The sequence below is a fragment of the Opisthocomus hoazin genome, chromosome 6, assembly GCF_030867145.1.
Source record: "Opisthocomus hoazin isolate bOpiHoa1 chromosome 6, bOpiHoa1.hap1, whole genome shotgun sequence".
Lineage (NCBI taxonomy): Eukaryota > Metazoa > Chordata > Aves > Opisthocomiformes > Opisthocomidae > Opisthocomus > Opisthocomus hoazin.
The window spans coordinates 39,539,375-40,501,338 of NC_134419.1; the positions used below are offsets into that span (position 1 = coordinate 39,539,375).

Here is a 961,964-nt window from a genome sequence, read left to right on the forward strand (position 1 = left end):
CTGCTGGAACAGCCAGGAGATGGGGGACGTACTCTCTGGAGAAGGCTTCGAGCTTGCTGAAATACGCTCAGGGAAGGCAGACCGAAGAGCGCGGGGAAAGGCTTTTACTGGAGGTGCGGCAAACGGCGCGGTTCCTAGGATGGTGTCGAGCAGCACCGGCCCGCACCGGCCTGCAGCCCGCGTCCTCCACGGGGTTGCATTTCTCGGTGGCTCGCGGTAAGGTGCTGCAGCTCCTGGGGCTTTATTTTATTTATTTTTTTTAAATACGATGCCCGCTGTCCTCTCGGTCGGCCTACGAGCTGTCTGGCCGAGAGCGGGCTGCCCTGCGCTGGGCTTCTGCGCCTCGGGCAGTGCCGCTTCGCCGCCGCTGCCTGCGCCGGGGGGGTCCCGCCGCTCCTCCGCCCGTGCCAGCGCTGCGGGTCCCGCGTCACGGCGCCGTATGGCCTCAGCCATGCACAGATAACGCGGCCCCGGCCCCGCCGTGCCCCGCCCCGGCTCCGCGGGCCCGGCGCTCGGCGTGGCTCCCGGCGGCCGCCGTAGGCGCGGGGCTTCCGGCGTGCGGCCGGATGACGTGGCCGGGCGGAGCGGAAGTGGCGTTGGCGGCGGGGCGCGGGCCGGCTCCGCGGCGGGGCCTGCTGCGTGCGCGGGGGGGACGCCGAGGCCCGAGATGGCGGCGGCCGGGCTGCAGCTCCGCGCGGCCGCCCCGCTGCTCCTCCTCCTCCTCTCGGGCCTGCCGCTGCGCGCCCGCGCCGACGAGCACGAGCACACGGTGAGGCGGGGCGGGGGGGCAGCGGGGCCTGCGGGGAGCGAGCGCGGCGAGGGGCCGGGGGCTGCCTACCTGCCCGCCCGCCCCCCCCCCCCCGCCCCGCCGAGCTGGGCCGCGGCCAGCAGCACCGCGGGGCCGGGCCGGGCCGAGCGCCTGCCGTGCCGCCCGGGGGGGGTCTCCGGGGGGTGAGGCCCGGGGCCCCGGCAGCCCCCGGCTCCGCGTCGCTGCTGCGCGGGAGGGGAAGGCCCGAGCTGGGCCCTAGGAGAGAGGCTCTGCTGCAGGCCGCTCCCGCGCGGCTGGGTTCCACACGGCGTCTGTCTGTCTGTCTGGCCCGCGTCCCTCTGTCCGTTCGTCCGGACCTTTGGGCTGGAGAGCCGCCGGCCCGGGGAGCGCTCCCTCGCACCCTTGGCGCAGCTTCGCTGCCCGTGCCGTGCGAAGGTGAGCGAGGGGCTTTGGCTAAACGGACAAACAGCGCTGCCGGCTTTGGTACAGGCGGCGGTTAGCTGGCTGCCGCATTCCGTGTGCTTACGAGGCTTCAGAACTGCCGAGGGTCCCCGCTTATTCTGTAGGAGCTGATGGGATTTGTCAGCGCCGCAGTCAGCGGCAGAAGAGTTACGCTGGTATCGAGTGCTCTCAAGGAGCAGATGCTCTTCCAACTCGCCTGGCTCCCAGTTTTGTTGCTGAGCCTGTTTTAGGGTGAGGGTTCTGCGGAGGTGAGGCAGTTTTTGGCATAGCGCTGCGTTTGTCTTAGAGGCTGTTTGACTTGAGGGATTCCTGATGGTTCATTTGATGCTGGTAGTCTTCTGGGGGAAAGAAGACTCAATAAAGCTGTCACAGAATTCGTTTATTTTTGAGCTCTTCCTTCAAAAAGTGAATCCCAGTGGTTTTTAGGTCGTCCTCTGAATGATTACTAAATAATTGCCGACAGAAATCACACGTTCCTTTTGAAGGCTTGTCATTTTTCTTCCAACTAAGTTGCTCCAGCCTTTGAGATGATAACTCTGCCTCTCGGTGCGGTGTTCCCGTTCGCAAGGCGCCCGGTTTAGTCACATCACGTGGTAGGTTGGGAAGAGTTGGGGCAGGGAGACGGCTGCCTTTTTCTGGAAGGCTGTCTCCTCGCTTAGGTATTTTGGGGCTTCAATATCGTACGGGAGGCTGGCGGGGAAGCGTTAATAGCATGGATGAAACACGAGCAGGGTTTTGTCGTGGCGCAGTGATTCTGAGAGCAGGAACCTGAAGGAAATGTTCCTCAGATACTACATTGCAATGAATTTTGGTTTTGAGTGCGATTGCAGTTGGAAGATTAATTTTTCCGTAACCAGAGTGCTGTATGACATTTTGGAGGCTCTGCTCGCTGCTGGGTAGTGGTGTACTGATTCAGGGCTCGCTGATGTCAAAGCGTAACTTGCCGCTGGCTGGGAGACTAGAGTCCTGTCGGCAGGAGTACGCACCACGGCGCTGCCGTTTCCTTATTGCCACTTCGGTGTGCGGCTGCTTGTGCCGAGCGCTTGGCCGTCTCTCGGGTGAAGGTGTGTCGTCTGCCACGCTCTGCTTTAACTGCCAGCCTGCAGGGCCTTATCTGCGCTGAGATGCTGAACTTCCGGAAGTACTGACTGAAGCGTTTAATGCTCTGTGTTAGTAGGGTATTTTTTTGATTCCTTTATTGCTGCTATAATACCTAAGAGTATGCCATATTTATAAAATAATATGGATGTGTGCTATAATATGTATATTTGTATGAATATAAATTGGCTGTTAATGTTTTGCACGTGTCCTGTATAACTGCGGGACTGCATAAGCAAACATTATAGAAGGTAATTGTGAGAGGACTCTGCGTGAGCCTCTAGGACTGAGTGGTATTCTTTCTGGAGGTACTGGGTATGGATAGCTTCGCTGGATCAACAGCTAAATCCTTTATCTTAAATTTGAGTTAGTCTTTAAAAATGGTGTGTGCATTTCTTGAGGGGGAGCAGCAGTATAAAGATGATTATAGATAGACTCGAATATTTAAAATTAACCGTAAATGAATGGAAACAGGGATTTGACACAGCATTTACAATCGCCGTTATCAAAAGACAGTGCAGCAGTGTAACTTCAGACCACAAGAGAACAATGTAGCAGAAACTAACTGAAAACTTGCCTGCTGATTCTTGAACTTATTATCATGGTTCGGAGTGTGCTGTGTACCTGCTTTGTGCCTGTGTTCTGATAACCAGGCTGTTTTTTGACAGTTGGCCATTTACTTGGGGAAGTGGTGGTTTAGGCGAGATGCTGGGGCCCTGATCGCAGCACATGCTGACCCTACTGAGGCAAGGCTGGTGGGCTCCCTTTCGCAGCTTCTGTTGCCAGACTTGCTGGAGTTGGTGAGGAAATATTTTACAGACAAACTGTAAAAGTGTTCTGAAATATCCTGGAGTTTGTGTTGCGGGGGGAATGGCCTAGGGAGTAGGTAGCGATTTAATTTTAACGTTGCCTTGATTTAACTGTCGGTGCTTCGTAAGTGTGGAAATATGTGCCAAATATTGAAAAAGAAACAAAACCCAGCCTATATTCCATGGCAAAATTCCTAATTTATGATGATTGAGAAAAGCGTTTTTGTTTGACTTTTAGCCTGATGAAGTATGTTAAAGCCCTGAGCCTGTAAAGCTTCTTAAAAATGAATACACAAAATCATGAAATTTCTGCAGTAGCTGTAAATTGTCAGAGAAACACCGTAGAAGCCATTTCAGTGCCTGTAAAATACCTCTTTGCACCTGAAGCCGTGTGCAGACGAGCAGCCTGCTGCCTTTTGAAGTTCTCGCGGTTCCGTTTTGAAGAGGTGAAACAAATGTCACGGAAGCAGGACGCGCTGTGCCCGAGCAGCCGAGTGCATCTAGGAAGCGTGACAGCAAAGGACGGCGCGTGCCGTAGCTCAGCCGCTGCCGCTGGCACAGCCCCAGCCACGCTCTGGCGAGGCCTGTGAGTCTGAGGGGAACGGAGGGACGGGATGGGATACCTGCTTTATCCGAAGGAGAGCGTGAGGCTGAAATCCACGCTTTAATAAACGGTGGATGTGCGCTGCAAGCGCTGAGTGTTATCGCGGTGCTTGATCGATAGAAGGTCTGTGAGGTGCTGGGGACCAGGAGCCTGGGGTGTTACTTGCCGTTGAGTCCTGCTTGCTGCCTCTCTTACTGCCTGTCCTGCTTCTGCAGCTTCGCTCAGCCGGGAACAGGTAACGTTCGTCCTTTTTCCTCTGGAAGATGTTCAGGGAACTGCGTTGTGGGAAGCCCCGCTCCAAACTTGAGAAAAGGAGTGGAATTGCATACTTTCTGAAAGAAACTATCTCGGTTGGAGTTTATTTTGCTGAATCATCACATGAGGTTGGCTAGTTGTGATCCTCTCTGCGTCTCCGTCGTTTTTTTGCAAAGTGTTTTCGTGGTTTAAAAAAGAATATCATCAACCTGCCAGTCTCATATCCTTTTCTGCAGCCTTTCGTATACTGACTTCATCTAGCCTGAATTGTTTCGTAGAATAAATAGTTTGTTTCTAGGGCCACCACGCTGATTTCTGCAGTTGTGTGAAGAGAACGTTAAATTGCTTTGCGTGTTGCGAGTGCCCTGTTGGGTAACAGGAAAGGAAGATGCGTGTGCCGTGCTGGGGAGAGGCTCGGTATTGCTGTCATTATATACTCCATACAGTTACTGAAATTACCGAGCTTCATAAAGAAGAAGATGCAAAGCCAAACTGCTGTGCTTACAGAACAAGTACTACATTTGTCATAAGTTACAGTAAGTGAAAGATATTTAAAATTGTGTTTTGTCATCTGCTCTCATATTTGGAAGCAGCGGACTCTGTGAATTCTGGCACCGTTACCAAGTTGTTCAGTGCTTATGTCTGTGAATTTAATTGGGATCTCTGAGCACTATGCCGTATGTCAGCCCTTCCGAGGAACCAAAGCCAGAAGAGCTTGCGGAGATATACCAGGGTAGAGACTGCAGCATCTTAACTGCTGACCTTTTTTGCCGTGTCAGTGACTGTTCTTGATAGGACTCTGGTGTCCGTCTTCTGGTTTGCGAAAAGCTGCCTTCCCACCACCTAATTCTGTGCAAACAACTCAGGGAAGAGAACGAAGAACAAAAAAGAATTTCTGAAATAGCAGTCCTTCAGTACAGCAAAACGAGTCCTTTGTGTTAGGAAGATGTTTGGTACTTGTTTGCATGAGGGATAAAGATAAAATTGCATTGACACGTAAGCGTAACTCGAGATGCTAGATTTATGTCACTCAGATTATCTGGAGTCTGCTCTGCAGGTCATTAATTTTACCTCAAATGAGTTTACTGTTTGACATGTTATTTCGTTACTACTTGCCCCTGTTGCAAGCGTCAGTAGTTTAGATACAGCTGTAATAGGAATGTGTTTGTTTCTTTTCTAAAAGTCCTAGAGCAGTGATGGGTCAAGTAGTGACTCGGGACCCTTGTCACATCTGGAATGAGAGCAAGAAATTTTTTGTTGGATCTCTTACGATAACAGCTATTCGTGGAGAATTTAGCTCGCTGGATGCATGACGTGGATATTCTTGCACGCTGTAGCCGGCTTCCTCATGTGCTTGTTCTGTACCTGTAGTGTTAGGGAGTTCTTGACACTTTTTTCATGTTTTCTGGGATCTGGCGGGATCTTAATGAGTCAAAGCATTTTACTTGCTGGTTATGTAGCAGAAGATAAGGCAGCTATCATGCGCTGCAGTTGGTTATGCAGGTTTTATATTGCTGTATAACCATTTCTGAAGGAGACCATTGGCCTCTTCACACCCCGTCTTGCTCCGTGTTGGTTTTTGACTATGAGTTATTGCTGGCTTGCCAGCTAGGGTTAACAGGAGGCAACAGGATTTTGATTTGCTCTGTTGCGGTCAGCGCTCAGAGAGTGCAGTCACTCAGCAGCCAGTATCAGAACAGTAAAATTAAGAGTTGAGGGTTCTGCTGTTGTGTCATTTTGTCCAGCGTGTCTGAGCCCGATAGTTCCTGGTGAAAGGAGAATAGTTTCTTCGATATATTCTTTCTGCCAAGAGTGAGAGCTCGTGCTACGGAGCTGAAATTTGCTTTGGGTTTTATAGGGCTCCACGTTCTCCATGGTTGCAGGAGGCTCCACATGTGCTGAAGAAGAAGGGCAGGACAGGACCTGGAACTAGTGCAAGACTGCTGACCAAAATCTGGTACTGCTACAGTGTACCGGAGGGCTGTGACTCCCTTGGAACCGGGGCTTTCTTCAGCAGCTTGTTTTATGTTCCCTCTCATAGTGTGACGTTTGTGCTGGAAAGTATGTTGTGTGTTGGCCTTCTCCAGACCAAGAAGTCCCCGTGCAGAGGTGACAGAACAGTCCTGCAAGATAGTCTAGTTGTTTGTCTTGCTTAAATAAAAATTGTTTTCGTGTAAATGTGTTGACACTGTTATTTGTTGTAGATGCTTTGGTATTGTGAAGACGGTAATGAAAAAGAAAGAAAAAAAAACAACCCCGAAACGCAGAAACCCCAAACCACCACAAACTTGAACTCCTTGATAGCACTGAGTTCTTGCCACCAAATTACCCTTGCTCTAGGGTAAGATTATAAGGATGAGATATGTCATGACAGGCAAACGTATTTAAATGTGAAAGCTCCTCATTATAATTGAGCAACACCCAACAAATGTAGGGAGAAGAAAATCTGTTTGAGTTTCTATTAGGCACCACTCCCCCTCCCACCCAAATTCAGGCAGCAGTTGCTGAAGCTGCGTTCCTTACTACAGCCCTCTTAATTGTGGGCGGGCGCTGGGAGCACCCGATGGCCTGCACGCTGCTGTGCCCAGGGCCTTGCTGATGGCGAGGAGGTGTAGCCTGGGGTGCCGGGCTCGTTTGGGTGGCGGTCCTGAACGGGCTTGTCTTGTGCTATTCTGGGGTGTTTGTGAGGAAGGAGGAAGTAGTAAGTGTGGACCGAGTTCTTTGTTTGTGTGTGGTTTGTCCCTTTTGTCTCCAGAGCAGATTGACGGCAGCTTGGAGTCATCGTGGGGAACACTGGTAGGCCCTGATGGAGGGCTGAGCATCACGCGGATAAGAGACAAGCAAAGACCAAATTTGTATTTTAGACGTTGTAATTACAACGTAGTTACATTGTTAGATCAGAAAATGTAACAAGATTTTGAATAATGTTCTTAGGAAGTTGGTTTCTGTCACTTGAAGGTAGTCTGGTACAGTTCCAAAATCACTCGGTCTGCAGCGGGTCGGGAGCGAGCAGCCAGGTAAAGCGGTGGCCGGTGCTTGCTTTGTTCAGGCGCTGCCAGGGACGCGGTCGCAGACCTGAGGGTGTTGTCGCGTTCTGTTACTGAAGGCTGAGCAGGGAATAGCTGGGTTCACGTGTGAGCTGTTGCGTTACAAGGGGTGATGCTAAAGCGGGCTCTCGACAAGCGAAGACCGTTTCGAGCAAGGGCTGAAAATATGTTCTGCAGCTGCTGGTGGCAGAAGCAGGAGACGTGCTAGGCATAACAGGCTAGAAAGAGATAGGGACCAACCTGTCCCTCGCTGCATTGGCAAGAGTTAGAGGCGGTGCCGTCGTGCAGACTGCACTCTGCTGCTGGTGCTGAGGGGGCTGGAACTGGGAGCTTCCTGTCTCTTTTGCTTTGTTTCTTTCTTTTTTCCTTCTTTCCCAGCTTTCTTTGAAGTTGCTGCACTGCTGTAACCCTTCTGGTTGCTGGCAGAGAGGAGGAATGTCTGCTTTCTCTTGCTGTGGCGTTTACTCTTTCTTTGCTCCTGCATTGACATTCTTTACCTGTCAGAAGTGGTCTGAAGTGCGTGCTCTGCAGGCGGGAGGGTTTGTGCGACTGGCAAGTGGTTGGTCTCTGCCACAGCTCGGAATAGACGTCTTACTGATGTCGACGTTTCTGGTTGGAGACCACTCGGATAAGAGGCTGGAATGACCCCTGTGCATCTTTGTAGACGAAAAAGATGAGGCTTGTAATTGAGATGAGATGTTAGTATAAAGGGATTAAATTATTTCCTAAAGCATGTTTGTTTAAATCCTTGAGTTTATCTTTTAAACACCTCGTCGAAAGAATTTACTGTGTTCCAGGTCTAGATCATTATTTCTGAGTTAACCTGTCGATATGACTGTTGTTATTCAGAATAAATGGAGCTGGAGAACCTTTGTTCATCTGTTAAAAAGGGAGATGCAGAACTGTGTTCAGTCAGCTGTGTGCTATGAAATAGTTATGGCTAATTAACATTTGACTTTCTTTTCCTCTCCAATGTGTTCTGTGTTTGTGTATTGGTCTTAAAATAGTGCTTTAGTCTTCTGTACTTTAAAAAAAACACCAGGATCTGTAAGGTGACTGTGCTTACAGGTGTGTACAGTTGTAAGTCAGGTTTTTTTCTGCCTTGAAAGTTAGATTGATGTCCCTCCTAAGCTGTTGAAATTGCAGTAGGTGAAGGAGTTGTGTTGGGCGAGAGGCCTCGTGGTGACCAGCAAACCTGGTGCCTCATCCTGATGCATTCAGATGTAGGGCAAGTAATGATTTCAAATCACTGAGTTCTCCTGGATTCAGTACTCGAATACTGACAGATGAACGGCTTGAAGGACTGTTTTGCTGCTGAAAAGTTTTAAGGGCTGGAAAAAAATTGCTGGCTCCTAGCCAAGGAGTGAGTTTTCCTGGCTAATAGTAGCTGTGGAAAGCGGAGGGTGGGTGTTCCCAGAAAGAACTTCATGGCAGGCACCAGGCTCCTTCCTGTTCTGGTTTGTTCACTGTGGGCATGTTGGAAATGCATCGAAATACAGCCCTTCTGTCTGGCGTTTTTGTCTCTTGCCTACTGTAGGTATGCCACAGTTTAATTTTAGTGCTTCCTGCGAGGCGTTGTGCTCTGCTGAGAATTATGAATGTAATCTATACCCTTACAAAAATGAGAAGGAGTTGCATTGTAGGAAAACACAGTATACCCGCCACCCTGGGTAGATTGCTGGATTTTTTAGCTTAGATCTTGTTTAACAAGATGTTACTCTGATGTTTACTTTCTCTCAGTGGAAATAGTAGAGTTTTGCTTTTAACTGACGCGTGTTTCTACAAAATTTGTAAAAACTTGTTTATTTTTGAGACTTCTGCTTTTCTCCACTTCTGCTCTCTGCATCTTCTGCTTCTCTGATAAAGTTGTATGAATCCCGCTCTTCGGATACTTCAGTGATAGGCTCTGAGAAACTGTATGATCAACTAAGCTGCTGCTTGTAGGAAAGCAGGCTGAAAATCTTGTCCTAGAATCCCTGCCACCCAAAAGACAAAAATACTCGACTGTATTTAAATGTGGCTGTTGCCTGTGATGGAGCAGTCCTGCCTTGCTGGTTAATAAGGACGAGAGAGTTACTTGAATATTTTTATTCTGCTGGACTTCGCATCTAACTCAAGGACTTTATCTTTCAGTACCAAGATAAAGAGGAAGTTGTTTTATGGATGAATACAGTCGGACCCTACCACAACCGCCAAGAAACGTACAAATACTTCTCTCTCCCTTTCTGCGTGGGATCAAAAAAAAGCATCAGTCATTACCATGAAACCCTGGGAGAAGCACTTCAAGGAGTCGAATTGGAATTCAGTGGTCTTGACATCAAATTTAAAGGTAAGCAAGAGAAAGTGCATTTAGTCACTTAAAAATACCACATGAACCCTTAAAACTTGATTTTTGAACTAGAAGAGCTGAAAGTTTGCATCTGTTAGCAACTGAGTGTGTTTAATTTTGTAGCTTGAAACACCCTGAAAGGTTGTCTGCTACCGCTGGCTTTTTGTTTTACAGTGAAGTTTTCATCTAGGTGCCCTTTAAGGAAGATGCTTGCAGTAGACACCTGCTTCTCAAGTAACTGATTGCATTTTACAAAGTAAAACTAAGCTTTCTGCCTGTGAATGATTAAAACTATATTTACTGGAATTAATATTCTGGAATTATCAGTTCTGAAGACGTGATTTTTTCCTACGATGCTGAATATTTCACAGAATCACAGAATGTTCGGGGTTGGAAGGGACCTCTGTGGGTCACCCAGCCCAACCCCCTGCTGAAGCAGGGTCACCCAGAGCAGGCTGCAGTACTTGCAGACTCTTTGCAGTTGGAAAGGAGTAGCAAGGGCTCAACATCTCAAAGTTCTACCTTAACACAGGGTTAGTTATTGTGTCCTTCTGGTTACTGCCTAGTTTAAAATACCTGGGACGCATACCTCTGTGCCATTGGCTCTAACTCCTCATGCGCCAGTCGGGGTGGAGTTTTTGTTCTGTTGTTTCCTGCCCTCTCCCTCTTTCCATACTGTTCCAGAGATGACACTGAACTTCTTTTGTGAATGCAGTTCTTGGTGTGAGGCGTACTTTCTGAACATGAGGAAGAACTTCTTCCCTCTGAGGGTGATGGAGCCCTGGCCCAGGCTGCCCAGGGAGGCTGTGGAGTCTCCTTCTCTGGAGATATTCCAGCCCCACCTGGATGCGGTGCTGTGCAGCCTGCTCTGGGTGACCCTGCTTCGGCAGGGGGTTGGGCTGAGTGACCCATAGAGGTCCCTTCCAACCCTGACCATTCTGTGATTCTGAGTCTTCGTGTGTGTTCTTTGGTACCCAGAGTCCTTTCAGATATCTGCAACTGGTAGTTGCAGAGCTTGAGATAAGAACAGATTCTTTTTGTCCGTATTGAATTTTAACATTTATATATGTAATCCTATATATAGTCTGTAGTCAGATGTAGTTTAGCTTTCCAGAGTATTTTCTGCTGTTTCTGAGGGAAATACGCAGAAGCAGAGCATTGGGCGGCTCCGTTCTTCTGCAAATACACTCTCAATACTTTTGTAAAATACTCTAATTAAATGGAGAAATTAATGAGTTTCTTTTTCTGTAATTCTTTAATCTAACACTTAGAAAAAAGAGACTTCATATGTGTTTTCTTACCCAATTTGTACTTATCTTTGCTTAATACTGAACCTCCAGCTCATCAGTGCATAGCAATCGATGCCATTCCTATTGGGTTGAGAGAAGTCTTTTGCAGTTCAGAACTGCAGGGAGCCAAAGTCTTCCTGGACTAACATGAATTCGGAACAGTGGAAAAGGGCTGTGATTTTTGTACCTTGTGATGGTTTTGCTTTTGATTATGGCCCTGCTGTATTAGTTTATCTGTTGTCTTCCGTAGATCTTTACACCGGGTAAACCTGTTTTCCTGAAGTCTGATTTTGTTTTAAGGTTAGGAGCTTCCGACTCCGATTCACACTTGCTTGTGCTGATGTTTTGTCACAGAAAGCTTTAGATGCTCTCTGTTATGAGCATTATTTATTGTCAAACATTGAGTGTGATTTCCTCAGGGTTTAAGGTCTGGTGTTCCACTCATGCTAGTTTTTTCAGGTGCCTTTTTGCACCTCTGTTTGCTTTACAAGTGCATACCAGGTATGTAGTTACAATATTGGGGTATATTCTGCCAGACAGACTGGGCATGATGCTGTTCAAAACAGGCTTTGAATTGGTTACAGAAGAGTAGAGATTTCAAGAAGAATCAGGTGTTTAAGGCTGGTAATTGTAAGTGATTGATGTGCTGGTGCATTTCCCAGCAGGTGGGGAATTCCTCTCCATCCATGTCCTCCGTTGCTTTTTAAAGATTTCTTCATTCTCACGAACACCTTGGTGCTCGGTGCAGGTTGCTAATGAGGCCCGCAGTGGGTGTAGCTCCTGAGCCAAGCGGCTGGAGGTCGGAGGTTTTCTGGAAGGCAGATGGTGCGTGGTTGGTGGCTGGGTGTGTGCGCGCGAGCTGGGAAATGTCCCTCTGCCCTTCTCATTTGTTCCCTTAAAAACTGCATCCTCTGGATAAAAGGTGAAGCCCATAATCTCTTTGCTGTTAGCTGGCATCCAGCAGCTTGTGTGCCAGGAGGTGCTGCGGTGTTTCCAGCAGTGGATCCGTGAAGTGACATCCGAATCGGAGTCAGCTCTATTTGACTATCTTTTGGCTGCTATTAAAAGTATGAAAATACCCTTTTTTTTCCAGATTTCAGAGTAACAATTATAAATTATTGTAGCAATAGTTATTAGTTTAATCTAATACAGAATTGTGTAAAATTTATTGAAATCCAAATCCCCTCGATATACAGGTTTTTAAAGTAAAAAGCAGAGCAAAGGATTGCTGTTGGAGAATCATTTTTTACATACTTAGAAGCTGTCATAAACCCAGTACAATCTATATCCAATGCATGTAGGAGAGTTTAAATTTCATAGACTAGCCCTTACAATTTAGCATATGTATAAAGAATTCTTTTCCAGTTCTGGATGTTGAAATGTGATGGTAGCTCAGCTTTTTGGTGACTCTTTTATGGTAGATCTTGTTCCTGGCTGAAGTGGTGTTCCCTTCTTTTAAAAAAATAATTGTAACTGGATTGTATCAGTGAAATTGATTTTTTTTTTTTTTTCTGTAATGGATAAATATTATCTCGTCGTGATTGATCCATGCTCCTGCCTCTGCACCAGTGGTCCAGAAGTTGCTGCAATGAAATAGAAACAGAGTTGTTGCTGATTGGTGGTTTGTGTTTTGTTTTTTTTTTTTCCTTTAAGAAATAGAAGCTTGTGTTTTGGCACCAATAGATCCATATATTCTTAAGAAAAAGATACTGCTTTGAGGAGTGTGGAGTATCTAACATCTAAAAATACCAATCATAAACAATTATGGGTATTTTTCCTCTTTAAATGAGTATCGTAAGAGGTGACTAAATTAGATGTGGATTTTATACTTCTAGATTTTTGTCCTCTGGAGTGAGTAGAGGGGAATTCAAATTGTTCTACTAAATTAGCTTCTGAATAAAAAGCAGTTCCCCTTTTCTCAGCATAGTTTGGCTGGACAGCAGTAGCAGGTAGGTGAGACGCTGCCTGTTCATCAGGTTCAGAGAACTGTGTAGGCTGCAGCTGCCTGTGACTGAAGTACCACAGGCTGCGCAAGTAGAACTGGCCTTGGAGTCAGCGGGCCTGGCCTGTGTTTGTGAAACAGAACAAGACAATTATGGCTTTGCAGAAACGTATTCTGTTGAGAGTGAAGATTTGCACTTGAATACTCATTGTGGTGACTGGTGGGGCACATCTACGGTGTGTTCAGGAATCCATGAAGTAGTGTTTCTTTTTGTATTTGAAAAGGTGTTGTATGACAGGATACCGTGACCGTGCAGGACAGCTGGGTTTCCCTTCCGTTGCACATATGAACAGGGTTGTTCCTGTATCACAGGTCTCAAATTTGTGTAAATATCTTTGTGAATTAAGTAATGAATTATTAACATACACTTATATTGTAATGTGACTTTGGATTTTTAGTTGGCTTAATTCTCTTGTCAAGCTAAATCTAGAGGAATTTAATTTATGGATCTTAATTTAGGGTGGGTGGAGTAGCAAAAGGATCCTCTGAAACTGTGGGAAGCTTCTGTGTGTGGAAGGATAGAATTACAAAAACAATCATGTAATTGCTTTAATGGTTCCTTTTTAAATGTGCCTTTTTGGTTCCTGCTTGAGGATAGCCAAGAGAGGTTGAAGACACCAGTGGTGTCTTTTGCTTGGCTTGCCTTTCCTTTGAGCCAACTCATTAACTGTCCTTTCATTTTTTGCAGACGATGTGATGCAGACGACTTACTGTGAAATCGACTTGGACAAAGGAAGAAGAGATGCCTTTGTGTATGCTATCAAAAACCACTATTGGTACCAGATGTACATTGATGACTTGCCGATATGGGGTGAGTGATGCTCTGCGTAACAGCGTGGTGACAGCAGCAGGGTCCTGTGCTGGTGGCTTTCCTGGAGTCACTTGCTGACTGAGCTTCGTTACAACAAGCTTACAAGTGTGGAGAACGTACGTAACCAAGTAATACCCGTAAGCTGAAGGATTATTGCATTGAAAGAATAGTAGGATGGCTTGTACTAGTGAATTACAAAAACAGCGAAAAGCTGATTTGTTTCTCAAACATGGATGTAAAAATACCAAGTTCTTAGGGTTAAATGCTTTTAAATGTTTAAGTGAATGGTAATAAGATAGGTCCCATATAAGATCCATGTTAATCTGTTCATGAATAACAATTTGGGTAAAAATCTTCCAGTTTTTTGACTTTATTTTGCTAGTTCTTGTGTTTATTACTAACACAAGAGCTGTTTGATTTACTTATGTGGTAATTTTTAGTGGCTTTTAACGGTTTTACATATGCAGTCTGTGGTTGTATGAAGGAGTTTTATTTTACTTGTTCTTACGCAGTTCTTAAAATTGCTCTTGCTGAGTATTATTAATCTGGGCTTAGAAGTGCTTGTGTCTTGAATCAAGATTTCTGTGTCCTTATGGCCACTGTGTCCTAAGCTCGCTGGTTTTGTTACTCCCTTGTGACCGCGCTCACAGACCTAGTAAAGAGTGCTCTGCAGATTGTGGTGTGCACTGGCAGCAATCAGCCAGACCCCCAAGCCCAGATCTCCCTCTTGTAGATACAAACTGCAGGGAAATGCAGAGCACCACAGAGCGCTTTCTTAAGGAAAAGTCTTTGTTGCCTGTGTTCGGTTAAAGAGGTAAACCCGCCCAAAATAAAAAAAATCCCACAACACCTACAAAAATACAGTTCAAGCCACATGACAAAACTCCTTTGGTAGGCAGCAGGCTGAGTAATGCTACCCGTCATTCGTTCGTTCTGACAGAGGGTGGGTTTTTTAGCTCTTTCTGATAATGATAAGCCCCAGCCAGAATTGCTAGTGCTGTAGATGTATATTTATTGTTTATCTGTTAGTCAGGAAGGTTCTTGCTTTTTTCCAAAGGTATGTGTTTTTAAGAGACAACATTATAATGCCTGACAGGAGGAGTACTTGTATTTGTTCTTTGCAGCTGATTTGCTTGGTGCGTGTAACAGCTCTGTGGCCTTCTCCTGAGGAAGCCCTCAAAATACCCAGTAAGGAGTACTCTATTTTCAGTAAAGACTAGGCATAAAATATTTTTTCTTATCTGCTGATAACTAAAGGTCATGACTTCAGACTGCTGTTGGAGGGCTGTAGAAGGTTTACACTTGATGACCTGAAAAAGGCAACCGGATCTGCTGAAGTGTGTTCAGATAAAACGGTTCGATTTCCCATTTTTTCCCAAATTGCTATCCCACGGTGGCGTGACTAGGCTTGGCTGTCTTGGTTCCAGGGTGTCTCCCTAAGCGTGTGGAGCACTGTGTTAGTTCATCTTTCAGGCAGGGGTCGAGTGGAACGTCCTTCAAGTAGGTGAGAGGTCTGTATGTCACGGTCTGGATGCTGCCGGGGGAGCAGATGGTGTGCCAGCTGCTGGCCTGCGTGGCACAGGCACAGGCTGGCACGAGTCTGTGCACGGTGGCGTGTACGAGCCAGTCCTGACAGATGAGCGCGAGGAAAATGTTGGAGAGAATGAAAACCTTCAAGTAAATTGTAACTTTCTGAGTTTTTCAGGGAAATTAACAGAGACAGTAGTCAAAAACTATCATTCTTGGTAAGCAATGGAAGCTTGTGTGCAAATGAGAGCAAAGAGTATGTGTTGGGGAGTCAACTAGTGAGGAATACAGAATGACAGTAAAATCTTTAAGAGGGAGAAAAATGGGTGAAGGGATAGACAGGAGATCTGAAAATACAGAGGCTGAGTTCTGTTCATGGAAAGTGAATCTGTGTTCAGCTAGTTGTTTACGTGGTAAGAATTCCAAATAGAACCAGAGGAACTGTTGTTGTGTCTCTGTGTTTGTAGCTGAGTGCTTTTTTCTTTCAATGCCATTACAAAACGCTCCTTGCAGACAGCCTGTGGGCTGAAGGTGTAATCCAGGTATTAGAGCTGAAAAGCAGATCAGAAGGTCTGCTGGGTTCTCTGTACTGTATTATGTTGCTTTTACGCCTGGCGAGACTTTTGTCATGCGTGTTTCAAAAACATGGTTACAGAATATTTGAAAAGTGTACCTGTAATAGATGCTTATGCTTGTTTCCTGCACAGGTATAGTTGGAGAAGCAGATGAAAATGGAGAGGATTATTACCTTTGGACTTACAAAAAACTTGAAATTGGTTACAACGGAAACAGAATTGTAGATGTCAATCTGACCAGTGAAGGAAAGGTGAAATTGGTACCAAACACAAAAATCCAGATGTCATATTCAGTAAGTAATTTGGTGATGCATCTGCAATTAGAAATTCTACATGGTGAAATAGCTCAAAAATAGGTACTTGTCTACCTACAGCTGTGTATTGATACGTCAGGCTGCATTAGAGGAACACACATCTTCACTCCTTCAAATATTTCTTTTTCATTACTGAAAAACCTTAATAGGTTTATTCAGGATGAATGTAAAATGGTTTTTTGAAACGCTTCAAAGAAACTGAAGCTTCTATAATCTGCAGAGAAGTGTTTTGGTGGGAAAGGAAGATGTCCCCAGAGGTATGGAGACTAGAAGTAGAGAGGACCCCCGGTAGGTATGCACTTACTTAATGCTTGGAGCTCTGACCTTTGCACCACAGATTTGAGCTGGATTCTGAGCTAGGACCAGAACCCACTGTAAGCCTTCATGCTTTGCAAGCAGTTAGTATCAAAGCTCGTTTTGGTTTTGCACTTCCAGCAGAAATTAGTCTCATTTATATAACCTTATTAGAAAGGTTTTCTCTGAAGCCCTCTGCTATTAGGTTGAATTGCTATGATAAAAGCTAATGAGTAAACAAAGTTTGCTGATCAGAGATAACAAATTTTTCTATTTTCCTGCTTATTTATATGTTACTTAAATCTGTAAAGGTTCACTTTTCATTCACCACATTTGCATACTGAAACTAGTTCCTAATGCATTGCTTTTCTACAGTGTGCGAGCAGTAGGTGTCAGCAGAAGATTTTATTTCAGAGGATGCTCTTGCCGCTATTACATTTGTCTTGTGCTGAATAAATTATATAGTTTGAAGCACAGATAATTGGTTTTTATGTGTGCTTTTGAGAGTTACATTTACACTAATCTTCCTATTTCTACTGCAAAATTGATAGTAGAAATTTTGAAATTTTCTATTTCAAACTCCACCAGCATTGAAAGTCCATCGACTCTGTGTGTTTTGAGGTGGACAGCACTGAGTAGCTACCAGTAATGAAAATAGCGTTAGATGTTCCCTTAAAGTACTTCTCACGTACAGCGCTCGAGACTCACCTATCCAGTGTTGCTGGCACCCTGGGCAATTGCTGGGCTGGTGCATGGGTGGTGTTTGGGTCCTACATTGTCTCTGGTTGATTTGTTCTCAGCAGTGCTTCTTAGTGGTGGATGCTCTAATGAGAAACGTATCTGCCTAAAACAGTGTTGAAAGCTATTCATGTTTTGAGCTGCTGGACTTGAACAAGGTTGTAATTTGAACCGAAGAGTGTTAATGTCATTCCTCGAAGTGGGTAATACTGGAGTCTTGGGGTTTTTCATACGTCTCAGGACTGTGGTGACCAATGGGGTATTCAATCTACTTTTATACGCTTTCTTCTATACTGAAGAAGAGAACATCTGTTGGGAAGGATAGTTCCTTGTCATGTAGTTTAAAAAAATATGCACAAGGGGGCTGCATTCGTTTTAAGATCACCAAGTCCTGATATTTCCTAATCTTCGAATGATTTTGAAAAAAATTTAGTGTAGATTTGTGTTTAATTTATGAAATTGCAAATGCAAGGTGGCTGAAGTTCCTTCTGTGTCTGACCTGCAGATGTCGGGCTTTAAGAATATCAGTCCATTGTTTTTGCCAAATCCTAGATTCAGATTGAAGAAAACATCTGAAGTGGATGAATTTTAAAATATGTTCTGGGTTTCTGCATGTGGGTGTAGCTGGACATATTATAATGAGCTTTTCAAGTGTAAATTTTTCTCCCTTTAGGTGAAATGGAAGAAATCAGATGTGAAGTTTGAAGACCGCTTCGACAAGTATCTTGACCCATCTTTCTTTCAGCACAGAGTATGTATTGGTTTAAGACAACCGTACAAAATATCCCTTCAAAATGGTTGCTGTAGCTCAGAAGATGTCATGGAATTTTTGGATGACATCTTTGAATTTTTGGATGTCCCCTGTGTCCTGAAACAGGCACGTCTGGAACTGTAGGTTTGAAGTGTAGCTCAAGTAGGATGGCTCCAGTTTGTTCGCGTGCTCCAGTAAATGTGCAGGCAAGCTGCAAGCCTGCAGCAAATACGGGGCAGCTCAAGAAAATATATTCGCATGATTGGAAGCAGGGAAGTTTCAGTGACACAACTGTACTACTTGTAAGCTGAGGAATTGCAGTTGGCCATATGCACACTGTTTACTCATGTAAATACAAAGCAAAAAGCATTAGCGTAAACCAGTTAGCGAGAACCGTTGTGGTGGTTTAAACCTGTGGCTGTAATCTCCTTAAGGGTGGTGTACTGAGCTATGCCACTGTCTGAAATCAGAGGGTTTGGGCTCTGTGGAACTCGGTGAAGACCAGAAGACGTGCTTGTCAAAGGGAAAGTCGAGCCGCTGCACACTTTGGTCCTGTGCAAAGCAATGGTTCCTTTGGCTTTTTGGCTGCGAGCGTCCCTCTTGCTGCTTAGACCTGTTCTCTAGGGAGGCAGCAGCATGTCGTGTTGCCTTTCCTGTGCCGAGGGAGCACGTGCAGCCAGTCGTTCGAGCTTTGCTGTGCTTAGCTGAGCTGTGATAACTTCACTGTGAGCAAGCCTGGCTGCTGAGAAGCTTTCTGCATGGTGTTTCACGGGCCAGTCTTAGTAGGACTTTCTACAAGTGCGGTGTTACCTACAGGATGGGGCCAAGCTCTTTTCAGTGGTGCCCAGTGACAGGACAAGGGCCAATGGGCACAAACTGAGGCACAGGAAGTTCCGTCTGAACATGAGGAAGAACTTCTTCCCTCTGAGGGTGACGGAGCCCTGGCCCAGGCTGCCCAGGGAGGTTGTGGAGTCTCCTTCTCTGGAGATATTCAAGACCCGCCTGGACAAGGTCCTGTGCAGCCTGCTGTAGGTGACCCTGCTTCAGCAGGAGGTTTGGACTAGATGACCCACAGAGGTCCCTTCCAACCCCTATTATTCTGTGATTCTGTGATTCTATGGGTTTATTGTTACTTAGCTAGTGCTGACAAGCTGTCCTGCTAGGCAATGATTCATCCTTGTTGGAACAAAGTTGGAACACATTTACAGCTCTAAACATTAGGGATGTGTTTTCTTTTTGTAGATTCACTGGTTTTCAATTTTCAATTCTTTTATGATGGTGATCTTTCTGGTTGGCCTAGTGTCTATGATATTAATGAGAACTTTGCGAAAAGATTATGCAAGATACAGCAAGGAGGAAGAAATGGATGATATGGTAAGATCCGCATTCGTGCTTTTTTAAATACCTTTTTTTTTAAGGCTTATTGTTTTCATACATTCATTGTGTTAGCAGCTCTGAATGGCTTTCTCCAGTTGGACAGAAAACTGCCACACTGTCCTGAAAGTTTTCTTTACAGCATGCTCCTAGGTTGCAACCCAGACTTCTGTCTGCAGTCACGGTGTTAATAATGTTCATATCCACACTTGGGTTAAACACCTTCCATTCAGAGTGTGTGACAGAAGCCTGCGTATACTCCTGAGTGCTTCGGAGGATTTTAGGGACAGGGAGGGAACCTGATAGATGTTACTGCATCGCACGTTCAGGTTGTCATTTTTGTTGTCTTCATACCCATCTGAAAAGTAAACTTTTCTCTTGGATTTGATGCAGTCAGGAGAGAAGACATACTTGCACTTGAAGTTGCTTTAATAAATCAGACCTTTAATTTGTGTGTTACATGGCAAGCGTTAAGCTTGTGTGTTTGTCATTAATTGTCATGACCAGACTTAACCTTCTTTTGTTGTTGTTCCTAGGACAGAGATCTAGGCGATGAGTACGGGTGGAAGCAGGTCCACGGAGATGTGTTTAGACCATCCAGTCATCCTCTAATATTTTCATCGCTTATTGGTTCTGGTTGTCAAATTTTTGCTGTGTCTCTGATAGTCATTGTTGTTGCAATGATAGAAGATTTATACACAGAGTAAGTATACTTGTGCCCTGCCTTCTGCATATAAATGCTTAAATGAACAAAATAATTACAAAAATGAATGTTCTAGCTGGCCTGGAAAAAAGCATTTGAGAGTTTTTAGTCTTTGTCTTTAGATCAGATGTGGTATTCAGAAGGGCTCTTGTAAGTTGTCTCGAAACTTTGTCCTACACTTACCAGGTGAGTTTCTCTCCTTCAGTTTTACTCTTTCATTGCTTGCTTTTTACGTGATATATTACGAAATTAGTTTGTTGGTCTGCACTGTCACGGGAAGGTTATATACGAAATAAATGTTGAAAGGTACACATTTCACTCCTGGTTTCATCTGGAGTGACAAGACATGACTGTGTCTCTCGCCCTGTTATCCCCACCGTGTCCCGTAGAGACCGAAGCAGGAGTGTGCGGGGCTGTGGACAGCCCTGTTTGCTGCTGACAGTGCATTCTGCCAGTCTGACCCACAAGGCTGCTCGGGAACGGAGGTTTAATTTCTGGAGTTCTTGTGAATGGATGCTGCTCGGCCTGTGCTGCGTGTAGACCTTCTAGCAGCAGCGGGGCTCTGGGCTTGACTGGGGAGAGTGCGTTTTAACACGAACAAATAGTACTCGAGTGTAAATTTAACACACCACTCGTGGTTCACCTGGCTCTCTACCTGGTATCTGTTTGAGATTTTTGCTGTTGTGGAAGGACTTCACCTGTTTCAGTAATGATCGTATTTTGGATACTGGGGGGATTTTTTTTGTTTAATACAAGTGCTTTGTTTTCAGCAATGACTGAAATTTCAAATCTCTCTTCTCCTTCACTTGCCTATTGCCTGTAACTATTGATTTTAACAAGCTGTCATACTGCTAATGTGCCGCTGGAGAGAGCTCTTGGGTTTGAATTTAGCTGCCCTTTAACGGTGTGTTTACAAAGCCACCCCGTAGCACCAGCAGCTTGGCATACCTTCATTTTTCATACGGTGTGATTCCCCCTTGTGCCCTGTAGTTACATTTCTGGGTACACTTACATACACATTTTTAATTGTATGGCAGGTGAGCCCTTTAAGGGAGGGAACGCAACCATTTCAGAACGTTTATGCGCTGTAGGGAAGCTGTAAGTTAGTAATGACAACTGTAAAATGTGTCAAAACAGTAATTTGTAAAAATATATGTGCAGTTAGTCTTTTATTGCAATAGGCCTTTCTGTCACTTTCAAAGGGATTTGAATTCCGGGTATGGAACGGAACAATTGACCAAAGATGGTGCAGATAATCCTTATGTTTAGGAAAATAGTGATGTGAGTGAAAAAGGCTGTAAAGCAGAGTCAGAAGAGTGACCGCCTGTCCTTCAGGGCTGTTCAGGCCCCTGGGCATCATGCAGCTGATGCCAGCTAAAAGGCTCTCGGTGAAACCTGGTCACATCAGCTATTCATTTATTAATACTGGTTTGTGTTTTGAGAAGCTTTTCCATTAGAATATTTGAAACAGAAGTAAGCTGAAGAACAGGAGACTCTGAGATCATGGTAGATGACCATCTGCTGGTTGTTTTACAGGTAGCCTGGGTTTAAATGTGCCACTTCAGACTGTGCGTGGTCATCTGGGGCTTTGTGTGTGTTTCGGAATGGTCTTAAGTTAGGAGGAATGTTACAATTGGTTCCAGTCTAACCAGTAGCTTTCTAAAATGGAACTAGAGCTTTTGTTTTTTTGAGAAGGGAATGTTAGCATAACACTCCTTTGGTGTGTGTGACCAGCAGGCATATTTGCTCAGTTCAAGCCATGCAGGCATAGAAGCCGGTTGTACTGAGGGTTCCTTCTCTGAGTAAGGCAGGCATCCAGCAATGGCTCACAAAAACCCAAAATGCCACTAGTCTGGATTCTCTCAGAACAGCTAATCTGAAGAAAGTGCCACAGGCTGGCTGAAAAGCTTCTGCTGCTCTTCCTATCGGGGAGTAGCAGAGGGACGTGGGAGACGGCTCTACTCATGGATAACATCTGTGTCTTGCTGTTCTTAGACATGATTTTTAAAAATGTGTTTGGAGATGGCTTTTGTGATTTAAAATTATTAGCTTTGCATGTAAAATTTCAGAAAAAATATGCCAAAATGAGTACCCCAACATTTAATGAAGTGATAATTTAAAAATGGCTAAACTCTTCTGATTGGACTATTCCATGCTGATTTGTGGCGATAGTTTCTAAATCAGGTTTTCAAATTTTCTGGAAGATGAACACTTTCAATCTTAAAAGTTAATTTCTGGCGGATGGCAGAAACATCATTCACAGTCCTGGTCTATCTTTGTGAACACTGGCCTTAATATTAAATAAAGAGGACCTTCCATCTGTAGTAGTGGAATCTGACACTTAATGTATGTCATGTAAACAGTTCTTTATACACAAGGCACACGCATCCAAATGTCAGAGTGTTTTGATCAGAGGTGAGATTCTGTACTCTAGTGAAAATAAATGTATGTTAGAAAAGAATGTAATATGTCAGAACTCTGTTTCCCAGGCTGCATTAGACTTGGCCAGAAGCTTTGGGTACAAACAGTTGTCATGTAGATTTTACAATTTAAGCACTTCAGAATTTTTACATTATCTAAAAACGTTCAATAACTGCTTCTGCTGAATGTGCATATTTTACTGTAATCAGTTGCTGTAATACTGTTTGTTTTTCTATTTCATTTACCAAAAAAATCACTTCTTGTAGGAGAGGATCAATGCTTAGTACAGCTATATTTGTTTATGCTGCAACGTCGCCAGTGAATGGATATTTTGGAGGAAGTCTTTATGCTAGACAAGGAGGTAAATTGTTTTTGTGTTTCAGCATTTTCATTACCTTGTTAAACGGAGCAGTTGTTATTCTCTGATTTGCACCAATGTAGAAGTGTCTTCGTGGCATTAAGGCATTCAGGTGGAATCTGTTAAGTTCTCGATAAACACAAATTATTTTGAGTATGTTTAACTTTCGTATTATTTCCTGTTCAGTACTGGCTGCATTTTCTAACTAAAGATGAATTCTTTGGTTAATTTAAAGTAGTAAGAGCTGAAAAACTGTTAACAGTTGTGTCTTATGAATTGCTTGTTACACTCATGTGTGTAATCGTTTGGCTCATGACATCCAGAGAGTGTCATCGTCTCTCCCTCTCGTGTAACGCGCTGTTGCACAGCTGACGTCACCTTCTCCAGATGACCCCTCTGTAGGTACCGGGGGGTTATGTTTACTAACACGGATGGGGTGGCTATACAGTACTTGCTAGACCATTAATTGCGGATGGGGAAAACTGTTTACAGCATCTTTTAAAGAAGGTTATTCTGCTTTCCGGTATGTGCTCTGCTTTGTACTTAGCAAATTCAAAATGAGTGTCAGTGGAGAGCAGAAGCCCAATAAAATTGATGTAGGAGGTTTGGACAGGCTGTCTTCGAGTGCTCCCTGCTATGCCTCTGAGTTATGGCCAATTACATCCTTGCAGTCCACTAGCTTCGTCCGTTCCCTCTGCTGCAATAAAAGAGTAATCAATAGCTATTATCTTCTGCAGTGCTTTAGGAAAAATAATTCTGGTAAGTTCGCGAAAGAAAATTCGTATCTTTTTAGCACCATATACTTGTTAGCATTCAGTCTCAGCTGCCCTCTAAGCTACTCTGAGTCTGAGGGCTAGATGTTTCTCTGCGAGTGGCTTGTGTATGAGCCTAGCCATTTGTAGAAAAGCAGCTCTGGGTAAATGAAGGTTTCTGTTCTAAGATGTACTGTGCTGTATAGTTGAGCCAGATTCACTTTTTCTTCCTACAGATCAAACATGTACCAACCGTGACATGCTGATTATGTTGGCTCACGGTGAAAATATGTACGATGGTCTTGAAAACCAGATGCTGGTTTTCTGACTGGTTTGTGTTTAGTGCCTATTACGGATGCATCTGTGGAGTATTAAATTTAAATATAGACTGTATTTAAGAGCACAGAAAGTAAAGGGAATACAGACAGTGAAAATTCTTAAGGAATTACCCAAGAGGATTTTTTTTGGCTTCTCAAGGAGTTCTAAACTTCGTAGTAACTGCTAACAAGTGTTGCTCTTCCCCTCGTGCCTGGGGTTTGGAAGTCGCTTGTCTCCTACCTTTTCTGCTGTCGAAGCTGTCAGAGTTCAGTTTTGCTGTATACGAAATGCTGTGGCATTTTGCTTTAGACCAGGGATAGCCAGTTCCTGAGTGCATCCCAGGTGTCCGGAGGTGGCTTAGCAGGGTCAGGACAGCCCGGAGCCAGTACTGCTGGCGAGCCGCTGTCGGAGTTGTCCTGGGAGCAGTGCCGAGCTCTGGTGTGCTCGCAGCGCAGGGCCACCTCTGCGCTCTCTGTCTCGGCTCATCCGCAGCTTGCACGCACCCGCTGGCGGTTCATACCCTGCGTTCTTCGGCCAGCTCAGTCAGCGTGTGCTGCTCTTCAGCTGGAGTGTTCTCATGCTGTATCCCTGTTCTCCTGGCCTAATAAATTGGTTCGTGTGCCGCGTCTTGTGAGTTGCCAGGAGTCGAGTGAAACTGTTAGTTGACTCTTGGCTCTTGTATCGATGTCGTTACTTATTTCTTTCACCTTTTTGGGGGAGAAGTTGTCAAACACCTAAATTCTGGAGAGCTTGCTGAGAACTTTTTAAACAAAATGCCCTGCATCTCACCATTCCCGTTGGAATGTCCCTTCTTGCAGGAAGGCGATGGATAAAGCAGATGTTCATTGGAGCCTTCCTTATTCCAGCGATGGTGTGTGGAACTGCCTTCTTCATTAACTTCATTGCCATCTATTACCACGCTTCAAGAGCTATACCTTTTGGAACCATGGTGAGTGATTTTACTGGAGAATTTAAACACCGCTGTAGGCACGGGAAAGCTACGTTTCAGTTTGAATACAATTGTGAGTCGTAGCTTTAGCTTCCTAGTTAGAAATTTATTCTGGGAGGGGTTTAAGGTGCTTCAAGTATGATTCATTTTAATCCTATGGCAGCAGCTGCTGGATGCCCACAACAGTCTTCTCTCTACTTAAAATGACCCTGCTGCTTTGCACTTAGTGTTGTAACAACATGGGAAGTTAGCAGCTTGAATTTTCTTCTGGATGGCCAGTGCAAACTAATTATAAACTAAATTGCAATGCAAAAGGATTCCAAGTTAAAGCTATTTCCAAATCATTGCAGTCAAGCAGAAAAAATAAAAGATCAGGCAACAATATGAGATGTCCTGAAGACATCTGGCTTTATGAAAATGAATCACTGTTTTCACTTTGTGAGGTGGTATTTAGTACCCAGTTATGGTCTTATGTCTGTATATTAGCCATGTCAGTTGAAAAAACAATGCTGTTTGGGTTACTTTCCCATTTAATCATGATGACTTCTCTTGTTTCTGTGGTTTTTGTCAGGATTTTGTTCGTTATGGCCCTTTCAAGCAACCTCAAGTAACGCTGTGAATACAATGTAGGAAATAATCACTCGGCACTTTGGCAGAGTTTCTGTTTGAGCTTGCAAGGGATGTTATTAGAGAGCAGAATTTTCTGAAGTATGCACAATAAAATTGCTTTTTCTAATTTTGTGTAGTAGCGCTGTTAAATATCTGAATACAGAAAGGCTTGTTTTCTTTTCAATATCTGTAGTAAATCTGGGATTTAACATTTTTTTAATAGCTTCCTTCTTTGCATATCGTCTTAAATTATTCAGTCTGTTCAGAGATGTTTGAGTAGCCTTGGATTTCTTCTTAGCTTAAATCTACCATAAAATGAAGCTTGGTATCACACGCTCTGTCTTAGAAATTGTATTATTTGGGATGTAATCAAATTCAGTATGTGACTGACCGTACTTCTTAAGAACACATTGTTAATGAGTGAATGTGCTGGAAATCATACGTGGTAATGAGAGACAATTCTCAGTTTCAGGCAAAGGCTTTCAACAGTTTTTGCTGAGAGAGAAGTCATTGCTTTACATGTACATTGATGGTTCTAGTCATCTCCTTATTAGCAGTACTTTCAGTGCATGCCTAAATACCAACTTTTTACATTGACTTTATTGTTATAAAACCCCTAAATATAATATCAAACTAAATGTGTTTATAAACTGTTCACTTAATTTTTCTGGTTTTCTTCTTCCAGAAATTAGACTCAAATTCTATCTTTGGATATGTTTGTATTAGTTGGTCAGTGCCCCGAAGGAATATTGTATTGTTTTTTCTTTCCTGAGCTAGCAGACATATACGGTACTGTCACCAAAGTTTACGACATTAATCTTTCATGTGCAAAGAGGCTCTGTTTTACTGCTGAACAAGCATTTATGATACCACATCTCTCACTTGTATTCCCATTTGGAGGTCAGGAATGCTGGGGGAAGAGAGTTCCACCTGTGCTGAAGTTTGCCTTGTAAATCTGTTCAACTGATTTGTATTTTAAGATCATGGAAACATGTGCATGCAAAAGCAAATGGGAATATAAATCTTCAGGGGTCACTTAACCAGGATGTTAGGACTCTTTATACACAGTGATTTTAATGATCTCAAGGTTTTATGAAAGTATTTGAATCATTATGACTGGCAATAAAACTTCAGTGGAGTTAGCAGACTTCTTGTAGGAGCAGGTTATGAATCGGAAACTTAATCAGAGTAAGTAACGCTCTAATGACTTCAAATCAACTAATAAAGCTGGTTTGTAGAAGGAAATGAAAATTGTTTGAAATTCCCATGTTGTGCTTCAGGTTGAAGTCCCCAGCGAGCCCTCTGGCTTTGTGCATAGAGATACCTTTGTGCCTTTCCACCTTTGTTCTCAGTGGAGAGAAGCTTCCAGCTGCTGCTTTCGTGGGGAAATAAAACCTCTGCCATCTAAATCTACTAGAACACAGAGATTACTTCCTTTCCCCTGGCATGTCTTGAAACCACCCTCCTCTATTTAAATCGCTGGCAAGATTTAGCACCTCTTCTTGACTACTGTAAATCTGGAAAATGCAGAAACCGAGTTGCTGAAGAAAGCCTCTGAGCTCAGAGGTTGCCAGGAGACTATGCTTGAATATGAGGTCCTGTGCTTTGCCCGTTGTGCATTGCTGCTTCCCTGTGAGCTGCTGGGCAGTCTTCTCTCTGCAACTTCATTCTTCCCTCCAGACAGCTTTCTCTGTGGAGTGTAGGCAGGGGCAGCTGATAGTGTCAAAGCCGAGACATTCGAGCTACCGCACAGTCACTTCATCTTCGATCTGCCTAGCACCGGCGCTTCTACACTTCGTCTTGCATTGCTCGAATTGATTGGGCTCTTTGGCACCTTCATGCACCTCGCTGTCACTGCAGGCTGCTTTGAACTTAAAAGCTTTGTTCGCCTGGTGTCCCTCATTCCTGATGCCTGGGATCTCCTCGGAGGTGTGGTGGGGACGGGAAAGATGCGAGGCTGGTTTCTACAATTGTTCCTTGGTCTCGGGACTCTGCCTTTAGCCCTGTGGGTATACCTGCTAGCCGTCTGACCTAGGCTGCGACGAACCTGCTGCGGTGGAGTACACCGTGAGCCTGACCAAGGCTGCATCCCTTCCCTGGGCCATCTTTCTGCTGCGCTTCCCTTCCAGATGCAGTAAGGAATGAATGGGATAGGTTTTATTCAAATATGAGAGCTTTTTAAGGTTTAAAGCTTTCAACTCTCTAAGCATATGAAGGAGATACAAAAGTCTTTAGGGCTTTTTCTCTCATCTCTTCACCTGTATAGAAATGCAGTGGGTACTGTTCAAGTCTTTGTTCTTTTGGAGCCCAAATTTCGTTTTTTTGTGGTATTTTATTTATTATATCCTGTTGCTAGCGAACATAGAGGAGTTCTGAAGGTGTTGTACGCCTTGACTTACCTTCCGCTGATGTTTGTAAGTCTTCTCAGTGTGTTTATCGATTGTCTTTCTATTTTGTTGTGTTTGAATTATATGGAAAAAACGGAGCGTGGAACAATTAGAAAGGATTTTAAATAATGGCAAGTGAAGTGACCTTTCCACATACGTTTGAGGAGTGTGGTGGCAGTTCTGTGCAAAAATACTAAGCAGTGCAGTATTTCTACAGAGTGCAGCGTGATTGAATTTGAAGGGACCATCTGAATTCTGGAGTTTCATAAGTTGTGACTGCTTATGTTGTTCTCTGCGTGATACAGAATTTAAAGATTTCTGTTAAGGCCTCTATGACTAAAGCAGTACTCTGACTGCAGAATCCGTGCGGCTTCTGTGAAACTGCTCCATTTTTGTTTTGTTTGAGTAGCAGGTTCCTGTGTGGTTAACGTTTCCAGTGTGCGTTTTTAATGATTTAATTAAATAAGGTTATGCACACTGAATTTCTCTTGGGATTGAGACCCTAGCGTTCGCATCTTTTATACCTTGTTTAAACTAGAAAAAAGTGTTTCCTCCAACAGATCACTTAATCCAGGCTGCAGCCATCCCTGACAGCTTTAAGCTGAAGTGAGTATTGGCTGCCGCTGATAAATGAGGACCTGGTAACACCAAAGATTTTCATGCCTTGAGCCAGATAAGAAAATACACCTGGCTAAAAACAGAAAAAAAATCTAATGACGTACCTTCAGCAGGGTTCTTCCTCAGATTGCTTCAAAGTGACTGTGGAACCCTTGGTCAAAAACCTTGTTTTTGCTGAAAATAAGACTCAGCTTAATGCTTCTGCCTAAATTTTCAACAGTTCAATTTATTACCCAGAGCAGCACCCTAGATTAGCAGCTTAGTTGTAATAAAATTAATGACACTTTATTGTGAAGCCTTCCGTTCTTTCCTTGTTGTGTACAATGTCTGGCCAGATGATGTGCAGAGAACTGTTTCACCGTACAGATTCGGTAACCTCTGCGGGGGAGCGTCTCGTGACGGAGAGTGCCGTTCTGGTAGCTGACGGGAAGGATCAAGCTGCGGCTTTGACAGTTAATTTTTATTGCTTTGCTCCCTTGTGCATTAAGCAGTCAAGGCACCACAGCCTGCCAGTAGCTGTTTAATATTAGTTATGCTCATAAAAATTTTAATTATCACCTTTGAATGAAGTTTAATCTACAGTTGTCAGAAAATATGAAACACATGGCACTAGAACGTAAATTATATCCCTCTTGACAATGTTTCCTTTCAAATAAGGAAAACTGAATTCTGCACGTTCGGTCAAGGGCAGCAGAATATTCTTCCCCCATCAAAACAAAACGGGGTTAGAAAGAATGCGAGCTTGGTGAGGTTGGCAGTCTCTTCTATGGCAACTGAAAACTGCAGACTAAGTCAGATGCTGATGTATAAACAAGAAACTTTGCACAGCAAAAATGCAACAGTCAAAACGAAAGAAGTATGTCTTAATGTGCTGGCTTGGTAGAAAAACTCGTGTCATTTGTCTTCAGTAATATGGATTGTGGAGAACACGTGCTTGTTTGCTTGATGGAAAACTGGGTTTGTAGGCGTAGTAGGTTTGCCTGTTTGCATGATGTGTGTTTTCTGAAGTGGTAGTCCAGGCTGTTCCCTGAATGTCTCTTGGCTGATGTTACACTAATACTTCTCTTAGAAGGCTCATGAAGACCTAACTTTCTTCTCTCTGCCTGCCATGCAACAGCCATTATTGGGGTTTTGGTTGGTTTTGGTGCGTTGCCAGTGGCCGCTGCAGGGAGGTGTGTCTGCGGGAGGGCAGAGCACGTACGCACATTGGTGCTGCCTTCACTTTCCCTCTACCCTTCGTGATGCTGACGTGGGGGCCAGTAAGTGCTGGAGCCGCTTTCGCCGTTGTAATCACATTCTCAGAAACCCGTGAGGCAGAAATCTCATAACTTCATCTCTTTTTCAGTTAAGGCGGTTGTGTACCCCAGTGCCCTGTGTTGCCTTCAGTTTGGATTTACACTCTCCAGGTTAGACCCTGCCCAGCCTGCAGCATCGCTGCCCTTGCCATCTGTGGCAGTAGGCACTGCCTGTTGAGCTTGGGAGCGAGCCAGTGTCGTCACCTCAGATCTGAAGTGAAGGGGGACACGCAGAAGCTCAACGAGTCAGCTGTCTCCAGTCATCTCTCGCATGAAGAGAAGACTATGACTGCCAAGGATGACCAGAGTCATTTTCAGCAAACATCAGTGAGCGGGTAGACTACCTTGGAGTCAGACAGTGGCTTGAGAGCAAGAACGAAGATGCTACTGAAGTCACTACCGTTGTGTGCTGGTTCTAACCCGTGCGGGTTGTTGTGTAGGTCAGCCTACTACAACCAGCGGGTTGCTGTCACCAGGGCGGGGTTATCTCACAAGACAGAGCGTGCACATCTTCGTCAGCTCAGACAGCTTATCAGAGGCAGGTGGAAGCGGGAGGCAGTCCTGACCCTGCTCTGTGGTCCATCCTCACTTGCTTAGTCGGGCCTCCTTTGCACTGCAAAATTATCTCAGAGAATTTTCCGACTCCTGAGTGGCTCCAGGAGAAACAGAGAAAACGTACTTCAATTCCGTCTGTCCTCAGAGTGTAGCGTAGCGTTAGGACAGGCAGTTCATTGTCCAACAAAACGTTGACTGTACCTGATGCTGCTTACTGGATTTCACTGAAGATGCTAGCTGTTCTCTCTGAAATCAGTTCATTTTTCAGCCAAATGGTTAAAAGGTTGGAAGATGTCACAGCATTTTTCAGCCATGGTTTGACTGATCTGATAATGAAACCACAAGCACTCAGATTTTCTGACAGAAGTCAATTAGGAGTGTACTGGGGACAGGTTGGCAGTACTTGCTGAAGCCATTATTCCAGGAACCTCGGTCTGTCTCAGCTTGTTTTATGCAGATAAACATTTTATATTTCAAAGCTGCTGCTGAATCAGTCTCCTGGACAACACAGCAGCCAAGTTGGGCCCTCTCCTTGCCCACCTGCTTTGAAGCCGTTCTGCTCTGCAGTTGCTGTCACTAGAATGAGATGCTGCTGACGGCCTTTTTCATCTAGGGGTTTGCCAGCGAATCAGTAATTGAGCCTGGCTGTTCCTTGCTTGGTTCCTCGTCCAAGGTGAGATTCTTTCCATGTGGATTCCCTGTGGTAGATGTGTTGTGCAAGATGGACAATTGCAAGCCACTAAGTTTTGTTCCAGGTGAGCTTGGAACCCAAGGCTGCTGCTGGACAATTTCTTTCTACAGTATTGAGAGCTATGGTTATTGCATTACAGGCAACTGTTCTGTCTTTAATTATCAAAAAGTTAACAAACTGTCTAACGCTAATTCATTTTGTGCTAAAGAGTTAGGAGTAGAGAACGTCTTGCTAAACACTTTAAATTTTCCCATTTTGGAAGATAATAATATGTTGCCTTCAGGGAATAGTGGAAGTAGAGCTACATACTGGAAAAGAGATGATTCGCCGTAAAATTTTAGGGAGGCTGTTTCGATGGAAAGGGCTGGAACATTGGCTTGACTTCGCTGCGTTGTGCAGAAACTTCTTCTCTGTGTGTAAGTATGGCCACTGTGCTGCTAGACAGTGGAGAAAAGTGAACCCAGAATTGTCGTCGGCAGCCTGCTGGTGTGGCTTTGCAATTCTCTTTTGGGTTTCGGATTGGGTTAAAAACTTTGCACCCAGCAGCTGTAGTTTTGTATGCAACTGCCTAACTGCTAGATGGTAACTCCCAGGGACAGCATGCTCTGCGAAAGTTTCAGAGAAGCTGATGGAATTTTCTGTGACAAAGTACCACAAAGATTTGCATTTCGTTCCTTGGCAGTGTACTGAGTATACTGATTAGACTAGAACAGTAAAAAAATCTGTGATGGTTCTATTCTGTCAAGTGATGCAAGGAAATATACTGAATAATGTTTATTAGGAAGTTTCTCAGGGAAGAAATACTGCTGTTTGATAAAATAGGTGTATATTGACTAATGCTTCATAATTACAGTGGTAACTACTAAGAACTCGTGTATACAGAGTGGGCTGGTTATCTTCTTCTGGCATCTTGTGCCTGTTTTTTAAATGAATGCTTTATTTTTTCCTTACAGGTGGCAGTGTGCTGTATTTGTTTCTTTGTCATTCTTCCATTGAACCTCGTTGGTACCATTCTTGGCCGAAATCTGTCAGGACAGCCGAATTTTCCATGTCGTGTCAATGCAGTGCCTCGTCCCATACCAGAGAAAAAATGGTAAAGACAGGCATGCATGTGAACGGGGATGTATTCGCTTCAGTACCTCTAAAATGACTTTTTGTGATCGCTGAAAGTTTTTTGAAGAATAACTTTTAGGGGTTAAATTGAGTCGTGTCCAGGAGAGCACCTCTACTGGCATTTCTTTAATATGATTTTTCTGTTGAATAAAAGCACCAAGTGCAGTTAATCGTTAATAGCTGTAGCAGATCTTACAGTCCTGGGTCACTGATTCGCATTTGGCCTGAAGTGCTCTTCAGTCTCTTCCGTAGAAAGGATGGTCCCAACCCTGTTTTTGTGTGGGTATCCTGAAACGAAACCTTTCCCCTTTATTTAATGCCTCTCACAGACTTAGGATTGAAGGTGCCACGGAGGCAGAACGCTGTTCTGTTTCGTGGTCTCCACGTACAAGCTGAGACATGTTTGCAGGGTGGCGGTGGGGAGAAGCTTGCAGTGCTGTTCCCAACTCTGCACTTTTGTTGGTGGCATGGAGCCTAAAATACTCCAGCTGTACAGTTGGAATTGTGAATAAACCTTTATTATTTTTGAAGTGAGTACAAAGGGGTGGGTGCCCAGTCTCGAAAAGTAGACTGGAGTTTTTGGAAAATCATAAATGCAGTCGCTTTCTTATTAATTTAGTTCTGAGATGGAAGCAGCAAGCTATGGAAATGAAAATATCCTCAGAGGATTTTTTTAATAGATTTTTCTTGCTTTCCCTGCTCAGAGGAATGGAACAGACAAGCGAAGGGGGCACTGAAACGTGGATGCCCACGATATCTGGGAAGTGCAGCACACTTAGTCTCTTGTTAGTGGCGGTTGTGCAGCTCAGGTGCTAGGATTTGATTTATATTGTGACCTGTGTCTTGGGAATCTGGTGGATTTTTCTGGATCAGCATGACAGACAAAAAGAAATGAGATACTTCTCTTGAAGGTGATGAAATTGCACACTGGCAGCTTAGACAAGTCTCCCTATGAATAATAGAAGAAGCTGCAGATTAAATCGCTGGTTACTAGCTAGATTCAGCATCATTGCAAGTACTACACAGGTCACCTTTAGTAAGTGGCAGTATCATCTCCAGGTAGCCAAGTATTCATTTTTGGCCATAAGCTCATGACTCAGTATTGCATTAAAAATGGACTCTGGTTCTGAATTATAGAACCGTCGCCTTGCAGAAGTTTCTCTGCGCTTTTTGCTGTGTTTGTAGCCGTCAGCAGTGCTGAGTGTTCGCTGCCTTCATTCAGGGCTAGTGGACGTTGTGGGGCTTGATTGCTTCAGCCCTGTTTGGGCAAGAGAGATGCTCTGCAGCCTTTAAGGCTGGCTAGATGCCGAACCGCATGCCGGTAGGTGACAGGCAGGAGACTTGTATTTTGTTTCAGCTTTCCCCAAGAATAACTCCTCCTGCTATCCATGCACGTGACGTCTTTGGGGGAGTCTTCTTTCTAACGTGCTGGAATGAGACAGAGATGTTCTCGTTAGCATGCCTTTTAAATAATTCTCTGTGCTATACTAGTTACCTGATTGTATGCCTCAATGTGCTTGTAAATGAAGGATTAAAATTGTCCCTGAAATAATCTCAATATCTTTCAGGTTCATGGAGCCAGCTGTTATTGTTTGCCTAGGTGGAATCCTCCCTTTTGGATCAATTTTTATTGAAATGTGAGTGTGTCAGCTGTTTGCCGATTTGCTTAAAAAGTACAATAATTCAAGTTCAGTTACAATATCATCTGCATATTTTGTTTACTCTCTTCAGGTATTTCATTTTTACTTCATTCTGGGCTTACAAGATCTACTATGTTTATGGCTTTATGATGTTGGTTCTGGTTATCCTCTGCATTGTGACAGTTTGTGTGACTATCGTTTGTACGTATTTCCTGCTAAACGCAGAGGATTACAGGTGGTAAGCATTGCGTTCTTCGCATAGTTAACCAGATTCAGAGAGTTCTAGAGCAAGGAAATGTTCTCCAGTCTAGATGGGTCTTTTCAAAGTGTCCCACGTCCAGCTTCTAGCTGTGGGGAAGAAGAGCAGCTCGTGGATCCTTTCTGTGCAGGAGCTTTCTGTATCTGTGTGCATCTGTGTGTGCATGTACCTATGTGTAAAAAAAAAATCATGTCCAGGCACACAGGGATGTGAAGAAGGACGATCACATGTTGTCAGTGTTAGCTGTTGCCGTAGAAACTTTTGTCACTTCTAGCAGACAACATGTAGATTTTGTTAAATAAGCCCGTAGAACCAGTACGCTTTATTTTCAGGGTAAGCTTTTAGTGCATTGTGCATCTTCTTGGGCAGCCTTTTGGTTAGACGTGTGATGGACATGCGTGTTTACTTGCAGGCAATGGACAAGCTTTCTTTCTGCGGCGTCAACTGCGATTTATGTTTACATGTACTCCTTTTACTACTACTTTTTCAAGACAAAGTAAGTGGTAGTTTTCTTGCTTGAATATCAGATGACCATATTGCCAGATAAGTTTATTGAGAAAATAAACTGGGAAAGATACCTAGCATAAATTCCTGTCTTTCTTTTTCAGGATGTATGGCTTGTTTCAAACATCATTTTACTTTGGTTATATGGCAGTATTTAGCACAGCTTTGGGAATAATGTGTGGTAAGTTTCAAATATATTGACAGTTTTCTCTTGGGTTATGTCTGACTCTCATGTTTCTGATTTTAACTCTGTGGTTTTGGTGGTGGAGTGTGTATGGTTGCAAGATGTGCTCAAAAAAGCTTACAATCTAAAAAGAATCTTGGAGGTCTCAGATTATCTTCCTAGCAGAAGACACTATCCACAGAAATCTCCTACATTAGGTAGGAACCAAGTATAAGCAATGTGCTGTGCAGAATTTCACCCTCAGTGCAAGCTTGAAAGACTCAATATTTGGCAAGAAACTATGCAAAATAAATTCCAAATGAAGTGGAATTTAACTAATAAACAAATGAATTCCATGCTAGCACTTTGTTTTGGAGTTTTTGCTGTTGCTCCAAGACAAGGAGCTAGGCACACCCACTGAGGCATCAGCGGTGTGGCAGTACTGGTGACGCTACCTCCTGTGTCTTGTGGCATCTATATATGAGGGTGACCAGAACAGGCAGGACTGGCAGTTCAGGGTAGCGTTTGAGAAGTCAGTATCGGAACATTCACAGGTGAGGAGGGTGCACAGTCCCCCTGTGTGCAGATGGATTTCGTTGCTTTTTGAAGATACTGTTTTGACAGATGTTTAGAAAAAGACACAGTTCTCGGCGTGGAGGTCATCTGGTAAAGTCAAATATACTTGCTCACCTGTTAACTTTATTTTTAACCTTCGCTGTATGAGTTTCAGAAAGTGCTACTTGGTTCTTTTGTGCTTTCCTGTGATGTTGTTTGCTTTTTATGTCTGATCCCTGTTTAATACTTTCCTTCTTAGTAGTGAATTAATAGTCCCGTAGACTCTGGTGGAAGGATTTCTTTAAGTTAGGTATTGGAGACGCGTGATGTCTTACAGGAACTCACTTTCTGTAAAGTATACATTTCTGGATATCCCAAGAGAGTGGGTGATTCCATAGTGCTTTATAAGGCAGGGGGGGACATCATCTCTTAACTGCTGAGTACCTGTTCCCCTTTTCTCTCATACAATCTAATCTTGCTTCATCAGGTTCTTGGCACATTACAAGGCTTCCCTGCTGTTCTGGTAGTCTTCCAGCCATTTTTTTTTCTTTAATAGGCTTATACTTTTCAGCTCTAATCTTTTCTCTTTAAAGTGCTCGGGCTGGTATTGATTAAAATGTCTATGATGCAGAAGCCAAGCTTGCCCACCAGCTTCTGTAATTAAAATGTTTTTTAAAACATGGAAGAGGAAGATTGCCAAGTGCTTGTGTGTCATGGTAGGACACTACTTGATGGAATATAAGAGTAAAATCCAAATTTATTCCAAACCAGAAAACACTTTAACACATGAAACTTTATTTCTGTGGCTCTATTGAGATTTCTTTTTGTCTTTTTAAGTGCGTTGGAAAAGAAGCTGTGAGATTCCTTTTTACTGAGAGCTCCCATTTTCAGCGTGTGGAGGGAACTAAAAAAAAATCCCCCATCAAAAAGTATTTGTCTACGGAACTTGCTGCCGTTGAGGTCTAACAAAGACATTTGTGTTAAAAAATTGTGCCAGGTGCGTGCTACCAACTACGTCTGCTGTGAAGAGTACGTGGGGCTGTGCCTTGGAGGCTCGCACGCATGGGCGTGCTCAGCATCACACGACTGGGTGTGAGACCAACTAGTTAGGGTCCAAAGCAGCTGCAGGGAAGCTCTCTTGTATCCTCCAGCTCTGGTTTTAGTGCCCCGACAATGCCCAGCGAGCTCAAATCCCACATGTCGTGGGGTGCTTTCATCCGCAGAGCCTGCTGCCCGCTGCAGAGCATCGCGCTTCTGGGACTGGACAGTAGGGAGCCCGTGAGAGCTTCCAGACCTTTTGAGCGCCTTGTGATTCCCCCTCAGTGACTGAAAAGAATAAATCTTCTTCCCCAGCTCAGCGGATGGCTTGGGAGCTGGGTAGCATAGAAAGGCCTCTTGCAATGCGACACTGCAGCATCCAGAGAAGTACTGGAAGTATGGCTGAAAGGCTTTTAAAAAAGAATTCTGTCCTTACAAAGTCACAACCGTAGTAAGTGTTAATTGGTTTGAAGGAATAGATAGGACTGAATCTTCTTCTGTTTTGTGGTTGCTCTTCCCCACTATTTGGATTTTTCTCTTTTTTTTTTTTTTTTTCTTTTGTTTAAAGCTTGTTGTTCTGCTGAAGTATGCTTGCGGTCTGTTTCTGCTAAACCTGTATTGGCCATAGCCAAGTTACAAGTGTCATCTGATCAGGTGTTTAATAAATAAATGAAGTCATGCCCGTTCCTATGGATGCTTTATTCAAAGGAGACCAGTGTCCTGCATGTGTTCCAGGAGGACGTTCTTCAGCTTCCCCCTCCTCACCCCAGGTTCTGTTCAATGCCTGTGGAGCAGCCGTGAGGCTCAACCCCTGCCATGGGCCCGGGCTGTCAGAGCCCTGCCTGGGCACGGCTCCCATGGTCCAGAAGAGGTTGTGGTCTGTTCATGGAGGTGGGAGCTTCTGCTCGCTTGCGACTGCTGCTCTGCTCCTCCCGCTCGCTTCCATCCCATGCACATGCTCTCTAGATCGCAAAGGAAACACAGTTAATGCTTCGTTCTCCCAGATCCCTGTGACACCTGGCATCCCATCACTAGAGGAACCCTGCAAGAACAGGTTCTGGAGTGTGTCTGAGTTCAGCAACTGAAACGGGCATTGGATCTGTCGGCAGTGTCTGCTTTCACAGGCATAGCAAGAGGAGTCTTAGGAGTCCAGCGCCATTATTTTGTCCACTTATTGCGTAAGACAGAAGTTTCCGGACAGGCTACGGAAGAGTCTGCGTGTGCTCCCGTTGCCTCCTGCGCCCGGGTCTGTCCGCACGCTGTGCTGGGCTCGCCTGGACGGCCGGGCCCTCCCTCTGCCGTGTCCTCAGCGCGCTGCGCGCCTGCAGGCAGCACCCTGGGCCGCTGTGTGCTCTGCCTCTTTCAGTCGTGCTCTACTGTGTCCAGGGTGGCAATGCAGACCCCTCGCTCGCTGGCCAGTGGAAGGGTTGTCGGGGTGTTTATACAGCTCGAAGTGCGGTGCAGCGCAGAGGCTGGCTCCACAGGCCCTGTGCCACTCCGGTGATGGCGTGGGAATGATGCAGCAGGGTTGCCTTGTGCGGATTTCCTGGTTAGAGACAAGTGTTGGGCTTTCGGGGCTCTCAAACCCAAAATCTGGTGAGAGTTTAGTGGCTGATCTCATCAACTGTCCGGTCAGTCCCCAGGATTTAAAGAGCTCTCTGGGTTCTGAATAACTCCGTGGCCACCAAGGCTAGCTGCAGGTCTGTAAGGCCTTAATTTCCATAGGCAAAAAACCCTTTAGGAAAATGAAGTTTTGGCAGAATACTTTCAGCATGGATTAGGCTTTTGTATTGAGCGCATCTTGTGCAAGTCTGGTGCATCCCAGATCACCGAAAATACTGTTTCGTGCTTTTTTCTGGGCTTTTCTGTATTGCTTTAGGGAAGCAAAAATACCGTTTCTGTTTAGAGTCCGTTCCTTACTGAGCATCCAGACATTTGAGGTTAGGAGTTCTCTGTAGTGAGGTACAAGCCCTGACTTCTCTGTCCTGTTCTTCCCATGTTTTGTGGTGTGTCCTGCTGGCAGTCTGACAGCAGTTGTCTCTAATTCTTGCTTGATCTTCAGCTTCACTTCTAATCCGAGAATTAGCCACGCTCCCTTCCACGAGGCTGCTTTGCTCTCGTTTTGCGTGGAAGAGATGAGGATACTCCCTGTGGACGTTGTAAGAGAACAGTGTTTACCGAGCCTGGCAGACCCGCGGTTCTGGGTTTGAGCAGCTGAATCTCCTTCTGAGAAGAGGTCTTGGTCCGGTGCATTTCTTTCATTTTTTACGTGTCCCGAGTCCTGCAGTATTTTGGGTTTAGCATAAACTGTTGCCCCTATCAGAAACCCAGTGACCTGTTCTGTTACTGCTGCTGCAACAATGCATACTCCGCTCATGACTCTTACTAATTTGAAAACCACAGGTTGCAGTTTCCTTTAGCTACGAACTGCTACTAGTTTAATCTCTTCGTACAGACCTCCGTGGAGTTTCAGGCTCCTGGGATGGGGATTTATTGTTATTTGTGCCTTGTGGGAAGGAAAAAGCCATCTGCCAATAAAACACTCATCCAGAAGGCATGTAACGTCTAATAAGCCCCTGCTCTCCCATCCACCTTCCCTGCAGAGTGGGCGATTGTGTGGTTCTTACCCTCTGTTCAGAAAGAGGGACCCGGTTATTGGCAGCGGTAGGGGGGCTGCTATATTTATCGAGGCCAAGTGAGCGTGGCCTCTTGGTAAGATGGCTTAATGGATTTAGATTGCTAGACCAGGGGAGCTCTTGCCAGACGTTTGCTGGGAGCAGCGATAATTAGAGCTTGCGAACGAGTGCTGCAGGTAAATAATTTTCTGTGTGCGGAGTGCCTGCTTTGTGTGACTGTCTCTGCTGAAGTGTTTCTCTGTTGAAGTTTTACGTTGCTGCCCGGTTTTGGCGATCAGCTCGCTAACGCGTTCAACGCTTCTTGGTTTATTTTGCAGGAGCTATTGGTTACATGGGAACAAGTGCCTTTGTTCGTAAAATCTACACGAATGTGAAAATTGACTAAGGAAATAAGAAAACTGAACTCTGGATCACCTCCTGTTTTCATGGGGATGAACTTGCACAACAAAAAGCGCGAGAAGAGATTTGGGTTTTAACACTGGGCACTGTATGGGTCTCCATTTTGTGGATGGCTTAAAGTAACATCTATTTCATTGATCCTAGGTTCTTACTGACTGCTTTCTCCAACTGTTCACAGCAAATGCTTGGATTATATGCAGTAGGCATTACTAGAGTACGTGGCTAATCTTCCCCCCCTCCAAAAAAAAAAACCAACAAAAACAAAAAGCCTAGCTCATTAAAGATGAATAGACTAGCTCTCTTCAGTGAAGAGGACAAACGGTTTATTTAAAGCATTTGTTCCATTCAGTAAAAAGAGGGAAACTTGGCTGCTAAAACTGCTTGATTAGTAGTCTTCCTGGTACTCAACATTTCAGAATTATGTAAAAATGCCGTTCCAGAAAGATTACTCTTCTGATTTTTACTGCCATTGCCAGGAGAGGAGGTGTGTTTTATATTTTGACTCCAGGTGCTTTTTGGTTTATTTGCGATATCAACTATACCCTACACTCATTTGTTTAAAAAATAATTTTAAAATAGATAAAAACCCCGTATGCATGTAATATATCAGCTGTTGTTCTAGTTGGACCAACTTCCCTTTATTTATCTTTAAAGTAATATCCAGCTACATCTTAAATCCATCCAAAGAAAATACAGGCTGAAGACGGGATGTGTTCTCTGCAATGCAATTTACTGTACAGTTAGAAAGCGAAATGTTAAATGAGGAGGATTGTTTGTTTTTTAATAAACAATTTGAGGTCTAGATTAAAACAAAACCAACGTTTTAACTGAATGTCTAAAGTGATTCTCCTTTTTCCCAAGGTAGTCTTGCTTTTTTTTTTTTTTTTTTTGGTTTGGGTTTGAATGAAGATTTTCCTTTAGATAATATACGAGGGGTAATAAGTGTATATAACATTAAATAATGTAACTTAGGTGTAGATCCCAAATGTATTTGGATGTACAGATTTACTACAGAGTACTTTTCTGATGATCCGGTGTAAAAATGTGTGAACTTGGGTGGCTTTTTACATCTTGCCTGCCATTGCATGAAAAGGTGGGGTTTCTTCACAGTGTGTGTATGTCATGCTTTTCTCTTCTCTTTCCTTTCTCAAGCTCTCACAGGAATTAAATTTGTAATTTAGAACATTTAAATTTTTGTTAATCCTATCTGGACACTTGTGTAACATCCAAAGCACAGTTGCTTTAGAGTGTTCAGAAAATGAAAATAAACTTTTCAGACAAAAAATGTTCCGATTGTGAAAATAGATGGGTTTGCAGTCGCAGATGTTGGAGGAGGCAATACTGCTGGACGCCGGTTTCCGTCTGCAGTATTGGAGTGGTTTCCGAATACCGAAACCCCGTGCTTTGAATTCAGAATTTGCTGACGACTCTGTTGTCCAGTACAGCTCCAGAGTGGGTGAGCAGCCCGAGAAGATGCTGCTTGGCTGGACCGTTTGTGGAGGAGCTTGCTGTGTGATCCAGGCAGTGGGCCGAGAAAGGGAGGCGTCAGCGCGGGCCGAAATAAACGGGCCACTAAAGGTGAAGTCTTTCTAAGACGACTGGTAATTACGCACTGTGTTTAGCTGGAAATACCTGGAATGTGTTTGTGGCAGATCTGAGAGCCGATCGGCTTGGGGCTTTTTGTATTTTTTGGCATCCTCCAGATGGGGATGTTTTCATCAGCGTCGCTGTCGGACACAGAGCACCTGCCGCGGCGAAGGCAGCTTTCTGAACTGGAAAAAACGAGCAGAGTCTTTGCGTCGATGAGCTCCGTATTGCCTCCGTCTGAAAAGCGCGGGCCGCGCAGTAGCCACAGCAGGGAAGGACCGGGCTTTGGCAGGCCGGGGTCCGCTGCGGCAGGCGGTGGCGGAGAGCAGCAGCGCATCCTGCTGTGTGCACCTTCGGGGGAGGATCTGAGCTGTCGGCTCTGCTTTCCCTGGCCCTTTTTAACCGATCTGCCAGAAAATAATGAAGTTCTGCTTCAGGTGGATGGCTGGTGTCTGTAGCTGAATGCTCTGCTCTTGAAGAGAAGATAGTTCTCTTTTTTTGAAGTACAGGCTGATTTTTAAGGTGAGCTTACAAACTGGGTCAACAGTCAGTTTTCCTTTGTCCCAGAACGCGGAGACTTAAGGCCAAGAATGGGTTTTGTGCCAGTTCTTGCTAGCGTGTACAGCTGTGGGAAGCCCTCTTTTCACCCAGGTTCTTCTAAATCTGAAGGGAGAAGCCATTACCTGCACACAATAAATACACCAAGTACTCCGCGGAGATACAAGTTTTTTGAAGGGAATATTTTGATAATGGGTCTGTTTGTTTAGAGCACTGCTGCGTGATTAGTCCATCAGAAATGTCACTAAACCGTGTTTGAATTTCATTTAATCACTTGTTAATGCCACGGGGCGGTGGGCTGCCTACTTGCTTTGTTTACGGCACACGTTCTGTGATACGGCATTGGGGGGGGGGGAGATGGGAGAGCCCAGGAACCTGGAAGGTTTGGGGCAGTTCCATTTGAAGCAGTTCTTGGAGAGAATTACTTTAAAGGGCAGAAACTCGGCTGGGAAAAGGGTGAGAAAAAGTTGCTTCATCTGGTGGGGTAATCTGTTTCGGGGGTGGGCCTATGGAGACAGACTTGCTGCTGGGGCATCGTTTGCCCCCACCCCGTACCAGCTCCGGGCTGGTGGTTCCCATCAGTGGGTCCGTCATGGCGCGAAGGAGGGGACGGCGGCTGCTCCCTGTGGTAATTCTCTCGCCAGCTCCTGGTGATACAACACAGAGCAGTAGCGATGAGCAACTTTGGAGGTTCTGCTGTGCTGAGGCTTCGTTTCTGACGAGAAACACACCCCCAGGAACTTCCCAGACGTTCTGGACAGAAGATCTCCTTGAAGACCTCGTGCTTGGAGCGTTCCAGAACACGATGCCGGCCCGTACTGATCCTTCAGCTGGCGCGGCAGCGCGCCGGAAAACACACGCGTCTTTCTGAAGGCTGCACACCGCAAGCTTCTACTCAGTTTCTGAGGAGTCTGGAGAGCTGTAGTGACTGTTTCTGAGAAGCTTCCAAACGTGGCTGAGAACGTCGCACGACGCTGAACTCAGGGAAGCCTTTGTGGCCGCTCGTTCTCGTTTCCCAAAGGTTTGTATCCAGAATTTCGGCGTCGTGTGGTGTAGTGAAGCGCGAGACAAGGCATCATGCTGGCTTGCTGGGCTGCTAGCGACGCAGTTGCTCCTTTGGAGTTCATTTTCTGCCACTTTGTCACTCCGAATCACTGGTCCTGGCTTAGCCATGTCACTTTATTGGGCTGAGAAAGGTGGATCATGACACTAGCTTAGTGTGAAGCTTTTCTTTGCCACAGAGGAGTAGCTACAAGGATGGGCTGGAAATTTTCTCCCTGTTTCCCTGCCAACGCCTGGCCAGAAGCTGGCGGGTGAACTGGTGGACGTCGCCTGCTGTTGGCTTTAAAGAGAGACCTGCAGCTTTACGGAGACAGATGCCCGTTTACCTGCTAGAACTGGAGCCTTTGGTACCACAACGCTGAAGAGAGGTGATTATGTTACTGAAGTTCTGCACTTGGACTCTACGGAGTCATTCTGAGCAATCTGAATTGCTTAGCCGAAAGCTGATTTCTGTTGAGAATTGTTTTTTTTCCCCTGTTTCTCTCGCTGGCAGAAAGTGATCCAACGCCGGCCTTGGGCTGAATCGGAAATGTGCCACATGTTTTTTATCATAGGAAATAAAAGATGAAACAGGAATCGCTGCTCCTGGGTGTAGCGATCCAGAGGGTGACGCGTGAGGCGAAGCTCTTTCAAAGCGCTGTGCGCCTGAGGAGAGGAGATACCTGCCGCAGCCGGGAGTGGGCTTTGGGCATGGGTGTTACTACGGATAAATCCAGCTACAGAAATCCTGTGCAGAAACTGGCACCGGGGAGCTTCTCTAAGGCACCTCTCCGTGAAGCAGCATCTCTGCTTTTTGGAAAGGTTCGTTAAATCCTGCCCGCTATGGCGAAGCAGCCAAAATTTGGGTAGTGTGCGCTGCCAGCCTGGAAAAGATACCCGCGGGTGGACAGGTCAGTGCAGCGATCCCTCGTAGCGTCCCTCGATTCACCTAGCATAGGCTCGGAGAAACGTTTTTGCTTTCCCAGATCCATCCCTTTGGGGAAAGAGGAAAAAAATTATTTACGGCAGATTTTTTTTCCTATGGCAAAACCCAGTTTGAGTGGATTCTCCTTCTCTGGAGATACTCAAGAGCCGCCTGGACGCAGTGCTGTGCAGCCTGCTCTGGGTGACCCTGCTTGGGCAGGGGGTTGGGCTGGGTGACCCACAGAGGTCCCTTCCAACCCCGACCATTCTGTGACTCTGTGAAAGGCCAGTGGATTCGCCTTCCCGGATTTTGAACTGACAGAAGCTTTTCCGAAGGTGTTGCCGTGCCCTCCTGCGTAACAGGGATCGCTGAGGCCACCAGCTTTGCTCAGTGCTTTCCAAGCACAACTGGCTCCAGTCAGACCCTGAAAATGGATATGAAGCGAAGCAGTGAAACATCGGTTTGACGCACCACAGTTTGGGAGCCAGTGGTCCAGCCAAAGTTCCTCCTTCCCGAGAAGAGAGACTTCTCCTCTCCCTGCCTCCCACAGCCTGTCTCCCACTGCGGCTTGGAGGTGCCCCAGGGGCAGCTCCATGTTCCTCACGTGGTCCCAGGGTTGCAGTAAAGATGGGGACAATGTCTGGCGCTTCTTTAGGCGGGATGACTTAAAATCCTGTCTGCTGCTGCTGCTGCTTTGGTGAACAAAAAGGACTTTTCGACCCGTGAGTTGGTTACTCCCGGCTTCCCGACGTGTCGCTGCTTGGGTGCTAACGTTGTTTGATGTACGCTGAGCTGTTAATGCACGTGGTGGGCGCACTGTACGGCTCCTGTCGGAACCCTCCGAGCACGCTGAAGCCCCTCTGCGTCAGCACCTGTGAAGATTCCTGTCGGGTGGCGAATCGTTTAGCCGTACCAGAGGTGCTGCAGGAGGAGCCGAGATGGGGGGCGGAGGGGAGAGAGAGCGGGGGTCCATACGAGCTTTATCCCCTGGAGTCATCCGTGGCAGCGGTGAAGCCGGTGGAGGAGCACGGCACGTCCTTCCTACCAAAAAGGGAGCAAAGAAGGAAGCCTGAGCAGCAGTGAGGGGTGCTGGAAACACCGAGGGAAGAGGAAGGAGAACGCTCTGGGCTCCGAGGGATGTGCTCCTGCTCTCCGGGGCTCCGTCTGCCCTTGTAGCGATGTACACGGAGGAAGGAGCATCTCGGCACGTTTGGGGAAGGAAATCTCTGCTCGTAAACTCGGGACAGCTGGGGAGTCGGCGGTGGGACAGGCTCCGAGGGAGCGGGACCTCAGCCGCTTCGTGGGAGGCTTTGATGGACCCAGGCGTTGGCGAGAGGGAGGACACGGGTCTGGTGGAGGAACTAAGAAACTGGTGTGCGTGTGTTCGGGCCGTGGGACGTAGTGTGTGCAGGGATGTTCCGTCAGCTTTGCTCGTGGGTGCTGCTCGGCAGGAGCTGTGTGCGGCGGTGAAGAGACGGTGGGTTTTGTTTGCGTGTGCTGGGCGGCAGGGGGGGTGGATCCCGGAAAGGGAAAGCCTGGACAGAAGCTGTTTTGCTTTCAGAGAGCAAACTGTTGGGTGTCACGGGTTGCACTGCCGGTGTGAAGCCTCGCACCAACACCGCAGAACCCGTCCCGCTGGGTTTGGAACGGGGAGGTGTGACGGAGCAAGCTGGTCCTTGATTCCTGTGGCCCAAACGCCCGCAGCAGCCGGTCCATGCTGCCGCCCCGACCCTGCCTTCAGCCTGGCACGTCAGCAGTTCTGGCAGGCGCTGAGCAGAAGACACGCCGCGTCTCCTCCGCTTTGTGCTTCCGGGCAGGTCCTGGAGGATCAGAGGAGCAACCTGAAGGGCAAGGATCAGCGGGTGGCGGGGTCCAGGTCACTCCGAGGGAGAGTCCCAGGCTGCTCCGGGGGCTGTCACTCGCAGGGCAGGAGGAGGAAACACGCGTGGGAAGGGTCTCAGGTTTTCACTAGGAGAAACGCCCTTTTGCTGTACCCATCTTGGCAAGATGAGGAGAGAACAGGAATCACAAGAACACGTTTCGGTAGACGAGGCAAGGCCGTGACCAGGACTTGCTGCTCATGCTGGGCAGCAACCCAGCCTGGCCTGAGGATGCTCTTCTTGGCGGGAGGCTGCCAGGGACTTCACACCTCTGGAGGACCTGAGCTGAGACCTGCATGGAGGGCAGGGGAAAAGGCAGAGGCCCTCTCCAGACACGTAAAGGAAGAATAAGCATCAGCTGGAGCAAGGAAGGCTGATGTTTCAGGGAAGCTTTGTAGCAGTAAAACAGGGAAGCCCTAGAGCAGATAGCCATGAAGAACCGAGGGAGTTTCCATCACCGTAGGTTTTTGAAGAGGAACGTAGACAAACACCCATCAGAATAAACTCGGGAAGGTAACTAGATCAGTCTCCTGAGTTTTATACTGCTGCTATACACGCTAACCCTGACAGCTTTTACTTTTTCTGCATCAGGTTGCTACTTTCTGAGATTCTGCCAGCCGAGGAGCGGAACCCAATGGCTGCTTTAAAAGGAAAGGCTGATCGCCCCTCTGTGCCGCAGAGGAGCTCCCGCTTCTCACGAGATGGTGCCACTAGGGGCTTTCCCGCTGCGCTGTAGAGGGTCCTGGTGTCATCACGTTCTCAGGGTCATTGCCACCGCCTGGGTTACAGCCCCCAGAAAAACGCAGATTAGATAGCAAAACGCGGCTGTTAGAAGCTTTCCCGGGGGTGTTTCACGTGGCGTCTGAGTTTCAGCGTTCTTGACCTGGTGGTAATGGGCTGACGGTTGGACTTGATGGTCTTCGAGGTCTTTTCCGACCTGAACGGTTCCATGATTCTACCACCTCTGTCCCTGGGTAGCCGTGCGGACCGTGTCCTCGCTGCTGGGTGTTGCAGAAGGTGGCTGGAGGGCTGGGGCTGGGGTGGGACGCGGGTCGCTGGTGCCAGCAGAGTCTCCTCCTCGCCCTCAGCCAGCTTTATGGCTTTGCCCCACGGGCTTCTCACCAGCTGGAGAAAACTCCACTGCATTCCATCAGCAGAGCTTTTGACCGTGGCCTTCATGCCAGGGTTTGACGCAGGCTTTCTGGCCCCCGTGAAGGTTTGGAGAGGTTATTAATTTCCTGGCTTTATCTTTCCTGGGAAGCCGATGTGAAGCCCAAGTTTCTGGTAAAACAGTGCACGAGGATCATCCCAAAGCCTGAATTTCTGTTAAAACAATGTACAGGGATCATCCTAAAGCCCCATTTTCTGTTAAAACACTGTGCATGGATCATCCCAAAGCCCAGATTTCTGGTAAGACACTGTATAGGGATCATCCCAACCCCCAAATTTCTGGGAAGACACTGTATGGGTCATCCCAAACTCCAAATTTCCAGTAAAATGGTCTACATGGATCATCCCAAAGCCCAAGTTTCTGGCAAAACACTGTACAGGGATCATCCCAAACCCCAAATTTCTGGTAAAACACTGTATAGGGATCATCCCAACCCCCAAAGTTCCAGTAAAACAGTGTGAATGGATCATCCCAAAGGCCAGCTTTCCGGTAAAACACTGTATAGGGATCATCCCAAAGGCCAAATTTCCAGTAAAACGCTGTATAGGGGTCATCCCAACCCCCAAATTTCTGGTAAAACAGTCTACATGCATCACCCCAACCCCCAATTTTCTGTTAAAACACTGTATAGGGGTTATCCCAAACCCCAACTTTCTGGTAAAACACTGTATAGGGATCATCCCAAAGGCCAAATTTCCAGCAAAACACTGTATAGGGGTCACCCCAACCTCCAAATTTCCAGTAAAACAGTGTACATGGATCACCCCAACCTCTAAATTTCTGGAAAAACACTGTATGGATCACCCCAAACCCCCCAAAATTTCCGGTAAAACACCGCACTCGGCTCGCCCCAAATCCCGAACCGGCGCACGCCCTGACGCTTTGCCCCCTCTTTCTTAATTTTATCTGGGGAGGGGTCTCCGCGTCTTTCCCCCGCGGTCCTGCATGGATCTCCAGGCCGGAATGCCGCTTCTCCCGGGGAAAAAAATATAATTTAACATTATTTATGGAGCTTTTTGCATGCGTGAGGGGGGATGGAGAGGGGTCCTGCCCCCCACGGACCCCCGCAGCCCGGGCCGGGCGGGGCTGCGGGGGTCCGTGTAGGGCGGGGCATCGCCGCGCTCCCCGCCCTGATTGGCCGCCCGCTCCTTGAGTGACAACCGCGGCACCGCCCCCCGCGGTCCCGCCGCCGCGCAGCTCCCGCAGCCCCCTCAGCCGCAACCGGTCCCTCGGCCGTCATGGCCCCCCGGGCCGGGCCGCTCCGCCGCTTGCTGCTCTCGCTGCTTCTCCTGCCGGCGGGGGGACGGGGAGCAGCCGGCTTCGCGGCGGGGGAACGGGAGGCGGCGGGGGAGCCGACGGAGTACCGCGACCCTTGCAAAGCCGGTAACGGGAGCGGGCGGGGGTCGCAACTCCGGGAGAAGTTTTTCAGCCAGCCCGGGCGGGGAGGCGGTTCGGCAATCCCGCATCCCTCCTGCATCCCCAGCCAGCCCCCCCGCCGCTGCACCCTGTCCCACCATCCCCTCTCCCTCCGCTGCAGCCCCCGGGTGGGGACGCTACGCCGTGTGTATGTGCCTTTAGCTAATCACCCCCTAATTACCCCCTGCTCCCCCACCTCCTCACGCACCCCCTTCTCACCCGCTGCTCCCGCTCCGCACCCCGGGAAATGCTCAGCGGTGTGTTCTGCGCTTGGGGGGGGTCTCCCCCATCCATCCCCCCCTCCCCATATATAACCTTTTTCTACCCATTTTTGCAGCTCTCCCGACTTGTCGCGGAGTTGTGGCGAGTGGGAGCGCGTCAGGGGCTGTCCCTGGGGGTCCCGGCGGGCAGGGGGGCACCCGCCGAGCCTCCCAGTGCATCCAAGTGTTTCCCGGTTGCCTGCGTCCTCTCCACGGAGCCTCCAGCTGCTCCCGCCATCCCCTTTTTTTTTTTGGAGTTTCGCATTCCCGTTGGGCTGCCCTCGGTTGTTTCTGATCTTGTTGTAACCCTCTTGAACCGTCCGGTTCCTCCGAGGGCTGCGGGCGTCCCCGACGCCTTAGCCCGAGGGGAACGTGAAGGTCTTCTCGCTGGAAAACCAGGCCGTGCCCGTGGTGGGAGCGTCACTGGTCCCAGCTGTCGGCGAGCGCTGGGGTCGTGTGGACGGCTGCTCCGCTGCGAGCTGGGCCGTCGGCGCCGTGTCAGTCTCCTGCTGTGGGCCAGGAACTTTGGGCAAAGTCCCATCTTCTCAGCGCCGCAGGAATCGGGAGAAAACGACGGAGCTTCTTTGCGTGCGGTGTTCTCGGTCTTTGGAGTTGGGGCTTCGCCCCCCGAATGCTCCCCTTGTCGCCGCTCCCCTTGTCGCTGTTTGTTCCCCTCCCGTGTCCCGTGGTGATGGCTTCCCCTGTCATCGGCTCCCTCCGGGCTGCTTTCGGGGTCTGCTCGCGGGGGCGAGCTCTGCCCAGGCCGGCTCTGTTGGACCGCCCCGGCTCGTGTGGCGCGTCGTCCAGCTGGCCTCGTGTGCGGGCTGCGCTGGGAGCGGCGGGTTTCGTTCCAAAACTCAGCGCGGTGCCCTGCTCTCTGCAGAGCGTTTTCTGCACGGCGCATTCCCGTGACCAGTGACTCGTTTGTGATTTGGTGGGGGGGGGGGGGTTAATTATTTTAACCAGTGTGGACCCCAGCCCACCCAAACACGCTTTACTGTGTTTGTGTCTGCTTCTACACAGGGATGGGTTTGTCTCTTTCCAGTGGGACCAGTTGGTGATGGAGCTGTGGCCCGGGCCCGGAGAGCGGCGGGCATGGTGCTTTTGCCTTCCTGTCTGAAAATGCGTTGTCCTTCGCTTTCTCCTCAAAAGCAGCACGGCGTCGTCTGCGGTGCGCGCGCCGTCTCGGGTGGTACTCTCATGGCGTGTACACGGAGGATGGGGAGTGCTCCTCTAAGGACCTTGTAGAAAACATTGACTTACCTGCATCAGACCGGGAACCCGTGGCAGAAAAGGAAAAATAAAAAACCCCGATGGTTTCCCCAGCCCGCCATGTACCTGCCTCTGCGGTAAGAGCCGCTCTTCCTCGCGCAGCCCTCCCGTCTGGGCTGGCTCTGCTTCCTGGCTCGCTCGTCCGGCTCCTCTCCTGTCCTGCGAGGAGCGGCTGAGGAGCTGGGGCTGTTGGTCTGGAGAAGAGGAGGCTGAGGGGAGACCTCATTGCTCTCTACAGCTCCGTGACAGGAGGGTGGAGTGAGGGGGGTTGGTCTCTTCTCCCCAGTAACCAGCGATAGGATGAGAGGAAACGGCCTCAAGTTGCATCAGGGGAGGTTTGGATTGGATATTTGGACAAATCTCTTTACTGGAAGAGTTGTGAAGCGTTGGACCAGGCTGCCCAGGGCAGTGGTGGAGTCCCCATCCCTGGAGGGGTTCAGAAACTGTGTAGATGTGGCACCTGGGGACATGGTTTAGCAGGCGTGGTGGTGGTAGTGGTGATGGGTTGATGGTTGGACTTGATGGTCTTCTCTAACCTTCATGATTCTGCGATTCTATTCTCTGGTTCTCTCCGTGTCGGCTGAACCAACCTGAAGTGCAGAGCACATAGGGAACGAGACGCTCCTCGCGTGCCATGTACCTCTCTCTGCGTGCCGGATGGCTCTGGGTTTGAAAGTCAGCCCCAAGACAGGGCAAGCAGGACCTGTGCCAGAGGGACCCGCGTTGGACCCTGGCCCTCCTGCTCTCCCTGCCTCGCACTCGCAGCCTTCCCCCTCTGCCAGCGCTGGACCATGAACCAAGCTGCTGCAAACGCCGTGCCGAAGGGTTCTTTCACCCAAGATTAATCACAGAATGTTGGGGGTTGGATGGGACCTCTGTGGGTCACCCAGTCCAACCTCCTGCCGAAGCAATGAGCAAAGAGGTCCATTTCTGTGAGATGAGGTGAAGGCACCTCTGATGGAGTTGACCCTCCGAGACGGGCTGTGTTGGGGCTGCTGGCTGCTGTAGGAAGTCTCTCACGCTCTGTTCCTGATGTCCTAGAGTGGTGGCAAGTCATCTCGGCTTCCCCAGGCCTGGCTTTCTCCACTGGTGGGACCATCGGTGTTCGTGCAGAAGCGTGGCTGGTGAGAGGGCAGTGACTGCAGACCTGCTGTGAAACCTCAGGCGTCCAACGCGTTTTGGGAGGGGAAGCTTTTGGTGGTCTGCGGAAATAGAGCTGGCACTGTGAGACCTGGGGTGATGCTCCCACGGCTGGGGCTGCTGGGCACGGTGTTGTGGCTGCAGTGTTTGTGCCGGCTCTGAGCCCGTCGCGAAGACAAGCTGCTGCTCCACTCACATGCTTTCCAAAGCTGTCAGAACTGTAGTGCTTTGCTTCTTTTTTGCTACAGGGCAATGGCTGCGACCCGGAGGCCGTGGTGGGTGTAGGTCTGCACGTCAATGCAGAGCAGCTCTGTGGAGAGGGACCTGGGTGTCCTGGTGGACGATAGGTTGACCATGAGCCAGCAGCGTGCCCTGGCTGCCAAGAAGGCCAATGGGATCCTAGGATGCATCAAGAGGAGTGTGGCCAGCAGGTCGAGGGAGGTTCTCCTTCCCCTCTGCTCTGCCCTAGTGAGGCCCCATCTGCAGTGCTGTGTCCAGTGCTGGGCTCCCCAGTTCAAGAAAGATGAGGAGCTACTGGAGAAAGTCCAGTGCAGGGCTACAAGGATGGTGAGGGGACTGGAGCATCTGTTCTATGAGGTAGAGGCTGAGGGAGCTGGGCTTGTTCAGCCTGGAGAAGAGAAGGCTGAGAGGGGACCTTAGAAATGCCTCTAAATATCTGCAGGGTGGGTGTCAGGAGGACGGGGCCAGACTCTGTTCAGTGGTGCCCAGCGACAGGACAAGGGGCAACGGGCACAAACTGAAGCAGAGGAAGCTCCAGCTGAACATGAGGAAGAACTTCTTCCCTCTGAGGGTGACGGAGCCCTGGCCCAGGCTGCCCAGGGAGGCTGTGGAGTCTCCTTCTCTGGAGATATTCAAGACCTGCCTGGACGCGGTGCTGTGCAGCCTGCTCTGGGTGACCCTGCTTGGGCAGGGGTTTGGGTTGGGTGACCCACAGAGGGCCCTGCCAACCTCTGCCATTCTGTGATTCTGTGATTCTGTATGTCACCAAGGGAAAGCTTGCCAGTTCCTCACCCCTGCAGCTCCTGCGCTGAGGCCAAGTGCACACTGTCGGTGATTAATCGTAGAATTGTGAAGGTTGGACAAGACCTTTAAGATCATCAAGTCCAACTGCCAACCCATCACCACCATGCCTGCTAAACTGTGCCCAGATCTACACGGTTTTTGAGCCCCTCCAGGGATGACGACTGGTCTTGATCTGCTAGGCTGGGGGCTGCAAGCCTGGCACGTGCTCCTCTCCGTTGCGTTAGCTCGAGGACATAATGACCTCCACCAGCAAGGCCGGACGGACCACCCAGTGCGGTGACTGGTGCTGCGGCTGCTGAGCTGCTGGTGTGAACATCTGCCCGGGTACCAGCGCTCAGCTGATGGCCCGTGACCCTGCTGCTGCTCAACCGCCCAGCTCCAGTCGTCCAGGGTTCCCTTCTCCTACCCGGTGGCTTTTTGTCGGGGCAGGGGGAGAGGGCAAGAAGAAAGGAGCGGCTGAGGCAGGGCTGTGCCGTCGGTTTGAGCCGCCGGGGGAGGTGACAGCACCAGTTCTGCTGAGTCCTGGGGTTTGCCGAGCATTGCGGCGGGTCACTGGAGCTCGGTCAAGCGAACGGGGTGAAGGTTGCTGCCCAGATCTGCTCTGTTAGAGACGGGAAGGTGCTGTGAGCCGGACACGTGCTGCTCGGAGGGCCCGGCTGAGGGTGCCCAGGCCGGGGTGTGGGTCTGGGGGAGGCTGCCTTGCGAGGGGCAGCAGGAGGAACTGTGGCTGCCGGGTGAGCAGAGCGAGCGTGTCCTTCTGGGGCTCCTCGGGCCAGCTGGAACCGCAGGCATGAAACAGGCCGTGACTTGGTCTGGCAGTTACTTTGGTGCGAGCTTGTGTGAGCTTTAATTTGAGGCGAAGAGCAGAATCTCTGAGGTTCAAAGCCACCCCGGGAGCTGCTGGGTTCGGCAGCGGCGGGAGCCCCGGCAGAGCATGTGCCGACCCACCCTTTGCTTGGGCAGCCCAGGAGTCCCACAGAGGGGTCCCATCTGCATCTCATGGGTTTCCCGTAAAGCCTTGACACCTCCGAGCCGCCATGGGAGGCCAAAGCGAGCTGCGGCGAGGGTACTGGTGCCTCTGGCGTGGGGCTCCGGGTTGCGGGGGATGGCGGCAGGGGATGCTGGCCCAAGGGCGGTCGGTGTGCCGGTGGCAGTGCCGGCAGCTGGGTGCTGCTCTCCTGGCTTCAGGAGCCACGTGGGCTCCCGGAAAAGAAACTTTCCTCCCCCCTTTCTCTGCCACCAGTGCTTCTGTGTGTGCTTTGAGAGAGGAGCCTGGGATGTGACCCGGGCTGTGCATCACGCGATGCTGGTGCAGACGTTTACAGAGCGGGGAGAACGCTCTCGCCCACAATCGTTCCCCTTCTGCTTCTCCCCGCTCGGTTGCAGGAGGGGTTAAATGCCCGGGGAGAAGAGGACTGAGTCTTTGGGTGGTCTGGGGAGGAACAAGAGCAAAGACTACTCAGTCTTTAATTTACCTGCTTTGGGGAGGTGACAGCAGTTAGGGAGCGGAAAACAGGTGGGTGAGCACTACCCGAGACACTGGTTTTATCGGCATTCGGCGGTGCAGCCGCTGGGAAGGCTGTGCTTTGCAGGGAGGTAGAGCTGCAGCAGCAGCTTCCTCCTCAAAGGGAAGGTTTAAGGTAGCTTTTGTTATAATCCCAGCCAAGCATGAGATCACGCCTGTGGCTTAAAGAAAAAATAACCACCACGCGTTTTCTTCCCAGGCGGAGAAGCCAGTGGCCTGGTGGATTTGGGAGCAAAACCTCGCGGTCCCTGGGCAAAGCAGCGCTGAAGATCCAGGTCTGAAGTCCTTCTGGTGTTTAGCTGCCTGCTCGGGATCTGACAAAAGCATGCCTGATCTTTGACACCTCTTGGGGTGTGCTGGATCTGCTTGTCCTGCGTGAGATATGACACTCGGTGGTCTACCCGCATCTTGGGGTTAAGCGATGGACAGGGCAAGGGGTGGGCAAGCTTAGGACTTGGGGGCTCTTATCCCCTTGAAGAAGCCTGGCAGGGTGGGGAAGAGGTGCTTGGGGTGGTCACAGGTTCTTCTCCGCAAAGACCTTGTAGAGCTTTTGCTGAGCTGTGTGGTCTGGGTGTGGTTCACAGGTGTGTGCCCTTGAGCGTAGCCTGCACAGGTTTGGTCAATGAGGACCTCGTTCTTCAGGTGTTAGGCGTAACATAAGAGCAGTAGGTCACAGACCCCTGGCCAAAGGCAGGTAGAAACTGTGCTGCAAGTCTTCCAGGCTTCAGAATTCTGCAGAGCCCAGGGTGCTGGTTTGAGGTGCTTTCCACTTGTGTAATTACAGTCTGCCTTTGTGGTCGCGCGTGGAGTTTTTGTTCTCCTCCTGCGGAGCGTGCCTGCGCCTTGCTGGACGGCCAACCCAAGAACCGGCTACTGGTAAGCCACCTCTTCCTCCCCGCTGAAGTGGTACCCGTGGCGGCGGCTGCCCCGGTCTGAGCGGGGAAGAGTGGTGTGACCACCAGGACCTGCTGCAGCCTGCTCAGGCTGACGTGTTCGCGCTTGGGAGATGGCGGGTGCCGTGGGCCTGAGACGCCGGATTTCCGAGCCTCCTTGCTCTAATACATCCCGTTTCCATTTTTTTTCCTTGATTGCTGCGGAGGCCCTTGTGCTCTCTGCCTGCTTCCCTCTCTGTTTCCTCCAGGTCCGTTTTGGACGTTCCCCCATCCCCATGCTCCAGAAGCTCTCTCCAGTCCCTGCCTGGAGCGTTGCTTGAATCCCCCTCTCCTTTCTGGGGTGCATCCTCGATGGGCTCCGGTGGTGGAGTGCCCTCTTCCCCCCTCCCACCCCGGCAGCAGCTCGTGCCCTTCTCCGGTGGTTGGTGGGTCCTTCCATCCTCGCTGGATGGAAGCAGCCCTGTGCTGTGCGTCTGCCCGCTGCGTTGGGTTCGCCGAGCTGGTTCTGTGCCCTGGGATGTTCGCTCTGGTGGGTGGGCTTCTGTGCCTGGCCCACCTTGCCCTCGAGGGACCGCAGGAGAGTGGTGGGGCTGGCTCCTGTGGATCGGAGTCTGGAGCTATCTGTGCCAAGGGGGTGGTGCTGGGACAGAGGAGAGCACTGACCTGCTGGGGAGGGGTCTGGGTGCTCTTTCTGGAGATGCGCTACCTTGGGAGGTAGCCATCATCTCTGACGCTGCACGGCCAGGTTGTCCCAGGTCAGAGCATCGCAGGTACAAACCTGCTGCAAAACTGCTTGCAGCTAGAGCTGAAACATGTTTTCGCTGCTCAGAAGGGACGGATGGTCGAGCAGAAGCTGGTTGTTGCTTTGATCCAGCTTCTAGGTCTTCTGCATTGCCCTCCCCCCGTCATTTGTCGCAGCTGAGCTCCCAAAAATGCTGATCTCCAAGGGCACCTGGGCTTTGGTGTTCAGATCCACTCCAGCACTCCCCGAGCAGGAAGGTTCCTTGTCAGTAGAAACCGCTTAAATGCGCGAGGAAGCCCTTGATTAAGGAACTCTTAATGATTTATTGTGCTTCTTTGCCCGGTTTGTGTCAGCCCAGCTTGGAATGGAGAGAAATGTTGATCTGCGTGTTGAGAAGGAAGCCCAGGCAGAACCTCGGCCACTGGTAAATCACCTTCTGGTTTGGCTGGTACGAATGGTCAGGGACCCGCAGCTCCTGCCAGCCCGTGAAGCGACTGGGCTTCAGAGCCGAGCGGGAATTCACATCCTCTGAAGTCCTTCTGTATGCGTGCGGGTGTCACCACCCCAGCCAAAGGCATCTGCTTAACGTCCCCAGCCACCAGCCCCGAAGCTGTTGGCAGAGCAAACCGAGCCGCGGTGCTGTGAGACCGAAGTTCAGGTCTGCTGAGCGTTTTATCCCCTCCTGATGGGAGCTGGTGCTGGGGTGCGGTGGAGTCCCTTCGCCTCCTGACTAGAAGCTGGTCGAGAAGGTCGTGGAGGGTGCTAGAATTACCCTTCTCCCCTTCTCCTGTCGTAGCTGCGGGTGCTGCCAGTCTCCCGCTCCTTGTCAGCGCGACTTGGAGCTTAGGGAGCGTTGCCCGCGATTCGCATCGCCTAAGCAGCAGTGTTCCCATTTGCTCAGAACTTCGGCAAAAATGGCTGTTTTTAGTGGGTGTTCTGCACTCGGAATTTCAGGTGAGACCTGCCGGGGGTTGTTCCTTCGTTTTGGAGGAGAGAGGTTTATTGACAGGCTGCGCCTGGCCCGTCTGTGCTGGCAGCGGGGGACTGTCCCCGCGGACGTGTGTGTTGGCGGGACGCTGCGTGAGGAAGGTCCTGGTTCGGTAAGGCCTGGGTTTCGCTTTAAAATCCCTCAGGTACAAAGATGCCTGAGTGCACTGGACTTGCAAGATGAGAGCTCCCTCTTGCAGAAAAGCCAACATCGGGTCTGCTTTGGAGCTTGCAATGTCGCTCCCCGGGCATGAAGGTTGACCCAAACGATGTGACGTGGAGCTGTGCCTTGAGCAGCTGTCCCACGCAACGGGTCTGCTCCGAGACCACGTCTGATACAGGTGGCAAAGGGCACTTTTGGCTGCATCATCCCCGTCCGTGTTGCCGAAGCTGGGGAGCGGGCAGCAAGTGAGGCAGCCGCTGCAGAGGAGGCTTGGGCAGCTGCGTGGCAGAGGTGATGGAGCCGTGCCCGAGCCACGATGCCCCGGGCTGAGGAACAGCAGCTGCTGAACGGTCCTGGCAGGCAGCGGGGGAACCGAATGGAGCGACCGACAGGTTAGGTGGCCTTGAAAAGGATGGAAGTCATGCACAGGCGTTTCCCTCGCGGAGCATCTCGTGCCTAAGCAGAGCTGTTCCTTGGGTGCCCGTTGTCTGTCGCGCAAGCTGGGTGTGGGCAGGGAGTGGTAAAGCGGCAAGGGTTGCTTCTTTCTTTTCTGGAGCCTGTCCGTGGGGCTGCGGTTGGAAGAAACTGCGGTTCCACGATGCGTGCGCCTGGCTTCGGACGTGGCTGGTGCTCCAGAGGTCTGGGTCGGGCTTCTGCGGCCACCAGACCTTGTACCCTGCCGTGGTTCGGATGCTCCTCTGTTGGCTCGGCTGCTGCCCGACAAGAGTAAGGCACAGCTCCTTGCCTAAAAGGGAGCTGGGGGAAGTTTTTGCTGCTGGGCCAAGCACTTTCCGAGTTGCCTGCACGGTCCTGGGGCGGTCAGGGATTTGTGGTTCCATTGCTGTCGCTCAGATCGGAGACCCATGGACTGTTCTGTTGTGTCCGTGCTGGCACGGCTGACCCGGGCGGGCAGAGATGCCCCGGTTCCTGGAGCTGACCCTTCGGGGAGGTGGCTCTGCGCTGGACGGGGAGCCTGCCATGTGCTAGACCCTGCTTCGGCAGGGGGTTGGGCTGGGTGACCCACAGAGGTCCCTGCCAACCCCGACCATTCTGTGGTTCTGTGATGCTGGAGGTGCTTTTTGCTGGGTGACATACCGAGCTGGCGATGCCTTGTGCAGTTGACCGCTGCCTGGGTTTAATCTCTAACCTCTGATTGTTCTTGGAAGCGTGTTCCAGGAATTGCATTCCCACCCACACCGCTCTGGTGACCCCTTCCATTTCCTGGGTGTCTGAGTACGGAACAGAAAAGATTCATTAACCTGGCAAGTAACCTCTTTTTATGGGGGAAGTGATTTTCCGTCACGCTCCGTTAGATCCCATTGATTTCTGGTTTTCCCCTCTTTGGCCTCTTCTGCCATGTATCCTCTCCTTTGTCATGCTTCAGTAGGAAGGTGATATGTGATATGCTCGCCTTTTTTTTTTCGTGTGTTTTGCTGTTTCCTGGGCAGAGAGCTGAGACCTGCTAAGGCCGTCGCTCAAGTGTCCGAGTCTCTGCTGTTTCTTGGAAAGCTTTGTTGTCAAGGTGAGCTGCTGGTTAGCGATGGGATGTTGACACGAGGAGTAAAACCTCCCGGCTGCCTTTTTTCTTGCTGTTAAGCAGGGCATTTTCTGTCCCCTTGCCCTCTTTGCCCATTGCCCGGTCCCTCGTCTCCCGGCAGAGGCGTGGCGTGTTTGCCATGGGGGTGTTTGCGAGCCCCCATGGAGTGGAGACCCCCCAGCCATCGAACGTGCCGGCGCTTGCTGTGCTTCTTCCCAGCGAGTTCCCCTCCTCCTGTGCCCGTTTGTGCCTCCCTCCCTCTGGACAGGTGTCCGTAGGCTAACGCAGCTACGGCAAAGGCAGAGCATCACTAAGGGAGATGCCGAGTTCGTGCGGTCTGAGCGGGGTACCGCAGCTTTGAGAAGGCCATTGCTGCTTGATGCTGTGTTTGACTTTTGGACAGAGCCTTTCTGTGATTCCGGGCAGAGGTGGAACTAGTTGGAGAAGTCGTTCTCCTTCCGAAAGGACACTTTCACCTTTTGTATTAATTTCTCAGCTCTCACAGCTCTTGCTAAATTCCTCTTCTGCATGTATGAACATTTTATGGTAGTCTTGTGTAGGCATATCACAGAATGTTCAGGGTTGGAAGGGACCTCTGTGGGTCACCCAGTCCAACCCCCCGCCGAAGCAGGGTGACCTACAGCAGGCTGCACAGCACCGCGTCCAGGCGGGTCTGGAATATCTCCAGAGAAGGAGACTCCACAACCTTCCTGGGCAGCCTGTTCCAGGGCTCCGTCACCCTCAGAGGGAAGAAGTTCTTCCTCATGTTCAGCTGGAGCTTCCTCTGCTTCGGTTTGTGCCCGTAGCCCCTTGTCCTGTTGCTGGGCACCACTGGAAAGAGTCTGGCCCCATCCTCCTGACACCCACCCTTGAGATATTTATGGGCATTTCTAAGGTCCCCTCTCAACCTTCTCTTCTCCAGGCTGAACAAGCCCAGCTCCCTCAGCCTCTCCTCGCAGGAGAGATGCTCCAGTCCCCTCACCATCCTCGTAGCCCTCTGCTGGACTCTCTCCAGTAGCTCCTCATCTTTCTTGAACTGGGGAGCCCAGCACTGGACACAGCACTGCAGATGGGGCCTCACCAGGGCAGAGCAGAGGGGAAGGAGAACCTGGAGCGTGGCAGGCTTAGAATCCAAGGGAGCACCGTTCTTTCTTGTAGGCTGTTGGGTTGCTGCGGGGAGCCATGTCCTGAGGCGACAGTTGGCCGTGGCACTGCCGGCCCGGCCGCTGCCCAGGTCCGGCTGGTCAGCGTGAGGACTCTGCCCAGGAGGAGAAACAAAGCTCGCTGTGGCAAGGCTTGTTGCCTGCGTTGTCCCGAAGGGAGCTGCGTGAAGGACGGATCCTGTTAGCTTACGAATCCTAGGCTGTACTTTCCCTCCGACAGGCAGCTTGCCCCCGAGGGTTCGGGGACGGGGTATGAGCTCCGTTCGGGGACCGGGCAGGCTGACCCGCAGCGATGTGGAGTGGAGAGCTGTGCTCCTGGCGCTCGGTGTGACAGGACCCGGCTGCTTGGTGCCGGGCTGTCGCGGGGCAGTACGTGGCGTGGGAGAAGGGGAGAAGCTAATGGGAAGTTTCTGCAGGGAAAGAGGGTGGATATTCTGGTGGGTGGACTACACCAGGGAACTCCTGAAAACCTTCCTGGGTCATAGGCTTTGCTTTGAGCTGCGAGGGGACGTGGGGAAACCAACCAACAAGCTCAAGAGTCTTAAGATGTGTTCCATTCAGCATTTCGAGTTGTTTTCCTGATATTGCTTTGAAGGCTTTGAGCTTTCAGTTTCTGTGTTGTTGTTTTCTTTAAAAAATAAGTTTCTTCTTGTCCTGTATTAACCCCAAAGACCTTGAAAAGGGGGAACAATCATCTGTACCTGTTAATACAGTTTGGAGTAGAGACTTTGGAAGGTCTCGCAGCAAAACTGGGAGAGCTGGCAACGCTGCAATCAGCAGAAGGCGGCACTGTCAAAGCAGGAGCTGGGTGTGGGGCTGGCTGGGGAGGTGGGGGACGCTTTAAAACACGCTCTGGAAGGACATTTGCTGTCCAGTGTGAGAGCTGGTGTTGCAGGTGGTGCCTCTTCTCTCGTCCTTCTGCTGGTGGTGGGGCAGGGAGGGTGATGGATGTACCAGAAGTCCTGAGCATTGATATCAGAAACCTGGTGCTGGCTATCAGAAACCTGCCAGCAGTTGACCTCCGTTATGCTGTCACAAGCCGAGGTCCTGGCGTTGTCCCCGTCCCCCTGCCTTGCCCTGAATTTTGCTAACGTGTGTGAATGCAGAGTCCTGAAATTCAGGTTCATGGTTCCAAAGTTCATGGTCTTGAGAATAAACAAAAAACTATTGTGGCGGCGGAGAGCTGGGTACCCCATTAACCCGGCATCATGAATATTTATCATGCTGAATTACAAAAGAACATAGAGACTATATTGTATTTCCTATAACTTTATTTCCACGGCATCTTTTCTAGGCGGGTCGCTTTAATCTAAACTTTGCTTATTTAGTTGCACACTTTAAGCCGATTAACTTTTTACTAATAAAATGTGTGTTGACTCCCTTTGTCCCAGCTCCTGTTTGTTTGTACCTACGCTCCTGTGACAAAGAGTCGCAGGGGACTGCCTTAAGCTCCGGCAAAATCACGCTGCTGGAAGCTTTGAACGAGCTGAGCGTGCCGGGGGGTGATTCCAGCCGCGCGTTTTCTCTCTTGCCTGCTCGCTGCCTGGAAGCTGGGCCCCGCAAAGCAAGCTCCGCCGAACACCCCCTCCATCCCTGGAACCGTCTGTGGTGCTTTGGCAGGAGCCATCCAACCTGTGACGGTCGCGCTCTGAGCTGGGTCAGGATAAAATGCCAAGCGGGAGGAACGGGAGCAGCTTCCCAGCCAGGACGGCTGCCCTGTGGCTCTGCATGGTCAGTGGGTTCCAGCTGGTGACCACGCTGGTTCTGCTCTGCTGACATACCTTGCCCTGTCCTTCAGTGCCCAACATACTGCCGGTTTTCCTGTGGCTTCTCTCTAGGAGCATCCCAGAGAGGTGTTGGCATCCTGCCGTTTTATGAAAGGCCCTCTGTAAAAAAATTCTGCTTTTCCACCCAAGGCAGTTCAGACTGGAATTTTGAAGTTAGCTGGGAGCCTAAAGGTATGGAGAAGCACTTGGAAAATGCTTTCTGGAGGCCTTTTATAAATCTGTTCCTTTCTATTTGGGGCTTTGCTGAAGCTGCAATGGTGCCTTAGAAATGTACTGTTAACACTTAGGGATGGCTGATCTGCCTCAAAACGAACGCAGGAGCTTGCTTCCATCGGGCCAGCACCACATGCCGAGGGAGGTGTGGAAAAGCAGGGTAAAAGAGAGTGATAGGTCCAAAAAGTCTCCCTGACTGTAGCAGACTCCACAATCCCTGAGCCAGAGATGGTTCTTTTGTCTTTAATGATCTTGGGTAGCTTTGTCTTCCATCTGCTTTCTTTCTGAACCTGCACAAGCCTTTAGCGTCCATGGTCTCCTGGAATGAGAAGCACCAGAGCTTAACCACAGCATCCCTCGACTCTTTTTCTTGTCCACTTGTGGGTCCGTGCATCAGGTGTTGCAGAGGTTTGGGTAGGGTTGCCTACCAATTTCCGTTCTTGTCTTCTTTCAGACCGAAGCTTCCATGTGTTGTCTCAGTCTTGGGGAGATTCAGAGGGACGTGGCTGTTCCTAATAGACAAAAATACTCATCCTTTGCTATTGCAAGAAAATTGTTTCTTTAAGAACTCTGAGGTCACGCTGGCTGGGGAGAGGAGGAGAAATTGTTGAGGGCAGTAGCAGCCATGCTCTGCACCTCGTGGAGGTTGCTTAGCGCTTCTCTGTGGCACGTTTGAGGGGTAATTTTGAATGTGTCCATTAATTTACTTGCAGTGGAGAGGGGGTGATTGGAGAAAGCGCATGCCATTGCTCCCCCATCGCCTGTCTTCTCCAGGGAAGTGTCTAATGAAGTGCGGTGGGAGGTGATGGAAGGAAGGACAGTGTAGGAAGGGGGTCTGCTCACCGCTGTGGTACCTGAGCATCTCCTGGTACTGGAAGTTTGAAACTCCTGTTACTTTGTTAGCGTTTTTGGTGAGTTTTTGTGGCTGAAGGCATGGTTTTGGAAAGCACCTTGTGTTTGTGGTGGGCCTGATTTCAGGGAAGGACATTGTGCCTTTGCTACAGGACCCCTGAGAAAGACGATAGGCAAGTTGTTCTTTACCCCATCTCAGCTAAGCGTTTGGCTGCTGTGATGTGGCTGTATGGCGGACAGAGACCGGTGGCTGCTGGTGGTGTTCATCACGTGGAGAGTCAGTGGGTGAACCAGTGAGGTTGAGAAGAATGAAGAAGATAATCTTTGTGAAGTCGGTGGTAGATCTCTAGTGGTTCTCAGTGCGCTGTGTTGGACGGGGTGGAGAAATCGAGCTGTGTGGGAGTAAATATGCATTCTCTATCAGTGTCAACAGAAGGAAATGTGAAGGCAGTGCTGCGGGTGAGTGGCTTCTGTGGCTTGCCCTGAACCCAGAGCATGCCGGTCCAGAGCAAAGCTGATTATATGAGCTTATAACTGGCTTTCAGCTAGTTTGGGATCCTGCTTGGGAGCTGGGGGTGACTAGGGGAGAGCAGCTTTAAAGAGCAATTGGTAGGAGCGCTTCCTAGCTTGTGAAGGTTCACAACCTGTCCTCATTCTGATGGCACCTGCAAAGCAGGCGGTGACAGCGCACCTCCTTCGGGTAGCTTGTACACAGTGTTCTCTGCGGTGGCAGGAGCGTGTGCATTTAGTGCTGTGTGTTGGTTTTTCTCTTAGGGGAATATTTTGGGGTTTTATTTATCGCTTCTGGACCTGTGAAGTTCCTCGGGTTGTCTTCCCCAAGCTTCTCAACAGCTGTTTGCCCTGTCTCCAGGACTGAAGGAGCAGATGAGGTTTCACAAGACTCACGATTGATTTTTCAACGTCTAGTGTGTGGGTGTAAAAGGGCCTACCAGCAGTGTCTCCTTTCCCTTGCTCTCTGACCCACTGTGCCCCTTCTCTCGCTGAGCTCGTAACCTTTCCTGTGCAGCCAGACCTGGTGAGGAGACAAAACCAGCCTTGGCATGTGAAGCCATCACCAGCCGTGGAGATACTGGCTCCCCATCGAGTGATACCCAGTTCCTGCATGACAACTGTGCCGTGCCCTGCCCTGCGGTAGGGAGATCTTTGATGGGAAAGGACGCGGTGAACTGTGCTCATCCTGCCTAACCAGCATTAAATACACACAAAGCACAAATCTCTGTGCTGGGTGCGAGCTTTTTCTTTGCGGTGCTGGCAGTATCTTTTGTTTGCAGCAGTTCCTGCTAGGGACATGAAAAATTTAAGGGTCTTGGTGCTCTCAATTTCCTCCCGGCTGAGTTAAATAGAGGTTAGGCATCGTCCCTCTGTCAGTGTGATCATTCAGCAGTCTCCATCGTATCGACCTAGGTCAGGAGTGGTGTGTATGCTGCATGGCTGTTGAACATGGAGTGGCGGAACGTGTCTGATGAGGAGTGGTGCAGGGCAGTAACGTCCTGACAAATGGACAAAGCGTGGACGCGAGGCTACTTGTGTAGCTGAGCGCAGAGAAGCAATCGTCAACATGTTGGCTGCTTTGTTTGAGGAACGGTGTGTTGGGAACCGAGTTACACTTCATGGACTACCTTAAATATTACATTCCTAAACTTCCTCAGATTCCCAGACCCCAGTAATACCCCTTTTTACCAGTGGGTTTGCCTGCTCTCTGCTCTGCGGTGTCTGGTGGTGAGGGAGCTCTGTCCTCTCTTGCAAGTGCGTGAAGAGTGGGTGAAGGTTTGCTCCCCGCTGTACTGCAGGTCTGTGCAAAGTCTGAAGGGGAGTCAGAAGAGGACGGCTTGGAGACCTCCGCGCTAGGCAGTGCTGCTGTATGGTGGTTTTGATCTTTTGCAAGGCTAATATTGAAGTGCGGGTGCGTACCCTGCAGGGAAGCCCTGGCGTTTAGAATCGTAGCATCGTTAAGGCTGGAAAAGACCTCTAAGGTCGTTAAGTCCAACCCACTGATGAGTTAAAAGCTGTGTTGTTGATGCGGCTGCAGAGGGATGGCTGACAGGAGGGGGAGCAGATCCGCTGCTGGGATGTTGCAATAGCTGGGGAGCTGGAAGCCCATTCTGATGGGGGCAGCCCTTCTGGAAAGCGCTTGCCTTTTGCTTTCCGCTGATGCAGAGCTGGCACGGAACCCTGCTCGCTGCGAGGGCGAGCTGGGGCCAGACCTCCCTGCTCATCCTTTCCACTCGTGGCAGGAGGGAAAGGGGTTTGCTGCAGCTCCCTACGGCTCTCCTGTGGCTGGCATCTTCTGGAGGAGCAGGAGGTGCTAGAAACCAGCAGCTGCTGGAGCAAATGTCTGGGCTCCAGGTCCTCTTTCTGACCCAGCACAGGGGTATTTCTGCAATAAACGAGCGGCTTCCCATTTCTGGCACCTTCCTTTCGGTGCTGGGGCTGGTGACCCTCCCTCCTGCCAATGCCCAGGGGTGCTCCTGGCAAGGCCTGGTTTAAGGCTGAGGGAAGCAGGAGCCAGCTTCCAGTTTGCAGTTCTTTGGGCTGCAGTTTTCCCTGACATCGGTCTGCCCGGGACTGGGAAGCGTTTTCAGAGCCAGAGCCAAAAAAGCGCTTTGCTGCCTCAGCAAGGCTCGCGCAGGGAGACCTTGCTGGCACGGGGAGATCCTGGCAGCTGCCCCAGAGCAGCTCTGTCCCCTCGGCCCTTTGCTCCCTGCCTTTGTCCAGCTCCCACCTCGCGCTTCAAAGGCAGGCACGCTCCCGACGCAGGACTGTGTGCTGTCCAGAGGGCACGCACAGCTTGTCAGGGGAAGAAGTCGTCTTCATTCCCTGTGTAAAGACGTTTTAATAAGGCTGGGGCATGTCAAACTTGACGGGTGTGCTGGAGTAGAAGACCATGCACTGGCTAAGGATGGCCATAAGCCAGCCACGGCCACTGAGGCTGCGGTCGTGGCCACCTAATTCTGGCTTAGGTCTGGGCTGCTGCTGAGGAAGACGTCCTTCCTCCCATTTTCCTTCTCCCAGTATCAGTGAGCTGTGGGAGCTGAGCACGAAGAGGGACCGATCTGGTTGAGAACAAACTATTTCTTACTGAGTTGGTAAAACCAGGCTGGTTTTTACTGTGTTACTGCCCAGTCCGGTGAATGCCTGTGGTAGCACGGGAGAGGCCATGGGAACAAGTGACTGGGAAGAAAAGGGATAAATCCAGCTGCCTCGGGGAGCGGGAACCAGCAATTCTGCAAGCTGCATGCCCAGCGAGGTGGTGTTTCTGTTGTGTGTGTGCTTGGCTCATCATGCTTGCTTGTCTGGACAGTCATGGCTGTAGTTAATCTTCACTGAGAGACCCTCCAATTTCCATGAAGTGGTGGGAGATTTTGTGTATTAGTTACCAAATGTGAGTGCAAAGCACTGAGAATGAGTTAGCACTTTATGGAGGTGTGGAAGGTAGCCCATATTTGCGGATGCATGGAACGTAAGCCTTGTTGGATGTCATCTTCTGCTGGATACTTTAATCCATGAGGGGCATGGAGACAGAGGTCCTGGTCCAGCATGAGGGGACAGAGATCAGTTAGGCTGGCCTCTCCTTCTAGCCTTCCCTAGGAGGTGAAGGGTGGATGAGGCTCCTTCAGATTGCTTAACGCTCCAGTTTTATGCTGGCTCTTCACATCTGCTGTGGTGTGACACAATGCTGTGACACATATGGCCCTAAGTTGCGTCAGGGGAGGTTCAGATTGAATATTAGGAAAAATTTCTTTACTGAAAGAGTGGTCAGGCACTGGACCAGGCTGCCCAGGGTGGAGTCACCGTCCCTGGAGGGGTTCAAAAACCGTGTGGATGTGGCTCTTCAGGACATGGTTTATCAGGGGTGGTGGTGTTGGGTTGATGGTTGGACTTGATGGTCTTAGAGGTCTTTCCAACCTCAATGATTCTATGATTCTGTTCTATTCTATGAATGCCATGAAAGGCCTTTAAATGGCAAACAGCTTCCACCTGAGATCCTCCTGACTTCAGAGACTGTCATTTCAGTCTGGAGCTGGGTCTGCTAGCAGTTACGTTTTGTATGAATTCCACCACCTTGCCTTTGGAGGTGGCCGTGTGTTGATTTTCCTTCTATACCAATCTTGCGCGTACTGATTTCTGTTCGTGAGCAGGCTTGTGTGCTCTGCAGTGATCTCCCCAAAAGCTGCATCTCGCTGTGAGGAGACAGACTGCGACGGGATGCCTGGGTACGTTCCTAGCACACTAAGGGCAGCGTTCCCTTACTGTAGTCTCATACTTGCGTATGCTCCAGGCTTCCTGCAGAGTCCAGGGTGTGAAATAACTCCCGTAACGTGGACCCACGGGAAGAGGCTGAACTGGAGAGGACCCTGCACTAGCAGGGGAGGAGGCAGAGGTGGCTGCCGCTGGCACGCTGCGTCGCACAACGTTCTGCATCCATTTCAGCTGTTTAACGGGATTACGTGAGGAGTGGCTTCTGCCTGCAGGCACTGAGAGCCGATGAAGATCTGCAGCTGTCTGGATCGGTTACATGCAATTCCAATGCCTCCCCTTTATGCATAGGAATTTACAAGTGATGGAAACCATGCGTATCAATTGCATGCGTTATTTTTCATGTGCTTCACCCTACGTCAGGTTCGAGGGGGGACTTTTGGTTAACTGTGGTCCCCAACAACTTCCCCAGAGAGGGTGGCTTTGGGATCGCCACTTGATGTAGGGGTGGGGTAGCTTCAGTGATGTGAATCCCTGGGCTTTGGGTGATGGGAGACAGCCCGGGCACAGGTGAGCCCTGGTCCTGTGCAGCCTGCTCTGGGTGACCCTGCTTCGGCAGGGGGTTGGGCTGGGTGACCCACAGAGGGCCCTGCCAACCCCGAACATTCTGTGCTTCTGTGAAGGTCCTCATCTTCTGCTTGGTCCAACCACCCTTTCTTTTTGGTCCGACCGCCCATGGCTGCCTTGTGAAGCAACAAAGACTTGAAACCCATCAGCTTCAAGAGAGGGGAAGGTAATGCCTGCACCCAGGTGCTGGCTGGCAGCAGATGGTCTGTCCACGGGATAGAGCACCGGGCTGGGACATCCAGCTCTGCCTTGGGTTCTGTGGCTGAAAAAACTGCTGTGCTGCTTCAGGACAGCCTGAGAAAGACACCTTTGGGTGACACTTTGGGATGTCTGTTTGGTGCCTGCAAGCTTTGTCCGATGGATTGAGGCGGGTTTTACTGTGCAAGGCCTGTTCCAGCGGGCACAAATTCCGTGTTGTGCTTTCTTGGGGTGCCAGGGAAAATAGAGGCATCCACCTACTTTTCCCCTTTGAATTTTTAAATCCTTCTAATAGCCTTTCCTGGATTTCCAAATAGAGACGTTTATAGGCTGCTTCTTGGCCAGATCTGCTTTTTGGGGAGCAGTACCCCTGAGTGAAGGCCTTGCCTGTCCATCTGCTCAGCCCTCCCAGCTGCAGACCGCTGGTCTGGATGTGGTCTAGCTGTGACACCGCAGATGACCTCTTGTCAGGCTGGAGCTGAGCAGGAAGCCACTATGGGTACCTTTAAAAGCAAGATGCTAATTTCAGATGTACAGCAAGATGTTGAAACATGAAATCAGAGCTCTGTGGAGCCCTGGAACCTCATTTATGCTTTGGGGAGTTCCAACAGCTACATCCTAGTGCCTGATGGCTGAAGTCTGGATGAGGGCTGAGCAAAAAGTACGCCTGTCCCACGAGTGCGTAACTCCTCTGGAAGCAGGAGCAGGGGGTGGTTGCACTGCGTGACCTGGTAGATCATCTTCATATATGTTGAGGTGGTCATTCCAGTTCTTTTCTGACATCTGCTCACCGCGGTGGCTCGATCCCGGGAGTGTTTGGGCCGGTCGGCAGCATCCGGCTGTGGCAAGCGCTGGGGAAGCCCGGGCAGACCTGGGAACAAAGGAGCCGTTGCTCCGAGCTGCGCGATGAAATCTTGCTCTGTGGAAGTCGGACAATTTCCCCATTTATTTGCGAGTGGCATTCGGTCACAGTTTTTTGGCAGCATGTGGAAAATGTTTAAATTAGCCGTAGGAGCCATACGTGAAACAGATGCAATATTCCTGAGCAGGCTTTCGTCAGTGGTGTTTGTGTGAGTGCAGGGTGCAGCTGGCTCGCTTGGGAACCGGGGAGCATGTCCTCACCCAGATGTAGTTAAGTGTTTGAAGCGAAACGGAGAACCAGAACGTTACAGGACGTGTGTTGGTGAACGCAAACTTCTCATGGGCACCTACTGCACAGAGAGGATGAATGAGTGTCAAGGCACTTAACCCTTCACTGCTTTCCTGCTTGCTCGTTGGGGGTGCCAGCAGCAGGCTGTAGGCCCATGACGCTCTTGCTGGTATCTTTCACTTGTGTGCTGGTATATCGGCGCACTAGTGGAAAGCTCGAGGTCCGATCGGAGCACAATTCTGCACCTGCCTGAGCACTCCTAGTAAATAGAGAGCAGTGAGATCTTGCTGAAGAAAGCAGAACATCATGGCTGCTGTGTCTTTTGGGTGTGAATCTTGAGAGCAGTTGGAGCTACGGGGGAGAGTCTAGCGGAGGGCTACGAGGGTGATGAGGGGACTGGAGCATCTCTCCTGTGAGGAAAGGCTGAGGGAGCTGGGCTTGTTCAGCCTGGAGAAGAGAAGGCTGAGAGGGGACCTTAGAAATGCCTCTAAATATCTGCAGGGTGGGTGTCAGGAGGACGGGGCCAGACTCTGTTCAGTGGTGCCCAGCGACAGGACAAGGGGCAATGGGCACAAACTGAAGCAGAGGCAGTTCCAGCTGAACATGAGGAAGAACTTCTTCCCTCTGAGGGTGATGGAGCCCTGGCCCAGGCTGCCCAGGGAGGTGGTGGAGTCTCCTTCTCTGGAGATATTCCAGCCCTGCCTGGACGTGGTCCTGTGCAGCCTGCTCTGGGTGACCCTGCTTGGGCAGGGGGTTGGGCTGGGTGACCCACAGAGGTCCCTGCCAACCCCTGCCATGCTGGGATTCTATGGGGAGTAGTTGCGTTCGAAACTGATGCCTCCATAACCAGAGCTGTGACAGCCTCAGGGCTGTAAATCCCTGTGGAGCTCTGCGCTGGGAGGATTGTGTTGCTACTCAGTCCTAGATGCTCACTGTGGTGCTTATGGCTGGGACAGTACAAAAGTGGCCTCAAATAGTGAGAGCATTGGCTTTAAATGTGCCAGCTGCGATGGGGTAGACCAAGGTGGAGGTTGCTGAGGCCACAGCGATGGTTGCTGTGGATGTTTGGGTGACTGAGTTTAGCTGGTGTGGCACGGTAACACTGAAAGACGAGGATGGAGAGTTTACGGCAGCGGGGTTCAGAAAAGGGCCAGGAAGCGGTGAAAGCCAGGCGATGGGAGCGCTGGCGATAGGGCTGGCTGGAAAGGAGGAGGTTTTGGGGCATGGGAAGGAACCACACGAAGGAAGGCCATGGCGGGGTGCGAACCTCCCCTACGAGAGCAGCGCCGTGATTCTGCGTGCCGTGTGTGTTGTGCAGTGCAGCATTCATGGTTGGGCATGCAGATGACCATCTCTTGATGCTTGCCATCGCAAAGCAGGCTCGAGGAGTGTCTGCTGGGACGGGCTGCCCGGGGCCTCTGCCATGGCTGAAGGTGCAAATCCAGAGAGAGACGTGGCCAGGCTGCTGACCAGGCTTCTGAGCCGCGGGACGGGGAGCGGGAGATCCTGTCTGCTCTACACAAAGGATAAGAAAAGGCAACCACTGTTTTTTCAGGTTTTCTTGTCAGAGTTTAAAACAGGCAGGGAATGCCCAGAGGGGCGTGGGGTGGTTGCGGGGGCTCTCGTCTCCCCGAGCCGTGTCCTGGCATCAGCCTGTGCTCTGGGCTAGCGGCACAGTTCCCATCTGCGGCATCGCTCCGTCCTGAAGGATTGTCCCCCGCTGGGAAAGCAGCCTCTCTGGGTTACGTGGCACTGGAGGTCGGGTGTCTGCCAGCAAGGTGAATTCCAAATGCCTGTTTCCACACAAGCTGGCAGTACGGGGAATTTCGCTTGGGTGCGTGGTGCCGGCGTGGGTGCCCAGTCTCAGATGCTGATGGGCTGAGCCCTTCCCAGGCTGCTGGGCACAAGTGGCAGCCCCTCTGACATTTTCACCTGAGTGAAATGTCTCTTGGGATGTGTTTTGACTTCTCCTGGTTTTTTTTTAATTTTGTTCATGTGTTTCTTTGAACGGTTTTTGCCTGTGGCAAGACTTACCCGAGAGCATCCTTGCCACGGGCGTTACTCTGGTCAGGCTTGGCGTAGCGCAGGGGGTGGAGTGCTTCGTTTCATGATGTTGTTTTTAACTCCTAAACTCTTGTGGCGAGGCCAGTCCGGGATGGTGGCCGGATTCCTTGCAAGGAAGGGCTGTGCTCCGCTGCCAGGTTGAGCCGTCTCCGCTCCCCCTGCTCGGGGTGCCGCTGTCATTTTCCCTGCAGGGTATTTCCATCGGGAGAGTGTTTGTAAAGATTGATTTTTAGAGGGAAGAGGGAGGAAAGGAGATAAAATTGCTGGTCTCCTGTTGTTGGGAGGGGGGAAATGCTGTTTGCGCTTTGCCCCCGCTCAACGCAGCGTGGACGCCGTGTTTCCGACCGCGCCTCAGCGCGGCGTGTGCCCGGGACGGTGCCTGCTGCCTGGGTTTCTCTCCTAAGCTTGCGTTGCTTGATGCTCTGCCGCATCGTGCTGCAAGACGCGCTTGCCTGTTCCCTCTGCTATCGCCTCTGACTTCCCCTGCCGTGGTGGTTTCACACCCCGCGAGGGTCCCAGTCCCGTGGGGTGCCCAGCCTTTTATTCTGTGGGTGCCAGCCTGTGGCATTTCCCTGGTTTCCAAGATCTTGTGCGAGGATGACATTTTTTTTGCCCATTCCGCTGGGCATCTATGCCCGGCTTAGGGCACGAACCCCGCTGTAGCCTGGGGGTGCTTCTGGTCCCATCCCGTGCCCCCACCGTGCTGTTCCGTGCCACGGCCGCTCCGGCTGCTGAGCTCACTCTGATCTCTTCGTTGTTGTGGTTTTGGCAACCCAAATTCCCCACCCGGGCCTGAGAGTTTAACATCAGCACATTTGCATGACTGATCGGATTTGTCTCGCTTCTATGACGACATTGTTTCTATGGAAAATTAATGGACTCTCACGTTGTATTTTTTAATGGCTGAGAACACCCTCCCATCCCCGAGCTCTCGGAGGGGAAGTCTGTAAACAGCTCAAATTAGCTATCCTCCGTAAATAGCTCCCGCTTCTCTCCTGCCTGCTGCCCGCTGCTTTTCTCTCCTCCGGCAGTGCTGCACCACTCCGCTTCTGGTGTTGGTGGGTAAAGAACAGTGAGTGAAACGAGCCTGGTTTGCTTTCCTTGGCTGGCCCTGGAATAGACGTGATCTGTCATGAACCCCCCCCCTTTCACCCAGGACCCTGGGGTGTTAAACTGTCAGCCTGCCTTCAAGTTTGCTCCAAGCACGCCTGGGTCGTTACCTTCCTTTTTTTGAGGATGCAGCTCGGCTGACGGCTCTGCTCTGCTCGTTTCGGGGTGGTCAGCCCGCTCATTCTGCGGGTGGGCAGCTGGCGGTGGGATTTGTGCCTGTCTCTCCGGGGTGACCCGTTCCCCTGCTGCATTGCTTGGGGTGAGACCAGGGAGGTTTCGATGCCGAGCGCATCGAGGAAAAGGAGCAGGTTTTGCAAAGGCACCTGAAGGAAGAGCATCCCTCCCCGAAGGATGCCGTTAAATAAGCTGTAAAGGTTCACGGCTGGTGAGATGCCCTCGGTGGGGGACAGCGCTCAGCCACTGAACCACGGCCAACGAAGTTTAGGGTCACAGCACTTTTAGTCGTAGATTTTCTTTTCCATCTCTAAGGTTGTTATTCCTCAATGTAATTTCAAGGAATAAATCCAGGGCAAGTTGCGTGGCATGGGAATTACCTAGGGAGGAGGTCTGCCCTGGGTTGTCTCCTCCTGGAAGACTGAGGCTGGTGGCCAGAAGGCTCAGCGAGGCTCTCGTGGGACAGGCGCTGAGGGGGATGTGAGGGTCGAGGTCTCCTAACCCATGGTGCCAAGAAAGTGGTGTTGAGCAAGGACCTGAATGCCTGAGACAGAAGCTGCTGGCAGCCAGTCCCCGTGCTTGTCGCTGGGGTGACACTGGGGTGAGCAGGCATCCCTAACCACCTCCAGCCTTAGATGGTTGACTGCTGAGAACCAGGGCTGGTGTCTCCCCCCTGAACCTGAGGTGAAGGTCCTGTTGGAAAGAGCTGCTCCCAGTGCCACGCAGCTGAGCTGCACTCGGTTGTCCTCATTTCCCTGCCTGCCCGAGAGTTGGCCAGTGCACTGGGGTGTGCTTGCCCCTGAAGATCTTGCTTTCCGGGTGAGGTGGTGTGGACTTGTTGGGGAGCTCAGCTGGGCTTGGTGTTCCTACCTTCTGGCTGTAGGTCCAGGTGTCTGGAGCACAAGACCAGCCTGGTACCTCAGCCAGGAGGTCGTGTTTGTAAGCAGAAGGGGCTTCGCCTTAGAGCTCCGGTGATTAAGATGCACCTCTACGAATGGCAGGCAGGAAACCGTGGGGACCCGATTGCTTGGTTACTTAGGACAGAAACCTCGCCAGTTTTTTAGGCACAAATGCTGAAGGTACGGAGATAAGGTGAGGTGGCTGATTTGAATTCTCGTGGTGGAGGGAGAAAAGGGGGCTGGAGAGAATCTGCTCGCCTGTGCTGGCAGGGGCTGGGCTGGAGCAGTCGGCTGTGCAGAGTGTTACTTTTCTGGATGCATATTGTTGCTTGGGGCTTTGGATTATATTAGCGTGGAAAAAACGCCTCCGAGTGAAGGGCCGCAAATCATAGCTGGGCCAATAGGGAGGGAAAGAGGACTATAAAACAGGAAATCAATTTAATACTCGGTGGGTGTTTGCAGCGTGCTCATCCTTCCTTCAAATTGCCAAAGGAAAGATTAATTAAAGTTATATTGAGCAGCAAAAATGATGGAGGGTGTGAGATGGGGCTTGCGTGGTACCGCTTTCTCCATAGTTAATTGACAAAGGCATTGCTGGATTTCATTACCCAGAACCTTGCCATCTCCCGCTCTTAAAGGGCGGCTGGAGCAACGATGGGTTTCCAAGCTGGCGTTGCTGCCTTGCAGGTTGAGCTAATGAAGAAGCCTTTGGTGGGCACCTGGGGAAGGTGCTGCCTCTGTCAAGCGGTGCCACCCTGCGCTTGATGGGTCCATTCATCTCGGATCGGAGCATGGAGTGCTTGGATCTGCTTGTGGCTCTGGTTCCCCCTCCTGCCAAGACTGGGAGCTGTATGCAGGGTGGAGGTGTTGGCCGGGGATGGAGGTAGCTGGTGGCTACACCTCCTGTCTCTCTCTGCTGCCTTTATTTGGTCAGGAGAAGTTCTGAGCAGGGTGTGAGAAAGCTGCAAGAGGCCAGGGCTGTCCAGACTGCTTGCTGACTGACGAACAGGGACAGAGGAGCATGTGGCTTCCTCTTCCCTGCATCGTGATCTGGCTGCCGTCTGTGTCCCTCGCGTGCTTCTCAGGAAGGGTTGCACCTCATCAGTGCATCTTTGTGAAAGGCTTTTCCTGCCTGCACCAGCTGCTTTCTGGGGCTGCTGAGTGTTGGTTTGTGCCTCTTGGGAGATACCAGGGCTTTGCCGTTGCGACGGAGTTTCAGAAGCCAACTCCCGTCAGCTGAGCTGCAGCCCACACTGCCAGGTCCCACCTGTCTGTGACGAGAGCATTTCCTCCCAGATTGTCCCTTGGAGACCTTCGGCTGGTCGGATGCCAGAGCTTCCTGTGCATCTGGCTGGGTGTGAAGCTTGCTGCTCTCGTCCTTCTGAGAAGGAGCTGCGGCAGTCCTCTCTAAGGACGTTTAAGCACTTTGTGGTGCGAGGAGGAGTTTCTACATGCCAGCAGTCCAAGGGCTGGTAATCCTGGAAGTTTTTCTCTGTTGATTTGCATAATATATTACTGAATGTGCTCACTAGTGCAGGGCTGAAGACGCAGAGCAGGCTGGAGCTTTGGATTAATTCAGTGCAGCAGCTCCAGTCTTTATGGGCAATATGAGCACCATGGCCTTGCCCGGGTTCTGTTTGTTATGCGTTATTGCTGTGATGGATGGCAGTGCCTGGCTGTGAAGGACTTTTTTTTTGTTTAAAATTATGTGTATGAATAACAGTCTCTTGATGCAAGGCCAGCGCTAAATGTTCCTAAAATCAATTGTAATTGATTAAGCCAAGAAGAGGAAAGAGTGATTGCAGTGTAGTGCCAATGCTGGGTTTGGCACTTCCAATACCAGCTAGGACAGAAGGAGCTGTGGCTGAGTTGTGCATGAAGTTGGCAAATCAAGGGTTTGTTTTTTGGCTTGTGCTTTTTTGAGGGTTTTGGTTTTGGTTGTCTTGGTTTTTTGGTTTTGTTTTTTTTTGGCAAGGGCATCTTGCCAGGCTGTTGGCTTAATGAGAAGACACCAGGTCTGTTCTGAGAAGAAGACACCAGGTCTGTTCAGGGTCACCGCTGGCTTTTCTGCTGTCTACCTCTGGGCTTTGTGTAGCTTGGAGAACAACCAGACCCATGAACACTGCCCTTGTTTAAGAGCGATTTCCCTGCACCCCCTTCTCCAGGCTCAGAAGGTGTCAGCTGCTCAGCCTGTGGATGCAGGTAGCTGAAGACATACAATGTGTGCCTTCTCGCCAGCTGTGGATGCTCGAAAGAGGGATTGTTGCTTCATAGTCTGCTAGCTCAGTGCAGTAAAAGATGGGGTTTTTTCTAGCCTACCTTGTACACAGACTGCTTCCTCAAACACGAAGCAAGAGCAACTGGAGAGATGTCTGAGCAAGGACGGGGGTGGTATCCAGCTGAGGGCTAGACACAAGGGTGGAGGGAAGAAATGCTGGGCTGGAAGAAACTGCAGAGGAAGAATCTCACTTCAGAGTGGTGGCACAGGGTCGGGGCATGCTGCTTGTGCTTGGGAACAAGCAGGATCTGAAAGCCCTTCCCAGCTTGTGAGAAAAGAAGGTGCTAAAGCTGAGCCCCGTCCTCAGTGGAACAGAGCATCCTTGGCCATGGTGGGCTTGGACAGGATCTGGGAAGGGTACCCGTGTCCCTCAGGAGGAGGGGGCCAGGGCAGAAGGACAGCCAAGGAGGGGTAGGGATCAAAATACGTTCATCTGCGTGTCTGTGACAGTGTCTTCCTGAAGTCTGCTGCCTGCCTGCGTGTGAACTGTGGCCAAGAGGCGCTCTGCACAGGCGAACCGTGCAGAGATGCGCAGCCAAAGCCCTGTCCCGTATCAGCATTGCTGTGGGACACGTGGAGTCACCGAGAGCCGAAAGCAGAGAGGGAGCAAGAACGTTACGAAGCTCACACAGCTCCTTTTGATTTGCACAGAGGGTTTGAGCCAGTCTCTTGGGTTCCACACGCCAGATCGCAGGGAGCAGCACCCTTGACCCGGCACGGTGCCGGATCGCTGGGCAGCAGACAGCATCTCCCTGCAGCGCTGCAAAGAGGCAGATGTTTAACCATTTCGGGGCCCGCAGAGGGAGCTGCTTGGCTGCCTGGGGCGTGGATTCCTGCTCTGCGCGTTCACGTGTGCCCTCCTGCATGGCTCGTGGTGCCAGCAATGGGCTCGTAGATCACCAGGCTGGAGGAACTGCCGTGTCCATGTGGAAAAGATGAGGATCTTGAGCAAGGAAGCAAGCAGCAGCAGGAGAGTTAGGAGTATTAAAAGGAAAAGATCTTTCTCCTAGCCTAATTATGGCAGGCAGTATAATCCATGCCACCGAATTCGTCAGTTCTCAGTTAAAATAATGTGGCATTCAGCCAAGGGAGAACATGTATCGTTCCTTAAAGCTGGTCGTTGTGTAGGCTCACGTGTATGTTCGTGGCGTTGAGCCCAAGGTATTTCTTCATTCCTGCATCGTCACTTCCAGGGAAGGAAACCCATTGAACATGAGTCAGAATTTCTCAGAATCACAGAAAGGTCGGAATTGGAAGGGTCCTCTGTGGGTCATCTAGTCCAACCCCCTGCCAAAGCAGGGTCACCCAGAGCAGGCTGCACAGGACCTTGTCCAGGCAGGTCTTGAATATCTCCAGAGAAGGAGACTCCACAACCTCCCTGGGCAGCCTGGGCCAGGGCTCCGTCACCCTCAGAGGGAAGAAGTTCTTCCTCATGTTCAGCTGGAACTTCCCAGGCTTCAGTTTGTGCCTGTTCCCCCTTGTCCTGTCACTGGGCATCACTGAAAAGAGTTTGGCCCCATAACTCGCCTAATTAATTCTCCTGTAGATAATTTCCCATGAGAGGGTGCTGTGCGAGCACTGCGCACAATAATTTGGGCAGTTCGGGTTTCTGCGGAAGTCTGAACAGGGATTCAGACTTGGATTCCCGGAGGGTTTTGATATTCTTCAAATGTTTGTTGCCATTCAGCAGTGGACCGTCATCCTAGACTTCCCTCCACAAACTGGGACTTGTTTCTGTGGTGAAATGTCTTCCCTGGGCAGGGCAGCTCGTGCCCGCCGGACACGGAGCTGCTGAGTCCCTACTGCCAGGACACCCCCCTTCTGCTGGGCTCTGGCTCCGGGCAGCCTTGCTGTGCGGAGGATTTACGGCCAGAGCCTTCAGGCCAGCTTATCCTGAAAGCTGGCCGGTGGGAAACTGCTGAGCGTTCCTACCAAGGAGAAGCAAACTGACCCAGGTGAAACTGTAAGGTCTGAGTATGCCGGTCTTGGTGCTTTCCCTTTACCCATTCTTGCCGCGTGTTTCCATCCTTCGGCTGGAGATTTGGCGTTCAGGATCTGGCCCTGGTACCAGATTGGTGGGCTGGGATTTTTTCTCTCTCGTCTTTCTCTTGGTTTGTGCCTTATTTTGAGGCTTTGCTCTTCCCTCGGACACAGTTGTTATTTTGCCCAAGAGAATGCGTTGAGTTTTTTCTTCAAGCTGTAAATCTTTCTTGGCGTACTTCAGAATACTGCTGTGCTGGTTCCTGTGCCAGCAGGCTGTTCAGCAGCAGGCGTGTCTTCATGCTGAGAAAGAAACACGAAGGTGCCGGGAGCACACTTTGATCTCTTTGATTTGGGACCTTAAAAATGCCAATAAATATCTTCAGGGTGGGTGTCAGGGGGATGGGGCCAGACTCTGTTCAGTGGTGCCCAGCGACAGGACAAGGGGTAATGGGCACAAACTGAAGCAGAGGAAGCTCCAGCTGAATATGAGGAAGAACTTCTTCCCTCTGAGGGTGATGGAGCCCTGGCCCAGGCTGCCCAGGGAGGCTGTGGAGTCTCCTTCTCTGGAGATATTCCAGCCCCGCCTGGACGCGGTGCTGTGCAGCCTGCTCTGGGTGACCCTGCTTGGGCAGGGGGTTGGGCTGGGTGACCCACAGAGGGCCCTTCCAACCCCAAGCATTCTCTGATTTATTTATTTATTGTTAGGGTACAGAGTGTTAGCCCCAGTGAAAAGGTGACTGTGACCAGCCCTGAAAATTATATCTTCCAGTGCTCAGACCCGTCAGGTTGGAAAGCGTAAGCAAATGCTCAAAATATAACTTGCGTGTTTTTGCCCGTGCGTGGATAATCCAATCGCTGTTTGTCAGGAGGTGGCACTCGTTATTGCCCACCTGGGCCTGCCTATGCCCAGCACTCCCTGCCCGTAGCTGGGGTCGCTGAACTGGGATGTTGGTTTTCCCTCGTACTGTCTGGATGGGGCACGACCAGCACCAGAAGAAGAGGAGCCGGTGCCCGAGGGTCCATCAGTAATGCCGGTGACGGAAAGGAGGGGTCTGGGTGGGGAGAGACATCGTCCCTCCCAAATCCATGTGTGGTGGATCTCCTGGGTTCGGAGCACGTCCTTCGGTAGCACTGTGAGCCATGAGCAGCCGGTGAAAAACAGGTTGGAGATGATGTGCAGGGAAGAGTGGTGAAGGTTTTAGAAGGACGACACTTTGGGCTGTCACGTTGCTTTGGAGTGGGAGCCTGACAGAGCCCCCCGCCCCCCCAAAAAAATATACGGTGGGAGTTGAGGGCTGTGAAGGCGTTGGTGGATTTGGACTCTGCGGCTGTGCGTGAAGCACCTGGAGAAGCTGTTCAGCCCTGCTCTGCCTAGCAGGAGGTGGTCTCCTTCCCAGGGCCATCTGCCCTGCCTTCCCGGTGTCGTGACACCAGCGTGCGGGCTGTTTGCCTGGGGCAGAAACGTGCCGAGGATGAAGACTTGGCTGCCTTTTCCATTTGGGTGCTGGGCTTGTTTGTGAGACACCATCGTCTTCCCCCTTCGCCCTGCAGACAAACGCTTGTCTGGTTGCACGTGCTGGGAGGTGGAGGGGAGGTTAAACATTCGGGGTGGCTGGTGCAGGTTACTAGTCCAGCACAGGAGCAAACTCTCTCACGTTGGCTCCATCAGCCTCAATGAGGGAGCTGCTCTGCTCTCACTATCGAGAGCGATGAATGCGTCTCCTTAGAAGAAAAAAAAAGCTGGCACGCTGTTGCACCGAGTGCGAAGAGTTTGCACCTGGCTGTACGCTGCAGAGCATTCTGCCAAGGGAAGCGCCGCTTTCCAAGTTTGTTAGCCTGCTACTCGGAGATCTGTGAATTTTTTTTTCGTTTTGTTTTTATTTTCTTTTGCTGGAAATTCTCCCACATTAAATTAAATAGGAGACCTTGGTAAAGGAAATCAGAAGGGATACTTTGAGATGCTTCGTTTGCCAGCAGCCTCTGAACTTGTGACCCTTCCAAATAAAGTCCTCGGGCTTTCCTGTGGGACAGCTCCCGCGGGGTGGAAGCAAGCACCTTTCAGTCTTGCGTGCCTCTGGGAAGGAGCCTTTGACAGCACCGGAGAAGCTGCAGCGCAGCATTCTCCGCAGGGACTTCCAGCGAGGAAACTCGTTCGGCTGATTCGGGGCTGTGATAAATCATGGTTCCCCTGGAGCACGCTGGGACTGCGGAGAGCTGGAAAGAAATGCTAGGGAAACCCAGCTTTTGTAGCGGGCCATCTTTCAGGATGATGTATGGCCCTGTAAAAGAAAGAGATTCCTTTGCTGGGGCTGGCAGAAAACTGCTGCCTTCCATGGGGAAGGAGAATGTAACAATTCTGTTGATGTAAATCCGTGCTGCAGCCTTGCTCTGGAAGCTGTGCTTTGGCGTGGGCCACCTTTGCCCGAGAAACAAACTCTGTGGTGCTAACAGCAACCGGCCCCCGAGAGCCCAAGGGGGTGGAAATTGGTGTGGGGCTGAGATGGGGTGAGAAGTTTGGCAGGAGGGTAGGGAGCGGGTCTCTGGCTGGCTGGTGTGGTAGTGACTTCCCAGATGTGGCTGGGGAAGGCGTCGGGTGGCACGGGATGCTGTTGGCCTCGCTGCTGCGTTGTCCTGAGCAAATAATTTCTCTGGGTGGATAAAATGCCTTTTCTTCAAGTTGCACTCACAGGAGCATGTGTCTCATTTCCACTGGCTGTTCCCAGTCAGCTTGGGATGTTTGGCCATGCTGGTAGACTTGTTAGCTGGTGGGGATCTGACAGCATTTTAGGTTCTTCTCGGTTCATCACGAGGGCTTGGATTGCCGAGAAGTTGGGGAGAGCCCAAGTCCCGTGTCTGCGTAGCAAACAGAGGCTCTGTCCGAGTTGTGGTTGATGCCCAGTCTGTGTCTAGGTTTGTCTGGACTAACTACGGTCTCTTCTGGAGCTGTTGCCGTGCTTCTGTACTCTGGGGTTTGGTAGCGCTTTGAGGAGACCCGACCAAAAGCCAGAGCCAGCCTCCTTTGAGGCCATCTCCCATTCCTCTGCCGGGTAACCGGGGGCAAACAGCTTTGTTCCCGGGAGAGGGGGAAGCAGCCGAGACCACCCCACTCATGCCAGAGCTTTGCTGCCCGTGGCATCTCCTGGCTGGGGCAGTTGGTGATGGCTGGGCTGTGCCCAGGAGCAGGCGAAGGCTTCTTGCTGTTCCCAGATCCCAGCGCAGCGAGGCTGGCAAACGCTGTTGTGCCGACGGAGGAGCTGAGATGTGGAACAGAGGATGCGGGCACCACATCAGAACCAGCACCAGGTTGTATCAGAGAAAACTCTCCGAGTAGCCTTTCCTAATCGGGCTGCCGCAGACCTGAGTGCAGGTTCCTGATACTCAGGCAAAGGGCCGTGATTCGTTTGGTCTTGGCAGTAAAAGCGAGATGGTCAGTAAAACCCGTCAGTTTTTCAGGCCTCTGATCAGGGATGTTGCTTGTGTAGCAATGGGATGGTTTCCCATGACTTAACAAGAGAAGAAAAAATGGTTCCATCAAATCTGGCCGCTGTTGTGGGCAGTGACTCACCGTTGCTCCTTGTCTGACTCGCTGAGTTCTCTTGAGCTGTACCACCGAGTAACTTGCTCGCTTTTATTTTATTTTTCATCAGCCTACGCAGGCTTCTCGTGTAAGTTTTGTAAGGTCTGTAACCTGTTTGTTATCTCTGAAAGATCTGTTCTGCTTGGTCCTCTGCTTCATCATCTGTGTGTGTTTTGCTCCAGTTCCCGAAGCGGTAACCACGCACTGCAGCATCAGCTCCGTCGGAACACTCCCGGGGTGTAATTTTCTCAACCGCTCCAATGATTTCCAGTCTGTTTCTCTGAGCTGTGAATGTGGAGGTGTCAGTTTGTTTACCTTATTTTCATGGCTTCTGGCCGAGACTCAAGGATTTGTACAGAACTAAAAACTCTGCGAACTTACATCTGGGTGAATGGACCCACGAGGGGACGAACAACTGGCGTCTGTCTGCCGGAGTGGAAACGGCTGGCTGGCTCTCGGCTGGGCTTGAGAGCAGCGCAGCACGTCCCAGAGCTGACCGTGTGCGTAGGTCCTCCTAGCCCTTGGGTAGACGCTGCCGAGCTCGAGCGCTTCGCCGCTGCCCTCCCGTTTTATGCGTGTTGTTGGCCTGGGGAGGGTGCGGATGCAGCATCTCAGCCAGGAGCCGAGCCGCGGCTTAGCTCCTGCACACCGGCTAGGGAAACACCGGTGGCTGGCCCTCTGGTCGGCTCCAGCGAAGAGGGAGCACCACCACCTTGGTGCCTGACCCATAGCAACGAGTCCCACCGGGAATCCCAGTTAATCACCTCCTTTTGGTGGATCTGCACAGTGGCTTAGTGGGAATGCCGGCCCCTGGGCTCCGCGGCTGTCCGCTCCGTCGGTGCGTTTGGACTGCTGCTGTGTGTTCCCTGGTTCTGGTCCGTGGAGGTACCACCTTTCAGGTGCGATTCGTGCCACACAGGAACTTGTGCCTCCCTTCCAAAACATAAACCAAACTAATTGCAGTTTGTTTCTCTCCAGCTGCCTTTTGGGGAGATATCGCTTTAGATGAAGATGATCTGAAGCTGTTTCAGATAGACAGAACTGTTGACTTAACAAAGCGCTCAGATGGCAACGCACGACACACCTCAGGTAAGGGCAGCCCCGGGGTGGTGGTGCCTGCTTCCCCCTGCTCCTGGCCGTAGGGGGGAAGGAGCTCGCTCTTGCTCTGGCACCGGTCCCGCGGCCGGGCAGGGGCGTGCAGGGCTCAGCTGTGCGGCTGAGGGGGGGATCCAGCTCTGAGCTTGGTTAAAGAAAAAGTGAGCCGCAGTTTGATGCAGCCAAATCCCACCTTGTCTGAGGGAGAAGGCTTTCGAATTTACAGGACCGGTCTCTTTCTGCGAGGAACTACCTTTCTGCCAGTTGGGAAGGAAGTGTGCTTGAAGTTGTGCCGCTCGGTTTGGCGCTAGCTTCGACTCTTGTTGTCCTCCCCCCTTTTCTTGCAATGTATGACCTTAATGGAATAATGCATTTTTTAGCTGTCTACCTAGGTAAAAACCCCTGTAGTCTTGCACACAGCCTACCCTTGGGGTGATGATGCCATTGAAATAGGTTAATAATTGCATTGATTTTCTGTGTAGCCAGTAGATGGGGTAACATATGCTTGTAGAATCATTAAGCGTACGTAGGAACTGTGTACGTGGGCAACATAATGGCCTCAAGTGGTATCAGGGGAGGTTTAGATTGGATATTAGGAAAAATTTCTTTACTGAAAGAGTGGTCAGGCATTGGGACAGGCTGCCCTAGGACAGTGGGGGAGTCCCCGTCCCTGGAGGGGTTCAAAAACCTTGTGGATGTGGCACTTCGGGACATGGTTTAGCAGGCGTGGTGGGGTTGGGGTGACGGTTGGGCTTGATGATCTTAGAGGTCTTCTCCAACCTTCATGATTCCATGACTATACTAGTTTGCTCTGGTGGCTTTTTTAGTTGTCGTATCTAGCACGTTGCTTTCACTTGGCACTGGTGCCAGCCCCGTGCCACCTGGCAAACGAGCTGAATTTTACAACCCACATCTGTATCATGTAATGCCAGCGCTGGTCTCTTGGAACCATGGCTCACGTCGTGTGGTTGGACCAGTCTCTTCCTGGCATCTTTTACCGACTGAGACAAAGCCGGTGCATCACGCGATGCGCGGCATTGGGTGAAGGGTGATGTCATGTCGCTTGCTTGGCCCTGTCCTCACCTCCAGCAGGCTTCCCTCATCCCACTGGCCCTGTCCTCACCTCCAGCAGGCTTCCCCCGTCCCGCTGGCTTTCAGCCCTTGGAAGCTGGTCAACGGGCAGCCCCCCATGACCGTCACGCTTTCTGCAGAGCGTGCACAGCGGGACCTCCATGTTCACCTGCCCTGCGAGGAGGCTCTCGCTGGGGGCAGGAGGGGTTGAGTCTTCTCTCGCGGGGTTTGTGTGAGACTCCTGTGAATTGCAAGAGGGTGGTCTGCTTCAGCATGGTGGGGATTGGGACCCATTCTTCCCTGGGAGAAAGTCCTGCTCTCCACTTCTTTATTTCCAGTGGGAAGAATGCAACCTCTGTACAGAGGCAGCCTGAGACCTTTTATGAATGGGACCCCTTGAATTACAACATTTCAGAGTTTCCTAAAGCTGTTAATCGGATTAGCTGTATAGTGGAGGAAGTCCTTAGTACGTACACACAGACACAGAGGCTCTTCGCATCTGGGAGCTGCAGTTCTGGGCACGCTGTTAGGCCAGGCATTCTTCTTCCCTTGTGTTGTTTCCTTGTCCCCAGAAAACGCCGTTCGGCTGGGAGGAGGGGTGAAAATGGTGCCGTTGGCCGCTGTTGGGCTGTTTGTGGGCATACACTCTGCTAGCTTGTGTGGAGCATCTGCAGCTGTCGGGCTCCGGAGGAAGAATGAGGTTCCCGTGTTCTGACGGGTGACAAGGGACAGGGCTTTTCGCTCGATCCAGCTGGAGGTGGTCTGTCTCAGTTAAGACTCTGCCTTGGTTCACGAGGGATGAGACTGTTAGATATTTAAAGCTTTCCTGTTTCAAGTCCTCCTCTTCACCTTCTTCCAGTCTCCTGTCTAGGAAAATAGCCGTGCCCTTCTCTCTACCCTTGCAGGAGGGCAGGGAGTCTGATCTGACCACAGCCTGGATTCTGCCACGGATCTCTGTGCTGAGCTTAACTGCACAGCATGGCTGTGCTCCAGGCTTGTTTTCTGCCTGCATTTCCTACTTACAGAAATGCCGTAATTGCTGTTCAGACTCTTAAAATTTGTGAGCCTGCTTGAGAGTGGGATGCCTTTTATATTGCTGAATCAGCAGTGCTCCTGTTCTGGCTCCTGGGAGAATGGGATGCCCTGAAGTTCAGAGTTTCCAAGCATTTTCTCAGCAAATACTGGAGCTAGTGTTTCATTCCCAAATAGCGTTGTCCTCCTGGTGCAGTCGCAGAGCAGGGTCGTGGTTCCTTCCCTCTGAGGGACACGGGCTCAGACCTCTCTGGCTCATGTGGGATTCACAGGTAGGAGCAGCCTTCTCCTTGGTACCCAGCCTGGTCCCTTGCTTCAGAGCTCCAGCAATGCTGTCCCTCCTCGGCTTTGCCTGGATGCCTCTCTCTGGTGTGCCCGGATTAGTCTGTGTGAGTGGCCACGTACAGGGCACTGGCATTACCCAGGGAATCGGGCGTGATGCTGGTCTACAGCTCAGTGCAACCCAATTAATCCAGGCGGGTTTTGGGTGTCTGCATGTTCGTTTGGAACAATGTGGAAAGGAGCACAGATGTCATATTACTGGAACAACTTAAAACCATGACTTGGTTGAAATTCTGAGCTGTGGGTTAGTAGAGCGTTTGCAAACAGCACACAGTAACTCTGAGTGAACGCACGAGACGTGCTCTTCTAAGAGGGCTCGGGACTACCAGCTCCTGAATTTCTGATCTGAACCCTTCCAGGATTTCCCTGAAGATTCATTCCAGAGTGCTTTCCTCTGACTCAATTTTAAATCATTCCAGTAATATGACATCTGTGCTCCTTTCCACAGGTCTCTCAACCTCAGCTCTGCCTCACCTGAAGCTTAACTTTACTCTCGTCAGTGATCCGGTAAAAGAACAGTTTAAAGTTGCACAATTCGACGTTTCTTTGGGTTGAGATAAAATTTTTTTCATTTTCTAATCCAGAAAAAAAAAATTCCCTCCCCCTTAAAAATGTTTTGCAGATAGACAGGAGGAAAACCAGCGAGGGACATTGTTAAAACGGCAGTGTTCCTTTGCATGTGAATTGTTGAAGGTAGCTACCTCCCTGCCTCTGCTTCCGTGGAGTGAAGTTGAGATGCTGTGCTTGCTGTGGAAATCAGTTGTGCTCGTGTGGTGGTGTTGAAGTGGTTCCCTTTAGGACCTGACCCCATGGAGGTGCAGTTTTGGTTCAAAACGTAATGAAACGAATCTGGTACCTGAAGATCTGCCAGTGAGCACTGTCCTCCGCAAGCCCGTGCTTCACCAGCTCCTAATCACTTTGATGGAAGATTTTTTTAAAGAGCTTGCAGTTTTGAGAAGTTTGCCCAGTGTGGTTTTTTTTTTTTTTTTTTTTTTTTACCTTTCCTGAAATTATTTGCTTTTACAATATTTGTAGTTTAGAAGAAACTTGAGACCAAGCTTTGAAGAATCCTATGTTGCTGAGAACCCCTGGATGGCTTTGAAATGGCCAGCAGATCAAGGGAGGTTCTCCTCCCCCTCTGCTCTGCCCTGGTGAGGCCCCATCTGCAGTGCTGTGTCCAGTGCTGGGCTCCCCAGTTCAAGAAAGATGAGGAGCTACTGGAGAGAGTCCAGCGGAGGGCTACGAGGATGGTGAGGGGACTGGAGCATCTCTCCTACGAGGAGAGGCTGAGGGAGCTGGGCTTGTTCAGCCTGGAGAAGAGAAGGCTGAGAGGGGACCTTGGAAATGCCTCTAAATATCTGCAGGGTGGGTGTCAGGAGGACGGGGCCAGACTCTGTTCAGGGGTGCCCAGTGACAGGACAAGGGGCAACGGGCACAAACTGAAGCAGAGGAAGCTCCAGCTGAACACGAGGAAGAACTTCTTCCCTCTGAGGGTGACAGAGCCCTGGCCCAGGCTGCCCAGGAAGGTGGTGGAGTCTCCTTCTCTGGAGATATTCCAGCCCCGCCTGGACGCGGTGCTGTGCAGCCTGCTCTGGGTGACCCTGCTTGGGCAGGGGGTTGGACTGGGTGACCCACAGAGGTCCCTTCCAACCCCGACCATACTGTGAAATGTGGGGAAACAAGAAGACCCCCAGGCAGGCTGTGAATCCACGCAGCATCACCTTTCGCCTGGACCCATGAGCCCGCTGGCGCGAGGCGATTGCCTTGGCTTTATCCGCTTTGTCTGCTGAAGCGTTCGCCGCCGGGGAAGAAGGGCTTTGCTGTCCTTGCCATGCCCACGGGAAAGATGTGCCTATTGAAGCCTAACGGGTTTAATAGAAGTCTTTTCAGGTAGCTTAGGCATGAAGAGGGCTTTTCTGATAGATTACCTCTTTTCCCGCTTTTTGTGTCAGGGAGGCAGTTCCTCGTCCCGCAAGGCACCCCTGCGAGCGAGAGAAGGGTGAGTTTGTCCCTCCTGGGCTGGGCACCAGGGGATCAGCAGACGCGGGCGCCTGGCTGCTCTCGCCGATGCCGTGCTGAACTGGCTGCTGAGGCGCTGGCTCTGCCTCCCGCTGCCGCCGAAGATGCTTTCCAAGAACAGTCAAAACAGGGATTTTTCTGGTTTTGTTTTTTTTTTTTTTTTTTTTTTTTTTTTTTTTTTTTTTTTTGCCTCCGGTCCCAAGAGGTTTGTCGGCTTGTCGGCTCATGGCTTGAAGGCCTTGATGAGGCTTTCGCCCTGCCGCAAATGAGTGGCAGGAAGGATTTACAGAGCAGCTCTGCGAGCTAGAGAGAGTAAGGCTTCAAATAACAGGGCAGCTGGGGCAGGGAGGTGTGTGATCCCGGGATTTCGGCAGAAATCAGAGGGGAGGCGGGGGCTGCTGTGAGTGGCTGGGGGCTCTGACAGCCAATTCGTGTAAGTTATTCTCTGGCAGACAGGGATTCTGCGCTAAACCTGCTCTTAATAAGAGCGGGGGGTTGGTTTGTTGGCACACGCCGGCTCCGCCGCTCTTGAGCGCGCTGTGGAAACGCGGGCAGCTACTCCGCGGCTTCTCCAGGTCTGCAGCAGGCTGCTTGGCTTGCCCTAGCTTTGGGGTGCCCATGGTCACCTTGTCTCACGGGATTCTTCTGCTTCAGGGCTGCCTCATAGCTTTTTTTTTTCTTGTAGCACGACAGCCCGGGGGTCACAGGTTTAAACACGATGTGCATAAACTGCTTTGGGGCATGGAGGCAAACCCTGAAGAGATCTGGAAGGGAGCAGAAGAATGTGCAGTCGTGTGGACGCCTGGACGTCTGCATGGTGCAGAGGGGATGACTCCAGTGCTTTCTGAGTTAAATAGCGGCTTTTCATTCACTTACAGCACGCTGTCTGCACATGAAACGTGCTCCCCTGCTCGCTGGCTGCATTCCTGAGGCAAGGTGCCCATTCCCACGTGAGCTGGGTTTGCTTGCAGGACAGGTAGCTCCGGCGCAGCTCTCCTGCCAGGAGTTCTGCTGCGTAGCCTCAGGGTGGAGGAGATGTATTCTCCTCCGCCGGGATGCTGGAGGTGCTGGGACGCAAGCGGGGCTTCTGCTGCTTCCCCTTGGGAGAGGATGCTCAGCCGAAGGGCTGTGGGCAGCCGCGGTGCTGGACGCTGCTTCCAGGTCTGCTGTGATGCTGCTGATGTGTTTCTAGTGAAATCTAAGCTCATGCAAAATGCACTTTCAGAGGAATGCAAAATCCAGGGATTTCAGACCCCGACTGACTGAGATTCGCAGGAAGATCTGATTTATGGATTTGAAGGAGAGGTGGTGAAATTCAGCCGATTTGGCACACGCGTGCCAAGCGCAGAGCTGTTTTTCCCTTTTAACTCACGTTTGGTGCTCTGCTGTAGTGGCACTCGCTTCAGGGTAGAAGGGGTGGACTTCAGCGCTGCTGGATTCAGGGCTGCCTGGGGCCCCATTTTTAACTCATTTCAGCTTGGAGCATGTGTGTGGGGTGTGCTAACTTCATCTGAGCTGTGCTGGTCATAACTGACCAGGAGCGATGCAAAGAGCTGCGTACGTGCTGCAGCGTAACCCACACCTGTGAGCTCTCTGCAGTGGTCTGCTCTTCCACTGGGAAAGCCCTGGTGAAGGCTGCTTCCTCTTAACGTGGGCAGAGGAACATCTCTGTTCCAAGAGACCTGTCGGAGGGCTCTGCCTGCCTGTTTGCAGACCTCCATTCGGTGTTCCGCTGCGCGCGATGGGCACGCTGGGGATGTCACTCTGCAGTCCCCGCAGCCTCTTCGCATGAGGAGGAACCTCAGCCCGCTCTGCGGAAAGGTGGGTGCCCAGCACCCGACGCTTGGCCTGGTGCTGAGGGTTGTTTCGCTGTGCCAGATGAATTTGCTATGATTAGCCCCAACGCTTACCTTTTTTGAGTCTGTTCAGTCAAGGGTTTTACCAGAGCAGACAACCATGAAATTAATTTCCCCGTAGTTCTGCAGTTTGCCAAGGCAAGGCAGGAGCTCCCCTTTGGAAGAACTGGGTAAGTCCTCCAGGGCCGAGCGTGCCCCTGTTCACACTGCTTTTCTGAGTTACCCCCTCTCCCAGTGCCATGTTTCTGTGCAATAAGCCAACGATCTTCTTTTTGCGGAAAAGCAGATGCTGTGTTTTTTTTCCTTTTAGCCCAGAGTCTTGCAATCCTATTGCAACCTTCTCAGACCTGCCTGGTTTTCTCCAGCCTGAAGATAGATAATTGCCTAGAAAGCCCAGGATCCTTGGCTGTTGCTGATGAACCTTCTCATTCCCCCTGTAGTTAAGGCTGTCCTGGGAGCGAATGTGGAAAAAAAAGTATCTTTCAGGTTGGTGTTGATGTTGGGAAGGTCTGTGGGATGATTGCACAGGCATCGGGTCTAGAGCCCTGGGGATCTGCTGCACAGCTCGGTTCGCAGGCACGGATTCAGCTCCGGAGGGCTTTGCGCCTTACACCTTGTGCCTTTGGCTGGGCTGCTTTGCCCCTTCCGCACTGCTTGCTTCCCTGGGCTGCTTCATGCGGGGGCACGAGACAGATGCAGAGCGGCAACTCATTTCTCTGCTCCTGCCCTTGTCCGTGCGAAGGGTTCTTCCGATTTCCTCGCTCCACAAGCTGCCGTGTGCTGCACGTTCCGCTCTCCTGCTTGGGAGATCCCTGTGCATCCTTGGGCTGCACCCTCCTCCCATGAGGCAGCTTCACCTTGCCTCCCTCCCAGAGAGGGTTCAGTGTGTTTGGTAGCTTCTCTCGTCCTCTGCTCACCAAGGCAAGCCTGTTCTCCTCCTCCCTTGCCTCCTCAGACCCCTCTCTTAGGTGATACCCAGGGAGAGCCGTCTCACGTGCTGACAGATACTGCCTCCCACCTATCCCTGCTCGCCGGTGTGGTTTGTGTTTCTGTTTTGCTGTATTTGATACAGTCCCTGTGTGACCTTGAAGCGTGATGCGGGAGAGAGGGTGGTCCTTGAGGATAATGCTGGAGTCGGCATCAGCTGTGAATGGAGGGCTGTGCGCTGGCTGCCCGGGCAGCGAGGCGCTGCTTGGTGGGTGCAAGAGCTGCCCTGTCCCACCGAGAGGTAGGCGGGCTACGGTTTTCTATGGATTAAGGTCTTTCCAGTATGACACCTTGCTCCAAACCCAGCTGGGACCAGTGGGGCTTGCAGCGTCCTTTCACACGGTGGGCTGTGGTGTTCCAAACTTGGCCCGTGACAAGCAGAGAAGCGCTTCGCTCGCCGCAGGAGAAATAAACATCTCCTCTCTGCCCTTTGCTAGTGCCAGAGCAGGGCAGGATAAGGAGTCCCAGGTGATGGGTGGAGATGCCGCCTGGCCCTCGCCAGCGCGCAACCGGAATGGCACAGCCCGGCTGCTCACGCTGCGTTCCCCGTGGAGCCCGGTGGGATTTTTCCCCTGGTCTGGGCTCCCCGTGGCAGCTGGTCGAGTTTGTTTTGCAGACGCACTGTTCCCTGAAATCAGGTTTTCTGGATGGTGGCCTCCCGCCTGTCGGAAGACGTGGTTTTATTTCTGCTGTGCAGCTGACGTTCAGCCTTGCACAGTTTTCTTTTCGGTGATTTTATGAGCTCTGCAATATTGCTCGAATTAATCTGCACAAGCAGTAAAGCTTTCTCCATTGTAACGAAAATCCCCAGCCGCTTCAGACTCTGCCACTTCTTCATTCTTAGAGGAGACTTTGGCTGTGTTTATCCTCCGAGTCCCAATTCATACGCTTCTCAGAACGTCAGAAATCAGCCGGGAAGCCAATAACTCAGCGTCGCTCATGCCAAATGCTGCACGTTAGAAATTATTCAGCTTGGACTTTGTTAATGAGAAATTAACCTATTTAAACACCCAAAGACATCTGCAGGAACGATGTATGTTGGTGCCGTGGTCCAAGCTGCTTCCAAGCAACCTGTGTCTGTAGCTCCTTCCTATTCCACCAAAGGATGCTGGCGTCAGCCCAGAGCAGAGCATCGTCAGCCCAGGGCACAGCATCATCAGTCTGGGGGACATCATCAGCCCTGGGCACAGCATCGTCAGCCCCGGGGCAGAGCATCAACGGTGTTACCGCCTGGACGGTGCCGAACCCCTCCTGCTCCCTGCTTGACTCTGCCTGCCTGTGGCTCCAGCCCCGCGCCGTCCCGGTCCCCCCAGCTCCCTTTCGGGTGCATCCAGGCGCCTGGAGTCTGGGGCTGGATGGCATCGTTAACCCTTCGATGCCGGGGACAGTCGCTGTGTCGAGCGTTTACAACAACTGATTTCGGTTTGCGACTGGCTTGCTCTCGATCGCTCTTAATTAGATTTTCTTTCGCTCTTGTCTACAGCTGGTGTAACGCACTGGGAGGCTGTTCCTTTTACTGGTGCCAGAAGAGCCTGAATAGTCTTTTGTGTTTAAGTGGAGGTTATTAAATAGCTTTATATTAATTAACTGTGATGCAGGGAACACATGGACAAATGTGCTTGAGGAGATCACTTTATCCATATGGAAATTGCATTGGGAGCTAAATCCATTACCCTAATTGTGAGATTCGGCAGTGCTGAGCCGATAACTGTGGAGCTGCCCAAATCACGCAGTTGTTTCAGAGCTGGGCAAACGCCTCATTTCCTTGAATGAAAAATGGAATTTGCCTCAGCTGCAGAGGCTGCCCGGTCATTTCCGAGAGCGTTTTAGCCCACGGGTTTGGAGGCAGAGATGGCCAGCAGAAGAGCGGGGTCTGGGCGGCTCGGTGGGCTCTCCGCTTTCCGGCAGGGACGTCGCTGTGCCCGCGGAATAAAGCTTGCTTACCCCGCTCGGCGAAATAGCTGGCAGGCCCAAGGAAAAATTGGTAGCCGAGATGGCTTGGTGGAGAACAGCAAACAACAAATAAATTAGAAGAAGTTGTAAACTGCTCGTGGGTGATTGTGAGCAGAAAGGGGTTACATTTGTGGAATAAATGCATTCGCTTTGAGCTGCTTGTTCAGGCCTAATTTAGAAAGAAGGCTGGCGTTTGTAGCTACAGGGGACAAAAAAACCTGCGCTGCAGCTCCCCTTTTCAAAGGGCGAGGACAAAGTATTTATTCAGCTGTCAAGTGGGGAAAGAAAGCAAATTAGCTTTAGGCTGGGATGCTGGACCGCATTTGCTGCTGTAGCCCTGGGGCCAGATGGTGCCTTGGACAGCCCGGGGGAACGGGCAGCAAGCTTCTCCAGGGCAAAGAGCAGAGGCAAAAGGAAATATTCGGATTATCGTGCTGTTGCACTTCCTAGAGCGGAGAAGGTGGGGTGAGCGGAGCAGCTGGTAGCGTGGCCGAATCCTGGAGCTGGTTTGTGGCAGAGCGTGTGTTCGAGCCCTGCCCGACCCGTGGAGCTGCCGCCGTCCCTGGGGCGCGCGGGGCAGCGTCTCCACGGGCAGCTCCCTGCCCTGCTTCGATAATGATTTTAGGTGATTTGGGCATCTGTTTGACCGCGGGGCTGGAGGTGGCCGAAGGGTACCCAGTGGTGGCCACCCCTGGCTGCTGCTCCCAGAGCTTTCCAAGCCCCACTTGCCCCAGTGCCTTGGCGCGGGCTCATGCCTCAGTTTCCCTGATGCTGGCAGTCAGTTTGGGGTGTCCTTTGAACGAGGATGGTGGTGGGGCTGGGGGTTACCCAAGCAGAGGGGGTGTCCCTGCTATATCTGCTTGGGGTGCTCAGCTGCCCGTTAGTCATTCTGCAGGCTCCTGGGGTGTAAGGAGGCACCAAAAATCTCCAAGAGGCTCCAGGCATGGGGATGCCTGAATATCCAGGCAGAAAGCAAGCTGGAAGGAAGGTCTCTGTGCTGGCACCACACGCTCTTCGTGGAAGGAGTTTTAATTGCGTTCAAACAGAAGTTAGCCTCCAGCGTAGCGTTTTCATTTGGAGTTAATTTTTATCCAGTGTAAACAAGGTAGGAGGAAAACAAAAGGATTAGGAAGGCTGGGAGGGAGGAGCGGTCTGGGCAGGCTGCGGAGAGCTCCGGGCTCCGACTGGGAGCCCGTGGCTGCACTGGGCAGGGGATGCTGCGAGGCAGTGAGCCGTGCGTCGTGGAGGCTGGAGCAGCTGGGCTGCGCTGGGCAGAGGGATCCAGGAGGGTCTGTGCTGCCTGCTGGAACAGTAACGGGCGAACCCAAACCGGCTCTTACAGTTCCCTTGTCGCCTGCACGTTCGCTTCTGTTTTTCTTTCCTGTCAGAAGGACAGGGAAGGAGGAGGATTGTTGTGAGTCGAGAAGGGCGTGATGGAGAGGCGGACGCCCGTCGAGAATAGATCTCGATCCGTCGGGTTGATGGGAAACCTGGCGCGATGCCGAGGTGGTTGGTGCTGCTTTGAGGGGAGAAGCCGCCCGCTGTGTGCGGGGACCTGGCCACGCAGCGGAGACGCGCACGTGGCCAAAGGACTGGTGTGCTCAGCCTTAGCTTTTCGTTGTCCCTTGCCTCAGTAGAAGCGCTGTAGGCCAGGGGCTTGCAGGACTCTTTCTTGCTGGAAGAAATCGGTGACATGACACAGGTTGTAGGTAACTTTCTTTCTTTTCTCTCTCACCTGTCTGTCTTTTTATCCCAGGAAACGGAGATGGTTGTTGCAGCCTGCAGGGAAAGACCCCTTCCATCTTCTCCATCCTTCCTCGTCTGCGGAGAGCATTGCTCCCTTAAGCACTGATTCAGGGTTGAAAGATTGGCGGGGAGGTTGGGTCGGGCTGTCCTGTCTCTTGCAGCACCTTCTTTAAAAAGCAGATGCATCGCGGTAGGAAAGTGATGCTGCCACTTCCAGCGCGGCAGGGAGAGCCCAGGGAAGGCACAGGGCGCTGGGGACGGTGCTGCCGGCGCTGCTGCCGTGCCGCTCCCAGCACGGCTGCCCGGCTGAAGGGCTCGGCGCCTGGAGTGCTTCGCAGCTTGCGTGCGTGGCAACGCTGCCTTTGCTTGGCTGCCTTCACCTGTGGCTTCTGGCGAGGTTCCCTGGGGGGCCGGCGTCCTTGCCCTGCGGATGGGGAGGGGACACATCTGCTGGGCAAGCCTCTGGACCCTGGGACGCTCCTGAGTTACTGCAGCTAGTCTGCTTACCCGGAATGCGAAAAACAGATTCCTGCAGGGAATTCGGGGTTCAGAGTTCTCCTTTCTAATTTATTTTTCTTCAAGTATATTGAGGGAACTGCAGCTATTCCACTGACAGGAAATGCTGAAGCATCTGTCTCAAATCATTTGCTCCCATCTCCAGGGCCCTGGGGTTTAGGAAAGGTTTTTGCTAGAGGCTCTGCACCAGCTCTGAGAAACATCTGTTCTGCATTCTGGATGTGCTTTCCCAGCAGAGTCTGTTTTAATAAAATCATCACTTTCTCTGCGGTCAGAAAATCCAGTGCAATAAAGTGCTTTTTCTACGCTAAAAAGTTGTTGACCACAGGTTAACGAGGAAGTTAAAAAGCAGCGTGTAACGTCAAGTTTGACTTACCCTGTTCTTCCAGAAGCTTCTCTGATGGTCGTAATATGACGGAATTTACCGGAACTGAAGTTCTGAGCAGTGACAAGTGTTTGATGCTGCCTGCGCTACGTGGTTTTATTGATGCTTCTTTGTAGCCCCTGTTTGAAATCCAGTCTCTCAGCTGTGGCACGTGAGTAGCACCTATATTGAGTGAGAGTATGACACTGAGATGTTTAAGGCATGGGCAGAGGAGGTAAGATTGTTAATATTTTTTTTTTTAATGTATTTTATGATGCGATTTTCCCTGGTTGCGTCCCAGCCCTGAAATGGCCTCGCTCCCACAGTAAGACATACTGGAAAGTCTTGCAGAGGTTCGATGCACAGGAGACCAGATAATTACATGTACGGTCAAGTTATTCTCTGCTGAATCGGAAAACCAGGAGAACCTGGCAAAGTCCTCAGTGCTCACCAGGGGCCCCCTTGTCCTCGGCGGAGGTGATGGAAGTCGTGGTTGTAGCTACTTTCCAAGTTCAGCTGTGGAGCCTTTTCCCCTGTGTGGGCAGCCACCAGGGAAGGAGGAGGAGATCCAGTGGACAAGGAGAGGGTCTCGTAGGTCTGGAGAGGAAAAAAACTATCCTGCCTTGGAGCTGCTCTGAAGGTGGGAGGGTTTGATTTTAATGGGAACTTTTCCACTTTGGGGAAAAAAGGGAGATGTTGCAAGCTTCATCCCATCCAACTTTGCACGTAGGAACCTTTTGTGTTCTCAGACTGCCATTTTTCAGACACGTGCAATTCCTGTTGGCAGTGGGTTGAGTTTGAGTAAAATTCTAGGTAGGTGCAGTCTGAAAATGAAGCTTGATGTGTCTCGGGATAGACTGATGTTTCTCCTTTGCTTTCAGGTGGGCAACTCATCTGGCCCCAGAGTCATTTTTTTCAGATACAAGCTAGAAGACAGGCAACGTTAAAACGTTTGAGAAGTCAGCTGCCTCTCAAGCAGCTTTGAGGCCTTGGAGGGACTCAGTAGGAGGGTGGTGGGTATTTCTGGGCCCGCTGTGTGCGTCCCAATTCCCCAGCGGGCTGCTTACTGCTCTGCCTAGCCTTCCTCTCCTTGTTTAGACAAGAAACCCTGTGTGGTTTGAAATCAAGTGGAAGCACGCAGAGAAGCTTTATTTAGTAAGGGGTCAGATTTGCCCCTCGGTGGTGGTTCAGACTACCTGGGCTTTAAAAAACAAACAAACAAAAATCCCCAAAAAGCAGAACAAGCACAGCAATAAATACCTGCAACCCAAAGTTGCATCTTGCAGAAGGCAAATTTTCAGGTCCAGTGTATCGCTACTTCTCCTGGTCCTACCTTCTTCTCTTGTGGGTGCTGAATGGAGTCTGCCTCCGGCTGCATCCTCAGGCTGCGCATGTCTGCTCCTGTGCTAGTGGCACCGGGGAACTGCAGGCAGTGTCGCTATGATGGCATGATGTGGGTGCGCTCTCTTAGTGTCTTGTCTTTTATTTTGGTTCCAGCTGAACAACTCGGACTTCTTTTAACAAAATTGGATTTTCATTTTCCCCTTCTGGAAGGGTGGGAGAAACTGCTTTCTTCCCAGCGACGCTGCAGTCTGCTGCATTCTGCTTCGCCGGACCCTCGCCTGCCGCCTCAGGCCGCTCTCTCATTTCTGCAAGCAATTTAGGCGCCTGTCCTTCAGCCAGGGTTGTGAGCACGGTGGATTTATCTCATATTTATGGTGCCTTTAAGCTGCTGGACATTTCTTTCAGTCAGCCAAGCTCCCTTGTCAGTGCTGGACTGTGGGAAACAGAAAAAGGAGTTGTTGAAGTGCGCTGTAGGTAGAAGATGAAATGTTCCCAGACTGGGTGGAGAATCTCTTCGGTGTTCTCTGCCAGGTTGTGCACAGAAACTAAGCTATCTAGCTATGGAGCCCGGTGATGACCTGCTGGGCTTGTAGCTGCTAAGCAGGACAAATTGTTAGGAAGGACTGAATCATAAAAATGTGGGGGTTAAATAGCTTAGGAGACCTTGTATGGCTCCCTCCACGGAGGCATGATCTGACAAATTCCGTGTCGTGGCTGTGGGAGCAGCAGACAAAGCTTACGCAGTCAGCGTAGAAAAGGGTGATGGCTGGTCTGGCACAGAAGCACTGAGGGCGAGAGGATCTTGGAGGGCTTGTTAACTCCTTGGGTATACATTAAAAACCGGGAGAGCCAATCCTCATCTTGTTATGGGTTGCTGTAAGCAGTAGACCAAGCCTGCCCTTTTATTACTCTATGGGCTTTCCACGGTGCATCGTGTCAAACTGAAAATCTCTGTTCTTCACTTCGGTGTTTCTAATGATAATAGGCTGCAGTACCATGCGTGTCGCGCTCTGGAGCGGTAAGGCTGGAGTCCACTCCGCTCTGGGAGGCAAAAGGATAGTCCGACACAGAGGTACAGCTTCAGGAACGGGTCGAGAGGGCAGCGGGACCTGCTCGCTGCCCGCAGCCGAGTTGCAGCTGCTTCCAGATGCAAGGTGCATCGCTTGGCTTCCGTGTTCATTGATCGTGGCACGTCGGTTACATAGCTTTGTTTGGCTAGGGTCGCGCATTCGCCTTCTCTTGGGAAGCATCAGAAGAGAGGGCCAAATGTCTGGCAAGTCACTTTAATCTTTGCCATGTGTTTAGGTATCATAAGGATAGAAAACGCCTAAAAGTTCAAGTGAATTGGAAGGGGATCTTCCAATATTCTTGTGTATGATTCAAAAACACCATTGTGGGAGAGAAGAGTATGGGTGCTCCCCGTCCATACTAGTGAGACTGGTAGTGCCGGAAAATACCCAGCATACCTGCACACCCATATCTGGCCTTTGTGGGGTGCTCCCCCTTCTCACCAGCTCCAGTGAGACAAAACATGCAGAGATGTTGTGGATTTCATTAGTCACACTGGTTTATTCAGGCGTCTCCTTTGCATGAGAAACCAAGGCTTGCGCGGATCTCTGGGAAAGAATGCGCTCGCCGCTCGGGAGAGGGGTCTGCGCGAGCGGCCCTGCGGCGCGGCAGAGGTCAGGGGCACGGGCGCAGGAGTGGGGGCCCGGCTCCCGGGCTTGGTGCCGTCATTTGCAATTCAATCCCATGCGGTTCCCTCTTAGGGGAACAATTCACGAAACGCGGAGTTGTTCTTTTTCCCTAATTCACCATATAATTCACCTCCCAAGTTCAATTAAGAAGCAATCTGTTTGTGACTGGAAGCAAGCTGCATTGATTTGGAAATACAAAATTATCCTTTGCTTCAGCAAAGACCCGCATGCCTTAATAATTCTGGTCGTGAATGGCTGGTTGGGGTTTCCTTTAAATGGAATGGGATGCTGTGTGAAGAATAGCATACTTTGGGGCGGGTGAGGAGTCCTGGGGATGTAAAATTTAACTGAGAAGAGGAACTTTTGTTGAGCTTGGGCTTAAGGAAGTGACGAGGACTATGAATGAAAGAAAACAAAGGGAAATCTTGGGATGGGACATTGAGGCTGGAAAAGAGCGATAGAGTTCAGAGCAATCCATCTTGTTGAATCCGGCTTGTTCCTGTTCACACATCTAGTGGCTTTTGTCCAGTCAAGCTCTGTTAAATGATGGCACTTCCTTTGGGAGACAATGCCCTGATTTAGTGCGTCTCTTGGACCAGGAAGCTTTGACCTGTAGTAAGCTGAGAGTCTGAGTATTTTACTTTCCTCTGGTTCATTTTATTGCTGTCTTTCATCGTCCCTTTCCTGATATGCTATTTAGTTGTAGTAATGTAGTGTCAGAGAGGTAGAATTTGATACCATCCTCTCGGCCCTCCTCCAAGGTGTCAGAGATGTGCCTTTTCCACTGTCCTCGCCCCCTCAGAGGGGCTGGAGAACGATTTGCAAGAAGCCACTCCAGAGCAACAAAAAGAGTTTTCCAGCTGACGAAGCAAGACTGGTTCAGGGGCTGGAAGATGTCCAGCTCTCTTGAAAGCGGGACGTCTCTCTTGAAGTGTACACATGGCATCCAGCAGCGCCGTATGACTGATGGTATCTCCCTTTCTGCGTGTGGTGGTTGATCATGCTGTTCCTGCTTTCCCTTGCCACCAAGACTGTAGAAACTTGCTCTTGAGATCAGCTCATTCAGGCTCCCTTCTGCTCCCAGGGGAACTATGATAACGAGATGGGGAAGGACAGAGCAGGACAACGGTGGTGGTATCAGCGCTGCCTTCGTACGGCTGTGAATGTAGTCTCGCATGTTGTGCTTTCTCACCCTGGGTACTATTTTTGAGTTCTCTCTCCTACTGCAGTCACCGTGGAGAGCTTTCCTGCCAAAGAGGTGCTGGCCTGGTGTTCCAGGTTGGGTCTGTGGCCGTTTGGTGGCTTGCTGCTCGGGTTTCTACACTTTGTGTAGCTGCTCTCTGGCTTCTGCAGTGTTCCCAAGTCAGGCCTTGCAAAACGGAAAGCCCAGGAAACCTGGAAGACAGACAGCTATAGAAAGACCCTTGTTCTTCCCTCTTCCCTCTACCCCATGTTCCAACCATTTTTCTGTCCCTTTCACTGCATTTTTCTTCTATTGTCTCTGTCCTGATGGTCGTCTTGCTGCTGGAGGATCTGCTAATGCTCCCTCTGTCCCCACACTCGGCAGCTCCTGGTAGTACGTAGAATTCCGATCTCAAGACTGGATGATTGTTGGTCAGCCTGTGTGTAAGAGATGGCCAAAATTTGGGAGCTGTCCCGGGAATGTTAAATACTTCCTGGGAGATCGCGTTGGACGTAGCTCAGGTTGTCAATGTAGCGAGAGGCTGGAGCAGGGATGCTGAAACACTGTGAAATGTCCCAAGCCCCTTCCTTGTTGAGTTCTGGTTTAAGCTGTGAAGATTTGCACCTATTGAAGTGTCTACATGCTGACTTTTAGGAATTCGCACATATTTTTTGCATGTGGGCAAGAGACATCCTAACAAGCCTCAAGAGGCTTTGAGGTGCGGAGTCTGGTGCACCTCACGTTGGAGATGCCATCTTGGCAGGTCCCTGGGTAGGTTTTATGGTAGGGTGCAAAATCAGTAAACACTCTGAACTTTCTGTTCATTTAGGCATTTTTAAGGAACTGAAAAATACCACAGAAAACCAGTATGAAAAAATGTGTGAAATGTGTGCTTCTTTACTCATTTTGAAATACTTAGTGTCTCTGAGTTTTGGAGGGGTTTGAGGCTTTTTGTTGAGCGGTTTTCTTTTTTCTTTGCTGGCTAGTATTGGGGGGCTTCATTTAGAAACAGGCATTTTAGGGGAAGGGAAGATGGTGGTGGTGGTGGGGAGAAAGATTGGAAAATATTTTGTGAAGGGAAAAATGCAGTTACAAAATGGAGACAGAAGGTGTGTAATCCGGGGTCTTCCCAGTGCTCTCCATGAGCTGGCTGTGAGCGTTCAGCACTTCACCGCCCGGTGCCTTGCTAGCCCAGTGAATATGAAGTGGAGCTCGTGTTACGTGGATGTGATTCTCGTACGTGCTGCTCGTGGGAGGGTTGGCTGTAGACCTTACGATTGTACGTACCGGGGGATGTAATGGTGCTTCTAGAAACCAGACTTTGGTGGTAATGTTATGTAAGGGAGGGAGAGCTCCGTTTGCTTCCTGTAACACAGGTGAGTTTGCACCGTTGGTGTTTTGCTTCATAGTGAGCAGAACTATTCTGAATTCCTCCAGAAGTGTGAACGAGTTAGTGTTTGTTTTAAATCAGTTCCTGGCACTGCGTGACATTTTAAATCTTTTTCTGCAGTAGAATGGGTCCAGTACTGAGGGAAGATCCCATTTCTGTGTCATGCATCAGAAAAGCTAAACCCAAGTATCCAGGAGCTAACATCACACGGTCCTTCCTGCTTTGGTAGCCAGGGGATGTTCGCATTGCAGAGAAGGACTTTTATTTCCAGGTAAAGCTGAATTCAGGCCAGATGAATGAGAGCTGATAGAGCTATTGGTCTGAAGGTAGATCATTCTTTGCCTTGACAGCGTACCTTTATTAATTTGAGATTTAACAGTGGTCCTTACAAGGAGGGTGGTAGCAATAGCATAGCTCCTGTTCTCAGTAAGTATCCATGGAACTACCCTTCCGTAGAAGAGACCTCCTGCCAATTCAGGGCACGGAGAAGCTAAGGCACGGGATGGTAGCGAGCTGCAAGGTGTCACCGTGAGCTAGGGACAAATCCAGGAAGAGAGCCCAGCCTCATCGGGCTCTTAGCCCTTGTTCCCTGTGCAGGGAAAGCAGCCGGTTTCGGTGGCTGCAGACCCACAAATGGCTGCCGTCCGTCCCACGGCAGAGCTCTGCCAGCCTGCTCACCCGGAGATGTGTCTCTGCTCTTTCTCCTTTGCAGGTGGCCTGGGAGAACAGTCCCTCGTGTCGAGCGAGAACGCCACTGCAACGGATCGTAGTGACAAAGCAGTTAAAAAGGGTAATGTGGTACCCCACCCAGACCTTTGGGTATCTTTTATTCACTTTTTTTATCCCCTGTAAAACCATGTTTTGTGCTATGTACATGTGTGTGCCTCGGTGCCCGGGAGGCCCGACAAGCATCTGCGTTTGTTGCTGTTGGTGGGCTCTCTGCAAGGGTGGGTTTGCCTTGGCTAGCGTTGGCTGTGGCCGGCAGCCGAGCACCCACACAGCCGCTCGGCCACTATCCCCCTCCTGCAGCAGGACAGCGGAGAGAGCAGGAAGAGCAGATGTGAGAAAACTCATCGGTTGAGATAAAGACAGTTAATAAGTGAGGGAGAGAGAGGGGGGAAAAAACCCAAATCAAGCTGTCCAAGGGGAATTGCTCACCCCCATCCACAAGCAGACTGATGGCCAGGCAGTTTCTGAGCAGTGGCTACCTTGGAAGACAAAACCCCACAGTTTTCACTTGCTGAGCACAATTATGGGATATCCGTCTGGCCAATTTGGGTCAGCTGTCCCAGCTGTGTCTTCCTCCAGTCTCTTGCCTACCCCATGTCTACTCGCCTGGGGAGTGGAGAGGCCTTGGCAGAGCAAGAAAAAGAAAGCCTTGACGCTGTGCAAGCACTGTTCAGAAACAGCCTGAACGTTGGTGTGTTATCAACACGGGTTTAGCCACAGATGCAAAGGGTAGTACCTTATGGGCTGCAGTGAGGAAAGTTCGCTCCATCCCAGCCAGACCCAGTAGGTACAGGTAGCCATGGCTGTCCGCGGGCCAGCAAAACCATTTTCCTCCAAGGCAGAGAGCGTAATGCTAGCTGGCTGCTCCTTGCTGCAGGGATGTTTCAGCTAGACCAGTTTGGGCTTCTGTTCCCCTGAAGCAGGCTATCACCCAGGCCGGGTTTGCAGCTGGCTTCTGCCACTTGTGTAGGTAAGGTGTTGCTTAGAGGATCAGCCCAGACCTCCGATCTTCGGGCCAGTTTCCACTCGGAGACGGGCTGGTGCTACTGTTGGCGTAAAGCTGGGCTGTCTCTGCTGGCCAGCACGGGCTGGGAGCCCCTGAGCAGGTTTCGGAGAGCGGCAGGGGCTGTTTGGTGGCACCTTGCAGGCACAGAGTGCTGCGGGGGCTGTGGGCAGTGTAAGGAGCCTCCCACCCACGGCTGGTGTACGGACACCGCCGAGTGCTGTTTGTCGTGGAAGGGAGGGGGGTTTTAGAAAGCATCTTGGTTATTCCAGGCTTAGCAATAGTAGTAGTCAGTAAGAGAGGTTGTGTCCAGGCAGACTACGCGTTAGAAAGGCTGCATGGCTTTGTCTTTCAGTGAAGAAACCCTCTCCATACACGCGAGTTGGCAGTGGCTGCAAGCAGTGCTGCTTCAAGCTTGCTGTCCAGATTTCTTCTGTCCCCTGCTGATACGGCATCTGCTGCCTGCTTTCTCCCCGTCCCCGCTGGGATGGTGTGCCAGGCCTCCCCAAGGACCCGCTGCAAGTTTAAGATAGAACATTTTTGCAAGAATCAGGAGCAGTCGAGAGCTGTTGCAGGACTGGTGCAGAGAATTTGCCCAAGAAGGTGTGTCGCTGGTGAGGAATGGAAGAGCTGGTGGCACGGAAGTGTGGACCCAGGGTCCTCTGTGCAGAGCTCCTACCGCACCATGCGTGGGAGGATGTGGGGCAGATGACTCCTCGTTCGGCTTTGCTGGCAGGAGCTGTCTATGGGAACATTCACAGAGGTTTTGGGCAGCCCCGGGAGCAGCTTGTGACTGGGAGACTCAATTTCTGCACTGCCTTGGTTTTCTTCCCCTTGACAGCAGTGGTGCTGCTGGAGGGGTGGATGGGAGAAGAGGCAGCCCCTCTAGTTGCTGGAGGAAGGTCTCGGTGGGGCTGGTGCCTGTTCATAACTGAGCAGCCCATGTCCCTGACCTGAGAAGCAACGCTGTAGCCAGTCTTGCTGATTTCTGTAGGAATCACAAGACCAGGGCTGGAGCTGAGATCCCTCCTCCTGGGGCTTCAGAGAAGCCCACCGGCAGCGAGGAGGTGAGGAGAGGGTTCCCTCGAGGCCAGCATGCTCTGCGGGTGCAGCAACGCCCGCGCTCCATTATTCCTCTGCCAAAGCCCGGCTGATGGGTTGGCTGTGAGATACAGGCAGCTTACCTAAGAAATGATGTCTACACAGTCCTTACACATGCTAGTAAAGGCCAGCTGGACTAAGGCTGCTTTGAGGTTTGGGGTCACCCATGGCGCAGCAAATGGGATGAACAGCGAGGAAGCTCTGAATGGAGGGTGTTTTCTGCTGGATCAGGCCCATGCCACATTAGCAGCGCAGCTCCTGGAGATGTAGCTGGTACCCGAGCGGAGCTGCAGGGTACGGGTCCTGCCGAGAAGCCTGCGTGAATCCTCAGGGTGGTTTTATGGCCGGCACTGAGCACCATGCAGCCAGGGCTCCTCTGCCCTTTTAGCAAGAAATGAGACAAGTCTTCTGTTTTCGCTCTTGTCTCTTTGCTCCTTTTCATTAAATCGAAGAGATTCAACATGGATGGAGATTTGTGCGAAGTATAGCATGCCTCAGCTTTTCCACCCCGAGCATCCCTCCTCCAGCAGACTGTCCCAACTGTGCATGTCTCCAAACAACCCAAGACCTAGCATGTGAAAACAAACACATTTATGTGATACTTTCCAGCCTTGAGTATAGGTTTCAGTCCAAGGGGCCCATCCTCTTCTTCCAAGGCCAGCTGGAATACGTCGCTGTTGCCGTTGTGAAGCTGGCCCTTGCCAGAGCAAACCTTTCTCTGCAGATCTGGACGAGCAGGGCAAGCTGAGAATGTACAGTGACAGCTGGGTGGGTTTGGCCTCCCTCCTCCCATTCCCCTTCTTTAGGTGCCATGTCCCCATCTACGGAGCTGCCGTTGGAGAGGGTGGGTAGGTAGAGATTGGGGGGTGTCCCTTTATGCTCTGCTGGGAGAATAGCTTTGGCATAGCGTGTAGGGAGGCTCCAAAGGCAAGAAGGGCCAGGTTGCTGCAGATTAACTGTCCCTAGGTCCCAAACAAACCACTGGCAAATCTAGCTGTGGCTTCTGGTTTAGATTAACATTTTGCTTTTTCTGTTTTTTCTTTTTCTGAAGCTCCAGGGTATTACCTGAGGGCTGCACGTGGGACTAAAGAGGATTTAAACAGTGTTGCCCCTCTGTCTTGCAGACGGCAGGCAGAACACAACGCTTGCGAGGAGACCGAAGAGGAAGGAATATAACAATGAGTCTGGGATGGAGACGCACTCCTCTCCCAGAGTGCGCAGGGCAACCACATCCAGGGCTGAGAGGATCTGGCCGGGGGGGGTCATTCCCTATGTGATCGGAGGAAATTTCACTGGTCAGTAGTGAAAACGTTGCTCCCTGTTTGCTCAGGGGTCTCAAAATGCGTGGGAGATCTCGGGAGCGGAGTTTTCCCGCAAATGACTTTGTCCTTGGGCACTGTGGAAGGCTGAGGCTGAAGTGTGCAGTGAGGTGGATCTTCTCTTGGAGCCCAAGAAATGATTGGGTGACTTGGTCACTTTTCTATGATTGCTTCGAGGGCCTGGCATTGCGAGCTGCACTCATACCCTGCGTTTCCAGGAAGGGATCCTCTCTGCTGCTGGAAGAGCAGGAGCAGAAGTGCAGTGGGTTGCTTTCTGAATCCTCACTCAGAGGACTTTCCCTGTGCACTCTGCTTGCTGACCTGCTGTTTGCTGGGCACCAATCTTCAGGGTCTCCTCTAGCTGTAAGAGGGAGAGGAGCAGTGAACTGGGTCCCATGGCAGGTGAGGAGCTCTTCAGACTATCCTTTTTAGGATCTTTATAGCATCTTTGGGGCCCTGTCCAAAGGAAGATGTCTCTTGGGGTGCAGCAGGTCTCTTGCAAGTCTCTGATGTGGAGCAGACAGACAGCTGGGTCTGATGCCACCTCTCTGTAGCTCCGTGGTTCCCTGTGGGACTGGTTTCCTTGACTCAAGGATGATAAATAGTCTGTACCTTGCTGGAGCCAGCTCCTCCCTATCTCCCCCAGGCTGCCTCCACCATCTCCCGCTTAGATCCAGCAGAACGTATTCGCTTGAGCTCCTCTGATGTGCTTTGTCCCAGAAGAAAAGGGCAGTTTGGGAACCACTTCAGTACAGAGTGGGTTTGCCTCCCCAGTCCTGCCCCTCCTGCCAGTTTGGGGTGATCCTCAAGACCTCTTTAACATGTTTGCCCAGACCCTGTCCCGTACCAGCACCCACACTGCTGCCAGGAGCCCATGAAGCCCCAGGGGAAGGGTCTGTTTGCCTCCTGCAGAAGGAGGGGCTCGTGAAACCTGGTGGGATATTGAGTAGCCATCTAGCCGCAACCATCCTCCTGTGTTTGTCAGAGAGCAGCCATCCCCATCCCTCGGGGTCTGACAAGAAAGCCTCCTCCATGTTATCTGTGTCCCACTACCCCAGCCAGTCCAGAGCAGGTAACGCCATCCTTCCTTCTGGGTGACCGCACGAGAAGCACCTCTCACTGTAGCACAGTTCTCTCTTGCATTCAGCTTACTCCCGCCCTGGAGCTCCTGTCCATAGTCCTTGTGCCTTTCTGATGTACTTCTGGCCATTCCCCGCTCTCTAGTCCGCTTGAGAGCGGCAGCTTGCTCTGCGTGCAGAGGCTCTGCTGGGATGGCAGCGCGGGGAGGTCTCCTGGCCGTGTCCTGCTCTGGGGCATCGCTTCCCGGCTGTGCGTGGGACTGCTCTGGATGCTGCTGAGCGAGCAGGTTGAGGGAAGGTCCGGTGGCCTGTCCTCTCCCTGGTCTGCAGTAGGCATAATAACCTGCTTCTGAGCTGTCTCTGGGCGAGTCCCGAGCTGCACGTCCCTCTCTCCAAGCACAGAGCAGCAGTGGACCTCTGTACCTTCCTACACTGCCCTCAGACTGCCTCGAGCTCCTATGTAGTTGTTGCTTCTAATTTTAAATACCTGCTGATGGTTTTGCCTTAGTTTTAAGGAGCGTTTGTAGCCCTTGTGAGATTCCTGGGTCTTGAAAGCTCTGTGTGGCCATGTTATGTTGCATCACGAGAGCAGATTTGGCACACCAGCGAGTAGCTGGTGCACAGGTTGGAACACCCAGCAGCTCTGCCAGAATGACCTCTACCCAGTGAGGGGGCATTTCTCATATGCAGAAGTGTTGATGTGCTTGGCCAAGTTTGCCACCTGTCTAATTAGAGCAATTAGTTCATCAGTCAGAAGGAGAGAAAAGTATGATGCAGTAAGTTAGTGTTATAGTAGGAAGTGGGTGCCAGATGGCTAGAGGTGCCTACAGGTGTGAGACTGACTGTTGCCCCATCCAGATGAAGTCCATTAGAGAGCTTCCTGAAAGCCAAGCCTTCACTGTTTGCCCTTCTTGGGTTTGCTTTTCAGGAACCCAAAGAGCTATCTTTAAGCAAGCAATGAGGCACTGGGAGAAGCACACTTGTGTGACGTTTGTGGAGAGAACTGATGAAGAGAGTTTCATTGTGTTCACGTACAGAACGTGCGGGTAAGCGATATGTACCTTCCCTGCCGCTATCCGTGCTGCAGACGTCCCTTTTGTTGGTAGATGGCTTTGTAAGTCTAGCTCTGGTCAAAATAAACCATTGGCTACACTGGGGAGTCCCTCGCAGGGATCCATCCTTACTCCCTGTAAGGTCTGCCAAGATAAGTTGGTGTTTGCTCAGAAGAAGGTGCTAAGCCTTTCTGGATTCTTTTTCCTGGGATAACACTGAAGTGTGTCTATACATTTTTATAGATAGGCATTGAAGTATTTTCTTTGTACATATGCACGCACATACATGTGAGTACATGTAGTGTGTGCAGCTGCTGGCCTGCCCTGGACCCTGCCGCATCCATCTCCTGTTGCGATGTCTCAGACTTCCCCAGTTCATTCATGTGCTGCATGAGTCTGTGGGTTTTCTTTTCCAGGTGCTGCTCGTACGTAGGTCGCCGAGGAGGAGGCCCTCAGGCTATATCCATTGGGAAGAACTGCGACAAGTTTGGTATTGTGGCTCATGAGCTGGGTCATGTGGTGGGTTTCTGGCACGAGCACACGCGGCCTGACAGGGACCAGCATGTCACCATCATCAGAGAGAACATACAGCAAGGTAGGACAGCACTTCAGGTGCCACCCACTTTTGGGTGGGTGGAAACGTTGCTTGCTGGACTTGTGGGAGACCCTAGTGGTCTGTGAGTTGGGATGGAGAAGAAATACTGCTAGTCCTTGCCTAGAATAAGGGCCAGAATAATTGGGTGAATAGAGATTTTTGGATGTCCAGCTGGAATTGTTGGAACGTAGGAGTATATCCCTTTCATTCTAGGGACCCCCAGAGGTGGAAGGCTTTATTTATTTGTTTATATTTTTAAAGTTATTTGGTTTTTTTTCCCTTTGTGTTTGCCCTCACAGGTCAGGAGTACAACTTTTTAAAGATGGAAGCCGGGGAAGTGAACTCACTGGGCGAGACCTATGATTTCGACAGCATCATGCACTATGCTAGGAACACGTTCTCCAGGTGACAATCCAAGGTTACACGTCCTTAGGACTATTTTCAGTAGTTGTGATTAGCTCTGTGGGATACATGGAGCCCAGAAGGAGACCTGTGAGCTATTGCAGAGATACGTGGCAGTTGTAATGAGCTTGGAAAATATTTGAAAAAGCAACGTGGGTGAAGAGAAGTATGGTGGACTCCTCTTTTCCCCTCCCCGCCGTATTCATCTAGTGCTGATAATCTCAGAGACCTTCCAAAACCACGCCAGCATGTTTTGCAGCCTTCCCACAGAGCACACATGTATGCATGTATGTGTAAGTATACACACGTGTCTGTATGTACCTGCCTATCTTCGAGGGGGAATGCTAAAAACACCTCTGAATCTCTTGGTTTTCCAGCTCATGCTTTGGAGCCACCATATTGCCTTCCAAATCCACTGCAACTTTACTAAGGGAGAATTTAAACTCTAGATTGTGATCTTTAATTGCTTGGCTATTTTTATTTTTTTTTTAAATCATTTATGCGTGTGCTTTAGATCATGGTCTCTGCAGCTCTGTGGTTCTGTGTGACCGGGCTTTTCATGGAGAAGTTTTCAGTCCTGTCCCTGTCCCCACTAACTGGCCGATTTCTGCGTGGGCTGTTTGCCCGTGACTCTCGTCTCACCCCTCCAGATGGGAGCCCATTTGGTGATCAGACAGCTCGGCCAGATGGAGAGGTGAAATGAGCATAGCTATTCATGTCCTAGATGTGGAGTGAGAGCTGTTGGGTGACCAGCTCCGTTTTGCTGCGTGATTTGAAGTTTTTTTCCCTAAATCCCACTACTGCTCCTTCCCAAGAGCTTTCCTTCACTACATACCGGGGGTAAAGGGAGTGGGAGGCAGAGGGCTAATATTCGCGCTCTTGAGAACTCTTTGTTGCAAAAATTAAAAGTGTCTTCGGGGCTTTTCAAATTTCCTTGCTCTCCAGTTGTGTGGAATTGCCAAGCCTATTGTTTTGTGCTTTTCGTTTCTGAAACTTCACGTCAACCAGGGGAAAATGTAAAACTTGCTGAAACGTTGCTTGTTCTGGCAGGGGGAGATGGTGGCTGGGCAAGGGTGCTTTGCAGCCGGCAGAGATTTCTTTGGGTCAGGTGCCCAAAGCAAACAATTTTGCTTCCCGTGAGGCATCTGCTGGACCCTTCCAGCATTTGCTAGACTCTCAATGGTTGGAATTGTCTTGCACAAAAGCAGGATTAAGTTATTACCGCCGTTTACATTGTGGATGCCTTGGAGTCTGCGTCTCTTGAAAACCAGGGTCCTTCAGAACACTGCTGGGCCAAAAAGGGATAAAAATGGCAAGAGTCCTTCTAAATTTAAATTGGTGCTTCACAGGGTTTTTAAGTCTGTTTTCTTCAAGCCCTTTGTCTCCGTGACCCACCCTTACCCCAGCAGCCGTCTTTGTGCAGCGGTTGAACTGGGCACCGAGTGCTGCCGTGGGCTGGTTGGGCTCTCGCCATCAACAGGCAGTGCTGGGAATGGGAGTTTGCTCCACCAAGCCCTGGCCTGACGTCTGCTCCCCTGAGGAGAATGCTGCTCGCTTTGACCCATCGGTAGAGATTAGTGAGCGTGCGCATGTCTCCTGCCCCCCTTACCGAGGTGTGCGGTGCTGGCCGATGGCAGCCCGAACTGACCAAAGCACAGAGCCCACAGAAGAGTGAAGTTCCAGTGAGTCCCATTAAGACCAGTGGCTGGGAATGGGAGATACCCCTGTGTGACCCTGCAAGGGAAGGGCTGCGTTGGGTGTGTTGATGCACCAGCAGACACTGGGAAGTCTGCACTGGACGGAGATGGTCTGAGCACCTCGCTGGCGGAGATGGGCTGCGTGAGCGAGGAGGAGGTGAAGGACTCGTAGCCCTGTCTGTGACTTGTAGCGATGTCATATGTATGACATCAAGGCACAAGACATGTCTTGAAGCAGCTCTTACATGGCACCGACCGCAACCTCGTTGTTTGACTCCTGTGAATGCTGATGGTAGCGAATCGCATGGTGTTTGCCGTGGTCAAAAGTTGCTGCAGATCCTAGGCCCTTTTTCTTCTGAGGTTTGTACCTAGGACAGAAAGAGTCTGTTTTTATGAGATGCAAGGAGTCCTACCGGTGGGAATTGTTTCCAGTGAGGACAGGCTGAGGGAGCTGGGCTTGTTCAGCCTGGAGAAGAGAAGGCTGAGAGGGGACCTTAGAAATGCCTCTAAATATCTGCAGGGTGGGTGTCAGGAGAACGGGGCCAGACTCTGTTCAGTGGTGCCCAGCGACAGGACAAGGGGCAACGGGCACAAACTGAAGCAGAGGAAGCTCCAGCTGAACATGAGGAAGAACTTCTTCCCTCTGAGGGTGACGGAGCCCTGGCCCAGGCTGCTCACGGAGGTTGTGGAGTCTCCTTCTCTGAAGATGAATTCAAGCCCTGCCTGGACGCGTTGCTGTGCAGCCTGCTCTAGGTGACCCTGGTTTGGCAGGGGGTTGGACTAGATGACCCACAGAGGGCCCTGACAACCCCTACCATGCTGTGGTTCTGTGGTGCTTTTGAAAACTGCTGCAGGAGTCACTGCTCATGTTCAGTTCAAAGTGAAACCTGTTTCTTGTTTGTGGCTATGGCTAATAGGAGCAGGAGTATGGCAGAAGAGGCTGTCGTGACAGCAGTAACCAGTTTTTACCATGGGAACTTCTATTCTTGTCCATGTTGGAAAGTTGCCAGTTTTGCAGAGTATGGCTGCAGGCTTTTATTTCCCAGTGCATCCCTTACAGACACGGCAGCAAATTAAATTGAATATTGCTGTCTCATGAAACAATTTTTTACTACTGTCAAGGTTCATAAATGGCAGCGTAGCAAGAAGAAAGTTTAAGCCTCCATGAAGCCCTGAGCAAAGAGTGGGTTACCCGAATTCTCCAAGCCTCTTGCCAGTAGACATGGCAGCGCAGCCCGGAGTTACAGAACGTGGCCTCTGCCAAGCTCGCGTTTGCGTCGGGGTGCAGGCGGCACTGCCTGTGGGTCGGGGGGCATCTCCCTCGCGTGTTTGCAGCACGCCGTCCCCATCCTGCGCAAGACGTGTACACATCCTCCACTGGTTTTACTGGGAGAGGTCGAGTTAGGTCGTCTCTCTTCTGCGCGCGGGGATGTGAATGCAGAGCTGGGACAAAATGTCGCTACCCGCAGCCGAGTGCTTAATCCGCCTCCAGTATCTGCTTCCTTGGGTGGAGTCTAAGCACCCGTATCTGTTGCCCTCTGATGGGACAGTGAACGTTCAGCGTTTCTCGAGATCAGTTGATAATTTTGTAATGTTTGCATGACGCTGTAGGCATTCAGGGTGCTATGCAGCGGCTGCTAATGGGAGTATCTCTTCCCAAACTCTGTTCTTCTGAGCTGGTTGCAACGGTGGGTGGTTGTGCTTGACTTACCGCTGCGCTGGGCAGCTGGTGCATGTCCTGCCATGCCTGGACAGCAGGAGAGTGGGGCATCCAGGACTCCTGGGCTCTTCACCTACTTCTGGGAGGAGACTTCTGGGTTTTGTATTCGAGAATGGTTCTGGAGTTAGAGTTCCCGAGCTGCTTTGTTTGATGATGTCTGCTTGGTGTTTACTAATTTGTGAACCGAAGTAGTGGTGCTCTTAGAGACACTCCCCAAACGTGCAACTGGAGATCACAGGTGTGGTTAAGCAGATGGCGTTTGGGTGGACAGCGTGGGACTACTGGGGACCGGTGTAGGTTAGGCCAGAGAGACACTCCTCTGCTCTCGGTTCCTTTGAGTGTGAGAGGAGCCAACCTTAATGCCACTTCATCTGGAGTCACGCTCAGCCACGCGTGTGAAGAGACTACAGAATGCGGTTGGGTGGAAAGAGTAAAACCAGAGGCCTGACTGCCCCAGCCGAGGGTACGGTCTTCTGGAAGAAAATGCGTCTGGCGGGTAATAGGGGCAGCCTGAAGCTGTGGGCTGTTCACGCTGGGTGAGCAGCACCCTCGGTGTGTGCTATGTGTGGAGGGCTGGGGGCTGTGAGCACGCAGTCTTCAGGGCTGCAATGGGAAAAAGAATCAGAAGTTCGCATGTGCCAGTGGTGGTTTCTCTATTAAACGTTGTCGTTCGTCTCTGGCTGAGCCTGGAGAGCTGCAGAGAATGTTTCGCTGGCCACAGAACTATGTCTCTGCTAGACGCCGAGCTCTTCTGTGTGTGAACTTCTCAGGAGGCTTGAAACCTTACTGTGAGAAAACTGACCTGTTTCTCTGTTTGTGCTGTTTCTGGACTTAGAGGATTAATTTTCAATACATAAACTTAAATAAATTCAGCCTGAGGCACGCAGCCAGTGTGTAGAATGCCAGCCTGAATTTGTCAATCAGAATTTGATGGGCTCACCTCAGACCTTGTAAGCACTGATTTTGGTCCTGGTGAGGAATTTTCCTACCACTGGAAAAACCCAGCATCCCCCATGCAAGAGCTGACTCTGGTTTTTAAAACAGATTAAATGCCTTCCCCTCTATTTCTATCTTCAGTTTGGATATTTACAAAAGAATTTTCCCTCATAAAAGATGTTTAATAGAGTGATATTTTCTGTTCAAGAATACTGACTGCAGCTCTGGACAGCTGTAATCCAAATAGTCGGCTTGCAGTGTTTATTTAAAATAGAACCAGTGCAAAAAAATCCTCTCAGACTCTTTCCCAAGGCTCTTACGCAGCCCTGGCACCTCCGAGCCTGATAGTCAGTCACGGGTGCTGTGAAATTGTTGCTGTGGACTGGGCAGCCTGGCCGTGAGAGCTTGGAGTTTACCAGCCTGGAGTTCAAGATTTTGATTCTGAGGGGCTATGGGCACAAACTGAAGCAGAGGAAGCTCCAGCTGAACATGAGGAAGAACTTCTTCCCTCTGAGGGTGACGGAGCCCTGGAACAGGCTGCCCAGGGAGTCTGTGCAGTCTCCTTCTCTGGAGATACTCAAGCCCCGCCTGGCCGCGGTGCTGTGCAGCCTGCTCTGGGTGACCCTGCTTGGGCAGGGGGTTGGACTGGGTGACCCACAGAGGTCCCTGCCAACCCTGACCACGCTCCGATTTTGTGATTCCTCCCTCCCACTTTAGCCCAGCAGTCCTAATGCTGCCTTGGGGTCTCTCTTGTGTGCAAGCTCTTGCTTGGATGCAGGGACTTTGCATTTTCATGGAAGCACGAATCTGTTTGATTTCATCATATTTCCATTTGACTTCATTTGCATTTGAATTCATCAGCTCCTTTTCTGGCCTGAGATCAGAAGTACAGTAGAGAGCTCCTGAGTATGAAGTACCGCATGGAAGAAATAGTAGCTAGGAAGAAGAGACAGAGAGAGATGGAATTATTAGCTTGGAAATTCATGCAGAACAAAGGTAGAGCACCTGATATTTTTCTTTTGTCTGTGGCAACTGCAGTCACTGCCAGCCCAACCCCATCTGCTGCTGCACGAACTCCCCTCCCCTCTGCTCCTTTGGCTGAAGTGTCCTGCTGAGCCAGATGTGCCATGGGCCTTCTGCAAGAACATTTCATTGCCTTTTCTGATTTATGGCAAGGAATGTGCCTATACTCAAACAGAGGCAGCAGCAATCTTCATGTATCAAAAGAGGAACTGACTGGCTTGGCAGACTTTTGGTACATTTGGAGGCTACCTGCTATAGTGAGAAGACCACCTCAAGTCATGGGGTTATCACAGTCTGCATTACTCTTGCTTGTTAGCGTGGGATGTACGGTCAAGGGGATGGTGCGGGAGGCCTGCCAGGATGACTGTCTGTGCATCGTGTCACTTCCCTGCTTCACTGCTCTTTGTCTCTCTGTTCTTCCCTCTAGAGGGGTTTTCCTCGACACCATCCTTCCCCGTCGTGATGATAACGGGGTCCGGCCAACTATTGGTCAGCGTATTCGCCTGAGTCAGGGAGACATCGCTCAGGCAAGGAAGTTGTACAAATGCCCAGGTAAATATGGCTTGTGGAGATGGCTCCAGCTTTATTGTAGACGCACAGTTTATCTGGAAGGCATTGGAGTTCAAGAGCACCTTAACGATTCCTTTGATGAAAGAGGCTCAGGAGATGCAGACCATTAAATGCTTCAGGCTGGAGCTGTGGGAGAATTGAACTTGCCTAATATGTGTCTCGTGCTAGTACTTTGCCAGTACTCCTGCTTGGTTTAGGGCTTCAGGTTTGTCCAGTGTTCTCTGCTGAAACTCGTACGAGGAGCTGCAGAGTAGGCTGGGGAGAGGGGCTAGGACCAGGCTTGTATTCTGCTGCTGTTTTCATATACATATGCTGTCTGGAATGAAGGGCATAGGCTCTGTTCATAGAAAATGAAATCGATGTCCAAGACTGTGGGCAGAGTGGGGACTAGGAGTTAGCGAAGTGGCAGAGGGATATCTGGTGGACCGAGGTCTCTCCACACCAACCATCAGACTTCTGTTGAGTTACTTCTATAGGCGTTGTCCCAGGGATGAGCCTTAGGGAAACCCAAGCGTGTGTCTGTGATTATGGTGTGTTGCAGCCAGGTTTGAGAGACAACCTGGAAGAAAGCCCGAAGACGCCCATTTGTGAAACAGCCAGGTGCCAGAAGCTGGTGCTTTGGGCTGTTCAGTGGAGGGCCGTATCCCTCCTCCTGCTGTCAAAGGGTTGATAGACCAGGAGGATCTTTGATAGAGAACCCACCTATGTCTGTGGGACATGCTAAAGACCGGTAGTCTGGGTCCTGCTTTATCTGTGGTCTGAAAAGATTGGCAAAAAGAGCCTTGGGGTCACAAATATGATTGGGAGACTAAATTTACCCATCAGAAGAAAAGGATCCTTCGGAAGTGGAGATGTCAGACAGTGCAAGTTCATGCGATGGTTTTACCTGAATAGGTTAATAGAGAAAGCCAGATTTCAGAGGAGAAATCCGCCAGACTTAAGGACGGGTTGAATGTGAGGATGCAAAGAGAGGCTTGAAGCAAAGGTGGCACCCGGTCTGGTGCCCGTAGCGTGGACTGCAGCGGCTGGCAAGGGGGGTGGCACGGGAGGTGGTGCTCGGAAGGAGGAAACTTAACAAACCCTGTTGGATTTTTGCTGGTAGTGAAACATCCATGAGAAGACACTGGAGAATGAGAGAGTTGCCCTAGTTTTGCAGAACGACTCTGATGTTTGTAATCGTTCAGGGAGGTAAAAAAGGACTTTTGCGAGCATGGCCCAGGAATTTATCTGTCTGGGTTGGTCTGGCCAGCGTATTGATCCCACTGAGAGTGGCTGTGACTGAACATAAACCTAACACAACCATAAATGACTAATCCTCTTGGGATGAGCATATCGCAGAGAGAGGAGAAGGTGAGGAGGAGAGGTAGGTTTTACCAGTATGCAGTGTCACGCCTTCAGTGGGTGGCTGGCTAGTACAGCTCCGTGAACCATTCGTGAGGCCATGGAAGATGGTCGACAGCTGGTGTGTGGATCCGTTTCTTCTCTGTATCCAGCTGTGAGTCGGAGAGTGTGGGTTCAAAGGGGGCTGGAATAAACTCTGAGGATCAGCAGCACTTCAGGGGCCAGGATGCCTGGGGATTGCTGCTTGGCTTACAGTGAGGGATAGAACTGAGGTGTGCTAGTTTTAACTAACTGCTTTTTTTTCTTTTTACCACTCATAATTTTCTCTATTTTGCTTTTGATTGAAGATGTAGTTCTTGGAAAATTATCTCACAGGTTAGGAATTGGTTTGTTTGAATACTCAAAAAAAAAACAAAACACCAAAACCAAAAACAAACAAACAAACAAAAGCAAAAAACAACAGAGAATTAGGGACGTCTTACACTGTGTTTTTTGATTGAGTCAGACTTAATCCAAGCAGGCTTTTCATTCTCGTTGCTGGAAGCGTTGACTACAGATTCAGATTTCTCAAGCCAAGCTGACAAGTCACTTTGGCCTGAGGTTAAAGTCAAACTGAAAGCTACAACGCTACTTTCTTTAAAGTGAGGACCCTTTGGAGTCTCAAGTTTCCACTTGCAAAGCAGAACTTTTCTACTTTTTAGGTTTTTTTTCTACAAAGATTTAGCAGAGGGTATTGCAGTTCAGAAAATATTTGGCAGCAGAATGATCAGAGCTTTAAACCGACTAACCAAATTTTCTTCAGATATCTATTGTTTGCTTTTTTGGTTTTTGGGGTTTTTTTTGCTTTGCATCAGAATTTATACACAGGTTGCATGTGAAGAGAAGGGATGCGATGTATTTAATGACATGAACATCTCCAGCTGCCATTTGAATCTGCAGCTTGAAAGCTTCTCTTCTGCAAAATGCAAACCACAGGAGTTCAAAACCAAGGGACTTTGGTTGTGTGTTCGAGCAGGGTCTGAACGAGACTTTTGGTTGAGGCCAGCTTTGTCTGGTGAACAAGCTGAGGATTTTTAGGAGAAACACAGCAACATAACCCAGAAATGGAACAGCAGGTGGTTTTGCTTGTAGAACAAGAGCATCCATCTGAGAATGCCTGAGAAAATCCCCCCAAAAAAGAGCTAGCATGGTGGAGGAGGAGTTGCACGTGTGGACTGATATGGGCCAGGATGGCTGCTGTGTCCATGGTGAGAAATGCGGCTCTCCAGCTCGTTAGACTGGAGCTCCTGTGACCACTACAGTTAGGGCTGGCTGAGCTTTTCCATTCTAAAACCCTGCTGTTTTAAATTGCTCTTCATTCCCCACGGCTTATACCTGCTGGGTTCAAGCTAGTGCCGAACCAGGTGAAGCCAGCTGATTTTTGCTGAAGGAATTTCTGGAAGGCGAGATGCATTCTGCTGAGTAGTGGTAAACGCTGGGTTAGGTATGGCTGCATGGTTGAGGATTTGATGAGCACAGTCCCTACAGAAGACTTCCAAGCAGCACCTCCTGCTGTCTCGTGCTGTGCTGAAGGGAACAGGCCTGCGTGGCTCTGCTCGCTGTGCAGGAATGGTTAAACTGTAAACGGAGAAAGGTCCCACTGTACGGCATCCCATCCAGCTCCCTGTGTGCCTGCAGAAAGCTGCAGTCTACCAGTAACCAGCAGACAGGTTAAGTACCTGTCACTCAACTACTTCATTTACAAATGACTTCTGAAGCATTTGTCTTTTCTGCCTTGCTTTTCCCCCCCCTGTTGCTTTGGAGCAACTCGTGTGTGCTGGAAGGCCAGCCTCTCCCAGCGTGCCTGGAGTTCCCTCTGCGAGGCTGGGGTAGTTGGCTGAGTCTCCTTTCACGAGGTTAGCAGAGTAGTGTTTTGTGGCAGATACGGTAGTACCTGTTCCATAGTTACACAGTCCTGCCAGCTACTGGGTAATTTACACTTAGGAGAATTAAGTCTGCACTGTCAGAAACCTGCACCGTGATTCAGCTGAGAGTGGTAATCCTCTTTGTCCCATGTCATTGTGGTCAAGTAGTATGTGGTCCCACTGATTTAGAGCTCTCTTTAGTGTTTCATATTTGTTTAAATAGGTTTTTGAGCAGAGAAACAGAACATTTATATATCTTGGTGAGTTACGGATGGGAATCTCCAGACCACGCGTTGACCAGTGGTGAGTGATGCCAGAGGATCAGCTGAGGAATGGCTTGCTGTCCTCAGAATTAACATGGCTGGGACTCGGCTGCTTTGAGAAGTTTCTCTGCTGGGGCAGCGTGCATTTCCTAGCTGAGGGTCCTAGGAGCATCCTGGGAGCTGGAATTATCCTGACAGGTTCTGACACAGACAACAAGACAAGGCATCTGCATCTTTGCAAGAGGTAGGAAGGAAGAAAGTGTATTTATTCCGCAGGCAGAAGTCCAGATTTCTTCTCTAGTTCATGCAGGTCATCACCTTTTACAAGCATCTCTCTTTGCCCACCTGAAGAATACAGACGGTGTCACCTGCCAAACGTGTCGGGAGAGGTTGGAGGATATTCGCTGTTTCTGTAGAGTTGAAAGGAAAATTTCCTGTGCGATGCTCCGTGGTAGCTGCGTAATGGTCGGGGGAGTTCTCAGGGCACAGAATTGCTGGAGAAGGAAGGAGCAATGTAGAGGGTTTGGACACCCATTCATTGTCTTCATTCCTCTGGGGCAGGTGTGTGCGTTTACCTGCCTGCTTTGCTCAGTGGTGCTTTTTTCTAGTAGTTTAAAATGTCTCTGCCTTCCCTGGCAGGCATCGCTTTGCCAGATCCCATGCCGACCAGTGCCTTGCACTGTGTGCGGCTTGTTCCTCGGAGTGCCTCCACCTTCCAGAGCACCCCTAGGAGCCGTCTGCTTGAGCAACCCCCCTTTTTGTGTCCCTGCCTATTGTGCATCTAGCGTGACCTGTCAAGCTGTGGGTCAAACTGCTTCAGGGAAATTAAGAATTTCTGGCCTAGGTGACTCCCTCTCCCCTTTTTTGAAGATATTAAACTTTTTGAATGGGACCGGTCTCTTTTTCACCTCCGACTTCCGACCCGCCCATCTAAATGTAGTTGTGGCTGGAAAATCAGCGAGTGTGCGACAGCATCAGGCAGAGGAACGTCCCCTGGCATTTCCATGAGAAAAGGAGCCAGATGTTCAGCCTTGTCGGATCTTTCAAAGCACTGCTGCTTAACGAGGGATTTTTGGGAGCTGCCTTACTGTCACTGAGGAAACCAAGTTGCAGATCAAGGGCAACTTTATAACATCAGCAGGTTATGAAATTGGAGAAACCACTGGAAAGCAGGCAAGCCAAGGTCCCTGCTCCTCACAGTAGGTATTTGTGTGTCTAGTGAGTACTCTGAAGGAAATGGGAGCTTTGATATTCGTGATCCTCCTACCTAGCTCTGCAGACGTAGATGGTCGCTCCTTGTCCCAGCTCAGTCCTCCTGGCTCGGACAGCAGGAGCTGCGGTAGTCACGGCTATCCCAGATGCTGGGAGCTGCGGTTCCCTGAAGGACCATATGCATGTACTTGATTCCCAAAGGTCGCTCCGGGGTCTGCATGTCGTCAGCTGCAGCAGGCCACGAGAACGGGAAGGTGGAGGGCAGAATGAGCTGCAGTGCTCGTGTTTTCCCCTGCGCGGTGCGGCAGCAGGGTAGGTGCAGGGCAGCCCAGCTGGGCAGTGGGGCTTGCCCTGCTTTTGTTAGGATGGTTTAACCCCCAAAAACCACGCTTGACAACGGTAACTAAGGAGAACTTCACTGAGCAGCTGGTAATGAAGGGAAAACAGATTTGCTGGCAGCAGTCTTGGGGTTGTGAGGTGGAGTGGGGTTAATATTTTGCATTTGATGAGTGGATGAGATTTGCCTCAGTAGGGTTGAAACCTGGAAGTGCTGGCATGTGGAAGGAAGATGAAGGAAGGAGGGTGTCTCTTTAAAAGCCATTTCCCCTGTGTCCCTGCACCGATCACCTTCTATCCTGGGAATTCTGACGAATTTCACGTCACCCCTTTGGCAAGGTCTCAAGCGGTCGGTGGCCTCTGGCCATTACCGTGAGCGAACATCCTTAGACTACAAGCCATCAACCTGCATGCAGCAGCCACGCACAAACGTTTTTGTGGACCCTGATGTCTTTCAGTCACTCCTTGTTGCTGGTTTCTTCCCCCCCCTCTCCTGCAGCTTGTGGAGAGACCTTGCAGGACTCTACGGGGAATTTCTCAGCCCCTGGCTTTCCAAACGGCTACCCCTCCTATTCGCACTGTGTCTGGAGGATCTCGGTGACCCCAGGGGAGAAGGTAGGTGCCACACCAGCACGAGGTGCATTCCGTGCTTCCCTCGCTTATGGCTTCGCCTGTGTCAGTAGCTGCCAAAAGATCTCTGCATGCCTGGAAGCCTGGAAAGGCTCCTGAGTGAGCACCGTCGCTGCTGAAGATCATCGCGTTGATCTTCCTGTGGAAACAAAGTCTTTCCTTAATCCAGTAGTACCAGCCCTTAAGGCCTTTCATGCTGTACCAGGCTCTGCAAGAACGAGCTGCTCGGCGGAGTGGCTTTGCTGAGGGCCACCCTCGAGACGCTCTTAAGACTTGGACTCGAACAAAAAAGAGCAGCGCTCACTCATTTGGCAGCAGCCGTCTTGCTCTGGGAGCCGGTTCTGTCCCCTGCAAGCCCAGCGCCCCGCAGTCCTGAGTGCCCGCCGTGAGCTGCACGGAGAGCTTGGCCAAGAGGTGCCAGGAACCATCCAGGCTTTGAAACCATTGCACAGCGTAAATCTTTCTGTAAATTCTCACTTTGTCTCTCAGCCTCTTCAGAAGAGTTGAAGCTATAACTGTTTTAATCTAACAATGTTTCCGTGGCAGACGATAGATGTAAATTAATACAGGGATCAAACCTTGCAAGGACAAAATGGCCACAAGTACACTCCCGTCGGCGACTTCCGTGGTCCCGGAGCAAGGCCCTGTGATCCTCGTTATAGAGGAAGGAGACCAAAGGGATGCTGAGCTCTGCTCAGTGAAGCCACTGAACGCGATGGCATCGTGGTGATGGCACGAGAGTAATCGTCAGAGTGTGGAACCTCGTCAGCAAAATCCGCTCTTTCTTACAATAGTCGTTTCTGTGAGGGTATAGACCCCAGACAGGTGTGTTTTGGGGCAGTGTGTTTCTGTATGATATTCCCATTAATCAAAACCAAGGATTCGATTCTGAATTAAAAAGCAAACCAAACTGGGCTGTTTTTAGTAGCATTTCGGTAACCAAGGAGCAGTGAGTATGAATTACGTAAGGGATAGCACAGTGCCGTCTGCTGTCACGTACTCCCATGGTTTCATTAAAATACCTCGAGAAGCATTCCTTTTTCGAGGAAAGCTGGTTAAAAATGCCAACCAACTGTCCAGCCGTCTTTCCCTGTGCACGCAGGCGTCGCTGCAGCAGAGGTGAAGCGCGTAACCTTCTTTGTGAGGTAGCTCCCTTCCCAGAGAAGCGTGTGCTCTCTCCTTCCAGGTGATGTTAAACTTCACGTCGATGGACCTGTTCAAAAGCCGCCTGTGCTGGTATGATTATGTGGAGGTACGCGACGGCTACTGGAGGAAGGCTCCGTTACTGGGTGAGTAGGTGTTTCACTGTGATCGCATTTCGTATGTTTGTCTTGAAGCTTACTGGGGGAAAACACCCAAGCAGAGACCAACCTGCCTTTAGCTGGAAGGAGCTCATGTCCAGCCCGTGCACTGGCTGTCCATCAGTGTCTCCATCCAGAGGTGTCGGTGGGCTGTGTTCGCACCGGAAGATCCGTGCTCCAGGTCCTTTGGTAGCAGAGACTTTATTCCTTCCTTTTCCAGCTGGAGGACTGAGACAGAGAGGGAAGTGACTTGGGGGCATGGCTGGGATTAAAAAGATGGGCTCTGGAGTTTTAGTGCTGCTTTTTTATAAGAGCTGAGTAGAACTGTCGGGCAGTGAGAAGGAAGCAGCCATACAGCTCCTGGCCCAAGCTCCGGCTGTCAATTACTCAAATATTTGTATCTACAAATACAGTCGTTTGTGCTTTGGGCCTCTGTATTTCTTTCTAGCAGGGAACTTACTAGACCATGCGTAGGATGTCAAAGTGTGCAAGGGCTCTTGTCGGCTCCTGCTCCCCAAGGTCATAGAATCATTAAGGTTGGAGAAGACCACTAAGATCCTCAAGCCCAACCATCACCCCAACACCCCCATGCCTGCTAAACCATGTCCTGAAGTGCCGCATCTATGCGGTTTTTGAACCCCTCCAAGGACAGTGACTCCCCCACTGCCCTGGGCAGCCTGGGCCAGTGCCTGACCACTCTTTCAGTGAAGGGATTTTTCCGAATGTCCAATATAAACCTCCCCTGGTGCAACCTGAGGCTATCTCCTCTTGTCCTATCGCTGGTTACTGGGGAGAAAAGACCTACACCCCCGCCTCACTACACCCTCCTGTCAGGCAGCTGTAGAGAGCCATGAGGTCCCCCCTCAGCCTCCTCTTCTCCAGACTGGACAGCCCCAGCTCCTCAGCCGCTCCTCATCAGACTTGTTCTCCAGACCCCTCCCCAGCCTCGCTGCCCTGCTCTGGACACGCTCCAACCCTCAATGGGCTTCTTGTAGTGAGGGGCCCAAAAATGAACACAGCACTCAAGGTGCAGCCTCACTGGTGCAGAGTACAGGGGCAAGATGTGAAGGAAGCACAGCTCCTCGGCGTTCTCCCCGTCCCTCTGCCTCCTGCCATTGCAGCTGCAGCTCCTTTGCTGCCCTGGCTCTCGTCCTCACCCCGGCATCCCAGTGCGTTGAAGGCTGCGCTGCCGACAGCCCCAGAAAGGGAGTGACCGGGCTGTGCAGCATCACCGGCTGCGTGCGGTGCTGTGCCCGTGCCGCAGCACCGGGCTGGGTGCCCGACATGGGGTCGGTGGGCTTGGGGAGGTCTGGGCACTCACCGCGGTCCCGCTGGACCCCCGGCACTGGCTGCAGTGCCAGGCTGGAGCCGTGTTCCTCTCTGGAGGTTTCTGCGGGGCTGCCTTTCGGCGCAGGGCTGGCGGCCGGTTTTGTTGCTTCTTGCCCGTTTTGGGGCTGGCAGCATTTATTGCTGTTTTCTGCTGCACACGTGCCAGGTAACGCCGCTCCGGCAGCCGCCACTTAGCTCCACGTTATTTATTTTTCCTGCTAATTTAAAGGTATTTCAGTAGCCGAGCACCTCCCTGTCCCCCTCATGCAGGTGGATCGTGAGTGTTCCCATCTGGAAGGAGATGCTGCATGGGGACCCGTGAAATCGGCTGGGAAGAGGCAGACAGCCGGCAGTGCAGCGGGGGGCGGGGAGGGGGATTAGTGCGGGCTGTGAAAGCACGGGCTGCTTGCGGAGAGGAGAAAAAAATCCACGTGCGCTGCATATTTTCCCAGGGAAGTGTGTGAAACCCCAGCCTTTAAATGGTGTACGACTTTTTATGAACGAGCCCTTTATCACACCCTGAGGAGTTTGCTCCTTCTCGTTCCTCACCTGCCTTCCCTTTCCTTGACGCCCTCGTTAACCTCCGAGCCTAAATCCGGGAGGGAGTTGCTCGGTGACCCGACGGAAGGAGCTCTGCGGCGCTGACGCTCTTCATTAGCATCCCCTTCGGGAGCGGTGGGCGATGCCGCAGGGCTGTCCCGGCAGCGGGGGCACCCCGGGGGCACGGGGGCTCCAGACAGGCGAGTAAAGCCAGGATCCGTGCCAGTGTTTGGATGGGGGACTCAGCGAGGGGAAAACGTCGGTGGGGAAACTGCAGTTGGAGGGAAACCAAGTTTGCAACTCGCCTGCCGTACAGCCTGCAGCCATTCCGTTTCAGGATTATAGAATCATAGAATCGTTTGGGTTGGAAGGGACCTTAAAATCATCTGGTTCCAACCCCCCTGCCATGGGCAGGGACCCCTTCTACCAGCCCAGGGTGCTCAGAGCTCCATCCAACCTGGCCTTGAACACTGCCAGGGAGGGGGCAGCCACAGCTTCTCTGGGCAACCTGGGCCAGTGCCTCGCCACCCTCATGGGGAAGAATTTCTTCCTCATATCTGATCTAAATCTGCCCTCTTTTAGTTTACAGCCATTCCCCCTTGTCCTGTCACTACACACCCTTGTGAAAAGTCCCTCTCCCGATTCTCCCTTGCTGGAAGGATTCAGGTATTTACCAGTGCTGGTGCGTGCCAGCGAACCCAGAGCTGGGTGAACCATGGACCAAAAAGGCTCTTGGTGACTAAGCTCTCAGAAGAGATTGGATGACTGCGGGGTTTTCACTGGGAAGAGGTAGATTTCCCAGGGGAGTGAGAGCAGAGGGTGAGGTGAGGGATGGTTTCTCATTGGCGTGGCTGCATCCTGCCCTTGGCTTGGCTTGGACACTTCACTCTTGGGTACAAAGAAATTAAGGGGTTTCCAAAGCCAAGCAGGCGGAGCGGACATCCCCCAACGTCATGTCTCTGGAAGGACAGGGGAGGGTTCCTCACCCTTGCAGCTCATTTCTGCAACCAGGTAACAAAAACAAGAGTCCTTTTGAACTTACCAGGGCAACAGAGGCTGTGTCTGTGAGTACTGGATTCTGCTCCCAGCTGAATAAAACCTTTTTAATTTAATAATTTAATAGAATGCAAATTAATACGAGGGAAAAACCCATAAGCTCATTGCAAAGCACAAGTGGTGAGAGTGAAAGGGAGCTCTATGCAAGCACAGCCCCTTTAACCGCTGGCTCTTTGCTGCCTGGAGCTTCAGGTCCCTGTGATGCTATGCTGCCCGTCCGCCGGCAGATCTTGATCGTCTCTTTCCTGCCTTCTAGGTAGATTTTGTGGCGACAAGATCCCTGAACCAGTAATCTCCACGGACAGCAGGCTGTGGATCGAGTTCCGGAGCAGCAGTAACATCCTGGGCAAAGGCTTCTTTGTGGTCTACGAAGGTACAGCCCGTAGCTCGCAGTCTGCCGCATCGCAGGGAGCAGCCGGGAGAGGATACAGTGGTGATGGGATGGGCAGCAGCTCTGCTTCTCCCTGTGGCTGGATACAGCCCCCGCTCCTGTTTTTATGGGAATTGGCAGATTTTGAGGGCTGTTTCAGCAGCCGAGGCATGCTTCCAAGCAGATCATTGCCTTTTGGGGGGGGATGACAGGATGGGAGCACAGTGCAAAGTTCTGTTTCGGATCCTACGTTTCATACCACTTAATGCAGCTTATTTTGGGTTTCTTTTCTCAAATGCAAAGAGTGTTCTTTGGTTTCTCCCTTGTCTGTTTACTTAGGGAAGATTGGAAATTAGGATGTCAGATCTTCAGATCAGGTACTTTGGAAACTTGCGTGGCACCGGACTGCTGAGACCACTTCAGAGGAGGACCAGTACTACCAAAGTCACTAACAAATCAGTAACATCCCTTCTCCATACATGCTTATTTTTAGAATCATAGAATCATAGAAAGCTTTGGGTCGGAAGGGACCCCTAGAGGTCATCTAGTCCAACCCCCCCGCAGCGAGCAGGGACACCGCTAACTAGATCAGGTTGCTCAGAGCCCTGTCCAACCTGGTCTTGAATGTTTCCAGGGATGGGGCCTCCACTGCCTCTCTGTGCAACCCGTTCCAGTGTTTCACCACCCTCATTGTAAAGAATTTCTTCCTTATATCCAGCCTAAACCTACCCTGTTTTAGTTTAAAACCATTACCCCTCGTCCTGTCACTGCTGTCTCTACTAAAAAGATTGTCCCCATCTTTCCTATCGGCTCCCTTTAAGTACTGAAAGGCTGCAATCAGGTCTCCCCGCAGCCTTCTCTTCTCCAGGCTGAACAAGCCCAACTCTCTCAGCCTGTCCTCCTAGGAGAGGTGCTCCAGCCCTCGGATCATTTTTGTAGCCCTCCTTTGGACCCGCTCCAACAGTTCCATGTCCTTCTTGTGCTGAGGGCTCCAGAGCTGAACGCAGGACTCCAGGTGAGGTCTCACCAGAGCAGAGTAGAGGGGCAGAATCACCCCTCTCGACCTGCTGGCCACGCTTCTCTTGATGCAGCCCAGGACACGGTTGGCCCTCTGGGCTGCCAGCGCACATTGCCGGCTCATGTCCAGCCTTTCGTCTATCAGTACCCCCAAGTCCCTCTCAGCAGGGCTGCTCTCGATCCTTTCATCCCCCAGCCTGTATTGATAGCAGGGATTACCCTGACCCAGGTGTAGGACCTTGCACTTGGCCTTGTTGAACCTCATGAGGTTCACACAGGCCCACCTCTCCAGCTTGTCCAGGTCCCTCTGGATGGCATCCCGTCCTTCTGGTGTCTCAACCGTACCACTCAGCTTGGTGTCATCTGCAAACTTGCTGAGGGTACACTCGATGTTGCTGTCCATGTCATTGATAAATATATTGAACAGCACCGGTCCCAGTACGGACCCCTGAGGGACTCCACTCATCACTGGTCTCCATCTGGACATTGAGCCGTTGACCACTACCCTTTGGCTGCGACCATCCAATCAATTCCTTATCCCCCGAACAGTCCACCCATCAAATCCATGGCTCTTTCCAATTTAGAGAGAAGGATGTTGTGAGGGACCGTGTCAAAGGCTTTACAAAAATCCAGATAGATGACGTCCATTGGTTTTCCCTTGTCCACTCTTGTTGTTACACCATCATGTTTTGCCCTGAAGCACTGCTGGCAGCCCCAAATTTGTCATCGTTCTTGCTTTCTCAGGCTCTGTCAGCAGATGTTCTTTCTGTTTTGCTGTAAAGCTCTTCCAGTATACTTGGTGCTCAGCTGAATTTCAGCGTGAACTACTGCAGTGGGTAGAGAAAATATAGTTTGCTGGCTGACAGTTTGATGGCTGTTTAAAAAAAATAAATTGTCAGTTCTCTGCTTTTTTAGTCCTCTTTCTGTTTGGTGGGGCAGACAGTCCTCCGAAGGGTCCCTCTCTCTAGCACCACTTGTAGCTCTGAATATACGAACTCAAGCTACAGCCTGAATTGTGCTCTGCAGCTGGATTTTGGGTGCAGCTATTTGGTGGTGCCTTAGCACTGGTTCATAGAATCATAGAATTGTAAAGGTTGGAAAAGAACTCTAAGATCATCAAGTCCAACCATCACCCCAACATGACCATGCCTGCTAAACTATGTTCTGAAGTGCCACATCTACACGTTTATTAGATACCTCCAGGGATGGTGACCCCACCGCTGCCCCGGCCAGCCTGCCCCAATGCCCGACCACTCCCTCAGCAAAGAAATTTCTCCCAATATCCAGTCTGAACCTGCCCCGATGCAACCAGAGGCCACCGCCTCCTGTCCTAATGCTAGTTACCTGCGAGAAGAGACCAACACCTGCCCCACCACAATCTCCCCCCAGGCAGCTGCAGAGAGTGACAAGGTCCCCCCCCAGACTCCTCTTCTCCAGAGTGAACAGCCCCAGCTCCTCAGCTGCTCCTCATCAGACTTGTTCTCTAGACCCCTCCCCAGCCTCGCTGCCCTTCTCTGGACACGCTCCAGCACCTCAATGTCCTTCTTGGAGTGAGAAGTTAGCACTGCCCTAGCAAAACAGTGCTTCGTACTAGGTCGCAGTTCAACATCAGCAGCCCGCGAGGCAACCCTGAGACGATGCTACCCAGTGCAAGCAACTTCCAGGCCATGCCGGGGAGAGCCGCGCCGGAGCTGCTAATGCAGCGCGTTGTCAAGTTACACTGAGCTCCTCTGGTTTGCAAGGTCCCTACTAGTCTTGTATTAAACTGGGTTTTCATTAAATTTTCTGTTCCTGGTCTTTAAGCTTGCTGGTTCTTACGTTTAGCACAGCAGTTAGGTCTTTGTGCGCAGCGGGCAGCCAGTTGGTCTGCTGGGGACCAGCTCAGGCTCGTTGATATTGCCATCGTGTGGCTGGAATAGATCTGCAGCTGGGTGGTTTTACTTGGGATTTTTTTTTTTTTTTTTTTTTGCCAGCTTTTCTTGGTCCTTAGTGCTGGTAGCAGGTTTTAAAAAGTTACGAAGGTGGTCAGGAGAGCGAAACGCACAAATCCATAGGAATTCTCTGTCCCAGTGAGTTCACCTTCTGCGGAGGTCGGCGCAGCGGACCAGGAGACACGGTCACTAAGGCAGAATGTTAAATTTGTAAAAACTTCCAAGACTTGTGTCTTGCCTTTGCGCAAAAAGCAGTATTGGCACAGATTTGACTGAGGAGGAAGGCTGTGTGTGGAACAGGCTTTACCTAAGGAAAAAGCTGCAATCTCATGTTTTTTTTCTTTTTGTTTGGTTTTGGGTTTTTTTTTTTTTTAATGGAGCTATTTGTGGTGGAGAAATTCACAGGGACGCTGGCCAGATCCAATCTCCCAATTACCCAGATGACTACAGACCTTCCAAAGAGTGCGTCTGGAAGATCACCGTTTCGGAGGGCTTTCACATCGGAATCACATTCCAAGCCTTTGAGGTGAGAAATGTCATTGTGTATTATATTACGGATATCGTTTCACTTCTGTAGATCCTTTAAAATTAAGAAGGAAATGATGTAAATAATAATAATAAAATAAATCTTTTGAGTAGTTCAGAACAACATTTCTACTCACCAGAAGTTTGTTCAGAGATTTTGAAACCAATTTTTAAATATTATGAGTTTTCAGAAACTGTTACTCTAGACAGAAAGGATTAGAAGGGGCACGAAGTTGCCGATGATGTGAAGTAGGGACTCAGGAGTCCTGAACTTTTCACTCTGGTCAAAGGAAATGGAATGGTCACAGTCAAGGCAAGAAAACCCTGTTGGTGTCACCGGGGCTTGGCAGATTTCAGGGCATTTGTGACTCTCTAAAGAAACGCCATGTTCCCCGCTGGCAGACGGGCTTTGAAGGGTCAGAGAAGGTTTTATGGGATGGATTATAGGAGGTTGCATGCTCTCTGTGAGGAGCCCGGTGATGTGCTGCTGATGGCTGACGTCTAAGCCACAGGCAGGAGTGGACAGGGCCTGGGCTGGTGCATAAAACCCGTCGAGCCCGTAGGCTCCCGTGGCTGGTGCAGGCTTGCTGTTCTTGTCCTGGAAGGGGCTGACAGTGTCACCTCCGGGCTGCGACCCCACGGCTGCTCCCTGAGCCCTCCCGTGCTGTTTCTTACAGCTGCTCGTGGAGAAGCAGCTCATGGATAGTCGTGGGCTGGGTTTCGCTGGAGGGCAGCCGTGAAGCGGCAGCAGGACTGAGGTGTGCCCGGGCTTGAACATGGTTTCAGCTGCAGGAGAGTTTGGTGGCGAGGCAAGGACCGAGCTGTGACCCGTTGTTTGGGACGTGCCTTTGGAAGCCGGTCTCTGGCCAAAGTCTAACCGGGTGGCTGGCCTGGCCCGGGGCACTCGTACTGGTGAGCTACAGGCACACCTTCTCCCATTACAGGTTGAATGGCATGATGCATGTTCTTATGACTACCTGGAGATCCGAGATGGCCTCACTGAATACAGCCCACTGATCGGTCACTTCTGTGGCTACGAGAAGCCAGAAGATATCAAATCCAGCTCAAATAAAGTATGGATGAAGTTTGCATCTGATGCAACCATAAACAAAGCAGGCTTTGCAGCAAATTTCTTTAAAGGTATGTGATCTAATAGCTCTCAAGGTCAAAGCTGGGGATCACTTGTTCCTTAACCTACTGCCGTCCCAAAGTGATCAGTTACCTTAGTGCTTGTAGTTAAGAGCTGTTGGACTTGTCCGTACCACTGCCAATGTCAAGTTGATGTGCCAGTTGATTTGGGAGCGTAGTGGGGTTTGATGCTGAGGCATGATAACCACCTCGCTGATGAAGACAGAAAGCCAACTCAAAAAACATTAGCCTTTCGTTTATGGGTCAGTCCCAGCAGAGACACTAGCAGCAGGGCAGAATGTCACCCCCATTTGTCCAGGCCAGGGGACACTGCCGTTTTCAAAGAAGGCACTAGTACTCTACAGAGTGTTAAAAACAACTCTCTGCGTAAGTTCCATTCCAAAAGAAACTTCTGGAGAGAGGGCAAACCTGGTTGCAAGCAGCATCACAGGGAAAGTTTCAAAGTGCTTTGGGAGACAAACGTGTTCCTAAGCGGAGATCCTCTTCCAGAAGATGCGAATGAAGACAAAGATTCTTCTTAAGAGCTGGACCCAAGCCTTGGTGCTTTACCAGCATCCTGGTGACTTGATAGAGGCAAGAACCAAATACCTGTTCACTTGAGAAAATACCTGCGGAGCTGCTGCGAGGTGGATGGTCTTGTTTCCCTTAGGTTCAGTGGCAGTTGTACAGAAATAATAGCTGCAATGCCAATATTTGGATTGCATAAGTCCTTTATTGATTTCTACCTTAACTTTTGTCTTGTGTTAAGGGTGTCACGGTCCATTTGGATCTCTGAAATTTACAGGGCAGTGTACTCTGTGAATTAAACTTTATTTCATGAGCTCATTAAGAAATACAACAAACACACACAGCAGGGGTCAATCCCTTTTGCTCAGACTGGCCTATCAATCACCTGAATTCACTTATTCACTATTCAGGTCGGAAGGTTTCATAACTTATAACTTAATCCATGCTCTTCTGTGCAAAAGAAAGAAATCAGTTAAAGTTTAATTCGCAGAGTATGTTGTCCTGTGAATTTGAGAGGTCGAAACAGACCGTGACAAAGGGTGACTGCAAGATCGCTGGCAAATACCATGATGCTTAATTCCAGTCGCTGAACAGCGCTCTCAGTGCCGAGACTTCCTTGTTGAGATTTCTCAGGTTCCGTAAAGACACAGAGAGTAGTTTTTTTCCCAAAGACGTTTTGGCTTCTTTTAGGAGCCGATAGTGCAGGCTTCCTGCAGCAGGGATGCCTTCCAGGCATTAGCACTACGTTGGAGACTCCTTGGCCTGCAGCAAGCCGGGTTGTAGAATCTGAGGTTCTCCTGCAAGTTTGTAGAGGAAGAAAGTTACACACGTGAACCTGAGATCTTCCTTGTGGTACAGACAGTCAGAAATAAATAAATTTCTTTTTCATGTAAAAAAATGCATCAACATGCAGTGCCAGTACAGTTGCAGACAGAGGTACTGTCTCTGGAGTTCTTGCTGGCAGATTGGATCTTGCAGCGTCTGCTCAGCCTTCACGTGTCTGAACCAGAAACCGTGGAGCCTGTGGGTTGTGAGGGTGTTGCTGCCTCCATGCCGGTACGTTCAGCTGAGGAGCGCAGCGTGTTTGCTCGGACCAAGCGCCAGAGTAGCCATGGCTACACAGCTTCTAGCCAGCTTCCTGGCGGGCAGAGCTGAGGGCGGTTTGCAAAAGCTGGGTGGACGTACCTGCAGGCCACGTCGGGAGTTTCAGGCTGGGATCTGAGCTCTGCAGCCTTTACCTCCGTATCCAGAGGGACTGTGACTACCAGCCACTCCACAAACAAAGTCAACGGACAAAGTCGATGGCTCTGCGGGCACTCCTCAGACTGCCACCCGTAGCTGATTGAGCAATGGGTCAGCTTTGCTTTAAGGAATTGTGAAAGGAATAGAGCTTCCATCATCTGTCTGACAACACTGAAGTTGGCTTAAAAAAACAAACAGAGATAAGGTTGGAGTTGAATGTTACGCTTTGTGAGAACTTGCAGTGGTAGCTTGTAACTTTTCAGAGAAGATCAACCTGCAAACAGCTCAGGGAGAGTAAGGCAGCTCAGGGAGGGCAAGTCATTGGTCACATCCAAGAGGCAACGTCCGGATGACCTGACGATTGCCTTGTGTCTATCCCACCATGAATAACCCGAGGGAAAGCTCTAGGATTATTCTTCACTAGTTATCTTCGTTTTGGTAACAAATTGTTTGTATCACTGAAGCCTCTTTTGTGTACGGTGGAAGTGTTGGTAGTGATGTGCTTGTCTCACACGCACGTTTTTGTGCCTTTCTTCTGCATGGCAAACATTAGAGGAAACACAATGCTTTGCAAAATATACCTGCCCATAGCCAGGACACATCTGTCTCACGGTAAAGATGGATCGCAGGAGTTTTTGGTGACTGTAGGAGTTGCAGCCTCCCTTTTCTCTCAAGCGAGTGATTTATCAGCCAGATGAGAAGCTATTGAACCTGTACACAAGCAGGGAGCAGCAAAGAAATGCTCTGCTTTCTTCATAGTCAATACACAAACAGAAACCAGAAAAAAAACAGAAACCAGGGACTTGCAATGACCATCCAGTCAAGACCGTTCCTGTCTGACCTGCTCAGCAGGAGCTGATGAAGCTGGAGCGTGACGTTGGGTGTGGGTGTCCAGGCGCTGGGACTGTGGGGGCTGCCCCGTGCTCAGGCTGGCTCTGCAGTGGACCCGTGGCAGGACGCGGCTGAGCTGGTGGTCCCTTTGTCAAAGCACATTTAAGGAAGGTCGAAAAAGATGGGGAGAGGGAGGAGGAGGGAACAGAAAGTGTGAAACAGCAGAGGTAATGCCCAGGTCAGAGGAGGAGAAGGTGGAGGGGCTTCATGGCAGAGCAGATGTTCCCTGCGGCCCGTGGAGGGCCTATGCTGGCACAGGGGGAAGGAGAAGAAGGAAGGAGCAGCAAAGATATGTACTGGCTGTAGCTCCTATCCCCTCCTGCCTTTGCACGCTCGTGGCTCTGCTGAAGGGACTGGCTGTAAGCTGCAGTGGTACAAGACAGGAGGAGAGGAGCCTGGAGTGAAGTTGAGCCTGGCAAAGGGCAGCCGAAACGTGTTTTCCCTAAGCCTTTTAACATTTGTTTCCTTTTTTTTTTTTTTCCCCCCAGTGTTTGTTTCCCAATACCTGAATCGGTGCTGAAATGTTTATATTAATTGGCAATGAATTAAATTAAATTCCCCAAAGTTGAGTCTGTTTTGCCCACGACAGTAATTGGTGGGTAATTTCCCTGTCTTTCCTATGAGGAAAGGCTGAGGGAGCTGGGCTTGTTCAGCCTGAAGAAGAGAAGGCTGAGAGGGGACCTTGGAAATGCCTCTAAATATCTGAAGGGTGGGCATCAGGAAGACGGGGCCAGACTCTGTTCAGTGGTGCCCAGCGACAGGACAAGGGGGAACAGGCACAAACAGAAGCAGAGGAAGCTCCAGCTGAACATGAGGAAGAACTTCTTCCCTCTGAGGGTGACGGAGCCCTGGCCCAGGCTGCCCAGGGAGGTTGTGGACTCTCCTTCTCTGGAGTTATTCAAGACCCACCTGGACGTGGTCCTGTGCAGCCTGCTCTAGGTGACCCTGCTTGGGCAGGGGGTTGGGCTAGATGACCCACAGAGGTCCCTTCCAACCCGGAACATTCTGTGATTCTGTCTCAACCCAGGAGCTTTCTTGCTCCAGTTCTTCCTATTCTCTCCCCCATTCCACTGGAGCAGGGGGCCAGGGAGTGAGCAAGCGGCTGGGTGGTTTGTCTGCTAGCTAAGGCCAGCCCACCACAACCATGCTAATAAACCCATCTGTTAAGGGGTGTGCATGGAACCAGAGGTTGGGGCGAGAAGCCAGTACCTCTGGCTATCTGTGTATAAAAATGTCAGTTTGTGTTGTTGAGATGGGGTTGGAAGAACGTGACTTCAAAGTCTAAGGGAGCAAGACTTCATGTGTCTATGAAAAGGAAGAACCTGACTTCAGAGTCTAGGGGAGCAAGACTTCATGTGTCTATGAAAAGGAAGAACTACTTGTGTGTTCTCCCAGCTCCTTTGCTGTACCTGGTTCAGCAGTGTACGGCCTCCCACAGCTCCTTGCTGTGGGCACCATAATGGGCTGGATCCTTAGAGCTCAAGTCACTCAAGAGCATGAAGAATTTAAAAAACAAAACAAAACAGGGGAAAATGAGAACAAAATGCAGTGAAGTCTTTACAGGACACCACATTTTCCTGCTCCTGTCTAGAAAAAGCACTCCTGACTAGTAACAGTTTTGGTGGTTTGAGTGCTTTAGGCACTTGTGAGGTTTCTGCCATGCCTGCTCCGTGGGCTCGGCTCCTCAGCCAGTGCTCTGGTGGTTCTGCCCAGAAGTGTTGCATGAAGATTATGATGGGTTTGGGTGGTCAGGAAAGTGTGACTTGTTCTGGTCTTCTCCTGACAGAGGTGGATGAATGTTCTCTGCCGGACAATGGTGGGTGTGAGCAGCACTGTGAGAACACGCTGGGCAGTTACAAATGCACCTGTGAGCCTGGCTATGAGTTGACAGCTGATAAAAAGAGCTGTGAAGGTGAGTAACCTACAGATTGAGGCATCTGTCTATAGGATGAGTACTACAGCTAATGATGAAATTGAACAGTCTTGGAGATGATTTTCCTTGCTCCTGCATCCTCCTTGCTTCTGTTATCTTCCTCAACCTGAAAAATTTCTTTTTATCGACATCTTCCACTGAAAAACAAGTTTTGGTTGAAAAACTGAAAATACTCTGATTCTCTACAGGTAAACGTCTCTAAAACCAGTTGTCCCTTATGGCCTGAGATCCCTGTTCTAAATTTATTAGGTTTTTTAAAGAAATTTGTTCTGTAGAGTAAAATATTGATGTTTTGCCTGCATGCAAAGCAGAGATTCTCCATACCGAGGAGTCAATTCCCTTCTTCTGTTATGGGGGAAAAAGCTCCATGTCTTCGATAGAAACTCTTTCTGTCAGCTTCCTATTTATACATAAATATGTATATTTAGTTAATCTCTTGCAACAAGTGTTTGCTCCTGCCAGCAATACAGCTGTTGGAGTGGTGAGAATCCACCCGTTGTTCTTGCCTTCTGGCTCTGCCTTTCAGCTGAGACCTGCAGGGAGCTCCATGTGCTGTGAGGGCTGTGCTCGGAGTCACCCGACTTGCCCTGCCTTCTGCTATTACCCAGCTCTCTGGGGAAGGCTGCTGTTGGCTTGGTGAGGGCAGAGCTAGGGGCGTGCAGAAGGCTTTTGGAAGCTTTACTTTATTTTTAAAAACAATTTCTTGCAATTTTGAGCAAGCCAGCTGGTATAACTTGGCAAGTGGTTTTTGAACTTCACTCTTAACTATTTTAAAGTTCATTTGTGGGCAATGTAGGAAGGGTAGTCTTTGAAATTGTAGCCAGGCACATCAGAGTAAATTGCTTTGGTTTCTCCAGACACACTTGCTCGCTACACTTTTTGTATTGAAGCTGCTCCCTTGGGTTAGTTCTCTTAACGTAAAATGATGCTGGGAACATGGTGCAGGAACCTTTTATCCCTGTGGGTTTTGAAGATCTGGCTGTGTCTCAGTACCCCCAGGAAACAGCAAGAAAAAATTGCTTTGTTGCAAATAGGATTTTGCAGCAAAAGAGCAAACTGAGGTTGATTCCTTTGAGGTAAAAGCCGTCCACAAGACGATGAAGTTGAGATGTCCCAAATTTTTAAAGGAAATGGGATAATAAAGCTAAGTCTTTGGCTTTGTCTTCAGTTTTCCCTAGAGAAGATGCAATCCACATACAATAAGCCACTGAAGAGTTGACAGGGATGTCTTCCCTAGGATTCCGCTATTTTCTAATTATTCCATTACTGATAAACTTGAAGGAGTAAGGGTTGTAGGGCTGAGTGTGGGTGAATTTGCCAAGCTAGCCTGTACAACTGTATTGTGCATGTCAAGTCAACAGATCCACGGTAAGCCCAAGGCTAGAGAAGAAGAAGGAGGTTGACCTTACACCGTGTGAGTGGCTCAGGGTCATAGCCCGGTGTGTGTGTTTCACTGGTGATTTGTAGCAGCTGAGGTTTCGGTCATCTTTGCAGGCTCCCAGCATTTTAAACCTGTTCTGGAGGCCAGGATTTGCAATGTGCCACCAACCAGGGGCCAGTTCATCTCCTAGCTACCAGTGTGGCCCAATCTGTGTGTCTGAACAGAACCAAGTAAAACTTGTGTTCATTTATTGCCTCTCCAGCTGCCTGTGGGGGCTTCATCACCAAGCTCAATGGGACCATTACTAGCCCTGGATGGCCCAAGGAATATCCTACTAACAAAAACTGCGTCTGGCAGGTGGTAGCTCCAGCCCAGTACCGGATCTCTCTGCAGTTCGAAGTGTTTGAGCTGGAAGGCAATGATGTACGTAACCGGTCCCTGCATCTCAGAGGTGTGACTGTTGGCTAACTCGGAACTGGATAAATCCTTGGGGTACCAGGAAAAGGAGACTTTCTCTTGCTTCTGGGTGTTTACCCACCCTTCATATAATAAGCCAATAACAGCAATTATTCTCCTTGAAGTCTGGATCTGCTTTCTCTATGCAGTGGAAGGATTAAAGTGGTTCTGTTATAAATGGGCTTCTTTTCTCTACCAGTTTTGCATAATTGTAGGTGTTTTCCATCCCTAATAGGTGTCCCATCGCACCACCCCCCTTCTCCAGAGCTGCCTTTGTAGGAAAATAATTGGAAATGAGCAATGAAGTAGAGTTCTTCAAGGATAAACAAAACAACCGGTAAAAGAGTCTGTTCTCTGCCCTGCCAAGGGCAGGGTGGCATTTGGACAAAGCGTTCAGGTCTCCCTTTCTCCACCATAAATTGGGGCAGTGTCTCTTCCTTAGTTCAGCAGGCTGCTGAAGTTCGTTCAACGTTGTCAGGCGCTCGGATGAGGTGGGAGTAATCATTTTAGCTAAATTAAATGGAACCTTTGCTATTCTGATAAACACACCCATGCTATAAGACCAGGGCAGCAAGGGGGGGTGAGAAGACTGACAGAGGAGAGTTTGGGGAAGTCAGGAATGAGTTTGAGTAAAAGGCTGTTTCTGTTCCCCCTTAGTCAAGCCTCTGTCCCCTTCCTCTGCGATGCTCTGCTCCAAGTCCACGGAGCTGAGAAGTGTCCTCCTCTCTCGGCAGGTCTGTAAATATGACTATGTTGAGGTTCGCAGTGGGCTGGCTTCTGACTCCAAGCTGCATGGCAGATTTTGTGGCTCCGAGAAGCCCGAAGTGATCACCTCGAATGGCAACAACATGAGACTGGAGTTCAAATCAGACAACACGGTCTCCAAGAAAGGCTTTAAAGTTCACTACTTCTCTGGTACGTGGCTGTATTCTTTCACTTGCTTAGCTCTGACTGAACCTCTTGGTTTTGGTGAACTTTCTTCAACCTCCTGTGAAGTCAGGCAGAGCCTGATGTGGTTAGTTACATGTAAAAAGCAGGGTCGCTCTGTGCTGTGTCACCTCTCGTCTTGGTTTCTCAGTGCGGTGTATGGCCCGGTTTCGCGGTGTCGAGTCAGCAAGGTGCATGGATTCCCTCAATGCCTCCAGTCCTTTCACAGCAGGAAGCAACGGGGAATGTGATCCTAAAGGTTATTTCTGTCCCCAGAGTCATTAAAGAAAAGCTTTTTCCTCTGAAACCAGAAGAGTTAGAAAACTTCCAGGAGTCTCCTGTATAGCAATCCCCCCCCATCAAAGCCGTGCCTGCTAGTGGAAGTTTCTAACCCTCTGTTCTGAATCCTTCATAGCTCTTGGTGTCAGCGAGGTACCTTGTTGGCAGGCAGTTTGCGAGGTGAAGTATGCGTTGTACGGACGTGGAAGCTCAATTCCATCCTGTGTTTTCAGCAGAGACCAAGGAGCGTTAATGTTTTTGTGGAGGATGATCAGGCAAAACGGCCTTGAATTGACAGCTGCAGAGTAGAATCAAGGCTGGGGGTTTGACTTGTGAAATCTAACACCAGGAAGGATGAGGTGGGATATGTTTCATCTAGAAACAGAGGAGGCAGATGAGGTTAATGAGGTTCAGGAAGGGCATTGGCCCAGAAAAATTGAAGAAAAACTGCCCGTAAATTAGAGTGGGCTGGAAACCGTGAGCAGATCCTATGCTCAGAACAGTGAGATGCAGGAACACGTAGACCTGAACACACAGGAGTGAGCATCCACTGGGACATATTTCAGCTGCACAGAGCAGCTCGCACCTTAGATCCTCTTCTCCATCTGGCTGCTTGTGCTACGGACGGAGCTGTTTAAAGGTGGAGGCTCATCGGAGTATGTAGGAACTTGAAAGTATAAAGACTGGCCAGTGGGCTTTTGCCTAGGCTAGTGAACTTGTGTGATGCTTTTCCTGGACCCTGTTCTAAAAGAAAGAGTTACTGGTTTCTTTTAGATAGGGGTCTTTAACCATTCAAAACTTACATTATGTAATACAGCACATTTATGATGCATTTTATGGAATGAAAAACAACTCAAGAGAATGGTATCTGGGCTAAAAAGCTGCCTGGACTAGTCCAGCAGCAGAGGCTGGAGGTCTGCACTGGTATCTGCCCCTGTGGGTGGGGGTCTCCCGGCTGGTGACTGCGGTGGCCGGTTTCTCACTGTCAGCTCAGTGTCTGATGCTTTGATCCTGCCCAGACAAGGACGAATGCTCCAAAGACAATGGTGGTTGCCAGCACGAATGTGTCAACACCTTTGGGAGCTATGTATGCCAGTGCAGAAATGGCTTCATGCTGCATGAGAATGGCCACGACTGTAAAGAAGGTAAGGTCCTCGCTCCTTGTGCTCGGGAAAGACAAGCTGCCTCAAACCCTGCTTGAGCCAGGATGCTTCCTGCCTGGTGTTGGAACCGTGCTTGTACAGCGTCCCAGGCTAGGGCACCAAAAAAGTCCCAGGTGGCTGAAGAACTACCTAGTAAAAGGAAGAAAGGGGCTTGTTTTCAGCTGGATCCATTCCCATTCTGGCCCTCCATGTGGCCACAGGGATGGACGGGGTGGGTGCAAGGAGCTGGGCTAGCAAGAGGAGCGTTTGTGAGACATCCTTACTAGACTAGTCACTGCTGCTTCGTTTAATTACTGGGCTGAGTCAGAAGAGAAAGGATGAGCTGATCTAACTGCTTGCTGTTGCCACAAATACCTTTCCTCCTGCGCCCGCACCCCTGCTGCACACTGCCATGGCCCTCCTGTACGGTCTCTGGTCCTCGTCTGATCTCTCTGTGAGCCGATTCAGCTTTCTGAGTCGGCAAAACAGCTCAAGGCTGAGATAGCACCAGAGCCAACGTGGTGGAGGGGTTGGACACTGTGTCACTGGGAATGGAGCAGATGGGATGGAGGAGCAGGAGAATACGATTGAGAGCAGGGAGGTGGATGAGGTTACTGAGGCCCACGGAATGAGGTGGTCCATCTCACCAGCTGCCAAGTTAGCCCAAATAAGTGTAGGACAAACCCACCAGAACTACCCAGTAATGCTAAAAGGTCTTGTTCAGTGACTGAAACCTCCCCTGTTTCTGCCCTGTTGAGGGTCTTGTTGGGCAGAGAGGAGCGTGTAGGACGTTATGTGGTTCCCATGAGACCTGCCTCAAAGCCTGCATCTTGTGATCTCTCTCCCTCAAGCTGGTTGTGAGCACAAGCTGAGTGGAGCGGAAGGAACGATGAGCAGTCCAAACTGGCCTGACAAGTACCCCAGCCGAAAAGAGTGCACGTGGGACATCTCTGCAACGCCCGGCCACCGAGTGAAAGTCGTGAGTACCCAGCGAGCGGGAGTGTGAGGGGAGGAGTGGGCTGGTTGTGCGGAGCTGATGCCACTTTCCCCTGCTGCCGTGTGAGTGGGAGGTTGGTCCTCATTGGTCCTGTTCGGGATGCTCAGAGGATGGCATCCTGGGAGGCTGCCCCTGGACCACGGAAGGGCAGAAGGTCTCAGAGGGACACAAGGCAGGGGTGAGGCAGCTTGGAGGAGACTCCAGCAGACGACAACTGCGCTCTCTGTTAACAGAAGATATAGCATGCCCTCCTTGCGAGCCACTCAGTTGGGACCATCTCTGCAGAAGGTGGTGGCAGGGCCAGTCCCCAGCCCCTTGTAGGGAGAAGCGTCAGGCCCAGGTCAGTGGAAGTAATAGTGAAGAACTGCCCATGCAGTGTGATAGGCAGGGTTCCCAGCCAGGAAAATAAGAGCATTTAAGGCTTGCAGTCGAACACTGTTGTGGGGCAGCAAAGTGAAGGCTGCACGGCACGTTCGTATGAACTTCTGAGCTTTGCCACCCTGAGATCACACTGCTCTGAAAGCACGCTGTTCTGTTTTAGTTGGTGGTAGGCGTGGGACAGGCATACCATTGGCCCTGTTTCTCACTTAGCATTTCATCCTCTGCTACGCTGCATACTCAGATTTACAAGTGTCTTTCTTACTTCTCCTTATTCTTGCTGTAGACGTTCAACGAGTTTGAGATCGAACAGCACCAAGAATGTGCCTATGACCACTTAGAAATGTACGACGGGCCCAATAGCAAGTCACCTATCCTTGGCCGCTTCTGTGGCAGCAAGAAACCAGACCCTGTAGTGGCTTCTACCAACAAGATGTTCCTCAGGTTTTACTCTGATGCTTCTGTGCAAAGAAAAGGTTTCCAGGCGAAGCACAGCACAGGTAAGCAGGTTGCCTGCCAATACCCCAGTGAGGTAAGATGTCATCAAGTCTCACTGCTTTTTTTACCAGGCAAAACCAGGCGCGCTTTCCTCCCAGATAAGCTTAGCCTGAGTTTTACGTGTTTGTCTGTTGTGCTAACCAGTTCCCAGACCATTGTTGGTACCGTGCCGTAAATGCCAGCTTCCGTATCAGCTCAGACGTCGCTTGATGTCGGACATTCCTGCTCACGTCCTTTTGTTTAAGTTGGAGGTATTTGGTTGAGCAGCAAGCCCTTGTGTTCCTCATCAACCCTCGGAGCGGGAGGTGATGCAGCTTAGCCCATGTGTTGGCCCCACACAGAACAAGCCCATTTTAGACTGGTTATGATGGAAGCAGAGACGTGCTGTGGACAGGCACAGCTTGATCCTCTGATCTGTGGCAGCCCGGAGGCGAGCATCTTGCACCAAGGTTCATTTTTTTGGACCCCCTGCGGCTGCAGATGGATGAGACGTGCTCTGAGCGGCAGCGTGTGGGAGGCTGGGCAGGAGGTGCCTTCCCCACTGGCTGCAGCGTGCCGAAGCACACGCATTTTGCACAAGCACAGGGCTACTTTTGTGTGCTGCGGGCAGAAAAGGATGGGTTCGGTCCCCATTTTTTTTTAACGTGCTTCAGCTTCCTGCTGGCAAAATACGTGGGGTCAGAATTTCAGCTGCAGGACGAGTACAAAGAGCATGTCAAGTCTTCCTTTAAGCAACTGCTCTCTAAAATGATACATTTTTCCGGAGTATAATGAGGCAGGAGCCCCATCCTGCCAGTTTCAACCAGTCGTCTCTTGCCCTGTATGTTCTGTACCAAGAGGACCGAGCTTCTCTGCACTATGTGGGTCATTGAGTTCAGGGGTGACTGGCAAATTCACTCATTTGTGGTAAGTTTGGTGCAGTGGTTAATCACATTCCCTGTTGTTCATGCTCTTCATGCTGGAGGACTTCTCCCCCCACAGCTGGCCAGAAGCAGGATGGCGAGGTTTTGTTGGGAGGTAAAGCCATTGACAGGACTGTGGTTTGTGCCCTTTTCTTCCTCCAGAGTGTGGTGGGCTCTTGAAGGCTGAGGTTCAAACTAAGGACCTGTATTCCCATGCTCAGTTTGGGGACAACAACTACCCAGGTCAAGCCAACTGTGAATGGGTGATTGTAGCTGAAGACGGTTACGGGGTGGAGTTGATATTCCAGACCTTTGAGATTGAGGAGGAGGCCGACTGTGGGTATGACTACATGGAGATTTATGATGGTTACGACAGCGGTGCACCACGCCTGGGACGCTTCTGCGGCTCGGGGGTAAGCCATGGCGGTGGGGATTTCAGAGGCATAACAGGAGGGGGTGAGGAAGGGTACTCACCCTGTTTGGACAGGGGCAGCTCTCAAACTGGTGATGAGAATGCCTTGGTATTTAGAACTAGAGGTTCTATGTTGAATTTCTCTAGGACTTCAGCAGTGAAATGGAGAAGGCTCTTATTGCATTTAAAGGGAGACAACCTGGGAGCAGATGTGTCGGAGCAGTCCTTGCAAACTGGGGAAATGGGGTGGAAAATAAACAAAGGCAGAGCAGCTTGGTGTGAAGTTCAGGGCAGCAGGGCAGTAACCCACCTGCCTGCACGCTGACAAATGGAGAATGGCTGGGAAAGCGTTGGTCCGGCCGAGAAGCACGTGGAGGTTGTAGTGGGTCACAGCGGTGGGGGAGATAACCAGAGGTATCATGTAAGATACATGGCTAAGCTGTTTAGCTGCCATTGAACCCTGGGAGAGGCTCAGCTGCCCCACAGGGTCCGGTCTGAATTGTGCCATTTCCTGAAAAGATGAGGACAAATTGGAGAAAACTCAAGACGACTTGAACAAGAACATCCAGGGAGTCCCGTGAATGCTCACCTACAGAACACAACTGGAAGAACTGGGATTGTAGAGTGGGCTGGCACCAGCCTTTGAACATGAAGGGCGAGCGTGCAAAGAGCAAGGGAATGTGCTCAGGAAGCCAGAGCAGGGCAGGAGGTACTGAACGCTCAGTGTTTGGGTGTCCTGACCAGTCCCTCCTCACTCGGAGCTTAAATTCTAGCATCATCGCGCAGACAGTTATTTAGCCTACAGCCTTGACCACTCTGTGCTGTCTTTTTTACTTTTCCGCAGCCTCTGGAAGAAATCTACTCTGCAGGGGACTCCATCATGATTCGATTCCACACGGACGACACCATCAACAAGAAAGGCTTTCACGCCCGATACATAAGTACCAAATTTCAGGATGCCTTGCACATGAGAAAGTAGTTTGACTGGCCCTCGCAAACATACCCATCTGAAGATTGAGACATTTAACTGTGATCTTTGTCTTTTCTTTTTTTTTTTTTTAAGGCTTCTGTGCACCTGGCCAAAAGCAATGTACAGTTTTTTCTGTAACTAAAACTAAATCCAGTCTCAAAGGTTTGCCTCTGAAATTATTAGCATGACCCTTTCTTGTTAATGTGCCCAGGGCCAAAAATTGTCTTCTAATTGTATGTACCAGGGCATAAACAATTGTATTTTGCACAGCTTGCCACGGGGCTGAGCGAAGACTGAGCTTGAATTGAGAAAAGCCTTCGTCTCGTGCATGTCGTGTTTCTAGGTGACATCTCCTAAGCATCCTGTACACACGAGCTGTCCGAACGTGTTTTCTGGAGCGGATGATGTGGACAGTCACTCGGTACGATTTTCTCAAAGGACCTTGGGAGCCACCCACTCTCCCCTACCAGCCCAAAATACTCCGTGCAATAAGGGAACAACCAGATGGCTGGAACTCCATCGTTCCTTCTGTCTCATCTATTTATTGTCTTGGTGATTGTGGGTTGAGAGCTAGGCAGGGGCGCGGGGACAGTCTCTTTAGGGCTGCTGGCTACCTGGATCGTGGTGAAAGAGAAGGGCCCGGTGCCTGGTTTGCAGTAATTGTCGTGGTATGTGTTGAATGGGAGTACTTTGATGCGGCGGCCAAGGGAGGGGTGGTGGCTGGCAGGGAGGTGCTGTGGTGGGATGCGAGGCATGACCGGGCGATGATGGCAAAGCTCAGCAGCTCCAGTGCTGACGGTGCGCTCCAGTTACAGCACCCGGCGAGGCAGCAGGCCAGGATGTATCTTAAATAAGGAATCTCTTCCTCACGCCGCCCATGTTTGCTTTCTCAGCCTTCTTTACGCTGCTCACTTTCCTTAGTCCCGCTTCCCTGCGAGCTCCCTGCTGCAGCCTCGGAGTGCTCTGCAATGTCGGCTGCCTGGAGCGTCTCGCCGAGGGGAACGCTGACCCAGGGATAGTCGAGGTGTCCCTGAGACAGAGGGACGCAGACCGTGCTGCTGGTCAGTGCTGGTGAGTTCCGGGAAGCCATCACACATGTGCAAGCTCCAGGTACCGGACCGGGAGCAGGAGAGCTCTGCTGGTGTCTGCTCCTTCCCCGTTCCTCGCCGGCCCGTGGCCCAGTCTCTTGACTTCGTGGCAGGGGTGCAAGCGAGACTGTCACTTAAGCACTTTGAGCGACGAGGCTCAGACATGCTCTGTGTCGCAGTTATTTATGTACGTGAAAGCTACCGAGCCACGGGCTTGCAGAACTAACGGGTAGCTTGGCACTTCTTTGGGAAGAAGTGGGGAAAACGGTGCTTTTAGGGGCATCACAGTAATTGAGCTGTTGATACAGTAAGGAAAAAAAAGAGAATTAAAAAAAAGACTTTATTCTGAATGATATTTCATTAAGGCACTCATGGGCAATTATGATCTAAAAGCCGAGGTGTGTTAGCTTTAATAAAGTATTTATAATCCAAGGATTACTATGTTTACATAAGCAATGTGCTGTCGGGCTGGGGGGTGACACCTCCTCTCTGGTGTACGGCTGCGGAGATGCATGGGGCCCGCGCCGCTGTCAGGCACAAACAATATTCCTGGAGGAGAGAGCATTCCCGGACAGAGAATAAATAGACCCAGCCCTCTCCAGAAGTCCTTGAACAGAATACGGTCCAAGTATTGCGAATACTAGGAGAAGCAAGTGCTTAGAACAAGAAAAATAAATTAATTTATACATACAAACACATGCAAGGTCATATGTATATAAAACGTGCATGTAGAAGACCAGTAGTCAAAGCCTTAACAAGTGTCATGTGAACAACAGTCTACCACTGACTATAGCTTTATTGCAGGCTCCATAAACCCATGTTGTTTCTGGTTTGGTTTTCTAGCTCTGTTTTGTTCCTCTTATCAAATTTTGTGGCCTTTTTACAGGCACGACCTCTGATCTCAAGCTGTTTGACCACGCAGGTCTGGGGAAGTGAGCTCTGCTGGGTGGGATCTGTATTTGTCCTTCTCTTCCTTGCCCCTCTTCAGGCAAATCTCAGTGACTCGGGTCTGGAAATAAAGGCGTGACCCTGGTCCCTGAGAAAAGGAAGGAGAGTTTCAGGTGGCAAGCAGCGGTGCGGGGTTCCTGGCTTTCTAATGGGAGCGGTGACTCTGGAGAGAAGTGGCTGCAGGAGCGTTCCATGTACTTTAACGTCTCTGTTCCGTGTTCTGGTAATTTCCCATCTTCCCCAGAGCTGCTTGCAACGTGGTTTGATGGATCTGCTGCGCTTGGTAGCGTTCATGCAGGTGTCTCTGGTGACAACTGTTCTGCTGCTCGTTTGACCAATGATCTGTGTGGAATGTTTCTGCTGTACTGACTGGGCTGAGCAGTCAATAATTCCAAATGTGTGAGAGTTTCTTCAGAAAAAAAGTCAGACCCTCTAAGGTGTGCATACGTGTTCTGGTCTTTGTGTGGTTTTACATCTCACTAGCTAAAATCACGAATGTACCTGTGCGCAGAACGAGTCTCTGCGTTCGTTAAAGACTCTGGCTTCGGTTGTGTGCATGCATTTAGCACTTCGTCGCAGGGAGGAAATTTCTTAATACACTCCTTGTTCTGCCAACTGTTGTTTGTGTCTGCTGCGTACACTGGGTGGGATTTGCTCTCTGCAGGGAGAGAATTTCCCTGGAGCCTTTACCTTTGTCTTGGCTGTTGCAGTCAAGAGGGCGTTTGGGAAGTGGGACAGAGGAACAAATTGATCGGCCAAGGGGCCACATCGTTGTTTTGTGTTCTGCGCTCACGGTTTAGTGGGCTGAGTTGCAGATCTGCAGCGATAAACATGAGGGATCTGGGAACTCGTCCATAAGTAGACTTCAGAAGCAGAGGCTCGTTCACTACGCTGCAGGGTCTGGCCTTCAGCAGCAGGTCCCAGAGATCCTGGGACTTGGAACTCCTGTGCAAGGACAGCAGGATGAGCATGGGGCAGATGTTCCTCACTGCAAAGCTGTGGTCCGCACTCATTGTGGCAGAAAAATGTTCAGTAGCTAGGCAGCACCTGAAATGCTTTTCTTCCTCTTTCTGTCCCTGCTTGATGTCTACCCTGGTGGCTAAAGGTCATGGCTGTCTTCTTTCAGCAACATATACCCATTTCACGCGTGTCCCACCACCCAGAACATGTCCCATGGTGTGTGCCACAGCCACTCAGACCTTTGCGGTGACTGGATTTCCTCCCAGCTGCTTCCAAAGGCGAAGCAGCAACGGAGATGAAGTAAGGAGTAAGCATCCCCAGGCAGCTGCTTCCTGCACCAGAGTGTCGTGGCACAGTGTAGCCCTGGAATGGGCCTGGAGGCTGACAGTCAGGTCGCTGGGTGGACATCATTTCCAAAACCGGGGCCAGAAGCCTTCAGTCACACAGAGTTACTGTCCAAAGCAATGCTGAAATATTAAAAATGATGCAGCCCGCGTGAAGCTGGTGGGAAGCAGGAGGTAAAATAGAAGGTGGGATGTGAACTGGAGTCACCGCTGTTAGAGAAACACGGAGACCTTTTCAGCTGCAGAGAGACAGGTTTTTAACGTGTGTATGATCCATCTGTTGTATGCGTCAAGGTCTGTCGCAGGCTTACACCTTCCCTGCTGTTCAACTACTGTGCTCCCTGCATGTCTCGTTCCACGTTGCCTGTCTTCCACCAGTACTGTGGGATGTGGCCAGTACTCATTTTCTCTGCTTATTCCTAGAAACAGGACTTCATTTTCCAGAAAGCACCCGAGGACCATCCAGTCACCATGTGTGGGAAGCTGAAGGGAATATCCGTTGTCTGCCAGGAGATTCTTTGTCTTTTAAAAACGCGAGTGCCCGGTGGTGCGGTGCATTTCAGACGGAGAGCGATGCCTCGGACCGGGTGGGCTCGCTGGTCTCGGCGTCAAGCCAGCAGAAATACTCCACTTTCTCCTGGGGCTTCCGGGAAACGTGCTCTGGCCAGTGAGGCACGAGCCTCGGAAAGCAAAAGCAGGATTCCCCTCATGCTAAACATGCTCTGGGAGCCGGGAGCGGTTCTGTTTGCTGTGGGGCTGGCAGGGAAGAGGCCAAGTCCCTGGTGCCCTGCAGCCCAGCTCCCCGGGCACGTGCCAGACCCTGCCCTGGCTCTATCAGGAGCGCTGGGACCCAGCCAGGCTGGCTGAGTCAGCCCGAGAGAAATGCCATCGTCCCTTCCTCTTTGCAGGTCCACAGTTCGGTTTTTAGCAGGAAGAGAAACTCGTCCCAAAAAGGAGCGGTGACCCCGGCGTCAGGCAGTCTGCTGGGGACACGGGCAGGGGTTTCTCGGGGAGAAGAGCGAAATGGTGAGTGGGAGCTGTCGTGTCTGGTCGGTTGGGGCTTGTTTGGATGGCAGTAGCAGGGGGAGGTCAGCGGACCGCTTAGCTGTTGGATGGAAAGCTCTCTGGGAGCCTTTAACCCTCCTGTTCTCTGCCCCGACCAGATCGATCAAGCTGGCCCCTTCGTTAGCTCTGCATTCCCCTACAGTTCAACCCGTGGTTTCAGACACCTGCTTGGATTTCAACATCTGCCCAAGCTTTTCTGTCCCAGAGGTATCGCCTGGTTGTAGGGCAGTTGGAGTGAGGAGGGGTCTTGTGCCCTGGATCGTGCAGTGGACCCTTCTCGAGGAGATACCTGTCCGGGGAGATGGGACCCATGGAAACGCACACGTTGTCTGTTTGGAAACGGCCCTGTGACAGAGCCTGGGAGCAAATCCTCCTTCCTCCCTGTAGCTAGCTGGCTCTGAGGCTAAAGCAACGTTCTCCTCTGAAAGATAATAATGAAATAATTCCATGAGCGTTCACTGAATGCGTGCTCTCGGAGGAGCTTGGATCGACAGCAGAACTAGGAGAGCGCAGCACAAAGTTGCTTGTTAACGGCATGCAAACAGAAGCAATAGATCACAGAATCCCAGAATGGTCGGGATTGGAAGGGCCCTCTGTGGGTCACTCAGCCCAACCCCCTGCCGAAGCAGGGTCACCCAGAGCAGGCTGCACAGCACCGCGTCCAGGCGGGGCTGGAATATCTCCAGAGAAGGAGACTCCACAACCATCCCTGGGCAGCCTGGGCCAGGGCTCCATCACCCTCAGAGGGAAGAAGTTCTTCCTCATGTTCAGCTGGAACTTACTAAGCTTCAGTTTGTATTAATGGCTTTGGTCTGTCTAACCTCCGTTGCTCTCCTTCTGCTTCCCCTTGGGATCTCCCTGTGTCTCTCTGCCACAGCCCTGCGCGGTGAATGGCAGGTAGCCCGTGGCGGCTCCATCTGAGGTGCTGCCCCTGGGGCTGGGCAGCGCAGAAGAGATGGGCCCTGCCTTGAGCAAGGGCGAGAACAGCCGGGGGAAAAGCGGTCTTATCCATACGTTGGGAATTGATGCTGAGAGGTGGAAGCATCCGAGAAGTAAATCCAGAGCATCTGGACGCATGCGTTAACTGTGTCCACCCATCTCGCCTCTGCTGCCTTCAGCGAGAAGCTCTCTGTACTGAGCTGATTTTTCGCCTCAGCTGCAGCACAGGGCTTGCTGTCACCCGAGACGTGCTTTTGGCAGGCAGCAGATGCTGTGGTTAGCGCTGCTGGGAAAGCTACCTGACTCACATCGGGGTCACTGATACTTAGAGCCCTGGGAACATGACTCTGGAGCAGGCAGGGCAATCTGTGAGCAGAAGCAGGGGCACAGAAAGATATGACGATATTGAATTACATTCAGTTTACATTTAGAAATTTCAGAGCAATGATCAGGAGTTTTAATCAGGAGGATTAGAAGCGTCCTTTCTTTTTTGAAGTGAATTAATTAGAAGTCAATAGTAATTTTCTTGTAAAGATCATCCTTCCCTCTCAAATCCTGCATTTTGTAGTCAAAAGCAGCCAGAGGAGAGCACAAATGTTCAGTGCCCTGCAAGTTACCCATTGTAGATTGAAGTGCAGAACCAGGTTTTTCCTTTAAAATAAGGGCTTACTTACATGGTCTGTCCGCTAGTGTCCCACCTTAAGAAACTTAAGTATTTAACCTTGGTCTGGAACTGTGACTGAATAAGCTAGGAAAAACATTTCTGCTACCAATCGGGTTATTGTGAGTAAACCAGACCTGTTCCTAGCTGGCAACTTAAATTTGTAAATAGTTGCACACACAAATGCAGTTTCACAAATGATTTGAAAGGTGACCATAAGTAAATTCGTTATTTATGTGGCTCTTTCTGTTCAAACTTTCATTCAACCTGCATCTAGACATGACAATAAAGTCCATTATGTGCACTGTCTTTAACCAAGAAGTAGGAAATAAAATACATTTACAGCCTCAGAGAGGAGGCAGATGTGAAAATCCACACTTGAACGTTAACAGGCCAGCTGTTCACAAAGGTGTGTTCCAGTGAGGAAGTTCGAGGAAGGCACAGCGGAAAATGTGGGTGAGAAACGTCCCCGCTGCCTTTCGTTCCCAGCTGGCAGGCTGGGTGCAGCAACGCCTGCAGCTCTGAGGAACGTGGACGAGAACCTTCTCGCTCGGTGACCAACTGCTAGCTGTGTTTGCCTGCCCAGAGGCATTTCCCAACACCTGCGGTCCCGTAAATGAAGCTGTTTGAAGGTTACCCTTCCAGGACAAGGTCCACAGCTTGCGTGTTAAGGTCGTGCTTCTAAACAAGCCTGCCGCTGGTGTCTGTGATGGGAGGATGAGCTCTGGGTCTTTCAATAACCTCATCTGCTCTTTGACTTTGCTGGGGATTATGGTCCTCAGCATGCAGTGATGCACCTCAGTTCTAGACTGTGGGACGTAGATTGAGCCCAATCTCTCATAGGTTGCTTGCATTGTGAGCCTTCCTTCTCCATAACCTGCAGTATCCAGGCTTTCATGGGCGAGCTGTCACTGCATTGACCCCCTTGTTCAGCAGCAGCCAGGCCTTCCAGAGGCAACCGGGTCACCTTCCAGAGCACCGGAGTTTCCGTTCCACAGGAGACCTCAGCAGCTTTGCTCTTTCACCCCAGTTTGTTTAATTATTGCATGTTTCTGGGACTGGCTGAGGTTCAGGAGTAACACTGAATTTGTCTTAAGAGAGGTGCCTCATACAGATGTGCATACTGCTTGCAGCTGGGTTGTAGGAGAGGCGAGGGTCCCGCACGGCTTGTCCCAATAAACCACCTCCTCTGCAGCCCCTCTCTGGCACCGGTCCCTGCCGGCAGACCCTGCTGCAAAAGGGGTTCAGAGCAGCTTTCGATTGGCTCCTCTGCGTTCCTCCTGGATGGCAGAGCCCCCATATCCTGGCTGACGGAGAGCACACCTAGCAGAGACTGCTCTGAACACCTCCCTTTCTATGTGTGGAAACAATCTGTTGATTGGAGTTGATGCGTTTCTGTTGTTTTCAGCTGTCCTTGAACCAGCAGGAGCAGGCACATCTGGTTTCTCTGGGGCTCAAAAGCTGCAGGCGCAAGTCCTTGGTGTTTTGCGAGCCACCACTGCACTGCATCTCCCAAGCTACAGTGGGGTTGAAGAGCCTTCCCCCGTCTCACTGGGGAGCTGTCAGGGCAAATGCATCACATGAGGAGGCCCTGCGTGGTATAAACGATTCAGGCAAACCAGCTCGTGTTTCCATATCGCTTTCTTCAATAGCATGGCAGGGTTTTTGTTTCCTCTGGAGTAACTAGCGTGCCTTCCCTGGTCAGCTCAGGTGGGCATGTTCTCGTGCCATCATTTCCAGTTGCTTCAGAAGAACCCATACCCACTCCCAGACCCGGCCAGCGGCATCTCCCAATTGCTAACACTCAATTCTGCTCTGCTTTAATTTTTTTTTTTAATTTCTTTGCAGGAGACAACAATGTCTTTCTCGCTGTTCTACAACACAACTGTAAATTCAGTAAGTACACGGCGTAGGATGGAGACCAACTGACTACTCACCGTCGCATTACTTGTAGAAGCTGGGGGATAGAATCATAGAATCACAGAATGCTTTGGGTTGGAAGGGACTTTTAGAGGTCATCTAACCCAACCACCCTGCAGTAAGCAGGGACATCTTCAACTGGATCGGGTTGCTCAGAGCCCTGTCCAACCTGGCCTTGAAAGTTTCCAGTGGTGGGGACTCCACTGCCTCTCTGGGCAACCTGCTCCAGGGTTTCAGCACTCTCATGGCAAAAAAATTCTTCCTTATATCCAGTCTAAACCTACCCTCCCTTAGTCTAAAGCCATTACTCCTTGTCCTATCAATGATGTGACTCTGGAAAAGCAATGGCTGCCTTTATGGTGGGGTGCTGACGGGGATTTTCTCTGACAGCCTGTCCTAATGCCGCTGATGATATATTTTAGCAGTAAGAACAGGTGAGGTGCCTAAAGTACCCAGATTTCAGCATTTGTGCCTGTTTCCCTGTTTATTTGGCCATGAGTGAATCTGGCGAGAGGTGACTTTGGTAAGCCTGCGACGCAGCTGAGCTTTCTCCCTGCTCCGTTCACCAAAGGGAACGAGAACGTTGTTTCCGATTTCTTTTGCGTTCTCTCCTAGCAAGAGCGCCGAGGGGGATGGGTCATTAGCCATTGCGGCACTCCCCAGAGCAACCTTCACATGTCCTGGCACTCAGTTAAGCTGTGTCTCGCTGCTAAGCCTTTGCTAAGAGCCATGGGCTTCTCTCCCTTCCCACGAAAAGCTGTGTGCGTGCCAAGATTTGGGCTTTCTCACCCCACCTTGCTGCTGGTTGCACTGTGCAGTGCAGTCTCTGCTCTGAGGCACAGACCCGTGCTGGCTTGGCGTCTTCCCAGCCAGGGTGGCACAGCGTTTTGCTGCCGAGTTGCTGGCGATGGGGTCAATCTGGCCAGGTACAGCCAGTCAGAGGACAGCAAAGGGCGATTTCTGTGGCTGCTGGGTTACTGAAAGGTGGATGCCGATGTGGGTATTGCTCACAGTCGTTCTTGGCCAAACAAGAACGGTGCTGCTTCTTCGGCTGAATCCAACTATCTCTGGCGTCTAGGGGTGCTTATCTCTTGTGTATGTTTTTTTTCCAGCCTCAGCCCCCCCTTAGAGAAAACACATCTCTTTCTTCCTTCCAATCGGAGCCATTGCTGGAAAGATGGGAGTTTGGGTTCTTGCTTATGGCTGGCAAGTACGGGCCATGAGCTCAGGGTGCAGCTGGGTGCTCCATGTGCTACCGACCACACGCTGTGGCTGAAGTGTTGCAACTGCTCACTCAGCCCCTCTCCTTGCTCGCTTTGTATGAGATGCTTTTTTGTAAATGTTCTACAACTGTCTTCTAGAATTCTGCGCATATGTCTGGAAGCACAGCTGTCCAGGCAGATTGTTCTTCTGAGGTAAGAGTTCATTTCATTACTTAGTCTGTTTGACTCTGTGGAAAGTTTTCCCTCTGCAATCAAAGTGCTGCTTCCCTGTCCATCTCAGTCTGCAGGCAGCTGGGCTGGACACCCCGGTTTTGATCCCCGACTGCAGTTTTCTTCCTTGCATGGGCTTTGCTTGCTGTTGTGTGGTAGCCACTCACTCAGCTACTAAGCACCGAGCTGAGGGATCAACCTGTGCGTGTTTGACCTGACTGTCTCTCTCTGTGAGCCAGTACGAGCCCTGGGTGGTCGGAGTAGCCGCAGGAATACCCAGCTTCCTGGCCTTGGTCCTTGCAGTCATCTTGGCGGTGTTCTGTGTCCTCCAGTGGAAGAACTACAGCTGGACCCAGGTGATTACCTTCCATCTCCTGGGTGCCTTGCTACGTCCAAGCCTAGGCCTCCACCTCAGAAACCTGATTCCACACCCTGTGAAGCTCTTGGGATGTTCAGGACCGCATCCCTGGGCACTCAGACGGTCTCTGCTCCGTCTCTCACAGGCTGGAACTCAGCTTAGGAGTTGCAGTTTCTTTGTCCTTGTTCTGGCTGTAGATGTGAAAGTGAGGGGTTTCCCCCGTGTGAGAAGAGCAGACAGATTCTGGCTGTTCTAGTAAAGGCAACACTCGGGCATTGAGGTTTCCCACCTGCGAGGTTGTTCTCGTGGGCGGGCATCAAATGGAGCCTGTGACTGTTGCAGATGAAAGAGCGCTTTGGCATCCAGCTTGGAAGATGTTGGATATTATCGCCAGTATTATCCCCTGTGTGGTTATTTATCCCCTGAGTGTGTCCTGAGTTCTGGAGCTGTTCAGCAGAGACCATTTCCTCCCTGCCCTGTGCTTTCTGTGCAGTGGTTGGTGAGTTGTAGCTAGATGTTGTTGGTCACTGTGTTGTTCATTGTTTCAGACGAATCAATGTCCCGATGGGCAGGAGGAACATGAATACGAATCGTCCCCTCGCAGACCTCCAGACGTAAGCCATCTGTTCACTGATTCTTGACACAGCGCGCGTGCTGCCGAGTGACTTTCTAAATGCAGGCCTGGCTTTAAGGGTAGCCCTGGGCTAGTGGGGAGCTGAGGCTGAGCTCTCTCCCCACGCTCGCCTGGGGCTGCTACGTGACTGCTCTTTCTGGTTGCATGGCCGACCATTTGACGCAATCCCAGACGAGAGGCCAGCAACGGTGTGCTGTTATTTTAGAGTACACGGGCGTTGGGGCTGAACCTTGCACGGGTGAGAATGGAGGGAGAAGGAGGGCTGAACCTAAGGTGTGAGCAAACACGACATTTTCTTCAAAGCACTGCCAAACATTTCCAGAGAGGGAGGCGGGCGTTCGTGCATGCTGTATTCTCGGCAGTACTTACAAGGTCTCCGAGTACCCTGCGACAACCATCAGAGAAATGATGTTTTTCCTCTAGGACTTTTATATGACCATGATGCAGGGGACAACAAATATCTATGCAAATGAAGATCGGGACAAACACCGCAAACCAGACATCTCCACACAAGCGAAGCCCATGAGGACACAGCAGCCCAGAAGAGAGCCGCCTGAGGTGGAATCCGTTTATGAGAACCATCCACCCCATCACTGAAAGAAAAGCACCAGATAGTGGCTGGGACGAGAAGTAACAGGCACGATCCTTTTCCAGGACACCAAGGGTCACATGGTTGCAGCCCATGACCAAATGAGTTTTCTCTGTGTGTACCTTAAATTCTGTGGAGGACAGGACACAGAGACTTTGGATGGGGCAAGAACTTGTTTGCAGTGATGCCTCTGAGGTGCGGATGCAAAAGGAGATTCCCCTGGAGTACCCAAGCTCTCAGGGAGAGATGGTTGTGCTGTCCTCCTAAAATTTAAGTGAATTCATTTTAATAAATAGCATCTAAATCCATGCAGTGACACTGAAGGTAGACAAGAGCAGCCAGAGAGTCGGTTGGAGTCCCCCTCGCTCAGGTGCCTGAGCTTCTGGCAACAGCCTGCAAAGACAGGCGTGCGCTCTTCTCTGAATTTGGCAGGAGGAGTCCAGACCGTAAGCGAGGCGAAAGGATAGGCCCAAGAAAAGCAGAAGGAGAAGACAAGCCCAGCTGCAGAACTTAGGCCCTGTGATGGCAACATGCCTTCGTTCCCAACTGTTCCTTGCCCGTAACGGCCTCTCGCTCGCGCTGTACCTTGGTGTTTTGTCTGGGAGGTGGGGTGGGACTGTGGTTCGGGCAGGAGACACCATCCAGCGGAAGGATCTCCTCATCAGGCTTGGGGGAGATGGTGGGAGGAGGACAGAGAGGAGGGATGCTGCAGCTACCCTATGTCCAGCTGTGGGCAGCGGGACTGGCAGCCCCAAGAGGAGCAGAGAGAGCTGCTGATAGCCCCCAGGCTCCAGGACCCCTTTCCCTCCCATGCCATGAGCCTTGTGACTGGGTCCAGTGGCCGACGCAGGCAGGACCCTTGCCCTGGGAGGGACAGGCCGTCCCACAGGAAGAAAATAACGGCTCAGATCCTCATGAATAGGATTTTCTTTATTGGGACATTAGCGTGGGCACATGCAGCACTATCCATCTGCAAAGCATGCTGCTCTTGGTGGGACACAGGCTGCGGGAGAAGCAGGTCGTGAGGAGCCATGGGAGCTGTGTTTGGGAGGAAACCAGCTGTTTGATGCAGCCGCTGAGCTCAAGGAGCCCGTGGGCAGAGCATGAGTGCAACAGGCTGCACCGTCAGCCGGGGCCACCCTGTGACGCGGAGGAGTAGCAGTTCCAGGAGGCTATGAAAGTGTCTGCTCCATGCATGTACCTGTGTTTGGGCTGCCTTGCTGGAGGCCTTGGAAAGGTGAGCCAAGGCTCCTGCTGTTGGTTTTGGTAAGGGCGATGTAAAGGAGAAGCCAGGCTCAGGACAGCGTGGAGGGAGGTTTTGTGCTTTTCAGCGGCGGAGAGCACAGAGCTGGTAGACAGGAGGTACGTTGCCTGTTCCACTCAGTGTCGGGGTTATGTTGAGTTCCTGGGGGTCGACCACAGGCTTCAAGGTAAAGTTCTGCAAGATGGTGGCCATGAATAAGAATATCTCCATGCGTGCCAGGCCCTCTCCAAGGCATATTCGCTTCCCTGCAAGGGAAAACAGCAAAGGCAGTGGGCATTGCCGAGTAGACCAGAGTCTGTGCTAAGCAGATGTGTGGTGCAGCTTTATTTACCAGATACAGCCGCAGCAGTGAGACGGCTGTCGGGATGACTAAGGACATTCGCAAGAGAAGAGTTTGTTGGAGAAAGGCCGTTGGAGTTTGGTTGGGTGTGTGAAGGAAGAACAGGAGGAGGAGTCTTCCACATGGAGGGGGCACCACAGGAGACGAGAGAGAGCAAGGTGACGTAAAGCACGGGTGAGCAAGCGGAGGGTTGGGGCTGTTGGTAGGTGAGTGGTTGCAAGTAGCCCGAGAGGTCCTAAGGAGGTGCTGGGGAAAAGTGGAGCTACCACAGAAAGACAGGTTGGTTAAGGATGACTTTGGTCTTTTTATAGGAAGGGGACAGGTAGTTTTGAAAGTGTCAATGGGTCCCTTTCACGTCATTACACCGGCAGCTCCTAGTAGGAGGTTTTAGAAGCCCCCAGGCCCAACCAAGGTGGGAGATGCAGCTGGGGAAGGAAGTAGCAGGGAGGAGTTATCCAGAGAGCAGAAAGCCGCAAGGAAGCACCAGTGCGACAATGCTGGGAATAGGGAGTGTGTGTTATAGGGAAAGGCAGGGTAGTTCCCAGAGGAGGAGGTTGACGGAGAGAGGAAGAGAGAGAAAGGCTGTGCTTTACCTGCTGAGAAGGGCATGAAGAACTCGCTCTTCCTAAAGGTGCCATTCTCGTTCAAGAAATGCCCAGGGTTGAACTCGTTTGGGTTTGGAAACTCTTTGCTGTCATGGAGGACAGAACTGAGGATGGGAAAGATGGTGGTGCCCTGAGGTAACACAAGGAGAAGAGCAGAACATGAAGGGGAGGCGAGTTAGATCACTGCATCCGACTGCCTGCCCAGTTCAGACTGAGCTTCCCAGCACAGCCCGACCAGTGCCTGTGCTTTGAACTAGTAGATCACAGGATGGCAGGGCTTGGAAGGGACCTCTGGAGATCATCTAGTCCAACTCGACTTGCCAAAGCAGGGTCACCCAGAGCAGGCTGCAGAGGTCCGTGTCCAGGCAGGTTTTCAAAATCTCCAGAGAAAGAGACTTCCCAACCCCTCTGGGCAGCCTGTTCCAGGGCTCCGTCACCCTCAGAGGGAAGAAGTTCTTCCTCATGTTGAGCTGGAGCTTCCTCTGCTTCAGTTTGTGACCGTTGCCCCTTGTCCTGTCACTGGGCACCCCTGGAAATAGTCTGACCCCAACCTCCTGACACCCACCCTTCAGATATTTGTAAGCACTTATAAGATAAAAACTTTCATGAAGGGCTGGATGACGAGAAGGTCAGGCCACAACATTCCTAGCTTTGGCTCGTAACCGACCGCCTAAGAGCAAACGCTCTGCCACCTTGTTGTTGAACTTGAGGGAGCTTGCGCACTAACCTTGGGAATGACGTAGTCTCTGAAGTGGGTGTCTTTGGTCACAGTGTGAGGGACTGCCAGAGGGATGAGGGAGATGAAGCGCTGGATTTCATGGACCACCGCATCTGTGTAGGGCATCTGGGTGCGGTCAGCCACACAAGGTCTTCGTGATCGTCCGACTACCCGGTCAATCTCTTCTTGAACTTTCTCTGTCATGAGAGGCAAAACCATAACATGGGTAAATCAGACCAAACCTGCCTGAACAGGTTTCCCTAAGCTGTCCGCACATCACAGATCACAGTTGGTGGGACCATTGATGTTTGGTTTTGGTGTCGACTAGAGTACAGCTGCACTGCGGCCAATGCAAAGAATGTTCTCCCGGTGACTCGGCTAAAGAGGAGTACTGGGAGAGAACAATGGGGACACAGTCAGGTCCCTGGCTGTGATGGGAGGGCAGCTGATGGTGATGGGTAAACCATGAAAGAGGGAGAGGAGACAAGTTGGGAGAAGGATGCGGTGTTACACACGCTCCAAGCCCAGTGGAATAGCTAGAGAAGAAGCGGTCACAGACTGGTACCTTGGATCTTTGGGTATTTGAGAAGAAGCAGGAGCCCGTATCTTATGGTGGTGCTCGTTGTCTCAGTCCCGGCAAGGAACAAGTCAAAGGCGCTGGTTATCAGGTTCTCTGTGTGGAAACTGGAGTTGGGACGGTCTTTCTCCTAGGGAAAAGGCTGGTCTGTTTCTCTGGGTGGGCTGAGAGAAGTGGCCCTTTCTTGAGTCAGCCCAGGCCTTCCTTTTCACCTAGAGCTGTAGCATTTCTCTGCTAAGGTGCAGCAGCCATCTGGGACATTGCAATGCCAGCTTTGTGCAGAGCAACCTGCTTTCACGCTGTGCACCGAACAGTACCTGGCTGCCTGTTTGTCCTTGCTATGCCAACTGCTTCCCAGTGAAAGAAGCGCAAGACCTGATTGCAGCTGTCCCTGTGTTTTGGTGAGAGCAGACGAAGGTCTTGCTGTCCAAACAGCTGCAGGTAGAGGCTGGTGAGTGTGCAGACCCAGAGCTGTAAGCTCTAACTCGGGCAATGTCTGGGGTATTGCTGGTGTCCTCCCACCGCACAGCCCAGCTGCCCAGGAAGGGGTCATCCTAATGTCTGCGTTACTTTGGAAGGGAAGGAGACCTGAGCGTAGGGGTGTTTGGGGGTGAGCTGGGGCTGTGTGTCATCTCCTCACCTCCTGCATTTTGCTGAGGAAGCAGTCGATGAAATCCCGAGGCGAGCTGGGATCTACGGAGGCTTGGTGCACCTTCAACTCCTCTGACACAAAGGCTTTTAGAGCATCAAATTCCAAGAATATTTTGTTGTGTGGGCCAGGCAGGTAATCGAGGATGTTTGAGAACATCTGGTAGAGCTGGAAGGAGAGAAACAGGAAGGTCCCTAACCTGACCATTGCCCCATGCTTTGATATTGGCAAAAAGCCTAGGAAGGCCCCAACCCTCTCAACTGAGCCGAGCAGCAGGGCTGTGAGGTTGGGCAGTCTGCCAGGGCAGTAGGGGCTTGCTCAGTAGTAGAAGGAACCTTAGAGGTGGAGAACGGTGTTCGGGACTAGGGGGAAGGTGCACTTAGATGTCCAAACCAGCTCCACTGGTGAGGGTACTTCTTGCTCTTGAATGAATTCCCTCCTGTGCAGCAGAGCACTGATGGGGCCCTAGTTAGAAAACTGAAACGGGGCTTCCCTGGGAGGGAGGTCTCCTGCTCCTGTGGGAGAATATTGCCTCTGTGAAATGGCTGCTGAATGTACCTGTCCCCAGTGGGAGTTCATCATCGCAAAGATATTGTTCATGTTGTTCATCAGGGACAGGAACTTCTTGTCTTTATAGTCATATCGTTTCCCAAAGACGATGGAGCATATGACATTGGAGACAGCACAGCTCAGCATGAAGGTTGGGTCAAAAGATGTTCCTGTGATTTGAGAAAAGTTACAAAGCATTAAAAAAACCCCAGAAAACTATGGCTCCTTATGGCTACTGTGGGTAACCCGAGCTCTGGTTGTTAGTGGAAGTACCAGATCACAGTCTCTGAGTGACACAGAAGGGTCCTCCAAAAAGAACAGTACGTGATCACGGAATTATTTACTGCTTTGTTAGCAGGGGTAGCTGGTGCATGGACCAAACACATGGGAACTTCAGTTCCATGCTAAAGACAAGGGCTCCCTTAAAACAGTCATTCTTTTGCAAATGTAAGCTGTGTTTATAAAAGGACCTTACCCTTTGTTTTGTCGATGTCTTCCAGCAAGAACTCGGTTTCCTCCAGGATCCTCTCTTCAATGCTCCTCTTCCCCATTCCAAAGTTGCGCAGAGTGCTGAGAGCAAACCGTCGGACTTCTAACCACTCCTTGTTGTTGCTAAAAATAATCCCTGCAGAGAAAGAAGGAAGACGTAAGACCTGGCTTGGGCGTGCTGGGTGCAAGATGAACGGAGGCTCACGGTGACAGTGAATCCTGTCCCTGGGAGAGCGCTGGCATGGTAGTGTCACAGGGTACTGTGGTTTGGAGGCAATCTCTGGAGGTCCTGTAGTCCAGCTGCCTGCTTTTGGCCTTCTCCGCCACATACCCAACCTCCTGCTGATCAACCCATCACTCTTATCCGCGCATAATTCCCCTTGCTGCAGCTGCTGGCGGTTGCCACTTGCCTTTTCACTGCCCATCGCTGAGGTCAGTCTGGCTCTGTTTCTCTGCTACCCTCTTTGGGTGGAGGAAGCCAGTAGTTGCAGCCCACTCAGCCATCCCTTCTCCAGGTGGGACCCACCCACTCCCCACAGTCTTCCCTCGTGCATGGTGCATTCCCGCTCTGATCTGACAAACGCACCCACAGCCCTTCCCTTCTTCTCAGAAGGAGCTTGCTCAGCAAACATACCTAATCCTTTGTTAGCCCTGTCTCCTATTGGCATGTGTCCTCTGGCAGCAAACTCGTCTGCGCGATCAACCAAGGCTTCTTTCACCACATCATGTCCGTGCAGCACCACCACTGGATCAGAGCCCATGTGCACTGTGAACACTGGTCCATACTCTTTGCTGAGCTGTCAAAACGCAAGCGAGAACATGGTTGTGGAGCAGCTGAGAAGGAGCGGTTGAGAAGTGGCCTTGCTGCTGCATCCCTTTGCAGGCAGTGCAGCCTCTTAGACCAGCAAGGTCAAGAACTGGTCCTCTCGTGATAAATGTGGGTGTGGAGAGGGTGCCCAGCTATCAGGCCCTGAACAACAATGGCAACAGCAGTGACGGGCAGCAGCTGAGATCCCCATGACTTTTCTGCTCCTCTGGGATTGCCCCTCCTCAAGCTACGGCCACAGGTTGTCCCCAGGCTCTCATCCCACACATTTCTCTCCCAGAGAAGAAAGTAAGAGAGAAGAAGAGAATGGTCTTACCTTCTGGAGGGTTTTGGCCAAGTCCTTTGGTTTCACCTGCAGCACGTTACCTAGGATGGGAAGGGGAGCTGGTCCTGGAGGCATCTTCCCCTTTCCAGACCGCCCTTTCCATGCCGCAAGGGAGAGCAGGCAAGCGATGCAAACCAGGAGGACAACAGTGGCTGCTCCCAGGAGCTCCATTGGCTTCTGCGGCTCAGGACGGAGTGACTCTGGCTGCCGGAGCCCGAGTTTATATACTGAAGGGCTGTGTTAGCTGTGACGTGTAGCAGCTATGCTGTTAGCTCAACAGGAGGTTTTGAATCACGTGGCTGAGTTGGTCAATGTTACCAGTCAATCATTTGTTGGACTGCCCTCTGTTATGAAACTAGGACTTGCTCAGTGTTAATTGGTCGTGGAAGACACACCTTATCTCAAGCTACTGCAGAAGCCAACAAAAGGTTAAGAAATTCATAATGTGCTCATAAAACCTGTTTGGTTTCCCCAAAAGTTCGTTTTTAAAGACATCACAGTGAGGGCACACTCTTCTACTGAGGCGCTTCCAGAAATTCACTGTCACGAGAGCATCTTCCAAGTACTTCAGGGCCATTTGGATTTTCTGTTCTTCAGTAGTCATCGTACAAGCTCTCAGTGGGATCATCCTTGCTTGTTCCAGAAGTCTTCCTGACATGATCAGTGGAGTTCATGCTGCATGGGATGTGCCAAAGAGAGTACCGACATGTTCTGCTCCGCGCACAGCTATTGCCTCAGTCTCTCTCCCTAGTGGTGTCTGGGCTCGCAGGAGAAGAAAGTATAAAATATCCATCTAGCAAGGGCAGAAATGTCTGCAGACATCCCAATAGACAAGACAGGACTTGCTGGGAGAGATCAGATAAAGACATAAGAAAAGGGGGCTAGACCTTGGGACTCTGACCTCTTCAAGGTCTCTTAGAAGAGAGGATGAGTGAGAGAGGCGGGTAGAGAAGAGAGAAACCAAGAAGCTGGGAGGGTCTCTAGGGAACGGCTTCCCAAGCTGAGCCAGAGCTGAACTCATGAGAGGCTGGGTATGGGTTACTGCAACCTGGCAAATAGTCCTTGCACTTGCAATGGCCAAAGCAGCCCACCCAACATCCTATGGAAAGCTGGCACGCACAAGTTCCTGTTTTGTTGATGTCTGACTCTGATCCGAGGAACTGCTCCATTGGAAGGGCCAGAGGTGCTCTAGGAGACTGCAGAGCATGGCTGACGCGTTGTGAGCCCTTCAAAACAGGCTGGAGGCTTCCTGGCCAAGATTACTCCAGGGGCTGGTAGCTGTGACATCCCAACAGCAGTGGCGATGGCGATGGCAGGGAGAAAGGCCCCTCAGGGCCGTGGCATTGCCTGTGCTGAGCTGGCTCAGTCTGGCCATATCCCTCTGTGTCCCCTGAGCTGTGACCCTCCAGCTGAGCAGGAGGTGTTGCGAGGACAGGGGATGTGGGACTTGGTGGGAATTAGCGAGGGACCTGGGGGAACCGGGTGCCTGGTTGGAGGGTGCTGGGTTTGCCGTGCAGCAGTGTGTCAGTGTGAGTTTCCCCTTCGCTTGGAGGTGCCAGGGAAGGTCTTGCTCCTTTGCAAAAGTTTCTGTAGATTCCCTAAGAGTTCTTAAGTCACCTTTGCTCTCTTGCATCAATGCAATAATTTGATAGTTGTTCTTTTCAAATCTCACTTCATTTCTTACAGACCCAGACTTGACGCTTTGGTGGAAAAACTGAATTGCCAACAAGTTTCAGCTAGTTGCTGATCTGCCGGCCTAAACTCCTGCCAGAGCTCAGATGTTGCCAGGACAGTTCATGGAAGTTCATGTAGTTCTAGGGACCTCTATCCACGTGGGGATAGTGGAGTTCATGGGAGTTTGCACTGCTACATGAACTCTCTCTGCTGCCAGCGTTCATGACCTTACCGCCTTCCCTGTAAAGTTCCCTCATTCCTGGGGACAGGGGCTCACTTCTCAGCTCTGCCTCACAGTTTGAGACATACGTTGGGCAAAACCCCTAGAACAGAAATACTGTCCAGATTTCTTGTTGTTAGCAGGATGGTAGCTTTTTCTCTTTTTTTTTTTTTTCTGAAATAAAGCACAGGCTTGAAGAACATCTGCCATCATTGTGTAGAATCTCCTGTAGGCTTGCTGCCTGCACCTTCTCTCTTTGGACCTCGGCTCAGACGGTAGCGCTGCCCACCGTGCAGCCTGCAGCCCCCATCCCCGTGACCCTTGCTGTGGGTAGCCCTGCTGTCTGCCAATGCTGCTCAGCTTCTGCGGAGGAGCGTTTTGACCGAGTCCTTCCTCCATGCCTGGCTGTTTTGCGCCACGTACGGTGCATGGCACAGGCCAGACTCACAGTGATCTTCTCGGAGGCAGTCCCACAATTTTGTACTCCTCTTCCTAGCACTTCTTGGGGTTGGTGTTTAATGCCTCCTTTTACAGGTCTCTAGAGAGCTTTCTATGGCCAGGGCAACTCCTACGCTGCCACTACGTCTGCCCCAGTCTCCCAGGCTCAGAATTGTTAGGAGGAGAGGATTTTCCTGATGGACATGCCAGAAAGATTTGAGCTTGCTGGGGTCATCACTAGCTTCAGGCTGGTGGCCTACGGAGACGTCTGCCTCACCTGCCTTCCTCCTCTGCATGTCCTGTTTGTGGTGGTCTTGGGTGCTAGCTAAATCGGTGCTTACAGCTGGGTCGTCGTGGGGTGTGAGAACTGCTGAATGGATGAGGAAGAGATGTGCGAGGAAGAGAGGCCGACCTGTTTCCTCTCAGCCAGGCCGCTTTCCAGTGCCTGTAACAACTTCTTGCGAACAAAGCATTTCATTTCCACGAGTTTCAGACTCACTTCACTGGCCTCCCGTCTCCACATCGTCCAACACGGCTGTCAAGTGTGTGCGTAGAAATCAGGATAGGGCGCTTCCCTGAAACCGTTCTCCGCACAGGTGCTGCTTGGGGGATCTACAGCACTGCCAATGGTAATCCACGTAGAGTTCTTCTCCAAGCGCATGTAGACGTTTTCCCTGTCAGCATGAACAAGTATTGGTGGGTTAAAGTGTAATGAAAATTATCTCTCTACAGGTCCAAAGTGCTTTGTTGATTTATTATTGTTTACCCAATTTTCAGACAATAACATAGTCAAAGGCAGCATTCAGTAGTCACACAGTGGCTGTGAGATTTGGGCAAGCGGTCTTGGCCCAACGTTCACCTTCTGCAGAGGTGAATCCTCCCTTCCTACCAAAGCCCAAATGTTTTCCCCAGGTGCCTTTCAGTGCCCAGGCGGGTGCTGGGGCGAGCACATTCGGTTCAGGGGCACTGCTCAAAGCAGCAGCCCCGCAGGCTGTTGAGATCCTTGCGTTCTGTTGAGATCCATTTCCTTCAGGCCCTGCTCTGCAGAGCAGCTGGAAAGGTCTTGTACTTTGTGTGACAGCCCTCCTGGTTGGAGCATGAAGGAAGAGGGTGCAGGGTGGGCACAGGGATGGTCTTTGCCCAGCTGGCGGCTGGGATGACAGCATCCCGTACTGCTGTAGAGGAAAGACGGGCTGTGGGCTAAGGTGGAAGAGCAGGGGAAACACCTCCATTGGGCTCAGCTACTGCCCATGCCTGTTGACATGGGGCTCAGCTAGTGCCCATGCTTGTTGAGGAGGTCTGGCTGGAGGGGCAAGCATGCTGCCTGCTGTGTGGGCATGCGGGAGCTTGTGAGTCTGCTGAGAACAGAAGTGTGGGTGCCTACCAATGGAAGTGCATTATTAAGGGTGAAGATTAGAAATCCTACTCATCTAACCCACACGCTATGCTGGAATGTGTGTGATCGTGGAACCACAGAATCACAGAATGGTTTGGGTTGGAAGGGACTTTATAGATCATCTCTTTCCAACCCCCCTGCCATGGGCAGGGACATCTTCCAGCAGCCCAGGTTGCTCAGAGCTCCATCCAACCTGGCCTTGAACCCTGTTAGGGAGGGGGGCATCCACAGCTTCTCTGGGCCACCTGGGCCAGGGCCTCACCGCCCTCAGAGTAAAGAATTTCTTTTTTATAGCAAATCTAAATCTCCCCTCTTTCAGCTTAAAACCATTCCACCTTGTCCTATCACTCCATGCCCTTGTAAAAAGGCCCTCTCCAGCCTTCTTGCAGGCCCCTTCCCGGCAGGCGGCAGGCAGAGCTCTCCCTGGGGTCACAGAAGCTCCCCTTTACTGTGCTTCAGGCCCATCTTAGGGGCCCACCTGCCAGCTTTTGGGGGTCTCACAGAGCATATGGTCCTGTCTCCTGGCAGCCAGGCTTGGGACAGCCCTGCAGGTATGCCCACATAACCGCGCTGCAGACAGGGCTGTGGCACGCAGCCGGGAGGCTGTAAGGCAATCAGCTTCCTGGCCTTGGTCCTTGCAGTCATCTTGGTGGTGGTCTGTGTCCTCCAGTGGAAGAACTACAGCTGGACCCAGGTGACTGCCTTCCATCTCCTGGGTGCCTTGCTACGTCCAAGCCTAGGCCTCCACCTCAGAAACCTGATTCCACACCCTGTGAAGCTCTTGGGATGTTCAGGACCGCATCCCTGGGCACTCAGACGGTCTCTGCTCTGTCTCTCACAGGCTGGAACTCACCTTAGGAGTTGCAGTTTCTTTGTCCTTGTTCTGGCTGTAGATGTGAAAGTGAGGGGTTTCCCCTGTGTGAGAAGAGCAGACAGATTCTGGCTGTTCTAGTAAAGGCAACACTCGGGCATTGAGGTTTCCCACCTGCGAGGTTGTTCTCGTGGGCGGGCATCAAATGGAGCCTGTGACTGTTGCAGATGAAAGAGCGCTTTGGCATCCAGCTTGGAAGATGTTGGATATTATCGCCAGTATTATCCCCTGTGTGGTTATTTATCCCCTGAGTGTGTCCTGAGTTCTGGAGCTGTTCAGCAGAGACCATTTCCTCCCTGCCCTGTGCTTTCTGTGCAGTGGTTGGTGAGTTGTAGCTAGATGTTGTTGGTCACTGTGTTGTTCATTGTTTCAGACGAATCAATGTCCCGATGGGCAGGAGGAACATGAATACGAATCGTCCCCTCGCAGACCTCCAGACGTAAGCCATCTGTTCACTGATTCTTGACACAGCGCGCGTGCTGCCGAGTGACTTTCTAAATGCAGGCCTGGCTTTAAGGGTAGCCCTGGGCTAGTGGGGAGCTGAGGCTGAGCTCTCTCCCCACGCTCGCCTGGGGCTGCTACGTGACTGCTCTTTCTGGTTGCATGGCCGACCATTTGACGCAATCCCAGACGAGAGGCCAGCAACGGTGTGCTGTTATTTTAGAGTACACGGGCGTTGGGGCTGAACCTTGCACGGGTGAGAATGGAGGGAGAAGGAGGGCTGAACCTAAGGTGTGAGCAAACACGACATTTTCTTCAAAGCACTGCCAAACATTTCCAGAGAGGGAGGCGGGCGTTCGTGCATGCTGTATTCTCGGCAGTACTTACAAGGTCTCCGAGTACCCTGCGACAACCGTCAGAGAAATGATGTTTTTCCTCTAGGACTTTTATATGACCATGATGCAGGGGACAACAAATATCTATGCAAATGAAGATCGGGACAAACACCGCAAACCAGACATCTCCACACAAGCGAAGCCCATGAGGACACAGCAGCCCAGAAGAGAGCCGCCTGAGGTGGAATCCGTTTATGAGAACCATCCACCCCATCACTGAAAGAAAAGCACCAGATAGTGGCTGGGACGAGAAGTAACAGGCACGATCCTTTTCCAGGACACCAAGGGTCACATGGTTGCAGCCCATGACCAAACAAGTTTTCTCTGTGTGTACCTTAAATTCTGTGGAGGACAGGACACAGAGACTTTGGATGGGGCAAGAACTTGTTTGCAGTGATGCCTCTGAGGTGCGGATGCAAAAGGAGATTCCCCTGGAGTACCCAAGCTCTCAGGGAGAGATGGTTGTGCTGTCCTCCTAAAATTTAAGTGAATTCATTTTAATAAATAGCATCTAAATCCATGCAGTGACACTGAAGGTAGACAAGAGCAGCCAGAGAGTCGGTTGGAGTCCCCCTCACTCAGGTGCCTGAGCTTCTGGCAACAGCCTGCAAAGACAGGCGTGCGCTCTTCTCTGAATTTGGCAGGAGGAGTCCAGACCGTAAGCGAGGCGAAAGGATAGGCCCAAGAAAAGCAGAAGGAGAAGACAAGCCCAGCTGCAGAACTTAGGCCCTGTGATGGCAACATGCCTTCGTTCCCAACTGTTCCTTGCCCGTAACGGCCTCTCGCTCGCGCTGTACCTTGGTGTTTTGTCTGGGAGGTGGGGTGGGACTGTGGTTCGGGCAGGAGACACCATCCAGCGGAAGGATCTCCTCATCAGGCTTGGGGGAGATGGTGGGAGGAGGACAGAGAGGAGGGATGCTGCAGCTACCCTATGTCCAGCTGTGGGCAGCGGGACTGGCAGCCCCAAGAGGAGCAGAGAGAGCTGCTGATAGCCCCCAGGCTCCAGGACCCCTTTCCCTCCCATGCCATGAGCCTTGTGACTGGGTCCAGTGGCCGACGCAGGCAGGACCCTTGCCCTGGGAGGGACAGGCCGTCCCACAGGAAGAAAATAACGGCTCAGATCCTCATGAATAGGATTTTCTTTATTGGGACATTAGCGTAGGCACATGCAGCACTATCCATCTGCAAAGCATGCTGCTCTTGGTGGGACACAGGCTGCGGGAGAAGCAGGTCGTGAGGAGCCATGGGAGCTGTGTTTGGGAGGAAACCAGCTGTTTGATGCAGCCGCTGAGCTCAAGGAGCCCGTGGGCAGAGCATGAGTGCAACAGGCTGCACCGTCAGCCGGGGCCACCCTGTGACGCGGAGGAGTAGCAGTTCCAGGAGGCTATGAAAGTGTCTGCTCCATGCATGTACCTGTGTTTGGGCTGCCTTGCTGGAGGCCTTGGAAAGGTGAGCCAAGGCTCCTGCTGTTGGTTTTGGTAAGGGCGATGTAAAGGAGAAGCCAGGCTCAGGACAGCATGGAGGGAGGTTTTGTGCTTTTCAGCGGCGGAGAGCACAGAGCTGGTAGACAGGAGGTACGTTGCCTGTTCCACTCAGTGTCGGGGTTATGTTGAGTTCCTGGGGGTCGACCACAGGCTTCAAGGTAAAGTTCTGCAAGATGGTGGCCATGAATAAGAATATCTCCATGCGTGCCAGGCCCTCTCCAAGGCATATTCGCTTCCCTGCAAGGGAAAACAGCAAAGGCAGTGGGCATTGCCGAGTAGACCAGAGTCTGTGCTAAGCAGATGTGTGGTGCAGCTTTATTTACCAGATACAGCCGCAGCAGTGAGACGGCTGTCGGGATGACTAAGGACATTCGCAAGAGAAGAGTTTGTTGGAGAAAGGCCGTTGGAGTTTGGTTGGGTGTGTGAAGGAAGAACAGGAGGAGGAGTCTTCCACGTGGAGGGGGCACCACAGGAGACGAGAGAGAGCAAGGTGACGTAAAGCACGGGTGAGCAAGCGGAGGGTTGGGGCTGTTGGTAGGTGAGTGGTTGCAAGTAGCCCGAGAGGTCCTAAGGAGGTGCTGGGGAAAAGTGGAGCTACCACAGAAAGACAGGTTGGTTAAGGATGACTTTGGTCTTTTTATAGGAAGGGGACAGGTAGTTTTGAAAGTGTCAATGGGTCCCTTTCACGTCATTACACCGGCAGCTCCTAGTAGGAGGTTTTAGAAGCCCCCAGGCCCAACCAAGGTGGGAGATGCAGCTGGGGAAGGAAGTAGCAGGGAGGAGTTATCCAGAGAGCAGAAAGCCGCAAGGAAGCACCAGTGCGACAATGCTGGGAATAGGGAGTGTGTGTTATAGGGAAAGGCAGGATAGTTCCCAGAGGAGGAGGTTGACGGAGAGAGGAAGAGAGAGAAAGGCTGTGCTTTACCTGCTGAGAAGGGCATGAAGAACTCGCTCTTCCTAAAGGTGCCATTCTCGTTCAAGAAATGCCCAGGGTTGAACTCGTTTGGGTTTGGAAACTCTTTGCTGTCATGGAGGACAGAACTGAGGATGGGAAAGATGGTGGTGCCCTGAGGTAACACAAGGAGAAGAGCAGAACATGAAGGGGAGGCGAGTTAGATCACTGCATCCGACTGCCTGCCCAGTTCAGACTGAGCTTCCCAGCACAGCCCAACCAGCGCCTGTGCTTTGAACTAGTAGATCACAGGATGGCAGGGCTTGGAAGGGACCTCTGGAGATCATCTAGTCCAACTCGACTTGCCAAAGCAGGATCACCCAGAGCAGGCTGCAGAGGTCCGTGCCCAGGCAGGTTTTCAAAATCTCCAGAGAAAGAGACTTCCCAACCCCTCTGGGCAGCCTGTTCCAGGGCTCCGTCACCCTCAGAGGGAAGAAGTTCTTCCTCATGTTGAGCTGGAGCTTCCTCTGCTTCAGTTTGTGCCCGTTGCCCCTTGTCCTGTCACTGGGCACCCCTGGAAATACTCTGACCCCAACCTCCTGACACCCACTCTTCAGATATTTGTAAGCACTTATAAGATAAAAACTTTCATGAAGGGCTGGATGACGAGAAGGTCAGGCCACAACATTCCTAGCTTTGGCTCGTAACCGACCGCCTAAGAGCAAACGCGCTGCCACCTTGTTGTTGAACTTGAGCGAGCTTGCGCACTAACCTTGGGAATGACGTAGTCTCTGAAGTGGGTGTCTTTGGTCACAGTGTGAGGGACTGCCAGAGGGATGAGGGAGATGAAGCGCTGGATTTCATGGACCACCGCATCTGTGTAGGGCATCTGGGTGCGGTCAGCCACACAAGGTCTTCGTGATCGTCCGACTACCCGGTCAATCTCTTCTTGAACTTTCTCTGTCATGAGAGGCAAAACCATAACATGGGTAAATCAGACCAAACCTGCCTGAACAGGTTTCCCTAAGCTGTCCGCACATCACAGATCACAGTTGGTGGGACCATTGATGTTTGGTTTTGGTGTCGACTAGAGTACAGCTGCACTGCTGCCAATGCAAAGGATGTTGTCCCAGTGACTCAGCTAAAGAGGAGTACTGGGAGAGAACAATGGGGACACAGTCAGGTCCCTGGCTGTGATGGGAGGGCAGCTGATGGTGATGGGTAAACCATGAAAGAGGGAGAGGAGACAAGTTGGGAGAAGGATGCGGTGTTACACACGCTCCAAGCCCAGTGGAATAGCTAGAGAAGAAGCGGTCACAGACTGGTACCTTGGATCTTTGGGTATTTGAGAAGAAGCAGGAGCCCGTATCTTATGGTGGTGCTCGTTGTCTCAGTCCCGGCAAGGAACAAGTCAAAGGCGCTGGTTATCAGGTTCTCTGTGTGGAAACTGGAGTTGGGACGGTCTTTCTCCTAGGGAAAAGGCTGGTCTGTTTCTCTGGGTGGGCTGAGAGAAGTGGCCCTTTCTTGAGTCAGCCCAGGCCTTCCTTTTCACCTAGAGCTGTAGCATTTCTCTGCTAAGGTGCAGCAGCCATCTGGGACATTGCAATGCCAGCTTTGTGCAGAGCAACCTGCTTTCACGCTGTGCACCGAACAGTACCTGGCTGCCTGTTTGTCCTTGCTATGCCAACTGCTTCCCAGTGAAAGAAGCGCAAGACCTGATTGCAGCTGTCCCTGTGTTTTGGTGAGAGCAGACGAAGGTCTTGCTGTCCAAACAGCTGCAGGTAGAGGCTGGTGAGTGTGCAGACCCAGAGCTGTAAGCTCTAACTCGGGCAATGTCTGGGGTATTGCTGGTGTCCTCCCACCGCACAGCCCGGCTGCCCAGGAAGGGGTCATCCTAATGTCTGCGTTACTTTGGAAGGGAAGGAGACCTGAGCGTAGGGGTGTTTGGGGGTGAGCTGGGGCTGTGTGTCATCTCCTCACCTCCTGCATTTTGCTGAGGAAGCAGTCGATGAAATCCCGAGGCGAGCTGGGATCTACGGAGGCTTGGTGCACCTTCAACTCCTCTGACACAAAGGCTTTTAGAGCATCGGTTTCCGAGAATATTTTGTTGTGAGGGCCAGGCAGGTAATCGAGGATGTTTGAGAACATCTGGTAGAGCTGGAAGGAGAGAAACAGGAAGGTCCCTAACCTGACCATTGCCCCATGCTTTGATATTGGCAAAAAGCCTAGGAAGGCCCCAACCCTCTCAACTGAGCCGAGCAGCAGGGCTGTGAGGTTGGGCAGTCTGACAGGACAGTAGGGGCTTGCTCAGTAGTAGAAGGAACCTTAGAGGTGGAGAACAGTGTTCGGGACTAGGGGGAAGGTGCACTTAGATGTCCAAACCAGCTCCACTGGTGAGGGTGCTTCTTGCTCTTGAATGAATTCCCTCCTGTGCAGCAGAGCACTGATGGGGCCCTAGTTAGAAAACTGAAACGGGGCTTCCCTGGGAGGGAGGTCTCCTGCTCCTGTGGGAGAATATTGCCTCTGTGAAATGGCTACTGAATGTACCTGTCCCCAGTGGGAGTTCGTCATCGCAAAGATATTGTTCATGTTGTTCATCAGGGACAGGAACTTCTTGTCTTTATAGTCATATCGTTTCCCAAAGACGATGGAGCATATGACATTGGAGACAGCACAGCTCAGCATGAAGGTTGGGTCAAAAGATGTTCCTGTGATTTGAGAAAAGTTACAAAGCATTAAAAAAACCCCAGAAAACTATGGCTCCTTATGGCTACTGTGGGTAACCCGAGCTCTGGTTGTTAGTGGAAGTACCAGATCACAGTCTCCGAGTGACACAGAAGGGTCCTCCAAAAAGAACAGTACGTGATCACGGAATTATTTACTGCTTTGTAAGCAGGGGTAGCTGGTGCATAGACCAAACACATGGGAACTTCAGTTCCATGCTAAAGACAAGGGCTCCCTTAAAACAGTCGTTCTTTTGCAAATGTAAGCTGTGTTTATAAAAGGACCTTACCCTTTGTTTTGTCGATGTCTTCCAGCAAGAACTCGGTTTCCTCCAGGATCCTCTCTTCAATGCTCCTCTTCCCCATTCCAAAGTTGCGCAGAGTGCTGAGAGCAAACCGTCGGACTTCTAACCACTCCTTGTTGTTGCTAAAAATAATCCCTGCAGAGAAAGAAGGAAGACGTAAGACCTGGCTTGGGCGTGCTGGGTGCAAGATGAACGGAGGCTCACGGTGACAGTGAATCCTGTCCCTGGGAGAGCGCTGGCATGGTAGTGTCACAGGGTACTGTGGTTTGGAGGCAATCTCTGGAGGTCCTGTAGTCCAGCTGCCTGCTTTTGGCCTTCTCCGCCACATACCCAACCTCCTGCTGATCAACCCATCACTCTTATCCGCGCATAATTCCCCTTGCTGCAGCTGCTGGCGGTTGCCACTTGCCTTTTCACTGCCCATCGCTGAGGTCAGTCTGGCTCTGTTTCTCTGCTACCCTCTTTGGGTGGAGGAAGCCAGCAGTTACAGCCCACTCAGCCGTCCCTTCTCCAGGTGGGACCCACCCACTCCCCACAGTCTTCCCTCGTGCATGGTGCATTCCTGCTCTGATCTGCCAAACGCACACACAGCCCTTCCCTTCTTCTCAGAAGGAGCTTGCTCAGCAAACATACCTAATCCTTTGTTAGCCCTGTCTCCTATTGGCATGTGTCCTCTGGCAGCAAACTCATCTGCGCGATCAACCAAGGCTTCTTTCACCACATCATGTCCGTGCAGCACCACCACTGGATCAGAGCCCATGTGCACTGTGAACACTGGTCCATACTCTTTGCTGAGCTGTCAAAATGCAAGCGAGAACATGGTTGTGGAGCAGCTGAGAAGGAGCGGTTGAGAAGTGGCCTTGCTGCTGCATCCCTTTGCAGGCAGTGCAGCCTCTTAGACCAGCAAGGTCAAGAACTGGTCCTCTCGTGATAAATGTGGGTGTGGAGAGGGTGCCCAGCTATCAGGCCCTGAACAACAATGGCAACAGCAGTGACGGGCAGCAGCTGAGATCCCCATGACTTTTCTGCTCCTCTGGGATTGCCCCTCCTCAAGCTACGGCCACAGGTTGTCCCCAGGCTCTCATCCCACACATTTCTCTCCCAGAGAAGAAAGTAAGAGAGAAGAAGAGAATGGTCTTACCTTCTGGAGGGTTTTGGCCAAGTCCTTTGGTTTCACCTGCAGCACGTTACCTAGGATGGGAAGGGGAGCTGGTCCTGGAGGCATCTTCCCCTTTCCAGACCGCCCTTTCCATGCCGCAAAGGAGAGCAGGCAAGCGATGCAAACCAGGAGGACAACAGTGGCTGCTCCCAGGAGCTCCATTGGCTTCTGCGGCTCAGGACGGAGTGACTCTGGCTGCCGGAGCCCGAGTTTATATACTGAAGGGCTGTGTTAGCTGTGACATGTAGCAGCTATGCTGTTAGCTCAACAGGAGGTTTTGAATCACGTGGCTGAGTTGGTCAATGTTACCAGTCAATCATTTGTTGGACTGCCCTCTGTTATGAAACTAGGACTTGCTCAGTGTTAATTGGTCGTGGAAGACACACCTTATCTCAAGCTACTGCAGAAGCCAACAAAAGGTTAAGAAATTCATAATGTGCTCATAAAACCTGTTTTGTTTCCCCAAAAGTCCATTTTTAAAGACATCACAGTGAGGGCACACTCTGCTACTGAGGCGCTTCCAGAAATTCACTGTCACGAGAGCATCTTCCAAGTATTTCAGGGCCATTTGGATTTTCTGTTCTTCAGTAGTCATCGTACAAGCTCTCAGTGGGATCATCCTTGCTTGTTCCAGAAGTCTTCCTGACATGATCAGTGGAGTTCATGCTGCATGGGATGTGCCAAAGAGAGTACCGACATGTTCTGCTCTGCGCACAGCTATTGCCTCAGTCTCTCTCCCTAGTGGTGTCTGGGCTCGCAGGAGAAGAAAGTATAAAATATCCATCTAGCAAGGGCAGAAATGTCTGCAGACATCCCAATAGACAAGACAGGACTTGCTGGGAGAGATCAGATAAAGACATAAGAAAAGGGGGCTAGACCTTGGGACTCTGACCTCTTCAAGGTCTCTTAGAAGAGAGGATGAGTGAGAGAGGCGGGTAGAGAAGAGAGAAACCAAGAAGCTGGGAGGGTCTCTAGGGAACGGCTTCCCAAGCTGAGCCAGAGCTGAACTCATGAGAGGCTGGGTATGGGTTACTGCAACCTGGCAAATAGTCCTTGCACTTGCAATGGCCAAAGCAGCCCACCCAACATCCTATGGAAAGCTGGCACGCACAAGTTCCTGTTTTGTTGATGTCTGACTCTGATCCGAGGAACTGCTCCATTGGAAGGGCCAGAGGTGCTCTAGGAGACTGCAGAGCATGGCTGACGCGTTGTGAGCCCTTCAAAACAGGCTGGAGGCTTCCTGGCCAAGATTACTCCAGGGGCTGGTAGCTGTGACATCCCAACAGCAGTGGCGATGGCGATGGCAGGGAGAAAGGCCCCTCAGGGCCGTGGCATTGCCTGTGCTGAGCTGGCTCAGTCTGGCCATATCCCTCTGTGTCCCCTGAGCTGTGACCCTCCAGCTGAGCAGGAGGTGTTGCGAGGACAGGGGATGTGGGACTTGGTGGGAATTAGCGAGGGACCTGGGGGAACCGGGTGCCTGGTTGGAGGGTGCTGGGTTTGCCGTGCAGCAGTGTGTCAGTGTGAGTTTCCCCTTCGCTTGGAGGTGCCAGGGAAGGTCTTGCTCCTTTGCAAAAGTTTCTGTAGATTCCCTAAGAGTTCTTAAGTCACCTTTGCTCTCTTGCATCAATGCAATAATTTGATAGTTGTTCTTTTCAAATCTCACTTCATTTCTTACAGACCCAGACTTGACGCTTTGGTGGAAAAACTGAATTGCCAACAAGTTTCAGCTAGTTGCTGATCTGCCGGCCTAAACTCCTGCCAGAGCTCAGATGTTGCCAGGACAGTTCATGGAAGTTCATGTAGTTCTAGGGACCTCTATCCACGTGGGGATAGTGGAGTTCATGGGAGTTTGCACTGCTACATGAACTCTCTCTGCTGCCAGCGTTCATGACCTTACCGCCTTCCCTGTAAAGTTCCCTCATTCCTGGGGACAGGGGCTCACTTCTCAGCTCTGCCTCACAGTTTGAGACATACGTTGGGCAAAACCCCTAGAACAGAAATACTGTCCAGATTTCTTGTTGTTAGCAGGATGGTAGCTTTTTCTCTTTTTTTTTTTTTTTCTGAAATAAAGCACAGGCTTGAAGAACATCTGCCATCATTGTGTAGAATCTCCTGTAGGCTTGCTGCCTGCACCTTCTCTCTTTGGACCTCGGCTCAGACGGTAGCGCTGCCCACCGTGCAGCCTGCAGCCCCCATCCCCGTGACCCTTGCTGTGGGTAGCCCTGCTGTCTGCCAATGCTGCTCAGCTTCTGCGGAGGAGCGTTTTGACCGAGTCCTTCCTCCATGCCTGGCTGTTTTGCGCCACGTACGGTGCATGGCACAGGCCAGACTCACAGTGATCTTCTCGGAGGCAGTCCCACAATTTTGTACTCCTCTTCCTAGCACTTCTTGGGGTTGGTGTTTAATGCCTCCTTTTACAGGTCTCTAGAGAGCTTTCTATGGCCAGGGCAACTCCTACGCTGCCACTACGTCTGCCCCAGTCTCCCAGGCTCAGAATTGTTAGGAGGAGAGGATTTTCCTGATGGACATGCCAGAAAGATTTGAGCTTGCTGGGGTCATCACTAGCTTCAGGCTGGTGGCCTACGGAGACGTCTGCCTCACCTGCCTTCCTCCTCTGCATGTCCTGTTTGTGGTGGTCTTGGGTGCTAGCTAAATCGGTGCTTACAGCTGGGTCGTCGTGGGGTGTGAGAACTGCTGAATGGATGAGGAAGAGATGTGCGAGGAAGAGAGGCCGACCTGTTTCCTCTCAGCCAGGCCGCTTTCCAGTGCCTGTAACAACTTCTTGCGAACAAAGCATTTCATTTCCACGAGTTTCAGACTCACTTCACTGGCCTCCCGTCTCCACATCGTCCAACACGGCTGTCAAGTGTGTGCGTAGAAATCAGGATAGGGCGCTTCCCTGAAACCGTTCTCCGCACAGGTGCTGCTTGGGGGATCTACAGCACTGCCAATGGTAATCCACGTAGAGTTCTTCTCCAAGCGCATGTAGACGTTTTCCCTGTCAGCATGAACAAGTATTGGTGGGTTAAAGTGTAATGAAAATTATCTCTCTACAGGTCCAAAGTGCTTTGTTGATTTATTATTGTTTACCCAATTTTCAGACAATAACATAGTCAAAGGCAGCATTCAGTAGTCACACAGTGGCTGTGAGATTTGGGCAAGCGGTCTTGGCCCAACGTTCACCTTCTGCAGAGGTGAATCCTCCCTTCCTACCAAAGCCCAAATGTTTTCCCCAGGTGCCTTTCAGTGCCCAGGCGGGTGCTGGGGCGAGCACATTCGGTTCAGGGGCACTGCTCAAAGCAGCAGCCCCGCAGGCTGTTGAGATCCTTGCGTTCTGTTGAGATCCATTTCCTTCAGGCCCTGCTCTGCAGAGCAGCTGGAAAGGTCTTGTACTTTGTGTGACAGCCCTCCTGGTTGGAGCATGAAGGAAGAGGGTGCAGGGTGGGCACAGGGATGGTCTTTGCCCAGCTGGCGGCTGGGATGACAGCATCCCGTACTGCTGTAGAGGAAAGACGGGCTGTGGGCTAAGGTGGAAGAGCAGGGGAAACACCTCCATTGGGCTCAGCTACTGCCCATGCCTGTTGACATGGGGCTCAGCTAGTGCCCATGCTTGTTGAGGAGGTCTGGCTGGAGGGGCAAGCATGCTGCCTGCTGTGTGGGCATGCGGGAGCTTGTGAGTCTGCTGAGAACAGAAGTGTGGGTGCCTACCAATGGAAGTGCATTATTAAGGGTGAAGATTAGAAATCCTACTCATCTAACCCACACGCTATGCTGGAATGTGTGTGATCGTGGAACCACAGAATCACAGAATGGTTTGGGTTGGAAGGGACTTTATAGATCATCTCTTTCCAACCCCCCTGCCATGGGCAGGGACATCTTCCAGCAGCCCAGGTTGCTCAGAGCTCCATCCAACCTGGCCTTGAACCCTGTTAGGGAGGGGGGCATCCACAGCTTCTCTGGGCCACCTGGGCCAGGGCCTCACCGCCCTCAGAGTAAAGAATTTCTTTTTTATAGCAAATCTAAATCTCCCCTCTTTCAGCTTAAAACCATTCCACCTTGTCCTATCACTCCATGCCCTTGTAAAAAGGCCCTCTCCAGCCTTCTTGCAGGCCCCTTCCCGGCAGGCGGCAGGCAGAGCTCTCCCTGGGGTCACAGAAGCTCCCCTTTACTGTGCTTCAGGCCCATCTTAGGGGCCCACCTGCCAGCTTTTGGGGGTCTCACAGAGCATATGGTCCTGTCTCCTGGCAGCCAGGCTTGGGACAGCCCTGCAGGTATGCCCACATAACCGCGCCGCAGACAGGGCTGTGGCACGCAGCCGGGAGGCTGTAAGGCAATCAGCTTCCTGGCCTTGGTCCTTGCAGTCATCTTGGTGGTGGTCTGTGTCCTCCAGTGGAAGAACTACAGCTGGACCCAGGTGACTGCCTTCCATCTCCTGGGTGCCTTGCTACGTCCAAGCCTAGGCCTCCACCTCAGAAACCTGATTCCACACCCTGTGAAGCTCTTGGGATGTTCAGGACCGCATCCCTGGGCACTCAGACGGTCTCTGCTCTGTCTCTCACAGGCTGGAACTCACCTTAGGAGTTGCAGTTTCTTTGTCCTTGTTCTGGCTGTAGATGTGAAAGTGAGGGGTTTCCCCTGTGTGAGAAGAGCAGACAGATTCTGGCTGTTCTAGTAAAGGCAACACTCGGGCATTGAGGTTTCCCATCTGCGAGGTTGTTCTCGTGGGCGGGCATCAAATGGAGCCTGTGACTGTTGCAGATGAAAGAGCGCTTTGGCATCCAGCTTGGAAGATGTTGGATATTATCGCCAGTATTATCCCCTGTGTGGTTATTTATCCCCTGAGTGTGTCCTGAGTTCTGGAGCTGTTCAGCAGAGACCATTTCCTCCCTGCCCTGTGCTTTCTGTGCAGTGGTTGGTGAGTTGTAGCTAGATGTTGTTGGTCACTGTGTTGTTCATTGTTTCAGACGAATCAATGTCCCGATGGGCAGGAGGAACATGAATACGAATCGTCCCCTCGCAGACCTCCAGACGTAAGCCATCTGTTCACTGATTCTTGACACAGCGCGCGTGCTGCCGAGTGACTTTCTAAATGCAGGCCTGGCTTTAAGGGTAGCCCTGGGCTAGTGGGGAGCTGAGGCTGAGCTCTCTCCCCACGCTCGCCTGGGGCTGCTACGTGACTGCTCTTTCTGGTTGCATGGCCGACCATTTGACGCAATCCCAGACGAGAGGCCAGCAACGGTGTGCTGTTATTTTAGAGTACACGGGCGTTGGGGCTGAACCTTGCACGGGTGAGAATGGAGGGAGAAGGAGGGCTGAACCTAAGGTGTGAGCAAACACGACATTTTCTTCAAAGCACTGCCAAACATTTCCAGAGAGGGAGGCGGGCGTTCGTGCATGCTGTATTCTCGGCAGTACTTACAAGGTCTCCGAGTACCCTGCGACAACCGTCAGAGAAATGATGTTTTTCCTCTAGGACTTTTATATGACCATGATGCAGGGGACAACAAATATCTATGCAAATGAAGATCGGGACAAACACCGCAAACCAGACATCTCCACACAAGCGAAGCCCATGAGGACACAGCAGCCCAGAAGAGAGCCGCCTGAGGTGGAATCCGTTTATGAGAACCATCCACCCCATCACTGAAAGAAAAGCACCAGATAGTGGCTGGGACGAGAAGTAACAGGCACGATCCTTTTCCAGGACACCAAGGGTCACACGGTTGCAGCCCATGACCAAACAAGTTTTCTCTGTGTGTACCTTAAATTCTGTGGAGGACAGGACACAGAGACTTTGGATGGGGCAAGAACTTGTTTGCAGTGATGCCTCTGAGGTGCGGATGCAAAAGGAGATTCCCCTGGAGTACCCAAGCTCTCAGGGAGAGATGGTTGTGCTGTCCTCCTAAAATTTAAGTGAATTCATTTTAATAAATAGCATCTAAATCCATGCAGTGACACTGAAGGTAGACAAGAGCAGCCAGAGAGTTGGTTGGAGTCCCCCTCACTCAGGTGCCTGAGCTTCTGGCAACAGCCTGCAAAGACAGGCGTGCGCTCTTCTCTGAATTTGGCAGGAGGAGTCCAGACCGTAAGCGAGGCGAAAGGATAGGCCCAAGAAAAGCAGAAGGAGAAGACAAGCCCAGCTGCAGAACTTAGGCCCTGTGATGGCAACATGCCTTCGTTCCCAACTGTTCCTTGCCCGTAACGGCCTCTCGCTCGCGCTGTACCTTGGTGTTTTGTCTGGGAGGTGGGGTGGGACTGTGGTTCGGGCAGGAGACACCATCCAGCGGAAGGATCTCCTCATCAGGCTTGGGGGAGATGGTGGGAGGAGGACAGAGAGGAGGGATGCTGCAGCTACCCTATGTCCAGCTGTGGGCAGCGGGACTGGCAGCCCCAAGAGGAGCAGAGAGAGCTGCTGATAGCCCCCAGGCTCCAGGACCCCTTTCCCTCCCATGCCATGAGCCTTGTGACTGGGTCCAGTGGCCGACGCAGGCAGGACCCTTGCCCTGGGAGGGACAGGCCGTCCCACAGGAAGAAAATAACGGCTCAGATCCTCATGAATAGGATTTTCTTTATTGGGACATTAGCGTAGGCACATGCAGCACTATCCATCTGCAAAGCATGCTGCTCTTGGTGGGACACAGGCTGCGGGAGAAGCAGGTCGTGAGGAGCCATGGGAGCTGTGTTTGGGAGGAAACCAGCTGTTTGATGCAGCCGCTGAGCTCAAGGAGCCCGTGGGCAGAGCATGAGTGCAACAGGCTGCACCGTCAGCCGGGGCCACCCTGTGACGCGGAGGAGTAGCAGTTCCAGGAGGCTATGAAAGTGTCTGCTCCATGCATGTACCTGTGTTTGGGCTGCCTTGCTGGAGGCCTTGGAAAGGTGAGCCAAGGCTCCTGCTGTTGGTTTTGGTAAGGGCGATGTAAAGGAGAAGCCAGGCTCAGGACAGCATGGAGGGAGGTTTTGTGCTTTTCAGCGGCGGAGAGCACAGAGCTGGTAGACAGGAGGTACGTTGCCTGTTCCACTCAGTGTCGGGGTTATGTTGAGTTCCTGGGGGTCGACCACAGGCTTCAAGGTAAAGTTCTGCAAGATGGTGGCCATGAATAAGAATATCTCCATGCGTGCCAGGCCCTCTCCAAGGCATATTCGCTTCCCTGCAAGGGAAAACAGCAAAGGCAGTGGGCATTGCCGAGTAGACCAGAGTCTGTGCTAAGCAGATGTGTGGTGCAGCTTTATTTACCAGATACAGCCGCAGCAGTGAGACGGCTGTCGGGATGACTAAGGACATTCGCAAGAGAAGAGTTTGTTGGAGAAAGGCCGTTGGAGTTTGGTTGGGTGTGTGAAGGAAGAACAGGAGGAGGAGTCTTCCACGTGGAGGGGGCACCACAGGAGACGAGAGAGAGCAAGGTGACGTAAAGCACGGGTGAGCAAGCGGAGGGTTGGGGCTGTTGGTAGGTGAGTGGTTGCAAGTAGCCCGAGAGGTCCTAAGGAGGTGCTGGGGAAAAGTGGAGCTACCACAGAAAGACAGGTTGGTTAAGGATGACTTTGGTCTTTTTATAGGAAGGGGACAGGTAGTTTTGAAAGTGTCAATGGGTCCCTTTCACGTCATTACACCGGCAGCTCCTAGTAGGAGTTTTTAGAAGCCCCCAGGCCCAACCAAGGTGGGAGATGCAGCTGGGGAAGGAAGTAGCAGGGAGGAGTTATCCAGAGAGCAGAAAGCCGCAAGGAAGCACCAGTGCGACAATGCTGGGAATAGGGAGTGTGTGTTATAGGGAAAGGCAGGGTAGTTCCCAGAGGAGGAGGTTGACGGAGAGAGGAAGAGAGAGAAAGGCTGTGCTTTACCTGCTGAGAAGGGCATGAAGAACTCGCTCTTCCTAAAGGTGCCATTCTCGTTCAAGAAATGCCCAGGGTTGAACTCGTTTGGGTTTGGAAACTCTTTGCTGTCATGGAGGACAGAACTGAGGATGGGAAAGATGGTGGTGCCCTGAGGTAAAACAAGGAGAAGAGCAGAACACGAAGGGGAGGCGAGTTAGATCACTGCATCCGACTGCCTGCCCAGTTCAGACTGAGCTTCCCAGCACAGCCCAACCAGCGCCTGTGCTTTGAACTAGTAGATCACAGGATGGCAGGGCTTGGAAGGGACCTCTGGAGATCATCTAGTCCAACTCGACTTGCCAAAGCAGGGTCACCCAGAGCAGGCTGCAGAGGTCCGTGTCCAGGCAGGTTTTCAAAATCTCCAGAGAAAGAGACTTCCCAACCCCTCTGGGCAGCCTGTTCCAGGGCTCCGTCACCCTCAGAGGGAAGAAGTTCTTCCTCATGTTGAGCTGGAGCTTCCTCTGCTTCAGTTTGTGCCTGTTGCCCCTTGTCCTGTCACTGGGCACCCGTGGAAATACTCTGACCCCAACCTCCTGACACCCACTCTTCAGATATTTGTAAGCACTTATAAGATAAAAACTTTCATGAAGGGCTGGATGACGAGAAGGTCAGGCCACAACATTCCTAGCTTTGGCTCGTAACCGACCGCCTAAGAGCAAACGCGCTGCCACCTTGTTGTTGAACTTGAGGGAGCTTGCGCACTAACCTTGGGAATGACGTAGTCTCTGAAGTGGGTGTCTTTGGTCACAGTGTGAGGGAGTGCCAGAGGGATGAGGGAGATGAAGCGCTGGATTTCATGGACCACCGCATCTGTGTAGGGCATCTGGGTGCGGTCAGCCACACAAGGTCTTCGTGATCGTCCGACTACCCGGTCAATCTCTTCTTGAACTTTCTCTGTCATGAGAGGCAAAACCATAACATGGGTAAATCAGACCAAACCTGCCTGAACAGGTTTCCCTAAGCTGTCCGCACATCACAGATCACAGTTGGTGGGACCATTGATGTTTGGTTTTGGTGTCGACTAGAGTACAGCTGCACTGCTGCCAATGCAAAGGATGTTGTCCCAGTGACTCAGCTAAAGAGGAGTACTGGGAGAGAACAATGGGGACACAGTCAGGTCCCTGGCTGTGATGGGAGGGCAGCTGATGGTGATGGGTAAACCATGAAAGAGGGAGAGGAGACAAGTTGGGAGAAGGATGCGGTGTTACACACGCTCCAAGCCCAGTGGAATAGCTAGAGAAGAAGCGGTCACAGACTGGTACCTTGGATCTTTGGGTATTTGAGAAGAAGCAGGAGCCCGTATCTTATGGTGGTGCTCGTTGTCTCAGTCCCGGCAAGGAACAAGTCAAAGGCGCTGGTTATCAGGTTCTCTGTGTGGAAACTGGAGTTGGGACGGTCTTTCTCCTAGGGAAAAGGCTGGTCTGTTTCTCTGGGTGGGCTGAGAGAAGTGGCCCTTTCTTGAGTCAGCCCAGGCCTTCCTTTTCACCTAGAGCTGTAGCATTTCTCTGCTAAGGTGCAGCAGCCATCTGGGACATTGCAATGCCAGCTTTGTGCAGAGCAACCTGCTTTCACGCTGTGCACCGAACAGTACCTGGCTGCCTGTTTGTCCTTGCTATGCCAACTGCTTCCCAGTGAAAGAAGCGCAAGACCTGATTGCAGCTGTCCCTGTGTTTTGGTGAGAGCAGACGAAGGTCTTGCTGTCCAAACAGCTGCAGGTAGAGGCTGGTGAGTGTGCAGACCCAGAGCTGTAAGCTCTAACTCGGGCAATGTCTGGGGTATTGCTGGTGTCCTCCCACCGCACAGCCCAGCTGCCCAGGAAGGGGTCATCCTAATGTCTGTGTTTCTCCAGACAGGGAAGGAGACCTGAGCGTAGGGGTGTTTGGGGGTGAGCTGGGGCTGTGTGTCATCTCCTCACCTCCTGCATTTTGTTGAGGAAGCAGTCGATGAAATCCCGAGGCGAGCTGGGATCTACGGAGGCTTGGTGCACCTTCAACTCCTCTGACACAAAGGCTTTTAGAGCATCGGTTTCCGAGAATATTTTGTTGTGAGGGCCAGGCAGGTAATCGAGGATGTTTGAGAACATCTGGTAGAGCTGGAAGGAGAGAAACAGGAAGGTCCCTAACCTGACCATTGCCCCATGCTTTGATATTGGCAAAAAGCCTAGGAAGGCCCCAACCCTCTCAACTGAGCCGAGCAGCAGGGCTGTGAGGTTGGGCAGTCTGACAGGACAGTAGGGGCTTGCTCAGTAGTAGAAGGAACCTTAGAGGTGGAGAACAGTGTTCGGGACTAGGGGGAAGGTGCACTTAGATGTCCAAACCAGCTCCACTGGTGAGGGTGCTTCTTGCTCTTGAATGAATTCCCTCCTGTGCAGCAGAGCACTGATGGGGCCCTAGTTAGAAAACTGAAACGGGGCTTCCCTGGGAGGGAGGTCTCCTGCTCCTGTGGGAGAATATTGCCTCTGTGAAATGGCTACTGAATGTACCTGTCCCCAGTGGGAGTTCAGCATCGCAAAGATATTGTTCATGTTGTTCATCAGGGACAGGAACTTCTTGTCTTTATAGTCATATCGTTTCCCAAAGACGATGGAGCATATGACATTGGAGACAGCACAGCTCAGCATGAAGGTTGGGTCAAAAGATGTTCCTGTGATTTGAGAAAAGTTACAAAGCATTAAAAAAACCCCAGAAAACTATGGCTCCTTATGGCTACTGTGGGTAACCCGAGCTCTGGTTGTTAGTGGAAGTACCAGATCACAGTCTCCGAGTGACACAGAAGGGTCCTCCAAAAAGAACAGTATATGATCACGGAATTATTTACTGCTTTGTAAGCAGGGGTAGCTGGTGCATGGACCAAACACATGGGAACTTCAGTTCCATGCTAAAGACAAGGGCTCCCTTAAAACAGTCGTTCTTTTGCAAATGTAAGCTGTGTTATAAAAGGACCTTACCCTTTGTTTTGTCGATGTCTTCCAGCAAGAACTCGGTTTCCTCCAGGATCCTCTCTTCAATGCTCCTCTTCCCCATTCCAAAGTTGCGCAGAGTGCTGAGAGCAAACCGTCGGACTTCTAACCACTCCTTGTTGTTGCTAAAAATAATCCCTGCAGAGGAAGAAGGAAGAGGTAAGACCTGGCTTGGGCGTGCTGGGTGCAAGATGAACGGAGGCTCACGGTGACAGTGAATCCTGTCCCTGGGAGAGCGCTGGCATGGTAGTGTCACAGGGTACTGTGGTTTGGAGGCAATCTCTGGAGGTCCTGTAGTCCAGCTGCCTGCTTTTGGCCTTCTCCACCACATACCCAACCTCCTGTTGACCAACCCTTCACTCGTATCCGCGCATAATTCCCCTTGCTGCAGCTGCTGGCGGTTGCCACTTGCCTTTTCACTGCCCATCGCTGAGGTCAGTCTGGCTCTGTTTCTCTGCTACCCTCTTTGGGTGGTGGGAGCCAGCAGTTACAGCCCACTCAGCCGTCCCTTCTCCAGGTGGGACCCACCCACTCCCCACAGTCTTCCCTCGTGCATGGTGCATTCCTGCTCTGATCTGACAAAGGCACACACAGCCCTTCCCTTCTCCTCAGAAGGAGCTTGCTCAGCAAACATACCTAATCCTTTGTTAGCCCTCTCTGCTGCTGGCGTGTGTCCTCTGGCAGCAAACTCATCTGCGCGATCAACCAAGGCTTCTTTCACCACATCATATCCGTGCAGCACCACCACTGGATCAGAGCCCATGTGCACTGTGAACACTGGTCCATACTCTTTGCTGAGCTGCCAAAATGCAAGCAAGAACATGGCACTGTGAACTTTGAACTCTGTGAACTGTGAACACTGGTCCATACTCTTCACTGAGCTGTCAAAACGCAAGCGAGAACATGGTTGTGGAGCAGCTGAGAAGGAGCGGTTGAGAAGTGTTCTTGCTGCTGCATCCCTTTGCAGGCAGTGCAGCCTCTTAGACCAGCAAGGTCAAGAACTGGTCCTCTCGTGATAAATGTGGGTGTGGAGAGGGTGCCCAGCTATCAGGCCCTGAACAACAATGGCAACAGCAGTGACGGGCAGCAGCTGAGATCCCCATGACTTTTCTGCTCCTCTGGGATTGCCCCTCCTCAAGCTACGGCCACAGGTTGTCCCCAGGCTCTCATCCCACGCATTTCTCTCCCAGAGAAGAAAGTAAGAGAGAAGAAGAGAATGGTCTTACCTTCTGGAGGGTTTTGGCCAAGTCCTTTGGTTTCACCTGCAGCACGTTACCTAGGATGGGAAGGGGAGCTGGTCCTGGAGGCATCTTCCCCTTTCCAGACCGCCCTTTCCATGCCGCAAGGGAGAGCAGGCAAGCGATGCAAACCAGGAGGACAACAGTGGCTGCTCCCAGGAGCTCCATTGGCTTCTGCGGCTCAGGACGGAGTGACTCTGGCTGCCGGAGCCCGAGTTTATATACTGAAGGGCTGTGTTAGCTGTGACGTGTAGCAGCCATGCTGTTAGCTCAACAGGAGGTTTTGAATCACGTGGCTGAGTTGGTCATTGTTACCAGTCAATCATTTGTTGGACTGCCCTCTGTTATGAAACTAGGACTTGCTCGGTGTTAATTGGTTGTGGAAGACACACCTTATCTCAAGCTACTGCAGAAGCCAACAAAAGGTTAAGAAATTCATAATGTGCTCATAAAACCTGTTTTGTTTCCCCAAAAGTCCATTTTTAAAGACATCACAGTGAGGGCACACTCTGCTACTGAGGCGCTTCCAGAAATTCACTGTCACGAGAGCATCTTCCAAGTATTTCAGGGCCATTTGGATTTTCTGTTCTTCAGTAGTCATCGTACAAGCTCTCAGTGGGATCATCCTTGCTTGTTCCAGAAGTCTTCCTGACATGATCAGTGGAGTTCATGCTGCATGGGATGTGCCAAAGAGAGTACCGACATGTTCTGCTCCGCGCACAGCTATTGCCTCAGTCTCTCTCCCTAGTGGTGTCTGGGCTCGCAGGAGAAGAAAGTATAAAATATCCATCTAGCAAGGGCAGAAATGTCTGCAGACATCCCAATAGACAAGACAGGACTTGCTGGGAGAGATCAGATAAAGACATAAGAAAAGGGGGCTAGACCTTGGGACTCTGACCTCTTCAAGGTCTCTTAGAAGAGAGGATGAGTGAGAGAGGCGGGTAGAGAAGAGAGAAACCAAGAAGCTGGGAGGGTCTCTAGGGAACGGCTTCCCAAGCTGAGCCAGAGCTGAACTCATGAGAGGCTGGGTATGGGTTACTGCAACCTGGCAAATAGTCCTTGCACTTGCAATGGCCAAAGCAGCCCACCCAACATCCTACGGAAAGCTGGCACGCACAAGTTCCTGTTTTGTTGATGTCTGACTCTGATCCGAGGAACTGCTCCATTGGAAGGGCCAGAGGTGCTCTAGGAGACTGCAGAGCATGGCTGACGCGTTGTGAGCCCTTCAAAACAGGCTGGAGGCTTCCTGGCCAAGATTACTCCAGGGGCTGGTAGCTGTGACATCCCAACAGCAGTGGCGATGGCGATGGCAGGGAGAAAGGCCCCTCAGGGCTGTGGCATTGCCTGTGTTGAGCTGGCTCAGTCTGGCCATATCCCTCTGTGTCCCCTGAGCTGTGACCCTTCTGCAGGCAGACAGATCTCATCCAGCTGAGCAGGAGGTGTTGCGAGGACAGGGGATGTGGGACTTGGTGGGAATTAGCGAGGGACCTGGGGGAACCGGGTGCCTGGTTGGAGGGTGCTTGGTTTGCCGTGCAGCAGTGTGTCAGTGTGAGTTTCCCCTTCGCTTGGAGGTGCCAGGGAAGGTCTTGCTCCTTTGCAAAAGTTTCTGTAGATTCCCTAAGAGTTCTTAAGTCACCTTTGCTCTCTTGCATCGACTCAATTGCCAGCAAGTCTGGGCTAGTTGCTGATATGCTGGTCTACACTCCTGCGTGAGCTCAGATCTTGCCAGGGCAGTTCATGGAAGTTCATGTAGTAGGAAGTTCTAGGGACCTCTATCCACGTGGGGATAGTGGAGTTCATGGGAGTTTGCACTGCTACATGAACTCTCTCTGCTGCCAGCGTTCATGACCTTACCGCCTTCCCTGTAAAGTTCCCTCATTCCTGGGGACAGGGGCTCACTTCTCAGCTCTGCCTCACAGTTTGAGACATACATTGGGCAAAACCCCTAGAATAGAAATACTGTCCAGATTTCTTGTTGTTAACAGGATGGTAGCTTTTTCTCTTTTTTTTTTTTTTCTGAAATAAAGCACAGGCTTGAAGAACATCTGCCATCATTGTGTAGAATCTCCTGTAGGCTTGCTGCCTGCACCTTCTCTCTTTGGACCTCGACTCAGACGGTAGCGCTGCCCACCGTGCAGCCCGCAGCCCCCATCCCCGTGACCCTTGCTGTGGGTAGCCCTGCTGTCTGCCAGTGCTGCTCAGCTTCTGCGGAGGAGCGTTTTGACCGAGTCCTTCCTCCATGCCTGGCTGTTTTGCGCCACGTACGGTGCATGGCACAGGCCAGACTCACAGTGATCTTCTCGGAGGCAGTCCCACAATTTTGTACTCCTCTTCCTAGCACTTCTTGGGGTTGGTGTTTAATGCCTCCTTTTACAGGTCTCTAGAGAGCTTTCTATGGCCAGGGCAACTCCTACGCTGCCACTACATCTGCCCCAGTCTCCCAGGCTCAGAATTGTTAGGAGGAGAGGATTTTCCTGATGGACATGCCAGAAAGATTTGAGCTTGCTGGGGTCATCACCAGCTTCAGGCTGGTGGCCTACGGAGACGTCTGCCTCACCTGCCTTCCTCCTCTGCATGTCCTGTTTGTGGTGGTCTTGGGTGCTAGCTAAATCGGTGCTTACAGCTGGGTCGTCGTGAGGTGTGAGAACTGCTGAATGGATGAGGAAGAGATGTGCGAGGAAGAGAGGCTGACCTGTTTCCTCTCAGCCAGGCCGCTTTCCAGTGCCTGTAACAACTTCTTGCGAACAAAGCATTTCATTTCCACGAGTTTCAGACTCACTTCACTGGCCTCCCGTCTCCACATCGTCCAACACGGCTGTCAAGTGTGTGCGTAGAAATCAGGATAGGGCGCTTCCCTGAAACCATTCTCCGCACAGGTGCTGCTTGGGGGATCTACAGCACTGCCAATGGTACTCCACGTAGAGTTCTTCTCCAAGCGCATGTAGACGTTTTCCCTGTCAGCATGAACAAGTATTGGTGGGTTAAAGTGTAATGAAAATTATCTCTCTACAGGTCCAAAGTGCTTTGTTGATTTATTATTGTTATTTCTTATTGATTTATTATTGTTTACCCAATTACCGGTTTCTGCAGAGGTGAAGCCTCCCTTCCTGCCAAAGCCCAAATGTTTTCCCCGGGTGACTTTCAGTGCCCAGGCGGGTGCTGGGACAAGCACATTCGGTTCAGGGGCACTGCTCAAAGCAGCAGCCCCGCAGGCTGTTGAGATCCTTGCATTCTGTTGAGAACCATTTCCTTCAGGCCCTGCTCTGCAGAGCAGCTGGAAAGGTCTTGTACTTTGTGTGACAGCCCTCCTGGTTGGAGCATGAAGGAAGAGGGTGCAGGGTGGGCACAGAGATGGTCTTTGCCCAGCTGGCGGCTGGGATGACAGCATCCCGTACTGCTGTAGAGGAAAGACGGGCTGTGGGCTAAGGTGGAAGAGCAGGGGAAACACCTCCATTGGGCTCAGCTACTGCCCATGCCTGTTGACATGGGGCTCAGCTAGTGCCCATGCTTGTTGAGGAGGTCTGGCTGGAGGGGCGAGCATGCTGCCTGCTGTGTGGACATGCGGGAGCTTGTGAGTCTGCTGAGAACAGAAGTGTGGGTGCCTACCAATGGAAGTGCATTATTAAGGGTGAAGATTAGAAATCCTACTCATCTAACCCACACGCTATGCTGGAATGTGTGTGATCGTGGAACCACAGAATCACAGAATGGTTTGGGTTGGAAGGGACTTTATAGATCATCTGGTTCCAACCCCCCTGCCATGGGCAGGGACATCTTCCACCAGCCCAGGGTGCTCCAAGCCCTGTCCAACCTGGCCTTGAGCACTGCCAGGGAGGGGCATCCACAGCTTCTCTGGGCCACCTGGGCCAGGGCCTCACCGCCCTCAGAGTAAAGAATTTCTTTTTTATAGCAAATCCAAATCCTGCAGGTATGCCCTCACAACCATGCCGCAAACAGGGCTGTGGCACGCAGCCAGGAGGGTTTAAGGCAATCACCTCCTTTCAGGCATGCCAAGCCTCCTGAGCTCCATAGCTTTCCGCAGATTTCATCCGGAGGGGTGTTTCTGTGGTTAGGTGTCAGCACCCTGTGCCTGGCATTTGAAGCAGGGCACCTTGAGGAAAGCAGAAGAGCACTGTCAGTCAGCTTCTCACCCTCGTGCCATGTCATGAGCAATCAGAGCAGCAGTGGGGTGCGTGGAGAAAAGCAGGCGGATCTCCTGGTGGGAAGAACTCCATCCAGAACAAAGGGTTTGAAGACCCTCCTGGGTCTCTACAGTAAATTGCAGAGTTGAGCTCCTCTCAGCTTAGGGATGTGGATGCAGACCCATCTCTTGACATAAGCTCAGCTCCTGCCCTGTGGTTTTCTTCAAAGGGTGCAAGCAGACTGTGGTGGGTTCAGAGCCAGGTGAGGGCAATGGAAGGTGTTAAACTGCTGGGCTGGCTCCACCTGGATGCTTCAGGAATTTCTGGTCCCAGCTGGCTCCACCACTTAAAAGGGCTAGGCTGTGAGCACCCACTTCATGGTCCTCAGCAAGGGAGCAGGATGGGTGCTATGGGGCAGTCTAGGACTACATTTGGAGCCATGCTCTTTTGGGGGTTTCTTGGTCCTCTTGCTTTGGTTGTGGGGGCTCAGGGTAGTGTTTTTTCTGATCCCACCCTGCTGGCTTGTGGCCGAGAGAGCCTGCAGCTCACCTTACCTCCGGGCCGTGAAGGGAATGCTTCCTTTGTGCTGACTGCTTGGGGTAAGCCAGAGCTGTGTCAAGAGGGTCTCTTGCTGCTGTGTCTTTGTGTAGTGCAGGGATATGCCTGGAATGAGGAGGAAGGGGCTGGTTTTGATGTGAAGTGTTGTCTCACCACTTCAGTGCTTATTGTGTAACCCAGGAGCTGTTTATGTAACCCAGCAGTCAGGAATTTTGGTGGAGTGCTGTGCCACACCCCGGTACTGGCTAGGGCCTTGTTTCCTACAGAAAGGTAGGGTTGTAGTGGACCCTGTCTTCAGTGTGGGATACTGAAGTCCCTGCTGCTGTCTCCTCTTTTCCAAGATACTGAGGGGAAGGCACATGCTCTGCAGAATGACTCTGACTGTGGGCTCTTGGTGTCTGGGACTCCAGATGGCTCCAGGAAAGTATGGGTCTCCTATACCGGCTGTTACGTCTTTGAATGGGTGAGTGACCTTGGGGCTTCTGCTGGGACTGTGGCTGCTGCTCCTGCTCTGGCTGCCCTGACTGGTGTGGCTCTCCCCCAGGATGGCAACTACCTCATGCTGGTTGGGCTTGAAGGAACAGACGCTGCTGGACAAAGGGTTCTTCATGAAGAGAAGCTGCTCAGGTGCCCTGTGGACCTTCCTGGTAAGGCTCTGGCAGCTCCTTGGGAGGCCCTGCTTGTATCTTGTGGCGATGAGTGCCATTCCTCTCAGGTGGCTGTTCCTTGTCAGTTTGGGGGCTGGGAAAGGGGGCCTATTGCTGTGCAGAAGACTCCCTGGAGAAGGGTTTGGACACAGGGACTGCTGGTTTTCTGGGGACTTGTGCCTCCTTTGCAGGGTCAGCAGGTGAAGGTTGCTTGTGTCTCCTAGCCACGTTCTGACTGCAGGAGTCCTGCAAGTTCAGGGGTTGAGCCAGAGACTGGGTACAATAACTTTCCAAACTACCAGAGCTGATCTAGAACACTTCAGCTTGACAGACCCCGTGCAGTCCCGTCTCCTGTACACGGCTTCAGGGGGACCGTCTGTTCCAGTGTCCCCTCTGAGCAGTCTTCTGTGCCAGCTCCAGATGTGTGTTTGGATCTGACGTCCCTTGATTTGCACACAGAGCCACCAAGACACCTTCCACCAGTGTCCTCTGTCTTTGTCCCCCTGCTCTTGTGCTTTAGCTGCAAACTCCTGCTGTTTCTTCCAGCCCTGGATGCTCCGAGCAACAGCATCTGCTCCGCTGTCCTCAGCCACAACCGGCTGCCGTGTGGCTCCTTGCCTATCAGCCGGGGAGACTGCGAAGCGCGAGGCTGCTGCTACGACCCCAGAGACAGGGTGAAGCCTTGTTACTTCGGTAACACGGGTAAGCGTGAGCAACCGTCCTCCCCTGCTCCTGCAGAGCTGTAGACGGGGGTACCTCGGTTCCCGAGCAGGGCTGGCGTGTACCGGCCCTGTGCTTGCCTTGCGGCTTCGGTTTTGCCTGCTAGGAATGCTCTGTCCCTTTGAAGTGTCCACTCCTCTCACGTGTATTTCACTTCATAGTGTGAAGACCTGGGCTTATGGCCAGAATCAGTGCTGCTGTTAGAGCTGGCTGCACTTGTCTCGCTGTGCTGAGCGCTTGCTTTGGGGGTTACAGGCAGGAGAACTTGCTGGCCTTGTCTTTCCTGTGATGCTTGAGCTTCCTTTCCATCTCTTTTCTCCCTGAGCTCAAGACTGATTATAATTTTTTTTTTTTCCCTTCAGTGACAGTTCATTGCACCCCAGACGGCCAGTTCTCCATTGCCATCTCTCGGGACGTGACCCTGCCACCCCTTCTCCTGGACTCTGTGCAGCTGGCCGGTGGACGCAGTCCTGGCTGTGTTCCTGTTGTGAAAAACGGTGCCTTTGCCGTGTACCAGTTCCCACTCTCTGCCTGTGGCACTGCTTTACGGGTAAGAGCTGCAGCTATTGCTAGGCTGGAACAGCAGGAGCTTGCAGACCTGGAACAACCCGACGCGGCTTTGGCTGCGTAATGGGCACATGACAGACTTCCAGGGGCCAAGTGCTGTTCTTCAGCCTGGCACTAACCCAGCTTGACTTCACTGTGGTGACAGCACCTGGTCTGTCATTCCAGGTGACTGGAGACCAGGCCATATACGAGAATGAGTTGGTGGCATCCAGGGATGTGAAGACTGGCAGCCTTGGCTCTGTCACTAGGGATAGCACTTTCAGGTAATACCTGGGGCTGGTATTGCTGGGTGCCACTGTGTTCAGCATCACTAGAGAACTCCCTGCTTGTCACAAGCTCTAATTTGCAACAGGGCACTGGAGTAAGCTAAGGACTGATAGGTCTGTAGTGGGAATAAAGCTGGTGACGGTCAGCGATGCTCCACAGACCTCTGAAGAGAATTTCAAGTATTTCTTAAAAGGAAATGTTGGAGGAAAGACTGGGGACATGGCTGATTAAAGCAGGCATTACTTTGCTGTCTTGGAGAAAGGAGATATTAGTGACCTTTCTTATCTGACTGATTTGAGGTTTTGCTGTACCACCAGGTTACACGTCCGCTGTAGTTACTCCATCACTGGGAGCTTCGTTGCCTTGAGTGTTCAGGTCTTCACATTGCCACCGCTCCCTGCTGTGTCCCAGCCAGGTCCTCTGTCCTTGGAGCTGCGTGTTGCCTCGGGTACGAGAGGTTTGTGGGGCTTGTTCAGGCCCCTTGGTGCAGGGCTCTAGTCTCTGCTGAGTGATAAGGGAGTGTTGGTGGGTGAACCCAGCACTGCTGCTTTGCTGCCATGGTGGGAACTTACTGATGTGGCTGTAAAGGATGCTCTTGGGTTGAATCTTTCTGCTCTAAAGTGGCTCTTGGGTTTCTTCTGTCCCAGATGGAAGCTATACTTCCTACTATAGCGACAGTGACTATCCTGTTGTGAAGACTCTGAGAGACCCTGTTTATGCAGAAGTCAAGATACTTCAGAGAACAGACCCAGACCTGGTTCTGGTCCTGCACCACTGCTGGGCCACACCAAGCATCCATCCCCAGCAACAGCTGCAGTGGCCTGTGCTGGTGGATGGGTAAGTGACTTGGGAACAGCTTTGGGTCAGGGGAATGACTTACGCTTTTCTCACTGCTGGCCTCTCCTCCTCAGGTGCCCTTACGCAGGGGACAACTATCAGACGCAGCTGGTGCCTCTGAGCCTTGCCTCAGGACTACTGTTCCCCTCTCATTACCAGCGTTTCACCCTCTACACATTCACCTTTGTGGACTCCACTTCCCAAGAGATGCTCTCTGGGCTGGTAAGGTCCTGTCCTGGTCGCCTGTTGATGACAAGTAACGCGTGGGAGCAATACGAACCGCTTCATAACTACGGGACTCTTGGCCTTCTTGTGGGGAATGGGGGCCAAAGGATAGGAAAATCCCCTCCTGAGACAGCAAGGGAGACATCGTTGTGAGAAACTCTTTATTCCCTGAGACGGGGGGGCATGACAAAATGAGACTGCTGAAAGGGTAGGTCTGCTGAAGCAATGCTAGCTTGCTGCCTAAGCTGTTCTGTTGAACTAGCTTTTAGCAGGGGTGTGCTCTAGCTATGCTAATCCATATTCTCTGAACTCAATTTCTTGGCCAAAATGACTTGGAAATAGCTTTTGGTACCTGGGCAGCACCTGGTCTCTGGATCTCACGAGCTGCTGAGCAGTTAAGTCACGTGAAGTTCACTATGCCTTGTACTGTTGGCTCAGTGCTGCTAGGATCAATTAGTGCTCAGAACTGGTCCCAGTACCTAGCAGTGGTCACAGCGTAGTGGTGCTTGGGCAGCTGTGTCAGACGGTCAGTGCTGTAATAGCAGACCTGACCGGGTTTGAAGGCGTGTGGTGAAGGCATGGAAGCTGCCTGGCAGCAGAGGGCTCCAAGGCTGCAGCCTGTGTGTGAAGCAAGCTGGAGCAATCCTTCTGCCTTCTCCTTTCTGTGACCAGGTGCCCAGCGTCTGGCTGGGATGGAGTTAACTTTCCTCACAGCAGCCCATATGCTGCGCTGGTTTTGGATTTGTGGCTAAAACAGTGTTGGTAACACACCAGTGTTCTAGCTATTTGCTGAATAGCGCTTGCACAGCATCAAGGCTTTTCCTCCTTGGTTTGCCGCTTCTCAACCCCAAGCGAGTAGGCATGGGGTAGGCTGGAAGCTGGGAGGCATCACAGCTGGGACAGTTGACCCGAGCTGGCCAAAGGGATACGCCATGCTGCAGGGTGTCATGCTCAGCAATAAATACTGGAGGATTTTGTCTTCCAGTGTAGATGATGTTCAGAGTCTGGCTGGGCATCAGACTGCTTGTGGGAGCACGGTGGGTGATTTGCTTTTGCATGGCTTGTGCCTTGGTTTTGTTCTTCCCTCTCCCCTACTTACCAAGCTGTCTTAATCTCTCCAGCCATGGGTTTTCTTGCTTTTGCTCCTTCTGTTCTCTCCCAACCCCATTGGGGCAGTGGCTGTGTGGGTGCTTAGCGGCTGGCCAGGGCCAACGCACCGCACCAGGGTATTGCCTGGCTATGGATACTGCCCGAGTGATGCCAGGCTGTGTCCCTTTCTTTCTAGGTGTACCTGCACTGCAGTGCTTCCGTGTGCCACCGCTCCGTGCAAGAGTCCTGCACCATCACTTGTCCTGCTGGAGCCCGTAAGTGTCACAGCCTTTGGCTTCCCCATCCAAAGGGGCAACAACGGTCTAGCCTCGAAGCTGGGGGCAGGGGGCCATGTAGGCTGTGGACTAGATCCCTCAAGCCATGGACAGCTTGACGAGGCATTTCCTGCTCCTTTCCACTGAGGAACGCCAAAATGGCAGAGGTCTTCGTAGGCTCTTAATTCTGTGTTGACTCACGTGGAAGACTTGGCCTTCAGAGCCTCTCATGTGTTGAGAGGCTGACCTGGACAAAGATTGCTGACCTTCAGGGCTATACATCTTCTCACCTAAAACCTCGGTGTTGCTCTGCAGGGGGTAAAAGGAGTGCTGAGCATCCTCTTCAGGACGGTGCCTCCTATGTCTCCAGCAAAGGCCCCGTGATGTTCCTCCAGGATGAGCTACGACGGGACACAGCCAAGGATGGCCTTGGTAAGCGTGCCAGGCTGGGGAAGGGGCCGGTCAAAGACCGAGCTCCTGGGGCATCCCCGTGCCTCGCTGCAGGGATGGTGCTGACCAGGGCTCTCTCCCCGCAGGAGCTGCAGCCCCGTGGGCTCTGGGCTTCGCTGCTGGGGCAGCTCTGTGCGTGGTGCTCGTGGCTGCTGGCCTGTGGCGAAGGAAAGTGCCTGTAACACGTGAAATCAGTGTATTGCAATAAAGGGGTTGTCCAACCCACTCGGTCTGTGGGGCTCCTTCCTGGCCCAGAGCACACGGGGTTGAGCAGGAGCATCCCTCGGGGACCCTGGCTGCCAACCTGTCTCTGCAAGGCAAAAATTATCCTGATGGCTGTGCAAGAGCTTCCCAAATGCTGTTTCTCTGACTCTTGCTTTCTGGCTATTCTTCTGCTCTGGCATTAATGTTAACCGTCTGCTGCTGTCAGGAGGGGGCCCTTCCCACGGCCTGGGGAGCTGCAGGCTGAGACAGGAGTGGTGCTGGGTGGTGTCTGCAGTGCTGTCAGTGGCTAACGTGGCCTGCAAAAGCACTTGCCTTGGCCCCTCAAACGCTGAGGAGTGCAGCAAAACAAACCAAAAGCAGATGCTGCAGCTGCTTCTCCTTTTGAGGATGCAGAGCTGGTATTTGGCTGCGGTGAGGAGCTGGGGTTTGCCCACTTGCCCCTCGGCTCACGTGGCAGGACTCAGAGGCAGGGATGGCAAAGCACTACAGAAATGGGCCTTCTTCATGATGCTGTACGTGAACCTGCCTCTCTTGCTCTGCAAACAAAAAAAGGCCGGGTGGGAATTTTTTTCTGGAGGATGAGAACAGGGAAACTTCATTCCAGCTGAAAAAAATCAAAGGACCTGGGTGGTTTGAACTTCAGGAAAAAATTCAAACTTGATTTAAAGATTAATCTTAAGCCTTTGGGTGAGACCAGACAGTTAGGAGTCTTCAAAGCTCTTGGATTAAAGCTAATTTGACGCCACTTTTGGCATAATGGTGCCATGGATGTGCCTTTTGGAGATGAGAAAAATTCCTGTTCTGAGCATCAGGAGCAGTTCGGTATGGTCAGTCACAGGAGGTGAGCAGGATCGTTCTCAGCATCCTGAGCAAAAACGGTCCAGCAAACCTCTCCTGATGGTGGCAAGGGAAAGGGGCTCCACCATGTCCTTCCTGCCCAGGCTGGGTGGGCTCTGGTGCTCGCACGGAGATCCCCTTGTAGCTGATGGGGTAGTCCTTGAGCAAGCATGCTTGAGGGGAAGGAAAACTTTCTCCTATTTTTATTTTCCCCACAGGCTTGATTAGAAATTCCCCCTGCTAAAGGGTGGGGGAGTCATCTTAATCAAACTGCTCAGGGGCCTTTACAAGGGGAAGAGCAGCTGATACGTAAGTGGAAGCAAAGAACTGAGCAGTATCTTGCTCGAGCTAGCAGTTATGGCTCTATTTTCTGCCAATATGGTGTGATTGGAAGGTGTTAACAGGGTGGGAGCTGCTTTTGAATTCCTTTCTCACCCCAACAAGAAGTTTTGGGAATCATCTTGCAGTGTTTTTATTTCTCTAGCAGATCTGCTCTTCCCTGCTACTTCCAGGACAACCACTGCTCTTGGGTTTTTGAAAGCAGGCAGGACTAATCGGGGGTGGGAAAAAAAGAAGACAGGGCTCCTCCCAGGGGTATGGTGGGAGGGTGGAGGATCAGAGGCTGGAGACAGCCTCAGCTGGAGGTGGGTCAGCCAGCCTCCTCCTTCAGGGGGTGCCCCTGGTCACTGAATGCCCTCTGACAGGTCTTCAGCAGCTGGCTGCAATGTTAATTAACTGGGCAATTAGAGGAGTGAGATGGCCCCCCCTCTTCAGTGTTCCAGGCAGGGTGCTCGGGCGCTGCTCCCACCCAGCTGCCTGTGCCAGCCAGGATCCGAGCCCCTTCCCACTGTTGCTGGAGTCCTCTCGTGCCTCTGTACGGCAGATGGGCAGATGAACGTATCTCCTCGGAGGGTTCAGGGGCTGGTGTGGAGGCTTCTGGGGCTACGGAAGGAGAGGGCCCTGCCCAGCTGCCCTCCATGGGCTTGCTGAACCCTCCCGAAGTGACAGGGAGCTGCGGGCACGGGTCCCCAGGGATCGGGTCCCTGCAGGGACCATCCATCTCCTGTGATGGACCCCGCTGCTCAGCGTGGGTGCGTGCAGCGGCACGCGGAGGTGGATGAGCAGAGAAGTGAGCCGAATCCCTTACCCGCTCTATGGAAAGTTGTCTTTGCCCAAGGCTGGCTATCTGGTCCCTGGCAGGACGGGAAGGGCACGAGCAGCGGTGGGATGCGAGCCGGCCGTGAAGCGCTTGCACAGGGCGAGGGCCCTTGCCCCGCTGTGCATCACCTCCTCTTCCCAGCCTGTTCTCCTCCATTAGCGGCTCTCATTGCTGCTTTCTTCTGCCATTTTCCCCCCTGCAGAAGTGTACCCTTTTCCTTCTACTTCACAGGTGGATTTCTGGCCACTTTCCCCCCCCCCCCTTAGCTCTCTACTTTCTTTAGCTGGGTCTCATTGGTGTTTCTCCTTTACTTTCTTGAGTAACTGCATGTGACTTCTTGTGTCACACCCTCTTTAGCTTCACTCCGCACTGCCTGGTTATACAGCTGAACTGAAGGTGTTGTGGGCTGCTGGAGGCACCGGCTCAGGCTCCTGTGGGAGAAGGAAAGTGGCTCTGTCCGCGAGGGTGCTGTGGGCGAAAGAGAAGCTGAGTCAAAGCAGCCCTGAGGCCAGCCAGCACCCATCAGCTGAGGCTGTTGTGCAGTGCTGCTAAGGAACCCAGGTTCTCAGAAGGAGAAACCCCAGTGCTGAGCACCAGCGTGCTTTCTCCCCGGCGCCTTCGCCCTCTCCTCCGGCAGTGGTGGGTGCTGCCCTGCCATGCCTGCCCGCTTTGGGAGCCAAGCCCAGCTGCAGCGCCCGGCGCAGGGCTGCCCAAAACCAGCATCCCACAGGCTCTCCTCACCTTCTGCATCGTTGGGAACAGCCTCCAAAGGACAAACTTGCTGCTTGGCCAGAGCTAAAGATGTTCTTCGAATCTTGGAGGTAACAATTCCTTTCTTGAGCAGCTATGCTCACCTGAAACCTTAAATGGATGGCGGTTGCTATACAGCAACCTAGGTGTTCATCAATAAAATAGCTGAAAGCAGTTATCATAATAGTGGTGCTTTTATTAAAGTTCTTATGCTTGTATTACAATGCTTCCCCGAGAGGAGAACTATACAGTATGTTACACATTATAAATATATTTATTTCTGGAAATACATGAATATATTTCATATAATGCTGTAATGACAGAGTGCTAGTTCATTTTAGTTTAAAATAAAAAAAATCCCAGTAAACCTATAATGTGAGGGCGGGGGGGGGGGAATACCAATTCATGATGCTATGTCTTAAAACACTTCAAATGCAGTTTGCACTGATTCACATTCTCTCCAGCTTGACAGACTGTAAGGATAATGGAGGGTGTAAGTTAATGCAGGATTTTAGTCCCCTGTATTTATGGAGATATACAGACTATTCACAGAATAATCGAGTTAAAAATCTTTCTAGCTTTGGACGAAGCTAGCAAGATGCACAGTGAATAACCAAGTCCCGCAGCAGCTACAGCTGAAACATTGAACGCAGCACCTACCCCAGGCTGCTCACTTAGAGTCAGCCCAGAGCATTTGGCTTTCATTGGGTGGGCTTTTGTAGGGGTTTGGTTTTTTTGTTTTTAGATGCTGAGTTAACAGTAACAATCCTTCTGAGTACTTGGAGAACCAGGCCTGGGCTGCTGCCTTCACTCACCCCTGCAAACCCCCGCTGCCCTGGGGTGCTTTGACTCTTGGAGGAGATCCTGCTCTGGCCCTGAGGACTCCAAGGGCTCCAGGTGAGCAAGGGGGAAGCGTCTGTCACCAAAAGGCGAAGCCTGCTGAGGCTGATCCGTTCCTGCCAGCTTCTCAAATCTTGGCTCCCAGGAAAGTTGGGGTTGGGGAGGGATTTTAAACAGCAATGGCTTGACTTATATTGTGATTTGGGGGGTGGAGCAGTCTTTTAACAAGAGGCAAGGTTGGTTTATTTAACTCTCCACATGCATTAATTACTGTGCTAGTGCCAGGAAGAGCTGGTGTGCAGAGACCACTGCGACCACAGGACCTTCAGCAGCGTGCGCTGCCTGTCCCTCAGGTCTGGAATCTGCTGGCATGTGGCAAGAAGGCAGCCACCAAGCATGGCTGTGGTGTGACAGTGGTGAGCGTGGCCCGAAGGAGAGCGGCTTATGACGGATGAATGTATTTGAACAGCTCTCCTACATCTTCAAATCAAAGAGCAGCACGTGGTATGTTCTCCCAACCTTTCCTTTGGGCAGACTACTCCATGCTTTAATATATTTCATAATCTCATTCCCTTGTGTCTAGTTATGATCCTTCTCACCCTGCTAAATTAATTAGTTTCTATCTTTCAGGTATGTGCCTCTCAAATATTTTGAATAGTTTTTCCCTCCCGCCTCTTCCCAGCAGAGCGAGCACAGGCTGAGCCGTACGGCAGCACGACTGCCCCATCCACGCAGCTGGAGGGCTTACCTTGGGACTTCAAAGTAGGAACTGAAGCCTGGTACCCCCCAAAAAGACCATCAGCACAGGAGCTGGCCTGCCTGGTGCAGCTGAGGTGCAGGGGGGTTGGACTGGGTGATCTCCAGAGGACCCTCCTGCCATGCTGGGATGCCCATGGTGCCCCTTGCTCGGGTCTCTGCAGCGAGCCTGCATGATGCCAGCTCCTGCACAGAAGGAGCCAGCCCCCATGGGCTCTGAAGCTAGTGGTGGATTCAGGAACAGCCTCGTAGGAAGCCTTGGATGGACTTGAATTTTCCTGCTGGATTCCGGTGAAGCAGCACAGCTGGCCAGATGCTGCTCCGGAAGGAGGAGCTGTGCTGGGAACAAGCAGAGCCCACAGCTCAACACCCCTGGCACCTTCCAACAGCCCCTTCGGTGCCCGGTAAGGAGCCCCGGGCACGCTTCTAGATGCTGCTGTGTCCCATAAAGCTTAAGTTTATCGCAGCTGGAGAACGTCCCCCAGAAAGCAAGGATAATTTAAAAGCTTCAGTGTTTCAGGTAATTCTGTTCCTAACCCAGAGAGGAGCAGGAATTTCCAAATCTTCCTTAAAAATCTCTGTTGGTGATGTTGCCAAGATGCTAACAGCTGTTTTTTTTTTTTTTTTTCTTCTATGGCTTGACTTTTGTAAGTACAGTCCAGATTCAGGAGTGCAGCCGTGCGTAGCCGAGCACGCATCTGTCCACAGACTATTCTCAACCTCCCCCTTCCCTCTTCCCCTTCCTGTGCTCCCATTGGAGTTGCTCTGTGGACAACCGTAGGACGCAGGTCTCACAAAGTAACCCGGGGCTCATCGGTGTCGTGTCCATCAGTGTTCCCCCTCTGCCTTCCTGAAACGGAAATGGGCAGCGAACAGGAGATCAGCAGAGGTTCCTCTGCGGTTAACCGGTGGGAGCGGAGGCTGGGGCGGTGGGAGCGGAGCCTGGGCCCGCTTCTCTTTTAGTCTCGATGATGGGTAGAGGGTCTCTTTCCCACGACATCTGGCTGCTTGTTGGTGGGGAGGCTTTTGGCTGACCGCAGGTGAGTGAATTTGCTGCTGTGCTTCTTGTAAACAGGCTGCATGAAGCAGCCTCTCTGGCACCAGATGCCTTTCAACTGCGGGCTGGTGGGGTGGCTTGTTTTTTTTTGAGAAAGTGAGGGACTATTAAAACAAAGGTATACGGATCAGTCCTCAACTGGCATAAATCCGTATAATCTGAACTTCAAAAATCTGACCTGTTCCTGTCTCTGCGTGCTGGAGCACATCTGGGTGAAGGAAGAGGACTGTCCCATTTGTGGGCTGAGACAAGGCAAAAAAACCCCAAAGAAACACATGCTGCTTTACTTCTTTTACCTTGTTCCATTTGACTTGGGTCATCAGAAAGGCCAGATGTTTTCATTCTTCGTGTTTTGCCCCAGAACGATCATGGAGTTCCTCTCAGTTTTCCTCAGCTCCGAAGACACAATCTCTGGCCTTAACAAAATGGAAACAGAGAATTAGTTGACAGCAGTCAGAACGCCTGGCTGGGTTTTCAGCACGAGCAGGCTCTGCGGGTGTGCCCAACGTCCACGCCGCACCCGGAGCCACGTCCCTCTTTCCAGTCTGGAGCTCTGAAAGGGATGCTGGCCAAATACTCGGGGCAGCGTCCCCCTCTCTGGTTTGGAGCTCTGAAACGGATGCTGGGCAAACACTTGGGGCAGCATCAAAATCGAAAAGAGCCGCAACACGCAGCGCTTGGCACGGAGTCACAGCGTAATGGATGGACACCAACATCGGTTGAGAGCAACGGGTGTTTTTCTGCCTGGCTGGAAGTGAGGGGGAGCGACTGGTGGGTGAACGTCACAGGGAAGTTAAAAATTCTGGCCTGAAGTTGGAAATGAAATATTAGGAAGAACAACCCTAAGCTAGGTGCTGTCTCCAGATAAATGTTTTGTTTGTTATTTATTATAAAATATATATAATATATATGTAAAACAGCTGCTGTGTAAGAAAGGAAAGCTGTAGTTTTGGTTTTTTTCTAATGTGATATTTCAAAGCTGCCTACAGACAATACAGGGCTAATAGCCATTTTGAATAATAGCAGCTATTTACTTCCGACCCCTGATTTGAACAATTTTTCAACTCAGGGTCCTGATATCCTTACCATGAAGGGTGCCAGGATGCCATTGCCCAGAGCTCCCCAGATTTGAGCCTGCCCTGGAGAGGGCTGGGGACAGGGTCAGACAAGCTCCAGAGCACAACTGCCCGCACTGTGATCCTGCCTCCCTCTCTGCCCAGGCTGGAAGCAGGGCTGGGCCGCTCGGCTTCCCGGCAGCCCCCGCAGTGAGCGGCAGGGGCTGTACTTCCTGTCTGTCTGTCCTCAAAGGGAGCTAGGGAAAGCAAGGAAAAAAGACCTGACCCCAGATTTCTGGGGACCATTCACACATTTTATCATGTCAGGTGGAGCGGCAGCGTGCAGGCGCTAACCTGATCGCGGCAGGCTCCAGTTGAGCTGGCAGCCCAGGCTGGCGTCTTGCCTCACTGCTCGAAGCAGCATCACAATAATTTTTTTAACAAGGGCGAGTATCTGAGCGTATGATGCTCCACTATCATCTGAGAACATTCTTCTGTAGCCAAAACCAGTCACCGTGGAAAGGCAAAAAGCTCTTGCCTTGGGAGGTGTCTGAGCTGGAATGAAGTCCCTAGCTCTTTGCGGAGGGAGCGTTCTGCAACGATTTGGGGAAGAAATCTGCTTTTCCTGCCACAGGTCAGACCCAAGTCCAGGTGCTGCTTAAGCTCGCAGCACCAGGATGAAGTCATTCATCAGCCTGGTCTGGCCCTTTGCACAAAACAGATGTTGCTTTGCGGGAGTAAACGTACTAGCAGGAAAAAGAAAATGAAATGAAAACCGGAGCCTGTTTAGAACAATCTACGGCGAACCACAGACTCTTGTGCCAGTATGTTTACCTTGGCAGGCCCCGCTTTCTCCCACTGGAAGAAATGCGTTCTCGCTCTACTACGAGAATTCTTTTGTAGATGTTTAATAAAAAAAAAAGAGAAAAGAAAAACAAAACAACGGCCCCGGAGCAGATCATTCATCATATGCGGAGTGGGAGCATGAAAGGGGATTTGCTTTGACCTAGTTACAAAAACAAAAACACAGAGACTTGCTCTGATTGCCCAAATGGCTCAAGTGGGACTGGGTGTCAAAAGCAACACGTCCTTGCTTCCCTGGGAACCATATGTTAATACCTGTACCAGTTCAAGACCTTGGGAGATGTCTCGGAGCCCAAGGAAGCCCGGGTAAGCAAAAGCCAGCCAACTCCATACGCCTGCATGTACAAACAGGACCAGGAGCCAGGACAAACACATTTCACAAAGTCTAACAAAGACGGTGGCTTTAAATGCTGAGAGCATCGGGGCTTCAACAGTTGCTCTGCCAAGAGCCGCAGGCAAGCGGGACTTTCCTGCTCTACTGTACCAGGACGGCTGTGGGAAGGGCCTGGCTTTCTGTCCAGCACCGTCTGCAGGGCTGGCGTTGATCCACTAAGCCTAAATTTTTTATTTCAGAGGGGTTTGAGGGCAGCAACGTATCCAAAACACCACGGGAACCAGGTGCCCAGCTATCCCCAGCAGCAGTGCGAAGCCCAGCGCATTGCTGTTGCAGGATGTAGGGTAAAAAGAGCAAGAGCAGATACGGACAGGGCTGGGGAATCGGAGCTAGGAAGCAGGACGAGGGGAAACGGAGGGAGATAAGGGGCATGAGTGGAGGCAAGGGTTTGATGTCGATACGTGGGAGAAGAACGTTAGCGGAAGAAAAGCGAAGGCTGTTCATCAGCTCCAGAAAGCAGCCTGAAAAAAAAAATCAGCGTACGAGATCTCTGCGGCTGCCTGCTCCCAGCCAGGTAAAACATCACCCATTCAGCGCCTCGCTGCCCAGCGTTCCCCTGGCAGTAGCAGCTGCCCAGCGTACGCGTGAACGTAGCACGAGCTCTTTCTGCCGGGCTGGCCCTTCGCTGGCAGCACGGTGAGGCGGCCGGCCGAGGACCCAGCCTGCAGCTCGCCCGCAGGGAGCACGGGCAGCGTCCGCCGCGCCGCAGGGCAAGGGCTTGGCTGAAGCCCAGATCAAGCCCCGCTCCTGCTCGGGTTTAGAGCGAAGGTTCAGGAGAGTTTGTATTTTTTTCCCCAGCTGGTTCACCATCTATTTTAAGTGGAACTGTTTGATCTCCTTCTGCTTTGTGTTTCTTTCGGTTTCCCAAACAATAGGAGGAAGCTCGCCTGTTACGTGCGCTTGGGCCCCAACCAAGCTTTTCCCAGCTGGAAAAATCACTCCATGAACTACAGAGGGGTGGGTTTTTTTTTTCCCAGGTGTAATTACAAGATTCCCAGTTCCCTGATGCATTCTGTAAGGTAGGTACAGGCTGTCTAAGGGGAACAATGGGACATTCCTGAGTGCTTAAGCAACTGCTGTTTCCCCACCATCACCCCCTCTAAAGCCTGAGGAGCTCTGAGCACATCTGAGCTGTTCTGCACAAGGCTACCGAGACCTCAGCTGGAAAAACACAGGGCGGTGTGCGGCTCCGTGCAGTGCCCCTGCTCTGGGGAGTGAGGTACCCAGGCTCTCGCTGTTACCCGATCGCGTGCAGAAACTCCCCAAATCCACCGGGCCAGCTGGGATGACGTGGCAAGGGCACGGGGAATGTCTGCGTGAGGGGTAGCTGGCAGCGCTGCCATCCCCTTGGACAGAGACACCGTGCAGCTCAGCGGCCAGACCGTGACTAGCCTGGGAGACAAACGTGCCCAAGGGACCAGCACGGATCTTTCAGTAGAGATGAGACCTCGTGCTTGACCCAAATGTTCATGGACGGCATCGAGCAGGTCCCAGCCACGAGCACACGCTCAGCAAACTTCATCTCCCCTTCCTCTGACGGCAAACCTTCCAGCTGACCCCAACTGTCCCACCCCCCTCACGTCAGATGCAATACGGGTTGCTGTTCTACCGGCTGAATGGTGTGAAGGTGGGTAGAGGGGAGCACTAACCCAGACTGTCATGTTTAGGAGGGCACAGAAAGACAAATAAGTCGGCTGTAGAATGGCTCTGGCTAATTGTCAACATCCCCTTGCCCTGCTGGGGATAAGCACCTTCTTTTAAGTTCCCGTTAGTTATTCTCATGCAGGTAATGTTATCCAGTTGGGATCCTGGAGCACTGGGCACGAAGGAAGCAAATGGCTGTGCTGGCCAGGACCACCACATACCACAGAGAGAAGGTGAGGAGAGGTCTTGTCTGGCCAGCAACAACCAGAGGTAAATCTCCCAACACCAAGTGAAAGTCTCCCGCAGCTCCGTCTCACCTGTACAGCTGCGGGCAGGACCTCTTCAGAGCAGCGGAGGACAGCCCCAGCTTGTTCTGGTTTCTCAGCCGTGTCTTCCTCATCAGGTCCCTCATCCTCCCCCAAGCGTGGCTCTCGCCCTAGGGAGCAAAAAGAAACCACCACTTCAAGGACCAGGGGCTCGCTGCTTGCAGACCTCACCTGGCCAGCACGCGATGCTTTGGGCTACTCCGGGGCGGCAGGAAGAGAGGAGCTGCTTTATTTCGGACAGGTAAGAGCCAGGTCCCACAAAAGTATTTTTCCACCCCGCAATGATGCCCGGTGGCCAACCTGTATGGGACGCAATGAGGCAGGATGGATCAACAGAATCACACAGAATCCCAGCATGGTCAGGGTTGGCAGGGACCTCTGTGGGTCACACAGCCCAACCCCCTGCCCAAGCAGGGTCACCCAGAGCAGGCTGCACAGGACCACGTCCAGGCGGGGCTGGAATTCATCTCCAGAGAAGGAGACTCCACAGCCTCCCTGGGCAGCCTGGGCCAGTGCTCCATCACCCTCAGAGGGAAGAAGTTCTTCCTCATGTTCAGAGGGAACTTCCTCTGCTTCAGTTTGTGCCCGCTGCCCCTTGTCCTGTCGCTGGGCACCACTGGAAAGAGTCTGGCCCCATCCTCCTGACCCCCACCCTGCAGATATTTATTGGCATTTATTAGGTCCCCTCTCAGCCTTCTCTTCTCCAGGCTGAACAAGCCCAGCTCCCTCAGCCTCTCCTCGCAGGAGAGATGCTCCAGCCCCCTCATCATCCTTGTAGCCCTCCGCTGGACTCTCTCCAGTAGCTCTTCATCTTTCTTGAACTGGGGAGCCCAGAACTGGACAGAGTACTCCATATGGGGCCTCACTAGGGCAGTGTAGAGGGGAAGGAGAACCTCCCTTGACCTGCTGGCCGCATCCCTTCTGTATTTTGTTTGGTCCCGTTTCGGTGTCTGGGACCCTGCTCCTTCTGACTTCAGGTTCTCCAAGCGAGGACTCGCCACTGAGTAGCTGCCCGCAGTCACGTTTTACCTGTTTTACCCCATTGTTATACCATGCTAAAGACCGGTTGGGTTTCCTACCTACTCGCAAGCACCCAGGGGGACCTTCGCAACAAAAACAACCCGAAAAAGCAGTTGGACTCCCTGCTCCTTTCTGTCAGGCCCGGTGCTTTGGTGTCAGCCCTTGTCAAGGTGGCGACAACTTTTGTGGACCGTCAATTAGCAGAGATCAAGCCTTTGTTTCCCTGTCACGTCCGCAAGCCCCAGCTGCTGGGGACTGCCATTTGAAATGCTAATGGAGATTATCAGGAGGTCAGGGAGCCTAAGGGGGCCCTCCCTAATTCTGTCCTCTCCGGGCTGAGCTCATCGGGGCTCGGGAACCGAAAAGGAGCCACGCATCAAAAAATTGCGTGTTTTTTTGCTACATTGTTTTAAGCTTCCTAAAGGAATGGCTGGAAAACCTTGGGAACAGAATGGAGAAGATCGTTCCCCAGGACTAGTGTCACGGGGAGAGGCGATTCCCGTTTCAGCGAGGTTCTCAAACCACTGCCAGGTCCAGGCAGAGCCTGTTGCCATCATTCCGCTTTCAGTTCCAAACTCTGCGTGCGGTCATGGGCACAGCTCAAAACCGCGACGCCAGCAGCTGCGCTACTGAGTTAATTGCCTGTAAGTGAGGCCACCTACTCGTGGAAACACCAAACCCTTGTGTTCACTACTGGGATGGATGTGCGCTGCGGTGGGGTTTTGGAAGCTTCCGCAGCCGGTCCCTCCCTGTGCCGGTGTCGTCCCAGAAAAGTGAGCGCTGCTGACGCCACGGACAGCCCCAGCAGCTGCCTGTTCCCGAAGGCTGGGTAGCTGGTGTCTGCGCCGGGAGGGGAGGAGAACAACGGACAACGTGCAGTAATTCGCAATACTTGTGGGTCCGTTGCTCTGATAGTAAGCTTTGGGGGGGTCGGCGAACCTCTCTTGTTCGTGTATAATCCTGTGCACGGCAGGGGCCTGCTCCGCGATAACGCAGGTACAAATTCAATGTGTTCTGTGAAGGCAGTACATACCGAGGTGTTCTTGCCGACGTCCAGACCCTAAAAACCAAAGACAGACTGGTAAACAACAAGACAAGTGAGACCATCAGTGCTGGGAACAGGCTGGGCTCTGTTCTCAGCTCTGCCCAGGAGTCCACCCGTAGCCTTGGTCAAGCCCCTCATCTCTTTACAATTCAGTCCCTCACGTGTGTGATAACCCCTTCCTTCCTCCTCCACCTCTCGCCTCTCCTTTGCGTTTAGACTGCCCGTTCCCAGGTACAGCACTAGCAGCCTGGGGACCAACGCAGCCGGACTCCCATGCAGAACCTGCGCTGCACAAGTAAACGGGGTATTGCATGCTCGGGGTACAAAAGTGACACTACTGAGGTGTGGTGTAACAAGAGAGCATGAGGATTCAGTTCAGAGAGTGCAGATCTTGATTCTGCAGGCCTGTGAAGTCATTGGCGCTTCCCACGTGCTTAAAATAACGCTCGTGCTCCAGAAGCCAGCCAGACAGGAGCCGGAGCGCGGAGCACCTTTCGGGCTTCAGCCTTGATTTGGTTTCTGAAGTTCATCAAAGCCTTTGCGACCTATTTGCAACTTTGGGGTGCAAATTTCACGAGAAGGTCTTTCCCGTGAGAGACCTACCCCTTCCTCTTTCCTGTCGGGCTGGGAATACTCTGATTAGAGCCTCTGCCCTGGCATTTCAGCGCTGCCGATCCCCACCGGAACCTGAAAGTGCTGAGGCCATAAACAATGGGAAAGTGAGGGAGAGGAAAAGCCATTCGTCCTGGCTCCCTTGGACTTCAGCGCCGCGGCTTCCCTGAAGCACACTCTGGGGACTGGAGCCGACTGCGCTGGCAGGCTGCCAGCCTGGCGATGGGTGCTGCCAGCGGAGGACTGACCCGCTGGAATTTTTATATGCGGTAATCAGCGTGTGCTCGGTTTAATCTCGCTAGCGGCGGGAGGGAGGATGCTTATGACAGAGTTCACACGCTGAGTTATCTGGAGACGGCGAGGGCTGCTGTGCAGTGCTCCTCTCCCCTGCACCAGTGCTCTGTTTGTGCCTTTCCTGGCATCAACACAGAGCCATCGTCTTCCTTACAGGCACGGAGCAGACAGGGTTGGCTTGTCCTCCCAGCACCCCGCTCCGCTCTGCCCACGCAGAACTTCTCCCTGCTTCTCCCACGGGTCCCACCCGGGGTCTGGCTCCGAGCTTACCACTCACCTTTCTTACCGCAGCGTCCCTGAACGGAAAACCCTGTCCCTCAGCCGTGCTGCCACGTTCTCGGAACTCATTCTCCTTGTTGTTCCTGTTGTTTGAGGACCTCCTGAGCCCTGCTGTCGGCTGGCTGTGTCCCAATTCCGGGTACCTCTCACTTCCTGCAACGAAACGCAAGGACTCACTCACATTTCCCAGCAGTGTCCAGCTCAGACGGCCTCTGGGCAGCACTGCCAGCAAGCTGTGACTCCAGATGGGATGAGACACAGAAGGACTTAATGGTGGGATGAGACCACATGTGTTTTCATGCCACACTTCAGTGGAAAGAAGGTAAATGCTCCAATAAATTGCCCGACCACTGCAGACTGTCTAATGCCTTCCTCATGGTCTTATTCTCCTTCCAGGTCTGCTCTGAAGCTGCCAGGAAAGAGCATTTCTGAGCCTCAGCACTCGAGATCCCAAAGGCCGTTACGCCCTGACTCCATCCTGCCGGGCAGCGCGCTGGTGCTCTGCGTCTCACCAGGTCTTAGAGGCAGGCTGAAGGCCAAGGTTTGAAACCAACCCATCAGCCTTGCTTAGTGGGCTGCTTCGCATCTAACATGGGATCCAGACTTTTCGGCTGGCTTTGTCCATCAGCAGGCTGAGCCCAGTCTTTCTCAGCCTTCTGGAAAAGTCGGTCTCTGGATCCAAGCTTTGCAGCTGGCGCTTGTTTCCACTCGGTCTACAGAATAAGTCATTCTCCAGGAATGCGTTCTGTGCCTGCTCGAGAGGGTATGAGGCTAGTAACAGGCATGAGGCTTCCCACCTTGGATCAAGTCCTACCTCGGCTGGGGGGATTTTAAAGCCACGTGGAGGGGCTCCATGAACGGACCCATTCAGGCACACTAATTTTCCAAAAGAGTTATAATTAGAGTTGTTATTAATAGCTATAGTTATAATAGTAGTAATCTATTAGTAATAGTAATAATCTATAATTAGAATTATTAAAAAGAGTTATAGAAAGCATTTTATAATGCATTTGTCCAAATCTTTGTAGCCACAGCTGCAGAGCAAAAAGTCCTGCCTCACAGGCGTGAAGAAGCAAGCGTTAAAATCCCAGCTGTGGACCGAGCGTTTTAAACGCATCTCTTAGCTTTCCAGCTACGGTGTCACCCCCCTAACACCTTGCTCTGTTCCCATCTGTCTGTCCTAGGGGAAAGGAGGTTGCTGGTCCGATTATTTCACCCAGCTGGCGGCAAGCAGGAGGGCAGGTTGGAGGTATTTGAACTCACCATGGCGGTTGCTCAGCTTTTCGGCGTTCACTCCTATTTCTGGGATGATGGAGAGGTCAGAAGGGTTTCCAGTCTGAACCAAGAGGCTGTGAGGTCTGCTCCGCCCAGCGAAAAGCGTCTTCGCGTCTCGGTACGAGCTGAGGAAGGCACCGGCGGCTCCACAGGAGCAATGCTGCAGAAGGTACTCCTACGTCAGACAAGAAGAAATTATGCAGACTCGCAGGCTGCGATGGCCCCAGCTAACCAGGCGGTGCGGTGGTACGGACACATTGCGATCATTCCAGCCTTGTCCGGAGACCCAGCAGAACCCAGACAAATGATTTCATTCTCTAAAAGGCTGAGGAGCCTGGCCTTGGTAATGTAGATTTTTTTTCATGGGTTCGCTGGTGTTTAACTGCTATGAGACATTTACTTTTCCTAGTTATCCTATTTACCTCAAGAAGCTCCAAATTAAAAGAAAATGCAGTGCCTCTAAAACTGAGGAGACCACCTAAGGCACTGATGTGTTGCTCATGGTTTTTATTTCTATTAAGTAGTTGCTCCTTGAGGAGGAGAAGTGGTTTCTGTGTTCTAGGGATTACTCGGAGACCTGTGCTCTTGCACAAGCGTTCAGGCTCTCCATTTAATTGGCTTGGTGTCCTGCGTATGTTGGGCGCACAAGTAGGACGTACGCTCCCTGCTTTTTTAAGATTTTTCATTCCATGTAAGACCCAGGTACATGGTTTACTGGTGGCCGTGGCCGTGTTAGGTTTACAGTTGGGCTCGATGATCTGAAAGGTCTTTCCCAACCTAAATGATTCTGCGACTCTGTGATACTCAGCATCTTTTGGGTTTGTTTCCCTGAAGGAACTGAATACGTGTCTAAACCCAGAGCTGCTCAGCTAAAGCATTCCTGTAAATAAACAGACCGGTTGTAACAGCGACTCGCATTTTACGATAATGTTATTTGTTTCGGAAAGCGCGCAGACAATAGTATCTCATATTTTCATTGATGCGACGATTTTCTACGTCGCCCAAGAGTTTAGCAGGGCAGGAAGCAAGGAGAGCTTTATCCAGCTGCAGGGGAAAGGGAACCAAACTGTTTGTTGGTGTTGGAACCACAGGCCAACGCCAGCTCGGCGCCTCCGGAGACCCCCGAGCGATGGACAGCTTTCATGCACCATCTCCTCTGGGCGCGCTGCCGCAGCAACGCGGCGCTTTGCAGCACCTGCACCTTGGGGGCTGCTTTGAAAATCTGATGGAAGGTGCTGCTTTTGGCCCAGGGTGTTAAAGATTGCCCTGTAAAGCAAAGGAGGTGGAGTAACCGTGTTCCCTTTGCGTCCCAGGACCGAAAGGTCAGCAGTCTCTGTGGTGATGTCTGTACAGCTTTCAAGAACAGCGCTGGGAACACTGGCCATGCCCCATCCTCATGACCAGCTCTTAACAGCACGCTAACCCATCTCTGCTCTGAGGGTTGTGTCCTCCCTAACCATGTCTGGGGCACGGAAACCTTTCCACGCTCAGAGGCCACACGGAGAGTGGGCACAGCTGGAAAGCAGCCTCAGGACACCCTCCAAAACGCGATGAGGACAGCAACCTCCACGTCTCGTGGCACAGGGGTAGCAGTGCTCCTCTTCCATACAGAGAGGCTGCGACTCCGAAGAGGAGGAGCACGACGGGGAGCTGCTCGGGTACGGGAGGTGCAGGCACCCCAGAGCGAGCACCCAGTTTCATAGAGCACACTGCAAGCGCTGCACGTTACATCTGGGGGTCCAGCTCCCCACTGAACAGTACGGGACGAACGTGGCTGACGAGGCACTGCTGAGAGAGCTTGGAAACTACCAAAAAGATCAAAGTTTCAAATATTTCAATGAAAGCACGGTGCCTTTCATTCCCGCGGGAGCTGGGGAGGAGGGGGCACATGCACCAGATGAGGATCTGACCCTGAATTTGCGGCTTGGAAGAGTTACTTTGAGCAATGACTCAGAGTTGTAAAGCTTCAGGAAATGTGTTAACAATCCCCAGGCTCTACGTAGGAGGCTGCATTCCTCTCAGCGTGAGAGATGGGTCCATGAAAACAACGGGCCATGCTGCTTTGCAACCTGACTCACCACTTGGCTTTGGCTCTGAGGAGGAGTCGGTCACCTACGGCAGATCCAGTCCCAGCAGGTGGGAGACCAGCTCCGGGGGGGGGTCGGAATGACTGCTGTCGGGAGAATAAAAGACTCACCGCAGCACGGCTGGGGAGAAACAGCTGAATGTGGCAAACCCCTTCTGTGCCTTCGTGGGGTGGTAAAATAAACAGTAAAGGGAGGGGAGGAAAGGAGCTGGGAACCTGGTGCGATGGCCAAAGAAAAAGGACTGGGAAGCAGAGATGGGGTAGAGCCAGACAAAATACGCAGGGGCTAAAAAATGCTGCTTGGGAGGACGCTGAAATGATTTGCAAATTTCAGTCAAACTCCCCAGCTAGCGCTGGCTGATAAAAACAAGACAACGGGGAACGCGGACATGTTTCATGCCAGCGATCCTTCATTTGGCAGCTCCGAAGCCCCGGAGGGGAAAGAGCACGGGGCTGGGTGGTGGTGCCACTGCTTCTCTTGTGGGGAAATTCTGCGATTTTTGCCAGTTTGACGCCAGAAGGAAAAGAAAGTGCTTTTAATTCGAAACACAACTGCGAAGGAGGTCCATGGAAATGTTGTGCTTTGATTGCATTGACAGGGGAAGATTGTGTTCTTGGGAAGTTTTCAGCTGTAGAGAAGCAAAAGTGACCAACTCCAAGCTGGCCATTGCACGAGCGGGATCATTTTTAACACAACAGATGCAAGCGCGTGGTAGCTATGGCATCTAGGAAACAAAACTGAACAAGAACAGAAACTCAAGCCCTCCTCTAAGGGAAGCTGAGTTTGCCATGGTGTGTGAGGGCTCCCTGAAGACCACAGCACCCAGCCCAAGTGGGTTAATTAGCATCTTCCCTCAGACAGACTCGGAACTTTCCATCTGGGCCCAGAGTACACCATTTAATGGAAGACACCATGGTGTCTGCTCACCTCTCTTAGCTGGCTCATCTTCTGCTCTTTCTGCAAGCTGCACACTTGCCTTTGGAGACGCAGGTTGTGCTCCTGCAGCTGCCCGATCTTCTCAATCAGTTGACAGATGTGTTCCAGGTACCCCAGACCAGATCCCAGGGCTTTGCTGTTGCCTTGGTTCACCTGCAATGACAACACAGTTTGGACCACAGAGTAACAGCAGAGCAATCCTTACCAGCAGTCACGAGCCCGGCGCGCTCCTTACAGCCGGGTGGGCTCTGGTGAAGATCCTCGGGCTTCCTCTGGCCAGGGGCTGTGGTTAGAGCCAGATCCGAGCTACAGCGTTGCTTGCTCACAGCTCTTTTCTGGGCTACCCAGAAGGGTGCTCCGTCAGAGGGACTCTTCTGACTGATCACAGGCTGACATGCAGGAAAACCTCGTGATGGCCCATTTCTAGATCCACCTCCCAAGCTTATGTCCTTTTTTCTTTTTTTTTTTTAATTTTTTTTATTTATTTTTGTCTTTTACTGGCTGTAGCACCCTTACAGACAGCAGGACTATGTTTGCATAGATGGCTGGGTTAGTACGGCTCATTTAGCCCACAGCCCTCAGTGTAAGTCACACTTCTGGGGCTGAGCTTGGCTCCTACCCGAGGGCACGTATCTGCAGGTTGCAGCGATTGGTGGCTTTGTGACCAACCTGGGGGTACGTTTTGTCCGCCTTTGGCGATCTGCAACCGTTACAGCACAGCTCGCTCGGACCCTCCTCACCGTGGGCCAGTGAAAGGGCCACGGGTCTGAACCAAGCTGGAAGAAGGTCTTCCCACCGGTCTTTAGCTGATCCCAGCTCACATCCCTGCCACTGCCTTCTCAGTCTCATCTCACCTTGGAGATGCCTGCGGGATCAAGGGTGAAGCTTGCTGCCCGGCTGCGGCAGGGTGCTCCGCACCACTGGTCCCTCCCCACCCAGGACCGCTGCTCAGCCCAGGGTAACGTCGGGGACGGGCAGCAATCCCGCGGCGGAGGGATGGCAGCGGTGCTTCCCGGCCTCCGGCCCCACACCTCACCGTTTCTGGCCCCGGGACGGCCCCACGCCCAGCACCGATCCCCTCCGGCGCCGGGAGCGGGCTCTGCCGAGGGTGCTGCGAACAAACACACGCAGAGGCTCGCTCCCGCCTCGGCGCTCCCCGCTGATGCGCGTGTGATATCAGTAGGTAAAATAAGCCTCGGTCTTTACAAAAGCAGCCCTCCAAGTTTATCTTACTTCAAAAAATAAGTTCCCCCTACAAAAGCAGGAAGCGTACTCTGTCTCCTTTCCCACAACAATCGACGTTTCTGGGGAAATGCCAGGCTTGGGACTCTTCCTGTCCTTTCATTATGTCAGAAAGCTCATGGTGTGTTCAAAAAATAATCAACATTCGGATTTACTTCTTCTTAAACAAATGATGGTACAATGTTATTTATAAACAGGTACTATTATGTCCAGATGTTTTTGTGTCGGAGGCTGGGACAGAGGTCACATGAAATCATATGAAAAACTGTGATGGCTGTAAGCCAGCCAGTCATTCACACTCATGATTTTTATTTTCCTCCTGGGCAGAGCCTGCAGAGGTGGTGGCAAGGCGAAGGCTGCTCAGCCCTAAGGCTGAGTCCTTACGGAGTCTGTGCAGTGAGGAGGGACACAGCCTCAGGACCCCCAGGGAGAGCAAAGCCCATGTGGAGTCTGCCGGTAAAAGCCGGAACCAAAAGCACTACAACTGACATATCCGAAAGCAGCCAGGGATTTTGGGGTGCCTAGCTTCAGAAGCATGATTTTCAGAAAGGGGGGGAGCAGCAGCTTCTGAAAATCTGACTGTTTTGGGCTGCCGCGAAATGAGTAGTCATTTTTTTACGCTGTCCCAAAATGGGCAATCAGAAGTTCCTCATTCTCCGTGAAAATGTAGGCTTTCGGCCACTGCGTACCCTCTTTTTGCACATTTAACAGCTCCCCTTTCTTCCAGTTTGCTGTTGCAGTGATTGATAGCACGTCTGTATCGCCCTAAGGAGCCAGCGAGCCACATCCAGCCCCTCAGAGCTGTAGAAACACAAGGGAAGACGACAAGGGACAGAGGAGCTCCTGGGAAAGAGGATAAAGTAAAACACTGGACTGTAACCCCAAGGACTGGAGAGAAAGCACGAAGCGTTTGACTGCGACCTCTTTCAGTTAGGGACCCTGTTTTTGTCCCATGCTTAATACTGTAAGGTCCTGCTTTGCGTTCGTGGCTGTGAGGTTCCTGGGGCAGGAGAAGAGAAGGTGACCCTGACTTCCAATGCTCTGTGTCTCGGGCTGAAGGCGCTTGAAAGCAAAGGTGTGTTTGGGGCAGGCATGGAGAAAATCTGGCGAAAGTCAGAGACAACTTCAAACTCTTGAGAATAAACACAGATCCCCAGAAAACGGGAGGGAAAAGGTGCAGAGCAGTTGCTCCAGGTCTTGGGGCAAGGTGGATGTACCCCTGTAGAGGACCTAAACCAGACTGAAGGTCAGACCCCATAAGCTGGAGGCCCCCGCCTCACCGCCATCCTTCAGAGGCAGTTTGGGCTGTTTAATAGGAAATTAATTTGCCTTTTATTGATGTGATCCCAGCAAACGCAAATGAGCAAAAGGCAAAGCAGGTAGAGCCCCCAGCACCTGCGCATCGCTGCAGAGCCACCTACCTCTGTGGCCAGCAGGCAAGGGGAAAAGCTCTTCAGGGCGATGCTTCACCTCGCTTGCCCTGCCACGAGGCCCCATCAGCATCAGGATTGCTCACGTTTGGCAGGTGTTCAATACAGAAAATTTAGCTGCTTGCCCCCAGAATGGTTGCTCAGCAAGGGCCTCTCTAGGGACCCTTCCAGGACTTTCTTTTCCGTAGACTGGAAATGCCTCAGCAGCCCTCGCTATCTTCTGGTCATGCCAAGCGCAGCGTAGAACCTGCTCCGTCACATTCTGGTCTAAATATTTTCCTCTCGGCACCTGTGAGGGAGTTTTATGCTAGCAGCGGAGGGTGAGCAACCACAAGAAAACTGCAAACATCGTCCAGGATGCCTCTCATCCCATCTCTATTCTCCGAGCTGAAGCTTCCCAAAACATTCACCTAACGGGACTGAAATTTGTCCCATTCCCCACAAGGAGATTGTCAAATAGTATTGGAACAAAAGCCCATTTTTGAGCTGATGAAGCCTATGAAGAAGGAAAACCACCTCACCTACTTTTTTCGAGCTTCCAGGTACATCAGCCCGAAGCAGATCCTCCGCTGGAGGAAAAGGATGCCAAGGCCCTCGGCTGTTCCACACTGAGTTATCCCCACTAAGGTTTTGGCCCTGTTAGTGAGATGGTAGAGCTGAGACGCGCTACACTGACTTGACACCCGCGTAACTAAAAAGAGATCTCTGCCCTTGAGAGCACTTGCTTGTCTCAGTTTTGGGGCAGGTTTTCAGTGTGTGTAGCCCTGCTCAGCGGGCAACAAACCATCAGAGTTGTGCTGGCCCACAGATTTCTTAAGAAGCCTAAAAATACAAGATCAGCACCTGCACTGGGAACTTTGGCTCTTACCTAGAGCCCTCCAGTCAGTATTTTGACTGGTGTAAAATCACATTTTGCCCCTGAAGCCAGCAGAGCTGGGAGCCTGCTCCTCTGTCTCTGCGTATGTGCAGCATGGTGCTCACTGCAGCTGAGCTCTACAAAGGTTTGAAGTTCAGCAGGAGCTGCAAGAAAGACGGTTATATTCAAGCCTCTTGTCCAACTGAGGTATAACCAAAATCTGCATTTCTGATCATCTAGTCAGCACTCTGCCCTGCCTCATGTCAGCCATGAACTGTTACTCAATGCGTGCGATGCGCTTTTCTTCAACCAGGCTCAATGGAAAACCATACTGGGCTGGACCTGGTGGCAGGAGCCGAGGCTGTTGGGCAGGACTAGCTTGCAGGTGAAGCTCTTCCTCACTCAGATGAGAGCTCGCTGAAGTTTCTTGAAGTGACTTAGGTTTCTCTGCTTCATGCAATGCTCTTCGCTTTCTCTTGTAGATAGTTTTGACTTATGAACATGAGCCAGCAGTGTGCCCAGGTGGCCAAGAAGGCCAACAGCGTCCTGGCTGGTATCAGGGATGGTGTGGCCAGCAGGAGTAGGGAGGTGATCGTGCCCCTGTACTCGACACTGGGGAGGCCAAACCTCAAGTACTGTGTTCAGTTTTAGGCCCCTCACTGCAAGAAGGACATGGATGGGCTGGAGCGTGTCCAGAGCAGGGCAGCGAGGCTGGGGAGGGGTCTGGAGAACAAGTCTGATGAGGAGCGGCTGAGGGAGCTGGGGCTGTTCAGTCTGGAGAAGAGGAGGCTGAGGGGAGACCTCATCGCTCTCTACAACGACCTGACAGGAGGGTGCAGTGAGGTGGGTGTTGGTCTTTTCTCCCAGGTAACCAGCGATAGGATGAGAGGAAATGGCCTCAAGTTGCACCATTGAATACTGGATTGGATATTAGGAAAAATCTCTTCACTGAAAGAGTGGTCAGGCACTGGCGCAGGCTGCCCAGGGCAGTGGGGTGTCACCGTCCCTGGAGGGGTTCAAAAACCGTGTGGATGTGACACTTCAGGACATGGTGGTGTTGGGTTGACAGTTGGACTTGATGGTCTTAAAGGTCTTTTCCAGCCTTAATGATTCTGTGATTCTATGATTCTATAATACCCCACCCTCCCATACATCCCTCCCCACCCGCTCCCTCCGCGTTCGCCGGTACAGAGGCAGTACGGCCTCTGCGCTGACAGCCAAGGAACGCAACGACACACCCCGCATCACGGGCTTGGAGCGACCGCTTCGTGACGCCACAGCCCGAGTGGGAAGCACTTGTCACCGGGAGCTGACGGCACCGATGGGCTTGGGAATAACAGGAAAGAGAGGGGTCGTGCTGCGTGTTTTGGCCGGCTCCACGCTGCTGTCCAGGAGGGGCTGCGCTCACTGATAGCTGCTGGTTTCCTCCGAGCAGCACGCACAGGCTCCGGGGCTGAGCATCACAGCTTGCTCTGTCCTCCCCCTGCACCGTACCGCGTTCTGCAGAGACGTCCTTTGACTGCTTTGGCCCAGGATAGGTAGCACTGTGTCAATGATGTTGGGTTTTTTTTTCATTTAGTGACGACAACGCTCCGACCCTCTCCCTTCTTCTAGGGGTATGGGCTGGCTTGAAATGCAAACTTTGTGGAGCATGAGGAAGCGTTTGCACAGCAAAAGCATCAGAGGCTATGTGTCTTCAGACCAACCCCAAACGTTTCATTTGGCTTGGAAGGAAATGCTTCTATTTAGGCTTCAAAGTTGTTTCGCTTGTTGTTTGACAGCATCCACTTTCTTTCATCTTTCTAAATGTAGGCAAATTTCAAAACAGCGACAGTTCAGAACAAAAGATCAGAAAGCTTTGTTTAAGAATCGGCCAGACCGAAACGATGCGATGTGTCTTTTCAGCCAACGCCATTCATCAAATCAATCCAAACAGCCAAAACATGTGGTCCTTTCTGGTCTCTCTTCTCCAGCGTTTCCCTTCCTGCTCTCTTGGCAGCGGCCTCAGCAGCGAGGGCGGCCAGCGCAGGACATCCCGAGGCTGAACCCTCGCTCGGCCGTGCCGCTGAGCACGATGCCGTGGGCGCTGCCCCAGCCCTGCTCTCCTCTCACTCCAAAGCCGTTTTCCTAAAACCAGCAGCAGAACAGAGGAAGTCGCTGTTACCTATAACTAAATAACGCTCTCAAGCTGGACAAGCTGGACTGGACAAGGTCCTGTGCAGCCTGCTGCAGGTGACCCTGCTTCGGCAGGAGGGTTGGACTAGATGACCCACAGAGGTCCCTTCCAACCCCGACCATTCTGTGATTCTGTGATTCTGTAACGCTCTCACCGGGCGCGATATGGAGACGCAGGAATGCTCACGCTGGCTCACACCAACACGAACTGCAGGCAGCAGGAACCGAGCCACAGGCAGGGCTGTGCAGCAGCCGGGGGCAGCTCTCGCCCCGGCCGGCTTGGCTGCTGCCCGGCATCCCGGCCGCTGGCAGACCGAGATCCAGCAGCCCGGGGATGCTCGGTGCAGAGGGCCAAGCTTCCCCGTCACAGCTGTATTTACACAGCTCGGAAAACAAACAAGGAGAAGTGCTCCAGGGCGCAGAGCTTTAGCACTCAGCCAGTGAGGATATTAAAAAGGAGGGGAGATAAGCCACCGAGAGCTTCATTTCCTCTTCAGCTTCTTTCTAATTTATTCTCTTGTTTATTTAAACGCTCTGCTCTGGGAAACTGAGGCTCCGTTTCACAAAGGACTTAAGAGGAATTTCACAGGCAGCCGGAGCTGTCAGACAAGACCAAGCCGGCTGCAAACCCTCCGGAGCACAACAGAGAATTTAGGTAACTTTTTTTATAAAGTCTCCTTGTAGCCGAACTCTCCTGCTCTGGCCCTTTTCTGAACTCCCTGCCAAAAGGCCAGGTCACTGTCCGTTTGGGAACCCTGCAAAACAGACGTCTGTGTCCTGCCACACACAAGGAAGCTCTGGGGAGGAAGAGGTTGCTCCGTCGGATTGCGTGCTGCCTCATACGCAGTGCGAGCAGAGACCGGCCACCTCCGAGCGTCCTCGCCGCGCGGGAGGGTTTGGCGTGCTGGAGGGGTAGGCTGTTGCCTGACAGAGAGGTCATGGCGAGACTACAGGCACGGCACACAGCACTTGTCACTTGGCTTCCTCCCACCCATCTCCCGTTCCAATTCATCACCGTTATCGCAACGAACGCCCCAAAGAGAAATCCCCGGTATGCACTGTTGGATATTTTTGGTGTGTCTGCGTGACTCCCATCACCTAGCCTGTCCCCTCCTTTCCTTTGGCTCATGGGGCTTCTTGGTCCGTCCCTCCAGCAAGAACCAGCGCCGCAGTTAGACCTTTCCGTCGCCAGCCCGTGAAGCCACTGCACACCTCTCGGAGAGCAAAGATCTGAGCTTGTGCGCTAGCTCTCTGCTGGCTCGTTACTCAGGAGAGCTGGCTCAAGAGGACAGGACAGGCCTGGACATGAATGAGCTACCCCCGAGACAAGTTCTTCCTGAACTTTGGTGCTACGACAGCAGCCCAGCTGCTCCCAGGAACAGGAATAACCTGACCTTGAAACAGAAACTATGTTCTGATCTCTGTCTCACGTATCAGAGGGCAATGACTAACTTCATAAGCTTCATTTTAAGACCAGAATCAAGTCCATCCTCTAATCTAGGGCTTTTGAAACACCAGATCTCCATGAACCATGAGTCATCCTTACCCAGACCCAATACACGTGAATTACTTCAGAATTTCACTGCTAAGAAAAGAGCTCTTAAAAATCAATTGCCAAGATTCGCTGCTCACGACAGTTTTGGGGGAGATTTTTCTAACTCGCTCAGATATGTCCTAGCTCGTGACAGACGACAGGACGTGAACCCTGCCTGAGGTATCTGGATAGCTGTCAGATGCAGGTTAGGTGTTTCTTACCTCACTCAGTCGACAGCATTCATCCATGTATTCATCCAGACTGTCGCTTGTGGGGTACTTCTTCAGCTGATGTCCATGGACTGGAAGGTCTTGCATGCTGCCCAAGTTCTCTGGGAAGTTATCAGCAATCGTTTTCGGCTCTTCTACAGGAGCTGGGTTGGGAAGAGGGCTTTCCCCAGGAAGGTCCATCTCTGGGGTAGGTTCCTTGTCCAGAGACTCCCTTTCTCTTTGGTCAAAATGTTCAGCGGGACTTTCTTCCTGAGGGACACTGAAGTCTTCCAGGGAAACTGCAGGATGCTGCACAGCATCTTCCTCCTGGCTGTGGCATTCGGCTCGCTTTTCGCTCTCTGGATCTTGGTGGCTGGCTTTTCTGGCACGCTCTTTGCATGTTCTCATTATCAGATGGTCGATTTCAGGAGAAGAAGAGGTGCTCAGCACGCCCGAGTCGCAAAATGAGTCTCTGCTGTGAAGCACAAAGCTCTTCTCTGAACCCGTCGGCGTCGACGGGGAATTAGCCCCGCTCGGCAGTTCAACCCCCGAGTCCTCGGATTCAAATTTGGAGAATCTGTGAAGCCGGCACTTGGACTCGAAGGCGCTGAGGTCAGGCAGCGTGGCTACGTAGTCTGTGCTTGCCGGTGCGTCTGCGTGGTCGGGATCCACCGGCACGGCTGCCGTGTTCGGGCTTCCCGGGCAGTCCGGCGGGAGGCTGGCGCCGGGGAGATGGGGCTCTCCTGAGCAGGCTGGGTCGGCTGGAGCCTCCAGGATTAGCCCTGGGTTTTGAATGCCTTCGTTGCTCAGTATCTTCATATGCGTTAGCACGACTTTGTCCTCAGCAGGTGGGCTCTTCTTACCTGCTGGAAAGAACACAAGCAGGGGGTCACAAGAGGCTGCAAAGCTCCGTGCCCGGTGCATCCCCGGAGGGATGCGGAAGGGAAAGCCGTCTGTCATAAGGTGGTAGAGGGGGACAGCCACAATTTGCTTTTTCTGAGCTACACGAAGCTTTCTTGTGGGCTTTGCTACAACAGGGGTGTTGTGTTTCATAGCCCTGGAGTCCTTCAGGGGAGCCAGAAATGCACACAGAATTATGATTAGGTACAAAACACCACATCTAGCCAGAAAACATCTTAGTGACTACCTGCGTACAGACGCAGAGAAGTACAGGCTCTTTCAGCACGGCAAACACTAAGGCCAAAATATTTCCTCGGACTGAATGTATTCTGAACCAGCAGAAAAAAGGGTAAAATGAAATCTGTCTTTCCGCAAGCTTCACTGAATTTTGGGTTGCAACAAGCCATTTGCGGACTGTTTCGTGCTCTCGGCACACGTGCAGGTGATGAAAAGCAAGCACGGACAGGAAAAGCAAACGAGGCACTGTAGATCTTTTGGACTCCCTGGATGGTTTTAGCTACAAAGTAATTTCTTTAAGTGAACTCTTACCTCCTGTAAAGAGAAAGAAGGTGGGGACAGCTTTTCTCACGAGTTTTTTGCGCGTGGGCAAAGAACACTTGTTTTCACATCGCAGTTGTTTCGCGCGGTAATGTGGCAGAACCATCTCTGGATGGAAGGCTGGTCTACAGCAGCTCAGATTTACTTATCGTTTTTCTGAATCTCCTATTTCGCAGCACAGGCTTCTGGTTCACACTGGTAGGAGAGCCAGTGTGAAAGCTCTGCATCCATCCCTTAGCAAACGGCAAACCTCAGCTCCAAATCCACCCGTCCGTGGATCTGGGAGCGGGAACTGCCGCAGTACAGAACCTGAGTTTCTCTGGCACCTTGTCGCTTCTCAGCACCTGGCCCAGAGCACCCCAGAGGGCTGCACCGCATACGCTGCTCAGGATATCTTACTTCCTACTTTATTTCCTCCCACTCCCCTCTCTTCCTTCTTCCCCTTTTGCCTGACATCAAACCAGCAGCTGCTTCACCAGCTCCCTCCCGGCACGCTGCGGAGGCAGAGCAGCCCGGGACCCTCCGCTGGCGACGGAGCAGGGAGCGCTCTGCCGTTCAGCCCTCCTTCACCATAGCCCAGAAAAGCCCCCGGGGTGGAAATCACTCATTTTCCACCCTTCCCTCCTCCAGCTTGCTTTCCGCTACGTCCACAGACAAGGGAGACTTTTACTCATCAGGGCCAAGCTAGCTACTCCATGGATCATTTTCTACTTTATTTAAGTTCTTCCTATTTGATCTCGACAGTTTCTTGGGATACCACCGAAACGTGCCCTTTACAGTTCGCAGGCAGCAACAGATTAAATATTTTACACTGGATTTTCATAAAAGGCTGTGGGTGGTGGATGATCCCAGCTGATGGGCTTTTTGTGGCACCTGGGCACACAGTGCTTACAACACCGTATAGAAGATCTTGTTTATTGCCCACAGACTTGCACCCGCCTCCCGTGGCAGGGTTCACGGGCACCTCTCCGCTGCAAAGAGCCACATCTGGGACGGTCAGTGCCAGACAATCAGCAGCGCAACACCAGCACAATTGCCACGGTGGGGGACGAGGGAAGGACGTTGCCCATGGAGATGCTGCAGAAGAGCTCCCCAGGGGCTGCCCGGGCCGGGGGACACCCCTGCCACTCTGGGGACGAGCGTGACGGACGCCGAACTGAGCACAAGGAAGAGGGAGCCTGGTTTGCAGCTTCGTGCGCAGCAAAACGCTGCTGGTGAGAGGGAGCTTGGCGCCGGGTCTTGGAAGGAGGAGGTGGAGCTGGGTCATTGCTGATGCAAAGTGAAGAGAACCATGCAATAATTTAGGATGGAAAAGACCTCTAAGATGAAGTCCAACCATCAACCCATCACCATCACCATCACGCCTGCTAAACCATGTCCCGAAGTGCCACATCTACATGTTTCTTGAACCCCTCCCAGAATGGTGACTCCCCCACTGCCCTGGGCAGCCTGTCCCAGTGCCTGACCGCTCTTTCAGTAAAGAAATTTTTCCTAATATCCAATCTAAACCTCCCCTGACGCAACTTGAGGCCGTTGCCTCTCGTCCTATCGCTGGTTACTGGGGAGAAGAGACCAACCCTCCCCTCACTGCACTCTCCTGTCAGGGAGCTGTAGAGAGCGATGAGGTCCCCCGTCAGCCTCCTCTTCTCCAGAGTGAACAGCCCCAGTTCCTCAGCCGCTCCTCATCAGACTTGTCCTCCAGACCCCTCCCCAGCCTCGCTGCCCTGCTCTTGCTGCGCTTTCCTTCTAAGAACAAATCATGCCGCTGTCACCCGTACCAGGAACTCCTATACGCCATGGTGGGCCCTTCCCACAGGCTCTGACTGCACTTATTAATCCTGCCATGCTTCCCTCTGGTTCGAGATTCTCTCGCTGTCTTTCAGTCTGCCCCTTTTTTTCTTGCTTAACCGGTTCCACCTTGGCCTACACAAATATTTCTTTGTCTGAAATCAGGAAGCAGTGTATTAAAATGAGGTCTTGCTGCTTACAGAAGGAGACGTCAGACGCTTTAACTCGTATCTTGTATGACTACAAAAGCCACCATGTGTACCAGAAAGTTTGGCTGGGGTAGAAAAAATTAAAAACCAAGATGAAATCTCTGACCACCCGCATGTGAGGGTCCCCTCGATGCCAACAGCTCCATTGTCGAGAAAGGTCTGAGCTGTGGACAACGCAGTCCTCCACTCTCCCCACCCCGCGGTCACCAGCACACAGTCTCACAGTTCCTTCCCCGTCCATTCTAGGCTGCAAACCATTGACCTCAGCACTGGCAGGTCCTGGTGACCACAGCACCTCAGCCTTTCTGATTTATCCTCCCAACCCCTCGCGATGACACAAACTGTCATCGTCTCCCCCCAACACAGGTTCAGAACAGATGCAAAGGTCGGCAGGATTTTGCAACGCCCTCGGGCACCTCGTCGACATTCATTCAGTGCTGCCTTCCCATGGTCAACCAGGTCACCTGTGCTACAGCGGAGACATCTCCCATGATTTAGGCAGTGACCTGCAACTCAGGTTTTTCTTGCTGCACCCCACTGACGGAACAGCCTCTTCTTCCTCTCTGCTACCCAGGTGATGGAATCTAAACCACGGGGCTTCCAGCAAGCAGATTGTTTCTGCTACAGATCTTGAAAGAAGCGTACAAAAACGCTCGTCTCTTCCAAGCGTATCGCCAACAAACACCAGAATGGTGCAATTAAAGCTCATCTGTGCAATTACCAAAGGAAAAAAAAAAAAGGGTGAGCCAGACCCTCAGCTGCTATAAATTAGTCCATTACCCAGGGCTCCCAGGGCTGTGTGAGCTGCTCCTGGCTGTGGGCTTGGTCTGTGTGTGATTTGTGCAGTGATACCCAGGGAAGGTGGGCTGCTGGGGGGAGCGTGCGGTGGGGGCACGCTTACAACGCCGTGGAAAGGAGGTGTGAGGAGCTTCGGAGACCTGAACGGCAGCACCAAGGTTGGTGAGATGCGTTTGCTCATGCTGGAGGCCAGCTACGTTTGACACCGTCGCTCCCGGGAAGTCAGCCAAGGTGGGTTTTTTTGTTGTTGTTGGTTTTTGTTTCCTGTCCCCTGGGCTCTTCCCCCCTCCTCCATTTTAGGGTGGGGGTAAGGTACCGAAGGATGCTGCTTTCGGGCAGCCAGCTGGGATGCGGTGTGGCAGCAGGGGAGGGAGTGGAGTTGTGTGTCCATGCTCAGGAATTGGTGTAGCTTCCCACAGCGTCTTTGGCAACGCGTGCCCAGGCCAAACGTGCTGTCGGGTGAACTCATGCCGCTTGCCTAGCAGGCGTCTCGAAGGGTTCTGCGGCTCTCTGATGGCACTGGAGATAAGCAGGGTTCCCTGGCTTGCGACGCAAGCCTGTGACTGATTATGTGTAACCCTGGGCAAGTTACTGGGCTGCTGTGCCTGCGCTGTTGGAGGGCAAGACCCTCCCCTCTCGTGGGGAGGTGGTAGCAGTGAACAAGCTGATATCTGAAGGGAATCAGTAAGCAGTGACAGGAATTGATGTGTCCCAGCTAAGCCTCTAGCAGGTTGCTTTGTTTCCAGATTGCTTTCTAGGATACTCGTCCCTTGGCAGTTAGCAAAGCCTAGCAGAGAAACCTAAATCCCTCAGAGGTGAACACCCTCCCAGCAGCTGCTGGCCCAGGGCTTCCCTCTCCTTGGAGTTTTCAGTCCAGGTGTGTTTTTCCTGTTGCACAATAACTAGTAACTGCCAGGGCACAGCCTAGTCCACTGATACTGAGACTCCTGACCCGAGGAAGCAGGGCAGATAGCTAAAGGTGACACTGCTTTCCAGCAGTTTCTTTGTCCCAAGGAAGCTGCATGCAAGACATGCACTCGGAGAACTGCCCAGGCAAAACTCCTAGGCGTTCCCAGTCCTGCTCAGGTCTGATTCCTGCAAAAGCTCCCACCTTTCCAGTCAACCAAGCCAAAGTCTATACTCAAATCCCCATGCCCCAAAGTGAAATCCAGGTCCATTTTTTTTTATTTTTTGCATCGACACCTGTGGCTGAAAGCCGTGCTTCACGGGCAGTTCCTTCAGCGCAAGCCTGGTTCAGCTCTGCTGCGTCCCTGGCCTCTGATGCACCGACTCCAGCACCGTAGCATGTGGTCTTCTGACGCATCGTGTCTACCACAAGACGTGCAACGCTTTCTAGGTTTAAGCCCATAAGGCCAGTACTTTCCACCTGTGCGTGCCACAGGAATAGAGCAGAAAGGGCATCACCGATGACCTGGGTTGCTGGAGTAGCTGGGATTTAGCACAGCCGCCCCGCAAAGGAAGATCAAAGCCAAACCCCGTCATTCCCACCAGTCTGCCCAGCCCACGGGAGCAGGATGCACCAGCAAAGCCCCAGAGAAGGTTTTTCAGCATCCCACAGAGGACCTGCACAGCCATCTTGGTAACTCCTCTCCAGCTGCGCCAAGGATTAAATCCTGTGCTGTGCAGGATGGGTTCTGCAGCGGGGCTGTGCCTTTTGAAGAACCGTCAGGCAGCAGTGGCTAGCGAGCTAGAGCCAAACGCATGGCCTAGAAACCAAAGGCTACCTCTCCCATCCAGTCCCCGCATCCCCTCGTTGTCCTTCCTGCCTTCACCAAAGGTCTCCCTCTCGTCCTTCGGCTGCGTTCTCCTGTGCCGCTCACAGCACAGCTCAGGTGGCATTTCCCTTTCACCGCCAAGGGGGGATTTTTTTTTTCCTTGCTAACGATGAGGTCTCCGTTTCCCAGCATTTATGAGAAAAGGGGTCACTTCCTTTCTGAAACAATAGGCATTTTTTGGTGCTGACTCTTCCCCACGTGTGCCGTGGGCTGTGCTGGCACCTCCCTCCCAGCTCTAGCCCACCGGCCGGCCCCACGCAGAGCACGTCGGAGCCCCGCTGCTTTCCCAGCCGGGCACAGGGACCTGCTGCATGGACAGGACCCCAGTACTAAAAACTGGATTACTCTTACGCTGTCAAAAAAACCCCCAAACAACCGAACAAATAAACAACCCCCACCCAAAAAAAACCCCAGCAACCACTAGCCGTTGACCCTCTGGGAGGGAAATCTGTCTGCACAGGGCTTTGCCATGGGGTGAGGTTCTCCCTGGTGCTTCACAGCCATGCTGGAGCCCTCACCCCGGCCCTGGCACCGAGCTCCTGCAGACAATCTGCCTTCCCAACGCCTCTCGAGCCGAGCTCGTCTGTGAGTGTGCTGCTGTACCGTGGGCTGCCGAAGCCGAGCAAGGGCTTCTCCTGAGCTATCAGGACAAGCACGAGCCTAAGAATTTCTAAGGGCAGCTTACAGAAAGGTCTTCTGCCTTCAGTGCACCAGTTACAACCTCTACCTACAACGGCAGAAACTTGTGAAGGCTTGAAAATCACTGTCGTAGAAATGTGGAGGTTTTGTACTGGAACTGTGGCTGAAAGATTCGTGTTTGCAGAGGAGCACAATCCCATGTAATAACTGAGTATTTGCATGATGGACCCAATTCTCAGAGCTTCAGTTTATCCAGCTGGGGAAATGCATGTGGACTTCACGGGAGCACATACACAACTTGATTTGCTTGAAATGTTGAATGCAAAGGAATAATCATGACAAAGCCGAGATCTCAGGCCGTCGCTGAATGGAAAGTACAAAGTTTTCAGACTGTTTGGCTCCAAGGTGCTCCTCAGTCTCACTGTTAGTGACGTGTGTGAAGTTCCTCCGGATGACAGTCTGGTAATATAACGCGACCAGAAATGTTCTAGATCCCCCGTAGCTGCAGCTGGGGATGGTAAATCCTCACAAAATAGATGCTGGGAGAGAGATAACAGGGTTCAAGGACTCTGAGTGCAGGGGCATCCATTGCTTGAATGCACAAGTTTTAGAAGAGGAGGAGATAATTATAGCTTATTTCAGGCATTTGAGGGGGAATGAGGGAGATGGATTGTTTACTGATGGATATAGGGGGGTGAACCAAAGAGGAAATGGATTTCCAAGTCGAGAGGCCGCTTGACACTTTTACAGCCTGCTTCTATTCATTCCCAGCGACCTGTGAAGCTTTGGAAAGGGAGGGACAGGTCTGACGGATTAGTGACCTGGGGCACGGCAGGTCCCCAGGGACCACCTGGTTTATCAGAGCTGCCTGGGTAGGCTGGCAGCCACCGGTTTGCAGACCAACGCCTGACCTTGCACGTAGCACTAGCTTCAGCAGCCTCTCCCACTCGCTACCGCGATTATCCCGCAGCTTGTTTCTTGGGATAGATAGCCCAGCGGGAAAGCAAGGCCAGGTCCTGACTGTGGTGCGCAAGGATCTGCGCCCAGGTCCTCCCTGCTCCGCAGCGTAACCGCTCCCGGGGGGAAGCTGTGGTGCTTGTTGGTGGGACTCTGTCGGAGAGCAGGCAGCTCTCGCTAAAGACCCGCAAATCCTTCTCCTGGGAGAGAAAGGTTCAAAACCCCAGATAAAAGAAGTGGTGCTTGGGCGAGCAGCCCCGTATAACAGCGAAAGCTTATTTGGCACATGGCTCGCTAATGTGTCTGAGCAGAAAATAAAAGCGATGGAAACAAACACACCACACCTCGGCAAAAACTGTCGGATTTAGCTAACTTAGGAGACTGATTTGCAGGCGTGATGCAAAGGAGTGCTCAGCCAGACAGGCACTGGGAGGCAGGAGGCCCTCTGCAAGGATGGAACTTGCCCCTCAGGGATGACAGGTATGTAGCAATTCAGGTTTTATTGCCTATAATAACCTTGGATAAACAACTGTTCAATAGCCCCGCAGACCAAAGCCCTTAAGACCCCAGTGCTTCAACCCAAGCTAAGGGACCTCGTGAATCCTATCAGGAAGGTCACTGTTAACCCGTTCTTCACCTGGAGTCACCGGGCAAAACCCCTGAGCGCTGCTGCTGCCCAGAGGAGGTGGCAGCGGGCAGGTGTAACCACAGTCTGGTTGGTCTGGAATCTTTCATGGTTGCAATGAGAGTGGTGACAGTTTTGGGGGTCTATTGCTCTTGCCAGGGCCACCCAAGGACCCTGGTGAGATGACAAGGAGGTGGTGACGCAGGGCTCTGTAGCTGCAGCAAACCGAACTCGCTGATACAAGAGGTCCATGCCACCCTGATACTTCTGCTCTAACAGCCCCCCCCAAGGAGGGGGGGGGGAGATCCAGCCTACGCCCCTGTTATTGGGTTGCCACTCAAAAAAAACAACAAACAAAAAAAAACCAAAAAACATGCACACACTCCACCAAAAAAAAAACCAAACACAAAAACCCACCCCAAAACAAACAAACAAACAACCCCCACCAAAGCTTTTGCTCAGTTTCTATTCCCCATCTTAAGCTGTATTTGCAGATGCAGCTTTGAAGTCCCCTGCCCCAAAGCTTGCAAGAAACAGCACGTTCTTGGCTGCTCCTGAGTAGAGGTGGGGTCCAAACCGGGACATGAAGGATACTGGGTGCCTCTTCCAGCCCCAGAGATCAGGGAGCGCTCTCCCTGCTGCTTCTTTGGAGGAATCCGAGCTGAATCTCTTCCCGATCGCTCTGTGTGATGAGTCTGTTCCCCCACCCCAGCTTCCACCCACCGCTGTGACAACGCGGCTGCGTTGGGGTGTCGAGGGACCCTTCCCCATGGAAGGGCAAGCTTCCTTCCCCCTCCTGGCCCTGCCACCAGGCTCCTGCTGTACAGCCTGGGGGAAACCAGTTCACGGCCAAATTACACGCAGGGAACAAAGAGAGCGGTTCCCAGTGTGCTGGAAGCCAGCATCCCTCCGCGTCTCGCGGTGACACGGGGTGCCCTCGCAGCAGCGCTGCTCCAGACCCCTTTGTGCCACCGGGTTCAAACCCCACTCGCCAGAGCCACGAGCGTCGGCAGCCCTTCTCACGGGCTCCAGCCCACGCCGGGCTTCCCAGAGCAGAACCGGGACGCGCCATTCCAGCAGCGAGCGCTGGAGCGGAGAGATGCCCACGGACGCGGCGGCTCTGCAGAAGCTGCCTGCGCCGCAGCGGTCCAGGGAGGCAGGAGCTCAGCGTGCGGAGGGGAAATGGGGGGACCCCGGGGAGGCACAACCGCTCCAAGGCGGTGTTCCGCGATGCCTTTACCGTCGCGCGCTGCCCTTCGGCTCTGGCAAACCCCGTCTGCGGGCACCTCCGCGCCAAGCGAACCAGCGCAGGGATGATAACGGTGATGGAAGCTGCAGATCTCGCTTATGGCTGGGGTGAGCCAAGCCGAGGGGCGAGCAGGGGTGCCGAGGGGAGAGATACGTGTGGATCTGGCACGTCGGGACGTGGCTTAGCAGGCGCGGTGGCGTTGGTGTGACGGTTGGACTCGGTGATCTTAGGGGTCTTGTCCGACCTTAATGGTTCTGTGATTCTGCTGCCTGGGGCGTGCGATGGCAGAGGAGGAATAAAAGGGGTACCAGACCCGTGGCACCCCTGGAAAAAGGCAGTTTGCGACCGCAGCGTTTGCTTTGACAGCAGGCTTATGAAGTTCGGAGCGATCTGCTGCGGGAGCGCGGCTGCCTTCCCTGCCTGGGTCACCTCCTCTGCGCCGAGCAGGGGGGAGCACGCAAAACCTCTCCAATTCAGGGTAACTGCCGTTGGGGGGGGACGGGGACGGGGACACTGTGCCGGCGCAGAAAGCGACCCGACGAGCCCTGCCCGGGCGGGGCCGGGCTGCGGCGATCCCACCCGGGACGGCTCGCCCCCTCCCAAGCCCTTCCCCGGCACGGACCCGTTGGAACAAGCGGGGGGGGGGGTGGTCTCGGTGCAGCCTTACCTGCGCGGAGGCAGCCGCTGAGCAGGGCGCGGAGCATCGGGCGGCGGGGCGGTGCGGGGTGGGGGGCAGCGGGCAGCCCCGGGCCGGCGGACTCGCCTCCCCTCCGGCGCGCCGGCAGGGCCAAGCTCCGGTGCCGGCCGAACATCCCGGCGGCAGCGGCCGGGCTCAGGGGCGGGCGGGGGTCGGGGGCCGGGCCGCCATCGCCGCCGGCCCTCCCCGGGCTGCCGCGCGTCCCCCGGCGGGCGGGGGTCCGGCCATGGCGGGGCCGCAGGCGGGGAGCAGCCCGCAGGAATGCGTCTCCTTCGGCTGATAAGGCGGGATGGGGGGGGGGGGGCTGAACCGCCTTCGCAGCCCCCGGGGGGAGGAGGGGAGAAGAAGAAAACTGCTCCGGCGCTGGCGGAACGTCGGTGAAGAGCCCTGCGCTGCTCGGCGGGGAGGGGAGGGCTGGAATGTTTTGGGTGGGGAGGAGAGAGAGTAGAGTAGGTTTCGTGGGGTTTGCCTTTTCGGTTTTTTTTTTCCTTTTTTTTTTTTTTCATTTCGCTTTTTATATTTATTTTTTCTTTCTGTGTTTTTCTTTTTTGTCTTTTTCTTTTCCGTTTTTTTTTGTTTTTCTTTTGTTTTTTTTCTTTTTTCCTTTTTCTTTATTTTCGTTTTTTCTGTTTTCTTTTTTCCTGTTTGTTTTTTTCTCCTTTTTCCCCTTCCTTCCCTTTTCCCCCTTCCTTCCCTTTTCCCCCTTCCTTCCCTTTTCCCCCTTCCCTTTTCCCTTTTCCCTTTTCCCTTTTCCCTTTTCCCTTTCCTTTTTCCTTTTTCCTTTTTTTCCTTTCAGGTTTTTTCCTTTTGTTTTTTTCTCTTTTTTTTTTAATTTTCTTTTCTTTTCTTTTTTTTCCTTTAATTAAATCGCACGTTATGTGTTCATAATGCAAAACTGCCTCGGTTGTAGCTGGGGCTGCAGGCTATGGGTAGGAGGGATGAGGGGGAAGTGGCAGGACTGTCCCGAAGGCAGGCTCCCACGGGCAGGTTTGCGATGCCACCCCGCAGAGTGAGCTGCCAACACGCAGGCAAGGCATGAAGGGCTCTGGCATGCCCTGGGCATGGCTGCGCTCACCAGAGAGCTGCCTTGGGAAACATGTGGGAAATTGCTCCTGGGCTAGATTTGAGCAACACGAGCTCCCTACAGCCAACAGCCCCATGACCTACATGGGGTCTCCGCTTGCTAAGGGAGCACCAGTCCCCACATTACTCTCCCACCCAGAGTTCTGCTGACCTGAGCGCTGTCACGAGAAAATGTGCCGCTCCACCGGTTAAACCAGCCTAATTCTGTGGACTTCAACTGTCCACAGTATCAGCGGGTGGGATCACAGGATCAGGGTCTCTCCTGCCAGGGGAGATCTGCCCCCTCGCCCTGCTCCCCCAAGGGCTGGTCCTCCTGTGCCCCTGCAACAAACACCTCGGCCAGATAGCAGCCGACGCAAACTGACTTTTTGCTGTAGCACTTACTGGAGTTTACTGGTTGGCACCAGCCACAGTTTAAAGACAGGGTGTTTAACTGGCCCCTTTTCCCCCAAATATTGCTCTGGTATTTAGTTACTATCCTATTGCTTCCAAACTCATGCCATCCGCCAGAAGGCATACTTCCTCCCCGGGCTGGGAGGTTCGTTGTGCAGCTCTCCCCTTGCCTCCCACTGCAGTGGGGTCAAGCGTTTGTGGTCTGCACCCAGTTTCCCTGCAGCACTCCGGGCGCTCATCGTGCACCCAGCGCCTGCTCTTGCTTTCCCGGGAAAGCTGAAGAAGGTTGTGTCCAGGGCTCGCGAGAAGGAAAGCCATAAATTCCCTCGGGGAAGGAACTCCCTGTTCCTTGCCCTGAGACGGTCCCAGGCCGGGGAGATGCTCACCGCTGTGGTCACTGCTGTGGGCTCGGCATGCAGCGTGCTGCCAGCCCGGGCCCACTGCCTCAGCTCCCAGCTTCAGTGGGCACACTTAAATTATCAGAGCAGCGGAAGGGTCATTTCCAGGTGCTTTAGCATGAATTCAGTAGCACTGTTAGCAGCCAGAGGAATTTTAGAGGCCAAGCGTTCCCCTCTCCCATCCAGCTCTGGAGACCATTGCACGCCCCGTTCCTCCTGCCATAGAGCTCCACTGGTTTGTACACTGCTACACTCCTACACTATCCAGGGGCATATTTTTTAAACAACTAGTCTGGAGCAGGGAAAAAAGCTACTGTGCTGATGTCTGATCTGGAGTATTGTGTCCAGTTCTGGGCTCCCCAGTTCAAAAGAGATGAGGAGCTACTGGAGCGGAGGGCTACAAGGATGATGAGAGGACTGGAGCATCTCTGCTACGAGGAGAGGCTGAGGGAGCTGGGCTTGTTCAGCCTGGAGAAGAGAAGGCTGAGAGGGGACCTAATACATACTTACAAATATCTGCAGGGTGGGTGTCAGGAGGATGGGGCCAGACTCTTTCGAGTGGTGCCCAGCAACAGGACAAGGGGCAACGGGCACAAACTGAAGCCGAGGAAGTTCCAGCTGAACATGAGGAAGAATTTCTTCCCTCTGAGGGTGATGGAGCCCTGGCCTAGGCTGCCCAGGGAGGTTGTGGAGTCTCCTTCTCTGGAGATATTCAAGCCCCGCCTGGACGCGGTCCTGTGCAGCCTGGTCTGGGTGACCCTGCTTCGGCAGGAGGGTTGGACTAGACGACCCACAGCGGTCCCTTCCAACCCCGAACATTCTGTGATTCTGTGATTCTGTGATTCTGTATATAGCTGCGACTCAAAGTGCTCTGAAAGGTATCGAACTTGTAGTGAGCACAACGTTGGATGCTGTCAGAAATTTGGGCTCCTGAGGAGAGTTTCTAGCTGGCTGTTTCTCAGCTGAGTTTACCCCCTTGTGTTCAACGAATGCTTGGGGGCAGCAGAAATGACTGTGTTACCAAAACATGATAAATAAAAGAACCCAGCGACAGTGAGCTTCTTGAACAAGAATGAAACATCCCCTGGGATGCGCGCAAGCCAAGCGCTCCAGCCCTGGGCTAGGGCAACCATGGGATGAAAACGGCTGGCAAGAAGCGCGAGGTTTTTGTGCTCTAGGTACTCTCATGGGAGGGTGGATTCGTGTGTGCGAAACTGATAATTAATATTGGAAGAGCCCTGTGTTGAAACAACGTGTGACAGGGTTCAGAGTCTAGAGGGCCCAGCAAAGCTGTTGTTAGCTGTTGTACATGGTTATTTTTGTCTACGCTTGAGGAGTTTTAGTGGTATAGTGGTGTTTTATGTATTTTTTCAACTCGGGTTTGTTGGCTGTATCAGCGTCAAAGTGTTTTATACCTGAATAAGAAAAGAAGAAAAGAAAAAATAAGAAAAATAAGAAAAAGCTGTAGCATGCTTAGGGCTTTCATTCCAGTGTAAATGCATCTACCTGAAGGGAGATTTTACCATTTTGTGGCTGTGTTGTTAAGAGCAGTGAAACCTTCCGAAGGGTGGGCACCACCAATGCCAGCCCTCATCAAAACCAGCCCACAAGCAAGAAACGAAAGTGGTGCCTGGTTTTGGTGTCCAAACTTGAAGGAAGTGCAGTAAAGGGTAATTGATTATTGATGTGCTTTTGCCTAAACCTTGTGAACAGCCTTGCCATGGGAAAGGTCGTACCCCCTCTGTGCAGAAATACACTGAGCCCAGCTGCTGGGGCAGTCCAGCGAGAAGGGAAGGACGCTTCTATCCCGCGGCTTTGCCTCTTGTCTGGCAGCAAGAGCATTTCCAGGTCTCACCATTTAATCAGGAGATTTTTCCCAAAGTCTTGCTAGCGAGGGAGCGTGGGGTGCTGGGGCTGAGCTATATGTTGCTGTGCTGGGGGCACACGCTACATCTGCCCTTCCCCGCGGCTGCCAGTCCTCATGCCGGGGCTCCTTCCCATTCACTGGCGTGCTGAGAGTGTGGGATGGGTTTTCCGAATGGCAACTGGGCAGGAAATTCCCTCCTGAGCTGCAGAGGATGTAAGGGGAAGAGGAAAAACCTCTTACTCAGCATCAGCTTCATTTCTGATGGATGCCTCAATTTCCTCTGCCGTAAGAACGCTCCCCACCCAAAGAAGTCCCTGAGCGTGGAAAGCGGTGGTGTCTCCGGGTCCCCGGGGTGTGCAGCTGCATCCTATCTTTCCTGTCACCTTCGTGAGACTCGGGGCTGGTGGGAAGCGGCTTCGGAGCAGAGGGCACTTCCCCGCCGTGGAGAAGCCAGGCACAAGCTCAGCCTTTGCCCCAAGGAGCACAGGCGAGGGTGCGTGGCAAGGTCTGTTTATAGTGCAGTTTCCAAGTTAGGCACCTGAAAGGCAAGAAACACGTTTATGGGTGAGTCCTGAAGCTACGCGGGCCATCGTGCTGTTCCTCCATGCCCCACTTACTACCGTGCACTACGGGGGTGGAAATCGCCCCCTGATCTCCCGCAGAAGGGATTCCTGCAGCGTCCATTGGGATGCTCTGCAGTTGCGAAGGAGGATGCTTGCCAGCAGTGATCTTTGCTGCAAAAAGCTCACCAAGAGCCCATCTTTGCAGCAGCAGGGCAGAGCCGTGAGCGTGCGCAGCCCCGCGCGGGCGAGCTCTCCCGGCCAGGACAGATGCTCCTCCGCCGTTTGGCCCCAGGCGAGTCCCCCGTGCGATGAACTCCATCTCCTTCTGCTGCAGCTCGTCCGGCAGAACAGGATTTCTCCCAGGGAGGTTGTGGAGTCTCCTTCTCTGGAGATATTCAAGACCCGCCTGGACAAGGTCCTCTGCAGCCTACTGTAGGTGACCCTGCTTCGGCAGGAGGGTTGGACTAGATGACCTACTGAGGTCCCTTCCAACCCCGAACATTCTGTGATTCTGTGATTTTTTGTGAGCAGTTTCAGGACTCGTCTTCTCCAAATTGTGCAGCCCCCATGTCGCGGGGTTTCTCGCATGTGTAGAAGGCCCCTCCACCTGGCGCGAAGCACTGGTGGTGTCGAAAACCGCATTCCAGTGTCCTCGTCGCTGTGGTTTTCACACTGATGCGTACGATGAAAGAACTTGTCAGCCTTTCATCACGTGTGTATTTTAGACCTCGTTTTCCATCTCGTTCCCTGTTAAGTGCCAGGTCTGGACGGGTTGCTCAACTGCTCCTGGTCTGGTTTGCACACCGGCAGCGTGGCTGCCTCGACCCAAATGTGTTTTCTTTTATGCCGGTACAAGCAAAGCTTTGGGATGGAGCTGGCAGAGGGACATCGGATCCATGTGATAGCCTGGGAAAAGGGGGGGATATAATGTTGTGCTGCGGGGGGGCTCCCCAGAATCCCAGAATCCCAGCATGGTCGGGGTTAGAAGGGACCTCTGTGGGTCACCCAGCCCAATCCCCTGCCGAAGTAGGGTCACCCAGAGCAGGCTGCACAGCACCGTGTCCAGGTGGGTCTTGAATATCTCCAGAGAAGGAGACTCCACAGCCTCCCTGGGCAGCCTGGGCCAGGGCTCCATCACCCTCAGAGGGAAGAAGTTCTTCCTTGTGTTCAGAATCAGCAGAGAATGGACAGTGAGGGGATGGCCTGTGCGGCGGCCGTCAGGGTTGGGCTGGACCTGTCCCTGGCGGGTGACTGTCAGGGGCTGCTCTTTGCCTCGGCTTTTAGCTTGCCCCAGCAGCCACGGCAGCAGGGCCGGGTCAACGGCAAGAAAAGAAAAGGGAGGGGGTAGGCGTTCAAAGAGGAAATGCATGATACTTGCATTCCTGGAGACGACGGAAGTCTCCAGAAGGCTCCAGTTTCCTGTGAAACGGTTCCCCTGCTAACTTGGTAGTGACTCGCACGTGTACGGCTTGGCCAGGTGAAGGTTTGGGGTCGCAGAAGAGGAAGGTGTTTTGCAGAGGTGCAAAAAATCACTCACTGGGGTAGCGAGCAGCTCTGGAGTCTGCTAGCAGTAACGTGTTGTCCCTCGCCAGCCTTGCACCTTGCTCCAGACGCTCGTCTTAGTCCAGATACGCTGCAGTTTTTGCTCTTGCCTCGGGGAACCTGATCGATGCGGTAACACTCAAAATGAGCAAAGCCTGGCTGTACAAGCAAAGCCCCTCTGCATCTTCTCTGCCTCTCGCGTGGACGCTGATGCCCCAAGTAATTCCCCAGCTGTGGAGAAAGCTGCTCAGCACCTACCGCCCCGATTCTGCTCGCTGCGGTGTCCACCAGCCCTCCCAGAGCAGAGAAGGCTCGAATGGCAGCCGTGTTTTGGATCCCTGCTCGTCCCAGCTGTGAAAGCAGCCCTGGTGAGCCAGGGGGAAGCAGCTGCCCCGCACCATGCCCCGGGCCAGCAGCTTGCTGGGCTCCTCGCCTCTGCGCTCACTGCATTGAGCTGAAGGCACCTTTGACTCCAAAAGCTGTTGCAACACGCGCTGAAACTCGGGTCGCTGCTCTGTGACTCTCTGGAGCCAGCACAGCCCCCCGGCTCTCCTGTGGATGACCTGCCCTGAGGGTCCGCACCTTCCCCAGCCGAGGGTCGAGCTGGCGTGCCTCGTCAACACCTTCTGAAGGCCGGCCGAGCTGCGCTGCGCTTATGGCACCACCCAAACCCTCCCTTTTCCTCCCGTGGTACCGGCGGCACGCGGTCACAGAGGGGTCCCCATCATAGAATCACAGAATTGTTACGGTTGGAAAAGACCTCTAAGATCATCAAGTCCAACCGTCAACCCATCACCACCACGCCTGCTAAACCATGTCCTGAAGTGCCACATCTACACGGTTTTTGAACCCCTCCAGGGACGGTGACTCCACCACTGCCCTGGGCAGCAGAGGGAAGGAGGGAAGGAAGGAGGGAAGGGGGGAAGAAAGGAAGGAAGGAGGGAAGGAAGCAAGGAGGGAGGGAAGGAGGGAAGAAAGGAAGGAAGGAGGGAAGGAGTGAAGGAAGGAAGGAGTGAAGGAAGGAAGGAGGGAAGGAAGGAAGGAGGGAAGGAGGGAGGGAAGGAGGGAAGGAATGAAGGAAGGAAGGAAGGAAGGAAGGAAGGAGGGAGGGAAGGAAGGAGGGAAGGAGGGAAGGAGGGAAGGAAGGAAGGAAGGTAGGTAGGTCTGAGCAGGGTCGGGGAGAGAGGTGCTTTGTTCTTCTGCTGGGACCTCGGTGTCCTGGGCAAGCCAGGGGCTCCTTCAGCAGCCATGACTAAGGGCGAGTCACAGCCAGGGGCACTCCTCTTACCCCTCCAGGCTTGCAGACCCGGCTTTTTGTCCGCCGCCCTTTTTCCTATGATCCTTTAAAGCCTCTGCCTGGTGGAGGGCAGTGTCTCCCCCAGCTCTGGCAGTCTCCCCGTTGGATGGTCCTGATGGGTGCTGCGGGGTTACTGTGAGGAGCACTGGGGCACTCTACCGTCCCGGTTCGCCTGACGGCATCCCCTCAGCATCCCTCACCAGAGCCCTGCTGTCGCGGGAGCCACCTCGGTGCCAGCCTTGTCCTCCTCCCGTCGCCTGGCTGGTGACACCAGAACAGATGGATGAGGGGTTTTAGTGTGTCACAGCCCCAGGAGCAGAAGGCGCGTGAAGGTGTCTGCCACAGGAGCCGTGCCTGCTGCCTGGGGGCTGCACGCCTGTGCCCGGCAGCGAGCCTGGGCTCTGCCATCCGCCCGGCTCGCAGCATCCCCCAGAGCAGGGCCAAGCTCCCGTCAGCCCTTCCACAAAGAACATCCCATGTCCAACCTCGCCGCTGTGCGTGCCCGTGCCGGCCTGGAAGCACGGCGACAGGGCAGGGCAGGGCAACACACTGTCCTGGGCTGGAGCTGGGGAGCGAGGGCACCCAAAAGCACCCCTCAGCCTGGTTTTTGCCTTTGCTTTTTATCCCTGGAGAATCCCGGAGGCTGTGGAAGTGCTGCTTAAACCTTGCAGTTAACAGGGCTGAGGGTCTGGCAGTCTCTGCCTCGTTTACCTGTTCGTCGCAAGTGCGGCATCATTGCCAGTGCTGCAGTTGCTTTAGTTTGGAAATGCTCGCTCTCAGTACGGAGCAGAGCGCAAGAGAAGAGTTAGATGTGACTCGCACAATACAGAGTTCAAAATTCATGAGGTCCTGGGCAATCTGCGTTGCTTTCCCCTGAGTACATGTGCACACACCAGTAGAACTAAATATTTTTCTTGCGTGGCAATGTAATGAGACCTGATTAAAGTAAACATGCCCTGAAGGTTTGGACATGATAGCGGCGTTGCATTATAAACGTCATTTTGATTAAATAATGGCTGCTTTGCTTGAACGGGATAACTACCCACCCGAAGCACAGAGGTGAAACTTCAGTTAATAATAAAGCTCCCACCAAGTTCAATAGAGCTGTATTTCACCTTAATTGTACCCGTAATTATGCTCTCACGGTTTGATTACAGAATTGACTGTTTCCCGCTTGGAGGGGGTACGCTTTGTTGTCTGCCTCGCACAGACGAGCCGGGAGCCGAGGGCTGCCGGCAGGCAGGACGTGAGCCCGGGCTCAGGAACGAGGTGGTCGGCCCCGACCAGCAAAAGCACGGAGCTCCCTCACTGCTGGACGTGAGAGGGGCCCTGGGAGCTGCCCCGGGGGCTCTCGCCACAGAAGGTACCCCAAGATCAGCTGGGAGTGGTGAAAGGATGGAGCTCCCTCGCCGCGGGACGTGAGAGGGGCCCTGGGAGCTGCCCCGGGGGCTCTCGCTACAGAAGGTACCCCAAGATCAGCCGGGAGCGGTGGTTGCCGATTCCTGTGGATCTGGCTACACCGGTACTCAGGAGAAGCAATTGAGGCCAGCTGCGAGCGGGTCTAAATGCGCTGCATGAGACCTAACCTCCGCTCGAAAAGTTCACGGAGGGTTCCCAGGCTGAAAACTTGAAAACAACAGTCCGTGCCGAGGGGATAGTGTTCAGCAGCCAAGGACCCGCCTAGATAACCCCAGGACATACTTCAAATTTAGCATCTGTTTCTGCAAACCTGCTATTTAAAAAACATCCCTTGCTGCTGCCAGATCAGTGCTCTTTCGTTTGCGTACAGCCCCGCTCCCCACTCCCTGGGTGTGTATTTCCTCTGGACATCCCGTCTGCGAGCCGAAGCGGGCAGCGTGACGGCGGGCCTCGCGCCGCGGTCTGCGTGCGCGCCGGCGTGCGGCCCCAGATGTGTGCTGCTGCTCGGCCCCTCCTTCCCACGGTGGGAAGGGCGCGGGAGCTCTGCGCTCCTCAGCACGCCGGTTCGCTGCTCCGCGCTTTTCATCTCCGTACCTGCAGAAAGGAGGTAAAGCCACCTTTGGAAAGCTGCCTGGGCGCTGAAGCTGTGGGTCGGTATTAAACCGGGTGTTTCCATGGGCAACAAGCGACCGTGGCCACTCAGAGTAACAAAAGTAAGTTCATCACAGAATCACAGAATGGTGGGGGTTGGAAGGGACCTCTGTGGGTCACCCAGCCCAACCCCCTGCCCAAGCAGGGTCACCCAGACCAGGCTGCACAGCACCACGTCCAGGCGGGGCTTGAATGTCTCCAGAGAAGGAGACTCCACAACCTCCCTGGGCAGCCTGGGCCAGGGCTCCATCACCCTCAGAGGGAAGAAGTTCTTCCTCGTGTTCAGCTGGAGCTTCCTCTGCTTCAGTTTGTGCCCATTGCCCCTTGTCCTGTCACTGGGCACCACTGGAAAGAGTCTGGCCCCGTCCTCCTGACACCCACCCTGCAGATATTTAGAGGCATTTCTAAGGTCCCCTCGCAGCCTTCTCTTCTCCAGGCTGAACAAGCCCAGCTCCCTCAGCCTCTCCTCGTAGGAGAGATGCTCCAGTCCCCTCATCATCCTCGTCACCCTGCGCTGGACTCTCTCCAGTAGCTCCTCATCTTTCTTGAACTGGGGAGCCCAGGACTGGACAGAGTACTCGATGAGGCCTCACTAGCGTGGTGTAGAGGGGAAGGAGAGATCATAAAGAGACATTTTTCCCCCTCCAAAGTAACCCCAAAGCCAGGGCTCTTCTAGGTCCACGTGGGAAATGCCGGGGATACGTTCACATCCCCTCTGCTCAGGTCTGACCTGAGCCCGCTGAAGAAAACGAAAAGCTACCGAGGACTTTCAGGGGTTGGGACCAGGACCTTTGTGACTTTTATCTTAGCCACGCTCCTCGTGCTTTCATCTATAAAACTCTGCTTCTCTCGGTACGCTTGTTTAGCGTGGGCTGGAAGGAGACAGCGTGCCGTTGCGCTGCAGGCTGCCCTGCGCTTACTAATTTAAGACTGCCGCTCAGGCTGAAGTTTCCAGGTTGGCTGATGATGAATCCGTAGTCTTGAGAGAGATTTCCGTATCCTGAAATATCCGGAGGCTCGCGACACGTCGCCTGGTGACCCGGCGCTGCTCCGCGGCTGGCGGGGCGGAGGACGGGTGCCGCCGAACCGTCGTACGCCGCGACAGCTGCCGCATGACGGTCCTGTGCTGAAGGGCAGTGCCACTGAATGGATGGGCTGCCGCAGGCGGGTTTCCGTGCCGGGTGAAAATCACGGGCGGACGCATTTTTAGTGGATTTGTGCAAGGAGAGCTTTGGTGCCTTCCACCAAGTTTCTGGCAGTGCTCTCCACAACGCGAGAGCGAATACAGCCCTCCCGCCGACCCAGATGTGAACTGGGGTGGTCTGCAGGCCGGCAGCACAATTTGCTTGCTCTTGAGCTAATTTTAAGGTGAAGTAACAAGCAAAGACACGATAAAATATCATCCCAAGTTTGCGAACTGGATCAGTCAGGTCCCAGTCTGTTACCGCCAGCAGCAGGGGGACCAGCCCTGCCCTCGCCCCGACGACCCGCGTGCGGGCAGGCGGAGAAGGCGGCAGGCGATGAGGGGAGGGCTCCAGAGAGGATTTCGGGTGAGCTTGGCTGCGGGGAGGCACCGAGCCTGACTTTTCAGCGCAGGCTCCCCATCGGACCGCTTTCAGGAATATTTAACACCATGTTTGCGAAGCGCGTCATCGCGGAGAGCCCTCTGGGAAGAGCCGGCTGCTCCTTTTGGTGCCCAGTGATGCGGGCTAAGCTGTTCTGAAGATCCAGCTCTGTTTGTGGCCGCTGAACTGTTTTAAAAGCCAACCCCTTTTTTCATATAAACACCAAACGGCCTGATGTCAGGTCGGGTTTGCGAGATAAGATAAGAGTGCTCCAGTGAGGAATAAATGGAGGAGGGTTTATGGAAACTGAGCTATGGTAAACAGCATCCAGAAGAAGGGGATTCTACATGGTGCCGTGCGTAGCAGAGGCGGTGAGAGAGCATATAGATATTTTTCAGAGCTATGGGAGCAGATGAAGAGTGGGAGGCTGGGGGATGCCCAGCCCTGTCGTCGCGGTGGCCGGGCAGCCCGTGCCACGGGTACGAGCGAGGGGGTTTGGAAGGTGGTGGGGTGCAGCAGAAGGCGACGAGAGGAACGAAGGGAATGTGATAAGGCCGGGGGAGGATTCGGCGAGGGAAGGGGAAGGAGCGAGCAGGGAAAAGGAGGGGGTGTGGGGAGGCCAGGAGTGCTACTTTCCACTCTCTCCCAGTTTCCCCATACAAGTTTGGGTCCCTCAGCTGAAAATCCAGGGCCTGCCATGCTGAGGGGTGTCCCCGCTCCTCGCAGGCATGAGGCAGACGCCCTGAGGAGTGTCCCTTTGGCCATCCCGACGGTGGGCACGGGCGACAGCGTGCTGCCAGCAGCCACTCATCCCAGCCACCATCAACCTCAAACACAGCAAGCCTCCATGGGCTCCGTCCTCACGTTCGTAGGTGGCTTGGCCCAAGCCAAGATGGAAATCCGTAAGCTGCTGGGGATGGTCCTGCGAAGACGGTACAGGTCGGCAGGATCATACCTTAGAGGTTGTTTTTGTTTTAACGGTAAGCTCTTGTTTTTTTGACAAGGTGGGCCAGCGGTAACTCCACAACACAGAAAGAAGCTTGGGGGATGGCAAGCGGTCCTGCCGCCGGCCCCGGGAAGCTGCCGAGCTGCGCGGCGTGGCTGCGGCGCTGCTGGATGCTGATCCCCAACAGATCTGGTGTAGCGTTCCTGGCTCCAGCGGCAACCTGAGCGTCTGCATGTTCTTATCAGCAAGCCTTGCAGGTAGCGTTACGTGTTTGTCCACTTGAAATAGAAATATTCCTTAACTCTGAATCTCCCTGGCCCCTCTATTCATATGCTAGTCTCTCCTGGTGGCCAGCAGATTGATATATTTATATTTAACCTTTCTGCCTATATGAATGCATGCCTGCAATGCCTCACAGCAGTTAGAATTCAGAAGAAAGACAATTAGAGAAAATCCATCATGATGCAAATGTAGCAGGGAGTCCGCAACTCCCTTGCTGTCCCCCCACACGCGAGCTAATGCTCTGGCAGTTTTGAGGCATGAACATAATCGAAGCCCTGGACCTGAACACCTGGACCTTTACAGAGATTAAACATAAATTTGGCCTGGGCAGCTCACAAACACTTTGAGAAAGCCTGAGGAGAAACAGAGGCCATCTTTAAAGCCATGGGTGGAGGAAGCCAGCAGGATGTAAGACAGCCAAAGCTAGATAGGCTCCACAGCTCTAGTTAGTCGCTGATTGTGATTATTTTCAGGGGATTCTTTGGCATAGATCCTAAACTTTCTGGATCGTTGACGAGTTTTAACTCTCAGTTTCTTGCAAGCCATCACACGTTGAGCTGAAAGCACTCGAAGGATGGTGCTCTGCAGATTTCCCGGCCTCTCAGAGCAGACCGGACTTCACTGCTGGCACAGAAAATACTATGTGGAAAGAACTGTGGGGAAGAAAAGATTTTGCAAGGAAAAGATTTTGCAAGGTCAGCAGCAGCCAAAGGGAGGATGAGGTGGAGCTCTCGATGAGTCATGTGAGGTTTGGTACCAGCAGGTCTCAGCATCTCAGATAACAGTTGCGATTTCATCCCGGTATTTTGGTGAAGGTCTGGCCTACCAAGTATGACGTGGCTGCCCTGCTTTCCCCTCATGAGAAAGGAGTGGTCTTCCCCCCCTTGCTCTCGGGGTGCTGGCCTCCTGCGACGAAGGGCATTACGTCCCACCAGCCTGCAGACCGGCTTCCCCATCTTTCCCGCGTTGCTTCCCAGCTGGCTCTCCCTCCATCGCGTGGGCACACCTCGGGCAACCTCTGCCCCTTCGACACCCTCCTCCTCCTCCCCAAACCAGACGCTGAGTGAATGCAAGGTGGGTCCCGAAATGTCCCACTGGTCCGAGCGGCTGGCAGCCGATCTCTGCTGGTGCTGCCGCAAAGGGCCGTGCGGCTGGGTCTCGGTGGGGTATTTTGATCTCGTGGTCAGAAAAGACGTGCGATTGGTGCGCTGCCATTTCGAGTTGGAGGAAAAAATGGCGAGGAGCCTGCATTAATTAGTATTAAACCACACTTGGCAGACACTGATTCCTCCGCGGAGTATCTGTTGCTAGAGGGCACGAAAATAGCCCCGCCAGGTTGGATGGGCGAGGCGCAGAGATAGCACCGGGAAGCAGGATTTACACCGGGGCGGGGCGGAAACCAGCCTGATGTTCCTGGGTGAAAAATCACTTCAAAGCAAGTAGCGATGTCCGTGAATTACACATCCCTTTTCACGTGGGCGCCGAAGTCAGCCAGGGAAGGGAAGGGCTGGCCTGTTCTAGGCAGGAAAATGCAGCTGTGATTGCTGACCACTGTCTGAGGGCTCTGGGAAGAAACATCCCGGTGCGTGGAAGCGGCGACGTGTTTCTGCTGGTGCTTCACCAGTAGATCTCCGTCTGGTTTGCGGCGGAGGTCTCCACGGTCATTCTCACTTCTCTGCGGGGAACGCAGAGCTCAGGCAGCCGAGGGACAGGGAAGGGAGGGCAGTCGGGTGTTGTAGGAGACCTGCACACACCGTTACCCTCTCTAGGGACACAGGGCGATCAAAGCAAACACACACAGAGCCTTTGAGGTCTCAATAAACTGAAACCAAGCTGCCTGCAATTCATCGCCTCGATTTGTGACAATCATTTGAGTATAAAAGCAACTCCTGTACAGGGATGGGTACTTTTTTCCTGTTTACCTCTTTGCGGCAGGTGAAAACTAGAGTTTCCTATAAAAAAAGCAGGGTACTAGTACAGCTGGCAACAGCGATCACTCCTGTGGGCTCTCAGGTTGGCATTCAGCTGCTAGGAACCTCGGCCTCAGTTGGTCTCGAGGGCATATTCAACGTTCATGTTCATGTTCTCACGCGCTGCAGGGGCAATGAAGTGTCACTTCAGCTGCTTTCCCCACAAATCTTTGGTTTTCCCACCACTGCCCTAACAAAACCCTCCAGCGCTGAGCACAATGGATCATTACACTTAAATTGACGCCTTCAGTATTACTGGAACACAAGTAAAGAAGATTTCAACACAGCATTAAAAATTGTGTCACCTTCGCTGTGGCATTGTATGGGAACTGCCATGACTTCTTGTTTTGTTTGCCCACGGAAGGGAACTGTCATTTTCATTGCTAAAATATTTGTCCACTGGATGGAAATAATTACAAATGGAACAAAACAAAATGTTTTGATTAAATACAGGGCTGGTCCTGTTTTTTTCCAGTAAATATTTAATGTTTTCAATTCTCTCCCCCCTCTCCCGGGGATAATATAACGGACAGTAATAGGTCACCTTCCATCTCCAAAGATCCCGGGTTGCGCAGGGACTGCTTCCTCTGCCACTGAAATGTTGTTACCCACAGGGCAAGCACCACTGAAAAATGGATCCCCATGGGGTACCGTCACGAAGGTGAGCCATCTTCTGCAGAGATCTCAGGAGACAGACTCCGGTTCATCGCCCGTGCCAAGCCCAGGGGTTCACACCGAAGCGTCAGACCTGGCTGCCCCATGGCTGAGGAATGAAAACCAGCAGCTGTCTGAATTCCAGGGACAGTGCTGGGAATAGCTGCAATGAAACAAAGTCCCACCAACTTTGATCTTGGATCTGGTGCAGAGGATTAAAGGGGTAACCGAGTTTGGGCCTGAGGCACAGGCATCTGGGGAAGCAGCAGGGGGAACCTGCAAAGTTTTCATGGGAGTTTACCGAGCCTATGATGATAAAGCGAAGATAACGCTCTTTTATCACGATTTAGATGGGATATTAGGAAAAATGTCTTTACTGAAAGAGTGGCAGGCACTGGGACAGGCTGCCCAGGGCAGCGGGGGAGTCACTGTCCCTGGAGGGGTTCCAAAACCATGTGGATGCGGCACTTGGGGACATGGTTTAGCAGGCATGGGGGTGTTGGGCTTGATGATCTTAGAGGTCTTCTCCAACCTTAATGATTGATTTTATGATTCCATGCTCTCTTTCTTTTAACTGTGCGTGCTTCAAAGCCCCTGCGGGATCGCGGCGAGGATGTCGGCAGACTTGCAGTGCTCTTTGTTCGGGTTTTGTTCTGTGCTCATGGTTCGGGTTGAAGAGGTGATGCTTTGCCCTGGACCAACCTTGTAAACAAGAGCAAGAAAAGATTTGTTTGCGCAGACCCAGACGCTTTCCTGCTTCCTCCCGCTTTCTCCCAGGGTTAATGGGGTGGGTGCGTATACCTGTTGCGTCCCTGGGACGCGAGCAACTGCAGAACCCCCTCCGGCTGCTGTCAGCCTGCCTCAAGACACCTTTCAGGAGTGGCTCCAGGAGAAGCCAGCACTGTGCCTACGCAGACAGCATTCGATCTCCGCCGCTGTCAGAGCCAGGAGTCGTATTTCCCCCACCCCTGCCCTCCGGCTGAGAAAAGGCAAACATCATAAAGGTACCACAAGAAGTCTGCTAGAGATGTCTTTCTCCTCCCCAAACTGGAATGTGCCTAAGCTCCTTCTGCTCTGCTTATTTCTTTTTTTCTGGCAGCCCTTGGGGAAGGCACCTCATACCTTTTTGCAAACGTTATTTATGGACTCAGAACACCGGGAACGCGTCTTTACAAACAGTCTGTACAATGTGTCCTGAGCCCTCCCGTCTGGCACCTAATTCTGTCAGCCTACAACGCTCGGATTTCTTTGCCTTTTTGCTGTAGGCCAGGTTTACTGATCCGGGGTTGTTTCCGCGTGAGCAGAGTGCTGTCACGATACTTCGCAGCTCCTGGTGATTCCTGCCTGGGTCCCAGGGCCAATGTTCAGTGCTGCGGGAGAAGAGCAAGGTCAGTGCCAGCCCCGCAGCACCCGTGTGACATGGCACAGCACCCTAGGATGCCGCAGGCTCGCCCTCCCTTGTTCTGCAGCGGACCACCCCTCACCCAGCACCACTCCCTCCTGCCAGGTCTGTGTTAAGCAGATGCATGGACAGGTCCCAGCGGAGCTCTGCTTGGGTACCCAGCGCTAAGGTTACGGAGTGGGTTCGTACCAGGGAGGCAGGTGTAGATATGCTTTTTAGCAAAACCCCCCAAAACCTTCCTTTGGGTGAAAACCACTGGCTTTGTTAGTATTTCTGCCTTTTCAGGATCAAGACCACAACATAAAAATCTTCTGAGAGAAGCTTGGTGTGTTTTGCCTCTTCTCTTACCTAAAAGAAGGAGGGAGAGGCTGCACTTTGACGCCTTTGTAGCGCTGCCCAGTCGCTGTGAACCTGGAATACTCTACAAGTGAGGTAGGTCTTGGTCTTAATGTACAGCATTAAAGGAAATTCCTCAGTCCCAGTCCAGGGTCTGAGAAAAAACAGAGAGCAGTGAAACCACAGGGCAGGAACTGATCTGAGAGAGAATTTCACCTGGGTGCAAACATTAACATCTCTATTATTCAGTGAATACTATGGGACCATGCAGTTGCATGAAAACTCCAGGTTTATATTTAAATCCAAGCGCAGTACCTCCACCAGCACGGGACCTGTATCTTCTCCTGTGTTGTTTCCACGTGTAGTCTGTACCCTAATGCTTTCTGTGACTTGGGGGTGGAAAAAAGAAGAGCATCACTAGGCTACTACTTCTCATGGCTTGTCTTCTGCTCATCCCTTCTGGTGAGTCACTCCTTCTCAGGCTGCGGAGTCTGACTGGATCCCAGCAGAAGCTTTCATGAACAGCAGACTCCAGAGGTGCAGAATATCACTGGGGTGAAATCCTGGGAATTTTGACAGCAGCTTGGCGAGGAGAGGATATGCGCCGAGATGGCAAAAGGGTTCGCTGAGGCTGGGGTTCCCTCCAGCTGCCCCTGGATGTTTTGCTGGCCATCTCAGCCCCTCTCCAAGGCCTCACCTACAGCTGCTCCTGAAACGCTGCACCCCTTGGCTTGTCTTCGAGGCAGGCTCTGTCTTCTAGACCAGTGTTTTCTGAATGCTGGCAGAAAGGATGGTGCTTGCTGACTTCATACAAGCTGCCAAAGCACACAGAGGGGACTCTACTGTAAACAATCTCTTAAAATTCATTTTAAAAGGAGAAAGGGATGAGGGGAGGAAAAACAAAATACTCAGAGATGCTGACTTGCCATCTACAGTCATCCTCCCTCCCTGGTGATTAATCATCTCCCCCGTTGAGCCCAGCAGACCAGCTACACGCATTCCTCATCCTCTTTATTGCCAGCAAGAAATTTGATTTTTGGCATGCCTTTTGCAGGACTCAGAATACCTTTGTGCTGTGGTGAGTGCAAGAGCAGGGAGCTTCAATTCTCAGCAGACGTGCTCACAGCACGCACTGCGGGCTGGGCTCTCCGCCCCACCCAGGCTGCCGGAGCCGTTTGCGGCCGCCCCATCCCACAGCCCTGGCACTCGACGGGCTGGAGACTCTGCGTCTGAGCGTATTGCTGCCCGTTGCTGGAGGTCAATACGCTCTTGCAGGGTGGAAGTCCTTTCGGAGTCATCAAAAAAGTGAGTAGGGAGTAATCAGAAGGAATGGGGTTTCAAATCCGATACTGTCTGCGTGCTGTGAACGAAGTGAATTTTGGGTCCTGTATTACAAAACATAAATCAATCACATTAGTAAGTACAATTGCAGGCAAGCCATGTACAAAGCAGATTCCCTAAAGACAATCTAAGCCTGGCAAAAAAGGTGTTAACTAAGCCCCGGGAAAAGGTTCTTAACGGCGCTGACAGGTCCCTTTTCCACCATGGCTGTAGGTCAGGAAGGCGATGTGAATCTGTCCCTCTTTATTGCCGGGGTTAAACCACGGCCTTGCGAATGACACAGCATTCCCAGATATTTGTAACGAGAATTAAATGGGGAAAGAACATTTACCTGGTGATAAAGGGTGTAGCTAGCCCAGTTCTGAAGGGCTTTCAAAAAGACAAGACTGATCACCTCATGCAAACCAGCTGTCCCGCGACATGGCTGCATCGCGGTGATCAAAAGCCACAAATGAAGGAGCCGATCTACCACCCATGGACAGAGTGTCGTGACCATTGTGGTGCTTGGACCACTCTCCCACGTCGTCAGCGCTGGGATTTGCCTGTACATACGTGTCTCCCCGCTCTGTGCACTCTACCGGTAGTAAGATGCTTGGTACCTGTACTAAGATGCTTGGTACTTGGAGCTCACAGATGTCTGTGTTCCCCCTTTGCCTGCCAGCAAAAATTTCACAAGGGTTTTCCTTTAGAGTGACTTAGAGGTCGTTGTCTCCTGTGACACTCAAAAATGTGATCCCTCCTGGTTGGAGCTGACTCTGCCCATGCGGAGAAGCAGGGAGTTGGGATGTTCAACCACAGGCCAGGACTCTCGCCGAGCCTGCACCTCTGCGGGTTGCTGCACCCCATGATCAGCTTTTCCAGACCCCTCGGAAACAGCCTGTGACCTGCCCGTGTCCAGGGGATCGCAGGCCGCAGCCGGTCGCGCTGTGACCCCCAGGCTTCACCGGCACATTGGCAAGAGGGCTGGGCAGGAGGCACGCTGCGGCATGGCAGGATTTCTGCGCTCTCCCTCTCCGCCTCGCTCCTAACGCAAGCTGCAAGGTGGCTTAGGGACCAGCAGCTTTGTCTGGTGGGGCTGGATGCCTTCAGGGCTTGGAGCCACCTGGGGTGCCTGGAAACGAAGCCCTGAGCTCTGACCCTAGCACGTCTTCTTGTCAAGTGAGAGCAGCCCGTGGCTTTGGAGCAGGAGGTTATCAGGACGAGCCTGTTTCTCATCACGCAGGCAGGCGGTGCCTGGGTGAATGCACAGCCACAAATCATTGCAAAGAGCCAAACGCTCACGGGCAGAGAAGCGAGGAGAGGGTTTTGTTACCGTTGGCCAAATGTAAGCCAGGAAACACACTGGTGACAGACCTCATGCTTGAAGGATTTGGACCAGGTGGCGGGCTGGATGAAACTCCCATTTCTTAGCAGATGTCGTGTTCTCAGTTGCAAGCAGAAGTGCTGTAACATCCAGACCTAATCACTCTGAAAGCACACAAGCAATCTTTTGAGCAGTGCATGAATAAAAGCTGCGTATTCAAACGCCAGGCTAAGAGCCCGCTGTAGCTGGCAGACTAACGTGGTGATTTTTTGGTCACTTTTGCAGCAGCTTTGTACGGAAGGATCCTGGTCCCCAAGTGAACCGCTTACCGGTAACATCACGCTATCAACCCTGCTCCCTGACAACCCTAACCCTGCTCTGTCCTGTCTGGGCTGCACGCTGCCGCAGGAGCTACAGGCTGAGAGCTGTGTGCTGAAAAACCTCGGGATGTTGATGTACAGAGGGGTGGGTGGTGTGATTTAGATGTCTTTGTCAACAAGCAAACATGGCTGATTAAAGCTGGATGACCACAGAGGTTTCTTGCTCCCTCTGCGCACCCCACTCTTCTCTTGGCAGTTACGGGGATTTCGGGTTACTCCGAAGGTCACGCTGGAAACGTGTGCCTCGGGAGCTGCTTCACGTGTGCTTTAGCTCCTGCTGACGGAGACACAGTAAGGCTGCATCACTGTAGCGTGATATTCTCATCATTTGGTGGGACGTTTCAGGCTGGCCGGCAGCAAACGCCACTCTCAGCACCCTCCAGCTCCAACTGCCGGCTCAGAGAACTCGACTGCTCACCCACACAGAGGGGCTGGCACCCAAACACGCTCCTGCTTCACCGAGAACCTCATCTTACCTTCTATATTTCAGGCCCGCAAGCTACGTGATTCAACTCGCAGGCAGCAGCGGTCTCCTGGAGGCTGTGCAGCCATCTAGCGTTACTGTCTGCGCAGCATGCCGGTCACCGCCTGCGACCCACTGCGCTTCCATGCTTTCTTCCTACGCATCTCCAGGCTGGATGTTCAACTCCCGAGTTACAGGAGATTCAGTTCACCTTGCCAACCCGCGGATCTTGGGGACCCGTGAGATCTCTGGCTCCCCGAAGGCTGTGCTTGTGAATGGGGGAGAGGATCCTGCTGCTGCGTTGCTTTTAGCCACAGCTCGTACACGTTGTGACCGTCAGGAAGAGCAGCCAGGGCGTCATCGCAGGCTGCTGCGTTTTAGCAGTCATTGATGCCTAACCAAAAAATAAATGGAAAAAACTAAATTTAAACATGAAGATCAGTGAGCAAACTTCAGGGATGCCACTGCTGTCTGCCGCAGCGCTTCGGAGGCTTTCTCATTTCCGTAAGGATGGGAAAGCCTCGTACATATATTGTGAACGAGTAAGGCAAGGGCAAGATAGCCTGAATCTGTACGTCTCACTTTTCTCTCCTAGAGAAAACCATCTTATTCCAGCGTCCTGGCCTCCTCTTTGGTCACTTGGCAGACAGGGCAATTAGCACAAGGAATTGCTTTTGCAGTTTGCAGGAGATCAGTGAGGCAAGCCGTGCAGGCGAGGAGCTTGGTGAGACGACACGCATTCTTGTACTGCATATCAGAGTGACAAGCAAATCGCGAAGGTGACAGCCCAGGGTTACCGCGGCTCAGCAGCAGCCGCTTGGCCAACCTGAGAACAGAACCGTCTTTGTTTACAAGCTGCATTTTTCTAACTCTTATCTGCTTTCTTGCACTGTAATTTCCCCCAGCTCCCTCTGCGCCCCTGGGTTCATCTTTCTCCGCACCTCGCATTGTGCTGCCCAAGTGCCCAGGTGTGTTATGAGGGACTTTCATCTTCTCCCACAAAAGGTGACAGACCGGTGACTTTCTGCACTGCAGTAACAAGTCGCGGACTACTGAGGTAAAAGAAATTGCTTCTGGATAGAAGCTACACATGACAAGCCCTTTGCTTGGGCGAAACAGTGAGTGGAGATTCATGCTGTGGAGACACATCATTCCCTGGATCCTGGACAAGCTGGAGAGTTGGGCAGAGAGGAACCTGATGAGGTTCAACAAGGGCAAGTGCAGGGTCCTGCACCTGGGGAGGAACAACCCCATGCACCAGTACAGGCTTGGGGAGGACCTGCTGGAGAGCAGCTCTGTGGAGAGGAACTGGGAGTGCTGGGGGACGACAGGTTAACCATGAGCCAGCAATGTGCCCTGGCTGCCAAGAAAGCTAATGGGATCCTGGGGTGCATTGAGAGGAGCGTGGCCAGCAGGTCGAGGGAGGTTCTCCTCCCCCTCTACACTGCTCTAGTGAGGCCTCATCTGGAGTACTCTGTCCAGTTCTGGGCTCCCCAGTTCAAGAAAGATGAAGAGCTACTGGAGAGAGTCCAGCAGAGGGCTACGAGGATGGTGAGGGGACTGGAGCATCTCTCCCACGAGGAGAGGCTGAGGGAGCTGGGCTTGTTCAGCCTGGAGAAGAGAAGGCTGAGAGGGGACCTAATATATGCCTACAAATATCTGCAGGGTGGGTGTCAGGAGGATGGGGCCAGACTCTTTTCAGTGATGCCCAGCGACAGGACAAGGGGCAACGGGCACAAACGGAAGCAGAGGAAGTTCCATCTGAACACGAGGAAGAACTTCTTCCTTCTGAGGGTGACGGAGCCCTGGCCCAGGCTGCCCAGGGAGGTTGTGGAGTCTCCTTCTCTGGAGATATTCCAGCCCCGCCTGGACGTGGTCCTGTGCAGCCTGGTCTGGGTGACCCTGCTTCGGCAGGAGGGTTGGACTAGACAACCCACAGCGGTCCCTTCCAACCCCGACCATTCTGTGATTCTGTGTGATTCTGTGTTACCAGCTCTGCCCGTTTCACGTCCTTTGCTGGTGGAAATAGCCCTGTTCCCAAGCCCAAGCAGCTACCCCGTGAACAATTTACACAAACTCTGCCTTCTCCCCCTCGTTAGATCAGAGCACTGGTATCAAATACTGAAGTCTCAGTCTCGAGAGCGGCTGCAGAGGAGCAGTGACAAGCAGCACGGACTCCTTCCATGGTAATAGCTGGATCTGGAGGAGGATGGTGGTCAGCATCGCCTTCCTCACGTGTGCTAAGCCGGGGTAAGCGCCCTTGTCTGCAAGACTGGACGTGAATCTCTTGCACGCTCCCCTTCTAAGTGTCTGTCTGTCTGTGGGATGTTCAAACCAGACCACGGCATGTGTCCAGCAGGCTCTGGCCATAGCTCGCTGATCTGGTACCATTTACCTGGAACAGTTTTTTAAAAGACATGTTTTACAAAGTCTTTCACTGCATCCAGTTTTGTGAGTATTGGATATCTGAATGTCACCAAAGAGATGGCTGACTGATTACCTTTTTGTCATTTATTTCCATTCATTTACCAATGAACAGGAAAAATTTTTTTCCATCCCTAAATTTTAACTAGTTGAGCACAGAAACACCCTGCACACAGATGCAAATACTCGCCCAGAAGCTAACAGAGCTGCTCTCCTGCCACAGGGCACAGCGAGGAGCCATGGGCTGCGGTGGGTGCAGCCACCGTGGTGGTGGTGGGAGGGAAGGCGAGGATTGCTACCCAACAGCACAGCCTCTCCCTGCAAAAACGAGCGGCAGTCGTGACGCTGAGCGGTCCGCAACCCTGCCACCCACCAGCAAACCCCTTCCCACCCCAAACTGCTTGCAGACGAGGTGCTGGGCAGAGCAGGGAACGGCTGGAACAAAACTGTCTGATTTAAGTGATAAGCTGAGGTAAGGTGGTGTATGTCTCACTGTCTCACAGTTCTAAAAATGATTTTAATGATATTACAAACCAACGTGTACGGATGCAGGAGCGAGATGGAACATTTGTATTCTATTATGTATTTTAGCGAGAGGCTTATTTTCTTGGGATAAGAGAAATAAAAATAAAGTGTGCTCCTTGCAATTTCTGGGTAGGACAGATCTTAGGGTCTTTTTTAAAAGCAGCAGAGGTGTTAACATTTATATCCCAGCCAAAATCTTTGCAGTTTCATTCTCCTGAGTGCTCCTGAAGTTCTTGACCCCCGCTTCCTGCCTGCAACTGGTGCTGGGAGCCGCTTACGCCACCATCATATTCCAGCTTGAACACATTTCAGTTAGAATCATAGAATCACAGAATGGTTTGGGCTGGAAGGGACCTCGAAGATCATCTGGTTCCAGCCCCCGTGCCATGAACAGGGACATCTTCCACCAGCCCAGGGTGCTCAGAGCTCCATCCAACCTGGCCTTGAACACTGTCAGGGAGGGGACAGCCACAGCTACTCTGGGCAGCCTGTGCCAGTGTTTCACCACCCTCATGGGGAAGAATTTCTTCCTAATATCTAGTCTAAATCTGCCCTCTAGTTGCCATCTAGGTGGTTATCCTACTCTAAGGATACTGTTTGGAAAGCACTTTAGGTCCCGGGGAATGAAAGGTGCCTTAGAAAAGAAAGGTTTTCTTTGTTTATTCACCGTGATGTCTTGAAAATCAAGTGAAACACAAGCTTGAAAAAGGCGACATCCAATGGCCACAGCGCCAATAAAGTAACTTTACTAGGGGGCCAAGAGCATTCCTCCCTGCTAACGTTCCCTCACATTGATGCCGAACCACCTCAAGTTCGCCTCCAAACTATGCCTCGCAAAACAGAATCACTTTTCCATAAACCACATCACAGCATCCAGCATCAGCCTCTGCGGCTCTGGGGACGAGCAGAATGCCATCCACCTCCGTCATGACCAGGCTGGTGCGTTCTGCTGCCACCTCTCCCCTTCCCCTCCGCCCGTTTCCAGGTCCCTTCTCAGAACCGGGGCTCAGGTCGCTGCGCGTGCGGAGCCAGCGTCAAACGGCGATGCGTCTGAGAGCCAGCTCCAAGAAGTCGCTAGCGCGGCGGGTGTTCTGCATGTCTGAGGAGGTGAGGCAAGCCCCAAGCTGGGCAGCTCGCATCACGCAGGCGAAGCCGGAGTGTTTCGTGCTCTGAACATGGGCAGTATTTCCTTCACCGCAGACCACGTCTGGGGCAGAGGGTTACCCCGGGCGGGGAAGCTCAGCTCCCACTCGGGCGTTCGGCCTTCCTCCGGTCTCTGTCCCCATTCGGGCCTCGCAGTGATGGAGGTAACAGCCCCCCCAGGTCCCGCTCGGGCATTCGGCCTTCCTCCGGCCTCTGTCCCCGTTTGGGCCTCGCAGCAACGGAGCTAACGGCCCCCCAGGCCGCAGCCCCACCTCCCCCAGCACAGGGACCCGGGACGATCGGGCCCCGGCAGTTTCACGGCGGCCAGGGGTCACCCGAAACGCCACGGGTTACCCCGGAGCCCCCACGCCTCACGGCGAGGCCTGAGAGACCGCGTCGGCGCCGGGCAGCGGGGCCAGGCCAGAGGCGCTGCCCGTGGTGACGGCGGCGCGGCGGGCGGGGCCGTGCCAGGAGTCAAGATGGCGCCCGGCGGGACCCGGCCAGGAGTCAAGATGGCGCCCGGCGGGGCCCGGTCGGGGGCGGGGCCATCGGCCTCGCGAGAGCGCTGCCGGCTCCTCCTCCTCTCGCGCGCCTCGGGCGCAGCGCGCGGTTTTTGGGTCTCGCGAGGCGGCGGGGCGCGCGAGCGCGGGAGTTCGGCGGGGCGCCGGTGGGCTGCGCGTGCCCAACCGCCTCGCGTCGTGTTCACCCCCGTCCGCCCCCCCCCCCCCGCAACGGCTCCGCGGCGCGCGGCCATGCCGGCCCAGAACACGGCGAGCAGCGGCGGTGAGGAGGGGCCCGGGGCCGTGATGTGGACCCGGGGGCCGTGAGGGGGGCCCGGCGGGCGGTGAGGGGGGCCTGGGGGCGGTGGGGAGGGCCCGTGAGGGGGGCTTGGGGGCCGTGAGGAGGGCCAGGGGTCCTTGGGCGGTGGGCTCGGGGCGGCGGGGAGGGCCCGAGGTCCGTGAGGGGAGCCGGGGGGCCGGGGGGCCTGAGGGTAGCGGGGAGAGCCCGGCAGCCGGTGAGGGAGGCGTGGGGGTCGTGAGGGGGGCCCAGGGCCGTGAGGGCGGCCTAAGGGTAGCGGGGAGGGCCCGGCAGCCGGTGAGGGGGGCCAGTGAGGGGGGCCCAGGGATCGTGAGGGCGGCCTGAGGGTAGCGGGGACGGCCCGGGGTCCGTGAGAGGTGCCCGGGGGCCTGAGGGCGGCCCGGGGTCCGTGAGGGGGGCCGGAGGGTAGCAGGGAGGGCCCGGGGTCGGTGAGGGGGGCCCCTGTGTAACGGTGCGCTCGTTGCAGAGCCGCTGGGCGCGGAGATGGGGGAGCAGGCGGAGGTGATCACGCCGGCCATGCTGAAGGAGGAGGAGCAGCTGGAGGCGGCCGGGCTGGAGAAGGAGCGGCAGATGCTGGAGAAGGTGAGGGGCGGCTGGGGGGGGAGAGCCCCGCGAGCGGGGGGCCGAGCGCCGTTAGCCGACTCAGCGGCGGGCGGGCCGGGGCCGGCCGTCGTGCGGCTCCTTGGGTTTCAAAACAAACAAACGGGCGAGGCTGGGGGAGTTCCGGGCCCGCGAGGGATTCGCGGGCACCTTTCGTCACACGCGGGAGGCTTTTTTTTAATTACTGGTGTCTGGCAGTGCACTCTCGCAGTCAGCAAGAAGCTTACTGAATTTTGTGCGCGGTTAAGTTTGCAGCGAGAAGATTATAGCTCTTTACTTCTGTCATTCCAAGCCTAGAAATGTAGTATATCATACCTTTAAAGTGAGCTGGTTTCAGAAGGGGTAGTAAGTTCACATTGTTCTGAATTTCTGTCTGAAATGTTAAAGGCGAGACTTTCTTGTTTGTGTTTTCTGTATGCGTATAGAACACTTCTTTTCCTCTTTTTGCTCCTTATTTACAAAACCCACCAGGCAAACGCCCCTGATTAGATCTCCTCAGGAGTCTTCTATAAATACTATTTAACCTTTCCAGAAGTAAGCCCGTTTAACGCGTTTCTCCTGGTAGCAGATACAGTTTGGCAGCTGCTGGCCCTGGCCGCTTGCTCTCTTTGCAGCAGTGTTTGAAATCTGCAACAGAACTGCGTCGAGGAGGTAGCCTAGCTTGAAAAACCTGGCCAGAAAGGACTGGGTTTAGGCTGGTCGCTCTCCTGGGCTCCTCCCCTGCTCTGCCCTGCATGCAGCTGTGCAGGCACCCCGAGTTGAGGGGAGCAGGAGCTGCTGGAGGTGGCCTTGCTGCCCGGTGAAGCATGCGTTTGGTCATCCTGGGTGCTGAGGCTCGGCTTGCCTGCTGCTGTTTGCTTCTGTTGCAGGAAGTGTAGGCTGGTTCAGGGAAATGGTACATCCCTGATGCAAACGATGTAATCACTACTACGTTTCGTTTCTCTCTCGCTGTGAATGTTTTCAAATGTTGAAATTAAGCAATCTGTTTTGGAGAGAGAATGTGAAAACGTGATGCTTCTAGACCTGTGGTGGTACACATCATCAAGGTATCTGAATGCTGTGTAAGGTATTTCAGGCATGAGAGAATATAAGCTTGAAAGAACTTTTCTCTTAAATGCTTTTTTGGGAATTGTGTTCTAAATAACTAAAGCTATTACTCAAGACTCTCAAGAAATAGCTCTGTGTTTCGGAGTGCTCTCATTTTCCCCTTTTTTGTTAAGTATGTAGCTTTGTATTCGGCCCGCAGGAGACTGGCATCTTAAAAATTGAAGCATGATTCTAAGAGCATGAAAAATACAATTTGTAAGGCCTGGAACTAATTTTAGTTACTCTGTCTTTTCACTAAGAAAAGTTATGGTTTATAAAGGTATGCTTTTAGGCTGCAGCGTTTTGTGATACTGTAGTTAGAAAATAATACTTTATTCTCCCAGAAGTCTTAAAATTTTCTTTCTTGTAACCAGTAAGTCATGATAGAGCCTGTCTGAACTTCTTGTTAGGTATTCCTTGGTCAGACTTGGAACTAAAAATTTGGAGGCAGTGCTTTTGGAGGGTAAGGAGGAAACCCCTGTAGAGCGAGTTATCTCATTGCACAGGAAGTATTGAGAAAAGGGCTTGGAATTGAATTTCTTTCACAACCAACCACTTCTGTAACAATGCTATAATGTGATAGAGCAGGGTTTTTTTGTGTTCTCTCCATTGTTTGAGAATCCACAGAGCTTTCCTCTAGCGAGGATATCGCTGCATAGCCATGTGTGCCACTGTGATGCTTTCTCCATCCCATCTGGGGCCGGTCAGACCAAGGGAAGTTGCTCTGTCGTTAAACCCAGGCTTACTGGCATCTTTTGGGCAGTTGATGTTCTTGAAGCTTCTGGGGTTTTTATGCTTGTTGCTGCAGCGAACCCTGTAGCAGGTGATTGGTAGAGCAGCTTGATAAAAGAGTCACTTTTCTGTGGGCCGATGGCAAAATACCACTATGCAAATATAGGAGAACGTAGAGTGATGAAAAAGTGACAAATTTTTGACCTTTTCAGTCAAAAAGGGGTAAAAAAACCCACTTAGGAGCTTAAAGATGGAGTCTTAAGGACAAAGTGGAGAAATCATGAGAGTTCAGTGCTGTCCATCTTTGAGTGTTCTTTTTTTTTTCCCTTTGAATTTTTTGCAGTTGGTCGGGGGATCAGTCCTTCAGACTGACCAATAAATGGAGGGATGCTATGTTCGCTCCAATAAAAAGTGAGCAATAGCAGTTTGCGGAATGAAGTCATTTAGTTTTAATTATATTCTCTCTTGGCGTTGTCGTCAAGGGTTGATCTTTCTGAGCTTGGGTACTTTGCAGCTGAAGGAAAAAACCTGGATTGGGGAGAGCAGAAGCAAATCAAAATTGTGTGAAGAATCACGAGAAGGCAATCTCTTCTCCCAAAGAACTTGTCGAGATAGATCTTCCTCTCGTAAAGATACGGTGATAGCTACCCGAGGAGAATGAGTACTGTTTGTCGAAAATAAAGGTGTGATTTCTGGGGGAGAGAAGCATGCTCCACTTTTCGTGTGGCCCACAGTTTGCCCCGTGGTTCACCTGATGTCCTTTCCCCTGCCTGTTTAGTTTCAGAAGATTCCCTCGCCTTTCTGTCTGAGCGTGCCCTTCCCCCGGTGTTCCTTCTGAAGGCAGTGGCCTAGATAAGCATCTTGTAAAGCTCTGTACCTTATCTTTCTGGGGTTTCTCTTGGAGATGCTAATTTATTCCTTTTCACTGCCTGATGTCTCAATCTGACAGGCAATGTTGGATGAATGCAGAGGGTTGAATGCGTTTTTACTTTTGGGGGGAGTCTTGATCTGAGTTTTAAGGAGTAATTTATGAACTTCTAGATGCACAGCCTTGACTGATTCAGTGGAAGTTACTTTGAAAAGCACGTGTGGATTTTGTAAGCAGAGCAAGCATAAGTTACTGTTTTCTCATTCAGAAGTGACCTTTGTGAATTAGGTGTGACGGTTTTGTAGCTGCCCGACTAGCTTGTTCGTAGTCAAAAAACCCTACCTTTGTGCAAATGGCTCATGGACTAATACTTGGGAAAGTGTGCCAGGTAAGGTGGTTTTTTTTTCCCCTCCCAATTTTGCAGGCAACAAATAAAAAATTTTATTTTGCTCTAAATCTGTAAATTGGAGTTGAGGTGCCTTTGAGCCCCTGAAAGGCTTGTGCTACTGCAGTGGAAGCATGTGTGTTGCAGAGCTCTGTTTGCATACGCAAGTGGATGCAGCCCTCAGTTGCTTTCATCTTACAGCACTTTGTAGGTATGTGTGAGCCCCTTCAGTCGTGAATCATAGGTGTATAATGGGTTGTGGAAGTTGTGTGTGTGTGTGTGTGGCGATTGTAGTTATGTTGTAGAAAAATCCTTTGTTACGTTGAAAGCATTAACTCTGAAGCATCTGTAAATATTTGGCATCTCTTTGTGTTGGCCAGGCTCGCACTTCTTGGGACAGGGAGTCAAGTGAAATGCGCTATAAAAGGCTTCAACATTTGCTTGAAAAAAGCAACATCTATTCCAAATTCTTGCTGACCAAAATGGAACAGCAGCAACTGGAGGTAAGTGTATTCTTATCTGCAGTCGGGATTCTTAAGATGGGCTGCCATTTTTTTTTTTTTTTTTTTTTTTTTTTACCATCCAGCAGTTTGAACTGAAGTAAAAATGCTGTTACGATTGCAATAACATGAAAATCTACTGGAACTAGTGACCAGGAGTGAAGTGGTGCTTTACATAATATTCAGAATTTTTTTCTACAAATTAATACATAAATCAGACTGGAAGGAGAAGGACTTATAATTTAAAATTGCACTGTAAAGGTGACACTGATATCTTTACAATTCTTCTGCTGGCCTGAGTGCTAGGAAGCGAAAATAAACTTTATTTCTTATTTTGAGCTGGAAAGCTTGGAGAGAGGATAGAAGATGCAAAGAATTGAGAAGTAGGAAGTTGTGCAGCCTATTTGTGTTAATTACTGAAGGCTGAGGGCGAGGCATGCTTTCAGGATGATAATGTAGGCCTCCCTCAAAGAAATTGGTAAATTACAGTCATCTTGAGGCCATGCTGTTCCCAAACAAGAGCTTCCATAAAACGATGTGGTGTGTTTTTTGTTGTTTTTTTTGGGTTTTTTGTGTGGTGTTTGTTTTTTTTTTTTTTTTTTTTAATCCATGGGCTGCTGAGTTCATATCTAGCTTGATCTTGACTTTCGTAACTGTGCCCTTATGGAGAAGCTTGTAAGAGTTCATGCTTGAGAGAGAGGGAGAATCTTTGGAAAAGATTCAGGGCAACGATGTCCTCAGAAAAGTGGCACCGACAGATTGCAGGAACCACCTTTCTGAAATACTTTCCTAGTTGAACTTTCAGCTCGAATTCATGGCTAACTGCATTGATAGAATGAATGCGTGGTTCAGTACTGAGTCTTGCTCCATCTGATGAATACCAGGGTCTCTTATGTCTTTTTACATGGTTCTTTTGCTTTCAGCAAGTAGAAATAGTAGATGGAACGAAAAGCTTAAATTCTGCAAGACATGAACGCACTTCTTGCTTATGGGCATTGTAGGCTACTTACATTGCTTTCTGTTCCGCTGTGAGCACAGGCCGTAATGTGTAGGGGTTAAAGGGTAGCTGCAGGCGGAAAACTTACTGCAATAGATGTCATCTTAAGGAGTTTGCAAATGGGAACTTTTTTTTGTTTGAGTCTTTCTCAATTACTGTATTTAAGTGTTTAAGGGATTCCCTGACAAGCAGTTCAGAGCAGCTGCACTTTCGTTTTGCTTTATCGTTTTAAGCTGTGTCAGAATAGAGGCGTTTAGTGAGATACAAAACCAAAGTCTGTCGAGTACACAGAACTCTCCATTAGCAATGTAATCTGTGCCTGTTATCACCTCTGTAATGGATAGTTCTCTTGTGGGTGCTATTGAAAGATGAGAAATGTGTGTTGTGGTTCTGTTTTGGTTGGTTTTTTTTTAGGAGCAGAGAAGGAAAGAGAAGTTGGAAAGAAAGAGAGAGATGATGTTAAAATCTGCCAAGGTAAGATTAACTAGCAATTTTAACTTTGTGAATAGAAGTCTGACAAATTATGATGTCGCTTTTGATCAGGGTAGGTAAACTAAAGAAGTTAGATTAGCCAGTATTTGTCTTGCAGAAACTATCTAGTATACTGTATTTATTTTACCCCTAATAAGACTGTTTAAAAGTGCTTAAAAATTGTATACCGTGACCGTCATCTTAAGGAGATGTTTCTGACTAATTTATACTAAAGAAAATAGTTTGAATTTGTCTTGAGGAGTTTTTTTATTGTAGCAGTAGTTGTTTATTCAGCCAAGATGCTAAGTAATAAAAAAAATAAGTAGAAACTTTTTTTTGCTGTATTTTTAAAAACTGCTTAGGAGTAAAAGTGTTTCAAGAAGCCTTCAAAGGCAATGGTTTGAGGCCGATTACATCTTGTTATATGTGTGATGATAGTTAGCGATGCATAAGATGAGGAACTTCTTCCTATGTCTGTTTTCTAGGGTCAAAATCCAGTTGAAGGCAAAGAGGAGAAATCAGGTAATGTATTAGACTTTGACTTTTGTCAGTACTGGGGTTTTAATTTCTTTAATGTTTGGTGTGTCATATAAACTCAGATATTATCTTACAGGGACAAAAAAGAAGAGAGGGAGAGAAGATGGGACGTACAACATCTCAGAAATTATGTCCAAAGAGGTAGGCCATAACTGCAGATAGGCTTATCTGGAATTTTGTGGGACGGATTTTAGCTGGTGAGGCATTTGCTGTGGGACATCTGTATTTTAGAGCAATACACTCTCATATGTTGCCATCAGAGATTACATCAACCAGCAGCAGTCTGTCTGTAACATATGTAACAAGCAGGTTTTTTTTTTTATTTTTAAAGTCTTCGGGCGGGCAGGCTGTGAAGAGACTACATCACCAGTTGGATTTTCAGTTACCCTTGGTAGTTGGAATGCGTTCTGTGGTGTGTGGCCTTGTTTAGAGTCACTTGTATGATTAATCATGTTGTATGGAAAGCTTTTTAAAGTATGTCCAGATTCTTCAATGAAAAGAACTTGTGAAATACAAGTTGTAGTAGCCTTCAAGGTTGAACAGCGTGTAAGCATAGTTTTTCTTTTTTTCCAGGAAATACTGTCGGTGGCAAAAAAAAGTAAAGTGGAAAATCAGGTATGTTGGCACATGTTATTGCAGTTTAATTGTGTTGAGCCTGAAGGGAGGGAGGATTTTTCCGGTAAATAAACATCTGTCTGCTAGATATTGAAGTCCTGAATTAGAAGTTTAAAAAAGTGGTGCAAATGAATCTACTTAAATACTTATTTTCAGAAGTCCAAGGTGAACATTTCTAATTTTTTTTTAACACTGAAGTTGAACATCTTTATACTTTATAGAATACCTGTAATTTAAAAAATAAAGGGAATAGGAATTTACCAGGAAATATTTGTGTTGATGTATGGCTTTAAGACAGTCATTTTTAAGCATTCAAACGTGGAGATAACAGGTGTGGTCTCTTCCGCTGTAGTTCAAAAGCTGCATGCACAGTATGAATTTCTGTCCAGCGTTCTCTAGAATCTGCTTACAGATGGAAATAACTGCACTAAATGCCAGCCACTGTGAGGAGGGTTCTAAGTCTGCTTTTATGGATAGAAAATTATAAGCCAAATTGTGTCAGTAACTGTCACTGCACTTCAGTTTTAAAGGAGTAAAGAATGCATGTAAGGCATTGAAATTTTGCATATTGACATCTACCGATGTAGTAATATTAATCCTAGAGACAAATTCTACTCTTGAGTTGACAGTTACTCAAAGTAAGTCTTTGTGTCGGGGGCTGGCGCACTTCACTGCCCATTAAGACTGGTGTAAACTGGGGAAAAGTATGTATTAGCTGGACTTTGATGTGCATTCTGCTTGTCTCATCTTCCTTGAACTTCCCTGTACAGGATGAAAACTCTTCTGACAACCTGCGTCCAGAAGACCTGCAGAAAAATGGAGACTCAAATAGTGTCATTAAGGATAGGTTGTGTCAAGCTGTGCGGCACAGTGCCAAGCAGTTCCTTGATCCAGTACGGAAATTTAACGGACAACCAGTGCCTTTTCAGCAGCCAAAGATTTTTACTGGAGGTGTAATGAGGTGGTACCAAGTGGAAGGCATGGAGTGGCTAAGGGTACGGAGCGATCGTTGGTGAAATTGAATCTGTTGCTGGTTGGAAATGGAGAAATGGAAGGAAAGAGACAGTAGAAGTCTGTGATCATAGTTAGTACAGGGGAGGTGAAGAAGAGAGAGTGAATTCTTTGATTTCTCATGGTACAAGAATCTGGTGTTATGAAAAAGTTGTCAAGCAGCAGGTGAAAGGTTTCCGTGTGGGGAGGATATTTGTGTTTGAGTGTTTCTTTAGGCTTTCTGGTTGGTCTTCTCCATCTTCCCTTCATCTGTCTATTTTCTTGTTCGGCTCAACTGTCTTTTCAGCCTCTCCTTACAAATACTTTGTGAAAGCAGAAGGACTGTGTAGGCTACTAAGGGTCAGTTACTATTTTTCTCTCAAGGGCTGGAATACCTAGCCCATAGGTGTTTAAAGACCCACTACCACACAGGCCTGACACAGATGAGTTTTCCATTCTCTGCATCTTAGAGCCTAACTAGTAATATTAACACAGTGTTTTAAAAACGTTTTGTCTTTAGTCTTTGAAATCAAAAACTAAAGAAACTTGCCATAAAAATTGTAACTTCTACCTGGTTTTGCTTGAAAGCCAAATTACTTTGCTTTTTGAGTATTGGAGCCAAACAGAACTAATTTTCATTCTGCTACCGTTCTCATATTTCCCTTAGTTTTATTTCTTTCTTTTTTTCCTTCCCCACAAGCATATATATCTTGTTTTAGCAGGCTTAGACTGATGTCCCAAGTGACTTCCACTAAACTCCCTCACTCTGTGCTGTCAGTGGGAAGTGCATAGGGAAGACAGGCCTGTTGTGGGAGGGGAGAAAACGGCTGCCTTGGGCCCTCACTTACAATAACCTTCTTCATGAATCCTTATAAATAGTGGGTAGAGCAGCCAAAGAACACTTCTGTGCCTGTCTTCCTGGTGCTTTGTGAGAGGTTGCTCTGTCACTGGTCAGAATAGGCAGTGTCTGCACAAAGACCTTTTGCTGGAGCAGCTGGCTGTGTTGTTCGGGAATTGCACCTTTTGCCTATGGTGAAGAAGCTGTGCCTACAGAAGCTACTCGAACAGATAAAAGTAAAACCTCAGCACAATAACTTCATCTTTTATAGTGGGGAGCTAAGAGAATTCTTTGGAGCTGGGATGAGTAAATATTTGGGTAGCGTAAGCTGTACTTGCAGTTAAAGTGCTTTTTGGTATAACACAAGTTTACATCCTTTCATTTGATGCTGTTCTGGTTTTTGCCTCCTAGTCAGGCACTTAATTGATTCGAAGCACATCTACGTATGAATGTCTGGGGTTTACAGGATGCTTGTATGTATTTTCATCATGGAGAAATCTTCCTTGTCTAATAAAATGTGCCTAGTGGAGAGTTCCTACAGATGTTACTTTCCTAAAGATGTCTATTCTTAAGGTGTGTTGGTTATTTTGTATTTACGTTTCTTTTTCTGTGTATGCAGATGCTTTGGGAAAATGGTATAAATGGCATTTTAGCCGATGAAATGGGGCTGGGGAAGACGATCCAGTGTATTGCAACAATAGCACTGATGGTGGAGCGAGGAGTCCCTGGTCCCTTCTTAGTGTGTGGTCCTTTGTCTACTCTTCCAAATTGGATGTCTGAATTCAAGAGATTTACTCCAGAGGTAAAAGAAACGATTTTTCTTCCTTAGGTTTAAAAGAACAGATTAATTAGTTCTAATTCTTTGCTGTGAAACTGTCTGTATGTAGAACATCAGTTTATTTGTAGTTGTTTACATGGTTACTACACACTGTGCCATGACTTGCTATGTATTTACAGCCTTCTTGTAATTATCTAATTATCTCTACTATTGTCTGTTTAGGTTTAAATGAGCTCAGTTCACCTGGCTTCTAAACATGTCTTTTTCAGGTTCCACTAATGCTCTATCACGGAGCTCAGCAGGAACGTCGTAAACTGGTTCGTAAAATTCACGGGCGACACGGATCACTGCAAATCCATCCTGTGGTCATTACTTCCTTTGAAATAGCGATGCGAGACAGAAATGCCCTGCAGGTATCCAAGTTCTCTTGAAAGCTCTAGGACGGGGGGAATGCCTCATCACTAACAGCAATATAGTAAAAAAAAAAAAAAAAAAGACCCCGTGTGCTGCCTGTACAACAATTGTCATACTGCAGCATTTACATCACCCAAACTTTCTAAATGCAGTCACCGTGAAGCAGATGTATGGCGTTAAAGTTTGGACTCAGCCCTTCTAGTCTGGCACAGTGAGAAACAGCAGTGTATAGCATCTTTGTAACGGGCAAGATCAGGCAGTGATGTTAGTGCTGCTGATCTCGCCTGGCACATGGAGTAAAGCTAAGGTGTACTGAAATACCCTGTCTTTTTGTAGCACTGCTTCTGGAAATACCTGATAGTCGATGAAGGTCACAGGATTAAAAATATGAACTGCCGCCTTATCAGAGAACTGAAACGATTTAATGCGGACAATAAACTGCTGTTGACGGGTACTCCCCTGCAAAACAACTTGGCAGAGCTTTGGTCATTGCTTAACTTCCTGTTGCCAGATGTGTTTGATGATTTGAAAAGGTAGGTTACCATCTGATGGTGAAAACTGTTCCCCTTTGTTCTGTTTGAGTATTATTGTGACTCTTCAATAATTAAACTTGCATCAGCATGCGAAGAGCTGTTCTATGGTATGGTTGTAATTTGATGTGATTACGTGGAGGCCTTAAAATGTGTCTTGCCTTAACACTTGTTTCACAAAGTAAGGAAGTAGTCAGCTCTGTGCGTAGCGGAAGCTCAACTCTGAGCTAAGACATGAGCGTTTGGGGGAAGAGGTGTTTGTCTGTGGTGCTGTCTGAGATTCTCTGAGGTCCGTGGGAGAAGGATCTTAGCGGGTCAGGTGGAAGAATGTTGCCAAAACAGTCTGGAGACTTAATTTTGGAAAAAGATATCGACTATAGATCATAGTGAATATTGCAACTAATACAAGTGTTTTTACCGATCACTTAAAACCTCAAGCAGCTGAATTGACAGGTATATTTCAGAAATACCTCCTGTTTACCCTCTCTTCGTGATGGATGTTAGTGCTTTGTTTTTTTTTAATCGCAGGATAAGAGAAGAATAGTATACTTAAATAATGAAGAATAATGGCTATGAAGTAAGCTATTCATTTTTTTGCTTTGTTTTTATAGCTTTGAATCCTGGTTTGATATTACCAGCATTACAGAAACTGCTGAAGATATTATCGCTAAAGAAAGGGAGCAAAACGTCTTGCATATGCTGCATCAGGTTTTCACTTATTCTTTGTGTTGTTTTTTTCATGGTGTATTTCTGACATTGACCATTATTATGAAGCGTGTCAAAATACTGCTTGTTAAGCTGAAGTCTGAGCCTGAGGCTTTTATTGTGGCACTTCTGAACTTCCTGAGACTTGTCGGGGTTGGGTGTTGTGGGTTTTTTTTTTCAGTCATTACAGCACTTATAAATGCTGAAAGGAACAATATACCTCTTTGATAGTGACTCATTTTTATTCTTGGAACTGAATTGGGTTTAGTCAAACTTAATATCAGTTGCTTGCTTCTGTTTGCCAAAAGATTTAACTGGTATTTTTAGTTTGTTAAAAGATAGCTTTGAGGGAATTTGTGTACCTTTTAGGTGTTGAACAGAATACCTTTTGACAAACTAGTTGTATAATGTGCCTGTTTTCAAAACCAAACTAACACTCTAAACTTTTTCTAAGGGGGGTGGTGGAAGTAAATGCTTACAAAACTTACCTTCTAGATAGAATTGGTGATGACAGTTTATTGTTTATTTCAGTTGGAAGTTTGGGGCTTTCCCAGAATAACTTTATTTAAGAAATATAACAATCAAAATTAACTGCTTCATAATAAAATTGCTTCGGGTTAATGAAAATTATTTGAAAGGTCTGTAAAGTAGTTACTGCTGCACCATTATGAAACACTTCAGAATTTTTCTGACGTCCATGGATGTCTTGTTTGAACACATGCATTACCAACATGTGTGTGTTGGAGTAGGCATCCATATTAAAATATGAAATACAGAACTCTGCAAATTAACTCCCTTGCTTTAAATTGTCAAAATAGCATTATATCAGTAGAGCCATTTGTGTGGTGTTGGTTTTGGTTTGGTGCTTTTTCTTTTGTTGTAAACTAGCCATGTTGAGAGCTTTGAGTAAGTGTAACGCATCTGTTCAACGTTTCAGATTCTGACACCTTTCTTACTGAGAAGACTGAAATCTGATGTTGCGCTTGAAGTTCCTCCTAAACGAGAAGTTGTGGTGTATGCACCGCTGGCAAAGAAGCAAGAAACTTTCTATACTGCCATTGTAAATCGCACCATTAGGAAACTGCTTGGAAATAATGAGGTATCTACTGATACGGATGTTAGAAATGTCCTTGCTATTAATGGTTTGTAGGCAAAACCACATCGGTATTGCTTCATTACCGTTGTAACTAAACCCACTTTTTGCTAGAATTTGTAGTCTGATCCTTTTGTTATCTATTTCGATGGCAGTTACTGTTTTTGGCCTCTGGGCACAGAACTGATACAATATGAGTGTAAATATGTTCCTGATTACTTGTAGCTTGGGGGAAATGGGAGACAGTTTTCACAGAGATGGCAGTTTCTGCTGTAAAATCAGTAAGGTGCTAATGCAGCTTTTAGAAATCAAGTAGAAGCTTTCAAAATCTACGGTTATGGAATTTTAAAATTTGGGCTGTGTTTTCTACTTAGCAGCTGTAAGTTTTACTAAGTATCGCATGATGCGTATCACTGCAGCCTCTTTGGTACTGAGATTTCTTCGGTCAGCATAGCTTCAGAGACCTATCTGCTGTTGATGGCAACGTTATTTCCCACAGGAAGAAGTAGTTGAGTTGAGTCCTACAGGCCGACCAAAACGCCGTAGTCGAAAAGTGGTCGATTATTGTGAAGAACATAATGGTTCACCTGACGACTTGGAAAAATTGATCAGCAAAATGCAAGAGGAAGTAGAAAAAGAGAGGTGCCTGCCCTAAAAGATTAATTTTTTTTTGTTTTAATACCGAGTATCTCCCTCTTAATTTGCTTCCAGAGTTTTGCTTATTCAAACTAAGCAAGAAGAATGACATTTTGTAATTCACTATCTTTGTAGCTTTATGTCTTTCCTTGTACCTAATGTTCCCTGGGCCATGATAGCAAGGATTAGGTTGTACCACCACTCACTGACTCACTAGAGTTAATTAACTACGAGACTTTACACCTAGACCTGTGGCCTTTGCAGGATCTAGCAATAAAATTGCTTCCTGAGTCCCTGTTTTTATTAGTCACATATTAGGTAGGTCCTGTGATGGTAGTGCTATTGATAATCCATAAAGAGCTAAAATGTCCTGGTGTAAAACGTAATTCCTTTGGGCCGTTAAAACATTTTTCTCATGAAGAACTGTGGTTTCACCAAAACCTCAGGTTCTAAGATGGTGTTGGGTGCCAGCCAGGGAAGAACTGTGTAAGTTTAGTTATTTGATAGTTGAAATTTCATTGTAATAGCTTAGGTCCTGGCTACAGCTGGCAATGAGAAGGAAGGGCTGAAGAGCTTGGCTTATTGCTAGGCTTTGCAAGGTTCAGGTAAACCTTTTGTCTCCGGTGTCTGATTACGTTCACAGGTATATCTTTCGCTGGCTCAAAGACAGGACAAGGAACAGTGCTGGTGTGCTAACTACGGTTAACTCCTAGGTTTTTGTGGAATTACTCAGGAGTACTTGAAGCAAAGTTTGGGCTAAGACTGGAGGAAAGGGAGGAGTAGTTTCCATGCTAAATTCTGTAAAGTACGTAGGCTTAGGCTGAGGCCTGGAACCTGAATGGCCAGCACAGTTGTTGCTGTTTCGGTGACAGGTCCTGGTCGCTTTCTGGTGATTAAGATCAGAGCTGAGGCTCAAGACTGAGGGAGCTGAGCAATCAGTTTCATTCCTGGGTTTGGCAAGGTCTGCTTGTGGCTCTAAATTGGTTGGAAGTCCCTCGGGTGTAAGGAAAACCAGGTTAATCTTCAGGGTTGAAATAATCATTGCTTGATTTTTGTTCTGTTTTGTTTTTTTTGCCTTCTCTTCAGTATTTGTAGCATAATAAGGTGACACTTTCTGTACTAATAAGATGATACATCTTTTCCAGGCCAGTGGTAGAAGTGAGCATGCCCATGGATTCAGAGGTGAACCTTAAACTGCAGAATATTATAATGTTACTGAGGAAATGTTGTAATCACCCCTACCTTATTGAATATCCATTGGACCCTGCTACACAACAATTCAAGGTATGTATAAAAGCGTTGTGAGAAAAATTATTCCAGGCATTAAAAAGCCATAGACTGTGCGATGACGGCAGTACAGAATGACCATGTTGATGTATTGGGCATGCACCTCCCCACTGAATTCCAGGAGTGTGCTCAATCCTTCCGTGAAGCTTCCTGCAGTTCAGCCTCAGTGCCTGTTCAGCCTTTGCGTAGTGATGCTGTAGTGTTCTTCGTTATGGCAGCGCATGTCTGCTGGGCGCAAAGTTACTGAATTCGAACAGTGGCTGGGTTCCATTGACTCAGGGTGTTTTAGGATCTGCCTCAAGTTCTCCTCGCAAAGGTTAATTTTCAAACTAAAAAATGCTGACCTTGGTGAACTGTTCATGACATAAGTTGTACATGCTGCTGGAGGCGCAGTGGTAACTTATGAGTGTGAAGTGTTGAAGGGCTGAACCAAGTACAGCAGTCATCTGCTCAGAGAATACAGCATCCTTTCTCTTCCTTGGAAGGGAAAAAATCCGAATTACATCACAAAGGCCAGCTGGTAGTTTAATCTGCATAAAGCAGTGGCTGTATAGGAAAGTGTGAAGTAATTTGAACTGAAAGAATCTTGAACAACTGGAAGTTGCTTGCACATTCTAAGCGTAAGCTTGTGGGCATGTGTAGGCGTGCTTCTTGTTCAACGAGTGATAACAGATTCAGCTGCGCCTCGGGAGTACACTGTTTATCAGTTTAAAGTGCATAAAAAGCAGATAGCCCAGTCTGGGTTGTGACGGGGAATTAGTTGATGTGTAGAAAATGCAGACTGAGAGTTGACATCGCTTACAGGAGCTAGTACCTGCTCAGGAAAATGGATTGGAAATTACTGAGGCAGCTGCTGTATGGCTCAGACCTGAGAATCTTCTGTGTCTCTGCTCTTAGCCCTTAGCAGGAATTGGATCTAACAAACTCTCGTGAGCACAAGAGGGATCTCAAGTAGCAGGGTGAAAACCTGTTCTGTGAACCTTTGTCCCTTGGCTGATGAGTAGTAACTTGTTGAGCACCACTTCCTTGTATTCCAGTAGGTGGAAGCCTTGTGCAATTATTACAAGCTGGGGAAGCAAGAACAACACTTTCCAGGTGGAAAAAATTAAAATCGGGATTTTTCCTTCCAGAAATGGGATGAAAACTAATTGTTTTATTAAAAATTATTTCGACATCTGAAGTGGTGGGGTTTGATTTAGTTTCATCGTGATTTAACTGATTCAATCTAGTTCACTGAAATTAGCGTTCCTTCCAATCATACGGCTTTTAGTTAAAAAGATCATACAAGCTTGTTTCTGTTAGCAGCTTTCAGGCAGCTTTTGTTGGTGTTTCTGAGTCAGGGAAGCCTTTGGTATCTTTCCCTCCTAATATATGATCCCCTCTGCCCCGTTCCAAGGTTGATGAAGATCTAGTAAAGAATTCAGGCAAGTTTCTACTCTTGGACCGAATGCTTCCAGAACTGAAAAAGCGAGGACATAAGGTAGAGCTAATGATTTGGGGAGGGGGGCCATAGTTGTCTCCTTATGACCAAAAAACAGTAGTAAGGAATCTTGCTGGTTTTGTAGGTCTTGTTGTTCTCGCAAATGACTATGATGCTTGACATTTTGATGGATTACTGCTATCTGAGAGAGTTCAGATTTAGTCGATTGGATGGCTCTATGTCCTACTCGGAGAGAGAAGAAAATGTAAGTATGAGTACCTGTCACTTGAGCCTGTTGGCAAATCCTGCTTGTTCCTGTGCCACACGAATGTGATTTCACACAGCATTTAGCCTTTAGCAGGAAAAAGACATCTATGTTGAACACTTGCTACTGCTCTAATATCAAATCTGCAGCTCAGAAGTACTGAAGCGATGAAGTGTTACTAACCAATATCTCGGTGTATGCCTAGAATAATGGGTGCTCACGGACTCTGTTGCCCAAATGTGAAGTGTGTAATCTGTCTAGATTAGGGCAGATGCTAATCCCCTGCACTTACTGTTTCCTGGCATCTGGGATGTGATGCCAGCATCTCTGGGAGCAAGTCTAACCCCAAGTAAAGTAGATTTCCAGGAAATGAGTGTTTGTACCTAGTGGGACACCTGTAACTTCACTCCGAAATTGCATGAGGATTTGTTACAGTGCAGTCCTTTGCTCTTGCATGCTTGTAGTGGTTTCGGATAACCACAGCATGCCTTACTACTGAGGCATGTATTTAGCATGAAGAGCAGGCATGCAGGGTGGTTCTGGAAAACCACCTTGCTGATGGTTTGCAGGGATGTGAAAACGCAATGCATGTATGGAGGAAGAAGTACACAGGATGTACCTGGGGGATACTCTGCAATTGCCATCTGGTCTGCAAAGTATGCATGAGTGTTTATGAAGATACAGAAAAAGTGGCAGATGACAGCCGATCTAGCTCAAATTGTGCTTCCCTTTGCCCCACTTTTTTCTGTGCTACAGTGTTGCTGAGGAAAACCAGGTCCCTAAATGCTTTATGTTGCTACTGTTAGAGCTGGTTCTTAAAGAGGAAAGGCTAACTAGCAACACGTCATCAAGTTACAGTGACTTTTATTAAGCTGGTAAAACTTTGTCCTGCTGGCTTGTGGGGATTTTTAGGAGTTGATTGTGTGCCTACCACAGTGTGGTGTGGGTACGGGAGGAGAGAAATCTTTCAGATCACCAGTCTTGGTGCAGCAAGGCCCTTTCCAGCTCCACGATCTGCTGCAGATGCTGATGTTCAGGAGAGCCCAGAGGATATGGGGCCTTTGGAGAGCTTAGGTAGCTGCTTCCACCTGGCAGTAGGGTGATGGTTTCTGTTTCTCTGCTGTTGCTGAAGTCCTGAAAGTTACTACACACTTTGAGCTGCCTGCCAGCGTGTGGGTGGTCAGACTACATAGACTAGGTTTTGACTGGTGTTGCAGACCTGGTAGGAGCTGTGCTGACACTGGGAAACATATTGCTGTGAAAGTAGGCTAGATGCTGAGCGGGAGGCCAGGAAGTTACTCTTAGTTTTGAAGTAAGAGGAGGAAAGATACAGGGTGGCTGGAAGGTACAGTCAAGTTGGCATCATTTTAGATTGTTGCTTCTGTCAAGAACTAGATATGTGTTCAGGCTCTGCTACCTTGCAATGTGCTTACCTTGCTCGTCACTGTGTGGTAGGTTATGTGGAGGTCAGTGTGATTTGGACCGTACCTCATGACAGTCATCTCCACTCTGTGTCTTAGACAACGCATTGACTGTAATCATCAGATAAGAAAATACAGTTGCTTCACGTCTTGGTCTTGTCCTGTCCCAGATGCATGCAATGTTTCGTAAAGCCTCAGTTTTGCCTCTGACAGTGTTTGCTGTATTTTATCCGTGTTCATCTTCTTAAACACAGGTGTCTCAAATCGCTAGCTACGTTGTTTGATCCATCTGTTTTTTAATGGATGAATTCTCTTCCAGATGCATCGATTTAATACTGACCCTGAAGTCTTCCTGTTCTTAGTGAGCACAAGAGCTGGAGGCTTGGGCATTAACTTAACCGCAGCAGACACAGTTATCATATACGATAGTGACTGGGTATGTTGACAGACTGTTAACTAGTGATACGTGTCATAAAATGCTTTCTCTGTTGCTGCTTTTGATAATCACTTGCTAACCCATTATGGTATAGACCATTTCTGTACCTTTAATGAGGGGTTATGTGAAAGTAATAGTAAGTAGTGTGTGCAAGCATGTTATATATGAAATATGCAGCCTCATTTGAAAAGTCCTAGCTGATTGAATACAAGGTTAGAAATGGTTTCCACAACTAGCCTGTTAGCCCCTGAGTGGCACCAAAAGCAGGAGGGTTTTTTCTGTTACTGTTGAATATATGTTTCCTGCTTTCGACTTATTATTTAAGTTCAAATGTAGCCGAACCTTCTCCAGGTTCCCTGTTTCCAACAGCTGCCATATTAGTACCAGCCCCTTAGATGTTCCTCCTGTGACTTGCCATGTGTGTTTTAGCTAGCTAGGATTCTGCTGCTCCTGTGAGGCTGGAGGCTGGGAAGAAGAGAGGTATGGAGGAGATGACTGAGGACCTCTGCATCTTCACTTTATTTTAATAGACAGCTCTGCTGGTTGCATGACTATTCAGCTTCAGGAGGGCTAAAGCACCTTCAGAAATGGCTGAAAACTTTTTTTAATATCTTTTCTTATACTCAGCAAAAACCCCCACAAACCTACAACTAACGCCCTCAGCTGAATTTGTGATACAAAACATGTCCATCTGTTGAAAACTGCAGCACGTAGTGCAGAAGCAGTCTGAGCGGGCTGGTTGCTCTGGCTCTGCAGCTACAGCAGTAGAGCTTGTCGTGGACGAGTTGAAGAGTAAAGAGATGTAGAGTTCTGTTATACCACGGCTGCCCTGCTTATTGCTTCTGTTCTGACTCTCGGAGCTTGCTGTTGAAGATGCTGTCTGTGGTACACCTCTTACAAAAGGTTAATGGTGTAGCTAACTTGTTTCTTTCTCTGCTCAGAACCCCCAGTCGGACTTGCAGGCCCAAGACAGGTGTCACAGAATTGGCCAGACAAAGCCCGTGGTGGTTTATCGTCTTGTGACGGCAAATACTATTGACCAGAAGATAGTGGAGAGAGCTGCCGCCAAGAGGAAGCTGGAGAAGCTGATAATCCACAAAAGTTAGTATCTTTCTCTTAGGACTTCCTGTAAGCATGTATTGCTTCTTTAAATCATAAGAGAAAACTCTTACTGCTTTGTGTTATGACTGCTTAGTATTTTTTCTTAAACACAAAAAGCTTCATCCTCCCAACAAGTGGGCTATATATTACTTTTCAAAACGCATTCTTAGACATAAGAATATTCACCCCTAGGCATTTGAACTTTGCAAGCTTTCAGCAAGAGTTAGATCAGGATTTTGTAGACTTTATGAACTGTGGCTTTAGCTGCTTTTTGGTCCCAGTAAGAGAAACTTGTTCTCCAACAATTGCTGGATTTTGCAGCCTACAGTTGGGAAAAGGGTTAGCCAGGTCCAAACTCCTGTCTGACACAAACTCGAAATAGCTAACATTTAGATTTACTCCGTGGATACGTGGATTCCATTAGAAGTTTTGGCTTTGTTCAGCTGATGCATGAACCTTGCACAGCATCTGTGAAGCGCTCAGCGCCAATTTGGAGACACCAAGTGGAACAGGGATCTCCACGTTCCCCTGCCTTCCTGCTCTGTGCCCGGGGCGTGTGGCACCCTCCCGGGGAGCTCCCGCTTCCTCCCGCTCCCAGCAGACCGGTGCAGCGATCCGTAACTCATCTCCTGCGTTAAAAGCGCTGGAGTTAGGGCTGGTCATTGAGTAACAACACCAGGTCCCTGCTAGTGGAAGGGTCCTGCTTACCAAGTCGCTAATGGTTAGGCGCTCTTTCTGTTTAGAGTTTGTTGTTTGTGTTGGAGTTTTTTAGGTGTTGGGGTACAGTGTATATATTTCAAGCACAGTGAGCTCGTTTGAAGTTTCTCTTTGAACAGTACCGCTCCGCTCGGGCTCCAGACAGTCGCTCTCTGAAGTCAGAGACATGCCCAGAAGCGGACTCTTTGTCTTGCAAAGAAAGAGCTGGCTCTGTAGGTCAGTGTCATAGGGAGACAAGTCAATGAGCCAGTGAGTGGCTCCTAAAACTGTAATGTTTTACGCTTGGATGCTTGCCCTCAATACATGGTACTAAGGAAGGTGTGAAATTTCTCCTTGCCTTCCTAGAAATCTAAGGAAATCAATGACTAAGGTTCACAAAAATAATCCGAGTGCTGGAGCACCTCTCCTATGAGGACAGGCTGAGAGAGTTGGGGTGGTTCAGCCTGGAGAAGACGGCTGCGAGGAGACCTTATTGTGGCCTTTCAGTACTTAAAGGGGAGCCTACAGGAAAGAGGGGGACAGGCTTTTTAGCAAGGCCTGTTGTGACAGGACAAGGAGTAATGATTTTAAACTAAGAGAGAGTAGGTTTAAACTGGATATAAGGAAGAAATTTTTTACCATGAGGGTGGTGAAACCCTGGAGCAGGTTGCTCAGAGAGGTAGCGGAGGCCTCGCCACTGGAAGCGTTCAAGGCCAGGTTGGACGGGGCTCTGAGCAAACTGATCCGGTTAAAGATGTCCCTGCTCACTGCAGATTGGGGGTAGATGGCTTCTAAAGGTCCCTTCCAACCCGAAGCATTGTATGATTTTATGTGAAGAACAAAGGTGATTCTTACTGTGTTCTTGATTATATAGCTGGTCATACTGATAGGTCTTTAGAAGGTGATTGGGTTGAAGTGTCTCTTTTGGGGGTAAATTTTTCTTGTTTGGGTCCTGTAGGAATCCTGCTTTTCTTTCCTAGTGTATTCTGTTTGTGGCATTTGGACAGTAGCTCCCTCTAGCATTTCCCAAACACTAAGCTCACTTGAAAAATACAGTTCCTGTAACTTGGTATGGACTTCTGACAATAATTATTAGCCTTATGTTAAAGGAGGTGAAGAACTTGCAATAGTATATTGAGGGGGAAAAAAAGCACTTTCATGAGGGCATAAAGGGGCAGAAAGGCCACAGCTGTAACTGTCTATACAGCACAGGGCACTGCTTTGTCAGGCCTGAGCTGTGGTTTGCCTCTGGTTTTGGATGATGTTCGCTATTCTTTGTTAGACGCTTCCTCTAACTTCAGCCTTTTTCTTTGTAATCTGTTTGCTACTGCTGTCTTGGTGTGACTGCCAGGATTGCTGTTTGACTCTTTGTAGACATGTTAATGACCAAGTTAAGTAAGAAGAATTTGGGGTTTAGTGATCTGATTATGGTTCAGCCTGAAGTTCAGACCAAAGTGGCAAGATGAGCGCATAAAACAGGATGGGCTGTAATGGTAGATGACTGCCATATACTGTAGTAGCAGTGGGAACCGGGGACTGGTTTTGCTGGAAGGAAGCGAAGTGTCAAATTGGGTCATGCCTTCAGTTCTGCAAAAAGTTGAATGGAAGCTTTGGATCCACTGTGTAAATGTAAAGCTGATGTAATGGATCCTGTAATTTTGAATATCTAAAGAAGTGTTGGAACGTTGCAGGAGTGAATGAGGAAGGGAGGGATACTACAAAGCTAACTTAAGTCGGGCCTTTCAGTGGTGTCTAACCACGTCGAGTGTGTACAGTACAAGTACTGGAGCTTAAGAACTGGAATTTGTTGCAAAACAGAATGCTTTTTTGGGCTCGGCACCAGGTTACTCGTTCTGTCTTGTGCTTCCATTTTATTGAGCACAGTTTCCTTGGAAACTGTGTGAGAACCAGCATGATTTTACCTAAACTAGTAGATGTCAGACTAAGAGGAAGTGATGGACATAAACTGTTCAAAGCGTGAAGTGCTTTATGGTCTTCTGTACTTTTGTCTTTGTCACACAACCCAAGACCTGCACAGCACTAATTCAATGCCATATAGTTTGTGAAACCCTGAAAGCTGAAATGGTGAGACTGTCACTAAGCATGCGTCACAGGACCCGGATCCTGTGTGTCACAGCGAGAGATGTTAATAGGGGAGATTCTCTAATCCTATAGCTCAAACACCTCTGGAACTTGAGTCTCATTTGCACTTTGCAGAGAAGCAGTCCATCCTTGGAGGGAGATGGGAAAAGGTGTGGGGAGGATTTCTGAAACCAAGATATAGGTGAGGACAGCAGTGAGCATGGTGAAAGGGATCAATGAAGGCTCAGTAATAAAATGCGTATACATGCTGATAGAAACTGAGAAAACTTGGCTCAGAACAGTAAGCCTTAGGCATTTCCTTCAAGTGTGCAAGGCCGAGTTTGACTTCATCTGTGCTCAGCTTTGGTTAAGTAAAAATCTTATATAATTTTTTTAATGTATTTGGGCTGACATCCAGATTTCTGTGTAGATAGACTTTAGTGTGGTCTCTTCAAGAAACCAGCCTGTGTCAGGTGTGTTATTTTGTCGTGTCTGTCTAGCCCGTTAAACTGAGGGCTGTGCTCTGCAAACCACACATCTTTCATGTATTTCCTACCTTGTGGTTAATACTGCTTACTTTGTTTCAACCAGCTCACAATACAAAGGGAACAAACTTCAGCATCCACCATCTAACTTTATTTACAATCTTTTTACTGTAAGTAGAACTAATGGCTTTTCTGCTCTGTGTGTGCGTGTGTGCATGTTGAATTGGTGTTTCAATCAGTTCTCCTGCATACGGCAGCTAGACGGTGGAAGGCCTGCATGTAAACTCTTCATGTGCCTCTGACTCTTTCCGTCAGTTAGGCTGTTAGCATACGGTGTGTTTGCCTGAGGGCTAAAACAATAAAACATAGCATTAGTTTTGATGTGCAAGAGTAATTTGTTCGATACGTGCGTCCAGCATTGATTTAACAATTTACAGAATTTGTTTCTGTGCACTTTCTTAAAATTTCTTCTTTCTACAGATCAGTTCAAAGGTGGCAAATCTGGTCTAGCACAGGCAAAGAGCTGCCTGGACCCCCAGGAATTAATAGAATTACTGAAATCCAGAGACTATGAGAGGTATGCAGATTTTATGTTTTTCTTGGACCACGAGTTTGTAACTTGCAGCTTGCAAGCAGCTGTCAGTAGTTCTCTTGTCTTACGAAGTGGTATGTGAGCCTTCATAGGGGAAAGAATGTCCTGGGGATTCTGCTGTGTGGGAAAACTGGCCTCTGTGCAACTGTAACATGCTTCTGTCTCTATTTGAAGTGAGATTATTTCTTCCTCAACAGGGAGGTTAAAGGATCTAAAGAAAAAGTAATCAGCAACAAAGATCTAGAGTTACTCTTGGATAGGAGTGATCTGATTGGTAAGCCGGAGTTTTCAGCTTTTTTTTTTCTGTTCAACAATAAATTTGTATTTTGTAAGTCTTTATATGTAGAAAGCTGCCATAGCTTCACTTCCCTACAGCTGTGTTGTGCATCCAAAGAAGGGCTGTTTGCTGATGTTTCCAATAGGATTTTCTGAAGAAGAAATAACAGAACTTAAACAGAAGTATTCCAGAAACCCACATTCATGCACAGTGTGCCCTGAACATACTGTGAATGTACAGCATAGACTGGGAGGTGTTCTGCAAAGCACCTTTCCCTGTACATTGCTGTAATTGATCAAAAGAGAAATTATTCTCAAAAGATGTATTTTGGCAAACTTGTTTAAAAACCTGTTTTGATAGTATCATAATTCAACATACAACCTAACATTTTTGGGGGAGAAAAACTGAGCTTTCAGAGTTACCATGGCTTGTCAGTGGATCAAATATTTAAAAAAAAAAAAATAAAAAAAAATGTTGAGGTTGTCTGAAAATTCTAGTGCTTGATCAGGCCAAAATATAAAAACCCCTTAACTCTTCTGAGAAAGGAAAAAATTCTGGTCAAATTCATCTAAACAGTAGATTTAAGTATGCTTCAGCATCTTTAGCAGAGATAAGCCTCAAAGCGTAGATACAGAAAAATATCAGTCGTTGCAGAATTTGGAGGTAAAAATGATAGGTAGCCGTAAATAAGTGTGATATGTATAGTTTGAGTAAAGTAACTTTGCCTTAGGACAATTGTTGCTATACTTATTTTTTTTCCTAGATTATCTAAAGAAATTGTGTTATGAAACTGCTTATTTTGGTGAACTGACTGCTAATACTGAAAATTATTCTTGCTGCACTGATGATATGGTCTGTGTCTATCTTTACAAGTTCAGGCTGTGAAACAATCTGATTTCTCCTTTTGAGCTGGAGAAGGTGCCCTTTATTTTGTGTTGTTAGTGGGCATCGTATTTTATAAGGTTTGCTTAGGTTTTTTTCCTTGGCTATACTAAGCAAAATTAGTATATTAAAATGGTCTAAAAATGTTTATACTCAGATATTAGTCTGGCATTATGTACTGAATATTTGCTATAGCTGTCTGCAGTTAATGCTTTAGCAACTGAAATGCCCTGTCCGTCCCACCCCTGTAAGCCATAAGTATGAAATTTGATATACAGACATTACTTTTTCATTAGCTTTATATTCACTGGCAGGGCAACACTGATTGCAAGGGCTAGGAAAACAAGATGTAGGTCTTCTAACTTTTGAAAAGAATGTTGCTTAGCAGAGCTGTAACTTTTCGTGTTTCTGCTAGAAACTTCACTAAATAGGTTCACTGCATTCTGTTTTCTTCTCAGGAAAACGAGACCAGTTCAGGCAGATTGTAAACCTGCTCATCCACATTCAGGTTTTAGCCAGAGGTGTTGGATTTTTTTTTTTAAAGTAGACAAAAATATTTTCAAGCACAAACTCTTACTAAGAAACTTGATGAAGGAACAAAATGATTTTGTCAACTTGCTTTCCAAATCCAGACAAAAATACATACAACTTTTACGTCCATAGTCGTAAGGTTGCAGACACTTTGCCTGTTGTTGTTGATCTTTGTTTTGTTTTAACCCTAGATCAAATGAAGACCTCTGAAAAAATGAAAAAAGAAAAAATGGGTGTCTTCAAGGTCCTAGAAGAATCGTCAGATTCCAGTGCAGAATGTGTGTTTTAATGCACAAATGTGGCCTGTAGTCCTACGGGACAACCCTCCGGCTGACATCGGGCCTTCTGGAGGTGCCCCTTACACACGCTGACCCTATAGCCTGACTTTCCTTAAGGCCTTGTTCAAATCCCTCGTGTTCTTCCAGGGAATCTCCACACGTTCTGCAGCATAGTGCCGGTGGTAGTTCATGTTGTAGCTTTGGTAGGCTCTTACAGAGAATAAAGAAAATGGGCGTTTCACACTTGCAGCTGGTTCTTGTGATCAGTGGTAAAACCTGGCAAATTTGTGTAAAAATATCTTCCTGTGGAAGTCTTACAATGCTTTTTTTTTATATGGTGTCAAGGATGGTTTTATTTGGAAGGGAGAGAACATGTGCCTGTTACAGCCAATTGTGTAGCTTCTGTTTTTAACTTCTGCACGTTACTTTGATTAAATAAATGTCTGGTTTGTCCTACAAGTGTAGAGCTTTTAGCATAGCTATTTAAGTAAGCAAAGCTTAGGTTGCGTCTGCGAAATCACTCCTTCCCTACTCGTGTAGCACATTAGCCAATCTCAGGCATTTAAAAAAACAAACAAAACAACTGAAACAACAGCAGTGAAACCCCCCACAACAAAACAACAGCCACCTTGAATGAGCCTAAAGCCCCCTCCATTTTTCTGGTTGCTGACTGGCTCGTCAGCTTCCACGGGTCTGCAGTGCGCCGGGGGTGCTGGAAGGGGAAGGAGCGGAATGTCTGGGGGTGCTGAGGACACTCATTGGGAACGGAGCCCTTGAGCCCCAGCGGGGCAGAAAAGGCAGGCGGAGGATATCGCTTGCATACGCAGCCTCCGAGAGGCCGCTGTAAGCGGTGGTTTTCAACCAGGGTGTCAGGTAGCGTTTAAACTTTGAATGACGCTCTCTGAAAATGTCACCTAGAAGTTGCAGTCCTGGAATTGCAGCTGGAGCTGTCGCAGCTGCGGTTGTGCAAGTTACACCAAGGCACAGGGAACGTGGAATAAAATAAAATCCTACCTCATCTATTGGACTTTGGAACCTAGGTTCCAGTCACTTTATGATCATATTGTTACTTTCCATAGTAATCTGTTGGCCTGATTTAGAGAAAGTTATATTGGTGAGATGTGTTTATCCTCACCTCTGCAAGGGAACAAATAAACCTGTTAACGAGCAGCCTGGCTTTGACCTTTGCCTGGTGAAAGCCCTGTCTTGTTTCTAATCGCTGAAGACAAAAAGTTTCTGTTTTCTGCTCAGTTACTGATTAGCCTGAACAATGCAAAGTCCAGCACCAGCCGTCTCTGCGTGGTAGTTACAGAATCACAGAATGTTCGGGGTTGGCATGGACCTCTGTGGGTCACCTAGCCCAACCCCCTGCCGAAGCAGGGTCACCCAGAGCAGGCTGCACAGCACTGCGTCCAGCCGGTGTCTTGAATATCTCCAGAGACGGAGACTCCACAACCTCCCTGGGCAGCCTGTGCCTCCGTCACCCTCAGAGGGAAGAAGTTCTTCCTCGTGTTCAGCTGGAGTTTCCTCTGCTTCAGTTTGTGCCCATTGCCCCTTGTCCTGTCGCTGGGCACCACTGAACAGAGTCTGTCCCCGTCCTCCTGACACCCACCCTGCAGATATTTAGAGGCATTTCTAAGGTCCCCTCTCAGCCTTCTCCAGGCTGAACAAGCCCAGGTCCCTCAGCCTCTCCTCATAGGAGAGATGCTCCAGTCCCCTCATCATCCTCGTAGCCCTTTGCTGGACTCTCTCCAGTAGCTCCTCATCTTTCTTGAACTGGGGAGCCCAGAACTGGACACAGCACTGCAGATGGGGCCTCACCGGGGCAGAGTAGAGGGGAAGGAGAACCTCCCTCGACCTGCTGGCCACACTCCTCCTCAGATGCCAACTGTTAGACTCCAGAGGAATTTGGAAAGTCCAGCTACAGTGAACACTGCAGTTGCCAAATACTTTGTCCTGCATCATAAAAAAATGAATGCATTTCTTTTTTTCAGCCAGCTCCAGCAGAGTGAGCTACAGCAGAGCGAGCGATCGAAGTCCTCCCCGAGTAACGAATGTGAATTGCCAGGCTAGCCTGTTCCCATGGGAATAAACTGGATCCACACTGGTATCTGCGCTAGAACCCTGCACCTCCAGAGCCATCCCACAAACCTTTTGTAGCTCCCGACTCCTGCGTCGTGCCCTGCACAGTCAGTGTTTGCCCAGCCGCGCTGCCAGCCTGCGCAGCAGGAGCTGGGCTGGGCGATAAAGCTCTTTTCCTCCTGACCATGCACGAGCAAACCCATGAGGCCATCTGGAACGAGCCGCGTTCTGCTGGTGGGTGTTTGCAGGGTAGGAAAGGGAAAGCACTTGGTGACAAGGGACAATGGGAACAAACTGAAGCAGAGGAAGCTCCAGCTGAACACGAGGAAGAACTTCTTCCCTCTGAGGGTGATGGAGCCCTGGCCCAGGCTGCCCAGGGAGGTTGTGGAGTCTCCTTCTCTGGAGATATTCAAGCCCCGCCTGGACGTGGTGCTGTGCAGCCTGCTCTGGGTGACCCTGCTTGGGCAGGGGGTTGGGCTGGGTGACCCACAGAGGGCCCTGCCAACCCTGACCATTCTGTGATTTCTCATGCTGGGGAGGGCTCAGCCCAGGTGCTGGCGTTGGGGTGCAGCACACCGCTGGGCAGCGTCTTCCTCCTGCAAGGTGAGCAGCCGGCCCGGCAGGCCAAATAAACCCCGCTCTTGCCTTGAGAAGTCAAGTTGATGTGTCAGTATGCAGAGTTTGTGCAGGTGGGTGTGCGGGCATGCGCCGGCGGCACGGAGAAGCCGGGCATGAGCCGCTGAGGGGTTTGCTGGTTGAGCTATGCCAGCCTTGCTTGCCACTGCCCATAGAAGGAGCCTGAGGGGGTGAGCTAAGCGTAGCTGGGCTGATGCATTCATTCCCTCCTCAGCATGCCCAAAAGCAGCCCCTTCCGCAGCGGGGCTGTGAGCAGCTGCAAAGCCCTCTGCTTCCAACCTCTGGCGATCTGCTTGGAAGCAAAGATGCTCCTAAGCCTTAGAAACCATTTATTTGTGTGTGTCCTGGGCGAGGGGGGGTTGCGGTGGCAAGGACCCCCCCCAGGCGCCTGCAGCCAGCCCCCAGCCTGCAGGGTGGGGAGCCTTCACAGAATGGACAGGGACCAGGGCCACTCAAACCTTCCCTGCTTTGCTCCAGCACTCCCAGGAAGCATCCAGTTCCCTCCTCCCTACGTGCTGGTCCCCTCTTCTGCTGCCCGGGGACAGCGGGAGGAAGCAGACACACTCGCCGTGTGGATTCACCCCATTTATTGAATGCAAAGAGAAGGCAAAGAACGACACGGACGGGCTGTAATCTGACTTTGGCCTCTGGTTTTCCTGTGCGACTGACAGCACAAAGGAGGAAAATAATTCTGTGTAGGAAGAAAGAAACCAAACAGCGAAAGAGGAGACGAAAAGACCGGTGAACAATTAGTGACATCTCGTGTGAACAGGTGGAGTATTACTAATGGCAAGGAGATTCAAAGCCATGCCTAGCGTTCCTTGCTGCAAACAAGATTTGGCGGGGGCCGGGAGGGACGATGGTTTCTGAGGAAAAGCAGCAGAGGAGAAACCATCCACACCGGCCTTGCGAGCAGCGTGGTTTACTTTGGGAAGACGGTGACCACCTCGTAGCCCTCCGGGGGAACCACCCGCTCCCGTGCGTGCTTCTCGCAGTAGATTTGGTCTTCCACAAAGAAGTGTCCTTTCTGCTTGAGGTTGGTGCCGCAGTCGCTGCACACGTAGCACTCGGGGTGACGCTGCTTGTCCCGGATCTTCACAAACACCCCTCTGGGGAAGGAACCAGCACCCTCAGCATCCCGGGAACCATCATCTCCCCAGCCACCTCCTGCCCAGCCCAGCCCCACACCACGGAGAAGGTGGACAACGTTCTCCTGCTCCTGACAGGTCAAAGTATGGGCCCTACCTCTGGTCAGGCAGACGTTAATGGCACTTTAAAACCCAACATGTGCTGGCATGGGAGCCCTCCTCTGGGAAGTGCTGCCTAGCCCTGGCCTGCCCAAGTACCACAGGGACAGTCCTAGCTCCTGTGGTGGCAAGACTCACCGTGACAGCATCTTCAGCTGATGGCAGGAGACAGTGCAACAGCTTTCAGATGCCCAGGATCAAACGGCAGGCATCAGCTTGGCCATCTCAGGGAGCAAAACCCAGGTCCAAACAAACCGGATTGCAGAACAGATCCAGAAATGCCTGCCCAGCCATGGGGGATGAAGGCTTCAAGTGTGGGAGAAGCTCTCCATATCTCATCTCATCTCATCTCAATCTCAGACGCTGCTGCTCGGGAGCTGCAGCAAACGGCTCCAGCCAAATGTGGGCCAGCTCTTACTGGAAAACTTCACAGCTTAACCCAGCAGACGGCGAGGAAAATGACATAGCAACTGGCTAACTACCACCAGCAGCAACGCAACGATTTGCTGGGAGCATCATTCTGTTCCAGCAGCCGTCTACGTTTTCCGTAATTCATTAGGTGTTTTTTTAGTGCTATTCATAGCCTTGTGCTTTCTCTCCAGATCTACCCAGCTGGTAGAATAATTGTCGGGTTTGTCTCTGATCTGTGTTTTACAGGCTGTGGAGTGCCTCTGTAATGCCTCTGCCAGTCCCTGGTGCTCCAGGCACACCAGGACCATCATGGGTCTCAGCAACAGTCTAACTGCTGGGCGGCATGGGAGAGATCTGAGTCCTTCCACCACGGCGCAGTGGGCTACCGGCACGCGTCTGCTGGAGTCAGCTGTGAAGCTAAGGGGGCTGCGGGGAGGAATTTGTGGTTGAGGACAGTGAATCCAAGACACGGGCTGGGTCCCTCGTGCTGTCATGCTCGTGGTACAGCAGCTCTGCTGAACCCCTGCTGTGCTGGAAGTTGGAGATGCCCGCAGAAAGACAGCAACAATCACGGCTGCATGGAACTCAGCGGAGGTGCGCGGGCTCGCAGCGGAGCGGGGAGCGGAATGCAGCTCTCCCAGCCCTCATCGCCTCTGAGCACCAGGGCACGTCCCCACTCCGTGGCTGGGAGTGCCACGGTGTGAAAACCATCTAACAGCCGGGAAGGGCATCTGGGTTGTGGGGGCTGCAAACCGGTTTTGGGTAGGAAGCCAAACACTGCGTCAGCAGCCATCTCCAGGTTTGGCTCACAGGCACTTGCTTTGGTTTCTACCATATGGAGCTGCAGACGGAAACCCAGCTCCTGCCTCACTGCAGGGAACAAGTTAGCGTTATCAAAGCTGGTGGGAGTAAAGGTGCCTCTGGCCGGCTGCTGGGTGCACTGGCTGCGGGTGGGTGAAGCGCCTGCAGCCCCGCACGCAGGCACGGGATGCTCAGCCACGGCCTCCAACCCCAGGGACGGGCTTACTTACACAATGCCAGCTCCGCACTTCTCGCACATGGGCAGCTTCTGGGCTTTCCCAATCGAGGAGGCCACCTTGGTGGTGGGGGCTTTGACGCTCCTAAATCCAGATGGCTTGGCGGGGTCTCCTGGGGGGGGGTGGAAGGAGAGTGCTTCAGGGCATGCGGGACGTGTGGCTTCAGGCTCTTCCTCCTCTGCTAGGGAGGGGTGATGCTCTTCAACCCCGGCTCCGAGGCAGGGATTCATGCACGGAAATGGGGTTCAGGGGGGTGCGAGGGGAGGAAGGAGAGGAGGCACACAGCCGAACCTGGCCCTGGAAAGCCGAGGGTCTGAGCTGGTGGGCAGTCAGAAGGGATGATGCCATCTATTCTCATCTTACAAGCCTGCTGGACTCAGCTGCTGTGTCTCGCGTGCACAGAAGCGCAAAGCGAAGCCAAGCCACAGCTCCAGAGCCTGCCCACACGCAGGGTCAAGCCGATGGCAGCTCTGGGCTCAGGAGGTGGAGGTGGGCATCCTGCCCGGTGTGGGCTCTCCCCAGACTCCTGGCAGAGCTGGCTGACAAACTCCTCGCTGTGGCAGGGCCCTGGGACACCGGGGATAACCTTGTGCTCTCCCGCTGCTGCGCAGCGTGCTGCAGGGACGGTATCTCCCTGGCGCAACCTCCCTGGGGCAGGGATGTCCCACAGGTCCTTCCCAGGAGACATCTGCCGACCCGGATGCCTACAGCAGCGGATCCTAGATGCAGGACACGAGGCAAGCCTTTAAACATCTGCAGTGAGAAAGGAGCCTCTTACAAAATGACGCTGTTGATGTGACTAGCCTTATCTATATGATTTTTGCAAGAGGTTTGACGGGCAGATCCCTGGGACCTCCGACTGGGAAGGATGCCGATAAAGCCCTCCTGACTGGTGAGAAGCCAAGAGCACGCTCTTCCCTGTCACCTCAGACGGCACTCTGCTCACGTCACCACCAACAGCATGTTTCTAAACCTCACCTGAACCAAACACCCGCAAGGAACGCGACCTGTTCCGCCCCGCAAGGCACCCTCCACCAACGAGCGCAGGGTCAGGTCTAAGCAGAGAGCAGCCACGCTGCCTGCCCATGCCGGTGTCCGCACAGACCCCGTGCTGGTGGCCAGGCTCTCGGCTGGTGGCAGCCAGCACAGTCGGCGATGCTGCAGGGGACCGATCCCAGCTGGGGACATAGCTCCTCACGGGCCCTTGCCTGAGGCTGATGGACTGGCAGCAGCAGTCCAAGAAGCGTGCTGCGTATCGCCCTGGACCCGACGCAGCGGTGGCCAGGGCATGGTCTCCTTGGGGACAGACATCCCTCCCGGCCCCACTCCTGCTCCGCGCGGGTGCTTATCGGCTCACACTGGAGCAACGCCAAAGCCGGCCCTGGGCTGTGAGAGGGCAGGCGAACCTTGCGCCAGAGAATCCCAATCATGCTGCGAATCTTCAAAGAAAGAGAAAAGAGAGATGTTTTCGCTGCTGATCTTCTTCAGCACTGCTAAGCACGGGGGAGGCCCTCGGCTGCGCGGGTAGTCTGGCTGCTCCCGTCCCTTCCATGTGGGAGCTGAACCCTGAGGGGCAAGCTGCAGACACTCAACATTGAAAAGCTGCTTTCAGGCCGGCAGGGTGACAGCATAGGCTCCAAGATCCTGGTTTCTTTCTTCCTCCCTATTGTTTCCTTGTTCCCTTCGTTCTGCTGCTCCATCCCGCTCCCTCAGCCCTGCCAGCACTCGGCTGATCTATTCCCTTTTGTGGCGAACATCTCAGCACCAGCCTGTTGTTGGACGGAGCGGAGTGTTCCGCTGCCAAGCTAATAACACAACTGGCCTAAGGGAAAAAAAGTAATTCTTGGAATTCTTTTGCTATTTATTTGTTTATTTTATTTTATTTAAGGGGAGGAGAGAATATGATTTGGCTCCCACCTAAGCTGATCGGGTTTTTTATCATAAACCCTATAGCCCTGAACTGCCCAAGTCCAGATGTCAGACCAGGAATCCAAGCAGAGCAAAACTGCAGAGGTTAAAAGCTACGAACTGCTCGCTGTAACCCAGCCTCTGTATTTTTACTCCTTTTCTTGCGTGGAGGGATGGAGATCGGAAGCTTTAGGACTCACTGCAGAGCCCTACCTTGTGGCACCATTCACAGTCTTGACTCTAAGTGGTCTTTAATCAGTCAGTATTATCTTAAAGGGGCAAAACTTTAGAAAGTATAGAATAGTTTTTTGCAACTTGTTAAACGCCTTCTTGACTCCTAAATATTGTAGGGTTTATTTCTTGAGCGCTCACTCAGTGAATAAGCAACAACACGGGCCCCCCCCCCCACACTGAAACTAGTCAAGGAGAGGAAATTTAAGAGCAAAGTTAAGAGAAAGGGTCTGTCTCTGTGGAGACCACCTACACAAGCAACCTTGAACAACCACCAGCTGAGAAAGGAAAACGAAGTTCTCGATGTTACTCTTCAGCACTGTACAGAGCCCAGGGGACGGCGGAAGGGCCGAGCGCGCCTGGCTCTGGTGTGCCGCAGGTGCCTACCTTTCTCTTCCGACTCCAAAATCTCCTGCAACACGAGGAAGGAAGCAGATTGTCTGGGCGGCTCATTCAACTCCTGGTTCTCCTGGAGCATCTTGTAGACCTCCGATTCCCTGTCTACGACGATGCCGCCCGGGGGCTGGTTATGCTGATCTAAACTGAGGAAGAAACAGAGCGCGCGATGGTTAAAGGGCTGAAAAGTAGAGCCAGTCCCTCTAGCGAAATGACCGCAATGCATCACATACGGCTGGAAAATGGACGTGCAACAGGGGGATGCGGGATGTGCTCGCACGAGACGGCTGCAGCCCGGGTGGGATGGGCGCACTGGGCTCCCTGTGCGTGCCTCTGTCGACGGGTGCTCACCGACCGCCCCAAGTGTTCTCCCTGCTTCGCAACGAGTTTATACTCCACAAACTAACACCTTCTGCCCAGGAAGGTGCTGGGATGGGAAGCCCACGTGGTAGCTGTGCCATCTATGCGGGTTCCTTGCATGCGTAAACTACCTTAGACTGCGACCTTACACCACTATGAGTATCAAATTAAGTGCACTTTATTGCATTAAAAAAATATCTTTGCAAGTACACCATGAATTGGTCCTCGAGGCCACCTTCACACGGTAACAGTTGTAGGATCTAGCTAGAAGATCCTCTGGCTGGCAAGAGCTTCATCTGGCTTTTAAGTGAGCATTATTATTTTCATTTTATAGGTGGAGACCCTGAGCCGCAGCCCATTTACAGCATTTGCCGAAGGCCAATGACTAGGTCAAGGGCAGAGATGGAGCTCTGCCTGCTAGGATGAAGCCCTCCTTCCAGCTGCCTCCTGAGGCAGGGTTTAAATCGAGGGTTTAAACTGACCAAGTGCTGGGCTCGGAGATGGACTAAAGGACACGGGAGGTTCCTGCCCGCCTTGTAACACAGCTTCGGAAACAGGAGACAACCGACAAGTCTCCTCTGACGGCTCAGTTACATAATGCAACCTTATAAATGTAAATGTTCTATTAGGTTTCACCATCCCTGCACCCCGTGATTGCCTGAAAAGAACATAAACATCCTCAATTTCAGACTAAACTGCAGAGAGAAACCTCCTTGAGGAGGCAGCTGCACACTTCCCACGCCAATGTGCAACTGAGTCATCTGGGGGTTACTCTACACCATAAACTCTTCAAGCATCAGAGGTAAAATCATTGTGCAGGTTATAAAATGCTATTTCCATGAAAAGAATTCCATAAAAAGTTTCCATCTTCGGTAATTTTCAGCAGAGTGGGAAGCACATCAGGCTTGCAAGCAGCTGATCCCCTGAAGCCCAAAATCTCACTTACTGAAGCTTCTCCCTCAAAATAAAACAATGTGCCTTCTACGACACAGCACATGTCCTAGGTTGTCCCGAAGGAATCCATGCTCCACGTTACATCCATCTTACGTCAACTCACGCACTCCCACCACTCCACCCACCCATAAAACCGTTAGGCAAGAAGCCTGTCCTTGCAATTTGCGTACCAAGGATGTTTTGCTAACATGCATTCCAAAAGCAAAGGCTAAACTATCTCAAAGAGCACCAGAGTCAACGAAAGCCATCGCATTTCAACCACGCAGAGACTTTGCAGGGGACAACTCCAACAGCCGTTACTGGAGTTCAGACCCACATAACCCTTGCTGGATTTCGCTGCTGCTACCACGGGCAACTTGCAACGCTGACTGACTAACCCCAGCTCTCCGAGTGTTGAAAATCGCCAAGGAGCTGGTAATGAAAGCCAGCCTTGCACAGCATCTTCGGAAAAGCACAGCTTATTCTTCATTAATGTCATTTTACTATTGTGTGCCAGCACATGTAGTGAAGTTTATGGGGATCTCCACGCTGGGCTACAGGAAGGCCCTGTACTTGGAGCTCTTGCTTGTGCAATGAAACGACTGCTGGTGCCTGGGGCTCCTCGGTGAGCGCTGCCAGCTGCCTGGACCAGCACGGAGCGTGACCGCTCCCGGCATGCACCGTACCGACCACGAGCCAGAGCTGTGGCTAACAGCAAGGAGCTGGGCTGAGTACCAAGCCAGGAGTAAATCCACAGCCTCCCACCACCTCTGGGCCACCGGCACACGGCAAAGGTTGGCTGTGCAGGTCCACGAGCGAGGACACCAACTTTCCTGCTTTGAAGCACGTGGTGCTCAGCCCGGAGGGGACCATGAGCTGCCAAGGAGCCGCGAGATCTGGCTGTGGCTCTTGCCATGGGACCACCACCTCCGCGGACCACAGCTCGCACAGCTGCTGCCTGCTCACATCTCCTGAGGTGGCTCAGGCTCTCCTGTGAGATGGCTAAAGGTGCTTTGTCCCAGCGCCGAGGTCCTCGCTGTAAACCCCCACAAACTCTCACTAAGAGGCACGGGCTGGCTGGCTCCCAACAAACACCGAAGGGCACCCAGGCCTTGCGATGCTGCGGCTCTCTGCAGTCCTGCAGACCTCAGGGCACGGCTGGCATCCTCGGCCCCTCTGGGCAGAGCGGCAGCCCCGGGAGTAGCACCCTGTGCAGAGGAGCGGGCAGGGGTGGGTGCGTAGACCGAGCCCTCCATCCGCCTGCCCGGGCTGTTCCAAACTCACGAGTGTTATCAGCCAGTGATGGAGACCCATGGGGACCTGCTTCAGCCCCAGATGAAACATGTCTTGATGGACTCCATGATCTCCGAGGTCTTTTCCAACCTTAATGATTCGATGCCCAGCCTGCAGCCAACGACACAAAAGCGCAAGGACACATGCGGCAGCACCTTCCACCCGCAAACACCAACAGTGGTTCCAGTGTAGGAGAAACACTGGCCTTTGGGATAAAGCACCTCCTGCCCCCAGCAAGCCCACCCGCGGCAGGGTCTCCTTCGGGGAAGCCACCGGCCGCTGCACGTGCACAGGGGTGATGGACACCGGGCGGAAACCGTGGCTCGGTGCTGGACACAGACACAGCGCGGAGAAAGCTCCCGTGAAGGGTCATGCAGGAATGTCGGCGAGGTGAAATGTCAACGGTGCTCTCCGACGCCGTGAGCCATGGACAGGGACGAGGCGCTTGTGGACACCGAGATGCGGGTGGACAGGCGTGCCGAATCGGCCGCGGAGCAGAGCGGGCAGGTTACCTGGGGAAATCGGGGCTAACGGAGGAGATCTGCCCCTGCAGGGAATCCATGATGTTGCTCTGTGAATACAGCTGCAGGGGGGAATTGAACTGCACGTGCAGCACCTTCAGTCCCGGCACCTCCACCTCCACGGGGCTGTTGGGGCAGACCCGCGCCGCCTGCTTCAGCTGCTCGGGCCCCACTCGGACCTGGCCGGGGACGGAGGAGGTGCTGTGCCTCCGCCGTGGCGGCTCGGAGCTCGGCGCCGGCACGGGGTTATAGACGGAGGCGAAGGGAGCCTGCATCGCGCCCATCGGCGATGAGCGGCTGCGGGCCCCGGCGTTGGCGCGGGCAGTTCGAGTTGCGGTTGTTTGGGGGGGGGAGTTCGTTTTTTACGTTGTGGAAGAGACAGAAAAATGCAGAGGAGGGAGAAAGGAAAGAAGGAAGAAATTACTGGAGGGCTAAACCAAATACCCCAAGCGATACACGCAGTTGGAGAACACTGCCTGTTCCCGGTGCTGGCGGGACACACCACCGAATACCTGACTTTACAGTAACGGCGTCGGCTCTCACGCTCCAGGTGTGTCCCCACAGAACCCAAAATGCATCAGCTCTGCCGATGAGCAGACGCGGGGTTGTAAAAGCAATGGACCCGGCCGCAGGGGTTTCGCTGTGAACCCGAGCGCACACTCGCGGTCCCACTGTCCAGCCAAGGATGCCACCTTCACCGCAGCCCAGATGTGCTCAGCCGTGGGGCTTCCCCCTGCCCTCCCCGCCTGCTCTGCCACACCAAACCCAGTGGAGATGTTTGCTGGTGCTCCCGGCTGTACCACGGCCCTGCGTTTACATCGCACCCCCTCTACGGACGGGCCACGGGCCAGGTCCTCCTGTCCGCTGGGTGCAGGATGGGAATGCAGATGAACGCCAGGGAAATCCCGAGCTAGCTCGGCCGTGTGTAAATAACTCGGCACAACAGACGGGCAGGAATTCACAGGCGGCTGGAAGGCTGGGCGAAGGGAGAACCTACGCATCCCGGGCTTGTGCGCTGGGGAGGCCACAGCGGGTTTTTAACGGCAGGGTGAGGCCCCTGGCTCTCACCGAAAACCAGCAGCAATTCATTTGCTTGTGATGACTCTGCAAACAAGAGTTTGCGTCGAAGGTCTCCCCTCACAGCCCCCTCCCCATCATTCCTTTGCAACTCGCTGTGTTTCAGCAAAGATGAGAGAGATGCCGGGTACCCTGCAAGCAGCGGGGCTGGCAACGGGCTCTCCTGCGAGGAGGAGCACAGGGAGCCACAGCCCTAGAAGAAACCCCCCCATCTTTGCTGATCCCTGCAAGAAAAAGGGACAACCCACACGTTTCCAGACAAATATACCTGGCTTCCAGAGAGTGCTCTCACCCGGAGGGGACCGGAGATGGCATCTGGCTGCCAAGTGGTCCCACCAGGTTCACACAAAGCAAGATTTCCCTCGCCCTTGCTCTGCTCAGCCTCTGAACACGGCTGCTGAGGTCTACCAGAAGCAAATGAGGAACGACCGGCTGCCAGCACCGCAGCTCTGCCCAGACGGGGCTGCCAGCACCGGGGCCAGGTCGCCCGGCTGGAGCTAAACCACAGCCTCGGGTCTCTGCGCCCTGCGACCACGCAGGCTGGAGCTGCTGTGGTCTCCCCATGCACAAGGCAGGGATGTAGCCGAGTGGCACCTACAGCATGCTGATACGGCAATAAACGGTTTATGGTAATAAACGGCCTTGCAGCTTTTGCTGTAGAAGTGGCCAAAGTCTCCCAGGCAGGTCGGTACTGCTGTACGGAGACTGGGGCAGCAACGCAACCTGACTGACACAGCCAGAAAGGTTTCAGCCAGCACCCGGTTTATTGCTTCCTATAAAAAGAAAAAAAAAAAAGGAACTTTGGACTTGTGGGATGAAAAAAATGTCTTTGGTGAAGCTCGGGTGCAGCCACAGAAACCAACAGGCCCTTTTGAGGTCGGGACCCTCCCCAGTCCCTTCTATAAAATCACTCACGCAGGTATGAATGTTTCTGCCACGTTTTAGAACTCCTGCGGAAAAAACTAGGTTCAATAATAAAAAAAACGGAAGGCAGAGCCTGTCTCTGAACCCCGGGCCAGCCAGAAACAGGGACGCATGCGCTTCCTAAGCTGGCTGCTCCCCTTCTGCCCGCGAAGCCAGCAGAAAACGCTAACTGTACGGAACGCAAACTTCACAAAGTGCTCGTAACAAGCGGTCAGGCACCTGCTCACGCCAGCGGGCCAGTACGTCACGCTGAACGCACGCGGAAACTGCGTTGGTCTCTGCTAAACAAAGAAACACAACAGCGTTAATTCCATTTCTGCCTCTGGGGAAGCGTTCCCCGCTCCTCCGAGCCCTGCCCCGGGGAACCGCAGCCACGCGCGCGCCTCTGCTCCTTCCCTTCTCCTGAAAGAGAGCTTCTCTGGGTTAAAAAACTGGTCCCCTCGCAGCCAGCTCCCATCTCGCAGAGCCTTGCCCTGGGAACAAGAGGGGAGGCGAGGAGGATACTTACGGCTTGGCAGGCTCCGGGGCCCCAGGTGATGCCTTAGACTCCACCGCGCTGTTGAAGGTCTGGATGTTCTCGGAGGAGTAGAGCCCTGCAGGGCTGTTGTACTGAGCAGTGATCACTCTGGGGCCCGAAGCCGTGGCAGCAGTGAAGGGCACCGCGCTCCGGTTGTGCGCGCTTCCTACGTGCCTGATTTCCTGCATGCAAAGGAGCAGAGGCAAAAATCAGAGGTGCTGGGGCGTGCGGGTGGGACATGGCGGGGCAGCCAGCAGCCAGCAGCCGCGGCAGTGGTGGCCTTGGCATGGGGGGGGGGGGGGAGTGAGGCAGCCGAGGAGCACGCAACTGCGACCGCGACCACCAAAGCAGGCGAGCATCTTCCATGCATCACGAGGACCAGGGCTACAAAGATGATGAGGGGACTGGAGCATCTCTCCTATGAGGAGAGGCTGAGGGACCTGGGCTTGTTCAGCCTGGAGAAGAGAAGGCTGAGAAGCGACCTTAGAAATGCCTCTAAATATCTGCAGGGTGGGTGTCAGGAGGACGGGGACAGGCTCTGTTCAGTGGTGCCCAGCGACAGGACAAGGGGCAACGGGCACAAACTGAAGCAGAGGAAGCTCCAGCTGAACATGAGGAAGAACTTCTTCCCTCTGAGGGTGACGGAGCCCTGGCCCAGGCTGCCCAGGGAGGTTGTGGAGTCTCCTTCTCTGGAGATATTCAAGCCCCGCCTGGACGCGGTGCTGTGCAGCCTGCTCTGGGTGACCCTGCTTGGGCAGGGGGTTGGGCTGGGTGACCCACAGAGGGCCCTGCCAACCCCTGCCATGCTGGGATTCTGTGATTCTTTGACCCCCCAGCCCCATCTGGAATGGCTTCAGGCTGACCTTCAGGATGTTCCAGAGCTGACATACCGGAACGTAAGAGCTCAGAAACACTGCCAGAGCTACCAGCTCAAGGTGCCACGCACCTGGGAGCTCTTGCAAGCCTATGGTGAGCCACGGGACCCACCTTCTCATGCAAGGCTACAGATTTCAAACATTCCTTTGCAATTCCTGAAAGCAGAGCTGATTTCCACGGAAAAGCGAAGATGAAGGGCAGGAAGAGGAGCACTCTTCAATGGCACCTGAAAGTTTGGCTCTCCCTAGATAAGGGCAACCCAAAAAGAAGGGACGTGTCGGTACGACTGACGGTGTTGAAAGGATAATATGGAGTATGCTGTAAAAGTCTACTAACTAGAAAATAAAAAAGTAAGAATTTTGAGAGAGTTACCGTGATATATTCTCAACAGTTCCAAATATTCTTTGTAACATTACAGCAGAACAGGAAAAACACAAACAGAATTTTTCATTAAAGGAGAAAATGTCGTTGTTAAAGTTGTGGGGTTTTTCTTTAAAACAAAATTTAAAAAACCCCAAACCCCAGGAAACTCATGGGAAGAAGGAAGAGTTTCTCCCTAAAGTTATCACCATGTTCAAGTGTTTAAAGGGTGGCTACAAAGAAGATGGAGACTCCCTTCTTGCAAGGAGCCACATGGAGAAGATGAGGGGTGATGGGGACAGGTTACTGCTGGGGAGATTCCGACTGGACACAAGAGGGAAATTTTTCACACAGAGAACAACCACCAGCCATGGGAATTGTCTCCCCAGGGAAGTGGTGGATCCCCCAACATCGGACGCTTTTACAGGGTGCTGGGCCGTCTTGTCTAGACTTTGCTTTTGCTGAGAAAGGTTGGCCCGGATGATCCTTGAGGTCCCTTCCAACCTGGTGTTCTGTGGTTCTGTTACTACAAGAGCTCTGGAGCACGTCTGCTCCTTCAGCTAAGACTGGGCTTCACAGCTGTCTTTGATGAATCACTTTGGGCTTTCTGGACGAGAAATTCCCACAATATAGGTGGGAAGACAACCCTTCTTGATACAAAAGCTTGCCTACTGGCACCAGAGACCTCCTCAGTGTCAGAAGTATGAGATACCACCCAAACGGTCTGGGTCTGCTGCAAACTGGAGGCTTCCAGCGGTATCAGTGGTACTTGGAAACCCTGGTTACAGTTTAATAAGAAAGGGGCCAATTCCATGTTAAAGAAGACACGAGGTACGACTCTTCTGAATCACAGGCAGCGCCAACAGACATGGGGAGATTTCTCAGCCCTATCACCAGTTCAGCAGGCTGGGAATCAGCAGCCTTGGGGCAGAGATGACAGCACCCAGGGCTTATCTCTCCCCAGAGGAGATGCTTGGGGCCTCGCTAGCATAAGAAGGGACTAAGGTTCACAGAGGCGGCTGAAATACCCAGGGCTAAAAATGGCACCAAAAATGGGCGTTTCGAAGTGTTTCAGCCAGCTGTAGGGACCGGGGACGGCTTCAATCCGGGCCCAACGGCACAGGGTGAAGCGGAGCCCTTCTTGATGGTTCCCAGCTCAAATTGCCCCAGCCGGTTCCCACACCGGCACTGACTTCCGCAGTGACGACGCGAGCCTTCACCGCCCTTCGGACGCCCCGTGGGACTTGCTGGATCGAGCTGTCGTTACAGGATAAACACCCACTGAAACAAGCACAACTAAATTCCCCTCCAGGTTTTTCTTTTGGTGGCTTTCATGCCCCCAGCTGGCTGGCATGCCCGGGCTGGCAGGCGGGAGCCATCTCATGTCATGGAGCGCCGATGCTATTTACGGCACCAAGCACAGCGCGGGACCCCTCAAAGAAGAGCGGCATGGGTCCAAACGCGCTCAGGAGTTCCGAGTCATTTGAAATCGGTGGGGTGGCTCAGGATGCTCAGGTGTGGGGTGGTGGGACCGCTCTCCCATGGCGTTCTGGCCGGCGCGTACGGACGTCAGCCGTGAAGCTTTCCCATGCACCAACGGAAGAAAGACCCCGGAGTAATTAGCTAATCTCCCTTTGCTGCAATCAGCTCATTCAAAGCACATAATAGCGCCCACAAAAATAGTCTTTCCCATGGCAGAAACTGTGGGTTTCAGCAAAATAAAAATGACTTCAGCCTGTGTATCACACCGTGGGGAAAAGCATCAGCGATCTTGTATCAGCATCAAACAGACACGCTCGCCCACCACGTGGAGGCCACAAACGGGAGAGGGTTTTGGACACACACTGAAGTGGCTTAATGCAAGACGGGCAGAAATCCTGGGCTAAAGGGGCCCTTAGGTCAAACAGGCTCAAAGCTGAAATCGTCTCACAACCTGTACTGCGGGAATGTTGATGTATTCACCAAGAACTAGAGAAAGGGAAGTCATTTAAAGCATTTTTTTAAAATTAGGGTTTCCTAAGGAAGGAAGGTGGCTCAGTCACATACTCCACACACACAGAGGCACGTTCCCACCCCCACCAAGGACCCCTGAATCTGTCGGCCAAGCCCGAATCAGTCTGACAGCAACGGAGACCTCAGGGATGTTCAAGCTCCTACAAGCGTGGAGAAACTAGACAGCCAGATGGAGAAGAGAGATCGACACCACACCGGTGCCCTAACTCCAAGCAGAGCTGCGACACGCGCTCAGGCACAGAATGCACACAGCAGATTGCCTCTGGCCACCAGGTAGGTTCTTCTGCTGTGTCAGAACACCCGAGACCACAAATGAAGCTTTCAGACGTTCAGGACATCTGTTGTAGCTCTCGCGTGGACTCTAAGGGAGTTTACAACAGGTTGTACAGAGACAGCGGTGCAGAAGGTGGTGTCTGAAGACCAGATCGGAAGAATCCCACCCGGAGAACAGAATGTTTGGGGTTGGAAAGGACCTCAGTGGGTCACCCAGTCCAACCCCCTGCCGAAGCAGGGTCACCCAGAGCAGGCTGCACAGCACCGCGTCCAGGCCGGAGCTCCCGGACCTCCAGGCAGGATATTCAAGAGCAATACTTCATTGCTATAAACTGATACAGCTATAGCTAAATGGCCTCGTCTGCAGAGGTACCAGCCTCACCCCCTCCTTCCCTCACGGAGGGACATTTCTGGAGGGGCTGGCCGAGCAGCCAGCCCAAGCTACAGCGGATTAGCAGCCACACAGACTTCTCTACCTGGGTGCTGATTCCAAACTGGGAGAGATCTCACCACCATTCCTCCAGCAGCCCCATCCCTACCTGAAACCACCTCCTCTAGACGAAACCAGCTCCAAGGGGCTTTGGAGCGCAGCCCCACGTGCTCCCATGTCCTTCAGCCACCAGCGCGACCCCCCCCCCCCCCAGTCCCATCCCAGAGAAAAAGCTGCTCCCAAGGACAAGCAAGGTTTGCACGACGCCCAGTGATAGGTCCGACGCGTGGGTCTCCTGCCAGATGGGGTTTCAGGGTGCCGGCTGTCATCGGCAGCATCCTTGCCGGGCGCTGACGGGGACGCTGCCATGGTGCCAGGCCTTGGGGATGAGGGAAACGTCCCCGCACCGGGGCAGGAAGCAGATCGGCATTTCCTACCGCACCAGATACGGGCTGCGTCACGGGGAATTATCTGGGAAAAACAATGGCCCCTTCCTCCCTCCCTCCCTCCCAGCCTGCGCCGGGCCGCGTGCGGAGACGCTGAAGCCCAGCCTGTGCAATCCCCGCAGCTACATCAGCCATCACTTCCGTGCCCGGGCCGATGGCTTCCTCGTCACGAACCATCGATGGTGATGGCTGCCACCGCGGGAACCGGTGCACGGGATGCCAGGGACAGCCCAGGATGAGCTGGCTCTGTCGGGTGGGCGCTTGGGTCCCATCCGCCGCGCGGTGACGTGGCCAAGGGCACCCCGGCTGCGCTGACCTTGCCGCCGCCGGGGACAGGAAAAACCTGGAGGTATTTTTCTACTCACTAAATAAATTACCCCAAGACGGTGCTGGGTCGGGCAGCCTCTCCCCTAAGCAGGCTGCTCCTCTCCCCGCAGCGTGGCCGGGGCCTCGGCGTTGCCGGCTATGGCCCCGCACCACCCTTGCCCCCCTATCCCTGCCCCTGTCCCCCCCAGCGCCCGGAGGAAAGGCAGGCTGCTGATAGAGTGGAGGGCTGCTTGGAGCCACCCAGAACCCAGCTTCAGGTGCGGAGGCATGACTCAGAGACCGGCCAGCACAATTATTTCCCACAGCGCCAGGTCTCGGAGTCAGGGGATTCGCTCCAACTTCGTGTTACGAATTAAAAAACAAAACAAATTAGCAGCCGGGCTCTGCAGCTGCAGGAAGAAGTGAAAGCCCCCCCAACCCCCCCGAAGCAGCCGAGCGGGCCGGTAAAACCCTCTGCCCCACCGGCCCCGTAGACGCGGGATGTCTCTGCGTCCCGAGCCAGAGCCCGGCGGCTCGGGGCGGGTGATCCTGGATTGCGCACCTCGAGAGCCATGCCAAGAGGAAACAAGATTAAACATTTCTCAGTGTAAATGTTTACTCAGCTCTAAGAAAAATGGGCCCCTGACCAAAAATCAGCGAACGAGAGCGCTCAGGTCCTGCGGGCAGGGGAGGAGAGCAGAGACGAGCAGCCAACCCCCCCCCAGCCCCGTCCTCGCCACTGCGGAGCTGCCCGGCGAGCTGTGGCCGCGCTCACGCCAACCGTGCGGCGACAGCTTGGAAGAGGACGACTTTGCGGTGAGCTCTGCCCCGTGCTGTGCTTCACCAGCTGCGTTAAGCAGTGCCTCTGCTTTCCCCTCTCCCTCTGTTACTGTTTGGGGTTTCTCAGCTATGGAAAGCTCTTCTGCAATGCTTTGAAATCCGATTAGGAATTGGGAAGGGTTCAGGGTTTTGTTGTTGCAGGGGGGTAAACCAACAGGGCTGGCTTCCCACATCCTCTCCCTCCGCGCCCCGGACACATTCCAGATCCATGCGGTAACGCCTTGTAACCGAAGCCAGTAGGTCGCAATACGCCGCCACCGTTCCCCCGCCTGGAACCCGGTGCTGCTTCTTTCTACACCTACAGACGCACCACCTTATCACAGGGCACGGCAGCCACACGCCCCGTTCCAACGGCCCCAGCCTTCCCCGTATCCAAGGAGATAAAACACACGGGGTGGAAACACTGACGTCACCCCGCGAGGACAGGACAGGCACTCTCTGGAAGCCTGGGGAAGACAGAAGTGGCTGGGTGGCTGTCCCTGCTGCCCCACAAACATCCTGGTTCACCTCAGAGCTCCTTCAGCTGCACGGCTGGAGGTTATTTATCATTTATAAAAACCCCCAGAACATCCTCATGTCTGAAAGCCCGTATCCTCTGTGGTTCAGAAGAGCTGCTCTGTCCACCCCAAACCCAGTGTTCTCACTGACATTCTTGAGGGGTGACGTTACTGCTCGTGCCTCGCTGCAAATAGGGTATGTGGCCTTCAAGGAGCTGGAGAAGCTTTTCTGGAGACGGTCCTGGCGTCGACTGCCCCTGACGCTGGTCTCTCTCAGCTCCTTCCCCACAGGAGCTCACCCAGCTCAGAGACCCAGACCCCACTGACCTCAGTGCCCTGCAAACACAGGGAGAAATTAAAAGGCAACCCTTCTCCCACAGAGCCCAGGTCTGACAGGACGGGGCAGTCTGAGGGATGAAGAGTTTTACTGCTCGTTTCACCAAGGGGCAACACGGCCACGCACACCGGCGCTGAAAGCCACGGTCTCGGGTCCGTGCCGCGGGCGTTAAAGTCTCCTTTGTCAGCACGCAGCTCGCTCTCTCTTGCCCTGATCACTTTTCTCAAGCAACGTTAAGCAGGAGGGAGAGTCAGAGGTGTGATTTTAATCTTTCCCACCGCAGTGAGGAAAAGCTCTTGCTGGGAAAACAGCACGGAGCGATCACCCTCAGGATTGGGGTGAGAAGCGCCAGTGAAATAATTGAGGAAATGTAGAAAATAATTGAGTAAATGCTCCGTCATTTCCTTCCCCTCGCGTTGCCATGGTCACGCCCAAAGCAAAGCTGGCTGAGCTATCACCGCCGACAAGCTGCCGCGCCTCTTGACAAGACGCGACTCCGCTCTTGCCTCCGTTTAAATTAACTTAGAAGGGTAAAGATAATGGCAATGAAATAACGAGGCTGCAGCTCTTCCACGGGCAAAGGCCAGCTCAGACAGTGAAGTCAGTCCTGGGACTCAGGACTTCGGGGAATGCATGGGAGGCTGGGGAACGCCTCTTGATTTCCCAAAGGCATATAAAAGTATCTGGAACTTGCATTCCAAGCAAGGGAAAACACATCCGTGGGATGATGCAGCATCTCACCCAGTACCGGCTGCCAAAAGGACTACCGAAGCAGACAAAAAGTCTGTTTCAAATGGGGAGAAAAAAATGTGTGAGCAGTGACCTTAAAACATACAGTATTTGAGACAAACTGACAATTAATTTCTCTCTTGCAAAGATCTAGTTATGGGAAACAAGATGGGAAGAGGAAAAGCGGGTGGGCAAGCGTTGTGAGAAACTTCAGTGACGATACTGAGGGTAGGAAAGGCAACCTCAAATGCCTGAATTTTAAGAAAGGTGGAAACTTATTTGAATAATTGCAGTCCAATTTCTACAGCAAAGGGTTTAAAGCTCTCTTCTTTTTTTCCTGAGCCTGACGTAAGGCTATTCACACGTCTGACCACATTTCTGCAAAGAGCTGTGCGCAAAACCAGTGAGAAACATCTTCGGAGGACCCTGGATCACGACTTGAAGGAACCCCTCGGACTCGCTGCGTCCTGTTTTCTCTGGTAAGTGAATTAATAAGCGTTCCGCAGGAGGCTGCTGCCAAGGAAAGCAAACACGCTGTTTTCACTGGCGAGCGAGTTAAAAAAACCCTGAAGAGCTCCGACAGTGCTGCCTTCGAAGACTGGGCTCTGCTGGCGCCGCGGGCCAGGCTGCTCGGGCACCGCTCGGGAGGAAGGGCAGAGGGGAGCGCGTGGTTTGGAGGGGCGAGACCTCCGCCTTCCCCCCTGCTGCCCAGCTTCTCTGCTCGCAGGTGCGGCCGGCGCAGCCCCGCGCTCTGCCCAACAGCAAGCCCCACTCCCGCAGGCCACTGCGAAGGACGTCACCGGCTCCGTTTCGAGGAAGAGAAGAAGAAAGGCAAGACTTCCGCGAGAGCCTGAATGCTCCTTCCACACCAGGAAATAAAATCCTCCTAGCGTGAGCCATCACCAGGGGTCAAAGCCTTATTTTCAGGCAACACTTGATTCCTGGTGCAAGACAGGACGAGGGTGACGGCTCAGAGTAACGGGAACCTTCCTGCAGTCAGTTCCTCACCAGATTCTCCTCCTGAAGTCGGCTGCTGGTTGGCATCAGCAAACCCAGCCGTGCCACACTTAGAAACCGGCAGCATCAGGGTGTCGATATAAGAGCCAGCGTTAGAGCTGGGACAAGGACCAAGGTGAGGGTTGAGGAGGGGACGTGCTCCATCACCGAGGATTACGGCCGAATCCCGCACAGCCCCACCTTCGTGATGCCCTGTACTCGGATTTTAGAAAGCAGGGCATGACTTGTAAATTAAAGACTAGAAATCAGGATTACGCAGCTGACTAAAGGAGAGCCACGGACTAGGGTTACAGCTGCCGCAGCAAATGAGTTTAACGAAGAGGTGGCACCAGCTAACTGAACTCGCCCGTGTGTAGTACTTGACCAGCAGCGGATGTCCATGCAGTGACCCAGGCTGGGCTGGGGGAGCAAGTGTGGTGGGGGTACAGCTGGTGACGGGGGGTTGCAGGTTCCTCGCTGCAGTTAGCTAAGCTTAGTGAAGCTGCGTTAAACTCCTGCCTGTTTAATTCTGGGGCGTTGAACTAAGTTCTGGTTAACGGCTGGGTTAGGGGCTTGGTCTCCAGCATCAGGTCTCCTGCTGAACTGAACAACAGCCCTCCGCAGCCTTGCAGGAAAGCCTCAGGGCAGGCTCTGTCCCGCTCCTTTGGCAAGAGATAGCCCCCAAGTCTCCAGGGTCGCAGCAGAACATCTCGAGAGCTTGGGCAGCAGAAGTCGCAGACCAGATCTCAGCTCAACGGTGTCACTGCACGGCCCCAGCCCAAGCCCCAAAGGGCTCAGCCTCAAGCTGTGCCTTGGCTGAGCTACGAAACGCCAGGAGAACGCTGCGCCACGCTCTTGAGCCAAGCAACACACAGCAGCTTGGCATGAGAGGGAGCATGGACACAACCCAGGCCACGGTCTGGGCATGGCGTGGCTGCAGATGTGCCGCTTTAGGTCCAGGTCCTTTCCAACCCAAACATATTGGCACTTGATTAATGGCAGAACCAAACTTGTTTTATCTCTACTTCTCTTCCTAGAAAGACTCACACGGAATGTGTGCTAGGGCCAGAATCCACGTCACTGCCCTGGTGAAAATCTGGAGAACGGACTGGATGGAGATGTAGAGATTGGATGGATGGAGAATGCCATCAATTTCAGCGCAGCTGCTGGAGATTTGTGCAGTGCAATCCTCTAAGCCTAGCCCAGGCGATGCCCTTGCACAGGTCACTTATTACTACGCTTACTTGACAGAGGCAGCAGCCCGACGAAGCAAAGCTGCCAACAGGTTACAACACTGACCTCCTAGACGAAGCCTGCAAGATCTACCCCACAGATCAAAACACAAAAGGCTGGTGTGTTTCTCTTCCACCTCCATCACAGCTAGACTGCAGGGAAGAACCTGCTAGTGAGAGGAAAATACAAAACAAGACCCACAACAGAAAACACTAAGAGTGCACCTCTAATACTGTGTCTCACCTCGAGTGCTGTGCTCAGTTCTGGCCCCCTCACTCCAAGAAGGACATTGAGGGGCTGGAGCGTGTCCAGAGAAGGGCAGCGAGGCTGGGGAGGGGTCTGGAGAACAAGTCTGATGAGGAGCGGCTGAGGAACTGGGGTTGCTCAGTCTGGAGAAGAGGAGGCTGAGGGGGGACCTCATCGCTCTCTACAGCACCCTGACAGGAGGGTTGTAGCGAGGGGGGGTTGGTCTCTGCTCCCAGGTAACCAGCGATAAGACGAGAGGAGACAGCCTCAAATTGCATCAGGGGAGGTTTAGATTGGATATTAGGAAAAATTTATTTCCTGAAAGAGTGGTCAGACATTGGGACAGGCTGCCCAGGGCAGTGGGGGAGTCCCCATCCCTGGAGATGTTCAAAAACCGTGCAGATGTGGCACTTCGGGACATGGTTTAGCAGGCGTGGTGGTGATGAGGTGACAGTTGGATTTGATGATCTTAGAGGTCTTCTCCAACCTTAATGATTCTATAATTCTATGAATCATTTTCCTCCCCTCTCAAGACCTTTCTTACCTATGAGAAGTCAACCAGCGCAGCAACAGCAGCAATGCTCTACGGAGCCACACGCGCACGGTGCCTCCTGTGCCCCACGGTAGGTGCCAGCGTGCGGACGGCCCTGACCCGAGCAGCTTACCCGTGGCGAGGCATCCGGCTCGCTCCACCGCAGCAGGCTTCCGAGCAGAGGGAGGGAGTCTGGCTCCGGAGGTTTCCGAGGGCCGGGTGATCTCTAGGAGGTGCCTCTACCCCCGACGCCAGGATCAGGCCAGAAACCGCTCCAACGTCAGACGGGAGCAAGTGGGAGGAAGAGCATGCGGATACTCCATCACTTACCTGCGGCTGAGAGGCCAGATTCATCTTGTAAGGATGAGTCTTTCCCTCCTCGTTCACAAGCGGTGACCAGACTTTTGACTCCGTTCTGCAACACACAGATTTGGAACATTTAATCTGTTTTCGTCACCGAGCATCATTATTGATGAACTTCAAGTCTTTCAGTAACGATTTCCCAAACATTTCCCCAGTCCTTTGTATAAGCACTGTCCACACCAGGAGGAACCTAGGCACCCTCATTTCATAACTTGGATGTCTCAGCTATGCTGCATGAGGTCCTTGGAAAAAGATGGCATCTCCACAGCGACTTCTCCTTCGGGACTCCACCGGTGACACGTCAAGCATGGGCTCCAACGCCGGCAGCAGAGCTGGGAGTCACCCAGCAGCAGACGCTGGAGATATCACTTAGGTGCAAATTCCTTAATTAAGTGGGACAATTCAGATGACTGTGTGTTTCAGCTTTTATGGGCAATGATTCTCGTCTGTATTGACTGTAGACAGAACAGTTTGTTCTCAGAGTTGGGCTGCCTTGGATAAGCTAAAAATACTTTTTGTTTTGGGTCTCCAGAATTTTCTTGCTATTTATACAGCAGTATCCATGCTGAACAAACAGAGGCTTTTGGGAATTATGAAAAAATAAAGAAGATTGGTCCCAGTCTGCAATGAGACTGAGAACTGAGATGACATCATGCGCCAGCGAAAGTCTCCATAACCTTTACTGGTCTGTGGTCTGACCCAGTTCCTCGCAGCAGCCTGAAACACGAGTCGGGATGCGTGACCAAAACCAACCGCCTTTACCACCACCGCTCTGGAGCTCTGCTACGTCCCAAAGCATGACAGGTAAACCAGCGGCGACGAATCACAGAATGGTCAGGGTTGGCAGGGACCTCTGTGGGTCACCCAGCCCAACTCCCTGCCGAAGCAGGGTCACGCAGAGCAGGCTGCACAGCACCGCATCCAGGGGGTCTTGAATATCTCCAGAGAAGGAGACTCCACAACCTCCCTGGGCAGCCTGGGCCAGGGCTCCGTCACCCTCAGAGGGAAGAAGTTCTTCCTTACGTTCAGACGGAACTTCCTGTGCTTCAGTAGAAGAAGCAGAGCACTTAGATTTGCTGGAGATACTCTGTGGGAAACACACGCTAGCCACATTTCTCACCCGCACAGACAGAAGCGAGCACCTCAGACGGACCAACGAGCACCTCTCCTCCAGACTTCTACATGGGAGGGAACGAGCGGCTGCAGAACTGCTGAACGAGAGCCGTTGTTCAGCGCTGAACACCGCATCAGGCGGCACCCAGATGGCCGATGCGCTCTCAGGATGAGCTTTGGAAACCATGCCCTGCTTTGGCAGGAGCCCGCTGCAGAATCTGCCGCTTCCCAGATACCCGTGAGTCCGGGCCAGCTGCAATTTAAGTACTTAGTTAGCAAAACAGGAATGTTTCCACTGAGAATTAACTGGATAACTGGAAAGAGACTTTAAGCAGAGCAGGCTTATAAAGCTGACAAGGATGGAGAAAAGGGCGTAGAGCTACCCGGGATAAATTCCGTCTGGTCTGCACCATTCCTCTCAAAGCCCTCCAGCGTCAGGACATTTTTTAAACAGCCCAAACTGAACTGGGATGCACATCTATACCCCAGACATCTGCTCCGTGAACAGTATTTCAACACTTCGATCCAGAAGGCAGCTCAGCGGGAGGAGACGGGAGGCAGCACTCTCACTCAGAGAAGAGGAGAAATTTTATTGACCTGCTATTGCCTCTGCCGCACTCTGGACTTTACGCGGAAGAAACCTGAATAAAGCCGGCTGTGCTGCACCTCCTTTCGCAGGAAAGTACAAAGCCCCAGATCCCACCAGGTCCCATCCTTTACAAGCACCCAGGTCCCACCAGGTCTCCTTACAAGCACCCCGGTCGCACCAGGTCCCACCCTTTACAAGCACCCAGGTCCCATCCTTTACAAGCACCCAGGTCCCACCAGGTCCCATCCTTTACAAGCACCCAGGTCCCACCCTTTACAAGCACCCAGGTCCCATCCTTTACAAGCACCCAGGTCCCACCAGGTCCCATCCTTTACAAGCACCCAGGTCCCACCCTTCACAAGCATCCAGGTCCCACCAGGTCCCACCCTTCACAAGCATCCAGGTCCCACCAGGTCCCATCCTTCACAAGCCTCAGGTCCAGCACGCCTCTGCCTCCAGGCTATTGCACCCTGCGGGCTGAGCTGCAGGGCTGGCACTTGACAGCCTTCCTCACCCAAACCCTGGCACTGGGCGAGTTGGGGCACACGCAGACGAACAGAGAGGGACGTAACAGCCGCTTAGGATCAGATCTACACCAAGCTGATCCTTATCTTGCCTCTACAGCTGCCATGACTGGATGCACAACATACATCAGGCGAGTGTAAACCAGCCATTCCCTCCGTGCTTCTGGGAACCCGTGCCTGAAGGTGCCTGAGGAACCAGTGATTTCGCCCAGATTACAGCTATCGAGCCTGAGAAAGTCGCAGCCGCCTCTAGGACGGCTGCATTTTGCACTTGCAGACAGCGCTTGCAGAGGGGAGCAGCCCGCTGACCAACGCAAAGCCTTGTTCCTTGAAAGCGTCTGGAGATCACGTGCATCACCTCCTCCCGAACAACAGGGGACACGGCGAAGCCTGTGGAAACCAAACACCCTGCCAGACAGCCTGGAAGCAAGCGGCCGTTGGCTGGAGATGAAAGAGCAGCTCAGCGAGCACTGAATGCCTCGGCTGATCGCTAGCAGGAGCCATCCCTGTGCCAGCTCTCACTAGCGGCCAGCTAAGCACTTCTGAGGCAGCATTTTCTTTTGTGGCACCTTAATATTGTCAGATTTCAGAAGCCCCAAAAGGTCTTTTTCAGACTGAAAATTTCAGCTTCAAGCAGGCCAATACACAAACACAGAAGAGAAACCTCCCCCCAGGACCCCGGACATCTGTTTTTTGTCCCACTGCCCCTCACTCCGTGCATAGAACCACAGAATCATTAAGGTTGGAGAAGACCTCTAAGATCACCAAGCCCAACCGTCACCCCAACACCACCACGCCTGCTAAACCATGACCCCAAGTGCCACATCTGCATAGTTTTTGAACCCCTCCAGGGATGGGGACTCCCCCATGGCCCTGGGCAGCCTGTCCCAGTGCCTGGCATCCAAGGTGACACCGTGCCTTGGGAGGCAGCCACGGCCAACTACTGCAGCCAGCAGTGGGTTTTGGGCAGATGTTTCTCCCTTATTTCTTAGCAAGGCAAAATGCATAAGTTTGTTTCCCAGCCTGCTGCCATTCTGATCTGTCACTGGATATAAATGGAAGCAGCGAGGTCACTCCAGGCTTTACTTTCAATCCAGTTTAAAAGTTATCCAGACAGAAAGGTTAAATAGCCGGCGCGGTTGTCCGTCTAAGGCTGGCAGGGTAAAGCTTCCCTTTGTCCCCACAACAGCTGCAGCAGAGCCCTTCGGCCACCCTCAGCAGCCCATTTACGGCCCCGGAGAGCAGCCAGCGTCACTCCCCTCCAGCTCTGCCTGGCAGGGCTGCCAAGCTGCGTGCCCCGTACCCCCACGGTCTGCAGGACACTGGTCCCGGCTCGCAGCAGGGCTGTCCTGGCTCTGCTCCTGCCATCAGCGCCCGCACTTTTACTGAAGCATGCCAAGAAAAACAGCATCTAAAAGTTCTCCTTCTATCCCACTGCTGGCACAGGACTTGTTTTCTGAAAGGCTGGGAAGTGCGGGCACAGGCGGCAGGGCAGATGGGTGAGGCTCACCGTGCTTGTGTCTCATCTATACGCTTTCATATCATTTATACAAAGCAGGGTGTCCGAACAGACAGCTCAAACCACGGTGCCCTCGGTTCACAGCCAGCTGCTACAGGCAGGACCGCAGCGGCTTTCTTGGAGGATTTTTTCCCAGTCTGGGGGAGAGGACCCCCAGCCACCCAACCGCTCCCCGCTGCCCTTGGCGAGGCCGGACCCCGGCCAAGGAGCACGGCCACGCTCGCAGGGTGCCCGACCTCCCGCCCCACAGCAGCGGGGCTGGGCGGCCAGAGGGCTGCAGGCTTCAGCATCCCCACGGCATCTCACAGGCTCCGCTTCAACCGACAAACGGCGATTTTGGAACATGGTTTCTAACGCGTGTTCCTCCAAACGGGACTCCAGCAGAGAGCTACACTCAAATAGCGCAGAGAGAGGAGACAAAACCGTGACACTCCACCAAGCCTGGGAACAAGTGCCAGGCAAACTAACTGCAGGCACGTGGATACTCAAACTTCGTCATGTTTGCGGTTTGCATTTCCATGCTGTTTCACAGAATCAGAGTCACAGAATGGTCAGGGTTGGCAGGGCCCTCTGTGGGTCACCCAGCCCAACCTCCTGCCAAAGCAGGGTCACCCAGAGCAGGCTGCACAGCACCGCGTCCAGGCGGGGCTGGAATATCTCCAGAGAAGGAGACTCCACAGCCTCCCTGGGCAGCCTGGGCCAGGGCTCCGTCACCCTCAGAGGGAAGAAGTTCTTCCTCATGTTCAGCTGGAACTTCCTCTGCTTCAGTTTGTGCCCGTTGCCCCTTGTCCTGTCGCTGGGCACCACTGGAAAGAGTCTGACCCCATCCTCCTGACACCCACCCTGCAGATATTTAAAGGCATTTCTAAGGTCCCCTCTCAGCCTTCAGGCTAAAGAGCAGCCAAGACAGAGGCAGGGAGTGAGCCATGCACTGGCTGCTTCATCCAGGCAGAAACCAAGACCCAGGATTAGAAGGAAATTTCTCTGCTGCTAGTTTGGATGAGGAGGTACTGGTAGGAAGGGGAGGAAGGAAACTGCAGGCAAGTCAAGGCAGGAATCTGGAGAGGTATTTACAAAATACAACATTTTTCAAGAAGCTTGGCTTGAACACAGTGTAACACAAACATTACAAGAGCCCAGACTTTGCTACTGGCACTTTGCGTGCAGAGCTGGGCCACAGCTTCCAGGGAAAATCCAGAGCTGGAGTGCGAGGGTCTCATTCTGCGCACCGGGAACTGCGTAAACACGCTCCATAAAGAGGGGCGGCACATTTCCATTCCCACTTCAAACACTGGGGCGGACACGACCAAGATACCAAAGCAGCAACTCAACCCATCAAGATAGAGATGTTCCTTGCACAACATCGTCTGCTAGCTGAAAAACGAGGAAAGATCTGAAGAATTCCTCTTTCAGCGCTTCCCAGAATTTGAGAGAGGCATTTTGATAATGTTTCAAAACTAACGGCAGGAGCTTGCAGGCTGTCAGAAGGTGCCTTTTCATCAGCCTTTTAGCTACAGCAGCTGCCAAGTGCGTGCCCGTGGATGTGAACGTGCGCAGCCGCTATTCACGGCGATGCTCACGCTGGCAAGCAAAGCCGTACCCGGGCTGCGCACAGCCTTCTGCCAGCTCAGACAGCAGCCTCCTGGAGACCAGAGGCCCCACAGCCATCTCCCCATGCAGGGCCCTCTGCTCCTTGCATTGTGGGCATTGCTCCACGCAACCACTGGAAACCAAAGGGCGACTCCGGCTACGCTGAAGCAGCAACAGAAGTTCATCACCAGGAGTTTCAGGGCAGAGCTACGAGGGATAAAACACACCCGGCTGCTCTGACCCACACTGCTCTTCCACCAGCCAGCTACGGAGCTCGCTGCTTTTGCTTGGCCAAAGAGGACGTAAAACCACGGCAAATGCCAGGCTTGACTTGCCCAAATGCCTTTGGAGGTGCCGATCACAGAATCATTAAGGTTGGAGAAGACCTCTAAGCTCACCAATCCCAACGACCAACCCAACCCCACCACGTCTGCTAAACCATGTCCCCAAGTGCCACATCCACACGGTTTTTGAACCCCTCCAGGGACGGTGACTCCCCCACTGCCCTGGGCAGTCTGTCCCAGTGCCTGACCACTCTTTCAGTGAAGACATTTTTCCCAATATCCAATCTAAACCTCCCCTGGCACAACTTGAGGCCGTTTCCTCTCATCCTGTTGCTGGTTGCTGGGGATCGTTGGTCACGGTCAGCATGCACCCAGCACGGCGAGCTGGCCAGGCGAGCGGCGTGCCCTTATATAGACGCGCAGAGAGCCTCGGGCTTTTCCCAGGGCCAAAACAATTATTAGCAAGATGACCGCGCTGGAAAACTCTTGTTGGCAGGGAAGCAAAAAGCAAACCCAAACGAGTCAACGGATTCCACCAACTTCCTAGAACACAAACCCGAGCCTACCGTGGCTTTGGGCAATGCAGCCCCATGGCTGAGAACCGGGGACACCCGGAGCAGGCACGAGTGCAGCTGAGCCCGCGTCAAACGCAGATGGCATCACACACGCGCGCTCTCCTTCGCGATCATCCACACAGGGTCCCTTCTGACCACGCGCTCAACATCTGCCGGCAGCAGACCCGACTCCCCGCATCCTAGCTCTTTTCAAAGAAGGTGTACGTAGCCTCAATCCTTGGCAGCGCTTTTAGCAAAGCTAACAGACTGCTGTGCAAACAAAACCGGTGCACTAAGACATGACACGGCAGCAGCCGCGCCGCGGAAAGGCAGCTTGAGGTTTGAAGAAAAAGGACAATAGGAGCAGAACAAGAGTTTACATGTTTGCAAGCCCTTTTCATGAATATTCTGCTCTGATTACCACCCACAGCCTGCCTCCAGACAGAGAGGGAAGGGCAGACTCACTGTCAGCAACCCTTCTTTTTTTGTTGAAAAACCCACACAAATACACTACCTCTGAGCTGCTGAGGGCTGCACATGGACACCGCTCCACCACCCATCTGGTGACTACAGCCACGGGCAGAGAGCCCTTTCTTTTAGAAGTAAACTTCTCCTGTGCTGACGTTTGTCATCTGGGGACCTTAGAAATGCTCATAAATATCTGCAGGGTGGGTGTCAGGAGGATGGGGCCAGACTCTGTTCCGTGGTGCCCAGCGACAGGACAAAGGGCAATGGGCACAAACTGAAGCAGAGGAAGCTCCAGCTGAACACGAGGAAGAACTTCTTCCCTCTGAGGGTGATGGAGCCCTGGCCCAGGCTGCCCAGGGAGGCTGTGGAGTCTCCTTCTCTGGAGATATTCAAGACCCGCCTGGACGCGGTGCTGTGCAGCCTGCTCTGGGTGACCCTGCTTGGGCAGGGGGTTGGGCTGGGTGACCCACAGAGGTCCCTTCCAACCTCCAACATTCTGTGTTTCTGTCTGCTTTTGTTCATACAACGGAATGAGCATTTGTCTGCTTTTGTACCTCTGCAGCTGCGTCTCAAAGTCGTCACGGGCATTACCACAAACATCAGCGCTGGCTCGATCTTCTGGCCATCAGGCGAGTTCTGTGGCAGGAGAACCTGTCCCTTCCGAGCCTTCCCTTCTCTGGGTGCTCTTGCTCAGAGCAAGCTTCCCGAAACACACTGAGTTTCCCAAGGAAGCCAATGGTTTTCTCCAGTCTGTGGGCCACACCTCACTGCTCACCCCCGTTACAGGGAAACCAGAGGCGTGCTCGGAAGGGGTGCAGCCTGGGGGGAGGTTCTGCTCGACCCTAAAGTGTCAGTGCTACCATGTGCACACTCTAATCAAAGGAATTAAAAAAGGGAAAAACAACAAAATAAAAAAAAAAAAAAAGAGCAGCTCTTCTCAAAGATGATCCAAAGGTTCCTTTTTCCTGTGGACAGCCAAGGCTGAAAGATCTGCCTGCGAAACTTGGCAGCTTAGCAGCATGGTGGGTTTGAGATGACCGGAGCACACTGGCCGCTGTAGGTCAACCCTTCCGTGTGTCCCAGACAAAACCCTGGTGCCGAGCTCGATTTTACACCGCTGAAGACAGCAATGGAACCTTCACTTTGGCTTCCCGGGAACCACATTTCTAAAAGCACCCTCCAGCCCGAAACAAAACGCAAAGCGGAGGGACAAGCACAGGCCCAGAGGAGAGCGGGACCTGCTAAGCTCGCCATGCTGCGGGCCAGCATCGCGCAGCACCCACTTTGAAGGCAGAACCCAGAGCTTTCCAGCTGCGCCCACGTGCCGAACAGCAACGCGCCTGGCAGCGCCGCTTAGCAAAGCATGTTCAGGGAAAGCAACTTGTGGCTGGGCTTTCAATCCTAGGAAATTCACAGATTTGCACCTTTGGGGGGAAAAAGTAGACCAGGCACGTTTTCTTCAGCTAGCAATTCGATCCACTGTTAGCGGTGACATGTGTCAGACTAGATTTCCTGCCTACAATCCAACCCGAAATATTTCTGGACCGCTACCATCATTCAGGAAAATACGGAAACAGGAAACACTGGGATGCAGTTGATACCCACAATCAGGGGCGCAGCGCAAACAGCGTTTCCTTTACCAGAAGTGCTGAAGTCCCTCCAGTTCCCTGCATTTACACTTCTCTTAAATACCCATGACCGCAGCCAAACCTGAAGGCGTCTTCACCGCTCAGCGACCATTCGAAGAGAAGGGCTGCACATTTGCAGAACACACACAGTTTGGTTTGGTCCACAGAAGGGCACGTGAAGACGACAAGCAAAGCACAACACTTCCCTAAAACTCTCTCCCAGCCTCCAACTACCTGCGGCTTGAGGGCTTTCTGCACCAGAGACACTGCCATGGTTTACAACATCCCTTACAGATGTGTCTTCCAGTATCTCACCCAGTCTCCTCTTGAACATGCACGCAGTTCTAGCATTCACAGCACAGGCACAAACGAAGTCTCCACCGTCACGACGGTGTTGACCCTTTGGTGGAACTGGAACACCTGATGTGAGCTCAGACCCAGGTCTGAAATCCCTCCTGGCACAACCCTGCTGCTACGTTGAATGCAGGTCAGAGAGCATCTTGCACAGGGAATTATTTAAAAGTCATCAGATACAAAATTAAAAATCACTAAGGATTTATGCTTTCCCAAGGCATCTCCGTGATGGTGGGTGGAAAAGGACTGGAAGCCTTTTCACTCCGGAAAACCTGGTGCTGCTGGGCACGTCCTCAGCACCAGCTCTGTGTGATGCTCCAGCCCACGGAGCTGCTGCCCCGTCAGACCAGTGGTCCTTGCCAGCACGGCTACTTGGTACAACCGACTCCGCTAGCGAGCTACAACTGCAGAGCACGGAGATCAGACCTAAGAGCTCGTGGTGCTGATGTTCAAATGATGTACTTTCCTTTTTATACTCAGCCAACTACTTGCAGAGCTGCTTTGATAGAGGTAAAACTTCCAGCTCTGACCTGACTTCCACCCTCTCCATCAGCGATGCTCTTCCTTTCTCCGAGGAGGAGCACTGACCACCAACCCACAGTCTGCTTTCCTCACCCATTTCCTCTATCCCGAGTAGAACAGGAAGATGAAGCACGGGCCCCAGTTGTTTTAAAACGCCTTCTCTGTCACCCCTCAGGATCTTCCATTTTAAGGTCTTGGCCTTAGACTGCAAAGTAAAGAAGGGCTCCAGCCTCGGCAACACAGACTACACAGCATTTCTGACCACGGAGTCCAGCTGCATTTGGGACAACACAGTGACAGGGGCCCAGGAGGAGACAGCTGGGCACCAGGGATAAAATACTCTCCACAGAGTACAACCAGGAAGGACCACATGATGCTCACTACTGTCTTTTGGCCTTAAAGAGGAGCTTTCTCCGCTGAGAACGTCTCCCGCGGTATCATATTCCCCAGTACAAACACATCTCCAGCAGCTAGCGAATCTCCAAACCAGTAAGCAGCAGTTACAGATGAGGGGGAGTACTAAAGACTTAAAGTCCCCTAGAAACATCTACGATGGATTTTACACAGAGCAATGGGTGGCAATATCAACCCTTAAGGTGGACAAGTAGTCAGATCACTGCTTTCACGGCCTGGAGGTCCTGACACTCTCCTTGGCCATGTTGTCAGCAGCACTCATGGATCAGCACAGCAGCACACACTCGTGCCACGTCCTTGAAAGGGGGTCTTGAAAAAGAGTTGGGCTCTGCTAGCTCCCAGCCCCTGCTCTGTTTTACACAGCTCCACATCCAGCTGGAAGCCTCTCCCTGGGCAGCTTCCACACCCAAGGCCGCTGGGACATGCATGGGGGGAGCCATAAAGTTAACGACTTTGTAATTGGCATTAGCAAACACATTTTACAGACTCAATGACCTGTAAGAGCCAGTTTTCCCCCAGGCTGAAGGAGCCCTTGCCTCCACTCCTCTCTCCCAGCAGGAGCCACGCGGCACTGGCTTGCCAAGCCGAGCAGGCGGGTGTCTGGAGAGGAGCAGGAGCACGCCTTTGCAGGAGGACTACAGGCTGCCAAGTCCAAGGCCGGTGTGAGAAGCTCCAGGGCTGTCTTGCTGCTGCCGTGCTCGCCGCCCATTCGCACCGCCTGCACTGTGCTCCGTTCCTTCCTCAGTGAAGTGTCCGGCTTCGTTTTGGCCAAGACCCACCACTTCTTCCTGAACTGGGAGATGCTTGCTGAACTACTGGCATTCTCCAAGCTACGCTAAGAGACCTCCTTTTATCACAGAAAAGCCCTGAACAACTCAACTACTGTGTCCTTACAGCTTTTGCGCTCCTTCGGAAAGCACTTCCCCTGCGTCCGCCTGGACACGGGACCATCTGATGGACCATCGCTCTGGAAAAACCCGCTCCAGAGCAGCCAGAAACGCCAGCCTGCGCCTACCATCTGCCTTCGAGAAGTGCTGGCACCCACGACTGCAATTCAGGCCAAGAGGAAGGATAAGTCACCAGCACCCTGGAACAAACAGGCTCCGGTTCTTTCCGAGCAGCAATGGGTCAACGCAAAGCACACTCCTGCCTCCCCAGTCCCCACTTCTCTGTACAAAGCCAGCCCAAGAACAAAGCGCCGCTGGGGAAGGGAACCATAGAATCATAAAGGGTGGAAAAGACCTCCAAGATCATCAAGTCCAACTGTCAACCCAACACCACCATGCCTGCTAAACCATGCCCTGAAATGAAGCTCTCCATTGCTCTGCAGCTCAAGATGGTGGGCAAGCTGAAGCCAGCCCATGCCCTATGCTGGTGACAGACACTATGGCTCAGCTGGATGGTGCTATCTTGAGGCTAAATGTCCTGTTCTCGTGCTGGAGCTGGGGCTGAGCAGCTTTGTCGGTGTCGGGTTCTGAGCTCTGTGCGGGACAGTACTCAGCCGCTGCTGGGGAGCTGCTCGGTCCAAGTCTTTGGGCTTATGATACCGCAAGTCGGAAAAACTTATGGGGGCTGGAGCACCAATCCTATGAGGACAGGCTAAGGGAGCTGGGGCTGTTCAGCCTGGAGAAGGGAAAGCTCCAGGGTGACCTTAGAGCAGCTGCCAGTACCTGAAGGGGCCTACAGGAAGGATGGAGAGGAGCTTTTCACAAGGGGGTGTAGCGATAGGACAAGGGGGAACGGCTCCAAACTAAAAGAGGGCAGATCTAGATTAGATATTAGGAAGTCATTCTTCACCATGAGGGTGGTGAAACACTGGCCCAGGCTGCCCAGAGAAGCTGTGGCTGCCCCCTCCCTGGCAGTGTTCAAGGCCAGGTTGGATGGAGCTCTGAGCAACCTGGGCTGCTGGAAGATGTCCCTGCTCATGGCAGGGGTGTTGGAACCAGATGAGATTTAAGGTCCCTTCCAACCCAAACCATTCTATGGTTCTATGGCTCTATAGCTGTCCCCTTCCTTTAGTTTTTCAGGACTAAGAGAGACCGATGCCTGACAGACACCCTGATGCACCCCGGGTCATCACTGATCAGCACTGTCAGTGCTGTTTGACCACGAAGCACCAAGATGTGCAACCTTCCTGAGCTTGCGCACGGCAAAAACCAGGCGATTGACAGCTTGGAGAACACGCACCCGTGTATTTTAACTGCTGAATTAGCGCAATAGGAAGAAAGGTCATCTCTGGTCGTACCTCCTTGGCTACGAGTGAGGTTTGCACGAGACCCGTCTTTGATTCCTCGCTGTCAGGAGCCACAGAACGGGCTGACAGACTCTGCTGCAAATTATCAGCCAGTTTCTCACTGGGAAAATTGTTTTCACAAGGTCCAAGTGCAGCAAACGCAAGCAGCGTCAGGATTAACGGCTGAAACGCAGTCACCTGTTGCAAGCCAGCGCCTGGCCAGGCAAAGCACTACGAGGTCAAACCAAACCCACCAGCTGGAGCGGTCTGCTGTCAACCCAAACCGCAGCTACTGCCCACCCCGCATCCCGTCCTCTCCCCGACGTACCTGCTGACCGTCAGAGTTAGCTCATCTGTGCACCCCTTGATTTTGTTCTGCGCCTCGAGGTGCGTCATGTTCTCCGTGTTCTCTCCATCAATGGCTATGATCTGGTCTCCTATACACAGGTTGGCTACGGCGGCTTTGCTACCTGGAGTCACCTAAGAGAAAACAAGAAGAGTGAATGGACGTTCCAGGGAGGAGCTTTCCATAGCAACATGTGAAAAACGGTTGGAGCGCTCCGGGCTTCTCTCACTGGTACCTGGAAGCAAAGAGGTGAAAACTAACAGAAGTAAATTCTCAGCAGACATCTGTCCGGCTCTCTCAGATACTCCCCAGTATTAGTTAGGGGCAGGATTCCATTTTGGCACCCACAGATAGAAATCTGGGGAGGGGACAACAGCTGAGTAACAAAAGTTGTAATTTCACTCAAGGCAATTGGCTTTGTGCTAGAGAGCGAGAACACACAGAAAGCAACTCCGTCCTTCGCTGGGCACAGAAGTGCTCTCCGAAACAGAAGGTGATGAGGACCATGGGCAGGCCGAGCCTCTAAGAACAGAGGTGGCAGAAAAGAGTATTGGAGTCACTGCAACACAGTCAGCGCCCATCAAACACCTGCCTCTGCATCACGATCTCGTTTGCTTCCTTCCTTGGAAGAAAGCTCTGGGCTCAAGGTTTTGGGCTGCTTCTTTAGCTGCAATAAACTGGTTTTGCCCAGGAACAGCTGCAATGGATGCTCGCTGACACGGGCGAGATCAATCCCAAAGCAGTGGTTGACCCAACAAGCAGACTGAAGGGAGGAAGGCATCAGGAACTTCATCTTCGAGCCACAATCTGGTGATGCTTTCTGAAAAAGCAGAGCATCATCTCCAGCCTGACCACAGCTCACCTTGATTCACTCCGCCCTACGCATCTCCCTTGCCATATGCATCTCCCTTTCCTCTCCACGCACAGTGTTTTGCTTCCTAGACCCACCACTGTGCTGCTGAAGCTCAGGTGCTGTGCTCTGCCTGAGAAATGACCGATGGGAAGGAGCTCGTGGCGATCTCACCGCGATGCCAGCCAGAAGACACCGTGCATCACCACCACTGGTATGATACTCCTTATGAAAAAGAAGATCCGAGCTAAAACTTGGCATTTTCAAGCAAATCAACTCAACAGCTCATTCCTTTTTCCTTACTTCTGCTCGAGAGGTGTCCTCTTAACAACAAAGACCTCTTCGGGACAAAATTATTGCCTGGGCAAAGGGAGAAGAATGTCGCGTTTGCTTGCAGCTTTGCAAACACTACGTGCAATTTTAATCCTTATGCTCCTTCCACAAAGTCGCCACCGTGGGCTTTCATCAATTCTTCAACAGGCAGAGGAACTGAGAAGGGTGGACTTCTCCCAGACAGGAGTGCAGATCGAAACATGCCCTGCAGCTGAGACATACCTAATTTATGAGTCTGCTGCGACTGGTATTCACTCTAGGCATTCATGCTCGGTTTCAGCATGCTGGAAAGCAGCTGAGCAAACCCAGCAGAGCTGTCAGACAAACAAACGTCGTTCACAAGATTTAGAGAGTCCTCCTGATGTGGGGCTGGGTGGGAAACCGTTCCCCCCGGGGAAACGCTCACCTCCCAGAGGAGTCACACATCAGCTGCATCGCTGCTCTCCCCGGGCCAAAACCAAGGCTGCTCAGCACACCTCCTGGCAGCCGTGGTGGGAGATTTTCCCCAACCAGAAGGAAGATCACGAGATGCTTTTCTTTTTTTCACCTCTCTATTAGGACCATATTTCATGGAAAAGGGAAGGACACGCATGCGTATCGCAGATGTCCAGGTTGGCCAAGGTGCTCAACGTTAACCCGAAGACCTTCAGATGGGTCAACTGAAGAGTGCCCGTCTACCTGCTCACCACTTCTAATGCTGCAAGCAAACGACAAACTGGCAGAGGCAATGAAGAGACCAGACAAGCCACCGGACGGACACAGAAAATCTGCTTTAAAAGTGAAGATCCTTGCCTCCCAAGCTGCCACCCACGGCCTCCTAAGGCCGCCGAGTGCAGCCTGCTGCCACCCCACTGCACCCACTGCCTGGAGAGCACCTCCACGCAAACCCTGCGACAGGGACGGCCAGCGCCAGAAAGCAATCTCGAGCACTGAAAAGTCACCCGCGGTTCGACCAGATTTGGGAGCTGCCACTTTAGAAACCACGAGCCAGGTCCCTGAAGACATCATCACACTGGAGGGAGCCTGGAGGAGACACGTTGTGGGTCCTGCCCTGGTCGTGGGACCTTAGCTGAGTCACTCGGCTTCTTGGAGCCTTTACTTCCTCCGCTACCGAAGGAGGGAGAGGGGTGTGTTACCCTGCGAGGAGCACCAAGCTCGGCATGCTATGGCCGTGATTTGATCAGGTGAGACCACCAAGGGGTCAAGAATAGCAGTGGATTCCCACGGCCGCTGGAATGCTACTGGAGGCTCGGTGGCACAGCCTGTCTCGACAGACCGACATCTATGCGATGCGTGGCAGGCTGCTGGGAACGATCCTGCGGCACGAGGAGCTGCCGAGCTGGAGCGGGCAGTGATGCTGAAACACTGAAGCCTCCTGAAGAAACCCCGAGAGCTGCCGGGATGAGTGAGTGGCAGTGACAGCGACATCCCAGAGCTCTGCCAGTGCTCGTGGTGCCACGTTCCCCTTCCGTGCCCAAAATGCGAGAGCTCTTCTCCATCAGACAAGAGCCACTGGCACCACAACAGTGACTACACCCACCCAGGCACCACATGAACCTCCTCCCTACGGGGAAGCTATGTGGATGCACAGTCACGGAAAAGATAAGAGAACGTGCCAGAAGGAAACGCGTCTTCAGACCCAGCTTCTTTGGTCCTGGAAACCACCTGCCCTGAAATGCAGCCTTCCAACAACCGCTCCCCTGCAACACCCAGCTCCCTGCCAGCAAACATGTCCGCGCAAGGGCATGGTGCTGCGGGGAACCCATCTCCCCGCCTTCTAGGATGATTAACAGCCACTAATTAATGCTCCCTTCCCCCCTCGCAGCAAGGCCTGGGCTTATCTCAGAATCACAGCATGGAGGGGTTGGAAGGGACCTCTGGGGTCACCCAGCCCAACCCCTGCCCAAGCAGGGTCACCCAGAGCAGGCTGCACAGCACCGCGTCCAGGCGGGGTTTGGATATCTCCAGAGAAGGAGACTCCACAACCTCCCTGGGCAGCCTGGGCCAGGGCTCCGTCACCCTCAGAGGGAAGAAGTTCTTCCTCATGTTCAGCTGGAACTTCCTCTGCTTCAGTTTGTGCCCATTGCCCCTTGTCCTGTCGCTGGGCACCACTGGAAAGAGTCTGGCCCCGTCCTCCTGACACCCACCCTGCAGATATTTATGGGCATTTCTAAGGTCCCCTCTCAGCCTTCTCTTCTTCAGGCTGAACAAGCCCAGCTCCCTCAGCCTTTCCTCGTAGGAGAGGATGCACAACCAGCGGCCAAGCAGTCACTCAGCCCCACAGCTGGCTTTGCAATAGGCCCCCCATAAAGACCAAAAAAACGAGAAAAAGAGTAGAAAGATTTCCTACAAGACCTCAAAAACACTGTGGAGAGCTGCACATCAGCTGAGCCCTTCCGGATGGTTCATGTCATCCTCTAAATAAAACAACATGTCCAGTAATCAGCAACCATCTAAGATACTGTGTGACCGGCCAGAACAACATCAATTGTTTATGCAGTTAAGCCCTACTTTAATTTCCCTGTTTACAATGAAAAATAAACCCCAACAAATCCATTTGCTGCAGTTATTTTGATATTGCACCCTTCAGTCTCAAAACATCTTACAAGCCAAATGCATCTCTCGATGGGCAAAGGAGGGTGAAAGGGACCAGGCAGTTTGCAAACACACATAGCTTGACACCTGGGAACAAAAAGGACTCTCCTTCTCCCAAGAAGTCCAACATTTACCTTTGCCAATTCAAGGTCTGGGGTTTCAAGCTCTCACGCAGGATTTGGGCTGGTACATCACCCCCTGACGCGGAGACCTCTCCTTAGGTTCTTTGGAGAGCTCAGCAAGAACAAGGTGGGCCAGATGCAGACCACCAAATGATGCCGGGCTCCAAGAAGAGGGGCAGAGCAAAGGCTGCTCCAAAGCCTGGTGACACCAAGCAACAGCCCCGGCTCCTGAGTGAGGAAAGGGTGCTGCTCCGGTACGTCATTCTGGCCGAAGGTGGTCAGTTAGTATCCTAATTCTTTTAAATGTTTTCCTTAAGATAAAGCTGCCCCGAGAAGACGTTGGTGCAGGGAACGTAAAGCCACGCTCACCTCTGACCAACCCCAGCAGCCTTCAATCATGGAATCATAGGTTGGAGAAGGTGTCTAAGATCACCAAGTCCAACCATCACCCCAACCCCACCACGCCTGCTAAACCATGTCCCGAAGAGCCACATCTACACGGGTTTTGAACCCCTCCAGGGACGGGGACTCCACCACCTCCCCGGGCAGCCTGACCGCTTCCCCGGCTGGCTCCCTGCCCCAAGCCAGCCTCCGAACGAGAGCCCAGCATAACCCCGGTGCATCTGCAGGGGCAAAGCCAGCCCAACCCTAAGGCCTACCGCATCCGCCATGCCCTGCGTTTCCTTCAGCAGAGGGAAGGCGTTCCACCCCTCCAGCCGCGGAGACCTCCCCGTCCAGCCCCAGCTCTCCCTGTGACTGCAGGTAATTTTTCATTCTTTCCACCCAGGGATGACGCCCTGCCCGGCTCCCAGTGCAGGCACCCGTGCCACACGGCTCAGCCCTGCAGAGATGCCCATCTGTAAGGTGTCCCCTGCCCCAGGGGACTCCTCCACCGCTGGCTCCGGACACCTTCGCTCGGCTGAGAGCCGGGGTGAGGACATCAGCCAGTGCCAAAGTCAAACCCGACGTCTTCTCACACCGTGGCACTCAGTCCCGTGCCCAATTTTGGACCATTAAGTCCAGTTTGATCACTAAATCAAGTTTTAAGTTAGCGGAACTGGCTCGGGAGGCCACGCTTAGAAACAAACCGAACCCTCCAGACCCAGGGAACACCTGATCATCTCCCAGCTCTGTACTCACTACAAATCCTGAGCTTTTGAAACACCATGAATAGAGCAAACAGACTAAACGGGGAAGAATCCACATTACCGTGGCTGAAATCAGCAGCAGGCACAATGCTGAGACTTCACCTTTTTAATATATTCGCAGCACCGGACTGTCTTGAGACCCCATTTTCACTGGGGAAATGCTGAGTTCCACAACCAAATGTCGCTACAGGAGGGCACGGCTGCCCGCCCGACACCCCTCCTCAACGGGGGACGTGACAAGGCGCAAAGCGAAGCTCCCCTCTGCCCGCGCTTTGGGTCAGATGCTCGAGAGCAGCACACCCCTCGCATCAAACCACAAAACCCACCTCGGGAGCAAGCTCTACCACACAGTTCCGTGTCGATCTTCAACTGGAAACAGAAACCCCCAATGCTTATCAAAAGGAAACGCAGCCAAGCTCGCATTACCTGCGGGGGCAGCTCCGCGGACGCTATCACCCTGCGGCGTGTCCGTCCACGGCTCCATAAGGACCAGGGAGAAGCCCTACACTGTTGGCTCACCGCATGGCATCACCAAAGGGTGACAGAGACTTCCCTCCCCGCTCCTTTCAGGCACTCCAGCCGGCTTTGGCCTCGGGTCCAGGACACCCATCAACAAAAGGCTTTTTCTGAACAAAGACTGCAATAACGTGTCCACCACAACCCTACAGTTCTCACAAGAAACGCAAACCAGAAGCATCGGCGAAGCGTCCCTCCAGAAGAGACGGCGACTCCCCAAGCAAGCCTCACACGGAGCACGTGGGCAATCCCCGTGTTCGGCTCTCGCCGGGAAGGCTGGTCCAGCACAGCCGAGAACCCAGCAGCCTCCCCACGAGAAGATGCTCGTGGCGTGCTGGAGCCCGAAGCAGCTCTGAAGACGTCGTCCAAGCGGAAAGGGGGGTAGGGCAGTGATCAGAGAGGAGACAAGTGCAGCTGTGGAAATACCACAACCCTCCATCTGCTGCTCTCCTGAGGCACAACCGGCCACCGGTGCCGTGCCAGCGATGCTGGTCAGCAGCTCCCAGTGATGCTGCCCAGCAGCTCCCGGCCCGGCTGCTCCGCTGGGTCCCACGCTCACGGCACTGCGCTCCCCATCCCTCCCAGACCCGGGACCGCAGCACCAGGCTCCGAGGACTCCCCCGGGGAACGAGCTGCCTTGGCAACCCCAACGCCGCTGCCTCCCCCCAGCACAACCAGGACAAATTAGGGGGCTGGAGCATCTCTGCTACAAGGAGAGGCTGAGAGAGCTGGGCTTGTTCAGCCTGGAGAAGAGAAGGCTGAGAGGGGACCTAATAAATGCTTATAAATATCTGCAGGGTGGGTGTCAGGAGGACGGGGTCAGATTCTGTTCAGTGGTGCCCAGCAACAGGACAAGGGGCAATGGGCACAAACTGAAGCACAGGAAGCTCCAGCTGAAGACGAGGAAGAACTTCTTCACTCTGAGGGTGATGGAGCCCTGGCCTAGGCTGCCCAGGGAGGCTGTGGACTCTCCTTCTCTGGAGATATTCAAGCCCCGCCTGGACGCGGTGCTGTGCAGCCTGCTCTGGGTGACCCTGCTTGGGCAGGGGGTTGGGCTGGGTGACCCACAGAGGGCCCTGCCAACCCCAACCATTCTGTGATTCTGTGAAACCCTCCCTACCTCAGCGGGGAGCTGGAGAAGCCCAAAGCCACCGGGAAGGAGCTGAGCTACAGCGCTGACGAGGGCCATAAATACCAAGGCGAGCTCAAGAGCTCACCACGAGGCCGACGCTGCCGGAAGGCACCGCAGGCTGAATTCTGGCACCTTGGTTCAAAGAGAGCTGCAAGGCACCCGGCACGGGTCCATGGCTGGAAGGAGGTCTCTCTCCTGGCATCCCACCACGCCCAGAGCAGCAGGGTGACCCCACCAGAGCATCAACGGGATGGGAAGACCCAAGCTCCCTGGCCACACGGGAGGGGACCTGTCCCCCCGTGGCACACCCCAACTCCCGTGCGCCAGCAGGATGCTGCTGCATCCCGGTGGGATCCAGGATGCCCACCTGGGCCAGGGCACCGCAGCTGACAGCACACAACAGCGCTGGGGAGGGACGGCCACATCCCCCCCTGCTCCCAGGGCGATGCTCTCATCACCAGCTCCAGCCTCCCCACCAGGTAGCCCCTCCATCCCGCACCCCGGTGGGACCGAGGCCCTCACAACCCTTGGCAGATGCCGGTCCCGCAGCCAGAGGTCACCCCATCGCCTCAGCGGAGGAGGGCTCCGCGCCCAGCAAGGTCAGAGCACAGGCGCCGGACGCGATCGGCGGGAAGAAAAATGAAGTTACAGCCCCATGAAGTCATCACGCGGGGAGGGTCAGACTCTGCAAACCAGGGCAAAACGGGACCAGAGCTTTTTTTTTTTTTACACGGCAAGCCAAGGGGACAAGCCCAGGGGCGAACCACAGGAGCGATTAACAGCTGGAAGTCTGGGAGGGAGGGGGAATTAGAGCTGTCGGAGGGGCCGCAAGAGAGAGCGGCGATAAGAGCCGTGAATTGTCGGCGTTTGCATCGCCGCCACCAGAGAGGCGATCCCGTGACGTTTCAGTTTCCAGGGTCGCAGTTTCTCACGCGGTGGCTATTTTCGCTGCTTTGCTGACCCACGTCCCTTGGTATGAGCCCGTAAGCACCGGGCCAGGCGGCCAGGGAGCAGCGGGGCAGGACTTTGGACACATCGCTGGAAGGAAACGGCGACAGTTTCCATCACGATGAAGCAAATCTCACTTCCCCGATGCTGAACCCGCTTCCACATCCGAGGAAAAAAAAAAAAAAACGCTTTGGAAGGATGAGGCATCGTTACCGTAATTGAAAGAGATTGCACAGAAAATTAATAGAGTTCCCCCCCTCTGTGGGTTTGCCAGCGGCTCGTCCTATCCCGGCAGCCTCCCTGGGGTCCTCCAGGCCACCGGACCCCATGGCAGGAGACCACCAGGTGGGAGGGATGCGGGGGAAAAAAAAAATATAAATCACAAGTTTTGCCACCCTCTCCTTCTGTAAGGGCAGTTCACAGAAGTTCGAGTCCTTCCTCACCTGGGGGGACTTCAGAGCCACCCCAGGGCTGGCCGCAGCTCGTCGGACGCCTCCGGCTCACCGGAGAGGGATTCCCGGGAATCAGAGCGCTTCCGTCCGCCCCGGGGCGAGGCCAGCAGCCACCCCGCGCCAAGCCCCGAAGCGCTGGGGATTCGGGGATTGATTGCCCCCGGCGTACGCGTGGCCCCGCTCTGCAGCCCCGGGGATGCCCGGCACAGGGGTCCCTCAGTACCCCCAACCCAGCCCTGACGCCCTCCAGGCACACGCCGGAGGGGAAATCCAGTTACACCACGGAAACTCCTCGGATGCGAAACTTTCCCAACTAATTTTCCTCCAAGCGGGGACGCGCAGCAGCGGGCAGCGGCACCGAGCGCCGCCGGGCACGGCTCCTGTAAACAAAGGCTCTTCTCTTCGCTATACATGGCCAGGAGAAGCAGGGGAGCGCTCCCCACCTCCGCCACGGGCTGGCAAACCCAAACTGGGGGGCTGGCGGGGGTCCCTCAGCCCGCGCCGCTGCCAGTCAAGCCGGGAGGGATGGCGGGAGGGTCGCCGAGAGGCAGGGACCCCGTGCAAACCTCGGCGAAGGGGATGCGCGGGGCTCTCCGCGAGCGTTATAATAATAATAATCATAATAATAATAACAATAATAATAGTAATAAATAACAAGGGGGAGGAAGAAGGAAAGACGGCGGGCACAGACGCTGCCTTTGTGCCGCCAGCCACCTGCCAGCACCAGCTGCCCCCCTGGAGCTGGACCCCCTACCCCAGGTAGCCCCCAGCCCCGGGTACCCCCTACCCGGGGTACCCCCTCCCAGCCCCGGGTAAACCCCCCCCATCCCGGGTACCCCCAGCCCCGGGTACCCCCCCAGCGCCGGGTAACGCCCCATCCCAGGTACCCCCAGCCCGGGTAATCCCCCCAGCCCCGGGTACCAGTCCCAGGATAACCCCCCCATCCCCGGGTAATCCCCCATCCCGGGTACCCCTAGCCCCGGGGTACCCCCGGAGCCCCGGGTAACCCCCCATCCCGGGTACCAGTCCCGGGTAGCCCCCACGCAGCCCCGGGTAACCCCCCATCCGGGGTACCCCCAGCCGCGGGGTACCCCCAGCCGCGGGGTACTCCCCCCGCCCCGGCTAACCCCCCCCAGCCCCGGGCACCCCCCCAGCCCTACCCGGGAGATGGCGAGGGGCTGCTCGAAGTCCCGGCCGCCCACCAGCCGGAAGCCCCAGGGCCCGGGGCCCGGCAGCACGATGCGGAGCGTCCCCATCTGCGCGGCTGCCCCGCTCCGGCAGCCCCCGCCGCCTGCCCCGGCCCCGCCCCGCCCCGCCGGCCCCGCCCCGCCCTCCGCGGGGGCGGAGCCCAGCCGGGAACCTGCTGTTAACTCTGAAACCTAATGGCGGCGGCGAGGAGCGGCGCAGCTGGGAGCTGATGGGCGGGGGTGGAGCCCGGGAAGGGGATCACCTTTCCCCTAATTTAGCCCAGGTTCATCGCTGCTTTAGGTGGGGTTTTGTTTATCTATGGCCGAGAAGGGGTGGCACTGCCGGCAAAAGGAGGAATACTTCTGTGAGGGTTTATCTTATCGCTCTCTACAGCTCCCTGAGAGGAGCCTGGAGTGAGGCAGGGGTTGGTCTCTTCTCCCAGGTAACCAGCGATAGGATGAGAGGAGATGGCCTCAGGTTGCGTCAGGGGAGGTTTAGATTGGATAGTAGGAAAAATGTCTTCACTGAAAGAGTGGTCAGGCACTGGGACAGGCTGCCCAGGGCAGTGGGGGAGTCCCTGTCCCTGGAGGGGTTCAAAAACCGTGTGGATGTGGCCCTTGGGGACATGGTGGTGATGGGTTGGCGGTTGGACTTGATCTTAGAGGTCTTCTCCAACCTTGCTGACTCTGTGGCTCTAGGATTTTACCTTCCAACCTCCTTCGCAGCAGGTCAGGAGGTGCAGTCGCTCAGCCCCCGCCGGTCTGAGGGTGGGAGAGGTTGGTGACCGCAGCCCCGCTGCTCGTTTATGAAATAAAGCGATGAGCTGTCCAGCGGTGCAGGCGGGCTTGGGGTGTGGATGCACACAGCCGTGTTGGGGAAAGTTCTCTGACAAAACTCGCCGTTGTTTTCTTCTCCAGCGAGCGTTCACGCCTGGACGATCCTGTCACGAGGCGCAGCCCGGCCTCTGCAACCCCCTGCCCTGGCTTCCTCCCTTTTCCCGCATCGACCTCTCGTTTCGCGGCCGGTTTCCTTCTGCGGGGCGCGCAGCTCTGCCGAGGAGCAGCAGCTCTGGTGGTGGCATTACGATGTCGTAATGGTTGGACTCGGTGATCGTGATGGTCTCCTCCAACCTAGGCGATCCTACCTGCTGGCGGTGAAGAAGGAGATACCCAGAGCTCCTTTCCTCCTGCCATGGGGGATTCGCAGAGGGTCCCCTGCCCTCCTCTACATGCCCAGCTTCTGCCACCGCGAAAGTATCTCCGGCTCGGTCCTTACCATGCGTATCAGGATGGAGAGGAACCATCTCCATGGTTTTCTGAAGCTCCTGGTGGAATAGCAGTCTTCGGGGTGGGCTTTCGCCGCGCTTCGGTGCCTCCGAGCCCCAGCGAGCCCGGCCGGGTAGCTCAGCTCCAGTGGGGACCGTTCCTTTGCGGGGGGCACGACGACAGAGCCCTGGCGAGCTCTCCTACGGCGAGGCTGCGAGATGGGAGGTGTTTGCTAGAGACCTTCCACAAACCCACCCGAGCATGAGCTGCAGCCGTGCCCACCTGGGCAGCGCGCAGCCACCGCCGAAGTTGGTGTCTTATGGCTTCTGACCCAAGTTAGGGCTGAAAACGCGCACGTAAGCCCAGCCGCCATCCCTCCCACAGAGGCTGGCGTTTGGGGTTTCTTGTCCTGCTCGGCCTGGGTGGTTTTCTCACGTGAGAGAGCATCCCAAAGACCCTTTGTAGAATAGCTGGACTCGGGTACGCTCCCGAGCTCCACGTGTGCATGCGTGCCGCAGCAGCTGCGCCCTGACCCCGTGTTGCAGCGAGATCTGGGTGCAAACCAGCTTCTTCCCTGCTTTCACACCTTGGTCCCTCCGAGAAGAAGCCACGGGCTGCCTACGGCTCAGGGGGAAGGACCGGCGAGCGCAGGCTGAGCCGCCAGCGGGATCCCGGTGCAGGATGCTCGGGAAGCCCACGGCAGACTTCTGCTGCCCCGTACGGACACGGCCGCAGCAGCCACGGAGCAGCACCAGGACAGGAGTGCACTGCTACAGCAACAGCAGGAATAGACTTTATTTAATAATTTGCACACGGAACACAGCAGTAATTCAATAGCTCCATTTATTAATTGTCAAATAGCAATCCACTGCAATAAGGAACAAAAAACCAGCACAAAAGTAAGTTGCGGTTTGTGTGTGTGTGTGTGTGCGCGCCTGTGCGTAACTTCAAACGGCAAGAGCAAGAACAAAAAATGAACCTTTAAATGAGTATGTTATATACAGCCAGCATCATCGCGTTACTGTGCTCGACAGGTTAATTTGGTGTTAGCCAGTCATAGCAACAGGCCTAAATATTGCTGCAAGTAACTGGAGGACAAACCCAAGGCAGAAAACCAAACCCATAAATAAGATGCAGGATCAAAGGTATCTCCTCCCGCCAAAAAGAAACAGTGGTGCTTTGTGTCATATCCGAAACCCTTTCGTCATGGATGTTTTGTGCTAAAACTCCCAATGTGAACACACACAGAATTCCGTCCTTTAAACAGAAGTGGAAAAAAATCCCAACCTTTTGCAACTGCCTTTTTTTTTTTCCCCCCCCCTCCCTTCACTCAATGTGTTTAAATTATTTCTCTATACAAGGTAAGTACATTGTCTGTACAAAGTTAAATATACATATTTACAGTCCGACTTCTGAGACGCCGAGCCTTCTCTTCCGCTGACGCAGGCGGGAGACAAGCCCACTTGATTTCACACCCAGGAGCATGGCTAGTTTATCAAAACATTGCAAGTCGTGCTAACAGTTAGCTGTAGTTAATAAATCTGTAGAAAAGCATCAGCAGAAAAATAGGCATCTTATCTTATTAAATACGGCGTATGACAAAATAGCAGTCTGACCCTTTGCTGTCTGTGTGGTGGCTGTAGGAAGCGGGGTCTGGTGGAACCGGCTTTGTTTGCGCTTCTTCTCCGTAACAAAATGTCTATCAAAAGATATTCCAAGGGGATTCGCAGGCAAGCAGACAGGCAAGCCGTGCGGTGTTTTGGTTTTCAAGGAAATATGAATCTATGTAACTGGTAATAACCGCCAGGAACAGCTTTCCGAGCTGATCGGGCTTTTTTGCGTGCCTACGAGGCAGCCCAAACGCAGGCACTTCTTGGAGGCCTCCCATCAGCACGGTACCGCCGACCCAAAGGCACCCTCAGTGGCAGAGCTGCTCCAGTTCCCCGGAGCCTCTGCGACCGAGCGCTGGGCAGGACGCAAAGCCTTCGCCCCGAGGAGCTGGCTTCGAAAAGCCGGCGATCCTTCGGGGCCAGCGAGTGGCCGCGGGACTCGTCAACGGGATTGGCACTCACGGGTGTTCTGTTCATCGCTTCTGTTCTTTGCGCAGATAAATGCCAAAGCCAGGCCCATTTCTCGTTAAAAAACCTGGGCTCGGTTGGCACCCGCACCCCCCCAAGCCCAGCCCCGCAGGGACAGGCAGCCTGGCATCAACGGGGCTGGGGGTTTTTGCGCGTTTGCATTGGGTTTTGGCCAACCTCTCCGGGTGAAACCCCCAGCGCCGAACTCCTTTTCCAGGCAGAGCTCTGCCGTTTAACCACACCCGGGTCCGGAGGGGCACGGCGCGGCGGAAGGGTTTTCTCCGGCAGCGGGGGTCTGCGGTGCGGCGGAGACCGGGTGGAAAGCCTGGCCTCCAGGCCAGCGACACGGAGCAGCACCGCCACACCTCCGCACGCTGGCGAAACCCACGCCTCAGAATCACAGAATGGTCGGGGTTGGAAGGGACCTCTGTGGGTCACCCAGCCCAACCCCCTGCCGAAGCAGGGTCCCCGAAGCCTTCGCTGCGGGAAGAGCTCCGGGCGAGTGAAGGTGATCGCCACAACTCTTTGCCGGGGAGGGGAGGGGAATACACAAAGGCAGCACTGTAAGCTAGAAACCGTCTCTTCTTCTGCAAACATGTCGCACCCGGAATCGCTGGCAGCGGGGTGACACACCCAGCTCGGTCCTGTCCCACACAACCACGTCCCCCCAACACGTCTCATCTCTTGGCTGTCACATTCATCAATTCTCTGCTTCTTCAAACACACCGTCGAGAGAGCCGCCCCATCACCGCCGCGGCGGGACCACTGTTCTGCTACAGGTACAGGAGCTTCACGTAGTTGCCGGGGAAGGTGCCAAACTGCCTTGTTCTCCTGGACGTACCTGTCGCGGAATAAAACACACGGAAGCCGGAGTAAGACGGAGCCGCGGAAGGAAGGCTCAGGGGGTTCAACAGGGGTGGTGGGTTGAGGGTTGGACTTGATGACCTTAGAGGTCTTGTCCAACCTTAACACGTCTATGATTCCAAACAGGACTCCTGGTCAAAGAACCTTTTGGTGCAAATGGGGACAAACCGAAGCAGAGGAAGTTCCAGCTGAACATGAGGAAGAACTTCTTCACTCTGAGGGTGATGGAGCCCTGGCCCAGGCTGCCCAGGGAGGTTGTAGAGTCTCCTTCTCTGGAGATATTCAAGACCCCGGCTGGATGCGGTGCTGTGCAGCCTGCTCTGGGTGACCCTGCTTCGGCAGGGGGTTGGGCTGGGTGACCCACAGATGTCCCTGCCAACCCCAACCATTCTGTGTGTGATTCTGTGTGAGATGAGAACTAGTTCTGCTCCCACCCATCTTTGGTCTTGCCTCTTCACAATGACGGAGGTGCTGGTGCCAGCTCCTGGGCCTGCAGGCCAGGAGCCAAGCTCCTATCAGTGCAAATGAGCTAACCTCCCTCCAGCAGGGATAACGAGCCTGGATCTGCAGTGTTGAGGTGGAGAACGCTGTCCAGACTCGCATCCTTGGCAGGTAAAGGGCTCGATTCTGCCAAACGTACAGCTGCCGATGCGGCTGGATTTTCAGGGACCGCAACGCTCATTCACATGTTCCCACCATCCCCCACTTGCCACTTTCTGTAACTTTCCAAGGCGCCACCAGCTTTGGAAAAGCCACAGAAATCCAGTTTTCCTCATTTCCCTCTGTTGCTACACCATCTGTGTCAGCCAGAGGGGTCAGGAGGAAGAGGGGAATAGGGAAATTAAGAGCAGAAAGAAAGAAAAACCAGAGACCTAGCAAGGAAAACAAAGCTCCGCCGCCCTGCTCCCCAATTTTATGTTCCTGGTGGGAAAAGATGAGAAATTGTGGAAAAAAGTTGAGTTGCTCTTCACCCTGCAAACGAAAGCAACTTCCAGACGCTCCCCAAAACAGCTATCCGCCCCTCAAAAAGCTTTGCTGACAGGCAGGCGCCACACTCACCCACAAACCAGCCGTCGTCACACTTCTCCATGACATCGACGATGTCACCGTCCCTCAGCTCCAGTTCGTCGTCGTTCTGGGGCGTGTAGCTGTAGAGGGCTTGGTAGCTGACTCTAAAACCAGGAAGATACCACATGTTAGGCACTGAAATTCCCCCCTTCACCTTTCTGACTCCTGCTGTGTTTTATCCAACGCGTCCTGGCCCCGTGTTTTCCACTGGAGAGGTGGAAGCCAACGGGACTAAACTGGCGGCTGTCCCGCGGCCGCGGCAGTGAGACGCGTCACGCCTGCGCTGCGTGGGACATGTGGAGAGCTGCTGTTTCCCTTTGCCACGTGCTCGTCTCCAGGGACGGTGACAGCTTGCCAAATGCCAGCCAAAAACTCACTCCTGGGCTGAGACATCTGCTGCCTCGCCCAGGCTCACGGGCAGGGGATGACCAAACGGCAGCGTGAAGGACTTTAGAAAAGATGCCACCTGCTCTGCTATTTACAGCACTCCAGTTGCTGAATAAATCACGGGTGAGGAGGGACGGTGCAAGCAAAATCCAAGGTTGAATCCTGCCCGGAGACACCACTTGCACCAGAGGCACTGCGTATTTATCAGAAAGGAGCTTTATGGAGCTGAAACAATCTCTGGGTAAATCTGGGGAAGCTGCGAGGCGTGGAAATCGAGCTGATGTGAGACTTTCCACTCCGCTTAAAGCAGCAGGGGAAAGCAAAGGCTCCTTTCAGGAGCCAACTGCCAAGGAACTTCAGTCCCCCAGCACATAGTGTGGGCTACTATTCTCAAAACCATCAGCAAAAGGCCCCACCAAGCTTAAGGGCAGCTCCATGTTCAAACCCACCAGACAGCTCCGAAAACCTCAGCCTTGGCCTCTCGGATCCTTCAGCCACCAGTCCATCTGCGGAACTGGCCAACGAGGCACCACGTGGCACCGGTGCTGGGACTGCTCGCTGTGCCGTGAGAAGCTCCGGCCAGGGGCGAGCACGTTGACCCACGCCGTATGAGCCAGTGGATATCAATTTGTCTCCAGCTTCAAGATACGGAGACGCTGAGATAGCCTCCATAACCAGCATGAACCAAGCACCCAAGGGAGACCCAGTCTTGGGTCATGAGGGCGTTCTCAGGTGCTATACAGACACAAAGGTACCAGTTATAAAATATTCATTATCATGGCTGGTTTTGTTCTTTAAAGAAAAGCTGACACTCTAACGTAACTCCTGAGATGCTGAAGCTCTCATACCCCCCCCAGCTTCACCACCGGTCAGAAACAAGGCCCCTGGAAGAGGTGGGAGCCAGCAGGACTTACATGTCTCGTGGTGTCTGACTTCTGTCAGGGCTGGCTTCTTGCTGCTGTGCTTGAGGTTGCTGAGAAATGATGAGAGATGGTTTATGGTCATTAGGGGTCACCTTGTGGCGAGGGTCAAGAGGCTGAGAAACAGCACTGCAGTAATGCACAGACTTTTCTGCAATGTTTATGATCTCATTGCAAACAGCTTCCTGCGTGGTGGGCAGCATTGACATCCACGAACACCCAAAGAACAGTCAACAGGGGGGAGGGAGGGGAAAATATAGACAAGAAGAGATGGGACATTCCGGGTGCAGTGCGTAAGTCCAGTAAAAAAAACAAAAACAAAAAAACCAGAAGAGTTGTAGATCCAGGTAAATATCCAGTGGAGTGCAGAAGGGATCCAGGTGTAAGCATGGAAAAACAGGCGAGATACAGAAGAATTTGGCATTTAGTTTGAAGATTTGTAACAAACACACACACACACATATTTTTAAAAGCGGCAGCGTAAGAGGTTGCAGTTAGTCACGCAGCGGCACCGTTACAAACGCCACAGAGCCAGCTGGAGAACGCCCGGCGAGCCGCTCCGCGCATGCAGTTTGCTGCGTTTAACTCCTGCCCAGGGACCGGCAGCACAACCGGCCCAGCTTCCCACTGGCTGCGGCAGCCTGACTAATTGCTGAACCCCCTTTTTCCGTTGCAAGCAAAACAGTAGATGCAGAGATATAAACATGTGCCTACTTTGCAGCTAAAAAGGGCGCTGGGATTTTATCTCTACTGAGGTGTTACTGTCCGGGCGACGAGAGCCTAGGACTACGCGTCTGATTTAAACAGTGGCCTTACCACATAGCTCTTTTCAGACTCTGTGAGATCTGGTCCAGCTCTCAATGAGTGGTGGGAAGGCTGCGTGGTCACCAAGCAAATGACAAGGAAGACATTTTAGCAGATGTTACATTGGTCAGAATTCAAAAAATAAAAAAAAGAAAAAAAAGAAACAAATGGAGTGCAGACAACAAATGAACAACTCTTCCCCTGCCCACCCCAACACCACGCTTCTCGGACAACGAGGTCTTGCATTTCCACGAGAGACACCGAGGCTGCGGCGACGGCACCACGCCACAGCAGACAGCACGCTGCGAGGAGCGAGGCGACAGCGAGCAGCAGCTCAGCACGGGGAGCCAGAGGGGAAGGCGACGGGCGCCGCTGCGAGCGGGAGCAGTGTGCGGCGTCGGACTGCATTCCTGCAGCGGGGGAAACACAGGGATGGAGGCACGTACTTGCGAGCATCAAACTTGACGGGCCAGAAGCATGCCGAGAGGAACCTGCTGCTGTCTGCAGAAGAGCCCTCCATGACTTTGACACAGGAGGGAACACTGACTCGCCCGTTCCTTAAAAAAGACCAGCTCGGGTCCTCAGCAGGCACAACGCCCCATCAGAATCCCTCCAGCCTGCACCAAGCGAAGATCTGAGTGGCTCCGTTAATGCCCACCATAAGGCAGAGCTTCGGGTCAGGAGGTCTTGCATGGAAAACTCAGCTCCAAGCATCCTCGCCGCGAGGCTCCCGGGCTCTGCCCTGCCTCTCTCCCCCTCCATGCAGGGACTCGGCTTGTCCCCGGGCACTGCCGGAGGTTAAATCACGGTGTCTGGGCTTGGAGGGTTCATGAGGCAGGGGAAGGTCACTGGGGAAGTCACTCAGGTATCCAGCGCCCGGTTTTGAATGCTTTTTGCACATCCAAACTGCGTCCCGAGGCAGAGCAGAAGCTGAGGATGAAGAAGTTTGTGTGACCCCTTCAGCCCCAGCGTGCTCAAAGACTTTGGAGAAGGGTAGGGTGATGAGCTCATCCCTCCTCCAAGCTCCTCTGAACCGCATCTCGGACCTCTGGACCTGTGTCCATCGTTGTATTCAAGCAAACCGTCTCTTTTCTCGAGGACTGCGACCCACTCCAGCCCAACCCAAGCCCACAGCAGCTCCTCTGCAGTCAGCTCTGCTGTCTGGGGCTGGGGTCTGGGACCATCGCCCTAAGAAACAACGCTCTGTTACCATCTGTGTCTCTGTACGGAGAAAATTAAAGGTAGGCTGGATGGGTCAAGTGCAGTGGAATTCACACTCAAAGCATTTACTGTGGAGCCTGAAATCGTCACCGGATTTCTGGAAGCCATTCCTGCCTGTTGACCATCAGCCCTGAAAGGCAAACGGGATAACTGGAAATTTAAAATTCAAATTGTGCAGGCCAGCTGGATATAGTGCATCAAATCCGATGAGACCAGAGCTAACGCGGGTGGTCAAATAGCTGGGAAAACCAATTTCCAGGCTGAGGTGAGCAGCAGCTGTAAGAATGATGGGGTTTTTTTTTTAATTCAAGAAAGTGCTTCTCTGCTCCACACTAATAAATCGACTGCTGGAATGGCTCCACCAGCTCCTGAGACTGCGCGGTTCATTTCTCTTTGATTACCTGTGACCTCCCTGACCAGCTTTTCCTCCAAAAAGTGTTAATAACTGTGCATTAAATTAGTTATTTGAAAGCTAACAAATTGACCCTAGCTCTGCATGCTGCCTGGCGCAGGCTGTGCGTGCAACACCGGGGCTGCAGCCCAGCGGCATCGGAAACTCGGCCACGCTCCCCGTCCCGGCAGGATCCTCCCGGGGACTTCCACGGGGCAGGGGCAGAGCCTAGGAGCCCCTGGTCCCCGCGCTGTAAATGTGCCACCCCACTGCTTCAAGCAGGCCACCTGGATAGCATGGCCTAGATGGCTTTTTTTGAAAAAAAAACACAAAAAACCCTACATTATTCTTGCAGGGAGAGATAAGAATAAAGAAAAAACCCAAAAAACGTGTTATAGGTCTGAACGCTCTTCAAACAGCAGTTCAGAAAGCCAAGGTACTACCGGCAGTGGTGGCTCCCTGCGCCAGAGGTGCCCAAGGAACCGACGAGCATGGGGCACAGCTCCAGAGTATAAACCATGGGGGTTCCCTCAGAACATGGAGCCAGCTCTGCTGCTGCTGGAGCTAAACCAAGGGCCCTACCAGTGACCGAGTACTCACAGCCCATGAGGACAACTCAGCTCCGACCCCCTCAGCCACGCTACACGCTTTGCTAAGACTACGTGAATAAACTTCAGCAGGCGCTTAAGTGTCTCCGTGTCCACAGACTGCACAAATACACGGTAGAGCCAGCGCCGAAGCACAGCTGGACACTATTTCCACCTCGTATGGAGTCTGAGGATGGACCTAAAGAGCACCGCAGGTTTGTAAGAATACCAGAAAAAGGTTCTATGTTAAAAGCCTAGAGAAGCCCCGAGGCAGGTTTTAACTGTTAGGAAGAAAAGTGCTGGGGCTACTCCGCAGTGCTCTCCCTGCTCCTAGCTAAGTCAAGCGGCACCGCCTTGTCTGTCCATTGCAACTCCTGTCCACCTGTCTCCTTCCAGGCCTTCCTGGTGCGAGCTGAAGGACTACGAAAGCGAAGCAGAACAGACGAACGGGCAGACGAGACAGCCAGACAGACAAACTGGTACCCCCTCAGCGAGAGGCACACACTGGCAGCGATGCTCCCACACCTCCATGGAGAACCACGAGCAGGGAGGACTCCCCAGCCCAGCCAAAAGAAAAAAGGCAAAGCTCCGCACGTGCCAAGCCCTGGCTCTGGTGGGAGCGAGGGGAAAGCTGGCCCAAGAGCTCTCACACAGGGCGCTGAAAAGGCCACGGCGTGGAGCAGCCTGAGCTAAAGGCCATCAAAGACTCCTCGGACCCTGGGTCAGAAGCTTCAGGCTGGGGAGACGCATCTCCTCCTGGGAGGAGGTACCAATGCCTGCGGCGGGCTCAGACAATAAACGCGCCGGGCAGAAACCGTGGAGCAGCAGAAAGTCTCGGGGGGGAATCAAAGCTCCCCGTGAGATGGGTGCCAAGGATGGACCACACTAAGCAAGGGCAGCTGGTCTGTGCTGGGGAACGCCGGGCCTGAGCACCCTCGTACGCTCTCCTCTCTGCCTGCACAAAGTGGGTGAAATTACTCACTGGTTCCGTCCACGTGGAACGGAGCAGGCAGGGCCCCCCGGCACCCCCCCCCGCATGGCTGGGCGACACAGGGACCCTCGCCCGGCTGCCCCTGCCCACCCCACCGCCCCGCAGATTACATTACTGTAATAACAGCAATGATTTTACTGGAATATTGAAACAAATTAGCTGCCAGTTACACCTGAAGTATCTTTCACACGCTGTGGGGCTGTTCTTTTTCCTTCTTAATTGGGACTGTGCAACTAAACAAAAGGGAGGAACTTCAGACCAGCTAAAAAAGCCATTGCACTTTATATTATTATTTTGCCGCAGGTCTTAAACCTGCAAAAAACCCTGGGTCAGAATTTCCTAACTGGAGAGGTTCTCTCTAATGAGAAAGAAAACTAAAATTCAAAACGGTAAAACACCTCAAACACCAGGGATGGGCAGTGATGGAAATAAAACCCAAACGCAATGCCTCATTTCCATCTCTGCCAAGGGCTTTTCTCGTTTGATTAAAATCAGTGAAAAAATGGCATATTTTTTTAAAAGGCCCTCAGGGCATTACCTGAAGTTGTGCTGAAGCCACCCGCCTCTGCACGGGTCACACAGGCAACGCTCGGTCGTTTGCACGCACAAGTCCCGCTCCCGCACCCTCCACGGCTGCAGACCCAGAGCTGGGAAGGGGGCCAAGGCTACCGGCAACGTCAAGCGCCGTTTTAACTCGACGCTGGCAACGCTCCGATTGTCAAGGGATGCAAAATACAAATGTTGGCTTGACTGCGGCTCCAAAGAAAGGCCACTGGGTCCTGTTACGACCAGGTGCAACACCCAAAATAGAACTGCGCGCTGGTCGGCACTGGGGAGAAACACCTTCCCATGAACGCGGCTCTCCGCTCTCCTGAGTCGCTCATCAACCGACCCAGAAGATGATTTAACCTTGGCAACTGCTTCCCCCCTGCTCCTCGCCCCGCGCCAGCAGCCTGCCCGGTTGACGGATCACAGATTGCTTCCCCAACACCCATGGCCACAAACTCCCTCCAGCTTTCGCCAGTCGTGAGCTCTCCGTTTCAAAGATTGCCATCTCGTGGAAGCTGCCCAGAAGGACCCAGGAGGCACCGGGAGCACTGCTCAGCGCCGTCCCAGCCGCACAACGCCGAGGCCGAGCCGGTTACGCTGCGCAGACCCGACTCCGTCCCTCTCTAAAGACGTCTGCAGCTCTCGGCAATAGAGCTGAGCACCTCTGAAGCCCTCTGAGAAGGCTGGCACGGGCCCCTGCCGCTGTGGGCACCAAGTCGTGCGTGCCTTGCCCCGGCTCCGAGACACTCCAGACTCTGACGCCCCATCTCAGGCGGTTAAACACAACCTGGACCAAAGTACCTCACGCTACGCCGCTCCTGCTAACGAGGCCCCCGATACTGCCTTCTAATGCAATCGAGCTGTAGGAACTCAAGGTCAGAGCTAAGTAAGCCCTGGGTTAATCCTCTGGAGGAACACAAAATCAGATCCTCGGCTGGTACGAACTGGCAGAAACCCAGACCTGAGCTACGTGGATTCTCACCAGCTGAAGATTTTGCCCATACCCGCCCTTCTGCACAGCCTGGAAGTCATTTAAAAGGATTTTTTTAAAAAATAAAAATTCTGAATGAAGTGACAGGAGAAGCCATCTCCCCTGGGGAATCAATGAATGGCTAAACAAGCGTATGACAAAACAACGGCATGGAAACAACTCTATGTAACGGAAGAGTAATCAGCAAAGATGGTTACCTGTGGCTCACTGACTCTGCGTGTAAGTCTGGGAGGTGGCTGTGTTGTGACAGTAGAGGAAGAGAGGGCAGAGGAAGAGAGAGGAGCAGATGAAGAGCATGCTTTTGAGTCTGCAGTCTTTTGAAGAAAAGAAAAGTTGGTCAGCTTGGCACACACTCTCTCGTCGCAATCACTGCTAGTGATGAGAGCATCTACTGCCCAGTCAGTCTGACGCACACACAGCAAACGTAACTCCATGCAAGCGCCAGGGCAGCTCCCAGCTGGTCTGTCTGGGCTGACCACCTCCACCCGTTTCAAACATGCAGGTTACGTCTGTAAGAAAACGCCACTAAAAACATCTCCAGGTGGCAAACAGCACAGTCTTTACACAGCTTTCCATACGTTTCTGGTTATGATTCAAGCAGGAACCAAACAATTTGTCAGAAGATTTCCCAGTGTGAAACGTGCCATCTTAGAAACCCCATTTCCTCGTTATTTAATGTGGGCTAGATGGGGGATGCTACGGAGGCTCTCGCAGTGCATCCGAGAGGATTTACAATGCTCTGATGTCGAGCTCGCCGAGCTCCCCCTCTTACACAAGGTAGCACGGGGTGCTGTAACGTTACTTTGGCTGGCTGTAGCCCACAACGGACCCCAAGTCAACCCAGAGCTGCAAAGCAAGGCAGATCTCCTATACCGAGACCGGGAGCAGAAGATAAGTTGTAGAAGCTACTGGAGGGTTCCCCTATGCTCCTCATCGTAACATACGGCTACATACAACGAAAAACTCTTGGGGAAAAACGTCACTAGGTCTAGTTCTCATTTGTGGCCAGAGCCTTTCACACCATTTTGGAAATGCCAAGGGAACAAATTCCGCTCAAGGCACAGGTAACAACCCCGCCTCCCTGCCGCAGTCGTGCGCAGCCCGGACGGAGGTTCACCAAACCACAGGCTCCAGGATCAACGGGGAACAAGCGGTGTGATTCCAGGAGCCAGGCTGACCTTTACCAGGCTTCTCAGTCCTTGGCTTTAGGAGGAACAGATGAATCCCATAACCAAAGACGACCCGTTGCACACTGGAAAATCCCTGAACAGCAAGGAGCTGCCTGTGTTCTACAGGGTGAGGTGTACGGGCATGAGGCCCATGTGATGCTTTCACGTGACACACCTGGTAATAGCCACTACCCAGGACAATCACCTCGTTAGACGTGACCAACGGAGTCAGTCCTGTGCTGTTATCTATTCTAAAAGAATCGTCACTGCACTGCTCCTGAGCCCTCTTCTAAAACTTTTTGATCTGCCCTCCAGTGAATCCCCCTGGTGACCCCTGGAAGAAGGACTGCCAAGATGACATGTGGCAGCCCCTGGCTCCACCTTGCCAGCAGAGCAGCACAAGCCCCACCACACCAGTTAAAACCAGCGACTCAGAGCAGCACACACACATGCAGAAGTACCTTCTTTTCCCCGCTTTGAAACCTTCCCAGATCACCTCTCCTCACGCCTCTTTCCTCCACTTTACCTCCCTGCACAATAGCCATTAGCTCCTGACACAACTGGTTGTCCTCAGAGGAACCCACAGGTCTCTTCTCTGGGCTCACACGCATGTCTAGCTGGGACGGTTTCAGGCAGCGCTCCACAGAGATCTTGGGAACCTCGTCAGCACCCAGCTTGGGGTTGGGAACATCGCGAGCACCCAGCTTGGGGTTGCTGCCGCCCTCTCCAGTCTTCTGGAGCCAGGCTTGGCTGCCAGCGGTGCCTCGCTGCTCCGCGAGGATGCTGTCGGGGCTCTCCACCGCCCAGCGAGGGGAGTTGGAGCAGCTCACGCTGGGAGAAGGGGAAGCCACCAACTTCTCTTCGCTTTGCGGAGCAGCCTGATAGAAACTGCAAGCGGAGGACTGAGGTCTGGATGGGCAAGAGGGCAACGGGGATTTGATGGACCTGGGAGCCGAGGAGCCAGAGAGATGAGAATGGTGGATGCTGACCGAGGGGGAAGGGCTGGCTGCAGCAGAAGGCGAGAGAGAGTCAGGGTGAGAGAGGGAGGCTCCGGGCGGAGGAGGCAATGGAGGAGTTATGGCAGGAGTGGTGCTAGGAGAGACGCCCACGGTCAGAGCAATCCACTCGGACGTGACCGCCTGCACCTCCGGAGATAAGGCGCGGCGCGCAAAAGGCAAAGGCGGAGGAGTTGGCGTATGGAGCAGCTCAGAGCTGGGAGACTTGAAGGAGACAAAAGCAGGAGAGAAAAAGAAAGAAATGAACACAAAAATAATAAAGGAAAATACACAGCGACCGAGCAAAAGTAAAAGGAGAGCGAGCGAGCGTAGAGAGGAGCAGATCTGTGGCCAAGCCTGGTACATCAGTTTTCCACGGACAGGCGCGCCGCGTTGGAGAACGTGCTGCCCACAGCTTCTCCAGCCACGGAGTCCAGTCTGTAGCTGCGCTGCTAACGCCCTGCTCCAGCCTTTGCCAGGATCCCGGCCACCAAATGTCTGGTGGGAGACCTTAGACTTCATACCGCGTGCCCTAAGTCCCTCAGGGAGCAGCTGAAGCCACCACTCATGGAGCACTTTTCTGGCCTGGCAGCAACCCACACTGGACCCAGTCAGAATTCGCTGCTGCAATGAATTTTGACTTTATCCAACCCTAGTAGCACGAGCAATGCCTGCTCCTCAATAAACTTACACTGCTGAAGCTGTGGAGGAGAAAGGGATCAGCAAAGCCAGCTGTGGCTATTTGGTCTTTAGGTGATTGAAGTAGGTCCTACGTTTATAAAGGCAGAACAACACTACTGAGTTCTGCCCTTCGCCATTGCCACCAGCGACGCCAGCGAGAGCAGCTACGTTAGCACTGATCGGAGCGTTTCTCAGCCCTCTGTCAACTAAGGCAAAAAAGTATGGGAGAGAACTGATTTACTAGGGGAGGGATCAAAAGAATAGCAGAGGAAACCAAAAAAGGGTGGCTACAGTCCCCTCCACCACAGGGAGCAGCTTGCAGGGAGCTGGCAGCAGACAGGCCACAGCTATGGAGAGACTGCCAAGCTCAAGCAGAAAAGCTCAGCTGAGGCCCACTTTGACAGGGAACCCCCAAAAAGCAACAAGTCTTTCCCCTTTACACAGTGGCTAAGGATAAAACCGCTCCTTGTCGGGAAGGTCCGGACAGACGCCAGGCACGAGCCGTGGCAGCCCTTCCCATCCACCCTGTCCCGCAAACCCCTTCCTCCCGAGCTCAGCTCTCCACTCCTGTTCCTTGGAGTCTGGACCGCAGCACGACCTTGCTTCGGTCCCATGGATCAGAGGGGGATGCACCAGAACCTCGTGGCTGCGTCCCACACACGTATGCCAACCTCCAAGCGCGAGTATTTGCAGGATGAGAGCAGAACAAAGGGCTTCAGAGACTCGCTGCCTCCCTGACACGTCTCCCATGGCAAACATTCTGGGATCCCCGTACAATTACCTGCTGCCGTTCTGATTTCTGGTTTGAACTGCAGTACACTTTACAGCGAATCTAACGCTCACAGAAGACCCCAGACTGCCCTGCTCTCAAAACCTGAGTTGACTTCGCACCGATTTCAAATCAGCCAGGCCACTCTTCTGAATCTGTCTCCCCAGACCTGGGTCGTGAGCTGGGACATTGAGGTGGAAGTGTACAGTTTGATTCAGGCTGGCTGGGATCAACATAATGACTCCCACAGTCTGTGACGCCCTTTTAACAGTCCTAACAAAAAATTCCCTCATCACAGCGGAGCTCTGCGAAGTGCGAACCCGTGCTGGGGAGCAGCTGGATCACCAGTTCATTCCGTCTCTGGCAGGGAAATTTATTCCGATGGCTGTGAATTGCAGCCCTCTCAGCCTGGCCCGAACCCAAGCTACAGATCAGAGATGCAAAGCTGAGTCTCCCAATCCCCAAACGACCCGTTCATTAACCTTTCTGGGAAACGAAACATCACCTTCCCCTGCAGTCGCAGCACGCTGCAGGGAGCGCAGGGGTTTTACCGCGCGAAGCGCTCGCCCTTAGCTAGAGCTTTTTTCAGCTACCGCTTCTCGCACGGCAACGGCAACATCCCTCCGCTCTGCAAGGTGCCGTCGCCGGCTGCGTCTGCTCCAAATACCTGCGGTGAAGCTGTCACGCTGCGGTTCGGGGAGAGGGACATTGGTGGGTCAGGATAGTCGATGGCGTTCTTGACCACCGGCCGCTTGAGCACTTCCACGTAAGTGACGGGGAAGATGCCCTGGCGATTGGTGCCGGAGATTTTCCCTTCATACCAGTTCTCGTCCACTCGGCGAATCAACGTGATCCTTTCTCCCTGTGGGAAGGAACAGCAATGTAATCCCCTCCCTTTAACATCTTTCATCATTCCAAAGCAGATTACATGTTTAATCTTGCTGCCGCTGACTTCAAACAATCTGTGGCGCCCAGCCTGCCCCGTTACGCGGTCCTAACCCCAGCCTCCGGGAGGGAAGAAACATTTCAGTTCAGAGGAGGAGGAAATCCTGCGGTGCTGACTCGGGCTGTCCGCAGACTCTGTTACGCTCACTCCACATCTTCAAGACTCTACTTGCTAAATCCAGCTGAAAAAACGGCAACCAGCAGTTCCAGGCTGACCACGAGACCCTGCGGGGTACGAGGTGGACAGGGAGGGGCACAGGTCTGCGGTTTAAACTACGTCTCTCTATGCTCTCCCGTTTCACTGACAAACAAAGTGACTTCCAGATCCTTAATATAAACTGCAAGCCCCACCTTCATGTATAATTAAAAGAGAAGACAGACAAGATCTAATCTGAGCGTCAAAACAGAAAGCTGGCTGAGATGGAGAAATGCTGCTCCTTCATCTAAATGTGGCTGGCTTTGGTCCGAGCAGGCATCACCCAAGCCGTCCCCGTCCCTTCACTCTGCAGGCGGGTCCAGCCAGTCACTGCCACGCCACCGACCCTCGCCTACCTCTGCTCAGTGATTTGGCTTGCAGTACGAAGCAAGGGGAACCCGGTTTCCTTCTGTATCGCCATTCTCACGTGACTGTGTGCACGCCCGCTGGAGAGGATCAGACTGCAGACGTGGCACCCCAAACATCTAACCTGCCTTGCAGAGCCAGGCTGCCAGGACTCGTGCTCAAGCTTACCATCTCAGCCCGCCCTCGGGCAGCAAGCGGCACGTCTTGATTCAGCCTACCTGCAACGCACTATGCCATGACTACGGGGTAAACACATGGGTGATGAGAAGGAACCCTTCCTGAGTAAGGAGCTCAACTTCTTGGAGCTTTCATTTGGAAATTGCAAGTCACTAGTGTTAAAAAACTTCAGCATTTGTCAGGATTCAGTTCATCAGCACAGCAGAAGTCCTACCTTCCTGAAGGACATCTCCACTTGGGTATCGCCATTGAAGCTGAACTTCGCAACAGCATCTCCGTATTCCAATACCTGCAGTGGTGACGGCTTTTTGGGCTGAGCCTTCTCAGCTGGCGGGAGGAGCTAGAATGAACAAACAGAATCCAACCGGTCGCACACACAAACCCGACCAACTGGTCACTGGCAGACAGGGAGCGGGCAAAGGGAACACCCGCAAGGCAAGCAGCTACCTCGATGTACGACCGCGGGAAGATGCCAACTCTGCCATGGTGCTCGCCTTCATACCAGTTCTGGTCGATCTGCTTGTAAATGTAAACAATATCTCCTTTCTGCAGAGGAAGCTCCCTGTCAACAACACAAGCACTCCATCAGAACTCCACTGGAGCACAGACGCGCTGCCCTGCAGCTGCCCAGCGATCCCCAGGGCTGCATCGGCCCCGTTGATACAAACCACACTCCATCCAATGTGGAAGCTACCTCTCGAGAATTATCCCCTTCACACTGTGCTGTGCAGGGACCCTCTGGGCATTCTGTCAAAACAGCTGCTCCGGGAGGGCCCTGCTAACCGCACGCCCTCCAGCAGCAGCGGGGTCAAGCTCAAGCAGAAGGTGCCGCTGGCTGCTCTCCACGTGAGATACGGTGAGCAGCACCCGGTTCCTGTTTTGAACCAGGTCACGTCACAAGCACCTTCCAAAGAGACACGATTTTCACGGAAGCTGGTTTGCTGATCAGATGAAGCCCCTCACACGCCAGTGTTGACCCTGCAGCGATTACACTTCAGCCTGAAGAAGAGAAGGCTGCGAGGGGACCTTAGAAATGTTTATAAATATCTGCAGGGTGGGTGTCAGGAGGATGGGGCCAGACTCTTTCCAGTGGTGCTCAGCGACAGGACAAGGGGCAACGGGCACAAACTGAAGCAGAGGAAGCTCCAGCTGAACACGAGGAAGAACTTCTTCCCTCTGAGAGTGACGGAGCCCTGGCCCAGGCTGCCCAGGGAGGTTGTGGAGTCTCCTTCTCTGGAGATATTCAAGCCCCGCCTGGCTGCGGTGCTGTGCAGCCTGCTCTGGGTGACCCTGCTTCGGCACGGGGTTGGACTGGGTGGCCCACAGAGGTCCCTTCCAACGCCCACCATTCTGTGATTCTGTGATACACTTCTGGTCAGCCTGTGGCCGTGCAACCACCGACCTGACCTGGGCTGACAGCTGGGATCTCAACCCACAGTCTGCAGCTTGAGGAACTCCGGCTGTGGGCAGCCTGCAGCGGGCTCATCAACCTACTCCTCAGCTCCCCGCAGGAGAACAACCAACCCAGCCTTCCCTACCACGGTTTTCACGAGCTCTCCTCTACTGTCGTCTGGCACCCTGGTATGTTCTGCTCAAGGGACACAACAGTCCCGACATCTGCCTTGGTTCTATCACAGGTGCTGGGGAGATGCTGCGTAAAGCATTACAAACCATCACCTACGGAACATGTCACAAAATATTCTCAGGACGTCAGCACCTGAGAATAAAAACAGCAGGTCCTTCGCTGAATTCTGTTCTTTCTTCCCTCCCCAGCAATGTTAAAATGAGAGCTTCTCCAGGCTCACGCCGAGGGAAAAGCCTTCCAGGGCTTCTCTCCACCGCGGCTTTCCCCAAAAAGAACGAGCGGTGCTGTGTGATTGACCCGAGGGACCGCCACAATGCCACCGGCAGCTGCTGCCCAGAGGTCTCACCCAGCCGTCCTGCTGAGCAGGTGACATTCACCCTCAGAGCGGAGCACTCGCTTGATCCAGTGAAGAACGTGGGTTTGCCCCCCAAAATCACATGGGATACAGATGAACTGAGAAAAAAGCCATTTTCCCAAAGGTCCTTCAGAGGCTACGACCTGCAAAATTCGTATTACTTTTCCCTGCCTTACTACGGACAACTTTGCCTTCAGCTCCTGGGAAGACACTCCCAAAACACGAATCCTACTGCGTGACACTTCACAACCAACGCCGCATCCCAGGGGAAAAAGCAGAGGCAGAACACTTGAGGCAGGAGGAACCAGCAGTACTCACTTCAGCGTCTGTGCTTTGAAGTCAAACTTGGCTCTAGCAGGTCTCATCTAGGGATCAAAAAAAAAAAGCAGTACATTAAAAGGATGCTTAGGTTTTTCAACCCGCTTCTGAGGAAAAGCACCCAAACTCTTCTCTAGCTAACGTTAGTCTGGGGAAGAAGCTGAATGCAGGCACCCTGCTCGGCGCTTGCGTGCGCCTGGTATGATGCTGCTGGGTGGGTCTTTCCCACCGGGGCAGAAGGGCCAGCTCCTGCTACAGCGGTAACTGGGAGCTCTGCAGCAAACCGCTTTCACAGCAGCAAGCGTAAACGCCACAAACCCTGCCAAATGAAAGCTGCTCCAGCAACTGCAGCTACCCGGGCTCCGGGACCAAATTTCCCTCGACGTGGCAATGGAAAAGCAAAATTTACTGGCTGGGTAAAAATCAGTGGGATTTGATTTGATCTGGCTCATTTGATTTGACCTGGCCCTGCTGAATCCTGCAATGTGACCCACGTATTCTGTATAAATTGGTAGGAAAGAGACAAAGGTGAGGAGGAAATATGAATAAATTAAGCACATTGAAGAAAAAAACCAAGCCTTCAGTGGTTATAAAGCCAAAGACAGCAGGCCTAGGCTTTACAGCTTGATTTACTTGGCTGATTTTCTAATAGCCACCAAATATCCAGACAATTTTAAAGTCATTTTGGTAATAGAGCATAAAATGCGAACTCGTCACCTTCATGTGGCACCAGAGCATCTAAGCACGCCAAGGGCAGCCAAGCGTGCTCCATCCGCAAGGGGAACCGAGCCGGTGGCCGGACCCTCGGCAGCAAGCCCCACGGCAGGAGAAGGCATTTGGCCAGGACGCCCGGACTCGCATCCAGCCCTCAGGACAAGCGCCGTGGGCTGACGGAAAACCGTCCACCTCCTCCTTTGTCTCTTTCAGACAGACCAACCAGGTCATACGCAGCGAAACACGCTTCTCCCTAATTTTTCTAAAGGATGTTAAGCATCTTTCAAGAGGAGCAGAAACAATCTACTTCTAGAAAAAAACCCCCTACGAGACAGTCACATGGCCAGGACCAAGAAGGCATGGAGTTTCTAAGCGTAAGGCAGAGACGAGAAGACAAGGTAGCGGTATGATGCAGAAGATGCAGAATGCCTTTGATTGACGGAGAGGAGCTGCTATTTCAAGGCATGCATCACAGGCGTGCGCCAGCGATCCGCAGCGGGCATGCTTTAACATATGCAGCTGGCTATAGAGACGCCAATTAATTTACCAGGCACGAGAGTCAGAGCGGATCTAAATGAAGCCAGAATGGGAAATGGGAAGGTGGGAAAAAAAAACGACAACATTCTCTGAAGAGCTAATGTCGGCCTAAAGCACAACATCGTGAGAGGCAAATATGGCTTTGGGTCAAGCAGCAGACCGAGGTAACCAAAACAGACCTCTGACCCAGATTTCCTCTTTGCTGCATCGTCTACATTTAGGAGGTCCCCAAATCGCTCATTAGTGATAAACTGATGGTGCGTTGGAATAACCCCCGTGTGCCTTCTAGCTGCAATATCAGCTTCTTCTTGCTCACGTTTAAGCCGTCTCTGGTCCTCTAAAAGTTTCTGCCATAAAATCGCATAAAACGGGCAGTAAATCATCTAGTTAAGGGCATTCAACAGCTGCCACAAATGTGACTCAAATAAAATTTCTCAGGTCCCAGCAAACAGCTGGGCTTTTGCAGTTCGACACAAAAAGCCACGATTCTAAGCACGACACAATACCTTTTCGTTTCGCAAGCACAGCAGGTACATCACCATCACAGCGTAACTGAAACCCAGCTCAGCCCGAGGATCGGACCCAAGGCTGGTGGAAGTCAACGAGGAGTGTTTCCAAGTTTTGGCCAGGTCCTGGGAGCTCCCAAGCAGACTGCCGAGGGCTGATCCACGCCCCCTCCAACCAACCCGGAGTTTCTCTCATCGACTTCCACGAGACCTGGCTCAGCTCCCCGCGGAAGCTCCGAGGCACCGCACTGCCCTGAGCTCTGCAAGGAGCTTAGCGGAGTACCTGTCCACCTTCAGGTACCGCCTTCTCTCATACCTCCTTTGGGCTCATGTGATACGCTTTGTAAAATAAAGTAAACACACCCCAGAGAATGATTTTGGACTCCCACAGCCCCCGGCACACGAAGGGAAGCGTGCCTTCTGGAGTCCCGGGGCAGAAGGATCCTTCCGTCTTTCGAGGCCAGCAGTAGGTTGAGGAGTTCAGCTCTCTGCCAGCTTACCTGAAGCCAGCAGGTCTGAGTGAATTCAGAGTTTTGCTCTTATGAGAGCTTTTGGGCTGGATTTTGGAGGTGAGGGGATTACTAACTGTTTCACGTGAGAAGACAGCAAAAATGTATTTTTCACATAGGAACTAAGGGCAGGTTTTACCTTATTTCAAAGCACACACAGACATCATTTGAACTCCAAAAGCTAACATGAAAAACGGACCTTTTCTTTTCCACCCCAGGCAGTGAAAATTAACAGTTTTCTGGAAAGCAATCACTTCATAATTTCTTTAACTCAGCCTGAACGCAGTCAGTGCTGAGAAGTCTACGTGGCTCTCCTATTCTTTTGGCTTGTCCCCATTTCCAAACAGACTGCTACATTCTGCCGTCAGCAGCCTGAGACACCACAAAGACTTCCAGTTTGCACTGGGGGGAAACTTCATGCTTTCTGATAGCTTAAACGTATTTTACATTTGCTGCTCAAAACCTGGGGATCCCCACAAGAAAAATCCTGTTCTCACCAGTTTGATTAACACCGTCTCACATGGAGAAGAAGAAAACTTAACTCCCTCACAGAATAACCATTTCATCTTTATCTGTGAGTACTGGGGCGTTGTACCGCATCTCACGTACATCTTTGGGCTTTTTACACTCTTCAAAGCCCCCGCCAGCATTTTGTGCGATCGATAAGAACTCCCAGGTTCATTTTAAACAAAAGCTAAACCAGGCTACACATTGTACGTTAAATCAGTGGCAGAGGCAGTATGAAAATTAAAACATACCGGTTCCAACTTGCTGCTCTAACCTCCAACATGCACAGCCACGGACATCTAAGCTGTCCGCACACAAGGCTGCATGCTGTATTTCTTGTACGTGGAGCCGCCACAACCTTTACGCGGGGCCGTGAAGGAGGGCATTACCTCTTTGTCATCATGCCGTCGGCGGATAATTTCTTCTGGAGTTTCCATGTAATCAACTGGTGCAAAATGCCTTGGTGATTCTGAATCTACTTCAAAACAACATAAGGAAGTTAAAATACAGATGGATTTAGCAAGCATAACCAGAAAGGAAAAAAAATAGATGTTTTGAAACAATTTGCTTCCATTATGACAGAACGGATGCTCAATTGCCACTGACCAAATTGCCAATCAGATGTCGGTAATTTATCAGTTTTCATTTTTTCTTTCCCTTTTGGGCTGCACTTGTGAACAAAGATCCAAAAACAGGTAGAAAATAACAGTATGGGAAAGAGTAAAGACATAGAAGGACTTTGTGAAGAAAAGATCTGCCGCCATCAAAGTATGATTTGGCGTTCTACTGCTGAGAGAAGTTTAACGCACACACGCACGCACACACCCCACACAACTAGACCTTGAGAAACTGCTCCTTAAAGGAAACCATCTGGGTTTCTTTTATATTCCCACGTTTGCAAATGAGAGAGGGCTAGAAATATCTCATGCCAAGATTCCTGCATCCCCGGAGTCGCCTGAGAGCCCAGCTGAACCCGGTGCGACCGGCACGGCAGTGGGCATCGTTTCTCAGAAGTGCAGCTGTTAACGGGTCCTGGACAACGATGCTCAGCAAGACAGGCAAAGGACGGGAGACACACCAGGGGAGAAACCAGAGTCAGGGGATGCGAAGGCGTCAAAGGAGTAAAAATGCAAGGGTTGGGGAAGAAAAGGGGAGGAGAAAGGAAAGCGAGAAGACAGGTGAGGGGACACCGGTAAAGAACACAAAAAGCCACCTCCTAGGTACGTCCCAAGTTCACTTTGCGGATTGTTGTTTGTGTCCAGGCCGTGACAGAGGGCAAACGGAACAGGGTTGCCATTGTGTAAGGAGCCAGGGGCGCCCGCCCGGCCCGGGAAGCCATCTCGGCCGGCTCCCGCCGTGGGGACGCAGCTAAGCCTCTCCACAACGTCAAAGGAGGACAGGCGCCGGGGGGCCAGCGGCCCGCTTCGGGAGCACGGTCGGTGCTGGGAGCGGCGATGCTTGCCTCCTGCGCTCTCCTGCGGCTGCCCGGGGTGGGCTGGGCGCTCGGGGCTGGGCGCTGCCGGCCTCCCCGGGCAGTCTGGGGATGGAGTCCTGCACGACTGGTGCTGGAAGGGCTTTTTCAATCGGAACGGGAGCGGGCTCATGAGGTAGACATTTCTGGGGAGCGTGTGCCTGTCCCCATAGACATCTCCTCTGGACTCGGGGTTCCTGGAGGCCTGCTGCTGCTCGTGCCTTCGGATGGTGGTGAACCTGGTGTAGGAAGCTGGGCACGCGCCTTTGCATCTGTTGACTTTATGCTTTAGAGGGCCATTGAGGTTGCTGCTGCCGCTGCCGCCGCTGTCGTTGGACGCATTTGAGAGGAGATCCATCTCATCCGTGCAAGCCGAAAGCGTGTCCATAGGGATGGCATCGCTGACATCCGAAGCCGTGTCCTCCACGTTGCTGCAGGAGCGGGAGGATTTCTCTGCCAAGCTGGCAGCATCCTTCTCTTCTTGGTCTGCTTTTGGCAAATCCAGCAGAAACTCTGCAGAGTAGGCAGAACTCAGGCAAGCGTCAGACTGGAGAGAAGTGGTGAATTTGTTTTGTCCGGCGGAAAAGTCGAGCGAGGGCATTGATCGGGATCTCTGGATCAGCTGCTCAAAGGCACTGATACGGGAGGAAACGGTGTGTTTGGGGATCTGCTCTGAATCCTCTCGGCTAAGGCTGTGCTCCATCCTGTCCCTGGCTTCGTTCTCAAACTGAGACGCAATATCCCTGACGCTGCAGGAGGAGACCGTGCCCAGATGGATCCTGGAGCGGTTGATCTGGTGCATGTCTTTATACAGCATCGTAAACTCCACCCCACTCTTCCTGGCGCCAGGGAACAGGTAGCCTTTCCTCGGGTCGGTGCCATACTCCTGCAGGCTCATGGTGCTGCCGGATTTGATGGCGTACTCCTCCTTCGACTTCATCAACATGTTTTCTATGCCTTCCCCTACGTCTACCACGAAAGCTTTTTTATTATCGAACAAGGCACTGGAGCTACGAAGGTTTTCGCAGCTTTGAGCCTTCTCGTGAGACAGCAAGATACCCTTCTTGTCCTGCACAAGAGCAGCTGGAGCTGCTAGTTTGGGTTTGAATTTGGAAGGGAGGATTTCAGTAATGCAGGCTTTTGCGGCTGATAAGGGCTTCTTATGTTTACATGCGTGACCTAACATACCGGTATGACTAGCGTTAAAGGTTCGGCTATTAGCTGAAGAGGGTGCAGTCATATGAGCATTCCCACCTTTACGATCCACTGGTAAGCATGCAGGATAAAATAAATACAACCTGTTAGCTTAAGTGCTAGAAAGCTGTCGAGAAAGGAGAAAGAACATGCTCGGGTTTCATAAAACGCACGTTAAAGAAACAAAGTTCCAAAACATAAAGAGAAGCGGGAAGAAACTGCACAGCAAGCCGCGCTTGCGGGAGCGGATGAAGTGCCGCTAACGGTTCTAAACTGAGCGGCTGGGCCAGAAGCAGCCCTCAAGCGCTTTGAAGGTACCCTCCCAAAAAGTGCTGAGCGTGACCAGCTTCCAGAGAAAAGGGCGCTGGACTCGGGGCAGTGTCAGGGTGTCAGGCAGAATGCACAGGCACTAACGGTGCAAAAACAGCTTAATGCCAAGCCCGGCATCACACCTACTCCGGTCTCCCCACAGCGCTCGCCGAACAGCTTATTCCTGGGAGGGAGCAGACCATCGGCGGCCGCCGGTGCTGGCACAAGCGGGCCACATCAGCCGGCCTCGCCCAAGAGCTGCCCGCTCGGAGATTCCCCATGCCAGGAATAAGCCGAGCGCGCTGCGGGCAACGCAGCTGGCCACGTTTGCTCTAAAAAGCAAGGAGTCAGACCAGGATGTTACTTTTTTTTTTTTAAACGCAGATCCAGTCTGGGTTCAGCTTAAGACTGCAGTTTTTTTAGGTCCGTTTCCTAGTTTAGTTCAAACTCAAATGTCAACATAACCATTCAGGTTCAACTGCAGCTTGGGGAACAATCACTGTTTGAACAGCTTTCTGCGTTCGGACCCAGTCTGACTCCCTGCCCTCCGGGCCTGACATCCTGCCGAAAAACGGCTGGCAGACGGAGAGAGACCTTTTTGGTGCGATGGACTATTTTTAGGGAGAGCAGTTCAGAAGCCCAGCGCATTCCTTCCCCAGTCCTCTCCCCATCTCAAGCCATTTTTACGCTGAAGTTGGCTCAGAGATCCGTTCCCCAACATAGCTCCCCGACGGGAGCCAGGCTCGTCCTTGTCTTCTGCTTCTAGAGCATCCGTGATGGGGGAGGAAAGGGGAGGGGATGCAGTGGTCTCCGCTGCCTCGGAGCCCGCGGGGCTTTGCTGGCTCGTATCGTCCCGTGCATTCTCCGCGCAGCCCTGGAGATGGAGGCTGTGGAGCACACGGTGCCGACCACCCCAGCAGAGATGGTGGGGTCTGCGGAGGTACCGCAGCAGGCAGAGTGGAAAAGGCAGGGCAGGGCTCTAGCGTGGCAAGGCGGTGGGAGCAGATGGATAGCCAGGCCAGCCCGAGCAGCCTCGAGGAAGAATGGGAGGGTGTGCGGTGCGGCCGGGGTGCTGGGTGGAGGGAGCTGGTCCCTGCCAGGAAGAGGAACCTGGATCAGATAAAGGGGTCATGAAAAATACTGGCCAGTGGGGTCTGAGAGAAAAAACGGAGGGGAAAACTGGGGATGGCAAAGGGGAAGGACAGCAGAAACCTCAACAGGACTCTAAACCCTGCAGCAGTTTGCCCCACATCACCTGGCCTTCCACACTCTGTGTAGAATGGAGGAGAGGTCAGTGCCCTGACCACCTACCTTTTGTGGAAGCGGAGCTAGAAGGTCGCTTGAGACCGCTCAGCCCCTGGAACGGGATATCTCCGCCTTCCAGCACGCTCTTGTAAATCTGCCTTTCATTCTCCAAGCCAGTAGCGTCGCCCAGCGCTGGCTCCAACTCCCTCTTCGCAGCGTGGTAGCTGGGTGAATGCGTGGAGCTGGAAAACACAAAGAAGGGCGAGGGACACCAGCAGGTCACTTCTGTTTGCCGAGAGCTTCAGGCAGAGTAAGCGGAAGCCGCACTTGTGACCCCAGAGCAGGCGGTGTGTGCAGAGCGGGCGCTGAACGGAGAGGTTACGAACACACGGCGCTGACGAGCCCGGTTTGGCACTGCCACGGCGTTCCCCACCTGAGGGAACTCCCCCGGCAAACCAGCAGCAGGAGAGCTCGGCTCCTTCGGTTTGCAGATCAGACGGCGGATGTGCGGTTTCTTTGCAGACCCAAAGAAATTCCCTGGCTAGCTGGAAGTCGCACGGAGATCTCCCACCTCCCAGCCCTCCCTCCTTAAACACCAGCCCTGGCTGTCCCCTGCTTAAAGCACAGCTGCCCAGGAGCTCACCCCAACCAGTTCAGCCTCCCAGCTAACGCCGCAGTTCAAGACTCCCAGAGCGATTTCTCAAGCTCATGAGCGAGGGACCATGCAGAGCAGCAACACTACGGGGCCACAGACGCCAGTGTTTCAAATGCCAAAGAAATTCCCAGAGGCGCACAGTTCTGCTCAGCTTTGCCTCAGGCTTCCACGACAGGGCGTGAAAAATCCTGGCCTCCCGGTCTAGCACGCAGGTTTATAAACAAAATGCTGCGGACATGAGTACAGTTTTAATTTCTTAGGCCTTTAAAGACTGGACATTTATTACAAATCTCTTTTCTTAGCCACGCATCTAAGCACAACTATGCGCCCACGTCTGATTTCTAGCTTTCACTGTTTTCTCTCTAAAAAAAAATAACAAACAATGCCGTGGTATAAACGGCCTTTTTCCAGGTACAAAAGACTTACGGAGCAATCAGGCAGACAATGTTCTCCTAAGAGCTAAGCTCATCTGATACCCGTTCTTGTGCTCAACCAGGCTCTTCAGAGTAAAATGCAGTCTCATGCAAAACTATTCTGGAGCCAAAGCATGACTGCTGGGAAGTTCGAAAAAAATCAAAAAATAGGGCATTTGCCAATTCGTGGAAACATTCTGAAAGCTGGTTTACATCCTGATGTTCAGGAGTGATCCAGATTTATGAGGGTGGAAACGCTTGTGGTTACGCCTGCTTGTTGCGGATGATCTGCTTGTTTTGGAGAGACGCTGTACGTCTGGGGCACAGAGAAAGCGTCCAAACGCACCAGAGGGTTGGCTACGGAGGTGCCATTACACCATGTCTGGATCACAAAGAGGATCCTAGTTTCCAGAGAAGGAAAGCCAGGTCAGATGCGGTCCCATAAATTACTTTCTGGAGTAAAACCACGAAAGGGAACGGGAATGCTGTCCCTTTTTCAGCCGAGTCAATGCTCAAACAGCCCCACGGCGACAGAGCTGCTGTGTCTTACGGGGGCTACCCCAGAGCCTCTCCTCGTCAGGTTCCCCGGGAAGCCCTCCCAGTTGCTGCAGCGAATGAGGACTGCCCTGATGCTCCTCACCTGGGAGGTAAAAGCCTTTTAGCCCCGTTGTTAAAAACCAAAGGGTTAACACGATCCTGCTTTGGGAATACCCCGGGGAGGGGGAGTGGGGGCATTTGGCAGAGTCCCTTTACCAGGGCCAGCGAGCAGGACTGTCCCAGGGCCAAGGCAGTCTGCGAGATCAGAAGCAGGTGACCAGAGGGAAGAGGAACACTGCAAAAAAGCCCACAAACTCTGGGTATCTTTTCTCCCTGCTCTCCAAACGCAGGGCAGGGAAGAACGCGCAGCTCCCCAGGGCCTCACTGCCGGATCCCAGCCTTCCCAGGCTGCTTCCCCTCTCCACTGGCTCGGACGCCGGCACTCCCGCGTGCTTCGAGTGCAGTCAGCGCTGCCGTGGGCGGAAAACCTTACCCGTCATTGGCAAATACAAGCCGTTCTTCGACGCTAATCTCTAAGATTGCCGTTTATTTTCTTGCTCTCTCCCTACCAAAACTACGCAGCCACGGGAGCCAACCAACAACACGCAGCAGTGCGCAAGCTTCCCAGAACGAACCCAGACAGGAGGGGACTGAGCTGAGAAAAGCACCGAAGACCTCGCAGGCAGCCCCAGAGGGGCAGTGAGCACTTGTGCTATTAACGGGCACCTGGAGAAGAACGTGTCTTTCCTACAAACCATCCGCGCCCGAGGGGATCACGGTGCCCACGGCCAGCGTTAAGCACTCAGTCCAGTTCCACCGAGCGGGAGGTTCGCAGCAGGAGCTGGCTCCGTGGCTCCACTAACGCGGCACAGCTCAGCATCTTGCTCTGGATTTTCCTTTTTTTGGTGTTCCTCTTTTAGAACAAACCAGCTCCAGGTACAACTCATTTAGGCAGAGTATACTGCTTATTACATATTCCTCTGGAAAAGCAGCGCCATATTAGATCTTCAAGAAATATCGTTACTGCTACCACTCCTGGAGGCCGGAAAATTACTGCCTGCCTTTCGGTCTGGTGCGTGTGACTGGGAGTATCTAACAGGAGCTGTTCTATCACGTGGGCGTAACAGACACGAGCTTTGTTTGCTCCACGCAGTGAAGTTACTGGCATGAAGTTACAGTCGATTTGCAAACCTCATCAAGAAGGAGCTCAAGGTCCGTTTGGTTTTCTTCTTACAGTCACCACCCAGCACAACCGGCAATTCTCATCCAGACAATGCACTCGCTTCAGAATTCATCCAAGAGCCAAGAGCAGATACTGTACCTGGACTCACCTAAAGCACGTGTCTAATTCTCACGGTGCATGCATTTGTCTATATCCATCACCAAAAAATGAATCCAACTCACCTGAACGCCCGAAACCCCACCCCAAAAAGAGACATCCAAAAGCAATTGGAAGACTTACTAGGAAGCGTGGTCGGCAGAAGTCTCCAGAGGAGGAACACCGGCCGCACTCTGCAAAAGTCCAAACAAGGGAGTCACTGCTACGCACTCACACGGCGGGAGAAAGAAACAGGCTTGCTTAAGTAATTTTCCATCTATTGCTGGAATACGAGCCTTTAGCAGACACTGAGGTTTAAGTCTAAACACAGGTTAAGCTGTCAGTGTCTCCGCAGACGAGCAACAGTCTTCCCGGGGCCCTTCGGGGCAGTGACAGGTCTGTCGCGCAGCCCATGCCTTTTCGCAGCGCCTGCTCGTTTCTCTGCGCCCGAGTCATTGCGAACAGAGCCAAAAGCCAGAGCAGGCAACCAGCTGGGCCATGACCAGGAGACACATGCTCGTCATTATTTCCCCAAGCTTCTCCCCCTCCACCCGTCACTGCCCGCCCGCGCTGTAAAGGTGTATGGCATTTCGGCAGCACGACACATTCCTCAGCGTTCACAAAACCATCCAAGCGCTAACGAGAAAAGCAACGCTTCAACTCAGCGTCCTGACTTCAGAGAAGCCGTGCCAGCTGCGCAGGCTCAACAGCAACAGCCCGCTCTCACCCACTTGATTTCAATCCAGCTAACGCTTCCCAGGCACGTCGTTTAAAAAATTGAAGACAATTTTAGGAGAAACACTCTGTTTGGCGTCCCTTCGTCTATCTGAGGATTCCAATGTAGGAAGGGAAACCAAATCTTGGGTTTGAAAAAGCAGCTTTCTCAAGTCCTGGTGAAAACACTTCAAAAAAAAAAAATGCTTCCAAAACATCGACAGCAAGAGGAAAAAAAAAGCCAGCAAAACCGGTGTGTCACCAAATTCTCGTTTCACGGGTCGGGTCCCGCAGACCCTCGGAGGAGCAGCAGCAGCTGACCCGCCCGAGCAGCCCACGGCAAGGGGCAGCGTAAGGAAAACCGTGGCAAAGCTCCGGGGAATATCCAGCGCTCGGGCAGGCGCGAGCTCCTCGCAGAGAGCAGGGCTGGGAGGGAGGGAGGGCGGATGGCAACACGCTTGGGAGGCACGAGATGATGACGTGACGCCAGGCAAGAATTTTAAGCTGATTGCTGCTGCCTATTCATGTGAAAAATCAAGAGGGCTTTTTTTTTTTGCAGACGCTGAACTCAAAACGCTAAAGGGGGGCAGGGGGCAGCTGACAGGGGATGGGGGAGCGAGGAAATCACTGTCTCTGAAATGGATTTCAAGCCGGATTCTCAGCATCGCGTTCTATTATTTCCGACAGCGACACAGCAAGCCATGCAGTCAGAAGGGTCAGAACCATTATTTATCCCAACCTCATTCAATAACCATCCAGCAGCAAACAGATTAGAGCAGAGAGTTTGGAAAGAGGGATTGGCAGCACGAAAAGAATAGGAAATACCTTCTGTAGCTTTTTATGTGGCGCTTTATAAAGCTTCTCCATTTTTTCTAAATCTGCCTCTAACTCAGTCTGGTAGAGGTAGAGGTCTTTTTCTAGATCAGTCTGGTTAAAGAAGGAGAAGAAGAATGGGAAAATAATGCTTAGGGTTAGGGGAAACCAAAGGAATGTTAATTTAAAAAAAAAAAGCGAGCCTTTTTAATTGAAAAAAGACAAAGGTGGTACGGACAATACACAGAAATCCACTAGTAATTAATCATGTTTCAATCATTACCAAGGAAATAGTTTTAGGTATTTAACACTCAAAATTAAGAGATGCACAGGCCTGCTAGAATCTAATTCTACAAACCATAAAGTTATAAAACCCACCTGTAAAAAAAAAAAAAGATACTGTAACAATACGCAATAGGCTGTTAGTATAATTATCATTGCAAGTCAAGGTAGCAAAACCACCACGCTAAATTATGGCTGATTATGCTTTAAGAATTGTTTATTAAAATCAATTCACTAGCTACTTAATTGTTAGGCTAATAAGCTCAAACCCCATTAAAAAAAAAAAAAATCACTCACAAGCACACAAAACCCAAGCGATGTTACGAAAAACCAAACAGAAACTCAGAGACACACACGCGGACGCGCCAGCTGCCGCAGCACAACGGACGGGAGACACAATTACCTTTCTATCCTCTCTAGTAAGGATAGAGCAATCTCCAGGAGTATAATCCCAAATCTTTTTTGGAGGCTGATGGAAAGCAGAGGAAGGAAATGAGGAAATGAAGATAAGGAAAGACATCACACAGAATGTGGAAACTGGATTAGAACAGAGGGGGAATACAACAGGGGATCTGCATCAACACTGAAAATTAAAAAAAAAAAACCACAACAGAGAAAGAGACACAGAAAGAGGGATCAATCCGCTCCCGCACAAACACCGAGAGATTGTGGGAGCAGCCATGCAGTCGGGGGGGGGCTGCTTCCCGTGCTGCCGCGGGAAATCTGGATTTCTGCAAGGTGCTCTGAGGGATCCGGGGCTCTCCGGAGGGAGCACGCGGCTGGCGGTTAAAGCACTCTTAACACAAAACCAAACCAAAACGGGGGGAAAAAAAACACCACATAGTCATAAAAAGCATTTGTTTTGCTCATTCTTCTTTTTGAAAGGAAAGGGTAAAAGAAGGGCCCTTGGCAAAGCAAAGGGAGACTCCAGCCCGCCCCGCCAGGCTCCGAGTACGTACCGTGGGAGGCAACGGCTGAGTCCCCAGCGGTGGCATTGCGGGGCAAGGAGAACGCAGAGCTGTTACTGTGGTATCTCACGGGTTTGGGGGTTGGCTTGTTTGCGGGGGGAGGTTGGTGGAGTTGGACAACGTGGAATTTTGGGAACTAGTTATTTAAAATTCATCCCGCAGGCGAAGGTGCCGATTGCAAAATAGGGGATGTGCGTGTAAATCTCAGGGAGGATTAATCAAAGGGAAAGACCTTCGTCCTGACACGCCTACCCAAATAACACCATGCTCATATCCTCACGCACCGGCTGCGCACCTATCGCTGCTACCCTCAAAGCCTTTACTCTTACTTTGGGAAATCAGAACATATCTGCTCGGTTTTCAAATAAAAACCACCTCTGTTGGCTGGCAAGCTCAGCATCATCCTACGTGTCTACACCGACTTCTGTGACCAGATTACTGAACTGCCTCCAGGTTGCTGACGGGGAATCTCCCTGTGCCAGTCCATCGAGGGTGAGACTGAGCTACAACCTTGGGACCTGGTCCAAGCGCCTTGCTAGAGCACCTGGACCTGCAGTTTGGATCTGCCCCGCTCGACATTCCACCAGCCACTGCGTGGGTGCAAACACCAAACACCTCTTCCTCACCCATCGGATCAGCCACGGCAGGGGGGCAGATGGTGCTGAGATTTAGGTCTGAGATTCCCAGCCCCACACTTCCCCATTGGCAGCAAAGAGCTCACTCGGTGCTGCCTCAGGAAGGGAAGGGAGGAAGCGCCCGCGTGCGTGCGAGCCCCCAATCCCCGCGGAAGATGACAACACAGCTCTAGACTGACCAAATGTTGAGTTTTGTGGATGGGCTCCACGGAGCTGTGGGGAAGGGAAGGGAAGGGGAGAACGGGGATTCAGTCCCAGCAGCACACTGAATCAGCATCCGTGCTGCAGAGACCGATCCGTCTGTCTGCAGCGCACGCGCCTGTCCATGGAGCTGCCCAGAAGCGGATCCAGGACGCCGGTCCAGCAGACCATCGCTTCGGCTGCCCTAGGAAGCGCGTGTGCTTCCCTCAACAGGGACAGCCCCATCCTGGGCATCCCGGTGCCTTGGGAGAGCAACCCAAGGGCTCACGAGAACCCTGCGCTCCCTTGTACCAAGGGTGATCCCTGCTCGCCTCACAGAGCTGGGAACCAAGTCAGAAAGCCAGGGGAAACCATGCCTGCAGAAGTACACATTTTCTCCAGCCCCAGGAAACAGCTGGGACAGAGACTCTCTGAAAATCCCAAGCACTAGCAAATGCCAGCTGAAACTCTCTGGTCAGGGATAAGGCTTGGCCATTAGCTGGTCACAAAAATCTGGTGCCCTCATGACCGGAGCGAGCAAAGCTACAAGAAGCATGCTCTTCTGGCTGTGGTAACACAGCTCAGAGGGAGCTTTGCTAGCTATGAAGGTCTGAGATGGCATCCTCGATCCAAGCACCCAATGCCGAAGCACCGCACCCAGGGGCTGGGACAGGTGTGCAGGCAGCGTGGTTCCACGGCTTTGGAGCTACTGCAAGTTGACACGGGACATCACTTGAAGGCAAGGGGTAAGACAGCAGCCCTCAACAACAGTGCCCTGAGCAGGGTTGGGAGCTCGCCACCAGAACAGGCGCTTGCTGAACAAGAGATGGGTTGCTAGCGTAGCCTGAGGTGCCCCATTCCGAAGTCAGGCCAAGGCTGCATGACAAAAAGCACAAGCGCACGCTTCTCAGGAGCAGACATACCCTCACTTCCAGCAAGGCCCAAGGGCATAAACGTTCTCCTTTCTCCGACATGCCTTCCATTAAGTCACACTAGCTTGAAGGATCACAGAGATGATAAACCCTCATTCATCGCAAGAGCACACGGCTGTTCATTACACAGCGGGTGTCTTCTCACTTTGTGGAAATCTTAAGCCGTGACAACCCATGAAGTGTTAAATCCCTATACTGACATCCCTCCAAAGGCTCAGTGAGGTGAGATCTACCTGACTTCTACTGCCTAAAGGTTAGGGGGTCTCATCTCAAACACTGTTGAAGCTCCTTCTCTAGGTTAGGAGGGAAGGTCCCTAGCTCTAAAACGTAGCGTTCTGTGACAGAACAAACCACCCAGCCACCAAATCATAGAATCACAGGTTGGAAAAGACCTCTAAGATCATCAAGTACATGTTTGTTTTCCAGCAAAAATCACAGTATTTCTCTGATGCGACCAGACTGGGCACCCAGCCTCAGGCAGCTACCTTCTGTGCAGAGGAATCTTCCTTCTGTGAGAACACAGACTAGATTTAAAGAAAACCTGCTCGCTGGTGTCCAGGTGCAGTTGCCTTTGAAGCCAGTACTGAATCTCAAAATGTGTTTCTGCTTTGTTGTGCATGCAGGGAAACCTCAGCAGCACTGAAAAATGGCGTGCATGGGCATTTGGCAACCGACCTCGAGGAGCAAGGAGAAACGGGCACTGCACTGAGATGAGAGGGGTTGGTACTGACCCTCTGGTGCAGTGAGAGCAGCTGATTAAACGGTATTTAATCATGAAGTTAACAGTGTTTAACCAGTAAGAACCAGGCCATAAAACGCTTTAAAGTCACATTTTTTTCCAGTAGCCACGACCACCGATGTGCTCCCTCCATCAAACCGCCCTTTGTCCTGCTCAATAACTCAGCTTTGCTTCATCTTTTCCACAAGTGGGACGCGAAGGCCTCTCCCCCGCAGCAACACAGCGCTATTTGAAAAGCAAGCACGCTGTTCTCGGCCTTGGTTGCCGTCGGGGAAGGGCAAGGGTCGCCCAACACCGACTGACGCCCGTCGGGGAAGGGCAAGGGCCGCTCAACACTGACGGACGCCCTCCGTTTAGGCAACGGGCAGCTCCGCGGAGCAGGGATCGAGCAGCAGGCAGGGTCACGAGCTGTTTAGGGACAGCTGGGAATTACTGACCTACAGTTTGCAAGCCAAGGCCAGGAATAAATGAGCGACTCGTCTGGACTTCGAGCTCCCTAGCAGCCGCCCTAGGTCTTGTCAGGCAGAGGGAGGCTAAGGGCTTCGAACAGGGACTTTCAATAACGAGAACAGGGCATCATATCTAACATTAACATCAAGTTTGAACTATGGCACTTGAAAAAATATTGCCTTCTTGATACCTATGGCTGGAAGGCGGGGAATGTCTGTAAATGGCTTCAAAATACTTAAAAGTGGCCACAGAACAGCTGCTTTACATCAGCACCAGGATGATGTTATGAACAATCACATTTTTAAATGAGTAAGGCAGCTGTTCAGGGTTTAGGGCCTAGAAAAGAGAGGTGACAATCATTAAAAAAAAATATATATATAAAGGCAGGTTGGCTTGATTAGTCATGGCAGCTATCAAACTTACCGGTTTCCCAAACTCCAATTCCGAAAAGAATTTATACCAAGGTTCATTCTTTAAATCTATCTCTTCTGGGCTTATATCCCGAGTCTAAAGGAGTTGGTGAAAGGGGAATGGAAGAGAGAGAAGGATAACATTATGCAAAGAATACACAGAAAGGGACTGTTAGAGATGCAGATCCCATGGTTTCCATTCTGAAATGTGGATATTTAGCCATATCATTCCGAATGTCCATAGCACCTCTCTCACAAAGGCCATCAACTGCTCTGCAAACACCAGTTAAGCCCAATGGCATCACCGTGAGCACTGTGAACATGAACGAATTACATTTTACAGATCAGAAGGCCCACGCAGAGAGAGATCATGCAGCGTGCCCAGAGTCACAGGGAGACTCAGAGGAAGGGCTGGGAGCCAACCGGTCCCTCAGTTCAACCGTTCGGCTCTTCCATCGAGTCCAAAGCTGCATGCACGTTAAAAAATTCTTTTAATTGTCATTTGGTTAAACAAGAGAGATTCAGTGAGACCTGAATCAAACACTGCATCTTTAACAGCACATGAATATGTGAGAAACCCTGTTCCATACACTGCAAACAGAGTGAAAGGTGGCTTTCTAAACCAAAGCAGACACAAGGCAGAGAGAGTGCACACCCCTGAAAGATCTCTGACAGGACGGATAACGAGACAAAATTACTGGTTTCTCCACACATAAACATTACAGAATCAGACAAAACCACAGCGAAGGAAAATCAGACAGGACAGAAAACAGTACAGCTGAAAAGGAAATTCTCTTTTGTTTGTACATCCACTTTAATGAAACAAAAAAAGTTGAAATAGTTGTAGCTGTTTAGAACCACTCCTGGTGCAAGAAGAGAGTAGAGTCCTTTGCCCAGGGCTACGAGGTGCTGCTCCCCAAAAGACACCCAGCTAACTCTTGCATTCCAGCGTACCTACTCTTAGAAATAATGGGTCTCAGCGGGTTAAAAACATAAATAAATAATGTCTGACGTGCCAGTGCGATCCTGAGCACTCCATCGTACCCAGCGATGAGCCACACACGTGCAGAGGGCCAACGCAACGTGTCCCGATGCAAACTGTCCTGCGAAGGGGTTACTGGGGCGGGGGGAGCTCCCATCAGCGCTGGGCTTTGCTGGCTGTCCCAGGCTCTGCCACAGCCAGCAGGCACCACAAAACGAGCTATGGGACGGGAGCTGATGTCGGAATTGGGGCAATGCTTCAGTCTGAACGATGGATGGTTACACCACGCTTGATCTCCAGTGGGTTGCAGGAAGACTTGGCCATTCCTTAAAGGCAAGACAGAAGTGATGCCTCCAGTTTTTAATTTACTGCACTCCAACTAAAAGTACTGATCTTCTTCTATAACTGCCTTTACATTAAATAAAAAAGCCCACTGACATCAATGGGAGGCTCTTCATTGCTCTGAAACGGTCTTGGATCAGGATTCTGACAGTCACAGCTCTGGGTGTGATCACCAGCAGATATCCACAGGTCTCCTGCAGCGTCCTTGAAGGATCTAGTTGCTAACCACAGTATTACTGTTGTATTTAATGGGACTGATGGAGACCATGAAGCCACTATTTCAAGACCTTGTTCATTCTGTGATCTATGGCTTGAAATTAAGCTCAAAAAATAACTTTGGAAGTAATGCAGCTATCACATTCTTCTTGTCTTTGGTAAGCTCTGTACAATTTTTCTCAATTATGCTGATGATGGTCCAGCTCGTGGCTTTTAGACTCCAATTCAACAGCTCAATTAAGTACCTGATGAAGTCTGAACACGTAAACAGTGCCACTGGTGATGCCAGGCCTTTCGCAAAGGCTTAAGTACACAGATGAAGCAGTCCTTTGGCCACAAGGTTTAATCCTGGCCCTTTAGCGTGAGAGGAAACTGCTACTTGAGTCAGCAGAAATCTTGCTCCAGGATGGACTGCAGGAATGGAGCTGTCACACCATGTTCAAACCACTCCTCGCTGACACTTCTCTAACGGGCTGAGCCAATGCCCACTAGGATCAAGAGAGAGTCATCCATCGCCCCTTGCAGTGGGCACTAGGATCATGCTCCTACCAGAAGCAACTTCCTTCAACTCAACGAAGGGACATGGGTGTGAAAAGAAGTTGGTTGCAGGATCTTCAAAAAGCGATGGACCTTGATTGCACTTGGAAGGAAAACAGAAAACCCACCAAAATACTCAGGAGAAACATCAGGTCCCAGATCAGACTTGATTCTTATATTTCCATTGATTTAAACTGCTGTTCTGTGTATAATCCTTGGCAGGTTCTCAGGAGCATTCCTTTACCTCCTCCAGGCATGGATCAATGCCTGAGCTGTTCAAGCACAAAGTCCAGTTTACATCTGGAATCTTGCATGCAATTAGCGCTTCTAATGGAATCCTTCAAATTAATGCCTATATAGAATGATTACATCTTTTAACGTACCAAGCTGGCTATTCACTAGTAACCTCACTAAGTATTTTCTAGCACTTACAGTGTCACCCTCGTACCACTGAAGGACACCTTAGGTGAGCTGTGGCGGCTGATTCATGGCTGGCTGACGAGCCTAGCACCACCGCTCTGCCCTGCCCCTTGCCAATGTTCTCAGCCAGGTCAGCAGAAGATGACTTTGGTATGTCCCCTGGCTGTCACAACTCCCAGCGGTGCTCGCTAATTCAAACGGAATTTAACATCCAGGTTACACAGCGGTGTAGCTGGGGAGCCAGCTCACCTTCAGTTCCACAGCGAAGCGGCAAGGTCCAGCTGAGGGAGAAGGCAGCCCAGGGGAGACGGCCATGTCCTAAGGCACCTCCGAGGCATCCCCCGAGGCACACTACAGGCCCTCTAAGAGTGAGTTGTTGGGTGCTTACAGCAGCAGAGGAACACAGGCACTGAAGCAGCCTGCTGTGTTGCGTGATGCCTTCAACCCTCCTGCACCAACTGATGCTGCGCCCTAGAAAAAGTCCCGCTGGCAAACCAGCTGCGGAACAGCTCACAGAGTCACACGCGGATTAAAAACTCGGGTTAGTGATCCATACTTCACACAGAAAACAACACATCCAGAAGGAAGGGAGCCTGCCCATGCCCCTGGATCTTGCTTTGTAGAGAACAAAAACGTTAGGAAGTTATGCAAAACAGTTTTCAAAACAAAATGTACAGGAACTACATCACACGAGCACTGCGAAGCAAGCATGAGGAATCCTATCCGCATGGAACCGGGCAAGCACTTGGGGAGTATTTCACAATCACAGGATAAAGCCACAAACCAGGATAAAACAAACATTACCATCTTCTCGTTGTTCAGAACCGAGGACTTCCCTGGCTGATAGTCGTAGATGCTCCTGGGCTCTGCACGGTATTTCCTGGTGTCCACCTTCTTGTCCGGCGGCTCCCAGTCAGTCCTGCGGAAAGGAAGGTCAATTCACCCAAAGCACTGCGGTATCTGCGGCGACGAGCACGTCCTTGGGGCCGGCGCCTTTCCCCAGCCATCGCCGCTTAAGCAGGGGACTTGTTTTTAACCTAGGAAAGGAGCCTGCTGCAAGAGGGACAGCTCAGACAGGGCGGCGGGCAGACATCTACAGCGGGCAGAGCTCCGTACAGCTGCTGGAACCGCTGGAGCAGAGGGCGATGCTTCCAAACACCTTTCAATAAACCTCCAGGCTTCCGCATCTTTCCTGACTGGAAATAGCTTAGCGATGGGCTTCAACTAAGTTCGCAAACAGGAGCATGTCCAAACTTTGAGCAGAACTTGGAATAAATCTCTTTTGCTAAACTTCCTTTTAGCTACGTCACTGATTACCTGACTACCACTGCTCTGGGGGCACTCCAGGGTCCAGGAGGGGGTCTTTCTAGACATATGAATGAATTATCTCCAACTGGTGTATCTAAAAATGATCAAAAAAAGCCCACTGACTACCCAAACTACTGTAATTTTGTGCATTGTCCACACCGGCACAGTGCAGGCAACAGCAGTTGCAAAGCCTTTAGGGTCCATGTCCTCCAACGTCCAGCTCCTCTGAAGAGCAGTACATTCAAATATCTCATGCAGAATAACCAACGCCCCCGAAAAAGCCCAGGAATCAGGCCATTTAAGCTGGCAAACTAATTCTGATGTCGCTTTTGATCTGTTCCCCTCGATGGGCAATGCTGTATGTGGATTCATCTCACGCTCCTTCACCATTCACCAAACAAAAGTGAGGTGTCTAATGAAAACTGCTGCTCCGGGTTTCCTCCCGCTTCCCCTGCTGACCTGGTGTAAGACAGGAACAACCCACCGAGTTGCCCACACTCTCTCCACTGGATTAGGAGAGACAGAGACAACCAAACGTTGTTTTTGCTTTTTAAAACTAAGGCAAGGTGACAGCCAAAACGACTGGCCTACAAACAGTGTACACATTTCAGCAAGTTTGATCTTTACTGTCTAGAATAAATTTGATTGCTTAAGATTCCCAGAGAAGCTTCTCCCCGGTGTAACACTGTTTTCTCACTAGGTAATAGGAAGCGCTGATTACCGTAACCCTTTCACTGGCAAGAGTTTTCTCAGAGGGCCAATGCACTACGCCTTCAACTCCTGCGTGAGGGAGACGTGCTCTGTCAGCAAGCTCGGTCTCCTGCTCCGACGGCCCGAGATGCATCTATGCCAACTATGGTATCGCTCATTTGAGGCACAAGTGAAAAACATTACGAGCCTGTGGTAGCTGGTGAGGGAGGAGCAGTTCAAAGGATAGGAGAATTCAGCAGGACGAAACATTCATTGCTCATTCTGCTTTCCCTTCGCTCGGTAAATGCATTCACTACTGCTACAAAGAGGTTTAAAATACATGGTAATAAACAAAGCAAAAGACCAGGAGGGAAGTCATCTTCAAAGATCAGAAATGACAGCGCTAACTAGAACCTGCTTCCAATAAAGTTCCTATGGGTGGGACTCCTCAGAGGTGGAAAACGTGACAAAACTTTTACCAAAGCTCCACACAAACCCAGATGTTGCTCCCCCACAATTCTGGCTGCTCGCTCGTATTCCGAGGTGCCTTCACAGCATCACGCCCAGCCCAGCGTTCCCACCGTGGTGGCAGGCACTGCACGAGGCAGCACCCCTCGCACCCGGCTGTGTGACGCCCGGCAGAAAAAGCCGGGTGAGACGGGGACTGGGCTGTGATGACGAAGGACTTCGCTGCTGCCTCGTAGCAGAGTCAGAGTCAAAACTACATCTGCACTTCCCCAGAAAGTTTAACTGGAGTTGTGGACCTAAAGCTGCCACCTTTTTTTTCCCTCCCCATTCACAGCTTTCAGAGATTCTTCCGTACTGATCCAATTATATCTTAGTTTGGGTCACCTTTCTGGGCTTGATTTCAGCGACGAAGTGCGGTTTGGCAGTGGCAGAGTGGCCGATCTCTTCACAACCTTCTCCGAATCAATGTTGTCCATCTCGCTCTTGGAGCGGGGAACCGAAAGCTGGGATCTGCCTGTAGGATGAGTCAAAGAGGGGAAGGCTATCGGTGAACCGGGTAGGAGGCCAACAAATCCATGCTTGACATGCCCTTTCTGTCCGACAGGTTACACAAGAAATGTGAATGACTTACTGTCCTCAGAATAGGAGTACCGAGGAGAGTACGAATCAGAATCCTCATCTGAAAGACAAAAGCATGTTGCAAGTGAGCTGAAAAAGCCCTGAAGAAGCAGCACCAGAGACTCTTTGCACTTCTTCTACTAACATGTTGGCCATGATCTGAGTGATACACCCAATACTTACCACAGTGAGAGGATCCTAAAAAAGAAAATCCCAATGAAGTTTAAATGACATTTAAAAATCATTCCTAGATTAGATATAAATATTAATGTACTACTTACACTAACACCTTTCTCCAGGCTCTCAAAGCACTTTAGAAAACAACCACTTTTTATCACAAAACTCCTCTACAGCAAGGGTTATTACATCCACTTTATCGAAAGCTGAAAGATAAACTGAGGATTTAAAAGCCGTAGCATGTGCCTGAAATAGCTCATGAGGTGCTGCAGTGACAGAGCTGAGGGGTCCTGCTCCCAATCACATCTGATGATCGCTGGGACATCTGCCTTGAATCAACTCGCACGCCGAGCCGAAGCACATTCACCGACTTGGATGATCTCCAAGCAGAGAGAACGTCCCTGGCACGAGGCGCACATGTCTGCTTTCACCCAGAGACGGCCCTGGCGCTGAAGAGCTTGCTTTTTAAATAGGAAAGACATGTCTACAGAGTGCTACAGAGATATTCAAGGAGCTCTCAAAGGTGGCAGCAGGGGGAGCTGGGATCAGACCCCCAGGCCCATCACCTTCCTCTGATGATGAGGGTTCGGAATGGCTGGGAGCACGTGAGACATCCACAGGGCTTCCAAGGCAAAATGCAGGGAAGTGCAACGCAACGGCTGCAAAGAGAGCTGCGAGCAAAGGTCTTACTAATATCTCTGTGAAGAAAAAAACCCACTAAAAATGACAGAGATAAAATGACAGAGAAACAAACCAGATGAAGCTAGCATAAGCTAGATAAGAAAAGAACACCCTAAAGGAGCGTTCTGTGAGTTCAGTGGTGGCGATCAGCAGATTGAAACCGTGTCCGGCTCTCAAGGAGAGGATCCACCGTCTGCTACAGCCCATCTCGCCTGCTGGGAAACCCAGTCTGGCCAACACGGCTGAGCTGGAGCTGCCCTTGAGGCTCAGTCAAGCCTGTCAGGAAGGCTCAAAGCAGTCTCAACTTTTAGCCCCTCTGCTGAGTTCTGCTGGTGAATGAATGAGCAGGTTTGACCTCCAGACAGATGCTTATTGACCCTGGCGTGCTTATCGTAACCTTCAGCTCAAAAAGTAGCCAAGGTCACATTCTGGGCCAATTCCCTTATTTTAAACCTAAATGATGGAAAATAAATATTTATTTATTTAACGTTATTACACTGAATTGTTGACAAAATCGACCGGTATTCCTATAGATGGGTTTATTCAGATAGCAAAACACTTGGTAAATCACAAAAAACTCTGTCCCTACAAATACGGATGAACAAACGTCTAAAGCTATCTTCACAGCCGTTCATATGCACTTTTATAAGTGCATACGGGACATTTATGGGAAACCAGACTCTTAATATATTATCATCACTGGTTTTGCAAACTACATCAGTTCAGATAACAGCAAAATGGATTTTCAAACTTCATTAGAAACAAGAAAATGGAATCTCTGTAAAAGTCCTTTATCGACTGGTTCTCGAGGCTCTTTGTTTCTGTCTCTTCCAGACCCACGTACCACACTGTCAATGGAAATAATTTATACTGCATTCTGAGTCGCAAGACAGGACTCTTCACCCCCAGGTTTCACCAAGAAATAAGCAAGTGGCATCGACACCTGCATGACACTCGTCCACGTTCATTTTAACAGTGAAGCACACCTTAGGTCTCCTGGTCGTCTCTGAGCAGCTCGGCTAGAGCCCACAGCGTGTGCTTTCTTCTGACACAGTACCCACCAGATGTGTAATACGAACGCGGAACGCAATGGTTCGTTAATAGTCTCACCAGGGTTGGCTTGAGGCACAGGCTAAGTAGGCAAGTTCCTAAACGGCGGCGTCTACAGAAGTGACACCAAAGCACCAGATCAACAAGGCTGTCACCACCAACAGTTTCCCAGCCGGGAAATGTCTGTATGCCCAGCGTCTGCAGCGGATTCCAGCGTCTCTCGTCTAGCAGTGTTTTCACGCATATGCACGCAGTTACCAGATTATCACGGCAACAGATAATATTTCAACATCCGCGAAACACGACTGCAGAGGATTCTGCTTCGTACGTGAAGCTTAAAGGAATCTGCTGAGCACGTGAAGAGGATAAGGTAAAGACAGCCTTATTTCAAGTCACCAGATGTGCTGGTGAGACTGCCCAGCTCCGTCCTTGCCTAGGTAGGCCAAGTGCGCCTAAGGCCAGCCCTGAACCTACGTTACCAAGTTCTATTTAGGTGAACAGACTGCACTGAGGGACTGATCCAAAACCCACTGAAGCAAGCGGCCTCTTTACCAACCCACTTCAGTGGCGTGTTGGGTCTGGCCCTAACACTATGTTAATAGTCAAAAGCAGAAGTAAATAATTGAAGCAATGTATTGATCCGGAAAGGGGGCGGGAGAACTCTCAGTTAAACCACATCTTTACGCATCAGTCGGCGTCCTAGGCGTGTTAAACAGTCACTGCACGCACACGGCGAAATTCAACCGATAAGCGCACAAAACCAAGCAAACCCCAAGCCTGCAGCGTTAGTCAAACAGCAGTGAGAAAGCCAGCGGAGCGCTGCAAAGCCAAGGAGGCGTCATCCCATCAAGGTAACGCTCAGAGTGCAGCAAATCATGGTGAGGCAGCGCAACGCTCAGCAGCGAGAAAGAACTCCAGGGAGAAAATAAATGGCTAAGGCAGCATTTGTGCAGAAAAATACATATGGTCCTTTGTTATTACCTTCAGAGATAGGACTAGGAGTAGACGCAGGAAACTGGTATGTAGGAGAATAAGGATTGTCTTCTGCAGCAGAGAAAAGCGGTGGATTTTGAGACTACCCACAGTGAAGTGGAGGTTCTGCTTCATCCCCCAATTTCCTATCGCCATATGATTTTACCACCTATTTTAATAATGCTAGAGTAAATGGCATCATACTTTAAAAAAAAGATTAATGGATTAGCAAAGATTTAGTTATTTTATGCATCACACAAGAAGCTATACTGGGCGTAACTGGATTTCCAGCCAGCGTAACACATGGGTAACGGAAATCTAGAACCTGAATCGAGTTACTATTAGGGTGCTATAGTACAGTTAAAGCACAAGACAACAGATACTCTGACTAAACTTCTGGTACCTTCAGTTTTTTGCTGGGTTTCAGGAAGCTCAGGAAATATGTAGGTAGGGCAATAGGGGTTTTCTTCAGGAGTGTCTAAGGAGAGGAAGACGATTTGCAAAAAAGAACAGAGAGGACAGGTTTAAAGGGGAAGAAGGGCGAGACAAGAACCCGTACAAGCTACAGCACAGCCCCTCTCAAGTGGATGTTCTAACTCGACACGACCCTCTCCGCTCATGGCTGCCTGGCATGTCAGGGCCCTGCGGGAGACCCTGGAAGACGAGGGGACCAAAATCAGCCTCCTCCGCCTGCGGCACGGGCTCTGCCCCAGCTGAAGAACCTCTGCTAGGAGCACTGGGATGAGGGAGCAGCTCGTGCCCATCCCATCCAACACCACGCAGCATCTGGAGACGCACCAAGCTCATCACAACAGCACGGGCAGCAGCACACGCAGCTTCAGGTTCGCATGCTCGGTGCTTCACTGCGTAAGCGCGGGTTGGACCTGCACGCCGGGCTGTTCAGAGCCCGCAGTTTGCGGTCGCTGGCCGCAGCCGCTTCGCACACAGCAGACAGAACGTGAACGGATCAGCAGCCAGGCACGGACGTGTCCCCGCGCAGGGGCAGCCCTGAGAGCGCAGGACCACGAAGCCTGCAGGGTCAGGTTTCGAAAGGGGAAAATTTGAGGTTTTGAAAAAGCAGAGTTCAGAATCTGAACTTGCCTAAATCAACACGAACCTCTCCGTTGGTTTCGGTGAGCTTCAAATCAAGCTTTGTAACCCAAGTACTAAAGCTTTACAGTGGAAAAGTTGTCTCTTATGCATAGAGCAGTATCAGTGAGAACTTACTGTCCTTTAAAAGTGCGTGTGGGCACGGTGTTAGCTGCTACAGCTGGAGTTCAAGGATCTATTTTCTCTCAGTATGGAATTATTAGCAACTTTCGGACCTCAAACAGTACTCTGGGTTTCTTGAGGGCACTGCAGTTCACCTTTCAGAACTACTCAGACCTTTCTTTGGGCTTCACTGTTCTCTCACCTTCGACTTCAGAGATCTCAAATACCTTGGCTGAGTTCTGCGGTGCGGAGCAAACGCTGGTCAACATAAAATGCTTTTGTTTAAAATCCAGTACAATTCTTCATACGAAGGAAACAAAATGTTATCAAGGTGGTCTTTCAACGTCAATAAAACCCATCTGTGTTACAGTACCTCTGTTTAGCTTGTGGATCTGCTTGAACATCGTCTTGTACCAGTCCTTCGATCTGTCTGTATTCTGTTGGAAAAATAAATACGCACGTAAATCATCACAGACATGAATTCTACCAGCCTTTCAAAGTTCTTACGGATCCTCCAGCAATGAAAAAGATTTACACTCTGCTCTACAAAGGCTGTATGAAATTCATACTTCAAAATATGAGTGATTTCACTCAGACAGATAATCTCATACGTAATGAAGCTACAGGCTTCACTCCCGTTACTAGCAGCGCACAAGCTTTGCAGGGGTAGGTTGTAACCTGTGTAGAACTTTGGATTGTGTGAAAGGATTTTGCCGTTTATCTGATCTGACATCTAAAGACAGACACCTTGCCTATTTGTCATACGTACCAATTTCATAAGTATTCAATGGACAGTTGGAAACATTCAGTGTTCAAGTCATTCCAGACTCTAGTTGTAAGAATAGGTTAATAATTCTTTTCATTATGATTTCCCCTGAACGCTGAATGAACCTCAACATGTTGTATAAAAGAGATATCTGCCTTAAAGATGGCTAAAATGCGACAAAACTCTCCTCAGCTGCTAGCTGTGAATGAAACAGAAGAGCAGAAAACAGTATTCTCAAATATGATGAAAAGAGACATTAATTTTTAATTTTTACCCCCTAAGGCAGCTGAAACAGGTCATTGGCAGCAAATGGAACTGTTCATAATAAAATACATTGGAACTACAATTCTGTCTTCCTTTAAATCTCCGCGGTCGCTAGAGCTTTAGCGAATTCCCCGAGTCCTAAGGCAGGCAGGATCTAGCCCAGGTTTTACGCATTGACCCATGCTGTCTCACCCTGAGCGGAATGCCAATATCATCGATGGAGGTATCGGCCACGTGCTGAGGGCTCCTGACACCGCTCCTCTTCTCCTCCATGGCCCTCTTCTCGCTTGGCACCGTCTCCTGGCCTGGCTTGTCCCGTATGAGCGCCGAATCAACTTTATCTGAAACTGCCTTGTCTGGCCCTGAATCTGGAAATGACAACGGCCGATTCTTATCGCATCCCAGCATTTCACTGCACCACCACAGCCCACTCTCCTAAGGCAAAGACCCTAGCAAGTAGTTGATGAGACAGACTGTGTCACAGCTAGCTGTGGTCAGCATCTGGACTGGAGGAAGCCCACCAAGAAGACGTCTGACACCAGAAAAAGCAGGGGAGCATCTCTCAGGCAGCTGCCTTCCCACCTCTCCAGACAGTCCCAGCTGCCACGTAAGACAAAGGACAATTTGGGGCTCAAGGACTGTTTAGGGGTTGTTTTTTCTGTCTTTTTGACTAATTAGTGACTCTGCAATCTTGTTCTTCGTCAAAAAGCATCAGCGACACAGACATCTTTCTCTGCTAGTGATTTCCATCTAACGTATGATTCCTCTTGCACATGAGTCTGCAGAAAGATGGTGGGAAACAGCTAATTTCTCCAGACAACCCTGCTTCCACCTGGAATTCCTCGATGCTGCCCGACTGTCACCACCACCAGCCAAGGACCCGGAGAGCTCAGGCTGCTCCACAGCCCTGCTATGCTCCGCAGAGCTGCAGCACACCAGCCCCCAGGCTCTGCCAAGGACTTCTTCCACGTGGATCTTCTGGAGACGAAATATCTGTGATTTTACAGTCTGCCTCATCAAGACTTTGCCAAGCCCTATCCTTTTTACATCACCGCATGCACTGAAGAGAGAGAGAGAGAGAGAGAGAGAGAGAGATGTTTATTCACATGCACATCACCATACTGCCCAAAGCCATTAAATGTGCAGAAATCTGGAAGCGGCAGCTAGCAGAGGAAAGGCTCGTGCGTAACAAAGCGTTGGTCTGTTGGTCCCTCCAGCAAACACGCTTCTGCCCTGCGAAATTCAGTACATGGAGGATTTGTGTTGGAGTGGTTGGTCTGAAATTATCATCAAGCTTTAAGTCTTCCTCCTCTTTAAGAAAAAATGAAATGATGTCTTCAAGTGTTTGAAAATGGGGCAAAGCATCTATTAAATCCTTGTCTGGCACTTTCACCCTATTTCCCCTCCCTGTCAGTGTGTGGGCACTGTCTTTTGGTCCCTTCACGTCCCCGGTGTACAGGGCTCTCCAGTTTGTGGGAAGTATGGGGGCCATTCCCACTACTGAACTCCTTCCTAAGCCTCTAGGAACAGAGCAGGGGAAGAGCAACTGAAACTAGACCCTTCTCCCAGGACCTAGAAGACCCAAAGGAACGGGGTTTTGGATGCGGAGAGGATACAAGCTTTAGGAAAGGTCACAGCTTTCCTCCACTACTTGTCATTGTCGCTGCTGAAGCTACAAGTCCTGAGCTTCCAGTCTAGAAAAGTCATTATTTTCTGCAGGCTAAGGATTTCAGGGCCAGAGAAGGTCACAAGTCCTTCTCCAACAGGACTGGCAAATACATATTATTTCTCTTTGATGCCCTAGCTCCCAGCACTGAAAAAGTGGGTGGCTGTTTGCCACGTAGGCCCAGCTGAAACTATGATGAGGATATTCAAAATACCTAATATGGACATAAACAACGTGGTAAATGCATCATAATCAGATTTCACAGTACCACAGCCATGATCTAAGCAAAATCTTTATTTTGATGATTTAGCAAAAATGAAAGCCACCATCTGGCCTGTGCCAGCCATCTCCCAACAATGAATTTATTAATTAGTTGCCAGGCAGCTCCGATGATTTCGAAAGGGTTTATGGAGATACACACCAGGTTTGGAGGCATTTACAAATTTTTAATTTAAAAATCAGAGCGCCAAATCTGGTGCCTAGCTGCCCAAATAACCAGCCTGCACCAGTCAGCACGCTCGCTCGGCGGCACCCGAGCCACCCCTCTGCAAGCGCAGCAGCGACGGAGGGGCTGCGCAGCACAAGTTTCACTGCTGTGACCAACAGGACAGCAGATGCTGTCCTCACGGGACACGCTCGGCTAGCGCAGGGCCCACGCTGCAGAGCAAGAGCACGCCGTATTGCCTTCCCTGTGTTTCTGTCTGTGATGTTTCAAGGGCTCAGGCACCCTCTGTGACTCTCTTCTCTCCCACCTCTCCCTTCACCCCGCCATGGCCCTAACCAAAGCACAGTAATACGGGTCAGCGGTGCATAGCGTGCTGCTCTTATCACAGAATCACAGCACGGAGGGGTTGGAAGGGACCTCTGTGGGTCACCCAGCCCAACCCCCTGCCCAAGCAGGGTCACCCAGAGCAGGCTTGCACAGCACCGCGTCCAGGCAGGTCTTGAATATCTCCAGAGAAGGAGACTCCACAACCTCCCTGGGCAGCCTGGGCCAGGGCTCCGTCACCCTCAGAGGGAAGAAGTTCTTCCTCGTGTTCAGCTGGAGCTTCCTCTGCTTCAGTTTGTGTCCGTTGCCCCTTGTCCTGTCGCTGGGCACCCCTGAACAGAGTCTGGTCCCATCCAGACTAAGCTACGTCTATTTGGGGTGCGGGGAGGGAAAGATGCCCAGGAAAACTATTTCCTCTGCTTTCAAGGAGAGACTAACGCCCGCTGGAAGAGTGAAGAGCTGCCGAGGAAGAGAAGGGCAGCAGCACACGTGCCTTCTTACACACTACAATTCTATCACCTATTTCTTGACATCCAGCACAAATACTTCTGCCCTTGAAGTCCTGGAAATACTGATTTTTGTTTCTCTTCCTCTCCCCTCACCACCAGCAAGACTAACTCCAATGTTACAGTAGACTAACTCCAATGTTAGGCTGTGTAGAGGAACTTGAGAATACGCCCCGAGGGAATAAACCTAAAGGCTCAAAAGTCAACAATCAAACCGTATGTAAACTTTCTGACTTGGGAGGAACAGGTCGGTAATTTGGGGGTTTGGTGTATTAACCTGTGGCCACACAGGTAGCATTTGGAGGAAAGACTGAAATCAAACATTCGGTGACCTGGACTAAGCCAGGACCAACGTTTCTCCTAATTCCCTTGCAGCGCTGGAAGGGTGTTTGCTGGAGGGACTCCGCAAGCTCAGAGAGCAGCAGCTTGCGCCAGCAGTTGGGGGTAGGACCTTTCACATCATACCTGCCAGGCTACTAAGCCTTTTTTGCTGTTCTGTGGTAAAAGAAAAAACAAAACAAAAAAGAAATACAGAACAAATGGGTGAGACATAAACAGCGAGTGCTCTGGTGCTGCATTTCTGACAGGCAAGAATTACGCTGCAGACAGAACGGCAGCAGCTGCTGGAGAGAATCTGTTTTCCAACGCCCTGCCAAAGTGACAGCCCACAGGCCCTTCTCCACACAGCAGCCTCGTGGGATAACATCTGTCTCATGAAGCAGTGACCGATACATTTGCAAAGAGCGGTTTTTTTTTTTAACAGTTTGTTTTTTCTTAACAGAGAATGGAAAAAGTTGGACAGGAGACAATTCAAAAAACAGTAGTCACAGACAGCTTGACAACTAACCCTGTTACCACTAGCATGAAGTGCATTTTGAAACCCTAGCATTTCCAAGGGATGGAGGACAGGAGCGAGTCATTGCTGGTGCCTGCCGAGTCCCATCACACCCTGCTGAGCCACAGATGCGGTGATCTGCGCGCAGACACATCTTGGTCAGGGCTCTGATTCTCAGACCGGTCCCCATGGTTTAGGGCCTCTCATTACCGAGCTCCCAGACTGGGACGTTGGTGGTATCTTCCCTGGTGTTTGACCACCCTAAAGGTGATGCTCCCGGCTGCTTCCTAACGGGACGCCCAAGTGACTCGCCCAAATCACGGCTGGGAAGGAACCAAGAATTCTCAGCTCTGTTCTCTGCTCTTTCTACTCCCTAGCAATTAATCCTTTCCTTTAATGCGTGAAAGCCTTTTGAACAGAATTAACTATTTTACTGACATGTAAAATGCAAACACTCCTGATAGCTCATATTGTTAATGCAAACATTTCAAAACTTTAATATATTAATCACGCCTGTTACATATTCATAATAAACCACTCCATGCAATGCCTGCCCAGGAAATAACTCTGCTTTGGGGTGGCGTGGGACACTCGCCAAGCACATCTGCGGAGGGTGACAATCCTCCAGGCCTGTGCTGCTCGCTAGCAGAACCCACCTTCACCAGGTGTTTGCACGTGGGGGATCAGCTCCACAGAGAGACCAGTATTTCTCCTCACCAAGCGCAGCTCCCTCAGCAGTACGCGTGAGCTCTGCTCGTTAGCCGCAGCACTCCTGCTCTGCTAACCACTGGTGCTCGCATGATAGCTGCCAACACACCAAGCAAACCCCGACGCGCCACGGGTAGGAGGGCGCGCTCGCAGTCTGGACCTGACGAGCAGCTGGGAAGCACCCGCTGCAGGGTTCGCTCTGCTGAGTGCACTGCCGCGTTACGCGACGGGAGGGAAGGCGCGAGCGAGGATGGTCTCGCCTTCAGCCATTGCCTCCATCGAGAGCTGTGTTCGATCACTAAGGTCTCCCAACAAAAACAGGCGGTTTAAAGAGTCGATGCTCGAGAGCTCTTTCCTATCTGTTCTGCCACAGGGGAGAGAATATCATGGATGAAGGCTTTTCATGGAAAAAAAAAACAAAAGTACTTTTCACATGAAGAGCTGGTTTCCTTTCCGCTTGCGTCTCTGCCTAGGAAAGAGCTGCTGACGGACTGAAGCGGACGGAGTGGGAGCTGTCTGCTGTTTCACGCTCCTGCCTGACCAGAGCCAGCTTGTAGCTCCAGGCACACACCAGCTAACTGAGGTTTTCACCCTTGATCTTGCGTTCTGGGACCGTAAGCAATGGCCAAAACCTCGTAGGCTTCTCATAGAACAGGTCGAGCAGAGGACTAACTGCTGGCACCAGAGAAGGAATGATTATGGGTGCCTGCAGCGTTCCCAGAGGAGGGAGCACTGGAGGAGACCGAGACTTGAAACCAGTAACAAAAGGTGAAGAGGAAACGAATATTTGAATACATACATGTTTAGAGCAAAATAAAGGTGTCAAAAAGAAAATTCACCAAGACACCAACAGATATGAAGGGAAGAAATTCTTACCTTGGTGCTGGGAATGAACAAGAGGATCTGAAATTACTTGTTTCTAAGCATAAGCCTTTTTCAGTTGGTATTACTGAAATGCAGTAGGAAAAAATCCTCCGAGATCTCTCAACACAACTTACTGAGTAAGATCAGGCAGACAAAAAAAGGACATTGTGTAGTTTCTGTGCTTCAGATGCCACTACCTGTTTCTGAGTCTCTGAGACCTCCAAATCAAAGGGTCTTACACACTTACAGATTAAAGAACTAGCAGAAAAGCATAAAATAGGACAGCGGGTGAGGTCTGCTACAACAGTCACTCTGGAGAATAAGATAACCAGCTCCTTAAACAGCAATCAATACTCCACTGAGAAGAAAGCAAGCCACATTATCCATCTGGAAGACTAAACTACTGCAGATCTCAGACTGCCAGCATTAAAATGACCTTGAAACACCTTCTGATTAGAAATTTCATAGCACACAAGAGAAATTTATATTCAACCTGATCTTGACGTGAAGGAATTGATCTCAGCACAGAAGATAATTAACTGTTCAGTGGAAGGTGGATCATAACCTAGCAACAGTTTGTCATATGCCATGAGACCAAACCAGTTTTGAATAGATAAGGTCGATAAAGATGAAACTGAATATGAATCACGTCAGCCAGGACAGAAGTGTAATAAATAACTAAGATCTGAGAACCATTTAAAAACACTAAGGTAGAAAAAAGAAATCTTAATGGTGTGCTGGGATAAAGCCTAGATAGGAATGGAAGCATAGCGAACTGTAAGAAACCCTCAACACAAAAAAATGGAAAACTAAGAAGATATATTTGCATGAGTAGGTACCGTATGCTGGGAAGTGAAATAACATGACATTGGAAGTCCAAGTATTAACAGAGTGTCTCAGAGACTCAAAAACAGATTTTGAGGGACATGGAGAACAAACAGAACCCAGGCAATGATCTCGTTCTTTTACCAAATAGGCACAGTGGAACTGTTACTCAGAGAGCAGAAAAGATGACACATCTGATTGCTGTTTCCATTCTGCATTTGAAAAAAAGAAAAGAAAAAAGTCTGACATCCTACTGCCCGATGGAGAAATACTTTCCACTCCAACAGTAACTAAGGACTACGCCGAATGACAACTGAGGTCAGATGCTTGAACACCAGCACATTCACATGAACTGCACTGAAGAGTTTTAGAGCAGTTTTCTGCTCTGCAGAGAGAGTTACGGTAAGAGCAGCTCACTGGACCATTAACATTCTTCCTCGGTGTGTCTTGGAATACAAAGGGAATGCCACAGGACAAGGAACAAAGCAAACGTTGCGACAGCCTTCGAAAAGCATTAGCATGATGGCTGGGACATCCATCTGTCGAGCTGACAATTATGCCAGAAAAAAAGATATTGTAATGACTTCTATGGGATTTGACTAATAAATACACAGCATGACACACGCAGGGTCAGTCAATACAGATTTACGACTGAGATGCCTTGTCAAACCCGTTCAATACGATTCTTGCAAATGACAAGTTTGACTCTTGAACAATGACTGCAAACCGCGCATTCGAACGAGGCGCTTCACAGGCTCAATCCAGCTGCTTATCGGGCCACGATCTCTATCACGATCAGCAAAAACGTGATGAGAGATGGCTCTTCAATCTGTCAGGATACGGCATCGTGAGTGCTGCTGGCCAGGGGTGAGACATGTTCAGACAGGACAAATTGTTCACTGCGAAGGTAATTAGTAAACAGTGCAATCTGACATCATTTGTCTCGGAGCCAGCGTGTGTGGATCACTGTATTATACAGACCTGTCTCTCGTGCTCTGAAAATCCACAGAGAGAAAGCATGGTACACACGAGTACCTCACCTCAAGAAAGTCAACAAAAAGCTTTGAGATGAAAAAAGGCTGCCTCAAATAGTATTTTCTCCTCCTGAGGTAACTGAGGAATCCAGCCACCCTCACTCAGAGGCACATGAGCAAAGCCACTCCAGATGCTGGCAAAAGGAAGAGACAACCCCCTCGTTACCCCTGCAATCAGCTGAGCTACAGCAAGGACACTCTCTTCAGGATCAACGACTGGAAAAAATATGGGGAAGGGGGCAGGGCTGGAAAGGAACACACCAACGCACGCCTGCAATTAGAATTGCTGCAACATGAGGAGCACAGGCCTTGCCCCTATTCTCTGATTTTTTTTTTTTTCTTTGCAAAAGGTAAGACGTAGCATTGTAGACTGGAATCTGTCCTGGAGTTTCCCAGGTCCACTGGAAACCAAGGCAAATCGGACTGCATCTGCGAGGCCCTTTACAGTCTCCAGTGATGTACAACGACCTGGGGGGCTGGGGTAACACCAGCCATCAGAACGGAACAGGAGAAGCAAAGCTGCCCTTGAATGCCAGAGGCAGAGATGTAACGATCCATTCAGAGGGACCTGCTGCGAGGAAAAAGGCTTAGATTAGTAAACCCCAGAGTCCTCAAGCAAGGTGGTTTTGTTCACGTGCAGACCCAGAGCTCAAGGACTACTGCAGCATGAGTTGACCCAGTTACAGACAGAGTAAGAAATTGCCAAGTTCAAACTTATGGGCAAAGGGATTATTTACTACTGGGTAAATTCTGCTGAGAATTCAGAGGTCAAATCTCTCCTGCAATAACTGGAAATACATCTGCTTTCACACTGCAGCAGCTGAGAAGCAACATCTCTTTTCCCGTGAGGGAGAACCTACCTCAAGCTACCTTGCTTCTGCAGACAGACAGACGAGAGCATACACCCTTCTCCACCCTGACAAGACACCTAACTGGGGATAAGCTCATTCCTACGTCTGTAGCCCGGTTACCAGCCTCTCCTCTCCGCTCAGCGTGGCTTCTGATCCCCGGGTTCTAATGAGCAGTAGGCATTGTCCCACGCCTCCAACCTCTTGGCATATCCTCCGGTCACTACAACTTTCTGGAAGCAGCTTTGTTAGCTCTTAGTAGTCTGGACTTCATTGTGCACGGCACACGCATTCTCCAGCTCCTTGCAGCACCACAGGTTGCTGAGCCGGAGCCACGGCCGTCTATGCGCGAGTCTCCTTACCTCGATTGTGCTGCAGGAGGACAATAGTGGGATTGACGATGGTGGTGGAGGGATAGGCAGAGGAAGACTTGTTGATTGAAGTGAAGGAGGTCGGATAGTCGGTGCCCAGCTGGGGCACCTCATTTAGCACAGGACCTGGCTCCTGAAAAGGAAAGCAAGACATCATTAGCAGCATGCAGGGGCTGCTACGCTGGGAAAATCTGGGGAAAAAACCCCAACAAACATTTTAAGCTGAATGAAAAGCATAGTAACAGTAATTTTAGTAAAAAAGGCATAAGCGTGAGTGTTACCCTGCTCCTTGTACGTAACCTGCTCCTTGTTAATGCAATTAGTTTGCTAAGGCAGTACTACAACTCTTTGGTGTTGGGTTGCACAACCCCAACCCCACCAGCAGGCACCGAATTCCTTCGGCAGCCCTTCTGGCTCAAACACAGGCTGCCAGAAACGAGCAAATCTGGTCAAGGGGGAAGACACAGGCATCCTTCCCCTGGCAGGTACACACACAGCTGTCTGTTGGAAAAGTGTTCCTTCCACAGCAAGAGGTCAGGCATGCAGAACTCATGCAGTTATTACTGCAGCTGCTTTGGTGAGGAAGGTCCGAGGAAGAAGGTTAGCACCGTCACTCAGGAGACAGCCTGACACCTACCTGGGTAAAATAATGAAAAATAAAAAAAAAAAAACCACAACCAAAAACCAAAACCAAAAAGCAGGTAGAGTAAAAAGTAGGACTCTAGCAAGGAAGGTACTCCACGTGGCTTTGCCGCTGGAGCACAGGCAGCAAGGTGCTCCTGCTCTCCTAACGCATCCAGCTCCATTCCTGGCTTCTTTGGAACCCACCTCTGGTACCCCCACAGCTCTGGCTGCTCTGTGGAAGTGCCGGCTCTGTCAGCTGGGAGATTCACAAACTAGTTCAGCTTTGAGAAACCTCAGCCCAGGGACACTGGGCTTCCGTTGGTAATCATGGGAAACACGAAGAAGCGACGATGACGAAGGCTGTGTGTGCCAGTTCGGGCTGAGATTTTTCAAAGCTTCTTCAGGAATTTGGATGCAGAATTACCCTTATGGGGTATGAGCATCCAAAGAGAGCACGGACCGGCGTACCAGACTCCTGCACTCCTGCTACGCCCCTGTCCGACCAAAACGCTGCAGGCCACTGATCTGCAAAATGGAGCTGAGCGTTCTGGGGGATTTTCATCGCTGTTATTATTATTATTATTGTTCTTATCGCTACTCTGGGGTCAGAGTGAGGCCTGGCACCACAGCTCAGGGATAAACCCCAGTGAGAACTGCCCGTTATCAGAACAGGCATCTAGTCCCTCCAGCCGAGAGGAGAAAGGAGGAAGAACAAGCCCTTTCTGCTGGACGGAGGCCATCGTGCTCCAAGTGGCATCTGATCAGGTCACAGACATCTCACGAGGAGAGAAAAGAATCCGTGGTCCTTAGGAATAGCTGTCCCTAAGAGAGAGGCCCCATTTTGCCGGCTGTGATGATATTCCAAACAACGGCATTTGGGAGAGAGAGTGGGAGTCAGGGAGAAGCATGAGAGAGTTGGGTTTGAGTTCCACTTTGATAACTAAAATATAAAAAACCCCTCAAAGCAGAGGGCCATCAGATCAGGACAGGCTCAGCAGCCCAGCTAAGTCAACACAGGTGACCAAAGACTTTTGAAGCCACTGTGGAAACCAGCCCTGCGACTATGTGCCCGAAGTGAGCACGCCCCTAAAATGTTTCCAAACCCTCATCTCATGAAAATCACGTACAACAAAATTTCCACTCCTCCTCGATGATTTGGATGCCTGCTGAATTTTTCTGGAGCCTGCAGAGAGGCCCCATTAAAAAAAACAACCAACCAAAAAAAGCCCCAAACCCCCAAACTTTCATTGCTCTCTGCAGTAAAAAACCCACCGATTCCAACCGAAGCAGAAACACCAGCGCTGAGAGCTTTTGAAAATATCATCCTTGGGTGTTTTTTTGGTTTTGGTCCCCCTGCATGCCGGTTTGCTGGATCCCCAGAGAGCCAAAGGGCAGGGAAAGCATGATGGGGAGAGGAGGGGGCTTCTGCTGAACTTCCTACTTCTCCTCACAAGGAACCAGATAAAAAAGTGGTGGTTGTAAGACTCCAGTATGAGGAGGCTCGGGCACTTCTTGCCTCCTCTGCAACCTTAATCGCGAGCTACTTTTCCTTCCTGTCCCCGAGGACTTTTTAAAACAGCTGATGAGCTGAAAGAGAAGCAAAACCTAACCCGAGACCATCATGGTAAACTCCAAGTTAAAACTGTTGCAGATGGAATTCTTCAAAATTTTCAAAGAGAAGCAACTCCACACCGAAGAGACGCTCCCCCCGATCCGTCCCACAGCACCTACACGCCGGCACGACTCTCAGCTCAGTAACTGATACGAGTGCTGCTTGTAGGTCACTGGATACTGGCAGCAACCTTACACTGATTTTAGCAGGGATTTGTGTAGAGACCATACGGACTTGTGGCTCCAAGGGCAACAGCGAGCCAGCCCTAACCTTTAACCGGTCTGCTGGTGCTGCTTTAAATATTATTCAAACACAATTAAGGATGCTATTAACAGAGCCTGAAGGGATCAGTTAGCTGCAGCTATTCTGTCTCTACAGAACTTGCCATCGTGAGCCGACGGGGTGACGGCTCCGTGGGTGTGCCTCGCCCCGCAGAGCGGGCAGAGAGGCCGACGGTCAGACATCGCTGTGAGTGGTCAGCAGAAAGTCCGCAGCCGCACACGGCAGGCAAGGAGAGGCATGCACTAGCACAGGAGGTAAACAGGGGGTCAGCTGTCATGCTGCTGGCAGAGAGCGAGCCGTCGCTCCTCGTTCGAGTTTAGTATTGCAAGGAGAAAATAATTTCAATCTGGGAACACAAGTTTAGGAGAAGGGCGAGGAGGGGACTTGGCAAGCTTACTGTATGTGAGATGACTCCAGCGATTTCAGGCTTCAAGCCCCTGGGCAAAGCCCCCGCGACCGGAGGGACAAGTGAAGGTGGTGATGAGAAGAATGGCAGTTTCGGGTAAACAGAGGGTAACGTGCCGGGCGCGGAGGGTGCTTGGTTATGGTGGGAACCCCTCTGCAGATGTGGGGGAATGAAATCATCTAGAGTCGGAAAAGTCAAGGGTGAGCCAGGAGAACCAGTCTCGGGGAACGCGGAGCCTTGCCCAAAGGGAACCAGAGGCGGTGGTGGAGTGCTGGAGCTGCCTTCGTGCTGTCTGTCGGGATTAACCTGGAGGAGGGGGACTACTATAACCCCAGGCTGAGCTGTGGTGGTGGCAGTGGCATCCTGTAGGAAACAAGGTGTTGTTACGCAACGGGGGAGATCGGTACTTTAATGCAGCCATACAGCGTCATGCAAGGAGGCACCCAGAACGGATACGGAGCCCCGGCAGGTTTTCCTTCCTTAGGGAGCCATACTCCTTCAGTCTTGCAGCCCTGGGCTCTATGAGCACGCGCAGCTCCTCACAAAAATCCTCCTTCCCGTCACCACCCCCCTCTCCAGCTCCGCGCAGCGAGGCTAAACCGAGCCGCAGAACGGCTCTGTGCTCACCGCCGCTCGAGAAGCGCCAACCACCTCATCACAGAGCCTGCTTCTTCCACACCTCCCTACAACAGACAGATCCTCACCAGCCCACCCCAGCCCCCTGCAAACACCACACGCGCGCACACACACAGATCAACGTCGGGCGTCGCGCACGGGGTGTTAAGTATTATCGAGTAGAGGACCGCAAGACTTGGGTGGCACGACGAGCACTCAGAAATTAGGCAGGAGGGGAATAAAGCATTAAGGGAACATTGTCATGAATTAAAAGAACCGTTCGCAGAGCTGAAAGAAAACGAGGTTACGGAGAAAACATGTACCATGCTGCGTCCCACTGCCTTGTACGGTGGCGGTCGCTGCCGAGTAAGGTAAGGCTCTTTTCTCATCCTGTCCTCTGCGGGAGCTGGGCTCTGGGGCTCTAGCACTCTGTCCCTCACCGCTGGCGGAGGTGACGGCTGAGTCCAGGAGGGCTGGCCATAACTAACTGCGTCTTTACTGAGGACAATGTAAAAGTACGGCCTGGGAGGAACAGGAGGAGGAGGAGGAGCAGGAAGAGACTTTCCAGTATCGGTTACAGAGGAAACAACGTCGGTGGCTGGTGCCTGAGTGAGCTCAGCGCCCAAACTGGTGCTGGCTGCTGGGTCATGTGTGGTGCCAGTGGAATTTTCAGATGCGGCTGAGCAAGTGCTGTTAGATAAACAAGCTACATATAGTTTGGTGACCTTTTTATCCGCCTTCGTCTCCGGACTGGAATTCATTCCAGCCTTACTACTGGGATCTGCCCCGTCAGGGGTGCGCTGTACAGCTGACGCGTCCAACGAGGAGCGACTTGCCGAGAGCGGCTGCCCAGCATGCACCTCATCTCTGGGGCCTGAAGAGGGGGAATGCCCTGCTGGCAAGCCCTGCCTCCCACCGGGGATGGCCCCGTAGGGGGTAGGTGAGGAAAAATAACTCCGTGCGCTGGCACTGGGTGATGCACGCTGCATATGAGGCTTGGGCGCGGTCAGGTACACGCAGTCCATGATGGGCACCGGCAACAGGTTGGTCGCTTTGGTGTCAGCGCGAGGACGCCATGCAAAGCTTTCCTCTTTGGGAAGAGGAGGACGGGGAGGAGCGAGGGCCTGCCCAGGCAGAGTCAAGAAAGAAGAGAGAGAGGGAGAGACGAAGCAGCACCAAAGGAAAGGAAAAAGGAAGGAAAAAAAATAAATAAATTCAAAGAATGAATTCAGTCATTAGACTTGGGTTAAGCAGGTTTTAATACAGCAAGAACAAAAAGCAAATACAGTATCTGGAAGGCCAGCGCAGAACTCACTCGCACACACCACCTTGCCCATTCTCTCCTCCTCAGCCCTGCCCACTGCGGCACTAGAGCTTCGCCCAGCGCCCGAGCCCCTGCCTACACGTTCCTCTCTCTAGGCTGAACAAATCTCAGCACTGCACCATTTCAAGAGGCCCGCACAGCAACACCCACTGTGCCCCAGGAAAGCTCGAGTCAAGGTTGAACATCCTGGCTAACCAAGCCCAGGCTCACGCCTGTGTAACTGAAGGTTCCCAGCACGGGGGACGTTTCAATCGCAAGGCCAAATTCAGAGCTCTAGGCCATCTCTGCCACACGGGACGTGCGCTGCCGAAAAAGGAACATTGCGAAGTTTCACCAGTGCTAACGAAAGCAGACACCATGTGAATATTATAGCCTGCCCACGGCCGGCTAAGTGAAACGTCAGCATTTCCTCCTTCCAAAAGCCAGCTCTTGAACCGTCTTCAGGATTTTTCTCTCCTGAAAACGCTTTTGGGAAGACCAGAACAATGGAAGTTTCTTGAGGAACTGAATCTGTAAGAATTTGCCTCCAGAATCAAGATCACCGACAGAGAAGTCCTGCTTCTGGTAAACAATGAAAAAAGCTTTCCTGGCTTTGGCACTTTGCAACACATCAGTTGCTAACTCCACAACTGCCTGCCGACTGCAACTCCAGCTCCAGTTATAGAGAATGTTTTCTGAAAGCCAAACTGCTTTGAAGTAAAATAACGTAGCAATAGAGAGGTTTTGTTTTATTTATTGCTTTGTGGCCAGTAGCTGAAAACTATTGACTACCCAAAGGAAGAGAACCAAACCACCCATCCAGCGAGCAGCAGGTCCCTGCATTCTTCCAAATTAACCCTCTGGAGACTATGAAAGTAGGTTTTACACACTCTGTTGTCATACCTTTATGGACAAAGGCTGGCTAAGCCACTGCTAAAATGGCCAAAAGCAGAGAACCAAGGTGTCTTAACAGCTTGCAACATTCAAACCTGAAAACACCCCTCCTTTAAAATTCATCCACGCGTGACAGGTTGTGGCCAGCGCCTATCCTTGTCACATGGATGCAGACCTAGAATAGCTTCATACAATTACAGCTGCTGTCTGCAAACGTACTGTCCTCACGCTGCCCCTCTCGCCCCCTTCCTGGATGCGCAGGAGCGTGGAGGAGTGGGTTGGCGAGCGGTCCTTCCGCAGGGCTGCTGGAACAGCCTTGCTCCTTTTGAGCCCTTTCGGACAGCCGTTCCGGTCTGGGGACTCCCGAGTGCCATGGTATGTCCCTAGGCCAGGCGAAGCGTCGCTGTCCCACCACGCAGTATCATCAGGAACTGCCGATGCACCGCCTGCCATTGCTGTTCTCCACTTTCTTCCACTCCGGCTTAGCTTGGCCCACGACCCCTGGTACTTCTGCAAGTACCACCACCAGCATCAGTGCTCTCTCCGTCCACTGACAAGATCCAGCAGGGACTACAGCACAGCCGCGAGCACCAGGCAGCGAACGGGGTTCTCCTTCAGCGTGCCGCTCCTTCCCATGCCTTCATCCCACTTTTGCCTTCTTCCACTCACAATTTCAGGAAGGGTGTCCGCTCCGTGGCACTGCTACAGGTCCCCGATGATGGGAGCAGTCACCCTGCTAGGGGACAGGGCTTTAACGGGACTCGGCTCCACACAAAAAAGCGGTTTCTAACGCAGGGTTCTCTTAGCTTTCAGACTGCTTCTGTACAGACCGACCATCCAGAAGAAAAAGGATGAAGTTACACCTCTCAGACTGACTTCAACAATTTACCTTCCGGTACAAATAACCTTTCCCTTGCTGGCTTGTACCAGCTAGTGCTAAAACTGAACGGCATTTCCCCAACGTCTTGTTCTTAATGTAGGGTGTAACTCTGCTTTCAGCCTGCGGCAACCTCTAGGCAACAGACCACCACAAAAGATGAAACAGCAGCAGACCACTACTTCACCTTTTTTCTTGCAGACAAATAGCGTTGTCGTCCTCCTTCGCCCACCAAGGAAACACTGCGGCATGCCTGAACACACCAGCTCCACAGCGCTCCGCTGACATCCGTGTTGTCCCATTTTAAAGGCAGGAAAAGCTGAGGCACAGCAACTTACCCCAGTCCGCAGCCAAGTCTGGCGATCAACCCAGGACTCCTGACCATGAATCCAGTGCTCGAACCCAGAAGCTGACCCTCAGGGGCAGGGAGGAAAGGCTTACCTGTGGCTTGCTGTCTGAAGAAAGGTTCGGACGCACACTCCTATAACCCTTGGCAGCCAGAGAAGATGGTTGGGCATCCCCGTTGGCATCGGTGTTGGATGGCGACCTCCAATCATCTATGAGGAGAACGAAAACTCCGATTACCGAGGATTCCTTCTAGCTACAGGACGAGCGAAAACAGGGGACTGTCTGCTTCCTTTTTTTTTTTTTTTCTCTCCCCTTTTTTTTTTTCCCCCCAGACAACAAGAAACACTTCCAAGATAGCAACAGAAACAACAACAGAAGCAGCCACTGTTTGTACCTGTTTCAGGGTTTTCTGGCTCCAGACCTAAGCATTTCACAGCAAGGAGGGACGGAAGCGGTGGGGGTGAGGGACAGGCACAGAGGAAAAGAAAGAGGGAAAAAAAAGAAACCGTTACATTTATAGAAAACGCGAACCCACTGAAGTTGAGTCCAGCTACTTCACTGCACACATAAAACGCTCTCTGACGGGGCTGCCTCATTACCATAGAGACCAGCCCTAAACATGCTGCCCTCCTTGTTTCTGACCTTTGTAAACACAAGGCAATTCATTCAGAGCAATGAAGAAACAATTGTTCACTGACATTCTACTTTCAGAGGCGAAAAGGCAGCTCAGCTTGCTGCTTTCTGAAGCTGCAGCTTGACGTCCAGACGTCACAAATTACTGGAAATGTAGGGACCCTGTGCTCAGCCGTGATTGAGGCTACAAAGATGTGTCCTCCTTACCGACATCGCTACGCAGGATTACAGAATCACAGAATGGTCGGGGTTGGCAGGGACCTCTGTGGGTCACCCAGTCCAACCCCCTGCCCAAGCAGGGTCACCCAGAGCAGGCTGCACAGCACCGCATCCAGGCGGGGCTGGAATATCTCCAGAGAAGGAGACTCCACAACCTCCCTGGGCAGCCTGGGCCAGGGCTCCATCACCCTCAGAGGGAAGAAGTTCTTCCTCATGTTCAGCTGGAACTTCCTCTGCTTCAGTTTGTGCCCATTGCCCCTTGTCCTGTCGCTGGGCACCCCTGAACAGAGTCTGGCCCCATCCTCCTGACACCCACCCTGCAGATATTTATGGGCATTTATTAAGTCCCCTCTCAGCCTTCTGTTTTCCAGGCTGAACAAGCCCAGCTCCCTCAGCCTCTCCTCGTAGGAGAGATGCTCCAGTCCCCTCATCATCCTTGTAGCCCTCCACTGGACTCTCTCCAGTAGCTCCTCATCTTTCTTGAACTGGGGAGCCCAGCACTGGATGCAGTACTCCAGATGAGGCCTCACTAGGGCAGTGTAGAGGGGAAGGAGAACCTCCCTCGACCTGCTGGCCACACTCCTCCTAATGCACCCCAGGATCCCATTGGCCTTCTTGGCACCCAGGGCACACTGCAGGTTCATGGTCAACCTGTCGTCCCCCAGCACTCCCAGTCCCTCTCCGCAGAGCTGCTCTCCAGCAGGTCCACCCCAGCCCATACTGGTGCACAGTACAGGTGGATTAATGGAGACAAAGCACTGCCCACAAACAGAGCGGGCTTTCCTAAGTGCGAGTGCACGGCAGGAGTTGTAAAACACGCTGTCGCTTTGCGAGGCAGCCCCTGCAGCTCGGTGCATTGGTCTCAGCACCCCTTTACCACCCCCTCGGGGCTCCTCCCCACCCCCAGTTTGCTGTTTAAGTTGTGTGCAAAAAGCCCTTCCAGCTCCGAAGTGCATTTCATAAAGCGACCGAGACAGTAAGTAAAGGAAGTATTAATGAGCTGATTTCCATAGTAATGGGCTCATTGCCATTCAGGCTGCTGGAAATTTATGAAGCCATCCACAGAAAGGAGAGAGGCAACGGTGGGGGGCAGGAGCGAAGAAACAGAGAATGGTGAGCACGAGAAGAGGTCAGGTCACGGGTGGAGAAGACGGAGCAGCAAGCAGCACAGTGGGGCTGGAATTCATGGCAATGCCCTTCCTCCATCAACGCAGCCAGAAACGACGTATGCTTTGCTTCCAAGAGCAAGTCCGACCCCCGACCCCCTTCACGGCATATTGTCTTTGGGAGTTCATCCCCTCTGCCAGACCCATGGCACTGGCCAGGTTTGTTCTGCTTTGCCTGTCTCCCACAATTAAGTAATTGCTCGTCTGCTATTGAACGAGGGCAGAGCTGTGTGGCAGCACCGTCTGCCTGGGACGCTGTCCCCGCTCCCTTGACAACCCCAGCCAACGCTGTTCAGCGGGCAGGGTGGTGCTGGGGTGACGGTTGGACTCGGCGATCTTAGAGGTCTTTTCCAACCTTCACGATTCTGCGATTCTACAGTGGCAGCAGCACCACCCGGCCTATTTCTGTTCCACCTCACACCTGGGAAAAAAGGAGGTGGCAACGGCCTGACAGGGAAGAAAAATTAAACAACCCAACAAAATTGAGAGTTTTTGGTACTCCTGACAGCAGAATGGAGCTGTTAACAAACTGAAGCCAATGAGTAGCGAGCATGAAACCTGCACTAGAACAGGAGTCAGTCTCCCTCCACCAGTCTGGTTCTTGCAAGGGGTTTCCAACTACGCTATGGGATTTTGGGCTTTAAATTGTAGCAAAAAAAAGTCACCCCAAGACCCTGGCCTGAGCTCACTTGAGGTTATCACGAGTAACACATTCTAGTTAACCTTCCACGCACTTACTTTCAGGTTGCTCAACGTCCTGAGGACATGGCGAAGGGATCTTCTGCTTCTCTTCATAGGCAGGAGATGCCCGGAGGGTCACAGCTCCTTTCCCGCTGCAGACTTTGGTGGGATCTGTTTCTACAGGAAACGCACACGCACAGAGGAGACACATTGGAACAGATGAGACGCTATTAGGAGCCATCGGAGCTCTACGGAGTAATTTTAGCATGGCTGCCTCCAGGTGAATCAATCTAGTAATGTTTATGCAGATGAGGATTAGCTCTGGATTCAAAGCATTGAGAAATCAAAGCAGTTTCATATTCATGTAACTGATGAATGTAGAGGTAAGTTCAGAGTCAGCGTAACAGAGCTAAGAAAGGAGGCAAAAAGGACGAGCGTTTGAACCAGCTGTCACAGGTCCCTCTGCTTTACTTGGGCTGCTTTGTGGGGGGATATTGTGCTAGCAAGGACACGCCACCATTACACCTGTGGCTCTTCTACAGGGAGGTCCCAGGGGTGTAAAGCAATACGGTTTGTGTGCTGAAGCCTTAAAAATGCCTTTCAGGCAAGACTGAAAAAGGGAAAAAAAAAGTCTTATGACCACTGGAGAATAAAATCTTGTAACTGTGCTGAATATGATCTAAAGGCAAGCCACCTCCTTACCATCTCCCCGGTTTCACCTTCTGCCACAGGAACCCAAATCCCAAAACCTAGACGGAGACTGAACATATGCCTGCTCAGAACCCCCTGTGAGCCAGCCACCGCATCATGCCAGCATCCTTGCCGAGGCCCGACTCAGCACAGCTCCAGGGCAGGCTGACCCGTCTGCATTTCAGACCATGGATTTGGGTTTTTTTCCTCCTGTCATCCTATTAAGTAATAACAAACCAGTACTTCAAGGCTATCTCCCTCCCCTTACTTGAAATCCCTCTGGAGAGCTGCTTCCTCCAAGGTACCTACAGAAACAATAAGCCTAAGGAGTCTTTCGCTCACCCAAGCTACTTCCACAGGAAAAGCCTTTACCTCCCCCTCTCCTGCACCATTACTGACCCTGCAGCTCCCACGAGCCTTCACCTCGCCCTACCTGACCAGAGGTGCCAGTCCTGCCACAGCACGCGTGCGCTGCGTTACACAAATGCCAGCACGATGATTTCTGTTTCTGCAGAGTGACGACTGTGCTGTCTCCGCACGGGGAGGGCCACAGCTCCTCTCTAGGAATCGGCGTTATAACCAAAGCCATGCCTTCGTGTTGGGCAGAGGGGGCAAAGGCTGCCGCTCATTGCCCACGTTTCTGCAGATCGATACCCCCTGGCTGACTTCAGTAAGGTAAAGTCCCACTAAACCCACACCAGTACAGTGCCCACAGACCACGACAACACCTCAGCCAAGGCTGCAAACCACAGCCGAGGTGGCCACAAGACAGGGAAACACCAACAGTGTCAGAGGGGCGGCAGCACTAAGGGGAAAGACTCGAGGAATGGCAGACACCTGGCTCCCATCGGAAGCCCTCCAGGCTGGAATCGCCCCAGTTCAAGCTTTCAGGAGGGCTTTCAACGCTTTGGGGATTTCACAAGAGGCAGACGTTCAGATCCACACCAAGGACTGAAGAAAGGATGGAACAGGGAAGGAATCGGAGGATGCTCTCCTACCATTCAGCCCTCAACTCGGGCGACCTCTGCGAGGGGAAAGACTACCCACACAGGGGTATCAAATGCTGCTTAACCCTTCCGTACGCCACATCTGCACTCCCACCACACAACCGATGGTGCCTGAAGGTCGCCCACGCGCCTAGTGAAACAGAAGGTGCCTTCTGCTGGCGACCGTTTTCGCATGGTCCACGCAGGGTCAGGGCTCCTTCTGGCCGGCTCTGGCTACCGTGCCCATCCAGGCAGCACAGCACGCAGCTCGAGGGCTCTGCAGACCCACTGTCAAAGCAGAGGACGCAGGCTGAAGCTCTGGGACTCCGGCTTCGAGGGTGCCGTAACTCGGAGGCACGGACATGCCGTTGGGAGTCACCGGGCCCGATTTAGACACCCACAGAGAACGCAAGGGAATTGTGCTCCTAGGCTCAGATTCCCTTCCCAGGCACCAGAGAGAAAGGCAACCATGGATCAACATGCCATAAATGTCTCCATCATACTGGAGGAGAATCAAATTTGGGAATCAAAGCACTTTTTTAATTTTCATACAACATGTTAAACCAGCATACCGAATCAAAAGAATAATAATCAGAAAAAAAAATTAATGTTCTGAACCCTCCAAAACTGAAATGTTTTTAAAAGGTTTGAAAATAAAATATTGTCAGATTATTTCGAGTTGGGAGGGAACGACAAATACCCGAGATGTTGAGCTCCCTCAAAATTTATGTGAAGTGACGGAAAACAAAACTCTGGCTCTCTCAGCAGAGAAATCCAGCGGATGGTACCCAGCATGAGAGCAGCACTGCACCAGTCCTAGGGAGCACACGGGTGGCATCAGGAGAGACGAGCAGTATCACTCTCCAAATCCAAAGCACAAAAAGTCCTATTTCAGTGGGAAAGCACGTGCCTGGGGAGCGGTGACAGACAGCCCAACGTCCTTACTTACGCATATAAAGATTCTGGAAAGTCAATGTATGTACAGAAAAACAAAACCGCCCCACCAACGCTGAACTATGCTTGAACCTGTAAAATACCATCCGACACCCATTTATTTTCATGAAGACTCAAGACACTCGGGAAACATTCTCTGGTTCACCAGGAGTCTGGTTCGTAATGAGCCTGTAACAATAATATTCATAATCAAGCACGAGCAGAAGAGCTCGCAATGATCCCAGCTTCAAGCAGCCACGATTACGTCTGCAGAGGAGCAGTGTAATTGAGAGCAGCGTACTGTGCCACTGAGAGCTAACGTTGTTACCCACGGATGAAGTCTGCGGCTCTGGAAACAGCAAGCAGAGGATGGAGCTGAACTCTAGCCAAAGTGCGTGGGTGAAGCGGAGAGCGAGAAAGAGCGAGAGAGGAGAGGGAGAGTGATGGCCAGCTACTGCAGGGCGGGGGAGGAAGAAAGAAGATACCTGTAGGCAGCACTAGGTGAGGAGAACTTTTCACTTTCTTCACAGGGATTATTTTAACGGCAGAAATAGAGCGTGTACATAAAGGGACATCAACAGCTGCAAACACAAAAGTGTAAATGGCACATCCAAAAAGGGAAGAACAGAGTTTGGGAAGCATGCCACTAAATTGTCTAATGTACTTGGAGACATAATAGCAGGAAATTTCCAATACAAAAGCAGGCCAGAGAGCAGTGATGCGACCGTTCAAAACATCCTTCCGTCCGCCCCAGTTCGGGACGTGTCTGTTCTGCGCAGCACACCGAACTGCCTTCCGCATCAACCAGCCACTGACCGCCGCCACGCTGCAGGCAGACGGAACCGGGAAGCGTTAGCTTTCACAAGCCATCCAACAATTTTAGTGTGATCGTTTAGCTGAGACACACTACATGCAAAAATAAAAATGTTAACATTAATATTGCTCAGTTAAAACAGAGTGAAAAAACAAGGATTGCAAGGTGGAGAGAGGAACACGAAACTGGCCACATCACAGAATCACAGAATGTTCGGGGTTGAAAGGGACCTCTGTGGGTCATCTAGTCCAACCCCCTGCTGAAGCAGGGTCACCTACATGAATTCTGGATTTTATGGCACATATTTTACAAGTTCAGCAACAGAAGGAAGTGAAACATGAAATAATCTTGAAGAGTCCCATGCCAAAAGGTAGCGTCATCAAAATACCCATGTCAGAAAAAAAATGTCCGTTTAAACAGATAAGCGAAGAGATTTCTGCTGGGCTCCATCAGCTAGCACGCTCATTGCACTAGGTGTAGGAACACAGTGGAAAACCATACACAGCCCTGTGCTACATCCTAGCAATTGTTCCCAAACTGTCCCAAGCAGCTGGTGCTTCCTCTCCCCGGCTCCGTATGGCAGCTAACGTGGAACTTTTTTTTAAAAGAAAAAAAAAAAAGTGGGGCAGGGGAGCAGTGGTAAAAAACCCCACACAACGGCAACACTACTCAGAGGTGAAGCTCAAGAGGATCCGCCAAGATAAACCGGTTGTAAACAGCAACTGACTTGAAAAAAGAATAACTGGGGTTGGGCTTTTCATTTCTGCAGAGCCAGGATTTTCTCCTTTGAAGCCTACCAGCTTCCTGCACGCGTTAACTGGAAAACGCTCGATGCCTCCTCGCTTTCCACGCCGCCTCCCTCAGGGCTGCAGCACCAGGGGTACGAGGGACCCCACCGCCGACGCCTCGCACACCGGCGTCGGGGTGACAAGTACACCCCTTCGGCAGCACACCTCTCTCAGGGCTGCAGCACCGGGGGTACGAGTGACCCCACTGCTGACGCCTCGCACACCGGCATCGGGGCGGCGTGGACACCCCCTCGGCAGCACATCTCCCTGGTCCTGCCAACACCGGGAAGCACAGACTTCACCCATCCAGAAACGGCCTCTCAGGCAAAAGGATGGGGAAGATGGAAGAATTTTCTTCCAACCTCATAAAATCATTAATTTGGTGGATTGTTTTAAATTCTTTCTTTGTAAAAGCGGAACCCAAAGCAAACCCTGTTCTCCATGCTCCTCCCTGAGCACTGGGGGCCCTGCAAATACAACAGATCCCAAATCCAAACAGTCTGTGCTTTAGGAAACAACCCTAATTCTGTTCTGTTCTCTGACCGACTGAATTCACCCAGTCAAAATACTCACCACTATAAAAAGCCACCAAAGGAAAAGCAAGGAAACGAAACCAGCAGAAAACCAACCCATGCAGCCACATACTTTCACCCTGCCAAAACACACACCACCACCGCACAAAGTCGAACGCTACGAAGCACGCTGCAAACCTGCCGACGTTCACATGAAGACTGGTTTGTTTAGACAAGTTTGGGTTTTAAATCATTGCTAACGACAGATTTTTTTTTTTTTTTTTTTTTATAATGGTTTGTTCCTGCCTTTTAATCCTGAGCTCAAACCTTCACCTCCTGTGGAAGCTACCAGGATTCACATGGAGGCACCCCCAGAGCCACGCTGTCTGAAGGCACCAAGGTATTGACCCACAGGTGCTCACCAGGAGCGCGCAGCTTCCCTCAAAACAGCACTAAAAATATACCAACCCAGCCTGCCACCTTCCAGAGACAAAGAGCCCTTGTTGAGCTAAGAAATGCCGCTGCTGCTGGCACGGCGCAGCACAAGGCTCTGCTTGTACCAGTCGCCAAGCACACTCAATTTGTAAACCCTGCCATAGCGAATGTCCGGGGAGACCAAGCACGGCACGCAGCGGACATGCAGGGGAGCTGCCGAGGCGGCTGCGAAGCTCCTCACCCACCTTTCTCCTGTCCGATGCTGCTCAGCCCATTGACAACAGTTTTCGCAACATCAGTTTCTTCGTGTTCTGTAAGACAGACAAAGCAGCAGATTACTTCTGGGTTGAAACCTCTGCAGCCGAGTTCAACGTCTGACTATGAGGGGATGCCATGGGTCAGCACTGTTTGATCCACGAACCAGGAGTTCTTCCTACGGTCTCGGGAGATGCGACTTGGAAACGCAAGTCTCCCTTGGATGATGCCCCTGCTTCTCCTCTCACTCTGCCCACCTGGATCGCAGCCTCCTTTAAACAGGGACTTTGTACGTGCCTATGGCATCCAGCTCCGCGATGAGACTTTCCAGAGAGATTTTCGAAGTCCTCAGCTGACATGAGTAAAACTCTTGTGAATTCAGAGAAACACAGAAGATCATCCTAGAAAGGCCCTCCAAAGGTCACCTAAAGCCGCTTTCCTGATCCACGGCAGAAACAAATCTGCCTCCGCCACTCTGACAAACATTTGCCTAACGAGTTCTTAGGGGCTTCCAGCATCACCCTAGAGCAACCTGTTCCAGTGCTTCACAACCTGGAAGCTTACCAGCGCTGAGGCCAAGCTCCCAGCTCCTGTTCTTCAGGACCCGGTTCCTCTCCTAGTTTTCCTCTGGACTCTCTCCAAATGGTTCGCACTTTTCTCAAAATGTGGTGCTAAAAACCCAGACCGATACTCCAGCTCAGACTTGATAAGGTGCTAAAATCAAGTGGGAATATTACTCCGCAAGTCCTACATACGGCTCTTCAGGATGGCGCCCGCTTCGGGTTTCCCTCCGACTCAGCCTGTTACCCGGAGAAACCCAGCAGCTTTCCTCTTCCCAGCCAGCCCCCATTTTTCTTTGAGCAGCTGGTTTTTTCCTATCCAGATATCAAACTTCGCTATCACCCCTACTAAAATACATCAAATTGTTGCAGGTAATTTTTTCAGGTAATCAGTAATTTTCAATTCTTGAATTCCAAACTGAAAGCAGCTCAAGTGACCTACTCCGGCTCAAGATGTTTCTAGTCATTTTTCCAGCATTATGGCCCAAACAGAAACAACAAATGCAAAGCCAGGACACTTTTTCCCATGAAGCCATTCCGCTGTTGCCATAATAGTTAGATTCCCTGAGTTTTCAAGGGCTTGGACTCTCTTCTGGGAGGCAGAAGAAGAATCAAAAAAAGAAAGAGTAATTGCACCAGGAACAGGCAGGAATATTTCTAATAATAAAAATGGTATTTCTAGTAATAAAATGGAATGCTAGTGAGGGTGAGTGGGAAACACCACGGACTTACCAGAGCTCATTGTGGCAGAGGGACTTGCCGTCTTCACTTCTGGGTTCTGTTTATGCCTGCGCAAAGCGAAAGGCAGAAAGGTTACGTTACGTTTCATGCCTGCCCAGACAGCGCTGGACGCGATGCTGAACATTCCTCACAAAAGTCAAGGTACTCATCACAGTTCCTTCAAAAAAATTAGTTCCAAAACCCAAACAGATCTATGTCAACCACCAGTTACATTTGTTGCTGGTAATTACCAGAAATTAAAGAGTATTCCCACCCAGTAGAGGTACTACTTTCAGACTTTAATCCTCAACATCAAACACAGGATACCGATGAAAGCCCAAGAATCTATACACGGCAAAGTGTAAGTCTGGCTAGCTTCTAACATATAAAAAGTGCATCACCTTCAAGAAAAAATACCAAAATCTCAGCGAGACTGAAAGCTTTAAGCTAAAACCCTCGGCTTAGACCTCTGCCAGATTTCAAGGCGATCCGTTGCTCAGATCAAAGTCAGCCTCTCCTTTGAAAGATGCCACAAAACAGCAGAGATGCTGGTCGAAATGCGTGTTGACTTCCGCACCAGTCATTCCCAGTCCTGCAGCGCCGCTGGTGCGCTCGAGATCAGACTCCAGCAAGCAAAACTTTAAAACTAGAGTCTTTAAACCTCCTGGAACCAAAGGCAATGAAATTACCAACCGAAGAGAAAAACTACCAGATGGGGCCCAAAGCAGGGAAAAGTCCATTTTCGTGGTCACAACAGTCTGCAAAGGCCAACTGGGGGGCCAGTCCGTACTCCGTGCCCGCTCCTGCCGGACCTGGTGCCTGCAGCAAATCAACGGGTTTCAATGCCACACCACAGATGCTGGTTTGAACGGTCAAATTGCGGCATTTCTCCAACACAAGTCCGTCTTAGCCAAGATCTCTCAACTCTCTGAAGGTCCTCGGTTGAATTACAAACTCTTTAATTTTGTGTTCCAATCTTCTTTCCCTCCCCCTCAAAAGTTAGCGCTAAAGAGAGTGAGATCAAGTGTAACTCCAGCCAATTAATGATTTCCATCACACAAACAGAAATAGGTATCCGAAGCTGCAAAATCACATGGAAACAAAGGCCCTAATCTGGGAAGCACAGGGAAAAATTGCTCAGAGAAACAAGAAACCAAACAAGCGAGCTGGAGATGCTTGTTATCCTGTTCCACGAACTGGAAGCGGCACTGGGACACTGTACGAGGTGGAAACTGCCTTCAGGGAAACGAATTGGCTCTCCTGCCTCAAGCGTCTCCATTCCTAACTAGCATTTGTTTCACACCAGCCAGAATATAATGAGCACGTTCAACAGACACTCGAAAGGAAAGAAACGAAAATTCAGCAAGCAAATATAGTAACAGATCGGTCTGTGAAACCAGCCAGTATCTGGGCTCTCCAGCACGCCACCCCAGCAACAGCTGCCAACACTTCTGTATTTCAGCATTTTCCTCATTAAAACATCCACACGAGATACACACCATGGGCTGGCGAGGGCTCGGCAGGAGCCCGCCTTAGGACACAGCCGCTCCCAGTAACGCAGCGTGAAGCGGAGGGTGCAGTCCAAAACCAGCCACCCACAAAAGCTGAGCCTGGCTTCAAGGTCTGCTGCACGATGGTGCCTGCCCATGCAGTACCCGCTCTGTCTCTACCCTTTCCTATTAGCCGTAAGTACCCTGAAACAGTAAAGGGCAACACAGCCTGAAAATTTCGACAAATAGACTTAATAATGCTCTTTTTGGTTTTGGCTACAGAAAGATGCCTTAGCTTCAGCAAAGCAGAAAGCCTCTCATTCTAGCCCGTTTCTATCCAAGCTAAGGAGGTTTGTAGCACGCTCTCCTATGTACGGAAACCTCACTGGATAAACACAAGTCCCTCGTAGGGCAGGGAGCAGACTACGAGAAGAGGCAGCACCCCAGTAAGCCTCAAGCCAGCTTTAGGATTAAAGCCATTCTGAAGCTGAGGAGGTTGCTGGCACCCAGAAGTTCTGCCTCAGCACTGACCCTCTCCAGGGGCTTCATGCAAGTCATCAGAAAGTTTCCTCCACTCCAAGCTTCCCCAGCAACTCTGGTCTCTACAAACTCCATGAGGCGGGGAATCTAGCCTACCACCTTTTCAGGAGAGCAAAGGGGAAACACCGGCTCACTGTCTGGGCCAAGGCCAGGTCCAGTGCTGCTGCAACCCCAGAGCAACACAGGTCCCCTTCCACAACGGCAGCATCCCAGCAATTAGCCTTGTGACCCCGTGCTTTGTAATTTTTCAACTGTCTCACCTCTGTTTAGAAACAGTGATATCACAACCGCCATAAAACTCCAATTTCAGTGATGTCTTTTTGATTCAAGAGTCTCGGCGTTGCTCACTGTGAAGCACTGGCCTCTGTTGCATCAAGAAAAGAATTCACACCAAAAACAGCACAAGTATTTGGCCTTAAAAGAACAAATTACTTCTCAAAAGAAGGGATTTGAGGTTAAAAATAAAATGATAATTAAAGAAGTTCGATAAAATTAAATGGAGGAGGTGTACAAACTCATTAGAACTAGATCTAGAAGAGTGACTTTTCCACATTTGCCCACGCTTCCTAGCAATTACAGAATTCAATTAAGACAACAAGCATTCAGCATTCACGGACTGTGAAACCAATCACCATTACTGAAGCACTCCAAGGAACACATGCTTAACGCAGGTTCCCATACACAGAACGGAGTCGGCGTGCTCAGGGTGAGCGTAACCAACTCTGGGCGCCTGGGTTGGTGTAACTCCAGAAACGCCACTTACAAGTTGGTTTCGATCAGCTGGGGACCCGCATACAGACTTGCTGCGCGCAGGTGGAAATAACTGCTGGTTAGACTGAGGAAATTACGGTGCACACCTGGAGCTGAGAACATGCCTCAGTGCCCTCTTGCATCAGGGCTACAGTGTTCTCCTACCCGCCTCCCATACGCTTGCCCGAAACCACGTCCTAAAGTCCTGCTGGGCCTCGCCTAGCCTGAAGGCTGCTCTTGGGACCGGCCACACGGTCCAGGCAGATGGTATATCTGGCTCCACGGCCCCAGCACAGCGAAGCGTCACGTTGGGATGGTGCATCCTTTTGGCTGCAAAGCTGCCCAGCAGAAAAGGACCTTGGGGTGCTGTTGACCAACAGCCGGCTGAACATGAGGCCAAGAAGGCCAACGGCATCCTGGCTGGTATCAGCAATAGCGTGGCCAGCAGGAACAGGGAGGGGATCGTGTCCCTGTACTCGGCACTGGTGAGGCCAAACCTCGAGTGCTGTGTTCAGTTTTGGGCCCCTCACTCCAAGAAGGACATGGAGGGGCTGGAGTGTGTCCAGAGAAGGGCAGTGAGGCTGGGGAGGGGTCTGGAGAACAAGTCTGATGAGGAGCAGCTGAGGAGCTGGGGCTGTTCACTCTGGAGAAGAGGAGGCTGAGGGGAGACCTCATCGCTCTCTACAACTGCCTGAAAGGAGGGTGTAGTGAGGTGGGGGTTGGTCTCTTCTCCCAAATGACTAGCGATAGGACGAGAGGCAATGGCCTCAGGTTGCGTCAGGGGAGGTTTAGATTGGATATTAGGAAAAATGTCTTTACTGAAAGAGTGGTCAGGCATTGGACCAGGCTGTCCAGGGCAGTGGTGGAGTCACCGTCCCTGGAGGGGTTCAAAAACCTTGTAGATGTGGCACTTTGGGACATGGTTTAGCAGGCATGGTGGTGATGGGTTGGTGGTTGGGCTTGATGATGTTAGAGGTCTTCTCCAACCTTAATGATTCTGTGATCCCTGTACAGAGCTGTCCCTGCCAGGTTGGCCAGCCAGGCTGTCCACGGGCTGTAGAAGCAGGTGGATCTGGGAACATCTGCAGCTCCCAGTTCCCCTGGAGAACTCCCTGTAGACTTGGCCACGCCACTCCTGTGGACACGCATGCAAGTACGCACAGCAGCACTTCAGAAGGGAGCTTTTCAAAGGGAACCAGAAATGAGATCCCTCGTGTCAATATTAAAACAGAGAAACCGGTACTGACAGATCAGGCAAAACAACACAAATTAAATAATGATAACAATAATAATAAAACCCCCCTACTCCCAAACATCTCCTTCCAGCTCCCTGCTCTAACCAGCTCACCAGTGCCTCCTCGCCAGGCTGGAACTCGTGCCCTTCCCGCAGTGCGACAGACGCAGCCACGAAGGCTTCCAAGCCGCAGACATCCAAAACACAACGACAGGTACGGAATTCCTCTGCCAGCAGCCGTAACCCTGGACATGCCGATGTCCATACGTAACATCCACCAGCTCCTCGCCGCTTCGGCCGTACCTCTAGATGGACGTCCAGGCTTCCTTCCTCCCTTTCTGCCCCAGCGCACTCCTTCAAAGGCTGCAGCTCCTTCCCTACTTGGTGTGGAAAAGAGCGCAGTGCGTTTCGAAGCCTATTTAGGAGGAATGCAGATAAGTGGCAACCACTTCTACAGAGCATGTCTCTGGATTATCTCACACGCTCTAAACACTCGAGTACCCCCCCCGCAACGGCAGGGGGTAACAAACAGCTCAGTAATAGCTCCAAGAAGGACACGCGCTCTTAAGTCACTGGTAGCTCAGCGAAGAGTGGCGGGCGGTGGTTATTTTTGGTGGTCTGATGTGTGTGTGGGGAAAAGTAATTTCCTTTCATTTCTCCTCTCGATATTATTGACAGCTCTGATGACCTGCACAGGATTTTAAAACAGTCGCCGAACATGAGATGAGCATTCAAAACCAACAGGGCAGGTCCCTCCTCTTCCTGAGATTTGGGCTCCTGCTTTATCTTCTCAGGTCTGAGATTTTTTACACGTTCAAATTTCTCTCTCCATACACAGGAGCGTTAAGTGATCTGTGGCTGCACTTAAAAAGAAAAATCAAATTCTTAATTGCATTAGTATAACCTAGGAGGCAAGGCTTTCAGACTGCAGGGTTGATCAGCAACCACAAAACTCGCTTTCCAGCGGCCCAGGCCCCCCACACCAGCGCTCCCCTGCTCAGCCCCTCTCCCTGGGCTGGCTGCCACCGCATCCCCGACCCAGGCGCTCTGCCCAACCCCAGAGCTGGGGAGCGGGCAAAGGGCTGCCCGGCAGCCCACGCCTCCTGCCACGACGCTCCCTCGGCTCAAAGGAACTTGCTGGGAAGCACAGCTCTGTGCTTCTCATGAATGAGGCAGGAAAAAATAATTGGAATATAGGAGGCAGCGCCAGGCTAACGCAGGCAATCAGCTCTCTCTCCAAGTATCATTATTCTCTTCTCCTGGAAGAATATGTTGCCTGTCATTTTTATTTGAAGGGTTAAAGAACATCCTGTCATCCCTTCGGAAGACATTATGCTCCCAAGTGTCGCAAACAGATGCGTGAGCAAGCAGGGCACGCAGCAGAACCGCAGCAATTCCGCGCAAGGCAGTGGCCTCACCGCGCTCTTCCGCGAGCGGCGAGATAGCCGAGAGGGAGCAGCGAAAGCTCACTGAATGAAACAAGCGGCAGCACAGAACGCAAGCTTGGATAAGGTGTTCTCATAAATAACTGAACTTACAGCTGTTGGAATAAATAAACCATATTTCATCTGCAGTATCGCTGCTATTTTATTGTTTTTTCAAATATGGTGCATGCTTGTTTCCTTCCTGTTGGGCAAAATTCAGTTCCCCAGGGCACACCCGCCAGTTTTTGTGCGACTTATGAGGAACGTGCCACTCTCCGAAGTCAAATAGGAAATGCAAGCTAGGAGATGTGGCTCTAAGAGACGCTTTTGAACTAAGTCACCTCACAGCCACCACCTTCAGTGTTAACGGCGCTCAGCTGCAACCTGAGCCAACTCGGCTCACGATCACCACTTTGGGGGCAGAAAAGGACCTCCCGGCTCCTCAGGCCTCCTCCCCTGCTCCCCTCTCGTGGCTTGAACTCTGCTTCCGATTTGCAACTTGGAATTTAATTCTGATTTGCAACAAATTGGAATTTAATTCGTCAACAGCTCTGGCTAAATCATTCTGCACCAACGCAACTTCGTTGCTCAAGCAGCTCTTCCTCCCTCCGCTCACCCGCACCCTTGCATTTTTTAGCAGGCGATCGCACCTCCGAGTCTCCGTTTTGCAAGGCTGTAAACCGGCATTTCCGAAGGCCCTGCTCTGCCTGTTGTCACCCACCTCGGTAAAATCTGGCAAACGGTGGAAGATTCTTTAAAAGGCTGGCAGTCCCAAGTCTAAACTCTGCTTAATGTCACAGCACCAGCGAGCGAAGCCTGCAGCTGCCATGCCCAACAGCAGAAAAGGAGGTTGAAAAGGTAAATTGGCTTTTTTCACAGAATCACAGAACGTTCGGGGTTGGAAGGGACCACTGTGGGTCATCTAGTCCAACCCTCCTGCTGAAGCAGGATCACCCAGAGCAGGCTGCACAGGAACTTGTCCAGGCGGCGCTGGAATATCTCCAGAGAAGGAGACTCCACAGCCTCCCTGGGCAGCCTGGGCCAGGGCTCCATCACCCTCAGAGGGAAGAAGTTCTTCCTCATGTTCAGCTGGAACTTCCTCTGCTTCAGTTTGTGCCCGTTGCCCCTTGTCCTGTCGCTGGGCACCCCTGAAAAGAGTCTGGCCCCGTCCTCCTGACACCCACCCTGCAGATATTTAGAGGCATTTCTAAGGTCCCCTCGCAGCCTTCTCTTCTCCAGGCTGAACAAGCCCAGCTCCCTCAGCCTCTCCTCGTAGGAGAGATGCTCCAGTCCGCTCACCATCCTCATAGCCCTCCACTGGACTCTCTCCCGTAGCTCCTCATCTTTCTTGAACTGGGGAGCCCAGAACTGGACACAGTACTCCAGATGAGGCCTCACTAGGGCAGAGCAGAGGGGGAGGAGAACCTCCCTCGACCTGCTGGCCACACTCCTCCTAATGCACCCCAGGATCCCATTGGCCTTCTTGGCACCCAGGGCACACTGCTGGCTCATGGTCAACCTGTCGTCCCCCAGCACTCCCAGCCCCTCTCCACAGAGCTGCTCTCCAGCAGGTCAGCCCCAGCCTGTACTGGTGCCTGGGGTTGTTCCTCCCCAGGTGCATGACCCTGCACTTGCCCTTACTGAACCTCATTAGGTTCCTCTCTGCCCAACTTTCCAGCCTGTCCAGGTCATGCTGAATAGCAGCACAGCCTTCTGCTGTATCCACCACTCCTCCCAGTTTGGTGTCATCAGCAAACTTGCTGAGGGTACATTCTAACTCTTCATCCAGGTCGTTGATGAAGAAGTTAAACAAGACTGGGCCCAGTACTGACCCCTGAGGGACACCACTAGTTACCGGCCTCCAACTAGACTCAGTGTCGCTGATGACAACCCTCTGAGTTCTGCCATTCAGCCAGTTCTCAATCCAACTCAATGGGGCACCTTTTTTGCTCCGTTCTAATACTGGCCTGTCTACTAAAAACACTTCTCTGGCCAGCGCTAGTTCACATGGCGATTTGATGACTACAAGGACCTGCCTGCAAAGAAACAGACTGGAGTAGTTTTGCATCAGTGGCCAAATCTTCACCAAGTGACGCCGACTGACACTTACAGGGTTGTGGGGATGGAAGGTGGCTCCTGCTCGAGCCACCAACCCCTTGCTCCGCTCGGAGGACAGCCAGCCAGAGGGCTGCTCAGCGCAGGGCAGACAGCGGCGCAGCCCAATGTGCAGGGCATCGCCCACTCCCTCCGGCTTAGCCAGCTGCTCTCAGCAGCACCCTTGCAGTCAAAAACATTTCTTCTCCTGTCAACAGATTTTAAACCCGCTGTAACTGGGCTTTGACTTCTTCCCGAGTCCGTCACGGCTGCCCTCTGCTTTCTGCATCTGACAGCTGTGACCACAGTGACAGTCGTTGTGGCCCACATATCACCCGTGCCTGCTATGGAAACAAAGGCCTTCGTGCCACAGCCATACGCCCAAGCAGCTCTCACGAATATTTTAAAACTTCAGAAAGAAAACCAAAAGTTTCTAGGGTATTTTAAACAAAATCCCACCTTCGCCTCAGCCAGAGGCACAAGGCGCAGCGTTCGAGAGCAGCAGCAGCCGCGGTCGCTCAGGTTTCTCTGCCATACGCACGCCAACGCCTCACAGCTGGGAGCGCCCAACAAAGAAGCTGATACACGTCCTGTTGAAGGGAGCTCCCGGGCACAGCGCTCCGGTCGACAGCTCAGAGGGAACGCTGCGAATCATTGAACAGCACACCGCGACCCGGGACCGCTCGGGAGACTGAACTGAGGGGAGACTCGCACAGGAATGTGTCGCAGCCAAAGGGTAGTGGTCAACGGCTCAATGTCCAGATGGAGACCAGTGATGAGTGGAGTCCCTCAGGGGTCCGTACTGGGACCGGTGCTGTTCAATATATTTATCAATGACATGGACAGCGACATCGAGTGTACCCTCAGCAAGCTTGCAGATGACACCAAGCTGAGTGGTACGGTTGAGACACCAGAAGGACGGGATGCCATCCAGAGGGACCTGGACAAGCTGGAGAGGTGGGCCTGTGTGAACCTCATGAGGTTCAACAAGGCCAAGTGCAAGGTCCTACACCTGGGTTGGGGTAATCCCCGCTATCAATACAGGCTGGGGGATGAAAGGATCGAGAGCAGCTCTGCTGAGAGGGACTTGGGGGTACTGATAGACGAAAGGCTGGACATGAGCCGGCAATGTGCGCTGGCAGCCCAGAGGGCCAACCGTGTCCTGGGCTGCATCAAGAGAAGCGTGGCCAGCAGGTCGAGAGGGGTGATTCTGCCCCTCTACTCTGCTCTGGTGAGACCTCACCTGGAGTCCTGCGTTCAGCTCTGGAGCCCTCAGCACAAGAAGGACATGGAACTGTTGGAGCGGGTCCAAAGGAGGGCTACAAAAATGATCCGAGGGCTGGAGCACCTCTCCTATGAGGACAGGCTGAGAGAGTTGGGCTTGTTCAGCCTGGAGAAGAGAAGGCTGTGGGGAGACCTGATTGCAGCCTTTCAGTACTTAAAGGGAGCCGATAGGAAAGATGGGGACAATCTTTTTAGTAGAGACAGCAGTGACAGGATGAGGGGTAATGGTTTTAAACTAAAACAGGGTAGGTTTAGGCTGGATATAAGGAAGAAATTCTTTACAATGAGGGTGGTGAAACACGGGAACGGGTTGCCCAGAGAGGCAGTGGAGGCCCCATCCCTGGAAACATACAAGACCAGGTTGGACAGGGCTCTGAGCAACCTGATCTAGTTAGCGGTGTCCCTGCTCGCTGCGGGGGGGTTGGACTAGATGACCTCTAGGGGTCCCTTCCGACCCAAAGCTTTCTATGATTCTATGATCTGGGCAGGGAGCACTGACTACTGAAACCGAGATTTATTTACTGTTCAGGTGTAATTCATTCACTGACACCAGATTCACCTTTTTGCAAAAGGGGAATCTTCCAGACAACCCACGCTGACTGCACCCAGCCAAGAGGATGCTGGTTTTGCGCTTCAGCTGGAAGAAATGGAAGATCCACCGAGTTCAGGCTGCTCCGCCAGATCCACCGCGTTCAGGCTGCTCCGCTACTGCCCGGCAGAGCTGGGCAGCTGGGGTGCCCTGCGTACTGCACGTAACCCTCTGTACCCCTCCGACACGGGCCCGCTTCTGCCTTGGCAGAGCGACCGCCATAAATACGCAGCCCCAGCGACGTGTGACAACGGAGCCGTTCAGCTGGCTGCAGCGCTGAGGGACACAAACACTACGCGGCATTTGCCACAGTGAATGGCATTCTATAAATGCGATCGATTAGATCATCTAAACAACACCCAGCAGCTTCTCTTGCGTGATTCTGTATAACAAAGACGACAAAGGCTGTCCTCCCCTCCACCACACACACTCAAAAAAAGCAGTAAATAAAAGGAAGTTGCGTTAAGTAGAAATAGTAATTAGAGATTGACTAGTATCACAAAGTTCACATGCAGATTACAAGCCTTTCACAAAACTGAGGGTAGAGAGAAGATTCTGATGCACCTCCGACGTACAAACCAGACACATTAATGCTGCAGAGCACTTTCCAGCATCCCAGCCCCATCCCCAGACTCTAGCTGTGTAGGGCCAAGGATCTGCACAGGCGTTAACGAATGCTCGCAGTGGCACCCACACCAAACGTTAATGTTTAATTACGACCTCTGCTAGCACTACCTGTTTTGAAGCTCTGCCCAAACACTCACTAAGCAACAGCTAAGTATATCAGCTATATAGGTGATATTCCTGTTTTCTGCAGAGATGGAAGATTCGTGCCTCCGTCCAAAATCAGCTGAGCTGGCACAAGGTGCAGGTATCCAGCTTACAGGTTGCTCTCTATATTTCCAGAACAATCAAAACCCGTCTGAGAGTCAGTCTTGTTTACTCACAGCAGCAACAATCTCCAGGGAACCACATAAAGCTAAGTCTAGCTGATGTGTATGTGGAGCCAGGCGTACCACACTTCCAGCACACCTTCAACAAGCCTAGGAATGCAACCTGAAATTAGGCAGGGTCGTTCTCCTCTGCCTTTACCAACGTGGAGGCATGGCTACATTAGGAAAACTGCCAGGGAACCAATTCAGCTACCCAAGTATCAGGCACCAAAAGGTCCCAGCAAAGCCCAGAAGGCTGGTCACCGTCACGCATCCAGGGCCGGCCAGCGAAGCTGTGCCTGCCAGGGAATTCAGGCTGGAGTGCTGCTCGTCAGCCTTCCCAGACCGCGGTGCCTCTGAAGTCACCTACACGCTGGGATCACAGAATCACAGAATGGTCGGGGTTGGCAGGGACCTCTGTGGGTCACCCAGCCCAACCCCCTGCCGAAGCAGGGTCACCCAGAGCAGGCTGCACAGGACCTTGTCCAGGTGGGGCTGGATATCTCCAGAGAAGGAGACTCCACAACCTCCCTGGGCAGCCTGTTCCAGGGCTCCATCAATGGTGATTGACGATCATCATCGGGATGAGTAACACAGCGACTGCTCCTCCACTGAGCACTCAGCGCGCTCCGAGAGCACCAAACCACTGGGTTAAGCAACAGTCTGACATTCCAAGGGTCTCCAGAAATAGCAGAAAATCTCATTCCAGAAGCCAGTCCTCATCTCATTCCAGGAGCCAGTCCTCATATTCCCTTCCCTCGACTGCTCTAGCCTCCAGCGACCAAATACACATATTGCTGAGAATCCATTCTCACCACTTTCATTCTGGCAATGGACTCGGAATCAGCATTCAGGAATTGCTTTCAATCCCTCCTTCCCATAGAAACAGTCCGAAGCAAGATCCAGTCATTGGGGTAGGGAGGCACGGACCTGCCCATCTCCCTTCAGGAGAACACCGACCCATGTAATAACTGCCTTGGTATCTCCTCTCTTTCCAAGCAGCAGCTGGAAACACCCATCCAAACGAAAACAGGGATCGGGAAATCAGCGTGCCCTGTCCCAGCAGACCGACCCACTCGCTGCACACCCCAGCGCCACGTACAGCCCCGGGAGCTCGGCTCACAGCAGCTGTAGGAGGGCTAGGCTTCGGCTAACCGGGACGAAAACATCGGCCGGTGTCCTCACCTTGATTCCGGCTTTTCAGTCAATGGTGCCATTTTCTTCGTCCCTTGATGTCACTCCATAAGCAGCACGAAAGAGCTAAGGAAACCTTTCACTGCGCTGCCCAGTCACTCGGCTGCCGAGGTGTAACGAGAAATTTGTGGAGGCATCTCTCCCTCTCTTGCCGGCACCCTTAAATACTTTGCCCCTCCTACCATGTGCTTTAATTAGCCAGCTGGTTCTTAGTCACCCGGACCCGTCACCAGGCTCGCTCACCCCCAGCCACCCTGTCACTCCCTGCCACCGCCGCTGCCGAAGACACTGGCTCTTCCTGCAGCGCGGGAGCTGGCGGAAGGAGAGACAGTTTGGAGGTGACACCTCATTGTAGCATGGGAATGGGATGCACTTCGGAAAGGAAAATGACTGGGAGACCTGGAGAAATACTGGAGTACAGGGAAAGTACTTGAAAAAGCACCTTTTTTAAAAAAAACAACCAAACAAGCAGCATCTGCTTGTCAAGCAGGGAATATTTTCATCAGCACTGGACACAGCAGATCCTGTTTCAACAGGCAGGAGCTGAAGCGGCAGCTAAAGCTTCGGCACTTGGCAGCTGAGATTTGTAGCATACCTGACGTGACCCAAAGGGAAGCTGACTGCTTGCATGGCTCTTACATGTTCTATGCCCACAGCATAGGCACCATCACGGGCATCAGAGGAGCTTTCATCCCCACCACAGTGCAGCCCGGCTCCCCTTTCGACAGCCCAAAGACAGCAGCGGAGGTGCCAGCTTTTAGGAGCGTGAGCAGCCCCGTGGTAAGGAAGGCGAGCGGCGGCACAGGATCACCCTTCCTTCCACGGTGAAGGCCTGCGGAACAACCAACCGCCACCAAGACTTCCTGAAATCAGACACTGGAGACTGGTTCGTGCAAGACCAAGTGGTAGCTGAACAGCGGAAATTATCTGCAGGAGGCCCTCAAGTCTCTCGGTACCGTTCCTTTGCCACCAGACCGCGGCAGCCAGTGCACCAAGCACCGCTGGCTCTCGTGACTGAGGCTCCAGCACGTCTTTATCTGCAGCCCGCCTCCGGGTTTTGATTCCTCAAAGGTTCACGTACAGGCATTGATCCGCTGCCAAACTCAGGCTGACATAAAATGTACTGAAGAATGTTGCAAGGCAAGCATCTCGGCGCTCACACAAGACCTAGATGGCAAGGGCTGCTGCTTGCAGAAGGGCGCAGAGCAAAGGTTACCTGCCTGGGTCAATGCTTACTCCAACCTCAGATTCTTTCAGTAAAACGTTTGTGAAGGACACAGAACAAAGGTCTCCAGATACCTACACACGTAAACCCATCCTGCTGCACTGTGAAACGCGGACTGAGGTTCTGCCAGCAGCACCAGCTCTCCCTTCTCCTCCCCACTGCACCTTTCAGCATCCCAGTTCTTACTCCCACCACACGAAGCATTGCATTGTTAGCCAATACAGGCACAATTCTGACCTGGTGTATCAGCTCAGGGGCCAGGGGAGGGTGGAAAATGCTAGTTAATATTACTTCACAGAAGCACAGAATGGTAGGGGTTGGAAGGGACCTCTGTGGGTCATCTAGTCCAACTTCATTTCAGGCCGATCTCACATCTCAGTGTGAACATACCACTGGTGGTTCTAACTACACTAAACAAAGGGCCCCCGAGCCCACGTTTACTACCACATCCCAACAGACTGCTGTTGGGGAGCCTGTACCTGGGGCTTTGGTTTCATTTACCCCAGGAGATACCAGACGCTATTTGCTGATTGATCTAGGTTTAAACTCCCGCCCCTTTGAAAGCCAGGTGTATTTGGTTTGGGTGGAGGAGGAAGAGAGTTACTTCAGATGTATCAACAGTCAGAATAAAGGATGATGGAAAACAGCATGTTTCAAATGGTCAGACCCCACTGTCCTCTCTGGAAAAAACCCCAACAAACCCCAAACCCCCCCAAAACCCATGTTGTTCTCAAAACAAACCAGGCAAGCCAACAAAAAAGCCCACAGCATTGTCCAAAGTAAGCTGTGCAGTCATCGCCAGCTCCAACTACTCGAAATATACTCGTTTATCCAACAGCTCCCTCGCCACCCGAAGATCACCTCCTTGATCTCCTTGAAGTCTGTCGTGGAGCCTGGATCACATGAGAGCGTGTCAGCTGGAAGCCCTCCTTGCTGCGTAGCAGGGGATTATAAATGTGCCTCTGATAGTTTGTCTTCAGGTAATAAAAATGATTGTGATAAAAATGTTGAGAGTAGAAACCATACCACAAAAACACCAGCTACTGAACGAAAGAGTGGCACCGAGGGAGAGGCAAAGTAGGGAAGGATCCAGGGGCTGGCTCAGATCCAAACTTCGACAGGAAAGCTCAGGTGAAGGACGGGGTCTGAAACACTTCTGGTCTTTGCAGGAACCAGCTTAGACAACCTTAAAAGAGCTTGGCAAGGAAGGAAGAGTTTCTGCTACAGGCAGCCACTTCGCTGGAACACCGCGTTTTCACGGGATTTGCTATTCCACTAGCGTCAAGGGCCAGCTGGGCAGCGAGCTTTGGCTGCACGGCCCCATAGCTTGGTTGCTTCCAAAGCCAACCTTTAGCACAGGATAAAAAGCTTTACGAAGCGCTCCTGTTTCACCATCAACCCACAGCAACTGCGCACCAGGCGTTGCCATTTCCCTGGCACCCGCTGCTGCGCGATCACAGCTGTATTTTCCACCCATGCTCCTCATGGCTCTGCGAAAGACATCACCACCACAACAGCTGAAGGGAAGAGCAAAAGGGACAACACCATTTGCACAGCAAAGGAAGGACAGACACCAGTTCTAGTACACTCTGGACCACTGCTCTAGCAGCCCCTGGACAAGGCTACCCTCACCATGGCTGTTTTGCTACCACAGTCATGAAAACATCCCTTCACTGGAGGCAGCGGGTTGTTCTAATTATCAGCTACCCTGGAAAGTTTGCTGCACAATCCACGCAGTTTTGTGCCCCACAGCCATACTAGTTCTTCTGTGCCACCCCAACACGCCGTGTGGCTAGGCTCTCCAGCCACCACAAGAGCTCAAAGCGGTGCTGGGACATACAGCTCAGAAAAGGAGGTGCTTTTGGTAGACCTGGGAGATGCTAAGCAAACGGGATTGATCTTACTTCGGTTCTGCAAATGGAGGAGGAAGGCAAGCAAGCTTGCATCATGCTCGCGCTTTTAGTTCAGTTCCCTCCGAGTTCTCGGGTTTGAATTGCAAAATGAAACTCGGCCAAAACAACACGCTGCTGCTGGAGTTCCACCCAGCACGGTGAACGAGCACAAACTCACTCACCCCTCGCCCTGCCAGGCTGGACCTTCTGCTCTGTTACCAAACAGCCACCTGGGTTCTGGTTAGGATGGTTTCACAGCACCCTCCCTGCCGTCAGAGATGAGCCCTAGCTTGCCCCAAAGCTCCCAACACCCTCAGATGCCTCAGACCTGAGCCTGAAGTCCGTGGCTCAGCTCTCCCCAGCGATGGGCACCCACGTCCTCGCAGAAGGGACCACCGCTGCCAGCAGCCCCTGCACCCTGCCAGGCAGCTCAGGGCACCCGCACCGGGACTCCATGAGCACTTACAGCTGAACCTGTGCGGCACCAAGGGGCTCGGGCTGTCATCAGAGGCTAGGCAAAACTCTTTGTCAAGATGTACACGCGCCTTTTAAGGGCTCTAGGTAGGACCTTCATCTGCAGGACAGGAGTTAAGGGCTGGCAAGAGGCCCTTGCAACAATAACGTGTGCATTAATAACACAAATACTATGTGTGGAAGCACATAACCTGCTAAGCGTACAGAGAACAGTGCAGGCTACAAGACAAACTGCTGGAAAATTTTCTCAAAGGGCTGAGAAAAGCCAACGCATGATTTGGCTTCCTTGCTGAAGGACGAAGAACTGTCCCAGCGTCCCTTCTGGCTGCTGGAGATAAGGGTTACGCTGTTGGCTGGTGATCCCTCACTTAGAATAAAACACTACCTGGTAGGATCGCAGCTGACCAGGACTTGGGATGTACAGCACCTTAAGGCAGACTCCTGCAAGAGGCATGGCTCCCACCGACCGGAGAACTCCACGGGAGCTGGGAGGCACTGCCTCCCCCCAGCACAAGCTGGGAGCGATCAGCTGTGTAGCAGTCACCCCATTAGCAGCTCCTCCCAGCTCCCACCGACCCCCTGACCTACTGAAACTCTCGCACGTAGAAGAAAGTATCACCTCACCCATCTACCTGGAACAGCTGCTGACCCTGGCCCAAGCAGTTTTGTGCAATTCAGGACCTGCTACACACGGCACTGCAGGGATAAAAACTTAGGGCTCAGCTATGCTCATCCAAGTCCAGCAGAGGGCTACGAGGATGGTGAGGGAACTAGAGCATCTGTCCTACGAGGAGAGGCTGAGGGAGCTGGGCTTGTTCAGCCTGGAGAAGAGAAGGCTGAGAGGGGACCTTAGAAATGCCCATAAATATCTGCAGGATGGGTGTCAGGAGGATGGGGCCAGACTCTTTCCAGTGGTGCCCAGTGACAGGACAAGGGGCAATGGGCACAAACTGAAGCAGAGGAAGCTCCGTCTGAACATGAGGAAGAACTTCTTCCCTCTGAGGGTGATGGAGCCCTGGCCCAGGCTGCCCAGGGAGGTTGTGGAGTCTCCTTCTCTGGAGATATCCAAACCCCACCTGGACGCGGTGCTGTGCAGCCTGCTCTGGGTGAACCCTGCTTCGGCAGGGGGTTGGGCTGGGTGACCCACAGAGGTCCCTTCCAACCCCGACCATGCTGTGATTCAGTGAAATGAATGGTGGTTACAGCACGCAGCCAACAAAACACACATCCTCACCTGGCACGGAAGCACCTCCCGGCCTCCACACCCTGTACCACCACTTATGCTCCGGCAAAAGGGAAGCAAAACCTGCGTGCTGCGATTCGGGGCATACACGCCAACCTGGGGCGTGGGACGCAACGATCGCGCTCGGTGATCCCCGGACTGCGTGTGGCAGGAGAACCCAGGCTCTGTGCCCCTACAACAGAAGACCATCAATGGCACTTCGCCCAACAGGTTTAGTTTAGGCCAGAGCCATCCGCACTGACCCAAGCAGGACCTCACTCAACGAAAAGCGCCGCTGGCTGTGAAGGTAACAGAATACAGCCCAATCAATATTAAAAGCTTCTGTAATAGCTCTAGCTGTTCTACCAGTGCTCTTAACCTTCATGCTGTAGAGCTTAAATCAACCTTAAGGTATGGTCAGGACAAAAACCACCTCCTATATGACACACAAGGCAGCTGATTTTTTATAAAATTCCCTCATATTTCTGCAGACTCAGAACACTTTTTAGTATATCTCCGGGCCAGCACCCAAGCTTACTGCCTCTTCTAATAACAGTCATTTGGCAGGTTGTCAAGGATAAAAAAGGAGAGGCAGGAGCACAGTAAAGAAGGGAACTAGCAGAAGCTGCAAAGAAAATTCAGACTGTGCTCTCTCTCCATCTCAGCATCTTCCTGATGCTTTTCCCTGCACCCTAATTGCTAAAGACAAGCGAATACCCAATCAGGCTATCGACCGCCGACCCGCTGTTCTTCAGGAACAGAACTGCAGAGCCAAGAGCAGCAACGTGTCTGCTACAAGCCAGGGCATTCACGGAAATTAAGCGCCAGCAGTTCTGCCCAGCGTACTTGCTGTGTGTGTCACCAATAAGTAGCGATCCAGCCCTTAACACCAGGCTGAGGAGAAATCTGGGTTTCCCTCTAACGTGGCCAGTTGGCTGGAATTACTAACCAGTGACATTTGTAACTCTGCAGGCTAAGGAGAGAGCAATCATATCTCGCAGTTCACAACGGCAAGTCATTGCCTTTGAGAGTTAAGGAGGGCTTTGGTTTCCCCTTCTCGTTGATTCCTCTCCCTCAAACTGTGCCTGCCACCGAGTTTTGAAGGCCTCACTGACTTTAAACCTGTCCTCTAAGGGCAACACTCAGGTATAGGTGTACTGAGAGGAAGCATGCTTGAACCTCTTCCAGAAGATGAGGACAAAAGCTGATCCTTGCCCATCCCCTCCCATCACATCAACACTTCTTGTCAGAGCAAAGAAACAGCAACTGGATGACTAAGTAATGATAATGACTGCTTCTGAGCGCACTGCTGGGCTCTGATTAGATCTTCCTGGCTTCTAACCAGATTAAAAAACACAACACTGGCCATTTAGAGAGGCAGGACTGGCCTATTAGCGTCAGTGCAGGGCTCAGTCAAGATGCTCCTGAGTCACTGTCTCCATCCAGAAAGTCCAGATCCTTCACTGGGCTGACTGGTAATGAAGCAAACAAAGACGCTGCCCATCAGGCCACGAGCTGCTCCCACGACCCTTTGTGTCCAAAGTTCCTTAGCCCAAAAAACCACAGCTCGACAGGCCCTGGGGAACATCCACCTCTGGAGGCGTTGGGAGTTTCCACATCCTATACTCACTGCCCTGTGCTGAATAAGCAGGAGCTACGAATCTATGAGCAGACTGGGAAGACATTAAGGAAAACATCTGAAACACACTGTCCCTTCCAGCATCTCTGCCTTGTCGACTCTCCATCTGTTCCCAAAAGCTCAGCGGAAAAAATGAAAGCTCCATCTTCCTGCTTCCTCTAAGCTCACTCTCACTGTGGCTGCTCTGGTTTCTGGCACAGTGCTGCCTTATCTCAAAACCTAACCCTCACCCCAATTCCAGAACCCCACTACCTCCGTATGTTTCTGACCTCAGCTGAAGGTGTTCATTGGCATCAGCCTTAGAATAAACAGAAAAGAGCTTGGATGGAAAAGGATGTCACAAATGCAGATAATAAACAAGGAGCACACCTGATGGTGGGAAAGTTGAATTTAATCCTTGCTGGGACTACTGTGTTTTATCTAATGCACTTGTGATTCAGCAAAAAAACAGCACTTGGAGCTTGATCCTTTTTCAAGAACTGGCACTTCTGACTGGCTCACTTACCAAAAAAACCCCATATAATACAACGGTACTCTCACCAACATGTAGCTTTCTGCTGCCCAACCCGGGCAGGCTGCTACCAGGAAGAAAAACTCCTTCCCTGCCAGTGACTGAGGCGATTTTGGCGCCCGAAGCCCAGCTGAGATCTCCCAGCGACGGGCTCCTTCCCCTCCCCGTCAGGGTACTCACGCCAGTCAGCTGGCTGAGCGACTCAGGCCCGGCTCCAAAGGACGGGATCCTCCGATGGCGACTTCCTCTCTGTCTCCTCTTCACGTGCACCTCCCACGTAACAGCACATACCTACAGAAGCCAAAGAGGCAGAAAATGCCATCAGTGCCACCAGGCCTGCTGCCCAACACAGCTGCCAAGCGGGCTGTGCCAAAGCCATCAGCCCTCCACAGACCTCACGGCACTTCTAGACGAAGCGCTTCCCTCCGCTCACCACGTGGGAAGCACGGTCAGCGCAAACAGCGGTCGGGCCAGCTCCGCATCCTCACATCCCCTGTGTGAGAACCGATGCTCTCCAGGGCGGGCTGAACCCACGTCCGCTCCCCTGCCTTTCTGATGCAGATCCCCCCTGCCCCGAGCAGCACGGACAGCTGAACAGCACGAATACTCACGCCTCCCTACAACCTACACTGTGCTCACTCCTGTAAATCACTGCGGATTCCAGCTTCATTTAGTACACTGGTTTGCAAAATGCAGAAAAAGAGCAGCAAACACGCATCTGGCGCAGCGATGCCTGATGCATAAACAGGCTTGTGCGATCCGGAGCCTGGGCTGGGAACAGGGGTAACAGCCAACTCCCCACTGCCAGGAATAAAATCCCTTGGAGGGCAGGCAAGGAGGAGACACGTGCTAAGGAACACACTTCAGGCTGCCTTGGGACAAACTCCTTGGCTGGGGCACCCAGCTAGACAGAGCGCCACAGAGGCACAACTCCCAGGGGACACTATTTATTTGGCTTTTTGCCTGCCCTGACAGTTACTAAATGTGGCTATTTAACTCCAGTTCAATATTAAGTCTAAACGGTTAGACGTGACATTGATTTGATGGCCACGCGGCTTTCCTGTTTCACTCCATAACGTTAACAGCAGCCTGGCTTTAGCGAGATGTCTTTGCAGCTTGATTTATGAGCTAAGTATTGACAGCACTCAACTTTAATTGTGTCATTTATCAGGCTGAACTGGTCATCCAGCCACCCTACGCTCCTTCTGCACCGAGCGGAGAGAGGGGTTCTTCAGAGGGCAACCCAGCCTCTCCCTACACTGCTGCCTTCTTCACACTCCTCTGTATTCAACAGCTCTAAAAAGAGCTTGAGGAGACCAGCTAGCAAGGTTTCATGCCCACGCTGGATGACTGAACCGATGCTCATGTGTGTTTTACCGACGCTCCGAGGTGAGCAGAGTCACGTCTCTTCCAACAAGCAACACAAGACCAGAACCTCCACGGGCCTGGCACCCAGCAAGCCTCGCCAGCTGAATGTCCTCATGGCAGTGCAGGTGGGGCATGAACATCACACGGAGAAAAGAGAAGGCGATGCTCAGAGGTGAAACCTCACCAGGGTAGCAGGGACCTTGCCTGGGAGCCGTCTCGGAGCACGCCCACAGAGCTCTAATAACATGATGTTGTTACAAGCCTCAAGCCTTCTTTCAAGACTCGCCAATGTCCCAAAGCATGAGCCTAGAAGAACTGGACTTTCTTTCGGTAAAACTGGAATAGTCAAACGGAATCTGAAACAAGTCAGAGTTTTCTGTCCACGACAGTCTAGTAGTTTCTCCATCTCCAACACGTAGAAAGGGATCAGTGAAAGGACACATGTTGAAGCGCTCATTGCTGCTACTGGGAAGAAAAATTCTGATAAAGGTGTCCAGAGTATGCACCGAGAGAGTTAACGTTCCAGCAGCGAGGCCGAGCCCCAGCTTTGCTGCGGCACATGAAGCTGCGTTCCTGGCATGAGCTCGCTGGCTCTCCCAGCCTGTCCTGTCCTCGGGAGCTGGCACAGGGTTGCAGCTGGCCAGAGTCCCAGCCACCAACGGCTGCCCTGAGCTGAGCACTCTCTCCCCATCGCTAGCTGGGCTGAGAGCGGGAGGAGAGGGTAAACGGCACAAAAAGCAGCTGATGGAAACTCCTGTGGAGCTGAGCGTTGTTTACAGCCAAGGCTCCGAGCCGGCACGGCGCCAGGGAGCACAGCCAGACCTAGGAATACGGACACAGGTCACGGCTCGTCTGCACTCCCACCTGGAAGAGGCAGTCCAGAGGTCGAACTTTCCCCTTGGCAATATGCCCCACATTAGCTCCTGGAGGACCGTTAAGAAGCGACTTGTTGGTGAAAAATCAACACAGGATTTGCAGCAGGATTCGGTTCGGACAAACTTTACGCCCACTGCGGTCGGTGACAAAACTTGCCTTCTGGTCTGGGGCAGCAGAACCAGGGCAGCTGGCGGCAGCAGAGAAGGACAACAGAGAGGGATGGTGAGGGGACTGGAGCATCTCTCCTGCGAGGAAAGGCTGAGGGAGCTGGGCTTGTTCAGCCTGGAGAAGAGAAGGCTGAGAGGGGACCTTAGAAATGCCCATAAATATCTGCAGGGTGGGGGTCAGGAGGACAGGGCCAGACTCTGTTCAGTGGTGCCCAGCAACAGGACAAGGGGCAATGGGCACAAACTGAAGCAGACGAAGCTCCAGCTGAACAGGAGGAAGAACTTCTTCCCTCTGAGGGTGATGGGAGCCCTGGCCCAGGCTGCCCAGGGAGGTTGTGGAGTCTCCTTCTCTGGAGATATTCCAGCCCCGTCTGGATGCGGTGCTGTGCAGCCTGCTCTGGGTGACCCTGCTTGGGCAGGGGGTTGGGCTGGGTGACCCACAGAGGTCCCTTCCAACCCCGACCAGTCTGTGATTCTGTGACAGCGCCGGAACAGTTTCAACCTTTCTTCATTTGATTTTTTGTTATTCTTCAGCTGTGTTCTGGCTTTCTCTGCTGTTAGAGTTTGATTTCCACCGTAACAGAGAAGCCTGCTGAGCTTGCACTGAATAATGAAAACGGGACCTGGACTCTCCCCGCACAAGCCGCCAGCACACCGGGCCCCCAGCAGTGACCAAATGCTACAAAAAGCAGCGTTCAACTGACCAGTGCTCCCACCAGAAGCTTGGAAAGAATGGAGCGACGTAGCAGGTGAGTGCCAAAATCAAGCCAGGAGAGCAGAAAACAAAAAACCACCACAAAACCAAAAAAAAAAAAGCCCTTACCATGCTGCTGGTAAAGAGGTTTCCTGTGTGGTGGTTTGGTTTTATTTCCTTTTTTTTTTTTTTTTTTTTTTTGATTTAAGTAGGGGTTTCTCTAACTCTAAACATTCCTCAAGTTTCGAGCATTCAGATCTGTAGCCAAACCCATCACCATGGCACAGGGCGAGCTGTGGTCGGCACGGTGCTGAGGCACCGCGGCACAGCCTCGTCCACCCGGGACCCAGCCCTGCCCGATGGGGCTTTTCAGAGCGACACGGGAAGGGAGCAGCAGGAACAAGCTGGGGACGAGCCTAAAGCACAAAGGCTACCGAGGTCCAGGTTTTCATGGCTGTTTCTGGAGGCTGCTCTGTTTGTGGTGAGGGCAGGTACAGCGCCTGACAACGCTACGGTAGCGCAGAGCCCAGCTACCCGGCTCCTTCTCCCTTTCCGAGGTCAACAGCCAGTAACCCGGCACTTCTTGCAAGGGCTGGACACAGGCCACGCTCAAACCGCGTCCCCGTGGAGAAAGGAACGCTGCCCAAGTCAAAAAGGAGAGGTGAGAAACAGAAGATTCCCTGTGGCAGACAGCAGCCAGGCGCGATCCAGCACGACGAGCCCGCGCGCACGCTCGCGAGCCCTGGTAACGGCACCGACTCACGACCGGCCCCCCGCAGACACGGGCCTCAGCTCCGCACACTGCGGTTCTTGCATTGTTTCTCCACACTTCACAGCTCGATCTGGCACACAACCCTGCGGGCAGCACAGCTCCCAGTGACCCCCCCGGCAGCGATGGAAACTCCCTCCATGGGTCTCACACCCGAACACGACAGGGGGGCAACAGACATGCACCCAGCCCCCAGCTCGGCAACCGGAGGTGCCCAGCAAAAGCCACCCGGGAGCTTCACCTTGTTTTCGAGGTGAAAAGAGCAAGGGGCTGGCCCCGCTCGACTTCGTTGCGTTGTTTGTACGGCGCCCGGTGCTTGGGGCACTGGGCTGCAAAATCAAAGCACGTACAACGGCAGTGAAAACAAAACCAAACACATCGGTGCGGGGCCAGCTCTGCAACGGAAAAGGAAAGGGTTCGAAAGAAAAGAAAACCAGCAAGCAACACTCAGATCTAAAGGACATCTGGAAAACAACAGCTTTAAGCAGCTGTGGAAGGCTAGGAGAATAAAAATATTATTTTTGCTGTTATCCCTATAAGAACAGGCAGCCCCTCTTCCAAGGAGTTTAAACGGAGAAGACAGACGGAGGAGCAATGATCCGACCTGGTCACGTAACACCAGGATCAGCGCCAGGAACAAACCGTGACACCCCTCTCTGAGCACAACGCTCTTTTCGCCAGTCTGTACCACCTCCGAGGCTGGTACCCACCCAGCTTTTGCAGGCATTTCCATCAAAAACTGCTTGTCGCCGTCCCGCCTGCCGCGGGTTACCACTCCCCGCAGTCCACGCGAACGCTCCGTCCATCGGCAGAATCCACCAAGCTAAACCGAACAACCCGTGAAGGTAAATTCAGCTCATCTATCTTCTCGACGCCGACCAGGCAGTGCTCACGTGCGCTCTGCTTCAGCGGGCAAAGCTACGAGCGGAGCCAACCATTGGCGTCGGTACGGCAACAAGCGCAGCGTGAAGGGGGGACGAGGGTCCCCGTCTGCAACCTGAGCAACTGTTTGCTAAGCTGATGCTTGTCCCTGGTCTCAAACACGGTTACGACTTCCAGACTGGGAGAACACAAGACTTGTGGTTCAGATAAGAGGAGATATCAATGGATCTTTTAAAAACTTCTTATCTGAGCCACGCCATCTTGTGAGTGCTAGCTTAGCAAGTGTCGAATACAACAGAACTGCCGTCCCCAGCCAGCGCAGCAGAGCAGACTTTGGTAGTTCCAAGAGGATCAGCCCGTTATTGATAAGTCATCTCTAATGTTCTTGGCTTTCAGATAGTTTACTAGATGTTACCAAACCAACTGTTTGCATGTGATTCTGTGACTGCTTCGGGACAGCCGGCCAGCATTCAGCCCGTGCCTGGGGACTGGGACGAGTCACAGAACCCTGCTTGGGGCCAGCAGAAGAGTGAAGACAACAGCGGTGCTGTCACTCTTCTACATGCAAGACCAAAACCTGCAAAACCACGTGATTCCCAGCGAAGTCAACAACAGCACAAGTACATTCCAGGGTAGCTCTTCATCTCCAAAAACTGGTTTAGGTTTTCTCTAATGTAAAAGTGAACTCAGAGACCTTTCATCTTAGCAAGCTTATGTAAACCCATGGCTTTCCTCACCCACTGCTCAACAAACATGACCCATGCAGTATGTGATCTCCAAAAGCAACTTCCTTACATGGACCGCTCGGGTTCAGCTCTGCTGAGAAAACATTGTCGGCACATACCAGATTAGCTCAAGCTGCCTTCTCGGCAGAAGCAACTCGCGGCTGCTGCTGCCGAAATTCCTCTTTCGGGTTTGTTCAGCCCGGGCCCGAAAGTCTGCTTTTACCTGCCCGAATCAGTCGGCAAACTCCATCGCGCCTCCTCTCCAACGTGGTACGGGCACCGCAGGGCTTCACGGCGCCGGCAGCACGCCCTGCCCGGCAGCAGAGCCAGCCCGGTGCGGAGCAGTGGGCAGCACACCGGCAGCACTTTGCAGATGAAAACTGCTCAGAAGCCGCTAACATAGACCGGTAAGGAATACAACAACATGGTCTTCCCCACAAAACACCTGGGCACGCAGGAAGCTGGAGAGAACGGTCAGCGGCAGCTCCCAGTCTAACACATGCTGGAGCACACATCTGCAGACATGGAGTAGAGAAGGGGTATCGACAGAGGAGGTATCCCCATTTCTCAGCTCCGCTGTGTCAAAGCTGAGGACAGGAACAAACAAAAAACAAACATATACTGCAAAATAAAGGAGCACAGTCATGGCACATCTTCACGACGATCACAACCAAGCTTGTAGGTTAACACCACTCCGCTCTCAGATACGGTCCCTACAGCGCGATTTCAGCCATGTGCAGTTGCTCACCCCGACAACCCACTGGTTACCTCTTGCAAGGAGAAAAAGAAGAAAGAAAAGGCGTCACCAACATGCAGAGGGTGAACAGAAAGAGCACCATGGGCACGTTTTCGGCCTGTTGCCATTTTCCATTAGCTAACGTCATCAGCTCTGCAGAGGCGAGACGCGAGTTGCCCCAGAGCAATGCCATCCAGATACGGAGGTTACTCTCGCCTGACCCTGGCCTAAGTGAGATTAGAGCCAACCCCTCCCCTGCCCACCTCTTTCACCACCTCTATATTTAACTGTAGATTAACTCATTTCTTCTTCCCACATGCGAGATTAATGTCAGCTCTGGCCGAGCCTCGACGCGCCCTCATGCCGCTCACCGCTCAGTACGTGTATTCGAGCACGGCAAGGAGGAGACCGAGTCACGCGCCTCATGCTCACAAAACCAAACGCTTGCTTCTAGAGAAGTAAAGCTGGCAGGCAGCCCAGGCCCCAGAACAGCAAGAGATACCTCCAGTTCTCATCTTCCCCCGCCTGCTACGTAAATCTTCAAGACGTAAGAAGTGCCGCGATTTACCAACGTGCTCGAATGAAATGCGGGTCAGTGACCACGGGAAAGGATCGAATGCAGAGTGACTTGGCTTCCGGGCACTGGGTCAGTCACACTTTTCTAGGAGGAAACAACAGCCCCTCATTCCAGGGAGAGGGGAAAATAATGCAGTGGAACCTCACAGAGGTCACGCTCACCGCGTTTGGTTCCAAACGGCTGAGAACTGTATCACAGAATCACACAGCATGGTCGGGGCTGGCAGGGACCTCTGTGGGTCACCCAGCCTGACCCCCTGACGAAGCAGGGTCACCAAGAGCAGGCTGCACAGCACCGCGTCCAGGTGGGGCTGGAATATCTCCAGAGAAGGAGACTCCACAGCCTCCCTGGGCAGCCTGGGCCAGGGCTCCGTCACCCTCAGAGGGAAGAAGTTCTTCCTCGTGTTCAGCTGGAGCTTCCTCTGCTTCAGTTTGTGCCCATTGCCCCTTGTCCTGAAATGTAACTGCCTCAAAAAAAGAAACCACAGTAGGGAACGGGGAGAGCGAGAGAAGGCGGCGAATGCTGTCCCCACCCCGCGCAGCATCCCTGGCAAAGGGATGGAAATGCCGCGCTCTGGCCCCAGTGTTACTGGGGAAGCCAACTTGCACCCTCTCCTCGCCTCTCCAGAACGCCATGCGCGCTGGACAGGGTTTGATTTCCACCTGACCTCTCTGCAAATCACTTGGAGCCCCACGGTGCAAGATCTTTATCACAGCCTGAGGCAAACAGTAAAGCTGGGACTTTAAATCCAGCCACACGAGTGAACTGCACGGTGAATGTCATTTTTCACAGCTAACAACTATGGTAATGAATTTTACCTCAGTGAGGTAAGGGTGAAGCATGCAAAATTCAGAACAGGAGTAAGTTTCTTGCGTTAGGTTTTATATCAATAATCCTTTAAAAGGCAAGCGCTTCTTTTCCTCATCTCCCTCATGCTAAAATCTCCCTCATTTCAATGCGCCAAGCAACGAGGCCCCCTCAATTCTCCGTGGCTGCAACAACGGGCCTCAGTATTGCTGCCAAGAATGGCAGCGCATCATTGCGGCGAGCGAGCGGGGAAACACGTGGAGGAGGGGCTGGCGTTCGCTGTGGAACAGCTGGAATAAGCCCTCAGCTCCCCTCGCTCTACCTTCCGACTGCACCGCCTGGGGAAGGGAAGAACACGCCTGCGACAGGCTTACGGCACATCTCAGAAGCAATCGCTGCACCTCCGTTCTTCGAGAGAGTCGGGAACGGGGAAAGGAGCAGCGGGAGGACAGCAGGAGCTCGCAGCAGCGATGGGGCACGGCAGGCAGAGGTCCGGCTGCCGGAGCAGCGTCCGTCCGATCCAGCGCGGAGACCGCATCGCCGGCGGATGAAATCATAACACACTGGGCAAGGACGGGCACAACTGCGACAATTCGGTGCTGCTGTGCACATACCAGAGGAGAGAGGATCATGCACCAAAATACAGAGAACAAAGAGAAAAGTGGCTCAGTTCTCGCACAAAAAGAAAGATCTACCCTGCAGAGATGAATAACCACCGAGGTGGTGGCGATTCTCTTCCAGCTCAGGCATTCCCAGAGGGTTATAAACAGATTATAATGATTTGCAAACATCTTCCATTTATTCAAGGGTAGATGTTGGTCTGAGGGTGTCTTGAAATCTCTTCTGGCACAGAATCCCAGAATGTTCGGGGTTGGCAGGGACCTCTGTGGGTCACCCAGCCCAACCCCCTGCCCAAGCAGGGTCACCCAGAGCAGGCTGCACAGCACCGCGTCCAGGCGGGGCTGGAATATCTCCAGAGAAGGAGACTCCACAACCTCCCTGGGCAGCCTGGGCCAGGGCTCCATCACCCTCAGAGGGAAGAAGTTCTTCCTCGTGTTCAGCTGGAACTTCCTCTGCTTCAGTTTGTGCTCGTTGCCCCTTGTCCTGTCACTGGGCACCACTGAAAAGAGTCTGGCCCCATCCTCCTGACACCCACCCTGCAGATATTTAGAGGCATTTCTAAGGTCTCCTCTCAGCCTTCTCTTCTCCAGGCTGAACAAGCCCAGCTCCCTCAGCCTTTCCTCGCAGGAGAGATGCTCCAGTCCCCTCATCATCCTTGTAGCCCTCCGCTGGACTCTCTCCAGTAGCTCCTCATCTTTCTTGAACTGGGGAGCCCAGCACTGGACAGAGTACTCCAGATGGGGCCTCACCAGGGCAGAGCAGAGGGGAAGGAGAACCTCCATCGACCTGCTGGCCACACTCCTCCTAATGCACCCCAGGATCCCATTGGCCTTCTTGGCACCCAGGGCACACTGCTGGCTCATGGTCAACCTGTTGTCCACCAGCACTCCCAGGTCCCTCTCCACAGAGCTGCTCTCCAGCAGGTCTGCCCCAAGCCTGTATAAAATCTACGGCAAACTCAGGAGCCATCTAAAAGTCAACAGCAGGTTTCCAGTGATGCAAGAAACCGAAACGCTGAGCGGATGGAAAAGAGCAAAGGAACAACGCGCTGCATGGGGTCACTGTCAGCTCACAGAAACCCTAACATGGGCACGGTGTCCGCGAGCTGCGCACCCGATGGCAGAAGCCCCTCTGCTTTCTCCGTACGACAGCTCCGGGTTGTGACGAAGCCGCCGGTGCGTCTCGTGGAAGCATGTCACACTGCCTGCTTCTCTCGCCGGCAGTGCATACGCTCAGACGCACACGTGCTTGCATATGCGCCTGTTTTATTTTTCCACTGAGGCTTTAAAAATGGAGTTATTTTCTCTTTGTTGCTCGTCTAACTCAGAAATTAGACTCAGATCTTGGCAAAACAAAGAGCAAACGCTAAGGCTCTCGATCAGGACTACAGGAAAAGAAAAACGCTTCCTGTTCTACAGAACAAATTCATGTTTCATATTGATTTAAACCTCCTGTTGTTTTGATGTCTTTATACATAACAGAAGAAAAGAAAATGGACTTTAATCACCATGAGAAAAATTCTGATCAGATTCCCTTCCAACTCTGCATCTTGTGCTCGAACACCCCAAGCGACAGGGCAGCTGGCAAAATTACATCAGGTGTGATTGTGGTTACACTAATAGTAAAGCATCCTTCAAACAGGTGAAAACCACTCACTAAGAAACGTGTCCTGCTCAGACAACCTTTCTAGGAGTCTAATATTGATCCAACAGCAGCTCTCAGGGGATCGGTGGCCAGGGCACGCCAAGCTACAGCTGCGGGATGCTAAAGTGGAGCACGAGAGGCAGTTCCCAAACTGCTGGAGGATGGAGGTAGGGCCCCACAAACACAATCTCAGATAATTCCTGCTTGTCTTCAGCGTGGGAAGGGAGTAACAGCAGGAGCAGCCCCGGAGCAGGTACATGGAAGCTGCTGAAGTCTGGAGACCGCATCATGCCCTGCGCTGGGATTCATCGTGCTCCAGGCAGCAGCCACAGAAGAATCCGGCCGACTCGTGGAGCAGCCGCCCAAAGCCTGACTCGCAAACTAACGTGTAATTAAATAACACCACAGAACCTTGTACGATTAGACAACTGAATCAAATCCATGCATAAGACACTAAAAATGACAAACCTCCATCGAGGCTATGAGGACAGATTAGAGGGATATTTAGCTGGAGAAGGTGGGAGCAAAGAAAAGCCAATTGATTGCAGGCTGCAAGTGAAGGAACGAATGAGTAATTGTGAAGCATGATTGGGATGTGCTGATTTATCCTGCTCCATACTATAAAAAGGCAGTAAATGTAATAGATATTCTTTTGTAAAAATAATTTTTAGAAGGTGGCATAAAATCAGCCTGAGGAATTTATTACCACAGGGCAAGGACACCGGCTCTCAAAAAGGATTAGACAATTCTATTAACATAAATAACACCTACAGCTGGGAGAGCTACATGGAGAACCTGCAGAACAAGCAGCCCAAAGGCAGGTACCTCTCTCCTCCACTTGCAGCCCCGCACTGGTGTCTTCAAGCAGGGTCTGCCCTTTCCAAATCATTGCTGGGATTAAAAACGCCATAAAATTCTCATTTGAACCTTACATGGTCTTGTGCAGGACAGCTGCTCGAGTCACCGGGGAGCATCATTTCAGGTCCTCAAGGGTTCTGGGCTGTGCCAATGCCAGTGAGCAAGCCTCGAGTTTTGTCTAGTACGACAACTGGTATTTCTGTTCCTCCAGCAAGCTGGAAAGCTAACAAGCACAGCAGCGAGTTGCTTACTTCAGCTGAAGAGCCCTTCTCCCCCTAAAGTGCACCCCAGCTGTGACTCAGTCTGCTCCTGTGAAGGAAGACGAGCACCAAAAAACTCCATCTTTGGTCTTCATCCTCAGACTATCACGGAGCGCACAAAATTTGACAGAGATTCATTTCTTGTAACATGGCTTTAAAAGCCACCCTGTCTTCAACAAAGCCCCGGAGCTACAATACGGCCCAGATTTTAACATCCACTGTTCCACTAACTGAAATCATTCCAAAATGTTGCTGCAAAAATACTAAAGTCTTCTCACATAGCTCTAGACAAGTAATAACACTCAGTCTTTAACCAAAAATCTCCTGGGGGATTCTTAAAGCTTGAATCCATCCAGAAGTGCCCACAATCACTTACGGAGCTGCTCTAACCCACATAACATCTCCCAGTTAGTTCAGAACGGGCACAGCAAAGTGCCACCTCCCAGTTGGATACACCCTTGGGCAGCGCACGTCTAGTATGGCGGTGTCAGCGCTTACAACATGTGATGTTTTCATAAAGGCTCACCTAGTGGAAGAAAAAGATTACATGAGAATCTCAGCTTTCATCTAAAATAAATAAAAAGCCAACCCCCAAAATAAAAACAGGGTGTTACCGATACTCACGGTGAAGAGAAAAACTTGAAGAACCAGAAAGGATCAGAACCAGCAGGCAAATAAAAGTCATTCTAACATATATTCTTACGTGACGAACAAAACCCCCTCATGACTCTGAGTGAAATCCCTCAATTTGGGATGGGGAGGGGAACCCACACGCTGATTCAAGAACATCTGAAGTGGCAATACCATGAACATACAACACATGACTTCACACCATCCTCCAGGCATTCTCTCTTGGGAAACACAGATCCCATTTTAACACACAGACCTACCTACAATATCAAAGGACAAGGCAGGAGAGGGTCACAAAATAAGGAGTTGAAACGCTGTCGGGCACAACGATTTTTCAAATCCTTGGTGACATTTCTCAGGAGCCACCTGAGTGCTCTGGGTGAGAAGTTTTCTTCAGCCTCTTAGCACTGAAGCCTAACGTGTCCAGTGATCCCAAAAGCTCAAGAGAGGGAAGAGCTGAATCTCACAGAGGACGCTGCTTTCCTGTATGTCTTCCATGAACGTGCTTGATGGGAAGTTCTGTCCTCGCCCCCGATGCTGGACCACGTGCCTCGGTCAGCCAGGACCCGAGCAACGTGAGAATGGGTGTCAAGCTCAGCAAAGGGAGGCACAAGAGTCAAAGCAGTAGTTCTCCTCGGGTCCAGCTCCTTTCACAGTTTACTCTGCAGCAGGCACAAACCAGAATTCGATTCCACCTCGCCGGAGGGTTTCCCTCCCTGTGAAGTCGTGGGACACCAACCAGCTGTAAGTCAAACGCAGACTGAATGCAGGAGGCCCATCCACGCCAAGCTCTTACTCTTTGACTGCGATTCACACGATGGCTAGGTTTTTCTGCAAAGTCCGAGCCGCTGCAGCTCACGCAGTAATTGGGAATCTTTGGTTTCAAGTAAAAAATACAACGATGTTCTGGGAACGCCTACTCCGCACAATGCTGAGCAATACGGAGACGCGTGAGCAAGCCCTGAGCTAGCGGCTACCCAGCCTAAGGCGGGCTGCTCCAGGTCCCCAGGTGAGACCCGTCAGGTGTTCCTGTGGGTATTCCCACTGTAAATACACAAGGCCTCACCAGTGTTTATTTCTCACATTCCTCGAGGCTGACTTCCCCTTGGAGACCCCATTCATCACCCCTGAAGGCCTAGGCTGTCAGCACCATGCTCCAGGGCCGACAATGACCTGCACTTTCTGCAAAAGCCAGCGCTGTACTTCCCCTGCAGAAGAGCTGCAATGGCTCCATCACCGTGCAGAATAGATATACCTGTCCTTACATGGCTACTTCGTCTTTTGTTTGCTTCTTCCGTTATCTTTTCTTTTATTTTTTTTTTTTTTTTAATTAAAGAACCATATGAATACTTAAGAACCTCAGCCTTCTTTGCAGCTACAGAAACTAAGTTTGAAAAACGTTATCACAGAATCACAGAATCCCAGCATGGTTGGGGTTGGAAGGGCCCTCTGTGGGTCACCCAGCCCAACCCCCTGACGAAGCAGGGTCACCCAGAGCAGGCTGCACAGGACCTTGTCCAGGAGGGTCTTGAGTATCTCCAGAGAAGGAGACTCCACAACCTCCCTGGGCAGCCTGTTCCAGGGCTCCGTCACCCTCAGAGGGAAGAAGTTAAAGTTATCAAAGGCTCAGAAGAAAACCAATATGAAAATGGCATAGAAAGATCCTGGTATTATTTAACAATCCAAGTACCTCGTAACAGATTAACCAAAACAACCTGGTTATTGCATTGAAAGTTCATCTCTTCCTTGGGATGCTGTCAAAACGCAGAGGCAGCTGCGCTTCACAGCTAAATATCCCATGGGATGCGAGATCTAATGGCAACCCAGTGAAGAACGGAGCACCGCTGCTCAGGCTGTGCAGAACATTTCTCGGGATTTCTCCATCCACGGGAAGAGCAGTAACACCACCAGCGCCTCGTCACCCCGCGCTGGCCCCTCACATTTCAGAGGTGTCACTCAGCGTGGTGAGAGGGTGGTACAACAGCATGGCCTACGTGCCTTTGTACCTATGCCAAGAGGTCACTCACCAGAACAAATGCTATCCATGAACCTGAATAACCGGCCTTTTCTTGCATTTCCCATGAGGTATTATTAAAGTATTCATATCCGCGAACCAGCCAAGCTTTCATTACTCTCCACTTGTTTACGGCTTTGCATAAAATGCAAACCATCAAGTCAAGTTGTTTTTCAACTAATACATACTAAATTTTCAGAACTAATCCTATAAAGTAGATTCCCCGGGCTTTCAGAGCTTCCCTAATATGGTCAGTAAACATCTCAGAGATGAGGACACCTCACAAATACTCAAATGAACTATAAACTCTTCAGACTTCTCATTTAAAAAAAAAAAAAAAAAGGCAGAGACAAAAGATAGGGCAGATTACTACAAACTGGTGCCAAGAGACAACTAAGCCATGTACTTGACGAGAGCAGCAAAGATGTCTTGGATAGCGCAGACAGAACAGTCAAATATGGTCGCAGAATTTCAAACGCGAGGAAGGATGCTGTTGTAAGGCTGACTAAGACAAAAATCTCCTGTACTCTTGTGATTCGTAAAAACAGTTCTGAGGTGACAGTGCTCCATTTTTTCCATTTTCAAAAATCAAGAAAAAAATCTTAAAATCCGACACACACAAGTAACTGATCTGGCATTAGATGTCCAGATCAAACTCAGCTTGTTTCTTGTTCAGTGCTGCGTAAAGTTCCAGCTGCTCTTACTGATGTCTTTGCAAGTGTTTATATGTTTAATCCAAGTCAGAACTTCCAACCTGAGACAGTGACGCCACTCACACGATCACACTCTGGTTAGACGAGGTCTCCATTAACCCTGCGCCAGACCTCGTGCAGAGCCTCTTCCCCTTCAGACCCGGGGACTGATGTTTAGACCTAAAGACTCCTTTGGCTTCGTGGAACTTCACAGGCTAGACCAGATCAGTGCTGTGGAGAAACAAGCATTCTAGTAGCAAGAGGATAAACTCTCCTTCCTGTCACCTACCCATCAGCTTTCACACCTGCACTTGTAACACGGGGCGGAGGGAATTTCGCAGACACTCCCTACGTAAGCATCTCACCCGTCCCAGCCAAGGGGCTGCTACGCGGAGCCTGGCCACGCATTCAGAAGTGCAGAAGGCTTTGGCTCAAGCAGACAATTTCTCTGCGTGGTAAGGGCTGGAAAGACCTTTTGAACACAACTTCGTAGTAGAAGTGACCCATGTCTCAAGACCAGTAACTCAGCTGCTTTGTATTTGGCTGTAATACAATAAGAAATGTTTTTTCCCCATCCATCCATCTAGATAATAAAGGGCTTGGCTTTATTATAACACAGCTGGGCTGGCTATAACTATGCTGGGCCAAAACATTTTCAGCAAGTAGTTCAAACATTGTTAGTTTTGTCCTAAAAAGAGCAAGGTACTTGCTTGTCTTGGGTTTTACTAACTACACAGATGTTCGAACACTAACAAAGACATGCAGTCTCCATTAGCTAAGCTGCCGGATCTTGGGAACTGCCATCGCGTTGCACTCCTGCTCTCGACAAGCGTAAGCCAGCACTGTTCCACCATGCTGCCCCGCAATCGGAGCGGAGCTGCTCCCGACACGATGGGACTGGAATGAGTTAGGAAGAGAGCCCCATTCCAAAGATCAATACCAAGAGGCACGCAGCATTGTGGACTCCATTCTTCGTTTCTTGACTGTGACTGTGCTTGACTGTTACACAGTCATTTCCAACATGCGCTCATGGTCAACATATCTTACTCCTGAAACATGTTCAGACCTTAGAAGGAGAACTATTTCATTCTAAACTCTCCATAGCTCACATACGGTATAGCAGCTCCCAGCTGTGCTACGTGCCAAGAGAAGCTGAATAAACTTTCACGGCAATCAATAAAAATTTCCTCCTCATTTCCCATGTTCTACTGAGCCAGACAATTCTTGTGCTTTTCGAAGTAGGGCTCGACAGAAGAGTCTGAGGAGGCTCTCTAACAGCTAGAAGCATGCGCTGCTTTGACCATTAAGGCACGTCCATGCCATGGAGGTAACTACAGGAACAGTCTCTGTCTGTTGAGCCTTAGCTTCACCCCAAAGTCACCTCCACATCGGAGGAATTTCTTAGCCAGGCCCACAGTTTTCCACAGCCCCTTGAGCCAGCAGTTATCACATCTCTTTGTCCTGTTGCTAACGTAGTGATGACAAACCTTTTGTGCTCAGGAGATGAAGGTGGCATCCTCTGTGACAAAACACCCATTGATTTCAAGGTGGTTTTAGGTAAGTGAATTCTTGAGCCCCATGTCAAAAGCAATAAAGAAGCAGCTCATCGTTCAACAGGAATTAAGACCAGGACCCTTGGAAAAGGAGGGAGCTGACAAAGGGAAAGCAGATCTGCTGAGGTCCTGATACGAGGTATGATCCATGACTAACTCTACCAAGGCTGCATCCGTGCAGCTTTATCCCTGCACTGGGATCCTGCTGTTTCTTTTCAGCGAGTGAGGGAGGTGGAGGGATCTCTGTCCAGAAGGTGCAGTTCTTCCATAACTTCCATCCACAGTGTGCACACATCTCTGTCACAGTGTGCCAGTGACATGTTCTTCCCACGGACCCGACCCAGCTCCCTGTACAAATTAATCCTCTCTTGCTTTACTATCAGAAAATTGTCATGTAGCAACAAGAAAAGAGGAATGCTGCACATGCTCTGTGAAGAGGTGGGTGACACACATTTTCTAATGCAGTTTAGATTACGTATCTGAGAGCGAGTTATCTCAGTTGTAGAGAATGCTCTTCCATAGAAGACTGACCGATTCACTGAGGTCACTGGTACACGTGCTTCCTTGAAGGAGACAGAATTCTTCAGAGCAAAGAAATTCTACTCCAGTAACTTCTGTGAACCAAATTTAGATGTATATTGGCCCGTTCTGTTCTTCTCATTATTTGCATGATTCTTGGGAAAGGGTTCAGGAAGCCTAACCCCAGATAAATAAAAGGACAAGTTCTAACTCACAGCTTTCAGAAGTCCATATATAAATGATGACACAACAGATTTGACACTGGTAACTAAATAGTAGCTGCAGTTAATTAACTAGCGGCGTTTGAGATGTTTCCTATGATAGCTTTAAGGACGCAAACAAGACGGGAACAGTTGACATTTTATCTTCATGCATAACTAAATTGTATCACAAACCAGCACCAAAGCAGCAATGGCCCTAACCATATCAGGAGGTTCCAATGGCAGTCTGGGTTCTGCAACACAGCAGGAGCCCTTCTGAAACAGGAGCCTGAACTCACTTGCTTCTTCTGTCAAATCTCGTCGTCCCACTGTGTCACAGCGAGCTGTCCTCGGGGCTCAGTCCTGAAGCAGGTCTATCACCACAGCCTGGCCTCAACCAGGTGGGAGCCATGGCATCTCCTTGGGGGCTCACGGCTTTTCCACCCTCCATTCGCTGTTCAAAGCCCTGTGCTTTCCCAGCCCCAGCATTCCTCCTTAGCCCAGGCTCAGTAGGACGTATTTCACATCTTTACTGAAGTAAATCACACAAATGCTTTGCGTATTTGGCAAGCAACGTCCTTCCCCGACCTCTTCTATAACTAGATGCAAAGTCATGCTGTTTTACTGACTCAACTGCTAAAAATCAGAACAGCACTTTCCATAAAGCCTGCGTCACTCCTAGACCTTCGTTTGAGGGGTTGGAGGTTGGGTCTTTTATTCTGGGAGGATGACTTCAAGTCAGACTGCCTCACCGTGAGGTCCTTTTGGGGCACCAGTGCCTTCAGGGCAGGATTTTGTCATACACCCCACTCACAGTGTGAGCTACCCCACGCTCCTCGCTCCGACCACAGAAGACAAAGGACGGCTTCCAGCGGTAGCCACGTCTCGCAGCAAGCTGGCTTCCATCACCACTCTTCAAGCAGCAGAAGGCAAAAGTCGGTACAAGGCTGTTGTTTACTGATCACGGTACGGTATAACACACCTTGTAACACAGTTGGTAATCCCCCAGTGTTGCAGAGAGACACTATTTGATTACGAATAGTCTGCAACTAGTTGCTGTCGGCAACTAGTCCGAGCTGTCACGCAAACTGCCAGTGGCAGGCTATTACCAGATATAGACCTGCATGGAGAGTCGCCGTGAAAACAGGCCGAGAGCACGGTTACCTTCGGGGCCGGCTGCCAGCTCCAAATGTCAGTGCTGTGCTACTGCAGGGCTCAGAATCCCACCCGCCGTGCGAGCCACTCGACATCCTAACAGGCTTGCCAAAACAAGGAGAGTTAGCTGTTCAGACCCCTGTCTCTCTCCTGCATCAACAAGTCACTTGTATTTTAAACACTGCTAACGGCACTTACCGACTACGCAGAAGGGCGATCAACACCCAGAAAGCAGCCTTGCTTCTGTCAGTGCCAGCACGATAAGTAAGGTGAAGAGGAAACAGAATGGAAATATTTAAGCCTTATTTAGTCTCACAAAACCTTGGGTAGTTCAACCTGATCTGCTGCCAACCCGCTGCATCTGGACTTGGTTTCTGATGAAAGCATCTACAGAAACAAATAAAGTGATATAATCCAGTCCTAAATAATGAGCGAAGCTTAGAAATAGTCTGTCATGACAAATGGAAACTATGCGGTTACAAATAGCAAGAACTTGCCCGGTGATGCAGTAAGAGAACTGCTATCAGTGCTAAGGTCCCGGCACTCTGGTCTTCAAGAGAATTATGGGGTGAACTGTAACGCTGCGTTTCAGTCAGAACAAAATGATACATTTCTACAACATGTCATCTCAACAACTTCACAGCAGCTCTAAGAAGTCCCTCCTGCTACGACTCCGTCAGAGTTCTCCCTGCTCTTCCGATGCAGCAGCTGAGGCACAGGCAGGATGCTTTGTCTGCTGTCCCCAAGGAAGCCCCACACGGCCTGATGAACCAAGTCTACAGTGCAGTCAACTGCCAGTAGACTCCTGAAACGACAAAAAACAACTTAATAGAGCAAGCCCTCTCTAGGCTCCGCTTCTCTAAATAACCAGTGATATGGGGCTTCAGGTCTACAATCAAGATATTATGAGTTAATTAATATGTTTACACAGTGAAGAGTTGACACCGTTCAACAGACACACTCCACAAGCATGGAAACAACACAATGGAGCAATTAGATGACTTGGAAAAGAACCATGCTCTACCGAACAACTGCTCCACAACGGCAGGATCTCGAAACCAGTCCAGGAGCAAACAGAAGTCACCTCCATACCGTAACTTCGTTGGACTATGTGAAACAAAGTTCGCTGCCCAGCGCCTCGCGAAGAGGAACTCGTCCCGCAGGCGTGGAATCGCCTTCCACCCAAAGCGGCCCCACCACGAAACCGCTCGGGTCAGCCAAATGGCTCAGCGGAACCTGATGTTGCCACCACCCGTGGCACTCCAGGCCCCTGACTCCAGGAATTCAACACGCCTGGCCATCAAACCAGGCTTTCTTTCCTCACCAACGCAAAGAGAGAAGACAAGGACATGGTGTTTTACTACGACTCCTTCCTGCCGCTCCTGATAAAGTGAGTGCAGACAGAGCGTCAGCCCTCCTGATGGAACAATGCAGCGGGTCTCCCCGCACACTGCTTGCCAAGGAACCCCCAGTACAGACTGGATACCAGCAGGGCCAGGCTTCAGAAAAACCCACAAAACTAGGATTTCTCCCTGTGCCTATTGAACTCTGGGAACGTCATCATTTTCCCCAGAGTTAGCGAATTATCATCACTTCCAGGATGCAAAGAGCTGCAATTGCAGCAGGCTCCCGAGGCAGCGCCCCACTAATGCAACTGCCACTGGACTTGACTAAGCAGATTTTATTACTAAACAGACTTAACTTCACCCCTACCTTCCTCTGGACGCTCCCACTCTTTACAAATCCATAACAACCCGTTTTCACAACCACACAATGTGTTCAGAGCAGGACCGTCCACGCCCAACCAACAACTTTACCCATGCCAAAAGGTGAAATCTCCCTCAGCTCCAAGCAACCCCCGAAGGTACCACACACCTGGGGCATCTGAAACTCCGATCTTTTTAATTTTTCAGTAATTTTAGATCTTGCAGAGACCCGCAGTTTTAATCACCTCTTTATGAGCCTCTCCTTTCTATTTCCGAACAAGCCCAGCTACCCGGTGCTTTCCAGCAGCAGGAATCTTCCAGAAAGCGTTGCCAAAGGGTGGCTTGCAAACCAGCGCATGGGAACGCTGTAAAACATAATCCGCACTCTAGATAACAGTGATGCCGTTGATTCTAAACATGAACAGTTCCACACGTACAAACCTGAGGCGTAAATAGCAATGACAGGACTGACTGCACCTAACCGAGCGCCCGGTATCGAGACAGCTGCCTCTGCGGTCAGCGGGGAGTGACAGGGGCTTGGAGAGGACGAGTCTGCCCGGCCTCAGACAGGCACCTAAGCAGGAATGAATCAGCACAGGGCAGTGCTTTGTTTTCTCTGCTCACTATGGAAGGAGCCTGGAAACCTAGTTTTTTTTCCCCACAGAGAAGTGAGATTTTACACACACAAACCCCCTGCTCCAGCCTCAGCTGGCAGTGGCTGATGGCAAGCTGGTGGCACCCAGCTGGACCTAGATCCCAGCACCCAGGCAGCAGCCCCCACCCACAGGGCTGCTCCCACTCCCTGCTCTGTGGAGATGCTTAACCCTTTACAACAGGAAAGCCAGCTGCTGGCACTGGAGAGCCTCGCAGATTTCTTCTCCCACCAGAACAGCATCTATGGACTTACGCAGCATCAGCTTGTGACAGACCTGGAGCTGTGGGCTTTCAAGCCATGGTTTGTGTTTTGGCAGAGCGGTTGTTCGGACCCCGCCACGCAAATGCCACAGCTGAAGGTGTCAATTCCTGCAGGGAAAGTGGGGTTGTACTTAAAATACAGACCAGGCTACGGTGGGATATTTGGGCTCCCGTGGCATGCAGGTAACTAACGCGCTGCCAGATGGCACGGCTCCTTGGTGAAAGCGGTGGGTCTGGAACGTCAAAGCAGCACGTTCATAACACGGTCACCCTTTCGCCTTCCCCAGGGTCCCATGGGGGCCGTGTGGCCCAGCGTTCAAACAAGACTAAAGTCCTGGCAGCCCTCCCCGCTCCGACGCAGAGGAGGCCAGGGCCCTTTTCTTATAAGTTGGGTTTGGGTCTGGATCCCTCAGAGGAAACCTGCGCCCTGGCTGCAGCCCCAGCCCTAAGGACGATTATCCATCACCGGCGGTCGCTGGACACAACCTCTTCGGGGTACCAGGGGATCGGGACAACTGTACCAGTTATAAAACATCACAGCTGATAGAGTATAATGCATTTAAACACAAGATGCTTAAAATACGCTGCACTGGACATCAGAGATGGCAAGGAGGCCTCTCCGCCAGCTACACAGTCCTCAGAAAAAGGCTGATTTACTCATTTCCAACCTGCTTTACTGCTCCAGTGTTAACAAACCTCAGCCAGCTTTTCTAACGGTAAATCAGGTTGCACTCCAGGAGCATCAACATTATTATCAGCTGTATTTAACAATCTGTTCGGGCAGCTCCTGTTCATCCCAATGTTGACAAGAGTCACAAATACAACACCAGGAGAAGGAAATGCACAAACTGAAGTCCAGGAAAGTCTGATGTACATTATTGATCACGTAAATCCAGAGAGCACGAAAGAATGCAGTAAGATGTTTCCTGAAGTAACACTTTGGATCACAACCATTTTTGCACCACGCTTATTTATTTACAGAGATGGCAAAAGCCCTACGCCTCAAGACAACCCCCCGCTTCCACAGAATAACGATGCTACATTCCTTCTCTCGGATCCGATTTTGCAATTTCGTACCCAAACAGCCTTTTCAGGAGCACGTCCGCTGCCAGCAAGGCAGTCGCTCACGCAGGCAGGGGTTTCTCCAGCAAGCAAGGGTTTGCAGCCATCTGCTAGTATGTGTTTGTACGTCCCTATTAAATTGACACTTACTACTGCAGTCTCTCAATTTATCTAACGACCATTTCAGCTCATGTAACAAGAGCACCATTCAAATACATTTTTATTTTTACTTCTGTTAGCACTTTAATACAAAAATTGAGCAACGTTCTCCTGAGCTACCGGGTGCGGTATTAATTTGAGCTCTAGAATGTCAACGGGAGAAGAAAAGGCAGTTCATCGTGGTAACAAAACGCTCCATTATCAGTCTGCAGAATACACACGGCATTTAGAAGGCAGCGATCCTCATGTCCTTGTGAACTTTTGCCAGGATCTGTTGCAAAACGCCAGGAGCAACTGATAGATTGCTGTAGCGCTGGGACAGAAAGAACCTCGCTCCCCTCGAGAGCCTCGTGACCCACGGCATGGGTAGCACGGGACTGAACAGCCTCCCACAGCGGCGCAGACCCACACGGCAGCAGCCCATGCCACATCTAGGGCTGTTTAATTCACCATCAGTACTTTGTTTGTCTTGCTAAAACTAAATTACTTGGATTTGGGGAGGTCTCTCAGAAGTATAAGTTACCATACAAATTTTTCCACTGACCAGCAGACAAATTAGTTCAAGTTAACGATGTGAGTTGACACTTGCATAGCACTGGACATCTTCAAACGTCTGTGCAAACATTAAATTAGCTTTGCTGCATTTGTATGAAGTCGGCACACGCTGTTAGGCTTATTTTTACACTGGGGAAACAAAGCAGCACAAATTGAAATTTTTTAAAAGCTCCTGTGTTTGTTTAATTTCGCCTCCACCGAAGTCACCAGAAAAACTGCCAGTGCCAGGTCTGCACTTGCACAGGGTCCCGTCACACCCCCCCGGCAGGGCAAAGCCCAGCTTTAAGGATCTTCACCTTGCCAGGCAGCGTAATGAAGCCTCGGTGGAAATGAGAATTGGGCCTCCCTCAGCTTGAATGGGAGCAGATTTACATGAAAAAGCTGTGTGCTTTTGAAAATCCTACCCACTGCAGCTGGATGGTTTGACCAGTCTGGCCCAACAGACTTGTGACAGAGACAGCATGGCAGCAGCGAGCACGAGAGCAAATCAGCCCCTCCGAATACGCTTCTAGCTTGGAACAGGGCTCAGTCACACCAAAAAGACTCTAAATTATTTCAGAGGGTATTTTAAAAATAGAAATGGGTGCAAAATTTTGGATCCATAGCTCTGCTGACCATCCATCGCTAACCTGCTCAGAAGCGCGTGCTGGCTGTGCTGAGCTACTTTCAGGGTAGAAGGAGCCAGATGGGCAGCGGGTGTCCGCTGTCAAGAGACGGTGGCATTAACCAAGTTATTTCATTAACTTGTGCATAAAAGACGGACAAATGCAGAAAGGCTGAAGGAACCTTCTAGAGATAAGAGCCCAGAAAAGGATGCTGGCTAAGACGAGCCTGGATGGAGGACTGAGGCCAGCTACCCTTGCTCGATGCAAACCTCGCTGTACATGAGTACCTATTTCCAGTAGCTCCCAGCATGATTCAGGCCGAGAGATGCCCGACGTGTGAATACATATGTACGACTTGGGACTGAAATGCTGTTTCAAGGAAACCACCCAAGTTTGTTTAAAACTCTATCAGTTGTTCCCTCCATCCTCCCCCTCCACCCCCAACCAGTGGCTACACTTTAACCATGTATGGAAGAGATTGCAGAGGTCTGAGTCATTAAAACCTACAGAGAATAAAAGAACTTGGCAAATATGAAAGAGAAGCATTTTAAACGGCTCTGAAACCGCCTGCTCCCCCCTTGCTACTGAAGAGGTGATAGATGAGTTGCCATTTACGTGTAGGAGCTGATGATTTGAGGGTTTGGACAAGTTTATAAACTTAATTACAGGCAATGTGCCCCAAAAACAGTTCAAATACAAATTACCACGTCAAAACCTGTGGGAAACCTTTTGATCTGATTTAACAAAAAATAAAAACTACAAAAAAAAACGACTAAACAAATCAAGAAATCAACATTTAAAGTAGTAGTCTTGTGTGCTATCTGCAGACAAACTTCCTGCCAAATACCCCTTTCCCTGCCAAAAACTACAGTATTTTTGGATAGTTTCTTATTTACAACTCTTCAGCGTGCACGAAACAGTGCTGTTTTGCCACTTTTAGGAGTGGCTGATCCCATGAAAACCTCTAACACAATTTTAAATTACGGTCTCCTCGTACAGAACATGACCTATTGGGGAGAGCATTGCAGCAGTCTTCCTCTTCCCTATAAGGAACAGACATTTCAGGAAGCAAAAAAACCCAAGGCAACATTTTGAGGAAAGATCCAGGATACAGGAAATGTTCTGTGGAAGCTCGCACAATGATAAGACATTACCCGTAAGCACGTGGGATTTACCAGGGACAATACACTGTTCCTGGTGATACTGCAAAATGCAAATAGAATTAATGGATATGGTTTTCCCCCAGTCCATATTTTTAGAAGACGTTTATCCACACATCTGCCAGATTTGCCTTTATGAAAAGTAGATTTTCCTGAGGACACTCAACTTTCAAACCTTTTAGGACGTTCCCATTCAGAGTGCTGCAATGCAATCACAATTCCGCGTGATGTCTCCTCCCTGAAGATACTTCAGCAGGACTCAGATTCCCAGAGAGCTCATGGAGGAACTGGGATTCAGGAAATCTGAGCTTTATTCCCAGCCTTCTGCAATCACTGCACCACAGAGCAACGGCTCAGCTTCTCAATTGGAAAAGAGAGCTAAAACCACTGGTCTCCTTCTGAAGCACTTAAAAAATTGACCAATGCTCTATAAAAGCTTTGCACTTTCATGACCACAATAAGCGCTTGCTCCTTCTGTCCCTATAAGAGCCACATTTTGCCATTTATTTGCTGTATTCTCCTGGAATATTCCAGTTGACATTTAAGCCAGTTTAACCACAGCAGCATTTCTCGAGCAGAGACTTCACCTACTCCTGTGCCAATCCAGCAGAACCCATTTCAGCTGGAGTCACTCCAGGTCTCGGCTCTATTGCTACAAATCCAAGCCACGGTCCCCAGCGTGATCCATGCTAGCACTTGTGGCCATGCAGATCCCCACCAGCAAGAGAGCCTTCGTCTGCCCGGTCACAAACAAACTGGGATGAATAACGCAGGGAAAGGCAGCTCCAAGGCGATTCCTAGCACCATCACATTTCTGAGGGCATCACTGGCAACTCCTTTACTTCTACAAATCCCACCTTCCCCAGCCGTTCCCCGATTCACAGCATTAATGAATTGGGAAGAATGAGAATACTGAGTAGACTGAAAGAAAAATCTACCTATACCTTCTAATTACTTCACAGATTACAGTTTTTCTATGCATAATATCCACAAGAAAGTATATCATTACAGGTAATTAGTTCATAAAATACATTCATTTCGTACAATCTTTAAAGAATCACTCAGACATCACACAGAAAATCATTGTATAAATAAATAATACTCTCTCCAAGTCTTTTTACATTTTACCTACTCTCCCTTCACCACTCAGGAGGACCCAAATTTGCCATTTACCCATTTTACTTCAACATCAGAATCAGCAGAGTTGAAAATTACTGTGTCACACAGCAGATACCAGGACACTGAGTGAGGATGCGGACTGAAGAGGTATCCGAGAGCGAGCCGCAAGGCAGGTTCGCCAAAAGCTTCTCATAGCCTGGCAAACTGATGGGAGGTAGAGAAAAAAGAAAGAGGCTTCAGAGTTTATTGCCTGTGCAAATTAAGTGGGTCTTACGGGACTTGGGAGGTCAGAACATATAACAGTGGGAATTCAGAAACTCATCGAGTCAGGGGCTGGATGGGGTTTCTTGTACGGCAGGACACCGCCGAGTTCTGTGCTCTTAGCCCTGGAGACGCTACCACATACAGAGCCAGCAGATCTTAATGGAATCTAAAAATAATTCAGAAAGTTTCATTAAGACATATTCATATGCTAAACTTTACTGCAGCTTGCCTAGCAGAGGACATCAACACACAAATCTCTGCTTCCCTCCATTCAGATATTACCAGAGCTTACAATCAAATATAAGAGACAAATATCTCACTTCTGCACATTAATTGGAGTAAAGTGAAGCAGAACAGACATGTTCTGTGAGACAGATGTGACGCTTTCCTAATAAAGCTTTCAGCAGATCTTTAATTCAGCATATGCCTTCCATATGGATAAATACAGATGATGCAGTTACCTGAAATCATCCGTTATATTATTTCAGTATTGTTATGACAGCATTATCTACAGGTCCAGCCAAACCCTATCCCTAACGTGCTAGGTGCGTGTAGGACTACCGCCCTTCTCAGACCCATTCACAGCCAGTACAGACAAATGCAGCATTATTACGCTCACAAGCTGGGAACTTCATGCAGACAGATCAAATAACACGCCAGAGATCTCCTGAAGCGCGTGCCACAGGGTTAGGCATTAAACTTCTTCCTCCGAGCGAGCTCCAGACCACCGCCGCAGGGCGGGCTGGATGAGGCTGCCGTGCCCACACACACCTGCACCCAGCTCTTCCTCTCTCTCTTGCTGGCCACGGACTACAGGTGTGTGAGACAGTAAGCTACCCGGTGACAGCCATGCAGAGAGGGTGTTTTGCATCACGGGAGACCATTCAGGCACCTCGGAGAAGCCTCACAGGAGGAATCTGTCCCGCAGAACGGGTGGGAGGCTCTTCGCAAGGTGCTGTCAAGCCGTTCGCCACGCTCCGGGTTCCGCTCTTCCCCTCAATCCCTGCCTCTGTTGAGCTGCTCGTTATTCCACAGCTTCCCGAGGCAAGCTTTAGCATTTCAGCGTCAAGAAAATAACGTGGGAAAGCTTAACGGGAAACTGAGGCATGCTGCTCGGCACTATTTGTGCCCCTGAGCTCAGACCAGTAACAGCCATCTCCAGGCCCTGGTGGGAGGACTGGGAAGGTACGCGGGGGTGCTCGCGAAGTCCCTGCAGAGCAGAACCCCTCTTCCCTCGGGAGCAGCAGCAGCAGCAGGCAGCCCTTTATGTCCACCAACACAGAACAGAGCCTCAGCCCTTCAGAATGACCATGAGATACTCAGCAAGACAATGAACACCTACAGGCAACATTAAAGTTGGAGTCCATCACGAGAAAGAGACGGGGTTACTGTCTTCAGCTACCACCCAAGTCTACCTAAATCAAAAAGTGTTTTTTTAAACCATCCTGGAGTTACCGTAACCTCTACCTGCATAATTTAAGCCTGGTTTTCCCAGCCAGAACAGACAGGCTCAGAGCCTGGAGCTACGTCAGAATGAAAGCCAGATCAGCTGGAGTTTTAATTTCTCCACCCAAAGCCTACAGAAGAATTCTGGTACCCAAGCGCAGCTGCTGGGCTACCCGCGGCCATAGGAATGCCCAGAGCAGCCATACCCCGCTTCGGGAAGCGCGGGCTATTGGCTGGCACGCAAACCTCTGGCGCGGTGAGCACGGCGACGACAGATGCAGGTGACTGCTGGAGTGGAATAAGGCTGGAAAACAAGAGCGCAGACCTGCCCAGACATCAACCACAATGCTCATCTCAAAGTCCAAGCACCTGCATAGACTGGATCTTTTAAAATGAAAGGAATTCTCCCGTATTTATGCCAGCATAACCAAGAAAGACCTAACCCTAGGTCTCCTTTAAGTGGTTTTAACTGTGCTACTAATTATTGAGTCATATCATCAAGTGTGAGTCTGGCCCTAAATGGTTCCAGCTGCAGCAGAGAATCTAGAACAAAACACAAACTTTAAGTTTCTAAGGCTTAGTGTCAGCCTTGATTTTCTGTTAAATTAAGACATAATTTCAGCCCCAAATTAATTATGTTACTAAGAAGGCTTGAAGTTGAGCCCATGTTACTCCCAGTTTTAGTAAAAAATCTCTCAGCTTGAATTTGCAGTTAGACACGGGGCATCTCTTTTACTTTTGTCTCAGGGTGTTCACTCGGTGAAGTTTAGCAGGCAGGAGATGCCTATCTGAGAATGGAATCAATCAGGAATGCAGTTACAGCTGAAAGAATTTCAGCAGACCATAAAAGAGAAAGAGAGGGGGAAAAAAAGTAAACCCTGCTACAAGAATAGCCCAGCGAAACACAACCATAGTGAGCTTGGGCTGCTTCCCAGCACTCCAGAGGGAATTCTGCTATTTGCCGAGCGCGGTGAATGCAATCCAGCGCCGAAGGAAAACCAGCAAGAGAGTGCCGCCGCTTTCACCATTTTCTCCATTCTGCTTCGTACGAGAAAGCATATGGGAGACAGAGAAGTGACTGTGCTACGGTGGGAGCGGACAGAAACGGGCAAAGCAGATGTTCTCAGCACAGAGAAGAAGGACTGATTAGACACCAAATAAAACTGTACGACCGGGACAAAAAAAGGCACTCGGCAGGCAGAGATCAACCAAGAAAAAGGGGACTCAAAAAGCAGCTTGGAAACAACATCCACAGCCATAAGTAAGCCTCCTTTTGTTACAGAGGAAAAGGAATTAATACTTTCCGCTACATATCTTACACAACACTATTTGACTTACTTTCCTCCAAGAATCTCAGCATGCAATTTTAGGGCATTTATAAATCACTCTAAAGAGACACAAACAGCTAACAGCAACACAAAATGAAGTAATTCAAACAAATCTACCTCAGGATACAGATACTCCACAAGTCAGTTCTAGCAGAAAATACAGAAGAGATTGGAAAGGTCTTAAAAATCTTCCGAGGTTTTAAATACATACTTCTTGCAGCCAAACTCACATCAGCCGAACATCCAGGAGAACGTTAGAAGGTTATGCTACGGAGCCGAGCTAGCCGATAACATGCTGCAGCCTCTCCTCAGGACTGTCCGGCCACAGACATTCACTCATTCAACAGCGGCACAGAGCGCGAGAGGGTAGCACGGCCTTTTACGGAGGGATGCCAAGGAGGGGGAGGGAGGGGAAAGCCCTTCCCCAAAGGCTTCGGTTCAGCCCACTCATTACAATACAGAGTGGAAACAGCTGCAGTGGAAAGGAAGAGGATGTCCAGGCGGCTCTTGATTAAGCTTCTTAGGTGTAAAATGGTTTCGTTCTGGACTCTCAGTAAGAAAAACAATTTTTCTTCTGAATTTCATTCTTCCTCTGCATTGCTCTTAAAGAAACTGGCTCTAACTCGGCTCAGAAGTAAGAACAACGCAGTGGATAGTCAGCTCTCCATTTTCAAAATCATTACATCTCACCGGGGGAAAACTGATCTCTACAGGATCCTCCCTCTCCTCCCTGCAAGGAGCAGTACGACTACGGGTGTGCTTTGTAACCCTTCAATCTTTGTGTAAGGTCATACGCGCTTCATCTCAAACGACTGCCCGCCGAGAAGCCCCAAGCACACAATAAATACTGGCTCACGAACGGCACGCTGAGAATTGGGAGCCTCTCCGACTGCCACCTCAACGGTGAAGCCGGACAAGGAAGAACGGTGAAAGCGCCTCAGCTCTCTCTTGACCTGGACACGCTGAATAAACGAGGATTCTTCAGCCTGAGAAAGCGTTGGCAGATGGGAGATCGGAGCTGTCTTTAAGCCTTGAAAGGCACCAAAAATGCTCATCTGGGACCCGCAGCTCGTTCCTCCCTGGGATGCAAGAACTCGGGGGCACTGAAATAAACCTTTCGGCAGAAGTTTCGTACCAAACCTAGGGAAGTACTTTTTTACATCACACATAACTGGATTGTGGAGCTCCCTGCCCCAGGATCTTGGGCAGGTTAACTCCAGTATAACTAGTCCAGTAGAACTACCTTCATGAGCAAACTTCTTCACCAACAGGAGTTTTTCCATCATGATTTCAGCAGCGATTGCTCCTATTTTCTGCTGTCTCTCCCTTTGCCTACAGTTACAAATACTAATGCATTCTGATCGTCACAAATCTTATTGTAGCAAAGCTAGTTTAAATATATCTGTGCCTTTTATGGATTGTCAAATGGCATTTTTCAGTGTAAGGCAAGCAGACAACCACTGGGTAACAGTGGTTCTTATCGCAAAAACTGTTTGCTAGTTGCTGCTATCAAGGTTGTGGGGTTTTTTTCTTTTTTCAGTAAGACACACACTTTAAAAATACCCTTGTAGTGACCAAGCATCCGCTGTGTGGCAAAAGGCATAACTGCCTGCTGGTTCTACAGCTGGTCTTAATCAATACTGAGAAACAAGACACTTTTATGCAAAATAAGCCAATTGACTTGAGATCCTTTTGAGATCAGGTCTGAGGAAAGCAGCCGCAAACTCTGCTTCCCTCTTCTGCTCCTAATTTTAACCAGAGGCTTCATCGCTGTTTGTCTTTCTTTGTGTGTTTAATGTTTCCTGGAGGCCAGCAAAGGCATGCAAGATATTTCAGTTCAGGGCCTCTATATGGCTGCGATAGGAAGTAGATGTCTCCCTGAAAGAGCTGCGCTAGTACCGAAACAGGGATTATCTGACTGACCGCAGGGCCCTCGGTGTTTATTTCAAAGGGAAGGGAAGGACAGATAAACACTGAGCGCCTTCCGTCCACACCACAGAACACAGGCGCTGCCTATTTTTGGTTACTTCTTGTCTAGCTCAGCCAGGTTAAGGTCTGGCACCGTTTTCTTTGTCAGTATTCTTCTTCGTATTGAAAAGCAAGCTCTGATGCCGTCTTTGCCCAGTCGTTCCTTTACGCTGCAGAAGAGCCGCACAAAGACAAAGCTGGTTTCCAACTCCTGGGCTGCTCCTGACTTCACGCCCGTATGAGCACGGTGGTCAGCAGAATCACAGAATGTTCCGGGTTGGAAGGGACCTCTGTGGGTCATCTAGTCCAACCCCCTGCCGAAGTAGGATCACCCAGAGATTCTGGGTCACCCAGACATTCTCCTTCCCCCTGCACGGGCCCTCAGTGATCTTCAGCTCTTGATCTTCGCCCCATTCACAGCAACAAACTGTGATCCCCAGCCTCCTTCACCACTGCTTCCTGACAGACCCATCCCTTCTCGCTTTACCACTTAGCCAGAACCAGCAGAATTAGAAACAACTTTGGGACAATTTGCCTCTCCTAGATGCAGTCTTACCTTCCCTTCTTCAAGGCTTGACTAGAACTGATGAGATCTCTTGTCCTCGCCCCTTCTTTCCCTCTTTCAATTAAAAGTTGTGTGGTAAATCAAGAGGAATCAAGAGGGGCTTGGAGGACATCTCATTTATCTTCACTCAGCTACATCTCTTCTGTCAGAACACATTAAGGAAATTGCTGAAGGAGTAACTCATGTAGGTGCAGCATGGTGGAATGCTAGTTATCAAAACACCAGCCGAGGTACAACCAGCTACTCTGCTCAGCAGATGAATGAGAGATCAGTACATGATGGGAGATGTTCTGGGATGCTTCTGCGTCCACAGGCAGTCCTCTCTGTACAGCAATGCCACCAAAATCTCCTAAAATAAGCAGACTTGTGACAATTCAATAGCTGGACAGGAAGTCTCTTAGGTGTTACGGAGGTAGATGGTGGTTCCATAAGTGATGTTTTCCCCTGAACACGTGCCTTAGCACAGAGCCTTCAAACACCGGTGTTTTTACGGGCCAGGAAAGCCGCTGTAGTGCCTGGAGGTGCAGCCAGACAGCCCTCAGCATCCCCAGCTGACCAGAGTGACACCTGCATTACGAGCTGAAGCAGCCTAACCATTTATTGCAGCAGCTGCAACCCAACAAGGTTTTCTGTGCTGCTCCTCAGAGTTTTCATCTGGGCTCATTTAAAAAAAATTTTTTAAAGTAATAAATCGGGTTTGGGGTATCAGCAAGTTTCTCCCAGTTCTGTTTCCTCCTTACCCTCTTTCCAGGAGGAGGGTAAGGAGCAAAGAGATGAAAAGGCAAGGAGAGCAAAGGTATTTAGGTTAGGGAAGGAGAAACAGAAAGGACAGGAGAAGAATTTTTCAAGGAAAAGAAGGGATTTCAAAGCTAAAAAGTGAAAAACATTTCATCCCATTCTGAAAACCTAATGCAGTTAATCCTGCCATTAAAACTCCAGATCTTCTTTTGCCACATTTTTTTTTACAGTTTTCATCAGCAATTGTTCCTTTCTGGAAACATTCAGAATTATTTCAAGTTAAATACTGAGTTGCAATACAAAGGGACTGGATGGCTAAATGTATCAAAACAACAACCTTTCGGCTTTTCTTTCTGGAATGGCATGCGCTGTATTAACTAGTGATGCTGTTATCTTTGGAAAATTCCCAGTGATTTTATGAATACCCAGGTTATTACCTTTGGCTTTAGAGCACTGTTTCTACCACATAATCAAGGGGTTCATGGGATATTTCAATATCCATCCTGAGCACTGCGGGCTCAGATTTATCAGGATCCATTGAAAAAATGCACACGCTTTACAGAACGAAGCTGAGATTGACCCAACTCAGAAATCTGGTGGGCTGAGGCAATGCGATCAGGCATCAGAGATGCTGAGCAGAACGCTGACGGTCTCAATCCGTCCGTCGGACTGCGAAGCCTCTCCCTTCCAGCCATGCTCCCCACCCACCCTGAAAGCTCTCCGCCTTGGGAGCGGCTTTTCATGCCAGGGAAGCGAAACTTTCTTTTGATGCGGTTCACGGAAAGTTTTGTTGGTTTTCCTTCTCCAGCCCATCCAGGCTGGAAAACAGCATCAGTCCCAACCAAAACCCAGCATGAATCCACCCAGCTGCGGGCAGCTCCTTCCAGCGTGCGAGGAAGCGATGCCACAACCGCCATTTCTCATGGCTCACTATGGGACTGGTGCGTAGCACAACCACAGAAAGAGCTGTACTGGAACAGTCTGAGCAGAGTTACCGTTGAGCACTTTGAGATGCTTTCATCCAAAAAAAGGTTTTATGAAAACTAGGATTAGATTAATTCTAGGGCAATTGCGGTCTCCAAGTATAGGAAGGATTTCCCATAAATTCAAAGGGTAATGGAGACAACTGGATACACAGGATGAATTTTATTCCAATTCGTCTGTAGTGGTATATCATGGGATACAGAAACTGAGCTGTGGAGTATAAACAGTACAACCCCCAGACATAATAATAATTAATTTCTGATCCAAAGTCTGTTATCACTAACATGAATCCTGTTATTGCTTTCAGTGGGCTTTGGGTGAGTCTTCCATGAGCAGCTTGAAAAAGACAGAAACTCAGACAAATAGAGAAACGAGGACAGGGCCATTTCAGCAACATAGAGGAAAAAAACTTACTTTCCAGAAAAAAGGACCTGGGAGATGCCGCAGTTGATCAGATCACTGATTTACTTAATCCAAAAGCCTTTATCAGTACCAGGAGCCTCCAGGTCACGTACAAGAAACCAACCAGCGACTCTGGGGAAGCCACAGCTGGGCATCTCTCCTATTCGAGGAGACACAAAGCAGCTGCCTCAGGTCAGCCTTCCTGGGTAAGCTCCCATTTGTTTAGCTGGATCAGTTCCCAGTTTACCTGGCCGTGCCCCATCAGCACTAGAGCTAACGCAGGGTGAGGGTGAAGCTGGGGTAGGGGTGGAATGGGCCATATTCTTTCAGTGCAGCCAGGGCTTCCATCAGGTTACGCTAGTCGTGAAGCTCCACAGAAAAACATGAAGTGAAATATTTTACAGTTCAGCCCAAAAAAGTAAAAGCCAGGAGAACAACTCAGGTTCGGGTGAACCAGATATTTGGGAAAAAGTACAATTGTCTGTGCTTCTGGAGCAACACACCTGGCACCTCTGAAGACCTAGAACCAACCATCTGAATGTACTCTTGAGTGCTCTGCTCAAAGTCACCTACAGAACCCGTGGCACGGCAAGAAGCAGAGTCTGGAAGTCCCAACCTAGCACCTTCCCTCTTTGGCTGGTGTAACGTTCTCCAGACAGCTCACTTCCCTCCTAGTTACAGGGTGGTACGTCCCCTCCACGAAGGACACACCACTTCTGACAAATCGTTCTCGATGTTTACCACCCACCCTGCTTCCAGCACAAGCCCAAAGCGCCCTGTTCCTTTCCCTGAGCTGGATCTAGGTTAGAGGTACTGTCCACAGACACTCCGAATTCTCCCTCTCAGTCTAAAGAGGTGTCTCAGCCACCAAGCTGCAGTCTGGCTCCTGGCTCTGCCTCTTTCTTGGACTTGGCCACAGCTGCACCACTCGGCTCTGCCTCCTCTTCCCTCCCGCTTCTCGCTGCACCACTGGTCGTCCCCTTCATGCCGCGCAGCTGCTTCTCCTTCCCTCTTCCTCAGGCTTCTTTCTAAAATGCCTCCTTGGAGCTGATGTTTCCCATGTGTCTCACCCTTTCTTTTCTTCCCCGCCCCAAATTGTTCCAATGCAAGCAGCAATTTATCTCCTTGATCTCTCAGACCCAATCCTAAAGCAGTGCAAGCATCCCTCAAGCACCCTGCCCAGCTCGGTTCTGCGGCAGGCAAACCCCAGCAGTCTCTGCCTCTTCCTCTACGGTAATAAATGGAGAGGAGAAAAAAAGAAGGTTTAACCTTGGCACAGCAGTTGGTTCCCATTTCACCTTCAGACTTTTGGCTTTGGCATTTTTTGTTGCTCTGCCAGAGATGAAATTTTCTTTCTTGGAAATATTTTGCTAAGCAGGATTAGTATCTGCATCGTTTGCCACTTTCCCCTGCACCTCCTCCCCCTGTTTTCCAGCTGCCACTGAAGTCTCATTTGCAGATATAAGTCTGAAGTTCACAGATCCTTCGCGGGTCCCGTCCCCCTTCTCTGTGACATTTCCCTCTCTCCAGCTGTCTCTCCTTGGCAGCAACGCCCGCAGTGGAACCAGGCTTTTCTACAGACTACCTTTGCTCCGTTTCACGTTTCCGAACTTGGTCCCAACACCAGGCCAACCCTGGCCAGTTTCACAGGACAAACCCACCAGGAACGCACTGCGGCTGCTCTGGCACTGCAGCCCCCGTTTCAGGGCACTATGAGTCCCGCTCACTGCTATGCAGAGACAGGTTTTGTGGGGAAAGGGAGGCATGCAGGGCTTCCATCCCCTTCCCTGTACCACTGTACTCCTCCGAGCAGCACTACTCGCTCCAGGACAAGTTCTGAACGCTGTTCCCAGTCTACAAAAGGAGGAGGTACCCACTCTGCGCAGGCTGGCCAGCCAGCCCTGCCCCATGGAGCAGGCAGCCATCGGGCTGTGCAGCACTAGCAGCTGCCAACAGATCAGCTCAGCAGCAGAACCCAAGCGCCCAGAAACTAGAAACTAACTGCAGATTTTGTCCAAACTGGGGTGAAAGCCCTCTGGAGGGAGGCTTACACAGAGACAGCCCACAAAGCACGCATCAGCCGGGACTTCATCCCTTAGCTTCCCGGCTCTGGCCGCAGCCCCAAGCAGGGACGCCCAGGAGCTGTGCCCTGCGTCCCACTGCAGAAGAGTGGCACTGCCACTGTGCCAGAGAGCAAAAGCCAGTGACAGGACAGGACGTCCCTTTCCTGGCAGCATCACTCCTGAATTGGCTTTTTCTGTGCAAGCAGCACTCCAGCGTGTGATCTCCCGCGCTCCACGAGTGCTCCGGTAAACATCGCCGCGTTCGGCCAAATGCTTAATAACTCCTCTCATATCTCTATATTAAAAATGAGCGTGGGGGCAAGGGAAAGCAAAGAGAAGTGCAATGGTCTGAGAACATTAAGTGCAGTGCTGGGCAAAGAAAAATTTTCCTTTCCAAACGCCACTTGCAGATTTGTTGCATGGCTGCGTAGGCACTGAAAAGCCCTAGGCAAAGACCTTCAGTTCATTTCCAGCCTTACCCAGAGTCTCTCTCCAGGACTTGAGCTGAGTCACTTCATCCCCCGGTGTTTCAAAAACATCTGTCAAGGTTGTATACTCAGAGTGGCAATTGTCTGTCACTATACGTGCACTATGCCCAGATCTCAGACGAAATCTCAAGGCACCACAAACAAAATTCGCAGAAACCAACATAATTTTGTAGCACGGCCATGAAATTCTTTTTACGAACTGCTGAGAACTTGCACTCGCTAGTTTGAACAGGCTAAAAACTCCCCAGCAATACGGACAAGACTGAATGCATCTGAACGACGAATCTGGCTGTTCCCAGGCCTGCCGAGAGGCATCACGGAGGAAACGCAGCAACTGATGCTGCTGGAAGGTGCCGCTCCTCTCTCAACACCAACTAGCTCTCCATCTCGTGGACTCTTCCTCTCAGACAGTTTTGGATTTCCAGACCAGAGAGGACTTGGCTCCCCCCCCCCCCCTCTTTTTTTTTATAGAGCAATCTAGTGCCCTAGACAGCTTTGCTTAGAGCCAGTCCCACCTAATAACATAAAATTATCTCTCTCTTCCCACACTGTCCACCAGACTTACAGATTTACTGAGATTCCATCTGGCTGGAAGCTCTTTATGCAGCGTTTCCTGCAGCTCCCATTTAGGGCAGATCCCAGGCAACAGATAAACACATCTGTACCACCCTTTGTTTTTCAATTTCTTGATACTGCTGTAAAAAAAGAAAAGGGAAAACTGCAAGAAGCCTCAGGAATTCAGTATTAACCTAGAGAAAAGAGATCCAGTTCTGGAAGCACCAAATCAATACAAGAAGCTTCCCAGGTGGAGTGCAGGGTGGGGGGGGAAGGTGCAGAGCTCCAAAGACTAGTATGTAATGAAGGAACACTTGCATTTTGATCAAAGCAGACCAAAGAAACTATACTTAATGCTCTTGAGGGTAGAGACTTTTGCAGACTTTATTCGGTTCTGCCGGTATACTGAGAACGTTGGTAGAAAGCCACCCAGAGTGTCTGGTCCTCAAAACCTGCAACTTGCTTTCAGTCAGATCTGGATACCGAAGCCACCTCTGCTTGAATGATGAAAAGGGGCAAGAGAGAATTCTCCTATCCATTCCTGGACACTTCATGTTCGAGCTTACCGCATAGCTAACAACTTCTTTTCCATTCCTTCCTACCTCCTAAACTTGTTACATTGCGGCAATTCCTGTTTTCACTCTTTTTACACCTGCTGCTTTGTTAGTTCCCAGACCCGCACATCCCCTTCTCCAGTCACTGTCTCCTCAGAAATCACTTCTCCTTCAAACATTTCTCACCCTTCCTCCTACAAGCAGCTGTGCTCTGTGTCACCATCGAGGCATGGTTTAGACTGGAGGCTCTCCGCCGCAAAGAACAGGTCTCCTTTCTGTTTGTGAATCCTTGCCTAACTGTGCCGCTGTATAAATGTTTAATAGGCAGTAATGCATTTGCTGGAACAAGCTGTGCCCTAATACGCAGTCAGACTGCTTGGACACAATCCTCGCTGACTGTCGGAAGCTTCTGGAATTACAAAAAATGCAGCTGCCTGGTGACAGTGCGCTTTCAGAGCTGAGGGATGCCACAGTTGGAGCGGTCTAACGCAACATCGCAGCGCTGGGAACGGCCCTAGCTGCTCCGTCCCCGTCTGAATCGGGACAGAGTTTGGGAGCTCAGCACTATGGACACAGGGCGATGCTCAGCCACAACCACTACACCTCATCTCCCACCAGACCCCCACGCTACCGTAATTTTAAGCAAGCATTTCAAACCTCCAACTCCTCTTTAACGCTGGCTGAAGGGGCAGGAATGGGCACACCGCTCTTGCCATGATTCTTCTCTGGGTTTGAGAGTATCACACCCTGTGTTAGTTCTAACTGTGAAAGGCCGGTGGCAGATCGGAGGCAAGGTTTTTATTTCAGGGGCCATACAGGAGCTGGGTGACTCCTTGCTGACACCACACAAGCAGTGAACGCTCGCACAAACGGGGAACATATGATGACTTGGCCTCAGGGCTGATGAATCAAATACGGCGATGCTAATGGGAGAAGCCAGCGGGGCAGCAGGAGCGTCAGGCCTTCACGCCAGCTAGCCATAGGTTAGCGCTCAGGGAGACAAACCAACCCTGCCAGAAATCTCCACAACCTGTACAAACAGAAATCTTTGGGGTTTGCTCTCTCTATATCAGGTTTCTCATAATGGTGAAGGTGGTGATGACAAGTCTTGTCCCATAACCTCCACAATTTGTGCACTGTTGACATGAAATCCAGGGATGGAAAGAATCCCTGCTGCGGCACGTTCTCAGGGGCTTTGAAACAAGGCAGGCAGGATGGTGCTCATCCAGCCATCTACCTCCAGCGCTGCATCCGCGGGTCAGCATCCCTCTCCTAGTCATTTTAATAGACTTCCACGAACAGCAGTCTTGATATTCTGTCCTTGACAGAGATTTGACTAACTGATGAGTGGAGGTTTTCACAACTGTCAGTGTGCATTAGGAGAGACAAGGAGCTATCTCCAATGGAAGTACGTCTGAAATTAAGCAAAGCTAACTCTACTAGGGAAAAATCCTGTAACAGTGGAATCTATTGGACTTCACACAATTTCTTCAGTGGCACAGAAAATACTCCACCACTTCAGTCATTTAAAAGTAGATTGGACCAGGCAGTAGAAAAACATATTGCACGGAACACAGCTGTATCAGCACGGCAGTAGAACAGATGAGCTAATGTCTTTCTTTTCTCTCATTTTCAGGATCACACGTGACAAGATTTCAGTACTAGCCAAATTTCTTTACCTGCAACCAACACCATTTTCAGAGTTCAGATTCGGTGTAAATTAAGCTCTCTCTGGGAGGAAAGGTGTGCGCCATTCAGCAAGCGAGAAGTATGGCAGTTCTGAAGAGAGGGCAGGAGGGACAAGGCTACTTAGTGCCAACGAGTTGGGGACAAAGACCTTCAGAAAGATCAGAACAGAAAGGCTTTAGAGAATTTGTCCCCATAGGACTGGAAGCTGAACCTTGAACAGAAATTCCCATTCAGCTGCAAGTGTTCAGCTCTTCAGAACAACCCCCCCTCAAAACCTAGCCGCAGCTCTCTACCTACTGTAACCAGCGTGAGGAACACTTCCACTGAAGCTAGAATCATGTTCATGAACTCTTCAGCTCATCAAATACCAGTGCTCATACGTGAGAGGATCTTCACATGAAAACCGTGTTCCACAAGGCCAAACTACTTCGTAGAATCAAACTAAAATGGGGAGGGAACCTTTAAACCAGCCTAGTTGAAACCATGTTCTTTCTACCTCATCAGAGATCAGCAAATAAAAAAACCAAACAGAACCCAAAACCAAATAACACTTTAGAGCAGTAGAATATAAACCTCTTGGTGAAGTCCTCATCATTTGAGCAACATTACTTTCGAATTAAAACAACCATGGTATCACCAGCTGGACAAGCAGTACAACACCTTCATGCTTAATGCAAACTCCTTTGAATCAAAGCAGGGAAGATGGAGATCGTTCCTTGACTTATTTTGCCTCTAAAGAACACGGCTTCAAGTACCCAAACAAATAATCGAAAGAACTGAGCAACTCATCTCACACAACCGGTTCAGAGCTCGCAGCTTGTAGGAATGGCAAACCTGTTGCTGGGAGTATCCCCGCCTCACACCCCCCTGAGACACGCACTGCCTTTGTCAGGGAATCCAGAACTAATTCACTAAAGTATATTTCTGTAGAAGCCATCAAACTTCTTTCACAGCCTTTCTGATTTGTCTCTAGTTCCTTTAAAACGGAACAAGCTCTGACTCAGACATAAGTAGAATAACTGGCATTCATTCCAGTACTGAACAGATTTATGATACCTTGCATATTCACAGAAGAGTCACATCTTCAAAAGGTCTCAAGGATTAACTGCGAAGCCTCGGGTACAAAAAAGCCCTTTAAGTTTGGGGTCAAGCTAGGCATTTAGCTTCAAAAATAATACATAAATCCATTCGAGACAAAGGCCTATTGTACACCACTCTTCCAGGAAAACCCATGGGTGGCTGAGAATTACTTGGGAAAACTTTGCATAAATTCATTCTGAATCATTCTCAGTCCTTTCTTCCACACTGAAAAGAGGGGTCTATGGAGGGAGAAAAGCACTGGTGAGTTCACACAGGGTCAGGGAATATCTGGCTTGCCAAATGCAGAACTAGAAATTATTCGTGGTTCTTGGGACACTGAAAGCGAGAACCAGCACCTTCCCTGTCCACGGCGCATCGAGAACCTGGGGTACCATCAGCTCCGGCTACACGGGGGTGGGGGTACACCTAGCCGCTGCGGTGGGGAGTGCAAATTGCAGCAGTCCAAGCTTATGTGGTGTGATAGTTCAAAAGGAACCACATCCCACCCTCTGCTCAAATGGAAGAAAAACCAAACCAGCAAAAAAATGAGTCCCACTGCTGCTCACCACACATTGCCTTCTCTGCTACCAGGCAGACACTGTCCAGCTGACACGTAGAGCTCATTAGAAAACACAGAATTTTACTCCGGAATTTTGCAGCGTCCTATAGAATTCTACAGAAATTAATCACTAGACTACATAGTCCTTTGCATTAGTTCAGAAAAAACATAGAAATATAATGCTATATTATGGGCTTTTCAGTAATGTTTATAGAAAACCACTCTTCTTTATTCTTAACCCTGCAATCATATGTTAACAATTATCACCACAAAAGCTGTTTCAGTTCTTCCAAGTTATACAACGAACTAGACAGCTGGGACAGCTTTGAACCTTCAAACACCAGGTTCTTATTTACTATGTTATCCTATTTTCAGGTCAAAATTTTACACATCTGTGGAAAGCACTTTCTCTATGTCAGGCAACTCTCCTGGTAAAACCGCTTCAAGCACCAAGCTGCTGAGGAGGAGCAGTACAGCCTTGATTCAGCACTTAATTAGAAAATGAGACCTCCTTACAGGGAGCTAGGAAGAGTCACAGCCTCAGCAAGGGAAGGACGCGGGCTTCCATTCTGCCACGTTATTTGCCCAGGAGTGATCACCAAGTTGGGGTATAACCTCGGGGAATCGTATTAATTAACAGATGCTGACCGTGACTTCGAAGCCAGTGCAGGCCTGCTGTTAAACAGCTCTGTTGATGGTGCGGAGCCTCTGAAACCCAGTGCTTATCCGCTACCAGGCAGCCCAACCCTGAACATCGCTTGCAACAGTCGGTACAAGCAGGCTGGCCACCGCTGTACACATTCACCCGAATTCTCAAGCTTAGTGCTGATTCAGCGCAACTTTCTGGGGAAGACCTTTGTATTTAAAAATGTATTTAAAATATTGCACTCAAAAATCAAGGAAGCAGTCATCTTCTGCCAACAGCTTTGAAACTCACTTTTCTGAAAGCTTCCACACTGCATTTGAGATGAATACTGGGGAGAGTAACAGCGTGTGAAGTACATACCTCGGGCAGAGCTTGGAGAAAGAGAAGCTGCAGCTCTACAGACACGTTCTGGACTCCTCCTGGGAAAGAAAAAAGCAGTAAGTGTTATAGAATACAATAATCTGACGCAGCTGTTAGAAAAATGAACTGTAAAATGTTCTCTCAGTCTAAAATAAAAGAAACCACTGTCCTGGGGTCTGCTGGAACATTTGTCAATTCTTTCTAGCCCATCTTACTTCAACTAGCGCTGTTATCTTTTAAAGCTAAGAGTCACCATTTGTTCAGCTTTCATGAGGCAAGAGCCTCCGCGCCTGTACGAAACCTGAGGCAACGTCACCTGGGCTTGTTATTCTGCAAGGGGAAACCGTGCCAAACTTCCTGTGACACCTACTCCAGCTGCTGGAACCCGGAGAACTGAATGTGCTGCTCCTGGCTTTTGGAGACAGAAATATGTTTTGATCTAATACATCAGACACAAGCTCGCTTGGTGACAAGAAAGTACGAGATTCCATAACAGGTTAAAATAGAGCTAAATAGGAAAAGTATGCAACTCGTACAGAGTAACGTCTACTCATCAGCTCTGAAATTTTTCAACACTGTTCTAAACTTTCTAAAAATACCATGGAAGTTGCTAAACAGTTAAATTCTCCTGGTCCATCACATAAATGACAGCTTGACTGATGTATACAAATGCTCTAACACTACTCTTACTATGTGGTGTTTAATACAAAGTTACGTGTGAGTCAGGACCAGGACTAAAGTTCTCATGTACAGAGAAATCTGCTTGACAGCTCTGGCCATCGCTGCTTGGTCAGGTGCCTTCCTCCTCGCCAAGGATGCGGCCTGTGGATACCCATACGCAGGGACACAGTGGCTGGGACACGCAGACATCCCGTGGACATCAGCTGCCGCTTCTCCGTCTCGCAGTCTCCGAGGGAAGAGCCTCCTCCTGCCCGAAGAGCTCGGCCTTCGCCCGTCTCTCCCTGCACATCTCCCTGAGAATGAACCGGGAGCAGAGCTGCCCAGACAGACAGAGCCACAAAAGCTATTCCGAGTATTTCAGTGAGATCCCGTAGAAGATCTGGTCTCAGGATCTCTGCCCAAGGTTGAATCTCGGTTGTTCTCAGCTATCACCGGTCCCATCCATACCCTAGAGCCCCTTTCACCCGCAGAGACCTTTTGCCTGCGTGCCTAGCCCGGCTGTCTGTCTGCCTACAGCGTTCAGCTCTCAGTTTTTCACTTGCTGTCTGTGAAGCGGGAAGAGTAACGCTGTTCTGCCCAACTTGGGCGCTGTGATGTGCTGACATCCCTGTAGAGGAACTCTAACAACAGGAAAAAGAGCGGCACACACCAGCGGCACGGCTGTATCTTCCCTTTCCACCCTACGCTTTGGATCAGATCACCTATCCAACACCATCTTTTAGCCATGGGGCCAACCAAAGCCACCTAAGTCATAATCTGAGTTTCTCATGCTCTAATGCCGGCGCTGTTATGGAAAACACAGAGGTAGCTATTTTTTTATTCCTGCATTAATTTATGAGGGGCAAATGCTGACTACAGGCTGCCTGTGATGTGTCAAACTTGGATTGTTTACCTGCACAGAAGCTTTTAAACTCAAATCATGCTCTGCCCTCAGCCACACTTCACAAATAAATGCCTCTGAGAACAGAAGCAAACAAAAAAAACAGTCAGACCTCTTTAAAAGAAAAAGTACTGGATGTTTTTCGGTAGAAGGTAGAGTCAAAGTCTGAGAACAGTAGGTGAGATACACATACCCCAATTCCAGCAACATTGCTCCAGGAAAATCATGGATTTCCGATACACCACAAGGCAGCAAAATGCGCAAGGATGCTGAAGCAGACGTGGTTATGAATAGCAGTGACAGTATTTTTGCCATTAGATAAGCAACTCTGACATGAACCATTCTTCTCTCACGTCAGTTCAGAGCGCCAAGGGACGGCTGCTTCCATCGGTTCGCAATGGAGGAGTAATTCCTTGAGAGCCCAGTTAGGTTCAATCACTCACACGTGCCTCCTACAGATATCCCAGAGGATCAGACACGCATTGCAACTGCATTCCTAACAGCTAGACAGGCAGCAACAGCAAAATGAAATTCTGCTTTTAAACTGCTGATTTACAGCTTGAAGGAACAGTATCCAGGATGCCCCTCGCTCCCTGCAAAATGGGCTGGTGAGGGCCAAATATGCACAGATCTTCTTTCTGGCCAGCGCAATGGTCTAGCTGCTGCTACAGTGGCAGCCATGCAGCTTTCAAACAGCTTGAGCAAGATGAGAGTAGAGTACCTGAATTATTAATGTTTAAATTAAGTAGTATGCAAAACATACAGGACATAAGTTCAGACTGAGGCACTATTTTAGGGCTCAAGTAAATTTTCTAAATGACTTAAAAGTGTGAAATGTTTGGATATCCAGGTAGGAGCAGAAAAAGTACATATCCTAGATACCACCAATACGGATGCTGTGACACTGGAAGATGCTGGAGGTAGCAGGAGGTATTCTGGGCAACCTTCCCTGCATCTCGTGCAGAGATCTCAATCTCATTCATCACTATCCCACTTCACTGCCTCCTCCCAAACCACCCTCTGCAGCCCTTCTTAGTTACTGCTCAGCGCGAGCTTTTCGCTTCTCACCCAGGCTCTGTTCGACCTCCCAGCCAACGCTTCTGCCGCGCCTGTGAAGCTTTCAGGCAGACACAGGTTAGAAGACCCGGCAGAGAGAACGTCTTGGATCAATCCGGACAGCCTCCCGTATGCAAAACCCAGAGCGAAGCTTAAAGAGAGATGGTTTGTACCCGACTCTGAGCTATTCTGTGACAGCAAGCGGAAGAACACTTCCCTGCTCATCTCTCATTTTGATGCAGTGAATATCATCCTGACTTTACTGCATCAAGCGCCAACTGATGAAGGTCCGCCCCTCTCTAACCACGCCGTATCTTCAGGTGGGCAACACATCCTTCTGTCCCTTGTCCTTGCTTTCCCCAGAGCCCAGGGCTCGCACAGGGTGCCAATGGCAACACGGGGACCAGCCAGGCCGGTGGGATGCAGAGATGGGTGCCAGGCTGCTCCAACTTCACCCTTCACCGCAGTTGCGTGCCGGGCCTGCTGCCCGAGAGGGATCACTCAACTGCTCACTCCGGAGGAGCTCGGGCAAGGTGTTCAGACCCGCGGGAACACAGGTTCCTCCAAAATGAGCTCCTGCCTTGTGAAACGGGTCCAGCGGGCACCACAGAACTTGGTACTATCCTGTACTATTTGAAGCAATGTGAAGGTGTTTCAGACTTAAGGTTTTACATAGATTCTGGAACGACTGCAATTCTTAACCCTTCCAAGGAAAGGCTACAGCGAGATCCCCAGAATAAGCACTAAAACTTTCTGGAGCCGAGATCTGTAGCTCAAGCACGCTGACAAAGAGGATCCACATTTAAAACAATAAATATAAAAACAATAAAAAATAAATATCGGTGCTCACACTATACAGAAGCAGGTGTTTATTAGAAAACAAAGAGCACATATACCCATCCACCTGCCCACAGGAGTCTTAACTCGGTGTCAGTTCTTGCCTGCAAAAATGAGTCTGGCACATCAAAGGATGGCTGCTGTGCCACTTGAAATAACGCGAAGGCTGTCATTTTCCACCGCCTCCCGTGAGGGAGAAGCCTGCCCAGTTCTGCAGTGTACGTGACGCATCGGGGAGTCAGCATCCACGCCTGGAAGACAGGAGCGTGGGGGAGAAGGGAGGAAGGAGAAGGCGCAGAACAGCATGCCACCGCCTCTGCCATTTTGGAGCGCTCGTCCCTTTTCATCACAAATGAAAGTAGTCCCTAGTAGTTATGGAACATTTAACTCACAGCATACAATGACATTAAATCATTCTCCCCGAATTAGTCACTGATGTTCCATGACTTCTTAAACAAAAAGCCAGGAAGAGCATCACGGAGCACGGCAGCAGGGCTGCTGCTGGAAGGTCTTACAACAAACATGCCTTTTGAAAAATTCCTAAAGAAGAGCAGAAGATCGCGAGAGGAAACTGATGATGGACACCTTTTTTCCCCTCTGTAGCCTTCTGAGGACTGTAATCTTAGCAACCAGAGTTGTTCAGCAGCATGTGTAGGAGGGCCAGGGAGAAGAAAGGGCAGCATTGTTTATAGCACATCGACACAGAGACTGCAGCAGGAGCCAAATCAGGAGAACAACTTCTGTGCACGGACGGAAGAGGGAAAGGAAATGGGTAGGTGAGGACAATTGTAGGATTTGTACAGTACAGAAGAGAATCCTTCTATGTAGGATGCAATTTCTTCCATGGAAAAGATGTTTCATCCCTGGAGCTGGATGACACAACTCCTCTGGTGGTTGTTATTCGTGGTTCTGTTACTACACGGGTTGTGGCTCTTCTAATTAGCATTTTATCAGCTAAGAAGTCAAAACCTGCCTGGCATCAATCTATTTAGTCTTATGTCACCTTTATGAGACAGATATCAACCAAGACTGCAAGGAATGTCTGGTGTGAATCATAAACACTTTCAAGTGTTCTCCAAGTATGAATACTTGACACTTTCTAAAAATAAACCTCCCGGAATAAGCTCCTGGGTCAGTTCGTATCAGGAAGCCTTCCTGCTAGCCCGGCCGCTTCCCCTCTCCTATAGCGAACAAAATGGAGGTGCACAGAGGCCCCGGACAGCTTCTGTAAAGAAATCTTCTTCACAAACCTAAAAGGCGGCAGTTGCTTTTTTCACCAGTTGTCAAGAACTTCAGATCTCACTAGGAAAATTACACCCCACCTGCAGAATGCCACAGAACGGTTTGGAAACCTATGAAAAAGGCATCTAGTAAATCCCACGGGATTTTGAACAAATGCCTACAAAACCCCACTGCATTCAGCAAGTGCCCACACAGGCTTCTCTCTGGGCAGATTAAGGAAAGCGGTCTGCTTGTCAGCCTGCTTAAGCATGACACTAATTACTTACTGAACAAGTGTGACAATACTTTCCTAACGGAACTGCGTCAGAAATACACGCAGAGCCCATGGTTTTTGACTAATGGCAGTCTTTTACCACAATTGCTTCTGTGTGGACCCCGGCTCTACGGCAGCACGTGAGTCGAACTAGGCTGCCATGTACCCATGGTTGTCTGTGGACTGCTTCAAGGATGCTCCTGAAGAAAAGCATGTCCGCTTTCCACAGGCTTGAGTCACGTAGGCAGGATCTGCAGCTAACAGAAAGTCCTAAAGGGTCCACGCACAGAAAAGTGTTAAAAAACACCTATTTACACCAACGGTATCACAGCATGGTCGGGGTTGGAAGGGACCTCTGTGGGTCACCCAGCCCAACCCCTGCCCAAGCAGGGTCACCCAGAGCAGGCTGCACAGCACCGCGTCCAGGCAGGGCTGGAATATCTCCAGAGAAGGAGACTCCACAACCTCCCTGGGCAGCCTGGGCCAGGGCTCCATCACCCTCAGAGGGAAGAAGTTCTTCCTCACGTTCAGACGGAACTTCCTCTGCTTCAGTTTGTGCCCATTGCCCCTTGTCCTGTCGCTGAGCACCACTGGAAAGAGTCTGGCCCCATCCTCCTGACCCCCACCCTGCAGATATTTAGAGGCATTTCAAAGGTTGCCTCTCAGCCTTCTCTTCTCCAGGCTGAACAAGCCCAGCTCCCTCAGCCTCTCCTCACAGGAGAGATGCTCCAGTCCCCTCACCATCCTCGCAGCCCTGTGCTGGACTCTCTCCAGTAGCTCCTCATCTTTCTTGAGCTGGGGAGCCCAGCATTGGACACAGCACTGCAGATGGGGCCTCACCAGGGCAGAGCAGAGGGGGAGGAGAACCTCCCTCGACCTGCTAGCCACACTCCTCTTATGTAAAATTAATTATGTTATATAATTATATTATATATTTTATATGTATATAATATTATATAATTATATATTAATTATTGCCCTGAAAGTAATGCCATTAAGCCTCTTTACAGTAGCTAAATATTCACACCATTATCTGGCGCTATCCGAACAACACCTGAATCATCTGGAAATGCAAGCTGCAGCAAGGCAAAAATGCACCAAAATAAATCGAGAAAGGATCCCCAGGATTTAATGGCGTTCTGAGAAGCATCCAAAAGAAACACATTTCAGCACTAAACTTTTTCATGTTATTTCCAACTGATTTTTGACACTGGAACTGGCTTTTAATAGATGCAAAGGAGATAAATGTCTCATTACCAAAAATAAATCCGTCTGTTAAGGATGACAGCGAGAGGCAGAAGCACTGCGCTACCTATTATGGTATTGAGCAACAGATTTCACTCCCTTGCTATTTGCCCATTAATTAAAAATCTGACAAGCTCTTCCAAAGAATTTCTGAGCTTCTTTGGTCCTCTCTAATTCCTCCATAATTCTTTGTATATCTAAACATGTCAGGCCTGGAAAGCAGCCGGGTATGCACACAATCTACCAGAGAGCTCCTTTTCTATTCAAACACCGGTAAGGAAACAATACGAGACCAAAGGGTAATAAGGCCAGAAACCAACGCAATGAGACAAATGCACCTGCAATTCCCTGTCCAGTCACCAGATGAAGCTGCTTAAACCACCAGCACCAACACGTTTGCCTGCCTTTTTGACCACGCAGATCTGGGATGTCCGCGGCAGAACCAGACGCCACAGCCCCCCGTGAGCTAACTCACCCCGCGTTACAGAATCACAGAGTGTTCGGGGTTGGCAGGGACCTCAGTGGGTCACCCAGCCCAACCCCCTGCCGAAGCAGGGTCACCCAGAGCAGGCTGCACAGCACCGCGTCCAGGCGGGGCTGGAATATCTCCAGAGAAGGAGACTCCACAACCTCCCTGGGCAGCCTGGGCCAGGGCTCCGTCACCCTCAGAGGGAAGAAGTTCTTCCTCATGTTCAACTGGAGCTTCCTCTGCTTCAGTTTGTGCCCGTTGCCCCTTGTCCTGTTGCTGGGCACCACTGGAAAGAGTTTGGCCCCATCCTCCTGACACCCACTCTGCAGATATTTGTAAGCATAAACGTATATTAGGTCCCTTCTCAGCCTTCTCTTCAGGCTGAACAAGCCCAGCTCCCTCAGCCTCTCCTCACAGGAGAGATGCTCCAGCCCCCTCATCATCCTCATAGCCCTCCGCTGGACTCTCTCCAGGAGCTCCTCATCTTTCTTGAACTGGGGAGCCCAGCATTGGACACAGCGCTGCAGATGGGGCCTCACTAGGGCACTGCAGAGAGGAAGGAGAACCTCCCTCGACCTGCTGGCCACACTCCTCCTAATGCATCCCAGGATCCCGTTAGCTTTCTTGGCAGCCAGGGCACACTGCTGGCTCATGGTCAACCTGTTGTCCATCAGGACACCCAGGTCCCTCTCCACAGAGCTGCTCTCCAGCAGGTCCTCTGCCTGACGGGCATGCAAGACGCCGCTTTAATAGGACACGGTAGCTCACTTCAGCGCTACAGCGGGTCACGCACGGCCGCCGCGCAGCGAGGCCTTTGTTCTCTCTGCGACGTCTTGCCTTCGTAAAATTCCCTCCCGGCAGTCAGGCAGAGTGGCCATTTTATTCACACAACTGATATAACACGGAGAGAGCTCTCACGCTGTGAGGCACAGGCGCACACCCGCGCTCTCACAGGTAGCCGTACTCACAGCTTTTTGCCTTTTCCTCTTCTCCTCCGACGAGCTACAAATCACCCTGCAAAGCAAAGCTGCACCACTGCGCAATCAGAACAGTTTCTGTTCAGACTGTTGTCACACTTCAAGTCAAACAGCCTGGGAAAAACTCCTCTGGGATATCGCTGCTTAGGAGGCTCAAAGCCGGCCGCGCAGGTGAGAGCTGAAGCACAGAACACCTTCCACTGCATCACGCAGAAAACGGGATCTGGTGTTTGGCTCAGCTCTCCATCTGTCCTCCACGGCAGACCCAGCTGAAGCAATTCTTCCCTGGCATGCGGGAGGGCGAGACAGCCGCAGCGGTCTCTTCCAGCTCTGAGCAATTCGTGCCTTGCGTGGCTTGTTTTCATTGACTCCTCTTACTGGCTGTTTGCGGGCAGAAGCACGCGCCTCACGCAAATGCCAAGGCCTCTCTTGCTTTGGGATGGTGTTGCGCAAGTGCAAGTAATTGGAATTCAAATAAAATCCATTTTCTTTTCTGCAGGATTTATTCCATATCATCATGCATGGTTTTTACATATACAGAGAGAAGCTTCCCCAACACCACCCCACGAACACCGCATTAACTGACCTAGCCCTTCCAGTTCAGGGTCATCGGCCTTACCGCTCCTCCTTCACCACAGCCGATACCTGAGCTGCTCTGCAAAGATCAGAGCTTTAACACCCTGCGCAGGGATTCCCGGTGCACCAAGGCAGAAGACTCGACACCTGAGACAACCAGCAAGACAGGATAAATACATGTTCTGAATACATCAAACCAGTAAGCGTGAGAGACTCCTCTTCATCAAAACCATTTCCTTTGGGCACCTTTTTATCTCAGCAGAGGCTCATGGCGACATTTTAAGTCAGCAGAAGAAAATGACACATTTGCAGCTTTAGCTAATTAGGTCTCAGCTAATACGGGGTGGCTACGTGTCTTCGTAACTCAAGAGGAACCCCAGTTCGGAGTATGCCTTAAGGAGTAACTGTAGCATCAACATCAAATCACAACATTTATTAACATCGCCTTTCTGACCAAAAAAGCAAGCAATGAAACTCCCATTCCCAAGCCAAAGTACAGAGGGAAGGAAAAAAAAAATATATATCAACCTCTTACCTCGAAAAAAATGTATTATACTTTCCAGCACTAATTCACCATAGGAGATTCTTCCCCTAAGTCTACCACATGGTAAGGAGAAGCAGCCTGTGTGAGAGCACCTAAGAAACAGAGGGCTACCAATTTCTAACTAATCACCATGTTTAAACGACCGAGCAAGCTGTGGTTTTAAAAGTTAAGCAGTAAAACTTAACTATAGGAAAGGAAAGTCTGCTTTCAGTGCTTGGAAATGTTCCTGATTTGTTCAGTGGGAACATTCAGTAGTACGTGTTAACATTTAACTCTGTGTTTTTCCAGTATTACAGCAGTCTTCCTCCAGGGGTGCAGAGGAAGGCAGTGGCACAGCTGAACTGTTACTCTCCTTTAGAGGCAAGAGAAGTGACCACCACAGCAAAGCGGAAACAGCAACAGAAAGTAGAGCAAAACACATCACAAGAACATCTTAATGAATCATCAATTCACACAGACAATAAGTGATGAAAAAGACGCTAACGAAAATCATCAGCTGTCCTCCTTCCTGCTACGTGGAACAGTAGTACTCAGTCACTTCGTATTCCTAACAGCGCGACAGGCCAGTCTCCAGCGAGCCTCCAAGCGCTGGCCAGTGAAATAAAAGTCGGCGTGTATTTCCAGATGCCAGCCTTACTGTAACGAGACGCAGAAGGCAAGTCGATACTTCTACAGGCAGCAAAAACCTCACCGTATCAGCACTGTCTATCCCCCACCCTTCTAGTCAGCATCTTCAAGTAGGAGGTATTCGTCAGCCTTCCGCACTTGACCTCTTAATTAAAGCATGGTAAAATTAACATCTCAGACACGATAGATCCTTTACCCACCCACATCAGTAATTAAACTAATTCTCAAGGGAGCAGGAACATTTGTTATGTCTAGCGTAACTTTAGCTGGGGTATTCCAAAGAAGGAAAAAGAGCTGATGTAATAAATGCAGTCATTTATATTTCAAGGGAGGTATTGAAAGAATGACAGCTGTGACAGCAGCTCCAGCCAAATGAAATCTTTTGTGTCACCTGGCGACAGCGCATTGTATGTGGCCTCCCCATCTCCAGCAGCAACGCTGAGTGACTCGGTGCTGAAGCAGACGCACCCGACGCCTGCTCCGACTCTCTGATGCCAGCACTGTACTCCGCTCTCCAAACCGACAGAACTGTACCTTACAGCGATTTCATATGAGTTCTACATGAAAAGTGGGACAGGTCAAAGCAGGTCTAAGGTCTTCCTTACGGGCAATACAGTCTCTTTGGTTTGCATTCGTGAAAGCCCTAGAAGTAGGAGACCATGGCTCCTGACTGAAACAAGTCTAGACTCTATCACAACACAAATAATGGAATAATCACACAGAAAGAGTTTATGTAACCAAAGATGAAAATGACACCCCACCAGAGAGGCAGAACTTGATATTCTCTGCATGCTGATGCATAAAGGACCAAACAATAAGAAAAAAGTCCAAGAAGTAACTAAAAATGTATAAGGAACCAAGGAGGTGCAGAGGATACTTGAAGTGCTACAACAGCACAGAACGCAAAACCCATTCGTGTTGGAAACGCGACCGGTTGCTGACTTCTTCTCAGATGCAAGTTTGAGGGCTTGAGCTTGTGCTTGAGCCTGAAAAATGCTATTTCAACTGTCAAACCTGCTTGGCTTAAAGGGCCTGTTTACTCAGTCAAGGCGTAACTGTTGAGAAACCCAGCCTGGCAAAGGTCTGCTCCCCTACGCAGCGACCCGCTAATCTTTTCTAAGGATTTGTCTTAAGCTGCACATGGGCAACGCAGGCCTTACCGCGCTTCAGAGAGTCCTCCCAGATGTCTCCTCCATCCACGGTGTCGATACATAGTGCTCAGACCACAAGCAGCCAGCATCCATGTGACTTGCTGTCTCTCCCCAAAATACAGTCGAATTCACACCGGGCAAGGTCAAAATTTCCCCAGTCCATCCTTGCTGTACTACTAAGCAATTAAATAAACTACAGCCTAAACCTTTGTTGTCGATCCCACACTTCACCCACTCGGAGCTGCTCAGTTTGGACTGCCTGCCTGCCTGTCGGAAGAGCAAACAGAACACAGCGCACCACGCCAATCCCTTATTTCAGAGGGCAAGAGAGCAGAAAGCATTCCCAACTCTCACGCCTGTGGTGGCATTAGTAAATCACCTCCAAGAGCGAACACGACTCCCTGAGAGGCATCCCGCAGCAGGGTCTGCACCTGCAAAGAATGCGAGAGAGACCGTATAATGTCACAGAATCACAGAATGGTCGGGGTTGGCAGGGCCCTCTGTGGGTCACCCAGCCCAACCCCCTGCCCAAGCAGGATCACCCAGAGCAGGCTGCACAGCACCGCGTCCAGGCGGGGCTGGAATATCTCCAGAGAAGGAGACTCCACAACCTCCCTGGGCAGCCTGGGCCAGGGCTCCATCACCCTCAGAGGGAAGAAGTTCTTCCTCATGTTGAGCTGGAGCTTCCTCTGCTTCAGTTTGTGCCCATTGCCCCTTGTCCTGTTGCTGGGCACCACTGGAAAGAGTCTGGCCCCGTCCTCCTGACACCCACTCTGCAGATATTTAGAGGCATTTCAAAGGTTGCCTCTCAGCCTTCTCTTCCTCAGGCTAAACAAGCCCAGCTCCCTCAGCCTTTCCTCACAGGAGAGATGCTCCAGTCCCCTCCTCATCCTCGTAGCCCTCCACTGCACTCTCTCCAGTAGCTCCTCATCTTTCTTGAACTGGGGAGCCCAGCATTGGACACAGCACTGCAGATGGGGCCTCACTAGGGCAGTGTAGAGGGGAAGGAGAACCTCCCTCGCCCTGCTGGCCACACTCCTCCTAATGTATCCCAGGATCCCGTTAGCTTTCTTGGCAGCCAGGGCACACTGCTGGCTCATGGTCACCCTGTTGGTATAAGCAATAAGGTTGGTGGGGCAAGTTGCTTTGGGTGGCGGTCTTTGGGTTTTGGCGAGGTTTTTTGGGGGAGGTTTTTGGGGGGGGGAGGTTTTGGTTTGTTGTTTTTTTTTTCTTTTACACAGGCAATAATGTGTTGGTATTGAGGCCACTCCTTGACTTGTAATATAAAAATCAGGCTACAAAATGATTCCTGTAAAATTGGCAATATGGAAATCAAAACAGTTAAAAACCAAACTCCAACGGCATCATTTTTAAGAATGCATTTGTACCTAGGAATACTTGAAAACAAAACACTTTCTCCAGATATCTGAAAGCCTTCTCTCTCTCCTCCCTGCTGCTAAACCGCCGAAACGGGAGCTCTGGCCCACACGCAGACCCTGACGGCAACCTCCCCAGTGTGAGGGAGGCCATGGCCTCAGCTGCTTCCAAGTCCGTACTCCAGCGACTCGCTGGCCGCTGCCTGGGGCTGGTCAAACGCGCGGCCATCCCTCCAGCCCCCGAGGGAACCACAGTCACTGCCGCCAGCGGTCCTGAGCATCCAACTGCGGACCGCAGTCTCACCAAAGACCGGGAAACGGGCTCAGCAAATCCAGCCTCGCGTAGCTGAGAACTGTTCTACCACTGCTCAGCTAAACGTCAGGCACACAAACAAGTCACTGCGGCTGTTGTGAATTCTGCACCAAGTTATCAAAATATTGAGTCCAAGCAAAACACCACGAAGAAAAATACTTCATTTCTGCTCTATTTCAACTACCTTTTTCTTGGCTTACACCACTGTCTATGATTAATCTTTAAAATGTCGCTGAGGAAATGAGACAGCTAAATGGTCATTGTCTTCAGCATACACTGAACACTTCTTAGCACAGTTTATTCCAGTTCTGCTATGCAAAGCATCAAACACTGAGCACATGACAGCTAAAATAATCAGAGGCATTCAGCTGTGAACAAACAAGGCCAAAGCAGAACATGAATATAGGAAGAGAGAATTTAAAACCTTTTATAAACAGATTGTTATCAGCCCACGGAAGGCAAAACTGACTGGGCAAGTTCCCATCATATCCAGGCTACCATCTGGAAAATGAAGAGAAATTTTTTAGAAGTAATTAAGATTAACTTGTTATGATATTACCAGCATTAATTGGTGTTTATACAGGCTCAAAAGACCAGATCCTCAACAAGTAGCGAGAGTACCTTCTGAAGTCAATGGCATTACACCAGTTTATAGCATAATACCATAATACCAATACTAACACATAATTTTACTTCTCCTCTTTCCACATAATTTTACTTCTCCTCTTTCTGCTTTTATTTGCCAACACCAGAATTTCAAACCCTTAAATACCTGAGTTTCTCTGAGCTATAGACCCTACACAAGATTCTCATCTTCATTACACTGGATCCAACACCTTCCCTCTAAACAGCATCACCCCAAACCTACAGCAGTGTAATTAAGAGTGAGATGTAGTATCATTAATACCTGAGGCATTGAAACTAGTGGAATTCCTTCAACTGTTTCAGGCAGGACAATCTTCAACACGAACATACCACAGGAGTACTGTACAGCCCACAGGATCCAGCTCTTAAACTGGCAGATTTAGCTCTTCACTCCACGCAGCAGGAATGCACCGACGCCAAGAGCTGACACCTTTCTTTGTCCACCTCAGGGCAGAGGCAGTTATTTGTCACTTCAACAAATCTTATGAATTATACGCCAGGATAACGCAAAGTCCTCAGATTCACACCACTGCGATACTCAGCTGAGAAAACTTCTGTTTGTATGAGCAAGAGATTTGGAAAGAAAAGGCTACAATAATGTAAGGAAATAAGGCAAATGTTTTTCTCACTGTGGAAGAATTGTTGAAAGTTTCAGATGTGAAATGACACAGTGAAACTTGTTCTTAAACCTCCTGACATGTAACGGTAGCCACAAAGTAAGACGGTTTAGTAAATAAAAGAACTCCAGCATCTGATTAAGACAATGCAGATAAAGGTTCATAATTAGCCAGAAGATGACATGCTTTCCATTTATGTGCGCACAGGAAACCGCTTCAATTTCACAGGGGGGTACCATGGCATGAAGAGCCAAATCCATCTCTCCAGTGTGCCTGGAGGGACTAGTTTCCAGCAAATGCTTCTGAGGTCACGATTTCTGCTAGAAGCATCCCCAAAAATGCTGGAAATGAGAGGGAGAATAATGCTCCACTACTACATTGCCAAAAACGCCGCTGTCTCCATGCAGGGACACTGGAGTGCATTAGCTTTGAGGTCACCAGAATATTTCTGCTCTGTTGGAGAAGGAACAGGGCAAGAGACAGTAAATCACTCACTTGAGAAACTCTCCCAGAAATACTCTGGGGACCACAGGGACTTAGGCTGTCCATTGTCACCATCTGGCACGTGACCCCCCTGAAAATTTGGCCTGAAGGGAGAACATCCTGGACTGAACTGCACAGAGCATTTGAAAAATGTATGAGATAAAGTAATCGCTGCATGCAAGGCGTGATGTAAGGCCTGTAAAGATTCCCGGGACAAGTCTGCTTAGGACTTTACACCATACTCCAGCGAAACAAAACTCTACAATTTACGTCGCACCTGACAGCAGCTCTCCTAAGCTGGCTGCTCTGGCTCCGTCAGCCTGTGGTCCACACAGCCCGTTTCCAGAGAGCCCTGACCACCCTCCCGTGTCACCAACAACTAGCTCTTCTCCTCATCTTCCGTTACGCTCTTCTGTAATGAAGCCAAATGCCAGAGCTCTCCCAAGAGACACCTGCAAACTGCCTGTGATCTACTATCAAGTAGACAGTTACAGTTTGCGTTGGTGTCCCCATCCATAAACCCTGCCATGACAACAGTGCAGTAGGAAGACACACCGTGCTCACGTCCCCGGCGAGGGCTGGGGGTCCCATACCAGAGACAAGCTACCGAATGAAGATGATTTTGCTAGTCTCCTGGGCATCACAGAAACTTATTGTGAGGTTGGGTTTGGAGGACAGATGGACCTTTGTTCAGTTGTTTCACAATCGTGCTAAACTAAGTCAGGTCAAGGATGCTATGTTCCGCTCAGTCCTACTATGGCAAGGCCAAATCACGTCCCACACACAGGGACAGGGCTTTCAGGAGGGGCTACAACTCCACCAGCACAGAGGGACCATGTTCCTGCAGATTACATTCCTGAAGAAGAGCAAGCTGTAGGTACATACACCCTTCAGCGGGTGCTGCAACGGCCAAGCGCAGGGCACCGTTCGCTTCGCCAGTGCAGGTGTGGACAGCAGTGCAGCCACAGCCAGCTCGGAGAAAGCTGCCGGTCCCGGCTGAAATGCAGAGTGGAAGCTCGAGAAGTCAGTCCATCCAGGGTGGAAGCTCAAGAAGTCAGTCCATCCGGGGTGCCCAGCACCTGGCCTGGTATCCGACCTAACTCTGCAGGGGAGGGGATGCGGTCGGAGTCAGAGGCAACACACACATTTAGTTTCACCTCTTCTGCTTGTTTTCCGAATCTCCTTCGTCTCTTCTCAAATAAAAACTTCAGGTGACAAAAAATAAAGTAAGTTTCTTACTGCACCTCATCCTTGCAATGACACTTTGATGACATTATACTGAATGCTTGTGATTATATGCTAATATCACGCTTGGATCCCAGCTAATCATCACTTCAAGACAGCAAAATTGTCCACCTTTCCTATCAGAGACAACAGCTTAAGGACTCTGTGCAATTTACAGTTTCCTTGGTACTCTGAGGCAGCCAGAAAAATGAAAATTACCCTTGCAAAAGAGCAGTATTTTTCATTAAAATCCCAAGGAGCTAATTACATAAATACTGTTATACACTGCACTTCACAGCCTCTCCCCGGGAAACTCGTTAGGCCCTTTCCATAATGCACGAGCATCACCTTATTCCCACGAAATGGAGGAAATCGTACTCAGCACAGCCACAGATGTCACCGTGAGGTGTTCCCACACAAAGACGACAGGGATCAACTGCTGCACATACCCAGCGGCAGAAACTGCCTTTGTCCCAGCTGCACGTCCAGCGGTACCAGCAAGGACGAAGTATTTTCGCGAGGACGAGGGCAGGGGTGCTCCGTTCACGGGCTTGCCATCCCTTCCCATTAGAAGCTCCTGAGCACAAAGCCTGTTTTCACTCCAGCGATGCAGGCAAAAAGAGCACCAGCCTCAGTGATGCCAGCGAGATGAATAAAGTGAGAGAAAGAAAACAAAAATGAAGGAGAAAAGGAGGGGAAAAACCCCTCCAAATTCTAAAAAGCAAGGCTGCCATGTAATCACGTTTCCACAGTGAGCAAGAAAACACTTCTACCCTCTTTAGGGACTCAGCGTACAGGCTCCAAAGAACGGAGAATGGTTTTCTCTCTTTTTTCCCAGCTTTGTTTTTCATCCAGGTTACATTTCATTAAGATATAACAAAGAGCTGAAGGACAGAAGAGCAGAAACAAGTATATTTTCTCCTCGGCAGCCTAATAACTCCTGCTGGCTTTCAATCTTCTGTAGCTACCGGGTGTCAGTACGTGTTCCCTCAGGAAGTTAGGACGGCCCTAATTAGTCTATGATAATGAAAGATACCTTTTAACGGCTGTATCCTTTCCACCACATACTGGAGGCCATCGGAAATTTTCAGAAACTAAAGCACACAGGGATTTGACCTAGACCAGCTGTGCCCATGTTCCCATTAACCTCAGTGGCCCACAGCCACCAGCTGGGACCACCAAACAGCCCAGGCATGCTGGCAGCGAGAGGACACTAGGCACCAATTAAAATACGAGCAGCTATCATCACTGTGAGCACGAGCGCAGCTGAGGGAAGGGAAACGCTGCTGTAGATAAGGCCGGCCACTGCTATGGCTGTTTCCTGTTTTTGCCATGCTAGGTTAAAGCTAAATAAGAAATAGAGCAATAAAGAAAAAGGTGATTTAAGCTTACCGTTTTTTAGTTTAAAAGCTAAGAAAATAAAAGTCTTTCCCAACTGCACCCACATGCTCCTCTCGAGCGTTCTGTGCCTGAACCAAGGCATATAACAAGATTCCTATTTTTATAGCTGAAGAACAGAAGAACAGAGCTTCTAACTTAGTTACAGTTCATACCATCACCCAAACCCATGTCATCACACCCACGCAGGCACCTGGAACCAGCCTCCAAGTGTAAAGAAGGTGGTTCCATGTTGCAGCACCATTGACTCCATTACAACTGAAGAGACCATCAAATCCACGGAGACTCCTGGCAGCGAGACGGCGGCAGGCTGCACTGCCAAAGGCCGTACTGGTCTGGGTTCACAAAGGAAAGAAGGGTGACCCAGTGGCGAAGGCTGAAGAGCTGAGTTCAGCTTCCTTAGAAGGAAGCTTGCTGAATAACGTGGACCAGTCATTTAACCTCCTGCGCCACCCCCCACCTAAAATTTAAGGCGAGCATTAATCTTCTACCTTGCAGCCATGTAACACCCGACTCTGCACAGTGCCAGAGACTTAGATCGAAATCAGCCGAACAACCTGAGCTGGCCATCTGCTTGCCAACACGATCACAGAATCACAGAATGGTAGGGGTTGGCAGGGACCTCTGTGGTCACCCAGCCCAACCCCCTGCCCAAGCAGGGTCACCCAGAGCAGGCTGCACAGCACCGCGTCCAGGCGGGGCTGGAATATCTCCAGAGAAGGAGACTCCACAATCTCCCTGGGCAGCCTGGGCCAGGGCTCCATCACCCTCAGAGGGAAGAAGTTCTTCCTCGTGTTCAGCTGGAGCTTCCTCTGCTTCAGTTTGTGCCCGTTGCCCCTTGTCCTGTTGCTGGGCACCACTGAACAGAGTCTGGCCCCATCCTCCTGATCCCCACCCTGTAGATATTTATAAGCATTTAGAAGACGATGCGCGCTCTACAACAGTGCACAAAAAGGCAAGCCATCTTCAATTATTTTTTCCTCTGCCTTAGAGTGAAGGACCATCAAATATTTGTCCATCCTTTGCAAAAGGGTGCAGAGCACTCGTCCGTGCTCAGCACCCCCCGAGGCAGCGACTCCAGGACAAGACACCCCAAGAACCGGACAGCCGAGGAACCAGGCAGGCACCCGCGCAGAAAACGTGCCTGGCACCTCGGATCCCGTCAGCGTCCTGTCAAAGCTGAGCTCCCTCTGAAGCACATTTCAATTTCAGAGAATTTGGGAGTTGCTAAAAATATTGCACTGGAATTCTTCCAACATCTTGGAGTCACTGGAACCAAACTGTAATGTGCTTTAATGTGCACCAACATTATCTAAGCTACAGACAGCATTTATAGGTTTAACATGACGAGCTCTGATGATCAGAATATTTCTTGGTTTCATGCGCTGGCTGAGTATATTCACTCTGATGAGTGACATTTGGGGTTTACCCACATTGGGGTAAAATTTGGGTAATTTGGGTTTTTGGGGGTTTTTAAGCTGCCGTTTTATGTCTTGCTTGGCAGGAGTCCATCAGAGTTAGAATCTTCCTATGTTTTGCTTTGGGATGATGTGAATAAAAGAGGCATTTACTGTTCAATATTTCAAATAAAAAGGCTCCAGCCCTTTCACAGGATATAAACCACAACTGACTGAGCTAGGCCATTTAAAAAAAGAAAACAACATATAAACACCCAAACAAGCTTCTTCCATGTTAGAAGCACAACATGTTCCCTATAGAAACATGTTTAGCATTTTGCTAAACAGATATAACCAAATTTTAATGACGATGAAGAAGCTGCTGTAACAGTACAGCACAGCACAACATTAAACGGCATTTACATGCTTTTCCTGACCCCTGAGGACTTCACAGTTCTGCCATTCTGAAAAAATATTTTTCCTCTTTATTTAAATCAGCGCAGCGGTTTCGTGATTTGCCAAGAAACCTGCTGAAGTCAATGCGGTTTGCTGCGTGAATTTAATATATAAAAAATACCTCCCCCGTGTGTCTCCTGACAATACTCGTTTCAGTGTAGACTGCTGCACCATGTACCTGGAATATTATGCTTGCTCAGAATGTTCTCAGAGCCCTGATGCCTGCAGTTGCTGTTGCACTTCTGTATATTCCATGGCAGAAGTCAAAAAGATCTGATGCATGACCGGAATTACATGTTCTTCCCATACGGAGACACTGAAAAATGCTGTGCAAAAGTGACTCTAATAGCACCACCATATTTCAGTCCGTAATTTCATCTGTCCTGTGGCCCTGCACATACTGTAATACGTACGCACAAAATACACTGCAAATTGAACCAAGATCACCAGATGAGGAAAGATTTCCAAATCAGGTTGTTGTCTGAGGGGGTCTGGGGTTGGGTTTTTTTCTTTTCGAACCCCCAACACCTCCAGCTTCCACCGCTGAGCTAGTACTGCTGAATATTTTCCTTTAAGAACAACTTCTTTGCTCATGGTTGACAGGGCATCAAATAAAGTGAGAAGAAATGAATTGGAAGAGATCTGCCCCAAAACCAGAGAAAATGAGGGTCGGTAGCAGCCATTACTACGGTTCCAGAGTGCAAGAAACAGCTCAGAAAGGAAGAATTACACAGTATTGTTTTAAGCTAAGTGAAAATTGCTTTCCGCTTCTCCTCAAGCTTACGCTTCACCACACGATTTTTCAGCTAGGCAGACAAACAAGAATACTTTCATTTGACCACAGATAAAATGTGTTTGCACTACAATGTCTGGGTGACCTGCAAGCTTTTGGGGGCAAGAACTAAATTTACTTTTGTTTAGAGCCTGAGAAACAGAGGCTGTGGTCCTAACCGTCTCTTCCTGGCACTACTGCGATACAATCATAAAACACTGTGTCCTGTTCAATCGCAATGGAGTCACAGCTGCCTACATACTAAAACCTCTTCGGCTACACACTGAAAGCTGTTCACTGCCTGAAGGTCGTAATAGAACACACTACTCATTGACAGTTATTGACCAAAACTTGAACGAGTGGTTCCAGAGGAATGGGAAGAAAGATGCATAAAAGACAACCAATTAAAGTATAAACCAGCTCAGTGAATCCACACCTACACCGAAGAAGGAGAAACCCACAGTTTCATAGGAACATCCTCAAACACAGTACCAGGTGGATTTACTCCAGCTGAGATGCCAGCCCAGTGTCTTTATTAGTGCTCATTTAGCTTACCCACACTTAACGTGTAGAAAGAATCCCTTGCAGACACATTCAGCCCAGCGTACAATGGAAGGAGACGCAGAATGACGGAGTGCCGAGGGCAGAAATGTACCCATACACTGATGCTCTGACTCGTTCATTAGACACAGCTCCTGACATCCCACAGAGAAGAAATTCTGGCAGCGTGAACTCTGGCTGAGATTCGAATTAACGATGGGAACCTGACATGCACCTAGGTATTGCTCTCCACAAGGAGATGGAACACTCTGCCTAATTCAATCTGCCTGCCTCTTCAAACCCACGGAATTAGACCCAAGAACCTGGAGGTCACTTGCAGGAACAGCTTTACCAGGCCATCTGAACTTGACCTTATCATCTTTCACCATGCCATGTAAAATCCAAACATATCACACAGACCCAGCAAAAAGGCTGACAGACAGACCAGCGATGCAGATGAGTCTTCATCTTTGTTTGGTACAGTAGTTAAAGCATAGCTTCGGCTTTTCTTCCCGACTATGAGGTGCTACGTCCACCAAATATAAGTATATGGAAATAGGAGATACAACATCTTTTAGTCCTTATCGCCATTTGTAGGCATCCAGGCCACAGTAAGAGACAAGTTTATCATTTTGCTTTGAGTAGTCAGAGAGCAGTTAAATTAATTGACCTGGGGAAAACAGAAGTCTTGGAGACGTCTGTAAGACATGAGAAAATGAGCCCCTTTTCCTTCGACTCTGTCTCTACAGAGAAGAGCTCATGGGCTTTAAACTCCAAGATAACAAATAAAGTTAAATGCGACTTCCTGAGTCTGGATCTTGTTCTTGGCACTACGCAAAGAACAACATCCACAGATCCTCACAACAATAGGGCTTTTATTTGTTGGTGGTGTTTTTTCTTAAAAGCTGTTTTTTCCACGCTACGCACATTTCCCACAGCTCACGCTGAGGTATCTGATCAGGCTTCAGACTCTTATCTCGCAGTCCCCACCTCTTCATTAGTCAGTTCATCTCTCTGGGAACAGTGCTACAAAAAGCACTGAAAAGAGAAAGACACTGCAAAGGAACTTGTGTGAAAAGCAATTTTGCTTGAAGTGTTTTAAATCTAAAGGGCTTTTCATTGCAATTCCCCAACAAATCATTTTAGTTCGTGTTTAATAAAAAACAAACTGTTGAAGGTAAATTATTACAGATGAATTGCTACTGTCAATGAACCATTCGAGCTCTCAGTAGGAAAGCACAATGCCTGCCAAACAAATCAACATAATATTTAGGACACTTCAGGCGTGCTATCAAATGGACAAATTGTTCCACTGCACAGGTCACCTCACCCAGCAGACACACAGAGGAGTTGCTCTGCTCTCAAACTGCGACGCCATTTACCAAAACACTCTGTTTGTCTGAGCACTGAATATCCTATTTGTGAGGGCTTTGGACTAAGCGAAGATCCCTACCCATGGGCAACCTGACGCTTGGTCAGCAGTGAGCCAGACTAGTTAGACCACAACCTTTCAGGTTAGTACAAACTTTTGCTGCACACAGAAGAGAAAGACCATCTTGAAGGACACATTCATTTGAGGACTTAGGCATTAAAGATGGACATCCACATTTCTAATGGTTTGAGTTTGTTCACCCTTGATCCACCTGTACTTGCTTCAGATACTGCACAATCTTAATTTCTGCTCATGTTTATTCCTAAGCCTTTAACACTTGGTTCCTCTTCCGCTTCCCACCTGTCTTAGACAGTAATGGAAGCTGGGATGAGTTATGCATCGTTTGTACTATCATAGCACCGAAAAACACGTAACACGTACCATCTTCAAAGACCGACAGCCTAGGAATCAGACACCACAACCCTTCCCGTTATATTTGATCCTTCCCCATTTAGTGTGCTCAATAATCTAGCACCACTTTGCCCCATAACAGTCACAATAAAAACCCAGTGAACACGGAGCCTCCACGCCAAGCCATTTTCAGGATAACTTCAACTAGAATAAACTAGCAAACTTCCCAAAAGTGGACTTACAAAAATATTCAGACTTTCATTTCTAGCGTGAGGATGGGTCTGAGGATTTTCTTGTACAATACATTTTCCTATGTAACAAGAGTCTCTGCATTAATGGCAATTAAATATTCATTGACTAACTGTACTTGGTATGCCAGCCAGCACAAACCAAAACTGCCTATTGTAGCAAAAAAGGAGGCAGACACATTCAAGAACCTGCAGTGGAAAACTTTAAAGGGTATATTAATGGACTTCTATGTAAAAGCTTCCGCCAGAGTTTCAGCATTTTCAAATGACAGCAGTATGCCATTCTAACTATGAATATAGTATTATTTTCCCAGCTGTATTTACAGCTTTTTGCCAACCACTGCTCAAAACCAGACGTTTCGTTCTCTCCATACGGTACATTCTCAGAAGAGTGTTCTTGACTTTTTCTACTCAGAATATGCAGAGAGGCCCAAGGTATTTGGGAACCCCACCGTTATTAAGTATCTCATGTCCTTCAGCACCTATGAAACTCACAGTAAAAGAAACAAAGGAATTTCTCTCGACTTTTCAAAGTTAGTTTTTGAGACAAAATAGCTCTGGAATTTGGGGCTTAAATTCTATGACATGGTATGCTTCTTTCCACATCGCTGTGCCTAACCAACAACGTCCTGTTGCTGTTTTGCTACTGATTATCCTCCTTTGTCGCAAAATAAGAATGTGCTGGGAACATCAACCACACAGACACCAAAGCTGGAACGGTTTAGCTTCCAAATATGAAGCTCTCCTGCTTCGGATTAAAAGACTTTGTCCATCAGCTCAGAGGAAGCAGCAAATGCACAAAGGTCTACAATGTGGTCCAGCTCTGGGGTACATAGAGCCATCTTTTATTACTGAGAGCTACTCCAGCATGGCATTGTTGTATGCTAGCAAAGGTTTCACCAGCTTCTCTACCTTTGCCCCCTTTAATGATAACAGTGTTCTTCAGTATCCAGTAAATTCCAGGTGTATTTGACAACGAAATAATTTCCAAGCGTTACAGAGGAAAAACAAATATTTGACCCTTAAAACTAAAACAAGAAAAACATCTCTCTACAGTATTTCTGAGGAATAGCTTTGCACTTATCTCTGAAGAAGCCTTAACAGAGAATGAAAAAACATGACCAAGGTGTGATGCTAGAAGATCACTCAAAATTTTCCCCTTGGAATTCACTGCTCGGTGATGATATTAACTCCAAATATCTAAAAGTCAGACTGCTTCACAACGGAATTTTTGAAGACCTATTCAGGATTTACAGTGCCTGGTCCTGCAACTTCTGAAGTTGTTGAATGTTTGCTCATTTCCCTGCTAGGAGAAAGATCAAGGTAAGTACTAAGTTTAAAACATTTTCAAGAAGTTTCTTTGGCAATAAACAGAAGTTCCTAAAGGACTGCTTACTGAATATCTGCCCGAAAGACAAACTTACTTTTGCAAGAACTCAAAGCTGAATGAAAGCAACCCACGGAATGGCAATATTCTGAGGAGACACTGAGCTCCAAGCCGATGAGATATCTACCACGGATTTCTCCGACAGTTGCTAACATCTCTTGTAAGTCTTCACTCCTACCAACAGGAGCATGACAAGGCTCCAGGCTGCAGCCCAGCCGGTGCTGGAAGTGGCCCAGGCTACACATGTGTCCCATCAGCCCCACATCCACTCCATCCCAGCCCTACAGTATGGTCTCACTCCAGCTGGTGAGTCACAGCGCTTTGGAAGACAAAGATCAATAACAGGTTCGGAGCCTTTCACCTCTTCTTCACTCATTTGAATATTACTAATTTCAAAAATCTATCAAAAGCTGCTGTGTTCTGACTCGTTTTGTGGCCTCCAGGGACACTTTCAGGCCAGTTCCTAGCATCCAGCAGGCAGCTATACACAGGTGTTTAGGCACCTAGAGATACACAAAGCCTCCTAATGAGATCTACAGTGAAAATTAGGAGTCTAATTTACTTAGGCAATTCTGAAATCCCATTTAGAGTCTAATGGCTCTTAAGCAAATAAACACCTTTGAAAATCTGGCTCCAGGTCACTTAAAGATGGTAACAATGGATGACACCAGCTGGCAGTCTCCACGCAAAGGCTGCGTGCCTTGTCAGAGGTGCAGTTTGCCCTTTAATTCCAGAGATAAATCCCCTGGAAGAGGAATAAAGGGCTTTCTAGAATGTATATGGAGGAAACTGGGCAGCCATACTAGAATGACTGTTTGTTAGTTGCAGCAGGAGAAGATACTGGTTCTGTGCTTTCAAAGGAGTATTCAATGGCATACAAGAGGACTATTTCTAATTATATCTAATATTATATATACACACACACATCACTTTTCTAACATTTCCTCCAAGTTAAAAGATCACATCTTATCGATTATTACCAGGGAGTATTCTGAACAAGCACCAAATGGTGTCGCAAACATAAAAAGACTCAGAATTATTCCTTCAGCATGGCAGAATGCCAAATTCAAACCACAGCCAAACAGGCTCTCCTTACCGCCCTGTGGGGATCCACCCTAAGGGAAGCTGTCCTGCGAGCAAACACCCAGCTGCCGGCCCCAGAGCAGCACAGTCCTACACCACATCCTGACAGCGGGCTTCTGCAGAACCGCCACGACATAGTCCCAACGACAAACGCTTCAACAAAGACTCCTGATCCCACTGCTGAACCAGCGGATCTTCTTCACCCGCCTATCGCTGTGTTCTAACGAGAGAAATTAATAAGTTTCTGAAGGCTGCGATGTGGAAGCGCACGCAACGGTTTAAAAACGGCTGCGTTCAGTTAAAGGCAACGTTGATTAACACCAACAGGGGATGGCATTTTTTTAACAGAGCCTCTTCTAGGCACACAGGGGGTTCATTCCTCAGTAACTAAACTGAGAACACAGTGATTTCACGATGTGGTTTTAAATAAAGCTTTTCAAAAAACACAACCCCAGCCTGCACCTGAAATTTCCTGTCTTTTCCCTGAAACAATGCAGAGCAGAATTGCAGCGTAGCTCCCTCATTAAACTGGCCAATGCACATAAACACAAATGAAATCACAGCTCACTAAAAAATATTTTCTAGCTACTCACTAAAATAGCTTTGGGAGACCAGGTCCATACATGGAATAAAATAACCTTCATTGCAGTCCTAAGCCAAACTCTCCTCTGGAATGGTATTTTAGGTAGTATAAACAGTTTAAAGGCAAACATATAGCAGAGCAGCCTAGTTTTATACAATCAATGCAACAAAACTGAGATTTATTCTGTGCTGAATTAAGCTCTTTCTATTGCTCTGACTTAAAAAGGAAAAGTATCGAATGCAACAATTCCTACAAATTCATCTTTCGCTACAAACACGCTCATCATCTACTTTCGGTTTCACCAAAAAACAGCAGGCCCCAGCCAAGTGGGCAGAAGTTTGACCCTACTCATTGGAAAACAGCGCACGCTTTGCCCTTTCTACTGTTCCAGTAACCGGAGGCAGAAGTCCTCCCACCGCTTCTCCACGGAACTCTGTAACAAGCCACACAGAGCTCTTGAAGCGCGTGACTGAGATGCAAGTGGGTGCTTTTCAAAACACCTGCCTGCATCCCTCAGTTTAGATCAGAAATGCAGAATCTGTATCTAGGGATAAAAGCCCTTCCAGGAACTCTGTAATGTTCCGAGTGCCGTGGGATGAGTCATGAATCCTCACGATGTCCTGGTGCACCACACACAGCAATTCTCTTTTTATCTGGGAGCAGAGGGGAGACATGAGAGGAGTTTGATCAGCAGCACGCAGCACGATGACCCATGGTAAATAATGCTTTCAGCCTTTAGATCTCCCTCACGAGCTTTCCTGAATGCCTAGGAATAGTCTAACGAAACCGTGAGCAGAGCTGTGTGGGTTTACACGGAAGCGGACGGACCAAAATGAACTAATGCCACGTGCTGCAAAGTCACCTAAACGCAGCCCTCGGCAGTGCCCATTCTCCGCACCCTAATCCCGTCTCCAGGACCCAGACATGCCTCTCTCCACACGCTGTCCTGGCAGAGCAGCCCACAGCTGGAGACTCCACAGCACACCACGAACATTTATCAAAGCATGTTCCAACTCAGGGGTTCAAAAACCACGTAGGTGTGGCACCTGGGGACATGGTTTAGCAAGCATAGTGGTGTTGGGTTGGCGGTTGGACTTGATGATCTTAGAGGTCTTGTCCAACCTTAACAATTCTATGATTCTACGATTCCTGTTACACGTGTGGGGGTGGATTTGGTGGGATAAATAGCATTCCTCCCCATTTCACATGCGAATTAATGCAGGTGTAACACAGTGGGTGGATGTCTGTAGCAACACGGGTTAGCGAGCCGCCAGGCAGCACGCGCGAGCTGGGGAGATGCTGCAGAGGCAGAACAACAGCGTGAAAACGTGATGCCTCACCGTGCCTAACCACCACTGCCTGCATCGCTTGCCTGCACAGCACTTCTTCTCCTGGAACCACGAGGCAGAGGGAGGAAGGAATTTGCCCAACGTGGCATTCAGATGCTGACAGAGCTGGGATCGGAACCAGATGCTGATTCAGAGCTCCTTTCTCTAAACATTAGGTCACACGCTTTCTCTGTTGCCACCTATGACATCCATGGGACAGCACGCCACACAACGCACGTCAGAGTGCACCAGAGACGTCTCGTGGGAAGCACAGGGACATTTTATGCCAAAACCCAGTACTCCCATGCATGTAAATGGTTAGCAGGATCTGTTCACCAACAACCTGCGCCTCCGATGCATCAGAATAATGACTAAGAGACTGAAATGCCTGTCTGAAAAAGAAATCCGAACATGAGTGACAAAAGAGAAAAGTAAGCAGATGGTTATATGCTAAAACAGGACAGACAAGCATTTAGGAAAAACGGAATGGCTAAGTTTAGCCATGACAATAGCAAAACCCAGCAAGAAATCATTGCTAAATGTTACTTTAGATGAAATTTCAGAATAGCAGCAGACACACACAAGAACATTCACGCCAGCAAAGAATTACAGAAGCAGGGAATTTGGACTTTAAGTCTGTGGACGAGAAAACACAACTGTAATAGTTGAGAGGACAAATGTCACGCGGCACATTTGGAGACAGCAATGGCAATCCCGGGTCCTGCCCAGCCCGGGTCTGGCACACACTTTGTCATACTGGAGAGCCTCAAGGGATAATTTGTGCACCTCCCAACAGCCATCCAGAGCACTACTTGCTGTCAGGACTTGCGCTACTGCTCATTCGAGTTCCAAGACTTACAACAAAGAGCTCTGAATTAAGATTGTCGTGGCGTGAGCGACTCTCGCCTTCAAACTGCAGAATGCGGCTACCTCAGGAGATGACCACCTCGAAACCAGGGCTACGGCGAAACACTCAGAAATCAGGAGAGCTGGCTCTCTCAACTCACAAATGTTGTTTTAACCATAAGGTTTTGCTTTGTTTTTCAGACAACCTCATAAATGATACATTTTGAATCTTTATTATATTTTATTTTTTCTTTTCTGGTTCAGAGCTTTTTGATGCTTTCCTCTGAAAATTTCTTCTGTTGCTTTCCAGAGAAATAATAAACCTGCGCTAGGACACCTCAGTACTGTCACAAAAATAATTCTTCATTTTTCCTTTTCCAAGCAGGTTAAGAGGGGGGTTGGAAAGGAGAAAAAGACCATATTTAATCACATGAAGTACTTAGTAAATCATTTTAAATGCCTGAAAAACATCAATAACTAATAAACTACTTTAAATCTGACCATCTGAGCCTGAGCCATCCAATTTTTACGTCCATTTTAAAACACCACAAATACACAATCTTAAAGGATGCTCACATGAGGGATTCTGCAATCAGACCTGACTAGTGAAAGAAGAGGAAGACAAAAAAGGCCTTCTGAGAGCATCCACATTGCTCAGATGCTGTTGGGAGGTGGAATCAGCTGTAGAGATACCCACTTAAGAAAGGCAGAGTATTTTTGTAGATGCTTTCCTCAATCACTCAACAACCTCCTCCTGCCACTGAGCTCTTTACTGCTTATCATCATGCTGCTTAGGAGGGGAAATAAAAAGACCAGCATCTGATGTTCCAGACAGAAACCATGACAATATATAAACAAAATGCTGAATTTAAATTCTAGTACAGACTGATTAGATTGAAAGACAAGTTACAGTGAGATGATGTCAGGTTCAGTGAACCACGTGTAAAGGCCTTTATGATTACATTGACATTTCTGCCTCGGTTGCAGGTGTCAGCAGCTATATTGGATTATGTCACCTGAGAATTTAAATACAATCCTACATTTCTAATGAAAAAATAGCACATGTGAGTAATATAGCTCTGTATTACCTTAATTACATATTGCAGTTACAATTACTGCAGCACTTCTACTGGGATGAGGCTCTCGCGCCTGAGCCTCTCCATGCTCCATGCAGGCCCTTCACGGGAGCCTCACCCGAACTTGCACCAGAAAACCAGTGACAAAGAACGGAATATGGACTCTGCCTGGTTATAAGGACAAGGCTTTCATTGCCCTGAGTCAGCTCAGAAAAAGAACAAAATTTAATTTCCATGCAGAATACTGAGGTAAGAATACAGGAGCTAAACATAAGTGAAGGCATTCTCCCTCAGAGAAGATGTACGGCCACTGTACTCTGTGGAAAACATACCCAGTAGCGACCACTGCAAACCCATGACGATGACTGCCCGTGAGGCCAAGAAGGACCAACTGAACGAAGCCTACAGCACTCTGCTGCTGTTCCGATGCTTCTTGACAGCGGGAGCTGGAACTCCTGCCCATCCTGGAGTACCTACAAAGACCACGTGGCATAAGCAAGGCCAGGCTTTCGAGCTACCAGCCCCAACAGCATCCCTGCAACACAGCACACGCCGCAGGGCTTGCTTCAGAACGCAGCTTTCCTTTTCAAGTGTTTTCCTTTCCGCTCAGCAACAGAGATGTTACAGACAGGCATGTTGGTATGATGAATTTCACACAGGGAAGGCATCGCTGCGCTTTTACATTAACTTTGCAAGGTTGTCTTAATTTAGTGTCAGTGCTCATCAGTACCACAGACATGAAAGGTTGCACTGGAGAGTAAGCAAACGCAGCTCTAGTGACAGCAGTCTGCTCAAATCCAGAGCAAAACTCTATTTCTCATCTTGCCTGGAGCTTAAGCCTGAATTTAAAGTAAATCAGTACAGAAAAAAGTATCACCACTTCATCCATTTCCTAAAAGAAGGCAGCAAAAATGCGGGGAAGAGCTGAGACTGTGAAGACTCAGGATCCTCCTCTTGCATTTTGCGTTCTTCTCTGTGTCTTCTCCTGGCTGAAGCACCGAGATGCACGTTCCCCACGGTATTCCTAAACCAACAGCTTGTGCAAAGAAGGAGCCCCTTACCGCCCTGAGGCTGTGCAACCTTCTCAACTCTGGAAACAACGCGAGATCTACCCGTGGCTTCACCAGTGTCATCTGCGGTGCCTCAGTGAAGACACCGAGCACACGTTCTTGCTCCAAAAGCACAAATCCCTAAGCAGGGAGATACTGCTCTGCCATAGCTGCTCCAAAGGCAGCAGAGGACTGACAACGCGCGGTTAAAACAGTCACCGTTTATCCTGCCGAGCACGGAGTACACAGACACACAAATCAAGCACAAAACCAGCTCATCACAGAGCACTGGCAGAATACTTCATAATCCCAAACATCTAATGGGAAACGCTTTAAGATATATAAATTAGTTTAAGAAAAAAAAGGAGTTTATACCTCTCCAGCTTCTCAGGGAATTGAACCAATTAAATTGGCTAGCTACGTTCAGACAATCAAAAAGCATTTCCTAGAAGAGATACAACCATAGTATTAACACGATACATAGAGTTAAGCAAGAGAGACGCAGGAGCCTAGAGCTTTTTTTCTGTCTGGAACTGAAGGACAGGGTGTGACTTCACGACTTACCTTGTTTCCGAGGCAGGGAGAACAACGCTGGTCTGTACTGCCAGCCAGAACCTGCCTCCCCGGCCTTCCTCCCCTGCCAGCCCCGGGCATCCCCCTCGCCCAGCCGCACGCACCAACACCGACCCTTCCGCAGAGCCAGCTTTTCTACAGCCAGCCAGCCACGAGCAGGGCCTGATAAAATGAAAAACAAAATACTCCTGCGCAAAGAAATGGAATGATTCCCTGAAGCGAGAGTAATTACCCATCCCCAACAGCAGCAGAAAAGGGTATTTTCCAGACTCCTCCAGACGCAGTGGCTCGGGAACTGCCCAGCTATCTGTGTTGCTGGTGAGGAAAAAAAAAAGTTGCAACCTGAGATTTTCCACTTACAGCAAACAGCGACAGCCTGGCTACCTTCATACAGAAAGACTTATTCAACATCTTTAGTCAATATTTACTACCATAAATAATATCCTGCTTAACAGTCTGATTTATACAACACTGACTTCCACGGCCAAATACATAAAGGAAGACCTTTCGAGTTCTGTGCCCTCCTTTTTTAGTTCTTGAAGACCTGAAAACTGCTTAAAATAAGGAAGAAAGGTGTCTGGGACTTTCCTGCCACTTGTTCTTTTCAGTTAAAACATAACTTGTCTTCTTCCATGGTTTCCTTCGATGTCTTAGATGTAGGCTTGAAGCTCCTTCGGCCATCTATCTGAGCAAGCTGCTACATCCCAGAAAACAGTAACTTTTCTCCCAAATATTTATTCAGGTGTTTAAAAGCTTTGGGGTTTTGTTTGTTTGTTTTAAACTTTTAAGACATCTAAATAAAAATACCTGTTTCCTGGACAGCTAGTCAGCTTCTGTTTTCGTAATATCCTTGAGGTAAGTCTACCAGATCACCAGTTATACATACACTCTGGGAGAAACTAAAAAAAAAAAAAAACAAAACAGAAAAGGAAAAAAAAGGAAACAAGCCATGCTTTTCTCTTATGGAAGAAAACCAGAGGTAGAAAACAGAGGGACCCTTTGGGCCTTTTTTATATAGAACAGGAAAAAAAAGAAACCAACCAAACCCACAACAGACCAGAAGTGTACTTTTTATCTTTTGTAGATTACTTAACGATAGCTTGCAAAATTCCCCAGAAGGACAATAAATATTTCATTCATTTCGTTCATCCTCTAAATATGGGTGGTGGGGGTACAGAAATTAAAACCCCTGTGCTTGAGGACAACCATCTAGCAGGCAGTCAGCTGCTCTGCAATCATATGATAAAAATAATTTTTAGATTCAAAATCGCATTTTCTTATGAAATATTAAAGTGGTGGGAAAGGAAATTATCATAAGATTTGTATAACCAACTAGATTTCCTTGGATTAAAAAACATTTTAAAATCTAGAAAGCTTTTTTAGATTAAGGAAGGGAAACAGTTGCTGTGTAAGACCCCAGGTGACAGCAGTATGTGTGCTGAATCTCTTGTCCCTTCAGCTAACTGTATTGGTTTTCTGCCAACCGTCTTTATTTTCTATTTCCTTGTGCTCCTTTGCTCTTGCAGTTCCAGCTTTCCTAATCTGGGCATCCAATAGTTAACTGAGGACTGGTCGCGTAGATTCCTTCTATAGCAACTGGAGTTGGGCTAACTCATCACTCGGAGCAACTAGAGAAGGCTACAGTGAAACAGGAAGAAACCTGCCCAGTTGATCCTTCTGCTGTGCCTTGGCCATGGCCTGGTCCGCAGCTTGCCCTCTGGTTCAGCACGGAGCACAGGAGGCTCCCAGTCCACCCTGGGGCTCCCAGGCTCCAGAGCCCAACTCCGCACAGGGAGCCTGCCCGCCTTCGGGAACAGTCGTGGTGAGCTCTGTGTACAGCCCTGCTCTCAACATGAGCCCGCATCCACGCTGGAGGCAACGCCAGCAGCTGCCACGACAACAAAACCAGTGAATTCTGCCACATCCACATCCCTGCTTGATTCTGAGTTGGCCCTTAAAAAATAAAAAAGCCAGATGCAAACTGACAGGCCCAAATACCCTTCAAGTCACAGGCCAGTCACCCTTAAGAACGCTAATAAAAACGGAGTAAACTTACATGGGTACCTCAGCAGGGCTCGAGCACTTAATTCACACCCTGGGACGGGAACGCTGCAGCGTACGGAGTGAACCCAGCATCACCCAGTCGGAATTCAGGGAACAGTGGCTCCTCTGTAGGAACCATTAGAGACCTTGGGAAGGTCTATGGGACTCGTTAACTTCACGTGACGCGTAAAGGGGAGTGTCTGGGGTGTACAACGGCTTGGGGAAAACGACAGTCTTGTTTTAGTTCTTTTGATGTCCAGGGTGTCCAGTGAACTGAATTATGTGTGATTACTGAATTACTAGTCACTGAATAGCTGCCCCTCTACTACTCTGCGTATCTGCCTCAGAGTGCCCTCGTGCTGAGAGCACAAACAATAGTCGTCTGCCCTCGGCCACGCCAGCACACTTCATGCACGCGTTCTCTGTTGCATACAAATAAACTTCAGCAGTTTTTCTCACTCAGACTCAGATCAGGCCTCAGGTTAGGCTCCAGATACTTCAGCTATGCTTCTGGGCTCAGGTCTCGGCATCGGGCATCAGCGCTGCACCCAGCCGGGGCTACAAGGCAGCTCTTCAGGCCAGCGGGTATTACAGCGTGTAGCACACATCCAGCATGGCTGCACGGAAAGAGAAGCCCTCAGTGGGAAATTACAGCTTTTACGGGAACATATGGTCCACAGCCGCTCAGTGGCTATAAAAGTGTTTATCTCAATGTTTCACGGAGGGGAAGGCAAAATGGAACTGAAAGATAACATACGCCGCTTCTGCAAATCCTGCGCCGAGCAGACTTGCACAAAACACTGACGAAACAAAAGAGAATGCAGAAAGCTCCAATACTTAGAGTGGAAGCTTATGGTAGCGAAGACGACTAAGTCAACTCTAGCAATGATATCTTTTTTCCACAAAGACAGCGTCTCGCCCTTCTACTGTACTTCCCACTCATAACGACCCAAAGTCACTCCCAGAAACCACACGCGGCGAAAGTTCCTGTACCGACTGCAGGGAACGTGCACACTCTGGGGGAGGTTACAACTGATGCTCAGAACTGCGCCTTTACAGCACACCCAGCACCAGGGGCTATCACCGGAGGTAGGGTCTCTGCACGCCTCCAAAGTGCCAAGCAGAGATGGGAAGACCTCTTGCTCACATTTTCTCTCACAAGTCCACTAACTATTTGTCGTGGATGGTATCACACTCAGCAGGCGCCTCGCAGGACTGCCTTGCCCTGAGCCATCCCCATTGCCTCCTGCATCATTTCTGTCTTCCTGTAAATTCACATATTCGATGTGGACAGAACACTCCTCTCCTGCCCAAAAATCACCTGGAGCAGTAGCCAAATAAACCAAGGTTCTTACCGTACACTAGAAGGCAACCCTGACCGGACGGCAAAAATCCTCCAGCCCCATGGCAGATGAGAGTGGAAGCGTAGAAGAATGTTGTGTAACTTACCCGTCAGCCTGCTCTGTATCAGTAACAGCACTGGAAACAGAAACCTCCCATGCGAGACCCCACATCAAGAGGCGTGACAGGGGCTTTGCAGAGCCCTGCTCTGGAGCGTGTGTGAGCCAGGACGCGGGCACAGCGTCGCAGGGAGGCAAGGACGGATGCCGAGACAGCCTCAGTTAAGCTCAGTGGTGAATGCTTCCCTCTGCATCTACCCTGCATGCAGTCAGCAGCTTGCAGGAGATGAATTTTTATCGTTCTGTCTGCAACTACATGATGACAAGAGGAGGTAACATAACAGTGACTCGCTTCTAACAGAGCCTTACTAATGAAAGGCAGGGATCCCAAGGCTCCTTACTCAAGCAAAATGGTCTTCATTTCAGTGGGAGCCTTCCCAAACACAAAATGAATTGTATTTTCAGACTTGGCCTTAGTTTACTCAGCCATCAGAAGCAGAATTAATTAATTCTGAATCAATACAAGGACGGACCATGGCTTGGCAAGATGTCAAGCAAAGCAGACTTTTCACAGGATTAAGCTTTGTCCAAGCAGCTAACTGTCACCCAGCGGCCGGTTCGGCACCGAGGAGTCACCGAGGACAAGGAGGGCTGTGCCACCCAGCAGCTCACGCGGCGAGGATTTCTTGTCGCTCACCGCCACGAGGCAGAGAGGCTCTGGGCTGTCCTTGCACGCGGGGCTCATGAAGGACATCTGTTGCCAGGTGACTGAGTTCTTGTCTTAGCTGATGTGCCAGAGAAGCAGCATGGTATTATTGAAGGTCATCAGTCTACAGAAAATTACTATTGTTGGGGTTTTTTTTTCTTAATTCAACAGCTAGATTTTACTTGAAAAAATCTAACTGAATTGACTTATATGAGTATATAACTTGGATGCAATCCAATTGCTGAGCAGTGAGCTGCTGTCCACTAACAGTGATTTTGCTTTAGCTCACCTAGCCGGGAATGTACTGGAGCACATGGGTCTTAATTAAAGCCTGTAATCAGCCCGAAATTCCCACGGACTTCTCCCATCTTCATCACGCAGGTGGGAGAGCTGGTGGCCTAGTACTGCTACAGTGCTGCAAAACAGGAGTAGAGGGATAAAACCTATGACATACAGGCATGAAATCATTTCTCATAAAATTTTAGTCTTCCTGTAAAAGAAAAAAAACTATTTATGCAGAAGCATCCATCATATCTCTCAGCCAAAGGCTTATAAGCTTTTATAAGAGAACAAGGGCATATCATGAATTAGACACAGGATTTCGCAGGGCTGAACTACAAGCCTTTATGAATACCAGACTATGTAAGCTAGATTACATTTAAAAATAACCCACACAACACAGTGCTTCACCTAAGAAGGCAGCAGGACAACATTTGACCAAAAAAAGAGGAGAAATGTCACATTTAATAAAAAAGAAAACCCACCCAGTTCCAATGACCATCAAAAATAAATTAAAATGATCATGTAAACACGTTAAGATTGGGGAAACCTCCAACCGTTCTGTTTTGGGAGGGAGAGGTGGAGATGCCCACACTGCCTTTTCTTACTGGACTGTGAGCTGGTAACACTCTCGGCCAGAGCTCCTGCATCAGCTCCAAGGAATCTGCCCAAGCCCTGGAACACCAGGAGCTGCTCGCGACCGGACCTTCCTGGCAGGCTGGCCTCCGGAAGATGCCACCATCTTCACAGTAGGGAATCTCTGCGTCGGTGGGGAGAATCACAGGGCAAAGAGCGTGGTGTTCAACAGGAGTTTTTGGTGTCTGCCACGAATCATGCCAGCTGCGGCACGGCAGCGAGGGGCTATTCCATCCATTGAGCCTGAAGCGAACTACAACGCCACTGCAGTATTTCCGCATTCTCTCTCACTCTCTATTGATTCCAGGCCAACTTCTTTAAATTTAAAAACCATAAGGGAAAAAATATTTAACATCCTGTCCTGACAACTCAGCCCAAACCCGTTCTGGATTAATCTAGTTCACTGAAGCCAATGAGATTGTTTCCATCAAGTCTGGATCAGATCTTGGGGCCCTTGCTCTGCCACAGGCTGGAACACAGCTACCAGCTACAGTCTGCTGAAGCCCGAGCCACAAAACACCAGGGCTCACACAGCTCTAGCGAGGGTGGTACCAGCAGCAGAACCGTTGTTTGGGTCAACACAGTGAGCGCGGGCTGGACACTGCGGTCTACCCACATCTGAGTGTGCTCATAGCTTGTTTGTTCTAGTAATGAAGAAAGCAAGGCAGCGAGAAAGAACAAAAGTGAGGGCTGTTAGCTGGCAAAGGGTTGTTGTCCTCTCTTTAACGGGGCCTCACCACACAGCAGGTGATTCTCAGAGGCCATCTCCCAACCTTACGAGCACATGCACCAGGACATTAATGCTCAAACCCCTGCTCCAAGGGCGGAGATGGAGGAGATGAGGGGAGATGCTGAGGTGCTTCTATTCCTGCCAGCAATCTGATTGCAAAACAAGAGACTTGGGTTCTTTTCAGTCAAAATTCCGCCCAAAGAGAAACAGCTATACAAAATATGTAGATTGAGGAAAAAGACTTGCTGGCAGGAGGGCCACGAGTTAAAGCCAGCTGCGGGGAGTAGGAACACCTCTGCCCCAGTCATTTCCTGCACCGAACAGAATGATTTTATGTGGAATGTCTGACTGCCTGTCTATCCCACTTTCCACCCTTCAGAGCTAAATAACAGGATTCCCTTCTGGCCCTCCGTGGCTTCTAACCCAAGAATCTCCAGCTAATTCATTTGTTTCTGCTCTTCCTGTTTGGTCTTAGCACCGAGATACAGACTAGCGTTTTTATAGGAGATCTCACAACCATCATGTGAAGATACGTGCATCACACTTCTCAGCTAATTAGAAATAAAGCATGAGCGACACGATTTAAATCTAATAATCACTCGTCCAGTATCATAAGCACAAAGACTGATGGCCAGTCATTTGCCCCATTCATACCCCTCTGTTATGCAACGGGGCGCAGTGATCCAGGAATTGTAATAGGAAACAGGTTTGAGGGGCTTTGTTTCATTTTTCTAAGTATAAATAATTTTTGAGGAAACAAGCACAGCCTTGTGATTAAAATATTGCTAGAACAGTGTTCCAAAGACCACCTAGCACACTGAAGCGATAAATGATGTATATTTTAAGAACACTTTTATTAAATACCTACTGTTCACAGGTACACCCAGGCTCGAAGATCTGTTCCAGCACGAGCATGAGTCTCACGCAGTAAGACAGCCACCTCTCTGTGAAGGTGTTGTGAAGTCGCTTTCCTTTTCAAGCACTTTCAGGCATTTCTTCTATGGATAATGTATCTCATGATTGAATGAGCAGCATGCTATTTATGAAAGTCTTCACAGAGGAAGCTTCACAAAACTGCGCAGACCACTACAAAAGAGAGGTTGGAAAGTCTGTGGGTTTTCTCCTTTGTCTCACGCTTTTCTGAGCCAGGAGAGGTCTACGATGCCAGATCACAGACCAAAGCCAAGCTACAAACTCCAGGAAAGGAAAGCACGGCAGCCCAGCGGGCCCCATCTCATTCCTCACACCAGAGTCCATGTCAACAGCGCTACGCCCCATTGCCTCTCCGTCCTCCTCCTCTTCCTCCCGCTCCCCGTCTTCTCCCCTACGTAGCCCAACAGCGGGTCAGGTCAATGCTGTCTCTGGCATATTTGCACAAGGCCTGTTGTTGCGAGGACTTTGATCTTAGTTGGTGCCAGTGCCATTTGAATCCAAGCAATAAAATCGAACCTGCTGCAAAACAGGTCAAGAACAATAATACATTGTTTGCATTGTAGCACTGCCATATGGGTGACTAAGCACCACGTTTAGGAGAACCACAGCACAACTTGTACAGGTCTTCCAAACATCTACATGTTAGAATAGCAAGCAAAGACCGTACAAACATTTCGTTGACGTGCTCAACATGCTAAATTCATATCCACGTCTTCACTGCCTGAGGACCCCAGGTTTGGGTCTCTGATTCTATGATTCTTCGTACATTTGTCCGGTTGGCTGTAAAGACTCCTAACTCACAGACACGCCAAGAGATGGTGCCCAATAATACAGCGAGGTAGGACACAAACCATGTATTCTTCATGAATACGTGCCTACTCAGGTCTTACAGCACCATGCTACCCTTGCTTGGCACAGCTCACCTTCTGGAAAGCAAACTCACTGCCACACGGATTTGCAATTATTCTACATTCATACAACATCTTGCATAAGGGAAGCACAAACTTGCTGGACATATAAATGTACAACAAATCTCAAAGGGAAAAAAAAAATGGTTACTTACCCAACTAAACAGATTCCGAGAGGTACTGTAGAGAAAGTGAGAAGAAACTGAAGCAAAGATACAGTGAGGAAACAAATATTTACATAATCTTTGTTCTTTCTTAATCTTTTATAGGAAGCCATCTAAGTTCTTAGCATATATTGCGATTAGTTTTTCCTCTGCTGTTGTAAACTCTTAGAAGAAGAAAAGTATCAATAGGTAAGATAAAAATATAAAAAATGAAAAGGTGTAAAATATTTAGTGGGTTCTTTTAATAATTAATCAGCCTAAGAGCTTTCAGTCTAGCTGTACTGGCAGCACAGCCAGCCCTTTCAAGAGAAGAAACAAAGCTAAATATCTAGTCACCTATTAAAATGTGTTGTCAGAGTGCTATTTCCAGTCCTCTAAACGTCACGCTGCATCAGGAGGAACTGCGACACCTAATCATTTTTTCCTGAACCTGTAACTCTGGGGCACACATAGCTCTTAACTGTCACCCAGGATGTCTGTGTATGCCATACAGTCTTTCCCAGTTTTGCGGACTTGTGCCCAACAGGTTTCTGAGACTTCTGCTCGAGTCACGTGTTATATTGGCGCGGGGTACTAAGCAGTAATTCATTGCAATTTTCTTTGCCACACAAGACTTGGCTGGTAACCCTACGATGATGTACAGAATACTATGTGCAGTATCTCTCACGCTACATGATGGAGGGGCTCCATTGTAATTCACACAAAGTTCTTCTCTAAGGCTTCTGGAGACAGAGGTTGTACCCTCCTAGTTGTCTAGAGCAGTGAATCCACTGAGTTCATGGAAGGAACCTCAGAACGGGCGTTCAGTGACCCTGCTGGTATTCCCAGCGAATAGCTGAGACACAGCCAACGCTGTGAGGAGCCCCTACCTGCTACAGCCTCCAGTCATGCCATCTACCCTTGCAGTGGTGCTTTCAGAAGGGCACGATGAAGTGGGAATCACCATGTAGACACCGACAGATCACGTCACTCTTCCTGGCTTTCCCCCCCCCTACCAAGCACTGGCTCGGCTGCCTCTACCACGACCACACAAACGTCAACTCAGGGTTAAGCAGCAGACTGCCAACCAGACTTCGGTATCACCCCGTCTTTGTGGAGCTCAGGGCTGCATGGCTGGCTGCTCTCTCAGCACAGCTTAACGCTTCGTGACTGGCTGATTCCCAAAACCCAAGAGCGGCTTTCCATGAGGGTGAGAGGTACTTCATGTGCAAATAAATGTCACCCAAGTTTCCAGAAAAGTAACCATTTGTAAAACAAATGCTTTATTTCATAAAATTTTACAAAATTAGCCAATAAATGGAGTTACACGTACCACCACTGCAAAGACACGTCTTACTTGAACAACCACTTGCAAATGGCTTTCCACAATATTTAGAGAGCTCAGACAGAGCACACCACAGCAAAGAACCTGGAGAGCAGGAAACACACCTAGTACAATCCAGTACTATCCCTTGCTTAAGTAACACCATCAATGATAAATAAACACCCATAAGTTCATCTCGACCAGCACAGTTTCATAAACATACCATTATCTACCATAAATGCTGTATACACTCTCAGATGAATTGATCTGGATATTTTTGAGATAATGACAGCTGTTAATTCCACATTATATCAAATAAGCTTCTATTCCGATGCAAGGCTCATCGCTTTTTGTTAGCTCTTCTAAACCACGGTCTTGAGGTAACTGAGGGCTAACGCTACCTTACAAGTCATCACTGGTATTGACGTAGCTGGGCACAATTCCAAGTGTGGAGTCCCTGAAGCTGCCCCTTCTCTCTTGGAGCCTCAGATGCCCACCCGACCTTGCGTGACTCGGAAGAACCATGCCGATGATTATAAAAGGCATTTGACCACAAGGACCATTAGACTCGGCCTTCTGGCAAGGGCACCGCTGGTGTGTCTTGTAACAGCAACGCTGCCGGCACTGGAAAGTGGGCCCCAACTCGCAAAACTCGCAGTAACAACCGAACAACCGCTACTTCTGACCTTTAAATGCGAGGATCAATGCAGACATAGAAACAAAGAAAAATGGACTCAGGCTCTGGTGTCAGCCTTCCTCGCCACACAGTCGTCTTCATCCTAACTGTGTCCATTCTGCTCTAGGAAAAATATAGCTTCTGCTCCTTGAGTGAATGAGTGTTGCAGTGTTTATTCAAAACCAGAATAGCCTTCTGGTCTTGGGGCGTATTTCATTCATATTATGTAAATAATTGATTCTTTGAAAGACCAGAATAGCTATAAATCAAACCTGTAGGCAAACTATGCTTCCATGCGTGCTGCTGTTTCCTGTTTTCCCATTTTGACGAAGGCACTGAAAAGCCCCAGCCGTTGCAGTACTGAATAATCCTCTCTTGGTTCTCAGGCTAAGAGGAAGTGGAATTATTTCAGAAGTCTTCCTAGCAGAGAATAATTTTAGCAACAGCTTGCTTTCTAAGATAAGGCCGCTCACTTCAAAGTTTTTATTGTTTATGAAGAGGGCAAACATCAATAAACTGCTACAAGATGCGCTACGAATATAAAAGCTAATTTCTTGTAGGAATTGCTTTGCCTCTCCGCATCTTATTTCCTTCAGCTGTGAAGTGATGGCAGAGTTGCCTGCCCATGCTGGCATCTGTAGATAAGAAACAGACTTAGTGCTACACTACATTTCTGCTGCTAGAGAGACGTCACACGAATATGGAACGCACTTGCCCAAAAATCAATCCCAGTCATCTCCTCTCACTGTGAACAGGTAGAAAACCCAAACACCCAGGTTTACATTGTGCACATCAGACAGGTGTAAAAGTAAAGGCAGAGAGAGAGAATAAAATACGGACTGACATGCACGCATTCACACACCCGAATTCAGATATGAAGTGTCTGAGCTGAGAAGCACATCACAAACCAGTTTTTCCACCTAATTATTCTCATCTAATACTATCTGTTCTTCCAAACACATTCCAATGAACAGCATCTATGATGCAGGGATCCAAAATTACTTAATCATGCTTCGTGACATCTTAGCGAGACCATGAGAAGACATATATAAAGGTTCTATTCCTCCTAGTATTTAAATAGCATTTCTCTCTGGGATGGCATGTAGCTCTGGCAACACTCAGCAACCACACACAGCAAGGAGAATGAGGCATAACTATATCTAGCGAGCAGAGTTATTACGGAGCAGCCCACCATCACTACCCAAGCTGCAGTCTGGCATGGACCAATTGTCACGCAAAAAGAACCGCAGAGAGCTGAAGAACCCAAGCATGCGTGGCATCAGCACGACACCTTCTTTGAAAGACACCTCCACAGCACATTTGCCTTTACTGCCAGGCTTGGATAAGCGTTGTCTTAGCCAACTGTGCAGACATGGCATCATCACTTCCCAAACCCTCCCCTCCAACTGATCCAAATACCAGCTCAGTCCAAAATCTGCTTATATTGTGGCATGTAGGAGGGTCACAGTATCATCTGCACCAGAACAGAGGCTGAAATCACACTGAAGCCAAAGGTCAGGTTCACAAATCCCTATTTAGATACACAGACCAAGTGCCAATCACCCAAGAAAAAGGAAAAAGCAAAAGGAAGCACCCAACACTCTTGAAAAGCCAGGCTTTTGTTAGGCTCCTACTTCAGAAATCTTGAGCAGCAAGTAAAAGCCCTAGCATATTCTTCTTACACAATAAGAGCAAAGAATAAAACAACCTACCCATGACTAAGAACTTCAAAGGCCTGAATTAAACACAGTTTTCAAAGAACATTGAACATTACCCTTGTTGCCAGTACATTTCCTAACGCTGAATAAATCCAAAGCAAAAATCCACAAAAAAAAAAATGCGCTTCTCTGCTGAAAACTTCTTGTTCACTTTTCAAGGCGGAGCAGTTTCCACAATCCTACAGGTAGGCTCTGCTCTGACATAAATTCTGCCAAGCAATGAAAGTGCTGACCCTGCCTTAACACTTGCACCACAGCCAACACACACGGTACAGCCTAATTCCGTAATGCTCGTTCACGGACATAGCTCCACGGAAGGTAATGGGATTATCGAAGGGATTGAAGACTTCAGGATCGGGCCAACAGAACCTCTCTGGCTCACTGCAAAGGACTCAGCAAAGACAGAACACACAATGATGGCTCATCCATCTTAGGAGACCTGTACTACAGCCTTCGCTCAAACCAAACCAAACCAAAGCATCAACAGCACTGCTTTGGTAGCCCCATCCGCCCTGTTCTGTAACAGACCAGAGGCACTAGCAGAGCTAAGGACCAGAATACTGAAAAAACACCAAAGAAACGTAGAGCAACAGATAATTAACCAGCGTAGCTCTCTGCGGCAGGATACCATTGAAACACAGCTTTCTGTAGCAGTTTCATCAATTAATTAGCACACTGTATACAGTAACACATCAGAATAAACAAATTCTGTGAGCAGCTCTGCTGCCATCTCCTAATAGCGACCTGGGTGCACACCCCCCAGTACACACAGAGCACATTTCTAAAAACAGGACTTGTAATTTGCACGAAGGTTTAACATTCCTGGTTCTTCCTCAAATTCAACCTTTACAAAAACAGTAAACTCGTAATTCAACATTTGCAGAGTGCTTCGAAGTTTCTCTGAGCTCTCTGTTCCCCTCCCCACTCCAAATATTTTCCCTCCCCTACAAACAGCAGCCGCAAGAACAGACCTGTTCATCACATGCCCTTCCTCTGGTGGAATCCTTCCTCTGGTACTCTCGGAATCACTGACGTAGGGGAGAAAAGGGAAGCTGCAAGTAGTGCTCACGTGGAGCACACAAGCCTTACCTTTCTGGCTCCCAGGCTAGCCTTCTGGGTGCGTGAGCTTTATTAGGCACTGTGTCTTTCTTCTTGCAGACCGCTTAGGCCTGTGCGTATGTGTGTGCTTTTGTTTCTGTTTACAGAAAACCTGACTTCTTCCAAAAAAGGCACACTTACTGTATTTTGACAGCCTAAATATCACTACTTACATCTTTTTATGGTATTAGCAATCAATATTGGCTTTATAGAACAGGATTATCTTCAAAAATAACTATTCCTATTTAAAGATGGCAAGCATACTTGCTAAACAAGAGAAGGAAAGCGTAAAAGGAACGGGAGTCGTGAGGGAGACTAATGTGACACATGGATATTTTCTGTATGTGCAGCAGCCCCAACGTGGTCCAGCATTCAGAAGTCAGAGATACTAACTCTGCTAGTAACCTTGAGCAAGCTAAACCTCCCCTTGCCCTCCCGGACCTCACAGGCAGAGGTGCTATCTGGGACAGACGCTGTTTCAGGAGACAGCAGCAACAACCACAAGAGAGAACAATCGTTCAGTATCATAATGCCTAACAATGAAATCCTGCTGTACCACATTATTTCCCCAGAACAGCAGCAGTAGCAGCAGCGCCAGGCAGAATCAAGAAGCAGCAATGGCAAGTAAGCAAACGCTGATCTTTGGGTAGAAAGGGAAGAGCAGATTCCGCTCCCAACAAATCCCACTAACTGGGATTAGGGAGCCCAGGCTCCTCTCTGATCCCCTTGACCTGGTGGCTATGACAAGAACCCATACGTGGGGGTGTAGTAAACACGGCACTGACGTGAGCACAGGGCACTCGCTGGTTAAAAATCAAACGAGGGTGACAGCAGGAGCACAGGCAGTTTTGCTGAAAGGCGAGCTGCGCAGCAGGCAGGCATGGCTTTCCTTCATTACCTTAATAGCCTAATAAATAAATAAGGGATAGTTGTGTCCATGGTAATCACGCTGGAGATTTTTTTTTTCCCCCTTCCTTTCCAAGACACCTTAGGAGAGAGGTAGCCATACCAGGGCTGCAGAATCTGGCGTGCAAATAAAAAACGGAGACCGAAATGAAGCCCCTTCTGTGCTAGGAGTTAATGAAAACTATTGTGAATTCTCCGGCATCTAAACCATCTAGATTCATCGGGCACCGGCAATACCTGAAGCTGCTGCCAATTATTTTTCACTCCTTAATTTCTTACGAACGTATTGCAAGAGGTTGTTGGCACCTCCGCATCGAAGCACACAAAACACAAGTCCTTGGGAACGGCAGCGTGACCGAGACGAGCCAGTGGCCTCTTCTCTGCGTGGAGACGCAATGGTTTCGTGCCCTGACCGTCTCAGCTGCTGCCTGCCCCGAACCACGGCGCGTGCCGGGTTCCCAAAGGCCAGCCCGCTCGGCGTGTGGCACACAGGGCAGCGCATTACCCGCAGCCGCCGATGAATGAACGGCTGCAACGCACGCACCCCGCGCTCGGCTCTCTCGGGACGGGGGGACGCAGGCTCCCCGCACCAGATCCACCCCGTTTGCCGAGCCCGACGGCGCTTGGAAACCGCCCATCTGCGTTCCCTCTCCTTTCCAAATCACAGAATCACATAATGGTTGGAGTTGGAAGGGACCTCTGTGGGTCACCGAGTCCAACCCCCCAAAGCACCGCTGTGCCCTGCTCCCCCTTCCTGCTGACAGAAAAAATATAACATTGCTATTTAGGAGCGCCAGGGAGCCGTTCCCAAACCTGCTTCTCCACGTCTGCCGGCTGTCCTATGTGGAAATCGTCAGGCTGGAATAAAGGCTCGCCACAACCGCGGCGTAACACCCACCGCATCGCCACATCTTTGGAAAAATAGAAAATAGAGCGAGGCGCTGCCACCCCGGAGCGCCCGGCCCTTAGCGGGGGGGAAATCACCACCATGAAATGGGGCCGGGGCGACTGTCACTGCGGGGGGACGGGGGGACGCTGGCGGCGGCCGAAACCCCGCTGCTCGGGGAAGAGAAACGCGCGGACGAGCTTACCTCAGGAGGCAGCGCGGGCTCCGCGCCCGCCGCGCCGGCACCCCGCAGCCCCCCCGGCGGCCCCGCAGCTCCCCTCAGCCCGGAGCCCTGCAGCTCCCCTCAGCCCGGAGCTCCCGTCAGCCCGGAGCCCGGCGGAGCCCCGGAGCCCGCCCGCGCCGCGCGTCCCCGGCTCCCGTCAGGCAGCGGCCGCCCCGCTGGGCCCCGCCCGCCCGGAGCCACCCGCTCGGCGCCGGCACGGAGCGAGCCCCTTCCCCAGCCCGGAGGAACGGGAGAGGAGGGGAAAAAACCACAATAAAAAAACCCCACAACAACAAAAAAAAAAAAACCACACAAAAAAAAAAACACAACAACAAAAAAACACAACCAAAAAATGAGGAAAAAACCCCAAAAACTAAACAAAAAAACCCTACGGCTGTCGTCGCATTGACGGTACATAAGGCGAATCACGGGGAAACGAGGAGGACGAGGGGAAGGAAGGAAGGGGAACGAGGCGACGTGGATAAATCACCGATTGCTTCATCTGCGCGAAGAAGGATCAGCTAGAGGGGAGGAGGGAACTCGACCAGGTCCCCGTCTCGTTCACCCTGCGTGGCGCGGGGTGACCGGTGCCATGTCGGTGTGGCCAGCGCCGTGGGCACTCTTCCCGGGGCAGCCTGGGTGCTCCGAGAAAGCGCGGGAAAGCCCGTCGGCACCCAAGAGCGCACGCCAAGCACGCCAAGGTGCCGGCCCGCGCGAGGCCCGGCCGCGCCGCCTTTGCGTAGCGAGGAAATGCAGTGGACGCAGGGGGAATTTCATCCTTCTCGGGCTGTCGGGACATTTCGCGTCCTTTTTTTGTCTTCAGTGGTTACAGTTCTATCTTCCTTCCTTTCCCCCACCTTCAAAGTTCTTTTCCATATCCTGACAGCCACAGGAATCGAGTTTATTTGTCTTTACTTGAGTACTACCAACAAATCAAAAATATCAGCAAACACTTCAAACCAATCGCCAACAGAAATTAATTGGATCTCAATCTGTAAGTTAGCTGGAGAAAAGATCACACATATTTTGGCTACAACTGCCAGAAGACACAAAGGAAGTTTAGCACCAAACTTTGCTCCCTCTAAAAGCACGCTACGCTCTCGAGGGCAGCTGGAAAAACCTCCTTCATTTCCGAGATGAATAGACACAAAAGGCAGGCTAGCTGCCTTCCAGATGGGGACCGGAGGTTTGCGGCGATGATCCCGAGCAGCCCTCCGCTTCTCGCGATCCCCAGGAGAGGGGAACGTGACCGTCAGCTCGGAGCAGAACGGGCAGCCGGGAAATCTCAAATCTGAAATCCAGCTCGGGCAGAAAATAAATGGTGCGGCAAGTGCTGTTGCCACACCTGTCTGCTTCTCTCCCAAGCGACAGAGAGAAGGGTGATAAGGTTTGTGGCACCCAGCCAAAGCCACTGAACCCACTTAGGCACAAAACCTCATGTTACCCAGGATGAATATCGTCAAGGAGAAAAAAAAAAAATGGTTGAGATTTTATTCACCGATGTTCCCACCCCTCCAAGAAATAAAAGACTCCCTGCAAGACAAGAATAGCCTGTGAGAACAACTGGAAGCCAGGCCTGGGGTTGACCTAATAGCCGAAATGCTCATTTCCAATTTAGAGACTTACTGAAGTGCAAAACGTGTGCAAGGGTGTATAGGCACCTCAGAGGCTGAGCCCAGGATCCATGCAGGTAGACAGCCGCTTAATCACTGTAGCCGCGATCTCTCCCGGCCTGTTCAGGGTCCGTAAGGGCTGTTGCTCCTGAAATGGTGTTTGTAAGGACCAGCTGAAGTACCTTTAAGTAGATTGGGGACTTGCTAGTTCATCCCCAGACCCAGGAATGTCAACGCGCGGACCTGGAATAGCTGTTCCGTTCCAGGCTCTTGCGTGGGGAAGGCAGGCAGGCGCTTCACAGGACGGGTTCATCAATCGGGCAGGCCCACCAGCAGCACAAAGCTGGCTATGCCCTTCTACCACATTAGAGCCTCTCAGTGCAAGAAGTCCTGGAGCATGCTTTTTGTCTGCACTGTTAAAGCACCGCTCCCGCTGTCCTTAGAAGGATTAGACGGTTGCTTATGGACCCTGTGCAGCACTACAACTGAGTTGATGGTATCACAGGAAACGCACGAATGAAGGTCTTTGCTGCTTGCAACGGAGGAGTCCGGTCTGTTATGATACAAGCTTAGCAGTGACGTGGCCACCAAGCTAGCCCACCCACAGCAGCAGGCAAACCATGGAGAAACTACGATAAGTGAAAGCTTACTTACACACATGACCCAATTTTCAAAACCTGCTGAGGTTTTCTTAACACCCACCTAAATAGGAGCAGATATCTTTCAAAAAAATGCTCAAAAACCAAGTCTGCACCATGTAGCTCCTACAGATAACACCCCATCGAATCATACTGGGGCTATGGTCGAGAAGCCAGCACTTCCCCTGCAACAGGAGAGGGCTTTGTACCTTACTGCTCTCAGCAGGTGACTTCACCTTCTGCGAAGCATCTGGTGAACAGCAGACATTTGTCTCCTGAAACGCCCCGTCTTCCTGCTTCACTCAAAGGCAGGAAGCCGGCCTTCCTGCTCATGCACCCGCTGCATTACAAGGCGGCATGTCATCGCCTGCCGTGTACCAGCAGCCAAGCTAGCAGCCAGCCTGAGGCACGTGAACATGAGGGCACGGACAGAAGGACAGAGCAGGGCCAATCGTCTCGTTAGGAAGTGAACTCAGCCCTTCCCGCGAGGAGCTACGTTACCAGGGGGAGCAAATCTTCAGTCGCAAAGTTACTGGTTTCAATCCAACGCAGAGGCAGCTCGGGCCGAATGAATGGATGCTCCTCACTGCGACTGGATCCTCAGCAAGCTGCCCTAGAGAGCAAGGAGCGAACGGTGTCTCGCGAGGACGAGCACAAGGAGGAAACTCACGCTGCCGATACTTCAGGTAGAGGCCTGTAAGAACAGCTGTCTAGCAGCCTTCACGGCAGTATCAATTGGCAGGCATCCCTTTCTTTAAAGGGTTTGCCCTGCGTGCCAATACAAAGACTGCGCCGCACAACCCTGAGACATTACCCAGGTGCTCTGGAATTTTAATGCTAATCCAAATACCCTCACTGAAACGAGATAATGGCTAAATAACTGGTATGAGAAAACAGAGATAAACGGATTACAGGGCAACACAGACAAAAAGCACTCAAAAGCGTACCAGAATCCTGCTTAGTAGGAAGACTTTGGCTACGCCGCACATCTGCTTCTCCCCTCCTTTCCCGTGACATTTGGAGCTGCGAGGTTAAAAGAAACGTGACCCTTCACTAGACAGCTAGCATTTGAGTCCGCATGTCGGTTCCAGGAGCTGCAATATCTCCCGTGAAATTTTTCTCCGCTCCCACAAACCACGTAACTTGCTAGATTCTTAATGACAAATGTTCATATGCAATTAATATATGGGCACAAATACTGGAGTCTCCCTCTCTGGAGATATCCAAGACCCGCCTGGACGTCGTGCTGTGCAGCCTGCTCTGGGTGACCCTGTTTTGGCAGGGGGTTGGGCTGGGTGACCCACAGAGGTCCCTTCCAACCCCGAACATTCTGTGATTCTGTGAGGTTTGCGGGACTTCTGTGATCATCTTTCACGATGCTGAGAGTTTATCCCACTGACCAGGACATTCCCAAGCTGTGCCTCTGGATTAGGTCAGAGGCGGCACACATCAGGGCTTTGCACAGAGGCCCACCGCTCCCATTTAGGGCCGGAACGGGGATGCCCTGCGTGAGGTGGCACAGGAGCTGGATGGGACAGAGCTTGCTAGCAGCATGCTGGCAGTGATGCGAGAGCAGGAAAAATCCCTGCCTGACTCAAACCCAGATGAACTTTCCACAGCACCAAAGCAACACCATCTTTTTGTTTGTAAAGGCATTTTTAAAATAAAATTTGTGACATCACTGATCCCAAACCCTGCCATTTCCATAGCTGTCATCTGAGCAAAAGCGTGCTTTGAGGGTGAACTACCCCACTTTATAAGACAGCAGCTTAGACGAGCAAATCAAGCAGTGCCACTCAGGTCAGCCTCTCGGTGCCACAGCCTCAGTGCGGGTATCCTGGCTCCAGGCCCTCTTCCGGGCTCCCACCGTTCACCACCACGCCATTCGAACCAGACACAAAGTCAGGCAGATTCTGTGAAGGCATCCAGACAGAGCAACTGCAACATTTTCCAAAGGCAAAATCATAGAGTGTAGTGAAAGGGAAATTGTATTGACTTTTTGCATAGCTAACAAGGGATTTGCAAGGACACAGGCTATGTTTGTTCAACTGGAGTTGAAAAGACAACCAGAATCATACGAAACATCCCGCTAATCCATGAACCCAGTGAACAGGACGGCCCTGGCTATTGTGTCAGTACATACGGCTTGGGGTCCTTAATCCTGCATATTATTGGCATGGTGCACTTGTTCTGTGACAGCTCTTTCCGATCTTTTCCCATCTCTATTGCTTTGTTTTCTGCTTGAGTACGTAGTAGGGCAAAAGCGAGACACATTTGTCTCTGCTGTCAGGATGAATGGCCTGGATCTTCACTGCCCTGCTTTTTCCGTTGCCACTGTATCTTGGCTAATGCATGTGGGTACCATCAAGGAAGGAGTCTTCTCCCATTTAGTCTTGTACAAAAAAGTGCAGAGTGGAAATGATGGCATCAAGTACAAAGCTGTCGAGGATGAGGGCCAAAAATACAGAAAAAAAAACTTCAAAGCCAGAATCCACCTTGTTTACATCACAGACCGCCGTTCATCTCTATGGTGAGCAAATGCAAAGTGAACACATTGCCTCCCCCTTACAAAGGGAGAAACTGAGGCAGAGAATGGCAATATGACGGTGGTCACCCCACAGACCAGTGGCAGAGCAGAGAAGGTATCGCAGGCTTTCGTAGACCTGATTTCTTCATGTACCCATGGGGCAGCACTGCCTTGGTTTTGCATCAGAATCATCACGAATTATTAAACCAGGATTAGGGTGATTTATACCACCTTTGGTGGACAAGCGAAGCAGAGAAACTACACTGTGGAGAGGTTCGGCTATGAGGTGATCTTGAACAACTCAGCGATGTTGTGTCTGGGTTTTCAGCCCTGGCTGTGGTAAATGCTGCAGGCTCCCAGCTGAAATGGGAGGGGTCGAGACAGCATTGTCTCCTGGAAATCCTTCAGAAAAAAAGATCTGCGCTTGTTCAATGAGCAGCCTTTATTTGTCCTCAAAAGACTCTGAGTTACTTTGAAATGTTTGAGTCTCCAGAGAGTCCCACTACCTTTAGTCTTTATAATATAAAAGGAATCACTATAAAGAACTATGATTCTTGTTGGTATTGATAGCAAGAAGGGAAGAAAGCGGCATTCTGTTTGCGCTTGCTCTAGAGCCTCACTGGAGAGACAGGACAAAGATAACCTCGGCATCTGTTGTTACATTCCGAATCCCAGGAGGAATGAGGGCTCTGAATGCTGGTTTAACACTCCTCTTGCTAGGAACTGTGTAAAGGGAACAAGCAAGCTCTGCAAATCAAGACAGTTTTCTTCCGAGCAGAGATAAAGTTTGACTTTTCCTTCTCTGTCTTCCACCATCACAGCCGGTTCCTTCTCCCTGTCTGGTAGGCAGGGTGGTGCGGAGGAGGATGTATGGGCGTAAGCATTCGGAGGCCCGGCTCTGTTTCCAGCCTTGCCACTTCCGTGTGCAGCCCTGGGCAGAACATTGTCTGCTCTGTAACGCTGCCCGGATTTCCAGCCCCTTCAATTCAAGCAGGGGCTGCCCCACATCCCAGTGTCCACAGGCACGTTCCCTGTCCCTAGTGCAGAAAGCCGAGAAAGTTTTCATTCGTCTGAGTCTATTGCAGACTACACGTGCAAGAAATCCATGCTTCCGCAAAGGGAGCGTCTTGCTGTGCGCTTGTGGCAGGGGGTGTGGGCATATGTTTCTGCCGGGCCTAATTAACCATTAAACCACTTCAGCAAACAATTCTTTGGCAGGCTATGCAGGGTCATTCGTATCTATTAATATATACACACACTTATACATATGTACACACAGAGAACATAAAGCCGTCTTTGTTAGTTAAACACAGATGATCATTTCAGCAGGTAATGCTGTATTCCCTGATAAGACAGAGATAACGCTAAGAATAAGGGTTTCCATACACATAGCAATAATTTATGAACCTGAAATGCTTTCCATAAATGCATTATAATGGCTACTTCAACTTCTTGTTGTGAAAAATAGTTCTGACAACAGACTAGAATGTTTATTAGCAAATAATAATAGTAACAACAACAACATTAAAAGGGTACAAAAATAGCCCAAGTGCATTTCAGGTTTGGGTTGAGCAATTCTATCACTCTAACGTATTTTTTTCTTTCACTGATATGTTCTCATCTCTCATCAGCATTCACAGGGACACCCCATCCTAAAGAGGGGTCAGATCTGACCTAGGGAACAGCAAGCTTCATCAGTAGGGAGACTTCTCCCACCTTCCTCCACAGGCAGCAAAGTACCTTCATCTGGCTGGAAACTTCAGCCAGCCAACGTGCCAGATCTCAAAAGTCAACAGTGAGGAAAATGCTAAGCAATCAATAACACTGTGCAATGTCCACAACGAGCTGTACAAATACCTTCCTTGGGTTGGCTGCCTTTGCTGTGATCCCCCTTTCCAAGATTCGATATGATTCCTACCTTAGACAAGCAGCAACAGTCTGTGGCTCCGGACAATTCTTCCCTTCGGCTCACGGCAAAATTGAGAGTGCTCTTCTGCCCTTTCTTGCCCCATCCACCCTGGGAAAGGAGAGTGAAGACATGAAAAAACTTTAAAAACCTGTAGGACAAGATGAGCTGTATTGTTTGGGGCAGATTTTAAAAGTGCAATTGCTGAAAGAATGTAGGTTTAGAGACAGATTTAACTGTTTACATGGACAAATGCAAGAGCAAGACTACAGGTGATAACAGATTTTTTCCTTCACTCAGAACTCTGTAAGGCTGATGGCTTTGGATGAAATACCAATCCAGCTGCTGTAGCCTGATATTTAAACGCAAATTGAACTGATCTGGAAAAGTTCTGATATTTCTTTGAGGATTTCTGCCTCCTTTGCATTTCTTTACACCTGTTTTTAACCAAAAGACAGGTAAAGAAACAACCCGAGAGATTGCTGTATCTAAACATCTTTGGAAATGAGTAAAGCCAGAGAACCTAAGCTTGTGATATGTTAGACCAAGGCCCATCACCAACTGCTGACCTCTGGATTCTTGCTCAGCACCACTGGCAGCCAGGTTTATTTCTCAGTGTGCTCACTTGTAAAACTGAAGTCTTGAAAGCAATCTGGGAGAGTAACAAACCACTTACTCTCTGCTGGGATTTAATTTGCTTTCTGCCAGTATTTCTGTCAACCACGAAGGGATCTTTATCTATCCCCAGCAAGCCTAAAACATTTGCAGTGTGAAGGAACTGAGCACAGCAGCATTAAACAGAAACAAAGACACAGAAACAAAGGCAGAAACAAAGCTAAGGTTGAGAAAAAAAAAATTAGAAAAATTAGATCTTTTCATCTCTCCTTCGTAATGGAGATTTAAGCTTACACAGAACATTAGATCTACGTTCAGACCTATCTTGTGTAAAGAATCATGATAAATAGTGGTAAACTTCACACTCAGATTTTGAAATAGTAATAGTTGTTGTCATCATCATCATAATCTTGCTTTCCATTAAAGGCTCTAAAGGCATTTGGGGAGCATCACTGAACTGGTTTTCACAGTCCTGCTATTGCACAGACAGATTTTTTTTCATCAAAGAATAAAGTAATACGGTGTGAGTACTCCCCCTTTCTGCCTTAAAACTGAAACTAAACTAACCTGGAAAGCTTCCCTCAAAAGCCCAACTAAAACATACTGTAGGACACTTGTTTAGAGCTGCAGGGTCTTTCTCCAGTCCCAGCCTCCCCAAACACCCATTTCCCAGCAGGGCAGCCGCTCGCCCTTAACGAGCAGACGCTGAACATGATACCTGTGTAATGCCAGGGACAGAGCAAAGCAGCTCCAGGTATTTGTCCTTTGACCAATCTACCTGAAGCTGGGGATGTTAACTCCTGCTGAGCCCCAGCCTGCCGTGGGTAGCCTGCTTTCAGTACCCAGTTTAGTTATTTAGGCTTTTGTATTCTCCGTGGCAGGTTTCAGTGTAATGCCTCGTTGACTCACCCCCTTTCTCTTTCAATTCCCAAAGCTATCAATGTAATCTGAACTCTGAAAATCAGGATTTTCTAGTCTTCTGAGCAGCCACCATCCCACTGAGGTAAATTAAGTGCTGTCCACAAACCTTAGACATGGACTTGCTTCCCAACAGCTGATCTACCAAGTGGCTTAAGCAAAGATACCAGTATGAAAGTCCTAGGACAGAGCGCAACTCCTGCTCTACCACCCCTCTGACAGGGTGTTTAATTCCAATTAACAGGCAAAAAGGAAAACTGGGGGCAGCACTGTTTTAAAAGTTATCACAGCTAGTCAACCGAAACTCTTGAGTCCTCCCATTTGTGCTCTGCTACGCAGTCCATGTCTGTCTCAGTCTGAGGCTTAAAACTGATGAGTGAGAAGTAAGCTGTGGATATGGAATCCCTGGTGTTCTGAAATGTTTAGGTAAGATCAAGTCATTGTGCTAGCATTTGTTTGAAATACACTTACAAATCGCAGAGCATTAGTGAAAGATGTACCCTGAGTCACTGGGCTTTCGCTGTTCCCTGTTTACTGAATAAACCGCTCCGCTCTGGGAGTGCCAGTGCTTTACTTCGCAAACACAAAGGATCAAAGAGCCACATCTTTATGACATATACCTTATAAGCATATAGAAACACTTCCACTATTTAATTTGGGATACCCTTAATGACCAAGCTGGGAGTCAGCTTCCCTCTGCAGCTTTCAAAGCAGTTTCAGATGGAAAGCAAAGCTTATTATTTTCTGGGACTCAGAAAATGAAATGACTGGCACACAGCCCAACACCGAGCCATGGATCTGGGACAGAAATCCCGCTGTTCTGACTGCCAGCCCGAGGTCCTGTGCACCAAGCGCTCCACCACAGGACACTGACTGCAAGTGTAATCATTTTTCGTAACACAAATGAAGATATTTTTTGTATTCCAGAAGAGAAATCTGTCCTTTCACACCTACGGATTGCCCTGAAAACCCCCTTCGTTATCTCCAAGCTATTAAAATAATCACAGTTTTATTTTGCAATCCCAGCACTTCCATTAGTTGCTAAACTAGTGCTTTCCTTTGGGATTGCATGGTATTTTAGGAAGCCGATCTGCACAAAAGCCTTCGTCTGTGAATGTTTATCAATAGAAACCATATCTCTGACAAATAAATCAATAAACATTTAACACAGGTAATGTGGTGCAGCTGAAGGAGGGAGATAGCGAGCTTCCACCTAAGGATTATCCGTATGAAACCTCACTGGGTTAAATAGCGACATAGGTCGCTGCTGCTGGGGTATTTCGGTGGCGTGTTCGGAATATCGCCTTTGTGCTCCGGCTGTTTCCAGACCATTCCTAACAAATAAGCAGCTTCCTTATTTAGCTGGTACTTTGCTTGACTGACCCCGATGGGATTGCCAAAGGAAAAGAGAGTATCAATTAGCACGCATACTCCAGAAGTGACGAGAGAGTAACAGCACTGGGGACTACTGGGCGAAGCCTGGGGGCACTGGTTTAGATGCTGCACTGCAATGATGAACCTCCTGTACCCAGTCAGTCTGGTTGCCGTTATTACCCAGAAGCTTGGGGCCAGAATTTTGTCCTCTGCATATTAACTAAGGGAATATATGCAAATGTAACAAGCGTTAAAACCATCAGTCATACAGCTTGACTTAATAAACATTTGGATATGGCGTCGGGACCTCTCCTGCTTTACTGGCTGCAGCAACCACGTTAAGAACATTGTCATGTGCTGTTTTAGCGCACTGCGTACACGAGCATACTTGGTATTGCCTTCATGGTTTTGCCTTCAACAAGAATTTTACTCTGATTTATAGGACACATTCACCAGCAATATTGATAGACACAATCACAGTGTGAGATACAGATAAATATAAGCCTGCCTGGCACATTCTTGTTTGAAACCCCACGTATGTATGTATGTACATACCTACATTCTTGTTCCTATGCCACACAATGCATTGTGTGAAAATCATTACACCTCGTGAACATCATTTTATGGTGATGCTTGAAGCTACACAGATGAAAGAAATTGCTTTGCCTTCCACTGAGCATTTAATTTGCCTGAATGTTCGCTGTTATGATAGATAGATTGTAATGAATGTGGTCTTGGAGAATTTAATCAATTTCTTTGTTATTTCAGTGCAGCTTGAGTCTGTAAAAGGTGCTTGGTGGCTATGGAAAATTAACTGCATGCAGTAGAGAGACTATCACTAGCTTCCTAGTGCTTCAAAAAAGTAGACACAACCCTTCATGAGTTGGGTACATCAGCAGATCATCCCATGCCTTCACTGACTAGGCAAAAACAGTCTTTGGCAGGAGGACAACAGCGCAAGAGACTACTGCAGCAGAATGAGAAAGAGGTCATATTGTCTCTGGTTTGCAGAAAATGCCAGATGTTAACTTAATTTGAACGTACTTTTCATGTAAATAGAAATTACTAGACTAGATGGTAACGGTCTAGAGAAAGCCGTTCTAAAAGGACTATTGTCAATGACACAAACCCTGCTACTTTGGGTTTGATGAGATCAACCTTCAAAGGTTCATAGAAGAAAACGCGACGCAAAAGGATCACCTTGGCAGAAGGAATGGTGATCTGATGGCTACTCTGGAGAGCAACTTTCAACCTCAAGGTACAACTCCTGCCATTGACGCCAGCATTTTTGATGGAGCAAGATTTGTGAACATGTTGAAACCCGACACTAGCAACACACTTAATGATTATGCTCTGAAATGTTTTGTCATACCTTGGAGTCACAGCAGCAGGATTGCACTCTGAGCTGCTTGCGCTGCCCAAAGTCTCCAGGCTCAGACTAGAAGCAGGAAAAGAGAGGGAGTTGGAAGGCTTTCCAAACTGCTAGCACCAAGCTAGCACCAGCTCTGGCCCAACACACTACGCGATCTACATGCCTGATGGGTTTATGCACGTGTCACCGGCACCTGCGTTTCCTTCGCCCTCGGAGCGCGGCTGGACTGAGAGCACAGCGAGCAAGGCCCCTCCAAAGTAAGGGCTTGGCAACGCTGGGCTGCACTTCCCTGAGGGCCCCAACGGGGCGTGCAAAGCATGCACTGAAGATTGGGAAAGGCTTTGTTGTCTCCTTATTCATTTTGTGCTGCACACTTCTGTGAATTTCTTTTTCTATCGTTTCTAAATGTCTATAAAGTTGTGCATATTCCTGAAACACAACAAGGCCTTTTTACACATACACCAAACTGGGTGACGACCATTAAGAAAGAGAAAGAAAAGTCAACTTATCATTCTGTAGCCAAATTGTGTTGGTGACATGCTACACAACATGTTAATTCTAGTATTTTACACAAACTTAATCCACTACAATTCATTGCTTTAGCTTTTAGGAACCCTTGGACAGGACCATAAGCATACAAAAATAAAAAGTAACGGGGCGTGCTAACAGGATAAGTAGTCAGTGCTGGGAAAACACCAGGACTCAGATTTTAGGCAAGCCACCACTGACACCATGGAAAGGTCTAACAGAAACTTCAGATTTTAATCTCTTTACTAGCTGACATTCTAAAACTGTCACAAACTTCAGGCTTCACTGTGAAACCCAGAACTTATGAAAAGTTCTGGGGGTTTTCTTTATTGTGCTCAGGCAGAGTCATTACAGGAGGGGCCTATAAAAATCCAGCGTCAGTTTGAATCTTGCTAAACCCTTGGCCTCGATGACATTCATCAACAGTAAGTTCTACTCCTTAATTACATGCTGTGTGAAAACATATTTCCTGTATTGCTACATCAGCACATTTCTTTGTGTTTCCCTGTTGTTCCATCTTTGCTGGAGCAGCCAGACACATTACAAACCTAGAAGAACCACACGATTAAGCAGCTTGGATCTTGGAATCGACTGAACGGCTCAAAGCAGCTACACATTATTTATACACACCCTGGAACACGCAAATAGATTTGTATCCCCTATGTGAAGCACATTTTATTTAAAGAACTATAGACCAAATCCCTGTCTTGTGAAACTCCGATTAAACCGATGAGGTTAACCTCAAGCTGGATACATATTAAAATAGATTCCTAGGGATATATTGCCAACAGAGATCTGGATCTCCCTTTAAAATAAACCACCATGTAATCAGTTTCTGTGCAAAAATAAAAGCCAGTGCTCCCCCTCTGACTCCTCAGCCTTTGGAGGTCATGCCTGTGTGTGGTCTGCTCACTCTGTGAAGTATGACCAGCAACCCATGTGTGTCCACCACATTTGCTCCACAGCCACAAGTGGCCCAGAGTATGGGCTGCAAAATGAGGCACACATGGCAATGATTAACGGGGGCTGAGAAGCAGACAAACTGCCTGAGTTGTGGGGGGAGCTTTAAAAGGGGCACAGAACAGAGAAGAAAGCATCCCTCGAGCGTGATAATGCATTCACAACTAAACGTGAGGGTAAACGAAGAGATAGTGCCTACTCCTACAAGCCTGAGAAAACCAATTAGAAACACATTATGACCGAGATTTATAATGCAATAAAAATGAAGAATATCATATCTGGAAAGATCACAGTAAAAGCATCAGCTTCCTGGCAGTTCTCAAACTGGCAGCAGGACTACTAGGCTATTGGAGCTTCAGAGAGCAGTTGATAAAGTAATAAGGGCAGAGTAAGAAAAATAGTACCCCTTGTGTTAACCTGTAGAGCTCTGTGATGTTACTTTGCAGACTGCACCTTTCACCTACAAATATCTACAAAGTGCAGGTGAGATGTATGTACAGGAACGCCGAGGTGTGCACAGAAATGTGCGCTGTGATACGAATGTCACAGCTGACCAGATAAGTAGGACTTGGGCTTACTTTTGTGTTCATACTTGAGAACTGGCCCTTTCTCCAGTGTCAGGCTAGGGGCTCTGAAAGTGCTCAGGATGCCATAGGACAAAAGGCCGTATTAGCTTAGGTCAAAAGGCTGAAGATCAGCCATCTTCAAGTTGTCTTGACCATGGTCTTTCTCCTCCTGCCATGCCCCTGCTCCAGTTATTGGCAAGCGTTATGTTTATCTGTGTGTATGGATGGGGCAAAAGATGAATTTTCACATCGCTGACTTTGCTTGCCACGCTGCTAGCAGTGCAGCGCAGCCCTGTGGCACTGCCATTCCACCCAGCTGCCCCAGCCCACAGAAAAAACATGGGAACTGGAAAGAAGCAATCAGTCCTACAGCCTTTACTCCAGGGACCAGTAAGTGCTCTGACCAGTCTCTGGGCTCCCTCAAAACAGAAGGAAAGGTTCTTGAAACATCCCTCCTTCCTCAGAAGGAACAAGTATAAAACACTCATCAGAACAAGTATAAAACACTGGGTAATGTCCTGTTGATTCCATAATTTTCTCTGGGATAGGGGCACAAGGCATCATTCGGTCACCCATCTCATCCAATGCACGGATGGCTCTCAGGAGAGATGGAACCATTAACCTTTCTGAAGCAGGCTGCTTTCTGAAGGAGCAAAACCACAACTAACCTGAAACAAGCAAGCACAACTTGGGTTTCCACTATTTTCCTGCCTGAAGATCTCTATAGATGACAGCAACATGTATGAGGAATACGTATTGCAGGTAAGCTGCTCAGTACATCACAGCCTACACCACTTCACTGTCTCTGCTCCTGGCCATGATATGAGGGATGAGGCTATCCAGTCCCTGAGTCGGAGGCATTCAGTTCCAGAGTTCGAGTGTATTTCACCCACCTTGTGCAGCCTTCCTAATGCTCAACTGGGAGGCTTCGATTCATCTGGCCATGTGCATCGGTCATTTCAGATAGGGAAGATGATATTAAAGAAGACTGTCAAAGGAAATGGCAGAAGTAATACCTGCTTTTGAATTTTTTTTTCTACTAGCATTTGCAATTATCTGTGTGTTTTTAGCTCTTTGGCTCCTTCAACATATTCAAAGAGTTGTGGTAGTCAATGGTATTTCATTTACCAGTTTTTGAGGTAAGAGGCAAAAGCTGTTCCTTTTCCAGTTAGACATTCATTGCCTCTCAGCCAGGGTAGGCTGCAGCCACTCCAATGAACCACCACTTTGAAAATGTAACCGGCAGAGAACAGTGCTGCATGGGGGTCTTATTTTCATTAGTGAGCACTTTCTCCTCCTCTGGGTGACAACATTGCTTTCATACTGACTGCCCAGCTATAAACGTGGGGCAGGGTATTCTTCGAAAAGACACTCCCCAGGCTGAGAGCCGTCAGTGTCCCAACTTCTCGGCAGAACAGATGCACGTCGGCTTCTGGGGCACAGTGCAGGTTTGGTCCACTCTGACGAGGGAGCGGTCTGAGTGACAGCCAAGAAAAGCGGGAAGCTCTGGGTGACAGGGCAAAACACACGGTCAGAAGCTGCAGGCCAGGGGAAATAGCTGTATTGACTTACCAGCTAGTCCATTGCACAGAGCTCTGGGGAGGCAATTTTAAAAAATCATATATACATTATTTTTGAAAGATTTATCCTGTTAAAGCATGAATTAGTACTACCAGATATCTCTCACCCCAGTAGCACCTGGACTGCATTCATTAGGTAAATCTGAGTATGATGCCACAGAAACAATGTCGTAATGCATAGGACAACGGGTAGAACAGCAGTGTACACTACATAGTTGTTTATATACTCTCAGGTCACTGCGAGGGTGATAAAACACTCACACGCTGCGCTCTGGTTCTGTGACATGAGCAGAACTCCTTTTGTGAATTATGATATAGTATTCATTCATTCCAGGTCCAGCCGTTAGCCAGCACTGCTACAGTTCCATTTTGATGTTCAGAGGTTTGCACGTGTAATAAATCACTGTGGCAGCACCAGGATTTATGTGAGCAGTTCCTCCTATGCTTATACAAATTCATACGCCTATCAAAGGATGCCTTGTTTTGCAGCTCACTTCAGACACCACCTGCAGAAGCTTGCTAAGTTTCAGGATCTGACATGTTCATTGGGTCAATTTATGCAACAAGAGAGATTCAGGAGGACCAAAGATTCACAGGACCTTCTGGAGAAATGCCTAACATAGAGACCTTAACGTTGTTAGCTCCTTGTTTGCCCTTTACAGCCCCAAACACATTCAGTACACTCAAATACTGAAATCAGAGTTACAGTAATCCACGCACCTTGACTGTCCCCACATTTGCAGGCATTCACCAAGTCCCAGATTAAGCTGGCATGGCAGTTTCAAGCAAGCAGAACAACCAAACACATACTCAGCAAAGCTGATACAGAGGAGAAAGAAATTCCTCCTGGCCCGGAGTTACGCTGAGCAAAAGGGACAGGACAGGATTGTCAGAGAAGCTCAGGGCACCAGACACCCAAATCCCACTAAAAATTGGCTAAATGACTTCATCTTCTTTAAAAATACTAGCTGTGATTAGTCAAAGAACACATCAGTTTATACACTTGGATGTCATTACTCTGGTTTATAAAAATAGGAGCCTAAATCAGGCTCCTGAACCCATACTAAGGCATTGAAGTAAGCATCCTGGTTTGCAAAAGTGCTGAAGAGCAGCCACTCCCACTGAGTCACCGAACGTACCCAGCACCTTGTGAGCAAATCAGGCTCAAATTAGAGCACTGACATGAAGCTATTAATCAGCCAAGTGTCAAACCAAAAACAGTTCACCAAAGGAAGCAAGGAATGAAGAAAAATTAAGACTACAAGGAAGAGAGAAAAGATTGCTCTGCAAAGGCAGCTTTAGATTGTTCCAGCAGATTTTCCTTCAGAAGTTTGACATTATTAATGCATGAAACATAAAACAGTTCCACAAACAGAAGCTCTTTGCCTGAGTCTGCTCCGACAACAATAACACCAGTTTCATATAATGCACAAGGCATCCCCCGAGACTTGCACTAAATCATGTTGACAAGAAAATCAAGACAGAAACCATGCAGAAGAGCTTTGAAAAATAAATCAAAACGGCCAGGCTGATTCTGCAGCACAGCTTTGTGCATAGATAAGCCAGCTCTCTCCAACGTCACCTCGAATTGCTGCTGCGGCATGCGAAGATGTAGAAAGGGCAGGACTGGGGCAGTGTAGACATTGCATGTCATCTACAGCCACAAAAAAGAAATAAACTTCGCTCACAAGCTTGGGAATTCTGTCCTAACTGTGTCAGCACTACTGCTGCCTCAGTGATGGCAGGATCGGGCCCCTGCTGGTGAGTATAGCGTGCTCCTTGAAAATGTCTGAACTACCACTAGATTAGTTTTACGCTTGCTAGACACAGGTTTTCCCAAACAATGTGTTTTCTGATTTACAACACAAGCTTTCTCTACACAGATTTACGTGCTTCCCACTTACATATTTTCCTATCTTGCCTTAATATAGTTTCTAAAAGGGTGAGTGTTTGGCCCCTTTCCAGAGACACGTGGCAGCCATAAAGCTTTCCTGCTGTGTCCCTTAAGAAGTCTCTGGGACAGAGGAGTCCCACAGGGGACAGATCTGCCAGGAAAATCTCCGTCACACCGCACCCCATTCTCAGCCACCAGCGTGGGGGGGTTTAGCCACGTGAAAGAGCGTATGTCCCCAAAAATGTCAGAGCTCTGGTGGACCCCAAGAGTGCTGAAAGAGAAGAACATTCAGAAAAGCTTCAAGGTTACCCTGAGTTAGATGAAGGCTTGTCTGGCTTTGAAGTCTGTGAGTGATTTAAGTCACCAAAGTCCTTCCAGTCCTTGGCTGGGTCAGTGATTCTGGCCTACATATTTTGGTAGATATTTCCACTTCTGTAATACATTTGATGCAATCTTGTTTCGACAAACAAGCACTCCAAACATATTATTATCTGTCAACATAATTTTCAGACAGCTCTATATCTATTTTGCACTTCATAGTCATTATTTTAGGCAGTTCCTACCCCAGACTCCTTGCCCTGCATGTTCCCAGGACCAGAAATTGAGTGACTAAGGGAAAAATGTGTGGAAGAAGGTGGCATGAATAACAACGGCAATGGGTGTGCTCACATAAATCAGCAGTGTCCATGGTCACAGATGGCCTCCAGCTTCAGGGCTGCCAGGTGACAGTGATTCGTAGACAGTGCAGCAGACAGGCCTTGGAGAGGCTGTTGGAGGACAGTTAGGGGGTAGCTGAAGCTTGGCAGACAAATTCCTCCCGTTTACAAACGAAGGTGCCTGAGTGGAAAAATGCAGACAAATAAGGAGGTAAATATTGGTAGAATAAAGCAGAGGCACAGGAGATGAAGTATTGCATTAAACAGTGGTTAAAGTCTTAGCAAAGAAAAAGAAACTGCTCCTGTGGCTTTGGTGTAAGTACCAAAGCTGGTATTTTTTCTAATGAAGCATGATATTTGGTTCGGCTGTAACTGTCTAGCTTATACTACCTCGACAAACTTGTTGGGTTTTTTCCACTTGGAGAAATAACGAACACCCATGTTCTGAAAACAGTAAGAACTTGCACTGGAAGAGTGGTGAAAAGCCAAGCACATTAGTATATCATTAAGAAACAACGTGCACAGGAAATCAATCTGATACAACAGAATTTAATACTTTGTATCCCTGCTTAAACTGATAGTATCTTTCACTAATGCCATTTTTGGGTAGTTCTTACTGAATCTTAGCTAGCAGTTATGTTACTAGTAAAATCCTTCAGGGCAAGTTTTGTAGGCAAAGGTAATATCTCTTCCTAAATTAACTGATACAGTTGAGAAAAAACAGACAAGCTTCTGGTGAGGTCTGCTTCCTAAGTCTTTGACAGAAACACTCCATCATTCCCAGCACATTAACCTTCTCTGACCCACTGACACAAACCTTTGAATATGCCATTTACTTACTACTAACATAACTAGAGAGAATAATACTGTCTTGGGTAAGGCATGGACATGTTCAGACTACTTCATCAAATTTGTTCTTGCCAGAAGCTGTTCACTGAAAAAGTTTGTTCCCAAGAACCTACCGTCTGAGGAGCTGACGTTCCCAAAAAGCATCATTCTAGGACAAATTTGCAAGCTTGGATCCCAGCCTATTTAGGTCCTGACAGAGACCATGCATTTCATTTGCATCTGGGAGTGACCAACAGGAGGGAACACTTGCAAAGACCATTCAAGTATTATCAAAGATCTAGCAAACCATAACTCAATTTCTCTCTACATCAGTGGAGAAAAAGGAGAGGGGGAAAAAAAAACCCAGAAATATTCATTGATTTCCTTAGATTTCTAGGAAGGCAAGGAGAAATTTCACACCTTCCTTAGTACCATGTATTGAGGGCAAGCATCCAAGCGTAAAACATTACAGTTTTAGGAGCCACTCACTGACTTGTCTCCCTATGACACTGACCTACAGAGCCAGCTCTTTCTTTGCAAGACAAAGAGTCCGCTTCTGGGCACGTCTCTGACTTCAGAAAGCAACTGTTGGAGCCTGAGCGGAGCATTACTGTTCAAAGAGAAACTTCAAACGAGCTCACTGTGCTTGAAATATATACACTGTACCCCAACACCTGAAAAACTCCAACACAAACAACAAACTCTAAGCACAGAGAGCGCCGAACCATTAGCGACCTGGTAAGCAGGACCCTTCCACTAGCAGGGACCTGGTGTTGTTACTCAATGACCAGCCCTAACTCCAGCGCTTTTAACGCAGGAGATGAGTTACGGATCGCTGCACCGGTCTGCTGGGAGTGGGAGCTCCCCGGGAGGGTGTCACACGCTCCGGGCACAGAGCAGGAAGGCAGGGGAACGTGGAGATCCCTGTTCCACTTGGCGTCTCCAAACTGGCATTGAGCACTTCACAGATGCTGTGCAAGGTTCATGCATCAGCTGAACAAAGCCAAAACTTCTAATGGAATCCACGTATCCACGGAGTAAATCTAAATGTTAGCTATTTCGAGTTTGTGTCAGACAGGAGTTTGGACCTGGCTAACCCTTTTCCCAACTGTAGGCTGCAAAATCCAGCAATCACTGGAGAGCAAGTTTCTCTTACTGGGACCAAAAAGCAGCTAAAGCCACAGTTCATAAAGTCTACAAAATCCTGATCTAACTCTTGCTGAAAGCTTACAAAATTCCAATGCCACTTTCTTGGTCTATCCCTGACATGGGAGAGGAAACTAAAGCCATCTAAGAGCCTTGGCAAACCAGTTCTATTCCTTCGTGAAAAGGTCAGGACATAAAAGCTGCCAAGTGTGTGTTTATCCAAAGCTGCTCGGCCATGGAAAGGTGGGGCTGCCAGAGGCAGAACCACATTTAGCAGGAGGTGTTACGCAGCGTGATGACAGTAGCATTTACGTTGTTAGAAACACTAAACAGGACAGGTAAGACTACACTAATAATTCATCTTTCTGTTCTCTCCTATTCTGTTAATGCTCATCAGTAAATCAGAAAACTATTATTAATTTTGAAAGTATTGCTGCTTTAGTTCCTAAAATGCATATTTTTAAACCAAATTCTCTGTACATCACCATATTTCTACACTACAGTTATTATCCAATGGAAATTTAAATAAAATGGAAATGTCCACTAACAAAATAATTGTGTAAGAAGATAATTTGTAACTCTCTTGAATTTGAATACTAGATGTACTCTACCTTCTGGGTCAGTAAGTTTGTCCTTCTCTGCATCCAAATTAGTATCCCAAATCATATATCAGTGGCACAAAAGCAAACCAAAATTATTCAGTCTTCTCCTTTCCACGAATGATGCAATTTCTGTAAAGACATGAAAATTCTCTTGCTGGAGTGGGCAAAGATGCTGGGACAGTTCATGCAGTTTTGGTCAACTTTGGCAGTGTTGATTGGAGTGCTGGTATGTTTATTCTCCATCGAAGAGACCCATGAAGCTTACTCAAAGGCAATCAGTGAGGAGCAGAGCTGCAACAAGTATCTCTGGAGCTCTGAGCAATAGCCTCACAACACGCAGGCTCCCATTCGTCTGAGCTGCAGGTCAGCGCGTGCGGGCAGAGTGTAAACTGGAACCACATGGGATTACAGCTTTATTTTGCAAAAAGCATTACGGGTATCAGGCTCTCTTCTTCAACAACTGTATACCAGGATCATTCCGTGGCTGTAGTTTCCAAAACCCAGCGTCGGTGAATGAAGTCTTTTGTAAAAGTTGCAGCTTTCTACCAAGTATTAAAATGAAAGATGTTTATTTAAAACTGACACTCTGAATGTACCAATCAAGCACCTCAGTGATGTAAATGTCAAATAAATTAAATGTGGTGAGGTAGAAACATGTCCTGCAGCAGTTTTTACATGACATTAGGAACGCAGTAGTATAGAAGCTGAGAACAGAGCTGCACTATTTAAGGAGAAGCAGTAAGACTAGAGAGAACAGCAGCAAACAGAGTAACAATTGTTTCAAGTGATTGCTGATTGCAGGTGCCCAGTTGAAATTTTCTTGGGCCTGTACTTTTTTCCTCCCAAGTGCTGAGTGTCTGCAATATGCAGCATTTTTTAAAACAGCTTTTAAGTTGTATAGATTTCAATTTAAACGTATCAGGGTGAGGATTCATTCAAATGTTGGCTGCTTTTTTTCTCCAACTCTGACATCAGTGGAGCCATCTTCAGCAATTTCTCTGATTTATTTTTTTAGTTTCTCTGACAAAGACGACTTACTTAGTTGAGCTCAACAATATTTTGGTCTCCCTGACTACATAAGTACAGAGACTTCAAGCACACCAAGGATGGGTTCAGCACAGCAAACACGGAATGGGGAAATGAAGCTGATCTGCCACTGCCTCTTGGATGCCCACAGAAAAGGCTCTTCCCCGACTCTGCTTCTGCCTCCGCGTAAGCAGGTCGAGATTTACTCCTCCGTTGCAATGCTTGGGCAGATAGTTCATCTTTCTACCCCTCTCTGGATAGAGATCGATCTCACAGAGTAATCTGTTCACAGATTCTTCTCTTTCAAGGCAGCTGCTAAAAGGTACTTCAGGAAATCATTCCTGTTCGTGTTGTCGCTGCAGGCAGCACGGAGAGCCCTGGCTGGTGGTGCAGGGTCTCCCCGGCACAGCCTTCAGGTCACCTCGCACACAGCTGCAGCATAGGGAGAACATCAAAGTTGTCCCAGAAATGCCACCTGACCAGAAAGCGGAGTGTATGTCTCACAGAACCACCTTGTGATTTCTGGCGAGTGCGGAGAAGAAGCTAGAAAGCTCTAGTGCTGACCCATTTTCATCTACTCACGTTTCAAATCAGTGTTACAGTTGTGTAGCAAAGGCAAAGCCACCTACTACCACACCCCCCCCCCAACTCCTAGACACACACTAGCGTCTCTCTAGCTTTCACTCAGATAATTGCTACATAAAGACCGTGGACCATAGAAGTGGGAAAGATAAATATCTAAAATAAAGTCTTGTTTCAGGAGAAGGGGGTCGTTATGAACATGCTTTTCTATTCCAAACACTCCTAAAGACTGGACTGTACAGGTGAAAGAGTAATTGTTTTTAGCTGTCGTCTCTCACACACGGCTTCTTGCAATAAGCACAAACTCGCTTGAAAAGTAATTGTAACAAAGAGCAGACTGAGCACCAATCTGTTTGCTCTGTGCTGAACCATGCGTAGCACAACACCTAACAAGAAAACTAGTTCTCCAACTGCTGGTTACGGAGGGGAAAAAAAACCCAAAAACCACACTTTGCAAAAGTGCCTTTGTTACAAGTTTCTTGGACTTTCACAACGCTGATGAGAGCAGCAGCATTCAAATGAACCCCAGCAATCTGTTTCAGAGCCAGCAGAGGAAAGAGACTTCTCTCTCGAGCCAGTGCCCCACCGGTGCGACGTGGATGCAGCAGCATCGGTGCTGGGGGGCAGGCTGCACAGCGAAGGGCAGAGCGCGTCTGATCGGACGGTACTGGTCTGGCAAATTCAGGGTTTTCCTCTTAGTGAAAGCTCCTTGCACTCAAGGGCTTACTAAGTGACTGCTTCGCTTCTAGTGCTCCAGCCAACACAGCTGCCGCAGGCAGAGAGCCCCTCTCCGACAAACGTCACAGCCCAGTGTCCTCCAGACAAAGAGAGCCAAATCCTTCAGGAGCGTAAATCAGCTCTGTCCCATTGAAAGCTGCGCTATTTATGGATCCTCTAGGAATCTGTCCACGCATAGGCAACTTCAGCGGTAATGAAAATCATAGCATGGATGGCGTGAACTGTGCCACTAGTGTCTATACAGTTTTGCCAATAAGCATATCCAATCTCAGCTTAAAACCACCCGAGGCTCTCAAAGCAGTAAATCACTGCGGTGTGAGACTGCTAGCATTGATGACGAGGTGTCAGCCAAGTCTCTTTTATGGGAATTCCAGAGACCAGATCTCTTCCTATTGCAGCGTGTCCCAGGAGGCTGCAGAGAATGGCTTTCCTCAGCAAAGCTGACCCTGGGTCTGCTCCACAACGATAACATTTCAAACCACTGGCAATCTTTCCTGTGTTGCCTCTAGCAACACCGATATAAAAATAATGTTAGATACCATGGCGATAAGAACACCTGGAGCCCTGGCTGGGCTATTTTAAAAGAGAAACATGGCTTTCTATTTTGCTAGCACAGATACAGCCCAAAATAAAGCCTCGAGCAACAATACCTGCTTTTCTTTCAAATGGGTGTGCTGAGAGCTTGCCTATGCTGTTCCTCTGTGCTTCTGCCCAGCTAGCCCAGATGGGCGTCTGCTAGCCAAGCGCTGCCTCATTCAGTTTCAGCTGCCTGGCTTGGCTAATGGGCGCTCAGAGCTCTTGTAGCAATCCCATCCGCTCCCTCCCAGTCACAAAAGATCTTGCAGACAAGCTAGCAGGAGAGGCGAGTCACTGCCACCCTCCCACCATCATGTACTGCATCTCCCTGCTGTCGCTGTCTGGCAGCCTGGTTTCAGGCAAGCCCCTTTGCCCTGTGCTGGTTCCTCTTCCATAGTTCACAGGACAAGAGATGGGATGAAAATTACTGTCCTAAAGACCTTCAAAGTTGGACCAGGTCTGGCACAGCATCTATCAAACGAAGGCCCCAGAAACACCGTGCAAGGCCAGCACAGTTTCAGGTAACTACTGGCACTGTCGTCAGGACTCCATCCACTGCGCGCTGGCTGTAGCCACGTGTGCTGCCACAGCAAAAGCCTGTTTGGAAACCTCTGATCCAGCCTGTGGTGATCTGCATTACAAAGTGTTTCATAACAAAAGCTTACAGGAATTAAATACCAGAATACGTGTGGGCATCATATTGCAGTTTACTATGACAGTAACTATGTGGCTGGCGCTGAGGTTTTACTACTGCTTTAAAGCCAAGCAAGCTATGAGGAAACACGCAGGAATTTTCTATGCTTAAGCAAATACTGTTCAACAAACAAGACAACCTGCAGCAGGAAAAGGAACTACCGCAGTATTGGCTGGGACAGATGCCACAGTATTTTATTTTATTAAAAGGAACGGAAATTTGGCAATAACTTTTATCTACCTGATGTGTACTCAAACGCTCATTAAAATGTTAGTCGCTCAAAGCACACAATAAAATTGCAGCACTTGGCACAACCCATTTCAGTTGCTCTGACCAGTCGTCTAGAATCTGCGGACTTGTTCAAACGTTTTCCAACACGCACGCATGTTCTGTTTTCATTACAGCTGTTGTTAACCTAGTATTAAGCTTCTGCTAAACATTTCTAAGCCCAAAGATCCGTACCCAAATAGCGAGGATGTCGGGGTACTGCTAGAGGCTTCTCACAAGCCAAACTGATCTCTCGAAGAAACAGCAACTGCTTCTGCGTTTAGTTTCTGCCACTGATCTCTCTAATTCTTTGTGAAATGGACCCAGTCAATATTATTTATTTTTAATAAAGAAGAGATCACTGAGATTGATGGAAGGAGAGTCTAAAGTGAAATACCTACATAGTGGACGTGGATAGCTACTTATGCCACTGTCAGGAATAAGACGGTCAGAGGCAATACATTAGGTTATTGAAAGCGACTGTTTGCAGTTAGATGAACAGTTTCAGGAAGAGGTTATAGTCTGATGCAGTACTCAGGAGGATAAATGCTTTCTCAGGGACAGTAGAGCATTACTGTCAGAGATGATACTGCTTACAAGGCCCAGAAACCTCGCGGCTACGGATTAACTGTGCTAACTAGAGAGAACTGCAAACCACATACATAGTGCCTAACAGGATGCACAAGAACTACGCACTGAAATCCACGGGAGAGGAACGTCAGAAAAGGTATCCTAACACCACTTCTCAGAAATCCCCTGGTCTCCACATAGCGTTATCTTCAAAAGACTCGATTCTGTAGCTGTTACAGCTGTCCCATGTCTGACACACTGCACTAAGCAGGCTTAAAACCTCATGAATCCACTCCGCGGGGGATTTCTGCTGTGAGAGGGAATCCGTCTGCAGAGTAAGACAATTGCAGCTGCTCCTTTCTCAGCTCCTGCTATAGGAAATGCAGCTGGGAAAGCTAGCAAGGCCTGGACAGCAACAGTTCCTCTGCTCCCAGCTTCTGGAGTAACGGGTCAGCAATCACCCATATAACTTTTAGAGCAAGGTAGAAACTGACAAATTTTGCTGGGACAAGTTTAGCACAGTTTGCCACAAAACTGGAAAGCTATTGTGTTCTCTGCACCCCTAACCCTGTCCCCAACCCTATTTCCATATGCATTCAGCACTTAATTACATCTGAGAAAATAGTCTTGTAGGATGCAAGTCTTGGGGGGAGCTGGGGTTTCCAGTTACTCCAGACCCTTGCTAGGTAACATCTGCTCACTGTTGCAGCGGCTGGCACAGAGCTCTACGCTTGACTACCATTTCAAATGCATACGCCAAGGTCTTCTGCAGCAGGGAAGCAGAACATGATTAAAACTCTCCTGAATTTTTTCAGAAATTGAAGATGCATTTCCAACCCTGCAGATAAGCATTTGTAGGTACGCCGGTGCAAACAGAAGCCCTGTTACCTTAGGCTGGGCGACACTCTAAACAAAAAGGCTTGCCCTATTTCTATTTACTAGTCAAAGTGATAGGCAGGGGATTTTGGTAATGTTTTTAAAGATGCATTTACAGCAACAGGGAACACACTACAGTCTTCTGTACTCCTTATCTCCCTCCCATTACTCCAGTACAAATATTCAACACCTGCCCTTAACTGAGGCAGGTTGTGCTGCTTTGCTCACTTGGAGTTTTCTCAGTTCTCTTGGCTTGGATCCAACCGCTCGGGAAGCACTGGAGTAGTCAGGCACCAGTTCAAGAAGGGCACTTGAGAAGGGGCTTACATCTCATCAAAGACAACAGATCTAAGCACCTGGGCTGCTGCAGCTTTGCTTATCAGCATTCATTCGAAAAACTATACAAACGATGTATCTAGGCACACCGGAGTTCCTGGTGCAGCGTTCTGGTCATGCTCCTGGAGCACAGGACATGAAGTCTAGCAAAATTACACTTCTCAGACAGTTAAATTAGATTATTCGGAACTCCAAGACTCTGCAAATTAGGGTTGCTGGTATCCATCCGTCTAGCTTAGACAGCTCTCTCTAGTAGTAATTTTCCCTCTAGTTTCTTCTCTTCCACTGCCTGCAATGCAGAAAAAGCCCTGTGCAGGATTCTGCCAAGGGCACAAGCAAAACACTAGACAGGACAGGATACATAAGACAAGAAAATTCAAGAATTTGACGTTTTTTAAAAGTGTTTTCAGCTAAGGTGTGGATTAGCCCTTCTTTGACTTCATCAGCCTTTCCATGGTGGCTGTGGCAATCGCACTCCAACAGATTTAAGACAACGCATGGGGGAAAAGAGAACAAATCCACTTGTAAAGGAACTCCACTAGTGTCCGATATCATTCTAGGTGTGAACTAGCCTAAGCAGTTTATCCCCGAGCAATTTCCATTTTCAAACTCCTGGGCCAACTAATACCTTACCAAAAGCAGAAAACTGACTGCCAAATCTTATCTTGTAGCTAAGCACAGTGCCGCATCTTGAAAACTGATTTGGGGAGCAGGGCTGGGCTTGGAGGTGATAAACAGGATAGGAGAGTTCAATGCTATGCGGCCGCTCCTCAGTTCCTTCCAAAAATAAACTACTACACCCTTTAGAACAAAACCTTGACCATACAAGATATCAAAGCCCTTAGCTCAAGCACTCTTTGTACACAGCAGGAGGAGATGTTATCGGGAGCAGGCCAGCCAACAGAAACAACTGCTACAGCAAAATCCTTTTGTGGCCGGTCCATTGTTTCTGAACACCCAGCAAGAAGCAAAGGGTGTCCCTCACCGGAATGGAAGAACCCTGCGTAACAGCAAGCAGCTTTGCAAATATCATTAGCTACTATTCAAAACAGCAAGGCAGTGGAAAAAACACAATGTGAGGGCTTACAGATGTTTTGTCACTTCTCTGCCACTCCCTCTCCCCACACACAACCCCCGTCCCAAACAATCAAAGGGAAGGAGGTTGCTGGCTCATGATGGAGCAGGCTCTTGCAAGGCAGGACCTCCTGCAGCCAGGCTCGGCGTCAGGGGCAAGCTGCTGGGAAATGCGCAGCAGGGACCCGCAGTCAGGCTGGAGTTCTGGCTACACTGCTGTACCGGGGAGCACGGACACACGGTGACATCTGTCACGCCTCGCACGGCCGATCTGCATCTGGAATAACACTTCCCTTTTACGCATCTGGGCACAGACAGACTCTGGCCCGTGCAGGTGCATTAATACCACATCAAAAGCCACCCGTGCCATTTGGAGACAACAAACTGGTTCCTCACCGGGGTTCCAGAGACTCACAAGTGTCAGATTCGGCGACTGCTCTTTGGCACACCATGCACACAACAACCCACATTCAAAGTCACGCAGAGGACAAACAAGAATTATGTTGTTACAGCTAATACAGCCAGAGCAAGAGGACGTATAAAACAGGAAAAGTAGCTAGTAGGAGAATGTAAGAAGATACGAGACTGAGCCGTCCCACCTGACGATGTGCTGCCAATATTTTAAAATAACAGCTCCCAGAAGCATCTCCCTGTCATGTGATGGATCCCACACAGCAGGAGTGGCTGTGCTGCAGAGAGAAGGGCTGGGTGGGTCGAGGAATCCGTTTGCCCTGCTCTTGTTTTCCCCGTTTAAACGACGCTTGCATAAACACAACCAGGGAGGGAGGGGGCTCCACTTGGCAGACAGGCTCCTCCTGAGTAAATCTGCTGCAAGTGTTTATTCTCTGCTCCGGTACGAGGCATACTCCATAGCTGTGCACAGAGCTCAGCAGGCACAACCCAACAGAGTGCTGAAGGCTTTGTGCAGGGAGCGAGACTGATCCTTCCCTCCATAGTCCTCCTTCCCCCTTCCAAATACCTGCTCTCCCGGTATAAGAAGATGCATTTTAAAAGCAATGTAGTTTTACTCCCCAAAATTGCTTGCATGGACCTCAAACAGAGAAGAATGAGTAATAACCAGAAAATGCAACTTGGCATAAGAAATCGCTTTCCACTTCAACAAGGGCTGGTTCCTGAAATCCCAGTGCCCATCCTCCCAACACAAAGTTGTCCCAAACCTTACAGACTGGCACAGATTTACTGAGTGGGCTACGCACACCTTAGATTCCTTCCCTATAATCCCCCTCCTTTTAGGCATTCCCTTGTTTCCCGACCACTTTTTGGGTCCTCAGAAACAGAAGAGGTGTAAAAATGACTGCAGTGCAGCAAGGCTCACCCCTGTTCTCACCAGGTGAAGCCGCGTGGGAGGAACTTGCTCTGAAATCACCCGTCTCAGTCCTCTTCCCACCCCCACATATAGATGACGCTTAATTCTAACTGACACTTATTTCTGCTGTAGGGATTGCTTCATGTATTTCAGTCACCTCATGCTGGAAAAGCCCAATCTTATTTTAGTCCCAGACCAGGTTCCCAAATATCAGAGCTAGCCAGCTCATTTGATGCTCGGTAAGGAGATGACAAACGTCTCTCCCCTACATACTGCTGTCTTTTCATACTTAATAACCAGGCATTGAATCCTCTAGGGAAAAGTCCTACCAGGGCTGAGAGACTGAGGCATTACAGAGCTGCTTACGTTGAGGCCACTCGTGATTCACGCGCAATATGATTAGCCAGAATCAGTCTCTAGGGTTAAGCTTGCAGATACTAGTTTGCCATAGACAGAAATAGTAAGTGATCTAATCGTGTATTTTGCTATTTATTATGTAGCCTAATTAAGATATTAAAATATATTCAGGAAGTAACATAAGGTTACAAGAGATTTCTTGTAATATGAGAAAATCACTTTTGTATAGATTCAGAGTGATTAATGAGAGGAAACTAGCATTAGAAAAATAAATAAGAACCAGAAACATGCAGGAATGTTGGCAAAGAAATGCAGAGGCCCATCAGCAAGTAAAAGCAGCACTGTGATGTGGGCTGAAAATAGTTCCCCAAGTAAATTTATCATCTTTGGTACGTTAACAAATCCATGTGCATGGCATCTAGAAAGTGGCGCACAGCGCTAAAGATGCTGAAAGTACCGGTAAGAGCAACAGCCCGGGTTGCCACCAGGTATTTGAAAGGGCCAGGTTCTTCACTCCAGGGTGAAACAAAGGCGATCTTGTTTGAGAGCAGGCAAGACAAGAATGGATTTATGCTCTGTGCAGGACCGCTATTCGCTGTGGGCAAAACATAGTGACAGCAGGCAAAGTCCTTACCTCCAGTAGCTTAAATATATCTCCTGTTCTAACAGGCTAAACGTGTCCAAGGGGTCTGAGTGAGGGTGAGAGTCAGAATCCATTGCCTGAGAGGGCTAAAAGTCAGCTCAGCACCCTTATCAGAGAGTTCAGCCTGCGCCCACTGAGCCAGAAAAAGGAAGCCTATCACTACAGCATACCACGTCCTCTCCGCAACGCGTGTCTAAAGCCAACTACAGGGCAGCCTGAGGCAGGCACCAAGCTTGCCTTGCTGCGACAGCGTCCCCCGCCCCGTGCAAGCCCTCACATCAGGCCACGGCATTCCTCATTTCAGGACTCTGACCCCTCTGGTCTGCATTTTGGTTACAAACCACTCCTGACAGCCGACAGCCAAGACTCCAGGCGTGCAGGTAAGTCTCACAGAAACAGTAAGCAGTCTCCAAAACGCAGGCCCAGTTCCCCTACTCCAAACTGCAGAACATCTCTATCTGCAGGAGGCCACAGGCTGTGCAGCCAGGGACAAACCACAAAGCTGAATGAGATGACTAATGCACGGTTTCCCGTGGCCAGCATCAGCTTAGGCAAACAAGTATCTACCAGAGCCAAGCCACCCCACTGCTTCGGCATACCGTGATCCAGGGTTTAACCTCTCAGGGGTTCACCTTCCACCACCCCCCCATGCTGACAGTGTCTTCCAGGGGGTCGGTGCGCCGTGCCTGCAATGCAAGGACACCGTGCAGCTCGCTGTTAAGAAGGGGGAAGACAATTACTCAACTGTTCAAACACTTTAGAGTGAGAGTCAGTCTTGATACGTGGATGTCAAGCTACACAGAGCCCACTGCATTCTAGGCACATTTTGCAATTGCTCGTTTATCCACAGTATTAATAGTTTGCCTATCGTTTCTAGCTGAAGTTTGCTGACTTCCATTTACCACAACTATCTATCTGCTTTAGTCTGAGCAACCTAGATTGCTTTTCCTTTGCGAGATATTTCACCCTGCCAACTTCAGCTAAAACCATAAACCCCAAGCATATTTCATTATTCAAATTGCATCAGATTGTACCTAATACCAAAAATTTCAGAGCCTTACTGAGAACGCCATATTCAAACCATTATATTTTTTAATAGTGGTTACTAGGAACCCCAACAGATAGCTGAAAAACAACTGGGGATTTTTATCAGGAGGTACAATCCAGCTGCTTGAGCAAGATAGCAACTAAGTTCTGGGTTATTTCAGAGACTCTGCCTCCATAATTCCCCGTGCAGGATATGGAATGACTACAGACAGGACAAGTTCGGTGCCTGATAACAGCATTAGATTAGGAAATGTTACTGACTGCATCTCCCCATGGACAGAGTAGTGTCACAGTTGCGCTTTCTTTTTTTAAATACAGTGACCTTGTTTAGTCATCACTTGCCTTTCCAAATTTCTCCTTAAGCTTTTGAATCCTCAGTTGTGTCTTCATCAGATCAGTAACAGGTTTTCAGTTGGTTTGTGCTTCTTTTTTTAAATTAGTCACCATGGCCAGCTTAGAAGCTTTACCCAAAGTGTAGTTTAACACAGTTCCACATGACTTGCTAGGTCTTAACTTGGTGAAGGCAAAATGTTTAAGACAATTTTTTTCTCAAGAGATGATTCTGGGGTACACGGTGATTGTCATGGCTTACTAGACAAAAGGAACCTGATGATCTAAGGTGGTTTGTATTTAGGATTTTAATCTTGAATCATTTTTCAATGTTTTAAATGCTCAGAAACACATTTAACAGGCAAAGGAGCTGCCACTTGAAACATTACAAAAGACAAGAAAAAAGATTTCATCTATTGCATTGTGCAAATTTAGAAGACAGCAGTGGAACATACACGTCGATACAGCTGACTGAACACCTTTTGCAAATAAAAGCTACAATTAAAAATGGCCATCATTTTACCTTTATTACAGATAATGATATGGTGACTATTAGTGCTGAGCCAATCTGAGCAGCATGTTGTAGATAATGAGGCCAAACTCAGCATTATCAGCATCTCAGTGTTACCTCACGTTAGAAGTTAAGGAATGAGTAAGCACATTAATGTAGTCACGAATTTCTAGAATATGCATTTCAAGTGTTCCCTGAGTCTAGTCAGCCTGAAGCAAGTAAACCTCGTAGAGAATATTCTGATAGTGATTTCATGCATCGATGTTACTAGGCAACATTCATATCAACTTATACAGTTGGCCATACTTGTGCAATATCACTCCAAGAAGGACGACATTGCAAAATGGTAGGCAGAGCTGGATCTCTGAAGTTGCTGGAGCAATGCAGCAACACGACTGTAGAAGTGCTACGTGACTGCCAGTCTGTGAGCATTAGGCAGTACTTTAGGAAGCCTACGGAATTTTTAGTCTCCCACATACTTTCTTCTGGTAAATTTACACCTACTTGTACAAAAAGACTGATTTTTCACAGGGTGTTTCTCGTGAAATAATTTTTGCCTCTGCAGGTGAGTACAACATGACCCTCTTTCCAGGCTTCTTATTCACAGCTGCAAAAAGGTGCTAACAAACAAGATCCAGGGAATCCCGATGAAGCAGGCAAGAAAGATTCTTCCCAGAACTTTTGCATCACCACTCTTGAGCACAAACATTTTATGACCAAGTAAAGACAGACGTCTGTGCTCCTTAAGATCCAGCTTTTAGAGAACGTAAGGTCAACTGCTAAAGCTGGGAAGCAACGCCCTGTGACAAAGCAGCAGGAGGTCTGTAATGTTACTCTTACAAGGGGCTTTGTGTGAAAAGCATGGACAGGACCACAAGAGTTTATTATAAATTGTAATAATTATAGGGGATGCAATCATCACAGCAGATCCACACCCCTTATGTCTGCAACACTTGTCTCAACCTGATGTTGCACACCTGTGTTTAGCTACAGCATTTGAAACATTCTCTTACTGAAGTCTCAGCATTAGACTACAGTTTCGTTATTGCATAAATGATCCTGTTGAATTCAGTGGAACCATTCCTGAAAAGTGGTCAGCTGCACTGGGAAAGATATGAGAGTATCAATCTATTTGCAAAAATTGTTTTTATTCAGATTTTTAAGCGTGCTCTTCTACAAATTCATAGTTCTAATAAATTTTGCAAAACATGCATGAGGCCCCATCCCTGGAAACATTCAAGATCAGGCTGGACAGGGCTCAGAGCAACCTGATCTAGTTAGTGGTGTCCCTGCTCGCTGCGGGGGGGTTGGACTAGATGACCTCTAGGGGTCCCTTCCGACCCAAAACTTTCTATGATTCTATGACACTATGAAAACTGACGTAAATAATTTCTCAGGACAACAGAAAATCTTCAAATATTTACTATATTTTTTTTGTAGAAAAACATTTGACCAGACTTTGAATTTAGACGTGTGCTCCTTATTCATTGTTCGAACTCCTAAGAGCACGAGTAGATTGACAGTTTTACGCCAGCCAGCTCGCAGCTGTGTCACATCAACCACCACCACTCACGTTCACTCCTCTGTCCTATATGGTATTGACATGTGGCTCACTGCACCACTCAAATCCCAGTGACCGCACCGAATCATGCACAAGTACTCACCCAAGCACTGCTTGCAAATATTTCAGTCTTCTCTATCTAGGAATGTTCTTGTAAGCAAAAGTTTGCATGGATAAATACTAATAGAAAACCAGTAAAGTAAGATTCAAAGGTTGGGGGGGATTTGCAGGTGTTTGCCAGCCTTTATTCTTGCAGATAAAAAAGTTGTGGCATTTTCCTATTTCTGCCATGCACGTGTTTATGTCCTACACCAACAAAAGTATTACGAGATGCCCAAGTGCAAGCTGGAAGCCCGCTGGGCTGCGTCAGAGCCTAAGCTGGCCATCACTGCAGCTCTTTTGACTCCGCTGAGGGAGAACTACCACCACCTGAGGCTCCAGCCCTTTACATGCTGTCAGAAGGGGAGGGCCACGGAAAGTGATTCCCACAGAATCAGGTTTTGTGTACATTTCCTGCCATTCTTTATCTGTAGTTTTCCATTGGTCTAGTTCATTATTTTATGAAATGTCACTCCAATTATATTTGTTTTTACAGTTATGTTATTCCCCACACCCTCCCTCATCCCTGTCTCCGCTACTGCTAAAAACCTCAAGTATAAACAAACTCTAGAAACAATTCTCTAGCCTTTAGGCACGAAGGAACTACCTTCCCTTCTACAGCATAGTAACTAGCTGGGCTGTCAATAAAACAGCTTAAAAAAAGGAGAGAAACCCAACCACAGACAAATAAAGATCTCTGAATCTTCTTCTGTTGATATAGCAGCACTACGGCACAACAGAAACTAGTCCAGACTTGCTACCTCCAGCAGCACAAGTGCTCACTGTTACTGCTATGCAGGTTATCAGATCCACAGACACAGTGAGATGGCATATGCTAAAAGGAGATTTACCACACAGTTTCATACACTTAAGTCAGTGTCCCACTCCTGCAAACTGCCAATCTTCTGCAAGGCTCCAACTGCACCAATTGTTTGTACAGCAGAGCCCATTTCTTCTCTGGATTCTTGTCCTAGGTGGAACCATGGTCTCAAGAGACACTGATACTCTGTCCACCACAACCATTAATTACAGCTTTAATTATTTTTTTAAATTATTTAAATTTTACAACGCCTTTATTAAAGGCTCTTGCTACAACTGCATTCACTCTGGGAGTCTAGGATTTCAGCCCCTTTAAATGCACACATCATTTTACAAACCTTCTGACCTAGCCAGCCAACCTTTTTAATCCATCAACTTTAGCAGAAAAAAATAAAGGAAACAAGACTCACAGGGTCAAGATTAGAATTCCACATGGTATTCAGAAGGGCTACAGAACTAAATTCTGAACAGAACTGGCAACTGCCTTGTGCCAAATTCATCACTAGCACAAACAGACACAATTTCCAAACTTGTGCCAAGTCACAGCCACTTATTCTGAGAACATGACCTTTTTCATTCCAGTTATCCCTACCTTCCCCTGCCTCCCAAGTACCTTCTTTATTTTGGCACACAGCCCAAGACTGCATGGACCAGTTATGTTTTTATAATACTCCAGTCTCAGTTTCCAGTAAGAGGTAAGAACAGCCAAAATGCACATCACGGCCCTTAGAAATAGTTAAAATCTAAACAACAGTCCTGAAAGAAGAACAGATTGAAAATGGCAGCAAGAGGTGATATCTTAGAACTTGTAAAAATGCTGAAAATGGAGGAATCAAACTTAGTGTGACTGAGGAATCCGGGTGCACAAGACAGTACAGTTTCAAATATGATTCTGCATTGATTAATAGCAATGAGTTCAGCTATGCATTATATTTTCGTCAAGCACAAAGCACTTGTAAATATGTCTTAAACAACAAGGTAAAGGCCAAAGAGGGATTCAGTTACCTATCACTACACAGAGACCTCATTAATCCATGGGCGCCTCGGTATCCACAGGCTTAAAGTGTAAGCAAACCAATAGGTCAACAATGTAGGCTTTTCTATTAATCAATTAGGGGCTTTAAAAGCTATCTGGATTAGCCAGGCCTGGCCATCTAGTCATCATTTAAAGATTTTGCTCTCCCTTCTCATGCCAAGCCTCAGATTTCTGCAGGACAAAACTGCTGCAAATAGCAACTCTGGACAAAGTTATGGCAAAGGATGTTTGTTGCTTGACTTCAAGCTCACTTAAAGGCTGGATCAAAACTCCTGTCTTATATCCTTTCACTTTCAGCTGAACAAGGATTTGACATTCTCTCTTGCAGTAAGCCACTTCAAAGTTCTTTCAGTTTTGTATCCTGGCAGCTCAGCAAGGTCTCTATTTCCAGTGACTTCAGCCCAGGAAGTATTGGACTAACAGCTCTGAAGACAAAAGACCTGGCTACAGACAGCATACGCCACAGGAGAGTAGCAGAGCAGCCTTTCATCCCCCTGACCATGATCCAGCTGGTGGATATAAATGCGGATTTCATATAAATGCGGACTTCAGCAACGCATCTCTCTGCATACTATAATGGTAGTCACTCTCAAGGGCTATAGGTGCCTAATTCGCAGATGCATTGAGCCGAACAAACCCAGGGGTGAGGGCAATGAGAAGACACCAAGCTTTAAAAAAGTGTCCTAGAAATGGAAGGTCCACACGCTGCCATCTACCATTCGAATCAGCTAATTGTTATTGCATAGACAGTCACTCTAGATCCAGTTTAGGAGCCAAGTTGTGGAAGCTGGCGAATTCAGCTACATAAAGCATTTAAAGAGTGAACAGTACACATAGGAGTACAACTGCTAGGTACACACAGATGCTTGAAGTTGGCCTGTGACTGCCAAAGCCATTTGGATGCAAATACTAAAGACTTAATTGCAGCCTATTATTCCCTACATAATACCTGCAGCATCAGGACTTGGAGTGATCAGTTGTACAGAGTGATCCCTAGCAGCTAGGCCAACCAGAGCAACTGCAGAGCTAACCATAAACGATCCATTTCCAGTGTTAAGGGAAGTTAGGAGGACAAAAGAAAAGAAATCACATCACACAGCTATTGTTACAGCTAATATCACATATAAAGGCTCAGAGCTAACAAAATGTTATGGGCTGCGTTCTTCAGCAAGTTTCAGTTCCAATTCCAGAAGAAGTTTCTATGGCAACTGAATCGTTAATCCACGTGGTTTATATTCCAATTCATGCTACAGATGACGTTTGACAAGCCTCATAAGCTATCAATTTCTGTCTAATTGATTCCCTGTTTGGGGATATAAAGTGCCATTTGCTGGGTTGCAGGGATTACATGGGGTTTGTATTCTCACAGACTGCTTCTTTTAATTACGAAGATGAAAACCCAAATATTTAAAACAGAATGTTAGTAATGCATTAAAGCACAATTTAAAAGCAGCAAACAGGTTCAGTATTTGGGATACTGAGTGCCTAGAGTGTCCCTGTTGTTACTCTACCCACTCATTTCTTCTTGCGTAGGCATCAGCGGGCAGGACTTGCCTACACCTCACCACCACCTGCTGAAGCTCCAGCTACCTGCTGGCAATGCCTCGGGTTACAGTAGCACAGGACAGAGAATGGACCGGCGAAGGATGCACAGAGCTCACTGAGGCCTGGCTCCATCTCAAGGTCAGACACTAGCAGTTGTTCTACCACAAGCATGCTTCTTTAGAAATAAAAGGTGCCACATCTCCTTCAAGGGATATTTTATCTCAAGTGTACTCCCTTTAAGGAATTATAGTTATCGCTCCCCATTCAAACGTCTTTACTGGTTTCCAGCTGTGAATTACTTTAAAATATTAAAGCTCACCAGTTATACCATTCCAAAATACTGTAATCAATTTCATAAGACTGCTTAAATTAAAAGTGAAGTTATTTGGAAGTTGTCTTGAAAAAATATTTAGCAGTTTTGAGTATTTAGCAGTCTTAAAATTAGAACTTGTCACATTTTTCCAATAATTAGTATTTGTAGCATAATTATAGTTTGTCTATCATTTTAGTAATCCTTGAAGAGCTTAGCTGCAAATAGAAAGTCCTTACCTAACGTGCAAGACTGTTTCTAACCAACGGAAAATTCTCAAAATCCCTTCAGCTACAGACTTTAAGAGATCCCCATGGGCGGGGGGAAATGAGGCGATGAAGACAACACACACATCATTTCCAGATATTCAAAGCCTGCAAAATGAAGTATAACTGGAGATCACAGTCAAGTGCCTTCAGAGAGGCTCCATCATTTAGAAGTTATTTGGGTTATTAAGCATCCAGTACTTCCATCTTTCCAAAACTTCTGTATAGCGTGCTTCTCTGCACGTCCTCCAAGGCTACCTCTCAGCTCAGCTCAACTTTGGAGGCAGCAATTTCATCTTCCGCTTCTATCACTTCACCCTGAACCTTTTCCTCAGGCCACTTATTATCAGCATCGCACCAGTAAGTCCCCCAGAGGCAAAGTTTTCCTTTGCGATAGCGCCTGGACCCAGACAAGGATTTCCAGAAGGCCTCTACCGAGAAACTCTGGCCCAGTCAGATGAGCTACGGTGAAACTATGCCTCCAACAAGCCCTATCCTGGACGTACTATCTGCTGGAAGATTTAAGACATAGCAGTGTCTACCTGCTGTTGACATAGTCATTAAAGAGCCTTTTCAGAAGTTCGTACACAGCACACCATTTCTCTGTCTGGGTCACAAGTACCAAACCTGGTATTACCCTGACCTGCAATTTCAATGACAAAGACTCAAACACAGCCATGACTTCTTACACCCACACAATTTCTACTCAGCGTAGTCTTCAGACAACGTAAAAGGAATACTTGAACCTAGTATAGTTATTTTTGATAAGATCAAACACAAGGCTTTTTCCGGCAGAAATCCACACTAAGCACAGAGTGGGTTCAGTAACTAAATTTCTTTGTGGTTTTCTGAAGAGTTCAAGCTACTGAACAGCCAAGCGGTTCATTTAGCATATGAATAAGAGATACCCCTTAAAATACAAGGCTTTTCACACAGGCCAGCTTAAAGCTGTGGGGATCCATTGTGAAGTCTGTTCAGAACAGTAGTTCAGTTTCTGGGACAGCTCTGTTTTCACGGAGTGGAAACTACACTACCAAATCCAAGGTTCAGTACTTCTGCTCCTTCCTAGTCTGCCACAGCTCTTTTAGTTCAGCGCCTCTCCAATTTCAGCGACAATATCCCTCCAACAGCAACATTTCTGTGCTCAGATTCTTGCACGCAGCATCAGTCCTTCAAATACCAAAACCGAAGAATTTAAGTCACACTGCAGAAATGGAAAAAATGTTCTGCAGGACTGGCGGGGGAGGAGGCAGAAAGATTCCTCATACAGCTTTTCAGCGGAGTTATACAATTTGCAAATCAATTTTGTTGTGCCAACCACTAATTTGTGCTTTTATACTGTGAAATTATTCTGCAATTGCCAGCAAATTTAGCAAGACAATGCCTTACCACCTCATCAACTGCATTAGAAAAATAATGGCTTTTATAATTTAAAGTGGACAGTAGATTACATAGTCTTGGTATAATTTTGGATGCTTAATTCACAGCAAATAAGTTCAGCTGATACTCACTCTCCTCTCCCCCTCAGCTCCCTTCTCCACATACAACTACCCATTGAGGACAAGCATTTGATCCTTGAATGAAAAAGAAAATTGGCAGTTTAGGGCTCTGTAGAGTCTCTCTTCCTCTGTGAAAAATACTTAGAGAGCCTAGTAACAGTAGAAATCACTAAACAGAATGTCTTCTCCCATGTAGGGGAACCAGGCAACTTTATGCTCACCAGCAAGCTGGAATGCATGCTGCATGATGAGTTAAACAGGAAAAAAACAACCTACAGGATCCCTGTAGCTCGTAAGTAGAGTCATCACTCTACTGGAGTTTCCTTGAACTGAAGTACATGAATAATGTTATGTACAGTGTTATATAAGGTGTGACAAAAAAAAAATCCACCCTACAGCGAACAGAGCACCCTCCCGAATTTCAGACTATGCTGAGCAAGCATAGATAGCAGTAAGGCAATGCTATTCAGCATTCAATGCTTCGCCCTTATTTCCACATTTCCTTCTTGTTCCTTTCCAGCTGCCCTCTTGGGATAAGGTTGATGAGGGGAAGCTTAAAGGCAAAAGAAATCAGAAGGAAAAACAAGAACAAATTGCCACTTCAGCTACTTCTGTAGCATGTCTTTCAGTCACGTTGTGAATTTGGGCAACTCAAGATCTTTCTTAACTCATGCCACTACCAACTACCCTAGATAACCATCTCCACACTGAGCTTGCAGAAGGGTAGTGCAGATACATACTGCTGCCAGAATGGTTTCCAGCTCCTTTGGGGCAGTACGTGCAGATCACTGAAACAGTCTTCCACAAGGGCCTTAAAAAAAAAAAGAATCTGGTGATGACTTACTCAACATGCTACTCTGGGTTTGCTGTGATGCATCCTAAAGTCTTCTGTAAAAGCCTTGCTCCGTCCATTTCCATAAAGTAAGCTCCCACACACACATCGCTTCCTCCAAAACAAAAATCAGCTCGTGAGAAACTGGAGTCTCTTACTCTCCACATTGGCACTACCTTAAAAGTCTGTGGACAGGAGACATTTCTAAATCTTCAGCTACTGCCCTTTGCCTTTTAACAACTGCCCTTAATATGCCCTTGGGACTGCTCTGCAGTCCCAGGGACACCCACCTGAGCAGCCTGGCACTAGCCAGCGCTCCTGGTATACTAGCCAAAACCACAACACTTCCAGATTATTCTCTCCGCTGCCTGGAGGAACTTATCTTCTCTGGCAGAATGCAAATGAACTAATGGTTTAGAAAAGCCTGTGTAGAAAAGGAGGAATCAAATACTAGAAAGTTAGTAGTGTAGGCTATCAGGTTTCCAGGAAGCAGCAAAGAACCTCCTGGTTTTGTGCCCTGGAATGCACTGTGCTAAAAGAACAAACCAGTCAGCAACAAAGAGAAGCAAACACCAGAGATGGGGCCACATGAAGAACCCAAATCTTCAGGTTCTGCTGACCCTGGGCAGTTTTCTATGCTGTCCGTTGCATAATGTGAACGATAGAGCGATACCAACACAAACACAAGCTCCCAGATCATGTTGCCTGCTGAGGTTTTGCTTGGTACAGCCAGTTTACTCACATTGTTTCTGACACCGGCAACAAAACTTGATACTACTGTACAAGCCTCCATTACTAAGAAATATTTGCTGTAAATGGTAAAGTGGTCCTGTAACATCAAACTTGCTTGTTTTTACTTGCTCATTAAGTGCCTTTTTGGGAGAAAACTGTTGTTTAATTAACAGAGCCTGTTTGAGTGTAATTGCTACACCCACCACTTCTCTAACAATAAGCAGTCTTCAGAGTTCATACAGCAAACATGGATCACAGGAGCCACGGTAGACATTCTCCATTTACATCTGGTACGAGTCCACAGCACGGATTAATTTTTGACAAGCAGGTGAGTACCCTCGCCATCATTTAATACTAATTGCCAGGCATCAAGAGAAAGTCAAGAGAATAGTCAGCCATAGTCTCCAGCCCTGCATGAAAACCCCCGTCACGCAGTGGTTAATGGATGACAGATTTACAAGAACATTAGGCTGTGAACGACGTATTCAGACTGGCATTTCTGTCATGCTGTCTCCTGCAACGGTGGGGCAAAGAGAGACAGAAACGAGGACTAAACACACGCAGTAATAGTCAGAAACAGACTGGACTTGGCTAACAGGACAGAGTTTTTACCCGTTATCCTCCAATTTCTTCTACTGACAACAAAGCTTTCCGTGTTTTCTGAAAGTCATCACATACAACTCCCTCGAACTAAAATGCTTTTACAAGGTGAATTCAAAATGAAAACCACCTTCTTTCTGCTTGTACGTTATCTCATGGGAGTAGCCTGTGCACAGGTCTTCCACGTGGCTGGAAGCATCAAACTACTGCCTGTGTGGGCATACCGCTACCTCTTCTGCGAATGCAACCTTACAATCCCCTTCAGACACGGAGAGATTGCCACCAAGTGGATCTCCGGCCCTACTGACTGTCAGTTATCCCAGGCGGGTTAACTCCTGGTCCTGCTGTAAGCCAGGGCACCAAAAACACCACTCAGTCTCAAACATGCAAGATGTTCCCCATTGCCACTGCGCTGCGTGTTCTAAAATCAGCTGGGATGGGAGAAAGAATTATTACAGAGTTTGGCAGTGTAAAGTAATCCGTTATATTTGGTATTTCCAGGGGCATAGCTACATAGGTTATTGGCAAATAGTGATTAAAATAAAACCTGAATATCTGTGGGGGGAAAAATGAGATGGTGATTGGGAAAGAATGAAGAAGACAATTCACCAACTTAGCGATAAACTTCAGAACTCAAAAAAAAAAATTAAAAAAACATTCTTTCCACGTCATTTTAATTCACTACAAGAGAATAACACCGCTCCTTATGTGGAAATAATAAGGAGTTGCATCTCAAGACAACTTCAAGCTGGATGCTTTAAATCTGAACCCTTGCTAGGAATGGATTCACAGCTCAGAGAGCTCTTGAGTTGGGACTTACTGGCTTGTTTATTTTGGAAAATATTCTGCATTGCCAAAAGAGAAAGGCCAACCTCAAATACCACAAACTGCATTACAGTATTACACAGTATGATCTCTCATTTGCCCACCACCAATCATCTTCTCTGTCTTCCAGGTGACCTGTATTTACTGATCAAATATTCAAGTAGTTTTGACAAATTTAGGGCTTGTGACTTAAACTGAACTTTACTGGTACTCTCCCCAAGAGAAGATTAAATGAGGAATGGAGGAAAGGACTAGATACTAAGTTCATGCGCTTGTGTCTTCTACAGCGCACGCACTTAGTAGTTTTGCATTCCGTGGCTGTTGCTTTGATTTCCTGCAGAACTTTGTGCTCAGCAGCGCACACCTAACTGCGCAGTTCCTGTCGGCACACCCAATCAGCTTTGCAGTGACTACTGGTATTTGTACCAAGGACATTCCACATCCCACCAAGACTGACTCAGACCTCCTTCGGACAGGTATCACGACAGAGAACACTTACCCAAATTCCTCTCCAGGCAGCTGCTTTAGCACACAGACAATTGCCTAGACACTCATCTCTGGGGACACGTATGGGTCTAGTACAGAATCACCCATCTATATTCTCATTGTATAATATTCTACTAACATCAGATTACTTTCCAAAAATTATACTGAACTAATCCGTAGAAGAACATGTACCAGTAAATTCTGAACCAGTAGACACAGTGAACCTACATGCCGAATTTGCCCTTTTGATCATATGTTAAACGCAACAAAGAGGATCCAAAATCCCAAAGTGGTCTCCAACTTTGAAAAGTAATCTGATCCAAAAGACACAAATCCAAGCTTCCCAATGGCTATGCTGGGTAAAAGCTGTGTTTTTTCAGCTGGAGATGGTATTGAGCTACTTTAATTTCATCAATTATATTTTAGATAAATATATAATGCTAGATATATGCAATGTCAAAACAGAACTATATATTCCATGTAATACTCAGTTATTTTACAGAAGTCTGTTAATTCGTGCCAGTAGAAATTGCATTTCCAGAACAGTACACTTGAGCTAGATCAGATGGGCTCTTTGCTGGTTTTTTTACTTGCTAATACAACAGAGTACTCAATGAAGAAGCACAGATTAGGGAAAACATCCTTCTTCCCACTCTTCAAAATAATGTTTGCTGAAAAAAAAACCAAACCGAAACACCATAGCAGTATTTAGCTGATTTCAAGAACAGCACGAAACAGTGCTTTGCTTTACAGCAAGAGCTCATTTAGGATACGGTCCCTGCAAGTGTCAGCTCTGCCCATGCTGCTGCTTGGCTTGGATAACGAGCCAGTAGCTGAAGACTTCAGATCATTTTATTGGTGACAGCATTGGTGTGCTTAAGGGTCACAAGGGGTTCTCTAAGCGGAAGGTCATTATCCTGAAGAGCACATAATTTTATATATGATGGGAATAAGAAAGTATTTGTCACACTTTAGATAGGAAATAAAAACACACAGTTACAACCCAAGAAGTTGGTGGTTAGATCCAGATATTTAAACCAACACAATTATTTCACCAGACTCTTCCCTTCTCCAGTCTAACAGTACCCAGTAACACAGCAGCCTGGCTATAGAGATCACAAGAGTTAGAATACCACAGTTAACCAGCAATAAGCATCAGAAACAGCTTCTGTGACCATGATTTGAAGGAACGGGAAGACAATTCAGCCTAACTTCAAGCTTCCAAACACTTTTTCTTAAAAGTGTAAGATTAAGCCTGAAGGGCTCCCCAGTTCAAGAAAGATGAGGAGGTACTGGAGAGAGTCCAGCGGAGGGCGACGAGGATGACGAGGGGACTGGAGCATCTCTCCTATGAGGAGAGGCTGAGGAAGCTGGGCTTGTTCAGCCTGGAAAACAGAAGGCTGAGAGGGGACCTTAGAAATGCCTCTAAATATCTGCAGGGTGGGGGTCAGGAGGACGGGGCCAGGCTCTTTCCAGTGGTGCCCAGCGACAGGACAAGGGACAACGGGCACAAACTGAAGCAGAGGAAGTTCCAGCTGAAGACAAGGAAGAACTTCTTCCCTCTGAGGGCGACAGAGCCCTGGCCCAGGCTGCCCAGGGAGGCTGTGGAGTCTCCTTCTCTGGAGATATTCCAGCCCCGCCTGGACAAGGTCCTGTGCAGCCTGCTCTGGGTGACCCTGCTTCAGCAGGAGGGTTGGACTGGGTGACCCACTGAGGTCCCTTCCAGCCCCGAACATTCTGTGATTCCGTGAAATACGTAGCTACTTCACAAGTCTGCAAGAAGCCCAAGATAATTCTTCATAGAGCTGTAAACCCAGTGCTTTCCTGCATATAGAAATGGTTTGACAGAGGCAGAATTTTCTGAGGAGCAGCAAGAATTCTAACAGAGGATTTAGCAAATACACAAAGACCAACTTCGCTCTGCCTTGCCACTGTCTGCTGCAAGCATCCCTTCTTGTGGGTCCTCAGCAGTGCCACACACTGTGGTGTTCCACAGTGCTTTGCAGAACAGATTAGAAGCCACTCCCATTGCCCTCCTTGACATGTAGAGAAGGCAGCCAGAGTTCATCAAAGTGGAGGCAAAAAGTGTGGTCTCTTTAGGGAGTTAAAACATCAAGATGACCTATGGGAAATGCTTTGAATGCCTGCATGCTCAGGTTGCATAACAGACTGGGGAGTGTGCTCCTGGAATTGGCTCCCTCCCTCTGAGCACAGGAGAACCACCCAGAGATGTTCGGATTGAGGGTGGGTCTATCAGGTCTTCAGCTGTTCATGGAGCCAGTCCCCAAGCTGCATCCCTCAGTCTGAAAAGGCAACAAGTGACACACAGAGGAACGTGTTATTTCCTCTTAGTTTTGGTGCTTTAGATAATTTTTTTTTATTCCTTTGGGAAGACACCTTTATAGTTTGGAGCATCTTCCCATTGCAATGGCCAAGAAGGAATTGCAAGTATGTATTACTGGAGACAAGAGTATTGGCCTGTAAACACAAATAAACCAGATGTGGTGGTTCCTATTCGCTTGCTTGCTCTGCATACAGTTGTTGCATGCAAGCAACCCCAACAAAGAAGGTCACTTGCCTAAATAAAGTTCTCAAAATGACTATAATACAAAGTCATCAACTTTCATCTAATTCAGTCACATGGACAGACCGCTGGAGAGCTGATACATAACCCTCATTATTTTCCTCCTACAACAAATAGTGACTTCAAGTCCCACCACATGAGGCTATTTACTTACAACATAAAGGAAGGTGAACTCCTTAATTGATCCCTGTAGGGCAGAAATACCACTGAAGTCCATCAGCAAAACTGAAAACAGGAAATGTCAGCTAAAACAGAGGATGCAACACAAACAATCCCATTAAAAAAAATGACAAAAACCTCAAGATAAGTTCCTCCTAAGTAAAAAAAAAAAAACATCTTTTTTATTCAGTGCAATGCCACCAGCTGACTTACCCTGACATGTATTTACATAGCCAGGTGGAGGTATGATAGCTTTTCATGAAAACACACCTGCAGTTTTACCCAGAGAACACTTGTACAGTTTTGACTAAGTTACTGCTCAAGGAACATGTTGAAGACCCTGACCAACACTTTAGAAGATTCAGATGAGTAAGCCCAGGCCTTCAAAAGTCCTTATATTGGAACAGGATACCTCAGAAGTAAAGTTTTGGAGACTTCCAAGCACAACTAGTTTTCATACAAGGCACAAGCCTTAGATGTAGCACAAGTAATTGAAACTGTTCTTGGCTGGAACAAGATCAGCTGGTAGTGCGCTAAGGACTTCACTACCCTAAAACACATTGTCCTATTCACAACACAACAGCGAACTTTATGTGGGTATCTTGCACTTACAGCCATAAATTGCATGAAGCTAATCAGAAAACATGCTTATAGCCACATTTGTTATTAGCTTCCCTTTCGCTGAGAAACAAGTTGGTTTAATCTGTGTCATACCAGACTTCGTAAGCACATCTTGCCTTGCTATGAGCTCCGACAGCAAAGCAACCCTTGTATTTCTTTACGCATCAGTGTCTGCGCTCCCGACCCACACACCAAAACCAGAGAGTAGCACAGGACCACAGATCCCCGACACAAGCATGCATCCCGAGTCAGGGGCATTGCTGTATTTAATTCTTCTCTAGTTGCCACTGCGCTTGTCTGTGCTAAATTTCAACCCAATCTCAGGACAGAGAAACCCAAGCACCTCTTCAAGTAAAAATACATACAGGACATAGAAAGCACCAGCAGAGCTGGAGTACAGATCTGATTTAAAAGAGGAGCCTCAAATGGCTGAAATCTCTGGATTTGGCACAGAAAAAAAAACCACAGCAGATTTTTGTTACCTTTTTGGACAGCACAGCATATCCTGTTATAGCTCTCTGTACACACAACACTTTGTTTCGCCAGCTGCCAGAGGATGACGCAGCAGGTAGGACCTCACTCGTAGATCTAGTCAAAAGTTAAGAAGAAATTAAATCCATTCAAGCCCTATCTACTCCGATTTCTGGTCCAGTCTGAGTAGCCTAGTAATCTAGGGCGCTCCCCAGGACTGCAGACAGTAAGGGCTTTCAGGCTGCTTTTCCAAGGTAACCTAGAGCCCAAAGAACTCGAGGCAAAGCACAGACTTTCTGGGCTCCCAGTAGTCCTCCCAAAGCAGCAGCTCTGGGCTGGAAACCTCGGAGCTTCCAGATTCTAATCAGCTGTTCTGCCTTGCTCAGCACCTCATGTGCAATAAGCTGATTGAAATCACCTGTTTGCAACTGCCATTTCCAAGGGGGTATGTAAAAATTTCTGATTTGCAGATTACTGCAAGCAGTGTTTTTATTCTGAGTTGGGATAAACTTGAGCTAAGATTTCCTACGAGCCAGAAATACCGCAAGTTAATAACACGTAAGAATAAACACTGCTTCTAATTTGGTTTTGTAGAGCATCAGTAAGTGTTTGGGGCATTGCAAATGACTTCTTAAGGGTAGCACTCAAAAACCCCACAAACACACTAAAGAAGTTAACCTCAGTAATTTAGGTTTTGCTGAAGTGTTCCACAATGTCAGAGATGAACTGGAGAGAAAAACTGTGATAAAGGATACAGGCATCATTTAACAGTCGGCCTCCTGGGCTTACAGATCACCAGTTCTGGTAACAGAATGAACAATACAATCTCAGGTCAAACCAGAAAGAAAAACAGAATTTCATGCCATTACAGAGAATAATATGCCTGCTCCTTGAGCCACCAAATTTTTTCCTGGCATTTTCTAGCCAATGGTCAGCATGTCTTTCTTGTTGTGACTTTGTCGGTGCTTATAGAGAGACAGCTGGTTTCAGATTATGCTTAGTCCCTCTGAAGATACAGTTCCTTATAGTTCTATTAAAGCCAGCACATCTAGCTTGTGCTAGATGGAACCTGAATGGCTTATTTATGTTCTAGACCCTTCACTGTTAAATGCAGAGTCTTCACCAAACTTGTAGGAGTTCTTTAAAATCAGGTATTGGAGGTTTATTCCCACTTTCACAGAGACTGAACAATTCTTGATATATAGCCTGTCATCTGCTGCATCCCACAGCATGTTGCTATGTTGCTATGGTTTCATTAACTTGAAGCTGAAGCCAACACCCCAGTTCTTTAGAGCAACCCACTAAGGCTTGTTTATATATAGGAAGGAGAAAGCCTCTTCTCCTACCAGACTTCACAAGGTCTGGACCAGTGAGCAAATCAAAGCTCGTATGTCCCCCCAAAGCAGCTCTAGCCAAGCCAGACAAGCCAAGCAGTTTGCAGTGCAGCGATCTTGTTCAAGACATGGCCAAACTGACTCCTAGGAAATATTGGGAAAGAAAATTTTTCCGGCAGTGCTCCCTCCTATGATGCACTCTTGGTAACACAGTGCTGCCACATATTTAGTACAGACTTCTAGGGAGAGTCAGATGCTCTTAGCCAAGGTGAGATTTTCAGTGGATTTCCTTGGGTCCTGACTTCCCAAAAGCTTTGCCTTCTATCGCCGTGCTCATACCACCTCATTAGAGCAATGTCAGGACAATAATCTTCCAGGATTGTGACAAGCCCAAGTCAGTGCTTTTGGAACCACCTTTGTCCAATAAAAGATACTGAAATCAACAGGAGCCAACACCTTCCAAAGGATATCTCCTGCTCATTATGAGTACTTCTTGGCAACTAATGTCATCTTAGTTTGTTCTATATCACAGCACAGCATAGCATGCTTCTGCGAAAGCATATGCTGGCTATTTTTAAGTGCAAATGACTTTTTTTTTTTTTTAAGCAATCTTTCTCCCACCGCTCTTCCCCACTGTGATCCTGGATTTCAGATATTAGGAGTTACAACTACGGAATGAGATTACCTGTTCCTTGGATTCAGCCATGCTGGAGTTTATCCAAAGGAGCATCAGTCATATTGGTTTATTTCTGTGGGCACAGGCTTCACAGGAGCAGTTAAGGCAAAGCTCGGTCTGAATCTTGCCTAGGGAAGAAACCCAGTGTCAAAGCCAATCTAAATAAAGCCACATACACAAACACCTGCTTCTTCAAATTTAGGGATTTATGAACAGGGTTGGTACCCTCACCACTTGCTCTCCTCTCTGCCTCAAGCTCTAGAAAATTCTAATTTCACAAGACACCCTGGTATCAATTGCACCAGACAGAAGGCCTACTCCAGGCATGCATCAAACTCTATGAGATAAAAATCCGTCCCAACCTCCACTGCGGCACGCAGCATTTATTCAGCTTTTCCCTTGAGCCCTGATGCTTGGTATTTCTTAACTTGGACAAAGCTGGACACTGACTGTTTCCAGAGGAGTAGCAATTAGCTGCTTAAATCCTGGTGATATCTGTGATTACAGTCTGACTCAAGAGCCCAGGACTTCAGTTTTGGCTATGGACTGGGCATCTCTGTAGCCCAGGAAAGCTGTTTAGCTTGTTTGTCCTCACCTCCTCTCGCTGCCAGGAGCTGGAGAATGACCAAGTACTTGAGCTGCAGTTTCACAGAAACTGTCATAGAACAGCATCATCAGGCTGTACTTCTACAACACCCTGAACTGATCCAGCCACTGGCCACCACAGTCCTGCTCTGTCCTTGCCTCAAAGTCCCATGCCCCTTCCTTGCCTTAACAGAAAAGACACCAAGAAAGTTCTTCGTATTCTCACCAGATCCAAGAGCAAACTCGGCATTATATGAGGACAGATAAAGCCCAGAACCAGCTAATGGGAAGGGAAGGAGGACTGTGTGGCCAATTAGATCAACCTCAGTCAGGACAGAAGCACAGCTTTTGCAATTCTCAAATCTCACTAGCATCTGAAACTCTTTTTTGCAAGCTCAAGTATTAGACGTGGTATGGAAAGTGTGAATGGAAGGCCACAGCAGAGCCTCTTGATCCAAAGAATTTTCGCTATTCCAGCTAAACAGAGTCCATTACGAAAGGACCAGATTAGACTCCTCAGCTGTTACGAACAGAAGAAGGGCTGTTGTTGACCACAGCACTACTTGCAGCCAGAAATGGATTAAGCCCCAGAAGCTGAGGCGAGGTGGCAGCCAGACAAGACAGGTCCTCCAGTTGGCAGAGCACTAGGACAGAAGGGATGCAGCTTGCCCACGCAGCAAGTCAGAAGCAGACCTAGCTAGCTGCCCTTCCCTTTTCCTGTAAGCTCTTTCAACAATTTTAGCCATTCAGTCTAGCGCTTTCTAGGCTAAGCATCTGTTAAAGCTTATTTTGGCTCAGCTTCAGGTCTCAGTTTTGTTCTTGGGAAGGTATTTTGCCAAACGAAATAGCAACCTTTTGGCTCCAGTACTTGTGAGCAGATATTTAAAATATTGTTTTTGTCAAGGATAAATTATTTTGATGGGCTGCAAAAGAGCCAAATTCAACTTGAGACATTATTACAATCCCTTACAATCCCTGGAAGCTCTGGTTTGCATTTGATTAAAGGGCAATGGAAAGCAAAGATTTCATTTTAATGAAGCAGTCTTGAACCTTTGCAAAAGTTCTACCCAAAACCCAGAAGAACAACAACTGTGGTGACACAAACTGGACACACCACTTAAAACAATTAAGCACCATGTTCTATTTGTATTGCATGTGTCCTGTAGTTTGGCTGCAGCTGACAAAACAAATGGGTTTAACAACAATTAAGATACATTAAAATCAGTACCGTTATGAACCCATGGTCAGAATTCTGTCCTAGGAAAGGCTTGCTGTTACACAGGAAACACAATTCTAGTTCCCGTGCTGAACAAAGATGATAAAGACCGAACACGACCTTACGTAAGCCCTGTTAAATCCTGGACTGCGCTACAAGTTACTGTCTACACAGGCAGTCGGTATTTGCTTTGAGTACCTCAGTTGCAAGAGAATATTGAACTACGGTTTTCAGTTGAAGGGATACTCTTCTGATGCTACTGACATGCAAAGTAACAGCATTGAGAGCTTCCACAAGAAAGTAGATTGGAAAAAAAGCATACAAAAGTTTTCAAGGAAAAGGAAAATAAGAAAAGAAGCAAGAAGTGTCCCAGCATAAAAAAGGCTTCTGCAAAGCTCTGGCTAGCATGCGGTCTCAGCACCTTTAGAGAGTTCTGCTGCAGGGTTCACAGGCACGCAAGGGTGACAAGCACATCAAGGTGAAGCTTTGCTAACTTGCTGTAGCCAGCCATCAGTAGCTCTACAACTCTTAACCAACAACTTCTGTATTTGTGCAGGCCTTTGTATGCCCGTAACAAAGTACAAGGCTCCCACTGAAACGAGGAGTGTGTTCCACACGCTACCTTTTTCCCCGCAGCCCTCAGACTTGCTGTAGGTGATGGCATGACTGATCATTTGACTACCATCTGTCCAACATCTGCTTTTTAGGGAAACCACCCTGAAAATATAATTAGCTGGCTCTAGGCTACCATTATTCATAATGAATACTCTGTTGTATATTGAAGCTATCACTAACGCTATTCTCTCAAAAAGATTTAGCCTGCTGACCCAGAGCCTGGGATCTCTCCTGGGGATGTTGTTCGTTCCCGTGTGCTTGTCCTTCTGTGAAGTTACATGCCTGCATTACAAACATCCCCGTACAGCGATGGCTGTGGTACCTCAGCAAGTTAGCCTGGCTACGGGAAATCATTTCTGTGCTCAGTCAGCTACATTAAGTGGCACCACTGTGAAGGGTGTATTAGTCCAGGGAGGCTGCTGCACTAACATGGCCTTAGCGCTTCTCGTACCAAAGCTATTTTGAGTGTGTCTGCATTGCAATGGACTTGCCAATGCAGTTGTTCTAACAAACATAACACAAACATACGTACGTTTGTGCTTTATTATTTTCTTCTTGACAGTGATGCTATAGTGCCATCAGCTTTCAACAATCAAATATCCTAACGATATCCAAAATTGTGAAAGTGGGTGAAAGTTTTTGCATGTTGACAAAACAATATTTGCTTGACACAATTTTCCTACGGTCATAATTTTCGTTTGCAACATTGAGAATTAAAAACATAATACAAAACTCTAAAAGGCGGTATTACCACTTACCATAGGACTACAGTAGCTTGTCTTAAAAAAAAAAAGAAACAAATCCTAAAGCAAAAACCAGCAACCATTGCAAGACTTGCAACAAAACGATGTGTTTGGCATCCGGCTTCCGGCAGCAATACAGTAGCATGGCACCTTACACAGGAGAAAGAATTCAGAGCTCAGAACAGCCAGGGACAGAACTGCAGGTGCCTCAGTCATTTTAACGCCCCGAGGCTGCTACAAACTACCTTTAGCATTCCCTTGCTGTTCCCTAAAGGCATAAGTAAGCTCAGCCAAACCACTGACTATTCCTGATCTTTATCTGAACTGCAGACTCTTTGGAGCTACATATCCTTTTCTGCCTGTATAGCTCCATCTGAACAGAAATAATAATCCAGGCTGCCACAAATCCAGAGCCCAGGCTCAGGAAAGCTACTGAAGGCTTAAGGTGCCATGACCCAAATTCTGCTTGCAAAGCGAGCTTCTTGCAAGCTCCCTCTAGACTCACAAATATAGTTCTGTTTCCAGCAACATGCTTCTATTTAACATGTTTTTTGCATTTAAAACCATAATCCTTTGAAAACTTTGGGAATATTTAGAAGATATTAAGAAAAAAAAAATTAAAACCCCCTAGAAAGCACTTGGGCATCCCTGAAGTTGATTGTTTAGATGAATACACCATAGAACAAATAAAAGGCCAGACTGACCACGATAATAACTCCCAATGCTGATTTGAAGAAATTAAAAGCAGGCCAGGAAGCTTAAATCTAAATGGGTTTTCAATTGATCTTTGTTCCCGCCTTTGTTTAACGGTCAGATGTTTGAGAAACCCTTGGGGGTTCGACTGGCTGATTTCTAACTGGGAAACAGCAAACTACCACAGACAGCGAGATGCTTTTTAAGAAAGTGCATTTAAACACCACTGAAAGGTTGCAGACTGCCAGTCTCAGAAATGTTTTACAGAAGAAATACGGAGAAGCTTTTTTTCACTCCCTCTGCTTATCTACCGTACTCATACATCTCCCAGGACAGAGCACCTGAGCTTCTAACAATCTAAATTAATTGTCTCCGTAATTCTCCTGCAAAGCAAGGCGGTTGTTACCCAGATCTTACCCAGATGCAGAAAGACCCTAGGCCATACTCACAAGCTGCTGCCACCTCAGTTCTTTGTTTCACCAGTTTCCTACTGATTGGAAAAGGGGAAACATAAACCTCGTTTTTAAAAAGGAAAACCCGGGGAACTACAGGCCAGTCAGTCTCACCTCTGTGCCCAGCAAGATCGTGGAGCAGATCCTCCTAGAAACTATGCTGAGGCATATGGAAAATATGGAGGTGGCTGGTGATGGCCAACACGGCTTCACTAAGGGCAAATTGTGCCTGACAAATTTGTCGGCTTTCTATGCTGAGGTTACAGCTTTGGTGGATAAGGGAAGAGCAATGGACATCATCAACCTGGACTTGAGCAAAGCTTTTGACACTGTCCTGCATGCCATGGACCTGTTGGAACAGGGCCAGAGGAGGCCCCAGCAACGATCCGAGGGCTGGAACCCCTCTGCTGGGAGGAAAGGCTGGGAGAGCTGGGGCTGTTCAGCCTGGGGAAGAGAAGGCTGCGGGGAGACCTTAGAGCAGCTGCCAGTGCCTGGAGGGGCTGTGAGAGAGCTGGAGAGGGGCTGGGACAAAGGCCTGTAGGGATAGGATAAGGGGTGATGGCTGCAAGCTGAAAGAGGGGTGATTTAGATGAGATATAAGGAAGAAATTCTTTACTCTGAGGGCTGTGAGGCCCTGGCCCAGGTTGCCCAGAGAAGCTGTGGCTGCTCCCTCCCTGGCAGTGCTCAAGGCCAGGTTGGATGGAGCTCTGAGCAACCTGGGCTGGTGGAAGTTGTCCCTGCCCATGGCAGGGGGGGTGGAACAAGATGGTCTTTAAGGTCCCTTCCAACCCACACCATTCCGTGATTCATGCTGTCACCCTGTTTTCACAGGTTAGGGCTGTGTTCAGATGGTTTGCATTAGCAGGTAAATGAGATGCTTATGTTAGACATCTAGGGCCTGTAGACTGTCCATACAGTTGATACTCGGAGTGACAACTGCCTTAAGAGGGCAACAGACTGAAGGGTTATGGTACTGCAACAACAGAAAGCTGCCTTTTAGATCAAAATGCCTTTTACCGCAGGTTTTAAATGTAGTTCACCTTCTCTCTATTCTGACAGGTCTCTCACTGGTCATTGGAAGCAAAGGAACTGATACATACAAGAATCACAAACAGCTAAACCAACAGTTTTGGGACATTTTAACAATGTAAAATTTTCAATACTTTTCTGAGCCAATTAGTTTGTACCATTTGGGGTTTGCCAGGGTTTGGGGAGTACTTTTTTATTTCCACGGGCATCCTTTGTTCAGTACATGTCTGTTTTCCCTTCTTCAGTGAGCATAAAACTCTGACCACGAAAGCATCTGTTGCCCTACGTATGCCAGCCTGTATGCATTTCTCTCCATTACTTTCCACTGCAAGTTACTCTGTGAAGTCACTTTTACTTTAGCTTGGATCTCTATATTTCCACATAGTGACTAAAAAGCACGTGGCAGTCCCTAATGTGCGCTTTCTGAACACCAAATGATAACTTCCATTGCCACCCTGACTTTAGGGAAGGTATACTCTTTTACCAGTGTGCTGTGCAATTAACAGTACGTTTCATGACTTTTAGGTAGTACTTGGATTTTCACGCTATTACCGCCGTAGTCCCACGTGTCAGTGTTATTTCTCCAACAGTTAAGGCAGTGCCGCAGAACATTAAGCAAAAGCAGGGAAGGGCTTGACTGCCTCTCGCTGCAGGGATGAAGCTGAACCAGCTGGGAACTGGCTGCTGCCAACAACTGTCCTTCATCTACCGGCAGACCCAAACGCACGAGGAGCAGATGAGTATCTAAGACATTCCATTAAGACTAGAGAATTATTACTTGTTTTGATAGGAAAACAGACAATCAAAAACCCAGATCATTGCCCCTGACTACATCATGGAAAAGTCCTGGACGGAAGGCAGAACATATAGGTCCTGCAAACCACAGGCGACCAGCAGACAACACAAGCGCTGGGAACTCAGCTGTGAGAGCAGGTGAAGAGGGGCTGTGCGAGCACAATGAAGGCTGGAGACACAGACTTGAAATTCCAGGCAGGGAAATGGACTTCTGTCCTTTGCTCTCAAAATTATTTGGAAAACAAGACCTAATACGAGTTTTTTCCTAAATAAGCATGACTATATAAAACAAATGTTCAATTCAGTGACAGATTTCTCTCTTGGCAGAAATAACTGAAAGACTCTGCTAACTTCTTAGACAGAATGCACAATAGAAAATCATTCTTATAATAACGAAATAACAATGTCAGATTCAACCCCGTGAAACTAACCAGATAAAACTACCTCCTGAAATGATGAAACAAGCGAACTGTAAATATTTTACCTGTAATGCAATGTACAAAATATTTTTCCTTAGACCAATAGATGATGTTGCTTCCAGTAATACAAAGAGGATGAGGAGATAGCTACTGATAAAGAAACTATACGCCCTCTGTGAAAATGCAGCTGATGTGACAGCAAATGCATTAACAATGACGCATTCACACATAAGGACTAGAAAGAAAAACTATACAAGAGCAGATCTAGGAGGTTATTTATGTTCACCACTAAAATCAGTTGCAGGAAAACCAAGCAAGGAAAAATGTAAAATCAGAAGGCCCCGAGTTACCACACTGATCCATGCTCACATGCAAATGCGTCTTCTGTTTCTCCTCTAGGCAGACAGATTTCACTGTAACGCAGTAATATCAAAACATCTTCATCATCTCACTAGATAGACGCTAAGTGTTCAACAACAGGCCCCATCAATATGTGTCACTGGTAACTCCTCTGAAAATAAACCCATGCTTTGTGAAACAGTATTAATTATGAAGCTTTCTATTTTTCAGTAGTCACGCAGCAAAGACAAACAGTTTTGTAGCTGGGACACTTCTGCTCCCAGCGCTATCGCACAATTGATTTTCTTATCATTAGATCTATACAATCTTTGTATGAAGCGGGCTTAGGGTGAGCCAACAACCAATCTTTGACTTCTGAGATACAGGCTACCCATCCGTACTCACCACATACACTCTCCAGCATTCTGTCCAGCAGCTTGACGTCAGTGTAGTAAAAGAAGGTTATTAAGTTGCCCAGTTTTTAAGGTGGCAACGTAAAAGCATAATGGGCAGGTCTTAAAGAGCCTTGCTTGCTTCACCTAAATCTGCAGCTGACTACGTCAAATTAAGCACCAAGGGTAGTCTGATGCCAACAAGACTGAGATCAAACAGCTGCTCGCCAACAAGAACGCCTCACACATCAGACCTCTCAGTGACACATCAAAGCTGCAGGAGCAGGAACATTTTAAAGCTTTATGCAATTTGACCCTGGCACACTCACAAGAAATGAAGGCTGCATGGTGAAAGCCTAAGAATAGGAGGTCTGGTTTGTACTGGTACATAGACGAGGAAGTGCTTTTATGAAGAGATAAAATCTGTTCTTGTTCTCATGCATTAGCTCTCCTTTGTAGCTTTGACAGGTGTTCCCTATTTATGTAAGAGAAGCAAATTGCTAGCACACGGGCTTAATGCATTATCTTTTTGTTGAGCCATTCCTTTTACACTCAGGAGCCTGTCTTCAACTACTGACTCGAAACTGCTCAGCAGCTGATGATGTTCACCCCTCAGCCAAGGAAGCAAACTCCAAAAGTCACCAGTCATGATAAAACTGGGCTTTTTATGTTAAAATGACTTTAACTGGTAAGCCGAATATGGGAAAGAGTGTGTCAGGAGCCCAAAGGGGATCTATAAAAGAGTAAAGATGATTGCACCTGAGGCGGTAACCCCCACTGCACTTCTCTCTCCGCCACACCTGGGAAGCAGCTACCTGGAAGGGTTCTCAGCTATTCCAACAAGTCACCTGACAGAAAGTGGTGCCAGAGAACTGACAGTTTTTGGCTGGCATAGTTTCACTGGACTAAGCATTTCATCAGGAGGCAAGAATTCTGGATCTTTCAGTATTTATATACACATATGCACACACAAATAGCCTACTTGTGAGAAAACAACAGGCTGAGACCAAAACACTCCAAACATTTCAATGACACCTGACAGTCTGCCTAAAAGTTCATCAAACTAATGTTAAAAACTGTGATAAAAGGTTTTGAACTCGGAGACTTTGGGGTAAATCTGTTACTGTGCTGCTAAGACTCCTAAGATAACAGCTGCAAGCACATGGCCAAGGGAGAAGGAAGGTGGGAGAGCATCCGGGCTCCTCCCCAGTTACCACCAGCACGCGTGCTTCCTCTCACAGCCGTGCCCGCCCCACCCACGCAGGCTGGCTGCCTGAGAGCAAGCACGCGGGGCACTGCAAGTGATGGGCAAGTTGTGGCCAAGGAGTCCATTTGCTGGGTAACCATTAAACCTCGGGCAGAGGCAGGCAGCATTTGCTCTCGGCAACTACTTGCTTTTCTGTGCCTCACCAGCAACCGTGACCCGGAGCAGAGGGCTGCCGGCCTGCCCCCGCCTCGCGGGCCCGAGGCCCCACGGGCAGCAGAGCCCTCACGTACAGCACTACCAGACGCCCTCCTGCGCCGTGGCGGCAGCTCGGAGCCGGGCCCGCCGGCTGCTGCGCTTACTGCATCGCCACACCGCTGTGGGAGACGCTCTGCTGCCTCTGCTCGAGCTGCAAGCAGGCCCAGGCGGCGCCCCTGCCGCCGTGACCCAGACCACGCCGCCCAAGCACCTCAGCGGCCGCCCACGGCTGGCCTGAAGCGTGGCTGGTGACGTGCCCGAGAACCGCAGGGAGCGCGGGCAGCCCCAAGGGCACAGCAACGCCCCTGAGGCCTAGGAGACCGCGGGCCCGCTCAGCCCACCCCCGCCATAGCCGCCTGCTGCCGGGCCAGGAGGGAAAGTACTCGGCGCTGCGCAGCCCACCGAAACCCCACCCCTCCTAGCAACCAGTGGAGTGAACGACAGCGCCACGGCCAATAAATAGGCCTTCCCGCCCTGACTGGCAGGAGGGCAGTGCCAGGTACCAGCCAATGAGAGAGCACGCATGCACGGAGGCGGAGGAGGCGAGAACCCAATCGAAAAACGTTCCTGCCACGAGAGGGTGGGAACAAGAGCAAGCTCCAGTCACAGGCAGCGTGCTCTTCCTCCAATCAGAGCGTCTTCCCTCATCGCTCTCCCCGGATTGGTTTACAGATAGCAGGAGGGCCTTAGCGCACCCCTTTCCCCAGTAGGAAGGCAGCACTGCGTGACAGGCGTTCAAACCAGCCAATTATTTCGGCGCGGAGCCCCCCCAGTTCCTTCTCTCGCAAAATGGCGGCGACAGCTCCTGCTCCGGCCTCGGCCTCGGCCCCGGCCCCTCCCGCGGCCGCCCCAGCGCAGAGCCCGACGGCGGCTCCCGCCACGCCGGCGGGAAACGCTGCCCCCCCCGCCGCCGCGCCGCCGCCGCCCGCCGCCCCCGCTGCTCCTCCTCCTCCTCCGCCGCCGTTGTCGGCCGCGCTGTCGGGCCCCTTCCCCGGCGGCCGCGTGGTGCGGCTGCACCCGGTGGTGCTCGCCTCCATCGTGGACAGCTTCGAGCGGCGCAACGAGGGCGCGGCCAGGGTCATCGGGACGCTGCTGGGTAAGCGCGGCGGCTCCCCCCCCGGCCCCCCTCTCCCTCCCGTCCCCTCCCCTGACCGCGCTGCCCTCCCGCAGGCACCGTGGACAAGCACTCGGTGGAGGTCACCAACTGCTTCTCCGTCCCGCACAACGAGTCCGAGGATGAGGTAGGGAGCGGGGGGCCGGGCGGGGGGCCGGGCGCCCCTGGAGCCAGCTGACCGCGTCCCGTCCTGCTTCGCAGGTGGCGGTCGACATGGAGTTTGCCAAAAACATGTACGAGCTGCACAAAAAGGTGTCTCCCAGCGAGGTCATCCTGGGCTGGTAAGCTGGCCGTCCGCGGGGACGCGTGCGCGGCTGCGTGGGTCCCTTCAGCTACTGGAAATACATAACTGCGCCTCACAGCTCGAGCAGCAGGAGCACTAATGCTTGCGACAGTGTTGGAGACTTCCAGGGTTTGGGTTTGTTTATGATATAATCATTAAGGTTGGAGAAGACCTCTAAGATCACCAAGTCCAACCATCACCCCAACACCACCACGCCTGCTAAACCATGTCCCCAAGTGCCACATCCACATGGTTTTGAACCCCTCCTGGGACGGGGACTCCAGCACTGCCCTGGGCAGCCTGTCCCAGTGCCTGACATACCTAGAAAAGGTATCACAGAGGAGTGATTAGCTAGGGAATGCTTGCACGGGTTTCTTAGAACGCAGCCACCTGTAATACAGTCTGCACCACGGAAGATAACAGGCTAGAAAGAAGAGCAGTTCCAAGTATCGAAGGCCTCAGGAGGAATTGGTGACAGCACCATGAGCACGCAGAAGTTCTCCGCTCAGAAAAGGTGGAAGTACTTGCGTGGGGGATGTGAAGCAAGATCAGTAGGGTGTTACAGGAACAGTCTGTGGATAGATAGCTTTATTTTTCATGCTTCTCTGATCCTACAAAATAGCTTAGTCCTGTTCCTGTGGAGCAAACTTCAGCAACCTTCTAATGGCACGGCAAAGAGCAGTTCTAATGACAGGAGTTTTCCTCTGTGTGTGAGAAGCTAATGGCAGAGCAGCTAAAGGAGCTAGATGAACAGGTTCTGCCTCCTGCATAGAGATGTTTCATTTGTGGAAGATCTGCTTGGTTGGTCCACGTTTGCTTGGCATGCTTTGACTGACATAGAAAGGAGCGTAGTGACAGGTAACTGAATCTCGGGTGTCTGCTGTCAGCCGTGCCGCCTCTGTAGGGCTGGTACTGCGACACTGGCCCTGTGTGTGTTTCGGGCACACGTGTGCTCAGCCTGCGATTCCTACAATTCTAGGACAGCTGGGCACAGAGCTACAAATTCCCTAGTTAAAACACTTGTCTTTAGCATGCTTCTGCAGCTACGTGTTTGGAAATCAGTGTTTCAGGATGCAAACCAGTTAAATAACAGCGACACCCAACACTGCCCTTGGATGCTGGAAGAATGGCTCCTCAACTTGTGCTCTTTTGAAGGTATGCAACAGGTCACGACATCACGGAACACTCTGTCCTGATCCATGAGTACTACAGCCGGGAAGCGCACAATCCGATCCACCTCACTGTGGACACGAGTCTCCAGAATTCACGCATGAGCATTAAAGCCTACGTCAGGTACTCTGGGAGGCTGCATTTCTGGGAGGGGAGCTATCTGAATTACTAGGAGAGACCACAGCAGGTTAACGAGAAATGTTAGTGTGAAATGGCTGCAGTGTCTCATTTTGGACAATATTGTGCAGTAGCTAAAACACAGCAGTGAGCCAGGGATCGTGGCATACTTCCCACTGGAGTAGGTGAAAGACCTAACCTTTCACAAGCTAGAACCTCGGGGTGGGGAACTGTGACTTCATTACCTTCAGCAATGTTCTGAACACCTTCGTGACGTTTCACAGGATTCAGGTAGCTAGCGTTAATGTCAGGAACTGCCGTCACACCGAGCGCTAGCCTGTAGTCACTGTGCTTTATTGCTTGGCAGTTTATTTGTACAAGTTGGAGGATTAGTGCAGTTAAAAACAATTGAAACAGCATCTTCTTGATCAGTGTTTCTTCCCTTTAACCCCTTCCATTTCTACCAGTTAATTAATAATGGAGATTAAATATTGAGAAATGAAACTATTCTACCTCACTGTTCTTCCCAGTACCAGCTAAAGAGCATTCCTCTGTAAGGATAAAACCCCAGCCTTTCTTTGTGGCACAGCTCTACTGCTTCTTGACTGTGCATCTTCCAAAAGGAAGCTGTTCCATGACGTCTTAATGAAAGCACAAATGAACTTCAAGTACTCTGAATACTAGAAATAATGAAGGTCTTGAGAGTGCTTTGAACTTGCATTTTTGTCGTATTTATGTTTGTTCCTTAAGTGGTTTCTTAAAGAGCATGGAGTATTCCAGGACAGAAGAATACGTGCTCTATAAGCAAGAAGGAACTGTGCTAAGAAGACAGTACTTAGCTCTTTGTGCATTCATGCTGACAAATGCCAGGACAGCTAGGAATATTCTTAGATGAAAATGAGCAATTAATAGCATGCCAGGGCTGATTTTCTGTCCTTGGTTATCCATGGTCTTAATATTGCTGATTTTGGTGAGAACAAGTAACGTTCACACTTCAGAGCTAACAGAGATCACTGAGATGGAAATCTGTTACTTCCTCCCTTAAATATCTCCATGATGAAAGTGTTTTGTTCTTTTTTTCTCTAGTGCCCCAATGGGAGTCCCTGGTAAAACGATGGGCGTGATGTTCACACCCCTAACAGTGAAATACGTTTATTACGATACAGAGCGGATAGGAGGTGAATGTTTTCTTCCTATTTTGGCTATTACCGTTGTTGTGACACTTCAGCTGCTTTCTGTACCCTGGTAAAGTTGCCATTCTGGGAATTCTGAGATTTAGACTGTCCTGTTTATACGACCCTAAAAATCTTCAAGAAGATAAGGATTTAAACCGTTTTCTGTGGCAGCCAGTTTTTTCACTGATCCTCCTTTTGCTTTCAGTGGATCTTATCATGAAGACGTGTTTTAGCCCTAACCGAGTGATTGGGCTGTCCAGCGACTTACAGCAGGTGGGGTCGGCGTCAGCCAGGATTCAGGATACCCTAACCATGGTGCTGCAGTATGCCGAGGATGTATTGGTAAGGCCAGCTTTTTACGAGCCAGCAAATAAGTCTGATGTAACCGGGGCATCTTGGTTTTCTTTTTACATATTCTCTTTCTGGGCCATAAACTTACTGAGCTTCACTCATGATGAAGTGTATGTTTCTTATGCTTAGTCTGGCAAAGTGGCCGCTGACAACACTGTCGGGCGATTCCTGATGGATCTTATTAACCAGGTGCCAAAGATTTCACCAGAGGACTTTGAGACAATGTTGAACAGCAATATCAATGTAAGTTCATCACCTGATTTTTTTCAGTGTATTGCCAGCAATTTTGAAAATTTGTCATACAAACACAAATTTACCTGTGATCAAAACAATCTTATATTTTCATACAAACGCTAGAAGAAAACACAGCCCTTTCCTTGTCAGTAATTTGATGTTTTAAGAGCTGAAGATGGATAAAGGAGCTCACCATAATAATCTTGCAAGCAACTGCAAATGAGAGGATAAGTTTTAAAGTACTTAGGAATTACGCAGCAATCTGAAAGCCAGCACCAGTTGTTCTTTTAGAGTGATTGGACGATACGAATCACCAAGCTTAAAGCAGCATGGATTTCAGTGATAACTGGTGACTCGCCAGCTTCCTTTGCCTGAGCTGAAGTTCTTTTTCCTTGCGTAACCCTTGGGACATGAACCAGGTTTTAGCGTGCTACCTTATTTCTGTAACAGGTTTTTAGAAAGCGAAAGCTAAGTTTCTGAATGTGTTGTTCACCCACAGTCTGCAAGACTAGAACTAATTTTTAATTTTGCTTATACCCTTTGACTTGCCTGGTTAACATGGGTGAACTCAGAGTTAAAATTTCACAAGCAGTGTTTCATATGCTGGGAGTACCAAAACCTGCAAGGGAAGCGCTCCTCAGGGTAGGACTTTCAGGACTGAAAATATTTCTAGCAGCTGATTGTAAACTGCTTAACAGGTGTTAAAAATTCAACTCCCTAACAGGCTGCCACCTTTGTTAATATTTCTGATCAAGATTTTTTATTTCCCCTCTCAGGACCTACTGATGGTAACCTACTTGGCAAACCTCACACAGTCACAGATTGCTCTCAATGAAAAACTTCTGAGTTTATGAAGAAACTTCTGCCACCCTACACTTCCAAGAGCCTGAAGAATGAGCAGATACACTTTTCTGTGGTGGCGTTACAAACTTCCTTGGACCATAATTTAACTACCTAGGTGACTTGGTTTACAACTTTACTCCTGTTGCCCTGAAAATCGCCTGATGTGGTTTAGGAGATAAATGGGAATGGTTGCAGTTTAGTTGAGCCCAATATTTTAAAATGGAATACGTGAGTCTCTTGTCTCCTGGGTTTATCTACTTGTATAACAAAACACAGCTTTATTGTAAGGATGGATTTGAAATAAAAGTTCCACTGCAATGGCAAGAATGGCTTCTGTCCAGAAAAAACTGTTTTCATTTATTGTAAATGAATCCACTTTTAAAAGAAACAGGGGGATAACACCGCATCAAGGAAAGAAAACTAGAGTGGATGCAAGTCGGCTCCCAATTCTGCAGACTTCTTTGCAGGTTTCTTTCCCAACTGTTAAAGCACGCTAAAAGTGTGGCTTCTTGTGTTGCACGTAAGAGGCGTTTCCGTGGAGGACTGCAGCATAGTCACCGATTCATTAGTGCTGCTGTGTACGTGCCCTTCTTCGGCAGGGTACTGACCGAGTACGTGACAGTGAATTCTGTTCACAGCATGGTGTCGTTCTGTGCAAATCTGATCATCTGGGGAAGGAAATCAAGGTCAGCAGCATTAGCCTCTCAAAGTGGGGGCTCAGAGAGTTAAACTAGCAACGGGGTTCATGGTAAAACGGCCTGAAAAGCATTTGTGGCTGAACAAGGGTGACTACTGGAGTTTCCATCTTTGCAAAGGAACAGCACAGCAAAACTACACTTCATGAAGCTTTGAGTTTAAAAGAGTTCTGTCATCAAATAGGAATGTTCTGTTTCATGACCCAGTACTGCTGCTAAAATTACGTGAACAGAAACTTCCCATTTTCTCCCCAAAACCTATTTCATGCTAAGTGAGTTCTAGCTGAAAGGAAGCCAATACCAATCTGAGCTGTAACTTTTTACAGTCTCGGCTAACAATTTTACCTGTAGAAGTCTCTTCAGCTGTACTGAGGAGGTTTTGCCTAACAGAGTAAAAGTGTCCCTCTTCTGCAACGTAACTGTTCCCACCTAATTACTAATGACTTTCTGATGCCTCACATCTGTTTTGGTGAACGAAAAGTTAAAGAAGCCTGCAAAGCCAGTGTTCCCCAAAATAATTTTTTGTGCTAATTTGCCGGGTAAATCCAAGAATGGGACTCCGTTTACAAATCTGTAGATCCTGTACTGGTTTCTCTGATCTGGAGAATTCCCCCCATGACTCAGTGCTAAATCTTAAGTTCTAATTGCAAAGACAAGGTACGTGAAAACTGAAGGTACAGCAAAGATTCTCATTTCTTTCAAAATGTTATTCATGAGCATTAGATAAGTGTAAAACTCAGCTCTTGTTTTTTGTTAGCCTGAATAAAAGTGTTTGTTTCCCCTTGTCCCCTTGAAACTTTATAACTTTGGACATTTAACTATTTCACAAATTTTCAGGTTGAGGTGTTTTTTAAAGTAAGCCTTGAAATAGGCGGAGGAAAAGAGCAAGCAGCAAAGCTGGGTAAGTCCCTCAATTACTGCAAAAAAGTTGCAGGGGGGAGGGAAAGCATAATATTTTTTCCCTGATCTCTCCTGCAGTAAACTTTTGCCATTCCCTGTTAGGAAAATTGACAAAATGTAAGAAGAAAGATTTCAAATGCTCTACAACTTGAATAGCTATGCTATTTTGTAAGCTGCTGTGCACAAAATGCAAAGTTCTGAGAAGAAAGATGAATTTGTGATCGTTGATACAGAAAAAGGTATTGTGGAATTTGCCAGTCCTTGCTAGTCCCTGGAGACTAAAGATGATAGGTCATAAGGGACTGAGGTTACGTCTTCCCAGGTAGAAAGATTCACTGCGAAGCAGAGGTGTCAGAAGAGGCCACAAGCCATAGGTCTGGTTGTGTGCCAGAAAGCACAGTGAGAAATGCTTGGAATTGGAGTAGGAAAAAAAGACTTGTCCTTTTAAAAACTCCATATCTGATCACATCCATTCCATCCCTTTTTCCTGGGTGAAAGGCACACTGTGAACCACACTTTTGACTCTGGAAATAAATACAAATGCAGTGCATCATTTGGCTTAACTGTAAAGCCTGGGCTGCATTATTACCTAGGAGGCATTCCTCCTCTGGAGTCTGAAAATCTAGACAGGAATTCCAGAAGGCATTTTATTCAAATTGTTCCACTTTATGGAACTCTATCTAAAAACTTCAAGTTCAATAGAAAATCTGGTAGGAAAAGCTTGGGAGTCAAGAATCATTACCAAGGATTTCAAGATTTAACTTGCTATTGATTTGTTAACCACAGACTTCTTGGATTTATTAGGGGACTTTCCTTTTTTTGTTTAGGATGCATTGCTCCAAAGAACTTCAACAAAGTCTAGCTTTAAATAGTCAAGACTGAGAGTTCTCTGGGTATGCTTCTATATACACCATCTATTATATTTAGTCATATTAGTGCTCTCACTAATATAAGTTTTCTGTTCTCTGTGACACGTTCAGCCTTTTTCTTTTCCTAGATGGCTTCTCTGAATGAGTACAACTTCACTGGACATTACTGCATTACATGTTTATTGCTGGCAATGCGCATGTTTTCCTGGTAAATATTAGGCTTTAAAATACCTTGCTTAGACGACTTTGTTACCAGCTCCTAGCACTCAAGTATTTAATTGCTCAAATGATGGTAAGTTTTTTTTGTATCCCGGCTTAGTTGAGCTGATCTTGGGTTTTTACCTCAGCGTGACATTCTCCTTGAAAACTTGTTTTCCTCGATATAAACAGCAATATTCAGAACATAGTTTATCATTAACAATTGAGTCTCTTGTTCTAAGTACACAGAATACTGCGTACTCAGAGAAGTTGGAAGAATGTATAAAATCAGTCCACCTTGCTGCCTTGGACCCTTCTCAGACACATAATCCCAGTCAGCCTCAACAAAGGAACGGAGGAAGCATCTCTTGGCAGTACCAAGAGGCAATGAAGCCTTCTGCTTTTTTCAGTGAGCATGGTGACCTCTCACAACCTTTAATTAGCAGTTTAATTAGCATGCAGACATTATGCTTTGTTCTGACATCTTCCTAGCTTAGTAAGACTCTGCTTGTTTGCATCTTTGAGCAAGTGCACCTAAAACCCACAAGCACATGAAAGTACTCTGTGTTACTTATCAAAATCAATACTTGCAGGAAAATCTTTTTTTGCCAGAGGGAGCTGGTACTGCTCCGGTATTTCTTACCTGATGACAGTCTCAGCAGTAGAAAGGTGGTGGTGCACTACAACAGAAACTGGAGATACCTGACAGTAATTAGGCTCCCTGTGCTCTGTTGTGCTGCAAGGCTTGCGGATAATTCTTCAAGAGATCTTAGTGGATTGGCAGTAGGCAAAAGTCAGGTTTCCTCTGGCTGCTAGCAGGTACTTTGGATCGATGCTGCAACAGAACAGTTCTGGTGGTGACTAGGATTAGAATAAGATCTAAAGGGAGTCCTTGCAGACTGTACTGTGTCACAGACAGGTTGCTGGTTAAGCTAAAAAGCAATTGCAATTTGACATTCTAAATTCATGTGACTGAAGAAAAGGGTTAGTACTATGTATTTCTCTGGGTAGGGGAAGTAGCTCGTGCTGCTAATTTGGTGCATTTAACAGACACTTCGTTGTTGCCATCTTCTCTGGTTCCCTGTGTTAACTAACTTTACCTTAGAAGGGTTTCCCGAACCACAAATTCAGTTCTTCCCTGTCTTGACCAACCATATCTTAAATTCTATTTTAAATATACCTCAGCATAACTCCTTTGTCCTTATTAAAGTTCTTATTTCATGCTCTCCCTGGTATTTATACATAATCTGTTACAGGCAGTCATCATACTGTAGCCTTCATTTTACTAAATGTATTAAGCTTTATCTCCTTTCTTCTGACACACTGTCTATGCTTCGATCACTTCGCTGCCCACTTTAAACTTAATTTCAGCCTTTCTTGATCTTGAGTTGGTAAAGATCATGCCCGTATCAGCATACAGATCAATGAATGTAAGAATACATTAATACTTTCCTGTTTAAAATTCCTTGTTTGCCTCTTGGCATCTGTCTTGTAGTGTGATTGAGCACCCCGATCTCTTGCCCCTGCTGTCATTTGCAGCTGAACTCCAATCTGCCAGAAAATTATTAATTCGAACGCATGACCTGGCATTATTGACGTTTTTAATTTAAAAAAATCAAGATCCACACATTTCTTCTGGTTTGGATTATTCTCCGTATTGGTGACACCTCACAGTTTTGTCTGCAGGTATCATTAGCTTATTCCTAACTTTTTGTGCCCTACTCAGTTAAGAAAAAACTTGCAAATTATCCCGAACGAATTTAACAGAATTCCACAAATTCCCTTTTCAACATAGCCTTTGTTCTTTCTTACAAGTTGTTTATCCTTGCTCATGCTAATTCCTGTCTTCTGTAGTTTAACTAATTGTGGGTTGTTGCCAAGCCTTCTGTGGACGCCCCAGTGGTTTATACCAAACTCATTTAGAATGTACGTTGTGTCAGACTGACCTAGTATGTCCAGGGATCGATCGTTGCTAAACCATGCGTTTGGATGTAAGCCTTGGAAAGCGGAGGTAAGACTAATTGTTCTGTATTGTTGAGAATAACGGAATTTTTATTTTGCTGTCTGCAATTTGACAGTTAAAAAATCCTTGCTGCCAGAATTACAATTTCATTTGCTGATTATTCTGTATACAGGAATGAAGGTCACTAAGTTTGCCTTGTTAGCTCAGTCATTTAAGTTGCCTGGCAGAAGCAGTCTGCTGCGAAGAGGAAGCAGTGTTTTGGTGTGTGATTTTGTGAACCTGCGGACATATGCCATCTATTACCAACTAATCTGAAATGCACGGTTTTAATCCTAAGGATTAAAAAGTTGATGGTGAAAAATGTCGCACATGCTGCTCTTTTAAGTAGCCTAGCCGAACAACATGCTGTTCTCCTGTGCTTTGAGGAAGGGTGAAGCTTCTGTTTTTAGCGTGGTTCCACACAACAGGACTGGAGACCCGGGTGGCAACCCCGTTGTAAGGTTTGTGTAAAGTCTCCATGTCTCGACCACAGCAGGCGGAGCCCCACCATGACTCACTGGGAGCGACTTTCGCTCCAGCAGCTAACCAAACGCCGCCGCTCTTCCTGAAGCAAACTGAACCTGCTCTGCTCCCTGTTCACAGGGAAGGTTAACTCCACAGCTCACTTTGACGATCTGCATTTTAATTACTGCAGTCACAAGGTAGCGTAACAGGGAAAGAATTTTTAGTACATAATTTAGACTTGGATCACTGCAGGATCCTGCTGGTTTAGTATACTTTGACCTACGGTTCAAAGCTGAACCAGATCTTGTTGTTTACAGCAAACTATGGGAAGGTAAAGGTTTTTTAATTTAACTGTATTGGCTGAAGTAAAACATCAAAAGTAATGCTTTATTTTACTTAAGTGGGAAATAATGTTCCAACCTGGATACATAGCACAGAGAAGCAGCAATGCTTCAGCGACCTATGTCACCAACAATAAATTACTCTGGGAGGAAAAAAGGGGTTTTTTGGCTCTATTGATAGTGCTTAGTTAGCACGACGATGTAGTTGAGAGCCAAGTCTCTCCAGACCAGAATTCTGCCCAGGATCACATCTTAACAGAAGATGCAAGGATAGTACAAGAGAGTAGAAAGAGTCTGTCTCCCCACTTCACTGAAGTTAAGTTTAAGGGTGAGAAGCTGCCTTGACTCTGCATGGGGTTTCAGAAGCTTTCCTGAACGTGCTGGCTCTAGCCATAGTAACAAGCCAAGGGATTTCCTTAAATATAGGGAGTGAAATTAGATGACCACAATAGTTCCACTCCATGGCTTAAAAAAGTCATTCCAGATGTTCTTGTTAACATACGAGCATGCAATGCACTTAACATAGATTCTTCAGACATATGTTGTTTTATTGAAATGTTTTCTCTTATTCTTTTCCCACGTGTTTGTGAAAACAGATTGTTCCTTTCCTGAACAGCTCAAATCCAAACAGTCCACTAAATGGAAGAGATGAAGAACGGTGTGGTTTATAGATGTACTCGGTTCCCATGGAAACGGGGATTTAAATATATACCTGTCGTGAAGGAAATGTGCTTCACAGAGCTGAAATAAGAGCAGACATGCACTGGGAGTGTCAGCTGAAGAATGCCGTGAGGATTAAACTGTTACAGCTGCTCCTGATGCCTTCTGGGCAAGCAAGAGAGAACAAGCCCAATGCTGCTGAAGATGGGTCAATTATTAGATTCTTTACGTGGCTTCAGGTGCTTTTCATTTTAAGAAGACAAGCACCGTAAATTATTACCCACCTATTTTCTGCTGCCTGCACTCACTGCTGTCTCACAGACAAACAGAGCAGAGGCTGCTGCTTCATCTAGAGCTCAAGTGCTGCACCAGGTCACAGGAAAAAGTTATTGGCATTTTAATGGTCTCTGAACTGCTAATGTGCTTATCATTAATATAGGGGGTTATTTTGAATGATCTCAAGCAACAAGTGCATCGTATCATAGGTGGCTCCTTCCTAAATTGTACCTTGCTGGTCCAAATCTCTTACGAATAATTAGCCACCAGGTAAAGGAGGGATGACGTGTGCCTAGTGTCTAAGCATCATATAAATAAACATTACAACAGCCAGAAACAAAACGCCAAGCACACTTCCCACAACAGCATACAAATGACTGTAATTACGGTTTCTTTCTAGAGAAAGGCATGCGGTAGCCAGGTCAATCTCACCTTCACGCCCTCTCGGGATGCAGACCCCGATGTCGAGCAACCACATAAAAAAGGAGCAACTCTTCTGGCTCCCTGACGCCTTCTGCGCCCTACGCGCTGTGCTGGTAGCCCAGACCACCGGGCCAACTCCTGAGCGGCGACCTTCACCTCCCCACCGACTCGGGGCCAACGCGCAACCGGGGCTGGCCTCCACCTGCAGACTTCTCCCCCCCTTCCCCAGGTGGGCGGCGAAGCGGGACCCCCGCGGGCTGCCATCGCCCGGGGCCCACCCGACGCGTCCCCTCACGCTGCTCGGCGGGTCTCCGCGCTTACCTCCCGCCCTCCCCGAAGGAGCTCCGGGCGCAGCCTCCCCTCAGCGCCGCGGGTCGCACAGGGGTCCCGGGGTCATAGGCGCCCGCCCTGCCCTGCCCGCGGGGAGCGGGGCCCGTGGGCCGGCCCGGGGCGGGCTCGGGGGCGGGGCGGGAGCCGCCCGGCCCCACAGCCTCCATTTTGCGGTGCGGCTGCGGGAGAAGAGGCCGGCGGCTCCGCGGGTTTCCCCTCAGGTGAGGAACGCGGGGGGGGGGGGGGGGGGTGTGACGCGCGCCTCAGGTCCCGCTGCCGCTCTCCTCACGCCGCCGCCGAGGGGCTCGGCCCCACCGGGGGCCCGCGGCGATCCCAGCCGCTGCCTGGGGCAGGGTTCCCGGAGCTGCGGACCGCTGGCCGGACTCGGCAGGTGCACGGCCGAGGGAGGCGCCGGCCCGCCCCGCCCTGCCCTCCCGGTCGGTCACCTGAGGAGAAGGGAACAGAGCCGTACCTGCCGCCGCCCGCGGCCGCGCCTCGCCGGGCTGGCGGAGCGGGGAGAAGCCATGGCGATGGGTGACCGCCCCGACACGGCGGGGGGGGGGGGAAGAAGGAGGAGGAGGAGGAGGAGGAGGAGGAGGAGGAGGAGGAGGAGGAGGAGGAGGAGGAGGAGGAGGAGGAGGAGGAGGAGGAGGAGGAGGAGGAGGAGGAGGAGGAGGAGGGCGGCGGCTGGACCGGCTCCGGGTGGGGCGGAGGCTCCGCCGGAGTCCTTTAACGGCTGCGGGGACGGGTGTGGTGCGGAGGGGGGGCGGGCCGACCGGCCTGGGCCCGGGTGGTGCTTCCTCCTCCGTTGCGGGGCCGGGCCCGGGCTGTGGCGGAGGAGGCGGGGGGGGGGGAAGGCTGCTCCGGTTTTCCCGAAAAAAAATAGGAGACTTCCCCCTCAGGTTTCCATGCCAGCCCGCCGAGAGCCAGGGCCAAACGGGGTGGAAATTCAAACCTGACGGGCAAAATCTGACGGTTTTGGGTATAAAAGTAGCGATGTCGGAGGCTCTGCGCTGGAGAGGAGGGAGGCCGGGTGCTAGGGTGGCGAGGCCAGTGTTTACACAGCACTTACTTCACGTTGTGTAAGTGACTGAATTTATCTCCTGGAAGGCAGCTGCGTACTGGGAGCCGCTTCAGTAAATATCGCTGTCCGGCCATGGTTTTGAAGAGACTCTGGTGACGGGTGTCCGAGGCAAGTCTGAAATCCCCATTTAGCATCATGTCCATCCAGTTAGAAAAAGCCTGAAGTGATTGAAGCAGCGGTCCTTATTTGATCCTGTTATTACTGTAAATTTTCTTTTTTTCATATAAAAAAAACCCCAGCTAGATAAAGCAAATGCAAAGAAATCTTTTTTTTTTTTTTTTCCCTTCTGTAATTCAGAAGAATTGTAAATAGGAGTCGGGGTCCTGCTAAGAGGGGGAATGATTAATTGAAATTCCCCAATTCCCAGTACCTGGCCCAAAAAGAACCCACGTTGCAAACTGTATCCTAGAAAAGGAAGTGATACAACAAAAGGAAGGAAAGCGTTACACAATTTACGGGTGTGCCGTAAGTCACAGGTTCACACGGGTGGTTAATTTGCTAATCAAAAATACGACATAGCCTTGACGGCTTGTTTGCTTGAAAACGCGATGTTGGAAACTTGTGCCTTAAAAAGCCTTTTGCCAGAATGTGTTTGCTGGTAAACCAGAGACATAGCTGAAAACTGAAATTCATTCTAGATGAAGTATCTTACCAATAAGTCTAAAATTTGATCTATTTTAATACGGTTAGAAGACTGTTGGGTCCCATTTATTGTACAAATTAAACTTTTTACAGCTGGTGAAACAGCTGAGTTACCATCACCAGCTGCTCATTTTGCATCGTGAAAAACATTCTAAGTTGTACAGTGGAAATGGTACAGGGCACCTCAGCAAGTTTTACAGGCTTTACACTCCTGTCTTGTTAACGGTGTAACTTCAGTTGAATTACATGAAGCTGAAAAGCCAAAGAAGTTTTTGTTTGTTTCTTTCCTTTTTAATATTCAGTTTTGCTGACACAGTATTCTCCTGTAAGAGTGAAATGGAAATCAGAAGGAAGCGTTGCTGGGCATCTTGTTCCTGAAAGGAGTTAGAATTAGTGTTCAAGTCAGAAACACCAAAAGAAATGTGCTGTTGAAAGCCAAATTTAAAGTCCATTCAAGCAGCTGTCAGTAATAAATACTGCACAGGTGCTGGTTTAAGGTGTTTCTTCTTAGGGAAATAAATAGCCCTTAGCAGTGTTTATGATTAAAGCACAGATTTACAAATACACCTCATGTAGTTCTTTCCCCTTTATTTATTTGGAAGCAATGATCCAAGTTTATTGGTGTGAGAATCCGTATCTGTGCTTCTGCGCAAGTTGGTTTTGGCTCTCACTTGAACTAACCTACTCGAAGTTTAAATGTTTTCCACATCAAGTCTCAGATGTTTAATTCTATGACCACTTATTGCCTTAATGGTCCAACGCAGTAAGAATTCTGCTTCCAAATCCGTTTGTTTTGACCAGTGAATACCTAGAAATGTGAATAATCATTCGCTGTATTGCATTCATTTTTGTATTTCCCATGCCCTTTGGTTTGTGCAGCGAAGGTGCATACTGTCTTAGAAACATGCAGTGGGTAGCTCCCAGGCCCTGATCAGGGAATCTGGCTGGTTAGCATTAACATGACTTTTTTTTTTCCTGCCATTAAATGTTTCATAACCTGTCTGATGGCCTCGAAACTCCCTGTCCAGCTGGTTGGCAACATGCGGGATGATCTCTGTCCCATTCCGTTCCTATTCCCAAAGCCCCTTGGTTAAAAATGGGACTGAAATAAACAGTTATTGGCAGGAGACAGAAATCTGCTATGCAAATGAAGTCATGCTGGGGGATTACCCGTGTTTCTATCAAATTATCATTTTACACGGGATAGACAGGGTACTGCTCTGCTCACGGGAGCGACCCCTGCCAGTGCGGGAGCGCAGGGTGGTGGGAGACAGGTGCTTGGTGTGGTGCAGAACTGGGGCCCTGTTTTAGCCTGACCCCTCTGCTTCTGTTCTGGCAAGGGGCTCGGCCCCCTACTGCTGGCACCTCTAAGCGTGTCCTGTATTTCAGAGTTCTTTTTGGAGGTTTCAGCCGCTTACCATGCGTCAGTGTCTATCTGACACTGAAGAAGAGTGGTAGTTAATTGCCATGTTGAAGAGGCTTCCTTTCCGAATCCTGTTTGCTATGGTCATGTGTATGAAAAAAAGGAAAAGTTTTGTGGGTTTAATAGCTGACAAGTACTCCTGAGCAAATCTAAACCTACTAAACGTATTGTTCAAGTGATTTAACAGGTAATGAGCAAGCAGATAACTAACAGAAACTCATAGGTAGTGCCCTGATAGAGAAAATATCTGTGTTTTTTTTTTTCCCAGAATGTCATACCCAGGTTATCCCCCTTCTGGTGGCTACCCTGCTTTCCCTGGTTATCCTGTAAGTATGGCTTGTGGATGTATTGCATTCCTAATATATTTATATTCTGTGAATACCCCTTCTTATTATGCTCTGTGTGCGTAAATAGCAGCTGTCAGTTCATATACAGTATTCTCTAGAGATTGTGGTCTCTGTTTATGTCTGTATATCCCTGAGGATGACTTTATGTTTGTCTTATAAGAATGCTAAGAAGTTTAAGATTTTTTTTTTTTTTTTAATGTTGCCTGTTTTTCCAGAAAGGTTTTTGATTGTTTGGTCTTGTTTTAGTTTATCCTTGTCTTTTGAGTTTGGGGCTTTTTTATATAGCTAACTATCCCAGCAAATATTTTTTTTTTAAGTATCAGTAGCTCTTACATAAATATGAGGGCCTTTATGTACAGGGTCACAGGCAATCTCTGAACCAGTCTCTACCACATATTTCGCGTACCTGTATTACAGAGATGCTGAACAAACTTCAGTGGCCATTACCCTCAGGAAGAGCTTGGAATGCTTTACTCAAGTACCCGTATCTACTCAAGACACCGTATCTTAACTTTGACCCCCTATCCTTCAGCTGGAGGACTTTGCTCCACCTTCAGTTCATGACTGAATGGACTAAAAATTCCAATGAAACTTAAAGGAAGGCTGGAATGTATCAGATGTGGCTGATACTGCAGTCTTTTTTGATATGCCTGCATCGTTTTTCAAAGCTGGAGGCAACTGTGTGTGTGGTCTGTGTGTTATGTAGTACAGAGCTAGACTGAAGCATGGAGCTTAGCCTGGATCCCACCGAGCTACTGAAAAGCTATAAATACATGCAATATATATAAAAATGCATGCATATAAATACATGCAATGAATTATCAGATTATTTTGCTTTACAATTTACCCTTCTGTCCTCTGAAACACTGAAGTCAGTCAAACTAAAGACAAACATGTTAGAAACCAGACTTCCTCAACTCCAGGATTTCTTTTCCCCCCTCAAGGTTCTGCTGAACCTCATGATTGTAGTTGTCATTTATTTTTAACTACATCTGAAAATACTTTTTTCTTAGCTGGCATCTAAAATATAGCCACGTGCAACGGATCAGTTTAAAAGACCCTTTAGATTTGATATCAACACTTCTAGGCTTCCTAGTCTCATTGATGATGCCCAAAGTGATAACTAGTGCAAAAAATCAATGTGAAATTATTTTCTTCTGCAGTGGTGACAGTTATCCGAGCAGGACTTTGGAGGATCCCTGTTCAGATTTGTGAACCTAAATGTCATTAAAATCTTTGTGCTGAGTCTGGCAGAGAACGGTTAGACTGTACCACTGGGGAAGAGAATATTATATAGCCTGGGCACAGTGATCTGGGGCAGAAATCTTGGGGCAGCCAAACCCAAGGAGAACACTTGAGCTAGGCTTTACTGCTTTGCAGTTGATTTCTGTTTTCTAGGCTCAAGAATGAGTGTGTACTCTATGTCATGTGTGACCCATATTTCTAAAGCTGGTTGGTAAAGGGGATTCCCAGCAAGTGAGTAATGAGTCCGTACATTATGCTTTGTTACAAAGCTGATTTTAAATACCTGATTTTTAAGATCAAGTATATGACTCCTAACTTACAGGGTTTTCCCTTAGAGATCCTGGTCATTCAAGTAAATCTTTCCAACGTGCATTAATGCTGACAGCAACCTTTGTGGTATGACTGGTAAGTCATGCATATAGCAAAACAAAGGCATATAGATGTTTGAGTTAACTCTATTTAAAACCTGTAATAGGTGTTCAGTCTGACTCCGTGGTCCAGATTTAGTCATTGAATGTCCAGGCTTTATAACCTGGATTCTACAGGAAACGGAAAAAAAGCCCCACCTCTTGTAAGTTCTTGCCATGTAACATTTGAACATACTGTTTGTGCAAGAGAGGCAGAAGTTTCAAAGAAACGAAGCTCTTAAAAGGTCTATAAAAACAGGAGGTGAGCTTCTAGTGATTCATAGAGAGCAAGCCTAGCTGAGCTTACCTCTTAGAGCAGGCAGCAACCACAGGCTGTAATTGTGATTTGGCTTGAGGAAAACATTTTTCACCATGAGAGTAGTCAAAGACTGGAACAGGGCCCCAGAGAGGCTGTGGATTCACCGTTCCTTGGAGATACCGAAAGCTTGAGAAGGCCTTGCATGACCTCATCTAACTCCGCAGCTGGCCTGGCTGTGAAGGTGGATGGGATCAGAGGCCATCCAGAGGTGCCTTCCACCCTGCAGCACTCTCTGATTCTGTGCCAACATGGGAGACGCATCAGAAAACCCAACCAGGAGGCCCCCAGCCTGGCTTTAGGCGTTCTGCTGCTGCCGCTTCAAGTGCGCGTTGTTACACACACGGACGTTTTGGTGGCTTGAGCGTTTTCACTCTAATGTCCTGTTAGCAGGCATACAGACACCCATTTCTGTGTTTCAGCCAACAGGACAAGAGTCCGTCTATCCGCCCGCCGGTCAGTACTCCTATCCGGCCGTTCCTGGAGAATACCCTCCGGCAGGAGGAGGGACCTATCCTGCAGCACCCCCGAGCACAGGGTATCCAGGGGCAGCGGGATATCCTGCCCCGGGTGGGTACCCTGCCCCGGGGGGCTACCCAGGCGCTCCCCAGGCTGGAGGAATGCCGCCTTATCCTGGAGGTAAGATCCTTGGTTAGAGTACCCCTCGGGAGTGATTGCTGGTGTAACCCTTCCCCATGCTTGGCAGAAGCAGTAAAGAAAAGCAGCTTTGTTCAGCGATCGATGGAGGCAGCAGCATGCAGGCAGCCAGATGACTGCTGTCTCGTGTAAATACCTGCATGCTGATGGCAGGGCCTTGATGGTTTTGTTGTGTCAGAAGTGCCAAACGTTAAGTGGGCTAACACCTTTCTTCTTCTCCTCGCTCCTGCAGGCCCTGGCTTTGGTGTGCCTGCAGCCAGCCCTGGCTTTGGTGGCTATCCGCAGCCTCCTGCCCAAAGCTACACTGGAGGTGGACCAGCACAAATTCCAGGTACGTCACATGTAAGAAACTTTTATGCATCCAAGGTTAAAGCAGGAGATCCCAGGCTAGGCAGTAACAGATTAGGCCCTCACCTTTGTTACTTTTGGCTGCTGAGGTTTGTGTCCTGTACACCTCCTACCACCTTTCTTGACGAGACCACTGAAGGGCTGACAAGAAGCATCTCTATAGGCGCTACAGCCAAAGCGGATGGCTGCCGCTCATTAACGGTGATGATGCAGTGGTTTAGGTGCTTATCCTTCTTCAGACTGCAAGTACTGATGAGAACTGTGAAAGCCAGAGTCCACGTTCAATGAGTATCCAGCTGGTTTGCTGAGCTCAAACAAACAGATGCATTTTCAGCTCTGTGTGTTTATGGGGATCCCTGGCATAGTGGGGGAAGTGGAAAAGAGAATGCACACAACTGCTTAAAAAACGGTGCAGTGTTTTCAGTGCTTTGAGTGGTCAGTTATCATCAAGCTGATTTTTGTCCTGGAATGCGTCAGTTGTGGTTGCAAGAAATTCAGAGCAACAAACCCTTTTTTTTCATGATTGCTTTGTTAATTCTAATAATAACAAAGCTGCTGTTAAAATGTTAACAGTTGTACACATGTATGATGGATAAAAATAAAATTCCAGTACAAAAAAATGTAGCTTTTGTATTCACAGTGCTTTTGATCACAAAATAAATTTCTTCAACTCTTTTTGCATGAATGAATTCTTAATTTTATGTCCTACACATTTTAAAGTGTATAATATGACTTCAAAAGAGAGCGCCGGACATGCACTCTTCATTTGCATGGGCTGTCTTGGCTTTTGCCAAAGATGGCAATATTTAATAAGGAGAGATCCTCCCAGTTCCCACAGTAGCAGAAAATTTAGCATTTTCAGAATCGCCTTGCTAGCGTATGTACCAGCATGCGGCTGTGATGGCTTCCTCCCATCATTCCCGAGGGCACGGAGAGTTCAGTTACTGATCACGTTAGGTATTGTTACATAGGAAGCAGGTTTTGTGCAGGGTTAGGTCTGTAAATGGCTTTATTTTCAGATTAGATAGCATTTACAGAATAAGAGGAGACCTAATTAATTCCTTTTATCTTGTTCTTTAATTTGTTTTCAGTCGGGTACGCTGGTGGACAAGGACCATCCCCAATGCCTGGTCCGGTACGTGCTGTATCCTTCTCTAATCAACCTTATGCGGTTTCTGCAGTTCTGATGTTTTTACAACTGGTTTCCAACAATTTACAACGCATTCTGCGTCAAGAGTTCCCAGCTACACTCAGAGTACAACCTGAACAAAACCATAACCCCGTATCTGCGTACACTCGCTCATCAAGTAGATCTTCATCCATACAGCTGGGTGAAAGCGTCGCTTTGGCATTGGTGGGCCAAACCTGTTCAATGCAACTCAGCGTCACCCCAGTTCTGTGTTAAGAGAAAAAATGGGAAACTATCGGACAACTCCTTCTGAAGTACCGATTCCAAAGTCGTGATTTTAACGGGAATTTATCTTGTGCAGGACAGCTAGTTACACGTGCCTCTCATTTTCAGCCTGCAGCAGCGGTTCACTGTACCCAGGGCACAATTCAAGCTGCTCCAAACTTTGATGCTGGAAGGGACGCAGAAATTCTACGTAAAGCTATGAAGGGGTTTGGTAAGTAAGCAACAGAAGCTTAAATTTGTATTGAGCTAACATCTTAATGCCATTATGTCCTTTTCTTCAATTTTTATTTAACCAGCTTTTCTCCCCAAACTCTTCAGAAAGTCACACTTTCAAAACAACTTGGGCAATTTAGTAGACGAAGTTACATAGAAAATTTGGTAGACTTAGATGGTAGTCATCTATTACGTAACTGTGCCCAAATGCAAGATTATAAAATGCGTAGTCTCGGAGGGATTATTATGAGTTCTGACATGAAATTGCCCTTCTGTTTCCAAGGAACTGATGAGCAGGCTATCATCAGTGTCGTTGCTAACCGCTCCAACGATCAAAGGCAAGAAATCAAGGCTGCTTTCAAGACTATGTATGGCAAGGTACGCTCACTAGTCCTTTGAATCGGTACACAAAACCAGACTTTCAGCTGCTGCTTTAACTGCCTGACTGCACTTTAGTCCTGGGGAGTGGTTTGGGCATTTTTAAAATGCCCAAATTAAAGTTCTTTTGGTTACATTCCTTGTGCACCGGGGTACATCTGGTATTCAACATGGTGTTGTCCTGATACCTGGCAGAAGCAGGGGTGGGGGAAGGTTGGGAGCTGGCTCTGTCCCTGACCAAACAAGAAGCTTCTCTGCTTTTGTAATGCTTGACAGCTAGAAAATAACTAAGCTTAAACTGTCCTTGTATTGGTGTCTGAAACCACTTTTATGCACACAAACCAGCACAGAAATCTGTTTTTTTCATAAGAAACAAACTGAGAAACTCATCGAGGATTGGTTAGTCAATAAAAGGCTGAGATGATTTAATTTCTTCCCTCTGTCATGAATTTTATAGTTGTGACACTTTTCAGGACCTGATTAGGTCCTACTTAGTGAGGAGATAATGGAGAAGAGCTGAGCTGTCAAAGTTTTGGACAAAGGGAAGTTCTCTGTAAGAAATAAAGCAGAGCTTTACAGGAAAACCAGCACAAAGGTAGAAATCAGTCACAAAAGTTCTAGTCTGATCTTTTTTTCAGTATATAATCTACATGGCTAATGCTCTCCAAAGCCCTTTCTGTGTTTATAATTGGACAGGATTTAATTAAAGATCTGAAGTCTGAGTTAAGTGGAAATGTGGAAGAACTGATTCTAGCACTCTTCATGCCTAGCACCTACTACGATGCCTGGAGTTTACGTCATGCAATGAAGGTATGGTTTTCCTGTGAACAAAATAGTTTAAAACAGTCTTAAAATGCTTATCTAAGAAAAAAGAATACCTGGTCCCCGCATTGTCGAAAAATCCTGTAGTGGCAAACAAGTTTGGGGACTGGGGGGGGGCCTAAAATTCCTTGCTGCTGCACCCCCCCCAGTTCGAGCCAGTTTCTGCAGGATGAGCCAGTTCGAGCAGCGGCCCATCCAGCAGAAACGCTGCAGGACAGGACTTTGTTCTCTGCCACTTGGGCGGAATTTTTGCTAGATCCTAGAAAGGGCCAGGGTGCCGTTAAAGCTGTAACCCCTGTTGAAACTGAAGGCACGTAATTCTCCTTACTAGGAACGATCCGCTGTTATTGAAAGGTATTTTTGGATTATCCCAGTTTTTTTCCAAAAGGACAACAAAGAAGAAAATACTTTCTTAAGGTCAGGTGATGCGTGTATCTGTTTTTAAACCTGCAGTAGAGATTAGGTGAGCCAGTTGGTTTAAACTTCTAACTCAGGTAAACTGGTACATGCGGTTTACCAGAATTTCTTCCTTGTCTGAGCTGCAGCAGCTAGCAGGTGGCTGATACTGGACACGAGTAACTTAACCCAGGTGTGAGTGCAGACCTCCTGAAGAACGTGGAGCTTAAATGGAGGTCTGGCTTTAGTGGAGGCCGTAGCCACTCTTGACCGTTTTAAACATTTCTAAAATAACATCACCTAGAAGCCTCACGTAGCCTCCACTCCTACCTGATCCTTGCCTGAATAGAGACGACCATGCAGTCAGACCTCACTGTACACAGAACACCCAGTTAATTTTTATTCTGGGGAGAGGGAAGCATCTAGAAGAGGTTCCTGCTGGTGCTCCACATTGCGGAAGCAGCCACCTTTGGAACAGGGAACACACTTGCGTGCTGACCAACACAGAATTTACGTGTGTATCTGTGGCTTTAATGATTATCATAAGGCGCTACCTTCCTCCAGTACGTTTCCAGATGAAGGTGGCCAAAGAATTTCCTTCCTAAGCCATTTTCCAGTTAACTTGGGCCGATCCACTGTTGTGGGTGTAGTTTTGGGGTGGATTTTGTGAACTGGTGCAGAATTGAATATTTGAGGAATCTTCATTCCATTTTGAGTCTACAGAAGACTTGGTGCTCTCACACTGCAAGGATACTGTTCTTACAGTGTCGACTGTATTAAGTTTTTGAAATAACAGTGACTGCTTAATTTCACACTTGAAGAAAAGAGAGCAGGTCGTGCTTTGTAGTCATGGCCTCTTCTCCTCTGCCTACAGGGAGCGGGCACTCAGGAGAGAGTGCTGATCGAGATCCTCTGCACAAGGACAAACCAGCAAATACGAGAAATAGTGAACTGCTATAAATCAGAATTCGGAAGGGACCTCGAACAAGACATCCGAGCAGACACTTCAGGACACTTTGAACGATTACTTGTATCTATGTGCCAAGTGAGCTTTAATTTTATTTTTTTTTGGTAAGGTAACGGTGTACAGTCTGACTTCGATGCATGTAGTCATAATGGCTCCATAAATAAATTCCCTGTGTGTGCTTAGCAAGAGCCAGGCTTTTAAGAAATTAGCCCTGGGCCATTAATTTATTCCCTAAAGACAAAACATGACACTTCAGTCCCTGCTCAAGGAAGAGATACTTCCTCTCTCCACAAATCCATGACGAATCGTGTGACCTAATTTAGCACCCTCTATTCATCTCAGAATTTATGTGTAAACACTTTGGTGTGCAGATGTGATCAAGTGCTACTGCAAAGCAGTGCTCCACACTGCTGTTAAAGCAAGACGCTTTTTATTTTTGGCATGTGCTAACAAAACAATCTGAGTGAACCTGACAGGATAACCTTTATGGTATGTAGGATAGCTATGAGAATCCCTACGACACGCAAAGAGGCACCACAGGGCAAAACTTAACCTCCCAGCTTACACCCCATGCACCACCAGAATTCGGGAGGTGCTGCTGCTGAACTCAGAAGAGCGCTGGGGCTTGCTTACCCCAGATCATCTCATAGGGCTCTTTCTGCGTTGAAGAACAGTAACTTGCAGTTAACCACGTTCAGGAACAAACGTGTACTAACTAATGCAGCCTCCCGCACTCCCCTGACCAATCTCCCTCTGCCGTTAGAATCTCTGTAATGCTTCTCTATCTCATGTGCCTCCACCTGCATGAGAGTTCAGCTGTGCACAACGTACTCAGATTAAAAAGTCAAAGTCCACGAGAAAGCAAACCTGGAGAAGCTCATGCTGCTAATTTTTATTCTGATAAATCCAGTACTTTACAATAATTGACAAGCACACTATTTAAATACTGTATTACCCACTGTAGATACAACAGTATTTGAGAGCACGTATGCAGCCTACTCAGCCAGTATATTTCGCAGTATCCATCCATGCACTGGGCAGCAAAAAAACAAAAACACACCACACCAAAGCACATAAAATGTCATGTAAGTCCTACTGACACATTACAACTATAGTAAGTGCTTTCTGGAGACATTCTAAACAAAGTAGAAGACCTGAGATATTTCAGGTGTGCATATTCATTTGTTTGTTTGGGAAGATTCTTTGCAACTTGAAGCCTGGAAAAGAAACAGATCAAGAGAAAGCTTACATTATTAAGTAAAACAGAGAATTAAGTACAGTACTCACTTAATTAGACCTATGAGATGGTGTGTTGGGGGGAAATTATCTGAGTCAGTGTATCTGTAGTTTAAAGCACGCCCGGCCGATAGGGTTCCGGCCCTCTTTTGTATTTGCTGCCTATGAGAAGTATTAAAGAGCAGTTTTAAAGCAGTGTAATGCATTTCAAACTGGTATTGCCCTTTCTGCTTCGAGCTTTGAAGACACAAGCAGTTAAAGCCTGGCTCTGTGTAATTTCACGTGACATCTGTTGTCTTTGCTTTTAGGGTAATCGGGATGAGAATCAAACCGTGGATTATCAGAAAGCCCAAGAAGATGCTCAGCGTCTGTACCAAGCAGGTGAAGGAAAACTTGGGACTGATGAGTCCTGCTTTAATATGGTTCTGGCAACCAGAAGTTTCCCCCAGCTGAAAGCAATGGTTGAGGCGTACTCCAGGGTAGGTGTTCTTCACTGATTTCAAATGAGCTTGGTCAGTGCGTTTTACATTAACGTTCCAGTTGTTACTGCATTTCATTATCCACGTATTAATCTCATTTCTTTGTAGATTGCTAATCGTGACTTGTTAAGCAGCATTGACCGAGAATTTTCTGGAAACGTGGAACGTGGTTTGAAGACTATTTGTAAGTGATATGTTCTTCCCTCCCCTTATCCCTTAGGAATTAAACCTTGTTAACGTAATTGAAGAAGAATCCAGTTCAGCTCTGGCAGATGAACACACACTCTGAGACTCTGCTAGCACAAAAGTAACTCCAATTAGTAAAATTCACTTTACACTTGATTGGAGAAAATAAGCATCCACCATGAAGAAGTCAGTCTGAAACAAGGAAAGGCTACACAGAAACTACGTGCCACTTCCCTGGGCAGGCAGGCAGCTGCACAGAAACAAGGTTAGGGCCCCGGTTAGTGCTCGTAGCTGCATTTTCCACAGCCCGGTGCCAGTGTAATGGAGCCGCGACTCCGGCTGCGTTGGCGCTACGCAGAGAGAGCTAAGCACCCCACACACGGTCTCAGAACAGCATGAACCCACTTCAGGCACCATTCCCTTCCCACCACCACCTGCCCCAGAAAGCGCAGCGTTTGCTAAGGAAACCTTCAGCAAAAGAGAAGACCTCGTGTGAATTCACTTTTTCCTGCTGACCTGTTAAGAGTAAAGCCGTTCAGATTTAGCGCAGTGAGAATGGGTATCATTTACTAGTAAATCTGCAGACACCAGCCTTGCCAACGCTGTCCAAAAGGACAGCATTTCTGTAGCCACAGTGGATAGGCAAAGACTTCCCTGATTATATTCTGCTCAAGAGTTTTATGGGAAAAAATTGAGCTCTGAGAATCAGGTAGGAGAATAAAGGCTCGTCTCCGAGAGCGGACAACCTAACTTAAACAAGATCCATTCCGTAACTACTAGAGGGAGAACTTGTTACAGCTGTCCTTTCCTTAGTGAGATTCTAGCCATGCAACACCAGTAAAATACCTGCTATCCCAGCAGCAGCTAGCCGAGGAGAAGAACTGTTTTTACATTACCTATCTGAGAATTAAGGTTTCAGCCCGCTTTGAAAGCACTTCCAGAGAAGCTAACTCCTAACAACCATAAATTCTTGTGTGGAGGAGTAACTCATTGGGTCAGCTTGGAAAGAAGCCTAGCTCCATAGAACAGCTCCCGTAGCCCGCAGTAACTGCTCTGCATCGATACCTTCCTTGAGCTGTCTGCAGCAAAAATCCCCAACCGATCCTGCCAGGTGCCACTATACAGCACGCGATACCGGAACTAATCCTAAAAAATCTACTTTATTGCAGTGCAGTGTGCGTTAAATCGCCCAGCCTTTTTTGCAGAAAGACTTTATTATTCCATGAAGGGAGCTGGCACAGATGATTCCACCCTCATCAGAATTATAGTCACTCGCAGCGAGGTAAGGCACTTTCTCCTCTGTAGACGCCCAGCGATCCGCCCTGCCCAGCTTTTCGCTCCGTCCTGCTTCCACAGCTGTAGAGGTCATGCACTGCGATGGAGCTTTTAGGGGGTTTGGGTTTAGCTGAACGTGTAAATTTGTTCTAGAGCCAGCTTTTATAGAGTAGTTTAATTATCTCTGGCTAGACGGCAATACTGCTTGCCTTCCTCCTTCACTGCGGTTGCCTGTCCGTGTAGCAGAGGAGCACCTCACGCTCCAGGGCTCAGGTTAAGAGTCAAGACCATCCTGACAAAGCCAGAAACCATGGCTGGACTCTGCTCCGGGAGCTGCTCTGCTGTCCTCGGAGGGACCAGCTTGCTTGTGCGACGCGCAGGGTTCAGGCGCTGCGCACGTGTTCTCTGGGCCCCGAGGAAGAGATGTGGGGTGATGGCCCAGGAGCTCAGATCACACACAGTGTTTCAGTTCTGTGCCTTTTTTTCCCCCCCCTTGCGTAGATTGACCTTGTGCAAATTAAAGAGATGTTCGCGCAGATGTATCAGAAGACTCTGGCTGCAATGATAGCAAGTGACACAAGCGGTGACTACCGGCGTTTGCTGCTGGCAATTGTTGGTCAGTAGAAGAGGATTATCTGTTTTTTTAAAACAAACTGAAGGACATGTAACATGCTTCACGCAGACACTGACGATCCTCGTGTGTACAAGAATAATTTTAAACCTTTGTATAATCAAATACGCCTTCCTGATGATCCAATAAGCTTGTTGCACTTACAACCGCCTTAATTTACAGCACATAATCTTCTTTATTGTATAATAAAAGATGTATCTTGTCTATTGGCCCCTCAGCCTGAGTCCTTTTGACCCAGACAAAGCCACTGCCCCTCTGCCATGCTCCCACATGATAGAACTGTGTGTCCCAGCCCAATGTCCAGCACACAGCAAGTTTCTGGGAATACCTAAACCTAACAGCTGCGCTAGCTGGGTGACGCAGAAAGCCCGGGGCTGTGATGTACTGCATTGTACACCTGACCCCACGCACCCCCTTCAACGGCTTTCCATCGGAACGCTGAAAAACCGGCAAGGGCTCAGGTTAAGTCACACTGCTCTGACAGCTGAAGGACCTTGGCAGAATCTGACTGTGCCTCCCTATTTAATTTCTTAAATTAGGTAACACTAGTAGTTATTTAGTTAGCACTCATAGGCAGCGATGGAAAGGAGAAATCATCTTGGAACTGATTCTGAAGTGTCTGCTGGTAAAGGAGCGGGTTCTACCCAAACGGCTGAGCAATGACAGAAGCCAAAGTGTGAACGCTGCCGAACACGTGTAAATCCAGCCCGAAGGCGACTGCGCCGCAGGCAGCATAACTGTGCGGATGTTTTCAAAAGCTTGGCGAAGAACAGCTCTGTGTGGCGCATTCGGTGTGCCGAAAGCCACAGGGATCCATCCCCAGCAACAAATGCAACAGAAGCTTTGCGCCCCGCAGCCAGAATCGCGTCCCCTCGCACGTCTCAGCAACGCTGTGACAGGTAACGACTGTACTACAGGACAGCCCACGCCAACAGCAAACCCTGACTTCTGCCACCCCTCAAACAGCGACAGCCGGGGCTGGCAGAGCCGAGTCGGAAGCCGCAAGCCGTTCGCTCGTACACAGCATGTACACAAACACTAACAGACACCAAGTTTGCCATACCAAAAAAAGCTTCGGGATTTCGCTTACATCAGTGTTCTGCAGCCTAAGTCTTACTTCAGACTTTAAGTGTTTTCCGATACTAAACTTGGAAATACAGTTTAAATTCCTGGGTTGGATTAAAATTAATCATTTCAGAGAGGAGCAACAGATGGAATTCGATTTAAAAGACACTCCGCTGTGCAGTGCTTTGGTGTGAGCATCCACTGGTGATACAGCTGTCAGCAGCTTTCCAGGCTTGGCCAAGACTCTCACGAGCTTTGGTTCTTGTTTCTTTCCTCTCAAGCAAACTTCCTTGCAAGCGAAGCAGCTCAGCATTTAATAATTAAAGCATATTAGCACATCCATCTCTTTATATGAGACTAAAAAAATCCCCACCACTTCACTCGTCATCTAAAGCAGAGTGTCGGTTAAGCCTGGCTCATGCGTACTCCTGCTACGAGCAAATCAACAGGGTTCTGCGTCCCAGTGACCTTCACCTATGCTATGGCAAAAAGCTATTTTTGGTACATGCCAGTAATGAGGAAGTGTTGAACGGGTAACGGGGACTGGACGATGGATAGTGAAACTGCAGCCAAAGCTAGGCCAGGAGAGGATGGGCAGACACCGCCTCTCCTGTCTCTGAAGAAGCCTTATTTTAATACGTAACTAACAAACACAATGGCGTTTCAAGGTTAAACATTAGGAAGAAAGCCGCTTACGAGCCTATTCCCCTCACAAAGCGTTTGGACTCCAACCAGAAGAGGCCGACCCCCTGGGAGCGAACCAGCCCCAGGGCCAAGCACTTGCCAGAGGCCGAGCTCCACAGCTCGGCAGACGGGACGACAGCCATTTTTCCAGTTCACAACAGGAATTCAATAAGCTTTGAAAGGAAAGCTGTTGTTGAACACCACAGATCACGCGGGCGGTGAAGTGAGTTGTGTGTCTGCACTAAGCTAAACACGGCTGGACTCGGTGAGCTGGGCTGGTCTCCACGCCCGGCTCACGAGGCGGCAGCGAGCTCTGCGACAGCCCCCCAAGCCCCTGCTTTGCCGTGAGCCCCCCAAACCTCCCTCAAGCACCTCCTGGACCTTTGCTGCTTGGTGTAACTGAAACGCGTCTCCTCCCAGCGCCGTCCGAGCCCCCGGCCTGGCCCAGGCACCGCGGCGGGGTCCGGACGAAGCAGCCCCTTCCCCGGGAGCCCAGGGCACAGCAAAGCTCCAACTCCAGCCAGAACAAGCCGTGCCCCTCGCAGCGTCCGTCGCCCCAGCCTGTGGCTTACAGAGCTGCTTCCACCCGCTCTCCCTCCCTACCCCAGGGCAGACCAAGGACACAGACTTCTTTCCCCCCCGCGCTCCTTAAAACACTGAAAGCAAAAAAGAGCAATGTGAATTACTTACGGTTTTCCGGGAGGGAGGATATAATTTCTTCTCCCCGGCAATGCAAGGATGAGAGACAGCTCCAGATGCCACCTTTCAGAAACACAGTGGCACAAAGTAAGCACCTGCTTCCCAAAGACAGACAACCCCCAAACGCATTCCTGTTACCCGACTGCCTGCTTCACCGGGACAGGAGACACATGGCATGAGAAAATAGAAATTCTTCGCTGCAGGTCGGCCTTCGTATCTGGCAGACGCTACTGCAGACGGCGGACACCGGAAGGGACTCCAGGGCGCGAGAACCGCTGCCGCCCGACGCCTGCGCACACCAAGTGCCAGAACCAGTTCCCTCCAGTTACGAGGAGGTCCTTCCAAAGATGGAACCTGTGTTCTCCCCACATACGCAACTCCAGGTGGTCACACCACCCATCCCAGCCAATGACCCGAGTATCAAAACGTGCAAAATGCTGTCCTGCGAGGCCGAGAAATTCCCCGCCAGCGCTTCCGAGGACGCAGGGACCGTCGCGGAGCACAGCGCGTACAGCTTCGGTTCAGTGACGCGGCTTGGTTCTGCTCTCACACGACATCACACGCGGACGGCACAGCTCCCAGGCACCCCCAGACTTACCTGCTCTTAACTTCATCTTCTGCACTCAAACTCCAAGGAGGGTTTCCAGTTAGAATGCATCTGCAATAAAGTAAAATCACACATTAAAACTCCATTAGCAAATTTACTATTTTAATCTTAGTTCTTAGCCTGTTTGGCAGCTTGTCCTTGCTTTAAGAAGAACAAACGGGGAAGGCCGAAGCTGGTGTCTGCGCCGGCTGTCCAACTGGCCAGTGCTGCCCCTCTGCCCCGGAGCCGCCCCAGCGCGCCGGCGTCTCCAACGCGTTGCTCAAACCGACACCCAGTGCAGTGACACACGACAGCCGTCAGCGTCCACTACCCCTGCGCCCCGGCACACGCAGACGAGGCTCCAGTGGCCACCCAGGCCCAGGGACAGACAACGCCGAGGCGTTTTACTTACGCGGGAGAACTCGGAAGAAAAGAAAGCGGCAGCAGTAATGGTTAAACAGCATTTACATTAAACTGGCTCTCTGCAAGGTAAATCTGAGCTTTGAGGCTATTTTTTTTTTTCCAATAGCTTAAATTTTGGGAGAGTATTTCTAAGCAATTCTCAAGGTCAGATCAGACCTACGTATGCCAAATAAAACCCGTACACAATGATAGGAGCCGCAGCCCATGCACAAAATTTATTGTGTGCTACCGTTTATAAAATACTTGAATAGTTCAGAACATGCATAAAATTTCCGACTTCGGGGTATGTACAGATTGTACTTTATGGCAAACCAAAAAAAAGGGGGCGGGGGAAGACTGAGCTCTAGTGACACAAGTTTCAAGTTGTGTTCCAGGGGATGAGGAGGACACGGAGCAGATGTCAAAACATGTCACGAAGCAGAGTGGCAGCCGGCACAGTCTGTTAGTCGCGAACAGATTCACCAGGGCTTCGGGTTGTGTCGTCGCCGCGCAGTCCTGCGGTCAGCCGGATACATGCGGTCCGACGCGCACACTGTCACCAACGCCGCGGCCGCGGCACCCCGCGCTGCCTTACGCGCTGCTGTGCCTGAACAGAAGGTACGTCCCGTACGGTCTCCGTTTCCTTGACAGGCTTGTGAAGAGTAAGAAGCTCGCAGCTGTTCAGCCCGGGGATTGTCAGCTAGTTACGCAACCGCAACACTCACAATAAACTAAGAGTACCCATAACACCTAGGGAACCTATCGATGTACATCATAGGTCTATATATTAAATATCTGCAAAATGAAAACATGCATGCACAAAATACAATGCCAAGCTTTACAGACTTGATATGAATCAAAATTTACTTAAACAATGTACAAAGTTCAATTAAAAGTACCTTAAAATTAACTTTCATATTTTTCTTACTTTTTAAAATTAGTATATATATAATAACTTTTTTTTAAAATTCGAGGTGGGGAAGAGTCTTGAAAAAGCCAGGCAAAAAAAGTTTCTAAATTAAATATTTTTTCGTTTTTTAAATCTGTGTTCAAGTAATAAACATTCCTACATAGAAATCTTCTGGTAAGCGGTAACTAAAAAATTGAGTGAATACAATATCGACTCAACAACATCTACGGAGTAAACCTGAGGTCTGCACTTTGCAGAACGACCCGCTGAGACTGGGGTTTGGGGGGGGGGTTGGCATTTTTCTCTGCCTATTTAAAACACAGTTTTTGCAGCCTCAGATTATATTTTAAGACCATTCTAACCTATCGCTTTTAAAGACATTTCATGAAACCAATGTCCGTTAATAAATAGTTAGCTCTTAGGGTTGTATTTGAAAGTCTGATTTTAAAAAACAAACAAACAAACAAACAAACAAACAATCTGCCTCTACTGAAAGAAAACTCCCATTTGTAAACTGCAAAGTGGTGACACCGATAAGCGCAAGATGCTAAGTCTAGAGGTGCTTCAGCGAGAACAGCCTGGCGCTCGCCCCCGCCTCCGCCGCCGCTCCGGCAGCTGGCGCCGGGCCAGATGCTCGGGGGGTCGGCTCCCCGCGCGCAGAGAGGGGCCGTCGTCCCAAAAGCGTGACGGCCTTTCTCCGGCGAGCCGGATGCTCTTCACCTCGTAGCGAGAAGTCACTGCGAGCGGCGATCCCCCCTGGCCGTTCCGCCTGTTGTCCCATCAAAAAGCCAGAGTCCAGGAGTTCTCGGGCGAGACATGAGGGAGGGAACCAGGAGCCGAGGGGGTCACTGGGCGTTGTTGTTGCCAGTCCCGCTGTTTCCATTGGCATTGGTGGTGTTTAGAGTGTTAATGCCATCTTGCTGCAGAGCATCTTTCCGCGGTGGCATTCTCTCATTGATCCTATCCAAACCTTTTGCTTCTTCAAAACTGCAGATTTTATGTTGCGGAGAGAATCCTCGTATTGCTTAACAAAATGCAAATTTGATATGTCAGTAACAGAAAAAGAAGTTGAAAGCATATACTTTTTCTAACAAATGATGCTTTAAAAAACAGGCAAGAAATCGGCCAAAGAGACTTCTGGCTCTGCCTCTGCGTTAGCAACAGCCTCTCTAACCTGCTTCCCTGCAACGCTCAACGCCAATCGCGATTTCGGTTTATAACGAAAAGAGCAAAGTATGGCAAATATTCCGCAGGGAGGAATCGAGGGGTTTAAGCCCGCTTGATTGCCTCTGTGCGTCCCCGGCGCGGCCAGCTTCCGACCCCAGCTGCTTTCTCTGGGGCGGCTTGCAGCGAGCGCCGCGGAGGCAACGCAGTGCGGGGATACAAAAGCGGCAGCGGGTTCGCGCCCTGCGATCACGCCGGCGGGACAATCCCGCAGCTTCCAGGCGGACGAAGCTGTGGGACGCGGCTCCCGCTCTGTGCTGGTCGTGAGGATGATGGCAATGGACACGACCGCCACTGCCGCGTCAGCGCTGCGGCTGAACAACGGTGTCGTTTGAATACAAACGTATTTAAAGCATGTCTAGAAAACAGATGTTAATTCTGCTACTGATTAGTTTAATGAATGAGGTCTGCAGCTGAATTTAGACCTGAGAACGGCTGACTGCGTAGTAAGACTGAAGTTTTTGGGGTGAGATAATTGTTTGGAGAGCTAAGCACAGCGTTCCACTCACAACAGTGGCACCTCTTGCACGTGTGCATGAGAACGCAGCCTGGCACTTGTTTATATGTTTGGAGATCTGACATCCTTAATTAAAAACCAAAGAACAGGGTCATTAAATGGCGCTTTGCGACCAAATCTGCCCCCCCACAGGCAGCGGGCTCAGCTGCTGGGCTCTCTGTCACTCCCTTCACCGAGTACTGAGCAAGAGGGAATTAAAGCCGCCCTGAAGAGCCAGCGCTCTGACGCTGAGCCCTCGGAGCCCCAGCTCATCTGATGGCTTTCTGCTCCACACCACCAGCCAGGGGCGTAGGGACCGTGCCTGCAGCGCCGACAACCCACGGAACTTCACGTGCCACATACTGGCAGGCGGGCATGCACGCTGGGAACAAACTCGGTCAACAAATGACGTTCAACTTCTACGGAAAGCACATCACATTCACACGTCTCGCACCACCAGATGTGTTACGGGAAGTTTAAAAAAAAAAAAACAAAACAAACACGTTCAAAGCCATTAAAATAGACTTTATGAGAAAAGGCATGCAGAAATGGATAACCAACCCTCCCTCCACACATAACCCCCCCCCCCCCCCCCGGCAGTGAAACAAAACCTTGCAGTTGGGTGCAGAAAAAAAAACAACCACCGAACACCTGTAAGGACTTCAAGACAAGCACCACGTATCACGACATGCTACGATACAGAAACCTCCTCCATTTGTTGTGAAAACAAACAGAAAGACCCAACTCCCACCCCCCGGGGATTTCCCTGAAGTATTGAAGACAACCATCGCCCTACAGCCAGCAATGAAAGTTACATGGGAGAGGGATGAATCAGGGCGGCTGATTCATCTCCGCCTCTGCAAGCCGGGCGCAACCCCCCCCCCCCCGCAGCGAACGCCGGATCCCTCCCCGCGCCGCGGAGCCCTGCCGCCAGCAGAGACTCTGGCCATACCTTTTTCGGCCTCAATTGCCTCTACAGTGGCTGTACAGAAGTGAGCAGATGCATGCAAAATGAATGAGAAAGATGAAGAGTGTAATATCGCACAGCAGAAAAGGCAATGATCAATTTCATACCGTATGCTACGCCAGGTTAGGTTACCGTTAGTTAAAAGGACAATTACGGGTTGGGGGGTTGGTTTTAAGTGAAAATTCTCCTACATTTTAACTAACACAACTTACCAACTACGAGTATATCACAGAAACACTAACAAACTGATGTTATGAACTGCACATTTCTATACGGTTTGGGGTCTTGTTGGGTTTTTCTTTTTAAGACCGCAACAGAAAATTTCAACTGATGTTAAAAGTTGTGCTATGGTTTAAAAAAAAAACAACCTAAAAATCTATTTAAGACTATATTTCTGAAGATTAGAATGCATTAGTGAGCTTCATTAAGCTACCAGGAAGGACGCTGGAAACGTAACACTAGCCATGTTCTAATAATACAGAATCATTTTTCTCGTTATGTTTAGCTCCCTGAAGTTTAACTAGTACTTCCATTTTTCATAAGCTCAAACAGGTATCCCCACGAACTGAGCCATGAAGTTTAAACCACAAAAGACAGATCTAGCAAGTCGCATTTACAACGTCTCACAAACTCCTGAATTGACACCAAAGTCTACGGCAGGAAGAGGTCTGGATTTAACAGTCTTGGTGTGTGAATCAATGTGAATATGAAAAAAATCTAGCTTGCTAGTTGTTTTTTGAACTAAATAACCCTGAGATCTGCTGGAATTTCTGAGGTGCGAGAGCCTTCCCAATCGTTTTATCTTTCGAAGTCAAAGCTTTCACATACGGTTACTGGAGATCAGACTCAAAAGCACCTTCCACGAGGGCAGACGTGCTGCAGAAACCTCTCTGGACCCGCGACCCCAGCTGTAGCCAAGGTTCAATACTGGTAACAACCTCTGACCTCCCCCAATACGCACCATGCCTCCAACACCGTCATTTCAGAAATACTAACAAAAACCAGCACACACGGTGCTAAACCTCCTTGTGCGGTGCCTCATACGTACTGTGAGCAACAAAAATCGCCACAGAGCGTTCAAGCTAATGCTGGGGAAACTAGCTACGTCAAAAATATGGCCTTCCATCAGGAGAGAATCCCTTAAAGCCAATGAAGTTTCTTACTTCTCATTTGTATCTAACAGAAACCAGGCACAACTCCTTTCCCTACTCTGTGTTGTTACGTATCAGTTGGCTACACTATGCCTTAACCTCACTCTCGCATAATATGATAATTTCCACTGAGATACTCTAAAAGAATAAATGGAATTAGACACTTTCATTAAGTGCTACTAAAGTAATGTGGAATAGTTAGCGGTAACGCAGGGCAGCATTTTGCCTTTTACATAGTGCACATTCCATGGTTCCAAAAAATAAAATTATTTCCTGCACTTCAATCTACAGAGACAGGGGCAGCCCCGGAACTGAATCAAAAAGTCACTGGAATGGGCAGTTATTCATGTTTACATTAAGGGAAAGAAACTTTCTCAAACTGTAAAAATTGAAGAATTATTTTAGAAAGTCATCAAATACACACGTTCATACTAGAACCAATTTGCCACACACATACAGAACTATGTAGAAAAGCCACCTCTTTCCACCATCTCCTGTTACCTGCGAAGTCTTTGTTTTCAATCTTTTCCTGAAAAGATCACGAATACTGATTTATCTCTGTAAATTATGGAGCTTGGTCATACATACACAAAATTTACTCCTAGTTCATTCTACTTGTGCTACTGCTAGCCCAAAGAGATCTTGGAATATACATCATAGTTAAGAAAAAGAGAATTTTCAACTTGACGTAAAAGACCAAACTGACTGGAAAATGCGAGCACTTAAACAAAGCACACTGCGAAGACTCAATTTGGAAAATAATTTCGTTGGATTCTCTTTTGCAGGTACCTCTGACTTGGAGCGATACTCTTCGTAAGCCCTGATAAACCTCCGACAAACACTGCACCATCCTGCTGAAACGGCCGATCCTGGAGTCTCTGCTCCGAAAACTCTCGACTGGAGAGGTAATTTCAGGCCACAGGGCTCAACGGCATCTGCATCCTTGACTCCAGCCCTCGCCCTGCTTTACAAACCTGGTACAAAACCTAGTACAAAGGCCTTGCCGCTTCCAAGGGAAAGCCAGCGCGGGCAGCGAGGAGCATCCCACATGTCTGGCTAGTGCGGCTGAGCGCCCTGGAAACATACGCAGTTTTTAGTCTCGGCCTGTCTTTGGTACGTTGCTGGGTAAGGCTTCAGGTGTTTGGGGATTTTTTAACAGATGCTGACTCGATTTGAAACATAATTTTGTTGGAGCCAGTTCTCGGAAGAAGTTACCAGGAAATGCTGCTTTAAAGAACAGTACTTCACCTGGTCTTTAATATCTCGGCTACTGTAATGCAAGCAACATAAATAATAAAAACCACAAATCTACATTAAAAAGAATTTAGAAACATGCAAAGCCCACAATTTCCCAAAGTCTATTTTTATCCTAGTACATTAAAGCTATCTAAAAATAACCTATGATTTGTTTTTTAAAAATATATCCATATATTTCTGGGGGAAAAAAAGAAAAATCCTATATTGACTTCTTCCCATAGGATGTAGTTTTGCAATTTTTTCCAAAATGATCTTTTTTAATTGACTTGTCTATGTTTCACCCTTCCACTACAGTCCCCATTTGTATTTTGCCCTCGGAGCGCTCTGCTCTGCGGTCAGAATCGGCCCAAGCACAAAGCCGTTGTATCGGACTGGCCAAGGGGCCAGGGCCCTGCTCTGCATCCGGGCATCACCGCCGAGCCTCTGCCCCCCGAGCAGGAGCGGTGCACGGCCGGGCAGACTCCTCAAACCGCCCTGCCGCTCGCCGAGACCTGGCACGGAACTGTAACGGCCGTATCCCCAGAAACTGCAGATGCGTTGCCGTGATGGTGGCTTCCCTAGAGACAGCTACGGATATATGTGACCTGATACAAAAATTCCAGCCCAGCTCTCTAGAGAAACGTGACACACACTCCGGTTTCTCACAGCTTTCAAAGCTTCTTACGGATTTAACCGCAACCAGCGGAACTAGACCTCTTCTCAGCGTGCCACTGGACAACGAGCACTCGTAAGACTGCAGCATGGAAAACCCATGACATGCTGGTCAGCTGTGTGATTTGCCAAGCACATAAAAGAATATAATAAAAAAAGACAACAATTAATATTATATTCTTTTCTCAAATCTAGACTGGTTTAAGTCACTGATGGTATATTGATCAACACAGCACAATATACTTCAAAAAGTAATGAAAGGTTTGTGGGAAGAAATCCTACTGTACGATCAGTGACCATATTTTTGCCAAGAATATGAATTCACTGATGTGACGACGGTTTAGGAAACTGTCAGTCAGTAAGCGTTTTTTTTTTGTTTATTTCTAGCTTTGCAGTTGAGCAAATGATTTGAAGACTTCTACTTTTTGCAGACTGAAGCAATAAAATTCTGACCAGTGAAAAGAAGCCACTGCAACGTACGGAGCGCTACCGGTTGGCGTGAGTTATTCTGAACAATCAACATGACTGAAACAAATGAGGTATAATCATGTAGTGCATCAAGGAATATTGCCATCAAAAGTGCTAGCCGAGAAAAAAAAAAAATCACACCCACAAAAATCCAAAATGCATTTTGCATCCTTTCCAAACGTCCCACATTTTCAGTAACGGTAAGAAGTCATACATTTTATGTTAAAAAAATTTTCTAGTCAGTTTGATCCTCTCCGATATTTGTAATGCAGCTTGGCTAGAAATCTGTTAAATGAGGGAGAGGAATGCAGACTCATTTTTTTAAGCATAATAAAGTATCTTATTAAACAATGAAAATTAAAACTAGAACATACGCTTTTGGAATAGTCGGATGGATTGGGAAACACACACTATTTCTTGTACGGACATTCACAAAACAATCACATACATACACCGGACATATAAACGTACTTCCAGACATTATATGTCCACTGAAAAAGGACTCAAAATGTGACAGTCACGTTTCAAAGCTACTAAAAAACAGCTTTGATAATTTAATAGAAAACGTAGTGAAAGGCTTTAAAAAAACCCTACATATGAAATTGTAAAAATTCAACAGCCTGAATCACAAAATGAGCAAAGCAGCTACTCTTGGAAAGCAGATTGTGCAAAAAGTGGTATTCACGTATCACAATCCTTCAACAGTCACAAAATTCAGCCATCCCACGCAACGGTTTTATGCTTTCTAGCAAAGCCTGAAGCCGGCCAGTAAAAAGTCTTTGCATAATTTATGTTAAGAGTGCTGCTGAGACGAAGTCCGGTTTCAGACTGGTGCGTTTTAGTTATCCACCACTGCGAACAGAAACCGGGACTTCATCCTTGTCATACAGATTTGGTACAATCTCCAGGCATTCTCCCTAAAGCTAGTTAATCACTTAGGGGCCTTGTGAAAAATACGATCCAGGGATTCGGCAAACTAAAAAAACAAAAAGACGAAAAACCTTTTACAAAATACTCAATGAGCCAGATTACAGGTGTATTTTGTATAGAGTTCTTTTTATTTTCATGCAAAAAAATATATGCACACTTAGTAACACCCTTTTATTTTGATTTATTTACAAGCTTTCAATTCAATCCCTTTATTCTCAACTGATTTTGTAACAATGACTGAGTCGCTTTCAAGTACATTCTTGTTCAAAATGCACAGACAATGTGCAACAGCAAATGCAGCAAACCTCCAAAAAGAAGGTGCTGCACCACTGCTTCTACATCACGAGACAGACGAGTGCCTGGGGTAGTGGTTTAATTGGCACATTTATACAGACATACAGCTATACCTAGAGAGAGACAGACAGATCTACGAAAGCAGCTACATCTGCAGAGGAAGGAAACAGCATGTTACAAGGACAATTTGGGGAGGTCAATTATACATAGGACGTTTGACAAACAACATAGAGAACAAACTTTGGCATTAATTACCAGGGTACAAAACGCAGCACACGTCAGTCGATCAATGGAGTGTCATATGGAACTCTGCAGCCTGTAGCTGTTTGTTAACGTTAATATCAACGGGCGTTTGTCAATGAAAACGCTAACACACCGACAGTAAAACCATTTTCATGGAAAGCAGACAAGTGACGATGCAAAATTACATTGCCGTTTTTGTATCTGTAACGATCAAATGCCTCGGTGTCAGATCTGTAAGGTCACCCCACTTCGGGCATCTGCGCCACCTGAAAAACTGCAAACTAGGGAAGCTCAAAGTCTGAAAAACGCGGCCTGACACCGCTGAACTCGTTTGCTTTTAGTTTTATACCCTGGTTAAGTATCCATTTCACATTGCCCGATTAACACCTAACACTGGGCTTGTATCAGCCGCTGAGACAAGAACTGAAAAGCATCAGAAACTCCCTGCATGCATTATGTGTAGTGTTAGCGAAAGAGCGAGACGCGCCCCAGTCCATCTGAGGCACAGCAAGGTGCATAACATCATTACCACTTTGCAGGGTCTGCCGTCCTCCGGCCAGCACTCCGCTGGGCAGCATTCCCGTGGGAGTCAAACCCTTGAGTGTCAGCACGCTTTCGCTCTCCTCCCTGGTGCGAGAGAACACAGTGAGAAACCCTCAGAGAGCCGCTCACCAGGGCCGGGATTAACGTCAGGGAAGGGAAGGGAGAGGGAGGGCCCGGTTTCACCGTGCTTTACGCGTGTCAAGACTGGATGTAAATGCAAATTCAAACACGCAGAAAGGGGAAAATATTTCTATTCCTTACCAGTCTGTCCTCTGCTTAGGAGTTATAAACACCAATTCCTTCGGAACCGAATTCTGAGTAATTATTCACATGCAGGCTCACTGGCTTTGAAATGAGCACCGAATACCTCATGAGGTACCCAACACATCTCGGTGCCACAGAACAACCCACAACTCTGTCCCAAGTGTCTGTGCTTCAGGAAATACCAGCTTTAAAAAATTATCCCCACCGGAACCATTATGGACTGTGGAAAATGGCACGTTTTGGGTAAAGGTGATCATGAAATCTCTAGATCTAGACAGGTACAAGAAAATGGCATTTTTTAAAAGCTGAAAACAAACCAGCAAAAAACCCAAAACAAAAACCCCTTAGTCCTGAATTTTCTGGTATGACAGGAATTTTCCGAGCCAGTCCCGACCTCTCCCATTACACCCTTGATTTCAGTATCTCCACTCTGGTATCGTCTTTTCAACGCTTGCAATTAATGGCTGGACAAGTAACTTGCAAACTAAAGATCATCGTGTTCTCTAATTTCTTGAAACATAGCTCAAAAATAACTTAAAAACACTCTTTAACCAAAAATACCAATATTAAATAATTACCAATATTAAATAATTAAAAATATCAATGGGGCGCATCAACACGCCCAACAAGATTCTGAGGCACAGTGCTCTCCCTGAAAAGCATCTGGCATCCATTACCCTGGAACAGAGGGGTGTTTTCCTAACGCACACCGTAAGAGGGATTTTAGGAATGCAGAAGTCATGCAAGTACCTGAGAACAGAGAAGACTCTTGCCATCTTGCCAATTGCACGAATTTTGTTTCTGATTATTTCTTTCCGTGCGGCAGCTGTACCTACTTTCAATGGAATAAGAGAGAGTCTCAAGCTCAGGAGTACGGACAGGGCCACCGTTTTACAGCGCATCGAATTCAACACAACCGTTTCAGTTCAGTCCTCTCTGCAGGAGGCCAGTACCCAAACACGTACGGGGACAGAGTTATGAAATCATGGCTTCAGGGTGCCACCAAAACCACCATCGCCTCTGCGTCCACAAAACACACACAGAGAAGTTTAGGGTGTTCGCAGTGATTTGCTAAAGCTAGCAAGCATCTAAATTACCGCCGCTGCAGTGTAATAGCTATCACAACTCATTTGCCTAAATTTTACACTTGAAATTCTTCACTGACATCTGTGTCTATCAAGGTGTAGGCATGCAGCCTGATACAGAAGCCAAAGAGATGTTAAAACCACAATACACGAAGATTTGTTGCCAATTCTTACACAGCTGTCTGAGAGAAAGCAGTGGTTTGTTTGCTTGGTTTCACGTCAGCCCCCCAAAACACACACCCACACAAACCCCACACAATGAAACGCCGAGAAACTGCAGTGTTACCTCCCTTACCAACTAATTCTATGTTCTGCATCATCTTCGGTTTGGGTTGTTTGCAGAAATTACAAATGCCAGAGACCTGGAGTAAACCCCAAGTATTCCACGGAGCAGAGAGACACCATTTGTGACAGATAAGTGAGGACAGAACCCTGAAAGGGGGCTCGTGACCGGGAAGGAGAGTCCCCTCTGCCCGCCGTGGCATTGCAAAACCAGCAGCTCTGTTCTCCAACGCCAGGCGTGGCTGGCTTGGTTCAGCGTCTGAAGGTCAGCCTGCCCCCCGTCCTCCTCTCCCTCTGCCGACTCCTCAACTCCACTACAACAGTACAGGCAGATGAGAAGCCATCAAAACTAAAATCTTTACTTCCCCTGAGCCATTGGGGAAGGAGAGTACTAACCACACCAGGACACGAGTAACTCGGTCATACTTGGAATCCAACCACAGGGGACCAAAGTGAGCGAACTCAGACAGCTCTGGTCGGTATTCCAACCCTTTCACACATCTCCGGTCTTCAACCCGGAGAGAAATGTACTCATGATAAGGTTGCCAGGCTGGTTTGCAAGACTGCAGAAGAGAGGACCGCAGAGGAGAGCTGCGTATCCACAACCTTGTCCACTCGCACGCGGGAAAGGCGGCTGCACAAGAAGCCTTTGCTCATCCCTGCTCACTCGGATTTGGCTCCATGGCAGGGCGCACACACCCTGGCACAGCAGAGTCACCCTCTGCAAGAACACAAGGCCTCTGTTGCGCGAGAGTGGGCAGGCTTCCCACCCCCAACACCAGACCCAACCAAATACGAAAGATAAGGCACGTGGAGGCAAACAGCAGCAACAAAATCACGCAAGAAGGAAAACGCACAGTAGTGACATCGAGAAAAGGGAGCAAGGGACAACACAATGGAAGCACCTCGGGGTATGACAAATATCCGCCAATCCATTTAAATGAAATGAAAAAGCCAGGAACTACCAAGCAAAGCTTTTTAGACACAGGAACAACTTTGATGATCTGCAGACACCAAGTTAAAAAAAAACAAAAGAAATCACAAAAACTAGAAGGCTCAGGAAAAACTTTGAATAGGATAGGCTGAAACATGCAGTTTTTACTGAAAATAGTTTATTTTAAATTTTAACTTTTCATTTTTAAAGTCTTAGAAGCTTTTGCTTTCTCTCTTTGAACGCTATTAAGGAATAGCTTGAGGATCTGGAATGAGCAGGAGACTTTCAGAGCTATTGGAAAGGCTAGGGCTAAACGAGGGGCCGTTAATCTCCCTACCAGTCCCTCCATTGGCCTCCTGCCTACACCCACCAGGGCGATGCTGCTGCAGAGCTGCACCGTGAAGGCTGAACAGGGCTCCGGCAGGGCTAACGCCCGTATCTCAACTCGGGAAGGTCTCCGTGCCTTGGTGTTCGTATGGTGGGTTTCCTTCGGTTGGCTGGTTGGTTGTTTCTCCCCAGACACGCTCCTTCACCGCCCAGCCCTCCAGAAGCAACACAGCCAAGCCAGAAGGCTGGACGCGTTACCCCAGGCTACAGCACTGCACCAGCGTGGCCACCAAATCCTGGTGAGAAGGCGGCATCTGCTTGCAGAAGAATGTCTTCATCACACCCTGAACTAGAGGAGGAATGGCAAAGCAGTCTCCCATTCTCCATTCCCCGTGCCTGCAGAAGGAACAAATTCTGAACCGTTCATACTACCATGCTCCAAAGAATTCGCGTCACCTTTGGAAACAGGTCTGTAATCTAATGCACTTCCAAGTATTAGGAATATTCTCTGGAAGCAACAGATTATAGAGAGAGCAAACTGATTATTAGGTAAGTAACGGTCAGAAGAATTTTTCTGCACGGAATTATCTAGTCTGGAATTTCCAAAAAACAGGTGATAGACCAGGAATTTAAATTAGTAGGCTTCTTTGTACATCTTGTATCCAGCCATCTTCAAAACTGCACAATCAAAAAGCACTTTTTTGACATCTCAGCTGAAGGAAACTAAAAGTACTATACAAACCAGGTTTTGGAACACTGTAGAAACACAATCCATGCACAATCTTAAAAAAAGCTCACGATAAAATTATTAAAGAGCAAGACAGACAACTGAAGGCTCCCTACACATGCGGGACCAAAGATACAATTTTAGAAATAGGTAAAGAATGAAATTCTACAAAAAAAGGAATGGAAGAAAGGAGGAAAAAAATGCATGCACAGAAAGACAGATGTCTTGGAATATGACTTCCGATAACAAAACACACAAGCCTTTACAAACATCCCATTAAAAGGGGAAATAATAATAAAACGCTACATCTGTCTCTCAACAGAAAGGTATTTTCTGCATTAACACTTCTACTGCCAGGTTCTGTGAAGTCATATTCCAAAACATTCCTACTCTGTCTGGTCTGTACCTTTTTTATTGCCATATATGAGTCGCTCTTCAGATGGAGAGTCCAGAAAAAAAGGAAGTGAACGATGAAGAAAAAGGTGAGTGAGACAAATAAAATAAAGATACTTAACTTGGCAGTGGTAATAAAGAAAGAATGGAGAAGAAATGTCAAAAAATAAAATGGAAAATTGCAACACTTAAAAATGCATCCATCGAACACGAAGTGGAATTTTTGAGTGTATTTTAAAATTTGACGATGAACAAGTGAAAGCTTGATAGTCAACAGTTAAAAAAAAAATCCATTCACATAGAAAAAGAGAGCGTAGACAGCACCTAGGTGGCATTAAGAGAGGCATCAAGCAAAGAAATTGTTAAAGGAGACAGAACAATAAAATAATTCGAATTAGGAAACTGCAACCATTGTACTAACGCCAGGGCACACGCAATCTACTGGTGCCTGCACTTCTGCTGGACAGCCTAAATCCTCGCCTCTTGGAATACCGCCAAACCCGACCCTGCAAATCTTGGGGTTAATTAGTTTATGCTCAATTTAGTAGGATTACTTGGATGGAAAACATAAATTAACTGTTTGCAGGATCACATTTGAGACTACTTCTATGTTTTCACATTTCTGTGCAACGATCTCAATGGCAGCGAAGTTCCCGTGGCTCCTACCCAACGCATTCCCACCCAGAGCAACACCCTGCTGCTGCTGAACTGGAACGCAGCAGCTATCAAACATCAAAAACAGGGTCACGTCTCCAATGTCCTTATAAATAATCCTTAGTGTTCCTCAAGGGCTGCTGAAACTTTCCTTCCTCCCCTCCATCATCAAACAATCCACCAGGTCGGTTCTGTTACTGGATGAAATGAGGCAGCCCGGAGAACCTTTTCGGTGTGGCACGAAGCACTACAGTGCAAGCCCAACAAAACAAAGGGTGGGACAAAGGTCTTCATGCTACCGTTGCTTCTTAATCGTCACGCTGCAAACACCTCCTTAGCAATCTACTGTATCATAATTTTCAAGCTAGAATGATGTTCTAATTCGTTACATAAATATGTATTATACAGTGTACACACAGAAATTCACCTTCTAACATTTACACTTTCAACTCAAACACCATGACTTCAACTTGTACTCCGTACTTTTGGTATAGCACTTAGCCATAAAAAATAAATCTGGCTTTCACCTATATCAACAATTTATTGAAGAGCAATTGTTATGAAATTTAAGATCATATAATAAATTTGTTCCAAATATTAGCAAAGTGAATGCCAAGAAATTCCAAGAATTATCCACAAAAAGTGTCAGTTTTAAACAGAAATCAGATATGAATATTTGCAAAGGATACCATTACTGCTTCTTGATCAGAAACACAAAACCACTATTCCCTTCTCTGCCCCCCCTAATCATTAAAGAAAATTCTGAAGGCAATTTTCTTCAAATTCCAGGTAGTATTACACTAGTCTAAGTTAACTACCATTTCAAAAGTTATTACCATTAAAAAGATTTATGTATCTTAAAGTAACCCCTACCGTCAAATTGATCTTCTCCCTCTGTCATCAGTTCATCATCAGAGCAAATGCTCAAAACATTCACCAACATTTCTGTTACTGTATAGGAAAAAATAAATCTTAATTCATTCCCTGTAGAACTTTAAGTACTTCCATGCACACAAGACACAACTACTCGCCAACAACTATAGTGAATGAACTTCCCACATCTCAGCCATTGCTCAGTAATCTGGTTTCAAAAACGTGTGGTTTCCTTCATGTGCGCTGTCACAGAATTTAAAAAGCTCAGAAAAATAAGCAGCTAAAAATTGTACCACCCAACAATCAAAGTACACAGCAGAGCTTTATCTCCTGTCTTACAAGGAGTTCTTTTAGGTAAGAACTATCATCTTCTGCATTAGTATTTTCACATTAGGATAAGCATTTGAATTCATTTTTATGCAAAATTTTCTTAAATATGAAAACATTTTGACTGCTTAAATTCAGGTTTAAAATGAGAAAGCTATTCTGTCCTGGCACCCGCAGGCATGTAGTAGAACCACTGAAGGAGAAAAATACGATGATATAAATATGGTGCAACCCACATGTCTTTTCAAGCCCCTCTTAAAAACGTTGACACAGTGGATACACAAACTTGTCTCAAAAAGCTTGTGTTTTGTTTCTCAGGAATCTCCCTATCCTGCCACTCAATCCTTCCCAGGTGTATCAGTCTCTTCTCTTAAAACTGCCAAACTTCTCCCCTCGAGTGTTCAGAGACCTGCTCCAGAAGCTCAGCCAGATGGTTCAAACCCCTGTGAATTCTGTCTGCATTTATTCACGACTAATTCCTACAATCCCTGTGTTATCTCCTATGGTGTCCTTCTCCCTTCCTGGGAAAGAGCTATTCTCTGCTTTAATGAAAAGAAACCAAACAAATTATTCTGATTTTGATCTGTTCAACGCAGATCAGATAACCCCGACACCGTATCCTTCAGCAAAAGCGGACGCGTGTTATTTGTCCAAAGGCAAGACAAGCTGCAAGGGCCGGGATTCCAGCACTCTTCAGCATACAGCGGGTCAACGAGCAACTCATCTACTTGGTGTCTCGTTACCAGCATAAGAAAAACAAAATAAACACTATTAACATTTTCAACAGCAAAGGGTTATCTACTGCATCGCCACCGAAGAGAGATAAACAAAAATCCTGTCAGATGTCAGGTCCCTGCGTTTAAAAATCAAACAACTGTTGCGTGGGTTAACCACACTAGAAAGGGTCCAAATTATTTCCTTGTAACTGCTCGTTAAAGGCAACATAAAGAAATCTAGAATCCTACGTTTACATGACTAAATATCTCATCTCAAGAATGCTTTTAAAAGAAATTTAAAGAGCTTTCCAGATCTCTTTTATAAAAAGAGCAGATCCAAACAGCCTCTAACCTCATTCATTGCCTTTCAACTGAAGGCTACCTGGAGCCCCGGTGTCCTAGATTCAGAATTATCACCTCTAGAGGGAAAAAAAATAAAAGAGGAGGATCTGTGCTAAATTATCCTTTTTACAAGAAAAATTGTAGCTGAAAAAGTTATCTTTAGTGAAGGTCAATCTGTTTTAACTACACAGAAAAGTTAAAACTTTACACATAGTTTACAGCTATATTTATGCAAGATTCATCACAAACATAACCACAGTATTTTGTAGGACTTGAACAATTTTCAGATTGACTTCAAATGCAGTTCAAAGGTCCTGCTTAACAATGCAGGTATAGACCTTCAATGGGAATTATCAGTTCTGTGAACACCTCTGCCTTGTTAGAGCAGTTTTAAATATCCTGACTGAAACAGGCGAAGAAAGCAACCAAACCCTGTAGAACAAGTTGTATTTTAGTCTATCCCTTCCCAGAAACGGCATTTTCACAGGCCAAAAACACCCTCCAAATCAGTTTAACAACTTTATATCAAATCTTCCTTCTAATTAAGCATCCAAGAAGTCTACCTGATAACGACAAATACAGATACCCATTTTCACAAAAATAATACAATTAATGTCCAATTTGTAAATATATTAAAAAAAATAATCTTCCCACTATCATCCTGGGAGAAATAGGAAAGAAATTCATCGATGTATAACTTTTGCCTACCTTTTTCTCCAACAAATGGCAAAGACCACGTGAAAACATCCATAAAATTTGGTAGCCAGTAAGGATGAGGAGAACAATTGAACTGACGAATATTCATCACATTGTTTTCATATTTTAATACAGCAGCTAAAATAAAATTCAGACATTTGGGAAAGAATGTTTAAAACTTGCGATTACCACAAAGAGAAGGTCACAGGGCTATTTTAGCTCTACTGTATACTACAGACAAAATAAGCCCAGAGATACTCCATCCTCTTTCCTTCACAGTATTTACAGGACAGATTTCCAATGGAGAACTCTGGATTTTATTTTGTTGCAGATGTTGCAGTTTCAGGTACTGTTGCATGCCAGTATACTTCCATACTATCCTATTACAGGTCTAGAACAAACAAAGATTTTAACAGCTCCTGAAAAGGTATAATTCCAGCAACTTTAACAAAATCCTAACTCAGACCAGCAGTAAGCTCAGATTCAGGTTTATTCGTCACACGTGTCTTCCCACATTTGTAAGCCTGGAGTAGGACCACAGAAATCCAGGAGATCAGGGAGAAGGTGAAGCACAGAGAAAGCAAGCAGAAAACCAGAAGCATTCTACAGCTCCGTAAGCGTCGGTTGCTTTTTTCCATTCTTAAGCTTACACTGCGCTGGGAATAGCTGATCTGAAAAAGGATTCTCACAATGCAATATCCACATGGATGGTGAAAAATGTAAAAAGCCAGCTGAAGCTATTTTTAATTCTCCTTTACTTTACAATCCGCTCACCCTTTCCTCCGTACAGTTAAGCGCCCTACGTAAGTGGTATAGGCTGGGGGGTGGCTCTCTGGAGGTGAGTTGGAGAAATGCAATTGTATTGAACAGAAAAGAGGTCTTGGCTTCAAAGGAACGCTATTTGAACATTCGGAGATCATTCATTCATCACATACTTGAAATGCCATACTTTAATGTCATACTTGAACTCTAGGAGGCTTTATTTTTAATTAAGTCTGCCGTTGAACTTTGTTCTCATCCATGAATAATATTAACTCACAGTTACGCTCTTCTCTGTAATTCTGACTTGTAAGTCTTTCTCTACACAATTAAGCGTGCTTCTCCTGTGCAACTTTATCGTAAGCAGAGAATGGACAAAAACTTTTTCCTCCTATTTTACACCTCCCTAACAACAACATTCCCCATAGCGATCCGTATTTAGATCAGTACTTGCTCCTTCTCGATTTCCCAGACATGGACATTACGGCCTGGTTCCACCACAGATCACACACCTTCCCTGTCTCGTTTTCTTCCCAGTGCCCACCTAGCTATAAGCACGGTGGGTTCTGGTTTTTTTCCACCGAAGTACCTACCACAACTCACCCTCCTGGAGTCCATCCGCATGCAAGTTCTTCTGTCCAGAATGAGACCCTCGGGTGCCGTGACACACAACCCAAACTACCTTCGCACAGGCTGCCGATCATCGCTGCCTCCCTTCCCTACTCAGTTCACACACTAAAGACAACCAGAGGAGTGGAAACACAGCGCAGGAAAGCCACGCCTGGCTGCCAAACACCAGCTGATACATTCAGAGTACTAAACAGCAGCAACTCTTACGAAGGAAGCATTTGCCCACACTTGCGCTTCAAGGTACTCTTACAGGAGATTGTCACTTATGGTGTGTGCTCTTCTTCCTAATCTAACTTCTATTAATGGATTTTTTTTGTCCTTTAATTTCTTACCTGGCAAGAAACTGTTGCTATTAGATGACTTATCAAGTAAGACATTTTTATTATTACATACAGTTATTAATAACAAGTTCTTACCTTTATTATTGTAGACATCCAGGTAATTAGGTGCTGAAAAAATTGTTATTAATGATGGGAACCCTGTAGTTTGACTTTTCCTGTACATTCTATAACTGTAAAACCAAAGAGATTATTTTACATCTTACAGCAATACGCAATTAATTTTTATTTTACACTGTGAATAATTTCTCGAAGGACACAAAGTACTTACCCTGCATCTTGTGCTTCATGTGCTCTAATAATTGACAACAAATTATTATTTTGCAAAAATTCACAAACTGCTGGATAGCTGTGAAATGAAAACAACTATGAGTAAAAGAAAATCTCTTAAAATATGCAGCACTACAACATCAACTAGGGCACAGCATACTCTCACCTATAAAAGTACGAGCATCCTCTGACTGTATTGTGACTGAAGTGCTCTTGTGAATTCTCATTTCCAAAATCTTCTGAAGGATCTGACCACAACAAGTCACACATTGGTCCAAATGCTGGAGGCTCTTTGAATCTATCTAACTGTTTGAGAAAAGGCAACAGCAAAAAGACTCTTTGAATATTAAAGCAGTAAGTTTTACATATTTGTTAAACTACATATCCATCAACGTGTTTTCAGAAATAATCCCAACCACATCAAAGAAAAGTAGTTTCTGTATGTTCTTTCCTCTCCTCCTCACGAAACAAGGCAGAGCCATACCAAAAGAAACAAACCTGTTAAGAGCAATAAGATTTATCAGTTGTAAAAAGAAGGGAGATAAATTCCAGACTGATGGATATGTGTAATACAAGGTCAAGTTACGGACAAGGAACAAAATGGTCCTTTTCCACGCACATGCCACATCTACCAATCTGGAGACACTACCAGGAATTAGCAAAGAGAAACAGTACAGAAAACAGGCATGATAAAAGAAAAGCACAAATAATTAGCACTGACTAGAAGAGACTAAATAGATCATCCAATTAAAAAAATAAATCCCAACCACAAAAGAGAACTGGAACACCCGTCTCCACCATGGATGGCTAACAATGTAACGAAGAAGTGACTAGTTCAGCCGTCTTAGACTTCTTTCACACAAGCTCTACTTCTCAGCTACAGCCCTGGTGTAACAGGCCATACGCATGCTGGGATGCGTCTTTGTTTGCTTCTTTTCTTTTCTCTAGCTGCTTCTTCAGAGATTTCCACTGGGAAACACCTGCTTTAGCATCCTGCAGCTCTCCTAGGGACTACAGCGAAAAGGGGCAGGGATAAGGAGGACAGCGCGTTTGTTAACGTAGAAGGAGAATACCCTGCGTAAGTAACAGTCCATCTCTGACATCCCAGAAATGAAATCAGATATCCCAGATTCAAAGTAAAGTTTATTTGATCTTTATGTAGCTGGAGTTTGTTCACCAGATGATTTTATCCAAGAAATGTAGGAACAGTTCTTTGATGGACAGTGCACTCATCTCACTTTACCTCCCACACCAAAGAAGATGACTTTGATGGTACTAGAGGACACTTAACTCTTCATGACAGGTTCGAAGGGAGGTTTGGTGAGCACCTGGTGAATTTGGGTCTAACGGTCCATAGGAATCCATTCAAATATGGAACCAGCAGTAGTGCCAAGCTCTCTCATGCCCTGGAAAATCAGAGCTCCCGAGGCTGCCACCTGTAACATAAGTGGAGAGGTCCAGATCTTTACCAGTTCCTGCCAGATAATGGCAAGGCAGGTATTGACTGAAGTAGTTGTTGGAATTTATTCAATATTAAAGATCCAGCGATTTAACGTTTCCCGCACTGGATGATAAACCCAGTATGGAATATTTCTCCCAGATTGAAGAAGTCAGTCCATCAACTTCTGCAAGTACCTGAATTTCCGTAGATGAAACCATCAAGTTTCTAAACCTCCAGCAATAAATCTGGGTCCAGAAGCTAACAGAAGCATTCACACAAGGAAGATTCAACTGTTGGCCAACTGATGGTTCCCTCAATACAGAAGGCTGAAAGTCTAGAAAGCATTTCTGAGGAATTTTCTTGAGTTACTCTTCAAGGATTTTCTTTAGGACTTCGTCCAAATGGATAGAGACGTTAAAAAAATCTGGGCTGCTGCAAGCAACGCACCTCTCCCCCAAACTGCTTTCTCACAGGACTGGAACAATAATGTCACCATTTCTTGAAGTAAGGAGGTCAGTTTATGAAAAATAAATATACTTACATAGACACCAAGTACGTGCCTCCTTCACTAGACAGTCTACCAACTGGCACGGTTCTCAAAACACCTCAAAATTCAAGGAAATGTCACAGCAAGCTACCCAACCCAGATTGCAAATATCAAATCAGAGTAATCAGCTTAGGCGTTTCTCTCCATTGGGACAGCAACAAAGTTAACAAAGGACACAAGTTAATTCAAAACACTTGTTACTGATCAACCATTTCTGAATGTGTTGCAATTACGGCAAAACAGAACCTCCATACAAATTAATTTACATATTTCTAAATACGACTAAGATAACTGAGAAAGACAATTTTATTCAAGAATAAGAGCCACTACACCTGGCGTTAAAACAGAAATAGGCAGTGTATTTTTTAATACGTACTGTAAGATATTTAAATCTAATTTAACTTCTAGCTATTATGCAGTCAGGGATACTAAACGGAAATGCATCGCACCTTCACGTGGATGTTTAAATTCAGGAACAGCAAAACCTTGGAGGTAGATTAAGGTACGGCCAATTAAAACTAGTTTACTTCTGAGGCAAAAGACCTTCACAGAAGTTTCACATACTTGAAGATACAGACACCAGTTTTAATTAAGCCGTCCTAATTTTCCTGAGAATTATCACATTAGTAAAGCCCTAAAAACAATGTGAAGGTCAGTGAAGAGTGGCAGTCATCTTATATATCACTAAAGACAAGAAAATTTCAGAAGCCCGCAGAAAGGAAGCGAGGTAATATAAAGACAGATTCCCAGCAGTGCCCCCATCTGTTTCAAAGCACTTTGCTGATCAAACCTAAGTATCACCAAGATCCAAACAAAAGAATGACCATCTGCTGTAAATGAAGAAGAAAATTCTTTGCCTCTCTCCTTTAAATTAAGAGTCCCCATAATCTTCTCTGGACAATTCCCTCCTTATAAATCACTAGGCTTAAAATCACGATTCCTGGAACTGTGTTTCAGCAGAAGTCTCTTGGCAGTGGAAATGAAAGCAATTAAACAGCATCTCTAAGCTGACGGGACATGTGTCTGAAAGAGACATTCTTTACCACCACCATCAGAACATTTCTGTAAACAGAGTTTGGAGAATAAAGTCAGATTACTGCAAGTTTCACAAACTTCCACTTTCCCAGAACTAAGAAGCACTCGCAGCAATCGTGCTGGGGAGGCTTTAATGTCATAGCCACTATGATAGCTGTCCTCTACTGCAAAGAAGTTTATGCCAGCAAAAACAATCAGTTGATTTGTGGAGTTTAATCACCTTCCTGCACGTCAATGACACTGACAAAAGACGTCATCCAGAAGAATCTGCATCTGCACAGAAATTTTCTCTTTGTCTGAAGTGATTCACTGTTTGCAGAGCTGTGATTCCCCTTCTTATGCCAGATGATTATGCCTACCTACACATGTGCAGAGAAGACCTCTCCTTAACAAGAACTTCTGCTAATAAACCAGAAGGCTTGTAATATTATACATTCGTCTCGACTGTTTACAGAAATCATTTCACACACACTTGTGCCACAAGTATATGATATTTTCCTGGATACAAAAAGAGCATTTCACATCACCCATTTAATATAAATACATTTACAATATCAGTGCATGCCAAGCTCTAATGCAGCTATTGAAGCTGCTGCCAACCCATGAACAGCGCCTTTTCCAAGTTACCAGATGATTCCTTCAAAAACAAAAGGCCCAAAGAACCGCTCTAATAACACTGCCTTACATTTACAAACGTGGTTTTCATCAGAAGCAATATACAACGCAGATTTTCATATATATATATATAAACACGCAAGCTTATATTTCATCCTAATGTAGCCTTGAGCATTATAGAAGCACATGTGAAAGCACAAGCCAAAATGACAGAAATTACCTTTTAATTAAATTTACTTGACACTGAAACCTGCTTAGCTGCAAGACTGAAACTAGAAGAAAAATGAATCGCTATCCTATTATGACAGTGGGTTTCCGAAGTATTTTTCCAGACCATGTTCCGTTTACACTACTTTCCACAAAGCTTTGACCCTGTTTTTTTTATCTATAACATGAGAAGTGTCAAGGCCCTGTCAGAATGGCACCGCTTACTCGCTTTGCTTTCTGACTTCTCTTTGTCTGCACGACGCGTATAGATTTCTGTACACGTTAGTATTTGCTCCGAAAATGCAATTTGCCTCAGTATGTTTTTCCACTTACACTACTGAGCTTGTAAATATGCCTCCTCTCTCTTTCTACCATTTTTGTCTCCTCTCACATCATTCTGCTTGGCAGTGTAATATCTGTAAGTGAAATAAGCTGACATTCCAGCCTCTGAAATGTCCAGTTGGTACAAAAAGATCTGGTGAACTCAGAAATGAGAATCAACTGGACAGCAGCCTAGAAGTCTAAGGAGAAGGAGGGCTAAAAAAGAAAAATGGAGCACAAGTAATGGAGAATATGCTAAGAAAGTGAGAAATACAATAAATGAAAATAAAAGACAAAATGTCCCATCATTATTTTTATATATATAAAAAAAACAACCCACCAAATGAAACCAAATTAGGAACATACGTTTTCCTTCTCTCTCATATTTAGATCTTTTTTGAAATAGGCCCCCACATACCTTCTTCCATATGTGGATAAACAACTTTTTTCTTCCATCCTTACGTATAATCCCAAAGCTTTCTTAGAACCACCTATTTATATTTTAAGTTGAAATCACCTATATTTTAGCTGTTACTAATCATAACAGGTATGGTTTTGATTTCCAAACGCAGCAGTCGAGCTAAGTTAAGTAAAATCAGTAAAAAAAGGAGTATGCAAGAAGGAAAGTAATTGAGTTTGAACATTCCCATCTGACACAATCTTAACCTGGTATCAGCAGTCCGTGCAAGCTGAAACCAAGTTATTAGAAACATATACCTTACGTCATCGCAATCTTCTTCCTTCTAAATTGCACGCCGCTATTTAGTGTTTCCACTGCATAATATTTAAAACTCGTTTTTGTTCTTCTTACTGATACACTCAGAACGTTTGCCGCAGTGAGAAGCACTCCACATCTCTGGAGACAAATGCCTACCAAATTTGCCATTTTAAATATCAATGTGAATGTCTATTAAATACTGCAATTCCACACTCTTTCAAAACCAAAATCCACACGATCAAGAGAGTAAAAAAACCCCAATATTCAAAGAAATCTAAGAATAACTGAAATACAATGTTTGATACATCAAACAACTTCAAGACTCCAATGTTATTCTGTTAAGTTTTGTCCTGAAAGCCACGAGAACACTCTAGCCCTTACGTAGGAAGAACTAGAAAGCACCATTTCGACTGGATATGACGCTCATTACATGCACTACCTGTCTCAGGAAACCACGTGGAGTTTTTGAGGGCTTTTTTGGTGTGTGTTTTGTAACAGTGCCAGCTGTCCCAATGAGATCTACTAACAGAAAATGCACTAGATCATCCACGAGTTTTTGATTATGATACTGCTTAGCCTACATTTCACTTCCTGACTTACACTTCCAAAAGAGACAGGAACGGAAAACAATATACTGACAATTTCACAAACATGACTTTGTACAGCACCATAGCATATAGCATCTATATTTCCACTTATTTTCAAATACACAAAATACTCACTCTCCTAATGTCATCTAGTGTATTAATTTCTGGTGAAAGTCCACCATGAACACAAAGAAACTGTTGATTTAAAAGAGCAGCAAGAGGGAGACAATCAAAAGCTTCCATACAAGCATCATAGACTCTTTCCGAGTACTTTATTTTACCTGCAGGAAATAAAATATAAAACATTAAGAAATCTGTATTAGATGGAAGAAGTAATCTAGTGCATCATAATTATAAGAGCCAATCTCAAAGTGAATGCTCAACAAAAAAACCCCAGGGCAATTAATGTTTTTGGGTTTAAATGAGCATTTCCAAACACCGCAACAAGCAAGCACATTTCTGAGACGTATTCTCTTCCAGAACTATAAACTTTTTTCATTTCCTCTTCTGTTACCTCAAGCATGGAGACACTGTTTTTGTTTTTTAAAAAACATCACGGAATTATTTTGCATTATACAATTATACAGCATCCTTCAGTGTAAAATACTGCTGAGAAGTTTGTGATTTGTCATTTACAGTGAAAAGCTAAGAACTGCTTACAGATTACATCACTTTTGCCTATATCAAAGCGGGTTTTACTGGGGCAAATGATCCATTTATCACTGGGTCAATACTTGCACAAGCCTCCAAATGGAGGAGCAGCTTACATCACCGAAGAGGTATCTTACCAGTCTACTTGAAACCAATTCCTCAAATGGAAACATTACTTGACAGTAGTGTTTTCTTGCTAGCTTCACAATGCTGCTCAGCAAGTTACTTCGCACTCCTGATTACAGCCAAGACAGCAAAATAACCTTCCTCTCACCAGCATTCGAAAATCAGGATTGATACATCAAAATTGACCCCATAATGTATCTTTCCAGGCAGTCGTCTTCTACATAACTTGCACTCCAGTGCCACACTGAACTGCAATTCTACACAAGTCAACGGAGGCTCCAAATGTTTGCAAGAATTTAATTAAACTAACAGACAAACGTCTCTCAAGCATAATGACAGACCGTAGATCAGCAGGTTGGAAGTAAACTAATTTTACATTCTTAGACAGTACTTACATTCTTGCTTAAACGTAAAATACTCTGTTAGGTGTCTGCATTCATGGTTGCCTCTCAAAAGAAATAACGTGCTTGGGTAGAGAATTTTCAGGACCCATAAGTACAGCACACACTGTTGAAAAACAAAGATATCCAGTAAAATACACTAGTTCATCAGAGCTTTAAAAATTTATTACTGAGAAACATTGAGTAAGAATGTTAACATCTTCAAAAGCAAGTACAGCTTAATGTGCCACTGTAAAACGCACCACTACTTCCCCGCGTCCAGTTCTGGACATGAGTTACGCAAATTGCTTATTACTTTTCTTAAGAACAGCTGCATAGAATGCTGAAAGAATAGTTATATTTACTGGACAGTCAATAACAGAATAAACTCAGTAGAATAACACTGCAGAACACTTTCACCTAGACAAATAAAGTATGCGTTTGTGCCCAAAATCTGATTTTATAGTCTGATTCTAAACACAGGCATAAAAAGGAAAGCAGACATTTAGTAATAGAGAAGGAAAAAAACCCCACAAACCTATTTATATTAAAATCAGCTATACCATTTGGAGACTGCTTTTAAACTAAGAATGGACAGAGAAAACCTTTTTTTTTTTTTTTCCAAAAAAAAAAATGGGAAAGCTGGTTATTTATTCAGTGGTCAAGCAGCAGATTCAAAGAATTACAGTAAGCTTCCATATATCATAATTACTGCAACATCAGTAGCCAACAGAGTTGAGGACAGAGCTACAGAACATGCACAGTTTTTTCAGTTTAGAATCTGTTACCGCCCAGCAGTCTCAAATGTCCAAAATGTATTTCTTAAATTTCAAATCTGATTCTTGTATTTTTAATTGAGAACAGAAATCTCAACCTGCAAGTTGTTATTATTATTATCATTGTTCTCAATCACTACTACCCTGAAGCTATCATTCTTCAAAGTTATTTTACATAGAATAGTAAGTACATGAAGGAAGAATGAAAACAAAGGAATGCTTTAGAAAGCACAGAAAACATGGAGAAATACATCAAAGACTTCTATTGTGAAGTCTAGCTAAACTAATTACTGAATTTTTCTTGTCTTCTTAGTAAAAATATGCAAAATAATAATTTTTCTAATGATACCACTTGTGTTCCAATGTTTCTGTAACTCTAAAATACCCTGATATAAAGTCCCCAGACTCTTTAAAACCATTTCCCAGCATAAAGTATAATCAGTTTATTACAAAATAACTGCTTATTATCAAATGAATGCATGAATTAATCTGGCAAATGCTACAACTGTGAACTGCTTAAGTTAGTTTGTATGAAAAATTTATGAAAGCTGACAACCTTAAAGACGTGTAACAGCAAAGCGGCCACCCTTTCTACGTTGTAATAGAAAACAGTGCCTCCCTTTCAGTAAATGGATACTGTATTCGATTAAATCGCTCAGATTTACACGTTCTCAAGCATGCTATCTATTAAGGGGGAATTTATTTTTTACCTTTCCTGTACTGGCGTATTTATTTTTTATTATTACATACAGACAGACTAATGTCAGGGTTCTCTATGTCCTGTTACTTCCAGCACAGAACAGAAGAATTTGCACACACTTGTGTGAAGAACTCCACCTTGATCCCGGCAGCTTGTTATATACAATCATGGTAGCACGTAATTATCTTTCCTATTAGAAGTGATGACATTTTTTAATTAGAAATGGGTTACTACTAAAATATCAATGCAATTAAGGATGTTTCAGGACAGACTGATTAAAAATTTATTAGTGAAAAATCAAATTTCTCTGTTCATACATTTTTAGAAAATTTCACCTTCACTTGTCTGTGAAAAGTCAAATATTTTACCAAATGTATATTACAATTCCAATCACTACGAAAGATTTTAAAGCAACCATATATGAAAACTCCTGGAGGTCAGCTTAAACTTCCTAAATGTTAATTAAGTCAAAAACTTAAGTAGGAACAATTTTTTTAAGGTGAAAGTGGAGAACAAATGGCTGATTTTCACGTACTACTTTTTGCTTTCTCACGAAGCATAGCCCCACCTTCACGCACTTGCAGCCATTCACCCTCATTCAGATAATCTATAATGCCCATGTTCCAACAGCCACTCGGAGCAGAAGAGAGCAGATTATCTCCATGAAGGCAGACAAGCTTTTTAAGAATGCTGGAGAGGTTTTCAAGAGTATATTTAGCATTTCTTTACATATTCTGCAAGTATATTTAGTATGCCAGATATTATGTTAAAAATTAAATTAAAATCATATGAGGGAAAAAAAAAAGAGCGTGTTCTTTTTAATATACTCAAGAACATTCACTGTTCGAAAGCTTTTTGTAAGCGTAATTGTTGAAAAGCTTTCATACCATGTTTTGATATACTAACAGATATTGTTCCTATGTAAATGTCCTTTTCAAGGACAGTTACATTATTTGTATCATCAAGAACTGGCCAAGAAGATCAAACTAAAAAACAGGGAATGTCTGTTGAAAGTTTTCCTTATAAGCGACTTTGAGGCACTCGCTGCATCTCCTGTTCGTCTACCACCCCTAACAACCTCATAAGGCACTGCGCATGCCCTTCACAGTAGATACCCACAAGTTACTAGTACAGCGTAAATTTGATACAGAAATGAAGTATCATACACCATGACTTGCAAAATACTATTTCAAATGGTATGCCACTATTCGATTTTGCATCTATGAACAGATCCCAAGCTGAGGCTCCAGAAGAATAGTTAACTTAAAAATCATAGCTCTGAAACTAACTGATATGAGTCAGTCAGTATTTCTGGAATGTAGCACACTTAATGAACATGCTGAAAATTAAAAAATTATTTGAATTCAAAATACCTGAAAAATTAATGGCAGAAACACACATCATCCTTAGGGAATATCTGTAATCGCCCTCAGAATTTTAGTAAAGAAAAATATTAAAAATTATTAAAAAACATTAGACTACAGAAGTAAAACGAAATCTACTTCATACAGGTAAACAGCCGTAATAAATTAAAAGACCTTGTAGTCATGACTCACCTGTTTTCCAAAAACATACAAACACACCTTCCTGCACGTTACCAGAGAAGCAGGATTATTTATAACAATGCTATAGAATTCAACTTTTAAAAAAATAACTAAAGAAAGAGGAGGAAAAACGAGTAAGTCTGGCGATGTCTACAGAACAGTCCACACAGCTGGGCAACCGCCTCCTGGAAACGGGTCTTTGCCACGGGAGAAAGCCCAGCGAGGAAGAACACAGTCACATGTTAAGGCAGACCGAAAATTTCACTTGAAAACCTCTGTGAAAGAGTGCTTATAGAAAAATTTTGGACAAAACAGATTAATATATTCAGTTACCTCTATACTAAAATAACCTCTGTCTACATAGTCACCGAGGAAGAGGTATCTTGTGTTAGCAGGTGATCCTCCCACTTCAAACAGCTTCATTAGATCAAAGAACTGGCCATGAATATCACCACACACTGCAAGTAAAAATTGTATTCAAATTAATTTAAAAAAAATCTAACAGAAAAGTTACTAAGTTATAGTTAAGTAAACAGCCACAAAGTACTTCTAATTAAGAGGAAAAGCAGGTATAAAGCAGGAATAACAGGAATTTTTGACGCCTCCCCCTTTGCTTTCCATTAAGATGCTGTCCTCGCTACCTGTGACAACGCTGACGAAAGCCCTGTTGGAGTCTAGCAGACTGTGGAATACTTTTCAAACACAGTTAAGTGTGCTGAGCACTGAGGTCTTGGGAAGTTGTCAGCAGCTCTTTACTGTCCTCCCCAGCCCCTTGGGCATCTTTTCAAATTCTCCTCGGAATGCATATTTGAAAATGCCCACCGCTTTGCAACAAATTTGCCGTGTCCACGTGGGATTGAAAAAAGCAGGGAGTATGCTTCTGTTTCTGATCAGACTAACACACCTTTTAATATCACCCTATCTTCTCTTTGCTCAGTTACTTTTCTCCTTCAAATAACCATGTTCACTGTTTGAACAGTGTGTTTTCCTTGTGCTTTCAGAATATGAGACAGGACAAGACCCCAGTGGTCAGCAACCTAAGGCAGAAGTGCCAAAGATAGCAGATGGGAAGCCTCTGAAGAGCACACAGCAGAGTCAGGTCATCTCACAATAACAAAAAAAAAAAAAAAAGAAAATTTAAAATGTACAGAAGAGACAGCTGCTCCTAACTCCTCATTCCCACAGGAGTTCCCAGCTCAGTGGAAGTCAGGAGCTGCCTCCTCGATTCTGTGTGAGGAATTGCTGATAACAACAGGAATTTGAGAGACTACGCCTTCCGCTGATGTAAAATGTCACTGATCAACTGGTGAATAGCATCTTCCGACTTCTCAGAGTTTGTCAGTAAGTTTTTTTGGGGAAAAAAAAGTTGTTCTAATTTTCGAAAGAAATGTTGGATATGGCACACAACACTTCAAAGGTTGTTATTCCCTCGAAGCAGACCATTTGTCACCAAGAGCTACAAAATATTAGACTAAATAGAATGTGTCTTCTTTTATGGCACTTTTCTTAAGATTTCTACTCAAACACTGCAATAACTCTCCTCCTTTTTCACCTGCCAATATACCAGTAGCTCTGGGTAACTACCTGAATAAACGGAAACATAAAAATTCTAAACATACAGACAACACTGTAGTTTTAAGCTTTATCTGGAGCTTCAAAAGACTCTGAGTCCAGACAGTCACTTAGTGGTTTCCACCATTTCCATCATTCATTTTTTAAAAAAAAGGCCAATAATAATGATGTACTGTTTAAATATTTTCATTACCTGATACCAACAAATTAAAGCAAGCTGACACCCTAAAAGAAGCTTTTCAGAAACTGATTTTATATAGATCCATTTAGAAGAAAATATATTCAAATGAAAGAAAATCTGATTTGAACACAAAAATCAAACCTCCTTTCATTATCATAAGTAACAGATAAGCAAATGTAAACTATTTTCTTTGAGCCTGGACTAGAGGACACCAATTCCACCTTTCTCCAGGTCACACAGAAACAGAACTAGTCAAACCACGAGAACACTCCCAAACCCCTCAGTCTCAGCTGCATATCAAGAGTGGATCTGGTCCTAGGACGTAAAAGATGCTGCAGCAATCTTGCCACGCTTCCCAGCAGTACTGCCCTCTCCAGCACATGGTTTTACACCCAATCGTCAGTCTCGCCTACAGAGCAACTCTCAAGGTGTATTTTTCCCCTCAGAATTCCAGTTCACAATATTCACTTGAAACGACAGCATGGAGCTTCTCTTCATGTATTTAGATTTCAGGATAATTCTGAGTTCATGTCTCTATTCCAGGTAGATATCTTTATTCCCACTTACAACACTGCAGGAATTAGAAATCTATAATTTGGCAGCATTTAACTACTTCCTATTCTGTCATTTTAATACCAATCATATTATTTTTTTCCAATCGGTTTAATGTCTTCATTTTGCAGAATAACGTGCAGCATGTTTTTTCAACCCGTTTGAGTACTGTTAAGCAAATACAGTTGTGAGGGATAACTCAATAAGATTATATAGAAATTTTATTTTAGCAATTTTTAAGACAAACTCTATTACTGAAAAAAAAATGGCTTTTTTCAAATTTCATTATGTGTGAAATTATCTAGAAATATTACCTGTAATTGGAGCTTCAACTTCTATCATAGTTTTTTCCCTCCGTAATATTGCAGCACCCTCATTGATAATTCTAAGTGCAATTTCTTCATCCACTCGACCTTCTTTTATCAAGTGGTTCTTCAAAATGTCAACCCTTGGTCTACCATCTGTGTCAAACACTTCTTCAGATGTCAAGCGATGTGTTGGTGGAAAAGGGACAGCTAAAATTGAAAAAGAAGAAACAGTAGTTACAACAATCTGACTTTATACATTAAAACATTTGTCGGGCGGATGGTTGGGCTTGATGATCTTAGAGGTTTTTTCCAACCTATGATTCTATGAAAATACACTCCATCAAGGATTGGATCTATCAGGGAACAGCTGCTACCCAAAGCAGCAAATGTGTCTTTCGATCAACTGACTTGATGACATCACTAAAAACTGGATGGAATAGTTCTATCTATGCATGTATTTTAAAAAATTAACATCTCTAACGTGCAAGTTTGAAGAAATGGCCTTTGCAAAGGGACATGATCTCTCTCAAACATACTGGCATTCTCTGAAGGAATCAACAAGCACTGGGGATGCAGGAGACCCATTTAATATCCACTCAGACTTGCAAACGGCATTTTAAAATAAGCCCACCTTGTGCCTTGACATTACACAGTGCAGAACAAATCTGGCACTTCCTTTTCGAACATCAGGTATTTTATTTACAAAAAAAAAATGGCAGGCCTTTCCTTCCAGTCTCCTCTAGCAATGATTCAAGTGTCATTCGGAAGTGTTAAAATTCCAAGTGGTCCAAATGTTAATAACCTATTTAAGAAATCGAAAGACAACCGCTTCTGTTCCACGCACAACAATTGTTTAAAAACATCAATCTGTCTCTGAAAAGAGAAATCCGTTGTTCCAACAAGATAAATTTTACTAGTTTTTAGAAGCACTTAATTATGACCATGCAAGCAGCAATTCTAGCATTCACTGGTTTTTTTGAACTTGACTTTCCAATCTTCATATTCTCTGGATGTTATTTTTGCATTATTTGGAAGTCTATATGAATCTGTAAACAAATTGGTTTTAGACCATTTCTTCCCCCACTTTTTTCAACACATTATTTGTGGGCTCACAATTGTTTTCAGCAATGCAGAGTTGAGCTCATCCTTTTATGAGAGACCAGAGGATGCACAAAGTAGATTTCTCCTGCTTTAATTGCCACAGAAGCATTAGAGATCACATCTTCCCAGAACCAAAGTCAATCCTCCCCTCCCCCTCCCCGAGTTTTGTTAGTTTTAGTATTATTCCTAGATAATGATCTGCTTCAGTGAAGGATGACCCTTTTTTCTTTTTGGAGGTTTTCTGGGTGGCTGCAGGGTGTGGTTGAGAAGGGTCTGTTGAGGTGGCCAGCTGCTCTTCAGACTCTTCTGTGCAAACATTACTGACTTACTGCGACCACCAATGGCTGCAGAATTCAGAAAGACGGGGCTGACCTCTTCCTTACGACAGCTCAGAAATATTTCAGGGGTTCTGAGCACATGGCAGATGAAATTTTCTTCTCTTTATAAAGTTCTTATGTTCACGTAATGTATTTCAGATCGGATCTGCACAAAAACTAATTCTGTCTATTTTAACAAACTTACAGGTTTGAGTTCATCTAGCAAGTTACATTTTCTGGGAGGCTATGAAAACAGATATTTCTATCCAGTGTCTGGAAAGAACTGTCTCAAATTATTTGAATTAATATACTTCTGGAGATTTAAAGACTGTGTATCCAGGGGTTATCCATAATGTCCAAAAATCGTGAGTGTTAGTACCAGAAGTAGTTAAGCATCTGTAATGTTATACTTGCCTCATGAAAAAATGAAGCCTTAGAACTACTTCCTCCGAGGTTAACAAAATCCTTTTCACACAATACATGTATTTTCCTATTGCTCAAGAAGGATTTATTTTTTTTAGAATAATCTTCAGAGAAGGCAGAATAGAACATGGCTAAAGATTTTATCTGCATCACTCCACTGAATAAAACAGTAACACTTACTATAAAAACTGTTTCTGTCCATTTTATACTTTAATTTTTGTCTCAACAATAGTTATCACTGTATTAGAGCTCATACCTTTGAAAAATATTACAAATAGCATCTTCTAATAGGTTAAGGATGATAACTTTTGAAGCATGTAGACAATTTCTGCAAACTAATGGGTTTAATTAAACCTTTGATGAAGTAGTAATAGAATGTTATAGCCTGAGGAAAAAGAATTGCAGCATGATGTGTTCCAAGACCGAAATATAATCCATGTTTCAAAGTCTTTGTCCATAACCTGCACTCTCGGGACTGTAGCGGAATGGTAATTAAGAGGAATTACCCTAAGGAAATAACATGGTGTTGGGCATTAAAGGATTCCCATCTTCCATTCCCAGCAAAGCTGAGCAACAGAAAAGTATTTAGAGATGAATCTCTACAGCAATACACACCACAGTACAAACGAACAGACTGTATCCTATTAGTAAAAGTGTAGATCTTTGTTACTAAGATAACACATCATGATTTCCAACAACACACAATATTTTCTAAAACAAACCACTGCTTACTAGCCAAAATCAATCAGTTTCACTTTTAAAGCATGTATGGATGATATAATTAACTATAGATTCAAAATTTTAATCAGTACTGCTGGGAAAAAAACCCCGTGAGTAGCCTTTGGGATTTGTTAACAAAAAGGTTTTGATGGCTTTTATTACTATTTGTACATGCATTTACAAAGAGGAAAAAAAATCACCTTTCCTTTACACTGCAGTACTACTTAAAACAGAGATATCCAAAGCAAAACCTCTAAACCTAGCTCTACACTGACTTGCTACACACCTCTGGGTATGTTTAAACCTTCCAATAAAGCATGCGGCAGAGATCCAAAAGTTCGCGCCAATCTGAATGGATAAATCCACAGCACATTGTCAAGAGGTTCAAAAGCCAAACATCTGCAGCAGCATGGCGCTTCACCCAGCACAGCAATCCCTGCCGAGAGGCGCAGCATGGCCACTAACACCCTACTGCCGGACCCAAAGCAGACCTCACACTGCTGAGGAACCGAGTACAACAGTAGCTGCTCATAAAATCTTACATGTAGAGCCTGTAAATTTAAACCATGCTGATACAGATGCCCATGTTAACAACCTTGGTTAAATCTGGCTTGTATCAGGGACACTCTGTTGGAACAGGCTCTTGAAACAAGAGGAGATCAAAGCCTCTAGACTAATGGTAGGAAGAAGTATCAGGATCAACCGTACGAGGCAGGTACTTCCACAAGCAAAGTATTTTCTGCCGTTAAGACCTTAAAACTTACAGAATTCTTTGTTCTCTGACAGTGAAAGAAAATTAGCCATTTTTCCTCTACAATCAGAAGCCCATGACGTGTTCCATGAACTCAGCTTTGGCTGTAAAAGCACGCTGAATGACCCAGATTTCATTTTCTGGTTGAAGAGTGTTTTTGATTTCAGAGATGAAGCCTCAGCTCACACTATAAAGGTTACTAAACACAGACACTGTGTTTGTAAAGAATTCATTGCTTTGGTGGTAGGAATACATGAGACAGCATATAATGTTTGTCTCCACCGAGCGATATCGTGTATCAATACGGCCATGGTGTTCTGTGAGAAGATAGGCCAGTACCCTTCCTTTTGTTAACAGGTTTATTCCCACGATAGCACAGCTGCCTGCGGTTTTTCTGTCCTTTGGTCAGGTTTTGTGGGCTATTGGGTTTATAAATGCATTGCCGTCTATGTGTTGTCACTCAGAAGAATCACAAAGCCTAACACCTAGCAAATCTTCCAGTCTGTCCCTGGAGTTTTCATGCCTCCGCCAACATCTATACAGAAGAGAGAGACGTAGCGCCCATGACTGCTATGAGGACAGAATACACCCAATTATCACGCAAGTTAAGCACAAATACACAGCAGTGCCTACTTGAATCAGAAAGCTGGGCTCAACAGTTGTCAACAGATACGAGCTACCCTATTCATCCCAAACAAGGAAGCACAGATTCAGCAAAGTCAGGTTCTTGCAAAATATCGTATTTTTCCTAAATCCACAAAAATTATCCCTTTGCTCAAGTTTCTTTGAACGCATGCTGCCTGCTACATTAACAAGCATTCTAGAAGCAAGGAAAAACGACCCCATAAACCTTGAAACCCTACAGAAGTGTGGTGGGCACTATTTCTTCTATCTTTACTTACCACATACTTGCAGTCTTAGAAGTTTCACAGATTTTCAAGCCTCAGATGAAACTACTGATATACCCAGTATGCCGTGGTGCGTTCATCTTTTATACAGTCTGCGTAATTTTTCAGTTAACTTGGTTGATGCTTTTGGAAGTTTCTCTCAGGAAAAGTAAAACTATTTGCCTGAAAAGTGTTTAAAGATGCTCCTCCCATTAAAATGGCCATAATGTGTTATGCCAAAAGATTATTTGGTGCTTAAACACACTTCTGCAACGATGGATTCATAGGTCTTTCCCTCCCCATACTCTCTGTTTTCCAACCAGGGCAGTTTAAGGTTTTCCTCCAGAGCTGCATCCAGACTATCACGTTTATGATCACTGATAGAACTATTTTTCACTATTTTGGCCAGATCCTAAATAGACGCTTGTATAGTTTTTGCCTCCGCTGCACCTCACTGCTAGGAATTCCACAATTTCAATTACACATTATATGAAAATGTATTTCACCTTTCCTTTATATTCACTTTCCATAAATTTTGTTTAGTACTGCATTTCTCCTTTGCACAGGGAGACAAGAATTACAGTTGTCTCCTATTGAACTTTTCCATTAAATACCATCCATGATGTAAGCAGTATCTGACTCTATCCCCTACTCAGCCACCCCTTTTCCAAGTCACAGATTCCTCCTCTTGGTTGCTCCACTTTGCACTCAAGCCACTCTGTGCCTCCGAGCATATCTTCAAATAAAGAAGAAAATCAGGAAAGGGGACCAAAATTACACACTGCTGCTCAATATGCACATATAAAAAAAAGATGCCTATAAGGGCGTGATTGTGCATTCTCTGTTTTCTGAACTGATCTTCTAATAATCCCTAAATTTCTATTGGCCTGTTTGACTGCCGCTGCACTAGCACTTCCAGAATATTATCCACACAGATCCTCGGCGTTTAGGCCAGAATTGTTCTTTCCTTTGCAGAGTCTGCTCTGCCTTTATCAGGTCTCCCGCAACTCCTTTGCCCAGGCACTCAGTCTAATCAGAGCTTTCTGAAACAGAATCACAGAATCACAGAATGGTCGGGGTTGGAAGGGACCTCTGTGGGTCTAGTCCAACCCCCTGTCGAAGCAGGGTCACCTACAGTAGGCTGTAGAGGACCTTGTCCAGGCAGGTCTTGAATATCTCCAGAGAAGGAGACTCCACAACCTCCCTGGGCAGCCTGGGCCAGTGCTCCATCACCCTCAGAGGGAAGAAGTTCTTCCTCATGCTCAGCTGGAACTTCCTCTGCTTCAGTTTGTGCCCATTGCCCCTTGGCCTGTCGCTGGGCACCACTGAAAAGAGTCTGGCCCCATCCTCCTGACACCCACCCTGCAGATATTTGTAAGTATGTATTAGGTCCCCTCGCAGCCTTCTCTTCTCCAGGCTGAACAAGCCCAGCTCCCTCAGCCTCTCCTCGTAGGAGAGATGCTCCAGCCCTCTCATCATCCTCGCAGCCCTCCGCTGGACTCTCTCCAGGAGCTCCTCATCTTTCTTGAACTGGGGAGCCCAGAACTGGACGGAGTACTCCAGATGAGGCCTCACTAGGGCAGTGTAGAGGGGAAGGAGAACCTCCCTCTACCTGCTGGCCACACTCCTCCTAATGCACCCCAGGATCCCATTGGCCTTCTTGGCACCCAGGGCACACTGCTGGCTCATGGTCAACTTGTCGTCCACCAGGACACCCAGGTCCCTCTCCGCAGAGCTGCTCTCCAGCAGGTCCACCCCAAGCCTGTACTGATGCCTGGGGTTGTTCCTCCCCAGGTGCAGGACCCTGCATTTGCCTTTGTTAAACCTCATCAGGTTCCTCTCTGCCCAACTTTCCAGCCTGTCCAGGTCACGCTGAATGGCAGCACAGCCTTCTGGTGTATCTACCACACCTTCCAGTTTGGTGTCATCAGCAAACTTGCTGAGAGTACATGCTAACTCTTCATCCAGGTCGTTGATGAAGAAGTTAAACAAGGCTGGGCCCAGTACTGACCCCTGAGGGACACCACTAGTTACCAGCCTCCAACTAGACTCAGCACCACTGACGACAACCCTCTGACTTCTGCCATTCAGCCAGTTCTCAATCCAACTCACCGACCACTCATCCAGCCCACACTTCCTGAGCTTCCCTAGGAGGATATTACGGGAGACTGTGTCGAAAGCCTTGCTGAAGTCTAGGTAGACACCTCTGGCAGTTCACCATCCTGAGTAAGTGGTGTTACTTGCCATTCACTCTGCTTTCTAAGTAACGTATCACTACAGTCAAAGAGCACAGATGACAGACGTTCACCTCCCTCAACCATGGAGTTTTATTACCTATTAACATCCTTTCTTTCCTAACTAATTTTGATCTAAAAGAGGATATTTCCTCTTCTTCTTACTTTACAGGCTCCGATGAAGGAACCTGATGAGCAGTTTTACCTGGATCAACCATCTCACTGGCTCCTCCAAAATATTCTGACAGTGTCTCTTGATTTCCACCTATGAAAACTGTACCAACTCCTCTTTGATACTGTATTTCCCCAGGGACACAGTTAGTCCACTCTTACAAGTGCTATGAGTGTGCTTCAACTAAACTTACTGATGTACAGTTCTCCAGTTCAATCTAGAGTTTTTTAAAAAACGCTGCCATGCTCCATTTCTCAGACTCAAAAGACAAGTTATGCCACAGGCTATGGAAAATAAATCCTCAATTTTGCAGCCAAAACCCGCAAAGGATTTCTTTAGAGCCACCAGACAAATATCTTCTGGTCCTGGGATATTTTTTTTTTTTGAACATTTGTTTTGTTGATGAAACCACTTACATTTCCATAAGACAATTCTTTGGTCCCATTCAGCAACAAGAATTGACCCATGTGTGCAAGAGTCCTTAGCTCCTTACGCAATAAACACACACATAAGCAGATACCAGACTTTTCTGCTCTGGCCTTACCTTCCCAAGCCTCAACTGCCAATTGGCCCTACTGACATTATGGCAGGCTTCCATTTTTGGGTGGGGTTTTTTGGGTTTTGCTGTTGTTATTTTAAGACTCATTCACTCTTACCATCCTCTCAAAAAATAAAAAGGTATAAGGCCAGTCAAACACTAACTTGTCAGAATCCAGCTTCATTCCACTGTCTCTCCCAAAAGAAAACTGTGATTGTTGGTTTTTTTTTTAAGTATGACCTTTTAGTACTCTCTTTCCTCTGCTGCTTTTCTGGATCATTTTAGAACCATTTCTGACCAGCAGCATAAAGGCGTTCTAAGTCCCTTACAATGTTTTTAAAACAGCCTTCATGGTGCCTGTAAGCATTTATCTTTTTATCTGGTTTTGGTTTATTTTTTAGCAGACTCTGAATAAATTTAAAGTGAAACACTGCAATGATTTCTTTTTCTCCTACATGGAAATCACTGTTTAAAAGTAGCTATTAGTGTCTTAATTGAGGACTCTGCTCAAGGCTACGAGTTGCTTCTCTTCGGGATTCTCTGCAGTGTTGTTTCAACGAGCTACCATTTAATACCTAAAAGGACTGTTTGCCCATCAGACTGTATCATGACTTTCATCCCAAGCAAAAGAATACTGAAGTCTCCCATTTCCAGAAGAACCGGCATCTCCAAATTTAGCAAAAAATATCCGTTAGTTCAGCATGCCAAGGTCCTGTGGGTTGCTTCCCAAAGCCTAGTAACGCCCGCAGCGGGCAAAGTGCAATGCTGGGGAGGACAGAGAACCTCCACGTACAACTTGGTGGTGTAGCTGCTCACGAGTGGGTCAGAGAAGCCCTGGTGCTTCGTCCTCAAAGGAAAGCTGATGACGACTCATCCCTGCCATGCTCAGGACCTCTCTGCCAAACTGTCCGAGCTTGCAAGCACTTCTTCCTCCCTGTCAGTGTAAAACACTTTACTACAAGCTAGCGGAACAGTTGTTTCAGTAGAAAAGATACAATACGTTGTCAGGTTCAAAAGTATGAAAGTCACAAGCTCTGAGAGGTCAAGTGCACTGACTGCAGTCAGTCAACTATCATCCAAAAAGAAAGGCAAACACAAACCCAAAAGAACCAGATCCAGCAGGTAAAACAACAGCAGTTTAAAAAAAAACCCCACTCCCCCCCCTGTGATTCTGACAGAACGTAATAGAGGAAAATGCGATCTTCCACGAGACAGCAAGACATAAGTATCGTTCTTTAGGGATGAAGATGGTGCCTTAGAAAACGGCGGACCAAGATGACAGGTACATTTCCTCATCTCCATTAAAAAAAGCAGTAACAAAAGCCTCTCCACAAGACACCTTTTGGGAACCAAACACTGAAAACTGACTTTAGACACTTCAATTCCATAGCTAACCATTAATTTACAGGAAACTCTGTAAGTACAAATGACTTACACAATTTAAGCCATGAGAAGAGAAAATTTGGGCATTTTATACACTTTAAAAGCAACGAAGGATCTTTGATGGTACAATTCATACTTGGGAAGGTATGCCAGACCAACACAGCCAGACTGCACAGACTGCACACTGAATGCGGATTATTATGTTTAGTACACATATTTCTAACATGAACATTACACCTGATAACCTCTCAGGTGTTTTTCTGGATATAGGCACCTCCCACTACTTGTCAAATATACAGGTCAAAATATAAAGGGGGACACATCCTAATTGTTATCCTACCTTATTGGAAAAGATTACTTACTGATGATGTAATAATCTAACCATTTTTTCTTGGATCAGCACCTCTTGCCCATTACTGCCAACATATATTATTAGCAGTAAAGGATTTCATTTCTCATGGCCTCTGAAGTTTAATGGTTTCTGTTATTTCTTCTCCTCTTCCAGTAATACAGAGGAAGAAAATAAAGTTAAAATAAATGCAAGAGATGAAACAATGCAAATACCAGCAAGCATTAAGTCCTGAATTCACATTTCCTCCCAAAAAGACCTAGGTGATGGAGAGCATAAAAGCTGAAATATGGACCAAAACACAGATACACCAGATAATATTACTACACTTTTCTCTGTGGCTGTTCTCAAGGACCTGAGACATTATAAATGAAATGCCTCAGCAAGGAGAGACAGACAACCTGGGTGCCCCAAGGATGTTTTTTTCTTTGGAACAGAGCTGGCACACAAAAAAAGCAACGTTTTTGGAACTCTTACACTTTTATTTCTCCTATAGTGGATCCCATTAAACAAAATAAAAGCGAAAAGTTACTGCCTTGAAAAGAATCCCCAAACCTTATTCCAGTAAATAAATTCACTACTAATTATCAATAAATATGTGGATACTTATGAAAAAAGAGGGAACTTCCACAGTGATTAATAAGCATGACAGAAGTTAAAAGTATAAGACACTATGCAACCATTTGAACTGTTGTCTTAACGGTTTCGCCAGCACGCCTGGTCCACGTGTTTTCAGCATAAAAAATTCACACTTTTGGGTCCCCTGGTACGCAGCGCTGTGTTGACAAAAGCAGACGGCCCACCCCAACAGAGTATCGCCATATCTGTAACCTGTTCATTGTACAGCAGGTAAGAGCACGGTGAAGGTTTCTTGGCACGCAAGAGGCAACACACCTGTTTGTGAACAGGGATGTCACAGAGCTGTCACGTTTTTCACATATTTATGTCGCACAGATGCTCCCACTCCGCGCTGACATCACCTGCAATCTTGCAACTCTGGGGTCGCCATCTGAAAAATACGTATGTCCAACTGCACTGCACCTAACGGGAGAGGAGCGAACGAAACCTCCCTGTCCTTCAGACAAAGAACACCGCCAGCTTGGCACAGCTGTCCAGGCTCCCTCCAGCAGCCAGTGATTCAGCAGGACAGGTATGGACAAGGCAGGTCAACACAAGGAACAGAAAAATGCTGCTATGTGAACATTTAACTGGTCGTGTTTATGTCAGATGAAGCTATCAAAGCCCGATTACCTTTACAACAGTTCCATATCCTACACATCTGGGTCCAAACAAATACCGTAACCCCAGGCTGCAACCCTGTCAGAATGCAGCAAGTCTTCACTATGATTTTAAACAACCAGATGCCTAGGTCACATTTAACAAGCTGAATTCTTAAGCAGTCAGCGAGTTTTCCAGCATGCTCTAAAGTATCTAATCATTCACCATTAGCTCTCTTGCATTGTCTGACAAATTTAATTTGTTACAACAAATTGTGGTAAAGGTACAAAAACTGAGCACGTCTAAACGCTATCCATTAAAGCAGCACTGATGAGCACAAGTTTCCAACAGACTAGTTTTAACATTTTCTATTTCAACCCTTGCAATTTGCTCAGACAAATCAACAGGTTAAGCAATCCAAAATGAGTAACGACTCACTGTGCGCAAAGCTTTCCAGCTGACTGGAAAACATGCCGATTTCCAAAACGTGCCATGCGATTCCAAGGCTTTAATCAAGACCTGCTGAAGACAAAGACACCCTTGTCGCTGCTCAAGACCCCCTGTTACCTGGAAAGCTAAAAGAACAGACCTCCACCCCTCTGAACTCTGTCGGACCCCGTGCTCCTCAGAATGTCAATCCCAAAGGCAGACCGCTTCGTGTCCCAGCGCGAATCCCGACGGCCCGGGTCTGCCCTCGCACACGTCCACACTGCCGCCTCAAACACCGCTCAGCATCAAAACCCTCGAGATCAGGATAAAATGAGCTGCAATTCAAGTGAACAAAACCTACGAGTTCTTTGGAGCACTACCTACGCTATCCTCTTAACCGACAATTCAGATCCAAAGAATTGATACCTGTAAATGTAAATATTTTAGGCTACTCCAGTTGCGCAGGGCTGCGCTCGCCACAAATACCGAAACGACAGGCTCGATGTGCTCCGGGGCAAGGATCTCCATCTTTCACAGCCTTCTGAGCGCCAGGCCGCCTCCGTTTTACGCAGATCTATCGACTCTGAAACGTTCTGCTTTTCCTCCCGAGAAGGACAACGTTCGGCGTTTAAAGGCTCCCCGCGAGGATGCGCTACCCAGGCAGGCCGCGGAGCAGCGGATGAAGGCGAGCCCAGCAGCCCGCAGACCCGGCGGCCGCACCTCCCGGCTCCCGCAGCCCCGCGGAGGGCGGGGAGGAAAAATCCGGCAGGGAACGGGGGGCGAAGCGGCCAGGCCCGGCCGGGCCCGGCTCCCACACCCTCGGCCCCCCGGGCAGCTCCAAACCGGGGCCTGCCCCGGGGGATGGGGGGGGGTCACCGCGGGCCGGGCCTGCCCCGCAGCTCCCCCCCCCAACCCCCGCCCGCGGGCACCTCAGGGAGGGCGGGAACCCCGCGGCTCTGAGGGACGCTCACCCTTGACGGCTCGCTCGCTGGTGGCGTGGGGCGGCAGCAGCAGCACCTTGCTCCCCTCCTTGGCGGACATCGCTGGGCGCTGCCGGGCTGCGGAAGCGCCTCCGTCCGCCTCCTCCGGCGGGGCGAGGGGAGGCCGGCGGGCTAGAGGCCCCGGGCGGCGGCGGCCCGGCGGAACATGGCGGCAGGCGCGGCTCCCAGCTCCTGGCGCGGCGGAGGGACAGTCCGCCTCGGGCCCGGCATGCACCGCGCCGCTGCCCCACGAGGGGGGACCGCACGGGAGCGTGGCGAAACTCCCGGCTCCGCCGAGCGCCGCCGTTAGGGAGCGTGGCGAAACTCCGCGCTGCCCGGGGCGGCGCCTCCGGGCCGGGGCGGGAGGGCGGGAGCGCCCCCGCCCCCGGGGACGGGAGGGCGGCGGGGGGCGGGGCCCGGCCCCCAGGGGCCACCATGGAGAGCTCCGCCGGGCCGCCCCCCGCTGCGCGAGGCGGGGCCAGCGCGGGGAGCCACCGGCCGCCATGTTGCCAGGCGTCGGAGGCTGAGGGCGCCGGGCTGGGCCCTTCGCGCCCAGCTCCGCGGGGCTCTGGGGCCAGGAGGAGGAGGGCTGCGAGGATGATGAGGGGGCTGCAGCATCTCTCCTGCGAGGAGAGGCTGAGGGAGCTGGGCTTGTTCAGCCTGGAGAAGGCTGAGAGGGGACCTTAGAAATGCTTACAAATATCTGCAGGGTAGGTGTCAGGAGGATGGGGCCAGACTCTTTCCAGTGGTGCCCAGCAACAGGACAAGGGGCAACGGGCACAAACTGAAGCAGAGGAAGCTCCAGCTGAACATGAGGAAGAACTTCTTCACTCTGAGGGTGACGGAGCCCTGGCCCAAGCTGCCCAGGAAGGTTGTGGAGTCTCCTTCTCTGGAGATATTCCAGCCCCGCCTGGCCGCGGTGCTGTGCAGCCTGCTCTGGGTGACCCTGCTTTGGCAGGGGGTTGGGCTGGGTGACCCACAGAGGTCCCTTCCAACCCCTCCATGCTGTGATTCTGAGGAGGAAGAAGCTCCCCGCACGGAAAAACCACGACCGTGCCGTTATCCACAAACCACGCCGATTCTGCGCCAGTGGCATGCGGGGCTTTGCCTTGGGAGGAAGGTTGGTACAAGGGTACTAAATCTAAGCAAATCTAGTCACCATTCTTTGTGACAGTTCCCTACTAGATTAGCTTTTTTTCACCAGTAAAGGGAGTTCTGGATCCCCTTTGCACCAGGTGGTAATTTCATCCTCTCTCCTCCAATTTAGTGCATCCTCAGTCATACCAGCGCAGGTTGGCCGGAGGACTGCACTGTAGTTAAGATCACAGAAATTAGCCGAGTTAAAAAATAAAACCAAAACTAACAAACAAACAAAAAAAACCTAAAAAAAACCCCAAGAAAACCAAAAAAACCCAAAAAACACCCCCAAAACCTCTGAATTTGGCATCTCTTAAATTCATCTGCCATCAAACCCATTCAGATCTAGCAAACATCTAAACACGGACATACAGCCATATTTAATCACATGCAGTGTATCTAAGGAGCTGCTGCTTTGCATCTCGGCTAACGACACAGCCCTTCCGCATCACTTGTACCCAGCTGCGCAAACTCTTTCACACAATAAATCAGGAATTTGAGAAAGAAAAGCTGCTCAGAGATAATGGTTTCCAGCACGATCTTGGTTCTTGCCCCGTTCAGGTCCAAGGGAAAAGGACAACGGCTGAGGCGAGTACCTGCCACCCTGAGTGCCAACGGCTGTTTGGCTCCAGCAAAAATGCGTAACCCATCAATTTTAATGTAAGAGCTTGGTTTGACCTTGCTTTTTCATGACGGGGCCAAGACAGTCCAAGCAAGGAAGTCTGAATGAAACGTCACGGTAAAGACATTCACGGAAGCAACTGAAAATGTTAAGGGAATCAGAGTTATAAACCCCTTGGTTATTTATTAATGACACTTGTAAGGCTCCAAAGTTTTGGAACAACAGAATTCTACTAATTTTATGTCCGCAAGTAAAATGCGTGCGTGCAGGCAAAGAGAGAGCTGGGATATATTAAAGCATCACGAAATCCCGGATGATTCCTCTGGACTGAATCGCTAAGTTTCAGGAATGACCACTTCATACCACATACTATGCAAACATCTGTCAGTTCACAACCAATTTAAAGGGCCTGTTTTTTAAACAGAACAAAAGCTCATTTGCCACCGTAGCACGCATGTGTACGTTCAGAACATGCAGTGAGAGCATGGGGTAGAACGAGCAGTAAACGTTGCTCCTATTGCCTTAGTATTAGCCTGAAGTACATCTGCTGGAACAAGGAGCAGGGGTAGTGAATGCAGTCTCTTATTTAGAATCATGAGAAGCTTGGAAATAAATGCAGTTTGAGTGTTTGACAGTGTGAAAGAGCAGAGAGATTCTTATATTACCAAGAAATTCATTCGTCTGTACATTTCCAAACACACAAGGAGCCCAAGACCTTGCCAAGTGCTGCCAGGAATCACCTCTTCACCTCACCTGAAGTGCAGCCGCAAGAGAGATGCCTCCGACTTCTTCCTATCGCTCGCTCCTCTCAGGAGCCCGCAGCGGACATGCGTCGTGTCTCCTGGGGCACGAAGGGGCTGACACAGTCAGAACTCTGGCTGAGGAAAAGGCACAGCATCATTTTATTTTGTTACGGTTCTGTGCGAGGAGGAAACATTACCAGCTTCTAGGCAGCATACTGAGTGCCCTGCATGCTGAAACGCTTCCAGGCATCACCTGAAGAAAAGGCTCATACAGGTGAAATCTTGCTGTGGGCCATGCCCCCTTCCCAACACATTAAGTTGATGTGACAGATGGTGTCATGTCTCCCTAAAGCATTAAAAATAATAATTGGAATGACTTTTCTTTTTCGGATAGCAACAGCTAGAAAGAGAAGTTAGCTAGCACCGTTACCTTGGGGTTTTATTGTTGTCATTTTTCTAACCCATCCCCATCTTGCCTCATTAAAATAGGGAGCATGTGCCTTTGTCATCAGGACAATACCAAAACCCGCACTAGAGAGGGAGAGACCTACAGAACTCCACCGAAGCCCTTCAGCTTCTCACGGCAGCTTTTCAATGTAGCATTGTCTTTCAGTCTGCTGGAGACTCGGGAAGGGGCATCCCCATTGCCCCAGCTCACCTCACACGGCGAGAGCAAAGCCGACTGATTTGGTACATCTTGTGTTGCAGGAATCAAACAATTCCTACTAGCACCACAAGTAGCGTTACGATTGTAGGCACTTGGGAACACAAACAGAAACGTGGCCTTGAAGCAGAAGGCAGTGTGCCTCTGTAATCCTGACAGTTTCCCACAACTGCCAGATAAATGAAAGCATTTTGGAAAAGCAGAGTCGCATTTTACTTCCTGTTCGGCTTTGCCACCAAGTGGCCACTCCATTCCACACACATTAAGACCTAATTAAAAAAAAAAAAGCAGCGCCCAATTCTTATTCTGACGGGATATTCCAAACCATGAGCTAGCACTGGGCTGCTTTCTGAACAACTGCTCTCGCAATGGAGACAGGATTCAGCAAGAGAAGCACATGGAATGATCAAGCCAACCCATATTATTCTGCACCACGGGGAATGGAGCCGTTTGGGATGCAGATGATACTCGTCATCCTCCTGCTCCCTCCTTGCAAAGCAGCAGACACCGAAGCTGCATGCAAAAGATGTTTAAACAGAAAGGTTTTATGTTAAAACCTAGACTTTTCTGATGCCTCCCCTGACTGACTACAGCAAGGTATAGTAGCAACTCTGTTTTAGTAAATCATCACCTCAAACAAGCGCCATTTACTGAAGTTCAGACAGAAGTTCGACATAAAAATGACTGTGAAATTCCATAACCATCTCCTGCAGGAGGTCAGATGATCGGAACAGTCCCTTCTGACTCAGAAGCGACACATCTTTAAAACTGGCACAATGCAATGTCCCAGAATCACGTAATTACCCAACAAGGACTTTCTGAAAACTCCGAGAAGGAAATTGAATCACAGGAGAGAGAGAGAGATATGTTCCAGATCCCAGGAGAAAGATGCACAGAGCAAATCATGCAGAGATAAACCAGGTCTAAGAGGGGAAGACGTGCTATAAGCAGAGGAATAACATGAGGAAGATAGAACTTTGAAGAGGTTATTCCATTTCATTGACTCTCACTAGCGACTGCTTGAAATCGCCTTTTCCAAACTGCCAGAAATGGTATTGCTGTTGGTACAAACTGCAAGACTGCCTCAAAACAAGCCACATTTTATTTTAACTCCATTTTTACATATTGCTGTACTGAGTTTCAATACAAATACTTGAAAGCTTTCTTTTAAGAGGACACAAGATTTCCCCGCTGTGCCAAGCCAGTATTTTATGGCTGACCTTATCATCCATAAGAGGAGGGCACCATTCAGAAAGGCTGAAAGCATAGTCTTCAGCCATTTTCTCCAGGATCATGAAATCGTTACCACTGCAATACTCTAGTTGCCAACGTCACCCAGTACTGAGAAGCCACTCTGACTTAGGAAAAAACCCTCACCAAACTATCAGATAGCTACTGGTAGAAATAAACTACAGTTCTATCCTGTTAGGCTCCCTTCCTGCACACATTTCCTTTGCTCCCCGATAACCTCTACGAGCAGGCTGTGGGGGTAGAGACTGCATTTAAAAAAGCTCGTCAAGGTCACAGTCTCTCCTTGCATCACATCACAACTGTAAAAAAACAGGCTAAGGCCACCCAGCCTGGGCCACTTAGCCCGACTCTAGAATTTTAGGTGATTTTTTTCATACCAACATCTGTCAGCCACATCTCTCATTTAAATCTCACACCTCTGGAGCAATGGCACCTCAAACGCTTCCTTCGGTTCCTCAAACCATCGCGCACTTGCACTGCTTAAAGCATTCCTTCCCCTGCCCTTATTATCTAGTTCAAACTTCTCCTTCCTTAGCCTTAAGCGATTGCTCTTTCTCCTACCATCTGAGACCAAGCAATTCCCTCTCTTCATTTGTCTTACTACCTTCGTGATATTAATAGAGTATGATCCAGTCACCTCTACTCACTCTAAAAATTGAGTTCACTCTGCTTTTTGCTGCCCTCCTTTGTGTTCTCTCTAGTTTTCTCCGAGCCTCCACAAGCAAGAGACTTAACTGACAAAGTATTCAAGGGAAGCAGGTCTACGTACGGGACCTTATTAAAAACCAACAAGTTCCCTGTTGCTCTAAACAGGAATTACGATGTAAAACAGTGTGATTTTCTCTCTTTTTCATTTTTTAACTTTGATGAAGCACATTGATCCATGAACACCATGTCCTACAGATCAGAGAAATCCCATTAAGCAGTTTTAAAGGGAACTGCAGGGGGAACAGACCCACAGAAGGCAGAGATATGACGATGCGGCTGCTGAAGAGTACACACACTCTTCTCTCAAACGCATCTGGCCATCGTTACCGGATGGCAAAAGTGCAACTATGCCTTCAATCCACCCCTCTGCCTCCTTTTACCAAGCTACTGAGACCAAACGCCATCAAGTATTAATAGGAATTAACTGGTCCATTGGGACTATTAAAGAACCCTATAACAAACATTGCCTACTCTCTACACCAGTCAATCCTCCCTTCGCAAAAGCTTCAGTGGCAGACTGGTTCCGAGGTCCCTCTCCACGCAGGAATCTATCCGTTAAAAGAAGGAAAGAAAATTCAGACAGAGCTATGACCGCGTGATCTTTGGAAAGATGGACACATCTGAGTGAAGAGATGCAAAGCCCACATGGTCCTTCCACTTGTCGTCTTCACCTACTCGTCTGCTCTTCCCTATTCCAATCCACCCTCTCCCCCTTGTCTTTTGCTTTCCTTCCTCTCTTCTCCCCGTACCCCCACCCTGGCCCGCTCCCCCAGTGATGTCAGATGCAACACCTGCGTGACTGCCCGTTATCCGGAATCTGCCTCCACTGCACACATGCTACCCCAACCACCACCAGCAAGCCAGTTCCAGCCTCATCAGCAATCAATGGAAAATACTTGTAAGGCAGTTCCTCCCCTCTCACCAGATTCCCCGCATTTTAACACGGGTGCAGCAGCCTTTCTTTAGGAGGAAGCAGGCACTTCCCTTGTGCTTTTGTGGCTCACCTCTCTAAAGCAGAGTGCCTTCTGGTTCACTCCCTCGTGCCATACGCTCTGGCGCACGCTCCATTTGAACAGATTCGCCGCTCAGCAGGTCCGAGGAGGATTTCCATAAACATTGTGCACAAACTCTGCTGCCTTCGAGAGAAGGAACTGTGCTAGGCAGTTCCTTTTCCTTATACAGAAGGATAATATTTACACAAATTTGCTACTGCTAGAACACCAAGTCACTCTTCATTTTACTATAGCACTTTTTTGCCCCCTACACAGCCAAGTCTAAAGGCATATTACAAACACAATGAGAGATCACATAGAGAATAAGAATTTTATTTTTAGGAGAACAAATTAAATTATTTTAAAACATAAATTAAAGTGTGTGTTGGGGGTTAATTTCACTTAATTCCATCCATCAACCAACTCTGCAGCCAGTGACAGATATTTTACAAAGAAAGCTCTGGTAACGTCGCATCCAAGCTTAGAAACTTTATAAACTCTAAGAAGACAGACTGTTTCAAAATAGCTGCTGAACTCCTTGTGGAAGCTCCCTCCTCACAAGCAACAGTGAACTTTAATGAGCTATTAAACTAATGTATAATTGATTCTTCTAGGGTTTAAATAGCCAATAAACACCATCGAAGAGACTTACAAGCCAGCAGTTAGTCAAATGGATTAGAAGGTAAATGGTAATTTACTAACCTCACTAAGACCTGCGGACACAAGCTACGGACGAAGTAATGGTATTTTTCCAGCTTCACATTTTCTCCCATGTTAAACATATTGCTGAATCTTCTTCAGTTTGTTTCTGTTCTGATACGCTAACATACTGGTTGGTATGGAGATATTTCAGAGGTTTTGTCCCAGCTTTTCCTTTTCAGGCCTCTGGCTGAGTTAACCTCATAGGAAGTAATGAATATACACAGAACATTTACAGGTTTTGAAACTTGGTAGATAGAACTACGTTGATGGAATAAAAAGTATCACCGATTATTAAATGAGTTGCATCACCTCAGGATTATTCTGCAGAGCTGCATGGCAATGTACTTTCTCCTTCCTAGTAGCTAGGATTAAAGTTAACAAACAAAAAATTAACCTAAGCATGCACATTTTTTTTATTTGAAAATGTTTCATACTCCATATTGATTCTTGAAGAGGTGACTTTGTACTTTATTCTGGCAGATTATTTTTTTAGACAATTGAGTTCAAGACTACTTAAGCCTCACTCTGCAACCTGAATCTTTTGGAGCCATCGCCAAGCAGTGTCAAATACTTCTCCATGTCCTCTCTCGCATGTTGGGGCTACCGTAACTTTCTCCAGCTGCTGAAGGTAACAAAAACCTGAAAACAAGCAGGGGCTGCTCCTGCCCAGATTCCCTCTACTCCAAAAGTATCGTTCTACCAACAAGAGAAAGAGAACTGCATCAGGAATGTTTCTGTCCTAATATTCACCTCTGCATTGCACTCACTTCCCAAGACCGTAATTTCTACACGGAGAAACTTAGCAGTTGGCTACGGCATGTCCACGTGCAGCCAGAGAGACTAACAATTCCCTATCTCTTGGGAAACCTTTGTCAAATAGTTGTTTCAGTAAAATAATACTCCACTGATTTGTATTTAGAAAATTAGTAAAAAAAATTAGTACTGTTGAAAGTTTCATGTTATTAAATTGGCAAAACCATTACATGAAAAAGAAGTCGGTTGTGCTTTTTTGGAAAGGAGGGGTGGAAGAAGAGTGTGCTTTGTTCTGGCAGCCACAGCTGGTGAGGGCAGTTAAGTACAAAGAAGTGTGCAACATAAACCCAACTGTAAAACACAACTTGGCGTGACGTAGCTACATGGGACTGCAACAAGAACAGACACAACAGCAATTATTTAGGAACAAGGGGCTGAGAAATGACATTTATTAAACTGAACAAGACTCAATCTCCAACTAAACAGCAAGAACTGGTGAAATCCCATTAAGCACTGAGGTGCAAACCGTGAAAGGAAAATGAAGATCCTGACCTAGAGCCGGTTCCCAAGGAGCAGCGCGCACTAGAGGGCACTCCAGACCTTCCATCAGCACGGAGCACAACCCTCCACATTTCCAACTGACACACAACCACCACACCTGAGAGCATCCGCAAGAACAGGAGAGCAGCTCTTATTAAAATGACACTTCTCACCCCATCAGTAATTTCTAATGACTTTTTTTTTTCCTCTGTAAGAGTCCTATCTGTATACACTACCGTCTTGCATGGATTCTGTAGTTTTCCCTCCAACAAAGAAGTCTCAAAATGCTTTTCAAAGGACGCTGTTAATTACTGTCCGTTTTGAAGGGGGCAGTTAAGCACAGAGTAGTGATGAAACACATCAAATCCAGGGACAAAACCAGACATGTCCTCCAATCTATCTAAATATTAATTACATAAACTCTGTTAATGAACTGCAATAAACAATTTACATTTGTTAGTGTGTAAGAAAATAAATACGCAGTTTCAGGCCAACCAATGAGTAAAGCCAAACAGCAAAGAAAGCTCATACACAAGACAGGTAAATAGAACTATTTTCATAGATTTATTTGAAAAATACTTACAAAAGCAAGTATGTTTGACACTAAAATAGTTAAACTTATTCTGTGTTTACATTGGTGTAATTAAGCGTGCAGCATTAACAGTCTTTTCTGTTCAAAGCATTGTTAGTTTGCCTTAAGTGAGTGGGGAACACTCTGATTTACTGATGAACAATGTCTCCCTGCCACTTCCTCAGCAGCAACGGCGGCTGTGATCTCGGCCTGAGATCTCAGCACGCTGAAAGCTGGGTTTGCTTTACTAACTGCCAGCCTGCCAAGTGCAGATTTACTGGAACCTGGAAGGTGGGTCAGTTTTTTTTCCCCAGGAAGAAACAGCAGAGGAGAGGAAAACAAAGGGATTGTTTTTTTACGTGAAGAATTTACCAAAGCTACATTTCATGAAAAAGTCCTTAAAAATGTCCTTTTGTTAGTGGCCGTCTTCCTTCAAAACCCGCGCATACTTCTGAACTTACCCATAAACGAATGCCCCTGCAGCTTACCATTCCTACAGCACCTGTTTGCTAGGAGAGGCCAGGACTAGAATAGCTAAGATTCCCCATCAAGACAGCAGTTCAGTAGTGCCAGAAATGAAATACAGTGCAATTAGTTTCCACATACTGTATAGCTACGTTTTAAGACAAAACCGGCACAGATACTGACTGAAAAAGTTTGCTGTCTCCACACAACCCACGCTCTGGCAGCAGCTACAGCCTGTTCACAGAGGGGTTTATCAGGGCACACGGAGCGGATGGGATCTCACCAGCCGTTATTCTGCATGGTGCCAGTAGCTGCTGCTGCACGAGCCAGCATATTTCTGTGTGCCTCTGAAGCAGAAGAAAAGGTCCCATCCATCACACGCATCGGCAGCACTCGCCTCCTGCCCGGCTGAGGGGTGTAGCTGCTCTGTCGCCAGTCGTCTTCGGGCGGCATATCAACTCTCCTGGGACCCGGGGCCTTAACGCAAGAAGGGGGCACGGGACAACCTTGAGAGGCACCGGGATCCCAAGAAGGCTCGTGCGGTGTTCTTAAAGTGCTGTAGTCTGTGCTGGCTGGCAGCCTGCAAGCAATGGCGTAGGATTCACGCATCTGATGCTGTGAAGGCTGCTGGAGGAAGCCTTCTTGTAAACTCTTGCCTGGCTGGCCAGCGTGCTTCCCCCAGAGCGTTGTTCGTTTGTCTGGTAACGTGGCGGTTTGCCTGGCAGGGCAGCTCGCGTTCAGCCGACGGCCAGAGACACTTGATGCTCCACCTCCTAAATGCGGATTAACAAGAGGCTTTTGCCCCTGGGAGAGGGTGCCTTTGGGCGCACAAGGGAGACTCCCGTAGCTCAGTGCCACACCTGGGTAGTCTTCACCTTGGAAAGCTTCACCCCTGTCAGGCACAACCAAAAGTTTCTGGATGATGTTCTTCTGATCTCCTAGGGAGGAAGGGGGAAGAAAAGAAAAAAGTTTGCTCAGTTGTGTTTTCTCATCCTTTCAGAACTTTCAGCTGTAGCCAACTTCAAGTGACAGCAGAAAAACAAAATCACTAGCTCATCCAGTCACTGGTTGACATGCAATTCTGAATAAAAGCTAGCTGTACCCTTTCTAGCATTTGCCTCCCTCACTGCATTTCCTCCTTATCCCACCACTGCTGCTGCCACAGACTTTGAATTTCTTTAAGACCCCTTGTGTCACCAAGGAGACCAGCAAAACATTTCAAGGCTGGTAGATCAAACTGGTTTTGATGGCTGTCACAGGGAAAATAATTCTAATGCAGGAATTAGCTATTTATACCAGCACAATCACATGCGTGACTTGCTGGAATGAGTAGCTTGTGGAAGTACTCTCATACACGAAAACAAGGTGGTGGGTCTTACTGCCACTTTTACACTGAAGAAAATACCTTACAAAAGCATGAGTATGATTTTCTATAAATTCATCATAATGCTTCCATAAAGATTATTCCCTTTTGTTACGTCCACTTAGCACAGAATCACAGAACAACTCAAATGGGCAGAGAAGAAAAAGGCGATTCACCCCTCCAGATTTCTGGAGGACTTCAGGCAGATGGTGAAACATCACTACGAAAGACCAGATCTGACGAGCAGTATTTCAGCAGTATTTCTGATCAGGAAGGAGGACAAAAGTCCTGTGATTACCTGACAGTTTACGTGCCTTGCCCACCATGCTGGGCATCAGTACATCATGGGGTAGGTGCTGCACCGGGTTTGGGCTGTGCTGGGGATCAAGGGGAAACACAGGAGGATCGTGGGGGAAAGGAAGGGAAGTGGAGCTGGAAGAACGGTGGCTGGTGTCCACTGGCATTTTCCTTGTATTTGGTGCTTCCTTTTATAAAATGAGAAAGGAGAAGAAAAGAACATAAAATGATGAGTAAACACAGAGTTGAGTTGAGTCAAGCAAAGATGGTGTTGATCCAAGGGAAGGGATGAGTCACCGGAGCAAAAACATGCATCTGTATGTGAAAAAAATACAAATAAAAACTGCATCAATCCAGTAAGGGTCTTAACTGCAGTGGTGGGGTACTTAGGAGGACCATTTGACTGGAAATATACGAAGAAGAAAAAGCCAAAACAAAAACAGACCACTCATGGAGTTACAAACTGAATCCACAGAATGATGGCAGACCAGTCAGCACTGGAACTGCCACGCTACACAAGCCATGAAATAAAGAAGGGTATTGCTGATCCTTCCTTCTCCTATTTTCTAGCAGGCTTTACTGCAAGCTCCGATTCCAGACCACAAACAGATTGACCTGTTGCTGCTGAAGTATTTACCAGTGCTGCACCATTTCCCTCTGTTAGGAGGTGCGCAACCCAAAGCAGGGACAGCACGGTAACAAACCAGCACAGACTCGAAGAGTGGTGACAGACAGCAATCCTACCGGCTGCTTCTGTTGTGGGGATAAAAATCTCCAGCAGAGAGGAGGGTCTTGGATAGCTAGAGCTTTTTAATTGCTTCTGCCAGCACCTCCAGGTATGCGTTAAAGCCCTCAACTAAAGCACGCCGAGGAGCAAACGTTCAGAAGTTGACACATTCTTAGCTTATGGTACCCAGCGGAACAACAGAATCAGACCAACCAGCCTAAATAACTGATTTTGCAATGGAGACTCTTCTACACTTGTTATGCAGATGGTTCCAAATCAGAACTTCAGCACAGTTCGCAAAATATTCAAGCCAAGCCAAAGCTGCACATTCTATCCGTCTGGGTTGCTAAACGCCAACAATAGCCTGTTACCGTCTTCCTCACTGGCAGTCTCAACTTGCACCTAAAACTACTTAACAGAGATAACAAACAACAAACAAACAAAAAAAAAAAAAAAGAAGAAAAAAAAAAAAATCAATCTCCCTATTTTTACCTACTTCCCATATGTAACTGGCTGCATGTTCTGTACTAAGTCTTGAACTGTCTCTCCTTTATGCTTACTTTTACTCTCTAAAAATGCTACTTGCTGCATCTACCTGCAAGAGAGCAGAAACTTTCACGTGGTTAGTGGTGTCTTTTTAAAGTTCTAGGCGTATTAGAAGCTTTCTGGAAAATACTTTAAGTCAACTGATAAAAATGTTTATACTGGATGTCTCTGTATACTGGCAAGCAGTATTAGCTCACATGCTTACCAGCTGCAGCAGGTACTACTCTGCAACAACTCCTCAAGATGATGGCTTTGTCACTGAAATAAAAGCTCATTCTTCAACCAAAACGAGAACCAAAGTTCACAAAGACAAGCTTTCATCATGGCTTCTTATTCAGCTGCCTGCTGTCCCATTTGTTAACTACTAAATGCAGACAGAGAAAACAGTAACCCTGCACACAGACCATGGCTCTCCGGAAAGCTGCGCATCATTCTACTTACAAAGCTGTGAGAAGAGACCAAGGTCTCTTCTCTGTTGGAGATCACCGTCCCACTGAGACTGCGAGCAATGCGACGGAAATTCTCTGCACTGTACATCGCCTCCTCTTCTGGTTCCTTGCTACGTTCTCTGGCATACGTGACCTGCAGACAATAACGCACATTTCAGAAAAGGCTCTCCATAATATCCATTTTGCATGGTAATTATAGGGAAGAGTCAATGTAAATCTAACAGGCTATACTTCAATGAAACTTCATGACCTGTTCTTTTTTTGAAATCCTTCATTCAGGTACTGCCTCGAAAACTTCAAGCAAATGCATCTGTTTGGACCTGGTGATTAAAAATATTATTCCTTATAGTCTGTCTTTCTTTGGTAAATACACACTGATTGATTTTTCTAAGTGAGATTCATTCTTCTATAAATATCTAAAGCCAGGACAAAAAGTGTCTACTGGGATGAACTACCTAAAGGACTGACTGCTGCCACAGGCATCACTGCTGCTGTAGAGATAATCACGGCTGCAGCTGAAACCATCCTGTGATCAATGAAGTGCTACAGTCTTCTCATCACCAAAAAAAATCTAGGATGATTTGATTATTATTTTGTTATTAATTATTTGATGAGAGCTTGAAGCTTATTAATCTTATGTTAGCAAGGGAAATGTTTATTCCTTCTTTCTTTTCTTCCGTTCTATATAAGCAAGACCATTTCAGCTCCCTTCAGTGAGCATGGAAGTACTATAGGAAATGCCACTTCTCCTTGAAGTACTTGTATGTTTTCACGTACAGGCACTGATACGTAACTGCCAGTTATTTAATGGTTTCTTCTCAGAAAAAAAGAAGAAAAAGCATCTTCTCCCGCTCTGAGGTGACCAGCTACCAACTGTAGTAAATACAAAATTATCCCCCGCTTTCAAAATATGTAGTGACACAGTAAAAAAAAAAAGTCTGTGCCCCTGCAAGCAGTAACATCAAGCAGCAGTTATCATAAGCTGGGATGCAAGGCAGTTCATGTCAATATGTTCGAAGAGACGAGATCTTACAAAGTGTTCAGGAATACGCTCCTCAAAGTCAGAATTCAGACAATCTGATTGCACACAAGCTGCATATAGCGCTAGTCACTTATTTTTTAGTTCATTAATCCTGAGCTAGACTGCACGTAAAATTCTCTCCAACATCAGTATCAATGACCCCAATACCTTTTCATAATACATTCCACTTCTCCCACTCGCACAGGCCAAGCCCTTCCCCTCTAGCACATCTTAAGCTATGGCACATCACCTTGGAGACAGAAGAGACAGTGGATCCACACAGACTGTGCTCGATCTCTGCGGTTGGGGTTTTCGAGACACCCGTGCCAGCTGTGGCATGCAGCTTCCTCACGCTCAGGTTCGCAGAGACTGGGAAGGAAAACACTATCGTTAAATTCAATGCCTGACTGCACGTTACGGCACACTTCTGACTATTTTAGGTCTGACTCCACAGACAGACAGACTATACACACAGAACAAGAAGTCGTCAGAGATCCTTTGAGCATTAATACGTCAGCTAACTCCCAACATTTCACGGGCAGACAGTCTATCAGGATACTCACACCCACTTCCCCTGCCCTTCTGCTGGCTTCCGGGGAGCAGTTAATTGTACTATTTAAGAGTGAAATGATTTAACTGCACACCAGCACCTGTTTGATACAGAGGTGAGACAGTTCAGGGGGCCTAAGGGACAGAAAATCAGCTACCAGGAGCAAGTGACCTAAAGTTACTTGGGATAAAGAAGACCCATCAGCCTGCAGCTCCCCACACATTCACCTGCTTGGTCCCACCCAGTGCTACAGCTTGCCAGCCATTTGTTGTGCTGGTTAAATAGTCAAAAGCGTTATTTTGAACTAGGATTGATATAGTTACTTCACTTCAGTGTGATCTCCACCAACCAGTTACAATCCTAAAATTCCTCATGGAACAGACACAAGGAAAGCCATGGCCTGATAAAAATGGTTGCAGGGAATCTCTCTATGAAGGAAGACAGGTGATTTTCTGCACTGATTTGAAGGTTCAGGTCTTTGCTTTAATCTCTGTTGTAATGCTCCAATCATATAGCAGAGGCATTTTCACCGAGATTCTGCATGCAAGAGTCTGATCAATCCAGTTGATACGAGGCAGAAAGCTTAAATAGCATTTGAAAATGAATAGGTAATCAAAGTCAAAAGTGAGACAGAGCTGTCCTAGACCCACCTAGGTGATTTTCATCCAGTTCATCACAGTAGATGCACTGGTTCAAACTTTTTTTTTAATACAGAATTTGTAGAACTTAGGAAGAAACACCTGAAAGTCACAGCAAACCAGAAGTAAAGATCGCAGACACAAACTTCACTTCAGATGAATATCCATATCTCATGTCCCTCATACATGTAGTGGGAAAATAGGCAAGAGAAGTGTCAGCATGAGAAACAGGGCTTTTGACGACCGAACTCTGAAGCTCCAGCTAACACTAAAGCAACTGGGCTTTATCCTGTTAGATTTCCAGAAAGAGCTTCCCAAATCAGTAAGCTAAGTAGGAACACACAAGACCTTCTGATTCGAGCCCATGCAAGAGAGTATCTGCAAGGTTGTGAGGTCAAATCTTGCCTAACTCTGAAAGAAAACCAAGAGGACAACAAATGGGAAATGGCCACCTTCGGATGGGTCACCTGCTCCGCCAGTGGACTGCAAGACAAGAGAGCTTCACAGAAAACCTTAGCTGCTGAATAGAAGAGTTTACTGCAGTATTCGCTCCGGTCACAGCCAGGCTTGATCTGTCAGGAGCGATGGAGGCTCCACCTCCATAGGTGCAGGGCAGGGGAAAACCTGTCTTGTGGACGTGCTGCAATACACATCACATATATCTGTATATATCTGTCTCACTTTGGTGGCCATGAAGTTTCAGGCTTCTTTGTATTTAACCAGAAAATTCGTAGCTCTAAGGCTATGATACAGGTTATAAAGAAATTTGCTTCACTTGTGCTAAGCAGAGAATCAAGGTTGCCCTATCTCAGGTGGGAGATTAGATCAGCTTAAGCAGAACTGGGCTGCTGTCATCGGACTAAACGTCTCCAGCAACAGCTGGATGTTCTCACCAACAGCAACAGAATCTGTTAGTTTCCTTTCGGCACCAACTAATCCACAAGGTCTCAAGGATCTCAGTGCAGACCACGTACCACCCCCAGTGCTGCTTTCACAAGTAATTTTACAGAACTCGGAGCAGGCAGCCCTTAGCAAAACACAAGTTCAACTCTCACAGATCTGGAAACACTTTTAAAAGTTATTCCCCTCAAGCAGGTACAGACTAATACAACACAATCAGTTAAAATTCACAAATGTCGAGAACGTTAATGTCAGGCACAGAAACAGTTGAAAAAATTCCAGAGATTATACAGGACTTTCAAACAGCAAAATTCAGCAGCCAGACCCAAGCAGCTAGCTCCCTACTTGAAAACAGGACCAATTATTTCTCTGTTACTCGTAGCAGATGTTGCTCTCCATCTGCCAAGATCAACAGCTACTCTGCAGTCTCCCCAGGCAGTGCTACCCCACTGCTTCTCTACTGACACAGTTACGTTTTCGGAGTCCACAGCCTGAACCTTTCCACATCTGTGCACAAATTCATGCCCATTTAACTAAATTGACTAGAAAACCTACCTTCACCTACATTGGAGTACAGAGGCAGGTCAGTCAAGAAAAACAGCTGCATCGTTCTTACCTGATCGGTCAAATGGATACCTAGCACTGTCCTGTCTTCCCAAGAAAGGCCGAGAGGCCTCAGATGCCTGCAGACTAGTCTGATAGAGGGATTCCAGTTCTGAGAGCTCCTGTTCTGTGTCTTGATTCCACTGTGGATGCAGATGCTCTGGGATCCTGCTCAAGCCATCTCCAACTGCTCTCTGATCAGAAAGGGGTGGACTCCTCCCAGGCACAGGAAGCCATTCCGTATTCTTATCAGCCTTCTGAGAACTGTAATACCTAGTAACATTATCCACCCAACGGTCCACAGGCACAGAGGCAACCACGCTACTAGCAGCTCCATCATCCGCCTGTTTCACTCCTCCATCATGACAGTGCCTTTCCAGGTAGGGTGCAGGGTCTGCTATATTCTGTGCACCTCTTCTACACAGCTCTTCACTGTGAGAACCAACACTCTTAGAAGCACTGTGCTGGGCACTAAAACCCTCCAAAGAAACCACCCCGTCCCTAATATCCACAGTTGAGTGTAACTTTTCAGAAGGCTGGTTTTTGTTCTCTTGGTTTTGATGGATAAGCTGTCTGTAAGCAGAGGATGAAGGGTTGACGAAAGATTTTTGTGTTAGCTTTGGAGACTTCTCATCCTGACACACTGCAGCAATCCAGCCTTTTTCATGAGTACCTTTTCCCTGGGAGACTGCATGCATTTTCTGAAACTGCTCTGCCAAGGAGCGAACATGTCCCTTTGTACTAAGAGCCTCAGATTTACAACCTTCTGCTGTGCCATATTCATTCTGTGTGGGTAATAAAATCTCCTGGCTGTTTGCTCTGGAGTGTTTGTTTGCTTTCTGCAAAGGATCCAAGGAGCACTGCCGTGTAGGGGATAAAGCTGCAGGAGTCACCGCATGATAGACCCCTAAATGATCAATGCTGGGCCGCACTGGAGAGCTTGCAAGTTTGGAACAAGGACTGTGCTGGCTGTCCTTTTCAGGAGATGCTGCTCGTGGCGGATGTGGACAGGGAAGCAGTGTAGGCAAAGACCCAGAGTTTACCGTGTTAGCCTTGGATTTGCACTGAGGTGTGAGAATAGGTGTTATGTTATGAACCTCTTCTAACTTGCTGCTATCACAGCACTTCCTAAAGTCTTTTGGCCCTGTGGCTGTGGCATCAGCAAATTCCACGCTATGGTGGGCATCGTTCTCAGTTCGTGCAGACCTCTCTGCCAACCCTTGCCTATAGGGAAAAAAGGGAACTTGGTCATGAAAATCAGCAGAAGCAGACTGGAAGGCTGGAGAGATCCTGTTGGATGGACTGCTTGCAGAAGGGGGCAAGGAGGAAGACTCTGGATATAATGATGAGTGCAATTCACGGCAGGAAGCAGGTGGGTGGAAGAAAGAACTGGACCCAAATTCCACTTCTTTGTTGGGTTCCAGTGGTACCTCCTGGCTCAGCAGTACTTGGAGCGGGCCAGTCTGTTCACTAAAACACACAGAAGGGTAAATGATTAGCAGTAGTCATTGCTCACGTTTATCCCCAGGGTACAGAATTCGCACTAGGCAACATGTACCTCAACACACTTTTCTTTGCTAACTGTATTCTGATGAAGACTTTGCGTTAATTCAGTAGATATGTACATGTTAGCCCTCTGCTGCTAATCCTGATTTACTACCATAGCTGATCTACTGAATCCATTTCACATTTTTCAGATTATTTTGCTACAGTTAGCTCTGTGTAGAGTGTTCTTGTACAGCACACTAGGCACTTTCACCAGCAGACTGAGCGTGTGGGTAGGGATAACTAAGAATAGCAAGAATAGCATTTATATAAACTAAAACAGCTGTTTCCTACATTAACATCTTACATATTTTTGAAAATACTTTGGACACGTTCATGATCTGAACCTGAACTGACAAGATTTCCATAAGGTCCCCTCTCTCCAGGCAACTTCATGAAGAATGAGTAGACAAATGGAAGGAACAGGCTGAAATTTCTCTCACATCATATCTCAAAGATCAGAATACAGAAATTTACCCAATACGTTAAATAAAGTTCAAGCTAAATATATAACTATTATTTTTTAATCATTTGTATTCTAAGTATACTTCTAAAAATTAATTTGTATTCTTTTATGTACCAATGCAAGACAACTATACCCTTGGGTCATACACGTCCTTGGCATTTTTCTGCATTTAGTTAGCATTCTAAGATACAGGCAGAAAGACCAGTACCAAGTCCACGTGCCTGTGAGGAAACGACAGGCTACAAACAGCTCCAACAGAGAACTTAAGGAAACTACAACATCATTACTTTGTTTCCTCCTTGAGTTGCACAGAATGAAAGTTATCACAAAGACCTAGCTGATATGTGCAGCAGAATGACCTTGTCTGCGAGTAACCGCAACCTGTGCACTGCCTACAATGTTATTTGTATTAAATAAGAGTACAGAGCTCTGGCTATGAACAGAATCTTTTCACTGGCTGCAATATTAACATTTGGCTGGATGTAACTTTTTGCAAAAGTAATGTTCTTTTCACAGAGCAGCAGTGAGCAAGTTTAGCATGAACAAAATTAAGTTTAGCAAGTGCCTTTCTTTCATTTTCTTCGCATCTGCCAAAATGTGTAATTGTGGCTCTGCGTTTCTCCTGTAAAAGAGGATATAATGGACCCCTGACTGACAAAAAGATCAACCCTCATTACGTATAATTCAGCTACTGCAGGAAACGAAAAGAACATTATGAATTATAGCCTGGCAGGTGTGCAAATTAACTGAGTTTTAGCATATACCTGTATGTGGCATTTTACAAAAAAAAAAAAAGAAAAGAAAAAGGATCCTCCTCTGAGATTTCATCTAAGCTTCTGATAATACAACATGTAAGAAAGGGGAGAGGGAAGAAAAGTAACAGTTCAAGAAACAGCCTAGAAATTGGATAGGGATGGTCTAGTGCTAGGAGGGAATGGCATGGGAAGAAAGAAGGATTGTGCTGCATGCTAAAGAGGGTAGGAAGGAAGGATCAGTTACAGCAGAGAGTTAATTACGCTATAGTTAAAGTCGGTATGGAAGAAAGAATCATGAAGAGACACTGAAGAGGCTGCTAAGCCAGGCTACAGGATGCTGGGAAGCACAGAAAGAAAATGAAGAATGATGCAGCATCAGGGAGAGCAGTCAAGGTGCCAGGATCAGGATCTGGATCCAAGAGTTGTACCAGTGCACCACTAGAGCAGTGGACTAGAAAGAAAAGATCAGCGCACTTGACGCTTTTCAAACTACAGAGCACTCCACCACACTGGTTGCTGTTCCCAACGTAAAAGCAATTACAGCAAGAGTTTTCCTGTAGGACGCTTTTACTGAGTTCCGACCATGCTCCTGGTTATAAACAGTCGCGCATGTCATCCTAACACACACTCCCTTTTTAGCCAGGTTATTGTCTGTTGTGTTCTTCCCTTGGTGCATAAAACATCAATGCTGCCAGGCACCGACTGCTACAATTCTCTGTCACAGATCACATTTTGAACACGTGCACACTGAACAACTGAAGACTGGAGGGGGGGGGGGGGGGGAGAGAGGAGGTAGCTGACCACCTTATAACAGGATTTAACCTGACGAAGAAAGCAACAGGGAGTAACACTGCAGGATTTGGACCCTCCAGGGGCATGTATATAGTTTGCTATTTCTTTCCAGACTGCACTGCTCACAGGTGCAGCTCGGATCTAGGTCTCGGTGAGGCACTCGGACTACCTTGTAGACTGGGCCCCGGTGCCGCCCTGCGGTGGGTGGCAGGCTGGCGGCGGCAGCGGCTGCGATGGCTGTTGGTGCTGCATGCGATCCTGGAGGCTCCGGGCTTTTCGGATACTGATTTGCAGCTTCTTATCGACTAGGGCTCTGCTGTGAGTGCTAGCGCTGGCATCATGCATGGCAAGTCTTAGTTTAGCTAAAATGCAAAAGAAAACATAGCAGAAAACAAACAGAAAAAAGGAATAAAATTGAAAAAGAAAAAAAAAAAAGATGCAGCAAGAACATAAAACATGGATCATGCAAATACTGCCACAAAAGAGTTCACAAGGATGATACTGTTTCCATTAATGCACATTCAGCTTAGCCAGGTGTCCAAACACGTTAATTAAAACTAAACCAAAATAAAGTTTAAAAAAAAAAAAATTATCCATGATTTATAGCCCAACTTCTCATCCCCTCCACACAGGCTCTTTCCAGCCCTACCACACTGACACTTCAAATGGTCACCTACCCTTCTCCTGTACCCTCCACCCCTGGGGCTCCCTTGACGTGCAGGAATACCCAGCTGGGACCCGAGACCCAGCGTATGCCCTGCTGGAACAGCAGCTACCAGTGCTGTCACGCCTTCACCCGCAGCCCCGAAGAGCCCGTTCCTAAACGCAAACGCACCGGAGCTACTCGCTCTGTCTGCAGCCATTCTACAGAGACAGAGGGGAGCACGGGGTGAGACAGCCAGCCAGTCACAACGGAAAGGGACCAAAACCAAAATGAAATCACACAGCACACATTCTCAAAGGTCACAATGCATTGAAGCACTTCAATGTCCGAATGCGGTTTTCTTCATGAAAGTCAGGTACAGCACAGCTCATTTCTGGCAATCCAGAGGACTCGGGAGAGGGCTACCATTTTCTTCCTGTGCTACGCCCTCCATGAGAATCGGGGGAGCTTAACGCCCTTTGCAATTTGGCCTGAGGACAGGGAAAATTTGATAATTGAGGACCGAGTGGCAGGGGGAGCTACGTACTAGGTGCTTTCTGGAATGCACCTTTCAGCACCAGAAAGGGCATACCAGCACCCCAGTGCTGTTCCTGCCATAGCGCTGGAGACAACAACAAAAACGGATGCAAACATGAAAAAAAGACAGAGATGAAGAGGAATAGGACTAAAACCCCAAAAGGGAATGTGTGTAACAAGGAAAGATTCTGTCTCCCTGCACGTTCCTAAAGACTAGCTGGATCCCCATGTTACTCCCTGACCATTTAACATGATTCCATGTTTTAGACTTTTTTCCTATGATATTAGTGAATTGCCAAAAGCGCAGTAGCTCAGGCAGTTAAGAGTTACTTACATATAGCTTCGTTACAGAGAGCCAAAGCTGCAGCACAATCGCCCTTCTGCTCCTGATTCAGCGACTCTTCAAAGATCGAGTCTGCCTCCTGCATCGACTTCTCAAAGCCATCACTCCTCCCTGCAATGGGCAGCACCCTTCATGTTGGTTTTGTTCACGGCAGAACCCTCACTTACCCTCATCTCCTTCGTGACTGACAAATTCTTCCACAGACGGAGTCTCGCAGAGGCTGCACACATCCCAGACCGCACCACCTACCCTTCCCTATGCGGAAGTAGACCTTGAGCACCCCGATATGCTTGACATCCATGCAGTAAAACAATGTGAACCAGATTTTTTTCCCCTCAAATTTTGTTTACCCGAGAGAGTTGCACTGCCTTATTGTATTATTTTCAACAGTCAGAATCAGTACAAAAGATGGCACAGACATATCACTGAGTTGGTTCAGATGACTTTTGTCAAGCAGGAATTCACCTAAATTTAGAAATGAATCTAAACCAAAACAGATCAGTAAAAAGTATCAGTCAGGCTTTTCCTTGTACACTAAGTCCCCTGTCAAAAATCATCTGACTCTTCCTCAGATATCCAATTACTTCCATACAAAATGGAAACAAACTGAAACAACTGAGACATCTGGGGAACAACACTCAAACTTGAGCATGAATGTAAATGCCTGCACGAAATATTTCCATAAACGTGTTCAGGGCATACACTCAACCACTGAAAGACATACAGAATATGAAAGCCCAACGGTCTTGCAGCTTTAGGAGGAAAAACACAGGTGTAAGCAGTAGAGAAGAGAGAGACAATTGTCAAGAACTCTTTTTGCAATCATTCAGAAAACAGTGATGGAGAAGAGAAGGCTAAATCATCCTCAGACACAAAAGACAAAACACTGTGTCCTGGCACCAGAACCTCCAGTTGTGAGAGGAGGAAATGCCCAGACAGTCCGGTGTCACCTATTACGCATCATGCAAGTTATGCACTAAAATGTACACACTCAAAATGAGGCAGGGGAAAACAACACATAAAACTTGACTTCTTGTTTTGTTTAAGGGTGTTTGTTTTTTTTTTTTTTTAATGGAATGTCTCTGTCATTGTGGTAAGGAACATTAGTATCTTCATCAGCCAACAACAAACACTGATGTTTTCTCCATGTGCGTAACACACGCTATGGCCTGGCCTGCTCGCCAACACCCTCGTGCAAACACAAACTCTCTGATGCCACAAGCCCCAAAGAACTTGCACGAAAAGCAAGTACTGCAGAGAGAAGTGAGGGCTGTTAGAGCAGCGAGTTAATCAAGCAGCACATTCAGTTTCAGAATCGAGGCTACTGAGGCTTATAATCGAGGCCAGTATACTAAAGTTAGCTTTCTTTGCGTGAATTTCGCAGTTTACTCGAGGGCAATCTGAGTCACAAGCGTTGTGGAGCTCTTGCGCAGAAGCCAGCCTTCCGGGCAGCCGAGCAGGCAGTTAATGCTATAAGCTTTTCCATCTCTGGCTGGGGTGGGGAAAGACTTCAAAGGAATAAGTAAAAACTTTCCCAGATCGAGTCAATGCCTGTAAACTCCTCTAACATTACACTGAAGTCTTTTTTGATAAAGCATTATTCTAGCTTACTTTCTTTTTAACAAGGAAAAGCTAAGCAATTTTTGCTTCTACCTGCTAATACAACAAGAGATCAAAGAGGGGTAACGTCTTGGAGAATATGCTATTTTCTTTCGGGCAGGAGAAGCAGAGAAGACAGCATCTTTGTGCTCAGCAACGGGGGTTTACTTTTCAATTTTTACATCACCAGCATTTATGCTACAAAAGTAAACACTAATACCAATAAAAAAAAGATAGCCGTCTACTCTGGTACATGAGAATTTTTCGCCTGGTTACTGGCAGGTCACAGCAGGACTGTAAAGGGTAACTCAGGGGCTCACTGACGGTCAGCAGAAGTTACAAAGCCATTCCCACAGTCAGCCATTCTCACAGCGATCGTGTTTTTCCACTGCCACCAGCACAGCGACATTCTGGCCGCTGAGCAGCCGGCGTGCTGTAGGCTGCAGAGCACTGGCTGTGCTGTGCCCAGAGCTGGCATTGCTGCGGGGTGCCCTCTCCTTCCTCTCCGTCCTGTGGCAGCAAACCAGTACCTCAACTCTTATCTACAAGAGGTCTGAGCAAGCAGCGTGGGGATGCCAGGAGGCCTGGTAGCACAGGAGGCCGCAGGGGGCTTGCACCTACACCTTCCTCGGCTCTGCTGACCCACCAGCAACCCCCCGGGTTAAATGCTCTCCCAGGCTTCACTCTCCACTGGGTCAGTGCACTTCATCCCACCTCCTCTCTCACTCCCCTTACTGGCTGATGGAGATTTAGGGCTAGGGCAAAGGTGCTACACGTGAATCCCATCACCAAGTTCCCTCTGCTGCAGCTCCATCCTTCCAATTAAACCTCTTCTGCTGCCTTCCCCTGCCAGAAACATGCGGAGTCATGGAAAAGACAATTAAACTTAGTATTTGGCTTTTTTTTTTTTTCAAATTTTTTCGCTATGAAAGCTATGTAAGCTAAACCCAGCCCAGATTTTCAATCAGCTCCAGCCTAGGCCTGCCACAGTACTTGTTCCCACGCCTCTGCTGTGGCTGCACAGCTGCGGAGGGAGAAAGAGTGGAAAGTACATGGGCAGGAATAAGCAGAATTTCTCAGAGCAGCAAGAAACAAAACAACGGCCGCAGTGAACAAGCTGTGCTGCGGGCGGACCTGGGGCACAGGTCTGAAAGGTACAGACAGCCCTGCTCATTCCAAGACGTCAGCTGAAGCCTTACACCTAAATCTAGACATCAGCACTAGTAATGGTGCATATCACTGTAAAAACGGAAAGGTGCAAACATATTAACAACACCTCTGCATTACTTTGCTGCCTCATTTAAGAAGGAATTTGGTCAAAACACCCAACAGGTTTTTTCACATCCTACAGCTTTGAGATTGACAGTCTTTCACTAACTGAAGGTGTAAAATTGTAATGGAGGGGGAGAGAAAGAGACAGACTGACTTACAATAGGAAATGAAGTTCAAAGATTCAATTGAGACTTACGATAGGAAGTTAAGTTCAAAGGTTCAGAAAACTTCAGCACTACAACCTTGCAAAATACACTGCATTGCAAAAGTTACCCTGATTCTGCAGTTCATCCAGATCCATGAACCTGCTGGGACGGGGGTTAAAGCCCATTGCTGCCTCCATTTCCTTCTCCCTTTTTCTGCGCAGTTCTTGCTCACGCGCTCTCCTTGCCACCTCCTCTTGCAATTCATCCAGTTCACTCTTTAAAGGGACAAACACCTCCCCACCTTTCAAAAATAAACACAAACAAAGAAACAAAACTTTTTTTGATAGTAAAATCTTTTAAAGTATCCCTTAAAAGACAAAAAAAAATATTAATGGAGAATACAATTAACATTAGAAAATAACAGACTGACCAAGCAAAGACCACAGAATTTCAGATCCCAAATTTTGCTTTGTTAAGTTTTACTTTTAAAGCCCTGCCCAAGCCATTTGGTTTCCAATCGTCTCCTCTGTGTCAGTGACTGGCAGAAACGCAGCAGTACTGCTTCAAGCTCCCCTGCAGCACAGCCCATCCCTGGATTCACTGACCCAAGAAACAGCAAATTGAACAGAGAGAATCACTGGAGGAGACAACCCTAAGCTGATGCTGAAATCTTGAGGCTTCTTGCTGTGCTTATGTTTTATAAATAATGCTATGCCAAATTAGCCAGTAGTAAAATGGATTAGTAAACCAGTAAAATGGATTCCATTAGTAAAATGGATTCCAACCAAGATGCTTTTCACCTAACTGCGTAAGCTGATGAAAACCGGAGGAAAATAAAGCATATCAATATCCTAGTCAGCACAGCAGAAATCAATCAGTCATCGTTCTCACTTCAACTATGACCTGTATTCAAAGAGCCTCTCCCCTCCTCTCTCTGGAATAAAGTACTTGCTCAGAACAACACATAATCAGAACACGTATCTGCAGAAAAGCTCAGCCTTAGTCCAAACCTCTTGTAAAAATATCCACTCGTGTTTCTGACAATTTTGAATTTTGTACAGCATTATGAGCTTGTTCTCACGACTCATCAATCCTACTAAGTTATTATGAGTTATGCTTGGGAAGGTGTTTTCCACTGACGGCAGAATACCGAGTTATGGGAAAGAACAGGAAAAATACCTTTACTTTATCAGTTAACCCAATACTCAAAAAAGATGCCAGAGCAACATGATCAAAGCAATATTCTGAAAGAGCTTTTTGCAACCCCCTTTAGTAAATCTCGTAGGTTATATCTTCTAAAACTGTGTTATGTTCCTCAGTCTTTCTTTCCCCCTTCCTCACAATTTCACCATGAAGATAAACATCCAGAAAGTGAAGAACAGCTCCGACACGGTTTCGCTTGCAAAGCCGCTGCTGCCGAGGGAGGGCATCTTACCGTTTCCAACGGCGCGAGGGCTGTTTGCCCAGCTGCCCACCGATGAAGCAGACTCCACTTCCAAGATGCTGCTGCTGTGAGACTTCGGGATGTTGCGCCAGGCGGGAACCAATCCACCTGCTCGCTTCATGTGTGCGTCCCTCCAAGAAGAGAGTAATTATCGCTTGCCATTTTACTGATCTCTCCAGGTTAAATTATATCTACCTTTATTTTATCATCACATAAATATTTACTGCATTTTCATTTCATTAAAAAAAAAAAGTCTACTGTAAGGAAATCTCGGGAGAAACAGGGAAAGAGAAAGTTAACAAGGGGAAGGACAATAATTCTATTCTCCTATATAAGAGTATGCAATGTGTATTAAAACCGTGGTCTAACAGCTGTTCTCAACAGGTTCTTACAGCTGAAAATCTGCTACGCTGGCCAAAACCAGTCTCTGTTTGATTGCCTGAAGCCTCCTAAGCCAAAGAGAGAAACACATTGTGCTGCCTATTTATTTTTGCATACAAACATTGCAAGTGTCTTGCAAGACTGCAATGAACCTCTCAAACTGAAAATGTCAAACATTTCTACACAAGACTACTGATCTCTCATTCTGCATCAGGCTTCTATCAAGCAATGGCTTAACTGAAACAAAAAGGTACATGAGCTGTTCAAAGGACAAGCGCAGAGGTTGATATTTTAGTCACGTTTTAAAATCACAGACTAAGGGTACGACTATTTCAGACACATCATTTCAGTCAACATTTCTCGTTCAGCTAAACGCCATTTCCTTTTCACCAGCACTAAGCTGTCAATATGCTGACGAGAAAAGGAATAAAACTCACTCAGATCCCTATCTCCCTTCTATTTCTGCCCTGCCCCAATAAACCTGTATTACAAGCTAGGAGCGCCGTTCTGCATTTTTTTTAAAATATGTTCTACACCATTATGTAACTACAAAAAAGAAATCAAGGCTTCTATCACTCCAGCAATGAAACCTACCTGTGGGTGCTTGAGCTGTCAGACAAGGGCATGTCCAGGCTAACCGGGCTGTTGCTGTTGCGCTCGCTGCTTTCGTAGCCAGACTCCATCCTCTGTATTAGATGCGGATGCTGATCCACCACCTGATGCTGGGTGCCCCGGCCCAGCACGCCACGCTTGTATCTGACATTTGACTGGCTTGATCTCGTTTCTTGGACAGCGTGCTCCTTCACCTCACTCTCAACAAGCTCTTTACCTGTCAAGACAAAAGAATACAGCTTTGTATAAGACTCCAGCTTCAATACCCACAAATCATCTACACACATTAGCTTTTCAACCCTGCTTAAACTAGAAGTGCTGCCTTTAATTTGGTGTCAAGCTAGCAATATTACACAGAAAAAAAAAACCCTATATTTTTACAGCATTCCTAGTAATATTATGCAATAATCTATTCAACACACTTATTTTTTAATGTCTCCCCTTCAGTATACCTTACCATATCCCCCCCTGGTAACAATCAAGTCTGGAAAGAAAATCCCTTCCTCCTCATCACAATTTGTACTTGTACAAGATTATTTTCCAGTATACCCAATTGTATTTCCAGTTTGTATTTGCTATTGTACTCCACTATACCTACTTCAGACGCTGCACTTCTGACACTGTTCATTTTGCCATTTATGATTTGATGAGGTTTATGTAACATCAGTTCACAGAGGACAGGAAAACCTTCTCTTCTTTTTTCAGTTCTTCCTTACTGATTTCACTATGTCTTCCCCACTTGCCTCCTGGTTGCTCTCCTCGCTTCCTTCCCTGCAGCTGTGTTCTCTTCTCCCTTTGCCTTCCCTATACGCATTGCTCTGTGCTTCCCAGTTTTCTTCAACCCTTAGCTCCTTCTAGCCACCACCCTCTGTCCCTGCCTCCCTCTAGTCCCCCAGATTTCTGCTGCAGCATCCTCACTAACCACAACTCCACTGCCGGCCACACAAACCTCGTCCTTCTCACCCACACGCTGTCCTTCAAGCACTCCAAGATGGGAGCCCAGCAGCTCCAGTAGTGTAACAACGTAACACCCAGGAACTTGTAAACCCCTGCTCTCCACACCGTCTACAGTGTCAGGAGTACTCTCCTCGTGATAGGGAGCAAAGTAACCATTATATTCCTTTGCAGACTGGGGAAAGGGAAGCGGCAGGCTGGGGCAGGGGCAACAAAAAATACCCAAAGTTGTTTTGCAACAGATTTTAATGCCTTCAAAAAGAGCAAAGCTGAGGACAAAGTCTCTACATACAAGCTGCATAGCTGCCATGGTGTAAAACGGTCCCAGACTGATCATTTCTGGCTGCCAGGCTCTTATCCTCACAACAAAACTCGGCACTGATGCACAAGGTACTCGCTGCACCATAGTCTGAGCCACCATGCAAAAATACCATGCTGAGCCAGAGAAAAAAAAAAAAAGACCAATACAAAAGGCCATTCCAAGAGATGAACTTCCAGATACTCGGCAGTCTAGCCCTGCGTCCGTTTAAGCAGCGCAGACAGTACTGTTTCCCTTATTATTTCCTTACATGTGGAATTAAACACACAGAAATCAAACAGAATTACCATACATGCAACATGAATACCCACACAAACTAGCCTCCAAGGACACGACTCACCACTGACCTAGATGCCACGTCCAAAATTTCACTCTCCTACTTCACTGAAACAAAACTGGATAGTGGAGTATTATAGATTCCACATAGTCTGACACAAATCTTACTTCTTCAACTCTTACCTGCTTCTTCAGAGAAGGGGCTAAGCTGAGTGTAGCCACAGTGTTTCCTCTTGTCTTTACTGAAGATGCTGTCTATATTCAGAGACTCTCTTTTGGGTCTCCAGGTTGGCCGGTACCTGCTAGACGAACTGGATTTAGACTCACTACTGGTACTCTCCACTTCCCAGTCTCGAGAGTGTGCAGACAGGCTTTTCGTGGGTCGCGTTTCCGTCTGATCAACGCTACTCCCTCCACGAGTGGAATTCTGGATAGCCTGAGAGATCTGCTGCGGTCTGCTGTGGATCATATTGCTCACTGTCTCTTTGAATTCCCTCAACCTGCTGGTGCTGCTGGATGGTTTGGGGGCAGTTCTGGGGGCTTGTTTCTCCTTCAAGGTTTCTCCTGCAGTTTAGAAACAGCAAAAGCCACAAAAATAACTTCAGATTAAACTAGCAGCCCTATCTGCAGCATCTTCATGCAGACTTTGAAAAGTGAAAAAAACAAAAACAAAAAACCCCACCTAACCAACACTTCCCAATCAAACAAACAAACAAAAAAGGGCAAAATACAAAGATGTACGAAACAAGATGTAAGGAGGGAAATGCACGTACACACCGAGGATCTTAAAAACATGCAGAAAAAGATATCGATATCTGAAATCAAGTAACATCTCTTGCCTTCACTATGGTATCCTGATGACTGAGCCTCATCTCCTTTTCGCCGAGACCGGCTAGAACTCCTCTTGCGGTCTGCCAGCGAGCTCTTTTTGGAAACATGCCTCTGATTGCACTCGCTGTCAGTCAGGTGCCCTGGAATGACAGAAGCACACAGTAGAGATGACAACAGCCTTCAGACCAAGCGTTCTGTGCGCTATGAGCAGAGGGGCTCTCCTGCTCCTTAGGAGCTGCAGACGCTCCGACGCTAACTGGCAGCTTTGGCTAAGTTTTTGTATCCAAAAGTTTTGGGTTTTGTCTTGAGGAGGGGAGGGTGTTCCATTTTTAAGGTCATAGAAGAGCAATACAGCCCCTCCAAGGACTCTGGTTAATGAGCGCTCATCCACAGGGAGAGGAAAAAGTTGACTCTGCCTTGCCTTCTAGCAGTCTAAGGACACCGCTTTCTTGCTGTCTGACTACTTTCTCAGTTTTAACAGCCGTACACACGAAACTCCTGAGGATAGCTTGCTCGACATTACTCTGTTGAATGAAGACTCAAACACATGAACGAGTTACCATGTAATAATAAATTACTGCGCATCACCAGCTGCTCTGCGCTAACTAACCATCTGCACTCCCTTGGCCTGTAGCAAACATTGAGTAATCTGAGTTAGCTTAGTCTACAGAGCCTCAGTTGGCTCTCCAGGGCTAAACCAGCTAATTCACATCTGCCACAAGCTAAGAGCACACACACACCATCAGCATGGGTCAGCTGATGCACAACATTCCCTTACTCATGTGGTTGAGTGCTACTGTCTTCTCTTTTACACAATTTATTCCCCATTTCCTCGCATCAAACGTGAACTAGGTATCTGACACCACAAGTTTTCTGTATTGCCTCTTCTTAATTTTGCAGTTCTCACACATTTACAGTCCTCATCCTGCAAGCACAAACACACACATGGCTTTACTCACGTGAGTAGTCCCAAGAAGAGATGCAGGATAAGAAGGGAATTTATGAATAAGCTACAAAGACCATTCTCCAGCCTTTATATCACCAACTTTCACCTTGCATAGGATGATAGGAAAAGAAAATCCCTACTACTTGACAGTGGATTAGCCCTCAGACTACACAGCTGGCTGTTCTAAGCCTTCCCCCTTCTCTAGAAATTAACATAAAAACCAACAATATTTAAAGAAGGTTTTATGCAGAAAATCGTACCTTCAACAGTTGAAAAAATAATTCACTTCAACCGCAATTGCTACAAAGATACTACAATAAATGAATGAGAAGGAATCCAAACAACAAAAAGCAAGCTACACAAGACTCGCATTTCTATTCATTTGCAAAGCAGAGAGTGCTTTTGTAGCCAAATTCTTTAGAAACAAGCACATTATGTGAAAGAAAAGAAATTCAGGAAGTAAGAGAGAAATGTTGACAGCGAAGACAGAAGATGTGCAGCAGTGAGGTGACCTGAGCAGGGCCAGTGCTTTGGGAGCATTTTTTTTTCTCCTTCACAGCATGGACTGTCGCGCACCTCTCGGGGACTGAAAGAACAGCGCTATCTTCTACCTCGTAGTGGCTCCCCTCCAAATAGCAGAGGTTTACGCTTCACTTCAGAGCGTACAGCTTCTCTAGTTAAACATTCCCCTCCCCAACCCACAAGCTCACAGAATCACAGAATGGTTGGGGTTGGCAGGGCCCTCTGTGGGTCACCCAGCCCAACCCCCTGCCCAAGCAGGGTCACCCAGAGCAGGCTGCACAGGACTGCGTCCAGGCAGGTCTTGAGTATCTCCAGAGAAGGAGACTCCACAGCCCCTCTGGGCAGCCTGGGCCAGGGCTCCGTCACCCTCAGAGGGAAGAAGTTCTTCCTCATGTTCAGCTGGAACTTCCTTGGCTTCAGTTTGTGCCCGTTGCCCCTTGTTCTGTCGCTGGGCTCCACTGAAAAGAGTTTGGCCCCATCCTCCTGACACCCACCCTGCATATTATTTGTAAGCATTTATTAGTTCTTTCAACCTGATAGGGAGTGCTTGGTTAGCATCCTTCAGGTACATAACAAACTGTTTACAGATATTTAGTGCTACTGGAGGTAGCTTAGTAGACTAATTAGAGCCCAGCTTAGCCTTGTAGAATGAAGGCTGCTATCTTTGCATAAATATTTTCTCCTCCTTTCATAAACTGCAAACTTTGTCCTGTTGTCACTGGACATCTAATAGCCATGGAGGAGAGGTCAAGAATCAAAAGTCTGCAGGTCACAGGCTTTGTTGTCTTTACCTGGACCCTCTGGAACAAAGACTAAATCCTACATAATGCATGAACATAGGAATTACAAGCCCAAGAATATTAGTTAAAACTTTACACACTTTTTTTTTTAATTCACTAACATAACAAGCCAGGATTTCTGAGTGCCCAACCATATGCTTAAAAGGTGTCCTTTGCTGAATGCATCACTTCAATAGCTCATCCTTCCGAGGTGGGATGGCTTCATAAGCAAACAACGACATTAAAAGGAAAAGTTTGTTTTTGCAGGGGTTGTGTGCATGTCCAAGAACATGTTAGAGAAGAGAATGGAACCAAACAGGTGAAGACAGAACGCCCCTACTCCCTCCCACTGAAATCTCAGTTGCATCAACAGGGCAGGCAGAATACGCACATTTTTTTCAGCAGCACAGGTTGGGAGGAGCAAGAGAGGGCTTCTGCAGCCACTCTTCACATTCCCATTCTGCAGCACCCAGGTGCCTGAGGTCATACAACCCAATGACGGTCCTTCCCCGGAGGACGATGTGGGATAGGATCCATAACTTTGTGGGGTGCAGTAGTGGGAAAATGGCCATTAAATGACGAACCCTGCTCTTGCCCAGAACGAGTCAGTTGACAGGTCAATGTAGATGGCTTCTTTATAGCCCCATGGGTCAGCATTTGATGATTGAGCAGTTGTATGAGTTGGCAGACTGACTTCTTTGGAAAGGTTTTGGGTAGGTAAAATAAAGGGGAAATGCCCAGACAGGTGGCTAGCTAAGGGGACAGACTGACTACAGCTAAGGCTGAATTAGGGAAGATGAGGATAACTGAATGTAAGCGGGGAGACAGGCTAGGCTGAAGGGAATGACACAGGATAGAATCAGTAGGAGAAGAAAGAAAGAGAAAAAGACAAAGTCACTAAAAGTGACAGAACAAAAGGTCACATGCTGAACTTCATGCTTACATGTTTGCAACCATCCCCCTTACCCTCCCTCTTCTGCTGATTTCTGCATGGCCAGTTTTGCCGGGAGGGACGTAATTCAATAAACTCTGCCGCTTTTGCAGACTATATAAACCATATTCCACTAGCATTTTCAATTTTGTCTTCTTCATACTCTGATGATCAGCACAAATTTTGTTTCCTCATCACTCAAATCCTGCTCCAGCTTTCCCTTCTTTCTCACCCCCTACCTAGGACTGTGACTGGAACCTACAGCGTTAAGTATTTTGCTAAAACATTACAAGTACTGTTGGGCTATCTAAAACTATGTATTACATTTACTTGGACCTCTGATGAAGAATCAAATAGGACTAAAGAAAACCAATTTGAAACATTTTTTCAGGATTTTGATGTGAAAAATATTTGTACCATAAATTGTTTCAAATGAACCAGTTACGCATTTATCATCACAATACAAGGGAGCAACTATTTTGCAAATAAAAGGACAAAGTGGTAAGACAGCTGTCGATGCTCTGGTGCAACAAACAGTTGCTGATTCAACTCTTCTGGCTTCTTAGAAAGTCCAATTAAGGCACAATAAAGTAACTTTTCAAACAGACTTGGCAGATCATACTTCTGATGCTCGAGATGCCTGACCTTAACTCCTGCACTACTTTTTCAGAAGTGGTGTTAGAAGTTACTGTGTGCAGAAACAGGCTGACTAGGGTCACTGGGCATGAGTAATAGAGAAGATCTAAGCCTGCAGACTTCCAGTTAACCTCTTTTCAACTAAAGAGCGCTCAGACAGACTGTTCAGCTGCCCAAAGGAGCATATACACAGATCGTCTTCTCGGTGCAGATTCTCATTTGACTTGCTTTCATGGCATAGGCACAAAATCATCTTACGCTCCTCCTTGGTGCAGTAAATACTACCAACACCCACTTACACAGAAAGTCCTTAGTGCCCAAGTATGAGAGATTCTGGTGAAGTAAATGCCTTTCCCAGACAGCTGCAACACCTGAAGTTAAGTGACTGCCTGTAGATGAGCACGTAGCACAAACAACACTTACCAAACCATACAACGGCACTGTACAGAATCCAACTTACAGAATCATACAACAAAGAGAGCAGGTAGGATTGTTGGTAACAGAAAACACGTCTGTCAATGTTTGTCTGGCTAGATACAAGCCTACAACAGCCAACAAGACATTTAAAATTATGCTTATTTTTTGTGAATGCCAATGGTTCATTACAAGCCAAAACATTTAGGCTACTAAACACTGTTCACTACTCTGTTGCAGGTTGTATAAATAGAGCTTTTTCACTAGAACCCACTGCAGTCATCATATTAAATGACAATAATCACACAGATATAATGGTATCTCCTACCTGTGTCCCTGCTGCTTTGTGAAGCTGCATCGTTCTCCACATTGTAGATGACCGTCCCCTGCGAGTCAGAGGAGAAGTGACTGACCACAGACTCATGGTGTGCCTGTTTGTAAGGATAGCTGTCTGTGGAGGAATCTGTCCTGGTATCACTCGAGATGGAAGGTTCTCTCCCTAGGGAAGGAAGCAATGTCAAATGTCAATCATTTGTGGCTACTGTAGAAGTCAGGAGAGGCTAAAAAAAGCAAACAGAGGAAACGACTCAGAATTTCACAGAAAAAGAGAGTACCAAGCATAGAAACAGAGATTCAAGGACCCTAGAGCTTATGGGAAAGGTCCTCTCCCCTGGAAGAAGGACCTTCTGCAAACCTTCCATTACTTTCTCTTTGATAACTTCAAGTTTACCAAATCCTTTTATTATGCAAAATTAAATTACATCCATTGGACTGAAAGTACACATTAGTACCACGCTGAAATTATTCATTATTCCCTTGCCAAAAGTTCAGGTACAGTACTGTGGTTAACAACTTAACAATAAGCAATCTCTGTTCCTTTCTGAATTATGTGCTGTGGATACCTGCTAACACTGAGGCACCCAGAAGAAACTGCAGTTACACTTGGTGAGAGACGAAAAGGCCATTCTGAAAAAGGTATATTAGGGTAGAAAACTCTGGATATCAACAAGACTAGAATATAATTCACTTCTGTTTGACAGGAAAATGCGTAGGGTATGATTTTTCCTGGCACTTCAACCTACAGTATCTCACAAATTCTCTCAAGAGCCTGGTATCAATGTCAAACACCGCAGACTACAGGAGTAAGCCTCGAGGACTCACCAAGTGTTTTTGAAATGGAAGAGTAGGTTTCTGTATTTGCTTGCTATAGCCTTTCAGGTGTCCTGAAAGGACACCTTTTTATAGATAAATATTTGTCTTCAGCTTTCTGAAGTCATTTTAGAACACGGTAATATTAGATACCGCAGAGAGAATGAGCAGAAGGGTTATCTGTGTATTTCCTGGAGATTAACCAGCAGAACAGCAAGACAAGTTTACAGCATATATTGACCTGAAGCTTGTAGAAACGCTCACAGCTGACATCTAGCATGGAAGACCCTCCTCTCCCTCCTCCAGACTTCCCATTTCTTCCAGAACAGGAAGGTAGGTTTATAAATTGCAAGACTTCGTGTCAAGTGAGAAGTGAAGGTTGTCTTATCAGTGGTTTTATTTGTGTTTATTTTTAAGAGGAGCTAGAGATTTATTTCATTACTGGTAGACTGTCAACACATAAATAAGGAGACAGCAGATGTTCTCTACAGATTCCTTGATGAGGAAGTTTTAAGTTAGCTACTGGCCAGGAAATCCATAAAATATTCTTGGAATTATAGTTGTATAAATAGGCTAAAATCCTGGAAGAAAGGTTGTATTTCTGGTTTTAGTCTCACCTTGTTGTTCTTGGCAAATTACAAACCCATCTCTAATTTAGGATATTCTCTGCAAACATCCAAAAATAGAAACAATCTTCTTTTGCAAAACCATTACAACGTAAACTTAGATCCAGCTTTTATTTTCACCCTATCTGGATTGCAGTTGCGTATCTTTCTCAGAATTTATCTACTCCTCTTTAAATGAGGCCTCACCCTCCAATGGCACGACTACATGTCCAAAATGATCAGTAAACCAATTGCCTGTTCAGACCACTACTGATACCTTGAGCAGACCAAGTTCTAACCTCCGAAGCATCTTATTTGGACGTACCTTTCTAATTCAACGGACTACCATTAATACAAAGAATTCAGGAAGCAGCAATGTGTTGAAGGACTCTGAGATGTTAAGTGCTACGTATCTACAGCTGTAGATCTTTCCTGATGCAAAACAGACCACAAAAAATGAAGAAATAAACATGATCTATGGGCATAAGCCTTTACCAATCCCTTCCCCTTCAGTCTGCCACAAATCAGTTGATACCTCTTGCGCTGCTTTAGCTGAGTAAAAGACAAGCCAAAGGCTGAAGATGAGGTGCACTGATTCTGTCTCTTTTTATTTTTAACAAAACAGTACTTCTTCCCCTCCCCCCCCACATCCCTTCACCAACCTAGCAAAGGACTCATTTATGATATTTCCTTAATATTTCTTTTCCCTAACTTCCCTCCTGAGTTTAATTCTGCAGCTTCCTTCAATTTCTATGTGTTCGTGCATCTCCGGTCTCGTTCCCTTCCTGTTAAAACTGCTGATGGATTTATGAACTCTGTCACTGAAGTCATCAGTTATTGTTCCTCTCTGTACCCACACCACAACAGGTCCTTCACCTTTTTTTCCCCCCTCCTACTTTCACTCTCCAAACCTTTTTGGAAAAGATTACTACCCAACCAACCAACCAACCGAGTTTTGGACTGAGAGAGAAGTTCAAAGGTGAAACACTGCAAGTCCTCTTCAGAATTCTAGATCAGCTTTGACAAGCAACAAGGACCCCTGCTAATAAAAACGCACCCAAAGCAGAAGAAAAACTTATCACATGCAGCATTACAGCATAAAAGTATAAGACGTATAGTCCAGCCTGCTCACCCGAGTCTTCGCTGTCATAGCAAGTTCTGCTGTATTGCTGTAAATCCACTTGAGGGGGCAAGTCTTGTGTCGACACTGGGGTTCCTCTTGGATCTGCATACAGCAGCAGCAAAGGCTGATAGTGACCCTTAATGCACTTTGTCACCACATCTTTCCATTTCGGACCAATCTGAATTAACAACAACAATAAAAAAATGCACAAGAAAGGTTTTCTGCCATCATTTTCTTTAATAAGCTCTCTTTTTTCCCTTGTAGTTCTTTCAGAGTTTGATTTTCCAGTGACATTCTTTAACTCCTTCTGTATCCAGCACTGAACTGGACTCACCAAGAAAGCTCTGGAACCAGCCCAACTAAAATAAAGGCATTCACCATCTTACGGCTAAACAAATTACAATTCCTGCTAAAATTAAGACTACAAAAATAATCCTTCCCTTTCAGAATTTTCTTTGCATAAAAAGCATTTCACCCTCTGAAAGGCTCTAACTTTCCATCAGTCAAAAAAAAAAGAATTTATTAACAAAATTTCTTGATCCATCCACCAGCATAAAGAAAACGAACAGTAAGAGACATTAACAGCACGACAGCAAATCCAAGTCAGAGCGAACCACTTTGTGTGAACAGTTCTGCTGTCAGAGAACCTCTGCAAGCCAGGCCATAATTCATATAGCTGTATTAATCTCAAAAATCTTCCCCATGTACTAATACAGGTTTCGGTCAATACACCGCACATCTGTTCCAACCCATGTGCTCCACACACAAGTATTCTACTAAAGCACTGCAGTACCTATCCTTGGCAACGTTTTGCTGCAGAGAAATGTGACTGTGAACAAGCGCAAGGATTAGAGTTTTCCCTTTGAGACTGTGCTTGGCGTGACTACAGGAGGAAGTTTTCCTCCCTCATCTTTGTGCTTCCATGACTGGAAGGAATAAAAGGAGAGCGGTGTGAAACAATGCCAGACAAATTAACAGGACGCAGTGACGGTGTGCCAAGATCCCAGCACTGCTATCTTTAACGTCAAGGACCTCATGCTTGGTGAAAGTGGGCAGAAGCACTGACAGAAGCAGCGGAAAACTTCTGGTTGGCAGCAGTCACTAGGGAAGGCTGGCATCGAGATACTTCAACAGTGAGCCCAAAAAGCAGGCGCTAAACAGCTACACTGCTTGTCAGCAAGGGAGAGAGATGTACGTTAGCTGTGCACACAAGCAAACTGCAGGTTTTCAAACAACAGCACAAAAGCAAGACTGGCAGCTAGCAGAACAGAACTACGAACAGGGCTTCTGAGATTTCTGGTATGCTTTCTCCAGAATGCTTTACTTTGCTCAGAAAAAGGAGCAACAGAGTTACGGATCTTGAGTGGAAAGCTGCCCAAAAATTCTCGAAATCTGTAGAAAACAGTATGGATCTACACACAAGCAGCTAACAAATTTCTAACAGATTATTTTCCTAAACATCATTTTCTCACCTCCTTGACATGAGCATCATCAAAGTACATCCACTTGCGGATTTTTGTTTGGAAGAAGAAGGTAGAATAGTGTTTTCCATAGTAACAGATCATTCCCACCAAATACAGCTCTGAGTGTTTTGCTCTGTCATCCGTTACTCTGAAGAAGAGCTTCAAGCAGGGAGGTAGGAAAAATGAAAGGAGAAGTTAATAAAATGCCCAGAATTTTACATACTGCTTTATGTTTGAAGACCTCAAAGTACTACCGAGAGGTGTCAGGTTTTTACTTCAAAAGATGGAAAACAAGGCAATAAATACTTCAGTAATTAACCAACATTTAAGCCAACTTAGTGACACAGACCAGGAACAGGCTCCCACCAAACCATCAGATGCTCACGAAACGAGTTAAGTCTTGGAGACTGTGGCTGTAATTTAAGGCAGATATTTACAACAGTGATAGAATACCTCTTCAGAATTTGAAGTGTGGTTCTACTCTGAAAATTTGTATTCTCTGTGCCATGCTTGCTGATTATATTAAACACTGGCTACAACATTCTTTCCTCTATGCTTTGTAGCAGCAAAGCGGTTCTGCCAGTGAACAGCTGGCATTTATTGTGACTTCAGCAAAGACAAACTTACGGCAACACCACTTAAAAGAGGAACAGAAGACATTAGTAGGTCAAAAGAATTCAGTACACAGAAAAAATTATTTTCTATTTAATTGACCATGTTTTATTTAAAAATGCACAGGACTCCTTTTTAGCGCATTACTGCTTTGCTACGCAAGGCCACACTGTTCCCTAACCACATTTCCACTGACTCGCGCTAATTTTGGTACACTGTGCACTGGCCAATGCATTTTTTTAAAGTGTGTGTGTATATATATAATTTTAATTATTTTAACACAATATCCCAATGCTACAATAAGACACAGCTACAATCTGGTACACCAATAATTCAACGCTAAAGCATCAGCTAACGTAGAATAAGTGACTCCTCTAGGGGACAAACCCCCGGATCCCTAACACTCCTGAATTTAAACTACCATTCCATCACACAGTGCCAGCCACCATCTCTCTGAGGCTGCTCAGTTATTTATAACTCTCAAGTGTTACAACCACACACTTCAGTGAAAAGAGGGAACTTTAAAAAAACCAAAACAAAACAACCCAACCCCAAACTACATTTTGACTTCAAAAGAAATAAACGTCTGTGCTTCAGAATGAAAGAGTACATGTGTATTTTCATAGAAATAGCACAAACCCCAACCCAAAATCTCCTGCACTTGAAAATATGTTTTGATTCAGATAAGCTTTGTTTTCTGGAGTAATTTTTAACTTTCAGTCATTTCAGAAATTTGAGAATATGCAATTACACTAGCACTTTCACAACTTTTGTGAAGCATTCAGAAGTCAGTCAGATCCTTGGCTCTGCCCTCCATTCCTCTGTTTACGGACACCAGAAAGGGAAAGAGGGCATCTTTCTATTTTTCTCAATCCGCTACTGTGGACCCCCATGACAAAAGCGGTGCTTGTAGGTAGTGTCAAAACACAGAACACTCACATCTCCCAGTTTAAGGCAAGTGCCCAGGCTGTGAATCACGTCCTCAGCCAGATCAGAGTGGTCCGAGTCCCACACCAAGCCAATGGTGATGATCTGTGGAGAGTTCATCAGCACACGGCGAATACGGATCTTTTCCCCACAGTTACTCTGAGGATTTAAACAAAACAAAACACTTCTCACTGCTGTGTTAGAGCAAGGCACTAACAAGCACAGCTTCCAAAGAGGCGGTAGTGAAACACAGCAGATACCATACGCTCAGTGTCAAGATACGAGCTTCTTACGTCACAGACAAGCAGTGTTATCACGACTATGGTATTCGCAAGCTTTAAAGTGGGCACTGCTGATTCTTCCTCATGCTACTGATAATGATTCAAAGGTATAGCATAAAAGTAGGCTCATTTAAAAAAAGATCAGCAAGCAAACATGAAAGATCCCCAAAACACGGAGGGACTGGAGGGAAAGCTCGCTTTCTTTTGATCAGAATCTCCAATTTAAAATGATGTTTACAGAGACTGATCCTTTATATGACAGTGTCAGAAAAGCCTTCAAGGTTGCTGTTCACACTGGGTGGCTGTTCTACAAGGCACTTCAAGTATCTCGTCTTTGACAGGATAGTTAGGTCAGTATTCATGAGAGCAGCAGCTCCAAGATCAGGAGAGTAAGAGGTGCTTTACGAACTCACCACAGTTCTTCACTTCTTAGTTCCTGTTTCTCTTTCCCCTCCCATTTTTAATTTTTTAAATAGCTACCAGTGCTTACTGACTGGCCAGCCTCCCCTCCCTCGCTAGCCAGAGCACTTCTCAGAGATCAGCTTGCTTGTGAAGCTAGGACATTTCTCAGCAGCCCTTCCACTCCATCACCTGTTGGAATTGTCGGCATCTTTCAAGCACCATGAGAAACGTTCACCATCTGAATTACGGGATTGTCAGCGTAATTTTAGCACACAATGCATTATCTTTTTTGGTGTTTTTTTGAGGGGAAGGGGAACAACTATGACAAAGTCCCTTTGCAACACTCACTTCCCCCCTGTGGCAGGTCACAAGGGTACCTCTGCAAAATTCCAGATAAAAACATTTTCATACCGAGAATAGCTGCTCACCTCTACAGAGCCCAGTTTCACAGCAAGATATAATAATTCCTGACACTACAACCAGGGAAGAGATCGTAAAAAATTTCTTCCCCACAGCAATCTAGAAAACTACCCAGAATTTCAGTCCCAATTATCAATGAGAAACAAAAATAAAAAACTAAAAAACCAGAAAGAAACAAACTTCTCAACAAGGCAATGAAGACAGATTACTTTACAGGCAGAAGTCTGATGTTTAAATGTAGATATGAGGTTCTAACATTAAGATGACTATATTCACACTTCTTTTGCAAGGGTCATTCAAAGCACAAGCATTCCCATGGACCGCCTCACAACAAACTCTCAAATTCTCTTCTTTGCTTCAGCTAGCTACCAGCAGCATTCTCCGCCAGGCAGGAGGAATACGGCACGCTGATAAAAAGCTTCGCTTGCATGACCTTTAGGCCAGCCTTAGCTAAGCCTCAACAGAAAAAATTCCCAAATAGAAAAAGAAAGGGGCGGTAAGTACTGGCAAGCATTTTTATCCAACCAATTATTTCACAGCTAAATAGCAGTTCATTCTAACAAAGCATATCTTTCTATTAAGTTTCCCATGCTTTGGTTATTAAATAGAATCATTGGATGCTATGAATAGCTAGACTCTTACGAATCTTTTAAATAACAATACAGTATCTTTATTTCTTTACTCAGATAAGCGAGCCACTATTTGCCGATATTCAAAAAAAAAAGTAAATAACATTCCGATGAAGACTAAAAGCGAATGTTTCAGAGTTACAAGCTAAAGAAAGTAGGGAGGATAAAATAGAAACACTTACTCTGCCCCCAAGCCACCCCTGCTAGAGCCTGTATTGCTTCACTGAGGCCTGGTGAGGTGTCTAATAGTAGCGTTACACAAAGCAGTAATTCTGCAGCTGTTTCCTGCCCTACCTATTAATCAAAATGTAAAAATGCTTGCTGGTAACTCTTCTTGCATGCTTACCTAAAGCCCTGATCCGGACACAAGTTAAAAGGTACAACAAGATATCGAACTCTTGCTTTAAAAATCAAGCCCTTATGATTTTTTAAAAAAATCCTTTTATATTTACATGAAGAATTTTTGTTTTTCTTAACCCAACTGATACGCAGACTTAATTCACCTGATATTCATCAGACTTTTATGGCATAGCAGAACAGAACATTTTTAAGAATAGCAACCTGTGACTATCAACTGGACATACTGGTAACTGGTTTTAAAGTGATTAAACGCAAGGCATCACTCACAACAACTACAGTCTACACTGTCTTGTCAGTATCTCCCACACTCCAAACAGCAAACCTCACTCAGAAAAACCAACCAGTACTCGCTCACGTTTTCCGTGATGATTCCTGCCTTTGGCACAGCTCTTGCAGATACACTGTGCAGCCTGTAAGCCCTTCACTGTCCGGATATTCTCCTCCTTTTCCCTTTCTCTCTAACCAGCGTTTTGGCAGTACGCTGCAGGTTCAGTAGTTCAGTTAACAGTTCAAATTATCCCAACTGAAAGGTAGCAATGAAGTTGAATGGAAGCTTATCTAGGCAAAACAACCCGTCTCGTACACATGACTACAGTGACTGGTACAAAGGTTCTGCTATCTGTGCCATAGCATGGTACTGCTGAAAAGATTTTACAAGATACAAGTACTTCTTTTCTCATGCTATCATTACAGATGAAGCACACTACCCTCAACAGAAATAATCACCAGAGAAACTGCATGAACCGTGGGAACACTGTTCTAAACAGCCGAGCTAATCAAACCCACTGTCAACATACAGAAGTCTCCTACAAAAAGATACAGCCTCCAAATTCTTTGCCATCTCCCTTTCTTCGGGTAAGATCCTAGAACTTTCATGATAGGATGAGAGCAGCATGATTGCAGTTTCACGTGATGCTAGTGTTGGAGGCCTCACCAACTCTCAGTGCAGCTGAACGGCAAACATGATAGGTACTTCTAGCAGCAACACAGGCTTGAACAGGAACGGTTTGCGTGGCCATCCCCTGCGAGCAATGGAAGCATTTCCAATTTATTCCCCCTTATCACCTTTACTCGTGGTTGCTAACTCTCTGAAAAATTCACTTTTAGTTTCCATCCAAACACTATGTCTATTCCTGTTCTCACGACATGTGTCTGGTCAAAGAAGCACTCAACATCAGTAGTTCTTCCCCTTCCTTCGTTGAGTAACTGAGAGGTACTGAATTCAAACCCACAGAAAAATCTCTTACCCATCCTTTTTACCACTGTGATGAGCTAAACCCTGAAAATGCTCATGAGTTAAAGGTATACATCGGTGTAATCTTCTAAACCTCTTCTATCCTGTCTGTCCACCCCGCCAAAAGGCAAACTCAGGATACTAACTGGACAGTTCCGCAAGTCTCCCATAGTGCTGGCGTTCTGCAGTAGCTCTCCAAACATATCTGGAGTGGGTTTCTCTCGTCTCTCCAGCATACAAATTGCTTGATTGCTTCAATGCAGAGAAAACATGGAAAACAAAAGTTTAATAATAAAATAAAACCACAAACACACATTAAGCAAGTAAAGATCTCACTTAAACTTTATGAAAATTTAAGAACCTCAAAATACAAAACACTTTTTATATTTAATACTGTCATACAGCAAAATGACAGAATTATTAAGTGTGAATTACTACACCTTCCATAATACTGCATAAAGAGAACAAGCAAAACTAAAAACAGAAACAGTTTCTAGGTTGGCTTAAAATTTACATCTTAAAAGCAAGCTTTAGCATTTTCATAAACACTCGATTTCAAAATGAAGTATTTGCTTCAAAATGTTTCCCTTCCGTAACCACAACCCTATAAAGTAGCACAGTAAAGCACATCCTTAATAATAAAACTACAGACAAAAAACCAGCATGGTACACAACTGATTTCACTGTCCAAGCTTGAAAGAAAGATGACCACACGTATACAGGAATACTACTGCTCAAAGCATGTTCAAGCCTAAAATAGTTTAAGAGGTAAATAAACGTACTGCTGTTTACTGGTATTTTTAAAATAATGCGTGACTTAAGATTTATTGAGGCATTTCACATAAAATATTGACTACCATTTACATAATTCTTTTGCTGTTTTTCCAATAAACTATATTCTGATACACAGCGTCTGCTGGTAACCTAATGAAAACCTACGGCTCGAGAGAAGGGCCGGCAGCAGCCGCAACGGGGAATGCTGTACAACACTCCTGACACATTGGTCCAGTGGTAGCTTTTAACAGAGATCTGCAGAAGAAGAGCACTACTGTTTTTCCAGACAATTTTTTTGGGCTCTGTAACTATGTCTCACATGTAGGACAAGAAACCATGTTTAATCCCAACCAAAATTTCAAGACAGAAATGAGTAACAGACTCCTGCCTGGATCAGCTTTCAGCAGCTTTTAGCTGAGCAGCCATCTACTGAAAGCAGAGCAGACTCCTCTCCTCTAGCACTCATTCACAGGAACTACTACAGAGCTAGAGCTATCGTTCTGTGCGCCATCTCTAATGCAAGCTCATGGTGACCAGGGGAGTTCCCCAGTAACGAGAAAAGGCAAGAGCTATATAACCATCCAAGAAAGAGGATTTGAAGAACTACAGGCCGGTCTCGCTCCAGTACCTGGGGAGATGACAGATCAAATGCTCTTGGAAATCATGTCCAGGCACACGAAGGACAAGAACGTGAGTCAGAACAGCCAGCACAGATTCACCAAGGGCAAACTATGCCTGACCTACTTGATTATCTCCTATCATAAAGCGATGGGTTCTGTCGAGGAGGCGAGAGCAGTTAATAGCATTCGGTCTCTAGTGAGGATTCCAAGTTACCTACAGCATTCTTGTGGCCCAGCTAGGAAGCGTGGACTGCACAGGTAGAATATAATGCGGACGAAAACCTAGCTGGACCTTCAGCCTCAGAGGATCGAAACATAGCCAGCAGTCAGTTAAGAGTTGTGTTTCTCAGGGGTTAATACTGGGGCCGGTGCTATTTAACATTTGCATTGACAACCTGGATGATGAATCAGAATACACCCACATCAAGTTTACAGGTGACACCAAACCAGACAGAGCAGTCAATATACAGAAAGGGAGTGCTGCCACACAGAAGAATCTTGACAGGTTGGAGGAACGAGCTGACAGGAACCTCATGAAATTCACTAAATGAAAATACAAAGTCTTGCGCCTTGGACAGAGCACCCTCGGTGCAGCAGGACTGGCTGGGCACGGAATGGCTGAGGAGCCACACTGCAGAAAGCTGGAAGACAAGCTGAACATAAGCCAGACTCTTTGCAGAGGCGAACAGAGAACAGACAAGAGGCAAAAGACGCAGAAAGGGAAATTCTGACTGGATAGAAGGAAAAAAACATGTCACATCGAGTTGTTAAGCCCTGGAACAGGCAGCCCAAAGAAGTCATGGAATTTCTGTCCTGGAACATTTTCAAAACTCAGCTGCATGAACCCCCAGGCGGCCTGACCCAGCTTTGACATTAGCCCTGCTTTGAACAGGAGGATGGAGTAGATGTCCGAAGGTCCTTTCCAGCATCAATTATTTTTTATTTTTGTTACCTTTCTTCTTAACTCACCTGCTCGCATATTAAGGTCTTTCAAAACGCACACAAGTCCTTGTCACTACAGTTGTGAGATTCAGAATCCTAAAAAAGTAGACACACTGATCCATGCCTAAATTGCTATCTTCCGGTCCACTAAATCCTCATGTTCTTTATCACAGTTATCAAAGCTCCACCAACTTTGAGCAAAACACATGCCAGATATTTAATCTTGTGACGGTAAAGATCAAACTGCAATACCAGTATCAAAAAAAAAAAAAAGGTAAGTTCTCTTCCCTGTAAAAATCTCAACTCACCAGAGTGAGGTTGTGGAAATATAATGTACCATCTGGATGAAAGGTAACGGGTCAGAAGTGGCACCACAGCTGGTACAAACACACTACAGAGAAAGAAAAGGCAATATGTTGACAAGATTAAACAGGTATTTCCACAGCAATCCTTCTGCTTGTATCTTTTTTGCCACGTTCTTAGGAATGAAAATCTGAAACTTGAGAATCGGCGATTTGTATAAAGCGTGTATCTCACCTGCTCAAACAAGGTCATCGCAAACTTCTGATGGGAAACACAGTGTGCTGCAGTGCAAATATCTTCCTTTGTCTCATCTGCAATGTGGAAGTGAATTCGCATTAGCAGGTTTTCCTAGCCAAAGAGAGAAGAAAAACCGTAAAAAGCATTAGATCATTTCAAACGCAGACCAAGTTAAATGCATATCAAATGCAATAATGTTACAAGTGTCATTTACAGAGACAGAAGGCTCCTGCAATTATTTGAAAACTGCTTAGAAAACAAAGAAGTCGGCATTTCTTTGATATACAAGAAAATGGCTACCACTTCTGACTTGAAATGCTATGTCAGGTAACAATTTCTGCTACTTACTAGCACAGCTGAGGATTCTGGCACTGATTATTCTGTCCAATTCTCAAGCATCAGTGGATTTGACTAAATATACCAGGCAGAGCAGCTCTGCAGTTTCAAAATCACTGGGTTGCCGCTAACTTCTCATCAACCCAAATCAATTTCTATATTTCACAGGGGCTTTGAAATAAGGCAGATAATCTACATTCTATGAAGAAGGGGGAGAACTAATAAATGAAGAGGCAGACTAAACTCTGCATGAAACAAAAGCACCAAACATTCTCTAGATATTGTTTCAGAGAACACCATCTGTTTTCCAGTTCCCAGGAATTCTTGTCCTAAGCCCTCCTCTCCCCCCTGCTGCCAACATTAATCTGGAGGTGCCCAAACTCTACTGGCACCTCCTCCAGCAGCACACTTCTCACTGTCACTGTGAGCTGCCTGGATGGTTTATAGATCAAGATTAATTATTAGGCAAAACAGCTCTGACCTCATACTATTTCCCTTGAACTTCAGAATCTAAGCTTTTTTGCCATTTATGTTAAATCTCTGCCTTTAGGGCTGAAAAGGTCAACTAAGTGAAAAGCTACAGAATTATCTCTGCCTTAAAGCTTAACCTCAAAAGGGAACTTGTACCCATTTTAACTGCCCTCGTGCCAGTATGGTTAACCTAACAAACCTGCTTGTGGGGACTCCCACAGCAGCATTAGATGGGCTACTTAGATTTGCTTACTCAAGGAAGAAACTAAATCAGAAGTTCCCATGTTCTACTACGTACAGAACTCTGATCAAGTGCTGGACTGCATACAACAATTTGACATAACTGTGCTCACAGGGACTCCTGCGTGGGCTGATGTAATTTATTTAACTTTGACGCTTTATTGGTATGAACTACTTTCGTTTTAAGCGAGCTCATTAAACTATACTGTTTTGCTATATCAGTATTCTACAGACACAGGATACCCTGGGTTATCACAAGCCTATCGTCAGTCCACTTAGTTTAAGAGAACTACAAAGGCTATATGCATTTATCCCATTTCTGTGATCTCTTACACTGCAAGTGTCAAATTAGGTAGGTATAGGAAATGAAAGACTTAACATACAGAAAGGACTCCACTCTGACAGGTGCTTTACTTGAGAGAAGTTACAGCCTGCAGTAGTACATCCAGCATGTTTGTACTTTGGTTAAGAATTAACGTCTTTGTTAACAACCAAGTAGGATACAAAGACACCTGGGCCACCCTACGGACACCATCACTGCCAAAAAGGGGAGCAGCCAACAGACCAGCACGACAAAAATACCTCCTCATTAAGTTAAAAGAAATTAAGGAGACTGAAGACGGAAAAAGAGGAAATGTGGGTAAGAATAAAATCTTCACATAACAAATGCCAAGAAAGAGTGTGAGTATAAAAAGAAAGCAGGTGGGCAATCCTAGGGAGGTAAGATTTGTGTAAAAGCCAATTCCCAGCCACACTGGGGAGATAATCATCCCCAGAACAACTGTCAGATGGTTTACAAATACGGCAACAAAAATATTTGGAGTTGATCCATTTCACTGTTGCTTACCTCAACTTACAAACATAAACAACTGTGTCGGGTTGTGTCTGTTTTGTTTATGTATTTTTACTTTCCCTTAGCTAGAGTTCATGAAAACACAATTTCAGAATAACTGGCAAACAAAATTGTCCCTTCACCCTTTTGACGTGATCCTTGAAACTAGAATGCTGGACCGTTCTTGCAGTACAATTTTTTTCACAATTCATATCCAAGACACATTTGAGAGCGCAAGCCGTACATATGCAAAAGTAACTGTAAAAATGGATAACATTGATGTTTCCATCTCAAAACCATTAGCGATGGCTCTCAAATCAAATGTTGGTTCCTCACTGGATCACTTCAAGCTTGGGGATCTCTCTGTGGACCTCTCCAGGCAAAAGACTGTGTAGTGGGGGTTCCCATCTATGCCTGCCCAACCATCTTCCAGTTATACTCACAAAACATTCAGCAGCATCGTCCATGATGCCCAGCTGGAAACGTTGCTCATCCTGAAACGTCTTGGCCAGAGCAGTGCGCAGGGCATCAGAAGGCAACACCTTCTCACTGCTACATTGAAACTGGTTGAAGATACCCTAGGAAGAAAACAAAAAGATAGCTAAGTACCTGTTTTTTTCAAAACCTGACTCAAGATATCTGAAAACAAACAGCAAACCTTTAACTCGCTGTGATCAAGCAACACACAGGTATTTGTATTGTACAGGGACTACAAGGGAAAACCCTCGAAGTTCCTCCTTTGAAATCATACGCACTTCTGTGTATTCCTTCCAGTTCATTTTTTTACTCCTGCCTTGGTCGCTTTCTTCTTACAGGTGCCGCCTTCTTTCCTCTTTCAAGTAACTCTTTCCAAATGCCTTAGCCCTTAGACAGTCACAACCTGCTGCTTGCACTCTTTAAGGAATTTACCTCCCCGTAAATCCAAGTAGCAGGTAAGAACCAGATGATTTTTGGATCAACATGCAGGAGGCAAAAGGCACGACATGAACAGCAGTTCCTACGTGGGGCCAGCTGTTCACTTGTTGCCATAAGCCTGCATTTTCATAACTGCAACTCACAGGTGATCTGGGTAATCATTTGCAAGACCACGTAGTTCTATCAAGATACACTATCATCTAAAGCACGGGTTATATTCATGGAAGTTCAGTACATACTCCCAACTGATTAAAAACCACTTTTATTTCATGTGTGCACACATGCGTGTGTCAGACATCCAAAAGATCTTCTGAACAGTTACTTAACTCTCGTTGTGTCCCCCTACAAAAACAGGAACGTAATTCTGTATGCAAGATCCTCAGCTTAACTAAAAACTCCTAGCCCATATTTTCACAGAAGACCATTCTGTCTCCATCACCACTCTGCTCTACTTTCCACCTCATTTCATATGACAAGCAACCATCTTCAGCAGTGTCAATCACAAAATTCTGCTTGTCCTTTCCTACAAAACTTTCCTCACAATATCCCCAAAGATTGCAGACGAGCTCCATTCTTTCTGCAAGAGAAAAAAGGATCGTCTTCAATGATGCACCACTTGGCTCTCCTGCCTTCTAAACTCAGTCAAACGAGGAGAAAGCCAGCCTCAAAATGCTTTGCCCATTTGGTTTTCTTTCAAACCCATACTGAGAATCTGTAGCGATGTTGATTCAGGTATCACTTCCTCCCTTAACTACAGAAAGCTTCCCCCAGCATACTTAGGATCTCTATTAACTGGAAATAAAATAATATGAATCCTTCTCTCCCTTAACTATTCTTACTTACTCCTTATCAGGAAATGAGAAGGACAACTGGGAGAAGGTTTGCAAAGCTGTGCAATCTCAGCTGCTTTGCAGAAGCTGTCGCTGGACGGCCAGCAAACCAAGCCCCCTGCCCCTGCCGTTCCTGGCCGCAGGAATGGTACAGTTTATAGTGTTGAAACTACCTAATATAGCTGTAAAATGCCCATCTCTCTTTACTGCTACTTTTATTTTGGTAGTCCTTACGGTGGTCAGTCGTGGATGAGGGCCCACTGTGCTGAAGCCCACAGCTCTTCTAATATTGCCTTCATCAGAGTACCAAATAACGAGGAGGTGAGGAGAAGGCAGTAAGTCTCACACTTCATGAATTACAGACAATACCTCTCCTCAGTTACTTTTTATATATACATATATAAAAATGGAAAGAGTGACAAAGTCTCTGTACTCATAACCACCTTGATCCCCATTTCTGTCACACTGATAACAGCAAGTTTCACATTTCATTAGTAAATTTTCTCATTTCAGTGGACCTCAAAAAAAAAAAGGCAGCAAAACATAATTTCATCCTGCTTCAGCACTTTACATTAAATAATTTAAGAGCACTTGAAAATATTCATGACTGTGCTTTAGAGATGTGTTTGTTCTGGTTACCATCAACCTCACTTCACAGATCTGGACACAGACAAACCCGGCTAGCGACTGGCACGCAACCTCGCTGCGGGGAACTGACAGACGGGACCCAGCCTGCTTCAGCAAGGGCGCCGAAATGGCTGTGCTCTTGGCGGGGAGGAGGGAATAAGTGCAGGCTCCAACCCAGATAAAAGGAGAAACAAGCAAGCAAACCAAAACTCTTCTTTTAAATTCCCTTCTTTAAAGAAATAGTATCTTTTACCAGTACCATACTTACTAGTTAATGTAAAGAGAGCAGTAAGAAAAAAGTGATCCTAATCATTACAAGCAACCGTTTTTCGCAAGACCATGCATTTTAAATTATTCTGAATCACAAAATAATTACAGCCTTGATAATTAAAACTAAAAAACTTTAAATTAAATATAAACAGCAGAAAACTGTGAAACCTGTTACCACAACCACAGAACAAAAATAATTCTGTAACATCAAATAATTCCATGAACAATTCTAACATGTACAATCAGGAAGTAAAAGATCCCAACTTTACGTACAAGAATGCTTCCTAAAGTTTGTAATGGCATAGCCCACAACGGTATAGTCTCGTTTAGACTACAAAGGGAAAAAAAAAAAAGTCTTACAAGTAGTGAGTAACTGTGCATTTTAATCTAATACAGAACAAATCCTACGATGTCATTGCACAGCGCAGTTCAGAGCATGTTGGAACACAGTGCTCGCAGGAAGTCCCAACAGCACCTCAAATGGAGTCCAAAGCACTTTGAACACGTGGGGGGGGGTGTGGGGTGTGTGTTTGGTTTTCTCAGGGTTTTGGCTGGGGCTTTTGGGGCAGGGATTTGGCTTGGGGGGGGCAGGTTTCTGGGGGTTGTGGGGTTGTTTCCCCTCTTCCTCACTTTTCAAGACAGGTTCTTTGCTCTCCCCCCTCAGAACAGGTCTTTCTGGCCTCTCAGCCTTGGCCGGACAGGTGTGGCATTTCCTGCAGTTTCATCACTAAATTATCTAAATCAGATCTCACCCTAATCCCAGGTCTTGCCCTCGAGTGATTCTGTTGATCACCAACACGCTTGCTCCACAGACAGGTCTGGAAGCCAGCTGGGAGCAGACCAGGAGGGCACTGCTGATCCAGCCCCAGGAGTTCTCACGACACCTTTTCTCCAAGTGCTTCTGGAACTGAATGAGAACTCTTTATATGAAAGATTCGAACTTTGCTCTCTTTCAAAAACTTCTTCACCTGAATTTGAATATAGTGAAAACCGCATTAGCGTATTCACCACACCGATGATCTCTCTCTCTCACTGCCTACATTCCAACGCAAATAAGCGTATCCGTAACAGCAGCAACCATACGAAAAGACACTAAGACACTGCTAAAAGCTTCATGATCAAGAGAAGTCTTTCCTATTTTACCAGTCTTCAGTAACTAAAAATCAAGGACGCAGAACCAAGGAAACAAAAAAAAAAAAAAGCATAACATAAAATCCGAACAATGACTAATATTGTCTGAGCAGCACTACTTTGATTTCTACACTATCCTTGGCATGTTGGGAAGTCTTCGAGCCTAGACAAAGCACAGCGTGAGCAAGCGGTTTTCAGATGGGAAGCATGCCTTCTGGTTACACTGCATTCCTGAGGTCTGTCTAAAAAAGCAGCCCATCTCCCTCCATATTCCCTTTCCTACAGATCTTCAAAGGTTTGGAAGGGGCAGCAGAGACAGCAGAATTAGGAAGCCCAAGTGTTCTTTAAGAGGAATAAATTGCCAAAGTCCATGTAGTTGCATCTAGTCCTTCCCCAATTACTAAGTCAAGATCAACTGCAGTTACATACTTGACCTTCCACCAGCTTGCTCTCAAGAGGCATCCGAATCTGGAAATTCCTTAACCATCCCAGGCAATCTACTGTAGGCCCTCATGCGGCTTATTACCGTGCAGAAGGGTTTTTTTCCTAGTTTTCTAACTGGAAGCTTCGTGTCCTTTCTACTACAGGTCTGGGCTTCTGACAGAGATCAGAACAAGGGCTTGCAGAGCCAGCGGTCTCCCAGAATGATCTCCTCCATTTTGGGAAGTGAGGGGAATCGACATAAACTTTCTAAAGCTTCAAAGGAAAACAACGTAAGTTTTGAGACAAGGAACCTTTATTGTACAAGTATTCAAGTTAAAACCTGGCTTTCTATTTCAGAACGCTAAAATTCACATGCATGATCATAAACAGAATTGTTCTCCATCTGGTTAGAGAAGATAGTAACTATTGTCTGAGGTAATTCATGGGATTGACATTTTGACAATTTTACAAATTTTAAAGATTCGGAAAACTGAAATGTCTGTGAACTCCCCAATAGTTGACGAGATCTGCTCCCAATTATGTCTAACAGTGTTTGGAACCCATTTTCTCCCTAGGAAAGACGTATTCAGTTTATCTGGGGTAAACTGACATCTGCAATGCGTATCTCGCTACACTGATGAAACAAACCCCAGACTTGATGTACATGCACACACGACTTTTTAATCAGGCATGTAGAAGCAGGCTGGCGTAAGAACAAATTGATGGCTGAAGACAAAAGGGAACAGCTATTGAATCAGATCAGCGTCCACGCACTGTAAATTTGAGTTCTGTCCTCGGCAGCTTTCTGACAACTAATTATTCTCTTCCAGCGTTGTGCAGAAGTTCCTTCTGGAGGGGGATATCGCTGCAGCTCTAGCAGCGTGGTATTTCTTCCAAAGCATAGAACATGCTCCCCTCAAACGCTTTAGTATTCTCGATGTTAACAGCTTCTGCCTTTTAGCAAAAGCCACAAATACCAACACGGCCAATCCTCATCCTTCTTTCACTGCTCCAGACGGCAGCATTATTCTTGCTGTCACTCAATTGCGACAGTATCTTTTTTTTTCCCCAAAAAATACTCTCTCTCCATTCCAGTAGCATACCCTTCTTACTCCATTCCACCCACTGGACTTTTTCTCTTGTGTACAGCACCCAATGTCTCCACCACATCACGCTCTCCTCCTGATGCAGCACCTTACTCCATACAACAGCCTGTCTCAACAAAAATCACTTTTCTCCCATCCAACCACATCAGCCTCCACCCACAGCATTACCCCCAGCTCACACTTCTCCGCATATCCTCATGTTATATTCGCCTTCCACGGTGCAAATAATTACAGCTCTGTTTGGTTTTGTGTCTTTGGATCGCTTTCCAAACCTCCAAGTCTGATAGCAATCAACCTAGATTTCCATTATTTCTTTCATTTACAGTCTCTCTTCCATTTTCACTCACACTGTACCCGAAATATTAACATAAGTTCCCCAATATGGACTGTAAAGTCAGGCACCCCTGGTTACTACCAAAATGAAATAGAAGTATTTCATTGTTCTGTTCAGGAGGTTGTCAGGAAAAGAAAACCAAATCACAGAGTGCCCACAGCAACTACATGGCAATTTACTAACTGCTTGATCAAGATTAAAAAAGGCAGTCATCATTTAGAAGCTTCAACTACCAGTTTATTAACTCAGGAAACTGTACTTGCTGCTAGTTGATTTGTCAGGTAGTGCCAACTGAAAAAAAAAAAAAGTTTAAACAATAAAACTAATTACTTTATACACTGCTTTACCCGGGAATACTATCCTAATCTGGTAAAAAGCACAAAACAAGAGGATGAAATCTTTGCAACCAACCTATTACTGTCTCTATCATATAATGAATTTTTGGTAACAAATCCCTTCATTTCAATCCAGTGGATAATCAGAACCATGAACTACAGTCATTGCACTTCTGCAAAGCAGAAGGACCCTATTGTCCTCTAGTTTTCACCTCAGAAAACAACATCATTTCTACACAGAAAATTCACATTCTTCCTGCTTTTGTTGCACTTGACAAAATTATAGAAAAGCCCAGCCCTACTGGAATTTATCGATCAATAGAGCATTCTTCTTTGCAAACTACAAAAAGCACTCTGTCCTGCATCCTGGCACTATGGAGCTCCCAGTACAATCCCTGGAAGGAGAACAAACTCTCCGAGGCATGCTCAGTACAGTGGACGGATTTCCCCCTTCCTGCCCTCTTCCAGCTGTGATAAACAAACACCAAAGCAAAGTCATGCTCTCGAAAAAGGAAAATCAACCAGAACACAGCAGACTTCAACATCAATAATAAATCAAAAAGCTGTTCCAGGGTTACAGCAGGCAAACCACATCGTGGTAAGGACAACTTGTGTACTGAGAAAACCACTTAATGCCACATCTCAAGGAACAGTGTCTGGGATTCCAACAGAGTCTGCAGCTCTGCCTTGTCTTTTTATAGCTGTTGATGCAAAGTTTCTTCAAAATAACCAACGATCGTATGCCTGGAATGATTTCAAGGTTCATTTTGTAGCCATGTAAACATAGCCAGGTAGCACAGCAAGTTTTAAAATCGCTTCAAGAATTTGTGCAATGGTCATCTTCAATGCGGTACAAAAATAAAATGTGATTTTACAGCAGGTATGGCGTCACTGTCCTGTGACCCCTCATTTTATAAACAACAGTAATTTAAAATTATAAATAATATTTGTAGAGCTAGCTGAGCATTTACAGTAAATGCTGTGCGTGACATCAGAATCCCTAGAAACAGTTGTGGCAAGCCAAGAAAGTGTGGAAAAAAATACAACTGCTTTGGTGTCATTCAAAGGCTAAAATGAGCTCAGTGAAGACTATCCTCCTCTGAAGTCAACAGGAAGAGAATGTCACCTTCAGAGCAAGGGTTCAAGTCAGGGTAAGAGCACGAGCCCTCTCTGCACAACACAGGAGGTGTCTGGCAAACGGAGCCTGGAGCAGCGTGGGGACACGATGCAGACTCTTCCCCCCAAGTGTATTGCCCCCTCCCCAGGCCAGGCTGGAATCTGAACATGCCAGCACGCTTTGGAGAAGAGCAAACTTCTCCTGCTTCCTCCCTGCCTGGTCTGGACAGGTATTTTGGGCAGATCCCCACCTGACAGCATGCAAGGCTAATTACCTCTCCCCAGACTCTAATGGGAGATTTTGGCATGGTACAGAGCTCCAAATTCTTGGGTTCCTAAAGGATCCAGCCATATCTTCTCCCCCATCTTAGCAAAGCCTAAGGCAAGATTCAAGAGAAAGCAGACATCAAAGGCCTGGCAGCTAAGCTGGCACTACCCTGCAGGAGAACACTCCACGGCTCCCAGAGCAGACGGTCAGGCTGGGGGAGAGATGAGCAGGAAGGGAAGGGATGAGCTGCAGCACCGGGACACCTTGGTGATGCCTGCAGCTTTAGGTGCTCATTAAACACACAGTCCTGTCTGTCTTACGCAGGTTTATACACAGTATGTGCCAGACAGCGAGACTTCTACAGGAGGGGAAACAAAAGAGCATTTGAGAACACTGACCCAGAGGGCCCAACAGCCTTCTTCCCCTTCTACTGCCAGCTTGGGGAGTTTATGAAGATGAACGTGACCATCTCCACCGTTTGGGGCTATCCCTTTCTGATTTAGCATCCCTACCTTCTTTTCACTTGTATGCAAGCAAGACAGTCTGTTTGCGGCGTTTGGGTTTTCGGGGGGGGGGGGGGGGGGGGGGGAGGGGATGAGGGGAGGTTTGCATCCCCAATTTCACTTAGAGTTAAGTGACATCCTTTATTACTCACCTTTACAATATTATTTGACTTGTTAACAGCATAAAAACAGGTGAAAATTCTCCACTATTTATGTACACACATCAACATTTTAGACGAGTTAATGAAGGTGGAAACTTGTCACAGTATCACCCAGAGAAAAAAACGGAACTGTGAATCGATTTATGAACATAAGGGAACCAGGAGCAAAACAGTTCTGTAACTTCTAACAAACAGATTTCTACTTATTTTTTCTCTTGTACAGTTGTACAATAGATGTCTGTAAAGTTTCTGAAGGTTCTGAAATTGGCTGGGGTAGAACACACTGAAATTTCCCACGAAGAACAGACTGCAGACAGAGAAAACACTAACATTTTGGGTTGGATTAAAGCCAGTTAGAAATTATTTGTTTACTTTGTTAAGTATTGGTTACTGCCCACATTCAGAAATACTCATCCAGATAACTCTACTTGTTTATGCATCTCATCAGAGTTTTTCACTGTGCATTGAGCTTTAAGAGCTACAGGAGTTCTGCGCACAACCAGATCCAAGTTCTCTAAAATGTGCAAGGAACTGGAGGATCTGGTGCAACATTATAGCCTTGTTGGAGGGTTGTAAACACCTTCTGGCTAAGCATGGCAAGGGTAAGACCTCCAGACGGGAAACAAACCAAAAACATTCTTGCAGGTATCTGCGAGAAAGAAGAGAGAGCAGCAAGTTTTTTCAAAGGCTGCTTAATTTAAAAAAATAAGCATATGGCTGCAGGCATGCAATTTGTGAATTCTGCCACTCTACCTGTCACTTCCAAGTTTATAATAGCATACTGCACACTTCAGCAAGACATCAAAAACAAGCATTTTACCAACAAAGCTAAACGCTCTTCGCCCCAACGTCTGCTTTTAGTACATATAATCCAGAGATCCTGTCATCTTCCATCTTACTGTAGTGCTTTCCTCCCTCATACTGGTACTGCTCATCCAGATGCATCTTTCTCCACAGCTTATCTTTCAATACCACTTCTGCACAGGTTCATCCTCTCCTTTTTCCTATAACATCTCCTCCCCCCCACTTCTTTTTCAGTACTCTCACTCAGAAACTATTATCTTTATTCTACAACCTCTCAACTCCATCTCAGAGCCCAGTCTACTTTCACTCAAATGGCAGAACCTGTCTGATCACCTGGTACTTCCTCGCTGTATCTTGCTGCTAAGCTAAAGCCCAGAACAGCAAAAGCTTATATTCATGATAACTTCCTAAGCTTTTCTCTTTCTGTCCTCAGCTACCAAAGAATGTCAACAATCACCTGGCAACACTCAAGGGCACGATCCAAGAATTAGCTTCAAATTATTTATCCCATTAAACTTCATCAACTCAGACCAGATCATGCCTAAGTCTTGCCACTTCCCTACAAGGCAGGTGACATATTTAGTACTCCATCTTTTCTTCGTCTGGATAGCTGTATTTCTCATTTCGGATGTGCTATCTTGCTCCTAACCCACTGCTATATCCTCTTCTGACGATACGACCGTAAATATCATCCTGTCACATCATTTCAACAGATATGTCTTGAGACAAATTTCCCTTCAGCAGGAAATTATTCTCTTCTTTCATGCCTTAACAGTCTGCTCTTTGCTGCTCTTTAGCAAGGGAAAACCCCTCAACAACAGTCCAAAAACTCACTAGGTAACTCATTTCAAGGCTGTCTCTACCAGAGCACCTGTAAAGTCACTTTACAGCAGCAAGCCAGCTATTATACTATAAATCTTTCCTCTGAACTTCAGATGATCTTCATTTAAACATTGCAGTCTCTATTTTGCCACATTTATAAAACATGCTGCCTGTCCTTTTCAGTCCTACACACAGAATTCATGACAACAAATTCTCCCACAATGAATTTAAATATTTAGTTGGATTTTACAAGCCATTTGTCATCAAAGAAAATGTCTCAGTTGCAATTTCAGAAAGAAAAATCACTGCTCAGGAAGATGAAAGCTGATATTTTCATCGTGTTTGCATCACATCCATTTCTCCTGCGAGGTTAGAGGGAGCCGTGGGTTTGAAGAAGCAGTACTTAGAAAGCAGGGCACAAAAACCCAGAAGTGCTAAAAATTAATGGGTACAGACAAATGGAGATGTAGGGTTGCACAATTTACTCAAGCAGATAACAGCAGCCAGAATCAGAGCTAGCATCTAGATCTCACTGTCCAGGCAACATCTATGACAGACAGGAATTATCTCTGCATCCACAAATGGAATTGATGTTTTTTAAAACAGGCTACAAAGAGCCATTTAATGCCGACATCGGTATTTACAGTAGAAAACACCTTTTAGTCTCATAACCAACAGTTTTGAACAGGAAAGCTTCAAGCTAAATGGCCTTCTCCATGCTGATATTTAAAGTAGCTCCAAAGGAAAGGTAAATTCTGAAGAGCATACTAACTGTATACAGCATGGTATTTATGAACCAAATGACAAAACAGAAAAAAACAAAGCAAACTGATGTTTTACTAGCTGAACTAATCTTTCAAATAACATGGAGGCTCACAATGACCAGCATTCTGTTGATAGCAGTCTGTGTATCTGAAACTTTACCTACAGTATTTTCACAATTTATTGGCTTGAACATATTTCAAGAACAGTACTATGAGTGTCTTGGGCCAGTCTCTATCAGATTTAACTTTGTTCTCACAAATTTCTAGATGCAGGTTTGACTACACATATTAATCAAATATTGAAAGTGTTTCTGTTCAATTTTTTTAAAAAAATGATTTTTAGTTTATTTCCAACTTTTACCTTAAGAGCACAGAAGATGCAAGAATCGCCCATACATTTGTGCGTTGTGATTTGCCGGAAACTGCGGCGAAAAATGTCCAGGTGCCAGAGAACCTGAAACACAAAAAGGCACACAGATGGTTTTATCAATATATAAAATAACACATCACGCTCTGACTAAAATTGCACACACTACATAATACCAGAAGTACGCTAATGTCAGCAAACATCACTTTTAAAACAGGATGCTTTTCATCTAACTAGAAGTTGGCATTTTTGTCTCTCTCAGCTGTAGCATTCACATACGTTCAGTTACAGCAGGACATCCCTCTGAATTTCTTGCCCCATGCCTTGTCCGAGTTGCAGTGCCAGCCAGAACAGCACAGAGCTGCCACGGACACCCCACCGATCCTGGGGCTGAAATCCACCCGTTCTCCCACCTCCTTGTTCTGAGCAGATAGCCCAAACGCTGGAAAAATGGAGCGCCAACAGCATATACATTCACAAGTCCTTGCAAGGCAAAATGATACATTACCAGAAGCCGTTATGCCCAGTATTCTCATTAGTAAGTGTATTTACATGCCATTACTATCACTGGCAGGTTCCTAACCCTAACCTGTGTGGGCGGTTACACTTTCTCTCAGGACAGGTATGGTGGCCATACCAGGTATGGTCACCACATACAAAAGCAAGCAGGCTTTTACATATTCTGCTAGCAATACCGAGGCAACGTTTGCTGTTACAGCACCAAGTTTGATTCTTAGGTTATACCACTAAATCTGTGCAATCCTGAGCCATTACCTAAATTCATATCTGTAAAAAAGCAACGATACCAATCTTGAGGTTTTTCACAGTGAGCTCTCTACATATAAATGTAGTCGGTGGTGGCTATTTCAGCCTCATCTAACAATAAATGGACTTTCTCGTAAGCCTCAGAAGCACCAGCCTTTCAGCAGGCAGAAGCTTGCACTGAAAGAAGCCCTGACCTAAATCGCATCCTGCCAGGTTCCGGACAGAGCAGCACGGTTCAGGCTGGCATCTGACCGGCTAAATGCTTCGTTAGCATACACAGAGCAACCAGATTTCTTATTTCTGATTTATCTGTCCAGAGCAATAGGATAGGAAAAATTTAGCACTTTGAAAAAAGCTGCACTGGTTAAGTGTTTCCAGCTGGAACAATTTGTTAACTAAACCACAGCACAAATATTACCTAAAATCATATTTAAAACCACATTTATTGAGTATGTAATCTGTAAAGTTTCCCAAAACTTCAGAACTGTCACAGCTATGTTTATACTCCAACTCTCCCTGTACTTCAGGGCCTGGGAGGCAACATAAGCCTTGGAACAATCTCATTACACACAACATTCCTGAAGAACTATTTGCAGACTTCACAAAAGGACAAAAAAAATAACACACTTAGGAACAAGTCCAATTTTTCGATGTAATTGCCTTTGGAGTTTATCTTGAATGTTTACAGAAACACTTAATAGTAAGGAGCAACAAACATTCAAGAGCCTCTCAGACTAACACTGAATGTTAAAAAATTATGATAAAAAAACCCAGATGTATATACTTTATTAAATGGTTACCATCCAGGTTTTTTTTTAAATTCAGCTTGACGGTAAAATATTTTTGGCACCATCTCTCTCTTGAGCTTTGGAAGAAAGTGGTTTATGTGGAAGACTAAAGGCCAGGTCGTTAGGCTTTCATCTTCATGTATGGCATGCAGCTGATGTTAGGCTCTACTCAGCTCTGACCTAGGTACAGTAACTCAGGAGGCAGCCAGTGATTACACCTTACAACTGAACAGAAGCAATTAATGTGGTACATCACTGGAAACCCCACTTTTCCTGTAATAAGTTCCCTTTGTGCACAAGTCCTGCATTTTGAGGGATATTAAGCCTAGTGAGGGCCACTGGTGTTTCTATTTGTATTATTTGTGTCACTGGGGTATCTTGAAGCCTTAAGTTAGTTGAGAACCTTATCATGGCCCAGGGGAAAAAAAAACAACCACAAAAACAAACAACAGTGACCAAGTCTGTGCTACACAGACAAGTCATAGGAAGGGAAGGAAACTGATGTGGAGAAAGGGCTTTAAACCCCACACCCAGAAGGACTGAATCTCAAACGTCAGACATTCAGAACATCTAAATGGTGACAATACCAGCACAGCAGCCATGCCACCCCACTAAATTTTGACACAGGAAAAGGATTTTCTTCAGAATCAAAAGGTAAAGACTCAATCATCTAAACTGAGCTACAAATCAGCAGTTAGAAAGACAACTGGACTACATAAAAAGGATTTTCTATACCTATTATCAACCATTAAACTTGACTGTATCAACCAAAAAATTAAACTTACTTTTAAGAAGCAGACATACTGCAAGCTATGCAATATTCTGCTATATTTAAGAAATTTTCTATACATATTTTCATCTTTGTTTGACATATTACAAGTTTACACAAACAAGAGATTCAGGTACATTAAGTGATGACTATGTGAATGTTGTTGATTTCACCAGGAAAACCAGAAAATGAAAAAAAGCTGTGCTACAACTCAACTAATCTGCATTTCCAAACACAGCTTTATTCTATCTGGGCCCACAAACAATTATATAGTCAAGCCTGGCTACATTTGTTGCACAGTCAAGCCTGGGAAAATCCTGTGACAGGCAGTGGACAAAGGCAGAAACATTTTTTTATCATGTGCTCTTACCTGCAGCGCACTATTCAGGAAGCAACTGTTCTGTCCTGGTTCATTGCTGAGACCTTTGCTGGGTGCTATCGACGTGGTATTTCGTGGAGTAAATATGCCCTGTACGTTCCCCCGACCCACAGAAAAGTAATTTCTTTTCCAAGACATCTTCCAGTTTCAGCTGTAGAACACACAGGTTTAGGCTGGCAGAGTACGTGGCTTGATCAGACCCTTCCTTTCTTTCACCAAAATTCAAAACTGGGAGAACATCCAATCTTCTTTAAATTATAGTTTAAACAGACTTTATCCTTCCACAGGACTCCAGCAGTTTGCTTCTTTTAAATCCAGCCCAGGATGCTATTCTTCATTTGATGTTTATGTATGCAAAACCCTCTTTTACGAGCAGCCGCATACAAAGTTTGCAAAGGGAAGAAATCCATGGTGGTACAAGTTCATCTGCCACGCCGCTTCTCCCTTTTCCAAACAGGCAGTGACTTCAGGGAACAAACGGCAAATTAAGGAGGTCCCAGAATCAAGTGGAGAAAAACAACAGCTACCTCCCACACCCCAAAAACCCAGCTTCTCTAATCCTCTTATAATCCTCCTGCAGAAGATGGGAAAAATTCAATTAATAAGGGAGCAGAGAAACCAAAACCAAAATAAAACCTTGGCAGCTCCCTTTCAGTTCCGTCTATCCTGGGTGATGAAAGCGACATTCTCCTCACCCAGGAACACGAAGCAACTCCAGGACTTGAGAGCAAAGAGCTTTAAAGCAGCAAAAAGTCTCCAACAGAGTTCTTCTAATTCTGCGTGCGATCTTTAGAAGTTTCTTCTCCTGATCCTCCTTTTGCAATCGGAAGGCCCAGCCATGCCAGAAAGCTTGAGAGAGAAAAATAATCAAAGGCTTGCGTCATTTAATTACTCTCTTGGTTTTGTTGTGCTCTGCCAAGACCAGTGTTGCCTCACCTCCCACAATACACTAAATCTTCCAAGACAAAGAAAAAATATAAACCTTCCTCCACCCAAAGGATAAAACAACATGGAAAAGAATAGAGAATTCTGAGAAAAGTATGCAGGACCAAGAGGGCTGGAGTATGCTGGAAGCGTTAGAGAAGGAAGTTAGATTAAAAAAATAAAGCGCAACATTCACATGAACTCCATGGCAGTTTTCACACGTAACCTTTGGAATCTCGAAGTGCTGAATTTTTTTTAAGATATCCTAAGTCCTTGCAACAGCAGTAAGAGGATTTGTGACACAGTGAATCCACGCTAGCACGCCGTCCACCCTAGAACTGAGATTCTGCACTGAACTCAGCAGGCCGAGAAGACGATGGTACAAGGCGCGCCCCTGACTCAGCAGCACACAGCTCTCTCCAGAACCAAACAGTCTCCACATTTTCTTAATCAGAAACTACGTGTCTATCTATAAAAAGTTACTTAATTCAGGTACAGGGGATATGCAATGTCTTTCAAAAGACACTGATGCTTCTGAAGCAGCCAGGAGGATCACTCAGCAGAAACGGCTCTTCCCAAAAAGAACTTAATCTAAGAAATTCCTAGACACATTTTTTCAAAGTTCTCGCAAGTGTAGCCCACCTGTATTTACTTTAAAGACAATCGCAAACCATTTTCCAGGGACATTCCCTATGACATTTAGGATTATCCGATTGTTTTACACATGTAACAACTGAAGGTACCTCTTCTGGCTAGTATAAGCACGATGACTCTATTCCACGTTTTCTGAAGTAGTAATTGCAGCATGAAGTCACTACAACATAGACACACAAAACTATGGTTTGTGCATCAGTAAAAACTAAGGGAATAATTCCTTACAAAGATATCCTGGGTATCTTCACCTTCGACACAATTATAAATTCTTCATCTCCTGTCAAAACACAGAAAGAACTTCCTCAACACCCACAAATGCGCTGCAGCAGCCTAACCCATTCCCTTCTAGTAATATTTTGTTTGTACTTCTATTAAACTCATTCTACAAATACTAATGAAGTCTCAGCACTGCTGTAAGGCAGGCAAATACCTATGTACAGATGAATATTCTTCTTGGTTGCCAGTGTACCACACAGAGTTGTCAGATGTGCTTGCAAGCCTGCAGACGCAGACCATTACCATGCTGGTTGCGCAGCATTCCTGAGCGCTGAATACACGGACAGGATTCATTTCAAAGCCATTTCAGCCTCAGCCTCCTTTCTTTGCTCAATCCCTTAATGAACCATGAGCCAACCATGCCGTGTGAGGCAATCCAGTTTCGAGCAACAACCGAAGGATCCCTGCAAACCAATGCCGCTCGCTGTAAGTGCCAGGGCTGAGCCCGCACCGCAGAGACAGAGCGGACGCTGCCTGGAACGAGCAGAGGCAAGCAGGCTCTGGGCTAGCTCACCAAAACCCCCGAGCCAAGCACTGCGTCTTCTGCTGTCCGCAGCACATATTAAAAAGCACAAAATACAATCCAAAACACACCCAATATGCACAAGCATGAGCAGCACCTCCTCAGCGGACTTGATTCTGCTCTCAAAACAGGCTATCAAGCTTCAAGTACTTTCTGAGCCAACCTGTCTCAGTTATGACAAAGTGAAAACATTTTTTCTATTGATTTTCATTGTCTTGGAACCAGAATCAGATGAGAGGCTTTGCAGTTCGCCTGTCACTGCAGCAAGACTACTGCAAGCTGGCCAGGACTCGGGCAGCAGCCGTGCAAGCTTACTATCTGCACTGCATTTGCACAAGCTTCGCAGAACCGCCTTCTTCCCACACGTTCGCTACGATCGCTCGCAGGAGGGAGCTCAGTTTGCTCACCTGGCTATGCTGCCTTTGCAGAGCTAAGAACGAGCAGGAAACACTGAAGCTGGTAACCACTGGGTTATGACGAAACCAGGTCTCTGGAGATACATGGCAGCTTCACACTCTGCCAACCTCTAAAAACTTAATGTTATACAATAGCTACAAAATGGAATACTAATTCATCTGAAATATATTTACAGGCCCACTTAGCTTCTGCTTTACCATATAAAGTGTTGTCCTGCAAGCAGGAAAAAGGATTTTTTGTAAAAGCCAACCATCATTATTAAAATACCCCATTTTGTATCCACCACCACTGATGAACCATCAGCGCAGAAAAGCTAACCCTCCCATACTCCAAACAGCCAATACACAACTGCTAAGCAAACAGCAGGGATCCGTCAGGAAGAGGAAGGCCACTGCTGCACAAGCCTGTCAGCAGACGTAGGTTTTTCTCCACCCATGCCACTTCTCCCAGATCCTGTGGCAGCTCATAAGCGGTCCCAACCACAGAACTAAAGAACAACAAAGTTTAATTTCTTGAAATGAAATCAGGGTAACACTTTCACGACATATGCCACAAGCTTCAGAGAATTACATAGTTAAGGGAGAAGAGAATATTTTCATGTACTACAGAATCACAGAATGGTAGGGGTTGGCAGGGACCTCTGTGGGTCACCCAGCCCAACCCCCTGCCCAAGCAGGGTCACCCAGAGCAGGCTGCACAGCACCACGTCCAGGCAGGGCTGGAATATCTCCAGAGAAGGAGACTCCACAGCCTCCCTGGGCAGCCTGTTCCAGTGCTCTGTCACCCTCAGAGGGAAGAAATTCTTCCTCATATTCAGATGGAACTTCCTGTGCTTCAGTTTGTGCCCATTGCCCCTTGTCCTGTCACTGGGCACCACTGAAAAGAGCTTGGCCCCGTCCTCCTGACCCCCACCCCGCAGATATTTACAGGCATTTCTAAGGTCCCCTCTCAGCCTTCTCTTCTTCAGGCTGAACAAGCCCAGCTCCCTAAGCCTCTCCTCATAGGAGAGATGTTCCAGTCCCGTCACCATCCTTGTAGCCCTGATTAAAAAAATTTTCTGATTAAAAAAATTATTGAGAAAGACTGCTTCCCTATTAAGAACATGTAAAAGCCAATAGCTTTTTAACAGTACAAGGAAAACCCCTACAACCAAACTGCCAATGGGGTTTCCCAGCCTTCTGTAGCATTGTAATGTTAGGTGACAACTGTAGTTTCTCATAACTCTTCTATTAAAAAACAAACAAACAAAAAAAGCAACACACACAAAACACAAAAAAAAACACAATGAAAAAACCCACTAAAAACCCACCAAACCCCCCCAGCTGACAGATTCAAAAGCTGCAGCTACTCTATGTCCTGGTGGCATCTTGGCGTGACCCCAGAAAACCAAGCCTGAAGTAAAAGAAAATGGTATTATCAGACCTGAGAAAACTGGTCTTATAGAAAAAAGACAGGATTCTCACTGCTGGGAATTTTACCAATACAGAAATACGACCAAAAGAGGAGGAGTGCCAGGTGCAATAGCCTAAGTGATGCTCTTGGTTCATTACTCAAAACAGGATCCTAGAGACACAACGAACTGAGGCAGAGTGCCTAAAGACTTTTCAGGTACTTGAATTTTGATTATCATATTAAGAACACTATTCCCTGGAATACGGCACAAAATTAATCTACTCAGTGACTAAAAAAGCTAATTATATCCCTGAAAACTGGCATAGCCCTATGATAATGTTATATGTATATTATAATAAAGAGTAAATAATATATAAAGACTATATAATAACAATACAAAAAAGGAAATCCACCATTTAGAGCTTCCCTTGAACTCATGCTGTTTGGCAACAGCTTTCTTAAGGAAGAAGGGAGGGCTCCCAGTCACAGTGAGGGGCTCAACAGACAAGAGAAGGGCAAGGGGTATCACCCCCATCGCCTCTCCAGCCGCGCAACCCCCGGCCAAAGCTGGCCACAGCTCAGCACGTTCTTCTCGCCTGGAGAAACCCAAGTCTGTCCTCGGGACAGCACAGCACTCTACAAGACACCTGCCACCGAAGAGTTCAAGTCCCTGTTCATTCTCACATTCACTTGCTAACTCAACCCTGTAAGAAGATAACATCTCAAGCTGCATCCTTCATTCTCCGATGAGGTCCCACCATCACTGCTCATTTTAAGGGGGCGGGAGAAAAAAATTGTAATACTCCTCTCTTACTGCAGTCTCATGTCTCTCCAAACATTTTAGGCTATTGCTTGATGAACCATTCCAGGTGTGACTGAATTAAAACAACCCACTTAGGAAAGGAGATGCTTCCATTTAGCATTAGGTATGGTTGAAACCACCAATTAAGTATTTATCACACTGTTAAATAAGAAAGAGGTCCAGAATTTATTTTTCATTACTTCCGTTTCTGAAGAAACTTTCAAAACACAGAAGAAAGTAAATGCTCCAGTATGTGAATGTGTGTGGTTTCAGAAAAGAGAACCCCCCACCGCCAAGATCCCACCACCTCTTCTGGCCGTTGGGAGCAGATTAACCATATAGAGGGCAAATTGTCCTTTCACATGCCACACTACCTCTGAAAAGCCTAAACAGATGAGAAATGGTTTTTAAATCCCTTATTTATTTTTCATAACAAAAAAAAAAAGAAAGAATTGTCCACGGCAATGGATTTTGGTGAAAGATTTCAACCCAATGGCTCCTGGCAGGGTTGCTCTTTCAGTGAGGAAGCACAGGAACAATCCCCTTGACTGATCCCATGGCTGTTCGCGGCTAGAGGGAAAGAGTTTTCACAACTACAGGCTTGAGAACATACTTTCTCCATGTAGACAAAATGATTAAAGTATTTGCTAATTTCCGCATGGATTAAATTATATTTAATTGCAGAGCTATCAATATTAAGACCTTCATTCACAGTTTAGACATCCCAAAGAACAGCCAGCTTTGCAAGTCAGGCTAAATTCAGTCTTGAAGGTGATGAAACAAAATGGAGGGACAGAAGAAGTGCCCAGCGCTGAATAACCATGAGGCTGGATGAAGAAAAGAGGGACCAGGGTGGCGATCGTAAACATCCCTGACAGAAGCCAGCCGCCACACAACCGAAGAGGGGATAACTTCTTCCTCTTGAGGAGGTCTCCTCTTGTTGAGACGCTTAGCTAGCCAGAAATATTGGACATTCATCTCTGTCTCAAAGAATTTTTTGATCGTGCAAACAGGGCAACAGAGAGAGAAGAAAAAAAAAAATCTGCTTTATGCATGCGTTTTCTCAGACTTGATTGCTATGCTGGGAGAAAGAGGGGGGAAAAGCCTGTGACGCTTTTGCTGTCAAGCTTACACCCATTTGTCAGTCTTCCTCTTAAAGGAATAACTTCGTTAGCTGGCTGTGCGTTACTTGTGCCTGCCAGGTGGAACCAGTGCCTGACAGCATCAGACCATGCCCTGATGCCCACCACAGACTCATACTGGTCTTCCTCATTTTTCATTCTGCCATTGCACAGTTTCTAGTCTGTGAAGTTTTGTAAAGATCTGACAAAGCAGTGAGCATCAGAGACCTTAGGTCAACTCCCCAGAACCACGTTAGAAAATATACTCAGAGTTTGCATTAGGTTATGACAAATGGTCTTTCAGACACCAGGGAAATGTTTCTACCTACCTGATGCAAAACTATGCTAATGTTAGGCTAAAAGTTGCTAGTAAAGACCATCAAAATGACCCTGGAGTGAAGATTAAAAACAGAAGTTTCCCCAAACCCACAGATGTACTTCCTTAGAGAGTAAGGGTATGGCAAGCCTGCAACAAACACTACAGGCTTCCCAGAAGACACAATGAAGGCCGTCTCTGAGAGACCACCTCAAGATAGCAGAAACCAAAACTGAAGGGACTAGATGGAACAGTGAGCAAACTGGGATAACACACATCCCTGATGGAAACTGCAGTCATTTCGGTCACTACCACTGTATCTGCACAGCCGGCCAACCACCAGAAGAAACAGTGGGCAGGATACCGACGGGCTAACTTGCCTCGTGGGAATACAGCTCCCTGAAGTGGCAACGCTGGCATTTCTGAACTAGGACAGCTTACTGCTTCTGCAGCTATCAGAGAGAGAAAACTAAACGCATTTTTTACAAAGAAAGAGTACGTTCTTATACCAACTTTTCAAATCAACAAATAACCCACGAAAAACAAAAACAAACCCACTCTATGTTCCTGTTAACTGCTCAAACCAACAAGGCGTGCGGAGAGACCATGTGCTGCAGAAACACCCCAAAGCCAGACTCTGCAAGCTGCTGGGGTCAAGCATAGCTTCATACTGCACCAAGATATTCTTTACAGCAAAGAGTTCTCCAACTCCTTCATCCAAAATGCTTCTGAGTTTTATAAAACTATCGCGGACTGTCTTAAAACAGTGCAGTGAAATCTTGTGAACACTTACCTAATCCGAATCATTTGATTTTAAGCCTGACAGTCAGCCAGATCTATTTAAAGAACATCGCTTACAGTAAAAAAGCAGCAGAAAGCCATTGGCTTTGAACTGCAGAAGGTTCAGCAATGGTGGAGGGCTGCAAACTTCTGCCCGCTTGAGCTCGAGGGGAACCTCTCTGCTTCTTCCCAGCTGCCTGCAGGTGCATCTCCAGGGTTACAATGTCTTAGCAGTCCTTTCTGCAGCCCTTTGCGAAAGAAGGACATCAGCTGATAAACATTTGTCTTCCCTGCAAACCTATGACCATACAGACTTCTGTTCAAATTAGTGGGAAAAGTATGTCACTTATCCCACAGAGCTACCGAGAGAGAGAAGAGCAGGGTAGCCATGTCCTGACTTTCACAAAGCAGTTACAAGGACCCCAAGTATCCAGCTGTCTCTCAAATAATCAGAAAAGCTATTAAAACCCATACAGTAAAGAGCTCTAATACAACATGACAGCCGTTCAAAGGCAAATTACAATAAAAAAAAAAAAAAAGCAGCCAAACCCACAGCTCCAAATATCTCCAGCCAGCATTACAGCCTTTTCTGATCCAAAATTAAACTTAATTCCAAAAAAAAAACTTAACCTGCAAGATGATCTAGAAACTTCTGGAAGGAAGCACCTCTTGTTAGAGATTGTAATTTATAAGAGTATAACATGGGATAATTGAATAATAAAGGGTTTCTGTTCAAAGACAAACAATGAGAGAGAGATGAGGTCAGAACCAGAGACGCAAAGGCCACATACTTACTTTGTGCGGGCTTATTGCCAAAACACACTTCACTCCCCAGATAAAACCTTTACTCCCATCAAAAACACGGTATTAATAACCACTGACCTCATGCATCATGATACTTGCAGCACACGCGTTTGCTGCGGAGGTAACAGGGAACAGAGGCAGACGAGCCCACAGCTTTGTGTCCTACTGCCGAAATCCTTCAGAAGCTGCTGCCCCCCGTTCTGTTACACAGCCCCAAGGATCTGTCAGCTCAACAACTTCTCTCTGACAGTTGAAGAGGGAAGGAATATACAGAAAATCAATAAAGTTGGCCCATCTTGAAGTAAATGCAAACCACTTAAAACAATTTGCACTCCCTTCAGATCTCCCCTCCACAGCTGCCCAGCTCTTTAAGACTCCGTCCATGTAAATAAAAGCCCGCATCTTAACACATCTGCATTTCTGAAACGCTCATCCTGAAGTTTTGTATTACTTTCTACATGAAATGTAGGTTTACTCCCCCAAGCCTGTATTTCAAAAACACCCTACCTACCCTCGGCTTGGCACCGGACATTTCATGAGGAGGAAGGGTGGGGTGAAACCAGTTTTCCATACCCCTCCATACAGAACTTGTGGAATTTGGATAAACGGGGAAAACGTGGCAGCTTCAAATGTTACGCAAGCGCTCAAAAGCAGTTAAACATCACCAATCAAACCTGTGTAACTCAGAAAATCATGACAAATAGGAACAGGGCAGCTGTCAACCATATGGTGAAATGGAAGGTTCTGGTTTGATTCTAGCAAATGCTCAGCCAGGCTCCTGCTGCCAGTTCTTCCCCTTCCAAATCTTCACCCTGGCTCTCCAAAGGGGAGCTTCACAATGAATTCAGCATTTGATTCAATCTCCAGACACAAACGAACATTTTCATTGTAAAATTCTGTATTTTACAGCCATCAGCTACTGCAACAAGATTCCAAGGCCCTTCTTCTTGTGGCACCTTATTCACAAGAAAATAATCTCATCTCTCTTCCAGTAACACCACTGACCCAAGAAAACAAATGTTTTCTACTTTGGCTTGCAGATTTCAGCCCAACGATGACTAAAGAGTTCCTAGAAGCTTTCAGAAGCAGTCAGTAGTATTCAGCAACATGAGGCTTAATGACAGACAACTTTTTAAATCCTAAAATCCTGCTGCCGTTCTTTTCCTGACCTTGCAGACTTTCACTGCTGAACAGCATCAAAAAAAATTTCTGAAAAATTCTTCCCCTTCTATCACAGCTACCTTGTTATAACTGTGAGCTCTCCTGTCAATCTTCACACCCCTTTCCTTCCTTAAAACAGAAATCGGTAGCAATCAACTCCCAAATCATATGCTGTCCACATCACAGCACCACATATCCCTCTGTTTCATTAAACACTATTTCATTATACATTCATTTCGGTAACATTTGAAACACATATCCACATATCTCTGTTTCATTAAACACTATTTCATTATACATTCATTTCAGTAACATTATAAACAACTGAATGTGTTCATACACAGTCATCCACACAGAACAGAAACCACAGGTAAACCAGAAATAAATTTTGCAGGAAAATGATCAAACAGAAGGACTCCAGCACCATGAATACTTCAAGGAAAGACGACACGGACTAAGCAAAGGCAGCACCACATTGACAGTAGCAACAGACGTGGACCAAACAGATGGACAGCCTTCGGGTGGCAAAATAGGTCTTTCCAGCGACGTGTTAAGAATCTCGTAGTGAAGTACTGCAACGCCCTGTTCTCTCCAGGGTGTGCTCAAGGGGAAAGATGACACCCAGGGCAGAAACCAGCTGCCTCAACACGGGCACGTAACGGACTGTTTGATACCACTGGCTAACGGACCATTCCCACCTCCCTTGTGATCAACAGCTGGGGCCAGGCAATATATTTGATAGTACCATCAAAACATTTACTCCCTCCCTTTTTAATCTTAGCTCAGGACAGTATTTGCTATTTAAATAATAGTTATAGCTTATTCTCAAACTATTAATTCACCATATTTTGTGTTTTATCTGTACCACCATTACCACGTAGCAAGATGGCTTGTAACACTCACGTTACAAGCCAGTTAGTCAGACTACTAAGGCACCAAGGTGCGAAACTAAAGCAGTACAGAGGAACTCTCGCGCAAACAAAGCACAGACAAAGCAAGCGTGAGCACCAGTTCGAGGTGCCTGTGCTAGGTTCCAGTATCAAACGCTTGCATCATTTTTTCCTGCCTTGCTAAAAGTGACAAGCAGAAGGAGTGCTGCTGCACCACAGAACATTATATAGATTAATACTTCTACATAAAAACATAAAACCATGCACCCAGCAACCACAACATGCTGATTATTCCTCTTTTAAGGAGTCATGTGTGCTGAATAGCTATAAATAACACTTCAGCAGAATCACGAGTGTGCACACACATGGATAAGCACTTAATAATCTCAACTTGGGTTTAAGATCGTTATTATTTAGTTTTGGAGGAATATGCATAATTAAAAAGAACAGGCAAACTTATTTTTGCTTCGTTTGGCTTTGTATACAGAAGCATTTTCCCGCAAAACCCACCACGGACTTCAGAACCCAACTAGGAAGCACACTTGCACATGCCACAAGAAAAAACTTCCTCAATCCTAACATCCCGTCTCCAACAGCAGCTAAGAGCATGTGGGAAGAGTAAAACGAGCAAACAGGTTGGGGGAAACACACCATGAGACCATACACCTCACCAACAACCTGGAAGAGTCAAGCAGGTGGAGCAGAACTCAAAGCCTGAGTTTTTGTTTTCTGTACAACTGCGAGACCAAGAGCAGAAAACATCTAATCAACAAATTTAGCGAAAACCCAGAGGAAAAGACTCTGTGTGCAAGCTGAGAGGAGGGCGAAGGTGTCCCTTTTTTTAAACAAGAAGCAAACAGACATGACCAACCCAAAACTTTAGTACCCACACCTGCACGCAGTGCTCCTGTCTCCCACCAGCAATCAAGCAGTCGTAGTCTGCTGCCGTGGCTTCCTAACACCAGACCTGGCCGCTGCTGGCCGAGCCGGCAGCCGGGGACGTTCGGTGCCTCTCCCCAGCTGCAGCCCCGACCCATCGCACCACCTTGTAAAGCAAGGGGCCATTTTGCACAGCTCTGTGTTTTAAAGAAGAGGATAATGACGACTGAATGCACGACAGTCCTGGACTCACAGCTAAGCATCAAACACAGGCAAGGTCACGTAACGATTCCTGCAAACACAGGAACGGAGCCCTCGTACAACAGGACATGCAGCTACCTCCGTGACGCAAAGTTTTACCTTCACTGAAGAGCCGCTTACAGACGATATGTTGTGCTTAAGTTGTTCTGGTGTAAGACATTCTGAAAAACAGAGTAAGTATTTTGGAGAATAAAAACACCATGATATCTTTTTATCAAGCAGTTGTAAAAAAAGCCTTCAAATCCAGTCCAACCTCTTTCATTGAATAAAACTTGGAGTACATTGCCGAGACAGGCAAAAGGTACTTTCTCTGATTTTGGTATACACTATATTTGTCAGAAATACGTTTCAGAAACCAAAACATTACAGAATACGAATGGTGTACACAGATGGAAGTTTCATGTGTGGAAAGCAGACTGCATCCTATAAACAAGCTCACTCAAGTACAGATCTTTCATTTTATGTTAGAACTAGAAGTAAGGTGAAGCCACTAAGCTTTGCACACGAACTTTGACAAAACTCTGGCCTCTTTGAATTCAAAGTCTGAATTCAAATTTCTCAGTCACGATTCAAAGAGATTGTTTATGTAAGTCTTACTAGATGCTACCACATGGAACTACTTCTATACTGATTTTTAAAACTTTTACAATTCTTTCCTTACAGATTTTTGTATCTTAAAATCTTGGGACATACTGGGGATAAAAGCTGCTGTTCATTCTATAAAATGCAGAAATGATACAATTACCTTGTATCAAAACCAGGCTTATGGAGATGTTATTGTTTTCGTTCAGAAAGGTTATTTCATCTTCACCAGAACAGTACTGTGAAACTACCGAATGCAAAAAGGATTATTCTGCGACCTGCTGTGGCCTGGAGAGATCCACGAAGCATGAAAGAGACTCTTGTTCAGTACAAGCAGGCTCTGTCCTAACAGGTCACAGAAGCAGAAGCTGTGCAAATGCAGTATAATACAAGCTGAACAGACCAGTTGGGTGTTGGGGTAAGAAAAAGAAGAATGAAGTCAACAGCTTTGATTTATTTTTTCTCTGCCTGGCGATGAAATGATACTACTGAGTGGCACCAGAAGCTCCCTACAAACAAAAAAAAACAGAGTGCTCAAAAGGAGTTATATACCACGAAAGAAGCCTTTCCGCATTATTTGTGGGTTGCTCCTTGGCAGAAGAAGAGCATGAAGGGGTAAGTTCACGAGAGTTCCTCTCTTTGCAACTGGAAGCAGCCTGTTAATTATGAAATTAAAACAGAACTCTGTGGGTGCCCAGGGAAGTTATAAAACATTTAACCAACTGGAACATGTGGAGAGGAAAACACCCTTAATAAAACTTGTTGTTATTTTAAAACAGAATGAAAATGAGGGTATGACCACGTGCCCACATGTACAAAAACAAGGCCTGGCCTGACAGCACTGCAAAGCACCAAGCCAACAAATAATGTTACAGCCACTGAGTTCAACACTGAAAGAGCAGCTAGAGAAAACAGCAGCCTTGCTCAACTTCAGACAATAGGATTCAGCCTGGACTCTAAACAAAAGGATGCTTACTTCAGAGATTTAGTTTAATTTCTTTCAGCAGTGGTTCAACTGTTTCAATGCCGCTGTGGATCTGAGCTCTACTGAAAAGCAGGCAGCTACTTCTGTTACTCTCCCAAATCCAATTCCGCGCTGGTGGCTGAAACCACTTGTGAAACTAAAGATAATGTGTGTCCGGCAGATACCACACCTCCTTCCAGCAGCAACTCCCAGGAGTGCTGCAAGGGTAAACACAGAGGATTACACAGCTTCTGGCTTGGTCCAGCCCAGAACACCTGAGATTTAGAAAGCACAGCATCCTAAAGTGGTGTGTTATATTCTGTGTACTCTTTTTTCTCCCCCCTCCCCCCCACCCCCCAAAGGGAAGTACCCAGCCTAAACTGATGCACCTCCTCCCCTTCAAGCAGAGTGCCTCAGGGAACAGGGCTGGGGATGAAGCAGAGAGCAGCTCTGGGGAAAGGTCTTGCGGGCAAGAGACGACAGCAGCTCTACTGGTTCTTCTGCTCCATAGCCTGCAGCAGAAGATGGAGATGTAAGTGGGTCTCAGGATGGTATCACTTATGTAAGGGTTTGCTTTCTTCTTGCTTTCTAACTATGCGCGTGATACTGTCAGAGCATGGCTGTAGCACAGAGCACCCTCAGGGGCAGGGGTACAGCCCATCCCGCCCTGTCCCCCTTGGGGAGGTACCGAGGGTGCTCGGAGGAGAGGGCTCCAGGGAGAACACCAGCAAGGCAATAAAAGGGGGGGGGAAAAAAAAAAAAAAAAAAAAAAAAAAAAAAATCAAACACTGTCCTGTTTAAAAGTCCTCCTCCTCAGAATCACCAGCCTTCAAGGAACAATCATCACCTGACATCTGTGAAAACGACATCTGTAAAAGCTATCCTTATCAAGAAAGGTTACCACATCACAATGGTATTTCCAGTCACAACAAATGGTTTGTTGAGAAATCAATTACAAAATTTTCCTTCACCACTAGAAGAAAGCCTACAGATGTACTGTCACTATTATTATTATTATTATCCATTGCTTAACCAGCATTACAACATATAACACTTCCTGATACACACCTGTAAGGGAGACAGGAAAAAATAAGAATATTCTATCCAGATTAAGAGTCTATGCATCCTTCCTCTGTGATTAAGAAAATAAAATGAATCATACATACATGTGTGGGTGCACGTGTGCAATCAAGTGGCTAACCTGCAAAAATCTTACATTTCTGGTCAATTGGGACTGAAGTCACTCCATTCGAAGCTAAAATGCCTGAGCTTGAGCCAAAATGTGCAGTGCTAGATGTGTTTTTCTTGCTAGACTAGAAGGAAATATTTCTAGCTTTCTAGCATTCTCCTTTTTTCCCCAGTTGCCCCCAGTTCTCCCATTCCAGCACACTCTGGTGCCCCAGGTACTCACCAATTCGGAGAGCAATAGTAACACACATCCTCTTGTCGAACAAAGTACATTAGCAGAGAAAACTTGTGGAATTTCATGCATACTAACACATGAGTTAAAAAGATTAATATTGTGACCCAGAACATAGGAACCTGAAAAGATACAACTAAAAAATGGATGAAATTACATGGCCGTGACACACTGTTCTTTGGAAATAGTAATCTTGCCTCACAGCTTACACCCGTGACAACTCCCAGGAGAAACAGCGACTGATTAACATCACCCTTGGCTCTTGGTGGAGTCAAAAACCACGTTATACTGCAAAACCTTCCTACAAATGCATTTCTTCCAGCTCTCCTCATTTTGCTTCTCAATTACCAGAAAAACTCTTCTTTTCTTGAATAAAAGTATACAAATACGTTTGTATCTATTCAGAAGGGTAGTATAAGCATTGTTTTCTCTAACGCGTTGCCTTGGCTACATCCCGCTACTGCCCCTTCCTGTGACACGCCGGTCTCCCTGCCTTCGCTTCTCAGGGCCCCGGGTCTAGCACAATATTGATTTCCCCGTTTGTAAGCGCGTTATTAAATCCTGCCCCAAACGCTGATGGTGCCAGCCTTCACCAGCCATCAGCTACATTACGAAGCAAGCGTTTCTGTTCTCTCTCCCTCAGAGAAGATGGAAACATACCAAAACCATCTAGAAAACTATCTGGTTATCCTCCAAACCGCTCCTTCCCTGCCAAGCAGGGAGCAGCTCGGCGGCGAGGCAGTTGGGCCAAAATCGTCGCTCACCATGACAGCCACCACAATCTGCTTCCCTCGGTCCTCGGCTGCCTGTCACATTTCCTTGGCCTAGGACGGGACACCCTAACCCAGAATCCCCCTGGTTGGGGTTTTAAGACACCTAAAAAATGGGAGATTACTGACTGTAACTCTGGCTCAGAGGAGCAAAGTCAGCTCACAGAATTAGCACTTTTGGGGCGATGGGAAGAGCGGGGCTTGCTGTGTTTCCTCCTGGGTCAGTGAGCTGAACCGACTCACCAAGCACTGACAGCCAGGGCAAGGACAGGGAGCCTTCCTTTTCAGGTGTGGAGCAGCAGAGCCCTGTCTCGGCAGGCTACCATCAGTATCTCAGGCATCCTAAACACGCTGAGACTATAAAGAAGTTGTTCCTTAAAAAAAATATGGAATGCATTTGAACAGGCAGAATCTGTTTATCATACTGAATGATGAGCAGTAGAAACGATACACGGATTATTCTTTTCCCCATCCTCCGGTGACAAACTCTAGAACCAGATTTATCATTTTGTGGAATTAAAACCTCTGCTTAGTATCATTCAATGTATGAAAATAGTTTGTGATTTTTTCCAAAGCTACAAATTTAAACAAGGCTGTACTTCATGCTCTGCTGAAGCAGTGAGAAGTGTGGAGTAATAATGGTAGGCTTCCAAAATTCACAGAATAATTGCTATTTATTTTGGAAACAAGACTTCACAGAAGGCAGGGGATCAGGAAACTAGCCAAAGCAAGCTGACTTTCATAAATCAACACATTAAAACAATGAAAAAGCTCTACATACATATAATACCTCATGTCATTACCAGCTTTTCTAACATAGAACTGAACAAGCAGAGGGAATCAACATCGCATGTAAACTATCAAGAAAGCAGTCCCGAGAGCTTCTGACTAGAGGAAGCAGGATGGGGAATGAACTGCCAGCATCCCTTCCAGCTGTGACAAACGCTAAGGTGAGAGGAGATTCTTGGCTTCATCTTCAAACGTATCGTGGATACCACTAGTCAGAAGCAGCTATGGTATGGGGGACCAGAGGCAGCTTCTGGCTTAGAAAGTACCTTTCACACAGGTAGCAGAACTTAAGTAAAATACACACGCACAAAACAGCATTAGGCAGCAGGACTAGAATACTGAAAAGCAAACTATTAACCAACTGAGGCACTACTCTTTCTTTGCATCTTAGAAACAAAGACAATCCACATTGAAAAGCAGTATTTTCTACCTTTCAGTACCATATATAGGAGAGAATTCCTATGACAACACGGATTCAATCAAAAAACTAGTCATGTCACAGCAGTGGTGACACTGAATTAAAACAACAGGTTTAAAAAAAAAAAATCAGAGAAGACCTACCTACCAAGCCACTTGCTATTGCATGAACTCCACACTGGTATTGCAACAAAAGCTGGAGATCAGAGGGGGCTGGGAAAACTCTTGGAGGACTCACTGCTGGATTAACTGCTCTGAGTAATACTTGCATGGAAAAAATACTTCAGGGAGGAGGAAAGAGCTGGAATAGCGTGGGAGGGGACAACCTGCCGTTTCAAACAATAGGAAGCTGTTAAAACAAAAAACCAAGGGCCTCGCTCCGCACAGGAAAGTGCCATTGGAAAAGCCTGGCCCCCGCTGCCGCCCACCAGGTCGGCGGCTCTGGCACGGGAGACCCAGCCGCTCACCGACAATTCCCGTCGGACACAGGGCCAGGCAAGCGGGAGGACGGATTTCCAAGCCCTCTCACAGGAGAGACCAGCCCGGGGGCAGCGGAGGGGCAGACGGGGCCGTGAGGTATGATGGCGTCTCGCCGCAGTGACCGTAAGTGCAAGGCAGGGCTCCCCTCTCCGCAGAGGACTCAAAAGATGGCTTCGGCTTTGATCCCTCGGTTTAGAGCCCAGCGGTTGCAATGCAAATTGAAAAGCGTTTTTTTCAAAGAACAGTTATGGCAGGACAATTCCTGGAACCATCCTCTGTGGTTCAAAGCCAGTGATACTGATCAAGGAAAAAAAGAAGCTTGTTCAGAAAAACAGCTTCCTACCCCCTAAACTTCCCATAAACTCCGTTATTTAAGCTCAGAAGCAGCACTGCTACATGATTATTCCCGGGCTGTCTCACAGTACAGCTCCAGGACACTGGTGCCATCCGCGTTCAGTGTCAATTTGTTCTTCTAACACGGCCACGTTCATAGCACGGAGAGGGAGAGTTACTGTATATCCAAGACCAAAATAACTTTAAAGAAAACTTTGGTTATGTTACAAAAAACAATGCAAGCCATTGTCTTTCTGTCCTAGCACAATACAATGCTAACAAACAGAATCAGAGTGAAATACAATAACGCTTTGGACCGTACAAGGTATTGAAGCTACTATCCCCACTGGGACCATTTACCTAACAGAAACAAACAAGGCAAAAAGGAAGCAGTCGGAATACAATGAAATTGGTTCGCCTTAAGAACAATCCAGTCTTGCAGCACAGAAGGGGCTGAGCCAAGTTTTAACTATGTCTTTCCATAATGATAGCGTTTTAGTGAGTCAAAAATAGGAGTCAGAACAAGAAAGGAAAAAAAATATAGCAAAAGTACCATACTCTAAGCAGTGTTTTACCCCACAATGCTTCTACATATTTTTTTTTAAGAATTAGATTTATGTGTGCAAATGTCAAATAAAATTATTTTCTAAAGTGTACTAATAGTGGGATAATTGGGAAAAAAAAACAAATATCATGTTCAGTAACCGCACTGGGCTCCAAACCTGCTCCACAGCTGTGCGTGGTTAAATCAGCATGTTAACTCTGCAGCACTCCTTCCTCCAACAGCCTGCTTCAAGGAAGCCAAACCACTTAAAAGCACGGTTTGCAACACCAGCCCAGACCTCTTCCAGGCACAAGCAATATGCCAATCCTCACGTTCATCACACAGAGAGCGACCGAGTCTTCCGGGTGTCTCGCGCCATTACTTGAACCCGCAGGTTTTCTCTCAAACATCCACACAAGTCTCACCAAGAGTTAGCCAGTCCGTTTGTTCAAGTGGCATTACATCCCAGACTCACCAACCTGAGGTTGGCAAGCAGTCTTGCAGAGAAAACACTGGTCTCCACGCTCCCTTCCTCCTCCTCATCCCAAAGGACGCAGCATTCGCCTCTCTTCCTCAGACACAAAGACCACACAGACACTCCTGTGACTCCACTGGTTTCCTTGCTGAGGCAGTGTGGGCCAATGCTCACAAAATGGCAGGAGCAGCTACATCGGTAATACTAAGAGTTCTGCAGCACTGATGTTTACAAATTCCTATTTACTTCAGCCTCAGTTCCCATCATTTCAGCACTCTCTCTCAGCTTTTTGCTAAAATGCTTCAGGTGACCACATACTTGAGTAACTGCTAGAAGTACGGATCAAACTGTGACCATGTTCAAATACCTGCTTCGACACCATTTTACATGGTCCCTCAGCACATGGACAGCGGAGACTAACAGTTACCTCTCTAAACAAGGTCCAGCTCTTCGATACTTCAGTGCATGAAGAAAGCATGAAAATTCTTTCAAGAAGCTCTCTTTAAAGCAAGATGAGTTCTGCTTCCATCACATCTAAAATTCAAACTTAAAAATCATACAGCAGCAAAGGACAGGTAAGCTTTCTACTACCAAAACAAATCCCTCTGCATCAGATAGAAAACAGGATTTCACTCCCCGCTGCTGATGGTCAAACAGATCAGGCAGCAAGCGGGGCTCCGTGCCCCGGCCAGAAGCGAGGGGACACAAAACACAACAGCACTGCTGCGCTTACAAAAGAGAGCTCTGCCAAACACACCAGCTAAGCATCTGACTCACTGCCACCAAACTAAGAAAGAATTCAGACCAATTACCACATTTCTGCACAGAACAGGAAGAAATAAGGAAAAAAAAAAAAAAAAAAGCATTTCTTCTAAGTTGTCACCTAAATGGGGACAGCACCACAACACTCAACCAGCTCTGGCCGAGCACCACAGGCCCTAGGGCTGCTCGGACCCGACAGCAACACTAGCAATCATCCAGTCGTCCATGTAGCTGCCTCAGACTGAAGCCAGGCAGGAAAACCAGGCAAGATAAAGCAACAGAAATGAGCCCGGAACCTCTCTCTCTCCCTTCCCTGCTCTTCTGCTTTGTTTCAGAGATCAGCAACCTGAGAAGCACACGTATTTGCAGACAACCCTACCTATGAGAAGCACGTATGCCTACAGCACATGTTCACGGTTGGCGAGATGAAGAGAGATTGTCTAAGAAAATGACAAAAGCGTAAGTCAAAAAAAATCCTGAAGAAACAAAGTACAGATGACAGAGCACTGCAATAACCATTCCCTCAATATTGAAAACAGTTCTTTTCCCAGCGTCTGCAGAGCCGTATGATTTCAGCTTCCTTCTGCCGTTGCAGATCATGCCGCTTCCTACCCAGCAAAGGCTATGCTAGCCCTTCCCTTCACCTTTGCGTGATTTTCCACCACAGCACTCCCACTCACAGAGCTGTAAATGTCAGCACATTTAGTACAGTTTAAATACCATAAGTTTGTCTACATGGATAAGTTTGTCAGGAATAAGCGCTACGTGGTGAAGATGTAGTTTCTTGACTGCCTTCAACAAAGCAGCACATTGCAGAAGTTCCTGCCCACCCTCCACGGATCACTCGTTTCTGTTCTCAGCTGATGCTCTGTTCTGCAGATGGCAGCCTGTGTAGGACCATGTTACAAACTGCATCATGAAAACAACCTGGGTTAAAAATAACCAGAAAATAAAAGTACGAAGGGGGCTATTTTTATAATTTCAGTTATTCAGAATACAGAGCGGTCCTGCAGCAAGCAGTTTTAACGGGCACAACGCAGACCTGCAAACTACCAGGGGTAGAGGAGCAGGGAAATAGCATTTCATCTGTGAGCTTTGCCACCAGAGCCAAGATACCGTGTCGACGCATTAATTCCTTGCACAGGTAACTTCGCATGCGTTTTATGATACAGCTATGCCAGCCTGACAGCTGCTACCAGGGTGGGTCTGTTCAGCATCACGTGCCCCCGCTGCTCCCCTTCTGTTAACACTGGGCAGTCTGCAAAATGAGCTGGAGTAGGGCAGCAAGCCAGCAAAGAACAACTCTACCAGTGGAAATAGAAATGGTAGGGGTTTTTTTCATCAGGTACTCACTCAGGGTTCAGAAAAGCAGGCCTGGTGAGCGAAGCCTCTCGACAGCGGCCTGAAGTCAGATTCTCTCCCCGGGATAACAAAGCTGCCCCTCCGCCCGCAGCCAGACACCCGGGTGGCAATCGGCAACACGTGCTGAAGGTGTGGTTCCATCCAGCTGTGGGAAACACCAGACCGTGTCAGTCTGTGTGCTTTCCCCAGCCTCCCGCTCCCAGTGCTTCCCAGTACCGCACTGGGCTGCGAGCTGGTGGCACAAGCCGGTGGCAGGAGCCATTGCAACCGAAAGCAGACACGCACATAGCTGAGCGAGGAGAGAGCAGGGGCATCCAGCCGAGACCCATCCTGTCCCTGAGGCCGCCACAACGAAACTGCACTTGGTCAACATCGCACTGCACTCCAGGAAAGCGCAGTCAAAACAACTGCTGCAAATTAAAACCCCTAGTTAATCTTTTCTAGCCTCTTTGCTTTAAGTAAGCGCATTCTTCTAGGACAGCAGTTTTTAATTTACAGTATGCATCCCCTGGACTTTCAAGAAGTCTGAAAACAGATGTTCGCCTCCCTTCACTGAAAACCTTTGAAGTCAAGAAAGTTAATTCTGTGGAGTGGATACAAAGCAGTGACCACCAACAATTTCTCTGTTTTGGGAGGGTGGCGAGGGCGGGTTGAGGAAGAGAAGCTCATGTTCCCACATCTGCAGTGCATTTTTCAAGAGGAGGGAAAAAAGCCAACAAAAATCTAACAACAGTCTAACAAACTTTCGGGCAATGTGTTCAAACATATTAGACAAACACATATGCTGTACTCAGCTGACCTTCTCCACATGGCAAGACAACTGTTTAAATACTGTCAGGGAGGGGAGGGAGCACAGCAAAATCCTGGTTTCACTTTGTCAACACAGCCTGCTTTGGTAAGGCAGACACAGGCTTAAAGCCGAATGGACCCATACCACGAAAACTGGTAAAAATCAATACTGCTTTCTCCCTTACCATCTGAGCTATTTTTTTATTAAAATCAGGCTACCTAGAGTTACTCAAGTAGCTTGTAAATTACAAGACGAGCTAAAAGCTTTTTTTGCCACTTCTCAATATTTCCAAAGAATAACCAAACATCTTGCTGTTTTGGAAGTTATCAACAGAGAATCAGAAATACTATTCAAGACTATTCGGAGACTGGTTAATGTGAGGCCAGAGGTTTTTATGTCCTCCACTATCCTCCAGCCTTCCAACTGCTCGTTCCCACCCTTGCACAACCCTTTCCAACACAAGCATTTGTGTGGCCACGGAGCCAACCCGGGCAGGGTAAACAGCGAACAAGTGGAAAGACAGGCCAGGGCAGTCTGAAGTCAGATGTGTTCCTCAATGTTCCCTACACACCCTCACGATTATTTTTTGTGTAGGGTGGCTCAGGGTGGTAGTACCAGTGAAATTATTTGAGAAGCTGTGGCCTGCAGCCAAAACCAAAATCTAAACTAGCTTTAAAAATAAGCTTAGGAGCAGTGAAGTGGAAAGGATTCCTTCGTATACGAAGTCCAGTCCTTGGCTATTGATGCCGTGAAAAGCCAGAGTTGAAGACTCAATAGTCAGAGGGCTATGAAGCAGGTATTCTTTATTGTGGCGCCGGGCACACAGGGGATCTCTCCTCCAAACACCCTGTCATTTCAGGTTAAATACAATCACAATATACATATTCATTATATTTCCGATATAATTTTTATACTTTGTTCTTAACTTTTATACTTTACAGGTATCACTATCAAAAGCATTATCGTGACAAGTCCATTTCCAAACCTTATGGTCTGACAAATGAACCTGGCCTGTTTACAACTTTAAGAGTAAAGACAGTCTGTATACACAAACAGTTTGTACACACACTCAATTATCTTCCACTTAACTGAAAAAAGCTGTCTGCTTTCTTATGTGTATGTACTACCAGGCAGAGCACTCCTCATTGAAACCAGTCCTCCTTTTGGCAGATGATTCAAAAAAAGAAATACTGGGAGAAAACGAAAGCATTAGTAACCTGAGCACATCATTATGAACCTATCCCGCTAGCAGTTTGACTTTTTACATCTAGGAACTCTAACGCAGTGCTTCAAACTGGTTTCACCTGCAGCACTGGGAGGTCTGGGAGTCTACAGAACAGTCAGGGTTTAAAGGTTACCAAACACAAGCAGGAAACAAAATACTACTCTTTTCCAAAGTGGTACCCCCACAAATACCACAAATAACTGCATTTCTTGTTGCTACTACACTCCTAAAACAAAAACAAAACCAAGAAAAGCAATTCTGTTGCATACTTCTTCCCAGTGACTGCAAAACACAGTGCACTGCATTTAATTCATCCTGCCTTCGGCGATTTCCACCTCAGTATGTAGATCAGAGCCAAAAGAATGTTTTATAAATATCCTATCAAAAAGAGACCGTAAAAGGTCTTCTTGACTACAAGCAACACACCAGGTTACAGATACCTGTGAATCAAATAAAGCACTAAATTAAAAGTCTTGGTCAAAGCACGAGTGCATTCTTTGAATGAGTGTGATGCCATGCCCTGTCTAAAGCCACGGACAAGTCCCCTGTGCAGATGGGGCAGACACACACACGCTGTTTTGTGCCCTACAAGGCATGGCACAATATTCACTTCCCTACAGGAAAAAGAATTTCCTACAGTTTAAACATGACCCTGAGACATTCAGGAATTAATTTACAGTTTGAATAAGGTAGGGAAAGTTATTTTCCAATTCCCATGTAAAGCATGCACATGGCACTGGGCCAGTGTAACTGAAGTGATAAACCCATACCCACTTTTCCCATTGTCATCAAGAACCTACATAATTTTGTGACCCTAAATCATGCCACCCAACCTGTAAGCCTTGATATGTCAGGATCCTAGCAATGCTGTGGTCCTTGACGAAACGCTTGCATGAAAGTCTTGAGAAAGAAGCTTATGCAAAATTGCTTTATCTGCCTGCATCAGATGAAGGGGGGGGGGGGAATATCAATATTTTAAAACAATTATGAACTGCAAATTAAAATAAGTAAATCCTCTATGAAAATCTGCCATTAAAAAGAAGAGGGGAGGTAACAGCACTTCTTAAGTTGTCTTTCTTTCCACCTGGAAATGTTTTCTAACCATTTCATTAGAACAGCTACTATTTCTTAAAACTGCATGCCCCTACAAAAGCTGTCGTGCAGGCTTAAAAGCCAGTGACTTTTTCAACAGTATATACAATCACACCTCATGAGGACTGCTGTTTGTTTCACCGCCAGTGAAATGAAATTGGCTTAAGATGCTACAATATCAACAAGGCAGGCAAGAAATAGTTGATGACTTCCAGAGGAAGCAACAAGCCACACGCCAAAACTCTATGGAAAGTCACATCCGTCACAGTAATAGGTGCTGTAACGAATATACTTGGCAGTTAAAGAGATTTTCAGGTAGAAAAGTAATCAACTAGATTTCACCCTGTAGCCTAATCCTGCCATGTCCTGGATTACTCACTTGTTCACCTTAGCCTGGCGTCCTAATGCTGCATCACGCCTGTGGGCTACAAATCTGCTTCCGATAGAACACCAGTACTCTCCGCACAAACACGCCAAAAAAAGTACTAATTAAACACCACACCAATGTGACATTCACTGAGCAGTTCCTCCCCCCCAGGTGTGAGGCACACACAAAGGACAAGTGGCTATCAATATACCTAAACAGAAGGACTCGCTTGGTCTCAAACCATGCTAGATTAACATACTCCACCCCTTAAAAAAGCCCAGTGTTAATCTAAGTCACCCGGGATGATGCATGTTCCAGGACAAAGGCTGCTGCGGCCCATTTATCCATGCAGGATGCCCACTACAAGGAGCAATGCAGAATGTCAAGCAGTGTAGAACATCAGCAGCTAAATATAGAGTAAAAACATCATCTGTTGCATACTGATTAGACTGAAACACTATCAAGGCAATAGATAGAAGAAACCTGCAGCAAGATGGATTCATAGGTGTGCATTCAAAACTAAAAATAGCACATATCACAACACTTAAATATGGCCATACATAAAAGTATTTTTCTTTCTTTCAATGAGGAGTTACTTCAGAAACCTGCTCTGTAGATTTAGAGACTAAATCAGCTTTGGAATCTCACGCAGAAATTAGTTGTGGTAGAGACAAGCCTTTCCAATTCAAGGCTTCAAAGGGAAGTCTTAGTCCACATTTTTAGCACAAGAATTACCAGAGAGACCTTCCCCTAGCCAAGAGCCCAGGCTGATAAAGCCGTGCTTTACTTGGTCACATCCTTCTGCTACCCAGAAACTGACAGAGGCTCTCCTGCCAACTTTATCTTCAAGCGGTAATTCCCTTGAGTAGGGAAATTTTTTTCCATTATTTATCTCTGCCAGTTTTAACTTATCTGGTGAGAAGCGAACACATTAGGCGGAAATTAGAACCGCAAATATAAAAGTCTATTTATCATGGAGATTACATGCACGTTCAAAGGAAGGTTTCAGCGTCTCCTCTACCCTTTTGAGAAAAAACCGACAGCAAACACCCAAACCCCACAACCACAGCCATAACCGATACTGTGCCTTTCTGCAGCAGCAGCAAACGCAACTCGTGCATGCACAGATGTAGGTGGTGTAGCTTCCACGCTCCCGCCCGACGGGCCAAGGGCACGGCCGTCACCCTTCCCCACGGCGGCGGGCGCCACTGGGAAGGGAGGGGGGGCAGCTGCCGGGCCCCCCACCCCGCACCCTCTCCATGTGCCCCGCGCCAGGAGCCCGCTCTCACGCAGCCCCCGCCGCCAAGGCCAGCGGCTCCGCAGCCCCCCTTAGCCCCGCAGCAACACCTCGGGTGGAACCCGGTGTTTCCCCGCCACCCTAGCAACAGTTTGAACAAGTCAGCACGGGCGCAGCGTGCGACACCACGTCTACCCGCACAAGGCGCGCTAACAACCGCGCTGGCAGACGGCGAGGTGGCTCGCTCTCCCAGCCCGCGGTGCGGGAGCGGAACGCCGCACGGCAGCGGAACGCGCCGACACCTGCCGCAGGCCCCCCCCGCTCCCCGGTCCCCTCACCGCAGTCCGCGCCCGCCCGGTCCCGCCGCCGCCGCCCAGTCCAGTCCCGCGGCGCGGGGAGCGCGGGAGCCAGGGCCCCGCCTCCGGCACCATGACGTCACCGCTCCGGCCGCGCACCTGATCCCCGGGCAGGTCGGGCCTTAAAGGGGCCGCTGCCTCCGCGGGGAAGATGGCCGCGCCCCGGTCACCCCCCTCCCCGCGGCCTCTCGACACCTCTCCTCCGCCTCCCGGAACCGCGATGGGAGCCTTCGGCCGCGCTCGGGGCCTCGCCGCCCTGCTCGGCGGGCGCGGCCCCCTCAGGGGTGCTGCCGAGGCCAAGCCTCTGGGCGCCGCTCGCCCGGCGGGGTTCAGCAGCACCCTTCAAGTCTTGCCCTTCTGCTGGCAGCTCTGTTCCGTGGGAGGGGATGCACCGCTGCCGCAGCCGCCATCCGTAGCCACGGAGGGCTGCGAGGGTGATGAGGGGACTGGAGCATCTGTCCTACGAGGAGAGGCTGAGGGAGCTGGGCTTGTTCAGCCTGAAGAAGAGAAGGCTGAGAGGGGACCTTAGAAATGCCTGTAAATATCTGCAGGGTGGGGGTCAGGAGGACGGGGCCAAACTCTTTCCAGTGGTGCCCAGCGACAGGACAAGGGGCAACGGGCACAAACTGAAGCAGAGGAAGTTCCGTCTGAACATGAGGAAGAACTTCTTCCCTCTGAGGGTGACGGAGCCCTGGCCCAGGCTGCTCAGGGAGGCTGGGGAGTCTCCTTCTCTGGAGATATTCCAGCCCCGCCTGGCCGCGGTGCTGTGCAGCCTGCTCTGGGTGACCCTGCTTCGGCAGGGGGTTGGGCTGGGTGACCCACAGAGGGCCCTGCCAACCCTGACCATTCTGTGTTTCTGTGATCCAGAAACCCCAGTGGCTCTGAGGCACCCGTCAGCCTCAACTGTCCTCTTTCACCCCAAAAACGTGGTGCCAGTTCGCCCACTGGCGAAGGGAGGCTTGCCCATGCCCAGGCACACGTACAGAACCTGGCAGAGAACAACTATTTTAATGTCAGACACCGTGTTTCTGCCAGAAGAAACCAACCAACTTGGCACAAAACTGGTACCCGCCTGGTTTGTACCATCGGCGCCTGGCAAATGAGACTCGTCAAAACGTGATGGAGACAAAGCAAACCATTATTGCTGTCCTCTTCCCTGATCAAAATCACTTGTCCTCTTACCCTGCTCAGCGATCCTCTCTGCGAAGGAAATGTACTGCAGGACAAGAGACCTTTAAATCAGTGTCTGCATCACTTCCACTCAGCCGGGAAAGTAACACCAAAGAGAGAAGAATTAAATGGAAGCTACGAACAATAAAATTTCCTATTCGAGAAGCAAATCTGAACAGAAACACGGTAGTTCCTATACTGTGTCATCCTTCCTACTTGTATCTAATCCGTACAGAAGACATCGTATTGCCAGTCATGAGAACGCATCATCCTCCCTTAAACCTCGAGGAGCTTGCTGGAAATTCTCAAGCTGTAGCCACGCAGGCACTTTTGTTTCTTTCACTGCCATTAGCAGAAAGGCACCAGTCCAGACCGACTACTGGGATTAATCGCCGCATCCTCCAACTTCCAGGGCAACCTCACCCAAACCAATTCATCTCTGTCTGCCCCAATTCCTCATCTGTAAAACATTGACAAAAGAAACTTAACTTTCCAATTCTTACCTGTGCTTTCAGTGATAGTTTTTACTTTCAGATACCAAAGACGAAATTGTAATAGAGGAAAGCATCACCCATTGTCCAGCTAATGCCATAAAGGTTTTGCTTAGCTTTCTACGGGTATTTCCAACCAGTTACTGGATTCCGCTGAAGTCCCGCTTTTTATTTGTTTCTGTGCAGGGGCTCCACCACCCATCGGCACACTCATCGCAGACAGCGTTGGCCACTGGCAGTGCAGCATCCAGAGCAGAAGATGAGACCTGGCATTCTGGTTTCCATACAGCAACAGGCTGAGCTGTGCTTTAACACAATGTATTACAGCCTCATGCAGAAAATTTTGCTTCTTGCTCTGGCAATAAGGAAGACGCCATAAAAGATGCACATATTAAAATACCTGAATGACATTCAACTCTCATTTTCCCCTATAGAGAGAATTCCTTTCCCCCCCCCCTCTAACATTTTTAGGCATTTATATGTCTAAAAACAATTTCTTCACATCTAGACCTTTTCTCCTCCCCTCCTCATTTTCTGTGTATTTCTAAGATCTGTTTCTGCTTTAGTGAGGTGTGTTACCCAAGATTACCACTCTAAATAATCAGGCCTATCTTTCAGAAGATGGCAAATGTGATATGGCATGTTTTCTAAAATAGAATTTCACATTCATACTCATGTCCACTTCACGTGGACAGAAGTTACACGACATTATTTTATTTAACTACTTTTAAAAAAAGGTTTTAGAGTAATCTGAATTAAATTGATACCGATGGTAAGCACCAATGCTAAACACATTTAGAACTAGGGGATCTCATCCTCTCTGCTCTCTAAGCTACTACTTGAACATTAAAAGATAAAGTTTCTTGCTTTTTCGTCTTTCATTCTACGCTAAGAAACAGCGTGGAACAATCAAAACAGTTATACCTACACTATAATTAAAAAAAAAAGCTTATTGTCAAAAGCTAGGTTGTCAGTTTCTCAGTGCTAGTTTCAATTCAGCATCTCATTTGCTAACATTTTAGTGGCAACAAGCAGTGAGATTTTATTTTACAGTATCTTTAGAACAGATTATCTTAATTATTGATAGTATTAAATATGGAATTTAAATACACTCAAATACACTTTTCCCTCAATAAAAATATTTTTAATAATTTTTACATGTCACATTAAAAAAAAAACCACCAAACTTCCCTCGGTTGATGGTTACCCATCCTGTTTGGTGCCCTTTTGATCAGCAAGCTCCCACCCTCAGAGCAGGCTACGCAGCGTCAGTCGGAGCCTGGAAGTCGGCTCTTCACAGCTGACAGATCGACTATTGTCCGTAGCATGTCTGTAGCACTGTTGCTTATCTGGACTATTGTGTTGCCTTCCTGTTGCCTTCCCCTAGAGCCAACTATTAAATTAAACCAACATATTTACCCATATTACCATCCAACATAGCTATCCACTGGCAATGATGAATATTCAAGACTTAATAATGAAAATTGCAGCTCAGTTCTGTTTTGCACAGTGACATCACAACAAAATCACTCCTAAACCTTATTTTATGTAAAGATCACTGGATTTTTTTCCGAAATCTCAGTAGCCTAAATGAATTCAGTGTCCTTTTAATAGCCTAAATAAAGTTGGTGTCATCTAAGGGCACTTAGCTACTAAGTTTCTACCATAAGTCCAACTTCATTTACTTGTAGTGCAAGGAGACAGTTCAAACTCCACTCTACAGTGAAAGCGGGTGTATCCATCTCATAGTCCATGTTTAGGCACATAAAAACATCTTGCGTTGAAGTACTGCTGAAGAGTAGCATAGTAATACAGTTGAGCATGGTGGTCTGTGCTCAAGAAAGCAGAAAGGACTAGAAGGACTGACTTGTTAACTTTTTTTTTTTTTTTTACATTAGTCACCTATAATCATCTTACAACAAAAATGAGCCACATCCCATCTTGGATGTGTATCAGCACCCAGTGCTGTGTGAAGAACTGACCTTCCTCCACTTCCTTCAAAATGGAAACTTGCTACTCAAACTTCAGACTTTGAGACATCACTAAATTGCACATTTGGACTGGAATTCTGCTAACGGAGTCTTCATAACACCGCACTTCAACTTAGGCTTATAAATAAAGCTTCTACTCTGTATCTTAATGTTGTAACTCTGCAAAGAGACAAATTGTAGTTACTTTAAAAGGACATCCAACAGCCTAACCCAGCACTCCAAGTTGAGAGGCATCCTTCCTTCACCATATAAAGCAAGGCAAAAGTAACTTTTGTTGGTCAAGAGTAAGGTAATTATTATCTTCATTAAGCCAAGCACAGAAAGTGCAACACGATGCACCACAAACAGTAAGACAGATGGTCGCTTCTTCCTCAGTAGATTTTCAAGTGCATTTAAGCAAGGTGGAAGTCCAGTTCCATGAAAAACTGAATTATTTAAAGCATCCACATTCCAGCTCTTTAAGAAAAAATAAAGCCATGAGTCTATCTGCTCAACCTATGGCTTTCAAAAACAATCGTTAAGATACAACATGAAATTATCCATTGACCAACAGCCCTTTGCTGCTGTGGATTTCACTGCTACCCAGCCACAAAGGGGAAAAGCAGTTCTATGGCCCTAACCTGGGGGCTGGCAGGAGCTCAGCACGCAGCTCCGCAGCACTCCTGAGCCCCAGGCGTTCTCAGCTAGATCATCCGAATCGCACCAAATGCTGTTTTCGCTTTGTATACCCAGAAGCATCAATACCGCTTAGAGCCAGTTGATGAGGTTGCAACATCTTGCAACTTCTATACTACAGTATGTCTTTATTATACATTCCTCCTACATAGTAGTCTCATCCTTCCAATTCCAGTGGCACATGGTATTGGCATTCTCTCAGAGACTTAGAATTTTTGGCTTATTTTTCAAAGATTATTTTATCAACGAGTATTCATCAGCATAAACTGTGGCTCTTTGCATTCCATTCCAGTAAGGGCCCTCCTATTTACTCCAAATATCTCTATCACCTACTAGGTTCATACATCTAGCTCTAAATTTTCAACTTAAAAGCAAGAATTTCTGGCTCTGATGTATAAAAAAATATACTGTTTCAACAGGACCAGAGCCTAAACAAGCACAAACCCTGTGAGTTGTCCCACATATATTTGTCTGGAAATTTGAAAGCTAATGATCAATATTTAAATAATCAATGTCAGCAACAGCTTCCCTTGCAGATAATACGGGTATGACCATCCAGCTTGGAAAGCAAGGTATGTAATTAGAGGAAAAACATTACATTTTACAGAATTTAGCCCAAATTCAGTGTGGGATTGAGAAGCAAAACAGTAGGATAAGAGCAACCAGTGATCTAGCAGAAGAGAGAGTTCAAATCATCCCCTCGTATCCAAACCAATAACAAACATATCTTTCAAATCACCTCAGTCATTTCCATGATATGCAAAAAAACCTCCACCTCTTAAAAGCTCCAGAATGTTTCCCCAAAGGATGCCGGACCCTTAAAGTTTCTGCATCAGACAGCTGCCCTGCGTTCAAAAGCTTCTCACCACCTCTTGTCCAGCTGTCAGAACAGGTTCCCTCACATAAGCATCTCAAAATGGCAAAGAAGTAATCAATAAATAAATAAATAGCAAAGAAAAAAAAAGGCAAAAATGTAAATTTGAAGCAGCTCAAAGTCAGTCATTAGAAAGAAGGAATACAGAAATGATGGAATTTCCTTCATATTTACTTCCACAAAAAGCCCCATCAAAAAGTGCTTGAAGCTGTGACAAATTCCACTCTGAGGCGCAGAATTCAGGTTTGGCTGGCTACACTGTACACAGGCTGTTGACTTTGACTCATGCAACCACTTCTTTCTCTTTGAGAAAATAGAAACTAAAATTGCTAAGCAAGGTAATTTCCAGCTGCGATGATTAAAGACGCATGGTCTAGGGTATAGCAATGCAAATAGAGACTCGAAGTATGCTAACAACACTGGTTACAACCTCAGGTAACTGAGGCTGCACTCACTTCTCAGTGGAGAAATACACAATGGAAATTGGGAAAGATTTTACAAACAAAACAATTACCGACAGTACACTTCTTGTTTTCTTATGATAATAATATGTTGAGTCCCCAAAGCGCTGGACTGACAACTGAAGTCATTATGAAAATGAGAAAGAAATAAAAGTTGACTATTGACAGGCCTGTCAAGGGCATAAATTATGAAAAGTGAGCTGAAAATCTTGTATGGTACACCTAGTGCTTCTGTAGTGAGGTACCAACATAAACGAGATGAAGGCTCCCGAACTGGAGGACACTAGAAGTGGAAGGACTGGCAATAGGGAAGCCGTCTGCATCATCACTGTGTCTAGTGGGTACTGTCTCAGGGTAAATTGTCTCCATGCGCAAACTGTTCATTTTTTAATCAGTAACATTCCAAAAAGTCTACACGTACTGTTCATCAGCCTTTAAACAATGTTGTTATTCCAAATACAGCTAGATAAAGAAAATGCCTTGCCCGAAACAACAGTCGGTGATCTCAGAACTGGTCCTTTGTTCCTGCCCCAAGACCTGACCTGCATTTTGTGCAGCCATTTCAGATCACTCGGCTTGCCCTGCCTGTTACGGATGGGCTTACACTCGACAACTGCTTACCTTCTTGACATAGCCTACTACATACACACACGCAAAAAATTATGCCTTCCAGCTCTCCTTTGGGGGCTTGCAGGCTCCCTCCTTTCCCCTGTTCAAATTATTTCAGTCTTTCCTATTGGGCCCCATTTTCTAGACCTCAAATTATTCGATTACTCTTCTCCCAGCCTCTGTTCAGCTACGCTGTGTTTTCTTGGGGCATCTGCCCTAACCAGATGCAACACTTCAACTGAGGACTTACCTGTAGATAAAAAAAGATTGTTCTGTACGTTTTACAGCCTATACTCATATTTTCATCACACCCGATACAACGTTTGCCCTTTTGCAACGTCAGGAATTCTGGAGAACTGTCACCTAATTACTTGTTCCCTACCCTGAATTTGTGTATTTTATGATTTCTGCAAAGCGTAGAACTTCAATTTCTCCCTGTTTGTCTCCTTAGATTTTCTCAATTTTCTCAAAATAATTTTGTGCTTTTAAGCTTGTGTCCTATGTATATGCATCCTCTCCAAGTTTTGGGGGCATCTTTAGTGAATCAGTTTTGTAAGCACACTCTCTATTCTATCATCAAGGTCATTAACGAGAAGACTGAAGTGAAGCAGAATGAGTACAGACTCAACAGACCGTGGCGGATCCACATTCAATACAACCATTTCATTTTGACAGATGATCATTAATAACCACCCACTAGGCACAGTCATCCAACGAGTCTTGCTCCCACTCTACAATACTTTCTTTCAGGACACATTTCTGCACTTGTTTGTAAGATTATTGCATGAAACAGTGCCAAAGAACTCACTAACATGAAAATATTAACATTCACACTTTTCTTGTCAATTCACAGGCCTTATTGTCATGTTACAGAAGAAAATTAAATTGGCATAACTACTTACTCTTCCTAAATTTGTGGTGGTTGACTCATGTTCTTCTTGTCTCCCAGAGGCTTACACTTTGTGCAAGAATTGGTTGAAAACGTGGAAGATGAGAGGAACAGTCTATAATTTCCTGACTCCTTTCCCTCCACTTCTTTTCAAGTCTTCCAGCATCTCAAATAGCAGCTAGTGACACCGAGATAGCTTTAGTCATTTTTTTTAACATGTCAAGGGATTAATTTCGTCAGATCCAGCCTAATAAATAACCTACTCAAGTACTAAGAAGTATGCAAAGCTTACTTCAGATTTGCCATCCATCTCCTCTGTCCTCTGTGCTTTCTCCGTCCTTCCTGTGCTTAACTGTTGCTCACTGACAGTTCTCTTCCACTAACATTTTGAGGATATTTTCATAGTACGTACTTCAAGCACATCCTAGCAGATTGTGCTGCCTATCAAAAACTCCACGTTAGAGAGCCATGGATGCACTGGCAGCTAGAAGCCCACTGCGGTGAGGGCAGCGGAGCTCCGGTGCAGCCCTCCCAGAAGGTCAAGACAAGGTCCTGGGAGAAGGAAGGGGTACTTCTGCACAGGGTGGCCATTCCTCGTCCAAGAGCAACATGGAGGAGATCTGCAACAAGACAGCAACGTGGACAGAACCGGAGCTCTGCAATCCAGACTTGCAATCGCACCAGTCAGGGAAGAGCAATTAGCAGATCGTTTGCAGCGTATTAGGGTCACTTCTGTGTCAATGATGAAATCTGTCTCTGTACACCCACTAGCAGATAGAGCTGGGGTGGGGGTGGGGTGGTGGTGGTGGGGGTGTCGCGTACTTTGTTCACGTACTCACACACATATCTGAATAAGGGAGTGCAGGTAATAAACAGGATTAAGCCTGAGAGATGATCCTGCAGATACGCTGGCTCTCGCCGTGTATCTGCTGCGACAGCAGAGTGCACAAAACCAGCGACCCTTCTGTACATTCCTACATTGTTGCACCATTACATTTAGAAATGTTAGTTACTTGCTGTCATTGCCCCAAATTAAACTACATAATAATAGACTCTTATTATAGTACATGCGTACGTGGCAGTTTAAGATGTAAATGTTTGATTTCACTATTTTAAAATAGCAACAAAGAACAGGAAGAAAAAAAAGTCTGAAGACATCAGCAGCTCCAGCTCAGCCCTGCTGATTTTTGCCAGAAAACTAGTACCTAAGTTTTCTGAAGTGTATTGTAGGGTATTCACCATGCACCCAAATTGTTTATTTCCCTTTCACAAGAATTATACAATGCTTACACAAAACTGAAAACTGTTCGTTATCTTCTGCATACACAACCATACTCATAGCCTTCTAGCCCTTCCCTTTCTTGAAAAATTTCATCTTGCCATAAACACCAAAGATGAAAAGAAGCAGGGTACTGTAAGACAATTGTAAATTAATAAAAATGGATAGTTAGTTAGGATGCAAAACTATCTTTAAAATTAATTAGTTCCCCTAAGATTATCCAAAATTCATCTCACACATTGTATAATTTTATGGCAATACTCCATAAATAGCAGAGCAAAATCCAACAAGTTTAACATTAGAAGAAAAAGAATGAAAATACTACTTATGTAGGTTAAGATGGTAAATTAATACTTAGCCTTTGGGGAGTATCTAACTTTACCTAGTTAATAGTACAAATACTAATATTTTTGAAGGGGAAAAAAAAAAAGCACTATTCCAGACATGCCCTGCTTTGCCCATCACAAAAGGAGAAGGCTAAACCACTGATTTATCAATGACTTTTTTTATGACTTAACAAACTAGTGACCATCAGCTGAACTGCATTAACTGACTAACACACTTGTAGTCCAGTTACCCTGAGAAGCAAAACGTGTTAGTATAAACCACTCATGAATTAACAATATATACTCAAGGGAAATCTCAGACATTATACTAACAAAAGGAAATTTACGTTGCAACTGCTCAGTCACTAACTTACAGCTCACCACATTTTTCCTGATGAGGCCAAGTAATTTACAAGGACAACTATTTCAGGCTTCAGCTGGTAGAGTTTTGGGGGTTGTCTGTTTGTTTGTGTGCTTTTTTCTCTAGGCACATTTTAAAAAAGATGAATGTTTTGGAAACTAGTAGGAATGATACAAATGTTACTGTTCTTTTTATTGATCCTCTTAGCAGTATTGTACACTAATACTAATCACTATTAGATAGCATTTTACTGGCCGATTTGAAGTGGGCTGGCACTCAGTATATTTTGAAAGAGACATAAACAACTGTGTTTGATTTTCTTTTATATGAAGTAGATTAATTACTACAGCTCCCATAACACCATCATTTCAGCTCAGAGCTCAAGAACTTCCTGTGTTTAGGAAAATTAACATGGCAAGAGGCATACCTTGCAGACATGATTTGCTGCTTCATACATCACAGCTATTTCCATCGACACAAAAACTGACACTGATGCAGGCTCCTAGTATTACCTTTAAACTTAGAAAGAAATAAGAGCTCTCTGGTATCTAGTTCACTAATCTGCTAGATGTTTAGCTTCTATGCTCTATTCACAACCACACTGGAAATCAAGCCAAACACATATTTAGTTTAACAATCCTCTAACAGAATTTGAATGGTTAGTACAGTCTGTATTCACAATGCTTGTTTATCCTTAGCTGCAAGCCCATTTGCACCTTGTCTCTATGGTTCAGACCCATAACAAGAAATAATTACTGCTGATTAATCTATGCCCAGAGAAAGACTGAAGTATGCAGGTGAGCTTCTGAATGAAATCTAACTTCTCTCTCTTGTGTATAGATACGCACACAAGTCACATTAGCAAAATCCTCTGCTAACTCATAAGAATTCATTGTAATGTAGTTTCATTATGTTACTTTGCACATCCTCCAAGAACCTCCCCCCAAGAAGTAGTTAACAGATTTTAGAACTATTTCTGTAAGAAGACAGACAGCGCCAGATCTTGTTCCTCTTCTCACTGAACTGGGGATGTGACAGCGCTGGAACCGCCAGAACACCCAAATTCTATTCCCAGTTCTACACTAACATCCTCCGACAAGCGGAGCCTCTGCGCCCATCCGTTCCGGCTACTCATGATACCATGCCAAAGCACATTTGTTAAAATCTCTGGACTGAAAGGCGCAAACCAGAATTCTGGTAAAAAAAACAAAAGGTGAAAAATGTGCTGAGATCTGAGTTCACCTAGATTAATTTGGAATTTCAAACAGTAAAACAAGTACTGCCTGCTTATCTAGCAAAGACAATAGCTGGGTAACAGCTACAAAGGATTTGACAGGGAAGGCTGGAACGGAGGTTGACGTAAGAAATACCCAGTGGAAACTAACGCTGTAGTGGCCCAGTTCTCATTCCTCTAAAATTTTAAGTGTTGTCATCTTTTCCACAGTATCAACCCACCAACGGTTACTATTTGAATGGATAAGCTAAACCTAAAGACACTATTAAAACAAAAAAGTTATGCATAATCCTTTCTTAAGGATTTACCAGTAACTCAGCCTGCCAGCTTGCTCTCCTTTACATTTGCTTTCCCTTTGATGGGTCAACAGTTTTAAATTCAAAAATTGGCTACTTTGAAACTGCAAAGTTTAAACATTAATTTTAAAAAATTAGATCATGCCCACAGCACTGTTTAAAAACATGCTTATATTTTACTGAGTACACAGAACTCTTGCCAACATTGTTACTTCTGCAGACACAGATGTTTGTTATCCGTGCTTAATTGGGCACAGCAAGAATTAATCTAGAGCCAGGGCAAAGCCAGAAGTTAGACAACATACTGTCTCACTAAAAATACCTTCCACAAACAAGCTAGAAAGCTGTGCAATTGCATAGAACACAATGGGATCATTAAACACAAATACACTCCCAGCAAGCGATAACCTCTCCCACAAAGAGCAAAGCTGCAGTCAAACACTTTGCATAAAAGTGCTAAAAAATTCGTGTTTCTTAAGGACTGTAGACCACATGGTCCTGTACAAAGACTTCACTGAGACCTTCCTGGGGCACATGAAATTAACAGGCATTATATGCATAAATCCATTGTCTTTCTAAAGCGTGACTCATATCTAATTCCTGACACCACATCCCTGAAGTGTTAAGGTAGAATAGCAAAAGATATGGCAAAAGAAGACAAGAAGAGTAGACAGTTAGGAAAGGAACAAGGGGACTGCAATAGAGGTCTTTATATCACAAGTGATTATGCATTATTTCACGGAATGGTAGGGGTTGGAAGGGACCTGGGGATCATCTAATCCAATACTATATATTACATATATACAATACATTTCACAACACTATAATCCAGAAAGCAAAGAAATTATGAGGTAACAGGTTTAAAAACAAATATACAAATACAACTTTACTATACATCACATAAATTATGGAATTCCCTACCACAGAATGTTGTCTATGTCAAAATACAATTTGGTTTAAAAAGACTAGACTTATTAATGGAGGACAGGTCAATCAGAGGCAACTACAGATTATTATCTAGATCCACTTCAGGATACCCCTAAACTACTGACAGTCAGAAAGATAAAAAACAAAGACAGACACATCTTCGATGTGCCTTGTTTTTTCACAATCTTTATGGATTTTCTTTAGGCCACAGCTGACACTGCTTGACCAATAGAAATTACGTAATCCTAGCTAAAAGCCCTTCCTAAAAAAAATAATAAAGAAAACGCCTAACAAAACCTACACCTAGCAAAAAGACCACATAACAAAATAAAAACCCAACACCACAGAAATAAAAAGCCATAGAAATAAAGACAACTAATTACTAATTGATTGTTGGCGACAAAGAGTAAGAAAAAGCTGACTTAAAGAACAAATTCTAAATAAGGCAGAGAGGGGCACCAAGCAAAGTTCCTTCCTTTATGAACCATTCTCCCTGTCATCAACTACCAGTCTACTAACATAGAAAGACAATAAAAGACGTATGATATTAAGCTCGAATACATGAACCCTGGTAGCAGCAGGTACAAGCCTAAACTGAAAGAATGACCACCTACAAGCCTGACATAAAACTGAGGGCAAGCAGGAGGACAGAACCCCATAAAGCTGAAAAAACAAGTGATTCTGGGGAGTAACCAATGAAAACAATGGGGCAGCAAAAGTTAAAAGCTTCAGAAATGAAAAACGCATGAGCTGGAGAAGAATGCTAAACAGAGCCCCCCCCTTACCTATTACCACCAGAACATGACACTGGGCTAAGCAGATTCTCTAACTCAGCATGGTAGCTCTCATGTTTCTCACCCAGAAGGCCAGGCAGACCAAACATGATGACCTAAGTCATTACTAAGGCTCACAACAGTTTAAAACCAGACACCAAACTCAAGTTCTTCCATGTTTCCCTCTGTATTTTTCTTCTCCTTACTGCAAAGGATCTGAAAGAGCTGAGTAAGCAAGCAATGTCATTGTATGTTATAAAAGAGGCAGATCTTGCATAAAGTGCAAACGTGCAAGGTACATCACTTTATTTCCCAATTACTTATGTAATAGATATTGTTGCTTTTTATTGGTACATCTCACAAATTTACACCATTTCAAAAACGCGTACTAATACTTTGCCTAGCAATTCTACCTGATTAGCTTTTCCACTCGGCAGAGTTACTTTTCTGATCAAAACATGATTAAATACGCAGCCAAGGGACACAGCACACCTATGTCATTCATGACACAAAGCTTTCAATGGTGGCATCCTGACTGCATCCAGAAATCTGAAGTTACCAGCAAACATGTTTTCCTGTTACTTCATTCAACGGGAATAAAAGATTCACAAAGCTGAAATTTAAACAGCAGAAGAAAACAAGCCTGATTCCAGCTGTAAAAATGTCTCTATTTCCAACCTGGGTTGCTGCCTAAGGCGGCAACAGCCACGGAAGTCACAGAAATTCTCTCCTGGGAGAAAATTCTGTCTGCAAGAGAGAGGCTACTCCAGTTGTGGAAGCAGGAGAACAGACATCATTAAAAAGAAGACAAATGCTGCTCTACATTACCGTAGTCTAAATTCAAAATAAGTTCTGCAGTACCAGTATACATTGAAAAAACCCTAGTGCAACAGAGGAAAAATTTCCCTAATGACTAAAGAATCTCCAAAGCAATTTTGCCTTGAAACTACACAAAATGTCGGTATTTCCAGCAGGAAGATAGGCTTCTTCATAAAAACATCAAATGAATTTTTGGCAGTGTTATAGTTTTCTTATTCCAACTTCCAATTCTCAAACCCATAATTTCAAAGATTTCAATCTGCCAACGGGGCAAGATAAACAAGCTGTGACATTAAGTCCAAGTAAGCTTAGAGGAAGGCACTGGATTTGGCGTTGCATTTCCCAAGGAACATACAGATGACAGGCAAACACACACACATGCTTCCCCCTCTGCCCCCAAAATTAAAAAATCAAGACATTTAAGAGAATGCTATTGAGGCAGAAGAATATTGTTTTCACCTCTCAAGTCATTCGGATAATTATAGCCTGCAAATAGTGCAGAACACTTGAAGGAACTACTAAGTAATCAGACTTTGCAGGTGTGTCATTTGTTTTGTAAAGCCCAGACAGGAGAAAAAAAATGTGATGCACACACCTGGTCAACCATTAGCTTTTCCAGGACGTCCCTATTAATACAGAAAGTTACAAGTGCCCATGTTTCAAAAGCTGGAATTCAACTGATTAGCTTTGTCCAGACTGGTCTGTGTAGTGGTCCATTAGTATTATTCTGGTTTTACCAGATCCGTAATAAAATCCCCTGTGAAAGCGGACTGGAAAACCACAAGGAATGGCTTTCCAGAACTGCATGGGCAGAAGACAAATGCTGCGTAGAGTAATGGAAAGTCCCACATATCAGCTATTGTTGCAAACATGCCTCTTGTTCAAGGAGTACCTTATGCTACTATTTCCTTTCCTTCTGAGGAGGTAAACTGCTTGTGAGATGAAGAATCAAGGACAGTACTATTAAAGACAGAGCCAGTAACCAAGAGCCTTCATGCTGTCCTGAGCTAAGGCACCTATGGACGATACGGTAAAATCCTGGCTTTCATTAAAAGGGACTGAGAGTTGATCACCCTCCTGAAGATTGAGAGTTTCTTCACAGCCCCTTTAGAGCAGCCCAGAGCTGGCCTTCACCAGTCCTTGACAGACTCCAAATCATCATCACTGCTTCTCATTAATGTAATAATGTTATCAGTCAACAGAAATTCCTTTGGTAAGCACTTAAAGCAACTTCTCCCCACTCCGACAAAGAAGAAAATTAACAAATAAAAAACCACAAAATAACAAAGAGGTTAATACTCACAAAAAAGGGGGGAATTGAAGACCCTTCATTTCATTTGATGCCACTTTTCTTTGTATTCAGTAGCTGTTGGGTTGTTCTGTTTTTTTAAGAACAAAGAATGTTGGCAGAACTGAAACTGCATGACTACACCCCTGAATAATGGGAATGGGCAGAGGAAGGAAAATTCAAACATTAATTTATGTGCTAAAATTCTATTTACTGCCTACAGTCTTTGTGGGGCAGGATAGATACAAGATCCCTGTGGGGGAAAGTGAGGGACAAACTATTTCTTGAAGCGCTTTTCCGTTGTTACCAACTGTGTGCAGTGCAAAACAAGCATCTGGATCTCCCTTGGACATCCGAACGCATTGCCAGCGCCCATCTCCTCTCCAAGGCATTTGGCAAACTGGAGCGGCGATGCCGAACACCACTACGCAGCACCGACAGCTCTGCTGCGGCAGTCGGGCCCTGAACCTGGAGCTCCTCCTAAAAATATGTAAATGAAAATCAAGTATCTGATCTCACTCCAATGCCAAAGGATAACACTGAAATGTAAAATGGGTATTCAAAACAAAACTGCCCTCAGTTAAGTTTAAGACCAGTTTCATTAAGAAAATATTACTATGAAACAGAGAAATAAAATTCCTTCCTCCCCACTGTAACTTTAAGCAGGTATTAACCTCTTAATAAAACTATACTAATTATACTACAGAGGCATAAATTATGATAGTTTCTATATTTTTTCTTTTCTCATAACTCTGAGGACAAAAAGATTTTTCTATACAGTCTCAAAAAAATTCTGAAGATTTTTTTTTTTTCTAAATGCATCTTTTGTTTCTTCTAAAAGACTGAAAAGTAATTGACAACACTGTTCTTTTAAAAACATTTATGCAGTTCAGTCTGCTTAACAGCTGACTGCAATTAAACAAAATTTATTTTTGGCCTTTTTCTGTCTTTGTTTATAGTAGTAACAGAAAAAAAAAAAAAACAAGGAAGAAAAAAAACCCCCGAAACAAGTTTAGCTGAAGCAAGAAGCTCAGCAACAGGTACGTTACACAGGGCCTTGTCGACTCCCTTCTTAAAAGCCATGCCAAACTCATCCGGCAGGGGTGAAGTTTTGTCTCAGTTTTGGCAGGAGAAAGTGTGCTGGCTCCCTTGCTTTAATTCTTCTTGGGTGCATTATATCTAACTTATGCTGTATCCTACCAACTGCTAAAGTTTGTTCTGAGTATTTTGTAGTATGTGTCAGAATCCTCTGTTTCTCGTACACAAATTAATGTTTGCTTAGTCAAGTTCCTCTATAATTTATTAAAATTTAGAACATAGAATTTCATATTTTGGTTAAATCCCCTTAGGAAAATAGCTTGATCTATACTAAATTTTCACAGAAATATTCTTCCAAGCAGGAGTTAATCTGTCCATGGCCTCAGCCGCTTCTCAGGACAGCTGGACAGCAATCTCTCTGCACTCCTTTTCTTACGGAGCTGGTGCCTCTAGTTCTTCAGCCTCATGTGACACCATTCTTACTGAAGGAATTCGCTGAGGAATCCAATGATCGGCTCAAGCAGTTAAGAACAAAGAATTCTTAAGAAGAGCAGTGTGATCAACAAGTAAATCAAGATCACAGAATAACTGAGGCTAGAAAGAACCCCAAAGGAGGTCTCTAGTCTACCCTCACACTGAAAGCATGACCAAGAGGTCAGCTCAGGTTGCTCAGGCTTTGTCCAGTTGTGTCTTGAAATCCTCTAAGGACGGAGACTGTACAGCCTCACAGTCAAACGCACAGCTGTCCCCGTGGAGAAGACAGTCTTCCTTACAACCAGCTGAAGCATCTCTTGTTTATGTCCATAAATTCATAACATACTTCACATGCTTCCTTACGAAAGTTCCTACCGCTGATTTATGAGTGATTTTCACAAACCAAGTGAGGACATTCGTATGACTGGACAAACGAAGACCTTATTATGCCTTGCGTAAAAGAGAGATCTGTTGGCACTCCCATATCAGCTCAACAGGCTGGCATCACACAGAACTAGTGAAAATTTAGTATGTAGAAAACAAGGAATTGCCACTGAAAATTCTCATAGTTCACCTCAAGAACAGCATTTTCATTGTTTTATTGAAGTAAGTCTCGACATTTGAGTGTTACTAATACTCCAGGCCATTTGCGATTACAGTCAAGATGAGTATCATAATTCATTCACATCTCTGGATAACAACATGGGTCCCGGCATTTAGCATTCATGTCATTACTCAGATGAATTCCAGACAAGCTGGAATAAGAAAAGGAAGGGAAGACCATGAACAACCTGCAATATTGTTGCACTTTTTTTACTGATACCATCAAAATAAAGTCGGGGGCAGAGACATGAGGAAAAAAAGCACTACAGCTAGCTTTTTTCAGACTATATTTTCAGACCTGTCAGAGCCAGCTAAATCTGAAGTAATACTAAAATGAATTAGTACTGAATGTTTTCTGCTGTAAAAATCCAAATAAAAAAACATCCAAAGATGTTTAAAGAGTTTAGGATTCATTAGAAATTTTATTTTAGGCTTTGGATTCCTGTTCAAACAATTTTACTTTTTTTTAATTTATTTATTATGCATACATGAGATAAAATATCTCAAAGGTTAAAATTTATTGATAAACGACACATCAATCTTAACTCCTGTACAAACAGTACATACACTCCTTCTCAGAGGAAAAAAGCGATATAATTTTGTAATCGATACTTGAAGCAGTATTTTTCACAACAGAATTAAGCAATTCCGTTGGGCATGACACTGCAACAGTCAGGCATTTTCCACCTTTTCTCTCCTAAAACCTCACACATTCCTTTGCTGAACAATCCTGAAAAATAAGATCTTGCTAGCACTGCTGCTTCTGCCTAGAAACCTTCCCAGAGCTACACAGTCAGAAAAAGCAACTTCAGCTTGCAAATGTCACTCTCTATCCTCACTCTTGAGCCATTCTCTGTTCTGGCACAGATGGCGAGACTCTCCCGGTTTGTGTCCGTGAATGCTGCCGGTTCTTGCCAGAGCAGGAATCGAACACAGCGGAACTGCCCAGGTACCTTTCCAGGCTGCAGCTGTGATAACAGATAGACAGGCAGAGGAGAACCCATCACAAGCAAAAAGGGAACAGAGAAAACACAATGGAGAAACGGTAAATAGCTTAATTTATGTGACAATTATACTGCTGAATATGGCTGCTGTAATTATTAACAACAGTAAATGGACTGATTGAAGAAATACATTACTAAATTAAACTACCTTCCTATCTCTCCCAAAAAGGAAGAGCCCTTTAAGAAAATACATTTGCACAACAAAAGGTACTGCTTCTCAAAAGATGGCTATTTCTATGGTGAGTTTACACTCTTAAACCCAACTATCTAAAAGAAGATAATATAAATACCTTTTTGCCATCAGGAAAGCTATATTCTCTCCTTGCCCATCCTCTCCCGAAACTGTGGATTTTAAGAGAAATGTCTAAAACGATGTTTTAAAAAGCTTCCCTGAAAAACGCGTGGAAGTCGGCTAGCTTCAAGATTTAAACAAATCAGGAGTACCTTAAAAACAGCACTTTCAATGAAAACTGCTGTTTATCCTGCAGCACTGCCAAGCTCACACTGCAGCATTCTTTCCTGGTTCTCTTTGAGAAAAATAAATACATCTATATTTAAAACCTACCTAGCATCTATAATCAAAGGATCCTAAAGATTTTGTTGGAAATGCCTTTTCTACCACGCTTCAAAAGTATTCACATCAACGCCCCAGATATCATCTATTACAACGCAAGTACTGCATCGATTTGTTGTGCATAACAATGTCCACCACAGACATCACAGCCAACGCTGCAGTTTACTAATCACAAGTTCTATGAAGCTTTGCTGTCTGTTTATGTAGCATGCCTCAGGTACAGTATAACAGAACAGTTTTAGTGAACAGACAGAGTATATAATCAACACTTTTTTGTTTTAAATATTCATTCCCTTTCCCCCACCATGACCTATTTTCTTCAATAACATGCTGATCTAGTGAGGACATTAACCTGTTTCCATGTCATAGTACAGCTCACAAGATGCGTTAGCTGTTGTTTACTGATCCATTTAGAAGTTCGTTCTACTGGGAATACCAGCTGGAGGATCAGAAATTCTTTTGCTGTCCTCTGCTTTGTGACACACTTTACTGATTAACTATTTCCCAGAATACATTTATTTTAACATTTTGTGGAAACACTTACAGAAGAATCCTCCTCTTCAAACAGTCTCCCACGTCTGAATCACTCTCACATATTTTTAGTCCATTCATTATTTTCAAAAGTCAAAATGAAACAAATCACATACCTCTTTAAATAAACACGTAAGAATTACATGCATCAAAGATTATCTACTACAAATATTGATTTACTTTTTACCAAGTATTGGAAATGAACAACCTAGCTGGTCTTTACTTAGGAGCATAAAATGCCAAAACAAGGTTTTATGCAGATGAGGGGAAAAAAGAAGAAGAAAGCTAGTTTCCCCTTGATTCGCTACAGGCTTATCGTCTGTGAACTGTTCTCCCAACACGCAGTATACAGAGTGTTCTTCTGTGTAAATTTTGGTAAGCCAAACTGTACCATAAAAAAAGCATTCTAGACAAGACACTAATAGGTGATCATTATTTATTACAGATCATCCTACCTGCTTCTGCCTTTAGCATTATTAACCTTTGAACCAGCAATTACCTACTGCTTATTTGCAATGTCCACACTCACAGAAACCTACCTTTGTGCCAAGAACTGTTTATACCATTCTGTAAGCTTGACTACATTTTAAAACGAGATGTCTACAATAAACCCACATTCACTGTTGCGATTTAAACAGGATGGGAAAGCAGCTGAGCTTTAACTGTCTGAATTTTTGGAGCTGTAAAAGACGACAGGGGAAAGTAATTCTGAAAGCCAGGCTTCCAGCCTTCACATTCCAGGACTGCAAGCTTGACCGAATCCACGCATCAAATCAATAATGTCAGAATGTAACAAATCAGGGCCTATTGCAAAATAATTAAGCAAAAGATCACCATAACAAATCAGGGCCTATTGCAAAATAATTAAGCAAAAGATCACCAGGGTTTATCTCCTGTCACACTTCTACAGCCAACCACCATTCAGTGGAGTTTTATCCGCAACATAAAATGGTATCATTTCAGGCATGGAGATGTTCAAAAGAAGGAAATCTTCACAATTCATATCTATGAGTTTTAAAACCCTAATTTCTCCAATTCTCAAAAAAACCCCAAAGATTCAGACATTTTGCTTTTAATGACAGAACCCCTGGGAAATGAGTGCAGTGCAATCAAAGGAGTGGGAAAACCACAACAAAACAGACATGGATCACATCCCGTATACCAGAAATGCTATACAAAAAAGGCAGATACTGCTGTAAGTGGGATACTCTAACCGAAAAAGGGGGAGAGAACAAATGGGACCAAGAATACATCAGACAGCATAATCATAAGCCTCATTTCGTTTGTAACTAGGCAAGAAAATTAGTTTTATTTTCTGCAGAAGCATCTGATCAAGATCAGTTTTCTTCCTATACCTTTTCAATCAGTTGGCCAATTTCCAACATTTTGAAACAAAAAAAAAAAAGAGATCTCAAAAAGAATTATGTTCCTATAGACTACATGAAAATTGATGGTCAGGTAGAGGCAAAAGACCCAATTTGCACTTTTAATGAGGGGGAAGTAGGAAAATCCACCTCCTATACTTGATCTGGCAGCCAGTCAATCAGTACAGACTATCCACAGCACTGTCCCTTGTTAGGGAGGAGAATGAGATTAAGGATTGGAGGACAAGGAATATGGAGATAAAAAGACAATCCAAATACACACAAATGTAAATTTTATTATTTCTGCAGCTCACAGAAACTATGACCTGCAGACAGCAACTTGTTTTAATAGCCTTACAAACTGAAAATAACTTGGACAAGTAGTTACATTTCTTGACCTCTTCCTGTCAAATAGGTTGCCTAGAAACATCTCACCTCAGAAAGAACGGAAAAATGGATTACGTGGTCCTATCTGCGTATTTCAAATATTTTGCTGAATCTGTTTGATGAAATCCATGGAAATTATATTCCATTATGCTTTTTACAGCACTGAGCTCAATGAAGAGCAAACGAAGTAGACAAGTCATAATGGTAATATACTCTGAAAAGGCTTCCATAGACAAATATAAACCTGGATACAACATGCAGAAGTGTTGGTGGGATGACTCAGCTCCTAATGATATTTCATTTAAGTTCATTTTCTTAGCATCAGCCTGAGGTTATTAATAACTCCCGGCATGCTACTTAGAGCTGCGGCTTCGTTTTCCTGTTAATGGTAGCAATAGGTTCTTCGTTAATGGCTTTAAGATAATGCTAGGGTTTGCCATATGGTTGGATTTGTATGAGAGTTTCTCATGAAGAGCCAGAGAGTGTAAGAAATTGTTGCTATATTTAACTTCAGTGTCCTCACACGCACAGCAGACAATTGGAATGGACAGTGTTCCATTATTTACAAGTGCAAACGATGCTCAATATTTACAGCATGTTCTGTTTAAGACGACTACAGGGACTTTAAACAAGAGAACATATGGATAGATTAGAGGATTGGTAATGCAATACTGAGCTTTTCACCTCTGGGTCACTGGTTCAAATCTAAACTGATCAGTAATGAAGGCAAGCTATCATACTCCAATGGCTCTGGCCTTTGCAAATTGATTGGTCAGCCTCCGTCCAGGTCCCATCAAACTCAAAATTACCATTCGCCTTCCTGAAAACAACTTCACCTCAGCAAAGTAACACAAAAATCGAAGAGAGACAAAAGTAATCTCTTCCTCCTTGGGCACCGTCTCCAGACCAGGACCTAGAGAGTGCCAGAGGAACAGTGAAAATTACACCACCAGTAATATAGCACATCAGTCTCTGGATAAAGATTCCTTCCGCCTCTCAGAGACCCAATTACAATTACCTCTGTGCCCGTACAAGGCTTTTTATTACTACAGAAAGACGACAAGAAAGAAGATACACCAATATGCAGGTTTAAAAACTGAAATTTCACAGTGCTGGTTAAAGATTTCTTTGGGTATCTTGTTCAAAGATGCATTTCAGAAGGCTGAAGGTTTTTGAAGAAAATGGTCACAGTGTTCTTCTATAAAAAGCATATCAAATTTAATTTCCATTTTGTTATGATGTATTTGTAGCCAAAATGTTTAAACAACACTTGTAGCAGCAACACGTAAGAACCGTATTTTCCTGCAGATGGGTTTAATTCAGAAATGGAATTATTTACAAGTTTCTGTGAATGATACTAGAGAAGTCGTGTTTTTACAGCATTTCTTCACAGCTGTTAAACAGAAAATGTATGGATGAGTCCATAACAGCCCATAACTTTCCACATTATTTCATAATTTGGACAAAAATGGTTTTAAGCCTCAAAACCGTAAGACTAGCCTCTTCCTTTTCCTCTTAATAGTCTGGCAATAATTGCAGCAAGTGCTCTGCAGGTACCACGGTTCTCCATTTTGTCAAGTGATAACTGCTACAGAAGTGAATAGAGACACCAAGTTTTACAACAGCACCTTTAAGATCACCATTACTTCACATATTTAGAGCACTAGACAACAAAATCTACTGGAATTTTTACTCTATGAACATGAAACTTTACTTCTAACACTTAAGACTACAATAGAATACATATAGCTCACAAATCTTGGAAAGCATGGAAAAAAATAACATAAGTCAGAGCCTTCTGCCTTCCCTGGAGGTTCCTTGTTTTTCACTAATGTGTTGGTAACATACTGAAGTTTTTCCGTCCTTTTCCAACAACTCCAGATAAAGAACTTTTATTGTAAGTTTGGGAAAGCCATGACATGCTAACTTCCCAACTGAATGACTGCACGCAAGTTCAGCAAGCTGAATGATTGAGCTGGCATGTAGTCTACTGCTATGAAATAAGAGTGGCATAGTAAAGCCACAGCCTCGTCTGGCCAGACACTGGTCCTGTGTCCCACAGACAATGGCTGGTGAGACCCACCTAACCTTTCAGCCTTCTCAGGTCACACAACAGGAAACTCCATGCACTGAATGACATAACGGAGGGAAAAGAAGGAATAAACTGCATGCTAAACTTGCGTGTTGAGAGACATGATAAAAGACCTACATATTATATCACTTGCCTTAGGAAATGTCCAGGCTGCAGCCAAGAGCCGGTTCCTCGCAGCAGTCTCATGCATGGGGGGCAAGCCTAGGAAGAGGGGCTGCCTACAGGTGAAGGCAAAATCTTACAGACTAAAGACTTCCTATTAATTACTTGACTTGCAGTTAACAGGAACGATAGAGATCCGTGCAAGACAATCAAAATTCCCTGACAGTCAGTAACAAGACTTTTTGCTGCTCCTCTCTGCCATCAAACACTGCGTATCTGTGCCAGGGAATGACCTTCGGTAACAGAAATAAACAATAATTTTGGAATGGTGACTGCAGCCACTATTGGTAGAAAAGAAAGAAATTAAAAGTCAAAGTTTATGCAAAGGCAAGCAGTGGAGTATTTCAGAGAACAAATTAAAATAAACCCTCTGAATAAATGTGGGTGGAACATATGTTAGGAAACTGAAGGATGTGCAAGGGATTTCAATTTCAGAAGGTTTCATGAGAAAAATGAAAAGACTAATAAGTTCTACAGGTACCAATAGGCACTTTTATTATAAGACTGGTATTGGCTCTGAACAGTAAGATAAGCAGATTTTTAAAAAAGAATAGCTGTGACTTTTTATTATTCTTTCATCCTCCTACCTCAGTTTCCTTTTTGTATCACCTGCTGCATTTTGCATAGTTGCACCAAAAACCATTCGGGACAGCCACAACTGTTCTTTGTATAGATATGTTTATAGAGCACTCAAACACAATGCAGGCTAAATTCTGATTAGCATGGATAGAACCTACTACAACCACAATAATGCGACACCCAGGAGCTCTGCCGCTCTTCTTCCACCTCTAGGTAACAAGGTTTTTGAAGCTCCACAGGCTGGGAAATAAAGATACTTTCTCTTCTATGTACTCTCCACGAAAATTCACATAAGAAGGCTTAATGCCTAATAACATCACCAGGGCCGGATAAAGGAGGATTTAAATTCCCATTATCCTTTTTAATGAACTCATGACTACAGTCTCAGAATAGATTGTTAACCCAGAACAGAGAGAGTAACTGACATAATTTTTACCTGCAATGACAGAAAGAAATGAACTTAAATGCTTTTACAGCTGTCACTAGCATAAAGACAGCAAAACCTCTACATTCTCTGGGATAGCTGTAAGTTTGTCTGTACTGGACAAATCAAGCACTCTCTTCCCCCTAACCCCACCCCAAGAACACGGTGGCAAAAGGCTTCCTGGCTGGCATCACCCAGGTGAGGAAAAAGAAGAAAAAAAAAAAATAAAAGGTTCCTGTTTAATTCAGTCTGAATGATATGCAGCATGCTTGATTAGATACACTCTTGATTAGGCACTGGAACAGAATTTAAAGAGTATCCTGTCTAGTGAAATTATCATGATTTCTATCACTTCCTAAACAAGAACAGATTTCAACAGACTCATTCACTTTTTTTTTTAGCCCGTAATACATTTTGGGTAATTATTTTTAAAAGCCATCACGTTCGAGTTATGTATTACCTCACCAGTTTAGTTCTCAGCACAGCAGTGCTTTCCTTCCCTTTGGAAACAAACACAAGGCTACGTTGCTGTTGTTGGTATTGTTCTCCAAAACTGCTGTTCAATGTCAAGTATATCGCAGCACAGAACTTTCACTCGTGGGCTTTCAGGTCTGAAGAGTAGCACAAGCCTAGAGAGATTTGCTTTCAGGACATACTTCTTTCTTTCAAACTGCATGAGAAATCACACAACTATTCTTCCTCCCAGTTCACACACACACATTTTTTTCCCGTGATTATACCACTCGGAATTTGTCCTGAAACCTGAAGAGCTCTTTGAATTCTCTTCACACGCACCATCAGCCGCTACAGCGCTCACCACAAGCTCACTCAGCGGAAAGAGCAGAAAGCCACTGTGCCCGCAGCCTTCCGAAGGCAGGAGGTGTGTATTGCTGTGGCTGCTGCTCGGGGCTGGAATCCTCACAAATCCTCGCTCCTAACCCTCCTGCGGAACGCAGGGCTTCAAGCAACATCGGATCCTGGAAAAGCAAACAGCTTCTGCTTTTTTTTTTTTTTTTGAAGAAGAGGTAAAAAAAAAAGCACATGCTTTTCCCTACCTTGGGCCAACATAGTAAATAGAATACTACAACCAAGCAGCTTCTTCCAAGCAACACCCTCCAGGCAAGTTTAACTTTTACTGGCAGTTGACCGCGTCCGAGTTATTAACCAGCAGCACCAGGGACACCAGTTTCACAGATCCCCGCTGACACAAGACCCTTTCAGCCTCCAGTACCCTCTTTTTCTCGTACCTGCTGCTCCCTGCCCTTCCCGAGCTGACCGGCCGCGGGCACGCCGCGGGGGGACCGTCAGGGACAGCCACGCCGGAGGCTGGGCCCGGGGGCCGCGGCCGAGCCCCTGCTGCCCGCAGCCCCCCGACGCGTGGGCTGGCTGCCCCGTCACCGGCCGAGCCGTGAGGGAGAGCCCCCCAGGAACACGCCGTGCCGTGGGGCTGAGTCCCTTCCCTGAGGGGACGGCGCAGCAGAAAAGCCACCCCAGCCGCTCCACGGAGCGCCGGACCCGCGGTTCCCGCCTCGCCGCACCCCCGCTGCCGGCACAGCCCGCCGGTGCCGCTGAGGGAAGCGACCCACCGCGACCCGCCCCGCCCCGTCCCGCCGCCGCTCGCCTCAGGACGGCTCCGGACAGTCGCGAAAGGCTCCACCGGGGAGAGCGGCGGCAGGCCCCGGGCCCTCTCCAGGACGGCGGGGCGGTAAGTCCCTACCTAGCGGCGTCAGGTCCCACCACGGCGCGCAGCATCGCCCTCATCCCCCGCTGCTATAGCTACGGGGAGCCGCGGCCGCCGCCTCTCGCGAGAGCCGCCATCTTCCCGCCGGCGGGGGGCGCCTCCTCTCGCGAGAGGGCTGAGGGAGCTCGGTCCGAGCCGGTGGAGCTCGGCCGGGTCGGGTTCCTCGCCCGCCATTTCGCGTTACCTCAGCCCCGGGCAACCCTCCCACGGGGTCGGGGCGCTTCGGAGGGCGGGCGGCCTAACCCAGTGTCCCCTCCCGAGGTCCGGTAACCCGGCTCGGCGGCTCTCGGGGCGGGCCCGGCCGCTTAGCGCGGTTCAGCGCCTGAGGCCGATGCAGCACAGCTTGCTCGGCAGAGCTGCCGGGATAGAAACGACTTTTTTCTTACCGGAAAAGAGCTAGGTGTGCTTGCTGAGTGTGTATGTCTAAGAATCGTAAATACGGGCTGTGGTAGCTGTGGGGTATGGCTGAAGCCAAAGGTAACAGTCCAACACGTTCGTCTCTGGCAAAAGTTTACCTGGAGTTGGTGTGAGAGATGGGTTTCCTCACGCATTGGAGCCGTAACATCGTGTTCAGCATCATCCATCCATTCAGGCGTGAATTGGACCGTCTCAGAAACTGGGAAAATTTGAATAAGATCTTTTACAAATTTGTACTTTTATTTTCTGAATACTAGACAATGTGTAAAATTAATATTTAAAAAATTAATATTAAAATTAATATTAAGCTCAAACTCCCTGAACCGCATCAGCTGCACATAGCAATCTGTAATTTTCCTGTCACCAGTATGGAGCGCTGGTAATAACGTGAACTCTGGTGGTTTTGGTGATACCCAAGGTACACGTTTCAAGCCCACTGAATAAATGGGTCCTTTCCTATGAATTCAGGATCGTGCATGTAGAGAAAGTCTGAAGGTAACTGGAGGGAGTTCCATTTCCATGGGCAGTTGGTATCTCAGTGCCAGCACCCTCGCTAAAACATGTAATTACTCAAACTGAACCCTGAAGACGTGAGGGCTAATATGTTTGCTATTTTGCCCTTGTATTTCAGCATTCCCGACATCTGAGAGATACGTCTTTTGTAATAATCCTTAGAGGAGTGCCACCAGCTCTGTAAGTTGTGGAGAATGTTCTTTTTACCCAGTTATTGAGCCCCATTTTTACATACAAGAAGCGAGCGAGTTGATGCATAATGTTCCATATCTGAAAGATGTATTTCTGTATGCCAGAATTACCAGCTTCTGATAATTCAGTACACCGTCAGTCGTATGTCAGATGCGCAGAGTATGCCTGGAGGACTGGGACTACCTTTTGTTCTGCCCAGAGCAAACACTTAAAGCATGCTGTTTGTATATACAGACACATATATATGTATGCGTATACACGTATATTTATGTATATAGAAGTCTGCGATACTGTTTGTGCCACTACTGTTGATATGGCCTTTCTACCACCACTAAAATAATACCAAAAAAAAGTTTGTGGATTTGGAAGACTGCTTGTTTACTTGTTGTGACTTCCCATCCCCTTTCAGTCTCTTGCTTTGGGAATCAAGCCAATCATACTGGGAGAGAGAGTGAATGAGGAAGGCTTCAAGCCTCTCTTAGGGACCAAAGATAATTAAGAGAAACATTTAGAGACAGTAGATATAATGAAGCCCCGAATCTATGCTAGCTTCAGGCCCATTAAAGTATGGCTGTTTTCATAATAGAATAAGGAAGTAATTACTCATCTGAACCAGGCACTGTGGAGTTTGACTAAAGCGCTCTTTGGTGTAATTGAATTTGTAGAGCATCTGTGAGCAGGGGAGGTCCTGTGCGATAAGGCCCATAGGTTGTCCTTAGGCTGGCCGGCAGAAAGTTTCTCATTTGTTTGTTCCTCCTTCCAGGGCCACTTTGTTTTCCCTGCAGTGAATGATGTGTAATGAGATTGTTGCTTAAGGCAGGAACTTCCCCCAGCAAGAAGGGGAAGTCTGCAGAGTCCTTATTTACCCTTTAGTGAAGAGGGATCTTTCATAGCACAAGTAGAGCGTTGCTCATCGGTAGCCTTTTTCACTGCTGTTAGTGCTCACCTTGTATGTTTTTTTTCTCCCCAGCTACAAATGCAGGGACCTGGAGTAGAGCAGTGGTGCTGCCCTTGGCTCGTGTCTGAGCCAGGAAAGAGCTGAGACCTTTCATCAGCCTTTCGTAGTACAATTGTGCCTTCCCTGTCCAAATTTCCAAAAAATAAGTGTTCCCAGTAAGCCTTGTTAGAAAAGCAAAGAATAACTATTTTGGTTTGGCACTAGAAGAAGAACTTATAACCATAAGTTAATCTCACCTTATTTATGCATTTATTTGTTCACTGTGGATTTTTGAAAGGCAAATGTTCATTATAACTCTGGCTAGAGTGACGTCTGTAACTTCTTCCTATTTTTTAAAGGGTAGTGGTCCCTGTCTGCAAATTTATTTGTGTCAGTTCTCCCTGAAAGTGGACCAGGTGGAATTTTCTGCATATGAGAAACAGGCTTTTAAAATTCAAACTCTTTGCACAAAGCATTTTGTGGTTTTTAATTGTTAATCAAAAGGTCACAACAACAACAAAAGAGCCTTGCAGGTTTTCTTCAAAAACATTGGAAAATGTGCATTAAAAGTTTTGATATAAATAGTGTTTCTAAAAAGTAAATTGAAAATTAAAGGAAAAGTTTATATTTGAGAATTTGTTTATTAAGCTGACTGGAGCGTAGGTTGTGTTTAAGAGCATTGCTTCAGAGTGGTTCATATAGTTCTCTTCGCTTGACTGCCTGTGTTAATTAACACAGTATATATCTGAGCAAGTACTTGCACTCATTAAAGCATCATGTAAGCTGCACTGCAAGCAGGAGATGATCATCAGAGAGATGACACTTCCTATCTGTTAAATACATAGAGAGCAAGAGGTACAGCATGAAGGCACTGCTGCTTAATTACATTAGCTGAAGAGACTTTTACTAGTAGATATATGATGCCATGAATATAATTAAGAGTGTCTCAAATCCCACATACTCAGCAGTTCACCAGAGTTGTAGGGTTCCACCAGATGTGTGCAGTCTTGCTTCTGCGTGTGTCTGCAAATTCTGCTCGACTATCTGTGGTCCTGGTCAGGCACATCTCCAAGACAGAGCAGGCAACTTGTCTAAACTAGTTTGTAACCTGCAATTTGAGGATTTGGGCATAGATGAGATTGCATATAAATGTATTAATGTGCTGTGAGCCAGCACGCTGGCTTGCGAACTTTTCTAATAGTCATTTAAGAGAAATTAGCATATGTGCTGCTGCTAGGCGGTGGTGTACTCCCTAAGTTGCCAGAGAAAGGCTAACAGCAGGTTGTTGTGCCAAGGGCAGTGCAGTCCTTTGGAAGCCAGGGCATCGCACCAGTGGTACTCTGCTGTGGAAGGGAACGTGTACTTGCAGACAAGCTAAGCAGAAAAAAAGCCTCAGTGCAGTGAATGTTCAAGGCTTGTGCCACAAGTCAGCGCTTCCCGCGGAGGGACGGCCACATGCGGACCTCTTTGCTCCGTAACAGAATGATCATGTTCAGGCTCTTGGCTGTCTGTTGCCTGCCATCTTGTACAAGAGAGGTGAATACGTTTTGTGTATTCACAGTGTGATTTGAAAAAGAAACACAAGACAAACCTATATTCTGCTAGCAGCCTGAATCTGTTCCAGATTTTATTTCAGAGAGGCACTAAGCTTAATGATAAAGCCATCTCCTCTAAATGCTCTGTCAATAACAGCATCAAATGTAATTCCCTGATGTTAGTTGTATGAATTATATCATCATCATCTCTAATGGCAAGCTGCTCACGAGAGAGATGATTATGAGATGCAAACCGTTTGATTAGGGAATACGTTGCAGTCAAATGGAAGATTTTCTGCGCAACAGAGAGAAGCATACCAACCGTGCTTTGAGTCCATACTTATGGAGAGTATTGCTGAGATGTTGTTAAACACCTTTCTTTTATATTAAGAAGTGGGCACTATTTTTATGCATTTTCAGTATGGCTTGGATTCTTTATCATACAAGTTGCCTTATATGAGAAAAACATTTCTAAGCTTGGAAACTGTAAAATAATATAAAAATAACACTGTAAATAACTAAAAATATAAGAACTTTTTGTTCTGAATGAAAGATCTGATTGTCACAAAATTCTATCCAATCTGTTTTTCATGGGCCAGCCCCTCTCTCCTCTCTGTTAAATGGATTTTTGGCTGCTGTTCCATGGAGTATAAGGTTAATATCCAGTATATCCTCCATGAGGGAACTGTAGCCTGCCTTTACAAGAGGATGGGCTCAATAATTTGTTAGTTCTTTTTTATCTCTAACTATGATGATCCTGCTTAAAAGCAGATGACTGAGTTTCCATTCTGTAGCTCCTAGTATGTGGGGGAAATCCACTGTAATTAAATCTTATAAAATCCTCTTATTCCCAATATAAATAATTCTCTGACATAGGCAATTCCCCCGAGTCTACATCATAGCCCAAGGAAAACAAAGCGTGGGAGCAGTTACTTACTTCCTCTTAAATATTTGATCATTTTGGGCAAACTTCTGCCCTGACTACAGTAGCTGCAAGCCTCACTGAAATTAATTATTTCTGAGACAGAATTTGGATTACTGACTTTGCTCACTTTTAGCATTACTTTGAATAATGACTAAACTGGCATGTATTTTAATCTGTGTAAACAGCAAGACAATAGTTGTCTAAATTGTTCGGCAAAATGTAGTGTTGTATTTCCCATTTTGTACTGGAAACAAAAGCACATAAATCCTGCTTGACAGGATTTGAAATTGAAAGTGTACTGGCAAAGGAAGAGCTATATGCCTCATTAAGCAAATTTACCAAAACCGAAGGATCCTCTTAGATTACAAGTATGAATTATAGCAGTATTATTAATTAAATTTGCAGTGATACAATACCAATCCAAGCGCATTGAAACTTTTTATGCCCATATAGGGTTTGGGATAATAGGCTGCACAGACAAAAACTCTTGTCCAACAGTACGTTATGAACCAGAGAGAGCTTTGGGTGTATACCCAGTGCTTCAACTTACTTGCTGGGTGATGCTGCCTTCCTAGGATGGGACACCAGCAGAGAGCACTGTGCTATATCTGCACAGCATTTGTTGCCTTTCCCTGCGTGTTTAAGGACCCGTTTTATTTAGTCTTTTTTCCATTATGTTCCAGTAGAACTGATTGTTGTGATTGTACTGGATTTCCCCAACATTTTGGTGTAATTGCCCTGTGTGTACCAACAGCCCTTAGTTGCCCTGACCAGCCTCACCTGGGACCTTCACCCCACTCATGGCCCAGAAACCCCATTTCAGGCCAGTCCTGGGCCTGAGGTCCCTGTCTGAGCTATATTGTAGGGGTGTTGGCTTGCACTCTTGCCTCCTGGCTGGACCTGAGACCTGTGCTGTAGCTAGCCTGTCTCCTAGGTGGACTTCAGACCCACAGCGTAGCTTGTGCGCAGCCCTGTCTCCTTCTGCTCCCGACCAGACTCCCTGGATGGCCCCCGTGCCCAATTCATCCCTTCACCACGTCTGGGGTGACTGATGAACCCTGTCACCAGCCCTCAGCTCTGTCTGCCATGCTCAGGTGGGGTGGGCTTGTGTGCTGGCGGGTGAGGGCACTGCCGGTGCTGGGCTTACCTGGGGCTCATCCCTCTTTGGAGCAGCCAGCCGGCTCTGCACCTTGACATGTCCAGCTGGCCTGTGATCTGCGACACCTGCTACTGAAAGTAGATCATGACATCCAGGTACCAAACTGTCTTGCTTCTGCTGCTCCTGACATACTTACTACGAAAGCATCATGTATTTCACTTTTGAAAAATCGTGTAATTCTGTATTACAAGAGTCTAATATCCCTGTCAGAAAAGGGGAGGCCATAAATGGCGTATTTGGTGGGAAAATATTTTGCTTAGTGTCACCTAGGTTTCTCTGAAATGTCCTCTGTCTTTCCGAACTTCTGGTGTTCTCTTTGTAGCCTGGACTCTTGTAATCTAGTTAGAATACTTTTGGAACTGGAAAATAAATCCCTCCCCCTTAATTACAAGGCAATTGAAAAAGTTAGATTGATTAAAAATGTTGGAAAACCCACAGCAACCTTATCTGCAGACAGAGATCAAGCACAGAATAAAATAATAGTTTAGCAGAATGCGAGAATTTCCCATTTAAATGCCTTTCACTGGTGAAATTTGCATGTGTTTATGTAAGCACTGAAAACGGAAATCAACATGGGAAATGTCTTTTCAACTCATTCCTGGATCCATTTTTTCCAAAGAAATAAAACAAGTTTTTCTGAGGATTTGTTTTCAACTCAAGTTTGAAATGCTTTGTAGGAACATGTCAAAAAAGACAACCTTTTTCATTTTTGTTGAAATGTTCTTCAGAGGACCACATAAATGTTTTTAAGTTAGTCACAGAACTGACTTATGGATGCTTCTTAACCATTTAATAGGACATATAATGAATGTTCTTTAGCCATTTCACTGAAAGGTTAGGATGCTACTCATTCATTACTTCTGCAGCTTGTTATTATTAGAACAATTGTAAGAGATCTCAGGGTAGCCCTGGCAGTAGCCTTTTAGAGGAGTGTAATAAAACCAATCTCAAAACTATCCAAACACAATAAAAATCGAATATATGGTTGCTGAGTTTTCTAGACAAGAAGGAAAAACTCCTAAATTAAACGTACTTCAATGGCAGCTGTCCATGTGAATAAGCTGTTTAGCCCTGGTTATAAGACGAAATGTTGATCTGAAGAAGGCACCAGGACAGAGAATTCCAAACCAGTCTCCATGCAGGCTGAGCTAAGGGTATGGTAGTGAAACAGCAGTCTTCTATGTCATGTCAGAGTGCTGTTCAGGAAACCAAAGGTATTTCCTATAGAAAAATGAAGTTCTTTATTGGTTTTCCACAGTGCCTGCCTTGCTTCCTATATGTGTGGCATTGATAAAACTGTTACAAGAAATGGAATAGACTTTGATGCTGTGTATTTGAATAAGTAATGCACTGTGACCGGTGTGAAATTATTTCTGTTTTAGTTAAAACTTTTTCTTTCTTGCTCTGTAACTATGGGCAAGTCATCTCACCTGGATGTGCCTCTGTTCCTTCCCGACCTATTGCCTTCTTGGTCTCTCTGTGTGAAAAACCACCTGCGTAAGCTATCACCTATTTTGTACTCTGGAGAAGTGGGGAATCTTAGGTGACAGTGAAATATTTTGATCTCTCTGTTACACTGATAGGCTGACTTGCTGTTTTAGGTCTGATGCTGTTATAATTACCTGTATCATTTCCTCCAGTATCATTACCTATATAATTTCTGCCATCAGTTTTCCAGTATTTATCCAAGCCACCCTGATGTATACCTATGTTATGACCATCCCCATCAGTCACTGATCTTTCCTCCCATGCTAACAGTCTAGTTGTGAGATTGAAATTTTTGTTCTTGCTAATCACCAGATTCATTCAGCAGCACTTTTTAAAGAGAAAACACAAAGGCTTTTTTGCCTGTCGGTGTTTTATTAGTTGTTAATATATGACAGAACAGATTTATTATGGAGCAGACAGGCAGCATTTAGCATCGCTAAACAGAAAAACACTTCCTAGTTTTGCCCTTTTATGACCTGGTGAATAAAAAGCTCCTTTCCCTCAAACGGTTTCTGATATGGATTAACACCATAGCGAAGATAACTTTAGAACCTGCTAGGAACTTGTCTGGGCTAAGGGCAAAAGAAAGGAAGGGCTGACAGAACTAGAGCTGTACTCTTCAGCTCCTTACTATCAACTTGCAGATAGAAAGGGCTGAGAAAGAAGGAAGGCCTTGGCGGTGGGGATTTACAGCTCTTCTGTTTCACCACTCCTTGGCACATTGACCTCAGTGTGGTACTCGGAGGAGTCTCCTGAAGGCATCCAAGGTATTGGGGTTCTGTTGAAGGAGGGTCTGTTGCTGAAATTTTGATTATATATCATGAGAGATTCTGGAAGCAAAGGGCAAATATCAAACTGAGGCACTTTGAAGGTCATCCGTTTGGCTGCTTTCTCATAGCCCCCGTAAGGCATGGCGGTCCTGGCATAGAGGAATACATGGAGTTAGAAAACAGCATAGGTAAACAATGGGATTTAGAAGATAAATAATCAAAGTTAGCAAGATTGTAAATTTTACCACTGTCGCAGGCCACCAAGTCCTTCCCAAGAATATATACGTATCCATTGCCTATGTACTAAAAAGAAATCCCCCCTCTCTGCTCTGTGCGCTTCCTTCACTCCTGTTGCATCACTCTCCATCAAGCCACACGCCTTTCACACCTGTCGGTACCCCGTGCATGGAGGAGGCAGAGGCTGCGTTACTGCAGAAATGAGTGGCATTTGGGTTTGTGCTGGCTACTGATGTCCTGAGGCTATGGAAGTGGGTGGCAAATTTGTATAGAGAGGTTAACAGAAAATTGTTGCGGCCTGAGAAGTATTTGTAAAACTTCCAGTTCTTATCAGAAGCAACAGGAAGATCCTGATTCTTATCTGCAGTACTGTGAAGTATGCGGCTTCTGATCATAAGTATTTTTCCTGAACTCTTGAACTTTAAATGGCTGCAGTAATAAACAGTGGCAAGCTAAATCTCCCTGGTCAAATGGGGGTGGAAAAGAAAGGGAAAAAGGATTAAAGTCCTCATATTCAGTTTTCTGTCTATAAGATGAATTAAAATCTCTAGCTCATAATGTATCTGCTCTTCGTAGGCCTCCAATCATTTCATCCACAGGAGACTCTGCTAAGCACAATGACATGCAACTAAAGCTTCCTTACATTGAACAGAACAGGAGGGCTATGGCCAGGGTGACTGTGTTTTTGCATGCTGAATAAACTGAATTGAATATCCAAGAAGACTTACCGGTTAAAAGACTTGTAGTGGGGGAAATCAGCTTTGGGACTATATGACAGTAAGTCAATGGTGAACTGACTTTTGTCCTCAGGGCTGATACCCATTGCTCGTTCCCAGGGGGAGATATAAGTTTTAAATACAGTGACTTTTTTGCCTCCTGGCTTTCCATCTGTAAACAGAGCAAGGTAAAACGCACTAGTTAGATCACACTTACTCTAAATACATTGCCTTTCTGTATTCTGCTATTGAAGTTGAGACACCAGCTTTGTTTCCAGATTCTGTAACTCCTAGATCAAGCCTGAGATTTTATGGTTAGATTTCTCTTAAAAAAGACTGTCACACACCACTTCCATCCTTATGCACAAAAGCAGGTGTACCACAGTCTAAGAGCCACTCAGTCAGGAATTGGCATTAGAGCGTGTATTTGAAAGCTAGTTTTCCATTGTTCTCTCTGGTCTCTCAAATAAAAACCCCTTATCCCAAGAGCTAATGTCCTTACCCCACCATCTCTTTCACTAGCTCAAGGGAAGCTTTATACAAGGCAAAATGCTACCTACATTCATAATTTACTTCTCTCTTCCCTGTCTGATCATAGCTGACATACCCCTCCACATAAACCTCAGCATCGTCATGGCATGGAACAAAGCAAGCCCTGACTGTAAACTCCAAAACTAGGCTTCAACTTCGAAGATGGCTCTAACTGAGCAAAACCCTTTAACCATTGTATTTCAGGGTCTTGGCAACCTCCAACCATCTTTACTAATGTCTGTCTCAGTAGTCTGTTGTTGAATGTTCTAAAATTGCCATCTCCCTTGTCTCAGTATTTTACAAGTTGGCATTTTCTTTGTGATTACATGAACAGACATTCATATTTTCTCCCTCCTGAGCCAGGATGTTAGAGACAAGCCTGGCTCAGACACCTCAGGATGGCTAAAAGCAGTTTGAAAATATGATGAGGTATCTTTCTGGAGTTTAAAATTCTGTGAGTGACAGAGCTGCACTTTGCTGTTAAATCAGATACTTGATGACCAGAAATTTCAGGTTACCTTCTGGCTGCTCCATTAAGCAAATGAGCTTAGTCAAGAGGTTTCTGTATGCCTCTTTTTTTTGTTCCCTTTTTTTTTTTTTTTTTCCCTTGCAGTTGTGTATAATACCATCTTGTTAATAAGAGCATTGATTGTGTATTGATATGTAGCACACTTTTAAGATTCACATCCTTCAGAAACCTTAAAACTCCTGAGCAATGACTTCCACTTAGCTTGATTAGGGCAGATGGGAATAGTAGGTTAATGGAGTTAAGACATTCTGGTGCTTTCGTGATGCTACAGTTTGTGTAGAAAACATAAATCCTTATGAAGTAAGTGGCAAAGAATGAACACTATTATCTGAAACTTTCCTCTTTATCACACCTGCTTTCTTTGTCCTGCTTATTTTCTCAAACCTTGCCAAATCCTGGGCTTTCCTGGATACAGAGAATTACAGACATGTACAGGTATCTCATTTTCTTGAAAAACCTAAAAACAAGTACCCCCCTCTTCCTGTGTGCAGGGCCTAAACTAAGTAGTTTAGAAGTAAATTGATTGCTAGGGTTGAAAAATAAAAGCAGTTGGGATCCATCTCTGCAGTAAAAGTTATGGGATGGTGTTAATCTTCCTTCTCTCTGCACACAGAAATAGGGTAACGATGGAGGAAAATTTCCTATAAGGATACAGAGTCTACACAGATTCATTTTTCACAGGGATGCCTGGAAATGTGAAAGCTGATTTTGATATAAAATGCACATTCTTCCAGAATGTAAATGAAAAACCTTGGTTTTACAAGTCATCCATTTGGTCACTTACGACAGCAGTTCCTGGTTCCCAAGCAAATTTGCTTTTTATTGTAAAATCCCATAGGGACTGTTAAAATAACAATTTCACCTGCTGATTCTCATACAAAGGACTTGGTTCTAGAGGTTTCTGGCCAAACTAAACAGAGGATAAAATTAATCAAGGACTAAATTCAATGAAAAATACTTTTACTCGTAAAAGTATTACTTCAGCAGACCAGTGATGATTACCAGATAACTTTTAGAAATATTGCTGTTCCTTTCTGAATATTATCCAAAAAGGGCTGTTCGTTTAGGTGGAAACTTTGATTTGAAATCAGGGCTGATATACTTGAGACTGATGTGTCAGGTCAGACTATGGAGCTAAAGAGCTGATACTACTATCTCTGGCAGCGGTCAGTGTGAAGCTCTTGAAAGGGAAGGGTATGCCATACTGGCATACTGCTGTGTCAACCTCAGGAGCTCCGTAGCTAAGTTTCCCATCATTTCTATGGTCCAGCCAAGGCAGGTATTTCTGCTTCTTGCCTATGATTGAGCACCACAGAAGCATGCAAACAAAACTGTTGAGCTAAAGGCAGTTCAACTTCTCTAGACTTTGCAGTGAAACTTAGTTTAGAAGAATTCAGGTTTTATTAAAATTAATTTACTTGTCCCTAAGAGTAAGGCCGGCACGAGCTCTGGTAGCTTTAGCTATTTCTTGTTCTTGCAGAGAGATACTTGCCTTTCTCAGTACCATCTCCTCCTTCTCCAGCACTTCCAGCCAATTCCCCCGCATGCTCCCCTGCGCTGTCCCCAGGGCCTCCTTTGCTTCCAGGCCTAGGAGGAGCAGTGGTTTGCTGCTGCTTACTGGAGCCGTGCTGCCCCACAGTCACTCCTCCTACCATCCGCCCATGGGCATAGCCGTGAGCATCTTCCCTGTAATGCCCTCCTGGTGGGATGAACTTCTGAAAGTGATCCTAGGGCAGGAGAGAAGAGAGCAGGAATGCCTGTTACAGCGCATGGTCCATTTGCATTTGCAGGACTGGGTCCCAGAACATGAACTCCTGAGACTTTGTGATCTGACCAGTTTTGTGTCTCAGTTACAAAACCAGTGGCAGAACTTCGGCTGAGTTATTCTCTGTATTCAATATAGGAGCAGTTGTAGAACAGCAGCAAGGGCAATGGAAGCACACCCTTCAGTGGAGACCTCATAGTCAACAGTGATCAGTATGAAATACAGCAGGAAGGGAAAGGAAATACAGCTTTTGCCAAAGCAGGTAAAGGTCCAGACAGAGATACATTGGGTAACCTTGGGAAAGCAAGCTGGTCAAGAAATACGAAGTGTTTTCATGTCAAGGTTAAGATAGCCCAGCAAAGTCAGCTCGGTTCCAGTGTGAGAGCGGAGTGTTACAGGGCACCAGAACAACAGGGTGCCTGTGACAACATAAAAGCCCATATGTCTGTTTTCCATAGATATGAAGGTCTGCATGGGGAGGGATATTTACAAACTGAGAAAGGCTGAAGAAATAGCAGCCTGGGAAGATATGAAAGACTTCCTGGAGACCGCAAGAGGATAATGATGAAGAGTTTTGTTTGTAGCAATAGGTGCATTAACAAACCAAATCTAACCAGCAGCAAGGCAAAGACAGCAAGCTGTATCCATCGGTAAAATCAAATTGGTCTAATTGTCCAGGCCATTGACTCCCCCCAGTCCAGGCTAGAAGGCACAATCCCTGCCGTACATGGCGAAAGAGCAAACAGTCCGTGCAAGATTTGTAGGCCCTGTGGTGCCAGCGCAAGGTCCTGTCTTTGCACACAGCAATTTTAATAAATACTTCTGTGGAACAGAAACTGATATAATAGGTTCAGAAAAATGTATGTATTGGTCATCGGTGAGATCAAAGCTTGACTCCTATCAAATATAAAAAAGTATCTCTTGTGTGTTACAGCCCCCACAGCTCTATAATACAAGTAACCTGATTTATGTATCAATCACGTGTGTTCTTTCCTGTCGGACTAGGGGATTGGCTATAGATGCGGAAAGATGTAACGAATACACGTGAAGTGAATGAACCTGTGGTTCCTCATACTGCAATGCTGCTTATATAAATTTATCTCAGGCGGTCAGTGGGAGACAAGGGTGCCAACCTCAGGGCTGGCTCTCAAAGGGTTAAGGCTTTCTCAGGGCTCTTACACCTAGTACAGTTTAGCAAAAAGCAGCTTTCCAGGCTGTAAACAGGCTTCCAAGGCCAGCTGTTCGGTCAGCTAAAAATAGATGAGAAGTGAAAACCCCACAAGGCTCAAGGCAGAGTTATCTAACCCTCCGCTCCCCGCGTCTGCAGCCACAGCGTCCAGGGTTTCGCAGCAGGTCACCGGGCTGCAGCCCAGGCAGGCAGCCAGCTGCAGGCTGGAGCGGCAGAGCTGCTGCCCCAGGGCCCTTGGGGACTGTCTGCCCTTCTCCTAGCTGTGGGGAATTCCCTTTTTAGGAACAGAGGGGATAACATTCCCCTGAATGTCAGGAAGCACTGAGAAGGCAGAGGATTGTGAGCATTAAGCTGTACACAGGGGCTAGCAGGGCAATCTGTTCAATTATGCGTGGGAGCTATGTAGCTGTAAAAAGGCAAACTGAAAAAAGGATTTTTTGAAGGCTAGGGGTCAGAATGAGGTTGTTCTCAGAATGTTAGTATTTATGCAAGGTTAATCCTTCTGCTGATTTGCTCAGTAATTTCAAAACAGGATTTGCATCTGTTTTCCTTGAAGTTTCACCCATGCTGTGTGCCCTTCTTGAGAATTAAATGCTTATTTCTCTTTTCCTCTGGCTCATTATGTGTACTCTCCTGCAAATAAAAAGGTCACAAGACATCAGCATAACGTGAGCTCCAGAAAAAAGGGCTGGTTTGATTTTGTGCACAGCAGTATTTGATGTGACCAGGAAGTGGTCATCATTGTCATCTGGTGTTATTTTAAATTGCAGTGTTATCACTAAGCAGGAGTAAAGTTTCTTTGAAACACAGGGTCTGCCTCAGGATAGCCACACCTAAATCTTATATAGCTGCAAATTTAATTAGTTTGATTTGTCGCAGGCTAGTTCATGATTCTTCATCGACCCACTGGGAAAACATGTCCAGCAGACATCTCCATTCAGATAGGAAAGACCCATTTTCCATGCCATACCCCAGTCTACCCACCTGCTAGAATAAAAATATAATTTTCTTTAGTTTTGCTCACCACAATAGATTGTCTTAGCTCAAATTAGTGGGAGAATCTTCTTTTTCTTTAACAGGATGCAAAGGCAAATTAATCTTTTTGAAATCTTGACCCTCGGTGGATTCAAACAAGCTCATTCCAAGAGAGTAGAGCTCAGGAACGGCAGCCTCAAGCAGGAGTCTCGACATAGTCAAAGCTGGGTAGGTGCAGCTTTGTCTCCACTACTTACAGCATGCCTCTGGTCAGGGTATTCAGAGTGAAATATGGCTTACCCTTGAGGGGAATGCATATCTTGGGCCATTGTTACCAGGGTGTGGAGCTTTTACGCATGTACGTATTCATATCACCAAAACAACCTCTCAGTTAGGGTGGATTGACCCTGTTGGTGGAAGTCCCGGAGATGTCAATTGAGTAGGCTGATAACCTTCTCTCGCTGGGTCTTGGTGCAGATCACAGAGTCCTTCAGTGGCAGAGTCTGCCCTGTCAGTGTGTTACTGGAGGTAGTGGATGTTATCAGTCCCTTCTCGTCGCTAAATCCCCTCTAACAAGAGAACAATTGTGGCAAGTTCATGTGATCTTTTGTCCCCTGGGTTGGCTGAACAAACTGGTTCATGTCTTTGAAGTCCTTAGTGCTAGCAAGAGCCTGATCCTGCAGGCTGAGTGCCTAGATGGATGAATTATGAATTCTCGAGAGCTACTGCATGTGTCTCATGAAAAATAGATAATGAAAGATGATCCAACTAATGGAGCTGAGATCCCTAAGTATCTCAGGGCCCTGATGTCACTGCAGGCAGTCCCCAGGAGGAGACACCGTGTGCTTCCCGTCAGCTCCTTGCTGTGCCCTAAAGAGAATGATTGAGGCCACCAAATGTGTTTCTATTTCCACCTCACTGATAAAGAGCTTCCCAAAGGTTTGATGCCTATGTGGTTACTAACATTTCTGAAGTTACTGTGACTGTGTCCTCTCGGTGGCAGCCACTCAAATGCTGCTTAATGGTGGGATGGGAGACTTAAAATTCAGACACTTGGAGAGTCTCGTAGACTGCCTGCAGTTTTTATCAAAGTGTGTGTCTTGATCCTTAATTTGGGGTTGCATAACCTTAAACCTATGATTCACTTTAAAAAGAAGGATGAAAGTAAAAAGTAACCTCAGCTGTTAAAGCATCTTAAGCTATTTTTTTTTTTAAACATGCTCGCCCAAGAGGCATATTTCGGTCTATTGAGCTCCTGCTTTCTACTTTCAGGTCTACTTCTGACTTGCTGTTTAATCTTAGGCAAATTATTTTTCACCTCTATGCCTGAATTTACCTGTCTAAATAATGGGAATTTTTATCTAATACTACCAAAAATATCTGTGTTTTATATTATCCTTACCACGTTTTCTTTGTGGATAAAAGAAACTGAGTTTTGGAATTTCAGTCTACAGTTTTCTCACAGTGCTCCAACAAACTGCTGTGGAAAATCAGACTCCTCCTCTCTGTCCTTCTGCTGTTTCCACACCAGTCACTTTTTGAGCAAGAAGGCATCAGGCTTCATGTTCATTCCTACGCAGCTTTGGGTATTGTTGGGACCTCTAGGTCTTCTGCGCCAATCCAACTCCAGCACAGCAAGGCTCATTTTGTTAGAAAAGTTACATCTCAGCTGGCTCGCTCCACTTAGGTCATAACCTGAGATTCTCTAATATCTTGGCTTGGGGTTATCCTGTAACATTTCTTCAAGAGGTTTAATATTCCCTGCAGAACAGACTTCCTAGATAGAATGCCTTTCCTAACATTTTCCCTTTAACCCTACCTCCAGTGATCTTGATTGGCATTCTTCTGAGTACGTTAAGGGGCAGACAGGGCCATCAGTGCACACTTGTGCATTAGACCAAGTATCTGCGTGATAACATCTCTGTTCTTCTGTCCTTATGCTTTCCTTCACACACTGTATCATGTCTGGCTATTTAACATGCAAGATCTCTGAGGCAGGTTGGTTGTGTACTTCTGTCTGCTGTGAAGCACCACTTCTGGCATTGTAACATAACCACTTCTATTTTCTTCCTGCCATCTATGCTTACGCCTCTGAGTTCTTGTTTAGCAGCAAAAGAAATACAGGGTAACTCCTGCTGTTAACCAAGATAACAGTAATCCAATTCTTTAACCCTTTTTCACTTCCTATGTTTTGTTTCACATTTGGTGGCTTGGCTTAGCTTCTCTGAAGAGATCTCTGGACCTGAAGTCTAGCAGAAATTACTTGTGAAAATGTTCAGCTTGATTTCATGCAAGCATTGCCAGGATGTGGAAACTGCATTTATTTTAACTTGTGGGCAAGTATCAAGGTGGGGTTTTTTGTTTGTAGGTCTGGGGTTTTTTGATGTACTCCTGCTGATAACTGTCTGCTCAGGTATGGGTTATTCCACCTTCCTAATGGTTTTAATTTAAGATCTGGTAGGTAAAGCAGAAAGAGGAAAAAAAAAGGGGGTGCAAATCAAGTCTTTCTATAAACTGTCTCCTGCATGTAACCCAAATCAGGCCACAGGTTTTGACTAGCAGAAAGACTATTTTTAAGGATCCTCACTGGAAGAAAAGCAGCAGAACAGCCACACCCAGAAAGCATAACTATGGTTTTGTTTTCAGTTTCCACTTGATGATAGCAGGAGGGTCTTACGCGGAGGTTCCCAAAGCGGAGGTGGGACCTTCAGAGGAAGTAGGGCAATAACGAGTGGGGCTGTAAGGCTACGACACATAGTTTCACATGACCTTGATGTCTTTTAGGCCAAACAAATTTAGCATTATGGAGTAGAGAAAAGGTCTGTGAACTGCTAATCTAATTGCTGAACAGTGAAGTGGGATTTAGGAGACCCAGAGATAAGACTGAGACCCTCTCTGTGATTTTGGGTGATTTGTTAATCTATCCCATGCTTCAGTTTCACCTTTAAAAAATAAATGTAGTAATTTCATTCATGCTGTGGTTGGTCAGATGCTACAGTAATAGAGCAGATAGCAAGACAGAATTTCATCATGGTCTTTAGTCAGTAACAAATTACATCTTGCAGCTCCACAGTGAGGTTGATCATACCCTCTGAGGCATGGAGAGAACCACAGTTCCTATGACAGGGTGGCACAGCCTGGCGTGAGGAGAAGAAATCCTCCTGATTTACTAGGCAGGGCTCAGCAGAGCCCAGCTTCTCCAGCACAGTACCAAACAGGGAGGACATGACATGAACTCGCCCTGTTCGGTAGCACGTCAGTGTGCTAAAAGTGTCAAACTCAGCCCTCCTGAAAAATATCCCCTGGTACTCTATATTTGCAAGAGAAGAGGGTCACAGTGTTGCAAATTGCTATACAGTAGGTAGTGTGTTTCATTTCGCTCGTGTTGAGAACGTTAGTCCTTTTGACTCTGGGTTTAGCTACCATTTGCCTTTAGCTGGAAGAGTGGAGCCGCAGCAGTGATAGAGTGGCAGGTTCTCACTTTTGCATGGAGCTGTCTGACGTTCAGGCACACACAATATGCATGTTTTCTCTGCTAAAAGTAAGGAGAGTCCAGTGTGGTTGTTTGGGTGGAGGAGGAGGAGGAGGAGGAGAGAAGTAGGAGGGTGGATCAATGACACGTGGCTGCTGAGATCTTCTCCCTTGTGTGGAAGGTTTATGGCTACAGCATAGGCTATTCTGGGACCCCTTATATGGTTTGGATTTATTTTTAATAACCTTTCTCTTTGCGTGTTTTTATATTACATTGCCTTGCTGTTAAGCTTTTTTTGGGGGAAAGAAACAATCTGTACTTCATCCCAGACCTTTCTTGCCCTGTTTGCTAACTGTGCCCTGAGAATATTCTAAGACAGTTAAGAAATCTATGATACAAAAGCAGAAAACACACCACCAGCTTTAAATCCCTTCACTGTCCCACAGCCTTAAAGGCACAAGGACTTCTCTGGGATGGGGAGCAAAGGACGTGAAAATTAACTGGAAGGGGAAGTAACTGGAAATAGCTGTAGGAATTCTTTACTTTGCCATTATCTTCCTCCCACAGTTCCCTTTTGTTTAAGCCTTTGAGCAGAGCCAGGAGCAAGAAAGAAAAGGAACAGAAAACTAATCAAATATTGCCATCAAAAGGGCTTTTTGATGAAGGTTATTTGGTGCTAAGGTCAGGCACTGTCCTTATAGTTTGGAAGATAACAGCAAGGCCACAGATCTGTCCCCTTTACCTGCCCGAGAGCAGCCAGCTCTGCCAGAGGATGGCTCAGTTGCTGCAATCGCTCAGCTTTTCTTCTCACTGCTCTGACTGCCAGCAAAGGTGCTAATTCACGCTGGCTGCAGTGATGAGAATAGTTATCCACGGAGGCAGGGGATGCAGCCTGGCAGAGTCCTTGCACAGAGCGCACAGGGCAGCCAGCAAATGGTAACAATTATGTTTGTGATCCTGCTAAGCTGGCCCTGATCGAGGGCTGTAGGGCAGACCAAAGTCTTCCTGCACTGACCAGTGGAGATTTGCTATCTGTACCATGAATGTGGAGAAGAGGTAGCCCTGAAAGTGAGTGATGGAGGATTTTAAAGCAGAGTAGCAGCTGCTACTTGGAAACCATGACATTGTTCTCATATAGCAAAACCATGAAATCTTAAGCTTGTTAGGGTCTTATCTAACCCCCAAATACACTTCTCCACAACACAGTATCTTACAGTCTTGCTCAAAGAGCAGGGAACCAGGGGTGTTCTTACAGAACAGAGGGAGAGATTCACTACAGAAAGGGTGTGGAGTGAGTGTTGGACGCGGATGAATAAACAAAGTAGGAAAAACAGCTAACAAAAAAGAAGTGGTTGTCATCAGCCTTTGTAATGTCAGTCTTGGAGGGACTCTGCACATCCAGTTTTGAGTCAGTTTGTCACAACTCATTTGCTTTGTATTTCTCTGATTGAACAGGCTTAAGTGACACCCTCAAATTTTTGAAAGTGTGGACTTCAGTCTCTTTATTCCCTTACCTTATTATTTTCTCACTCCTCCTCACTGCAGCAGATTCTGACGTATGAACTTGGCCCTCCTATGTTTAGGAGCTCTGAGGTTGCTGAGTATTTATAAAAACAGATTGCATTTCTCTTAGGATTTTCGTCTGAAGAGTCCAAAGTTCAACACACCATTCATTCTCACATGCTTTCTAGGAGATAGCTCGCTGAAGAGATGAACTACCTAAGGCCCAAAGAAATGGAGAAACTGCCCAAAGCCTAACAACACCGGACACGCTTGATATAGCTCTGGTTTGTCATCCCTGATCTGTAATCTGACCTGCTGTTGTAATTTTAATGACTTTTTTTGCAGGCATCTTTCCACATCCTGCTTCCCAAATTGTCGTATTTAGAAGTGAACTACAAAGATTTACCTATTGCTTCTTTAGAAAACATCAGAGGGCTAAAATATGGCGTGGTTTTGTTTGGCAAAACATCTTCTTCAGCTTGACTTTTATCATTTTGCTTGAGTTTCCTTGGACTAGAAAATAAATGCCATAAAGGGATAAAATGACACAAAATAGATTTTAAAGAATATCAGAAGAGAAGATGCTGCATCAAAATGCGTATGAACCTGAAATGTTTTCTGTTTGTTTTACTGAACTACTGACAATCATGTGAAAGGGTAGTTTCATTTGTAAAAGTTTAAGTATCTTCAGAAGACTTTACACCAGGCAACTTACTGTAGAGAGGAGGTTAAAGATTAAGTAACAGTAATAACTCATGGGAAAGGGGAAAAAAAGAATGTCTGAATTTATACACCATATCTGATAGAAAAATACTTTCGAAGAAAACAAACATAGCTTCTAGCGAATAAATTGGAGATATTGCAGTGTCAGGTTAGAGGTTTCTGTCTGAATTTTCATTTATGGAAGTGCTTCCAGAAGTGTGCAGAGGACTCTCCCCAGCAGGAAGCATGAAAGTGTATCCTAAGCTAGAAATAGAACTGCACCTACTGGAGCTGAGGTCAGACCTGGATGGATCATTTCCATCTTGCGAAGAAGAAATGGAAGGGGTACAAAAACAATTAGTCCTGCCCTGTGCAGCGCTGAACACGTGCTGAACATGCAGTCTTCCCTCGTCACTCAGTACTGAATTTTCTAGTGGTTTTGCGTGTGTGATACCAAGTATTTGCAAAAGGAAACTAATGCTGCTGCCGAAAGGAAATAAAACTTGTGTGCTTATATGATTTTGGCTTTTTCCTGCACTTCTTTGCCACTAGATCCCATCCCCCCCGCCCATGCACATACAGACAGAGGAGGGCTTGGGCACACTCCACTCCTGTTTCCCCTGGTTGTATGGAGCAGCTTTTTAGTTGTAATCTCCAACCTACCACAGAATTGTCGGTGAAGGCATCAGGGTTATTCTCATAAATGAACTTCTCCACCCTCAGCTGACGTAATTTGAACATCTTGGATCCTTTGTTAGTGAGGAGAGAGAGCTCTTCTAGCATCACATCTCTGGGGATGCTGATCTTCTTCCCCAGGTTCAGCTTGGACACCTCCTGTGGCATGACTACAAAACACATGAAATGGGACGCTTTAGGAAGTGCTGGTCCAAGTCTACAGTCCATTGCTTCCCAGCATCAGCAGTGACTTCAAAGCAGCCAAATTCTCTTCTAAATTAAGTTTTTAGAAAATAACCTATGCACCAATCTGTACATTGATGATACTGGATATAGATGGGTGGAATTTACATTGGATTGCAATCAAGGTGAATCTGCCCAGAGAAGAGTTGCAAAAGGGTGGAGCCAGATGCATGCGTCCCACATCTGAAGCACCTCAGGCAGCGCAGCAGGATTCTTTAGTTCTGCCCCAAGACGCACTGCTGCCTTGTCTGGTCACTGCCCTACGCTCGCCTCCCCTGCTCTGGGATTAGAGGAGTGGAGTCAGCTCTTTGGGTTGGGCTGACATACCGTAAATAAAGACAACTCTGGCGTGCTTTGGTTAAACGTTATCCTGAAACCATGGCAAGATTCAGTGTTACGGTATCTTTTAGTTTGTTTGTTTTAAGGTGAATTTTTAGAGGGAAAAGTATTTGAAGTTCTCTTCAAGTCATAATGCACTGGTTACTCGGTAAGTCCTTTTCCGTTTACTTTTGTACCACCAATTCTCCATCAAAGCAATGGATTTAGACATTTTCAGTGTAAAAATCTTGCAGAAATGCAGTTACAGCTTTTCATTCAGAAACAAGCAGCTTTTCCTAGGCTTTCTTTTTTCTGTATTAAGCAAGGTTAGGACCACTTATTCACCTCTACATCTCATTTGCAGCAGAGAATGAATCTCCATCCTTAAACTCGTATAAAATTGGTATAAGCCCATTCATTTTATTAGACGTACCTTGAAGAAATTGTTATTATTTTAGCAAGCCAATTTTATATAGCACTATTTCATAGCACAGGAGGAAATCCCCTTGAAGTGAAAATTTGATTTTTACTTACTTGTTTATTTGAATAAAGGATTAGGGACAAACAGAAAAATGTATACCTGTACCCTGGCAAAGAAGTTTCTGCAGCCCTTTTCAGAGGCTGAAGAAAGGGACAGCACTGAATTATTAGTTTTCAAATCCTCTAAAAGACTTCCCCATGCTGTCAAAAGTAAAGAGAAGATAAGGATATCACAGTTAATTGAAAGTCACCCTACCCAATACACAGGTATTCTGTAGAAAAAAAAGTGTTCCAAGTTGCACTTTTCCTGCTGTATTACCCCCTGTGAGAGACTTAGGCTTTTTCAGCTAAAGAGTGCTGGAATCAAAGGAATCCTCTCACATAGAGAAGAAACAAATTAGAGACAAAGATTAGAAGAGGGAGAAAAACGTAGAATAGAACTAGGCACTGCAATATTGGTACCCATAAAAGATCATCTTTCCATTCACACTGGTGTGTGTCCAGATTAATGCTGCAGGAGAGCAGGGGTTTACACAGTGTAATCTAGATCAACATTTGACCCAAGTGTGCGTGCAATGCTTTTGAACAGTAAATTAGAAAATGTGATGTGGTTGGAAGCTGACCTTTAGTAATATCTGTGGCTCTGCCTCCTGGTGTGTTCACTGCATGTCTTGCTCTGGGAGTTCAGTCAGACAGGGTGTGAAATCTTAAAGGCTGAAATTCAGGCTGAAATCCAAACAGTTCTCACGTGTGCAGTTTTGCGTATCTTACCTTCGTGTGTCAGCTTCCCAGTGAGTTTAGTGGACTTTTTCCTTTTAACAGGAGGAGGAGTCCCTGCAAGGGGCATTCCCACAAAGGGTTCTCTGCTTTGCTCTAGACACACAAGGAAATGGAGAATGAAATACTGGAAAGGTATTTGTTGCCTCTCTTCTAGCTGCTATCCACAGTTAAGAGACACACAGCCTTTATTTCACACACAGGTTCTTTTCCATCCCTGCCACGTGAAGGAGCTAGTAAATGGTATCATCCCATAGAGCAAACCATTGTGGTGTGCTCTGGAGACAGCAGTATGACATAAACTGTGGCAGCAGATCACAGCAGAAGCATTGCCAAGGTGCCATATAGCATTGTCATCCAAAACAGGCATTTTAATTGCAACGTGGCAGTCTCCCAGCACCCACGTCTGCCACTGTGGTACTCTGTTATCATCTTGTGCTGCAGTAACAGAACGTCAGTTTGAAAATTTGTGCTATCATAACAGACTGTAATACCACGCGGTTATCATTAGGTGGTAATATATATTTTTGTATTAAGATTTTGGGTCTGCCCATGAGTTATTTGGCAGCATTTTGAATAATGTGCACGTTTGGTTTGGATATTTAGATAGTCTTATTAGAATTAGAATATGTATTCAGAAAATCACTAGACTGCAAGTTGGGGGGGGAACAAATCAAAACCCTAAGTAATTCTGTCTTTTATGACTGCTACTGTTTTGTTACAGAAGGGCTGGAGGAAGAAGGCACAGGCAAACTTGTAAAAGTTGTTTGCCCAAGTTGTTTGAAGTGACTTGCACATGTATGTTATGTACTGATCTTATCACATATCATTTTGGAAGGGGGAGGAGGGGAAGAGGGACATTTCCTTAGGTACACTCTTCCCCATCTCTGTCCCCAGAAGGGATGAGAGATCTGTACTGCAAAGTGAGGGAGAATTAGGAGAAATCTCAGCAATTCCACTTCAGGCAGCTTCTCAGAGTCCTTCTTGGGGGTTAACACGCATAATGTCAGTAGGGCAAATGTCTTGCCTTCACAGCACTGTCCATGCCCAAACAACAGCATAGAGGGGGGCAGATCCTCACCTAATACCATACAATACAAATTAAAGTGAACAAAGAGCCGTTGGCTTCAGCAGGAGCAGACAATAACTAACCATCTCTGTCCTTGCACTTCTTGGCACTTCAGTTGCAATTTCAGAACTGAAGACATAGAACTAAGAGTTATATTTTAAAACTAGCAAGCAAGCAGCTGGCTCTAGGAATCTGTACACTGCCCTTGTTGTAATCAAGACATTTTTATCTCCTATGTATTTTGCAGTTTCGTTCCACCATTGCTCCTTTTGCAACGTGATTTTCATGTGATGAGGTGATGATAACTCCTAAAAGAAGCCCAGCCACAGCAAACCAGCTCCAGTCACATTGGCAGATACTCTCTCGGATTAGTTTTTCTTCCAGATTTCCAAGCTTTTCATTTTACTGGGATGCTGCCTAAGTAGTTCACATCATAGAAGAGCCCGTCCTGGTGTGTTCCCAAAGCAAGCGTGAGCAGGTGCAGCCATAAAGCATGCGCTGCACATTCTCCTCAAGCAGCCGGACATCTGCTTGGCTATATAAAAGAAGCAGGCCCTGCTTGACAGGAAAGGGGCAATGCTGCCAGCAGGTGGGGGGGTGGGAGGCTGTGGCCCGACTGATGGGTCATAAGGCTGGCAAAACAGAGGGGAATCATCCATATGCCCCAAACGTGGGGCACAGCAGAACAGGCTGGCCCAGGGGGGAAACGTGCTCCTCTGGCACACTCATTCCCAAGGAGCAACGAGGGCAAGTCCGTCCCGTTCTGCTGTCCGCCTTTACTAATCCAGCAGGACTGGGGAGTGGAAAACCTGCTGCATGCAACTGGTCTAGCTAAAGGAAAGGGGCAGCAACCTTTCACTGTGGACAGGGTCCAGAGCTACACAGGGACTACTACGATTTCAGCCACCCAACTGCGGGGTGGCTGCTGGAGCCTCTGTCCCCATCCTCCCCACCATCCCTTACACAAAGCCAGGGTCACAATTATGCTTTTCTCCCCTGAGCTCTGTCCCTAGGTGCAATTCCTCTGTCTTTTTCTGCATCGGTCTTTGCAGCAGTCCTTTCTGTAGTTTTGCTGCAAACCAAACCAGTCTTTACCCAATCCAGCACCTGCTCTAAACTATGCTGCCCGGTCAACTCACCTCAGGCTTGCGGTGCCAGGCTCAGACCAGCTCACGCGCCTGCCCGGAGCTCAGCAGTGGGCTGCTTCCTCCCAGCCTGTCTCTGGGTGCTGCTGGGGAGGCTCGTCCAGCAGCCCCGCTCACCCAGGGTGCCTGGGCGCAGGCAAGCTCTGCCCAGCGCAAAGTGCTGATGCGAAGTGCTGCGAATTTGACTCCTGAAGGCTGCGTGCAGTGGCATCCTGCGGTTATTAATAGCCAGCGGCCCAGAGGACAGAGTCTCAGATAGCACCGCTGCCAGCCCTGAGGAGAGGGGAAAGGAAAAGATTGCTCCTCTGGCCTCCTGCAGGCACTGCCTCAGCTCCCAGGAAGACCAGGCACTCTATAGGTGCCTCACTTCTTCCTCCTCCTGTTGCATTTTAATGCAATTCATAAAACCTTCTCAATATCACGTTTGTCAGTAATGCCTCAAAAGCTCTCTTGGGTCTTGCTCTGTTTTACACCCTCCTTTTGCCCCCTCCTCACTCCATCACTCAACTCAGTGTTTTTGAGGCTCTCATACATAATTCCTAAAATGCCAGGCATTCAAATAATACATCAGAGAGCACAGAAGAAAAATAAATATATGCATGAAGCAAGAAGTAGTAGGAAACCCACAGAGTCTAAAAAGCTGTTTACAGAGTTCTAGGAAGTAGCTGTGCAGTGTGTATGGGAAACCCAGCAGAATCAAGTAGCCAGAAAACTAATTTCCTGGTTTGGGACAGAAATAGGGATGATTGCCTGCGTTTGGTGCGGCTTTGTACATACAAAGGACTCCCCTTCTTTAGCTCCTGTTCATTATGAGATGACTCTCCCTGTTTCTTCCCCCATATCCAGTTGGGTTCTGGTTCTAGGATGAAGGGGAGATATCTCATTTTACTGGATTAGACAAAGACCCACATACCTTTCAACTTATAGGTAAAGCAGAAATCCTACAGAAAACATTGTCTTCCTATTTCACATTGGATCAAAATCAAGTTGTCCACTAAATAAACCTAGAGTCTAGTGGGGGCAAAAAAACCCCAAATACAGCTTTGACTGTGGTAGAAAATCATCTGCACAGAGAACTGCAAGCAAAGTTGATATAAGGGAACATCAGGAGACAATCACTTTCCCTTTTTCATAGATTTTGCAGTTGGTTTTGCCTGCACCAAACGCACATAAAATTCCCCAGTGTGATAAGCGGTTGAAAGCACAAAGTGTTGAGCCCAGTGCTGTTTGGAATATCCTGTGTAAGCGTGTTGTAACATACCTCTAGGCAGTAATCAGCCTTTATACCCTGCTTGGAGTCAGGGCATGTACGGCAACCTCGTGGCCTAAAGTTGTGGAATCATAGAATGCTTTGGGTTGGAAGGGACCTTTAGAGGTCATCGAGCCCAAGCCCCACTTGCATCCATCTGACCACTCTGTATACCTCACGTTGTGCCTACAGCACAGCTCCTACTCGCCCTCATTCATACCTACTGTAACACCATGCTGTAAGCTTTCCACTATCCAAAAGAGTGCTGCATCGCTCAGTGAGCCCAGAGATACATCAGAATGATCCGTGGGGCTGGACAGCCCAGATCCTGCCCCCACACTCCCATGCTGGTGACCTGGGAGTAACTCCCCGGAGCTGTGCCGGTGTACAACAAGTGTAGGGGATAGCACAACCGAACGGTGAACACCCACTGCCTGCTCTGGGCACCGTCACAGAGCTTCACATCTGCTGAAGGCATTTACATCTGTGCAAGGCTGGAGGGTGTCAGATACTACGGTCACGCCTGACTGTCTGTCCGCACCTCACACCCACTCAGCACAAGTGCAGGTGGCCACGGAGGAGCCGGTCTCGTGGTGGTGGCCAAGCCCTTCGCACTGCAGGTTGTACACAGAGGAGTAGTTTTTCACTAGATTTTTTTTCTCTTGGATTGGTTTCGCACTATCCTGGGCATTTGTCCACAGTGCCCAGTGCCTGCTGTGAAGCCCGGTTGTGCCCTTTGAGATGCTGCTCTCCTGCTGGAGTTCCTGATGCTCTAAACCCTGTTTTTTAAGGGAGCTCTTGCCTGTCACCGTGTGCTGCTGTATTGCTTAAACTCAGCAGCTCTTTGCCGCTCCTCTCCCAAAGGTGTGTGGTACAGTTACCTCTTAATTTTAAGAAGTTTCTAGCTCCAGTTTGATAATCATCTAAGAAATGAATGTGATTTATATTATGGGGTCAGAAGCTGAGAAATGCAGCTATATGCATATGCTATATGCAGAAATACCACTATATGGCACCTTCTTACAGTCGCTAGATGGATGCTAAACTCTGCCTCCTCTCTACTTGCTTCCAGCAGCTGTTTCCAGACCAATTTATAGCTGCTGTATTATTTCTCCAGTCATCTCCTGTGCCTTCTTGAGCACAAATTACACCTTAGGGGAACAGTTTGTGCTGGATGAATATCATGTGGAAACCTGCTGGATTTTGAGGCATGATGTAGCTCCAGAAGATGGTGCAGCAGGGAAGTACACTGTTGCTCTTCCCTGCCACGAGTGTGACCTGCTGCTCCTCTCCTTCCTCCCAGCCCAGGGGCTTGCAGCTGCAGGGAGAGGGGAGCTGCGCCAGCTGGAAGGGAGGAGAGTGCCCGTGGCTAGCGAGGATTTGGAGCTGAGCAGGGAATGGATGGGAGCCCTCGTAAAACTCCAGAGAGGCTAGGGAAAAGCAATAGCAAGGAGATGAAGAGAAGGCGTGTCTAGCATGGTGTGTGAGGATCTCAGTCAGGGTACGGGCAGGTGTGCCCAGCAGATAGGACCAGGAGCAAGGCACTGACAGCAATTCAGGGTGAGCCAGCTCTGGAAGACAAGAGTCCCCTGTGGACCCCCACCTTAAAGGGCAAGAGGCAAGCAGGGCTAGGGGCAAGGCCAAGGACCTTGAAGTCCAGCTTCAAGGACTGATGGGAACCATGGTCTGATGGGAACAAAGCATTTGTATGCCAAGTCAAGGTCTTGTGTAAGAAGTAGGCAGGGTGGTGAGGAACTGGAAATGAGACAGGTTGAGGAGTCATATGAAGGAAAGTAAGCTAGGAGTAGAGAGTATGGGGCAGGATCTTTTTCCAGGGCTCAGAAATAGTATCTGGAAGCTGAAATAATCAAATGGGGAGATTCCTTTATTCCCTAGATGCTGGTGGGTAATATTTACGTTCCTAGACCGATCATCTGACTCCTCAGAAACTCCAGTAACAAAGTCCAAGGTTTAGACCAGCCGCTTGTCCAGGTTTTTCAGTGCTGTTGTGCCTGTGGCTGTCGTCAGGCTCAAATTCTGAAGAGACCTTGGCCACCTCCACTTTGAAAGATGATCCATAGCCCTCATTCAGTGCTATGTGAATTCCCATTCTGTCCTTGCAACCCTGATCCTCCAGAGGTTATTTTCATCTGCATGTGCATATAAACATACACTGGGTGAGACACAGGACCTAAGAGTGCCGCTGGGGTGGACTGCACAGAGCCTGAGCCTAGAACCCAGAAGAAACGTAAGAGAGGGTTTATCTTATTAGTATGGCACCAGGATTTATAGGATGATTTGGATAAAGCAGTCTTGTGTCTGACACTTATGCATCAAGGCACATCTTTAACTGAGATTCTCACCTCCTACTCTACCTTCAAATAAAATTTTATATCTTCATTTTCGGTTACCAGGCTGAGAACTAAATCCATCTCCTTTCTCCTCTCTATGCACAGTTTCTCCTGAGGGACAGAAATGTCTAGTTCACTAATAGAAATGTCAATGGCGGGTCTAGCAGAGACTTCACTTGTGCCCTTCCATGGTGCCAGGTTCAGCAGCTCAGCGGCTTTTTCCACTGGGAGTAGTATCCCAATCTGATCTCTCTGCCATAAGTAATACAATGAACTCAGCATAGATAAGAAGTTATGTAGGGCACTTACTGTTAGACACTCATGCTACTCAGTGCTCAAGGTTTTAAATCATTACAAGCCTTGCCTGATGAGCTGGTTTAGTTTTGGTTTGGGCTAGGGTGGGATTTGCCTGGAGCGTGGTGAGGTTTGGTGGCTAAATTCAATCTTTGCTTGAGTACACAGAGTTTCCACTTAGGTCAGTGGGGTAGTGCATGTGCTGCCTCTAGGACATTTCAGCACTCCAGGGAGGAGTTTTTAATCGTACAAGGAACTGCCTGTATCTCACTGTGATCACCTCCCTCTTTCCAAATACACCCTTTGCTTAAGTGTGTACACCCTTAGGAACAGCCTGCATGAAGCTTAGCTTTCTCTGACTTGATATCTTCAAAATTCACTTATTTTTGCACTGAATTCGTGTGCACCTAATTTTAAATGGTCTAACCTCAAATTGTTGATGTCTGCAAAATCATTTCAAGAGCAGCAGATGAGATCTGCCTTGTTACACAGTGCTAGATGGACATAAGTGGTAGCTAAGACAGGCGTCGTCAGCAGGGCTGTCTCCTGAGTGCATTTTGATCACGTGGAAGTCTGGCAAACAGCATCGCTCTGGCAAATAGCCTTCACTGTTTTAATTTTCTAGAGATAGAGAATTAAACCTTGACCCTGCTCCCCTTTTTCCCTCGAGCCCAGGGCTGATCTGTGCTGAAAGTATTCATAAGCAGAGGATTTCAACATCATTCAATCTGTTCTGAAAAAAGTGGCAAAATTCTTGATTTGGCTTTTTGTTATTGTTGTTTTTTATTTTGAAATACATCATATATTTGTTATTTTAAAGTAGTTCATACATGCTTAATCTCTTCCATTTTTACACAGACATCAGGAAGACTTGCCAGTAGTCTGTACCACCGCAGCAGGAGCAACGGTTAATGCCGGGCTCCTGCCTGCTACTGAATGGGCTTAATGCACGATGAGATGGAGGACTGGGGCAGAAATGTGTAGGATTTGATCACAGAGCTGGAGTGTGCGTTGAAATAGCTGGCGTGCCCACGGTGTGTTACTTGCTGGGCAGGCTGTTCGCCTGCATGCCCTGTGCCCTACCACCCAGGAATCCCCTCCAAGCTGCAGCAAGCCTCTCGATGCCAAAACTCCCTGGTATGAGCCTGGCCTTCTCTGGTATGTGGCACTGAGCAACACCGTATGCGAACGCCGAAAGAGGATAGATTAGGAAGAAAGTTATTTCCTAAGATTTTAAACCCTCCAGACTTATCCACCACATCAGGCGAATGCCAGGAGCCCGGCTAACTCCGAGAAGAACAGTGGCAACATCTAGTGGCTGCTGAAGCTATAGGTCTGCGCTGCCTGGGAATAGCCTTACTCTTCCTACATGCCACATACTGCTGTGCTCTTTGCTGGACGCTTCTCCTTCCATCGGGTATGATTGTTGGGGGTAGAGATCCCCACTAGGCACCTTACTATTTTCTGGTTTCAAACTACTCTCTGAGTAGCGCACTGAAGTCCAAATTCATCCCTAGCCTGCTGCGTAGCTATTCAGTAATCCTTCAGCTTTGCGTCAGTAACCTCAGGGCTGGCTCCCATTCCACCTTTGAAAGTCTGTTCGTCTGGCTCCTTCTGACATGATCTGCTGTGAGAAGAAATGACTCTCACTTGAGAAGGTTGTAGAGGTTAACAGGGAATTTAATCAGAGCCCTGGACACAGCAGCTCCCCTGCAATGTGTCAAACCATCTGGAGTAGCTCATAATCCTACTATGTCAGCTTTATTAAGCAAATCGAGATGCAGTCCTAATCTGCAGCCTGTGTATCTGTAGACTTACTTCTCTGGGAGCTGGGCTTCTGGCTGGACAGAAGTTCAGGTTTGGCATCGGCAAACATCGCTGCCCCTTTGTGCGTTTCCTGTCCACAAATCAATCAGAAATATGCTGCACAGTCCCAAGACCCACCTCCAGACCACTGCATAAGGGACCCCTCCTCGTAATTAGTCTGAAAAACATCCACAAAGTGATACCTGCAGTCCAATCCTACAGCTGACCCCAGCGTCTCCTGCAGTGCTCAGGAATTGCTAGCTGTGAGTGACATATGTCTGGGAAAGGTGACCTGCTAACACTTGTCCTGAACTCAGCAAAATGCACCCCTCAGGACCCAGAAATTGGGTAGACTTTGACCTGAATTGGGTTAGAGTTAGGATTAGGCTTGGGGCCTGAGGATACAATGGGATATATTTGATTTTCTGACGGATTTGGTTTTCTGAACTCTTGGTTAATGTTAAGAAGAAGTTGAATCATTCAGTGTGAGTTTATATTTACCTTTGCCAGAGCTGACAAACTCCCACTGATACCAGATTTACAAGCAGAGGGTAGGGTTTGGGTTAGAGCCGGCTGAGGGGCAGGGCTGGGGCAGACCAGCCGGGGCTGGCCCATAAACAAATTCCTTCACCCTGTCAGGGAATGTTATATAGCCTGTAGTAGCAACATTTTGGATCTCAGTTAAATTTTTGGTTGCATGGGACTTTTTTAATGTATAGGGGTTTTAAATCCAACTTAGATGTTTTTGTTGCTGAGACATCCCATCCTTTTCTGGAATCCTTATATTCTCTTGGCCTTGGTAGTTTGTTGGTAGTGCTAGCTGCATGTGCTGTACACATAGCAGTTACTTCTGGGTGCCAAGCAAAGAAGACAAAATGCCACGTGTAAAGTGCATATCACAAGTTTATTCTTCTGCACAAACAAATAGAAAGTGACTGTAAATTGGGGGAAAAAAAATAAAAAGACAAAACAGAAAAGGGAGAAAAAGTATTTCCATAAACAAAGATGCCAACTCTGTTCTGCTTCTGGAGTCACATCTTCCACCAGACAGCACGGCTGCTGGGCTCCCATTTTCAGAGCACTGACGAGTCTCTGGTAGGAAGAGGGTCTGCTAGGGGATGCTGGATATGATGGCAGAAAGGGAGTGCATTCTTGCTGAAGGACAATTCTCACTTGCACTGTGCTCGTGTCTGGGGATCAGTGACTCCTCATCACACCACTCTCTTCTGATATGCTTCCTCTCAGCTGCTGCAGGATCTTGAGGTTATCTCTGGCAAGCGTTCCCATATATTCAGAGGGAAAGGAGTGATACTTCTGAAGCAAAGATAAACCTCCAGAACTGCCATAGCTGCAATGTGTAACCTGCAGCATGCTAGAGCGGAGGGATGACAGGCATTTTTAAATCAGAGTCCATGCAGACATCTTCAGATGCTTAACAAGGGGACACTGGGGTTTGGCCTACCACTGCAGCTTAAAACTTAGCGGGTGGGAGCTAAAACTTGTCAAACAATGGTTTATGTCTGCTTGTTCAACAGCTGAGGAATTAGAAATTTGGAGAGGCTCAAGACAAGCTTATATGGTTCAAAAGTATTCCTCCTAACCTCACCTGTGACCTTTCTAACAGGCCAGCCACAGTATGTATTTTCGTGAGCAGACATTAGCAGAGCTGCTTGAAGCCAGCAGTAGTGCAGGCTTCTTCCATATAGCTTAGCAGGTGCATCTCAGTATTATTTCTCATTTCATGCTACTTTCAGCCACAGGCCCTATTTGGGATACTCCCCAAGCACTGTAGGCCTCATCTGCAACACCCTTCTTCAGATCAAGTCCTGTGTCAGCACAGGATCCAGAAAAGATTGGGAGGGGCTGAGATCCATCAAACTGCTTTAGCTTTGCTTCTAAACATGGTTTCGAACCAAGGATGTTAGAAGTGAAATGCAGGACCCCCAGCCTCCTGATTCTTTTCCTTGCTCTGATGTTCAATACTCATTCTCCAGTCAGACCTAATGTTTTTTCATCTCCTGCCCGTTACATTATGAGAAATGGTGGGCCAAATGCAGCTATTCCACTCACATGGGTCCTGACGTGTAAGATTCAGGAGTGTTTGGCCATGGCTCCTTGGCTTGCATCAGTGTGTCCCAGATATCTGGAGTGGGACCACTGAAATACTCACCACATGCAATCTTCCTGACATGCTAAGGCCAGACGTCTCTTTTTCCAGTGGCAAAATGAATTTCCTGAGACACTCAGGCCCTGAGAGCACTTACCTTTAGGGGCCTGAGGGAAAGGGACACTGGAGTAAGATTCAGACTTTCTCAGGTTATTTCTTCACTAGAAGAATTATCTTGAGCACCCTTTCGCTGGTCACCATAACCCCTCTCTACACCTGAGCTCAGTGATGCTTTCAGCCTGGGCTAGCTCGTCTGTCTGAGGCTAGTGGCTAAAACCATTAGCCAGTGACAGACAGCACTCCACAAGGAGACTGGAGATGAAGCTTTTGGAGCACTGCTAGTCCTTCAGTTCCTTCCCACAGCTTTCCTAGAAAAACAGAAGACGACTTCTTCCACGTTTGGGAAAAATCACAGAGACTCAGCTTGCTACAGCACACAGGAGCTTTTTCCAGAAGCACTGGCAATGCAATGCAGCACAGGATGAGTGAGAAAGCAGTTGTCCAAGTTAGGTTTTGTAGCATGGCTACTCCCCTTCACCAGAGCTAAGTGGCTTCTGGTGATCTGAACTCTGTGACATGACTTGTCCTAAGACCTCCCCTCTGGGGCTTCCCAGGAACACATACAATCACCATCGGTTGAGGTCGGCTGCTCCTATGTGATACGACCAGATGCAGCACCTCTTCTGGCTCAGCCACCCCTTTGCTCATTAACTCAAGGCACTCCCAAAGGTTTCCTCTCTGTCCTCTCCCGTGGCTGACAGTCTGCCAAGTGAGGTGTAAGTGCTGTCCTCCTCCCTCCTCAGGATGCCCATCCTTTGTTTCAGGGCCCCCAGGAATGTGCACGGCAAACACAGGCCTGCAGAACAAGCCTAGCCAGAGTGTGAAGGATTCAAAGGCAGGATTGTTTATTACTTCTCCTTTCCTCTCATTCTCTCCCTCCCAAGCTTGTCTGGGACTTGAGCTACTAGCTAGGTTCTCCAGCCCTCTTTTTGTTTGTGGGAGTGCACACATGCAAAATCGCTAAGCGGTCACAGAGAAGCACCTCAGAGCCTCCAAGAAAAAGCAGAGCCCCAAGCTGTTGTGGAAAGAGCTACACATTGTAAGCTCCAGCTGTGTGGAGGAAAGTTGGTTCGGACCACAGTAGCTGCACTGCTTACAGACTTGGCATCAGCCCTATTTGCGCTCCTTTTTTTCTCTCCAGAAACTACAGTTTTAAACATCCAAAGTTTGTGCTCGGTCCAGTCGGAGAACGGCTTCTGCTTGAAGGAGAGGAGCAAGTCTGAAGAGATGGAGACATGTCTCTAGCAGGGCTATGGGGCCTTCATCCTGCCTCCAGTAATCATTCCTGTGGGTCTAGCAAGCCCTGCCGAGGAAGAGGTGGCAAGCCCCTTCCCTCCTGTGTTTGGGAGCCAGCACTCCAGGAGCAGTGATCGCTTGGTGTACTTGTGGAATCACATTGGCAAAGCAGCTGCTGCCAAAGTGGGAGCAGAGGCAGAAGGCAAATGGCAGCAGGCATGTGTGCGAACCAGAGCACAGATGACACGTGCACACACACGCACAGTCCCTACTAATATCTTGAATTCTTCCCTGGGAGAGGAAATGCTTTCTGCTTGTATGCCTTTAGTGTAAGGATTAAGTCTGAGGCTGGCCTGGGACGTTCAAGGAATAACCAGTCCTGTTTCCCCAGCATCGCCAGCAAACTGAGCTCTGTATGCGTGTGTGAGTGCAGATCCTCTGGGACTCTCAGACCACTTCAGTTCTTACCAAATAGACCCCAAGGACACTTAAATCATTTAGTATGAAATTCTACTTGTGACTTTCTGTTTCCCTGTCTTCCACTTCCATACTGAGAGCATCTGTAAAGGGGCTCCATCTTCCAGTTCACTACAGAGTTTTCAATGAGTTTTAGGTTTAGGTCATGACCTGTTTCCAATCTCACCACACTTCTGTCCTAAACTAAACAAAAACATGATGTGCAAATGCATGTTCAATCCTGCCTTCTTTTAAAGCCAACTGTACCTTCTCCCACGCAATCCTCCTTTGTACGTACAGCATCTGTGTCCTCTTCCAGGGGAACTAAAGCTGCAGGGCCTTCCTTGCGCCAGCCAGCCACTGCCTGAGCTTAGCTTTGACTTTGTGTATCCTCAAAAACTGGTACTTCCTTCTGCGGTTCCTCCAGCTTGTGATAGTCCCACCAAGTCCTCTCAACGCCCCTCTTTGGCAAACTGCTCCCAGACCTGACAACTGTGTTCAGCACCAGCTGGGATGACTCTCCCTGCTACCCCCAGCCCTGGTGAGCGGCAGAGTGGGTGCACAGGGCCGCCCTCCTGCGCAAGGCACGCTGCGCACGCCTGCACGTGCAGACACCCCGCTCACTCTGCTCTCCGGCCTCCTCCTCTGTGCCCCTCAGGAGGGGGGTCTGGGAGAAGCGTCCAAGGCGAAGCCCCATGTCTGCTTTCCCTCCCTGCTGAGTGTTGCTGCACACACGCTCGGGCAGGCTCAGAGAAAAGCAGTCTAACGGGGAAGCTGGGGCTTCTGTACTGTCATCCCACCTCTGACCCTTTCTTCCTGGACAGCTCTTGCCTCCCACTCTCCCTCCATTCAGGGGGGACTCCAAAGCCCTTGGGAAAGGAAAACCACGACTGCAGACATGTCCTCATGTGAGACAACCCCTGCCATTCACCCCGTCCAGAGGTGGGTTTCACCGCTGTGTGCGAACTCCCAGTCTCCGTGTACCACACGTGTGCCCTCTCTCCACATCCTTCCTCCTGCTGTCGCCACAGCCAGTAAGCCTTGTCACGAAGCTGCCCGTCTGAGACCAAGGGGATGCTGGGGGAGAGGGTGGTGCAGAAGGGGCGTAATTTTTTTTTTCTCTTTTCTTCATTTTGTGTCACTCATCCCAATGTACTGAGCTGACAGGAAAGACAAAAGGAGCGCTATATCTGCGGGGCCACGGACGGGATGGGAGGGGTGCCTGCCTCAGTGGTGGCCGAAGCTCGGCCTCCACACATTGGCTTGCATCCCTGTTCTCGCTGCCGAGAACTTGGGCCTGGCCACCTGAAACCGAGAGGCTGAGGCTGGGTTTGGGGAAGGCCCCTGGCCCACCGGACCAGGCTCTGGGGAGCTCTGGTATGGCTTAGGGCACTGGCCGAGCTCCACCTGGAAGGGTGCCGGTGTCGCAGGGGCAGAAGAGGCCATTTCTGTTCTCCACACTGGCTCATCCAACGTGGTGGCCGAGCGGGGCGCAAGCACGGTGGGTGCCAGGCTGCTTGAGGCTGGCATGGGAGCCGGAGTGGAGAAGCGACGAATCTCCTGAGTCTTGGCTGTTTTCACAGGGACCTGCTTGGTGAAGGACGAGCTGGCCTGCGGGGCCGGCTGAGCAGGAGGCTCCTGAATGCTGGGGCTTGGGGGATCCCCAAAACAGAACATGGCTGACTTCAATTGATAGGGCTGGTGGCGCATTATATCAATGACCTTGATCCCTGATTTCTGCCCAGGTGCCTTTTTCACTTTGCTCTCTGCTTTGCTAGCCTGAGATTTGCTGGCTGCCAGGGGATAGAAAGGGGAATGCATTGGGTTGTAGGCTATTGGCGGGGGAGCACGGATGTTGGGCGAATATTTCCAGGATGAGGGTAGAGAAGGGGAAGGAGAGGGGGTCCTGGGCTTGGACTCTGGCTTCCGTGTTGTTTCCACCACATATTTGTCCATGCGGCTCTGGCGTTTGGCAAAGAGCTCTGCCCCCTTGCCTTTAAGCTGAGGCATGTCGTGGGCACCATTTACCAGTCCATCTTGCTGCTGAGGCTTAGGAGCCACTGGAGGTGGGGTCTTGAACTTGCGGCCAGAGGACTGCATGAAGTTGCAGGCCTCGGCACCCAAGCTGAGGAAGTCCTCCTCAGGCCCAGACTCGAAGCCTGCCCCGGGGTGGTCACCTTTTGGCTTCTCATCCAGGTTCTGCACCAGAGACAGGAGCTCAGGGTTGGGTGAATTCTTCTTCTTCTCCTCAATCTTACTGAACATGGGTTTCTTGTTGCCCCGGCGGCGAGCCTCCTGCAGGATGCCTGTACGGGGAGCCGGCACCGCAATCCTCTGCTCCCTCGAGGTTAAGGGCTCAGAAGGAGGTCGTGGCATTGCTGGTGAGACAGCAGGAGAAGGCTGCTTTGGTGTGGGGGAACTGCTTATGGTGTGCTGCGATGGTGCTGGGCTAATATACAAAGAAGAAGAGGCCGTTCCAGTGACTCGTGGCTGGGACGCTGCGGAGGCTGCCTCCCCTCCTGGCTTGGAGGGAGCTGACAAAAAGATAGAGGTGGTGGAGGTCCGAGCAGTGCTGGCAGAAGGCTTGGTCTCCGGAGCACGTCCTCCCCCTCCTGGCTGTGACTCCAGTGGCGGTGTTGGCCTTCCTGGCACGGGAATATAGAGAGATGTGGAGGAGCTGACTGGACCGCGATGTGTTGGCACTGGTGTGTTGGCAGCTGCTCCCGGAGCCAGAGGCGAGAAAGGGGGAGCCACCGTGCTCTGCCCACCCAGACTTTCACTAGGTTTTTTGGGGGTAGATGGCCTGAAGATGACAGAGGATGTTGCTGGCCGAGCGCCAGAAAAGCCGGGAGTAAAGGGCCGTGCCGATCTGTTGAACATGCTTGTTGTGCTTGTAGATAAGGGGTCGGGGCTGCTGGGGGGAGGCGGGAAGAAAGTGGGGCTGGGGGGAGCCAGGAGCTGAGCGGGGAGCGGGGCTGGCTGCGTGCTCGGCACCTGCACCCCTTCCAGGCAGATGCTGAGGGGCCCGCTGTCTGCCTTCTGCGGCACAGGCATCTCTCCGTTCACCGTGCCCTGCTGCGGCTGGGCGGCTGGGGCGAGCTGGGGGCACTTCTGCGCCGGGACTTTCTCGACTGTGTACTTCCCAGCCCGTTCCCTCTGCTGCTCAAATAATCGCGCTCCTTTACCTGAGGCCTCACTCAAACCTTTTTGCTTCTCTTCCTTCCGTTCAGAGTCAGACTTGGACTTTTCAATGTCCAGGTAAGTGTTGTCCCAGTCTGAGTGATTAGTTAGGCTTCGGGCATCAGAGAAACCTTCCTCATCAAATTCAGACTCACTAGTTGGGAAAACGCCGTCCTCCTCCTCGTAGGAGCGGTCTTCGTCGACGCTCCCAAAGCTGACCAGTGTATACTTCTTAGCCCTTTGCCTGCGCTTCTTGAACATCAGCACCCCCTTAGAGTGGGGGTTGGGCGCGTCGGTCAGCAGGGATGCAATGGTTCTGCACTTGGTTTTGGCTTCTTTCACGTTCTTCTCTTGGATGCTTTCGTGGCGGTGGAGCTCTGCAAGAGAGAAAAAGAGGCAAGCTCAGAGCTCAGCAGGAGGCTGGGTGGGCAGAGATGAACAGTGGTATGGCTGTAGGTATTCTGGTGCCCAGACGAGGAAACACACTGGCACCTCCTGCCCTTCTTTTTCTTTCCTACCTTTGCATCTTTAGGAACTGCTGAGTGAAACCAGGTGCAGTTTGCTCTTTCCCTGCAAACACAAGTCCGTGCAGGTGTGGGGAGGGAACTCCCCCCCAGTCTGGCGGCCGCTCTCTGTTTCCTGGTCAGAAATCCTGGGATCTGCTATTTCTGCAGCACGTGGCCAAGAGTCCCGGGCTGTATCTCACCGCGTTTGTACAGTGCATGCCCTTGCTCCAGGGAATTTTTACCATTTACTCATCACCCTGAAGGTGGAGCCCTGCTTTTTGTAGACCTTCCTCCTACCTCCAGATTCCCAGGAGCAAGCAATCCTCCTGGCTCTGAGCGTTTGGGAAGCGGCCACTGCTACCGTTAGCACCTGTGCATGTGTGCAATGGGAGAGGTGCTCTGCGGGCACAGCCGGGCTGCTCCTGCGCTGCACCCTGCAGTGCCAGCTACAGAGTCAGAGCGTCTTGCAGCAGGGTTGTGTGTAGGGCTGCTTGCTGCTCTCTGCAGCAGCCCTGTGACAGCAGGAGGCATGTTTTCACCCTTGCTCCTGCCCCAGGCCCAGCAAGGAAGAAGAGCCCTTGCTCCTGAGCAAGAATCCCAGACCCCCACAACCTATCAGCCAGGCCAGAAGGAATCCACTGAGACAGGCTTGCTTGGAAAAGCCAGCACCTGTTGGGACACTGGCAGGAAAGTGTGGGATAATCATTTTCCACCTGCTCTGCCAGCCCAGCGGTCAGTAAAGCCTGAGGGAGGAACATTGTGTTCTCTGCCTTGCGTGCAGGGAAAGCAGGGGGTGAACAAGATTCAATAATAAAACCAAACTCGGCTGCCCTACGGAAAGCATGGGCATGCTTTGAATCGGTCTTCAAGTGACAGAAATCAGCGCTAACTTTGCACAGAAAAAAACCCACACACCTAAACCATAGACTAATTTCCAATTTCTTTGATTTCGTCCTTTTCCTTACTCCCGTTGTCTTTTTCCCAGCATGACAGTACAGATAAAACATCCATCCACTGCCTGCATCTCATAATTTGTCAAAAAACTGTGTGGCACCTTGTCCAGTCCTGACATTCTCAAAAGAGAGGAGAGGAGAGGAGAGGAGAGGAGAGGAGAGGAGAGGAGAGGAGAGGAGAGGAGAGGAGAGGAGAGGAGAGGAGAGGAGAGGAGAGGAGAGGAGAGGAGAGGAGAGGAGAGGAGAGGAGAGGAGAGGAGAGGAGAGGGGAGATCTGCAGGCAGTGCTGGAGGAAGGTGTTAGCTCAAGAGAGGATGAAAGCTGCTCAGTCCTCTCAGGATCTCACTTCTGACCATTTATCACACAGCATTCATTCAACGGGCACCTGCTAATGTGGCAAAGTTACCTGCAGTGGGGGACAGGGACCTTAGCTAAGAAGGATACTAGTTTGCCTGAGGGCTGGAGATGTCCCCCAAAACCTGGCTGGGCTGCACAATTGTGGTGGGTGTCATCATTCCATACTGCACCAGTGTAACCACAGCAGAAAGAGCTTCCCTCTCTCACCCCATACTGAAAATAACATGTTGAGTTGCAGAGCAGTCATCCTTTCAGGAAGCTTAAGATAAATACAAGGAAAGACTCTTCTCAAGGTTTTCAGCCATTCCATAGCGCATGCTGCTGCTTGGGATTTCAGCAAGCGGACCTCTGCAGTTTGAGATCTCCTTACGTGGATGCACAATCCATTCCTCCCCTTTGCACCCAGAAAACTGGAAACAGCAAAATCAGTCCTGAAAAAAAGGCTCACTATCTGTACTTCGACTTGCAAAGTGAAAGCTCTCTGCAAAACCTTCCTTACAGAATGATTCCGCCTTGCTGAACCAGGACTGAAGTAGTGTCCAGGTTTTTGTGGAGACTTAGTGCTCTTCAGAGCAGTCATAGACTTGCCCTCAAAGACCTGCTGTCCCTGATGGAAACGAGCTACAGTCCCTGAAGGTCTGTCCACTTCACTTACAAATCTGCACACGTTGGGGGTTGTTCACAAGGGAGGAAATCAGAGAGATTTCTTTCTCGCTGTAAGCATCCTTGCTACAAGCTACTACACCTCACCCAGCTTGTATTTTGCTTCTAAATTTACAAGGAGAAAGAGCGGCACTACAGAACCTCAGTCAAGTGCAGAATATGTAAAGGACCCTGAGTGACTCACAAGAGGATTCCTGGCATCGGGAGCTAGCAGCTAGGGAGAGACACCATCCAAAGTGAGTGTCTGTGCAGCCCCTTCCGACAGCAGAGTGCCATGAAAGCGCTCAATTCTACAGTCTGGGCTAGCAAATACTGTCAGAGAAAATATAGCAGTAGACAGCCTTGGCTATGTCCCCACCAGCTCTTGGTCCTGGCTCAGCATTAGCATCCATGTACAGCTTCCCTGGGAAGTTGCTCTGAACTACTCTGTGTTCCGAAGCAGCTGGCAAGTAAGACCTTCAGGGACCTGCTACTCACCTCCCTCTTCTTTGCTTCCTACTTTCCTCCTTGTCAAAGGCTAAAGCACGTAACTAATTACACCAGTCCTCCTAACAGAAAAATGATAGTGCTATTCAAACTACGATTTCCCACAACAGTTTAAAAAAAAAGAGAAAGAGAAATCTTTCTGAGATGACTTACTGAGGGTAAAGAGCGAAAGTGAAATCAGAATAGGCCAAGGAACAGGGGAAGGAGAGGAGAAGAAAAATGAGTGGAAAGGAAAGGGGAAAGAAAGGAAAAAAAAAAAAGAAAAGAAAGAAAAAAGAAAAGAGGAAAAAAGGAAAAGAGAAGAGAAGAGACAAAAGAAAGAAAATAAGAGAAGAAAAAGAGAAGAGAAAAGAAAAAAGAAGAGAAAAGAAAAAAGAAAAGAACAAAGTAAAGAAAAGAGAAGAAAAGAGAAGAAAAGAAAAGAAAAGAAAAGAAAAGAAAAGAAAAGAAAAGAAAAGAAAAGAAAAGAAAAGAAAAGAAAAGAAAAGAAAAGAAAAGAAAAGAAAAGAAAAGAAAAGAAAAGAAAAGAAAAGAAAAGAAAAGAAAAGAAAAGAAAAGAAAAGAAAAAAGAAAAATAGAAAAGAGGAGACATCTGTACCCGCATACGGCTGATCCAAGCTCGAGAAGGCAGAGTCCAGACCTGGAGAGCTGGGCATGTCACAAAGCCCGTTTAATTCACAGCTCCCCATAAACAGAAAGAGAGGCAGTGGGAGAGAAGCAAAGCAGTTCCCTGCTGGAGCAGAACCAAAACTCTGAGGTGTCCAAGCCCTTTGCTATCAGCTCCACAAGCCTTTTAAAGCCTCTCTTTTGTCTCGTAGGCATTGCTGCTGAAAGCCATGAGGTCACTTCGTCTATTTTTGTCTTCTTAGCTTCATCACTGAGCAGTGTGATGGACATTGTCACCTGGCACTTAAACACCCTTCTTCTTTCCCTCACCCCCTACTCCCTGTGAGGAGAAACTCTTCATTTTTCATTTTAAAATAAGAAAATATACTCTATAGTCTCACTGCTTCTGTGGTGCAAGGCTCAGGTTAGAAAGGTGCAAGCTTCATATTAGTGTTTCCAGTGCCTCAATGTCCAGCATTCCTATGCGAAAGAGCCCTACAAAGAGATGAGACTAGCACAGTGCTCCTGTCCAACATGGACAGGCAGAGAAATTCACTCAGGAGGAAAGCAACTTTCCTTGTCCGAAACCCTCAGACAGTGCCCTGCTCCAGGTAAACATCAGGAAGAAAAGAGAGAGGACAGGCTTTCTTTTCCTGTGTATATCAATTTCCTTCCATGTCTGAGGAGAACCAGTCCATGACATAGATCTCTGTCGTGCACCAGGACTGAGGAACATTTAACGGACGAGCATCAGGATGCTGGGTGCCCGCAGTGAAGTGGTTTAGTTGAATTGGAATGGCAGAGGCTGTTACCTACACTGCTGAAGAGTGTGGCTGTGCCCAGGGAGGGTGACGGAGTGTTTGAAGGCCAAGGAGTAGTGTTTTGGCAGCACCGTGCAGAGCTCTAGAACTGGAGACTGAGAGGTGTTGAAAGATGAGATGCTGATAGTGAGGACTGAGGTGGACAGGGAGGAAGGGAACAGAGGGTGCCGAGAGTCTGCAGACCTCTGCAGTTGTGGCCTGTTCCGCATTTCCTCACATGTTGGCTAGATCTCATCTTACCGCCTCTGCCTGTACACGAGCAATGGCTCCTGTGAGAGAACCCCAGAGACATGGCCAAGGAATGCTGCCCTGTGATTCTCCCTCCCAGCAGTCCCAGCCTTAGCAACACAGTAGCCCAGGACTCAAGCAGACCATCTCCAGCATTGGCAAGTCTAGAGAAATGAAGGTCTGACCATGCCTCCTGCAATCCGCTAGCCATTGCTGCAAGCGAAGAAGACAACTGCCGCAGGCAACGTTGCTACAGGGGAGAGCTGTCATGCCTCATGCAGAGGCTGTTACAGCAAGAGCAAGGAAAGCGGTTCAGTCTTTTCTGTTCTGATGAATATTTAGACATACAGGGACACAGCGTCTTTGGGAAAACCTCGCAGAATCCAATAGATACAATATACAACTGGAAATGAAAATACAGGTCTGCAGTACAGAAAAAATTCTCTGTTAAGAACATTCAAATGGAATAGATAAAAGAGTAAATAGAAGGGTTATGAAACTCTCTTACGTTCTGTTGGTGTGGTGGATAATTTCTATGGAAAACTTTTTGTTAACTTTTAAAGCATTTAGTTCTTGTCCCCACTAAATTCTGTTTGAATAATCCACAAAACTGAAAAATTTTTATCAAGCAAAGCCTACAAAGATTTTACCATGAACTTAATTTAATTCAGTTTCACTGGAGTGAAATGAATTATGTTACTAATTACAGTAAAGAGAAGTGTAAAAAGTATAAAACTTTTCAAGATCAGGCTCCATTAAAAGAAAGCATTTTACTATATGCTCAGGAAAACTACTGAACAAGCAGGCTTACATGATGTCAGATACTGTTCATGTTCACTAGGAAACAAACAATGCAAATTTCATTACCAAAGACCAAATTCTAGAAAAGCTGTTACCATATAAAACAAGCACGCTGCTAATTTCAGAGGTAAAGAGCCTGTTCCTCTGTGATGAAATACTACTTGGCTACTATTTTTTCACATGGGATCAACTAGTATTTTGTTCTTCCAGCTATTTATGTTAGACAAGGTCATTTTTCCATGGCTAACGTTGCAAATATCTCAGTAAGTCATTGGAGGCTATAGACATCTCATGCTTTTCATACCTGGAGTCCTTTCAAAATAAGATTTGGATAGGTTGTATTGGCCTTCTAAGTATTTCCCTGTTGAAAGCTTCAACCTTTGAAGCTTCGACCAGTATCTGAATTGCAAACAGGAAAGCAGGCGAGTATATATTCTTTTACTTAAAAAAAGTGGTAAAACTCTTGGGACAGAAAACTTGTTTCTCATTTTTGGATATTAGCACACTTCCATCACATAAGCTGTGCATAATTTAAAACACAGATAATGCTTCAGCTCCAATTTAAGATGCAAATACTTCGGTCCTACTCAAGTCTGCAACACTTCAGCATATATCCGAGGTTAAATACATAGTTAAGTACTTGTCAAACCGGTAGTCCATCTGAAATGGCTAGTGATTTTAAGAGCTCCCAGTGAGACACTGCCCCACTGCAATCTCCTGGTTTTAGAAAAACAGAAATCAAGCTTCTCGCCAGCTGCATCAACAGCCCATGGGAAAAAACATGCCCAGTCATTCTGTAGGCTTTTGACCATGCTTAGCCATTCTGCAACTCCCACACTGCTATGGCAGAGCTCTGCTGGGCAGAGAGGGTGCAGAGACATTGCTGTGCCTGGCTGCAATGTCTGAGTCTCGTCGTATCCTGCTGGAGACTTGAACAGCTTGTTCACTCAAAAAAATTCTCAATCAGTTGAGCGAGAGTTTGCCTTTCTTCCTGAGCTGGATGGAAACGTGTCCTCAGTGCAAAAGGCAGCAGACATGGCCAGCTTTCCTGTGCTGACAGCTCATGCTCAGGCCCTGGATACTCCCTACATAGTCTGCTGCGAGCAGCCTGCCAAAGGAGAGCTTTCTTTTGCCAGGAGAGCACCTGTTGAATGCACCAGTGAAGCTGTCTTTTGCGGTTCTAGCCCGATTTCCTAAGAAAGGTTTATGCCGTCATGCTGCAAGTCTTTCAATCTTATGTGTTTCATGCTTAAGTCTGAAGTCACAAAGAGACAATGCTCCTACAACTTTACATGCAGATAGGTGACTGGACAGGGGAGACAGACCCTGTCACAGGGTGCAGGCAGCCTGAGTGCAGCCTTAATTAGGCACCAGAAACTGAAGAACACACACAACACAGATTATGAGTTCTCACTTTGAATGTGAGGGACATCAGACAGATTTGCATCTTACTAGACATGAGAGAATGAGACATCAAATACAAGACATAAAGTAAAAGGACACCAGGATCTGCTAATTCTGCTGCTCACTAAACTGCTGGATGTCTGACAGCAGGATACCACCGATTCATCTTCTCTTTGTCCTGCAGTGTTTCCAGCAGCCACTCTCTATTTAGTAATACAGTCAAGCATATGCTCACCATCTGGGTTTGTGGACTTGATTAATCCTGTAGCAGTTGCCACATATTCTTGTAACCCAATTGATTTTAGTCCTGTTCTGCAACCAGTCAAGCTCCCACTACATTTAAAAATCCAGCCTTTCATGAGACAACTATACACCTTCTGTGCCTTATGTCATCTGCTGATTAATACACAGCAATCTCTGCTGAATCCTCAGGCCATCCATTAAAAATGGCATTATTGCTATTTCCTGTTATTGCTTGCTAGGTACAACACACTCAAGAGAAACAAAAAACATTTTAAAAGCATCACTAGCAGGAATTTGCAGTTTAAAAATTAGATAGGAAGACAACAGCGGTGCACCTGGGAAAACTTTAGAGCTCCTCAACCCAGGTAACCCACCTCCCTCCCTCGTGTCCCCCACACACCTGGGTTTCCGTAGGAAGAAAGACCAGAGAAAAGCTTCAAGGTGTCCCAGCCAGGTCCTGGTTCAGAACAGGAGCAGTTTCAGGGCTGTGGGGTGCCCCACAGCACATACTGCCTGGTCTGTCTAGATTCAGTCACAGGACAAGATCCACTGACAGAAGAGAGGAGGGCTGGGATTTTTAATCATCTGTCTCATTGCCAGTCATATAACATTGAGGTGGAGAAGACATTTGATTGACATATGTTAGTGTTTAAAGCTCCACGGGTGAAAATATAGAGGTAGTCCTGTTAGATTCAGAAGCCCAGTGAAACACTACTACCAACTTAGCCAGTTAGCTAATCTGACCTCATGAGCCATTAATAGTTATGTTTTCTGTCCTATTCTTAGCCAATTGTGCGGGCACCTTACAGTAGTCCGATCTCATCCATATTTCTCTCATTGGAAAAGTCATGGCGAACCGTATCAGTTATCTTACAGAAGCCAACATATACTGTGTCCACCTTAGCTCTTTAGCCACCAAGTCTTCTCTTACTAAGTGGCTTACTACTGAACAGGTCAAAGACTATCTCTTTTTCTAGTTTTTATTAGTCCATGTTGTTTTTACTGATCATTTTGTTTTTCACAAAGTGTCCTCAAAAGAACTGCGTCATTCACCTAACTGAAGCTAAACATTTATTTTTTTTTTCTTATCCCCAGAGCCTGTGTCTGCAAGAAGGATGCTATTCTCAGTCTCTTTCCCTGAGACCCTTCCCATTATTCCAGGGTATTTATCCAGGACTGGGGACCATTCTGATACAATTTTCACTAATTCCTTACATTTCACCTCTACAGAGAATATGATTCAGCCTTGACCTTTCAGTGTAGTCAGTGTATCAAGATCTACTCGTCCCCGTTCCTGCTCTATTTCTTTTACACAAAGGGCTAGGTTCTTGGTTAACATAAGCAGCAGATACACCGACAACAGTGAAGCTTTACAGATTTCACAACAAACCTGTCTCCCTTCCTACAATGTATTTAAGAGAAACTGAAGAACGGTATTTGTCAGGCTGACGGTTTTCTCCTTCCTAGCTATAATTTTCTCTCACTTCTGTTGAGCAATGACTCTGTTGTTTAATTACCCCTTGTCAAAGTCCTTTTATGCCTCACCCTTTTATGCCTGTCTCTCCCCCATCACTATCACTTTGTCTCACTGCAGTGTTGTCTCTGAGCAGGCTTGTCCCAACCTTGTCTGCAAGTCCCATATCACCTTCAGAACTGATGGAAGCAACCTTGGACAGGGAGAGGGATTCCCTTTGCCTGTTGGCATTACAATTTCTTTCAACTCAGCTCTCCAAATGCTGGAACCTAGAAACTATCAGCTTGGCTAAGACAGTCTATGAGGTTATAAATATAGTCGTTTCAGTGTGGTTATTGCTCTAATCACCTTGAGATCTGAATTATTGGCAAAATTGTGGCTTAATCCCATTGTTCCCCATCAGCCTTACACATCCTAAGTCACTCCAGAAGTGCATGTGCAAGAACAGACTCTGTTAATGTGTGTGGCAGCATATTCTGAAAAATCACTGGCTGGGGCTCTGCAAGGACCATGGAAGTGCGAGCTTGGGAGAGAACTGCTGACGCTGCTTCACCAGCAGCAGGATGATGCATGACCTCTGACCGTGTCTGAGGAACTGCGACCTGGAGTCCCTGCACTGATAGTAACACAGAGAAGTGATGTCTGAGTAACTGATAGTTTAAAAAAAGATGCTCAAAATGATATCTTATATAGTGGAAATACCAGGACAAAAAGAGAGTGTATACCTTAACATTTCAGGGATCACATATAGCTTTCTTCCAAACATCTTCAAATACTAAACATCTTTCCCCTCCCAGAGAATATTATAGGCAGGTAGATTTAACTTTAGCTAACACACGTTCAGCTAAATCTATGTCTGTCAGGCTCTGGGGCAGCAGGAGAGCAGTGAGGTGCAAAGGTGAAGCAGAGCAGAGCTCTATCAGCCTTAGTCCCAGTGCTGCAGCCCACAGCATCTGCATTGAAATGCTGGACGGGAGCGATGCCCGAGGGAACGATGCTGGGAGTCTCCAGTAAGAACACCTGAGGAAGATGGCCAATTACTTGTGACAATTTCTGAGATGGCTCAAGAAAGAAGGAAAAATCCATCCACACTAGCCAAGACAAATAACACTAGCTTCTAATCTCTGTCTTCTGCACAGACAGTTAATACATCAGCCTGAAAATACCACCTTTGTGCTTTCGATAGAACATAAACCGAAAGCATGAGCTCAAATGCCATACTCAAGCCTAAAACCGGAGGAAGAGGGCTCCAGATGCACAGTGTTTATCTCACTGTTGTCTTCTTTAATAAATGCCTTCCAAGCCACAGAGAATTCACAACTGAATGTTAGTTATTAAGTGGGATATTCTTAAACAAAGGCGTGCAGCTAGTTTACACCAGTGTGTGTAAATTGATTTCCCAAGTGGAAGCATTTTCCAGTTTAATGTGTGCTGAAGTGAGACTAGGCTCTCCATCTGTGATTCAGCCGTGGAGGCTGTTGTCCCTGTTTTCTGAGTGGTGGGCTGCTCACTGCATAGCAAGGGCCAAGGGTGATTCAGCATTGCTTCATAATCCTAGGAGCAGACTTCCTGCAGGATCACTAGTTCAGGCAATTAATTTAAATCTCCTGGTCTGAGCAGAATGCTTTGCTATTCTATTTCAAAATGTGGTGCAGTAAGTTCAAGCTGCCATTCAGGTACTTTATCTTGCTCACAGCTCCTGTGGCCTACACCGATTGCAATGGGCTGATAGATGGCTTGCTGCACTCACCCTCTCTGCAGAGAAATGTGACTGCAGTCGCTCTTGGAAGAGGTAATCTGTATGACCCTCCGATGAATAGGCCACTTATTTGTAAGCATCCTATCTCGTCAAGTGATGCTGCTGTACATCCGCTTTAAACAAGAAGGATTTCCTTTTCTGATATGGAATGTAGTAACTTTGATGACTCTGCACAGGCAGCCAGGCCCATATAAAGAAGAGGAGGAAATTTCCCCACCCATTTTTCCCTCCCTTCCCCTACCGTACATGGAGAGGCTCTTGAGCCCTAGGAACTAAAAATAGTCCAGTGGGTATGTTTAAATTGAGATATTTTGAAGCACTTCTTGCACTGACACAAATTCCTACGGTGTGATGGCAAGTTAGGACTAGACCGTTGTCCTGGTATGTCTGTCTTCTGCTAGCAATTGGTATTTCTAGCTGTGAGAAAGCCTGAGCGCATTGTCCCTGGGAGACACTTTGGGATGGGGGTGAGAATACAGTGCACCTTAGAGAGCACAGGTGGCTGAGGAGAAGCAGCCCCGGCTGCGGACGGATCCCAGGCTTCGGACGGGAGCTGAGCAGAGGAGGGCACTGCAGGAGCTACGGGGAACCAAGGAACTGCACTGGCAATCACTCGTGACAACTGCAGTCTGATTCTCCCTGTCACACCCGCTTTCTGCTAACCTCCTGAAACTTGTTCAGATTTTTTTTATATGTATTTTCTGTGTTGTTATCTTTTTCTTCCCTTCTGCACTGTCCAAGCAGCACAGAAATAATCTCAGGAAGGGATGTGGCTTGGTCCTTTACAGTGATGACAAACTGAGGCCCTAAAGATTCCCAGCTTCCCCAGGGATTAATTACCTCTTTAAAGAGAGCAAGTTACTGTTTTAGTGGGAAGGAAACAAATTAGTACTTTTGTTTCTTCAGATTAGGCAAAACCCTGGCTATTCATAAGTATGAATGCTCTCCCATAGTTCATTTGCATTGCAGCACAGAGACCCTGTTTGCTGGCTGTTCTCTTGCCCCGCTGAGCAAAACACCAGGGTGCATAGTAGCCACTGGGTAGCAATGCTCATCTAGAAATCTGATGTTTTGAGAGACTCATCTAGAAATCCTGTAGCGGCAATTCTGTTTGCCTGAGGCACAGGGACATGTGGGAAAAGGAGAACGTCTCTGTAGCTTAAAAAATGACAGTGAAAAGTTAGAAAGAATGAATACAAAGGACAAGAGAAATACCCCCAAAACTGGAGAAAACATCAGAGCAGGCATGAGAAAGGACTATGTTCTAGAAAGAAAAGGTGAGGAACCATCTGGGTAGCGGTCCTGTCAAACAAAAAATGAGTTTTTCACGTTCCTACGGTGCAGTGGTGGGAGCTGTAACAGAGAAGGCCATAGCAAGGCAAGGAGGGTGTGCTGAGCAGGTGCACGGGGAATATATTTAGATAGGTGGTGCTCCAAAAGGCAGACATCTGATTAGGTAGTCAGAATGGTCCTTGAATGTCTACTGCGTCTATAACGAGTGCACGCCCAAGCACCCTTGCCACGGCTACATCTCTCTGGCAAGTGGTGCTGTACTTTGTTCCTCCCCTGCCGATCGCTCCTCTGCCGCAGCCTCCCCATGGGGCCGGCGCAGCTCAGCAGTCCCACATCCTCCTGCGTTTATTCCAGATATAGGCGCTCCTTAGCTCTGTTCACCACATGATGAACACCTCCCATCCCTCTGCCTGCCTAGCTTCCTTCCTTCACAGAGTTACTGGCTGCTGATCCTGACTTCTCTTTCAATGGCTGCTGTGCTCCAGCATGATCAGGACATAGAGTTTTGCCTTCGCATTTACTGCCAAGATTCCCAGCCCAAGAAAAGGCCAAGCTGGCCATGTGAGTTGCCATCCATGGCAGAGTAACTCTGACATAAGGACACCCATGGCCAAACCTAATCCAGAAGGGGCGTGAGCGGTGGAGGGGTAATAGGAGAATAAAACATTATCTCAGGCTGCAGTGCTTCTGGGAACCCTACCTCTAGCTGGCAATAGAGTTGCATCACCTTCTGCCATGAGATATTATTTTGCCATCAGAAATGCTCTGCATTAAATACATGGCTTTCCTGGGAGCCTTCTGTACTGACGCTGTCCATGGAAATAAGTCTTGGTGTAAAGCAATTGCTCATCCACTGCTAGGGCTATCAGGTGGCGGGGAGCAGCTGGACATGCCTTTCTCAACATTCACCTCATGCCTGTACGTTATTCAAAGGGGGAAAAAATAGCTTCATCCTCAGGGAGGCTGAAATTGCTACTTTCTTTGCTGTCCTAAGGAAAGTGAGTGCTAAAGACTAGAAAGAAGTAGTAGAAGGCACCAGGTCAGTTGTACTGCCTAGCAGGGCCTGACAGAAGGCACCCAGCCGAGCCTGTCCTCTCAACACAGGGCAGAGCAGTAAGACGGCGCCCTGTCCGATGGAAGCAGCGAAGATTTGAAAGTTACCTCTGTAGCACCCCTTAGGCAGAATAGATGAAGGAATGTTTAGCCCAAGGTAAAAAGAGAGGCCTAACAATTGCCTTGCAATATTATCTGGTCTGGGGAGAAATGTCTAGCATTTGGAGCAGAGACTCAGAAGTTAGCATCTGTGTCCTTCATTTCTCATTCAGCCTAGTGACTTTTCCGTGTCTTAGTTTCCCATTCTTTCCCCCAGCGAAGTCACTTTTTCAAAACCTGCTTTATTTCTAGTATCAGAGGAGTGTAAATTAGTCAATCATACTGCATACTGACATACTCATATGAAAACAAGTTTTTGATTACCTTGTTTTTAATATTATTGGGTAGATCGCAACTGTGGAGTCAGGTAGCATCCTGTTCTGTCTTCAGGTTCGGGTCTGAAATACTCCATGTGTAGCAGAAACCACAAAGATGCTCACAATTAAGGTCACTTCAGGTCCCTCACCCATGTACTACACTACATTTTTCAGCACTTATTCCACCTGGAGAGGTCTTGACTAGTAGAGGTCCCACTACAAGGAACTGTTCCAACAGCTGATTTACCAGCTCCTGCCTGTCCTTGCTGGCAGCTCTCCACTGCCGATACCTAAAAAGTGATAAGTTCTACCAGAGCTCCCCGGCTGCTGCTGGACACAGACACCCTTGCTGCAGTAAGGGCCTGCAGAGAAAACATCCTCTGAAAGTCGATGTAGACAAGCCCCTCCCTGAGCTTGACAGGGCTAGAGAAATAAATGAGTACTGACAACACTCTTTTAGGGCTATGCTGACTGTAAATGATCTCTACTCCGTCCTTAATCATGTGTAATACTACATGCCTCTGCGCCCACCGAGAGCTGAGCGGAACAGGGGGCTCCTCGGAAGCCCCTTGGAACGAGCACCCTGTGCTTGGACACACACAGGTAGCTACTGAGCAAACGGAGCTGCTGTGGGATCTCTGAAAGGCCAGGCCTGGGAAACTGAACCCCCCAACTTCTTTCCTGACATCTCCGTTTCCCTTGAGTCTTCTTCAGCCCAAAGGGTTGAAGAAGCCAATGACCTCCACCCTGTTTCCAGCACATACAGGTGCTAGAGCACAGCTGGTTGTGTGGCTGCAGCTCCTACGAGTGACTCCCAGATCCCAGACCCTTTCTCTCCTCTGTTCCTTGGGACATCGTGGGTGAAGTAGACCCCAGTGCCAAAGCTGCAATAGGAAGCCCCAGTCCCTGCAGGTCTGACTTTGACTCTGCTTCTTCCCAAGCTAGAGGAGCTAACCCACTTGACGTTTGCAGGAACAAGGCTTTTGGAAGGAGATGCAGTGTAGGCAGAGGGCATGGGTGAGTGGCAGGGTGCAGAGGACTTACTGGCCTGCTTGGCTTTCTCCGCATACGTGGTGGTTAGGTCTTCATCAACCGGGTGCTCCACTGGCCCCACCATGGGGATAAGGTGGCGTTCCGCTCGGATAGCCTTGGTGGCGTGGGGCAGGAGCATTGCCTCTGGAGAAGGCTCCCGTCCCTCCGTCAATGGCGGCCGCAACTGTCCCTCGCTCTCTGAGAACGGAGTGTCTGTGCGGCTGTCGGGCGGGCAGGCGATCTCCCTCCTGGCCACGCCGACGGAGCTGGCCGCCTCGGGTTCCCCCGGCGCAGCAGCCTCCGGCGTGCTCTCATAGCCGCTCTGTTCGGACAGGGACACCTCGTCCTGGGGCCCGTCCGCCTTGCTGCTGGTGCTGTCAGGTGGGGAACGCGGGCTTTTCTTGCGAGCCCGGCGCTGCTTCTCTTGGGCCACATTGTCAGCATCGCTGTCTGTCTCACCGTAGTAGGCCTCGCTGTCCGGCGGGGAGGTGAGGCTCTCCAGGTGCCTCTGTGATCTCCGTGACTGCAAGGGCTGTGCGGTGGCCGGGGCTGCTGCCGGTTCAGGGCTGAGGAGCTGTGCCGGGGGGCTGAGCGGGGACGGCGGGGAGAGCACTCGCTGCCCTGGGGAAGGGGAGCGCTGGAGCCATGGGCCGGTCTGGTCCCCACCGACTATCCTGTGGGGAGAAGGAAAAGCGGTGAGTGAGATCTGGTTGGTGGGGCTGAGCTGGAAGGAAACCCTGACATGCAAGAGAGGGGTGAGGACTGAGCTGGTGTTTGAGACATTTTTCAGGACGTAGAGACACCCGAAGTGCAGACACCAAGGCAGACTCATCTCTGAATCACAGAATCACAGAATCACAGCATGGAGGGGTTGGCAGGGACCTCTGTGGGTCACCCAGCCCAACCCTCTGCCAAAGCGGGGTCACCCAGAGCAGGCTGCACAGCACCGCATCCAGGCGGGGCTTGAATATCTCCAGAGAAGGAGACTCCACAACCTCCCTGGGCAGCCTATTCCATCAGCTACATGCTCTCATCCTGATTTTCTGCTTCACGACTCTTTGAAAACCAGCTGTTAAACACTTGAAAATCAGAGTGCCCTGAGAGCATAAAAATCTACTGATCCAGCTTAATCAGGTCCCCAGGCATTTCTCCTGGGGAGGTGAACTTCTGCAGAGCAAACATTCTCCAGGACAGTAGGACATAGCCCTGCAGCCCGCTGCTTGCCCGGGAGGGCCGGGTGCTGCCCCTGACGCTGGGACTGCACTGTGGAGCTCTGCCAGCCCTGCGGATCCCGGCATCCCCCACGCCGCTTTAGTTCAGAGCAGGCTCCAAACAAAGAATTCGGTGCTGTTTGCTTGCCTGACCTCTACGTGAGAGTAAGCAACAAATACTTAGGAGAGAAAGGCCCAAGTGTTTTTGGGGTGTAGGACTCTGCTGTCCTGTAGTAGGAATCCACCCTGGTGTGTGGCCTGCTTGCTGTGGGGCTGCTTCGCAAGCTAGCTACCGGCGCCTGGGTTGTGACGACCGCCATGCAGTCACGCCAGCCAGCCCAGTCCGTGGTGGCATTCGCCTTTGGCTTAGACACAGCAACTTCTAGCCATGAGTCAGCTGCAAGGGTGACTTGAGGAGGGGCAGGGCAGACTGGGGCAGTCAGCCCACTGGCGACTGCCCGAGGGTGGGAGAAGTGGCTGTGCTGATGGGACAAGAGCCAGCGCTGTCCGCCCTCTCCTCTAGAGTGAGTCTGGATTTCAATGGCAGTTTGACTCCAGACCACACAGATGGGGCAGGGAACTTCTTCCTTCCCTTGCCAGAGTCACCAGGGCTTGTTAGAGTTGTAAAGGAGCCCTAACAGTGTTGCTTCTATAAAGCTGTGGGATTTGTGACTTAGATCCCAATTCTAAACTGTTAAAAATTTATACTGATGTCAAATGCAAATCTTTGTGGAAGCTAAGGGTGGGACAACTTCTCTGACAGTTTATTTTTTTAATAGTATTTGCTATTATGAACTCTCAAGGGGGAGCAAACTCAAAGCTCCCCAGGCAAAACTGTGCAGTTCTTCCTCATCTGTAAATACTCGACCAGGTAACTGAGAGGCATTATGGCTTGTAAGCTGGTTTCTCTTGTTCTGCACTGTCAGGTCACAGTCTCTTTCCCTCCCTCTCTTTCTCTCTCTCTCTTCACACCCATCCCACCCTGACAGAAATACACATATGACCTTGCGCAGCCCAGAGTCATCCGGCTACCTATCCTTTCTCAAGAGTACTGATGGGTGTTTGCTCTGGGAACGTAAATACAAAGTGGGAACGGAGATATGATCAGAAAGCAGTATCTGATGAGTTCTCCAGTACCCCAAGATGAAGCCAACTGGTTATGTTATTTCCAAACCATCCAATGCTGGTTCCCAGAGGGCTGCAAGAAGCCTGCCTTTGCTCTTTGCTAATTCAAAGTGTGCTGATTTTGGCCCACTGGAATTTGCCCGGGCACCTGTTGGCTGGAGATAGGCTCCGATGGGGTGAGATAAGGCCTTGGCAAAGGACCAGGAGCTATTCTGGACACCTTGTGCAGGGCTCACTCATCCCACTTAATCACAGCGAGGACATAGGGGGAGCACAGCAGAAGGAACCGGCGCTTTCCCTGAAGTCAAGGGGAAGATCCCAGATGCTCACGCTTTCCTTCTCTGAGCACTGCCCACCTCTGCCCCTGCTTTACGGGTGCCAGCAACCAGCGTGGCTCTCCCTCCCCGCTGCTGACCACGCTCTGTCTTCTCAGGGCTGTAGAAAATCACATCTCCCAGTCCCCTTCACCAGGGCCTTATTTCCTAAGGGTGACTTCTGTTTTGGCAGTGGTGTGGACCTTGCACAGCTCTGCTGCCTTCATCTTTATACGATTCATGTGCAGCTTGAGCCTCATCCAGCAGGCACTGAGGCACGGGGCTAGCTTAGCACAGGTAGAACCAGGAACGTTACTGGGACCATTTCCGTACTTAAATTTGAGCCTGGTCTCCAGTATTCTGCTGGACTAGAGACTGCCAGAGATACTTCTTCCTGTAGGAAGGGACTCCGCTACGTAATTCTGTGGAAGTCACTTCACACCTTATCGGACTACAATGGCCTGCTGTAGTAAATACTTGGGTAATCTTGTCTTGGCTCGATTAACCAATGTGTAGTCAAATCCGTTCCTGTGGAACAGTTATTTACCCAGAATGAGCTGGAGTCTCTGTTCATCACTGAGATGAACTGCGCTATGGCATCTGCTTGCTTGGAGCCTAAAATGCTGTTTCTTTGCAGCGTAGCCCTCACGCTGCAGGCATTTCATCAAGGAGCAGGGGCAGGGAGCTCTGGGGTCAGCTCAGCCCCAGGGCCAGGCACTCTGAAGAGCAGCACAGAGGCTGCAAAACTTTTGGATAGCCACGTGTTAGCCATGGGGAAAACCTCCTAGTACACAAAGGCTTCCTGCTAGGTGTGGGTAGCTGCTGCGCTGGATGAAGCTGCCCTGCTGCCTGCACTGTCACAGCACCGGCGCTTGGGAGCGGGTTACCTTTTCACGCGGATGTTGAGCGTGCCGTTGGAGGAATCGATGATCTGCATGGCAGTAGCATGGGAGAGGCCAGCACATGACTTCCCATTGATAGAGATTAGCACATCATTTTCCCACAGGCCTCCACGGCATGCTTTGCTTCTCTTTCGGATCTGGAAAAGCAGAAGAGAGAGGATATGGCTGAAGGGAAGAACAGCGGCTATTTAGTTCAGTTGTTTGTCTCCTGCTGGCCCTTCTAATGCTCTGTCCCTGACAGAATAAAATAAGGCCAAAGACTGCTGTGCCGCCAGGGTGGAGGACTGGTGCTCTGGAGTGAGCGCTGGCTGTGCCTTTCGGTCTCTGTATTCCTGTTAATATCAAGAGTCTCTCTGCTGAGCATAGGCCTGACCTGATCACTGACCCAATTCGAGTCCTTCAGTGCAGATGCAAGACTCAAGAACACCTACAGGCTCTTCTCCTCTCGTTCCCTAGGTTGCTTATGGAGTCTGTGTTTCAGAGAGCGAACAGGAACCCTTTCCAGACTATCCCTGTACATGGCTGTGTGTCCTGCTGTGGTTCCTTGGTATGATCCCCGGCACTCACACAGAGCCCCACAGGTACCATCCGTGGGGAAGCTGCCATCAGAAGAGATGGTGGCTCCGAGGCACTTCCTGCTGTCAAGCATTCCTGCTCTAATGGCTTTGGCCAGCGTATTTCTGGACATCTGCTTCAGGCTATACAGTGCCCTGTTACACGAGTGTGAACTCGGAGTAGATCTTCAGCCTTAACAGAAGGTGTGCAGGATATGCATCGCTGTATCTGAGAATGGAATCTGGGTCTCTAGTTCCTAGATCTGGCCTCTGATGGCTATCTTACACCAAGTGTTTCCTCTCCATTTTGTTCCATCATCCATCCGTTAAACTTCTTACCAAAACCCCCAACCCAGCCTAGCCTTTCTGTTAGGGCAAGCAAGCCAACCAAATGCCCCCTCAGCCCCAAACCACAGACCTCTCTCTTATAGGCAAGCAATGGGATAGTCTTGTAGGACAGGCTGGCACCCATAACGCACTCATTTTTCACATAAAAGAATAGCCAGGCAAAAACTCTGGGTCAGGATGAATCAGGCCCAAGGTAGTAATACGCTGGATTTGTAAATGCTGTTAGAATATTTCTTCAGATCTTGCAGCTAAGCGAGAGACAAACTGGTGCAGAGCTGTTTAACAGAGGGTGCAGTGAACAAACTGTGGCAAATCCCTGCAGGGAGGTGATACACAGCAGGGCACCTTCTCCCGCATCTTACAGCCTTGCTGCTCGACCAGCCAGCCTCAGCTATGAAGTCGCACAAGCTACTTTGCCTGTGCTCCCGTGGCAGCCCCAGGAAAGCAAGGTGGATGTGAGAGGATTACTGCCCTGCCATCGTTCTCGCAGGGGCGGGAGGGGAGCGGGAAAGGAGAGAGCTGGAGCCCCGAGGGGGTCCCATGGCATGGCTGGCTGGTCTCAGGTCGCAGGCCCTCTGCACCCGTGGGGTGAGCGCACACCCAGGGCTCAGCGCTGCTGGCTCGTGTTGAGCAGGCGAGAGCCGCTCTCCTCCCCGGTCAGCCTGTCATCAGGACAGGAGGTGCTGGGGACGGAGATGGAGAGAGGAGGGCGATGCTCTGAGCTGTTTGTGTGTTCACTGGCACTTTATCACTCTGTAGCCTCTCTGGCTTGAGCCCAGATTTTGCCTGCATGCTTAAAATAGGGACTGGCTCATCCCAGCTGCCACATCCATCAGCCCCTGTCATTTTAGTCCTTTATCTCCCTCCTTGTTAATACAAGCCTGGAATGAGGACGTGTGGGTCTGTAATGAACTGCTGCTGAAGAACCACTTTTCTGCTGTTGCGGTACAAATGCTGCTTCCTGATGCTCCCTCAAGGTGCAGCTGTTAAGTGGGAAGAGACAGCAGACGCATTTCCCAGTGCTGCCCACCGACACAGCAGCTAATGTAGAGTTAGGAAGTTCAAGAGAGATTAGGAGGAGGGTGTCCTTCTGGTATTCCCCAGAAGGCCAACTGCTGCTCCATGGCCAAGTGCTTGGTGCTCAGCACTCTATGGGAACACACTTGCTGAGTATCTCTCCCAATTATGGAGCAAGGGGACTGGAGGTTAAAGGCTGTCAGCAGGTGCTCAGAGCATTCCTCACATTCCATCGTACTCCTCCGTGCTCACTGAAACCAACTGGATGTGGGCTGGTGACCACCCGGAGCAGAGCCTGTAAGCTTCCTGCAATCCTCTTGGTCCCGCAGCGCTGCTGGGCTTTGCAGGCACGTGTTTGGGATTCCCAGGCAGGGCGGGTCAGGCTGCGCTCAACCCCACCTGCTGCTGCTTTAGATCAGAGTGGGCTGGTGGGATGCAAGGTACCCCACGGGGCTGAGCAATGTGAGCAGGCAATGCGCTTCTCTGGTTGGTAACGATGCTGGCTCTGGCTTGGTCTGTGCTCAGATAAGGCCTGCGCTCCACAGCAGCTATGGTTACTTCGGTGCTATTGCAGAAGCCTGCAAACTAGCTCTGTAATCCAGGAGGGGACTTCTCCTTGTCCCCATTCCTCTTTGGAAAAACAGGACCAGGTCTCTTCCAGCACAGGGAGAGACCTACAGAGTCCAAAAATAGCACATGAATGTTCCTGGCTGTCAGTCTCCCACAGGTTTATAAACCTCTCCCTAGAAGTTTATCAATCTGCTTCCCAGGGGCAGAGGGAAACAAACTGTTCACAGCTTCATTTTAATGACAAACCCCTGCCCCACTGCATTTGCCAGGGAGGAAAGCAAAAGGGTTAAAGGCAGAAGAGGATTGTGCAGGGAGAGAAAGGAGAAAAGCATGTCACACAGAAAGGACAGCACTTAATCCACAGCCATGACAGGAGGCTGGAGAGCCGCTGGACGGAGCCCAGCACAAGCCTGCCGGGTTTATAGGACTGCCCGCACGGTGCTGTGGAGACCTTTAACGACGACCCACGGCCGGCCCGTCTTCGAGGCCGCAGGCCAGGGCGGCTGCTCAGCCTTGAAGGTCGGGCTACCCTCGGGCGCAGCCACTCGCTCCCCGTGCCCAAAAATGCCCTCTCCCGGGCATGCAGCGAGCACACGAAGCGTCGCTAGCAGGGAGCCTCTGCGTGGGCTGCAGACGGGCTGGAAGGTGTCACCCAGCAGCTGTGCTGAAGAGATGGGAAAGTATGGGAAAAGTGGCGTTTCAAAGAGAAATCCTCCCTGCTTCCCGTAGCAGATCCCTGGAGAGCTTTCTTGTGGGAGCGGGAGGCAGTGCTGAGGGACCCCGACAAGCGGCCAGGGGCAGCCCCGGGCCTGGCCCTGGGGGATTGCGCTGTCTGATCTCCCAGCAGATACTGCGAGGGCTGAGCCCTCCTTTTTGGTGGGGAATCCCACAAATTCTCTGAGCTAGCTGCCTGTTGCACTTTCGGCTCCGCACCTCAGTGGGCACGCTCCCCTGTGACACACCTTGGCTCGCGTGTCCTGTTCAGATTTCAGCTGGGTTTAGGGAATCCCAGTTTCAGGGCCTTACTGATTTACGCTACTGGAAATACAAATCAGTGTGGGCAACTGGAACTATAATGTAATGAAACACATTTAGTCAGAAGATTGTCCATCTTGCTGCCCTCTCAGCAGGACTGCTGTGGTGACAAAAGAGCTCTTGCCGAAGAGGTCTGGGTGTCTGCAGCACCCAGGGACACACACATACATGTGCATGTTTTCCTTCATTACTTGGCCCTCTTCCTCTCATCGATCATGTTGAATCAGGAGGGAAAGGACAGAGGCAGCTGAGGGGAAAAGGAAAAGGGTGAAGGCAACAAATGAGGAGGAGAGGAAGAAGAAAAGGTTGTGGAGGGAAGGCCAGCACTAGGAGAGGCCAGGAAGCCCAGGCCTGGGATCAGGCTTTAACAGTACAGTACAAGGTTCCTTGTACAGCCCTGGGGAGACAAAAGGACGTGCTGATTATTGGACGTGTGGCGGGGGAATGCAGCCTAGCTTTTGGGAACAGAATGCAGGAGAGGAGGGGGTCAGATGCGACTTGGCAGCATCTGTCCTTCAGTAGGGTCTATATTTAGATAGTGGTATGTGGGGGGTGAACACACGCTGGGATGCTAAGAATAGAGTAGTCCTGATAGTAACTCAGTGGCTTCACATCTTGCCTGAGTACAGCCCAGAGAACCTGTTGGGAAACTTTGCAACCACCCTCCCTGCTGGCCAGCACCGCTTCTTTGTAAGAAAGGAAATATGCTGTGGGTAATCAGAATTGGCTTGCCTTTCAGGAACAAGCTGTAACAGGTTCCTGCTGTCTTCCCCCTCGCCTCCCCAAGGCACTTCCCACCTCCTCTCATCAGAAGAGCTCAGTCTATAAGGTAGGAAGACAAATTACATTATCAGTCTTTCCCTAGTCTCCTAACATCTTTCCAGCAGCAACCTAGCAAACTCAGCCCAAGTCAGAGTTGTGTATCGAATACACTTCATCTTCCCATCCACTGCCCCTTCCACTCACTGACTGCATCTCTCATCTCACAGCTGCCCCCCTTCTGGGGTCCAGCACTCCATGGCAACCTGGCAGTGTTCAAATTTCATTCCCAGCCTTAGGGAAATGTAGTCCTGTCACAGGGTTCACATGGAGAGGTAAGAACCACCTTGTCATATAAAGCAGTATAAAGCATTACCAAAAGCGAATGAACTGGAGCAGGAGCCAACCAGCATTTGGGTCTTCTCCTCGCAGAACTTCCCGCTCAGGCAAACCACAAATGCAGTAGTTGCTAGATGCAAGAGCAGAAACAAGCACCCTCCATCTCTTCTTCTTTCTGAACATCTGTGTTGACATCATTGTGGTTATTGGAACAGTTTGTTTTCCTCCAAGGCTAGGGCCTAATCTTTACTTGTGCAAGGAAGGATACCCCTGTGGTAAAGCACTACAGTGGGATTCAGGAGACCTGGGCGATTTTGTGTGACTGTGGAGAAAACACTCAAACTGTGAGCCATAAATGACAGGAGCCTGGAAATCAGGATGTTTTTCAACAGTGTTTTGCTCTGGCTCTTAAATTTTCTTTGTCTCGGCTGCCCACCTGAACACAGAGATTTAGTAAGATACTTTTTCTATTCCTTGTCTATTAAGTGTGTGAATAACATCACGTCTTCATGGAAGTGCTATTTGACAGGAGAGTATTTACTCTAACCCATTATAATTACACTGACCATGACAATTACTTCTCTATTTAGTTCCAATAACTTCCTGATCGAGCACCGTATTCCTGTTTAAGAGGTGCCACTGGATGACTTGTCTCTTGGTAAAGTAGTCTCTGCAGCCCTACTTCACAGGTTCATCCACAGTGAAGCTTAATTACGGAGTCTTCCTATCGAGAAAGAAGGGAGAGAACACACGCTTTCTGGGATGAACACAGCAAGGGAGGGTGGTGAAAGAAGGCATCTTGAGTAGCAGGACAGTCGTGGGTGGCTTCTGGGCAAGGGGTTTAGAGATGAAACTTGGTAGCGGCAGAGGATGCTGGTGCTGGCCAGTCGATAAAGCATGTACAAGACTACTGTAATACGTTACCACCTAGAGTGTACTGGTGAGGGGCATATTGCTATCCCAGTGTGGGAAACAGAGAGCAACCTCTTCAGTGCACTACACTCAATTCTGATTTGTACCAGGGCATACAAGCTGATAAAAAACAAATGCAAGAAATCAGGGGTTGTAAGTTTTCTCTCTCTGTTGAAACCAAGTGCCTTAAAAAGAGTATTTTGTCATGATAATATAAGTCAGGGAAGAGAAGAACAACCCTAAACAGTCCACCTTCTTTGTCTAAGCAAAACGTTTAGCACAGAGCTCATTGCTGGGAACAAGCATCTAGCCAGACTTGGCTGCAGGTAGATAAAAAGAAGCTTTATCTCCATGGCCTTTTGTTACTTGATAGGAGAAAAGTAAGCAAACTGTAATAGCAATGAGAAGGAATAATGCCACATGTACTAGAATTGATACCAACTTGATAAGCCTTTTACTCTCAGCAGAGTGAACAGCAGGATATCAAGGGGTTTTGTATGAAGAAAGGATTCCGAAGGAACAGATATGTTTGTCAAAAAGCAAGAGTCCCAGTGACCACATCTAGCTGCTGGGACAAAAGCAATTTAAAGTTCAGAAGAACCACACTTGTACACGTCCCGTGAATGTCCTTTTCTAGAGGTTCAGCCCTGCTCCTTTTGACATAAAAGGTTTTAGGATCAGAATCATAAGCAAATCTCGCCACCAAAATGTCTCTTTTTGAGGGACAGGCACTGAACTGGGACAGAAGGAGTGAGAGAGCCTTGAACACAGGACAGAGTCACCCAGAAACATGGCTTCAGTCCTCCAGAACAGGCTGTTCTCAGCTGTAGCACTGCGTGCTGGTACTGTGCTCTAAAGGGCAGTAAGGGTTTGCGAGCTCTGAATATAACCCTTGCTCAGAACAGAGGACTCTTTTCATCTGCTACCAATTGTTGAACAGCAGCAGGCTTAAGTATAAAATGCTTCCACAGTATTTATGCTGAGAGCACACAAACCAGAAGAAGACATACCTCCTGCTGTTTTGACAGAATGAGGATATGATCCAAGACAAAAATTCACTTATGCTTGCAAAAAGTTATTGCACACAGCATTCATCACATTTGCAAGTGTGGGTTACTGTACCAGAACACAGCACTCGCTAACCCTAAGAGAGCCTCTCAGCAATGCTCTGAGGAGGACCAGCACCACTGTCCTGCGGTAGCAAGGACAGGATCAGCCACAGGTACAGATCAGAGTACCCCATTCACCCGAAGGATTCCATGGGAACCTTGGTACAGAGACCTTCCCGTGCCTTGTGGCGTCTTTGTAGGCATCTTGTAGGCATGAGGGTACAGGAAAAAAAGGGCTCAGCCTTCACAGATGTATTCAGTAGTTCTAGCAAGTAGCAAGTAGCAGGCTGAATAACGCCAGCGAGTGAACCTGGGCTCTGGACCGTAATTGCCTGCAGCATTGAACTGTTGAAATGATGCTTGGCATGTCTTTGGCTCAGGCCAGCTAATGCTCTCCAGAACAATTCCCAGGTGCAGCCTGGGAGCTAGAAGAGACCATTCCCTGGGCCATTGCCTGTGGGCAGCTTGCATGTGGCCATCTTGTTTGGGAGAATAGAAGACGTTAATTGCTGGGCTTCGTTCCACTCTGTAGCAGCTGGCCTCAGTGCCAGAGAGTAGTCTCAGGTACATTTAATGCACCGGGTATAGATGTAGCTTGTATGGTTTCACTGCAACTGCAGATAGTCATCTGTCAAGAGATTCTTCCAGGACTCCTGCCTGCTAGTGCGCAAATAGGATGTAAAGACAAAACTGCCCAGACTCTTCACCTCTGCAAGGAGGAGAGGGAAAGCTTCTCTAGCAGTGTCCTTCAAACAGAAATCTGAGACAACTTGTGGAAGCAAAAAGTGTGGGGCAGCACAGCTGTGGTCACGCAGCAGAGGAGAAGCCATGCAGGACAGTAACGTGTGAAAGACCGGGACCTAACATCCCACTTTGTCATAGCTGTGATTGCCTCATGTCCTTTGGAGGGAAGGTGGGAAGTGAAAAAAAGAGTAAACACAGAGTGAAGTGGCTTGGGCAATGAGAAGGGAATAGTTTAGCAAATGGTTAAAGATTATCTGAGAGTAAGCATAGAGTATAAATCAAGATTCTAGTAGTTAGAGGGAATGGCATAGCCACCGACGCAGTCCATCCACACAGTCTGCTCGCTCTGCTTGTTTCAGGAGGGAGTTCCTGCGTGAGGCTGCTTCCCTAGGAGGTAACTCCAAGCCCCAGTGAGGCACAAGGAGCTGTGAGCCAGATCATTAGCCGATACAATCAGCAATGGTGGTTTGCAGCCGTGATAATATGGTTTTCTGTTTAGGCCACCTTCTTATCGTTGTCCTGGAGGTCCTATCACCCCATCTCTTTACTCTGAGGGCGGTGAGGCCCTGGCCCAGGTTGCCCAGAGAAGCTGTGGCTGCCCCTCCCTGGCAGTGTTCAAGGCCAGGTTGGACGGGGCTTGGAGCACCCTGGTCTGGTGGAAGGGGTCCCTGCCCATGGCAGGGGGGCTGGAAGCAGATGAGCTTTAAGGTCCCTTCCAACCCAGACTGTTCTGTGATTCTATGATCTCTGCTGGGAAGGAAGGGTAGAGCTCCCCTTCCACGCTCTGCACCTTGCTTACTGCTGTCCCAGCGCTGTGCAGAGCTTGCAGCTTCTTAACCGACAGCAGCCCTGGAACCCCCGCATTCTTCCGGCACGCGGTGACTGCCGGGCCCAGCTGCTCCTCAGAAAGTTCCACCGGCGCCGCAGCCTGTGCTCCCTTGCTGTCAGCCAAGGCTTGCACCTGCTGAAGCACTGACAGGCCATAAAACATGTCCAGGAGCACTCCCAAAGCTGCTTGAGGCGCTCCTTCCACAGTGCTGGCAGACATACCCGGCTCTTCAAAACCAGCACTAGTGAGTGCTACAGACTAGGCTGCCAGCAGTGCTTTTTTAGGTGTGACACTAAACATTTATGAAAACAGATAAAGAACAGCCTGCCCACCGTTCCCTGTGAGGGGGAGAGGAAGAGATGGTGCTTGCAGATCTGGAAGCCATCAGACCTACGTGGGTTAGAGCTGGCAGCCTCCAGTAGGAATAATGTCACAGGAGCAGAGGGCAGAGCAGCCAGGCTGTGGGTCACAGGGACCAGCGGCACGGCATAAAGGCAGCAAGGGCATCTGGCAGAGGAGACAGCAGAAAGACTGAAGTGTCAGCAGAGGAACATACAGGAGAAAGTGGAGAGAAGTGAGAAGGAGGTTGTGATGAACTGCTCTTAAACCAAGAACAATTCTTCATTTTAGAAGTGACACAATTCTGTGTCACTGCTTCCCCTAACAGTTCACGCCATTGCTGCAGAGTGTTTGTACAGAACAGGGAGCTGGAAGGAGCCTCCTCAGTTATCAGGGCAAATCCCCCATTTCTTCAGATGCCAAATTGTTAACTCCAGTTCATAAACTGATGACAAAAGGTTTTCAGTTCTTTTTCTAGATTGGAGAGTTGTCGCTGAACCTCCCTGGTTAGTCGTTTTGTTCACATGTGGTTGACGACAGTGCTGTCCGATATTTGAACAGTGCTCACAGTATTTGCCCAACATCTGTTTGTAGACAGCAGTCATGTCTTTCACCCTTTTGCTAGGTGAAAGAAGCCTTGTCTCCTCCCCTCCTTTTCTATAGCTGCTCTACCTTCGATTAATTTTTCCCGAAAGTGGCTGGCTCCATAGGTGTGATATTTCCAGTGAAATCCCACTCGTGCATTAGACAGTAACATCAGTGCTTTCCTAGCTCAGTTAGATATGGCTGCCTGAGGCTCATTTGTTTATGTTTGCCTTTTTTTCAGAGATGCATCATTTTGGTGACTCCTTATCCTCTTGATAATGATCCTCTCCACTGATACCCGCAGTTCTCCTCTACTATCAGTACCAGCTGGAAAGCATCGAGTTTTCACTTATTTCTTCAGTATTACTGGTGCACCAGACTGTGCCGGAGGTACAAGTGCCTTCCTTGCTTTTTACAGTAAGTAACTGGGTTTCCCTCTCATGGAATAAATCTTGTCTTGTAGCAGGATTGCTAAGGCAGCTTTGCACGCACTTGCACCAGCTTAAAGCTGGCCTGTTCATCTTTGTAAAAATTATTTCCCTAATATAGTTCCAAGTTATGTTTCTACTTTGGTTGACTATGGGCTTAGTGCTTATGTCCTATCTTACGAATTTTCTCAGACTAGCTGTTTTACATTTTGTTTAGTTTCAAGTGCATGTGATGCACATATCCTTATTGCAAAGAACTCCTCTGGGAACCTGATGGTATTGTTCACCCTTACTCTCTTTTCAGAATGGGTGAACCTTCTCATCACCTATAGCTTCTCCTTGCAAGGAATGCTGTACATGTCAGCACCACGTACTTTTCCCCTAGCCTTTCTAAAATGAAAATCAAGCCATCTATGGATTCTTCTTGTTCCTTGCTTTTATGCCTGATGACTGTTTCTAGCCAAAGATTTGTTGTGTTGTGTTGCCGTGTGCACCACAGCTACTGAGCTATACCACATCAGCTTTATTTGGTAAGGGGGAGCGTAAAAACCCACTATACCTGCTTCACTAGGTAAGAGTTAAAAGATTCATTAGCAATCACAGTAAGCTGAATATGAATGCACAGTAGTTTAACTGATTTTACTTAAAAGGACATTGCTGTAACTAAGAACAAAACGGAGATTTTCCTTTCCCTTTTGGGTTCTTTACTCTTTATGTTCCCCTTTACTTTTTTCTCTGGTTCTCCATATTCCAATCCTTCCTAATTTCTGCAGAATTATTCATGTCCTCTGTTGATGTTTGATCCTGCTGTGTATCTGCCTGCTGAGCATATCAATGTCTGCTGTTCTTTCAGCTTACTCATTACTGAGTTGATATTTTAATACAACCCTAAATAAAAATGATCTATTCTTTCTCATTGAGGGCTCCCCAGACACTAATAAATTTTCTTTTGCTTCTTCTTTTGTCTCACCCTCCACTCTTACAGTATCTGCTTTTATGAGACTGAATTTTTATGGTACCCCTTTCATACACACATCAGGATGGTATCTTTCATATACACAGCAGACATTTTTAGCATGCAGAGACTGCAAATGATTGTTTGGGTGGAATAAAATAGTATGTGCTCTTGTAGGCCAGTTTAAGACGAAGAGAATAGACATTTGCAGTTACAGATCTGGAACCATATAGTCAGTTGGCATTAATACTAGCATTTCAGTCTTGCTTATGTTATTTAAATTTGAGCTTTTTGCTCAGTATCCACTGGGCACCGCTGGAAGAAGCAATGTGTGTTTCCTTGATCCTGAGGCAGGCAGAGCTGGTTTGGTCCCTACAGTTACTTGAATACCAGGTCAGTTATGGATGACCCAAGAGGCTGTCCATAAGGTCTGTAGTTCCACCATCTTGCTGTAGTCGTGTCCTTGCAGCCATAACCCACAGAAGCTCTGTGGCAGCTGGATCCAGCACGTGAAGATCCAGCTGCTTTGCTACCCCTTTGTGTTGGCTGGACTGAGGTTTAGAGTTGAACCCTTGCTCCGTTGAAGGGTTTGAACGACAGTTAGGCATTCTTTCAGCCTGCAGAAAAATGGGTTCACGCCCCACTTCCAACATGTTCATTTACTTTATTTAGTTGTGGCCAGTTGAATAATTTGCGCTAGGAAGGACGGTTTAAAATGCATATGTTCACTGTACATTCTGACTCAGCTGCAACTTAAAAAAAGCCAGTAATTTAAGCCATAGTTGTGAAAAACCCAGTAGAGGCCCACCAATCTTTTTGAAGAGGATAGAGAATAACGCTGAGAACATTCTAATGTCATTAAATACCATCTTGTCTCAAAAAAAAAAGAAAAAGAAAAAAAGGCATACAGCAGACCCAAAGAATTTTCAGGAAACCAAAAAAAAGGATACCAAGAACAGCAGTTAGTGGTGGATTTTTACCATAATCTCCATATAGAGAAAGACTAAAAAGATGATGATGATGTAAACTTCAGAAAGAAGAAAGGCAAGAAGACCTGTGGCTATGTAAATTGATCATGTAAGATGATGAATTATGCAGGGCTTTGTCATATAACAAGAGTGACTCAAGCAGTTTGTGCAACATTTAGTCTCTGGAATGCCTGGCTGCTTGATGTTATCGACTCTTCATTAGGAAACCATGTAAGATTTAGGCAAACAAATAAAGCACTAGCTGTTCACAAATAATTATCTGGTTATGTGTAGGGTAAACCATCAGGACTGTCAGTTCTTATGTACTTCATAGGGCATGCTGATAACCAGCTGGGGTGAAAGAATTTCCCTCCTCATTGCATGACTAGAATTAATACTGTATTATACTATACTATTACTAATATATATTATAATACTATATACTATTATTAGACGCATTGGTGAAGTTTCCAGCTTCCTCTGAAACACTTGCAGGAAACACAGAGGAAAGAGGAAGGGGGAGATGGAGTGACCATTAACCTAGTTGGTCTAGCAATTCCAGCTACATATATATATAGTTATCTCTATATAACTACAGTGCATGTCATTCACATGTAACTTTTTTGTTATACTTGATTCACTTCCACTTACTAGGCCCAAATCAGCTTTTTACTGCTCTTTTTAATCCAGAAAGGTATATAGAAACAATGTGTCTTGGCATCCAAGGGGAAGCATCTTTCCTTAGAGTTACTGCTATGACTTTGCTAGTCTAGAGATTGTAATTGCCTGAAATGACAGCACTGGACTCGCCTGAGACCCCAGCTGTAGCCACTCGGTCATCTCCTGGCACCTATCGGATATTCATGCCTGTATCTTCTATCACGTTTTCTCTGGATTCATTCATGTTCCTGTTCTGTCCTTCCCCATTCTGTCCAAAGAGGTTTTGCTGTAAGAGCCAAAGCGCGAATATTTCTGATCTGCTAAGCCAAAGTTTTCTTGGTCTCATATGAACTTTCTCCCCAAGAGTCCTTTCTTTGACAGCAGTCAGCTTACTAATAGACCCTCCCATTTATCTAATCTGTCTTTCCATACACACACAACACATTCTTCACCATACTAATGACCATTGTGTTGTTATTTGACCTTGCCTCTGCTAGGCAGGCTCAATCTCAGCGACACCTCCTCCTGACCACACTTCCCAGTGCTGCCCAGTGGCACTGAACTCCTGGCTGGAGGCCGAACAGAACGAAGTGCTCATCCACGTGAGTCCCAGCTCTAACAAACCAACAGCCAAACAGACAATACTGCCCCGTTTCTCTATGCTATATCATATGGCCACAATCCCTGGTTAGGCTTCTTCAGTGATGGGACCATTCCCATCTTTGGCTCCTGAAATATCCAGACGGACAGTGCTAATGATGTTAAAAGCTTTGGAATACGCTTTGGAGACAGCATTCTGGCTCAGACTTCACCCTGCTGATGTCAAGAGCAGAATCCTCACTGAAGAAGAATGAAGAGTTGATCTTTCAGCTCAAGAACCAAAACCTGAGATTCAAACTTCTACTCTTTGCATAGTAAGAGGAGGACAATTAGGTTACTCCATGGCTCCGGGGGTTTATTCTCTTCTAAGCAGTTTACATTCAGATATTATCTTACTGGGTTCCCAGTGAGGATCTGTAAATTCTTTCTTTGGAGACTGTTTAAACAGTGTTGCCCTTCAGACAGTGCGTATGGTCACCTGGATGCCATTACAATCTGGACAGTAATAGCCCCACATGATCATTACAAAATCAAAGTCCTGCTTGAAGAATGATGTATACTTTGAGCCTCAAATGGATTTGTATGAATTATGTTTTCCATAATTATTTTTCCTATTTTTAAAGTATTTTCTGTATTGCAATATCCAAGTATTGTAAAGTGTATCTATATTTGTATTGCTAGACGTAAGGTATGACACCCAGTTCTGGGTGAGAGCTACTTCTCGTTAATACCTTTCTGGAAGTGCTGCTAATCCCTGAGCAATATTCCAGTCACCTTCAAGTGCAACTCAGCCCGGGTAATGGCTAGTTCATGCCGCTGTTCAGTCCTGAGTAATATTTGTAAGACACTCGGTATCTCCTCCCTCTTCAGTCCCAGTTTCTTGTCTATTAGGGGAAAAACGGGTCAAAATAATCCTAGACCCTACACAGTTCATGTGGCCACTGAAAATCCCATTTTCCTGACAACCACTGATGCCAGATACCTGTTTCAAGGATATTGATTCTTTCTCTTCAGCACCTGAAGCTCTATGAGTATGCGCAGAAGTTGTTCGCCTGGAGAAATATCGTGTTTCTCCATATAAGAAACATCCACTTCAGGGCCAAGCGATGGGATTCCAAGCCCTTTGGCAGAAGTTACAAACCAACACTCCTTGACTTGGGGTGAGCCAAACGACACAGAACATTTAATCATAAAATTCTCTGTCGGAGGCACAGACTGCTTAAGGAAACAGAAGGAGCTGGGCACAGCATTTTTTCATTCCTGCTGCTGGGTGCCTTCCAGCGAGACCTCCCAAGATATCATTGTGTCAAGGCTAATGCAGCTGTCACGAGCCCAGTAAACAGGGGACTTCTTTTCCCAATTTTTAAGCTGCTCAGTAGTCTTTATGAAAAGAGAACAGTCACACCTGTTTATCAAAAGCAGTGCAACTCACGGTTCATTATTCCTTTTTTATTCCTTTTTTATTATTTCCTCCCATCCAATCAACTGCTTTTCTTTAATTCTTGAAACGGAACCAATATTTGCTGCTTAGTGCATCAAAAATACTCACTTCAGACAGTATTAAGAAAGTTTCACCAACAGAAGGGACCCTAAGGAACATGCATCTCTTTTGAAAGCTGGAATATAGTAACGAAGTGTTAGGGACAGTCGAACTGATATACAAATACGGCTTTTGTTGCTTTGGTTGCAATTATTGTTTCCTTAATTGGATGTCTTACAGCAGTACTGAACCTTCCACACCTGAGCTGTTCTCCCTGCACTGTCACTGTGGTTGTATCTCTGCTGACAGCCGGGGAGCGTTGTACGGTTTATGAGGTGCCCGAGAGTACAGACCCGTGAGACACCTGACGCTGTTTCTACCTCGACAGCATCCATTTCAGGACCCGCATCCCACCCCAGGCCCTGCCGGACGGTTCCTGACCTTTAAGATGTGCTGCCACGGCAAGGAGTCCCCGCATTCCTTAAGGGCAGTGAGAGATGCCTGGCTCAGCAGGGGTATCGGAGTTCAGTTGGAACAACTCTGCCCTCACGGTTCGCATCTCGAGGTCCTACCTTTGACACTTGAAGGGGTCTTTTCTGCTCTGAACCCCCCTGCAGGCGGAAGCCCCAGGGGGCACCTCCAGACAGGGTGATGAGCATTTCTTCTTCAGCTCCCATGATTGCTGCGCTTCGGATACTTTGTCTTCCCACCTCCAAAACAGACTCCAGTTCTTAGCAGGCGGTATTTTCCACTCCCATCTTCACAATTCACGCCACAATTCCCCGGTCCCCCCAAAAGGCCCTCTGCCCACTTTCTCCTTCAGGTTCACACAGACACAAGAGGAGAGTTGAGACTGTCAAGCCCAGCCTTCCCTGCTCTGCTGGACTCTCAGCTGCTGCTCTGCCTGTGATTAGACATTTGATTCTGCTCTTGGGAAGAGGCCAGAGTTGTCCCACACACGTGTCGTGTCAATCTCACCCTCTGCGCCCCCCCCAACGCCACGGATCTCTCACCGGAGCGTGGCTGAAAATAGCACACCTCCTGTCTCTCAGAGCTTTGTCGGACACTCTTCAAGCTGGAAGCATTTCAGTAAAAATTTCATTTCCACTTCCCATTCCAGATGCAAACCCTGCAGTCACCCAGCACTTGGGGTTCGTTAGGATGAGCTTCAGGCAAGGACATGATGCAGGCACAAACTGGTACAAGATCAGGTGACAGCACCCGACCCTGGGACACGGGACCAAACCAGCATGCAGGCGGCGTGATCTCCACCCGCGTCTGCTCTGTGCAGTGCGGGAGCACCGTCCGTCTGCCCTGAAACCCACGGGCAGGCTGCCGACACGACACGCTCCCGCTGCAGCCCGCTGCTCCCCGACATCCCCAACAGCCACCCCTCACGTGAGACCCTGGGACCAGAATAGCCACGATTAGCGACGCAGATGGGATTGAAGCAGTCCTCTGCGGGGCACCGTGTACGTAGAGCCCCCGACGGCCAGGAGAGCGGTTTCGCACCCAGGGCCTTCGCCACCTCCTTATCAGCACCACGGCAGACGAGTCCTCCTCGCCATCCCCAGCCACCTCGATGCCTGGGGGAAATAAAATCCACGTTCCCCCTTTTGCTACAGGGCTTGAAATGTGTTTTTTGGTTACAATCCTGAGGACAAACTTACGTCTTCCTTACTCTGCATGTGCTTGTCTCTCAGTGACTAACCGCTGTCTGACAGCCTCGGCGGTGCCGTTGGACGGAAACACCCGGAGGAGGCAGCCGTGCTGCCACGCCGTTGCTTGCCCGCCCGCTCTGTGTGCTTGGATACGCACAGCACCGGTTGCAGTGCCACGGCACGGGGCCGGCGGGCGCACGCCTGCGCCACAGGAACACGCGGTGCCTGGCGCGTCGGCGCAGAGCTGGCCCTGGGCGCTCCGTGTCGCGACCCTGCGGGACATGCAGCCATAGAACTGGCTGCAGGTGCTTTGTGTCACAACACTTCGGGACATGCAGATGCAGAACTGGCCCTGGGCGCTCCGTGTCACAACCCTGCAGGACACGTGGCCATAGAACCAGCCCTGGGCGCTCCATGTTGCGACTTTGTGGGACACGTGGCCATAGAACTGGCTGCAGGCACTCTGTGTTGTGACCCTTCAGGGCATGCGGCCATAGAACCTGTCCCAGGCGCTCCATGTCGCGACCCTGCAGGACACGCGGCCATAGCACTGGTCCTGGGTGCTCCGTGTCGCGACCCTGTGGGACAAACGGTGGCAGAACCAGCCCCGGGCGCTCCGTGTCATGACCCTGTGGGACATGCGGCCGCAGAATTGGCCCTGGGTGCTCCATGTTGCAACCCTGTGGGACACATCACCATAGAACCGGCCCAATGTGCTCCATGTCATGACTCTGTGGGACACACAGCCACAGAACTGGCTGCGGGCAGTCCATATCGTGACCCCGCAGGACACGCGGCCATAGAACTGGCCCTGGAGCTCCATGTCGTGACCCTTTGGGACACACTGCCATAGAACCGGCCCCATGTGCTCCGTGTCGCGACCCTGTGGGACACACGGCCGCAGAATTGGCCCCGGGTGCTGTGTCACAACCCTGCAGGACACACGGCTATAGAACCAGCCGCATGCAGTCCATATCATGACACTGTGGGACACACGGCCATAGATCTGGCCGCGGGCAGTCCATATCGCGACCCTGTGGGACACACGGCCATAGAACGGGCTGTGGGCAGTCCTTATCGCGACCCGGCGGGACATGCGGCCATAGAACTGGCCCCAGGCGCTCCGTGTCGCGACCCTACGGGACACACGGCCATACGACCAGCCGCGGGCAGTCCATGTCGCGACCCTGGGGGACACACGATGGCAGAACCAGCTCCGTGTCGCGACCCTGCGGGACACACGCGGCTGAGCCGTGCATGGCCGTACCCTAACCGCTGTCCCCGCGTATCGCCGGTCTGACGACGTCGTGCCGTGACGTCAGCGCCCCGCGCCTCACCGCGCCTGCGCCGCATCCGGGTCCCGGCGGGCGGGGCGCGGCGGCGGCCGGGGGTTGGCGGGGAGCGCGGACGTGGCAGGCGGCGGGTGGGGGAGCGGCGCTTCCGGGGGAGCGGCGGGGCCGGGAGCCGGAAGCGGGCCCGGCGGCGGAGGTGGCGGTGAGTGAGGCGGCGGGGCGGCTCCGGGGGGTGCTCGGGGCGGGAGTCGCCGGTGCTTCCTTCCCCGCCGAGGAGCCGAGGCCCGGCTGGGCGGCCTGCGGGTCCCGCCCGGCCTCCGCGGGGGCCCGGGTCTCCCTCGGTATCGGGCCTTCCCCCGGGCGCGGGGGGAGCGGTCGGGCCGTCGCTGCCTCCCGGGAGGCCGAGCGGTTTCTCGGGCCGGCTGCGCTGTGGAGGCGGCTCCCCCTCGTCCCCCATAGTCCGCGGGGCCTTCCCCCGGGGTGTGCGCTGGGCCGTCCCGGCTCCCACTGGCTGCGGGCCTGCGAGGGACGGCCGTCCCGGGCGGGGACACGGGCACCGGGCCGCATTCGGCGGTAAAACTGAGCGGCTGTTTGCCGGCGACGTTGGAGATGGGAGGAGGGAAGGAGCGGCGGTGGCCCGGCCGGAGCACAAGCGTGGTCTGGAAGAAGCGGCCGTGCGAGGTGGGCTCTGCCCTTCGGCGCCGAGGGTGCTGTGAGCCCGCTGGGCTGGTGTCACCCGAATTGGCCTTCGCTCTGTCTGAGCGACGCTCTTCAGAGCAGAGCCGGGGCTGGTTTCGTTGCTTTCCATTCTTGGGGTGCACTTGGGGTGTTTTTCGGTACGTGTGCGTGCTGTCTCTGCTCTGGGATCGTTAACGGAGAGACTTTGCGAAACCATCCGCGCTGGGCCTGCGTGGTAGCTGCCGCACTGGGCCTGAAGTGCCGTTTCAACTCCCTGGCTGGTGGAAGTGGTGGCTGGAGCACAGGTGGATGGTGTACGCCCGTGTCAGACGGTGTCCACCGCAGCGAGTGTCTGTATAGCCATGTTAAAATACAGGTTTTTCCGTTGGGTACTCGGCGTTGATTTTTTACCCATTAATGGGATAGTTCCATAAAAATATTTCTAGGTCCTTTTCTGCCACAAGGTTCTTAGTCAACGTTACCAGATGTTGATGGGAGGAAGTTAGAGGAAGAGAAACCGCCAACTGAGAAACAGCGTGCAATGTCTGGTGGTGGTTGTTGTTTACAGGCAGTGTAAAATCGGGCCACTGGGATGGGAGGTGACGACTCGTTGCTGGTCTTGTCCCGAAGTCTTTACTGTTTATGAATATGAAGTTGTCCGGAGTAGGTTCAGGGAACTTTGGCTTTATCTCCCCAAGCAGGTGTACTGGTTATGGGGTGGATAGAAATAGACGTGGCCTAAAACTCCAGAGCCTCTGTCTTTAGAGGAGACTTACCTGCGATCGTGTGTACACGCTGTCTGGGGAAGCACAGGCATTTCTGTCAGGTGTTCTGTGGGAAAGGTTTTTGCTTCTGCAGCCACCTTTTTCTTCTTGAAGCTGCACCACTCGGGATTCTTTATTGCTATAGACAGACTGTGAAGTGGACTTCGATAGGAGTATTTCTTCTTGATGTGCTGGGACGTTTGCTATAGGTTCTAATTTCATGGCTAAAAGCTGGGTTATAGCAGTGAGCAGATGTCTAGAGGATTATTTCTTTAATGAGTTGCTTGATGCTTGTACCTCTTTGAATGTTTTCTTTTGGTGCTGTAGGACCGTATTTTCTTCCTGTAAAGCTTATCAGAAGCAGGGTCAAAAATCCGAGAAGGAATTGATGGTTGGCTAAGGAAGGGTAAGGTACAAAGAGTGACTAAAAGTGGTCAACAGCATGGTCTTCACAAAAGAGAGAAAGTGGATGTTTCTTGTTCTTTAGGTTTGCAAAGCCTTCTTAGCGATGAGTTGTGAAGGTAGAGCTTGTTCTTCTATGTTCTGCAAGATTCGTTGTTAACACAGAAAGTGCTAAAAGCCACTGTCAGCTGGTCAGTATGCCTTAGGAAAAGCTAATTTGGAGCTTTTCTGTTTCTTCCGAGTGGTGGGAATTGCGTAATGCAGATTTGTGTAGAGGAAGTCAGAGTGCAGAAATTTTGGATGCAAGATGGGCAGTGCTATCACGTATGTGGCGAAAACTTGCTTAGCATTATAGCATGCGTGTATTTTAGTCTTATGGAGGAATAGGAATATATAGAATTCTTCCTTCTGGCCTCTTCTCTAAACTTGAAACTACTCTTGTAGCTTTTGCTAGTCAATTATACTTGTGCAAAGTTCACCGAAATGAGTCAGATGACTTCGCACGTTATAACGTGTGTGGGGAGGTAACCAAGGAAGAGAGAAATCTTTCATTGTCGTTTTGTCGGTGTCATGCTGTCAGTGAGTTTTGCCTCCACAGGGTTGCTCTACAGAAGCAATGCTCATAACTGAGCGTTTTTGAAAGCTTTTCTTAGGACTTTGTTACAGAGATAGAGGTGTAAAGCAGTCCCACCAGGGGACTTCAGTCACATTTTATACTCTTGCTTGACTTCAGTAAAAACCTGGTGGTGGTGGCAGAGGTTGGGAATAGGAGTAGGTTTAAGGTTAGGTCAAGACTAGACTTTTTTTTAATTCAGTTTTTAACCACTTTTACTGTCTCTTAACTTATATGTTATATTGGACCTTGCCCAGGATGATGAATCAGCTTAACAGGACAGGGTTTAATGTGGCCCTGCTTTAGAACAACATGGAAGTGATCACACCTTAGATGTGAACTGTGATTTTTATGTCCTGAAGCGTGAAAGACCTTTTTGAAACAGCCCAGGAAAGACTGGGCTGCAAAAATCTGCTCCATTACCTGTTGTGTCAAGAAGTTCTGGCAGCTAATCTGTCATTTCTTCTCCTGGAAGTGTCTTCTCTGAAAATATGGTGACTTCTGGACTTTCACTGATATTAAATTGTAAAGTTTAATTTTGAAAACTGCATCTTATACATCTCAGAAACTATTAAAATAGGTGTTTCTAGCGGTGACTCAGAATGCATAGATGAAAAAGATATTACCTGTGGTGTGACAAGTGGAGAATCTGCCCAGGTAGAAAGACAGAGCACAACAAAAATAGAGCTGAGTTGGAGGGTCAGTTCCAGTAGTGTCATCTGAATTGATTTGGACAAATGCAAGGGAGGCATTTGTTACAGTGGCGTGAGCGCTTCCAGATCAGTTGCCAGTCTCTGACTTCCAGGATATGAGCTTCGCTTCCAGGAGTTTCTGCAGAAAAACAAAACGGGAGTTTCTCCTGTCTGAGGAGAACCAAGTGTTCCATGAGTGCTTGTAGAGAACCTAGTCAAGCTGTAGCTGAGACAAAAGCAAGGACGTCTGCCTTGCAGAGGAGTGCTGTTAGCTCCAGAGTCCAGGTCTTTAGAAGAATGGCATAGCCTTGCTACTTCTCCACAGAGCTGCAAAACAGAAGCGTTAAAAGCACTGTAGGTAATGTTCTGAGGATGCCGATTGTCCCCTTCTCTCACAGCTTCTGGAAATGGTTTTGATTTCTGTGTTCAGAAATGAAGTAGATGTATTTCCTTCAGTTTCAGCATAATATAGAAGGCCATGCTGTTTTAAAAAAAAAAATGTAAATTTTTTAATTTTTTTTTTTTTAAGGATCGGTCTTTCCCAGAGGTTGAAACGAACAAGGCTTTTATTTCTCTGGGACCAGTAAAAAAGGCACAAGCATCTTTCTGCAGGAAAGCAATTTTGCTGTATGCGTTTCCTTTAGAAAGCGATCAAGAACTGATGAGATCAAGCTTTTTGGTTTCAAAAGGGAATGAACAGTGAATGCAGAACATAAAAAATGATGACTATGCAGTTTTCAGTGAGTTGGGAGATGTGCTGATTGAAACAAGCTCATATGAATCACTAGGGTTGGGTTTTTTTTTTAAAAAAAAAGCCCTAAAAACTGCACTGTAGTCTGCTCTGTTTGGATAATATGGAATCTGGAAACTATTGTAAAAGTTAAGACTCCCCCCCCTCCCCAGTATTATTGTGTATTTTTCTCCCATCAGTTTGTTGCTGATCAGCACTGGTTGTCTGTCTTGTATTACAGTGTCCCAGTGTGAGTTTTAGTGTGTAACTGTTTTGACCAAAACTTCTGTGGTCAACTGCCTTTATACAGAGGCATAGAAAACGGTGTAGAGTGACTGCCTTGTGCTTTGCAAGAAAATGGTTTGTTATTTGTAGTATTTACTGCTTGTTGTCATAGTATTTTCTCAATAGCATGAGTCCTGCTTATTTGAGCTTTGTGTTTTGTAACTGCTGAGTAGTAATAGGATGTTCAACAGTGTGTTTTAATACTATGTTTCATTTAGTTTTGGTAATATGTTACTGCATGCAAAGGAACATCCTCAGTGTTTTTACCAAGTGAAACAGCCTGTTTTATCAATTTCTCCCTATCTGGTGTATGTATTTCGTTCTTTCTGTGACCTTTTTTTTTCTCTTCATGTCATAAGACATAGAGGATAGATTTCTCCCTTTCTCTAAGTCTCTTCAAGTGACCAGGTCCAAATTTATATACATATTTTCTGAGTGGAGACAAAATGAACGCTGTTTGATCCAAATGACTTGTATTGCGGGAGAAGGCAAATGGACTCGTTCAGTGACGACTGTCTTCCGCCTGCTCAGAGGTAGATACTCCTGGCCCTGCCCTTTATGGTATTCCGCATCAGTGATGAGCAAGCATGCCACTGGCCTTACGCTGGGAGCAAGTCGAGCAACCGAAATAATGAAGCAGCCTTGTCCCCAGCTTCAACACTGAGCTTGTTCTTGAGCCTTCCTCCTCCTTTCCAGCTCTTGCCTTGACCCTCTGCCAGTGTGGAGCAAACGTCAGCTTGTGCTACGGTGGAGATTGGCCTCTGCTGGCTGCCACGTGGGCTAGCTGAAGGTCTGAGGTGTATCTACCTTTCTCTCAGCTGGCACACTCAGTTGGAACCATCTCCTTTGTGTAGCTGCTTTTTCCATAGAGGTTGTAGGAAATGATCTCAAAACTCTTTTCCTCTGCAAGACTTGCACTAAACGAGCTTACCTCTTTGTGGGTGTTGGTCGGTATTGTTGTGGAGAGCTGCAAGCCAACAGGTATCACCTGCTCAAGCAGGAAATACTGATATTCACGTGAAGGAGGGGAGGGAAGGCTGAAAAGAGTAGTGAAAGATCATCAGGTAAGATGGACTGAGTACACTCACGATAGTGAATCTGAAGTGGTTTTCAAGGGATGTGCTTCAGTTCTTGCCCAATCATGCTTTAAAAAAAAAAGAGAAAAAAAAGATAAAACGGGCATGAAAGATTGATTTTTCTCCTACCCTGTAGTAATTCCTTGTTTTAAGCATTAGATCTGTTGAGGGCTTTCTGTAGGCGTAACTTGTGATATGGCGCAGGAGGTGTCCTGCAGGATGCTGCTCCTGTGCCTGCAGCTCTTCCTGGAGGAAGGAACAGTTTATAGGAGCCAAGTTCCCTGTGCACGGTCCAATGAGCGGTAGTCAGGGGCAGGAAGAAGGGAGCGCAGCCCTCCTGCCTTGGCCGAAGCCCTGCCTGGGTGTTCCAAGAAGTGTGGGTAGAGCAGTCTTCCCGCCGCGCTCTCCCTTCCCGTTCTGCCCACCTTTGCTGGAGGATCTCCCTGGCTTTGCTGGGTGTGCTGAGCAGGAGGCGGCTGGGGCTGCGATTGCGGCATGATGGCACTGGTTGCCTACCTGGGGAGGAAAAGGTTAACCTTCAGGGGATCTTGGGAAGGGAGCAGGTGCCAAAGTCCAGATTTCCTGGCCCCATGGCTGCTCAGGTTGGACTGTTCTGCAGCACTGCGTCAAAGGCACGATGGGAAACCAGAATCATTAGTGATGGCTCTCGTGCTGTTGTGTTCATCATGGGTAATCATGCTTAAAAACAGTGGAGACTGACCAAAAGTTCTGTCATGCTGTTGTAAGCTGTTGCAAATCATGTTATGTGTTACTTTGAACAGCAAGTTACCTTTAATTATTTAAGCTAAGTTCTTTTTCTAAACAAAAGCCCTATCACTATCTTTATACTGCTTGAAGAATAAGAATGTAAAACTTCATTTATTTCCTTTCTTATAAAGTTTAATATCTAATTTCAGAGTAAGCATTAGCATTCTTAGTGTTGACATTTGTCATGTTTACTAGCTATAGGAAGTTAAATGTAGTAGGTATGTATTATGCTAGCTTTCTTCTGTAAATAATTAGATCGCTCTGTTGTGATACATGTATTTTCCCTTCATTTTATCTATATGGATCTGACAGTTTCTGTGTGGACGGTTCTTACAGAGCTGTAGTTATTTTAGTACTCTTGCTGTACAACTGTTGTGGCAGTTGCAATAATTCTTTGACGCCGTATTTTCGGTAGTGTGGAGAACCGACCTCAGCATTCGTTGGCGTGCTCTAATCAATGTATGGGCAAACCAGCTTGGGCGTGTGTTACCCCCTTGAGTTAAGCTGTAGATTCCTCGCTGGGATTTGCTTCAGCTGGCTGGTGGCTGCTGCGGGTGTATTTCTCCTGTGTGAAGATTTGCTATGTATCTTTCATGCAGAAGTTTGTCATAGGGCTTGGAGCGAAATATGAGGGCAAAATTAGTTATTTGCTTTGCCTTAACTTTGCATTGTATATAAACTGCAGTCTATTAATAAGAAATTAAATTGCTCTAAACACGTGTTTCTTTACAGTGTTAGTGTACATAGCCTTAGCTGAAGAGGGTAACAGTGACATGTGGAGTGTCCGAGGGAGTACAGGAGATGCAAAATATCCTGGAGAAATAGACCGTGAGGGAAGCTCTAGCCTGAGAAGTCATCTCCTTGGCTCTCCACCGCTCAAGGGTGCTGTGGCTTCTCTGCCTGCTTGGTACCATGGCATTGTAAGAATTGCCTGCTGGGCTTGGGGCCTCCCAGTGCCGTTTCTGGTTTTCTCTTGATAAAGTTAGTCAATCTCTTTATACAGTTAGTTGGAGAAATTGGGAATCTGTCTGTTAGCAAAGTTATAGAAGAAATCTTGCTTAAGAAACATCTCTCCTGGCTCTGACGCTCGGTTTCAGGTCTTAAACTTTTGTATAACTCCTTTAGTGACATCTTTGCCTGTGATGCTTTTCCATTTTGAACACTTTTGTTAGATGAACATGCTGGTTTTGGAATATCTTAGTTGTCCAAGATTTGTGTACATAACAAGGACTTCAAATCATCTATTGTTAAGAAATAAAAAAAAGCCTATATTTGTCCCGTTCTGAATTCTGTCAAACACTTCAAGCAGCGGCCTTTGTGGATGGTGAAGGGTGTGTTGCTTGTAGCGAGGAAGCGTGATCAAGTAGACTACCATAGAGATGAAAACTGAACTTGTTAAGTGTTATTAAAGTGTTGCATTAAGGAATCTCTCATCTATGTCATGAATTCTGTTTTCTGCTGGTCTGATGTTCTGCGAGGTGGAAGCAGTGTAGTAGAGGTGTCTCAGGAAGCTCGGTAATCATCTGCCATGGAAGGGCTAACTATGGTATTTTTTGCTTTCCCTAGTATCTCAGGAGCTCTCGTTTCTGTGAAAACAGTAGAGAAGTTGGCCAGTTTGGTTTGATGTCTGCTAAAAGCTATTTTTCCCCCCCTTTTTGCAGGTGAGATTAGTTTGGGGATGTGAATACAATGAGTGTAAACCAGCAAGCTCACGCAGGGCCTCCTTACGGGCAACCTCAGCCTGGATATCAGGGATACCAGCAGCCTGCCTACGGAGGACAGCCATTGCCAGGGGTTCCTCAGTCGCAATATGGAGCTTATAATGGTCCGATGCCAGGATATCAACAGCCAGTCCCTCCGCAAGGTACTTCTCAGTCAAAACTTCATGATTGATAACCTGTCAATTGTTGCGTGCATAGAATTTTTTCTGTATGCTTCCTATTGTCAGTCTTTATTTTGTGGTAGCAGTTATCTTTTCTTCTGTATGTAGCTTACATGATGCTAAAAATCATGTTCTTCCTGCGCATTCTGAACTTACTGTTCTGCCATTGTCTGTTTTAGTAGGGTTTACTCGGCTTTAAACAGCTCACAAAATTAACATGTTGAGAAGCACAGCCTGCTTTTTTTCCCTCTATGTCCCTGCCCTCCTGGTACTGAAGCACCTGAACAGGACAATCTGTCGCATGAGGTTACGCTGAGGGGCAGCAGCTAGGGGCTGTAAGAGAGTTATTCAGACTGCCTTTCGTTATGGTGTAAAAAGATCTGCACTCCCCCCTGAAAGATAAAGACATACAGCTCTAGGCAGAAAGTGTATTTGGAGCTATTTTCTCTAATGGCTTTGGAGTAATAGAAAGTTCGTGGACGTGTGGCAGGCTAATGTGTTCTGGAATTCCCCTGGTTCTGCAGGACCAGATCACTTGTTGGTTTTGTATGTTTAAAAACCAAAACAAAGTAGTTCGACTTTTTTTTTCCTGTTTTCAGAAGAAAGGCTAATTTAAAATTATTCAAGAACTTCAAAAACTGAGCTGTTGATTCTGAGTACCTGAACTGTTTTGGGAGATTAATAGTGACTGTAACACCTGAAATGTAGAGGAGAGAATACTATTCCTTGGAGTAGAAGTATTTCTGCTGTTCAAAATCACGTGGATGAATTCAGTTCTGCTGAGAGTAGCACAACACGACCTTCCACTCTGAAATGTTTGTTTAGATTTTTGATTAGCATTCCTCATTTCCTCAGAATACCAATCACACTAATGGGGTCTGTATTATTCTCCCCTCCAAGGGCATCTTGAATTTTTTGCAACTTCTTGAGTTTTAAACCAAACTCAGTGAGAAAGATAGAACAGTCAAAGTGCCTGTAGTTGCCTTGAAACTAACAGAAGTGGGCAACTGAAATTTGGGAGCTGAATAATTATCCTGTTGGGTTTTTAATCTGGATTTAGCAGGGCAGTGGAGTAGAAGAAAAGTTAGTGTGGTGTGCTAAAGAATGAGTTACTCAGTTGCTCCATCTTCCTTTTCTTTCCTTAATCCTCTTCCTTCCCTCCTCTCAATAAATCTCTTCCAGCAGCACTTGTAATCTACGAGTTTTGAACTAATTTCACAGAGGGTTTAAATTGCTGTAAAAGCACTGGGCAGAGGAAAGACACCCTGCTTCCTGGAGGGCAGAGCTCAGCCGCGGAGCGCTCTGTGCAGCTGCTCGGCGTAGCCGTTTACCAACCAGTGTTTCCTGTCCCATAGAAGGACTGAGGGGAAACTGAACTTGCTGCAGTGAGGGAGAGAAGGAGATTCAAGAAGGACAAAGATTAGTACAGATTTGTTGGAAAAGTTTCATCAGCGCAGCTATTTGTAGAAAACAGGTTTTGGCTGTTAGCAGTGTGAAGAATGTTTAGAAAGTTTGTGAAAAGAAGCTCATGAGCATCTTCCATCAGATACTTCAAGAATTATTTACATGTCTGAAAAGCAGTTCAGGGAATTAAGTTGGTTTTTTTTCCCTTCTGAATTATTTCTGGTTTGGCATTTTTAATTTCAGAACAACAGAAATGTGATTCATGACAGCTCAGTAAGGACATACCTACAGAGCTTGATAACATGCATATAAACTGGTGAGGATTAAAATGCAGATTTTGTTTGTGCCGGTAATGATTGAAAGGCAGTGTGACACTGAGGGCAACAAGGTGGTCTCACTTGGACAAGGAAAGTGTATTGTGCTACTCTTAAGTAATATCTCGTGTACTTCATTGATATATCAGGCAATGGCTGCCTGTGCTTTGTGGAGATTTCTCTTTCATCTTTCCTTCTGAGACCATCCTTCCTAGACTTAGCAGACTGTATTGAGGAAATCTCAGTTTTCAAGTTGTGTGTTTTGGACCTGCTACTGTAAATTCAGGATTCCTGTCTTTAGAAGGAAGGAATGTAGAATTCAGCACTAGCACAACAGCCGTAAATTGACCTGTTTGTAGCTGCTGAATATGACATCCAGGTGGAAAAGAGTGGCAAACAAACACTGCATTATCAAAGAGAGCAGGCAGGTGAAAGTGAAGATAGTGATGGTTATCCTTTCTACCCCCATCTCCAACACATTCTGTTTATGCCAGGTCTTTGTAGCAAGACTTGTTGTAGCTGCATAACATAGAGAAGTAATTTCAGAGGCAGTAGAGTGAGAGGAATTTAGTGAACACTGGAGGGTAACAGGAAAACTGCCAGTGTTTTTCTGTGATCTCAAAGTAGTTGTCTTAGGGATTTATTTTAAAAATAACAATAAAATTGCTTGGAGGACTGAGTGGAGAAGTATTGGGAGCAGGTGCCATCCTCAGTCAGGGAGTTTTTCGCATCTGATTTGTGTGACAAACCCTGGCTCCAGCTGGTGGAAACATGGCAATGCTGTGCCAGTGATGCTGGTCTTGCTCAGGACCGAAAGCAGAGTGCTGTGCTGCCAGCTGAAAATAGCTGCTGCTTCCTATGAGAATGTCGGAAGAACCGGGACAGTTTTTCACAAGTCTTACAGTCAGTCTATCAGTTTCCTTCTGATGAGAGCATGGAGTCGCAGCTGCAAACACAGTTATCTGAATAGCAGTAACGTTAGGCTGCTGCTGGATTGTTTTACGTGGACTCCATTTGCGATACTATTAACACTTGTGTTAACATTAATATATGAACTATGTTGGTAATATGTGTGGTAGAACAGTGAGAGGGAGTATAGCTTAAGGAATAATGTGGTAAATGTGATGTGGATTTTACGTATATGATGTTTTCTGCACTGCAGACTGCTCTCAGCATTGGAATCGCTGTCTCCTGGTGCTTTCTCTCAGGCGTGATTTACTGGTGTATTCTGTCTTTCCAGGTTACTTTCCTTCCCTGGGGTTCCCTTCGAAGGGCTCTCCTGTATCTCTCAACTCTGACACTTCTTCTCTTGCACCTAATTTCATAGGTAAATGGTGTCCTTTCTGTGGGAATGTTTGTGCTGTGTTGCTTCCTCTGTGCCAGGTTCCCATTTAATATGGATCTTTATCTCAAAGGTGTGGGTACTTGATTATTCAGGCAAAGGTGGGTGGGACACGTCCCAGTCTATTTGTAGGCAGCACGCCAGAAACATAAATAGGATATGAAGAAATAATCCTACTAGAAATCCCTGATGCCTTCGTATTGACAGATAAAACCTGACTTGTGACTAATGTTTTCCGAAGATTGATTTCAAAACCTGGATTGGCTCGTTCAGGTTCTGTCAGGGAGAAGCCTTAGTTTAAAAGAATGCAGTCTCCCACTTCAGAGAGAACTAGAACGTGAGGTTTGAAATGATAGCGCTGCAGTGAAGAAATGAAAATCTCCCCAGGCGACAGGACATTATTATTGGAAGTCATGAGATTTTTGTGACGCGTGCTTTCATTTAAGGGAAAAAAGTTTTTAGCTTCCTTGGTTATAGCATCGAAACCAGATATGTGTTAGGAAAAATTATGATTCCAAAAACTGTGGCCTGAAGGAGGAGATACCTCTGCAAAGCTAGCAATGAAGATGTAAGAATTGGAAACACTGCAAGAAATAATACTGTATTTTTCCTTCTTTCCAACTAATGGTATTTTGGAAGAGCCATTTCCAGCGGCGTCAATTTGTTTAGAAGAGTAGGGAGTCAGAACTGGGCCAAGACCATATAGTCTTGGGGCTTTGAGTAAAATCCCAGGCGTTTCCCATTTTGCTGCAATCTGCCTCCATTTTGAGGTCTGTGATGATGAAGACCTCTCAAAGTTGTTGAAGGGGAGCTTTGGGATTCCTCAGGAGTAATGAATCTAAAGAAAATAAACCACTAGATATTCATACCTGTTCAAGTGTACTTTCTGCAGTGGCTATTTGAGCAGTCTGTGGTAATGGTCACAGAAGTGTATTTGTGACAAGAACTAGAAGAAGCTTTTTCGGAAGTAGGCATATATTTGTCGAATTGTATGCCTGTTTAAGTTAGCTTCCTCCCCCTCAACTTTATGTGGGGAAAAAAAAAAAGTGTAGGGTCCCTTCAGGAATTGAATTAAATACGCTTTCAAAGACAAGAAGATAGCAGTGCCAAGCAGTTTACATATACTGTCAAAGGAAAGAAATTCCAGAGTAGGTAAAAGTGTATCAAATTAACTGAAAAGGTATCACAGCAGAAATAGAAATACCACACAGCAAGTTAGAGATTGGGAAGTGCATAGCCAGAGGAACAGTAAGATCAAGGTCCTGTAAGAGTAGTTTGGAAAAGACCAGATTTGGTGAGGTGAAGGTATAAAAAATAGTAAGTGTCTCTGGAAATAATGAAGTGCTAATTCTCAAAGTGAAGAACAGGAGGAGTTTTAGTAACAAAGAAAAAAGCCCAAAGAAATTACAGGTTATTCATACAAGATCTAGTTAATTCCTTCCTTTAATTTACACCCACAAGCTTACATGTAGCAGATAAGAAAAATATATATGAGTTGAAACCTCATGCTTTGGTGTATAAATTATACTGTAGAATTGAGAAATGGCTTCTCTTATTTCCTATTTTATAACGGTTCCTCACAAGAAAGTTTCAGAGTCCCTTCCAAACTTGTCACGCCGATCACTGTCAGAGAAGCGGAACAGTGTGTATGTGCTGCGCTTGGTCTCGTGTGGCAGTCTGCTCTATCTAGTCATCTGTGTTTAACAATACCCCAGACATGAAATAAGTTCCCTTGTGGTTAGCAGGCACGGTCATATGGTTGTTCTAATTACCAGCATTTTTAACATAATAGTATTAAAATAGAAGTTTGTATTCTCTTCTTTTGGAAGTAAACACCGCAGTTGGTCTCCTGGTCTTGTAGCCAGCATTGTGCAGTCCGTGGACGGTGTGAAGGCTTGTGTCTGAGGCTGTGACTGAACCAGCTCAGTCTGAAAGAGGAGAAAGTACCTGTGTTAGCCTCCAGCCTCTAGAGATTGGGAAGAACAGTCTGTGGTGGCCCCCATTAGGTTGCATATCCAAGCAGTTAGTCGGATGTGATTTTTGAGAACTGAATCTACTCACATAACCTTCTTACCTTTCAGGTAGGGAAAACTGATCTGTAATGAACATTAGGTGCCATGTGAATACTCTCCTTGGTCTGCATAAAGATAATTGGACTTGGAGGGGGAAGAATTTAATACCTTACTGACAAGAGAATGTTTTTTTTCCTTCATGAGAAGACTAAGTTGTCTTTTGAAGACCCTCCACAGTATATATTTTCTACTTGGTCTGTGTGGAGATGGTGCTAGTGACACTGGCTAAAAATATTTATGCTTTCAGTTTTGCTACTTCTAATGTAGGTGTATAAATTATTTGTTGCTTGTGGAGTATTGATACATCAATTGGGCCATCACTAAACCGTTTCTGCCCTTTTTTTTCTTTCCTGGGTGTTTCGTGATAGTTGGTTCAAGCCATTGTTTCTGTGAGTAACTTGTGATTTTTTTTTTTAATTTTATTTTTTTTACTCCCTTATGTCTGTAGGTTCGTTAAGAGCCCCTCCAACATCTGGAGCTCCCCCTCCAGCTTCTGGAGCATCTCTTCCTTCTGGGCACCTGGCGTACAGTCAGTTTGGACACGGAGATGTACAGAATGGGATTCCAGCCTCAGCAGCCCCGATGCAGAGGTACATAGGAGAAGAGGAAATGATAACAAAGGCCTGCCTTGGTAGACCTATGTTAGGTCTAGAGCTTTTACGTTCTAAAACAAACTAAACACTTTGCTCTTCCTGTGGTGGATGTTGACATTCTTTTTTGCTTCCTTATTGTTTTGAAACAACATTTTGCCATAGGGGTATTTGTTAGTCAATAAGAATGTGTGGAGATTAAAAACTTCTGGCAGGATATGAGAGACGTCAGTGACTGATCAAAACCACTTCTTCTCCGAACGCTTTCTTTGTGGTAGTCATTTTCCCATAAGGAATTTTCAGATTCCTGTGATCTGTCTTGTTTTAAAACATTTGCATCTACACAGCTGTAATATTTGATTCCTTGGCAAAGTGGAACAATCTCTGCCTGGAGCGTGTTGCTGTCTGTCATTGAGTCATTCCTTAGTACTGGTTCTGGGTCCTTTTCTGTTTGTTGTGGATCTCTGAGTTACCTTCATCTAAAGCTCTTGGGCATCTTCTCCAGAAAGGTGTTGCCATTACCTCTGTGGTGATAGTGGCAACAGTCCTCGCTGCTTCATTCTGATCAGTGGTTGTGAGGGAAGGTGGCTGGCTTTTGTTTCCTTCTGGTTAAGCTCGGCACTGTCAGCTGAAGAGTCCAAATCCTTTGAGCAACAGAGCATTCTTACATAGCTGTGCAGGCCTTGCCGTTGCTATTTGTTGCAATAACTACAATGGAATTAACAAAAGAAAAATGCTACAAATGTAGAATTGGTATTTTAAGAATGAATCAATTTTTTTGATGAAAGGGATTCAGATCCGTGCAAGATAATGTAATTATTTTTCCAAAACTGAACTACAGTGCTTTGTGTAAATAAATGAGACCCAGTCAGTGTTTATGTGGTAGAAAAATTTTAAAAGGCACAGAGGATTGTAACTGCTTGTGTGATGGGAAATCCAGTGAAGTTTCTCGTCTTCCTTCTCAGGCCACCTGCTTCTCAGCCGTTTCTGCCAGGCTCAGCACCCACGCCTGTCAGCCAGACATCTACGTTCCAGCAATACGGTCCCCCCCCAGCCGGTGTACAGCAGCTCAGCAATCACATGGCAGGGATGACACTTGGCAGTGCTACAGCCGCTGCTCCTCCCCCAGCTGGACTGGGCTATGGTGAGGTTTCCTGGCTACAGAAACACGCTATTTCTTTTCATTTATGGTAGTAATTTCATGGAAGGTTTGCTCTTATCAATGATTCATTACCCTGTGGTGATGAGGATTCTCAGGGTGTTGACATCTGCCATATTAAACAGTAGATTCTTTGATTACTAAGGTCATCACTGGGGCAAACAGGACTGTGACTGTTGGAGGGGACAGTGCAGGAAGTACTGCAGGACATGAGGAACAAAAGAGAGTAACAATATTTCTCCTCAATTAGGTGAATCTTGGTGTGAAACACAAAAACAGTCTATCCCTAAGCTGTTGGAGAGTCTACGTGTCTTGCCGCTGTTGTGCAGCAGCCCAGTCATAAAAGGAAAGAAGGAGGGCTCAGTAAATCACAAAGGACTGGAATTACTCTGAATTATTCTGTGAAGGGTTTTGCTGGAAGCTGAGAAGAAACTTAACTTAAACAGTATAAACTGAATTTAGATATTTTGTTCTGTTCTATTAGATCTACAGTCCCACTGCTGTAGATTACCTTTTTTTTTTAATTGAAGATGTCGTTAGTATGTATAAGCTGGTCTGATTATGCTTTGATTTTTTTTTTTTAATTTGTTTAAATTATTTCGGTAAAGTACTTTTTGACAAGCACCTCATACTCTAACACAGACTTTATAGGAAAATCAGGAGTAGGGGATGCAGATTTCTTCAGACTTTTGGCAATGTGTTTGTCTGAAAAATTATTCTCAGAAATAGTACAGTGGTAAACACAGAAGGTGCTGGTTCCATGCTGTTAAAACCGTGAAGCTCAAAACCCTTCTTGAACTACAGGCCCCTACTTAGCGTGGAGTTTAAGATATGAACTTATTTCAGTTCAAGAAGTTAGTAGTGTGGTGGTTCTTATTTTTCATAGTTCTGGCTTTGCCTCTTTTTTTCTGGCCCTGAATCCTGAAATGTGTTCTGATTATGTAAAATAAGAAGCTCAGACTTTGAGAGAGAGGACAGTGAAGGAACTATCAAGTTTCAGATCCCTCGGAGGAGTTTCAGCTCTGACCAGTTTAGGAGGGTGTTCGTTTCTGTTAGTACTGACAAGTCCATCTGAAGATGAGAAAGTTGTGTACCTATTTATATGATCTAAGGCAAATGGGTTTTGCTTGCATCCTTATTCTTTTGAGGATAGAAGAAAATGATGTTATGTGTTCTTTTCCTCTTATCAGGTCCCCCAACATCGGTTCCCCCAGTCTCAGGAAGCTTTAGTGCAACAGCATCTGGTCTCTACACACCTTACACTGCGAGCCAAGGACCCCCTCCTACCAGTGTGTCTCAGGGTCTTCCTTTGGCACAGCCTCCCTTTCCTGGTCAACCAGTGTCAACGCAGCGCCTACCTGCTCAAGTCCCTGGCTTTGCCCCACCTCCCTCTTCTACAGGGATCGGACCTTCCTCTTACCCTCCTGCCACAGGTGCCCCAAGGCCACCTACGATGCCAGGCCCACCCCTGCCTGGGCAGACGGTTGCTGGACCACCAGCCTCCCAGCCCAATCACGTATCCTCACCACCACCTCCATCAGCCATGTCAGGGCCGCACCCTGCGCCTCCCGTGAGTGGCCTCCATGGACCGCCTCCTCCCACTCATCCTCCGCAGCCAGGGTACCAAATGCAGCAGAACGGTGAGTATTCTTATGACAGGAATTGCAAGTGAACGTGTGTTCTCTGTGTGCTGTAATCTGAGAGCTGACTTTCAGGTTTGTAACCTGCAGGCTCCTGGCTGCACTTCAAGGCTGTGATCATGTCTGAAAGACAAATCCAGTATAAAGAATAGGATGTGTCATTCTAAGATATTTGTCGTACAGGTTTTAATCAGGTTTATGTACCTAAAGGAATCCTAGCTTACGTAGCCAAAAAGTTGTTTAATAATTAGTGCCATATTACTACAAGAATTTGTGATCAAAATTTTATTATGAACATTAATTTGATATCTGCAACCTCATCTCTTCAAAAGTAGAGATCTGAAATCCTACAAAGCCTTATCTCTTTTTTTTTTTATTATTATTATTTGTGGCCAGTGTGCGTATAGAATGTGTATGAGAGGAGTTGTTAAACGCTGAAAAGGAGTTGCTACTTTTTCTTCTTTAATTGACAAAACTCTGTATTTTTCTTCTTGCAGAACCTTTTACATTTTGTGTGTGCTTAGAAGTAGTATCAGTTAAGCTTTCTGAATTATAAACAGTTTTGGCTGATTTTTAATCAGTAACATTTACAGATAGCTAGGGTAAAGTAATCGTGTGCAAGTGTCAGGACTGAGAATCCCACCCCCCATGCAGCTTTGCACAGCTGGCTGGGTAAATTAGCTATAAATCTCTGTCCAAATTGCTGTGAACTGTAAAAACAGTAATGGGGTAAATCATGCTGCTATTCTGTAACTGAATGAAACTGTTCAATGTAATATGAAGTAGCTCTAGGTAGTTACAGAACGAGATAATCACACATTAGCCTATTACTGTAATTTCAGACAAGCCAAAACTGCCCAAGGGAACTCCTCGCATACCTTCATTTTGAAGAATTGCGGGTCATCTGCTAGCTGTTTTGCTGTTCCATGTGCACTTTCAGTTAGGCAGTTCTGCAGTTTGACTTAAATGTTCAGAATGCATGATCTTAATGGGTATTTTAACCATATTATTCTAAAAATAGTTGTTTTAGTCTAAAACCCTGGGTTTCCCTGATGCTGGTTTTGAGGAAGACTGTATCCATCAGTTTATTGGTTCATTGATAGAGATGTACAGGTCTAAGCTGAAACATTGTCATAACTATGTTTTAACTGATAAGTATTGATAAATATGTATTTAACTGAAAAGCATGTGACTTTCTTGTGTTTTGACGATGACAGGAAAAGTGGGATGAGCCTAATGAGGAAATGCCTAGTCTTAGCTGTTGTTTGATTTTGCTGTCCCTTTCTTGTAAGGTTCCTTTGGGCAGGTGAGAGGTCCCCAGCCAAACTATGGAGGAGCCTATCCAGGAACACCGAATTATGGAAGTCAACCCGGACCACCTCCTCCACCAAAACGCTTGGATCCAGATTCCATTCCTAGCCCTGTAAGCTTGCTTTGTTCTTATCAGTGTGAACTCTTCCGCAGTGTCTTTACATAAAACTGAACTGACAGAGACCAAAGATCAAAACGGGTTTCTCGTTCCAGGGAACATCAGTCTGTTTTCCTGCTTGCTTCTCTCTTGTATATCCAGCTTCAGTCTTTTGTTACGAAGCAGTATTTTTCTTGGTGACTAAAGAAAGGCACTGCAAATCAATGCTCAAATTCCTCAGGTCTTTTTCTGTACAATGTTACATTTTTGAGAATCTTTGCGAGCTTTGATTAAGCTTCTTGCTCCTTTTCTGGATTCTTGCTCAATGACTTTCCAAGGTGAACACATTTCGGGTTTTGAGGTGACAATCTATGAACTGTATGATCCAAGTTTAAAGCGTGGTTAATAGTGCTTTTCCTTGCCCTATTCCTACAGTCTGTCAAAAAGCTGGTTAGCGCTTTTTTGGGGGTCACGAAGTCATGACGCTACTTCAGTCAGATATGGACAACTTCTCGAATTGGGATTATCTTTCAGAATGGAGGTTCTGAGAAGGGACAAGCAGTGACATGTAATGCCTAGCTATGATGAGTGACAGTAAGCCTGACAATATTACTGCCCCTGGTCTGCTGTGCTGTTCCTTCCACTGCTGCTGATGCTGTTCTGTTACTGTCTCAGAAGGCCGCAGTCGTTTGGTAACAGGAAACCTTTCCAGGGCAGTGCTTACAATTAGTTTACTTCAAAACTATAAAAATAATTTAGTCTTGAGTCGCGTCTTAGATCTGATCTGGTGCTGTTCAGAAGTTATTGCTGTTCAAAAAAGATCTGTTTAGACTCCAGGTTTATGTAAAGTTTATGACCATATTTTTTTTCATAGAATGTAGGAAGCCTTTAACTGCTTGTCTGCTTCTCTTCTCTTCCACTAAATGAGATCTCAAATGGCTTGTGTCAGTTGCCTTCATTTTAGCATGTTCTGAAAGTGTAAAGCCCCAATTTCTAACCAAAATGAGCACGTGAGCCGCTTCCTCTGTTAGCGATGTGTTCAGAGCCCAGTGTGCTGGCAAGACTGGTTTTGGGATCCCTGTATGCTGCAGAAGCTGATGTTTCCTGTTGCATGAACCATGTCCAAATGTATCTAATTCCAGTGCTACAGGTTTGGGTAGAGAGAAGTAACACTGTTACTTTTTGTTTTATTATTCTCTTTTCTTTTTTCTCTTTGTGGCACTCTTACTTTTTATTTTTTTAAAAAAAGCAACTTAATGAGCTGCCACCCCAGCAGAAACCCAGGCACAGAATAGACCCAGATGCAATTCCTAGTCCAGTAAGTGCTGTATACATGTCAATTGTAGTCTGTGTGTTGGTGACCATCCGTGCATGCCTGAAACCTGAACTTCACCTCACTAACCCTCCATCATTAATCCTTTACCCTTTCCTTGCTGTCTTCTGCTTGCCTTATCAATAAGAGTAACGTTGTACCATGAGAGGTTGTTAAAATCTGCTCTTCTGGGAATGGTGAGGCGGTAGAAAGCAGACTGTTTCAGCAACAGATCATGAAGAATGTCTCCCCTTCACTTTGTCTGATCTTTAAAATATCTCCCTCATCAGATTCCAGCTGGCATTTTCCGTGTAAGCCATCAGTGCGATTGTCCATACAGTGTGTGTCTCCTGTTAACGTACACACAGCATGAGCCTTTGTAGCCACGTTTTCTACCAGCTTTGAGTGGAATTTGATTACTGTTCTTGATGATATACCAGTAGTAGGCTAATGCTTTGAAGTTTTAAAATTGCAGATAAACTGTTTTGTTTTGGTGTTAATGCCTGATATAAATCTTCTAATAGGTTAATATAAGGCATGGGGAGCTAGAAACATTCTCTCATTATCTGTGCTCATACATAACCATTAAATTTTGAATTTGAAAATTTAATGTTTATGTGTAGAGAATCTTACCTAAAGAAAGAAAAAAGCAGCTACCTTTTGGATTGGAATTAAAAAAACCCACTCTTGACTTTCTCTTACCCTCATATCACTTCTTCCTTGTTCACCCAAAGCTGGTCATGTAACAGGTACCAGCGGTGAGACCACTACGTCAGTGTGTAGGCTTCTGAAGTGGGACTGGATTTATCCTAGAGTAGTCATTTCTGATGCTATGGGAAGCTTTCTGCTGGCAGCTTGGAATCCTTGATGAGAAGGTAGAAGTTCTGCTGTGCAAACTTCTGCATTGCACAGTTTACTGTAAGCGAAGACACGTGTGCTTGGTGGCAAAACCAGATCAGAAGAATGATGGCTAGCTTTAATGCTTCCATTCAGGCACCAGTATGGAAATGTAGTTGAAACTGTATAACCACAATTTTCTGTTCTTATGCAAAGATCAGTGGATATTTTAGTCAAGTACAACCATTTAATGCATTTCCATTATGTTAAGCATATTTGCATTAATGAAGAATTTGAAATACTAAGAAATTTAAGATTATTCACTGGCTTTGTGAAGTTTAAGCTTGATTCATTGACAAGTCTGTTGAAACTTCACTTTCCACATCCCCAGAATTCAAATCACGAACTCTTGAGCACCACGGAGTAATGAAGACTTCCACCTGAGCTTACAAGCATCTGTCTTTAGGTCAGAGTTACAGTGGATAGAAATAAACATATGCTATAAAAATGGTAGCAACCCAACAGAAAGGAAACCCAGGTTATCTATAGAACTTCACCCTGAGGCTTACAGAAACTCCTAATTTTAATTTGGCTAGGACCAGTGTACAAGGGAATACTGTTGAAAATTCCTTTCTTGATCTGTGTTCGGCTTTATGAGTTCAGATTAGGCCTTGAAACACAAAATACGCTAATACTCAAAATACTTGGGGAAAAATACTATTTGCAGCTTGTAATTTATTGTTAGTCATAAAGTACTATTTGAAAGCAAACTGAGAGGTGACTGCTTGACAAAACTTATTTGCTTTAGACTACTTATTTTTTGAGGTAGTAATGTTTGCCTCAGGTCCCCTGTTCACTGCCTTACAGATAAAAAATTTCATATTTTACTGTATTTTGAAACCAAGCCTCCAAATATTAATGTGGTGTTTTCTGTCATAGATTCAAGTGATTGAAGATGACAGAAGTAACCGTGGATCAGAACCGTTTGTCACTGGAGTGAGAGGGCAGGTCCCACCTCTTGTTACTACAAATTTCTTGGTCAGGGATCAAGGTAAAATATCTTTCTTTTCCTAAACAAGCAAACAGAACACAAACCCCAAAGAGTCAGTGGCAGAACTGTCCATGGCTTCAAAGGAAAAGCTAGAGGAATGATTTCAGTGTCTGGGGTTGTATGTTTTACAAACAGAAGCTTAGTTTCAAGTCCTGTGTTGATTTGATCTCAGTGTAGATTCTGCAGATTGTTTGGTAGCTGGTAAACAATTTGCAAGTAAAAAATCTTTTCCAAGACAGGCACCTGGAACCAGCATTAGCAGGGAGGTCAGAAAGCACCAAATGAAGCCTCTTCTGTAGATCTGTATCAAGGAGAGTTAAGAACTGACACTTACTAGCAATATCATTTGAATTGGACTGGGAACTGTATTTTTTAAAACATGAGTGGGATGTCAATTGGTCCATGGGCTTCATAGAGAAAGAATATTAAATCCTTTAATTTCCCATGCTTTATTGGAGATTTTAAACTCCCTTAAAACTTCAGAATCCTCTTCTACATCAAGTGCTTTACTCTTCAGCCAAAATTACAAAATCAAACAGTGAAAATGTTTGAGTTGAGTTTTCTGCCTATAGTGTGTTTTAGTCTGCAAAAAGAGTGAAACAAGAATATATTTTTAGAGGTTTAAGCTGGTGTGGAATGAAGTTCATTTGTTTTGAGTTAAGGACTTTGGTTATACATAGTCATCATAAAGAGGCGTTCTGTTTTGAATTCATTAAGTTTTTCGTAGGTTGAAGTTAATGGATTATTGAGATAAGCTGTTAGTCCCTGCGTCTTAACAACACACCTGAAGATACCTTTATTTCTGTTCTTGAGCATAAACTGAACTTGTACTGAAATTTGTGGGGATTTTTTCTTTGTTCCTCAGGTAACGCAAGCCCCCGCTACATAAGATGCACATCTTATAATATTCCCTGCACCTCAGACATGGCCAAACAGTCCCAAGTTCCCCTAGCTGCTGTCATAAAACCGCTGGCTACTCTACCCCCAGAGGAGGTGAGACCCATGTGCGGAGTTATGTATGCACTGTGTGCGCTCTGAACTCGTCAGGAGTGTGCTATTAGATGGCAGCGTTTAACAGATACGTTGAGAAGGAGTGTTTGGGTAATGACGAGTAGGTAAAGACTGATTCTCCCACAAGCGCGTTGTGGAGATCTGTAAGGCAGAAGAGTGATGTATTCAAAACATGTAATACATTGATTGCCATGATAATTTCAGCTTTTTTGCAGTAACTGTCAAGAACTATGACCAAATGACCAAAATAATAGGGTGGCCACGAATGCGTACACTTCCAGTTGATCTCAATTTCTTTCTTGGCTGAAAGTATTTAAATGGTTGTGAATCACTGATGTTAAGTGTCTTCCAGGATGTCAAGTTGTGAAATTGGATAAGAATGTATCAAGCAGCACTGGAGCAGTGACAGACAGACAGATATGCTTGTTAAATTTGAATACATCTGTTCGCAGTATTCTGTGCAAGCAGGGCCCTGTTAAACTTTACTTTAGCATCTGCAGAGGAAAGGAATATCCTCTGGGCTATTAGGGATGTGTTTTTCCTGTTGCATTTCGTTCACGTTCCTCAACTACGGTTTGGATTTTGACAATTGGTTCGTGATAAAACTGAGTTGTGAAGTTCATTCCTGTATCGCTGTGTTGTGCCTGGAGTTTAAAAGAAGTGCAATGGGAGAATGAGGTCTTATTTGAGAAACCTGGAGGCTTGTGAAGCTGCACATTTTCAGAGAAGCTTTTCAAACAACTAGTTGGTGGGTCTCCTGGTGTGTTTATGCTTTGAACAAACACTTGTGATATCCAGAAAAAACATGGCAAGGATCGGAAGATTGCTCTGGAGGCTGGTCAGCTTCTAGCATTGGAAAGTTCTTTATGGCAAGGGCAGACTCCCTGAGGAGGGGCTGTTCCAGCTGCTGAAGGCTCTGCTGTTCAGAGCAGTAAGGCTGTAAATAGAGCTAAAGCTTAACATATCAGTAATGAGAGGATAAACGTCTCATGAAAATCCAACATTCAGATAAATCTAGAATATATAAAAATTCATCAACTGGCTGCCAGGTGCAGGACCTTTGCCCTATGTTAACACACAGTTCAGAAAGCAAAGCTTGAGGCTTCGGAAAGAAGTATTTTTGTGCCTTCTGGGAGTAGGTGGTTAGTGACAAGTTACACATAGCACCGCATGTTTACAGCACCCTTGTAGTTTCTTTGCATGCGTGTTATTGGGGAAGAGGCTTAGAAAAAAAGCTTATTGTGCAGAAATACAATACCAACATTTTCTGGCAGTCAGAAAACTTCAAATTTTCTTTCCTCTGAGGATGTCGGGCTGGGCGGTAGGAGCTGAGAAACGCTGGTCGCAAAACCGTTGTATTGTCAATAAATGATCAGTGGGATTGAATGAGAGATGTGACACATCCGTGGCATGAAGAGGAAGAAAGTGGCTGGAGCTTTTGCTCAAGTCCTGCTCGAGGAATGTGTTGTCTCTTAGACATGATCAGAGGTTTAAGGTGTGACTGAGGGAATTAAGACTAGACACCTTTAGCGTCAGAAAATTTAAAAGTAAGCAGTTAAACTTCCTTTTGAGCTAGATACTTAGCTATGAAAGGTGCTTTGAACTGTGAATGTAGATTGTAGCCTGCACAAGTTCTGTCTTAGTAATTTTAAAGTGCTTCCTGCGTGTTCTGAGGTCGAGAAGCTGCAGAGATTTCCAAGCATCTTATTCTGGTTTGGCTGCAAAAAGCGTATATTGTCAGTAATAGTTCAAAAATGGTATTGCTGCGTAAAAGTTTTGAGGACTTGCTGTACAATGGGGTCAGGACAAGCAGAACTAACGGATATACTGTATTTCGTGGTGGACTTCAAAAATAAGTCTTATCAGGTGGAATTTTTAAAGATGGTCTGGATGGTCTGTGTTCTTGAATCTATGGAATGTAAAGACTGGCTTCTATTTTGTCAGAAAGCTTGCTGTTTACAAGGGAGAAATGTAAGAGGTGAAGAGTTGCTTTTAAAACACCCAGCTTGTGGTGAAATGCAGATTGTGTGCTGCCTCCCGTGAGGTTATCGTGGCCATTCTTTGCATGGCTTCAGTCTTTTGTGTTCGCCTGGGACACATCTGCGCTGCGCAGTGTGGTGGCACCCCTAGAGCTGGTGCTCCTCACACAAGCTGCTGTGGAAGGTACTGCAGCACCGTGCAGAAGGACTCGTTTGTGCCGGAGTGGGATATCCCGTTGATGACTGCAGCCCACAGAACTGCTGTGCTAGAGCTGGAGGTGAACAGCATTTACCAAGCGCTCATTCAGGCTTCCCCACCCCCTGCACGCTCTCCCGCAGCTGCCAAAATGCTAGGTCCTGTGCGATGTACAGGGATATAGTTTTAAGCTCTGCAATACGTGTTGTCATTTCTTTTTCATCGTCATGTGACACTTCTTCATTTTTTTTCCCCTGCTTCCACAGACCCTTCCTTATTTGGTAGACCATGGAGAATCCGGCCCTGTCCGATGTAATAGGTGCAAGGCTTACATGTGCCCTTTTATGCAATTCATTGAGGGCGGAAGGAGGTTCCAGTGTTGTTTCTGCAGCTGCGTCACTGAGGGTAAGGTTTCTTCTGCAAATCCGTCTCTGGGCTCTACTGGAGTGATCTTTGAACAAGACGCAAGCAAATAAATCTTTATCAAGTTATGCTCATTTATAATGTATACTGTGCTTTAATATGTTTAGTATTGTAAAAAAAGTTAATTATAAAACATGTTCGGTGCTCAGTTCTGAAATTATCTTCAAATTAAGCACGTGCTTATGCATTGCAATATTATTGTACCAAATTTTGAACATGGGGTACTTGTAGCATAATGTATGGTGATTTGATAAATTATTTATGCTATTCTCTTAGGGTATTTGAAACTTATATTTTCCTGTGACTGATTGAGATGAACATCTAGTCAGTAGTGTGAGTTAGGATTCTTTTTTTGCTCACAGAACTCTGCCTAGAGTTGAGATTGCAGCTAAATCTGCTACAGCTGAATCTGCTGCAGCTGAGTAGGAGTGTTCAATGTATGCCAGTTAATCTTAGTTACTCTTCTAAATGAATATAAAACGTGCTTCCGTGTTTTTAAGCAGAAGTCACTATGCGCTGCGCTTATAGCATGACACCCGTAGGTTTGTTCTGAAGGCACAGTGGAATGTACGGTACAACAGTCCTTATGGTGAGAAGTTTTGAATGTTTCATTTGGTAGCACTGATGGCTCTTTATGGACCTCAGTTATGCTGTGCAACTGTTTGTAGAAACCAAAATGGGACGCTGAGGGGGTTAGAAATGGCCATTTTTAAAAAACCTTTTTGTCTGCTGATTTTTCAGCCTGCATGCACTCCCCATCGCGGCTCAGTCAGCAGCTGTATGAATGGCTGTACCTGTAACAGCTGAGCAGGGGCAGAGAAGGGAGGAATGCTCAGAGACTGCTGATGAGAGCAGTGCTGTGAAAATACTGTGTAGTGGTACCTACTACTTGAGAACAATTTCTGTTTTCTCTGCAAAAACAATTGGGTAATTAGCTTGTACTGGATGTGTACTTGGAGAGGAGAAGAGCGATAGGTCCTTATATATATAGTCTTAATGATATCTCTTTGTTCTCTTTTGAACTGTTGAGACTTTGAATGTTTAGAATAACTGAAAGGTGGTGAATACTACCATTACAGATAATCTCATTTTATTCTGCCCTGGAGCTATATAGGCAGCTACAGCTGGAATCATTTTGTCACCCTAGCAATTCTGCAGGAGGGACTCTCTGTCGTGGTAGTTCTTGGGGCACAAGGGAAATGCTTTCTCTGTTGCTGCAGCTGACTCCTGTAGGCAGAACCTTAGCTGAACTCCTGCTTTACCTTCTGATGCCTGGGGCCAGCACAACAGTGCTGGGCACTGGGCACGTGGTTACTCTTTTGGTTCCCCCTGCTTAATGCTTTACAATCCACTGTAAGAAGTACCCTCTCTATTCTGACGAAAGGCTTATGGCAGTCTCTGCACTGGAGAGTGCCTAGAAGGCTTTACTCTTGTGCAGCATGGCAAGGGATGGAAAAAGCTGACTCATACAGCAAAATAAGGAGCTCAAGCTTTTGGTAAGCCTGAATTGAGTCGGTAACGTTGTAGCCTGTAGTTTGCCTCAAACTTTGTTGTAAGTAATTTGTTACTACTTGTGCAAGACCATTATATTTTTCCTTTGGACTAAATCCTCCATAAGAATCCTCAGACCGTGTTGTAGTGACATTTCTGATGTGAAACTTAAAATGAGAATGTAAAGCAGGTTCAGAAAAAGTACACTAGTGACTATACAGCGTGCCACCTGGTGCATAGGACAAAGTGGATGCAGTTTGTCTGTGTTTCTTGGCTATAATGATGCTCTTAAGCTGCTTGAATATTTTTAGTGATACTGGCATGCTAGCACAGAGTGCTAGTGAGATTTCCTGGAGTTTTATTTGAAACAGCTGCTGTTATGTTAGCTCTCTAGTCACAGTGTTTATCATGGGTGGGTCACTGAACTTCATGTTTTTCCCTTCCCCAGTGCCACCTCACTACTTCCAGCATTTGGATCACACTGGAAAGCGAGTAGACTTCTATGACCGACCTGAATTATCACTGGGGTCTTATGAGTTTCTAGCAACAGTTGACTATTGCAAGGTACAGTAGTATGTGTTTATTACTGTATTTTGGTTTGCTTTTAAATAAAAAGCCTATTTTCCTAAAAGTAAGAATGGCATGAATTGTCTGGGGCTGCTTTCTTGCCAGCAGAGATAATTAACAGCATTAATTCAACCCACTTCATTATGTAAGATCATGTGCTTCTCTGCTTGCTTCCCAGAGCAGAGGAAGTCTTGATCACATACGGCATAATATAATTTTGCTATAGCTGCCTCTGTCATTCTCTTCTGGAGCTACATAAGCTGCTGTAGCTGCTGTTACCTTAGCAGTTCTGCAGGAGGGACCCTGTTGCAGTAGTCCTTGGGGCAGAAGGAGAATGTAGGAGAAATTCAAGAAAAGTACAATAGTAACTATGCAAGATACCACCAGTTGCCTAAGACAAATTTTACCTGTTGAACTTAACATTCAAATACAGCCTTGGTGGTTAAAAACGCAAGAATAGTGTGGAAATATATATTGTCAGAGCTGGTTCACTTCTAAATTATTATTTGAATCTTTAATTAACTTCTAAGGAATAGGAAAAATATGTGCAAGGTGTTTATTACAGCAACTTATATCTCTGCTGAAATAAATGCCCAGGAGATAGATGGCTAAATGTTGCAATTTTATACCGTTTACCTTCTGATGCCTCAGTTTTGCTTTGAGTTAAGGGAAAAAACAATTATCTTGCTTCTAACAGCGTGAGAAGCGTTTTTAATTCAAACAAGATGTGATCTTCCCAGCTTTTTCAAAACTTGTTCTGTTTTGCTTTTGTTCTGTGTGCTCCTTCCAGTACATCTTGTAGACTTCAGGAAACTGTTGACTGAAACAAGTTTTTCTTTCCCAAATCAAACCTTATATTTAAGCAGAAGGGAAAAGCTGCAGTTCTCAGAGAGGAAAATCTTGTGCTTTACATTGATGAGATCACTTATAACATGTCTGGCCAGGCTGCAAAGTCTGAAGAACTGGCAGGAAACTTCCCTGTCTGCTTTCCCTGTCTGGCGTAGTCGTGTAAACAGATGATTTAGTTGTGACTAGCCTGTTCTTTACTGAGCAATGGCAATATCAGTCTGGGGTGTGTAATACGGGTCCATTTCAAACACAGTGCGCTCAGTTGGGCAGGGATAGGAGAAGGATCTGAAGAAACAATTACTGCTCATGAGCAGAAAAGCATGTGAAAGGTATTAGAGTTTTGACCAGCATTGATTTGTCCATGTTAACAGAGATGATGATGTGGGCTGCATTACATGGCCATAAGGTGACTTCTTCCCTCTGTTCCACAGAATAACAAGTTTCCCAGTCCACCTGCTTTCATTTTCATGATTGATGTGTCTTACAATGCTGTGAAGAGTGGCTTAGTGAGGCTAATATGTGAAGAATTAAAGTCGCTTCTAGATTACCTGCCCAGGTAGGTATACTGTATACTACTGTAGCCAGTCAAAACGGGGGAAACTGTTACTTTTTCCCCTTAAAAAAAGCTAGAAATTAAAAAAAATATTCAGTAATCCTATTAAGCTTTTCTTCAGAAAAAGGCCAGGCAGAACATCTTTCTGGGTACCTTTCTAGGTGAAAATAATTCTTCTTTCCTTGCATCTTTCCCTTATCTCATACTGTGTTGGGTTCTGCGCAGTGATTTCATGATCTACTTGGATGTGAAGGCAAAGTATGTCTCTTACAGGGAAGGCAACATGGAAGAATCAGCCATTCGAGTAGGCTTTGTCACCTACAACAAAGTATTACACTTCTATAACGTGAAGAGCTCGCTGGCACAGCCGCAAATGATGGTTGTCTCCGATGTGGCGGATATGTTTGTGCCACTCCTGGATGGTTTTCTGGTGAACGTGAATGAGTCCAGGACAGTTATTGCCAGGTAACAGACATTTATTTATAAAGTCTGTAGTAAACTTCTTATTTGGTGAAGTCAAATGTTGCATTTGAAAGTGTTCCATTCGCTGCCTATTTGTTATGTTGTTCACCTAGAAGTTACTCTGCGTATTTTAACTTCCTGTACTCTTTGAGATTAAGCTGGCAAAGTAGGATGGAAAAATTCACGGGGTAGGGGTGTATTTGGCTTGTAGTCCAGCTTGGCAGAGTGCATATGTGAGGGGAGAAAAAGATACTTGAACTGTAGTTAAACTGTGGTGTGTAGCTAACTGTGGTGTGGGAACTAGACCTGGCACTGCACGTTTTTTAAAGAAATCTTCCAGCCTATTTTGTAGTGCATTAAGAAGCATACAAACCTGTGGATTAAACCTATTAGTACACAGGACGCTTGACAAACAGAGGTCAAATGTCACTAGTCTTTGCTAATTACTTACCAATATGTATTGGAATATATTAAAAGAGCAGGAATACAGAAGAGCTGTTGGAGTAGGCATCGGTTGAGGCTATACAGCAAGCACTCAGGATATGCATCAGAGCAGCCAATGAAGAATGACAGAGCATGACTTTTTCCACAGATAAACAATGAGATGCCAACAACTGTAAAAATTATGCAAATTTACAGACATGTTAGGGTCTTCTGTTTAAACCACCTCAGTCTCATAGGTCATCAACTGCCTCTGTGTGGCTTTTCCAGCTAAATGGAATATTGAATGCCTCCTTTTCCTTGTCGTTCGCTAGTTTGCTAGACCAGATTCCAGAAATGTTTGCAGACACGAGAGAAACAGAAACTGTTTTTGCACCTGTGATTCAAGCAGGGCTGGAGGCGCTGAAGGTTAGTAAATGCATTGTCACGGTAAATTGTTTTCAGTCTGAGTACTCTGAAGTTCATATTCTGCTAACACGCACTAATAAGACAATTCTAAAGGTTTTTTGTAAGTCTCCTTGTGGTAGATGTGCTATATGTAGGGAGTACTTGGCTCGTTCTTTAAGTGCATGTACCTCCAGTTCTAGATAGCTAGCTATTTGTTCTCCACCCAATTTTTCTTAATGGTTTTTGCTCAAAGTACAAGACATGTGGCTTAATCTCAGTTACCTGGCTGGGTTTTGCTTCGGAACAGTTCACAGAACTTACAACAACAACAACAACAAAAAAAAACACAACAACAAAAAAAAAAACATTCTCCAGCGTTAAAACCAGGTGCTGAAGTCTGTCATGTCTCATTCAGTCCTGTAGCATGGAGTCTGTCTAATCCTGTGCTTGAAGCTCTGGTACAATCTTAAGTAAAAGCAGCACATGCAGTCTGTTGAAGTTGCCTGCACTAATGTGCTGACCACATAAACCTTTCCTGAAGTTCTTCTGTTCCAGTACTTCATCCAGATACTTACGTGCGTGATCTAACTCTGACCTGTGTGTAATGATCGAATTGATTGCCTACATGATTCCATCCAAAACTGTTCATGTAGGTCTAATGTCTGTCACGTAGTCTGTAGAAGTCTCTCTTAGACTCAGTTTTCATGCCAATTTTTCAACCAAGAAATAATGTCAATTACTGATTGGTTGTTTACATACCACATGTGTCAGAAAATAACCTACTAAACATTGGCTAGTGTTGACATCGGTTATTGATTTAAAATTAATGATCGGCTGAAGCCCAGATTACAAAATCCTGTGCCATTTCTGTGTCTCTCTTCCTTTCTCACAAACTCAATAGCTGCAAATCAGAGAAGAAAGCAATCCGACATGTTTGTGTAAAATCTTTTGTAGCTGAGTCCTGCTTAGTGCTCCATCTCCGTGGAGCCAGTCCTTTAGTCCCTGCCATGGAACTAGCACAGGTCCAGTAGAACTGAAACTTGCTTTTCTGTAACTGGGCAGTGAGCTGTGCCCGCTGTGGTGGATACCACCGAAGTGACCAAGTGATTGCTGAGCCAGTGTGTCTGACAGAGTGCCTTCCTGCAGGAAAGCAGGGGAGTGATGAGGATGCTGGAATGCTTGTTCTTGAATCAGTCTCCCTTACAATTCTGTTGAATGTTTCTAACCTGCACTGTTGCACTCGCTTTCCTGCAGGCAGCTGAGTGTGCTGGCAAGCTCTTCATCTTCCACACCTCTCTGCCCATCGCAGAGGCCCCAGGGAAGTTAAAGAACAGGGATGATAAGAAACTGATCAACACCGATAAGGAGAAGGTAATAATGACTTGCGTGATGCTTACATTGCAGGTCTCTATTTTACCCCATAAAATAGTATAACAACTCTGAAGCAACATTAAAAATATTACAAGGGTAGCTCGTAATGTGACCATCCAAGCTAATGTCTTTTAACATTGCACTTTTATCTGCTGTTCTCAAGCAGAGCAGTGTAGGCTTGACATCATAAGGACGGCTCTGGTATGAGAAAAAGAAGAGATAGATCTAGATTCTTGTACGGGATAAGATACCATAGCTGGGTTGCAGTAAATGTGCTGAACTTACTACACATCTTGCTTTAATTGTAATTTTTCTAATATTCAGCAGTTCTGCAAAGGCAGGGAGACTTGAATTATAAAAGTGTGTTGACTGGGATTATGAACTGGATCTCGCTTTCCCTCTCTTACGCCAAGCTTCTGATCTCATCTCTGACTTCCTTCCTTAGACTTTGTTTCAGCCACAGACCAGCTTTTACAACAACTTGGCCAAGGACTGTGTGGCCCAGGGCTGCTGTGTGGATCTGTTCCTATTTCCAAACCAGTATTTGGATGTGGCGACACTAGGTGTAGTCACTCACCAGACGGGAGGCTCCATTTACAAGTACGCGTACTTCCAGGTAAGAGTGACATTGACTCAGACTGGTATTTGAGCTAAGTATGAACTGTTGTTTAGGTAAGAGTTCTTTTTCGTAGTGAACAGGTGCTGCTTTGGAAACAATTCACTACTTAAATTTCAACATTTTCACCAGAATTATTTTGTTAGCTTTATGTCTTTACACAAAATATCTCTGTTGATAACCAACAAGAAGAAAAGCTGTGCTGTTACCTTTTAGCACAGTATTTTATTAGCAGGGCACTGAGCCCTGTATGATGGCTGAATTTTAGAGTAAAACTGCAGGAGACGGTATCTGTTTTTAGGTTAGTTTACAGAGCAGCTCTGATTTATGGGAGTATGGAACTTGAATTATTGCTTGTGTTCTAGCTGGAGACAGACCAGGACAGATTCCTGAACGACTTGCGAAGAGATGTCCAGAAAGAAGTGGGATTTGATGCTGTAATGAGAGTGCGCACGAGCACAGGTGGGTGTTAGCATTAAAGAGTCTTAATAAATTGACCACTTCAAGCGTGTCATGTGGGAAGGAACAGATTTTCCCCCAATTTAAAACATCTTGAGACCAGGCTATGCAAAAAGCTCTACTAAAGCTTTGAAATTGTAAGGCTTCTGTTGAGACTGAGCAAGCATGCCTGCTGAAATGTGTCGAGATAGCTCAATGTCACTGATGACAGGATTTTCAGGGGTCCAAAGGCTGTCTGTCTAGTTATGCTGTTGCAAATTGTGGTTCATGTTGGGGTTTTTTCTTTTTTAGGTATTCGAGCAACTGACTTTTTTGGAGCTTTCTATATGAGCAACACAACCGATGTAGAGATGGCAGGTCTGGACTGCGATAAAACGATCACAGTGGAATTCAAGCACGATGACAAACTGAGTGAAGACAGTGGTGCGCTCCTGCAGGTGAGGGGGTGGGCTTGCTGGGAGAAAGAACCGAGTTGGCAATGTAGTATTGTCAACAAAACTGCGTCAAGGGGAATCAAATCTCAGCTGGGGAGAGTGCCAGTTGCAGAAGAGAACGAGGTTGGTCTGAGCTGAATTATTAGACACTCCTTCAAGGAACTGTTTGTCCTTTCCCTCTGCCCCTTACTATGCCCTTAACCGTTCAGTGTAGTTGTTCTCAGGGTGACATAGGCTGCTTCAGACCTACACAGTCTGTTTTCGGAGACCACTTGCCTTAATACAAACTGCTTACATTGCTGCTTGTTACCCTTCACTGACCCTGATTCTGAGCATATGCTTTTAGCTTATTGCACAAGTCTTTTACAATCATTATCTGATTTGCTTAGGCGTCCGAGTTATGGCTTTTAATGAAGTGTATTCAAATCCTGCCTTTCTTCTTATAGCTGGACCTCATTTTTCTGTATCCTGGCACTTTTGTCTCCTACAGTGTGCTCTCTTATACACAAGTTGTGCAGGACAGCGACGACTCCGCATTCACAACCTCTCCTTAAACTGTTGCACGCAGCTGGCTGACCTCTATCGAAATTGTGAGACAGACACGCTCATCAATTACTTGGCTAAATATGGTAAGGGCAAATATGGTAACAAGAATTGCAACCTTTAACTGCTGTCAAAAGGCCTGTTGTCATGCAGTGACACCTCTCTTTGTATCAAATGTCAGGTGGCAATACTGATGCTTCAGTCATTTATGGGAAAGAGCATAAAGCTGTGATGATAGTACTGTTGCTTGGGACGAGAGGAACAGGTAGAGGGTGTAGGCTTATCCTTCGTACAAATTTTTGTCTGAGTATTTTTAATAGAGGTTCGTATTGACAGCTGCTTGAATTCATCATTATATTTGTTTTTGGACTGGTTTAGTTCGTTCTTCAACTGTTCCAGAATTTTGCTTTGGGAATAGGAAATGTTGGCCTTTGCTCATAGATCTGGGTTAAATATTGTGCTTTTATGCATCGTACCATATTTCGCCTTTCTAGTTTGCAGTAAAAGCTTACACATCCAGCAGAGATTCAGAGAAGTGTATGTTTGTTGCCATTAAAATGTAAGAAACAGTCTATTTTCAGTGCACTGAAGAAAGAACCAGGCTACAAAAGGTGATTTTATAGCACCCCATGCTTTCAAGTATGACGAAGTGTATTTTAAAGTACATGGCAGAAACAGAGTTGAAGAATATGTAATAAAATGAGTAAATGAGCCGCTTCAGGTATTCAGTAGGCATGTGTCATCTCTTTCCTACAAGTTTGAAGGGGAGGGGGGAAAAAAGACTTTCATAAACCATAGCTGTTTAGATGCACCTTGTAGAAATAGTGTTGGGTTTTTTACTGTTCATAAGCAATCACTTGATGGCCGTCCATTTTGTTCCTCTTTCCGTGCAGCATATCGTGGAGTTCTGAGTAGTCCAGTAAAGACTGTACGAGATGCGCTGATCAACCAGTGTGCCCAGATCCTAGCTTGCTATCGAAAGAACTGTGCTAGTCCCTCTTCTGCCGGCCAGGTAAACTCCAGTGCTTTCACTCGAGTCACAGGCTCAGGCATGAAAAGGTGGTGACAGCTTCTTCCTACCTAACCTACTCAAAAAAAGTCAACTGCTTTGCTCAGCAGAAATTTTCAAAGAGAGTACTCGGGGAAGGAGAGAGACTGCAAGTAGAACTATAGTTGAGAATGGCTTCTGGGGCCTTGTCTGGAGCCCAGACAGCGCTGCCTATGCCAGGGAAAAGTTCTATGTCATTTTTGCAAGTCCGTGATGCAATTAGACTGTCGGCTTTCCCTCCTTACAGCCGTACTGTGCTTTGTTGGTTCACGCAAGTCATGTTTGACAAAACGAGGGCTTATTCAGCGAGACAGCTGACCAATTTCCATCTGCTTGTGCCTTGTAGCTGATCCTCCCTGAATGCATGAAGCTGCTTCCTGTGTACTTGAATTGCGTGCTGAAGAGTGACGTCCTTCAGCCTGGGCTGGAGGTCACCACAGATGACCGTGCCTACATTCGCCAGTTAGTCACATCCATGGACGTGGCAGAAACAAACGTCTTCTTTTATCCCAGGCTTTTGCCCCTGGTGAGTAGTTCAGGATATCCTGACCACTGCAGACTTGCTGTTGTCTTGACTCGTCGCTAGAACTGGCATTTGTATTTTAGCGAGGGAAAGCGATTTGAGAAGGATTTGGGATCTGCCGTCTGCTGGGATGCTTCACTTAATTCCGCTCGGTTGTAGGTGCATTACTGCATCTTGCGAGTTTGCCAAGGGATTTTTTTCTGAGCTGTGAGCATGTGGCTAGTGGCAAAGACGACACTTCTGACCCTCTCATAATCTTTCGAAAAGTCCTAAAGCCTCTTGTAACTTTAGTAATTTTCGTCATTGCAGGGCAACTCCACGTACTGTTCTGACTTACCAGTACCGTAGCTGCTGGAATAACACTGACAACTGCTTACATTCCTAATCCAGGAGCCAATACTGGAACTACAGAGTAATTTCACAGCAGCCTTCCGTTCTCTCTTGCTAACCAAGAGTCTCTGATCGCTTATGTTCAGTAAGAGAGCTAAGCTAAGGAAGATGATGCTTCAGTCACAGCTACTGCAGTGTTATGAGTCCTAGAAATGAGAAAACCATTGGGCTCTTGGTGGCAAAAGTTTTCAGGACTTCATAAGATGTTCTTGGTTTATAACCTTGATTTTATTCTTATTTTTTATTTCACTCTAAACCAGACCAAAGCAGATGTTGACAGCGACTCCTTGCCAGCAGCGATCCGGAACTCGGAGGAACGTCTCTCCAAGGGCGACATATACCTGCTGGAGAACGGGCTGAACATCTTCGTGTGGGTGGGAGTCAACGTGCAGCAAGGCCTGATCCAGAACCTCTTCGGAGTGTCATCCTTCAGTCAGATCAGCAATGCCTTGGTGAGACAGGGGGTGGCGCGGGAGCCTGTGACTGTGATAGCCACCCAAAAACTTACCACAGCGAGAAAGCAAGTTAAAAAATAGTGTTAAATTTTTCACAGTAGGAACAAGAGAAGCACAGGTCTGTGAAACTAGGGGAACGCCCTTAGGCTGGGCCTACCGACTGTGCTTTTGCCGAGCTTAGTTTGACGCACCACACTTGCACTGACGGTGCAGGGAACAGTGGATATGTAAATAGCACCAAGAATTGACCTTTAATTTTGAGACCACGTTATATTCTCTTTTCACGAGTTGAGCACAACGAGATTGTGTGTTCATGGTGGTAGATGTGTCTCTACCCTTACGTAACAGGACCAAACTGCTGAGTTCTGTTTCGTGTTGCCCTGCTTCACGTGACTAATGAGGACTGGATCTCTTTCATTCCAGAGCACCCTGCCTGTCTTGGAAAACCCCTTTTCAAAGAAAGTACGGTCTATTATTGACATGCTTCAAGTGCAGAGATCCCGCTACATGAAGGTAAAAATGTTGTTCCCTATTCGTAGCTTTAAATCCCCTTCCCTTTTAGCAGAGCAGGTGATGCCTGGTAACGCTGCAGTGCTGAACTTCTTCCTGATCTCATAAATGTGATTGAAACAAAGTTTTCAAGGATCTGAAAAAAATGTTGTTACTAGTTTTGGAGTTCTGTGCTTACCATAGTTCTAAATTTTTTCAGACTTGTTACAATATACTACTGCACAAATGACGTATGTGGTATTTTCCTTCTACTTAGCAAGGATTGAGGCTTCACCCAGCTTAGAAAGCACAGAAGCCATACACGCTGGAGTTCTGGTTATCTCTCTTTGGGATTTTTGAGCTATTTAGCTTTTTGCTCTTTTTTTTTTTTTCCACAAGCACATTAATTCTGCTAACTACTCACTGTTGGTGTTGTTTTGGTTTTTTGTAGTTAATAATTGTGAAGCAAGAAGATAAGCTGGAAATGCTCTTCAAGCACTTTCTGGTGGAGGACAAGAGCCTGAGCGGGGGGGCTTCGTACGTGGACTTCCTGTGTCACATGCACAAGGAGATTCGGCAGCTACTGAGCTAGAGGAGGGAGCGGGGCTGGAACTCGGCAGTGACGTTTTGGTTTCCACCGATGACCTGATCGGATGGCCCAGTGCCCCTCAAAAAGGACAACGTAGAAATCTGTACAATTCCATAATTTTTAATACACATTGCATAAGCAGAAATCCTTTCAAACTCTCCCGGTCCCGTATGAGAGATGAAAAATTTTCCTGGTGAGGGCTAACAAAAAAAAAAAAAAAAGGCCTTTGATACCAGGTCTTTTACTTGTATCTAAATTGTTTCCTGTGCTTGGCAGGAGTTCACCCCCCACCCTGTGCTCGCTAATCCTGTCATAATGAATGTAGTTTTTTTTTTCCAGTTCACTGTACATGATTCAACATTGGGTGAAAAAGCGATAACTCTTCAAAACTTCTGGTAGTCGTTGTGTGTTTGTACAGGCGCGTGTGCATGCTCCAGGTGTGAAGAGGACGCGCCGGTGGGGAGGACGAGAGGCAGGTCAGGCGATGGGAGCTGCGGCAGCCAAACGTCTGGCGTCTCCTGCTTGTAAGAGGGAACCCAATGTCGCAGAGCGCAGACGTATCGCCTGGCTGCCTGAACCAGAAACCCGCCAAAAAGGAAATGAGTGGCGAGCCCGGAGGCAGCAGGGCACGTTTCTGTCCACAGTCTTCCCTGTACTTTAAGTTGCTGTGCAGATCTGTGACAGAGTGAAGGAACAGTGCAGTGAGCAACGTCAGCGCTTCTGAACGACGCAGGGGTAGAGATGGCGCTTGCTGTTCGCGTGCATGGCAACTCCTTTCCCTCTCATCGCACGGCTCGCTCCATGTTCCGTGGCCTCTCCTGCAGAGCCGACCTGTCTGTCCAGATGGTGGTGGGGACAAAAGCCTCTTAACCTTAAGCAGAAAATACTTCTAACCAGGCGATGCAGGGCTGTGTGGGAACTGGATGTTAAGGAATGGCCATTTTCAGCCATATTATTGTGAATTATAGCAAACACGCAGGAATTTGAGTTACACTGATGCAAATTTGAGACTGCTTTGTACCCTGGCACACAAGGAACGGGGATACAAAAGCGAAGAGTTAGGCTGTGCTGTCATAGGTATCGCAAGTACCTGGTTTCGGTTCTTGAAAGCCCCTGGGCCACAGCGAAGAGTTCCATCACTGGCTGTGTCTGCCCTCCCCCATTCTACCCACTGATCAGCTTGCACAAAACCTTTTTGTAAGCCTGTTTGTGAAACTGAAATACCTCAGACGGATTACGCCATCCGCTCTGGCCACTCTGCTGCTCCATTCTGTGAGGGCGGATGGGGAGACTCCCGCGAAGAGGGAGCGAGCTGTAAATCGAATCCTGAATCCTAAGGGCTTCGTTTATTCCCTCTGAAAGGAGGCGTGTGTGTTTTGGCTTGAACGCTGAACAAGTGTTCTGACAGTGCCCGGGAGTTTAAGCCACCAGTAGCGCTGAAAGTGGAAGGAAGAATGTGGCTGGGTTAGAGCACATATTGTCTGGGCTCGACGGTTCAGAGGAAAGTCCTTGTTAAGGTCAGAAAAATACCTGGCTATGGTTTTAGTTCCGTACCCTGTAGCATGTATATAAACCCATTTTTTTCTTCTAATGCTGCTAGTTTGTCTTCCCTCCCCCCCATCGCTACACAGAAAGGGGGCGTATGACAACTGCGATGGAGAAACTGTTTCAAGATGTGGCTGACAGAACCTTCAGCGTTTTTGTACGAATGCGGCTGACTTTTTACTCCGCCAACTGCCTCCAACCAAACAAGCCAGAGGATTTTTAACTGGAGAGGAAAAAAACTTCCCAGGAACATAAGGCACAGCAACCCCAGACTTCCACAACTAATCTCTAATATTCGTAATCGAGGGGGTGGGGGTTGGAAATGAAATCATGAACGAACCTTTCCTTTCCTTCACTTGTTTTTTCCAATGCATCTTTTAATTTGTAAAGAAATAAAAAAATATATTAAGATGTATTTTATGTCATTGTTAGTAAATAAACACTGCTTATTTTTTTCCAAACCCTGTATTTTGCGGGAGGGAGGGAGGAAGGGGGAAGGGCTGAAGTCTAGCTGGTTGATCCTTTCCAATCCCATCTTCTGCTGACTGAGTCCAGTCTTTTTTGGTTTTTAATTGTTACTCACAGGGAATGATGCCAAGAAATTCAACAGGAGGTAACGGACAAAAGATGCTGTTTAATCAGACTAGTGTTACTTTGCTTAAATGATTGTTTTTTAACTTTCCGCCCCTTTTGAGCTTTCATTTTGCGAAGAGCTTTCCTGTTTCTCTAACACGGCGCGAGTCGGATTGGCTGGGGTGTTTTGGGTCCTTTGGAAAGTGTCACCCTTTCCTTGTGCCAGTGTTAACGTCAAGGCTTCTCCGGTCTGAATTGTTCAGAGAAATGGAGCTCCAGGTCAGAGGTAGGAGAGCAGGGAAGGGGTGGGAGTGCTAATTGCAAAACACAGCTCGGGGTGAAGGGGCGGTGTAACGCCATTGATGTTACAACACCGGCGTTGTGCCGTTTGCTGATAACCTCACAGCACTTGCTGCCAACTACCTGGCAGTGCTTTATGTGTGGCAGCGTGCTGCCGAGAGGCCTCTCCTCCAGATCCTACGTTATGTCCAGAAACTGGGACGCTGGGGTAATGGCGGGCCCTGTCCCTCCTCCGCGGTCACTGCCTGCAGCAGGCTCCGCTGGCGGGCGCTCATGGCAGTGTGCGGACGTGGCTCCTGGCCCCGCGTCGCTGCGCTGGGCTTCGAGGTCGTGCCCACGCCCTCTCGCTCTCGGCTCTGCGATGGAAGCAAGAGGACAGCCATGTTTCAACCTCTCCCTTGCGTGGAGAGAGCCGCTGCTCCGCGTCCCAGCTGAGCAGCGCCCTGTTACTGTCCGTTACCGGTATCCCGGTGTCTCCTCGGGGATGAGCTCGAAGCCAGCGGCGGTTCCAGCGTGCTGGGTGATCTCCACGGTGCCAAACCCGCCGCCGCGGATACCGGCTCCCCCCTGCTTAACGCCAGACCCGTTCGTCCTCCCACCCCGGCGCAGGAGAACAGCTCCGCGGTGACTGAAAACCGGCGGCAGGCGCCGAACCCCCGGGGCCTGGGCCGTGACCCCCCCCCCCCCCCCCTGCCCGGCCGGAGCCGCTGAGGGGACGGCGGGGCAGGAGTGGCGGAATGGCGGCTCCGCGGCCCGGTTCCCCCCCCGGCCCAGCCCCCCCGCGGCCTAGTCCCCACCGACCCGGTCCCCCCCTCTACCCAGTCCCGCAGGCCCGTTTCCCCCTCGGCCGGGCCCCGCGCGGCCGGGTTCCCCCTCTACCCGGTCCCCCCCCGGCCCGCGGCCGGGTTCCCCCTCTGCCCAGTTCCTCCCCGGCCCGCTTCCCCCTCTACCCGGTCCCCCCGCGGCCCGGTTCCCCCGCGGCCTGGTCCCCACAGACCCGGTTCCCCTCCCGGCCCGGTCCCCCCGCGGCTCGGTTCCCCCTCTGCCCGGTTCCCCCCGGCCCGGTTCCGCCGCAGCCGGGTTCCCCCCCGGCCCAGTTCCCCCGCGGCCCGATCCCCCCACGGCCGGGTTCCCCCCCGGCCCGGTCTCCCGCTCTGCCCCCGGCGCGCCCCGTGACGGAGCGGCGGTGCGGGCGGGGCCGCGGCGGCCGCTTCCTGCACCGGGGCGGCGGGGATGGGCCCAGCTTGGCTGTGGGCGACGCTGGCGCTGGCCTGGGCGGCGGGGGCCGCGGAGGAGCCGTGCGGGGCGGAGGGGTGGGCGCAGGCCTCCCCCCCCGGCCCGGGCGCGGCTTTCGCGGCCTCCTCGGGCTCGTACCGCGGCCCCGGTAACGGCGACGCGAGGGGTAACAAGGAGCTGCCCATCCTGCTGTGGTGGAGCGGGAGCCTCTTCCCGCACTTCCCCGGGGAAACGGAGCGCATCGACTGCCCGCGGGGCTCCTGCCTGGCGACGCGCAGCCGGCGGGCCGCCCGCCACCGCCGCACCAAGGCCCTCATTTTCTACGGCACCGACTTCAGGGCCTACGAGGCGCCGCTGCCCCGCCTGCCCCACCAGACCTGGGCCCTCTTCCACGAGGAGTCCCCCATGAACAACTACCTCCTCTCCCACCCGCCCGGCATCCGGCTCTTCAACTACACGGCCACCTTCCGCCGGGAGTCCGACTACCCGCTCACGCTCCAGTGGCTGCCCGGCGCGGGCTACCTGCGGCGCCCGCCCGTCGCCCTGACCCAGAAGGACGCGTGGCGGCGGCGGGGCTACGCGCCGGTGCTCTACGTCCAGTCCCACTGCGACGTCCCCTCTGACCGCGACCGCTACGTGCGGGAGCTCATGAAGTACATCCAGGTAGGCCGGCAAGCGCGGTTGCCGCCGCTGCCTCCTCCTCCTCCTCCTCGTAACGGGGTCTGTCTGTCCTTGTTTTTAGCCCAGACGCGAGCTGTATGCATGCCGACTGCGAGCGCCCAACTATAGGAAGTTCCAGCTGAACCCGAGGAAGAACTTCTTTCCTCTGAGGGTGACGGAGCCCTGGCCCAGGCTGCCCAGGGAGGTTGTGGAGTCTCCTTTTCTGGAGATATTCAAGACCTGCCTGGACGCGGTCCTGTGCAGCCTGCTCTGGGTGACCCTGCTTTGGCAGGGGGTTGGGCTGGGTGACCCACAGAGGTCCCTTCCAACCCCGACCATGCTGTGATTCTGTGATTCTGAGCTGGACAGAAAAGCTGTGTTCCCCCCCCAGAGCCTGGCCTGGCCTGCACCCCGTGCCCGTAGGTGGCTGCTGGTCGTGGAGATGGCCGGGCTGGGGAGCGCTCCCACATCGGACTGAGCCTTGGTAAGCCTGGCCTCGCGGGCCGAGTGCTGGAAGCTGCTGGAGCCCTTCGGATCAGCGCAGAGGAAGGCCGTCCCGTTGGAAGCCTTGCTCCCGCCGGGAAGCGCAGGCACGTGGTGGAGAGGCAGGCTGCTGCGTTTTGAGGCTCCGCTGATCCTCGGTGTGGTGGCAGGGCCGTGTGGCTCCCGCCGTCATTTGGGCTGCCGCAGAGGGGAGCTGCATCCACTGAGACGGGGCCGTCTCTTTAAAGCAGAAAAAAAGTTTAGTGCTTTTTTATTTCTTCAAAGTTCCGAATGATGGTAGACTAGAAGGAAAAAAAAAGCATGTGTTCTTAGTCCTTATCCAAAACATCTTTTTCCTAGTTAGTTCTGCTGTTTGTGTTGGTAGCGATGAAGTTATCGTGCGGGTCCATCACGTACTCAGTAGTGAGGCAAAGACAAAATAATTTTTAAAACATAGCGGCGTGTTGTCAAAGTACGAAGCTGATTCCAGATGAAGCGGGTTGTCGTTCGGGTTTAGACGGTGTTGTTTTAGCTCCCTGTATCGCTTTTTCTCAGTCTGACAAACGGGAGATTTTTGTCAGCCTGCGGAGACTGGCAGGAACTGTGTGTTCGGAGAAGTGCCGGGTCTCTGTGAAGTAGAGGGATGGCTTTTAGATGAACATAGAGTTGAGTGCCCTCCCTTACCCCTCGGCTGCTGATTTACCCGGTAATAAATACGTTTTTGGGTGATGCTTTCACTTCTGCACACTCCTCCCACGCCCGGGTCTCTAGCATAGCTGGTGCGGCTGCTGAAACGGAGCCCTCGGTTCCCCCGAAAGCCGTTAGAACTGGGGCTTCCGGAGAAGTCACGAGGGAAGGAACTGGGGGTGAAAGTGGAGCTAAGCCAAGGTAGCTGGGAACCGATCGCGGTTAGGAATTGTAAGAGAGCTACGAGCCCCGGGCAAACAGATCCCTGTGTAAAGATGCCGGTTGTTATTGATTTCAGGTTGACTCCTACGGGAAATGCCTGCAGAACCGTGAGCTCCCCAGCGAGCGACTGAGAGACACTGCCACAGCCACAGCGGAAGACGCTGAGTTCATGACGTTCATTGCCAGGTACAAGTTTCACCTGGCCATGGAGAATGCCATCTGCGATGACTACATGACGGAGAAGCTGTGGCGTCCGATGCACCTGGGCGCCGTCCCGGTGTACCGAGGCTCCCCAGCTGTGCGGGACTGGATGCCCAACAACCGCTCCATCATTCTGATAGATGACTTTGACAGCCCCCAGGAGCTGGCGAAGTACCTTGATTTCCTGGACAAGAACGGAGAGGAGTACATGAAGTATCTAGAGTATAAAAACGTTGGTGGAATCACAAACCGGTTCTTGCTGGAGAGCTTGGAGAGGCGGGAGTGGGGTGTGAATGACATGACCCTGCCCAACTACCTGAACGGTTTCGAGTGTTTCGTCTGCGACAGGGAGAACGCCCGCTCCAAGGAGGAGCGGGAACACAAGAAGTCTCGGGGGAAGAGTCCAGCCCCCAGACCTCGCATTGCTCAGTTCAAGCACATGGGATGTCCTATGCCCACCCCCGGGTTTGGAAGTGTTGAAGACCTCTCTGGAGGAGACAGGTAACGTACCAATACTGTGCTTTCTGAGGGAAAAAGGGTCCAGAAAACAGTAGCTGTAACTTTTAATGATTCTTCGTACTTAAAGGATCTCTTGGTATGTCTCAAGCTACACTTTCTGTTACATCTGGTGGGTGGTTTGGTGGTTCTGCTAATGCCACGTCACACTGGGGCTGAGAAGAGCCTTGGAGGACGGTGTCGGTTCGTGTTGGAATGAGGAGCACGAGACCCCCATGATACTCTGTTAAAACGCTCGGTGACCTTGGGCAACATGGATCAGCCTCGCCTCTTTTTCTGTGGAGGAGGGATGTTTCTCCCTATGGCAATGGTAGAGCATAGAAGAAGCTCTATACCTCATCACAGAGAGCTGTGTTAAGGACGGGGTTGCCGCTGTCTGGCTCGGGCCTGGTGAACTTCAGAGCAGAAGCTAGGCTCACCCAGGATGCTTCACAAGACTTTTTGTTGGTTTGCGTGACGAAACGCAGGCTGGTGTTGAAGGACGCCATCCCGTTCATTCAGGAGAGCGGCCATGCAGGACAGAGAATAGGTTGCGTGATTTCTTGTCCGCGTTGTGGACCGGGATTTTTGGAATCTCCCGGGCCCGTGGCCCAGCGTTAGCCATCTCTGGCACCAGCTGCCCCGGAGCCTGCCAGCGGGGAACGAACCACCCCAGCCCTCAGGCAACCACTTCTGACAGGCAGAACAGGGTTTTGGCTGCACAGTCTGCTTAGCCCGTAGTATTTATACACGCGTTGGTGCGAAACAAGCTGGTGCTTGCGTTCCCAAACCCTGAGTTTTTCCACTGACGCTGTTCGAAGCTGCAGTTGCTGGAAGGAATCACAGAATCACAGAATGGTCGGGGTTGGAAGGGACCTCTGTGGGTCACCCAGTCCAACCCCCTGCCGAAGCAGGGTCACCCAGAGCAGGCTGCACAGGATCGCGTCCAGGTGGGGTTTGGATATCTCCAGAGAAGGAGACTCCACAGCCCCTCTGGGCAGCCTGGGCCAGGGCTCCATCACCCTCAGAGGGAAGAAGTTCTTCCTCATCTTCAGCTGGAACTTATTCTGCTTCAGTTTGTGCCCGTTGCCCCTTGTCCTGTCACTGGGCACCACTGAAAAGAGTCTGGCCCCGTCCTCCTGACACGTTCATAGCTATCTTGTCACTAAAGATTTCGACGTTCTGATGTCAGCCCCACTGCAGCATTGAGTGAATGACTTTGTGAAAGTATCGGGAAGCTCTCATGGATTGTCTGGGAGGAAGCTGTCAATATACTCTCTCCCAGTTTATACCAGTTTACAGCTTTGTTGATAATTTCTGAGATGAATCAGTCAAATGCTTAGGAGTGTTAAAATGTTAGAAGAAACAGTGTCCTGAAAATGTAGAATCCATCATTTCAGGTACAGTAACCCAGAGCGAAGTTCCATGTGGATATGAAGCTCTAAAAGGGTTTTCATTAGGTCACCCATCCATGAAGAAGTGCGAAGAACTTTATAAGTGTGGGGAACTCCTTCTTCCTACATTTGGATGCTTTCGGAAATGGCCAGCTGAGATTTAAAAAGGAAAATAAGCCTGAGGTCATTTCTTTGGGAAATGTCTCTTTCGCAACACTTGCAATGTTTGCCATTGAAAAGCATTTTTCACAATACAATTCATTCTCATATTGACTAATTGAAAAATTGTGCTTGTAGGTAAAAGTGGCCCGTAATCCTTTGCTTTCTCTTTGTTGATTCATTTACTGGAGCTTTTTTATGGTAATACCTTTTCTCAGTAGCAAAACGTGCTTTTCCCTTGTAGCGTGCCGTGCAGCGCCCTACTCCGTAAGAGTATTCTGTGCTTTTTCATGGGTTTTTCTTTTGCTTGAGCAGCAGATGGCAGCAGCGAAAGACCTCTGAAGGCACAGGGTGCCGGTGCCCCTTGTGCACTCAGGTACTCCGTCATTCCGTGCAGCGGTCATCAGTGAGGGGTTTTGAACAGCTGGTCCGTTAATCCCAGCTGCGGCTGCATCCCATGGGCGTTTCCGTGTCTCACTCAGCCGTAGCGTGTTATTCTCCGCGTGTTTAAAGACGAGATGCGTCTGGAAAAATGGCACCAGGGAAGCTTTCACGTTGTCTGCTGTCTCCTTTAGAGTGATATGCATCTGCACCTTCTGAGGCGTAGCTGAGGGGATCTCCAGTGAAACATGGTGGCTTCTATCTCGGAAGCGTCTGAGCTTTCACCGTTTTTATCTCCGAAATGGAGCATAGAATGGAATGAATCACAGAATGGTTTGGGTTGGAAGGGACCTTGAAGATCATCTGGTTCCAACCCCCCTGCCATCAACAGGGACATCTTCCACCAGCCCAGGGTGCTCAGAGCTCCATCCAACCTGGCCTTGAGCACTGCCAGGGAGGGGGCAGCCACAGCTTCTCTGGGCAGCCTGGGCCAGTGTTGATTACCTAGAATTGTAAAGGGTGTGACAGTAGCGTAAAATTGCCACCAAAGCGTTAGCTAAATGTGCTCGGATTTTGTCAGGGTTTGACAGCAATGTCATGTCAGCAGTACGGTCAGTTTGGCTGGCTGGCTGCTGAGCCAGTCAGTTGCGTGTTTTGTGACTTTAGAAAACATTGTGGAAAAACGAAGCAGGCCTGGTGGTGTTACAAGTGATAGAATATACGTAGCATACAAGGTCTAGCTATAAGCATACACTGAGGTTCTGGGTTCTGAAAGCTTCTGGAACCCAGAGAACAACAAATTCAGTGGGAGTTTTATGTATTTTTAGAGCAAGTACCCAGTTACAGTGTGGTTACCCTGCACACCGGCATGCTCTGTAGCCCTTATTCCCAGGCGTAATTTGTTTTGAGGCTTCATGAAGGTGCTGAACAGACGGAATTGTTACATCAGAATCTCTGTGTAGGTACACGTAGCTGGAGCACGTTATTGTACCTTCACCTGCTGTCCTTCAGCTCTGAGTGTGGAGATGTGGTTCCTAAACCCTGATGCTTGCAGCCTCACTGGTGTTTGGACTTTGGGGCTTCACACCCAAGCTATAATCTGTTGAATTCTTGGCGGCTTTGTACAGAAACTAGTGAGTTACAGTGCTCGCGATGAGCAGAATATCTGTTTCGTAGGAAGCGGAATCTCCAGTTATTCTTGGACTCTCACCTTTGTGAAGAGAAACGCATGGTTTCTTTCACTGATGAGGATTCATTTTCCGTAACTATAAATAGTTACCTTGTAGATAACTGTAAGAAGACTGAGCGGCAGTACCTTTCCAGTTACCTAAACAGTTTTCATCTGTGGTAGCATGAGAAAAGAGAAGCCAGTGTGCCTTTGATAAAGGAACATTTTGAAACCGCCCTAGTTTTGCTAGCTCCATGTGACTGTTCGTGACAAGAGGAAAACCAGCTTAAAAGCACATCGGATTTGCCACGGTGCACTGTGAGGTGTCTCTTGCAATGGAATCCAGCACTGCACCAGGGTGAAAGATAGATCGGTATCTCATGGCAGGAACGTTCCAGGTGGATGTGACTGGTCGCTTCAGGACATTTGTGCAGTCCCGTTCATCCCGGGATACAATGTTTCCAAGTTACAGAGTCAGAGTGAAATGATTTTCTTAAAAACCAATAACAGCAATGTAAAAAGGAAAATACCAAAGTGTTCTTATTCAGTGTTTTTGACAAAAGTCTTCGCTTGGATACTGGGCTTCCCTGCAGTGTTATTTCCATAACGTTCAGCTGGAAAACATTTTCTTGCTTCTGTTACCTACTGCCACTTGGTCGTGTGTCTAGTACTTAATGCGAGTATACTCATTTTCCTAATGCATGCCCTGCTTCAGAGCTGTGAAAAGCAAGTAACTCCTGTTGGCAGTCCTTGAACAAAGGCTGACGAATGTGGCTGGTAAGCAGAGTGAGCTCACAGTACGTCCGAGTGCGGCATTTTACCAAGGAACCTTTCAGCAGGCACATATTTTTTTTAATGCAGAAGTAAGCCTCTGTCTATGATCCTTCCCATTGTAACCTGTGTTAGAAGGTTTATTTTGAGGTGTCTGTTGGTGCGCACTGCAGAGATGTCCCGCCACAGACGACGCTGTTGGCCACAGAAAGCCAGTTCCCGTGGCATGCAGGTCGTATGCTGCTCCACAAAGAAAGCGACGGTGACGTGTTGTGCGTTTCTTTTGGCCTTGCTGCAGTAGTGGGTGAGATCTGCTGCTGGGCAGTGCAGCCAGGCTCGCTTTAATGTGTTATGTGTAGAGCGAACGCAGAAGGCACTCTACTTATTTCTGTGGTTAGGAGGGAGAAGAGGCAAAAAGCCCTGTGTAGAAGTTACCAAGTATTGGGTAACTCATATGGACAGATTAAAAAGGGCATCACGTCTGGTCCTTCTTTCCAAAGTTCGTGATGGGCTTATGTGGCTGGGTGGCAGTTACAATGAAGAAGAGATCGATAAATTATTGCCATACCTTGGTATAATACAAATGAGAGATGTAGTCCACATGACCCTGAATGGGAAGGGAATTGCTGACAGCTGCAGTGATGTAGTCTGTGCTTTGAAAAGAGCGAGACTGTACGCGTTGAAAAAGAGAAAGTCTATAGTCGACCACGTCCTCTGAAGATCAATATTGGAACAGAGTCAGGGTTGAGGGATATAATGGGGTTTTTTTTTGTCTCTCCCATGTGTAACCTGAGTTTGTAATGAGTAGCTGTCATTCTCTAACCGTTAAAGGTTTTTTCTGGGGGGGGAAATATTCTTAGGCTGTTATACTGGCCATGGAAGGCTCCTCCCAAAATCATGTGAGGACTCTGTGCTAGATTGTGCTTTAACAGAAGTTTTTCTTCTCTACAATTAATAGTTTAGTCTCTTTGGTTAACACCACAGTTGCATGCTGATACTTCTAGAATGTTGTAAAGCTGAGCTTCTGTTTTCTGTAGAGATCGTACCAAGTTTCTTTAAATGACTTGGAGCACAACGGCACGGTAACGACATGCTTTGTCATGACCGTCTCTGGGCCTGTTTTCCTCTTAGGTGAAAGAAAACAAGCGGTTTCAGTGCTATTACAGCTGCAGACTCGTTTGGTTTTTTAATGGTTTATGGTGGTGTCTCTTTTTTTGTTTCAGTTGGAAAGAGATGTGGCTGCAGGATTATTGGCAGAGCCTTGATCAGGGTGAGGCCCTCACTGCTATGATTCATCGCAACGAGTCGCATCAGGGAAGATTTTGGGACTATATGCATGAGATTTTTCGCAAGAGGACGAGGCAACACTGACCCATCTGTGTAAGAGCTTGATTTGAAAATTGCATTGGAAGGTGAGACTGCAAAGTCTTCTCTCGCTCCAAATCTTTGCCTTGAAACAGGTGAAAAACTCTCACACACAGAGACTATTTTTTCTGGTGCGTGAAGTGAGTCAGTGTCTGTTACGACTGGATTTCAAAGGCAGAGATCGCAGCAGCTGCTTCGGTTTGAATTGCGGCTCTGTGGTGTGAAGCCAGTCCTGACTTGCAGGTGTCAGCGTGGGGGGCAAGAGAGGAATGTGCTCTCCTTTTCCATTTGGTATCATTTCCTTGTGGCTTACATGACTTCGGAGGAACGCCTCTGCAGACTCTTGCTCGGACGCCCTAAGTTATTTCAGGGATTTTTGTAATCGCCAAAACATTAATCATTTTTTATAGGTATTTTATGAGTCACTTATTCTCCTCATTAAGGTGTACTTTTAGCTGCTGTTTATAAATAGCTTTTCCAGTGAAGGCATTGTAAAAGACAAATGTCTGTGGAGAGCAATCGTGCCTTATGAAATTGCAGCAATAAAGTCTCTTCTCCCCCAGTAAGTGTGCCTCAAACACTCCTACTTTTCAGGGCAGTGGAATAGCTATGGGCAGGTCCCTTGCTCTCTGCCTCATTCTCCTCTTTTGTTAACTCTCCAGGTGATACCTACGATGGGAAGAGAGACTAAATAATTTCATTCACAACTTTCAACAAAGTATTTCATGCCAGAAAGTGTATTACCTGGTGTTGTGCAGAGCTAGAGTAAAATTAGTACGCTTTGGTTCTTTTAAGTTTCCATCAAAGCTGAAATCCCAGCTATAATCTTGACTTCTTGTTATCTCCTTGATACCAGCAACTCAGAGGCCTTTGGTTTGTTCTTTTTGAGTATCTGCAGCTTTCTGCAAGGACAAGCACATTCTAAGGATGGTGCCTTTCCGCTGGTCTCTGCAGTCTGGACACAAACCTTGCAGTCTTGCTGTGTGGAAGCGGTTGATCAGAATCAGGCGCACCGAGCTGGTTGTGTATCCCCACCGCATCTTCAGACAGTGTGATCCTGCTCTGTGACTGGAGTTCCTAACAGCGGTGACATGTGGATGGATCTTCCTTGTTCTGCAGCAGCTGGAGAAGAATCACAGCAGAAATGCTCCTCTTCCACCTTGGTGGAGGGTAGCTTTAACTGGCGTGGAAGAACAAATAACTCCTAAAGGTCTGGGAGCAGGAGAAATTGGATTGAAACACAGCCATCAGGGACATGACTGTTTAAGCAGGCCGTGCGATGTTAGACAAGCAGCAATCTGCCTCCCTCACCATCCTCGCATACGCACTCTGCAGCCATTGCCCCAAGAGAGCCACTCCCTTAATGATTAGCTGTCATCTGTTTGGTTGGATTTAATTAAGGTTGTTGATGGATCTCCAGGCACCTTCTGAGAAGGTGTATTAATCGGAAACGTACAGGGTGGCAGGTTCCTTCATTCTGCCCAGAGACCTCTACTGAGAGGCTGAAATTAATCAGAGACAAAATCCTTTTAGCGATACGACCAGCTGAGCCAAAGCCTGGGTCAGGCGTTAACAAACTGCGCTTCTCTTATGATGCAGTGTCTCGGAGCTGGCAGCGAGAGATACATGGCCCTGCAGAGAGATTAGGGAGGGCGGAGAAGAGCGGAACTGCAGGGCTTGTTCAGGGCTCTGACATGGCTGGCATCTTAATTTATACCCTCTTCTGTGCCTTCTTTCCTGCAGAAAACGCCCATCTAATGCTGAAGTGTCTCAGCTAGAGGTGGTTCTGGGGATCCTGGAACGGATCAGAGCAGATCATGATACTTTGTGGTGTCTCTGAGCAAATAAGGAGCCATGAGGTAATTTGCAGTGGACATGGGCTGGGTTTGAGCAGATCTGGGAGTTAGGGATTAGGGCTGGCAGCTCAGAACTAGTCAGGTGGATGGAGTAATGCAGCGCGGCTGATCGGATTGCGATCGCCCAGGATAAGGTCAGCTAGCCACTGGAGCTGGGGCGGGGGGTGACACCTCACAAGAAACTGTATCTGTCGTGCTCATGAATGCAGGTGTGCTAAGAAAGTGCATGAAGTGCTAATACTGTCCAAACCCAACAGCTCAGCAGACAGGAGCAAGTCTGAACCCGCTGGGATCTTAGCAAACCAGTTAGTTTCACTACTAAAGGTGAAGTAGGGGTGCCTTAACTTTTCAGGCATCTCCAATTAGACTGGAGTTCAAGGAGGTTGGGGTGAGACAGCTGAGAATAAATTGTGGTAGGTGAGGGTATTAGGAAGTCCTGTGAGAAGCGTTGGGGCATTCAGGATAAACTTGGGTGAATATACTGGAATCTGCCCGAAAGCTGGATCCAAGCCCTGCAGAAAGGCAGAGATATCAACTCGACTAATTTCTCCCAATATAGCGGGTTTCTTAGCCTCATCCCCTAACTGGTTTTTAGTCAGTGTCTGGAGGTTTTACATAGTTACTCCAGAAAGCAAAGGATCCGTGGTGTGATTTCTCACCTCTTAAAGAGGTGTTTAAGACAACAATCCCATTTTAGGGGTGTATTTATTACAGCATTGTTAGCATTGTATTTCATTGTGGCGTAGCATTTACTGTAGCATCATAACTGCCTCTTACTCCAGTTGTGATATCAATTCTTTCCAAGTCTAATACTAATAGTTTAATCTCTGTGGTTCATTTTGGTTTTGACTAGCTGAAACGCAGGCGAGGATTCAGCTTTAACTATGTCGATCCAAGTAAAGCAGTTGTAAATGCAGTTAGAATTTTACACGTTCTTTATAGTTGTACATCCAGGATTCGCAGTGAAGCATGTGCGGGGTTCACTCGTCAGTGTGTTGAGGGAGCTGGGTTTCTCAAGTCGGAGCTTCTGTCCCATCCATTAGTGTCTCTGTGCTGTCAGCTGTGCAAAATGCAGGCTATCGAGAGATTTGGCTGTCGAGTAACACACCTCTTCTGTAGTTCCACATTCTCCCTCGAAACCGGAGTTTGTGTCTTGCTTCAGGCATCTCTGCATGGTGTGTGCAGACACCATCAGGGGCGTTATTCTGTCTGCTCGGGAATTTCTTAGGCCGATGCTCCAGTCCCAGGCTGAATGCCAAAAAGAAAGGAGATTCTAATGCAGACAGCAGTAACTTACAGGAAGATATTACAATTCTCCTTGTGTAGCTTGTCTTTCTCAGCCTCCCCTCCTCTCTCGCGCCCACCCCCCGCCCTGTTTTTCTTGGAATTGCTTGAAAGAGAGATCAGCTTTTGAAGGTGAATGTACCTGAAGGTGCTGCCACCATTAGCTAATGGAATTTGGAAAAAGGGAGCTTGATTTACAGGGAGTGCAGTTCAGCTGCTCTTACGTCCTGGTATTTGTGTCTTCCCTTTTTATTGCCCTTGTGCAGGACTAGTTAGTAACTGCAGCAGGCAAATGCGGCAGGGAAAAGTGCGTATCGGTAGGAGTAACTGGAAGAGGCAAAACCAAGAGTAGCTGAACCTCACGTCAACTGGAATACTGAAAAGTACTTCAGCTCCGTTCTGAATTTGCAAGACCTCTGATCTGTGGAGTTGCAGGATGCGAGCCCTCTAGCCTAAATTTGATGGTGTCAGCTTGTTTTCCTTCTTCTCCACTGGCAGCCAAGCTAGAACGGTAACTCGTTTCCTGTCCCATCAGAAAAAATGGAAGCAGAGAAACAGCCCTCTTACCAAAATATTTCAGAACCTCCAGAAAAACTGTTTGGATTTGGACGTAAAGAGATAGAAATTTGCTCCTAAAGAGAGCCAGAGGAAATCTTTTGTTTACTTGAAAATGTCTTCTCATTCTCTTTAGTGATGCAGTAAATTCAAGTATTGGTGCTGAGAATATTCTGGTAGGGGTCTGGCTCAAGGTAACAAGATTTCCAGTGTGTTGTTAACTTCCTTGACTAGGCGGAGGCAAGGGTAGTGCTTTGGGTTTTATGTCTGTAGCTAAGAGGCTGAATACATTTTCGTCCAAAGCAATGTCCTATGCAGAATGATTGTCCCCAGCGTCTCTGGTTTGGCCTTCTGTACGTGGTCAGAGAACGCCAAACATACAGCTGTTCCTGGGGAAGAAAACTGATTCTTCCCGTGTCCTCCGGTACACAGGGGAAATCGGTGCCTGAAGGAGCCCCGATACAGTGGTAAGGTGGCTTATTCAGTGGCTGCTACGTGACAAGGATCTGAGTGTTTTAGGTCTCTCGTCCAATGTCTCATTCCTCGGCTCCCTGGATCTGCCTTGTCCCTCATGCTGTGCAGAAAGCTCTCTGTACCCCAGCCCTTGGGATGCTTCTGCGCCTGCTGTATTATCTGCCTTGATGTAAGGGCTCCACAACCAGCCAGGACTTCCAGGGATTTAAATCCTACACTAGGAAAAGAAACTCCTGGGAACAACGGGATTCTCCGCTACCGCGTGTGAGGCTGTGAGAACACCACTACCGTTTCAGAAGAAGCATTTTCAGTATCTTCTTGGAAGACAGAATAGGAACATCGGCAAACAACGCAGGGGAGATCCAGCTGCTAGCATGTAATGGGCTGAGAGTGAAGTGATGCTGAGTTTCGAGCACCAAGAAAAGCCTCCATACAGTTGCAAAAGAATTCCTGAAGACCCATTTGGATTATTTGAAACCATCATGATTTCTTCTACTCTGGTCGAAGCATGTATGCTCCTTCATTACAGAATCACAGGATGGCAGGGGTTGGCAGGGCCCTCTGTGGGTCACCCAGCCCAACCCCCTGCCGAAGCGGGGTCACCCAGAGCAGGCTGCACAGCACCGCGTCCAGGCGGGGCTTGAATATCTCCAGAGAAGGAGACTCCACAGCCTCCCTGGGCAGCCTGGGCCAGGGCTCCATCACCCTCAGAGGGAAGAAGTTCTTTCTCGGGTTCAGCTGGAGCTTCCTCTGCTTCAGTTTGTGCTCGTTGCCCCTTGTCCTGTTGCTGGGCACCACTGAACAGAGTCTGGCCCCGTCCTCCTGACACCCACCCTGCAGATATTTATAAGCATTTCTAAGGTCCCCTCTCAGCCTTCTCTTCTCCAGGCTGAACAAGCCCAGCTCCCTCAGCCTCTGCTCGCAGGAGAGATGTTCCAGTCCCCTCACCATCCTCGTAGCCCTCTGCTGGGCTCTCTCCAGGAGCTCCTCATCTTTCTTGAACTGGGGAGCCCAGCACTGGACACAGCACTGCACATGGGGCCTCACCAGGGCAGTGTAGAGGGAAAGGAGAACCTCCCTCGGACCTGCTGGCCACACTCCTCCTAATGCACCCCAGGATCCCATTGGCCTTCTTGGCACCCAGGGCACGGTGCCGGCCCATGGGTCCCCCCCGGCGGCGGCGGAACCTTCCCGCGGCGGAACCCTCCGGCGGCGCACCCATTCCGCACGGCGGCGGCTCCGGGACGAGCCGCGCAGGCGCCCTTCGAGGGGGCGGAGCCCGCCGCCGCGCTTACTGAGGCGGGGAAGATGGCGGCGCCCGTCTACCCGGCCTGGGTCACACGGTGGGTCTCCGGCAGCTGGCGGCAGAAGAAGCGGCCCCCGGCTATCCGCCCGACCCGGCCGCTGGCGCTGGCCGACAAGGTGGCGAACCGCCGGGAGCAGGCAGGAGGTGAGTCGGCGGCGCCAGGCCGTTAAACGGCCCCTCCCCGGGAAGAAGCGGCCGGGCCCCCCAGGCCCCTGTGGGGTTGTCCCGGGGAGCCGCCCCGCCGCTCTCTGGCGGCTTTACCCGGGGAAGGGTCGGGCAGGGGCCTGCTTTCCGCCATAGAATTATCAGACGGGTTCTTTTGAAAAGATTGCTTTCTCGTGCAGAGACCCCGAAATTTGCATCTTGTGATATTCCGTGCGTGATTCATGCATGTAAAATACTTCATTGCGTCTCGACATAGTGTTTACCTCAAGAATTCGATCCGGTGTGGGGTGGCTGCGGTGATCTTTGTGCCAGCAACAGCTTCTCTCCACAGTGAAGCTGTTGTTCAGCCTGGAGAAGAGAAGGCTGAGAGGGGACCTTAGAAATGCCTCTAAATATCTGCAGGGTGGGTGTCAGGAGGACGGGGCCAGACTCTGTTCAGTGGTGCCCAGCGACAGGACAAGGGGCAATGGGCACAAACTGAAGCAGAGGAAGCACCAGCTGAACATGAGGAAGAACTTCTTCCCTCTGAGGGTGACGGAGCCCTGGCCCAGGCTGCCCAGGGAGGTTGTGGAGTCTCCTTCTCTGGAGATATTCCAGCCCCGCCTGGACGCGGTCCTGTGCAGCCTGCTCTGGGTGACACTGCTTCGGCAGGGCGTTGGACTGGGTGACCCACAGAGGTCCCTTCCAACCCCGACCATTCTGTGATTCTGGGAGGGTCTGGAGAGCAAGTCTGACGAGGAGCGGCTGAGGGAGCTCAGGCTGCTCAGTCTGGAGAAGAGGAGGCTGACGGGGGACCTCATCGCTCTCTACAGCCCCCTGACAGGAGGGTGTAATGAGGCGGGGGTTGGTCTCTTCTCCCAAGTAACCAGCAATAGGACGGGAGGCAATGGCCTGAGGCTGCGTCAGGGGAGGTTTAGATTGGATATTAGGAAAAATTTCTTTACTGAAAGAGTGGTCAGGCATTGGGACAGGCTGCCCAGGGCAGTGGGATACCCCATCCCTGAAGGTGTTCAAAAACCGTGCACATGTGGCACTTCAGGACATGGTTTAGCAGGCGTGGTGGAGTTGGGGTGACGGTTGGGCTTGACGATCTTAGAGGTCTTTTCCAACCTTAATGATTCTGTGGTGAGATCTTTACTTTAGCGTTGATTTTTCTCACTTGCCTCTACCCCATCTTAAACTTCTCCATGGAGATCTATGCACCATGGAGGCCGTTAGCGTGAAATCCCAGCCACCTGAGGTTTTTGGTTGTGTCTTTCCCTTCTAGAGGCAACGTGCATTACGGAGCTGTCGGTAATGATGGCGTGCTGGAAACAGAATGACTTCAACGATACCGCTTGTGCCGAGGAGATCCGGATGTTCTACGACTGTGTGGCAAAGGCTGAAGTAATTAAGGCCTCTTTTGTGTTCTTTAAGGCTAGTAGTAGGGCAGGAGGAAGCCCCCAGGATAGCGCTCTGCTGCTGTCAGTTGACCCTAACCTAGGCCATTTCTTTTGATTTCTTCCAGTTTTTAATCTCTAAAGTTCCAGCACTAGCGAGGCAAGAGCAGTCACTGCTTTTCTCTGTATTGCATGGTAGTGCTGAACGAGGGAGAGCACAGTGTGGAGCTGTTAAGTGGGACAGTGATTTGTGTGGTGTGAGATGTGGATTACGTTGTCGTCGGGGAGATGTGCAGCGTAGGTCAGTTTCTGCAACTGCTCCGATTCGTCAAATCAAGAAATAGCTGAGTCGGGTGCCGACCTAGTACCTGCATTATCCAGTCAGTGGGGGCGAGTGGTAAGTTAGGATTCCCAAATTCCAGTCTGTCATCAATCTGTAAATAGTTCTGTGCTTGCAGGAGTGAGAGTGGTAGAGAAATAGCCAGTAGTTTCAGTAATCCTCATAACAAACAGAATTTTCAGGGTACTTGAGGCAGTTAACAGCTGTTCTCAATTCTCTGAAAATTAGGAGTTCTTTTAGGCTGTTTCTGTATATGTGCTAAAGTCGTCCTCAAACTGATTGCAGGTTTCAAATTTTTTTCAGTAACTGCACCATCATTTATTAAATAGTTATTTACTGTTGTGGTTTGACAGCATAAATGAAAAATATCCATAATTAATTTGGTAGATTACAAAGAATCAAATTGAATAACAGAAAATAAAAGGAAAAAATCTGACTTGTTACTAAAGTTTGTAATGTTGTTAACTAGCAGTACTGAAGAGTATCATCTTCTCAAGATGTCAGTCAGTCATTAATGACATTGTTTAAAGGTCATCAGCTTGTGAAAGCCTTGTGATTATGGAGCCAAGCGCTATTGTAAGTGTTCCTGATCCTGAAAGAAATAACATTCTTCTGGAAGAAACATCCCAGTACAGTTAGTAGTAGTCTTTGGGGGTGGGCATCAACTCGGCGAATAAACAGAGGTAATGTTCTGAGGTTTCTTTTTCTCTTGCAGAAGGAGCGCAAAGCTCAGAATGAGGACGCCCTGTCACCCAGAGGAAACCTAACTTCAAGCCAAGTGAACAAGCTCCTGAGGAGGTTTCCTCAGATCACACGTTACGTGTAGCGTGCTTACTAAAGGGACTGCGGACAAGCAATTAAAGTCGGAGTATTTGGCAAAAGAGTGAAAACCAGGCTCGAGTGAGCGTTTGATGTGGAGTGGTCTCTGTCAGCACAGCGGTATGGATCTTGACCGCACCTTTGTTTCCAGAGCAGAAAACACCTGTCTTGGCCGTCAGCTGACTTTGTTCATCAGGTTCTCGGGTCTTGCGGTCTTGGGATTTCCACAGGGTGTTGTTCAGCTAGCCACGGTGCGGAGTCAGGTTCTCGCTGTGAAATAAAATCTCCTAGGAATGCACATAAATGGCTGTTCTAACAGTTAAGGGGTGATTTTTCCTCATGTATGCGCTTCCTGCCAGACTTCTGAGCCGCTATCAAAACGTGCTCAGGCCCAGACCTTGAGCCAGCTTAAAACTGATAGTAATCTCATGACTCGTACTCCTACATGTATGTGCACACAAATTGATTCCTCTTGACATTTTTTTAATTCCTGCTGCTGTACAAGAAGGCTGTAGAATGAGGAGGAAATCTCCAGCAAAATACCTGGTTGATACACAACACATCGGTAGGGATCAAATATAACTTTAACGTGATTTAGGCCCCCTGATTTGCAGGTGGGAGAGGTGTGGTGCCATGTCAGATCGACTGCGTTGTCTGTGCTATAATAAAATAATGCAGGACGGTTGTTTGGCTTGGGCGACTCATAATCTACAACAAAATGTTCTATTGTTTTGTTAAAGAAACTAGAAGGGGGAGAGGATGTTCAAGCATGGATTGATATTGAAATAATGCAATTAATTACTAGTTTTGATTTGGGCTTTTGTCACTAGAGTACGGCAAAACCACCAGCAGGTCCCTGTTGTTTTAGGATCAGTACCTGATTGGCAAGAAGAACGCAGCGCCTCAGGGAACTAATGATTGAACTATTTGTATCACTTATTTTGGGGGGCATAAAGAAAAAGCGGAGTACGAGGAGCGTCAGGCACGTGCAGACTGTGTGATTACCCACATGTGACTGTAGAGTTTGCGTGGAGCTGGGGCTGGCTTCTCTGGAGTCCCAGGCCGGTACCTGTTCATCACATGCATGTTGGTCACGTGTATGCTTTCAAGCTGCTGAAGCCATTTTCGTTTAACTGTTACTTACAGTGGCTCACTGGTGGCTTGTCCCACAGGGTAGCTTATTCTGTTGCTGCTATTGTGGCATAACTGGGTCTTTCAGGGGACTTAGGGTCGGTAAGAACATGATGTCCACATCGAAGTTTGGGAAGACACTTTGGTTCTATGATAGTTTGCATTTCCAGTCCAAAAGATGCTCTCTGAGGAGAAGAGCTACTTGCTAATTCTTTGTTTCTGGAGGAGACGAGCGAAGTTGGGAGTGAGGAACCAATGAATTCTACATTCACTTCTGCTGCTGATGGCTTTTTTTTCTTCGTATTAAAACTTACAAGTACAGTTTTGCACCTCTTAAGCTGGCAGCGATGCTAAGCGTACCAAATTCTAGTGTCTGTGAAGAACTGTCTCATCGTATAAGAGGCTGTAAGACAGAAACTAACACTTTGTTGTTGTATTTTTACTTTTGAATTTTTGCGCGGCTCCCACTAATCTGGACAGCTGTGTTGGGATTTTGCTGCTTCACAGTGAGTTTCACAAGTTCAGTTGTTTGGGGTTTTTTCTGAACTTTTACATGTCTTCTGTAAGCTTAATATCACTGTCCTAAGGTGTTCCAGTCCTTAAAGGAATACGTTTATTTGGAGGAAGAAGGTCGGAAAAAGAATGCTTTTCAGTGCTTCTTTTAAAAGTACTCCAGCAGTTCTTTTGGCTTTGGATCCCATGCTGTAACCAGAAAACCTCCGGCTGCTGATTGTCCTTGGCAATTTGAGCTGCTGCTGTTTCCCCGTGTCTCACTGTTAGGCGTACATTGGGTGTCAGACGCGTTCTGTGGCACGCTCACCTTGGGGGTCGTTCCACCAACAGCTCGTGTGTGTAACTGCAGTGGGTGACACTGCCCTCTGAGCGTGGGGCTGGTACCACCCCGTGGTGCTGCTGCTGGGGGGTACAAGAAAAGTGGGTTCTGGTGCTGAGCCTACTGGTTAAGAACATTGCCGCAGAGACCTGTATGTGATTGCGTGGTGAGGAAAGAATTAAACAAAAGCTGACTAGCTGTTTTACCCTCCTAAGTCGGATTTACAGGATTTAAGCAAATCTGCTGGAATTCCTTGATCTTACTCCTGTTCCTTACAGCTTGAGTATTAGACGAGCTCTGGGTATGATTGCTATTAACTGCCTCTCTGTTTAGGCTACCACTGACAGTCTCTTGGGGAGCTTTCAGCTGGTTTTGACAACTAGTAGTCCTGCCAGTTCAGGAGAAATAGGTTGAATTCCAGAGAGCCAAGAGCGTTTTAGAAGTTGGTACCTCATGTTCAGAAGGGTCAATACAGAATAATCTGGAAAAATCAAGACTGAAAGACTCTGTAGTGAATCATAGACTTATAGAACTGTGCTTGTATCAGGGCGAGAAGATGATTTGTGTTAAATAGTGGACTTGGATATTTACAACTGCTTCAAACTTGCCCACGCAAGAAAGTTCAAGATAGGCTTTACCTTCTCTTTAAATATGATTCCTATCTAAACTGCCGTAGTTACACTGGTGTAATTTCCTTCTTGGTCTTGCTCTCTACCGTGGAGAGAGCCTTGTAGCCACGAGAAGCTTCTGAGAATCTGAGATCCACCTCTCTCAGGAGAATGTCTTTCCATGTGCCAGAAAACCAGGGGGGGGTCTTGGCAAGAAGGAAGTAGTTCCAGAAGAGGACCTGCTGCAGAGGAGACGACTGCAAAACCCACAACGTCTTTGCACAAGTTGTCATTCCTCCAGCAACTGAATACCAGACTTGGACTTGTGTTGCTTTTGGTGCACTGGTCTGTGCTTCCTTCAAAATCACCTTAGCTAGGAAACTGCTTGCTCTGCGAAAGCCTTGCCTTGAGAGAGAAGCAACTTACAGACTACTCTGAGAGAAATCCAGTGCAGGCTTTTGCTAGAGGTTTTTAAACTGGTTCGTATGTGTCAGAGGCGGAATGCAGCTGTTTCTTTCCAGGGCTAAAGGGCTAAACAGGTGACCGTCTTCAGGAGCTCGGAAGGGGCATCAACAACATCTCTACTCATGACCCAGGAGCAGGTTTCTCTGAGTGCTAGCAGATTTTCTGTTCCTGCCTCCAGCATATCCTTTCCTCCTGTTTTTACTGGAGTAAGCAGTTCTAAATTCCAACACATTCTCATCTTTTCATTTTGTTTTGGTCCTCTTTGCCAACATGCTGTAGCACTTAAGCTATTTCCATCCTCTGTTGCCCTGATCATCTGCCTCCTTTGCTAGGAGGATCTAGGAGATTTGCTCCTAATTAACTGAGTGTAATTCGTGGCCAAATCCGCTGTGTCCAGAATGCACCGTGGTACAAATACACTCAAGGAAGGGCTCCCTCTCAGTGACTCCCACTCAGTGACTCCTGTAAAAGATCCAGCCCGTAGTGGAATTTCCTTGCGCTTGATGAGTGACTTCAGGATGAGGCAACACAAAACTGTCATGTGAAGTGAGTAATGGACAATAAGTGAGGGAAGAAAAAAAAAAAAGAGGCTTTTTGTCAAGCCAATGGATTTTTTATTAGCCTATTCCTTGTTTTTATGCTGAAGGTGTCTTTGGAAATGCTGCTTAGCAGACTTGGCCAGAAGTGAGCTCATTTCTTAAGGTGACCTTCGTGCTTCATGCTGCAGAACACCAGGAGTTAACCCCAGAATATAAATATAGGAAAAGCCTGTTAGACTGAGCAGAGGAGCAGCACAGAGAACATGTTAAAATCCAAGATTGAACAGCTTCAGATTGTCCAATTCCCTTCTTAGATTTAATAATGTTTGAAACTGTTGTAGCCTCTCACCCTATTTCATACGAAGGAGCAGTAAGCTGAAAACACTAAAAAACCCCGTAGGATTGTTCATAGCAATACAACAGCGACCAACCCTCTGGAAAGCATCCTAACCAATCGAGTGAAAACAACTTTACAGCCCAAGGTCAAGGAGACGCTCGGTGGAAAAGATCTCTGGATGCAACACCCGTGATGGTAAGATGCCGGGCTGAAAATGGGGAGCGCGCCCAGCTTGGTGGGTGGAGAAGGCTGTGCTGCCTGTGAGTTTTCCGCGGGGCGAGCTGGAAGCTGCTTGACGTCAAGTTTTCTGGGTCCCACTTACCTGGGTTCGGATCTGGGGAAAGTTTGGCCCCGGGCCGCTGCAAGCAGCGAATCGAGGAGCAGCGGCGGGGGGATAAAGTCCAGATTCCTCCCAACCGGTCGAATCTCCGGCCAGCGCGCGCCGGAGCCCTCTCCCTTCCCAGCTCCGTCGCCGGAGGGTCTGCAGCAGGGTGCAGCCCCGGCTCCCTGCCATAGCGGTGGCCTTCCTCGGGGTGAGGAGGAGGAGGAGGCATCGCGGGGGGGAGCGGCGGGGCTGTGCCCCACCCGCCAGCCCTTCCCTCCACCCGTGTGAGAGAAATTCCGGAGCGCGTTCTCCTCCCTTACTGCTCTCCCCTCTTTCCCCTTTTCCAGAGAGAAGAATCAAGGAGAAGAGATGAGGAGAGGAAGGAGAAAGTGAAATCCTAGGATGCTGCTGGGAACTTCGATCCTTTCCCTGCGCAGAAATGGAAGAGGCATCCCGCTCCCTCCGGTGCGGAGCGGCTAAAGCCCTGCTCCCGAGAAACCCAGCTGAAAACCCCAGAGGCTGAGCCCGGCGGCTCAACGGGAGTGTGATGCTTGGAGAAGCTTCTGCCCGCTTCGCGCAGGAAGGATGGAGATCCCCACAGCACTTGGGCTCCTGGTAGAGCTCTTGACTCTGTTATCCTGTCTCGGATGCGTGGAGGTAAGAAGTGGTTATTCTTCTGTCTGCCTGTGGGAAGTCTTTTAATATCCTCACTGTAAGTGGATCTTGTTATTACTTGAATATGTTTTCCACAGTGTCCAGGCAGCTGTGGTCTCTAGGCTCGGCTGGGGGCTTGGGGAGGGACTTACTTCCTTGTGCATATGCAATTCAGAAAAGGAAACAAAGCAGGAAAGCAGGATGCACAAGGGCTTGCAGATGCTTTGGCTCAGGTTTCCTATGCTTCTCAGGCACTGCAGTGACTCTGGCAGGAGAGATCCTTTGTTTCTGTTCTGTACTCATTGACTGATTACCCCAGTCGCTGCTGCGGACAGATGATTTATAGCCGCGTGGACCTGGGACAGTGACTGCAGCACAGGCTGTTTGCACTAAAATTTGGTCGTGGTGATGATCAGCGTTGGGGGATTTTGGAAGCTGCCTCGGGAACTGGCAGCATCTGATCTTCAGTTCGAAGGGAAGCGTATTACTTGGACTGCAGTTCTTTCGTCTGTGGTCAGTCTCCAAGAAGAGCAGGTTCAGGCTCTCGTAAACAGCCTGTTATTAGTCCAGCCCACCCCTCTGTCGCCTGCAGGCTTGCGTGTGTGGGGGGGTGCACGCTAAAAGCTGGGAGTCGGGAGACCTGGATGATGGCGCAGTCACAAAAGTGTAGCTCAGCTCACCTCCCTCTCTTTGCAAGGAGCTTTGAGATCCTCAGCTAAGTCCTTCAGCATTGTTGGTTCGCAGACCTTTACGTGGGCTTGCAACAACCTGATGCATGCAGATAGATGGATTTCTGGCTGAAAAGAGTTTTTCATCTAAATGCTGCTTTACCTGTGCATCCCCTTGTGCATACACAGCTGAAAGCTGAGCTGCTGTTTCTGAACCACATCAGAAACTTATCTTCAATATGTGGTGTGACATTCTGACTTCTGGAGGGTGATGCTGGAGCGTGGCCATGGCTGTCGGCACCTTGCTGGACTACGTTCATAAGCTTGATTTGAAACTGGCATCTGCCATGAGTAGGTGTCGTTCTTGTGGGGTCTCTGTGGGAGCTCTCTCTGCTTATTCCAGAGGTGGATTTGGGCAGATTTTACTTTTCCCCTTTTACAGGGAGAGGTGAAGCTGAGAGAAGCAAAACTACTGCATTTTGAAGAGAAACAGAACCGTTTCCGATAGCTAGTATTCTTTATAGGTACACCTCTGCTTTGTGAATTAGAACTCCTTGTTCATATAAAAGTGCTAGAAATGTTCATTAAGAAGTATTTAGAAATGAATTAAACTACATGGCGCTAGCAGAAGCGTGTACGGTTTCTTCTTTTCACTCCGAGTCTGTGAAGATCTTGCACCTGCCTGTGCACCGTGTAGTGGTGTTGAGTGGAGATCCCAATCTCTCAGCCGGCAGTCAAGTTATAACCGCCAGAAACACTGCCTGTGCGAGGAAATGCAGTTTGGGGGCTGGGCGGGATGCTGGAATTCTGAGGGCTTTGTTTCAGATTTTTTTCTCTTAGCTATCTGACTCCATTTGGATAAGAATACCATAGGCTGTATCGTATTCTCCTGTATGAAAACCAAAATCCTCAAAAAGCCTTGTTGGATTTTCTTCTTCAGGTGTTTCCCACTCTGTACACGGCTGTTTATTACTATTTTAACAGGGATCCCTGGGGGATCACCCCATCACGTCGATACACCTCTGCTGCTGTGGCCAGAGATGGCTTGCCCTATAAACAGAGAGGGAAAGAGTGGTTATTCCTTTTTTTTTTTTTTTTACTGATAACGATGACTTTCTTCTAGCTTTTCTTTGCACAGGCATCTCACTCAGGCTTCCAATCCTATTGGAAAAGAACAAGCAGAGCCCTGTAATGTAGTGCTTAGATCGAGGGTAAATCTCTGCAGGCCAGTAATTATTCATTTTGCTGTTAGTGGGCAGAGCTGGGACCGGATTTGAAGAGGAGCAGTGGGGAGAGTGGGGAAGAGGCTGGTTACTAGGGTGTGTTTGCCTAAAGCAGCAAAAGGCCAAGCTGCCTTTACGACATGCCCGTGTTTATTTCATCGGATAATCATCTCTCTGCTTTTGCTCTGTTTCTTTTCCCAGGCTTTCCTGGGATCCCAGCCCAACCAAAACCATTTGCAGAGTGCAGGTAAGAACAAGAACTTGTTAATTCAGTCATCAGGCAGATTCTTTCCAGCAGTGGTGATCTGAGACCGTAGCTACAATGAGCCACTGCTACCTGGCATTCCTTCTTTCTTTCCATTGCTTCTTCAGTCTTTTCTCCCGCCTCAGTGTCGTCTGTTTATCCCGCTCCCCAAAATGGCCAGACTGCTTTCTTTTCTTCACATCTAATACTCTTGCAGTTCTCTATTCCTCCCACATGTTCTTTTCCTTTCATCTCTTTCTCTGCCTCAGTTTTTTTTTTTGCACGCTCACCTTTCCTCCACTCTGATAACTCCTGAGTTCTCACATGCCCCCTGCGAGGGTCCCAGCTGATGCCAAGCATGTGGTGTGTTTTCCAGACACCGACCTGTAACTGCTGCTTAGTTTTGTGCCTTGCAGTTCACCTTCAGCTGGCACTTACCCCACATGGGCTTGGCAGCGGCTAGAAGGCAAACGGCACGAGGCAAAGTTTCTTTGTACCCTTGCTGTTTGCCCCACGTGCCTTTACGGCAGAAGGGCTTTCGGAAAGTGCTGGCTTCTTGTTGTTTGTTCGATGAATAGAGCTGTAACTGTTACCCATTTTTGAGTCTGCGTTTCCTGTGTTAGGCACTCTAGAAAGCCCGCCCTCACACAGAATCTTGTTCTGGTTTCCCCCTTTCTTATTTAAGGATCTTGAATGGAGGGTTTTCTTCTTTTGTTAAAGACCATATTAAATTAATTGTTGGGGTTTATTTGCATGAGACTTTTCACACAAGCACTGGCCTGGAATGTTGGCACCTGCACATCTCCCTAAAATGGGCTCCCTTTCCCTTCATGTACATTGGCCGGGTTCACAGAAGCTGGGTGATATGGTGATGTGTGTAGGGAACATACATACAATGAAATACACTGTCATTTCCCACCTTGCTGCTTTACAGAATGAAATTACAGGTTATTTTAAACCCTTCTCAGTTTCAACCAATTCAGACAGGCAATTAATCTTCTAAAGAGCCTAGGATCAAATTTGAGAGAGCATCTTATTCCGATGCCAAAGCAGGTGGGGGAGGAAGCGGAGGCGTGTGTGCCAGGCTCAAGTGCTGCTTGAGTGAGTGAATACATCTTTTGAAATAACCAGTAATGGGAACCCGTTCGAACTGTCCAGGTCTGGGCCCAGAGCTAACACATTCCAGAGGTCTGCCTGGGCAGTTCCTGCCTTTCGGGTCAATTTGTGGTTGAGATACAGTGCGTATTGTAAACATTCTTCGAGCAACTGCCTTAAGGAGTGATAGAATTAAAACGAAGCGAGCGGTGAGCAAGGCTGCAGGCACGGGAGGTGTTTCGGGAGATCAGCTGGTATCTCTCATGTTGTCTGAGCCTCGGTGCGCAATGCCTTACGTGACGTGATGCTGACAGCTCCCTTCCCGTGCCCAGCGCCCGGCGTGTGTGGAGCCGGACCCCTGGGGTATTACAACGGCTCACTGGCGGTGACGGAGGCCGGGGCAGAGTGCCTCAGCTGGGCAGAGTTCCCCAATTACGTTCAGCAGTACCCAGACCGTGGCTTGGGGGACCACAACCACTGCAGGAACCCGGATGGGGGAACTACACCCTGGTGCTTCTACCGGCTCACGTCGGGGGCCGTCGGCTGGGCCAACTGCGACTGTAACCAAGGTACGGGCTGCGGCGCGTCCCCTGCCAGCACCCCAGCTGCGCTGCCGCTGGGTCTCGGACCAGAAACCTGTGCTTAACAGACCAGCAAGCAGCGGGTGGGACACCCTGTGAAAGAAGCACGTGCAATAACCGCCCCGAATTGTCGAAATAATTAGGACTAGAGGCCAGCCTGTGTGGGAGAAGAACGTCCGTTTATAGAAGGGGGTGGATTTAAGCTGCTGTAGCCATAATGCCTGTATAGATGTTTTTATTCTCATACAAGGAGACATTTTTTTCCCCCCACCGTTAACTTATGCCACTTTGCAAACAGTTTAAGTCATGTGGAAAACAACCCACTCCCGCTCCTTAAGTGTCTGTATCAAAGCTCTCCTCTGGTAATTACAGCAGTTCAAACAGAACAAGGAGAAGTCTTCTGTGGCTAGGCTGGTTAATCTTCTGTGGCAAGGGAGGTGATAGGCTTACTTCAAAATTCCTCGCAGTCCCAGCACAAGGACTGCTGCTTATTTGGGGCGTGCAAGGGAGCTGAGCTCTCAGTACCCCGGCTCCAGGGCAGCACTCTTCAAACTATTCTGTCTGCCCTGTCTTCTGGCCTTCCTCCCTTTTCCTGTATTTTGCAAAGCAGACAAAACATTAGTTCAATAAATGAAATGACGTAGTCTTTTCCCTTGTCAGTGGAAGTGCTTGCAGAGATGACTTCATTAAAGGGAAGGATACAACGAGCATACTTGTGCTGCGTGCCTGCACTGAAGTACTACAGACAGAAGCATACCCTTCTCCCAGCACATAACTGAGCAAGAGATGTGCAGTGCAGTGGGAATTGAAAGGGCATTTACATAGGCACTTCCTTTTCTTAGAGGGATTAGAGAATTCACCTGCTGTTGCTGGACATCCAGCTGTAGCAGCAGTGGCTCTCGTAGGTGAGGTGACCGATGGAAAATAGATCAATGGAGCGTCATGGGAATTGGAGAGCCTGCCGTTTCCATACAGCTTTTCAAGGTGGCATGTAAAATCACCCCCATTTTGCAAAAGGAAGATCCTGGAGCTGTGGCAGAACCCAGGTTTCCTGCCGGTACTGCCACGGCTTTGAAGCGGACGTGGCACCAGCCATCCTTTCGAGCAGCCGTTGCTGGAACTGGGAAGGTGCCACGTCCCGCACTCCTGCCTACGAGTCACTCCAGTGGCAGCACCAGCAAAAGAAGGGTGAGAAAACCCAGGTGCAGTTCCAGTCCAAGACTTGCTGGTCTGAAACCTTCATCAGAAAATAGCAGCTTTTTCTTCCCCCCCCCCACCCCCCGTTTTGGAAGGTGCTGTGCGGCTGGCTGAAGATAGCAGTGTGGAGCTGTACTTCAGAGGACTCTGGGGCACCATCTGCGCCGACCACTGGACTGACTGGGATGCCAGTGTCGTCTGCAGGCAGCTAGGTCTCAGGTGGGAACCTCAGTCCGGTTGTGGGAGTTACACCCTCACATGGCCTTGGAAAGAACAGCCTCTGTGGTTACAGTCCCTCTGCCACAGGGTGTGGGCTGGAGGAAAGGAGTTTATTTTATGGGCTTGTTTCCCGCTTACCAGGGTCCTTTCCTACTGGTTTCTTTCTGTGGCTATGCCTAACCCCAAGCAGCATTTGCAAGGATTTTTGAAAGCAGTAGTTTCTGCTCAGTGCTCAAGGCTGCGCTGAGGGAGCTGTGAGACTGTGTCCCCTTTTTAGTATTACCAGCTGGAGTCACTGCAGCGATCTGTTAGAAATTTTGACAACAGGAACCTGCTTTGGGAATCTGGGATTTGGACCTGCAAACTTCCAAACACAGGGAGATAAGGCCCACAGAGGAGGAAGATGGTGGTTCTGATGCTTGGATGTTCCAGTCAGTTGAGGAGTCCGTTTATCACTCTCAAATGAGGGTGCCATTTCTGACCAGAACAACTCCTCTGCAAGAAGCAGGAGGGCAAAATGGGTTAGAAGTGATGGGAAGTGCTTTGTGCTTGCTTGGGCTTTCCCATTAGACTGTACATGGCCACTGCTTTATGCACTCTCACCTGGGCTCACTGGGATGTGAGATGCCACAACTGGGCTGGAGGGTCACAAGAACTGAGGGGACCTTGTGAGTCAAGCAGTGCTACAGCGTTTCATCGCTCTGTTGCTCTCTCTGTACCAGTGAGATCGGCACAGCTGGGAAGAAGACTCACCCCGGACCGTGGCCTGTTCCCCTGCACCTGCAGTCAGCGAACTGCCACGGGGATGAGAAAGCCCTGCTGCAGTGTGGCTACCAGGAAGCGGTGCCTGGAGCTTGTAACCAGGGCAGTGCCATGGTAACCTGTGTCCCTCCAGAAGGTAAATCTCCAGGGGAGGTTCCCTCCCTGATTCTGGCATCCGTGTTGCTGATAAGATGTAAAATCTGAGGTTGTGAAGCTGTGGAGAGCAAGTCATTGCAGCATATTCTTCTTTCACCTGCTATACAGGTGTTTCCCTTCCTTCCAGTGGAAAATTCTCCATCCTTTCCCAATCCCAGATACTCAGAGTGGGCACACTTCTGCAGTCACTGAAAGATGGCTGTTGCTTATGACCACCTCCTCTTTTTATCAAACTGTTTTTTTGTCTGCAGGCAGCAAAGTCCTGGTCACTGTAGCAGCCCATTAAAGAGCCATCCCTGGCCCAGCAGCACCCCACGCTCTGGGCTGCAATCACGGGTTCTTCTGGGGGGCTGAGAGGGGAGGATGCATTAGAGTGGGACGAGAGCATCCCAGGAGCTCCTCTGGCTGGTGACTGGTTCTACGCGTTGAGCTGCTGGGTGTGATTTGTCTCTGTCTTGTCCTGTTGTGCTCTTTTTCCCTTTCTTGAAGTGCAGGTGTAGGTGCCCCGCTGCGTTTAGTTGGGGGAAAGGAGAGCTTTGAAGGGCGAGTGGAGGTTTACCATGACGGCAAGTGGGGTACCATCTGTGACGACCAGTGGGACGACCGGGATGCTGAAGTCGTTTGTAGGCAGCTGGGACTCAGGTAATTTCCCTGCTGTACGTCATGGAGTGGTAATAGGGGTAGGCAAAATGAAGAACGTGGGAGCACGTCCCTTCGCTCTATTACCCGCCCTCTCTATAGGAGGTACACATAAACGCTGGGAAAGATAATTCCGGAGTGATCATCCCATAAAGGGATTTTGTACTCAATTCCTGTCAGTTGTGTGGGTTTATGCTGTGAAAAAAAGAGTTGGTACAGCCCTGTCTAAGGTTTGCTTGTGTTTGTCCCTGTTCATCATCTTCACACACGTGTCTAAATGCAAATCTTGGCCTTGGTGATAACTTGTCATGGTGATTTCCGTGTGTGAACTGCAGTTGTTTACTTGGTTAAGCTTAAACACCTCCGGTTTCACTGCCTGCCCTTACCCTCGTCAGTCAGCAAAGTGAGATAGCACACCGCGTTCTGCTGTGTGCCATTCAGCTATGAACATGGGAGCTGCCATGTATCGAGCGTTCTCTAAAATCGTGTTGGTGCGGACTTGCTTACGATAGATGATTCAAGCTGGAGATCCCTCAGACTGTGGGAGTTTTGCCTGTCACTGAGACGGAAACATCACTGTCCTCAGGACTCCCCGGGTGTCTGAACTGTTTATGTTGTTTTTTGTTATTTGTTGGAAGGTCTTGGTAAAAAACTTTCCAGGAAGGTATTTTGGTTAACAGTGGGCAACACCGCTGTGTCAGAAATACAGATTATCTATAGGAGGACGCTGGAGAGTCTGCAAGGCAGAATCTGAGCGCGCAAGACTGCGACCTTCCTTACTGAGCATATGTGTCTGTACCGTCTGCAGCGGGAACCCGAAAGCCTTGTCGTGGGCCCACTACGGGCGGGGAACTGGCCCAATCCTGCTGGATGAAGTAGAGTGCTCGGGCAATGAACTCTCGCTTGACCAGTGCAAGAAGAGCGACTGGGGACAGCAGAACTGTGACCACATTGAAGACGCTGGGGTCTCCTGTGACCCTTTCACAGGTGCGGATCTGCAGCTCTGTGCCAGTCGGGTGCGGCCGGTCGTGCTCCCACATGACGCGGCTTGCTCGGCAGATAACCCCCTGCTTCGGGGTCCCGCAGGGCTGCTGCCTCTGGCTCCCACAGGGCTGTGGAGGCAGAGAGCAGGCAGCAGGTGGGAACGGATTGGAGCCAGGCTCGGGGATGCTCCTGTGGCGTTCCACGAGTGCTGTGGAAAGGCTGAGCTGAATCCTGCCCTGACAGATGGGCACTCTTGGGAGCAATGAGTGCTTATTTTTTGAGGACCCGCAGCTATCTGTGTCTTTGGTTTCCTACACTCATGGGCTGCAAAGAGCCTTCAGCAGCGGGGCACGGGCTGTTTCGTTTCTCCTTGGCTGGGTGCTGATATTCCCTTCTCCCCCCCCCTTGCAGAGGGCACCGTCAGGCTGGCCGGCGGCCGCGGCCCCAACGAAGGCAGGGTGGAAGTGTATTACAATGGAGACTGGGGCACAGTGTGCGATGATGGCTGGACAGACCTCAGTGCCCAGGTGGTCTGCAGGCAGCTGGGCTTCAGGTAGGGTTGAGAGCGTGCGTAGTGTCCGCGCTTCGTAATTTCAGGGATTAGATTCCAGCCCTCCTCACTGGGATAGGCTGGACCTGGATCCTACAGTGCTGTCTTGTTACCATTACACAACTTTATTCAGAAAAGATTAATAGGTATCCACATCTTTTCCCAGGGGGAAAAATAAAAGTCTTTATTATTTCTTGCCTCAGCCTGTTTTCAATGCAGGTGACAGGCTTGATACTGTCTTTATGAACCCCTCGCCAAAGCCAGAAAATTCTCTCACTGCTCCTTAAATTTGCAGGAGTATCGGCTAAGCGCTGCTACCCGCTCTGCTCTGTCAGCTAAACGATATCCCCCACCTGCCCTGTCAGCGAAACACGTCACCTGCTTCAGCAGCTGAACAAAGACCATCAGGGCAAAAAAAGAGGAGCATTAGGGATTTTCGTAATGCTTTTCTTTCAGCCCATTGCTGAGCTGTTGTCCCTTCAGCTGTGGTTTTGGGGAAGACTTAAAATCAGGGTACTCTAGTCTTGGAGCCAGTAAAGGGTGTTTTTTTGTGGAATTTTTAGTATGATTAGGGTATCCTTGTAAAATTTCAGCTTTATAGGCTGAAAAAAAAAGACTAAACTAAATTCTTCCCTTTGAGTTCAGCTGCATACTGCGTTTGTCGTCTTCTGTAGTACCTAAAAGTTAGCAGCTTTCCGCGTTCCAGTTCCAGGTAGCCGCTTCCTATGAAAGAAAGTAGAAATAATTAATTATGTTGATAGCTTTGATGCCTTCTGTGTTAGACACACTGCCAAATCGACGTACCTGGTGTCACGTCCGCAGAGCAGCCTCTGTGGAATAGCTGGCCCTCTGCGCTGCTCTGACTGCGCCTTCAGCCAGGCACTGGAAAGCGGACCGGAACGCCGAAGCTGGCGAGATGTGCAAGCTGCTTGGCTGCCACCCTGCAGTGGTTTAGCTCAGAGGGCCAACCAATACCACAGCGGAGCTCCGCAGGGGAGTTTCCCGTTGGGTCCGAGCTTAGGTCCCTCTGTGGCGTTAATGAGTTTTAACGAATCTCATGGTGTGTTCTGTTTCCTTCCTCTAGCGGTCCCGCGACCGTGGCCTCTGAAGGGGACTACGCTGCTGGCCAAGGCTTTATCTTACTGGATGATGTGGCATGCGTGGGGACAGAGCTGTCCCTCCTGGACTGTCCCCACAGCAACTGGGGGCAGCACGACTGCTCGCATGCCGAGGACGTGGGAGTCCGCTGCTCGCCCGAGAGCAACATGGCCAGGGACGGCAGCCTGGGTAACTCCCCGCTTGCCCCGGGTGAGGAGGAAAGTGTCATCTGCTGGTCCGTTCCTTTGGAAGCTCTGGCAGATGTGGGTGACATCCCCGTGCCGTTGCAGCGAGGGGGCTGCTTTTTGAGGGGAGCCCTGGGCGCCTCGGGGCAAAGCCACAGCTCCAGCAGACATGCGGCCAGCCCTGCGGAGAGGCTGAAGCTGGGGAGAATGGTGGTGGCGGTCTCCAAACCAAGCCCGAGAGGCTGAGGAACGGTGGCTGCCTTAGCATGCCCTTGCTCACCGATGAGGTGCCGCAGCCCCATGTCTGTGGGAACACAGGACCCCTCTCCCTAGACCCTTTAGGAAGCTGCTGTAGTTATGTTAGTGTCACTTCGCCAAGGCAAGAGGACTTTGGATGCAAGGGGCTGTTGTGTGGAAATTTGCACTCTCTTGTGTGGATAGGGTGTTTTTAATTAAAATGGTGAATGTATTTCAAGTTAGCAGAATTTCCTTGTTTATCTGAGGCCTGATACTCTCCACTTTCCCTGCTGCAGGAGACTTTCCAGTTTGTCAGACCTTTTTTATTGAAATAGCATCAAACATTTTCATTTTTCCTGGATGTAGAACTCCTCTTGCCTAGAAGAACATAATAGTTTTATAGTTTAATGGAACTATTTCCAAGGCATGTTTAAGCTTGTTCGCTCTTGGCTCGGGAGTTAATAACTTTCCTTCTGTGCTTGTTCTCTTTACTCAGCTTTCAGAATATGATCCACTAATGATTTCCAGTGTGTATTAAATAAATTAGTATCTATGTAGTCTTCTGATGCAGCACAGAGGTGAAATATGGGATATAGTCTTCGTATAGAAATGCTCCTTTTTTTTCTTTTATTCTAAGCTTACTGATATCTCTGATTCATCGTTTCCTATAGAACGCAAGCTCTGAGCACCTCACACTCCCTGGTGCTTTTGCTGGCGGTGACACGTGCGTTTTTTGCTGCAGGGCCTCCTGTGCGGCTGGTGGATGGAGAAAGCCCCAAGGAGGGGCGGGTGGAGGTATTCCTCCATGGGCAGTGGGGCAGCGTCTGTGATGGTGGCTGGACAGACAGAGACGCTGCTGTGGTTTGCAGGCAGCTGGGCTTCGGGTAAGAGCTCTGGTACCTGCTCCTGAGAGACAGAAGCAGCTCTCGGGGGGATCACTTCTTTCTGGACCTGTTTCTGGGGGCTTTGTTTCGTAGTTTTGGCACACCTGCATGTTCTTGAGTGAGCAGGGGCTTATTCTCACGGTGCCTTCAGCAAGCGCTGTACTACTGTCTGCGAGTGGAGTGACACAGAAACATTATTTCTCTTAAAATGTGCTGGTGCGTCAGGTTCACCCGCCTCCTGCTTACTGCAGATTCGCCACCCTCTCTCTAATTGCAGTGGTACAGCAAAAGCCAGGGCAATGGCTTATTTTGGCGAAGGCCATGGGCCCATCCACCTGGACAACGTGGAATGCAGCGGCACAGAGCACACCCTGGGGCAGTGTGTCAGGCCCAACGCTGGGATTCACAGCTGCTGGCACAGTGAAGATGCTGGTGTGATCTGTGACTATGTGGAAGAGAAGGTCCAAGACATCAGAACAGGTAACGTGCCCATTTCTTCTGTGCAGATATCTGAAGCTCCAGTGGTAGGATCTCTGCATGCTTTCATGCTTTTTCCCTGTGGTTCTCTTCTTTGGCTGAAACTTTACCTACAAAATAAGCATGTCCCATCCTGCACTCCACTTTTTTCCTTGTTTTCATTGTCTCTGATTAGGAGCACAGGGTGCTCCAGACTGGTCTGAGGAGCTCCACCCATGTCAGACCTTTGAGCCTGAAGAACTTGCCCACAGCCAAGTCACTGCACCCTTCCTTAGAGCAGTAACCATGAGCAAACTTTGGGTTTTAGAGCACTGAGGAAATAGCTGTAGAGATCCCATTCCTGACGTAAGACTACAGATACTGGAGGTAACCATCTCCGCCAAAACCGAGGAAACCTATGGGGTCAGATCTTCTATGGATTCCATACAGCACAGTGCGGTCCACTGCCATGAGGATTAACGCCCTCGGGGAAGGGGAATGGTAGTAGGCGCTGCGAGAGCGATTGTGCGTACTTAAGCCGAAGGTATCTACCCAGCTGCTCTAACTTCTCTGTGCAGGTCCAGAGTCTGGTGTGTGCGGGATGCGCCTGCTTCACCGTCGCAAGAAAAGGATCATAGGTGGAAACAAGTCTCTCAGGTACTACCCCATAATTGCTGGGAAAACCAGAACTGATTCCAGCTCTCCTACAGGCTCTGGAAATAGCCTGGCAAATGCTGAATACACATTGTCACTGGTGATTTTTGAACTTGATTTGAACCAGTCTAGGGAAGAATGCATGCCAGCTGAACCCAAATGGGGCAGAGTGGATGGGAAAAGAGGAAAACAGCTCCTCTGGATGTGATGCCTGTTATACCTCTGTTTCTTCTTCAGAGGCAGTTGGCCATGGCAGGCCTCACTACGGTTGAAGGGTTTTCGCCGAGATACTCGACTGCTGTGCGGAGCAACACTGATCAGCAGCTGCTGGGTGGTGACTGCAGCCCACTGCTTCAAAAGGTGCGTTTGTGAGAGGGGAGCCCCGAGGGTTACTCCATGATGAACAAGATAACCTCATACAAGGTCATCCTCCCAGCCCGGTGGAACGACATCAGCAAAGTTTCTAAACCAAGACCAAGGTTATGGTATCTGGGAGCTTGACTCAATATAGGCTTGCTTTATCCTTCACTGCTTACCCCCGCCCTCTTAACTCGGAGGCTTTACAACTTAAAGGGAACCAGCACTTTGCCATTCTTCAGCGCTTTAAGGAACTGTGAATACAAGGTCACACGCCTGTTGCAACCGCTGTGGCAGTTTTTTATAGGAAACTGTACTGTAGCGGTAATTTATAGAAAAAAAAAAAGTCTTGTACATGGTAAATAGTGATTTGGGACACCCACTGACTGCAAGAGCCAGCGTTATCACATCTGCTAGAGGTCCCACAGCCCTGTAGCTGGCAGTATTCTATCGGTCTGTGAGGTTTTTCCCTCTTAGTAGGGGCATCAAGATCCTGAGTCTCTTTTTTTTCTCCAGATTTGGTGTTGATGTGCGTCGCTACCTGCTGCGGGTGGGCGATTACCACACAGGCGTGAAGGACGAGTTTGAGCGGGAGTTGCCCGTGGAGCGGATCGTCCTGCATAGGAACTACTGGGCGGGCAGCAATGATAACGACATCGCCCTGGTCCGGGTGCGGGGCAGAGAGGGGCACTGCCTCTCCTTTAATCGCCACGTTCTGCCTGTCTGCCTGCCCGACAGGAAAGAGAAGGCGGACGTCGACAGGCGAGCCTGCATCATCTCCGGCTGGGGAGACACAGGTAAGAGACGGGGCTTTGGGGGCCAAGAAGGGTGGGGGAGTCTGGGTTCAGGAGCCTACATGGGCCATTAATTTACGTCTGTGCAACTCAAGGCCGTGAGCTTACTGTTCCTACTGTCTGCGCCAGCACTGTGCCGTTGTGTTTTCTTCTGATTTTGAGGCTTCTTGAGCCTGCCCATGGCGGAAGCTGTGGGAGAGAGCAGTGCTGCCATGTGGCCATGGTCCTCACCTCCTCCTACACGTGTTTGCCCACAGCAGACCCCTTAGGCAGCATGGGAGGCCCTGTGTTTCCATGACCTCCTGCCTTCTTTGTGACACTGTAGTAGTGAAGTGGGGGCTTGGAGGTGGAGGGGATGTGTCTCAGACTACCTTGCTCCGTCTCCCCAGGTGTTGCTGCAGGGACAGTTGGGCTCTGAGGCTGGTTTCTGCACTAGGTTCGAGACAGCCTGTGCCTGTCCTCTTGCAAGCACATCACTATGAGCCTCCTCGGTAACAGGGAGCAGGGAATATTCTAGAAAGTATTAAATACTTATCACACTCTGAAGGCGATGTTTTAAAACACTGGGCTTGGTGGAGTCCTGACATGCATGCATTAGCAAGGTCTGGAAACAGCTCTGAACTCTAAACACAGCTTTACAACCGGCTGTCCAGTTCCTCCCCCATTTGGGGCTCAGAGATGCGATGCAGGGCTTGGTGCAAGGACACCTTTCTGGGGCTGCTGGGGCTGGAGCAAAGCCACGCGTTCAGAGAGACTTGCTGCCAAAAGGCAGAAAGCCCCCAGGAGCTTGTCTGTTGGTTTTGGACTTACCCATCCTTCCCAGCTGTTTCCCTAGCTGATACCAAAGTGTTTTACTGCAAATACACATTTGCCTTTGGAGCCCACTGCTCCACGTGTCTCTCTGGGGTGTCTGGAGAGGATCAAGGAGCAACTTGGCGTGTAACTCCCTCAAGCCGTGCTGGGGCTTAATGGCTAGAATCCTTCCCATGCACCAGACCCGGCCCTCCCAGCGAGAGGTGCGGTTACCTGCTACCCGGTGAACTTACCGCACACCTCGGGCACAGAAAGGTCATACTGTAATCCAGCACGGGAACCTCATGGTCTGAGCAAGTCTGGGGTAACAGAGGGAGCTGAGCAAGCAGAGGCAAGTCTAGCCAAAGACGGAGTGAGCTGCCTTTGAATAATGTTTGGATGCCTCTGAAACATCTTCCAAAACTTCTCTGAGGACTGAGCACTTTACAAATATTACTGCCCCTGAGAAAACGCTGTCCTTGTCTTACAGAGGAGGAAATGGAGGCTCAGAGAGGTGAAACAAATTGAACAAGGTTCAGGTTAGTTGTTGGCAGAACCAGGAGTAAGACTCATCCTTTGATCTAACCTCTTTCTCCAACCTCTTCCCCGTTTCTTTGATCTTACAGCTCTTTTTTGTGGTCTGGCTTGGCAGCACTGTTTTCTGAAGCTCTGGTGGTTCAGAGGTGCTGAGCTTGGCCTATTTCTGTGCCGCAGTCTTGATGTGAAATGTAGAAATACCTGGTTTTGTGCGGAGCACCGTTGCTCTCGGTCGCTGCTGTTGTCTGTAGGTGAATTGGTCTGGCTGTTCTGTTCCGTTCCAGGGAAGTCCTATTCGAGAACCCTGCTGCAGGGGGTCGTGCCTCTTCTCCCAAGGGAAGACTGTGAGGTCCGCTACGGGCAGAAGTTCACCAACCGCATGATTTGTGCGGGGAACCTCTCTGAGGACAAACGGGTGGACAGCTGCCAAGGGGACAGCGGAGGGCCGCTCACGTGCCAGAGCTCGAGCGGGCGCTGGATCATTTTGGGGATCACTTCCTGGGGTTATGGCTGCGGTCGGAAGGACTCCCCCGGTGTCTACACAAAGGTCAGCAAATACGTACCCTGGATCAAGAAAGTGACCAAGCTACAATGAGAACCTCTGAGCTCCAGGAACTTCGAGACATGGTCCTTTTGCCCTGCAGCAGCAGGAGTCTGTGGCTTCTGGCCTGTGACTGAGTGGTGGAGATTTATTTTGTCATTGGACACTGGGAAAAGACTTTAACGTAGAACTGGGAGAAAACCAGTTATGGCTGATTCATGTGGTTTCACTGTAGTCCATAATCTCTGAGCAGAGCAAGCACGTGCACGCCGGTAAGAATAATATGGCTACGTTGCTCTGACTATCTGAGTCCTGTAACGCAATCACGCTTGGTCCTTTGCCCTGGCGCCCAGAAATAGTAGCAGTGGGGAGATGCCTGCCTCTGTAAATCTATTCCTGGTTTTGCACGGTTGCACACTTGAAAAACGCTGCGAGGAAAGGTGGGATGCCTGGAAGGTGGCACCGGGCTCTGGCGTAGTGGAAATCTTCAGATCTTTTTTTGGTAACAGCTCTCTTCTGTTCCGGGCATCGGAAGATTTGACCTGAGCTGAGGAACAGGCCAACAGCGGGGGCTTTCTCCTTCCCTGCTCTGTCTCTAGGGGGAAGCTCTTCCCTTCTGAGCGGTAGGTCTGCTCCCATATGATCCCCTCGAAGTGTCTGTCACTGCTAAGAGATGCTCGTCCCTCCTGCTGTACTCCTCTGTCACACATTTCCAGCTGCCAGATGCTATGGTTTTATTGCTGCTTTCTCAATATAGTGGTTCTTTTGTGTTTGGTTTTGTTTGGGGTTTTTTTCCTTAAAGCAAGGTGTGGAGTCACGATTTAACAGTGCTGCGGGCACTTTATCTTGGTACCTTATTCACCGTAGTTATTAGCAGCCCTTTCTTTGTGATGTTAGTCTTTAATATCTCTATGTTCACAGTTCCCCCGTGAAACATGGAAATACTCCCAGGCTAGAGACACACAAAAAACACAGGGAGTGAGTTATGTGCTTGAGGGGTGGAGCAGTAAGTGTGCTGCAAAGCAGCTTCCCGCTCTCCCAAAGGGTGTCCTGTTCTTGCAGCCCTGGACTATGCTTCCTCCCTTCTCTTCTTCGCACCATTTCTCTGTGCATTCCTCTCAGTGGGAGTAAACTGACTTAACTGGAGGGTACATGAGCAGTGCCATCAAGGTGTGGTCCTCAGCCTGAACAGAAATAATGCTGAGAGAAAGCAGAGGTTGTTGAACACTTCAGTTTCTTCCTTCCCTCTCATCCAAACGAATGAACAGTTTCCTCTTAGGCCTTAATTACTTTTGCAAGTTAAGCTATTATTCCTGAGTAGGTAGAAAAATATAAAAATAGATGGAAGGGCGAAGTGCACGAACAGCTGTGCAGTGCAGAGCAGTGTGTTCTTGCTGTGCGCAGTACGAGCTGGAGAGAAGACCGGTCTGCTGAGGAGCAGGGGCAGTGAGCTTCGGTGCGTGACCAGGGACCTGAATGTGGAGTGACACTGCAGGATGGGGCACGTGGAACTTGTGCCAGAGGTGCACGGTTGGGGTTCGCTCCTGCGCTGTGGGGTGGGCACTGCCTGGGTCGGGCACTGACCTGGCAGGGCTGCACTCAAGGCGCCGAGGTGGTCAGTACCAAGATACCACCAAGAACAGGAGACTGAGCACAGCCTGCGGATTGGCGATGTCACGTTACAGGGCATGTGGTGACAGAGTCCTAGAAATTGCCTTGGATTCAATAAGTAGTGATTGCATAAAGCTGGCCTGGCGAGGTGGCTGGTTTTTGTGTTTGAACGCTAAACTAAACAGTTCCATTTACCCCCTCCAGGGATTATAAAACAGTTGGGTTACCAACGCTGCAATGGACTGTTTAAAGACCCTGCTTGGAAACTCTGTTTTAAAAAAGAACTGTAGGGACCTTTAAAACATGCAGTGTCAGAATCCCTGCAAACTGGCCTTTGAGACATCACATCTATCAGTGCCTCTTCTGGAGGGGCTGGGGGTCCACAGCACAGCCTGTGCCGACAGCCTGTGTACAGTGCCAGGCTCGGTCCGTCGGCAGCACCGCGCCTGGCCCCGCGCTGGCTGGGTCGTCCGGCGGCAGAGAGTGCCCGAGACACACGCTGCAGACTGCTCCTTACCTCCCAGGAATTAAAATGACGGAAGGACCGAGGGCAGCGATGTTACAGGTCCCCGAGACGCACGCTGCAGACCGCTCCTTACCTCCCAGGAATTAAAATGACGGAAGGACCGAGGGCAGCGATGTTACAGACCTCTGGTCTCGCAGGGGATTAAGTGCCAGGTTCTACACTGGCAGCAACAGTACCTGTCTGGGAAACACAGAGGGATTTGGTTTTTGCCTTCAGCCTTCCCCAAGCCAGCACGCTACAGAAGCTCAGATGGAGTTTCTGTGCCTTGGGTGCTGTCGCATCACTAGTTTAACCTGGTTTGATCTTCCAGCTTTTACCCATAACCCCAACAGGAACAGAAACACCGAAAGGGTTGAAACTATGAGGTTATTTCCCTAAGCCTAATTAACTGGTTGCCATTCAGGAATTAGAATAAATTACCGCGTAACATGAGTGAGACACAGGCCTGGCATTGTCTTCTGAAATTCCCGTGTTCTAGGTCAAAATGTTTCTTTCTCCTAGATCTTGTTGCCGTGAAAGCTGTCAGAATCCTTGTAACTAACATCCCCGAGTCCTGCGTGAGCCAGGAGGAGGGAGGGAAGTAGCCGAGCTCCTTCGCCTACTTTTACGCCTTGCTGTTACTGTCGGCACCCCTGCCAATACCCTCCTCAATTGTCCCAGCCTGTTTCAGAGAACCGTTGTTGCTCTTTGCTGTGTAAACTGGGACTGTGGCCCCAGCCAAACTGGTGTGCTTTGCCGCTGAGGCTAACTGGAACTGCCAGGGTGGACGAGTGGCCCTAGGACCGTATTTAGTCCCTAACGTTGGCCAGCAGCAGATGTTTCAAAGGACAGTACATGCAAGTTTGTACTGAACAAGTTTTAACAACCTTTTCTTTCAGCGAATTTTGTTCTTGGCCCATTTAAATTAATTTTACTTGCATTACTATTATTATAATTAAAAACAGAAGCACGAATACTTGGTCCTCTAGGTGTTGTACACATACTACGCACTATCCAGCCTTTATCTTCCATATAAATGTTTAATCCCTTATTTAATCCAGCTAAGCTCTCAGCCTCAATATTTTCTGGCAATGAGAACCAATATAATTTTATTGTCCACAGCACATAATTTCTTTTTATGCTTCCTGAATTAATTGCCTTTTGTTTTCGTTGAATCCCATCTGTCCTTTTGTTCTCAGCTGTGAGAGGGAACAAGGGCCCTGGCTTCCTATTCTCTCTTGTCCATTGCTGTAGCGATAGTCCCTTTATCTACAGCTGTGGCTTCGGTCTCTCTCTTCAACCCGAACCGTCTCGGCATCTGATAACGTGCTAGCTGTCTCTCCACGTCTTCTCCTTCTGCTGGATCTTTCAGCTTGGATAACCAGAATTGAATGCAGTTTGCCAGGAGAGGCTGTGCCATCTGCTGATTATTTTCAGTATTATTTTCTATAGTAGGCAACGCTGTAAGCGATTTCAGTCCTGTAGGTACATTATGTATGTATGCTGATGCTAGCTGTAAACTTGCTAGTGTGGTCTTGGTGGCAGCCTAGCTATGACGAGATGAAAACTCGTCAAGGTTGGTTCCCCCTGTGTCTCAGGCCGGTGCAGCAGCCCCTCTCAGCTTGGAGCCGTTGCTGCAGGGATGTCCGGGCAGCGTAATGCAGCTCTGGGCAGGGAACGTCCAAATAGCTGCGTAGACCTGTGCTGGGCTGACGTGCCTGGAGGCTGATCCAGCCCTCCTTTGCAGCATCAGTTCGTTGGGTAAGGCTAGTGCACGCACGCTATGTCCAGGAGCTGAGAGCTCAATCACTGCTGCTGGTGGCTGCACGGTGCCCCGTGGACGCTGTGAGACGAGTTCCCACAGCAGCGCGGCACACGCTGGTTACGTGAGAGAGGGACTGTCACTGTGACTTGAGTGGGAGCGTTGGCAGGGTAGACACGTGGCTGTGGTAAGGGTCTGAGGAGCAAGTGTTAGTGCTCCAGCTATCCCTCTTTGAGGCTTTGGCCAGCTGAAGCTGGATTAAAGATTTATCCTTTTCCTGTAGCTGAGCACTGTTCTGATGGTTTCTATAAATTATGTTCTAGGCTGTAATTAATCAGGCAGCTGTTTATTAACATGGACAGGATGCCGATTACCCTTGTAATCCTTGTACCATTGTAGCAGATAATAACAGATCAGTTCCTCAAAGGCATTAGCGGAGGCATTGGTGAGCAACCAGGAACATAACTATTTGCTGTCTCAGGGGTCACGGAGGTGGGCCCACCCTTTGTCTGCCTGCCTTCCTTTCTGAACCCAATATGCCAAAATCTCTTCACCCCCCCAAAAAAAAGCCGCTGTGATCCATCAACCACTCAAAGACAGATTTTTATGCGCGTATTCAGCAATCAGGTGAAAGCTTTTGAGTGATGAATTGCACTGTGGTATTTAACACCATCTTTATAGAGGTGCTGGGAGCTTCTCGCGGCCTGAGGGACCAGAACGGCCCTTGTAGATAACCAACTTGGGACCGCTCCTTGTGGAACGAGGCACTGTGACCTGGACTAATGCACATCTCGTGGGCTATATTTTTCTGTGTTGAGAAAAGTACTCAATTCCCCATATCAAGGGGAAACACTCGCTTGTGTAGTAGCCCATTCAGTCCTGTTAAAATCCCTTTCTACAAAGCAGAGGCTGAGTACCTCTGAAATCAGTCAAGTGCCAAAACTGTCATGTGCCCTGGGTCAACACCAACAGCTCACAAGGTATGCTAATAAATGGATTATACTGTGACTGTGTGGGGCTCTGTCTTATTTTTAATAAAAGAACCTGTTCCAAGGGCAAGTTTTAGGATTTTTTTTCAGCACTGAATTAAGCTAATTAAATTTCTGTATTAGTGTTATTTTTAGAGCAGCTTTAACGTGCTAAAGCATGTTACAAAGTCAGCATCTTGTTAGCTACCTTTACAAAGCAGTGCAACAGTTCTTCAAATGCCACGTTTTGTGGCCGTGTGGAGCAGGTGGGGGTATCTGCAGATCAACTCATCACACGTAAAACTTAAAACGATTTGATACATCAGCTTCATAAATTGTTGTTATGGTTGATCTTTCTATACTACCTTCAAACAAACTTCTTCAGCTTGATTTAGTCTCAGTCTAGGATTCACGTGTCGCCACTCTACGAATCAAAGCCAACCTCTGGAAAAGTGGAAGCGGGAGGAGGGAAAGGCAGTCTGAATGAGACACAGACGGAAGAATACTCTTCTCCCCGCTGCCCCCACTGCTGAAATCTGCATTGCTGTATAAAACATCTGGTTTGAAAACTAGCTCCTTGCAGTGCCACTGCTGCTGCACTGACCTTCCCGAGTCATTAGGGATAGATGAGGCTGGGTGTAGCTGATGCCAGCAGCCTCCAACCATTAGAGCGTGTACTGACTCTGTCCTGCTGTTGGGAGCTGATGTGCACTTACTGAAGAAAGAGCTGCTCGTGGTTAACACCACCCTCGCTTCATGTCTGCCTTTGGGGTTTCCGATACCTACCTACATTTCCTCCTTGCCTTGTGTAGAACTGCGAGCTCATGGCTGAGGTTTTGTGAGAATGGATGGCATGTGTATCAGCGGCGGGGAAGCGGGCATTTCAGATGGCCTTCCACGCATCAGCGGGCAGCGTTTCACCAGGTCACTTCTCCAACACTGCCGTAGTCGCTGCCTGGGAAAGAAGCAAAGTCAAAACTGTGGTTAAGGTTACAAGACTGTCAAGTCTCGTGTTTCGTATTGAAGCACTTGACTGCTGCCTTCATGCGGGGAAATGCTTGGGAGGAGTGTACGGCATGAGCTTACTTGGTTCAGATTGCCAGCTGTAGGATGGCTGGCTTCGGATTTTGAAACTGGACTGTGAATCAGGAGGAAGCTGGGCTTTATTTCATGCAGTTTTGTAACTAGGATAGCTACCCCATTCATTGGGAGAGAGGAAGGCGGGCATTCAGGTATCGCCACTGACACTGAAAAAATCCTGACTTGGGCACAATTTCCTCCTTCTGATGGTGGAAGAGAGTGCACTGCTTGGAGACCCTCGGGCTGCGGGGCTGGGTGCGGTGCCCCCCATAACTGGCACGTCTAAAGCAGGTACCCAGCATTGGTAGGAGGTTTCTACGGGATTGTGTTTATGCGCAGAAGTGGAAAGAGGAAATAGAGCCAGCAAAATGGATCTTTAAGTACACGGATGATCCGGCTAGAGTCATTTATGTTTAGAAAAACTCCTGGATTTAAGAGGTGCTGATGGAGGACAGAAGTAGGACAAACAAATTCAAACAAATTGGTGAAACCCTGGTGCACCACTTCACCTTGGCCTTCCTGCCAGCAATGAAAGGCACCTTTCTCTTCACAGATTTTCAACAGGAGTCTGTCTCTTGAAGGGGAGAAACAACTGCTTTGGAGCAGCTTTACCAAAAAGAAGGTCTGAGGCTGTGCTGCTCTGATGGCAGCCAAGCAAAAGGCCTTGTTTCTTCTGTTTATATCTGCGCTGGCCTTCGTACAGACACCAGGGCAGCCATGGCTCAAAGGGCTGAGCTGGAAACAGGCGCAGCTCCATGCCAGGCTCACGTTCAGTTGCTGCCCAACAGAAGAAACACAGGGGCAGGAGTTAAAACTGCAGGAATGAATTAATTAAATTAATCCTGCTGGGAAGCGTGGGCCGAGCATGTTGAGGTTCCCAGCCCACGCCAGCCCTGGGGCTCGGGAGCTGGCAGCAGGTATCAGTCAGAGGCTTCCACGAGAAGAGGTCACACAGCGGCTTGCTGTCACATTTGCCTGGACAGTGGGTCCTCCTCACTGTGAAGACAGGGAGTGGGGGAGAGATTTGTTGTGGCAATGTAACTGGACAGCTCAGCTGAAACCAATTCAGAGGTCTATAGTTCTCTGTTACTTCCTTCTCAAAAGCAGAACAAATCGCCTTCAAACAGCAACAAAATCCTCTTCTTTGCAGTTTAACTAATCTGCTCTGCTTAAAACTGAGCTGTATGCAAAGAAGAAAATGTGTTTCTAAATGTTAGTTCCTTTCTTATTATTTTCCCTCTCCCTGCCTGCGTGTACAGGCTTGCTGGAGATAAAGTAGGACCACAACCTCTGACGGTGGGACGAAGACCTGTTTAAGAGTGGACAAGCGTAGCGTACAGCCTACTGAACGCTCTGTGTTTGTAGACCCAGTAACCACACGCACCGGAGGAAATCTCCTTTCCATCAGGTTTGCCGTTGCGTTGTGCCTAGCAAGACCACGAAGGAGATCCTGCGATTCAGCACAACTGTACCGAGGTCTCAGCAGAAACGCTGTTAACTCCCCAGATATTTAAACCACAGCTAGGTTGATTGAGACTTGAGAAATCTTTATTGTCCTATCAGGCTCATCTTCGCAGCGACACAGGTTTAACAATTTGCTTACAGCGATGCAGCTTCATTGTCGCCCCTCGGGGGATGCGCTGTCTGGAGCCGATGCCTCTGTTCAGCCGAGGCGGGAGCAGCCACGCACAAGGTGCCGGCAGAAATAAGCAAAGCGTGTGCCGCTACTCACTAAATTCCTACTCCTATTACATTTGACCTCCCTGAATAATTACAGGCTGCTAGATTCAGCACCAAATGTGATGACAGAATTACACAAATCTACTTTTCTTCCTCCAAGAAGACATGGGAAATTACCTTGGGAAATGCATTAAAGTTTTGGATGGTGAGTTTTACGGGAATTTGTCACAGCATTTTGCAGGCACGTGGCTGAAAATGATGATCTGCCTAAAGAAGCTAGCAGGCTCTGAGTCGGCCCACAAAACAAGCCGCTGTCAGTACCTGCGAAGGGCTGGTCACCTGCCTGGAGATGTGAGCTGTAAATAGCAGCAGCGGATTTAATCGGGGAATCCCTGAGTCTCCTGAAGAGGGAGGGTCCTGTTCAAAGAGCTTCCTTCCTGAATGCATCAGGGCCCTGAGATCTGCAGGTAAAATAGAGTGAGGTGAACACTCTTTACCTGTAAGCATCCAGATAATTTTAAGGATCGACTGATTTGTTTTCGCAGAGCACCCCGCCATAGGTCCTACTTGCTCAAGAAAGTAGGTCTAGGAGAGAAAAAAAAGGTAAAATCTTTTCTCCCTCACTTCTTACAGAAACAGAAGAGTGACGGGGAGGTGTTACCTCCGAATGTAGCAGCCCAGGGAATTTTCTGTCATCGTGACACGCATAATGTTTTGTTAACGTCTCCTCTTTTCTTACATGAAAGAGGCCAGTTAAGCTCAGAAAGCACTGACCCTTACCCCGCTCACGAGCACAAAACTTGTAAAGTTCTGTTTTCTGAAATGGGGAGCTGGTGTGGCGTTGTTGCAACCACGCTTTTAGTAAGAGAGAACCTTACGCTGAATCGACAATTCAGTTGACAATGGAGCCTCCCACGGGATTCTGATGGGAGGTAGCATTAATTAAATTTTAAAAATAAAAACCTGACATCCCTAACTCTGCGGTTAGATCATTTTTCTGAGGAAAGGCTGTGCAGAACACATAGTCTATTTTACTGTCCATATGATATTGTACAGTGTTGTTCTTGCACTTCAGAATCACCTTTTCCTAGCAATCTGTGATTCCTATATTTAAGTGCTAAGGTGTCTAATCCTTATATTTTGAAAGACTGAAGTGCTGAGAGGCAGCTATGGTGCAAATTTTGTTATGGCCAGTTTTATCCGAAGGAGCAGGGTTCAGAGCATGTAGAAAGCTTCCTCTCCTGAAGACAGGAGAAGCATGTAAATACAGCAGGGCAAGGTACCTCCGAGTTCGCTGGATTACTTCACTTAGCCTTCAAGATCTGCTTACAGATACTGCAGAACAGCATATGTTAGTCTTGACATGAACGAACAGACCTCCTCCATCTCCCTAACAGTGATCCCTTCCTTACCAACTGACTGTACCCTCACCGGCAAACGCAGAAGCCTGACTTCTACACCAGCAGCGCGCTGAGAGTCAGCTACTGCAGCACTTGGCATCTTTTTTTGTGTTATTATTGTTTTTGATTTCTAAAGCTGTAGAGAAGGAATGTCATATTTAGAAACTTTGCTGGATTATTTTTTGGCAGACTGAAAATAAGCCAAGGAACCTATGCTTTGCTTAATGCCTGCATCAGAAGAGGCTTCTCAGAGTATTTAAGAAGCTTTCAAGTATATAACATTGCTAGTTAGCGTAATAGCACTCTCTGGACAAACTCAGTTATCAATTGCTGCCTTTCCGTAAATGGGGGATCAAAAGAATTTCACAATCTTTTCACCTTAGCTGAGGAAATTTCCAAATGTGGTATCAGCTGGAAAAAAGAGGACTTGCAGCGTCACAGTTGTTTTCTTTCCCCTCTGAGGAATGAAGAACGTCCCTTTCCAGTTCCTTTTAGCTGGATGCTGCTCCTTTATCTGTGAATTTAGAGCGCGCATTAGAGCCCGCCGGACTGTCAGCTTTGGTAATGGCAGAAGAAAGAACAAAGTGTGAAAAAGAAAACAAACGCTCCTGCAGGTTACTGTGAAAGAAAGAGGAAAATATACTTGTAGCCTGTGAAATGCAAGAGGCCAGGCAAAATAGGCTCAGTAATCCTTGCAGGCGCTATTATCCGTAAGACGCACCTTACGCTTTCTGAAGAGTAGTAGTTATGCTCATACATGAGGTCGTAGCCATAATTGTTGTCTCCTGCTTTATAGCAATAATTCCAACAGCTGTGGCAAAGTGTTCTCCTGCTGATTCCATTTTCCAGGTAAGTACGTATGTACCAGTGACTCATCTCGCAAACAGTGAATTCACTTTTGAATAAGGCTTTAATATCAGGCATATGTTCATATTCTATAAGATTCTGAAGAGACAGCCTTGGACACCACCAGTTCAAAGTCTCCTGTGGAAAGGATTAGCCAAAGACTGGAAACTGCCCAATCCAAATGGAGGAAACTTGTTTTCCAGAGCTTGTGATTCCTCAGGGCAGCTTTGCTTTCAGCTTCCCAGCATCCAGCGTCTGGGAAAGCTTCGTGCGTCTTGCACAGCCACTTGTCTAGCCGGAAGCAGAGCAAGGGGAAACGAGCCGTGTGCTGTCCCCTCTTCCGTGCTAAAGCAGTATTTGCTCCATCTGTTCTGCAGGTCCAGAGTTTTGAAATAAAAAACGACGGATGGTTGGTGAGATTTCTTTGAGGATGTATGACATCTATTTTTAACAGTGATCGGTAAATCATGAAACAGTGATCTTCTAGGAGGAACAGGAACTGAACAGACAGGAATTATCTGCAGCTTGCCACAGTGTCAGAGTGCCAGAGCATGAGGAACTACTCTGCTGCACATCCAATGTATCACTTAGACACAAAGCCACATGTGTGCTTTAAAAGTTTGCCTTTGCTTGCCATTTCTGAGTGCAATTACTGCACGTGAAAAGGCAATGAAACCTTTGCCGCATCAGAATGTAGCTGAACAGCTGGGTCCCCCTGCAGCAGCAACGATCAAATCTCTGGAGTGCTTTATTTCGTTACCGAGTCTGTGCTAGAGTCAAGCCATAGCAAGGATGCGTTTTACTTTCCATGCAATCAGAAATAAAACCGTGCTAGATACGACTTGTAGAGCACCACAGGACTCGCCAGTGAAAACTGGGCGCTTCTGGGGTGCAGCGCAGGCTCTCTTTGGCTTTTAGTCCCCAGTGAGAGCTGAAGACAGGAAACCAATATAAATGTTGCAATTCTGCTTCAGGGTATGCGCGAGCGCTCGTCTCTCTCATACGAAATGCCGCATGCCAAAAATTGTGTATAACGGAGGCAGAGGAATTTTGAACAGCAATTTCCTTCCTCTGAAATAAAAGGGGGGGGGGGGGGGGGAAGTACATCCCTGTAAGGATGAAAACATCTTAGTGGCCACCTTGTCATCTCTGCAGGATTTCTTACTGAATATTTTTCTTCCTAGCAGAGGACTGCTGAAATTGTCCGATACTATTTTTCATGGTCTCCTCAGCAGTGACTACAGCTTTTTTCTGTTGCGAGATCCACAGGGAGAATACGTGCCTGTCTCGTGCAGTAAGTTGCCTGGGAAAAAAAACAAAACCAACAATGGATGAGTGTTTATGAACTGCTGTGCGTTTCCAAGCCATAGCCCTGAGGACAAGGAGAAGTGAGCCATCGCACCTGCACTCCCTCACGCTGGCCAGGGGAACAACACACCCAACTCTGGTCTGCACAAGCCAGGAGAGACGGGGTTTTTTCAGTCTCTTGAAAAGCATTGTAAGATAGAAGTGCAAACGTTCATCCTGCTTTGCTTGCCTCATTACCAGGCACCAGGCTGATGCCATCACCGTACCTCCCTGCCCATTTACACCGTTTCAAGTACCAGAGTATCGAGATCAGGGTGCTGAATCTCATCTGTAGTCGCCTCTTCATTCCTCGGACGGAATGTGTTTAGTTTCTTATTTTGCTCTTCTTTCATCACCTCTTCCACGCTTTCAGCCTGTGGTGTCTGAGCAGGTGAAAGCAGTGTTTCTTTGGAAACTTCTGCAACTTGTGTTATCCCAAAGCTGGAAGGAGAAGGGATGGGAATGAGGATTGCTCCAACTTAATGCAGTTGAACACAACATGCTGAAGCCCCCTTATAATTTGAAGCATGTCACATTAGTAAATCTCTCTGCCATTCCTTCTTCCCTCTGCCTTTTCTTAATATAATGTGTATTCTCTACTGGGTTCTCGTAAGAGCTGACAGTGCTGTGTTGTATATACATAATACTGACAAAAGTATCGGTGGGCAGCACCAGGCTTATGCCGTCACCATACCTCCCTGCCCATTTATGTGGTTTCAAGTACCACAGTATCGAGGTCAGGGTGCTGAATCTCACCTGTAGTCGCCTCTTCATTCCTTGGATGGAATGTGTTTAGTTTCTTATTTTGCTCTTCTTTTCCCCGTCAAAGTAGACTTCAAAATTTCAGCTGTATTTTTGTATTATTTTAGACTCCCACAATAATTTTTTCCTCACCAGGGAAACACTTTTCCCACAGGTGAAACCTTTCTTTCACGAAACAACCCATAAAGTATCGCAACACCTTCATGTGTTTCTGCTTCACTGTGTGACAGGGATTCTCCGCAATGTCTTAAAGCCCCCGACCCCGACTGCTAGTGATGTAACCTGCCAGAATTCCCATTATCGGGCAGGTGTGCCTCTCTCCTCAACTACTGCTGGTACTGTGCATTACCAGGTCACTTGGCCGAACAAATTTGATCTAGTCGGGCATCAACGTGGGACACCTTTTCTATCGGGTTAGCCAGAACACGAGACAGAACTTGCCACGCTGTGTGACGGCATGTTGCCTAGCACCTAGCTCGCACGGTGCCCTGCCTAGCGTGCCTACGGGATGGTGAACTCCGTGCCTTACGGGGATGAGAGCGGTAGATTGCTCGGAGGAGCAACCTGGTACCAACCATGACCACCACCTGGGAAAAAGCCCTGCGACCTTCATGGAGCCAAGATGTAAACAGTTTGACTTTGCAGAACTAAGGGCGAAGCATTTTACTCTGCTCGATGCGCTGAATGCCCAGGCTCCGCTAAGTATCCCTCTCGGCCTGCCCCTGCACGCTGTAGAAAGGGACTGAACACAGTAATTACCTAATTGCCCAGCTCTGTGTCATTAGCTCACGGGGTAATTACAGCAACTATTGTTAATGACTAGTATTCCTTGCTAGCTGAAAAACAGGTCCTAGGCAACTCTTTTACTTACACTGAGGAATTTCTGAATCTCTGCATTCCAGAGATTCTGCACTGATTTAACAGGCTTTGATGCACACATCCTTGTGGAACAGGCTGCTGACGGTAGCATCACCCGTCAGGTGCCAGGCCTTGCCATATGTGTGTGTGCATGAGCGTAAATCAGCTCTTCCTACGAAACGACAATGTACACAGCTAGCCTGATGGCAACAACTTCTGAGAAAAAAGTACAGCAAGCCTGTTCATGTTCTTAGAGTCTATCCAGCTAAAACCAATTTATTTATGTAAAAAGACATGGAGTACTTTTCTCATATATCTATTACCTTAGATATTTCCTTGAGAGGTTCCCTGAAAGTAATTGTGGAAGTATTTTTAGAACAGTAGCTTTGGACAAGCAACACAGTCTTAGATGAAGTCTGGGAGAAAGGTTTGAGGACAGGGAGTCTGCAGACTCTCCCGTTTCCTTTTTCAGCGGTGGGAAAGCCACCGCCTGCCTTCGCCTGGGGTTCTGGCCCTTCCCAGAAGCTACGTCACGCTGGGAGGCACTGAAGGATCTGATGTTTACACAGGTAAGCAGACCTCTTACAGCTGACGGACGCTTCATAGATGCATCTTTGGGCTGCAGATCTTAACCTGGTAAACAATAAATGTGTAAGGACAAGCCACATAGCAAGTTTCCCTTGAGGCCCATGGGGCATCTGTTAAGACCCACGATGAGGACCCATCAATTCGTGTAATTTTTTTGGAACAAGTACTGTAGTTAATTAAGATACGGGAGATGGTGAGTGTTCCCAGAGAGAGCAGTTCAGTTTCTCTCAGCTCTAGGATTACCACTTCTTACCACTTCTTGCTTTTTTCCCTAGCTCTTCTTCCCCCCCCCCCATCATTTGCCTTTTTTCTCTCTGTACGAACATGGGAAGGGAGCTGCGGGGCCTGCAGCTGTTCAGCTGACGCTTCCTCAGCTTGCAGAGAAAACTCACCATCAGGTATTTTACCAATTTATTCCCACAATGAACTAGATCTCCAGAACAGAACAGAATCGTAGAAATGGATTCACCAAGGGGAAGTCATGCTTGACCAATCTGATAGCTTTCTGCGATGGCATGACTGGCTGGCTAGATGCAGGGAGAGCTGTGGATGTTGTCTACCTCGACTTCAGCAAGGCTTTTGACACTGTCTCCCGTAAAAACCTCATACGGAAGCTCAGGAAGCGTGGGCTGGATCAGTGGACAGTGAGGTGGACTGAAAACTGGCTGAATGGCAGAGCTCAGAGGGTTGTCATCAGCGGCGCACAGTCCAGTTGGAGGCCTGTAGCTAGTGGTGTTCCCCAGGGGTCAGTACTGGGCCCGGTCATATTCAGCTTATTGATCAATGACCTGGATGAAGAGTTAAGAGTGTCCCCTCAGCAAGTTTGCTGATGACACAGAACTGGGAGGAGTGGTAGATACGCCAGAAGGCTGTGCTGCCATTCAGCGTGACCTGGACAGGCTGGAGAGTTGGGCAGAGAGGAACCTGATGAGGTTCAACAAGGGCAAGTGCAGGGTTCTGCACCTGGGGAGGAACAACGCCAGGCATCAGTACAGGCTTGGGGCGGACCTGCTGGAGAGCAGCTCTGTAGAGAAGGACCTGGGTGTGCTGGTGGATGATAAGGTGACTATGAGTGACCATGCATGCCCTGGTTGCCATGAAGGCCAATGGTCTCCTAGGGTGCAAGGAGTGTGGCCAGCAGGTCGAGGGAGGTTCTCCTCTCCCTCTGCTCTGCCCTGGTGAGGCCCCATCTGCAGTGCTGTGTCCAGTTCTGGGCTCCCCAGTTCAAGAAAGATGAGGAGCTACTGGAGAGACTCCAGCGGAGGGCTGCGAGGATGATGAGGGGACTGGAACATCTCTCCTACGAGGAGAGGCTGAGGGAGCTGGGCTTGTTCAGCCTGGAGAAGAGAAGGCCGAGAGGGGACCTAATAAATGCCTCTAAATATCTGCAGGGTGGGTGTCAGGAGGATGGGGCCAGACTCTTTCCAGTGGTGCCCAGCGACAGGACAAGGGGCAACGGGCACAAACTGAAGCAGAGGAAGTTCCAGCTGAACACGAGGAAGAACTTCCTCCCTCTGAGGGTGATGGAGCCCTGGCCCAGGCTGCCCAGGGAGGTTGTGGAGTCTCCTTCTCTGGAGATATTCCAGACCCACCTGGCCGCGGTGCTATGCAGCCTGCTCTGGGTGACCCTGCTTGGGCAGGGGGTTGGGCTGGGTGACCCACTGAGCCTCCCCCCCGCTACCAAGGAATTCCCTTGGCTCTTCCCTTCCTCTCCGGCCCGAAAGGGTCGAGCCGAGCTCCAGCCCGTCCCGGCTCGGCTCGGCCCTTCCGGGCAGCGCAGTCCTGCCCGGGCCCTGCCGCCAGGCCCAAAGCGCCTCAGCCGGCGGCGGAAGCCGGAAGCGCGGCGGCGGAAGTCGCGCTCAGCTGGCGGGAAGGGAGGGGGAGTGTGAGGGGGGGGTGTCGCAGGTGAAGCTGGGAAGCGCGGAGCCATCTTGGTGCCCGCGCCGGGCAGGGAACCGCCACCGCCTCCTCGTCCGGGCCCCGCTTGACCATGGGCACCTAGAGCCGAGGGACAACCCCCCCCCCCCCTCTCTTCCCTCCCCGCTCCCCCCCTCCCTCCGGTTCCCGCACCGGGAGTGAGCAAAGCACAACCTCAGGGAGACCCGGCCCTGCGCGCCGGCACCGGCGTTACCCCGGGGGGAGGAACCCGGCCCCTTCCTTCCCCCCTTCCCCGGGCGGCCCTCGGACCCTCCGCGGGGCCGGCGGGCACTGTCCCGCCCGCAGGCCGCTCTCCCGCCCCAGCCAACCACCCCCTCAAGGACGATTTTGTGGACATAAGCATTTTTTTTTTTAACTTTTTAAACAACTCGTGTGGTTTTTGTGGGTTTTTTTTTGTTTTTGTTTTATTTTTTTTTCTTTTTTCCCCTGGGATTTTTACGAGCTTTCCCTCAGTTGATTCCCCGCTCCCCGCTGGCCCTGTTTTCCCCGGCGGGATCGGGTCGCAATCAAGATTTTCAGCGTTGCCGGAGCCCCTCGAGTCCATCCACCTGCTGAAAGCGAGCAGCGCCGTCCCCTTCTTTCTTCTTTTTCCTCCCCCTCCACGCGTCGCTCGTCGGATGTGATGGAACTCATGTTCGCCGAGTGGGAGGACGGGGAGAGGTTTTCGTTTGAAGACTCCGATCGCTTCGAGGAAGACTCCCTTTGTTCCTTCATCTCCGAGGCCGAGAGCCTTTGCCAGAACTGGAGAGGATGGAGGAAGCAATCGGCCGGACCCAACTCTCCCACTGTCAAAATGAAAGGTGAGGTCGCCCGGTGCCGGTGAGGTGCCCTTGGGGCTCGTGGAAGGCGTGGGGCAGGGATGGGTGGGTGGGTGAAGAGACCTGCAGGAGGAACGTCGAAGCTGCAAAGAGGAGTCACTGCTGGGAGAATTTCTGACCGAGCGTCGAAACTGAGAATTGACTGGGGCTGCCGGGACGGAGCTGCCTTGCGGGTGGGTTTTCGCCCGTGTGCACTCTGTAGCGTTGCGGTGCTGCTCTCCTGGGCAGGTTTTGCGGGCTCGCCGTTGGAAATCGGAAACGGGTTTTCGATCACCAAGCTGCGGAGGTGGCTGCGAGTGGCTGGAGGTGGGTTCCTGCTTGCGCCGACTGAAACACGCCGAGGTCTGGCAGAGGTTTTTGCAGAGCGGCTCCTGGCCAGGCGTGTGAGCCGTGGCTGGCCAGAGCAGTCTGCTGTCCTGGTCGGTTTCCTTACGTTTCTCTTTTTTCTAGTAAATTAGCAAACTTTCTTTTGCAGTCGTAGAGCGAGAGGGCCTTAAGACTGTCACAGAAAAGTCAGCAAACTACAGTGTGTCTGCTTCAAGAGTTGTTATATTTCCTTTCTTTTGGTAGTAATTTCTTTTTAATAGCAGACAGGAAAATAGACAACCTTAGCAATTAAAAATTATTTAAAATTATCATATGGCTGCTCACTCTTTGCTTGATTTTTCTTATTTTAAAGTGAAACATAATTTCTCTTTCATCCTGGTGCATCTTGACCCTAGAATTCAGGTGGTGTCTACACCAAGCAGAGCCAGACATACAGTTAATAGAAATTACACAAGCCCTTTCTGATCTTCCTTTTCTCTCCTTTCTTCTCTTTCAATCCAGTGTCAGTACTTGTCCTGTTATTGCTGACTTTCATGACCATCACCTGCCTCATTAATATCTCCCTACCTGGAACTGCAGAACATCATTCTCTTATGAATGTTGGCCTTACATGAGCAGAGAATGCAATTTATATTGAACTGTGCCGAAATCTGATGGTGTTGTGCTATGGACAGGTGCTCACCTGTCACTGACTGGGACCAGAAAGTACGCGTTGCGTTAACCATAGGCTTCCCAGAGCAGCCTACGTTTTAAATTTTTAATAAATTTGAGAACTGTCTAGTCCCAGATGTGTAACCGCCTGCGTCTCGTGAAAAGCCGGGATTAGAGATGAGGGTAGGATGGAAACTTTAAAAAATACAACAGCCCAAAACAAGTGAGAGAGAGAGAGAAATGCTGAATACGTACCCAGGTTGGATAGCTCTCTTGGATCCTGCTGCTGGGACGTGTTGGTTTTAGTATGGAACGTTCTACTGGTGTGAAGAAGGGGAACAGTGCTGGCATCGCGTTTTGTAAAGCTGTGGGTCCTGAGATGTGGAAATAACCGCTGGGCGCAGGGCAAAGCGGATAAACCTCATCTTTTGCTTGAAGTCTTGTTGTATGTGTTGTCTTGCTGGAAAGGAGCCCAAGTTCTGAAAACATACTGCTGTGGGAAGCGAGACATCTCCAGTTTGGCAGAGGTGTGTGAAACTGGTTTGTACAGATCTGCGGGTCAGGCTGATGTTTGAAAAGGTGATCGTTTTTGTTCGGCTTTGAGATGCCTTCAGCCAACTGTCCTCCACTGGTTCAGTGTATGATGAGGTGTCTTTCTGGGGCTTGGCCTAGTTCCTTTAGCTCTCTTGACCGAATTAAAGGCAAGCAGCGATTGCTCTCTCTACTGTCATCTACTTGTTGCTTTAAAATGAAAAATCACTTCAGTTGATTGTGCGCATTTGTAATCTCTTTCCTGACATTAGAAACACATTAGCTAGTGTTATTGTTGAGATAATTGTAATTACTTACACCATACTGAGGTGTTGCCGTTCCAGGTTCTGCAGACCTGCGTTGGCAAGGGTTGTATTGTTTGTACTTGCTTTGTATTTTTTAGGTTTTATCTGTAGGGAGACTTAATTTCTTTGTACAAAAGTTTTAACAGGAGAGACATTCTGAGAGGATACTGTTGCCTGCTTAAAAGGCATTTGCTGGCAATTCCCAGGCTCTGGTCAGAGTTATTTCGAGAAGTGTGTGAACATGGATTTGCTGCCTGAGTAATTATTTATCCACTCTGTGAGGTCACGTATGATATTACCAACATTGAACACTTGCAGGTACTTTACTGTACACAGAGTGTTGCCAGCAAGTCTGGTCTGATGAGGGGTCTGGCATCATCTGGGGTCTCCTTGGATTTCAGAACTCCGGTACCAATTCAATTATATCTAACACCTCTTTTTGACAGTGTTTTTGTAGTCAGAAAAACCAGTTTTCTTGGAGAAATCGCTGGATCCTGAGGCTGCTCCGTTGTAGTGAGTCCTCTGAAGTGTGCTCGTTCTGAATGGAGCTGTGTGGTTTTGTTTCCACGGTTTACCCTTTTGCAGTGGCCTGAGATGTAGTCACCTATGCAAACGAAAAAAGAGGTCAGATGGGGAGTCCTTCGGTGTTAAACGCTAAGGGCAAACAAGGGGAACGATATTCTGCTAGCCTTTCCATCCAGTTTGGATCTCAGCCTGTGTTTTCCTCTGGGATCAGCCAGACAAGTTAAGTAACAGAAAGGATTTCTAGCTTTTTCAGTTGTTTTGAGTTGTCCTTGTGAGCATCTGAATCTCCATTAATTAGTTCAAAGAGAATCCCCCTGAGACTGGTGGAAGTGCCGTTGGCTGGGGAGCCCTCTTCTGAAACAAACAAGCTGCCAGCGCGCACCCCAGTCGTTGGTTTCTTCCTTTTTGCACCTTTTTATTTTGTTCTTGGGTATTTTTAATATTATGATTGTGCTTACTGCAGTTTGGACAAGAAGGCTTGGGGTCGCTCGTTGCAAATATTCACAGTAGTCACTACAGAGGTCACCGAAAAGTTGAGTTATTCACTCGTTTGTCAGTCACCCTGTCAGCTTGCTAGAAAGATGATGAAAGGTGGAGAAACATGTCTGAGTTTCTCTAATATGATCCTTGGAACAGAATTCTTCACAAAATTGGGTATTGAGTAATTACATCAGAAAAATAAGATTGTAGCTGGTTGGTTTTCCCTCATTTAATTCGCGCTGTGGTAAAGTCCTCTTATAGTCCTCTTGCATTACTTTCTAGAAAGAATTTTTCTCTTAAGATGTACAATTGCCAATCTGAAGGAGGAAGGCATTGCATCCACTTCATGGATGCCCTTAGATTTTGAAACTGCTCTCAATCTCTCCTGATTCGCCTGTGCTGAAATTCTGCAGGAAACTTCAGCAAAGCGTGTCAATTTTGGATATACCAGAAGTCCTTTCATAGTTTTGAACGTTTGTTTTTGAAGTGACCTGTTCTCACACTGGGCTGCCTTGATTGCTTGTTTTTACCCCTTTTTTTTTTTTCATTCTGAATGAGGTAGTGCTTGCAACTGATGTTTGGCCATTGCTTGTATACGCCGTTGGTGAGACGCTTTCAGCTGTCCTGGGGTTGGTGAGACGCTTTCAGCCCTGGAGTTGAGGTGAATCAATGTTTTGAAGAGCAATGTCCTTGCAGTGTGGTCAGAACCATCTGGTTCCCCGAGTTGGTTTGTGGCTCTAACTCACTTCCTTCCATATCAAACTACATCCCGCCAATTTGTTACCTTCTACCAGTGAATGCACCCGCTTGCCCTTTCTGGACAGTCTTTTCTTTCCCAGAAACCGTATCAAAGAATGGAATCACAGAAGGGTTTGGGTTGGAAGGGACTTTAAAGCTCATCTGGTTCCAACCCCCCTGCCACGGGCAGGGACCCCTTCCACCAGCCCAGGGTGCTCAGAGCTCCATCCAACCTGGCCTTGAACCCTGCCAGGGAGGGGGCAGCCACAGCTTCTCCGGGCAGCCTGGGCCAGGGCCTCACTGCCCTCAGAGTGAAGAATTTCTGCCTTATATCCAGTCTAAACCTCCGCTCTTTCAGCTTGAAGCCATCACCCCTTGTCCTGTCGCTCCATGCCCTTGTCACAAGGCCCTCTCCATCCCTCTCACAGGCCCCTCCGGGCACTGGCACCTGCTCTAAGGTCTCCCCGCAGCCTTCTGTTCTCCACGCTGAGCAGCCCCAGCTCTCCCAGCCTTTCCTCCCAACAGAGGGGTTCCAGCCCTCGGATCATTGCTGGGGCCTCCTCTGGCCCCGCTCCCACAGCTCCAGCTCTGTCCTGTGCTGAGGGCTCCAGAGCTGGACACAGGACTCCCGGGGGGTCTCAGCAGAGTGGGGCAGAGGGGCAGAATCCCCTCCCTCGCCCTGTGTCCATGCTGCTGGGGATGCAGCCCAGGGCACGGTTGGCCTTTGGGGCTGCCAGCGCACACTGCCTGGTCAGGTTGAGCTTCTGGTGAACCAGCACCCCCCAGTCCTTCTCCTCAGGGCTCCTCTCAATCCATTCTCCGCCCAGCCTGTGTTTGAGACCGTTGAGAGAGCCATTACAATCCTCTCATCTCCCGTCTCACTTTTTAAAGCAGTTGTATTTTTCACTGGCAATTGAAATAAGTCGAGTGTTTCTGCAGATGTTTTGTTATCAGTTATCTTCGCGTAAGGACTTTCGTGACAGAGGTCTTAGAGTAGATACTCAAGTATGCTCGCTCTCTCTCCAAACCCCCTGTGGCTTTGTTTCTTCTTGAAAGCTTCTGAGCTCTTTCCCACCCTTAGTCCTTTCTATTTCACAGTTTCTGAAGCATAAATATTTACCAAACACTTAAGAAGTTGCCATAAATACAGTAGGATTGCTAAATAGTGTGTTCACAGTGTTTTTGCTCAGTTTGTATTCGTTCATTCACACCGGCTTCTGCTGGAAGTGTGCTGATGAGTTGTGTGGAAACTTTTCAATAAGCAGCTAGTGAGAAAGCTTGATTTTATTTTTTCCTTTCCTTTACTGTAAGCTTGAACCATCGCATACTGTATTGCAAAACCCCCTCACACTTAATGAAGAGTTGATGCAGGCAGCGATCTCTGAGAAAACGTTTCTCATTATCCAGCCCCAGACAGTTTATGTTCTTCAAACTGTTAGGAGTGCCCACAACGTGAAGTTCTGGGCACAGTGCCTCAAAAATACAAGCCGCGGAGAGGGGAACCGTTGGCAGAGAACAGACAGAGCCCGAGGTGAGGATATGGTCCGAGAAGAGAGACAACCTGATCAAAATCTGAGCAGTGTCTACACTGGTAAAATGACAGTGGCTGATTTTCGTTAATTTATGTGGATAAAGATTAAATGGCTTGGAGAGCAACACTACTTGCTCAGGATTGCCAGTAACTATTTAATAAATTAAAGTTAACCCTTGCTCAAGCAGTAATTACAGAAAACAGCAGGAGAAACATACAGTCTCTTTCAAATTCATGCTGTGCTCTTCAGACTCTTGTTCTTTTTGAAGCAGAGTGTTGGTGTCATCCAAAGTGCTGGAAACGAAGACTCTCTGGTTCACTGCTGTTTTGTTACTATCACTGCGTATTATAAAGTTACAGTTGATTTTTCTTTTTCTTTATCTGTGCCTCTGGTATGAAGAGGGGAGATTATGTCATCACCTCACACTTCTGGGAAGTGCAGGTATAACACATCTTGTTTGTTGTGGGTTTTTTAGTTTAGTACAGCGCATGACAAATCTGTTTTAGCCCAAATACATCTGTTATAATATATCCAAGTTCACTAATAATATTAAAACCCCAAACCGGTAGCTGTTGAATAAAAGTATTGTATAGCTCCCCAATGAGTTTCTTTGTAGAAGCAACAGAATTTTAAAAAGAGAAATGTTGGTGAGAAGATGTCACAAATGCTTATGAAATACTCAGAGGTCAGCTGTCCAAAGGGTAAAGGTAGCATAACAGTGACAGCTTAGCTGCCAGCAGAAAACAGAAAACAGGTTTCTTCGTATTTTCTCACGCTGGTAAATGAATTTCACCCCTCTTTGTACTCTGTTCCATAGTAGCTGGTGGTGTTGACTTGCTGTATAGCAGAAGTTCAAGTTGAGGAGGAGAGTTACTGGGTTGTAATGCAAGGTGCAAAGGGGACATTGATTCATTAGAGCTGAAGACACCACAGAGAAGCTCTAGAGAGAGTCATTTGTCAAGACAGATTGGCAGGATTAAATGCACTGCCTTAGAGCTGGGATGCAGATTTTGGAAGCTGTCTAGAAGTTTCTGCTGAACAAAAAGGTGGTTTCACAATGCAGTGGTACCTCTGTCTTTTGGAAGGGTGACAAGCTGAAGGACTCTCACCCATTTGTCTCTTCATTTGCATTTTCCTGTGCCTTTCTGAGATCGTTGAATGTGTGTACCCCTCTCTTCAGAAACATGTACTGGAGAAACCACATAAAGAAGCTATCAGGAAAAGGTGCTTTTTTACTACTGGGATTTTAAATGGCCAATCCAGTTTTTAACTCTGTTGTGGTCTTCTGGCCTCTTCTGTGGAGAAGCTTCTCTTCCCTTCACAAGAACTTGGTACGTTCTTTCCCCGTTTTAATGTCTCATCTTTCTATGGGCAAACATCTGCTGGGAAAAGTCTCATTTTCTCCTGTCTCATCTTTCTTCTGGCTTCCGTGGATTTTTCTTTTTGTGTTTGTCTTCTCCTTCCTTTCACCTTGAGGACATCTTGGAGCTGCTGAATGACCAGAGGTCACAGATGCTCCATTTGCATTTCAGACTGACTGGAGCTACAGGGGTTATTCTTCCCTGTGCCTTGTTTACCTCTGGGGAAGCAAGGAGAAGGATTCAGGCTTCATCCTAGACTCTGGATTGTGCTCACTCTTTGTCTCCCATACCTTTCTTTATCTCTCTTTTTTCTTTTTTTTTTTTCATTGACCTGTTCTTCATTGCTAAAAGGAAGGTTTTATTTTTATCTATTTTTTTACCTGGAGGTAACTCGTTCTGTCCTGAGGTAAAAACAAAGTGAAGACAAAGCAGCTCAGGATTTCTCTCAAGCTACACTTCGGATTTGAAGTGTGTGGTTATCTTGACAAATGTAATTCTACAATGAAATGCAAATGTCTTTTATTCGTGGAGTATTTTACTCAGAATAACACATTAAAACAGCTTGTTCTTTTTATGCTTAGAAGTTTTTTTCATGCTTAGAAGTGCTGCTTATGTCACTTCTTTGAATGCTAGCACCAGACGTTCTTTCCTTTGTTGAAGTAATGTATTTGGATATCTATATGCTCTGGTGTTGCGAGCAGGAAGAGCAGGCAGGAGACTGATTTTGTGTGTCTCACAGCCACCACGGAGAGCCGTGTGTTTCGAGCTGTGCCCCCTCTGCGTACCTGGGGTAACCCATCAGCGAAGCAGTGGGGAATGAAACTGAAAAAAAAAAAACCAACCCTGCAGCTTCTGGAGTGTTGCTGATAAAGGCCAGGGACAACAGAGACCATTTTTTTTTCTTCTGATAGACTATAAAATGTGTAGGAGAAGATGTAATTCCTGCCCTGATGAAAACCCTGGAAGATTTAAAATTAGAGCTTAGTTACTCTCAAGACACATCTTCATTTCTAGGCAGACTGTGCAATTTCAGTACCTGTGTTTTCGTGGTCTGCTTTTTGCTAATGTCCTGCAGTATGGGTGAATCTTTGTAACTTGTTGCTTGACCGTTAGAGAGTTTTTTGCGAGCTGCTGAGTTCAGAAGGCAATGGGAAGTTTCGAGAAGCCGGGCAGGCTTATTCAATAGGTGGAGGTGTCCTCGTAGCTTCATGAGTTGCGCTGGGCTGTTGTCAGTTCCGTCCTCCTCTTGCTCTGGTTTGGTGTTGCTTCTGGTCCCAGCATAGTGCCTTCATCTCTATGTTTGAAGAGCCATCAGTTAAATGGGATTTCATAGGCAAGTTTACAACTTTGGAGTTCTGGTTCGGTCTGAGGAACAGCAACAAACAGAGCATAACCTCTCTACAGAATAATAGCACCTTTTGTGCAGTCTGTATCTCTTCTGGATTAAGTGAGAAAAGAAGAAGTGAGGAAAAAAGTGAACTGATCTGACCTTGGAGTGGCTGTTTTCGAGTATAATATACTCAAAGTAAAAATTATTCTGCGTATGAGTTGTGGAAGCAAAACTCGCGTGTTGACTTGTGGCCAGGCTCTTTTTTCTCTCTCTGAAGTAGTACATACTCCAGTCAGTGTCTGTTTTGCAGAGTTTGTGTAGAACTGTGGTGAAGTTCATTTTTAAGCAAGTGTAAGTTCGGTGATTTTGGTGATTTTGGTTCCTATGAAAAGTTAGTTGAGGATTAGAGACGGCTTAAGTACTCAGATGGATTTTTTTTTTTTTTTTATAGGGTAGCTAAGAAAGTTGCCTTTTGTATAGCCTAGTTTGTGAACCTTTGCTTGGTTATGATGTCTAGGTTTTGAAAGTAGTGAAGTTACCCTACTAGCTACTGAGTATAACAAAGGTGAACCTGCACGTTTTCAAACTCACATAGAACTGCAGGGAAATGTGTGCGTGTTAGTGTCAGCCTAGTGATGAGGCGAGAGCTGTCTTGTCCATATCAAGTTCTTGATAGTCCGTGGTTGCCGAGTAATGTAATTTGTACTGGTATGCTGAGGGAAGGATGGCACAGGGAGTTAAGAATAAGGAATATGAAACCAGAAGTAAGAAAGTTTTTAAAGAAGTGAATGGCAAGGATCATAGGGTAGTCTTTTAAACAAGCAAGCAAAACCCCCCTCCTCCTCCCCCAGTATACCTTAGAGGGAACAGAAGTGGACGTCGGTGACTGGAACAACATCCCTTATGCCAGTTACACAACCGGGAGCAGAGACCATCTCCTCTTAATTGTTCGGTGTCCTAGCTATTATACAGCACTTTGTCCAGAGGAAGAAAGGAATGTATGGCTTCAAAAGATGGTTTACATTGCTGAACTTGGGTATTTAGAATATCTGTAATTAATTTTGTTTTGGTTTGTTTTTAGATCTTTGAGTAACATTTCCACACAGTCAAAACCAATTTAATCCTTGGTTCTTAAAGTGCAAGAATGTCTTTAAGGTTTCATAGCTTTTTTTACACCGACAACTTTTTTCTCACACCTGTCTAATTGTAAGACTGTAAAGCAGTTAGAAGAGTAATTCAAAACTGTGTTAGGGCTAGACGTGAATTTTTCAACTTTATTTTAATACACTTTATCTGCATTAATCTCTTTCCCCCCTCCTTCCATTTTGTTACACCCTTCCAAACCCTGCTAAAGTAAAATTCAAAGTACGTATATATATCAACTAACCAAAATATTAGGCATAGAAAAATTTTTTTAAAGACTAGAGAACAGTGATGTATAATATAAAAAATATTTCAAATACAGGTTCTAATTTCAAAATACCATATCACACATTTCTAAGTTACCTCCTCAGAAGCTGTATAGTCTTGAGCAATAAATACAGGGTTACCAACCAGAAGATTCTCATACTTCTCATAATTTGTGTGGTTTTTGATGTTTCTTCGCCTGTAGAACAGCAGTAACATTCTGGCAAGAGTGTGGATATTGTGCCACTTACTAGCTGTGTAGCATTTTTAACAGTAAATACTGAAAGTGATGTCTTAGAGGACGCTTCTTGATGGTGCTTTGAACATTATGGGCAAGGCTTGTGGAAACTCGGCTGTTTTGATTATGCTTAATTTATCTATGTTTGCTTCCATAGAGCTGGAAACAGATCGCCTCTGAAAGAGTGAAACAATGGGACTCTGTCAGGCTGTGTTACACCTATTACTTAAAATCTTCTGGAACTGCGTATCTTGAGAGAAGTGATGCTGTGACAAGTGTCTGGTTTTAATAAAATAGTGTTGCTATTATGGATCATTATTAGCGTTTCTAGATTGCTGCAACAAAGCCGTAAGGAAGGAGAAAATGTCAGTGTTTAGCAATATCGATAAGGAGAAGGTTGAACATGTTTAAGGTGATTACAAGTGGAAAATCTGTGTGCTGATTTTTCTCTATTTACCTAAATCTCTATTGGTGTGTGGTCAGCGCTGAAAAAATTTGGAAGCTAAGACATTCTCTTTCCGTAGAAGAGGGAAACCTGAAAAGTTTGCGGAAGTAGTGTCGTTAAATACACTCTTAACATCCTCATTTGGCTGCTGCAAGCAGGGGGATCTGAGTGTTATTTCTTGGTGTCTCAATGGCTTTGATGCCTTTCTTTTTTCTGCTAGGTCTAGTTTGTGGCTGTGAGATGTGTAGCAGAGCTTTCAAGCTTCTTTTTTGGATGGGAAGAGGTAGGTAGAAGAAAGGGAAAGGATAAATGGGTAAGATGGAGGGAGGCAGAAAAAAATCTGTCCTCAGAAGAAATCCTGTCCCTTCGTGGGAGAAAAGCTGGGTGCTGGAGGGGAAAATAGACTTGAGAGAAAGAAAAAGAGGGAGGTCAGAGACCAAAAACAGTATAGAATAAGAAGGCCACACATTTTTACAGCAATCTAAACAGGTAGTGTGATAAAAGAAATGTTCCCCAGAATTTGTCTGTGAGCAAGGAGAGTCTGTGCAGGAAGGCATCTGGCCGCAGCTTTTTCTCCCAAGTTAAGACACTGATGAGGTGACTCCGGGTGAACACCTGGGCCACCAATTCTGGCTTCCTCCTCTGTCCAGAGAGATGAAAAATTTAAGCAGTTGATGATCATTCTTTGCCATCCAGAAGCACTGGTAAACATGAGTAATTAATTGCTGGAGATCTGAAAAGGAAAACACTGATGCTTTAAAATCCCATTAGTATGGTTCTTTGTTTTTGGTTTTTTTTGTTGTTTTTTTTTCCCCAGATAAACTAGTGGAAACAGTTAATTGTGGCTTTGCTGTTCATTAGGCTTGAGATCACTAAAGATGCTGCTTTGGGCATGTCTCCCCAGCCAGCACTAAAGAATGGAAGAAATGAGGCGGCCTCAAAGTGCAGGTAGCCAAGTTACCGTCTGGACTCTTTTCTAGGTACATTCAGTAAAGCAATGCCTACGTGCAGCCGAGCTGTTCTTACTGGCACCATGTCAACGTATGTGACAGAAGGTGATTCTTCCCTGAAGTACAGAAAAGTTTGCTGAACCTGTGAATATTGTATGACCTTGCGGAGTCCGTCCATGTCTTGTTTCTGGTTGTTGCGGGACTTCAGGTTTACTGTTCTCAATGTACGCTCACAATTGCCTGACTTCCTTTGTCACAAATTGTGATTCTCAAGACTTACCCTTTAATCGTTTTCTTTTCTGTTTTAATATCCCTGTACCGGAGTTCTTACCTGGTAAGATTGCGTCTGTCTCATCCCATGGAGAGCGTACCGACACGAATCCCAGTTAATCCATGGTAGAGGCTAACTGAAGAGCTGAATGGTGGCTTGAATGCCCAAGTTCCATGCTTTTAGGAAACACCGATTGCTGATGTAGAAATTATTGGTAAATATTTGACATTTAAGGTTCATAGTCGTCCTGCCAGTGGGCTAGTATGTGATTAATAGGTGTACCAATGAAATGACAACTTCTGAGAACCTAATACCTTGGTAAAGTCTGTAGGGTGTCATTTAGTAATTCTTTTGAACTGATTACAGTTCCTGCTGCCGATTGGGTGTAATTCCATTTGCTATCTCATATTTATGTCAGTGAATGCGGAGATGGGAGAAAAAGGGAAATGTACCTGTAAATTTGTTTACCGGAGCTAGCTGGAGGGGCCAGGAGGAAATATTTGTAACTTAAACCTGCATGTAAGTGTCACGTGTAACTTGAAGAGAAGGTGATCTGACAGAGAGAAGTGAGTTGGGTTTGACCCGGAATGCCTTTGGAAGTTGTCGCTGACTAACTGCTTGCGTTTAACGCAGCGGGGCATGGGGTCAGCTAAGCTGCTTATCCTGCTCGGGGACAGGGAGGTAGTTTTCCCTGGCTGGTGGTGAGCAGCGTTTCAAGACTTCTGCGGACTTTTTCAGAAGGTGGTTGACTTTGCTTCAGTCCTGTGATGTTGGAGAGATCTCGGGCGATATTATGCATTTGCCTAAGCAAATTCATGCGACGGACTGTAGTTAATCCGTGCCTCACAGTTCTGCAGTGCTGCTTTTGTTATTATTTTTCTGCACTAAAAAGGATAGATGTGCTTGTTATTAGTTCTACCTGTGTAAATGTTCTGGAGCTGCCTGCTTATTTCAGATATTGCTTGGTACCCAGTTTTGTTTCCCCTCTTTTGATGAGGGGGAAATGGAAGAGAATTTATTTCTTGTTAGGGAGGAACTTCCTCCAGCCGTAGGATAGTAAGCAATGATCAGACACTCTGAGCGAGAGGAAATGTGATTGCTGCAGAGTGGAGAGCGTGAGGAAGGCTGGGGACTGCCGGCGCTGGAAGCCTGGGTCCCGCAGCGGGCCGTTCAGGCGCTGCCATGCTGCACCTTTGGACTGCGGTGGGAGAGCCTAGAATTGTGGGGCATCACTGAATGGGGTCTGTAACCTCTTGTGAAGCCGTAGACCTGGCGTTAGGTTTGGGGAGATTTTTACAAAGCCGAAGGAGATAAAATAGGAGTCAGGTAAGATTTTTTTTCCTGAAGCATTTAGGTACCTAGCTTCTTTTGACTCCTGTCTATGAAACAGATTTTTAAACCTCTGATGGTTTCCCGTTGGTGATAGTAAGAGGCAGTATCTTCTTTTAGTTCCTGACAGACGTCTAATTAATTTTTTTTTTACCCTTAAGGTGAGAATGCCTCATCCTTGATCTGTTCTTTTCAGACAATAACTTCCCCATCAGCCCCAACAAAATTGGCCTGATCTCATTCTGGTATGTTCAGTAATGCAGCTCTTCAGTGTTTGCCAGTGCATTTGTTTGGAGGCCGAGTGATACCGCTCTGGGACTTAGGCACAGGAAAAAAGCTGGTTAGAGATTAATTTTGCATGTAATACTTAAGGATGGATACTAATGGTAGAGAGCAGCACATTAAATAGTAGAGGTTGCTTGGTGTTTTGTATGACTTCCTTCCAACGTCTGAAGACATATCGATACTTCTTTATGGAGATTGATGCTCAGCTGCGATGCAGTCTGGCTTTTTGTTCTGCCTTTGTGTTCCATCACCTGCATTCAGAAAAATATCCGGTCCCTGTTGGTCTGTGTAGCTTGTTTTTTGTCGTAGGCCACTGGAGGTAATTTCGAATTCCGAGCTTTTAAAATACATTGTGTGGGGCAGAAGTGGGAATAACAGGCAGCGCTTAGCCTTGCTTTCGGGAGGCGGGAGCCGTTTGATGTCCGTGCTCTGAATGCACAATCCCGGTGACGCGGTGTGCTTGCTGCGTGGGGGGAGCGAGGAGTCACAGTGCAGGGGAAACGACTTGCCTGAAGCTGGTCGGCTTCGTCAGCCGTGGAGTTATTCTGAATGCAAGCTGCCCGGTTTGTCATGAAACCTTGGCCAGCACTGGCATGAATACAGTGTTTTGTAGCACTGTCTGTCTTGCTTTACAAAAATCTGCTGCTCATTTTGGGATTTCTAACAGCTGTCGGTGGCTTGCCCAGGCTGCTCTTTTTTTGAAATGAGTTCTTTTTATAGGGAGAGAAATGGAGGGGTGTTTGGACTAGGGATTTTCTTGTCTGAATTTCCAGAGGAGGTTGTCAAGTTGTGAATGCTGCATCGCCTGCCTCATGCTGGTATTACAGTTTTGGGATCTCAATCCTGTTAGAGTTGGGGAGAGCTGAGAAAAGAGCTTACTGACATTTTGCTCTTGGGATGCAGAGCTTGTGAAGAGACCAATAGATCTCATCTGGCATAAGGCATCAGCATAACATCGAATGCTCCCGTTTCATCAGCACAGCCCCATGCAGAAGATTTTCACAGGTACTGCACAGGAGAAGCAAAAGAGTTAAATGGAAAATACACCTTTCTGATCTGGATTTGTCTTGTGTTCGGAGAGGTTCTGACATTTGCTGAGAGCAGATGTTTTCTGTAAGTACCTTGGATGCGTCTGCAACAAAATCTTACGTGAACCATGAGGCAGAACTTGGGTGACCAGGAGCTTAGGAATTCAAGTTTAGTGATGGAGGAATGTGCCGGCGTTTCTGTCCCGGAGTCATGAAACCAAATCATGGATTTTGGTTTCATCATCATTTCCCTCCCTTCCCCCATCAAACATATTTTTGGTTACCAGGTATAATTTGTAGCTTGCCACCTGTGCCTTGTCCTGAAGTCTTGATTCAAGTGTTTGTTGTTTTTCTCTAGAGATCTGGTTTCTAATACAGCAAGAGTGTTGTAGCTGTGATGCTTTAAGGACATAAGGAAGACAAGTTTCTAAGGGAAGGAGGGAAATCTGTTCTTCAGCCAGCTGACTTTTGGAGTGTAGAAAAAGTTTTCAGAGGTGCAACTCTTCTTCTGCCTACTAATTGCCAGAGGACCTTGGAGGGATGGTTGCACAGCAGGCTATCTGCTTGGCAATTAAAATTTACTTGGGCGTATTAAAACTCTTTAGTCATGTTTACCAGTGGTGAAAGGAGGAATAACACAGCAGGGGTGGTTATTTTTCTTATTAACATCTCATGCTGCTCTGAAGAGAGGATTCCTTCAGATGTTTTGCCTCCGAAAGTGTTCTTGCTGACGCAGGAAACCACAGATCATAGAATCATAGAATCATCGAGTGGTAAGGGTTGGAAGGGACCTTAAAGATCGTCTGGTTCCAGCCCCCCTGCCATGAGCAGGGACATCTTCCACCAGCCCAGGGTGCTCAGAGCTCCATCCAACCTGGCCTTGAGCACTGGCCAGGGAGGGGGCATCCACAGCTTCTCTGGGCAGCCTGAGCCAGGGTCTCACCACCCTCATGGGGAGGAATTTCTTCCTAATATCTAATCTAAATCTGCCCTCTTTTAGTTTAGAGCTGTTCCCCATTGTCCTGTCGCTGCATTCTGGGAGGTGTGGGAGCAAGGAGCTGCTCCCAGAAGGTGCATTGAGAAGTTTGCCTCCATCTTCATACACATTGTAGCCTCTGGCCATGAGGAGCCATTTCTTGTGTGGTTTCTAAGAAACCCTGTAGCAGAAAACGTTGGCCTTTTTTCTTCTGGCATAGGTCTGCTCAGCAGCACTGAGCGCCCTAGATTCCCCCGGTAATGCCAGTGTAACCTTAGGTGGTTAAATTGTAATTTCTCCCTTTTCATTATGCTGTGGCAAGAGTAACAGTATCCCCGCTGGTGGTTGTTGCAGCAGGGTTGTTGCAGACACTGGCGTTTTGTGGGGTGAAAGAACGTTTCTGAATCATGTTGTGGAAGTTTCCGAAGCAAAGCTATGTTTGGATTGTCTGCCAGGGCGATGCGAGTAGCTGCTCTGTCGGTTGGAGGACGTGGAACTCGCTCCCCACGCGTCTCAGGTTCTCACCCTGTGTGGCACAGGGCTGAGAGGTCCGATGCTCAGGGGAGAAGTCTCGTTTGGAGAGAGGGCAGGCAGAAAAAGGCAGCATTTTCCCACAAATCTCTAGAAATACAGGGAAAGTAATGGCTGTGTGTGTTAGTGTGTGCTTTGCAGGCCACCAGAAGAACCCCTACTATTCGTCTGTGCTTGTTTCAGTGTTGCTCTGGCTTGAAAAGGAGGGACATTGGGACCTAGAGCATCTCAGAGAAAGCCTTTCTGAAGTTAGGTCATAACCACTTTATGCAGCGGTAAGAGGTTTTGCTACTGGTAGAAGGTTTTTCCTAACAGGAAGAAAACGTGAATTACTGTGGAGAAAGTTGGGACATGGCTATGGGATTTTTGGCATGCTCTTGCTGATTGAAATGCTCAGTGGGTGAGGACTCTTGGACCTTGCACACGCATCATGCATGTTCTAAGTTTTAGTTCTCTTATCAGTTGTTGCTTGGCATCATAAAGCATCACCACCTTTCTTTTTGTAGGGCCTTTTTATGCCTCGTGAAATCTGGTGGAAGTGTCACCAGGAATTGGCGTAACACTCGAGCACTTTATGATTTGTAAGATGTAACTTTAAAAATAATATCATGAAGATAAAACACTTTTTAACTCAGTCTAATATTGAAACAGCAGGAGTTGAGCTGAGTATGTGGGACCTCTCTTCTGTTAGGTGCTCAGTTATTCTTTGACAATAATTGTTTTGGGATGTGGTCATCGCGCGTGATGTTAGCACGATGGTGATGCCATTTCTCCTCCGGTGAGCAAAGTTAAGACAGCTGGGTTTTGGTAGGGGTTTTTTTAGCTCTGTATGCATGCAGAGAGTGAGTGTAGAAAAACCGTCGTGAAATGGGTTTATCAGAAATGTTTTTTTTTTTTTTAATACTTCGGATGACCAGAAGGGGAACTGCAAGCCTTAACAGGTTTAAAGTTACTGATGCTTAATAAACCCTCCTGATTTATCGACTCCAAATCCACCATGTGTTGTGTATTGTAGCCCTGTTCTACAGGACGTGTGTGCAAAGTAAAAAAAATGAGGTTTTTTTTTGATATTTTGATGTATTTTAAGGTCGCTTTATAGAAGAAACTAATTCTTGTTTCCTAAAATGCCTTAATCTTGGAGACGGAAGTCGCGGTGTCAGGATATGTTTATACAGTCAGCCAAACAATATACTTCTCTTGTTTCAAAGGGAAATGTAAATACAGTAACGGAAAGCTGGTTTGAGCCGTTAAATATTTTGACTTACACATATGAGCTGTTTGTGATGTAGCGTTAAGCAATTTTCAGAAATCAAATTGAGCTGAGATTTGACTCCGTGCTATGGCTTTTGCTGTAGATGGCAGAGACTTTGGGGGTGAACTGGACACCCTCTTGGCATAAAACTGACCTTTCTGTATTGGATAAAAAACGGGCAAGCTATTCTTAAAATGTTGTTGTGATGGTTGTAACGGAATTTGTGTAGTAACAGTTGCTGCAGTTTGTCAGTTAAGCAAGAGGTTTCCAGTGCTGGACCGTTATCTGCCCATCGGGGATTTCTGTTTTTAACGGTTCTTGGCTATGAATCTCATCAGTCTTATCCAGTAAACACTAATGAAAAAGTTCTGTTGCTTATTTGTCTTCTCAACTGTTTTGTATATAAAAATGTCATTCTGTGGCTTTGGGCTGATGTAGGCCTACCCCCAGTTCTGATTTTTGCTTTTAATGCAGTCTTATAAATCTCTGCATTTGCTACCCTGTGACATTATTCTCGGCGTAATTTCTCTGCTGCGAAATGGTTGTGGGATCCAGATAGAGCTGTATAACTCTGGGTGGGGAAGGAAGAGGTAAAGGAAAGTCTTAAAAACACAGATCCCATTAAGGTTTTAATACTATTAGTAAGCTTGTGGAAGTAGTAGCAGTGGAAAAGGAGGAAGAAGAAAACAGCAAACAAGAGAAGCAGACCTGTTCCTAAATTTACAAAACATATTTAGTTGATAACTTTCCTTCCTGAGAGTCCTGCACTGTAAGTGCAGTAAGAAGGGTAATGTGCAAATTTAGCAGGTGAATTACAGGGACAGAAAAATATAACCAAGTAACCCCGATAGCTCCTTTTTGTTTGCTTTATGCTGTGGGCAAATCCACCTGCTAGTGGTTCTAACTGAATCGTGATTTGTTCTCTGGAGCATTTTGCTGGTTTGTTGAGCACTTGGTTCTCTCTAGGGCTATGTTTTCGCTTGTAAAAAAAAGTGTGTATGTGTAAATGTTTTTTTTTTTTTTTTTCATTCTTGCATAGTGAGATCATCCTGCCATACAAGCCTAGAGGAGAAAGCCATATTGGCAGACTTTTTCCTGTGACTAACTTTGCGTGAAGTACCTGATGATTGCATTACAGTGCCCTGTCCTTGCTGTTTTTCTAGAGCAGTTCAGCTGCCTCTGATAGCCTGATATGAGTATGTGGGCATTTTAAAAATACAAAAACATTGAGAGAAAACAAAACCAAAGGAGCCCTCAAGTCAGAAAGCTCCCTCTAGTCATCTTTTCTGAGCTTAATTAACAGTCAGTCAGCAGCAGCGTTTGTAGCATCCTTTCTCCATCACTTGATCCCTGTTCTTATCTAGTCTTGGTCTGTCACAGCATGTGGAAACCTCGCACAGATGAATTCCACCAAAGGCTTTTTTCCAGAGTTTACTGTTCTCCATTTGTCGTTGCTGCTGGCTTTGTGAATGCTGAGGTGTTTTGCAGGGAATGTGCTTGGAGTGGGTAGTATCTGAGAAACAAACAGCCGAAACTTTATTCTGACTTGGTCCAGCAGGTGTTCCAGGGTAAAGGGGTGGCATATTTTCTTAAGACTGACCCTGCTTGAATGGTTGAGGAATGAGGAACATGTATCTTCGCATCGGTTTCCTTAATCTGTAACAGGAAAATAAACACCTACTTTGCAGCAGTACTGTGGTTTGCTTAGTTTTTGATGAGGAACGTTGTGGGTTTTCTTCTCTCAGTGTAAGATGGCATGGAGTTATTCATCTGAAGCAGAGGAATGCTAATTAAAGACAGCTGGGAGCCAGTGTTTGAGTATTGCACTGTGTCTTCAGCTTTTTAGATGCTCCATTCTGCACGCAGTCAGGCTAGACCGGAACTGGGTGCGAGGGCAGCTCCTTGTGTCCGTTCTGCTGTCGGGATCTTGCGTTGCAGGCTCTCGGTTCAGTCTTGGGGTCCTCACCCCTCGGCTTGCCAGTTTGGTTTCTTCTCTTGTGTTGTATCTGGGGCAAGAAAGTTCATTGTTGGTGCCTGTCCAGTACTCGGGATGTCTGCTGGGCTGCCATAAGAGCACCCGTTGGCTCCAGTTGTGCTGAAGCAGTCTATGATGTGCGTGGGCATGTGTGTGTCTGCTGTGAGCACCACCGAGACCGGCTGCGTGATTTGAAAAGGTCATCTGCAGCCCAGAGAGAGAGGGTTTTTTGAAGGGAAAGGAGTTCCTAATTGTAATAATCAGAATACAGGCCTGAAAGGGGGTACCTTGAGTGAGATTTTTCTTTATTATCTAATGCACTTTATTAGATAGTCTACTCTTGGCATATGTCTAGCTAATCTTTCTTTTACTACATGGTGTAGCCTCATAGCTGCTCCAGCAGTTCACCTGTGAGCCTTTACAACCAAAGTTTCTCATGCTGTTCAATTTAGTTTGAACTCTTTCATCCCAAGTCCTCTCTCCCCTAACTTTGACCCATTTTGGCATGGGTTTTTAAAGATGAATACTTCTTCTATTGTTTTCAAGTGCTTGTATGTTATCTCTTCTCTACGTGTAAAATTACCTTAGCCATTTCAGTTGCTTTTTTATGTTAAGTATTCAGTTTCCTTCTGGAGCTTGGTACTTCATATGTTCCATGTAAAGCCTTTGTATGTTCCAAGTCTTACAGGCACAGACTAGAGTGGCTGCAATATCTCTTCTACTCAGGTGGAGAACTTTTCCTTTACCTCTTTGAAAACATAGCTATCCTGTTTGTGACTGCGTTTTGAAGTTTACATTTGATTGTGCTTAGTCTGATTTACTCCCAAGATTGTAATCCCAAGACTATTCAAGGACTCTCTTAATATTCCACCCCTTCTATGTATTCTGTACTAGTGCGTTATAGATGTGCTGTGTTTTTTGATAATGCTGCCTGAACTTTGGGAAATTGCACAGGACAGGTATTAGCTACCCATCGCACAAGTGTGTGCTTGGAAGCCGCAAACCAGCAAGCGAACAGAAACGTACCCTTCCTGCTTACACAGGCTGCAGGTATGTGAGTTCAGCACTTCTGAAGATATTCCCTTGCTGGTGACGTCGTAGGGCTGGGACCTACCTGGGCGAAATGTTAATGTAAGAGAAAACCGACTGGTGGTGGTGTGTCTGTGACCCCTTGAATCAGTTCTGCCCTTAATTGAATGCCTCTTTGCAAAGAGAACTAAAGTTAATGAGCCTTGTGGACGGAGCTTTGGATGAGAAATGCTTTTGAAGGAAGAGAAAATGTCTTATTTTCAGACTTTTGCAACATGCTTCTGTTACGTACCATGTGTCTTATCCTCAGCTTGGAGGTGAATTTTGTTTCTTTTTAAAAACAGATATGTTGCTTTTTAGGATGTTGATTATGTGGTGAAATGGAAGAACAACAAGCAGAGAAGTATAAGTAATGGTCTAAATACCTTGGATCTAATATATTTGAAATGAAGAATAAATTCTTCATTAAAAAGCTCGTGTTTCATTTTGCGATGATGGCCTTGGGAAACTGTTGGGTTTTTTTAAGTACATTCAGAGCATTCATCTTCAAGTATTGCAGAGTTCAAGACAAAGGTGAAGTTTGCTGGTGTTTGTTGCAGAGTTTGGGACCTGAAGGAATAGATTTCTCTGCCGTGTACGTCTGAGAGTAAATTTTTGGAAGGGAAAAAAGAGCAAGAGAATAAAGTAAAGCCAACAGCAGAATTTTAGAAGGAAATGTACAAAAAATAGAACACAGTGAGAAACCAAATATTTTTGAGTTTTGATTTACGTGTGTTATGGTTAAATGTAATGCTTGCTCTGCTTGCCCATATTTGAGAGTTCTCAGCACTTTTTAGTTTTAAGGGGTATCAGAGGGAGAATGTATCACTGACTTTAGTCAAAGGACATTTTACTGATAAGCACTTAACTAAAATAAAACAAGCAGCGATGTTTAAAGTGCATTCTACAGTAACAGATGTATCTTTCTACATGGCAAAGCCTGTAAAAAGCAATGTAATATTTACCTTTATTTAAACGAGATTTGTAAAACAGGTTTTGTAACACCCCCCACATACCTTCATTGTTAAGATTGCGCTTGCCTGATTTCCTGTTAGTCTTACTGTTTTTCTCACTTCAGCTTTTGGCATCAGAAGTGCTTCACTTAATTTTCTTCACCTCCTTGTTCTGTGTGTAGTTGTATTACTTTGTTCCGCTCTGTTAGGTTTTGGACTGAAGCTAGCGGGAAAGGTGAGATGGGGACCAGGGATAGCTATAAAATCAGAGCTATAGGCTCAGCTCTGAGGCGATAATGCAGCCTAACATGCCGTTTTTCCCAGGGTATACGCACCAAAAGCAGCGCGTCCTGTCTTTGCACTGTCTTATCTCTTGCTGTGAGATTTGTTCACTTGCGTTTGTATTTATTCACCTGTACGTGTAGCTTATTTTTAGAGACTTGTGTCAAATGAAAGTAACCCGATGGAAATAACGCAGTTAGATAACGAATACATTCAGTGCTTGGCCTCGTTGATTTTTCTTTCAGTTCCATTTAATAACTCTTTGGTATTCTCATGGCCCCTCTTTTGCTGATTAGTCAAGCAGCTTCTTCTCTGTTTGTCTATCATGGAAACTCAATTATTGTGCTGAAGGAATAATAGCTTACTTTGAACATGATCTGGCTTTATGAATAATTGTTGGCTGCAACTTGTTCGAGCCTACCCTGTATTAGGAAAGGTTAAGCAGTGTAGCTACACATGCATCCCTGTGTCGGTAAGCCCAGCTGGCACTGAAGTTGGTTCTGCTGGTGAAGATGCAGGTTTGTGTGCATGGCTTGTGTTGGCTGTTTTCGGGTTGGGGTTTTTTGTTGTTGCTGTTGTTCTGGCCGGAATAATTATGTCTGTGCTAAATTTTTAGGTGTTAGAAAATGGCTGTAACAATCAAACCTGTAATGCACATAAAACAGTAGCAAAAAGGGTGGAATGGTCCTCATCAAAGCTGCGCGTTCCACATGGAGGTAAATAATGAGACGTGATTTATTCAGAATGGTTTAGATATGCTCAAGCCTGCTGCCTAGGTAGGAGGTGTAGACTAGACAGCCCCTCAAAATCCCTTCCTGACCTGGGTTTTGCTAGTTAGTTAACCCGTAAGTGAGAATTGGTTGAGGTTGCTTTACCTGTGACTTTGTTCTTCCCAGACCTGAAAGGTTTGCTTTGTTCTGCTTGGGCCATCATGTCTGCTTCCCAAGAGGAAGCAGTGATTCTTGCTAGTTTTGCTCCACAATTTGAAGTGATCTTCTCCTTTGATTAGATTTATCTGGCAGATCTGTCAATTTTGCATTGTATGTTTGATTTCACTGCTGTATCATTTTCTTGTATTACATTTGCAGTCTTCCTTGCGGTCCTTATCTTTGCTTTCTGAGCAGAAGCTGTGATGCTTTCTCCTTTTCTTTGTTAGCAGACTTCCTTTTTTTTTCTTGCTCAAAATATATTTATTCTAGAACCTGAGAGTACCTTCTGTCTATTTTATTGATAATACCTTTTGATACAAGTAGGCATGAATCCACCAACCCTGGATTTGTGTATCTAGAGATAAACTTTTTGAGTGGATTTCTCTTTGTTTAGGGCTCAAAGGAGAATATTCAGAGTCTCATTAAAGCACCTAATGTGGATTGTCCAGCTGACTTTACAGGAGACCTAACCCGAAAAGACCCTCTGATGCTGTGAGTCACATTCTAGATAGGTGTCTCACCTTGGCTACTTCGGGGACTACCCCCTTGGAACTTAGGGCGGTTTAACTTCCTAATTCTACTGTTTACGCTGTGTGCCAAGTTAGCTACTGTGAATTCACCTGCCCTTAAAGTATCACTGAAAAATTATTTTCTGCTTTTCAGTTATTTTCGATTTCTTTTCCATGTCTCTTTTTCCCTGTAGAAAATTCAGCATTTTAGAAAGATGTATGGTCTTATAGGTAAGACTACTGGTTTTTAGATTCCCCACCCCCCACCAGGTTTTACTGCTTTTACCTTATTCTGAAAATGTCTAAGCTGTGTGCTGTGAGTGTCTGGCTATTGGTTAGGATATGCCAGATAATTGGCAACCTGTCTTCTGCTGATTACTGCTAACACGGTCCAGCTGATGGATCAGTTAACGAGTTCAATCCAAAGTCAGCTTGGTACCTCAGTTTGCTGTGTAAAACTGTTCAGATCAAGCTGGCTGACTTGCACTGGGCTTGTGCTGGAGCAGATGAGGAGGGCTTGTGTTGTCTTCCAGCTTGGAAGGAATGTTTTCTCTGGAGAGGTAATTTCAATAACGCTTGTCAAAGTATTTTTCTTGAGCTGGTTTAGTTTGACTGTGTCATGGAGAGTGTGGAGGGTGATTTCAGGACTAGCACCAGTGCTACTCTGCTAGTACCATTGAGACCTGGTCACTGACTGTATGTGTGCTGCCCATTGCAACAGTTAAAGTAAAATATTTTTAAGACTAAGGTGTACTGATAGATTAATAAGCAGAATGCATTTGCGTTTGCTGCTTTTTTTGTCAACCTAGTCTGTCCTTAGCATTTCTAGCCTAACCTTCACACCCAGCACCGAATGCTTGTAAAAAGAAATGCCATCCAGGCTGCAGGCTTGCAGCTCTTTGAAGAATGTGCAGGTGTCTCACCCAGTACTGAAGTCTTTTTTGAGTCTTGTACCTTGTAGAGGCTGTTGAGGTGTTATCTCTTTTCTAGTACTGTGTAATGAAAGGCTTGGATAAAGAGCCTCTATGCAAAAAGTGGAGTTCAAACTACAAGAAAATACCTCTCGTTTCATTGCTCAGAGTAATTTCAAGTATTAAAGTGCCTCAGTTTGGAGCTTCTGTGGTATCTACTACTACTGTAGTAGCAGCAATGATATTTAAGTTGACTATGTTGCACTAATTAAAAACAGTAATTTTTTTTAGTGACTAATTAAAAATAGTAGTTTTTTTTAGTGACTTGATGGAAGCTTTACACCTGTTCTGGTTGTCGAAAGTGGAAATGAGATGACTTTTCTGCCAAAATCTTGTTTATCTGCTAGCTGTGGAGAAAGGGACACGCCGCTTTTCCATCGTTGTTCATTTTACAATCTGCTGCTCTCACGTTTGTGGATGGGATTACAGCACTGTAAAACAGAGGCTCTGTCTGTTGCCGAGAGTGGAGGTCACTGGTGATGGAGAAATAATCCTGACAGTGTAAGGCTGCCTATCCGGGAGAAGTGAGCGCTGCCTAATGAATCTAATTTCACTGCAATCAGAAAATAAAAAATGGGCATGTTTCGAAAACTCTATTTTCTTTCCATATTTATGTAATCCCTCTGTTTGACAGGTCTGCTCAGTGCTGGGGGAGTTGTTGGCTGCTTTGCTGCCTGCACACACGCTCCAAGCCCTCTCCCTTCCTAGCTGGTTCCCAGCTGGTCGGACTGGAGGGTGGCTCTAGGCAGAGGGTGAGAAAGCGCACACTGACATCAGGGCTGAAGTTTTCCTTTGGTGTGTTGCCTGGAGGCCAGTGGGGAGGGAAAGCTGAGGGCCAGATTGCTTTACCTTCTGGCTTCCAGTGGTGGTTTGGAAGATGGTTAGGGAGGTGAAGAGATGTAACATCAAATATCTGAAACTGAATTAATGAGGCTCTTGGCACCAGGGTTTGGAAGATGAGGGAAACAAGGCTGCTGTAGCGATGGGTCAGGAAGCGAGCTCAGTAAAGCGGTGAGGTGCTTGCAGATAAGACATGTCTGGCATTTTGTGTGGAGTGTAATCTAGCTCGGAGCGAAGCAGAGACGTAAAGCTCCTGTAGTCTGATGACAAGAAATCTTCATCTGCACTTGAAAACATAGAAAGTGGAATTAGTTTGGTAGAAAGGCGGTGGTTAAATGCATTTGTATAAAGCTCTTGGTGCCTTCAGTTCAGATCCTCACAGGCTCGGTGTAGTCAGTGCCGTACAAACATATACATTCCCAGTTGCTGCCGTAAATAACTTGAAATATAAAGATAGATGTCATACAAAAGATGGTGGTGAGGGGAATAAAACAACAAGTACTAACTGATATTAAAATCCTATAAATAGGTGAATACTGAATGTTACCAAAAAAGTCAATACTATGGTTCCTGGATAACCTTTCTGTTGCTGTCTTGTGCATATGCACTGTAATAGTTCTCTGTGTTATCACCTGACATTCACAGGATGTTGCAGCCATATTCTAATGGAAATGCATGAAAAATATTTGATTATCTTAAGTCTTGCTAAATGGCTGCAGTTTTGTCAGGAGACAAAGTCTGAGTCCCTGATGTCTGCTCGGCTAAGGTAGGTCTCCTGGTGAAGGACTATTTTTTTAGGAACGGGTACCCATGCCCTAAGGGGCTGAAAACAAACATAAAGTTGGCAGGCAATTCTGCAGAAAAATTCTGTGCTGCCTTTTACTGTCTATCAGAATTGGTCCTTGAACTTGCTGAGGCAAGAAAGGAAGTGGAAGGGGCTCCCTGCTCCGATCTCTTTAGCATCCCGTGAGTTTTGTTCTCTGAATAGCTAATTGTATTTTGCTTCTCGTCTTGCTAGATGGGCTGGTGATCCCATTGGTGGAACTGTCTGCAAAGCAGGTTGCATTTCACATTCCATTCGAGGTGGTGGAGAAAGTTTATCCTCCGGTACCTGAGCAACTGCAGCTTCGGATCGCCTTCTGGAGTTTCCCGGAAAATGAGGAAGATATCAGGTAATGAATGCCCTTTCTGTTTCATTGATGCTTGAGGAAAAGCTCTGCTCACTAGAGGAGAATCGTCCATTTGATGTCCCATATATTTGCTGCTTCTGCTGTTCTCATGTGCATTTTGCAATACGTGGATGGGTTACTGTGGGGTGTGCTGTGATACAGGGTTTGATTTTGGGGTGAGCTGCCCTGCATGTGTCCCTGGAAAAGCATGTACACATGCAGGTTCCATGTGTAAATGATAGCAGGATAAATGCACCCTTTAATTTCCCTGACAGTGACTTTGTTGTAGAGTTTTGTCCTTATGTTAGTCTTACACAGTGTTCTTCCCAGTTTGAATCTGTTGAGTCAGAGCTTTAACTGGGCTCAGAAATTGCCAGGGAGGGCTAGCTCAGTATGCTGTGCAAGCCTTCTGTTGGTGGAAGTAGGAGGATCGGAATTTGCGGCGTACATCGGTGATCAGAGTGGATACAGACAGAGAGGTGACTATGTTTCTTATGTTTCCACACAATTTCTGTGAGTACATAGTCAAAAACTCTGTGCTTTTAGCTCTTCTACCAACGTATTTTTGCTGAAGCTTTTATACTATAGGAGGCCTACCCATGTAACTGTGCGTTCAGAATTTTGTCACAAATTAGTGGTGTTACACTCTTCTAGAAAGAACCATCCTGCAAGTTCTTAGGTGCATTTATCTAATGTTCTGGTGTCAGAGGGGGGAGGTAATGGTAGCAGTGCTGATGTAATTAGTAAGATCACCTGTGGGGGAACAGAGCAAGCCAGCTGGTTGTACACGTTCGTTATTCTGATGAGCACAGATGTAGAAGAACCTCACATGGGCATGCAAGTAACTCATCCAGAAGTACAAGGAGTTTTTACTGTGGTGTGCGAACATTGGACCTTGAATTGGTATTATACTGTATATAAAAGCTTAATTTTAGGCTATGAATGAATCTGTATTTCAGAGCCTTAGGCTGAAATTCCTAGAAGTGCCAGTGGCGACACACAAACCCAGCTAGGAAGAGACTAATGATTTTTGTTGTTGAAGTTTAATGGAGAAATGGCAGAAAAGAGCTGGACTTCATCTTAAAGATGAAGATCGTAAAGATTTTTCAAAAGCCGTGTCAACAAAGTTTGCAAACGGATAATAATGTGAAGATCTTGACAGGCTGTTTGTACCTCTTACAGATTGTACTCGTGTTTGGCAAATGGCAGTGCAGATGAGTTCCAGCGAGGGGAGCAGCTGTTCCGGGTGAGGGCTGTCAAGGACCCTCTCCAGATAGGTAAGAGCATTGCAGCTCCACGTCTCTAGGTGTTTCAGATTCCCAAAACCATACCTGCCGTGGGACAGCAGTCATATGACCATGTCTCCAAATGAGCTTTTCTGGCATCCTACACTAAGATTGCCCTGTGCCCGCAGTGCATTTAAGAAAAATGGTAGCCAGGGGGGTGAGACTCCTGGCAGAGCAATTCCTCTGGCCTGCAGCACATGCTCCTTCGGTCTCCTGGGAGTGGAGCTTTGCCAGGAACAGGGTATCAATCTTAGTTTTTTCTTGTGAGCTACATGCACTTGCAGGATGAATGCTCCTGGGACACGCAGACACATTTTTGTAATGTATTGTAATGCCTGGAATAGATAAGCCATCATCAGGCAGTGGGAGCAGGGGGTGGCTGGGAGGGAAGAACATTCTTGCAGTCTCCATGAGGTGGCCAAGTCACTCAGATGTGCAGTAGATGTGATTCTTGTCTTCACGTTTAAGCAGGAGGGTGAGAGCTGTGGCCTGCAGGAGAAGACAATAGCTGCACTTTGACTGTAAACAAGTAGAGTTTGATGACCATTTCTTTACGCAGTAGTGTTGGGCTAAGCACTCCACAGTGGTCCCCCTTACAGTCACCCTTTCAGTCCCTGCAGGCTCAGACTTCTGTAAGCTGCGCGGTGAACTGAATTGTGGTATTTTCCCTGGTTTACCAGTAACCATTAATTTAACCCAGAATTTTTCCCTGGTGTGGTTTCCTGCACCATCCCACAAACAGCTGTTCAGTACAGCAAGACTGGTGGTGCAGAAGAACTGGGCAGAGCTGCTTGAATCAGCAGTGTCAGTGGCAGATGTTCGTCAAGCTACACTCTGAGTTGAAGCTTGTGATATGGCATGGTGAAGCCTTGATATTTTCCTTGTCTCTTTTTCTAACTGATCTTCCATCTGCATTTAATCAGTTAACTGTCTTCATATACAAGTAAAAATTTCATGGTAGGAGCTTGATAAGAGCACGTAGCTGTGACCCGTGCTTCTCTAACACCTTTCGAATACTTCTTTATCTCAGTGAAACAGAACTGCTGCAATTCCAGTTTGTGAAATGCTTAATTTGCTTTTGCAGAAATTAGGGCGTTTTGGCATTAGCCTGAGATGCTTCTAGTATAACAGAAGGACTAGCTGAACTGTTTGGGTTGTGTTATCCAAGTGTGGAACATAAATTAGAACTGTAGCTAATAGTAAGCAGTGCCGTAATTTTCTGGTGAATGCCTTCTTTTGTTTTGATTCTGTTCCAATTGCTGAAATGGCTGAAGAATTTGGGTGGCATTATGTGTACTAATCAAAATAATCAGCCACATCAGGAAGAGGATTTGAATTCTGGTGAACAGAAGAAATAGAAAGGTTAAGCAAGGTAAAAGCAAGTTTGTGTTGGCATGGAGATTATATTTTGAGGAAGAAATAGTACACGTTGTTTTATATGGGATTTAGTAGGTCACGTGCATTCCTGAACACTATCGTTATTATAATACACCATATTGTAACAAAAACTTAGTAGTGTGGATTTATAATGTACTACCCTGGGCTGATGGTGGAGAAACTATTTCAATCATCTGTCGCAAGCCATATTTTTTCACTTAAGGTAGATTGTTGGACTGAATTTTGGTTATGGCTTTGATACCCGTGGTGCTTTGTGTGCTTCATTAAATCACAGAATCACAGAGTGGTCGGGGTTGGAAGGGACCTCTGTGGGTCATCTAGTCCAACCCCCCTGCCGAAGCAGGGTCACCTACTGTAGGCTGTAGAGGACCTTGTCCAGGCGGGTCTGGAATATCTCCAGAGAAGGAGACTCCACAACCTCCCTGGGCAGCCTGGGCCAGGGCTCCGTCACCCTCAGAGGGAAGAAGTTCTTCCTCATGTTCAGACGGAACTTCCCAGGCTTCAGTGTAAAACTGAATCTGAGACTAGCAGAAAGACTCTGAGGCTGATACTCGTTGCTGTAAAGGATTATTAACTGGTGGCGGGGACCTTCGAGACAAGATTCATTTTCCTGATGGCCTTTTCCTGCTCATAATAGGTGTGCCTCTGGATAACCGTTATCTGTAGAGGAAGCTGCGTTATGAGCAGAACTGGTATGCATTGTACATGAGTTTACACAAAGCCAAGCCTCATTAATGTTCTTTGTCATCCTGCCTGACATGAGACTCATAATTTATTTATTTTGATCACAGATTAATGGCGCTGGATTCATTCAAGTATTATTGCTGAATTTTCCCTTTTCCATTGATTTTAGTCTAAGCAAGAGGGGATTTTTGTTTTCTGCGTACATGGTTTATAAAAATGGGATATTCACAAAATTGCAAGGAGGTACCTAATTTCACAAAGTGAAAGTAAGTGTTCAGGTGCAAGTGCTGCATTCTTTAGTTCACTGTAGAATTGTGAAAGTCGACTGACTTGGAAATAATTCTGAAGAAGTCACCTAGCCTGTCCTGCACTGTTGCCACAGTTAATTATCAGCGAAATCATGCCTAAAATATGCGTAGTCTAGCTTTGACCCTGTGATCAAAACCCACACTTTTCAGTGATGGCTTTATCCAGTTCTGCTTTTCTTTGTTAAATATTAGTAGAAATAAATATGTAAATAAATTAATGTATTAAAAGCTGAGATTTTTGAATCCCTTATAACATGTTATGTCTCTCTGCTAATATTCTGCTGTAGCTGATTGGGAAGAAACCAAGTGCTGGACACTCTAGATCTGTGTCCATCCCTATACGGATGTTGTTTCGCTGTTCAGATGGTGCATACGGAAATTGCCATCTAGCTAAATCTGTCTCCCAAGCACCAGAAGGGTAACTCTGGACTTTTGACTGTTAACAGGTTTCCATCTGAGTGCCACTGTGGTACCCCCGCAGATGGTGCCGCCCAAGGGCGCGTACAACGTGGCGGTGATGTTTGACCGGTGCAGGATCACGTCGTGCAGCTGTACCTGCGGAGCTGGGGCCAAGTGGTGTGCTCACGTCGTGGCGCTCTGCCTCTTCCGGATCCACAATGTAGGCCTTCAAACGCCGTGCTGCTCCCCCCGAGGCACCTTCTCGGAGCCTCTCCTCGTTGCGGTTTTATGCAACACGCACTCTCTTTAGGGAAATTGTTCTTGGCACTCCGTTTTGGTTACAGATTGTGCAAATGCATGCTCACAGTTGCAGTCTGCTGAGTGAATTGTCTGAGGCTCTGAACTGCAGCATGTCCTTTGATAACGTGCAGATTGCTACGGGTAGATCCAGAGTCCTTTCTGGCCCCTTCCTGTTTCTCGTTTAAATGCTACAATTACTCGTTCTTTCTTCAGTTCTGCGAGGAGTGAAAGGTCACCAATAGTTAGTCTTTTATTAAACGTCTTTGTAAATATGGGGTTTGAAAGCTCTTTCTTTTGGTGGTTTGATCATTCAGAGTGCAGAAGGAACGTAATTTTTATCGCTGTTGGCCTTTGTGTTCACCAGTTCATTTGAACACACGCTGAGGCAGCTAAGTGTCATTTTGACTTGTACATTTCAAACAGCCAGTGAAGTTTATGTTTTTATTTGACAGCTTGTGTTCTGTGTGGCCTTGTATAGAGTGAAAAGTAGCTGTTTCTCATCCCAGTGAACTCCAGGTGAAAATGTGTAGAATCAACATGAAATGCACTAGTTGAGGGTTCAGTCTTGCATACAGATTGATTCCCTCAGTCTTTGGGAAGCTGAAAAACACATCTGAAGGAAGGATTAAGCTTGGACGACTGAAAGGAACAGAAGATTTTCTGCTGTCACAGAACATTTTATAGTTAACGTGGTTACGATCAAGTCCAGATTCTTAAAGAAGTGCTAATAACTTGCTGAAGGTTGTTAGGATTTCATAATGGACAATTGTAATAGGGTTAAACTGATACTCTTGTGAAATCATTGGAATATCAGTATACTTTCTGTACTTTAGCAAAAAAATGGGTTCTGCTTTGAATTATTAGTTCCAGTTTTAGAAGGTGAGTATGGGCAACGTGGATAGGAAACAAATTTTCATTTGTATTGTTTATACTCGGAGAGTTTGGACCCTGTGTAAGACAAAAACATTCTTTTCCCTCCAATCCTTTCTTGTACCTGAAAAATGACAGTAAAAGGGTTTTCATGTTTGTATGTACTGACTGCTGACACTAGCAAGTTACAAACCAAGCTGTATTGCTCTATGTAGACAAATCAATATCAGAAGCACCTTTATTATTGAAATCCTCTTGCCTGTTTCCAGGTTAATTTTTAGGTAGGTGCCATTTTGGCATTTTTTATTCTGTAGAGTGAAGAAGGTTAAGAAACCAGTGGTGGGGTTTTTTTATCATCTCAGTTGTTCTAAGACATGGAAAGAGACTGATTTTAAGATTGAAGAAAAAACCTCTAATGAGATAAATGAGGTGGTTGTGATTCTGTGAAACAGCCCCCCGCAGAGCTGGTTGGTTTGCCAGAAGCTTAAAGAATAGTGTCCTATTTTAGAGGTTTGTTTGTGAAATCCCTGCCAGTATTTGTGCAATTGCTAGCAACAACAGATCTTAAGCACAGCTGTTAAAGCAGTTTCATTGAAAAGAAACTATTAAAAACAGTTTTTATAAAGCCTAGACAGCTTATTTGCATCCTATCTGCAACACACCACATAATTACAGAAAAAAAAGTTGTCCATCAAGACCAAGCATGATATGGATCAGCATAGCTACTGTTCATGACACTGCATTCCATTCAGTGGACACAGCTTCTTGAAGTCTGACCTGTTAATGTCAGTTTGTATCTCCTTTTCTTCCTTCAGGCATCTGCGGTATGCTTACGAGCACCTGTTTCTGAGTCCTTGTCTCGGCTACAAAGAGATCAACTGCAAAAATTTGCTCAGTACCTAATCAGTGAACTTCCACAACAGGTAAATGGGGACAGTCGGGAGGACTGACTTTTTGTTAAATTCTAATTTTGGGTCAATTTATATGGCATCTTTTGTTGCCAGATAACCAGTTATGCTATTTGATTGTGAGTTGCTGGGAAGGCTTTCACTTTTTTGCCCTTTTCAGGTTTGCCATTCTATTATTTGACAATTGTCTGTTGCCGAGTAAAAGATTAGAAGTGTGTTAAAAGGAGAAAGAAGAGTGGTGGCTATTCATAGTAGCGTGAATATGCGCTTAGCTGGTGGAAGATCAAACGCAATAAAATAAATGCATGGTGGTGAAAAACTTTGGTCAGAACAAATCAGGTGGCTTCTTTTTTGTGTATTTGCGTAGTTAAGGGGAGAGGACTACCCAGGGGATGTGTAGTGTGTGCCTTAGGTGGGTGCTTTCTAATGCACCCAGCTGGTGACACTTTGACTTTCCCCAGTATAGCTTATTGGTGATTCATGAGGATCATTTCGGTTATGGAAAGTAATAGACATGACATTTAGTTGGTCAAAGGCAAAATCTGTTCTCTTATTCCTTAAATATCTGTGTTGTTCAAGGTCGGGTCATTTATATCATCTGCCTAAAATGCTTGCACAAAGTACACAAGAATACCTCAGTGACTGTGAAATGTTTGCTTTAAAAATATAAGGGCTTGGCACCATTTTTATGCTGGTTCAGCCAAAGGAGGTTGAGAAAAACTGACCTGCATGGGTATCTGTCACATTACAGTAGTGCGTGCATAACGTCTTACAAGTAGGAGTTAGGCTACTGTCAGCATGTGCCTAAATTTCATATTATGGTGCTGTGCTTGGGACACTAAGTCTATTGCTAAAACGTCCTCTAAATTTCCTACAGAAATACTAATCTTCTTATGAGAGGAAATAGAGGAATCATATAATATGAAAGTCATATAAAAATGCTGCTTTTCTGTTGCTGAGAGTTCAGCACCAGTAGTGTGTGCTTTGTGCTGCGTCACATAACGAAGCTTTTCATCTCCCTTACGGACTGGGAGCTTTATGTCACATAGTTCTGCTGCTGACTAAAGGAGGATTTTGAGAGGCTAGCCGTGGTGGTAGCTGTTTCCTGAACGGCATGCGAGTTATTTACTTCAAATATTCCATGTCTGCTCCTTTTTGCAGGGTTTATTTCTCCTTTGGTCATGTGTACCAGCTGTGCACCCAGGAACATCTGGATTATTTAATTTCATTATGACTGTCTTGCCAGATTGTCTGATGGGTGCTGAAAAAGAGAAGAAACAGAAACATTTGGGGTTTATGGGCAAAGAGAAGAAACAGAAACATTTGGGGTTTATGGGCAGATGCATCTTAACCTGCGTTGTGTAGTTCCCTTGAAAAAGGCAAAGCATGTCCCAAATTCTTCCAACAGTCTCGTTCCCAGTCTTCAAGATTTCTGCACGGAGGCAGACACTCTGGTACCTTGGGACCCCATGTTTTGACTACATGACATAGAATTAGAGTAGGCTGTACACGTAAATAAGCTTGTTTCCAGCTTAATAATTACACTCTGGTACGCTAATATAGTGCTGAATTACTTTCACGTGTAAAGGGATGGTGGTCTGTAGGAATGCAGGTAGATAAGGAGATGTTTTCAAAATCTCTGTAGGAAATGTTTTCCATGTCTGTGAAAATGTCAGTGATTCTGAGCAGCTGGAATTTGTTCTTCTCCCAAGAGTTATTTCCCTTCATGAAGCCAATACTCCTATTCCAATTAAATACGAATATCTTGACAAAAATGCCTGAAGGAGCGTCACTACAGATTCCTGATGCTTCAACCTTAAGGTGTGACATTGCCTAGACCTGTGACTTTTCTGCTTCATGGTGAATTAAAATATGTAGTAGTGGGAAAAGGTACAAGAATAGCTGAATGCTGAATTTGTTTCTTCAGGTGACTCAAATGCAAAGTAGCCTTCTGAAGCATTGTTCTCCTTCCATCTGTTTGAGATGGGTCCGTATTATTTGCAAGTATAGGTGCACTGTATATGCGGTGCTTTGCAGTAAGTGTGATCTTTAACCTCAGCTGTTGCACAGAGAGAGGTGGGGGAGATCAGATGTTCTCTTGCAAGTCATTTAAATACTACCTGTATGCCTAACCTGTTGTAAGAGTGCGTGCTAGAGGTTAAATGGATCTACGGTTTCAGCCCAGACTTAGTTTAGGGAAAAAAACACTTTCTACTATGCATTTTTCTTTCAAAAAGAGCACGTTAAAGACATATCTCCTTAGGATTTTGCAGTTGGGTGTAAGCCTTCTCTGCTTATGCTCCGAACTGTCCAGAAGCTATGATCGCAGCAGTTTAATGCTGAAATTGCACTAGTTTACTGTTGAGTCTGAGTTAATACCTATATGGTCTCTTTACTAACAGGATGGTAAATAAGCTATGGTCTGACCAAAAAGTTATGCAGGGATGTAATTTATACTTCTCTGTTCCCATTTGCTTGGGTTTTAGAGAACTGATTTGGGACCCAGAAACAAAGAACATTGAAGTGTGGGGAAATGGTGACCTTGACTGCAGTCACGTCCATCTTTCTCAAAATTAGCTGTGGTACCCCTCTCTGTGGGCTCCTACTGCTAAGAAATGAGAAGGGAACTAATAACCCATGATGCTTGTGTTTGCTTCTTAGGGTATGAATGGAGGAAGTCAGCCTTGGATAGACGGTTGCTTTGAGAAAGGAGAGGCGAGGGCGTAGCAGCTGCTTTGCTATTGTACAATCATTAGCACCCTCTGTCGTCGTTTGTGAAAACGTGACTGTGTATTTGATACTTCTGAAATTATGGGAGTGCTTTAGTCATGAAAATTCAGGCAGATCTTTGGCTGGGTGTTTCAGGATAAGTAATACTGTGTGTATTGAAAGCTTGCTTCATGTTTTCAGATTCTTCCAACCGCTCAGCGCTTGCTGGATGAGCTGTTATCTTCCCAGTCTACTGCCATCAACACAGTGTGCGGAGCCCCAGGTAACGCTGATGTATCTGGTTTCAGTAATCTGTGTCACAGGTAGGAAGCGGATGTATTTCCATTGCTTTGCATTTCTCAGTTGGTCTGTTACTCTGTAGCTGCGGCTGCAGCTTGGTAGTCACGTAAAAGGGATAAGTACAGGTGCTTGCATGTATATTTGGTACGGGAACAGGCGCTTGCTGGTGTAATGGACGCCTCAGAGTGTGTGCAGGGGAAGGGAGCATCAGGCAATGCACCCTTCTGGCAAAAGATTTTTCTTTTTAAGTTGGTATTAATTATAGACTCTGGGAAATGTTGATTGGAGGGGACCTCTCTTACCTCCTATGTGAAACAGGACTGTTTGCAACACTAGGTGGGGTTAGCTGTGGCTTGGGCTAGCTTAGCCAAGTCTTTGTTACCAGAGATGTTACAGAGTGTTCCTGTTTTAGTGCTGCATTACCCTTTTGGTCAAGAATTTTTTCCTGATGTCCAATATGTGTACCCATTCGTATAATTTTCTACTACCAAGAAGAGTTTGTCTGTGTTGTGTTTGTGATTCCAAGTAGTTGTAGGCTGTTAACGATCACCTCTCACCCTCTCCTTTTTAGATTAAATTAGCCCATCTTCCTTAATCTCACGTCATAGGTCATGTGCTCTGTGCCCCCAACTATCTTGGTAGCCCTCCATTATATCCTCTCTGGTTTCCCAGTATTGTTCCTGGTCTGGAGGATCCAGAACTGGATACACTATTCCAGGTGTAATTTCACCAGTGCCAGGTAGAGGGGATAATAGAAGTTGCTTAAATCTGCTAGCTGTGCTTTCCTTGATATAGCCCAGTTTGCAGGTTGTTTTTTTTTTTGTTGTGTGTTTTCAGTGAGAGTTTGCCATTGGTTTTGTGTTCAGCTTGGCATCTACCGTAATCACCAAACCCTATCAGGTGTTCAGCCATTTGGTTTTCAGTCTGTACTGATGCGTGAGGTTTTCTGTCCCAGCTACAGAAGTTTACGATTTTCCTCAATGAATTTCATGACGTTTCTGTTGGCACAGTCCTTGAATTTCTCCTGGCCCCGCTGGCTGTAGTGCTACCATTCAGCATGCCAGCCCCGTCTCCTGATTTAGTGTTGTCAGTGGTTAAGGTAATGTTACGGTAGCATTTTGAGATAGTTCTGAATAGCGAGTTCTGCAAAGGGCAAAATAAACTGAGTGACACTGCCTGTGTGCTCCCTATAATCTCTGTGGTTGGGCACACAGAGGAAAATACCTTCAAAGCCTGAAGACTGTGTATGTGTTGGTTTTTTGTCCAGATCCCACTGCTGGACCCTCTGCATCTGATCAAAGCACCTGGTACTTAGATGAATCTACTCTGAGTGACAACATAAAGAAAACCCTTCATAAATTCTGTGGACCCTCTCCTGTTGTTTTCAGGTAAACTGTTTCCCATTGAAGGGAAAGTAGGATATTCGTGTAACCTGTAAGCTCCTTCACTGCGTAGCCTGTACCCTTACATGATGCCTAGTTTTGCGGTCACTCTTCTGGACTCTATTTTTGCATAGCTTGTCCAATGTTGTTTCAGTAGAGCACTCTATATTTGCACAGTATTTTATCTGTGTGGTGTTCTCAGTCTCATTATGCATCCTCTCAGGTTGTGCGTGTCTGTCCCATTTAAGGTGCATGTATATTTCTGGATGTAGAATATACTCAGGGTTTTGTATGGCTGTGCTTGATTTATTTTTTTTCTCATCCCTGCTCTTCTGTTTTATCTATAGTGATGTGAATTCAATGTATCTCTCTTCCACGGAGCCACCAGCTGCTGCTGAGTGGGCCTGTCTCCTGCGTCCCCTGCGAGGAAGAGAGCCTGAAGGAATCTGGAACCTGCTTTCCATTGTGCGGGAGATGTTTAAGAGACGGGACAGCAATGCGGCTCCTTTGCTGGAGATTTTGACTGACCAGTGTCTCAACTACGAGCAGGTGTTTAAATCTCTCTGCTGTGTGCGTGGGGAAATCCTGGGGAACCAGACTGAGCCAGTGCCTGGTGCCATGTGCCTGGACAATCCATGGCTGAATAAATTTTTTTTGAACAGTCTGTATGCGTTGTGGGCATGTACTTCTCCACGCTAAAATGACATTACAGTTTGCTCTTGTGCTGATTTAGTCATGTCCTGGTAACACTATGTCCCAAAAATACTTCAGTCCTTTTAACATGAACACATAGAGTCTGAAGTTCTGCACATTTATTTCTGCCCAGCCAAGGTGATTTGTTTTAATGTGTTTTTTTCTAAACAAAGTACATCACATATGAGCTATTTATTTTGATAAAAACTAAAGATATATGTTGAGTGGTAGAATCTCAGATTCTTTTGTTGGTTTTGTAGAAGATATATTTTGATGGATTTAAGTAATACATTTTTTAATATTTTTAATAATACTATTAAGAAAAAGATTTCCTTTGACAATTCAGGACACTGATCTCACTCTGTAATATAAATTGCAGTGTAAGTTTCATTATTGCTCTGTCACATATCTCAGCTTTGAGCAGGTGAATGGAAACGCTTCGTTCATCACATTTGTTTACTTTTTCCCTCCAAGTGTGAAGGCCTCTAGTAAGAGAACCTCCTGTGAGTGTTTTGTTCTGTGGCCATGTGCCTTCTAACCAGAGAAATTTTGAGAGGCCCTTAGTTCTCACAAACCAATACTGCTCTAATGCTCATAGTTAATTTGGAGTCAAATGAAAACAAGGTACTAGCTACAGATCCCATTTCCTTGTGGTTATGAGGTCAAGTGAGAGCAGATGATGAGACATTGGCCACAACACAGCTCCACTGAACATTGTCTTCTGCAGATAACCGGCTGGTGGTACAGTGTGCGAACGTCGGCGTCACACAGCAGTGCTAGCGGGCACACGGGGCGCAGCAATGGCCAGTCAGAAGTAGCTGCTCATGCTTGTGCAAGTATGTGTGACGAGATGGTGGTTCTTTGGAGGCTGGCTGTCCTTGACCCAACAATTAGTCCACAGAGGTGAGCACCAGAACCAGATCCAGTCTCGCTTTTGTTTCTGTGACATTCAAGCACACTCAAGAGTTTCCTCGGGTAGATTTCTTGTGTTTGTATCATTACCTCATTACCTGTTCAACTATTAGTCCCTCTGGACTATGTGCTGTATAAGCTTCAAGAGCACTATAATTACTTTAAACTTCAATTGCTATCGCTGCTCACTTTTAGCAATGTCATGTAGTGTGAATAATTTGTTTTCTGAGAGTTCTCTTTTATGTATGAGTGTAGTTCTGCATTTCAGTGTCCCAATGGAGAACATTTCTTTGAATGGTAACACCGGCTACCAATAAATTTTAATGCTTTCTAAATTTCGGCTACCAATAAATATTAATGCTTTCTAAATTTAACTATTCAGCAGTTTAATGGATTTCTGTTTAGCCCAATCGTTCACTGTTGTCTATTTCAAGATGAACCGTTTCTTTCTTTCTGTGCTCTTAGGGAGTTTATTCTCTGCAGTGTATTGGTAAACAGTGTCACCAGTATATGACTTTCAGTCAGTGTTTTCAATTATCTGAGGAAAACCTGCGAGGCTTCTGCAGGTTTCTAAACCATACTGTGCCTTGGTAAATCGCTGCCATCTTTATTTAGCACTAGTTGAATAGCAGTGGAGGTACTGAGGGCTCGTGTTGAGATACTGTGGCTGACATCATAATAATTTTTGTACATCGAGTCTACAAAATGTGAAGTGTAAAATGTACTGAATTAGTTTAATGTGCAATAAATGCTCAGAAAAAGATTTTCAGAACAAATGAAAACAAGATGGCGTTTTCAGTACAATTACACATTAGCAGGATTTGCTTTCTGTGAATTGTTGTGTAATATTAATAAAATGCCCAATCTATGTAAGGTGCATCAGGGACACTAAAATGGATGCAGGTTCTGTCCTGTACGGTTTGCAATATGAAGCAGCTAAATACAGCAGATGAAGACAAAGTAAAAGCTGTAGGAAACTGGGAATGAGGCTTAAAATAAACAGAAACATCAATCGGATCACACAGGAAAGCCATAAAAGATTTTGGCTTTTAATAAAGTATGAAGTTGTGCTATGTGTATTCACATTGGAGTGATTTGGTGCAGTTCAAATTTGCTCAGATCTCCTACCTGAGCTCATGAATCATTTCAATGCTCCTGTGTGATTACCTGTTCTCTTGGCATTTGAATAGTCACCAGGAAGAACCTCTTTTACCCGTCCTTGCTGTTCTTTCTGGTGAATCATAGAATTATACAATGGTTTGGGTTGGAAGGAACCTTTAAAGGCCCAGCCCCCCCTGCAGTGAGCAGGGACTTCTTCAACTGGATCAGGTTGCTCAGAGCCCTGTCTGTAGTGGACAAATAGTAGCAGTCCATTTTGTTTAGCCCCTTGTGTCCTAGTACCCTTTGCACCTAAATTGGGTCACCACGTTTCCATTTGATTTTTTGCTCTTTTGCTTGCGATAGGAAATCTGAGAGGAGTGAAGTGTTGGGCTTGTACCTCAGATCTCTGAAATCTGTGGAAGAAACAAGATGTCAGTCGATTGAGACACTTGGTGCAGTTTCTAGAAATGTCTTTTCCTCTGCTAGAATTAGATCCCTCAGATGTGTAATCTTGCTCATATGCTTAGGCCCTGTGCGATATTTGGAGCTGGGAGATGCAGAAATGCTTTTTTATTCCCCATGGTAATACGGGGCATGAGACTAACTGCTGTGGAATTTAAGTCTAGATAACCCTGCCAGCTTGTTTCTTCCTTGGAGTTATTTGAACATCAGTTATTTTTGTCTTGCTTGCTCTATGCCTATGGCTTGCAACAGTTTAGTCGCCCAAGGACAGCCTGCTAAAGCCCACATTAAACTGTTGGGCTCTAGACAGGCAAATCAGGGTAAAGAGGTGTGTGCCTGGGAGGTAGACTAGGTGGTCCTGTCTGGCATTGTGCTTCACTGGGTAGGCAGTTTAGATTGTACTTCGAATGTCTTGGCTGGAGTTGTTCACAGGGCAGTTTCACAGCTGCTGCAAACTGTTTTGTCCATGTTTCCGATAGCAGTTCCCCATGGCACTCGCTGGTCTCACTCTGCTGAGGCTGGCATCACTCAGACCTTATTCAGGGCAGACAAGCAAACAGGACAGACAGTGTTTCGCTGTGAAACTCCCAGTATGTATCGGGTTGTCACGTTGGTACTGTTCACATTTCGTTTCTATATCGTGGGCCTGTCTAGGACTTGGTTGTTAATATACCTGTTTCCTTTTTTCGGCCTGCCTTCTTGCTAATGGTGTCTATGCTTAATTCAGCAGAAGATGTTTCTAACCAAAAGGAGGAGGTGTTCCGTGGGCTAAGAAGTAGTTTGTCGCGGGTGTGTTTTGTTTCTGCTATCTAACCTGTCCTTTTACTTCTTCTCTTAGGCGCAGGGACCTTTGCTCACAGCTCAGACAGTGGCAGCTCAAAGTCATAGATAACGTTAAGAGGGGTCAGCACAAGAAATCACTGGAGAAGCTCTTCCAGGGTTTCAAGCCAGCTGTAGAGGCCTGTTACTTCAACTGGGAGGAAGCTTATCCCATTCCTGGGATCACATATAGCAGCACTGACAAGAAGAACTCATTCTGCTGGGTAAAGGCCATCCAGGTGAGGAGCTGCCGGTTGCAGTGTGCGGAAACTGCCTGTGAGGCTGGTAGAACCCACGGACAGGAGCACGGGGGACCATGTCTGCAGCCGGGGGACAGGCTGCGTCCCTCTCCCCAGGAGCCAGCAGTTCGTCCGAAGGAACTTACTGGAAAGCGGAAAGTTGTCTCTGAAACACCGCAGAGGGTTCTGAGACGACTTTCAGCAGAAGGGGATAAAGCTGTGTATAAGACTGCAGTGGGCAAAGCAAAGTTGCCAGTGAGCAAAGGCTTGACCAGCAAACATAGTGGGAAACGCCGCATGAGCAGTGAAGACAGCTCTCTGGAGCCGGACTTGGCAGAGATGAGCCTGGATGACAGCAGCTTGGCCCTGGGGGCAGAAGCCAGCAACACCTTTAGTTTTACAGAAAGCCCGCTGAGCAGGAGCTACAGGGATGCCTTTGAGGAGGATGGCGGGGTGTACTTCTCTGAGGGACCTGAGCCCAGTGTCAGGAGCAGTTTGATGGCCAAGAAATCGCCCAAGGATCCCGTGGGGGAAGTGGGTAGTGGGGATGATGACCTGCCTTCCGCAGATGAGAACAGCGGTGGCGTGAGCCTGAAGCCAGAAGAAGTGGGAGAGAATGGTGCAGCAGGGGGAGGGGATGATGGAGAAGAGGAAGACGATTACCAGGTTTACTATCTGAATCCACAAGAGGTAGCCAAGGAAGACGATGACAAAGCTGAAGGGGGAAATGAAGAGGAGCAGGATGTATTTGCTGGCATAAAGCCCCTGGAGCAGGAGAACCGGATGGAGGTGAGCTGAATCTAGTTCAAAACACTGTTTTGCAGTTTTATGTATCATATACATCATGGTCTCACCACCCTTCCAGCTCTCACACTTAACCTAGTAAGTTGTTAAATCAAGTGCTTAATTATAATGTTGTCATTGTATCATAAGGTATCTGCAGTGTTAAGGCAGTGGTATCGCACATCAGTTTCCCACAAGCTTGACTCCCTATTTCTGTGCTAACTTCAAGCATGTCCCAGTTTTAGCTGGTCCCATCTCATCTTGCACTCCAGGATTTACAAATGTAGGTAAAACTTTTTACCTATTCTCACTCTTGGAAATGGCAAAATCGAGCTGAAATTAAAAATAGGTAAAACCCAGACATGCCCAGCAGGAAAAATGAAATCCAACCATATAAGCAGAATTTCTCTGGAAAGCCAGAGGCAATCTAAATAGACTGTGTCATGTTCTTGTAATAACCTCAAAAGATGTTTAGAGCTTGCACCCATATGAGCAAGCAGATGAAAAGGAGATGCATGGAAATAGTTACAGTCAGTCAGTTTGGGTTTTAGGTTTTTTTGAGTTGTTCTCTGATCTCTTTTAGCCCTTGAAGGAAGGGTGGAACTTAATCATGGAAGAAAAGGCTTTTTAGAGGAGTGCTTAAAGGGATGGTGGTGAAGGTCCAGTCAAGGAGGACACTGAGAACACCTGTGGCTGAAGTTAATTGTGAATTGTGTTTGCAGAGTCTTTGTGACAAGTGGTTTGAGCAGGCTAGCTCCAGCCTGGGGGAGTGTGGTTTGAATATGACCATATGTTCTTTCTTGCAGATCCTTTTTGCCTGTGCAGAGGCCCTCTATGCACATGGATACAGTAATGAAGCATGCCGCTTAACCGTAGAGCTTGCCAGGGACCTACTGGCCAACCCTCCAGATCTCAAAGTGGAGCAGCCACCAACCAAGGTATAGAGAGAGCTTGTTTAGTTTTGGGGGTAGAAGGTATGTTAGAAGGAATATGCAGGATGGATACAACAGCATTCCTAGGAATTTCTCATTTGTTGTGATTCAGAACCCTTCACTGATGCTTCGCCTGGATTGAACTTCTCTGATGTCATTAATGTGCCTGATCACTCTGTGTGTAGGTGTGAATAAAAGGGAGAAAGAAAATTAGAGGCCATCAGAGTCTTCAGAAACTCGAGTTTAGTTAAAACCTTCTTTGCTTGTCCTTATGCTTCAGAGAGAAGCTTGGTTTGTCTGTTAAAAGCTGCAGCTCCTTCAGGAATCTATTTTAAATCAGTTGTATAAACCACCCTATTTAACATCAGCTTCAAAGGATGTTTTGTTTAAGAGAGATCTGCTACTGTGTGCTATGAGGTTATACAGCAGCCATAAGAAGTCTTGATTTTTGTGCAGCTCTGTGCAGGTGACCCTGTTTCTTGTGATTCTCTCCAAAACCTTAGTCTCCTAATGCATAATGTGCACCACTGGAAATGTTAGAAGTTTTGCTGTTTCAGGATAGAAGGTTGGAGAGGAACGAAATAAGCATAAACTTCTGGAAAACCGCTTGTAGTGGCACAAAGCAGTGTAAGTTGTATGGAAGGGTTCCCTTGGAAGGGACAGGCATGCAGCATCTGCCTGCACAGCGTCAGTCCGGTAGTGGACATATGTCTTATCAACAGCCCAGCTCTTCCACTGTGCTGTGCTGGGGTGAGATAGGGGAGGTAATGATGTTCATCAGTAGCCACTGGGACTTGTGATTCCGCATCAAAGGGAATAAAATTTAAATGTGTTTTATTCGTTCTTCTGTCTACTGATTATTGCCAAGGGTAGGAGGACAAGCATAGAATCATTTAGGATGCTTAGGAAAGTGTCCTGTGACAAATTCCTCCTCAAACAGGGCAAAAAGAACAAGGTCTCAACCAGCAAGCAGACGTGGATGGCAACCAACACCTTGTCTAAAGCTGCTTTCTTGCTGACTGTGTTGAGTGAGCGGCTGGAGTACCACAACCTGGCCTTCCGGATAGGAATGTTTGCTCTGGAGCTGCAGAGACCACCTGCCTCTACAAAGGCTCTGGAGGTAGGAAACATCTTAAAAAGGCAGCAGCCATAAGCAACATTGTGCTGCTTGAGTGTTTTTGCTTGTGTGGTTTACATTTCAACTCCTGAAGTTTGGTTATGGTTTTATGTGTCTCTTTAAAATTGGTTGCGGTGGGACCAAATGGATTGTGTGCACGTCCCATTAGCACACAGTGATCTGCCGGAAAAATGGCGAGAAATATCACTTCATCTGCTGTTACCTTCATTGATAGGAAGCTCAGACCTCATGTGCCAGCAGGCCTTTAATTTCACATGAAGCTACAGGCTTGAAAATATGTAAATAAGTGCAAAATCTTTTATGAGTACATTATTTCAATTAGAGCAGCTTGCTTACTTCTAATCTTAAATATGTTTCCAGTTTGCTGGGCTAATCTGGGGAAAAGAAAGCCATTTGTAAATGGAATTGCCCACATTTGATTGGTGAAATGGTTTGAAACTTATTCCTTAGGGTGAATTGGTGCAGTTGTTACATGTTTGAAAATTGTTGCTGTTGCTGATATCTCATTTGCTGGCAAGTGAATACATGCACTGTGCAGGGATATTATTTTGGACACCCCGTGATGAGTATTAGGCTTCCTGTTTCAAAGTGTCCAATTAAAACCTTGTCTGTGTGACTTGCAGCCACCTTGCTTCTCACTGCAGGGTTGTGCAGTCCCTGGGGGTGTGTATCGTTGCTAGGTATCCACCAGCTACACTTGTTGCACTACTTATCTGTACTTCTAGTGGTCTGATTAGAAGATCGTGAGATTGGCAGTCGCTTGCTACCTACAAGAAAAGAATCACTGTCACATGTTAAGAATGGAGAGAATGCAGGAATGGCACAGAGTGCTGAAATGTAATGGTCCTCATCCTGGTGGCACGCATGCTGCCACCCCTGCCCATTCTTCTGCTAGTCAGTCTCTGTTGTCTTGAATGGGTATAATCACCTTTTCCACTGATGTATCCAGTCAAACGCGTCTCCTGATGTCCTTATGAAAGCTGACGTGTTTTTTTCTGTATGTAGCTCAAGAATGATGACTTCAGCAAAAAAAATTGTGTATAAATATGAGGCAAGACTTTTACTAGCTTTGAAAATCTCTGTTCAGTATGGAAAGAATGGTAAAGGTGGCTAAGGTGCTAAGAGCTGCTATAATTTAATGATCCAATAAAAACTGTTGCTGTACTTTACGTAGAGGGAAAAATAATCCACTGCCCAAAGGGCCTGTGCTGATGACAGCTTCTTCTGTTTCCTTGTGGATGCTACCAGGTGAAGCTGGCATATCAGGAGTCTGAGATTGTAGCCCTCTTGAAGAAGATTCCCTTGGGCACTAACGAGATGAACACTATTCGAGGAAGAGCTGAAGAACTGCGAGAAGGGACGTTGTGCGATTACCGTCCTGTCCTGCCTCTGATGTTGGCTAGCTTTATATTTGATGTCCTGTGCACTCCAGGTACTCACAGAATCACAGAAGTCTTTTCCAACCTTAATGGTTGTAAGATCATGAAGTCCAAGCGTCAACCCTTCACCACCAGCCTGCTACTGTCTGCATTGGCTGGGGTGTGCACAGGACATGTTCCGAAATGCCCGGTCTTGAGGGGTTTTCACAAAGAAACTGCTGTTTAAGAACAGCCTGATCTTGACTCTTCATACGCTGTTGCTTGCACTTCTCTCCATGTTGCTTTAAAGACACTTTGTGCCCCAGTGGAACTATCTTTCCTTCTGCTTACATTTGAAAACAACTGGAAACATACCACTCTGAGTGGGTTTGTAAAATAGTTATAAATGACTGACTTTTCTGCTCTTATGCTGGTTATGTTCAGAGGAAGCTAATAAAAATCTAGTGCTTAAAAAAGAACACAGCAACCAGGGATTAGAAGACTGACTTGGCAATATATCTGCCTGGTTTGGAGCCGTCTGAGTTTAGAGAGAGAAAGGGAAAAAATCCCAAGACAGTGCTGTGGTCGTGAAACTGGGGCAAGGTTAGGAATAGGACCACAGAAAGCTCTCAGAAATGGCTTTTGCCTTGAGGTCCTAGTTTCGAAAGCTGAGCGCTAATTCTGTTGTCTTCTTTCAGTGGTTTCTCCTACAGGCTCTAGACCCCCAAGCCGTAATTGGAATAATGAAATGCCTGGAGATGAAGAGCTTGGTTTTGAGGCAGCTGTTGCTGCTCTTGGTAAGAATCTTTTACAAGAAAAGTCTTTCTTCATCCATGTTCTGCATCCTGCCTTATTTTGGATGGTGGGAGTTAGTTTGGTGCAGAAATGAAAGTGTTTGCATGGTTTGTCAGAACCAGGGTTGAGGTGCCTTTGCAAAGCAGTGAAAAATGGAAGGGGGATACGGGACAGCAACTGAGTGTCAAAGTAGTAACATGAATTTTGGCTTTCTTCATGCTCTTTTGTCATGGAAGATGTATTGCTTGGGCTTTAATGGAGATGGACAGTTCCAGAGAACAAAAGGCAATCATTTCAGAAGAGTTTAGACAACGTTAATAAAAGACTAGCAGAAGTACTCTCAAGCATTATCATATAATTCAGGATCTTAGCGTAGTACTGGATTCTTGCCTCATTTATCAGCTTCAGCAACAAAGCAGTGATTATATATATTACGTTGACAATACCATATGCCCATTCTAAAGCAGCATGCAAAAAGGAGTAAAAGGGATTAAACAAGGCCTGTCCTCGGCTGGCTCATCTCTGAAAGGAGGAGGACGAGTTCTTTATGGTGTGGGAATGCTGGCTTGTAGATTCTGCAGGAACTGGAAGAGTTTGTTTCAAGATGGAGTTGCAGGCTTGCCTGGACTCTTTTCTCAGGGCGTATTAGGATCTGGTTGTTCTGACAGTTGTAGCAAGCTTAATATTCTGGGGACAGACAGCAGCTCCTGTTTATTCAGGATGTATTTATGAAGTTAACAGAAAAATAGGGAAAGAAACAAAAATCTTCTTTTGCCTATGACACTGAGGTGAATGAAATAGTCTGAGGTGTAGATAGTGCTCAGGATGTGGTGTAGTCCCGTGGGCTCACTTGTCTCTTTGCTCCCTCTTTTCTGGCCTACAGGCATGAAAACAACTGTCAGTGAAGCAGAACATCCTCTGTTGTGTGAAGGCACCCGGAGGGAGAAAGGGGATCTGGCCCTCGCCCTGATGATTACTTACAAGGATGATCAGTCTAAGCTGAAGAAGGTGAGTTTCCCTTGCAAAGGGGAGAGGGAGATGCAGAGCAAACCTTGTTTGGGTTTTGATGGATTTGATAGTTTTGTCAGTGAGCGTACGTTGCTGTGTCGTGTGCTGATGGTTTACAAGCTATGCTGTGGTATTTACATTCTTCCGCTGACACAAAGTCTGATTGTGCAGTATGTGTTGCCCTGGAAGAGGCACTCTTTCCCTAGGTTTCTTAAGGTCCAGTAGGGAGATGGGTTCTCACTGCTTTTAGTGCTTTTGCTTACCTGCTAAGGCAAGTCCTTTGTCCCAGGAGTCTTCAGTGTCCACAGCGTGTGTGGTCTGGGGACTGATTCTGTTTTGCTGCAGGGATGTTGGCTTGCAGAACAGTATGTCTAACAAAGCCTTTGTTTCTTAACCTCTCACCTCTTTGATAGACTAGTTCAGTCCACCTGTGCCTTAATTTCCCATGTAAGAGAAAGAGTAAAACTTTACCCCTCCACCCCAAAGGAGATAAAAAAAAATCTCGAAAACTGCTGAAGCTTCAGGAAGGGCTTTATTAATCTTTTGTATTCGGAAAGACTTCTACCCAGCAAGAATATTAGTAGTGTCCTTCTGTGTCCTAAAGGAGAAGCGCTTTTGCTGTGCTTTTCTCCAGGGTATTACAGAGACACTGTAATATCAGTCATCTGCAAATTAGTCCTCTGTCACACTCGTGGTGTTCATTTTGTGTGGAGAATGAACAGTTGAATTGGACAAATCCAGAAAATGTGGTCATGCAGTGTTCCCCAGTTACATAATTAACAAGGACAAGAAAGTGTTATTGTAGGCTGGTAGAAGGCAGCTTCTCTTGTGGCTTTACCAGTTTCTCAGTAATGGTGTGACAGGATTTTTTTGAATGGCGAGCACAGAATTTCGGTGACTTAAACAAGAACATCTGATGACTGGCAGAACTAAATACAGGGTCCTCCGTTCTGTCCTCGATGTACCAGAATTAATTCTTTATTGTGAGTTTTGGGTGCTTTTCAAGTAAAGCTAGTGGCTATTTGAAGTGAAAATGGGGCTATTACTGAGTAGGAATGAATCTTTGCTTCCTCAGTAATAGAGACAACATGGCTCTCAACTGTTTGTTGCGGGAAGACGATGCCTACTTTCTAGAGAATAAGCATTTTCTCTTTTTCTGAAACAAATGGAATTTATAGCCCACCAGGAAGGTGAATTGATACTTTCCCTCTATGTCTTAGTGTAATGCCTGTTCTCTCACCCTTCTGCTAAGCTCTTCTCTTTTTTTCTCTTTTTTCTTGCTGTTAAAGATTTTAGACAAACTCCTGGACAGAGAGAGTCAAACTCACAAACCACAGACTCTAAGTTCCTTCTACTCATCCAGCAAGCCTACAGTAGCAAATCAAAAATCTCCTTCCAAACACGCTGCCCACTCCACTGCAGCTATCCAGCAGCTTCCAGGGACTGCTGTCACTCAGCAAGCTGCTGTCAGCACCGCAGTTCAGAGCAGTCCTGAGAACTTCGTGGAGAAGAGTGCGCAGGGTAAGAGGTGCTTTGTAAGGGCTATGCTGAAACCCTGCTGTTACCAGCGTGAAACTGGAACTGTGGATTTTGTCTGGTTTGGGAGGTAGTCACAGGGATTATATTGCCATCTGGCTCCTTGGTGGTTACCAGAATGTCATTTCCCCGTTATCTGTTTGGCTGGATCAATTTCTGCACACCTTCTTGTTGCATAGAAATTCAAGCGAATTTTCAGGTTTTCCGATCTTAAACCAGTTGTATAACCAGTTCACATAAAACCACTGTGACTCCATCTTTTAGGTTTGTATCACAGAGGTGCAGGATTTCAAAAAGTTACACACGGAGTCAGGAGTGCCAGATAAATAACTAAGATTGCTGAAAGGCATTAGGGATAAATGTGGTTTTCTTCAAGCTGTGCCTCCACTTTGGTGGCAAACAACACATAGGGCAGCATTTGGTGGAAAGCAGATGCTCCCTTAACTCTTCCCAAAGAACTCAATACTAGCTGAGGATAACTGCAATAAGGTTAGGGTTGCTGGAGCATTTTTTGTTCTAAAATTTTTATGTAGTTGCAGCCAATTTTCCAAATCTTGAGTTGTTAAGATTAAATGTTCTTGGCCTGGTGTCAGATGATATGCTTAATAGTGAAAGAAAACTGAGATAATCCTGCTCATAAATACCATTCATTTTATAAAAATCTTGCATTTTTTGATGTTTATATCTTTTAAATGGCCACAGCTGGTTTTAGAGATACAGAAACAAATCATAATGTGTACCTTGTCACTGTCCTGTTTACGCAGAGAGCTCTCAGAGGTCTCCCTGTGAGCCAGCTGCAGAGGCCACTGTCCTGAAACAAGAGGGAAAGGTCCCCAGTCGTCTGGCCCTTGGAAACCGAGGTGGATACAATGGGAGATGCTGGGGTTCTCCTGTCAGGCAGAAGAAGAAACACACAGGTAGGAATGGACTAGTTCGTGCAGCATCTGGTGCTGTACTAGACAGCCTGCTGGGGTTTCGGCAGTTCCCTTGCTCTTGCACTCCACTTGTCAGCCTTCCCTGTACTACAGAAGCAGCCGACTGAGGTATTTGGTGTGAAGAAATGGGTTTTGCTCCACAGATTTCCTGCCCCCTTCTGTATGGCAAGTTAGCCATACCTTTCTCACACCAGGTATGTTGTGGGCGATGGAGTAGATATCTGGAGCTGAGGGGCTGCTGGGCTCTGGGAACGGAGCACTGTGCTCCTGGGTCCAGAAACAAGTTCAGAGGAGCTGCTGCCTCACTACACTTCTCTTGGGAAGGTTGTAAGTTAGAGGCAGAGGACGCGAAGAACCTGTGTGTAAATTGTGCAGCATATATCAGAAGCGCTTTCTTTGTACTCGTACAATCTGTGGAACCTGACTTTGTTTATTTGCTTCTTGTTGTTATACTCTGCCACAAAGCTTGGCAGATGGTGTGAAGGGGGAACGAAAGATACCTTGTTCTTGGACTCTTCTGCTTTTTAATCTGAGAACTGCAAAATGACACTGATATCTGTGGCTGAACTGACTAATCTAATCTCTTTTAATTTGCAAAGTTGAACACCTGGCAGCTGTAAGGCTGACTGTCGCTGACATGACTGATCTTAGCTGGCCCCGTGGGCAATGTGGGTAGGTAAACTCGTTTACCAGCTCTGGTGACATTACTGTGTTGGTTCTGGTGTTGTAGGCATGGCCAGTATTGACAGCAGCGCTCCCGAAACCACCTCTGACAGTTCTCCAACGCTCAGTCGGCGTCCGCTACGTGGAGGATGGGCAACAACATCCTGGGGCAGAGGACAGGACAGTGACAGCATCAGCAGTTCTTCAAGTGATTCACTGGGATCTTCCTCTTCCAGTGGCAGCAGGAGAGCCAGTGGGGGAGCGCGTGCAAAGACTGTGGAAGTTGGCAGGTAATGAATAATACCAATGCACGGAGGCAACCTCTAGGCCTGATGTCAGGGAGCTAGCACGGGTGTGTCAGGATGTACTTCCCTGGGAGTGTTTGCTTTGTTTCTTCTGGACCCTGAGGACACAGGACCTCTGCACTCCAGCTACTGAACGTAGGGTATTTGTTGCTGTCTGAAAGGTTCCTCTGTCCTTTTCTTCTAGGTATAAAGGGAGGCGGCTGGAGAGCCATGCTCCTCACGTCCCAAACCAGCCCTCAGAGGCAGCTGCTCACTTCTACTTTGAATTGGCTAAGACAGTCCTTATCAAAGCAGGTGGAAACAGCAGTACCTCCATTTTCACCCACCCTTCCTCCAGTGGTGGGCACCAGGGACCACACCGCAACCTTCACCTCTGCGCCTTCGAGATTGGGCTGTATGCACTAGGGCTGCACAACTTTGTGTCTCCCAACTGGCTCTCTCGAACTTACTCCTCCCACGTCTCGTGGATCACAGGTTACAGCAAAACTGTATCGGGAAGCTTGCTTTTGGGCAGGGAGGAGGGGAGGGAGGCGAGCTTATGCCCAAAAATGGTGATGCTGATGTGCTGTGGTAGCCATGTAAGCTGTTCATAGAATCATTAAGGTTGGAGAAGACCTCTAAGATCATCAAGTCCAACCATCAACCCAGCACCACCATGCCTACTGTCACAGCTGGCAGTGTAGACTGAGCACCACTGGTTTTACACAGTGGTGCTTGTTTTGGCCTGGAAAATTCTTGTGACCCATTTCTTCTTGTCTGTACTGCAACACATTTCAGTGTTCGGAGCCATAGACCATTTCTCACACAGAGACTGGTCTTAACCTCTCCTTTGGGGGTCTGCTGAAGACACAGACATTTGTCAAGGTTGAACATGCTCTTTGACTGTGTTCAGCATTTCATTTTCCTCCCTCCTCCTGTTTGTGCCCAGACATACTCATTGTTTTCTAGTCATGTGGATTGTAGAGCCTGAAAAACACACCCTTGGAAATCCCTGTTTTCCTGACATGGTGGAAATAGAGCGACAGTCCAGGCTGTGGTTTGTGGGTACAAAAATCAGCTATAGCAAGTTCCTCTCACTGCCTCAAATGCATCTTTGGCTTAACTTTGGTAATGGTACCCTCACTCACTGCTCGCTTATTGAGGGCTCTTGCCAGTCCTGTGTTTTCAGAGAAAGAGCCTAAATTTGACTTGAAGCCTAAGGGGAGCAACTGGGCTCTGTTGCCGCTCCTGAAGGGAGCGAGGAGTGCACCTCCTGCTGAGGGAAGGCTGACTGGGACTGTGCGAGGCATGCAGTGGTGTGAGAGTCTTCTCTGCTACTCTTAGGGCAGGCCATGGAGATTGGCAGCGCGGCCTTGAACATCTTGGTGGAGTGTTGGGATGGGCATTTGACTCCCCCAGAGGTGGCATCGTTGGCAGACAGAGCTTCACGGGCCAGAGACTCCAACATGGTGCGGGCAGCTGCTGAACTGGCCCTCAGCTGCCTGCCCCATGCCCATGCCCTGAACCCAAACGAGATCCAGAGGGCTCTGGTGCAGTGTAAGGAGCAGGTGAGCATCACATGGGGGCTGGCTGGCGCGAGCTGATCTGCAGCGTCAAGGACACGCTGTTATGTGTGGGACTGGCTCCTCTGCTACTGGACAGCCTTAATCCCGCTTCTGTGGGTTTGTCGTATCTTTCATGAGTGGCTCTGGTTGTTCCACTGCACAGTTGCGATCTGTCTGCTCCCCGTAGCAGAGTGCCGGATACTTTTCTCCTGTTGTAGTTTTGCCTACTGGTGTTTCTGGTTTTGCATGGTTCACTTTTGCTTTTCTTTCACCGCCCGCAGGACAATCTGATGCTGGAAAAGGCCTGTATGGCAGTAGAAGAGGCAGCCAAAGGAGGTGGCGTGTACCCAGAAGTCCTCTTTGAAGTCGCTCACCAGTGGTACTGGCTTTACGAACAGACTGTTGGTGGGACGCCAGCCCAGAGAGAAGGTGCCACTGGCTGCAGCGCCAGCGGTGCCCGGGCTGCCTCTGAAGCAGCACGTGCGTTGACAGACAACCGGGTGACCTCTGAGCCAACCACTGTAACGGTGGCAGCTGCGGTAACCGCGGCAGCGACAGTCATGCCGGTGATCTCCGTGGGGTCGACCATGTACCAGCAGCACACAATGGCAGGGCCGGCGATGGCGCATACGCACACGCAGGGCCTCCATCCTTACACCACCCTTCAGACTCACATCCCCTGTAACCCCCAGTACATTGGACACACTATCCAGCACATGCCGCGCCCGGCCGTCTTCCCGGTGCCTGGCTCGGCGTACCCGCAGGTGAGTTTTGCCTGTGCCTTGTTCATTTACGGTGACTTTGTGCGGCTGCTTCCATAGGGAGTGCGTCTGGCTGGGGAGAACATGGGGCTCAGGCCTCCTGTGGCTTGAGATCTAGCTTCTGCTTTCACTTACTTGCCTATTTGTGACGCACACTTTGGCTCCCCAGCTCAGCTTTTGCATTAGAAGGAGCCTTCTGTGGGTGCACGTAAAGTCTCAAGAGAATACAAAATATAACACACCAGTAGTTTTTAATTTTTATTGCTCTGTAGTTTCTCAGAAAGCACTGGACAGAAAGCTTGTCTGCTTGAGAGCTTGCAGACTAGATAGAGACAACAGAGGGAAAACCAAGTAAAGGTTATTTTAACCTCTGCCTGTTTTTGAAAGTTCTTGGAGTGGTTTTCTGCAAACTGATTAAAGGAGGAACAAGCAGCTGTAATGGTCCAGTGGTGCAAAGTGGTTTCTGTGCTTCCTCCTCCCTGTCAGGTTGGACTTCTGAGGCTCTGGGGTTTGTGTCAGGACATTGTGTTTTGAACTACTTCTAAACGGTCAGGCGAAGTAGACATGACTGTTACTTATCTTCTGTTTTAGGGTGTCCATCCAGCATTCATAGGAGCTCAGTACCCTTATTCGGTAACGACACCATCACTGGCAGCTACAGCAGTGTCATTCCCCGGCGTGCCGGTCCCATCCATGACGCAGATTGCGGTGCATCCCTATCACAGCGAGACAGGACTGTCACTGTCTTCCAACGTAGCGAGTAAGTGTTACAGCCCTGGGCTGTGCGTAGCGTAGGTTTATTTACTGTGCATCCTAGCTGTACCCGGGTCCAGTACCACAGGCAGGACCAGGGTTCTTGCACTGAAAAGTTCTAGCCAAATCCACTGCATCCTGAAGATACGCATGCTGGGCGGTCCTGGGATTCATAATGGGGCCTGATTCAGGTAGTGGAGCTTTAATTTCTGTCTAGCTAAAGTGCCAGCATGGACTGTTTTGGCCTCTCAGACTAAAGTGTGTTTGGAGCCCTCCTGGCCTTTCTGACCTTAACTTCTTAGAGGTTTACTCCCCCTCTGCTTGAGGGATGATCTTGAGCAGGCTGTTGTGGTTCCTTTGGGCCGGATGAGTAGAGCGCAGGAGGCAGGCAGCGCAGACTTCTGCTGCAGTAGTGCTGATAGATGTCTTTCCTGCCCGAAGGGATTGGAAGCAGCTGGTACCCAAAATGTGGAACTCCTGTAAAGAGGACATGTTTTGGCAGGACCATATCTGTGGCAGTCTGAAGGACTGCTAACGTGTTGTGTTGGGGCTGCGGTGGTGGTGAAGACCCACCAAGTGATGTGCAGCACTGGAACAGCAGGTGTTAACTGAATTGTGGACAGGCGCTCATTGCCGTGGGGTTTTGCAGCAGTGGGTCGTGGTTGACCCAGGCTCTGTTATCCCCTCACTGGAGAGGCTGTGACGTTTGCCTGTTTGTACGTTTGCTTATCAGTGTGTCGCAACTCACCAGGTGCTGGAAGACTGGGATGTGGGAAAACACTTTAGAGCTCTGTTGGCCTCCTTCATATCCAGATTATCAGGAGAATCTTGTCAGTGGTTTTTATCTTGCATTTTGATGCCAAAAAACAACCACAAAAGCAAGTAGAATAGTCCTGAAGGCCTCAGGATCTGAAGAGCATCCTTTGCTGACAGCCTTAGTCCTCAGCTGATACTGTGACTCTTAATTACGAGAAACCATTTCTGGACTCCTCCAGAGAGTTCTGAACCTTCCAGAACTGCTAACTCATCCTAGAGCACTTAAAAAGGAGAAAACAACCCCACCCTTTCCAGTTGCCATTGTTTATGGCTTGCATAAACTGTTTTCAGTTCTTAAAATGCTGTTTCACTGTTCCTGGAGTACAGAGTCGTGTGGTGACACTTGAGCTCTGGCACCAATTCAGCTCATTCTCTTGGGTTGTGCTCCTTGGCCAGACTTCAAATGCAGCGTGGATTTTGCCCCACTTTGTGGGTTGTTTGGCACCGTGTGTCTGCTTGGTTGAGGAGGTCAGGCAGATCTTTCCTGGGAGGCACATTGTTCTCAGGTACTCAACTATACACTAGTAAACATTTTTAAAAAAAAAAATGCTGGAGGTGGCAGGGGAGGAGGAGAAATCGGAACTTGGAGTGTTGCCCAAGCTGGTGTAGTAGTACCACAAAGCAGCTGTGAAATAAGGAAACAAGGGTGACAATGTGCACACACCTAGTGGCATTTCTGCTCTGGAATTCTCAGGCAAACCTTGCTTTTTCCCTTCTCGAGAGGGAAAGTTAGGTAAGCTTGGGTCCCTTGTCAGAGTACAGCTTACTGGCTCGGTGTTAACTGCTGTCTGTACAAGCTTAGGTAGGACAATGTGTAATGGATTTTCCTGTGATTTCCCTTGATTTTGCCCATACTAGTTATCTGCCTGAAGGTGACAGAGCTTTTCAGGTTTCCTTGCTGCTTTTACTGTTGCTATGTGCTGCCAGCGTGTGCAATGGCCATTCTCTCTGAGGATGGATTGGGGGCTGGCCTCCAGTAACGCTCTTCCTGAACGGCAGCAGATGGAGTCATAGCCGTCTCACAGCAGTGTGGAGGAACCTCACAATGTTGGACTTGATCTCCGAGTTCCTGCTCAATGGTTTTTTTCAGCAGTTTCTCATCAGGTGTAGACATGCACATGCTTGTTTCCTTGGACAAGATATCAGAGCCAGACGTGTCATTTAATAATAGCAAAGACCTTTGAGTCAACAGATGTATTTACATGTAAAACACGGATGATGCACATGTTCATGGTATACTGCAAAAGAGATGGACAACCATATAACTGACCCCCTTCAGGCCCTGCTTGCAAACAAAATAGAGATATATCTAGCTCATTGTATTTCAGCTGCAAGTCTGTGGTTTTTGGTTGCAGTATTATTCTGTTAAGGGGAAAAGAACACGGCATTGACAGGGGGTGGTCAGGTGAGGGAGATGATGACCCAAGTAAACCTTCTTTTAGGCTGGTGGTGGGTCCTAATGCTGCTGTTTTGCTCTCTTCAGTAGGAAGTGTCCATGCAGGATCAACGTTCCCAGCGATTCAGGGGGCTTCCTTGACAACTCTGTCCTCACAGCCCAACTCCCTTGTTACAGGGGGTTTTCCTGCCGAGGATGAGCAGCACAGTCAGCCTGTGAGCCCCCAGGGTCTGCACTACCTCCACTCCGCATACCGAGTTGGTAAGGACAGCCAAGCGGGTTTCTGTGGCCCCCTCGAGAGGGACTCAGGGCAGGGCTGCAGGTTTTCACCGTCATTTGGCAAATTGCTACTGCACCTAGCTCCATGGGGAAAGCCAGTTCGTGATCCTATGTGGAGGCTAAAAATGGAGACAAAGCAAGGGAGGACTGAACAGTTGCTGTTGAGAGCCGTCAGGGTAGAAGAGAAAGCTGGCTGGGTTAGAGCTGGGAAGAGTCTGGCCTTTCAGCAGGTGTATGCAAAGGAGTCTGGATAGGGTTTTGAGGATGTGGTTGTGTAAGTTGTGAAAAAATGGGGTTCAGCTCCTGCTGCTCATGGCTGGTGCAGTCACACTTCTGGTTTTATGCCAGCTGAGTCTTCAGAGGCACAGGGACATGTGCCCTGTGCCTCGCCAGCTAGGTTGTTGAAGACTGACATGAAGGAAACTTATATTTTGTGGAGAGTGGGGATGTAATTAGCATTCCTTCCCCAGTCACACTGGTTATGCAGAAATAGAGTCTCTGCCTGAACTGCCCAAGGATATCAGTGTATGCGTTTGCGACTGAGCTTAGGTTGCAGTAAGCTACTGATACAGTCATGGTCCAACCCAGGAGATACCTGGGGAGGGAGAACGGAGCCTCCAAGATAAGCAGAGTCAGCCCAGGGCAGCAAATGAAAAGAAACAGCCAGAAAATGGAAGGAAGACGATCTGGAGGTTGCTTGAGGGTTTGTTGTGGTTTTTTTTTTTTTTTGTTGAAAGCTAGAGAAGAAAGTACTTGTCAGCTAGAAAGGGATGCAGATGTCAGTGGAAACATGCGGTGGTAAGTGGTAAGCCTCGAAAGACGTTTAGTAGCCTGAATAACAGAGAAGAGGGTGGAGGAAGAGGGTCTGGAAGATCAAGACATAGTGCCTGTTGGTATTTTAAAGCTTTTTAAATGGGAAGATTTGCATGAAGAACTGTAGTGGAATAAAGGAAATGTTTGCAGATCGGCAATACTGCAGCTCAGCATTGGCCTGTTGTCTTGCAGCCGAGTAGGTTGATGTGGGTAGCTTCTCTGGTGCAAATCTGGAGCAAAAGCATTGCTTTCAGGACACCTCTTGTAGCACAGCCTTTGGGGCTATCTGCTTGACCCTGCTGTCGGTGCTAGTGGGGTGTCTCTGTGCAGCTCTAGTGAGGTGTGGTGGCTGTGCAGGTTTCCCAGCCTGGAACAGCAGATCCAGAAGTTCTTGCAGACGCTTCCTGTGGTGACAGGCTCCAAGGTGGGCCTTTTGTTTCTCTCTGGACTCTTTGCAGCTAGGGAATTCTCTGCTGACGAAGGGCAGGCCAATCAGGTTGTGTTGCAGTGAGTGAAGTGCTAGACGAAGTCTTACTGGGCAGAAGTGCTGCTTGACTCTGGCTGCCCCTTTCTCACAGGGATGCTGGCTCTGGAGATGCTTGGCCGAAGAGCTCACAACGACCATCCCAACAACTTCTCCCGCAGCCCGCCCTACACAGAGGATGTAAAATGGCTCCTTGGGTTAGCTGCGAAGTTAGGTAAGGCTCAGAGCAGTACTTCAACAGAAATCCACTTGCTGGGATTGGGACTGTGGTGGGAAAAAGCTCTCCAAAGAGTGAGACTTCAAAGATTGGGTGAGCCTGATATCTGATCCCATTTCTGAGAATGTTTCAGAAGATCCCAGCTGCTCTTTCATCCAGGCAGTTGTCCCATTTCTGGGTTCTGTAGGCATGCTATTGAATTTTGAGGCACTGGATGAAGTGCATGGGATTGGACAGGGCTCAGAACTTGTACCTCTTCCATTCTCTAACAACAACTTTTTCTTTTCCCTTTCCACTGTCTTGTTGGTATTCCTCTTACGTATATTTACATCTTCTGTGAAGACCTTTTGTAGCAATAGATACTCAAACCACCAATTGTTTGGGTCTTTTTTTGTTTTTACTTCCACTCTGCTCTTGGATCTTTTTTGTCAGTTTATTTTTTTTAATTCTTTCATCAGCAGTAAGAACTTACAAAAAAGCCCTCGGTTAACAGCTTGTCTAGTGGCACGGCTTCTCGTGCTGCAGGGGGAGCTCCGTTGTACGCAGCAGTGGGGAAGCTTGACTGTCTCCACGCTCCCTAAGGGCTGAGGGCTGGAGCATCGAGGTGCTTCCCAGATGGGGAGGCAAGAAGCAGTGGGAGGAGACGCGGTGTGTCCTTGCCTCTGTAGTTGCCTTGCACATCAGTTTTCTTCCATATCCCCTTTAAAGACAGGTGCACTGGGAATATCAGTGACTGGGGTGGTACCTGGTCTTTACTCAGACCTGATGGATATGTCAGAACGACCTCTTGTCCCTGTGAGCTTGCTAGAGTGTCTGCTGGAGAATACGTCACGCTGAGAAGAAGGTGCTCCAAATCCAGGTTCTTGCTGGGGATTACCTGATTTCTTACCTTAACGCTGTTGTTCCGACTTCTCCTCCCTGTGCAGGTGTAAACTACGTGCATCAATTTTGCGTTGGTGCAGCCAAGGGGGTGCTGAGCCCTTTTGTGCTCCAGGAGATCATCATGGAAGCTCTGCAGCGGCTCAACCCTGCCCACGTGCACAACCACCTGCGCACCCCAGCCTTCCACCAGCTCGTGCAGAGGTGCCAGCAGGCCTACCTGCAGGTAATGTGGGGCCCGGCTTCCCGCCTGTCCACGCTGCCAGGCCGTCGCCTGCCTCGGGGTGTGCGTGTGTGCAGAGGGGTAGGGACCGTGGGCACCGGCAGCTGAACCGGCCCATCGCCTGATGCGTCCCTCTCCCTCGGCAGGGACTAGAATAAGCCGCATCATTGTACTGCTTCTTCCAAGGCCTCTCGCCGCCTCTGCTCACCACGAAGGGTGGAGTGCTGCTGTGTCCGCTTTCTTCCTTTCTCCAAATGCTACCAGTACTTTTTAACTTCTGTGCTTTTTCTTTACTATGCTTCCAGGCCCCCTGTCCACGTCCCTTCCGAGCCTGTCTTTTTTTGCTTCCTTGTTGGTAGCCTGTCCTCCCCTCGTCACAAAGCCTTGGCATGGCTGGCTGGTGGGCCAGCGCTGGCACTTGTAGTCAAAGTGGCTTGGTCGGCTGCCAGTATGGATGAGATATCTCAGGATTTACTGAAACCAGGACAAGTGTGTTTCAGTGAGCCAGCTGGAATACCCAGTACTCCTTAAAACAGTGTAAAACAGGACACCCCACATGTACCTACTTCTCTTGAATGAGTGACCAGAAGGGTGATTCTGTAGACGTGCTGTCCAGGCTGGATTAGCTGTCCTATCACCCAGATGGTATTTTGGGAGAAATGAGAGCTGCTTCACTTGAGCTCTTTTTCTGTACTACAGTAGGGAAATGACTTTCTCAGAAGCTGGAGCTGCAGTTTTGGGGCCTTTATTGAGGAGCTGAAAGAAGTGACAGTGTTAAGGCTGGAGATATTTTGTGGCAGCTTAGTGTAAGCCTTACTCCTTCCGTGCCCCTCAGCGAGGAGGTGGCCGCTGAACATGCTGGGTCCCCAGGTACAACCTGTGGAATGAATGGCGTGAGGGTTGGTCGCTGGTGCGTGGTGGGGTGGAGCATGAGCTGGCCCTTCTGCGCTGTGTGGTGGCCCGGTTTGGTGCTCATGAAGGAGAGAATGCCTGCTGATGCCGTGGGGTGCGTTTTTGGTGCTCTGAGGGGACGCTCGCCTTGGCCGTAAGGTAGAGCACTGCTGTCCTTGGAGCTGCCTCTCCTCTGTCAGAGCCTCTGAGCCTTGGGACCTCTCGTGGGGTCACCGGATCATGTGGCATGTCACCTTCGGAGCTCTTGAGCTCTGGGTGTCACCGGCACGGCATGAGGGTGGTGAGCAGATACCTTAAGGCTCTTTCCCTGTTCCCATCCAGTACATCCATCACCGGATGATCCATCTCACTCCAGCTGACTACGATGACTTTGTGAATGCCATCCGCAGCGCCAGAAGCGCCTTCTGCCTGACTCCCATGGGCATGATGCAGTTTAATGATATTCTCCAGAACGTAAAGCGCAGCAAGCAGACGAAGGAGCTGTGGCAAAGGGTCTCTCTGGAAATGACCACCTTCTCGCCATGACAGCAGGCCGAGCTCCATGGACATGCAACCCTTTGCCCCGCATAGTTGTAGTTCCATTTACACCATCCTTCCTTCTGGTGTCTTTTTTATTTTAGTTTTAACTTGTTGGAAACCACTGGTCTGATGTATTTATACCATGACATTCCTCTCCAGCACTGTTGCGTGTTGGCGCTCTGCTTCGCTCGCTCTTCCTCCTCCTTCCCGGTGGGCTGCAGGCTTCGGGAGCATCAGGAAATGAGAAGGAAGTTGAGCTGGCTGCCCTGTGGCGTAGTCACTGCTTTTTTGCCTGAGCCCCTGGAGGCTGTCCTGCGAGCAGTTTGCAGTCTGATTACGCACGTGTTAGAGGGGTGGGGGATCCTGTCTTAAATATTTATTTTGGCATTTATAAATATGTAAACTTTTTTTTTTTTTTTTTTTTGTATGGCTTCTCTTACTCCACACACCATCTCCTGTCGGGAGAAGCTGGGACTGCTGTGCACAGCCAGTGCTCCCTCCATTCCTTTCAGCACCTCCTGCTGAGAGAAGCTGAGACTGGAATAGCAGGGCCAGGGCCACCTCTGCGGCTTTCTGCAGCGGCTGCTGAGGGCAGAGGCTGGAGCTTGGGCAGTCAGGCTCCCCGGCGGCACCGAGCTGCCTGGAGGCTGCCAGAAGTGCTTGGGCTCTTTGTCACTGGGCACTGCTGGCTCATAGGACGTTTTGATCCTGGTCGTTCCAAGTTGTACAATCGTGTTTCTTTTGGCTGGGGTATTACTCTCCTGTAATCAGTTTCTTATCCCTTGTCTCTTCTCGTTTCCTGATTAAACACTCGTTTTCTTAGACTGACTCTCTCTTCTCTCTGCTGTGATGTTGGCAGTCTGGTGGAGCTGCCCTGGGAGCTCCTGTGAGCCCTGGGAACGGCAGTCCAGCATGATGTGGGTGGCCAGAGCTTTTACACGGGCTGTGAGCCAAAGGTTTGTTGCCTGGTGCTGCTCTGAGCGTGACATGCCTCTGCAGAGGCTGAGGTACGTGCGGGCTGGGTCGTTGGTGGGTGTCAGGGGAGTTGGTGGTGAGCCTGGGAGCTTCTGCCGGCACTTCTGCCGCCGCCAGGTTCCTTTTCTGGTCCTGACGTCAGCGATATCGTGTGGCAATGGGCAGCTTTGTATTTCTGAGGTATCGTACAACACAGTAGCTGCTGGCCCTTGATGTAGTTGTTAAAGCAGGCTAGTGGTCTGCTCCCCGGCGTTTGGAGAGCTCTTTGGTGGGCTGTGCAAGATACCCAACAGGGACAGCACTGCAGAAAATTCCTTGAGAAAGCTTTTATTTTTACGCCAAGGAAATTTAAAAAGCTATTGCCATTTGTAAGCATACAAGCACATACATTTCAGGGCTTTTAAAACTAGAAATCAGATGATTGATGGATGTTGAGAATCCAGTTTCTCGGCAGTAATGTATTTTGCTTCTTACTTGGGTTTAGCCAATGCCAATGGGAGCTCTTAATTTCTGCAAGCTAGAAGCATGTGCCTGTTTGTATTTGTTGTTCTCAGTGGTACTCTTAAAAAATAAACAAACTCGTAGGCATAGGGCAAACCAGATGGACAGGCTCCTTTGGTTTGACTTTGTGTGCTGTACAGGCTAGAGAGTGTGACTGCAGTTCCTCTACTTCTGATTTGCAAACGTAAGTATTTAAAGATCTCCTTACAGCCCCTTGTATCGCTCCATAAGGTGTCTAGTTACATGCTAATTATAAATGCTGATGTTTGTAAGAATGTGTTAAGTTTCGTGGGTTTCACACTAAACTCCGTGTTGATTATGAGCTGCCTGTTACTGGGCAAATCTGGCGCTGACTGGAGAGCACAGCCCGATCTCTGGGAAGTCTGGGTTTCTGGTTCATGTGTGTTCAGAACTGGGAAAGGAGTTCGGAGAAAATGAGAGTTTTCGAGTAAAGTGTAATCTTTTCCTTTCTACTGCTTATAGGAGAAAATTAAGGGAAGAGAAGGGAGCATCTCTTAGAAGGAAAGAAGCAGAAGGGAAATGGGCAAAGGAGCCAATGTGGTAAATATCAGGAGCAGAGTGGCTGTTACTGCGTTGAGGAATTGGACTGAATAGGGAAATGAAATGGCAGAGCCTGGTCTGTGGTGTCTATTAGAAGAACACTCTTAGGCCCCGAGCAGGTATGTTTTCAGACTATTGTAGAGAAATCCCACTAGGAGCACGAGAGCACTGTCACCAGTATCTTTGGTTTGAGGAAATACAGTGGAGCTGCTCACCGTGAGGTTAGAATGGACTTTCATTTTGTGTTGTCCCCGTAAAGACTGTAAAAGAAAAGAAATCACAATGCCCATTATCTTTCACTGTGCTCGAAACTTTCTCTCTTTGGTTATTTTACCCGCTCTAGTCCTCATACCGACTGTGCTGCTTCCGTACAGCAGACCCTGCCTGAGTTGTGTTCCACGGCTGCAGAGCCCAGACCGAGGAAGGGCCAGCGAACCGCACCTCAGGCCGACGTTGGCTGAGTACGCAGCTCAGTGGTAGGAGGCACAGGTCAGTAGTTCCAGAGGTTTCAAGTGTTTTCTCTGAAAAAGATTCCTCGGAGTGAAATGGGATCTCTGCGGAGGTGCTGCGTGGTCACTCGTTCAGGTCTGCTGGAACACACCATCAGTCCTGGATCTCCACGTCTGCTCATCTGCTGTTGTTCCTGAGCTGTATCCCGTGGAGATGCATCTGAGCATCCCATAGAGATGCATCTGAGCAGGGACAGGAAGGCTAGTGAGAAGGGAGATCAGGTTTTTCCTTGCATGTGGCTGGGAAGTTCTCGAGGTGTTGCTGGAACCTTTATAAGAGATGAGATGAGCTCTGGTGGCCCCAGAAGCATTAATCTACTCTTAAAGCAGAAAAACTGTTACCTAGTGCAGTCTCCAGGAGTGGGGAAGACACTTAGGCTATGGAATTCTGAAAAGACATTTCAGCTGAAGACCTGTAAAAGAGCAGAGGTCACAGCCACCTCGATTTCCTTTGATTTTCAGTTTAACCCACGTGTTTTTTCACTTAGAGTAAATATTCTCTAGACCAGCAAGAGATGAGGTGGCTGCAGTGAAGATCAGCTGCCACAGCAGCTGGATGCCTTAGAGCCTTTCCAGTGCAGAAATGGTTTTACATAGCTGAGGAGCTGTTTTCTGTGGTGGCTACCACCTCTTCCCAGGCTGGGGGCAATAAAAGCTGAATTTAATCACCACTAATAGCTACAGATTTGTGTCTGGATAGGACCTGGCCCCCACTTGCGTGAGGACAGGTGAAATTCTGTGATGCGAAACCTTGCAATGGGCTATTGTCGCATTTGGTGACGTCTCACTCGCTGTCCATTCCTTGAGGGTAAGATGGATGAGGTCTTTATACTTCTTCCCGTGTCCTCTGTCAGTGCACAATGATTTGCTTTCACTTGCCAGGTTGATTTCCCCTTGTGACTGCAGGAGATGACTTTCCCTTTTAGCTGTTGGTGGCTCTGGAAATAACAGCTCACTTGATCAGCGAGTTGGAGAAGTCAGATTTGTACAGGTGCAGATGAAACCAGCTGAGAAGTGGCCGAGGTCTCTGCTGCAAGATACCTGTAGGCCGCTTTTCAGTGTCCTGCTAGTGTTGAACTGCTTAATGGTCCTAATGCCGGCAGCGTGCTAGGGGCAGCCTTGTAGCCTGAGCTGACCCGCTGTCGGCATTTGAAGGTCCGTGTGTGCTGGCATGATGCACAGATCTGCGTTTTGATGCTCTGTCCCAGGGTCAGTAGATGGTGCTCCTCTGTTAGGATATGTAGAGGCAGCTTCTTAAAGATGGACATTCCCTCTGTGTTTCGTTTTATATATATATATATATATGTGTGTGTGTGTGTGTGTGTGTGTATATATATACACACACACACACACACACACACATAGTGGGGGCCACGCATCCAAAAATGGAAGCGAGAGGGTGTGAGATGATCAGGGTGACGTGCTGGGACAGGGTGGGATCAGGGGTTAGCTGGGGCCTGAGGACGTCAGCGGGTGGCCGTGTAGTGTCCTTACCCCTTCCCTGTATCACTCTGACCCTGGATCT

General features: G+C 48.1%; 21 protein-coding genes and 5 long non-coding RNA genes across 105 annotated transcripts; 14 read left to right on the top strand and 12 right to left on the bottom strand.

Moving 5' to 3' along the window:
• Positions 1–566: 566 nt before the first annotated feature.
• On the top strand, positions 567–40,196 carry TM9SF3 (transmembrane 9 superfamily member 3). The gene is given in 16 exon segments (XM_075422776.1): positions 567–588; positions 591–769; positions 9,178–9,373; positions 13,353–13,475; positions 15,710–15,870; positions 17,597–17,674; positions 18,917–19,048; positions 19,585–19,751; positions 22,439–22,533; positions 24,419–24,549; positions 31,658–31,797; positions 33,386–33,454; positions 33,549–33,695; positions 34,129–34,212; positions 34,325–34,401; positions 38,930–40,196. Coding segments are annotated over 16 exon segments (1,869 nt in total). The 3' UTR covers positions 38,998–40,196.
• A 61,825-nt stretch (positions 40,197–102,021) lies between these two features.
• On the top strand, positions 102,022–140,910 carry TLL2 (tolloid like 2). The gene is made up of 18 exons (XM_009939897.2): positions 102,022–102,168; positions 104,200–104,317; positions 104,740–104,918; positions 105,218–105,323; positions 111,124–111,248; positions 116,822–116,937; positions 118,139–118,241; positions 121,435–121,551; positions 124,877–125,022; positions 125,966–126,161; positions 130,597–130,722; positions 132,387–132,547; positions 133,315–133,495; positions 134,806–134,931; positions 135,780–135,907; positions 136,590–136,803; positions 137,866–138,116; positions 138,960–140,910. Exons 1-18 carry the CDS (start codon positions 102,063–102,065, stop codon positions 139,092–139,094), a joined length of 2,634 nt encoding a protein of 877 aa, XP_009938199.2. The 5' UTR covers positions 102,022–102,062; the 3' UTR covers positions 139,095–140,910.
• A 10,025-nt stretch (positions 140,911–150,935) lies between these two features.
• On the bottom strand, positions 150,936–156,573 carry LOC104333754 (cytochrome P450 2C19-like). Its single transcript, XM_075422778.1, has 9 exons — positions 156,358–156,573; positions 155,850–156,012; positions 155,202–155,351; positions 154,736–154,896; positions 154,169–154,345; positions 153,517–153,658; positions 152,961–153,148; positions 152,222–152,363; positions 150,936–151,533 (listed from the first exon to the last, which is right to left on the bottom strand). Exons 1-9 carry the CDS (start codon positions 156,535–156,537, stop codon positions 151,352–151,354), a joined length of 1,485 nt encoding a protein of 494 aa, XP_075278893.1. The 5' UTR covers positions 156,538–156,573; the 3' UTR covers positions 150,936–151,351.
• A 4,176-nt stretch (positions 156,574–160,749) lies between these two features.
• LOC142361724 (uncharacterized) lies at positions 160,750–162,311 on the top strand. The gene is made up of 3 exons (XR_012764346.1): positions 160,750–160,788; positions 161,339–161,404; positions 161,848–162,311. It is a non-coding gene; the product is annotated as an uncharacterized LOC142361724 (long non-coding RNA).
• Positions 162,312–162,922: 611 nt separating this feature from the next.
• Positions 162,923–168,560, bottom strand: LOC142361602 (cytochrome P450 2C19-like). The gene is made up of 9 exons (XM_075422779.1): positions 168,347–168,560; positions 167,839–168,001; positions 167,191–167,340; positions 166,725–166,885; positions 166,158–166,334; positions 165,506–165,647; positions 164,950–165,137; positions 164,211–164,352; positions 162,923–163,522 (listed from the first exon to the last, which is right to left on the bottom strand). Exons 1-9 carry the CDS (start codon positions 168,524–168,526, stop codon positions 163,341–163,343), a joined length of 1,485 nt encoding a protein of 494 aa, XP_075278894.1. The 5' UTR covers positions 168,527–168,560; the 3' UTR covers positions 162,923–163,340.
• A 4,179-nt stretch (positions 168,561–172,739) lies between these two features.
• LOC142361604 (uncharacterized) lies at positions 172,740–174,301 on the top strand. Its single transcript, XR_012764232.1, has 3 exons — positions 172,740–172,778; positions 173,329–173,394; positions 173,838–174,301. It is a non-coding gene; the product is annotated as an uncharacterized LOC142361604 (long non-coding RNA).
• Positions 174,302–174,912: 611 nt separating this feature from the next.
• On the bottom strand, positions 174,913–180,636 carry LOC142361603 (cytochrome P450 2C19-like). The gene is made up of 9 exons (XM_075422780.1): positions 180,419–180,636; positions 179,829–179,991; positions 179,181–179,330; positions 178,716–178,876; positions 178,149–178,325; positions 177,496–177,637; positions 176,940–177,127; positions 176,201–176,342; positions 174,913–175,512 (listed from the first exon to the last, which is right to left on the bottom strand). The coding sequence occupies exons 1-9, from the start codon at positions 180,596–180,598 to the stop codon at positions 175,331–175,333; spliced, it is 1,485 nt and encodes a 494-aa protein (XP_075278895.1). The 5' UTR covers positions 180,599–180,636; the 3' UTR covers positions 174,913–175,330.
• A 4,336-nt stretch (positions 180,637–184,972) lies between these two features.
• LOC104335810 (zona pellucida sperm-binding protein 4) lies at positions 184,973–190,533 on the top strand. Its single transcript, XM_009941584.2, has 12 exons — positions 184,973–185,171; positions 185,472–185,593; positions 185,675–185,777; positions 186,324–186,479; positions 186,860–187,047; positions 187,230–187,327; positions 187,649–187,779; positions 187,979–188,168; positions 188,243–188,390; positions 189,679–189,757; positions 190,073–190,189; positions 190,294–190,533. The coding sequence occupies exons 1-12, from the start codon at positions 184,973–184,975 to the stop codon at positions 190,413–190,415; spliced, it is 1,653 nt and encodes a 550-aa protein (XP_009939886.2). The 3' UTR covers positions 190,416–190,533.
• Positions 190,534–193,353: 2,820 nt separating this feature from the next.
• On the bottom strand, positions 193,354–225,474 carry LOC142361605 (uncharacterized). 4 transcript variants are annotated; one of them, XM_075422784.1, is made up of 9 exons: positions 225,295–225,474; positions 215,121–215,971; positions 207,654–207,815; positions 204,628–204,814; positions 203,363–203,517; positions 202,168–202,194; positions 200,106–200,224; positions 196,128–196,247; positions 193,354–195,624 (listed from the first exon to the last, which is right to left on the bottom strand). In XM_075422784.1, the coding sequence occupies exons 1-8, from the start codon at positions 225,437–225,439 to the stop codon at positions 196,151–196,153; spliced, it is 1,743 nt and encodes a 580-aa protein (XP_075278899.1). In that variant the 5' UTR covers positions 225,440–225,474; the 3' UTR covers positions 193,354–195,624; positions 196,128–196,150. The 4 variants fall into 4 exon arrangements, with proteins under 4 accessions (XP_075278899.1, XP_075278898.1, XP_075278897.1 ...); XM_075422783.1 differs by having other exon boundaries at positions 215,121–215,974; XM_075422782.1 differs by lacking the exon at positions 225,295–225,474 and adding an exon at positions 221,843–222,236 and having other exon boundaries at positions 215,121–215,974.
• Positions 225,475–249,899: 24,425 nt separating this feature from the next.
• On the top strand, positions 249,900–275,059 carry HELLS (helicase, lymphoid specific). Of its 2 annotated transcripts, none has more exons than XM_075422786.1 (22): positions 249,900–250,054; positions 250,557–250,672; positions 254,142–254,264; positions 255,673–255,732; positions 256,215–256,251; positions 256,343–256,407; positions 256,840–256,881; positions 257,652–257,876; positions 259,329–259,511; positions 259,757–259,900; positions 260,238–260,434; positions 261,043–261,139; positions 262,074–262,235; positions 262,729–262,871; positions 264,011–264,149; positions 265,549–265,632; positions 265,718–265,837; positions 267,578–267,694; positions 268,636–268,795; positions 272,539–272,635; positions 272,848–272,924; positions 274,532–275,059. In XM_075422786.1, the coding sequence occupies exons 1-22, from the start codon at positions 250,024–250,026 to the stop codon at positions 274,627–274,629; spliced, it is 2,517 nt and encodes an 838-aa protein (XP_075278901.1). In that variant the 5' UTR covers positions 249,900–250,023; the 3' UTR covers positions 274,630–275,059. The 2 variants fall into 2 exon arrangements, with proteins under 2 accessions (XP_075278901.1, XP_075278902.1); XM_075422787.1 differs by lacking the exon at positions 274,532–275,059 and adding an exon at positions 272,165–272,228 and having other exon boundaries at positions 272,848–272,928.
• A 2,847-nt stretch (positions 275,060–277,906) lies between these two features.
• On the bottom strand, positions 277,907–320,194 carry PDLIM1 (PDZ and LIM domain 1). Its single transcript, XM_075422788.1, has 7 exons — positions 320,063–320,194; positions 310,789–310,940; positions 298,636–298,720; positions 288,183–288,373; positions 282,558–282,712; positions 280,026–280,143; positions 277,907–278,445 (listed from the first exon to the last, which is right to left on the bottom strand). The coding sequence occupies exons 1-7, from the start codon at positions 320,156–320,158 to the stop codon at positions 278,259–278,261; spliced, it is 984 nt and encodes a 327-aa protein (XP_075278903.1). The 5' UTR covers positions 320,159–320,194; the 3' UTR covers positions 277,907–278,258.
• LOC142361606 (uncharacterized) lies at positions 293,580–296,207 on the top strand. Its single transcript, XR_012764233.1, has 3 exons — positions 293,580–293,711; positions 295,641–295,777; positions 296,026–296,207. It is a non-coding gene; the product is annotated as an uncharacterized LOC142361606 (long non-coding RNA).
• A 1,986-nt stretch (positions 320,195–322,180) lies between the features above and the next one.
• On the bottom strand, positions 322,181–540,035 carry SORBS1 (sorbin and SH3 domain containing 1). 45 transcript variants are annotated; one of them, XM_075422797.1, is made up of 40 exons: positions 539,951–540,035; positions 511,978–512,145; positions 501,514–501,612; positions 450,494–450,552; positions 409,957–410,067; positions 391,295–391,350; positions 389,993–390,058; positions 387,684–387,779; positions 384,647–384,766; positions 382,285–382,311; positions 381,984–382,099; positions 377,845–378,216; positions 374,921–375,062; positions 369,910–369,939; positions 366,696–366,871; positions 365,847–365,910; positions 364,665–364,739; positions 364,271–364,333; positions 361,395–361,442; positions 361,148–361,277; positions 359,102–359,216; positions 355,814–355,897; positions 352,446–352,460; positions 351,890–351,955; positions 351,217–351,318; positions 349,822–349,871; positions 346,821–346,996; positions 343,749–345,272; positions 342,925–343,010; positions 341,193–341,360; positions 339,763–339,809; positions 337,952–338,066; positions 337,719–337,844; positions 336,488–336,682; positions 333,837–334,595; positions 332,404–332,520; positions 327,489–327,548; positions 326,667–326,857; positions 325,357–325,469; positions 322,181–324,274 (listed from the first exon to the last, which is right to left on the bottom strand). In XM_075422797.1, the coding sequence occupies exons 6-40, from the start codon at positions 391,302–391,304 to the stop codon at positions 324,207–324,209; spliced, it is 5,712 nt and encodes a 1,903-aa protein (XP_075278912.1). In that variant the 5' UTR covers positions 391,305–391,350; positions 409,957–410,067; positions 450,494–450,552; positions 501,514–501,612; positions 511,978–512,145; positions 539,951–540,035; the 3' UTR covers positions 322,181–324,206. The 45 variants fall into 45 exon arrangements, with proteins under 45 accessions (XP_075278912.1, XP_075278919.1, XP_075278913.1 ...); XM_075422804.1 differs by lacking the exon at positions 409,957–410,067; XM_075422798.1 differs by lacking the exons at positions 501,514–501,612; positions 511,978–512,145; positions 539,951–540,035 and adding an exon at positions 495,308–495,326.
• Positions 540,036–551,461: 11,426 nt separating this feature from the next.
• Positions 551,462–556,306, top strand: EIF3F (eukaryotic translation initiation factor 3 subunit F). The gene is made up of 8 exons (XM_075422849.1): positions 551,462–551,785; positions 551,860–551,930; positions 552,005–552,084; positions 553,242–553,379; positions 554,460–554,551; positions 554,754–554,890; positions 555,029–555,142; positions 555,910–556,306. The coding sequence occupies exons 1-8, from the start codon at positions 551,479–551,481 to the stop codon at positions 555,985–555,987; spliced, it is 1,017 nt and encodes a 338-aa protein (XP_075278964.1). The 5' UTR covers positions 551,462–551,478; the 3' UTR covers positions 555,988–556,306.
• A 6-nt stretch (positions 556,307–556,312) lies between these two features.
• LOC142361607 (uncharacterized) lies at positions 556,313–563,709 on the bottom strand. 2 transcript variants are annotated; one of them, XR_012764235.1, is made up of 3 exons: positions 563,608–563,709; positions 559,282–559,473; positions 556,313–556,644 (listed from the first exon to the last, which is right to left on the bottom strand). It is a non-coding gene; the product is annotated as an uncharacterized LOC142361607 (long non-coding RNA). The 2 variants fall into 2 exon arrangements; XR_012764236.1 differs by lacking the exon at positions 563,608–563,709 and adding an exon at positions 563,127–563,260.
• Positions 563,255–577,805, top strand: ANXA7 (annexin A7). Of its 3 annotated transcripts, none has more exons than XM_075422846.1 (14): positions 563,271–563,356; positions 564,246–564,327; positions 566,553–566,610; positions 569,022–569,238; positions 569,489–569,587; positions 570,696–570,739; positions 571,127–571,229; positions 571,515–571,609; positions 572,306–572,419; positions 573,702–573,872; positions 575,339–575,509; positions 575,618–575,693; positions 576,865–576,977; positions 577,472–577,805. In XM_075422846.1, exons 3-14 carry the CDS (start codon positions 566,554–566,556, stop codon positions 577,592–577,594), a joined length of 1,383 nt encoding a protein of 460 aa, XP_075278961.1. In that variant the 5' UTR covers positions 563,271–563,356; positions 564,246–564,327; position 566,553; the 3' UTR covers positions 577,595–577,805. The 3 variants fall into 3 exon arrangements, with proteins under 3 accessions (XP_075278960.1, XP_075278961.1, XP_075278963.1); XM_075422848.1 differs by having other exon boundaries at positions 563,279–563,356; positions 564,250–564,327; XM_075422845.1 differs by lacking the exon at positions 564,246–564,327 and having other exon boundaries at positions 563,255–563,356.
• On the bottom strand, positions 574,672–623,893 carry PPP3CB (protein phosphatase 3 catalytic subunit beta). 7 transcript variants are annotated; one of them, XR_012764234.1, is made up of 16 exons: positions 623,543–623,892; positions 612,056–612,256; positions 609,770–609,894; positions 606,432–606,543; positions 605,395–605,540; positions 599,955–600,094; positions 599,790–599,867; positions 599,597–599,691; positions 597,804–597,929; positions 595,711–595,788; positions 594,197–594,223; positions 591,186–591,270; positions 590,158–590,255; positions 580,648–580,707; positions 580,041–580,112; positions 574,672–575,011 (listed from the first exon to the last, which is right to left on the bottom strand). XR_012764234.1 is itself a non-coding variant. In XM_075422839.1 (15 exons), exons 1-15 carry the CDS (start codon positions 623,610–623,612, stop codon positions 582,793–582,795), a joined length of 1,590 nt encoding a protein of 529 aa, XP_075278954.1. In that variant the 5' UTR covers positions 623,613–623,892; the 3' UTR covers positions 581,248–582,792. The 7 variants fall into 7 exon arrangements, 6 of the variants coding, with proteins under 6 accessions (XP_075278954.1, XP_075278957.1, XP_075278956.1 ...); XM_075422839.1 differs by lacking the exons at positions 574,672–575,011; positions 580,041–580,112; positions 580,648–580,707 and adding exons at positions 581,248–582,971; positions 584,620–584,649; XM_075422842.1 differs by lacking the exons at positions 574,672–575,011; positions 580,041–580,112; positions 580,648–580,707 and adding an exon at positions 581,248–582,971 and having other exon boundaries at positions 623,543–623,893.
• Positions 623,894–630,059: 6,166 nt separating this feature from the next.
• Positions 630,060–735,042, bottom strand: USP54 (ubiquitin specific peptidase 54). 14 transcript variants are annotated; one of them, XM_075422856.1, is made up of 24 exons: positions 693,968–694,080; positions 692,461–692,625; positions 684,365–685,222; positions 681,667–681,759; positions 671,340–671,474; positions 669,015–669,128; positions 668,786–668,868; positions 666,288–666,393; positions 662,828–662,974; positions 661,286–661,435; positions 659,823–659,991; positions 657,265–657,435; positions 652,717–652,848; positions 652,061–652,441; positions 650,311–650,545; positions 649,327–649,466; positions 648,019–648,192; positions 644,866–644,985; positions 643,521–643,713; positions 639,807–641,263; positions 637,353–637,471; positions 636,074–636,214; positions 634,361–634,547; positions 630,060–633,637 (listed from the first exon to the last, which is right to left on the bottom strand). In XM_075422856.1, the coding sequence occupies exons 3-24, from the start codon at positions 684,509–684,511 to the stop codon at positions 632,979–632,981; spliced, it is 5,253 nt and encodes a 1,750-aa protein (XP_075278971.1). In that variant the 5' UTR covers positions 684,512–685,222; positions 692,461–692,625; positions 693,968–694,080; the 3' UTR covers positions 630,060–632,978. The 14 variants fall into 14 exon arrangements, with proteins under 14 accessions (XP_075278971.1, XP_075278970.1, XP_075278967.1 ...); XM_075422855.1 differs by lacking the exon at positions 693,968–694,080 and adding an exon at positions 692,894–692,955; XM_075422852.1 differs by lacking the exons at positions 692,461–692,625; positions 693,968–694,080 and adding an exon at positions 734,951–735,042.
• Positions 735,043–742,492: 7,450 nt separating this feature from the next.
• MYOZ1 (myozenin 1) lies at positions 742,493–759,417 on the bottom strand. Of its 2 annotated transcripts, XM_075422850.1 has the most exons (6): positions 759,231–759,417; positions 757,017–757,118; positions 755,193–755,374; positions 746,416–746,650; positions 743,876–744,035; positions 742,493–743,059 (listed from the first exon to the last, which is right to left on the bottom strand). In XM_075422850.1, the coding sequence occupies exons 2-6, from the start codon at positions 757,090–757,092 to the stop codon at positions 742,828–742,830; spliced, it is 885 nt and encodes a 294-aa protein (XP_075278965.1). In that variant the 5' UTR covers positions 757,093–757,118; positions 759,231–759,417; the 3' UTR covers positions 742,493–742,827. The 2 variants fall into 2 exon arrangements, with proteins under 2 accessions (XP_075278965.1, XP_009939858.1); XM_009941556.2 differs by lacking the exon at positions 757,017–757,118.
• Positions 759,418–765,821: 6,404 nt separating this feature from the next.
• Positions 765,822–804,816, bottom strand: SYNPO2L (synaptopodin 2 like). Its single transcript, XM_075422867.1, has 4 exons — positions 804,486–804,816; positions 789,668–789,819; positions 786,143–786,804; positions 765,822–772,412 (listed from the first exon to the last, which is right to left on the bottom strand). The coding sequence occupies exons 1-4, from the start codon at positions 804,588–804,590 to the stop codon at positions 770,083–770,085; spliced, it is 3,249 nt and encodes a 1,082-aa protein (XP_075278982.1). The 5' UTR covers positions 804,591–804,816; the 3' UTR covers positions 765,822–770,082.
• Positions 804,817–807,019: 2,203 nt separating this feature from the next.
• On the top strand, positions 807,020–843,550 carry SEC24C (SEC24 homolog C, COPII component). 4 transcript variants are annotated; one of them, XM_075422868.1, is made up of 25 exons: positions 807,020–807,068; positions 814,536–814,738; positions 817,715–817,801; positions 820,337–820,478; positions 821,444–821,622; positions 822,828–823,277; positions 824,570–824,700; positions 825,935–826,003; positions 827,774–827,885; positions 828,751–828,878; positions 831,338–831,476; positions 833,434–833,549; positions 834,833–834,957; positions 835,228–835,419; positions 836,172–836,265; positions 837,499–837,615; positions 838,061–838,231; positions 838,597–838,693; positions 838,982–839,127; positions 839,615–839,753; positions 840,561–840,679; positions 841,062–841,241; positions 841,889–842,080; positions 842,507–842,596; positions 843,024–843,550. In XM_075422868.1, exons 2-25 carry the CDS (start codon positions 814,564–814,566, stop codon positions 843,162–843,164), a joined length of 3,531 nt encoding a protein of 1,176 aa, XP_075278983.1. In that variant the 5' UTR covers positions 807,020–807,068; positions 814,536–814,563; the 3' UTR covers positions 843,165–843,550. The 4 variants fall into 4 exon arrangements, with proteins under 4 accessions (XP_075278983.1, XP_075278985.1, XP_075278986.1 ...); XM_075422869.1 differs by lacking the exon at positions 807,020–807,068 and adding an exon at positions 807,378–807,547; XM_075422870.1 differs by lacking the exon at positions 825,935–826,003.
• Positions 843,551–843,907: 357 nt separating this feature from the next.
• LOC142361608 (uncharacterized) lies at positions 843,908–846,336 on the bottom strand. Of its 2 annotated transcripts, XR_012764238.1 has the most exons (3): positions 846,040–846,321; positions 844,386–845,935; positions 843,908–843,996 (listed from the first exon to the last, which is right to left on the bottom strand). It is a non-coding gene; the product is annotated as an uncharacterized LOC142361608 (long non-coding RNA). The 2 variants fall into 2 exon arrangements; XR_012764237.1 differs by lacking the exon at positions 843,908–843,996 and having other exon boundaries at positions 845,321–845,935; positions 846,040–846,336.
• A 464-nt stretch (positions 846,337–846,800) lies between these two features.
• Positions 846,801–857,630, top strand: POFUT4 (protein O-fucosyltransferase 4). Of its 3 annotated transcripts, XR_012764239.1 has the most exons (5): positions 846,801–847,478; positions 848,944–849,569; positions 854,660–854,848; positions 855,691–856,011; positions 856,545–857,630. XR_012764239.1 is itself a non-coding variant. In XM_075422873.1 (4 exons), the coding sequence occupies exons 1-3, from the start codon at positions 846,813–846,815 to the stop codon at positions 854,805–854,807; spliced, it is 1,440 nt and encodes a 479-aa protein (XP_075278988.1). In that variant the 5' UTR covers positions 846,801–846,812; the 3' UTR covers positions 854,808–854,848; positions 855,691–857,630. The 3 variants fall into 3 exon arrangements, 2 of the variants coding, with proteins under 2 accessions (XP_075278988.1, XP_009939882.2); XM_075422873.1 differs by having other exon boundaries at positions 855,691–857,630; XM_009941580.2 differs by lacking the exons at positions 855,691–856,011; positions 856,545–857,630 and having other exon boundaries at positions 854,660–855,357.
• Positions 857,631–860,227: 2,597 nt separating this feature from the next.
• CHCHD1 (coiled-coil-helix-coiled-coil-helix domain containing 1) lies at positions 860,228–863,302 on the top strand. The gene is made up of 3 exons (XM_075422898.1): positions 860,228–860,420; positions 861,709–861,827; positions 862,876–863,302. Exons 1-3 carry the CDS (start codon positions 860,279–860,281, stop codon positions 862,984–862,986), a joined length of 372 nt encoding a protein of 123 aa, XP_075279013.1. The 5' UTR covers positions 860,228–860,278; the 3' UTR covers positions 862,987–863,302.
• Positions 863,303–863,393: 91 nt separating this feature from the next.
• On the top strand, positions 863,394–887,602 carry LOC104335782 (neurotrypsin). 2 transcript variants are annotated; one of them, XM_075422881.1, is made up of 16 exons: positions 863,394–867,086; positions 867,564–867,873; positions 869,963–870,008; positions 871,433–871,669; positions 872,974–873,097; positions 873,820–873,995; positions 874,510–874,657; positions 875,463–875,641; positions 876,050–876,191; positions 877,273–877,496; positions 878,451–878,592; positions 878,870–879,072; positions 879,627–879,705; positions 879,940–880,062; positions 880,576–880,856; positions 882,467–887,602. In XM_075422881.1, exons 2-16 carry the CDS (start codon positions 867,802–867,804, stop codon positions 882,775–882,777), a joined length of 2,487 nt encoding a protein of 828 aa, XP_075278996.1. In that variant the 5' UTR covers positions 863,394–867,086; positions 867,564–867,801; the 3' UTR covers positions 882,778–887,602. The 2 variants fall into 2 exon arrangements, with proteins under 2 accessions (XP_075278996.1, XP_075278997.1); XM_075422882.1 differs by having other exon boundaries at positions 877,273–877,475.
• Positions 887,603–898,142: 10,540 nt separating this feature from the next.
• ZSWIM8 (zinc finger SWIM-type containing 8) lies at positions 898,143–958,717 on the top strand. 2 transcript variants are annotated; one of them, XM_075422874.1, is made up of 26 exons: positions 898,143–898,868; positions 923,924–924,077; positions 925,257–925,351; positions 928,197–928,369; positions 930,135–930,242; positions 933,138–933,219; positions 934,504–934,624; positions 934,966–935,167; positions 936,039–936,214; positions 938,625–939,633; positions 940,434–940,565; positions 941,500–941,679; positions 942,946–943,129; positions 943,754–943,852; positions 944,734–944,858; positions 946,148–946,379; positions 947,159–947,311; positions 948,060–948,282; positions 948,482–948,771; positions 949,621–949,844; positions 950,123–950,605; positions 951,194–951,362; positions 953,655–953,828; positions 955,238–955,357; positions 956,287–956,465; positions 957,696–958,717. In XM_075422874.1, exons 1-26 carry the CDS (start codon positions 898,691–898,693, stop codon positions 957,897–957,899), a joined length of 5,469 nt encoding a protein of 1,822 aa, XP_075278989.1. In that variant the 5' UTR covers positions 898,143–898,690; the 3' UTR covers positions 957,900–958,717. The 2 variants fall into 2 exon arrangements, with proteins under 2 accessions (XP_075278989.1, XP_075278990.1); XM_075422875.1 differs by having other exon boundaries at positions 953,745–953,828.
• Positions 958,718–961,964: the final 3,247 nt, after the last annotated feature.

Coding starts and splice junctions, on each gene's coding strand:
- TLL2 (XM_009939897.2), top strand. CDS start 102,063: ATGGAGACGCACTCCTCTCCCAGAGTGCGCAGGGCAACCACATCCAGG. Junction 104,318..104,739: donor TTCACGTACAGAACGTGCGG/GTAAGCGATATG, acceptor TTTCTTTTCCAG/GTGCTGCTCGTACGTAGGTC. Junction 105,324..111,123: donor GCTAGGAACACGTTCTCCAG/GTGACAATCCAA, acceptor TCTTCCCTCTAG/AGGGGTTTTCCTCGACACCA.
- LOC104333754 (XM_075422778.1), bottom strand. CDS start 156,537: ATGGAGCTCCTGGGAGCAGCCACTGTTGTCCTCCTGGTTTGCATCGCT. Junction 154,346..154,735: donor TGAACTCCCACTGGGGACAG/GTACATTCAGCA, acceptor CTCTCCTTCCAG/CTCTACCAGATGTTCTCAAA. Junction 153,149..153,516: donor CAAATACCCAAAGATCCAAG/GTACCAGTCTGT, acceptor CTCTCATGACAG/AGAAAGTTCAAGAAGAGATT.
- LOC142361602 (XM_075422779.1), bottom strand. CDS start 168,526: ATGGAGCTCCTGGGAGCAGCCACTGTTGTCCTCCTGGTTTGCATCGCT. Junction 165,648..166,157: donor TCCTCAGCAAAATGCAGGAG/GTGAGGAGATGA, acceptor CCTTTTCCCTAG/GAGAAAGACCGTCCCAACTC. Junction 165,138..165,505: donor CAAATACCCAAAGATCCAAG/GTACCAGTCTGT, acceptor CTCTCATGACAG/AGAAAGTTCAAGAAGAGATT.
- LOC142361603 (XM_075422780.1), bottom strand. CDS start 180,598: ATGGAGCTCCTGGGAGCAGCCACTGTTGTCCTCCTGGTTTGCATCGCT. Junction 179,331..179,828: donor GAGGGCTAACAAAGGATTAG/GTATGTTTGCTG, acceptor CTTCCTCTGCAG/GGATTATTTTTAGCAACAAC. Junction 178,877..179,180: donor AGACATCGACAAAACAAAGG/GTAAGGTCCTTT, acceptor CTCAAATCACAG/GAACATCTTTTGACCCAACC.
- LOC104335810 (XM_009941584.2), top strand. CDS start 184,973: ATGGGTGCTATGGGGCAGTCTAGGACTACATTTGGAGCCATGCTCTTT. Junction 185,172..185,471: donor CTTTGTGCTGACTGCTTGGG/GTAAGCCAGAGC, acceptor CTCTTTTCCAAG/ATACTGAGGGGAAGGCACAT. Junction 185,778..186,323: donor GTGCCCTGTGGACCTTCCTG/GTAAGGCTCTGG, acceptor TGTTTCTTCCAG/CCCTGGATGCTCCGAGCAAC.
- LOC142361605 (XM_075422781.1), bottom strand. CDS start 219,542: ATGAGCAAACGCATCTCACCAACCTTGGTGCTGCCGTTCAGGTCTCCG. Junction 215,975..219,343: donor CACAGCCCTGGGAGCCCTGG/GTAATGGACTAA, acceptor TGTTCTTTCCAG/CAGGTAAGAAGAGCCCACCT. Junction 200,225..202,167: donor ACGTCGGCAAGAACACCTCG/GTATGTACTGCC, acceptor TTTGCTCCCTAG/GGCGAGAGCCACGCTTGGGG.
- HELLS (XM_075422786.1), top strand. CDS start 250,024: ATGCCGGCCCAGAACACGGCGAGCAGCGGCG. Junction 262,872..264,010: donor GAGGAAGTAGAAAAAGAGAG/GTGCCTGCCCTA, acceptor CATCTTTTCCAG/GCCAGTGGTAGAAGTGAGCA. Junction 265,838..267,577: donor ACTCGGAGAGAGAAGAAAAT/GTAAGTATGAGT, acceptor ATTCTCTTCCAG/ATGCATCGATTTAATACTGA.
- PDLIM1 (XM_075422788.1), bottom strand. CDS start 320,158: ATGGGGACGCTCCGCATCGTGCTGCCGGGCCCCGGGCCCTGGGGCTTC. Junction 298,721..310,788: donor CTAACTCTGACGGTCAGCAG/GTACGTCGGGGA, acceptor TGTGTGTTGCAG/AACGGAGTCAAAAGTCTGGT. Junction 288,374..298,635: donor ATCTGGCCTCTCAGCCGCAG/GTAAGTGATGGA, acceptor CTTTGCATGCAG/GAAATCAGGCACGTAGGAAG.
- SORBS1 (XM_075422808.1), bottom strand. CDS start 395,493: ATGTCTGCGGCTTGGAAGCCTTCGTGGCTGCGTCTGTCGCACTGCGGG. Junction 349,872..351,216: donor CACATAAAAAGCTACAGAAG/GTATTTCCTATT, acceptor GGACTTTTGCAG/AGTGCGGCCGGTGTTCCTCC. Junction 324,275..325,356: donor TGACGACGGCTGGTTTGTGG/GTGAGTGTGGCG, acceptor ATTCCGCGACAG/GTACGTCCAGGAGAACAAGG.
- EIF3F (XM_075422849.1), top strand. CDS start 551,479: ATGGCGGCGACAGCTCCTGCTCCGGCCTCGGCCTCGGCCCCGGCCCCT. Junction 552,085..553,241: donor AGCGAGGTCATCCTGGGCTG/GTAAGCTGGCCG, acceptor GCTCTTTTGAAG/GTATGCAACAGGTCACGACA. Junction 554,891..555,028: donor AGTATGCCGAGGATGTATTG/GTAAGGCCAGCT, acceptor TCTTATGCTTAG/TCTGGCAAAGTGGCCGCTGA.
- ANXA7 (XM_075422845.1), top strand. CDS start 566,554: ATGTCATACCCAGGTTATCCCCCTTCTGGTGGCTACCCTGCTTTCCCT. Junction 571,230..571,514: donor TAAAGCTATGAAGGGGTTTG/GTAAGTAAGCAA, acceptor TCTGTTTCCAAG/GAACTGATGAGCAGGCTATC. Junction 573,873..575,338: donor TACTTGTATCTATGTGCCAA/GTGAGCTTTAAT, acceptor CTTTGCTTTTAG/GGTAATCGGGATGAGAATCA.
- PPP3CB (XM_075422839.1), bottom strand. CDS start 623,612: ATGTCCGCCAAGGAGGGGAGCAAGGTGCTGCTGCTGCCGCCCCACGCC. Junction 599,692..599,789: donor CATGAAGCACAAGATGCAGG/GTAAGTACTTTG, acceptor TTGGTTTTACAG/TTATAGAATGTACAGGAAAA. Junction 597,930..599,596: donor GGATGTCTACAATAATAAAG/GTAAGAACTTGT, acceptor ATTTTATTTTAG/CTGCTGTATTAAAATATGAA.
- USP54 (XM_075422852.1), bottom strand. CDS start 684,511: ATGTCTTGGAAAAGAAATTACTTTTCTGTGGGTCGGGGGAACGTACAG. Junction 669,129..671,339: donor ACGATGCTGCTGAATGTTTT/GTGAGTATAACT, acceptor CTCTTTGGCTAG/GAAAACCTGCTAATGCGAAT. Junction 666,394..668,785: donor ATTTCCACAACCTCACTCTG/GTGAGTTGAGAT, acceptor TCTGCATTGAAG/CAATCAAGCAATTTGTATGC.
- MYOZ1 (XM_075422850.1), bottom strand. CDS start 757,092: ATGCCCCTTGCAGGGACTCCTCCTCCTGTTAAAAGGAAAAAGTCCACT. Junction 744,036..746,415: donor AGGAGATGGTACTGAGAAAG/GCAAGTATCTCT, acceptor CTCTGTTTACAG/ATGGAAAGCCAGGAGGCAAA. Junction 743,060..743,875: donor CACTACAAGTCTTTTAACCG/GTAAGTCTTCTT, acceptor CCTCTATGCCAG/GACCGCCATGCCTTACGGGG.
- SYNPO2L (XM_075422867.1), bottom strand. CDS start 804,590: ATGGGAGCTGAAGAAGAAATGCTCATCACCCTGTCTGGAGGTGCCCCC. Junction 789,820..804,485: donor GACCCCTTCAAGTGTCAAAG/GTAGGACCTCGA, acceptor CTGCTTTTCCAG/ATCCGAAAGAGAAGCAAAGC. Junction 786,805..789,667: donor CTCAACATCCGCGTGAAAAG/GTAACCCGCTCC, acceptor TTCTCCCCACAG/GATAGTCGGTGGGGACCAGA.
- SEC24C (XM_075422868.1), top strand. CDS start 814,564: ATGAGTGTAAACCAGCAAGCTCACGCAGGGCCTCCTTACGGGCAACCT. Junction 821,623..822,827: donor CCCAGCTGGACTGGGCTATG/GTGAGGTTTCCT, acceptor TCCTCTTATCAG/GTCCCCCAACATCGGTTCCC. Junction 833,550..834,832: donor CAACAGTTGACTATTGCAAG/GTACAGTAGTAT, acceptor TCTGTTCCACAG/AATAACAAGTTTCCCAGTCC.
- POFUT4 (XM_075422873.1), top strand. CDS start 846,813: ATGGGCCCAGCTTGGCTGTGGGCGACGCTGGCGCTGGCCTGGGCGGCG. Junction 847,479..848,943: donor AGCTCATGAAGTACATCCAG/GTAGGCCGGCAA, acceptor TATTGATTTCAG/GTTGACTCCTACGGGAAATG. Junction 849,570..854,659: donor GACCTCTCTGGAGGAGACAG/GTAACGTACCAA, acceptor TTTTTGTTTCAG/TTGGAAAGAGATGTGGCTGC.
- CHCHD1 (XM_075422898.1), top strand. CDS start 860,279: ATGGCGGCGCCCGTCTACCCGGCCTGGGTCACACGGTGGGTCTCCGGC. Junction 860,421..861,708: donor CCGCCGGGAGCAGGCAGGAG/GTGAGTCGGCGG, acceptor TTTCCCTTCTAG/AGGCAACGTGCATTACGGAG. Junction 861,828..862,875: donor ACTGTGTGGCAAAGGCTGAA/GTAATTAAGGCC, acceptor TTTCTCTTGCAG/AAGGAGCGCAAAGCTCAGAA.
- LOC104335782 (XM_075422881.1), top strand. CDS start 867,802: ATGGAGATCCCCACAGCACTTGGGCTCCTGGTAGAGCTCTTGACTCTG. Junction 874,658..875,462: donor TGTAGGCAGCTGGGACTCAG/GTAATTTCCCTG, acceptor TACCGTCTGCAG/CGGGAACCCGAAAGCCTTGT. Junction 875,642..876,049: donor CTCCTGTGACCCTTTCACAG/GTGCGGATCTGC, acceptor CCCCCCTTGCAG/AGGGCACCGTCAGGCTGGCC.
- ZSWIM8 (XM_075422874.1), top strand. CDS start 898,691: ATGGAACTCATGTTCGCCGAGTGGGAGGACGGGGAGAGGTTTTCGTTT. Junction 939,634..940,433: donor AGCAGGAGAACCGGATGGAG/GTGAGCTGAATC, acceptor TCTTTCTTGCAG/ATCCTTTTTGCCTGTGCAGA. Junction 951,363..953,654: donor ACTGTCTTCCAACGTAGCGA/GTAAGTGTTACA, acceptor TGCTCTCTTCAG/TAGGAAGTGTCCATGCAGGA.